Source organism: Pan paniscus, chromosome 10, assembly GCF_029289425.2.
Source record: "Pan paniscus chromosome 10, NHGRI_mPanPan1-v2.0_pri, whole genome shotgun sequence".
Lineage (NCBI taxonomy): Eukaryota > Metazoa > Chordata > Mammalia > Primates > Hominidae > Pan > Pan paniscus.
Genome location: NC_073259.2, coordinates 85339196 through 86417494, shown reverse-complemented (window position 1 = coordinate 86417494; position 1078299 = coordinate 85339196). Strand labels below are relative to the sequence as shown.

General features: G+C 36.0%; 1 protein-coding gene and 1 pseudogene across 15 annotated transcripts; one reads left to right on the top strand and one right to left on the bottom strand.

The window, feature by feature from the left end:
- Positions 1-172795: 172795 nt before the first annotated feature.
- NAV3 (neuron navigator 3) lies at positions 172796-1065717 on the bottom strand. Of its 15 annotated transcripts, XM_008958338.6 has the most exons (40): positions 1062016-1065717; positions 815707-816114; positions 447970-448087; positions 447269-447321; positions 420675-420747; positions 418277-418460; positions 392115-392183; positions 388513-388652; positions 379845-380871; positions 365443-365558; positions 337543-337651; positions 336497-336880; positions 328525-328644; positions 269450-269582; positions 268076-268346; positions 266428-267136; positions 263941-264429; positions 259166-259207; positions 257506-257666; positions 249009-249197; positions 246043-246095; positions 240014-240037; positions 237485-237562; positions 226511-226594; positions 216951-217062; positions 210389-210510; positions 209358-209378; positions 208505-208677; positions 206134-206287; positions 204776-204950; positions 200121-200218; positions 197475-197570; positions 197041-197209; positions 195600-195835; positions 188415-188569; positions 187140-187211; positions 186283-186479; positions 185223-185341; positions 180687-180890; positions 172796-175410 (listed from the first exon to the last, which is right to left on the bottom strand). In XM_008958338.6, exons 2-40 carry the CDS (start codon positions 815776-815778, stop codon positions 175291-175293), a joined length of 6921 nt encoding a protein of 2306 aa, XP_008956586.1. In that variant the 5' UTR covers positions 815779-816114; positions 1062016-1065717; the 3' UTR covers positions 172796-175290. The 15 variants fall into 15 exon arrangements, with proteins under 15 accessions (XP_008956586.1, XP_063449623.1, XP_063449622.1 ...); XM_063593553.1 differs by lacking the exon at positions 392115-392183; XM_063593552.1 differs by lacking the exon at positions 259166-259207 and having other exon boundaries at positions 1062016-1065716.
- Positions 253347-256155, top strand: LOC103784060 (peroxiredoxin-like 2A; annotated as a pseudogene).
- Positions 1065718-1078299: the final 12582 nt, after the last annotated feature.

The following is a 1078299-nucleotide window of genomic DNA, read 5'->3' as shown; positions in this document are numbered from 1 at the left end:
GATGTTTAAATATGTAGACATAAGATATTTAGGCCTCTGTTTATAGACTTGTCCTGAGCCCTGCAAAGCCCTGCAAAGATTAGTAAAAATTTATGGAGAATAATTTTCTTGAAAAACTTTAGCAAACAAAATACTTATATTAGATTAAATTCAACAAATACGAATGCCAAGCTGATTTCCCAAGAAGGTAAAGAATAATTCCAAAGTCACAGAAAAACAGACAGAAAATATGAAAAAGATTAAGAGTTATGAGGGTTACAATGAGATATGCCTTCCAGTTCAAAGAGGAGAATTAAAAAGGAGAGAAGCAAAATTTTTAAATAAATAATATGTGAGAACTTCTAGAACTAATAAGAGATCTGATTCTTCAGGTTCTGGGACACTCAACAAATCCAAAGCTGGATAAGTAAAAACTAACCCCAACCTAAACTCTTAACAATAATAATTCAGAAACAAGAATGGGGAGGGAGATTTTCAAAGCAATTATGGGAAAAGCTGTAATATGCACATATAAATAAAGATGGGACTGACGATACTTCCCACAGCAACAAACGAAGCCAAAAGACAGTAGAACAGTGTCTTCAAATGTCTGAAAGTAAGTAACTGTCAACCTAGAATTGAGTACATAGATAAACTATTATTCAAGAGCTAGGGCAAAATAATGACATCTTCAGATAGAGGTGGGTGGTTTATCACAAATAGAACCTCACTAAAAGAACTTGTTTTGAGAAGTAATCAAATCCAAAAAGAAATATTTCAGAATCTAACATTTTAGAGTAAAGAATATGATAAATATGGGTAAAGTAAAACAAACATCGAGAATAAAAAATATGTAATTGTCGTAATAATAATGTCTAACTTTGGGAGTATTATTAGTCAAATTGTGCCTCCCCTGATTCGTATGCTGAAGTCCTACCCCTTCTGTGTACCTTATTTGGAGATAGGATCATTACAGAAATAATCAAGACAAAATGAGGTCAGCAGGGTGGGCCCCAATCCAATATGACTGGAATCTTTATAAAAAAGGGAAATTAAGACCTAGAGATACACACAAAGGGAAGAGGATGCAAAGAAACAGAGCCATCTACAATCCAAGGAGAAAGGACTGGAACAGAGGGTCTCCTTGGAAGAAACCAATCCTGCCGACACCTTGATTCTGGACTCCAAAACTCTAAAAAGACAATACATTTCTGTTATTTAAGCCACCTAGGTGAGGTTAAAAAAAAAAAAATTAGAATGACAATTTTGAAATTAATGACATGTAGGACTGGGAGGTTATAACATTTTCTAAGGTCCTTTTGTTTTTCCAGAATACATAAATTGATTAATATCATATTTTAACTTAAGCAGGCATGTAAAAATTCAGACCAATGCATGATGAGAATAAGGAGTGTACTTTTAAATCAATTGAGGGGAAAAATAAAATTTATACCTAAAACATAAATGAAAAAAATGCAAAAAAATGAGGAGGAAACACTTAAGATAAACAGACAAAACGTACACAGTGAAATGGCAGAAATAAATGCAAATAATAACACGTTATTTAGTTTAAAAAGTAAATGAACTAAACTCAACTGTTGAAAAGATACATTGAATAATAAAATCTGGCAGTATCATTTACAAAAGATAAAGATACATCTAAAATATAAGGGCATATTCACATAAAACTAGAGAACTACAATGCTTGACAAGCAGTTTGGAAAAAGAATTATGAGAAAATTATAGAAGTAGGGCCAAGTGTTCTGGATCATCTGTGTAATCCCAGCACTTTGGGAGGCCAAGATGGGAGGACTGCTTGAGGCCAAAGCTTCAAGACCAGCCTGGGCAACATAGCGACACCCCTGTTCCCACAAAAAAATTAATAAGTTAGCCAGGCATGGTTGCCCATACGTGTAGTCCCAGCTACTCCAGAGGCTGAGGTGGGAGGATCACATAAGCCCAGGGGTTCAAGGTTACAATCAGCCATGTCTTGTCACTGAACTCCAGCCTGGGCAACAGAGTCTCTTAAAAAAATTATAACTTATAAGTAAAATATCTTTTGGGTATGTCTTTCAAATGCCATTGCATATTTTTATAAATTATTTTTGTAAATCTTTTAATATTTTAAAAGATTCCACAGTCCCTGTGCCAGTAAATGGTATTTTTATAACAGGGAGAATATATTTCTTCTGATATTTATAATTAGGAAAAAAAATATTAGTTATTTTTTCTTTTAATATCTAAAAACACTGGATTTTTAAGTAAGATATTTACTTTTCTCAATAAAAAACACTGATGGTTCATAGAGACAAAAATCTACTTTCTTAATAGTTCATTTTCTGCTATAAGAATAAGTGAATATTATACTGTTGTTACAATAGGAGATAACTTTTCAGGCAACTTGGATATTAATCAAATTATTATTATTGTACTTGCCTAGAGACTTAAAAAAATCAACTAGGAATATCTAATATACATATTTTCACATTTTTTGATAACCCATGTTCTAGGTCAGCTGAAAATTAATATAGTAAATACCTGTAACTTTGACAGACAGAAAAATTACTATTTATAACTCATTTCACTAGCAAAGAATTAGTCACCTGAAATGAGTGAAAATATATAATTTTTAAAAGAGAAAATAACATTTTTAGATTTGCTAGAAAAGCATTCACTATTGACTGATCTTTTTAGGGATATAGTGTAACTATCCCAAAAACTTAATTGAAACTAGAAAGACAGAATTTTTCTATATTTTTATATATAATGTATACCATGTAAATAGAAGTGCTAAAATAAATGAAATTGTGGGAATGTTTGACTGTCTCATATTTATTTTTTTCAAATTAGACTTCACTATGTTGTACTAAAAAGAAAATATTAAGGTAAGTATTAATAATATCTGAATAACAGAACATCCATTTTTCTTGTTGTGTGATTTAATTCAGGATTTGGCAAGATAGACACTTTAAACCACATAATTCTAGGTTGTGTTTGGGGAAGGAGGAAGGTTTGGCTGTGTCCCCACCCAAATCTCATCTTGAATTATAGCTTTCATAACTCCCCCCATACTGTGGGAGGAATCCAGTGGGAGATAATTGAATCATGGGGATGGTTTCCCTGATATGGTTCTTGTGGTAGTGAATAAGTCTCATGAAATCTGATGGTTTTATAAGAAGAAACCCCTTTCACTTGGCTCTCATTCTCTCTTCCATGCCACCATGTAAGATGTGCCTTTTGCCTTCTGCCATGACTGTGAGGCCCCCCAAGCCACGTGGAACTGTGAGTCCATTAAACCTCTTTTTCTTTATAAATTACCCAGCCTCAGGTATGTCTCTATCAGCAGAATGAAAATGGACTAATACAATAAATTGGTACTGGTAGAGTGGGGTGATGCTGTGAAGATACCCAAAAACGTGGAAGCAACTTTGAAACTAAGTAACAGGCAGAGGTTGGAACAGTTTGGAGGGGTCAGAAAAAGACAGGAAAATGTGGGAAAGTTTGGAACTTCCTAGAGACTTGTTGAATGGCTTTGACCAAAATGTTGATAATGATATGGACAATGAAATCCAGGCTGAGGTAGTCTCAGATGGAGATAAAAAACTTATTGGGAAGTGGAGTAAAGGTGACTCTTGCTATGTTTTAGCAAAGAAACTGGAAGCATTTTGCCCCTGTCCTAGAGATTTGTGGAACTTTGAACTTAAGGGAGATGATTTAGGGTTTCTGGTAAAAGAAATCTCTAAGCAGCAAAGCCTTCAAAAGGTGACTTGGGTGCTGTTGAAAGCATTCAGTTTTAATAGGGGAACAGAGCATACAAGTTTGGAAAATTTGCACCTGGACTACATGATAGAAAAGAAAAACCTATTTCTTAATTTTTCTGAGGAGAAATTCAAGCTGGCTGTAGAAATTTGCATAAGTAATGAGGAACCAAATGTTAATCACCAAGACAATGGGGAAAATGTCTCCAGGGCATGTCAGAGACCTTTATGGCAGCCCCTCCCATCACAGGCCTGGAGGCCTAGGAGGAAAAAATGGTTTTGTGGGCTGGGTCCAGGGCCCCCTTGCTGTGTGTAGCCTAGGGACTTGGTGCCCTGCATCCCAGCTGCTCTAGCCATGGCTAAAAGTGACCAAGATACAGCTCAGCCTGTGGCTTCAGAGGGTGCAAGCCCCAAGCCTTGGCAGCTTCCACATGATGTTGAGCCGGTGGATGCATAGAAGTCAAGAACTGAGGTTTGGGAATCTCCAGCTTGATTTAAGGTGATGTATGGAAATGCCTCAAAGGCAGAAGATATCTGCAGGGGTTGTGCCCTGTTAGAACCTCAATAAGAACCTGCCTTAACAGAACCTCTGTTAGGGAAGTGCTAAAGGGAAATGTGGGATTGAAGTCCCCACACAAAGTCCCTATTGGGGCACTGCCTAGTGGAGCTGTGAGAAGAGGGTCACCATCCTTGAGACCCCAGGATGGTAGATCCACCAATAGCTTACACCACGCATCTGGAAAAGCCACAGACATTCAACACCAGCCCATGAAAGCAGCCAGGAAAGGGGCTATACCCTGCAAAGCCACAGAGGAAGAGCTGCACACCATCATGGAAACCCGCCTCCTACATCAGTGTGACCTGGAGGTGAGACATGGGGCCAAATGAGATCATTTTGGAGTTTTAAGATTTGAGTGTCCCACTGGATTTTGGACTTACATGGTGCCTTTAGCCCGTTTGTTTTGGCCAATTTTTCCCATTTGGAATGGGGGTATTTATCCAATGCCTGCACCCCCATTGTATCTAGGAAGTAACTAACTTGCTTTTGATTTTACAGGCTCCTAGGTGGAAGGGGCTTGCCTTGTCTTAAATGAGACTTTGGACTGTGGACTTTTGAGTTAATGCTGAAATGAGTTAAGACTTTAGGGAACTGTTGGGAAGGCATGCTTGTTTTTGAAATGTGAGGACATTTCAAAATGTTCTCATTTTGGGTTTTGAGATTTGGGATTTGGGAGGGGCCGGAGCACAATGATATGGTTTGGCTCTGTCCCCATCCAAATACCATCCTGAATTGTAGCTCCCATAATTCCCACGTGTTGTGGGAGGGACCTGGTGGGAGATAATTGAATTATGGGGGTGGTTTCCTCCATACTGTTCTCCTGATAGTGAATAAGTCTCATGAGATCTGATGGTTTTATAAGGGGAAACCCCTTTCGCTTGGCTCTCATTTTCTCTTCCTTGCCACCATATAAGATGTGACTTTCACCTTGCACCATGATTGTGAGGCCTCCCCAGCCATGTGGAACTGTGAGTCTATTAAACTTCTTTTTCTTTATAAATTACCCAGTCTTGGGTATATCTTTATCAGCAGCATGAAAACGAAGTAATATAATCTACCAGATGCCAAAAACATCTCCTCTCCCAACCCCATATCCTTCAAATTGTGATAATCAAAAATATCTATAGACATTGCCAAATGTCCCTTCTGGGGCAAAATCACCCTTGGTTGAGAATCACTGACATAATTTTAGTGTTTCTTGCTAATTTTTTTTTCTTAGTGACACTTCTCCAATAGTCTGTTTTATTTATTTTAGATTATACATATGTCCAGCATATAGCACAGAAAACTTAGTCTAAGACTATCATGGACACTTGAATGGAAGCAGTGATGCCTAAATAAAGCATGTCTTTTACAAGATATTTTTAAAGTAGATTAAAACATTTTCAGTTCTTTAATATTTCTTCTAAAAAAGCTCATTGGCATTCTTTTTGGTTGGCTATATGTATTAATTAGAGATTCTGGTTGCAAAGACAATCTTCGTGTAAGTTTAATTTAAAGAAAGAGCAGTTTGAGGATACCTCACGTAACCTAAGGGCAAGATAGTAGCTGGGCTATGTTGATAAGCTAAGATATTGTGAGGACCAGAAATAGTCTCTTATTTCTGTTTACATGTTTGACTCATTCTGTTAAACTTTTTATTATGAAAAATTTCAATTATACACAAAATTGAAAGCAATAGTTTACAGATAACTTAGCCTCATCAATTACAATATTCTGCCATTCTTTCTTCACCTCTTACTTCTTCCCATATTATACTCTACTTCATGTTGTGGAGGCAGTAAAAGAAAAATCTAGACATTGTAACTTTTTTTTTTTTTTTTTTTTTTGAGACAGAGTTTCGCTCTTGTTGCCCAGGCTGGAGTGCAGTGGTGCCATCTTGGCTCACTGCAACCTCTGCTTCCTGGGTTCAAGCGATTCTCCTGCCTCAGCCTCCCAAGGAGCTAGGACTACAAGCCTGCGCCACCACGCCCAGCTAATTTTTTTTTTGTCAGTCAGGCTGGTCTCGAACTCCTGATCTCAGGTGTTCCACCTGCCTCGGCCTCCCAAAATGCTGGGATTATAACATTGTATTAGTAAGTATTTCTCTATGTACTGCTAAAAGATACATGCCCTTTTGTAACATAATCATAAAACCATCGTTAAATGTAAATTCAAAATAAAAATAATTTATTAAAATTATCAACTACCCAGTGTTCAACTATCCTTGACTGTCTCATAAATGTCTTTTAATAGTTTTATTTAGAGTACAAACAAGTTCAACACATAATGTTTTGTTGATGTGTCACTTAAATCTGTTTTAATCTATTAAAATTCTCTCATTTTTTTCTAGTCCCTCTGCTTTGTTAAAATAAGGTTATTCTCTAAATTTATAAATTATAGATTTGACTGACTATATTATCTTACCATTTGATGTTCCTCTCTCCTTTGTGTATCTTTTACTTTGGGATTTAGATCTAGATGCTAATCAGACACATGTTCAAGTTTTTGTCAAGAATATGTCATCTATTGCACTGTAAAGTTCTTATTGCATCACATCAGAAGGTTTAAAAAAATGCCAGACATTCCCTTTCTTGTGAAGTTAAACTAAGTCTTCCCATCCGCTCTATTCTTTATTAAATGTCCAATTGTCCCAAATTATATATTTAGCACTATGTAGGTTTTATGTGTGCTAGTATACCATATTGACAACTAGTTTTCATTAAAATCACAGTATATTTAGTGAACCCTTTATCAATGTTTTTTTCTTTATGAAAAAAATATTTTTATTTGTATTTTTAATTTGTGTGGGTGCAGAGTAGGTGGATATATTTATGGGGTAACTAGGCTGTTTTTATATAGGCAATGCAATGTAAAATAAGCACATTGTGGAGAAGGAGGTATCCATCTCCTCATGCATTTATCCATTGAGTTACAAACAATACAATTATACTCTTTATGTTAAAATATATAATTAAGTTATTATTGACTATAGTCATCTATTGTGCTATCAAATAGTAGGTCTTATTCATTCTATTTTTTTCTTTCTCTATTTTTGAATGGATTTGAAACCATTTTAGAGCAAATCAGAATCACTGGACTTAGTGGATAACTTCCCAAATATTATTTGAAGAAGCAAAAATGCATTCAGATGTTTAATTGCTAGTAAATTTGTTTAAAACAAAAATGTCATGGCCTTATAATCACACTGTCAATCCAGTGACAAAACTATTAATAACTAATCTCTGGATGTGACTAGAGCTTTAGACCTTACTAAGAAGTTTTACATCCATAATTTCATTCAGTTCTCAAGGCAGATGAGAAGTGATGCTGGCAACGTGGCTTGTGCATCCAGAATGGATGTGGAGCAGTGCTCCTACCTGAGAGTCCATCTGTTGTTGTTTTCCAGAGAAAAAGTTTATGGTTAATAACATGATTATTTCTTTCATGGATGCGGTGTTACTATCACAGATTGCTTACTCAATTTTAATACTCACTTTAAAATATAAGAATAAAAGTGGCAAAATTAGACTGAGTCTTCACAGATGATATTAAAATAGGCAAAAAAATATTAGAAGGCACAGGTTGGAAATGACTGCAGGAAGCATCCACATCATATCATGGAGGAGGAAACTCAGACCAAAAGTAAGAAACGTAACAAAGAGACTACCATCTGTGGGTGTTATTTTGTTTTGTATTGATTTATAAATAAAATTCTAATTTTCTAAAATTACTCTAATTCCAATTCATAATTCTAATTTATAAATAAGATTCTTGTTATTTGTACATGAAAATTTAGCTTTACTCAATACTGCACTAAACTGAGAAATTAAAAATTCAAAATTAGATCTCTGTGAGAAAATGTTGACAGAAGGCCTGTCACTGAGATGTATGCACTAATGCCTCGCCAGGCTGTTTCAAAGACAGGAAAGAAGTTAAAAAAAAAAATCAAATATATGGATGCCATGAACAGAGGAAAGATTATTTAACTTCATCATATTAAATATAACTATATCAACACTGGTTTGATAAATATTTAAGGGTTTTGCTCATTCGAGGGTCTAAACTTGTACTGCAGAAGGGATAGCTATGAATTAGAAGAAATCATTGGTTAAGCATGTTCGTTAACAAGAAATGTGATAAACAGTTGTTAAAAATATTAGTTGAGAGGCAATTAGGCTGAGGCAGCTCCAGTGCCCTGGGTTCCTAGTAAGCAAACAGAAATACAACTCAGTATAAAAGGCACAACAAAACTTAACAATCGGGAATAACCAACTAACTTCTAACTAGGGACTTTCCACTGGAATGATCTAAATAAGGCTACTTACAACACTTTCATTAATCAAATATTTTCTTTTCCTTGCTTCAGTGTTCCTCTTATAAAAATCTTCCAACTCCTTCCGTACCCTGCCTCCTTGCTAGAGCCCCAAACTGCCTGTAGTCTTTAGGCTGCCCCATTTACAAATCGATGTCTGCTCAGATCTACTCTTTACAACTTTATAGTATCTAAATTTATCTTTCAACACAATGGAAATAAACAATGGGGATAAAATGATAAATGTTGTAAGTGTCGTTAAAATGTTATAGAAAATTAATTCCAACCCCAGGTAGTTAGAAAGACTTCATGAAAGAGGTAGCAATTTTAAAGGAAGAATAGGACTCAGACATTCTAGGCAGAGAAAACAGCAGGGACATAGCACAGAGATTTTTGAAAAAAGTTTAGGTCATCGAGAGAGAAAAATGAATAACCTGGTTTGAGGAAAGAGTAACACAGAGGGATAATAGTACCAAGAGATAAAAGCTCAGTGGGGTGAAGTCAGGAAAGCTTTGAATTTCATGCTAGGAAATGGGGCTTTATTTGATTGACAATGGCGCGTTATCAAATAATTTTTAGCAGAGACATGCATGTTTACTACAGTGACGTAGAATGATTTTTCTAGGAGCTGTATTAAAGATACATTGAAAGGGAAAGACAGTGGAGATGTTCACAGAGAGAACCAGCCAACCTCTAAATTAGGAAACAAAAGTAGGGGCATACAGACATACAAGGGAGTTGAGGAAATGAATAACTAAGCCATGGCTCCATAATGGCTGATACTGCTTGTTACATCAATTTGCTGTTTCCTCTTTTCAGCTAATCAATTTTTTGTGTTTAAATTTCAATTTAGATTTCTAAATAATGTAATTTTAAAATGCCAAAAATTATATCAATTGAATAATAACATAGATGTATACTGTTTTTTGTTTTGTTTTGTTTTGCTTCCTGCCATAAAGTGGTGGCAAGTGATGCCTGGCAAACGTAAGTATTTAATTTTTTTAAAGGTGAAGTGTAGACTACAAACACCATATAAACAAAGGGGATAGTGGCACTTACTTGCCTTTGTTTTAGGTTTTAGTGACCAGCTGAGAACATTGGAAGACCACAACCATCAAAAAGCCTATCTGCATATTCATCCACAGAAACACTCAGTGTTCATATGTAAAATATGTGATTAGAGATAACCTATAAAAATATATATCTTTTGAGGCCAGTATAAGTTATTAATACCAGAAAAGATTTCTTACATGAGAAAGGAGGAGAATAATTAAATATTAAATTTTATATCTGAGTGAAACATTGACAAAATTTGCTAACATCTATAAAGAATACAAGTACAACTATATATAAATCAATGTATAAATATTTGAAAGAAAAGATCAGCATAGTTTATGTGTCTCCATATGACAGAGAGGCAGGCACACTTGATGACAGAAAAGTGAAGCCCTTAATAGATCATGTAGTCTCAGAACTTCAGTCAGGCTTTTGTTTTCACCATACATAATATTTCTGTACACAATTAGAATGCTTGTTAACTGGTATTGTCTCCATGTCATCTGGGTCCCATGGGGTCCTACTGGACACTGTTGCCACTCTATCAGGCAGTGCAGGGTAGTCCCAGAGTGACTGTCTCTCTTTTGTATTATTCTTTTTTGCTATTAATTATTCCTTTATAAGAGGAATCATAGGAATCGTATACTTTTATATGTAAATGGGATTCTTTCTTTCACATTTAGATATATTCAAATCCCTCCCAAATCAGATTGAAGCATGTGTCTCTATGGGCAGTGGGGCAGGGGCAAGGCAGGATTGTTACAACAGTAACAAATATTAACCTTTAATTTCTGATCACCTTGTGCATTGCCCCTGGACCAACCTGGCAGTAGTCAAATTAATTCATTCCTTCATTCATTCACTCAATCAATAAATGTTTCTTAGATGCTGATTTTATTTCAAATACTATCCTAGGCCCTGGAGATATATTGTGAATTATTATTTTATCCTTGTAGAGCTTATGTCTTAGCTGTTTTTCTAGAAACGCAAATAGATAATATTTCAGGTGGTGGTAAATTCTTTTTTTTTTTTTTTTTTTTGAGACACAGTCTTGCTCTGTCACCCAGGCAGGGGTGCAATGGCGTGATCTCTGCTCACTGCAACCTCTGCCTCCCGGGTTAAAGGGATTCTCCTGCCTCAGTTTCCCGAGTAGCTAGGATTACAGGTGCCTGCCACCATGCCCAGCTATTTTTGTATTTTTACTAGAGTTGGGGTTTCACCATGCTGGTCAGCTGGTCTCAAACTCCCAACCTCAGGCAATCCACCCACCTCAGCCTCCCAAAGTGCTGGGATTATAGGTGTGAGCCACTCCACCTAGCCCAGGTGGTGGTAAATTCTATGGGAAAACAAAGCAAACTAAGGAGACCAGAGTGTCAACACACGGTGAGGGGAGGTGAAGGGAAAGTGCTATTATTAAACTGGCCCATGCAGTGGCTCATGCCTGTAACCCCAACACTTTAGGAGGTGGAGGCGAGAGGATTGCTTGAGACCAGGAGTCCAAGACCAGCCTGGGCCACATCATGAGATATCATCTCTACAAAAAAAAAAAAAAAAAAAAGCTAGCTGTGGTGGCATGTGCTTGTAGTTCCATTTAGTCAAGAAGCTGAGGCAGGAAGATTGCTTGAGTCCAGGAGTTGAGGCTGCAGTGAGCTATGATGGCACCACTGCACTCCAGCCTGGGTAATAGAGCGAGTTCTGTTTAATAAATAAATATTAAATACATAAATACATAAAAATGGTAGTCAGTGAATACCTTGATCAGATGGCATTTGAGCAAGTCCTGAAGAAAACAAAGGCTTGAACCACGCAAGTAACCGTAGGAAAAGAATTCCAGGCAAAGAAAAAAGCTAGGCAAATGTTCTGAGAGAACATGCTTGGGTCATTTGAGAAACAGTAAAGAGATCAACCAGTGAGGCTGGACAGGAAAGAGAGGAACAGGGATATTTGTGTTTGGATCTTAATTTTTCTAGGTTACCAAGTGACAAAACAGAAAGGCTAATATTTAAAAAAAGAAAAAAAAAATTACAGTTCCAGAGAGAAGGGAGCATAACTTGCCAGACAGGGCCACAAAGGGAAGCACCAGGTTTATTCAGGAGGCGAAGCAGGAACAAGTGGAAGGCACTGGCCAGAGTTTTATTGGGATTTCCATGATAAAGGCAAGGCAGGGTGGGGTAAAAAGCTTAGGACCCACTAGTTTGAATAGTTGTAGTGGGATTTCGGGCATAGAGCTGTCCTTAGTTGTGTGGTATCTGACTCTGGGTTGGTTTAGTGCAGAAGAAATACTGGCTCAATGTGTGACAGATAAGGAGGTGGTTGGGGGTACAGACTTGGGATTGGTTATAGGGTTGGTGATGTGATTTTCATGCGCTGTGAAAGCTGGATCACAGGAAAGATATAAATAAATTTGAGTGTTAATTTGGCCTTGTGATGAATGACCACAAAATAGACAAGACAGAATTGAAAAAAACAGTTAAAACACAGTGATAGGGCGGGCACGGTGGCTCACGCCTGTAATCCCAGCACTTTGGGAGGCCGAGGCAGGCGGATCACGAGGTCAGGAGATCAAGGCCATCCTGGCTAACATGGTGAAACCTCGTGTCTACTAAAAATACAAAAAATTAGCTGGGCGAGGTGGTGGGTGCCTGTGGTCCCAGCTGCTCAGGAGGCTGAGGCAGGAGAATGGCATGAACCTGGGAGGCGGAGCTTGTGGTGAGCTGAGATGGCGCCACTGCCCTCCAGCCTGGGTGACACGGCGAGACTCCGTCTCAAAAACAAACAAACAAACAAACAAACAAAACACACACACGCAGTGATAGGCAACAAAACCAGAAAAGGAAAAGGGAGCAGATGATTGATACGAATATCTGTAAGTCATTGTAGGTATTTTAAATTTTACTCTAGGTGAAACAGGAAAGCAGTTGGAGAGTTTTGAGCAGAGGAATGGCACAATCTGACATATTTTAAAGGGATCTCGGCTGGGCATAGGGGCTCACACCTGTAATCCCAGCACTTTGGGTGGCGGAGGCAGGTGGATCACCTGATGTCAGGAGTTCAAGACCACCCTGACCAACATGGTGAAACCCCATCTTTACTAAAAATACAAAAATTAGCCAGGTGTGGTGGCAGGTGCCTGTAATCCCAGCTACCCAGGAAGCTGAGTCAGGAGAATCACTTGAACCCAGGAGGCAGAGGTTGCAGTGAGTCAAGATCATGCCACTGCGCTCCAGCGTGGGCAACAGAGCGAGACTACATCTCAATCAATCTCTATGGTTCCTGGGCTGCTGTGGTGGAAATAGTTTGGAGAAATAAGAATTTAAGTAGTTTGATTTTTAAGTTTGAACTGTCCAAAAAAGAAAAGGTGGAGATGTCAAAAAGTAGGTTAATATATAACTGTTCCTGAGTAGAGATTTGGAAATCTTTGTTGTATTTTAGATAGTGTTTAAAGCTGTGAGATTAGATGAGATCCCTCTAGTGTAAGCTAACTGGAGAACTGGAATGACCAAGTTCTGTGGAACTGCAGCACTGAGAGATTAGGGTAAGGAGAAGAAACCAATAACTGACTCAGGATTAGTCAGTGTGGAGAGAATGAAACCCTAAATAGTGCTATGGAAGCTATGTGAAAAACATATTTTGAGAAGAAGGAGTTAAGTATCAAATGCTGATAATGGTCTTTTTTTGGGGGGGTGGGTAGGGACGGAGTTTCATTCTTATTGCTCAGGCTGGAGTGCAATGGGGCGATCCTGGCTCACCACAACTTCTGCCTCCCAGGTTCAAGCGATTCTCCTGCCTCAGCCTCCCGAGTAGCTGGGATTACAGGTATGCACCACCATGCCGGGCTAATTTTTTGTATATTTAGTAGAGACAGGGTTTCTCCATGTTGATCAGGCTGTTCTCAAATTCCTGACCTCAGGCGATCTGCCTGCCTCAGCCTCCCAAAGTGCTGGGATGACAGGCGTGAGCCAGGTGATTGTCTTAATAAGATGAGATCTGCTAATTGAATGGATTTAGCATTATTGAAAGCCTTTGGTGACATTGATAAGACCTGTTTTAGTGGAGTAGCATTGGTGAAAGACTCTTTGGAGAGGATTTGAGAGAAAATGGAAGAGAGAAATTTGAGACAAGAGTATAGCCAACCTTTTTGAAGAATTTTGTTGTACAGGTGAGCAGAGAATTATAGAGCATATGGAGATAAATATCGGGTCAAGAAAGTTGTTTTGTTTTTAATATGGTTGATATTACAATGTGTTTTTATGTCTGTGGGGTTGACCCAGTATACTGGAAAATAATACACTGAAATTAAGAGGGGGAAATTAATGAAGAAATGTTCTTAAGTAAAAAGGGATAAAATCAAGTGACCAAATAGGAGGGTTAGTCTTAGATAAGAACAGCAGGAACTGCAGAGTATAGGAATATAAATACAGATATATAATGATGGGCATGATAGAAGTTATTTCCTGATTGTTTTCTATCTTCTTTAGTGTAATAGGAAGCTGAGACCGGAGAAGGGAACATATATGATTTTTTCCCTTCCCACACTGAGGCATAAACCATCCTTCCACCACTGGCAGACAATAACACACCTAGAATAGTGTCTACATCCACTGGAACACATCTCTGGAGGAAGATGCATTAGAATACGCAACTGTAGAGTGTAGCTCCACTCCATGTAACTCAGACATGCCTCTTTGGAGAAGGGTTGCCACCCAAACTCCACTGGGAATCTATTATCTAAATGAGTTTTCTCCAAAGATACTCTCTACTGCTTGCAAATATGTTTTTACTGGACTTGTCTTTATTGTTTACCAGACATGCCTGGGCTTTTATGATTTTTACAAATAGATTCAGCACTGGTTCCAGCTAATATTAAATGAATAAGTCACAAATATGTAATCACAATTCTGATAAGTGCTATGAAAAGGAGAGATGAAATTTGAGCAGAGATCTGAAGGAGACATGAGATAAGCTAAAATGAAGAGAAGAACATGTACAAAGTCATCGAAGTAGCTACTGAAGACAATGAACCCAGCGGGGCAAGAGCACAGAAAATGAAGGAGAAACAGGTGATAGAGATGGGGAGTGATAAAGTTGGGGAGATAGAACAGGGCTAGATAGTTCAGAGCCTTGTAGGTAACTTTCTGAATTTTTGTTTTTATCATAAAATCAATGGAAATCTATTGAGGTCATTTAAATAAATGTGCGACATGATCAGATTTACAATGTAAGAGCAGTCCAGAACTAAGCAGCTGGAAGTTCTCACCTTGAAGCTCACTGCATAAAGAGGAGAGGAAGGAAATTCCTCTTTGGGCAGTAAGCTTCAAGTGTACATACGGTGGTTTAAAGTAGCCATGGAGAATCAGACATGTAGGATTAAAGTGCTATTGATATTTAAAGACCAAAAGAGTGAATATATAAAAGGAAGCTGGAGAGGTAATACACAATTAGTCCATCATTTAATTCTTCTACCTTGCAATTCTGTATTCCACAGACTCGATATCTCAAATATTTGTCTTACCAATAGTTTCCATTCCTGATTTTCCATTTGTCTTTCCTGAGCCCAGTAGTGGTTTCTTCTACTTTCTCACTGGATCATAAATACTCTCTTTTCTTCAGTGTTCCCAAAGGTTTTAGAAGGTCAGAACTTAAAGTCCTTTTGCATAGCACAACCTTCCCTCCACTATACTTGCTCCTGAATTTCTACCACCATACCTATATTAAGGTAAGGAAGTCATAATATATAGCCTATTAACTAGAGTTTTTCTCTCCTTTTATTTCCCTGTAGAAAATGCTCAAATGAGGGCAAGATTCAGGGACCAACTAAAAGCATTACCCCAAGGCCAAGCAATTATTTACTTAAAGGAAATCAGGCAGAATTATTTTGGCTGATAATTTGATTAATGTAGTACTTTTTATTAAAATAACAATGTGCTATTTACTATTACACTAGATAATGGTTTTCAGCTGTGAATCATCAGCAAATATTTAGCTTAAACCAAAATTTTACTGTATAGCTGAAAACCTCAGCTTTAGAGGAGGGAGAGTTAGATAGTTTTCCTTTTAATATGAGCAAAAGTTACTATGATGAGTTTTAATCAAGTTGTTAGGATGCCATAAGCAGTAATGAGAAGGAAAGAAAGTGTTAAATTTTATTTTAAAAATGATAATCTAACTGAATAATTTTTCTAAATGTCCTGCTTAGGTTAAAATTCATGTGTTACTATTCCAAAGCATAACAACTTTGTGAGTTTAAAGTAACTTTGGTTTAATTTGTTCAATAATGAAAATAATGCTACCTAGACTTTGTTTACTTTTCACATGTAAATAGGGTTATATACACTATGTCATCATGATTGTTAAATTATACACCTTGTCATAGTGATGGTGAATACTAATGGGAACCACAGAATAGCACTATCCCAAAAATGTATCCAAATCATCTTCGGGACTTACTTTCCAGCTCAGCTGAAAGATTAATTTGATTTAAGGATACCCTGAGTTAATGAATGATTTCTCGTGTGTAACTCTCAATATTCTCCAGACAATGGCGTTTTATCAATGTAATTTTATCAAACATCAGTATAGGAGATTAAGTCTGGGCTAAGAAGAACTTGTGCAGAGTTGTAGAAAAGACAATGGTCTTGCTCTTTATATCTGCATTAGAAATAAAATTTATAAGGTGCGGAGAATACTTTTCATTGCTTAAATAATAGCTGCTCCATCCTCTGCCGTATTATTCTTTCCTGGTAGATTCTACTTTCCACACTAGAGAGGTAGAAAATGCCAGATAGTCAATCTTTCCCATGTAGACCATGGGCATGTGACAACCTATGTCAACGGGACCCAAGATTAAGTTTGCTGATAAACTTCTGGGAAAGATTTTCATTTTCCATAAAAAGTGGATGTGATAACTGAAGTTGCAGTAAGCTTCTATTCACCATGAGAAAATAAACCTAAGGATTAAAGCCAGCACATTGAAACTGTAGAGAGGAAGGAGAGAAAGTGCTTGGGTCCATGGTGTTACAATAGAGACTCTAAACCAACCTTAGAACTAGCTTACATCTAAGCTCTATGTTATATGGTCTATCATATTTTCTCCTAGTGTAAGTCATCTTTACTTGAGAAAAATGACCTAATTAATTCTCTAAACACAGTATAGTATATAGTATATAACAGTAGTCGTAAGTGGAAAAATAATGGACAGTTCTTATCTCTGGATGCTTTTAAAATAATTTATCTTGATTATTTATGTTGTTAATGGTAAACAAACCTGGAATTCACAGATTTATGAAGGATGGCTTGCTGCAAAATGCCATGTCCACTGCATAATTAACAGAGTATAAAATGAGTTTGATGACCATAACAGCTCTCTTTGTGTCAGCAATGCCACACAGGTATCACTCAGATTTCACAAATTAAATCTGAGGCAGGATGGATGCTAATGTGCAGAGCAAGATGTAGACAGCTGTGTCATTAGTCTCAGACTTTGACGCATTTCACCTTTGTTTCTTCTGAATTCTTAGTTAAGTTTAATATTGGTCTAGTTCTCTAGATTTTGTGAATATGATTTGATAATTCAACCGTTAATGACATCTCACTGACACTCCTTTTAACTTTCATTTTCTAATGTGAAATACAAAATGACAACTCAAGCAGGACAATATTTTCAGAAGAAGCCTAAAGGATAAATATATTAGAAAGAAATTTTGCTGTAAAGAAATACCTGAGACTGGGTAATTTATAAAGAAAAGAACTTGAATTGGCTCACAGTTCTGTAGGCTTTACAGGAAGCATGATGCTAGCGTCTGCTTGGCTTCTGGTGAAGCCTCAGGGAGCTTTCAGTCATGGAAGAAGGTGAAACAGGAGCAGGCACTTCACATGGTAAAGCAGGAGCAAACAAGAAAGACTGTTGAGGGGGGAGGTGCCATACTTTTAAATTAGCAGATCTTGGTAGAACTCACTATCATGAAGACAGCACCAAGCCATGAGGGATCCGCCCCCATGATCCAAACACTTTGCACCAGGCCCCACCTCCAGCACTGGAGATTACAATTCAACATGAGATTTGGGGCAGAAACTAATATCCACACTATATCAGTACAACTTGATGTCTTCTAATTTGCTCTGTATGAGTTACTTCTAACAAAAAGCCAGACTTTGAGGCTGGCCACAAATAACTTTTCTAAAACTGTGGTTTGAGTTCTGAAGAAGACCATATATTTTCCATAAATCTTGGATTTTTAGCTGGTTACAGTAAATAGTCATCTGGTTTGAGGAGGAGGAGAGCATGCTTAAAGTAGATGTAAGAGTATGTGCCTGGATATTTGAGTGTCTTATTGTAGAGACTAGTATTTTCCCTCTCAAAGGCATATTTTCTCTCTTACATAGTAATAAGATTTTTGGATACACACAGAGATGCTCAAATTAAGACAACAATTCTCAACTTCTCTTGAAGCTAGGTAAGAGAGTGTGATGAATGTGAATGGGCCTACCATGTGCAATTTCCAAATCATGGCTATAAAGAAAAGAAATATGTCCTCTATTTTCTGTTTTTATTTTCTTTTCCTCTGACTGGCAAAATCCATATTGTGTCATTAGATGGATGCTGTTATTAAAGATAAAAGGCAACAAAATAAAGGGAATCTAGATATTTGATCATTACAGATTTAGCATGCTAGCCTCAACCAAACTCTTATGCTTTCACATGAAAGGGCAAAAGGTCCTTTTGATCAAGCCACTATAATCTCTGCTCTCTACTATTGGGCTAAACCAGGATTCCAACTAATATATTCACCCATCTCCATAATGATTTGGTATTCATCTTCTTTATATACATTATATTTGGTCCTATCAAATATTAAGTTTGCATGTACTTTCTTCCTATTCCCTCTTTAAAACTCAGTATGTTCAACTAAAAGTTCAACTTATTACTTTGCAAAAAAGGGAGAGTAGATATTGGGGAACATCTAGCAGTCTCTGTCATACTGAATTATTTTGATAAATGAACAAAATAAAATTTTCGTAGATACAGTGGCTTAAAATGTTCCCTTTTAATGTTTATTTGAGATGCAGTCTTGCTCTGTTGCCCAGGCTGGAGTGCAGTGGTATGATCTCGCTCACTGCAACCTCAACCTCCAGCATTCAAGCGATTCTCATACCCTCAGTCTCCGAATAGCTGGAATTACAGGTGTACACCACCATGCCCAGCTAATCTTTGTATTTTTAGTAGACATGGGGTTTTGCCTTGTTGGCTAGGCTGGTCTTGAACTCCTGGGCTCAAATGATCCACTTGCCTCGGGCTTCCAAAGGGCTGGGATTACAGGTGTGACCCACTGCACCAGCCTTAAAATATTATTTAACAAATTGTATTTCTCAATTATCACCATCCACAGATTTTCCTCACCTGTTATTTTAAGAAAATGTTATAATAGCATTTGCCTGAAATTCTCAATATAAGTTATTTTTTGGACCATAAGCCTTCTTCAAATAATCAGGTAGTTTTAAATTTTTCCTAAAAAATCATTTTTGTTGGAAGGATGTCAATACAAAAGTTCCCACATTTATACACTTTTAAGTGAGGAATTATTATGCATGTAATAAAAGTTGTGCTCTAGGGCAAAAGCACCTTAACTCTCATCTTTTTACAAGCATTTGGAAGAAGGATAGTAAAAGGTCATTTTATTTACTGCACATCATTTTCTATCTTTTTTTTTTCTACCGTTGCTGATTTTGATGTATTATATTAACTTTTGTTCACCATTACCTAAAAAAGCACAAAAGCAGTGAGAATGAGAAAAGTGCCTGGAAAAGAAAATTTCTGATTTGAAATAAAAGTAACAATAAAAATTAAGCAATATGTGAGAAAATAATGTTGCATGAGAAATAATTATAGGAAGTATCATCTTAAAAGAAAAGAGTAAATCATGCAATGTGTGGTAACAGCTATGTGCCTTTGCAATATAAAATAACAAAGTGATGAGAAAAAATTAGTGACAAATGGGAAAACCAGATCTGTGACTGGATCCAGAGTTCACAAGCTTTGCTAGATGTTGGAATTACTGAGAGGACAAAAAAAAAAAAAAAAAAAAAATACTGATGACTGCTTGTCATTCCTTAAAGATCCTACTCTAGTTGGTCTTTAATATAGCATATAGCATGTGGCCTAGATATCTAGATTTTTTAAAATCGTTCCACTGATTCTATTGTGCAGCCGAGGTTGAGAATCACTGGATTAAGGTAACAGCATTAATGTCAGATGACAATTAGGTTAATACTAACGCAGAAGAAGGTTGGGAATTCATCTAAAATCTTAAATTTAAAATTAGAGAGGTGTCTGATTATAAAAATATCTTAAGCCACACAGGGTCAGTGCCTGTTACCCCATCAGGAATGAAGTAGCTTCTAAGATTCTGTAAGATAAAACTAGCCAACCGAATTTTCTTCAGCTATGGAAATGTTCTAATTTGTGTTGTCCAATATAATAACCACTTGCCACATGTGACTGACTATTGAGGATTTGAAATATGGCTAGTGCAACTGAGGCACTAAATTGCTAATAGTATTTACTTAATGAAAAATATTTTAAATTAAAAATATGATCAAATTTCATTTATATTTAAGTGTAAATAAACATCAGTGGCAAGTGGCTATCTTCTTGGATGTTGCAGTCCCAAAATAAACTCAGAGGACATTAAGTTGGAGCATTACCTGATTCTACAGATTTTCAGTGTTGAAAAGTAGGTAGCCTATTTTATATAAAAATTCCAGATACAACATATATTTGCCAGATGAACATATATTAATCTTTTGCTTACAGAAAGAACTAAAGCTTTAATTACTCTTTGCAAGTCTTGGAACACTGAAAAAATAGGTATATAAACAGACTTTCAGAAAAAAAAATCTGGTTGTAAATATGAGTTTATATTCTGTTTTTATTGTAGTGATTTTAATTAAATCAACCACTTAATTTTTTAATATAAAAGTATGGCAGTAAGCTTCATGTCTAAAATAAATTCCTATGAAGAGACACATATAGAGGTATAAATTAGGACTCTGTGCCAATAAAATAAGCATGTGTTTCTTTTTCTATCTTTATACTAATAAATTGGACTTGTGTGCTTACATACTAGGCAATGGGTTAACAGCTTTTTATGCACATTCTTATTTTATCTTCACAGCCATCTTTTGAGGTAGGTACTGTTACGCACATTAAACATGCAGAAACTGAAGCACACAGCAGTTAATTTCTTCAAATTCACCCATCTTATGAATGTTAAAGCTGAATGCTGCATTCTACCTTTATTAGTAGTAATAATTGGCACACGTCCTTATAACTATGTAGGAATAGTTAGTAGTGTTATTTTTATTGCTAGCCGACATTTCAATACCACTGCTAAAATAAATGCTCTATCAACAGAAAACAATTGGCCACTGTCTGAACAGGTGTTACTTATTTTTGTACTTGTGAATGTATATTTACTTCATTAATACCACTTACATTTCTATAGCTCTAGCTCTCCAACAGTAGTTTGAATAAAGCCAAATTCTAGAAGCCACAGTAATAAAATATTTATTATTATTCAGAGATTAGAATAATTCGTTGCTTTTCATTGTCTCCTGTAGTTTTGCCAAGGTAGCATGAACAAAAATAGGAATGTGATTATTATGCATGCCTTTTGTTTAAGAGCTATTTGTTAAGTAAAGATAATTTAGCCAAAATGCACTTCAAAAAGAATATGCTGATTTGCACATTTCTTCACCAAATGACAATGGCATTGAAAATCTAAATTTATAGTAAAGAGGTATCACAGGAGTTTGAAGCAGCAAAGCCATTTCTAGCTGCTGAAGTGCAAGAATGAAGAGACAGAATAATAAAACCTTGGGGACATGTCTAAAAACGTAACACTATGCACAGAACATCCATCTCAAGGTGTCTCCAGAAAACCTTGATGTACACTTAAAATTCAGGATACTGCCACAGCAGGGCCTTTTTCAAAATGTATCACTTGATTTGTATATTTCACCCTAGATTCCACTAGAAAGATGTAGGACTAGCCAAATTATAGTCATCAGCCAGTGAGTTCTTTCAAGGTTATTTTCTGGATACTCTGGAGATGAGTATCTCCAAGGCCTCATCTCATAGACCAAAGTTGTTATTTTCAATCAGTGTAATGAGACAACACATTTTAAAATTCATATTAGCTTATGCTTCAATGCTTCCTTTATTTCTGGTTAACATAAATGGTTATATTCCTAATCATATTTCAATCTTCAAAAAAATTATGAAATCACGTGAAATAAAATCCAACTTCGATAACTGAAAATAGTTATTAATTGAATTTCACCACATGCCAGCCACTTTGCTTAGCACTTTATCTAATGTAATCCTTTACACTTTATGAAGAAAAAATTATTTTCCATAGTCTGCCTATAAAGAAACTGAGGCTGAAAGTTAAATGACTTCCCAAAAGTAACATAGCCAGTAGGGAGAGGTGCCTGGTAGCAAAGCCCATGTTCTCAATTTTTCTCTTCTATGCTAAAGTGAGAAAATACCTGGATGGGGTTAATATTTTCTAGTCTTTTCTTGTCTGAAAGTAGACTGTTATGCCTTTCACCAAAAAAAAAAAAAAAAAAAAAAAAAAGGCTGCCTTGAAGAAACCAAGGACACTAGTCATATAATCTACTCTTCCAAAAATATTTGTACTTTCTCACAAATGATCCAAAAATTCAACAAGAAATTATCCTTCATTTTCATAACATGTTGAAGCCTTATTTTACCAAAGAAAAAACTGAAAATAATAAATTCATGAACTCAGATGTTTATTATTTTTATTCTATACTATGTATTTACTCTTTTCTCCTTGAGATCCCAAATTTAGTCAGCACAGGACTGTCAGCTTGTTACAGACAATAGGACAGGTGGTAATTAAGTTTTAAAGAGAAAACAAGACCATATAAATACTAGAAGAAAATACAAGGTCATATCTTTATAGTGTTGGAGGAGAGAAGGCCTTTCAAATTATGACCTCAAATCCAGAATTCATTAAAAGTTTTATAAATTCCACTTCATCAACAGATATAGACAAGACATACAAAACTTTTGTATTATTTAAAACACTATAATCCAAAGCAAATTACAAAACTCTCAAGTCATGTACATCACAGAGAGAATATATGGAAGCTCCTTAAAATTAAGTAGTAGAAAACCGGCACCCAACAGAAAAATGGACAAATATGAACCTGATGTTTATAAGTTAAAAGAAAAAAAAAACAGATGTCCCTTAAATATATGAAAGCATAGTCAATGTCTCTCAGAATAAATCTGATTTTGGGATCAGAACAAAGGAATAACAAACCCAAAACTACACCAAGATATAATTTTTAACCTATAATATACATGACAAGAACGTAAAATTTACAACTCTATTGGCAAGTTTGTGAAAAAAAATAACTTCTCTAATATGTTGCTATTGGGTGTAAAATAGTGAGACCCTGTGGAGGCAACTTGAGAATGACCATTAAAATAAAAATGCCTTCACTGTTGATTTATTAGTCTCTACTTCTGAGAATTAATTCTGCTAATTTACATGCATGTATACGGTATGATATATGTAAATGTGAATTCATTATAATACTTTCTTTATAATAGCAATAGACTGAGAAAACAACAACAAACATCTAGCATTAGGGGCATATTATATAACTGACTATCTCCCTATTGATACATTTTTTTCTGTTATCACTTTTTTTTCAACATAATATGCCCCAGCCTTGTTCTAGAAGGCAAATCATATAAACTGGGCTGTGAACACATGGAATTCTGGGACTAAGACCAGATAGAGTCACAAATGGTTGCCTGGAAAATATCAGAACAGAACTCACACAAGCTCCCTGCTCTCAGGAGAATCTGGCACAGCGCCATCACCAACTCAGAGGGAGGGAAGCAACCTTGAGTCAGCTCCCAGGCAGTAATGAGTGTTCAAGGGAGATATAACTCTAAGGAAAAGGATTGAGGTCATAGAATTAGAAGAAACAGATGGAAGAATCATTTGAACCATATCCAGGTCTTTTAAAAATGATGAGACAGAAGAGAAAGAGAAAATTGCTTCAGACAGTTTTGCTGAGAAATTTGTCTCAGATAAATTTTGGAGTAAGGTCAGAGACCTAAGAGAAGAAAACCCCTAGGCAGAGGTGGGAAAAAATAGAAAAAAGAAAACGAAAAGAGCAAATACATTCTTCCTTCCTATCTTCCACTTGCCAGAGTAGCTTTACTAAGATGCTGCCTGATCATTTCTCTCCAGACACTTTTGCCAATGATATTAATACTATAAAGGAGCATTTCTGGACTTGATTCATTAATGATTAGAAAGCTCGTAACAGATTAGATGACCAGGCTACAGTCTCACCTGCCAGGCAGTGCAGCTGCAGATCTTGGCTGACCATCATGTCAGGTGAGAAAGAGACTAATACAAAATAATTGCTTTTATAAATTGCAAGTTAATCTTCTGCTGATTGATATTCCTGAGTAGAATTACTAACATAGATTTGGGGAAGAAAAAAAGAAGGAAAGACAAAGATAGGCATTAATTATATTTTTGTATGTGTCAGGCAAAATGTCAGCATGTTACTTGTGCTTTCTGTTAATAGTCTCATAAATATCAAAAGTTAGGCATTATCCTCCATTTTGCAGATGAGAAAATTGGGACTTAGAAAAGTTTTTAGACTTATCTATGATCACATAGAGGCAGAGATCAAATTTGAATGTGAAATGGTCTGATTCTAAAGTTTCTGTTCCTTCTAAACACATTCTATTGTCTCTATTTCAAATGTCAAAAACTTGGGTTTTACCCTACTGGCAACCCATGGTTGTCTGCCATTGATGCTGGCAGAACCATGAGACTCCTGGATCAGGGACAAATGACAGTTTATTACTTACAAAATAGCAATAGCTAGTATGTATCATTTTTCTTATATGAGTTCCTCAGGCCCCAAATACCATAAGTGACATGAAAAGGGGGTGGATGACACCTGCACATGCCATCGGCTCTGTTACAGGAGAAGAACACTGAATTTAAGGAATCTAATTGTTTTATAATGTGCAATGGGCATAACTGCCATTTGCCCTGGAGAAACACATTTTTCCCTATAAACAGTACAAAAGACCATATCTATCTTCCAAGACTGTTATAAAAATATCCTTGAAAATATCATCTAGAACCAAGACCATCACTGTTTCTGTTCATAAGGTGTACAGAAGTAAAACAGACCTGTGGAGAATCATCTCCCAATACCAATCCAATAATCATATTATAGTATTGCTTAGCATAGACTTTATAACAATTTCTCATACTTTCTAAAGGGTATTTGTGCTCTTCCTTTCCAAAATGGTGGTGGAGAAGCAAGCTTGCTTCACTCCCCAGAACAGAAAATCAAAAACAAATATATATCACCAAGATTATTACCGGTAATATCCCACAACTCAAATGTAAGAATGAGTAAGTTCCTGGGGACGCAGAGAGGTGAACAAATTCAAAAATGTAGAAATCATATCCAGTGTCTTTACAGACCATATAAAATAAAACTACTAATCATTAATAAGAGGAATCTTATAAACTAGAAAAACACATGGAAATTAAACAACATGCTCCTGAATAACCTATAGGTCAATGAAGAAATTAAGAAGGAAATTTTAAAATATTGAAACAAATCAAAATCAAAACACAACATACCAAAATCTAAAAGATAAAGTAAAAGCAGTACTAAGAGTGAATTCTATAGCAATAAATGCCTACATTACAAAGTTGAAATATTTCAAATAAACAACCTAATGATGCAACTCGAGGAACCACAAAAGCAAAAACAAACCAAAACCAAATTAGTACAAGGCAAGAAATAAAGATCAGAGCAATAATAAATGAAATCAAGATTATAAAATACAGGAGAGAGGTGACACAACAAAAGCTTTTTTTTTTTTTTTTTTTTTTTGGAGGGTAAAGATAAACAAAACTGAAACTTTTTGTTATACCAAGAAAAAAAAAAAAAAAAACTCAGAAGACCCAAATAAAGAAAAGCACAAAAAAAGGAAACATAACCACAGGAATACAAAGAATCATTAGATATTATCGTGGACAACTTTATGACAACAAATTGTAATTGCTTTATTCTATGTTTATGTTTTAGGATTTTAGAACATGTATAGTTCGAGCTCTTTATGTAACATTAACTACTTATACGTGGTGTAAATGTTTTCCCATTTTATATGTTATTTTTATTTAATTATGTATCATTAAAGGGCATAGAATTTTTGGAAACATAGAACACTCTATGAACAGGTTTTCATGATTTCTTCTACTGCATCAAAATAAGCAAGTTATCACATAGCTTGATAAATATTAAATTGTAATTTCAGCTGTTTTCTCATAAATTTACATTTATGTTAAATGGCTTCTATATCAATCTGGAGTTTCTCATTCCTGTGAGAATAAAGGAATCATTCTTTTCAGCTTCCTCCTCTAATCTTCTCTCCTGTAGCATTAACATACCTGGTGCCTTGAATCTTTCCTTGTGTAAGTCACTGTACCATGTAATTTGCTGTAAGCTTCAACATTTGAAATAAAAACTTCAGTCATAAACTCCCAATGAAAGTAGAGTGTGATCATGTTTCATCTCAGTTTGAGATATTGTACTACCGTTAATTTAGAAAATGTTCATTTACATTTTAAAGTCTTTTATTGTCAATTGTCGGTTCTGAACAATATCTAAATTGGAGTGATGTTAGGGAAAAGTTGAAGTCTTAGCAACTGATTTATTGGATTCAGCATGAGGACAAATCTCTGATTTTTTTTTATAATTGCCCAAATTCCTATCTAAGGGGTCTGGCAAGTCATAAATTCTCACAAACCATAAATTCTCATCAGAATGGGTTTTATTTAACCTTGTATATCATGACTTACTTTCCAATCTGGCTCTGGCATAACAAGGAAAAACACATTTCTCTGCCATATCTTGAAATGGCCCTGCAAAGCTGAGCTTCATGGGGGGAACTCGCATCTGTAAAGAATCTCTATTGACATAGCTAGATCTTTTTCTTCCAGGCCTTCCCAATCCTGAAGAGATTAACTAAGAGGTTAAGTCTAGCACCTTTTAAAGATCTAAACAGGACCAGGCATGGTGGCTCAGGCCTGTAATCCCAGCACTTTGGGAGGCTGAGGTGGGTGGGGCTCATAAGGTCAGAAGTTTGAGACCAGCCTGGCCAACATGGTGAAACCCCGTCTTTACTAAAAATAGAAAAATTAGCCAGGTGTAGTGGTGCACTCCTGTAATCCCAGCTACTCAGGAGGCTGAGGCAGTAGAATTGACAGGGCAAGACTGTCTCAAAAAAAAAAAAAAAAAAAAATCTAAATAAGAAACATTTGTCACCTGTTGTCTTTAAGGGCAGCCACAATAAGACTTCAGAAGGACCTTGGTTTCTTGGTCTCCACAATCTTTTATCTTAACCTGAACATTTCCTTGAGATAGAGTCTCGGTTACCCAGGCTGGAGTGCAGTGGTGCGATCTTGGCTTACTACAGCCTCTGCATCCTGAGTTCAAGCAATTCTCCCGTCTCAGCCTCCCAAGTAGCTTGGGCTACAGGTGCATGCCACCATGCCAGGCTTATTTTTGTATTTTTAGTAGAGATGGGGTTTCACTATGTTGGTCAGGCTGATCTCAAACTCCTGGCCTCAGGTGATCTGCCTACTTCGGCCTCCCAAAGTGCTGGGATTACAGGCATCAGCCACCTTGCCCAGCCTGAACATTTCCTTTCTATCGATCCCAGGTCTTCAGACAAACCCAACCAATTGTCAACCAGAAAATGCTTAAATTTACCTACAGTCTGGAAGCCCCCACTTTGCATTGTCCCACCTTTCTGAACCAAACCAATGTATTTCTTAAATGTATTTGATTGATGTCTCATGCCTCCTTAAAATATATAAAACCAAGCTGTACTCCAACCATCTTGGGCACATGATCTCAGAACCTCCTGAGGGCTCTGTCACGGGCCATGATCACTCATATTTGGCTCAGAATAAATCTCTAAAAATATTTTACAGAATTTCACTCTTTTTGTCAACAAGCACAAAAGACGTTGAAGGTATTTTGACATCTTCGTATGAAAATATAGTGCATTTTAAAATTCACATCCTTTATCAAGAATTTTGTTAGTATGCCTATAAATTCTCCATAGGTAGAAACAATATTGGATAGAGTAGACCTCTCTAGTTCCTGACTAAACACTTTCTTTCTTACTAGCAATGGTTATAATTATTTTTAATCATTTATAAACTTATCTTAATTTTGCTGATATTCAAAGCTTAAACTTGAGGTTTTTATGGTAAATCTTCTTAAAAGTCTTGCTATGCTTCAGATGTACTGTTTTCCATATTTCCATTTGCTAAAGTATCAGAAATGTAAAAATGCAGTTACTTATAGAGTTGGCATTGAAACCTAGAGTTAATTATTCCAATCATATTGGTATTAATCTAGGCAATTGTCAATAAATCAAAAAGATGGGGAAAATTAGTGGCAGTCAGATATTCTGGATATTGTAGAGACAGACCTGAGTCAATTATTTGGAAATTTGTCATAGCTATATTAAAAATAACCAAATAAATTTGCAAAGAATCACTTAAATTGTGCATAAAGAGGTGAATTGAATTTTTCTGTATGTATAATTTTAGTTATGTATCCAGAATATTACATTTTATTTTCTGTGATTATTTAAAATAGTCTTACAAGTGTTAAGGCTATAATTTCTGAATATGTAAAGTTTCAGGATACCATATTTTAGCCACAGATATCTGATTGACTAAATTATTTTGTACTACATAATTTGAGTCTCAATATATTAAGACTGTATAAGAAATGATGTTATTAGATGGAAGTTAGTAGAACTGGGACTCTAGGAGACACGGGCTTTAACTAAACATGAAATCAATATGAATACTTTGGGTCAAATGACTAATCGATCAGTCAATCAGGACAAAAAGCAGTCAAATTAATTTTGTTTGAATTTACTAGAATATTTTTATTTAAAAAAGATTAGTCAAATTAATTGACCGTTTGATGCAAAAGAGTCTATTGTGTGAATAAAATTGCTTTTGAAAATCTCTATGTTTTACAGATAGATAAAATGAAATTTAATCACTGAATATAATAGATCTAATAAGTATTTGTTCATTTATTTAATCTAATAACAAATATTTGTAATGTTTCAAGTAATTTCTATCTCCAATTGTTATGAGATACAGTCAGTTAAAGGACATGTATATTAATGTGCAAAATATAACAACACTTACAGGATGATGCAGGATGTGATCTATCATTTCAAATTATGTCTACTCATGAATAAACTACAATTTCATTAGAAGGACTCTGGAGAGCCTGGATTTTTGGACTGATTACTATTATTATTATTTTTTGAGACGGAGTTTCGCTCTCATTGCCCAGGCTGGAGTAAAAAGGCGCGATCTTGGCTCACCGCAACCTCTGCTTCCCAGGTTCAAGCGATTCGCCTGCCTCAGCCTTCCCAAGTAGCTGGGATTACAGGCATGCGCCAACCATGCCCGGCTAATTTTGTGTTTTTAATAGAGTCGGGGTTTCTCCATGTTGGTCAGGCTGGTCCCGAACTCCCTACCTCAGGTGATCCGCCCGCCTCGGCCTACCAAAGTGCTGGGATTACAGGCATGAGCCACCGCGCCCAGCCTGGACTGATTATTTTAATAGTCTTGCAATATACTATAAAGTTATTACAATGCTTTATGGAACTTGAACTGTAAGAACTGAACTAAATTCATCCTGAGCCAGGCAATGTTATTAAATCACGTAAGACCTTGCCAGCGCACTGCGTACAATGTCAGGATCAGACAGGATATTGTAGAAAAGATTAATTTAAACTAAATACAAAATATATGTAGATGAAAAATAACTATTATAGGGAGATTTTGATAAAATCTTATACTGGAGCTTAATTAGATGATAAAAATATGGTGACTCAAGTGCTTTGTCTATGAGAAGAGATGAAGAGAATCACAATTTGAACTCTTCAGTGGTTAGGGGAAAAGGCTTCCGCAGGACCAGAAGCCTCATAGCAAATGGGTGAAGATAGAGGCCCAAGACCAACTTCCTTCTTTGATTTTATGCTGCACTTACAAAATTTCAAAAATGTCAGATTGTCTATACATCTGCAGATAGAAATCCTCAGGGACTAAAAGATTTTAAAAACGAGTAGTCAGAAATGACTAAAATACAACTCCAATGCTTATATATATACCATAGTATATGCGAGATCTAGAGAGTTGATTCTTCTCGCCCTTCTGATTTTAGAAAATGTATAACTTAATTATCCAGCGGCACTGTTAGTTGCTCTCCAGATAATTTTTAAGAATGAAAATACTGATATGCTAATATTTTATATCTGTGGAAAACTGTTAGTTGTTTCCCAACATTTTTCTTTTTCTTTTCTTTTTTTTTTTTTTTCCGAGACGGAGTCTTCCTCTGTCGCCCAGGCTCTGCAGTGCAGTGGCGCGATCTCAGCTCACTGCCAGCTCCGCCTCCCGGGTTCACGCCATTCTCCTGCCTCAGCCTCCCGAGTAGCTGGGACTACAGGCACCCGCCACCATGCCCGGCTAATTTTTTTGTATTTTTAGTAGAGACGGGGTTTTACCATGTTACCCAGGATGGTCTCGATCTCCTGACCTCGTGATCCGCCCGCCTCAGCCTCCCAAAGTGCTGGGATTACAGGCGTGAGCCACTGCACCCGGCCTCATTTTTCTGTCTTCCATAATAAAATGATTGTATCTGAATATATGACTGCTCAGCTACAGGCAATATTTCCCAACCCTCCTTGCAGCTGGGCATGCTAATATGACTAAATGCAGAACAATGGAATGTTGAGCTTAATGGTAACTTACTCCTCACTTACTTAAAATGAAATCGATGCCATCCGTTTGGAGTCTTCCTCTTCTTTCATGGGTGAACAGACATGCACACGACCTTTCAAGGGTGGAGAAAAGTGGAGGGAGGACTGGGCCTTCACACCTTCTACAGCAAGTCTATTTCACCAGCTCTGACTGACTGGACTACTAACTGAAAAAAAAAAAAAAAATCCAGTTTTATAGTACTGAGTTGTAAAAGCAACTTAGCCTTTATTCTAAGGAATACAACCATCCTCACCCTGTATCAAGTCTGTGAAATTCGTAAAGGAAAGAACTACGATTTATTTACCTGGTCCAGGGCCTGGTTCATAGTAGCTTTCAAAAACTACACATTTGTATTGAATAGGTAAGCGTCCTCTGAAAGGTTATTCAGTTGTTTTTTGTTTTTTCAGTCTACCTCAGTATCACATCAAGAAAAAAAAAGGACTTAACATACAATTTGAGGGTAGTAATCATTTTTCTCCTTTCCAGGCTAAATGCCAATTATTTTAACCTTTTTTGTAAGACTTACTTTTCAGCCCTTTAATCATTATGTCACTGTCATTTTCTCTAGATGCTATCTAATTTCTCAGCATTTCTTTAAAATGTAATGATCAAATATGCACATATACTGTATAAGAAGTGTTTACGTAATGCAAATTAGGATGGAAGAATTATGTTCCAACCCCTACATGTAATACTAAGGCATATTTAACTTAATAGCCTGGTTAATATGGTTAGCTGTTACCCCCAGAACCACAGTAATAATCATATTTACCTAATGATTTACAAAAATGCTCTACTCTAGCTATTTCTTTGCTACTATAAATTACCAACTTTATTATTAAGACTTATTTGTTGATATTTCTTCTCCTTTTGAATCCATTATGTTTTTATGGGACTGTATCATTTTTATTATTTATAAATAAAATTATTGAATTTTGATTCATTTAATTAGGTCATCAATAAAAATATCAAATAAAATAGACAAGAGTTCTGCAAACTATCACCTGAATTGTCACTCAGGTTGACCTAGAATCACTGATAATAACCAATACCTGATCTTGCTGAGTATCAGTATGTAAATCACTTCAGGGATTGAATATAACTTCATATAGTAACACTTTCTTTAATCAAATTGGGTTTATTTTTTTCACCCAATAAAATGTCTAGGAAGAGAATAAGGGAATAAATCAAGACTGGAGTATCCCCTTCACAAGGCCAGACTCCTGTCTGTTTTTGTTTTGTTTTACTTTGTCATCCTTATTGTGGGTCTGTCATCCTAATGGTTTTTAGATAGCTGCCATGAACGCACAAAAGGGTAAAAGGGACATATCAGTATGACTACCATTTTTAATAGGGATAATGGAGATTTTTCCCATAAGCCCCCTTCTCCTCAGTAGATGTCTGCCACTCATGCTACCCATGTCACATGGCTACCCCATCACTAAAAAGGAGTCCCAGAAGGCAAATACTTGAACTCGGCATAGGGCCACCTAGAACAAATTTGGAATATGTTAGTAAAAAAGAGGGAGTCATTAACTGTGAGTGGACAGTTTACCATATCTGCTATGTCTTATGCTGCAGAATCCAGATTATAATTCCTACATTATGGACAAGTATTTGCCGATGAGTAGAAAAAAAATGAAATCAATAATTATCTCTTCTTTCTCATTATTTGGCATATGTTTTCACTAATCACACTATAACACTGATCTAGGTTGTAGTATGATAAATGTTTGCTGATATATTGAATATTTACATAGAGCTAAAAATTCTGAAATTTCTGGCTTTATTCCTTATGAGAAATGACAGTATTTTCCCTTAACCAACCCTCTGGGGATATGAGGAGCTTGATGCCAAGAAACATTGAGAAACACAAATGTTTTTAAACTGTTAAGGTCTCCACTCCAAAAAAAGATTTTTTCAAGGTCCCCATCCCTCTCCTCAATGGGAAATTGTTAAGAAGAGGATGGATGTAGATTTGTTTTCAATCAGTTGTGTCTATTTAGATAGGCTAGAAATGCCGATTTTGATGCCGAGCACTTTCAGCATGTGAGACTATTAGAGATTTTATACATGTATATATGTATATATATGAATATATGTACATATGTGAATATATGTATATATATGAATATATATGTATATATGTATATATATGAATATATATGTATATATGTATATATATGAATATATGTATATATGTATATATGAATATATATGTATATGTGTATATATATTCATATATATACATATATATGAATATATATACATATATATATGAATGAATGAATGAGAAAGGGGGAGAGGGAGAGAACAGATAGGTACCACACAGGAATCTTTGAAGAGAGAACAATACAATCTTATGGTGAATATTTTCTATCTTTTGGTGTTGCTATTCAAACTGCTCTGTAATCTAGTGGTTTAAGAGGCAATTTCAATACCTCCTGCACAGTTTTGATTCAGGAGTCCTTTGACAATTTAATAATACCTAAGAAGCATAAGAACATTCTGGCCATATGGCAGGTATAGTGGGAAAAAGTCCTTGCTTTGCGATTAGACATGCCTGGAATTGAATTCTGTATTTCCTATTATTAGGTGACACTCACTAAATCATTAAATCACTCAGACCCTGTTTCCTTTTCTGGGAATTTGAGTTTTGATATTCCTTTACAGGTTAGGAATTACAATGGTCCTTCTCCATTATTTTCAAACCTCACACTCTACCAGAATGATTTATCAGAACTAGGATTTAATAGCAATTATTTCCAACTTTAGCAAAACTTTACTGCAAAGAATTTAGTAAAAGACATCCTTGACAAGCTTTGCACCCCTGAAAATTGACAATCTTTAGGAATGATACATAAAAGCTATTATTTTCCATCGTGCTCATCTCTAGAATTATAGATCTGTAGGTACATAGTAGCTTTTGTCATTTTTGAAAGTGTATTGAACATTTTGCTAAATATGGTGTACTAAATGTTGAAACGCTGACAGCTAAAAAGATACAAATTGTAATTTTACCTACTCATTGTACTTTCATTGTAAACTCTTTGCCTCACTGATTTGTTTCTGTCTTCTATTTTGCTGCTTTGTTTACCATGTACTTTCAGCTCTTAACTGCCTCTGGTTTTATTATATAAGCTTGAACACTACGGTATTTGCAAAGCTTAATGATTAAGTTATTTCAAAATTCTGCAAAGTTTCTATTGTAAGGATGGCATCCTTTATTCATATTATCTGGTGGATATTTTTAAAGGTTTTCAATTCATATTTCACCACAAAAACGTTGATGTCATCGTTAAAAATACAACTGCCCCATAGTATTCCTCAGTTTGTATGAATCATACATAGTTTTGCACTCAGTTATTTAATATACACCTGCACTGAAACCCTAGGATGTACCTTATATGCCTATTTCTTTCATTTTTTATTGATATATAATTGATGCATTTTGGGGAGCATGTGATAACTCAATACATTCAAATATGTGCAAAGATCAAATCAGGGTGATTGGGATATTCATCACCTTAAATATTTATCTTTTACTTTATGCTAGGAATAGTCACATTGTTCCCTCCTGTTTTTAAAATGTAGACTAGATATTATCAACTAGAGTCACCCTACTCATCTATCAAATACTAGGTCTTGTTCCTTTACATAGCCTCATTAATCAACCTCTATTTATTCCCTCATCTATGCTTCCTGTTCTCTGGTAACCAAAATCTACTTTCTATCTTCATGAGATCCACTCTTTTAGCCAACAGATAAAATGAGAACATGCTATGTTTGGCTATGGTCATTTAGCATAAATAACCTCTAGTTCTATCCATGTTGCTGTAAATGACATAATTTTATTCTTTTTAGTGACCAAGTAATATTCTATTCTCATTCTGTGTGTGTGTGTGTGTGTGTGTGTGTGTGTGTGTGTGTGTGTGTGTGTGTGTGTGTGTATAATATTTGCTTTGTCCATTTATCCATTGGTGGGCATCTAGGTTGATTCCCTAGCCTGGCTATTGTGAATAGCTCTGTCATAAACACAGGAGTTCAGCTATCTCTTTGATACATTTCCTTTTTTTGGTCGCATACCCTGTAGTGGAATTGCTGGATCATGTGGTAGTCCTATTTTTAGTTTTGTAAGGAAATTCCATACTGTTTTTCATGGTGGATGTACTTACTTACATTCCCACCAACAATGTAGTGAGGGCTCTCCTTTCTCAACAACCTTGCCAGCATGTGCTATTCCCTTTTTGATAAAAGCCATTCTAAGTGGAGTGAGCTATCTCACATTGTGATTTTAATTTGTATTTCTCTGATAATTAGTAATGTTGAGCATCTTATTATATATCTATTAGCCATTTGTATGTCTTTTTTTCTAAAAACATCTTTTTACATCTTTTGCTCATTTAAAAATCAGTTTGTTTCTTGGCTATTTAGTTGTTTGTGCTCCTTATACATTCTCATAAATTCATTGCCAGATGGATATATATACACATTTTTTTCTCCCATTCTATGTGTTGTCTCTTCATTCTGTTGTTTCCTCTTCTGTGCAGAGGGATTTTGCTTGATGCAATTCCATTTTTTTTTTATTTTTGCATTTGTTGCCTATGCTTTTATGGTCTTACACAAAAAACATCTTTGCCCAGACCAGTGTCTTGGAGCATTTCCCCAAAGTTTTCTTCAAGAGTTATATAGTTTCAGGTGTGAGATTTAAGTCTCTAATCAATTTTGATTTGATTTTTGCATTTAGTGAGAGATAAGTGTCTATTTTCATTTTTTCTACAGATGATTAGACATGTTTCTCAGCATCATTTATTGAAGAGACTTTCTCCATTGTTTGTCTTTGGTGTCTTTGTAAAAAAATGAATTGAAAAAAATAAATCTGTGGAGTTATATCTGGGTCCTCTATTTTGTTCCATTTATCTATGTGTCTGTTTTAATGTCAATACCATGCTGATTTGGTTACTATAGCTTTGTAAGGTGCTTTGAAGTCAGGTAATGTGATATTTTGTTCTTTTTGCTCAGGGTTGCTTTGACTATTTGGGATCTTTTGCGGTTCCTATAAATTTTTTTTTAAATATCTATTTCTGTAAAGAATATCATTGGTATTTTGACAGGAATTGCATTGCATCTATAACTTGCTTTGGATGGTACTGTAATTTTAACAATATTAATTATTCCAATCCATGAGCATGGAATGCTTTCCATTTTCCTGTGTCCTCTTCAATTTTTTTCATCTCTCTTTTATAGTTTTTCTTGTATAGATCTTTCATGTCTTTGGTCAAACTTATTCAAAGTATTTTATACTCCTTTTAGCTACTGTAAATGAGATTGCTTTCTTGATTTCTTTTCCAGATTATAAATCTAAAAAAGTGTTAAAATGCTACTATTTTTTATATATTAATTCTGTATCCTGCAGTTTTACTGAATTTGTTCATCAGTTTTACCGGTTTTTGATGGAGCATTTACATTTTTAAAAAATATAATATCATTTCATCTGCATATAAGCCTAATTTGACTTCTTCCTTTCTAATTTGTATACCTTTTCTTTCTCTTGCCTAATTGCTCTAGCCAGGACTTCCAGTATCACATTGAATAAAAGTGATGAAAATGGCACCCTTGTTTTACAGGAAAGGCGTTCAATTTTACTCACTCAGTAGGATGTTGGCTGTTTCTTTTATACCAGGTTCTTCAAGGTTTTTATTATAAAGAGATGTTGAATTTTATCAGATGCCTTTTCCACATATATTGAAATTATGTTTGTTTCTTTGTTCTGTTAATGTGATGTATCATATTCAATGAGTTGCATGTATTGAACCATCCTTGTCTGCCTGAGATTAATTCACTTGATTATGGTGAATTATCTTTTTAATGTATTGTTGAATTCATTTTGCTAGTATTTTTGCTGAGGATTTTTGCATCTATGTTCACCAGTAACATTGGCCTTTAGTTTTCATTTATTGTTGTGTCCTTGTCTGGTTTTGATATCAGGATGATGTTGGCCTCATAGAGTGAGTTTGAAAGTATTCCCTCCTCTTCAATTTTTGTGAAGAGTTTGATTAATATTGGTAAAATGTTTGATAGAATTCAACAGCAAAGCTATCAGGTCCTGGGCTTATCTTTGATGGGAGACTTTTTATTAAGGCTTAAATGTCATTACTAATTATTGGCTTGTTGTGATTTTCTATTTCTGCGTTATTCAATCTTGATAGGTTGTATGTGTCCAGGAATTTATCCATTTCTTCTAGGTTTTCCAATTTGCTGATATATCCTTGTTCATAATAGTATAATAATTTTTATGTCTTTTTGTCTGATTTTGAGTCTTCTCTTTTTTGTTAGTCTAACTAAAGCTTTGTCAATCTTTACAAAAAAAACTTTTTGTTATGTTGATCTTCTGTATTTTTGATAGTCTCAATTTTATTTTTGCTTTATTCTTTATTATTTGATTTCTACTAATTTTGAACAGTTTTCTTTTTGCTTTTGTAGTTTCTTGAGGTGTATCATTCAGTTATTTGAAGTATTTTAACTTTTGTAATGTAGGCATTTATTGTTTTAGACTTCCTTCTATTACTTTTGCTTTATCCCATAGATTTTGGTATGTTGTATTTCAATTTTCATTTGTTTCAATAAATGTTTAATATTCCTATTTTCTTCATTGATATATTGGTAATTTGGCAGTATATTGTTTAATTTTTATGTGTTTGTATAGTTTGTGAGGTTCAACTTGTTATTGCTTTTTGGTTTTATTCCATTGTGGTCACAAAAGATACTTGATATGATTTCTACTTTTAAAAAAATTGGGACTCATTTTATGGCCTAATATTTGGTCTACTCTCGAGAATGTTCCATGTGGTGATACAAAAAAATGTGTTTTCTGCAGCAATTTGGTGAAATGTTCTGTAAATGTCAGGTAGGCCTATTTAGCCTAGTATATTGTTTAACTCTGATGTTTCTTTGCTGATTTCCTGACTGAATGACCTGTCCATTACTGAGAGTAGAATGTTGAAGTTCCCGATTACTGTAGTACAGACTACCCCTTCCTTAGATCTATTAATGTTTACTTTATATACATGGGAACTCTAGTATTATGTGCATAGATATTTATAATTGTATCTTCTTGCTGAATTGACCCCTTTATCACTATATAGCGATCTTTCTATTTTTTTAATAGTCTTTGACTTGTAATCAGTTTTATCTTATATAAGTATAGCAATTCCCTCTCTTTTCTGGTTTCTACTTGCATCAGGTATCTTTTTGCATCCCTTGAGTTTGTCTATGTGTGTCTTTAAAGTGAGATAGGTTTCTTATAGGCAGCATGTAGCTGATACCTGTTTATCTATTCAGTGACTCTATGTTGTTTAGTTGGATATTTGAGCCTGTTTACATTCAGTTTTATTACTGATAGGTAAGGACTTACTACTGCCATTTTGTTGTTTGTTTTCTGATCATTTTGTAAATTCTCTTTCTTCCTTTCTTACCATCTTCCTTTGTGGTTAGGTAATTTTTCCTGGCAGTATGTTTTGTTTCTTTTTACATTTTTAGTCTATCGATTATTAGTTTTTTCATTGTTTTAACCAAAAAGCTTACAAAAGTCATTTTACAGTTATAAAAAGTTATTTTAAAGAGATGACATCTTAGATCACAAAAAATGGAAACAAAGAAAAAAACTAAAAATAAAACTGTACATTTTAGTTTTATACCCCTTACATTTTTATCAATTTACATATTTTTATATTATCTATTTTTAATAGGCTGCTGTAACTAATATTTTTATAGATTTATCTTTTAGGCTTTATACTAGAGTCATGAGTGCCTTGCCTACCACAATTACAGTATTGAAATAGTCTCACATTATCCTTTACTTAATTTTACCAGTTTTATACCTTCAAATGTATTCTTTTTGCATATTTTGTTTTTTCTCAGATTGAAAAAATACCTTTATCATTTCTTGTAAGACAGGTCTGGTGGTGGTGAATTCACTCAGCATTTCTTTGTCTGGAAAAGACTATCACTGCTTTATATTTTAAATAGCTTTGCTGGATACAGAATTCTTGAATGGTAGTTTTTTTCTTTCAGCACTTTGAAAATATCATCCTACTTTCTCCTGGACTCTATGGTTTCCCTTGAGATGTCTGTTGCCAGATGAATTGGAGCTCATTTTTACGCTATGTAGTTCTTTTCTCTTGCTGCATTCTTAGAATCTTCTCTTTGTTTGACCTTTGAGAGTTTGATTATTATATACCTTGTGGTAGTCTTATTTGGGTCAGACCTGTTTGGTATTCTCTGACTTTCCTGTACCTGGGTATTTATATCATACTCAAGTTTTGAAAGTTTTTTAATTATTATTTCTTTGAATAAGTTTTCTACCCCTTTTCTTCCTCATCTGACTCTTAAATGCCAATAATTTTTAGATTTTGTCTTTTGAGGTAATTTTCTCTATTTTTTAGGTGGTCCTTCATTCTTTTTCATTTTTTTTCTCTCTTTGACAGTATTTTCAAATAGTCTGTTTTCAAGCTCACTTTTTTTTTCCTCTGTTTGATTCAACTAGCTGATGAGAGACTCCAATAAATTTTTCAGTTCAGCAAATGTATTTATCAGTCTCAAAATTTCTGTTTTATTATTTCAATTTATTTGTTAAATATCTTTGGTAAATTTTTGAATTGCTTTTCTGTGTTATTGTGGATATAGTTTTGTCCCTTAAAACTGTTATTTTGAATTCTTGTACAGGAGCTAACATATCATTGTCTCATTAGAATCAGTCACTGGTTCCTAGTTTTGTCCATTTGGGGAGGCCATGGTTGCCTACTGCTGTTTCTTGTGGATATACATCTATGTATTTGTATGAAAGGATTAGTCATTTCCTCCAGTCTTCTCTCTGTGGCTTGTTTTTTTACTGTTATGTTTGCTTAGAGATTCTCTGTAATTTATCTGTTGAATTTCTCCCCCCATCCTCCCCACTACTAGGGAACTGCTTCTTTTTTGGCACCAGACAGCATCTAAGCCCAGGTTTTCCTCCATTGCTGCCTGTCCTGAATGAAGGTGGTCACAAAGAGAATAGTCCATCAGTGTGGGAAGGCCAGCTAGGGGATTGTACTCATAGGATCGTAGGACACACCTCTTATATTGTTCTCCTGCTGAACCAACACTCTGATCTGGTGTCTCCTTTAGCCAAGCTACATAGTAATTTCTAGATCTTGGAATGTTAGTCCTACCTCTCCCCTTTGTCTCTGATTGTCTTCAGGAATATGTCTCCCTTTGTGATGCTTCCTATGGATTGAGGCAGTGACAGGTCTTCCGCCTTGTAACCCAAGATGGTGAACAAGCTGATTCTCCACCTCAGTCTCACATTTTCCAGTGTAGAAATCATGAGTCAGGTGTCAATTCTCTATTTGCTTGGTGCTGGACAGATTGGAAGGAGGTACATCGTGGCTATGAAGACTGATTCTCTTACCATTTGTTCAGAATATTTTCACTGCTTTGCAGCTCCAGGAACTGACTGATCCTCACATGCGAGTTGTAGAATATCACTGGTGATAATCTTGGCGTTGTGTATTTTTCTGTTTTCCATGTTGGGGAATGAGGCCAGTTTGCTTCTACATCACCATTTTGGAATCAGAAATTCTCTATAGCTATTTCATAATTAAAAGCACAGTTTAAAGAATTAAAAACCCTTGCAATATGTTCTTCTTAACTCATGTAAAATAACAGAGCCCCAGAGATGAAAACCTATGATGTTTCCAGTGAGAAACGGAAGGATTTACTCAAATTTTATCTGAAGGCTAAGGAATGAGGCTGCATCCTGAATATTTCTAGCCATATTGGGAAGCCATAATGGCTCACATAGTTTGGGAAATGTGGCTGTCTAGAATGTCTCTGAAGACAGCAACAATGCTATACTCCTCTGATATGCCCTCAGGTTTCCTGATTAGTTTGCTTAGGCTGCCATAACTGAATACGACAGACTTCGTGGCCTAAATAACATAATTTTCCCCACAGTGAAAAAATTCCAAAATCAAGTTGTTGGCAGATTTGGTGGTATCTTTGAAGCTTCTCTTCTTGGCTTGCATGTGACTTTCTGCTGGCCCATGACCTCTCATGGCTTTTGTTCTATGTACCCACATCTCTAGTGTCTCTTCTTCTTCTTATAGAGACAACAGTTAAATTGAATTAGGGCCTTACCGTTATAACCACACTGAACCTTAATTATCTCTTTAAAGGTCCTATCTCCAAAAATAGTCACATTGGGGGGTAGGGATTCAACATATGAATTAGGAGTGACACAATTTAGTTCATGATAATGTCTGTGCTAGCCATAGTACAGGGAAATATGTCTCCTTTGTAGTTCCCAACTCCAACACCTCAACATAGCTTCACTGATGAAGGATCAGAAATGTCTTATCTCTACGGTGGCTATTAATGCATATTGCATGGAAGGGGAGGTACAGTAATGGTGCAACTGGTCCCTTGTATGTGCTTAACTGGAAAAACCTCTTTTCCAATTAGGGTTTCAACAGATACTTTCATTCTGAATTATAAATAATTCTACTATTATACTACTTTATATTATTATTCTATTACTTTATTTTTGGCCATAGAAAGAAAGATCAGTCAGGCACAGGACACATATTTGCATGCAGCAAATGTGTTTTGAATGCCATTGCTATGTGCTAGCTACAGCAGACACAGTCATAATTAAATGACATTCAATCCATGTATTCAAGACCCTTACATTCTAATAGCTCTTAAATATCTATTAATATTTTTAAGGAGAAGAGAAAAGGTAATTTTTTTAATTTGAAAAAAGAGACTAAAGGGAGAGAGGAGAATGGGGGTTGATAAATAATTGGTTCAAGGTTTCCTTGGAGAAGGATGAAAGTTCTGTAATTAAATAGTGGTGATGGTTTCACACTTCTGTGAAATAAAACATTGAATTGTATACTTTGAAGGAGTTAATCTTACCACATCTATATTCCATTTCAATAACTGTTATTGAAACAGAGAGAGACTAAAGAGATCCCCTATCTTGGTCTTCTCTTCAGGGATGGTTTAAGCACCTCCAAACCACTACTACAGGAATTTGTTTCCTCTGAATTTCATTACACTGATAGTTGCTGAAGTTTATGAAAATACACTTGAAAGAGTGATGGTGCACTGGGGATTTATTCTATAGCTATTAGGGGGCAATATTGTATAATGGTTAACTTAAATTTAAGAATTAGTATGTTATGTTCAAATTCTGGCTTTACCATTTGCTGGTTGTATAATACATGACAAGTTATTTAACCTCACACATTTATGCACAAAAATTTTAGGCTAAGTGTACTTATTAGCCTCATTTCACATATGAAGAATCAGGCTTGATCAAGGTCACAAGGCAACCACCAAAAATGTTGACAATGGAAACAAATAAAATATAGTCAGTAAGAGAGAATACTCTGCAATGAAATAAAATATGAGTTAAAATCTTCAAATTTCGGTTCTATGACTTACTCTGTGACTTTTGGCAGGTTACTTAATGTCTTTAGTCCTCTGCTTTCTTACCTATAAGGTGGTGTTTCAGGTACCTGTTGCTACATAATGAACCATCCCAAAACTTGAAGGCTTAAAACGGGTTATTATTGTCTTTCCTGCCTCTGCAGGATGAGTGGGCACAGCTGGGCAGTTCTCTTTTGGGGTCTCTTACGCTACTGCAAGTAGGTGCTGGCTGGGGCTGCAGTCATCTGAAGACCCACCTAGGCTGGATTTCAAAGACAGCTGGCAGCTGCTGGCTGTAGGCAGGAGGGTCAGCTGGAACTGTCAACTATGGCCACTATGTGTGGCTTAGGTTCTTGAAGCATTATGACTGGGTTGCAAGAGGAAGCTTCTCAAACAGGAGTGTTCCCAGAGGCCCAGATGGAAGCAATAATGTTTCTTATAAACTAACTTTAGAAGTCCCTGAATGTTACTTCTGCTGTATTTTATTACCCAAGCAGGTTACTCAGAGTAATCCAGATTTAATGGAAGGGTACATGGATGTGCTTTGGTCAAGGAAGAGGCTGAAGCAGATATCCAGGCCTACATGACTCAGTGATTTTGGCGTGCAGATGCACACCTCCATTTGTTACATAACCTGTTTGTGTAGGTTCATGCTTGGCTCTGAGCCACTATGGTCTGTAAAAGGTATCACTGCCCTGTTGACGCTGTGCACAAGAGACATGGCTCTTGGGGCTCAGCTCGGCTCAACGTGGCTCTTGTGCAGGTGCTGATACCTAGAGAGAGCATCAAAGAGAGCCAAAGAGGAGGGGCCCAGGACACAGTTTGGCTACCTCGTGCCCAGAGAAAGAGTTAAGCTGCTGACCCTGAAGGCAGGGGAGAGCCGGCCATGCAACTGCAGGCACAGGGGCAGCAGGAGCCGCAGAGCCAGAGCAAACAGTCAAGATAAAGGTGGACAGTGTAAGAAAAGTTGCTTCTAAGAGAGCTAAAGTAAGAAAACTGTTAATGAGAGCTGCTGCTGAATACAACTATCTTTCACCTGCCTACGCCTCCACCCTCACCCTCACCCCCCAACCGGCCCCCAGGTGTTCTTTCTGATCATCCACCCACCCCACTCCCCTCAGACTTCAGCATGGGCTGGACCTGGACCCTGAGATCTGACAGGAATTAAATCCCATTTCTTCAGGTAGTGATTTGCATGTACATACCAATGGAGAAGGACTTAGTAGTTACCATTTTGCAAATTAATAACCATAGCCTGCCCTTCCACTGGCCACTGTAATCACATTCTCCCCATGTGCAAAATATACTCACCCTCTTTCCAGGAGCCTCAAAATCTCATCACATAATGGCATTGGCTTGAAATCCAGAACCTGTCTGCTAAATCAGCCCCTCATACAGATGGGGCTCCTCAGGTGAAATTCCACAGTGCAGTTCCACAAATGCAGTTTGACTGAATCTGAAGACATACAAACCAAAAATTTTCTTTAGTTATCTGCCCCCTACACACCCAATATACAAAGGTGAGGTAAGCATAGAGTAATGGCAAAATAACTCACTTCCAAAAAGAAGATGAAAAGAAAGCACTGAATCGTTACTTGTCCACAGTAGTTGTTAACACCCTCCAAGGTTGACTTTGGTGACCCACTCACATGCTTACGTAGCACCACAGGCTTTTTTTAATCTTAAAAATAATCAAATTACATACAATTACTTCTTCTCTTATCTAACCTGTCCAACATGTGGCAAGAGTTTGAAGAGCAAAGACTATTTTCTTGATCATTGTTCACCTAGTGCCTAGCACTTAACGGATGCTTAATCAGTATTAGCTGAGTTAATTAAGGCCTGAAATATGAACTTGTATTCTGTTAATGTATGATCTCATTTCTGTCATTTAATTTCTTCATTGTTACATTTCCTCATCTGAAAAGTAAAAAGTTCAGATTAGACTCAAGAGCTCTGGTTTGCTCTTGATTCTTCTGTCACTTCTGCTTTGACATGCTGTGAACTCCAACACCAAAACTACATTTTTCTCAGATGCCCCAACTACTCAGCATTTATTCCAAAGAGCTCCACTCCCTGATGGGTGCTGACTGAAGAAAATAGAAACATGTGAACAACATTTTCACAAAGTGATGGGAAATTAGGCTCAGGTGCATGCCGGATTGAGCCAAGGGCCAGCAGAAGACAATGACACCCAAGTAATGTTTGCATTGCTCCTCAAGCATCTTACAAATTTATCCTGGGGCTAGAGGAAGGGTCTGAGGAACATAATCCAGATACATCACAGTGCATATCAGCAGATGGCAGAGGTGTATGCTTACACTCACCACTGTCACAATTCTCTGAAGTATCTCAGATTTCTGTATTTGGTTATCCTGTAGTAGGATGGAATATGTGGGCACAGTGTCTCCTTTGAATTTCTCTGAGTTTTGATTGTTGATTTATTTATTTATTATTTTTTGTGAGCCTTGCCTCTGAGTTCCTCTGCAATGGGTTGCTAAAAAGACAAGTGCCTACCTTTGGAGCCCTGATTGTATTTATAATTCATTTCCTAATTTTTTTTTTTTTTTGAGACAGTCTCACTCTGGTATGCAGTGGCACAATCTCTGCTCACTGCAACCTCTCCCGGTTAAAGGTCTCCTGGGGTAAAGCAATCCTCCTGCCTCAGCCTGTGAGTAGCTAGGACTACAGGCATGCCACCATGCCAGCTAATTTTTTTTTTTTTTTAGTAGAGATAGGGTTTCACCATGTTGGCCAGGCTGGTCTGGAACTCCTGACCTCCAGTGATCTGCCTGCCTTGACTTCCCAAAGTGCTGGGATTACAGGCATGAGCCACTGCACCTGGCCTCCTAACTATATGTATATTTTAATTAGCTTTCTCTATGTTTTATATCACTGTTTCACTTTCTTTCTTGGAACAATTAACTCCCACAATAGAATCTGTAGGCTGTTCCCTCTTTCATTCGTTTTATTTATTCTTTGTCTATAAACTCCATGGACATGGTTCTCAAATTTCAATTTACATCAGAATCACCTGGAAGGTTTATTAAAGTACAGATTGCTGGGCCGCATCCCCGGAGTTTCCAGTTCTAGAGGTGGGTCTGATAATTTGCATTTCTAAATATTCCCAAGTGATGCTGTTGCTGCTTGCATAGGGATCACACTTTAGGAACCCAGTGCTTTAGGGTATGCACCAAAACCCAAGTTTAAAAGTGTTATTTTTTACTTGTGGAACTGAGTTGTCTTTTTTTGTTTTTTGTTTTTTTTTTGAGACAGTCTTGCTCTGTGGCCCAGGCTGGAGTGCGGTGGCACGATCTTGGCTCACTACAACCTCCACGTCGCGAGTTCACGCCATTCTCCTGCCTCAGCCTCCCAAGTAGCTGGTACTTGGGAGCTGGTACTACAGGTGCCCACCACCACGCCCAGCTAATTATTTTTTTAATTTATTTTATTTTTGTATTTTTAGTAGAGACAGGGTTTCACCATGTTTGCCAGGATGGTCTTGATTTCCTGACCTCATGATCTGCCCATCTCGGCCTCCCAAAGTGCTGGGATTACAGGCGTGAGCCGCCGCGCCCCGCCAGAACTGAGTTCTTAACCTGTGGGGTGTGCACTAACCCCAGGTAGCTAATGCCCAAATTTTGAAAAAAACTTATTATTAGGGATATATAATAATTGCACGTGTTTGTGAGGTACATGTAGTATTTTGATACAAACATACAATGTGTACTAATAAAATCAGAATAATTGAGCTATCTCTACCACTTCAAGCATTTAGATTTCTTTGTGCTAAGAACATTCTAATTTCACTCTTAGTTATTTTGAAATATGCAATCAATTTTTTGTTAGCTATATTCACTTCACTGTGCTTCCTAACACTAGATCTTATGCTATATAATTTTATTTTTGTACCCATTTACCACTTCCTCTTTATTTCTCCACCCCCACTACCCTCCCAGACTTGGATAACCATCATTCTACTCTCTATCTCCATTAGTTCAATTTTTGGGGGGTCCCACATATTAGTGAGAACAGGTAATATTTATCTTAATGAGCCTGGCTTATTTTACTTAACATTATGTTCTCCATTTTCATCTATCTCTTTGTAAATGACAGGATTATGTTCTTTTTTATGGCTGAATAATATTCCATTGTGTATATGTACATTTCCTTTATCCATTCATCCATTGGTGAGCACTTAGGTTGATTACATATTTTGGCGATTGTGAATAGCCCTGCAATAAACAATAAAAATGGGAGTGCAGATATATCTTCAATATACTGATTTCCTTTCTTTTGGATCTATCTCCAGAAGTGGGATTGCTAGATCATATGTAGCTCCATTTTTGGCTTTTTGAAGAACCTCTGTACTGTTCTCCATTGTGCCTGTACTAATTTACATTCCCACCAACAGTGTACAAGGGTTTGCTTTTCTCCATAACCTTGCCAGCATTTGCTATTGCCTGTTTTCTGGATGAAAGTCATTTTAACTGAGATGAGATGATATCTCATTGTACTTTAATTTACACTTTTCTGATGGTTACTGATGTTGAGCATTTTTTTCATATACCTGTTGACCATTTCCATGTCTTCTTTTGAGAAAAGACTATTCGGATCTTTGGCCCATTTTTAAAATTGGATTATTTGTTTTGTTCAGTTGTCTTCTGTTGAGCTGTATCTATTTCGGTTATTAATCACCTGTCTGATGGGTAGTTTGCAAGTATTTTCTCTTTTTCTGGGAGTTTTCTTTTCACTTTGTTTGTTGTTTCCTTTGCTACCCAGAAGCTTTTAGCACTATGTGATCCTCCTTTGTCCATTTTTGCTTTGATTGTCTGTGCTTCTGAGATCTTACTCAAGAAATCCTTGCCCAGACCAATGTCCTGGAGTATTTCCTCAATGTTTTCTTCTGGTAGTTTTATAGTTTTGGCCCATAGATTTAAGCTTTTAATCCATTTTTAAGTGATTTTCTTATATAATGATGTATATCTTTTTAATGGCAAACTATTTTATTGCCTCTCAAATATAATTTTTGCTAAGAGCACAGCTTTTTTAAAGCCTCTTTTGATTTCTCACTCTGTGTGAAAAGTCAACCTGTTAGCCTAATTGCCGAAATTCTTGAATTATGCAAAGTAACAGGATAGCTGAACTAACATCCGAGATTAGCCATGGTGAAGTAAAGTTCCATCCACTTTGAGTTGTTTCCTAGAAACTTTACTCCAAGGGTGGGAAAACAGTTCCTTCTCATTTTTTTTGTGTCTCCCTATATAAGCGTATACTCTGTTTTTCTTTCCCATAACACCATCTAGAACATTTATAAACACATTAAGATAACTAAATTTAGGGCACGAAAGAAAAAGAAAGGTTCGTTCTACCAGCTAAAACTGTTTCCCAGTGTTTCTATTCATCGATTATCATCACTTCAATCTTAGACTTTGGTAAAGTAAACAACCATTTTTTTTAACCACTTAAAATTTAAGGATATTGGACACTTTATTTAACCTCATTGAGCCTCAATTTATTCACTCATTAAATGAGAGTATTGGTACTTACCTTCTAGTATTTTATGAGAATTTAATCTATATATACTATCTTCATTCCCCCATTGAGACCTGAAATTCTGTTGATTGCCATTTTTTTCTTCCTCCTTTGATCTGATTTTAATATTCTATAAAAATAAAAACAAAAATATGGAAAAAGGTGGTCATGCTTTACTATATTTAATGTTTTATATTGGAGTAGAGCATAATTTTTATAAATTCGGGGCCTCTGTTGATTCAACACTTTTTCATGCTGTTAGTTTCCTGAGTTGACTTTAACTCATTCTCTAATTTTATTTATTAGTATTTAAATTAGGCATGACTCCATGAAAAAAAAATCCTATTTTCCTTTGTGTCTCAATCAATTCCTTTTCCAGTGTGTGTGGCTTTTCTCGATTGTTGACAAGACCTTGCGAGCAGGGCAGGTTATGCTTAACTGATACCAATTTACATGTTCCATTTTATCTTCTCTTGTCTTGTGCTAAAAAGTATAGTTCAGGATTTCTAGGGCTTTGATGTAGAGAAATAGCAATAAAACACATTTATTGAGCACTGTTAAGACAATGATACTCTGCTATGCATCACCTCCTTCGGTTTTTCACAACTGTTTGAGGTAGGTATATATTACCATTCTAGTGATGATGTAGAAAGTGAGGCACAAGTAAATAAGTCAGATGACACACAGGCATATATTCTAGAGCCAGAATTTTTAATCCTGTCTGATCCCAAACATCATGAGCTTAGTTATTACAAAGATTGCTCTTTAAACTTAGAAAAGCTTGAGACTATTAATACAATTTCCAACTATTATGTAAGAGAGCAGTTCCAGAAGAATTGCATCGTAGATAAGTGGGATTTTTACCAAGTGCTTCAAAAAATAGTATTGAAATATCTTATTAATATTTGATATTTTAACTATTTTATTGTAAATTTTTGTCCATTCTTAGCTAATAGGCTCCATGTTCTATATACAGTCAAAACTATTGTTAGAACAACTCCATATTATCACCTACCACATATTAAAGTCTAACTTCTGCCACTACATTTCTACATATAAGGAGACCAAGAATGAAGCCATGAGAATTTATATCCTTATATACCTTCTTAAAGCATCGTAATTACGGATATATCTATATCCCCTGATGTGAAAGCAAACATGAGTAAGCAATCCATTTCTTCTAATTATTTCATATAATGCTTGAGAAATTATATTTGTTGCTATTAAGACAAACCACAATCTCGCTCCTCTTTTCCATGGCCAGAATTTCTCTTAATTGCCTTTAATCTAAATATCCTTTAAAAAAAAAACCCCACCCGTTACTATTCAATCAGACTGCTATGATTTTCAGGAGGATGGCAGGGGCTAGCCATCAAAGGCATTGACAATTACCAGGGGAAAAATACACAGATCACTAAAAACAGAAGCAACAGAAGAGATTGCACTGGGCAGCCACCTCTTTCCTATATATTCTATTTGATTGGCATTCTTCTATGATAAGTAAAATCTAACTTATTGAGAAAAGGACAAAAGTTGCAAGAGGTTTGATTTTAAAGACTCAGATTTTAGGAAATACAAATAACATTTTATTGGGAAAAAACAACATTTTATTGACATAAAACCCTGAGATTGATAGTGAGATCAAAGATAGGGCGGGAGAATGTAAATGCAAAGTGGATGTCACTGATGCTGAAATTTGTGTATTCGGAGCAGGATGATGCATATGAGCCAAAGAAGAGGGTCTTCAAAAGCAAGCAGAAATAACTCAAAGCCACCCTGATGGCTTCCTCAATGTCCAACCAGTTGCTTCTCCCCTGGGGGAGTTATGCTGGTAAAGCAGCAACCACACATTCATTTGAGTCAGGTAGTGTGACTGCTGTAACAAATTATAAACTTGGTTACACCTAAGGCCACTTCAAACAACAGAAATTTGCTATCTCAGCTGTGGAGGCCTGAAGTTTGAAATCAAGGTATAGGCAGCACTGTGCTCCCTCCAGAGGCTCTAGATGAGATTCTCTTCCTTGCCTTTTCCAGTTTCTGGTGGCAGTGGGCATTCCTGGACTTGTGGCTGCTTCATCCCAGTGTCTGCATATATGATCATATCATATCATATGATCATATCATATCATATGATCATATCACCTTCTGCTTTTTGTCTGTCTCAAAGTTCCCTCTATCTTTCTCTTATATAGACACTTGTAATTGGATTTAGAGCTCACCTAGATAATCCAGGGTGATCTCATCTCAAAACTCATAACTTAATCACATCTGCAAAGACCCTTTTTCCAAATAAGATAACATTAATAGGTTCTAGAGATTTGACATGGACATATGTTTTGGGGAACCACCATTCAACCAATGATAACATGATTGCATATTCCTTACAAATAATAGTCTTTGAAGAAGTGAAACTCTCTTTTTCTGGTGATGATTCTATGTCCCTCAAATGAGTCTGAGCTCATTCTTCCCTTAATGCAAGCATGGGAAAGAAAGGGGAGGAGTAGAAAGGAATCCAGCTGTATTTTTAAAAGACTGGACCTTTACTGCACCCCACCTCAAAAAAAATACTGGCTCTTTGAAAACAATGGTATAAGGATACATACTTAATACAATGGTAATATCAACAGAAATATATGAAAAAAAAATTCCATCACCAAAAGCTATCTCCTTACAAGAAGCTGGATGTTTAGAGAAACAGTACCCTCTTTCAGGTCATCAGGGATCTACTGAGTGTTTATAATAAATGGTCCCAAGTTTGAGCAACCTAGAAGAAAATTGTACAGTCAAGGACCTTGAGGAAATCATATCCTTGAACATCTGGCTTGATGTGCTATTGAAATGTTTTGTCTATCTTTCTGCAATGGGCATACTGTATCATCAACAGGAATATTAGAAGCTTAGTCAGTTTCCCAATAATAGAAGTGAAGAACTAACTTTTGGTGACCAAAGGGTTGCTTCTCTATTCTTATCTAACACAATACTTCTCATTTGCTTTCCTAAACCATATGGCTAATGACTTTAGGTGTTACAAAACTAATTACAATTAGACTCACAAATTGAGTGTTTAAAAATCAAATTATAAATTATGACATAAAAGTTATGTTTCTTGGTAAACTGATAGTAGATAAATGGGCATAAGAACTCCAAGATTTTAACTCTTGTCATCTACATTATACCTAGGAGGAAGTAGAAAAATATCAAATAAAAATAGTGACAAGACAAAAACACCTAAGGCCCACTTCAAAACCATACTGAATATCTTGAACCTTATTTTTTTCATCACCCACGTATGTATGCACGGAGACAAGTAATCAGCAATAAAAAAAAGGCACACAGTAAAATTTTGTTCCAGTTTATTTATTTAGTTTTTTTTAATCTACAGTTGCCTTTCCTTTTAATTCAGGATTAATATCATCACAGAGGACCTTCTTTATTTTGTATTCACTCTATAACCTTCATCTGTATGCCTCTTTAAAGACAAAACTAACTTTCAAAAGCAATTTGCTTCACTGGAGGGAATAATATAGTGCATATTGATGTGTAAGATTTCCATCTTTAACTCTAAGGAGTTAACAATTCAAAGACAACAACAAATACTCATCTCTTTCCTCCTACCTCCTCTCTCCCTTCTCTTGTCTCCTCTGCTCCCGCTTATCCACCCTCCTTTTCTCCTAACCCTTTGTGGTTCCTACCTCCCTGGCTCTCTGTTCTCTGCTTCCAAATGAGAACCCAGCTGTCAGCATTGTGCTGCAATGCGAGGGATGTCAAGGACGTTCTGCTAGGCAATGCACAGGACCATTGATCATTGTTTTTCTTCACTGTTTACAGAGAATCTCTTGGCAACAGAAGTGTCTTTGCCATGCAGAAAGAATTCAGAGTGCTGCAAGGTTTTGGCTTTTTGGAACAACACATTAAGGTTATTAAGTTTTGAATATTCAGCAGGTTAAAATTCCTGTTTTTCATTATTGCCTCCATAAAATAATATCTGTATTTACATCCAAAACAAAAATCCAGAGTCTCACTATAACAAATATAGGGAAGAAAATTTTTCTCCTCACAGTTGTATATATAGAAGTGACACAGTGACAAAACAAAACACTCAGGCATAACAATCTTAGTTTGATAACTGTACTTTGGAGACCAAAAGAAAAAGTAAAGAACACTCAAATTACCATTCGTGAAATAGCCATGAATTTTAGCATATGGCATCAACCACAGAAGCAATACAACTTGTTCTTTAAAAGCTCTGGATAAGCTTTTAAAGTTATGGATCAGCAACACAAACAAATTTAAACCTAGGAAGACATCCTGTTGCCATGACAATATGGTACACTAGCTCCCTGCCATGATGAGTCCCAGGCTTCAGGAATATGATCACACCCTTGCAATTCAGGTTCTTTGATAACAATATGCTGCTTTTAAATCTTATTAACATGTTACTTAGATATTTGTTTTTAGCTTTAAGTAACAGATATAATATCATAGTAAATAACCTGACAAAAAGTATTAAATATATTTATTTCAAAATATGTTATTATCTGATGTTAGTAATAACTGTGAACTTGCAACCAAGATGTTTAGATTAGAGAGATAAAGGCTATTGTTCAAAATGAAAAAAAGTATCTTTTGTAGGAATCACTCATTTTCAGTGCTTCCATGGAAAAGTAAAGCGGATACTAATTCAAAAGCTTAGAAAAACTCATCGTGATATATTATTCATTACACGATGATGCCTGCGAACGTGCTTTAAAAACAAAATAAAGAAACAGAGGACAGGCCTTAACTTGTCACAAACAACATGAGCTAAAAAGAATCTCTTTTGAAGCACAAAACAAACAGGGTGAGAGGTTTCTTTCTGTCAAGGCAGATGGCAGCTTATTATCACCAGTGTCTCACTTTCTTCCCATTTCCCAAGATTGTTCTTGCTTTCTCCTTTGCTTATTATAAGGCTACACTGAGTTACCATTAATTCATTCTCTCAGTAAACATGTAACAGGCCTTCTCTTAAAAAGGCAAGAGAAGAATAAGCTCAGCCTAGCAAGGACGGCAAATATGAGAAAAATAGACATAATAAAATTCTTAAAGGCCGTAGTCCTGGAATATAAAGGATTCCTTAAAATCACAGATGAGTATAGGCCTCAAACAGTCCCAAGGCACAATTTATGTTTGAGGTGAGCATCTTCCTAGGTAATGAGGGGTGAAAAGGAGAGGAAATATTTCAAGGACATGCACAAAGGCAGAGAATTTTGGAGTTCACTATCTATTTTGGGAAATCCCACCAGGCCTGCATGCCTAGAGTGAGGTGCATATGGGAAAGCAGCATGAAATCAGCTTGCCATAATATGAGGCTTGTACTTTGTACTGCAAAGTACAGGAATCCATAAAAAATTACAGGCCATGGGAAAGGAAAGTCCAAAAATTGTAGAAAGATCACCCTAACAGAATGGGAGAGGATATATTGGATTGAGGTGAGATTGAACACAGGAAAGTTAAGAAGCTCCTATAATAGTTCAAGTGAGAGAGATCTGAACAAGGACTGTTTATGGAGAGATCTGGGGAATATTAGAATGGTTCATTTAACAAACCTTGGTAATCTATTCAATGCAGAAATTAAAGAGGGAATATTTCTGGCATGAGTGATTAGGTGAATGCTGTCATAATTTTCCACAGTGAGGAATATGATTTAGTAGACAGGCATGGTGAAAATAGATTAGTGTATTACAGGAAAATTCCAACAAGTAAAACTACGAGGGAAAAAGAAGATTGAAAATCAAATGATAGTCACAGCTACATTGAAAAGATATACATAGAAAGAGGATACAAGAAAGGAGAAACAAAATAGATAGTTACAAATTGGAAGGCTTTCTTTCAACAAAAGCATTTCAAGAGAGCCCTCCATATTGAAATGCATTTGAATAATGTTTCTAGTGTGATAAAGCTATCCATTAATATGAAAAAACTGTATATATTTAACAGTTCATCCTTGCACCATGTAGAAGCATCATTTGATATTTACCACAAAACTGTGTGCCTAGATTAGGTATTATTATCCCTCTTATTATTTATAAGAAGAGATTCTCATATCAGAGATCTCATATCTCTTCTTATAAATAAGAAGAAGGATAATATTTACCACAAATCTGTGTGCCTAGACTAGGTATTATTATCCCTCTTCTTATTTGTGGAAGAGAATGCTGAAGGTCAGAGAGGTTGGCTAACTCCCTCAAGGTTACACAGCTGGTAATCCAGGACTGCTGACTCTATTTTCTCAAGATATTTAAATATATTATCAGTTATTCCTGAACCATATACAGGGATTTATTTTGTTGAAAGAAATACAAAATCATTCAGTCAATTAAAGCTATTTCACATCTTCTCTAGCTTAGGGATGATTTAAATATCTAAATAAATATTTTGGGATAACTGTCCTAGATATGACTAGAAGCTCATTTTTACCCTGAATTTGTGGAACTGAGATATGACAGTCATAAAGGGCAAAAGGAAGAGTAGAAAAAGGTTTCACAAACATTGTGAACAAGATATTCTTACTCAAGTCAGAGAATCAATGTAATTTTTCCTCTCAAGTGAGTACTGCCAGACTCAAGGTGATATTACCCATTACCTGTTTCAGATATATAAACAGGATACTCAATTTTAGACTCACCAAGTAATATAGCAATCTCTTAAATGAGCCAAAGAATATGATCAAAAGAAAGGGTAAAATTGTTCCAAATATTTCCTTAAGACAATAAAAATCGCACGCATAAATTTCTTGCATAGATCCATAAAGGATAAATGGCAAAACGCTTGGGAAACCTATCTGTTTTCAAAAAGCTTATATAAAAAATGATAAAAACATCAGATTGAAAACTGAAACCAAAGCCACATTTGCACAAATGTCTCTTAGAGTTGTGATAAATCCATCCAGAGCCACATAGAAATCAGCAGGTGTCATAAGAATCACTTCCATTTCAGTGTGGTCACGGAGAGTATCTCACTCTTACTAATACTTTGCAATAACAAAAATTAGTATTTTAGAGCATAACTTGCATTCCATTAATAGGTTCTTTACAATTAAAAATTTTTAATTTTAGCTATGAAACTTCTTTGTGATAGGTAAATAGATATTGTTTCTACTATTTAAAAATGAAGAATGGTGGCTCAGAAAGATCAATATTTGCTGAGTTTTATCAGAAGAAAAAGGCAGAAAGCCAGAATGTGAATTTATGTGTTTTGACCCTAAATCTTTTATGTAAGATGACTATAATACTCTGTACTCCATTTCATAACTTTTAACTTTAATACTCTCATGATAAGGTCCAGGAAATAATCTTTTACAGGATAGCAAATATCAAATCATATTGAGATGTTAATTGTCTCACAGCAATTATGCTTTATTATGTGATTACTCATCTGACACATAAAAAGTTAATTTCTTTTTATTCTCTAAACATAAAATATGTTCACAAATAGCCAAGAGTGGGTCTGAGGTTGCTTTAAGCCCACTAGCGTGTTACTACAGGACTCAGAGACTCTGCATTTTAATTACATGCCATGATTTCATAACTCAGTCCCATGGCAAATCATTACAATAAACACATCAAAAGAAGCCTCATCTCTTTATGCATAATGCAAGCATCAAATACAATGACCTTTCTCATATTTGCACATAAGTAATTTTATTTTTGCAAGGATAATGAATTCCTTTGCTTCTCAATTTATTCTTTGTTTTTGTGAAATATTAATCATCTGGTATTCAGAGTTCTTCTTTGAAGTCAAATTTTGAAGTTTCTTTGCTACATCCAAAAATATAAACACAGAATTCTCAGATAATAATTATAGATTGCCTAAGCTTCTTAACAGTATCTCAAGTAGTCCAGCTAGAACATGCCCGCGAACAGCAAAGAATATTCACTCTTCCCTATCCCTATCCCTAGGACATTCTTAAGAAGTGAAGCAGTTTTGAGAAGTGTTGGGCCTTTTTGGAGAGTCAAATGAATTTGTGCATAGGGTCTTCAATATAAGACTTGCAGAATGAGGTGAATATTTACATTATTGTTTAAATTAGATTTGGAATCTGTCTGTGAGGTGTGTATGTGTATGTGCTTCTGCCTTTTGTGAGATGTGTATGTGAATATGTTTCTGACAGTAAGTCACCCAGAATTGATGAGACTGAGTTTAAACACCATCAACAGGTATATTGCACAAATGGGTACTGATCCACATACCATGATTATAATTATACTTATATAACTCTTATAATTACTGTTATTTTGTCTTTCAACAAATTTTAAGCACCTACTATGTGCCAGTCACTGTGCCAGGAGTTGGAAATATGAGGAAGACCGTAATTCTCATAATGAGAATACAAGGAAGACCATCTCTCAAGAAAGGAACATCATAAAACATGTTTACTGTCAAGTCCTTGTCATTATCAAAAATATCTCCGGATTGATGTCATTCTGAGAAAAGTGATTTCATACTGAAAAAAATTCTACAAAAATAGTAAAACTCTTCTTCTCAATTTTCAGAACTTGGATGGGGTTGGGGGCAGGTGCTTTCATCTATTTTCATCTTGTCCTGGTAGAAATTATTTGCTTGATTAACATTTTGGTGGGGAAGTTCAGTCTCTAAGGCTACAGATGAGAAGATCAGTTACTGGATGGGTTCCTAACTTCAATGTCAAATCCAAGAGCCTGAAAATAAAGGATGGAAAGAAAGGGAAACAAAGAAAAGTTATCAGACAATGTGAAGACATTTTATGGAGAGGAAGAAAGAGTGAGTGAGCACAGGAAAAATCACAAAGCAGTATATGAAGAAAAGAAAGAGATAACAGTTATTAGTAAGTAAAGAGATAATTAAGAGATAATCCTTTCAGTGGCATGAACACCATAGTTTGTGACATCACTGGTCATTAATGATTTGTAAGAAGCAGTGTCTCAACTATGTTTCTGTTACATTAATTATACCCGAAATAAAATATTTGCACACCTATTGTTCCACATAGTTATTCCTATATTATTTCATGAAAAAGTTAATAATGAATAATTACTGAATACTTAGTAGGTCCATTCAACATGCTAAATGGTTTATTTACATTAACTATTTTTAATATGCAAACTCCATAAGATATATGCTACTATTAGGCCAATTTATAGATACCAAAATTGTATACCATAGGACTTAATCACATTTCTTTTCATCTGTCCTCCTTCTCCTCCCTTGATAGAAGCTTGACATTAGTCTGAAGTTAAGGTACAGACAGTTTGCTGCGTAATTTTGAGTAATTCTCTAAGCCTTCATTCTTCATCCACAAAATAGATAGGACAAAATAGAGTATATGATAGCATCATTGTGAGGATTAAATGAAATAATTCACATAAAATCATTTTATTTATAGCTGAAACAACATAACACTCAATAAGTGAATTAAAAGAATTATCATTATTATTTTAGATGGCTGATTGGAAAACAATATTAAGCATCAGAATTTTTTTTTTTTTTTTGAGACAGAGTCTCGCTTTGTTGCCCAGGCTAGAGTTCAGTGGTGCGATCTTGGCTCACTGCAACCTCCTCCTCCAGGGGTTCAAGCGATTCTCCTGCCTCAGCCTCCTGAGTAGCTGGGATTACAGGCACACACCACCATGCCCGGCTAATTTTTTCTTTGTATTTTTAGTAGAGATGGGGTTTCACCATGTTAGTCAGGCTGGTCTCGAACTCCTGACCTCGTGATCCACCCACCTCAGCCTCCCAAAGTGCTGGGATTACAGGCATGAGCCACTGCACCCAGCCTAAACATCAGAATCTTAAGAGTGCTACTCATGGTTAACTGGCAAATATTTTATAATACATCAGGGTAGATGCTGGCTTAAAAATGAAATGCTAGAGTTCCAGATCAGATTATGGATTTCTGAAAAAGCTTCTTTAAAGGCATCTCAAATATTAGCCCAGAGCAATAGCACAGGATTTAATATAATTAAATAGACACCCATAAATACTGCAATGTTTGGCATCACTGTAAATGCCCATAGGCCTCTCTGCACTGCTGCATATGCTGCTCATGCCTGTGGGTTCTGAGAAGAGTTATAAGTGACACAGTAGCATCATACCTTCTGCTATAGTATAAGAGGCCAATATAATATTACATATATTAGATATATATATAATGGTTTTCATGTATGTATAAGTAATGAATTATTTTTGATATATTAAACAATCTCCCCCTTGTAAATTCCCTCTTTTCCCTCTGCTCAGCTTCTGCTCTTCCCTCACAAACTTCCTCCCCCACTTCATGTCATTGTGGTGTTCAGTACTCAGACAGTGGAAAGGAAAGCAACATGGAAGCCATTTAGCCTTTGATTTGTAAAAGCACAGAAGCCATTTACAGAAAAGGGGAGAATTTTAAGCATAAAGCAAACATTTGAGAGAGGTAGGTTGAAGAGACTCGGGATGTTCCAGGATTAGGAATCACAAACAAAAAAATAGAGGACTGGTGGATCAGGGCTCACCTGGCCAGGTAGATAGAATAAGGCATGTTTTTTAACAGAGACCTGTGTCGACAAAACAACTAGTCAACTTAATGATCGCCAGCACACTTAGGCAACATGGAAGATCACATGCCTTCCCTCTACAGAGGTAGTATATAAGCTCCCAGAATTTACCCAACAATCTAGTGAAGGCCCAAATTGTTAGTACATTTCTATCATGTGAATAGAATGAATGCTCAGATCACAAATTAAATTTGCATATAAAATACAATGTGATTTTCTCACACACCCATGTCAGGTTCATATCCACACAACCTAACTGACTGTATTATGCATGTGCATATTTATGTGTGTGTGTGTGTGTGTGTGTGTGTGTGTAAAACACATATAAAGACACATCAGTGTGGCCATAAAGTTATGCATTTAATTTCTAGGAAATTCTACAGAGTAGATACTGCATAAAAATTTCCCCTGGGAACATATAAATGTCTCAAAGGCAGGAATTCTATTTTATTCATTTTTATATTAGCAGAGCCTGGCACAGCTCCTGAACTGAATAATTATTTATAATATCTGTTAAACTAGCAGTCAATGTGCATGTGTAAGAAAGCAGCACCATGAGAAAATGTACTTTGAAGGACATTAATTTGGAAACCATGAGTAAGACAGCCTGGGTGGTTGAGCTAGGAGGCTATTGAAATGTCAAGGAAAGGGTATGAGGTTCTGAACTAGGATGGTAGCCTTGGGAACAGGAAGGAGGGCATGAATGAGATCACTAAGTGGTAATTGATGGATTGTGGCAACAGTTTTCTATTATAGAACTAGAGCCCTTGTGGGGTTAAGCCTAGAATGGTTTCTATCCCTTGGCCAAATGCTTAAGAGTATAAAGTAAATATTAGCTATCAGTGACAATAGGAACTTGTAGAAACAGCTTTTTAGAAAGAATGGTATTCAAGAAGCTCATCCATTAAAATTGATTGCATTTAAATAGTCTATCTAGTTAAAACACAAAATACAACCATTAAAACTTTGAAAATACCTTTTTTATGTTCAAAAGCAGGTCATTAATATTGTTCTAAGTACTCATCTTTAAAACACCAATAATAGTAAAGTCAGTTATTATCTATGTTCAGTGAACAATCATATGAGTAAACACATACATGATACAGTTTGCATTTTAAGAACGATTATATATATATTCATTTCAAGCTGGAATTGTAACAGTTGCCAGTTCCACACTTAAAGAAATAGGCCAGTAAGTGCAGACGTGCTGAAATGCCTGGGGTCCTTACTATCTTTGAGCTTCAGTGAAACAGAATCTAAAAGGAGAAATAAAGAGATTCATGTCTCCATAGACAGATCAAGATGAAAAGTAAACATTTATCATTAGCTCCCCTTTGCCTTCTGCCATGAGTGGAAGTTTCCTGAGGCCCTCACCAGAAGCAGACACGGGTGCCATACTTCTGGTACAACCTGAAGAACCGTGAGCTAAATAAACCTCTTTTCTTCACAAATAACCCAGTCTCAGGTATTCCTTCATGGCAACACAAACGGACTAAGACAAGAGACAATGTCACTATTCCTGTAAAAAAAAAAAATTGGCAATGCCATTCTAAAAAGGTGATTATATGTATGTATAAGATTAAACAATCCTGATGAAGGCAAAAAATGATTTCTGATTGCTGTTTAAAGCATATGTAATGAGTAGAGAAGTCACCCTCAGAATAAAGATTATTTAAACTATTCAAAATACAAAATGGGTGTAACTCCCTGTGTATCAGAAGTTCATAATGTAGATCATGCAACTGTTTTCCCCTTCATTGTTATCATGACTCAACACAAAAATTAAAGAGTTTTACTGATCAAGGTCCTGAACTTGGAAGGTCAAAGTTATTACTTTCTCCTAATTTATGCCAGCTTTTTCAATTCCTAGTATTGATATAGTAGACAATATTTGGTGATACCACATCAGTAAATTAATTTGTTCACTTATCAAGAATGGTACAGCTTTCTCACCTTTAACGATCTAAATTTCATACATGAGAATTTCCAGAAGTTTCTACTGAATAGAATCTTAGCACTTTTCCCTTAAAAGATTTCCAAGAGGAAATAAAACTTCAGGAAATTTGTATTATATGAACCAAAGTATTAAATAAACAAATTATCTTCCTTTCTGAATTAATCTCAGATAAAGCAAAATGGCATTTGTGTTGTTTAAAGTGAGATCAGATTTCATAAAATGGAAGACATTCTACCCTGAGATAGAGTTTAGGGAGAATAATTGCTTGTCTGTGGAAACAAAAATTCTACCTGCAAGGAAATATAAACTATTTGAACTCTACATCAAAAGACTTCATAAAGATTTTAGTGTGGTTCTGAGAGCAGTTAAAAAGAGAAACTGCCTTTTTTATTCCTTTTAGATTTTGGTAATCAGAAACTAACTGCAACAAGAGATTATTTCATGTGGTCCATGAAATAATCAAGTTCAAAGAAAAGAATACCAATATAGGCTTCTAACATGTAAAAATATATGCTATGATCTAACAGACTCAGATTAGTTTAAATACAAAGTAATCTGAAAAATTAAACAAAGCATTATAAGCAAAAGGTCCTACATATTCAGATGATAAAAATATGTTCCAAAATTTTATTAACATACTTGAATAAAAGACAATTATGAGTATTCTTTATCTTTAATGTATTTTTAAATAAATTGTATTGTTTCGGGTCATACAACATAACATGCTCCTTACAAAAAATGAAAAAGCACAAAAAGCTTAAAGCAAGCAAAAATGAGAATAAATCTAACCGTTCAGTGACAACAGCTTACACTTGGGCCACAGACTTTGAGATGACTCTCCATGCTTACATACTATTAGAATATTACATAAATTTGACAAAACAATAGACACATTCTCTAACGCATTTGTTAGAAATACATTTTGAGCAGATTTTAATATCCATAACTATCAAAATATTTATAATAGTTAAATAATATTGCCCTGTGAGATTGTATCATAATACATTTAATCTTATACTGATCAAAATATATTTCTATTTTTTTTTACTATGAAATTCTGAGAACATCCAATGTATAACTTTTGTGTGTCTGTCTAATATTTTTTATGGTAAATTTTTCAAAGTAGAATTGTGGTTTAAATTTATCAATTTGAAATTTGAACATACAAGCTGAATAAATAATAAAACTAAGACCAAACTATATTCTGGCTACAGGAGAGTCACTTTGCCTATAAGGACTCACATAGACTGAAAGTAAAGAGATAGAAAATAGTATCTCATGCAAATGGAAACCGAAAGAGAGCAGGAGTAAGCAATATTTGTGTCAGATAAAACAGACTAACTCAAAAAATGTAAAAAGAGACAAAGCTAGTCATTATATAATGATGAAGGGAGGGGTCAATTCAGCAAGAAGATATATCAATTTCAAATACTTATTCACGCAATGCCAGAGCACCCAAATGTATATATTATATCTAAAGGAAGAGATAGCTTGCAATACAAAATAGTGGGGGACTTCAGCATCCCACTTTTAGCAATGGACAGATCATCCAAACAGAAAATAAACAAAGGAACATTGGATTTAAACCTGCCCTGTGGATCAAATGGACATATCAAACATTTACAGAACATTTTATCTAAAAGATGTAGAATGTAGCTGCACATGAAACTTTCTCCAGGATAGATAATATGTTAGGTCCCAAAAGAAGTCTCAACAAATTTTAAAAATTCAAAGTCATATCAAGAGTCTTTTCAGACCATAATGGCATGAAACTGGAAATCAATAACAGAAACAACTTTGGAAACAACACAACTACCTGGAAACTAAACAACACACTCCTGACTAACAAAGGGATCAATGAAGACATTAAAAAGGAAATTAAACGTTTCTTGAGACAAGTGGAAAAGGAAATATAACAGACCAAACCTATGGGATACAATAAAAACAGCTCTTAGAGGGATGTTTACAGCTATATCAAGTAATTTTTAAAAATCTCAAATAAACAACCTAACGTTATACCTTAAGATATTAAAAATAAATAAATTCAAAAATAGTAAAAGAAAAACATAAAAATTAGAGCAGAAATAAAATAGACACTAAAAATACAAAAGATTAACAAAGCAAAGGGCTGTTTTTGGGGCAAGTTAAGTAAAATCAACAAACCTTTAGCTAGACTTAAAAAAAAAAAGGAAAAGATTTGTATTACTTCGTTTTCAAACTGCTGATAAAGACATACCTGAGACTGGGCAATTTACAAAAGAAAGAGGTTTAATTGGACTTACAGTTCCACATGGCTGGGGAAGCCTCACAATCATGGCTGAAAGCAAGGAGGAGCAAGTCCCATCTTACATGGATGGCAGCAGGCAAAGAGAGAATGAGGAAGATGCAAAAGCAGAAAGCCCTGATAAAATCATCAGATCTTTTGAGACTTAATCACTACCATGAGAACAGTATGGGAGAAACCACCCTCATGATTCAATTATCTCCCACTGGGTTCCTCCCACAACACGTTAGAATTATGAGAGTACAATTCAAGATGAGATTTGGGTGGGGACACAGAACAAATCAGGTCAAGATTCAAATAAATAAATCCAGACCTGGAAAAGAAGACATTTCAACTGATATCACAGAAATACAAAAGATCATAAGAGATTATTATTATTGTATACACTCATAAATTGAAAAACCTAGAAGAAATTAATTCCTGTACATATAAACTTACAAAATTTGATTCATAAGGAAGCTGAATATCTGAACAGAGCAATGGGTAACAAGATTGCACTGATCTACTACATATACAATGCACCCTCTTAAAATACCAAGATTGAATCAGTAACAAAATGTTTCCCATCAAAGAAAAGCCCAGGATCTGATGGCTTCACTGATAAATTCTACCAAACATTTAAAGGACTAATACCAATTACTTACAAACTATTCCAAAAAAAGTTGATGAACAGTAAATTCTTCCAAAATCATTCTACAAGGCTAGCAGCATCCTGATACAAAAATCAAGCAAGGACATAACAAAAAAAGGAACTACAGGCCAACATCTCTGATAAGCATATACGTAACAATCCTAAACAAAACACTAGCAAACCAAATTCAACAGCATATTCAAAAGGTCATTTACCATGACCAAGTGGGATTCATCAGAGGAATGCTAGGATAGTTCAAAACATGCAAACAAATTCATATGCTACATCATGCTGACAGAATCAAGTATAAAAATCATATGATCTTTTTAGTAGATGCATAGAAAGCATTTGATAAAATTCAATACACCTTTATGATAAAAACTCTCCACAAATTGTGTATAAAAGGAATGTATTGTACCTGAACACAATAAAGACCATGTATGACATACCCAAAGTTAAGATCATATTGACTGAGAAAAAGTTGAAAGCTTTTCCTGAGACCTGGGACAAGACAAAGATGCTCACTTTTACCATGCTTATTTAATATAGTACCAGAAGCCCTAACCAAAACAATTAGATAAGAGAAGGAAATAAAAGGGATCCAAATTGGAAAGGACTTCACACACGCACACACAAAAATTAGAGCTAATAAATGAATTCAGTAAAGTTGTAGGATACAAAATCAACAAACCAACTCAAAAATTAGTAGTATTTCTGTGCACACAATCTGAAAAATAAATCAAGAAAATATTATTTACAATAGCTACAAAAAATTAAGTAATATACCTAGGAATAAATTTAACCTAAAATGATCTCTAACATTAAAGATCTCTAAAATGAAAATAAAATATTTATGTAAAAAATTGAAGAGAATATAAATAAATAGAAAGATATTTTATGTTCATGGATTGGAAGAATATTGCTAAAATGTTTGTAGTATTCAAAGTGATCTACAGATGCAAAGCAATCTACAGATTTAATGTAATCTCTCTTAAAATACCAATGACATTTCTCGAAGTAGAAAAAAAATCCTAAAATTTGTATGGAACTACAAAAGACACAAAATAGTCAAAGCACCCCTAAGCAAAAAGAACAAAGCTGGAGGCAATCATGGTATCTGACTTTAAAATACACTACAAAAATATAGTAACCGAAATAGTATGGTATTGGCATAAAAATAGACCAATGGAACAGAATAGATAACACAAAATAAATCCATCCACATGCAGAAGAGTGAAAATAGAAACCTATCTCTCAACAGACATAAAAATCAAGTCAAAATGAATTAAAAACTTAAATGTAAAACCTGAAACTATAAAACTGCTGGAAGAAAACATCAAAGAAACATTTCATGACATTGGTCTGGGCCAATATATTTTTGAATAAAGAACTCAATGGAATAAGTCATAAAAAATAAAAATAAGATTATATCAAACAAAACAGCTTCTGCACAACAAAACAATCAACAGAATAAAGAGCCAACCCACAGAATGGGAGACAATGTTTGCAAGCTATGTATGTGAAAAGGGGTTAATATCCCAAGTATATAAGAAACTCAACTCAGTAGTAAAAAATTAAAAAATCAAATTTAAAAACGGGCAAAAAACCTGAATAGACCTTTCTCAAAAGATATACAAATGGCCAAAAGGTACATGAAAAATTGCTCATCATCACTAATAATCAGGCAAATGCAAATCAAAACCACAATGAAATATCACCTCCCTAAAATTAGAATGGTTATTATCAAAAAGACAAAAAATGGCAGCTGCGGCGACTGGAGGAGCACCGCTACAGCGCGGTGGGCGTCTCGCTGCTCGAGCCGCCGCTGCAGCTCTACTGGACCTGGCTGCTCCAGTGGATCCCGCTCTGGATGGCCCCCAACTCCATCACCCTGCTGGGGCTCACCGTCAACGTGGTCACCACGCTCGTGCTCATCTCCTACTGTCCCACAGCCACCGAGGAGACCTGCTGGGTCTGTGTTCCCACAGATAAAATAGAAAATAATGCCTGCCAAAACAACTTGACAAGGATGCAGTGAGGACCAAATGATATATATTCAGATAATTGTAAAAGATTGCGATGTGCGAGGTCTCAAGGTACCAACCATCACACAACAGAAGTGGCCCTGGCCCTCTCCCTCTCCCCACAGTCTCCCTCTCCCTCTCTTTCCACGGTCTCCCTCTGATGCCGAGCCGAAGCTGGACGGTACTGCTGCCATCTCAGCTCACTGCAACCTCCCTGCCGGATTCTCCTGCCTCAGCCTGCCGAGTGCCTGCGATTGCAGGCACGCGCCGCCACGCCTGACTGGTTTTCGTATTTTTTTGGTGGAGACGGGGTTTCGATGTGTCGGCCGGGCTGGTCTCCAGCTCCTAACCGCGAGTGATCTGCCAGCCTCGGCCTCCCGAGGTGCCGGGATTGCAGACGGAGTCTCGTTAACTCAGTGGTCAATGGCGCCCAGGCTGGAGTGCAGTGGCGTGATCTCGGCTCGCTACAACCACCTCCCAGCCGCCTGCCTTGGCCTCCCTAAGTGCCGAGATTGCAGCCTCTGCCTGGCAGCCACCCCATCTGGGAAGTGAGGAGCGTCTCTGCCTGACCGCCCATCGTCTGGGATGTGAGGAGCCCCTCTGCCTGGCTGCCCAGTCTGGAAAGTGAGGAGCGTCTCTGCCCAGCCGCCATCCCATCTAGGAAGTGAGGAGCGCCTCTTCCCGGCCGCCATCCCATCTAGGAAGTGAGGAGCGCCTCTTCCCGGCCGCCATCACATCTGGGAAGTGAGGAGCGTCTCTGCCCAGCCGCCCATCGTCTGAGATGTGGGGAGCACCTCTGCCCTGCCGCCCCGTCCGGGATGTGAGGAGCGTTTCTGCCCGGCCGCCCCGTCTGAGAAGTGAGGAGACCCTCCGCCCGGCAGCCACCCCGTCTGAGAAGTGAGGAGGGTCCTCCCTCCTCATCCGGGAGGGAGGTGGGGGGGTCAGCCCCCCGCCCGGCCAGCCGCCCTGTCCGGGAGGGAGGTGGGGGGATCAGTCCCCCACCCGGCCAGCCGCCCCGTCCAGGAGGTGAGGGGCGCCTCTGCCCGGCCGCCCCTACTGGGAAGTGAGGAGCCCCTCTGCCCGGCCAGCCGCCCCGTCCGGGAGGGAGGTGGGGGGGTCAGCCACCCGCCTGGCCAGCCACCCCGTCCGGGAGGTGAGGGGCGCCTCTGCCCGGCCGCCCCTACTGGGAAGTGAGGAGCCCCTCTGCCCGGCCAGCCGCCCCGTCCGGGAGGGAGGTGGGGGGGTCAGCCCCCCGCCCGGCCAGCCGCCCCGTCTGGGAGGGAGGTGGGGGGGTTAGCCCCCCGCCTGACCAGCTGCCCCATCCGGGAGGTGAGGGGCGCCTCTGCCCGGCCGCCCCTACTGGGAAGTGAGGAGCCCCTCTGCCCGGCCAGCCGCCCTGTCCGGGAGGGAGGTGGGGGGGTCAGCCCCCCGCCCAGCCAGCCACCCCGTCCGGGAGGGAGGTGGGGGGATCAGTCCCCCACCCGGTCAGCCGCCCCATCCGGGAGGGAGGTGGGGGGGTCAGCCCCCCGCCCGGCCAGCCGCCCCGTCCGGGAGGGAGGTGGGGGGATCAGCCCCCCGCCCAGCCAGCCGCCCCGTCCAGGAGGTGAGGGGCGCCTCTGCCCGGCCACCCCTACTGGGAAGTGAGGAGCCCCTCTGCCCGGCCAGCCGCTCCGTCCGGGAGGGAGGTGGGGGGGTCAGCCCCCCGCCCGGCCAGCCGCCCCGTCCGTGAGGTGAGGGGCGCCTCTGCCCGACCGCCCCTACCGGGAAGTGAAGAGCCCCTCTGCCCGGCCAGCCGCCCTGTCCGGGAGGGGGGTGGGGGGGTCAGCCCCCCCGCCCGGCCAACCGCCCCGTCCGGGAGGTGAGGGACGCTTCTGCCCGGCCACCCCTACTGGGAAGTGAGGAGCTCCTCTGCCCGGCCACCACCCCATCTGGGAGGTGTACCCAACAGCTCATTGAGAACGGGCCATGAAGACAATGGTGGTTTTGTGGAATAGAAAGGGGGGAAAGGTGGGGAAAAGATTGAGAAATCGGATGGTTGCCGTGTCTGTGTAGAAAGAGGTAGACATGGGAGACTTTTCATTTTGTTCTGTACTAAGAAAAATTCTTCTGCCTTGGGATCCTGTTGATCTGTGACCTTACCCCCAACCCTGTGCTCTCTGAAACATGTGCTGTATCCACTCAGGGTTGAATGGATTAAGGGCAGTGCAAGATGTGCTTTGTTAAACAGATGCTCGAAGGCAGCATGTTCATTAAGCGTCATCACCACTCCCTAATCTCAAGTACCCAGGGACACAAACACTGCGGAAGGCCGCAGGGTCCTCTGCCTAGGAAAACCAGAGAACTTTGTTCACTTGTTTATCTGCTGACCTTCCCTCCACTATTGTCCTGTGACCCTGCCAAATCCCCCTCTGCGAGAAACACCCAAGAATGATCAATAAAAAATTTAAAAAAAAAAAAAAAAAAAGACAAAAAATAACAAATGCAGCCACGGATGTGGAGAAATGGGAATCCTCATACACTATTGGTGGAAATGTAAATTAGTATAGTCATTATGGAAAATAGTATGGAAATTCCTTAAAAAATTAAAAATAGAACTACCATGTAATCCAGCAATCTCACTACTGAATATTTATCCAAAGAAAATTATGTTAAGGAGACATCTGCACACCCTTGTTTACTGCAGCAAGGTATGAAATAGCCAACATATGGATTCAACCTAATGTCCACCAATGGATGAATGGATAAAGAAAATGTGATAAACATACACAATATTTACATACAACACAAACAGCATGGAATGCTATACAGCCATAGGGGAAAAAAAATGAAACACTGTCATTTGTGGCAATGTAAATGAACCTACAGGACATTATGTTAATTGAAATAAGCCAGGCACAGAAAAAGAAATAACCCATGATCTCATGCATTTGTGTAATCTAAAAAAGCTGATCTTATAGAAGCATAGAATAGAACAGTGGTTACCAGGGATAAGGCACAATGCAGGGCGGGGGTATGCAGGGAATGGGGAAAAAATTGTTTAATGAGTATAAGTTAAATAGGAGGAATACATTCTGGTGTTTTATTGCACAGGAGGGTGACTTCAGTTAACAATATTGTATGTTTCAAAATAACTAGAAGAGAGAATTTGAAATGTTCTCACCACAAGGAAATGATCTATATTTGAAGTAATGGATATGCCAAATACCATGACTTGATCATCATACAATGTATGCTTATATTGAAACATCACACCATACCCCATAAATATGTACAATTATTATGTCCCAATTAAAAATAAAATACAACAACAACAAAAATAAACGCATAATGCCAAACCACTCAATCGGAAGCCTGGATATAAATATTCAGGAAAAATTCTTAACCATAGACTACAAATTTCCCAAACTCAGGGATTGCTACTCTCTTGGATTTTATTCACAATGTCAGAAGCATGACTAGCATACAGTAGACAAACAATAAATATTAGTTGAATAAATTAATATTGAGTAAATTAGATTTAAAGAGTTTAATTTGCATCTAATTAGTTCTTTATTTGAAACTGAGTGCAACCTTTTTTAGAGCCTTCCCTTTAATATAACCATTGAGAAGCTTTTGACTAGGAAATACAGATGGATTGGATTTTCTCTCCTCACACTCTACACGAATTATGCACCCATAGTGCTCTGCCACCACTCTGCATGACCTTAGGCTAATTGATTATTTTTGAGTCTCCCATTTTCCATCTGTAGGATGAATATAGTAAAAACCCACTTTGCCTGTCAGGGTTATTCTGAGATTTAAACAATATAATGGGAGGTAAAAGCACTTTGTACACAATAATATTGTCTACAAATAAAAGAGATTAACAATTAAAGACAGGTTTAATGTTTTGGAATGCATTATACACAACTCTTATTAGCCTGAAAAGATTTCTATAAATATGCTAAAGCTCCAGGCTCAGAGGCTACTGTTTCCAATGTCCAAATGCACATGATGTATCATAATAATGATTTCTTTAAGATTGGAAAATTGCATTTGTTTTCACTTTTATCTGCCATAGTTAGCTGAACAATGCTTCCTATTGATTTGTGGCATCTAAGTCACTTCCTTTCTTCAAGCATGACATTTGCTATTATCTCTTTGTAGGCACAGAAAACTAAAAGCAACACCATAAAAAAATACAAACCTCACAGCTTAAGTATTGATTTAAAACACACTTGGTTCATTAAAAACACTGCTGGGATTTGAAGCACTTAGAGGTAATCTTTTCTTTTCCTCAGCATTAAAAAATATAGCGATTTATAGATCTTAGTGACTCTCAGGAGGAGTTAGTTGTTATTTAAATGTGCATTGGATTAAAAAAAGAAAAAGATTATGAGTTACAATCCAAACTTCCCCTTACTCTATTTAGTACCAATGTATGGCAAAGATAATTTTTCCCTTAATAATACTGACATATGTTGTTAATGTTTGTATAGACTTTTTAATAAGAGGTTTTATGTCATGTATCCTGTACCTCTGTCTCATCCTGGAATTTCTTGGTCCTCCTCCCAAAGGGACAAGCTCAGGAATGCAGGAGGGCTGAGGCAGAGTACTCACTAGCTTCTGTCTTTAGGGATCTTCCCAGAGAGGGGAAATCTGTGCTCGTGTCAAAAGGAAATATAGTGTCCCAATTGCAACCAACAACGTTGTCGTGTTCCTCCCGCCAGCCAGCTGTCATGGTGGTGGGAGGGAAGAGTCGGGAGTCATAGGATGACCCAGACCCTTCCCCTCCTAGAAGGGCATTCAGCTAACACACTACTATAAATAAAGGATAATAAAAGAGCTATCAATTGAAAAGGATCCTTATACTTGTTTAAAACTCTTTAAAATTCTTGCATTTATGTGCTTAGCTCTCTACGATTTAAAAAACTAATTATTCTACACATCAGTGATGTTAATCTTCAGTATTAACATACATCCATCAGTTTTGGCCACATGCATGTATCGACTATACTATTATCTTCTTGATTATTTTAATTGACGAATGTATTTACTTAGAATGTATTTTAAAGGAAGTTTCAAATCTAATGTACTTTATCAATATAAAGTGATTAGAAGTAAAAATGGAATAAAAACCAAACAAAAATTCCTACTTCTACTTTGTTATAATTGCCTGTGCGAAAGCCATTTCTCTATTTCCTTTTATATAAAGTGCAGTGATAGAAAACTGTTAAGAGCAATAAACAGTATCAAAAATACTTGATCTTGATCAGAGGATTGAAAGATAATTTAAAATGGAGTTATGCTTTGTCTTTGATGTGTGACCCCTTGTCCATCTACCACCTTAAATATTTCTCTTATATCCAATGATATTTTTCTCATCCTCTGGGAAACAGCAGTGCTATATTTTTTGGTCATGTATCTCTTGAGCTGTATAGCCTCCAATTATGGTGCCCCTAGTTGAATGTATGAAGCAGAAGCATGAGAAACATTTTATGCTGCAGGCAAAATATCCAAAGTGAGTTTTTAAATTTTTATCCACATTTATCGATTTAGGTATTAACTGTCCATAACTGAAAAACCACGTGTAACAAAGGTTTTATGAACATAAGGCAATTTAGACTTTTAACCCAGAATGAACTCACCCGCAAAAAAAAGCCTTGGGTGCAGAAGCAGTGTGCAGTACTTCTCAAATTTTTATGTGCCTATAAATCACCTGCCAATGTTGTTAAAATTCAGATCCAAGTGAGAACTAACATGTTTGCATTTCCAGCGTGCTCTAAGATAATGCAGTCACTTATTGTTCATGGGCTGCACTTGAGTGGCAACAACTTAGAACACAGGTTCTCAATTCAGGCTCTGGACTTATCCATTGAATCTCAGCTTCACTGTTTCCACTTGTATGAATAGAAACAACGTATTTCAATGTTTGCAGCCAATTTACTTACCTGTTAAATGGTATAAGAAGTGGTGGAGGCTATTTAACTGGATTGTGGTGGACAACAAATGAGTTCCTACATGTAAAGACACTAAAGTGTATCTCATACTTATAAAACCCTTAGTAAATAAGTATCAGTTCTTATGATGAAACCACAGATGAGGATAACAAATTTTCAGCAGTATTGCATGGTTCTTGGAACAAAAGCTTTGCTACTACATGGGACAAATTTAATTACCAACAAGTCTCAGAAAATACCTGCAGTATCTCATTGCTGTACTTTGGATATTTGATCCTCCAAACCTCATGTTGAAATTTGATCCCCAGTTTTGGAGGTGAGGCCTAACGGGAAGTGTTTGGATGATGGTGATATATCCCTCATGAATGGCTTGGTGACATCCTCATGGTAATGAATGAGTTCTCCCCTTCTTATCAGTTCCCATGAGAGTTTCCCCAAAAGTTGGCTGTTAAAAAAAAGCCTGCCACCTTCCCCCTCTCTCTTGCCTCCTCTCTCAATATGTGATCTCTGGATAGTCTTATCATGTTGTTCTTCCCGTTATGCCCTGCATCATATATTTTTAAATGAGATATTTACTGTCTTGATTCTCCAATTATTATGTGTTATACATCTTGAGCTGTATCATCAGTACCAGGGAGAACTGTAATTTAAGTGTTTATCTCACTGCTTCAACACAGTGACACTAAATACTTGAATTAATGAAACTCAAACTGAAAAGGTATATGCATGCTTACAATGTCCTTCTTTTTCATTCCTGTTTCAGAAATATTTTCATTTATCAGTAATATAGTAACATTTAAATATCCAGCACTCAATATATATTAAAGGACTTCTACTTTGAAGAATTGGTAAAAGGATGCAAAATTTATCCATTACTCACAATTAGTAATTCTCATACAAAATAACTTTACATATGTCGTGTTAAAAATGTTGTGTACCCTGTTATGTAATATGTCTGTGTTCACATATTTTTAAATAAAAACATTTTATATTATTATAAAATAATTTTTCAAAGTTTCTTATGTCTTCCACTAATTAATGTACTTTTTAATATGCCTGTCAACTGCAGAAATATGACTGGAGAAAAACCCACATTGTATATCAGATTGTTATGACAGGCAAATTTCCTCCTTTGCCAATATTTTGAGATATTAAGTTTAATCTTAAAAAACTGTTTCTTACTATTTGAAATTTTATATTATGTAGTTTTATATTAATATATGGCCATTTTGGAAATCAAGAAGCATTTAAACAATCTTTGTCACCTTACAATTATAATTGATAGTATTTTTTCTTTATATTGTGATATAGAACATGGTATTTCTTAAAATTAATGTCACTTTAGACACAGTATAAATTTAGTATATGGGAAAAAATGGCAAGAGATTTTTACCAGTTGATGAGCAGGTTAATGTGATCACAGAAGAGAAATACTCAGAGTACTGTCAAAAAGGTGGCATAAAACAGATCATCACTAAAGGAAATTTTAATGTGCATCTTCTTGTTAGACAATGAGGCTGCAAAAAGTTGCCAAGATTGTCTAGGATTCACTTCTTAGTCACTTTGACTATCTCATGTAAATATTCTCTAAAGGTTTTTTTCAAATGAAGAGGGAAGAGTGCCACTTCTAATTCTGGCTATAATAAACTAGCTTATATCAGTCCAACCCCTTCACCAATAACAACATAAAACATGTTGAATATATATTAAAAACATCAGTTTGAAGGCATGGGAGAGCCACGAAGGTATCCAAACTTACAGCCAAGGTCTTAAAGAAAAATGCAGAGGGACAATCTGACACTTAGTACATCTTTCGTCCTTGAAGCATTCATGAGCACATTAGTGATGTATGCGCCACTGAGTAGCTTTTAGCAATTTCAAGGGGCTTGGAAGAAAAAAAAAATAGAGACAATCAATGAGGTAAGGGCATGGGAAAATCTCCAAATTTTCAATTGAGATGCTTGAAAGGTTACACCAGAGAATTAATGGAGAGCCAGGAATAGAGAGTCTTTACAATAACAAACTCAACCTCAAATAAATTTAATCTGTGTTTGGCTTACATAATATTCTCCAAGTCTAACTACTGCCAGAGGAAAGGGAAATTCCCCACTGAAGAAAGATAATATCTTCAAAATACTCAAATTACGTATATAACCTTTCATACATGATACTCAGCATTCAATCAAACATTGCCTGACACATCAGCCAAAAACACCAAATTACCACAAACAGAAGTAAAAAAGAAAGACACCTACGGGAGATTCCAATATTGGACATACCAAGCATGGACTTCAAAATAGCTATGGTTAACATGTTAAAGAAAACTGAGATATATAAGGCTAAGTCAGCATATACCTGGGATCTATGAAGCAGAATTACTCTGAAAACCTTGGAAAATCCAGAACTGAAGAATACAATAAATGAAATATCAAAAATAAATAACTCAGATACATGTGATAGCATATTAGACATAGCTCAAGGAAGGATTCACTGGAAGATAGCTTAGTATGCTAGATCTAAAGCATAAACCACAAAAAGAAATCAAAATACAGAAAATAAATGTACACACAAAACTATAAACCCTTATTGTGATTTACAAGTAATTCACAAATAGTTTAACAGAATTTTATGAATTGGAATGCTCAATAATATTAATTTCTGCCAAAGTGGTATATAATTTCAATGAAATTTCAGTTAATAACTCAGAATATATTTTTCTTTACATTTGACAAACTGATTTTTTAAATGATGTGAAGATGCAGGGAGAAAATAGCTAAACAATATTGAAGAAAAATAGTGTATACAATAACCTTAATGTGGGTTACCATTCACAGTCTTTTTCCATACAAATTTAACCTCTATTTTTCTCAACAAATGAACCTTTTGAAGAATCAATAAGTTATTATATATCCCATGTTTTTCTTTACCAACTAACATATTCTATCATTCTGTAAATTTTCATGTTTTCACAAATATCATTGTTAAAATACATCAAAAGCAAACGTAATGGACAAATAATTCATATTAATATTGGTCTTAGCCTATTGATACTACTATAACAAAATACCATAAACTGTGTAGCTTATAAGCAACTGAAACTTATTTCTCACAGTTCTGGAGACTGGGAAGTCCAAAATAAAGGTCTTGACAAAATCAGTGTTTGTTGAGGGCCCATTTCCTGGTGCATAGAGGGCACCTTCTTACCTTATGTTCACATGATGGAAGGAGAAAAGCAGCTCTCTGGGGCCTCTTTTACATGGGCACTAATCCTACTCAAAAGGACTCTGCCTTGTGACTTAATCACCTCCAAAAGACACCGCCTCCTAATACCATCTCATTGGTAATTAGGTTTCCACTGTGACTTTTGGGTAGAAACAAACCTTCAGACCACAACAATGATATAATCCAACTATAAAATACAGTCAAATTCACCATAGTTTGTCATTTATTTTTACATAAAGGTTTCCCACCACATTCAAATTGTAATTAAATAGCATTATTTAATAAGAATGTTTTTCAGTTTTGCTGCCTCTTTCTGACCCAAAACAATCTGATCATTTCTATAATAGTTTCATTATATCTATAGTAATAACGACCTAAGAAAATATGCTCATTTACGAGTCTAGAATGTAACCTCCTTATGTAGTTCTACAGCTAACCTTAAAATAAGGTTCAAGCAATTTTTATTTGCTATTTTGACTGTTGCTATTGTGGTATTGTGCTCTATAAACAATACTTTTCTTTTTTTCTATAAAATCTTCTGGTGAATTTCATTTAATTGTCCATAATTATCATGCACCTACTACAAAAGACACCTGAGTTCTGAGCATCCCCAGTTGGTAGCCCTGGATTATGTTAGATTTATGATTGATAAGCCCTATCAGTTAACTAAGAAAATAACCCTGACATAATCCTTTCTGGAGACACTCCTAAATTAATTGGAATAAATGAGAAGCTTTGTTACTTAGGTAATTGAAGTACATAAAGAAGGAATTTATTGTTCAATTCTCACCTATGAGTGAGAACATGCGGTGTTTGGTTTTTTTGTCCTTGCGATAGTTTGCTGAGAATGATGGTTTCCAGCTTCATCCATGTACCTACATGTTGTGCACAAGTACCCTAAAACTTAAAGTATAATAAAAAAAGAAGGAATTTAATATTTTAAAGTTTATAATTACAGTTTAAAATATTTAAAGTTAACTAACATTCTAAGTTTATGAAAAGGATCAAATGTCAATCAAAATTCCCCTTAAAAGTGATTGTTCATATTTGCTAAACTTACAATCAAAATAGCAATATTTATAAGCTATGCTTAAAATCTTAAGAAAAAACTAGCTTCTTTATTAAATCAACTATAAATATTTAAGATCAAATTTGATCTCTGAATAATTTTTTTGTGTCTGTGAAAGCCACCTTTGAAGGCACCAAAAACTCTAACAACACAAAACTTAAAAGTTAATGAGGTTTTCTTCATAATCACAATTTGCATTATTGGTAATTCTCAACAAAACTTATCAATTATTGTATGGTCTTTATTGTGCCTCTTTTCGGAAAAGAGGCATGCAATTGATCACATGCAATTGATTACTTGGTGATCTTCACTAGATACAGTATGAACTATGAAAATTATTATACTGGTAATGATAAAGGAGCACACATTCATCAATATGAATAAAGTCACTCTATCTCATAACTGGGCGTCAGATCTTTTCAATGGTATCTTTGTTATACTTAAATTTCAAACATTACATAACACACATTTAAACTTATGTTTCTCTTTGTTGTGATTAGACTGGCTACAACTAAATGTCTATAGACTGCCCAACCCTAGAGAATGTCTTTCATAATGCCGTTTATACAAATATTGCCACCCAAGATTAGCAGCTTGGCCACTATTATTACTATAGTAACTTTTCCAAAAACAGTACAGTTTCAAGAAAACTTTCATAAAGTTACCGAATTAAGTGTTCTTTGCTTCCTGTGGTTCATCTGAAATGTTAATCTGTCCACCTAGAACATTTTAATTTACGAGCACAGTATTTTATTTTTGATTTCTCAATAGCATGCTGTTGTAACTACACATTTTTTTCACAGCAAAGTGAATTTCAGATTCTCTAACGTTGCTTGGTAATGTTGTGAAAGGAATTATAGGCATTGAGGTAATGCACAGTACTCCCACATCTTTCACCTCACTGTGCAGTCAGCCAAATTATATATTTATTAATTTTGTTAAGCTGGCCTCATGAGTCAATAGATTGAATAGAGTCTCTGTTAATTAAGTTTGCTGATGAAATGACTAGAAACTTGGAGAATAGCTTCAGAATTAAAAATGAGTTTAACCAGCTGGAGGGGATTTAGGCATTGGATAAGGATTGGACCAGATGACCTCTGTGGTCTTTTTCACCTCTGGGATTCTGTGAAAGACTGAGAAATCAATACAGGAATAATTTATATGAAAAAAAGTTCAATGTAAAAAAAGGTTGGATTGAATGAATTTATTAAATATGTATTTTACTTTGGGAGGCCGAGGCGGGCGGATCACAAGGTCAGGAGATCGAGACCATCCTGGCTAACACGGTGAAACCCCGTCTCTACTAAAAATACAAAAAATTAGCCGGGCGTGGTAGCGGGCGCCTGTAGTCCCAGCTACTCGGGAGGCTGAGGCAGGAGAATGGCGTGAACCCGGGAGGCGGAGCTTGCAGTGAGCCGAGATCGCGCCACTGCACTCCAGCCTGGGCGACTGAGCGAGACTCCGTCTCAAAAAAAAAAAAAAAAAAAAAAAAAAAAAATATGTATTTTAAATATCAAAATCTTAAATGGTTATACAGAGGCATAATAGTTTTATATTCTAACAGAGAGACATTCTAAACTTGTGTTACCAGGGTAGGTTGATTCAATTATGACACTGAGATGCCTTGCTTTCAAAAAAAGCCTTTTCTATAAAACGTTTTTTATTGTGTGCCAGATAGCAACTAGGTGGTTCAACAAAACCTGTGTTCTCTACTTCCTGCCCAATCAACAAGATTACTTTTTTTGCTAGCTAAAATTCACATAGCCAAATTAAATTTTAATCAATATAATGTGTATATAAGTTCTGTAAATCAATTTCAAGCTTTCCCTGTAAATATATCCTCATGAGGTTTTCCATTCTCTTTTTTAGCCCAGCTATCATAGACTGATATGCAAGGCAATGCAAACTTGGATTCTCTGTCTTAAAGATGACATATCTTAAAAAAACACATACACACATGCATTATATTTATTTTTTTCTTATTGTAAAATTTAAAATGGCAGAAGTCATGAATAGGTATTTTGGAAGAAGATATCAAAATATCCAATAAGGATATAAAAGGCTAGTAAACTTCATTAGTCATCAAGAAAGTGCAAGTTAGAACCTCAGTGAATACCATTACACCTCTGCCAGAATGGTTACAATTAAAAAAAACCTTACAATGCCAAGTAGTGGCAAGATTGTGAAGCAATAGAAATTCTTATGCACTGAGAGTAACAAGGTAAACTGAGAGTTTGATGGCACTACTAAAAGAAATCAGACACATACTCTATAACCTAGCAATTCCACTCCTAGATATTTTCCCAACCAACAGAAATTCTTAAATACATTTGCCAAATGCATCTACAGAAATCTTCAAAACAATAATATTGATAATAGACAAGGCAGAAAAGTCTGTCTACAGTAAAATAGGTAAATAGTGATATATTTACAATGGAATCTCATAGTAAAAAAGAACAAACTTTTTATTCTGAGCTGAATTATATAATATTGAGCGAAGAAAACCAGAAACAAACACCAACATATATAATTTCATTTATATGAAGTTCAAATGTAGGAAAAAATAAGTATAGCAACAAAAACAGTGGCTATGTTGAGTGTTTATGTAGGGTAGATACTGACTTATAGGGAATTGTGGGAGGTATCTGGAATGCTAGAAATGTTTTTATTTTGATTTAGGTTGTAATTCCACCACTGAATTTGTAAAAAAATTATAGAGTTTAAACCTAAAATTTGTATACTTTCCTGCAATTAGGAAGAAAAAAGTTTACAGCAAGAGTTATGGTCTGATGAGTCTAGGTTAAATGTCCCAAATATATATCTGAGATATTAAAACAGTAGAAATTCTGTACAGTTTCCTTTCTCAAAGGAGATTCAATGGTTTAATTCATGCCCAGAGGCAGGCTGGGAGATTAGATGAGTTTTTGGGGACTCTTTCAGCCCTATGATTCTATGATATTTCCTATAATATGTTCTTTTTCTTGAAACCCCCTTCAGTCTTTCTGTTTCTCTAGTATGAAGTTGTCCTGGACTGAATTTAATACCCTAGGGGGTTTCTCACAAGGGCACCATAAGTAGAAAATCTGTCACCTCCCTAATAGGTAATATGATGAAGTTGTATCCAGTGGGAAATGTCAATGGCATTTTGTCCAGCCCTGCTATGGTTGGATGGATAATGCAAGGTCATATACAATTTTCTCTCTGCTCTCGCCTCTGGATATTTTAACATTATTTCTTCACAAGTTTCCCTTTACACTGCATGCTTCGCACTAGATTATATTTTTGCCAAGAGGTACTAAATTGACTTCCCTTTTGTCAACTTTGGAAGAATTTTGTAAACATTCTCAGTGTGAATATATGGAATGAATAGTGGTGATTTCAAGAAATTTTGTGGAAAATATCCGTGGATCCTTTGTCATTACATAAGCAATGGGTTACATTGATGAAGTATTTTGCTTTGAAACACTTTTCAGTGTTATGTGGACACAGCCAAAAAGATATAGGCTAGAAAAGAGATTGAAAATATATTGTATAAAATTATTTTATCATAACCATAGATATTTGAAATTTCACTCCTTCAATATTTTTCATGGGAATTATAAATGTTACTGTCAATATTACTTTAAAACTCTTGATTGACTCAGTTTTGAATATTTATTAAGTGAAGCAATTCACACTGCTACAATATAAATCAAATTATTTCTATTAACGTATTGCAACTTTCAAATAAGATTTAATGTTAATTTCTCTTTAGTTTTGGAAGTGTGCTACATATATTTTGCTTGGGCTTTGTTGAATATATTTTTAAAAAAAACCCACTAATGTGTTAGCTTCCTTTCCACATAGACATTTTAGGAGCACTTTTAGTTGGAGAATCCATAGCCTATTATTTCTGGAAGTTCCTCAAGCAAAATATTTACTCTGGAGAAATAAGCTTACAGATTTTAATACATCTACATTAACTGACACTAAAACATTTGTTCCTAGACTCTTAAGGCTCTCCAAAGGCTGTAATTTCAGGACACCCATTCAAACTTTATGCCACTAAATGCTTTGGGGCAACTACAAAAAGCAGCATTCCATTGGTACTGTGCATCTGTGTATATAGCAATCTCTAAATGCAGCTAATGGAATCTCAGCATGAAACCAGAAAAGATTTTTCCAAACTCATTATAGTTGCAGGTTACCCTAGTTGAAAAATTGATTTTGCACTGGAAAGTGAAAATCTAACTTCACAATGTCATCGATCATTGGGAAAACATGTAATAGAATAATTACTTCTATGTTCTGAGGCCTGGATGCAAACTTATCCATTCACAATTCAAGGAAAATTTTTTTGTTATTCAAATGCAACCAAAATGTCAATAAATTTGAAAGATGACTTATAGGAATGCAGATAGAAAAATCTGTATTTATTTTAAAGAAAAATACTTAAAAAGAAAAAAAAACCTCAGGGCCAATTACTAGATATTCCAGTCCCTGCAAAATTTGTAAGAGTACATAGCAGCTAGAATTAGTTTCAATTCAATAAAAACCTCATTCTTCAGATGACTGATGCCAGAGATAAGAATTCTAAATGATATTCATCCTATTGGCATGCATAATAGGCAAATAAGTTTCATTTATTCATTCATCTGGAGATTCATTTAACAAGATTTTCTTGGATGCAACTGTCTAAAAGGCCAATAAAAGAGTAGATTTTATGAATCATAATTTTTCTTACCTGGATCATATTTCAAATTTTATAATCATATGTATGATCTAATTTCCCAATTCCAGTAGCCTATCTAGCCTCGTGTTTCTAAAAGCAAAGAATTTTGCTTCTAGTATTTGCTAAAAGTATTTATTTAAAGCACAGCATTTTATGGATCCTTGATTGAAAAACACTAATTTAGTTGACTAATGATAATCATGTACTTACAGAGAGTTTTGTGACTGTAATTCCACAACCAGGCCCAGAGCACTGTTGCATCTGTCAACCATACAGTTCTTTATATAGGTCAGAGGAGAATCTTGCTTAATGCCCATTCCATGAATTTGTAAAACTGGTTTATTAGACGACATCTACTTTAACATGATTCCTAAACTGTAGATGGCAGCTTCTGTTGACTGCCAACATCCTGCTTCTTGGTCTCTATACCTTGGTGTCTCTTCCCTTGAGTGTGAACTAGACTTATTGAATCATTTCTAACAAACAGAAAATAGGAAAAGTATTGAGAAGGTCCTTTCTGAGATTAGGTTCTAAAAAAGTCTATAGCTTCCATATTGGGTGCTTGTTTTCTCTTGTTCTTTTACTCCTTCGTTCTGAGGGCAGCCAGTTTCCATGTTGCAAGCTGCACTATGGAGAAAGCTAGGTGGCAAGGAAATGAGGAAGGTCTCTGGCCACAGAACGGTAAGAAACTAAGGAAATGAGAACTGTCTCCTACCAACAGCCGTCAAGCAATTGAATACTCTGAGGAACGAATCCTACCAATTGACAGAGAAGGAGCATTGCCATCTTGGACAAGCACCACCATTTTAAAGTTCACCTTGATCAAAAACTGCCTAAATCCAAAGGGCATCAGCCTAATGGCTAAGGTCAGCATGACCATAAGCCACAAATGACATCTCTGACCAGAAACATTCCAACCCTAAGATAAACCCTGCCCCTAACCAGAGACATAAAACAAGTTAAGAAACTTTTGCATTTTTGTAAACATACAAAAGTAAAGAACATCATACACCCAATATACCCGTAACCCAACTTTAGCAATTATCAATATTTTGAAAACATTTATAAATTCAGAGGCTAATCACAAGATGTAATAAAATGACCTCCTCTGAGATAACCTCCCCTCCTGCCAGAGAGATGTCAGCCCCAAGATAAACTCCCCTCCGACCAGAGACATTCCAACCCTGCAATAAACTTTTCTCCCACACAGAAACATTCGAAGTCCATGATACGCATTGTCACCCTAAAACCAGTAAACACCCTTAGTCTGTAAGAGACAGCACTCCTGACCAAAATCGGCCAGAAGCCCCTCTCAGGTTTGTTATCCAAAATAAACCTGTCTTTAACTGTTGAGCCACTTTTTATGTTTCTTTCCTCTTTAACCCCTACACCAATAACCATGTTAGTGAGTTTGGAAGTAAATCTTCTCCCACTTGAAACTTCAGAGGAGACCACAAGTCTGTCTAGCAGGCTGACCAAAATATCCTGAGAGACCCTGAAGCAGAGGCACTCAGCAAAGTTAAACTTAGATCTTACACCCAGGAAAATTGTGAGATAATAATTGTTTTAGACCACTAAGTTTTGCGGCAATTTGCTCTATAGCAATAGATAACTTACCTTTTTATAACTTGTGTAATTAACTCATTTTATTACATCTTGTGATTAGCCTCTGAATTTATAAATGTTTTCAAAATATTGATAATTGCTAAAGTTGGGTTATGGGCATATTGGGTTTATGATGCTCTTTACTTTTGTATGTTTACAAAAATACAAAAGTTTCTTAACTTGTTTTATATAATCAGAAAGAGAATCCACATTTTCCCTTTCCTCTATTTCTTCAAATTAAATGTTATTTCCTTTTACATTTCCTCATATGAAATTTTCATCATTCTTTAGTGTTTTCCACATATTTTAGAGCATATTGGTATAATTAGAAACATTTGTCTCAAAACAACCAGAATTTTTTTTAAAAAAAACCCTAAAAGATTTTTTTAAATGTAGGATCTGTAGGAGAAAGATATATCCAACTCACGGGTCTGCATAACAAGTATAAACCTTATTATTAAGCAAAAATGAGTCCAAAATAATACAAGAATAGTTAATATTACTAATCCTTATTTTGTAAATCTTTAAAAATGATTTAATAAAACTTGCCTTACTGGCCTGTGATAGAGTATTAACGTAGTATTTGCTACTAGTTGGTGAGTACTTATGTAATTGGCAAATAGTTGCCTTGTTTTATTTCATAGAAACCCTAATAAAAGCCAGTAAGATAGAGTCTATTTTTTCTATTTAATAAAGAGAAACTAGGCATTAAGATATTAAGTAACTTTTCTAAGGACATATAGATAGTAAGTGATGAAGCTGGGAATTAAACTGAGATTTTAATCACTAAACTATACAATACATATTACATATCTAAAACAGTGTCTACCACAGAGAAAGTGTTATTGTAATTTTTTCTCTTCATTTTCCTCATGCAAAGATAGATTTGAGAGGCAGTGAAATAACTATCTGCATTTGTCAGGTTTCTACTGACATAGATCATACAGCTACCCCCAAACCTCCATGGCTTAAAACAACTTTCCATGCTTTCAGGTCTTTAAGTTGGCAAGAAAAAGCCCTGCTTTGGACTGGAGATCATGTCCAAAAACTTGTGTTTCTTATCCTAGTCCACTAATACCCATAGAAAATGCTTTTCATTTCAGATGGAAGAATCTCCAAAAAACTTAAGCAAAAGTATTTAATGCTTCTTGAGGTTTCAACTCAGAACCGGCATGTTCTCACTGTACCTTCAATCTATTGTCAAAGCCCAAAGTCAATGGGGCATGGAAGTAACTGGCCCACAACGAATCATGAAAGGGAGGGGACGAAAGGAAGAATTATAGATAAACAATACAGTTTGAAACAGCATTCATAAAAATTGTTATAACATAAACATTGAATAAATGAGGTATTTGATATTTAAGTTGTATGTACTCTAAAATGTTATAGTTTTAGCATAATAAAAATGTTGCTTCCTAGCAATTTTTCTGATCATTCTCATTCAATTTTACTAGTCATTCTGATTAATACATCCATTAACACAGGTCATTTTGTTTTTTTTTCTTTTTTAAACCATTTTTAAATAAGGAAATATAGGGATCTTTAGTCATTCTCAGGAAACTCTTTCTTCCATAATTACTCAAGTTAATGCCTAATGGCTCCAAAGTAATACCTATAATTACTAAATTACTTTAGAAATTATGTCCTTGGTCACCATAAATCACTGTAAATTTAAATGTATTATGTTTTCTAGGTCCCTCTAGGTAAAAGCTTTCACAATTATAATCAGATTTCCACAGGTAAATACAAATGATAATTTGTTTTCACTAATGCTCTATGTCTCATCTCTTTTGCACTAGGCAACTTAAGGAACATCAAAGGAATTTGTTTTAACTGCCCTCTATTTTTAATTATCCATCTTTGATGATCACAAAAACAGAACTGCCACTTTCTCTTATCTTGCAATAAGATAAGATAAGCACTTCCTTGGTGCTTCTTTACTCACAGTTTTGTTTGTTGGTTTGTTTTAGAATAAATGGTTTATGTATCTGTCTCCTTCACTACATTGTAACCTCCTTCAACGAACAAATTGGATCTTATTTATCTTGGTATCATTTGTGTGTGCCTATTCCATGCCTGTTCCAATCTATGCCTATTAAGTGAAACTTGGCTGAACAAATAGATGACATAATTATTCACTAGACAGCTGACACTCAAAGTTATAGAAAAAAGTGCTATTTTAAAAATAATAGCTTTTGACTAAGAAATATTCCAATTAATTCACTTTTAAAAGAGTTGAATGTTCATGTATTAAGATTTTAAAAGGCTATCATTTATCAGTGAATCAGACAAAACATGTTGGGATCAAAATGATAAATTTAGAGAAATCTGTACACAATTAGTGGGACCCCCCACCAGTACACCAGGAGGAGCTATAATTTCAGAGAACAAAGACTGTTACATTATTTATACTATCAAGCACTACAGCTACATCCTGAGTTCACAGTAGGTTTTCCAGCTAAATGGAAAGTGAAATCCTAAGAGGCATTACAAAAATATAATTATTACTGTAGTAAAAGAGCAGTCAGTATCAAAGGCTGTCAGGATTTATGCCCTAGGTTCACCTCTAGTACATCAGAATCCAAGTCTTACTGTCAACAAATCTCAAAGAACACTCTACTTTAGCAATGAGAAAAAAGAAAATAACAGGAAAATATAGCATTGTTATATACCGGAGTTTTTCTAAGAAAAGAACAGGAAAATATAGCATTATTATATACCAGATTTTTTCTAAGAATTCCATTAAATGTCTGCACATTTATTCATTCAATACACGTTTATTCAGTGTCTACTTGTGCCACGTACCATTTTATGTGCAAAGAATAAAATGAGGCAGAATAGAGGGGAGTATCAAGTCCAGTGAAAGAATAAAATACATAAAATAAGACTTTTTTTTTTTTTTTTTTGAGACAAAGTCTTGCACTGTCACCTAGTCTGGAGTGCAGTGGTGCAATCTCAGCTCACTGCAACCTCTGCCTTCTGGGTTCAAGCAATTCTCCTCCCTCAGCCTCCTGAGTAGCTAGGATTACAGGTGCCTGCCACCACGCCCGGCTAGTTTTTGTATTTTTAGTAGAGACGGGGTTTCACCCTGTTGGCCAGGCTGGTCTCGAACTCCTGACCTCAAATGATTCACCCACCTCAGCCTCCCAAAGTGCTGGGATTACAGACATAAGCCACCACACCCGGCTAATAAGGCATTTTAACTGCAGTTTGTTTTATGAGAACATAGAACACCCAACCTGAATACAAAGGATAGGGAAAGCTTACAGTAGAGGAAGTGAATTCTAAGTTCAGAACTGGAAGATGAGTGACAGTCAGCTAGAAGAACATTCCAGAAGAAAGAAAAACATGGGTAATTCAATACATTTCTTCTATAAGCCACATAGTGGAGTTTGGACTGGAGAAAATGAGTACCTGTTAATTTTTATTTGCCGTATTGACAAATAAAGGATTCTTATGTCTAACATGAACAGTAGGCAGATATTCCCTCTCCTAAACCCTGAATAGCTAGTGTCCTACAATAGGTCAAAACTCAGTCAATCCGGGAAGACTGTGCCTGTGACATAGTCCTGACTCCATCTTGTATTCCTTTTGTTCCACACATTTTCTGAGCCTTGATTGTATCAACTGTTTGATATTCTTAAAATGAATTCCATTTCTGCTCAAGTTAGCCAGAGTTGGTTTCTCTTATTTTCAATCCAATTCCCTGACAACTTGGTCTTTAAAAGATTTTAAGCAGAAAAGTAGCAGATACATATATGTACTTCAGAACAATTTGTCTAGCTGCAGCACTGATAATGGAAAGGAGGGTAGCTATCTTGGAGTCAAGGAATTTGTGAGTTTACAATCAGTCAAACTAGAGATTGCAATGGCCTCAACTAGAAGGGTAAGGAGAATAGCCAGTGGCTTTGAGAGGTATTGAAGTAGAACTTACAAATATGTGGGCATTAAAGAGAGGTAGAAATAATGGTCTTCTTCATTCTCATGAAAAACATTTACTGACCAATTTCTCAGTACATATTTATTATATAGACAATGAACTATGTGGAAACACTACCAAAGAAGTCTGAGGACAAAAATATAAAGTAAACCTAAAGAACATATAAGAAAAGAAATAATATAGATGCAACGGTTAGAATTTAAGCAAAAACCTACCACAAAATAGCTCAAATGATAAATAACTTTTTGACCTATCTATCTTAGAGTTCAAAGTCAGATCTTTGATTTAATCTAGTAACTGAAGTTAAATCTCCCTGAATTATACCTATCTTTAAAAATCTTTTTGGGGTGGCTTTTCTAATTAGGATAGTATGAATAAAGTTAGTGTAGGTTGGGGGCACAGATTAGTACTAAAAAATGCTCAGAGAAAAGAGTCCATCTCCTTTTGTGTCTATCTCTTATAGGAAAGGCCACAATTTCCAGAAGCTCCAGAAAACTTCTCTCCCTTAATCATTGCTGTACATTAGGGCATGTGTCCATTCCTGAAATAATCATTGTAATTAGAAGAATTTCACGTGTAACAATCTTAGACTTGGGTTCCTCTAGTAAGACTAAAATGGTATTAGCAATTTAAAGGGTCAATGCAATGACAGTATATTAGGGATTTTTAAATTATAAAAATGTATTAAAAATAATTTTATGCCAATATAACTGAAAACATAAGAACAGGCAATTTTGTAGAATAAAAATAAGTTACCAAAACTGATTTAGAAAATAGAAAAACTGAATAGACTAGTATTCTCTGAAACATTGTATCAGTTGGAGAATAAAAAACTTTCTCTAACATAGGCCACAGACCCAGATCATTTCTTAGGTAAGTTTTACCATATCTTAAAAGGCACAAATAACCCTACTATCACCAAAACAAATTTTTAACATGTTTATGGAGGTATAATTGACATACAAAAACTGCACATGCAATGCCTAATGTGTACAATTTAGTGAATTTGGACATATACAAACTCCTGTGATACCATCACTACAGTCCAGGTCATGGATATATCCAATACTTTCTAGAGATTTCTTGTGTCCCTTTGTCTTTGTTTTCATGTTTTTGATGGGGTAAAAAACACTTGTGTTTTTGTGAATGTTTTGTTCTAAGGACACTTTGACATTCAAACTTAACAAACTTTGAAGTGTGCTAAAGCACTTCATTGTAAACCGAAGGCACTATGTTGTACAGCAGATTTCCAAAACTTACTCATTTAGCACAACTAAAACTTCAGGTCCATGGAACAACTCCAGTACAGTTTAGAGGCAAGAAAATTATGGAAAACTATTTTAATCTTATGAACCTAACATACGTGATAAAATTAGACAGCAAAAGTATAAATATTAAATCATTGTTAAATATCACCTTTAAAAAGATGAAATAAAAATTTTAAAAACATAAAAAGCAAATTCAATACAATGTAATATTTAAAAAAAACCTCAAAAATACCAAAAAAGTCTTTATTCTAAGATTGCAAGAATAGTACATCATTTGTTTAAATTAGCAAATCCATATAAAATGTTAATCCATTAAACTGAATCAATGTATGATTTTAAAAAATTAGGCAGAGAAAAAATCATTAGAAAAATCTGACATACCATTATGAACTGGCTAGCCATATGTAGAAAGCTGAAACTGGATCCCTTCCTTACACCTTATACAAAAATCAATTCAAGATGGATTAAAGACTTAAACGTTAGACCTAAAACCATAAAAACCCTAGAAGAAAACCTAGGCATTACCATTCAGGACATAGGCATGGGCAAGGATTTCATGTCTAAAACACCAAAAGCAATGGCAACAAAAGCCAAAATTGACAAATGGATCTAATTAAACTATAGAGCTTCTGCACAGCAAAAGAAACTACCATCAGAGTGAACAGGCAACCCACAAAATGGGAGAAAATTTTCGCAACCTACTCATCTGACAAAGGGCTAATATCCAGAATTTACAATGAACTCAAACAAATTTACAAGAAAAAAACAAACAACCCCATCAAAAAGTGGGCGAAGGACATGAACAGACACTTCTCAAAAGAAGACATTTATGCAACCAAAAAACCCAGGAAAAAATGCTCACCATCACTGGCGATCAGAGAAATGCAAATCAAAACCACAATGAGATATCATCTCACACCAGTTAGAATGGCAATCATTAAAAAGTCAGGAAACAACAGGTGCTGGACAGGATGTGGAGAAATAGGAACACTTTTACACTGTTGGTGGGACTGTAAACTAGTTCAACCATTGTGGAAGTCAGTGTGGTGATTCCTCAGGGATCTAGAACTAGAATTACCATTTGACTCAGCCATCCCATTACTGGGTATATACCCAAAGGACTATAAATCATGCTGCTATAAAGACACATGCACACGTATGTTTATTGTGGCACTATTCACAATAGCAAAGACTTGGAACCAACCCAAATGTCCAACAATGATAGACTGGATTAAGAAAATGTGGCACATATACACCATGGAATACTATGCAGCCATAAAAAATGATGAGTTCATGTCCTTTGTAGGGACATGGATGAAATTGGAAATCATCATTCTCAGTAAACTATCGCAAGAACAAAAAACCAAACACTGCATATTCTCACTCATAGATGGGAACTGAAAAATGAGAACACATGGACACAGGAAGGGGAACAACACACTCTGGGGACTGTTGTGGGGTGGGGGGAGGGGGGGAGGGATAGCACTGGGAGATATACCTAATGCTAGATGATGAGTTAGTGGGTGCAGCGCACCAGCATGGCACATGTATACATATGTAACTAACCTGCACATTGTTCACATGTACCCTAAAACTTAAAGTATAATAATTAAAAAAAAAAAAAAGAAAAAGTTCTTAACAAATTGGGTGTCAAAAGGAACATCTTCATTTGATAAAGTGTTACTAGAAATCCATAGAAATATTATTCTTAAAAGTAAAATATAAGAACTATTCCCACTAATGTCATAAATGAAACAAGTGTTTTATTATCATTCAATTATTGCACATTGCATTAAATGTCCTGGTCAATATTGTAATTCAAGAAAAATTAAAGTTATCCATACAAATTGTAAAAGAATTAACAAAATAGTTTTTATTTACATAGAAAATCTAAAATAATTATAGATGGCATTCAACCTAAAAGAGCTTAGTACTTTTGCTGTATAAAAAACCCAACATACTGGCTGGGAGCAGTGGCTCATGCCTGTAATCCCAGCACTTTGGGAGGCCGAGGCGGGCGGATCACGAGGTCAGGAGATCAAGACCATCCTGGCCAACACGGTGAAACCCCGTCTGTACTAAACATACAAAAAAATTAGCCGGGCGTGGTGGCAGGCGCCTGTATTCCCAGCTACCCGGGAGGCTGAGGCAGGAGAATGGCGTGAACCTGGGAGGCGGAGCTTGCAGGGAGCCGAGATCGCGCCACTGCACTCCAGCCTGGGCGACAGAGCCAGACTTCATCTCCAAAAAAAAAAAAGAAACCCAACATATTGAAAATGCTATTCAAAATGCACACATTCACAGTAGCAATGAAAATTAGATTTATCTGTAGTACCTTTAGGAATAAAGCTAACAAAAACTGTGAGACCACCAAAGAAAAAATTGTAAGATGTTATTAAAGGACACAAAATGTAAAAAACTGGGGAAATACATCAGATTCAGATTCATATTTTTACATAAAGCAAAACAATAGCATGCCAATATTGGCCAATTCTGTGTGGTGGGTACACCGGTATTTGTCATATTTACTGTACTCTCCTGTATTTTCTTTAACTTTTCAAAACAATGACAAATCAATACAAAGAACTGTGTTTTTCTGCAGAGAAAAATACATCTTCCTTCATGAATCAATGAAATAAACTTCTTAATGCTTTTTCATAAGTAAAAGTTTGACAAAAGTATTAATTTTTTCGAACCAAAGCCAAAGTTTTTCATGTAGAGTATCTGACTAAAAACATTTGCTGTTTGACAAGGAAACACTAAAGTCTGTTTAAAAGTATACAAGGAGAATCGTACAGTGAGATTAAAATCCTTAAAAATTACCAGAATAATTTTCTGCTCCCCTTTTTATTAACATAATTATGTCAACATATACATATCAAGATAGGTATATAAAATTGGGACCAATATTTTTTCAGTCATTTGGAAAGCAATTAAATAGAGCCATAAGCTAACATGATTAAAAAATATCTATCAAGCAAAGTGAGGTTAATTTTAAGGAAAATAATATTTTTCAAGTATATTAATGTATTTTCTTTAGCAGTCACTGTTATATTCTTGAATATTGGATTCATGTCTAAGACACTGAATCATATATATTTTCTATCTGAATATAGTATTAGAACCTTTCAAAGTATCCATAAGGCAGGATTATTTTTCCATAATTAGTGAGGGATTATTTTCTCACCCTATTTCCAAATATTATTAGATATTTGACACTTCTGGATGACTTAAATTATTTTTGATTAGCTCAAGATAACAGTTTTATCACACTGCATCCTGAATCAAGAGAAGAGAAAATCACGTATTAGCTTTATGTTCTGCCAAGTCTAGACTAAACTAAAATAGAAATAATAATTTTTTTTTTTTAATGTGTCTTTTGGGTTCAAAGCCGACACATACGGGAATCTTGACTTTAGTTGTTCCCCTTATAAAATCTGGGGACTTGAGAAAGCATTGGTGGTTAAACACAAAATCCACAGACAACATCTCAATAAACTGTAAATCCTGAATATTTTTCTGTCTAAATTCTTATCACTATTATCACAACTATTAAAATTCTACACATTATTAAAGTATAATTTAAATTTTGTTTATAAACTGTCTGATTAAAATGAGATATGAAAAGGCCGGGCGCAGTGGCTCACGCCTGTAATCCCAGCACTTTGGGAGGCCGAGGAGGGCGGATCACCTGAGGTCAGGAGTTCGAGACCAGCCTCAACATGGAGAAACCCCGTCTCTACTAAAAATACAAAAAATTAGCCAGGCCTAGTGGCGCATGCCTGTAATCCCAGCTACTTGGGAGGCGGAGGCAGGAGAATTGCTTGAACCTGGGAGGCGGAGGTTGCAGTGAGCCGAGATCGTGCCATCGCACCCCAGCCTGGGCAACAAGAACGAAACTCAGCCTCAAAAAATAAATAAATAAATAAATAATAAGATAAAATGAGATATGATCTCTACCTGCAAACCCAGTTGAGGTTTTGCGTAAACCATGCTTAGAATCACACTCTGCTAGATTTGGAGAGGAACATTCAGGTGATTTAAGTCAAGCCTCTTTCCAATGAAGAAACGACTTTCTTAGCTAATAATGCTGGCAAATATTTGAGGCAGCTTCACCTTAAACCCTGCTAAGTGCTTACAAACTTTGAGACATTCCGTGTGGACTCTTTAATACCCAATTATGATTCCCCCCTTTCTCCTTACTCTCAAGACCAGAAATTGAAGTGACAAAAGCAAATCCAAACTTAGATGAGGAAAGACTTTATTTGGAAGAAAGACTACTGCAAAATGGAGAACTCCCAGATTCCAGAAATCTGCAAGAATCTCAAAATCACAAAGAAAGTCTCTTCTTTTATAGGGAGGGCTGAGTGGTAGGTGAGGGGAAGTGAGGCAAAGGAGAGAGTAAGTACCACATGTTTGGAGGTTTGACTAGAAATACGTCTTGTTATGGTCAGTCAGTTCCCAGGATACACTGATAAGGGGGCATGTTCTGCATTTTAGGGCTCATTCAGGGTTGGGGGCAAGCTGATGTACAGGGGCTTGTGGGAAAGAGAGAAGCCTGACTAAAGTTTGGTCAAGACAATGCAGGGGTTAAGAAATAGAAAATTGTGAGCTGTTATTCAGAAGATATGATGTGTGTCAGAAGCGTGGCCATGTGATATTGTCTTGGCTAACAACATGCAAGCAGATTACTTCTGTTTTATTTTCCTGATAAAAAAGTGGCCCACTGTATTGGTAAGCAATTTTTATAGACATGATGCCTGGAAGTAGAGCAGCAATATTATAAATATAAAAAAGAAACCACAAATGAGGAGCCAGATCACTTTTGGCACCATACAGTGAGCAGGAAGATCTAGACTACCTCAGAGTTCTTTTTTTGCATTAAAAAATAAACTATTATTGGATTAAGTAACAATAGTTATATTTCTATTACTTATAGCCATCTTAACTTATATGAAAAGTATGTTTAACAGTCTTTCCTAAAATTCTGCCAAAAGTCAATATTAACTTACAAGTTTTTAATATACCTGAAATCAGCTGGGTGCAGTGGTTCACACCTGTCATCCTAGCACTTTGGGAGGCTGAGGCGGATGAATTGCTGGAGCACAGGAATTCAAATCCAGCCTGGCCAACATGGCGAAAACCCACTTCTACCAAAAATATTCTAATCTATCTATCTCTATATATCTCTCTCTATATATAAATATATATGTATACATATGTATACATATATATTTATACTTATAAATATATATTTCTAAGAGGTCAAGTTATTGCATGTGAAAATAATACATAAAATACTACAAAAATGTTAGTTAATGTTGGCATATTGTTTTGTATTCTGTCACTGTTTTTTGGTAGATACTCATGAACAATTTTGAGTAATTGCATGAAATATCTAATTCTGACGAATTATAAACATTGAGAGGACTTGGAAAGGTCTCACTTAGTTTTCATGGTATTTCAAAATATCACCACTGTGCTAATATCAACATGAAAAGAATTAACTATAACTAACTATGGATATCCTTCTGAAAGTCTTTTTAAGTTAATTGAATTATTCCAATTGCCTTAGAGAAATATTTAGAGAAATCCTGCAGTGAAACCTTTTTACAAATATAACAATTATTCCTTCATTCACCTATAATTTATCTGTTGAGTTTGTTTGTTTTAGGCAGACTTTGTAACATACCAGCACTTGCATTAGTGAGTTATATAAACTTTAACCAGGATGTCCAAAAGCAATTGAAATAGTTGTCAGGGAGATGGGAGAGGCAAAAGGTAACTCTGCAGGGGAAAAAATATATAAGCTGAAACTCTTCCAGTGAAGAATTCTAGTACAAGGTGGTTTTTACCTGGAAGCCACTTGATCTACCGACCAGCATTGCCTAGGGTCTAGAGGCCACATTACAATCTACGTCAGAGGTCCCTATCCTTTTTGGCACCAGGGACCAGTTTCATGGAAGAGGATGTTTACATGGATGGGTGTGGCAGGGAATAGTTTCAGAATGACTCAAGCACATTACATTTGTTATGCACTTTATTTCTATTATTATTACACTATGATATATAATAAGATAATTATGCAATTCATCATCACATAGAATCAGTAGAAGCCCTGAGCTTGTTTTCCAGCAACTAGACAGTCCCAAAGTGGGGGTGATGGGAGACAATGACAGATTATCAGGCATTAGATTCTCATAGGAAGCATGTAACCTAGACCCCTCACATGCACAGTTCAGAATAGGGTTCACACTCCTATGAGAATCTAATGCCACCACTGATCTGACAGGAGGAAGAGCTCGGGCAGCAATGCAAGTAATGGGAAATGGCTATAAATACAGATGAAGCTTTGCTCACTCAAGCACAGCTCACATCCTACTGTGCAGCCCTAATTCCTAACAGGCCATGGCCCAGGGGTTGGGGACCCATGGCCTACATAATGCTCATCCCCTACATAAATCTCTATCTCTTCTGGTTGTTTATGGCCCTCCTTATATGAATGAAGTTTTGAATTTTAAGAACACAGATTCCATTTTATCAGATCCTGCCTTCATGTGGATTAGAGGTTAGTCAAAGATCTGGCAAATGGAGGATCTGATTCAAGCCTTGATACTGCCTAAATAGAGTCCTCTAGGATCTGTATGGTGTTACATAAGGACAATTAAAATGCACACCAGACAATATAAACTATCACTGTCATAGTCAAAGAAATTTTCTCAGGGGGAACAAAAACAAACCTAAATTGACAGTTTCTTAGTTTTGGTTTTCATCTAGGCCAAGTCGTCCTCACAAAACATCAAAGTAAGTTTCAAATTTGGTTCTAGATAGACTAATCAGTGGGATGCTCAGTGAGGAAGATTAATCCAAATAGGAGAAATGTCAGAATTTTCACATATATCAAAAAATTATATCTTAAAGGAAGGTTAACACGGTCTATTATAGGTTTTTAGATGGATTTGTGTGAATAGGAAAATGGTTTATAATTAGGAAATAAATTATATATAAGTACTTGATGCTTACAAAGTTCACAAGGATCTCCAAAAGCATCTTTATATTTTAATTATTTTAGAATATTTTCTTGTCAATCTACCCTGTGGCATTCATTTTGTGTACCAAACTTGTAATCACAAATTGCAAAATTAAGCTTCCTGTTAAGTGCTATATGAAAGACAATATATTCTAAATTAACAAAATCTCAACTTACATGTGTTAAAATTTAAACACCAAGTTTTCTATAAATATATTCTATTCATCTTTATGTAAGGACAAAAAAATAGAAATTGGTGGTAAATTTTAAAACATTGAAACTATCACCAAAACCATTAAATAAAACTGTCAAATATCAGCAAATTTTTTCTATTATCTGAAAGGCATTCAATTCTGGGCACTTTTCTGGTACTTATAAATAATTTCTATCTGAAGAGATATGTTTCTTACAAGGAAAGAAAGCGCTAGATTTTTAAAGTTGTTTTTATAAGCAATATTCAACTATCATATGGATCATGTTACAGTACTCTTCTGTCCTGTTTTTACAGACAGGATTTGTAACCGTAAGAATTCTGAAAACCAAGTTTATATAACATTTATTATTGACAATGTCTGCAGATTGAGTTCAGGGAGGAATAAGAAAAAGAGAGAAGAACTGGAGGGCAACCAAAAAAAGAAAAATATCTGTAGTACACTAAATGTGAATGTATGTTTAACCTGGAAAAAGTAATATTTTTTTCTGTCAAATCTATAATATTTTTGTAGTATTAACTGAAAACTATTTAGGAAGAGGGAACATTATTGTACATTTTGATTTCATTATCTTGTATTCTTCTCACCTTTTGTAACTGAAAAATCTAGAAAAATATGTCATTTGAATTGAATAGTTACACCAGGCAACTTAAAAGTTTGAACACTGCTTCCCTTGAAAGCTCAGGGTATGTCAAGCTAGACCCATTATGATGACTAATGATAAGGTTCCCTGTGACTGGGTTGGCCACCCTCAGCTGAAGACCTCTGCCATGCTGTCATAATCATGGGCAGTCTTCTGGCTGGCTGACCCCGGGTTCCTACTCCACAACCCATTAGTACTCAATGATTAATGGACTGTAAAATAAAAACCAGTCTTTGAACAAGTCAGGATTCCTTCCCATGAATCCTGAAAGGGAATACAAAGTTTCTTCCCTGAAGTTGTCAAGATTTTCTGGGGAAAAACTTCATCTTTTTTTTTTCCTCTCTCTCTCTAGCTGTATGACTGTTCTGTTACCAACAAGTGTTGAAACCACATATCAAACTAGTTAATCAAAGACCTTTTTTTTTTCTATCGCAACCCTAAAGAGCTGCTATATGTTTTTCATCAATGTATTCCAAGTTATTCCAACCACTATGATTCATGATTAGCTCTTTCAAAACTTCCATTTCAGGGCTGTACTTTGGCATCAGGGGCCTTGTGAAAGAGAAATAATTCAGTGAAGCAAATGTAATTTTAGAGCTGAGAACAGGCTGACTCTAAAGCTTGTGTAACTGAATCAGGAGTGTGTAATGTACATGGCAATGCTTCTTCTAATAATATTGTTTCCATAAGTAAACAAAAAGTCTAAATAAAATAAGAACCATAACTAAAAAGTTCAGGAAAACAGGAAATAAAACAGAAAAATTTAAGAAAAGAGAGATGAGACCTGGTTTAATGCTAGCATATTGATTTCTAGACTTCTCATCCAAATTGCATTTCCTAGCAAATTCTTCTTAAGAATTACAATTCCAATTGATTAAAGAGATTATCATGGATATTGAGTATGAACAACTAAAAGCTAACTTTAGCTCTCAGTAAATTTGAATTTAGCAAACATTTTGCATTTAAATTCTTCTATGAATAAGATAAATCTCTTCACTTTAGAAACCATGCCTTCTCTGTAGTCCCAGCTATTCAGGAAGCTGAGGCAGGAGAATGGCATGAACCCGGGGGGCGGAGCTTGCAGTGATGGAGATGGCGCCACTGCACTCCAGCCTAGGTGACAGAGCGAGACTCTGTCTCAAAAAAAAAAAAAAAAAAAAAAGGAAAAAGAAAAAAAACCAGAAACCATGCCTTCTCATTGTCCTTGTTATAGAAAATTAGTAAATGGTGAAATTACACATAATATCCCATTATTATAAACCCTTGTAGTTCCATTACTGCTTTTTGAAATTGCATTGGTCAAAAACATATTTGTCATCTTTTCTTTTGTATTATCTTTTCTGGTTTTTGAAATAGCTACACTTAGATGCATTATGCTTGTTGATTATACTTCAAAAATACATACTTCAGTGTTCTTTGATCTGAAAATCAAATTCAAATCACTACAAGCATTCTAACATGAACATTTCTTTCTATTCCTTCAAATATATATTCTTCCTATCAATCTAGCTCATATATGTATGAGATAATATTTTTCTGAGACATGTGGATTCACATGACACATCAGGATAGTTTAGGATTTTGGTAGAATTTGTGAGAATTTAGCACAAACATTAGTTATTCAACGACCAATCAAAAGACTTGAGAAATAGTGGCAAAAAGAAAAAAAAGTTTAAAAACTACAGGCATCAGAAAATGTTTTTGTAAAGTTGCTACTATGAATGTTTCCTAAAAATATGCTTTGTTAACAGAAAATTCTTATATTTTTCACTCAATGTGAAAAGGAATCTTTTTTTCCGTGAAAGTTTAGCTTTAGATGCTTTTTACGGTAGCTGCAGTACCACAATCATTATCTTCAATTTCTCAAACAATGTAAAGAACATGAGACTGACAGTGACTGAGAACTGACTCACTTAGGGTCAGTGTGGGTGTTTGGACCTTTTTACACAAACGCTTTTCATAAAAATCAAATAAGTAAAAGAAAAATAGCTGAAGATGCCAGGCATTCAGTTTTTTCAAATCTGTGTTTTCCTCACATAGGTATGGCATTAGTGTCAGGGTAGAGATGCTCAAAAATGCATAATACATGTCTAAAAGCTTCATCAAGATACCAGATTTTTAAATAATTATCTCAAGAGGTAGAATACAAGAACAAAATTTTAGAAAGCTCAGCACAGTTTGCTATTGTTTTTCCTCTATTTTTGCATGTTTTCTTACAGTTTTTTCAGAGGAAGATATTCTCCAGCAAGAGCACAAAGTAGTAGCAGTACTCTAATGACCGAGGGAATGTGGCTGCTATGCGCAAAATTCTGCTCACTGGTTGTGTGGCATCATGTTGAGAAAGCAACTAATTGTTTGGCTTCTTCTCTTACTAGCCAAGTACTCCCTGATATAGCCATCAACTCACCAATTCTACATGTATGATAGGAACTACCTATGCCAAAGCAAAGCAAGGCTCTGACAGACAAAAACAGAAAAATCACAAAAGAGTGACAGCAATAGAAATGTTTTCAGTTTTGCTTTTTGGTTTACTTCACTATCCTTATTTGAAAACAAAATCAAGCACATACAGTTATATACTCTAGAGATTTGTATTTTCCACAAGGATATATCAAAGATTGGTTTATTGCTACCCTAAATTGGTCAAGGTTTGGGATATATACCTATAAGTTATTCCAAATAGACAGGATGGCCCCTTAATATGTTCATTCATTCATTGATTCAACAAATATTGATAACATGTTGATTCTTAAGCATCCCTTCACGTGCCAAAAATACAGTGATACACAGGGATAATAATGATTCCTAACACCAGAAAATTTCCATCGAAAGGAAGACGATAAAAAGAAACTCCATCTAGAGGATAAAATAGAAAACACATAACTTGGCAAACATAGATGCATAGATTCCATTAGTGTTCTGAATAAAAATGAAACATGACATAATTCAGTGTCTAAGGAAGAGAAACTACTTTAGGATATACAAGGAAGGATTTTCTAAGAAAACATCATTTGAATTATGACATGAATTATGACAGAACCTGGACAAGCAAAAGTTCAGGTGAGAGCACCCATGAAGAAGGCAAGGGCTTAAAATGGAAACAAAACTGGGGTATTCAAGAAACTAAACAAAGTTAATAAGGTGTTGTCTTCCTTCTTTCTTTCATGCCAAAATTTAAGACTTTGCAAAGGACAGAAGGCTTAATATGCTTAGAGCCTTTGAGAGACTAAGACCGTAATGTTCTTCTGCGAATATAGTAGACTTTTTTAGATTTTAAAACTGATACATAAAGACTTTTAAGAATCTTCACTTTCACATCAATCACTATTTTGGAAATGAATTCTGGACTTGCACCCTTTCTGAACCCAAGCTCACAGCCCACACAATCAATATTTAAGTAGTTTTACATATATAAGCACATGTAAACCTCAGAATAACCTATGTGATTAACATTCTGAAATTTTTCATGAAATTTTGAGAGTGGTTCTTAAATAGCTGAATTGAAGAATATTAAATTCATAAATACATAGGTTCTAAAATACCACTCTTATTTTTATCTCTTCTCCATTTCTACTGCATAATCTGCCTTATTTACTTTTCCTTCAAAATGTCTTGCATTTATCTTTTTTTCTTAATCCAAGTAGTATTATTTTATGATTTTTCATCACCTCATGTTCTTCCCTATGTTTAATGCCTTTCCATTTGTGTCTTCCTGGCTAAATCTTACATATCTTTCAAAGCCCAGTTTAACTATTCTCCCAACTTTAATGTTCTTCCTATGAACTAGACCAAAAGAAATAATATAGTTTATGTCTCTTTGGCACTTAGCACTTGGAGTATCAGCTCCCCTTCTACCTGTGTATATCTCACGGCATCTAACATTGCCCACCCAGAACAAATACTTCTGGAAATGGTGAGGATGGAGGAAGGTGGAGATAGTACTCTATCCCATTCTTTTCATATGGAGGAGAGAAAATGTGGGCATTCTAGAAGAGAAAAGCATGTAGTAACATGCAGGCCTCTCCTTCCCAAAAAGAAAAAGAGACATCAATTGATTAATTAGGGGAAAGGCCTGAAATTGTAAATTCCTGTTTCTGTATTTCTTCAAAGCAGTTGTGTCTCAAGGTGCATGCTTCCTCTGCTTTTCTGAAAGCAGGCTCTGTATCTGCTAATGCCTGCATTTCTGAGCTTATACATTTTACTGTACAGGGAAAATATTAGGAAGCCTGATTATAGCTACATATCTGAAACACATTTTCTCATTTATTAAGCTGTAGTATTTTTATCTCCATCTTTATGATTCTCTACCTTAAAAACTTTCAATACATACTTGATGAATGAATAAATGAGTGAATGAACACCAAGTAGAGGATGATAACCCACCCACTCATCTCAGTTTTGTATTTTGGTCTTATTAAAAGGCCAATCTTCCAATTACCTTTGGAAGATTCACAAAATGAGACAAGAATATAAATAAGCATTCTCTGTAGCATAATTATTTCACTTGGCCCTTGAGACAACGCATCAGTGTGGCAAAGTTATATTTTGAGGTTTCTTTAAAAATTTCTCCAAAATAAAGGCCTTTTCAATTTTAAAGACTAGAAGACTGAATGCTAAATATCTTATCCACCAACATTGATGAGAAGTTGTATCAAATAGAATGCTTTAGACATATATAAAGAGGCACGTTTCATGCACTACTCATCAGTCAAGCACTCTCATTTATTTCAATACACCATTGTGAACCTAGAGACTGATATTTAGACACTAGGAAATTTACATTTCCAAGAAATTGAAATAACCCCAAATACTGCATAACTAAATAATTATTACACTGAAAATAGTGTCTGTTATTCTTTCGTAAAACTAGAATTGATGCATAACCAATACAGCCCCATTCCTCATGAGGCTCCTGGGAGAGTCCCTGCTGTGCTATACTTTAATTCACTATTTAATCCGAGCTGCAGGTGGGCGGAGGGGGGCGGGGGGGTGGGGAGGGGGAAGAAAAAGAGACATTTAACATTATCAAAATTAAAGTTGAAGAAAGCAGTCATAGTAATTCTCAGTATCAGTGCAATTGTTACCAACAGCTAGTTTAAGACAATTCTCTGCATTCTATGCTTAAACAGAATACACTACTAAAATAAAAATTGTGAGTCAAACCAAAGAACGAGAATTCTGAATTCATCAGCAAAGAAAAATACAAGTGAAAAGCATATTGTCTTTTTTAAAAAAAAAAATTCAAATCTTTTACATTACTTCTCTGATTTAAATGTTTTCTAGTAGTGTTTTTTCTACAGTGGCCACAATTTCCTTTGTAAAAAACACCAGTTTCTGGGAAGCACATTGTACCAATATCATTCTGCTAGAATATAGCAATTACCTAACAGCTTAACTGTCACCAAAAATATTTTTAACTAAAATTAAAAATTCACTACACATCGTATTCTTGTAGGACTTTAATTTATATTTTAATTTATATATTTCACTATTTAGAACCTTTCCATTTTCCTCTCCATGAATTTGCCATTTAGATTTGAGTTCACTGGAGGAGAACTAAAACTTAAGCTGTTATGGCCAGGTGCAATAATAATATCATCCACCAGTACAGAGGTTCACCTATTAATGATTCCCAACAATGTCTGAAACAGAAATGCCACGTCACTGGGGTTATTTCATTGAAGCTAGGCCTCATTCCGCTGCGATCTCACCATCTAATCGCATTTTTCTCAAGTTATAAAAAAGACAGTGCTTGTTAGGTGGAAGAAGCATCAAGCTTTTCCAAGTCTAATAACGTCACCATCAAAGAAGCAGCAATTTATAGTTGTTAGCCACTTGTCATTGCATGAATACCAGTCTGTTTAAAATATTACCTCTGTTTGTGTGCAAATTGCTATCCATTTCATCCAGAGTCCTATTAGCAGCCATCTACTCTACTGCTAGAGTCCTGGCTTTAGAAGAAAGGGATAGTTAGGCAGCTTTTGATGAGAAATAAAAATTAGCCTAAAATTTATCATATTTAAAGGAATTTTACTAAGGAGAAAATTCAGACCACGGATATCTCTCCAACACTCCTACCATACTATACTCCATATGATCTAGGTTTAGCTTTACCCCCTGAAACCTCCATGTAGGAACCCAGCAGAACCCATGAGCTGGTTCACTTACGGGTTTTCACCCTCCTTCATAATGGAGACATATTAGTCCCAAGGCTATTATGTTTTGGTCCTATTTTCTTTATCTTTCCAAAGTCTACATGGCAAAAGCAATGCTTTGTCTTCTTCCAGTAACATTATTATCCTCTTTTTTCTAAACCATTATTTTCTTTTCTTCTTACTGTCTACAAGTAAATTAGGCATGTTTTGAACATTTTAATTAAAAAATGCTTAATACTTTGTTAGACTTAATCTTTCATGCAGGTCTAAAAAAACACTAATATTTTCTGACAATTACTGATGTCTATAGTACAAGATAGACAATATATTTTTTAAAAAAATAGCAAGACTAAAACAGTAAATAAATATGTTTTATTTTGGGGAAGAGATTGGGAGTCATACTCCAATCTCTTATTTAGGGGACTCCAGTGTGATTAACAGCCTAGGCTTTCTATGTCTCACTTTCCCCAAGAGATAAATATTTACTAAACTAACCGATGATTTTGCAGTGAAAAACTGGAGAGAGCAGTCACTTCCTCTTCTCTTTCATTCTGGAGACAGGGTATTTGAAGGAAAGATACATTCTGCATTATTCATCTATGCTCTTACCCTAAGCATGAAGATCTAGCCCCAAGCCACAGTGGCCTGTGGCTGGGTCTGTCTGGTTCTGTGTTAGATATACCATTTTCCTGTAAATATAAGCCACCTTCTGCAGTATGAACATAATTAATAAACAATGTTATTTATCCATCCTCATCTGTTTTAGTCTTTTGTCTCACATTTCAGTTGTTCAGAACAGTGTTAGGGAATTGATAGTTTCAGTTCATAGACTCCCTAACCCAGCACGTTTGAAGAAATTGTATCTTTTCTTAATTCGTCTACCACTTAATAGAAGGGATAATCCGAAGATCATCACTGTATGTTTGGGACCATCAAGTAACTTAATACCCATTTTTTTCTCAGGTTCGTTTTTAACCGGTCAGCCTATCAAACAAGTGTTTTGGTATAACAAAGAAATTACATGAATAACCTGCTTAAATATATAACAGAACATTAGTATTTGCATAAGTTCATTTATCCCAGAGCAATAAGTTAACATAAGGTAATAAGAGTTAACATATTAAACAAATGATGGTTACTAGCTGATATTTATTGAACACTATGTGATGATAATACTACTGAAAACATATTGTCTTATTTAATTTTCAAGCAGCCCTAGGAGAGGAACTATTATTATCTATACTTTTAAAATGTTAAAATTCAAGCTTTAAAACCCTGTGTGAGGACACAGAACTCTTCCAGGATTGAAAGACAGGTCTGTTTGACCTCAGAGTCCATGTGCTCTGGAACCACACTTTATATTGTCTTTGCAAGAATTATCTTGTTAAACTAGAACATCACATGGGAAATTAATTCTGTTTCATTCAGTTTGAATTTGCTGGTCAAATCTTACCAATATGTAAAAATATACACAAATTAATCAAGGATGCAGCACTGCAAAATTCATAGATGTTATTAGGAGCCTATTGTCTTTAAACAAAAGATTCGTCTAAAAGATAAATGTAAAATGAGGATCCTTTATGTTTTGACATTTCCAGGAATAGAGATGCAGAGAGATTGTTTCAGTTATTTGGGATCCATCTTAAAGAGTTATGGGAAAGTAAAACAAATCGGAAGCAGTTCCAACTGCCACATAATCAAATCTTATGGAGAACTGAGAGGCTATGCCATGTGTAACAGCAGCTCCAAAGCCCAGTTATCCTGTTACCCTTCTCAGCAGCACCCCAATTAATTCAAACCTCTTCTATGCTGCCATAATGGTGACTCAACAGCTTTATTTTGCTTCTCTCTTAATGTGTTTTTTTTTTCCTGTTCTGCTCCTGATCGCCTTCACTCTTTTTCTATGAATTCTGCTTTCTTCAGATATCAATTGGCTTATGACTTTTGCTCTAGATGAGCTCAGCTTAAAACATCATTAGATTTCCAACTTAGACTCAAACTGTTATAGGCTGATGGTTTATTGTTGTCATGCTTTTGATTTTATCCTACTCCAGTGGTATATACCAAGCAGTTTTCTTCCTAAAGCAATCAGACCTCCCTTTGTTTATTTTGAAACTTCACCTTTGATGTTTCATGTTTTATTCCAATTATTTCAGAGAAAGACAATGCCTTTGATGATATATTTACTTCATTTACAGGCATATAGTTTCCTATAAGACACAATACACCTGTATTTAATTAAAAGTTTTTTTAACTTCAGTTTCAACCCAACAATTTTTTGTTTTGTTATTACCGAGACTGAGTCTCGGTCTGTCACCCAGGCTAGAGTGCAGTGGTGTGCTCTTGGCTCACTGCAACCTCCATCTCCCAGGCTCAAGTAATTCTTGTGCCTTGGCCTCCAGAGTAGCTGGGATTAAAGGCCCCTGCCACCATGCCTGGCTAATTTTTGTATTTTTAGTAGAGATCGGTTTCACCATGTTGCCCAGGCTGGTCTCAAACTCCTGACCTCAAATTATCCGCCTACCTTGGCCTCCCAAAATGCTGGGATTACAGTCATGAGCCACCATGCCTGCCCAGCCTTGTTTTATTTTTAATCATCACTGATGATGTTGGCCAGTTTACTGGTGTAGCACATATCAGTGTTAGCATGCAGCACAACCATACTCTTGTAAATATATGTTTTAATCATTACTGAATAATAAAAATGGGAGGTATAATCAAAACTGTGGTTTCTTTTCTCTATAGTCAAAATGTTTCCCTCTACCATACTTCTAGTAATACATCCCACCTTCCTATCCATAGAAGTGAATCTTAACCATAGTGACCCTTGCCTCTGACCACAGTAAGTGGTTCAGTAATAGATTCGTGACCTAGACCAGACCAATCATAGCTCTTATACAGATTTTATGTAACTGAGGCTATTAGTTCCTTCTTTAGAAAACTCTCTAATAATGTGATTCCAAAGTTGTTCAGCAATCACAATTCTTAACACATGGGGAAAGTTTGCCTTTCATAGAAGAAAATACTGTAGAGCCAATTAACAATAAGCAAAGAGAGCTGGAGGGACTGAGAGAAAGAGTTCTGGCTTTGACCAAGTTCAAGTTCCTGTTCCTTAAGCCCCTAGAACTGTCCAAGTCTGAGCTACAGCAATATTCTTCCAATAAATCTTCTTTATTGCTTAAATTAATTCAAATTGGGTTCCTGTAATTTATAACTGAAAACATAGTAATATAGCATTCTTCATCTATCACACATTTTTACTAATAAAGAATACCCTGATTGTGACTCTCAGTCTCTATTAATCATAGTGTCTGCATTGAACAGAATTCTTATCCAAGCTTACTTGAAAGTACCTCTACTCCAGCATGTGTAACACAAACTTATCCTTTATCCCCCAATTACTTTGACTATGTAACTTTCAAAGTTTATCAGTGATACAGTCTTGAATTTTGAGAAACACTGCTCAACTTCAGATAAAATTTAAAAAAAATCTACACTCTACAAATAAAATCCAAACTTTTTCAACTTGAAATTTGAAGCTATTTTTGTGGCCTATATCTACCATTTCTACCTAAATTCTCATTGTTTTCTATCACAAATCCTACAATTATCTGTATAATATTCCCTAGTCACATATTTATGTTTCTATCTCTGCATCATTCATTTTACCTAGAATGCCTTTCTTATTTTCATCTTATTTTCTAAGCCTCGTCTAGCTCAAACACTATTTTCTCCTTGGAGAATGAATTTGCCTGGAGGCAAGCTAAACTAATCAAGAGGAATTGAAACTAAATGTGATGAGGGAGGAGAAAAACATCCCGACAAATATGTAAATCAATTTACTATGAAAAACAGTAGCTATAACATTCAAAGAGGCAAATGTTGTGGGTAGTACCAATGAGTCATATGAGAAAACAATTGAACCTAAAACCAGTGATAATGCTTATAACACCAAATGCAAATATATATCCTTATACAAATTCTAAGTAATGTGAATCTTAAATTTTAGAGAAAAAGCAATTTTTAAAAATGTAGACTTGCTGGATTTTTGTAAAAGGAGATTACAATGTTAGAAGGACATATAGACCTACTAAGAAATAGAGAAGAGTGATATAGAGTGACAAATACTATGTCCACCTGGAAACCATAGATGCTGAAAGATAAAGATTACTGGAGACTAGAGGATACTTTTTAAAAAAGAAAAGGTTAATCCAATATATTTTGCTATGGGGTTAGAGCTTGTATCATGGTTAGGGTTATTGTGAGGGTTATTCTGGGGGTGAAGTTTAGGATTAGGGAATACCAAATAGGGAATAAGATATTTGCAGAGGGAAGAGCCAAGATGGTCAATTAGATGGAGTCAGGAAGAGCTTCTCCCACCGGGAGAAGCTTATCACTGGTTTTGGGTTCAATTGTTTTCTCATATGACTCATTGGTACTACCCACAACATTTGCCTCTTTGAATGTTATAGCTACTGTTTTTCATAGTAAATTGATTTACATATTTGTCGGGATGTTTTTCTCCTCCCTCATCACATTTAGTTTCAATTCCTCTTGAACTGAGGCATTGAGGGTGGATAGAGAAAGAATGCAGACCCCAGGACTAGAAGGAGAGGAAGCTGGAAACCCTGCATAGGATTGCCAAGTACCAGGACTCGTTCCTGGCCCTGGAGTGGCTCTCACTGAAAGGATGAGTGAGATCAGCATGGAGTGGCACACTCTAAGCACAGAACTCCAGGATCCTAGCTTCAGAAGACCCGTGACCTCCACAGACATTTGCAGTGAGAACCACCTGGAGAATTGGCAGAGTCAAAACTTCAGTCTGCCTGGAGCCCAGAGGGTTTGTCAAATTAACAAATGCAGTGGAGCACAGCCATGGGTGCCTATCCCCTGAGGCTTGCCATACTTCTCTCTAGGTGGCTTTTGCCTTTGTTAATTGCCATACCTGAAGAGATCAGGGTTGTCTTGCTTGTAGGACAGGGCCAATCTGATCTAAATACCCCAATGTCTGCTGGACTTTCCCAGGGACCCTGCCTAGCCTCACCCAAATGCAGCACAGCCTCAGCTGCCCCATCAAAACAATTCCTAGAGACTACCACCATAGCATTTTGCTGGCAACCCCTGCCTTCCTGTTAGAGCACTTTTGCAGATGGACCCCTACTACCATGCCCTCCTCCACTGGTGCACACTCGTCTACAGACTCCCCTCATTGCTCTATTGGCATGCACATATCCATGGCCCCTCTGCCCCACACTGGTGTACGTACACACGCATGCCTGCAGCTACCCTCTAATTCCAACCTCCCTGGACCCCCTGTTGGTGCACACTCACCTGTGGCCTCCCACTGACCCACTGGTATGCACTTACCTGCCCCTGACCCTTCCACTGTAGCACATTCTCTTGCAGACCCTTGCCATGCTGCCACAGTGCTTTTGCTGAAAGCCCCCTTTAAAGGGTTGTTGCCATAGACTTGAAATACCTTGGCCCCTCCAGTGCACCAGGTGCTTGGCCTGCAGGGGCCAGAGAACAATGCCACAAGCCTGGGCTCAGCCCCCAGAGATACAGCACACAGCAAAGGAGTGCTGATCTGAGCCTCGGCCCCATGAAAGCATCCAGAAATGAAGCCAACTGACTAAACCCAATGTATTAGTCCATTTCCATATTTCTATGAAGAAATACCCAAGACTGGGTAATTTATAAAGAAAAAGAGGTTTAATGGACTCACAGTTCCACATGGCTGGGGAGGCCTCACATTCATGGAAGATGAAAGAAGAGCAAATACACATCTTACATGGCAGCCAGCAAGAGGACATGGGCAGGAGAACTGCTCTTTACAAAACCATCAGACCTTGTGAGACTTATTTACCATCACAAGAGCAGCATGAGAAAAAGCTGCCCCCATGATTCAATCACCTCCCACCAAGTCCCTTCGAGGACACGTGGGGATTATGGGAGCTATAATTCAAAATAAATTTTGGGTGGAGACATAGCCAAACCATACCATTCCACCCCTGGCTCTCCCAAATCTCCTGTCTTCACATTTCAAAACCTACCATGCCTTTCTGACAGCCCCACAAAGTCTTAACTCAGTTCAGCATTAACTCAAAAGTCCACAGTTCAAAGTCTCATCTGAGACAAGGCAAGTCCCTTCTGCCTATGAGCCTGTAAAATCCAAAGCAAGTTATTTACTTCCTAGAAACCATGGGAGTACTGGCACTGGATAAATAAACCCATTCCAAAGGGGTGAAATTGGCCAAAATGAAGGGGCCATAGGCCCCATGCAAGTCCAAAATCCAATAAGGCAGTGATTAAAACTTAAAAGTTCAAAATTATCTCCTTTGACTCCATGTCTCACATCTAGGTCACACTGATGCAAGAGGTGGGCTCTCACGGTCTTGGGCAGCTCCACCTCTGTGGCTTTGCAGGGTACAGCCCCCCTCCCAGCTGCTTTTATGGGCTGGAATTGAGTGTCTGTGGCTTTTCCAGACACACAGTGCAAGCTGTTGGTGGAGCTATCATTCTGGGGTCTGGAGGACAGCGGACCTCTTCTCACAGCTCTACTAGGCAGTGCCCTACTAGGGACTCTGTATGGGGGAGCTCCAACCTCCTGCATTGCCTCCTTTCTCTCCTGCATTGCCCTAGCGGAGGTTCTCCATGAGGTCCCTGACCCTGCAGCAAAGTCTGTCTGTTTCCATACATCCTCTGAAATCTAGGTCGAGATTCCCAAACCTCAATTCTTGACTTCTATGCATCAGCAGGCTCAACACCACATGGAACCTGCCAAGGCTTGGGACTTGCATCCCTGAAGCCAAGGTCCAAGCTGTACCTTGACCCCTTTTAGCCACAGTTGAAGCATTAGAGCACCAAGTCCTAAGGCTGCACATAGCAGGGGGGGCCCTGGGACTGGCCCACAAAACCATTTTTCCCACCTAGGCCTCTGGGCCTGTGATGGGAGGGGCTGCCTTGAAGGTCTCTGACATGCCGTGGAGACATTTTTCCCATTGTCTTGGTGATTAACATTCTGCTGCTTATTACTTATACAAATGTCTACAGCCAGCTTGGCTTGAATATCTCCCCAGGAAATGGGTTTTTCTTTTCTACTGTATCATCAGGCTGCAATTTTTTTTCAAGATTTTATGCTGCTTCCTCTTGAAAACTTTGCCATTTAGAAATTTCTTTCATCAAATACTCTAAATCATCTCTCTCAAGTTCAAAGTTTCACAGATCTCTAGGGCCAAGCAAAATGCCACCAGTCTCTTTGCATACCAAGAGTGACTTTTACTCCAGTTCCCAACAAGTTCCTCATCTCCGTCTGACACTACCTCAGTCTGGACTTTATGTCCATATCACTATCAGCATTTTGGTCAAAGCCATTCAACAAGTCTCTAGGAAGTTCCAAACTTTCCCATATTTTCCTGTTTTCTTCTCAGCCCTCCCCATCTGTTCCAACCTCTGCCTGTTACCCCGTTCCAAAGTTGCTTCCACATTTTCAGGTATCTTTACAGCAGTGCCCCACTCCTGGTACCAATTTACTGTATTCGTCCATTTTCATACTGCTATAAAGAAATACCTGAGACTGGATAATTTATAAAGTAAAAGAGGTTTAATGGACTCACAATTCCACATGGCTGGGGAGGCATCACAATCAGGGTGGAAGGCGAGGAGGAGCAAAGGCACATCTTACATGGCAGGAGGCAAGACAGTATGTGCAGGGGAACTGCCCTTTATAAAACCATCAGATCTCATGAGACTTATTCACTATTATGAGAACAGTATGGGAAGAGCCTACCCCCATGATTCAATTACCTCTTGCTGTGTCCCTTCTACAACATGTGGAGATCATGGGAGCTACAATTCAAGTTGAGACTTGGGTGGGAACACCACCAAATCATATCACCCAACATATACCACTATCAAACCCTCAAGGATATTAAAGAATATAAGAGAAAAACACCCATCCAAAGGACAGCAACTTCAAAGAGTAAAGGAACATCAGCCCACACAGATGAAAAAGAACTAGTGCAAGAATTCTGGCAAATCTAAAAACCAGAGTGTCTTCTCACCTCCAAATGATCACATTAGCTCCACAGCAATGGTTCTCTACCAGATTAAAATGGCTGAAATAACAGCACACAATTCAGAATATGGATGGAAAGGAAGCTCAATGAGATCCAGGAGAAGTTTAAATACATTTCAAAGACAACAGTAAAATGATCCAAAAGTTGAAATATGACAAAGCCATTTTAAGCAAGAACCAGAGTGAATTTCTAGGAATGAAAAATTTACTACAGGAATGATGAATGCAATTGCAAGCGTTAATAACAGAATAGACCAAGCTGAAGAAAGAATCTCAGAACTCAAACAATTCCTTCAAATCAATGCACACTAACAGAAATTTTTTTAAGAAGTATTTTTAAAAAATGAATAAAACCTGAGAAATATGGGATTATAGGGACACCAAACCTATGACTTATTGGCATTCCTGAAAGTGGGGGGAGAGAGAGAAGCAACTTGTAAAACATATTTGAGGATATTTTCCACAAAAATTCCCCAATCTCCCCAGAGAGGCTGCCATGCAAATTCAGGAAATTCAAAGAACCCCTGTGAGATACTATACAAATGATCATCTCCAAGATACATAGTCATCAGATTCACCAAAGTCAACATAAAATAAAAAATCTTAAAGGCAGCTAGAGAGAAGGGGGTAAGTCACACCCAAAGGGAACTCCATCAACCTAACAGCAGACTTTTCAGCGGCAATCTTACAAGTCAGAAAAGATTTGGGGCCTATATACAGTATTTTTAAAGAAAAAAATCCAACCAAGAATTTAATTTCCAGCCAAACTATTCATAAGTGAAGGAGAAATAAAATCCTTTTCAGGCAATCAAATGCTAAGGAAACTCATTATCACCAGACCTATCTTACAAGAGGTTCTTAAGGGAGTGCTAAACATGGAAACAGAAGGTTGATACGTGCTGCCATAAAAACACACTTAAGTACATAACCCACTAACACAATAAAGCAATTATACAATCAAGGCTACATAAGAACCAGCTAACATCATGATGACAGGATCAAATACTCACATATCAACATTGACCTTGAATATACATGAGCTAAATGCCCCTCTTAAAAGGCACAGTGTGGAAATTTGGATAAAGTAGCAAGATGCAACTGTATGCTGTCTTCAAGAGGCCCATCTCACATGCAGTGACACCCACAAGCTCAGAATACAGGAATGGAGAAGAATCAAACAAATGGAAAGCAAAAAACAGCAGGGGTTGCTATTGTTATTTTAGACAAAACACACTTTACACTAACAATGATCAAAAAAGACAAATAAGGGCATTACACAATGATAAAGGGTTCAATTAACAAGAAGACTTAACTACCTTAAATATATACACCCAACATTGGTGTACCCAGATTCATTAAACAAGTTCTTGGAGACCTGCAAAGAGGCTTAGATAAACACACAATAATAACAGGAGACTTCAACACCCCATTGACAGTGTTAGACAGATCATCAAGGCAGGAAACTAACAAAGGTATTCAGGACCAAATCTTGACACTTGACCAAACAGACCTAAAAGACATCTATAAAATATTCCATCCAACAACGAGAATATACATTCTTTTCATCTGCATATGGATGATACTCTAAGATCGACCATATGCTTGGCCATAAAACAATTCTTAACAAATTTTAGAAAACTAAAATCATACTGACCACTCTCTCAGACTGCAGTGCAATAAAAATATAAATAATAAAAAGAAGATCTCTCAAAACCATACTATTACATGGAAATTAAACAACCTGCTCCTGAATGACCTTAGGGTAAAGAATAAAATTAAGCCAGAAATCAAGAAATTCTGTGAAACTAATAAAGATACAACACATCAGGATATCTGGGACACAGCTAAAGCAGTGTTAAGTGGAAAGTTTAGAGTGCTAAATGACTACATCAAGAAGTTGGAAATATCTTCAATTAGCAACCTAACATCACACCTACAGTAACTAGAAAAATAAGAGCAAACTAATCTCAAGGCTGGCAGCAGAAAAGAAATAACCAAAATAAGAGCTTAACTGAATGAAATAAAGTTGCAAAACTCCATACAAAAGATAACTGAAATCAAAAGTTTGTTCTTCAAAAGAACAGACTACTAGCTAGATTAATAAAGAAAAAAAGATTCAAATAAACAATCATAAATGACAAACGTGACATTACCACTGATCCCACAGAAATTTAAAAAAAAAACTCAGAGACTGCTACGAACTCCCCTATACACACAAACTAGAATACCTAGAAAAAATGGATAAATTCCTGGAAACAATGTCTCAAGATTCACTAACAAAAAAAGAAAAAAAAAAAAAAGAAAGAAAGAAAGAATGAGATCCTGAACAGACCAACAACAAGTAACCATACTTGAATCAGTAATGAAAAACCTACCAACCAGAAAAAGCCCTGGAGGCAGATTTCACAGCCAAATTCTACCAAAGGTACAAAGAAGAGCTGGTACCTATCCTACTGAAATTATTCCAAAAATCTAGGAGGAGGGATTCCTTCCTAACTCATTCTGTGAGGCCAGCATCATCCTGATACCAAAACCAGGCAGAGACACAATGAAAACCACCACCACCAACAACAACAAAAAACTTCTGGCCAATATCCCTGATGAACATAGATGCAAAAATCCTTAACAAAATACTAGCAAACCAAATCCAGCAACACATCAAAAAGCTAATGCACCAAGATCAAGGAGGCTTCATTACTGGGATGCAAGGTTGGTTCAACAAACAAATTAATAAATGTGTCTCATCACATAAACAGAACTAAAAACAAAAACCACATCATCATCTCAACAGACACAGGAAAGATTGTGATAAAATTCAGCATCCCTTCATGTTAAAAACCCTCAACAAAGTAGGCATCAAAGGACGATACCTCAAAATAGTAAGAGCCATCTATGACAAACCCACAGCCAACATCATAGTGAATGGGCAAAAGCTGGAAGTATTTCCTCTGAGAACCAGAACAAGACAAGGATGCCCACTCTCACCACTCCTATTCATCATAGTTCTGGAAATCTTAGCCAGAACAATCCGTCAAGATAAACAAACAAACAAAAAAAAGACATCCAAATAGGAAGAGAGGAAGTCAAACTATCTGAGGATATGATTGTATACCCAGAAAACCCTGTAATGTCTGCACAAAGACTCCCAGAACTGATAAACAACCTAGTAAAATGTCAAGACACAAAATCAGTGTATAAAAATCAGTAACATTTTTATACATCAATAACATTCAATCCAAGGGCCAAATCAAAAACACAGTTTCACACACAGACCAATGGAACAAGTTAGAGAGCCCAGAATTAAAACCATACCCCTACAACCATTTAATCTGTGACAAAGTTGACAACAGCAAACAATGTGGAAAGAACTCCTTATTCAATAAATGGTGCTAAAATAACTGGCTAGCTATATACAGAGATTGTATGTAACTGGACCCCTTCCTTTCAACATATACAAAAATTAACTCAGAATGGATTAAAGACTTAAATGTAAGATCTAAAACTATAAAAACCCTAGGAAAAAAACCTAGGAAGAACAATTCTGGACATAAGCCTTGGCAAAGATTTTATGACAAAGTCTCCAAAATCAGTTGATACAAAAACAAAAATAAAGTGGAACCTAATTAAACTAAAAAACTTAAACATAGCAAAAAAAAAAAAAAAAGCAAGAAAGAAAAAACCATTATTATTAACAGATTAAATTGACAACCTACAGAATGGAAGAAAATATTTGCATGCCATATATCCAACAAAGTTCTAATATTCAGAATCCATAAGGAAATGAAATCAACAAGCAAAAACAAACAGCCCCATTACAAAATGGGCAAAGGATATGAATAGACACTTCTCATAAGACATACACACTCCCAACAATCATATAAAAAAATGCTCAACATCTCTAATCATTAGAGAAATGCACACCAAAACCACAATGATATGCCATCTCACACCAGTCAGCATGGCTATTAAAAATTCAAAAAATTATAGTTGCTGTAGAGGTTGAGGAGAAAAGGGAATGGTTATACACTGCTGGTGAGAATGTAAATTAATTCAGCCAGTGTGGAAAGCAGTTGGGAGATTTCTCAAGGACCTTAGAACCAACTGACCCATCAGTCACATTATTAGGTACACACTGAAAAGAATACAAATTGTCCAACCATAAAGACACATGCATGTGTATGTCCATCATGGCACCATTTACCATAGCAAAGACATGGAATCAACCTAGATTCCTATCAACAGTAGACTGGATAAGGAAAATATGGGACATATACACCATGGAATACCATGCAGCCATAAAAAAGAACAAGATCACGTCCTTTGTAGCAACATTGATAGAGCTGAAGACTATTATCCTAAGCGAATCAATGCAGGAACAGAAAACCAAATACCATGTTTTCACTTATAAATGGGAGCTAAACATTGAGTAACACCTGGACACAAAGATGAGATCCTGGAGCCTAATTGATGGGGGATGGTGGGAAGAGGATGAGAATTGAAAAAGCACTAATTGACTACTATGCTCACTACCTGGGTGATGAAATGATTTGTACACCAAACCCCAGCAACATGCAATTTATACGTTTGATAAACATGCATGTGTACCCTTGAACCTAAAATAAGAAAAGGAAAAAAAAATGATTTGCACACAAGCAAAATAGAGTAGTATACTTAGAGAATCACTTGACTCAAAACAGAGTTTATGACAAGTTCTACCATATTGTTCCTGAAAATTTGAAGTCCCAGAGAAGGGTAGGATTTACCATTGGAAATTATTTAGAACCTGATTTTGACCAATAAGGAGGAATTGGATAAAAAAAATAAATAAAATACAAAACCCGACAAATGATATTAAAGTATCATGAAAATGTTAACCTGAAGAGAGCTGGCATGGTTGTATGAATAGTAAGCATACTATGCTTTAAAGTAAAAAGAACAAATAGTTAAAAATAAAGTGGTCTCTACTTAGTAATAAACATAATAATTAGGAAAACACGACATGTTAAACCAGCATATATGCAAGAACAAATAGCCTATAATTAAAATGATTATTCAAAGAAATTAAAAATGTTACTTTCATAGTGGGAAATTTAAAAATAGTGGCTTACATCCCTTTGAATGAATAGGCACATTAACAAATAGTAAGAACATAAAAAAATGAACATATCAATTACCAAACTTGCTATGATACTACATATACAGAATCATGCATGCCAAAATTAAAGATTGCACAATTTTCTCAAGTGCATGTGATTCATTTACAAACAATTCATCAAGCACCAAGCACTAAAATAATTTCAAAAACCAAAAGACAGTTAACATATAAAGCATATTCTTGAATAATAAAGCACTTCATTTATGTGTAGTTAATTTTAAAAATAACAAAAGGCGGCCAGGCGCGGTGACTCAACGCCTGTAATCCCAGTACATTGGGAGGTGGAGGTGGGCGGATCACAAGGTCAGAGTTCAAGACTAGCCTGGCCAACAGGATGAAACCCCACCTCTACTAAAAATACAAAAAAAAAAAAATTAGCTGAGCATGGTGGTGTGCACCTGTAATCCCAGCTACTCAGGAGGCTGAGGCAGGAGAATCGCTTGAACCCAGGAGGTGGAAGTTGCAGAAAGCCAAGATTGTGCTACTGCACTCTAGCCTGGGGGACAGAGCAAAATTCTGTCTCAAAAAAAATAAAAATAAAATAAAATGAAATATAACAACAAAAGAAGAAACACAGTTGAAAAAGTGAGAGGGCATGGTGGCTCACATCTGTAATCCCAGCACTTTGGGAGGCCAAGGCAGGAGGATCACTTGATGTCAGCAGTTCCAGGACAGCCTGGGCAACGTGGTGAAACCCTGTCTCTACTAAAAATACAGAAATTAGCTGGATGTGATGGCAGATGCCTACAATCCCAGCTGCTAGGGAGGCTGAGACAGGAGAATCACTTGAACCCAGGAGGTGGAGGTTGCAGTGAGCTGAGATCGCACCACTGCACTCCAGCCTGGGTGACAGTGCGAGACTCTGTCTCAAAAAAGTGAAAGAAAAGAAAAATTTAAAAAGCATTTCTAAATAGATCATAACTGAAAAAGTAACAAATTAGAATAAACTTAAAATAATCAAATGTGAAAATGCTGCATGTTAAAACAAGTGAAACAAGTAAGCATTACAAGTATCCTTCACTACCCAACTTTCTTGATGTGAATAATCCAGCTAATTTCTGTATCGGGTGAAATTAGTAATTTTACTCTACAATTTAATTGGTTGTTTACGTGATAGACAAGTTCTTTTTATGTACATAATACTAATGTCATTTATATCTGATATTGCAGCATTATTTTATAGTGAGAAATCATAGAATGGCTTCTAATGCTTTCTATATATGAAACACTGATATTAAGAAAGTTTTACTAATAAGTAGAGAAACTGGTTGAGAGCATTAGATGGCCTAAGAATGCCATTTGTACTATTTAAAAAGTGAAATATAATAGGCATATAATATGCAAAAATTTGCTTTTCAACATATTTTCAGGTAAACATTAAATATAGATAACAAAGGATGCATATATTTATAATCGTTATATAAAAACAATAAAACCTAATAGAAATATAGATATGAACAATTAAAGAAAGAGAAATACTGCAAGAATTATATTTGTGATCATAAAGATAATCCTAAATAAAACATAGGCAAAGAGAATATGTTATTGTACATAAAATAGCATAAAATTAAGGTTTATCTAGGTATGCAAAGATTGTTTAACATTTTAAAATGAAACTAATCATGCTAATGGATGAAAGAAAAAATTAACATCATTACAACAGATAAGGAGAAAGAACTTGAAAAAAAAATTAACTAACATCAAATGAAAACTTTAACCTGTGAGACTTTAAAAACAAACTACCAGAAAATCTACAGGAAACATTTAACCATAGAAAACAAAACTACATAAAACCATTATGCTTAAAACATTAGAAGAATTACTTTTAAAGTCAATAAAGGTAAGGATCTTGCCATCATCACTGTAACAGTTACCTATTGCTATGAAACTATCTCAAAACTTCTTAGCATTTTATAAAAACAGTGATTTATTAATTCTCATGAGTCTCTGAATTGTTTGGGCAGGACTCAGATGGGATAACTTGCCCATTTTGTTTAAAACCTTTGGAGCTCGCTCATATGGCTTCAATTTGGGCTGAGAAATTCAAGATGCCTCTCTCACATGTCTAGTTTCTAAGCTAGTGTAGTTGGGTCCTTTATCTTTCACTTCTTTAGATGTTTATCCTCTAGGAGTTATCTCCACTGATATTCCTTCATTTACTCAGATCTTTCTCTCCATGTGGCCTCTTCAGTAGGATAGCTCATGTTCCTTTACATCACATCTCAGGGATCTCAGGAAGACCAAAGTGGAAACTGCTAGGTGTCATAAAGCTTAGGCTTTTAAACTCAGACATCATCACATCTACTTTATTCTTTTCTTTAAATCTAGCTAAATGCTAGGCCAGATTCAGTGTGGGAGATTACACAAGGGCATGAATAAAGCGATGTGTCCTTTATTGGGGGTCATTTTGTAGAAATTTATCACAGCCACTTCATTTCAAGTTTGTATTTGAGATTTTGCCTATCATATTGTGATGAGGAAGGGGATAAGAATGATGATAGTGATATTAAGAATTGAGGGGAAATCTCATTTGGGGATTACATGATTGCATATAGAGAAAATCTTATAGAATGAACAAAAAATATTAAAATAATGTAGGTCAATGATCTTAATATGAGTAGCATATTAAAAATGAATTATATTGGGACAGCATGGTGAAACTTCATCTCTACAAAGAATATAAAAATGAGCTGGACATGATAGGGCATGCCTATAGTACCAGCTACTCAGTAGGGTGAGGTGGGAGGATCAATTTAGCCCAGGAGTTTGAGGCTGCAGTAGCTTAGATCATGCCACCACACTCCAGAATGGGTAACAGAGCAAGACTCTCTCTCAAAATAAATAAATAAATAAATAAAAATTATACTTCCATATCTTAAAAATTTAAGATTTTTAAGATAATATGTACATCAGCAAGAAGTCATCTGAAGTATGTTAGAAATGCCCAGCAAAAATGTTCTAGACCTTTATGAGGACACTGCATACATTATATTGAAAGACATTAAAGAAAATCTATATAAATTAGGAGAAATGGCAAATGGATAAGAACTCTCAATATCATTAATAATTTTTCTACTAGCAATATAAAAATTTCATAAAATTTTAAATCAGAATTACAATAAGATTTTTCCTGGAACCTAAAAAGTTGATTCTATAATGTTAAAGTGCAAAAAGCCAAGAATAACCAAGACAAATTTGGAAAAAAATGAACAAGGTTTGGGGTCTTGTCCTACCACATATTAAAACTAAACAGAGGTGTTAATTCAGCAAGAAGCACAGGAATAAAGGAAAAGACTGATAAACTGTAATGTATTAACAATTATAAACTTCTGTACAATCAAAGAAACCAAAGAAATAGAAGATACAAGCAACAGTGTAAAAGGCATATGCAATGACTCATCTAATACATCACTATCAAAAATATATTTTAATAAAGCCTTCAAATTAATAAGAAAATGAAAATAAAATAGAGAAATGGACAATTACTATACACAGGAAATTGAAGACAAGGAATACCAAAATGATCAATAAACAAATTAAGGGTTACTCAAATTTTCTAATGATGAATGAAAACAAATCAATAGTTATTTGGTAAATTGTAAGCCATTTGATGATTCTACATGTTTTTAAGAAGGTAGAGACTCTAATAGAGTGCTCACAGAAGTACAAATTAGTACAATTTATTTGAAGAGTGACTTCGCAATGATATCCATTTAAAAGTGCCCAGTGAAACCTTTATAGACTTAAACTAGGAAAATATGTACAAGAATGCTTTTTCAGCATTATTTATAATAGCAAAGAAATGAAGCGCAACCTATGAGAGAAGCATAAATACATGTGGAATACCCAAAGGAATTGTATAAAGCCATAAAAATTGATAAAACAGACCCATGCTTATAAACACAGATGAATCTTTCAAATATGTTGAGAGGGAACAAATAAAAGTAAGTTGCTTGGGGGCTATAAAATTTTATACCAGTTTTATAATTTTTTTAAATTTCAGCCAGTCATAATAATGCTCACATATTTTATAGGTATTTGTGTATGTAGTAAAACTATCTTTAAATGAATGAAATTTAAAAACGTATTTAACGCAGTTGTTGGCTCAGTTTCAACTAAGCTAAATAAGTTTTATTTTATATTCTTGATGGTAGGCACATGGATATTCTTATTATTCATATTTTTGTGTGCATGCCCTTGCATATTACAAATGTAAAAAAAATAGAATTATAGTGATTGGGAGGGATTCTGAGAACATAAAACTTAAAGCAAATGATTTCCTGTTTTTAAAAATAAAAGAATTGTTTTTCATTTTTCAACAAATACTTATAATTCCAGGATATATCAGACACTGTGCTGAGTGCTGAAGAAACAGTCATGAAAAGAAAGACCCAGAAAATCCAGTTACCACTTTCATGGCATTTAAAATCTGATTATCACTTAACCTACAGAAAGTGGTGGTTTGTGACAACATAAGTCACAACAGGCTGCTTATTTGAGAGCCGACTTTATTTCTTTGAGGGGGTCCTTTTTTATTTAACGGCAAAGAGAAATATCATGGAATTCAGCAAATCCATGACAATGTATAGATTAACTGGTATCAATCTGAAGGGAGGTTTGTTTTTTTTTGAATTACTGCATTGCACAGTTTTTATCTATTAAGAGTTTATTTGTGCTTAATGGCTTGAGAACAGATACAAATGATAAAGTTGAGTTTTATATTTCTACATAAAACTTTGAGAATAGAGAATGTTAATATGCAATATAGTAGTACCTATAGACCACATTTACCAGTAATATACCAAAATTCTATTTTCAGTAGTGAGAAAAAAAATTGCCCTAAAGTAAGAATACCAAGGATATCTATTTGCCATTTCATTGATCATTATACTGAAGGTCCTACGAAGTGCAGCAAGCCAGAAAAAAATTACATACTGGAAAGAAAAAGTAAAATTATCTTTTCGTAGATGGTATTTTTGTCCTTATAGAAAATCCTAAGGAATGTCCAAAAGGCTACCAGCATTAATAAATGAGATTGAGAAGTTAGCAGAATAAACATCTATATATTAAAAAAACTATATTTGTAAACTAGTAAAACCATCTGAAAATAAAATTTTAAAATTACTATTTCCTAGTGCCCCAAATATTAATTATGAAAAATTTAACAATGTAAGTAAAAGATATATACATTGATAAACACTATACATTGCTGAGAGACTTGCGAAAGACCCAAATAAAGATAATGGCCATGTTTATGGATTAGAAGATAAAGTATTATTAAGATATCAATTCTTCCCACATTGATCTACAGGTTGAAAGTAAACCCCATCAAATCTCAGTAGGCTTTTTTAAAAATGGAATTTGGAAAGCTTATTCTAAAATTTATATAAAAAGATAAAATACATTGAGTAGCTAAAACCTTGTTAAAGTAGAGCAAAATTGGAGGAATTATACCACTGAATTTCAAGACTTAGTATAAAGCTAAAATAATAAAGATTGAGTGAATTTCATGTAAAGTGGATATAATCAGAACAAAGAGTTCAGGGATTGTGCTATACTTTAGTCAACTGAGGGTGCAAAGGTGCAAACGTAATTCAGTGGGGAAAGGATACTCTTTTCAGGAAATTATTCTAGAAAAACTACCCTTCTTAAGAAAAAAATATGAAAAATAATCTATATCTCACCCCATGTACTAAAATTAATTTAAAATGGATTATATATCTAAAAGTAAAGCTGTAACTATAAAATTATTGGAAGAAAATATCTGCAACCTAGAAGATAAACAAGTACGGACATAAAAGGCACTTCCCATAAAGGAAAAAAGGTCAATAAAGTCTTACAGCCAATAAGTTACAGAACTTGGATCCAAACGCACTCTGATTGCCAAGGCAAAGTCTGTAACATTATACATTATATGTTTTCTCTCATATTTGTCATTTTCTCCCCAATTCATGTGAACTTCAGAATATGCCAGAAGCAAAGCAATTCTCAATTAGAATAAGTAATGACAGAACATTATTCCTACTTCAAAATCTGGTTTCTTTGGATTTCCAGTAAAGTTTCGGTTTGACTATGAGTCCTCTAAAATGTTTGTGAACACAAAACTGTTGCAGAGATTTTTATACAATAGAATAAGTTTCTAATAGTAGAGAATAATACATATTTGTGCTTACTATGTACCAAGTCCAATTCTAAATGTTTTATGCTTACTAACTCATTTAATCCCAAAAATAAATCTATGAGTGTGGCACTTTAATCCTATTTTTATAGATGAGAATATTTAAGGCAGAGAGAGAGAACTCACTCAAGTTCATATAGCTTAGTAAGACTTCCAAACAGGATTTAAACTCAGGCAGTCTGACTCCAGATTTTATACTCTTAACCATGGACTGTGTGCAACTGCTTCTACTGTATAGCTCAAGGCTCTTCAAACTTCCCAGATATACAAATCACCTGGAAGACTTATTATAACACACATTCTGGCCTACAACCTGAGATTCTGTGGTCAGAGAATTTGCATTTCTAAAAATCCCTGCTGGTCTCAGAGCATGCTCTGGTATAGACCATGTTTTGGGATTTTCTTTCTAATGATCTTTAAAACAATAGAGACTTTATCAGCCCCGTGCAGTGAACTATAATCTCACTTCAGGGCAGCAAGATGAAATAAACCCCTTCAAATCCCATGACCACGTGAAATTCTTCCCTAAGTCAATATGATTTACACCTAGAGACAATCAAAACATGATTTATATAATACTAAAAGTATTCTTTGCCAGTCAAAAGGCAGCAAAAACAAGTGCATACTGAGTAGAGAGTTTTTTAATGAGTTTTCTTATAAATGTTCTACAATGAAAAAGGAAGGTAATAACAGTAAACTCTGAAATCTGCTGGCCTTAAGGGCTAAACTCTGTCCACCATTAGCCTGCAGGTACAAAACTCAGAATCTGATGTTTCAGCCAGGACAGACTTCAGCTCTATAGACAGGATGGGCATTTTATAGTAGAAGCTTCTCACATGCTTTTTTTTTTTTTTTTTTGGAAAGAGGAGGTTTATTTAGGAAAAACATACCAATCTTAGCTCTAGGAATAAAGTAGGGAGAGGATGCTTTGAAAAAAGCCTGAGCATCACATTGGGCATGTTCTCTGGGGCCCAGGCCATCTGTGGAAAGACAGCTGCTTGAATTTCAGCAAACACAGATTTTTGCAGGTGTCAGTCAATTTGTTTCACAAGAACAATTAACTCATTTACTCAAAAAGTTAATCAACTCCGTATTCTATTTAAGAAGAAAAAAAGGATATACTGAGGGTCCCTAAACATAAACAGCAAATATTGGGGAAAATAATTTTTAAATAAAATGCCAGTAGAGGTTGGGTATAAAACCTCCACCAAGAGTCAGTTGGATATGTCCTAAAAGTGGCCAATTTGTCAGCTGTCCTCCGGTACATGAGAACTTAATGGTTCATGACTTAAAGACATGATTTTCTGGTGTGCCTTATCTTCTTTTTACTGCCATGTCTTGGGACATAGTGGTTTCTCAGAATGTAAAAAGTGTTTTCATAATCATTGCTACTTCTATATTGGCAAAAAAGAAAAATCACTGCATTTGAGACTTGCATTTCCTCTATTTGCAGATACAATGAAAAAAATATATTTCTTCACATCTCCATTGGCTAAAAATGAAACAAAAGGCGAGAGATGTGAGGGGAAAGGGAGTACAAGCATTAATGCCTGCCAGTTCACACTTCATTTCTAGCATGCTATTGTTAATATTTTGTTGTGTATTAAAAAAATAGTTTGGACTTCTAGTCTCCAGAACCATGGAAGAATAATTTTTTTTTTCTGGAGGGAAATTTATAGCACTAAATGCCCACAGGAGAAAGCAGGAAAGATCTAAAATCGACACCCTAACATCACAATTAAAAGAACTAGAGAAGCAAGAGTAAACAAATTCAAAAGCTAGCAGAAGGCAAGAAATAACTAAGATCAGAGCAGAAATGAAGGAGATAGACAAAAAACCCTTCAAAAAAAATCAGTGAATCCAGGAGCTGGTTTTTTGAAAAGATTAACAAAATATTGATAGACTGCTAGCCAGACTAATAAGAAAGAGAGATCAAATAGACACAATAAAAAATGATAAAGGGGATATCACCAATGATCCCACAGAAATACAAACTACCATCAGAGAATACTATAAACACCTCTATGCAAATAAACTAGAAAATCTAGAAGAAATGGATAAATTCCTAGACACATACACCCTCCCAAGACTAAACTAGGAAGAAGTCAAATCCCCGAATCGACCAATATAAGTTCTGAAATTGAGGCAATAATTAATAGCCTACCAACCAAAAAGAGCCCAAGATGAGACGGATTCACAACCAAATTCTACCAGAGGTCCAAAGAGGAGCTGGTACCATTCCTTCTCAAACTATTCCAAACAATAGAAAAAGAGTGACTCCTCCCTAACTCATTTGATGAAGCCAGCAGCATCCTGATACCAAAACCTGGCAGAGACACAACAAAGCAAGAATAAATTTCTATTGTTATTGTTGGTCTTTAAATGTTTTTGTTAGCTCTTAAACAAGAAGAATGGTCTATTGCTTGGAAACCAAAATGTAGGCGTACAAAATGCTTATAAATTATATTAATGTATTTGGTTAATGTACATACATACCTCACTAGAAGCCTGCAGAAAAGTTAATGCTAATGGTTAAAGGAGTTTAATGCAGCTATGTACCTAGAAACTCAGCCAAGATCTTTTTCCATTTGATTCCTTAGATAATCCAGAATATACCCAGATGATTCCTTTCACAGTCCAGAGACAAGCCCAGGAGATGCTGTAATTCTACAAGTTAAATATGTTTTAATTTGTCCCCTGTTCCTGAGCATTGAAGCACTATCAGGAGAGGAAAAAATGCCTATTTGCAAAGTACTTGTGCTTACTACCGTATCTTAATTGTCTTCAAACTGCTATACCAGAAGACTCATTTTGAAATAAATATAACGTTTCAGGTTTGCATCTGTGACCCCACTAAATATTTGTTTTGAGGAGCCTGTGATATTCAGTGTAAACTCTTATATGGAGTCCATAAGAGCTTTATATCCAAAGTGGAATTTTTTTTTTTTTTTTTTGAGACGGAGTCTCACTCTGTCCCCCAGGCTGGAGTGCAGTGGCGCGATCTCGGCTCACAGCAAGCTCTGCCTTCCGGGTTCACGCCATTGTCCTGCCTCAGCCTCCTGAGTAGCTGGTACTACAGGCGTCCGCTACCACGCCCGACTATTTTTTTTTTTTTTTTTTTTTTAGTAGAGATGGGGTTTCACCATGTTGGCCAGGATGGTCTCTATCTCCTGACCTCGTGATCCGCCCGCCTCGGCCTCCCAAAGTGCTGGGATTACAGGTGTGAGCCACAGTGCCCGGCCGGAAAAATTTTTTTAAGTGTATTATGAGGGCTTCCCTTTAGCCATGTAGCTGTTTTAGATCATGGCAAAAATGGCCACACTTCTATATCCAGTAAGTTTCAAAAAGTACTTAGATACATATACCTGGTGTAAGTGCTAGAAAAAAAGAGTCCGAAGAAGCCCCCACTAGAATGGAACAGGGGCACCTGGCCTGACAGGGAGGGAGCTTTTTCTAAGGAATTGACTTTCAGTCTGAAGCTTTCTAAATAAATACAGACCAGCTAAGGCATGGGGCCGGTGGAAATGGAAAGGAAGGCCATGATTCAGCCATAACAAACATTGGGTGTAAAGGCCCTGAGGAAAGATGTGGTACAAAGAACTTGAGAAACAAAATGAAGTCACTGTGGCCGAGGTGGAGAGAGAAAGAACAAAGAACATCACATGGGGCTGGTAGGGTCAGATCAAGCAGAGCTTTTTCAGCCACCTTGAGGATTTCAGGGTAACAGAGGGTTTTAAACAGAGAGATGCTGTTACAGACTTACCTCTTTAAGAAAATCTCCCTTGCCACTATAGGGAGAATTGATTGACAGGGGAGAGTTGAAGCAGAGACACCGTGAAGAGATTTTTCCTTTGCCCAGGAAGATGATGATTTCACAGTGCACCAAAGTAGTGGGAGTGGAGATGGATAAAAGTATTTACTGACAAAAGAGAAATAGATGAATCTGAACGTTAAGGAAAGAGATAGGAATATACATTATTCTTAATTTCTGGATCTCTAGCAGGCAAATCCAGCTAACATTTAACATGCAAAAGAAAGAAACCTTTGTGTTTAAGCTGCTGAAATGTTGGAGCTATTTTGCTACTGTAGTTAACTGATACAAAGATTTAGAAAGATTTTGGCTAAGTTTGAATATTTGTGCATTCCACTTTAAATCCTACCTTTAGAACCTAATCCCACATAAAGTGGAACTCCAGGTACTTTTAGGAATTTTCAAATACCCTTCAACTAGAAGTGGGGTCAAATCTCTTAATTGTGGCAATACAATGGAATATCTGCTGCCAGGGCATATTATAAATGTTTCTTGTCCTCCAACAAAAGCTGAATGTTTTAACATGGACTGGTCCTAGACCCCCATTCTGACCACTAGCTCCAGTAACTTGCACTGCTTTCCCCCACCCTTTTCTTTATCCCTTCTTGTAGCCTTAACAGCTTATTATGAAAGCTTCTCTGAAGAAAGGGAATAGCAGCAGTAACAAAATCTGTCTCTCTCTCTCTTTCTCTCTCACGTGCACACACACACACACCCCCACAATCACACAGAGGCATGCATGTACATGCACATTTTAACTATACTTTTGTTTTTCCTGGTCTTGGTTCACATAATGAATATTCCATCTCCATTTTACAGACAAACAGCTGGCTGCTTGTCATGTTTTTTAGAGTGGAAATGTGATTTATGCCTTGCACAGGTGTAATGAATGTTCTCTTCATGGAGTCTATGCTACCCATATACCTCTTCAAGGTCCTTATATAAACTGTCCCTCATTCATATAAGAGCTTCTGAGCTTTGCTGAATTTTATTGTTAACATCAACTAATGTCAGTGCTTTTTGTCAAATTCTCTCTCTCTCACACACACACGTCTTTTCATATATGTGCACACACACATATGAGTGAGCCCACAGGCCATCTCTCACTCAATATTTCTGAATATTCTCTCCTGTATTTGATGTCTGGTAACTACCATCGTGGCCTACCCAGTACAGAGTGAAGAAGCTTTGCCATGGTGGATCTGGAGCACAGGTGGGGGCACTCAGATCTAGGCAAGCTGCAAAGGGATGAAGTGGCACCAGTGCAACAGACCTGCAGGCCCTGGGCAACATGAGCTTAGCATGAATAGCCTGAGATATAAGAAGGACAGAGAGATGACATCATAGGATATTTCTCCTGATGATGAATAAATTATGAGAATGCTAGTAAAACAATAATCACGACCTAGATGAGGCTTGAACACCAATTATCTCCTCAGCCCTTGATTTTTCTACCACACATACAGTTACATAAAGAAATGGTCATAGACATTTATTACCCAAGAAGGGAGGAAATATGTGAATAATATTAGCAGTAATTTGAAATTAAGCAGTACATCCTAGGGAAATGAGGAGAAATAAAATTATTTTGACTTGAACTCTGACAAGCTGCAAATGAGATTTCGGTTCACTGCTTTCCTGGTCATTAAGTGGAAAGAAAATGGCTCTTTTCCTTAGCCTTATTCTCAGTCTTTCTATGACAATCTTGCTTGTGCGCTATGTTTTTCCCTTAAAATTTAAACACCCTTTTCTACCCACCCACAGGATAAGATGCCAAGTGCTATTCTCTGATCAGTTATTGATTTTGTGCCATCTGTCACCTATAAAGCTTGATTTCAGGGAAAGCAATGGTGTGGCATCTCTTAGCTTAAATTTTTCTAGGCAACCACTCCTTCCAAAGTGCTAGACAGAAACCTGTTTATTCCCTGTCTACCATCCTGATTTGTTTATGATCTTTATTATTTATATCTTACAATTAAATAAATTCACGAAATATAGGGGAAATGTGCGTTTGAGCTGACAGGTTAAACAGTAGGTTTAAAAACCATTATTTTTCTCAATCAGGAGGTTCTAATGAATATGCCAGACACCTAAATGAGCTTTTCAATAAAACGTTCCTTCCTACAAGTTTTCTTTACTTACTTCTGGCTATGCCAAATCTTATACTTCTTTCTCTTTGGATTAAAAACAAATGTCAATGAAAAAAACTATATCATTATTCAATTTGAACTTTCACCACTTATTTAAAAAATTGTTTTGTGTTAAAGGATATTCTAATTGCTGGTCAAGATAGAAAGTTGATATAAGAATCATAACTGCACTTATTTTAAGAAGATATAGCAATGAATGATTGAATATCTTTTATTATTTTACCTGATCCAATTTCTACTTTTCTAAATTTTTGGCCTTTCCCTTCTTTGTTCACCTAACCACTTACTTTCACCACATTCTCCCTAACAATCTTTTCTTCATTTTCAAGAAACAAATGTATTCAAGTAAAACCAAGAAAGAAATGGTGAGGTTATTATAATTAAAAACATGATCATTTATTGGACACTTAGATATAAAATCCAAAGTACGATTGTATCTAACTGTGGCCATGTCAGAAACTTGCCTCCAGGATTAAGGTAACTAGCCCTTCTTCTCAAGTCAGAGTTGACTACAAATACATATTGAATGCTATCTATGGGCCAGGCACTGTCTAAGCCGCATAAAATAGATGAGAAATTGTCTCTGCCCTTTTGGCATTTACAGTTTAGGGAAGAGCACAGACATTAACATTAAACCAATTATTTAAAAACTTTTGAAATAGTAAAATTGAACACAGGTGACATATTAAATGCAGAACCCAGCTAATTTTTAGAGAATAGTAAAGGCTTCATAGGAGAAGGGATGGTGAGGTTGAAATCTAAAGAACAAAGAGAAAATAGTTAGACAAGTGCTGCTATGAGCATTAAATTCTTACAACTGTGTTTAAATCACTTGGTATAACTGCATCATTCTTCCATCAGTCTCTTTTGACTACTCATAAGTTTTTTTTTTTTTTTACAGACCTAAAATATACGTGACTTCAAATCTGGATATTACATAAACATACACATGTCTCTGTTGTTAAAATGGAGAATCTAATTGACTTAGTCTGGTCTTTGGAGGCTTTGGCTTCTATTAGGTGCCACTAATGGCCTAATCAACTTGAGGCAAGGTTTGTTGGGGAGGTGGAGCAGGGAGTATCTTGAAGCAAATATCTTTGGCTGTGGTCAGGAAGGATAAGCAAAAAGAAAATGTGAATTGTAGCAGGTGAACTGATTGGCATGTCTAGGATACAGGTGCTTTTGTGCACACACATATACAGTCAATCATGGGCAGTGTGCCCTGTCACTTCTCATTGGTCATGAAAAGTTGTACACACACTAATCCAGCTCCCCGTGTGGTTACTGGACCTGTAGCTATATCCGAGAAATGGCCAGAGGCACCATTAGATTGTGGCTATAGAAATAAATATGACTTCCTTGGGAAAGATATTTATGACTTTAGTTTGACTAGCTCTGGTCTCTAACCCTCTATGACTTACTATTGCTGCATTGAAAATAATTATGTTGTTCTCGGGGTTCCAAGATGGCTGAATAGGAATAGCTCCAGTCTACAGCTCCCAGCGACACAGAAGACGCATGACTTCTACATTTCCAACTGAGGTACCAGGTCATCTCACTGGGGCTTGTTGGACAGTGGGTGCAGCCCACGTAGTGTGAGCCGAAGCAGGGCAGGGCATTGCCTTACCCGGGAAGCACAAAGGGTCAGGGAGTTCCCTTTCCTAGGCAAGGGAAGCTGTGACAGACGGTACCTGGAAAATCGGGACACTCCCACCCTAATACTGCACTTTCCCAATGGTCTTAACAAACGGCACACCAGGAAATTATATCCTGTGCCTGGCTCAGAGGGGCCCGCACCCATGGAGCCTTGCTTACTGCTAGGACAGCAGTCCAAGATTGAACTGCAAGGCAGCAGTGAGGCTGGGGGAGGGGCGTCCATCATTGCTGAGGTTTGAGTGGGTAAACAAAGCGGCCACGAAGCTCGAACAGGGTGGAGCCCACCACAGCTCAAGGAGGCCTGCCTGCCTCAGTAGACTCCACCTCTGGGGGAAGGGCATAGCTGAACAAAAGGCAGCAGAAACTTTTGCAGACTTAAACATCCCTGTCTGAGAGCTCTGAAGAGAGCAGTGGTTCTCCCAGCACGGTGTTTGAGCTCTGAGAACAGAGAGACTGCCTCCTCAAGTGGGTCTCTGACCCCTGAGTAGCCTAACTGGGAGAAACCTCCCAGTAAGGGCCAAATGACACCTCATAATCCCGGTGCCCCTCTGAGACAAAGCTTCCAGAGGAAGGATCAGGCAGCAACATTTGCTGTTCTGCAGCCTCCGCTGGTGATACCCAGGCAAACAGGGTCTGGAGTGGGCCTACAGCAAACTCCAATCCACCTGCAGCTGAGGGTCCTGACTGTTAGAAGGAAAACTAATAAACATAAAGGACATCCACACCAAAACCCCATCTCTAGGTCACCATCATCAAAGACCAAAAGGTAGATAAAACCACAAAGATGGGGAGAAACGAGAGCAGAAAAGCTGAAAATTCCAAAAATCAGAGCACCTCTTCTCCTACAAAGGAATGCAGCTCCTCGCCAGCAACAGAACAAAGCTGGATGGCGAATGACTTTGACAAGTTGACAGAAGTAGGCCTCAGAAGATCAGTAATAACAAACTTCTCTGAGCTAAAGGAGGATGTTTGAACCGATAGCAAAGAAGCTAAAAACCTTGAAAAAAGATTAGACAAATGGCTAACTAGAGTAAACATCATAGAGAAGACCTTAAATGACCTGATGGAGCTAAAAACTACGGCACAAGAACTACATGACACATGCACAAGCTTCAGTAGCCAATTTGATCAACTGGAAGAAAGGTTATCAGTGATTGAAGATCAAATGAATGAAATGAAGCAAGAAGAGAAGTTTAGGGAAAAAAGAATAAAAAACGAACAAAGCCTCCAAGAAATATGGGACTATGTGAAAAGACCAAATCTATGTCTGATTGGTGTACCTGAAAGTGACGGGGAGAATGGAACCAAGTTGGAAGACACTCTGCAGGATATTATCCAGGAGAACTTCCCCAACCTAGCAAGGCAGGCCAACATTCAAATTAAAGAAATACAGAGAACGCCACAAACATATTCCTTGAGAAGAGCAGCTCCAAGACACATAATTGTCAGATTCACCAAAGTTGAAATGAAGGAAAAAATGTTAAGGGCAGCCAGAGAGAAAGGTAGGGTTACCCACAAAGGGAAGCCCATCAGACTAACAGCTGATCTCTCCTCAGAAACTCTACAAGCTAGAAGAGAGTGGGGGCCAATAGTCAACATTCTTAAAGAAAATAACTTTTTGGGAGGCTGAGGCAGGAGAATGTCGTGAACCTAGGAGGTGGAGCTGGCAGTGAGCCGAGATCACACCACTGCACTCTAGCCTGGGTGACAGAGCAAGACTCTGTCTCAAAAAAAAAAAAAAAAAAAAAAAAAAATTTCAACCAAGAATTTCACATCCAACCCAAGTAAGCTTCATAAGTGAAGGAGAAATAAAATCCTTTACAGAAAAACAAATGCTGAGAGATTTTGTCACCAACAGGCCTGCCCTGAAAGAGCTCCTGAAGGAAGCACTAAACATGGAAAGGAACAACTGGTACCAGCCACTGCAAAAACATGCCAAATTGTAAAGACCATCGAGGCTAGGACGAAACTACACCAACTAACGAGCAAAATAACCAGCCAACATCATAGTGACAGGATCAAATTCACACATAACAATATTCATCTTAAATGTAAAAGGGCTAAATGCTCCAATTAAAAGACACAGACTGGCAAATTGGATAAAGAGTCAAGACCCATCACTGTGCTGTATTCAGGAAACCCATCTCACATGCAGAGACACACATAGGATCAAAATAAAGGGATGGAGGAAGATCTACCAAGCAAATGGAAAACAAAAAAAAGGCAGGGGTTGCAATCCTAGTCTCTGATAAAACAGACTTTAAACCAACAAAGATCAAAAGAGACAAAGAAGGCCATTACATAATGGTAAAGGGATCAATTCAACAAGAAGAGTTAACTATCCTAAATATATATGCACCCAATACAGGAGCACCCAGATTCATAAAGCAAGTCCTGAGTGACCTACAAAGAGACTTAGACTCCCACACATTAATAATGGGAGACTAACACCCCACTGTCAACATTAGACAGATCGATGAGACAGAAAGTCAACAAGGATATCTGGGAATTGAACTCAGCTCTGCACCAAGCAGACCCAATAGACATCTACAGAACTCTCCACCCCAAATCAACAGAAGATACATTCTTTTCAGCACCACACCTGTTCCAAAATTGACCACATAGTTGGAAGTAAAGCACTCCTCAGCAAATGTAAAAGAACAGAAATTATAACAAACTGTCTCTCAGACCACAGTGCAATCAAACTAGAACTCAGGACTAAGAAACTCTCCCAAAACCGCTCAACTACATGGAAACTGAACAACCTGCTCCTGAATGACTACTGGGTACATAACGAAATGAAGGCAGAAATAAAGATGTTCTTTGAAACCAACGAGAACAAAGATACAACATACCAGAATCTTTGGGACACATTTAAAGCAGTGTGTAGACGGAAATTTATAGCACTAAATGCCCACAAGAGAAAGCAGGAAATATCTAAAATTGACACCCTAACATCACAATTAGAAGAACTAGAGAAGCAAGAGCAAACACATTCAAAAGCTAGCAGAAAGCAAGAAATAACTAAGATCAGAGCAAAACTGAAGGAGACAGGGACACATAAAACCCCTCAAAAAAATCAATGAGTCTAGGAGCCGGTTTTTTGAAAAGATCAACAAAATTGATAGACCACTAGCAAGACTAATAAAGAAGAAAAGAGAGAAGAATCAAATAGACACAATAAAAAATGATAAAGGGGATATCACCAATGATCCCACAGAAATACAAAATACCATCAGAGAATGCTATAAACACCTCTATGCAAATAAACTAGAAAATCTAGAAGAAATGGAAAAATTCCTGGACACACACACCCTCCCAAGACTAAACCAAGAAGAAGTTGAATCCCTGAATACACGAATAACAGGCTCTGAAACTGAGGCAATAATTAATAGCCTAGCAACCAAAAAATGTCCAGGACCAGATGGATTCACAGCCAAATTCTACTAGAGGTCCAAAGAAGAGCTGGTACCATTCCTTCTGAAACTATTCCAATCAACAGAAAGAGAGAGAATCCTCCCTAACTCATTTTATGAGGCCAGCATCATCCTGATACCAAAGCCTGGCAGAGACACTACAAAAAAAGAGAATTTTAGACCAATATGCCTGATGAACATCGATGCAAAAATCCTCAATAAAATACTGGCAAACCAAATCCAGCAGCACATCAAAAAGCTTATCCATCACGATCAAGTCGGCTTCATCCCCGGGATGCAAGCCTGGTTCAACATATGCAAATCAATAAACTTAATCCAGCATACAAACAGAACCAAAGACAAAAACCACATGATTATCTCAATAGATGCAGAAAAGGCCTTTGACAAAATTCAACAGCCCTTCATGCTAAAAACTCTCAATAAATTAGGTATTGATAGGACGTATCTCAAAATAATAAGAGCTATTTATTACAAACCCACAGCCAATATCATACTGAATGGGCAAAAACTGGAAGCATTCCCTTTGAAAACTGGCACAAAACAGGGATGCCCTCTCTCACCACTGCTATTCAACATAGTGTTGGAAGTTATGGCCAGGGCAATCAGGCAGGAGAAAGAAATAAAGGCTATTCAATTAGGAAAAGAGGAAGTCAAATTGTCCCTGTTTGCAGATGACATGATTGTATATTTAGAAAACCTCATTGTCTCAGCCCAAATCTCCTTAAGCTGATAAGCAACTTCAGCAGTCTCAGGATACAAAATCAATGTGCAAAAATCACAAGCATTCTTATACACCAATAACAAACAGCCAAATCATGAGTGAACTCCCATTCACAATTGCTTCAAAGAGAATAAAATACCTAGGAATCCAACTTACAAGGGATGTGAAGGACCTTTTCAAGGAGAACTACAAACCACTGCTCAATGAAATAAAAGTGGACACAAACAAATGGAAGAACATTCCATGCTCATGGATAGGAAGAATCAATATCGTGAAAATGACCATACTGCCCAAGGTAATTTATAGATTCAATGCCATCCCCATCAAGCTACAAATGACTTTCTTCACAGAATTGGAAAAAACTAAAGTTCATATGAAACCATAAAAGAGCCCGCATTGCCAAGACAATCCTAAGCCAAAAGAACAAAGCTGGAGGCATCACGCTACCTGACTTCAAACTATACTACAAGGCTACAGTAATCAAAACAGCATGGTACTGGTACCAAAACAGAGATATAGACCAATGGAACAGAACAGAGCCCTCAGAAATAATGCCACACATGTACAACCATGTGATCTTTGACAAACCTGACAAAAACAAGAAATGGGGAAAGGATTCCCTATTTAATAAATGGTGCTGGGAACTGTCTAGCCATATGTAGAAAGCTGAAGCTGGATCCTTTCCTTACACCTTATATAAAAATTAATTCAAGATGGATTAAAGACTTAAATATTATACCTAAAGCCATAAAAAGCCTAGAAGAAAGAAAATCTAGGCAATACCATTCAGGACATAGGCATAGTCAAGGACTTCATGTCTAAAACACCAAAAGCAATGGCAACAAAAGCCAAAATAGACCAATGGGATCTAATTAAACTAAAGAGCTTCTGCACAGCAAAAGAAAAGAGTGAACAGGCAACCTACAGAATGGGAGAAATTTTTGCAATCTACCCATCTGACAAAGGGCTAATATCCAGAATCTACCAAGAACTCCAACAAATTTACAAGAAAAAAATCAAACGACCCCATCAGAAAGTGGGTGAAGTATATGAACAGACACTTCTCAAAAGAAGACATTTATGCAGCCAACAGACACAAGAAAAAAATGCTCATCATCACTGGCCATCAGAGAAATGCAAATCAAAACCACAATAAGATACCATCTCACACCAGTTAGAATGGCGATCATTAAAAAGTCAGGAAACAACAGGTGCTGGAGAGGATGTGGAGAAATAGGAACACTTTTACACTGTTGGTGGGACTGTAAACTAGTTCACCTTCAACCATTGTGGAAGACAATGTGGTGATTCCTCAAGGATCTAGAACTAGAAATACCATTTGACCCAGCCATCCCATTACTGGGTATATACCCAAAGGATTATAAATCATGCTGCTATAAAGACACATGCACATGTATGTTTATTGTGGCACTATTCACAATAGCAAAGACTTGGAACCAACCCAAATGTCCATCAATGTTAGAATGGATTAAGAGAATGTGGCACATATACACCATGGAATACTATGCAGCCATAAAAAAGGATGAGTTCATGTCCTTTGTAGGGACATGGATGAAGCTGGAAACCATCATTCTAAGCAAACTATCACAAGGACAGAAAACCAAACACTACATGTTCTCACTCATAGGTGGGAATTGAACAATGAGAACACTTGGACACAGGGTGGGGAACATCACACACTGGGACCTGTTGTGGGGTTGGGGGAACGGGGAGGGATAGCAGTAGAAGAAATACCTAATGTAAATGACAAGTTAATGGGTGCAGCACACCAATATGACACATGTATACATATGTAACAAACCTGCACATTGTACACATGTACCTTACAACTTAAAGTATAATTAAAAAAAGAAAATAATTATGTTGCATGCCACATAATTTGGATATTCACAAAATTACTGTCAATATATTAACCTAAATCTAGTATAAATTACTGCATTCTAGAATCAAACAGATCCCAGTTTGAATCCAAACACTGACAATTACTAGCTGTAATAAAAGTTACCTAACATGGTTAAGCTGAAAGATTCTTCATTTGTAAAATCGAGAAAATAATAATACCTGTGTCACAGCTAAGGATTCTGTGGAGTAGCATAGAATAAATTATCCAAAATAACAGTGGCCTAAACACATATGGTTTGGTGTTTCTCATAAACTGAGTACAGATCTAAGAAGTCCAAGCTGGCAGTGTGGCTCCAGGAGATCATCCAGGACCCAGGCTACTTCTGTTTCTGCTTACCCATGCTCAGCACTGGATTCCATCCTCAAGCCACCATGCTGGCAGCCAAATCATTAGGTGTCATACCTGTGTTTCAGATTGTAAAAACGAGAAAGTGGGGTTGGGGGTAGGTTCAAAGGAAATAACTCCCAACAACCTAAGTTCCACACAACTGTTCTATGCACATCTCATTGGCCAGTACTCAGTCAAATGGCTGCAAGAAGCTCCAAGATACACCTTCAAATGGAGTCTTTGTCACTTTGGGTAACATTTTGGTCATAAGGAATAAAGGAGAAATAGATTGGTAGGCAGCCAGCTATCTCGGCCACAATATTCTTCACAGGATTATTGTGATGATTAAATTAGTTAATACCTCTTAACATCTTAGCACAGTGTCTGATACATTGTCAGCACTCGGAGGCTACAATTATTATTGTTAGACAATTGGCAGAGACATTAGTTTCTATTATTTAAAATACACAATCACATTTAAAAAGAAATTATCTATGATTCTGGAAAATGCAAATTGCTTTATTCCACTTGGAAATGATAAAATATTAAAGGAAATGAATCAAACAATGTCATAGAAAAAATACGTAGAAAAAAGTTTAAGCCAGTAGTTAAAAACTGTAGATTGGAGAGTTTATAAATGAATAAAAAATTGGTTTATTAAATGAAAGATCCAAAGCTAGGAAACTACAGAAAACTACACTAATAGGAAAGGAAAATAGTTCTCTTGAATTCTAGAATAATTCTCAATAAATATGTTAGAAGAGATGGTAATAGAATGTGGGTACTTACTCAATACTTCAGATTTTTATATAGTTCAGTACAAGTGCCTGTGTTGGTGGAGATTGAAGGAGAGAGGTGTTCCTGTTCTTTAAAAGTCTTTGGTCTCTGGTTTCTGATTTGCCTTCCTCTATTTTGACCAGCATTTCCTTTTCTTTCTCTTCCTCTTAGTCTCCCTTTTCTGTCTCTTTCCCTTTGCTGTTTTCTCTTTGCTATGTTTTTGGGGTCTGATGCAAATAATAATCAATGTTTTTTATTCTTTTATGGAGTGCGTGTTATCCTGAACCACTGCTTCCAGGCAGAAAATGATGCCAGACTCTCTTAATGCTAATTCTCTTTTAATGCTCTCTCAAATCTAAAATGGAAATATACTGCTGAAAATATAGGAGAATGGGTTTCAGCAACACACAGACCTAGGTGTGTGTCATCTTAGGCAATTATTCTTGGCATCAGTTTCCTATTTCCTAAAACTAGTGAAATAATGGCATATATTACATAAAGGCTTTTCTTACGGATTCAATCTGATGATATATAAATGCTATAGTTTATATGAGTAAGAACATGAAGCAAATAAATGATAGCTCTGTTAATATTATGATAATAAAACTAGATACAAAAGTTCTACAGTTAAGCTTTTGGTATCTACAAAGTATTGTTGTTAAATAATATTTTTAAAATTGTTAAATAACAAGTACTTTACAATGCTGTTAGATCAGTAAGAACTTTCCACATGAAGCAAAACAAACAAAAACTCAGGGACAAATATGTTATATCTGATTCATCTGTTGTATAAAATCCACTGCTTGATAGAGTACTGCAAACTGTCCAAGTCTGTCCTTGTAACTCTAATCCAATAGCAAATACTGTCACACATTTTCGTTATGAAGGACTCTGATGCCTTCCCTCAACCTTCCATCGTTTGGTCTAAGAACATATCACCTAATGAGTTCTTTTTCTTGGAGCTTGAAGTTTTATTTCCTCATGATTCATTATCCTCTAGAAGGAATAATACAGACTTTATCAGGTATTCTATATATGTTAATTCTCACTGAAAACACCGTTAGTCTAGTTAGTCTGTTTGTGTTTACTTTTTGCCTAGTCATCTGAAATAAAAGCTCCCACTCATTCACTGCCTTCTAAAGCACATATGGTGTTTTCCTAAGTCTTTTTCCCAAGGCACTGACATATCTTGACAGACTTTTCCTACCGCCATCAACAGCAAAGGTTCTTAAATGGTTTTGGCTAATGGATATTTCTAAGAATCTGATGAGAAGTGCAGCTGAAAATGAATGTACACGTGTACTTGTTCTGTCTCTGAAAAGCAAGTACACATGTACGTTCATACAAAAATTTTACAGTTTCAAGAGATTCACAGATAGACCTCCTGATACCAGTTAAATTTTAGAGTTCATTCAGAAAATGTATTTTATCAGTTAATTTGTATATATACCATGAAAATCTAAATGTTATCATATAGATGAAAGTCATAAAAATGTGAAGAAAATTTAGCTTCTCTACAACCCACAACCCAAGTTGGCAGTTTTATTCAACGGATGCATGTATTTTTTTTCTCCTCACTTCTAGTGTTGACATCATCCTTTATTTTAGGAGACTACTTATATCCCTCAACACCTCAACCTTCACAAATGATTTAAAAACAAATGCAGTAATTATCTTTATACTGTAGAACTAAATGGAAAAAAGCCTTTCTAAAATTCATATGAATGCCCACCTTATTTCAAACTATTATAAAGCCAAATTCATTTTTGATTTCCAATCACATTTTTATATCCTGATTCATGAAAATGTTTATTAATTTCCTTATAGTAAAATAAAATAACTTAGCAAAATTGTGAGTAAATCTTCTGATAAGACTCCCAAGAGACAGGATAAGTATAGTTCATAATTTTTAACATATATGTAATTTAATATCTGCCAGTGTCGGCAATATACTCTTATTTTCACTGAGCAGATACTTAGAGCTTAAGGGACTCAAGAGGCATATAGTTCTTAAGTGATGGGAAACCTACACTGCAATCCATTTCTTTTCAAATCCGAAGTCTAGGTTTTTCCACTGTGCACTTCTACATAGAATATATATTCATCCTTTCATCTGTTTATCTGCTCCTTCCCCAACTTTTGTCGAATTGCCATAGCAGATTATTTTAGTTAAGGAAATATATATTTGATGACAGCCTGTGTACATTGAGTATATGGAAATTTTATTATATTCCTTCAGTGAGAAACAAAATAATTTGAATAGTTCAGGTGGTTTTGCTCATCATTCTATTCAATGAGGATGTGCCCAGAGACAGTCTCAAATGAGAGATATGAATCTGTGGAACCCTCAGTAGCTCTCAGTTCTGGCATGCCTCTCATAGTGAAAGCAACTAAGTATGATTCATCATCAAAAGATGGTATTGCAAATTTATATTTTGTACATATGTTCTGTTGTATTTATACTTTACTACTACTACAGTAGTGTTTATATATAAACATATTCAAAATCCTTGTACTCTGAGCTCATTTACAAATTTAGGGGGTAATTTTGACTAATAATAATTTGACTAATAATTTTCAAGTCAGGTACTCAGGTGCAATAGGAAGATGGTCTGAATTGCAGCTCTAAAATGGGTGTCCAGAGAGACAGATGTTGAGAGTTGGACTTCAACTGTATCCAGGGAAGAGGACATCCTGGCCCATGAATACAAGCATCTAGTTAATTTTGCAGTATTAGAGGTAGATAAATCTGCTTATACCATAGTTTGACATCACAAATCACTGAAATCATCCATCCAAGAAATGCTGCCCTTACTCTGGTCTCTTTTTTTTTTTTTTTTTTTTTTTTTGTGATGGAGTCTCGCTCTGTCACTCAGTCTGGAGAGCACTGGCACTATCTCAGCTCACTGCAACCTCTGCCTTCCAGGTTCAAGCCATTCTCCTGCCTCAGCCTCCCGAGTAGCTGCGATTACAGACGCCTGCCACCACGCCCAGCTAATGTTTGTATTTTTAGTACAGACAGGGTTTCACCATGTTGGCCAGGCTGGTCTTGAACTCCTGACCTCAGGAGATGATCTGCCTGCCTCGGCCTCCCAAAGTGCTGGGATTATAGGCGTGAGCCACCGTGCCCGGCTGGTCTCACCATTTCTGTATACAACTTTGTAACTTGATCTTCATATAGATTTACCTATAAAAACAATACAATTTGTTATTGCATGCAACCAATGTAATTGCTCGGTATTCTGAGGTTTTCTGGTTTTGTTTTTACTTTGTCCAATGGCATTTTATGTCCAATAGCTTTTTATGAATTTGAATGAAGAGACTCAATTTACCTATGACTCGGCATCTAAACATATAAAGAGAATCTTAAAACGTAACTCTAAGCCTTCCAACTAGGAATAAGCTCCTGGAATGTGGTAATCTCACCAAGGAATTATATTTGAGAAAACCTGAAAAGATTGATGTGTCATGGAAAAGGTAGGAGATAGCAGGTCATGGGGAGTCTTGAATGTCATGCTGAGTGTAGCTGTTAACATGTAGGCAATTGTGAGTTTGGCTTTCATGTAGGAAAGAAATATGTCTGTTTGGTGAATTTGTTTCCTTAGGTTGGGGAGTAGAGTTGTGTGTCCTCTGATGTTTTGGTTCTCTCTTGTCTTATTTTTCTTTTGCTTATTCCCCCTTTACCACCGAATTACCAGGTGGCACTTTCTCCCTTCCTTCTTTTTTTGCCTTTCTTTCCTCCTCAGAACCTATGCCTCTCAACAAAAGACTCTAAGAGCCCTTTCAAATTCTACCCATGTTTAAATTCCTTCCTGTGGTTCATGTTCCTGCCTATCAGATACACTTTTAGTTATTTCTAGACCTGCTACTGTAGCCTGGTCTTTCTGGTGGTAGTTTTAGACCAACCCTAGGCTAATCCAGGGTTCCCTCTTCTTTCTCTGTCAATGGCACATGCCCCCTTTTCTCACTGAAGACCTTTCTGTCAGAGGGGATGGAAGGTAGCATGAGAGATCCTGAGCTGAGTTTGCAGTTTGTTTTCTCAGGTGTTGTACAGTTTAGCTTTCTTTGTCTCTAAATTATGTTGACAGTGTGGCTTTGGTATACTTTTATTTTTCCCTCTTTGTTGATCTGTGCTGTTTTTTTGAGAAAACATTGGCAGATAGGGACATAGACAGCCTCCATTGTCTCCAACTATCTGTAATTGATCAAAGATAATTATGCTGCCAGTATAGAGGATGGATTGGAAGAGAGGCTGAAAAATAGACTAAATAGAAGGCTATTTTAATAGTGTACGTAAAATATAATGGGTGACACAGTTAACTTTGTAGATGAAAAGGTGAGTTCAGATAAGAATTTGGAAAATGTCAAGAAGCAGAAGGAAGAAAGGGTGACCCCTAGATTTCTGGCTTGAGCCACTGAATACCATTATACTATAGTAGAACTATTCTGAGATAAAGAAGACAGGATAAGGACTGACTTTGGGAGATGGGAATGTATATAGACAGGATTAAATTATTTCAGAAATATAAGTTCAGAATGCCTGAGAAATTTCCAAGAGGTCATAGTCACTGGGAATTTTTATATAAAGAGCACCCCCCAAAAATGTTGTAATTAAAGATAAAAATCTGGGAGTCAACAACAAAAGGCTGATAAGAGCTATGTTTATGTTTCCTTGTAAAACCAAGGAAAGGGGGTTAACAGAAAAAAGTAGAAAAATATGCCAGGATAAAACCTTGGGAGACAACCCCATTGATGGTGTAGGCAGAGAGGAAGAGGAGCAAGTGAAGACCAGGGTAAAGGAAGTCAGCAAGGCAGGAGGCAAGCCAGGAGAGGCCTATCTTGGAAGTTTGAGATAAATTCAGTTTCTTGATGTGAATACTGCTTCATCTTAGTGAATAGGTTATAAAAGAAGAAGTAAAGGGATGTATGAATACCAACTTTCTTGAAGACTGAACATTTGTTAAACTTTTCAACAGTAGGATGTCATTGGTGGTGTTTGCAAAGACCATTTCTACAGTTTGGTGAGGGGTGAATATCAGATGATATTGAGTTGAATAGTAAAGGGTGAAGAATTCGACGCAAGAAGTGTTGATAAGGCACTCTTATCTATAGTGCCTCATCCATTGCAGTTCCTGAAGGACAAAATAAGGACAGTGAAGTAAAGTAACATTTTCACAGCATTTACACTCTTGGCCTATATTACTTTTACTATGTTTGTACATGCCTTTTCACCCATTTAAAATGTAAAGTTCCTTTAGGTGAGAATATGTTCCTAGACCATTTTTGTGTCATGCCATAGTTTGCACCTACCATGAATTCAGTAAGAATCTATTGGCCAAATGAATGAACGAACAAAAGATTCAAAAGAGCCAAAACCACCTATGTTCCAAATTCCAGGCACCATAGTTAGTCCCATTGCTTGTAAAAACGTTTAGCCTTTGATTTGAAACAATGAAGAGATGCTGACTCTTTGCTTATTTTATGATCTCTGAATGACAGTTCTGGCAGACACAGCAGAGGAGCTATTAGGATGCACAGAAGACTCTGGCACCCAGCTGAAGGATGTAAATGGCCACTCTGACAGCCCTCCTCCAAAAGAAGCTTTCAAACCTTAATGTGCTTTACCATTTATCTGTCGTCTTACAAGTAAAGAAACATTTTTTCCTGTGTAACTACTCACAGACACTTATTTAATTTTATTACTGCTCTCTGCAGTGCTGTCAGACAAATCTCCTTTGAGCCCATTTTGATTAATAAGGTTTGCATTTCTTGTTTGATTTCCAAGCCCATCTCAAAGCAAGACTCCAGTACAGACCTCCAGATCTTCTCCACATTGGCTCTGTTTTGAAAGGAAGGTTCTGATTGATATAGGTGTCAGAGAACGCACTGCTGAGAATAAATACAAAAGCAACAGCATGTGCACAGAGCCACGGAAAGAAAGAAAGAAAACAACCCACAACAATGTGCCAGAGCTTAGTTTTTAAGAAGAAAGGTCCAAAGGAAAACTGTCGACTAAAATATCCAATGCAAGATTTCATAATCCTTTCAACTTTCATGCCAAGTATGTCTTCCTATACAGGCCAGAAATTTTTTGGTGCCAAGGGGAGAAAGGGGGAGAGAAAAGGAATACATAAAAAAACAGAATAGAAATGTTTCCTGTTAAATTTACAATCCAAACATTTGCCTCCTGGACAGACTTAATTTCTCCAGGTGGTAATATATTAATATTTGCATAAAGTTGGCTTGAATTCTTCAAATCCCTTAAGATTATTTGGGTAGAGATAGGGTGGGCAAGCTTGCATTTCTCCAGGTTGGTTGAGCTTTATTCTCCATCTCCATTTCAAGTGATAGTTTTTATGTGTGCAGGCCCCACTGCCCCACTGAATCTTACTCAATGCCTTTATCTTCCAAATTTCTCCAACTCAAGGCTGTGTGTATTTCAGATTGTACTTAAGAATTTAGAGAGGAGGGGGCCGGGCACTGTGGCTCATGCCTGTAATCCCAGCACTTTGGGAGGCTGAGGTGGGTGGATCACGAGGTCAGGAGATAGAGACCACCCTGGCTGACACGGTGAAAGCCCGTCTCTACTAAAAATATTTTAAAAAATTAGCCGGGTGTGGTGGCAGGCGGCTGTAGTCCCAGCTACTCGGGAGGCTGAGGCAGGAGAATGGCATGAACCCAGGAGGCAGAGGTTGCAGTGAGCCGAGATTGCATCATACCACTGCACTCCACCTTGAGCGACAGAGCGAGACCCCGTCTCAAAAAAAAAAACAAAAAAAACTTAGGAGGTGAGAGGTAAATTTATTTAGCTACACAGGAGGACAAACAACCTAACATTGACTATCGGACACACCTGGGCTTCAAAGTTAAGTAGGGTATTTGTGATGGTAATTTTCCTCCTACAATCATAGACTTGCATCATGTTGCTGTCCCTTTTTCTCCTTAGAGCAAGCTCACTTAGCCGTATCTCCCACCCAAGGTTTCAGATAATTCCTGCTGCAGAATAGTTGGGCTAGCCCTTCATTAGAAACCATCTGCTCATGCCCAAGGGGCCATATCCTGATATTTATGACTGAATAGGGCTCCTCTCTCCCTAGGAGGGATTCTGTTTCAGAACTTAAAGCAATGTATTTTTTTTCCTCCTGCTACTTCAAAATAAAGCTCGTATGCTTTGGACTCGACATCAAAGAAATTGTGTGTTTCTACTATTGCGTTCTCATGAAAAAAAAAAGTGAAGGTATCGAGATTTATTTTACTTCTTTTGTTTTTGTCCCCAAAGGATTTATCCTAATATTTCCCACATTGGTCTGTTCTATCCTTCAGCAGTCCTTGCAAAATAGGGAAGGCAAAGTAGGAACCCTTAGTTGGAGCACTTGCTCACCTCTCACCAGTTCCATCTCGGTACACTACTTCCAAAAGATTTTTTATAACCTCCTCTAAGCAAGCTCTCTCTCTTATTCCAGGATATTCAAAACATACACATTCTTGAGTTCAGCGTCCATTATATCCTCCATGACTTCTTGTCCTATATTCCTTTCCTTTTTCACACCCCCTCTGCTAAGAGATACCCATTTGTTCCACCTCGTTTGCCGAGTGAATTATTTCCCACAGTTACCAAACAAACAAAAAGTCAACTCCCATGCAATGTACTTCACTGGGGGAAAAAGAGAAACAAGAAAAAACAGATAAATTATATAATATGATGAAAAAAGCTACGGAGAAAATTTAAAACACAGAGAAATAGAGTGGGTTGCAATTTTGAGTAAAGTTGTGAGAGAAGGGCTCACTGAGAAGTTGATATGTGAGCAAATATTGGTGTATTGGTTTACTATTGCTGTTTTAACAAATTCTCACACACTTAGTGACTTCAAGCAACACAAAATTATTCTCTTCTAGTTCTGGATATCAGAAGTCTGAAACCAGTTTCCCTAGGAGAAAATCAAGGTGTAGGCAGGACTATACTTGGTTCTGGAGGCCCTGGGGGAGAATCCGTTTTCTTACCTTTTCCAGTTTCTAGAGCTGCACTCCTTGGCTCAGGACCCTCCTCCATCTCCAGGGCCAGCAATGTGGCACGGTGCTTCAGTAGTCACATCACCTTCCTCTACAGCATATCTCCCTCTGCCTTCCTTGAAAAAGCACGCTAATCATCGCAATTAGAGCACACCTGAGTAATCCAGGCTACTTTCTTCATCTTAAAACCCTTAACTTAATCACATCTGAAAAATCCCCTTTGCCTTATAAAGTATTATTCACAGGTTCTGGGGATTAGAACTGGATACCTTTGGAGGCCAAAATGGAGACTACCGCAGATAGTAAAAGAGCAAGCCATGCAACAGTGTGTAGGGGAGATAGTTCCATGCCCATATAATGGCAACTACAGAAGTTTTGAGGATACACTTCAAAAGCGCCCATAGATGGGCACTTGATCAGAAGGAAAGCCAGTGTGGCCTGAGTAAAGCAAGTAAACAGAAAGTAGATGAGGTCAGAGAGACAAGGAAGAGGGTCTAGGGACAGAGTACATCAGCCAATGAGCTATAGCTTAGAAATCCATTGTAAAGATTTTGGCTTTTATTCAGAGGTGAGAGACAGCTAATGTGAAGAATCCATTCAGGTGAATGCATTAGAAATGCTAAAATGCTTGATTTCTTTTCCAGACATTGCTATAGTCTTATCACAGTGTTATAATTCTTTTTGACTTTTCTCTTTACTCCGCCCAAAGCACATATACCCAGTGAAAAACTTCTCTATTCTAAATCATCAGAATTTGAAGAGCCAAGGTTTCTAGAATGTCTGTTTTTTCTTTCCCCCAAATGTATTTTTAAAAGCCTTCTAACGTAGACGTTAAGGGTTACACCACTGCTCCAAGTAATGTACCATTCTTATTACAGCATTATTAAATCTGTGGATTTTATTGTGCACTGCATTCTTTTTTGAGCATTTGATATACAAATATCCTAGGCAATTAAAAAGGGGAGTGAGAAAAGGAGAGGCTGTCTACATGAGGCTATTCAAATAGGTCCCCTCAAAGTCTTCAAGCACAGTGGGGAACACCTGGATAAGTGCAGGCAGTTTTTGATGTTCGGATGGAAAACTCACCTGCCACTGACAAGAACTGTTAATGAGGCTCTTCAGCACTGGGAACACGATGAGCTTGCTCAAATGGCATTGATGGCCTGCAGGCCTTGGCTTGTATCCCACACTGCTCCCTGGCACGGGAGACTAATAGTGTTCAGCAGTCTCCTGGTGATGACTATTGTGTCTGATGTGGGCTTGGAGAGCCAATTTGGAAGTCAAAAACTAAACCTTGTCTCTTTCTCTCTGCATTCCTGCCACAACAGTTTAATTCTCCAGGCAATGTGCATGCTTCTGACTACCTACCTAGGGAAAGGATCATACACGAGGAGGTGTGGGTTCAGTATTTCAATGTATTATCTCACTGCACCGAGCGTCTACATTTGCAGTTGCATTCATTCCCCAGTAAGCAGTGGACAACTAAAATGCCCAAACAAGTGAGAAGAGGCAATTTTGATGACTGGAGAGTCGCTACATAGGTTTGTGTACTTAAGGTGGCCATTAAAACCTCAGGAAGGAGTAAAAAATCTGTAGTTTAAATTTCACAATTATTTGGTCACTTCTGCTCCCTTGTCCCCAACCATGTTTCCTGCCCCATTACATGCCCTTTGGAGGTGTAGATGAATTAACAAAGAAATGTAGATGAATTTTGCTACAGGGCCTAATCCTCAGGATCTTTTTAAGAGAGTTTCCTCGGTCTAATAAATATTCACAACAACCAGGTTGAGCAAATCCTAAACCACTTATCTGATTAGTAATCTTAGCTTAACCCCATGTCTCCAACAAAGCTTTTGTTACCACTTGACAGGAAGGTATTTGTATTTTGGGCCGAAAGGGAGGGCATTGAATAGAAGTGAAAAAAATCTAGGTACAGGGAGAGCAAGAAGATTTAGAAGTGGTTTGTCCAGTTGGTACAGATATCAACCAGCATAGGAGCTACTGGCCTGCAATTTCTGCCTATTTCTTGGTGCCCTGAAGATCAGGTGTTTTGCAGTTTTAATGTGTACATGAATCACTCAATACTAATTCCACATTTTTCAGCACCTCCTATGGTGCTAGCCTCTTTTCTAAGTTGAGAACTCGCATTCTAGTGTTTATGGACCATGTACAATGACGCTATTATGCAGATCCTTCTCTTCCTCACTAACATGGAGGATGGCAGCTTGGTGTGCAGAGAACATTTTTTGCTTAGATTGAACAATTCTAGATTCTATTCTTAAACTTCCCTTTAAGCAAGTCTATTCAATGCATGGTATCTCAATGTCCTCATGTGCACAACATGCATGTTAGTTCAGCGTTAACTTGCTCATAAATGCATTTTGTATTGACTTCTTGCTCTTCCCTGTTTCATTTCTCTACTGTTCTATTGGCGCTTCGTAAGATCACCCCCCAACTCCAAATAAACTACTTAGACACAAGTTCTTATCTCAGGGTTGTCTTTCTCAAGGAACACAGCCTATGATAGATATCTAACTCTATACATGATTTATAAAACTCTGCCCACTGACTAAAGGTGAGACTATGAGTTACAAAAACTGGAGGATATTGGGTAATTGGTTCTAATAATTTTAGAGAGTTCAAATAACAAAGTTCACAATAAATAAATGGAAGAGTTAGAAGTGAAACCCAAGATTGGTGAATATGACAATATATAATTTTTATTTTAGTTTGCATACACACAAAAACCCACTAAGTCTAAAGGAATTTAACAAACTGGAAGAATTTATCAAAACACATACCACAAATGACTAAAATCCCTAGCACATATAAAACTCTTAAAATTGAGAGATAAAAATAAAAACCAAAGGAAAATGTCAAAAATATTTGAACAAACCATTCTCGTAAAAATGATACAAAAATTCTTTTCAAACAGGAAAAACTGTTCAAAGTCACTTGTAATTAGAGAATTGCAAATAAGACAATACTAAGGTACCATTTTTCACCGATCAGACTGGAAAAAAAATTAGAAACACAACAGAACATTCTGTCATTGGGGCCCTGGGGGAAAAAAATTACTCTCACGCCTTACTGGTAGGAATGCAAAGTGGTACAACCCTTCTAGAGGGATATTTAGCAACACCTAACAAACTACATATGTAATTACCTTTCAACCCAACAATCACAGTTTTTGGAATTCACCCTGAAGACACGTCCAATGATGCAGAAATACATATGCAAATATGCATCATTCATTGATACATTACTTGCAAAATTTCAAAGTATTGAAACAAGCTAAATATTTACACATATGAAAATGGTTGAATAAACTAGCATTTCCACTCAATGGTGTACTGTGCAGCTATAATAAAAGAATGAAGATGATCTCTATAAACTGATAAGGATTTTTAGGATATACTACTAAATTAAAAAAACAAGTATCTACAGTATGCTACCTTCATGCAAGAAAGGGATAAAAGACAATTCACATGCATCTATTAATAGTATTTCACCAATGTTAATTTCCAGATTTTGATAGTTGCAACACAGTTAAGGATTATAAATAAGGGCTGTACGAAAATTATCTGTGCTATTTTTGTAAATTTTCAGTAGGTCTAAAATTATTTCAAATTTAAAAACCTTTTTAAAAAAGGGTGAAGTCTGATTTATCTCATCAGTAATGCCCTAAGGAATCTAATTGTTTCTTCTTGCCACCCAAAATTTCAAAACTACACTATGATCTACTTTTGGAACTACACTATGACCTACCCTTTAGAAGGCCCAGTTATTCAGCTTTTTCTTTGAGTGTGTGTACAGCCATCCCACAGTTATTCAATATATCTTTTTTTTCAAGACAAATGAAGTTAATTTTTATTTGAATGTAATCAAAGAAACATAATTGACACTGGCTAGCTTAAAGGATAGACTTTTCAATTCTATTTCAAGGTTTAATGTTTCCGTGTTCAAGTGGAAAATTTATTGTAAGAAAAAATTTAAAATGGGTCCAATGTGATCTTTTTTCTTTCTTTTAATACAAAATGCTGACATCTTATTGTCTTAAGAATTGAAATATGCTTTGAAATTTAGGGAAATTTTTAATTAAAAATACAAGGATGTAGACAGAAGAAGTGATAATAGAAGAAAACTTTCCTATTTGGTAATAATTGTTACTGCTTTCAATTTTAATGTGCTATGACTCCACTTCTTGTCTCACTCTGCCTGGAAGTCCCTTTTACACCACTCTATCTGCATCTCAGAACGACATCAAACAGAGTGGGAAGTGTTTACTCACCAGCATGTATCTATTTTCTCATTTTAAATCTTCAACACCAACTTTCTAATTCATTTCTCTCTTCATTCCTTTCTCTGCAGCTTTTGTCATCTATTGTGGCCCCTCACCCGTTTCTATCTTCACCAGGGATTTAACAGTATTAATTAAAAAAAAAAAAGAAAAGAAAAGAAAAAAAAAAAGCTAAACTACCTTCACCTTAAATGAGCCTCCAACAAACATTACCTGATTCGATACGGGCCAATGTTAGAATGCAAATATGTTTGGTGATAGTTAGGACTATATTAGGAACTAGGAAAAACTGTGAAGACCAAAATTTGTCCAGGTTTCTTACCCTCCTGGTCGGTTTTCTTTTCCCCAACAGACAATCATTTACTTATTCATTTAAAAATAACAAAATTGTAAAAACATGGGCAGGCAAATGTGAATACATTCAGTAGGATCTCATACTTTGAGTAAAAGACAGGCACATAAACAAATACAGTATTATATAAGGGCTATAATGTTTGCATGAACCTTCTTTGATTTAAACAACAAAAACCACAGTAATCCAAATAAAGTATGAGATTTAATTTAAAAACATCAGCAACAACAAATATGATTGTATAGATCCAACAACCGTTAGTTTAAACCCTTCATGAATCCAGTTGCAAGCAATTGATCTCTTCCCACAACACTAATTTTTTACCTCTCCTGTGCTAAGTATGGCAGTGCTTTGTCCAAACTTTATCTTCAAATATTTGTTTCCTTTTGTATTTTAGTGGTATTTTGAGAGTGCTATATAGCATAGCCTTCACTCTCAAAATATATATATATATATCTTGTATCTCAAGTATTTATATATGTATATATATAAATATCAAGTATATATATAAATATCAAATATATATAAAAATACTAGAGATACATATCTATATCCCTGTGTGTGTGTATATATATATGTATATTGCCTTGTATCTCTAGTATTTATACATATGTGTGTGTGTGTATATATATATATATATATATATATATATATATACACCATGATTGCAAGTTTCCTGGGGCCTCCCCAGCATTGCTGAACTGTGATCAATTAAACCTCTTTCTTTTATAAATTATCCAGTCTCAGGTATGTCTTTATTAGCAAAGTGAGAATGGACTAATACAATTGGTTTTGAGGGATTTAATCAAATAAAAATATTGGGTTTTTATGTTAAATGTCCTGTTTCCTCTGATAACATGTCATTCTGTGGTAAATTTCAGAGGAAAGGGTAGTTATTTATTCATTCATTCATTCATTTTTACTCAGTGACACTCATGGAGTGCTATAAGATGAGGCTGGAGGTAGAGGTAGTACATGTTAGTCTTGTCCTAATCTTAAAACTGTAGTAAAAGCTATTGATGGCTAATTGAGGATATAATGGGAATTAGATTTATATTTCCAAAGGATCAACTCGGTGAGTCAATTTGTAAAGTGGCCACTGATAGAGCAGATATTATTATAGTAGTCTAAGTGGACATAGAGAGAAGTGAGTGAATTCAAGAGAAATCTAAAAGATAAAATTGGCAGGCCTCACTAATGGACAAAACTTGGAGACAGAAAGAAGCAGGAATGAAAAATGAGTCCCACATTACTATCTTGAGCAACTATATTGCTGGAGGTTTCTTTCACAGATATATGGAAATGGGAGAAATGCACCAGACTTAGGAAGGCTAATCATGAAGTTGAGTTACCACTGAAATATGGACGAGAAACTGTCAATAGCATTTAATACTATTCATCACATTTTCCTTAGAATAATTTCTTCTTTTGGCATCTACCTGGTATTCTTTATACCTTTTTATATTCTCTTACTAAATATATTTTGCCCATTTTGAACTCTAAATCTTGGAGTCCCCAGGGCTTTGTCCTTGGACTCCATCTCTTTTCTATCTCACTCATTCTCTCTATGAGCTCATCCAGTGGCATGGCTTCACACACCATCTACCCTGTGAAAACTCCCACATTTTGATCTAAATCTTAAATGTTGTGTTATATAGAAGCTGGTATCTATCTCACACAAAAATTTTATGCTTTCTTTGATGCACAAGATCTCTCACTACCTAGCTACTTCCCACACACAAATGCACCCAGGATTGCTTTATGACTCACAAAAGAGGCTGGGCCTTGAACTCACAGATAAACTTTAAAGAGGCTATTTGAAAGAAAGCATTAGTTTGGAAAGTAGTCAAATATACAACTGAAAATATGGGGGAAAGCATAATATTTTTTCAGATCAAAAAAGGATGTGAGATTGAACATTATTTAAATGATCAAGATGAACAAGTGATTAAAACAGAGGATCTTTCTGTTACGTATGATTGTTTTAATGTGTAAAACCGGTTATATGAAACTCTGTTGAATAAAGAGGGCCTCATTTCATAATCTCCAGATGAGACCACTCTCCAGAACTTCGGACACATACATGTAACCTCCACATCTCCACTTCAATTTCAAGTAAGCATCTTAAAATTAATATGTCAAACTTACACTCCTAATAGTACCCACCAGCCAACTGCTTAGCTGCAGTGTCATCGTTTCACATTTCATCTTTACATGGCCAAAACCTTTGGAGTTGTATTAGTTAGGAGTCAGGATTCTCCAGAGAAGGCACACACACACACACACACACACACAGAGGGAGACACTGTGTGTGTGTGTGTGTGTGTGTGTGTGTGTAAATACAAAGGAAAAGAGAGAGGTGGAGATTTTAAGGGCTTATCTCAGCAGCAATTGCGGCAGCTAGTAAGTCTGGATTCTATAGACAAGTTAGCAGAGGCTGGAGATTCAGGTAGGAGTTGATGTTTTAGTCTTGAGTCTGAAAGCTGGAAATTCAGACAGAATTTTTATATTCCAGTCTGTAGTCAGAATTCCTCAGTCTTTGCTCTTAAGATATTCAACTGATTGGATGAAGACCACCCAGATTATGGAGGGTAATTTCCCTTAAGTCAACTGATTGTAAACATTAATCACATTTTTAAAAATACCTGTACAGTAACATCTGGACTAATGTTGACCAAATATCTGATCACCACAGTCTAGCCAAGTTGACATAAAATCAACTACTCCGGGATTGATCCTTGACTTTCCTTGACCCAAAAAATCCAATCACTCCCCAACTCCATCCACTCCACTTACCACTCTGGTCTAATTTATCACCATCTTTCTTCTGGATTATTGCAATCACCTCCTACTAGGTTTCCCTCCTTCTACTTTTGCATCCTCTAGGTATGCTCCCAAACTTAGGGCCTTTGCCCTTGCTCTTCTCTCTGCCAGGAAGACTTTAGCCTTGCCTATCCACATGACTGACCCAGCCACTTCTCTGGTCTTAACTCAAAAGTCCCCACCCAGTTCAACCTTCCCTGGCCCTATCTGTCATCTGTCACAACGCATACTTCACTTCCCATTCCCTGCTTTATTTCTTTTCTAACTCTGTGTAACTTACCTACTTAAGTATTGTCTTTTTCCCAGTAGAATATGAGCTCTGCAGGTAAAACTTGTGTGTGTGTGTGTGTGTGTATGTGTGTGTATCAGAGAAGAGAGGGTGTTTATCATTGTATCCTAGGACCCAGAATACTGCTTGGCCTATAGTAGGTACTCAAGAATACCGGTTTAATGATGGAAGTAGCTTTTGGAATTTAATCAGAATTAAAGGAAGTTTTAGAATTTGGGGTATCAGCAATGTAAGTTTTTTAGGGATTATTCAAGGCAGAGGAAATAACAAAAACAGAAACTTGGCCTAAAACAGATAACATGTTAAAGGGACAATAAGAGTTCAGCATGACTGAAAAATGTAAAGTTCAGTGTGGAGGCAATTAGTGTAGAATGAATTTAGATTAGTCTGCAGGAGTTGATTAGAAAATGTCTCATGGGAACTTTATACTAGATAATGGGGAAATATTGAAAGATTTTAAGAAAAAGAGTGACAAGGTCATATTTTCACTCTAAAATCTAATCAGAGACTGCAATTTAGATAATATATTAGAGAGGGGCTAGGAAGAGGAATAGTTGTTTCCAAAGTGATCTTGCCTACAATAAGATAACTCTCAGGGTTACTGTGTCTTAAGGAGAGAGAGAAAAGGGATAACAATGTTATTAAAGATGAGAATCTATCCCCTACAGTAAATGAAAACAAAAGTTAGTAGAAAAAAGGTCATCCCATTATAGGTTTCTAAGTCTGTGTTGCACTAAAATAAAGTCATTTTGAAGCAATAAACAAATTTAATTGTAACAATGATTCAGGTACATGTGGGAGCTGAGGAACTAATTATTTTCACCCTCTAAAGTACCTACTGCAGTTTATCAAGTTTGCAAGATAAATGTTTTAATTCACTACATTTACATAAATCCCCTTGCCGCACCTTTTTTAATCAGTGCACTTACAAAATGAATTGATTTTCTAACGTTCTCCAACTTTTTTTCAATTAGCATACTTACATTTGCACTTTTCAAAATTCATTTTTTCATTACATAAAATACCTTATCAATTTATCACCAAAAATATGGATTTCCAGAATCAATCAAAATGTGAAAATTTAATTTCCTCCCTTATAATAGAGTCCATCTTGTCTTACCTTCTACGTAATACTCACCGCTTTCATTAAATCAAAGCTAGTAACCTTGCTCTTAGGTTTAGATGCTAAGCCTTAGAAAGAATTGAAAAAATTAAATTGTGAGTTGGTACAAAAGCTCAGACCATCATGAAAAAGACTACTAAGTAAATCTATATTTTTCAACAAAATAAAACTCTCCAAGCATGAGTTTTTTTTTCAACAAAATAAAACTCTCCAAGCATGAGTTTTTTTTCAACAAAATAAAACTCTCCAAGCATGAGTTTTTTTATACGAATTGTTCATCCTCTTCATTGGAACAGAACTTTGTAAGGTGATCTGTAATACTAACTACATTACAATCAGAAAGCAAAATTCTACCCTATATAATGCTCGCTAAATATATTAGAATAACAAGTATCAATACACATTTTTGTGCTTATTATGTTCTTTAAGTACCTCCTAAAAGAGGTAGCATTATACCTTTAAGCACATTAAAGAAAAGATTAGAATAGATTTAAGCCTGATCTATTACACAAATAGCTCTTAGACAACCCCAAATATTAACCTAGAGGAGAGAATGACTGCCTTTTCCTCATTTTTTCTCTCTTGGGTTCAGAGTAGCTCAGTTCTGATTCCTCAGATTAATGTTTTTATCTATATCTGAGTCTTCTGGGTGCAAAACTGGAACCAACCAACTGAGGTCAGACCAAGAAGAATGTAATGTTTCTCTCAGCTTTAGACAGGTTAATCCCTGACTATAGGCCCTTGTCCTCCCTTTTCTTATTTACTTTAGGAAACTTGCAATTGCTAATTTTTGCCCTATCACTTTGAAATGTAAATGTTCTACAACCCACTCATGGCTTTCTCTAAGACCTGGGAAGTAGAGACATTAAGAAAAGTAGAGCCCCGGTCTCCAAGTCTTTGTGAGAGTGTAAGAGCCTAACTGGGGGAAAATGCCAATTAGCAAACACAGATGGCCTAATCATATTGCCCAATGCCCCATCCTAGGTCTTCAAGTATTTACCCAATAGCTCACTCCAGTGTTTAACAACTCTTCTGCCTTTTGTTTCAGTGGAATTGAATTCATTCTTTCTCTTTATTCCAACAGTCTTAACTACTGTTGAAACAGTAGAAGACTTGATGAAGTCTTCTCTGCCTGTTTAACTGCACCCAGTGCAATTTTTCTTTGAGAAGTCACAGGCTGATATTCTCCACTGATGGAGACAGTCACAGCCCTATTTGGGCCATAGTTTTAATAATTAGGCCCCAAGCATAACAAGGACACAAAACTAGAGGGTGTTTGTGTGTGTTTGCATGAGTGTGTGTATGCGCACTCATGCAAATGCATTGGCTGGGCAAATTAGACCCATCTTTTCCTTGGTTTTACCTTCCTATATGCAGAAGTTCCTGTAGATAACTGTTCCATCTCCTCCTCTTCAGGGGAGGAGTGCGTTAGCTACTTGGTAATATTGGGAACAATAGATCTGTCTGGCTGTGTGGCCAGCTCAGCGGGGCAGTCTGAGACAGAGTAAGCACTGTAAAACTGTTACATTAATTAATTGTGAAATAAATAACTACATTTCAAATTCAGGCAAGAAGCAAGGAGATCATTTTTGAGGTTCTCAAATGCTAATAGTTTGTCAGGCCAGTACTTTAAAAAATTGAAGTACTTAAAACACTAAATTTAGAAATTCAGCTTAACATGTTTAAGGGGATGTAATTAACTAATTTATTCAAGGAATTAATTGTTTGAGAGTTTAAACCATTAAACTTGAGCTGATCAAATGTTAATTAAAAGTTAATGGTAAAGGGTGTCTAGGTTCTTGGCATCTTGAACAAAGAATTGGACAAAACTCACAAACAAAGCAAGGAAGGAATGAAGGGATCTATTGAAAATGAAAGCACACTTCACAGTGTGGGAGCGGGCCTGAGCATAGTGGGGCTCAAAGGCCCTGTTACAGAATTTCCGGAAGTTTCAATACCCTCTAGAGGATTCCATTGGTTAGTTGGGGTACACCCTACGTAAATGGAGAGAATGAAGTAAAGTTACAAAGTCATTTACAGCCTACGCCCTATGGAGAGGATATTTCCTGTCCTAGCTGAAGTGTGAATCCGCCTTAGCTCCTCACCCTATTTTCCCTGCCTCTTCACCCTATTTTCCTGTTTCATAAAGAGTAAGTAAAAGAGTATAAGTGACTGTTCTTTTTCAAATAAAATGTATTTAGATTTTTGAATGACATAAGATTTATAAAATATAGCTTGAAAACCTAAGGCAAATGTGATTATTGAATTTGTAACTCTAATAAATTGAATATCAATTTAACTGCAAAATGTAAGAGTGTTCATTGCTAAAAGGCATTGAAATACTTACATTAACTATTAAAATAATAATCTATCCAGTCTTTCAGGAATTATTTTGAATAGCTTGAGAACAGATGTGAATGTCACTAAAGGATCCATGAAAGGATTTTGAATATTGGTTATGAGGAAATTATCTATATAAACTTCCCTGCATACTTCTTTAAAAAGAAATCAACAACAAAAAGATAAACCCTTTTAAAATAAACCTTCCATATTTTAAATATCAAGGAAAATATAATCTGATAATTTTATAATTTTATTTATTTATTTTTTAAGACAGAGTTTAACTCTTGGTGCCCAGGCTGGAGTGAATGGTGCAATCTCAGCTCACTGCAAACTCCACCTCCCAGGTTCAAGGGATTCTCTTGCCTCAGCCTCCCAAGTAGCTGGGATTATAGGCATGTGCCACCATGCACAGCTAATTTTTTGTATTTACTAGAGACAGGGTTTCACCATGTTGGTCAGGCTGGTCTCCTGAGGTCAGGAGTTCGAGACCAGTCTGATAATTTTAAATTGATGTTTATTTTAGCTAACATATGAGATTTCAATAGGTCGTTCATTACTTAATGACCCAATTCTATACAAATGGACAGAGTTTTATTTTTTAACATTTTAAGAAATAGGAAAGAGCTTTGTACAGAAACAAGTATGATGCAATTGTGGCCATTTAGAGCACTGTCACCTAACTTTACTATTTTAAATTACAATCAAGGTAGAAGTCACTGTGCTAAGTGATTAATCTAGAAACACTCTGAGTGTTTCTATTGCAATTGTGAGTGTCGCGACATACATACAAAATAATATTTTAAAAGAACTAGAATGAGATAGTATATAAAGTACAGTAAAATTTCATTTCTTCTTGGGTGTCCCCAAATAATCAGGGGTATTTGTTCTAACTCTTACAAGGTAGGTAAGCACTTGACCAGGGATGTGACGCAAATTTGTTATACCTAACTAAATGTTCATTGTCAGATTATGTGACTTCCCCAGTCATAAAATTGTTCCTTTGAGAAATACATTATGTTTCAATGAGATCTAATTTATTCTGATTTTCAGAAAATAATCTAGTGAGAAAATAGTCACTTCCTTTATTCAGACATATGAAGGCAAGCCCTGTTTCTTCTTTGAATGCATATGTCACAAAGATAACATTACCATTTAAATAAATGCCATCAATGGGAAGTCAGTAGCAGTCAGTAAAAAAGCTAATTGCAACACTTTCAAGATGAAAAACGTGAAGAGAGTCTCAGAGAACTAAAAAATATTTACAGCTTACTGTAATTAAAGAAAAAAGAAATGAAGCAAGGATAAAGAATGTAGAATGGGGGGAGGTGACAAGACAAAGTGGAAGGAAATGGACCTGAGGGAGAAAAGAAGGAAAAGAGTAAGCAAGATTGGCAGTTACTAAAAGCTGTTGGGTTGTTCCCATCAATAACAGGGAGAGGCATTTCTCGAGACCACTCCATGACACAGGAAAAGAGGAAGCTGGAGAAAACAGCAGGTCTCAAAGCCAAGCTGTTTCACTGAGAAAGGGTTGACTTAGCTCTGTGTGCTGTTGGAAAGAATTAACACGTGCATAGCTGAGGGAGAAATTCAGACCTTTTTACTTTTCACCGGATTCAAATAAAAACCAGGACACAATCAACATAACAAAAGATATGCCGATTACTTAATATAATTCTACTGCATTCATCAAAAGCCTTTCTCTGTTTAGAAGCCTGTTCTTCGCAATAGTTAGGTGTCTCACAGAGATAATGAAATGCATCATCAAAGAAGCACTTATATTCACATGCATTGGCAAAAGTGTAGGTGAGGCCACCTACTGGGTATGCTGTGAAGTGCAAGAAGTTCCTCCATTTTAAAATACCTGTTTCATCGGTGTGTCAATGTGAAAGAAATCTCCTCCAACAGGATCTTTCAGATTTAGGCGTTCTTTTCTTTGAAGACCCAGGTTAAAATACAAGTCTGTTAACTGAAGGGAAAACTCAACTTCCTTTGTAGGCCTGATCCTTATCTGTAATGGTTAATTTCACTGCAGATGGCAAATTTGGGGTATTCTCCCCAGGTTTCTTCTTTGTAAAGTTTCCCAATTCAAATAAGGTGGCATGAGAGAATTATGTATAGAATTATTATATACTGAAGCATGTATAACCTTAAAAATATTTGTATTTATAACCACTATGCATCTATAAGATCAAAGGCAATTACAAATACCAGTAAAATTATAAAATTGAGACTAGTCAAATGAGGAGTATACATTTAACGTAAAGAGAATATTGTCTTGCTTAAAGTGAATTGTTGAATGCTTAATGAGTCATGTGATGAATGAATTTTTCCACTACTGAATTTTCACTCAGAGAGCATGCTTGACACCGTGGACTGAATTCATCACACACATTTTAATCACCTATTGTTTATGCATGATTTTGACTCTGTCCTTTTAACAATAGCCCTCAACACTTAAGAGTAGCACAGTCTGCCTGGAACTCCATAATAAACATAAAAATTCAAGGTCTAAAATCGAGCACAGAAATCAATTAGCAAAACTTGGTTTTAAGATGGTTGTCCAAATGATCCAGAGTATGTTTATTTTAAAAAAAAATCTTAAATACTTAGATTCAAAAATTTACAACGTTCAAAAATTATTCATGTTTAGTATTTGCATTTGCAGGCTCCAATTTAAACTACATTGCTACAGAGCAATGTTGTCTAACAGAACTTCCTGCCATCAGCCGGGTACAGTGGCTTATGCCTGTAATTATAGGTATTAAGAAGGTTGAGGAGGAAGAATTACATGAGGCCAGGAGGTCTAGACCAGCCTGAGCAACATAGTAAAATCCTGTCTCTAAAAAATATATATTTTTTTAATTAGCCAGATATGGTGGCACGTGCGTCAATTACTTGGAGGGCTTAGGAGGGAGGATTGCTTGAGCCCAGGAGTTCAAGGTTGTAGTGAGCTATGTTGTGCCACTCCAGCCTGGATGACAGAGCTATCCCTGTCTCTAAAAATAGATAAATAAAAATAAAGAAAGAAAAGAAAAACTTTCTGCACTAATGAAAATGTTCTATATCTGCACTATCCAATACGGTGCTAACCATATGTGGCTACAGAGTTCCTTCAAATGCAGCTAATGCAACTGACAAATTGAATATTTAATTTTATTTAATTTTGACTAAATTTAAATAGCTACATAGGGTCAGTGGCTACTGGAATAGTCAGCATTGCTGTATTTTTTATTAAACCCTCATTAAATCCTGGCTTTCCAAAATATTACTAAAACAACATGGTATAATAGAAATTAACACAAGTTAGTAACTTAGAACAACAAGCATTTATTAGCTCACACAGTTTCCATAGGTCATGAATTTGGTAGCAGCTTAGCTGGGTGAGTCTGACTCAGGGTCTCTCATGAAGCTGCAGCCAAGATGTTTGTGTGGGCTAACAGCAATCTGAAGACTTGACTGTGGCTGAAGGATTAACTCTAAAATGGCTCACTCACAGGATCACTGGCAGAAGGCCTCAGTTCATTGCTGGCTGTTGCAGGAGATCTCATTTCCTTGCCAGGTGGATTTCTCTATGAGGCTGTTCAGTGTGACCTCACAACATGGCAGCTAGCTTCCCCTAGAGCATGTAATCCAAGCTTCCTCCAGAGTGTGCCATCCAAGAAAGGAAGTCAACATGTTTTTTAAGATATTGTCTCTAAATTCACATCCTGTCACTTTCTTTACTAGAAACAAGTCACTACATCCAACCTACTCTTAAGAGGAGAGGAATTAGGCTCCATCTCTTGAAGGCAAGAATATTAGAGAATTTGTGTGCATAATTTAAATCCACCATAGACATGTTAACTTATCTAAAGCAATGGAACTAATAAGTGGAAAAGCCTGCATTTGAACGTATTTCAGTCTTAGTCTGGAACCAATGTTTTAATTGCAGCTCTCCAGTGCCTAGGAAAACTATATATTCTAATGCATTATCTCTTGAGAGCACATTTAGAAACCAAATGCAATCTAAATGTAAGTATCTACTTTAAATTTTCTTGATTTTAAAAAGACATAGCATTTCAAAAATCTATTTATAAGTTCCCAAGTGCAATTTGACATTATAGTCTCATCATTTGAAACTTTTCCTCTTTCCTAAGAAATTGGGTAGATATTAAGCTCACAAAGAAGGTAAAACAACCAGCAAGTTGTTTGGAATTCCAGTATCTATTTCTGGAAATTCCAGTTAAACTTCTCTTTTTTAGGAAACCTCAGAGTGACAGCCATGCCCAAACTCCTCTTTGACAGTCTCTTCTATATTCCTGCTTAAGATGTGCCCCACATAGTTATGCTCAGGGAAGTGGTACAATCAGGGAAGCACAGTTTGAATGATGTTTACAATCTTTACTTGATCTCTCAAAAAATAATAAAGGTGATTCAAGTACATAGTTGACATGAATTCTTACTAAAATTCCAAATACCAAGGAAACGCCCCAGAGCCTCTCATCATTCTGAGGAAAGAATGCTTTGCATTCTCTCCACCATTCCATGCCCCACTTTCTCCGCCTCTCCCACTCCACCCACCATGTGTGCTTTCACACGTCTTTCTTTGGGCCTGTGAACTGCTCAGAAGTATATTAGCTATGCTTTTCTCCCCACTCCTGCTGAAGAATTTGGCAACGGAACTGTTGTCCTTTCTGCTTCTTCACGCACAGACTCTTCGTCACCAGAGCCCAAAGCACCAATGACCATAAGAGCAGTAGAAACAGCAAAATAATCTACTAATCCACAACCTTTCATGGCAGTTAGAGAGAAGGGGGATCTACATATATGATTATTTTCTCTGCTACTCCAGACATAGGTGACTGGACCAGGAACTGGTGTCTGACATAAAGGCAGCCATCTGCAGGATGAGCAGGAATCTGAGAAGTGGCTTGGCAGAAACACAGTCCAGGCTAAGGGATCCAGAGTTAATGGTGACTGAGAAAACCCCTTGCACTCTTTTTTGTTTCTAGGAAATTTAACTGTGAAACACTTAGTAAGGAAATAAATGAGTAGAGAGAGCAGAAGCCTAGAGATGAAGACCTATAAGGCAGTAAGCCTTGTGTGATTAGCCCTGAGTGACAAGGAAGAAAACTAGGTTTAAAACAAAGTCTAATTAACTGAGAACTCAAGTGTGACTCTTCCTCGCAATGGAGGGATCTTATGTACCTACTAAAAAGGATATAAATTGTGTTTTCTATCTTTTGACAACTTTTATTTAGGGTTTATCATTTATTTATATATTTATTTACCTCAATGTCAGCCCTAACCTGGTTTCTACAGTAATAATGATAGCTAACATTTCTTGGATGGTTACTAGGCATCAGCACTGTTCTAAGTGGTGAATTATATTAGCATGTCTCTGTTACACTTCTCACTTTATATGAAGATGTGAAGACATGGTATCAAACTAACTGGCTTCCTGTCATACAGCTAGTGAGTGGCAGAGGCAGCATCTTTGTCCATTTGTGCCGCTATGACAAAATACCATAAAGTGGGTAATTTTATTTTATTTTTTGGCTAAAAGAACAGAAATTTATTTCTCACAGTTCTGGAGGCTGGGATGCCAAGATCAACATTCTGGCAAGTGCAGAGAGAGAGAGAGAGCTCTGGTCTCTTTTCTTATAGTGACACTAATGTTATTGGATCAGGACCCCACACTTATTACTTCATTTATGCTTAATTACCTCCATAAAGACCCTACTTCCAAATACAGTTATATTGGGGGTCAGGGATTTAGCGAATAAATTTGCAGAGGACACAAACATTCAGTTCATAGCCACTAATATCGTCCTTTTAGTTGGAAAGTCGCTGGTAGATTTATCAACTTTGTCTAGGTCCACAAAGTAAATTGGGGTTAAAGAAAAAATTTATGAACAATAGAAATATATTTCTCATAATTCTGGAACATGGGAAGTTAAAGATCAAGGTGCCAGCAGGTTTGGTGTCTAGTAAGGACCTGGTCTCTGCTTTCAAGATGGCACCTGGTTGCTGCATCCTCCAAAGGGGATGAAGGCTGTGTCCAGAAAGCAAAAGGAAATGAACACTAGTCCCCTCCAGACAAATTTATAAATTCACTAATCCCTTTCATGAGAGCTCCACTCCGTGACTTAACTAGCTCCAAAGGCCCCACCTCTTAATACTACTGCACTGGAGATTAAGATTCGACATAAATTTTGGAGGAACACAAACATTCATACCATAGCGGTAAGGTTTGAAACCACATAGTCTGGCTCCAAAGGCTATACTTCTAACTGTTGTATTCTTCTGCTGCTCTAAATGAAACAGTTGCCTCCTCACTGTGAGATAATTTCCAAATGTCTTACCCTGACATGGAAGGCTCCCACAGTCTAGCCCACAACAATCTTTATCAAATTCCATTACTTCAATTTTCATAAACCCCAGCCTCTCCCCTCATAGTTCCCTAAAACATGAGCCTGCAGGCTTTGTACTGCCTCTCTCTGCACCTTTATGTCTCCTGAAACTGGAAAACCTAACTAATTAAGGTGCGATCACAGTAAACCGACACATAAAAAGCAGCAGGCCTTCCGAATGCTACAGTCTCATACATCTGAATGCTGAGGCTGTAGAATCCAACTTTGACAAACAACGTAATCTTTCTGACTGCTTTATAAGTGTTTATTTAGGTTCTCAGCTGAAGAACAAGAAAAATGAAATTTAGTGCCAAGCTGTGTGGACGTGGTCAGACTCTTGGATAATTTATTTTTTATGACAGATTCCATTTTCTGCTGCTGGCATGATTACACGGGAAGACATTTATCCACTGAGAGTACGTTTGTGTCTTTTGAATGGGCTAACTCAGTGGTAGGATTTAATTTGTGCAATATTATTCACTTATTAGACCAAAAGACTAAGTACATGCTTGGCATTACTAAGTTTATTGAAATGTTATTACAAGAATTCGTCTTGAGAGGCAAAAGGAACATCAGTGCTTAGCCTGAGATTTTCTCATTATCTTCGAAGTGCAGATATCATTGAGATGATTAGTTTCCTGGATAAATTTAGATGTGAAGAGGTGTGAATATGTGCTCTGTTAGAAATGTTGTGTTGCAGTATCGTTTATGCTGTAAGGCTGTTGCTGAAAACTGAAGTACGTGGAGAGTGAACTGGGTGAGTGTGTGTTAACAGCGAATTGCAAACTCTATTTGAGAATGCTCCTCGGAACAAAGGGACTGTCACTTATCAGGTCTAGCCAATTGTTGCAATGGTGGAATGTAGCCCAACATTGATAGATAGCCTCATTTTTAAGAAAAACAAAATTTTTGGATATCTATATAAAATACCCTGATGTTTAAATGTTGGTAAGTATGGTAGACAGAATTCTAAAAATGACTTCTCTTGGCTGTCTTCCTTGTGTAACCCCTCCCCTTTGAATGTGAGTGGAATTTGTCAATATAATGACGTATCACTCCTGTGACTGTTATGTGCCAAAAGGTGATTATCTAGATGGGTTCAATCTAACCACGGAATCAGAAAGAGGAAAATCCAAGAAGGATACCACAGATCTTTGCTGGCTCTGAAGATACAGGGGGCTATATCTTCAGCCTCTAGGATCTGAGCACAGTCTGGGGCTGGTAAGCTAGCCAGAAAATGGGGACCTCAATCTCACATTCACAAGATACAGAATTCTGCCAACAACCAGAATGAGCTTGGAAGTGAATTCTTCCCGAAAGCCTTCAAATAAGTGTTCATCCCAGCCGACATTTTCTTTTTGATCTTGTGAGATTCCGATCAGAGAATCCAATGGAGTGCAACATAAATAATGACGTACAGATTTGTGAGCCAATAAATGGGTATTGTTTTATATTGATAAGTATATGGTTATTTGTTATTTAGCAATAGAAAATTAATGCAGTGTATTAGGCTGCTATGAAGAAATACCCGAGACTGGGTAATTTATAAAGAAAAAGAGGTTTAATTGACTCACAGTTCCACATGTCTGGGAAGGCCTCTGGAAACTTACAATCATGGCATAAAGCACCTCTTCACAGGGCAGCAGGAGAAAGAATGAGTGCAAGCACGGGAAACGCCAGACATTTATAAAACCATCAGATCTCATGAGACTCACTCATTATCACGAGAACAGCATTGGGAAAAACACTCCCATGATTAAATTACCTCCACCTGTTCCCACTTTGACACATGGAGATTATTAAAATTCAAGGTGAGATTTGGAGGGGGGGGGGACACAGAGCCAAACCGTATAATGCAGTAAGCATTTAAAATAATTTAAAATCTTTAGTAGGAATATTAACACATACCAGTCAATGAAGGATCTGTTTACAATCTTTGGTATAATTAAGGTAAGGTAAGAGTTCAGATGAAAGGGATTATGAGCATTTTTTCATCTTCTAATGTAACCAACTGTGCCATGTGCTTCTCGTGATCATCATTTAAAGTCAGTCTGAAATAACTTTTGATTGAATTCCTTTGATTAAATGGATACATTTTGATTGAAAGGAAAATAAAGTTCACAAAGCAATGATGGGTAAAAACATAAAATGGTGAAATGTGTAAGAGCATTAAGAGAGACAATTTGCTTTGGGAATATTTTTTGTATTTGGTTATTTGAGGTAATCTAGGTAAATCAAGTAAAAGGAAATTTTTTATCATTTTTTCCTAAAAATAATTCCAGTATAATTATTTCTTTAAAACTCTTTGTATGCCTCCATAAATCTGCTTCATTTATTCTTGAGGATGTTTCTTTAAAATATATGGCAAATATTTGCATTCCCAAAGATCGCCTAGCTTGAATCACATGTAGTAAAAGTAGCACAAGTTCAGAAATTCCCTAAGATATTCTTTCTCTTTTAGTAAACAAACTTCAAAAGATTATTTCCAGGGAATACATTTATTCTCATTTCCTTGCCCCAATAATATTCTTCAACCAAAGTGGTTCTTAAATATCAAAACAATTAATCAGTAAGTACTGTCTCTTGCAGCTCTCACAAGACTCTCTTCATATATTCAACATCATTAATTGAACATCTATTTTGTTGAGGTCACTGTGTTATAAAGAGAATGCTAAGCACAAAGAAGGCCAAAAAGATAGGATGGCTATCTAGCTTTAAGTAGCTTATTATCTTCTTCTCTTTTAAAACTTGTCTATTATAGTTAAGAAGTGGACATTTATTGGCTTTATTAAAGATGCTACTGAGATTTCCTAGCCACCCTTTCCCTTCCACCAACCACACACACAAACATCAATTCGAAGAAGGCAGTTGAACCCACTCAGTTGCAGGTGAAGCTGAGGGTTGGCAAGATTTCCGTCTTCTCCATGGCTGGAGAAACCTGCCCAGGGATGCTGACTACATAAAAACCGGTAAGCTGGATTACCATTCTGCCCTCCATGGCAGATGCATGTGACCACTTGCATGCCTTATCATTCACATAAGTCATTCCTCCTGCTCTGGGAGAGTTTAAGGAGTAGGGCTTCAAGAGCAGACTAGGGCCCTAGAGAAAATCTGGGGAAAATATGATTAATGTTCTTTACATGCAATTTTTACAAACGTAACATTTTTGGGCCCTGGGTCCTACATATTCACCCCTCCTTTCCAGAATCCCAGGCCCTGTTATTTGTACAATCCCCTTGCTTTGGCACTAGAGAGGGACAGACAATCCCTCCATGGTTCTTTCCTGATGAAATTTCTATTTCCTATGGCCCAGAGCCAAAATGTTTCTCTTTCATGAGTACTTATTTGGTCTTTAAAAATCAACCATTTATCTATTTAATGAAATTTAAAATAATGTACGTTCAGTAAATCAAACAAATTCCTTATCTTTAGAGGCTACAGATGATTATTAAAATCTGGAAATCCCAAAGCTTATGTCAAAATATAACTAACTCTGTTTTATTTTTTGGAATTTTCCTATTAACTTCCTATATATACTAAATAATGCATGCATTTAACTTTGATTGCACGGTGTATTTACGCTGGGATTACAGACAACTTTTCCTCACTTTACATGCCATGTTCTATTTGAAGAATAATATAAGTTTATTTAATAGATACTTTTGTGTATTTTCTGGAACTTGGCTATAATATTTAGTAGCTATGCCTCTATGGTCTTATTAACATTATGACATGCTAGAAGTTACAATTGCTTAACCACAGTCTTTCATGTTTTTGTTTTTAAAATTAATACTTGGACTGATTTCCCAAAAAAGGAAATTACTTGTGGCATTTTCCTATGATTATTTTCAAACTTCTTTTCCATTCTTGCCTTACTGATGTTGTTGAGATCTGCAACTTGACCTTTCTTTGAAATTAATAGTCACATAGTAACTGTAGGTCTGATTCTAACAGTATCAATATTTGCTTGGCTGGAGAAATGTTTTCATCTGTTTGCACATGATCTATTTTCTAGTTCTCTTGAGGTCTTGCATATCTTTTGCAATTCATTGTGAGAGAAGGAAATTTCCAGAGCAGACTGCAAATCCATGGTGTCCCGCAGGATTAATGTGGGAGTCCGCCCTCATGTAGTTAGTACACCAGCTGGTCACCCAGAAACTTTCCTCCACTATTGTTCTATGCTAATGGCATATAAACATTTTATTTTCAAGTTGGCAATGTAGATAGCATTAGTGCCAATTATAATGTTATTTGATGAGATAATTATTTTACTTAAATCCTAATGCAGCTGTGTATTGGGGATATTAATAATTTCAAATTTCCAAGTGTGCCCCTAGTATAAGAGACATCTCTTCCTCAAGCTAGTTCCTAAAAACTCTCAGTTGATGCTGAAAAAAAAAAAAAAAAACCAGCTAAAGGGCACACCATAAGAAAAAAAAGGCTAATTACTGTGTTGCATTCACAGAGGGATTACTTACAGCCTGTTCTCTATCGCCAGCCCCAAGGCTTCTGCAGATGAGCAAAATTTCTAGTAGCAGATATTAAAGAAAATGTATATTGTTGAGGAAATATGGTGTTTTTTATTTTGGAAGTAAATAGCCACTAAATTTTAATATGTAAGGAAAAGAACTTTAATATATAAGAAGAAGCATTACATTTTAGAAGTACCTTTATAGGTTTGGGGGTTCTTAGGAAATCATATTAGCAATTAGAATGTTATTTGGTGAATAAGGGATGGGGACAAAAGCAGTTGATAGCCCTGTGTGATATTTTATCCAGATGAGGAAAAGTACTCCTTTAATCTGTCTCTTATTTGTCATATTCAGTCTGCATGTCCATTTTGAGTGTATATGTAGATTTTTCTCTCTTATACTGCTTTTTAAAGCATTGTCTCTTTACATTTATTGATAAGTCTGCAGTGGCGATCTGATCTTGTTCTGGGAGTCATTATTGTATTTCAAATTTCTTTGGGTAGTTGTGCTTTATACTGTTCCTTTCGTTTTTTAATCTAGACAAGAGAATCATTTTCTATCTTACAAAAGAATATTTGAGAAGGGTCTTTTTAATCCAAATGTAGAATAGGTAGGTGCTATGGACCAACTTTTTGTGTTCCCACAGAATTGATATGTTGAAATCCTAACCCCACACTATGATGGTATTGACAGGTGGGGCCTTTGGTAGGTGATTAGGTGTTGAGGGCAGAGTCCTCATAGATGGGACGGGTGCCTTTACAAGAGAGATCCCAGCGAGCTCTCTTATCCCTTCACTCATGTGAGGGTACAGCTAGAAGACAGCTCTCCATGAGGAAACGGGCGCTCAACAGACACTAAATCTGCCAGAGCCTTGGTCATGGACTTCCCAGCCTCCAAAACTGAGAGAAATACATTTCTGTTGTTTATAACCCCCACAGTTTATGTTATTTTGTTACAGCAACCCAACTAGACTAAGACAGTAGGAAACTTTCATCCTGGGATTACAGAGCAAGAATATTACATATATAAAATTTTGAGCTTTTCTGGAGAAGGGGTGGACACGTTTATTATGGAGTCCATGTGTTTTTACCTAATAATTGAAGTTAAGGGAAAGTGTTACAAAAGATCACCAAGGTGATCTTTACCAAAGCTTGAGAATAAAGAAGGGTAACAGAATCCCTGCAATAGTTACAATGAACTACTGGAAGCCAGCACTGGGTATGAAGGCAAATGTGTCTGTACTCGGTAAGTTGAAAAACTTCCAACTCAAAGCCTCAGGTTAGCACTTCCAGCTGGGAAGATGCGCTATAAGTGATCGAGAAAGCTGCTTACCAAGTGTGGCTGGAGCTATGCTATTTAGTAGCAATCACTGGGCATATGTGGATAATTAGCATTTGATGAGTATATCAATTTAGGAATACAATTTTCAGCCTTATTTCATAGTAATTATCTAAGTTTACATTTAAAATTGATAATTTATTTTAACTGTATTTGGAACAACCGAAGCATGCCAATCTATCAACTGTAAATATTTTCAATTCTAAATACAGATCAAATTGTTCTGATGAAAATTTAGCATATGAATTCACATTAGGTATAAGTGTAAAAATACATGCTACATTTTGAAGTTTTAGCACAAAAAAAGAAAAAGAGAGAGCAGTATGTAAAATATTTAGAGGATCTTATTTTAAAGTATTTTAGCTTGATTTTATGTTGAAATGCTAATTTTTAATACATTTAAGTAATAAAATATATTATTATAATTAATTTTACCTCCTTCTTTTTACTTTTATCAATGTGGCTACTGGAAAATTTAAATTGCATTTTAGCCAGGCATGCTGATGCATGCCTTTGGTCTCAGGTACTCCTACTCAGCAAGAGGCTTGCTCAAGCCCAGGAGTTCGAGATTATAGTGAACTCTGACTGAACCACTGCACTCCAGCCTGCACAACAGAGTGAGACCCTGGCTTTAAAAAATAAAATGAGTTGCACATGTAGCACTCATATTTCTCTTGAAAATGCTGCTCTAGTCTAAAATCATAAAGCCTTATGATTGGGGTATATAGTTCAGGTGAATTTCCCTCCCTTGAGAAACCACTAAAATTGGAAAAGATTCTTCTCTAGCTTTTATGTGGTAGCCAAATTGGAGACTTTATCTCCAACCACCATGCACCTGACTCTAGCTCTTCATAGTGCTGGCTTTCAGCCTCACAAATTCCACCAAAATCTGGCTTCTGTGTAGCATTGCTTCATCGCTGAGTCCCTAGCCCCATCAGTAAGAGGCTGAAGAGAATCTCGAGGCCTACATTCTGCCGCAACCAGAGGAAGGGCTGAACCAGGAATGTAAGTAGCTTATCAGGAAAGATTTTTGCCTGGGAAGTAGGGATCCCCTGCCCCCTCAAAGAGTTGCTAATGTTAGGCAAATGGCCACTCTACCACAAAGAGCCTATAAGGGAGTTTGGTCCAGCTTCTACACTGTGAACATCACCCTGCAAAACCCACTTATATACTCAGCTGCCTCTGCACAGCATATCAAGTTAGATCAAACTAGACTGAACACAACTGTACTCAAGTGTTTTTGGTTGGGCTATTACCAGATACCTAGAGTTTTTACTCTCCCCCGGAATATCTGATAGATACACATTATTTGTATCACAAACAATGTGTAGAACCACTCCAGTGACATTGGGTGAATTTTAATATCTGACATCATCTTAGGGTATAAAATCTACAAGAACACAAATAGCAGATCAGGTGATTTTTCTAGGAGAAATCACAAAACTTAACTAGGATACAGATTTTTCTGACTCTTATTTCAATGGTTTTCCCCTTATATTCCTTTATAAATGTTATGTTAAATGTGCACAAATATATTAGGCAAATTGACAAATAATGACTAAAAGAACTATGAAGATTTTCACCATATTCTTCAAGATCTATTCTCAGTCTTTACTTGGTCAAGGTCTCTCTTGTGGGGGATAATCCCAAAGTGAAATTCACATCCTCACTTCTCATTTCTGTGCCAAAGATTCCTATTTTGATTTTTCCAGCCGCCACCTGTCCTCTACGCTCTAGCATTACATTTCTACTGCTTGGTGTATTTTCTTTGTTCCCCCAGAAAACCCCACACATTGAAATTGCACCATATATAACTAAGGCATCTTTAAAAAAAAAAAAACTTGAAAAGCTGAAAGAAAAAGAAAACTTGATAGAAAGTATGGAGCACATTATATCTAAAGGGGAAAAAAAAATCCCAAACATGAGGCAGTGCTTTAAATAACACTAGTCCTCAAGTTATCTGCTTCTTCTCTGGTCACCAGTCAGCATTCGAATTACTAATCTGGCTTCCCGAGATGCTCGACACCTGTAAAAGTCGTTCTTCTCAAATTTAATGCATTTGCTTAACATATGCTAAAATTCAGTTGCTGTCTCCATGTTCAGAAATATTTTTATTCCACAATATTATATGAAATAATTATATATATTAATAATTAAATATATCTATATATCGAATATAATTCCATGTATATGTGTATATATATGCATATATGTATATATGTGTATATATGTATATATATATACACACATATATACACACACACACACACATATATATATATACACATATAATTTTTTTTCTGGAAAAGCAAATAACATAGATTTTTGACCTCATCTGAGGGATCAGAAAGGTTTGTCTAAGGAAATGACATTTGAGACTGTATAAAGGTCTTGGGGTAAGAGAAAGGAAATGACTGTAAAAGAAATATTGTACCAAACCTGGTCTGGAACAAAACATTATTTATCTCTTAATGTAGTTTGTAATCTCCTTCACTGAATAAATTTGAATTGTGATAAAACATTTGGGAATTTTAAATAATTATTTAATTATGAGATGATATTTGTCACAAGGAAGGAACTAGTCACACACTCACCTACCTGGCGGTCAAGAGTTTGGGGATGTTTAAATTTTCTTCTCTATTTTGTCTAATTTTCCTTTCCCATAGATGTCTCTATTTTAAGAGAAACTTTAAATTGGCCTCCTAGAGACTTTCTACCATCCTGCAAGATTATAACAAAATTTTGACATATGGTCATAGCTACATTGTCTGGAAAGTTATAAAGTTATTGTTGTTATTGTTTCAACAATTACTTCTAGGTTCTACAATTAGGCTAATGTACCAAAATAGGGGTGGTGGACATGGTGATAAAGGAAGCCGAGGGATAAGCAAGATTCAGTTTAAGTACGGAATTGTTGTCCTTTGGTATTTGAGTCTTATTTTTAAAAGCAAAATACAAAAGAGATGAGAGAGATGATCACATTTATATTTTGTAAAGATCAGTCGCTCTATATCAGCATTAATAGAAATATCAAGCAAGCCACAAATATGAGCAACATATTTAATTTTTAAATTTTTCATTAGTAGCCACATTAAAAAAGTAAAAACCAGGCCAGGTGCAATGGCTCATGCATGTAATCCTAGTACTTTAGGGAGCCAAGGTGGGAGCATCTGTTGAGCCCAGGAGTTCGAGACCAGCCTGGGTAACATAGTGAGACCTTGTGTCTACAAAGAATTTTTTTAAAAATTAGCCAACTGTGGTGGCATGGGCCTGTAGTCCCAACTACTTAGAGGGGCTGAGGTAGGAGGATTGCTTGAGACTGGGAGGTCGAGGATGCAATGAACTGTGATCATGACACTGCACTCCAGCCTGGGTTACAGAGTGAGACTGTGTCTCAAAAAATAAAAATAAAAAATAAAAAGAATCAGATGAATTAATTTTAATATTATAGTTAATATAGCCTAATATATTGGAAATATTACTATTCTTAACATGTAATCAGTGTAAAAAGTATTTACTCTGTTATCAAGTCCAAATCTACCATGCCATTATGGAATATTAAGGACAAGTGTTAAAAATTTAAATGATGGAGAAAGATTTATTTAATATTAGTATTTTGTTTTTACAATTTCATGGAAAATACTTGGAGAACTTTCATTTTTCTCTAATAAAATTCTAGTTTAGAATGTGCTTTGTTTAATTTCTATGAATAGGTTTTCTTATTGATGAGTTCCTGGGTAATTGAGAGATAATGTATACTTTATGTAGAGAAGAGATCCTCTTAATGATTACTTATCCAAATCATATTCACTGAATTAAAAATAATAGTGAATTCACTAAGGCAATATTTTACCTATTAATTGCTGTCCCTCCCAAAAACAGAAAACAAAATAAAAACATAATCCAAGCTTTCTTTGTTTGTTTGAGATGGAGTCTCGCTCTCTCACCCAGGCTGGAGTGCAGTGGCACGATCTCAGCTCACTGCCACCCCTGCCTCCTGGGCTCCAGCAATTCTCCTGCCTCAGCCTCCTGTGTAGCTGGGATTACAGGCACGCATCACCATGCCCGGCTAATTGCTAATTTTTATACTTTTAGTAGAGACAGAGTTTCACCATGTTGGTCAGGTTGGTCTTGAACTCCTGACCTCGTGACCCGCCCACCACGGCCTCCCAAAGTACTGAGATTACAGATGTGAGCCACCGTGCCTGGCCTGAAGCTTCCTTTTAAACATCTTCACTGATCAAAGAAATAGAAATAGACATTTTTAAGGTGGCCTATTATTTATAAAAATAATATTTTTCTTTTTTTAATGTGAAAAATCCAAAGCCTGAAATAAAGATAGTACTTGAATTTCTCCAAATGTAAACAAAATTCACTGGTATCATTGATTCTATCAGTATCTGAAAATATATCCTGTACAACTATTCAGTGGACTATTCACAGGGCTTTTTACAGTCAACCTCATAGTGGAGAACTTAGGTATTCATCAAAGGAAGAAGTGAGAGGAACAAAGACTCAATTTTACTGATTGTTTTTTTTGAGACAGAGTCTCGCTCTGTTGCCAGGCTGGAGTGCAGTGGCATGGTCTTGGCTCACTGCAACCTCTGCCTCCTAGGTTCAAGTGATTCTCCTGCCTCAGCCTCCCAGATAGCTGGGATTACAGGCACACACCACCATGCCCGGCTAATTTTTATATTTTTAGTAGAGATGGGGTTTCACCATGTTGGCCAGGCTGGTCTTGAACTCCTGATCCACCCGCCTTGACCTCCCAAAGTGCTGGGATTACAGGCCTGAGCCACCGCGCCTGGCCAATTTTAACTAACTGTTAAATCCTTTAGGACCATAGCCTGTGTCTCAATGGCGCTGATTCCTAGGAAAATTGCCTGGCACATATTAGGTATAATAACAGCTAACACTTAGGTAACATTTAAGCCAGGACAGAATCCTTTCTGAGTATTTTACATATTTTAAAATATTCATTATTCAAAACAATCTTATGAGTAGATAGATACTATAATAATCTCATTTTATAGATGAGTAAATTGAATCCTGAGACTATTACATTACTGATATTATTCATTTATAGTAACGGCAGTATTAACATAGAAGCTAACAGTTATTAAAAGTTTCTTGAGTGATAGCTATATTCTGATTACAGATCTAAACTCAATCCTCTCCACAGCCCTATGAATAAGTACTATTTCTATGCCCATTTTATAAATGAGGAAATTGAGTTAAAATATATATTCTTTCAAAACCTTAAAATAAATTTATTTACACCTTATTCTCAAGAATGTTTGAAAATAAAATAATAAATATTTCTTACTATTTTGTTAATTAATTGTTGTTAAAGCAGTTACAATTTATGGAGGGCTAGGCACCGTTTAAGGAATTTCCATGTAATAACCCATTTGATCTTCAGAGTAATCTGTGAGAGGTGGATACTATTATTATCATCACTTTATGAGTGAGGAAAATGAGGCACATAGAGTTTGAGTAAATTGGCCAAGGTCACACAAAGAATGACAATGTTAGGATGTATACTTAGGCAGCCTGAAATTGCATTTAGCAGAACTGTACTGAAGTTTTGGCTAAATTCAATGTTTGTCTGAATAAGATAAATCGTGGAAATTTCCTTATCTCCCAATTGAGTGAAGGAACAAATGCACTGATTATAACCCATTATGGATGATTGGTCTATTTTAACTAATACCTTTCTTTTTTGCTCTAAAACTATTCTAATTCGGAAGTTTTCCTGCTTTTAGAATTAAAATCCTACTTATACCATCAGAAATATACATTCCAATTACTGAGGTTAAAGAGATTTCCAAGATACTTAAAAAGAAATTATGATTTTAAAACAGGTTCTTTTTTCTTTTTTTAATCTTCTCTATTAAAATAAATAAACTACCACCCAAATAATTAGTTTGCTTTAAAATAATCTTTACAGCTAAAAGTTCAAAAGAGGATTTAATGCAATAAAAACAAAGAAACATTTATTGAGTTAATTTAACTCAGTGAATCTCAACATTTTATTTTATATTCTTACTTTATCATCGGCTATTTAGGAAAACTATTCAGAGTTGTCTAAAATATTCACTAAATAACTATCATTGAAAAAGATAAACTGATTACCTTTATTTACTTAAAAGCTGAAGCCCTTTTTATGTTTATAAAATAGAAATTTGCATACAGTCCTATTGATGGCATATTAATAGTGCAAGCAACATTTTAAAGCTTGACACTTCTTGATGCAAAATTATTCATTTTTTTCCATACATAGAAACCACACCATGTTGTCAATAAATAATTCCACTTTAATGGCAAAGTAATAATTTAGACAGATACAGGGTGCACATTTGCAAAAAAATATATGCAAGCTGGTTTACAAGCTAGAGGAACAATAAACCAATAGAAAATACATCATCCAGTTAAGTCCATTGACACCAAGTACTTATTGTTGGGGCTTTACAAAGACTACAAAACTTTTCAGATGATTTATTTCACTGTTTCTGCCTATTTACATGATATGTTACATCAAAATGTACAAAATATAAAATGTATACAGACAAATGTTTCACAAACTAGTTTAAGTTGTAAACTAGGTGGACCTACTGGGATGTATTGCAGGAAATTCTGTTTATGCTCATGTTTGGACTGTGTTTCTCAAAATGGCAGGGAAAGATTAGCAATTTTCTTAGATCACATATTATACAAGGGCAACTAGTCACTCATCCAGCTACATATATTGATGTTTCACAACAGATTTGATCCATGTTTGAGGCTTCAAAGTCAGGGTGACAATTCTATGTGCATAAATTCAGTTCGGATTTCCCTTAGGGCAATAGCACCGTGTAAGGACCTATTGACTTTGTGACACTCTGAAAACTGCACAGATGTTTCGTGGTGGTGTTGTTCTATAGCAACTGACCCATTGGTGGTCACAGAGAGTAGCACCAAATACACGTCCTAAAAGTAACGCATTTTCACACACTCATAGAAGAAGTCTATACCATGGCCTAGCCCTTGGGTTTCATAAACTTAAAACCTGTCCTTTGTGTGTGGTGGTAACTTCTCCAATGACTGATCAGTTTTCATGCACTCTCTTTAAAGCCTGCCATGACAGATGTACTTTCAGACAGTTTTACTTATCCAAAAATATATTGGCTTCATGTACAGTTTTGAAGCATGCTCACTCTAGCACTGATAGCTCCTGCATAGTCAAAAACAACTGTAAATACAGGACAAACACACCAGATAATACAGCTTTGAGGGTTTGCATTCTGTATTTGTTTGCAATGTACAGGAAATCTCAGCAAGTGAAACACCTCTTAACACAAACAGGATAAAATACAATTTTGTTTGTGTTTGTTTTGATTTGTGCAAGTTTTAAAAATTATTATTTACAATACCTACCCAGTAGACTGTGCAAATCTAACCTTCTTTTACAGTATAAACGCTTCCTCTTCCACAGTGACCTTACCGCTTCAGTGTTCTTTAATGCTGAATTTCTCATGTACAACAATAGCAATCAAAACAACATGCGTCAAAACTCATTAAAAAAACAAAAACAATAGGGAAGGAAAGCCGAATAGTTGTGCTCATGCTGCATCTAGTGCTTCCAGCCCTGCTGGATAATAATTCAAAATCTCCTGCCTTCTGAAACTCTTTCACTTAGAACTGGATGGAATTTCGCCACATGTCTTAGGTTTTAAGTGACGGTCAAAGAGCATTTCTGGGTTATTTTAATATTTTGGAGGATAGGCAAAGCGATCTATTCACAAGGCTAAAAATACTGATCTTTCTCCTATCCATTTCTTCAAAAAAAAAAAAAAAAGAGATAGATATATAGAGATGAGGCTACTGTGTTAACTGGTGTTGCTTGGTTGTAAATGAAAAGACAGTGGAAATTACCAATGGTTTAGGATTTAAACCAACTGTTAAACTGTCATAGAAATCTGTTTTAAGGCAGTGAGACAGCACCATAGGAAATGTTCCTTCTTTCACTGAAAAGGCTCAAACAAATAAAGCCCTAAAAAAGCCTTTTATCAGTGTTGACTAATAATTGGTATAAAACTCTTGTTAAGGGAGTGGGCAGGTGGTTTAAAAAGACCACTGTGGTAAAAACAACCTTATAAAACCAGTGACTCATATACTAAAAAGTTGGTGGAGCACATCATGAGAACGTGGCAGTTAGAATTAAATTGGCACTTCTCCAGTTTGCCACAGTAGTGTTTTTCTGGTGGTTGCACAATTCCATTTGTGCTTATGGAGGACTGGCCTCTTGGATTTGTTCTGGAATGGGGTGAGCGCACAACACAAACACTACTGAAGCCCTGTGACCAGCACCGTGTGGCACAAAGGAGGTTGGACAGATCAGAAAGATGGACCCTGCCTGGGGCGAACAGCCCCTCAGAGGAAACAAAAGGAAGGGACAAAAAATGGTCTGCATTGTAAACTTTTAAAGAGGAAACAAAGAAAGTCCAGTTTGGCTATCCCATGTGCAATCTATTCAGTTGCCCTGTCATTAGGGTCCTTTCCAGTTGAGTAATGGAGCTTTCTATTACTCCACAGATATAAAAAATGCTTAGAAATAAACTAAAGTTAAGCTTCCATTGCAATTTAGCATCTTGGCGGTTCAGACTTAGTTCTGCTGCCTCCTTGGAGACCACAACTCTGGGTCAGGGCCCTTGACAGGGTGCTTTTATACTGGCAGTGGTTTAGTGAAAATACCTTTCTTTTGAAACATTTTTTTAAAAGCAAAGTCTTTTCCCTTAACTTTTTTCACCCTCTAGAGGGTAGATTCAAGAGATGAATCCAAAATGTCTTCATGGTGGCTGGTGCTTTCGCTGTCGCAGCTTTGTGTGCTCGAGTAATTGGCTGCTTCTTGGAGTTTCATTAGCATATTCATCTGAAGAAAGAAAAAAGACATCGATATAGGCAATGATGCATTGAGTAAGCCAGCCCATAAAAAACAAGGCCCTGAGCCACACCGAAGAGCTATCTTATCCCATCCAAGTGACAGGGGAAAATAATTTTAGATTTTTACTCGTTGCCCCTGGCTCCTATGCTGTTTCTCCCAAACATGACTACAACACCAAACCATAAGGACAAAATAGGGCCTCTAGATAACTCTTTTATTTGGGGTTGTGAATGAATACTGCTCCAGCAGGGAGACTGGAAAGGAAACTGTATCACAGCTGGACATCTGGGTTCGTTGCTGGAAAGTACGCCAAGCTTCCCAGCTTTTTGGCTGGGAGAAGCAGAAAGCATTGAATGGCAACTGAAAGTCATGAATGTTCATACACACACAGACGCACACAGAGGCACACACGCACTGTCCCTTGAGAGAAGGAGGGTATGGAGAGGAATGAAGCCAGCTGCTGCACACAAGCACACCATCTGCTGTTTAGGAGCTGACCTCGGGAGGAGGTGACTGAATGAAGCAGACCATGAGTGTTTGAAGAGGGAGAAGGAAAGAATTACTGTCAAGTTTGTGTTGTTAAATTTCTGGCTAAAATATGATTGATATATCACCGAAAACAAAAACCATCATCTGGAACAATAGCAGCGGTCTCAAGTTTCCCAGCCTTATAGAAGAATGGTAATGTTCTAGTAAAAGGGACATATGCATGAAAGCACCTGGGGAGAAAGGCAGCTAGTATTTCCATGTATTATAAAATAAAGAGCAGTCACATTGCTTGAATTTTGATAGATCTGGAGCTCCACTGTTAGAGATGGACTTTTTTTTTTTTTTTTCGGAAAAAAGACTGTTTAAAGACAAATTGTGAATAAATGGTTCAATGATTTTAGAAAGCACAGAAAAATTGGCACGTCTTTATGAGGGTAGTGGACTTGTTTTCATATCAAGGGTTTTTATAAATTGTAACAATTTTTATCTTACCTAATGCATACTAATTTTATTATTCTATAATCAAAAGTTTTTTTTTCCAACTTACAGAAATAGAAAGGAGAAATCTAAAAAATGATTCCTTGGTCATATGTTAAGCTATGCATGCTTGTGTGCTCTTTACAGAAAGTGTGCTTGATAAATGCTTGTGAAATAAATGATAAACTGGTAATCACCAATTTCAGCAAGAATTCCTTTCTGACAAAGAGACTACAGTTACAGCATAATTTGAAATCATTTTAATAGTCTCAGGAAAATATGTTTTAACCTAATTTTCAATCTGACTCTCTTAATTTATTAAATAAGCTACATAAGGTTATGAAATAAAAGTAGTTGGTGATAACTTTTTAAACCCAGTAAGCCAAAAGTCAAATGTCTCCTTCAACATAGTTTCTTTCTCTCCCACTCTCCTCTCTCTTTCTCTGTCACCCACACCCCTACCTTCCTACTTTCATGTCCATTCATATTCCTTCTCCCATTTCTTTTATCAATCTGTCACTCATTAGCAGCTGCCTGTATGTTCAAGCATTTGGGTGAAACTGATCTGTAAAATAAAACTGAGTTTTGAGCACCCTAGTGATTTAGTAAGAGTAGAAATGATAAATGATATCTTTTAAAAAAGATACAATTGTATCTTAGGCACAAATGTTTGAAATCACTTGAATGCTGGATGTTGTAAAAGTTTCACTGTGTAATAGTATTGTTATTAAAGTCTTAATTTTTAAAAATGGTGTCATATAGTAAATATGTTCCATTATAATACATTCCACATCTCAGATTCATAATAAATGTATACGTGGGATTTACTTTGCCTTTGCCTAGTATTATTTTGTGCATTCAAATCAAGGGAGTTTACAAGAGAAGATTACGTATGATTTAGTCATTATCGTGATACATCACAATTTTCCAAAAAGTATTAATATTTTTCCTCTCTTATTCCCCACTTCTTCCCCACACTCACTGCTATGGTTTGCGTGTGATATATCACTTCCGAAACTCTTGTCGAAATTTTATCCCCATTGTGGCAGTGTTGGGATGTGAGTCGTAGTGGGAGGTGTTGAATCATGGGGGTGGATTCCTCATGAACAGATTAATGGCATTCTGGTTAGGGGTCAGTGAGTTCTCACTCTGGAGGGAATGGATTAGTTCATGTGCGAGAGCAGGTTATTAAAGAGTCTTGCTTCTTCTCTCACCACGTGACCTCTCTGCACACTCCCACTCCTCTTCCACTTTCCACCGTAAGTTCATGCAGCATGAGGCTCTCACCAGATGCAGCTGCCCAATCCTAGACTTTTCAACCACCAGAACGATGAGCCAAATGAATCTCTTTTCTTTACAAATTGCCCAGCCTCAAATAGTCTGTTATAGCAACACTAAATGGAATAGGGCATCTATAGCCATAAATTTAATGTTTATCATTTCTAACACCTTAATCAAGTCCTTATCATCACTGGTACCATCTAATCTGCTAAGCTTCCAGATTCCATCCTATCTCCTTCAGTCTGTCCTCTCTCTACTCTGTTATTAAAGTGATCTTTAGAAACTGCAGATCTAACTAGGTAAATCATGGCTCAAACACCTTTGACAGTTCTCCACTGTCTCTGTGATAACGTTTTAACTTCCTGCAATGATAAACAAGGCTTAGCATGATCTAGCAATTGTATACTTCCACAGTTTTAATTCCTACCACCAACTGGTGTATAGTTCCCTAAACTCATCATTTCTATTACACTGTCCTCTAATGTTTCACATTCTATTTCTTTAATTTTGGATGTTCTCCCTGCAACCATATGGTGAACTCCTATTAATCATTCAAGATCCAGCTCAAGCATCTCCTCTGTAAAGCTTTATTCTAACTGCTTCCTCAATGAACTCACAATTTTACCTAATATGTGCCTCTATTATGTTACTGCAGTTCATATAGGTAGAAGTCTCTCTTCACTACTGGATTTTAAGCTTCTTGAGATCAGAAATGACACTGTAGTTATCTCCTGATCACCAGGTCTTAGCATTAAGGACATACTTATTAACATTCTCTTTGTTGTTAATGGTGAATACACATTGTATTTTTAAAATAATGTGAGATATACCAAAAACTTGCATCGTCATTCAGATTCAAAAAGTCTCTCTCCTCTCTTCTTCCCTGTTTCTTCGCTACACTCATTGCTATGGGGATTTCTGACACTAAATAGTGGATGTTCCTTGACACTAAATAGTGGATATTTTGTAGGATTTCTGATTTAGAATGGACTGAAAATATATGTTGGCTTCATGCTAGTAATTACAAAAATACATAGAAATAAAAACAGATCGTCACCGGTCTGATCAACATAGAGAAACCCCGTCTCTATTAAAAATACAAAATTAGCCAGGCATGGTGGTGCATGACTGTAATCCCAGCTACTCTGGAGGCTGAGGCAGGAGAATTGCTTGAACTCGGGAGGCGGAGGTTGTGGTGAGCCAAGATCGTGCCATTGCCCTACAGCCTAGGCAACGAGAATGAAACTCTGTCTCAAAAAAAAAAAAAAAAGAAAGAAAAAAGAAAAAAAAAAAAAAGGAAAGTAAGAAAGAAAGAAAAAAGATAGAAATATTTATTTTTTTAAAACCAGAGAAAGCCTGCCAAATATTTAGTTTTAGATAACGTCTTTTACCATTTACCATGTAAGACCTCATAACTCCCTGTTTCTTAAGATGTTTAATAGAGCAGCAGGTTAGGAACCAGGAAATTTTTTTACCCCAATTCTCATGCCAGAAGGGAAAACCTTGAATTTGTTTCCTCTACTAGAAGACAAGTGCATTCAGAACCAGGAAAAAAAGTGCTTTATGGGGTGAGCTGAGCTGGACTATGAGAATTGGGAAAGTTGTGGGCATTTCCTAAGGGTTTCATATTCTACAGACTAAAACTGAGAACAAATCTTATAAACACCTCTCCTTATAAAACAGACATATTATATAAAAACTGCAGAGGTAGGACTGGAATTTTTGAGGAATTCAGATTAAATAATCCATACTCATATTCTAAAGCTTATATTTACTCTGTTAATCATTCTATCAGCAATTATTTAGTATATGCTCACAATTATGCTGAATCCAAACCAATTTCATCACCACTGTTGATTCCTAACTATGAATCATCTAAAAGGCCAGGTACCATGTTATAAAAATATAAGTCTGGGCTCTTAAGGAAGATATCGCCTAGATCAGAAATCAGCAGGAAATCCCTGGAATCTAAGTAGGTCTATATATATACTTCAGTGATTTTATGAAACTCTTAAAATTGTATGCCAAATTTTCAGTGTGTATGCATTTTGCTGGGGAAAGGATCTTGAAAGTTTATCAGGTTTTCCACAAGAAACTCCCAAAATGTTCAGCTGAGATGATGATGATGATGATGTGTGTGTCAGGGTTGTTGGTGTAAGGGTATTCCTTAAAATATCAAGTAATTTTATATCCTTAGGTATAGTCACAGGTTATGATTTTTAATTATTTATGTTTTGTCTTTGTTTGATTTAAGCAACATAATGAATTTTTATTTCAGTATCTTTTCTTTCTGTACTGGTTGTAAAAGTCCAATAAGCTCTATACTCATAGAATGGTGAGTTAGTAACACTTCACATTTGATACCAATATATTGAAAGTAATCTGTAAAAATAAAAATAGATATATAAAAAGTGTTTTTTTTCCTAATAATACTACATACTTAAAATTTTCAGAATATTCATACTTTGGAGTTTTACAGACTTTTATTTCAATTATTCCACTATTTTAGAAAGTAAATAAACCATAACTTCCATTTGACTTCCAAGTCAGTTTATCCTTTGCTACAGTAGGCAAGAGAAGACCCATTCTATAAAATTAGTCAGGTTAGTTGATATAGGCAAAATATTTTTTAGTTCTCCATGAGTACATTATACCATAACTTTTGTTTTTCTATTTAAGAAAAAAATTGAGTTTTCTCTTAAATGCCTATTGAATTGAGTCATAATATAGAAAATTATATTTATGTAATTATATACACAATTTAATGCATAATAAGAGAAAAATTATAGTCTAGGAGTTCATTCTGGTTGTAGCATTTCTTGATTTCTTTTTAAGCATACAAGTTTGGTTTTCACTTTAAGATTTTCATCCATGGAAAGCAGGCCAAAGATAATAGGGTTAAAACTGTTCCAAATGTTGCTTCGGATAACAAATGTCTTTGCTAGAAATAACTAAATATTAATGACTATACACTGTAGTCAAGATTACATAGGAAGAAACGAACATCTGATTCTTACCAGGGGATCTCCTTCTGTGTCAGTTTGCGGAATGTGCTTTGAGGTTGTGGCTTCCTTAGTGGATGTGCAGCTTTCATACCCAACATCTTCTGGTCGCAGCTGAAGTAAGGCTGGGCTCTCCTGAGGCAGAGATGCTGAGCTCCATGGATATGTGTCAAGCACCCACTTTGAAGGATCTTCCCATGGTGTGCGTTTCCCATACATCTAGAAGTTGACCACGCGTTTAGCATATATAAAACGCATTTCTATTCAGCAAAAAAGGGGACTGCTAGTTGGATGTGATTTTTTGACATATTGAGTTCTTAAGGGACTTTCAAGAGAATTAAGTATCTGTATACAGTTTTGCAGATTTAAAACATGTATCTGTCTACATAGCTCACTTTAAACTTGAAGGCTAGACAAAATGAAGCTGAATATTTGGAATAGATGTCAACTTTTGGGGGAGAATATACGGGAGGTTTATTATAAATAAACATAGAAATGACTGCCCACATTTACTAGTAATTTGACAAACCAAGAGAAAAGTAAAGGTTGAAAAATAAAAGCTTCAATTATGGAAGATTTTAAAAAATATGCTTGATATTAAGTAGAGTTCTCTACTAAAGTGTACCTTGGAAAGATGGAAATAAAATAAAAGTAACTTATTTTTCTCTGCCTAATTCACTCTACTCAAACTGTCTTTTAGAGTAAGAAAACTTTCTCTGATAACAATTTTCCTGTGATCAACTTGCTCTTTAATCCCATTGCTTTCTGTAAAAACTCTTTTTTATCTTATTTTATTATTATTATACCTTAAGTTTTAGGGTACATGTGCACAATGTGCAGGTTTGTTACATATGTATACATGTGCCATGTTGGTGTGCTGCACCCATTAACTCATCATTTTGCATTAGGTATATCTCCTAATGCTATCCCTCCCCCCTCCCCCCACCCCACAACAGTCCCCGGAGTGTGATGTTCCCCTTCCTGTGTCCATGTGTTCTCATTGTTCAATTCCCACCTATGAGTGAGAACATGCGGTGTTTGGAAAAACTCTTTTTAGATGTTTGTGTTTCAGGCCACTAGTAAAAAAGGATAAAAAATAGGAAACTGAATTATCAACTTTGCAAGAACCCTTATTGTGCAATTTGCCCAATAAGTAAGAGCTGATATAGCCTGGTTAAAGTACTGGCAGTGGAATGGAAGAATCAGATAAATCCAAGAGATGTTAAACATTTTTAAGCTGCAAGCAAAGCTGAACCCAAACTAGAAAGGGCAGCCTGAAGAGAAGAATGAGACATTGTGAAAAAAAAAAAAAAGTATAATATTACAAGGCACAGAAAAAAAGTGAAAATTAAGAGAAGGGGGCAGTAACATAGGGACACTTTTTCCTTAAATTACTTTCCCTCCCCATTTGACTTGCTTTACCAAGGACAATCCTGGTTAGTAGGTGCCTATTTGGTCTCAGATGACATACTTTGGTTTGTTGTTAGATGGCTGTTTTGTATAGTTTGTTTTGGTTCAGTAAAGACAAAAGGGAAAATGGTGGACATTAACACCATAAAAACTTCATGGACTGCCTTGGAGTTTTCTTTTGAGTTTCTTCTGGAGAAGTTGGACTTACCTAAAATAAAAGGGAGTCTAGGTACTGATATCTGTGCATTTCCTTAGGAGATGGTAACAGAGGTACAATCATTATACTTTTTTTAAAAATAGTTATCTTGTTTTAGAGCAAAAGTTTCCTCTCAGTTACAAACTTACTTTATAGATGTAACAGATAGCATGCTACACAACTTAAACCAATTGAAGAAAAACATGTATAATTCTTGGAAAGCTTAATTATGTTTATTTGTTTGTTTTAATGTAAGTCTAGAATCAATTAATTCTAGGTTTTTAAAGAACCACCCAGGACAGCAAAATTGGAAGAGACCAATGAAAAGCTAAATGGGCCAAACACTATATTTCTGAGTGAAACACATATTGTAGAAAAAATAATTGAACAAAGAGAACTCTAAATATTCAGAATGAGATGAATTGATAGCTGACTAGTTAAGAAAGAATCCACCAGAAAAAAATCAAAATCCATTGTATCACCAACATTTTTTCCAACTAAAACATCTGGCAGAGTGCATTCCCCATAAGGTTTTTCACCAAAAAAATCCGCCTTCATCTGAAGATATTATTTTATTACTCTAAACTTAAGAGTGTCATTTTTGCTACCAGGCTTTGTTTCTCCACTTCTTTCTCCAATCCAAGATTCTTTGTTGCCAGTAAATCCATGGGAATGGATCATGACAGATATGATTCCTTTGCTTCTTGCTCCCCTAGAAATATTTTCAGCTGATAGACTTTTCTGGCCCAGCATAGTCTTCAATAGCAATGAAAACTGTCTACCCACAAAAGGACTTTCCAATTTTTCCCTTCCCATGTGCTGGATTCCCCTCCCCCAAAAAGCCCTAAATCACGGTAGATTCATCTTTCACACTAACCTACTTCTAAACATCCTGAACCATAGCAAGAAATGAGACATTTTTATCCCTCTTCAAAAATAATTTTGAAATATCCCTCAGTTTTAGTTTGAGAAACTAATCCTTAAGTGATTATACTTTTGCCCAAATGGAAACTTCATAGAATTATAATTCTCCAAATAATGTTCTATAAATAATATTAATTTAAATATGAAAAAAGAACCCATGTACCTTTTGAAATAAGACCTAAGGATGCTAAGCATTTTAGCTATTATCATTTCAAGGTTTTTACAAAGATTCCTTTGCTTTCTATTAGTAAACAAATATTAAATGAGGAGAAATTTATTTATAAATACTTAGATAATGGTTTATTAAAACCAAAACCATAGCTAGAGAACAAATAATGTATCAAAATATTAACTTCAAAATTATTAGTTCTAAAATTTTCATAAAATGATTTTTTTGGTACAAATAATCAACATTGAAAGATCCAATGTATATCCTATAGTAGTTTTAGAAGAATTCTGAAACACAATATGTTATACTTGAAAAATAAAAACATCTGTATAAGCTTTTATTTTATTGGAGGCATCTGCTTGGGGTAGATTGGCTCATACCTTTAAAAGTGTTAAATTTGGTTATTTAAATCTAGAGTAGAACCAATCAATAGCATTATTTAGGATCTTAGCTTTATCTCTGAGGCTTCAGAGTATCCTCATAAAATTCATCATGTTCACCAGAACTATCATTTTAGTTCCAAATACTACCATGCCATTCAATAGATAAAGAGAGCCTGATAGTAAAAGGGAGTAAAAGAGGGAAAAATAGATGGACAATTTTTTTAGACAGCAAAATAAAGACAACACACTATTGTAGATGACTGAATGTGGAAAACATAAACTATATCTTAATTCTAATAGTAGTTGTAAAAACCAGAAATAGAGATGTCTTGGCTGAGTTACTGAAAAGGAGATGAGATTCTTCCTCAATAAATTGGGTGATTATGTTACACAGATTTTAAAGAGTTTTATAATTCTACAATTTCAAATCAAACTTAAGGAAATAGCAATACTTATGGAAAAATGACATGTATTTTGTTGGAGAAGTAGGGATTTTTTTTAGTGATACATTTTCATCTTTTAGTTAGGAAAAAATAGAAGGGCCTTGGTTGCAGGGCCTCAAGATAGAAGGCACATGAAAGGAAGAGCAAAGATGCTGTGAAACCAATCTGTCATAGATCAAAAGACCAACTGACTCTCTTAGAATTTAGAGTACTCCCTCCAAAATAGTAAAGGATCCTGCAAGTGACATTAAAGGGCTTCCAACAATGAAGTATACTAAAAACAGGAAACTTACAAGCAAAAGCTACTTGTCAAAAATTATGTGAAAAAAAGGAAAAAGCAATTCCAGCCTGAGCAACCTAGCGAGACCATGTCTCTAAAATAATAATAATAACAATAAAAATAACTGAGTGTGGTGGTGTGTGCCTATACTCCCACCTACTTGGAAAGCCTCATCACTGGAGCCCAAAAGTTCGAGGCTGCAGTGAGCCATGGTTGTACCACTGTGCACTAGCCTGAGTGACAGAGTGAGACCCTGTCTCAAAAAAAAAAAAAAAAAAAGAAGGAGAAGAAACAAAGAAAGAGAGAGAGAGAAAGAGAGAGAGTGGGGAGGGGTAGAGGGAGGGAGGGAGGGAGGAAGGAAGGAGAAAGAAAAGAAGAAAAAGATAAAGGAAATTATATGATAAGAATATAAATGGTCAAGGCTCATGTAAACATGGCTGTGTCATAAGATGTAGAACTGTGCAATTAACTAGCTGTCTAATAAAAACAACCTGTAAACATCCATGACAACCATTTGGACTTGTATAGTTGTTGAAATAACTGTGCCTTTTCTTTCTCTTACAAATTTGTTCTCAGAACAGGCAAAATATTACAAACTATTTGCTCTTGAAAACCTTATTGCTCTATTCATATAGTTCATGCCTTTAGTTTTCTGCGTAAATACCCAGATGTTTTTTTTTTGCTTTTAAAGTAATTTTTTTTGCTTTTTTTTTAAAAAAAATAGCAATGAAAATTGAGTACTATACCTGAAGACCCTCTCTCACTGCCTCCAGAATATAAGGTACTAAAGAATAGTTCCAGAGATCCATGAACCACACTCTAGAACCTTCTACATCCATGGGGCAAGGAAGGAATAGTCGGGGACCTGATAAGAAATAAATAACAAAATATTTGAAGAGTTATATTTAATAATCTAAACACATATCTAGACACCATTTTGGAATATAATATATTTCTTGCAAAATTCCTAGAAAATTGTATTATTGGCCAGCTTGATTATTATTAAAGCATGTTTACTGAAGACCCAATATCCTAGCCTCTTCTATCTTTTTACAATAAATATTAATCTATGGCACAATATACTAGAGTCAGGAGAAATGATAAAAATCATAATGCAGTTATCCTGTTTCATTTTACAAGCAACAAAGCTGTGCTGAAATGAATTGCCAAATATAAAACACGTCATTATTTGCAGAATTGGGACCTGGCATGAGTGTTCTGGTCCCAGTGTAGAATTCTTCTTCCTAATCTAAACTGTGTTGACAGTGAGTACATTTTTATGATGCATAACAATGTGAAAGAGACTTCTGTACATGCAATTAAAGAAGGAATAAAAATGTAAATATCTTTATGCAAACTAAAAGAGAAATAACTCAAAACAGTTTTGTCTTCATGAAAAACACAAAACACTTAAATTATCTACAAAGCATTTAAGTTATCTGTAACTAACATCTTTCCTCACAACTTTATTTGACATGAACTATTTAGCCAAATTTGTTTTTAGCATAAAAAGTATCCTAAATCGATACTATTCATTTCCAGTGGTTATCTGATTTTTAGATATTTGCCCATATTGAACTTATCTGATCTCGGTAATATTTTAGTAAAACATAACTGTCAAGACAAAATGGATTTAATTGGAGATACAAAGAAGAAGAACGCAAACTTTCAGAAGGGAAAAAAATAAATCTTTGGAAGCTTGAATAAGCATTAGCTTTGCTTGTTATTTTCTACCATCCAATCTGGCCGTCTTTACCAAGCACTGTTAGTTCCTGGAAAATGGCATATTATAATTTTGGAACTCACCAATGGTAACGTCAGAAGAACTGTGTGTTTCCAAAAAACTGTTGAGATGATGCCACGTCTTCGGAATCCAATCTATAATTTTGACTAGGTCATTATTGCGAATGTTCCTTTCAATTTCTAACTCTATGAGTTTTCTTCGAAGATATCTGCCTAAAAAGCCTTTCACTGGTTCTGTATGATTTGCACATAATACCCACCTACAAAAAGAAAAAAAATCAGACATTTTTATATAAATTAAATTGTACATTCACAGTGATTCTTTATCATTATTATTTATTTATTCATTATTACTTCCCAATAGAAAGTAATAATGTTCCCATTTCAATTGGTGGCCACCTTTTCATGATCAAAGGTGTTAGGAGGTCTACTAGGATGAGAGCTATAATGTAGCTAACTCTACTTTTTGAGCTAAAAAGAAGCTCATGTGCGTCAGAAGTGAGTGGGAGTCTAAATGCTGATCACTCTTCTGTAGGAGAATCACAAATCCTGAAATAGCAACTCTCTTCACATTTCTCACACTTAGAAGGAATATGCTCTACTTTAACCAGGGACATAGTGAACAGAAAAAACATCTACTTTACTTTTCTTTTTTCTTTCCTTTTTTTTTTTTTTTTTTTTTTGTTTAAAGAAACACATCTGATTACAGGTTGAAGATCACAAAACGTTCGCTTGAGAAAGAGTGTCAGAAGTGAGAATTATTTTCACACCACAGGTCATCTCTGGCAAGATTTGTCAAAGTACAAATGGAAAAACAAACTACAAAAACAAACAGAAAGAAACAATGCCAACCCTCTCCCCTGCCCCCCGCCAACACAAAACAAAAAAACAAAACAAGAAAACCTTCAACTTAACTTTACCTGAAATTGTGATGCAGCTCTAGATTTGGTGATGAAGAAACTCCCTGATTCATTGTTCCAATAATATATGGACTAGAAAAAAATAAATAGAAAATTTTAATTTATTGGAGGTAAAAGTGATTAATTCATTAAAATTATCTTGGAAAACTACTAGGATAGATATGGATTATTCCATTTCAATATTTGTCTTTTAAAGGGTAATTCTGTAACGGAAAATGACAAAGATCACTGGACTAGAAATTGATACTTGAGTTTCTAATTCCAGTTCTGGAATCAAGGCAAGGCATTTTCTCTCTCTGAGCCTGAGTTTATTTGTAATTTACAGTATTTGAGTAAAGAGTTTAGTTAGTATAATCATGGGGGTTTTGTCCCACTCTAACATCTTATAATGCTTATGATAAAATTTATTAACTTTTACTATTTTAATATTTCATAGTTATGTTAAAGATTATTAATATTGTGAGAAAATTTGTATTCTTTCACTCCTTATTTTATGCTGATCGTTTGTAACTTCCAAAAATCTCTAGCAGAGATAATTGGAATATTTGGCACTATTAAAACTATTTATTTTATGTTGATATTCTTATATGTCCTTTCTTTAGAGGCCATGCCACAATGAATCTTTAGTGGGTTTTAAGATTTTTTAATACCTTACTTTAACCTTTCCTTTTATTGTAAATAGTTAAAAATCATACTCATTAATAGAGGGAGCTATATCTGAATATATTAAGTTTATCTCTATAGAAAGGTTGAATTTAAACTTTAATATGAACTGAGAATGAAACCAGAACTCTAAAGGCTCCAGTTAGTTTTTAATTTTCCTGATTAAAACTATTCCAACGTTGTTGTTGGTTTCGCAAATGTTCATCATGTCTGCAGAAGCTAACATCATCAAGGAAGTAATGTTTCCATAAGAGTGCCTGGGATATGGTTGTTGAATGAATACATAGATATTCTAAGGAATGCATATGGAGTCTTTAAAACTGTGGTATAATATTAAAGAGGGTTTCTCAAATTAATGACAGCCATTGTAAGTCTAAAAATAATAACTACTGAGGTAGTTCACATGTTAATTAGCTGGAGTTAATCATTCTACAGTGTACATTTACTTCAAAACATCATGGTGTACACAATCAATATGTACAGTTTTATCTGTCAATTTAAAAAATAAAAATTAAATATTAAACAAATTTAAAAAATGCATACAGGCACAAGAAGGCAAATCTGATGATAATTATTTCATATTTCATTATTCAGAATATTTGATAAGCATACCATTTGTTGTATTTACAATTGAGAAAACCATTGAAGATATCACTCAGAGAGCCCACATGATGAAGATTATCAAGAATTATTACAACTGGGAGCTCCACTCCATTATTATCAGCACTGCACTGTTCAGCCAGGTTAGCTAGATATTGTTGCAATTCCTTTTAAAAAATGAAGAAAACAGATATGTCAATGATAAATTTATACTAATAGGAAGCAGTTAATATTTTAGGAATAGCACGCTTTGTCCTCTATTCCGTTTCTTTCATTAAAGTCATAGATTATTCAACTGATGTAAAATGTTTTCCTACAAATCAAAAACCATATATTGCTGACAGAATAATTTTTTTAAATGAAAGCAAGAAAAAGGAAAGCAATAGAAGATCCAGTACCAAACACCTGCAGCAAATATAAAAGTATAAACATGACAGCATATTTCTAAGTGGTTTTCTCCCTGAAAGAAAAGCCAAAATGAGTTCTGGATATGAACTCTTATGATAAACCACATATACTGAGATTTTATTCTGAGTTTTGGTATTCAATGATAAAAGTAAATTTTAGCAACCTTAATATTTCAAGTATGAACTAAATTCAAAATGGCATTTCTCAGGTTCCACTAATATTTTTAATGTGTTAATTCTAATTCAGGTAGATGGGGTATATCTAAAAGTACAGCCATAGGACCTTGATAAAAGTATGCTTATTATTTATTTATAATCTGCATGCAATTGCTGTAATTTTAAACAAAGACAAAATTTAGCATCTCTTGAGTTTATTGGTTCTTTTACAGGTATTATTCCTGTCTAATAGCTTTTAATCTAAATAGGATAACCAGTTTGCTGATTGACTGCTCTTACAGATGGGTAGGCCAGGAACATAATCAGGTTTCTTAAAATTATCCTAATCAGTAAGAACATTTCCATAATATTTGCATATTTACAATGACATTTTCAATTTGCAAATCGTGCTCAGGGTTATAAAACAATTCCATGATTTTGGTTTCTGGCAGCCAGGTAAATATGTGAATTGCTCACTCTAGATGCAACCTCTCTCTGTCTGTAACACCACTGCTGGAAATAAAAGTAGGAGATAAAACAACGGGCCAGGATTTTGAGGCATTTAGTAATTTTTATTTATGTTCAAATATAAAAACGTATTAAGGAAATAAAGTACTATTTGTTTTCTATTGAGCTAATCACATAAAATAAATCTTGCCTAAGTCAGAGAATGCAGAAAAATATGTTTAAAACTGTTGAATATTCTGGAGAATTCTATTTACTTCAAAAGAAAAAATAAAATTTATGTCACTAATTTAGCTACATTAAGTCATTCATTCGTTCATAAAATATGCACTGTCTATCTACTGCGTTCATAGCCTTAGACCAAGCCCTGGGTATACAAAAATAGTGAAGTCTGATTCCTGCTATCAATGGAGTTTAAGTAGGTTTAACATTTATTATGAACTGCATCAAGTACTTTTCCGGACATGAGGACTAAAAAGGGTAATCAGGCTGGTTTCCCCTGCAAGCTCTAAGAGTTGTCACATTAGGGACTGGAATTTAAATGTTACAAATGATTTCAATATAATATCATAAAGATATTATGAGATATGAGAAGTCAAGGGAAGAGATTTAGCCTAGCTGCTGGGTGTCAAGAATGGTTTTCTGGAGGAGGTAACACTGGAGCCTGAGTGGGGTGGTAGGCACACATGTAAATAATGATGAATTTACAAAATGCAAGGTAAAACATTCCATGAGAGAGGATAAAGGAGGCATGTGGCCTGTAGGAGGGAAAGAGATTAATTCCAACTGGCGCATCCTGCTGGCACCAGGGATTTAGAGATAAAACATAATTTCTGTCTTTCAGAAACTTAGAGTTGATAAGCAGAGAAGCTGGTCAGCAAGTGATACACAATACAGTGTGCTAAGTGAAATGCACAAAACATTATAGGGAGACATAAGAGAGGCATCTAATCCAGACTTAAGGTTCACAGAAAAACAGAGTACAGTGGTTAAAAGGGAAAAAAAAGCAAAAAATAATAATAATAATAATAAAAAGGATTGAAATCTAAAGAACAAAAAGTGAAACCTGAAAAGTATAAGTGTATGATGTGTTTTGGGAAATAAGTGTTCTGTTGTTATAGAAAAATATAGTACATGCTACTGGTGGTGGCAATAAAAAAGAAAAAAAGACTTTGAATCCATGCAGAAGAAGTTGCATTTTATTATATAAAGAAGTGTGGAACATTGATATGTTTGTTTGCTTCTTTGTTTTCAGTAGAGGAAAGCAATTTATTTATCCAAGGAAACAGAAATGTGAAAGATAGAAGAATTAATTAGAAAAGGAAATAGCATTTAAGAAGCTTATTACCTTCCTGGAATAGAAGGTCAGGCATATACATATATAACAATAATTCACAGTCAAAATAATACACTACTTCAAAAAAGTATAGATCAAAGATTTTGTTTATAGTATGTAAAGATTGATTGTAGCGTCTGGAAAAGGTATTGTGGTGGCAGTATGATTTGCTATTATTCCCTTATTTTTAAGATTGGGTAATACCTTGATGCTTAAACACAACAGAAGAGCTTTCCAAATAGAGAAGAATAACCAGTCAGAAACACGAAAATATGATATCCATGTAGGAAAAAAGCTAAGAATATGTGTTTTGTGAAAGGAAATGGTGGTAATGAAATTGTAAAGGAAACTGCAACCTTAAATGATTAGTAAGATCGCTGGACATCTCCTTTTGGCAGTGAAGAAACATTCTTCTGGTGACCTGAGTAAGTAGTCACAATGGTGATTTAACATGTGGTGAGCATATTGAAAGGAAGAAGCAAGACCAGCCAAGAGAATGTTGAAATTATTGAAGCCTAGAGATACTAAGGGACTGCACAAGGAACAATGTGATGTTTTTGATGTAGTACAGAAATCTATAAGAAAACATTGAAAAATTTGATCAGATTTTAATTATGAAAAGATATTCTATGTTCCATGAGGTGAATGAATATATCCCAAAAAAAGAGAGAAGGGAAATTTAAAGGAAATCGTGTATCAAGCAGTTAAAAAATAATTGTAGAAATCCAAGAAACAACAGAGGAGGATGTTAATCTGGGGTGGAGGGTGGTTTTGTTGGAAAGCAATGGAAGAGGATAAACTTATAATATGTGTTTGGGGCTGAAATTGTCAATTCTCAAAAGGTATATTTAGTAGGTGAATAGAAACATATGTGTAGGATGATAGAAAGCTTACAAATTTGGGAGAATGGACATGGCTGATAGTGTTTAATTGAAGTCAACCACACAAGTCAAGCCAAGTTGAAGCCACAAGAGTCATCCAAAGGAGAATAAAAGCGAGAGAGAACAGAATAGTTCATTATAAAGAAAAACAGTTTCATTTACTGGGAAGTGAAGGAAGAGCAGAGAGAAAAAAACTGAAAAGCAATTTACCAGGGAGCAGGAAACAAGGAGAAAATGATAACATGAATGTCAGAAAGAGAGAGAGAGAGTGGGGAGGCACAAAGGAATTGAGTTTTGTAATTAGCAGGTCACTGGGTCATTTTTGGACAATCAGAGCCTTTAGATTCTAATTATAATGTGGCTTTCTTTCATCTTGAGAGGGTAGTGGATCCCCTGGGAATCTGATGGTAGGTATAAAGCAATGGATGTAGAAACAGGCAAACATAAATATACTTTTTTCCTATAACTTAGGAGTTTTTCACAGATTCCCTTGAAATAACTTCATGATACCCACTCTAGCTTGATGAAAATGAAATCTTAGATTGAGGCACTGATGCACCGGCATTAAAAGTCTTTTTTCCAGATCTAGTCAGGTAGAAGGAAACAGGCATATCTACCAGATGGGAGTCGGCAATGAGATGAATCCCATATTCTGAAACTACAGGTGGAACACCACAGTTACATAAAAACGGTAGATCACTGCTTTCTCAGATGCTGACTCCAGACACACTAAAAAGGAATCTATCAGGTACAGTTTTCTGATCTTTTCCAGCCTAACATTCCAAATGGCTTCAGCTGACCACGTATTCTCTACTAAATCCACCTCTAGCCTTCTGGGCCTACTATATCGAATGTCACAAAGTGTAATTGTTTATGTGTACTGCTCTCAATCAAAATATTCCAGCTGGCAGCTTGAGGGAGGGCTTGAAGTGTGGGAAGAGGAACAGAATGTAAAGTGCAGAGGTACCGAAAACATGAAAAGATGTTTTTCATTTGATGATTTGTGGTTCGAGTTTCTTCTTTTTTTCTGAATCAGTAAGTGCTTTTTGGATTTGTCTCTTCAGTGCTATCTATGGCACAGCATAAAATGCGTCAGCATTTACACAGCTCCAGGTTTTCAGGAACAGGATTTATTATTTCATGCCTCATTAGCATTTTACTTCAGTAAATCTACGCTGTTGGTATCCCTAACACAATCTCAACTTGTCATCCCCTCTTTTTTTATATTTATCCTCACTTACCCTCACCCCCAACTCCCAGGAAAATAGTGGGTATTCTCTGTCAATTTGGCAAAAATTGTCCAAATTTTCTGGCAACGAGTTTGTATTCAGCATTACTGATAGCTTGTTCATATCTTCAAACCATAAGGAATAACATAAAAAATAAATATTTTTTAGTTATAATTTGTGTTTTCTTGGGAATGAATGCTATTGTGATTTGTTCAAGAGTTTCTTTCTGGGCTGGGCACAGTGGCTCATGCCTGTAATCCCAGCATTTTGGGAGGCCGAGGCAGGTGGATCACGAGGTCAGGGGATTGAGACCATCTTGCTAACACAGTGAAACCCCATCTCTACTAAAAATAAAAATTAAAAAAATTAGCTGGGTGTGGTGGTGGGCAACTGTAGTCTCAGCTACTCAGGAGGCTGAGGCAGAAGAATCGCTTGAACCCGGGAGGCAGAGGTTGCAGTGAGCCGAGATCGTGCCACTGTACTCCAGCTTGGGCAACAGAGCAAGACTCTGTCTCAAAAATAAATAAATAAATAAAAATAAAATAAAATAATAAAAAATAAAAAAATAAAAACAGTTTCTTCCTATGACTGTTTCCTAGCATCATTAGCTCTGCCAATGCTTGGCAATGCTTTTCCCCTGCCCATTATTTTGCAATGAAGTACTGAACTGGCCTAATAATGGCACAAATAGCCTGTCCTCTGAAAAAGCAAAAAATAAGAGTGTCGGAAATATTTCATAAAAAAGTTAATAGGACACTAACATGTTCTTAACAGAACATCTCTAAGCAATAAACTTTTTTTCCTAAGCTGAAATATATACATACATATATAGATAGATGGATAGATAGACAGATAGATATTTTTTAGGGAAAGCTATGTTTTAAAATTAATGGGAATTACCTATTTTGTTTTAGCATGTTAACTACATTCTAATGAAACTTCATCTATTTAATTCAAAACGATTTTAAGTGATCCTCAACTTTATCAAAATGTCATGGTCTCCTCCAATAAATCTATTTTGCTCTTATTTTCTAAACACTTTTTTATTCCATAAAAAAAGTACCTTGTAAAGAGTTTTGTCATACCAACATTGAGGAAAAAACAAACACTGAGGATGACTAAGAGGCCTTTCAAACCTTTCATATTTTTTGGCTGAAAATATTTAAAACTGTGCTAAAAGGCTTTTATATAAAGATATGAGGAGACAGAATTCACAGGAAGCATTAAACATGTCAGCTGAAGCAAACAGACAATTGTGCTCTTCCTACTTTTGCTCAGAGAAGAGTCAAATATTCTACCTCAGGTTCTATGTCTTTCTTTAGATGGTGGTTCAACCACATTTGAATAGGTCTGAGTTCCAAGGAAATATTCAGAATTCATGTATTGCATTTATTTAACTTTAAGAGATCCCATTGTGCTTTATGTACATCGTTGTTTTTGAAGGACACATATAAAACGGTTTTGAACAAAGATGTGTGTGTGTGTGGTTGTATGTGTATGTGCGCGTGCACTGTGCATATGTGTGTGTATGCTTGTGAGAGAAATCTTCACTGGGAGCCAAGGGCTATAATTAAAAATTGCAAGCAACTCTTATATCGTGCTTGCTACTTGCGCTGTTCTCTCTGTCTCTCTCACACACACACAGACACACACATGCATATACACACTCATTTATTTAGTCTTTAGAATAGCCCTACTATTTCCCTCATTTTACAGGTGAGAAAATTAATACTTTTTGTTCATTAAGCTATATGCCTGGCTTATTTCAAGAATCTAATGGGTTTGGGCTGCTCTTGGGAGTCACATTTATTTCCGAAAATTTGCAGACTTCAGGTTTCTGAGAAACTGGGACAGTTTAGATCACTGAACCAGGTTATCCTTGAAAGAGTAATATGACCTAGTATAATTGGGATTCCCTCAAGGTATTGCTTATAATAGTTGCATTTTCCTGACAGAAACTTTTAGGTTTCATTGATTCAGACTTTAATAAATAATTACAGGTAAAACTAGGTTAGTGTTAAAAATATGTTAGCCCTCAACTATTTCCTTTTTAGGATTTTTTGTTTTACTCAGAAAATAAGAAAGTACAGGCTACGCCGTATAGGCCCTCATGCCTTTTTAATATCTGAGTGTTCAGGCTGATTACTATGGCACATTAGACCGTAGATGGTGGTGAAATTGAATGTTGTTAACTTTCCTAAGGTTCCTAAACAAAAATTTTAGGGAGATGTGACATAAGCAAATTGCTGCTCCCAGAATATCTGCTTGGAATATTCTAATTATTGCCAAATCTCCATTCCTGCAAAACCCATGTTATTTCCTACTTATCTATTAAGATCCAACAAACTATTACCCCTTTATAAAGCTCTGATGCCTCCAAGAAAAGTTATTCTTCCTTGTTGCTTGTGCACGGACCTCTTTCTACTGTAACACTTTCTAGGTGGATGTCTAAGAGAAACCATGCCATAGGGGACCTGTCATATTATTCTGTGTATTCCCAATATCTTGGGGAGTACCTGATAACTGAATGTTACTGAAAATAGTAGTCTTGTTCAAATTCATGAAACAGAGTTTGGTCACTCACCAGGTTATAATTCTAGTAAAAAAAAAGATGGATATTCTTTTCCATGTACAACATGGAAGTCTCACAAAATCTTATAATTTGATTGCTTAAAACACTTATGGATAAATTGCAGCTGTTCTCTTAGAATTCTGTAACATACCTTACTTGACTTGTGGTCCACATTAAAAGTGGCAATTGCATCCTCTGTTTTTTTCCTTCCAGATTTGGTTATTACATATTCAGCAAGTTTGTTTGCCAAATAGGTCTTTCCAGTACCACTCGGTCCTGAGAGTATAATTCTGTGATGCTCCATCAACAAGTTAAAGTACCTTTGGGTAATTGGTTTAGGAATCAGCGTATCAAAAACAAAACTGTCCAAACTATTTTCTTCTACCCCTGAAAGAAGAAACAAAAAAAAGCATGATTTATTGTTCTACATAAGCTAGAATTTAAAATATCATGCTAAACAGCAACAGCATTGTTAGTCATAGGAATAGAGTCCTTGAAAAATCATTTCCTAGATATTTCTATCCCACAAATATGCGTTGCCATTTCAAGGAAGAAAATATATCAGTAATATGGCAGAGTGAACATCTAAACAAAAGCAAGCTGTTTCTTTTTCTTCAGGCTTCACTCCACTGTCTACTTCTTGTTTTTATTTATGTTTCCAGAGAGAAATGGAAGCATTATAAATGCTATCATAACATCTTTTATTGAAGATGATTATCTTTGTTAAGAATAAATGTGAAGATTATAAGAATAAATGTGAAGAATAAATGTGAAGATTATATACACACACACCCATATATATATATATGGGTGTGTGTGTGTTCTTTCTTTTTCTTTCTCTTCACCCCATCTCCTTATTCTCTTCTATCTCTCATTATGCATCCTAGTTGTACAACCACTCAAGCTTTTGAAGAATACAAATTGTTACGTTTGGCAAGGAATTAAGAAAGGAGCAACAGTATCTCATTTTACGAACTCAATTACCTTCATCATAAAATCAAATATTGACAAATTCCTCTATTAACTCACAGTTTATATAGATGTATCCTGATTCTTTAACATAAATAAACAAGGAATTATGAAGACAAAGATGCTTCAGATATTACATTAGCCTATAATTAATCACATCATCTAAAGCAAAGAAAATTCTCAGAACTTTCCATCCTTGATTCTTAACTTCTATTCCCTCTTCCTGGGGGGTATTTATTAGGCATACACATTTTAAAATCAAAGATATATCAATGAATATGTAACTTTGGAATACACACTAAATGTTTTGAATCCTCCTGTAATGAAAGATGATAATGAAGAAAATCCAGAAATTTGAAATTCCTAAATCACATTCCTTTTTGTGAGTCTTGAATCTTCAAATCCCAGAACCCAAAGAACTAAATTTCCTTATATTCTAGTGTTTTTAGTAGGATTGTAGAATTTAATAGTTTTGGTATGAAATGAGTCATATTGATTTTTAAAATACTACAGAGTTTTCAAATAGAAAAATGTTAAGGGAAACTGGCCAAAAAGGGGCGGGGGGCAAAATAAAATGTTGCTAAAAATTATATTTCTGCCTTGCTTTTCATTATCGTTTTTACCTTTGAGGTTCACAGTGATGATGTTATTATCTCCAACAAGGTATCCACAAGGCAGCAATTCAGGCACTTCTAGGTTATGGGATCTAATTAAGTCTCCTATACAGTAGCTAGCAATGCAGTCAGAGCTCAGACCAAGGCTAGTGGATGTATCAATTCGGAATACATATTCCTACAATGGTACACACAAAAAATAAAGTCAAAACAGAGGTTCAACTCATCTACAACAAATACATAACTCACAGGGATATAGAGCTAGTTGTCAAGAATATTAGAAATGGGTAATATAAGAACTGTTAATATCAAATAGCACAAACAGAAAGCTTTCCTTATTTGAGGAGAGGAAAAGAAGATGTGTCTCTGCTATTGAAGTTAAGGAAAACAATTAAAGAGAAACATATTTGAAAAGTACTATTAGGGTGTCTTGCACAACATACCTTAAAGAGACGTCTTATTACACCATCTAAGACGTCCCACTTGGTTTTTCCACTAACACCAATGGATCCTATCAAATATGCCTGAGATTTTTGGTCCTAAATAAGAACAAAATAAAGTAAGATAAAATCCAACCATGTATCTTTTTTATTACTACATTTTCTACTAAAATTAGTTAATGTAGTTGTTGTTAAGACTAAACTATTTGTTAAACCTGTGGCTTCTATAGTAACAGACACACATGGTGGATTATATAACATAAAACATATTTCAGCCAACTAACCAACCAAACAAATAAAGTAACAGCAATAGCAACAGCAACAAGAAAGAAAGAGATGAGATAAAGCAGCATGTCGAGGAAAACTGATCCATGACCTGTTCTGTAGAAGGCAAAGGTGAAGGAATCTGAAAGAATACTCTTGCATTATAATGCAGTGGATACTTTCTTAAAGAGAAGCAGCTTGGTAGGAGGGAAATGGTGGGAGAGACAGAACAGAACCATATTATATGAATTCTAGAACTTTATCTTACTATTTTGTGATCTTATCTTTGATAAGTCCAAAACTCAGTTTTTTAAATTAATTTTAATCTAGAATCCAATCTCGCTTTAAAATGTGTTATCTATGATAATATAAGGCATTTGCATACCTACAAAACAGGTTCCATTTTGAATTTATCAGAAATTCTCTATTTAAAAGACCTTGCCAGAGAAACCTACAGGATTCGTTTCATCAAACAAGTAATAATTTTATAATAAACATAATGGTTCCAAATCTATCTTTTTTGTAGGATGGGATTTTGAGAAATTTCTACATATATTAGAAAGGTAAATAATTCAAAATTTGTAGTCTAGCTAGAGCCTCTATTATGATGACCAGAAATGGTTAACAAAATAGTGATTATGATTCCAGTAGATATAATTAGATAGTTGACATATTATAATCCTGGTTCTAGTCACCAAGTATGTTATCATTAACGGGTGGTAGAATAATCACTGAGTCATGAGTTAGAAGATATGGATTCTATAACACATAATACCTACCACCTAATTAAGAAATGTGACCTTAGGTAAATCACTTAGCTGGCTCAGACCCTCAATCTCTTAATATGTAATATTTAGCACCAGAAGGATAAATGGTTATCAAAATTATTCAGGTATAATCTGAGTTAGAATCCAATACCTTTTGCAGAATAAGTTGAGAAATCCACAGCTGACAATTGTGATTTTTGTTACTATTGTTATGAAATGATATTTGTGTCTCCTCAAAATTCATACATCGAAGCCCTAACTTCCAAATTGATGGTATTAGGAGATGAGGTCTTTGGGAGGTAATTAGGATTAAATGAAATCATAATGGTGGGACTTTCATGATGGGATTACTGGGTAAAGTAGATAATTCAGGATTTGTGGTCTTTCTCTCTTCCTACCTACAGACACTGAGGTAAGACTGTGTGAAGACACAGCATGAATTCCACCACCTGCAATGCAAAAAGAGAGCCCTCACCAGGAACCAAATCAGCTAGCACCTTGATCTTAGACTGGCTAGCCTCCAGAACTGTGAGAAAATAAATTTCTGTTGTTTAGGCCACCTAGTCTGTTATTTTATTATGGAAGTCCAGGTAGAATAAGACAAGTACTTTCATGGAAGCTTTTTTAGAAAAAAATGTTCAAAGGCATTGTCTGTTAGAATTACTGTGAACAGGAAATCTTATTTTTCAGTGTGTTTATAACCCAGTTAAAATTACTGCTTATGCAATACCTTATAAAAAGCTGCTTTTAAATCAAAGTTAGTTTATGTTTCACTAAGAGTATTACTGTCTCTCACATAAAGACCCACTTGGGAAAAGTAGGTACACATCTGCAGCTCAAGCAGAAAGTTGATGGCATTGGAATCCTTGGAACATTGGCTTAAGGTAAGAATTCACAAGTGCTATCTTACTTTTCAAACTTAAGTACTTTATTTTAAAATTCTAAAGAATTTTTATTTGCTTGATGCAAAAAAATTGGATACTTAGAAATTTGTATTTTTGGCCACTCAACTAAAATTTTAACTTAAAATTTGTTTTTGTTGTTGTTTTAAGAAAGGGATAGAGTCAGAATGGCATTGCCAATTTGAAGGCAATATTTCATTGCAAAAAAATCAAAATACTTGTCTGGTCATCTAGGACCTTGCTTAAATAGACAAGTAACATCAATGGAATTTGTCCTACCAAGTTCAGTAGAACATGTGTCTTTCTGATTTCTAAAATATTCATTTAGTTTAGAGTCTTCCCTTTGTATAAAGACCATATTGACAGCTCTAGCGACTGCACATCATAAACATTACCTATAACAAATAAGTGAAACCAAAAGAATATGTCAGACAAGATGTTTGCCAAAGAAATAACTATTTTTTAAAGTTTTAGAAATGAGGGGCTGTTAATATTATTTTCAGTGAATGAATGTGAGGTACATGTAAGACACATTTCTACCTCTATGATGATGTCATCCTTTTATTGTCCCTTTCATGTTTGTATGACATGTTAAGCTAATGCCAATCCACAATTGTTGTAGGATATTTACCAGATCAAATATTCACACATAAAATACACTTGACTCATGGTAATTCTCATTGTTAGTAATAAAGAGTTTAAGATTAAAGAAGTACCTTTGCTCGACCATAGCCCTTGCTTATGGAGACTATAATTTTCACACTGCGGCCATCTTTATGTCCAGTTGCATCACCAGCATCATCTAGCAAAATATCTATCAAATTTTAAAAGAAAGACATACACAACAGTATAACATTAGCTCAGATTTGTTTACTGTCATTCTTTTCTCCCTCATAGTTTTATATCTTTCAATGGGATTTGCTTCCCATTCTAGCCTAACTGATTTGAAAAGCCTCAGCTTTCCAGAAGATGAATTACTGTGGTTGGGCTAAAGTTTCAATCTAAGAATTTATTTCTGCTTGCAAAGATCTTCACTCAAGTGTTGGGCCACTCACTGACTTTAGATGAGGAAATAAGAATTTTCTTTTTCTATTACACATAGGTCTGAGTAATACCTGAGTAATATTTAGTCACCATTATAACCATGACAAACTGACAGCCATCTGATTTTTCTATCCAATCTAAAATATCCAAGCTCAATATCCATGTAATTTATAAATGTAAAGGTGCTGAAATTGACTGTCAACTGAAATTATTTTCAAGCATTTGACACAGCCAGCTATATAACTACTCACCTTATCTTTATAATTATTAGGTACTGTTATTGAATTTCAACTGTGGCATTATACTGGAATTATGATGGCTCTCCGGAATCCTTTATGCTAATAGTTTCAAAACCAAAATAGTATTTCTAGTAATCAGCTAAGAGTTACAGAAGCATGATAAAATTAGCTACCTTTAAAATATCAGCCTTTAAATGGTGATTAAAGATTAACTTTCAAAATATACCAGATTAATTTCCAATTTGGAGAATTATTAAGGCAAACTATTCCAAATATATGTTTTCCTTTAATAATAATACTATCATAGAACCATGCTTAATATTAAGACAATGTTCTGGGGATAAATGAAACTCCATTACATTCTAAAGAGCACATGTTCCTGGTGAAAAGAGGACTCAACTGCTCTGACAATAAATTTATAGAAAAAAAGGTTATGACTATAGCATCATAGAAATCAACACTCTAATAAGATGGCCTCCAAAAATAGAATGGTTTCTATTATCTTAATAATTAAGCATATGTAATTTTGAAAGTAAGCAATAAAAATACTCTAAGATCATAACAATTAAAAACAACTTTCAGAGCTTGAGAACTTTTAGAACTTTTAGAGCTTTGCAATAAATTTTTAAATCATCAAAGATAATCTCCTGCACTGGAGTTTAATTATTTTTCCAAGTTAACATCTTAATAGTCTTTCACCTTTTCACCTACTCCACTCAAAAATAAAACTCTTCCTTAAGTGTCATTTTAATTATCTTGCTCCTTTTTAAGAAGTTTAGAGTGGTTTACCATTGGCTATTCACATCTAGACTTCTGGTAGTTCGTGATCAAATTACTTTAGTACTTGTCTTAATTACTCATAAATACTCAAAAATATTTGACCAATATTTATTAGGTATAAATGGTATCAGAAATTTTGCTGCATATTGGGAATGAATACCAAGATGAGAAAGAAAGTGAATTCCTTGTTTTTTTGGAGTATGTATTTCAGAATAGGTTAAGCACTCTGCTAATATAAACCAGACAATGAAACAGAAAGTAACTGAAGGGAGCCTGCTCTAGATAGATAGGTCATCCTGGAAGGCTTCCTTGAAGAAGTGGTATTTGGAGATAAGACCAGAAGGCTGAGGAATGCTAGATAAGTGAAGAACCAGGGAAAAAGATTCAGTCAACAAAAACAGTGCAAAACCCTGAGATGTGTGAGCTGGGTATGTTAAAGGAACACAGAGATGTTTAGGGTAGCAGGAATGTAGAGACAAGGGGAGGGTGAGGAGTAGTATGAAATGATGTGGATGGAAATAAGTATGGACCAAATCGCACATGGCCAAGTAGTCCATAGCAAAGGAGGTTGGCCTGATTGTTGATCCACATAAGCTGCTTAAATTTGCCTTGGAATATGTTATTCATTTCATGCCATATTTACTTCTAAAAACTACACTTACAATATGAAATTTCTCCTGACAACAGTAGGATAAATATTTACCAAAGATGAGTGAATAACTATTCTTTGCTTCTATTATGTGGCTATTTAAAGCAAAATTAACACAATAGTGAAAAGTCCAGGTCCTGGATTCATCCAAGCCAGGGTTTGATTATTAGTTCTGCTGCTTACTAGTTTCATGATCTTGAACAAATTGTTACAGTCACTTTCCTAAGTCTTGGCTTCCTCAGCTATAAAATGGGGCTTTAACAGCACCTTCCTGGTAGAGTTATTGAGAACATAAAAGATAATACTTTTAAAGCACTTCATCCTCAGTGTTTACTAAGTTTTGCTCTTCCAGCCATTATTTGTGTTTATTCTAACTCCTTCTGTTGACTGTGGGTGGCTCACATCATGACTCTGAATCTCCCCAGTTCAGAGAATATTGACAGGATGGTCACCTGATGAAACAACTCCAGGAAAAACAGCAAGATTAATGAGAGAGCCTTCTGTATTTTTGTTTGTTTGTTTTTGTTTTGTTTTGTTTTTTACTAGAAAATAAGTCATGGTCCTCTGTCTATATTTTGAAGGAAAAATTAAAGAGGTCTGCCATTCTGGCTATAATTGAGTAAAATTCTGGCCAAAAACTGAAGACTTCTGAAACGTCTGTCTTTACTGGATGCAAGGAACATGCAATTAATATTTCAGGAACTAGATATTTGCCAATTATCCTCTCTCCTGCCTACTTTCTTTATCTTAAGATTAATCATGAAACTTAGAAAGTCTGTCTGTTAAAAAGCTCCAGCATAAAGGCAGTTTTGATTTCCAAGTGTTGAACCCACTCCACAAGAGTGAAAGTAATGAAAACAATATTCTGGTTGTGTGATTTAATTTTTTTAGTTCAGACATAAGTATCACTATTGAAAAATAATTAAGGAAATAAGATATATTAAAAATAACTTAGGGAATGGGTAAAAAAAAGGTATTAAAAAAACATAAAACTTGGCTCCTCCTAAAAAATTGCCTTAAATTCTAATCATGGCCATCAATGTGTTAAGACCAATAAACACAGAAATTGTAAATTTAAACTCTTTGATTTTATATTTATCTTTATGAGTTCTATTTTTCCTAGATACTAAGTTTTTTTTATATGTGTCTGTTTTTTCTAAACCACCTTCAGCATTAAACTTGCCTCCTTCAAACCTTATCATATTTTCATAAAATAAAACAGAATTTTATAAAAGGCAGTGAAACCCTACCATTAGTCTGACCTATAAGGTACTGGCCTTTGTCTTTTCCTAGGAGACAAGCCTGAGGATCCAGAAATGCACTGGTCATTATGAGATGTAGATCTTACTTCACTTCTCTGTCAGGTCCATCAGCAACAAGCCAACATAGAGGATGTTGTTCAGAACTGCCAGATTCTATACATTTAAACATTTGTGTTCTTTCTTTTGCAGAATATTTTGTTGAGTGTGGATAATACTTTATGTGTAATTTACAAACTCAAATTACCATCCACTTCCACAGTCTTATTTTACCTAATGATCTATAAGTTCATTTAATTCTGAAATCTCTTGCTTTTTACTTGGCTTCTGACATTAGTTGTACTCGATGCTTATTCTCAGAATTTATTTTCTTTCTCTAATCCCCACCAGAAGTTTACAAAAGTTGTTTTCTTAAATTACAGGGAGTGCCCACTTGTCTTTTACATATAAGATGAAGGCCATTATTTTATATTATGAAGAGCAGCCATAATAGCAGAATTTTTAACATTCTGTCTTTTTAGAAGAGATGTGATTCATTGGAAATGTAATCAATATCAGCATGCCATGTCATTTCCCTTCTCCTTCTCCTTCTGTATTTTAATATGATTTAAGGCAAGCAGTGTACTATCTCCATTCTATAATGGAATCTAACGTTGGCTAGGAACATACATATTATTGGTTTCCAAGCGTCATCTGGTGGCCATGCTTCACAATTACCACAGATCCTCATGTAAATATTATATAGACTAAATTCTCTATCCTTGAAATGATTCTCTTGAATGAACTGTTCCACAGAAACAGCTATACTTTATGCTTGAATGGTTCATGAGATATTAAGATGACATTATGTCATATGATTCTATTTGCAATCGAATCAAAACCGTACCCTTGTTCCATCACTAGTACTGTGTTCTTTATCTTTGTTGGAAATTTAATAGAGCTGCAGACTGGGTGACAGAGTAGCATTATTGTTTTCTCAGAGCAGCATCACACAGGGTCATCAAGTCAGATTTAGAAAATAAAGCCTGCTACACTTATAAATGGGTTTTGCACACTTAAAACAATAAAAGTCAATGGGGTTATTATTATATCCATAAGTACTAATTATCATCACTGAGAGTATTTCTTCATCATCAGAATCATGGAGAAAGTACTTCCTAGGGAAAAGTGATTTCTTAAAAATATTATGAAGACCATATCTCTAAGACTGACTTTTGGACAGAGAATGTGCTTTTAAAATTATAACTAAGTAGACTAGATTTATAAGATCAAACTAGGACTATTTCTGAGAATTAGAGTGTAACATTTTTAAGAGTATGTAAAGTTCTCCAAATTCCAGGCTTCCCACCCGTTAACTCATGGGCATGCCGTGATTCAGGCAAGCATGTGCACTAAATCACCTGAGCTAACAGCCTCTGTGATGTTCAAATTGTTTAGAGAAAGTCCTAATGACTGCCTGGAAGATGAAGAGGAGGTGCTGCTTGAGGATTCTGACGGTGGCCGAGTAGGCTTAGCTGTGTTACCAGTTTCTGCCTTCAACCGGTCATTTTCAGCTTTCAGTATTTCAATTTCATTCTGTTATGAAGATGGAAAACATGAAAAAAATTGAGTTGGTTTGATTGAGAAAATAGCACCAAGTCTTTTATCAGAGTTAATTAGCTTGTTTGTTAAATAAAACATGTTAATATGTTAAATAAAGAAATATAAGATATGAAATAGGATTTCCTTCCCAAGAAGGAAATTTAACCTTTTTCTCTCTCACACATTATACATTCCTGAATTCACAAATATAGACAATCCAACCATTCGACATGCTTATCATTATTTTTTAACTAAATCATGAGGACTTGGTCTCATTTGAATTAAGAAAAATATGATGAAATCATTCATAACACTTCTCATTTTAAAGGTGAGGTTAAAATCTTATAAGCATATAATGCCATTTGTAATATTGTTATAAATCTGTAGACAGTTGAAAGAGCGAAACAAAAATAATGTCAATAAGGTGATTTAAAATTACTCCAAAATCATATCTAACATCTGAAAAAGTTTCTTTTTTTCCTTCCAATCGGGACACTAAGCTCATAAAAACCAACAAAAGCCTTTAGATGAACATATACAGTGGCAGATGAATCTGCTCAGCAATGAGCTTTTCTTATTGCAGTCATCTGTGGTACCAAGTGATTACTGGTATACAATAATAAAATGAAAACTTAGTCTGAGCACAGACTGGTTCTGAATTTAGCCTTTAGATGTTTTTCAAAAAAATACACAAGCTTTACTTTTACAGATGGCATTCTAAATCACTTTTACTTCTGTATTCAGAAAGCTTGTGTTGAATTTCTATAGTTTCCTCATTACTTTTGTATTTCAGTAGAAAACTGGTGAAAGTATGTGAAAATCAGATTTCAAAAGAACAGGCAAAAAGTCAAAATAAAAGTAAATGATGGAAAAGTGAAGAAGCAAGAATTGTAGTAGCTTCTCTAAAAACTTAGCTCTCAACCTGAATCCAATCACTAGTACAGTATCCTGAATGGTTCTTGAATACAACTTGCCAGTTTGCACTCCCACTTCCAAACTTGGATTTGACAAAATTCTCAATTCAGTACTAACAAATGAGTTGCAAAGACTGAATAAACAGAGTACATTTCTAAGGTGGGTTTCCAAGTGGAATTTATTCTGTGTTAACCAAGAGAACAGAATAAGCAGCATTTTTTTGTTTCTCCATTTTATTCCTTGAAAGTGCTTCAGTACCAACCTGCATCCGGTTCATGGCTTCCCGGATCTGATCAAGATGATGAGCAGAGCTGAGGGCCTCCAGCCGAATATCCGTTAATTTTAATTCCTTTTCTCTGAGCTCGCTCTTCAGCTGCAGAATTATCTCTGCCTCAGCTTCTGTGCATTCACAGATCCTGAAGAAGGAAACAAACAGAATCAGTGGCCTGGGGAAGCCAGAGGATTAAGAAAAGCACTGCCTCTTTTAAAGGCTGCACTGCAATATTCTCCAGCAGGTACAGATATGGTGTGCTGCTGGCAAAACCTAGAGAAAAGGAGAAAGAGTTTTACAAACGGTTATGCATTCACAGGTTCAAAACGGAAGTAGCTTTTTCTTTTAATCTTTTTTTCTATTTTTTAAAGTTTAAAAATAGTCTACTATTACTGAATATAAAGTAATCCTAAAAATTCTTTTATTGGTGATATTTATAGGCTGAAAAGTCATAGATTACTACATTTCATTCCAACATTTTCAAGGGACTTAAACCTCTATTTGCAACATGTGACTATTCTTTTATAAGAGCAGTTATTACATTCTTAAAATGTTGATTTCTTCTTTTGTAAAATTGTGCAAAAAAAAAGCTTTGCCACAATACTGTCTTTAATTACCATAAAAATTCAATATAAACATTGTAGAAAATAAATTAGAGATATTACTTTTGGACATTTAAATAATGGGTGAGTTATATAACCTTCCTATTAGGCTCAGCTGATTTAGGAGATCACAGCTAAATCAAAGGTTTCAGCCCCTGTTAGCAGGCTAGCTGAGGGCTATTTGAAGGAAACACATTGTATCCTTGTTGTGTTTTTATTGTTTTGTGGACAGCTTCGCAGGAAATTTGCCAAAAAAATTGTTTTATATTAACTAACATATTTTCCATTTAAAATTTGACAACTAGTTTACTGGCCACAAAATGACAGTGACATGTTCTTCCTTTCTGCATAAATGATAAAATTATGTAGGCAAAGCACAGTGGCCCTGTTCTATATGAGTTCTATGCTAGTTGTTGTCATGGGCATACAAGGAAATTAGATTTAAATAGTAAATAACACAGAGAATTATCTCACCAGAACACTTTTCTATATTCGAAATGTGTTCGTTCTTGTACAGTAGTCCCCCACAATTATAGTTTAATCCACAATTTTAGTTTCTGTGGTTTAAGTTACCTACAGTCAAACATGGTCCAAAAATATTACAGTATTTTGGGCCAGGTGGGGTGGCTCGCACCTGTAATCCCAGTACTTTGGGAGGCCGAGGCGGGTGAATCACTTGAGGTCAGGAGTTCGAGACCAGCCTGGCCAACATGGTGAAACCCCGTCTTTACTAAAAATACAAAAAATTAGCCAGGTGTGGTGGTGCACGCCTGTAAACCCAGCTACTCAGGAGGTTGAGACAGGAGAATCGCTTGAACCCATGAGGCAGAGGTTGCAGTGAACCGAGATCTTGACATTGCACTCGAGCTTGGGTGACAGAGTGAGACTTTGTTTCAAAAATAAAAAAAAAAAAACACTATTTTGAGGAAGATAGAGACCACATTAATATAACTATTATCAGAAAATATTGTTGTAATTGTTCTATTATTGCTGTTAATCACTTATTGTGCCTAATTTTTAAATTAAATTTTATCATATGTAGGTATGCATGTATAGGAAAAAAAACATGATATACATAGGGCTTGGTGCTATCTATGGTTTCAGGCATCCACTGGGGGTCTTGGAAAGTACCCCTGGTGGATAAGGGGGGGCTACTGTACTACCAAAAAGTGGGCTATCATAAAAATGCTAGGTTAGATTAACTAATAGAATCAAAGAAAACTGGATTGCAGGTTGATTTTAGGAAACCAAATTTTAGTTGAAAAAACACAAAGAGAAGGTATTTATTGTTGAAATGCATGTGAGTGATTTTAGAAAAAGCAAAAGCAAACACTACTTAGGTTAGAACCTGGATCTTTGCAGTATTCATGCATCGCACTCCACTTTACCGAGATCTATGCTTGTAGATCACAGGGCCATTTTGTCGTTTCTTTGGTGGCCAGACAAGGGGTGACCTGTATGTACATACAGTTAGACAGATACATGGACAAATGCCCATGAAAAGAAGTGAGAATCATGATTTAGAAAACTGGAGAATGAGATCAAGAAACACTTGAATTCTAACATATGAAAATGAAAAAGAAAAATGAAAATGAAAGAAACCAGTGAAAGAGAAATATGAAAAGAGAAACTAATGCTGTCCATCATTCTCAGAAAAATCTGAAAATAATTGGTACAGATATGGTTAGAACATAAATAAGGCCTTCATCTAAAATTGTTTTTAAAAAATATGTCTGCATTTTGCAGAAGGAGCAACTTACGCTGAAGCAGATTGTGAGGGCTTCATGGATGCTGAGCCACAGTCACCAGCATTATGGGGTAACTTGGGGGATGCCGGAAGGGATGAATCAGTAAGCTCTTCAATGTCAGAATGTGATGAAGGAGGCTTGGTGGACTTTTTCTTCCCAAAGGCTTGTTTGAAAGAACTTCTCAGCTGAAAGAAGGACAGAAATTACCCTTCTTGTCTATTTGCACTTGGAGAGCTTTTGCTTTGGGGCGTTAGTTTGCAGATGCCATCCTAGCCACTGCCTGGGGTCAGTATGTACAAGCAGAGTATTAACAATTGCAGCACAGTATCTCTAAAAAAAAAAGATACCGTGTTTTGTGTGTTCATTTTATTCTTGTATTAATCCAGCGCAGCGCAAACATGGAAGGCTTTTAAATAGTGCAAGGTCAAGGGCATGGCTGTCAGAGCACTCATTTAAAACTAAGTACCTTGAAGGGATCTCCATTCCCAATGCTTCTCTCTTCAAGGCAATTTGTTTTAAATGGCCACTTTAGCGCTACAATCAAGTCATGTCCTGCTGACAGTACAAACTTAAAAAGCAAAATGAAATCAAATTCACCTAACACTTCATTAATTGTGATTTTTCTATTCAAATTTTCCAACCCCAGACTACTCAAAACCAGAATTGGTATCCCCTACAGCTCTATTCAGAAAGTGGTTTTACATCTCTTTAAAATTTGAGATTAAAATGAAAAGACACAAAGAAAAGACATACAAGGTAATCTGTTTTAAAAGGTATAAAAGCCTACTGCCAAAATGAATAGCATTCATGCCAAGGTAGGGTTTTTTTATAGATGCATGCCAAATTGTCCACGGTTTATATTCACCTCACTTCCTCTAGAGTTCACCTTGCAGAAACATGAAAGAGTGTGGAATTACAAATCAAGGGAATGAAGGCTGATCAGTATTTTAAAATATTACCTGTATAAACATTTTTTAAGACAAAAAGATATTTCTTTCATTATTTGTAGAAAGCACTCCAGTAAAATCCTCTGATAATTATGTCTGGATTTCATCAAGAGTTGTATTTACTCAAAATCTACATTTTTTTTTTTGGTATTAAAAGAAATCATTGACTCGATTGTTTTTAAATTTTTTGCAGTAACAGTATCTTCCCCTGGGCTATTTAGCTATTGATCAATATCAAATTATATCACTAGCAAACTTAAGGTACAGTTCTGTTAAAGTGCATTTCTATATTTCTGCTATATTCTCTTGGTTAAAAACATCAAGCAGACACTAATGTGGTTGATTTCTTTTAGGGTGAAACTATTCAAACGGTAAGCCCTGTCGATTCCAAAGGCGGAATGAGAGTTCCATTGTTTATTCTTTCCCTTTATTAACTCCCATTCTCCTCCTTTTCCTCCAAGACCACTATCACCATCATCACCATCATCATCATTTTTTCACTTTTCCTTCATCTCTACCCCCACAATAAACCCCTATTTTAAGCCATTTATTCACAGATGTTATCTTATTTTTCTTTAGTATAACTCTATAGTTATACTACATAGTTTGTATAGTTATACTATAGAAAAATAAGATAACATCTGTGAATAAATGATATTCACAAATAAATATAGTTGCTATTAACTGTCTTTTTATTGGTTAGAAAATTCAGGCCCCTCAAAAGGTCTAGATATAGTGGTGATTCAAACCCAAGTTTAGTCCCAACATTAAAATGTATGCTTTTCAGTACATGCCACTCCAATTTTGGTGATGAGTGCAGCATTTGAGGTGTCAGTAGCTTGAATGGGACCCTTTGTAAACTACTGCAGATCACTAAAGCCCCAAAGAAAAAGGCCTAACACATTATGCATTAATAAGCTTCTGAATTAGATGAAGGATGGTGACTTACCCAGTTTTTCTTTTTCTTCTTCTTGGAGTCAGCATCATTACCACTGCCAATACTGGAATGGCTTGTGGCACTGTTGATACTAGAAACACTTTCAGAGGAATGCTGTCTTCTGATGCGAAGATCTAGCAATAGAGGGAGAGTATCACATTGGCTCATGAAGAGTCTCGATCTGAACAAATAAGACTTTTAGGTCTTTTGAGAGGCAGTTCTCTAATAAAGGTCAACAAGGCTTTGTACAGATAATTTCAATGCAGTTTTCACTTTAGAAGTTTAATAAAGTACAACCATATTTGTTTTAATTAACTGAGTTATCTACATTAAGATTTAATGAGAATCTCATATAAGTCCATAGCCCTGGCAGTTTAATGAGTTCTCAGTTTTGTCTAAAATTAAATGCTATGCTAGTGATTTCTACTGAATACCTGGATCAAGCAGCTCTTCCAAAATGATTTATTCTGAATGATTAATTTAAGAGTAAATGGAAACTCAGAATGAGAATTAATTGTGCCTTTTAATATTTGTGCTTCAAATACAGTTACTAGAGCCAAATGTATTAACTTTCCATTTCATAGAATCACACCATATTAGAGCCAAAACAAAACTTGAAGTCATGTAAGCACATAATCTCACAGATGAGGAAACTGAAGTGAAAAGAAGTTAAGTAACTTGGCCAAAGTCAAACAGCCAATGAAAGGCAGATCCTCCAAAGAAAGCCTAGGTAGACTGAGTTTGTGAGTTAAACAGAGGACATATTTAAGACAGTGCAATTCTTCCAATGTACCCCTACTGCCTGCCCATAACTTATTATAGAATAGTAATAGTAATACCAATAACAAATAATAATCAAACTAGGTTTTACAATATGCTTGATATGCCCCCGGAGTACCTAATTTTATTCTTAAAGCAAACTACTGAAATGAGTTTAATTACTAAATGTAACTTTCACATGGTCACATAGCTGAAAAATAGTGGAGCCAGGCTCAACCTTAGGCTGTTTCTAATATCCACTGTGTTAAAAGCCATGTACGCAGCATATGGTATGGCCTTGCTTAACTTCTAAGAGCAGGCAGTGCTTCTTTAGTTAAGATATTTTGAAGAGAATAGCATTTGATATTTAATCATGTTAAAGGTATCTGTTTCTTTTATACAAGCAACTATAAGATTTATAGTTATTTAAAATAAAACAAACTGAAAATTTTCCTACCTAAAATGCACTAGTATTAAGTATTACTGAGACACTAAGAAAATTTACAAAATTGTGCTTCAAGTCACATTTGCTTTTAGTCCATTTCCGTTAATATACTTATTGGCATCAAGGCAGATTAGTCAAGCAAAAAAATCTCAGTGGAAGTTGTAAGATGTCAAAATTTACTATAAAGCTGACAAAGTTTCCAAAAAACTAATACCATAAAATCAAGCCTCTTCAATTGACTGATTTACTGAATAGTAAAAATGATCCATGGCAACAAAACTATAACTGGTTGCTTTCAAAACATATAATAAATGAGTATGTATGGATTGATAGACATGTAATATATGTATTTACCTACATATATATGTGTGTGTGTATATGTGTATCCTCACCTTCATATACATATATATCAATAAGTCCCTTAATTTTTCTACTGAGGCAATCATGCTGAAAAATTTTATAGGAAGAAACACATACAGCTTTTTTTTTTTTTTTAGAATCCCTAGAATTCATCCCTTAACATTGTTTTAAAAAGTAATGATGAGAACATTAACTGGTTTTGCATGCCAAAACATTACCAACTTCTAAACCTAAATCAAGGTTTTCATGTAGGAGGTTTTAATTCAACAATAAAGGAATCCGGTATCCTTTAATCAACTATTATGGAAGTCATATAAATGGGCAATAGAAGAATATGTGTAGGTATTTCTTAGTGCTTTAAATTTTTGCTGTGATTGGCCATTAGCTTTTTGAAAAAGAAGTAGCATTTGCTAGCTCATTCCCAATAATTAACTTTCACAAATAGAAAAGCATAAAGTATTAAAGTATTTCAGAATTTTTATTATATCCAGAATTAATAAATTGTGTTTGACATCTTTAATACTAAATTTTTAAAAAGATAGTAATCCTAGGTCAAAAGAAGTCCTTGGAAGTATCAGTTACCTTCAATTATGACTGCATTCGCCAATAAAGATTAGCAAAGCCATAATGTTAATAATATTGTGAAATGAAGGAAATGCATTTTACTGTTCCCTAACAATTTCTTTTTTAGTGCTTGTAAGTATTTAATTCAGTATATGGGGCATCATAAAGTTCAGTAAAGAATGGCTAACCGAATGAATATCAGCAATCTGAATTAATGGAGAGGTCTATTTTTAAACTTAAATTTTCAGGTATGTGTTTGTTCACTTGTCATTTTCCATCTCCCATCCTCTGTGTCACCACTGCCCCAGTTCAAGCTACCAACATAACCTTTACAGCAAGTATAGCTATTGGACTTATTCATCTTCAAACCATTCTATAAACAATAGCTAGAAAAATCTTTTTTAAAAGGCAAACTTCATCATCACTCCCCCACTTAAGACCTTTCAATAACTTCTCACTTTAATAAGAATAGATAAAAAAATCCAACTTCTAAATATGGCCTACAATCCTTCAGTAATCTTGTCAGTTCTTAACTCATCAACCGTGTTCTTCTTATTACACGTTTGCTTAGTATTTTCCTTACATTAGTTCCATAAAGGAACTAATTTATTTTCCGCCTCAAAGCTCTTTTGAAATACTCCTCCCTCAGTACTTACAAAGTGATTGACAATTACTCCTTGGATATTCACTTAAATATTACTACCTTGGAATAATCTTCCCTATGTAACCTCCAGTAGGTTCCTTGGTACCCTCCTTCCTTATGGCACCCATTATTGTCCATCTTGGAACTTATAACTGTTTGGGTATACATGTTCAGCTTCACCAATGATCACATACATTCCTTTACCTTCTGCTCTCCCACTAGACTAAAAGTTCTATGGAGACAAAGACCGTATCTATTTTATTTACCATTATAAATTCCAAACCTTGTATTGCTATACAAGCATATGGCATGTGGTATCAATCAGTACACAGTGTTTAATAAATTTGATTCTAATTTTTCATTCAATATAACTGTGTTTGCCTATCACTATGTCTAAAAAACAACTTAGTGCTGACAGAATTTTAATACATGCGTTATCCAACTATATTTGGTATATCTTAAGGAAAAACAATTCCATATTTACACAGAAGTAGTGACTTAGAAAGCAATGGTACATTTTGAAAAATAAAGGTAAAATTTTCTATTACCTTCAACTTTCAAATTTCTTATCACAAACATTATTTTTGCAGTGGATTGTGAGCTCCATGACCACAGGGTAATTTTTTAAATCTTTGTATTTTAAGATCTGATAATGCCTATACTTAATAGCAGGTGTTTAAATATGTTTGTAAACAAAAATATTTTATTATAGACTATAGTCATTTATCAAACTTTGTTAATGAATGTGATGCATTAATTTAGAGGAAATAGAAACACATTCACAAATTGGTGTGTGGTTGTGTGATAGTCAGGCCTGTCTATAAAACTGTTGTGTCATTCCAAATATATCTTTTAAGATCATATGTTAAAAATATATATTACATAAATATTTTAAGGGCCTCTAAAAGTGAATTTCAATGTGATTTCCAATATAAATTTATATGCCATACAATTGCCTTAATAACCCATGGAAAGACACATAATTAGTCCAACTGACTATTTTTTCCATGTAATGTCAATGGTCAATGTGATAAGAATCACTTTGTGTTCATTAAATTTAATGCTGAGTTTTAATATTACAGAAATACAGTCTAACTATCCTATATATATTCAAACCTTTATAACCATGGTTTTTGTTAGTTTTAAAACCTAGCAAATTATTTTTTCATTTTTCTCGATCAATTTAGATATTAACTGTTATTTTTTACCTTAAGCTCCACCCCTCCCACATTTCTGAGCAAAAGAATTCCAATTTTTCAATTTCTGTAGATATATTCAGCTACCTGTTGCCTAACATAAAAGGAATCCTTTCAGCAAGTTTCACTTCAGTGACTTGTGCTGTGTTAAAGTAAGGATTAAGGCTTTTTAAATCCCTTCTGGACCTATTTACGACATGAAGATTTAGAACATAAGCTGCTTTATTATAGCTCTAAGATAAGCTTTAAATATGCAGTAATTTTCCATGCATCACATAAATCACTCCCCCACATGGAAAGTTGCTAAAGTCTTGAAAGAAGTAGCCCCTACAGAACTACTTTGTCCTTCAATTTAAGCATATCTCACTTTATATAATTGTTTTCCTAAAATTTAAATTGAAATTCATTTAAAAATTACTTTATTCTTCTTTTAAAAATTCAAATAAACCCCTGTTACATGCAAGACATCATCGTGGGCATCTTGATGTCTTTCAAAAGGGTGAAAAAACAAGCTCTACTATTGTAAATCAGGAAAGACATACCTTAAATAAAAGCCCCAAAGTATAATGTAATTTTAAGAAGGGAAGTATTGCTGCTTCCAGAAACATATCACAGGGGGTGTCATTCAATGTAGGGGTCAAGGAAACATATTTAGGTTCACTGCTGCTGCAGTGTCTCAAAAAGTCTTTATGCTGATCAAACAAGGTAGAATATTCCAAATGGAATGAACACAATTCATAAAGAACTTATGAATAATTGAAAAAAATTCAGGATAGCTGAAATATGGAATATGCAATGCAACAACAGAACAAGAAGTCTATATGTGCATCATCTGGCACTTAATTGGTTATGAATAAATATTTGTTGAATAAATGAAGCTGGTGAAGAGAGATTTTGTCATGCTGAGGAGTCTGTATTCCATTCTAAAGGCAACGAATGGGATACCTGTAGATGTGTTTCTTAATGACTATTCTGGCTTCAGCGTGAAGACTGGTGTAAAGCAGGATAAGATTAAGAAGAGGAAGGCTATTTAGGGGTTTGTGGTCATGGTTCAGGAGAGAGGTGATGGATGGCAAGAGTAAAATCAGAGAAAAGTTAACAGATCCAAGAGATATTTAAGGAATGGGATCAACGGATCTTGGTAATTTATTCAATGAGGAGAGGAGGAGTTATGAAGAATACTTAGATTTCTGGCTAAATGGAAGGATGGTGGTGCTATCTACTGAGGCAAAGAGCACTGAAGGAGCAGCAGGTCTGAGACAGAAGACAAGTGCAAATTTGGAGAAGTTAGGTTTAAGATGCAAAACAGACATCCAAAGATATCCACGTGGAGTTCTCTCTTGGTAGCTGGATATACAGAGCCTGGCCTGGAGACCTAGATTTGACAGTTATTAGCTATTAGCACATTAATAAAAATTACAGCTAGAGTATGAGATGATTTTCTATATATTTTAAATAGGATGCATAGAATCATAATGGAAGAGAGCTTAGGATATCAACAATTAACAAATGGATACAAAAGAGTGAATTTACAAAAGAAATATTGAAAAAATATTTCAAAGGAACAGAAGAAAAACCAAGAATGTATGATGTCACGAACATTAGAAAAACCGGATGTTTCACATAGGAAGAAATGAATATCAGCATCAAATGCTGTTTCCATGTCTGTCTAATACAATAAGAATTATAACCGTTTTACTGAATTTAGTGTCATGTAAGTTTCTGCTGATCCTGGAGAGCATTGTTTTGGTGGAGTGGAGGGAAAAGGAGCTACACTCCAGTGGTCTAAAGATGGCTGAAGACATTGAAAGATTTCATAAAATTTTTCTCAGAATTCTTCTGGAAATGAAAAGAGAGATAATAAGGCATTCATGTTTTAGGACAGGATTTTTTAAGCTGGGAAAGAGCTGAGCTCACTGAAGGCCATTGAAAAGTGTCAGGAAATGAGTAAATAGAACCAATGTAAAGGAAAAAAATGACACGATATTAATAATGAGCATTTCTTCAGTGGTGAACCCAGGGGTAGGGGCAGTGGCAGAAATATTTTCATTGTTTAGAATTGCTTAAGCATAGGAATAATTTAAAACAGAACTACCTTTCGCCCATTGTTTTTATTGTTTCAAAATTATCTACAGGAAATGTACCTTTTCATAGCCTCCATCCAGGAAAAGTTGTTCCCAATGCCCACTGCTTACTATATCATCATATTGACTATTTCATTTTTAAATACAGATCTAGATTATCATACTCATTAATGGGTTTGTTTTGCCTGAAGTCAGATATGCATGTATTAACCAACCACTCCATCTCCATCTCCACTGAATCAAGTAGAGAGATGTGTATACAACTATAGAACCAAATTTCTTAAGATCAGTTTAAAAATTATCTGATAATGAAAGTCACTGTTCTAAAATTCTAGGATTCTGACTACATTAATACCAATGTAGTATGTATTAATACTACTAGTATGTATTAATACAACTATTAATACAACTAGTATGTATTAATAATGCACAGTGACACTGAGTAAATGCAGTTCTACTGTAATTAATAAATAAAATAGATGCCTATTATATTGGGTGGAAATGAAATGATTTCTAAATATACCTTTGGGAGGATGGTCTGGACCATTCAGCGCTCCCTGAATAGCCGCCTGGGCAGCAGAATTCTGAGCCTTCAGCATTTCAATGGTTTCTCTTAGTTCTATAAGTTCAGATTCCTGTGAAATAAACAGAGTTTGGAAGCTTTAGTACCCGAAAGAAAAATAAAATCTCCCTGCTCATAGTTGAATTAAAAAGGTTTGATTTTATGTAGTAACAACCTCCTGGAAAATTTGGATGCTTAGCTGAACTTGTCAAGTTGTATCTAATAACTTCTTTCTCAGCTAAAGTAAAGGAGGTGGTTTTTTGTTTGTTTGTTTGTTTGTTTTTCTTATTGTCTTATAAAAGAGATATGAATAGTCTTTATTCCTTTCAAAGGGTGGCACCCAGAACTCACCAGTACAAAGTAAAGCAGGATATCGCACCACTCATTTCAGATAACACACTTACTAATATTACCTATGATTACATTAGATATTTAGGTATCACTATTGCACTGTTGCATTGTATTGTATTTATTGTCAACTGCAAACCTGAAGTTTTGTCAAATGAATGATTTCAGATTTTGTTTGAAGTATTTTGTGCCTGCAAAATTGATTATTTGTATTTAAGTGTAAAACCTGGAACTTACCCCTAATTCCTATTAAATGTCATCTTATTAAATTCTGATGCCATATCAAAGTCATGTTACATTCTGATACTTTTTCATTCAGTAAAACTCCTAATGTGGAGACCTAGTCTCACCAAGCCAAAGCAACACAGGAATAAAGTAAATAAAATATATGTATTATACAATTTTTATATAATAGTTAAATTACAAACAAAGCAGCTTACAGATCAAATTTTAATAAAGCATACATTTTCTTTTTGAATTTAGAGTAATTTTAAGATATGTCCCAATAAAAATATTTGCACAAATTTGAACTTTCATAATTATTTAAGTGAATTATTTTATCAGAAATAACTCATTTTTGGAAGACAAAATAACTCAAAAAAAGATAGAAAGAAAAAGAACTGAGTATTGTTTCAGTATAGACCATATTTCCATTAGAAGCTCAGTGACAAGGGGTATCTTCTTGGTGGTAATATAATCCTAAAAATCAGATCTTTGTCAGCCTCTTAGAGGGAGAATTCCTTGGTAATGTATTTGTCATTCATCACTGCCTTTAGCATCTTTGGCAGAAAGCCAAAGAATCGGGCCTCGGTTCTTCATTCTCTGGTAAATAATTTCCCTTTACTCAATGTCTCCCAGAATATATATTTTAAAAAGATCATCCACAGCGGCCTTTGCAGAAAATTGCTTCATACATGGGAATATCTGGTGACTATTCTAACCTTAGACACTTTAAAAAAAAAAAGATGATGCTAATTGAAGTGATATCCAAGTTTGGAATAGATACCTGGCAACTGATATATCTATTTTCATCGGATACCTGACATTTTCCTGATAGAGAACAGTCACATTTAAAACAAACAACCAGACCTTCTTTATGTACTTTTAGTAGCTTATGAGTGGAAGAATCTCTCATAATGAAAAATCAACAGTAACCGCCTAAATTTATAGATGGGTCTTCAAATACTTGACTGCAATTCATTTCGACTATATTTATTATAAAAGAAGAATATAATATTTGTGGGAAATTTCCAGTGTCATGACAAAAGTCAGACCCAATTCATCATAATGACTCAGTCTCTCCAATTTTTATATTCTGTCCACTGCCAAATTAGCAACAGATTTTACCGAAACTTAATATATTTTCCATTTAAAAATATCCCCCAAGAAATAAAATATTCACTGAAAATTTATTCTGCTCCTACTGGAAATTTATTCAAAAAGAAATAAATGGTACATAGTGGAATCATGGAATGTAAATATTAATTATACAACATAAATACTAGAATGCATATTAAATTCTAATTAAATTCAGGTTTTTATCCTTAAATTTAAGATCAATAATGCTTGTACTACGGATTAAAATCTGTTAAAACATTTGCCTGTGGCTTTAAAGGAAAAAAGTGGAAATGAGACCTCATGCTAACAGTGTCAAAAAATTAAGCTTAGCTTTGAGTTAGCTGACTTATTTCAGTGTCAGAATGTTCAGCTTTTCACAAGAAATCTCTTATAAAACCTGTTTTCAAAAAGATAAAATGTAGAACATTCAGGCAGTGTTGCTTTTTCAGAATATCATGTTTAATATGAAACAGAAAAATGATCACTTTCTAATATTAATTATCTTTTAAAAACCAATAGCTATTAGCAGGTTAGTTGTTACTCAATGTGGCACAATATATGTAAAAGGAAGAATAACTAGTTAAGAAATATATATGCTATGTAACTTGGGAGAATCCTATCTATGAAAAAAATTAGTTCAACCAAATTCATACTGTTATTTCTTTAAAACTTTGAGTATAAGCAAACACCTATAAAATATTCCATAGTCTTTGATTAAAAAGATAGCCAAATTCTACATTGATTGACATAATCTGTTCAAACTTGCACTAGTTATCTTTCCATATTTGCAAAATTCCTTCCTTCTCTCTCATTTCAGTTACTGAGATCTGCTCTCACCTTGTCACTCAAGCCACACCCATCTCTTTTCTCTGAGCTTTCCATATAATTTTTCCCTTTATTTAAATATCCTTCCTCACTGTTAAAAGCCATGGTAAAATGTCTCCACACTTGTGAAACCTGTTTTCCTGTCAGAAAAAAAAATGAAAATGTGCTTTGAGACTATTTAATGTAGTTTGTTTAGTTGTTGATGAATATATTTTTTTGCTTGATTTATGATCTCCATAAATATTGGGATGACTTTGATGAAATATTCTGGTCTGTGTTAAACAGATGTTTCTCCCCTTGAAAGAATAACATAAAACTTTAACTTTATTGCATACTTTTTTTTTTTTTTTTTTGCAGGAGGGTGTCTGATCACCTAGTGAGTGGGGTACCATATAAAAAACATCAAAATCTTTATTATTTATTATAACCAGGAAGTCTTATTTTGGCTAAATCAGTGGAATCACCTCCTTTGGATGAGAACAAAGTCAGGTTTTCCTTTCTCTCTTTCCCAATAGTATTATAGAGATAAACATAAAGAATTTTAAAATAAAAACTTAACTGATACATAGACATTTTTCAATAGTTTATTTCTAGTTTTCATTTTTCTTCTTCATAATTATGGTTAGTTGTTCACATTTATTTTTTAAGATACATTTTCTCAGGTTTCTATAATGCATAGAAATTGTAATGTGGCCTTCAGATGCACCTAATAATTTTTATTTTATTTTTGTCCATAGTGGGGAGTTTGGATGAGGTACATGATTAGAAATGAATTCCCAAGATAGCTAACTATAAAATCATTAGAAATTTTTAAAATATTTTCATACAATTTCTTTATGTTGAAGGGAAACATAGAAGATACTCAAGTTTTGAGAATCCTCATTAATCATTTAGAAAAAAAAACTGAAAAATGTATATGCCATCAAGATATGGATTTAAAGTCTACTCTTCCAATTCAGTCATTTCCAGTTTTTTATTCTCATTAAATACTAAAGAGAAGATTGAGGCTGGGATAATTCTGCAAAGGATTTTAGGAATAAGATAATCAGATCATATTTTGTTACTTCACACTTTTCAAAAATGATAGATATTTTAAAACCTGAGAACCAAACTAAGATTTCATTTTCCTCCAGTGAGCTATTCAAGATAATGATGCCCCCAACACCAGCTGAGCTTGTAAAGTTCTAGTTTTCCACGAAAGTTTCTCATGTTAAAGAAGCTAAATTGAGTCAATGTCTCTTTTCACAGTTTTATGCATGTATCTGAGGCTAAACAGTTCGTTCAGGTCAGGCTTGAAATGCTTCCAAATAAAATGATCAAATTTTGTGTCAGAATATTAGCCTTTCCTGGTGGCCTTTCCAACCCAGTTTCTTAACTATACCTGATCTCTTTCCAAATTTCTCACTAACAAAGACTTTGTTGAGAATCCCAAAGCTTGGGACAATCTCATCAAGTGTCATCAACTAACTTGACCTTCTAGGCAAGCCTGTTTAAATTTTCCACCACATCTGCTTTTTAGGTCCTCACATTGGCACTAAGTTAATCTCACACTTCCCAGCTCTAGTTTCCTTAAACAGGTCCTCCTTTCCCCACTCCACCATGCATCTGAAGTCTTGCTAGTTGTTCTACTGAAATAACCTGGCCATCCCTATTGCATCTAGTTTCAAATAAATTACATTGACCAAATACCAGTAGTGTAAATAATTTGAAAATTTTAGATTCACATTATTCTATGCCCTAAAGATTAATGGATGCATCATCTGACTCCAGCAATATATTTTTTAAAAACACTTCTAGATGGCAAATATCATAACGTAAATGAGGGAGAGTTAAAGTAAAAATCCTATTCAACTAAATTTTTAGTTGCAGCATTATCTATTTTCAAAGATTTGGTTTCAAATTCCCTTATTTTGAAGGTTTCAATTCCTGTTTTGTAGTCACCCAAAAAAATGTTTCAGAGAGGTAACAAATGAGCAAACTACTAGGCTTTATGGTTAGCATAGGAGTCAATATCTGAGCTTCATCACTCATACAAGGGGCTATTTCTCTGCCCTGCTCTGACCTTCTAACAAGAAAAACCCCTCATACCTTAACATATGTTCTAATTGCCTTGGCATGACAGCTACAGGGAACTAATTTGAAAGTCTTTTAAATTTTAAATTCTGAAATATTTAGCCATGAATATAGCTTTAGTAAATTTGAACACAAGGATTTAGAAGTAGTTCTGTAAAAATGTTACTTATAAAAAATATAGTTTGCTGGATTCCTAGAAGTTGAGCCTTTCTCAACTGGCATTCTGTGAGAAAATTAAGCTGCACAATGATTTGAGTAGCAATTTCCTTGATTCTGACAAGAGTGGTACATAGCTAGTACCATTCTAGATGGTGAGAAAAGAAGTTATTTCAGCACATATAATGGATGCCTCAGGGCATCAGGTTTAATTTTTTTCATATAATCCTGGTGAAGAAGTGCTGGTGAAGAGAAAACGATCTGAAATCAGGATAAAATTCTTGGTCAAACTACGCCAATATCATAGTCTACTGAGTCCTAGGTTAGGTACAGGGTAATGCCTAGAGATAATTTCACTCCCCAGCAAGCACATTAACAATTCTCTTAATTTTTACCTACTTACAGACTTACTATTATATAACATGTCTTCTTTTAGCAGCTATTGGGAATACTGCTTAACTTTCAGAAAATGCTGCCAGATTGATCACTATTTTTTATTTATTTTTTGTAATTTTTATTTTTTTGAGATGCAGTCTCTCTCTGTCACCCAGGCTGGAGGGCAGTGGCATGATCTCAGCTCAGTGCAACCTTCACCTCCAGGGTTCAAGCAATTCTCTTGCCTCTGCAGATGTTTCCTTTGAGAATGCACATGACATTGTACTGAGTCTAATAGCATGATACTTTTCTGCCTTCTAAGTTATTCATACATGTCTTTTCTTTCTTACCAGGCTATAAGTATATAAAACCAGTGTTCTGCCACACAAATTTGGCAAGAGATTCAGTGTTATTTGGCATCTGGAAATAGGAAAAGTGTTAGGAGTGAATCCCTCTCTATTCAAGGGAGTTATTTCGGTCTATAAATCAAACGACAATTTTGATGTTGTTTCAGGCTATTAATGCCATGTGATTGCTGAAAATCACACTGTGAAGCCGAAAGACTAGAATCTGAGTCTTAATTTAGTTTATCCATTTCTAAAGTGTGTAATCAAGAACATGTAACCACCTTGGCCTTTGTTACTTCGTGTTTTAGCTTCCAAACCAGCTTCTCAGTATCCTCATTCTCAGCTTTACTTTTTTCAGTAGTGCTCATCATCACCTGAAATCCTATATGTTTTAATTATATATTATATATATAATATATATAATATATATTATATATATAATATATATATAAATTTATATATATATATTATATATATATATATTTTTTGAGACAGAGTCTTGCTCTGTTGCCCAGGCTGGAGTGCAGTGGCATGACCTCGGCTTACTGCAACCTCCACCTCCCAGGTTCAAGTGATTCTCCTGCCTCAACCTCCTGAATAGCTGGGACTACAGGTGCCCACCACCAGGCCTGGCTAATTTTTGTTTCTAGTAGAGATGGGGTTTCACTATGTTGGCCAGGCTGGTCTTGAACTCCTGATCTCAGGGAATCCACCTGCCTTGGCCTTTCAAAGTGCTAGGATTACACGTGTGAGTCACCACACCTGGCCTGTTTTAATTATATTTTTATTATCATCTGTGACCTCCTAAAATATAAACTCCATGATAAAGAGATACATATATATGAGATATATATGAGAAATATAAACTCCATGAGGAATATTACATATAAGTATAATATGCTTTTAGAGTTCTAGTAGATAGGTATGTCTATAGATATAGACCTATATCTATCATTCTATATCTATATTGTCTGTACTGTTTTGTCATTAGAAGAGCACAAATTCAATATAAACTTGATGAATGACTAAATAGACAAATGAAACTTATAACTTGGGGAAGGGAGTTTAAGAATCTCTACTCTATACTTCACAAGCCTTTTCTCAGGATTGTTGAATCACCAGAGAGCAATATACCCTTTTATCTCAGCTCCCTGAAGAAATGCCTTTAGTGAAATATGATTAAATGTTATGCCCTTAGCTTTTAGAGAAATGTCTATTTGAACAGTGATTTTGTCTTTTGTTATTCCATGACCCCAATTTAAAAACCTTGGCAATAAATTCGTCCTTGAATTTAGTGCCAAAGAGTTTTCTCCTCAGTCTAAATTATGCTCTTCTGGTCAGAAAATGAGAATAAAACACACCTAACAATCTCCCTTTGTACCATAGCTTCCTTGAAATTCAATTCATTTCAGTGCCTTGCAGTAGTAATTATCTAGGCTGAGGTATATTGTTATATACATTGTTCTACTGATTTTAATTAGATTCTGTCTTTGAATTATACCATTTCACATTGCAAATAATTTTATAGGCTTTTAAATATCACTTTGAGAATAGGCAAGTTATAATCTCAAATTAATAAACTAGTTAACCATGATTGCTGTGTGTATACAGTTTGCAATTCAAAAAGAAGTGATTTTATTTTCAGTTAAAAAAGTGATAAGGACAATATGAGACATTCTGATATCTTCTGAGAAAATTTTATAATTTTGGCAATGTTATTTTAAGGATAATGTAGACACATTATAAAATCTCTTATGTTATAGAAATTATTTTTAAATATTCAGGCATTAATCATAGGCATTATACGTTAACATACCTCTACATTTTTTTCTATATGTATATGAGAAAATTCTCTATATGTTTCTATGAGAAAATTCACTTACAGATATAACAGAGTTCAAGAAAATATTGGGTGGAGGACAAAAATTCTATTAATTTTGACTTATTAAAGATATTGAGACTTAAATTCTAACACTCATTTCCAGCAATATGCTTGGTATATGCCCAGTGAGGAATTTAGTGTTATCTTATAATTTTCAAGGGAAAAAGAGAAATGTAAAGGAAGGTAATATTTTTTGGTAGCCCCTAGCATGTGACATGATAACAGTATCTGACTTACTCCTCATGGTGATCCTACAAGGTAGTCATTATCATCCCCACTTTTAAGAAGGTGAATTTGAGGTTCAAGAAAGGTTAGATAAACTTGCTCAAGATTACCCAGCTTTTAACAGACATAGCCAGAATTCTCATTCAAGAATACTGGGGCCCAGTGTTTTTATTCTTTCCCATCAGCTGCTCTAAAAAGCCTTCTAATTCTATTTGCTGGGTTCTTATATTACATAGTGAAGTGACAAGCTGCAGCAAAAAAGAAAGAGAGGGAGACAGAGGGAGAAAAGAAGGAAGAAAGGGTGTAAGGGAGGAGAAAGGAAGGATAGAAAAGAGGCAGGAAGGAAGGAAAGAAAAGGAAAAAGGAAGGAAGGGAGGGAAGGAGGGAGGGAGGGAGGAAAGAAGGGAAAATTTATGTTTCAAAAGGAGTCTGTTAGCTGTGCTAGAACAGATTTTCCAGGAATGGATAATATTCTCTCTCACGGGCAGGGTAAATGGAGAATATGACAGAGAATACAATGTGCTAATAATACTTGGCAATTATAAGAATATTCGATTTACTCTTTTGATTTCATTGAACTATTCATTCTGTTTTAAAAATACACTTTTGTAAAGTGACAAAATTTGGTAATACATACTACTTTTGTAAAGCTAATCAGATAACTTACAGAATCTAAAGACAAAACTGAAGTCATTCCTATGGATAGATAGAGGAACGCATTCTTGAAAATACCCAAAACTTTTGATATAATGGGTCTCTTTGAGAATTAGATGAAAGCTCTGGACACCTGATCATTTATGCACATTTACAGTTTTCATACACACACACACACACACACACGCACACACACACACACACACTCCATAGAATTCTGTAGGTTTCACCTATCTCTGATACCTATCCAAGGAAGTTAAGGCCACTGGACTAACAGCAGAGAAGTAAGTTAACTGGTCATCACAGGAAAGGTGACCAGGCTTTCTATGCAGTATGGACCTTTTTAATACATTTGTCTTCGTGAACTAAATTCTCCGTTCCTTTCTTTTTGGTATACCTTCTTTCATACCATAAAATCCTTTAGGTTCATTTTAAGCATTTTGATATAACAAATGACTTTTCTTCAGAGGTGATATCCCTAGATGGCAACTAGTTCTTGTTATTTCAAAATTACACAGGATTGGCCTTTGTTTCATAGCTGCTGTAACCTGAAGTCCCTTACTTGGCAGAGTCCCAGGCATCCTTCCTGTGTGTCTTAGCCTACAGCCATGCTCTACAGCTGGATTTAGTGACCATGTATTTGTGAAAGTTCTTATCAAAGTGTGATTCTTGTCAACTGCATAACAGTTTGCCCCCAGAATATTCTCTTATGTGACTGTTTCTCTTTCTTAACATTCAGTATTCTTTTACTAGTTCCATCCAGAAGTAAATTAATAGACTGCCCAGCAAGGATTTTGTTTGCCTTTGTGTGTTCCAATATGGAGTAAACTGATAAAATCTTTAAATTAAAATCTGAAAAGAAAGGTATTATCATTGTTTTAATTTAGTATAGAATTGAATATTATTTTATTATTATTCTTCTTTTTTTTGTTCTGTCTCCCAGGCTGGAGTGCAGTGGTGTGATCTTGGCTCACTGCATCCTCTGCCTCCTGGGTTCAAGTGATTCTCCTGCCTCAGCCTCCTGCGTAGCTGGGATTACAGGTACCCGCCACCATGCCCAGCTAATTTTTTGTGTGTGTTTTTAGTAGAGATGGGATTTTACCACGTTGGCCAGGCTGGTCTCGAACTCCTGACCTTAAGTGATCCACCCACCTTGGTCTCCCAAAGTGGTGAGATTACAGGCATGAGCCTCTGCACTCAGCCTGGAATATTATTTTTAAGGAGCTTCAGGTATTATTTAAGAATCCTATGCAATTTGCTGTCTTCTTTCCGTCTCCAGTGGCAATTTCTGAACATACCTTTTGTTCCGCTGTCATAGTTAGACTTTGCAATCGGCCAGTCATATTCCCTAAGCTCTTTTCAAAAGCTGCTACAAGGTGAGCCTGTGAACAGAATGGAAGAAACATAGTTTAAATGTCAGAATCTTATGTGGATGGATGAAAAGCCTTCATTTTACAAAATGCTTAATTTCATGTGTTCCAACTCTTTAAATACTATGACTATCAAAGTTAGCTCTGACTGGTGACTCTTCTTTAACACACATTTTCATTCATCTTTTCTAAACTTTGTCTTCTTAAAATCAGTGTTTCAGTCTCCTGGCATTTAATGTGAGTTTAACTTCTGAAAGAAGATGGTATTTTTGCAAGTAATAACTCCTTCTGACTTGCACATCATGTAGAGATTTGACACTCAAAATGCCGAATATAAAGTTCTGATCTGCCAAGACTTTTAGACTTAAAGCCCAAAAAGAGGTCACTGAAATGGTCAATGGACAAATGTTCCTCATTTTTATACTTTCATGATGACCTTTGCAGATATTGTTAGCTGCTCTATTGTAATGATACGCTCCGTCAAGTGTCAGACATCTGCTGACAGCTAGAACATTATCTTTACTCTTTTTCCACTTACAAAGAATTGAATTGAAAAGAGTTATCTTTACTTTGCAAACTCTTTTCAATAAAAGGGCTTTTCTACTTCATATTCCCTTCAATGAAGGAAATACAGGTAAGCCAGTTAGAAATAATATTCCATCATATTTTATTTCACAGTAAGCTTTTGTGGCTTTCAGGTTTTATTTTAAATATTAGAGAATTATACATATTGTAGTACATAACTATAACTCTTAAGATTAAGAAGTATTTGACGATTTTATTAAAGCTCAAAAATAGGCCAGTTTCCATTTGCATGCCCTTATGCAACAACTTGAACCCAAAATGTTAAAATGAAGAGGCACTTCAATCTCTCACCACGGCCTGAGGTAGAACTGCAGGTACATTATCTCAAACCGATAAAATTTTATTGTGTCCCTAAAAGGATATAAGGATTTAATATTTTGCAACTAAGTCTATAATAAACTATACCTATATATAGGGCAAAATTTGGAAATCCTTGGCCAGAAATGAATTTCTTTTTGAAAGACATGAATAAGATGACTTAAATAAAATATATCTCCAGGTACTTATAGCAGAGTTGAAATGCTGAGGCACCTACTATCAAATGGATCACAAAAATACAAAGAATTAAAGCTTATTACTTAATAACAGAAATATATTCCATTATTGGTAACAGTTAGAATGTACATGTTCCTTCCATTAGCATTATGATACAAAGGTGCATGTTCCTAGCTCTGAATTCATCCTGGGATGCCTTTCTTTACCTGACACTGCAATATGGAGAAAAACAATTTGTAGGGAATACATCTACTAAAGTTTAATCTATCAGAACAACTCTTTATTATCTTTTTCTATTCCTTCCCCCTTCCTTCTTTTTCTCCTCCCCCTCTTCTCTCTCTCTCTCTCACACACAAACACACCCACTCTCCACATACCCTTACCCTTGAGATTTATACACCAAATTTGTTAGCAGATTTAATTGGATAAATACCACTAAAAAAAAGTATCATAGTTTAAAAAATTTTCAGTGACAAGCAAGGAATGTGATGATATCAGACCTAGTAACTGAAAAATTAGCATAAGGCTATGCTCATTTTTTCCTATATTTTAACTTTTAATTATTTATTTTATTCTTTTACTCAGTGTCTTGCTGCCACCCAGGCTGGAATGCAGTGCCACAACCCTAGCTCACTGCAGGCTTAAACTCCTGGGCTAAAGTGATCCTCTTGCCTCAGCCTCCCAAGTAGCAAGAACTATAGGCATGTGCCAACATGCCCAGCTACTTTTTTTTTTTTTTTTTTTTTTCATTTTCTGTAGAGACAGTGCCTCACTCTGTTGCCTGGGTTACTCTCCAACTCCTAGCCTCAAGTAATTCTTCCCACCTTGGCCCCGCAAAGTGCTGGCTGGGATTATAGGTGTGAGCCACCACACCTGAACTTTACCTTTTCAACTGTGGAAAAATCCACACATATATAAAAGTGAACAAAATGAAAACAGCCCCCTGACTTATCCCATAGTGAACATTCATGCATTCAGCAGCCAAGTCAAGAAATAGGACATTTCAAGAACCAAGAAGCTCTTCTTTGTCCCTCTCTTATTATTCCCTCTTCCTTCCCCAAAGATAACCTCTACATAACTTCTGTGGTAATTATTTTCTTGCTTTTCTTTATAGTTTTTCCTACCCAAGCTTACACTTTTAAGCACTATGTTTAGATATGCCTGTTTTAAAAACTACCCAAGTGTAATCAAATGGCATGATTCTTTTGTGGTTTTCTTTTGCTTTACATGGGTTTTGAGATTCATCCATGTGGTACTTAGCATAAGTTAGTTTTTACTGTATAGTATTCATATATGTGAATTTAAAATATATATATATATATATATATATATGTATATATATATATATATATATGCCCATGATGGTCATTTCAGTTTAACCTGTTAGAAATATTCCCACTATGCCCATAAAATTGGTTACTAAAACCTAAAACTAAAATTGTGTGTTTTCTTTTAAAATAAGGAAAATTATGGCAGAAACCCTTTATTAGCACTTACTAAATGAAATGTAAGATTTTACTCAATATTTCCATTTTAATTCTCCTTATAGTGGAGAAATGTAAGGTTTAATCATTCTACTATGAATCCTTACATGTGAAACTTGAAGAAAATTATTCTCCTTTACACTTTGTGCACACTTTATCAATTTAATATGAATTAAAATTTGACAAAGAAATCGGGATTGTAAAGAGTATGCTGTATAAACTATATTACTTACATTTTGTAGCTATAAGTAACCACAAAATGTTTATGATTAGAATGGCAGTTTGTAATTATGCACAAAAAACTTATAACTGGTTACTAAAGAACATTTTGAGTCGTGCTGTTTTCAATGAAATGTATGTTATGATTATGTTAGTGAAAAACACCTACAACCATCTGATCTTCGACAAACCTGACAAAAACAAGCAATGGGGAAACTGAAAAAACAATTAATAAATGGTGCTGGTAGAACTGACTAGCCATATACAGAAAATTGAAACTGGACCACTTCCTTATACCTTATACAAAAATTAACTCAAGATGGATTAAAGACTTACAAGTAAAATCCAAAAACTATAAAAACCCTAGAACAAAATCTGGGCAATATTATTCAAGACATAGGTAAGGGCAAAGATTTTATGACAAAAACTCCAAAAGCAATTGCAACAAAAGCAAAAGTTGACAAATAGGATCTAATTAAAGACCTTCTGCATAGCAAAAGAAACTATCATCAGAGTGAACAGACAATCTGCAGAATGGGAGAACATTTGTGGAATCTATCCATTTGACAAAGGTCTAATATCTAGAGTCTACAAGGAACTTCAACAAATGCACAAGTAAAAAACAAACTACCGCATTAAAAAGTGGGCAAAGACATGAATAGACAGGATATGAATAGACACTTAAAAGAAGACAGTCATGCAGCCAACAAACATATAAAAAAAAGCGTAACATCAAAACCACAATGAGATACCATCTCACAGCAGTCAGAATGGTGATTATTAAAGTCAAGAAATAACAGGTGCTGCAGAGGTTTCAGAGAAAAAGGAATGCTTTTACACTGTTGGTGGGAGAGCAAATTAGTTCAACCAATGTGGAAGACAGTGTGATGATTCCTCAAAGATCTGGAAGCAGAAATTGACCCAGCAATCCCATTACTGGATATATACCCAAAGGAATATAAATAATTCTATTATAAAGATACCTGCATGCATTATGTTCACTGCAGCACTAGTCACAATAGCAAAGACATGAAATCAACCCAAATGCCAATGATAAACTGGATAAAGAAAATGTGGTACATACACACCATGGAATACTATGCAGCCATAAAAAGGAATGAGGTCATGTCCTTTGGAGGGACATGGATGGAGCTGGAAGCCATTATCCTCAGCAAACTAACACAGGAAGAGAAAACCAAACACCACTTCTTCTCACTTATAAGTGGGAGTAGAACGATGAGAACACATGGGCACATGGTGGGGAACAACACACACTAGGGCCTGTCAGTGAGAGTTAGGGGAGGGAGAGAAACAGGAAGAATAGCTAATGGATGGTGGGCTTAATATCTAGGCGATGAGTTGATCTGTGCAGCAAACCACTATGGCATATGTTGACCCATGTAACAAACCTGCATATCCTGCCCATGTACGCCAGAACTTAAAAGTTGAAGAAAAAAAATATTGTCTTAATTTTATCTCACCTTGGTTTAGTTTATCAGATTAACATTGCTACTTTAGAAGTTATGAGAGGCTAAATTTCTCACTCAATAGGGTAAATGGAAAAGGAGGCAAATAAGGGAAAATTTTTCTACTAATGATAATCTTTATCACCTTAATGAAGAGAAAATGGAAAGTAAAACTGATTAAATTTATAGGGTATCACGTCTTGTCTGAGAGACTTGATAAAATGACTTTTAAAAAATATGGATTTTCAGGGGGGTTGTTAATGACAGTTTACTTGGTTCTGATTTTTCCTTTAGCAGTTGCATAATTTTAAGGTCAGAGTAAAATTGTATTAATATGATGATAAACATCCCCTGACTTGTGTTAGGTGAAGTCTATAAAGGTAATAAAATAGACAAGACTGAGTATTAGTAAAGGGAATATCATTTCAATCCATACTCTCTTTGGTTTTGGAATCATACAATGTATTAGGTTGGTGCAAAAGTAATCTGAATAGATATGTAAAGAGAATTACTATGATGCCACACAACAAGATGAAATATCATTATACATAACGTCTACATTTTATTTCTTCATATAGATTACAGAGACAGCCCACTGACAAATTAAAAACACTCTAGGCATATATATATATACACACATATATTTATATATTATATAGTAATATATACTATATATTATATAGTAATATATACTATATATTATATAGTAATATATACTATATAATATATAGTTAATATTACTATATATTATATAGTATATATTACTATATATTATATAGTAATATATTACTATATAATATATAGTAATATATAACTATATAATATATAGTAATATATACTATATATTATATAGTAATATATACTATAGTAAATATTACTATATAATATATAGTGTATATTACTATATATTATATAGTAATATTTACTATAGTATATATTACTATATAATATATAGTATATTATACTATATATTATATAGTAATATATTCTATATAATATATAGTATATATTACTATATAATATATAGTCATATATAACTATATAATATATAGTAATATATAGTCATATATACTATATAATATATGGTAATATATACTATATAATATATAGTAATATATACAATATAATATATAGTAATATATACTATAAAATAGTAATATATAACTATATATACTATATATACTATATATTATATAGTAATATTACTATATATTATATAGTATATTTACTATATAATATATAGTATATATACTACATAATATATAGTAAAATACTATATAATATATAGTATATATGCTATATATTATATAGTATATATTACATATAATATATAGTAATATATAAATATATAGGTGCATATATAGGCATATATGTATACCTAGAGTATATATATTATATAGTATTTTATAGATGTATGTTATGAAGGTATATATATATACACATATATACACACACACATATATGCCTAGAGCATTTTATTATTTATATGGGAAAATATTTAGTATATCATGTATAAATATATAGTATATTATGTATAAATATAAAACATATATTATATGTAATATATATTTACCCATATAAACTTTATATATATTTAAGACTTTATGTTTTAAAATTAGTAGTTAGTTGAACCAAGAATGATTCTGCAACATAAAGTTTCACATTTCTTTTCCACTACAAAAAATTGTCCAAACACTGAAGTGTTTCTCATTAATAATATGCACCAATTGTTTTCTCTTAGAAGAGATGCAAAAAAGCAAGAGTAACTAGCAAATTTTATGAAAATATTAAATAAGCAAAGAAGTAGAACACAATCTCAAAATACCCAAGAGATTTTTGGTTAAAAGACTTATCTGCTGAAAGGCAAAAAGGATCTTTTGTTTTCTTACACATTCATTCAGTAATGTCTTTAAAAATGTTAGTAATAACTAGCCTTGTGTCCATTTCCAAATGATGTAATGGCTGAGATTTGTAAAGAAAATACGTTAAAAGACAAACAAAAGCATCCCACCTGACCCAGCTGCCTTAAGGTGTGGGCAAGAGGCCAGAGGCTATCTGGCTTATTGTTTGCTATGACCATTTATTTAGTTGCCTTTCCTTGTGCGGCTTCTGTTTTCTGTTTGTTGGTGAGTTATTGATCAGAAAGGCCAGGCAATAGCACCTGCCAATATAACCGCTCTCCTTTTTAAGGACATGCTAGTAGAATCAGCTTAACACTTTACCTGTGGTTTTATGCAGCTCTGTTCAGAACAACTTTACAAAAGGGAGGGAAGGCTTAATACACATTCTACTGAACAAGGGCTTTACTCTGCCAGTCAAATGAGAGGTAAGCTAACTAGAGACTCTCTTGACTTACCATACCCCATTTGGGCAAAGGGAAAGAAATGCATTTTAACAGAGACATAGATGCATTTCAAATTTAAAAATTAAAATACAAGTTATTGTTTAGAGTCCATATAAATGTAATTATGCCAAGTTTAAATATGTGATATACCAATTAATATATAAAAAACACCCCAAATAAAGGAAAAGCACGTAAGCTATGAGAGTACATGTCATATACTGAGTAAAGATGAATATCTGATACTTAAAAATGTTGTTAAAACCAACAGATTATTTCTTAGAACCAAACTCATTGAAATTCATCCCTATAAATTATAGCTATTAGAGTTCTAATATAACAATTTCTCACTGTGGGGGCTGCACTCACATTTAACCAAAAGGTAGAAAGTTTACTTGTACTGTGAACAAACTAGTAAACAAAGACTTACTTTTACTTTCAAATGGGAACTGTAGATTTAAAAAATCCTTGATTATACTTAAAATATCCTATAAATAAGGAATTTTACCAAGTCCCTATAATCAATTTAAGTACATGCATGTTAAAAATATGTGTATATTACATACATTAACAGATATTAATTCAGATGAAATGAAACATTCTGAATGAAATTTAAACACAGCACTTCTTACAACTGAGGAAAAATCAAGTATTAACTAAATTATTTGATGGCTGATTATGATGCATGAAATCTAAAATGACATTATAAAGCAAACACAAAGAAAATGAATGAGTTCAAAATGACTTGTAATTAATAGGTGACTTGAGAGTAATTCAAATTCCTGGATATATAAAAATGATTATTTCCTTAAGAACAAAAATGTTCAGATATATACAAAATTTTACCCCCATAGTTATAACAATATTATTAAAATGTTTAAAATATAACTGACATTAAAATTGTTTAATAGTCATTTATATACATATCTATTTATATAAATTCCCAGATACTGCATTAGTCTAAAAGAGAATTTTAATAAACTTTTTTTTAAAAGTAGATGATAATGCATATCTTCATTACCTGTACCTTTTGACTCTCATTCAATTTGTACATTTTTACAATGTAAATTATTTTTCTATTTTTAGTCAGTAAATGTATTTGATGGTAAGAAGCTTTGATAGTCCCTATCACTACCAAATAAAGAAACACTAAAGAGAGGATTAAGGTTGAAACTCCTGGGAAATTAAAAGCAAGATTTTTTTTTCAAAAGAACTGTCATAGATCTTTAGGTGATTTATATTTTAGTTTGAAACTAAAATACCACAAATAAAGGAAAAGCATGTTACGTTATGATAGAACACTTCATATACTGAGTAAAGATCAGTATCTGATACTTAAAAATATTATTTTATACATTTTAATACATTATATATTTTATAATTATATACACAAGAAGTTGCAAAGATAGTACAGGGAGGTCCCTTGTATCCTTCATCCAGTTTCCCCCAATGATTATATATCTTATAAAATTATATTATATATCAAAGCCAGGAATACAATATTGATTTACATTAATAGATTGACATATGTGGATTCATGTAATCGCCATCTCATTCAAAATACAAAACTAAAGATCTCCCTCTTACTATAGACACACTACCTCTCTCTCTCCTCCATCCTTAACCCTTAGCAATCACTAATCTGTTCTCTGTTTCTTTAATTTTGCCATTTCTGGAATGTTATATAAATGGAATTATACAAAATTTGACCTTCCATAACTGTCTTTTTTCACTCAGCATAATACCCCTGGGATTCACCCAAGTTGATGCACGTATCAATAGTCATTTCTTTATATTGCTGAGTAGTAGTCCATGATATAGATGTATCAGAATTTGTTTATTAACTGGCCTATTAAGGGATATTTTTCATTGTTTCCTTTTTTTGGCTATTAAAAAATAAAGCTGCTATGTACAGGTTTTTGTGTGGATCTAATGTGATTTGAGAAGGTTTCTAAATTACATTATAAATTGTTTAAAGGAACATAAAATAGGATATATATCAGTCTCCCATCAGCGTGCAAAAGTTAATACTAATGATAACACATACAGCTGAGTGGAACCTAGAGCAATTTGGGCGTTTGTCTCCAAGACTAGCACTTTTTAAATTAACACAAAGACTAGCATGAATTATCTATTTGGCACTGCTGCTTCTAGTCTGTGTTCCTTATTTTTATTTTTTTTTAAATGATTGTTCCCCTAGGGAAACACTATAGATGTTTTCTTTTCCCTAATTGTGCTCTTCTTCGTGATATTTTAAAGCCACAGATATGCTGGATGTTCAGTTATGTATTATCTGCATATCTGTGCTTTTCACATAAAAAGAGTACTTAAAAAATGCAAGAACCTGTTTTCACCCTTTGTTGGTCATATTAACACCCAGCTGAGAATTCATTCCCTAAAGTCATGAAAACACATCAGTGAAAATAGTGTGACAAGCATAATTAGAGCAGACGAGGTGGGTAGCCAACTGCAGGAACCTTTCTAAAATTATATCTCCATTTTCAAATAGCAGCACAGAGTTCACTCCGAAGATTATTCCCCTATGTTAGAATTTGGTTCCGTATGTGTGTGTATGTGTGTGTGTGTGTGTGTGTGTGTATGTGTGTGAGGAAGCTTTTGCACGTGTGTATTAAGTATATATACACATTAGCATATAATAGAAAAATGTTGAAATGGTACACAAGAAACCAATAATCATGAGTAAGAATGAGATTCTCAGAGCAAAAAACAAAAAAACAAAAAAAGTGAAATACCATTTTAGTTTTTTCTTTTGAAGACAATAAACATCATTACATTTCAAATGGAAAGTATCAGCCCATCTTCCACTATGTCTAGCAGCCATTTATTATTCCAATATCTGAATTATATGATGAGCTCAACCAAGGGACATTAAAAATAAAATGAAACCCTGAGTAATCATTCAAGACATCTGCAAGTATCCTGACATTCTAATAAATAAGGTTTGTCATTGAGCCTTTCTTATTGCAGATAAACACAACCCAGGAGGTTCTGACATTTACATTATTCTACTTCCTCTGGGTACAAATTCAGGAACCTAGACAACAATATTTCATACTTTTATACATGTAGCCTATATTATAAAATTTACAGTTGCCTCTGGACTATCTCTTTAAAAACACAACAAGGTTAAATAATACTCTTATTTTCTCATATTGCTTAAACAATTATCTAAAACCTGCTATTATTTTCAGGAATCTCCTAACACCATCTATTAAAAATAAATAGAATAAATCCAAAATTAATTCTCCCAAATTTCAGAAAATAAAATCAATTCAAATACAGTGCTAAAATGAATACATTGTGAATGAAATGATACACATACTTAGAATTTATATTGCACAATGATAACTTTAAAAAAATTTTAAAATGGCTCTTATTCAAGTCTTACACTGTGGGTCTGCACCTGCTCACTCTTGAAATATCATGCTTTGTCTAGGAGATAGAAAAACTCAGTAGAGGAGCAGCGGGAGGGGTGGGGAGGCACAGAGCAGGCCCAAAGCTATGCAGCAGAACTGAGCAAGGGACTGTTGAGTGAGAGAGGTAAGACATATGGCAAAATAGCAGGCATTTCCTTACCCCTCACTGCTGTTCCTAACACCATTGCTCCTCAGGACTGGGAACAGTGCCACATTTCTCCTTTATCATTCTGCATCTACTCTGAGTGCTCCCTGACACAGTGGAAGATATTCAGTAAATGTTAATTTAATTGACGGTCTTCATTGTCATCATTTCTGCCATCCTGGGCTGCTCTGGTGCCAGTAAAAGTGTACCCTTTTAAATTGCTATGAGAAGGCTGCCAAGGTTTTTTGAGCAAACCATATCTCATCCACAGTGTAGCTAAGCTATCCCTATTTAGACCTAATTTCATATTTTAGAATTAACTGGATGCTTAACGAATTGTTCAATACATTGAGATGAAGGAGGCTGGGCACATGAATATTTTATCTTCCAAAGTCAAACACTAACAACCCCTCTTACATTGTCAGAGAATCTTATGCAAGAGGAGTAATAAAAATAGCAAACAAGAAAAGAAGTAACCCATATGGCTGTTACTATTGTTTCCAATCTTATTAGAAACAACAAGCCATTTTAACCATTTTGCTGCCTCTCATCAGTTTGGATTTACATTTTATTACTGAGTAGGCAAAAAATGTTAACTTTTTATGAGTCCTGCTAGTTGGTAATCTAAGTTTGTATCAGGCACTGAAAATTTGTAAGTTTGTTACTAAAATGATTTCATTTTCCTCTATAAAAATTTGTTGTAATATATTTTAAAAATGAAGTGACTTACATTTGCTGAAAGCTGAGATGTGAGGGTAGCAACTTTTTCTTGTGATGCAACCAGCTCTCTCCGCAGTTTATGGATTTGCTGAATGCAATTAAAAAAAATCAATGGAATAGGCAAGTAGATTTTTACTTAAAACCAAGAATTCAAACCAAGAAAGCAAATACTGTATTTAGTTCATTCTAACCCCATTGTATCAGCAGCAACTCCTGAAAATAAAGGATATGAACACTGACTCCACAGTAACAAGCAAATGTCATTCAAAAGCAAAGTGTTATGTGTCAAACTCAAATCTACAAATCAAAGTACGCTCACTTGCTCCATTTGCCATCCCTCAAATGGCAAATGACTCAAGAGCAGTTTACCCTCTGTATTGATTCTTCTCCTTCTAGAAAAACTGTGGTAATAAAACTGTAGAAAAATATTTTCTTTATAAAAACTGTATACACACACATATTTTTCTTGTTCTTTCTTAGTAAAAGATACTCCAAGTTCTTTTTCAGAAAATCTTAGGGTTTTTTTCCTCTGTACATTTTAATTTCTCATCGTTTGAAAACTTCTCAAAGGCTATGGAATATCCTGCAATCACTAAAACTTGGGCTTAATTCAACATTTAATCAGTTCACATTTAAATTGTTATTGGCTGGAGTTTCAATGACTGCAGAGAAGCCTTCCCAAATCTGTATTATCAAGACCTTTATTTAGTGAGTTATTATTAGCTCAGAGATGCTTTATAGCTTATCCACATCTTAAAAATCAGGGGAAAAAAGCAATGATAGGTGCAACTAATTAGATAAACCAATATAATGTATATTCTAAGGTATCTTTCTTTTTAGTTAAGTTCACACTCCAATAAAACTGAAACAGAAAAGGGTAAGGATATATTATATCATGTTTAAAGTTTTAATTCAAGCACTTTCTGCAGTTTGTTCTGCAAGTCTCATGTTGTGACTAATAAGGATAGAACATTTATAACAATCTGACACTAGGTTCTATAAGTATATATCTAGTCTCAAGGGATTTCAGTTACTTGGATGTTAAACATTCTACTTTTGATGCTTCTCATTTCTTCAAAAACAAATCTTATCTATAGTTGTAGTTGAACTTTTGGAATGCTGTCTCAGTTTGAAAGAGAATTCTTGACATAGTTTATTAACTGTCTAGTTTTTGCCCCTGGGCATTAGATTTTGTTGAAAAGAAATGGTGGTCAACTCAAACACTCTAACAAAGTAGAGAACTCTAAGCTGGAAATGGTAGACACTTACATAATTTCACCAAATGTGATTCTACTTCGTTCCTGTTTTTTTTTTTTTTTTTCCGGAACAGATACACCCCAGTCTAAAATAACATTTGCTTTACATTTGTAAGATAATGACTATGAATGATTTCAGAAAATACAGCGTCTATTTTATTCATAAATGAATCCAAACTCAAAGAGCATTTCTCAAATTAAATAGTCTCTATTACATGATTCCAGTATCTTTAAAATATAATCCAGGAAACTGTAAAGTGATTGAAATTGTTTTTTTAAACCATAACTCATGATACAGCATCAATGATAAAAGGGGAGTTGAATAACTACGACTAAGGCAAATAGATGTAGCATTTCGATGCTTCAGTAGCTATACTATGATCAGTGTTAGAAGCTTTGTCATGTCCATGATGTAAATAAAACCACTTTGATTTTTAAAAATCATATCCACTCTTTGGTTCAGAGATTATAAAGACAAATTGGTTTAATCAATACTTTTCAAATATTTTTAAACACAGCACAAATTTTATTTTTAAAGGCTAATAAAATAAGACTTCAAAGGAAAGGAATACTTTTGCAAAAGCTGTTGTTAAGGCATTATTTTTCTCTGTTGTCTGATTGCCTCAGTGTAAACCAATCAAACAGCCATTACCTCACCTTGAATAAGTCATAATTAACGTCCTCCTGTTCTCTTTGACCAGGACAAATGTTTTACCAAGGGAAATTAAAATAGTATTCTCTCCTAAATGCAGTTTGATTTGCTCACGAGTGCAACCAAATATGTATTTGTGAAATATGTGATTAGAACAATAGGTGACACACCACACATAAAATGGCAATTAGAGGCAACAAGATAATGACACAAAACAGATAGTCTGAGATGCTGGTATCCTGTGTTGTGGAGGCTTGGTGCCCAAGTTTCAACCATTATCCTGTGCAGATGGTCTTACAGGGAGTGGGAAAAAGACTGTAATAAAATAGGAAGACCATAGACCTTCATTTATCAATGACTTAATGAGTGCTTACTATTATAGAAAACTTATCAGGTGTTGAGCTAAGACTCAATCTAGAATGTGAGAGGACAGCTTGCTATACAAACTTCCTTTCATTTTATTTTTAAGAGGCAATATCAAAGACCATTTATCAACTAGCTGCCTTACTTCAGCAGTCCTGTGGAGTTCTGCTATTGTATCACAGAGCCCTCTAGTGGTCACAAGACTAATTTCATCATGAATGCAAACTAAAATAGAAAATATTAAAATATTGCATGTTTTTTTTTTTACCTCTGAATGAGCCTTTTCTTCAGCCTGTAAAACAATAAAAAGAAAGACTTTAACTATAAAAACTATTTTCAATTAATTCCACAAGTATAAATGAATACAATAATCATGATGTACTTTTTATTATCTACTATGAGAAGAATGGAATGAAATACATTAAGTTATTCAATTGAAATAGTACAAGCAAGTTACTTTAGAATTTTATATAAATGTTTCTTAATATATAAACCATAAGGTATTCTTAAAATATAGGTCATTTGATCCATAATATTCCTTTAAGCAAAAGACAGAATTAAAAGACTCTAAGATGTAAATCATAAGCAACATAAACCAAATAGTTATAAAATTATACTCTAAAAAAGATGGGTGCATGTAAACTTAAAATATTGAAGTATCTTTCATACAGATTGTAGGAAACAGACTCCATAAAATTATAGAGACCTCTAGCCAAGGTTTAGATGTCAGAATTTTATTCTGTGATTTACTGATCACAATGTCAAATAAAGCTGGGGTAACATACAGACCTCTACTGATAACCACAGATAATTAACATTATTTACTTCTACTTTTTCTTTCTTTAATGATTATTAATAATTTTAATTATCACAAGTCAGCAAAACGCTTAAACAATGAAAACACTGAAACACCCAGTGATAAAAGTGTCTGGCAAACATTTTTGGCTATGCAGCTTATGGAAAGGAGGACTGCCATAGGAATTTGCAGGGTGTTTTTGACTTGACTTCCAGAAAACTCCTAGCTCTGTTTTTCTTCTTCATGCTGGGCTGCAAAATGCCAGAAAATGAGTTATGTGCACCATTGCATTTGGGAAGCTCCCTTATTCTGGGAAAAGCTGAAGAATGCATAATCTTGTTGAACAGTACAAGTCTGCTTATTGCCATAAGCAGATCCAAAGCTGAAAAACAATCTCTCGTTTTTCTATGTCTACTTTTGGGATAGTTCTAGATTAATTGACACAAAACTACCTGAACTGTTGTTTACTGCTTTTCTTTCAGAAAACATAAAGCAAAGTAGTCTAACCATCAGGATATATTTTATTTGCCAGAAACTCTTTTAACCTGAGCTTTGTCTTCCCTATATTTTCACTACCTTTAAAAATATGTAAACTTAGTAATATAGTGGCTAAATAATAAAGTGGCTAAGTGGTAGAATCCTAATAGCCTTTATAAAAAAACTGTTTTAAAAAGCACTCTTGAATAATTTACATCTCAATTTTAGATTTTTAAGGAAAGATTTTATTTTTTAGATCCTAATAATTTTAAGGTTTTATACACAGTTTGGTTTTTGAATAAAAAGTAAGCAAGGAATATTAAGATAAAAGTTTCATTGCCTTAAAACATATGGCACAATTAACTATGTAACTATGTCTATTAGTTTTCCCTAGTACTTTGTACTTTGCTTTTGTTTTTGTTGTTGTCTTTCTTTCTTTCTTTCTTTCTTTCTTTCTTTTTTTTTTTTTTCTTTGAGACAGGATCTTGATCTATCACTCAGGTGCACTGCGCATTCATGACTCACTGTAGCCCACCGTGCCCGGCCTACTTTTTACATTTTTTGCCAGTTTATCCTGCCCAATTCTGCTTCTAGGCTTCCTAGAATTATAGAAAGCTGGTAAAGATTCAAGAATCAATAAATAATTCATGTATTTTTAAATAATAATTTATTCTTTTAAAAAATAATCAAGAAATATACTCACCGCATTTTTGTTAATCTATAATAGTCCTGTTACATATACTAGTAGCAAGCATAATCATTAAATATCCATTATATACATACCGTATAGCATGACTTTTTTCACTACCAATTTTTCAAAACTATTATTTGCTTTAACCTTTGCCTTCTTTCATACTCTGTGGTTATTAATACCAGGTGGGTGTTACCATAAAAATAAAGAAATGAGCCAGAATATTAATATATTTTTTTCAGTAGCTTAGGTGTGGAATTAATGATATCATGATGGAACTGGATTATTTGCCATTTTTTTTTTACAATGGTTTTGAGCAAGCCCAATGTCCTGGAGATGATAAAAAAATATGAAACACTTGACTGAATAAAAATGTTTTTATTTATTCTGTAAGCCAATAAGTGGCCATTTATCCATTCAAATTTATTAATTAAAAAGTTATGACGTTAGTATTAGCTATTTGTTAGGCAACATGTTAAACAATCCACAATGAATCAAAAATGACACTTGCTCTCATGAAAAAATACAATTTAGAATTCAAATTCAAAACAGGTTAAATATAGTTTTTAATATACAGTTAATCAAAAAACATCTATTGCAGGGATCAAAAATTTAAATGCCTAACAGGACAAGGCTAATAAAGAATAAATGGACTTGAAGTATTTAAATAGTCACATGATCTTCCTTGGCTGTCTTTCATTTTCCCATTTGACAGCAATATAAATAGCAAAGGGTATTTCTTTCCCATGAGGAAAGCAACAGCACAATGAAAACTAGCCACCCAAATTTAGCTTCAGTGTCAGGAAGAAAAGCATTGGTGGAGGCTGTGGCTTCCTGAGAGCCCATGCCAACATCTAAAGGTGTCAATTACAGGTGACTGAAAACCCAGAGGAATTTCATCTTAGTATTGCTAGATATTCCATAGATATTCCAATTATTTTTAAAAGGAATTTAAAATTTTGAATTTTTAGGTAGAAGCTCCATATTTCACAATATTTCACAGTGTTGGCTTAGATTCCCTCTCACTCTCCCTCCCCTCTCCCTCTTTTCCTTTTTTTTTTTTTTTTTTTTTGAGACAGCGTTTGGCTCTGTCGCCCAGGCTGGAGTGCAGTGGTGCTCACTGCAACAGCCTCAGCCTCCCAGGTTCAGGCGATTCTCCTGCCTCAGCCTCCCAAATAGCTGGGATTACAGACATATGCCACTACACCGGGCTAATTTCTGTATTTTTAGTAGAGACGGGGTTTTGCCATGTTGGCCAGGCTGGTCTCGAACTCCTGACCTCAAGTGATCCACCCGCGTCAGCCTCCCAAAGTGTTGAGATTACCGGCATGAGCCACCGCGCTTGGCCTTAGATTTCAAAACAAACACAAAAACCATAAGTTTGCCAAAGGTAACACCTCTGCAGATCAGGTTAGGCTTGTGATTTCCAACCACTTTGCAGACATCCGGAGACAAATGGGATAGATCTAGCTAATATTTTCAAATTTTATTTTATAGGTATAGTCCAAAGAAATTTGGCAACTTGCCTGATGTCACACAATAATTTCTTGATTGAACCAGGCAAAAATGCAAATCAACTAAATCTCTATTGAGAGTTATTAAGAAGGCATGAAAAATAATAAGTTGCTTTTTCATGTGATAGTTTAAAAAGCATTTTCATAGGTATTTTCTCATTGCCAATTAAATCCTAAGGCCTGATCATGGCGGACTGGGGAAAGAATGACTCCTCATGTTTTATGATTTTTCTCTTTAGTAGTTCCCCAAATATTAATTTATTTGAATTATTTTACTACAGTTTACTTGTCAATTCAAATATATCATTTTCATCATCTCAAATACAACTTTCAATTTTCTAATAATATCACCTTCTCATGTGGCTCGATCACCTAATCCATTCTTTACTCACTTCACTAGGATATACCCTACCTCCATATATTGGCCTATAAATATATATATATATATATATATATATATATATATACACACACACATATATGTATATATATATACATATTCTATTTTAATCTGTGTTCCCATTTCATATTCTACTCTTAAAACAATATTTCTCATGTATGCTTTCTAATTATCCTCATCATTTTGACATCCCACTCCTATCTACAAATGTACCCCTTGTGTTCTCTATAAACTTGCACTATCCAATCTAGTAGCTGCTAGGCACATGTGGCTATTTCAATGTAAATTAATTAAAATAAAAAAGTCAATTCATCTCTTTGCCAGATATACTTCAAATAATCAATAGCAACATATGGTTCATAGTTACTATATTAGATAGTGTAGATACAGAACACTTTTATTAACACAGAAAGGTCTACTGGACACTGGTAGACTAGTAATCTGTTTTTTCTTAAACTCATGATCCTTTTCTTGAGGAATAAATTTTTCAAAAAATCTTTAATATTGGGATACACAATAGTTGTATATATTTATGGGGTGCATGTGGTATTATACAAACATATGCTGTGTAACGATCAAATCTGGGAAAGTGGAATATCCCATTCTTCATTTAGGAAGAATATCATTTCTTCCTGTTAGGAACATTCCAAATCTTCTTTTCTAGCTATTTTGAAATGTACAATAAATTATTGTTAACTATAGTCACTCTATTGTGCTACCAATCACTAGACCTTATTTCTTCTATCTAAGTGTATTTTTCTTTCTTTCTTTTTTTTTAATTTAGTTTTTCTTAGGTTTCATGAAGGTAGCTTTATCCAAATATTAATTATTGTATGTATTTAGAATAATAATGATGCTACATCTTTTGATGTTACACATAGATGTAAATGGCAATGGTTTAAATCAGAATACAATTCCCCAACAAATGGCAGTGCTGGCCCAACAGGAGGAACACTAAGTCTTAATATATTTCTTTTATGTGTTTTTTTCATGTGTGTTTACACATTCCTCACTTTATCCATTTGCACAAAAAGTACATTTACCTAAAAACTAATCGTGATTTCTTAATTTCTAGAAGCTATGGGTAATTTTAATCATTGAAAGGAGAGATTAGAAAAATATTACCTCTGCCAATAACAGTCAGATTTTGAATGACTATGTAAGGCAGTAAATATATGAGATTAATCTATAAAGAGAAGGTTCAAACAAACATTTGAACCTAATGATAATGAGTGAAAAAAATACTGCCCATGATGCTCAGTTGATCAGTGACAGCAGAGGCTATGAACTTTTCATGAACCTTACAGTACAGGATTAAGGCTTATTCATAGTACTCAAGTCCCATTGAGATTCAGTAGGCTGCTTTTAAATATACCTCACTGTTAACCTAGCTCTAAAAAGACTCTCTCATAAAATATAACTTCCTGTAGGCTACTTTTTTTAAAAAGATAGAATTGTATTTACCAAACAGAAAAACTCTCCTTGTCAAAAATGAATTATAATGTCACACGTTTGCAAAAGAACTTGAAACACTGGTATTTTTCTCTTAATAAATAAAGTTTCTATCTAAGTGTGCTGGCTTACACCTGTAATCCCAGCACTTGGGGAGGCTAAAGCAGGAGGAATTGCTTGAGGCCATGGGTATTGATCAGTCTGGTCAATATAGCAATGACCTTGTCTCTAAAACAATTTTAAAATTAGCTGGGCATGGTGGTGCATGCCTGTAGTCCTAGCTGCTTGACAGGCTGAGGCAGAAGGATAACTTGAGCCCAGGAGTTCAAGGTTGCAGTGAGCTATGATTGTGTCATTGTACTCCAGCCTGGGTGACAAAGCAAGACCTCGACTCAAAAATAAATAAATAAATAAATAAAATAAAATAAAAATAAAAGTTAAAAAAATCACACTCTTTCAAAAGGTATATTTAAAAAAACATCTCTGGTTCTTTTATGCTTTTACCCTTTACCCTTACTGCTTTTACCCTTCGATAATCCTCTCAACAATAAACTTAAAAATAAAAAATGAGAAGAAAATACTATAGAACAATTAACAGTCATGGCTCAAAGAACAAAACATGGACAACTCGTCATTACTAAAATGATAGCATAGCAGACTACATACATGGTTTCAGAGACTCCAAGTCATACCTCAGTAGGTTTTATGAAATCGAATTCTACATCCACTCATTGATTATGATGAGTGCACAAAAGCCAAGTGAAAGCACATGTAAGTGACCAAAGAATGGCAGGTGGAGCACCTGGCACTTTATTGGGTATTGGGCAGCTTAGAGTATGCCGTTATTTCGCTACACAACTCCTGTGCAAGTCATAGATGAATGTGATCTGTTCACAGTAAAATGATCTATTTCATCATCTGTGTGCATGGCAAAAGCACAAGCTTTTTCTTAACAGCCATTACTTACTGTAGAGTAAAGAGAAGAAGTGCTGGACACCAGTGATAATGAAGAGCCATGAACTGGAGAAAACAAACAGAACAATAGAGTTAAAACAATAAGGTCTACTCAAAAATTCCAGCCTTTACAGAAAAGTAAAGAACGGGTGGTTAGGGAAATTAAGTAATAACAACTAACTATAAGATTCTGAGAACCAGCCTGCTATAATTTTTTGGCAGTCAGGACGTTGAGACATGGAAGAGCCCCATCCATACTCCCTAAAGTACCTCAGTTGCCAAGTTATTAGACAGAAGCCTACAAGCATGAGCCCTACCAGCCTGTTTCGTACATGTTGAAAGCTACAGTAAATTCCCATATAATAAACAGAATAGCATGGAAACCCAAACTAAAGTTGCCATAAACTTTTGAACCTTAAAAAATGTATGTACCTTATTTATTTCATTTGTATCCAACAAAGGTCCACTTTCAGATTTTTTTCTCCATATAATTTCAGGAAAATAAGCACTTTTATCTAATGTGTTATTACAACATTATCTGTGATGTGTTGATCATACTCTTATAAATGTGGAATTACTGTTCCTTTACTAATTTTAGGAAGAGAAAAATACTTTTTTTTTCAAGGTGGTGTCTCAGAGAAATTGAGAATGGAAATGTCGCACTGGCTTTTATCTATTTCAAAATATCACTGTAAACATTGGACATTCTGCTTTATACTCCCATACTTCCAATGTACTAAACCCAAAAGGTGGATAAAATGGTGCTGATTAATATTTGCAGAAAAGTTCATCCTCTTTTTACTATGGAGTAGTATGTTTATTTCTGCTCATTGTGCATTAAACAAACATTAGTTGAGTATGAACGATGTGACAAGCTGTTGCTAGATCCTGGAACTACAAAAATAAATAAGATAAAATCCCAAAAGCTCAAAGAGAAGATAAAAATTTAAAAGATATTTACAATAGAGTACTGTGATTGCTATTGAGATCAATATGGTGGGCACTACAAGGACATATGGGAGGTGCTTAAGACCTGATCAGGAGACGGCTGGAATAGCTGCACTAGGCTTGTAGATGAAAACATGGGGATGGAATTGAAGGATACCAGGAAGAACCTTTTTAAAACTGAGTATATAGATGTGGTCAAAAGAGGAATAAAGAAGAACCCCCAGTTTTCTAACTTGGGCAAAGCTATTACTCTATGTAATGTGCAAAATGTTGGTATTTGAGTCAATTATTTAAAAAAAAATTCTTTCTATCTCTAATAATACCCTCGTAAACTAAAGTGTTACCCTGATGTACCATAGGAAAGGTGGACAATTAATTAGACGATCTCATTCTCATTCTTTCTGTTTATGACCTTAGAACATGTGGCTCAGTCTCTTCATCTGTCAGTGTGAGCATTAGGTAGGATATCAATAAAGTCCCTTCAATCTAGTTCAATAAGTCTTGAATCTAGATCGCCATTTAAGAAGTAGAATAGTTCAGTATTCAATGCGTGAGCACAAAAAAGCCATCTTGCCCACTTAGGCTAGCTTTCAGAAATTCAGATTATTTAATCCTGATACATTGAAGGCCAGAATTTCCCAGTATATAAAAATCACTTTATTTGTCAATGCCACACTCTAGAAAGCCATCTGTATGCTTAGCAAATTATTTTAAGAGTATTATAAGAAGCCTATCTGTGAAGAGAGCAACAGAACCATTTCAGAAAGCAGGGTCCTTACATTTGAGAGTAGTTATATTTTGTCTATCTACATGGATAAAATCAGTGGAGTCATTGGATATAATTCACTGTCTGTCACAGTGAACTTAGTGGCTTGGTTAATATTGCAAAAGGCAATGACAACTATTCTCTACTGATTTAGTGCCAGTATATTAAATCCATAGTGGTGACCTGAAAAACATGAGTCAATTTTCATTGCTGCCTAACCCCTCAGTCAGAAGATACTTTAAATAAGAAGGCAGGAAGGGAAAAGATCATGGAACAGAATTATTCTTTGTTCTCATATTTCATCCTTGTGACAAACCTAAGAAGTTACAGATGCAGAACTTAGAGATAAGAAGGTTAAGAAACTTGCCTAAGTTTATACCACAAGTAAATGGATGGCTAAAGACTTAAACTCTGGTATGTCTCAAGATTTGGAGACTTTTCTTTTAAACATAATTATTAGGGTTAATAATTTCATTCTAATCAGTTTGAATTTGTATATCTAGTTTTATTTTATCCTTAGCTGACATGCTTTATAATATGTATGCTGTAAGTTTTCTTTATGGATACTAAAAAAATTCATTAAATCAAAGAGAAAAGTCTCTCAAATTATTGTTAAATTTGACATTTGAGCTTCTACAGTTTACAAAAATATATATATTTGAGCATCAACTCAGCTTCCTGAGGTTTTCAAGCTGATTTATTTGGAGTATTTACATAGAACTATATAACTATAAAGATATTTATTAGGTTAGGTGACAATTTTATTGCCATTGGATGAAGAAATAGTGACTTACAAAGCAAAAAAGTAGGTACAATATGAATCTAAAATGATATAATAAAAAATTAGCACCAGAGGGAATTCCTGGGAATAAAAGTCAGCAACATGTGGTATTTTCATAAAATAATGTTTCTGGTTTGTGTGTCTTTATGGCTCTTTAACCAAAATGTCAAACAAAACATTTGCTCTGATATTTGATGCACCTGGGAAAATAGTTTATATGTATATTTCTGTATTGGAAAAGTAGATTTAGTCTAAACTCTTCTACAGCCAAGTATTAATATAAACAAATTCTGGCATATTTCCAAATACATAAAGAAATAGAAGATAATACAGAATAAAACTTCTTCAAGCTTCTAGTTTCCCAAATGATAATTACACTAGTTTATTTTCCTCTTCAGGAATCTTTGTGATGTGAGTGACACGATGGTTTCCCTCTCAGGGTTTAAATAAAGTGACTTCGTCTTTAATCCCCCCCAACGCTTACCTTCTTCCATGCTGTCTCTGAATGAGCCCGAATGACTGATGGCACGAGGTCTTTCCTCCAGAGAAGTGGCACTCCCACAAAGCTGGGAGTCATCATAGAGATCGAAGGAAGAGTCTTGGGCTGGGATGCTGTTTGAGCGCATCATGCTGGGCCCGGGAAGGTTAAATTGAGACAAATTTGTTGGGCTCACTGAAAAACAAAGCACACAGAGCCTATTACTCTTAAGCTTGAAAGATGAAAATAGCAGGTTGATAGAAAGTAAGAACATGATCCCAATACTTATGAAAACATGAATGTATAGTGAGTCCCTATTTAAGGTAAGAGTCTGCCTCTGAAATGTTCAATAACAGATCCCATTGCGTCCCTCTTTTCCTCTGGCACTTTTATGGCAAGCCTTACGTCAATTTCTAAAGCAACAGTACACAAAACCAACAAGTCACCTCTACTGCTCTTGCTAGAAATGTAATAACATGGTGTTTTCTGCTACCTGTTATGAAGAAAAGATGGTCTTTCTAGAGTTTTCGGTTTTCTCTTTAAAAATAGTCATCACTTTAATGGAAAAAGCAAAATCAAAAAGAAAGTAAAATATAAAACATCTAAATTTCCCAAGAAGGGCTTTAAATGCTTCCAGGCAAATACTCTCAGTCACTTCAAGCTCTTAATTGATGTAAGTTCATGATTAGGACCATCATTATTATCAAAGTTAGATTATAAGGAAATAGTGTATAATAAACATTTTTATAACTAAACACAATGTAACATACATGGTATCTGCAGCCCACCATAAAGTTAATTATATGAAATGATTTTCTACTCTGTTTAAGATGAGCATATCACGATGAGATGGTCAAAAGTCACAAACATGTTATATTTCCAAAGAAGTATCTTAAGTCTGTAATTTTTAATAACAATTTATTTTCTTATTGCTTATTGCCAAAGAGTCCTCACCTGGTAGTCATCAATTTAAGGAAAGATTTGGTTGATTGTATGTACAACTACATTGGAAAACAATATAGTTGTGAAATTTGGAATAAAAGCAAAACAGAAAAATTGAGAAAGATATTCTAAATGCTCATATTTAAGAAAAGCAAGTTTGTTACTGGTATATGAGAAAGCAGGCAGGAGCCTCTTAAGATATAAAAGGAACTAACGAGTATTTTCAAAACCCTGCGGAATCCGTCAGTGGCTTAGAGTTGCTCTGACATCACTTCAAAATTTACTAAGATTTTTTCTGTGACACAGGCACTAAACTTCTTCTTAATACAAGTACTGGCTCTCAAAACAATGTAAAACAGGAAAAGTAAACCCAGAGGTAACCGGAGAGAAGTATCTCACATTTGGAAGGCACTGTGCTTGATAATTCTGGTATTAACCGAATTAACACACCGAACAACCCTCTGATAGAGCCAGTTATTGATTGGAGTAAAAGGAAGCATAGGACTAAGAATCACATATTTAAAATGTAATGGAAAAGGAAGAAAATATGAATCTCCAAAGTGCATAATCTATTGGAAAAAAAGAAGAAAGGATGGAAAGGCGAAAAAAGTAAAAAAGGGAGAGGGAGAGGATCTGCCTATCTTTCAAGCATATTCCTTCAGCCTGCAGTGACCATTAGTACCATTTCGGTCTGATTAGTGACAACAGCCAGTAGGTACACTGTAGGACACTGAAGACTTAAAATGTTTATGTTTAAGGTGGCAAGATTGGGGTAAGTCACCCTATTCTTGGTTCACAGTATGAATTTACTCTTGTTTAAATTAATGAAGTATTAAACAAATTTGCAAGTGCATCATTTTAAGTATACGTATCTATAGGGTTAGGAGGATATTTTATTTGCTTTTTGGCTTTGTATAATTCTTACCTAAATGATTGCAGAGATATCCAAGTGAAGTGTACTTCTACAATTTCAATACATAATACCTAGCTCTATCAAGATGAAACATTAATGAGGATTAGGATAGATTTTAAAGGGAATAGTTTGCATTTACAAACCCTTTTGATAGCTTCTGCATTGGAAATTACACCTAACTATTTAAGAGTGTTCAATTAAGTTAATAACTATGACAGATCTGCTTTTAGATGTTGTAGTTGAATAGAAGGAAAAATATGACACAGTCTCTGATTTCAAGAGTAGCCAGTAGGGCAGATGTCTGAAGAAGGAGAAAAGTTAATATGTAAAATAGAACAAGAAAAACTATACAGTAGAAGACAAATGTAAGACATACAAAGATAATTTTTTGAATGGAACACAAATTAGTAAAGAGCTTCTAGTGGTAGTTTTGCTTTCCATCTGCTTTGGGCAAATAACCCAATCACTACCCTTCAGTTTTTTTATGACTAAAAAATGGAAGAATAAAAGGCCTATAAGATCCATTCGAAGCCAAGAGACACACGAGAATTTCCAAATAGAAGAGAAACAGATATGGCAATGTATTAGGAAAAAGAGGGCTACCAACTTTGTCTTAAATTGCATTTGCATAGCCAAGCCACTATCTTGGCAAAGCCACTAACCTTTTATTAAGATTATATATTTATTTGTAGTAACTTGAGGAAAACAGGATCCTATATAAATGTGGACTGGGTTTTTATGATATTATTAAATACTATTATTGTGAGACAGGGTCTCACTCTGTCTTCCAGGCTGGAGTATGCAGTGCCATGATCATAGCTCACTGTAGCCTCTAACTCCTGGACAAGGGATCCTCTTGCCCCAGCCTCCTGAGTGCTGCTGGTATTACAGGCATGATCCAATGTGTCTGGCTGGACTGGGTTTTTAAATAACCCCAAGTCACTCTCTACTTTTGCATCTACAGCTAGACATTAACTAGTGAGTTTATTATATTGTTTTAAATATGAAGAGCTGTCATATGCAATCTAACTTTGACTTATTTTGTAGAATCTGGATATATATAACTAGGAACAATAGGTGAAGATTCAGGAAAATTTTATTTGATCTCTTAAAGAAAGAATTTCAAAGGTGTTATTTCTAGATTTTAGTAGTTTCTGTCATTGGTGGGTTTAAAGAAGAAGCTAGAGATGTCATAAAATTTTACATAAGAGATGAAGGGTTGAACCAGATGTGGTCTCTTCTGACAGTGAGATTCTATGCTTCCGAAAGAATAGAAGACAGGAGTTTATTCTGAGAAGATTGAAGGTTGAACACGAAGATGGGAAAGGATTCAAGGTAGAGGAAGATTTGAGTACAAAAGCATAGAAACTGTTCCTATGCAAAGGTGTTTAACAATCACCGTATGCAAAAGGATCCATCGAATTTAGAGAATATTAGATGGATATTAGAAGTGACAGGTTGACATTAATGTTCCTGCATGTAACCCTTGTGGCAAGATGAAAAATGAATCTGAGCGATTGTTATCATGCATGGAGGCATGACAATGAGTCTCACCAGGTTATGAGGTGGCTCACAAGAACTATGACCTCTTCTGTTTCTCTTCTATTTAGAAATTCTTGTGTGTCTCCTGGCTTTGAATGGATCTTAGAGGCCTTTATTCTTCCATTTTTTTATTCATAAAAAATTGAAGGGTAGCGATTGGGTTATTTTCCCAAATGAAGTTTCATCCAAAGACTTTTTGATTTATGTAAGTTATACTTTGTTAGTCTTTCTTGAATGGGAATGGTTTCTACTAGGGCTAGCATGCTGGGAACGACACACGAACCATAGTTTACTGTGGCAGTAGCTCACAGTAGTCTACTAAATATGACATATTGTAGTGATCTTAATTTTCTAATATATGTTGTGATTTTTTATAGTAAAATTTCTAAAAATTTTATATATTAACACATTTTAATTGGTAGAAAGAATAAAGAAAACATGAATACTGCAACTTTTGAATATTAATAATAATCCTGTATCTTACTGATTATTCAGAAAAGATAATGGTCAAATCAAAAATGGGTGATGCTAAAAGACAACAAGAGGACATATTTAAGGTAAGTATATATATATATATATTTAAAATTTAATAATAAAGTAACTTTAATTTATTATTGCATTTTAAGAGTACTCATTTTCTTGCCCAATGAACAGAGGTTCAGGTGAACTGTAAATACAATAAAAACTCTTCAAATATTATGTTTTTGAACCAATCATTTTTTCCACTCTGAAACCATACAGCATAAAGATCTCAAAATGCCTGATTTGAAGCCATACGTGTTTCTAAGATCTGGAGAGGTACATGAGATTATGTTGACATGGACAGGAATATCTTCTTTTATACCTTCCAATGGGTGAAAATGTTGAAACATAAGGGAGTCGACAGAGTAAGATCAATTTAAAATCTGCTGCAATTGTCTATAGTTAAAAAAGCTTCAGCAAGGACAATGTCCCTGAAAATGAGAGACAGATGTAGGAGATATTCTGAAGATAAAATCACAGGTTCCTGTCTATCAAAAATGTACAATATGAAGAGCACAGTTTCAAGTAAGACTATTGATTACACAGATTTTGTGCTAGAGTAGAGAGAAGGATGATACATGAAATTATAAGACAAATAGAAGGAAAGAACTTAAGAAAAGACTTTGATTTCAGGTGGCTATATGGTCTAGCACACTGATGGGATTTTAGTTTTAGAGCTGAAAAAGGTCTCAGACAGAAAGTGAAATGTTGATTTGAGAGATTAGAATTAAAGTTGTGAATGAGAACATAGAAAAAGGGTTTAGGATAAAAAAAAGTCTACAGGAAAAACAACTTGGTAAACACATAAATATAAGGAGGAGATGGAGGATGAATTGCATTGCCCAGGGTTTGCACCTAATACCTGGAACAATTATTAATATAGTCCCATTCACTCTCAAAAGTGACCTTGTGTCTACAATAAATGATACAGCTATGTTAAGATGAGCAACCCCAGGAGAAAGAACTGTAGTTGGAAAAGTATGAAGAGAATCAAGAGGGCAGTGTCACTTAAGTCATGGCCTGTCTGACACAGCTGAGAGATCTCTGATATAAACCACAATAGATTAAGGGGGGAAACCCACATCCTAGAAAGGTAAACTTGACCTTTCAGACTTGGTTTCTATAGCAATGAAATGTAAGGGATGTATTTGATCAGTGGTTTTCTAATTCATTAGAACATTAAAGCTCTACAGAGAGCTTTGTTGTCAGTAAAAGTATAATTCACATTTCATTTATTAATTGTGTTTTAACTCTGAAAACTATGTAATAAAATACATTCCCAAGTGTGCTACAGAACCATTCATTTTTTAACACATTGTGACCATGGACATGTTGGCTTCAGTTGCCATGTTAACTTTAATTTATGCAAATCTTAGCATACACTTATCTTTGCACAAATATTTGATATTTGTGGTAAATGAGTCCTTGATAACAATGTCATAGTTTTGTACTTCAAAAATACAATCTTTCAAAAACACAATCTGTGAATATCTTTTACATAAAATCCTGTGGTTACTGTCTTGCGAATTACTACTCAATTAAATGTAGACAAAGCTCAGGCATATCTGATGAATGCTACTCTATGATCGTGTGAGACATGCTTTCCAGTGAAAATAATGATTTGGCAGAATCTGTCAAGTCTTACACACTTCTCCATCTTTACATACACTATATCCGTCATTCTTTACAATATGACCTAGGTATTATGTATCCATTCAAGAGATAAGAAAATTAAGTTTAAACGACTTCACCAATGTCAGACATAGTTAAGTGGTGAGTCTTTTTGTTCCTAAGGAATAATGAAGGTGGATTTAATCAGAATAATAATGGTGAGGGAAAATAGAAGAAGGAGTCAACTAATCAAATTAATGTCAATTAATGAAAGAATTGATAGGAGACATGAAGTACTTAGCAAGCTTATAGCACTTTAGGTGATTTGGGTGTGTTTTAGATGTTGTATAAAATTTTTTCATATTCCTATGACCTACACAAACATTTTAAATTCATTTTTTGACGTTAAAGTGTTAGGCTTTTTGCTTTTTTAAAAAATCAACTGCATCTTAAAGCAAATAAAAGCTATACATTCTTTGGCATTATAGGTAAATTCTCTTATCACTATATAGGTTAGGAAACAAAAACTTGGTGTTTAATATGAAATCATTAGCTTATATGAAACCATGACCAAAATAATTGTTTTCAATTGCTAAAAGCCCTACTCAATATAGTGGGAAGGGTTGCAATAGAAAAGACATAGCCTTGAGTCTTGTCCTGGCTGAAAGCTGGAAAGTCCAACTTACTGAAAAATGTCAATCTTCTGTAGGTTCATGATTAGAATTTTTTTTCCAGTGAAAAAAAGAAAAAGTAATGAGGCCCTTGGAACCCTCAGGGCCCAGGAGGGTTTGACCCCTTAGTGTCTGGGCTTCAGGTTTGGGAGAAGGGAAGAAGAGGGAGGCACTTGAGGACCCAAGGTGCTTCTCTGTGTGGATGCGGTCCATGGGTGTAGGAGCCCTTGGAGGCTGCTGCCTTGGCACTGATGCTGGCCAACACAGATGTATTTTTGTGCAAGCCCTGGAAAGAGGTGCTGGAGTACCTGGAGAATATAGACCTGAAAACACTGGAGAAGTAACCAATGAGTTTCAAAGCAAAGGAGCTATCGGGAGAAGAATGGAGTTGTGATTGTGGCTGTGCCAGGCTGTTTTCTCTGGCAAGAGGGGCTGCAGATCTGTCCTCCCTGCAACCCAAGTTGGATAAGCTGGGCATCTCCCTCTATGCAGTCATTAAAGAGCAGGTCAGGACTGACATAAAGTTTTTCCAGCCTTGTTTCAAAAGAGAAATCTTCCTGGATGATAATAAAAAGTTCTATGATCTACAAAGACAGAAGATGATATTTATGGGATTTAGCCCTCTGGGAGTGTGGTACAACTACCTCCAGCCAGGAATCGAGGCTTCCCTGGAAGCCTGGAAAGCCAAGGCTTCATCCTCAGGGGAGTTTTTGTGGTGGGATCAGGAAAGCAGGGGATTCCCGAGCATGAAGAAAAAGAATATGGAGACAAAGTAAACTCACTTTCTGTTCTGGAAGCTGCTAGGAAGATCAAACCAGAGACTTTGGCCTCAGAGAAAAAATTGATCGCATGAAATTGTCCAACTCAGAGAAACTAGGGGCATTCATTCACCTGTGTTCATGGAATGTGTTGTCCCCACTTGTGTCCCTAAGGAGTTAGAAACCTGCATTTATCTTATTCTCAGTATGGCTTATTAACATATTTTAATATTACACTCTGTTTAGGCCCAGTAAGGCAAAATAGTCCCCAAACTAGACTGGCAAAAAGCTAAGAAAGCAGTGAAGATTATTCAGCTAAAACCTGGAAAATACAAGTCTCAAAATTGACTGTTGTGCCTCATTACAAATGTATATGGTGTTTGAGTTCTGTTATTTGAAATTATGTTTATTTTCAGGTCTTCAAAAATCTAAGAGAAGTTGATGATTAACTTGAAGTTTAGAAAGTATAAGGTTTTGGATTGTGTGTTTTCTATTACTAATTTTTTATATAATGTCAAAGGAGTACTTTCATGATGGAATTGATGTGCTCTGGGATAGTTTGACAAAGGTAAATTATAAAGTGAAATTTCTTGTTTCGTTGTCTTCTGTCCTAAATTCAGAGATGTGTTTTTCTAGAAGGAATGATCGTCTCTGGCTCTATTAAGATTATGTATCAATACTCATCTTTATGTACAAGTTTTTCCGATAAACTAATAATAAAAATATTTACCATAAAAATAATGAGAATACTTTATATGTGACTTTATAGAAGATAAATATATTTTTAAAGTCATTGAATCTATTAAATGGTATCTGGCATGTTTAGTTTTCTTTAATTATTTTGTTACTCAGAGTGCTTTTAATGAAATTTTATGCAAATGATTTTATATTTCATACAAATGATGTTAAATACAAAGTAACCCAATGACTAAGTTGGTAATTTATTTTTCATTGTATCTATTTGAAAATGTTCAGAGTATTGTCTTAACAGAAATTCTTGTATGCATTTTAAGGAGTTTTAACTTTAACAGTGTTAAAAGAAGTTAACTTTGAGTCATGGAATTACATATTTTTTCTTCCTAATTGTTTCTATTTTCTACAAAAGATTACTAATTTTGTTTTAAGGATGTTTTAATATTTCAGACAAATAAGGAGATGCCTTCCTGTTTTTTAAGAGGATTCTTAAATGGAATGGAAAGGCCCCTGGGATTAAAGTCAGATGTTCTGAACTGATTACTGCCTTGAACCCTTAGTAATGGTAAGACTTTTTCAAGTCAAGTGAACTTTCTGAGCCTCTGGAGCCTAGACTAGAAAACAACCACAGTATTAATCTATGTTAAGCATTTGTCATGAGCAATAAATAGCATAATGTTTGGAGATTTTTCTGTGAAGAGTAAACAATGACACAAATGAAAGGTACTGTTAAAGTGCCTTTATCCCTCCCTTTAAATGAAAACGTGTTGTGTTATGGAGAGATTCCAGGGTTTCTGTTAGAGTGGGTGGTGAAAGAAACAAAACAAAATCAATATTTTAGAATATTTTACCCAAGTTAGAAAAGTGGTATTTTCCAGCTGCAGAAGATGACATGGCAGAAGGGGAAACCAGAGGTGACTGGTTGCCAGTGTCCTGAAGGCCTCCAGTAGAATGAGAACGCAACCACTCTTTGCCCTCTTCTTGGTTGGCCTGCCGAGATGATGGGGTATATCTGCAAAACAGCACAGCTATGACACTTAAGCACATCTATAAGGGCAAGGCAATGCCAGGACAGGAAAACAATTCAGAGGAGGTTACTATTCAGAATGAACAATTTCAAACAGATTGAATCTAATTATAATTGCTCAGTTCTTCCAGATGATCTTACGCCATCTGTTTGAATCACATAGGGAAAAAAATAAGATAAAGGGTTTTGAGGAGAAAATTATGCTTCTATCAGATATGCAGTTGGAAATCATAAGCAATGAGCAGACAGCCAAGTTAATTGAGAACTCAAAAGCACAGGGCAAGAAAGGATGTAAAGAGGGTGAAAACATGGACTACAAATGGAGGACAGTGGCGGGCCAGGGCCAAGGGAAATGAAGGATGGTCACAGAAGGCATAGGGAAATGGAATACATATTGGCAGCTTTTGTTGTTGTTTTTTTTTAAAGGAAAAACAGTTCTTTTGTTAAACTGCCACTTGACATCATGCCTAGATTACAAAAATAAGGAGGGAGATGTGCTCGCTTTACTGGAACATAAATTTCTGGATCAAAATATTAAAATGGAATAATTGCCAGCTATTTGCTATTGCTGAAAAATTGGAGAGAAAAAAAATAATGGAGAAAGACCTAGTTTCGCCATTATTCAGTGTTTCACCAAACTAAGTATATTCTTTTTCTTTTTGTAAGTAAATTCTTAGCACCAAAAGTAGCCAACTTTTCATACACATACAGTGTTATACCTCTATTAGTAGATCATTCTATCTCTTCCTCAGATAAAAGTACACAGTAAAAGATGGCCATAAGTTAAATTTTTATTTTATTTTTTATTATGGATGGAATAATTATTTTGAGATTATTAAATGATATTAGATTAATTCAGATTTAAATTGATCTGATAGCAGTACCCCTGCAAAATAGAAATTAAAACAATTTTGAGATTTTATCAAAAGGATTCTATAAAAATCACACCTTAATTACAGCATTTGTCCTGTGATGATGAAAATATGTTTTCTTTGATTCAGATTGTAGCATCCTTCAACCTATCAACATTAACTGCCCACATCTATAGACTGCATGGGTTTTGAATATTTGCATGCATATGACTCTAATAGGCAAAAGTTAGAAGAGTTAATTTTATTTTAATTTGTTGAAGTGAGTTCTGCATTCTACCAAAGTTGCTGCCCCCAAAAAAGTAATGCCTGGGACAAGTTTTTTGTTTGTTTGTTTTTGTTTTGTTTGTTTGTTTGTTTAGTATTATTTCTTCAAAATAGTGATATTCACATTGGAATTTATTTAATTTGAAGGACAGCCTCAATCTCTACTAGTATCTCTACCTAAGGGGCTATCTCACCAACTGTTCGGGCCAGAGAAACCATCAAAATTAAAAGTGATTTCGTCCTCAATGTCATGTGCTACATTGCAAACAAACAAAGAAGGAAGAGAGACAGCACACAAAGTTTACATAACAACAGAGAGGTAGCAATTGTGCTGAGAGGAATATATACCTTAGTCCCTTTTTGGGTAGTGTATTTCTGTCAAGCTGCATGCTGTTAAAACAAAGAAAACCCCTAAGGACATAATGTAAACAAAACTTCCAAATTACACATCCAACAAAAATGGTTCTCTGAACTATAAAAAATAATTTTTTGGTAACACACATATAATGCTTAACTCATTGAAAAAGGCCAACTAAAGGTGACAAGATGTCCATTGCCATCACACATATTTGAGTTCCTTTCTAATGCAGTATCATTCAATGACAGTTTAGTGATAGGATTACTAGAAAATAGATTAAATCACATTAGCATAATTTTCCTCTGAATCCTATTGATTAAATACTATCTTAGTTTTTCCTTCCCTATGCAACTGATTAGACTTTTGCTATGATATCACATGCAAAATGAGATAGATCTGCTCTGGCTAAGTTAGAGTGACAACTTCCAATTGACAGAGATGGTATAAAACATTGTTTAATACTTATCTTTTGTCTTCAAATTATTTTTAATAAAAAGGCATGTTTATTTCCCATTTACACATGTGAAGAAAGATATATGAATGTTTGCTTAAAACTTAATTGATTCTAGTATCATTTATTTGAATATTTTAATGAAATTAAGCTATATCATCTTTTAGAAATCATAAATTAGGTATTTAAAAGGCTATAAATTTTATCATCTCTATTTTAAGGAATTCACAATTGGTAACAAGAAGGAATGAAAAGCTATGTCTAGAGAAAATAAGAAATGGCCTCTCTAAAAATACAGGAAGAGGATATCAACAACTAAGTGGGATAAGTTTAGGGATTTCTTTTATAATCTCTGGCATGTGGATAAGCAAAGTGTAAAATTAATTAAAATTGCAGAATTATAGCTTTCTTCCTTTAGGACATCAAATGATCAAAATTAAATACACAGGATATGCATAATGGGGATGATATAACATGAATGTAAAAAGGCTGACCTAAAATTTGATCACTCAAACCAAAGCTAAAATGTTTTCTTCTATGTGTACTCCATTATTTAGCACTGAAATCAAAAGCATCCAAAGGCTTTATACAACTTTAACTTTATCGGTAATAGCCATGTAAGGTAATTGCTTATACTGTGTAGAGGCCAGTTACAGTATATATGTTGACTATAGAAGTTTTCTTAAGTACTGTGGATAAACAAACAAAATAAATTATATTGAACAAATATGAGAAATCTCCAAATATGAACCACATGTGCTAAGGCATTTATGTGGTCATAAGTCATTTTAAGGATTATTTATTTCCATGTGTACAAGTTAAAGTTTAATGCCACAAAGAATATGAAAAGTTGGTATTCTTCTGCCAAACTCATCCAGTTGTATAAAAATTATATATTTATATGATGAAGAGCAATTTAATGAAAAAAATTAGAATAAATACATTTAAAGTTACCATAATAATTTAAAGCTTTATTTAGAAATATGTTTGAATCTAGATATTAATGATTTTCTAACATAGACAATTTCTGCAAATCACCAAAGGTTGCAAACTCATATGCCAGCAAGGGCCAGATAGGGCATGAAAATGAATGGGGATTTCAGTCAACAGTCTGAAGCAGACAGGCACTGACTGCCTAGAGCCAATAGTTTCTAGGCAGAAATGTCAAGGCAGCGTTGCCAGATCTGACATTTAAAGACAAACCCGGAATTTGCAAAGTTGGTTACTACAAATTATTTAAAAATTTAGTTGAGTCAGACACATGAAACAAAACCCAAAACAAATATAGACTAGCTATGGCTCAATGGCCACCAATGACCTAGAGCAGCTGCAGAAGAGAAAACTGTTAAAAAGTGTATTTTATTATTTTATTTAATTTAACGAAGAGGAATTTAAACAAAAATTAAAATCTATAGGAAAAGCTACCGATTTAAATATGAGTATCAAAAAATCATCTAAAATTGTAGACAAACAGGTAAATCATGAACTTATATACATCTTTATTATATATCGCTAATTAACTTGCCTTAAAATTTACATTAACACATTTTCTCTCTGGTGTAGCTCTTTGGTTTTCTTAGCATTTCTGACATTCTACTGATCAATTAATTAACCATAATGAAGCCAGTATCACCCACTAGATCTACTTTTCTCTTCAATAGGTCATAAACTTTCTTAAATGTACTTGAAAGGATTAGAGCAATTTGCTATTGCTTGCAGTTCTACTGTCAAGAAAACAAAAAGCTCAGTGTCTTATATTAAAAATTTATTTTAATCTAGTAATTTACTGGAAGGCACTAATTAATATTAATATTATACACTATAGCTATGTAGTTAACATGTACTTTTTACAGCTTAATATTCATTAATGCATTTTATTAAGGCTCAAAGGCAAAACATATTTATCCAAAATTAGTTTAAAGTTTATTTTAGAAAAAGTCTTTATTTGGCCATTTTAATGTAGGAATACTCCCATTTTAAAAATTGGCCTATTTCAGGCTGGTGCCACGGCTCACACCTGTAATCCCCACACTTTGGGAGGCCAAGGCGGGTAGATCGCTTGAAGTCAGGAGTTCGAGACCAGCCTGGCCAACATGGTGAAACTTCATCTCTACAAAAAATACAAAAATTAGCCCAGCATGGTGGTCCGCTCCTATAATCCCAGCTACTCAGGTGGCTGAGGCATGAGAATTGCCTGAACTCGGGAAGCAGAGGACGCAGTGAGCTGAGATGGCACCACTGCCCTCCAGCCTGGGCGACAGAGTGAGGCTCTATTTCAAAACAAATAAGTAACATAACATAACATAAATAAAATTGGCCTATTTCAAAGACTGAACATGTACAATAAATAAATCTGCTTAAAAAGAATAAGAAATTGCATATTTTCTAGTGTATTTCCATAGTGAAAATTTTATTGACTTCAGTTAAAATATAGATTAGAGTAAAATATTAAAACTGCATTTTGGTTATAGCTATGCAACTAACCAATCTTTCATCTAGTTTTGATTTGAATGTTACTTGGTTATAAATAGTTACTTGACTTTATTTCTGGATCTGGGATTAATGTCTAAATGCTGAAGAAATAGGCTGATGGCTAAATGGCCAACTTGTTGCAGATTATCTTAATAATTAAAAAATGACCAGTTTTGTGGAAGGTGGTTGTGGTTAATAAATGATAACCTGTTTGCACTATGTTTGGTTTGGTTATCAAGTTGGTATTTAGAATCCTTACATATGAGCATACAATCTAGGATACATTCATTAAAACTATAGGTTGTTTATCTATTTTAATATAATTCATTCATTAGAAGTTTTATAAATGACATGTGAAGATGCCCATTTACCTTAGAAGTGCTGAAACTAGAATCAAAGATTTTACAGGAAGCCCGACATTTTAGGTGGAAAAATGAACCCTTACTGGTCTTTACGTATGCTGTCTATAATAGCATATAACAGCAAAACCATAGGGAAATGGTTACATTTTATTTGCTATCACTGAGCTGTTTGCCTTGGCCCAGTTTTTTTCTTTAGGAGGAAAAATGTATTTTGTAATTAGCAGCCCACCATAGGAAACACCAATATTTTAGTTAGTGTTAAAATTACTTTATCATCGGAAAGCCCCATTTGCATGGCTGTCCCTGTCTCATTGTTAGGCAAGTAGGAAGTAAAGAGGGAAAGAAGCAATGTTTTGCTCTGGGTTTTGTATTTTACAAAGTCAAGAGAAAATGAGGAATTTCAAATTGGGACATCCTACATTAAGGGGAAACTGGCGTAATGCAGAGAGTGTCTAGCTAAGGGCTTTAATTGATGTTTAAAAATATCATTCCGGGAGTAAGGCTGAAGGTCTAGAAAATAAATGCCACCATCAATATCAGAGTTAAAAAATAAAAATAAAAATATAAAAATATAAAAATCAGGGGAAGACATAGAAAGATATATCAGGTATTTTACGTGACCAGTATTTCTTTCCACATGTGGCCAAGACCATGTTTAAAGCTTTACTTATGTCAAGAGACAAATAGCATTGCATTTATCAGGAAAAAGAAGTGGTTTTAAGACATTTTCCTGGTGGTAAGAGTCAGTACAGTATAATCAAGAGAGGATCACTTTGAGGAGAAAATTTAGAGTGATTTTGCTCAAAAGGGATGCTTCACAGTAAGCATATTAGGTAAGAAATGCCTTGCTATGTCCTCTACTTTAAGTTTATATATATATATAAAGCCAATGAGAAACACTTTGTAATATGATTACTTTTTAAGCAGTCTATTGAAAATGGCACTGACACTATAATTTTCTCTAATGATTCATGGCTGACAATTGATTTTTTTTTTTTTTAACCAGGCCAACTAGGATTTCCCAGCAATCCATCTGCTATTTTTTCATAGAAGTACAAATGGAACAAATTTAACATATTGCTCTGAGCATAACTATAGAATAATTTCAATTTGGTCTTTCAAAATGCTTAAGTCATCATAAGGAGCTAGTGTTGTTCTGAAGCTTAAGCCAAATCATTAAAATGTCTTCAGGAGACCTCATTCAATATCTAAATACATTCCTTGAATTTTATTCACATTGCCTACTGGGTATAAATGTATGCATTCATATTAACAAAATTATCCACTCACCCTACCTTTAATGATTCTATTCCTCTGTAAATTTGGTAATGAGAGCAAATGAAAGGCCCGGTTTCATCAGTCTTACATCCTTTTGCACAGGGGCACTCACAGTGAAATCAAGGGAATTTAATGGGGTGGGGGTTAGGCATAGTGCAGGGAAGAGGGGGAAGATGTTATCAATGCCTCCAGGAAAGCTCACCTTTCTGAGAGAGTAGATCTCACACTACCCGTTCTCATGAGCAGGCTCTGGACCTCGTGAGTGCCTGTGGTCAGTCCAGACAAGGAGCCATGATGGCTGAGGGGGAGGTCAATGGACTCAGAGCTCGTGTGGAGGCTAGTCATGGACTGGTAGCTCGGAGTATCCTTGCTGCCTGCAGAGGAACTGCTCATATTGGCAGCCCACACGAGACCACCTGATGTGAAAGAGTGAACCGATGCTGGGCTGGAGGCCAACGAGTGACTTAAGCTTATAACATCTGTAGTTAAGTCTGAGGGTTTATTGAAGAGAGGGCTGCTGCTGCCGCTTAGCCCACCAGCACTGCCCATGCTGCCCGTACCGGACGACGGTGACTCCAGACTGCCTTGCCGCGCTAATGTGGTACTAGGGCTGGGCATTACTGAGGAAGATTTCACACCCTCAGTATTAGGTGCAGAGGCAGATTTGCCACCTGCCTTGGCACCAAACAACCTAAAAGAAAAACAAATAACAACTTCAGTTGTTCCAAGAAGCTAATATCCACATTTAATATTTAGGGTTACAGTACACAGAGCCAAGTGTGCTTTGGTGTACTGAACTACAAAGCACTTCCTGTCTCTATGTTAATGAACTTTTATAAGCTTGGACTTCTTTATCAAGTGCAGAAAATCTCTCATATAAGGGTAGGTCAGTACTGAGCTGCTACTAGGGAAAGAGGGGAAGTGGGTGGAACAAAAGTAAGTCAAACATGAAAACCCCTGGTTTTCATAATTTAAGTGATCATGAGACTTTCACTCAAAGTCAGTAGTTTGACCATACTTGCTGTTACCTATTTACAGAACCATTATAATGAAACAACTTCTACGCATTCGATAGACAACACTTAAATGAGCTCTTCTCTTGTTTTTTTTTTTTTATTTTTAAATTTTTAAACAGTTTATTCAAAATCTAGATGGAACGCTTAAAGCAAGTTTAGGGAGTTGTGTTGAGTATCTGGTGGTCTGAGTCACTGTCAGGGAGCAGTTGGTTGGAAACAACATTGACATTGTCGGCAACAAGTCAGTTTGTCTGTATTTTCCCCAGCAGAGGCCAAAGGGTTTTATGTCAGTTGCCAGTGCTATTCAAATACATTTTTTAATAGTGATTTGAAACAGATCTGGTGCTGTTAGATTTTGGAGTTTAGTTCAGAAAACATTTTAGTTTTGTAAATGAAGCAGATGGCAGAATCAAATTTATGTAAATATGGAAATACAATGATATGAAGTAATGGCATAATGATTACTAATTGAGTTGCAATGAAATCCATATTTCCTACAGTGAAATATTTTATGACGAATATGAGAAATTGTTTCATAGGTAATGGGCCACAGGAGGGCACTATTGGCTTTTACTTAAGAAACAGAAATATTTACTCTCCCTATAAGCCATAATTCATTCTTCCCAATGAGAATCAGTATTTTAAAAAGACAGTTCTGCAGCATTAATATTACTATGGAGGAATAAAGCCTTTAGGTTTTTCAAACAATCAGGTATCTGAAATTGCTTTATTGTAAAATAAATGTTTCAAAATCTTTCATTTCCTAGATATCAAAGTTCTGGGTTTAGTCAACAGAATAAAAACAAACATTAAAAATATTGAACCCATAATGAACTATAAACCACACTCTACCATTTTGCAGATGAGAAAACAGACTCAGAGAGGTTTAGATATTTGTCCCCAATTTTTAACTGCATTTATTTTCCTACCACTTAAAAACACATGGGTATTTAAAAACAGTGATATCTTAGAGCAGAACTTCACATATTTAATACCAAAAACAATCCAGGAACAGAAATCAAGTCATGATCCTTACCAGAGTCATGTCAAAGAAAGCAGATGAAGAGTTAGAAAGCTTAGCCCACTCTTCAGTTGTGATACTGTACCAAACACTGGAATAGTTTCAAATTATGTCATATCTTGATTGTCTTTAATGTGTCAAGTTATGACACTGTATAAATCTGTCCAATGGAATCTGTTACAAGGAAAACGACTTCATCTACATTTATGATCACCAACTCATTAAGAGCCAGCAAGAAAATGACACTGGAAATGAATGCCAAAAGTCATGAAAACCTATTTGGTTTTAATTTTTAATGTGAAAAGGAGGAATGGAAATCTATAGAAATTTTACAAGCTATTACTTTGCCTTATCACTACACTTAGGTATTACCATCAGCTTTTAAGTCTCTTAGATGTTGTTTGTGTTGCTAATATCACAATGACAGTGAAACTTTGAAGTTTGACTGTTTCTCAAAATGAGAACTATTTTTTTTGCTAGCTGTTTACATGATAAGCTTCATAAAGCTCACTGTGTACTTTAAAGAATTCTAAGATATATATATACCTTATACATATTTAAAATATATATATACACACATTTATATGTAATGTATGTGTCTAACACATATTTATCCTTTATATTTTTCCAGCATCATTTTATACATCCTTACCTTCGAAATGTGGGTGAGGCAATATCTGGATACTTGGATCCTGGCTGCCTGAGACCTTGTGCACCACAGGCGCTGGCAGAGGTGGGGCTGGATTTGGGGGAACCTGACAAAGAAACACTTTCTGAATCTGAGACTGCTACTTTTTCCTTTTCCTTGTCTGTTTGGTTGACGGTGACAGGACTCGAGCGCCCTGACCCAATTTTAGTTGGTTCTCTCAGTTTTGAGGTGGTGGCCCCAGCAGACTTGCTGCTGACGTTGGAATCAATACTGCTGGTACTGGATCTGTGGCCTCCTCGGCCAGGAATGCCACTGGTGCTGGATTTTGAAGGGCGGGGCAAGCTGCGATATTGTAGGGTAGTCTTTGAGCTAACATGCAGCACAACATCATCCTGATTCTGTGAACCGTCCAAACTGGTTTTTCTCCCTGCATTTGACTTCCCGCCAATGGCAGCAGATTTTGGAATTTTACCCAGTGTTGCAGAGCCACTTGTTATGGTTGCTCCACTGCTGGTGATCATGGCAGATGACCCTACTCCACTTGGTTTCTTAAAGCCAAAGGAGCTGGTGGCAGTCGATCTTCCAATGCCTGAGGGGGGCTTTTTCCCTTCATCTCCACTGCTTTTTCCTGCATCTGAAGGAGACCTTTGTAGAGATGATCCTTTTAGGGGAGCTTTTCCTTTCTCAGAAGCTTTGGCATCATCGGTTTTCCCTAATTAAGGAGAAATACACAAATATATGTGCCTGTACGGTTTGATATCGCCACACTTCGTGAAACAATGTGTAAAATGTGAATGCTTCTTTATATTATTTCCCTTCCTAAATGTATTGTCTTAGATCGAAAATCTCATATATTGAGAGGACTGAGTGCATAGCTACAAAAATTTGGCTGTCAGAAGAAACATTATGAGAGATGGAAGAGATAAAATGAAAACATATGTTTTGCTATTTGTTAATGTCTTATATTTTGCAACTCTTTTTAAAAAGATAGCACTTAACCCTATCAAGCTAATTACTAGAAAAAGAATTCATTTGAATATCTGTGAGATGATTATATTTGGAGTACCCTGTTAATTAGTGCTTCAGGTGGCACTATTTATAATTAGGCATTATTTTAAAAATACGGGGAGAGTCTTTTTAAAAAAAGTATGGCACAATTTTGAAGAACTATTTCATTCTCTTCTTTCATGAAGTCTAATACACAGACAATGTTTCAAATCTCCAGCATTCCAATTGATTAGTGTCATTGCTTGTTCCTCTCAGAGTCTGTAGTGCAATTCAGTGGCATATTTAGTGTAAAAATTCCAAACTTTCATTAAGAACGCAGAACAACAACAAAAAAACTTAACTGTTGCTTTAGCAACCTAATCTTATTTCCCCGTTACCTGAAATAACTCTGGCAAGGTAAGGCATCCAGTACCCCTAGTTTATGAGGAGGCTCTCCAGAGAATGCCTAGATATAGGCCCTACTTGGGCTTCTATGACGAATTTGTGAAACGTAGACAGAAAAACTATTTAACTATTTGACTCCATGTTTAATATGGATAAGAATTTGGTATTTTAGAAATGCTATTGTTAGAGAAAACAAAGATTGAATGGAAACAATAAAGTAAAGCACTTTTGCATAACAGCTGGCAAACGACAAGCCTACCAGGTGTTTTGAGTGCACTTGTTCCAGCTTTCTGCCTAGATGGCGCCCCTCCTTGGGCAGACATGCCTCTTCTCCAGGAACCTGTCTGTGAAACAGACAGGGAAGCTTTCTGCCCTGCCTTCTCGGGGTCTTCAGGAAGTCCAGAGGACACAGTCTTCCACTTGCCACCAGCATCCCCATGGCTGTCAAAATCTTCTTCTGGTTTTTTCAGTTCCTCAGGACTATCCCAGGTCTCGTCTGTGGTGGAGCGTTTCTCTGAATCTGTCCTCAGCTATAAAGACAAATATTACAGAAAAACTTTATGAAGAAAAATTTATAAAGTGTGAATTAAGGCAATGAAATGTACTTTCAGATAACTGGATAAATCCAAATATTCTATTTTGATTTACCTTCACTTACATTTTATTAATTTTAGCCACATAATTCCCACTTGCAGATATTAGAGAATTTCAGAATAAATACATGCAGAAAACACCAATTAAACGCTACAGAAAGGTAGAAATTTTCTATATCAACTGTCATAAGTAGTAAGACAAGCTAGAACTTAATGATGTAATGTCCATTTTTCATTTTTGATTTATCATTCACAACAGATCCAGTGATATATTTCAGAGATCATATAAAATTAATCAAGAACTATCTAAAATTAGACTATGAAAATAATTGCTGGATTTTTAAACAAATATATCGATATTGTAAGGAGAGATATGGCAACATAAATCTTTCTGAATTAGATTGTAATCAATTGAATATATATTATATTAAGTATTGATATGTTACTATTATATTAATATAGAATTATACATTATATATTAATATATACACACCATATAGCTTGGTGGTGTAGTTATCTATACAAATATAGTAATTCATCATTAATATATTAAATATATAAATATATATTTATATAATATATAAAATATATATCTATTATATGTTATATATTTTTATATATTTTATATATATAAATATCTATTATATAAATATATATTTATATACTCTATATATTAACAATAAATAAATATATTTGTATAGATAACTATACCACCAGGCTATATGGTACATATATTACATATATATAAATATGTAATGTATATCATATATATATATATATATATAAGCTGCTTCTGTTTATTCAAAATTGGCTGCAGTGCACATTGTTGCTCCTCCTAAGGGTTGTGGCTTTAGGAAAGACTAAGATGAAAGATGCTTCAGGGTTCAGGAGTGGCAAAGGGAGTCCTTATTATCTCTGCATTTTCCAGTTTCTGTAATAATTTTGGATTAAGGGCTTGTGCTATACCTTAATCTAATATTAAGTAATTTGGGGGAAAAAACTGGCAGAAACACTGGAAAAAGAAAGGCGGTAATTCTCACCTGAGTATTCTTCCTAGAGGGGACGGTGATGTTGGAGTAAGAGCTGACAGAGGATGTGGTGTTCAGGTCATCAGTGCTGATGTTATCAAGGGTGTCACTGAGACCACTGCTCACTGAACTGCTGTCATCCCAGCTAAAGGCAAGACATGCAAGACCAGTGAATCAAACACAGGATGCACAATGCAAGTCACCTACATTTCCATGCAACATTCACAATTTATTATTAAGACATTCTTTTAAAAAATATCTTATGAAAACTCACTTATTTCTCATTTTGGGAAAATCATATTTATATGAACTGAGGGTCTACATAAGAATAACCTTATCTGATATTTGGAAAGAATCAGTGTCTAGAGCAGTGTCCAGGTTCGAGAAGAATGTATGTGGAATGAATAAAATCACTGATACAAATACTGCATGGTATCAGGAAAGAATAATATTACAGCTGACATTTTTATCCTTAAAAATTCAACCAGGAATCATAAAGCATGTACAAATTTATTCTTTGTTCTAAAAATCAAAAACTTGTGCTGTAGTCAGGAACCAGAAAATCATTCCTCATTCTTCCTCCTAGCTTAGGAACTACATTCAATCATTCACAGAGTCTTATTGGATGAGTCTCATTATTCTTTGATCACCAAGAATATTGAGATTCATTCAATCATAGCATCTCTCCTGCCATCCCTCACATTTCCATCCATGATAACATACAGTATCCTCTTATCTGGCCTTCATGCTTTTGATCTTTCCCAGTACAACTTTATCTGCTAACATGGAGTCACTGATCAAAAATTCACATCTGGCCATGTCATAACCTTGCTCAACATCCTTCAAAGACTTCTCCTTTCCCAGACTGTGGTTACTAAAATGAAATGCCCGTGCCACACAGTGCACAAGAAAATCCATTTGAAATATAAGAGAAATAGCTAAAATTCTGAATATAGTCATGTATTACATATTGTACTAACTGTATTGTTACATACTGTATTAATAACAGGGACATGTTTTGAGAAATGCATCATTAGGTGATTTTGTTCATTGTGAGAACATCATAGAGTGTACTTATACAAACCTAGATGGTATAACCTAACTATACACCTAAGGTATGTGGTATAGCCTGTTGCTCCTAGGTGTACAGCATGTTACTGTACTGAATACTGCAGGCAACTCTAACACGATGGTAAGCATTTATGTATCAAAACATATCAGAACAATGAAAATGTACAGGAAAAATATGTTATTATAATCTTATTGGACCACAGTAATAGATGTGGTCCTTCAATGACCAAATGACTGAAGTGTCATTCTGTGGCACATGACTACTTATTTATTTTTAATCTAAAGAAGGATAAATTAAATAGGCTGTATTAATATCATGTGGAGGCTAACACAGCACCTTCATTTAGTGAATGCATTAGATTATGCAAAAATAGTGTTGAATAAGCAGCATAAGCTGAAGGAAAATGAGAACTCCACAATGAAAAGGTGGACCACAGTTCTCTCATTTACCAGCTGGTTCTCAGTTTATTGTGATATATAGTCTTTATTAGTAGCATGAGAATAAACTAATACAGTAAATTGGTGCCAGGAGTGGGGCACTGCTGTAAAGATACCCATACCTGTGCTCTCTCAAATTAATCCATGCACACTGAATAAACACATTATATACAGACAAAAGCTAAGTCTCATAAAATGGACACATGGATTTAAAAGGCTCCTGCAAATAATCTGTACATTGATGAGAATATTCATCATGAAAGCACAAACTACAAATGGTGAACTGATACTTTATCTGCTCTTCTATATGTACTTTAAGAGTTACATCATATATGTACTTCAAGAGCTACATCATAAGTCCAAAATAATGATAATGTATTTAGATCACATATGAAGTCAACTAAAATGTAATTATCAGAAATAAAGAAAATTAAATTTATAGAATTATTGTTAAGGCTGATTCCTCTCTAGGTGTGTATTTTGCTTGAAGTTCTAGCTGCTGAGAGCATAATGCATCATAATTATCCATGACATTTATAATTCAGATTATCAAGAACAATTATATTTTTAATAAGAGCAAAATGGTATTTTGCACTACTATAGCACATATCTGTCATTTGTGGTTGCTCAAATCTTTTAAAAAACCTTCCCTACATCTTAATTTGATAATTTCTCATATCATGACTGACATGGTTTGGCTGTGTCCCCAACCAAATCTCCTCTTGAATTGTAGTAGTTCCCATAATCTTCACGTGTCATGGGAGGAACCCGTTGGGAGGTAATGGAATCATGGACATGGTTACCCTCATGCTGTTCTCAAGAGAGTGAGTTCTCATGAGATCTGATGATTTTATAAGGGTTTTTCCCCCGTTTTGCTCATTCTTCTCCCTGCCACCATGTGAAGAAGGATGTGTTTGCTTCCCTTCCACCATGATTCTGTTTCCTGAGGCCTTGCCAGCCATGCTGAACTGTGAGTCAATTAAACCTCTTTTTTCTTTATAAACTACCCAGCCTTGGGTATGTCTTTATTATCAGCATGAGAATAAACGGATATGGTAAATTGGTACCAGGAGTGGGGCACTGCTGTAAAGATACCCAGAAATGTGGCAGTAACTTTGCAACTGGGTAACAGGCAGAAGTTGGAATAGTTTGGAGGCCTCAGAAAAAGATAGGAAGATGTGGGAAAGTTTGAAACTTCCTAGAGACTTGTTGAATGGCTTTGACCAACATGCTGATAATGATATGGACAATGAAATCCAGACTAAGGTGGTCTCAGATGGAGATGAGGAACTTGTTGGGAACTGGAGCAAAGGTGACTCTTGTTATGCTTTAGCAAAGAGACTGGTGGCATTTTGCCCCTGCCCTAGAGATCTGTGGTACTTTGAACTTGAGAGCGATAATTTAGGGTATCTGGTGGAAGACATTTCTAAGCAGCAAAGTGTTCAAGATATGATTTGGGTGCTGTTATAAGCATTCAGTTTTATGTATCCAGAAAGATATGGTTTGGAATTGGAACTTAATTTTAAAAGGGAAGCAGAGCATAAAAGTTTTAAAAATTTGCAACCTGATGATGCCATAGAAAAGAAAAACTCATTTTCTGAGGAGAAATTCAAGCATGCTGCAGAAATTTGCATAAGCAACTATGAGCCAAATCTTAATAAGACAATAGGGAAAATGTCTCCAAGGCATGTCAGACAGTTTTGTGGCAACCCTACTCATCGCAGGCCCAGAAGCCTAGGAGGGAAAATTGGTTTTGTGGGCTGGGTCCAGGGCCCCCCTGCTGTATGCACCATAGGGACTTGGTGCCCTGCAACCCAGCTGCTCCAGCTTTGACTAATAAGGGCAAAGGTACAGCTAAGGCCATGGCTTCAGAAGGTGAAAGCCCCAAGCTTTGCCAGCTTCCATGGGGTGTTGAGCCTACATTTGCAGAGAAGTCAACAATTGAGGTCTGGAAACCTCCGCCTAGATTCCAGAGGATGTAAGGAAATGCTTGGATGTTCAGGCAGAAGTTTGCTGCAGGGGTGGAGCCCTCATGGTGAACCTCTGCTAGGGCAGTGTGGAAGGGAAATGTGGGATCAGAGCCCCCACACAGAGTCCCCACTGGGGTACTGCCTAGTGGATCTGTGAGATGAAGGCCACCATCCTCCAGACCACAGAATGGTAGATCCACCTACAGCTTGCACCCATGTGCCTGGAAAAGCTGCAGGCACTCAACACTAGCTTGTAAAAGCAGCCTGGAGGGGGGCTGTACCCTGCAAAGCCACAGAGGCAGAGCTGCCCAAAGCTGTGGGAGCCCACTTCTTGCATAATCATGACCTAGATGTGAGATATGAAGTCAAAGGAGATAATTTTGAAACTTTAAGGTTTAATAATGGCCCTATTGGATTTTGGACCTCCATGAGGCCTGTAGCCCCTTGGTTTTGGTCAATTCCTCCCATTTGGAATGTGTGTATTTACCCAATGACTGTGACCCTATTTTATCTAGGAAGTAGCTAACTTGCTTTCGAATTTACAGGCTCATAGGCAGGAGGGACTTGCCTTGTCTCAGATTAGACTTTGGACTTGGACTTTTGTGTTAATACTGAAATGTGTTAAGACTTTGGGGGGACTGTTGGAAGGGCATGATTGTATTTGAATTGTGAGAACACGAGATTTGGGAGGGGTCAGAGGTGGAATGAAATGGTGTGGCTGTGTCCCCACCCAAACCTCATCTTGAATTGTAGTTCCCATAAGCCCCATGTGTTGTGGGAGGGACCTGGTGGGAAGTAATTGAGTCATGGGGGCAGTTACTCTAATTGTGTTCTTGTGAGAGTGAGTTCTCATGGGATTTGATAGTTTTATAAGGGGCTTTTCCCCCTTTTACTCATTATCCTTCCTGCTACCATGTGAAGGACATGTGTGCTTCCCCTTCCCCCATGATTATAACTTTCCTTAGGCCTCCCCAGTCATGTTGAACTGTGAGTCAATTAAACCTCTTTCTTTCATAAAATACCCAATTTGAGGTATGTCTTCATTACCAGTTTAAGAACAGACTAATAGAATGACCTTTACCACCCAAAAATAGGATATAAAAATCTCACATTCCCAGACTCTCTTACGAACACCTATAGCATGCAGCACAGGGACTATCTATCATTTATAGGCAAGAGGTCACAAATGAGAAAAACAATCTTCTGGCAAGCAATGTGGCAGAGTCATTTGATTCTTTTCTATTATCTAGCAAATTGTTCAGTTGTTTTCTATCAGCATGGGCAGATATCTGGCCTCAAGTTTCAAGTGTCAGAGGTGTCAGTGGAGGTAGCAGTGAAGCCCTAGTGCTATGATTCGCTAATAGCCTGCAAAAAGGCTGGTTCTAATCATCCCAATAAATGAGAACCTTCCACTATAGTTTAATTCCTTAAATTAGCCAATGTAGATTATTTAGTTTGCAACGTGGAACACCAATAAATACATTTATAAATTTAAAAATATATATTTCTTTACTATATCTTTCTTATATTTGTACATGTTGAACAATGCATACAGTATCTTTTCACAGGAATATATGCATATAAATTATAAAAACACAAATATACACACTTTGATGACCACTGTCTAAAGTAAAGCTCGGCCTCTTTGAAAAGACATATATCAAGAGAATGAGAAGACAACCCACAGACGGAAAAAAATTTTTTCCAAAAGACATATATTTTGGGTGAATAAAGAAACTGAAAACTTGTTTTTTCAATGTGGTTATATAATTGTACATTCTTACCACAAGGAATGAGAATTTCAGTTGCTCCATATCCTTGTCAATACTTGGTATTGTCAGTCTCTGTAAAAGCCTATCTAGTAGTATCTCATTACCATTTTATTTTGTATTTCTCTGATGACTAACGATGTCGAACATTGTTACATGTATTTATTGGAAATTTGAATATATTTTTTGGTGACATGTATGTTCAAATCCTTTGACCACATTTTTATTGGGTTGTCTTAATATTATTGAGTTTTGATAGTTTTTCTAATTTTTTGGATTTTAGTGAATTTTATTTCATTCTATATGGCATTAACATAAACAAGAAGTGGTTCTTATAGTAGTATTGACTTAATGCCTATCCACCTGAGTTAACATTTTCAGTGAATGATACTGGATTAGTATTTTATTATTTTTATTTGTACGCATTTAAATTTTACACATATATAGTGCATAGTGATTTTGTTACACGTATATAATTGCATAGTGATCAAGTATTTAGGTGTTCATCACCTGAGTATAATACATTTTGTTAACTGTAGTCACTGTACTCTGCTATCAAGCATTGAATTTATTTCTTTTAACTATATGTTTACACCTTTTAACTCTCTTCTCTTCACCTTCCCTCCTACCCTCCATTCATCCCTTCCAGTCTCTGTTTCCTACCTACCTTTCCATTCTCCACCTTCATGTAATCAAGTTATTAGCTCCCACATATAAGTGAGAACATGTGATATTTATCTTTTTGTGCCTAGATTATTTCACTTAAGATAATGAACTCCAGTTTCAATCATGTTGCTGCAAATGACAGGATTTCATTCTTTTTAATGGCAGATAGTCTTCCAATTCTATATAACCTATATACAGAAATGGAATATGTATAATGGAATGGAATATAAATATTAGAACATGTAGAAAACATTATATATACACATTATATATACATGTATGTGTGTATACACACACACACACACGCACACACACACAATATATATATATGGCTTTATTTCTGAGCTTTCTATTCCATTCCATTTGTCTAAAAATACCATGCTGTTTTGGCTACTATAGCCTCCAGCTTTGTTCTTTTTTTACATTTTTTTATTTGTACAAATTGATAAAATCCATGTTCAATTTTGTTACATGCATAGATTGCATAGTGATTAAGTCAGGACCAGATTTGTTCTTTATGTTCAGAATTGCTTTGGCTATTTGGGCTCTGTTCTCATTCCATACTAATTTTAGGATTATTCTAATTCTATGAAATATGACACTGGTAATTTGGAAGAAATTGCATTGAATGTGGAAATTGCTTTGGGAAGTATGGTCATTTTAATGATATTAATTCTTTTGAACCATAAACATGGGATGTTTCTCAATTTGTTTGTTTAATCCTTAATTTCTTTCATCAGTGTTTTGTAGTTTTGTGCAGAGATCTTTTACTTCCTTGATTTATTCCCAGGTATTTTAATTTTTTGTAGCTAATTTAAATGGGATCACTTTCTTGATTTCTTTCTTAGCTATTTTATTATTGGGTATTGAAATGCTACTGACTTTTGTATTTTTATTTTGTATCCTGAAACTTTACTAAATTAATTAATCAAATCTAAGAGGTTTTTGCTGGAGTTTTTAGTATTTTCCAGATACAAAACCATATCATCAGCAAAGAGGAACAATGTTACTTGCTCTTTCCAATTTAGATACTTTTTATTTCTTTTGCTTGTCTGATTGTTTTGGCTAGGACTTCTAGTACTATGTGGATAGGAGTGGTGATAGTTTGCATCCTTGTCTTGTTCCAGTTCTTAGAGGAAAGTCTTTAAACTTTGCCCCATTCTGTATGATATTAGCTCTGAGTTTGTCACATATGGCCTTTATTATATTGAGGTATGTTTCTTCTATGCTGAGTTTTAGAGTTTTTTTTCATGAAGAGATGTTGAAATTTATCAAAATTTTTTTCTGCATCTATTGAGATGATCATATATTCATTTGTCTTATATTCTGTGAAGATGCTTATCATGTTTATTGATTTATTTACGTTGAGTCATACTTGTATCCTTGATACAAACCCTCTGGATTGTGGTATATTATTTTTTTGATGTGCTGTTGGATTGCGTTTGCCAGTATTTTGTTAATGATTTTTCCATCTGTGTTCATCACGGTTATTGGCCTGTAGTTTTCTTTTTGTGGTGTCCTTGTCAGGTTTTGGTTTCAAGGTGACGCTGGTCATGTAGAATGAGCCAGAGAGCATTCCTTCCTCTGATTTATTGTAATAGCATCAAGAAGACTGGTATTCTTCTTTGCATGATTGGTAGAATTAGGCTGTGATTCTATTTGGTCCAAGGCTTTAAAAGAGTTGGGAGATGTTTTTTATTACTGATTCAATTTTGCTAATCATTACTGATATGTTCAGGTTTTCTATTTCTTCCTGATGCAACACCTTGGTAGGTTGTAAGTTTCTAGGAATTTATCTATTTCTCTATATTTTCCATTTTTCAGCATATAGTTGTTAATAATAGTCTCTGATGATCCTTTTTATTTCTGTGGCATCTGTTGTAATGTCTCCTTTATCATTTTTGAGTGTGTTTATTTGGATATTCTTTTTCCTTGTTTAGTCTATCTAGTGGTTTATCAATTTTATTTATCTTGTTGAATAACCAAATTTTAGTTTTGTTAATCATTTGTATTTTTTTAGTCTCTATTTGATTTAGTTCTTTTCTGATCTTTATTATTGCGTTTCTTCTGCTGATTTTGGGTTTGATTTGTTCTTGATTTTTTAGTTTCTTCAGGAACTTTGTTAGGTTGCTAATTTTAAAATATTTCTGCAAACAGGGACAATTTGACTTCCTCTTTTCCTAATTGTATATCTAGAAAACCCCATTGTCTCAGCCCAAAATCTCCTTAAGCTGATAAGCAACTTCAGCAAAGTCTCAGGATACAAAAACCATGTACAAAAATCACAAGCATTCTTATACACCAACAACAGACAAACAGAGAGCCAAATCATGAGTGAACTCCCATTCACAATTGCTTCAAAGAGAATAAAATACCTAGGAATCCAACTTACAAGGGATGTGAAGGACCTCTTCAAGGAGAACTACAAACCACTGCTCAAGGAAATAAAAGAGGATACAAACAAATGGAAGAACATTCCATGCGCATGGGTAGGAAGAATCAATATCGTGAAAATGGCCATACTGCCCAAGGTAATTTATAGATTCAATGCCATCCCCATCAAGCTACCAATGACTTTCTTCACAGAATTGGAAAAAACTACTTTAAAGTTCATATGGAACCAAAAAAGAGCCCGCATCGCCAAGTCAATCCTAAGCCAAAAGAACAAAGCTGGAGGCATCACACTACCTGACTTCAAACTATACTACAAGGCTACAGTAACCAAAACAGCATGGTACTGGTACCAAAACAGAGATATAGATCAATGGAACAGAACAGAGCCCTCAGAAATAACGCCACATATCTACAACTATCTGATCTTTGACAAACCTGAGAAAAACAAGCAATGGGGAAAGGATTCCCTATTTAATAAATGGTGCTGGGAAAATTGGCTAGCCATATGTAGAAAGCTGAAACTGGATCCCTTCCTTACACCTTATACAAAAATCAATTCAAGATGGATTAAAGATTTAAACGTTAGACCTAAAACCATAAAAACCCTAGAAGAAAACCTAGGCATTACCATTCAGGACATAGGCATGGGCAAGGACTTCATGTCCAAAACACCAAAAGCAATGGCAACAAAAGCCAAAATTGACAAATGGGATCTAATTAAACTAAAGAGCTTCTGCACAGCAAAAGAAACTACCATCAGAGTGAACAGGCAACCTACAAAATGGGAGAAAATTTTCGCAACCTACTCATCTGACAAAGGGCTAATATCCAGAATCTACAATGAACTCAAACAAATTTACAAGAAAAAAACAAACAACCCCATCAAAAAGTGGGCGAAGGACATGAACAGACACTTCTCAAAAGAAGACATTTATGCAGCCAAAAAACACATGAAAAAATGCTCATCATCACTGGCCATCAGAGAAATGCAAATCAAAACCACAATGAGATACCATCTCACACCAGTTAGAATGGCAATCATTAAAAAGTCAGGAAACTACAGGTGCTGGAGAGGATGTGGAGAAATAGGAACACTTTTACACTGTTGGTGGGACTGTAAACTAGTTCAACCATTGTGGAAGTCAGTGTGGCGATTCCTCAGGGATCTAGAACTAGAAATACCATTTGACCCAGCCATCCCATTACTGGGTATATACCCAATGGACTATAAATCATGCTACTATAAAGACACAGGCACACGTATGTTTATTGCAGCATTATTCACAATAGCAAAGACTTGGAACCAACCCAAATGTCCAACAAGGATAGACTGGATTAAGAAAATGTGGCACATATACACCATGGAGTACTATGCAGCCATAAAAAATGATGAGTTCGTGTCCTTTGTAGGGACATGGATGAAATTGGAAATCATCATTCTCAGTAAACTATCGCAAGAGCAAAAAATCAAACACCACATATTCTCACTCATAGGTGGGAATTGAACAATGAGATCACATGGACACAGGAAGGGGAATATCACACTCTGGGGACTGTGGTGGGGTGGGGGGAGGGGGGAGGGATAGCATTGGGAGATATACCTAATGCTAGATGACGAGTTAGTGGGTGCAGCACACCAGCATGGCACATGTATACATATGTAACTAACCTGCACAATGTGCACATGTACCCTAAAACTTAAAGTATAATAAAAAATAAAATAAAATAAAATAAAATAAAATATTTCTACTTTTTCAGTGTAAGCATTTATTGCTATAAACTTCCCTCTTAGCACTGCTTTTGCTGTATGCCACTGGTTTTGATATGTTGTGTTTCAATCTTTATTTGTTACAAGAATTTTTTGATTTTCAGCTTAATTTCCTTATTGTCCCAGTGATCAACCAGGAACATGTTGTTTAATCTGCATGTATTTGTATAGTTTCCAACGTTATTCTTGGCATTGATTTCTAGCATTATTCAACAGTGGTCTGAGAAGATATGTGATATGATTTCAACTTGTAAAAAATTGCTGAGACATGATTTGTGGCCTAACATATGGTGGTCTATCTTGGACATTGTTTCATGTGCTGATGACACAAATTTCATTTTGCAGTGGTTGGATGGAATGTTTTGTAAATGTCTGTTAGGTCCATTTGGTCTAAAATCTAGTTTAAATCTAAAATTTACTGGTTGATTTTTTGTCTAGATTATCTGTCTAATACTGAAAGTGGAGTGTTGAAGTTCTCCACTATTACTGTATTGCAGTCTATTTCTCTCTTTAGGTCTAATATTTGCTTTGTGGATCTGAGTTCTCTAGTGTTGAATGCATATACATTTAGAGTTGTTATTTCCTATTGCTGGGTTAATCTCATCATTATATAATAACATCCTTTGTCTTTTTTATTTTACTCTTTTTGACTTAAAGTCTGTATGATCTAATTTAAGTATAGCTACTCCTGCTCACTCTTGCTTTCCATTTGTAAGGAATATCTTTTACCATTCTTTTACTTTCAGCCTATGTATGTCTGCCTGGTAAGGTAAGTTTCTTGTAATCAGCATATATTTGGATCATATAGTTTTATCATTCAGGCATTTCATAACGTTTAGGTGGAGAATGTAATTCATTTACATTCAAAGTGATTATTGATATGTGAGGCTTCCTGTTATATTGTTGTTTATTCGTTGTCTTATATATTTTTGTTCCTTTCTTTTTCCCTTATTGTTTGTCATTGTGGTTAGTTAGATTTCTCTGGTGGTAACATTTGATACCTCTCTTTAGTTGCTTACCAGGGAGTTTTATACTTTCATGTATTTTCATGATGATAAATGTCGTCCTTTCACTACCAGTTTCCAGACCTCCCTTGAGCATTTATTGTAGGTCCAGTCTAGTAACAAACTACCTCAGCATTTTCGTGTCTGAGAAACCTTTTATTTCTCCTTCATTTACGAAGGATAATTTTGTGGGCTATAGTATTTAAGGCTGATAGTTTTTTTTTTTCTTTAAGCACTTTGAATATATTGTCCTATTCTTTCTGGCCTGTAAAGTTTCTGCCAGAAATTTGCTGTCAGTCTGATAAGGTTTACTTCATAGGTTATCATACACTTTCTCTTGCTGTTTTTAGAATTTATTCCTTATCTTTGACTTTCAACAGTCTGATTATAATGTGCTGTGTATAAGACCTTTTTGCGTTTTATCGGCCTGGGGACCATTGAGCCTCCTGCATCCCAAATATCTAAAACTCTTGCTAGACTTAGGAAGTTTTAATATATTATTTAATTAAGTGGGTTTTCTAATCTTTTCTTTGTCTTTTCACTCTCAGGGATATCTACAATTCGTATATTTGGTCACTTTAATGTTATCCCAAATGTCAGGAAGGATTTGATTATTCTCTTTTAATTTTGTCTGACTAGATTATTTCAGAAGACCTGTCTTTACCTTCTGAGATTCTTTCTTCTGGTTGAATGTAGGATATTGTTGAAGCTTTATCTGCATATCTGTTGTAACAGTCGCTTCTTCCTATATTTGAATTCGCTTTCATATGGGAAAATTTTTTCCTTTAGATATACCTGTGATGTTGTTTGGATAGGGTACTGTGGCTTTGATTATGGGTGTGTGCAGTAACGTAGTCTCTCTATGATTTCTTTGGCTACAAACAGTGTCAGTGACATTTGTGATTTCCTTGGTAGGTTAGGGTGTGGTTATTAACAGAAGCTGTGATGAAGCTGTGCTGAGGACTGCAGTGTCAGGTGGGCCAGGCTTCAGGCCCTAGTGGTGGCAGAGGTGGGATGACTACATGCCTATCTTTGTTCCCCAGGGTAGTGTACAGTGGTACCTCTGTTGGCAGTTACCAGTGGGCTGATGGTGGCTTGCCTGGATGCTGGTAGCTGCAGCAGTGGGCCAGGTGTGAGGAGTTTCTCTGGCTTCTGGGCAGCTGTCATGATGTGGCTGACAGAAGAGGCAGTAGTGAAGTAACCTACTGGAACCCAGACAGTCCATGCTGGTGTTGGCAGTGACTGCCTTTTGCATTTCCATTTGAATTATAGAAATAGCTTGTCAGCTTCGACAGAACATCTGCTGGTGTTCTGTTCACGATTATATTGAATCTATTGATTAATTTGGGAAATACTGATATTTTAACAATATTGTCTCTCAATCCACAAATGAGTATCTCTTCACATATATTGGTCTTCTTTCATTTATTTCAACAATGGTCTGTAATTCTTGGTATAGGAGATTTCATTTTATAAATTCCTAAATACTTTATTGTTCAATATTTTGATGTTATTGTAAATGGCATATTTAAATTTTCAAATTTCAAATATTTTTTGTTAGTAGATAAATAAAATTGAATTTTGAATCTTGGCTTTGTATGCTATGATCTTGCTAAATTCACTAATAAGTTCTAGATGTTTTATTGATTTTTTTTGGCTTTTCTTTATACATGTTCATGTCAACTATAAAAAAAGGCAATTATACTTTTTCTTTGCTAATCTGTATGCTCTCTACATTTAAATATATTAATGCAACAATAAGATGAAAGCCTTTTATTCATAGCTAACAGATATTTTTTCCTCTATGATAATATTATACTAATATTTAAGTCTAGGAAAAATAACTTCAGAAAAAGCATTATAAAGGAAACAGAAGAAACAATAGAAACCTGGATTAGATTATTAAGTAAATATTTGTTAGAAATTTTGAATATCATAAAATATAAAATTAGGATTTATATCATATGCCAAATTCAATTCCAATGACTTCAGAATGAGTAAAAGAAGAGAACTATTTCATCAAATATATATTTTGGTTCTCAGGACAAGAATTTTCAAATCACAAAGCAATAAAAAAGATAAAGATACCAACTTGATGAAGAAATCTTTTGTTTTTTTTACATTTTGCAAACATTATCTGAAAGAAAAAAGATAAAATGCAGAAAAAGTTTGCTAAAATGTGATAGAAAATCCTTAAAATTCTTACTAACTGAACCTGAAACAAACCAGTAAGAATAATACCAACTTGTCCATAGAAAAATAGACAAATAATTTTATTGGAAAATTCACTAAGAAAAGTTTCAAATATCCCAAGCATATAACGAAACTGAGCTTCATTAATAATAAACAAGTAATACAGACAGAGTCCTTCCTGGTGACTAGATACCATTCTAAGCATTTTCTATAGTAATTCAGTTAATTCTCACAGGAACCTAATATGATTGGTACAATTATCCTCACTTTATAGATTAGGAGACTAAGGCATCAAGAGATTAAATAGCTCACCTAAATTTTCACATACAGTAAATAATGAAGATGGATTTCGAACCAAATATCTCTGGCTGTACAGTACAGTCATTCAACCACAATAATAAAATGCTAATAATGATATAACATTTCTGTCCCATCAAATTAGCAAAAAATATTTTATGTATTATCATTAATGTTGTCAGTTGGTATAAGAAAGACGCATTTATCCCATACTGTCATAAATGTATATTGGTAAAAAATTTGAGATTATTTGGCAATATGTATCAAATATTTTAAAATTATTTGAATGTTTGACCTAGTGATACCATTTCTAGGAATCTATCCTAAACAAACACTCAGCATTGTGAACAAAAACTCATTTAGAAAGATATTTATCCCAGCATACATTTTTTCTTAACAATTAAAAAGATTGAGCCATTGATACATGAAATGACATAGATTAATTTCAAGCGCATTAAGTTAAAGATGCCAGATTCAAAAGGCCACATAAGGTATGGTTTTATTTATGCAACATTTAAGAAAAGGAAAAACACTATAGAGATTTAGAACAGATCAGTGATCAGGAAGACTGTGGTAGCAGTTGCATGGCTTGATGCATATGTCAAAATTCAGAACTGAACAATAATAAAACAAATTTTACATGATATTAAGTAATTAAAAATGTAGCTAGCGAAACTGCTGGAAGATTATTGTTTGGATACACATAGGTTAATTAATGATTCCAAGAAGGAAATAATTGTTGAGGCATGCCTTTTAGTTTTTAGATTTTTAATGTTCAGTAACTCGATGGGGCCAATCTTAGTTAATTTGTAGTTCTGGATTCACTCCTGGATTCACAGTTAGAGGCAGGCTTGTTTGAAAACAAATGTGTTATACATTCAAGGACTTTTGCCTTTTGCCTGCTTTTTATGATGAGGGATTCTGAAATATTAACTAAACAATTATTAAAATGAAATTCTGAAGATTTAAAATTGATTTGAGGAAAATGCCATTTGTAGGTAATTTTTCAGCACACACCTCTTTTTTGATGTAATAGCACTTCACATGGCAGGTATTCGAGTCATGCTCTTTGATATTTCATGTTACTGGGGCTCAACAGTCCTACTTAGACATGTACATGTAAAACAGATATTTTGTTTACATAAACAACCAACTCTTATACTTCAGGCATTTAATAGTAACCTCAATCTCAATCAGCTAGGCTATTCAAATTTTCCATTAATCGAAGAAACATGCTTACTACTGAATCTTCTAGATGTATTCTGCTCTCTAATTCAACTACAATCATAAGAATACTGTTTACTAAGGTGATATTATTTTTGATTTCCATAAAAACACCTTCTCACTTCTAACCTTTTAATGATGTATTTTTTTGTTTGTGTTATTAAAAGCAAAAGTATAAGAAATCCATGTGATATAGTTTGGCTCTGTGTCCCTACCCAAATCTCATCTTGAATTGTATTCCCATAATTCCCATGTGTTGTGGGAGGCACCTGGTTGGAGATCATTTGAATCATGGGGGTGGTATCACCCATACTGTCCTAGTGGTAGTGAATAAGTCTTACAAGGTCTGATGGTTTTATCAGGGATTTCTGCGTTTGCATCTTCCTCATTTTCTCTTGCTGCCATCATGTAAGAAATGCCTTTTGCCTCCTGCCATGATTGTGAAGCCTCCCTAGCCATGTGGAACTGTAAGTCCAATTAAAACTTTTTTTCTTTCCAGTCTTGGGTATGTCTTTATCAACAGTGTGAAAACGGACTAACAAAGTAAGTTGGTACCAGTAGAGCGGGGCATTGCTGAAAAGATATCCAAAAATGTGGAAGTAACTTCGGGACTGTGTATCAGGCAGAGGCTGGAACAATTTGGAGGGCTCAGAAGAAGACAGGAAAATGTGGGAAAGTTTGGAGTAGAGACTTGTTGAATGGCTTTGACAAAAATTTTTATAGTGATATAAACAATAAGGACCAGGCTGAGGTTGTCTCGGATGGAGATGAGGAACTTGCTGAGAACTGGAGCAAAGGCGACTCTTGTTATGTTTTAGCAAAGAGACTGGTGGCATTTTGCCCCTGCCCTAGAGATTTGTGGAACTCTGAACTTGAGAGGGATGATTTAGGGTATCTGGCAGAAGAAATTTCTAAGCAGCAAAGCATTCAAGAGGTGACGGGTGTTGTTAGAGCATCGCATTTTAAAAGGGAAACAGCATAAAAGTTCAGAAAATTTGCAGCCTGACAATGCAGTAGAAAAGAAAAACCCATTTTTTGAGGAGAAATTCAGCTGGCTGCAGAAATCTGCATAAGTAACAAGGAGCCAGTGTTAATCCCCAAGACAATGGGGAAAATGTCTCCAGGGCATGTCATAGGTCTTCATGGCAGCCCCGCCCTTCATTGATCCAGAAGCCTAGGAGGAAACAATGATTTTGAGGGCTGGGCCCAGGGTGCCCATACTGTGTGCAGCCTAGGGACTTGGTGCCCTGTGTCCCAGTCACTCCAGCCATTGCTAAAAGGGGCCAAGGTATAGCTCAGCCTGTGGTTTCAGAGGGTGCAAGCCCCAAACCTTGGCAGCTTCCACGTGGTAGAGAGCCTGCAGGTGCACGGAAATTAAGAATCGAGGTTTGGGAACCTCCACCTAGATTTCAGATGTATGGAAATGCCTGGATGCCCAGGAAAGAGTTTTCTGCAGGGGCATGGCCCTCATGAAGAATCTCTGCTAGGGCAGTGCAGGAGGGAAATCTGGGGTCAGAGCCCCCACAGAGTCTCTACTGGAGCACGGCCTAGTGGAGCTATGAGAAGAGGGCCATCATCCTCCAAACCCCAGAATGGTAGATCCACCAACAGCTTGCACCTTGTTCCTGGGAAAGCCACAGACACTCAATGCCAGACTGTGAAAGCAGCTGGGAGGGGTGCTATATCCTGCAAAGCCACAGGGGCAGAGCTGCCAAAGATTATGGGAACCTATCTCTTGCATCAGCATGTCCTGGATGTGAGACACGGAGTCAAAAGAGATCATTTTGGAGCTTTAAAATTTGACTGCCCAGATGGATTTCGGAATTGCATGCCCTGTAACCCATTAATTTTGGCCAATTTCTCCCATTTGAAACAGCTGTGTTTACCCAATACCTGTACTCCCATTGTATCTAGGAAGTAACTAGCTTGCTTGTGATTTTACAGGCTCATAGTGGAAGGGACTTTCCTTGTCTCAGATGAGACTATGGACTAACCTTAGATATTCATGAGACCATTTCGTGAAAACTTCTGGGTATGTTTCTTGTTTTCAGAGGAAAACTAGGTAACACTTAACAAAATCAAGGCACCACTTTTAAAACATCCTATCACATTTCAGTATAACTTTTTCCCACATTTTTATGGTAATTTAAATAATACCAAGAAAGAGATATACTTTTTAAATATTATATAAAATATTTTCATGTTCTTAGGCACAATAATCTTTGCAATAATAATTTAAAATACCAAGAATTAACTGTTAGGCTTTGGGTTTTAGTATTAAAATGTTAAGTCAATTATTTTCTCCTGAAAGCTAAATGAGCACAAAACCACTTAGCCCTACATCATACCTCTTATATCAGCAAACACAGTGCACTACCTGTCAAGTTTGAGCATTGCAACCGCTGAAGTGTAAATTCTGTATTACTTCAGGGTCATTGATAGAAAGCAATAAAACGTATTTCAAGAAAGATTTATTCAGCACTTCCTGGGAAAATGTTTTATCACCATGAAGAAAAGCACAAGTCATTAAAAGAGGTTTTAAATGAGAAAAACCTAAGTCTATATAAACACTGATACACTAAAATGATTTTATGTTAAATACCTTACTCTCGACCTATAAAATGTATATGTAATGATTTTTATAGCAGTTTAAAAAAGATTCCTTTTACTTTCTAAGGTATGTCATCCTGCCACTGCTCACTTACTGTGCAACCTTGTGGAGCTTGAATAACTGGTTTAGAATCCAGTTGAAATGTCATTCCCTTTATGAATCTTTCCATGATTTTCAAGGACACTTTACCTCTTCCACATCTGTGTTTACTTCTAGTGTGCTTTCATTCTGTAATTTATGTACATTCTGAGTTGTTTCACTCTGCGGTTTATGGTGGGGGAAGCAGATTGTCTTTCAGAGTCTCACTGCCCAAGATTGGCATTTGGCTAAATGCAGTGCCTCAGTGTTTGTGGAATAAATCAATAACGAATCCAATCTTACATAGTCACAAACTATAGTCATTACCTGTGATTCATTCACTCATTCTAACACTCCGAATTGCAAATTATTACAAATTGTGGCAAAAACCAAGGGAATGAAGTGAGAAGAAAACTCCAGAGAAGGACTAGAAGATTTGGGTGAATAAATAACTGCTTCTTTGAGGAGATAATTTTAGATAGCCATTATCAGGCAAATGAAGACTAAACATTACAGGAAAGAGCAATAAAGACAAATAAGAAATATTTGTAAATATTGTCAAAAAGTGTATTTCACATTTATTGTAAAAATAAGTGTAAAAACCTGGAAGTAACAAAAATCAAGAAACCAGTGGTACAAGTACAGTAGGCAAAAGGAAATACATAGTTCTGAGTCTGAAAAGGTGAGCAGGGAAGCCCTTAAAGGATTTTATATACAGTGCTAAGAAATTAGAGTATCTTAGAAGTGCAATAGAAAATCAAATAGTATTGAGCAGTAAAATGACATAAGCAGATATATGTTTTAAAAACATTTTAGTGCTACAAATATATTAAAGGTAGAGCGCAAGTAGGGAACTTAATGAAGTATTGTGACACTCTTCAGTTTTTGATGGGGAGTTACAAGTAAATCAAAAGAAGGGAGTTTCAAGATATATTTTGTGGTAAAAATGATAGGATTTGCTGTTGATTGGAAAGTGATGAAAGAAAAAAAGGCTCTAGGTCTCTTGCATGGTCTCCTACAATATAGGCATAAAACAATTTTGGGGAAAGTGTGGGGGAAAAAATCCATCAAGAGGACTCAAAGAATAATTTTAAGCTCATCTTCTGTTTGTACTTAGTACCATTATTTTCATATATCAAGGGAAGTCTACAATAGGCTACTATATCATAGCCTAAGACTTTATAGCCTATAGCCTATAAACTTCTTGATAACCTAGAAATTCATATAAACATAAGGTTAAAGTCTTTCCATTCTTATTGTTTTTAGTATGCACTTAATGCTCTGATTTTATCCATGAAATATTCATAGAGACTAACATTAATACCATGTGGGTTTTGAGTAAAGAGAACAACCAATAAACTTTATACACTGACCTTTTTATTTGCTTTTATTTTCTCTAGAATATAAATAATGAAGATTTACAGCTATTCTGTCGTGGAATCAGAAAGGGCTAGGTAAACAAAAAATGGAAAGCTCTTGTTCTTTATACAAGGAAGCCCTAGGTAGACTTAGTTAAACGTAATAAGTGATATTAGTTTAAAAGGGATTTATGCAGTCAGGCACAAGTTTATGTTTTAATGATATCTGAAGGAGAGTAGAAACATCTATTTTTTTTAAATGGGCTGAAATCACAAAGGAGATAAAGTAATTTTATTACAAATTCTTTTGTTTAAACACATTACTTGAATAATCCTCATGATGGTTGGTTTTGGTAGTTTAATTCAATGCTCATTTTAAAGATGCTGTTATATAGTTGAAATAGGTACAAGTTGATTTAAAAGTCTTCTATTTGTGATAAGTTTAGAGTATAACATATGACACACATGAAAGTTAACTCCAGGATTCATTGAAGACCATTTGGTATCTTTTTCCATCTTATATAAATTTAAAAACCAATATATGCTCACTGTGGAAGACTGGGCAGTGCAGAAATACATAAAAGGAACAAAGTAAATCATCTGTATTCCCACCCAGAAGTAACCACCATTAGCATTTTGATGATTTCTGTCAAGTCATTTTTAGGAAGTAGTATATACACACATAAAAATTTACCTAGTTAACACTCTGCTGATTATAGTATATGTACATTATTCATTCACTTTATATTACCTTATAATTATTTTAATGCTCTTAAATTATTTTCTAATTCATTATTTATGATAATGATATAATTATATCATATGGACTATTATATATTTAACAACTTATATTTTAAGATGCATAAAGCATTTTACAATTTTCTAACTATTGTAAGTAACACTGCAGTGAATAACTTTGTACATATATATTGAGATTATGTTTAGAATTATTGTCTTAGGATAAATATACAAAAAGAGAATTACTGACTCACAGGTTTTGGACATTTGAAACACTGCAGATGCAACTTAATAACTGAAGAAACAACATCACTTCAATTCCTGCCACCCATACGACAGTGCCAATATTATAAAAAAAAAAAAACCCTGGATACTTTCAGGCATTGTGGTTTCCTTTAGTAATTCAAAAATTTTAACATGTAAAAATAGTTACTAATTATATTAATAGTTTTCAGTTACATTTGTCAAATTGTGAGACTGAGTTTTTCTATAACTTACTTAGCTAATTTTATTTCCAGACATTGTCAATGTCCTTTGTGTATTTTTGCAATGGAGTTTAAATAATCCATTTGTATTACATTTTTAAATGCTAAAAAAAAACAGTTTCAAATATTTCCCAAATCTGTTTCTTTGTTTTTCCTTTTAATTAACGATATTTTTATGTATAGGATTCAAAAATGTTTCAGTCAACTCTATAAATCTTTCTTATTTTCTTCTGCAATATTTTCTCCCAGAAAATTTTATGATATAATTTGATTTCTCCTCCTCTTCCTTCTTTTATATTCCATTTTTATGGTAAGGTTTGAAAGGTGAGAATCCCTTTTTAGACAACTATTTCTTTTCTATTTATTATTGTGGTTTACTTATCAAGTCTTAATATATGACATGTGAGCATTTTTAGAGATTATGAAATGTTTTCCACTGGCTTATTTGTTGATGTTTTATAGTAATATCATGATGTTTTAAATACTACAGTGTGTGGAGAGGTTATTTTTAAAGACAGACTACAACTTAAAATGTGTACCTTTAACAAGAAATTCAAGCCTTTTTAAAACATTTTTATATTTAAATTTTTAATTTTTAAAAAACAAAATTACAAAACTTAGCTGTTTTTCTAAAGAATCATTACCATGAATAGTTTTATTCATGTATTAGTGCATCAAACATTTATTTAGTGACATTATTAAGGCAGAATGAGAAGATAGAAATCAGTAAGATGCTACAGAGACAAAACTTTTACCTTAACTTAGAAAATGTGTAATCTTCACTTTTGAGAATGTACAGGCTGTTTTTTGGATATCTGAGAATTTAGTTATAGGCGTTCTGCTTAATAAATAGCAATCACAGCTATTAAGTCTGAGCTAAATTGTCTCTCCTTTTAAAAACCTTCTTTCTCCCTTGAAATATCTTTGGCATTAGCTTTCTCTTTCAGAGGAATAGAAGTTCCCAAATTACTATAATTTCAAGGTTAAGTGAAAAGGGAAACGTTACGTAAAAATAAAAAAGCTGAGCTAAAGCTCAACAACTTAGTTACAGAGCTAACTGTGAACAAGGTTGAAAACAGTAATCTGTTCTGTTTTATCTTACTTGAAACAGCTACATTAAAGTATTAATTCAATAAAATATTTATTATATTTAAAAAGAAAATATTATTAAAAACAAAATTACAAAAGTATTAACTATGAAGAAATTGATTTTTGCTTTGGGATATACAAAATGTATTATAATAAAAACATTCCAGATTCTTCCATTTTAAAACATTCAGAACATTGCCTTGGTGAGGAACATTGCTTTAAAAAGGCACTTCAGTAAGTGAATATCTCTAGATGGGGGTGAAAGATAGTTCAGAATTAGAGAGATGTTTGCCAAGAGATTCACATCCCAGCACTGAAGAACAACAGATGGCAGCAGTAACATTGAAAACTTGCCGCAGATCCTGTCTGGCATGCTTTCAAAATGGCCATTTATATTTTCTAGCACAAACAGCCAACTGCTGTCTCCTTATATTGCAAGCATGGATATAGAAGAGAAGACAAAATACAAGAAAGACACTTGAATCCTCTTAACAGAGGAAAGGGATTCAACTTGAAAAGGGAAGTGTGCTGGTGATATGACCTTGCCTGACCAGATGTCTTAATTTTCTAGGATTTTCCAGGCAGTCTCCTCATTGCTGATGACCTAACCTATCTCCAGGTCTAAAACATTGCCAGCTGCTCTCAGGCTACTACCTTACTTCCCACACACTGGTCTCTGTTTCTGAGCTTTGTTTAGTAACATCCATCTGAATTTTGCTTCCTCCCTAAAGAGGATTTTAGTCCACAGATTGTTGTTGCTAACCTGGACCATCTCTCACCTCAGGTGGGCAAACTAGAGTGAGTGCATGCACAGAAAGGGTCAGGACAAAGCAGAAGCAAGGCAGAGAGGGGTCACTGAGTCTTAGCACAGACAGGAGATAGAGGAGTTACAGTAACTGGAAAGGCTCAGAACCTCAACAGAATGGATATGGTACCCAGTAACAACGAAAGAACTTCATATGGTTTGGCGGTATCCCCACCCAAATCTCATCTTGAATTGTAGCTCTCATAATCCCCATGTGTTGTGGGAGGGTCCCAGTGGCAGGTAATTGAATTGAGGGGGCGGGTTTTCCCGTCTGTTGTTCTTGTAATAGTGAATAAGTCTCACAAGATCTGATGGTTTTATGGAAAGCAGTTCCCCTGCACATGCTCTCTTGTCTGCAGCCATGTAAGATGTGACTTTGCTCCTTATTAGTCTTTCGCCATGATTGTGAGGCCTCCCCAGCCATGTGGAACTGTGAGTCAATTAAACCTCTTTCCTTCATAAATTACTCAGTCTCAGATATGTCTTTATTAGCAGCCTGAGAACAGACTAATACAGGTCTGATAAATTGGGCAGCCCTTCATCTCAAACAGAGAGCTTTTATATCACTAGAGGAGAAATAAATTTCCCAGGATTTGGTGAGAACAAACAGAGGGGCCTGCCAGAATGAATGATATAAAGCCTTGGAGAGAAGTAGCTCCTGCTCAAGCAGTTTGTAGCATAGGTTATGATATTCTTCACTGTTCCTCTCCAGAGAAGAGAACTAGATTTTATTTATAGGGGAAGCCATATAATTGGTTGGGACGTATCCTATGAGGTGTTGATTCATCAGCTTGATCTTAGGACTTGATCCCTTTTATTTGCCAAATAGTGAATCTAATACTACTCTGTCTTACCTTCAGGGATATGAAGTACTGAATACTCTTCTTGGGCTAATATGAGTCAAAATAATAGGATCAGGAAATGAAATTTATCTGTAGGATTTATACAAAAGCCACCTCATTTCCTATATACCATATAGGTCACTTCCAGATCTGCCACTAGCCTATGTAGCAAGTGCCTTTATACAGTTCCATGAAGCATAGCTTAGCATGCAGAGTGTCATCTGGATTTCAGCTAGACAGTCACTCTATTGTGCAAACATGGGTGGGATTCAACCTGTACAACTATATGATTCATTCTGAGTACTATCATGGAAACACCTACCCAAGACAAAAACCTAGATTGCTCCATCATGCATAACCTCAACCTCTATCCAACTGGCCACCAAGCTCAACTGGATCTTTATTTCCTCCATCTGCATGTCTTCAGCTGTGTTGCCATTGTCTTCACAAAACACCTCACCATTTCCCAGTAGAGTATTGCTGTACTCTGCTAACTGGTATCTCTTCCTCTAGCCTGGATTTGCAATGCACCCTCAAAGAGCAGGAATAAATTCTGTAAACTTTAGCATGGTACAAACACTCTTCAAAGTCTGATCTTTGCCTAAGGTTTAGCCTCGTTTCCCATTGTTTACCTACGTATAGTCATATTGAGCCACGCTGTACTTCTTCAAGTGTTCTCTTTCTTGTTAAACATGTACAAATATGTTTGCACTTTAATTGTGTTTATATTCATATTCTTTCTCTTTTTCTCTCTCTTGCTCTCTCTTCAAGAGTTGAGTTTGAATTGATTGAGGACATTTTTAGAAGTCAATTTCAGAAATTAGTTATCTCATTATGGTGCCTACATAAATTGTAAGACATTGTGGTACAGAGGTTTTATGCACTGTGCTGTGGTAGTATACTGACAAAGTAAATGCATTACATGAAACATAACAAATATGCTATCAAGTCGTATATACATATGTATATACATATATGTATATGTATATATGACTTGATATGTATATACATAGGTATATACATACTTATGTATATACATAGGTATGTGTATATATATATGTGTATATATATATATGTAAAATTTGATATGGAGTCTCTGTTACCAGACTGGAGTGCACTGGCATGATCTCGGCTCACTGCAACCTTTGCCTCCTGGGTTCAAGCGATTCTCCTGCCTCAGCCTCCCAAGTAGCTGGGACTACAGGCACGTGCCACCACACCTAGCTAATTTTTGTATTTTTAGTAGAGACGGGGTTTCACCATGTTGGCCAGGATGGTCTCAATCTCTTGACCTCATGATCCACCTGCCTCGGTCACCCAAAGTGCTGGGATTACAGGCATGAGCCACCACGCCTGGCCAAGCCAAGAAATATTTTTAATATTTTTGATGTACAAGGAACTAATGTTAGATATTATTTGTTTTGGATTTATAACCCGGTAATTAAAAATATCTTCACCGTTTCCTCAATGTTCATCATATTCCTTAGTATTTTAAAGAATAACTAAAGTAAATAAAATAGTACATATTTATAATTGTATATTTACAAAGTCATAATTAGGTTAAATGCTTTAGGAAATTCTTGGTTGATATGACAGTCTTAACATCTTCAAAGTTTAAATACACAATTTGCAATCATCTTAGTAATTTCTTGCATTTTACAAAGTACAATTTTTTGGCTTGGGAAATTACTTTCCTCTCATTAAAATGTTACACCATTATATCCATTGACTTATTTCAGTTAAAAATAAACAGTCCACTGTTTAACAACCTGGACATAGGTTAAATCTCAGGCATTTGAAATAAATATTTTCTAGGTGTCTTTTGGTATAAAAGACAAGCTGATTTCAACTGGCTCAAGATTTCACAAGCCATTTTTGTTACAGTGCTTTCAGTTAAACTCTTAAATCAATAGACATATAGCATAAATATCTAATCCTCGGATTGTATTCAAAATTGATATGTTAGAAATTCTCCTTAAAAAGCAAAATAGGTCAGACACGGTGGTGCATGCCTGTAATCCCAGCACTTTGGGAAGCTAAAGTGGGACGATTGCTTGAGGCCAGAAGTTTGAGACCAGCCTGGGCCACATGGCGAGACTTCATCTCTAAAAAAATTAAAAATGTAGCCAGATGTGATGGTGTGTGCCTATAGTACCAGATGCTGGAGAAGACTGTTTGAGCCCAAGTGTTTGAGGCTGCACTGAACTATGATTGTACCACTGTACTCTAGTATTCCAGCTTGGGTGACAAAGTGAGGCCCTATCTCTAAAAAAGAAAAAAAAGTAAATAAAACTATTATTTTTAAGTCTTGTCTCTGTAAACAACAGTCCTTTGGGATCAATATGTTTTCTAAATTTAAAATTAAAGATGATTTGGGGTAAGAAACAATTTTACTTGGTAAATAAGTTTGTATAATTCATTTTTATTTTTTTCTAATAGTTTGATTTTCTACTTAATACTGTACTTTTTTTTTCCCCCAGAGTGTCTTTGTCTTGGCAAACTAAAACAGAGGGTTTATAGTCTCTATTCCCTATAGCTTTTCCAGTGCTGTACAGATCTTTACACCATAGTGTTATGTGTTTTATTTCCAAAAACAATATCTGGACTTACTTCCATTACAATGTCATGTCCTATGAGATTGAAGGGCACTTTGGATTTCCTAACCAGAGGTCGAAATGTTCCCTCTGTTCTTGTACTCCATAATTGATTTATTTAGTACCTACTATATTTCTGGCTCTGTACTAATTGCTGATTACAGAAAGGTAAGTAAAAATTAGCTTTTGTCCTCAGTGAACATATGAAATGTAGAAAAAGATAGATGAGTAATTATCTGTAACTGAGATTCTTAATTTTAGCCCATTTATAACAAATAAATAAAAGTGCATTATGTAAAACCTACACCTGAATTTGCTTGCTTACAGTAAAGACTGTCACAAATTTTGTCACAGAAACTTGAAAATGTTAATGATTCATATTCATTGTATATTGTTAACTCATTCTTCTTTTATTCATTCATACTTCAGGAATTTGCTAGGTGCATACAGGTCTTATAAAGATGAACAGAGCAAAATCTGTACACCAGGATTTGACCAAATGAAAATTATTGCAAGAAGTAGACATGGTTTGGCGTGTTTCCCCAGAGGATTTAAACAACCAACCAGCTAATACCTAATATATGAAAGCCAAGTACATACATTGTTCTGTGCTCTGCAGCAGGGAGAAACAAAGTCTATATTTCCTAACCTAAAATAGCCTTAAAATTTGACTGAAGACCCAAGCGAATATGGATGAAACACTTTAGAAAATAATTAACATGGCCGGGCGCGGTGGCTCACGCCTGTAATCCCAGCACTTTGGGAGGCCAAGGCCGGCAGATCACAAGGTCAGGAGATCGAGACCATCCTGGCTAACACAGTGAAACCCCAGTCTCTACTAAAAACACAAAAAATTAGCCGGGCATGGTGGCAGGTGCCTGTAGTCCCAGCTACTCGGGAGGCTGAGCCAGGAAAATGGCGTGAACCCGGGAGGCGGAGATTGCAGTGAGCCAAGATCGCACCACTGCACTACAGCCAGGGCGACAGAGCGAGACTCCATCTCAAAAAAAAAAAAAGAAAGAAAAGAAAATAACTAACACTTTCAAAGGGTGAAATGAGTTTCTTTCTGGTATTAGAAAAATATTACCATTCTAAGTGTGAGCAAATGTTTAAAGATCTATTATTTTATACACTATGGCCCTCCCTCAATATCAACAAATTATTTTACCTGAGTCAGGCCTCTTCCCACCCCTCCAACGTCCTTTCTGTTTGATAAGAAAAGACAGTAATTGAATGAGTTTGTATTTAAACCTGTTATACTTTGTTTTTAATATGTCATTCATAGATTTATTTTTCTTCGCATGCATTTCCCCCAATTTCCACAGATACCTGTTTGCGATGTTAAAGTAACCCTGAATTTGAATGTCAACTTTCCAAGGATTCAAGAAATTTTGCAAAATTCTAGGTTATATGAAATCTGTGTCCTGGTTTATCTTGTGCACGACTGTGTCCTCAGTGCTAATACCGTAGGTGTGGATGTTTGGTGAATGAATAATGAATGAATTCTGGGGTAAGAAATATTAGCAAAATTAAATTACCATTTTCGTTCTTTCCATTATGACAACTCTTTAATTTAGAGTGAGTGAGTGCTTTATTGGGAATGTACTATGCAGGATAGTGATTCTGTATATTCTGTCTTTGTTTAAAAATGAAAATAAGAAAAGGAGAAATTGCACAAGAAATGTAGCCAATTAACAGGTGAATTTTATGGACTCTGATTAATACACTGTTTTCAGTTAACATTTGTTTTGAATTAAATTATTGGTCAATTGAGCATCCTGAGTAGTGAATATTTCTCATAGAATCAATTCCTGAACTTTTAATGCTCTACAAATTAAAATTATCAACATTAATCAAAGAGTTATGCCTTTTAGCAAGATAGGGCTAATAATGCACCTTCAAGGAATCCAACATAATTCTATTCTGAAGTCAACATTAAGGACAAAAGTAAAGTTACTACTACTGTTATATTCGACTGAGCTTTTCAATCCCAAAACATCAATAGAAATTACAGATATTATTTCTATGATCTTGAACCCTTAGTCTCACATTATAAGTAGAGTCTGCATTAGTTAGCTAGGTTAGCAATCAGGTCTATTTCAAAAATGCATTTTTAAACGTAAACTACATACTTTGGAATTATATTATGTCATTTCCCAGTATTATAATTGAGTAAAAAGCTAAAAATTATATCTGTTTGGACATATTCACACACACACACACACACACAGAGAGAGAGAATACAGCACAGCACAGAAGTACTTCTGACACCTTGCAAAACACTATTCATCTTTCACTTTTACTGTTAAGAGTTTGAAAGTGAAAAAATAGATCCCATGAAAAGACTGTTACGGAATTTTCACATCTTTTTGACTTTTATCTTTGAAGTCAATGAATTTTAGAAATATGAAAGCAACTATTGTAGTAGCTCTTTGTATCACTTTAAAGATAGGTCATAAAGACAGTGGTATGATGTGTCAACTGTAACAGTTTTTGTTCCTGAAAAACTTAAAATATTTTTAAAAAATATATATGGTGTCAATTACAACCAGAACCTACAAAGGAAGTGCCCAGGGTTACTCTGTAATGAGGTACACAATACTGGCAATAAGGTTCTATTTAGAATTGATGGCACCAAGATCATTGAGAAAATATTCCAAAAAGCTCATCATATACTTTACATTAATCTAAGAACTTGGAATCATTTAAGACAAAGTTTCTGTGGTGACATCAGGCATCTTCAGGCAATATGGTTAATGTTAGTAGAAAAGGTTTTAAATTCAAACAAGTTTAAATTAGAATTTGGATAAACTGCTTAACATGTTTGAATTTTTTATTGCTTAGTATTATACCATCCACAATCATTTGTAGTACTAAAATCAAAGAAACATGTGTATAGGAACACTTTCAATTTAATTCAACTTTATTATATATATATAATTTGATATATATATATAATTCAACTTTATATATGTATAATTCAACCATACATATATATACACACATATATATATACACATATATATATGTATGTATTTGGGCAGGGGGAGGAAGCCATACACAAAGTATAGTAGCAATTGCTTGATGCAGGGCATACTGGAGATAAGAGACATAGATAAACTTAGATAATGATTCTAATTTTGCAACAAGGCAATAGAGGTAAATTAATAAAATATGCAAACAAGATCATATAAATGTCAGGCAGTCCAGAGTAGAAGAGAAAGCGCTTAAATCCAAGTTTGAGAGGTACGTAATTCTGAGTAGATTCTGAAGGGAGAGCAAAAGCTTAGAGATTTAGGATATTAGCCCATCTGGAGATCAAGGTTTAAGTTAAAGAGGAATGGAAGATGAAGTTGGATAGATACATTAGATCCTTTGGGATGACAAATTATTCTTTATGAGTTAGACGCAGTGTCTAAGGAAGTATTGTCAACAGGATGGATGTATACTGGCTATCACAAGTATCAACTTACACATGGTGAGGAGGCAGAGGGGAATCAACTAGTATTTCATCATACCTTGAGTTCTAATTTCCATTCTTGATCCTGTAACCAACTGGTGCATTCAAACTGAATAAACATTACAAAAATCATTCATAATAGTAAATCTAAAAATCAGCACCCAAACTAATAAAAATAACTGAAGTTTATTTCATCTTAAAAATAAAGAAAAGAAACCTCTACAGAGTTAAATACAGTATATTTTTGATAAGCCTAACTATTTAGGGGCTTTATAGATTAGTTTTTGATAAATCAGAAATACCAGTATGCCTGTTTAAACAAAGCAAAGTGCTGTGGTTCTCTTAATATGCTAAAATAGTGGCTTTAAAAAATATGTTAAAATGGTCATCTGAATGCTTTCATAATAATGCTAACATTACTTTATGGTTTAGCATGTATTTTTTCCTTGTTTCTTCCACCTGCATTCACTTATTTTCTCTACTTGAATTAAAACCTCAGAAAAAAGAAATCTGAACTTACAAATTGGTTGAATTCCATAAATTGAATTTTTTTTGGGAAAAGGGGAAGGGAATGGTGGTATGGAAAAAAATGGTAAAGTGATTGACTAAATAACAAATATAAATTACCTGACCTGCCATATTTGCAAAGACAGTGCAAGGCACAAACATTCCTATTATGTTGATTTCACATGTGGAGAATAGAATCCCTTCATAATCCCAAATGCTAAGAGATCAATGAGCAACTATTAGCAATAAACTGTGTAGTTCCTAGTGAAAGGTCCAAAGCTAAAATTACTAATCCAAATGCTGATAAGAGAAGATGTTTGGGGTTTTAATAAATGTTTACATGTGTCAGTGTTTTCTTGGATCCTGTCTTTGCTAGTATGACATGTCTATTTTTGGTCCCATTATACAGTGATGTGAGACACACAGTGATTTTCCAGCTCATACTCTCGGATTCTGGGTAAGCAGCCCATCTTCAAATTCTCTGAGGACCCCTGTAAAAGTATGTATTTGCTGCCTAAGATAGGCAAGACTTAGAGAGCTGCTGTGGTCACAAGAACAGTAGGATTTATATCGAGTTCCGGATTAGAGGTTTGCTTATTTTAGTTATTTCCTGATCTTCTCTCTTAAGAGGACAAAGAGAGAAGAAACAAGTAGAATGAAGATTTTTTTTTATTTTTCCTTTGGAATGAGGACACTATTAGCAGCATCTGACTTTTTACAATAGCGCACGTCAACAAACTAAGGGAAGGTGAAAGTGAAAGGAAAAATTGCAAGACCAATGTGATCACTGGGTCTTCCCTCTTGTCCACTCAGTTGAGATAACATTGTTTGCAGTGATAATCTATTCACACATTCTATAATAATAGTGTCTTATTCTTTGTTGGAAACACATTTGGAAGGAAAAGACAATAATTGAATGAATTTTATATTTTAACCTGTTATATTTTGTCTATGTCATTTATACACTTATTTTTCTTCACATGCATTTCAGAACAATCAACTAATTGATTTTAATGTATTTTATATATTATGTTAATCGTATACTTAAAACAATAAAGTCTTGCTGACAAAAATTATAAAAACCATTATGTTAAGTGAATAAGAAGTATATAAAATTGAATGACCCTCATAAGTTATATGAGGTCATTCATAATATATATGAGATATATCATGTATATCATATATATATATATATGAAGAAACACTAGAAAGGAAAAGAAAATGGTAGCATCAATTATGCTTGGAAGAGAGGTGTGTTGTTTTTAATTTAGCAAAAGCTTTCTGTGATACTGTTCTCTGATACTCCTTTTGCAATAAACATAATAGTTCATATTAATTATGTTGATCTATAAGTGAATATTCATATTAATCTGCTACAATTTGCTATTATTATAATTTATCTGTGAAACTGGGACAAATAAATAGATCCCTAATTAAATCTAAAGTATACATAGAACCATAAAAATAATTAGCTGGCCATGTTATTTCTAAAACACTGAAGGAATATGTATAGAAAAAAATTCAAAAGAAGAAAATTCACTTCACAACTTGCATTTCATGAACCACTATTTCTAGAGAAAGACAAGAAGGTTAGAGCTTACATTTTATAATTGTCTCCTTGACCATTGCTAGATTATAACACACTAACATTGCTGTCATATTTTTTTAAGTCAAATGACATAAAACCAAGCATTAAATCCCACTCAGGTTACAACCTCATCTCTGAAATACTCATTTCTTGCTGTAGATTGCAATTTCCAGGGTAGTTACTTTGGTAACATCTAGATGCTTTGGGGTTCCTTCTGAATGTGTCCAGTGATTTTCCCTACTCCTCTGTGCTATACAGGACAAAATATACATGTGGATACCAACATAATCTTTAATCTTCCTTTAGGCTGTTGATTTTCAGCTAGAAGTTTGTTTTCTAGAACTAGATTATACATGTCAAGGTCTGTTAAAAAATCAGTTCTCATAGAAGATTTATGTATCTTGGCAGCTCCGCAAAGAAATCCTTGATTTCAGTGAGATCAATGGAACCACTTTTAGAAAATCACTGCCAGACCTGAAGCTAATTTTCTCTAATTCTACAACATCTGTAAATCTCATATGGAAGTCTCGATTTTAATCAGCCCTGCAGCCTAACAAATGGCTAGTGATGCTTAAAGAAAATAAACACCAAAAACTATTTGACAGGAAAACCACAAAAATAACATAAAAGAGCAATACGGGCTACAGGCTGTAGAAAACCTATTGTTTCATTGACAGTTTTAAAGACTTCATAGGCAGTTAATTCAAAAATAGGAAAAAGTGTTGGTGTCATATAGGGTGTCTTCTTCATGAAAGATTATTTTTTACTACTATGAAAGAAACCCAGTGAAACCACTGGGATCCCAACACATAGATGAGGACATGTAACGATTGAAAGAAGTGATCATAGAAGAAAGAATAAAATGCAAAGTGAATCTGTACCACAGGGGGTGCTGCAGAAATGCCAGCAGTAGAATAGTTATATCTTTCCAAGTCTTTAATTCTAGCCAACTTCCAAGGTTGGCAAAGTGAAAAGATCCCTCAGCAATGATTAATTCCCTTAAGTAATGTTTGTTACCATACGACTTCTCATGAGGCATACAAATTTAAGAGGTTGCAGGTAAATAGTATCCACATTGTCCAACAAGACTCTCATAAATTCACTGTGATAAAAATATTGGTAGCAATAAGTATGTGTACTGTGCAGCCATACTCTTGCAAGGAACAAGACCTGAGCATTTTGGCATAATGAATCAAAAAATAAACATGTTATTACTTAAAATGCTGCATATGTTTTATAATTGAAATTAATATTATTTGCATTTTTCACATAATTGCCTAATAATACATATCCCAGACTTTCTTATTAAGTTGTCAATAAAATTTTCAAAACTAGTAAATAGAGAACATATACTTGAAGAAGAGACTCCTATTAAAACAAATGTAAACAAAGCCAGATTTAGTGTTTTCTTTTATGCAATTTTGGTAGTAATACTACTTATACCAATTCATTGCTTAAAATGAACCAGGAACTATCTGAACATTTTATAGGCATAATCTAATTTAATCCTCTCAACAATCCTGCACGGGTAAACGCCAGTGTTAATTATTTTGTAGAAAAGGATACAAGCTTGGAGAAGTGAAGTAACTTACCCAATCTTGGCTAAGATTTACAAAATGGCTGAGCAGGAAGGGAAACCCAGCGTTTGCATTCCTGAGCTTGTACTTTTAATTTCTATGACACATTGTCTCTGACAAATTTACAGAACCCAAAACCCACTGCTGAATGAGTCTGGATGACTTAGTTGTAGATCATCAATTGGCATTATTATCAAGATGCATTTTACTCAACATTTGAGTTTGCGAACCAGCTACTCTCTGTCTTGTAGTTATATCTCCTCATCCTCCTTTGCCAAAATGCTGTGTTCCCAAATAATCTGTTCTTGGCTGTACTCAAAATTTTTAGCCTGTCCTTTTTCCTAAGTGCCAGTTTTCCATTTCAAACTGCCTGCCTGACATCTCCTCCTGAATGTTCAGCCCACACGCAATATGTTTCTTACTGAATTCATCTTCTCCCTTCCCAAATCCATCCCTTCTACTACATCTTCTATTTCTGCTCATCATTTTCACAATCACTTTAGAAGGAAACTAGTGTGAATTGCCACTATAGTAAGTTGTATGATTATTTACAAATATTCCATCTACTTTCCCTTTTTGTGGATTATACATTATCTATCTCATTGACTTTTGGCCTTGGGCATGTGATGTGTTTTGGCCAATGGAATATGAACATACATGGAATATGCCAGAACCTTTAAGGGTCTGTGTAAGTTTCTGCTGCCTCTTTTGCTCTTCCCCTCTGTCTCAAGAAAAGACATCCCAAACAGGGGTTGCTTCTTCAGTCTGAGTCTAGTAATAAGAAAACAAGTAAAGTCAAGCCACAGCAGGTAATTCACAGCTGTGCCATGTATTGTGAATAAGGAATAAATGTTTGTTACTGTAAGCCACTGACATTAGAGGGTTACTTGTTATTGCAAATACAGGTTTTTGTTTACTCTCACTTTAATATCAAATCAGCTGCAATTTGCATTAGTTGTATATTTAAAATATATCTTCTATACTTTATTTTTATAGGAACACAACCTAATTATGTTGATTATTACCCATCCCTTTGATGATGGCAATTCTTTTTACATGTCTTTTTCTCTTTTTTATTTTATCAAGATGACTCTTCTTGAAGTGAAATTTTATCATTTTTCTCTTCTATTCAAACATCATAAATAATTTTACAAGGGGAAAAAAAAGATCTCACAGGAGACTAAGTAATCAATCATATCAAAGAGTGCTGATAGGCCAAGTCAGGAGAGACACGAAAATTCATCAATTATTTAGCAACATCGATTTTATATCAATGAAAGCCATTGCTAACCTTAATAAGAAAGTCATTGATTAGTTTAGTAAAACAGAGTGATGGGGAAAACACTGAATGGAGTGGATTCAACAGACAACAGAGAGAAATTGATGATAGCAAGGTAACTTTAAAAAATATTTCAAGGGATTTATTGCAAAAGGAGAGCAGAGAGAGAGAGAAAGAGAGAGAGAGAGAGTGGTGGCTCAAGGGCAATATGGAATGGGGGGGTGTTTGGGGTTTATTTTGTCTACTTTGTTTATAGTGAAAGAGAAACTTCAAAATGTTGGTGTGCTGATGGGAATGATATAGTTAAGACAAAAAAAATTGGTGATACAGGACAGTTTAGAAATAACTAGAGCTATGACTTTGATCACAGAGAGGGAATGGGATCCAGTGCCTAACTGGAGGGTTTAGCCTTGGATATTTAACTGAGACAGTTCATACACAGTAACAGGAGGTAAGGCTGATATAAGTGTAAACCATCAGTAGGGAGGTAGCTGGGATGATGAGACTGATATTTGGATTTCTTCCATTTTCTCAGGGAAACTGTAAACATGCTAACTGAGAAAGGGAAAGAAAGACTGGAAATTTGAGGAGAAAGAATAGTTGTGAATTATTTGTTAAGAGAATGAAAGAGTGGAGCAGGGAAATGTAGGATTTCTGTGCACACCACTAGTCCACTTGAGATTACTAGTCATGAACATACTATGAAATCAGTCTGCATGATATTTATAGTTTTATCCAATCACATTCAGCTGGACAGGAGCACAGTAGATAAAATGTTGGTTTTAACTGAAGTTGAGATTTTTCTAGTCAAATAAGCAAAAGAGAAAGGGGCAGTGGAGTAGAAAAAATATCCAAGTAAGGTTTTTTGTTTGGCTGGTTATTTTGAATAGATCATGGAACCTAACTTGTACAAAGAAATATATGACAACTCAGCAAGCATTTAGGATTCTGACGAGTTAAGTATCAATGAATTGCAGGCACTAGTCAGATTATATTATTCTTGGAGCCAGAATAAGAAAGGAAGCGAACTGGAAAAATAGGGGTAGTTGTTAGCATGATACTCAACCCTGTTTGAATGGAGAAGGTGAAGTTTTCACTAAGGACAAGTTCCAGGGTGTGACAGTGGGAGTGTGTGACTGAAGTACGAGTAGAATGGAAGGCAAGATCATTAAAGGATAAGGTGTCAAGCTTCTGAGAAGTGAGGCTGTGGGTCAGTGGATGTGGATATCACAATAAATTAAAATAACAGTAGTGTTAGAAAGTCAAAAATATTAGAGTTAAAATCTTGAATAACCCAGGGACAGTAACATAAGTTTCTTGAAATGATAACTAGGAGGGATATCAGGTGGTCTATATTGATGGTAGGAACTTTGTTATGGCTTGAATGTTTGCTCCCTCCAAATTCACATTAAAACTTAACCCCCAATGCAGCTGTATTGACAGGTGAGACCTTTAGGAGATCACTGGGTCATGAGGGCAGAGCCCTTATGAATGTATCAACCCACTCACAGATTAGTGGGTTAATGGACTAGTGGGTTAGTGTGTGAGTAGGTCTGTTATAAAAGTCAGTTTGGCTCTCTCTCAGCTGCCCCTCACCATGTGATGCCCTGCACTGCCTTGGGACTCTACAGAGCATCCCCACTAGCAAGAAGGCTCTTAACAGATGTAGTGCTCAACCTTGAACTTCTCAGCCTTCATAACTCTAAGAAGTGAATTTCTTTTCCTTATATATTATTCAGTTTCAAATATTTTGTTATAAGTCATAGGAAATAGACTAAGACATGCTTCAACATAGGTATTTCTTTCAGAGGAGAGGTGATGATGAAAGTAGACATTTAACCCACCCCCAGGCCCAGGAGGAAAAGAATGTGTACAAGGACTATAGGGAGTCTTCAGGAGAGAGGCAGGTTTCAGTGAAAAGAACAAAGGGAAGGGCATGTTTCAAGAAGAAATTACTAATAGAGGCAATTCAGCCAACAGTGGATTATGAATTCTAAGCAGCATAGTAAAAGGGTTTCAGCTATCAGGAAGAAATTAAAAACATGGTTTAAAAGTAGAGAATTTAGAGGGTTATAAGTTTGTAGGGTTATGGGTATCAGGGATAATCTTTTCTCCTAAAAAGTTGATATATGTCAAAACATACCTTTTCAATTAAGTATGTTCTATTGAAATGCTAATGGTGGGGGGGCTATATCACACAGTGATTTTGTTTAACAATAGACTAACAGAAATCATACACAGCGTGCTTAAAACCAAATACCAAAATATTCAACACTGACTACCTTCAAGGGAAAACTTCTGAGAAAAATCAATTTTTAATTGACCTGAAACAACAAGATTTTCTAAAAATATGTGCACAGATATTTTCAAAACGGGTCATAAATTGACAAAATAACACAAAATAATTCATCAGCCAATATTTATATTTGAAAATATAATGCATATGCCTGTGTATTAATATGTGCCCTTAAGCCATGTATTAGTCTGTTCTCATGCTGCTAATAAAGACATACCTGAGACTGGGTAATTTATAAAGGAAAGAAGTTTAATTGACTCACAGTTCCACATGGCTGGGGAGGCCTCACAATCACGGAAGAAAGCAAGGAGGAGCAAAGCCACATCTTACATGGTGGCACGCAAGAGGGCTTTTGTAGGGGAACTCCCCTTTATAAAACCATCAGATCTCATGAGACTTATTCACTAACACAAGAACAGCATGGGAAAGACCTGTCCCCATGATTCAATTATCTCCCACTGGGTCCCTCCCACGACAGGTGGGAATTATGGGAACTACAAGATGAGATTTGGGTGGGGAGACAGCTAAACCATATTAGCCAGGGAATGAGATCAATGAAAGAACATCCAGGAAAAGATCTACTTAAAAGTCTTGTTTTGGGAATGTTTAGCATTCATATTGAAAGTTTATCTTTGTGGTGTGGGTAGATTCAGAAATACACAGTGTGAGCTGCCCGGGGAAAGGGGCACTTGAGTATGGAAGGCTCAGCACTGAGGAGCCTTAACTCCAGGGAAGATAACCAAAGCCTTAGGCCCTTAACTTTGAAATGGGAGAAACTTCATATCCACAGAGAAAGAACAGCATAACACCTCAGATAAGCCTCTCTCCCACTTCCAGATTTTCCCCTGCCTATTTACATGGGTAAATAGATCTAGGTCAGAATTTTAGGAGAAAAAGCAGCAAGAAAGAAAGTGAGAGGAAATGGTGACGGCCTTCAAGAGACTGCCAGCAAGATGGACAGCTGACTCAAGCTCGGAGGAGCATCCACAGCACAGCACACCTCCCCTACTCATCTCTTGACATTCACGTGCTGTAAAGGGTTGCAATCCGGGGCCCTCAAGCCATGCTGAGCACCCAGACCTTCATCTATACTCAGCCTTCACCGGGCTCTCCATGAGCTTTACGGTACTGAACTACCAGGTTCATTAGTTGTACCTACACGTGGAGAATCATAAAAGGCATAAGAGTGCCTGTTGACTCTGACCAACAGAGATTCTTTCAAGAAAAGAACATTCCTGGTAGTCAAAATAATCAACCTCTCTCTCTCTTAACGTATTATTACGCTATAGTTCATAAGATGCTAGAGGTGTTATAACAATAGACCTAACTGAATATTTAATATATACATTAAAGAAAGACTCAAAAGACTTTTATAGCCTGATAGGCTTTTCTCCTAAAAAATTAATAAATCAAATTCTGACTTCTCTATTTCCTGTCTTATGCCTTTCCTGTTCATACCTGCTAGCTTGTCAAATGGATACAATCTCTAAAACACACCGGACTTCACTTATGATAACTAAATTGCCTGTGGTTGACAGGATTTTGAATTATCCTACTTGTTATTATCAAATGCATGTGCTCAGCTAAATAAAGTCATAAGACAAGCAAGTTTGAGGTAATTAGATGGTGCTGATTGTACCTGCAGTATGCAGTTCATTTTCATGATTAATTCTGCATGGAAGGCTACACATACTATTCTATTCCACAAAACAGAGCATCAAATAGGAGAAAAGAGTCCAGGGTACCTCGTGACTGCCAGTGTCAATTTGAACACTATTATCTCACCATGAGTAAATGGTCCAATATCTTAGAAAAACTCCAAAGCAGCAGCAGATCGAGAATTATGATCTATTTTAGACAGAAATTAAACTATAATGGGAAAAAGTAAAGTCTAAAAGTCATAATCAATACTGATACCCACTGTGTTAATGAGTTTCTGTCATTACAACAACAATGGAATCAAAAGGGTAGGAAAAGTATCTCTGGAAATTGTGGTGATTAAGTCTTTAATCCAAAGAGAACATTTATGCAGGTGAAAATTTATTTTAAAAGTATATTTCAAGATAGAAAACTTTTAAAAGTTAATTTAAGGCTCACTCTGTATATCACATAGACAACTTAATGTTACAAAAGGGTTTTTATTGATCTTTGTAAAACGAGAGAATGCTTGACCTAGTCTTTCTGTTCTCTTGCTAAGGGGACATGATACTTTCATTTTCCACTTTCTACTGGCCCTTGGTACTTTTATACTTTGTGTCTCAATCAGACCACATGAGTACCTACTATGCAAGAGATAAAACTTCTAAGTTAGAAACAGTGTAAACTATACCCTGTCCCCAAATTATTTTTGTCTAAAATGCCAGGTTTAAGAATGTCTAGATGGCTATAATTTAAGATTTTATTGTCAACAGAATGGGTGGGGAAGAGGGTAACAGGTTCATAACATATTAAAATATAGACAAAATACATTTTTATGGTTAATATATTAACTCTCCATGCTTCAGTGGCCTCATTTACACAATGCAGGATACAATATCTTCGATTATGAACACAAGGCTTAACACATATCTGTCATATTATTATTTAAACACATACAAGTGACCTTCACTTTCTTTACTGTCCTACGTAGGCAAGAGAGTAACCATTATTTATCATGCATAGAATCGGTAGAAACTCCACTTAGAGGGTAGGCCTAATCATTTGTACAGTGTTCTCTTTGGAGATGGTTCTATTCCAGATATAAGAGCAGGGCACTGGGGTATCCGCCATTCTCTAAATAAAAAAGCCTCCTGTTTATTGTCTTATTTGTAAAGAAGTGAGAGTTTTCAAAAATTAACTGATTTCTGATGTCTGCTAATAATTTTTTCTATGAAGAGAAGAAAAAGGATTGTGACTGACACTGTATAATATACTTATGGTGTGCTATCTTATGTTATCTTTATAATCGTCCTTTTAAAGTAGGTTTGGGATTGTGAAACAGATATCAAATACCAAATAAAAAATATCAAAAAATACAGCCTTTTTGCTGATAAAAATGTTATCAGTCATGAAAATAATGAACGCATCAATGGCAGACTAATAAAACTTCAGAGATAAGAAATAATCATGCTTTGTTTTAAAGCACATTTCTTTCAAAATTTATGATTCTATTTTTTTCCAAGGCATTTCCAGCTAGCTAAGCTATAAATCTGAGTCTTTATATCTAAAAATCTCACACTGTCTTTTCATTTAAAAATAAAAAAAAGACATCTTTAGAATTCTTGTGCTAGCCCATCCTTGCGCAGGATGTAGGACTCAATGGCACATCAGTTCTTCATGCTGTGACAGTTCTAGCTACAAAAGGTGTGACACTTTCTAACACCAAGGCATACTCACAGCTGGGGTTTTCAAATAACAGTTTTATTTTGGAGTCAATTCTGAGTGCTGCTAGGACATAAGAGGATGTTATTTGTGTATAAGCCTTTTGATCTATTTAAGGAATCACCAAGTCAAGTGGTTAAAAACCAGCAACATTATTTGCTAGAAATATGATCAAAATTAATATTTGTCTTTATAATTTGATTTTTCTAAGTACTTCTCTCTTGCTAAAGTGGTTAAGTATTCAGATGATTTCACTATGCCACATTATCTTCTGGGTGTTTTGAAGGGAGGGGAAACCAAATCTCAGAGAGTCATCTTTCCATGGAGAATTGTCTCAATGCAGTTCTAGTTGTCTATTATTGTGCTGTGAGGTTATTGAGAGAGAAGCTATGGCTTTAAATTTAAAAGAGTGGAAAGAGTGAAATGCAACTCTCATACTTGTTACTTGACCTCATAGAAATTAGGTCTGACGTAGAGCAAAGAGAATGAGAATGTTATCGGTTGAATTGTGTACCTTCCAAAAATTTGGTTGTTGAAACCCTAACCCTAGAACCTCAGAATATGACCTTACTTGGAGATAGGGTCTTTACAGAGGTAATCAAGTTAAAGAGAGCTCATTGGAGTGGGACCTAATCTAACATGACGGATGTTCTTACTGAAAGGAGAAATTTGGACACAGACACACACAGGGGAGACAATGTGAAGACACAGAAAAGTCAGCTAACTACAAGACAAGGAGACAGGATCCCTCACTCGTGGCCCTCAAGAGAAAACAAGCCTACCAAAGCATGGATTTCTAATGTCTAGCCTCCAGAAGGGTGAGACAATATGTTTCTGTTTTTTGTTTTTGAGGCAGAGTTCTGCTCTTGTTGCCCAGGCTGGGAGTGCAAAGGCGTGATCTTGGCTCACTGCAACCTCCACCTCCCAGGTTCAAGCGATTCTCCTGCCTCAGCCCCCCAGGTAGCTGGGATTACAGGCTCCCACTGCCATGCCCAGATAATTTTTGTATTTTTAGTAGAGAAGGGGTTTCACCATGTTGGTCAGGCTGGTCTCGAACTCCTGACCTCAGGTGATCTACCCACCTCAGTCTCCCAAAGTGCTGGGATTATAGGCAAGAGCCACTGCGCCTGGACAATATGTTTCTGTTGCTTAAGCCACCCAATCTGTAGTACTTTGTTATAAAGTCCTAGCAAACTAGTACAGAGAATCAATGTTAAACTTAAGAGTCTAACAGTTAAGATTTGGATTTGTTTCACCACCATGGGAGTCAGCAAACTATGGCCATGGAAAAAATCCAAATTGCACACTGTTATTTAAGAATGTTTTTTACATTTCTAAATAGTTAGAAAAATTGGGGACAATTTGTTTTCTCTCATTGTGTAAACAGATACACAATATCTTGATTTTGCCTCTTGGCCCATAAAGCCTAAAATATTTATTGTCTGGTCCTTTATGAAAAAAAATTGTAAACTCTGGCCCAGATAAGAATCAAGCTGAGTTGAAATCCAAGTTAATTTAGTTATTGAAATTTGGGTTAACTTTATTGAGCTTTCATATTTTTATTTGTACAACAGAGCTTTCTAAAAATTTTCATTATTTTACAGAATTAGTATCAAGGAGTAAAAACAAATGAAGAATATGAAAAAAACTTAAGAAGAAACTTAAGAAATATGGAAAGGTCCATACATACAATTGTATTTTTTCAGAAAATATTTATATAAATTACATATACAACAAATATTAGAAGTCTATCATTTCACTCAACACATTTTCTAAACTCAGAGATGAATTCTTTGATGTTTTAGACACAATCCAAGGATACTTTAAGCAGAATTTCTAAAGTAAATTACCATCAGATATCCTAGTATTATACTTTGCTATTTAAATATATTAATATCTTGGTCAAAATATTTTAAAATTACCACAAGCTAGAAAGCCTTGAATTTCTTAAGCAAGCAAAAACAGGTAGCAATATTTTGGATTATATGGCTTCTATAGACTTTCATACTCAATAAATTTTCCTCCATAATGATTTCAAATGTATTTTTTCTTTTGAGATAATACCCTAGCTACATGCTTTTCATATCTGTGTTTTTTTTAAAAAGCTCTCAAAAGAAAGCATGTCATTCATTCATTCATTTACATAAACGTTTATTGAGTACTAATAGTGAATCAGGTCCTGTGCTAGATGTGAAGAATATAAAGTCAGAAAAGACATGAAATAAATACTTTCGAAATAATATGGGAAACATTAAGATGCATATGATGGCAAAATATACATCACATGTATATTTTGTGATGAGAACTGCATTCGATTCTGGGAGTCCCTGTCTTTGGGTATGTCATAGGTTTCTGGAAAAGACAGACACAGAGTCCTCAATATAACATGGCGAATTATAAGATTGACACACAACTAGTGCACAGAGAAAGAGCACTGAGTCTATGAGGTTTTGAGGAGAGTTCACAGAGAAGGCAACACCTGAAGTGAGTCTTGGAGGATAAATAAGAGATACGAAGGAAACCAGAATTGGTATTCCAGGTTGAGTATGGGATTTCAGGCATAAGCAACACCACGGAATAGCAGGTTTTAGGATGGTGGTGGACATCAACAAATAGTTACACATTTTCATATTGTAAACTGTGGCACCAGGCAAACCAAGAGATAAGGTAAGCCTGTGTGCCAGACGCCAGGATGCTCAGATTGGGAAAACAAGAAGGGAGAGAGTAAAGAAAAAGTGCATTGGGAATTCCATAGAGTAAGCATGTTAAAGTAAAGACTTAGGCTGTGAAGATGCTTCTTTGGCTTCCGTGATTGTTTCAGGATGTCCTAACCTGTTCAATCCACTTGACTCTTGGGAACCTTGCAGAAGCTTCTTTCTCTCCCACTGGATTTGAACCTTGAATTATATAGGACTGAGAGTGCATTGTTTTAATCAGAGGAGGGCCTCACATTTCATGTTAGTAGTCATGAAAATGATTAATAGATCAATGGCAGGTTAATAAAACTTTGGAGGTAGGCAATAATTATGCTTTGTCTTAAAGCACATTTCTTTCAAAATTGATGACTGTGGACTAGTTTTCCCCAAACCGTTTCAGGTAATTAAGCTATAAATCTAAGTCTTTATATCTAAAAATCTCATACTGTCTTTTCACTTAAAAATAAAATTTAAAAAACCCTTTAGAATTCCTGTGCTAGTCCATCTTTGCATTGGATGTAAGACTCTATAACCCCCAAATCCTATCTAGGAAAAATACCACAGCCAGGCCAGGAGATAAAGGTAACCAAATACTGTTCTATTCAGCCACATCCAAATTCATAGTAACTATGGACTTCTCAGTTATACAAACAATACATACTTTTTTTTTCTTAAGTTGGTTTTAGTATGATTTTCTGTCACAATCTAAAGAGAACTATTCTTGTAACTGTTAGTTTCATTCATTTTATAAATATAAAAATGAAGCTAGGACAGCTAACTTTCCAGACCCACACAACCAACCGATGGCTTAGATGGGATCATAAACCAGGAATCTAAACTCTAAATCCCCTTTTTACGATTAATTATGTTAAATTATTTCTCACAACACTATGTTTTCTTCATATCTGTACTGCTTACAACGATGTACGGACTTGCAGTCAGTAAGCACGTGTCAGATATACGGGGAAAGTAAAGGATCAGTGATAGTCCTGATCAGGTAGACTCACACCAGGTTGCCAGGATTACAGGATCCAAGGAGGGAAAAAAGTTCTTCTCAATATTTAATTAACCTGTGTTCAGCCCTCAACTGTGCAGTGTGTCCCATCCAGATTACATTTCTTTTTTTCTTTTCCCAGAGGAAACTCTCTAGTCTTTTGCTAAGATAGAAAAGAGACAGTTATCGACTATTTCAAGAGTTGGGTTGGACACCTGGAGGTCTGACCACTTCTTAAAAAGCTTCTGATCCAGTTCCTCCTGTTTTTACTTCATATTCATCCCTAAATCTCAAATCAGAATTAGTAGAATACCGAATGCCAATTGGCATTGGAATACTAATTCTGTCTTGTGTCATATCTTCATATCTTCATTTGTTTGTTTGTTTTGAGACAGAGTTTTGCTCTTGTCACCCAGGTTGGAGTATGGTGACACGATCTCTGCTCACTGCAACCTCCACCTCCCAGGCTTAAGTGATTCTCCTGCCCTAGCCTCCCGAGTAGGTAAGAATACAGGCACGAGCCACCACGCCTGGCTAATTTTTGTATTTTTAGTAGAGATGGAGGTTTCACCATCTTGGCCAGGCTGGTCTCGAACTCCTGAGCCTCAAGTGATCCACCTGCCTTGGTCTCCCAAAGTGCTGGGATTACAGGCCTGAGACACTGCGCCTGGCTACATCATGTCTTTTATTTATCCTCCAAGACTCACTTCAGGTGTTGTCTTTTCTGTAAACTCTCCTCAAAACTTCACAGGTTCAGTGACCCTCCTCTATGTCCTAGTTGTATGCCAATCCTATAATCTGCGATATTATTTTTGAAGACTCTGTGTCTGTCTTTTCCAGAAGCCTATAAAATATCCAAGAATAGGCACTGTGTTCTACTATTTGATCCTAAAATTCCCAAGCCTTTTTGGGATTCCTGTAGTATAAATTGCCTCCTTGACTTTTCCTACAGTGTTCTCAGTGCTTTTGTGGGCCTGCTAAATCAGTTACAATTCTTCTTCAGTGTTGCCACTTTCATAGCTTTATTGCTTTTATTTCCTTTTGCATTCTGGACTTTACAGATTTCTACGTTTAAGACATTTTTTCAATAATATATTTGTACAGTTTCAGAAGCAGCAAAGCTAGTATAATATTTGAGTATGAACATATCTCTGCTATAAAATCATCAACTTTACCAACATATTCCACAAATTTAGTATTAAATTGAAATTTATTTCTGAGGGCTCTGTTCTGTTCCATTGATCTATATCTCTGTTTTGGTACCAGTACCATGCTGTTTTGGTTACTGTAGCCTTGTAGTATAGTTTGAAGTCAGGTAGTGTGATGCCTCCAGCTTTGTTCTTTTGGCTTAGGATTGACTTGGTGATGCGGGCTCTTTTTTGGTTCCATATGAACTTTAAAGTAGTTTTTTCCAATTCTGTGAAGAAAGTCATTGGTAGCTTGATGGGGATGGCATTGAATCTGTAAATTACCTTCGGCAGTATGGCCATTTTCACGATATTGATTCTTCCTACTCATGAGCATGGAATGTTCTTCCATTTGTTTGTATCCTCTTTTATTTCCTTGAGCAGTGGTTTGTAGTTCTCCTTGAAGAGGTCCTTCACATCCCTTGTAAGTTGGATTCCTAGGTATTTTATTCTCTTTGAAGCAATTGTGAATGGGAGTTCACTCATGATTTGGCTCTCTGTTTGTCTGTTGCTGGTGTATAAGAATGCTTGTGATTCTTGTACATTGATTTTGTATCCTGAGACTTTGCTGAAGTTGCTTATCAGCTTAAGGAGATTTTGGGCTGAGACAATGGGGTTTTCTAGATATACAATCATGTCGTCTGCAAACAGGGACAGTTTGACTTCTTATTTTCCTAATTGAATACCCTTTATTTCCTTCTCCTGCCTAATTGCCCTGGCCAGAACTTCCAACACTATGTTGAATAGGAGTGGCAAGAGAGGGCATCCCTGTCTTGTGCCAGTTTTCAAAGGGAATGCTTCCAGTTTTTGCCCATTCAGTATGATATTGGCCATGGGTTTGTCATAGATAGCTCTTATTATTTTGAAATACGTCCCATCAATACCTAATTTATTGAGAGTTTTTAGCATGAAGGGTTGTTGAATTTTGTCAAAGGCTTTTTCTGCATCTATTGAGATAATCATGTGGTTTTTGTCTTTGGCTCTGTTTATATGCTGGATTACATTTATTGATTTGCGTATATTGAACCAGCCTTGCATCCCAGGGATGAAGCCCACTTGATCATGGTGGATAAGCTTTTTGATGTGCTGCTGGATTCGGTTTGCCAGTATTTTATTGAGGATTTTTGCATCAATGCTCATCAAGGATATTGGTCTAAAATTCTCTTTTTTTGTTGTGTCTCTGCCTGGCTTTGGTATCAGAATGATGCTGGCCTCATAAAATGAGTTAGGGAGGATTCCCTCTTTTTCTATTGATTGGAATAGTTTCAGAAGGAATGGTACCAGTTCCTCCTTGTACCTCTGGTAGAATTCGGCTGTGAATCCTTCTGGTCCTGGACTCTTTTTGGTTGGTAAGCTATTGATTATTGCCACAATTTCAGCTCTTGTTATTGGTCTATTCAGAGATTCAACTTCTTCCTGGTTTAGTCTTGGGAGAGTGTATGTGTCCAGGAATTTAACCATTTCTTCTAGATTTTCTAGTTTATTTGCGTAGAGGTGTTTGTAGTATTCTCTGATGGTAGTTTGTATTTCTGTGGGATCGGTGGTGATATTCCCTTTATCATTTTTTATTGCGTCTATTTGATTCTTCTCTCTCTTTTTCTTTATTAGTCTTGCTAGCGGTCTATCAATTTTGTTGATCCTTTCAAAAAACCAGCTCCTGGATTCACTAATTTTTTGAAGGGTTTTTTTGTGTCTCTATTTCCTTCAGTTCTGCTCTGATTTTAGTTATTTCTTGCCTTCTGCTAGCTTTTGAATGTGTTTGCTCTTGCTTTTCTAGTTCTTTTAATTGTGATGTTAGGGTGTCAATTTTGGATCTTTCCTGCTTTCTCTTGTGGGCATTTAGTGCTATAAATTTCCCTCTACACACTGCTTTGAATGTGTCCCAGAGATTCTGGTATGTTGTGTCTTTGTTCTCGTTGGTTTCAAAGAACATCTTTATTTCTGCCTTCATTTCATTATGTACCCAGTAGTCATTCAGGAGCAGGTTGTTCAGTTTCCATGTAGTTGAGCGGTTTTGAGTGAGATTCTTAATGCTGAGTTCTAGTTTGATTGAACTGTGGTCTGAGAGATAGTTTGTTATAATTTCTGTTCTTTTACATTTGCTGAGGGCCGCATATCTACAACTATCTGATCTTTGACAAACCTGAGAAAAACAAGCAATGGGGAAAGGATTCCCTATTTAATAAATGGTGCTGGGAAAACTGGCTAGCCATATGTAGAAAGCTGAAACTTGATCCCTTCCTTACACCTTATACAAAAATCAATTCAAGATGGATTAAAGACTTCATGTCTAAAACACCAAAAGCAATGGCAACAAAAGACAAGACTGACAAATGGGATCTAATTAAACTAAAGAGCTTCTGCACGGCAAAAGAAACTACCATCAGAGTGAACAGGCAACCTACAAAATGGGAGAAAATTTTTGCAACCTACTCATCTGACAAAGGGCTAATATCCAGAATCTACAATGAACTCAAACAAATTTACAAGAAAAAAACAAACAACCCCATCAAAAAGTGGGCAAAGGACATGAACAGACACTTCTCAAAAGAAGACATTTATGCAGCCAAAAAACACAGGAAAAAATGCTCATCATCACTGGCCATCAGAGAAATGCAAATCAAAACCACAATGAGATACCATCTCACACCAGTTAGAATGGCAATCATTAAAAAGTCAGGAAACAACAGGTGCTGGAGAGGATGTGGAGAAATAGGAACACTTTTACACTGTTGGTGGGACTGTAAACTAGTTCAACCATTGTGGAAGTCAGTGTGGTGATTCCTCAGGGATCTAGAACTGGAAATACCATTTGACCCAGCTATCCCATTACTGGGTATATACCCAAAGGACTATAAATCATGCTGCTATAAAGACACATGCACATGTATGTTTATTGCGGCATTATTCACAATTGCAAAGACTTGGAACCAACCCAAATGTCCAACAATGATAGACTGGATTAAGAAAATGTGGCACATATACACCATGGAATACTATGCAGCCATAAAAAATGATGAGTTCATGTCCTTTGTAGGGACATGGATGAAATTGGAAATCATCATTCTCAGTAAACTATCGCAAGAACAAAAAACCAAATACTGCATATTCTCACTCATAGGTGGGAATTGAACAATGAGATCACATGGACACAGGAAGGGGAATATCACACTCTGGGGACTGTGGTGGGGTGGGGGGAGGGGGGAGGGATAGCATCGGGAGATATACCTAATGCTAGATGACGAGTTAGTGGGTGCAGCGCACCAGCATGGCACATGTATACATATGTAACTAACCTGCACAATGTGCACATGTACCCTAAAACTTAAAGTATAATAAAAAAAAAAAGAAATTTAAACAGCATATCTATTAGTTTTCACTATGATTAACCTGTTCTAGTCACTAGCTTGTGATCAAGAGTGAAGCTGGAAACAATTTCAAAATAATTAAAATATTATTGATGTCATCATTTTTATGCACTTAAAAAAAAAAAAACTTCACCTGAGTATAAATCCCAGCATCTGGCATTTACTAGTGGTGTAACCTTGAGAAAGTTTTTCAGTCTCTTGTGCATTGCATGCCTCATTTGCAAAAAGGCATTGATTATAGTATCAAACCTAGAAGGTTGTTATGGGAATTAAATTAATTCGCACATGTGAAGTACTCAGCAATATATGTGGCACCAACCAAACATTCAAGAAGGGAACTATTATTATAAATAATTTTATTTTTACCTAGCAAATATTTGAACAGTCAGGTAGATGTGGCTAGTCCAACGTGTCTGACGTTAGAGTAAAATATACTCTTAGAGAAACAAATGATAGAGTTTTGTTCTGTAAAAAGTAAGGAAATCCTGGATATTTAATTAAGCTTCATAAAGAAGCACAGTTTCAGTAAAAAGGTTTTATCATCTATCTTGTCAGCAGGAAAACCTAACTGACAAAATATTTCAAAATTGCAACAAACTATAATTCCTGATAGTTTACAAATACATACTTGAAATTAAAAATCTAAAAATTGTAAATTTTTATCTCATCAAACGAGTATAGAAAAATACCAAATGTGTATGTATATATATACATACACATATACCCACACTAACATGCACACACAGATATGTGAGGCATCTCCTTCTAGTAAGTTCAAAATTTGATCTTTTTAGAAAATAAATTCATGAATATAGTCATACAACCAGATCAGATAGGATTCTGCTAATTGTTCTGCATATAAATCAGAAATGTGATGAATGCCTTAAATTTAGTGGTTTATTGCACTAGCTCTTTAGATATGTAATTTATTCCACATAACAGAAGGACATGCAATCATTAAAAATCATATTCAAAAATAATATCTAATATTACACAGTATTATTTATTATATAAATACAGTGAAGAAAGCAGGGTACTATACTACATATATGATGTAACCAAACTATGTAAATAGAAAGGGTAAAGAAGCCTAGGAGGAAATATCTTAATGCAATATTCTTGGTTGTCTTTGGGATGAGAGGATTATAGATTCTTTTTAGATTCTTCTTCACACTTTTGTATACTCTGTGAATTTTCATTAATAAACCTAGAAAAGTTTTGTAATAAAAAACGATTTAGTTTAGAAAATAATTTTATAATGAAAACACTGTCATTTACAACTTATCCTAAAAAAACATATGGTAAGGCTTTAAAAAAAACCAAGCTTATTGCAAATAACTCTAACTATTTAAAATGCAAATTAAGCCAAGCAAGAAAAAAATATAAATGGAAACCATATGCCTCTAATAAATAAGTCCATGCCACCCACTCTATGCAGCCGGAGTGAGGAAGATGCAGAATTTATCAGCTGCCAGCCAAATGCCTTCAATTTAATGATCCCAAGTTGAAAATCTGAACCCATTAGTTAGCCTATTAAAAAAAAAAAAAAGAATTCATGCCTAGTTCTTGAAGGCAAAATAACGAAGTGTTTCATGTATAGATATAACTTCTTAAATAAAATTAACCATTTAATTAGCTAGGATATCTCTCATCATGAAAAGTAATATCATGTAATACAAAAGGACCAAAATTCCTTTTTCCCTCATATAAGTGCTCTTTTAGTATTTTTCATTTTATGAGCCAAACATATTTCTCCCTCTTCCATTTTTCTATTTCCTGAGCCTGTTAGAAATAGATATTTCAGTAATAATTAGATTTCAAGATAATGACAGATTTATATATATTACATAGATTATATATAAAATATATGTATTATAAATTATATATGTAATTATATATAATTATATATTATATATAATATATATAAAAGAACAAAACACTGCTAAATTGCTTTATTGATATCAGCAAGCTAACTAGCTTTTTAGACGCTCTCACACATGTGAAATGACTGTTCTGTCACCTGTGTTTTAAGATCTATTGACAATCTGCAATAGAAATAGATACCATTATACATTGAATTAATTTACCAACTTTTTTGAAGCTAAATTAAAAAAAAAAACTATTTATAGTATAGATATGTTTAGGTCAAAATGGAAAAATTAAATAATTTATGAAGTCAAAATATTTCATCCAGGCATGATAAAAACCTTTATCTAAATTAATAATTTTATGAATAATACTTAAAACATAAGATCTAAATTCAAATTCTGCAATTATTATTTATTAAGAAAGTATCTATGGGTAAGCTACTTGATGTAAGAATTATTTGCCTCAATGGTAGTAATAAAACCTACTTTATAGGGCTATTGTAAAGATAAAGTAAAATAATGTATTTAAGTAATATGGTATGTTAGCTACATACACTAGGTCCTCAATACTTATGTCTATTATGGCTATTGTTATTATAACAAATTTGACTACTCTTCCTCCTCTTTGTTCTCCTCCTTTTCCTCCTCATTCCTCCTCTTCTTCCTCCTCTTTTCTCCTCCTTTCCTCCTTTTCTTCTTCCTCTTTTCTTCTTCTCAATATGTTTACCATCCTCATAAGATTCATTAGTAAATTCTATTATAAGCAGATAAGATAAAAATTATACATCAATAAGAGTCCTGGGAACCATCTCTTGTATTGGGAGAATCATTCTATAATGGTAAAGTTAAAAATTGATCAAGTTTAATGTCAAGGTGAGTCTTATGAAAAAATAGCATTTAGAGCTACAATCTACAACTTGGGCCAGTTGTAGTGTTGAAGCATCTTTTGAATTTCAATGGCAATTGAGGTTTAACAATCCCTATTCTAATGCTCTTCTAATATAAGACTCTTGAATAAAAAGCCCAGGATTGAGCACAGTGATTGGCAGAGAGTAGGTTCTCAACATGTGGATGTGGTATGAATTAATTTCCTAAGGGGCATTATAAAAAAGTACTGGAAGCCTCTGAGGTTATTCACAATGGGCACAGTTAATTTTAAGATTTGAAGAGAAGTCCAGAACCTGTTCATATTCTTGCAATCATGAGCAGAATGGCAAAGGGAACTTGAGAGGGCATCCATAACAGTTTTTCCACGTCCCTATTATTTTGCATTGGTCTCTCCCTACTTAGAGTAAAGAAATGTGGGCGGAAAAGGCAGGCCATCTGATTATAAAATGAAGTAATCATATTTACTTTGTCTCTTTCCATCTCAGCCTGTTAATCTTTATTGTGTTTGCTTTTAATTACTATGGAGAGCCAGTAAGCTAATGAAGGAAATATTTAAGACATGGGAGTATACTAATTCTGTGATTGTACTGGAACAAATCAACATGGATAAAATGAATGATTAGTTTACACACACTAGTGACAAGCATCATGAACCTGATCCCAGAGATATTTGCTTGGTGGCTTAGGAAAAATCTCTGTTGCCTTTCCTTTTCCTAGTTGGAAAAGGCTTGGAAATCATAAAGGTCTCCCACCCTTATAACTGATGCCCCCATGATTTCATGAGAACTGGCATGATGCCCTTTGTCATGGCAATGTAATTTTCTGCACATTGCTAACAATTGCAGACTTAGATATTTAGTGTTAACTATGTATTTAGATTTGAACTTAGGCCTGCTTCAATATACGATGAGTTACAATGGCAACCTCAGAGTCATATAAAATCATGACAATCTTTAATGCCTTTTGGAAACTGTGATTTCAGCATCTGGATTATAGTTTCACAGATCAAAACAATCCATCAAGTAGTACAATACAAAAATAATTTCTATGATGTATTATGCTTTTATACTTTCAATAAAAGCATGATTATACATGAAAATAGTATAAATGTGAAGTTATATTGATTAGTTTATAATTAAAATTAGCAATCACTATATTTAGGAATATAGTTTAGATAACAATGTGACAGACAACCCAAAATATAGCTCGAAAGGTATCTTTGGTACCACAAGTTGTAGAATTTTGTTCATATTCAATATAATATATGGTATCTGGAGCTTTGCCTTTCTCTCCTTTGAGATTCATTTTGCCATCATATTGACTGAATAGCTACCTGGATGAATCATCTACGTAACCTAATTTTGACTTCTATTATCATTCTACTTCAGTAACCCAGGTTATAGCTTGCAATTTGTTCAACCAGTCAGTAAATCTCTACCTCTCAAATGTGAAATTTATTATTATTTTATTTTATTTTGTGGTAAAAACCTTCTAATCAACCTCTTTGATCCCCTTCCTTTCATTAAACATGCTCAGGGACTTCAAGGCAATGTTTTCAGAAGCCTTTATCAAGGTGCCAGCAGATTTGTGTCTCAAGAGGGCCTGATTGCTGGTTCATAGGCAGCTGACTTTTTGATGTAACCTCATATGGCAGAAGAGGCTAAGGGGCACTTGCTAGTGATTTCTTTTCTAAGGATACTAATAGCATTCATGAGAGCTCCACTCTTGTGATCCAATCACTTCCCAAAGACCTTACCTCCAAATATCATACAAGGGGGACTAGGTTTTAACATATGAATTGTGGAAAGGAGATAAATGTTAAATCTACAGCAGTTCTAGTAATCTTTTCCCAGATTCTTCTATCTTCCTTAAGACTTATCACCTTATTTTGTCTAGGAATTCACTCTCTGTACCAGATCAAATTCCTTTCTCCCCAAAACAAAACAGAGCAAATCAGCAATAATCTTCATCCTGTCCCTTTTGTTGACTTCTATCTGATCTTTCTCCTTACCTTCCCTGCAACTTTCCTGAAGATCTCCCTTTATTGTTTCAACCTCCTAACTTCTTCACCTTTTCATAACCTAGCATGCTCCTTCAGTATTTCATTGAAACTAACTTTGATAAAGCCACTGATAAGAAACTAGTTGCCAGTTGTCAAACATCACTTATCCATGGAATTGGATAGTATTGCATATTTCCTCTTCTCTCCATTTCAAAAAATATCAGCTAACCCTGGTTGTCCTTTGATCTTTGTGTTAAAGCTGATTTCTCTGTCTCTCCAATGGTTGTTCTTCCTTTATTCACTCTTTCAATGCTAAGAATTCATTCTCAGGGCTTGTTTTCTTACTGTACATCTGAGATACAAATGTTCCTAGCTTGCACAGTGCAGAGTCACAGAGTGGTTTAAACAAAATTTAATTCATTACTGTCATAATTGGCCTCAGGCAGGCAGGAGGCCAGCTCCACTCAGTGATGCTATGCCTGGGAAGCTGACTTTAGATTTGTGCTGTCTTGCATTAAAATCTCCAAAAAGAGCTCATATAGTTTTGCCACAGTTACCTCACCTGCTGGGCAGGCTTCTCATGACTGGTGGAATTTTCACTCTGCACAGGTGTTATCATCACCAGCTCTATCTCGGTGAGAAACTTCAAGGAACTAGGACAGTTACAGGACCATGAGTGCAATCTTCACTCTCTCCTGCTTTATATAACTATGTCTGTGAATTTCTAGATTTTTCTCCCACTGAAGAAAGTGTTTTGTCTTTAACTGTATCTATTGATCTTACGCATCTGTTAGGAGAGTTCTAATACTTAAAAATTGGGAAACTTCTCATAAGAGTCCAGACTCTTGGCTTCACTTGAAAAACAAAATCAAATGGTTTGGCAATCCCTGGCTCTCTTTTCCACATTTATGCATTTCCAAAGGCAGCAATTTACAATATAAATATGCATATATACAATCTAGAGCTTGTATACGAGCTAATTTTGTATACACTCGTATATACGATCTAGATTATATATATGATTATTATACATACTAATACTTTAATCCAGCACATATATAGTGACTGACCTTATATCCCCAAGGACATATCCACCTGGGAGTTACACAGGGTTATGAATTGAATTATGTCTCCACCCCCTAATTTATATGAATTTTTAACCTGCAATGTGACTGTATTTGGAAACAGGACTTTTACAGAGGTAATTCAGGTTAAATTAATACATAAGGGTGGAATCCTAATCTAATAGCACTGGTGCCCTTATAAGAAGAGAGAGGGACACCAAAGACCTCTCTCTATATAGACAGACAGGCAGAGAGACAGACAGACAGACAGACACAGATAGATAGATCTCTCCAGGAGCACAGAGGAAAGGCCATGTGAGAATACAGCATGAAACCCACTCTCTGGAAGTCAGGAAGAGTTCTCATCAAAAAACAAATTTGCTGACACCTTGATCATAAACTTCTAGCCTCCAGAACTGTGAAAAACTAAATGTCTATTGTTTAAGCCACTCAGTCTGTGGTATTTAGTTATGACAGCCAAGGATTATCATACACATAGACAAAACCCAAGTTCCTCTAGAAATAGATGGTGTCCCCAGTCCCCTTCCCCACTGCCATTCTTTAGGTAGGTGCTCATCTAATTTATTTTAGTCACTTTCTAAGCACTCTACCTGTCTTTATCTCATCCCTCTTCAATGTTCTTACATTGCTATGAGAGTTCCTTTTAAAATACAATGATTATAGCATATGCTTTTGCCTTGAAATGAAATAAAACTAATTAAACTTAGTAAAATAGCTCCTTATCACCTATAGGTCCAAACACCCTAGTAATGGCCCCCGGGTCCTTTGTCTCTCGTCTCGTTGTCCACATTCCCAGTGCACTTCAGAATCCCATTACTGGTTCCTCACACCAAACTCTTCTTTGCCTTTATGCTCTCACTCCCCACATTCCTTCTGATTTCTCCCAGGCTGGATGTCAAAAAGTTGTATGCTTTCTTTAAGACCCTGCTTAAATGCTACTGTATTTTGAAGTCTTTCCTTTATACTCCCAGGTAGGAGTAACTGTTTCTCTTTGGTGCTTCTAAGGCACATTGTATAGACATCTATTAAGAGGGGCCTTTGTTTACATTACTCTCTCTTACCATTAAACTGAGGAACTTTCACCCATACTGTTTTGTTTTATTTTTACCCAAGGTGCTATTATGATGACAGGCACTTAGGAAGTAATCATATATTTGTTTATAAAATATTTGTGATTGTTAGCATAGAAGCTAGAGTAAGAACAATAATAGGAGTTAATAAAGGTCAAAACCACAATCATCCTGCAGTCCCCAAAAATGTACCCTTTAAACATAGCCCAACACAATGTATAAAACCCACATATTTAACTGCCTGCTATAAATGTATCTGTGAAGTTGCTGGAGAGTCTCCAACATATCTGCAAGGATTATACCCATTCTGCAATCTTTTTTTTAGTCAAGTAAATACAGAAATGGGGTTGGTGTTGGATTGATATGGAAAGTAAATGAACTGCAATATCTTTAAGCAATAAAATATTTAAAATATACTACAGATGGCTGCTGAAAGTCCTCATTTTTCCTTTGGGGCCTTTTTAATGTGCTGGTAAGAGGAATTCAGTTGTTCTCTAATATCCATCACATTTTAACCAGAAGTTGATCAAAGGGAAACTATAGCCTTCACTATAACAATACAAACAATTCAAGTCCATTGCTATCCTAGCTAGCTGGCTGGCTGCCATTGTGCTATGACTCTGCTTTTGCACTTACACAGCTTTTAGAAAGAATAACTAAGAAAAATAATGCTGTGGATTTTTTTTTCTTTTGACTTTTAAGCTTCCTTGTCAGTGAATTATTGCAAGCCTTATCATTTACCCATTTACTATAATGAATCAATCACTAATATGTTTCATATTATTTAAAAGACCTTTGGCAAAAGTAGTTGGGAACCACAAAATAGGAAGTAAAAGACCTGAATCCTTGTACTATTAGCTGCATGATTCTGGGTAAATAAATATTTCTGAGTTTCTGCTATTATATTGGAGAAGTGAAGGCATTCAACTAAATCAACATTTCTTAAAATGCTACAGGAACAAGTTAATTATTATCATAAGAGAAAAAAGGGAGGGAATCAGTGATAAAAAAAGCTCATGGAGCACTGAATTAAATACAATTAAGCAGATGTTACTTTGAACTTTAAGACTTCTCTGTACCTTTGATATGTTAATATCCATCATTACTCTCTAAGAACAGATATGATATTCAGTTTTTTCAAATGTACACAACCCCAGAAAACTATTTTTGACTTACAATGTCTACTATTGTCTCATGATACAAGAAACACTGGAAAAGTCCAAACTGTATGACATCTGAAAGGTCTTTAAAAAAATGGTATAAAAATTTTTTGATATGTACAATTGTTTTCTTTTTAAACTCACATTTCTATATGTTATAAGCTGATATGGTTATTTCCACAATTTATCTGATATATTTATTGAGTTCCTACAGTATGCTAGCTACTGGTGATAAAAAGATGGATAGAATATTATTCTACATTTAACTGTTTCATGTTCTATGAGTGAAATAGACATGTAAACATGTAATTACTTATGTGACTGCATAACAGAAAAATCAACAGCATGCTGCAGGAGCAGAGAGAAGATATGCTTTGAAAATAATCTGAAAAATTGCTATGAAAGACTTTTTGGCCTTTAAAATGTGATTTGCTATGTTGTATGGACATAGTTTTTAGCAGAATAAAATTTCCCCAGTTGACATTTTCTGCAATTGTCTTCTAATTCCTACTATGTCAAATTTAAGGTGCCAGGATTAAAAGGTTAAGACAAATAGACAGGAGACATGTTTTTACATGATCTCAATTACAGTAATTTTTTTTTTAGTAAACATGAACAAAAAAGTAGTATCTTATATCTGTTCTTGCCTATCCTACTTGAAATGGATAACAGAATTTAGAAAAATTTTTGAAACAGTTTTTCATAGAGGGAAGTATTTTAAATTAACTGAAAGAGTCATAGAACTACAACATTTAAGACCATGTATTTTAAAATGATATACATCCCAAGTCACTTCCTGAATATAAGATTTTAAAAGACCTTCAGACTTATCTGTATTTTTTTTAAAAACCTTCTATCTCTGCTAATAGGAGGATTTATACTATGACCTTATTGCAATTTAATTTATACAAGCAGCTCAAGTTAAAATTATTCTTTTAAAAATGACTTATATAATTCTCAAAAAACTGCATCTACCAAGCTGAACCAATTTATTTCAGGTATAACAAGTCATTATTTGATCTAATTTAAAAATTAGTGCCATCAGTGTATTCTAACATATCAATATTCTCATTATCTTGACAGAACACAGCTAATAGGGTAAATAAGAACTATGAAATGTCATTTTTAATGTTTAAATATTTATGCTAGGCGTACATGTGTTTGTAGGCCTGGCATCTATTTGTTCAACTTAATATAGTGATGCTTGAACTTAAGAATCACCTTGAGGGCTAGTTAAAGCTCAGATTACCAGGCGTTACCTTGAGATATTCTAATTCAATAAGTCTTGGATGAAGCTGAGAATCTGTCTTTCTATGAAGTTTCAATGGCTGCTGCTGCTGCTGCTGGTCCAGGTACCACACTTTAAGAGGCACTGTTTTCACAGGTCCCAATTTATTAGATACCTATCTAGGTCTTTATGTTGTTCTGAGTTCCTCTGCCAGAGCCCAATCTGGGGCCCTGATGGAGCAAGGAGAGTTGATTATCCCACTGTCCCCAAACCAGAGTCACCTTGTGTTCATTTCTTGGTTCTGCCATCACAACTTCCTTTACCAAAAACTAGCAGATATTCCCTCCCATGACGTTTTCTACTTTCAGCTAACAATAATAGAATAATAGGTCATTAGTTTCAAAATGTGGCCCACACTTTGGAATTCCTTCCCTCTTATCACTGTCTCCTATTTTTCACATAACTCATTTTTCTCTTTCATAACATCCTTGTAGTACCTTAGTTCTTTCCGGAACTCATTTACCACTCTATTTAATTAGATGCGATTGCCAGCCTATGTGACTATATTGCCTAATTAATAAATAGCCTATATTCATTAATTTGTTCATTCACTCCACAAACATTTGTTGAAACTCAACACGTAAAGAATATGACAAAAATTCTGCACTCATGGACTTACATTACAGGTGGGGAGATGCTTCACACACACACACGTGCTTCACACCTACACCCACACCCACACCCACACACACGAGTATATAGGCTAGGAGAGTAGGATACAGACAGGGTGGGAGCTGAGACTGTTCTAACCCCTATGAGTCAGGATATCAACAGCCTGTGGGTAAGGAGAAACTGAAGACTAACATTAGAATTCCCTGGGTATCTAGCCTTTGGAGTTGACTGTACGAAAATGCACAATGAATTGTATACAGTTCCTATTTCAGAATGTGAGTACACTGCACCTTAACCTTTTGTCTTTTTCATAAATGCTGAATTAAACAACTACTCTAGGTATTTAGATATAATAATTCTGAAAATATGCAATCCCTTCCTGCTCAACAAAGTCAAAATTCTGAGTGAAGAGGGAGCAAAATCAGGCCAGAAATGTATATTACAACATTATCTTACCAAAGCAATGTTCTTAAACAGTGATGATTCTGATAAATCAGCAGAGCAATTTCCAGCAAAATAATTAGTTCATCACACACACACAGACACACAGACACACACACATCTTTAAGAAATTTGAGGCAATAAAGAAGCAAAAATAAGCCTAAAGTAAGAGTTTTTCTATGTTTACAACACCTTCAAGAAAAGCACCAAGCTGATTATACTAGATGATTTGAAATATATTTTAATCTTTATATCATTAGCTTCCAAGTAAATCCGAGGATATCTGAACTGAATGAAATTTATTAACCAGAGTTTCTTTCTAACAAGGAAAATAAGTCTATATTTATAATTTTTCTTTTATAGATATTAACATTTGCAACTATGTTACCTGAAATTAAAAAAAAAATCTCCCCAGCCATACATTTATTTTCGGTATTACAGAGCTAAAATGGCCTTGTAAAGAAAATCATCCTAGTTTTAAAAATATCCCCAAATAGGCCAGGTGCAGAGGCTCATGCCTGTAATCCCAGTACTTTGGGAGGTCGAGGCGGGTGGATCACAAGGTCAAGAGATGGAGACCATCCTGACCAACATGGTAAAACCCCATCTCTACTAAAAATACAAAAATTAGCTGGGCATGGTGGTGCGTGCCTGGAGTCCCAGCTACTCGGGAGGCTGAGGCAGGAGAATCACTTGAACCAGGGAGGCAGAGGTTGCAGTGAGCTGAGATTGCACCATTGCACTCCAGCCTGGTGACAGAGCAAGACTCTGTCTCACACACACACACAAAACGAAAACAAACGAACAAACAAAAAAACCCTAAATAATTATTTATCAAAATAAAATAATTATTTATGAAAATAAAAAGTCCTTTGATTTACACTGTTTAATAGGAGTTTTCTGTTATTTTCTTATTTATAAAATTACTTCATGCATGCCTCACCATCATATATGCTGATAGCATTACCTGTCTGCATCCACTGTCACATCGTGAACCCCTCTCTGGATGACGTCCCGGGAAGTTGCTGTGTCTGGTATTCGGTTCAGACTTCTAGTATATAGGTTAAGTCCTCCATCTGTCATGTACCTGAAAAGAAATGTCTAATTAATTCACAGAAAACTAAAGCAACTCAACTGTACAATTTAACTTAATAAACAAACGGTGTCCACAATTTTCAATAATTACTCAAATATATTCTATTATCTTGGTTTTTTTTTCTGTATAAACATTCTACTCACCAGGGATAATTAAAATATTTTTTCAAGTTTACTAGGAAATCAATATTTCCTAGTATTTGTATCAATATTTCCTAGTAGTAGTTACTGCGACAAGTAACTAGCCTACCATAGAACCTATTTTTCTCTTTTGTTATTAATATTATGAATAGGCTTGCAGATAATATAACTCTTAAGAAATTAAAAGAAAGAAAATTTCATTTTTGAAATACTGTTTTTGAAGAGGTCATAGGAGTAATGGATCAAAACCTAAACTTTCACCATATCTGCCATCTTCCTAGAATTCTATGTTTTTATATTTAATACCTCATATCAGCTGCTGTCACTGCACTGTCACAACTAGCTGTGTCCCCACCCAACTCTCACCCTGAATTGTAATAATCCCCATGTGTCAAGGGAGGGGGCAGATAGAGATAACTGAATAACGGGGGTAGTTTTCCCCATATTGTTATCCTGGTAGTAAGTCTCACGAGATCTGATGGTTTTATAAATGGGAGTTCCCTTGCACAAGCTCTCTTGCCTGCGGTGTACCATGTAATATGTCCCTTGATTTTCCACTATGATTGTGAAGCCTCCCCAGCCATGTGAAACTGTGAGTCAATTAAACCTCTTTCCCTTATAAGTCACCCAGTCTCAAATATGTCTTTATTAGCAGAGTGAGAACACACTAATAGAGCCATCTTCCTAGAATTCTATGTTTTTATATTTAATATCTCATATCAGCTGCTGTCTGTCACAATTAGTTAATTTGTAATTGCATGCACACACAGAGAATCTAAAGTGATCCTCACCACTCCCTTAAAGAAACTCCAGTTCAGCATCTTCCTTTAGAGTGGCATAGATAACATTTAAAAATGCCCCTTACATTAAATGTGCTAGCTACAAAATCCATGCTGATAACAAATGATTGCTGTGAACCTTTTTTAAACGATTGTTTGGAAAAAAATCAGGCACCTAGGAGAGAAACCCTTACATGTAGACATGCAGACAGTTTCCTAAGGTCAGTGTGTAAGGATGGTTGAGTGTAGACCAGAGCCAGACCGCTTAGGTTCAATTACAGTGCTGCTACTTATTAGCTGTGTGGGCTCAGGTAAGTCACTTAAACAAGCTATGTTTAAATTGCTTCATCTGTAAAATGGAAACAGCAATGTTATGCTCACTTCTTGCAGTGATGGTGAGCTACCAGTGAGTTAATATATATATATATATCATGCATACAGCATTGTCTAGCACATTGTAAGTAACATATAAATACTATCTTTAAAAATACTAGCTATTTTATGCATTAGAGTTTCTAGAGTCACTAAAATAGCTCATATCTTGAATATGAAATTAGAGGAAGCATTAAGATTAGGAATCTGTGGTGCAAAAGATGGATCTTTTTAACACAGCTCAAGTAACTCTGACCTTTTGCACACTGTTATGCATACTTCAGTCATCACAAAGTTTACTACATGAGAATTGAGGGAGGATCAAGGCAGAAGCAGGATTAAAGTATATCTACCCCTCACTTCTGTGCCTTATTTTTAATTTTTACTCCACAGAATTCTTAGATTAGTTTGTGTTTGGTCACGTGACTTAAAGTAGAATTTTAGGTTATATTCTTGGCCCAACTATTTATTACTGTGACACCTGAAGATAACTTCAATTTCCACTCAATTAAAATATGTAACTTTTATCCCAATTTTCCAGGGTGTTTTTAACTTCATAAATAGAGACTTTTCAAAGAGGTTCATTATGAGTAAGAGGACTTTCTCTGACTAATTCCTAATTACTGACAGATTCATATCCCCCAGTGTTTAAAGTAAATTCAAAAAGAGGAGAAAGAGATAAGCCTTCGCATGCTTCAAGAAATTTTGAATTCTCAGAATGCTGTTTAACTAACTTTCTGAGTTACACCTAGAGTACATGGAAAAAAATGGAACTTTATTCCCATTTAAATGACTTCATGACGTTCTTCGTGGTTACATGAGAAAATCCTAAATTAAACATCTTCATTCATTACTACCTTATTGAGCCTTTTGTTCCTTTAATCTTTAAAACATATTTTTAAACATTTTGAAAAGAGAGTTAAATTTATGATTCAACTTTTTATGATATGATTATGACTCGTAGCATAAATACTTTTTTTTTTTTTGAGATAGAGTCTCACTCCGTTACCCAGGCTGGGGTGCAGTGGTGAGATCTTGGCTCACTGCAACCTCTGCTTCCTGGGTTCAAGCAATTCTCCTGCCTCAGCTTACCAAGTAGCTGGGATTACTGGTGTGCACCACCATGCCCAGCTAATTTTTGTATTTTTAGTAGAGATGAAGTTTCACCATGTTGGCCAAGCTGGTCTCGAACTCCTGACTTAAGGTGATCCATCTGCCTCAGCCTCCCAAAGTGCTGGGATTACAGGCATGAGCCACCATACCCGGCCAGCATAAATACTTCTAAGCCCCCTTTTCTTAAAGAAACACCATCAAATTAAACTTTTCCTGGGTATCTCCAGCCTTCTTGTCTTCTCACGTTTTAATTCTAGGCTGAGATTTTGGGGCTGCCTCCTACGTAAGCCAACAAGGGCACACTGCATAAGCTGATGAACAATAAGTCCAGCACATCCTTGGTATCCTCGCACAATCACCCTTGAGCTAAGACCAGCCTCATCATCTGCTGATCAGATCTTAGCATCTTCCGCACAGGTAAGAGAACTGAGTCATGACTTAAATTTCAGTGTCTTGTACTCTAACATAGGAAAGAACAAATGTATGTGAGTAAACAGGGGAAGTTTCATGTAGGATTTGAGGTATTTTTACTTGTCAACATAAGACATGTAGACCATCAATGCATATTTAAATGGACTCATTTGTGAGACTATCCAAGACTTTTTTGAAAGATGTTAGGGAACAAAAATAGAGGAAACAAGAAGTCTGAATCATGTTTTAAATGAAGCAGAAACAAATAAGAAGGACAAAGTCTATAACAGCATTTTTTTTAAAATTAGTGAGTTCAGCAGAGACTAGCCAGATGTCATCAAACCAACTTCCCTCTCCTCCTGGGCACACAGCTGAACCATATAACCTAGTCTCTTTTACAGTCAGATGTGGTCATGCAGCTGTTCTAGACAAATGAATGCAGGCAGAACTCATATGCATGACTTCCAGGCCTGATACATACAAAACCTTCTCACACCCTGGTTCTTCCCCTCTTTTGCCATTTGCCTGTTGAATATCAATGCCTAGGGTAACACTGGAAATCTGGCTGGGTAACAACAGAATTACCATCCATCTTATTCTCTGAATGACTACATGGAGTGCATTCCCCAAGTGAAGATCAGAAACATCAGCGAGGGTTTTATGTGAAGAACAAATTAGCTTCTTTGTGTTAAGTTACTGAGATTTTGAGATTTCTCTGTTTTCGAAATTAATGTTAACTAATATAGTTAACATATTATGCATGTATTCTTGCATATATTGCATGTATTCTTGCAAAATATAAAGTGCTCCTGAGTACAATATGCCTGTAACATATATTATTATATGCAGAATTCAGTTGTTAAAAAATGTTTAGAACAACTATCTGTTTAAGAATACTTCTCTGTGTGTATATATATGTATATATACACATATGTGTGCATATTACAATTAATTTACTGAATAACTGGACTGCTACAAAAATATGAAAACACCATCATGTGAGTAACATGTGGGCACGTACTATGTCTATATTATTCACTACTGAATGCACAGCACCTGGAATGTTGCTTGACACATAGGATGAACTCGATAAATATTTTTAATAGACATACACATGTATACATACATATATACATAATTCAGTTTATGATCCCTGTTCTTTCCATATTCTTTTCCCAGGAGCCTTAAGGCCTCCCACAATTCCTGCTCTCTTTTATTGAGATGAAATACAATAGATCTCTATCCTGGACAAACAATCTTCATATCTCACCATCTCCAGCTCTACATCTCTAACTCTAAATTTATCATCTCTCTCTCTGCTTTCTCATCAAAAAATCCTCTCTCTCTCTCTCTCTCTCTCTCTCTCTCTCTCTTTCTCTCTCTGCCGATTTTCTCTAATGGTACTATTTTCCATCTCCTGTGCTTATGATGTAGGTATCTTAATTCTTGTCTGCCTTATGCCCTCATGGGTAGTCCACCTCTGGTTCTATAAACTTTTCCTTTGCAGTGCTTCCCATGTCAATTATTTTCCTAATTTTATCCCTACAAATGCCACTACCATATTTCTAATCTTATGAGCTTGAGCCAGAGCTCTTGCACTAGTTCCTGAAATTGAACCCCCGAGTTTCTCCCCTGAATTCACTTTGCATATTTCCCATAAAGTGGCCTTCAAAAGCCATCACCATCCTCATGCCATGTTCTATGACTGTTTAGTAATCTCTAAGATATAGTATTTTACATAGCTTATAATGTAGTTTAAACTTCTTAGCATAATGATGTTAAGGTCTGTCAAAATAGTGCCTATCTCTAAAACACTATCTTTAAATATTCATGTTCCATGACTCTCAGTTAAGAGAAAAATCATCAGTATCATCTAATCCACTGTCCCTTTGATTCTGAAAATTACATTTTATGCAAGTTTACTGAATAATTTATACCTTCTATGTTTGTACTTTTCTTATATATGTATTTTAAATATATTTCCTTTGTCTATAGCTCTTAAATCAGAAAAAAGAACTAAAATGTTTCTTTTTCTTATTCACTGCTTTCTATTTCATGTGAGGGTTTAGTACTGTCTCCTCATTCTGAACTCTTAGCTCAATTTTTATCCCTATAAGCCTTTTGAAATTCCCAACATATTGCACTGTAGATGTCCCTTGATTTCTTATTCAAACTGCTCCCAAGATATGCTGTCACTCTACAGATAAACATTCTACATGAGTGTGAGTATATATAGTCAATCATCATTATTCACAAATTCTATATTCGTGAAGTTGCCTACTTGCTAAAATTTATATGTAGCCACAAAATCTAAACTCATAGCACTTTCACAGCCATTCATGGATATGAACAGAACCGTGAAAAAAAATGAGTCTCAGACGTTTCCAGCTAAGGCTAAATAAAGTGATACTCTGTGTTCTTGTATCAGCTCTAATATCACAACAAATGTTCCTCTATGGCCTATTTAGTGCCATGTTTTCCACATTTTTTGTGTTTTTATGCTGAGAATTGTGCTGTTTAAAGTGGCCCCCAAACTTGGTGCTGAAGTGTCATATTATGTTCCTAATTGCAAGAAGTCTTCAATGCATCTCACAGAGAAAATATGCACTAGATAAGCTTCATTCCGGCCTTAGTTATAGTGCTGTTGGCTGTGAGTTCCACGTGAATGAATCAATAGTATGTATTAAATAAGGTGTCTTTAAAGAGAGACTCACGTAAAGCAAGTTTATGTATTGATCAGTTGACAAAAATATTGTGGCCAAATGCTCACAGGAACCAAAACCTATATCTCTACTAGGGGCAATAGTTCAGGATTCACTAATGCAGTGTTTGTGGTGACTTCATAGAAGAGAAGTACCATGAATAATGATATTGAGTGCACACAGGTATATATACATACATACACATACATATACATACATACATACATATATATATTATATATATATATATATTTTTAGACGGAGTCTCACTCTGTCACCCAGGCTGGAGTGGTGCAGTGGTGCAATCTCAGCTCACTGCAACTTCTGCCTCCTGGTTTCAGGTGGTTCTCCTGCCTCAGCCTCCCAAGTAGCTGGGAATACAGGCACAAGCCACCATGCCTGGCTAACTTTTTTAGTAGAGATGGGTTTTTGCCATGTTGGGCAGGCTGGTCTTGAACTCCTGACCTCAGGTGATCCATCTGCCTTGGTTTCCCAAAGTGCTGGGATTACAGGCATGAGCCACCGTGCCCAGCCTTGGTATATGTATCTTTATATATATATATTATATGGGTATACTTATGTATACAATTAGCCATATAAATATATTTGAATAGTGATTATAAAATTGAATTCACACATATGTCCACATTTAAGGAGATTGAGAAAAAAAAGAGAAGAGGGGATAGAGTGGAAAGAATGGAGAAGAAAGAAGAGAGAGATGGGAGAAAGAGTGTGCCTTAGACACTCTTGCTTTGCCATTATGTTTTCTGAACTGGGCATTGCCTCCTAGGCTATGTTAAATACATACAAAAATGATAATTATAACTAACAACAATCAAAAATTGGTATGGTTATTAATGATAATAAATGTAATAGTGATGATAAAGAGGAAGATGATAAATTTATTGAGTGCTTGTATCATGCCAAGCATTGTGCAAACTAAAATTTGTGGATGATCCCAACAACTTCATGAAGATGGTACAATTTTATCCTTATTCTAGATGACAAAAACTAATTTGGATACGTTAGGTTCCTAAGGGGTCCACAGATAGTGAATGGGAGAGATTCAAACTAGGTACTCTGAATCCAGTGGCAACTGAACAACAACCTATCTTAATTAATCATAATTAGTCTCTATAATTCTAAATTTTTAGAAAGTCAGGTAGGGTGGATACCAGGAATGGACTAGTAGGTATTAGGATATCAGAGCAAAGCTATAAGTGTAATCAAAAGCTATTTTGTACTCTTTTTTAGGTCGTGTCACCCTTCAAACATAAGCTTTTCATGAATGAAGTCAGGAAGGGTCACTTATATAGAAGAATTATTTCCTACATGGGTCCTCTCAGATGCATAAAGACAAAGAGTAAGTCAAAATCCAGACTCACACAAAGTTTATAGACAAAGTTAATTGGGAAACTTTTCCACATATTACTGAGCCTATGTTTGAAGTCAGATATAGCTGAGTTCTAATGCAGGTCTGCCGTTTCCCTAGCGTTAGTTCCCAGCCAGGGCCAATTAGACTCAGTTTCCTTATCCATAGAACATGTATAAAAACATCTACCTCATAAACATTGCTGGTGGTGGGAAGGAAAAGTAAAACAATATCTTCAAAGCACTTGACAAGAGCATAGTACATAACAGGAAATGCTAAAAATGGCAATTACAATTATTAATAGAATATCCTATTGCCTCCTTTTGGGCCTATTCTCTGATTATGCCAAATATCCCAAATTGTTAATATACTCTAAGAGTTTTACAATCACAACATGTTTTGGAATGTAATAGGACACAGAAGAAAAACAGGGTCTGAGATGTATTGAAATCTGATACCATCAAAAGAAAATGAATAGAGTGAAACTTTCAACTCCAAAATGATTTTTCCCTCAAGTTAAATTGGGGATGCATAATTGAAGACAGTAAGAAAATATTTGTTTCTCAAAGCAGTTACAGGCAGCTTCTAACAAGCTAAAAAAGAAAAAAAAATCAAGCAAATCAGCAAAACTCCTCCTGTCTCCTTCCCACGTCCTTAACTACAAAATCTGTTACTTAAGAAGCATGTGAAAATCACTCTGAAAAACAGAAGCCACATGTGTTTCTCTCAACAACAGAAAAACTTAGCGGCTTATAATGAATTTATAGAAATCTTGGATTCTTTGCTCTCCATGAATGAGCAGAGGAAGGGCCCTTCAACTCTCTGAATAACCTCAGATATCTCATATGTTCTCATGACTTTCTGGGCAAACTTACACATTTGTTTATAGTGAACGCATTATAGTAGACCACCTCCCCTCTTCACACAATGCTGATGGAGAACAGGGTCACTTACCCACTGTTGATGTCATCAGTCCTGAGACTTTTCCCAAGGATATCACCATCACTCATATATCCACCCACATCGACTTCAGAAGACATGTCCAGGTCACTGCTTGCTTTCTCACTCATGTCAATCTGTGACATATTTCCCAGCCTAGAGACAGCAGCTCGACGGAGAGGCGTGGTATACATGAACCTCGAGGGGTCTGTGTGGATGAATCGACTGGTACCACTGCGAGGATAGCCAGCACCCAGGGAGGGAGCATCTCCCGCCTGAAGTCGCGGACATGCCTGGCCCAACCTCCAGGTCATGGGGGTGGGTCGACTTGTCAAGTTGGGTATGGTCCTTCCATTCACTTCTGTTGTCACAGTGCTGTCAAATGTTGTCTCCAGGGTGCTGTCAAATGAAATGGAGAAATAACTATACTCTGGTTCACTTAGGGCCATAATCTAGAATGCATGAAGACAGAAAAGGCTGGAGTTGAGGGTCATCTCTTATAAACACATCATCTTCCTGAAAGCTAAACTCTATATTCATTTTGAAGTCAAACTGTGGAAAGGGGTATACATTTTATAGCTTTTTGTTTGTTTTCAAAAGAAAGGCCATCAGTACACCTTGGGTAAAACAACATATTGTTCTACATTTTCAACAAATCCTTAACTCACTGTAACCTTCCCAGACCTATTCTGAAAGTAAACTACAATTATGTTTGAATGTTTCCCTACCACCCTGCCCAGATGCATTTCAAGTGCAACTTGTGCCACTGTTTTCTAGGACAGGTATTACAAATCCACTTAACAGTGATGGTGGTAGTTGCAGTACTGGAAATTATACTGAAAAAGACATAGATAGCAGATAGAGATAGAGATAAAAGATAAATAGGGATATACTGTGAATTCTCAGTTTAAGGATAATTACCAATCAATTTGATATAAAACAAGGGAGAAACTAGTAAGGGGAAACTGAAATCCCATCTCTGTCATTATAAGAAAAGTTAAATGTTTGTTTGTAATTATTTTTTCTTTATTGGCTCAAATATATGCAAAATTGAAAAAAACCTGTGGCTTATCTGAGTCCCACGAAGACTGGACATAGTCTCTTCTAAATTCTGCCTCAAGTCTGCTATGTTTTTAACTGTTCTCATTCTTCTTGTTTCAGGGTCTTCACCTAGGAAAGCAACATGATAAATTTGCTATTCATGACATTTACTATCCTCAAAATAATTGTATACCTAGATAACTAAGTCACCTCTTCTTAAAAGTAAAAGGATATGTAATACATTTCAAATAACTATTATTATCTACAAATTATAATTTTTTCTACCAATAAAATGTGAATAGAGACAAACATAGTATCACAAGTAATAATTTTAAGTGGTGATAACACTATAATATTTTGTAGGTTTGACCTTAAAATAAAAAAAAATCACTTGGAAATATGCTGTTTACTAATCCATGTTGCTGGGATCAATTAAAAATCTATGATTATGACCTGAGAAAGATGGCTGAATAGGAACAGCTCCAGTCTGCTGCTCCCAGTGAGATCAACACAGAAGGCAGGTGATTTCTGCATTTCCAACTGAGGTATCAGGCTCATCTCACAGTGACTGATTAGACAGTGTGTGCAGCCCACAGAGGGTGAGCAGAAGCAGGGTGGGGTGTTGCCTCACCTGGGAAGTGCAAAGGGTTGGGGAACTCCCTCCCCTAGCCAAGGGAAGTCGTGAGGGACTGTGCCTTGAAGGGCGGAGCTATCCAGCCCAGATACTATGCTTTTCCCACAGTCTTCACAACATGCACACCAGGAGATTCCATTGGGTATCCACACCACCAAGGGCCTGAGTTTCAAGCACAAAACTGGGCAGCCATTTGGGCAGACACCAAGCTAGCTGCAGGAGTTTTTTTTTCATACCCCAGTAGCACCTGGAATGCCAGTGAGACAGAACCATCCACTCACCTGGAAAGGGGGCTGAAGCCAGGGAGCTAAGTGGTCTAGCTCAGTGGATCCCACCCCCATGGAGCCCAGCAAGCTAAGATCCACTGGCTTGAAATTCTCATTGCCAGCACAGCAGTCTGAAGGACACCTGGGACCCTGGAGCTTGGTGGGGGGAGGGGCAACTGCCATAACTGAGACTTGAGTAGGTGCTTTTCCCCTCACAATGTAAACAAACCCACTGGGAATTTTGGACTGGGCAGAGCCCACTGCAGCTTGGCAAAGCTGCTGTAGCCAGACTGCCTCTCTAGATTCCTCCTCTCTGGGCGGGGCATATCTGAAAGAAAGGTAGCAGCCCCAGTCACGGGCTTACAGATAAAACTCTCATCTCCCTGGGACAGAGCACCTGGGGGAAGGGGCAGCTGTGGGCGCAGGCTCAGCAGACTAAAACATTCTTGCTCTGTCAGCTCTGAAGAGAGCAGCAGATCTCCCAGCACAGTGTTCTAGCTCCGCTAAGGGACAGACAGCCTCCTCAAGTGGGTCCCTGACCCCCATGCCTCCTGACGAGGAGACATCTCCCAGCAGGTGTTGATAGACTCCTCATACAGGAGAGCTCTAGCAGGCATCTGGCAAGTGCCCCTCTGGGATGAAGCTTCCAGAGGAAGGAAGAGGCAGCAATCTTTGCTGTTCTGCAGCCTTTGCTGGTGACACCCAGGCAAATAGAATCTGGAGTGAACCTCCAGCAAACTCCAGAAGACCTGCAGCAGAGGGGCCTGACTGTTAAAAGGAAAACTAACAAACAGAAAGGAATAGCATCAATGTCCACAAAAAAGACATCCACATAAAAACCCCGTTTGAAGGTCACAAACATCAGAGACCAAAGGTAGGTAGGTCCACAAAGATGAGGAAAAAAAACAGTGCAAAAAGGCTGAAAATTCCAAAAACCAGAATGCCTCTTCTCCTCCAAAGGATCACAACTCTTCACCAGCAAGGGAACAGAACTGGACAGAGTATGAGTTTGACGAATTTACAGAAGTAGACTTTAGAAGGTGGGTAATAACAAACTCCTCCAAACTAAAGGAGAATGTTCTAACCCAGTGAAAGGAAGCTAAGAACCTTGAAAAAAGGTTAGAGGAATTATTAACTAGAATAACCAGTTTAATAGAGAAGAACACAAATGACCTGATGGAGCTGAAAAACATAGCACAAAATCTTCATGAAGCATACATAAGTAGAAATAGCCAAATAGATCGAGGGGAAGGAAGGATATCCGAGATTGAAGATGAACTTACTGAAATAAAGCATAAAGACAAAATTAGAGAAAAAAGAATGAAAAGGAACGAACAAAGCCTCCAAGAAATATGGGACTATGTGAAAAGACCAAACCTAGGTTTGACTGGTATACCTGAAAGTGACAGAAAGAATGGAACCAAGTTGGAAAACCCTCTTCAGGATATTATCCAGGAGAACTTGCCCAGCCTAGCAAGACAGGCCAACATTCAAATTCAGGAAATACAGGGACCACCACAAAGATACTCTTTGAGAAGAGCAACCCCAAGACACGTAATTGTCAGATTCACCAAAGTTGAAATGCAGGAAAAAATGTTAAGGGCAGCCAGAGAGAAAGGCTGCTTACCCACAAAGGGAAGCCCATCAGACTAACAGTGGATCTCTCTGCAGAAACCCTAAAAGCCAGAGGGAGTGAGGGCCAATATTCAACATTCATTTTTTTGTTTTGTTTTGTTTTGTTTTGTTTGAGACAGAGTCTTGCTCTGTCACGCAGGCTGGAGTGCAGTGGCACAATCTTGGCTCACTGCAAGCTCCGCCTCCTGGGTTCACACCATTCTCCTGCCTCAGCCTCCTGAGTAGCTGGGACTACAGGCGCCCGTTGCCAGGCCTGGCTAATTTTTTGTATTTTTAGTAGAGATGGGGTTTCACCATGTTAGCCAGGATGGTCTCGATCTCCTGACCTCATGATCAGCCTGCCTCGGCCTCTCAAAGTGCTGGGATTACAAGCGTGAGCCACCGCACCTGGCCTCAACATTCTTAAAGCAGAGAATTTTCAACCCAGAATTTCATATCCAGCCAAACTAAGCTTCATAAGCTTCACGTGCAAAGACTCACATAGGCTCAAGATAAAGGGATGGAGGAATATTTACCAAGCAAATGGAAAGCAAATAAAAGCAGGGGTTACAATTCTAGGCTCTGATAAAACAGACTTTAAACCAACAAATATAAAAAAAGACAAAGAAGGACATTGCATAATGGTAAAGGGATCAATGCAACAAGAAAAGCTAACTATCCTAAGTATATATGCACCCAAAACAGAAGCACCCAGATTCATAAAGCAAGTTCTTAGAGACCTACAAAGAGACTTGGACTCCCACACAATAATAGTGGGAGACTTTAACACCCCACTGTCAACATTAGACAGATCAATGAGACAGAAAATTAACAAAGATATTCAGGACTTGAACTCAACTCTGGACCAAGCGGACCTAATAGACATCTACAGAACTCTCCACCCCAAATAAACAGAATATACATTCTTCTCAGAACCACATCACACTTATTCTAAAACTGATCACATAATTGGAAGTAAAACACTCCTCAGCAAATGCAAAAGAATGGAAATCCTAACAAATAGTCTCTCAGACCAGAGTGCAATCAAATTAGAACTTAGGGTTAAGAAACTGACTTAAAACTGCACAACTACATAGAAACTGAACAACCTGCTCCTGAATGACCACTGGGTAAATAAGGAAATTAAGGCAGAAATCAATAAGTTATTTGAAACCAATGAGAATAAAGAAACTACATACCAGAATGTCTGGGACACAGCTAAAGCTGTGTTTAGAGGGAAATTCATAGCACTAAATGCCCACAGGAGAAAGCAGGAAATATCTAAAGATCAACACCTTAACATCACAATTAAAAGAACTAGAGAAGCAAGAGCAAACAAATTCAAAAGCTAGCAGAAGGCAAGAAATAACTAAGATCAGAGCAGAACTGAAGGAGAGAGAGACACAAAAACCCTTCAAAAAATCAATAAATCCATAGCTGGTTTTTGAAAAGATTAACAAAATAGATAGACTGCTAGCCAGACTAATAAAGAAGAAAATAGAGAAGAATCAAATAGATGTAATAAAAAATGATAAAGGGGATATCACCACTGATCCCACAGAAATACAAACTACCATCAAAAAATACTATAAACACTACTATGCAAATAAACTAGAAAATCTAGAAGAAATGGATAAATTCCTGGACACATACACCCTCCCAAGACTAAACCAGGAAGAAGTTGAATCCCTGAATAGACCAATAACAAGTTCTGAAATTGAGGCAGTAATTAATAGCCTACTAACCAAAAAAATGCCTAGGACCAGACAGATTCACAGTCGAATTCTAACAGAGCTACAAAGAGGAGTTGGTACCATTCCTTCTGAGACTATTCCAATCAATAGAAAAAGAGGGACACCTCCCTAACTCATTTTATGAGGCCAGCATCATCCTGATACCAAAACCTGGCAAAGACACAACAGAAAAAGAAAATTCCAGGCCAATACCCCTGATGAACATCGATGTAAAAATCCACAATCACATACTGGCAAACTGAATCCAGCAGCACATCAAAAAGCTTATCCACTGGCCAGGTGTGGTGGCTCATGCCTGTAATCCCAGCACTTTGGGAGGCTGAGGTGGGCGGATCACGAGGTCAGGAGTTTGAGACAATCCTGGCCAACATGGTGAAACCCCATCTCTACTAAAAATACAAAATTAGCCGGGTATGGTGGCACACACTTGCAGCCCCAGCTACTCGGGAGGCTGAGGCAGGAGAATCGCTTGTACTTAGGAGGCGGAGGTTGCAGTGAGCTGAGATTGTGCCACTGCACTCCAGCCGGTGTGATGGAGCAAGACTCTGCCTCAACAAAAAAAAAGCTTATCCACCACGATCAAGTTGGGTTCATTGCTGGGATGCAAGGCTGGTTCAACATATGCAAATCAATAAACGTAATCCATCACATAAAGAGAACCAATTGCAAAAACCACATGATTATCTCAATAGATGCAGAAAAGGCCTTCGATAAAATTCAACACCCCTTCATGCTAAGAACTCTCAATTACTAGATATTGATGGAATGTATCTCAAAATCATAAGGGCTATTTATGACAGACACACAGCCAATATCATACTGAATGGGCAAAAGCTGGAAGCATTCCCTTTGAAAACCTGCACAAGACAAGGGTGCCCTCCATCACCACTCCTATTCAACATAGTATTGGAAGTTTTGGCAAGTGTAATCAGGCAAGAGAAAGAAATAAAGTGCATTCAGATAGGAAGAGAGGAAGTCAAATTGTCTTTGTTTGCAGATGACATGATTTTATATTTAGAAAACCCCATCTTCTCAGCCAAAAACTCCTTAAGCTGATAAGCGAATTTAGCAACATCTCAGGATACAAAATCAACATGCGAAAATCACAAGCATTCCTATACACCAATAACAGACAAACAGAGAGCCAAATCATGAATAAACTACCATTCACAATTGCTACAAAGAGAATAAAATACTTAGGAATACAACTTAAAGGTATGTGAAGGACCTCTTCAAAAAAACTACAAACCACTGCTCCAGGAAATAAGAGAGGACACAAACAAATGAAAAAATATTCCATGCTCATGGATAGGAAGAATCAATATCATGAAAATGGTCATACTGTCCATAGTAATTTAGAGATTCAATGCTATCCCCATAAAGCTACCATTGACTTTATTCATAGAGTTAGAAAAAACTACTTTAAATTTCATATGGAACCAAAAAAGAGCCCGTATAGCCAAGACAATCCTAAAGAAAAAGAACAAAGCTGGAAGCATCATGCTATCTGACTTCAAAGTATACTCCAGGGCCACAGTAATCAAAACAGCATGGAACTGGTACCAAAACAGATGTATAGACCAATGAAACAGAACAGAGCCCTCAGAAATAACACCACACATCTACAACCATCTGATCTTTGACAAACCTGACACACACAAGCAATGGGGAAAGGATTCCCTATTTAACAAATGGTGCTGGGAAAACTGGCTAGCCACATGCAGATAACTGAAACTGGATCCCTTCCTTACACTTTACACAAAAATTAACTCAAGATGGATTAAAGACTTAAACCAAAGACCTAAAACCATAAAAACCCTAGAAGAAAACCTAGGCAATACCATTCAGGACATAGGCATGGGCAAAGACTTCATGACTAAAACACCAAAAGCAATGGCAACAAAAGCCAAAGTTGACAAATGGGATCTAATTAAACTAAGGAAATTCTGCACAGCAAAAGAAACTATCATCAGAGTGAACAGGCAACCTACAGAATGGGAGACAATTTTTGCAATCTATCCATCTGACAAAGGGCTAATATTCAGAATCTACAAGGAACTTAAACAAATTTACAAGAAAAAAACAACCCCATCAAAAAGTGGGTGAAGTATATGAACAGACACCTCTCAAAAGAAGACATTTATGCAGCCAACAAACATATGAAAGAAAGCTCATCATCCACTGGTCATTAGAGAAATGCAAATCAAAACCACAATGAGATACCATCTCACGCCGGTTAGAAAGGCGATCATTAAAAAGTCAAGAAACAACAGATGCTAGAGAGGATGTGGAGAAATAGGAACGCCTTTACACTGTCTGTGGGAGTATATATTAGTTCAACCACTGTGGAAGACAGTGTGGCAATTCCTCCAGGATCTAGAACCAGAAATACCATTTGATCCAGCAATCCCATTAATGAGTATACAACCAAAGGATTATAAATCATTCTATTATAAAGACACATGCACACGTATGTTTATTGCAGCACTGTTCACAATAGCAAAGACTTGGAACCAACCCAGATGCCCATCAATGATAGACTGCATAAAGAAAATGTGGCACATATACACCATGGAATACTATGCAGCCATAAAAATGGATGAGTTCATGTCCTTTGCAGGGACATGGATGAAACTAGAAACCATTCTCTGCAAACTAACACAGGAACAGAAAACTGAACACCACATGTTCTCACTCACAAGTGGGAGTTGAACAATGAGAACACATGGACACAGGAAGGGGAACATCACACACCGGGGCCTGTTGGTGGGTGGGGGGGTCAAGGGGAGGGATAGCATTAGGAGAAATACCTAATGTAGATGACGGGTAGATGGGTGCAGCAAACCACCACGGCATGTATACATCTATGTAACAAACCTGCACATTCTGCACATGTATCCCAGAACTTAAAGTAAAATAAAAAAAAATCTATGATCATTAGGATCCTAATTATTTCAAGGTGTTCTGGGTGTACTCAGAATACTTGAGGTAAATTTGCCTTATGTAGAAAGTACACATTTGGAATCTGGGGAATAAACTAGAGGCCTTTTATTTTTTTATTTCATTTTCATTTTTAGACAGAGTCTCACTCTTTTGCTCAGGCTGGAGTTCAGTGGCGCCATCTTGGATCACTGCAAACTCCACCTCTGGAATTCAAGCGATTCCCCTGCTTCCACCTCTCAAGTAGCTGATATCAGGCCCTCGCCACCATGCCCGGCTAATTTTTGTATTTAGTAGAGATGGGGTTTCACCATGTTGGTCATAATGCTCTTGAACTCCTGACCTCAAATGATCCACCCGCCTTGGCCTCCCAAAGTGCTGGGATTTCAGGCGTGAGCCACCATGCCCGGCTGAGGTCTTTTCTTATGGAAGCAATAGCTTTTGAAGTCTTTTATTAGACTCATGGACAAAGACTGACAAACATTGAATGGTTTTATTTTTAATTACTTCTCCAGTTTCTACAGTTCTACCAATGATACCAGAGTTCAAGTAAATTCCTAGGCATCTAAACCCAAAATGTTTGTATCTAATGAGCATGAAACAAATAGCTCTGCAAGTATGACTAACGCTGGCCTGATACAATCACCACCTATCAACTGGGGGCAGAAGTGTCCTTAAGCCATTTTGTTGATAGTCATACAATACTTCCCCAAGCTAGTGACCGTCTAAAGCCAGTGAGTCTAGATAATAGGAAGAACATGAAAAGAGAGTAGTGGAAGCACGGTTTTTATTCTGTTCAATTTGGACTGAAGAGGATGTCTAGTGACGGGCACTTTCAATAAAAGTGAAAACAGAAAGGAGGAGGGAATTGGAATGGATAGATTAAGAGAGGGACAGGGAAGGAGAGGAGACAGAGAAAAAGGAAGTAGATGGGATGGCTGGGAAGGGAATGGAATGGAAAGAGGATGGAAGAAAAAGAAAGGGAACAAAAAGAAAAGCAAAAAATAGTATGTATTAAATTACACTATGAAAATTGTCACATAGAGAAGTCAAGATGCGTATCTATAATCTGTTTTAGGAATATAGCTAACTATTTAATCTGTTAATTTACTTCCTTAATACTCAGGCCAGATTTTTAAAAATCTAGATAACAAATGTGCCCCTTTAACACTTTTCATCACAATCATACAGTTGGTGGGGATTTCAGAGATTGTCTTGCCTTAGCTCTTGGCCATAGCATTCATCTGTCTCACATGGGACAAGGCCATCTGCCTCTGCCTGAAAACTCCAACATTGGAAAGGCCTCCACCTCACCAGTAAGAGATGGCTCCTTCCAGTAGCAGGTCAAAATGTAAAACATTTATGGGGGATAAGCAAAAATTTGTCTCCCTTAAACATTCACCCTGTGGTTCCAGTGGATCTGAAACCAAATGAACAAATTTACACTGTCTTTACCAAGGCAGTCACTCAAATATTGCAACACAACCGCTAATTCCTTTACTATATTTTTCAGGCAAACATTACTACTTTGTTCATTATTCCTCACTTTGGATGGTTGACGAAACAGCCACCATTGTGCTGCCAGCCTGTAAATTTCTTCCCTTGAATTTACAAATCATTTGAACAATTAAAGTGTACTTAATAATAACATCATTATTTCAAACATAACGTACTAAGAAACTTTCCTGAAGTAAATATTTTTAAAGAATAATAAAACACGTTGGGATCTCATGCACATGACAAACTTTCTCTACACTAATTAAGTTCACACAATCACTAATCCTATAGATTAACATTATTCTTTTAGAACTCAGAACTGTTAATAACCCTTGAGACTGATCACATTCTTCCTGGAAATTCTTCCCATACTTCTCCTCATACATATAATACAGAGTATTTCAGAGATGGCTATAAAGAAGTCTATCTTTCACTTCCAAATAATCTGAGAGAACTATGAAGAAAAACAAGTTTTGTAGAGAAAATCTTACAGACTGGAAATAAAATTATTACAGTCAAGGAAGAGACATACAAAGAAGAAATTTATTCAAACTGGGTCAAAATAAGTAGTGAAGGGGACAAAATTGGAGAAGCACTAAACCTAAGATTCAATATGAAAGATTTCATACAGTTATTGGCATCTTAGATTGTAGGTGAAAGATAAAAAGTCATGAAAGAAGGAGTATATTGAGATGACCTTTTTTTTACTTGGTGGGGGAGGTACAAGTAATTGACCTCACACAGATTCCTAGAACACATCATTACATGTTCCTGTCCCTTTCCCCCTTCCCCCAGGAAAACTTTTAAGTTGTCATCCAGCTGCATCTCAATCATTTGCCAACTGGAATATTAAAATTAATATCTCAATTATGTTCCATCTTTTTATATTAATTTTAAGAACGTTGTATTTTCAGACATGCTGTTTCACTAAATATATTTTCACATCTACTTCATTTCCTTTTCAATTTCTTTTTTCCAATCCAACAGGTATCTTAGATCCTTGGATTCTTCTAACTGAATTCATTGTTTATCTGGTTTCTCTCATGTTTTAGAACCAAAGCCTCCCTCATTCCTTAGGTTTTTTTCATCATGACATTCACTTATGACACTACCCTCCTCATGACAGACAAATGGACCTTTTCTTTCCAACACTTATTGAGCAAAACATAACTGCTGCCTTATTCATGTCATGAAAGATAATAACCAAAGAAAATTTATTGCAGTAAATGTTTTCAATGACCCACAAAAGGCAAGATAAAACTAAATGTACTTACAAACCCCCTAAGGACTGATGGCATGGTCTTAAATATCCTATAAATTTGTATCTGAGTGAGGTCCAGAGGCTTTGGGGGAAAAACACAATTGCAAAGTCCAAATATAAAAGCCAAAATAAAATTAAATGTTTAGCAACAATAAAAGTTACCAGAAAAATGCACATGAGAAATGCATTTAATCATAGCAATGTTGTGTCTCCTCCTGCTTGCATAATCTCAAAGTCAACCATTATTCCTGAAAGAGGCTTCCTATGTGTCAAACACAATGGAATGGCTTCCACACATCTTCCAGAATGGTATATTCTGAAATCTACTCGAGTTTTTAACATTGGTGCAAAGTGCTTTCTCACTGCTCATAAGGTGTTCTTAGTAGAGAAAAAAAAAATAGCATCAATTTGGTACTCCTACGTTACTATTTGGTGGCAGACAGACCATTTAATCTGTGATCTTGCTCTTAATTTTTAGGCTTTAATTATACACATTGTAATTAACACTGCCAGCATTGCCATCTTTTAATAGGAAATCAAATCTGTATGAATAAATCTTATTCTCAGAGAATTATGCCCTCTACCCCATCCATATTACAAATGTTATGCAGAGTACAGCTTCCTGATTTATTGTGTGAAGTAACTCTAGTTTTGTGGATGGCCCTAGTAGTGATTTGGATGAAAATTTTTAAACTCCTCTGGTTAATCTTGACACTTTAGAGAAAAATAGCAAAATATGGCCAAAAGCTTTATAGTTACTTTTAAAATGTGCTCCTGTACGGTTATAGGACAAACCTTAATCTGTCTGATTTAGGAGGATATCTAAGAGTAAAGAATTAACCTCAAGGAACCCCACCTAAAAACTAACTTGGAAGAGGCCATTTTGAGTCGTAAGCAGAACCTATTGAAGCACGTGATAGAAATTCTGGAATTCCTGTGTGCTGTGGGCGTAGATACATTCAACAACTTAACATGGATCATTATTTAGGGAATTGCATCAGAATGCTTCATTATCTGGAGATATGATTATTCATATCACAGCTATTTGAATACACTTCCCCTTACTTTTTCACTTGCATTTTTGAATACTGGCATAAGTAGGAAAAAAATACTTAAACAGAATAATCATATAAATACAATAAGCAGATGCTCTTGAAAAACCAAGGCATACCGGCTTCTTTTGAGAGGTTACCCTCTGACAAAAATGCTTCAAGTTATTTATGCACAAAAAGGCACATGTCATATATACACCCACCCACAGCATGCTATAATTTAACTGAGTAAGCATCAAATGCTGTCAGGCGACTGCACTCTGTTCATATCTTTGTAAATACTTAAGAGATACTGAGAAAAAGATAAATAATACCACTTCAAAAGCAAAAGAGGAATATTATCTGATTCTACAGTTTCAGAGGATCCAAAAAAGAAAAAGCTTCATAAAGATTAAGACTTTCTCTCGCCTTTGTGCTGCACATAGCCCTTTATGAGAAGCAGTTCATCACAGAAATCATACAATGGTGCAAAAGTAAATCTTCAGTGTTGGAGCACCTGGTGTATTCAGATTCAGAAATCACTATTCTGACAACTGTGGAAACATTACTCTTCTAAAACCAAACTGACATGAAAAATTGAACAATATTTGCCTCTGCTATCTCTATAAGCTTTCTTCTTCTAAAACTGGTTCACTAAAAGAATCCAGAAAACCTCATAAAACATCTTGTAACAGGAGGGTCTACATTAAGAGTAAAAACAAGCCTGCATTTAGCATTAGTTTCATGAATCAGAAACAAAGAGATCACTGCCCAGGTTTAATTCCTTTCAATTTAAGGAGCCCAATATGAAGTCCTTTGTGGAGATACACATTGACATAAAATATGATATGGCCAGGAATTTAATACTTATGGAAGAAGGGACTGTATGATGTAAATATATTTTGATACAACACTGAATTCAGAAATAACAATTAAAATGTTCACATGTTAGCTGTTTAGGTAGGTGGCACAGTTGACATTTAAAGTTTAGTCACAAACCATAGAATCACTTGACCTCTTCTTATTTAGTTAAAGATTATGCCAGAAGTTACTACTGAAACTCATGTTATCAAAAAGGCCTAGTTTCTAAAGTATGAAAACAGTTCATAGTCATCTACATAGTAGCTTAAATACTTAGAACGTGCACATGCAGAACTAGTTTTTGTCAAACACTGAAACAAAAGAGAAAAGAAAAAAGGTAGAAGCCAGCAGCGGCCCCTGTATTTCTGAAAGTGTTACTACAATAAAAAGGGCTTGTCACTGAGGTATAGAAGAAGCCTTCTATTCAGGTGGCACGAAGGCAGCAGAAGAAACTTAACTCTACAGAAAATTTACCCAGGAGGGCCTTCATTATTCATCCCTTATCTGTGATGAGGTCACCTTGAGGGAAGTTGAACAAATAGGCCCCTTTAATGAGTAGGTGAAAAACATGTTTGGAGTTTTAAAATGTTAACCTATTTATGGATGTCTAGAAGGTACTGGACACTAGGCGAGGCTAATAATGCCCATGGCAGATTTCAGGAATTTATTTTCTCCGAATGAACCTTACCAGTGGTGCTCATAGCTCAGTTTTACCAAAAAATTTTAAAAAAAATCATTTCAAGAAACAGGAATTTAAAATGTAACTATGTATTTTTAAAAATCAGTCTAAAAACATGAAAGCTATTTGGCAAATGCAAATAATTTCATAAGAGACTATGAAATTTCTTAAGATCCCATATACGTTTTTAGGAGCAAATTGGACTTACCTAATAAGTCAGTGTAAAGTGCCTGTTCCAGATCACCCAGCATGGTAAGGATCACCTCCTCATCCAGATGAGCTGTCCCTTCCCGCAAACAGCTTTCTCCCTCCTCTTCAGCCCAGCTTCTGCTGATGCTGCTTGGCTTGGAGTACACGTTTTCATCTTCAGACCTACTATCTTCATCACTCTCACCTTCCAAGCCTCTTCTTGCAGACAATTCCTCTAAGTCTTCACTGTCTGACTGGCTGCCCCCAGCAGGCAGGAGGTTCCAGGCTGAGCTGCTGGTGTGATACAGGGACTGCACAGACCGCGAGAGAAACTTGGACAGTGAGCGCCGCTCTGCATAGTTGGCTTCTCTCTGGCTGGCCTTGGCAGCATTTCCAAACCAGTTGGAAATGCGCACCGTGGGTCTCCTCTCCCCATCACTGGTGAGGGAAAGATTGGTCAGAGACTTTTGTTTCTGAAGGCAAGCTCCCTTTCTCCTTACTTCTTTGCTCCGGAACACAGAGAGTTCAGCAGGCCGCTGCATGATTCTTCCAGTGGCTCCTTCCTTTCAATTGGACTTCATATTGTCTTGTTACACTGTGATTGTAACTGATCCATTTGATTTTGATTATCACATGCACTTCAATAAAAGCTCAAGCTCACACATTCACAGAAGATTCTAGAGATATAGTATATATAATTATTTGCCCCCAATTTAGCTTGACACATCACTTTACTAATCAGCAGTACTTACAAATATTTTGCTCGAATATATCTGAAGCAGAAAAGAGTTCACCAAAGACTCTCCTCCAGCTGAAAAGTAGTCCAGGAAGCCAACTACGTTTGCCCGTCTTCATCCAATCACATGTCTCAGCAGGAGGATGGGTCCACATTTCCCTCTATTGCTTCTGTGTCCCGAAACGCCAGGAGGTGAAGCACGAGCTGAGGTTTCTTGCTTTTTGCTTTTTTTTTTTTTTTTCCCCTGCCTTTCACCAGCCCTTAACTGACCTAGGTCTGTAACCCTTTACTCTAACGAGCTGACACAGTGCAGCAAGTACAGCCTGCTCATAGGAGCCCAGGAAGAGCAGGAATTAAGCACTGAAGCCCAGCCCTGCACGAGCCTCTTACATTTTAGTATTCTACCTGCATTCTCAGATCTATGGCTCTTCCTTGCTGCTGCAGTGGATGCTGCTGGCTGCCATGGCAGCAAACATCCTGCCAAATTAAAACAGAGGCACGGGAACGGCTGTCCAGCGTAGAATGCCACAGGTTTCTGAGCCAAGCCTGTACGAGATCTTCCACTATTAACCTTATGCACATTTAAATGACTCTCAGCCACTCAATCTCAAACACGGACACACACTCACACCCTCACATACACAACACACACTCCCCGATGCCGAGAATGACAGACTAATTCTCTGTAGCTGCAGGCAGCTGAAGCAGGCAGATCTCCCTTCTGAATGTTGGGATTTGTGCTGTAAAAGCACAAATCAAATTCAAGAGTGTAAAGGACCTAAAAAATGAAGCATGACACTCTCCACCCGCTAGGAGATAATGCTTTAAAGGGAAAGACTTCCCTCATCTTTTAAAGAACAAAGTCAAAGGCTTCTTATTTTGAATCCTAAAATCCTAATGTGATGATAAAGATTTCTTATAGCCTTTTTGTAAAAACAAAAAGGAAAGAGAAAGAAAAAAATAACTCAGGGTTTTCCCTTGATATTCTGACTCAAAGCTTAAAATTGAAAGTTTATGGTCAAGTGTGTGGAACATAATAATGTTACAGATAACACAAAATGCACATTGTGTCTTTTGATATTGCATTTTTCCAGGTCTATTTCATAAGCCTATCACAGCATAATCAGCTCTTATTTTTTAATGTTTTCATAAAAACAGAAAACCTAAAGATAATTTTCTTGTATTTACCTTGTACTGGTACGTACACTATACCACCACAAAATTCTGATTTTAGGACAACTTTAAAAAACAAATATATAGTATAGCAGAAATCATGGGTACCATTGACAGTTAAGAAGAAGACTATCGACTTTTTAGTATTTAACTTCTGAAGATTTTCTGCTCACAAACAGAAAAATAGGGATTTCTCCTTTATCAAATGAGGGAAAGTGGAGAAATATGCAGAAATATTATCTTCATCATTTTCAGAGCTAATGTGGCAAAATTCATTGTGATTTTCTACCTCCTATTGCCAATCTCAATAGAGGAAATACCCAATCTCATAACTATATATATTAGCATTATAATATGCATTGCCTATAACTTTACACATAATAACCACTTACTTTGCAAAGTTAATTATTCCTTATGCCCCACCTTTCAAGGTAGATCAGACTTAGACCCATTTTATAGATATGAAAAGGAAATTAGATGGAAAGAACAGCAATTATTTGTGACAAAATTCCGCAATAAAGAAATCTGTGAATTATTGATACTCATCCTCAATTCTATACTTTTTAAATACTAATCGTTTATATAAAATGTGCTAAATAAAATTAGAGTACAAATATCAGATAATTGAAACTGACAATTATGCTCCTAAAAACATAATTTTGTAAAGAATTTTTTGGAAGACCAAAATGACACTCCCCTTAGAATTCCTAAGTAGAAAATTTTTTTCTTTCATTTTGAGTTATTGTGACTCAGTGAATTTCCAAGTCCTGAGACCATAGTGAAATTTGTTCAAATTATGAAATTTCAATGTATTTAACATTTGTTACACTAGTATATATGCTAATATACCCTAAAGCCTTACAGATTCACAAAAAATGCAATTCTAATGCTTTATATATCAGATGAGTTGACCTTATTCATCTGTAAATAAAAGCAATATTTATGCCCTTTCCTTATTCAAGACTGCTTATATATATACCAATCAGTTTAAACCTGTGGTTCTCAAGCTTCATATGTTCAGAACCACTCGGAGGGCTTATCAAAACACAGTTTGCTGTGCCCCAGCCATATAACTGCTCATTCAGTTGGACTCGGAGGGTCCTGGGACTTTGTATTTCTAACATATTTCCAGATACTGCTGGCTCCGAAAACCCCCTTTGAGAACTGCTACGCTGAGATTAGTGGTTTTCAACTGGGGATGGTTTTTCCCCCAAGGGACATTTGGCAATATCTGGAAACATTTTTCGTTATCACAACTGTGGGTGTGGTGGTGACATCTAAGGGGAAGTGGCCAGTGATGTTGCTGAACATCCTACAATGATAAACCACCCCCAAGCGAAAAAGAATTATGCATTTTACAACGTCCACAGTGCCAAGGTTGAGAAATCCTGAATTAGATTGTTATATTGCATTTACAAATGGTTTAGAAACTTCAGTGGCATTCAATACAAAGATGTATTTTGCTGACATTAATGTCCGCTCTGTGTTTGTTACAGCTCTCTCTCAGGTATTCTTTATTCTAACAACCATGCTACAAGAGCAATCCTAGTCTGGGACATGTTGATTTTATGACCAAAGGAAAAGAGAGGTGAGAGATCCAAGCAATGGCTCTTAAGTTTCTGCTCAGGAACATCCCATGTCATTTTTCCACTTGTATTTCATTTGTCAGTTTAAATCACATGGTTCTTCCTGATTCAATGAGACAGGAAATTTAATCCTTCTGGAGGGGTGAACCCTGGAAAGGATGGGCTCAGTCCAATGGAGCCAGCAAGGAGGGGATTGTAGAGAAGGCTTATCAAAAGGGGGTTTCTGTCTCTTTGTTCAAAGATTGTTATTAACTTGTGGTTACAGTAGGTTTGTCCCAGAACTACATCAGTCCACATTTACTCTGAGCAACAGTGGGGAACCCACTTATTCCTTCTCTGGAGAGCGCCATCCTGCTTGCTTTGGGTGTACATTCATATATGAATGTTTTTATATTTGTTTGTATTCACACATATAGATGTATGTTATACAAGGAAGAGGAGAAAGGTGCAGTGCAAAGGAGACAAATACACCCAGTCAGTAGGAAAAATGTGAATCATTCTAATTACGCCAAGACCTAAAATAAGTTATAGCCATTATAATGTGCTGGAAAGGAATGTTTTTCAGCTCTTTAGTAAACATAATTATAATGTGGCTATTTAAGTAAAAGACCTAAACTGATTTGAATTATCTGAGCTTGATCTTCTTGAACTTTATAAACATTCAAAAAAAAAAAGGCAATTTCAGTGATCATTTACAGAGATTGTAAATGTCAGATATTTCCCACTTTTAATACAAAGTCTGGTAGTCAGTAAAAGCACATGTAACCATTCGCTTATCCTTCTGTTTAACCTAAATTCTTCTATTTCTAAAATGGTTTCCTGAATTCATCCAATAATTTTAATATTACTTTTTTACAAATGACATGCCAGCTTTATTGATATTGAGCCAGTCCAGCACCTATGAACATTTTTCAGTTGAATATAAATTCCAGATAAAGGTTAAGAAGTGAATTAAACAAATGTTATGTATGTTGGTGGATAGTCTTACGCAAAAAAAAAAAAAAAGGGCAAGTGTGAACCTATAGAAGAAAAATTGAAAAACTTCCTTGAGTACCAGTGGGATGAAAATTTGGGCTCGCTTTACATTTGGCAGAATCACTTGGAAGATGATGAAAGGGATGGCCTCTGAGGACAAATTCTTTCTGTCAATTAATGTGAGAATAAAACTCAAGCCAAAGCAGTAAAATCTGTACCATTAATTCAGCCAGCACTGTAATATTGAGGTCATGATATGAATCTTAGAGGAAAGGCAGGAAGCAATAAGCTACTTCTTCAATGGCACAAATTATATAATACATTTCACCTGACTGTAATAATTATTGGAGCTACCATCATCAGATTGGGTAAATACAACTAGGTTTCTTCACAAAGAACATAATAAGCAAAAGCAAATTTAAGTGATGTACTTACAAATTTTGGAAAGGTGCACTGAAGACTTATGAAGAATATTCAAATTGAAAAAGTCATTTATCCAGTATTCTACTTTATTGAGTGTCATGCATTTCTGATATTTATCTTCAAACCATAATTTATTACCTTTTTAAACTTTCATTACCATTTAATGGCAAAGACAATGTTTTTATAATGTCAAGTGAGTTACTGCATTGGTGAAAATTTAAACAGCTAAGCTCTCCAACTAACTTAGCAAATCCCTCTAACACATCTGCATTGCAATGTGAACCACTCAAGTTTGCTCCTTAATAGTATGGCAAATCTTTACATGTCATACATCCTGTGGGTCATGCAATAGGGATGATTTTCACATTTGTGTAAGCACAAAAAGACTTTTTTCTGGGTTACATAACTCAAAAGTAGAGGAGAAATAGTTTCAGACATGGATTTTTCAGGGGCTCAGTTATTTCTGACAATGGCCTTGAATTTGGTCTCTCCTGATTTAGGTTCTGTTTCCTCTATGTTTGTTTCATTTGAGGGTGGAGGTCACTGTAAGCAGGTCTAAGCTTCTCGTTTGTTAGTTTTAGGTGTAGTGGAAAAAGAGACCACTTCTCTTATAACAACCTCAGGAAAAGTCCTGAGATTGAGTCTTATTTGTTCTGATCAAACTTGATTGGGTCACACATCCAGTCCTCAAACAGTCACTGCAGTCAATGAATAGATTGTTCTCATTGGCTCCACTTATATCAATTTCAGTTAGATCACATGAGCAGAGAATGCTCCCCAAAGAAAATCAAGGTGCTGTTATCAGAAGATGGGGCAATGGATACCAGACACACAAAACGACACCAGTACTTCCAGGTAGGCTTAATACACAGCAATAGAGCTTAAGCTATAGAACTCCTAACTCACCTAAACCCCTTTCTAGACACTATACATTTTATTTTCTGTACTATTTTCAGGACTCTGAATGTTATATAGACCTCACAAATTTATAAAGCCTGCATCTTACCCTGGCAAGACTAACTTCCTCAGAATTCTGTATCATGAAGGCCACTTCACTTGGGAAGCAGAATTATTCCTCATTGAGGCCCCTACAGCGACCATGAGCAATAAAAGTTCAACAATAACAATAGTGTTGAAGCTTGGGGTTACAGAAAATCAGAGCACTATCGAAACCTCAGTAAGTTTAGGAGAAATGCCCAATTTTACAAAAAGAAACTAATGAAAAGAATAAGTTAAGAAGAATTTGTTTCCCATTATTTTCATGTTATTCCACAATTTCATTGTTCATTAGAATTCTACAATATGCATGCCTGATCTTCTTTTAAGTTCTGCATGACTCTTTACAGCTAAGTTAGTTGTTTCCATGTGCCTATTTATTCATTTATTTGTGGTGTTAAATTTTATCTATTTGTTTCTTACTTTTTCAAAGGAGAGCTCACTTCTTAGTCACATTTGTTTTCCCAAATTTTGAGATATCTGGCATGTGTAAGATGCCAGGTGATAATTACTGAAAAGACTGATGGAGGAATAATACCATATCTCACAACAATCTTCTGAGTTTATTAAGTATCATCAAAGTCACCACACAGAAAAGGGAACCAGGGAGCAATTCACAGTGCAGAGGCCAAATAATCCCTAAATAATTGCAGTGCTGAAGCCAAAATTTATTTTTTCCAATTCCTAGAACATTTCTCTTTCCACATTTCAAACAGTCTTGGAAGGGGAATTCTGTGGGCCAGTCTGAGCTAGGACCTGGCAATAAATTCAGGTGCTTATATGCTTTGTGGTTTCACTAGCATCCAGAACTCAGAAAGATGAAAGCCAATAAAGGGATGGAGATTCCGAGAAAGAGAGGCATCATTAATATAGAAAACATCTCATGAGCTTTAGAATTCTGACAGGTTCATTCTTTTATAGGGTTATTCTATTACAGGCTTAATATACCTTATCAGAAATGCTTGGGACCAGAAGTGTTTTGCATGTTGAATTTTTTCAGATTTTGGAATATTTGCCTATACATAATGAGATATCTTGGGGATGGGACCCAAGTCAAAATTCACCTATGTTTCATATGCATCTTATACAAATAGCCTGAAGGTAATTCTATACATTTTTAAAAAATTTTTGCATGAAACAAAGTTTATGTGCATTGAACCATCAGAAATCAAAGGTGTCTCTATCTCAGTCACCTAACAGGATTGTACAATCTGTGGTTTTGTGGCATCACCATCATTCCTGACTGAATTTATATGCTACTAATAGGCAATTATTTTATTGCAATTATTTATACATAAGTACTTGCCAGTAAAAAATATGACATAGCATTAATGCAGTGAAAAAATAATGTGTTCAAGGTCACTAAGCAGCACAGTAGCATTGCCAGAATACCTGTACCAGCTGTGAAACAACAGCAACCACAAACAACCACAAGCTTTCCATCTCTACATTCAATGCTGTGTTTGGATTAAAAGGTTACTGTACACTGTATTTTTTTTTTTTTTTAGGTGAGAAGAAACATCAGAAGCAGTTGAGGGACTGGGAAGTGGGCCACCTAGGGATGAGGTGGCATTCTGCTGTGTAGCTTTTTAAAATGTTTACCCCAGAGTCATCTGCCTCATTAACAACAGTTTTTGTCTTAGAAATCTCTCTGATTTTTATCAACTGGCATAATTTATTGTTCTGTAATGAATGTACACTGCTCTAGTTCTTCACTAAGATCATCATGCATTTCCACCATGTTGTCTCTAGGCACTTTTTCTGCAGCGTTAACATTGTTATCTTCATCATTGCTATTATCACAGTCACCTGAATTCAGCACCATTTTGGCTATGTTATCAATGTTCAATGAATGAACAACTGGAGCCTCATTATCAATGTTAAAAATTTCTTTGATATCCACTTTTTCTAGCCTACTTATGGACTCTGAAAGTATTTTTTTTTTTTTTTTTTGGAATAGGTAGGGTCAGACACCATTGTTTTTCTCATTTGACATATGGAATCCTTCAAAGTCACCACCTGGTTCATCATCATCATTGAACATAGATGCAGACCAGAGGCTGTGCCAGGAAGGTACAACCATGTCTTTGGTCACTGCATTCCAAGGCTTGACAACAGCATATATGACATCCTTCATGCTAAACTCCTTTTGAAAATCTTCCACACATATACCTCTGTTCACTGCTGCTGGCATGCTATTTAAGGAAGTGTTTTTATATTTATTCTTTTTCGATTGAAGGATCACCTCGTCACTTGGCTAAATTAACAAGTCACATTTCGGGGAAAGTACATGGCATAAACATTGTTTTTGATAATAATTTCAGCTGGACAATGAGTAGAATAAATATAATCAAATAAATTCTTGCAGTCATTCAGTCCAGCTTCCTGGCAGTGAGCAAGAATTGCTGATGCAAAATGTTTGCAAAACCAACAGAAAATATGTCCCTGGTGATCCAAGCCTTTTTGTTAGCATAATAATAAACTGGTAAGAAATTCACTCCCTGAAAACAGCAGGGATGCAAGCTTTTGGTTATCACAGCAAGTTTTCATTTATGGGTTCCTGCTGTGTAAGTACATCCAATCTCAGTTACTCCGTCCTTGGCATCCTTACTTCCTGTAGGGGCTGTCTTATCTTCTGTGTCAGTATCTTTCTGAGGCATCAAAACTTGTGTTGTTTCAGCATCAAAGATTTGTTCCAGAGTCAGATTTTCATCGGCAATGATCTTGGAAAACTAGTCAATGTATGTCTTCACTATTTATCACCACAAATCTTTAAAAATTTAATGTCATATATTTTCTTAAATTTCCACAACAAGCCTATTGAATATTTAGTTTCCTTCAATTGCCAGTTCATTGTGAAAGATCTTTGCTTATTTAACCATCAGCATAACATTAAGTGGCATGTGTACACCGTGACACTGATGGATCCACTCTTTCAATACACAATTGAGATCTTCATTTTCAGCTTTATGCAGTGTTTTTCTGTTTTTCATTAATTCTGTTCATCACTTTCAATGGAGACCTTCAACAATTTATCCTTTGGTTTCTTCAGGTCATATATGGTGGTCATTCCAATACCATTCTCTTCTGGAAGATGTTTCCCACTTACACCACAGTCTAGTCTCTCCAACAGCTTGACTTTCTGTGCTATAAAAAAACAAAACAAAACAAAAAACGCTTCCTTTTTTTCTTATCACTGTTACCCATAGGGGTATCTTCAGGCCTTTTTGACATTTTCAACAATATCTTTATGCCACACAATGAAAAATAAGCAAACAAACAAAAACAAAAACAAAACAAAAACCACAGTGTAATGCGTATAGGTCTTGACCCAATGTGGGGCACTGTGGGGAACCTGCCATTGGCATGTCCATTCTGCACACATGCCATTGTATTACCCTTTGTGGGTGTGCTTGCATGGGGGAATCTGGCTGTGCATGGAAAAGATACATAGCAGCTAAAGGGGCTGACAGACTATTTTTTCCCCTGAGAATGCTGAATAAACTGTGTTGTGCACCTGCATTTTGACTGCAATTTGTCACAGGAGGTCAGGTTTGGAATTTTCCACTAGTGGCATTATGTCACCACACAAAAACTTATGAGTTTGGGACCTTCTGAATTTTGGATTTTTAAATTATGGATGTTCAACCTGTGTTACAAATTTATTCTTCTTCTCCCCCTGGCCCCCCACCCTTTTTTTTTTTTTTTTGGAGACAAGGTCTTGCTCTGTCACCCAGGCTTGAGTGCAGTGGCATGATCATGGCTCCTGCAGCTTTGAACTTCTGAGCTTAAGCAGTCTTCTCTCTTCAGCCTCCTGAGTAGATTGGACTACACGTGTGCTACACAGCACCATGCCTGAACAATTTGATTTTATTTTTTTTTGTAGAGACAGGGTCTCACTATGTTGTCCAGGCTGGTCTTGAACTCCTGGCTTCAAGCAGTCGTCCTGCCTTGGTCTCCTAAAGTGCTGCTATTCCAGGTATGAGCCACCATTCCTGGCTTTCTTCCATTTTCTAATGTGATGTTTTAAAATCCCAGCTCAATGGGGAGAGCTTCTGAACTGTAACATTACTTCTGTAGAATGACTAAACATTTTCTTCCTCATATTCTTTGATTATTCAGTGATGGCATAATCAAAAGTAAATTTTTATTTTCCATTTATATCAACCCCTTCAGTTGAGTATAATTGGTCATAAGTTCACTGTGATTATTTCCTGAGTGCCTTCCAAAGCCAAAGATATAAGTCCTATCTTTTCTGTTTATTGTTTTCCTCTGAAAATTATTAGGTTCCTTTTTTAGCGTAGTTCTCATTTTAATGCTATATCTATTATATTAATTTCATTTTACATGCATTTATTGAGTGCTATCTATATACTAACCATCCATTGGTGATGCCACTTAATAGACAAAAGTAGAAAAAAGAAGAACTGGCAAATTCTGGATATATTTTAAAAATGCAATTATTCTAGGGTATCTTAGTACCTTATTTCTTATAGTTAGTTCAATATTATGTCATCTAAATTTTTTCAGTTTCTGAATTTCTGAGAAAATAACAAGAGTTCAAGTGCTGAGAAATATCCTAAAAAGTTGATTCATATACACCATTTGTTTCTGAGTACAAATAGAAAACAATACTTCTGGAGCCAACAAGATACTATAATGAATAGAATATCAGGACATCAGGTGTGAGGCATTAAAAAGGAGCCATGAATAAGTCTAAGGTTTCAGGCTTGGGCAACTGGAAGGATGAAATTCTTGTTAATCAAAATGGAGAAGACTTGGGTAAAGAGTTTTCAAGGGGTACAATTTGTTAGGTTAATATCAGAGGTTCAGTTTGGGATATATTATGTTTGAAGTGTCTGTGAGATATTCAAGTGGAAAGATTGTGTTGGCAGTTGGATATTTGAGTCCAGAGTTCCGGGGAGAGAACTAGTGCAGAGAGAGACATTTGTAAGCCATCAGAATATAGATGAAATTTAAAGCCATGAGATAATATCGATATTAAATCACATTTATAGGTAGAGAAACCTAGAAGCAAAGACCTGGATCATTTAAATCATAAGAAATCATCAAGAAAAAAAGTATAACTACAAAAGGAAACCAAAAAGGAACAGTAAGGTTTGAGGAAAACAGAGGGGATACATGACCCTGAAAATCAAGTATCTTAGTCCATTTGTGACGCTATAAAGGATTATCTGGGTGATTTATGAAGAAAAGAGGTTTATTTGGCTCACTGTTCTTTAGGCTGTACAAGAAGCTGCTTCCAGCATCTGCTTCTGGTGAGGGCTTCAGACTGCTTCCACTCACAGTGAAAGGCAAAGGGGAGCTGTTGTGCAGAGATCATGTGGTGAGAGCATAAATAAGAAAAAGTGAAGGTGCCAGGTTACTTTTAACAACCAGTTTGTGTGGGACCTAACAGTGAAAATTCACTCACTCCCAGGAGAATGGCACCAAGCCATTCATGAGTAATCTGCCCCTGGGATCCAAACACCTCCCATGAGGCCCCACCTACAACACTGGGGATCAAATTTCTTTTCTTTTTTTTTTTTTTTTGAGATGGAGTCTAGCTCTGTCACCCAGGCTGGAGTGCAGTGGTGTGATCTTGGCTCACTGCAATCTCCACCTCCCAGGTTCAAGCGATTCTCCTGCCTCAGCCTCCCAAGTATCTGGGACTACAGGTGTCTGCCACCACAGCTGGCTAATGTTTGTATTTTTAGTAAAGATGAGGTTTCACTGTGTTGGCCAGGCTGGTTTCGAACTCCTGATCTCATTACCTGACCCCCTCGGCCTCCCAAAGTGCTAGAATTACAAGCGTGAGCCACCATGCCTGGCCAAGGGGATCAAATTTCAACATGAGAATTGGTGAGACCAAATAAACTGTATCCAAACTATAGCACCAAGGAAGAAACCTTCTTAGAAGAGGACAAATAGCTGCTGTGAGGTGAAATAAGATAAGCCCTGAGACTTGATCCTTGGATTTGGCCATGTTGACATTAGTGGTGACTTCAATAAGAGCAGTTCCAGTGGAGAAGTGGGGCTAAAAGCCTAAGAGACTGTGATTGAACAGTACTCTTTTTACAGCATGCCATAAGAGAAGGAGATAAATCACAACAGTACTTGAGGACAAATTTGGGGTCAAGGGAAGTTGTGGTTTGTTTTTTGTTGTTTTTCTTTTCTTTTTCTTGAGACAGAGTCTTGCTCTGTCTCCCAGCCTGGAGTGCAGTGGTGCTATCTCAGCTCACTGCAAGCTCTGCCTCCCAGGTTCACGCCATTCTCCTGTCTCAGCCTCCCGAGTAGCTGGGACTACAGGCGCCCGCCACCATGCCTGGCTATTTTTTTGTATTTTTAGTAGAGACGGCATCTCACCGTTAGCCAGGATGGTCTCGATCTCCTGACCTCGTGATCTGCCCACCTTGGCCTCCCAAAGTGCTGCGATTACAGGTGTGAGACACCGCGCCCAGCCAGGAAGTTGTTTTTTTTAAATTAAGGTTGGAGAAATGATAGTATGCTATGGCCTAAAATAAGTGATTTGGTTGGGAGGGAGCTATTAAAGAGAAGAGAGAGTAATCTAAGTAAAAGCAGAGTAAATAGATATTAAGTGGGTATATATGTTTTACTTGGGTAGATGTGATGACAGTGGTTCATGAACTTTTCTTTGTGCTTCACTTTTTTAAGTGAAGTACACATCAAGGTCGTCAGTTAAGAGAAAGGATGGGACTGGTGATGTCGGACATTTGAGAAAAAAAGGTATAAAACATAGACTGACTGCCAGGAGCATTACATAGTCACTTGAGGTTGGAGGTCATATATGTAAAGTGAGTTGCATTGACATGCGGTGTGTTTTCTCCTGGTTCATTCATTGTTGGTATAGAATAGGTGGAGATTTAAATGTAACCAGGTCATGATTTCATCAAATGAGTACAATTAAGTGAGAGAGAGGCAATGGAGTTAGGGTATATAAAAATAAAAATAAAAATACATTCACTCATTACAGGAATTCAGCTAAGGAGAGAAGAAAAATATGCAGAGGTTGGTGAAGAACGGTAAAAAGTGGTAGGATCAGTGAATTGGAAATCCTAGTGGAATCATTGCTGGAGTTAGGGAACAAAAGGAAGAATACTGAAATGATAGGAGTATGTAATCAGTGAGAGTGCAGTGCATGAAAGTGAGGTCATAGAGAAGTAGTAGTTTCTGATGGTGCCTAGATCTAGGGTATGATGATGAGAATAAGAAGCTCAGGAGGGACTGCAACACAAAATTATGGGAGGAGAGGCCAAGGTGTTAGAAAGAACACCCATGTAGATACTAAAATCACTAAAAATTAAGGCAGAAATGGTAAGAGAGTAATAGTGACCCATAAACCAAAATCTTAAAATGATGAAGATATGTAATCTAATTTCTCTGTGATAGTCATCTTATCACTGGCCTGCTCATATTTCCTCATCTAAATTTCTTCAATTATAGTACTCAACTTATAACTTACTAACTGCAAATAATATCACAATTCTTCCAGGAAATCTCAAGTTAGCAACGAGAGACATTTTCACCATCCCACTATAGGCTGCATTTAAACAGATGATAGTGAGATTGACATAATTAGACAAGTCTCATTGTACCATTTATTTTCTGTTTTCTTTCTTTTACTGAATTCCTATCAAAATCCTAGACTGAAAACTATGATTTTATGTAAATAATTGATTATTGCTGCAAAATGATATTATGCTCTCTGATAAACCCATTAAATTATTACATTAATTGCCAGTTTATATTCACTTTCAGGTATTCTATTAAAAATCAGAATGTTAAAAGGAAATATCAACTGGAAAAATGAAAAAGTGATCAAAGGGTAGACAATAAGGAAGTGGAGAAAAACATCAAATACAGACTATTCAATCAGATATACCGTGATATATTAGTTTCTGAAAACAGTGTTCCTTTGTGAAATTCACAAAAAATTGCAATTCAAACTCTACTAAATTCATTTATCCTACAGATTTGAGCTCTAGTGCTAAAACATGCAATTTGAGGACATTTATGTATAAATATATGAGGCATACACATCTTCATGCCATGCTAATTTTATAAAACATCTGGTCATAATAGACACATAGCATTATTTTGACCGTGGTACTACCCAGAGTTAATGGAAAGTCAACACATCCCCCATGTATTTGAAAAATCTACAATTATTAGCCCTATATCTGTGTCTTGGCATTACCATTTCTACCCCTCCCTAGAACTGGCCTTTGTTGTAATCGCCATATGAAACCTCTGACGCCTAATGTTATCAATTAATGCTGATTCCAAAATGTACCCTTGGGATGTTGTTCTGTAATTGTTGTCAATATCCACTGCAGGATGCTGTAGTCACGTCTAATGCTTGCCAAATGTTTTTCAGGTCTGCCGAAGTGGGGAAGTTTCTTAACCCCCAAATTTGTGATAGAGTCACTTGAGCTTCATAGCAATACTTATACTTTGAGTCTTTGGAGTACATAGTAATTTTTTAAAATTAAATAATTTATTTAGTTTTCTTCATTTGAACTTAGCTGTGAATACACAGGCTTGGACCAGAGATTTCCTGGAACAACAGACATACCCCTACTTTCATGCATTATTATACTTAGGAGCAGATAAAGTACTCTGTACTCTCTCACCCTTTAGGGGCAATATATTTTGCTAGGAGGTTACTTGATTCCTCACAAATATAGATCTATATGTAATGAAATTAAACTAAATGCCTTCCATATATGCTTAGGCTTACCTGGACCCTAGAGAAAACATTGTGCTCAAGCTGAGCATCCCATTTGATACACACCAAAAACATGATAACTGTGTCTGGGATATGTATTTTTTTTCTTACATCATCTATATATAATAAAATATTTTCCTTTTCAGAGTTTTTTAGAATGGTCATTTGAAGCCACCCTGTAGAAATGTTTTAAATCGTACAGAATTGATGACAGAGCAGGCTGCACTAGCCATGGAGAATATACATGGCCAATCATTAGTTTATTTTCAATCTCCAAATGTATTATCCAGGTTTTCTCTGATTTTATTCAGCTACTTGACTGAGGGCAAAATGACTTAAAGTCTTCACTTCCGAAAGGACTACCATTCCTTTTATGGTAACAAAGAGATCATCCTAAGCAGAATAGCCAAATAGTTAACGATCTTTCAAGCATGAGATGTATATAGTCCATTTTTGCACTAAAAACAGTATACCACATATATGATTTAATAAAAAGTCTTATGGAGAGAATACAGAAATTCCTAGGTTTGACCTATGCATCGATGAGGTCACTTACCAGATATCTCCTCCAGGCACTGCTTAGCAGTCTTACTATATGATAAGTCCATCTTTGTAGGACTGGTACAGGAGTCAGCCGATGGTAAAGCGGTACCTTCATTTTCAGAATGTGCCCTGAAATTAACCATGAAAATAGAAAGAAATAGCAGTTATAGTCACTAGTCACTCATCAAAGTGGAAGTTCTACAAGAAATATTAATTACAAATTTTCCATCAAGGTAAGTATTTCTTTATGACTGGAATGTTCCAGAGCTGTCTATGTATAGGAGAATTGTGTAATTTTTCATATACAACGTAAGTGGGAGTGAGATGTGGAATTAGATTTCTTAGGCTTGTCTAAATTTGGAAGCTTATAACTACCAATAGTTGATTATAATTTGGGGGCAAAATATTTTAAAAGATCCAACTTCTTTTGCTATTTTAGAGGAAATATGGCCAAATTACATTTTTTGTGAGAATAGTGAAAGTATTAAAATCACACCTAAAATTCTTTTTTAAAACAAAAATTCTATAAAATATATTTTAAAATATGTGTAAAAATAAAAAATAATTTTGTTCTAGACTTTATACATCATTATGATGACTTAATTACCAAAGATTTCAGAGCAATTAAAGTCAACCAGAAACAAATTCTCATTCTTACAATTACCTTTCATATCATCTGTTTCACATTTGTCTATGTATGTACATGGGTATGTATTTGTGTGTGTGGTTAACTTGTAAAGAGTGTGTCTAATGAAAAGAAAAGCACTCAACAAAGGTCCTGAATACTTTTGATATTCTAATCATACTTCATGCATGTTTCTTCCCTTTATGCATGGGTAAATATTTTAAGATATGCTTTCTATTTGATGCAGCTTCAAAATCGATGTATATTTGACACAAACTAACACACATTTTAAATGTTCACAGCATGAACTACTAAGACACAGAAGGAGGCGAGGTAATATAGGATTGCACACTGGACTGTGTTCTTTAGAGACATCTCATTTGCCTTACTTCTACCCTTTTTTTTTCTGGTAGTAGGTCTGGGCCATGACAAGTGATCTTTCAATATTTACTACTTTAAGAATATTTACAAATAATGTTCATATGTGAATAAAAATGTATTATATTTTTGAATCAATGCTTAATTAACATTTTGCTTTTAATCTAAATTTGAGTTTCAAGAGAAAAAATGTAATCATTGATATTAGAAATAGTCAATATTTAACTGACAGGCCTAGAAACTTAAAAGTTCACTTAGGTTTTAAGAAAGTATGGAAAACTACATGTTGTCTGTATTGATATATGTGTTATATATGTGAATTAATATACGAAAGAAAGAACTATACAAGAAAGAAACTTTCCTATACAAAGTTGTGCCTTGGCCTCCAATAATTTCTGACAGACTGTTCCTATTTTATTCTAGCTTAAAACTGAATATAAAGAGCATAAACAAATTTAGAAAGAAAATGTACTATTTAAGTGATAGGATATATACCATTAAGGCCAGAAAAAAAGACCTCAAAGTAGCTAAATTTAAAAGATATTTTAGTCTTCCAATCATTTGGTATCTCGGCAGCATTTAGAACAGCAGCCCATTCCTTCCTTTATCAAACTGTACTACCTTGGCTTTTATGGCAAAAATTCTCCAGTGTGTTTCCCATTTTCTCTGGATTCTACTTTATTCTATTGTTTTCCTCTACATAATCATTAAATGTTGTGGTTCTGGGTAGTAGAAAAAGAAGTGGGGATACAGAGAGCAGAAGCGGGAGTTCAGCAAAGGAATATTCTATTCTTCTTCCGGTTTTTGTCTACAGTCTCTCTAAATGATCTCAATCATATTCATTGTATTGGTTATTATTTATTTATGCCTGAATTCTAAAATTCTAACTCTAACCCAGCACTTTACTCTGAATTCCCAATGTATATAAAGACTGTCTAATTGACATTTCTTCTTGGCTGTCACAAAAATACTTCAAACCCATCATTTATAGAACTAAAGTCATAATATTTTATTAACAAACCTGGTCCTGATTCATGGAGCCCTCTGGTAAAAACTTTATGGAACTTACAAGGTCTTGCATGGTTGGGTCCCACGCAACCTATGGGATGATGGTCTCCAGCATCATCTCACACAAGACTCCTCTCTCCTCTCTCTACTGTGGCCACAAGAGTCTTCTACCCACTTTCCACAGCTTCCTGCCAAAACAGGGTCTTTACACTTGATTATTTTCCTCCCAACTTCATCCAGTTGATTCCTTCCCTCCAAGTCTTAGCTCAAGTGACTATTTTTAAAAAATTGCTCCCTAATTTCGCTGATCAGGCAAAGTCTCCAATTATAAGCACTTCATACTTAGTATTCCCTGGACCTATGTTTTCGGAACTTCATACTCTTGTGATATGAGATTAATGTAATTAATTGATTAATGTTTAACTCCCAGACTAGACGCTATTCTCCATGTTTGAACTCACCATTGTATCCCCAGTGTCCAGTCTTGTATCAGAATATAAGTTTCAGTCAACAAATCTTTTATAAATATATGAATAAATAATATTAGCCATAACGGTAAAACAAAATTATTGGTGGGTAAAACATATGCAAGAAAGAGTAGCATATGTGTAAATATACTGGGTTTGGGTGTAAAACTTGGCCCCATCACTAATCAGTTACTAACTCATGTGATGTTGGCTAGTTACTTCACCTCTCTGAACTTGTTTGTTCATCTGTAAAAATAGGAAAAAATGCCTGCCTTGCAAAATAATTGTGAAATCAACTGTTATTACAAAAGGACCGGAAATACATTCTCTCTTGTGAAATTCTGGTCAATATTAAAAGAGCAAATATATCTGCTCTTTGTGTAGCCTGTTTCTTTCTCTTCTGGACCCCAATTTCTCACATATCCCCCATCTACTCACAGTCCCTCCCCATTCATTTCTAAAGTCTACTAAAGTCTGTTCTTCCACCTGGCTTCATCTATTGTGGGCCACTCTACCCCTCGCTGACCTCTTCCTTAACCTATTGTCTCTGAACGAAGGGAAAAACAATCCTCTGAAGTGTTCTAAGGATTTTTATTACTTGCTGAAGAAGTTTAAATGGAGAGTATGTAGTGAAACTGTGGACCCCAGGGAAAGTTGACTGGCTGCCTGCAAAGAAGTGTCACAGAGACACAGCACCTTGTTGAACTGGCTGGGAGCCAGGGTTGACCTCTAGTCCTGCAGACTTTGTATTCACAGATTTATCTTTTAGAAGCTGAGTCACATTAAGCATTTCACTGAAATATTTGTCTAAAGCCCACTGCTAATAGGTTCCTATGAGAACAAGACCAACAGCTGTCACAGGAGCAAGAATGTTTCTGGCCATGTTAGTTAAAAAAGATTCTATCTCCATCTAAGAAAGTCTGGAGTAAAAGAAAACTTGGAACGTATTTTAGCCGTATAGTTTTTGCTCTACTAAAAGCAAACAGCTCTTAAAAAGAATTCTTCAGAAGCTGACTTACGGCTATCTTCCTCAATATGTAAGACTTAATTCCATTGGTTAAGTTCCCAATCCCCCTGTCTGAGACATGCTTTTTAAAAAAATGTATTCCTACTTGTGACAGCTCAGTCTTGTCTTGGAAGCCTTTTTAAAATTTTTGTTAATGTGGCAGTGCATATTTTTGGCAGACTCACTCTTTTATGTCTTTTAGTTTAAGTCACAAGAGACTCTTATTTACCTTAAGTTCTCTGGTGTATTTCTCATCAAATTCCCTACATGAGTGATCTACATTAGCATTAATAAGGAAACAGATTGATCAATGAAAGAAAGTAACATGGTGAAGGTAAACTTCAAATCACTGTAAAAAGGACTTAGAAGTCATCCTTGGTTTATATTCACATGGAAATGGTACCAGAAATGTCTACTGATGTTACAAGCCATCCGTTTCTCTAGTATTTCCACCTCATAATTTTTTACGGCAAAATTAGATTTTAACTCCAGTCTATAGAGGATCAATCAATGCCAACTGGTAAAGATGTACCTTTTATGCAAATGATCAAAGAAGTTGAGTTAAATCTCTGAAGACTCACAACATACCCTCTATTTTTATGCATGATTTGTACCAGTTAAATAAAAATATTTGGGTTGATTCATGAAATAATTTATAAAGACTTTAGAATCAAGAGTGTTTTCTAATCAGAAAGTACATTTTGACAGATATAGTGAATATTGCAGTGGCACATTCACTGTTTCCCCATAAACTGATAATGCATTCTCTTCCTATTAACTGGAAAAAGAAAAAATAGGTATCATAATATTCCTTCAAAATATTCAGCAACATGGTCCTATGTAGACAATCTTACTGTGCATTTACAACATGGTCATCATGTTATGAGTAACTATTGAAACTATAAGATATAGCATTGCAAAAACAGTTTATCTGGATTTCTTTTATTTATTTACTTTCTGAGATAGGGTCTCACTCTGTCACCCCGGCTGGAGCACACTAAAGCAACCATAGCTCACTTCCGCTTTGACCTTCCTGGTTCAAGAGATGCTCTCACCTCAGCCTCCAGAGTATAATTTATTTAGAATTCTAATAAGCCAGGTCCTTCATCTGTTACTGAGAGTTGTAGTAATTAAAAGTCATGATACCAGTGATTACCATGAGAGCTATTACCTGTTTTTGTGCACTTAATATGTGCCAAGTGTGGTGCTTAGTATTTTCCTAGAGCCTATCACTCAAAATTCACAATAATCTTGCAATGTAGGTGCTGCAGATAAAGAAATTAAGACATCTAGAGGTCAAATAAGTTGCCCTAGGTAACAATCTAGTAGATGCTTAACCAGTACTTGAATCTGGCTACCTGTAAATGTTGATCTATTAACTACTACCCTGCAGTTTAACTCCATCAAAATGCCTCTGAACTAAGTATTTTACTGCATTTAAGATTCCCTTAGCTAACAGACAGCTCAGTCACTCAGTCGTTAAATGTGACACATCCACTGGTCTAACATAAATGTTATTCTTTATGTACTGATCATTAAAAGGAACTCAGTAATAAATCCTAGACACTATCAAACCTCTAATCTTTAATGTCATAAACATGAATGTTTGCATATTGATTTGTATTCAAGAAATATTTCCCCCTGTGGATCCATCTTGATATAGATATGGTCACAAATGTAGACACAAGTAGAACTGATTTGAGTCAGAAACATTAACTAATGGTATTGTAATTCCTGTTTATAACCCCAACAAAAAGGAAAGAAAAGCACATATCTTTCAAAAACCACTAATGTGCTTGCTTTCCTATTTTCTTCATTCTGGAAAGGCAGACAGGTGACAGACAGGGCCAAGGCCAGGAAACTGTTGGGTTGAACAGAAATCTAGTGTGGATGGAAGATTTACTCGATTCAGGGGAGTTGAGTAAATAAGAAAACATATTGAGAATAATGAGAGCCAAGTTTCTCATGGTTGACAAAAAGAGGCACAAGTATGGAAAGAAAAATAAACTGTGGTGTTGAGTTGGAATTGGAGGTATTATGAATGTATGTATATGTGAATAATCACATTGAATTATGATAAGGCATATATACAATATCAAAATAAATAATGATTCAATGTATGTGTATGTATGTGTGTGTATGCATACATATATTTCTTGGTTTTGTCCACCAAGAAAACCTAGGAGCAATGAGATCTTGGTTTCTAAAATCACCCTATACAAAAAGACATACAAGTTCCTTAAAGAAAAGAATAGGATCTAAAGCCAAGTTAGGGAATGTGCAAGATGAGCCTAGAACACCTTGAGCCATAAAGAAAGAAAATTCTCAAAGAGTGATAGGGCAGTTGGAAAGGAGACACAGCCAGTTTGAAGGGGCTCCCAGTGGCCAAATCTTGGAAAATTAAGCATCAAAGTAAGTTGTGATAGTAATGAATTATAACAAATACAGTAGAAATCTATTTGTCCATATAATTTAAATAGATAGAAAGATCATGGGGAGAAAATATATCTCTTTCTTAAAGTAGAATGCCAGAGAGCAAATGCAGAAGACAGGATGGAATTAGAAAACTAGTTGTCATTAATTATTGACATTTTTTGCACATTATTAATTCAGGCAACAAAGCTCAATGGATGCTAAGACTTGGGGGTCAAAGTAGATACAAAATTGCGTTTTTACACACAGTCTCAAAATATCTTCCCACAAAAATACCTATTACATACAACTGGAGACAAATTCACTTAGAATATAAAACTGTGGCAGATATTATCTTAATCAGGCAATCAAATTCAACACAACCAAAATGGAAGATATTGATATTCATATCATGAAACACCCAATGAAATGCAACAGGAAAAACACAGTATCATTTCGATGACATTCCTGACAAAAAAATACATTTAATATGTATCTAATAATGAGGAACTATATGACAAACCCAAATTAGAAACATTATGTAAAATGCCTAGCCATCAATATATCAATATCATGAAAGTCAGGGAAAGGCTAAACAGTTGTTTCAGATTGAGGGATATTCGGAAGATGTGACAACTACTAGGTGCAATATTTATCCTGAATTACTAAAAGTGACCATCTTTGGTGAAACTTGGTGAAATATGAATAAGTTCTCTGAGTGCTCTGGGAGAAGTGTACATAAGAGTCATTTGCACAATTCTTGCAAATTTTCTGTAAGATTAAAATGGTTTCCAAAAACATAACATAAAATATGAAGAGAAGAAATAACAATGGCTTGGTTAGGCAATCTTGCCATGAACCTTGTAATCAAGCACAGAAAAGGTAGTTTGTGAACCTCTCTGCTGGCTCTGCTGGGAAAATGCCGACTCGTGGTAGTATTCTACACAAAAGTGCCTCTTCCAGCAGTGTGTTCATATTCCATCCTAAAAATACCGCTGTGCGAGGAAATGCAAATCACTACCTGATGTGCAGATACATATCAAACCTAGCAAAAGACAAGCTTGCAAGCCAAGCATTCAATAAGCTTTAGTTTTTACTGATAGTCAATTATGCCCAGTTCACATAAAACCATTACTGTGGTATATTATGTAGAAGTAGCTTCAGGGCTTACAAAAGCATTACCTGAATGATGGTTAAAGGCTTCACATTTCAATCTTTGTAAACTCACAGTTCCTCCTCCTCTTCATTATACTAGCTCGACAAATAAGCCAAACTTAAAACCTTGTGAGTAAGCATTTTCAAAACTAATGTTTTGCATTCTTCACCTTTTGGAAAATAGCATATTAAAATGTCAATTTCCCTGTCACATCCTAGGCAAATCTATAGTCCCACAGAAATATTTTATAATAAAAATCTCTTCTGAGAATCCATGGTGTGGTTGTATAAAGTACAGCATATTATATCAAAAGAAGGAAAAATTCTAAATTCAGATTTTCTTGACCTAATTTTACAAGTCAAGTGTTAATAGAGGGTCTCTGCTTATATTTAATTAATGGGCTTAAGAAGCATGATACTTTTCTCCTTATGAATAGTGCCTTGCCTTATCTAAGGGTTAGGTATTTTTCTTTTTTGAGAACTGCTCAAAACCCTGATTCTGCTCTCTTTGCCTCTTCATGTTTGCTTTATGTCCAATGCATTGTTTCTTTGGCATTTACTACAAATGGTCAGAAAAGAAAGAATGTAGACTTCAAAACAGCATAACTCTGGGTGAGCATTATTTCAAAACTTTGTTGGAGGCTTCTAAAGAGACAGGTTTAGGGAAAACACACAGGTCTCCCTTTTCTCTGTAATTAACCCATTATTATATTATTTTATTTCACATGTCCTTGAAAGCATGTAGAATATAGTTGTGATGTAATTAACACAAAAGCAATGTAAGAAAAATGACATATGGGAAAAAGGGAGGTATTTTTTGAAAGTCTGAAGGATGTAAGGTAACAATGTTTGAACTCCAGGCAGGACAAACAGGTTCAAATAATATAGCTCAGGATGGACACCGAGAAAGAAGAGGAACAATAAAAAAAGGAGTTTTAAAAAAACAGAATGAAAAAACTACGTGGTTCTCCTTTCTCTTTTCTTCCAATAACTGGAACCTCCTTCGAGATTTAACAAACCTAAGAAATTCAGTAAATTGCTCCTTCATCTATACATTTAACCTGGTTCATCCTACTCTGACCTCTCCCACAAACAATCCATTTTACATACTGAAGAAAGAAAAACTTTTCTGATCATGCTTTCCACACACATGCTCATGTGCATGCATGAACACATGTATGCACACACACATATACATACATAAAGTCCAAGTTTCTGACATTCAAGAATTTCTACTACAACCAGGCTCCAATCAATCTTCAATGTTCAAGAGAAACTGACCTACTTGCCGACCAGCCTACGTATCTTTTATTGACTTTGTTTATGTGGTTCCTTCGGCCTTATGTTTCCCTCCCTGTCCCCCTCATCTCTGCATTACCAAATCCTACTTATCTTTCTGGACTCAGTTCAAGTGCCACTTTCCCTGGTTCCAATAGCTAAAAGTAACTTTTCACTTTTTTGAAGCCTCAGTATAACAAATCTATTTCACTCCTGGGGAGCTTTACACTTCCAGCTGCATTTTGTTGTTCTCTTTGAGCTTGCCCCTTGTCTACCACATTGTGGATGATGAAAAGAAAACGACATAGGACGTATGATTTTTTCACTCAATTCTTGATGTCTCATGCATAAGAGATATTTAGTAGGTAGTTGTTGAAAGAAGATAAAAAATAAGTGAATGAATGTGCTGAAGAGAAGGTATGGTTTAATTCTTTAAATATTTTAAAGCTGTTTGTATTTCAGTTAAACCCTCCTATTTATAGGAAGTGAGAGACTTCAGAATTTTTTTTTGTTCCAGTGTACATTTTTGGCAGGTTTGAAAATTCTTCTATAGCAAGTGATTCTAACACGGGATGATAGTGTTTCATTCAACAATTTTTATTTGGTATCTACTGTAGGTGGCCTCTGTACTGGGCAATTATGCTACTAAATAAGAAAGACAAGACTCTTAATTTCAATGAACTTACATTACATTAGGAGGTGGCTGAAATCACACTAGTTAATAAGTAAACAAGAAAAGAACAGATAGTAATAAACTGTATAAAGAAAATACAAGAGGATGATTAAATAGAATTCTGAGAAGGCACATAATATATATTCCCCTGGAGTAGGTGGTTGGAGATGGCTGGAGATTAGCAGAGCTCTAATAACAAGACAGGCCTGCAGTGATCTACAAGACAGTTGTTACAGTCATAAATGAACATATATGCCAAAGATATGTTCTAAAGCAATATAGGTTGGTTTGTTGAGAAGGAGGATGAAGGCTGAGATACAATGTGCTGGGGGAAGGTGGGACTGCATGTGGCTGTGGGGATCAATTGTGAACAGGGTATTAGATTACTTAGAACCTGGAGGGTCATGGTGCAATGTTTGAGTTTTATTTTTTTAATGTAATGGAAATCTAATAGATGGCTTCATTAATTAGAATAAGATATATGATTTACGCTTTTAGAAGGTCAAAATGCCATCTGTGTGAAGGATGTTACTGCAAAGAGCCCAGAGTGGAAGCTGGGAGACTCATTGGAAACTAGATGAGAATTGGTGGTGTTGTGGCTTGGACCAGGAGACAAGGGCTGGAAATGGAAAGAAAGTCTGATTGAGGGTATGTTTCAGAAGAAGGGTTAGGAAGACTAGCTGAAAATTTGATGTATGGAGAAGGGGTCATTGAAAGAGAAAAACAAAATCTAAATTATTTCCATTTCTTTTCTTCTTTAGTATCTGATATGGTTTGGCTCTGTGTCCCTACACAAATCTCATCTCAAATTGTGATCTGAATTGTAATCCCCATGTGTAGAGGGAGGGACCTGGTGGGAAGTGATGGGACCAAGGGAGCAGTTTCCCCCATGCTGTTCTCCTGATAGTGAGTGAGTTCTCATGAGATCTGATGCTTTAAAAGTGTATGGCAGTTTCCCATGTCCTCTCTTTCTCACCTGCTGCCATGTAAGACGTGCCTTGCTTCCTCTTCGTCTTCCACCTTAATTGTTAGTTTCCTGAGGCCTCCCCAGCCATGCAAAACTGTGAGCCAATTAAACTTCTTTTCTTTATAAATTATCCAGTCTCAGGAATTTCTTTATAGCAGTGTGAAAACTGACTAATATAGTCTCTCATTCATATAATTACAAATCCTAACCATTAGTGTCTATAGCAGTTCCAGTTACTAGTATTTGCATAGCAGCTCACAATTTACCAATTATTTTTCCCATCATGCCTGGATTATAAAATTGTAGAATATCAAATTTGGATGATAGCACAACATTTTCCCTCCTTGTGACAAACTGTAACTCATCTTTTATGCCTTACCCTTATCTTAACTTCTTGGTGATGCATTAGTTTACTCCATTTTGCCAGATTTGTAAAAAACCCTCTTTTTTCCTACATTAATTGTGTATGTTGCATACACTTCCATAACAGTAATGGTTTAATATTTTTGATGATATAATTCTTACTACCCTTAGTAGACTGAGCTCCCAGAAGGCAGAGATTTTTTAAAAAAATCTTTGTATCTTCTGTTACACAGTATTTGTAGAATGAGGGATGAGTACATAAATGAAAAAGTATGCAGCAATTTCCCTTTGCTTAAACTGTAATAACTGGTCACTTTGCCACTTTTTAAATACTTCAGATGGTCATCTTAACACTATAAAAAGCAGCCTATTCCAGTTTCAGGTAGCTCTAGTTATCAGGAACTTCTTAAACCAAAATAAAATATTTTCTTTAATTCTTGACATTTTGTCTTAGTTATATCTATTTGATAAATGAATAAGAATAACACCAAATTTGAAACTACTTTATCACTCTGTAGAGATAATTGAATTACTGAAACTATGTACAGAATAATTTATATTAGATAGGAAGTTAGGCTAATAGGAAATCTATTAACTTCCAGAATCCACATTATATTTATAGAACTCTGAACACCCAGTGTGTGACAAAGAGTACTATGAAGCATTTATTGAAGTCTCAGAAGGAATAAGTACTGACCTAGAATTGAGAAAAAAAGTCACCATCAGCCATCAATCTTCCCATTATATAAAAGTTATTTAATTATCTTTACATATCATATATATATGTATCTGTATACATTTATATAATTTATACTAATTAACGGCAATTACCATTTTCAATTATAAATGAGTTCTGATTGAGAATTTTGCAAGTGTACTATTGGCATTTTCCTAACCAGAATTTTCTCAGTAACAATACCTCTTATTTCTGTCACGTAGATAGAACTGATAAGCAAAGCAAATTTCTACTAGCTTTATGATCTGAAGAGATTATTACTATTCTGACTTAATATCTCTGCTTCTTCATTTCTGGAAAATGGGGGATAACATTCTTTCTCATGAGTTCATGATGAAGTTTAAATGAGAAAATTCACATATATTTTGTGACACAAAGATTTTCACTAAGTAAGCACTCAACAAATGATAATACCAACATCAAAAAGTAAATTATTAGTATTATCTCATCAAATGATTAGCAACTCCAAAAATAATTGTCAGGGATTTTATAGGAGGGATTCTTACATGGGGATAGAACAGTGAAAGTCAGAAAGAACATTAAAGGTTACATAATCCAAATGTCATGACTCTATAAACAAGCTTTTACTGAAAGCTGAAAAGAATGAATATTAACCACTCTGCCTTTTGAGGATTTACGTATTATTTGTAAAATTGTTCTACATTGATTTAAACACTTTGAATGAATATTACTTTATATATAGACTTCAATGTGAAATTTTATGAGACAGTTTTAATTTATTTATTTATTGTAGAAACAGGGTCTTGCTCTGGTGTACAGGCTGGTCTCAAAGTCCTGGCCTCAAGTCATCCTCCCACCTTGGCCTCCCAAAATGCTGGGATTACAGGCATGAGCCACCATGCCAGCCATAGTTTCATTTATTTTTAGCTATCTTATATTGTTGATAATAATAAAAATAATTACTGATATTCATGTAATTTGCTCAAAATCTGGCTGTGTGCTAAAAATTTTACATGGGATTATTTTCTTTAATCTTTCATACAATCAATCGAGGTAGGCATCCTTTATCAATCATACTTTATAGGATTAGAAAGTGAAGTTTAGGGAAGGCTGTTTACTATGTGGCAGATACTGTTCCAAAGATAAATATCAACTCAATCTTCAAAATAGGCTAATGAGGTAGCTTCTACAATTATCATACCTATTTCACAGATTAGGAAATTGTGGGTCAGAATCTTTACATATATGACCCAAAGTAACACAACTGATCAGTGGGCATTGAGATTCCCACCTAGGCAACCACCACCACAAGATGCTGTTTCTGAACAATGGTAGAGTAAGACATATTCTATCGCCCTTTTTTTCTCTTTTTTTTTTTTTTTTTTTTTGAGTTTCCCTCTTGTTGCCCAGGCTGCGGTGCAAATGCACGATCTCAGCTCACTGCAACCTCTGCCACCTCCTGGGTTCAAGCAATTCTCCTCCTGCCTCAGCCTCTCTAATGCCTCTTTTCTTAGCTACTTGGCTACACTGCCTCACTTTTATAGTCTTGTTGTTAAAGAGGTCAAACAGAAACTCAAAGAGTTTCTCAAAGAACTCATCAGGGTCACACAGAGGATCCACACTGTAACTTCTAAGCTGTGCTGCTGTGCTGCTTCCTGTTTTTGATATTTAAAAGTTACATTTTCAAATGGAAACCACTAAATTTGTTTCCACTGGATATTTTATTGCAAACAATTTTTTTAAAAGCTTGTTGCTACTTATAGAAAGAAGCCTACTAAATTAGCAGTTCTAGATTTACACTTTCCTATGAAATTCACTTGTGATTTTTTGAAAGGATTGATGTTTTTACAGAATATATTTGTAATCCAAAAGGGTGCTGAGTATGACATATTTAAAACTTCATGATTTTTTTTCTCACGTTTTTGAAATGTGGATCATGATTTTGACATCTTAAATTCTGCTTTGTCAAACAGGGACCCTGGAGTCAGAAGGAGCTGCAGACTCCCATCTGATCCAAATACAAGTATTTTAAATGAGTTAGTACTGCTGAAGTCAGAATAGCAACATTCAATTGTAATGTCCCAAGAGCTTAAATGTAATAATTATAATAATTTTGTTTTGCTGAGTGTATAAAAACCTCAGAAAAAAAGCACCTGCATTCCTCATTGAGAAAAAAATAAATCAGTATAAACTGCTTTATTTTAAAAACTTTTACATTCAAAAAATTTAATAAAATTTTAAACTATATAGTTTTGACCCTTTCTTAATTATAGTGGGTCCTGCTTCCTATTCATAAAATTTTCTTTCTGTAGTTAAATTGCCAACCTGCCCGAAAGAGGGACAAAGCAGACATTATTGCTCCCCAGGCCATCTCCTTACCAACCAAGCAGTGAATAAACTGGGGACACAGCAGTTACTGACATATCTCTAATCGATTAAAACAAATCACAGAACAACAGGCAAAGTGTTGTCTTTACCATTTGGATGGTAGGATGCATATTTTAAAATGCATAATAATGCATTTAAAAATTTTATATTGTGTATTTCAATGCCTACAAAATAAGAATGCAAAGTAAAATAAACAATAAATAAATAAAAGGTAAAAAAAAAACAAATCAGTAATACAACCCAAATAAGTAATACAAATTATATATGTAACCCCTTTTACCTAGAAACCTATGGCTTGCTGTGGGAAATTAATATAAAATTTACACTGAGAAAGTAATACCTTATAAATAACATTTGAAGAACATTTGCAACACATCAGGATATACAGTAAACATGTTATATGCATGACCTCTGTTAATAGTCTCAACTCTACAAAGTAGTGCATGGTTCCTATTTGACAGCTGAAGAAAATGAGACTAAAGAATGTTAAGTAACTTGCCCAATGTCTTATAGCTGAAAAGTGGCAGAACTAGGAATGAAATCCGCAACTTTATCATTTCAGAGGCTGCCTCTTTAACCATTATGGTATACTTTCTCCCAAAGATGACAACAAAAATAACCGTAAACGATGTAAAAGTGAGAATTATTTTAAAAGTCTGCCGCTAGTAATAGAAGCAGTATAGTAGTAGCAATAATATTAATAAGCACAAGAGAAAGTTGTGGCATCTGGTTTATAGCTGGCTTTTGATAACAAGTAATTCAATTTTTGAAGGTCTCAATTGCTGACAGGGAATGAGAGAGGGAATAAAACTAGATCCTACTGGAAGTCTTTTTCCAGACTAAGATTCCGCACTGAATTCTAGGCCTCTATCTTTAGCATGAAACTTTACTCCAAAATGACGACATAAAGCACCACTTTATCAGCCTTCCCTATTACACTCTGAGTATGTAGGCCTGTAAATATATTTACAACTGTGGATAAACAGAGGCCACCTTACCTGTAAATGAATGGTGCCACTGTCGCGGTATTCGGGTGGCTATGTTGCTGCTGTTGAGGGAGTTGGACAGCACCATTTCCTGTGCTCTGCCCACTGCTTTGTGCCACTGTCATGGTACAGGAACCAGAAGGAGAAGCTTGGCCAGCTTCCCTTCCTTCCAAAGGGGCAGGACAACTAGAAGCACTTGCTTTCTCCATGGTTATAGGCTTAGATAAGGACTGGGAAGGGCTCCCCTTGGTAGTCCTGAATTTCTCAGACTCTTTGCTTGCTGTGATGCCAGGTGAAATGGTTTGCTTTGCTGTTGGAACTTTAGAGCCTGGTTTTGGAATACCACTGGAAGATGGAATTAAGCTTTCCTTCTTAGCTGCTGTTGTCTTGCTGCCCTTAGGGATCAAGCTTGCAATTTTGGAGGTCTTTTTTGGAGCCATCTCTGTCACCTGATCCTTCTCTTCTTTGACTGGTTTTTCAGTGCAAACTTTATTTTTGTCCCTGTTCTTTTCTTCTTTTTCCTTCGGCTGTAGCAAAGACTTTTTATTGCTGAGATTTTTGCTTCCAGCTTTTGGAGGGGCCAACTTAGGTGACACTTTGGGACTGCTATTTGTTGAGCCACCACTATTCAGACCACTGTTAAAACCTTCCATTTCACCAGATTCAGAAAAGGCATCATCATCCTTCCCACCATCACTAGGTCCTGAACTGGGAGGCTGCGGGGGGCGTAAAGCAGTCCGGGCATTGACTAGCTTGAATTTCTCAAGCATGGATTTCTGTCCTGAGGGAGCAGTTTTGACCCCTTCTGAGACAGGTGGCTTCAGTCTGTCTGAAGATGGAGTGGGCGAGGTGGCTGTACTAGACTGCTTTACAGTCAACATGGTGGAGGTGGCACTGTGTTTGACATTCATGGACTTGCTGCGCCAGGGCTTGCTGGCACTTGGAGAAGGGATGGCAGAGGCAGGAGGCTGCCCAGCAGTACTGGGAGGCTGCACGTTACCATTTACACCTGAAGACGATTGAGGTCCTTTGGAGGAATCTGGACATTGTTTAGAAGAAAAATAAAGAAAAGGCGATTAATCTTGATCATTTATATTACATAATTGAGAACTTCCAAACTATTGATGGATAGAAGTCTCTCTCCTCTGAACTGAAAAGAGACTGCGGCATCACTCACTTCTCTGATGTGATTTTTTTTTTTACCACATTTCAAAAATGCAGAGTGTTTGAGAGGCATTGATTCTGGGGTGGGGGCTGTGGGGGGATGTGCTTTATTTTCCCCTCTGAAATTACTCTTACCCAAATAAATTTGCTAGTCACAGATATCCAAAGATGAATAAAACACTATCCCTCCTCTAAGCAATTCTCTTTGTTCTTTTCCAACCACCACTGTAGCCCATGCTAGTAAATGGATATTCCACCTTGCCCTATAAAAATATGTTGTATAATGCTTGAACTCGGGAAGCAGAGGTTGCAGTGAGCTGAGATCTCACTGCTGCCCTCCAGCCTGGATGACAGAGCAAGGCTCTCTCTCAAAAAAAAAAAGTTATTTATGATATTTCATATTCTATAATGAATATAATATGAATAATTATTACAAATATAATTATGCTAACTGACATTTTATTGAAGATTCTCTAACTGCATTATTTCACAACAGCCCACTGAAGTGGGAAGGGCTCATATTCCTAATTCCCATTTGTAGAAACCAGAGCTTGGTAAGCTTCATTCAATGATTTAGGTATCTAATGAGGAGTGTATGGTGGAGCTAGGCTTTGACCCCACATCTTGTCACTCTACAGCCCAAGCTCTATAATTTTCTTGGAATGTCAAACATTCTAAGTGTTTACCACAGTCATTCTCAAAACTTTAATGTGCACACATGATACTTGGGGATCCTGTTAAATGCACATGTGATTCAGCAGGTCTGCAGCGGGCCCTGAGGTTCTGCATTGCCAACAATCTTCTGAATGATGCTGTTGCTGCTCACACACAAATCATACTTTGAGTAGCAAGGGTTGAGCAGACTCACAAATTCTGAAAACTGTTGGCCTTTTCAGTTTTAAAGGGCTGTTTCTTAACACAGTCCCCCAAATTGCTAAATTCATTAAATGTTTCATAGCTATGCAATATTAACATTTTTTACTGAACTTTCAGAACCTTGGCTAGCTCTGAGTTCACCTGGATGTTTAGCAGTTTGCTTCAAATAATCTCTAAAACCAAAATAAACTCTTCAGGTTCCCCTAATGTCATTTTTTCTCATCTCTTTGTCCACATACTTGGTATGTATCTTCTGTGCATCTACAACTAGGTTAAGAAGTAAGAGTGTGCCTGGGAGCTTCAGTGGGGTTGATCGGAGAGGGTAGAAAAGAACCAGTCAGGATGCTTTTTTAACTGGCTGATGAACAAGGGACATAAGAGAAGGTGCTCTTTCCTTAGAAAAGAGAAACAAGTTGAAGACATTAGCTAGAAGACTGCTATAGAAGTTCAAGTACAGAAGAGGAATTTCAACATCACTGCACCCAAAACTGAAACAAGAGGGACTCTGAATTATGACATCCACATCCAACCCACAGTAATAGTCATAACAGCAGCTGTAACATCATTCTCAGGCGAGTACACACATATAAGACACTTCCTGAAGCTCCGCTCTAAATCTGTCCACAGCCTGTCCCTATACAGAGGCAATGAGATGCTTCAGATTTCATTAAGAGGGCAAATCATAGGTTGTTGTGCATCAGGAAGGCACTGGAATAATAAGAGTCTCTCTGGACTCCTCACAGTAAAGATTGCACAACAGCAGCTGAAATGGCAGCACCTGTAGTTTCTACAGAATGAATGTAGTCACAAATTATAATCGTTGCCATTTATATATTCAGGAATAAGTAGCCTGGTCTCAATGACATATTTCTGAATGTTGATTACTCAACTTCTGACTATGAATGAATCTCAGCATGGGGAAAATAACAGATTTCTAATGCACATATTTAAAGGCATTCCAAAAATGGATTTGTATCTTGCATTTTTATGGGCTATCTCTGCTTACAGCCTTACCTCTTGTCTATGGTCCCCAAATAGCAATTTGCTTCCACTCCCTGTCTTCTGCTTCCTCTTCTTATACCTCACCTACTTTCACCATTGCCAACTCCACCATAACCAAATAATATTATTCATCTACTGCTTACTTTATTCCAAGTACATAATAAGTACTTCATACATGGTATCTCATTTAAACCCATAATAATCTACAATATGCTTATGATCTCTCTTGTTAAAAATGGGAAAATGAAAACTTAGAAAGATAATTTGTTTTCAATCATACATATGGCAAAACTTAGAAAAAACAAAATCTAAATTGGAACTCATTTTTATCTGACTCAAACATTTGGAAGATTTTCACTGTCTCTTCTTTCCACATGTTTACTGCATGCCAGAAATTCTGCTGAAATGGCTCTCCAGCAAGCCACATTTATCGCACAGTCAAGTTAATTGGGTAACTCTTTGTTTTCCTTCTTCCTTGGTGAGCAGGATATAAATGGGGAGAACATCACACAAGACACTTTATTCAGGTATTATATACCTTCTTCTTTAGCATCTTACTTGCACCTGTTCCTCTGAGTTGATGTGAGAATAGATATTCGTTCACACTTGCAAAACATCTAAATTCACAGAACTAATGTCTAGTTATCTCATCTTGTAAATAAACAATATTGATGACTTGGGAACAATGCCAACCAAGTTCTAAAATTAATACATGGATGTAAATGTGGCAGTCACAACAGGCATATGGAAAGTTTATAGTGGGACATTTCTCTCTGGAACCTCAGTTAGCTGTAGAGTTAGCACCACGTTACCAAGAGTGGTATCAGTCTGAGAAAGGACATAGAGATGATTCTTAATCGCTTATCTCTTTTTCCTCACTGAATAGTGCGTTGCTTTGACAAAAGTAAACTAGGTGCCAACTCTGAAATATAATAAGTGACAACAAAAATGACGACAAAAGCACCATTCATTTCTGAAGTATTTCCTGCATGGCAGGCATTGTGCTCAGTGATATAGATGGTCCCTGCTGAATATAGGATACTTTAAGCATCACAGATCGTGGTGGAAAGAGGAAAATGATTAAACAATGTGGCTATGCCACTTATTTTGATAAATAATTAGGACTTTAATTTCACAACAACATACCAGATGCTTTAAAAAAATTAAGTTGAAGAAAAGTGGCAGTCAAATCTAAATATATCTTGGTATTAAGTGGCTCCTCATGCACCTCCCCACACTGCTTTGCATAAATAATTGCTCGTGTATTGCCTCAGTCATCAATTTTATAGTGACTCAACAGAAACATGGGGTGGAGTTTTATAGGGATCCTAGAAGAGCTGTTCATTCTGCACATGCTTATATTGTACCTTTGCAATATTAGAGTGCCACTCTGTGGAGAGTTGTACAATTTAGAGAAGCTTACATTCACTCACCAGCCAGTATGTAATTTATGTACAGGCATATATACTTTGTGGACACCTCAATATTTGTGCATGTATGCATAAACCAACAACACATATGCCCAAGTCTATTTAGTCTTATAAATTGATATATACATAGATATAAATATATAGATATAGATATATACATATATTTACACATATGCACCTAGTTATGGTAACTCATGGAAAGAATACTAAAATCCCTGAAATTATGACGTTAACAACATATTTTAGGCTTAGATAAGTATTAAGTAATAAAGCAGTAAAATGCATAATTAAATCACCAGTAAAATAATAACTAAAGCACATTTGCACTGGCTTGAAAAGAAAACAGTTCAGTTCTTTGACTTTATTGTAATTTCAGAGTAATTAAAAAAACAAAGTGTTTAAGAGCTAGACAGCTATGTTTTAGCTGAATAAGCTGCCCAAATTTAAAGACTAATGCATAATTCTCATTAACTCTGATAGCTGTATAATGTTGAATTAAAATGTTGCTAAATCCTTGGCATCTATCTTATTAATTCTGTGTTGTGTGTAAATAAAAGCCAAAGCTTCCACACCAGAAGACACCTGATTAGAATCTAGACAAAGAGAAGGAAGCCCTGTTCAGTGAGTAAACAGGTACAATATAAGAATCACATTGAGAAATGGCAAAAAGATGGTAGGTAGTATCCCCTCTGGTGCTGGGGCATGTTTCTTAGCAACATGGAAAAACGCCTCTCCACTAAGGAACTCCATCAAATGATTGCATGTTTATAGATCATAATAAAGAAACTGGATTCCAAATAAAGCTATGGATAAATTCCTAATAATATTAAGCTTTTTTGCATTTTTAATTTTTTAATACAAGTTTTGTAAAACAAAAGAATGATTTCTTAAGGTAACTTGCTTCAGGCATGCAAAGTAAATGTCCAAAGGAACCATGGCATGGTTTCTACAAGATTTGATTTACAGTTAACAGGTATTTGGTTTACTTCGGAACATATATCTGTCTAGAGTACTCTCATATGGTTCTGGGCAAATTGACAAATGCTGGTGTCAGAGTGTATTATTCATTGTCAGTTTCTGAATGGCAGGTCATCAGGAGAAGAAACTGAAGCACTCTCAAAAGAAATGCTTTACAAATGATGCTGTTTTCATTTTACCACTTGTTCTGAGAAATTTGTTTCCGCCTTCCACTTCGACATAATGTTCAGATGGCAGTGCATCCCATTGTAACGTTTCTATTTCAGCCTTCTCTGCCAATGATAACCTACTACAATGTGCTCTGATATTTTAATTCATTTAATGAGACTGTAAAACGAGCACACTATTTTTTCAAATTTCATTATTAAAATGATATTAGATGTATCTTTTGAAGTGCAGTTTGTAATTCTCTACTGATTTCTTCTCATTAAGCGACACATCACTTTAAAAAAGCTAATTTGTTTTACAAATCATACATATGAAAAGCCACTGTACTTTCAACAATTTGTTTTTTTAATATAGAAGTGAAATTCTTTTAATTGTGAATAAACCTTTACTATGTATTACAGATTCTATAGATTCCTGAACTGATTTATGTAACTCATCCCCTCAGAGTTGTTAAAGAATGTATAAAGTATATTTCCACTTAAAAGCATTCGAGGAACACATTACAGATAATTTGGTTAATCCTGCCAGTAAAAGATCTTAAGTTATTAATTTAAGTATTCTTATTTTTAATAACTAAAAAGGAAAAGCAATTAGAATAATAATATTCAAGTTAGTACTTTCTGAGTTCTATCAATATAATACCATAAGTTTTAAAAGTTCTTAACTTTCACCTTGCTTGGTCACACCCAAGTTATATATGCAAACTAGTTTGTGATAGAGGTCAACTCATCACCAGATGGATTTGTATATTTTTATAAACATTATTCTAGAACTAGAAATCTTCATATTCAAAAAGTTAAAACAAACATCTTTATTTAAAAATGTACCATTTGGATACAGAATAACTTACAATTTTTTTTTTTTTTTTTTTTTTAAACCCAGTCTCCCTCTGTCGCCCAGGCTGGAGTGCAGTGGCGCGATCTTGGCTCACTGCAAGCTCTGCTTCCCAGGTTCACGCCATTCTCCTGCCTCAGCCTCCTGAGTAGCTGGGACTACAGGCGCCCGCCACCATGCCAGGCTAATTTTTTGTATTTTTATAAAATGTTTTATGTGTAATATATTATTACCTCGTTTGCTCTTATAATTTAAGATAGTATTTTGGAAATACAGCATGACATAATGATTAATTTATGAACATTGTTATTGGATCTATTGACATAAAGTTTTAACTCCACGTTTAATAGCAAATTTCATATTGCATACAAGACAAATTCCAGATGTCTTTATTATATCGTATGAAAACTCTTGTCTAAGAAAATGTGCTTTATATGAGCAGACTGCATATTACATGACATCTGTCTCCACCTTGTGGTTATAATCAATATTGCTACTATCTAATTTTGCACTGCCTTCTAAGCATAGATAAGGAAGGTATGTATGAATTGAGTGGCCATGGAAAAATATTAATGCTTGTATATCATCAGAATTTTACTAATAGATGCCAGAAATAAGTTAAATAAAACATTTTCACATTACAGAAAAATTCAGATAAATTAAGATATAAAAGTGTTAATTCATCGAATGCATTTCTAAGTCTATTTACAAACATTGCTAGTAATTTCTGGCTAGAATATCAATAACAGTGGTATCGTGTTGCTTAATTGGACACTTTGGTAGTCTATTTAACACATCTTTATTTCTAAGCCTGTTAGCTTCCCCTAGAAATTTCCCACATATACAGGAAGTATTAGCCTGAACTTGTATAATATTTTTTAGAAAAGTTAGGAAATGAGGGCATTTTTTTTTTCTGATGAGGGACTGTCATCTCCCTTAGCCCCAGGAAGAGTATAAGTCTTCAGTAATATTTCTTGTGATCTTAAATCTAAAATTTTATTTTATATTTTAAAGAAAACATTCCTAACTTCCAAATATACACTTTTGTTTTTCATTTTCCATTTAACTCAAGAGCTTAGGATATTGCAATCTTCACACACACTGCTCTGCTCTCGGGTGTTTAAAGTCTGTCCACTTTTGCTTTAGGCCAAAGGGAATATTTACACAAAAGAGTGTCTTGCTTCTAGATCACATCTGTCCGTTCACATTTGAGGAAGAGGAAGTTGTCTAATCAATTGCCTATATGAAACAATTCACAATTATCTATTTTGAGCAAAAATGTTCCCACATGGTTGAATTATTTGATCCCAATTTGCCAGATGTTCTACTAACTAAACATTTGTGCCACTTTTTAATTTCCTGTGTTTTTCCATGTAGAGCCCAACACTCTGAAGAAAAGTTTGAAGTTCTATTAATTTGAAAACACTTCCTCAAAATCCAGCAGAACACCCTAGTTCCTCACACAGCCATACTACTTATAACAGCACAAGTTCTTCACTTCCTCATGATTGAGGTGTAAACTACACATACTCATCCCCGTCCTGTCTGCTACTCAGTGACAAGCATCAAATCAGCACCTCTTCAAACGCCCACTTCGTACATCACAGAGAACTGTGGCTTATGATTCATTTATAATATGCATTTAACAGACACTTTCATTTAATGTCCTTGATTTTGTGATTTGATATTTATATTATGCACCAATTCAAGAAAACAAAACAAATATGAATAATTTGTCTTTTGGGGAAAACTGAGGTCATAATATCTCTGGGATCTGCTGCTTGCAAAGATAAAAACGTACTGTAATTATGTTTCAAATTTTGATGCTCCAACCTTAATTGTCAAAAACACTTATGGCTCTTACCTTAACTGAAGTTAAGGATTCAGATAAATTCAATATGGCTTTATGATTTCAGGATACATTTTCAAAAACATAAAAAGACATAAGAAAATGTGATTTACATGCATTTGGAAGGACCTGTTTTTGAGAAACAGTATTTATACTTGCATATATAACTAACTACTTTAAAATAAATGAGTTTATTTGTTTAAAATGTTCTTTAGATAAGAAAGCTGGCAGTCAGGAGGGGACAGTTAGGAAACATAAAGAAACTCCACTGATAACATCTCTAGGCCCAAAGTTGTTACGCTGCTCAAATATTAGATTTAGCATTCAATTCACAAGACTCATGTTAGACTTGTGTCATAATGATGTAACAAACACTTACCTTTTTCGTTTCCATTTGCATAATTTGGAGGCTTGTTTTTGTCAATGCTGTTAAAGCTCTGACTTCTCCTATTTAAATTAGAGGCTCCCTGGACCTTGCTGCTGCTGCCTGCAGCAGGCACCCTAGAGGGCCCTGGAAGCCTGAAATAGTATAAGAAAAATTACATCATTATTGTACATTACAAAAAGGTAAGAAGCAGGAGGTGCTGAAAGTCAGAAATTTACAACATATGATGTTCTAAAATCTATTTAGCAGAAAATGGTGATAGATGTGACAAATAAATAGCTAAGCACAATGTTGGAGATCTTCAGAAAAATCTTGTTTCCCTTTTCAATGAACATGTCCCTCCAAAATTGTAATAATATACAATAATTAAAATAAACCTTAACTAAAAAATCATAGTCACCCCATCCCTGATGAATAAAACTTTGCCTTAAAAGTGCTGTAACAATTATGTGAAAAGTAAAGGAAACAATAACACTTAACTTTATGTTCTCAGCATATTCATCAGCTATTTCAGTTATTAAGCTGTTCTTTTCAATGTGTAAGGCATTTGTTTTTATTGTAGGTAGTTATATAGTAAGTTTGCTTGGATATTAATCACAAGAAAGTTACTGAACAAGAAGGAATAGCTAATGCTCACTGAGTATCTAAGTTACTTAGCTACACTAATGAAAACATGGTACCAAGACCCAGGTCATGAGTTAAATTATATTTCACTGGTCTGCCCCACAAAAAACCTTTTTCATTTTCTTGCCAAAAATAAGCATCCAGACTTAGCTGGTTATCTCACAAGTTTGGCCAACTGATCACAGAGGAGACATGATAAGAAAGGATGCAGATCTCAGAAGAAAATCACTGTTAGCTGGATGGCAATTTAAAATATGCTTACATGTAGTGACAATAGCTTTAGCTGCTCTTTGTGTATGAAGGACAGGATATGAGGAAATATGAACAGACTATCTTATAATTAGAGGTGGTTTGACTGGAGGTAGTAACTTACTGCTGCTTTATTTGAACTAAAATATCAGTTTGGATCATTCATTTCACTCTTAAACAATTTCCACTTTAAAATTTCAATGACCGATTATGTAATGAATTGTGCCTAAAATGTGCAATTACTAGATTTTGATTTTATACTACTGACATATATTCTATAGGTATATTTAATCTATAAATTAAAAACTAGAAATGAAGAACTAATATTGACATTCTTTTTTTTTTTTTTTTTTTTTTTGAGACAGGGTGTCACTCTGTTGCCCAGGCTGGAGTGCAGTGGCACAATCTCAGCCCACTGCAACCTTTGCCTCCAGGGTTCAAGCGATTCTCCTGCCTCAGCCTCTGAGTAGCTACAATTACAGGCACTTGCTATCATGCCTGGCTCATCTTTGTATTTTGATAGAGATGGGGCTTCCCCATGTTGGCTAGGCTGGTCTTGAACTCCTGACCTCAAGTGATCCCACCTCAGCCTCCCAAAGTGTTGTGATTACAGGCGTGAGCCACCGTGTCTGGTCAAGAACTAATACTGACATTCTAAGATCTATTTAGAAAATAGGATATTGAAAGTTTTGTTTAGTATTTGCTGCCACCATGTGAATGTCACTGTGTACTACTCTGAAATTTTTTATTTGAAAGGAAAACAAGAATTCAAAATCTACAAATATAGCACTATTTTTTATAATCATCTTATAAAATTTTAAAGCAAAGATTATTAATGTCTCTATTAGTATCCGATATACCAAAATTTCACAATCCAGTTGTTACATGCTCAACATTTAACTCACCTTTATAATACTACTAGACTATATCATTTTCACAGAATATTAGAAAATCAAACCACCTTCAGGAAATATAAGTGCTTTTATAATAGTAACAGTCATTATAAAATAGAGTGAATATCAGGAAAAAAAAACAAATACTAACTTAAAAACAAAACTGTTGATTTCTTAGAACGGTTAATAGCTTCAAAATGTGAATTATATTTTAGTGTTTAAATATATATGGCTGATAAATGGTCCCTTTAGCTATTTTGCTAATTGGACATTGTGTCATACAAAATATTAGAATATTTTCCAAATGATTCCAGCATTTAACTTTTGCTTAAGAGAATCTACAAGGGTTTGTAAGTACAGCATAATAACCACAGATGCTAGGAATTTACAGGACCAGTGATTGCACTCTGTTGAAGGAACCCAACTAATGAATTTGGCCAAGTGTCCTAATCATAATAAATCTGAGAACTATTTCTGTAGACATAGGCATAGACTTAGAAAGTTCATTCCAAACTCACACATATAAACAAATTTTATCACAAAACTTGCCCTGCTTGTAATGCAAATTGACCCATTTCAGAAAATAATTAAAATATATTTTAATCTTTACTGCAACCCATGAAGTCAAATGATCTTCAGTCCTTAGAAGAACAAATTAAAACAAATGTAAAAATACATTTGCTCTTCTCATTACCCTAATTTGACAGGCAGGCAGAGCAGGCCTTCAGATTATTCATCAAAGTAATAAAAAGGGAAATGAGATGAAGCAGAGAGGAGAGAGAGAGAGGGAGAGAGATCTATCAAAACACAGTACTTAAAAATATTTTACATGCCCAAGTCTTAGAAGGAGTAATAAAAATGCTCATTGTGCATGGCAGGTCACTGTTCCTTACCCATCATCATTTATATCATTTATTCTAGTTTTTAATTAAATACCTTTTAAAATTTGTCTTTCAAGAATTATTTTGGCTACCCTGGAAATGAATATAACTTAGAAAGCCAAGGCAAGGGGAAAGACACCTACCTCAAGTCAAAGCATCAGACTCATTCCTTGTGGTCAAACACTGCATAATATGATTCATCAATGGAACAGTAATGAATAAACCACTGCTGGATACTTCCCCAGTGAGTGAGATGACACAAAGGATCACATACTAATCAGAGGTATAAAACTCTTTTGCTGTGGTTTTATTCAGCTGTTCCATGCTACCATCATGCCTTCAGCAACTTAACACTTTTAAAAAATCAAACTCTTTCAAAATGTTTTTATAGGTCATTATTTTCCAAACAGTATATAACGCACTATCATTTATTATAACAGGCTGTCTTTATTATACCTGTGTTATAAAGAAGCAAAATAATTAAACTATTATAGATAGAAGAACAGTTCAGACTGACCTGGTACTAACTTCCCCACTAAAATCCGCCAATGTTTTTCAAATCTCCATTAAAATGTGCAATAATTAATGCATGCCCATCTCAAAAAGCAATTACAATTTTGTTGTATAACTTCCAGATTATGTGACTTGGAAGGAACTGGGCATTCAAAGTAATGGTTTGCTTCATTGATTCTAAGCCTAGAACCTAGACTTAAGCCCAGTTATAGGACTACATATCACAAAACTAAAAAAGATGCCAAAACCCATTTAATTATCTAGTACAAACATGCTCATCCCTGAGGCTATGTGTGAAAATCTTCCTGGAAAAATTTAGTGCTCTAAACTTCTCATTCAGAAGTGCATCATTAAAAAAAAAAAGATAGGACAAAATATCACTGGGTATTTATTTGCATATCACTAATAAGCAATAAATTAGAGAATATTAACTGACCTAGTAGGCTTTTTTTGACTGGTTGCAATTCCACTGTGATTAGACTGAGTTGCATATCTGGCTGCCAGACTGTATGAGGAGAAACAGAGAAATTGAATTAAAGAGATTCTTTGAACATGGAAGGAAAGCACAAACTTACAAGAAAACTATGAATTAATGAAATGCAATTGGAACACGTATAAACATGTATAAAGAACAAATTAATTAGAAAATTATGGTAATGTTGTACGTCCAACATGACCTTTGATTATGAATGTACTATGAAATAATGCAGTGCACACCTTGTCATAAAATGTGTTATCACTGACTTTACAGTTATGGCCATGTAATATTATTAATATTTTAAAAATACTATTATTTCATCATATAAAAAAATTAAACCTTGTAAATGACTGTGAAACTTCAGGGAAACTAAAGTTTCACTGACATGATGAAAGATCACTTTCTTAAAAAGTTTAAAATGAAAAAGAAGAGTATGAGATGACAGTCATTAGTTCCTTTAGTAAACTCTTCTAATTTGCTTTTTTCAATCTAAATATTATTTCGAAAGCCAAGTGATTAAATAATATGGTTTCTGTCTAATAAGTTATTGCTGACCTCTAGTACTAAATTGTTTTCAAGGAAGTCAATAAAAGATGTTTTGTCTTGGGGAAGATCTATATAAAAACAGAAATTAAAGTGGGCTTAAGTTCTTCATAAACAAACTTAACAAATACTAATGACAACTTCTGGGTATTCTTGAATTACATTTCTCAATGATTTTTTAAATCAAAATCTTTGTTCAAAGGCACACAAGAAAGCATGATTTAAGCCAAATTTTGAAGAGCAATATTTTATATATAAAATGCACATTTATACATTAAGTTCAACTGATCTCTGCGTTACCTAAGAGTTCTGGAATCAGTATTCTGAAAGATATAGTTAGACCTGATAAACCCAGGACATGTTCACACACCCTGTGATGGTCATGGGTTGATGCCTAAGTGGAGAATCGCTTCTCAGATGAATTGGAATGGCTCGACATGAATCCAGTTGCTGTGCATGCACAGTTTTCAAGGCCTCCAAGGAAACAAGAACAACATGGGGGTGTTGGAATCAGGGTGGGATCACTTGGAGTCCTGCTGCAGTTGATCCAATTGCTTCTCTGCCAAGCAGAGGGTATTTTAGTCAAGGAAAGGATTACTTAGGATGATGATGTGTTTACTAAGTTAACTTTTGCTACACAGAGCTAGTTGGTGGTGGGAGCTTGCAGGTCCTTAAAATTGCCTGGCTTGAGGGAAATATACCCTCATATAGAGGGAGCTTTTCAGATTCACAGAGCACATTTGGCATGTGATAAATTGTTATTTGTGTATAATGCAATCTGTATTCTAACTACACTGAGCACCAAAACAACTGGCCACAACTAGCTAAACTACCTCAGTAATAATAATATCAGAAAGTAATTCAGAAATAAAAAACAAACTGTCTCAATTCAGTGAAATAGCATTTTGAAAATTAAAGTAAAGAATAAAAACACTCAAAGTGAGGAAAAGCCTTTTGGGAAATTCTCAGTCTACTTGTCAATTCAAGAGTAAGAGAACTGTTTACCACTATGTCTACCCTACTTTCTCTAAATTGAACACAAATATTAGCAAAATAGATGACAATGAAACAATATATTTTCTTTTAGTGAGTTGAAGCCACCTTACTGGTCCCCCCACCTCATTATTTTAAAGACGTGCCATAATATATATCTTAGCATACATAGAACTGGATAAACAACAACAAAGTCCATAAAGTTTGAATGATTTGGCCAAAATCAATTTCATTTTATGGTCCATGTGTGTTTTTTGAATTATTATATAAGGATACTGTACTTTGAACCTGAATTCTTACACCAAACCCTCTCACTGTAATCCCTTGAAAGGCAGCTTCTGTTCTGCTTTCTTGCACTGGTGAAGCTGTTATCTTGTTTTCTTCAATGCTCACTGTGTTCTAAAGTCTTTGTATTTGACCATGTTGGTCTCTGCCTCTTTTTGAGCCTCTCCTATTCATAGACCAGGCATTATGGCATTCCAGTAAGCTGACCCAATTAGTTCACCATCATTTTTGTCCCATTTTCTCTTTCCTTTTTGGGGTCCTTGTTTCCACATCTCTTAAAGGCATGATATTTTTCCCTCAAGAGTATATCCTCTTTCCTCAAATATTTTATGCATTGTTTACTTAGTAATTCACTTTCTACTAAGATTTAAACCAATATTCTACTCCTTAAATTAACCTCTGTTCATATTACCATCCATTGGTACCAACTGAATGAAAGACTTGTCCATTTACGTGAGCTTCAAACTCACCACATCAAACTCTCCATTCTCCTTCTTTTATTCTCCAGCTCTCAATAAACTCCTTACTTAAATTTCTTTATTTCTATCCAGAGGACCACAATTTTCCTAATAATATAGGCTGAAAATCTCAACAGCTGACTCTTTCCATTTCCCTTTCAATTATTACAGAGGAGAAATCAATACCTAGTCATACTAATTAAATATCTATAATTCCATTTGTACCTATGTTTTCCATCAATTCCGATGTTTATCATGCTAACTCAAGCCTTGAATACTTCCCACGATACCTCTGACCTAGAGAAATTCAAATGTTGTATTGCTTATCTAATTCATACTTCAGAATCGAATATTTGAATTGAAATGAATGTATCTAGGCTTGTGTCTTGATATTATTCTCAAATAGAGAAGTGAAATTATAGGTGAAGGAAGCAAAGGTAAAAGACATACAATAAATTTTCTAAAACATGCAGCTGATTAGTGAAGACTCAAAGTAAATTTTGATATTCAAGATCCTTTATAAAATATTCGTTTCTTTTTTTGAGATGGAGTCTTGCTGTCACCCAGTGCAGTGGCGTAATCTCGGCTCACTGCAACCTCCACCTCCTGGGTTCAAGCAATTCTCTTGCCTCAGCCTCCCAAGTAGCTGGGATTACAGGCACCCGCTACCACATCTGGCTACTTTTTGTATTTTTAGTAGAGGCAGTGTTTCGCCATGTTGGCCAAGATGGTCTCAAACTCCTGACCTCTTGATCCGCTCACCTCGGCCTCCCAAAGTGCTGGGATTACAAGTGTGAGACACTGCGCCAAGCCTTATAAAATATTCTTATGTTTCTGTGTTTATGTTCTACTATCTTTGTCACAGGATAAAAGACAAGAGGGGTTTTTATCTCACTTGTACTTTTCTATTTTTCTGTGCCTTTACTCATGCTATAACTCCTATGGGAATACCCCCTACCTGTGTCTATTATACCAAATTCTAACCATTTTTCAAGTATCACCTTAAATACCAAGTCTATGCAACATTTTATCACCTTCTAGACACATATTAAATCTCTAAGCTTTCATAACTATGCTTTGTACCCTTTTATGTAATGAAAACATTTAATTTAACTTTAGTTATTTAAATGTATAAACATAATGAAATTTCTTCAAGGCAATCTCTTCATCAAATGTACCAATACTATCATAGATATTGGAAATTTGCCTACTCTTGTCTCTTAAAAAATAAAACTAGGCTGGGCGCAGTGGCTCACATCGGTAATCACAGCACTTTGGGAGTCTGAGGCAGGTAGATCACGTGGTCAGGATTTTGAGACCAGCCTGGCCAACATGGTGAAACCCCATCTCTACTAAAAATACAAAAATTAGCCAGACCTGGTGGTGCGTGCCTGTAATCCCAGCTACTTTGGAGGCTGAGGCAGGAGAATTGCTTGAACCCAGGAGGCGGAGGTTGCAGTGAGCCAAGATAGCACCATTGCACTCCAGCCCGGGCGACAGAGTGAGACTCTGTCTCAGAAAAAATAAAAAAATAAATAAACAATAAAACTAATACATTTTGAAAATGTAATATGTCTTGTGTCACCAAACCAGCACCATAAGTGTTGTAACAGGAAGTGTATTATTAACACAATTAATAGAGACAATTTTTCAAAGATCTGTATTACAGAAATACAATAATAAAAACAGACAGTGGAGCACTCAGTAGGACAAATGACCCAATTTCTTTAACAAATAAATTGCAAGAAAAATTATGAAGGGAAAACCTATAGTCTTATAAGAACTTAAAACCAATTGTAATGTACAGATGCTTATTTGAATTCTGACTCGAATAAACAACTGTTAAACTTTATGAGAAAATGAGAAAATTTTAACACTAGGATGTTAAATGAAACTAAGCAATTAATATTAATTTTTAAAGTGTGATAATTATTTTGAATTGTTGAAACTGGCCTAAATGTCCCATAAAACTGATGTTATAGTTTCTTTTGAATAAACATAGAAATTGATCCTCAGAGTTTTAAAATCTGAGAAACTTACATTTGTTTTATCTGAGTTCCTTTTCTCAGGAAACTGACCATCAGGCCTCTTAGATAGTATCAATGAACTGAAACTTACCAGATTGCCACATCTAGACAATGAGATGCCAGGTCCTTCATTTGTCAGGATTACTTTCTTACTCATTGCTAATTCCTGTTTTCCTAACAGATGACCTATTTCCTGTTGACCAACTTTTCTTCCTTACCTTTCCCTAATTTCTGCTTTTCTGCATGTAGCCACATGCCTTCCCCACTACATAAACCCCCAGTTTTAGTTAATTAGGGAGGTGAATTTGAGACTGATCTCCCATTCTTGTCAGCTGCAGCAACTGAGTAAAGCCTTCTCCCTAGGCAATTCTTGTAATTTTAGTGATTGGCTTTCTGTGCAACAGAGAGCAGGACCTAGACTAAACCCCTGGTGTTTGAATAACATTGGAAGCATATTAAAAATAAACTCTATCTTTCACGGATATATATTTAATTTGTTTTAAATAAATTGAGGTGAATAGCTGATTTGAAATAGTCAATAGTGGAATTAGGAGCTTGGAATGGTTGGATATTCATTTTAAAAAAGGTAAATTGTGAGGTGATAATGCTTAAGTCAGATTGATGGGTCCATGAGAAATTTAAATGGAATTTAGTATGTTTTAAAAAAGCAGAATAAGAACTATTCTTATTTATTAATATTATCCTTTAGAAAGTAATTTATCTGCCAAGTATAACTGCCACAAATGCTCAGTATGTCAAAAAGAATATTCTTTATGTTTGATTTATTTATAAGGCAACTTCACCATTCCATGGATCTATTTTCCAGTATAGAGAATAAATGTTATTTCACCAATTAACCCACTGGTCTTATAAATTTCATGATTTTTGTCCTTTATTTTTCATGATCTCAACTACTAACAGACTACATTGTACCAGCTGCATTTCTAAGAGGCACCTAGTCAAAAGTCACTGGCCTGTTGCTACATAAGTGTCTACCACTCTCAGATGTTTATAGATCAAGAACTTGGACTCCTTGGAGGACCAATTTATTTTTGTTTGTTTGTTTGTTTGGTTGGTTGGTTGGTTTTAGCTAGCTCTTTAGCTTCCATAGGAAGCCCAATGGGCAAACAGTTTGGTTTGGCCTAATACCTAATGTTTATGAAATACCATGCAAAGGTAAAGGCACTGTACACACATATGTATGTGTAAGTTAGTGAGACATTTGTTAATTGCTGGTTCTAATTATAGTATTACTGCCATCCCGTTTTTATGACCTTAGTAACTACACTTAAATGCCTGTTGCCTCTCCTTGTTTTTGTCTTTTCACCTGAAAAGAAGTCTAAAAGAGAGCAAGAAAGGCTTAGTTGAACGTTTTCAATGTTATCTAAAAAATAAGCTATTACTGTAATCTTAAAAATCACCAGTAATAGAGGGAGGACAGAAATATAAAATCTTGTGTTTCAATATGCCTCTACTTTTCTCTCATTATTTTTCTTTCAAATTTTCACATAATCAATCTCTCCCCATTTCTCTCATTACTTGTTTGATCTAACTCAAAATCTTTCTCAATAGCTCCTTTATTTTTCTTAACATTATTGTCTATGCCTCCCTGGACAGCAGAAAAGCATTTTATCCTCCACAGTGCTTGTAATACCATTTCCCAGGTTTCAAGTTTATAACATATTAGTAACAAACCAGGTGAGTAAGCACAGCCAACTTGCCGAGTCCTAGTAAAACAGACACAGGTGACATGTAGACACAGCTCTCAGGCAATGGGGGAAAATAAACTGAGTCAGAAAAGGAGTAAAATAAGGGTTTTTAGATGTCTGAATTGAAGAGTGCATTTTTTTCTGAAATCCTGTATGATCAGACTCCTACTGTTTATGGTGGGCAAAAGATGTCAGAAACAGAAGCACAAAAGAAGTAAACATTTTGAGGCTCATTGTGGATCCTACTAAAAGAAGTATGTGATCATCTTTCTAGTAAACTGGAATATCAAGGGGCTGCTTTTTATTTTTCTCAAGCATGGAAGGGAAGAAGAGAAAACTATACACAGTCAACTATTTTTAAAGTATGGAATTCATCTGGTGATCAAAACACAGCAGGATCCAAACTGCCAGAGCTTCCTATTTCAGCTTCAGTGTAAATCCTCATGTGGAGTTATAAAATCCATTTATTGTAAGGAAAGAAAGCTTTTTAAGGTAAACAGGGCCGAATCTGTGGTTACACATTTTTACTAATCACTACAGCCTCACTACTCAAAATGTGGTCTGTAGACCAACAACACTGACATCACCTGGGGCTTGTTAGAAATATAGAACCTCAGATCCCATCTCAGACTTACTGAATTTGAATCTTCATTTAAACAGAATCCGCAGGTGATTCCTCTGCATAATAACATTGGAGATACTGTGTGCTACAGAATATCCACAGATGTCTCCTTGGAAGGAGAATACTCACAGTTTCTCAAGTCAAACAGCATATTCCAAAATCTCAAGCCATGCCTCTTCTCTAGATGTCAGCAGCCTCCTTCTTACAGACTTCATCATTTTAGCGTTCCTGACACAACAGCCACATCTCCAGCTATTACTACTGCTTCCCAAATACAGGTTCACTCACTGTCACCACCCACAAAATTTTACGCTGTTACCATAAATATTCTAAAAATTATAATCCCAGATATAATCGACTCCTTCCTTCTTGTATGGCAAATGTATATTTCAAACCCCAATCTCAATCCTAAACTTCAGAATCCCCTTTCTGAATATCTCGATATGTCTTGAATATTGTATCTTGATGGTGCAGTAATTAATCAGGTTAACTATCTGTCTCCTAAACAGACTGCATTGTTCTCCAGGGCAGGAATTATGTTATGTTAATTTTTTTTTCATTCTTAGTTCCTATAGTGGGGCTGGTATGTGTTCAGTAACTAAACAATTGATTGACATTTACTGAGTGGCATTTTCAAATGATGGCATGTTATATCTCTACCTTCTAAACAAGGGAAATTGTTCCAAGAATAGAATTATCAGAAGTATGTTAAAGGAGGGAACAGAAAGACACTAGTCATTATTACATCCTTAATAACTGGCAGCAATTTATCTTACTCAATCCTCACAACAGTCCTGCAAAGGTTATACTATACAACCAACTGACAAATATGAAAATTAAGTCTTTTAATGTTAACTCATGTGCATTTTATACATTTTGTAAATTAAAGTGCTGAAATTTGAACTTAAATTTGTTAACATTCCATAAGCTGTACTCCGTTCTCTTGTACCATATTGTCTGTATCAAATATCAATTGAAGTATTTTTATTGCTCCATAGATTTGTGAAGATTTCCAAGATATTATAGAATCTGTATACAGAATATGATCTCTTCCAGTATCAAACAAATCTAATTTCAAAATATACCATTTGACAGAGAAATAATATTTAAAAACTTCAATCTACTTTACATAGAAATCAAGAGTAAACAAAACAATTTTAAAGGTTAAAATAATTATAGTATTTAAGCAACTATTCTCATAGTCTTACAAGCAAATATTATCATTTAAAATTTTTAGCAATGTTTTATTCAGGGCTAATAAATGTGGAACATAATTTATAATTAGCCACTCCCACATCCATTACAGACATCACTAATCAATCATGGAACATTTTTTTTTTCTACTAATTCCTATGGTAGCCTCATAATCCTTGCAAAGGATTCAAACAGCCCTTATTGTTCAACAGGAATTAGAATGAGAGTTAAAATGTATTTGTATCTCCTCTCTATGCCTTCATCAATACACAGTTAAGAAAATTTTAATAATTTCATGTAAGATGTTTGTAGACTATTCTATTTATGTTATAGCTATTTTAACAGCAGACTTCCATGCAAAATGTGGTCATATATATGTATATATGACCTCATTCCTTAGTTTTAGTTTTCAACCTCAAGAATCAAATTTGCTTCAACATAATACACATACAGAATTCTATAAATCACCAAAACATAATACCTGAACCTCATATAATGTATCGACTTTATCTCTTTGGATTCTATCAACTTCTTCCATAAAATCTCAGCTGAGGAAGTTGGTATTTGAATTGTTTCAACTTATGCTTATTTATTGTGGTAATTATAAATATTTTTAATTTTCTTATTCATTCTACAAATATTATTATTATTATTTGAGATGGAGTTTTGCTCTGTCGCCCAGGCAGGAGTGCAGTGGCACGATCTCGGCTCACTGCAACCTCCACCTCTCAGGTTCAAGCGATTCTCCTGCCTCAGCCTCCCAAGTAGCTTAGATTATGGGTGCGTGCCACCACACCTGGCTGACTTTTGTATTTTTAGTAGAGATGGGGTTTTACCATGTTGGCTAGACTGGTCTCAAACTCCTGACCTCAAGTGATCCACCCGCCTTGGCCTCCCAAAGTGCTGGGATTACAGGCATGAGCCACCGTGCCCAGCCCTACAAATAATATTTTAACATCTAGTTTTTTTCCAAGTGAGAATCTAGAAAGCCATATCAATTTGCTAAGGAATTTGGTATTTATTCTGATTGCATGGGAGACTACCAAAAAAATTTAATTTCAGAAGAAATACTAATTTCTCAGATTAGATAGATCTTTCCTTAGATATGTAAGAGTGAGGAAGAAATGAGGTTGGGAGATGTTAACAAGGCTGAAAACAGATCAAATAGGAAATCATGGCTAAAATTCAGGCAGGATTTTATATAGGCCTGAATGAAGACAGAGGCACAGGAAATAGAAGTAAATCATTAAAATAGGTTAAAATAGTGGACACAGGAATTGAAAGAAAGGGAAGAATCTAAGACAAATCCTGGGCCTCTAATTTGAGTTGTTCTACGTACAATAAAGTTACATAGAAAGGAGTGTGGGAAAATGAGGTTGAACATTGCTCGTGTAGTGTATGAAAAGAAAATTCCAATTCAATTATGTCTACATACAAAAAAAAAAAGTAGAGAAAGACATAGAAACCCTGGGAAAATGGATATTCAGAAGTGACTAATCCCACCTTTAGAGTATTGACAGTGAAGAGCCCTCACTGATGTTATTCTAAAGATTCACTTATAAAGTATATAAATACTTTTGGATACTGAATTAATGAATAAATAAGAAAGCAGCTTCACATTCCTAAGGTTTTCAAAGTGGCACATAGACATAGATATTGAGAAACTAAACTTAGTTCAGTGTTCTCGTTATTCTGACAAACATGAAGATTGATTTATGCAATTGTCCAATTAATCATTGAAAAGACTTTTATTGACCACCTCCGATGTACTGGCACTGTGTTAGAAAGATTTAATTTGGAAAAATTTGGTTAAAGCGCACAGAGGTTACTGTTTCATTCGGAGAATTATAACCCCTAAAGCCATGTATACTAACTAATATTCTTCATAAAAACTATAGGCTGGGTGCGGTGGCTCACGCCTGTAATCCCAGCACTTTGGGAGGCCTAGGTGGCTGGATCACGAGGTCAGGAGATTAAGACTATCCTGGCTAACACGTTGAAACCCTGTCTGTACTAAAAATACAAAAAATTAGCTGAACGTGGTGGCATGCGCCAGTAATCCCAGCTACTTGGGAGGCTGAGGCAGGAGAATCGCTTGAACCCAGGAGGTGGAAGTTGCAGTGAGCTAAGATCACACCTCTGCACTCCAGCATGGGTGACAGAGCGAGACTCCGTCTCGGAAAAAAAAAAAAAAAAAAAAAAAAACTATAATTTTATATTTAATGGAAATCAAATTCAAGTTTGGAAAGAGAAACAAAAGCATTTTGCAGATGTGAAGAAATGATAGATGACATTATTTATCTTCTGTGAATTAATATGTTGAAATGCCAGTAGTAAACATCGAATACATTGGTTAATAGCAAGGAATCTACAGCCAGCTGCCCTACCCACATCTCAGCTCAACTGCTTTCTGTGCCTAGTTTCTCATCTGTTAAATGAGGATGACATCTACCTAAAGGTTTTTATGAGGACCAAATTGCAGATCACTTAGAAGAGGGTCTGGTAAAGATAAGTGCTATAACAGGTTAAAAAAAAAAAAAAAAAAAAAAAAAAAAAAAATGCAAACTTGACAGTCTCTGGAGGCACTGTAAATATTCTAATGAATCCTGTGTGAATTTTAGCCACTATTACCCTGCACACCTGCACTTGGAAGTCTTCCTAATACCACATCCCTTGGTTCTCACTTACCACTTTTGATGTTACGTTATTCTTACTTGAAAGCACATAAGCATGGCTCTTTCAGGACAATGGCTGAGCTTTTAACTGTGGCTCTTGGTCTCTCAGTTTAAAATTACTTTGGGACTGTGATTCCTTGAAATCAAATACAATTAGGTCTTACTCTCCTTCAAAATTTTATGGATATTATTCATTATTCTTGTTTCCCAAAGTCAACAACATAAGTCCCACAGGACTTAGTTCAGTAAGAAATCATTAGAAACTGTCCAAATAAGACACCAAAGAACCAGCATTCCCAAAACAACACACACAGGGTGAGCCTTTCAAAACATAAATCTCAACACTGCACAGAATCCAAAAGTGTCTTAAATTCAGGACTTAGTGTTTTGTTTTGTGTTGCAGTGATTAGATGAATATATGTTCAATATAGTTAATTTAATATTTCAACCAGAGTTTTGTATTTCATTTGTATCTAGATTTCAGGAATAATTTGAAAGACAAGAACAAAATGTCTCAGAAGACGAAGTACTTCTCAATAGAAAAACAATTTACACTTAAGAATTTAGCAAAAAGTTACCATAACTCAGTACATTGCAAAACAAAAAGAACATTCTCTCATTCTCCTTGTTTCCTCACTTCACCTGTAATTGTTTGTGGTCCCCAGAGTTTTGTGTTGAGCTCTCCTTTCTTTCCCCTACTTTTATACTTTTTTCCTGAGCTATTTCTTCCATTTCTATTGTTTCAATCAATAAAACATAGCTAAGCTAATGTTCCCAGGTCCATATCTCTGGCTCTGGCTTCTCTCCTAGGCTCCGGAGCCACATACTAGTCACCAAAGTTCCATTAAAATCTTAAACCTACGAAGGCCAAAGCTAAACTTTTTTTCTCTCCGCCTCCTTTCTCCCATCTGTTTCCACTATCATATTATATTTTCTGTCTTACTGAAATACATGATATTTCAATTCATCAATGAAAGTAGAGACGTGATGATTGTCTTTTACCCTTACTTCCAATCAGTAACCAAATTCATTGTTCCAGTCCAACTTTCAGATCTGCAAGCATTAAACTGTTCATTCTCTTGCCACCAGAGCAGGGTCCATCCCTATTCCCCTGCCCAAAGCACATCTTTCTCTACCCTGTCACCAGGGCAATATTTCTAAGTTATAAATAGTCTCATTTTTCCTCTGGTAAAAATTTCTCAAAGCAATTTTACTTTACATTTAGCAAATAAGTCCCAGCTCCTAGGCATAGAGTCCACAACTTCCACAAACTGACCTCTGCCTATTTCTCCAGTCTTCTCTCTCATTATATGCTATGACAATTTTAACACAGGGATACGATAAATTCATTGATCATCCTTCCATTGAGAAGTGAGATCTTTGTGCTATCCACCCATCTCTTAGAGTCTGAGTGGGCTTGAAGCTGCTTTAACCACTAGAGCTACCATGTGAGAAGTATGATACCACTAAGGCTGCCGTGCTGGAGTGGCCGTGTGAATTTCAGTTAAGCTGCTAGACCTGTGAGTGAAGAAGTCATCTTGGAAGTGGATTCTTTAACCACAGATATTCTGTCTCTCACCAGTTTGTGACATCCCCGCCATTCCATCCTTCTCCATTGCATGCCCTGGACATAGTGGAACAAGGACAAGCCATTCTCTTTATGCCTCGTCTGATTCTTTGGCTTACAAAATCCATGAGCATCGTAAAATGGTTGCTGTTTTCTGCCGTTAGATTGTGGGATGCTTTTGTAAAGCAGCAATAGATACCCAGAACCCATTTCTACTTTAACTTTCTCCTCAGCCAAATAACTCATTTCCTGAATGTGAAATGGCATTTCCTTCATCAGTCCCTTCATATGTGCCCTTTCCTCTAACTTTGATCACCGAGCAACTTGTGCTTTGTTGAATTAATTAACATGTCTATTAAGCCAACTGCTTAAATATTTAGGTACTCTATAAGATTGTGGGTGATTTGAAGAGGAACATCACTTTATCTTAGCCACATATCTGATGTATCTCTTGGCTCATGGTGAGGGCCAATTTATTTGTGGAAAGGTCACATATGAACTTTCAAATCACCAGTGGAAAAGAACACACGGCTCTAATGTAACATATAAAGGATCAATAGCAACAAATCATCTTTCATTAAGCCATATGTTATGCACTGACTCTGCCCAAGTAGACAGTGGCTGGTTCATCAAAACATAAAAATCAAGTAGAAAACAGTAATTTTTAAATAGATGTATTTAATACAAAAGTAGTTGAATAAACTATATTTATCAAAGCAAAACAGAATGTAAAGACAATCTTTCACATTACATCAGTTTTTATAACTCTTCATCTATATTAAGAAATTTTATAGAAAATCATTTTAGAATCATCCTTGTTTCTGGCCCTATCTATTTACCCTCAGTCTTGGAGTCACATAAACATATCACAAGAGAAGAAATCCCTATTCAGAATCCCTATATAGTGAGACATGTAGTACTCTTGATTCCCAAAGAAAGAGAAAAGCATGCCTAATTATAATATCACATTTGTTTCTTCTAAAAGCACCATTCACAAGGAAACAAAGAGGAATATAAAGAAACAAAACTCAGAGTATAAAATAAGGCATTTCTTGGGTTTGAGTTTTAGTGGGCAATTTTTACCTCCCAATTTTCTCTTCTATAATACAGTATTATGTTAAAAAGACAGAAATTATTTCCTTTCAAATTCACTGAAAATGGCTTGAGAAAAAAAATCGGGAATAAAGTACCCAAGATATACTATAATTAAATATATTTTTTAAAGTTTTATGCTAAGGAATTTTAGACAGAAGAACAAACTTTAAAGACAGTTAAATACATTCACTAAGGGTTTTTAAGACTGAGACAGATGGAAATAAATTTCTTTATGTGTCCTATGATTGCTTGGGATAGAAATGAAACCATATATTCAGAATTAAGATTTAAAGAGCTCCTTAAACCAAATTCTTTCTTTAGTATAAAGACTTCTTCAGGATCCTTGTGAACTGCTATAAAATGACAACTAACATGCTATTAGCACTAAGAAAGAGAGAGATATTTAGCCACTTCTGCAAATATATCTTTAGTATCTCAAAACTATATGTGGCCCTTAAAAAATATTAAAGGCATTTTGCAAAAAGTGTCCTCACTGCAGAGTATATCATAAAATACGCTCTCCTTTTGCTAAGAGTTCACTGAAAACAGTTATTGCCTAATCCATAAATAAGTCAGAAACAGCTTTTATCCACATGTGTTTCTTTTTAGTAACCGGGTGGCTGAAATATCATCTGAATTGCATTTGGGACAGGTTACTGTGATAACTTATCCTATTAGTGAAATACGGTATGAAAATATGTTATAACCTCTGTCTTATCTTAAATTTCCACAGACAGTTAATAAGGCCACCTGCATGGTCTGCTTTTGTGGGATCTCAAAACAGTAACTAAAGAGGGAGAGGCCTGTGTAAGATATTACAGCATTAAAGTCTCTTGCTCTTTTAGGAATGTCAAACTTCAAGATAAAGGAGAATTCAGGAATTAAGGCTCATATTTCTTTTACAATATCACCATAAATTAGATTTTCCACAATGCTGTTACTTACACATAGCTCAAAGTACTACGCTACAATGCTGTTCTGTGGATGTTTCCCATTTTCAATTTTTAGTTTGGAGTAAAATTACATCTCAATACATTCAGAGCTTCATTCCAAAAGTTCATTTGAATGCAACCACCTTAAAAAAATTGGAACTTGAATACTGGTAGAAAAATTTATTTTGTCAAACTAAAAATTTAAACTAACTTAGGCAAAGACCACACAGATCAGTGAAAAATCAGATTATTTAATACTTCTAAATACTTAGAAAGCATTGTAGTCATCATAAAACATGTTAAATTATTTCTTAATACATATGTTCAGGAAAATGACTTTTATTACATTTAAAAGATGAATATCTATAAAGTATGTGAAGATTTGTGAGAAAATCTAGTCTATCAAGTCCTTATAATTGGGCTGCTCTCCATTTAATGCAAAGAAAATATAATCATCAATACAATCATAATCAAACCAGCCCAATTGTCCCATAGAACTGATGTTTATGGTTTCTTATAAACATAGAAATTGACCCCTCCAGTCTTAAAACTTGAGAAACTTACGGTTGTCTTATCTGGGTTTTTTTCTTGGGAAACCAACCATCAGGCAACCCAAATAGTGTCAAGGAACTGAAACTTATCAGATAATTATATCTGGACAATAAGACGCCAGGCCCCTCATCTGTCATGATTGCTTAACTGACCACCTGCTTCCTGTTGACCAACTCCTCTTCCTTATCCCTCCCTCATTCCTGTTTTCCCACACATAGTTACATTTCTTCCTTGCCATATAAACCCCTAATTTTAGTTGGATTTGAGACTGGTATCCCTTCTCCTCAGCTGCAGCACCCAGTTAAAGCCTTTTTCTCTGGCAATACTCGTTCTCTCAGTAAGTGGCTTTCTGTGTAGCACACAGCAGGACCTAGACCAAATCTCTGGCATTTCAGTAACAATATTAGTAAGCAGTGACTGGGGTCACAAAACATCTCTGATGGGTGAGCATTGTTCTAGAGCCTGCCACACAGCAGAAAGAGAAGGCTTTTTTTTTTTTTTTTCATTTCACATCTTATGAGACTCAGAGATCAGTCAGAAAGAGGGAGGCACTTGGGGTGGTCAGAAGTAGAAGCATAGAAAAGGGCACATAAAGAGGTGTATGTTGAAAGTGTGCCCTTGACTAATGGGTAAAGTCTCATAAGCAAGATAAGTTGCTGAAACATGCAAATCCCCTAAATCTAATTCCATGCTCACCAAGTTATCTCCTGATTTTCCATGTAGACTTGGCTACAGAAAAATAATCTAATGATCATTCTGACATAATCATTATAGCTTTTTTATTTTTAGTGTATTTTTTCTCTATATATATATATATAATTTCAGAGGAGGAATCTCTGTGACCAGGCTGGAATGTAGTGGTGCAATTACGGCTCACTGCAGCCTTGACATCTTAGTTTCAAGCCATCCTCCCACCTCAACCTCCCAAGTAACCAGGACAGCAGGCACACACCACCACTTCTGGCTAACTTTTTTTTTTTTTGTATTGTATTTTTTGTAGAGAGTAGGTCTCACAGTGTTGACCAGGCTGGTCTGGAACTCCTGACCTCAGGTGATCTCCTGCCTTGGCCTCTCAAAGTTCTGGGATTACAGGCATGAGCTACCATGCCCAGACAATTATGATTTTTGAGACAGTTGCACTTTTTATTATGTCAGTAATTTTTCAAATTTGAAATTTGAAAAATTATAAGTAATTTGAAAAATTACTGACTTATAAGGGAAAAAAGGTCCATAATTATTAATATGTTTTCTAGTGAAAACTAACCTCAACTTTTTGAGGCTGAAGCTCTGAATGTATTGAGATGTAATTTTACTCCATATTGAAAATTGTAATGAATAAAGTCAATAGTTATTTTGTTTAATATCTTATTAGACTGAGAGATCAATCAGAAAGACAGGGGCATTTGGGATGGTCAGAAGTAGAAGCATAGAAAAGGGATTATGAAAAGTTAATAGTTACTGACTTTATTAATTATAATTTTAAAAACTTATTCAAAATTATAAATGTTGACTTTATTAATCTGCTTTTTTATAAAGACTAACCTCAAAAAATTGAGATGAGGTTAGTTTTTAGTAGAAAACAGATGAATAAATTCAATAGCTATTGACTTTAATAAGTTTTGAAAATTTTTGAAAATTTTTAATAAATTTTAACTTTTTGATGTTAGTCTTTAGTAGAAAAGATTAATAAATAATTTCATATGGTATAAAATGGCAAATGAAATAATTACATATATAATCAGTGCTCTATTTGAGAAGAAAGTGGCTCATACATGCCAAATATGTAGTACCTGTGGTTAGAATCAAATTTCTAGTGTTTGATAGAAAATATCTAACTAGGCCATCAAAATGTCCTGTTATAAAATTTTAAATAAATTAATCACAAATTAGTTATCATGAGTCACAGCTCTATTATAATAACACTTCACATCTTAAAAAATATTTCATAGGACAAATAATGGCTCACCATTGTTTTTATCCACATATTTATGGCAAAAAGTGTGTCTTAAGTTCTTAAATTAAGAGTTAGTCTCATACTTTCAAATGTATTTATATTCTCACAGTTCTTTTGGAAAGATAAAAGACAATTATGATGTTTTTATTTTATACCTAGAAAATCAAGTTTAACTGATTCTGACTTAGTTAAGAAAAGTAAAACTAAGAATTTTTTTTTTTTTACAAATAAAACTAAACCAAAACCAAACCAAAACCAACGATCTGAACATAAAAAGCATTTTGAACTATAATAACTGGATAATCCCGGAAAAAAGGCACTGGCATACAGTGATCCTTTGTTTACTTGGACTGATCTCCCCAAACTATCATAAAATGAGCTCTGGCCCTAATTCAAATTATCTACTATTTTATGCATCAATTCAAACAAGTATCAACTTTTACCAGACTTTCAGATTTTCAGATAGGCCTTAACTAGGGAAGAATCAGAGTATATTACTTGATTCTGAAGAGAGAGAGAGAGAGAGAGTGTGTGTGTGTGTGTGTGTGTGTGTATCTCCTATCTAAACACTCTTATTGATTTTCAACTTTTGGAATCAATCTATACTAAAAGCATGGAAGAATCAGCTACCTGTACAAAATAGATTAATCATATGAACATTGGTAACAAAAAAAATAAAAGTGCCGATAACAGAGATTGGAAATTGTTAGTGGATGGAGGAGAACCAAACCGTAGTTTTAATATCCAGGTTTTACAAAATCGAATACCAAAAGATACTCTACAGGTGATTGAAAAAGAAATAAAGATGTTATTCCATTATATAAAGGTACAAAGTTAACCAATAAAAGAACTAAAGATAGTGGAGTGTAACTATGTTAGTAACACTCCTAGAAAGACCTGCCTATATTTGCTATCTCTTTTTTTAATTGACACATACAAATTGTACATCTCTCTCTGTATTTCCTCCCTCTCATTCTCTTTTGTACAGATTCCAATCAAGTTATCATAGCAACTACTTCACTGAAAGAGCTCTCATCAAAGTCTCCAGTGCAAAAGCGGTAAGTCAGTTCTCAGTCCTCATCCTACTTACATGCAACATTTCATGTAGTTGACATTCTGTAAATAATGGATAGAAACACAAACTCTGTACTAGATTGCCTTGATCCAATATACAGCCTAGTCTCTGTGAAACTATGCAATTTAATTGATCTTTCCATTTTCTGTTTCCTTATGTCAAAATTAATCTTGAGAATACAGTACAGGCCGGGTGTGGTGGCTCACGCCTGTAATCCCAGCACTTTGGGAGGCCGAGGCAGGCAGATCATGAGGTCAAGATCGAGACCATCCTGGCCAACATGGTGAAACCCCGTCTCTACTAAAAATACAAAAATTAGCCAGGTGTGGTGGCGTGTGCCTGTAGTCCCAGCTACTCGGGAGGCTGAGGCAGGAGAATCACTTGAACCCGGGAGGCGGAGGTTGCAGTGAGCCAAGCTGAGATCACGCCTCTGCACTCCAGCCTGGTGACAGAGTAAGACTCCGTCTAAAAAAAAAAAAAAAAAGAAAAAGAAAGAAAGAAAGAAAGAAAGAAAGAAAGAATACAGTATACACATCATAGGATTGTCGTGAGGATTGAGACAGTAAATGTATGTATAAACTATTTAGAATGGTTCAGAAAGGGCTCCATATAAGTTATGACTATTGATCTGTCTCTCCATTGAACACTTTCTGCACCTGCTTTCCAGGACATCAAGTTCTACTTTTCTTCCTACGTTACAGGCTAACTCTTTTTGGTCTCCTCTATCAGGTCTTGCCATCTCCTTGATCTCTAAATATTGGTAAGCTCCTGATCCAAGGCCTCAGTTCTCTTCTTCATCTATGTACAGATTTTGGTGACTTAATCATGTCTAGCCTCATAGCTTTTTATTGTTGCTATCTGCTTATTTTTCCATGATTTTTATCTATAGGCTCCATCTGTCCCTTAAACCCCAGTTTTGCAATTCCAATGGCCTCCTCAGTATTTTGGATATATCTCCTATATATTTCAAAGCTCACATGGCAATAAGTGAATATCTGACCTTCTCCCTACCAAACCTTTCCTCATATTTTTTTCTTCATTTCAGCAAATGGAAACGCCATCTTTCCAACAGCTAATACTACATCGATAACGTACAGTCTCACCTTTATAGCCTCCTTATCCATGCTAGAGTTTCCTTTCTGTTTACCAATTTCATTACAAGTCTATCAGTTTCTTCTGACACTACCTTCAAAACACATTTGGCATTTAACTTCCTCTCTGCACTTTCAACATGATAGCCCAAGCTTTTTCCATGACTTCTTGCTACCACCTTTTCCCTACTACACTCTATTTTCAACACAGCAGCCAATGTGACCACTTCATTTATGTGCCTGTCTATGTTCCTCATGGCACATAGTATCTTCCCCTCTCTCCAGGAATAAAAGTCAAAGTCTTTACAATGGCAACAGGGCCATACTAATTCTTATGTTTCTTTGAATTATATCCTACTCTTCTTCTGCCTCTTTCCCTCTGATCCAGCACAACTGGGATAGATGTTTTCTCTTCTTGAAGAAAAGCAGACAGGCTCTTAATTCAAGGTCTAAGAGCATTTCTTCTCTCAGCCTGAAACACTGCCCTGAGATATTCACCGACAACATTCTGTCATTTTCTTTGTTTAGTCTCATCATCTGAATGAGGACTTTCCTCGGTCCTCATTAAATTTAAATTAGCAAAAAATTGTTCCCACACATCTGATTTGCCCTTTTCTGATTTATTTTTCTCCATCATCAGCTGTCAAATTACTGGTAAATATTTTAATTAATTTTGTGTTATCTCCAATTACTAGAATGAAAGCTTCAAGAAAGCAAAGATTTTTTAATCTCTTTTGTCTTCTGCATATCTCCAGTGACTAGAAGATTGTCTAGAACATACTATGTGCTTAATAAAAGTTTGTAGAATCAATTAATGAGGGTGTAGAGAAGTGTGAATCCAATGAAAATGGTCAAATTGATGAATAGAAACTAGTGGTAGGAGCATTCTATTTAGCTATATGGAAGTAACTAATTAAAAAAATCTAAACTAATTAAAGGGGTTATTCTGCTTATTTAGACTGGGCATACAAAGGACTGAGCATTATTAAGCTATTTTATTGGAAATATTATTACTTTAAATTATTTTCATATATTTAATTAAACTTAGTGGAATGGGCAGACTTGATTAGAGAAAGAGAGAAAAGGGAGAACAGTAATGAGGTTGACTTAAGGTTTTTAATGTGGGTCAACGTATTTTATTACACATGTGATATGATCTTCAAGTGAAAGAAGGGAAGATGGAAATAGCTGGTTTGAGTGTCTATTATATGCTGTGTTATGCTAAGTAAGCATTTTATACATAAACCATTTCATCTGGTCTCTTCAAAACCCTTATGAGAAAGTTGACACCATTCCAATATTAGAGGAAGAACACTGGAATTTGAGCAGGTTAAAATCACTTGACCATGCCACTGCGCTGGGAATTGGCAAGCAGGACTCCAACCCATACTTGCTTGACTCTGAAATAACCAATATAGCAAGATGTTTAATCTTTACCCACATAAAATACATCCAAGAATACTGACATAGCGTCTGGGAATGATGGCTCAGGCCTATAATCCCAGCACTTTGGGAGGCTGAGGCGGGCAGATCATCTGAGGCTAGGAGCTTGAGACCACCATGGCCAACATGGTGAAACCATGTCTCCACAAAAAATACAAAAAAATAATAATAATAAACAGCTGGCCGTGGTGGTGGGCACCTGTAATCCCAGCTACTAGGGAGGCTGAGGCAGGAAAATGGCTTGAACTCGGGAGGCAGAGTTTGCAGTGAGCTGATACTGAGCCACTGCACTCCAGCCTGGGTGACAGAGCAAGATTCTATCTCAAAACAAAACAACAAAAATACTGATATAGATAAAATCTTATTTTATATTACATATATTTAAATTTTTAAACATTGATTACTGGGTTAATCAAGTCTTTATCACTCCAAATATAGCCAAATATTTTCTTGTAATGAATTTAAGAAACTTAAAATCTGAGTCCCACCTTTACTATAATATAATCTTCATCTATAACAACCGAAACACCAGTGTTAGAACATAACAAAAGTGTGTGCACGTGCACACACAAACTTTCTCTTAATATTACATACTCTTGGTTTCCAAATGCAGTCAGTTAAGAATAACTTCTTTCTCTTCAATTATTTCTCTCTAGAGATAAAAAAATCCTGCTTTAAGTAATGATTTTATAAATATCCCTCTTCTTTTCTGTTTTTGTTTTATTTAAAGTTTAATCGATTAACTGACTTTTTTTTAAAGAGCACACTATGGCCACAACACAGAACTGAGTTAGGCAACTAATTGAAGCCAGGTTCACAAGGGCTTAAATTACTAAAGCCTTCCTGTCATCTTAAATTAAACTTCCTTATATACTTCTCAAGATTTATAACCTTTGGCCAAAAAGCTGTAAACTGTCCCAGTTTCAGAGTGAATCTCCCAGAAGGAAATAATGTTTCCTGGAAAAGATACCCTGGAAGGCAAATGTCCTCTATGGTAAGAGGGTTCCAAAAGCAATGTGTGTGGTAGGGGTCACGGGAACCTTGGAAAGGGGCTGCAAGGGAACAGACAAGCCGTTCAGAAAACATGTACCCGGGGATTTCACAGTTTAACTTGTGAATCCTGTAGGAGCACATTCATCTTAACTGAAAGTGGACACATTCTTGATTTGCTCCTATAAAATCAAAAGCAAAAGGGCATATGATCATCTGCAGAGATCATAAACTTTCAAGTTCCCAATATATATTTTTTTAATTCAGAAAGATTTATCACCACTGGTTTTGCCACCTCTATCATCTATCTATGTAATCTCTTACCTCTACTTTCACATTCAATTTTCTTCTTTTTACATGTTTTAATTGTATACTACATAAACTATTCATGTGATTTAATAACCACTATCTGTGAGTTGGTAAAATTCATCAACTATTTGATAACAGGAAGGAAAATCATTTAATAATCTGTTCAAAAATTAAGATAAAAGTATGTATTTTAAGAAAAATCACGTCTTTTAAAAAAGCTTTTAGCAAATAAAAAAATTTATCTTTTACATGTACTATCATCCTAACACCTTGTATATAACCAGGTCAGTACATAAGAAAAATTAAATTTCATTTTATTTTTTTTTTACTGTAATGTTTTTCCAGGTATTCTTAGGAAAATCATGCATTCATTTACTGAGTGTTGTTGTCTGGTATGTGCTAGGTACTGCTTAGGGTTGAAATAGAATTTTCTTTTAGCTTTCCTGCCAACTAGAACTCTAATTGTCAAAATGCAACATATGAAAAAGTAAGGTTCACAGAAATAGCCTAGGATGAAAATGAATTTTATGAATTTTAAAATTATAGGATTTATTTTTACATTGTTTCTTAGAATAAGAAATAGGATTTCCTTCATCTCCCAATGAATACCTGTGGAAAATAACTATGATACCAACATTTATATATGATTTTTTTTTAGCATTTTATATTAAAACACTTCTCATATTTCCCCTCTTGGCTGGAGAGAAGAATTTTTATCTACCATTTTCAAAATAAAAAGAAAATTAAGAAATACAGAATGAACTAGTTTTATTTCATATATTAAACAAATGCAAATAAGATGCTTAATATTTTGGAATATAGCAATATATTGAATCTTTACCCACATAAAGTCCATCAAAAAAATACTGACATAGATAAAATCTAATTTTCATATCAAATATATTTAAATTTTAAAGAATTGATTACTTGGTTAATCAAGTCTTTATCACTCCAAATAAGCCAAATAATACCCTGTAATGAATTTAAGAAACTTAAAATCTGAATCCCACCTTTACTTTAATACAGATCCAGGTCCTGGCAGTCTGATTCCTGAGGTAAACTCTTAATAATTAGAGCTCTAGGTGCCACTTGAGCAGGACACACATGCATGCACACTTGTTCACACACACACACTCAAGCTCACATATAGCACATGACCCATGCACCTATAGATACATACACTCAAAGGTGGAGAGGGAGCTGAGAGAGCAGGAGAGCAGAATTTCTTACTCTATTCTTTCCTCTTGGTCCATGTTTTATTTTTTCTCCTGTATATTTCACTTGTTAACCTTTAAATCCAAATTTCTGTTTAAATGAAAGCTATTCAACTTCAGGAAAAACATCTGGAGTTTTTTTTCAAAATAGCAAAATCAAATTAAAAATTATTAATGTATAAAATAAATGTTGTGGAAATATGTAGAATTATGCCAATTTACTTTAAACAAAGAGAATAAAACAGAAACACTTTCACTGAACTGAAACAATGTGCCCTAAGAAATGTTTATTAGTCTACAGAGAAAAATATAAGAACATTTTCTGGCCAAATACCCAGAAAAGTATAGCAAGTTGACATTTAAACTATTTACTTGGAAGGAACTTTGAAATCAATAAAAAGACATCATAAATCATGATTTATGACTCACACCTCCAGCAAATGAAGATAAATTTGTCACTAGGAATTTTTCTGCATTAATTATCTTGGTTCTAACCCATAGATACTACATTATGTTCCTATGTATATTATCATTGTGGCCTTTTGAAAAATGCTTTAAAATATTGATTGCTACAGGTAAGTCCACATAAATTCTAATTTACATATTAATGTGATACACTAAATCTATATAAATAAAAATAAGTATTAATGTCTTAAATATCATATCCTTTAAACCATGTAAAAATTCTCTAAAAGTAAGACTAATGAAAGTAAGACTTGAACTCTTCTATATTCGGGTTCTGAATACTACTTTTATTAAAGCTGTTACTCTATAAACATTTATTAAATTATATATCAATTCAAAAAGTAATTAAATCCAATTTAGCAGAGAAAATTTTGCTAAAAGTCTACCACAGCCTTAAAGGCTTTAAAGGACACTGTTGAAAAGAATACTTTTCATAAACTTGTAATGAAAAATCGAGACATCCTTCCACAAAAGAGTATAAAAACCATGAGTATTATACATGGCTTTATATTTTAAACTACCCCATAGTTTCACAACAGCCATGTATATCCAGCAAGAAGAATAGGAAAATAAACAATTTCCTAAAAGGGTCATAACTACCAAGAAATTCTGGGCAAGAAATTCTAGACAATAAATTTCACATGGAAGATACAGAAAAAGAGTGAGGTAAAGCAATGTCAAATGATATTCCGTATCACTTCCAGAGTCAACATGCTTTACGTAAAATAATTTTATTTTCTTTATTTTTTCAGCTACTATTCTTGTGTCTTCTTTATTTAAATTGCTTAAACCAAACTCTAGTAAATATTATTTCTGGCACTTTTCAGAATCCATCTCTTTGTTGCAAACATCCACACAAAAAATAATAACACATAAAACATGATGTCATCCACTTTGTTCTTCTATATGCTTACGAACATCCAAGAAACTTAGCCTATAGAGATTTATTTTCCACTATGAGTCTTGTACAATCTCACTTGATATAACCAAAAGCCAAGATGAGCTTAAAGAACAGTCAAATATCTGCATTATTTTATAATAAAAAATATCCCCCATCACTTCATAAGCTTTATATTTTATGCTATGTTTTTAGTAAAACTATAGCTTTTTAAAAATTTATTTAAAAATTCACTGATGAGTGAAAATCTTCCAAAGGGAACCAAATTTACATGGTTGTATAGAGAAATAAATATTGTTTATTATGGAGTAACAAACAAGGTCCATATGAGGGTTGGTTGGTAGATGAAAGAGAGGTGATTTCTGAACAGTTGAACAACTGACAGTAAGTGGGAGGTGGTCCATAAATGTAGCTTGGAACATTATTTTAATTGTTTGAGTCATTTCTAATCACCAAACTCAAGGTTAACTGAATGTTAGTAGGTTTCAAGCTTGACTTCTAAGGTGGACAAAGTTAAATATTTACATTTGTTGACAAGTGTTTATATTTTCAAAGACGATGAAAGGGATTTTCATATCCTCTCTCCTCAAGAAAAATAATCATAACTATTTATGTAATAGAGCTAACTAACCAATACCCCAGTCATTGTTCAGGAACAAATATAGTAGCTTGTATGAAAGTTGTTAAGTGAAACTTCATTCTGTGATCATTTATTTTGATATGTAAACTATGTTAGACTATAGTCTAAGTTATTCCTTCAAATACTAGTCTAGTTGTTGCTATGTAGATATTTTAAGGATGTAATAAAAGTCTATAATCAATTGACTTTCAGTAAAGTTTACTTTAGATAATCTGGGTGATCTTGATTCAACTAGTTGAAAGAAAGTTCTTTTGTTTGTTTGTTTGTTTACTTTAGACAGAGTCTCGCTCTGTCACCCAGGCTGGATCTTGGCTCACCGCAACCTCTGCCTCCCTGGTTCAAGCAATTCTCTGCCTCAGCCTCCAGAGTAGCTGGGATTACACGCACCTGTCACCACACCTGGCTGCTTTTTGTATTTTTCATAGAGATGGGGTTTCACCATCTTGGCCAGGCTGGTCTTGAACTCCTGACCTTGTGATACATCCACCTCGGCCTCCCAAAGTGCTGGGAATACAGGCTTGAGCCATCGTGCCTGGCCGAAAGTTTGGCTTTTCAAAAGCAGAACTGAGGCTTCCTTCAGAGGAGAAATTCTACCTGCGTACTGCAATTTCAACTCATGATGAGATTTCTAGCCTGCCCTCCCAGCTGGGCTGCCCTTCAGATTTCATACTTGCCTAACCAGTATGCTCAATCATGCTAAACCAATTCTTTACAATAAATCTCTTGTTATATATCATTTACTTGCTTGACTCCTCTAGTTGAACACTGACTGATATAATTCTATATTGGAAAAAAATAATAATAATGGAAGAGAAAAGGAAGTTGCCATGATTTGGGAGCACTCCACCAGGCTGTGTCTACATATGCCAAAAGACTCAAGCCAGACAAATAATACATGTATGTGCATACACACATACACACACACACTCACGCACACACACACACACACATCAAAAACACTATGTTCCCAAACTTCAAACTCCTATGTTTAACAGACCTGAAATTTCTGACAGACTTAATTAATCAAAAATATCAATGAAAATAACTACACGACAGGAGACTAGGACTCAATAGCACATTCTAAATACTAAAGTCACTTGTAGAAGAAAGTAGCCATGCCACATTACTTACACCAAAGACATTTCACACTGTGATACAGAACAACAATCTTTAGAAAACAAACAAAATACGTCACCCAAAAGATGATAGATGTTGCTTGTCCAAGCAAAACAAGAGTGGTTTTAGTTTCTATTACACAAGTCAAATAATCCCATCACACTGATACAAGTACATGAGTACGTTTTTCAAACTTGTGGACAATAATTTGTTAAAAACAAGTTGTATCTACACAAACTAATTAGAAACACATTCCCTACTTCCTTTCCTTACCTGGACTGCATATCTTGTTGGGTTTTGGCCTGACTGGCTTCCGATGGAGGGGAAGCGTGAGTAACTCGCTGCTGAAGTTCCACCAAGGACTGATAGTACTGTTGTTGATGGTGTTGTTGCTGCTTGTAGCGAGATAAACTGAAAAACAGCCCTAGAATGGCTTTTAAGTTTCCATTTCTTATTTCTGTATGAAATGAAAAATACAAAAAAAGAATCATATGTATTCAATGTCTTTTTTAACAAATTCTAGATGCAATTCTCTTGAAATAAATCTATGAAGATAGAGATACAACTTAATTCACTCAGTCACAGTTGAATCACAAACAAACCTGAACTTCTGAAACATGTTAACATTTCCAAATAACTTGGAATTTCAGGGAGAGAATAAAAGGATAGAGGGTAAAAAGAACAAAGCACACTCAGAAGTGATATTCTTTGCTGACCTTGAACTACAATTCTTCTCGAGTTAGCTGCTTCTTAGAAATAAATGAGCTCTCTCTTGTGCTAACCATTTGATTTAGCATGTTGATTCCCTCACAAATATACACAGCTGTTGCCAACATAGCAGTGGCTACGAACTGGAGAAAGAAAGCCACTTAAATGTTGGTGGGCCTGCATTTATAAATATTGATGATGTGGGTGCACCTCCTAATACCAACTGGATTTGTTGCAATCAACTTTCTTTCTAAATCACCCACTCACCAACTCATTTATACATATTTATGTATGTATATATCCTCCAAGTATATATCCATATATATCAAAATATATGTGTAGGTATATCTTCCAAAAGCAGACATATCAATTTTAATGTTCCAATTCTTTTATTTTTAATTTATGCTATATATTAATAAATAAGGAGGATTAGCTTACGTCAGATAACATAATTGAATAAGCAGAAATCCTTGTTCTAACAGACAAAGTTCCTGTGTAAGATTTTCAAATATTGAATAAAAAAATTCAATTCACAATGTAGGGTACACATAAGCCTACATTTTTCTCCTGTAGTTATAACTTAAAAAAATAGGAAAAGAGAAGGAAGTAAAGCTTGAAAATAAGCTACACAACCTGTAATCATATTTTAAATAAAACTTGCTGTTGGCAATAAAATGCATCCTCCTCTGAGATTAAGGTTTTATGTCCCCTTTTGGAGCTTAGGAAAATTAACCAACTCTTTGGATTCCTTGCTGTCTGATGGTTTATCATATAACTCAAACTATGCAGTAAAATAATTAATATAAAATGACCCTCTGAGTTGTTCTATTTTTCCCCCAAACATTTCTCATAGTTTTCGTCATATTGAAGAGTTGGCTTCATCAATCTGAGGCTACAGTGAGAGAGTGTTAATTTTCTCCTATAAACCTGAAAGATTTTGTTTAAAGAGTCTTTAAAAAATTATTGTTTTATTATTTTGCATGTTTAACTAATTTAGAGAGTAAATTTTGAGCATTCATATATATTTTAAAGATGAATGAAAATCAATAGGCTTATATTAATAAAGGTTTTCATAAGGAAGAGACATAAAAAGTGAATAAATGGCAGCATTTCTAGCCTGTAACTACTTAGCAACATATTATCCTGGGGAATTTTACTCAAATGTCATTCTAAGTTACAGAACTACCAGTTAGGTTTGAACCTAAGCTTCTTGGTCATTAAATGTGTAATTTAATTATATATCATAACATGCAAATATAAAAAATTTAAATATCAGTGTTCTCAAGTATGGCAAATTTTATCTTAAGTGTAGCAAGCTTTTGCAAACTTTTGCCACCTTTATAAGTGAAAGTAAAATAAACTCAGAAAAAAGATCAATGTCAAAATTTGTTCAAGGTTTCCCCATTTTGCTATCTTTCAATTTTAGTGATGATCTTTTGAATCTTTAATGATTTAAAACATTTATATATAACAGTGATTAACGCTGTTAGTTCTAATTATTTAAGACTTCATACTGACTTAAACTTACCAACTATTTTGACTATTTCTACCAACTTGAATATATTATAGAAATGTTATTGATAAAATAATATTTTAAGGCTTAATTAAAATATTTTACCTGTATTTATGTCCATCCAACATTTATCTAATTATCTATTAATCTACTTAAGAAATCTAATTATACTATAAACTAGTAATAACATAAAGATATTTTTTTGATTCACTCCTCTCCCATATAGTTGGTTATGAAAAGAACAGCTCTGGCAAAATAAGGAAAACATTTAAATACTTAAAGCACATACTAATAACCATTATGTTTATGTTTTGGTTGTCTTGAAGACTTCACCAATTTCCTTTATCATATTAAGGAGACGTATACTCCAATGTTACATTTCTTACATTATAAAAAATAATTTAAAAACATTGATGCCATTTGTGACAATTCAGTCATTCTTTTTCTTACCTTCAGCAGATAGACCTTGAACATTTACCCCTCTGGCTGCTAGAAAACTAAGGCAGACATCAACATTTTCAATCTGCAACATGAAAAGCAGTGAAAAAGCAACTTAGAGGATTATATTTTAACAAATACATGTGCCAAAATGAAACCAGAAAGAACGATAAAGAATGAATAGTTTACATTCATTTCATACTAGAAGTCTTAACCAGAGTTTAACTAGAATTATTTTGGCTAATTGTAGAATGAATATAAAGCTTTCATTGTACAGCTGGTACTTACAAACAATTCATAAAGGCCTGATAAAGAATGGCATTCTTGCAGATTAGCAACCCACCTACTTAACATAAAACTGGATCTTGTATTTTGCAAATAAGTCCCAGTGAAAGCATCCATACAGACTGAGATTGTTGCATGTGTGAGTCTTAGAATGTTAGGATGTGGGTAATTTAGATTCAACCAGCAGTATTTGTCAAGTACGTCAAAAGATAGATAGATGGAGACAGGTTTGAAACAACATGAAAATGAAGCATATTTTCATCCTAAACATAGCAAATACTTATTTTAAAAATTATATTTGTATTTCTAGAGGTGAATAATCTGCTGATTAAATATAGGTATTTTGTTTGATATTTTAAAAGGGTGATTCCCATGGCACTTTTTGTTTGTTTGTGTTTTTGATTTTGAGACAGAATGTTGCTCCGTCACACAGGCTGGAGTGCAGTGGCACAATCTTGGCTCACTGCAACCTCCCTCTCTCGGGTTCAAGCGATTCTCCGGCCTCACTCTCCCAAGTAGCTGGGACTACAGGTGCACGCCACCACGCCCGGCTAATTTTTTATATTTTTATAGAGAGGGGTTTTGCCATGTTGGCCAGACTGGTCTTGAACCACTGACCTCAAATGATCCACCCGCCTTGGCCTCCCAAAGTTTTAGGATTACAGGCGTGAGCCACCATGCCAGGCCCCATGGCTTTTAAATGATTGGTTTCAATATGATTATCAGTTTATAATCATTTAGGGTGAGAAGCAAAAAAATAAAAAAATAAAAATTTGATCATGATATTATATAGCAGTGACACAGCTAAGATGCGTAAGAGCATAGAAAGCTAAAAAGTTCCAATTCTTTGTGATCCATCTCCCTGGATTTGGGGGTATTCTATAAATCTTTAGATTCTACAATAAAGAAGAGATTTAAAATTAATAACTTGGCAAGGTCCTATTGTCTGTCTTACTAAATTCTCATCGAAAGCTATGCATGAGGACACACAGAGTTCTGCCAATGTCCTCCCTAGCTTAGCTTCATAGCAAGGTCAAAATGTCTCTTAAAGAAAATGAAAAGAAAAAAATAGATTCAAGAATCTATCCTTATAAAATAGAGAAACTATTTACGTTCCTTTAAAATAGTAATTTTGTACAAAAATTGATAATATACAATGATATGCTTTTTGCTTAAAAATGACCACAGCCAAGATATACTCATTTATTTTGAGGGAAAAAAAATTTATATTAATTAACTTCAAAGTAAGTTTTACTGAAATTATTCTACTGAATAAATAATAGAGTTGAAGATGCTGAATACAACATAATATAATAAATCTTATTGTTCTGCAGATCACCATCTGAATATCCAATGAGGCGATAGCGCTGAAATATATATTAATCCTTTCCTTTCTTCATATTTCATTCTGCCGCTAGCTATAAGATTATATAAGGAAGGAAAAGAGGAGGAACAATAACAAGAAATGAGGCAAATTTGATGTTCTCTATCCATCCACAGTATTCTTGTAAATGTATTTCTTTCAGATCCATTAAAAATTAGTAAAAGAAAGATGCCAAATAATTATTGTGGCCTAATATTAAGAAAGATAATGTGATGGAATATTTTTAAATGTTTGCAAGAGCAGTCCTAAAGTTCTTGATTTCAATGCAATTATATGCCTTTTATAGAAAGAAGGAAGATTTCTGACCCAAATGTGATTTGCTACAAAATGTTAATAGGATATTATTACCTAAAGTTTAGTTACTCATATTATACATGAACAGGTTAGCTCACTGAAAATCCAGAAAAGGCTCATTGAGTCTGTAACTAAGTTTGTAAGATAATTTTTTGCCTACCATTTAACCAGCATATAAAATAAACTGATTCCTAAATTGAGTGTTAGACACAACTCTCTCTCTCTCAACTTGCACCACAATCAGAAGGGGAATGTAAAAGAGAAGAAGAAGAAAAGGAGAAGGATAAGGAAAGAAAGAAGAAGGAGAAGGAGAAAAAGGAGGAGGAGGGAAGAGGAGGGAGGAGGAGGGAAGAGGAGGGAGGAGGAGGGAGGAGGAGGGAGGAGGAGGGAGGAGGAGGGAGGAGGAGGGAGGAGGAGGGAGGAGGGAGGAGGAAGGGGAGGGTGAAGGAGGAGGAAGGAGGAGGAGGAGCAGAAGGAGGAGAAGAAGGAAGGAGAAGGAAGGAAGGAAGGAGGGAGGGAAGGAAGGAAGGGGAAGGAGAACAACAACAACAAATGATTGATAATACATTCTTTTTTATTTTCAAATGTATTTATCAGGAGCATTCAACCATTTTTACTATTCTTTCATAGTCATTCATTATGAGGACGAGCAATTTAAGATAGTTAGTTATGTTCCCCATTATTGCCTGAGTAGCTAAGTAATAGCAACAGTATAAGTACTTGAATACAGTTTCCAATATGACTATTAAAGGCTAGTTCATTAAAGCACATTTATTTATTCAACAACATGTATTGTTAAAATTAACAGTTTACCAAAATTTATTTTCTCACAACGTATCAGCATAATAAACATGACTTTCAAGAAAATAATACCGTTTCCCCACTTAATTCTAGTCCTTCTGTAAATTCAATAACATTTGTTAGTACATAGTAGGCTACACATTTTACAATAAAAAGAAGTGGTTTTAAGATATCTTGTTAAATGCCATTTATATGGTCACTTTCTCACCAGAGGCATACCTTAAGATAATTTGAGTGGATTTTTTAAGGATAAAATGATATTCTCTGGTTAAGAATTTTATTTCAAGAAATTGTAAAGATTTTATCATTCCCGTTTTTAATATGGATTTCCTTTAAATATCTCTCAGTTATTATAAATAGACCTAGTACAAACACTGCTTTAATTGCTTTTTTCCATATTTAATGTCAATTTTTTTAACTAAAAACCTCTAAAACTTTTTGGTAACTTACAAACAGATAAAAGTTATTTTACCATCAAATTGAGCCAAATAATTGTAATCTGTTTTATTTTCCTTCATTATTGTTTGAATCAGATATCAAACAAACAAAATTCAAATCATATTTTAACACCAAAAATTTGGGTGAAATTTTAATTAGAATCACTTCATGTACCCTAATATTTTCTAAAATATTGACTGTGTCCCACAGCAAGAAATAAATTGAACAGCACAACCCAATATGCACATACATAATTATAATGGAGTCAAAGTTTCACGGAATAATACTTTACCTTACTAAATTCAGGTTACTGTGATGCTTCCTAGTGCACTGTACTGTCTTCTGTTTAATCTATTTAGATGTTGCTTAAAATCTACTAGATGGATTTCAGAGTCCATTAATGGATGGTAATCCACAATATGTAAAACACTGCCCTAAGAAGACCAGAGCATTGCCATGCCTACATTGCCTCTTTTCTGGTGGGGTTCGTGGCAGGTGGTATGCAGTAGGGGGCATATTCAAGGGTAGCAACAAGGTTAGTGAAGAGACAGTGAAGGTGATGAGAAATGGTCAGATTCTAGATGTTTTCTGAGAGAAATTGATGGGAAGATATGGCATTTGAGAGAAAGAGAAGAGTCAAGAATAACTCCAAGGTTTTGGGCTTTAATCACAAGAAGGATGAAGTCTGTATCCAATGAGATGGAAAAGATCATGAATGGAAGTCGGAAGTTTCTTTTTCGACATGTTGTCTGGTCCATCAAACATTCAAAAGTAGATGGTTAGTAGGCAGTAGGACACACAATCTGGAGTTCAATTGAGAGGTTGGAGTGGAGATCTAAATTCAAATTTTTTGGTAATGTGAATGAAGTCTTGAGGGTGGATTATCAACAAAAGTGTGTAGACATAAAAGAAGAGGAACAAACATTGAGCCTTAGGAGATTATCCTTGGGAGGAAGAGGAGGAACCAACAGAGAAGAGTGAACAAAGCCACCGGGAAGTATGAGGAAAATCAGGAGAGGATGGGGTACAGAAAACCACCTGAAGAAAGTATTTTAAGCACAAGGGAAAGATGAGCCCTATCAAAAGCTGCTAACAAGTCATGTACGACAAGAGCTAAGAGTTGACTATTAGATTTAGAATTAAATAAATAAATTCATGAAAGGTGCTCATAATAGTGCTTATCAAATAGCAAATGCTCACATATCTAAATTAAATATTAAAGTATATATCATAACATTATACACACATGAATTAAATATTAAAGTATATGTTACATATTACATGTGTGTGTTTGTATGTGTGTAATGTATACATAGAGGACCAGCCAGAATGTAACCTTCATGATGGTTTTTATTTTGTCTACACTCTCTCCTCAGTCTACTTTAATCATATATATATTACATATATGTAACATACATTACTTATATTATATAACATATATTACATATATTACATGTATGTAATATATAATTTAATATATTGCATAATATATATTACATATATAGTAATATATATTCAAAGATATTATATATATTATAGATACATAATATATAATATATACTTTAATAATATATATTACATATACAGTTATATATTATTAAAGTATATATTATATATTTAATATATTACATATATGTCTTATACATGTAATAGATACATATGTTTATATACATATATTACATGTATGAGACATGTATACACATAATAAACATTTATACTAAATATATAATGTATTTATATTAATATATTTATTATATTACATATATGTATATGTGTAATATATACATATGTGTATATTGCATATGTCATACAGATATGTAATATATGACATATACTTTAATACTTTAATAATATATTATTACATATATAGTAATACCTGTTATTAAAATATATATTATATATTGCAAATATGTCTTATGCATGTAATATAGACATGTATATAGTAATATATCATTAAAGTATATATTATATTACATATATGTCTTATACATGTAACATATACATATATACATATATGCGTATACATGTAACATATACATATATACATATATGCGTATACATGTGACATATACATATATACATATATGTGTATACATGTAGCATATACATATATACATATATTACATGCATAAGACATAGGCATGTATACACATAATATATTAAACACATGTATATTGAATATATATGTTCATATTAAATATCAATATATTAATATATTATATATGTGTGTAATATATACATATGTGTATATTACACATACCATACATGTATGCATTTTTATTACATATATGTATTGTATATTTATATACTGCATATGTATATATCATACATATGCATATATTATATACATGATACATATGTGTATGATATATAATATATAGCATATACTTTATATATTACTATATATGTAATATAATCATATATGTAATGCTAATATGTATAAACATTGTTAAAGTATATATAATAGTATATTACATACATTACATATATGTTATATATTATAGGTAATATATGCTATGTGTTATTAAAGTCTATATCATATGTGTTACATATATTACAGTGTGTTATATATATATGTATTTATGTATATGTGTGTGTGTGTGTGTGTGTGTGTATATATATATGACTGGCCAGAATGTATACTCTCTATTGATTCTTTTTAATTTTGGCTACTGCTCTCTCCCCAGTCTAAATGTATGACTTAGGTGATCTACAAACAATTGCTGAGGAAACAAATGAACTACAGCAAGAATAAAATAGTGTTTTCATGCTTGAAGCAGTCAAATAAAAAAGAGAAATAATTAAACCCTAATTGGAAATAATATTAGTAGTCAAATTAATTATGTCTCCTGAACATTGACCCTGATGAGCTGACTTACTTCTATGGCATCCTAAGCCTCTCCTCTGATATACATGAACTCATGTCTGCTGGTGGGAGCTGATGTCTCTCTTCACACATTTACCCTCCTACCCCCAGGACCTCACACCATGGCCAGGCACAATCAATGCTTAATGCATTATTGTTGACTATCTGAATGAATTAATAAATTTAGACATAGCATCAGTTATAATCTGTAATAGCATTTGGCCTGCTATATGTCCAAAACTTAGTTTTTGTTTTTTGTTGTTGTTGTTTTTTTTTTGTCGGGTCAGAGAGGAATATACTACTCTGGAGTAGAAAAGATGTTGATGAGAATAGAAAACCAAAACATGATCACAACAGGCAAGTGAGTGAGAAATGGAAGTGCCAAGGGGTTAGTCAAGTTTTGAGCTTTTAATTAACATTTAGAAAAATCAATAGTCCATAAAAATTGAAATGATGTGTGGGGAAAATTTGTTACCATTATATTTTGGGATTAATAGAAATAAATGATTTCAAAAAAATTCCATGATGGTGGGGCCCATAATAATCATTTTAGCTGATTTTTTCAATTTAAGAAAAATTAAAAGCAGATAATATGTATAATTACTTAGAAGAGTCAGTTAAATTTTACATGTAAAACACTTAGCACAATACAGTGTACATAGTAGGGATTCAATAACCCACAACAACAAAAAATACCTTTTGTTATTATAACAGTTTTTAATATTAATGGAGGGTAACAACGCTATAATGGTATAAATGATGCCATTTCACATCATAGCCCCTTTCACTTTTGGTATTACACAGAGTTTCCTGAGAATTATCTGTATCCCAGTAAACTCAGTTCCCAAATTTTTAATCTAGTATTTCTTAAACTCTACTACACTTAAGAATTAACCGAGGATCTTTTAAGCCCATAGAGCCCAATTTACATTTACGAACTCAAAAGTTTAATCAGAATGTCAGCAGATAGAAGCCAGTTTTCATTATACATTACAAATCTGCAGGTGATTCCAATTTGTAGCAAAACTTGTAAATTACAACTTCCAACTATGTTCTTCAAAGAAAGTAACTGCAGATAATTTCAGTTTAATACCATGTCGTTGCAGGAATTGCACTGTTCACACTAGAGTAATACATTATATTTTTCTTATTTGGACCATAATACTATATAATTCATGTGTTATTCCTGTGATATTAAAACACGTATTCCTTTATAGCAGTAATACAAAGAAATTCATTATGATTTCAACGGACACCACATTTTTCATTTGGCTCAGGTAACAGTCAAATCTGTAGCTTATGGACAGTCACCTCAGGACATTTACTTGCCTATTATTATGTCAGGCACAATTTAATGTCAAGCACAAATTCTTGGGCCCTTCTTTTCTACTTGTGGTTTATCTTTTATTGGCATGGAACACCTACTTTCTCTCTCTTTTTCATGTTAAATTTAAGCATGGCTTGATAACTATAAAAATGTTGGCTGTGTAATGAAAATAAAATGAAAAGTTTCTGAGAGCTAGATCTAGTCATTATTTTCAGAAGTATCCAAATGCATGGATACATTGAGCCTTGAGGTTTTGGGATTTCATCAAAATACTTAATCTTATCATAATGCCCTAAAGAAAAACAGTTTTGTTAGAGTAATTCTTCAAATGGACTGTTATTTTCTTTATTATAGAAACTAAACAAATGTAATAGAAATTGGTCCATATTTTTAGAATTGAGTAGTTTCTACCTATATACTTAATATTAGCATCCTGTAACACTACCATTGTTTCACGTTCTATCAAACACACTATTTATTTATTCACTCATCACACATTTATTAAACTTATTTTATGCCTGAAAATGTGCTCTGTGCTACAGAGATCAATTTCGAGACACAACCACTATTTTCATATATTCTAAAGAGCACCAAATTATTTCAACTACTCACATGAAAAATGGAACAGAAATTTTTCAAGGCAGAATTTTTCTGATTGTCTATTTTCATAGCTGTGTATTTATACTGACCCTTACATACTTGCTAAATATGAGCATGTCTGATTGCTAAATTACAAATTGGGTTTCAGATGAGAAGAGGAAGAATTTTCATCACCTTCACATATGAAAACTCAAGACACTTACCAGTGTATTTTTAACTACAATTATTTTGTTAAACCTGAGAGTTAACACGTGTTCTTGACATATCAACCATAGAGTGTGTATTAGAAACACTGATATTGGCAGGGCACGTGGCTCACGCCTGTAATCCCAGCACTTAGGGAGGCCAAGGCGGGCAGACAACCTGAGGTAAGGGGTTCGAAACCAGCCTGGCCAGCATGGCAAAGTCTGTCTCTACTAAAAATACAAAAATTAGCCAGACATGGTGGCAGGCTTCTGTAATCCCAGCTACTCCAGGGAGGCTAAGGCATGAGAATCACTTGAACCTGCGAGGCAGAGGTTGCAGGGAGCCGAGATCACCCCACTACACTCCAGCCAGGGGGACAGAGCGAGACTCTGTCTCAAAAAAAAAAAATACTGATAGTTATTCATTTCAGTGATGAATAAACTATTCTAAAAATGTAATGCTTTTAATTAGCATAGCTCTTTATTGAACTCATACATTTTAAGCTGTGTGTTTTATTACAGCCAGCCTTTTAGCATTTTTTACTGCAAATATAACATGTTTCAGGACATGTAATTGGAAGAATCTATCACAATATCAACAAAGTAATATCTTGTCTATTCACATTTTTTTACACTTATGGATAGTTAATGAACATTACAGTTTGGTACTAAATACCAAGATATGATTAATAACCTCCTTATAGTTTGTGATTAAATCTAAACCATGGCACAACACTTAACACTAAGTGATTAATTCATTCAGCAACTATAGACTGTTTGTTATGGTCAAAGAGCTCTGCTCAATGGTGAAGCGATATAAAAATGAATGATAAGATCTTTGCCTTTGTGAGCTTGTAAAATAGCTGAGGAGACAGAAAAGATTTATAAATTGTCATAACGCAAGGCATAACATGATAAATTTCAAAGAGAATTATAAACAACTCTGTAGAGCAGCGAGGAGAATGGAGTTATCAATTTCCACTACAGATACAGAGAAAGCTTCATATAAGTGTCATTTAGACTTAAAAGCTAAGTTGGGCCTGGGTGTGGTGGCTCACGCCTGTAATCCCAGCACCTTGGGAGGCTGAGGTGGGTGGATCACCTGAGCTCAGGAGTCTGAGACCAGCCTGGCCAACATGGTGAAACCCTGTCTCTACTGAAAATACAAAAATCAGCTGGGTGTGGTTGCATGTGCCTGTAATCCCAGCTACTCTGGAGGCTGAGGCAGGAGATTCGGCTTGAACCCGGGAGGAGGAGGTTGCAGTGAGCCGAGATCACACAACTGCCCTCCAGCCTGGGTGACAGAGTGAGACTCTGTCTCAAATAAATAAATAAATAAATAAATAAAAAGCTAAGTTGGATTTTATATAAGGTTAGACAAGCATCAGAAGGAGGAACAGGGCATACCAACCAGAGCAACTATAAGGAAAACTGTTCACAAGGATGCTTGAGAAGTGATCGCTCCAGTCCTTACCTTCTGCAGTTATGCTTATAGAGCTGACTTTGACCTCGGATTTAAAACACTGTGTTGCCCATTGGACTCAAACCCTGCTACAATGTAAAAAGTTAAATAATCATAAACCAGATAGCAGGTATAATACCTCAAAGATTTATTTCTCTCTCCATAAGAAATGCATCCAAGTTAGAAAATGGCTAAAGTGCTAGATATTGCTCTTGCCAATCATACATAGAGAATGTCTAGAAAAACGTAAACCAATCCTAACTTTGGATATTTCAGGAAGGTAGATTCTTTTGTGACTTGTGCTATTTTTCATGAACTATACTTCTCATTTTTCACATTAAACATGTAATACTAGTGCCATTACATAAATTAAATTAATAAATTTTCAATTAAAAAATAGATAAGATGTTTTAGTTTGAGCAAATGCCAATCCTAACACTGAATTCAAGTAATTACATAGAATTTATCCTAAGATTTTAACTAGACATAAATTTTTTCTGGAGAGTTAAAGTAAAATACAGTAATATTTTTGCTTTGGTTAAAATTTGTAGGATGCTTGTTTTCCTTCATTCATTTAACAATTATTGGTTCATCGAGACATTTCCAAGCCCTAAAAAGTATATAGTTTTACAGGCAAGGGAGGTAATTCCAATTTAATGCAATAAATATTATGACACAGAAACACAGACTCCTAGAAAAGAATGCAGAAGGGTCTATTTCTTTTTTCTTTCTTTTCTTTTCTTTTTTTGAGACAGGGTTTTACTCCCATTGCCCAGGCTGGCGTGCAGTAGCACAATCTTGGCTCACTACAACCTCCACCTCCTGGGCTCAAACGATCCTCCTGCCTCAGCCTCCTGAGTAACTAGGACTACATGTGTGCACCACCATGCTAGGTTAATTTTTGTATTTTTAGTGGAGATGTGATTTCACCATATTGGCCAGGCTGGTCTTGGACTCCTGACCTCAAGTGATCTACCATGCTTGGCCTCTCAAAGTGCTGGGATTATAGGTGTGAGCCACTGCAGCTGTCCAGAAGAGTCTATTTCTGATCAGAGGCCAAAAAGACTAGGAAAGGAGAAAGTTATTAGTAACTAAGACCTACCTAACATAGTAACAAAGATATGTTATTTTGAAGTTGTCATTACTATACCAATTTATTATAAAAGTGTTGATCAGAGAACTGAATTGATATGCCCAAGGTCACTCAGAGCCCATGTTCGTAACCCCCACATTTTGCTGCTTTAAGGGAAGCCTGAGTTAGTCCCTGAGAGGTTAGGAAGGGTTTGCTGAAGGAGGGGATGTGGTACGAGGTGAACGCGGGAAGGAGCTATATGTGAACTGGGCATGGTTGAGAAACAGCATAGGTTGAGGGATCTTTAAGAGATCAGAATAGCCAGGAATGTTGAATTGACTCTCATTTAAATCTTTCTCCACAACTTCCCATTGTTTATCACTGTGAAACTGCTCAAAAGGTTAGTAGCCTTCAAATCAGTTTGAAGAACATGGGTAGAAGGCATCAGCAGAAGGGGCTCCAGAGCACAAATCCTGAAATCTGGAGAAAGGCAGTGGTGGGAGACAAGGCCACAGAAATAAGTAAGGGCTCAATGAGGAACATCCTCCATGCCTTGTTAAGGGTCAAGCTTGATCTTAAAGATCAGAGATCTAAACGTGTGCTTTAATCAAAAAAGGGAAATGATCAGTATTGCAATGAATACATCCATTTAAATGACGACACAGTACATACATAGATTTATTATCTATTTAATACATAGATAGTAATAAAAATTTCACAAATCAATTTTTACTCATATCTGAAATACACTCCAATTTTTTAAAAAATCCTATTTTAGTATATTTCATTTTTAAATTCAGTTGTAATACACTAACTCATAAGATACTATGTGAGCAATTTGCAGTTTTAAAAATCCTACCGTGCATGTAAAGAATGGAAGCAGGGAAAATGATTTGGAGCTTCTCTATGTTCTCCTCCACCACTCAACAACCAAGCACAGGAAGGAAGTTTACACAGAGTCATAAGCAAGTATGCTATTTACTCCATATACAAAACCCTTTTCATCTTCACTGTAAGTTTTAGTAAAGTCAGTATTATTTTTCTTATTCAGTAGAGGCTCAGAGAGATAGCATAGTTTATATAAGCTTACACAATTAATGAGGAGCAGAGCCAGAACTAAAACTTAAACCTGTCTTTCTGCAATGAGCTTGCTCTTCTGCCTCATTATGCTTACTACCACTATAATTTAAACATTCTCACTAAGCTATTCGCAGCCTCTGACTCAGGCTTACTACACAACTGGCAGATGGCTAGGAAATAGTGCCAGGTACAAACAAAGTAGGGGCTCAATAAATATTTGGTTGAATGTAAGAATGAAAACTGTGTAGTGTAAAGGTAAAGACAGAAATGGGTATGCAAAAATCCATTTGTTCCACACATTTCATAAGTTCACAAGTTTAACTACTTGTATATTACTTCTCAAATATCCAATGCATTTTACATGGTGGTAGATTAACATACAGAATGGTTGATGTGGCCTCAAGCAAAAGAAAGAATGCTGGCATCCACCATAAGCTAGAAAAGGAAAGGAATGGATATCCCTACAGCCTCTGGAAGACGTACAGTACTGCTGACACCTTGATTCCAGCCCAATGATAGAGATTTCTGCCCTCCAGTACTGTGAGAAGTTAAATTTCTATTGTTTTAAGCCACCAAATTCGTGGTAATTTGTTACAGAAGCCACAGGAAACTAATACAAGGATCTACTCAGCAAAGTAGTAGAAATCAAAACTTTGGCAAGCCCAAAGCTGAGCAGGGATCATTGTGAGCATGCGTAATTCCAGGCCTTTTCCTCGAACTGTGATTTGTTGAGTCTTAGTGCTGGGGGCAGAGAGGATGAGAGGTGCAGTTTAATTAGTTACTCCTGTGTCATTGCAAAGGAACACCTTGCAGGCTTTCCTTTCCCATCTCAAATGTGTTTGTGTTGCAAAATAGGGAGAGGAATAGGGGACAGTAATTGGGTTTTGCTCTTCGGTTTTTGTTTATTTGTTTAGTTGGTCCGTGATTAGATACAAGGAGTACGTTTATTAATTAGGTCCTATGGTGTAATTAAAAATTTTGCAGTTAAACTGGATTTGCATCATGGTATTGCAATTTACACAATGTAAGAAACTGAGAAGTTTCTAGGCATGTGTGGGTGTGTGTGTATGTATACACACACATATATCCACACTAGAAATGGAGAAGGGTATATTCAATTATTTATACGTAAACATACTCTTCCTAATATGGAGCTAAGCTCTATAAACACATGTATGCTAGAACAGAATTGTGTGTGTCTGTGACTAGCTGTATAGACATAGATATGGAAAGTTCCCGAGGATATAATCAGATAAAATATTTTGTTCAAAACCCTACTATTCTTCTTTAATTTACTTGATAATTGGAGAATTATGAGCATCATTTAATATTTTGTATCAGTTATAGAAGATATTAAATCTTCATTATAAGCTATAATTGGCAAAAGTGTTATAAATATAATTTATTAAAAATTACATCAGTATTCATTGACCTGAAGATATATTCTTTTGTTTTTTAATAAATTTCTGCTTTTAAGTTTGTTCCAGAAAACAAAACCAAACAAGGGAATTTATTGTTTTATTATAAAGTTATTAAACTCTTCTAAACCTAAAAACATGTATGTATATAAAGAGCTCAAGTTACATATAACAACTTATTATTTGCCAAATTCATAATTTTACCATAAAATTTATAAATCATTATTTGTCTCACAAAACCACTCCCTCTCCCAGTTTCATGAGAGTTTATATCCCTGCCACAGATAGAAGAAACAAGTGTAATATTGAAGAATAATTCTTATTTATATTGCAAGTTTGGGCATAGGGGAGGGAGAAGCAGAGGAGCCAAATAATTTTTTTTAGAAAGAGCAATCTCAATCAAAATCCAGGAAGTTATTTTGTGGATATCAACAAACTAATTTTAAACTTTATATGAAGAGTCAAAAGACCTAAATTGCCAACAGAATATTGAAGAAGTACAAAATTGGAGGACTGACACAACACAGCTTTATGACGTACATGATGTAAGTCATGTAATCAAAACAGTAATCAAGACAGTGTGGGGTTGGTGAAAAAATGGGAAAATAATCAGTGGAACAGAATAGAGAGCCCAGAAGTAGACCCAGACTAATATAGTCAATTGATATCTGTTGAAGAAGCAAAGGCGATACAATGAAGTAAAGATCAACTTTTCAACAAATAGTGCGAGACGAGCTGGACATCTACATGCAACAAATATATAAATAAAAATAGACACAACACTAAAGACATGATGTATAAAATAAATAATTGATAAGCTGCACTTCATAAAAATTAAAAACTTCTGCCCTGTAAAGCACAGTGTCAAAAGAGTGAGAAGACAAACCACAGACTAGCAGAAATATTTACAGAAGACACAATCATCATCCGAAGTTTACAAAGAACTCTTAAAACTCAACAAGAAAACAAACAACCTGTTTTTTTTTTTTAATTATACTTTAAGATCTAGGGTACCTGTGCACAACGTGCAGGTTTGTTACATATGTATACATGTGCCATGTTGGTGTGCTGCACCCATTAACTCATCATTTACATGAGGTGTATCTCCTGATGCTATCCCTCCCCTCTCCCCCTGCCCCACGACAGACCCTGGTGTGTGATGTTCCCCTTCCTGTGTCCAAGTGTTCTCATGTTCAATTCCCACCTGTGAGTGAGAATATGTGGAGTTTGGTTTTTCGTCCTTGAGATAGTTTACTGAGAATGATGGTTTCCAGCTTCATCCATGTCCCTACAAAGGACATGAACTCACCCTTTTTTATGGCTGCATAGTATTCCATGGTGTATATGTGCCACATTTTCTTAATCCAGTCTATCATTGAAAGACATCTGGGTTGATTCCAAGTCTTTGCTATTGTGAATAGTGCCGCAATGAACATACGTGTGCATGTGTCTTTATAGCAGCATGATTTATAATCCTTTGGGTATATACCAAGTAACAGGATGGCTGGGTCAAATGGTATTTCTAGTTCCAGATCCTTGAGCAACCGCCGCACCGTCTTCCACAATTGTTGAACTAGTTTACAGTCCCACCAACAGTGTAAAAGTGTTCCCATTTCTCCACATCCTCTCCAGCACTGCTGTTTCCTGACTTTTTAATGATCGCCATTCTAACTGGTGTGAGATGGTATCTCATTGCGGTTTTGGTTTGCATTTCTCTGATGGCCAGTGATGATGAACATTTTTTCATGTGTCTGTTGGCTGCATAAATATCTTCTTTTGAGAAGTGTCTGTTCATATCCTTCGCCCACTTGTTGATGGGGTTATTTGTTTTTTTCTTGTAAATTTGTTTGAGTTCTTTGTAGATTCTGGATATTAGCCCTTTGTCAGATGAGTAGATTGCAAAACTTTTCTCCCATTTTGTAGGTTGCCTGTTCACTCTGATGGTAGATTTCTTTTGCTGTGCAGAAGCTCTTTAGTTTAATTAGATCCCACTTGCCAATTTTGGCTTTTGTTGCCATTGCTTTTGGTGTTTTAGACATGAAGTCCTTGCCCATGCCTGTGTCCTGAATGGTAATGCCTAGGTTTTCTTCTAGGGTTTTTATGGTTTTAGGTCTAACATGTAAGTCTTTAATCCATCTTGAATTAATTTTTGTATAAGGTGTAAGGAAGGGATCCAGTTTCAGCTTTCTACATATGGCTAGCCAGTTTTCCCAGCACTATTTATTAAATAGGCAATCCTTTCCCCATTTCTTGTTTTTGTCAGGTTTGTCAAAGATCACATGGTTGTAGATGTGTGGTATTATTTCTGAGGGCTCTGTTCTGTTCCATTGGTCTATATCTCTGTTTTTGTACCAGTACCATGCTGTTTTGGTTACTGTAGCCTTGTGGTATAGCTTGTAGTCAGGTAGTGTGATGCCTCCAGCTTTGTTCTTTTGGCTTAGGATTGTCTTGGCAATGCAGGCCCTTTTTTGGTTCCATATGAACTTTAAAGTAGTTATTTCCAATTCTGTGAAGAAAGTCATTGGTAGCTTGATGGGGATGGCATTGAATCTGGTTTTTAAAACTGGGGTCAAAGACCTTAACAGATACCTCACCAAAACAGATATACTGAAGACATATAAGCATATGAAAAGATGCATATTTCCACATCATATGTCATCAGGGGAATTCAAATTATAGTTACAATGAAATGCCACTACAAATCTATTAGGATGGCCAAAATCCAGAACATTGACAACACCAAATGCTAGTGAGGATGTGAAGCAGCAGGAACTCTCACTCATTTCTGGTGGGAATGCAAAATAAAACACTTTGGAAGACAGTTTGGTGGTTTCTTATAAAACTAAACAAATGTCATATGATCCATCAATCACACTTAGTATTTACCCAAAGGAGTTGAAAACTTAAGTTCACACAAGAATCTACCCATGGAAATGTATAGCAGTTTTCTTCATAACTGCCAAAACTTGGAAGCAACTAAGATGTTCATCAGTAGCTGAATATAAACTGTGGTACATTCAGACAATGGAATGCTATTCAGCACTTAAAAGAAATGAGCCATCAAGCCATGAAAAGACATGTAAGAAACTTAAATCCATATTACTAAGTGAAAGAAGCCAACCTGAAAAGTCTACATGCTGTATGACTCCAACAATATAACATTCTAGAAAAGGCAAAACCACAGGGACAGTAAAACAATCACTGGTTCCCAGGGGCTGGAGCGCAGAGGATGTGTAGGGCAGTAAAACTTCTCTGTATAATACTATAATGGTAACACAGGTCATTATATATTTGTCTAATGTACAATACCAAGAGTCAACTTTAATGTGAATCATGGATTCTGGGTGATACTGATGTTTCAATATATGTTTATTAATTATAACAAATATACTACTCTGTTGGGTGATGATGATATTGGGGGAGGCTATGCATGTGTGAGGGAAAGGGGTAGATAGGAAATCTGTACTTTTCTCCCAATTTTGCTGTGAACTTAAATTTGCTATAAAAAAGTAGTTTTTAAAAAAATAAAGAGGGGGAGGAAGTGGAGGAGGAGGAGAAGGAAAAAAATAGCTGAAGATCCAAAGACCTGAATTCCAGACCTTATTTTGTTAAATTTATTTGTTAATAAGTCTAAAGATAATTTGGCCTAGACTAAATAAACATGAGTCCAAACCATTATTTTTCCACTTTACTAAATAAAGGACACAGATCGCCTCAATGAGACGCAGTTCCATTATAGGTTTGCCGTGATGGCTAAATGAAAAGCATAAGCAAAACACCTAGCACAGCACTAGGTATATACCATTGATATTCAATAAATAAGTGATAATTACATCATTGAACTATCAGATCTTTCTCTAAATTTGTATGTTTTTATGTAATGATTTCCCAGTATTTCTTGTTATGTTTGAAACATGGCTAATAGAAGTCAGGTGTGAAATATGATTTTTCAGAGTGTAACAAGGAATGTCAATATATTTTCTGTATCTATCCACACAATTCAGTTTTTAACTGAATTCATATTAAAATAATTTAAATATAATTTCATGAAGCAACTAGCTTTGGCATATCTACTACATTTCAAAATACTTATCTGATCAAAGATAAATTTTGCATATGATTACACAGAGGTTAAGTGAACAAGAGTTTCCCTATTTTATTTATTCTTTTTTCTTATCATTGAAAAAATTTAAATATATAAACTATCACAGATTTTTTTCAGATAGGAGTATTACAATTCATATTGAAAATGGCCAAATATCTTAATATTTTGTTTCCTAAACTAAGATTGTTAAAATTGTCCTACTGTTAAATATTTTTCCACTGATTATTGTAAGTGATAATTTTATTAAGTTTGGCAGTGGGGGGGGCAATTGAAAAAGAAGGAGCAATAAGTTCCTTAAAAACACCAACTATTAAATGTCAAAAGCTAAAATTATAAAAGGATTCTTATGAAATATGTCTTCAAATACAATGATTGTATTTTGTGTTTACAGTAATACTGGGCTACCAATAAAAAACAATTTGTAGCATTTTAAGTACAAAAAAATCGGGATAAAAATATGCCAATTATTTATTAAAGTGGTCAATATTCAAAGATATAGTAGAAATATCAACTACATTTTGCAATAGTTATATATGCATATATAAATTTTAATGTCCTTAAAAATTATTTCTTCTCTTCAAAAGCAAAGAAAAAATCTGTAATTTAAACCGTTACTTTATTCCAATTTCTATTTATTGTATTAATTACACAAACAAGTATAAATATTGACAACAATAAGAACAACATTTAAGCTATTCATTCTATAATATAAAGTTAATGCAACAAGGCGTTCTTGTATTTTTAACTTTTATTTAATTTCTAAATGGCAGACCAAAGAATTCCCACAACGAAATGATTTCATGTTGCTGTTTTTCTTTGTAAATTAGACTTACTAAAACTGAAGAGAAATCATCATCTTTGGCATTTTTTTAAATCAAGGTAGCAAATCAGAATTCCAATTGACTTTAGAGTTTATCTGTCCAATTTCCTCATTGCAGAAATGAGCAGAGGCCTTGAGAATTTACTGAATGCCTTTTCCTGGGTCATATATACAAAATTGGAATTCCAGTCACCTTTGTTCTTTTAACAAAACACACTGCCTCTTAATGCCTCCATGTTATGTCAATTACTTCATTTGAACTTGACTAGTGTGTGGAGCAACCTCTAGAGACAGGCAGATTTAAAAATCATTTAGGTGATATTCTAATAACTTACATATAAATTCCCTGATACTAGTAGTTTATACATATTTTTGCGAAGTTTGAATCTGTATAAAAATAATGAAATCATTAAGAAAAATACAAAGTAAAGATTTTCATTTAGTATTTCTTTATAGATCAGAACTCTACTTGTAATAAAGCATTTGTCTTCATTAAGCTATCTTTTTCTAGCCATTCCAGAAGATGAATATTTTCAAAGTCAAGGGATCATGTGACTGGACTAACTTAGCAATATTCCACTCCTCTGAGTCATAGTGCTACAATTTTGCAGTATGCCATATATAAGATTTTATTAAACCTTTAAGAGCATTCCAGTATTTTATCTCTTCCCTATTTGGTTAAGAACCTCATCTCATCTTACCTAAAAAAAAAAAAAAAAAAAGAAATCCTTTAAAAGAAGAGTGATTACAAGCAGTAGCTGAAAAAAATAAAACTTTAAAGGACAGGCTACTGATAAAAACATGGGCTTTTTTTTACTATTAAGAATAGTTTCACTTTCCAGATAATTATAAGCAATAGAAATAGGATCAAGAAATTTCTATCCCAAATGGGATAAAGATGTGAATTCCATAACAGTAATGATTCTGGGAGCCATAACCCTATCGGACATGGAATCAGATAGGCAGGAAAGACCTAAATCTAATTTTCCAGCTACTAGGATTTAAAAAGGAATAAGAAGCCAAAAATATTCATATCAGCAAATTGTAAACAACATACATGTTATACTAAAAACTTAGGTTGAAGGTTGTGGCTGGAAAACAATTGAACTATTATGACAAAATAGAGCCAAGAAAGAGGAAGGACAAGCTGTGAAATACATTTGCCAGATCCTTAGCTGTCTTACATAGTCTAATACTTGGTTTGTAACTATTTCACATAATCAGATGTCCTCATTCTTCTGTGCATTTTTGAAGATCCTTAAATATAATGGTGTATTTAAAAAATGTTTTAAATGTCTTTGAAACAACTTTTACCCTACATGTCTAACATTTTTGTCTAAGAAACTTGCACTTGTGTCTCTGCATTCTAAGTAAATGTTGGACATATTTTTGCTATTTTTAATTTGCTGGGCATTTGGGACATTCCTGGTATTTATAGTTTACTAATTTATTTCCTCATGTAAGCTCACCAAAGTTGGGACATGCAGTATATATTTTGAATCCTGATGCCGCCCACCTAGGAATTACTCAACAGGTGCCATCCACATTAGTAACTTCATCTTTGGATAAGGTTAAATTTAGTGTTGACTAAGCTCCAACAAACTAAGTGCTGTTTTCCAGGACCAGTTTAGTCTCAAGCTCATCAAAGAAAAATAACCATGACTTTGAAACTTAAGATAAATATGAACCACAATATCTCAGTAATTATATTAATAAAGTGCTAAAAGGACAAATTCATATTTTTCTTAAATATGTGCTCTTTGGACTATGCTATTCAAAAGAATTATTGTTGGGATTGTATATACATGTATTATATATATCCACACACATACACATATTATATAGAGTTAAATTTTCTTTATAAGGTGCACGCACACACACACACATACGCACATATATTTACACATATATATGTGTATGTATATAGCAATATTCCACTCCTTTGAGTCATAGTGCTATCATTATATATATATGTATATATGTACATATATTTGTATATATACACAATATATATATACACATATATATATGGAGAATTTTTCTTTATTATAAGGTATCCATGGCCAGGCATGGTGGCTCATGCCTGTAATCCCAGTACTTTGGGAGGCCGAGATGGGTGGATCACCTGAGGTCAGGAGTTCAAAACCAGCCTGGCCAACATGGCAAAACCCGTCTCTACTAAAAATTAAAAAAATTAAAAAATATTAGCCAGGTGTGGTGGTAGGCACCTGTAATCCCAGCTACTCGGGAGGCTGAGGCAGGGAGAATTGCTTGAACTCGGGAGGTGGAGGTTGCAGTGAGCCACGATCACACCATTTTACTCCAGCTTGGGCGACACAGTGAGACTTCGTCTCAAAAAATAATAATAATAATAAATAAAGTAACCATTAAACCATTAGAAAATCACATGAAAAGCAAGCACATTAATATTATCTAAAATTCTGAAGTTGTTATATTAATTTAAATTCCTCTAGTTTCTATTTAATATACTTTCTTTTCTACTTTGAAATTATTTAGTATATTTGATGTACATAAAATAATACATGTAACACTTATGTAAGTTGTAAAAGCAGAATAATATAGTACATTATACCCTACAGAACTAGAATCCTTCAAATAACTTGCCTCTATTTATGTGTTTCTTCCCTGTTCCGGCCATAATCCTTTCAGTGGTAGCTGCTATGTAGAGATTTGTGTTTATACAAATATGTTACATACATACTTTTTTCAAGTATCCGTATCTTCACCCCATCATAACCTTTTATGACATGATACAGAAACAAATGTATCCCTATTGTTTTCCAATATCAAATCTTCCACACAGACCAAAATTTCCTCCTCTTCTACTTCCTTTAGGACTTGGTATAGTTACTTACCACTTCATTCCTCTGAACCCTTTTCTTTCCCTCTACTGCTTCCTCCTTCTATGCTTTCTTCCCCCCTTGCAAAAACTCCCCTCAACTCTGTCTTCTTCTCAAGCTATTTATTTTTTTTTCTTCTCTAACAGTGTCTTAACAGGACACTCTTAGAAAAATTATTCATGACTCAATGGATATTGGCACTTCTTAGTTACTTTTTAACACGTTATTCACTCTACAGAAGATGTTCACATACAGGTAATCAATGCCTACCCAAGTACCAAAAAGAAATACCACATTCCAGTATACCAGCTATTTAGCTGCATAACATTTGACAGCATGTTACACATTCTGCTCATCTTACTTTGCCCTGACTTGCTGGGGTAGTCCACGTATTAGAGCTTCAGCTACTGCATCTTCCCTAAGGATTAGCAGTCCACATCTGTGATTCTGTTCCTCAACAATAGTCTCACTCTCTCAACACTCTTTCCCTTTCCTGACTCCTATACCTCTATCACATAAATATTTATATTTCCTAGAGTGAAAAACCTCAGGTTTCTTCTCCTGTGACTTTATGCAGACCTCCTGTAAGATTCCATTCTTGTCCATGGTTTCAAATATTACCTATTTTTTCAGTATATTCTAACCAATACTCTTTTCTGACCTTCAGAAACACATGTCTAATAGCCTTAAGTTTCCTCCAAATTGATATTTTAACAAATACATCAAGTTCCACATGTTAAAATATGAATTCATCACCTTCCTCCCTCCACCTTTTTTTTTTTTTAATTATACTTTAAGTTTTAGGGTACATGTGCACATTGTGCAGGTTGGTTACATATGTATACATGTGCCATGCTGGTGTGCTGCACCCACTAACTGGTCATCTAGCATTAGGTATATCTCCCAATGCTATCCCTCCCCCCTCCCCCTACCCCACCACACTCCCCAGAGTGTGATATTCCCCTTCCTGTGTCCATGTGTTCTCATTGTTCAATTCCCACCTATGAGTGAGAATATGCGGTGTTTGGTTTTTTGTTCTTGCGATAGTTTACTGAGAATGATGATTTCCAATTTCAACCATGTCCCTACAAAAGACATGAACTCCTCATTTTTTATGGCTGCATAGTATTCCATGGTGTATATGTGCCACATTTTCTTAATCCAGTCTATCATTGTTGGACATTTGGGTTGGTTCCAAGTCTTTGCTATTGTGAATAATGCTGCAATAAACATACGTGTGCATGTGTCTTTATAGCAGCATGATTTATAGTCCTTTGGGTATATACCCAGTAATGGGATGGCTGGGTCAAATGGTATTTCTAGTTCTAGATCCCTGAGGAATCGCCACACTGACTTCCACAATGGTTGAACTAGTTTACAGTCCCACCAACAGTGTAAAAGTGTTCCTGTTTCTCCACATCCTCTCCAGCACCTGTTGTTTCCTGACTTTTTAATGATTGCCATTCTAACTGGTGTGAGATGGTATCTCATTGTGGTTTTGATTTGCATTTCTCTGATGGCCAGTGATGATGAGCATTTTTTCCTGTGTTTTTTGGCTGCATAAATGTCTTCTTTTGAGAAGTGTCTGTTCATGTCCTTCGCCCACTTTTTGATGGGGTTGTTTGTTTTTTTCTTGTAAATTTGTGAGCCCGCATCGCCAAGTCAATCCTAAGCCAAAAGAACAAAGCTGGAGGCATCACACTACCTGACTTCAAACTATACTACAAGGCTACAGTAACCAAAACAGCATGGTACTGTTACCAAAACAGAGATATAGATCAATGGAACAGAACAGAGCCCTCAGAAATAATGCCGCATATCTACAACTATCTGATCTTTGACAAACCTGAGAAAAACAAGAAATGGGGAAAGGATTCCCTATTTAATAAATGGTGCTGGGAAAACTGGCTAGCCATATGTAGAAAGCTGAAACTGGATCCCTTCCTTACACCTTATACAAAAATCAATTCAAGATGGATTAAAGATTTAAACGTTAGACCTAAAACCATAAAAACCCTAGAAGAAAACCTAGGCATTACCATTCAGGACATAGGCATGGGCAAGGACTTCATGTCCAAAACACCAAAAGCAATGGCAACAAAAGCCAAAACTGACAAATGGGATCTAATTAAACTAAAGAGCTTCTGCACAGCAAAAGAAACTACCATCAGAGTGAACAGGCAACCTACAAAATGGGAGAAAATTTTCGCAACCTACTCATCTGACAAAGGGCTAATATCCAGAAACTACAATGAACCCCCTCCACCTTTTAAAGAAATTTTTTTCTGCTTCTATAATAATCATCTTGTTTAATGGTAATTACTTACCCATTCAGGCTAAAAAATTGGGGCCATTTTAAGCTCCCGGTACTCTCCGTCGCCCACATTCAACTGGACACCAACACTTACTTACTTTATAATCCCCATAAAGTATCTAGGGTGATCTTTTAAAGTATTTATATTGGATCATACCACAGCCCAGCTTTAAAAGTCTTCCAAAGTCTCCCTGAGTTAGAATACCATACCAATTCCTTACTTTGGCCCTACACTATCAGGCTTCCTTGTTCCCTTCAAACAACTCTCCTTGTGCCTAATCCACAGTGCCTTCTATTTGTTTGTGGAATGCACCAAACTTACTCCATTCTCAGTCCTTTTTGTTCTCGCCTATGTAACTGTTGCTGTTATTTATCTAAACATTTGCTCCTCCAATTCTCAAGTGTAGTTCATTCAAATGTTATTATACTTTGTACTCAGTGCTTAGTAAATATTGATTGCATGTGAATTACCTGGCTACTATGGAAATTTATCAATACATTGTAGATTCATACAACAAAAGGGATCTTCTATTCTTAAAGGCTTAAAATGATTCAATAAAGGGTAGCAAGTTTAACATTTAAATAAAAACATTTCGTGATTAAAAATAGCAGCAGGCCTAATTTTACTTTATCTTTTGTTATTAAGCACCAACAGCAACCAAAGGCCACAAGAGACCAGGTATACAAAAAGAGGTGGCCAAAGTAGTCCTATGAGCAAGTATACCACTCACTCTTACTAATGTAGCACCTCCCAGTGTTAGCAATCAAGGAACAGGCAACATCCTGTTTGGAGTAGATACATGAAATTCATAAGCCTAGTCATGCTATCATAATTATCTTTCCTTTTCATTCTTGTCTCAATTAAAGTCTGGAATTTGTATTCACTAATAGTGCTTACACAAATTCTTAAGAACAGAGGCAAAAATAATTCAGCCAAAAAAGTTACATTTATTTCATATGTATTTTTCTGAATCAAGAAATTGAAGGCATGCCAACTTCAGATTCAAAATTCAACCACATCTTAAAGAAATGAGGATCTAAGTCATTCTTAGTCAATATTCGATATGATTTCAACTAATGCTTTTTGGCTGAATAAACTACCTTTTTTATAGCATTTGCATTTCTCAGACTGTGGTCTTTCTATTTTGTTTTAATCAGAAGTGGAAATATCAACATAACTTGCATAATATCTGTAACATGATATTTTGCAGTTAACAGGAATAAGAAGTAATAAAAAAATTAACAGAGTCTGAAACTCAAGAGACTCTTTTCACAGATTTGTAGAGTCTCTAGGAACAGCTGTTTCAGATAAATAGGTAAAAACAGCATCTCTATTAACCATTGTTATGAGCTTTGGAATTGTTTTTCCATCACTGAGTATAAGCTTGCCTGTTTATTGAATTCTCTGTAATCCCAGAATCAAATTGGAATGATAGCCAAGTAGGTGAGAGTTTCTAGACTTAAAATGTTTTATATTATTCAACACCTCCTCATGGTAAAAATAATGAAAGCAAAGGCAACCATGTTGGGTTTAAGAAACATAATTATGGTTTCAGGGGACTGTTGAGCTTTTTAACTGAAAGCCTTAAAAATCTTTCAACAGGTGTTAATCCACCCATGTGTCCTTTACAAAGTTTGTAGCAATACTATTCTGCATTGCATTTTAGTTGTGTTAATAAAGGATGTTCACATACATATCTCATTGTCACATTCTAATTAAGGTTCATTTTACAGATGAGAAAGCTGAGGCTCAAAGAAGTTACATATTTTTCTCAACATCACACAGCTTATTACTGTATCAAGGTCTAAATGTCTTCTGATTTGGCTTGTTCACAGTAAAACCTCAGAAAACAACTGTAATTAATTCCCACAGAGTCACTTAGAGTAATTAGATCAGGAAGTTTCCTTAAAACTGAAGGATTGTATAGAAATCCTTTCTTTTACAGTGATTTTTTTCACAACCATATACACAGAGTTCATGACATCATAATAGGTCCTGGGAGTAATTATTTTTTATTTATTTTATTATTTGATTTTATTATTTTATTTATTTATTTTTTCGAGACAGAGTTTTGCTCTTATTGCCCAGGCTGGAGTGCAATGGCACAATCCCGGCTCACCATAACCTCCGCCTCCCTGGTTCAAGCGATTCTTCTGCCTCAGCCTCCCGAGTAGCTGGGATTATAGGCATGCGCCACCACACCTGGCTAATTTTGTAATTTTAGTAGAGACAGGATTTCTCCATGTTGGTCAGGCTGGTCTCGAACTCCCGACCTCAGGTCATCCACCCGCCTTGGCATCCCAAAGTGCTGGGATTACAGGTGTGAGCCACCACATCTGGCCAATTATTTTAAAAATATACATGATAGTTAATCACTTTTAGAAATAAATTATGTTTATTATTTTGGATTTCAGTTTTCTGACATTAAGTAAAGTAGGTCAGTATATTTTAAAAGTTCAGAGATTTTTTTATTCTTCCAAGTTTCTGACAACTAAGAACTCATTAAATTCATTTAAAATGCCTATTCTGTGCTGAAAAGTTTTGGAGAAAGCTTCATCTTGTGGATTTCGGCTGTCATTCCTGATTATATCTGCTTGATGTAACTTTAAGGCATTTTATATTTCAGGTTTTCCTATAAAACTAAGTTGTGGCTTTTTAATTAAGAAACATATTTTTATCTCTGCAGTTTATTACTCTTTGACTTTATTATAAAACTTGAAGTTTTTATTGGTTGATAAAGATAAGAGATAGCTGGGAAAGAGGCAGATATCCAGGCCGAAGGCTTTCTGGAAGAGACTACGAATCATATCTCAAAATCAGTCACTGCTCACCAAACTTACAGCAGCATGCCTTGAGAACTATTTCCAGAAGTGTTGAAGAGTCCATGTGTTTACACTGGACTTTGTTATGAACAAAGAAAATACTATTTATAAATTTTAAAATGCACATGGCAAGGCCTGTTCTTTAAGCCAGTTGTTCAGACAAAAATAATCCACTTAAAAGTAGAAATGAAATTTACTACCATTAAGACCAGTGTTAAATTATACAGAACAGCAGAACAAAAAAAAAGTCAAGGATCTAATAAGACATCTGGAAATATGTCATGTGTATATAGGAGTCACTTAATGATGTTGATGTGCCTAAATTGAACCCACGCAAATACATATGAGAGAATGGGATCAAATGGTTTCTTAAGCAGGAAGACATGCAGAAAAAAAATAATATCCATTTACAAATGCAATTAATTCTGGTGAAGATCAGCATTATATATTGAGAATAAATATGATTCTTACCATCTGAGACTGACTTCTAGGACATCCATTGATATCTTCAACTTTTTCATTTGCTAAAGCCAAGAGATAAAATAAAAGAGAGAAAAAAAGAACGACATGCTTAAGCAATGAAGTGAAACACACACATGAAAACAGGAAAAAAAAAATACCAAGCAAAAATGCTCCTGCTACATATATTCTGTCTTCCAAGCAGTGTACAAGAAGACACACTTATTAACAGCCGCCAATTCTATATGCACAAATCAGGCAAAAAAAAAAAAAAATGAGTGAGAAGGAAGTTGCTGCTAATTCTTTAGCCTGTGCCAAATGATTGCTGACATGAAACCTTTCACAATTGTCCCTGCTGGATCAGGATACAGTTTCAAGGCATCTCAGAGTGTATGAGTTGCTCCAGCTAACGAAATACACACATGGGAGACATATGGTTTAATGAAGCATTCATTTCTGACAGTTCAATTCAAATGATTCAATAAAGGTTAGCAAGTTTATGTATATAAAGATACAGTTCCAGTTATTTAAAAGTATGGCCAAACTGCCTTTTTCAAACATCCTCATACAAACATTTTAACTAAATCAGGGGAGAGCTACATGAATCTCAGAGACACATGGACCAGTTCAGTAAGGCGCTTAACTTAAGTTGTGCTTTACCAAAGAGATGGGAGCAGAGACTTTCATGCTTTCTTTCAGAAGGAAGGGCTTACCAATAATCTGGATGATTTCTGCTAGGAGTACTCCATCTGCAATGTCTTGTTGCAAGTCCTTGATCAGCCGTTTGTGGCCTGATTTTGCTAGGTAGTGGTTGGCCCAGTCAGTGTAAATCTGTTGAACAGAGAGAAGGAAAAAGCGAGATGGGGTGAGGGAAAAGAGAGACAATAAAATGCTGAAGACAAATGTTGGATTCAAAGGGAAGCTATTCTGGATCACATTCCAGTTTAAGAAGTCATAGCTCTAAAGGAAATAGTTGTAAAGTAATTTTTAAACAGCTCTTTCCCCAACTTATCTCTCATTTCAAAGGGGATGATTCACTCTCAAAATTAAGGGCTAGTCACTTGTGACAAAGCAAAACTTCCCTCTGGGATGACTACTGAGGAAACTCCCGTTGCAAATCGGTTTGGGTTTTCTCTCTCTTTATTGTTTCTATCATTTTGAAAACAATCTTCCTTGTTCATGTAAAAGAAACCCACCCGGACTGATTTACATAGAAACATTACTATAAAAAATTGTGTTTCTATGAGAACACTATTGAATTTGTCATGTGAGATACGGTATGTGACAAGATTTTGGCATCATTTTATGAGATAATTACAAATACCTTCCTGTCTAAGAAATTTGATTTGGATTGTCGTCTTCCATTTAAGCCTCTTGAAATGTGTTTATATGAGAGAATAGAGGCAGCAAATGGAGTTATTACACAGAAATTACAATGTAGAATTCAGAAGTGGATTATAAGGCACAAAATTGACAATTTGACGTAGAATAGAGGTGTCTCTTCAACAGCAGATCATGATATACAGAAAAGCTGAAACTCTACAAAAATTTCACAAAAATAAAACATTGTTAATTTTTTCAATTGAATAGAATACTTACTAATTGTAAGGGAAAAATAAGCATGAAGATTTCAGCTTTATGGGTGGTACATATGCATATATTAGTGGATTTATTACAAGGCAGTCTATGATGTGATGTAACAGAAAAACAAAATATTTGAAATGAGAATAGAAGAAAGAAAGTAAGAAATATGCTTGTTAAAATTATTGTTAGAAGCACTGGAATTAGAACTGGAAATAACATAGAACCTAAGCAGGAGAAGTGAGGAGAAGGACCTTCCTTGCAGTGGGTATAACATATAGAAAAGCCGACAGGCAAAGAAATCTAGGACACAGCAGTAAAAACTGTAATTGAGGCAGAATGTCTAAAATTAGGGAAAATTAGGCTGAAAAGGTAAGTTGCATTTTATAGTCATGAACACTAAATGCCAAGCCTGTTAAAAACTTTTTAAACATTTCTAACAAAGCAAATTCACATTTAAAAAAGTAATAATAATAAACCAGAAGTATAGAAACTAAAAAATGAAAGTCTCCCCACAACTTTCAACCCTGTCCTTTTTTGAATAATTTGGTATGAAGAGTTCTAGAATTGATGTATCTACACTGCACTTCACACTATGCCACAGAACACACACACACACACACACACACACACACACACACACACACACGAGATGACATTTTTAACCAAATTTGGCTCAAATTTTACATATTATTTTGCATTTTCAAATTTATAAGTAACAATATTTTAACAGCTTTTCTAAGAGCCATTTCATGTATGTTCATCTATTTTTAATATTGCATTATATATATCAATCCCCCAGTTGATAGATATTTGACTTGTTTAAATGTGTTTCTATTATATCTAAAGTTGCAAGAGACAGCCTGATATGTGTACCTTCCTGAACTCATATGCTAGTATTGTTATATGTCAAAAACCTAGAAATGGGGCTGCTAAGTGTTTTGAATGAATCTTGGGTCTAAATATCACAAGATTATAACACAGAAGAAAAAGTGTTCCTTTCTATTAGAAAATACAAAGTAGTCCTACTGGCATCAGAAGACTAGTACATATCTGGTGGTGATTAAGTTTCTTGAAAGATGTAAACAACTGGAAGCATCCCATTGCATAAGAAAAATTGAGAGCAAAATTGCATCTCCTTTTATTAATATCCATGATCTCTATGTTGAAGATATTGAAGGGTAAGAAAAATTACTTGCGTAACTGTCTCCTGAATTAGCACACAAATACATGATTTTTAGGTGGATGCTTTTATTTGGTAATAATTTTTCTCAGTTAAGATTTGATTATATTTGTATGATCACACATTTTTTGGAAGGATTTTATACTGTTTAGAATTTAAAACATTGAGCACACTCCCCTTCTTAACACTTCATTTAAATGATAGAATTGTTTTGGCCTTCTAGTAGAAACTTCAGGTTGAGTCAGACTTGAGTTGTGCCGATCTGTCCATAGACAAAGACTGGGGCCATGGGTTGAAAAAGGATTCACAAGGGTGAGGAGAATGAGTTCTGGAGTCAGACAGATCTGACTTGAGACCACTTACTACCAGTGGAACCCTGGACAAGTTACTTAACCTTCAGATTCCTCTTGTAAAAAAAAGTCTTGTTGTAAAACAAGGAGAAAAATAATACTTACATTATAGGATTGTGCCAGGACTAAATAAGATAGCACTTGTAAAGCATCTGTCACAAAGCTAGTCATGAAAAAACATGCTTGCTATTATTATCATCACATGGCATCTAGTTTTATTTTGCTGTGATAGCTTTCCAACAAATACTTGTTAAAGTTATAATTTCACAAATGTTAAGAAAATTGAGAAGGCTGGCATCAGAAGATTAAAGAAATTGTAGTAATTGCTTCTGACACTACTCCTATCACTAACTCTGCCTGCCTTCCACTTCACAGATGTTGTGAATCTGTCTGCCATCTGAACTCAGGAAAATCTAAGTAACAGATTAAGGCTGTCATATTCTCATCCAGACCTGTAATGTCTCTATTGTGACACCACTTCCATCAAACTGTATTTCGTTTGTTTTGTTTTATGATAACATTAATTATACAAAAACATTTGTTTAAATAAAAAACAAAATGATATGAACGGAAAGTGAAAATAAGAATACTTTCATTCTCCAAATGCATGTCAACAGTTCCTTATCCTTTATCCAAATTCATCCTGGGACTTAGGTGAGAAAACAAATGGGAGGCCAGCTAGTTGGCTTCAAGATACCTTGTTGGTAATACCTGTGTTTTAGCTCACAAATCATTTTTTGTTTGATCCAGAATTTCTTCCAGAGGAATCCCAAGCTTAAGGGCTTTGATATGTCCAGCATCTCTAATATCTGAAACTTTGCTCAGGCCGTATTTCTAACTTCAGCTGCAATCAGTGAGAGCAATGGCTGTATAAAGAAATTTAATGCAAATTTAAAAATAATTGTAGTACACTTTATTTGTTCCTTCTAATAAACAGCTGTGTCTTCCATACGTAAAAGATACTTGAGACCCTCCAAGGAAATGACAAGAGAGGGAAAACCAGTGCCTTCCAAAAGGATATTATAATCTAGATGGTGAAATATTTCAAAAATTACAAAGTAACATGTAAATATATTTTAAAATATTATATACAAACATACTTCTCTCTTTCAAAATTGTATATGTGTAAGTTGAATACAAAGGTGGAAAAATGAGTTGTGTCTTTAAGGAGACTTCGAGCAAAGGACACATGGTATAAAAATGTATTTAAAACTCATCAATAAATGTACCGTAATGCCGTGATGAGAGAGAATACAAACAACCTTGTCAACTGTCATTAGAATGTGATCTTTAAATAAATACAACAGGATGGTGAAATCAGGTCCTGAAATTGGATTTGAACTCCAAAATTGCCCTCGGTTCATTATCACAAAAATAATAATCACAGTATTTAACATTTTAGTTTCAGCTGAATGAGTTACAAAATGTGCAGTAATGTATTTTGCAGGCTTATGCTATGAATTAATTATAGTTTTTTAAGTGAAGAAATTGGTATAATTGGGAACAATATCAAACTAATCATAATTCAGTGTTTGGTAATTTTTGTAAAAGGGTCATTGAAGATTTTAATCATGAATGTTCTGGCTAAAGCTTCCAATACGATTTATCTCTGGAAATCTGAAGCCAGTCTTCTTCGAGTGTTTTGATGAACTTCAACGTGATGAATATAAATATCATCCCATCTAATAATTTTATCTCAAGGAATTCAGAAGAATTACTGAGATTGCGTTTACAAGAGGGCTACTTAGAAATTCTAGTACAATTGCATGCATAATCATTCATTAACCATAATTAAAAGTGATAAAAATCAAAGGTATCATGGTATATTTTACATTTATCAGCATGAATTTTGGGGCCTATTATGCAATAGCATGTATTCTTTGAGGAACAATTCACATTGTTGGAATGTCTGCTCTGCCATTTAATATTTGTGCAGACTTTGATTGAACATTTCTTTTCTCTAAATTCCACAGTATTCTCATCTGTAAAATGGCAATAATATTATAACCTACTGATACGGTTTAGCTCTGTGTCCCCACCCAAATCTCATGTTGAATTGTAATTCCCAGTATTGGAGGAGGGGCCTGGTGGGAGGTGACTGAATCATGGGGGCAGACTTCTCCCCTTGCTGTTCTGATAGAGTTCTCATGAGATCTGGTTTTTCTGAAAGTGCGTAGCACATCCCCCTTGGCTGTCTCTCTTCCTCTGGCTCCCACCACATAAGATGATCTTGCTTCTCCTTCACCTTCCACCATGACTGTAAGTTTCCTGAGGCCTCCCCAGCCATGCTACCTTTGGAGCCTGCAGAACTGTGAGTCTATTAAACCTCTTTTCCTTACAAGTTACCCAGTCTCAGGGATGTCTTTATAGCAGTGTGAAAACAGACTAATACCTCAACCAATGGAATTATTGTGAGGATTTAATGAATTTATACTTTGGACTATGGACTTTCACTATGTTAAATATTGTTATTAGTAGCTCACTGCTTTAATATGAAATACATTTCCATTAACCATGAGAAATATTGTAAACCATTATTATTGTTAAACTCTTAAATCATATATATTCATCCAAATATAGTTTACCTAACTAATTAAGGAAAATTGCAGGAAGTTGTAATGACCTTGTAGCTTCATCATTTGCCTCTATGATATTTCTCTTACAGTGCTCATTATTCACTATAAATATGAGGATGAAATAGAAGGCAACATATATGATACCGTATGTCTTTTGAGAAGTGAACCTGCTATGAAGAAACAACATCAGAAAAAGGTCTACTCTGATTTTCCTTGAAGTCCTAAACATTCGTGATTTTTTTTTTACTACTGACAGTATTACATACTATCCTTGTCTGTCACAGCAAGCTGCTCCTACATTTTTAAAAATTATTTATTTTAGCATTTGGTTAGTATTTTATAAGTAACCTACCACTCAGTTATATAAAAATGATTATAACTATTTTTGTTATTCCATACACTACATAGAGGTATATGTGTTTCAATGGGATAAAGTAACTTATTTTTAAGGAATCCTAAATAATCGAAGAAGTAGGGAGAAGTGATAGGGGAAAGACTGCCTCTTCACTGAAGTTAAAAGTCTGTTTGAATAAAAACACACTAATCTGTAACCTGATTAGAAGATATTATGAATATAATCAGAGGATTTAAAAATATTAGCTGAGCTAATTTTAACCCTGTACTTATTTAAAACATTATTGTTTTCCTTCAACATTCAAGCAGTAGCATTACATTTCTATAAGCACTGCTCCCTGGTATGTTCAAATTACTGGCTTTGTAAAGTTAAATAGGTTCTTCTAAGACATAACAGGAATTGTGTTGAAGACCAAGGGTTTCTATGATAATAACTGGACTTCTACATCTTAAAAAGCAGCAAAAGACTAAGCATATAAAGTGCAACCAGAAATCATATCTTAGGGAAAGGTGATCAGTGAAGTAAGTGTTTTTCCCACAAAAAGAAAAACTGGTATAGGGAAGAGAATTGGAAGGAAAAGGAGCCCTAGAACAGATTGAAGAGGTTACCTCTCTGGACTGAGTTTCAAAGTAGCATTTGGACCTGAGAATGGAATCACAAAGGACAACATTGACCACAACAGTATAGGAAAGCATACTTTTTTTTTCTAATTCCCCAAGAGCCATATGGAATTTTCTGGAAGAAAGAAGTGATCCTAGAGAGCACTTGAAATCAGGACAGGAAGGATGTATAGAGCTGGCACAGAAAAGCAAAAAGGGCACCGAAGATGTGAGGATAGGTTAAAATAAGTCAAGTTATGTATGACAGGAATCCTACCTTTGGGCACTCATCAGATAGCAGCCTTGGTGGGTAGCAATGGCAATGAGCAAGCTGTGTCACCCCTGGTGCCATGATAATAAGTAACCACAATCAACAACCCTCCCCAACCCATCACTGCAGAAAGAAAAGGAAGAATCTGGAACTGAATGAGCCTGGTCCTCAAACACTGAGTTTTAAACTGAAAGTGATTATGTTACTTTGAACTGAGATAAATACATTTTCTCCTACTATACAGAGAAAGAGTCTTAAAAGGTGAAGTTATATATTTTTTCAAAGATATAATTTTGTACACCACAGTTTTAAGACTCAAAAATTCAAAAATGGTAGGCAACATTGGACAAAGAAGGTTGCAAAATCACAGTGTGGGATTAAGACACAATACATACTATTTTTAGACGTTTTGAAAAGCTGATCACAGACTGGATCTGCAGTTGTTGTTACAGAACTGATATGACCAAAAGATCTGTGAATGAGTCCAATCTCATGACTCTTGTAGGCCTTCTAGAAATCTCAATAGCTCATGTGGTATAATTATGAACCGAATCCATTAAAAGTTTTGGGTAACATCATATTGTCACAATATATGTAATACATTCACCATCTAGCTAGTTCACCTCAGTCTGTACAGATAGTTCACCTCAATATTCACATCAAAATGAAAGCTGACACTGTATGAAGTTTTTCAAAAATCTCAACTTTGGAGTTTGATTTAAAAGTGAATATTAATGAATTGACTACCCCATAAGATCGGTGGATGGTCTATCAAGGCAAGTAAATTATAAAGTAAACATAAAGTGAAGTCTGATAATTTCCTTTTACTTTTTTTCTGTCATTCTCATTCAATCTCTGACCTAGTGCTGTTAATTTTATCTCCTTAACATCTCTTCACCCTTCTACTCCTCCATTGCTACTATCATTGCCCTGGGTCGCTTCTCATCATCTCTCACCCAATCACTCTAACAGTCCTATAAACACTTTCTGAGTGCAGGCAGGCTAAGCATTATACTATTCTATACACTACAGATAGTGATTGCTTTAAAATGCAAATCTGATCGAGTAATTTAAGGTGTTAGTAAAAATCACAAAATAGCTCCCACTTAACTTCAAAAAAAAATGTCCCTTATGAAGTCAATTTATTCCATTTTTAAGAGAAAATTAGTTTAAATAAAAATAGCAAAAAGAGTAAAACATAACTATGAAGGTTACAGAAGAATGATGATTGAGAAATGACACATAAAAGGATGAGATTTGACAACCAGAAAGAAGGGGAAAGCATATTCCATGCAGAATATGCAGAAATAATTACATCTACAAAGGAACAGAGCTATGAAATAGCCTCATGATTTCAGAGAATTTTGTATAGTTCTATTTGGCCAGAACATGGGGAAGGGGCACATGGAAACACTAAAGGAAGAGGCCAGGAATCAGGTAAGGGTTGGGCAGAAAGCAATAATATCTGAAGCTAAGAAGGCTTTATTAAGATTTTTAGGTGAAAGTTTATTTTCATGTAGGGAACATGAAAATGACAGCCATGCTCCTGTTACTAAACTTGAACTTGAGTGCAGCTATGGAGTTTAGAGTCAAGTTTAGAGTCAAGAAAGTAAAGACAGATTACTTACAAGACTTCTGTATTCTAGATGATAAAATAGTTTTCTGCCCTATATTTACTAAGAAATTGCCCACAGGACAGCAAGAACAAAAAATCTTAACCCAAATTCTATCTTCCATGAACACAATATATGAGTATGGAAGGCAGATGAAAGAATGATACACATGTAGCAGAGTAGTAAAGGAAGATGGACCCACAGAAGCCTGCAGAGGGAGACAGAGTAATGCAAACAGATTTTCCCACAGACCCCCAGAATGGCTCAGAAAGTATGAGCATCAGATCAAATGGAAGGTAGGATGAACCAAATTCAAGAGTTATATTGCTGCCGGCCTATCCATTCTCCCATCAAAAGCCAGGACATATTTTAGGGAAAATCCGGACTTAGGGTTATCAGGAAGACAAAAGGTAAAGGCATGGAAATGAAAACAAAAGGATTAAGTAAAATTATGTATACTTATGTTGAGACCCCAGCAACTGACTTTGCTTCCCAGGCACCCTCTCCTTCAGGAATATAGGATTTCATATCCTCCACCCTCACTCCAGTCAGATTTTAAAAATCTGTCTTTGACAACAATGATCATCCCTAAGATCAACAGATACTGACACTCATGGTACCCAGTGAATCAATCAGCTGGCCATCATTATAGGATGGCCTATAATGAATCACAAAAGACATTAACCATTATGTGCATCACACACACACACACACACACACAAACACACACGCACAAATAGCTTCCAAGTAGATTATTATTATTATTTGAGATGGAGTCTTGCTCTGTCACCCAGGCTGGCGTGCAGTGGCGCGATCTCGGCTCACTACAAGCTCCTCCTCCCGGGTTCACGCCATTCTCCGGCCTCAGCCTCCCGAGCAGCTGGGACTACAGGCACCCGCCACCACGCCCGGCTAATTTTTTTGTATTTTTTAGTAGAGATAGGGTTTCATCGTGTTAGCCAGGATGGTCTCGATCTCCTGACTTTGTGATCCGCCTGCCTGGGCCTCCCAACGTGCTGGGATTACAGGAGTGAGCCACCGCACCTGGCCGCTTCCAAGTAGATTTTTATTGTCTCATGCTTGATACAGAGAATTGAGGTTTACCAGGGGTTTGATAAAATTCTCTGAAATAAAATGGAGATACCATAATAGACAGATAAAAAGAAGCCAGAATAAAATACAGACAAAGCCGAAGCATAAGATAACTTCAGGGAAATTAAAATTAATACCCTGGGCTAGAAATGAGAAGTTGCATTCCTCAGCGGATGCAGAAGAAAATGAATGATACATACACACATATGCACACATGCACACTTACACCCACACACACACAAATACACACACATATATTTGAAGATCTAGGGATTAAGTAGAAGTTTTGTAAATTAAAAATATGATTGACTTTTTAAAGCTGAAAGGCTGGAAGGATAAATTGAGAAGGTTTATTGGAAGGGAGATCAAAATTGAAAAAGATGAGCAATAATAGAAAAATATAGTCATATTAGAGGATTCAGTAATTCAAGTGTCAAAAAAATACTAGTTCCAAAAAATAAGATAGGAAAAAAATTATAGGAAAGAATTTTCAAAGTGTTCATCACTATTAAGAAGATAAAAATTTGACCCAGCCATCCCATTACTGGGTATATACCCAAATGACTATAAATCATGCTGCTATAAAGACACATGCACACGTATGTTTCTTGCGGCATTATTCACAATAGCAAAGACTTGGAACCAACCCAAATGTCCAACAATGATAGACTGGATTAAGAAAATGTGGCACATATACACCATGGAATACTATGCAGCCATAAAAAATGATGAGTTCATATCCTTTGTAGGGACATGGATGAAATTGGAAACCATCATTCTCAGTAAACTATCGCAAGAACAAAAAACCAAACACCGCATATTCTCACTCATAGGTGGGAATTGAACAATGAGATCACATGGACACAGGAAGGGGAATATCATACTCTGGGGACTGTGGTGGGGAGGGGGGAGGGGGGAGGGATAGCATTGGGAGATATACCTAATGCTGGATGACGAGTTGGTGGGTGCAGCGCACCAGCATGGCACATGTATACATATGTAACTAACCTGCACAATGTGCACATGTACCCTAAAACTTAAAGTATAATTAAAAAAAAAAAAAAAAAAGAAGATAAAAATTGATAACAATATCAGGGATAAAAAGAATATTCTAAAAGCTTCAGGAGGGTGGGGCACAAAGAAACAAATTTTAAAAGTTCAAGTTACCTTCAAAGGATCAGAAATTATAATGACATCACAAGTCTCTACAGCGACATTGCAACTAGAAGATACAGAGAAATTCCTATGAAATTCTGGAGGAAATTGATTTTCAATCTCAAATTCTATGCCTAGACAAACTTTCCAACAGTTGGGATAATAAAATAAGGATATATTATACAAAAACATTCTAAGAGAAAAAAATATTTTCATACATCCCTTGTAAGGAGGCTATCAGAAGTGAAAATAATGGAATCCAACAAACAGGTGACCAAATGTAAGAGAGAGGCAAAGACATTTTCAGTTGATGATAAGGAAAGTTCAGTGTAACTGCTATGTAACAGATCTAGAGAGCAATCATTTTACATTGGAACAAAGAGAAATGATTCTAGGATTGTTGACACTAGGGAAATAATAAATCTGATGCAGTGTGTGAGAATTGGATTATAAGGAAAATTGTATATGGATGGATTTTACAGATCTGTTGGAAACTGTTAAAAAAAAAAGGTAAATGTAGCCATAAAGTCAACATAAATTATACAATAAAAAAGTGAGGCAATTATTAGCTCTATGGAAAAAAAACAACAAACTCTGTTTAAGAAAGAGACTTTAATCATAGGCTAGTATTAGTCTGGTAGTGAATAATATTTACATGGGAACAATGAAAACAATATAGATTTCACTGAAAATTATAATGTAAGTATATTGGGGGTAGTGCAGAGAAGAAGGGGGTTATAAAGAAGCAAAGTCCTTATATACCATCCCAAAAAGTCAATAGTCTCTAAATTTCATAAAGTAAGATATTAAAGCATATTACTTGGAAATACAAAAATAATCACCGTAAGAAATTGCTAAATGGGTAGAAATTCATTCTTTTTGTTGGAGAGGAGCTAGGGATAGGACTGCTCTTGTTTGTTTACCTGTAGAACTTTACATGTTATTTTATTTTAATAGTCTAATAACAATGAAAATCATTCATTTAAAAATAAAGTTTATAGACCAGGCATGGTGGCTCATGCCTGTAATCCCAGCACTTTGGGAGGCCGAGGCAGGCATATAACTTGAGATCAGGAGTTCAAGACCAGCCTGGCCAAAATGGTGAAACCTCATTGCTACTAAAAATACAAAAAAAAAAAAAAAAAAACATAGCTGGCTGTGGTGGCGGGTGCCTGTAATCTCAGCTACTTGGGAGGCTGCAGCAGGAGAATCGCTTGAACCAGGGAGGCAGAAGTTGCAATGAGCTGAGATCATGCTGCTGTACCCCAGCCTGAGCGAAAGAATAAGACTCCATCTTAAAAGAAAATAAAAATAAATAGGTAAATAAATAAATAAAAATAAGGTTATAAAAAGAGTCTGAGCAAAAGATGATGAGGTAGGGATACAGAAAACCAAAGGTGTGGGGATATAGAAAAGCCGTATTTCCGAGTAGAATCAGCAAGACTTGAAAGTGAAACAGATTTGACTCAAGGTGGATAAATTCAAATTTCTGGTTTGGATTAGCTAGATACTGGTGTCTCCCACTTAGTAGACACTCAATAAAGTCTGGCTTATAGCTTATAGGGTCAATGACATGTCCCTGTCCGTGACGCAGCCAGCGCTATGCAATGTGGTGGCTTTGACAGGCTAATGGAATGGAACTCTAAAAATTGGTTTTTAGGTTTTAAGAAAATATACATATCTCCTAATTATTTTTTAAAACGGTTTGATTTTAGTTGCAAAGAATGCAAGTCCTTAATTAATATATTAAAATCCTGGTATATCTAACATATTACTAATGATATATTTCATAGGAAGAGATTAGCTGTCTTCAGACAAAATGAATAAACTACATTGATATGCATAAATATCATTATTACTGCATTTAACTTTTCAAGTACTCTGAGAGTTATTTCCTACCCAAACAGAGAATTCACCACAGCAGGCTACTGTACTTCTTTTGACCATAAAGCCAGATGGACAAATAATCAACATTGACCTCCTGAACTCTCTGGCACCTACCCCTACCCATCCCAGTGACACTTTGTTATGCAGGTATCAAGTGCACCCTTTAACTCAATTTCAGATTTTATCAGAGCTGAAATTACATTAATATTTTCATTTGCAACTGCATTTATCTGTTTAAAATTGTAGCCACAATTCACTAGCTTAGAATCTAGTTACATATCTCTATTATTAGATTGGAAATAGGAAATTTTTAGATGAACAGAAATACAGGTAAGTTGATAGGAAAAGAAAGGGTAGGATTTACTATGATAACTACAGTATGTTCTGATTTTTCTTTACATGCAGTTTTTTAATAGAGAAAAAAGCTGAGGCCATAACACAAACCATGTCATTCATAGTCAAATCAAACCTGCCAACATTTATTGAGCAGTACTGTGCTTGGCACCATGGGCAGTACCAACAAGGATAAGGCACATAAGTTTTTCGTTAATGAGGAAGGGAAGGAGGGGGTCGGGAACAGGTCAGACAACTTTGAAATCCTAGTAGGGATTCTCTGCAATGATGACTGCCTCATCTTTCCTCCATCTCCCTTATCCTTTGGCATTCTAGCTACCTAGTTCGTGTCCAGATCATCATTGTGAGAACCCCTCGGCATTCATTTAAAGCCATATGTGTTGTTCTCTAATCTTTCTTGCTGTTCCAAATGTACTGAATACTTTGGAAACTGAGTCAGCATTTTCCTTCCCTCTCTTTTTTTTTTTTTTTTTTTTTGAGGCGGAGCCTAGCCCTGTCACCCAAGCTGGAGTGCAGTGGCGCAGTCTCGGCTCACTACAACCTCTACCTCCCTGATTCAAGCAATTCCCTCCCCTCAGTCTCCCTAGTAGCTGGGATTACAGGCGCACACCACCACGTCTGGCTAATTTTTGTGTATTTTTAGTAGAGATGGGGTTTCACCATGTTGGCCAGACTGGTCTCGAACTCCTGACCTCAGGCAATACGCTCACCTCAGCCTCCCAAAGTGCTGGGATTACAGGTATGAGTCACCGTGCCCTTCCAGCATTTTCCTTCTCTAACCTTTAGTGATGCAGTCATACTGGGCAACCTCATGGTCAATATAAACAGTCAATCAAACACTCTGGCAGAAATAAAATACATAATGAAGAACCAGCTACCCGGTCTTAAATGCATGGGGCCTGACTAATGATCTTTTCTTCTACAAAAAATGATATTATATACATTTTTGAAAAAGGAGTTGGCTATTATAATTATAAGGCACACTCTGGTGGTAACTTAAATTTTATTTCACTTTAATTGCATTTCCACTGCTACCAGCAGTATGACAAGAAAGGGCTACATAACATTCTTTCTCCAAGATGTAGTGTCTACTAATAACAGTGTTGAGAGTAAGCACTATTTTAAATACTTTAAATAGTTTAACTCATTCAATCCTTAAAGCTCCCTAAGAGGAAGGTACCACTATTCCGTTTTTAAAGATGAAGATTCTAAAACAGAGAAGTGAAGTATTTTCCCAAGGTGGCAACAGTAAGTGCTACATAGAACCCATACTTTCTGTCTCAAGATTTATACTCTCAGCTCATACAAAAGGAAATGTTTTATTTATGAGCCTTTCTTAACTCCAGCCTTCTACCTTATTTCTGTTACATCTTATGTCCATCTCAAAATATGGAGAACAGTCTCCTTTATTTGACTGCTGCAACATCTAGTACTAACAGAGAGCTCCATGGGGAATTCATCTTAACAGTTTGTGAAGTCTAATAATGCTTGTGACAATATTAGCTAAAATCTAAATATTAATACCACACAGTATGTTTTAAAAAACAGTTATGAAAACTGTCCATCTCTACCCTTTTCTAAGAAAACAAGTGAGAATACTTGAGATTCTTTTAACTGCTTCTTGTATCAGTGTGATAAATTGATGTAAATTGTGCAAGTACATTCAAAGTAAAATCAGCTACCATCCTCCAAAGACCAAGTAACATGCTATAAATATGCATAAGAAAATACTGTTAATAAAACACAAAGTTAAAAGAGAATAAATTCCGTTTAAGCCTTAGCAGTTCAGAGTTTCCAGGCTTCTGACCTGAGTATTTCTCCTTACTTTCCAACAATTAACAGAGAAAAATTGACTGATGGAAAGATTGGTTTAGCGTAGACCGTAGTTCTCAAAATGCAGTTTCTTGACCAATGCATCAGAATCATCTAGGAACTTGTTACAAATGCAACTTACCAGAACCCATCCTAGATCTATTGAATCCGAGACTGGTAGTGGGGCCCAACAAATGAGTTTTAAAAAGTCTGCCAGGTGATTCTGAACTGTGTTAATGTTTGAGAACCTCTGGCGTGGATGGAATGCTGTTCACAAATTACAAGAGATTTAATTCTAATACCTTAAACTGTCTTTCAATGTAAAGAATATAGTATTTTAATGTAAGTGAAAAGTAATAAAACAGCCATGGCATATCTATATCTATATCTATCTATGTATCTATGTATCTATCTATGTATGTATGTATCTATCTATCTATATCTTCCCTTACCTCCCAAGCCTCTCTTGCTAGGAAGAAATGCTTTGTAAAGAGAAGCTTGGGAGGTAAGGGAAGGTAAGATGCATAAGGTAAGGTAAGCATTGCCTACAACAATCCTCCTTGCAAAGCATTCATTCCTATGTTTTAAATACTTTAAATTGTTAGTGACAAAGATAGATATCTACCTCAAAGGTGTTTCAAGATAGGTTATAATTAATTAATTAATTAATTTAGAAAGAAGTGGCCAAGGGATTGTTTACGTTCACTTAGGCTAAAAACATAGAACTTGGAAGCTGAGAGAGAACACTCTGCCTGCTGTGTTTAAAAGCCTCTGTGAAAAGTAATGGAAATAAAAATGCAGTGCACAGGGAGTACTAATCCAGCCATCAGTTGACAGGGAGCAGTAGAGAAATTTCCAGGAAAAAGTAAGCAACTTTCAAAAAATATTTGTTTTTTCAACAACTTTCTTTCCTTCTTTTTACATCAACTCTAAGCAAATATTAGACTACTTGGAAGATTCTGTTGATCCCCACTAGAGGGCATCCTATTTTCATAAATACCTGAAAATTTTAAAACTACAATAAATTATAGCAAAACATATTGGTGAGATCTGTCATCTAGTTTGCTATTTGCTAAGGACACTTTGATGGTTTCATTTTGTATTCCACTCATACACAATTATGTATCAGCTTTCTGCAGTTGGTGTCTCTCCAGTGACATGCTGTAGCTCCACATCACCACGGGTAGGAGCTAGATCCACATACCTGCAAGACCATCGGCTAACAGTGGCTGCTGCTGCGTAGCCTTGTCAAACCGCAAAGCGATGCTGCTCAAATAATGAGCCAACCACATGAGCACTAAGAGAGCATGGAGACTTAGAAGTCATCGCATTAACAGCCACCCTAAACCTCCCCCCACTTTTCATCCTAAAATCCTTTCATTTGTAATGCACCACAATTGCTGGAATGCACAATTGTTAAAATGCTAAGGATTCCATTTGAATCTCTTACAAATTATTGGAATATATTAGCTAAAGGAAAATAAAAATAAAAACAGAAAACGTGCAGACTGCTCACTATATGAACTTATACGGTTTATATACAAATATAAGATAATGAATAAAAGTCAAAGATTTTAAATTAGCCCCAAATTTCAAATTCAAGCCTCTAAACCAAATTTTAGAGAATTTCCCTTCTTATAAACCTATTCCTATGATTAAAGTTGACCTTCAAAATATATGTGAAATATGGTCTAAAACATTCATTCAACATGCAAGACACAAAAAGTAAAAATTCTCACTAGTTAGAGAAGCAGACATAAGTCAATCTTGTTTTTTTTTCCAACCTTTCACCCTCCCCATCATTCCCCCACCCTTCAAAAAAGTAAAGTTAAATTTTTGAAGGGTTTCAGAAGTGGAAAGTATGGAGCCTGGAGTCAGAAATTCTGGGCTTTCTTCCAAGTTCCACCACTAACTACTGGATCTTGAGTCTTGTCTTTCATGCTAGGATCATATCCTTATCTACCCTGACTATCTCGTAGGATTATTGTGAGGATTAACTGTAATAGAAAACATGTGCAAAAGTAAAATGAGCTATACACTATAAGTCATCATTATTATAATCAATGGAATATGCTTACTCATGATTTACATTTAAAAACATATTCTCCCCAAACAAATGTGTAGTAATTTCAAATAACCATTGCGCATGTCAATATTTAGATCGACTACTTTCTTTTTAATTGCATTGAGACACAGAAACTAATTTACTTTCATAGAATATCCTTATCTTGAATTTCTTCTTTGTCCATATCTGATGTATTACCTGATATATTACAAGGAACATTATACTTTAGATATCTATGTTGAAAATTAATGACTGTGCAAAAACTACTTTTTGTGAAGAGTTGACCCAAGCAGGGATACACTTCCAGCTGCCTCATGCCTGGAAGTCCCCCTACTGCCACCCCTCATGAGAGAACCTATTACATTTTCACTGTTCACCAAAATTTGTGCTCCACCTTCCATAGCATAGAATATTCTCTAGAAAGCAGCTTCTCACCAAGGACTTCATTTCCAGCTCTCCTCTCCTTGCATTTAGGTGGATAAAAATGGACTAGATATCACCAATGTAATAAGAGCTAAAGTATTATGCATCTCTTCCTACTCTAGCCCACAAAAATATACTCTAACCTATTCTTCGTTTTGCCCATGGGCCACCTGGGATATATCCAGGTAAAACAATGAGGCCACATAATGAAAATGTGTGTTTTCATTAGTCTGAGTTCTTGAGTGACTGTACATAACAAAGCATCTCAACTCCATACCCAACCCCCAGGAAACACTGTGGACTGCTGAAAGTCTACTGTGTACAGAGCCATTGAAATTCAGGAGTTTGTTAGAGCAGCTGGTTTTAATTTAAATTACAGAGATTCTCCTTGCAGCCAGACCCTTAGGAGAACAACTCCCTTATGTACAGGAATTCAATTACAACTCCTATAGAGAGCTAAAAATTCATTCCCCAAATCCCTATTTCCCTTGCAGAGATCATTGTGTTGTACCTACAGTTTCCTGGTTATCTTTTTACTAATTTAATAGCATCTTCTGAGCATATATTGTGGACTCTTCATCACTAGTAACTCCTCTCTTCCTTTTGAAGCTCTGAGCTTGATTTCCCAGCAGTTCCATTCATTTTTTACTGCTGATTCTGGGGTGGTAGTGTGAGCATTTGTTGGTCAAGTTTCCACTGCTGGGGTCCTTGGAACTTCATATAACCTTTTTTTTTATTATTAAAATGAACTAGGTACTGAATGTATCTAATATTCTAATTTTGCTTTACAATTTACAAATAGGTCATTTTGTTTGTTATACTCATTTGAGGTATATACAGTAGGTGTTACAGTCCTACTTTACAAATCTACAGAAGAGATGATACAGATTTAGGTGGGCTGTTCAAGAAAACTAACCATCATTTATGACATTATTTCTACATTAATGATGTTTCCAAATTTCAGTAAAATAGATTTTTTAAAAATTTGGAAGATGATCACTTTCTAAATCTAGCTCTCTCTCTCCTATTTTAGCTCTGATATGTGTGTGTGAAATTAAATTCGATAGCTTAAAATATATTTAAAAACATAAGCGATGACTTTTAAATTCAAAATTCTTCACTATCATAATCAAGCTGGTAGAATACTGGAGTGATAGAAAATGTGCTTTTTATTTCTTAAATTGACTTTAGACTTACCACATACCACTATGACATTCCTTTATTCTCTTTTTATGTGAACTGATATTCCAAAAATGTAGTTTATATTAATTATAATATTTATAAATTGGAACTAAAACACCTAATGATAGGGAAATTGTTATTATCAAATTATGGTTTATTCACTCTTCAAAATGTTAAGTAGCCATCAAAAATAAAAATCATGATACTTGTAGAGTAAAATGAAAAATATGATGCAAAAAAAAGTAGAATAGAAAACCATCTTAAGATGTACGTATAAAAATACTAGAAGCAAATTCAGGGTGTAATAGTATTTACAATAAGGGTGATCTGATTTCAGATATTGTTCTTTATAATTAAAAATGTTCTGGATTAATATATTACTCATAAAATTAAAATTGATTTCAAAGCATTACCTCATTGGTATTCTAAGGAAGTTAATGAGAACAGTTTAAGAGTATTTTTTGGTCTTCTAGAAAAACAAAGGTACAATGAGTCTTAGGATTCAAGTCAATAATAAAAACACTCATTATTATTCTCAAAGAGAGAACCACAAGTAACAAGAAGTTTCTGGTTGAGGAACACAGGCCGAGGGGACAAGAGTAAAGTCAATGCTGGACATAGGTGGGATCCTAAGCTGGAACAGTGGTCTGAAAGGGCAAGGCACTTTGGAGTGGCCTGTTCAGGTCCAGAATGTCTGAGCAACACCTCTGTAGGATAACAATGGAGTAGGGCACACAGGAATTGCAAAAGTCTTAATAAACACCCACGAGGGATTTTCCCAAAAATAGAGTAGTGGAGGTCAGAGAATAACTAAAAAATAAAGGGATCAGTCAAAAACCAAAACATTCACAAGAGCCCGAATGACCCGAAAAGCTGTTAGGAGATGGAAAAGAAGCACTGGCCCTCCAAAAGTTCAAAAAGTAAACAAACAAACAGACAAACAAATCAAAACAAAACCCAAAAAAACCTCTCTGGTTCACAGCTCAAAAATTTCAAAACACAGAGGCAGGGAACCATACCAAGGTAGCTATTTTGGCATCTTCTGGGCTAATATTTTTAATTGGAACTGGTGGCTAAATTGAAGTGTTTTCAGGGCTGACCAAGGAGGTAGCTTCTGCTACGCATATGACCAGGTCTTGCACTTCAAGTTCATTGACACAAAGATTCAGAGATAGAACTTTGATATAATTGCCCCTGTTTCCACTAAGTCATAAAGGTTACCCTATACAGCATTCTCTGCCCATGTGCTGGGCACTTTACAGACCTTATTTCATTTATCCTCCAAAGGACCTTATGAGATGGGCATTGTTATATTACACGTGAAACAATTGAAGCTCAGATTCATTGACTAATTTGCCCCAAGTCATTAAGTAGCAAGTCACAGAGCTAAGTTTAAAATTGCTTCTCTCTCTCTACAATACCCATACATTTTCAGTGGCACCATATTACCTTCTTTGTTGGTATAAACAATAAAAAGAGAAACACTAAAATTTTTCAAGGTGTTTGGCCAAGTACTGCCTTGTATCCTCATAAAAATATATCATTTTAACCCTATCATTTCCACTAGATTTTTCATCTTTCACGTTAGAAATTGTAACTCTCGTTTTAACTCCAAGGAAAAGGAATTTAGCTATGAGAAAACTTATCATAAGACAATATTTCCCAAGTCAGTTCCAAACTGCAGTTCTTAACAACGGCATGATTTTCCTGCTCTAATATATTCATTTAATAATAGTCACAATTTGTTGGTTATTCCAGGCTGCCAACGTTTATGTAAGTATGGCTACTTCTGGGTTTCAGGATTTTTAAGTGAATGGTTCCTACCTTGGCTAATCCTTGTTCTTGAACATTTCTATGAATAATGAAAATAGAATTTTGAACTGCATCTCTGACTTCATGAACTATTTCACAGTCGGTATTGTCTTAACTGAGGAACATTTATTAGTCTCAAAAATTCCAAGTTAAAATTTGAGTAAATATTAACATTTTTAGAATTTCATATCTTGAATATGCATATCCTCAGCCACTAGATTTATGATGACCAAAAGATGTTTCTCATTTTTTCCTCAAAATAGTTACCCTAGCTTTAAAGTTAAGCCTTTGACAAAGTCTGTTGAATATTTCACATACCACTAGACTTAAATTTCAGCTTCTCTACTGGCAGATGAGCCTTAAGAATAGGTATCCTTTTCATTTTCTTATGATGAGATTGTTAGAAATCCAAATCTTCAAACACAGGTTCAAAATTCTCTAATTGAAAGTACCCACAGCCACTCTATTCCCTTTTGTGACAAGGATATGAACAAATAATTCATATGAATCCAAATGGTGACCTTGGAAAGTCTACTACTATCCGCATTCACAGGACGAATCAGTCATCAATCTGACATTATTTTCTGATAATATTTTCTTTCTCAAGACAAGAGGCATCTGCAGAGTAATTTTTTTTCGGATGACTTCCTTTTTTGTAACAAACATTGCTGGTTAACATTTGGACTCACACATGTGAATCAAGTGGAAAAAGATGACAAATATTCGCCTACATGAACCAGAAGGTGTTTGAGTATTGTACCTAAAAGTAAATTCAAAGGCTTGTACCTGTTTTTCTGATAATTCTAATTTTCAAAATATATATTTACCTAAAAATGCATTTTAATTTTTCACAATAGCAAGTTAATTGTATTTCCAGAAAATTGTCATGAAGGGTTTTTTTGGTACTATAAAATTTATAAGTAAAAAGGTCAGATAGGACTTAATTCATCTTACAGTTTTGGGGCTTTTTGTTGTGTGTTTTTTAAATCTGACTTTTCCATTTTCTTCAAGTCCAATTTTAAGCCACTGTTGAAACAAAATCCATTTTTTCAAACAAAATAAAACTGGTTAATTTTGATAAAGCAACTGAGAAAATTAAGTACAATATATAGCATGGTATTCTTTATTCAAATATTAATTATGGGATTTAGAGCACTAATGTTAATTATGGGGTTTAGAACACACTAATGTGACTCCTAAAACAACACATTAAAGAAGGTTTTATTGTTACTCTTATTTTACAGATGAGGAAACTACTATTTAAAGATACTAAGCAATTTGCTAAATGTCACACAGTAAAGAGTGCCAGAACCCGGATTATTAACCAAACTTAACAATCTCTAGAATTCTTAACACCATGCTATATTTCACGTGCAGTTGATAAATAGTGCTTCAGTTAGTGGTAAGTTATAAACCTGCCAAATTACAGCATCATTTTCAAAACTAAAATATAAGTGATAATTCAGTCTTCTGGAGAAATCATGGGCTGTTCACTTCAAATTCCAATCTCAGAGCTCCCACAATGACAAAAGGTCACCAAACAATCCAAGCGTGATTAAATTTTCAATAGGGTCAAATAAATAGTGTCCCTTTAAGAGCTAGAATTCTGTTAATCTGATCAACTATTAAGCAAAGGGAGTATAATTGCCATTGAGAGCAGTGTACATGCAGACTGTCTCAATGAAAGCATGCCTATTCTCATAAGAAAAAAGATGTTTGCTAAATTAATATGAAGTATTTCGCCTTAAAGATATAAAGATGTCCTTCAATGGTTGCTAGGTAACATATTTGCGGTTAAGAAATAAGCTAAATTACAGACTTTGGAATACTTTTCTTACTTATGTATTTTAGTAAAATGGGGGATTAAGAAGTAGATAAATACCAAAGAAAATATCTTAACGTGACATGGTATCTTCCTTTCTAGCCCCATGTCCACAGATATGGAGTTGCAATTGTTACTGTGTGAGCATTTTCAGAAGTTAAGCTGGATACCCAACTCTTATATTCCAATGTAAGAATGTAGTAACATACAATTGAGCTTTCTGGTAAGGAAGTTCTAAATATATCAATTCACATAGGTTTCCTTCATTAGGTGGGAATAATGTGGAAATTCATGTGGATACCATGTCAAGATTTAACAAAGCAAAGAAATACTTGACCACACTTTGACCTTCACTTTAGATTAATTCATGATTAAGTGCCTGCTCTCAAAGCATCCATTTATCTGGCCATAGACATAAAATATTTGTTGTTTGTTCACTTTCTGTGACATCCATACCCACTCCAATCCTAAGATAAAGTTTCTAATTCTTCCTCTATCTTGTTTTCTTGAAAAGTATTTTTTCTCATATGGTCCCTTCAGATCAGCTCTCTGGTTCATTCTTTTTCCTTGTTTGAATGAAATACCTTGCCCATTGTTTATATTCTCTGTGGATTATAATAATCATCACAAGGTCTACTCTTCCTATAATGATATAGACTATTTCTTCCCATATGATATGGAGTCTATTTCTCCAATCTTGAATTTGGGTTGGTCATTTGGCTGGCTTTGCCCAATGTAACCTTAGCAAACACGATACAAGCAGACTCTGGAAAATCACTTGTACGATGGCTTTGGCTTATTTGCTGCTCTTGGAACTCTGAGCTGACATATGAACAAACCTGAGATATCCTACTGGATGATGACTATATGGAGGGAAGCTCCAGTCATTCCAGCTGTACCAAATGAGACTATCATAAACCAGCTTGCTGAGAGCCATATGACCCCCCAGAAACTATCACCTAGCTGATGGGCAGCCGGCCACAAACTTGAGTAAGCCTGTAGAGCAGCAATGAACTTCCCTGATGAACTAAGCCCAAATAGATAACCCACAAAATTGTGAATAAATGGTTTTTGTCTTAAGACATGGAGTTTTGGGTTTGTATTCTAGCAAAAGCTACCTGATACATTTTCCAATAACTATGCTAGGTGTGGATGTGCTAAGAAAATCAGTAGCTAACAGATCTAGACTGCCTGACCTAAAAAGGTCCCTCTAATATTAGCTATAATGATACTCAGCCAAGGGGTTTTTCTTTATGGGTCTAACAGAATGTATTTGCAATTATGCAAGCTAATACAGTTTCTAAAACAAAATAGCCCTGACTATGGAAACTTGTCCAAATGGAGGGTCACAAAACAGTGTTAAATGTATTTTATTTAGGAAGAGCTTTAGTAATGACAGCCAGAAGAATCCTCAGCGTCCAGAGGGAAGAGTGTAATATCACAGTTAACCATTCCATATGGAAGGAAAGACACCAAAATATTGTTCTTTAGGTATAAACTCAAGTCTTAACAATTTATTTTGATTAATTCAATTTGGACTTTTTTAAATTTGTTGACACTACTGCTGGAAAACAATGCTGCTGACTCTCTGCAGGTGAATTCAAGTTTTTTAAAATGCCATTCCATTTTTCTACCTTTAAGAAGAGAAGTTATCAATTATAAAGATCCTTTTGGTCACTGCCTTTGAATGCAAAAAGTCACTGTATGAGTCAGCGTCTAGTCAAGAATATAGAAACTTTTCTAGGTATTTTAAATAGAAAGTATTTAATTTGGGGCTATGGGCTGAAACGTTTGTCTTCAAACAAACAGTTAATGTTTAAATAATCCAGATTTCAGCAAGAATAAGAAGCCACCATCACCTGAAAAAGAAACACTCTGGCCTTTCTCTGCTTCCTGCCCTTTAACCTTCCATTAGTTCCATTCATAGCTCCACACATGGGCAAATTAAAATATAGCTTTCAAGAGAAGGTCGGTGAATGCAAGGAGGGCAAACAGGCAATACCCAGGCACTTCAAGTAAGACAATAGTAGAAAATAGGACCGTTACACATGCAAAACATTAGACATATTGCTATATAATCTTAAGCAGAGAAATAACCCTCGATACATAAATAATTGAACAAAACTGATGATATAAAAGATGTGTATTTCATCCATTTCTTGCTTTTTTACATGGTGTTTTTTAAAAGTTCTGAAAAGGTTATCAATAGTAGTTTAAAAGTAATATTTAAAATAATGATGAAGAGAAGGGACTCTGGAGACAGCTTACTTAGGCTGCAATCCTGGTTCTGGTAATTCATACCTTTATAATCTTGGGTAAATTTGATAATTAAGTCACAGATAATAATACTATATGTGCCATTTAGTTATAATGAAGGTTAAAGTACTAATGCAGGCAAACCTCTTCCACAGCATCTGGTTTGGAATAGACCAACAATAGATTTTAGTTATATTATTAGCTTTTATGTATTGAAATACAAGTTACATAAACTTTATAATATGTCAGATTTTTACATTGCTAGTTTTCTTTTTCATTATGATTTTTATATAATAATGCTATGTTTATAAGACTAGTTTATAAGACTAGTTAATTTAACACTAAATTAACAGTAAATATCCTATTGATGTGATATTGCCAGAGAAGAAACTGAATTTTGTTTTTTATGTCTCCTGGTATTGAATTCTATCTTCTATGTATTTGGTATTTTTTTAATATTTCACATTAAAAACTTCATCCGTCTGAAAAGATAATTTTTAACACTAATTGTAATCATAAAACAGTGGTGTCCTGAGCATTGAAATGAGATCAACAATTGTATTTTGATTTTCAGTAATTTCTGTTGTCTGATCATAATGAAAATCAGCACCTCTTCTGAGTCAACTCAAAAGTCTGACGAAAAACGTGCATTTAATCAAATGTGTCTTTGCAAATGCCTTTTCTTTGAGTATTGTATGTAGAATTCCATTCATAGGTTAAAATACCTTTTACTACAGGAAAAAAAGAAGACATTAGTTAGATCTTGTGCTTTAGAGTTTGTTGAAAATGTACAGTAAAATCAATGAAAAACGTGCCACTCCCCTCCCCACATGTCAACACATGCCTAATAGCCTTTCCTCTGTCTCTTCACATCTTTTCTTCTCTTGATAGGATTAATCATTCCTTCCTCTTTGTTTCTGTTCCTTTTAGTTGAAGGGTATGGACTACATGTAGTACAACCAAAAAGAGACTTATGTTTAGTCTTTCCTTTCAAAATGGTCCCTGGATTTATTCTTTCCTCCTCTCTGAAATAAATATTGGAGCAGTTGTCCATATTTTCCAATGTCTTTCAAATAATAAATAGTTCATTTTGTTTTGTTATTTAAAACATTATGGTGCAATCTAAATCCTAAGTAACTCCAGTCCAATTTCAGGGCTTTGCTTTCTCTGTTCCCTTTACTCATAATGCTCTTTCACCAATATCCAAATAGCTTACTTACTCATTTAAGTCATGTCTCTGATCAAATATCACCATCTCAGAGTGGCCTGTCTTAAATTTCTTGATAAAACAGCCTCTTCCCATTGCAATTCCATCACTGTCTAACCCATTACATTGCTTTATTTTCTTCAAGTGCTTATCATCACCTAAAACACCATAACTTTGTCTCCTGATTACTTTCACTCATCTCATTGGAAGGTAAGCTTCATGTCATTCAGCACTCTGTCTTGCTCACTGCTCTATGGCCAGTGGTGGGGACAGGGTCTAGGTCACAGGAAATGATCAATAAACATTGATGGGACTAAATGAATGAATGGGGAATTCAGGAAGCCACAAAATACACATATCAAAGACCTTACCAATTTTGCAACTTTTTTGTCTTTACAGCTCTACTAGAGACCATAATAATGCAGTGAATTTAATTATTTCATAGAGATGAAATAACTCTCTTCAGGGATATAGAAAATGTACCCTCCTCATCCTGACAAAATTTTGCAGGTATAACATAGCAAAATTACATTAAAAATATGCTAATAATATACTATCTAGATGAATTACTTGATTCTGGCTAGAAGATCTTTTTTTTTCTTTTAACATGAAGAGATCCAGTGGGAAATCCCTGGCTTGCCTGTTTTTGTCAAACGTTCAACAATAATTGATAATCTCTACATCTGTTATTTATTTGACAGATCTCTGGAGGGCCATACAGAAGAAATTTCAGAGAAACCCTAAACAAACTCCACAGCTCTTTGCAATGCCAGGAAGAATTTTTACCATTATATAAATGTTAGGTTTAATTTAATCATTCACATAATGCCTACTGATGCATTCTCTTGCATAGCATGTAATGTGAAATTTGTGATTTGTCCACTATTGTATTAAAAAATAAGCATTAATTACACACTAAAATTAAGCCATTTGAATCTTGGAGGAGGCAAAAGCCAAAGAAAATGTGCAGCTGGTCAGGAAGTAAATCCAGGGTGGAGAAATTTTTGCAGAGAAGGAAGAGAAGAAGATCCTAAGGCATGAAGGAAGACATTCAGATTTTGTTAACGTGTTTTCAAGGATCTGACAACTAGAATCCAAAAGATGCAACATATCACTTAAATATATATTTTGTAACTAAACAAAAAGATCTTTAGAAATTAATGGAGCTGCATTTGGCTTGGATTTTTAAAAACCATTTAAATAACTGATTTTGTAAATAATATGCATACCAAAACACAGGCATTAGGCATAAAGCTCAAAACATCAGATAATTTAAAAAAAAAAAAAAGACAAAGAATCTCTGCATTTCTTAACCTGGTAAAAGGTTTGTGTTTATTGTTTTGAGCTTAAGATATCTGTTTACTGAATCAAAACAGAAATCTGAAAATTGATTTTTACAAGCTATTCAATATTAACTTTACTCCACAACAGACTAGACAAAACCAATAGACTAGACAAAACTACATGTATTGTCACTCCATAATCATGAAAGGGGGTGAAAAAGCAAGAAGTAAAGGTTATCCCAAAGAGCACTAGCAAACCCTTTGAGGGAATTTAGTCCATGCCTCTGACCATAATTTATTTTAATGGAATCTCCAAAACAAAATGTTGCCCTTCAAATGTGATTTTTAGATAAAAGCAAAATCATTTATCTTGCCATTTCATGACATGGAAACATCTGTAGGAAAACACTAGAGAGCATCCCTCACTAAGATATCAAAGTAACTGCTAAACTCAGAGGACAGCTGAAGCACAAGCAGTATAAATCATCTGGGTACCTCCAAAAAACATCTTGCACATTCTCAAATGATTGACTGATGGACTGCTTGACGTGTGAATAAATGAATGAAGCCTTTGACAGTGAATCAAAGGCATGATCACTTTAAGTGCCAGTAAGACCAATAGTATTAGTCTGCAAAAGAGATTGTGAGATGATTCTCTCTTAAGGCAGTTTAAAAATTGGCACTGGTACAAAACATAAATTTATGGGAAGCATTAACCAGCTAAACATCTGCTGAAATTTTCATTCAATTAAAAGCAGAGCGTCTCATAAAACCTCCACTTGGCTTCCTTAAAATGTCATGGCTCAGAGGTGAGGGGGAACTTCTGCTGTGGATATGATTAAGATCCACAAAGAATAAAGAAAAAAAAAGGACAGTCAACATTCAATGAATCTATATTTTACACTCATCACAGCGCTTTTAAAAACTTACATGACAAATTCTAAATCCAGATCAGACTGAAAAAGTATCAAGCACAATCATCAGAAAGAAGGGAAACATAATTAAGGAAACATACTTTTAAAATTCTCTGTCTGAAGCTTAGCACAAGCTAAGAATTATGTAAACATTTTAATTAGTTATATTGTGAAGATAGAGCTTAAGTGAGAGACTGTAAAAATACTCAACTCTTATTTTGCTTCCAGCCTCTCAACCAAGGATAGTATAGTAGAGTTTTTATCACTCACACACACACTCCCTGAATTTTGGGTCCAATCTTCCAAGAAACCATATCTTCTCTAGGTCAAAATTTCCTGAATGAATTTAAAAAATCAAACTATGTTAATATAGTATGTAATGCAACTCTTAGAGTAATGCCTAGTACGGGAGGTTGCAGTGAATCGAGATTGTGCCACTGCACTCCAGCTTGGGTGACAGAGTGAGACTGTGTCAAATAAAGAAAAGAATAATGCCTAGTATATGGTTAAATATTAGATAAATGTTAGCTATGATGACTGGATTATGGAGTAGGAAATTCTAAACAGTTCTAACATTTACTCTTTTTCATAAACTACTATAAGTTTAATATATTTTCATAATAAGAATAAAGGTATTATATGATCATAGCTAACATTTATCTAATATTTAACCATGTACTAGGCATTATTCCTTCTTTTAGTCTAGCTAAGTGACTTTCCTCTTAGCAAAAGAATTGCTGTGTACATGAGATATGGAGTAAAAGTACGCGTATATGTAACACAAAACCATATAGACCATGTTTTGGTGCCAAGTATGCTACGTTAAGAATTTTTTCACCATGCATTTTTTTCATGTCACAAGTTGACTTTGGAAGCTACTCAAACAAAACTGTGTCTCAAATATAAACTGAAAATTATTAAGGGTCATTGAAATAACTGAAGATAAAAGACAATAAAAATAATTATGAAAACACTTAAATGTACATATTACTTATTTCTCAGTTCTTGAAAAATGCATGTAAAATGGCATGGCTCACATCTGTAATCCCAGCACTTTGGGAGGCCGAGGCAGGTGGATCACGTGAGGTCAGGAGTTCGAGACCAGCCTGACCAATATGGTGAAACCCCATCTCTAATAAAAATACAAAATTAATTTCGTAATCCCAGCTACTTGGGAGGCTGAGGCAGGAGAAATGCTTGAACCCGGGAGGCAGAATTTGCAGTCAGCTGAGATCGCACCATTGCACTCCAGCCTGGGCCACAAGAGTGAAACTCTGTCTCAAAAAATGAAAACAATCAAACAAAAACCCCCCACAAAACTACAAGGATAATAATACTACTGTAATAATAGTATGTTTTAAAAGTAGAGATTGTTACAATTTTTAAAACTAGGACAAATGTGTATATGTAGATCACTATCTTGATGTTAATTTATGGAAATATTCTAGCATAAATTACTGAGTAATTCATCTGTGAGCATTTTCACATTAAAAGATAATTTTAGCAGCCAGACCTTGTTCACTGGGAACAAGTCAACTCAAAGGAATACCATATTTTGTTGTCAGATTATTACGCCTTTCTTGGCTTGTAGACACATGGCTTCATTCTCTGCCTCAATAGTTACATGTCATTTTCTCTGTGTGTGTATGTCTAAACTTCTGTCTTCTCATGAGGACACTAGTCATTGTATTATAGTCCATTCTAATTCTGTATGATCTTTAAATACACCTGCAAAGACCCATTTCCAAATAAGGTCACATTCACAGGTGGTGATGGAGTTAGAATTTCAACACATCTTTTTTGGTAGGCACAATTCCACCCCAAACAGTATTATATTCCAGGAAATTTACATTACCTTGCCTCGAGGAATGCTTGCCATAAACTCAATGGAGTAGGTATCATTCCTTTTTAACTTGGTGAAAAACAAATCTTGCTAAGGTTAAGCTACTTTTCCAGAATGACACAGCAAATGTGAGGTAAAGGCTTGATTTAAATATAGAACTGTTTGATAATAAAGACTGTGTTTCTGAAACTGGGGTCTGAACACCCTGGAGTTAAAAAAATATGTGATCAGTGGTATAAGAATCTTTCTAATTAGCATGGCTCAACTTGCTTGAAAATTAGTTTAATGACAATGATTTAAAACATTAATTTTAGACTAAAATAAACACATTTGGTCATAAAATGAAAAATTCACATAGGGTACTATAAATAATTGATGCTTCAAATACGTTTTTTCAAGTTCAGAAGACTGAGTTTTGGTAAACTCTTATGAGTTATTTTTCACTCCATCCATCTGTAGGTATTTTTAAGTTAAAAAATTAAAGAAGCATTGCCAGAATAACTGATGTTTTTGCATATAGAGTAGATGATCATTTACCAAGATATTGTGGGAAAAGTCCAACATAGGATGCAATTCTGATTCTTGCATTGACAATAAACCAAAATACTCCATTATGTGCACTTATTAGTTGATCTTTTAACAGAAGCACAGACATAAGATTGAGATTGAAAACCTTGAACATTTCTGGCATGGTGGATCAAGTGCCTTATAAATTTACTTGGTGGAAAAATTTTATGCTGGCCAACAGGTTAGATTAATTTTGTTAATGGCAGATTCTAATCCAGTTCTTTAAGGGAATTCTGGAATTTCCAAAGACTAGGACAGATCATCTGTTTCTGGCCGCCTTTTATCAAAAAGTCCAGAAGCATTTGATCACTTTTTACCTGGAGTTGGCTCTTTACTCCCTCCCCAAACACACTGTGACTTAGTTATTCTAAAGCTAATGTTGGGTTGAAATGGCACAGCACTGCCTTAAGGGTATTCATTCTTCCATTCATACACGATCTCTATAGTAAACACAGTACTTCCTAGGTAGAGTACCATCCTGGCCGGTTGAGGTATAAAAAGATAGCCATTCACTTCTCTCTCAAATACAAAAGTTTAAAAAGTTTTCCCTCTGCATGTCCATTGTTGTTTGTCTCTACTGATAAGTGTCTATACTACTTCAGTATCTCACAATATCTTCATGTTTTAGGTTATTGTTTCACCTCTTTTCTTTCATGCTTCAGCTTTCAAGCAAAATGACTTTGGTGGCACACCACCAACCTATTAGGGTGTACCTTATTTCTCTGTCTCTAGGGGAATCTCCTGAACACAGAATATAAGGTGCAGCCTGTGTGCTTTCAGCCCTATTTTTCCGCAAGGGCTGACTTGTTTGGATGCCTGGGCTTTCTTTGTCACCAATCTTAGGTACAGAGTGAGTTGCTGGAACTGCAGCTCCTCAGAGATAAGGAATGCTTCTGGTGGTCAGACACCAGTCAATTGCTGAAGTTCAGGTCAAAATTAAACTTAGACATAGGCAAAAGATCACTTTTAAGTAATGATACCTTTTCAGCAACCTATTAAATATAAGTGTTTGTCCCCTTCAAATCTCATGTTGAAATGTGATCTCCAATACTGGAAGTAGGGCCTAATGGGAAGTGTTTGGGTCACGGGGACATATCCCTACTGAACGGCTTGGTGCCCTCCCTATGGTAATCAGTGAATTCTAACTCTGTTAGTTCAAGGAAGAATTGGTTGTTTAAACAGTCTGACACCTCCTCCCCTCTCTCTCTTGCTCCCTCTTTCATCATGTGACCTGCCTGCTCCCCCTTCACCTTCCACCATGATTGGAAGCTTCCTGAGGTGCTCACCAGAAGCAGATGCTGGCACCGTGCTTCCTGTACAGTCTACAGAACTGTGAGCCAAAATAAACCTCTTTTCTTTATAAATTACCCAGTCTCAAATAACCCTTCACAACAATGTAAAATGAAATAATAGACATAAGAATACCCAAATTTCCTATCTAATTAAACTCCCTATGAGACATATTTTAAGTATGCCTTGAGAGTAAAATAGTGCTATTCTGTTAAAAATCTTAACATCGAAATATTAGGAACATTGTAAGGATGTCTCAAACATGACAACAACAAAGGCATTTAAGTGATTGCATATATATAATGACATATCTTAGTTCTCTAATATCTATCCCACCATGAAAAATTTATATGAAACCCATTTTTAGACATTCGTTTTGTGTGTCTAAAGTAAATTGTGATACCATTAAGATTTTATGTTCTAACTATAGACTCTGATGCTAGTCTAATTATTTCAATAAAATCTTTAATAGTCATAAAAATTGATATTATTATATTTTATATAAAGCATCCATGAAGAAGCATTTATACAAGAAAGTCATAAATTAAATTCTCCATTTCCATTGGATCTTATAAGATAATGGGCAATGTATTTGAAAGGTGGCTGAACTTCATCCAGTAGCTTATTTTAAAAGACAAAATATGTTGCATCAGCTAATATTTTAGTAAAGAACTTGTTCTACCTGAAAGATAAATAACAAGCTAATCTGCCTTTTTTCCATGTGGTACCAGCATGCAGTGCCACAATTGTCTAATAACATACTGTTTCTTTTCTTTCTTCCTTTTTTTTTTGGAATTAAAGATTTTAAGTTGGTATTTCTTATGCTTCTTCTTCCTATCAGTATTCACTATGATCACCCTTGATCAGGGTGGAACAGTTGTTACCTGGATAGACAAAGCTCTCCCCAAATTGAACTGATGTTTTAGTAAGACCAGAGAAGAAAAATGTTCCTGAAAGTTTCTCTACTACATATGTTAAGATACAGATAGTGACTTTTATTTCCTGTTGAAAAAATTATCATCTTGAATTATCAAACTATTATAAAATCCTATACCCAATAATGTTAATCTAGCAAAAACAGTAGCCACATTTTGAGTACTTGTAACATCTAGGACATATATAAGGGGCTTTATATTCAGTATCTAATTTAATCCTTTCACAAAACTATCAGCAAACATTATTATCCCCACTGTACAGATGAAGAAACTGAGGCTGAGAGAAATTAAGTAGCATGAGCAGGGTGAAACGACAAATGAAAGGGTCGTGATTTGGATCCAGTCAGCCCATTTCCACATCTATGTTACTTTTACTGAACTATGAAATCTATAGCTTGATTTTAATTACACTACTTAGACTTTTAACTTCTTTAAATACAAACTATACAATCTATTTTCATAGGCAAAAATTAAGTGCCATTATTATAGAGAAGGAACAATCTGATCTATAAATTATGCAAAGCAGAAAAATTTCTTAGAAGGGTTGAATGTTTCTCTGACATATTGAAAATAGTAAAGCAGTGAAAAAAATCTACTCATTAATCAGATATTTTAATGATCTCTAAGCCAGTTATCAAAGAAAGCAATGTGCTTTTTAGATGAGTAATATTTTTGGGAAAAAAGTACAAAATTCAAACACTACTATAAAACAAAATCAATACAATCATAAAAACTAGACACTGGAAGCTAAAGAGTAACAGGGATATATTCTTTTTAAATTGCTTTATCTTATCTTAAAAATACCTGTATCATTGTTTTTTCTCCTTCTAGAAAGCACATTTATGTGCATTTTGGTAAGTGATGCCCATTTGGAAACCATTTTATATTCCTTAAATAAGTGAATAAAAGACTTCCAAGCTTTTCAGTGAAGGACAATGTATTTAGCCCATAAGAAGTTATAAACCATATGTCAGCTCCAATACTTTCTTGAGGCATATGTTTTTGGCTTCATATTATATTTACAATACAGTGAGTTTAATATTTATGTTTATTTTCCAATATGTAATTAGTAGTCTATGTGAAAATAAACAATTTTGAATATAAGTTGTTTTGGAACATCATGCTGACAAATAAACGTATAATTTGTGATTGCTACTTACATACAACAGCTCATTATGTTTTAAAATAATAAAATATAGTAAATATGCTAAAAACCACTGTAAACCACAACTCTATAGTATCTATATGGGAGTGGTTTAGTTCCAGCTTTCAAAAATATTATGGAAGAAAATTCTGTGGCAATCACTTTGTGTTTAATATGCATGTCATCAATTTTATTCAGCCATTTACGCTGAGAAAGAAAAGTTGATAAACATCCACACATCCTTACAAGTATGTGATACACATGTAACGTTATGTAGACAAGAAATAGTGCAGTGAGTTAACATTTACTGAGCCTGTTCACTGGCTCAGTATCACATATGTGTGGAATATATTGACAAATTAGCTTGCTCTTAGGTGTTTAGTCTTAGAAAATGGTACTGGAGTCTTAGCTTTCTTAACTAAAAATCAGGTGTAATGATACCTCTTCTATAGGGTTGTTATGAGGACTCCTACATATAAAACAGATAAATACAACATTGAAGATTGTATAAAAGTCTTTTCTCCTTCCACAAACACATTGCTACTTAGTTATTCTAAAGTTAATGTTTGGTTGAAATGGCACATCACTGCCCTAAAAGTGTTCATGCATTTTTCCATTCATGTGATAGAGATAGCTAGTGATACCTGTTACTAATTATTACAAGGAAATAATCAGGAAGTCTGAAGTGGGTAAGTTTTATAAAAGAGATGAAATTGAGCTCGATCTTGAGACATGAGAAGGTTACCAAAAACTCTCACCTGGAGGCAACTAGAAACTACTTCAACCAAAGTTCAACCTGTAGAAAGACAAAAAGGAATGGCTTTCCACATAGATGAATAAAATTGGCAAAGACACAGACTTGGGAATACATACATGTTACCTGAATGAGCTATCATCTCTCCTGATGCCAGGCCCTTGTGCACGCTCTTCCTTCACACATGGCTTTCGCCACCACCCTGGAACTCCATTATGTAAGAGACTTTGATTTACCTTTGTTTATTGAGTAGCTAGCATGAGCCTGTCACACAGGAAATTCAAGCTGGACAAAGGATGTCAGATTTGAAATCAGATTTTAGAGTTTTTGATGGATGAGTGACAATCAGCATAGCTTCTTAGAAAGTAGAGATAATGGAGTTTGGGAGGGCTGCTTGAAGGGCACTGAAGCCATATAGATAGATCAGGATGGTGGCAAATAAGTGAAAAACAAAAGATGTAACTATTAAGTAATGACAGAAGTTGGCAACTGTATTTCATATAGGTAAAATATTTATTTTCTTCAAAATTATACAGGGTTAGCAGTTTTATTCCTGGTCAATATAAATGTTAGTAGTTCAATATTTAACACTTATACAGATTTACTATGTGCCAGACATTCATCCAAACTCTTATATGAATTAAATCATTAAGTTATCACAACATCCCTGTAATGTGGATACTATTATTATTTCCATTTTACTAAGGAAGGGAGATCAAGAAACATATCCAAATCACATAACTAGTGTCTGGTGCCACTGAGATTTGAACTCAGATTGTGTGGCTCAGTCGGAGTTTTAATAGTCTGCTAAAAGACCTGGACATTATTTCCTAATCTCTCAACCTAGTCCATTGCCACCAATATTTTTTTTTCTTTACTGGCAGTATTAATGATTGTCTCAATGTATCATTCAAATATAAAATGCAGTGTGTTTTTTATACTGATTGCAATAAACATAAACTCATGCAAAGAAAATTTAGGTGAAAATGGAATTTATTATAAAGATTCAGAGGTTCGTCTTTCCTAAGGGCGATCTGCTGGCTCTTTCCAATAAGCTGTTAATTGGAAATTAATTGGAAAGCATTGGGGAACAAAAGCTTGTTTGCTTTCTCTCATTTTTCTTTGTCTCTCTGTCTCTCTCTGCCTTTCTGTGTGTGGATGTGTATCTGTCTGTCTGTGTTTATCTCTAATGTATTTCAACCCTGCTTTTCCCTGCTTTATTCTTCTCTCATTGTACAGAAATTGGTTTTCTTTGCAAGTTTGCGGCAAATTCAGCTCCTATATATCTGAGTTAATCAATCCACTGCCTGTAGCTCTCTACCTTTCCTGCATGCTCCACAATTTTCAGGGAGAAGAAATGGAATTGGTATAGCTTGGATCAGAAGTTCACCCTTTGTCTAATCAGAAGTGACCAGAGGGAGCAAGGTCTAGTGACAGTTAACTACTCAGTAGATCGTGGGAACGGTACTCACGAAAGTGATGGGAGTTGGCAGGCCATCATGTCATGTCCAGTAGTTAACAGCAATCTAAATATTCTAGTTAGCTCAAAATGTTTCCACTGTACTCAATGTACGAAAGTAAATTACTGTAGTAATTTTTGTGCTCATATTGTTATGGGTCTGGTCAGCCATATTTAATACACGTTTTAGTAAACAATAAGATAATTACTATTATAAAAGCTAAACATACAATTCCTGGATTGTGGGTTGTATTGTCATTTATTCCAAAAACTTCCAAGAGTAAGAAATGCATTAAATTTAGACATAAAATACAGAAGATATAAATATGTAACTTAATATGTAGAAAGAAAACATAAACAGAATATATTTGAAAGTAAATGTGGAAAAGGAAAAAAATACAGTAAGTTATGGCACCAAAGATTCATACTCTTAGACAAATCACACTAAGTCTCTGGGTTCTCAACAGTCCTATAAGTGAGGGTCACTGGACTCATGTATTTTGAAGATCCTCTCTATTTTTAAAATTTTATAGTAATTTTTTCCCTATAAAGAGAAGTTAAGGTAATGATCTAAAATCTAAAGAGAATTCCTTTCAAACAAAATGAATCACTGATGATATAAAGAATGCATAGGAAAGAAAAAACATTTTTACCACTTAAATACTGCTAGTAATAAATACAGAGGCAATATATTTTGTGTTTCCCCCAAAGCAATTCTATAAATTTTAATACATCTATTCATCTTGAATCTCAAAATCCAAGATTTTGGTATGAGAAAAGCCCCAGATCCCTGAAGGCATTGTTACCATTTTTGTATGACAAAAGGTGAACTTTCAATGAAATAATTTGAGATGAATTCAAAGGCATTTGGAGACCACGGGGAGAATATACTGACTTCTCTATCACAAAGCATTAAATATGAGAATAACTGATTTCTGCATTGAATACATACTCATTTCAAATCGCTTTCTTACTTTTTTTTTAAATAAGATACTTCCTCAAATTAAAGCAACCATATGGTACAACCAGCACTTCAGAAAGCAAACACCAACTCTAACACAGATAAAGTATAGAAGAAAAATTAGAGTAGACATAAGTGTAATGAAAAAGTCATGAAAACAACTTTTGGTCTTAAGTCCAAAATAAGATAGGATAGAATTAAAGTGAATCTGGCAGTAGTTCTGAAGTAAATTTAATAAATACTGCTGTGTCCTTCTGTTCCCTGTTAGCTTGGTTTTCACGACCACCTACCTTTTGGAATAATCTTTACCACATTTTTCTTTTTTTTTTTTTAATTATACTTTAAGTTTTAGGGTACATGTGCACAACGTGCAGGTTTGTTACATATGTATACATGTGCCATGTTAGTGTGCTGCACCCATTAACTTGTCATTTAGCATTAGGTATACCTCCTAATGCTATCTCTCCCCCTCCACCAACCCCATGACAGGCCTCAGTGTGTGATGTTCCCCTTCCTGTGTCCATGTGTTCTCATTGTTCAATTCCCAACTATGAGTGAGAACATGCGGTGTTTGGTTTTTTGTCCTTGCGATAGTTTGCTGAGAATGATGGTTTCCAGCTTCATCCATGTCCCTACAAAGGACATGAACTCATCATTTTTTATGGCTGCATAGTATTCCATGGTGTATATGTGCCACATTTGCTTAATCCAGTCTATCATTGTTGGACATTTGGCTTGGTTCCAAGTCTGTGCTATTGTGAATAGTGCCACAATAAACATATGTGTGCATGTGTCTTTATAGCAGCATGATTTATAATCTTTGGGTATATACCCAGTAAAGGGATGGCTGGGTCAAATGGTAATTCTAGTTCTAGATCCCTAAGGAATAGCCACACTGACTTCCACAATGGTTGAACTAGTTTACAGTCCCACCAACAGTGTAAAAGTGTTCCTATTTCTCCACATCCTCTCCAGCACCTGTCGTTTCCTGACTTTTTAATGATTGCCATTCTAGGTGGTGTGAGATGGTATCTCATTGTGGTTTTGATTTGCATTTCTCTGATGGCCAGTGATGATGAGCATTTTTTCATGTGTCTTTTGGCTGCATAAATGTCTTCTTTTGAGAAGTGCCTGTTCATATCCTTCGCCCACTTTTTGATGGGGTTGTTTGTTTCTTTCTTGTAAATTTGTTTGAGTTTATTGTAGATTCTAGATATTAGCCCTTTGTCAGATGAGTAGGTTGCAAAAATTTTCTCCCATTCTGTAGGTTGCCTGTTCACTCTGATGGTAGTTTCTTTTGCTGTGCAGAAGCTCTTTAGTTTAATTAGGTCCCATTTGTCAATTTTGGCTTTTGTTGCCATTGCTTTTGGTGTTTTAGACATGAAGTCCTTGTCCATGCCTATGTCCTGAATGGTATTGCCTAGGTTTTCTTCTAGAGTTTTTATGGTTTTACGTCTAACATTTAAGTCTTTAATCCATCTTGAATTAATTTTTGTATAAGGTGTAAGGAAGGGATCCAGCTTTAGCTTTCTACCTATGGCTAGCCAGTTTTCCCAGCACCATTTATCAAATAGGGAATCCTTTCCCCATTTCTTGTTTTTGACAGGTTTGTCAAAGATCAGATGGTTGTAGATATGTGGCATTATTTCTGAGGGCTCTGTTCTGTTCCATTGGTCTATATCTCTGTTTTTGTACCAGTACCATGCTGTTTTGGTTACTGTAGCCTTGTAATATAGTTTGTAGTCAGGTAGCGTGATGCCTCCAGCTTTGTTCTTTTGGCTTAGGATTGACTTGGCGATGCAGGCTCTGTTTTGGTTCCATATGAACTTTAAAGTAGTTATTTCCAATTCTGTGAAGAAAGTCATTGGTAGCTTGATGGGGATGGCATTGAATCTATAAATTACCTGGGGCAGTATGGCCATTTTCACGATATTGATTCTTCCTACCCATGAGCATGGAATGTTCTTCCATTTGCTTGTATCCTCTTTTATTTCATTGAGCAGTGGTTTATAGTTCTCCTTGAAGAGTTCCTTCATATCCCTTGAAAGTTGGATTCCTAGGTATTTTATTCTCTTTGAAGCAATTGTGAATGGGAGTTCACTCATGATTTGGCTCTCTGTTTGTCTGCTATTGGTGTATAAGAATGCTTGTGATTTTTGCACATTGATTTTGTATCCTGAGATTTTGCTGAAGTTGTCTATCAGCTTAAGGAGATTTTGGGCTGAGACAATGGGGTTTTCTAGATATACAATCATGTCATCTGCAAACAGGGACAATTTGACTTCCTCTTTTCCTAATTGAATACCCTTTATTTCCTTCTCCTGCCTGATTGCCCTGGCCAGAACTTCCAACACTATGTTGAATAGGAGTGGTGAGAGAGGGCATCCCTGTCTTGTGCCAGTTTTCAAAGGGAATGCTTCCAGTTTTTGCCCATTCAGTATGATATTGGCTGTGGGTTAATCCAGCATATAAACAGAACCAATGACAAAAACCACATGATTATCTCAATAGATGCAGAAAAAGCCTTTGACAAAATTCAACAACACTTCATGCTGAAAACTCTCAATAAATTAGGTATTGATGGGATGTATCTCTTTACCGCATTTTTCATAGGCTCAGTTTCAAAATCGTGGTCTGTTTACACAACATTAAAAAACAAAATAGTTCTTTCTATGAAATGGCTGGTCAGCCAGTCAAACCCCTGCTTTGACGGAACCGAACAATTCACAGAGTGAAAACAATGAGTCTAGAAACCAATTTCAGGCAAAGTAGCATCCTGATTACAGATGATTAAGTAAGAGAGATAATTAAGAGATGTTCCACTACCAATAAAATAACTCGACAACTAAAGTTTCAGGAGATAATTTTTGCAAACAACATATTACAATTAAAATTTAATGTCAGATATGAAAATTATGTAGATATATATCACTAGTTTCAGAGGTAAAGGTAGAGACAATTTTGAGGAAATCATTTATTAAATTCCTATATCTTCTTCCCCAAGTACTATTAAGCATATACATATGGTGGACAACTATTGTTACATCCAAAGGTCACCCCTAACATGTAACCTGGAAAAACAGTACTGGGGCATCTCAGAGCTGCATATCCAAGCAAATCTGGGGACTCCAAACAGAAACTAATGAGGAAGAGACGCCTCCTCTTTGAGGAGCCAAAGTAGCTCAGCTGAGACTGGTATCAACAGGCAGCCATGGGCCATACGAAGAAGAATGAAACTGGACCCTTACCTTTCTTTTCTTTTTTTCTTTTTTTGAGACAGAGTCTCACCCTATTGCCCAGGCTGGCGGTGGTGCGATCTCAGTTCACTGCAATCTCTGCCTCCTGAGTTCAAGTGATTCTCGTGCCTCAGCCTCCCAAGTGGCTGGGATTACAGGCACCTGTCACCACGCCTGGTTAATTTTTGTATTTTTAGTAGAGATGGGGTTTCACCATGTTGGCCAGGCTGGTCTCAAACTCCTAACCTCAGGTGATCCACCCACCTCAGCCTCTCAAAGTGCTGGGATTCCAGGCGTGAGCCACCACACCTGGCCTGAAACCTGTGCCTACCTTTCACCGTATACAAAAATCAACTCAAGGTGGATTAAAGATATACATGTAAGAACTCAAACTCTAAGAATCCTAGAAGAAAATTTAGGAAATACAGTTTTTGATATTGGCCTTGGGAAATAATTTATGACTAAGTCCTCAAAAGCAATTGCAACAAAAACAAAAATTGACAAATGGGACCTACTTAAACTAAAGAGCTTCTGCAGAGCAGAAGAAACTATCAATAGAGTAAATACGCAATCTATAAAATGGGAGAAAATATTCTCAAACTGTGCATCCAACAAAGGCCTAATATCCAGAATCTATAAGGAACTTAATCAAAGCAAACAACAAATAACCTCATTAAAAAGTTGGCAAAGGACATGAACAGATACTTCGCAAAATGGACATACAAGGGGCCAACAAACATGAAAAAATGTTCCACCTCACTAATCATCAGATAAATGCAAATCAAGGCCACTATAAGATACCATCTCAAACTAGCCAGAATGGCTATTATGAAAAAGTCAACAAACTACAGACGCTAGCAAGGCTGCAGAGAAAAGGGAATGCTTATACACTCTTGGTAAGAATATAAATGCTTATACACTCTTGGTGGGTGACCCCATGGAAAGCAGTTTGGAGATTTCTCAAAGAACTTAAAACAGAACTACCATTTATCTGACCCAGCAATCTCATTACTGGTTATATAACCAAAGGAACATAAATTATTCAACCAAAAGACATATGCTCTTGTATGTCAATCGCAGCACTATTCACAATAACAGACATGGAATCAACTTAGAAGACCATAAATGGTAGACTGGATAAAGAAAATATAATACACACACACACACACATACACGTGTGCATGTGCACACACCATGGAATACTATGCAGCCATAAAAATAATGAAATCATCTACTTAGTTGTAACATGGATGCATCTGGAGGCCATTATCCTAAGTGAATTAATGCAGGAACAGAAAAAGACTGCATGTCCTCCTTATAAGTGGGAGCTAAGCACTGAGTACACATGGATATAAAGATGAGAACAGGCCAGGTGTGGTAGCTCATGCCTGTAATCCCAGCACTTTGGGAGGCCGAGGCGGGCAGATCATGAGGTCAGGAGATCGAGACCATCCTGGCTAACATGGTGAAACCCTGTCTCTACTAAAAGTACAAAAAATTAGCTGGGCGTGGTGGCGGGCGCCTGTAGTCCCAGCTACTCGGGAGGCTGAGGCAGGAGAATGGCGTGAACCCAGAAGGCAGAGGTTGCAGTGAGCCGAGATCGTGCCACTGCACTCCAGCCTGGGCGACAGAGTGAAACTCCAACTCAAAAAAAAAAAAAAATTGAGAGCAATGACACTGAGGACCACTAGAGAGAGGAGAGAGGGACAGGGGCAAGAGATGAAAAATTTCCTGTTGGATACTATTCTCACTGTCTGGGGGACAGGATTATTGGTGCCCCAAACCTCAGCCTCACACAATATACCCATGTAACAAGTGTGCACATGTACCTCCTGAATCTAAAATTAAAACGATTAATAAAGTGCTAGCGCATTAAGGAAAAAAGAAATATGTATTACTAATAGATATTAAGTTGGTTAAATGATGGGTTTCTCATAGCTAGTGAATTAACGGTTTATTTTTTGAAAAAGGCATACAAACTTTTAAATTCTGGACATGTAAAATATGCCTCATTTTATGATTTAGATACAGGAACACCTTGGAGATATTGCACGTTCCATTCCAGAACACTACATTAAACCAAATAGTGCAATAAAGCAAGTCACACAATTTTTAGTTTTCTACCTCATGTAAAAGTTATGTTTGTACTATACTGTAGTCTATTAAGTGTGCATCAGTATTACGTCTAAAAATGTAATGTGCATACCTTAATTACAAATACCTTATTGCTTAAAAGTGCTACAGGGAGTTGTAATCTTCTTGCTGGTTGGAAGTCTTCTCTCAAGGTCAACAGCTGCCGATTGATCAGGGTGGTGGTTGCTGAAATTGGGGTGACTGCGGCAATTTAAGTAAGATGACTGTGAAATTTGCTGCATCGACTGACTTTCATGAGAGTTCTCTGCAGCATGCAATGCTATTGGATAGCATTTTACCCACAATAGAACTTCTTTGAAAATTAGACCCAATCCTTTCTAACTCTGCTGCTGCTTTATCAACTAAGTTATATAATACTGTAAATCCTTTTTGTCATTTCAACAATGTTTACAGCATCTTTACCAAAAGTAGATTCTATCTCAAGAATAGAAACCACTTTCTTTGTTCCTCCATAAGAAGCAACTCCTCATCTGTTCAAGTGTTATCATGAGGTTGCAGCAGGTCAGTCATATCTTCAGGCTCCACTTCTGATTTCAGTTCTCTTGCTCTTTTGCTATTCCTACCACATCAGCAGTTACTTCCCATGGTGAGTCGTGAGCCCCTTCAAGTCATCCATAAGAGTTGGAAACAACTTCTTCCAAACTCCTGTTAATATTAACATTTTGACATCCTTTCATGAATCACGAATGCCCTTTGACATCTATAATGGTGAATCCTTTCCAGAAGGTTTTCAATTTACTCTGCTCAGATCCATCAGAGGAATCACTATGGCAGCTCTAGCCTTATGAAATGTATTTCTTAGAGTGAGAGTTGAAAGCCTTGAAAGCTGTAGTAAGCTCATCTGTATTTGTCCACGTTTTAGAAAATTATAATGATTATTACTTGTAGAATGGACAACCATTTTGACAGGAAATTAAGTTGATTTTGTCTGTGTTCCTCAACCCATGATGTCAGGAGGCCTATGTTTATCATCTTCCACTGATCACATCCTTTGCCTAAAACAGTGAATAATACTGAAGGGACACAATCAATAGTTGCTGAATGAATAAGTACACTTTTTAATTATTTCAATTATTTACTTAAATTAAAGTGGCCTACATCTTCATCAAGTTTATTTTTTTCTGAAAAATGTTCAATACCTTATTTCAATTTGTTTGCGTCTATATATTCACTCCAAAATTTATTCATTTTCTCTTATTGTAAATATAGTAGGATCATGTATTATATACTACATTTTTGCCAATTTGAAATATGTTTTAAATATACTTAAGTCTGTGATAAAAACTTATAATGTTTGACAAGTTCGATGATATTTAAAACAAAATGAAATGCAAATATATTATTAGAGGCTTTCTGATGGTTGGGACGGAAATCATGATATAATATAAAAAATACCAAATGCCAAAAATCTAGTGTTTGTTCAAGTGTGTGTGATATTAGTCTAGGGAGTTAATTTCCATAATCATCTCATTTTCTTCTATAAAATGTGAATAAAAATAATCTGTAATGGTTATAAGAAACAAATGAAGTGAAAATAAAAAAACAGCAAATCATCAAACAAATATAGGTGCTTAGAAGGAAAACTCCTTGTGACCTAAAGTCATCCAGCATGAGTTTAGCTGGGAGGCCAACCACTCGGAGGCAGAGCTGTGAAGAAACAAAAGACTATGAGATTGGAAGTTGCATTTAACAAGAGTAGAATCCACGGTAAATACAAAGATACACACTCTTGAGGCTTCTTTAGTGTGGTAGCAATTCTCACAATGCTTTGGGTAGCAAGCATGCCAATGAATAAAGACATATTACAGATATATACCCCCACAGACATCTGCCAACAATCCCCACCCCTAAAAGAAAAAAAAAGGACAAAATAGGAGCCCAGGATTGGCCAATAGAGACTATAGGTACAACTCATGGAGAAAAAAGTCAAAGAGGGAGCCACAGGAGCCAGATAAGTATGAAGCCTAGGACAGCTTACCAGCTTGCAATTCAAACTGCTGTGAAGTAACTTGAAACTGAAGCCAACAGAAGTATAACCCAGGTCTGGCAAGGAAAAGACCTCTTTGTTCATGGATATAGGAAATATCAAAAAGCAGAGATGAGGTGAAAGGGCAAAGGAGAATGGGGTCAGAGTTCTAGGATTACATAGAAAATGCCAGTCAATATTCAAAGTTATCGCATGAAAGGAGGCATGTGATATGTGTGCTAGTGTGCACTAATCATTTACTGAAACTGCTGGTAGCAGGTACCAAAGATTTACTTCCATGAGAATTAAGATTTGCTGATTTCTAAAACGGACCAAGTATTCACGATATAGTCAACAGTGGACATGGGAAATCACAATAGAAAATCACCAGGGAAGATTTAAAAGTCATGGTCTTTGGAGAAAAATCAATTTCTTCTTCTAGATGCCTTCCTAGACTGGTGCTTGTCAAATATATTATGAGACTACAAATCAGGTGTGGGCTTGTTCAAATGCAGATTGTGTTTCACCAGGTCTGGAGCAGGATCTGAGATTCGATATTTTTAACAAGCTCTCAGGTGATGCCCATGCCTCTAGTCAACAGACCCCACACTTTGATCAGGGAGGTACAGAAGGGTGAGGGATTGAAGGGTCTGATGTAGATCTTTTGTGGCTGTTCATTTACCTCCCACAGGCCATGACCTAAAGCTTTGCTCTGTTTGGCCCAGACAGTTTAAATTCTACATGGAAAAAGCAAGGGTTTCACATCAAAATTGGGTTTCCTGGCTCTCCTAAAATACTTAGGACAGCTGGCATTGAGCAGCTTGAAGTTCTACCTGGCAACCATCAACTGGAGCTGAGTGAGAGTTACCCCTTTAGAGGAAGCATGTTCCCTCCACTTCTCCATAGCCACCTTCACTGCTAAGTAAATCCCTGATAGAGGCAGAGACCATTTGCTATTCATAATGCAATTGTTATGTTCATTTGTTTAGTAGAGAAATATTTTTCCATATTCCCCCATGTCTTTGTCAAAATTAAGAAGGAACAAATATAGACCAAGTTGGATCATATTCTATACTTTTTTCCATATCAATTATTTATATTTACCTGCCAATACTCTTTAAATTTTTGACTTTGTAACACCTGGTCTTATCCACCTCTCAATTTCTAGTACCTAAGACAAAGTCTGAGATATAGTACTGTGAATTTGAATCTCTAATGTAAAATACATCTAAGGAAAACAGAGGATCAGAATTAAGAGCCCTAGTTTGGGATCCTTTTGTGGTATCCTGTTTTGTTATATTAATATTTTCACTATGAAACTGGTTATGATGTGCAGGCAGACCCATGAGCTATCTGACTATATCTACTTACAGCGAACTTCAGAGTTCACTGTTAATCTTTAGATTAATTTTGCGGCCTGACAATTAAACCAGAGGATAAGGTAGTATCGATCTGTGTCTTGAAAATGATTGTGATTAGTGGTATTAGATGTGATAAAATTAAAAATACATCCTTACTATATTGTTTAATTCATTAATGTTCTAACATTGGCACTTTCTCATTTTTGTAAAAGATTTTCACTGTCTTAAAAATAGCATAAAAGAGTTCCTCTTTTTTTTTTTTTTTTTTTACTGGAAATTGAGATCAAAAGGCATTCTAAATGGCCATAAAAGGCTAGAATATAATTAGATCCCCCTGTCAGTGGTTATAAATTATAATTTATACTTTTATATGAGTTCTTTGAAAAGGACTGGGAAACATGACACCTTTTATCAGATCTGTGTATTTTGTTTAAAAAGGAACATTTGGGTAAATGTTTCCAGACAGGATTAAAAAAAAAACAAAAAAACAAGAGGGTACATATATGTGGTAGTAGAGGATGGGGTAGCATGGAAGGAAAACAGATTTGAAACAGTCATGATAACTATTTAATGCAGATACTTTTAAATATTTAAGAAAATACAAAACTTAGTATGTTTTATACATAGCTCAGGGGTAAAAGTTTCCAATTAGAGAACTACTGAGAATATTAACATAAAATCAAAGCAAAAATAATAAAAAGGCAGGTTCTAATCATCACACTTGGCTTTTATTTGGAGAGCAGATTCTAAGTTTTATATCTTGCTGCATGCCCAAAACTCAAATAATGTTTCCTTTCTTGTTTACCATGAGATGGCTGGCCAGCAAGTTTTACAAATTATATCACCCACAATCTGCTATTCCCCACCTTCCTCCTCCCCACAAAATAAACACACACACACACACACACACACACAAACACACACACACACACACGTCATTCTAAACCTATTTTAAAATTGAAATGTCCTTTGACAGAACAGCAATTAATTTTCTGTTGACTTTCTATCTTCCTTTGTTGATTACTCTATTCATATTGAATATCTGCATTTCTGTCAGCAGGGTCATAGGAATGCAAAGTCTATGTTAGGTGAATCTGTGAGAATTTTTTTTTTCAAGAAACACTCCTGTCCTTTTTCTATCTCTCTTTCTTCTTTCAGATCTCACCATCACACATCTCTTTTGAATGTGCTTTAAGTTACTAATATTTTAATGAGTTACTCCTCTGCAGATGGGGGCATTTGAAGTCAAGAAAATAGGGATACAGGAGGAATATCTGCTAGAGCACAGTAGTGAACTGGATGAAGCTCTCCAAAGATGCTGTATTTGGCAAGCACAGTGTTTCAAAAAGATTTTAGCCAGTTTTTTAAACTCGAAACTTTTACATAAAATTCCAGGTTTCTGGCTTATTTTGAGAAATGAGATCTGTCTACACTGAGTCCACATTCTTGCATGTCAGCAATGAGCGGGAGCTTTCCCTTTCATACAGAGCCTGTACTCTTCAGTTACCCAACTCTCCCTACCACATTCTGTTGCTTCTACTCAGCGCTTTTCACTCATTTACTCTTATTCAAAATAGGGATCTTGTCTTATCTTCATAGACATTTATTTGAGTTTGCAACTTCTATGGTAGCTACTGGCCAGTTCTTTCTAATTTTGCTGGTGGCAGCTAGTGAGGGTTGGTTAAAGTAATCAAATCTCGATAATTTGGTTCTTTCTATTAATCAAGTTTCTCTCTCATGTTGTTATTATGGGTAGCTTATTGTTGTTTTTTAAACTCGAAACTTTTACATAAAATTCCAGGTTTCTGGCTTATTTTGCAAATCTAAATTATTCCATTTTGCAAATCTAAATTATTAAAATGTTTATATTAACATGAAATATCACTTTGACCAAGATTTAAAGACTATAATAACAGATGTACATTTTCTCTAACCTTTATGTTGGGTTATAAACTTTATTTGTAATCTTATTTTGGGGATAGAAATCTCTCTAGGTTATGTTCATAATTGTCATGCTGGGGTGGGAGGTGGTGACAACAACACTATCTTGTTAGTCAATTGGAAAAAGATCTGGGCAAGTGCTGGGCAAAGTTCCAACATCAACAAACCAAAGTCCATCTGCTGTAGTTTCTTGAAGTCAGGAGGTAAGGAGGAAGCTGAAGTTCTGGAATTCAGTAGATCAAACCATGCATTTGAAAGAGGAAACCAGGTAAGGGTCAAGGAGTAAATTAGAGGAAGGTAACCTCACTGAAAGGCAAAAATAACTTGTCCTGTGTCATCCTTGGTATTTTCTGCTGAAAATGAATACACTTTGGTCTTTAGTTTTCTTGGAATATGTTAGTGTAACTCAATAGAGGAGAGCAATATATAAGTAGTACACTTGTAGTTTTAATATCAACAATTAAACAAAAATTCTTAGAGCAACTTGAAGATATTTCTCTGGCTCTTGCCTTCCTTTGATTTAACCACCACTGGACAAAATTCTACATGGAAGTTGCTGTAGTCACTGTTCCAAAGCCTCATTCGAGTAAGGTATTATTCTTGCCAACTAATCCTACTTATTATTCTTGATTTGTGTCTTTGAGTAAAACTCATCCTTGAAAGTCAGAATAAGCTTGCGTACAATTACAATCCCCCCAAGTGTTTTTTTTTTTTTTTTTTAGTTTGGCTATCTGAGTTTTTTCATTAATAAACTTTCTCTTTAATCAATTCATTTTTAATAAGATGCCATGTATCAATATACACACATGACAATGTCAATATAAATATTCTATGCATTTCAACTGTAATATCAATACATTAGTATTATAAGCTTCAACTATGTCTTTTGTTTAACAATCTCAATCCCTTCTCTCAGTTTTATGCTTGAGAAAAAACTTCATATTAGTCAGCATAGCATATTGGTCAGTTACTGTTACTGACTTACCAGTAAACTTCAAAGAAATGGTTTGCTTTGATAGAATGTGCCCTCTATAAACTTTGTGATTAGAAAATTTACAGCATAATGTAACTGTAGTTGGTTATCTACCTCATTCCTGAGGTTGTTAAAAATTCAAATTTTCCTTCTTTGATCCCTTTTTGTTTCTTTGCATCCTATTTTATATTTATAAAGATCCTTTACATGCTATGCAAGTAAAAATCCTACAATTAGAGATAGAGGAAATTCTTATAACTAATTCAGTCCATCCAAACCCATGTTCTTCAGAAACCTAACATCCAGTGAGATGTTAACAGGTGTCACTCAATGGCACAGAAGGAATCTCATGAAATTCGTAATTTATAGTAATGCTACTTCACTTAACTAATATCAAAATTAGTTACCCACCAATAATCATGGCTTCTATTTTCTTTTCCCTTTTAATAGCCAACATAAATTTATCACTTTTTACCAGGTACCATACTAAGCACTTTGCATATATTTTATCCTCATCATTATAATTTTGAGATCAAGAAAATGACGTTTAGTAGGTTCAAATAATTTTCTCAAAATCTACAGCCAGTAAATGGAAATGCTGAAATAAAATTCAGATAGTTGGGCTGGGCACAGTGGCTCACGCCTGTAATCCCAGCATGTTGGGAGGCCAAGGTGGGTGGATCACAAGGTCAGGAGATTGAGACCATCCTGGCTAACACCGTGAAACCCCATCTTGACTAAAAATACAAAAAATTAGCCAGGTGTTGTGCCATGCACCTGTAGTCCCAGCTACTCAGGAGGCTGAGGCAGGAGAATTGCTTGAACACAGGAGGCGGAGGTTGCAGTGAGCTGAGATCCTGCCACTGCACTCCAGTATGGGTGACAGAGCAAGATTCTGTCTAAAAAAAAAAAAAAATTCAAATGGTCTAGTTTTACGGCTTGCCCCCTCTATGAATTTGAGGAAACCCTTGGTGATCACCTAATGCACAAATAAATAATTTTCCATCAGCAAGAAAATATAGACAACATTTGCCAATTCACTTTTGCATTAAATGTTTCTACTCAATGATTACAACTATATCATGGACCCTGTCTTACAACTTCAACATCTTTATTGCACAATAAACATAAGTCAATCTTTGATCATTTATTTCAGCAATTAATAAATTTATGAGTGCATTTGCTTTCTATTTTAATGTCAGTTTGAATTATTTCCACAGATTACCTGTGAGTATCTTTTCAATATGAGAATCTGACAAAAATAATTATAAAAAGTGTTCCATGTCAAATAAGTTTGAAAAATTTCTGTGTAGGTCAATTTCTCTAAACTCATGAAACTGACAAAGAGTACAGAAATGACTTCCCTCCCCACATGCTTCTGCTAGACCAGTGGCTGAGGAACCACACCTGCAAGGCTGTTGGTTCTGGAGCAAAGAAGGGAGAGAATGAAGGGTTCAATGACACCTTCGAGGTAGGATAAAATAAATGGACAAGAGAGCCAGCACTTAAGATGAGTGGTTCTTCTCTGGAAGGCAGCAGAGTGTAACACAGAAAAGCATTACACTGGAAAGCAAGACTTTAAAGCCGTCTCTGCAGCTGCTGGCTTTGGGGTCATGTACAAGTCCTTAAACTCTCTAAGCTTCAGTTTCACTAAACAGTGTTTGTTATTAGCCCTGTCTGTGATTTCTATGACCGAGTACATTTTTTAAAGTCACTTTAACTTAGGTTGTTACTGTTCAAAAACATGTATCAAGTCATAAATAATAGGACAGGAAAGTTATTTAAAAGTACTGGAAAAAAATCTGGATTTGAGAATAAGAGAAGTGAAATGGCCACCTGTCCAAAAAGACTACATATATTTATCTGCAGAAGATATAAACAAAGATATATAAAGACAAGGCACTTTTGAGGATATTTTGGGTTCAACATAATATGAAAAAGATGCTCACCATAGAAACATTTACTGAGTTAGTATTGAAGTAATCTTTATAAATTTATATTAAATTATATTATCTTTATAAATTTATCTTTATAAATTTATATTAAATTATATTATCTTTATAAATTTATCTTTATAAATGTATTTATCTTTATAAATTTATTTATCTTTATAAATTGATATTAAATCACAGCATAGATACAAAAGGCCCTACCTAAATTACTGGGAAAATTATATTTAATTTAAATTATTTTGTTATTTGAGTTTGTTTTATTTGTCAACATTTAAGACAGGAATACCAAGAAAATTTTCTAATATTTCATCATGAATGCTAAATTAACAGGGAGTCCTACTTATAAAATGGGATAATCTTACTTAAAAAAAAAGGATGGAAAATATTTGACTAATCACAGTCTGCTTTGGAGAATTACCTTTTGTCTAAATTATTAAATCATTTATCATATTAGAACATTGTGTATGATTCCTCTCTTTGAACTAGTTTCTGCAACATTATAGGCATTTCAGATGTTGCTGTAACTTGAATTTACTTTCAGAACTCGTGCAGCTTTCCTGCAGAGTTTACAGATAGCTGTGTGAGATGTTTACACATATTCAATGAATACTTATTGTGAAGTAACTACTTTGTGTAAGAAGCCATCTACATACTTTAAATTCTAATTTTATAGTTGTTATATTGTAATTTCTGGATATTTTTCTGAGTCAATATAGAGCAGGCATTTACTCGATGAAGAATCGTAAAAATATCAAAGTAAAAACAGAGGTTCTCACTACATTTTTAAAGAAAGGTAAGAAATAGACATGGAAACAACTATTGATAACCATGTAGGAAGCAAACACAAGCTAACATATAAATATTGTATTTATCATATTTATTTCATAATTCATTTACAATTAAAGAAATGAAAATACGTTGCTAATAGCAGAGTCCTCAGGAAATGCATTCATCAAAAAATTCAACTGAGGCTGGTGCAGTGGTTCATGCCTGTAATCCCAGCACTTTGGGAGGCAGAGGTGAGGGGATTGCTTGAGCTAAGGAGTTTGAGACCAGCCTGGGCAACAGGGTGAAACCCCATCTCTACTAAAAATACAAAAAATAAATAAAAATAAAAATAAAAAGCCAGACATAGTGACAGGCAGGCACCTGTCGTCTCAGCTACTTGGGAGGCTGAGGTAGAAAGACTGCTTGAGCTGTGGAGCGGAGTTTGCAGTGATCAACTGAGAACTAAGATTTGATTCAATTTGAATTATAATTTGTTTATAAGAATAATTTATAAAATAAAGCTTTATGAGACTAACATAAGATATAATTCGAGAATTCAGTTCAGCTTCTTAGGTTTCCCTCACCTACTGGTTTTTTTGTTATTTCCCTCACCTACTGGTTTTGGTGTCAGTTTTGACTGGTTATTCCAGTTGGACTTCAGATAGCTATAGGCCAAGAATGATAACTACTGTATGTACTTATACAGAGTTCAAACTTATAATGGCTGATCTATGTATACCCTGAAAAATATACCAGATGCATAAGAACATCACAACCATTGGACATATTTTCTTATGCTAAAATATGCTAGTCTTCAACTAGTATCTTCTTTCACACTATACATATAAATTGTACTTCAGAGTGATATTGAGAAAAACCTAAAGTTATTAATTAATTTACATCTCTACTAACAACTGTTTCAACTATTTAATACCATTAATCCTAAACAGAAAAGTCACGAATATGAATGATAAAGTACTTTATTTTATGTTCAAAATAACAACTTATAGAGTTCAGTATAACATGAATCATTGCAAAGTAAAAGAATATTTACTGAGTTATTATTGAATTAACTTAGAGTAGTTAAAATAGTCACATTTCCATTAATTGTCCAGTATTTCAGCCATAGATATGTCTACCTATATTACTCATGGTTTGCGAGAGAAACAGAACTAATTATGAAGGCTGAAAAGGCCCAAGATCTGTAGCCAGCAAGCTAGAGACTCAGGAAAGGTGGTGGTGTAGTTCCAGTCCAAGTCTGAGAGCATGAGAAGCAGGAGAGCTGATGGTGCAAGCTGCAGTCCCAGGACAGAAGACTGATGTCTCAGCTCAAGTAGTCAGGCAGGTAAAGTTCCCTTTTAATCAGCATTTTTGTTTTACTTGGATCTTCAATTGATTGGATGAGGCCCACCAATAATAGGGAGGGCAATCTGCTTTATTCAGTCTACTGATTTAAATGTTAATCTCATCCAGACGCCTTCATATACACACCCAAAATAATGTTTGACCAAAAGTCTTGGCACTCCATTGTCCAGTCAAGTTGACACATAAAATAAACCATTGCACCACACAAAAGGTGGATGTTAACCATCATGCTGGGCCCAGCAGATGCAGGTTTGGAGGGCATTGAGGTTATTCTGAGATTGAAACACTCAATTGATCAAATCTGTCCTAAAATTTTTTTCAAGAAATCACTTGTCCATATTATATAGAACAAGATGGAGTTCCCCCTGAGTATGTATGTTATTGAGCAGAAGAACACCGGTCCTATCCACAGTCACACACATATGACTCACCTCTCTGAGAAAACAAAGATAAAAACATTTGAAGACTTAGAACATTCAGTGACTCATGCCAATTCTACATCCCACATACGCAATGCTTAATACATACAGGTCATTCTTAATCAGCATAAACTATAGGATCTTTGGATACATATTAGATAATTCAACCAGGAATTGACTCCAACCCAAAGGCTTACTTGGGACATAACATTTGAGGGCAAAACTTAATGAGGCTATTAACTTATGCTTCTCTTCATTACTTTGTCTTACTGTATTAAGATAAAGTATTTCAAAAACAAAATCAGCCATTAAGCTCACTGCAGAAATTATTTAATTATTTAATTGGTTAATTTTTAAAACAGGGTCTTGCTGTGCTGTCCAGGCTGGAGTGCAGTGACATGATCACGGCTCACTGCAGTCTTGACCTCCTAGGCCAAAACAATCCTCCTGCTTCAACCTCCCCAGTAGCTGGGACTATAGTCACATGCTACTATGTCAGGCTAATTTTTATTTATTTCTTTGTAGAGATGGGGGTCTCAGTTGAGTCTCAAACTCCTGGTCTCAAGTAATCCCCCTGCCTCTACCTCCTTGGGATTACAGGCATGAGCCACCATGCTTGGCCTATTTGGATAATTGTATACAATGATAACCACTTTAGTTAGAGTATGGGTTTAAAATGTACATTTAAATAACCTTCCTAAATCTTTTGCAAAGCCATGGTTAAAATCATCATATTTTACCATATATTCCTCATTTAAGGAACCATGACCAGAAAGCACTTAAGGAATTCATTCCAGAAAAAAAAAAAAAACTCAACAACTTTTGTGTCTTTAGATACGCTTTATTGTTTGCCACTGTAACATTCGACGTATTCCCATTATCTCTTTTTTCCCTCTTAGATATCTAAAAACTGAAATAATTAAATGCATAATTATAATAACATGATTTAAAAATTTCTGATAACATCAATTTTATTGCTTTGTTGGATAATGTTTCATATCTTAAAAAACCTTGTTATAAGCTTCACTGAATTTTGTGGATGAAATGAGGTTTAGTTATTTTACAGTTTACTACTTACTTTTAAATTAATTTTTATATATTGAATTAGTTTAAAACTCTAAAAATATTTCACAAAAGTATTAGCACTCTCTAAATAAGTCTCTCAAAGTGGAAAAAGGAGATTAACATGGAATAACTCCACTCATCCAACAAATATTTATTTTCTATTAAATCTTGGGGCTTTTGCAAAATGCTAATCACATAAGAATAAACAAAGTAGATATTGCCTTTTTTATCATGTAGTTTATAATCTAGTGGAGAAAAACAAGTGTCACATAATCACAAAAATAAATATGAATTTCAATAAAACTTAACCCCAGCCCTAATCATATTGTCACGATCTTTCCCTGGATACTGGTTTTGAAGTTACCACATAAGGCAATAAGTATTCATACTTGAATTTTCCCTTGAAAATTCTAAGTTCCCATTGAAGCAGAAGATATGTAGTTTTAAGGATTCAACCCTATATAGTTGTGTAGAAATTGAAGCCAACTAAGGGATCTAAGTCTTCCATCTCATGATTACCAAAGAGCAAAACTATATGGAATGGTGGGCAGAATTTTTTCATAGCATTTAAATTATTTTCTCTTTAAGTCTACCCTCACTCTCTCCCTTTCTTACCCGCTCCTATCACTGAATTTCCTAATTAAATGCGCCTATGCTGAAAAGCCACTGTGAGAGGTTCCTCTGTTTCTCCAGAATGGGTTCTTCTCTAACGCAAGGTCAATATTTGTATCATTAGCTACTAACATTATACCTGGAACCTAATTCATGTTTGTTTAGTGAACATGAAAAACTGTTGTCAAAGTCCCATTAACCTGGAAAAGAATGTTCCATTCCCATATAGCTTGGAATCCACACTACATTAAATGAAAAAATTGAAAAATCTCATACAAAGGCATTTTAAGTTGACTATGATGATTAAAATCGAGGGGTATAAACCAATATCCGATTGGAACCACAATATTATAGCTTATTTCAGCTCAATGATTATTTATTGATAGGCACTGTTCTAGATATTTATGTAAGAAAAAAAGAATTTTTCTAAAAAGCATATCCAAGTCCAGAAAGATTAAGAAAATGACATTAAACATGGATCAAATTCAGCTGCTTTTATTCAGTAAGCTATGGTAGTTAAATGCAAGAATATCAGGAAAAAAATGGGGGCTCTATCTACATCCTTGAGAAAGATGAGTTCAACAATGAGTTGTCCAGGGGTGGAAACAACAAAATGCTTAAGTGACATTCAAGACCAATTTGCTATAATTTTAAATTGAAATAATCTACAACTATTGAACATATATGAAGATAAGATAGCCCCTATCCTTGAGGGATTTAGATTCCAACATGTTAGACCCATATGTACATTCTGTTTAGCATGTTAAGTTTAGCATACAGACTGACACATACATTGTGGTGACAGTGGGGAATGTATGGGAGTTCAAATGAGCTGGAGGGAAATAATTTAACCACTAAACAGCAGGCTGTGTAAGGAGAAGCCATTGAATGTTACTAGAGCGGAGAAATGAGGCTGTAACTGAATGCAGGACCAGATCATGGTAGTTTCATATGCCATGTAGTGCTTAACCCTGCGGCTATAGAGAGCATTCATATGGGTGCAGAATGGTCAGATTTACATTTCTCAGGCAGCAGTTGAAAGATTGGTTAGGAGACAGTAAGCCTGGATTGAGACTATCGACTACCAACAGGGTGCCTTTAGAGAGAGATGATAATAATTGACACGAGGGCAGTGGTAATAGAGGTAGACAAGGGGGGAACTGAAGATTTGTTGTTTGGCTTAAATAAATAGATAAATTATGTTTCTTTTAATGGAGAGGAGGAATTGCCTAAAAATGTTGTATTTATTTAAATAAAATTATTCTTATTAGAAAGATTTAGTTACTACCATTATCAAGAAAGGTGAGAAGAATGGTAGAACTGAAGGTATGTCTCCGGTTGTATTTAAACTCATCTTAAGCAGCAAGACAGCGAATAATTCAAATTTCAAATGGGTTATTTTGCTCTAGCAATGTTCTTTTAAGAATGTGGACACTCTAATATATTCAAGTGCATCTTAACAGATCATTAACTACTCAACAGAGAAACTAAGAGAAGGAAATGGGCATAGGTAAAGAAATTTAGAAGAATACTGGAAGTCACTTCCAATTTAAGATCAGAACATTTTCTTAAAATTTTTGATTCACAAAAATACTCCTTTAGGGCAGATACAACCTGTAAAAAGCAAAGAAACTCCATATATGGTCAATACAACTTTTATTTTTATGTGGGTGTTTATTGCAACAAACCAACATGCATTTATTGAGGACTTATTCTGCGTAAGGTACTATTGGAAACTGCTATCGTTATCTTTTTCTGAAAATAAGAGACATATATACAAAACTAGTAGCAGAAAAAAAGCAGCAGTACAACCTTTGGCAAGCTATTTAGCTTCCTTAGACTTCAGATTAATAATTCATATAATTAGACCATTACATTTTAAGAGTGTTTCCATCTCTGTGACTCTGTGACATAAACAGAGACACTCAATCACATTTCAGTGTATTAAAATACTTATTAACTCCTAAAAAGTTTAACATTTTAATTGCTTAACCCATATAGGAATAATTTCACTTTCAAGATAAATGATTTAAAAATGATGAGACTGATTAACCTTAAAGCAAGTAACATAAAGTTTGACATTATATACTAGCCCTGATAGATGTTGTGTTCCATGAATGTAGACTCTTCCAACAATAAAGATGAGATTCCAGAAATGCTCCATCCATCATTGGCATCATTATTAACAAAAATTACTCTAAGACATATTTTCATAATATTTCTGAAAATGGGGGAAATTCATTAATAATTTGGAATTGTCAATCTTTCTTTTCCTTCCTCTTAAGTGATACTAAATTAACGGTGAACATCAGAATTACTGAAACAATGAAATAATCAGGAGTACCTGGGATGGAATTTTAGGTGTTAAGTTGAGTGGATTAAGGAATACCTAGAGAACTGGTAAAAGCATTCTTTCTGGGTATGTCTGAGAAGATGTTTCTGGAGAGACTGGTTTTTGAATTAAGGGACCGAATAAGGAAGATCCGCCATCAATGTAAGTGGACATCATCCCAACAGCTGAGATCCTGTTTGGATGAGAGAACACAAAAGGCAAAGGAAAGGTAAATTTGCTCTCTCTGTGCTGTAGCTGGGACACCCTTTTTCTGCCATTGGGCACCAGAACTCCTGGTTCTCCAGCTTTTGGGCTCCAAGGAATTACAACAGGGCACCCCAGATTCTCAGGCCTTTAGTTTCAGACTGAAGCTACACCATCAGCTTCCCTGGTTCTGGAGCCTTTGGACTTGGACTGAGCCACACTACCAGCATCTTTGAGCCTCCAACTTGTAGACGTCCTACTGTGGGATTTAGACTCCATAATTTGCATGAGAGAATTCCCAGGATATATCCCCTCTTTTCTATCTATCAATCTATCTGTCAATCAATCAATCATCATCTAATCTGTCCATCCATCCAACCATCCATCATTCCCTCCCTCCTTCCCTCCATCCATCCATCAATTCTACTGGTTCTTTTTGGAGAATCCCAACTAAAACACAACCATTTTTCAAGAATTGGCACTGCTTCTAGGCACCGTTCTAAAGATCATCCTGTTATTAAATAAACTAACAGGACTTAGGAGCCAGGTTTTCTTCCTTTACTTGAATGAATGAAACACCTATCAAAGCTATAGTTGGGTGCTATACCTCCCAAAGAGGTTATTGTTGGCTTTATTTTAAATTATAACAGGATAATATAAACAAATATTTCTTGTGGCCAAATACAGTTCATTTCATGCCTTGTTTATAAAATAATGTCAGGAAAGTACAATCACATTTTTTCTAGGAAAGATTTCCATCTGGACACCTGACTTCCAATTTCCCTGTGGTAAACTGAAAGATAAAAGAGAAACAGAAAAACCAATAGAGTAACAACTGGTGATAGCAAAAACCCAATGGAACAAGACCATCTTCAAGATAAAAGAGGAAAAAACTCTCTTTATCATGAAATAACTAGTTAGTATGCATGTTCTCACCTCACTCTGTCTCTCTCACTCTCATACTCTTTCTCTCTCTCATTTAGTAAACACGTTAGAAGAAAATGGCTTTTTCTTTTCAAAAAATTCAACTTTTATTTTAGATACAGAGAGTACATGTGCAGGTTTGTTACATGTGTATATTCCATAATGCTGAGGTTTGTGTATGGACCCATCACTCATGTAGTGAGCATAGTACCCAATATGTGGTTTTTCAGCCCTTGCCCTCCTCTTTGTCTAACCTATCTAGTAGTCTAGCAGGGTCTATTGTTCCCATGGTTATCTCCATGTGTGCTCAATGTTTAGCTCTCAGTTAGAGAGAATATGCAGTATTTGCTTTTCCATTCTTGTGTTAATTTGCTTGGGATAATGGCCTTCAGTTGCATACATGTTGCTGCAAAGGACATGATTTTGTTCTTTTTATAGCAGCATAGTATTCCACAGTGTATATTTGTACTTTCTTTAACCAGTCCACTGTTTATGGACATTCTGTGTTCTTAGGTTCCCTCTATGTCTCTCCTATTGTGAACAGCATGGGGATGAACTTATGAGTGCATGTGTCTTTTTGGTAGAATAATTTATTTTCCTTTGAGTGTATAACCAGCAATAGAATTGCTGGGTCAAAATGGTTGCTCTGTTTTAAGTTCTTTGAGAAATCTCCAAACTGCTTTCCACAGAGGCTGACCTAATTTACATTCCTACCAACAGTGTATAAGCATTTCCTTTTCTCTGCTGCCTCACTAGCCCAGCACCTGTGGTTTTTTGACTTTTTAATAATAGCCATTCTGACTGATGTGAAAGGGTGTCTCATAGGGTTTTTGATTTGCATTTCTCTGATGATGAGCAATGATGAGCATTTTTTCATATGTTCGTTGGTTGAGTGTATGTCTTCTTTTGAGAAGTATCTGTTCACATCCTTTGCTCATTTTTAATAGAGTTACTTGTTTTTGTTTGTTGAATTGTTTAAATTCCTTATAGATTTTAAATATTAGACCTTCATTGAATACATAGTTTGTGAATATTTTCTCCTATGCTCTAAGGTCGTCTGTTTACTCTGTTGATAGTTTCTTTTAATGTGCAGAAGGTCTTTAGTTTAATTAGGTCCAACTTGTCAATTTTTGTTTTTATTGCGATTGCTTTTGGGGACTTAGCCAGAAATTCTTATAAAGCCCGATGTCAGGAAGGGTATTTCCTAGGTTTTCTTGTAGGGTTTGTGTAGTTTAAGGCCTTACATTTAAGTCGTTAATCCATTTTGAGTTAATTTTTGTATATGGTGAAAGGTAAAGGTCCTGTTTCATTCTTCTGCATATGGCTAGCCAGTTACCCCAGCACCATTTATTGAAATAGAGAGTCCTTTCCCCACTGCTTGTTTTTGTCAGCCTTGTGGATGATCACATGGTTGTAGGTATGCAGTTTTATTTCTGAGTTTTCTATTATGTTGCATTGCTCTATTTGTCAACTGGTATTGTACCAGTATCATGCTGTTTTGGTTACTGTATCCATAGAGTGTAGTTTGAAGTCATGTAGTGTGATGCCTTCTGCTTTGTTCTTTTCATGTGAGATCGCTTTGGCTGTCTGGACACTTTTTTGTTCCATGTGAATTTTAGAATAGTTTGTTTTCTAATTCTATGAAAAATTCCATTCGTAGTCTGATATGAATAGCATTGCATCTTTAAAATGCTTTGGGCAGTATGACCAGCTTAACATTATTGATTCTTCCAATCCATGAGCATGGAATCTTTTCCCAATTATTTGTGTCATCTCTGATTTCTTTCAGCAGTGTTTTGTAGTTATCCTTGTAGAAGTCGTTCACCACCTTGGTTAGCTGTATTCTTAGGTATTTCATTTTCTTTATGGCTATTGTAAGTGGCATTGTGTGCTTGATTTGACTCTCTGCCTGGATGCTATTGGTGTATAGAAATGCTACTGATTTTTGTACATTGACTTTCTATCCTGAACTTTACTAAAGTCACTTACCAGTTCTAGGAGTCTTTTGGAAGAGTCTTAGGGTTTTCTAGGTAGAAAATCTTATAGTCGGGGAAGAAAGACAGTTTGACTTATTTTCCTATTTGAATGCCTGTTATTTCTTTCTGTTCACTAATTGCTCTGACTAGGACTTCCAATAATATGCTGAATAGGAGTGGTGAGAGTGGGCATCCTTGTCTTGTTCCAGTTTTCAAGAAGAATAGCTTTTTAACCAAGTATAATTTAAAATAATTTTGGTGACACAGTGGGAAAGCTGTAAAAGGTTGACTGTTATTTTCTATGAATGCTGAGAGAGTATCAAATCTGATTCTGATATACAGTTCAAGGAAAAGTTCAGCTGAGCTACTGGCCATTTGCAAACACTATAGTGACCTAGGATTTCACCTCTAAATACAGAAAGCCAAGTATTAGAGTGGACTAGAGAGACAGACCAATCTTAAAACAGTTCCTAAGGTCTAAATCATTACAGTAAAAATTCCACTAAAAATTGTTATATCCATAATAAATTCTTATATCATGCACACTCAAGTTTGAGATCCACTAAGTAAAGGAAAGGTGACAGGAAAGAAGAAAGTACACATATCTAGGCATTCTGCCTTACAGACACAGTCATGCTGGGCTAGCTACTCAGGAGACTGAGGAGTTTGAGGCTGTAATGCACTATGATGGTTCTTGTGAATAGCTGTGCCTTCTAGCCTGGGCAATGTAGCAATAGCAAGACCTCAATTCAAAAATAAATAAATAAATGAAATAAAATAAAGATAAAGTAATGTGTCACTTCATGATGGGGCTATGTTCTAAGAAACGCCTTCTTAGGTGATTTCATCATTTTGTGAACATCATAGAGTGTAGTTACACAAATCTAGATGGAACAGCCCACTACACACCGAGGCTCTGTGAGATGTGCTATTGTTCTTATGTTAGAAACCTGTAAAGCATGTGACTAAATAGCATAGGCAATTGTTATACATGGGAAGCTTTGTGTATCCAAACATATCTGAATGTAGAAAAGACACAATAAAAATAAAGTACAGTATTATAATCTTATGGTACCACAATCATATATGCGGCATATCTTTGATGGAAATATCACTGTGCAGTACCTTACTGCAATTATAATATCTCTGGTCATAATTGGCAGAGTAGGTGGAAACAGCATCAATGAACCACATAACTCCAGAAGGCATCACTCACTTTTCATTATCTCCTGATGGCGTCCAGTGATTAGTCTGAGCAATACAACATTGAGGCTCTGGATGGAGTAGTTCAAAGGATTTCTGCTTACTTGCAGGTTTTATCCATCTTCTACCCCAAATAGAGCCTCTATGAAGTTACTGTATGCTAACAAAATTGTCCATTTTCCTGAAAATCACATTTTATATGATGTGATTTCACTAAAAGACAGCTATTTGCCAAAGAAAGGTTTTCTTCCTCAGGCTTCCTGCTGGTATCTTCCCCAAATGAAAAATAAAATAAGAGAAACAGAATTGTGCGACTCATGACTTCTTTATTACTTGAAAATGGAGGTTCAGATATATTTTTATCACATGCCATTTGGAAGCTGAGAAGGCTTGGGCCCCTATTCATCGTCACCTATTGTTGAAGCATGAAAGGTAAACTCATTAATCATCACTACTGCCAATTATTAAACACTGAAGCCAGGTACATTTTTACAGATATGATCACACTAACAACATTCCTGTAAGGCAGGGATTATCAGGATTATGCATGAATAAGGAAAATGAGAGTAGAGAATTTAAGTCATTTAACCAATGTCCTGGAAGCACAAGCATTTGAACGCACATCTCTAGGACTTCATTATCACCTGCTTTGTACTACAAAATTATAGAAAACATGACTTTGGCTTAACATGAGATAGCACTTTTTGAAAAGTTAGAGCTAGCCAACATTAAAATAGATTAATTTGGTGGTAGTGAACTCTAATAACAACAAATAGTACTTGTAGATAGTTTTATAGCTGTGAAATAATTTCCTTTTTTTTTTTTTTTTTGAGGTGGAGTTTCACTTCGCTCTTTCACCAAGGCTATAGTGAAGTGGCTCGATCTTGGCTCACTGCAACCTCCACCCCTCCAGGTTCAAGCAATTCTCTTGCCTCAGCCTCCTGAGTAGCTGGGATTATAGGTGTCCACCACCACACCCAGCTAATTTTTGTATTTTTAGTAGAGACAGGATTTCTCCATGTTGGCCATGTGCCAGGCTGGTCTCGAACTCCTGCGCTCAGGTGATCCACCTGCCTCGACCTCCCAAAGTCTTAGGAATACAGGCGTGAGCACTGCACCCAGCCTGAAATAATTTTCATATGCATGATATAATTCAGCCTATATAGCCCTGTTGATCAAATATCATTTTAATTCCCATTTAATATAAATTCTGTGGACATAAATCTTGTAGTGTGTAAAGAGTTTATTTATATATCTACTAAACAACTTGCTGCTCTAAAATCGCATGGTTCGGTGCAGATGTACAGGAGACATTTTTGAGCCTGGGGAATTTGCAGGGTAGCTATCCAAGCGGGTTCGCAACTCTCCCTTACTCATAAATAGTTCTTGCAGCAGCAGCTGTATTTGGTGGCATAGGGCTACAAACCTCCACTGTGGGTTCCCTATATTTAGAGCTGCTTCTCCTCTGAAAGGGTCAGTAAAAATAAAGAAATGACCGTCTGGGACAAAGTGTGTATATGCAGCAGACACAAATATGCTCAACTGGGAACTAAAAATTTGCAAATTTGGTTCTCCTTCCTATAAACATCTTACTGGAATGTAATGAGGTTGGTACGAAGATTAGTTTATTTCAGCTATTCTGAGAAAATAATTCAAGTCCAAATTTCACTGCCAAAGACTATTTCAAGAGGAAAGAGTAAATACGATGGGAACGCTAGAAAAAAATGATAGAATTAAAACGGAGCAAATGTAATCAACATGTCTAAGCTCACCTGGCACCAGAGACTTCACAATCAGATCACATTAACTTTCTTTAAAAAAAGACCTTGTTTTTTTTTTTAGAAGTTTAAGCATTACAAAAGATTGAGAAGATAATACAGTTTCCATATGCTCAGTACCCAGTGTCTTCTATTATTACATATCTGTCTTATGTAACTATGGTGTGTATATTATAGTTAATACTGATGTTAATACATTACTGGCTGGGTGTGGTGGTTCACGCCTGTAACCCCAGCACTTTGGGAGGCCGAGATGGGCAGATCAGTTGAGGTCAGGAGTTTGAAACAAGCCTGACCAACATGGTGAAACCCTGTCTCTACTAAAAATACCCCCAAAATTAGCCAGGCATGGTGGCACATGCCTGTAATCCTAGCTACTTGGGAGGCTGAGGCTGTGAAATTGCTTGAACCAGGGAGGTGGAGGTTGCAGTGAACTGAGATCTGCCAGTGCACTCCAGCCTGGGCAACAGAGCAAGACACCATCTCAAAAAAACAAAACAAAACAAAAACAAAATTACTAACTAATTCCGTATCTCATTCAGATTTCCTGAGATTTTACCTCATGTCCTTTCTCTTCCCATGTTCTCATTCAGGTACCACATTACATTTAGTTGGCATATCCCCTTAGGCTCTTTTTCCTACCAGTTTCTTAGACTCCCCTTGTTTTTGATGACCTTGACAGCTTTGGGGAGCACTGGTTAGGTATTTTGTGGAATGCTCATTTATTGGAATTTGCCTCATACTTTTCTCATGATTTTACTGGGGTTATAAGCTTTTGGGAAAAAGACCAGAGATAAAGTGTCTTTCCTCACATCATATTAGAGGTAAATACTATCCAAATGATGATATTGATCTTGCTTACCTGGCTGGCACAGTGTTTGTCAAGTTTCTCCACTGTAAAGTTATTTTTCGCCTCTCCCTCCTCCTTCCCACCCCCACACCACAGTCACTTCCAATATGATACTGCACGCTTCGGAAGACAGTCTCTATGTATAGCCCACACTTAAGGAGTAGGGAGTTATTATGCTCCCCTCCTTCAGGTGGAGAATTTTCATCACTTATTTGGAATTCTTATGCATGGGGGATTGGTCTATTATCCCCATTTATTTATTTCCTAATGGGAAACTTGACACCAGCCAGTTTCTTGCTTCTATTTAGATAGTCCACTTTTTTGCTCCAGAAGTGTTGCCAACAAAGCTCTGAGAAAAATATCTATAAACCTACTTTTTTATATCCAGTCAAGCTATTTGTTACCTATAAATGCAATATAAAATGAATTTTCGACACAAAAGGTCTCGAAATATACTGACAGAAAAGCATACTAGAAATAATTCGCAAAGAATTGATCTTAGATTTTAAAAATAAATCTATTAAAATAGTTAAGAGAAATACTGGTAAGCAAAGCCCATTGAAATTATTAATTTAAAACTTCTATTATTTTAATAATAAAATAACTGGGACTAAAATCTCAGATTACACCAATGTAGAGATGGAATCGGCAAGGTAGGGAAGAAACAAATGGGAAATGTTCTTTTTTTTTGTTTTTATGCAATTTTTGAACTTTTTACAGCCTAATGTATTTTGGCATTTCTTGTAAAACTTAAAATGTAGCAAATCAAGATTTTTACAATAAGTAACTTTAAAATATTACCTAAAAATTGTTAGTGAATTTTCTGCATAGCTTTAAGGGATGTAAATGTTTAAGGAACATATAAAATGTTTTGTGGTATGATTCTTACACTTAAAATTAAGACAATTCTTAAGTACTGTAATTAACAGCACAAAGGTGTCCAGTCTCATAACTTTCAAATATATACCGATAATTCACACTCATTTTGACAGAGAGCTGAGGGAGGAAAAATAACTTTTCATTAGAAACATACAAAGCAGAAAAAAATTTAAGTAGGCAGTCCAATCTTAAGCCAAATTTTAATCCTAAATCCTAATAAAAAGCCTTGACTGAGCTTGATTAGCAAATTTAACTTTCACAGTAAACTGAAAGACTCAAAAAGTGGCTTGTATATCATCAATATTTCTTATACTTTATCATAGGAAATATGAATGAAGCATTTGTTTCAAAATATAGGGGTTTGGTTTTTCTACTGTCTATAGATTCCACTAATTGCAAAAGCACCTTCCTCTTTACATCTAAATGATGTTACAAATACAATTCATCATACTTAGTGACAGAGTCCTGTCAACTAAATTAAATGCACATGTGTATGCAGTATTGACTACCATGATAAACTATTTTTAAATCAGTTAGGAAACTAGCAAAAAGAACTGATTCGTGAAGAAACAGCCTCTTCATCTATTTAATGAACAATCTCAAATTATTATCCTTGTTCCTCCTACTTCCTATATTCCTGCTCAAGTGCCTTGAGTGCATTAAACTCTGTCAAAAGTTAGAGCTATATAGAAGTCTTATTGCACATTAGCTTTCTCTCATCTTTTCAGTATTGGAGAAGTGGGAAGACAATGAATGCCCAGTTCATATAATCATCAAATATGGAGGGAATGTTCACTTCAACTTTGGTGATCAGGTGTAAATTTCATATCCAAAACAATCGACTATAAAATCATTTATGATACAATATAATGATATAGTACATAAAATCATGGCTATAAAATACTGAGAGAAGCATAAATTAATTATATTTTCAACTTTATTTTCATATTTACATAATTATTTTGGTATTTAGATGGAAATAAGAACAATAACAAATTTCAGTGTCATTCTATCTATCCTATGCCTTGGAAAAGGGCTGAGGACCTGAGCCACAAAGTTACTCCCTGAAAATGCTGTATTTTTCTTCAGGAGACTACAAGAGCAAGGAAGAAATGATTATGGATCCTCTTAAGTATTGCCTATTGATAGATGAACACATGAATAGAAAGTATAGACTACTTATTAATAACATATTTAAACAAGAACACGAGTGGAGACATAAAAGCACATTAGAGACTAATTATTGTTAATATATTTGAAATGTATAACCTAGCATTCTATTTACACATAGGCTAAATACAGTCAATTAAATATATAAATCATATGAGCAGGAATACAATAAAAATGCTGTCTATTTAGATAATCAAATTATAATTGTTTTCCTCATTACTTGACTCAATGTATTCATACATTCATAAATTCATTAATTTAACAAATATTTATTGTTTGTGTTCTATATGCCAGGCAGTATTTCAGGAACCAAGAACACAGTAGTGAATGAAACAAAGTCCTTGTTCTCACAGAACTAATATTCTAATTGATAAATTAATTGATAATTATAAAGCATTAAATACAATAAAGAACATTGAAGCAAGATAATGAGTAAGAAGTGAGGAGGTGCTCTTTTGAGAAGTGTGGTAAGAGAAGACCTTTTTGAAGAGTTGTCATTAGACAGAAAGCAGTATAATATACAGGGATGACCCTTGTGGATACCTAGGAATAAGGAATGTTAGGTAGAAAAACAGTAAGTGCAAAGGCCCTGATGACACCACATATGAGGTATTCTAGAATAACAATTTAAACATTTATAACTTGCTGGAAGTTTGAAGGTAAAGGACTTTCTCAAAAATATTTTCTAATAAAAATATTTTTAAAATATTTTCTTTTGCATAAAAGCAAGTAAATGTTCAGAAAGACCTCCATTTGGCTTCTACTCATAGCAGTTAATGTCTTGCCACACAAAACTTTAATCTTGTTAATTGGCTTGTACTTATAAGCTCAAATAAATGCATTCTTCCTACAATGAAATATAGATTAGTTGTGCCACTTTATTTCATTTCCTCTAATGTATACTTCTTTACACGTTTCATGAAAGATGTAAACTTCACAGTAACAAATCTATAAAACAATACAGAATAAAATAATATTTTATTGATCCAGGTGTCTCTGATGCTTAATTCATTGATTCGTTATAATAACATAGTAAGGATGGTATTATTAGCCTCATTTGAAAGATGGTAATCTAGTGCATCACAGACCTCTGAAATTTGGTCCACAAAAGCTCCCTAGTGGTAATTATAATACATAAACACATTCTGAGCTGTTCTTACACTTTACACACATTCACTAATAAGACAATATGGAGTGAAATTAGATTTTTTTTTACTAACCACAAGAAATTGTTTACTAGTAATAAAGCAATGCAAGTAAGTTTAGATATTTTTTTAAATCTATGAATCTCATTTGCAAACATTAAAAAGAATGCTGGCTGAGCATACTGAATCATGCCTGTAATCCCAGTACTTTGAGAGGCTGAGGCAGGAAGGACTGCTTGAGCCCAGAAGTTCAAGCCAGCCTGGGCAACACATCTCTATAAAAAATTAAAAAAAAAATTAGCTGAGGATGGTGGTGTGTGCCTATAGTCCTGGCTACTTGGGAGGCTGAGGCTGGAGGATTGCTTGAGCCTGCAAGGTTGATGCTGCAGTGATCCGTGATTGCAGCACTGCACTCCAACCTGGGCAACACAGTGAGACTCATCTCAAAATAAACAAATAAATAAAAATAAATAGAAAGAATACCAACACCTAGTGTTGGCTAGGTCAGCAGTCCCCAACTTTTTTTGGCACCAGGGACCAGCTTCACTGAAGACAAATTTTTCACAGACTAGGGTGGGTGGGGGTTTGAGAAGAAACTGTTCTGCCTTAAATTCTCATAAAGAGTGCACAGCCTAGATCCCTCACATTGCAGTTCACAATAGGATTCATTCTCCTATGACAATCTAATGCCACTGATGATCTGACAGGAGCTAGAACTCACTAGCCTGCTGCTCACCTCTGGTTGTGCAATCTGGTTCCTAAACAGGCCACAGACCGGTACCAGTCCATGGCCCAGGGGTTGGGGACCCCTGGGCTAGGTTATGGAGAAATGCACATTCTTACATATTGTTCTTGAAAAAACAAATTGACACAATATATCTAGAAATTTCACATAATGCATATGCTGTTTTATATATATATATATACACACATATGTATTTAGATAAGCAAATCATGTATATATATATATACACATACAAATCATGTATATATATAAAAATACTATTTCTTTTCCTTAGGGGAAATATTTAGATAAGCAAATCATCTAGGAAAAGAAATAGTAAAGTCCTTTGCTAAGACATTATAAAAACTGCAAAAAAAGTTACATATAACAGAAATGCTAAATATTAGAAATGTATTAAAATAGTCAAATTATGATTTATAACTTCAATCATTAAAAATTAAGTTCATCAAAATATATGTGGACATAGAAAAATATTTAAGAAATATCATTTCATTACAAAGTAACGATTTGTCACATTTGTTACATCATTTGTTACAAAGTAACAATAAGATCTGTATCAATTGTTTATCTTCACATATATTAAAACTGGACATACATATACTAATATACTAAAAAGTAAATCTGATAAATGGGTATTGTATTAATCCATTTTCATACTGCTATGAAGAAATACCCAAGATGGGATAATTTATTTAGAAAAAGAAGTATAAGGGACTCAAGTTCCACATGGCTGGAGAGGCCTCACAATCATGGTGGAAGGTGAAGAAGGAATAAAGTGTATAAATATAAATAAAGAAATATAATGGTGGCAGCCAAGAGCATGTGTGTTGGGAAATGCCCTTTATAAAACCATCAGATCTCATGAGACTTACTATCATGAGAATAGCATGGGAAAATCCCCACCCCATGATCAATTACCTCCTGCGGGGTCCCGCCCATGACATGTGGGGATTATGGGAGCTACAATCAAGATGAGATTTGGGTGGGGACACAGCCAAACCATATCAGGGATAAAGGTTTGTAAAAACTTTTTTCTATATTTTTCAAATTCTCTAAAGAGCATACATTGCATTTATTCAACACAATAGAATATGAAAAAAATGACATAAATAAACAGCTCCTCATTGGTTAAAAGCAAAGCAACAGTCATATAGAGTTCTGAAATGTAAAAGTTCACAAAGGAGGGATATTAAAATCTTGGTAAACATGATTTAAATAAAATAATGTGATGCCAAAAGCCTTAATCCATTTTTCTCAGTACTTGGGCCTCTCTTAGACATTTCCTTGATTCCCTGGGATTGCCAATAACTAGTGGTTCTGTCCTAAACCTAGACCTTGGATCCCAGACTCTCCAACCAGAACTTCCCCAAGCATAAAGTCTCCTGCCCAAGACCATGGCCTTCCCCAAACACCAACCCTTCAAGGCTCACTTTTAGTTCTAACTCTTGCATTTCCACCAACTACTACCTATACCAGTCTCTTCTTTCTCTGAATGCTTTTGTTTTTCAGAAGCATAGCACTTCTAGTGGAGTTAGATGACATTAATGGTTTTTTTTCCATATTAGCTGGTCTTACACACAAGCCTACTTTATTTCAATGTTCAGTTAAAGAAATGGCAACCTGTTCCCATGCTAGAGAAGAAACTTGACCAATAAGTTGCAAGTTAATATAGTATACAAGAATACCATGTGGGTGGTTCTTAATTTAAGAAAATTTCAAGTAAATTTGTTACAAAGAACTTAAACAAATTTACAAGAAAAAAAACACAACCCCATCAAAAAGTGGGTGAAGTATATGAACAGACACTTCTCAAAAGAAGACATTTGTGCAGCCGATGAACATATGAAAAAAAGCTCATCATCACCGGTCATTAGAGAAACCCAAATCAAAACCACAATTAGATACCATCTCATGCCAGTTAGAATGGCGGTCACTAAAAAGTCAGGAAAGTACAGATGCTGGAGAGGATGTGGAGAAATAGGAACGCTTTTACACTGTTGGTGGGAGTGTAAATTAGTTCAACCATTATGGAAGACAGTGGGGCAATTCCTCAAGGATCTAGAACCAGAAATACCATTTGACCCAGCAATCCCATTACTGGGTATGTACCCAATGGATTATCAATCAATCTACCATAAAGACACATGCACATGTATGTTTACTGCAGCACTGTTCACAATAGCAAAGACTTGGAACCAACCCAAATGCCCATCAATGATAGACTGGACAAAGAAAATGTGGCACAAATACACCATAGAATACTATGCAGCCGTAAAAAAGGATGAGTTCATGTCCTTTGCAGGGACATAGATAAAGCTAGAAACTATCATTCTCAGCAAACTAACACAGGAACAGAAAACCAAACACTGCATGTTCTCACTCATAAGTGAGAGTTGAACAATGAGAACAAATGGACACAGGGAGGGGAACATTACACACCTGGGCCTGTTGGGGGATGGGGATTAGGGGAGGGATAACATTAAGAGAAATACCTAATGTAGATGATGGATTGATGGGTGCAGCAAATAATTATGGCACGTGTCTACCTATATAACAAACCTGCACATTCTGCACATGTATCCCAGAACTTAAAGTATAATAAATAAAATTTTAAAAATAGAAAATTTCAAAAGCAATCTTTTACTAATTTTTTTCTTCTTCTTATATGCTGACTTAGAGAAGTTATTTCTCACATGAAATTTATCCTTTTAGATCTCTATTGGAATGTATTTCATGTAAATTTTGCTTTCTTAAATTAAGTATAAGCCACTAGGGAGTAAAGTTAAGCACAGACATGTTCCCTTGTAAATGCTTAGATTCAAGAGCTGAAATAAGTGGGCCTCCTATGATGGGCCGGTTACTTTCATGTGCTTATTTCGTTCTTCATGTATCTCTGTCTTGCGTGTGAGTGTGTACATGCCTGTGCATGCATGTGTACAATTTTTTAATCTCTTTACCTCCCTGTTTTCTCCAGGAAAACTTTAAGGATAGAACAAGTCCTTGGTGTTAAAATGAACAAATGTTTACTTAGGCTTTCACTTTGCTTCTACGTTGTGGATGATGACTGCCCTTGGATTTCATGCAAATAACCTGTGCTTTTCACAATTCAATTTAAACCCTCCCCCTTTCTCAGTTTATATGATCCTCATGGATTAGATTCTTCTAGTCAGATTTCCCACTGTCTTTCTTCCTCTTCCCAATTCTCCTTGAACATGTCTCTTTTTCCCACTCTGTTCACTTCCTTTTCTTTCCCCAGTGTGTGGTAGATTCTCATCCACACATTCTCCAGCATCTGTAACAGAAGCAGCAAGAATAATTGATTTTCTGAGTTGTTAAAATCTCATTTTAACCCCAGTATTTCCCTTTTATCCCGATTCCTAAATGTCTAACTAATAAAAAACAAAATGTTCAAATTCTCTAGGCTTTATTCTGGATACTTCAATCTCTTAAAGCATACCAATTTGTCCCCTAATATTCTTGCTTGAAATTTTAGAGATGTAGCAATTATTAGAAACTTTCCTTTTTTTTTTTTTTTTTTTGAGATGGAGTCTCACTCTGTCACCAAGATGGAGTGCAGTGGCATGATCTCAGCTCAATGCAACCTCTGCCTCCCGGTTTCAAGCAATACTCTTGCCTCAGCCTCCCAAGTAGCTGGGACTACAGGCGCACGCCAACATACTGAGGTAATTTTTGTATTTTTAGTTGAGACGGGGTTTCACCATGTTGCCCAGGATGGTCTCGATCTCTTGACCTCATGATCCACCAGCCTCAGCCTCCCTAAGTGCTGGGATTACAGGAGTGAGCCACCGCGCCCGGCTTATTAGAAACTTTTATACAACTACTTTTGCATTTTTATATTGCAGTAACATTTAGATAATTCCTTGGTAAATTTTGTAGACATAAAATTTGAGTTGAGTAACAACAAAAGAGCATGTGTTTATCTCATAATCCAATGCAAAAATGATAGGTAAAACAGAATTGAACATATGCATCATGCATTAATTCATTCATTCATGACATAGTTATTGCATGCCTTGTACGTGTTACACATTAGAAATACACTAGTGGGTCAAACCAGGTTTTCTCTGCATAAAGCATATTGTCTAAAGGAGAAGAAAGATATTCAACAGATAATTAAAACAATAAATATGTTATTAAAAATTGAATAAGGGCTCTGAATGAAAGGAACATGATATTACAAGTGAGCATAAAGCAAAAGAAACGGATCTAGAATTGGGGGTGGGGACAAGGAGTCATGGAAGCTGGCCCTGAGAAAGTAAAGCTTGAACTGAGGTCTGGAAGTTAGTAAGAGTTAATGAGGTTAAGAGTAATGGAAGGAAACTGCAGAAATGGAATTTCCAAAAATTCTTGAGAAGAGAACAGACATGTCATGTTCCAAATAGTTGACATGAGTAGGGTCATATGCATTAAGACAAATTTTCATTTACTTAATGATATATTATGCCCAATTATAGTGGGCAATAAGATTGATTGCATTGAATGCCTTGTTTTGTAAAAATTATTACTTCCATAACACATTTTTCAATTCAAAATTGTTTTTACTTAATATTTATTAATGACTCAAAAACCTTGCCCCCAATAGAATATTTACTTACTATCTCTCGAGAACTTTATATTATTATTTGATCGAACCCTCATAATAGTTGGGGAATCAAGGCTTAGAAAGGTTAGGCAATTCATCCTAGGTCACAGGGCTAAGAGGTAAATCTAAGAACTGAATCAGCCCTGCCTATAGCCCAGCTTTCTTTCCATTTGACCTTGTTTCCCCCATATTAATCCTCATGTCCTCAGCTAGTACAGCAGAGCATTCTAAAGTTTTTTTGTTTGTTTGTTTGTTTGTTTGTTTTTTACCTCGATCTCGGCTCACTGCAACCTCCACCTCCCAGGTTCAAGTGATTCTTCTGTCTCAGCCTCCCAAGTAGCTGGGACTACAGGCGCATGCTGCCACACCCAGCTAATTTTTTTTGTATTTTTAGTAGAGACGGGGTTTCACTGTGTTGCCCAGGCTGGTCTCGAACTCCTGAGCTCAGGCAATCCGCTCGCCTTGGCCTCCCAAAGTACTAGGATTAAAGGAGTGAGCCACCATGCCCAGCCTCTAAGTTTTTTTTCTTTTTTTTTTTTTTGAGATGGAGTCTCACTCTGTCACCCAGGCTGGAGTGCAGTGGCCCAATCTCAGCTCACTGCAACCTCCATTTCCCAGGTTCTAGCAATCCTCCCCCTTCAGCCACCTGAGGAGCTGGGACTACAGGTGTGTGCCACCATGCCCTGCTTATTTTTGTACTTTTAGTAGAGATGGGGTTTCACCATGTTGGCCAGGCTGGTCTGCAACTCCTGACCTCAGGTGATCCACCTGCCTCAGACTCCCAAAGTGCTGGGATTACAGGTGTGAGCCATAATACATTTGGCTTGCACTGATCTGCAATGACAGTTTTCAAATCTATTAAAGGGAATCATCTATTTTTCTTTCTTATTCAAGAGAAACTTTTCACACATCAGTTTTTTCCTCTTAGTTCAAAGTAAAATAAAATAAGATAAAATAGAATAACATATGTTATTATATTAACAATATTAATATATATTAAGTAACATTTAAGGCACTCATACAATTATTTAACCAAGTTTCATGGAAGGGTTTTTGTTGTTGTTGTTGTTGTTGTTTTAGGAGGGCCCATTTTTATATACAGGAACATATGCCCTGATTATTTCTCTTCACACTTGAAGCCTAGTAAGCTGTTCCTGTATTCTCAACTTCTTCCTAATTTTAATAGCTGAATTAGAACAAACAGCAAGGTTTGACTAGAAGAAAATGATTCAAACTTGGCTAAGATCACTTCCACTTTGGTTTATAATAGAACCACCAAATCTACAATTCAGACCATGTGCCTGAGATGTGGGACAGTATCTGGTGTAAGTCCACTTCCCTTTCTAATCCTCCCTAGTGATTTACTCAGATTCGTCCATACTTGAGGGGCCCTCGCCCAGCAATCTACTAGGTCAGTGCAGTCCAGAACTGCAGGTTTCTTACTTTGTACACAGTTTGGAGCCTGAGGCATAGGGTCACATTATTACTTTCTGGTCCACTCTAACACAATGAAAGTAATTTTTTGCTATACTACTGTATTAGTCTGTTCTCATGCTGCTGATAAAGACATACCTGAGGCCAGGTGCGGTGGTTCACGCCTGTAATCCCAGCACTTTGGGAGGCTGAGGCAGGTGGATCACAAGGTCAGGAGATCGAGACCATCCTGGCTAACACAGTGAAACCCCGTCTCTAGTAAAAATGCAAAAAAATTAACCGGGCGTGGTGGCGGGCACTTGTAGTCCCAGCTACTTGGGAGGCTGAGGCAGGAGAATGGCATGAACCTGGGAGGCGGAGCTGGCAGTGAGCTGAGATCGCGCCACTGCACTCCAGCCTGTGTGACAGAGCGAGACTCCGTCTCAAAAACAAACAAACAACAACAACAACAACAACAACAAAAACATACCTGAGACTGGGTAATTTATAAAGAAAAAGAGGTTTAATAGACTCACAGTTCCACGTGGCTGGGGAGGCCTCACCATCATGGCAGAAGGCGAAAGGCACGACTTAGATGGTGACAGGAAAGAGAGAGTGAGAGCAAGCGAAATTGGAACTCCCTTATAAAACCATCGGATCTCATGAGACTTATTAACAACCACAAGAACACTATGGTGGAAACTGCCCCCATGATTCAATTATCTCCCACCGGGTCCCTCCCACAACACATGGGAATTATGAGAGCTACAATTCAAGATGAGATTTGGGTAAGGACACAGCCAAACATATCAACTACAGTAACTCAGACTAGTTACTTGAGTGTTTTAGCTTTTATTCATCATTGGGTCTACCAAAGTGTTTAGTGTCACAACTCTAGAGACGGCCTCCTTGTCATGCTTGGAGCCTTTCACAGTTCATTCTAATACTCTAGAATATTTTACAAGCCTGAATCTAATTACATTAAAGATGAAAGTAAGTATATGTAAGTATATTTGAGAGGTTTTCAAAAATTTATTTTCATTAGGGTTGGATGTTTCATGTTATTTCATGGAAGAATTTGACTATAGATCTAAGCTTTGATTGGATGATAAGAGGATTTATTTCCATTTGAATGTTATTCAAGTTATTCATGAAGTTATACAAGAACAATATACAGTTACGATATACCATTCATTCATGCTTCAAACATATGAGGTTTTAAGTCCTAATCAAAGGGCACACTTCTTGTAACATTAGCAGAGTAAATTTGTCACAAGTCACTTCTTAAAATTCATGTGTGATTGTAATTAAACTATAAAATCTTATTTATTAGTCTTGATGTGGGATAGGAGGAAATGTTTGGTTTAGTCTTGATGTGGGATAGGAGGAAATGTTTGGTGGCTGGATCATGTGAGTTTTCTGATTCAAATCAAAGTTACCTCTGTGGCTGCATAGACCAGAGGGCCTCTGGAGTCTACATGAGCCAGCAGGCACTCAAGTTAACACATTTGTGATGTAGTAAGTTCTTTTTAAAAACTGCATTCTTGTATCCACTAACATTGTATGAACTTTCAAACTCATTCAAATTAAACCTTAAGACTAATGTATTCACTTGCAATTCTTCAATAGAATGTAAAAAGAAAATATTCAAACACCCACTCAATTCCTCTACCACTATTTATATTTTATCAATTTTGAATAATCATTTAAAAATAGTATAGATGCATTCAAGAATTATTTTTCTGTTGTAGATTGGGATTTTTGCTTTTTGTAAAGTTATTTTCTGCTTTTGAACTATGTGCTTAGAAATTTTATTAATTACTCTTTGCAAAGTATATTTGGTAAACTAATATTGGAAAAATGCCATCTCATATTGTTTTGGTGGCTGGTTGAAAAAAAACTTATAATGTGAGGTCAATGGGTAACATTATAAGAGCAGCAGGCTGTTTTGTCATGCATTTTTTTAAAAGTATGTTGATTACCCACTATGTTCAAAATAATCACAAATCTTAGGAAAAACAGGAAATGGCAAAGTTTGTTTCAGAGTAGCCACTAAAAAAATTAGAACGACCACACACACACACACACACACACGCATATATACGTGTATATGCATATATATGTAGTATATGTGTATATGCATATATATATGTAGAGAGAGAGAGAGAAGCAACGAATTGTTTTATATTATAGGGAGTTATATAGAAATTTTGTTCATTTGTTTGTTGTTAAATACATTATCTTAGAACGTCTAAATACCCTAAATATTATTCTTAACAATATTGTCTTAAATTATAATAAGTAGAAAACTCAAACAAAATTAATTTTTTAATTACTGCAAACAGCAGTAACCACATAGATTTCAAAGGGGTTAAACATTAATTAATGAGGATATGTTCTTATATTTCAAAGACAGCTATAGTTTAAAAGAACCTCAAATTCTCCCTTTGAAAATATATTTGTAATAACAGATGACTAGGCAATAAAAACAAGTTCCATTATGTGTGTTAGAAGAGGGCTTGAAATATGTGGTACCTTATAGACATTATGAGGGTAAAGGAAATCATCTGTTTTTCTTTCTTATTCAATAGAAACCTTTCAAATATCAGTCTTTTCTCTCGCTTTAAAGTAAAATAAAAGTATAATAATATACAGACACATCTACATAAACTACAAGAGTTCTGAAATGTAGAATGAATAAATTTTAGTAAAACCATCTATTTTTACAGATGAAGCTAACGTAATAAACGTACCTTAGATTCCCTCACCCACTATTTATATTTTACCTGAATTCCTCATTTATTGCCAATACAAATGCTTTTCTCATAGATCTTACAAGGTTACATTTAATGCCCATAAGTGATTAGAATAAAACATAAAATATGCCCAATTCCAGGAGGCTAATCCTAGAGAAGAGTAAATGCTCTGTACCTTTGTGGAGATACTTCTGGGTCAGCTCACTCATTAATTCATTATTTGAATAGATATTTACTGACCATTAACTTTGTGCAAGACACTACTCCAAACATTCTAGTATCAAGAATCAAAAAGAACAATGCAGGTAACACTTCTTCCCTCATCAAGCATACATTCTTTAAAGGAAAAAAACAACAACAACAAGGACAACAAAAACAACAAATAAATTAATAGGAGAACTACAGATTAATGTACCTATGATGAGGAAATTTTAACTGGGCAATATGATGCATGGTAGATGGACAGAGGGGACTTCAAATAGGAAAAAAGTTTGCTTAAAAATTGAGCAGAGACTTTATTGGAATATATTCCTGAGAGAAGTCTATTTCTAGTCAAGTTAGCCTCAAGAATTTACACAATTTTTGCTTCTCAGTCATCTCGGAAACTATGCCTCCTTGCATCAAAGCTCCATAAATATTTATTTACTATGTAGGGTGACATTGGGAAGGCAAGGCCCTACATCCTATTGCACCAGGGAAATTATTGCAGTGGATATATGCTAGTGTACATGTGACACTTTTAAAGGGGGTTTAAATCAGAATTATTTGACATGAAATGCACCCAAAGCCATATCATAACAAGGTATGTTTTAACAAATTTTACTATCATAGTTAAATGCATTTGTGAATCATTGGGCCCTACTGCTGAGAAGATGAGGGACTTACAGGTTAGGAAAAATACAAGTTGGCAGAATGCAGGAAAGGACTGAAAATGGAAAGAAAAAGAAAGAAAATATAAATAAGGGATGAAGGAAGAAGCTATAGAATGGTGAAAGTACAAACCAAATTGGGGGTGCCCTGATCACAGGATTTAAATGAATCTTCATGTTTAGGCTTTTTTTTTTTTTTTTTTGTGATGTACCAAAACTGTGCACCAGTCTTTCCCCATTTATATTATAATCTCTGCCATAAAAGTTGTATTTTTACAGTTGCAGCTGAGATAAAATATAGTGTTTGAGAAACTGGAGATGTCTTACTATTAACTTGATTGCCCTGTATGACTCCCTCAAATAACTTTCATTTTCTGATTTTATAACCCTATTATAAAAACAAAGAATGAAAACAATTTGAGTAAACTGTCTTCAAGTAGCTATTTTTGTCTTAACTCTAGATTTCCCTACCTTTCAAAGGATTATCTTATCCTCAGAGTAGCCTTAAAACAAGCCTCTTTGTGGTTATATAGATTTCCATTTTTTTTCATTGTAAGAAATTCAAACTTCACTTAAAAGGACTTAGAGATTATAGAAATATTGCTAACTGGATGAATTCCGTAAACATTTCTGTCAACGAATCAAGAAATCATAGCAAAGAGAAAATTGCAGTTAGATGTGTCAAGACCCAGTCCAATAAATTTTAAAATTATCTTGCAAAAATGTCCTGTGGAATGACATGGTACAAGAAAATATAGGAGAATTTTATTTGTTTTTTATTTATATTATAGGAAATAATAGCTGAAACAATTATGAAGACTTCAAAAATTTGTCCATCAAATAGTGACTATAAAGATGGAAATACTAAGTGACCAAAAATATCTGGTGGTCTGTAAAGTTAAACTAGTACTCAGAAAATATTCGCCTAACATCTGCTGAAGGGACTTGAACTTCTACAATTTCAAATATAGACGGTTTATTGTAATAATCTTGAGATAAGTTAAAAATTAACCTTTTCATACAAATATGTATTCTGATCTGCATATCTATGGCAGAATTGTTTGTTTACACTTTGAATTTCCTTTCTGTAATATTTGGACAGTTGGCATCCCCAGCCCTTTCATTTTAAATATAAACTTGTTGGATTGGTCTGAGCAGCTGCAAATAATTTAACAAAGATTTTTAAGACATCAAAATTCCTTAAATATATGCATACAGTTCATCAAGTCATGGACAAAAAGTTTTTATTAACCAAGAAGAATGGGAACTCAGAATGTAACTAGCAGTGTTTAATAGTATAGAAATAACGAAATGGAACACTTTATTCCATTTTTTTTTTCAAGATGAGTGAAAAAAGATGACGCTTACATGACCTTCTAAAATTGAATATGACAGTATCCTCCTTCATCCTTTCCCTATTCAGGTCCTAAAATAAACAGTTGCTTCATCCAAGAAACTTCTGCCTGATTAATATGGAAACATTAGATAAGCTATTGTTTAATCAAAATAATGTTTTAAGAAGAAGGTCACATATCACCACCGATGAAATGATACTTTCCCTTCAGGCTTTCATTTATTGATAAATTCAAACAGAAAGAGAACAATGATGCTCCCTTTTTTATAATTTTTTGTTATCATTTGCTTGGCACACCCATTAGACCTTGCTGGGAAGGATTACAGAAAGGATTATTAACTTAATAAACGTTTTCTCCTTTCATTCCATCTCAGAACAAAACATCAAGCCAAAATAAACACTCTCAAATTATTCAACTGATTCTGCAGCCTGGCCGCAGTGGATTCAGCATCAGTTATAGATGATCCTCCAACTTTCCCTTCACCTCCCCCAAAACTCTTCTGGCATTACAAAACTCAAAACAAATTCATCTTGTTGACAAGCAGAACTGATTCAAGAAAGGCAAGATAGCTCATCATCTTTGTCATTAAACTTTAGATAATTAAAACGTCACACCAAACTTCCCTTGAATTAGCTGATTAACTGCTCTTTTCTATATATTTAACTTAAAAACGTTAAAAACCATTATTTTAATGATATAGAACATGAAATTAGAGGACTATTACATTATTCAGCACTCTTCAAAGACCCATGACCAAAAAAAAAAAAATTCGTTTTAATGTGTGTCCGACATCTGTAGAAATCTCAGAATTGCATTTGCCTGTGATTTAAAGTAACTATCACAATATTATCTATTGGAAAAATTAGGAAACATGACAGAAATGAGAAAGTAGAAAAGTATATTCATGTGTGTGTGGAATACCTTCTTGACTTTCAATAGTATTTATTTTAAAGGTATTTTAGACAAAAAAACTATATCAATTGAAAAAATGGTTGAAATCCTACCTAATATGTATTCACATTGATTTTAGCATTGGGGAGTAGGGACTATTCTTCTAGTTGCTCAAAAGAAAGCTTAATTTTTACAATTGTGGACTCTAAACATAGAAAATGATAAAATATAGAACAGTAAATAAACCTTCATGAAAATTACTTGAGATTTCAGGAAGTTTCTTTATAGCCTCCCCTAAGATTTCTGTTTTTTCAATAATCTACCCCCTTCCCAGCCCCAACAATTTAAAACCAAATAGGCTTTCATGAATATCTGGACAGAAGGTAATAGCAACTCTAAATTATGCATCCTATTGCTTATGTAGCAGATTGTAAATGTCCAGGGAATTCAGCAGAGGTCATATTTCATTTGTTATTTAACTGTCTCTGCTTCATTTTTTCACAATACAACATGACACTCTACTTGCAATGTCGAAACATTGCTTAAATAATGTGCTCTTAAGAGAGATGTATAAGCTGATTTTATTAGTTCAACCATTCCAGATTTCTTAGCATTTGACCAGAATATAAATTGCATTAATTTAACTCATAAAATAGTGTCTTCATGACAGATGCCGTATGATAATAGAGAAGAATAGACAAAAACTCACAAAACTTCTGGTCAAGTTTGGCTAAGCAAGAGAGGGTCATGTAGATGGGTGCATATAATCATCTGTACAAATAGGAAAAAAAAGAAGAAAGATACACAGTTCCTTTTTTTAATCTGGGAAAGATTTTAATCAATTATAACCATGTAAATACCACAGAGCTATATGATTTTGCAACCACGTGCTAATTTTATCTCTACTACATAGGAGACAATCATGGTTATGGCTTCAAGCTGAACTCTCAGCTGAAGCAAATGAATGCTTGGGACAAATTTCTCTGTGATAAAGAAAGGAATTAATGGAATTTTGCAATGTTATGCTTTTAAGTGACTCTTCTGCATGTTTTCACAGACAGACATACACCAAATGAATACTGTAGGGTACAGCCAAGTAATTCAGGCCAAATTGATCAAGTCTGCCCACTCTATGAAGGATAGTTTTGATCCTCAAATCCTTTATTTCCCTTTTAGGACAATTAAAGGAGCTTGATTAAGAATTATTGGAATGCTACGTTCATTGCCACTCAAAATCATATGAGAAACTGCCAGCAACCCTGCCCATTTGGCTTTAAAATCATGTAGAGCTCTATTTAAAATTTTAAAACTGACTTTAGGCATTCACATCTGCATCTATACCCAGAAAACATTAAACAAAAAGGAAATATTATCTAGCAATCTTGTTTAGCAAAAATAAAAAAATAAATATAAGCATTAATTGTTTGGATACTTATGATTATCTGCTTTGGTGTAGCACTACTTTAGAGATGGCTATTTCTAAATCAAATATGAAAAGGGTGTAACAGTTATTATTTAAACCTCAGCAACATTTTAATAGAGGTTTGCTAATTTTTAATAATATACATTATAAAAAGCCTAAACAATATAAAACAATACAAAGTGAATATATATGTGTTGTATATTTACATATATACTTCACTTTTGTATACATAATGTATATATGTGCATATAGCATATAAAATTATAAATAAAATACAAACATAAAATGTATATATATATATGTATATATTATATATAAAAGTAAAGGAAGCCCATCTCTACCCTTGATCCTTAAGTTTCTTAGTTGTCCTTTCTTTCCTGGAGACAATCACTGTTATCATTTTCTTATGTATCCTACCAAAGATGATTTATGCATAAATAGTGCATATGTGCACACATACATACAAATATATATTTTACGTGTTTGGCTACAAAAGTAGAAGCATGCTACGTACAATATTCTTCCCTTTGCTTTTTCCACTTAATAAATCTTGAGGCTATTTCATTATCAGTTCATATATAGCTACCACATTCTTTTTAACATACAGGGAAATATTTTAATTGTGCTTTACTTACTACCAGAAATTGATGCAACTTGTGATGGAACTAAGGAACAAAAGATAATCAAAATTGTGATGGTGTGATAAGGAGAAAATTAAAAAATAAGAATTATGAGGCATGTCAGGGTTCAAATCAGGGCAAAATTATCATTTTAAATAATTTCTTGACAATTAGAAAGATATAGCAAAAAGATTATCAATTTAGTCTTTCCATCACCCAAAACACTGTTGTTCTAAGAAAGCCACATCTGATTTCCTTAAGCCTGAAAAATTACTGTCATAAAACCTTTGCCCTGGAGGCCAAAAGCCATATCTCAAAGGACTATATATTTCTCTTAGACAAAACTGAATAATTTTAAAGTAGGAGTTATGTGTTAGATTGTTTCTGAAACACGTTTACAATAGTAGTTTCCAGGGCCTTACAATATAGCATCTAAGGTGGCAACTTAGGAATTAACTGAATCCCAAGGAAAGTTTATGAATATGATAAAATATGCTAAGATTTGCATGAATTAAAGGAAATTACAACTGCACTGAAATTTTATTCTCCCCTCTCTAAAAGACTGAAAAGAGATCTCAATTACTTGTGAAACTGACTTCTCATTCTTTGCTGGGCTGACTGAAATTATTTTATTGTGAATGACATACACTTGTTCATTTAAAAATAAGAGTGAGGATCTATACTTTTTATAACTGCAGTGAAAGTAAATTAGAAGAAATATCCTGCCAACCCACAATGCCAGTCAGTCAACACAAAAGGTTTATGAACTTAGGTCAGGGTAAAGAACTTTGCATCTCCCTCAGTAGGAAATCACAGCAGAATTATTTAAGGCAACTTCTCTGCTAAGCACTGCATATCCAGTTGAATACTTAATGAGACTTTGTTAGATTTTGTTTGGCTTGGGCTTTTGGTAGAACAGTTATTGTTATATGGATAAGGATGCTTATGTAGCAAGATTTTCTTTCTAAATCTCTTCCTGGGGTTTAACATGAACAAACTTGATTTGTGAACCTTTGCCTTCCCTGAAGAAAAGTGGTCAGACTAAAATGAAAGTGGAGAGGCTCCCCTAGTTCTGGAAGTCGAATTCCCACAGTGTGAAAAACCACAATGAGATAGTGTAATAAAATATGGCTGTGAGTTCCCAATCTATCTTCAACAGAACTGTTTTCTCACCAATTCTTCTGGTAAATCTCTATTAAACTATTGTATGTAAATAGCTGGTCTTAGATATTAACTTTAAGTTGGTGGTTATATGCATTCTACCTCCTGAGAACCTGAGGCATTGTTGAACTTCTGGAAATCTTAATTAACTACACAGTCCTCACCAAACATTTCCTGGAACATTTGTATTTTGAATCAAATTCCTTATCCACATGGAACCCAATTCCGCTTAAACCCCCCTGTTTCCCATTTTCATTTTCTTTTCATGTTTTCCACCTCCCATGAACAGTGAATTTTTCAAGCCATACTCCAGAGTTTTAAATATTGTACTTTACATTGTGGATGATGGATAACTTTTTGAAATATTATAAGCGATTGTGTTTTATTTCAGAAGCCACTGCCAAAAGTAAAAATCACAGGCCAGATTCCTAACTCCCTTGGAACTCTCCTATAGAAGTGACCCCTTAAAATTCCTAAGCTCATGAAATAAATATGGATTGTATTTTGTCTCAAATGCAAAAAGTATATTTTTTTTCTTGGCAAATTGTATGGATAGCATTTGGTACTCGAAATGAATTTCCTTCTTATCCATGTAATGTGTGCCCTTACAAACATACCAGTAACAAATATGCAAACAAAACAATAAAACTCATCAACTCTGTGTCATAAAAACATAACAAATTCCATGGCATTGTAAATATTAATGTGTTTGGGGGGGTTCACTTTTCATCCATTTTAATCTATATAATGCATATTTTTACTATCCCTAGTTTTCAGACATTATTTTATATATGGATATTTAATTAGTTTTTTACAAGAATATTAAAATATCATTAATTCTTTTGAGGAAAAGATTACCCAAGGCAAACTTTTTCTAAAATCTTTTTTTCACACTAAAGTAATGTCATATATATATATATATATAATTACAGATAATGGTTTAAAATTCAGACAAAAGGAACTGTTAGCAACCAAAATGATAATATTTTAATATTTATCAATATAAATGTTGCTGAATACTTGAAAGAAATGGAATTCATTACGTTTTTATTTTAGTTAGGAAAAACCCTACTTTTCCTAAGTTAATGAGATTTTTTAATAATTTAAAAGATTCAAACTTCTTATTCCATGCAACCATCAACACTAAACACCAAAGAAAAATTACAATTATCGCATAATTTCAAAAAAATTAAAACCAAAATCTTGGAATATATGATAGCTATCATTTATTAAAGATGCATGCTATTCCAGGCACTGAAAAGCCATGTCTAACTCTTATAAAAACTCTAGGAAGTTCATATTATGATCGTCATTTTAGAGACAAAGAAGCTGGAGCTCAGAGAGATTAAGTAACATATTCAAGTGTACTCCCTCATTAAAAGAGAGGGCTAGAATTTGCATGTAAAACAGTTGGATTCCAACTTTCATGCTTGAATTCCCCTCCAAATTTATCAGAAATATGTAAATTTGAATTTCCCTTGACTAGCGTCTCATTTTTCAGATCAGCCAAATAAATGCATTTGATGTTAAAAGTAACAGATTTATTCAATGCAAAGCCATAAAATAGTTTTAGATATTTGATACTGCTAAATGAAATCTAAAAAATTAGCATTTTATCATTCTTAGCCTTCCGTTGTCCAAAGTAATTCTAAAAATTTAGATCCACTCAAGATCTGGAAAGCTTATTTTCAGAAAGTATAACTGCTTATTTTGAATTGAAACCATTCAAATTTTAAAGTGCATAATTCTAAATGTCTGGGTAAAAATGTTTTTAAAAAGCCATTTCATAATACTCAAACATTGTTTAGAAATGTGGATAATTAACTGTATTATTCCTCCTTTCAAGTTAACATTTTAATGTTATGCATTCACAACCATTGTAAAATAATTTAATATTAAGAATGTTATTTTATTATTTTACTTTTTAATTACATCATTTCAAAACTCTGTGGCATTGTTTCCACTGGAAAATTTTCTAAAATATAATATTTTAAAATTATTTCTGGAGGTAAGATTTTAAATTCAAAGATTGAGTTAAACCAAATATAGTCTTATTCAAATAAACACATATTTCTCATGTATGTTTTTACACATTAGAACATAGGAAACAAATCTTGGGTGGACCTCCTGGGTAAGAAAACACCCCTTGGGGCCCAACAGCCAATGTGCACAATTTGTGAGCAAGTTATCAGTATTTCCTCCTAATTTTCACCTTGTCATTATCATTTCATAAAGCATTATTTATTCTAAGACTTAGATAGCTACATGTCACAAGAACAAATAATAATAATACTCTACTTCATAGACAGCCAAGAGCTGCAAGTCCTACTTCTCCTGAAACAGAACAAACAGCAGGAAATGAAAGCTCTTATATATATCCATTGGTAAAAAGAATTACCAGTTATATAGTGCTCATCTTCTCTCCACAACATATGTACAATAAAGAACGTTTCTTAAAAATTGTATTGAAGTGAAGATAATAATACTCTACAGCCTATATAAACAGTAAATTCTAATAATAGACTTACATGGAAATAAACATTATAGCATTTATTATGAAAATGCAGTACGAATCTGTATCAGTTAGCACTTGCTATATAAAATACACCACCAAAAATTTAAGGAATTAAAACAATGACTTTTTAGCTCATGATACTGTAGGGTGACAATTTGGGCTAAGGTCAGCTAGGAGGTCCTTCTTCTGAGTTTGGCTGGGCTCACTCACGTATCTGCAATGTGCTGGCAGTCAACGACCCACTCATACGTCTGGCATTAGCTAGCTGTTGGCTAGGACCCTGCATCACTTGTCATTCAATATCCAGTGGACTAGCTCATGCTTATTTATATAGAGTGCCCACGAGCAGCAAGTGGGAAAGCTCTGGGCCTCTTTAGTCTGGGCTCAGAATTCTCACAGTGTCTCTTCAACTGCATTCTATTGCTCAAAGTAAATTCCAAGGCCAGTCCAGATTCAAGATGGATGTGAATACACTTCGGTACCCCACCTTGATGGGAGGAGCTGCAAAGTATTATAGAATTCTTACAATATATCACAATGTCATTGAACAGAGACCTTTTGAGAAAATAGAAAAATATTGTGATACCCTTTAGAGATATCACAGATTCACTAAGAATAGATTCTGTCAAACTGACCTTCTTTCATTTTGTAACAATGTTAAGTTGGAAGCCAAAAAAATAACAAAAGCTTAGAATTTTGATTTCAGACAATATTTGATGATTATTTTACTATTTTTGGCAAAAATATATTGAAATTTAGGCTATACCGAACAGTTGGATAACTGTATAAATATTTAGACAATTATAATTTTTAAATGTTGATTAAAAGATCATTCTCCACCTGAATTCTTTAGGACACATGCAAAAGGATGTTAGTCAGCATATATTTTTTATTTTTATTTTTGGAGATGGAGTCTCGCTCTGTCACCCAGGCTGGAGTGCAGTGGCGTGATCTCAGCTCACTGCAAGCTCCGCCTCCTGGGTTCAGGCCATTCTCCTGCCTCAGCCTCCCGAGTAGCTGGGACTACAGGCGCCCGCCACCACGCCCAGCTAATTTTTTGTATTTTTAGTAGAGACGGGGTTTCATCGTGTTAGCCAGGATGGTCTCAATCTCCTGACCTTGTGATCTGCCTGCCTCCGCCCACCTCGGCCTCCCAAAGTGCTGGGATTACAGGCGTGAGCCACCGCACCCGGCCAGATGTTAGTCAGCATTTCTAAGTAATAAATGCTTACACTTAAAATATTTAGATGGTATATGATCTCATTTGTAGATTTAGAAAAGATAGTAGAAAGAGGCAGCATGATTGATAAGGAAATAAACTTGAAATTAGCATAAATGATTTGAAATTATATGTTGTTTTCTAGGATAAGTGCCACAAATATTATGGTACATTTATTTCCAATAATTTTAACACACACACACACACACACACATACACACATACACACAATTGGCTTATCATGATTACATAGCTTTATTTCCTACCTTCTTCAGTTACCTTTACATCAAAAAGAAAACATAGTCCTATATCATAAAATGTGCTCAGAAAACGAGGTTTCTAATGATCAGCAAGTTTTGTACATTCGTAAATTAACTGAAAAAGTTGGAGGACACTTGTTTGATAATAATCATAAAAGTAAGATTTAGGGGATTTATGCAGATTTATTCAAATTCAAGTTTAGTATGTGAACATGGTATGAGGTACTGCCAAAAATATGATAGAGCTGCTCTAAGCTGAATCAACAGAAACAGGCTGCCTTCCAGTTCTAGAAACTAATGGAGCCATATTGCTGATGAAACATCATGTAGGCTATTGCTTTCTATTAATTTTTAATCTTAATGTTAAATGTATCAGTAACTAATTAGGCTATGTCTGAAAACGAATAACCATGATGATAAGGCATCTGAAATTCATATTGTGTGTGGAATAGTTGAAAGCCTTTACTCAAAGAAGAGGACAAAAAGGTGAGGCTTTTTCATTTTCCTACCAACTAGTATGACTATGAGCTCTAAAAATGTACACCTGCTAACAGACTGCTTCCCAAAGTCAATTCTGAGTTCCTCAATTATCCCTGAAACCTTTCCAAGACTTAGAAGTCATAGGATTCATATAATATGTGTTGAATAGATAAGTGAACAAAAGACTATATTAGTAAACTAGAACCAATAAGTGGAACCAACAGAGAGAGAATTTTCACCTCAGTATAAGAAAAATTTATACCTTATGAAATACTAACTCCTGATTTTTAGAAGTCTGTCAAACTGACTATTAAAGGTATGCATACGTTAAGAGTTTTACTGGATTCAGAAATCATCTGACACAAAATGTGACTTTTTTTTTAAATAGAGATAAGATTATCTCTATTCTGTACAATGACCAATTCTGCCTGTTTTATTGTGTATGTTGAAATGTTGCTATCAGAAGTATTGCACATATTAAATTTTCATCTCAAATAGTGCTTTTTGCATAGAATAGTTTGGAAATTTTTGAACAGTAGAGTTTCTTAAACAAGATAAAAATTGATACATTGGATTACATTAAAATTAAGAATTTATGTTTCCCAAAAGACATTATTAAGGGAGGGAAAACACAACCCATGGAATGGGAAAAGATATTCACAATATGCATATTTGACAAAGGACTCATGTGCAGAAAATGTTTAAAGATCTCTATCAACCATTAAGGAAAGAGGCTCACTACTTATTAGAAAAGTAGGCAGAAAACCTGAATGAACACAATGGAAGATATCCAAATGGCCAGTTAAATACAGAAAAGATAATCAATTCCATCAGTCATAAGTGTATGGAAGCTTAAAACTCCAACAAAATCACACTACATAGAAAATGCTAAGGACCTGTGGCCTCATAACAATGGTGATACCAGAGGGCAGAGATGTGGAGCAACTGAAGATGCATTCAGGTTAGTAAGAAAGCAATCTGGTACAACCACTTTAGAAATGGTGGCAGTAATCGTACTCATGAAAGCTGAGTATATGTCTTGCCTATTACCTAGAAGTTTCACCCCTAGGGATCTACCCAACAGACATTGCTTCTTATGTTCACAAAAAGACATGTGCAGGAATGTTCACAGTGTCATTATTCATAAATCCCCAAGCTATAAACTATCCAAATGCCCACATTAAAAGCAGAATAAAAAATAAATTGTGGGAGAATTCACATACTGGAATAATATATATCTACGAGAATAAGGAATCTAAATTGTAATTGTAAATGTCAGACAGCAATTGTAAATGTCTGTTTCCTATTCTCTACTAGCTGGAAAAATGTGTTCATTTTCTACAAATTCATGAAACATATTTATGGTATGTGTACTTTATTGGTATGTGTCTATTATACATTAATAACAATTTTAAAATATTTTACTAGGCCCGTTTTCACAAACTTATAATGCATATGTTTTGTTATTCTTCATAAGTATAACATTATTTATTTATTTATGTATTTATTTCTTTATTTATTTATGAGAGGGAGTCTCGTTCTGTTGCCCAGGCTGGAGTGCAGTGGTGCGATCTCAGCTCGCTACAACCTCCACCTCCTGGGTTCAAGTAATTCTACCACCTCAGCCTCCCTTCCAAGTAGCTGGGATTACAGACATGTGCCACTACGCTCAGTTAAGTTTTGTATTTTTAGTAGAGATGGGGTTTCACCATGTTGGCCAGGCTGGTCTCAAATTCCTGACCTCAGGTTATCCCCCTGCCTTAGCCTCCCAAAGTGTTGGGGTTGCAGGCGTGAGCCACTGCACCCAGTCAGAATAACAGAATTTTCAGAGTTTAAACTGTTATTTTGAAAATCAGTTATCCATTACCACACATGAACTTTATAATGAGCAGGCCACATCTATGCCTACTCTCAAAAACTGCTTTTTATTTCCTAAGGGTCATCATTTTATTTATACTTTTGCTGTGATTTCCTAAATGAAGCTGTTGTTCAATTTCTGCTATTGTAGTAATAGTTCTTACTCCTCCAAGCTTAGTCCATGGGAATTACAAAATAGGCAGTAGCTAGGTCGTCTTTCTCATGTTTCTTAGCTCTAGTTATACTTTAGTCTCCTTATCTAAAAAGTGAAGATAACGGTAGTACACACGAAGACTAAATGAGAATGCATTTAAAGCACCTCTAACAGCATCTGGCAAGTACTACTTAATATTAATAAATGATAGCCAGTATTGTTAGTAGTCTTTCGTGAAGTTACAGTAATATAGACATTGAAGCTGGTATTAGAGAATGCTTTAAACATTCTAGGGAAAAATACAATTAGTTGTGAATTTTACCATATCATAATATATAAATTTATTATTCTTAAGTAGGAAGGAGTATGCATTTTTGAGATAATAGCATAGCATTTTTTGTTCCTGTTTCTTAGTTGATCTAAAGTTTCCCTAATCATTAAAATAATGACAATCATTATTACAAGAAGACAGAATTCAGTCTGTAACAAATAATTGATTGCTTAATATTATTGAAAATATTTTTAAGTTCACTGTGACAAAATAGTCTCAAAAGTTAGATTTCATTGAGCACAAAAGTGTTTTCCAAATTCAAAAACTTTTCTTTATCTATCAAATACAAAATCTTGGTTACCACAGCATACAGTGGCACTGTTAACCACAATGCATAGGGTGCAAGATATATTTCAGAGAACCTGTGACAGTGAGGGTAACTAAAGGTTCAAATAGCAGTAAGGAAGCAAGGGGATTCAGAAGGGGTATGTCTAAAGATAAGATACAATTTGAATCCCTGAGAAAGAATCTGGTGCTTCCATACCCTTGGGACTAGGCACAAGATTAACAGTTACATAAAAAAAATTCAAGATAGGTCAAAGAGCAGGGTGAAGGCTGAAAGAATTTGTGCCCCACTTCTCATTTGATAGCTGGGGGGATCAGAATGCAGGGGTGCTCCTTGCCAATATGGAATAGCCACAGCAGAGGAAAAATGATAAGACACAGTTAGGTAGATATGGCTTGAGACAGCGTATCTGATGTGTATGAATCCAAAAGTTCTTATGTGTCCCAGTGGTGCTATGCAGGAATGCTCTGAGGACTAGTATTCCAAGAGAGCTGGCATCAGGACAGGTGCAGAATATGAGCAATAGTTGCCAACAGGGGGTGTCCATATAGTATTCAAGGCCCAAGTCTCACAGCACATGTCCAGTGACCAGGCTGGATGGCGCCAACTCTGCAGAGACCAGCAAGGACCCAAAGAGCAGCAAGAAAACCAGAGACTTTTTCTCCCTTCATCTGCCATTACCCTGAGGACACAAAAGCTTCCCTACACACACTGTATCCATCCATCTGAAGAAGCCATTTTAAAAATGAGAAAGAAAGAGAGAAACTTCATAGAAAAGGAAAAACAGGTGCTGAAAAGAAATTTGACCTTGAAATTTGCTAACCTTTTACTCTAATGAGGCTTTCTCAAACCAAAAGAAAATAGCTTAATTTAGGTTTCCCCCATCATCACCAACCTCCTTTGCAACCACCAGCAGCAGGAAAGGAGATTTGAAAGAAAGCAAGAAGAATATGTTACAGAAAATACTGAGTTACATTTTCTTGTACATTTGATAAGTATCCTGTCTGAAATCCCTGTAAGTAAAACATATAAATTACAATGCACTTGGCTGATTTACTATACTGCAACGGACTTATGATTACTTAGAGGAAGATCCATATCATACATCACCCTCAACAAGGAAAACTCTATTAACATCCATAAACCTACCCTGGCAATAGAGTATGGATATTGTTATTGAACAGAGGAATTTCACTAGTTACGTTCTGACAAGGAAATCAAAGAATGCCAAAAACACTTGTAAGTGTTGGAGGATGACTCAAACATGTTCCACCTCCTTACTGATTTTCTAGCACAAGGCTATGGCTGGCTTTCCATAATATTATGAGTCTTGAATTTTATGTTAAAGACATATTTATTTTTCTAAGCAGGTTTGTTAGAGTAACCTAAGCAATAATTATCAACAAATGGGACACTTAGGACACGGCCATAGAATTTTATAGCCACTTTTTAAAATGCCATGGCTTTGAGATAACCCACTTCAATCTGCTGAGTCTTAATTTTAATCAGGTACAAAAAGGAGACACTTGTGTTAGAAGATCCTCCACTCTTTCTTCCACATTCAAAAGTCTATATTTGATGAGATAGGTTTGGAGACACAAGTGACCACCATTGGATTGGGGTAGCATCGCTCAAGGTAGACTTAGTATACTCTGCTAAGGCCAAAATTATTAAGGTTTGGACTTTGGATCACTGATATATAGATTGAGTATTTCTTATCTAAAATTCTTGGGACCAGAAGTGCTTCTAATTTTGAGTTTTCTTTTCAGATTTTAGAATCTTTGTATGTATCTTAGATATACATAATGAGGTATCTTGGGGATGGAAACTAAGTCTAAACAAGAAATTTATGTTTCATATACACTCTGTACATTTAGCCTAAAGGTAATTTTTTCAACACATAATTTTGTGCATGAAACAAAGTTCTGACTGTGTTTTGACTACAACCCATCACCTGAAATCAGGTATGGAATTTCCCATGTGTGGTGTCATGTTGGCACCCAAAAAGTTTCAGATTTTGGAGAATTTCAGATTTTGAACTTTTGGATTATAAATACTCAACCTGTATAGAAATAGCATAGCTGGCATTTCTATCCAATAAATCGTGAACAGTCTCTAGGATGGCTCTTTTTGCGATATAGACATGAGGTAAATCATGAGTCAAAGTAATACAATCATAAAAATAATTATTTTTTATTCAACACATATGTTTAAATCACTATTACATACAACACATTGTGTTTGGGAAGCTCAAGAGATATAAGCATGAATCAAATCGGTTTCTCATTAAAGAAAGTTTAAAGAAATTTAATTAGCGTTTAAATAAATTTAATTTTAATTACATTGGGGGAACCTTGAATGATTGCCAAGATTATGGCTATGCTCAGGAAGATTAGTTTGCCAACAATTTCTATGAAGGATTAGCTACCAAAATAAAAGAAAATATCACTATTATGCAGTAATTCCCAAAAGACTCAAAAGCTATGAACTATGAACTTTGACTGACTGGCAAACACAGCACATATCTCTTTCAAGTACATATGAAATTGCATGGAATCATATTGAAAATATTGATTTTTTTTTAATCCTCATTAGGAGATTTCTCTGCTTTCACCTGGGTTTTTTCCTCCAAAAATAAAGAGCAATCATGAAATTTAAATCACTCAGTGTTCCAGTTCCTATGGCAAATGTAGCATATATCTTGTTCAACAGATAATAAGGCAGTTACCTCTTTATCCTGTATGCCACTGCCAGGATGGATAAACTGTTCCAAAGTTTAGTAAACTATGTGCTGTATTAAAAATGATATGAGCACATTATTCAATATTTGTAGTGGAGGATAAAGTTCCTGTGTGTCTCCAACTTGACTATATCCAGCAGAGAAAAGGTTTTGATTTATTTGGAGTAAAAGACTTGGAATACAATAGAAGGGAGCAAGGACTTCTCATGGATTTTTCCCATTAAGCATTTTTGGGCAAGCCTTAGAAGTTACTCTGCAGGATGGATCTTATATTCATTCAGTGGCCTAGCTTTACAGCTAGTAGCAAAATTCATTGCCTTAACCCAGAGCAGTCTTGTTATTTTAACATGGCTGTTTCTATTTATAAAGTTACACAATCCAGTTGGTTCATTCTTCCTCCCTGTCTGAGACACAGTTTACAAAAAGAAACCACAGTCATTACAAAAATACATTGCCAGGAAATCCAAGTGTTGTTTTCTAGTGGAAACTGAAAGATCCACACCTTGACTTATGTCTTACTCATCCTAAATCACATCTTTGCAGCACTTTCTCCTGGCTAAAGAATGTGCTCTGAAGTTTTACTACGTTCATTAGAAGGCCATCTTTTATATTCTGACTGTTCTTGTTGTGGTTTTATAGGTGTTCTGTAAATAAAAGTCTGCTGTACAACAGGAAGCACCCTCTGCCAAGTCTTTTGGAGAGAGTAGCAACACATCCACAAGAGAATCCAGGTGGCAAGACATTTGAACAAAAGGTTTACACAACCGCATTCAAAAGAAGAAAGTAAAAGACAAGACAGACATAGGAACTCATTCTAACTCTCCTTTCAGCCTCCTGGCAGCTGCACCCGCTGGATGTTCATACAGGTCAACATCGTGATAGAGTGCTATATATGGGAACTTTCCTCTGAAGGCTAAAACAAGCTACACATGCAGAGAACAAACACGGGGCTAAGACATCAGAGACTTTCTTGCAAGTCCTTGAAATATGAAATTTAATTAAAATTTAACTGCCATTTGATCAAGGCTACAGAAGAGAAAGAAAAATAGTGGTGTTTGTAATACTTTGTGTAGCATCTTTGCTCATGCAGAATGAATGAGAAAATATTATACAGAATTAATTGTAGATAAAGTCAGCACCTGGGGCACTCTCCATTTATTCTTCCTAGAAGGACTTCTTGCCTGTTGGATACTCTGCCCTGTTGCTTTCAGTTGGATTTCATCTTCCCACCCTTTTCATTTTCTCAGCTTGATTCACATAGATCATACATAAGAGCTAAAGAAAATGTGTTTAGTGCCTGAGGGAATTCATTTTCTGCCTGGGATAACTAGACAAAATGTGATGCAATTCCTCCCCTGAATTTAAAATGTTTTGTTATCTTGAAGGCAATTTTCCTCATCCAATAAAAACAGAGAAGGAAAACGGGTGACCTTAAAAAACATATTTTTGAAATCGAAGATTCTCACACACAGAAATGCCTCTGATAATTTTGGGTGTAGACAGATGCTCTCTTCCTCTTTGTACTCCCCAAACATTCTGTCAATGGCCTATTGTTAAAGTGTGGACTTTCTCCTAGACCACATCCTGTCTGTCTTACAGAGGAGAAGCATACTGTTGAAGTGAAATGAAAGTCTTGATCTCTGTGTGTAGTCTCTGAAGGTATAGAAAAAACAAATTCACTGCAGTACCTCAAGATATCATTATATTCAACTCAGGGCCCGTAAGATTTAGGTTGGAAATTTCCTGATGATGAACTCATGGAACTAAGACACGTTTGTTTTATTGACAAATCAAAGCTTTTTCCATAAAAGGAAAGTGTATTATTTTCACTGCCAACACTGGTTAAAAATGGTAGGAAAAAGGGATGAAGAGCAAATGTATATATTTGAACCTCATTGAAAAAAAATCATTCTCCTTTGAATAACTAAAACCTCTGAAGAAGCTACTTCTAATTTGAAAAATTCCTGTTAAAGAAAGGACATTTCCCATTAAATCTGAAATAGATAATTGACAGCATCTAACAATGAATCCTTAATTAAACAAGGCAATAATATATTTAAAAATTGATAAATATGAGATCTCCAACTACTATAAAATTAGAACTAATAATTAGACTATTATAGAAAACTAGAATGAAATCAAGGAGAAAATCAAGGAAATTGGACTCATAACTCGAGTAACCAACCATCCCAGTTTGCCTGGGACTGAAGAATCTCCAAAACAAGAGACTGAGCACTAAAATCAGTACAGTCTGAAGATAACCAGTACAGTTGGTCAGCCTATGTGATAACTCATTCCTTCTTCCAACATTTTCTTATTTATCCTTCAAGAGATTTTTCTATTAGAATTATCTTCCTGCATATATTATCCTCACTATTTCTAAATATATTGCGTTCATTCATTATGCAAACACAAAATGAATTAACTTTTAGAGAATAAACTCCTGACAGTGGATTCTCAGATAGTTCATACCTAAAGCAATAAACACAAAATCTGAATCTCTATCAATAGATTTTAATGGAGGAGGATCTGAAATTACAGACACTTTGTCATTTAGTATTGGATGTGTTTTTGGTTTTTGGTGCTTATCAACTCTTGAGTGAATTCATTTCTCAGCTACATAAGCCTATCCCTTTCCTCTCCAATCTTCGTTCATCCGGAATTGGAGATATGACTCAGAGATCAGTAATCTTTATGTGCTTTTTGGAGTGCACTGCATTCTAAAGCTAGTATTTTGGTACACTTAATGTTTAAAGAATTAAACTAATCAGCCAGGCCCAGTGGCTCACGCCTGTAATCCCGGCACTTTGGGAGGCTGAAGTGGGCAGATCACCTGATGTCAGGGGTTCGAGACCAGCCTGAGCAACATGGAGACACCCCGTCTCTACTAAAACTATTAGCTGGACATAGTGGCATGTGCCTGTAATCCCCGCTACTTGGGAGGCTGAGGCAGGAGAATCACTTGAACCCAGGAGGCGGATGTTGCAGGGAGCCAAGATCGTGACATTGCACTCCAGTCTGGGCAACAAGAGTGAAACTCCATCTCAAAAAAAAAAAAAAAAAAAAAAAGTATTAGCCTAATCAAACTTAATGAAAATATGAAAAAATAGAAAACCTCTAAAAGATATCACTAATATCCAAAACTTCAATAGATGAGAAAATTTCTATCTATTCCACATTGGTTTTTTAATTGACTTAAACATAGGAGGAAAAAACATTCAACAATGGTGAAGTAAAGCGTGATGATTTGTAGATATGTTTCTTTCTGCAATAAAATAAATAAAGTACTTGGGTTCTTTTAAGTGTTGTAGCAAAAATCTGAAATAAAGTCATTCAATATTAGGATGTTATAGGTTGTTAGTCAAAGTCCAAGAGCACGTGGTCCTCTCTTCTAAAGGCAGTGCCAGACTGCACTGAGCCCCAATCTAAGCACAAACCCATCTGAGCTCTATCCCATAAATCACTACTAAGATTGTTTTCCTTCAAAACAAGACTGCCTGAATTTGGGAAGTGTATTTGTATTCCACAAGATTCATTTTATTAAAATAGATGGATCCAGGAGCTATTGAATATCATATATATATACACATACTTATACATATTTATACAAAACTGTGTGTAAATTTTTCTCCTTAGTTCTATGCTTATTGATATTCTAAAAAAAGAATAGCCTGTGCTAAAAATTGTGTGTTTGTAGGTCTCATTTGCTTCCAAAAATGATAGGTAATGTCTTAACGTTATTATGATGCTATAACAGTACGCTTTTATTTCTGGCTACAATTAGGTGAGGTTGCTATTCTTGTCCTAATCCCAAAGTCGAGAAAATTGAGTAAAAACATGCAAGATGACACAGTTGGAGTAAAGGACTCCAATTCAGGCCACCTGACTAGAAGTTTAGTGATTTCATATTAACTACTGCTGCTGTAATGCTGTATGCAACATATACTCTACATATTTAGACTACAGGATGAATAAGTATGCCCATGTATCATATGTAGGTATATGTATATGACTATATTCTTTCTGCCCAATGAAAAAATATTTAATAGAACCATTAAAATACAAATTTAAAACAAGTCCATATAGAATGGAGGGATAAGGGGAGAAAATAATAACTAAAATCTGGAATAAAAATGTTAGTGAGATTTTTTATTTAAACTACATTGTATTATCCCTATAAACACAACTCAAAAAAATTTATTGCACACCTAGAAGCAAGTAAAGTTGTGACTCTCCTGACCAAATATTAGCTCATGCTTTGGGCATTGCTATGGTCTGAATGTGACCTTCAAATTCATATGTTGAAACTTAATCACCAATGTGATAGCTTTACAGGTTGGGCCTTCAAATGATGATTAAGTCATGAGGATGGAGCCCTCATAGATGGGAATAAGGCCCCTATAAAAGGGCTTGAAAGAGTGGGTTCATTCTCTTTTGGCCTTCGGCTGTGTGAAGACATGGCATTCCTCCCCTGTGGACGATGCAGAAACAATGTGCCATTTTGGAAGCAGAGTTAGCCCTTACCAGACACCAAACCTGCCGTCACCTCGATCTTAGACATCCCAGCCTCCAGAACTGTAAGAAATAAATTTCTGTTGTTCATAAATTACCCAGTCTGTAGTATTTTGTCATAGCAGCACAAATGCACTGATTAAAGCAACATCACTCACTTAATCTTAATGTATCAGCAGCTCAACAGCTCAGATCCAAATGTGTAGACGACCCCTAGCCACTGTACAGAATTGCACAGCAAAAATTTTATGTATCGGCCTTTCCTCTAGCTTTATCCTTTTCTAGTGTTCTTTTCTTCATACAATCCCATTTTATTTGCATATGTTTTGAAATTTTATATATTTTGTATGTTTTTAATTCTACTAAATCTTTTTTGTTTTTAAACAAGACAGGGTCTAAATTGGTTGTAAACTGGGGCAATGCCCCCCGCCCTTTGTGAGATGTTTGGCATTGGCATTGTCTGGATATATTTTTGATCGTCACAATGAGAGACGGCAAACCTGTTCTAAATAAAACAATTACATCCAGACCTACAGTAAAAGCTATGATTGTTTAAAATCTGCATTATAATCATTTCTGTGGCTTCTAGGTAATATTGAATAGGAATTTAATATTGAAAAAATGAATATAGATTCCTAAAAAGAACCTAAAAATATATCTAAAATGACTATAGATTCCTAAAAAGAAAAATAGGAATTTAATATTCAAAGAACCCCAGGTTCTTATTAGGAATCTATATTCGATCTGTTTTTCTAAGTATATTTTCTATAATGCCTATAAGATACACACACACACACACACACACACACACACAATGATTAACAAAAACAAGGAAAGTTACCTGGGGTCCACAGTGCAGACCTGGAAGTGGTAACTGAAAGGGTTTACATTTACTGAAATAGTCTTTTTTTTGTAATACAATAGGTCTAGCTGGAATCAGAAGACAATAGCTGAGAGACCATATTGTTGGAGATAATAGTAAACCTTGTATTCAATGGAGGAAGGCAACACACAAGTGTGGATATCAAAAAGCCAGCCAAAGGAAGGAAGAAACAGTATAAAAAGCAGATGCTTTGAGGAGAAAAGAAATGTGAAACAGAATCCAAATAATATATGAGTCAAAATAATAACATAAAAAGTTCTGGCAAAAATATCACCCTGTAGAAATTCAATAAATTGTCCAAAAAAAGGTACAGCAAATTTATATGAAAGATGTGAGCATTCAGGGACAATAAAGAGGAATATATAATCTGTACATTTTTTAAGCCTAAAAAGTGAGCAATTTAACTTGATCTAAGCTGAAGCTAAACAATGAACACTGTTGAAAAGAAGGAGAAACCTGGATACAAATAGTCTTATACCACAACTAAATCTACGGACAAATTACCTTAGAAACTCACCTTGCATTTAAAAAGAGATTCTTTATATGTGCTTATCATGGTCTGAAAGGATTGTAATATGAGCTTCTTCTTTTGATGCTGAGTTTTCCAGTGATCCATTCACACATTCCCACTCGGTGACCCTTGGAACCACTTTGCAATGAGCTGACAGAAGTTTCACAATATCTCCAAGCCAAGAGAGAGGACACCTCCTTACACAACAATGCAGTCACCTATTTGGCATCATCTAGTATCCCGCGAATGCCTCCTTCTTGCTGGATACTTGACTTCACCCGATTTGTTAAACTTCTCTTCTAGAATTCAGATCGTACACAGTCTTGGCCTTTCTGGTTCCCAGCTCTGACGGAGAGTTTCCAGGTCCAGCAAGAAAATAATGCTAATAACAGATATTGAGGCAAGTTGAAGCAAGGGTGCAGGACCAAGAGAGAGACCTGCTTTCAGGATGTGAGACTGGATGAGCAGGTTGGAACAGAAGAAATTAAAAATAGCTAGAAAGATCCTAAGGTGGGAAACAGAAGACAGTGAGCTTTTTATATGGTATTTGTGTATATATGGACCTGGTCTACTTTTAAAAGCTGGGTTAACTGCAAGATCTTTATTTAGTAACTTGAGTGTCATTATGGTTCTTCTCTTATTCAGTGTTTTGCTTTAAAAGATATATCCCTGTAATTCTGGACAACTTATTGACAATCTGAGCACCTTAGACTATTTTTTAAATGGTGAATTTTTGCTTAATCTTGAACATCTGACTAAATAGCCAGTTTCTAGCTAACTATATGCTGGCTAATAGTTTACCAAACTATTTCCCGTAATTTCTGGGTACACAGATACATGATATTTCCTAGTCTCTCTTGAAATTAGGTATTATCATCTCACTGACTTCTGACCAATGAAATAGAGTGGAAGTGATATGTGGAATTCCCAGCCTCTTATGCAATCCTCCATTTTCTCTCTTTCACTGATGGCTGGCTAGAGGTGAGATGATGAAACCGTATACTGGAGGGAACCTAGTTTCTTTGTTACCATATATATGTGTCAGCAACCATTTTCTATAAATGGCCAGTTAGTATATATGTTAGTCTTTGCAAGCCACATAGTCTCTATTGTGACTACTCATCTCTGCCATTATAGGATAAAAGCAGCCACAGGAAATGCATAAACCAGCATCAGGGCTGTGTTCCAACAAGATTTGACTTTAGGAAATTGGGCACCAGGCCAAATTTGGCCTTTGGGTCATAGTTTGTTAACCCCTAACTATATGAGAGCATTAAAAAAGTGGAGAATAAATTTCTATTGTGTTAAGCCACTGAGACCTAGGATTTATCTGTTATAGAAGTTAGCATTACCTTAACTAGTGCAATGCCATTTTGATTGCATATAAAATTTGTTTGGTCACATTTCATTATGAAAAATTTTGAACCTGCCCACTCCAGGTTTTCAGTTTTACAGAAAAGTTATTTACAATATCAAAATACAGCAAAAAGAAGAGATAGCCCATAGTTTTTATTTATTTGTTTTTGCTTTCCATTTATGGAGGTGGCATCACGTTGTTATACTGGGAAAATGTTACATTTTTACATGACTCTTTCATCTAGTGACTTTTTTTCCAGGCGGAATTGCAACACATTTTAACAAATAATTCTATGATTTGCAGTAGGGAGGTCCTGCATGTAACCAATTAATGAACTCTACCACAGATATCAAATTTCTCTATTGGACCCAGTAACTAGTAATCCAAAGTAAAACACTTCTTACAGAAAAATGAAGTAACAGTGGGATTTGCAGAGACAGAAGAGTCCAAAGTGAAATTTGTCAAAGATTAATTCAGTGCTCCTGGTAAGAATTTATTATTTTCTGTTTTCTTATTATGTGACTCAGTATCCACAAAGACAGTAAAGAATAACATTGATTTTGACTGCTGATTGTCTATACATTGTTGTGAGGAAACATCAGAGAGGGAGACTCAGAGAGTAAGGACAGGGAAGTCAAATAGACCTAGGTTGGAATTCCAGCTCTGCCCTAGCATCTCTCTGAGATCAGTTGCTACAGCTGTTTGACTGGAGTTATAGCTTGAGTATAACTTCCAGCATGTGGGAGGCACTCAAAAAGTGTTAGTAATAATCCTTAATTTTAACTACTACTTGCTACCCGGTTCACACAAATTATCACTTCCAACTAAACTGTACATTTTTGAGTGAAGAAAATGTATTTATCCTCCAAGATATAGAATTTTTGGATTGCTGATGATTAATAGCTTAATCCAAACATCTATAGCCTGTTTTACTAGACTTGTCCATCTTCCATTGCTCTTGAGCTTGGTACTTTAGTGAAAACCTTGCTCCATCATATTCTCCTCATCTGTATTTTGGAAATGTCCCCCACCCATTTACTGGCTCTTTATATATTTTATTTTGTTGTCAGCTTTCAAAATATGAACTTAATCATGTCACTTTGACATTTAGCATACTTCTTCCATTCTGTACAGAGTAAGTCCAAACTCTTTACAATGGCATTTAATGCCCATCTTCCCACTGACTTGAATAAGCCTCATCTCTCTTGGTTGCATCCTACATCCTAAGATTGGTGAGTAACCTGTAGGTTTATAAACACAACACACTATTTCATAGCCTGGTAAATGCTATTCCATATAAAATGCTCTTTTTTCCCATATTTACTTGACTAAATCAAATTCATTCTTTATTTATTTATTTATTTTTTAGACAGATTCTTAGTCTATCCCCCAGGCTGGAGTACGGTGGTGCGATCTCGGCTCACTACAACCTCCACCTCCTGGGTTCAAGTGATTCTCATACCTCAGCCTCCTGAGTAGCTGGGATGGCAGGCACTTGCCACCACGCCTGGCTAATTTTTATATTTTTAGTAGAGATGGGTTTTCACCATGTTGGCCAGGCTGGTCTAGATGAACTCCTGACCTCAGGTGATCCACTTTCCTTGGCCTCCCAAAGTGCTGGGATTACAGGTGTGAGCCACCATGCTTAACCTTCAAGACCTGGTTGAAATGTTACTTTTCCCATCTATTGAGAATTAATCACTGCTTCCTCTATTCCACTACCAATTATTAATTTTATCCACTTTTATGTGACAGTATCAGATACTTTTATAATATTATAATACTAGTAGGTAATAAGTGTTGACCACCAACTATGTATTAGGCCCCTTTTGACATATAGTTTATATGCAATATCTCTTCCAATCTTCACAAAAATTCTGTGCTCATTTACATGATTATCCTCATTTTAAAGATGAAGAAACTGAGACTTAAGTATTAACTGCCTTGCCAAAGTCATTTTGCTAGTAAATATTGGAGTATTCCAAAAGTCAGAGTTTTCCAAAAGTCAGAGATCAAAAAAAGTGAAGCAAATGCAAAGCTTGACAGTGACCATGAACATAAACTGTGCTTTCAAGAAATGCCTCTGTGAAATAGGAAATATGGAGCAATTGATATATGGTGAAGAAAATTATTATTGTTGTTGTTATTACTATGATTTAAGTTAGTAAAGACCAAAGCATTATTGGAAGCTGATTCTAAAGCAGCATTTCTCAACTGTATTTGATTTTGCCTTTCTCAAATACAAAGGATGCCACTGGTACATAACAGTTTAATTGTGAAACCTGGAGGGTACATGGTGGGTAGAGATAGACATGCTGCCAAATATCCTACACTGCTCATAACAGACTCTATCCCTATGCCTAATACAGAGTTATCAGTTCTAAATGTCGCTGGTGCCAAGGCTGAAACATCTTGGTCCAATGATGCATTGGGGATGAAGACACCGACAATATGAGAAATGGGATCACTAATGGAACAAAATCAGGAAGAAAGAGAAAGGGAGGAGATAAAAATGTTACTCTTAGGAAAGTTTTATAAGCAACTATTATCCTCATTTCATTTCATTTTTTACAAATACAGAGATTGAAGTCCAGAGAGTTTAAATGATTTACACTTTTAGGATCTAGCATAAGTTTAATTCAAAATTTGAGCTCCTAATACAATATTCTTTTAATTATACCGCTTAATCTTTCAAGTTCAAAATTGGATATGGATAATTGTTGGTGATTTGATAGCATAAATATCAAACATGTAGCAATTATTTTGCCTGAAAATTAATGACATATCTATTGGCTTTATGTTTCTATAAACAATGTATTTAGAGTCTTAGTTTTTATTAAAGGAAAGAAAGATGTCTATGACACAAGAAAAAAAGAAACAGAAGAATGTGTTTGGCAAATTGGCATCAAAAACACACAAAATACTGAAACTTTCAAAAAAATTAAAAAGTTGTATGAAATTTTCAGTAACATTTAATCATGTAATCAGCACCAACAATTTTAATAATTTCTAGTTCAAAGCATGAAATATAAGCCTTTAAAGACACTGTAAAGCATGAACTAAAATAATAGACAATAATATTGATGGCCACATTTCTACCAATTGTTACTCAAGAGCAATAAATGTAAAATAATGAAAAGCTGAGCCTTCTGCCAGTAGAGAAAATGTTAAAATTCCAGCATTATTTCAACATTCTCCGACCATTGTTACCACAAAAGCAAAAACAATTAAAATGACCACGACAGTTTAACTGTGAAACCTGGAGAGTTATAACTAGAAAAAGAAATAATCATGTTTCTTTAAATACAAATAACTAAATGTGCAAGCACAGCAGAAACAGGCAAGAAAAGCAGAATCGTCTGGGGACCCAAGAGCTGACCTATGCAGCTGTAGGCCTGGCCAGCTCTGGAAATGCTACCATGTGAGCAAGCCAACAGGAGCACTGACAGTCCTCAGCAATCAGGCAACTTCTCCAAGAAGGAAACAGCTGGAGGCCAGAGCCAGTGATCTACTTTATTGACATCTGCTGCTATATTTCTAACATGGGGTTCCTTTTATTTATTTCTGTTACTCAAACAATGCAGTAGAGACCATGTGTCAACTTAATTGTCTTCTCCTGATAATTCTAGGCACTTCACACAACCACTGATTGATTTACAATTCACCAACAATGCTAAAACAAACCCTACTATTAATTAAGTCAATCAGTAGTCCTCCTTCCCTTTCCCTAACCCCGAAAGAAGTATTTATTGCTGCAGTGTAGTTTCTTGGTTAAGAATAATGTCTTCTGTAACCATACAGCCTTAGTCTGAATCTCTATTCTACCACATTCTCGCATTGAGATATTGGCAAGTAATTTAACCTCTCTAAGCTGCAGTTTCTCCATCTGTAAAACGGGAAGAATAATAATTCCTATGCCATAAGGCTATTGTGAGGACTGAATGGAATACTCTAAGAAGTGTTCGGCCCAGTACCTGACATACAGCCATTCTCTAAACATTGGTTAATATTAGACCTCTCTGCAATGATTTCTCCTAAATATCATTACCAGTGTCATTTGGTCTCATTCTTACATAAGATCTTTCTCCATTGTCTACCTGCTGTTTTCCATAAATATTATGCTTCATTTATAGTTGTTTACTTCCCTTTTGAGGAAAAGTTATGTAAACTTTTAAAGTTTAAACTTTAAAAGTTTACATAACTTTTCCTCAAAAGAATGTTTTTACTCTATATATCTGAGTCCTATCTGCTCATTAAATTTCAAAAATTCGGTCTTTTCTGAATGCTCCATTCATATACAATTTCTCTCAGCCCTAACATTCTGCAAAAGAATTGTCCACATTAGCAATACTATTTATACAATACATTTGCATGACAATATTATTTATGCTTATTTTAAATATTTATTTTAACTACTGTTTTTGTGTATCTTCTGTTTTCAAAGCGTTAGTGCCAGCTCTGTGTGAACACAACAGCAAGAAATAATTCTTACCATGGTTGCCCTTAACTAGCAGAGTGAACAGGAATTAAACAAGCATACATTCTACCATGGACATAAACGCCTCTACTCTTTCAATAAATTTCTTTGGATTGCCCCAAGCGGATGTAATCTCTCCTCCCTTATAGCATCCACACCAATTTGTCTATACTTTTATTTGACCTTTGAAATAATCTTAAATAGTGGGTAAGATTTGGATGATAGGGTAAACCCAGAAAAAATATTGCTGTTACATCATTAAGAGAAAGTATAAATAAAATAACATAGAAAAAAGTCTTCCTTTGAACAAATTTTAATTCAAATTTTGGATTTTGTTACTAGTTAACTGTGTGATCCTATGTATGTCTCCTACTCTCTCTGTTTATTTCTCTGTAAATGTAGATTATAATACTTTCTTTGAAATGTTTTAAGAATAAAGTAAAAAATTTTCTATAAAATACAAGGCTTGTCCACAAAAAATAATTGCTTTCCATAATAATGTAAAACAGAATCTTGAGTTTGCACAAGTAATCTGAGAGGGAAGGAATGAGTGAGCCCAAGACTGGAAAGAAGTTGGAAATGAAAATAGGAGTAAAAGAAAGGTGGCAGACCAAGTTGGAAGGAGACTGGGGATTGAGATGTAAAAGCCAGGAAGTGCTCCACAGTAAGTATGGCCAAGAAACTTTCATGAACAGGGATGTTTAATGCTTAATTGGATGTTGTTTGCTGAGCTGTGACAAAATAGAACACTCTTTCTTAACCTTAACCTCCAGAATGTTAAGTAAAGGTTCCAAGGCAAAGTGACTCTGTTCTTCATTTGGGTGTATGCCCAGGAAGAATGGAAAAACAAATCCATATGAGAGAGATTAGAAAATTTGAGATAAGAAAGAAATCAGAACAAGATATAGCTAAGGAAAACATAAGCCCTTGAAATATTGTGGAGGATTTTCCAACTGCATATGACATAGAGTCTGGAACTAGTATTATTTATTTGTTAAAGGACAGTGGGACTAAACATTCTGAAGAAATTGGGACACCCAGGAAGAAGACATCTGGGATGTAGCAGCTAGATGGAGCTATGATGGAAATAGAGAAAGTGACAACTGGGTGACAAGAATGCCTGAATGAAGACATTATAAGATATGAGAAGCAAATAAAGTTTTCTTCTTAAGCAGGATGGTGAATATGCTGCATGGATGAGGGTAGAGAGACACAGGAGGAGAGGATACCAATTTGGAATCACTGAAATAATTGATAGGAAACTTCAAAGGCCATCAAAGGATGAGCAAGTGCAGAAGAAGATAAACCCAAGCTATAATACTGAAGTAAAATTCTCAACTTCTGGCAAGTTATGGGATGTGAAATGGTGATGTACTTTACCAGATATTAGTCTAGGAATTCGGGATTAGATGACTGGAATGATGGCATTTGCACTAATTGAAACAACAGGTGAAGGGAGTCACAACTGAACACACATTTCTGAGACTGTCATATGTAAATTTGTTCTCTCAAACCAGATCATAAAACTGTTTGGTACAAGGACTAGCAGAGTACCCCACATAAATGTTTCTTAATGACAGTCGTCTATTGTGGGTACTATCACTAGTATCTTTTCCTAGAAATTGAACCCATAATTCTTAGCTGAGCACATCTCCACTGGAGCAAGGTAAGGCCTTGGAACTATAACTAGACCAGTGTGGAAGAATATTTAATAAAACAAGGTGTATCTTTTTAATTAAGTGGAGTGCAATTATCTACTCAAGACTATGAGGTGTGAGCCACAAATCGATGATGGCAACCAAAATAGAGCCTGGTTCCCTGACAACTTCCTGAAGTCTCCCTACCAGCCATACATGGACTGCTCAACTCCAGATTTCCTTTATATGAAAATGAAATAAACGTCTATCTTCTTTATGCTATTGTTATGTTGACTTTTCTGCTTTTGCAGCCAAGTCTAATTCTCTCTAATATAACTACCTTGTTCGATTTTGCTATTTACTTCAGTTCTGGTTTTTTTTTTTTTTCCCAAAAGCTAAAATAACTCTACATATACTTCTTTTTAACATTTAGAAATATTCTGAACTGCTGACCAGGCATTCTTTACATTTGTTTGAAAACATTTTTAATCTGATAAGTGGCATGGTGAAAACATCCCTATAAATACAACTTTGCTTACCACAGAGGCTTATTGGGATATCAGATGTTTGATTAATATGTTTGCTAACCAAAGAGATCAACCAAAATTATATTGAAAACAGTGCTTATAGTACTCAAATCCTAGGCCAAGGTCATTTAGCAAAGTGGAAGTTTCACTAAACCTGCAGAAAAGATAGCCATGGTCAGCAGAGACAGTGTGTCTCTCTATTCTTGCCATTGAATCCATACAGACTTGTGGATACACAGAAGATTAGAATGGAATTTTATGGCATTTCTTTTAATTATTTGCAAAAAGATAAATATTTTTAGTCTTTTGTTGATAATTTATGTTTCCCTGCTTTTTACTCTGAATTGTTCACTTTGAACTGAGAACTATAAACCCATAAAAAATATTTTATTTTAACTGATTTTTCTCACATGGACAATGCTATGTTAGACATAGAACTCCACAAATCATCCATTCCCAACCCCTTGTTTTATACATAAAATTGATACGGGAAGGGGGCAGGGAAGTGTTGTGTAGAGAAAGATGGGGTCCCTGGCTAGGGCTCCACCCCTGGGCCTGTGCCCATGGACCTAGTGAGGACAGGCATTTATGTTTTCATGCCCAAATGTTGCATTGTCTAAGACCACCCTGGCCCACCACCTCCCCATTCTGTGCCTATAAAAACCCCAAGACCTTAGCAGGCAGAGACAAAAATGGCTGGACATCGAGAGGAACACACTGGCGGAAGAACACACAAGCGGCTGGACGTCGAAAGGAACACACCAGCAGAAGAGGACACCGACAGGCACCTGCAGACACCGGCAGGCCATCGACCGCAGAACGACATGGACCCGAGGGGAATCTAGCCAGGGAGGTCAGAGGAGAGTCTGGCTGCTGGGCGGCCCAACTCCAGGGGAAAATCACCTTTCCTCCTTATGGCTCCCCGTCCATCTGCTGAGAGGTACTTCCAACATTCAAAAGAACCTTGCACTCATCCTCCAAGCCCACATGTGACTCGATTTTTCCGGAACCAAGGTGAGAACCCAGAATAAAGAAAGCCCTCTGCCCTTGCAATAAGGCAGAGGGTCTAACTGAGCTGATTAACACAAGCCACCTTCATACTGCAAAACTAAAAGAACACACTGTAACACACGCCCACTGGAGCTTCAGGAGCTGTAAATACTCAACCCTAGATGCTGCTGTAGGGTCGAAGCTCCACACCCTGCCCATCTGCATGATCCCTCTAGAGGTTTCAGCAGCGGGGCATTGAAGACGCAAGCCACTCCTGCTGTCACATGCCCTGTGAGGGGGACAAGGAAACATTTCCTGTTTCGAAATGATTCCAAAAGATGAACAAACTTAACTGAATCCTTCTCAGAATAACTATTTATTCATTAATTGATTCATTAATTGCTGTATTCATTCATCCAACTACTGTTTAATTCTTATCATGCATAAAGCATTGTACAGGGAGAGAGCTGGAACACAGGATAAGATACGAGACCTGACTTCTATATGTTTTCAGCTTAGTGGAGATACAAATAAATTATCCAGATAATTAAAAGAAATTATCCAGATAATTAAAATACACAAGCATTTCTACAGACAAAGAATTGGGAAAGAGGAATGGTGGGGAAGGGATAGCTAGCAAAGACTTTATGAATAAAGTTGGATCTGGGATAAAGCTTAAAGGATCTGAACAGGTGAAGGTGGGATGGGCATTGTAGAAAAAGGAGTGGCTTTCTTTTTCACTTCTAGAGTTGATTTTTGTATAAAGGTTTTTTCCTTAAATTATTTTAAACTAACATTTGGATAGCAGAGTAAAATGAAAATATTTCCTAAGAAGCCAGAGATGAGGCTGTGACTTTGGAAAGCTTGACATCATAGTTAATGCTGCATTAAAAAGTGACGCTGAGTAGAATGATGGTTACCAGAGGCTGGAAAGGGTAGTGGCGAGGGGTAGGGGGAGTGTGGATCGTTAATGAGTACAAAAATACATTTAGATAGAATGAATAAGATCTAGTATTTGATAGCACTATAGGATGATTACTGTCAACAATAACTTATTCTATATTTTTTAAATAACTAAAAGAATATATAATGTTTGCAACACAAAGACATGATAAATGCTTAAGGCAACAGATACTCCATTTACCCTGATATGATTATTACACATTGTATGCCTGTATCAGAATCTCTCATGAACCACATAAATATATACACCAATATGTACCCATAAATATATACACCTAATATGTACCAATAAAAGTAAAAATGCACAAAACAAAAGTGATGCTTATCAAGGTACAAATGAATCCGCATGAAGTTCAGCAGCTTCGGGGCCATTCTAGCATGTGTGACTGGAGAAAACGGTTGTAGTATGCTTTAGAAACCAAGGGCTATGAGCAACTACTCACAAAATATCATAAATTAAATGACTGAAAAAGATGTCAGTAATAAGTAAAAGAGTAGGGTTTCAGTTTACAAGGGAAAGTCCATATAAATGTGCAGTATCAAGGAAAATAGTACTTCATTTTCCTTCATACTGCAATGAATTAAGCAGCCTATGATACAAATTTTCAAACAGAAATTCTTTGATATGCAAATGACATTTAGAGAAAAGTGATGGTGTCTATATGAATTATTACAAATAAATGTCTTTTTAAAAGTACCTATTTTCATACATTGCAGTATGGATGACAATAGGTTCTCTTTTTCTCACATTTGTGATTGATTATGATTATTAGTAATAGAGCAATATCTAGAACTAACTAGGCATTCATCAATAAGTAGTACTAAATGATTACAATAGATGCATATTCAGAAAATTTTGATCATGACTTTTACAACTCTAAACTAAGAATACAGTTTTTACATAAGCTAAATATTCAGCTTTTCAGCCATTATAACTACTTACATCCTTACACTGGTATTCCTCTACTACTCCCCATTTCATAACATGTTTTATAGTGCACTTAAAGAGAAATGTGCATTTTAGCCATACAAGTCTGCAGGTAACTTCAGCAACTAACCTTGCTGTCTTCTTTCTCCTTGGCTTTTCCTTGGAGGGGTTTCTTCTCTCCAAATTCACAGGTTGATTTTAATGCAAGCTGACAAGAAAGCATGGAGCTCTCTGTTTCAGCAAGTTCCAAAGGTCTTGAAGAACAGTGCTGTGACCCAGTAGTGCCAAGATTTGGTATCGGAAGAGCAGTATGCACAGGCTTTGACCCAACAGCTGGCTGCCTCAGTTTTGAGGCAACCCCAAGAACAGGCATGGCTTCTATAAAATTATCTTCTTGCTGCCAAAGAAAATGCTTCTAACCTCAGTCTGGTAGACTCCAACTTTAGTATTTCCAGAACAAATACTTTAAACAAAACTAGCAGTCATCCTCATTTTTAAAAAGCTAATAATATAATTTTCAGGAAGAGGCAAAACTTCCCTGCGTCTTTAGTTAAGTATCTTTTCTTTCTTGCTGGCTGGGATTCATATTCATTCTCATTCTCTCTCTCTCTCTCTGTCTTTCTCTCTCTCTCTCTGTCTCTCTCTCTCTCTCTCTCTGTCTCTCTCTCTCTCTCTCTCTCTGTCTCTCTCTCTCTCTCTCTGTTCAGTGACTCAGTGTCTAAGTAATACTAAATACTCCTTTGGGGAGTAAACTCTTCTTCAAGGTAACTGCTACAAAGCTCCTTCTTAGGATTAAAGAGCTCTTAGTTTTGCTTATTTTTTTTTCTCACTAAAGCAGTCTGAGTCTGAACTTTGAGAGTGAAAAAGAGGAAAAAATCAAAAGGAAAAGCCCTTCAGTCCAACTGTCAGAGCAGCCAAAAGACCACAACAGTGGAAGGACAGGGGTTCTTCCTGATTTCAGAAATAGCCAGCCTGCATTCTCTTTTTAAAGAAAATTGTATTTCCCCCAGCTCAGAAAAAATAAAAAGAATGGACATGTTAATGGCCAAAACAAACAGCTGTTGGAAGAACTTTTAGCCCGGAAACAATCTCAGCAATAAAGTTGTTTGTCTGATTTCCAGCTATTTTTCACTACTGACAGCCATGAGCCACGATGTTCATTCTGTTGCATCCCATGAAATCAGGCTAAAATCATGCAATAGTGCAACTAGCTAAAGCAGTTAAATCATTCATCGGACCATAGCTGCCTAGGTTATGAAAATAGAGTAAACACAGGAAGCAGGGCACTAAATATATAGTAATCATTGTTACCAAATTTAATAAGTCATGATTATAAAAACATTCAAAGCTAATACTTATGTGGAATGTATTACAAAGCAGTTATGGAACTAAGCATTTTATGCATTATCACATTTAATCATTGGAATGACTCAAAGTATAGGCATATTTATTTTCTTCACTTTATAGAAAGAACAGCTATGACTTGGAGACACAGAAAAAATTGACTAAAATGATGAAGCTAGAAAGGGGGAAAGAATGTATGATTTTAGTTTGTAAACCTGTCTTTTAAAATGGTTGAAAATAACACTGTTATTCAAGTTTATTAAGTCCAACTTAAAATCCCAAGCTTCTAAAAACTGTCCAAACAGATACTCAGTGAGAATGAATGATGATGCTTCCATCCATAGAATTATTTTAATATAATCATAGCATGTTCTATTTCTGGTTAAAGCATGTCAGGAACTTTAAATAAACAAGGGGTAAACTTTTAAGAAAACATCTAATGTACCATGCATTATTGTTCTGAAACTGATTGCACTCAGAAAATGGATACAGAGAACAATTATATTCACCAAATATAAAAATTAGTAATAATGCAACCAAAGATCTTAGAAAAATGAGTGGTGGACACTTAGTATAGACACAATGAATTATGGAAATTATTAAATCATAACCATTTTTTATAGAAAATGTCTTTCTTTAGTGAAGAAATGGTCATCTTTGGCCTACTGTTTCCAGGTCTTTAAATCACTACGTACTTTTGTCTAAGAAGCAGTAATTTATAGATGAAAGAGCCAATAACTAAAAGTATATGTTCTGCTGATGCAGCATAGAAGACAGGAAATGTAAGTTAGAAGTCTTGCAGGCTTTAAAAATAGTAACCCAAGTGGGCTTTACACAACGGGATAATACAAAACAAATACAACACTAGTGGCATCAAAGAAATGAAATAATCTCTCTGAGGAAGTAAGTTATTTTGCAATTTGCAAACCATTCAACACATTATAGCTTTCAGAAACTATAAGGTAATACAGAGTTGGGGAGGTTCATGTTCGTAAAATGAGGTTTAGTTCATAATAAGACATATTCAACTTGTAATCCTCACAATGCAAAACAAAACAGCACCTAAATAATAGAACTTGTGGGAAAAATTGATTCTAGGAAGTTCACTCAAAACATATGCAACTTTGGGAGTATATTGCTAGCAAAAATAATATTGGCACCTCAGAAAATAATTTGGACCACTCAAGGAAGTGACTCAGAATTACATAAAAACATAATTGGGTATAAATGCTGGCAACACTTTAACCAGAATTGGTGGAAGAAATCCGGTTGGAAGGCAAACTCCAAGCCAGTAGGCTTGCCATTGAAATGGGTACAGGGTCAGGGCAACTGCAAATATTTAAGAGCTGCACAAGGCCAGGGGCATGCCCCTTTGAAGAGGAAGCCCCAGATGCAGGCATTCATTTTTGTTTTTCTTTTTAGTTTTCTTAAAACTGAGCCAAAAGGGCTCCTGCTGACTATACAACATTCAAACTGAGGGCTTCTTTGCCCACCCAAGGTTATAATTCTACGCTGACTATTCTGCCTCCCTTTGCCTAGAATAAATTGTATATAAAGCTATACAACTTCTACATTATACTAGTACAAAATTCCTGTTTGCCAATTACGAATGAGCTAATTGGTATTTTAGAAACATACATTGGAGGAGAATGTATCGTAATTCTTGGAACAATTAGATTGAAAAAAAAGGATTCACATTCAATAAGATGTCTTTTCACTTTGAAATACCTTTTGCATATTAGGCAATATCTTTCACTCTGACTGAAATATAAGATGGTATTAATAGTCACTGTCAACTAATTTTTTGCAGTAATATCTACCACCAAAAGCAACAAAACCAAACTAACTTACTATAAAAAATGTGCTTTGTGCCAGGAGTTGTCATCTCAATTTATCTTAAAAGAACCACACCGTTTTGAGACCTAGGAGACAAAGGCACCGAGAAAGTAAAAAATTAGCTTACGGTCACTGATACCTTGTAGATGAAGTTCAAAATGAGGTTTTACAAACTGAGTTCAACAAACCAGATGTGATGGGGACCTGAGTGCTTACTAAAATATAGATGATTGTATTCATCTCGAACCCACTGTGTTAGTCCATTTGTGCTACTATAACAGAATATCTAAAACTGGGTAATTTATAAATAACGAGAGATTTGCTTCTTACAGTTCTGGAGGCTGGGAAGCATAAGAGTGAGGGGCCCATATGTGGTGAGGGTCTTCTTGCTGCATCTCCCCATGGTGGAAGGCAGAAGAGCAAGAGAGCACTCATATAAGAGAGACAGAAAGGGCCAAGCTCGCTTTTATAACAGGGATTATACTCTCATGATAATCCCACTACCACAATAACATTAATCCATGTATGAAGTTAGTGTTCTCATGGCCTACTCACCTTTTAATGTCTCCATCTCTTAATACCATTCACAATGCCAACTAAATTTCAACATGAGTTTTTGGAGGGGACACAAAACTCATGTTGAAACCATCATGAGGGAGAGGGAAAGGTCTGAGAGTCATATTTAAGCGAATTGATTCTTCTAAAAACTAGAATTTAAGATCTGTAAATTATAGGATTTGTAGTTTGATAGTTCAGACAATGGGCTGTAAAGTGGGACTGCTTAAAAGCAAATCTCTGCTTCCTTACTTCCTAGTTATATGAATTTGGAAGTTGCTGTGTCTCAGTTTCATCATCTATAAAATGGAGTAAAAAAAATAATTATGCTTCCTCAACAGGGGTGCTGTGAGAATTAAAGGAAGTAAATGTATGATGTTGTTAGGATAGTTTTCCACATAGTAAGTGTTCAATAAATGTTAGCTCTAAATGTTACAGGAAATATAGTCATGAGAATTAGAAAGATAAAGTCATGAAGCCCAATATGGTCATGATCATAAGGATGAATAGGACTGAACTCAGGAAAAAATCCTGAAAATTAAGATGAAATAAATTGGTTGTCATTTTATTCCTATCAAATTTAACAGGAAAAGTGGCAATGACCCTTGAAATACCTTCTAAAGCTAAGCTGGAGTTTTAGGCAATAAGAGAGTTCCAACCTGGCTAAATTTTAATATCAGTAATTTAAAAAATAAGTAATAAAATCTTATAAAATGGCAACTTGCAAACCATGATTTTTAAGAAAGAGTAAGAGAAAAAATATTCAACTGTCAACACAAAATCATGCTTGCTGAAAGGAAAAATATGATTTGAGAGTCAACTCTGATATTTGCTAAAATTGTAGAAAAGCCACATTACTTTTTTTTTTTTTTTTTTTTTTTTTTTTTTGGAGGCAGAGTCTTGCTCTATCCCCTAAGCTGGAGTAACTATATTCCATGATCTCAGTTCACTGCAACCTCTGCCTCCCGGGTTCAAGCAATTCTCATGCCTCAGCCTCCCAAGTAGCTGGGATTACAGGCGCCTGCCACTACGCCTGGCTAATTTTTGTATTTTTAGTAGCGACAGGTTTTCGCCAGGGTTTCGCCGTGTTGGCCAGACTGGTCTCGAACTCCTGATCTCAGGTGATCTGCCCGCCTTGGCCTCCCAAAGTGCTGGGATTACAAACGTGAACCACTGTGCCTGGTCTCACATTCCTATTTTTAACAGCTTGATTGAAGTGGAATTTACACATAAGTAAAAATTCAACAAATATAAGGAAATAATTCCTTGCCCATGCCTATGTCCTGAATGGTAATGCCTAGGTTTTCTTCTAGGGTTTTTACGGTTTTAGGTCTAACGTTTAAGTCTTTAATCCATCTTGAATTGATTTTTGTATAAGGTGTAAGGAAGGGATCCAGTTTCAGCTTTCTACATATGGCTAGCCAGTTTTCCAAGCACCATTTATTAAATAGGGAATCCTTTCCCCATTAAATAATTCAATGAGGCCAGTACCACTATCAAGATGTAGAATATTCCCTTCATTCAAAATGTTCTCTCATGCCTACCGTAGATAATGTCTCACTCTCAACACAGGCAATGTCTGAAGTGACTTCTAACGCTAGTTTTGCCTTTTCTAGAATTTCATAGAAATGAAATCATTCAGTATTTTCGTTTTTGGCTGTTTTCACTTAGCATAATGCTTTTGAGATTTATCCATGTGTTGTATGTATCATTAGTTCTTTCTTTTGTATGGCTCAAATGCATTCCATTGTTTGAATATGGCACAATTCGTTTATGCATTTATCTGGTAAAGGACCCTTGATTTGTTTCCAGTGTGGGAAAGTTCTATAATTTTTTGGGGGGAGGGGGACAGAGTCCCGCTCTGTCACCCAGGCTGGAGTGCAGTGGTGTGATCTCGGCTCACTACAACTTCAGCCTCCTGGGTTCTAGCAATTCTCGTGCCTCAGCCTCCTGCGTAGCTTGGACTACAGGTGTGCACCATCTGTATTTTTAGTAGAGACAGGGTTTCACCATATTGGCTAGGCTGGTCTCGAACTCCTGACCTTAAGTGATCCACCTGCCTCGGCCTCCCAACATGCTGGGATTACAGACTTGAGCTACATTGCCTGTCCCTATAAATATTTATATCTGTCTTATGTTGATATTTATTTTATTTTCTCATGGATAAAGGGAATTTGATAACTATATATTTGTGTAAGCATGTGCCACACTATTTTCCAAAACATACCATTCTGAACTTCCACTAGCAATGTATGAGAGGTCCAGCTGCTACACATACTCTATACTTCATATCTTCAGTCTCTCATTTTAGCCATTCTACTTAGGAGTAGGGGTATATCACTGCAGTTTTCATTTGAATTTTTCTAATAATTTATTGATGTTGATTATCTTTTCATGTGTGTGCTTGTCATTCATATATCATCTTTGGTGAAATATCTGTCAAAAACTCTTGCCCACTTTTTGTTTGTCTCATTATTACTGAGTTTTATCAACAATTATTTATATATTTCGGTATAGGTCCTATCTTAGATATATATTTGAATAGATTTTGTCCTAGTTTTCAGCTTGCTTTTTGTTAGAAGATGATTCTCCATATATCTCTCAAACTTTTGCAGTCTTGTGAGTGGGGGTCCTAAATGTCCCTTTGTGCTAAACTACTTTTTCAAGGATTTTGATTAGTGTTTAGTGTCATCTTTCCGTTCTTTCAACTTTATCTGTATCTTTATAAAGTGGATTCTTAGTAGGTGACACATATTTCATTTTATTCTTCTGTTTCCTCTAGGATTTACTATATGAACCATTAACTTATTAGAATATGCCTTCAAATTACATTATGCCACTTTAGATATAATTTACAAACCTCACAGTATTTAATTTTACATTCCTGTTCACTTTCTTGTGCTAGTGTTAGCATACGTTTTCTTCTACATATATTAACATAGCACATTATTTTGTTCTATTATCAATTCTGTTTTAAAAATTAAAAACTGAATAATCTTTATATTTATCCACATAATTTCCATTTCTGGTGCTCTTCTTTCCTTTGCTTAGATGCAAATTTTTATCTGGTATCATTTTCCTTTTATAAACAACCTTTTATAACATTTTTCAAATTGCAGATTTGCTGGCAATTAACTGTCTCAGCTTTTGTTTGGCTAAAAAAGAGTTTGCTTTGCCTCCATTTTTGAAAGAATTATTTTCTGGGTACAAAATTCTTAGTTAACAATTTTTTTTCTTCAGTAAAGATGCCACACCATTGTATTTTCCCTTGCATAGTTTCTAAGAAGTCCATCACATGTCTGATCTTTGTTCCTTTCTATGTATCCTGACTGTATTATCCAACTTCTGATAAGATATTCTTTACCACTAATTTTAGCTATTTGATTTTCTTTGTTGTTGTTGTTGTTGTTGTTGTTGTTGTTTTTGAGACGGAGTCTTGTTCTCTCACCAGGCTGGAGTGCAGTGGTGCAATCTTGGCTCACTGGAATCCCTGCCTCCTGGGTTCAAGCCATTTTGCTGCCTCAGCCTCCCAAGTAGCTTGGATTACAGGCACACACCACCAAACCCAGCTAATTTTTGTATTTTTAGTAGATACAGGGTTTTACCATATTGGCCAGGCTGGTCTCAAACTCCTGACTTCAGGTAATCCACCTTCCTCGGCCTCCCAAAGTGCTGGGATTACAGGCGTTAGCCACTGCACCTGGCCAGCAATTTTATTTTTTTAATGTTTTGTTCAGGTTGTGTTATGTTGATTGGACTTTTTTATAGTTTATATCAAATTTTGGAAACTTTTTAGTTTTTTCTAAACTTATTTTCTACCTCCCTCTTCCTTCTAGGGCTCCAATTATGTATGTTGGACCACCTGCTTTCATGCCACGGTTACTAATGCAATTAATTTTTCAAGGCTTTAAAAATCTTACTCTCAGCCGGGCGCAGTGGCTCATGCCTGTAATCCCAGCACTTTGGGAGGCCAAGGCGGATGGATTGCCTGAGCTCAGGAGTTCGAGACCAGCCTGGGCAACATGGTGAAACCCTGTCTCTACTAAAAATACAAAAAAAAAAAAAAAAAAAAAAAATTTAGTTGGGCGTGGTGGCATGCACCTGCAGTCCCAGCTACTCGGGAGGCTGAGACAGGAGAATCACTTGAACCCGAGAGGCAGAGATTGCAGTCAGCCAAGATTGTGCCACTACACTCCAGCCTGGTGACAGAGTGAGACTCTGTCTAAAAAAAATTTACTCTCTGTGCTTCATTTTGCATTCACATAACTTCTATTACTGTTTCCAAGTTCATTAATCTTTACCTCTATATTATTTAATCTGTTGTAATCCTGTCTCATGTATTTTTAATTCACACACTATACTTTTTCATCTCTAGGAGTTCCATTTGGGTGTCTTTTCTTTCTTCCATGTCTCTCCTTATCACATTTGTTTTTCTACCTTCTTGAACATATGGAGCATATTTATAATAGTTGTTTTAACAACAACTTGTCTGCTAATTCCATCATCTCTGCCATTTCTTAAGTATGTTTCCATTAATGGATTTTTTTCCCTTCTGGATATGAGTCATGTCATATTGCTTTTTAACATGCCTGGTAATATTTTACTAGATGGTAGACATTTTGAATTGTACACTTGTATACTGGATTTCAAGTAGGATTTGATTTTGTAATGGCACATAGTTAAGTAGCTTTTGAGCATTTTAAATAAATTGTTAAAGAAGGTACAGATCTGATTGCCTAGAGCTAATTTTGCACCACTTGTAAAGAAATACAATTTTGTGAATCTAACACACACCTTGTGGTCTTTTCACTCTGGCTGGGGAAAATGTCAACTATTCCCAACCTTGTGTGACTGCTAGCAATTATTTCTCATACTTCTTTCTGCTGGTCCTTCCTCTGGCATTTGCTTGTTTCCTCTATAAGTCCTCTGTCAAAGATTAGAAGAAACATCTCGTAAGTCTCCAATGCTCATCCTCATTCTCTCCTATCTCTTTGTATCTCCCTCTGTGTCTCTCTGTCTGTTTATCTACCTCATTTTATCTTTCTCTCTCTCTCTCTGCAGTTCCTTCTTTTCTGGTACTTTGGCTCCAAAATTTTAGCCCTTGAGGCTTTCCTAAACTTTGATCTCTAAGAGTCAGCAAAACTTCTGGACTGTATTTGGGTTCTCCATCTCTACTCTGCGGTCTGGATATTGCCTCCAGGAAGTCAACTAGCACAATTGTAAGCTTTCCCCTTTGATTACCCTTCTTTCAGGAACCATTGTCCTGTATTGTCTATTGTCCAACGGCTGAATAATATTGTTTTATATGCTTTTGTTCAGTTTATACTTAAGGTGGAGGGAAGTAAATATGATCCCTGTTAGTCTATAATAGAAGCAGAAGTAAAGAGTCAAATTATTAACTGTTCTTTTTTTTCCAATCCATTCTGAAATTGTATTGTGCATTATCACTTTCACATTCGACCTTAAGAACCTTCATGTTTTAAAATTATCCTTCATCCAGGTAAGAACTTCCCTTAAACCCCAGAGAATAAATGACTCGTACTAACAAGTTGCAAAATGTTTGAATGATTTGAATAGATTGTCTTCAGGACTAATGAGGAAATTTAAATAATAAAAAATAAGATATGATATACTGAGCATGAAGTTTATTATCCAGGCCTGGCTTCACTGAGGAAATTTAAAGAATAAAAAATAAGATAAGATATACTGAGCATGAAGTTAAAACTATTCTCCAGACCTGGCTTCTAACACATAAGACAGTAAGATCTGTTTTAGAATTTTTCTTACCAGTATTCCCACTGAAATCATTTTTTCAGATATCTCAGAAAAAAATGGATGCATAAAGAAGTATTAGGTATACTCTGCTCATACAGTGTATTTGTGGACGCAAGGGGCAATATGCCAAGATGTGTCTTTATTGTGGTATTGAATCAGGCAAAAGAAAGGTAAACTAGCTGGCTAAAACATAAAAGCAGGTGATGAGTACAAGGGATTAAATAGTAAGACAGCTAACAGATTTTTAAAGAATGCACACAATGTCCACTTAAAACGAGGAACTTCTCAGGAGAGGTGGAAATTGTTTATATATGCTCTATGACATGCATTTACTACCCTACAGGCTTCTTTACAATATGCTACTGATAGAGTTAGTTGAGCAAATAAAATTTATCAAATTCAGAGGGTCTCTTAACCATAAAGTATAATGAAAAGCAAATGTAGTCAGCTTTGGAATGGCATTGCATGTTAATACCCTTGCTTCAAGGATATCAGCTCCCCGAGTGAAAAAAAAATACACATCTGGAAAAAGGACAACTATTCCATTAAAACAAAATCATTGGATATTCTTGCCAGATAAATTTCAGTGTTCCAGTAAGACAGCAGACCCTTAAAAATCCAAATGAATGCTAAAAAAAAGCAACCTAAAAAAACAGTTTTGCTTGAAAGAACTATTCTTGTTGGAATATGGGTACACAAATATACTGTGTTATAAAAAGATGAAGACATCTCAAACAAGTTTTAACAGTTTGGTCCTGGGAAATGCGGCCAAAAATGTTGAGATGTAACAATGTATAATAACAGTGTTTTATAAAGGTATCATTTTCACTACTGCTTCCTTTCCAATTTTCTTATTTTCACATATTTTTGAAGGTTATATACAAATAAAATTGGCTAAAACATAAAAGAGTGGCACACCAAAGCCAAGCCATTCAAAAGGTATCATAAAAATGTCATTTGCAATGGTTGTAACTTGTAATTGTGAAAGATTTATAGGATCACTTGGAATACTGCACATTTTCTCATCCCAAGCACCATGTAACCATTGCTCTTACCCCTTCAGAATCCACATGTTAACCATCTCCTGCTTTATTGCAGATATTCTAAGGGTGCATTAGGTTTCATTCAGGGATTGAGAGTAAATCTTTTCTTAAACATTTAAACTTTATTCTTATATTTTAACACAGGGTAACACTATAATTAGCCTATGATTTTAATCTAAGTAATGAGTTAAAGTAATTGCTGCCTGTAATCAGTTCCAGTTCCCAGTTCCAGTACAGGTTCTAAACTTCAGATCTAACTAACATCCAGATCCTTTCTAGGAACCATCCAGAAAAGCTACCCCATCAATAGCTTCAAAAGTTTGTCTTTTTCAGATCATGCAGCATTTTACTAGGAACTCTGAGGATATTTCAAAACAGCTGTGTGTGTGTGTGTTTGTGCAAACATGTGTGTGTGTACATGTGTGTGTGTGACAGGCAGAGACAGATAATAAGAAAGAGAGAGAAGAATATTGAGAGGTTCAGCTAGATACCTCTTTTTCAACCTACCTGAAGTCATAAAAAAGAATAGGAAATTAGAAAGTATGATAATGAAAACATAAGATCTGATTATGACTCTTCTATTATTTTGTGTAATGTATTCAGTGCTGGGTCTATATTTAGTAAGTATAAATAAAACATAGTCACTTTAAGGAAATCTTATGGCACCATTTAAAAAGGCAGCAACATAAAATTACATATACATTATTAATATCTGCTTATTCCACTGAACAAAACCAGTGACGCAGAGTCAACAACCACTTGAGGTTGTAGTGCCTGTCATACACACAGTGGTAGAGTGTGCGATCTTCCCAGCTATAAGCAATGGTCATGTTTTTAATAGCCCAGACATAAAATGAGACCATTAACTGGAAAACCACATCTCTCTGTCAGACATTGCAATGGTTTCAATGTTTCTGTCACCTTCAAATTTCATGTTGAAACTTAATCCTCAATGCAACAATATTGGCGGTTGTGGCCTTTGGAAAGTGATTGAATCGTGAGGGCTCTGCCCTCATGAATGGGATTAGGTGCCTTTATAAAAAGACTTGATGGAGGGAGGTCGCCCCTCTCTTGCCTTTCCACCTTCTAGCATGTGAAGATGCAGCCAGAAGACCCTCACCAGATGTCAGTGCCTTGATCTAGGATTTCCTAGGCTCTAGAACTACGGGATATAAATTCCTGTTCTTATAGAAATTACCAGTCTGTGGTATTCTGTTATAACAGCACTAATGGACTAAGACAGGCATCTAATACATTAGATTCAGAAATATATAGAAACCTACTATAAAAGATGCAAAGTGATCAAAAAGTCTACGTAAACCCTTCAAAGTTTTCCTTTCCTTTTTTATCTGCTTCTTACCAGAATAGTGTGTGCACACACACACACACTTCAATTTATTGACATTTTATTCTCTACTGACCTCACTATCCATTTTCTTTAGCCAATCATTTTTCTTAGAAGAATGTTAATTTCCATATATGCATTCCCCTTTACTTCCATATTATCATAGTCTCAAGAGTTCCTTTTCATGAAATTTCACAATGATTTCTGACAGCAACAGAAGTAGTTGCCGAGCTCTTTCTTGCATATACCCTGCTTATTGGTTTTACGAACCACACATATGTTGCCCTAAAATATCTTTCTCGTTCCTGTTTTAAATGTGTGGACCATGAGAATTGGTGAGTAATAAAGCATAATGTTGAAAAAGCAGAATAGATTTCTGTAAATATGATTTTTCATGTAAAATTTTGTATCATTATCAACATAAGATATATATGAGGACCTTCTTCACTTTTCCTGTGTCCATATTGTCTTGCTAAATATTTTCACAAAACATTTCATTTTTAATCCCCTCCTCAATGCTTTCCCACTGTATTTGTAAGATTTAGGGTATAGAGCAACGGTGAGAGTAGAAAAAAATGGACAACTAAATTTGGCATCTAAAACTTAACTCTTATTTTACTTTATTCACTAGCTACATTTTAGTGAATTGAAGAAGTTTCACAAACTTCAAAGAAATGAGAATAAAGGAAAATTTGTAGATAACCTTTAAGTAACTAGTGACATACTAGGTTTTCACCTAAAGAAGTTTGTACCCTGAGGGACCTCAGCTTAAAATCCTCATTATTAGTCAATGCTTGTACTTTCAGAATGTGTAGCATACTTATATTTTAGTTATGTTAATATTCAGTTGAGACGTGAAGAAAAAGGGGATGAGTGAAGGGTAAACGTGAAAAATCTTATAAAGTTCCTATTGTTCTCATAAAACGTTCCCAGTAACACCTATTGCATGCATGAGTCCTCTTTTTCCTAATTTCTACAATAGCTGTGAGAAGATTTAAAATCCAACAGTTTCCTTCTCACTGATAGATATATTTTTAGTCATTGGAAATGCATGTAATGCATTTTAATATTATTAAAGAAAGAAGTTTGCATAGCCAAAATTAAAAGGAATAAAGTTCATCAGATTTGCTGAAAATGGGATGGGCTGAAATCTATCAACAACTAGTATAATTAATATTACATATAAATTTGTAATATATACAATCCGGGAAGTGAGCTATTTGTTTACTTTTAAAAGAATCTGACTTGGTCATTAATTAAACTTGGAATACTAATTAATACATTTATTTTCATATTCTTTATATAAGTAAAAGAAAATCTCTCACATATATTTCTGGAATAGAAAGAACAAAAATTGATTTCCTCAAATGCAGAATCGACGCAATATTAAATGTGAACGATGAGCGGTAATTTGTTATGCATTTCCTCCCCTCTAAACACTTTTCTAATGGAGACCATCAGATACTAACCTGGATTATTGTAAATGCATTGATTTCCTCCAGACTTTCCTAACATTTACATGAGGTCATTGAAAGCAAAGTGTGTTAGCAATCACATACCCCTCATCCCTGCAAAGACACTGCCAACTTTCCACACTTTCTGTCAAAAACAGGCAAACCAAACCAAACAAAACAAAACAGAAAACTTTGAACAAACATAAATGGAAAGTTTTGTAATTCTAATGTGATGGGATGGATTCTTCTCCCATAAAAACAATTTCCCTGTTTCCTACTAAACATTAAAATTGCTCATTAGAGACTATATCATTTTCATAGGACAGTTTTAAAAATCATGACTTAATGCATGTACATTCTAGGAGTTTTATTTCTGCAAACTCTTTCTATAATAATGGTATATTTGCACTCTCAATGGTACAGACCTCAGATTCTTATGAAATAAAATATTTGTGATTTATAGGATAATAACTTTAGGGAAAATAAGTTCAGTTGCATGGCTTATTAAGTATTGGTTAAATTATTAAACTTGCATTTTCCTTAAATTGTTTTTGTTTATACTCATCAGGAAGAAATCCTTTCCTCCTCTCTTCCACCTAACCCACCTATCCCTCCAAAAAAGCTAGTTTATACATATATTTATATCATCACACTTTAGCTTCTACTTTATTGGCTTATTGTATCTTTTATCTCAAAAGTACTATCTCAATAGCACAAAGTAACTAGTGGCAAAATCAAGTTCTAGAGAGGCAGACATTTTCCTTCGTGTTGTTAGAGGAACTACATAAAAATATTTTCTGACAGGTGAAAGATGCTTAGGAACACATTTATCCAGCTGAATTTACCTTTGAGGATTAAAATTAGATAAATAGGAGACCAGTGGTGATTTTTCCCCAACAGCTTGCATCTATCAGCTGGGTGTTAAGAGCTATCTTACATAACGAGCATATGGTGACCATAACTGCTACAGTGTACATAAACAAGAAAAATAATTTTAAAAAGCCACAAAATTATAATAAAAGTGAAATGACCATTTAATTACACATCTGGCAGTGTTAAGAGCTTCTGAAAATAAGAAAATGCTTTGCTAGAGAAACCTCAGGTGAAGTTAACATTTGCATCTGCAGTTTAAAAAAAAAAGCATAGTTTGGTCTTGACGGAATCACTAGAAGAACTTGGCAGAGCATTTTAATCAACAAACGACTCTGTTAAGGAAACTTTAAATTAAAAAAAACTTTTTATATTAAGTAAACTCAGCAGCTATTTCTTTTGAGATTTTCTCCAGAGGATTTGATTTAAACAAAGCATCTCTGGCAAAGAGCAGGGCTTATTATTCTGCAGAATATTCAATAGAAGTATAAAATTACAAGTGAATCTTACAGAGGGTGTAGCAATTCCAAATCTAAAACTGTCTGCTCCATTTAGATAAGCCTTAAAGCTTGCTTGCTCTCATTTTCTCTTTCCCATTTATATTTTATTGATGCCATTTCTTCCTCAGCATCTGAGCCCCAGCAAGGATCCTTCCATAAAGTGATCACCAAAGTGTATGCAGTAAGTAAGGATTAAAGGTCAACAGATATCCACCAGAAGATAGAAAGAGGATAATAGATCGGAAAATAGAATAAAAAGTCAAAATGAAAAAGAACTACCACAGTTTGACAGTTGCAGATAAAATACCAGCCGTGCAGCCACACCTTTGCCCAATTCAATTTGTCAATAAGGAAGAATTCTTAGAGTTAACATATACATGGCACTTTACTGCTCTCTCTGAATGGCAAGCTTTAAATGTTCCCTGGAAAGCTTATCCTGCCATAGTTTAGGAATCACAAGGATGTTTAGAATTGAGCTAAAACATAAAGTCCTAAACCAACACTATTTATTTCAAGTAACTTTTGCATTTCTGCATATTGATATACGATTTTTTTTCTCTCTGGTTTAGGGAAGCAGAGGTAAAGGAGTGACAGATGATAAAAAAGAGTAAACATGGAGGTAAATGGCACAACACATTGCATCCATAAGTGATGTCCAAAGCCTATTAGCTGCAGAGAGGTGGCAGCAGATGATAGCCGAGCACATGTGGAGTTCACAACCAAGCACCATGCAAGAAGGCTGCAGATAACAACACTTTTCAGAAGCTACCTGGTGGCTTTACCTGTGCTTTGCCTGGTAATTTGTGCTTGCATTGGATAAAGAACTTCTGGATAGTACTTAATAATTAACTCAAAGGAAAGAGAGTCAAATGACTTCATCTCAGAGACTATCTGACACTACTGTCCCAATATCAATCCTATTCAAACTGAAAGCAGTGACTTCCCATTTTCACTTTACTGGAGGCTGTCAAGTGTTCCTCTCTCTAAAAATGCACCTTCTGCTGTTACTGAGTTAAAACACTTATTTACACATTGATCATATATGCAGGGTGTTGAACAAGTCTGAAACTATGGATTAATCCATCATAAAATCATGGTCTATGTTTCCAGACCTTCTGTGTCTAGTATTTGTAACAGTCTTCATTCTTAACCCCTTCCAATGAATATAAAGTTTATCTCCCTTGGGCATTCCTTGCAATTATCCATGAATTTCCACCAATTCACCCTTAATTTTTTTTCCCATCGGGCTTCTTCCTGCCTTTGAAATTCTATCTTGTATTTCCCAGTACTCCTGTTCTTAGCTCCCTGTCCTCTAAAATCATTTGATATATGATACCAGCTTGACATATAATAATGCATTTCAACTTCTAACCCTCCTCTGGTGCATACTCATATGAGGTTCCAAAAATGCCATAAAATATTAATATAAAATTACCCAGTTTTCTTTAGACATTAGGTTGTTGTTTTATTGGTATATCTAAAAGTTGCTAAGTACCACACCCAAGTTCTCATTTTGATAGATCATACTTGGCAATCTAAAAATTACAGTGTACTGTTCAGAAAGGATGTGGAGATGCGATGTCGGGAAAAAAAAGATTTGATGAATTATGACATCTCAGTAAGCCATGACCACATTTTATATTACAACTGTGATGGTCTAATATAAAGTGGTCATTATATGGACTACGATGTAATTTTAAAAGCTTCAACTTATTGGAGATGATACACATGATAATTTGGAAATGCATTCATCAGGAGCTATATCAGGATTTTTAAATGCATTATATTTAATTTGTTTAATCATAGTAGAGACCCTTAGCCTGCAAAAATATTTACAAAAAAAAGTCAATATTTACTGTGTGCTCCTGAAAATCTATATGCTGTAATTCTAGTAATGAGAGAAAACAGTAGCATAATACCATAACAGTAACTTCACAGGGCAAGATATTCAAATTTCACCAAGAGGATTTCTAAAGTAATTGCATCACTAATCACTCCAGTATCCTCCTGATCAAGACAGACCCTCATTTGCTTCAATATAAACAGTATAAGTGACTGTAATCCCATCATTAAGACTATACTAAGTTAAATAGTTTGTCATGACCGAAATTACTATCTGCAAGTTATTTGCTTTTTGCTGTACCTATTTATTCAGCCTAAAAACTTTACTGGGGAATAATGAAGAATGTCTGACTTGTAGTGAATAGAGCCAGAACTAAAATTCAAGGACTGTGTAACCCTTCTGCCACTGGGGCTCACTCGCTGCTATCATACTTCTTTACTCTGATGATCAAGATAGTTTCATTTCCTGACAGTTTTCCAAGATTCCTCCATGAACAGTGCCAATGTAAGTGATGGTAAAGTCAGCACGTCTAGCAGCATATATTTCCACTCTTAGAAAAAAGAAAAAATATATCTCTTCCTCTCCTGAAACTGGGGCTGCACACTCAAGAAGTTCTTGAAGTCCCCAACCTCACTGATTAACAGCAGTGTATTAATTAGTGTCTTAAAACCATGGACGAGGTGAAAAGCTTAGATAAAGTCTGAACTTGGTTTAAAGTTGGCACATCCAGTATTTTACTTTTTGCTTGTTGTTGGTTTTTAATCACAGGTGAGTGCCACTGATGGGCAATTTCAGTCTAATTAAGGACGAAAGTAGGCCTGTGCTATTAAGGCCTACTTTCTCAGTTTACAAGCTGCTTCTCCACTGTCCCTCCCAAGGGATGTTTATTGTGCCCTTCTTTAACTGCCTCTGCTTACCACACATCAGCTGTTTTAATTGGCTCTAACCCAGCCATTCCCTTTGAATTCAACCTCCTCTCCTTATTGTTGTTTTCTTGGTGTAACATTTCAAATACAGATCTCCATGGCTTTATTTATTTCTCTTTTAATTTGCATGGTATAGAGTGGTAGAATTAGAGTTCAATGTCAAACCACGGCAGAAAAGCAGAATATTTGATGTGGAGGCCACATCTTCTCGAATGATTCTTGTGAAATTTGTCATAGGGCAGAAAATGTTAGGAGATGTTGGGATGTTGTATCAACATTAGAGTTTTTTTTTTTCTCCACATACGAAGGGACATGAATCTTCCTGGGCAATGATACATTTCCTCCTTTAGGAAATTAGGCTTGTGAGTGCCTGAGGAACTCTGGCAGAATATTCGATCAGTGGTCCTTTACTCTTAGTGAATCTCAGAATCACCTAGAGGGCTTGCCGAAACACAGATGCTGGGCTCCGCACCCCAGAGCCTCTGAAACAGTAGATGTGAGGTGCAGCCTGAGGATCTGCTTTTCTAACAAGTTCCTAAATGCTGCTACTAATGATGACATGGGGACACTACTCTGTGTATCAGTTTTGTAGTGAGCTACAAGGAGAAGAGCAAGAAAGAGGTTTACTTTTAAAAATCGCTGAGGTGTATTTACATTAGATGCAAGAAAAACATACTGAAATAAATGAGGGCATTAAAGTATTAGAGTGTGCCACTCTTCACTAAAATATTTTAGATCAGTGACAGGCTCTAATCTTTTGAGTACTTGCTATTAGTCATATGAAGGAATCTAATGCCAACTGTGTGGTTTCTGACCCGTCCTATCTTTTTGCTTCCTTATGAACAACTTTTTCTTAGATACGCATTTATTCTGTTTGCCCTAAGCCCTTTTATTTTGATGGGTTTTTCTTTCTCTCAGGTTATTATCAATGAGATAGCTTTAGGATTTGGGATAGGCCCTCCAAGTATAAATATAGCTACTGGGAGGTGATGCAGAATTGCACAGAGAACTGCAGGATAAGTTAAATCAATGATATCTGGTGATCTGAATGACAGGAACTAGTAGGCAATTTCTTCAGGGTCTTCTAAGATCAATTCCAGATTTGTTACTCTTCTCAAACTTAACATTCCTGGAAAAGCAATTTGACTCTTGAAACTTGGTTCACATCCCTACCCAACAACCTGGAAAGGCAGAGAACCCTGATATATAGTTCCACCAAGACAGTAATCAATTGCAGAATGGCTGGTTCTCCAAAGTAAAATGAGTGTACAATCAGCAAATTAATGAGTAATCAATGTTGAGCTGAGAAAATCACATTGTGTCCCCTACACATAGGTTCCTTGCTTGTATGTAAACTCTAACCAGGCACTGATGGGCTAAGAGTAATCCTATTACCTATAAGAATTTGGTGTCTTTTAGGCCAGGCATGAGGGCTTACACCTGTAATCTCAGCACTTTGGGAGGCTGAGGCAGGTGGATCACTTGAGGCCAGGAGTTCAAAACCAGCCTGGCCAACATGGTAAAACCCCGTGTCTACTAAAAACATAAAAATTAGGCATGGTGGTGCATGCCTGTAATCCTAGCTACTTAGGAGGCTGAGGCATGAGAATCATTTGAATCTGGGAGGCAGAGGTTGCAGTGAGCCAAGATCATGCCACTGTACTCCAGCCTGGGTGACAGAGTGAGACTCTGTCTCTAAACTAATTAATTAATTAATTTGGTGACTTTTTATTTATAAACAATATCTGTGTCAATCCCTGAGATTTGCTCAATGATCAAGTGTGACTGTTATCACATTAGAAATTAAATTCCTGACCGGGTGCAGTGGCTCTCACTTGTAATCCTAGCACTTTGGGAGGCCAGGCGGGAGCGCCCTAGGTGAGCGGATCACTTAGGTCAGGAGTTCGAGACCAGGCTGGCCAATGTGGTGAAACCTCATCTCTACTAACGAGACAAAAATTAGCTGGGCATAGTGGTAGGCGCCTGTAATCCCAGCTACTTGGAAGGCTGAGACAGGAGAATTGCTTGAACCCAGAAGGTGGAGGCTGCAGTGAGCCCCGAGATAGTGCCACACTGCACTCCAGCCTGGGCAACAGAGTGAGACTGTCTCAAAAAAATAAAAGTTAAAAAAAAAAGAAATGAAATTCCTCAGTTTTTCATTGGGATTAAATCTTTGATCTCTGAAATGATAATGAAAGTTTAGAGGAGGGAAATGAAAGTCATTTCGTAAACACTATTTTTTAAGTTATTTATTTGTTTCACTCATTAATTGGGTTTCCATCAGAGGGGGTTTTCTAAATGCTTTCAGTCCAAGGAGGGCATAAGGTCAGTTGAAGGAATAGAAGCTAAAGTTTGTCTCAATTAAATAATCTGAACAGCATGGAGTTTAGCAACAGGATATGGGCTGTTGTTTCAAAGTAGAGGCAAGTAAAGGAACACAGTAAAAAATAGAGCACATCTCACTGAGTAAAGAAATCCAAGAAGAATAGAATAAAATTATCTATGCTTATATTTATTCATTTGCTGAATATGATGAAGTGTCAAGGGTGAAGGTAGATAAAAATATAGTGATGATGGAATCATGGCTGGCAATAGCAGGTTACCTTTTAAGGTGATAAAAATGGGAACTAGTTTGAGTTGGCAAATTCACAATATTGTGAATGTATTAATGTCACTGAATTGTTCACTTTAAAATGCTTAGTTTTGTGTTATGCTGTCTTATTTTACCCTACTCTCAGAAAATGCTTCTCTTCCTTCTTTCCACCTATCCACTTCTTTCCCTTTGTTTAGCGTCAATTTAATGCCCTTGTTTAAGACCTTCCTTGACAATTCCAACCCCAAGTTAACTTCTTTGAATGCTTATGTTGTATTTTGTATTCATTCAGTCATTCAGTCAACAAGTGGTTATTAAACACTCACTATGTGTTGTGCACTATGTTAGGTGCTGGGAAAGCTTAGGTGAGCCCCTTCTGACAAATGTGGAAGATTAAATAAATTAGATATATAGTCAAACTAACAAGGCCTAGTATCAAACTTAAAAAAGTGCTTTGATAAAAAGAATTATTCCTTGAAAATGCACAACCAAATAATTTGACGGAGACTTGATGGTGGTGGAGGTGAAGAAAGGCTTCCCTTAATACATGCTTTATAATATACTCTCTTAACTATTAAGTCCTATAATTAGTCATTCCAACTAGATTTTAGGGTTCTGGAGGGCAGGGGCTTTTGTATGCTACAAAACCTGGTCAGAAACTATGTAAATTATCATGCTCTTAAGTGATACTGAAACAATGAAAGTATGGATGAAGAATGAGTAGATATTCACATACAATAGGAGTAGATGATGAAGAATTGAATATAGAGAAAGTGGCACTACTACCTATAACTATAATACAACTAAGTTTTAGAATTTGTATTTTAGTATTAGCTTTTATTCTTATAGTTTTAACAATCCTTCTGTGTGTTTATTTTGTCATTGTTTGGGAAAATGTTTTAAATTTTAAAAGTTAAATTTCTTTATTTCAGAAATCAAATTGCCTTGTGTATTTGTTACTAGTAGTCACATCAGGGGGATCTGATTACAGGGCTTCTTGTTTTGTTTTCATCACCCTACAAGTTTTGAAATAAGCAAGTATTTTTGCATTTAAATAAGAAAACAATAAAACTGATTTGACAAAAAGTGGTAACTTAAGAAACCAACTTAATTTGTATATTTGCTTACTTTTATTTAAAGTGGCTAGGCAGAAATATTTGTTAAAGATTGAAAAAAACTAGTATTGAATGAAGAGGCTTAATGAGGAATACATTTGCTAGTATTTTAACTAAAATATCTTAGTTCTATTTTAATTAGCATTTTCAAAAACTACCTAATACCTAATCCTAGAAAGAAAATTCTGTTCAATCCTTGGTCTGCAAAGTCACTGAGTTTTAAAATATTTTTTGATTCTAAAAGTTATCAGTCTACAAATGGAATCATGTGTCAATTTAAACCATTCAATTATTCACTAAGTAATAAAAGATCAGATTATTGATATAAAAACATATAATGGGGGTCGGGCGCTGTGGCTCACGCCTGTAATCCCAGCACTTTGGGAGGCCGAGGTGGGCGGATCATGAGGTCAGGAGATCGAGACCATCCTGGCTAACACGGTGAAACCCCATGTCCACTAAAAATACAAAAAATTAGCCCGGCGTGGTGGCGGGCGCCTGTAGTCCCAGCTACTCGGGAGGCTGAGGCAGGAGAATGGCGTGAACCCGGGAGGCGGAACTTGCAGTGAGTGGAGATGGCACCACTGCACTCCAGCCTGGGTGACAGAGCGAGACTCCATCTCAAAAACAAACAAACAAACAAACATATAATGGGTCTTGTACAAAAAAATGTGTAAACTAAGCAAATTTCTAAACTTACTTAGAAGATTAGAAATCTACCAATAGAATTTGAAATTAAACTGAAAACAAAAGGCAAAGCCTAGATCAATCCTGGGGAAAATAGTTTGAATAGTCAGGTATTTGAGAATCTGGTTATAATATATACTTAATTTATTATTTTTACAATATCAAAGGTGACAAACCAATAAAAATATTTTACAATTCAATTTTTTTCTGTAGTGGAACAACTACGAACCCAACCAAAGGCAGATTTGATACATTAACCAAGTATGTATCTGACAAACACTAAGGTCAAACTGATTTGTAATTTGCCATGAAAAAAGCCACACAACAGTGGTTTTGCTATAAAGTGGAAATTAGCAATTTAACTCCATTTAAAGGGCAGAATTCAAATATAAGAAATAAACAACATACAATGACGTATGTTTTATTTTGAATTATTTTCATAAGTGAGAAAACAAAAAAGACTAACTCATCCTCAGGTTCACTGGGTAAAATGTTAAAAATACAGATCAGGTAGCTGGCAAGATGGCCGAATAGGAACAGCTCTCGTCTGCAGCTCCTAGCGAGATCAATGCAGAAGGCCGGTGATTTCTGCATTTAAAACTAAGGTACCTGACTCATCTCATTGGGACTGGATGCACAGTGGGTACAGTCCATGGAGGGCGAGCCAAAGCTGGGTGGGGCGTCACCTCACCCGGGAAGCACAAGGGGTTGAGGAACTCCCTCCCCTAGCCAAGGGAAGCCATGAGGGACTGTGCTGTGAGGAAAGGTGCATTCCAGCCCAGATACTACGCTTTTCCCATGGTCTTTGCAACCCACAGACCAGGAGATTTCCTCAGGTGCCTACACCACCAGGACCCTGGGTTTCAAGGGCAGACACCGAGCTAGCTGCAATTTCTTTTTCATAACCCAGTGGCACCTGGAAAGCCAGAAAGACAGAACAGTTCAGTCCCCTGGAAAGGGGGCTGAAGCCAGGGAGCAAAGTGGTCTAGCTCAGCAGATCCCATCCCGCACAGAGCCCAGCAAGGTAAGATCCACTGGCTTGAAATTCTCACTGCCAGCACAGCATTCTGAAGTCGACCTGCGATGCTTGATCTTGGGGGAAGGGAGGTCTGCCATTACTGAGGCTTGAGTAGGTGGTTTTCCCCTCACAGTGTAAAAAAAGCCACCGGAAAATTCGAACTGGGCGGAGCCCACCGCAGCTCCGCAAGGCCACTGTAGCCAGACTGCCTCCCTAGATTCCTCCTCTCTGAGACGGCATATCTGAAAGAAAGGCAGCAGCCCCAGTCAGGAGCTTATAGGTAAAACTCCCATCTCCCTGGGAAAGAGCACCTGGTGGAAGCGGGGGCTATGGGCACAACTTCAGCAGACTTAAACATTCCTGCTTGCCGTCTCTGAAGAGAGCAGCAGATCTCCCAGCAGAGTGCTGGAGCTCTGCTAAGGAATACACTGCCTCCTCAAGTGGGTCCCTGATCCCTGTGCCTCCTGACTGGGAGACACCTCCCAGCAGGGGTCGATAGACACCTCATACAGGAGAGCTCTGGCTGGCATCTGGCCGGTGCCCCTCTGGAACGAAGCTTCCAGAGGAAGGAACAGGCAGCAGTCTTTGCTGTACTGCATCCTCTGCTGGTGATACCCAGGCAAACAGGGTCTGCAGTGGACCCCAGCAAACTACAGCAGACAGGCAGCAGAGGGGCCTGTTAGCAGGAAAACTAACAAACAGAAAGGAATAGCAACAAAACCAACAAAAAGGATGTCCACACAAAAACCCCATCCGAAGGTCACCAACATCAAAGAGTGAAGGCAGATAAATCCATGAAAATCAGGAAAAATCAGCACAAAAAGGCAGAAAATTCCAAAAACCAGAATGCTTCTTCTCCTCCAAAGGATCACAACTCCTCACCAGCAAGGGAACAAAACTGGACAGAGAATGAGTTTGATGAATTGACAGAACTAGGCTTCAGAAGGTGGGTAATAACAAACTCCTCCAAGCTAAAGGGCATGTTCTAGCCCAATGCAAGGAAGCTAAGAACCTTGAAAAAAGGTTAGAAGAATCGCTAACTAGAATAACCAGTTGAGAGAAGAACATAAATGACCTGATGGAGCTGAAAAACGCAGCATGAGAACTTCCTGAAGCATATACATGTATCAATAGCTGAATCCATCAAGCGGAAGAAAAGTTATCAGAGATTGAAGATCAAATGAGTGAAATAAAACATGAAGACAAGATTAGAGAAAAAAGAATGGAAAGGAACCAACAAAGCCTCCAAGAAATATGGGACTATGTGAAAAGACCAAATCTACATTTGATTGGTGTACCTGAAAGTGACGGGGAAAATGGAACCAATTTGGAAACTCTTCAGGATATTATCCAGGAGAACTTCCCCAACCTAGCAAGACAGGCCAACATTCAAATTCAGGAAACACAGAGAACACCACAAAGATACTCCTGAAGAAGAGCAACACCAAGACACGTAATCGTCAGATTCACCAAGGTTGAAATAGAGGAAAAAAATATTACGGGCAGCCAGAGAGAAAGGTTGGGTTACCCACAAAGGGAAGCCCATCAGACTAACAGCTGATCTCTCGGCAGAAACCCTTCAAGCCAGAAGAGAGTAGGGATCAATATTCAATATTCTTACAGAAAAGAATTTTCAACCCAGTATTTCATATCCAGCCAAATTAAGCTTCATAAGCAAAGGAGAAATGAAATCCTTTACAGACAAGCAAATGCTGAAAGATTTTGTCAGCACCAGGCCTGTCTTACAAGAGCTCCTGAAGGAAGCACTAAATATGGAAAGGAAAAACCAGTACCAGCCACTGCAAAAACATACCACACTGTAGAGACAATCGACACTATGAAGAAACTGCATCAACTAATTGGCAAAATAACCAGTTAGCATCATAATGACAGGATCAAATTCACACATGATGATATTAACGTTAAATGTACATGGGTTAAATGCACCAATAAACAGACACAGACTGGCAAATTGGATAGAGTCAAGACCCATCGGTGTGCTATATTCAGGAGAGCCACCTCATGTGCAAAGACACACATAGGCTCAAAACAAATGGATGGAGGAATGTTTATCAAGCAAATAATAGAAAGCCAAAAAAAAGCAGGGGTTGCAATACTAGACTCTGATAAACCAGACTTTTTATCAGAGACCAACAAAGATCAAAAAAGACAAAGAAGGACATTACATACTGGTAAAGGGATCAATGCAACAAGAAGAGCTAACTATCCTAAATATATATGCATCCAATACAGGAGCACCCAGATTCATAAAGTAAGTTCTTAGAGATGTACAAAGAGACTTAGACTACCACACAATAATAGTGGGAGAATTTAACAACCCACTGTCAATATGAGACAGATCAACGAGACAGAAAATTAACAAGGATATTCAGGACTTGAACTCAGCTCTGGACCAAGAAGACCTAATAGACACCTACAGAACTCTCCACCCCAAATCAACAGAATACACATTCTTCTCAGCACCACATAGCAATTATTCTAAAATCGACCACATAATGGGAAGTAAAACACTATTCAGCAAATGCAAAATAATGGAAATCAAAACAAACAGTCTCTCAGACAACAGTGCAATCAAATTAGAACTCAGGATTAAGAAACTCACTCAAAACTGCACAACCATGTGGAAACTGAACAACCTGCTCCTGAATGACTACTGGGTAAATAACAAAATGAAGGCAGAAATAAATAAGTTCTTTGAAACCAATGAGAACAAAGACACAATGTACTAGAATCTCTGGGACATAGCTAAAGCAGTGTTTAGAGGGGAATTTATAGCACTAAATGCACCCAGGAGAAAGCAGCAAAGATCTAAAATCAACATCCTAACATCACAATTAAAAGAACTAGAGAAGCAAGAGCAAACAAATTCAAAAGCTAGCAGAAGGCAAGAAATAACGAAGATCAGAGCAGAACTGAAGGAGATAGAGACACAAAAACCCTTCAAAAAATCAATGAACCCAGGAGCTGGTTTTTTGAAAAGATCAACAAAATAGATAGACAGCTAGCCAGACTAATAAAGATGAAAAGAGAGAAGAATCAAATAGACACAATAAAAAATGATAAAGGGGATACCACAACTGATCCCACAGAAATACAAACTACCATCAGAGAATACAATAAAAACCTCTACACAAATAAACTAGAAAATCTAGAAGAAATGGATAAATTCCTTGACACATACACCCTGCCAAGACTAAACCAGGAAGAAGTCAAATCCCTGAATAGACCAATAACAAGTTCTGAAATTGAGGCAGTAATTAATAACCTACCAACCAAAAAAACCCCAGGACCAGAAGGATTCACAGCCAAGTTCTACCAGAGGTACAAAGAGGAGCTGGTACCATTCCTTATGAAACTATTCCAATCAACAGAAAAAGAGGGACTCCTCCCTAACTCATCTTATGAGGCCAACATCATCCTGATACTAAAACCTGGCAGAGAAACAACAAAAAAGAAAATTTCAGCCCCATATCCCTGAAGAACACTGATGCAAAAATACTCAATAAAATACTGGCAAACCCAATCCAGCAGCACATCAAAAAGCTTATTCACCACGATCAAGTCGGTTTCATCGCTGGGATGCAAGGCTGGTTCAACATATGCAAATCAATAAATGTAATCCATCAGATAAACAGAACCAATGACAAAAACCACATGATTATCTCAATAGATGCAGAAAAGGCCTTTGATAAAATTCAACACTCCTTCATGCTAAAAACTCTCAATAAACTAGGTATTGATGGAACATATCTCAAACTAATAAAAGCTGTTTATGACAAACCCACAGCCAATATCATACTGAAAGGGCAAAAGCTGGAAGCATTCCCTTTGAAAACCTGCACAAGAAAAGGACGCCCTCTCTCACCACTCCTATTCAAAATAGTATTGGAAGTTCTGGCCAGGACAATCAGGCAAGAGAAAGAAATAAAGGGTATTCAAGTAGGAAAAGAGGAAGTCAAATTGTCTCTGTTTGCAGATGACATGACTGTATATTTAGAAAACCCCATTGTCTCAGCCCAAAATCTCCTTAAGTTAATAAGCAACTTCAGTAGTCTCAAGATACATAACCAATGTACAAAAATCACAAGCGTTTCTATACACCAATAATAGAAAAACAGAGAGCCAAATCATGAGTGAATCCTATTCACAATTCACAAAGAGAATAAAATACCTAGGAATACAACTTACAAGGGATGTGAAGGACCTCTTCAAGGAGTACAACAAACCACTGTTCAAGGAAATAAGAGAGAACACAAACAAATGGAAAAACATTCCACGCTCATGGACAGGAAGAATCAATATCGTGAAAATGGCCATACTGCCCAAAGTAATTTAGAGATTAAATGCTATCCCCATCAAGCTACCACTGACTTTATTCACAGAATTAAAAAAAAACACTTCAAATTTCATATGAAACCAAAAAAGTGCCCGTATATGCAAGACAATCCTAAGGAAAAAGAACAAAGCTGGAGGCACCATACTATGTGACTTCAAACTATACTACAAGGCTACAGTAACCAAAACTGCATGGTACTGGTACCAAAACGGATATATAGAGCAATGGAACAGAACAGAGGTCTCAGAAATAATGCAACCCATCTACAACCATCTGATCTTCGATAAACCTGACAAAAACAAGCAATGGGGAAATGATTCCTTATTTAATAAATGGTTTTGGGAAAACTGGCTAGCCATATGCAGAATACTGAAACTGTACCCCTTATACACCTTATACAAATATATAAACTTACACCTTATACAAAATTAACTCAAGATGGATTAAAGACTTAAACATAAGACCTAAAACGATAAAAACCCTAGAAGAAAACCTAGGCAATACCATTCAGAACATAGGCATGGACAAAGCCTTCATGACTAAAACATCAAAAGCAATGGCAACAAAAGCCAAAATTGACAAATGGGACCCAATTAAAGTGCTTCTGCATAGCAAAACAAACAAACAAACAAAACAAAACAAAAAACTATCATCAGAGTGAACAGGCAACCTACAGAACGGGAGAAAATTTTTGCAATTTATCCATCTGACAAAGGGCTAATATCCAGAATCTACAAGGAACTTAAACAAATTTACAAGAAAGAAAAAAACAACTCCATCAAAAGGTGGGTGAAGGATATGAACAAACACTTCTCTAAAGAAGACATTTATGTGGCCAAAAAACATATGAAAAGAAGCTCATCATCAGTGGTCATTAAAGAAATGCAAATCAAAACCACAATGAGATACCATCTCAGGCCAGTTAGAATGGCGATCATGAAAAAGTCAGGAAACAACAGATGCTGGAGAGGATGTCTAGAAATATAAACGCTTTTACACTGTTGGTGGGAGTGTAAATTAGTTCAACCACTATGGAAGACTGAGTGGTGATTCCTTAAGTGTCTAGAACCAGAAATACCATTTGACCCAGCAATCCCATTACTGGGCATATACCCAAAGGATTTTAAATCATTCTACTACAAAGACATAGGCACACATATGTTTATTACAGCACTATTCACAATAGCGAAGACTTGGAACCAACCCAAATACCTGTCAATGACAGACTGGATAAAGAAAATGTGGCCCATATACACCATGGAATACTATGCAGCCATAAAAAAAGGATGAGTTCATGTCCCATGCAGGGACATGGATGAAGCTGGAAACCATTATTCTCAGCAAGCTAATACAGGAACAGGAAACCAAACACCACATGTTCTCACTCATACATGGGAGTTGAACAATGAGAACACATGGACACAGGGAGGGAAACATCATACACCAGGGCCTGTTGGGGGATGGGGGGCTAGGAGAGGGATAGCATTAGGAGAAATATCTAATGTAGATGATGGGTTGATGGGTGCAGCAAACCACCATAGCATGTGAATATCTATGTAACAAACATGCACATTCTGCACATGTATCCCAGAATATAAAGTATAACAAAAAATGTTAAAAATACAGCAAAGGGGAAAGCTGTGTGTTGTGTTGTTATTGAAATGTCATTGAATATAGAATGTCATATAATAGGTGTTCCTTTTTAAACTATCCTAAGGTGTCTTCAAAATACTAGGTGCAAGGCCAGGTGTGGTGGCTCACACCTGTAATCCCAGCACTTTGGGAGGCCAAGGCAGGCGGATCATGAGGTCAGGAGATCGAGACCATCCTGGCTAACATGGTGAAACCCCATCTGTACTAAAAATACAAAAAACAAAATTAGCCGGGCGTGGTGGCGGGCACCTGTAGTTCCAGCTACTTGGGAGGCTGAGGCAGGAGAATGGTGTGAACCCAGGAGGTGGGGCTTGCAGTGAGCCGAGATCAAGCCACTACACTCCAGCCTGGGCAACAGAGACTCCGTCTCAAAAAAAAAAAAAAAAAAAGCTAGGTGGAAAAGAAGAGTGTTGTTTTTAAAGCTGTTTTTGGCTTTGTGTATACAGTTTACTTGAAACAGGCTTACATTACTCTAGAATTTATTGCTAGAGAATAATTACTCGAATCTCTCTGGAAGGACTTCTGTTTTTCTTAACTATTTAGGAGTAACAGCAAACACATTTCCTCATTGTCTGTCTTTCCTTCCTAAAAGTCACAGATGACCTTGATTAAGCTACAAATGTAAACCACACAATTAACCTAATATGAAATTCATGATACATCTAAATTCTCAAATAACTTCATGCTTGTGTCTCCTAGAATCAACTATAGTTGAAAGACAAATTGTATTGCTTTAGAAAGTTACTCGTGTCTCTTTTGCCAGTTCCTGTCCAGTAACACCTGAACATCTAAGCTAAGTTGTAAAAGGAGAGAATGGCAGAAAAAGGTGATATATCCAATATATACCAAAATATAAACAGAAATATATACCAAATTTTCTGGGCTATAATTATGTCTTACATTCTTTTATTTATGTAAATACTTTAGGCCAAAGGCTCCTTCTAGAAGATAGCTTCTTTTAAATCATGATGTAATCCATTTTTGTATCTATATGTATAATCCAAAGATGTTCAAAATGGGGCCCCTAAGAGACTACATGATCATTCATTTATTCGTTCATTCATCAAATATTTAGTCAGCAGCAACTATAAGCAAAAATACTATGAAGAGTAGAGAGATGTAATACATGGTGTTTCTCATTCATCAGCTTAGTAACTGAAAGGGAGGCTAAGACAAGAACCATTTTGTTTAGAAATCATTAAAAAATAAAGATGAATGTCTCTGATGTACCAAGTCAGTTACAGGCAGAGAGTTAGGGAATGGGGTAGCTAGGACATCAGGAATAGATCTTAATTTTTCCAGGCAATAAACTGGGCATTGCAGGTCGAGTTATATAAAAAAATTCAGGGTTCTGTATTGGAACAAAACTCAAGAAAAATATTTTAAGTTTTATATACCAAGTTTTCCAATTTGGATGGAGCACACTACTTCTTTAGGGTCATAGTGTAATAAAATATATCCCAAGTTCTGTTTTTATTCACCAGAGAAAGAATGAAAAAACATATTATTACTTTGCACATCTCTGAAAATGTGTACTGTAATAACATACTATCTAAACAGAAATTTCCAGAAATCCTGAAATAATGGAAAAAAACAAACACTCCCCTCTTTCTCAGCATGTATAGTGTGAGAGAGAGATGCAATAAATGTTAAATATATGAATTTTAAAAATAGAAGAGGAAATCAAAATTCATGTAATAATTATTTTTTAAACCCAGCATGTACCTAAAACTACTGTCAGTTGAGGTTTAATTTTGCTATAAAAGACAGTATATTTAATCTATGCTGTGGAATAATGTAAATGGAAAAAGAAACTAATATTAATTGAGCAATTTCTATGAGATACCCACTCTGCCAGGTTGCTGTCCTATATTTATTTCATTGAACCCTCACCACCACAGTTTGAGATAGCGTATCATTATCATATAAGGTTTTTGTTGTGGGAACTGTGAGATTAAGTATTGTACCTGAGGTCTATCTGGATTAGAACCTGAATTAGAAAATAATTTTTTAGACTCTCAATCTCAGGTACACAAATCAAAGAAATAGATATCAGTTCTAGGAGAAAATATGGTTGTGATATTTTTCCCTAATTACTTCTTTAATAAAATCTTGTAATCTTCTCTGAAGAGTTCTAATGTTCTTAAAAGTGATGAAGAGTGTCCTAGATGAATAAAGGACTTGAAAGGAAAGAAAAATCTAATAATTGCTAGCATTTATCTTTCAAAAAAAAGCATAGAAAGAAATGAGGAGTTTTCTGTTTGTGTGTTTTACCTTACAAAACTGTATCTCCTAAAAAGCAGATCTTAAAAATAATCCCCCTACTAAATCATCACAACTCATTCTGGTATAAGCTTACATATATGGGCCAATTCTACAGATTCCAGTGTGTCGTAAAGATGCAGTTACACAATCAATTCTAAGTAGAACAGTAAACTTTAAACAGTAAACTTGTAAACTATAGTAGCTTCTATTGTACTTAAAATCCATAAGAACAAAATGTCTATTTTCTTTTGTTTGTAAGTATTAAAAAACTAAGACTCAAATGAAATTATAAATATTTAGTAACTATCAAAAAATCCACACATTCCCCAGGAAGAATGTGAGCACCAAGAACATTGAACCATTGTACAATCACTAGGATCCATTAACTTTACACTATAGGAAAAAACACTTTCCTACAACGACAGCCTGACTGAAGTTGGTGTGATTTGTAGGTTTAAAAACCCTCAGATCTTTAGCTTTGGAAAATGAGTTTTATGTTCCATTTCTGCATTAGGAACACTTTCATTTCTAAAGCCCACCCATAAATACAAAGTCCTTTCCTGCTCTCCCCTTTTCCCTTTTGGCCTTTACTATGCTTAGCAAGCCAAATGGAATCTTAAAAGTGGCTGCCAAGTTCAAGGCTCAAGAGCCATTTCTTAATGCTACCATTGATGTTCCATGACAGGATGAGACTATTATTATTAAGCTATTATTCACTGATAATTTGAATGTTTTCACTAAGTTATATCTTTATGAAAGCAAGTAGAGGCTATGGTGAAAATGATACATTTTAGGACATTGATCTAATTGTATAAGTTTTTGCAACATCAACTCCCAGTATTCACTGAAATTACTGTTGAGATTCTGGGGAATCAAAAACTACAGTAGCGTTATAACTAATAAGATAATATAAAAGATTATAACTACATACCGTTATTGAATATTTTATATATATACATATGTAAAGATATATACATTCACATCCACATATGTAACATTTGTGATATGGTACAGTATAGTGGTCAAAAGTATGTGTTCTGGCATCAAAACAACAGATATGAACTATCACCACCATCTGCTTGTACACAACCCAGGGAAGTTCATTTGCCTCTTGGTATTTCATTTTCCAATTTGAATTTAAAAAATAAAAGGGCTATGGCAGGAACACAATAAGATAGTATGTAAAGAATTCAGCACAGTGTGTGACACACTTTGAGGGCTCCCTTAAAATTAGGTGTAATCACCATCATTAGCATAATCATCATTGTCAAGGGAGGAATAAACCTTCTTAATATTTATCAGCAATCATAGCTACTAATATTTGGCTCATTCACATTCTGACGTAAAAGTTAAAATTGGGCAATAATTCTAATAAGGAAGTATGTTGATTAAAGCTTTAAAATCAGATACCATTATATGCCCATTTCATGAGCATGAATATTAATGAAAGCATTTCACACAAATTAAAAATTCACTAAAGTGAGGGGGGCTCAAAAGTTATATTTGTGGTAGATGATTACAATAAAGAACCCCAATAAGTATTTTCTCCTATCATCTACATCCCTGTGTTGTCTCTTTTCACAGTGACTTCTTCCACACTTGCTTTGGCCAATAGAAAATCAGCAAATACTATACAAAGATACCTTCATGGTGCCTGAACTTTGGGGTATTCCCTCTCTCTTGCGGCTCAGGTTCAAGATAGGCTGCTATAGACATGTGGCCCAACTGAGAGCTAGTACCAACTGCCATACATGTGAGCAAGGTTATCAGAGACCAGCGGCTGACTGCAAATGCATAAGTGCAATCAAAATACATGGAGCAGAGAAAAGCCATCCCAGCCAAGCCACAGAACTATTTCCTAATAAATGGTTTGGGGGTGTTTTGTTCCGCAGCAAAGCTAACACAGTATTTCTCCTCCAAATACGTAATTTCTAAATTACTCATTTGGGTGAAACAGTAGTTCCATTTTATTAGTGCCTTCATTGGTACATATTTATGTCACATCAACAGAGGTAATAAACACAGTAACAAACAAAGCCTAATCCTATGTGAATTTTGGCCTCAAGAACCTCCTCATAGTAATGTGAGGTCAGACAACAGGAAGTTTCCTCCAACAATAATTATAGCATTTGTTATAATTTAAATAAAAATAATTTAAAAACTAACATTTATATATTAAGGCATCATACATTATTTCGTTTAGTCCTCACAACAGCCCATAAAAGTTTTACTCTTATTCTCTTTCCTCATGTGAGGAAAGTGAGGCTCAAGGATTAAATAATTTGTCTAACATTATACAGCTATTAAATCAAATACGCTTCATAATTGCTATAAACAGTTTTACAACTTTATATTTTATATTTTTGCATTCCAGTAAGTTTATAAGTGTAAAATTATATTAAATTATACTTAGCAAATTTATTTATATATCTTAATAACAATGAGTTTCAAAAAATATTAGTGGAAATGCTTAATTTCAGCTTGCCTTTACTCAAATAAATTTAGTTAAATATCCAGTTGGTGTTACCTGCTCTGAATCAAGCTTCTTTCTCACTCATCAAACAAAGTCATTTGTTTTTGGGGGTTTTTTGTTGTTGTTGTTGCTGTTTGTTTGTTTGTTTTTAGACACGGTCTCACTCTGTGGCCCAGGAGGGAGTGCAGTGGCATAATCTCGGTGAGCTACAACCTCCATATCCCCGGTTCAAGCAATTCTCCTGCCTCAGCTTCCCTAGTAGCTGGGATTACAGGCGTGTGCCACCACTAGTTTTTGTAATTTTAGTAGAGACAGGGTTTCACCATGTTACCCAGGCTGGTCTCAAACTCCTGGCCTCAAGGGATCTGCTTGCCTTGGCCTCCCAAAGTACTGGGATTACAGGCATGAGCCACTGTACCGGGTAAAACAAAGCTATTTGAATAAATGATCTTTAAGGTACTTTTTTTTTTGAGACAGAGCCTCGCTTTGTCACCCAGGCTGGAGTGCAGTGGCACAATCTTTGCTCACTGCAACCTCTGCCTCCCATTCAAGCAATTCTCCTGCCTCAGTCTCTTGAGTGGCTGGGATTACAGGCACGCACCACCACCCCTGGCTAATTGTTGTATTTGTAGTAGAGACGGGGTTTCACCATATTGGCCAGGCTGGTCTCAAACTGCTGACCTTGTGATCCGCCCACCTCGGCCTCCCAAAGTGCTGGGATTACAGGCCTGAGCCACCACACCCAGCCTAAGCTACTTAAAAAAAAAAAAAAAAAAAAAAAAAACTTTTTAAAGATTCTATGTTTAATACTTGGGTAAAGAAGAGTAAATAAGGAAACTAATGTGTTTACCAATTTGCCCAAAATGTATAATAAAATCTATAATAACAAACTTTTATTAAGTTTAATATATACATACATGAATATATTGAAAGTCACAAATGGGCTGTTTTATATAAAACCATATGTAGAAAGTAAATTATAGGAAAAACAAATGAGAGCCTAAGAACTTGAGTAATACTCTTACTATTTCTGCTACTGGGTAACTGGGCAATTTGAGCTCTTTGCTTCAGTTTACTAATTAGTAAAATGGAGACAATAATGCATATTCAGTGACAATTTTGTGAGGAGCAAATGAATAAAAAACAATAAGATTTACTGTTTATCTACCATTTAGTTCGTTTGTGGTAGGCATTGTACACCCATTATCTCCATTCTCACAAATAGCATGAAAGTGGACTATAATTTTTACCAAGGCTACACATCTTAGAGAAAAGCAAGACACTGCTCAAATCCAGATATAGGCATACCTCAGAGATTTTGAGAATTCATTTCAAGTCCACCACAATAAAGTAAATATTATGATAGTGAGTCACACAAACTTGTTAGTTTCCCAGTACATGTAAAAGTCATTTTTACACTGTAGTCTATTAAGTGTTCAATAGCATTATATTTAAAAAAAGCCTTAATTAAAAATACTTTATTGCTAAAAGTCTTAACAGTCATATGAGCCTTCAAAAAGTTCTAATCATTTTGCTGGTATAAAGTCGTGCCTCAGTATTGACTGCCACTGACTGATCAGCAAAGGTGGTGATTGCTAAAGGTTGGGGTGGCTGTGGTAATCTCTTAATATAAGATACTAATAAAGTTTGCTGCATTGATTAACTCTTCCTTTCATGACAATTTCTCTGTAGCATGCAATGCTAATTGATAGCATTTTATCCACAGTAGAACTTTCAAAATGGGACTCAGTCCTCTTGAACCCAGCCACTGCCTCATATCTAAGTTTTTGTAATATTCTGAATCCTTTGTTGTCGTTTCAAGAATGTTCACAACATCTTCACCCAGAATAGACTGTGTTTCAAGAAACAAATTTCTTTGCTCATCTGTAAGTAGCAACTCCTTATCTGTTTATGTTTTAACATGAGATTGCAGCAATTCAGTCACACCTTCAGGCTCTACCTCTAATTCTAGTTCTTGCGCTTTTTCCACCACCACTGCAGTTATTTACTCTGCTGAAGTCTTGAAACCCCCAAAGTCATCTATAAGGATTGAAATAAACATTTTTCAAACTCTCATTAATGTTGATATTTCAACCTCCTCCCATGAATCATAAATGTTCTCAATGGCATCTAGAATGGCAATTTTTTTCCAGAAGGTTTTTGATTTACTTTGCTTAGATCCATCAGAGGAATCTCTATCCATAGCAGCTATATCCTTATGAAATGTATTTCTTAAATAATAAAACTTGAAAGTCAAAATTACTACTTGATCTTGACAGGATTCTGTGTCAGCATGCATGGAAACAGCACGAATTTTCTTGTACATCTCTTTCAGAGCTGCGGAATTACTGAGTGGATTGTCAATGAGTCATAATATTTTGAAAATGTTCTTTTCTTTCCAAGCAGTAGGTCCCCAAAGTAGGCTTAAAATATTCAGTAAACCATGCTGTAAACAGATGTGCTGCCATCCAGGCTTTGTTGTTCTATTTATAGAGCACAGGCAGAGTAGATTTAGCATAATTCTTAAGGGAGTTAGGATCTTCAGAATGGTCAATGAGCATTGACTTCAACTTAAAGTCATCACCTACATCAGCCCTTAACGTTAGAGTCAGCCTACCCTTTGAAGATTTGAAGCCAAGCATTGACTTTTTCGTTATGAAAGCCTTAGATGACATATACTTCCATATAAGACTATTTCAATGTACTTATATGCAGTATAACTATACTGCACATACATATAGTTATACTGCATATATCTGTACATTGAAAGTCTGTTGTTCAGTGTAGCCATCTTCATCAGATCTTCTGGATAACTTGCTACAGATTGCACATCATCGCTTGCTGCTTCACCTTGCACTTTTATGTGGTGGAGTTTGCTTCATTCCTTATACCTCATGAACCAATCTCTGCTAGCTTCAAAATTCATCTACAGCTTCCTCACCTTTTTCAGCCTTGTTACAATGGAAGACAGTTAGGGCTTTGCTTTGGATTAGGCTTTGGGTTAAGGGAATGTTATGGCTGGTTTGATCTATCTAGACCAGCAAAGTTTTCTTCAAATCAGTAATAAGGCAGTTTTGCTTTCTTATCATGCATATATTCATGGAGTAGCATTTTTAATTGCTACTTAATTACTTTAATTTTCCTTTGCATTTGCTACTTGGCTAACTGGCTCATTAAGCCTAGCTTTCAGTCTATCTTGGCTTTCAATGTGCCTTCTTCAATAAGCTTAATCTTTTCCAGCTTTTGATTTCAAGTGAGAGGCATGTGACTTGTCCTTTCGCTTGAACACTTAGAGGCCACTGGAAAGTTATTAATTGACCTAATTTCAATACAGTTGTGTCTCAGAGAATAGTAAGGCCCAGGGAGAGGGACAGAGATGGGGAAATGGCCGATTGGTGGAGCTGTCAGAAACACACAGCATCTATCAATTAAGTTTGCCATTTTTTATGAGCAGGATTCGTGCTGTCCCAAAACAATTACAATATAACATCAAAAGATACTGATCACAGATCACCATACCAAATACAATAATAATCAAAAAATTGGAAATATCGTGAGTATCACCAACATCTCACATAGAGACAAAAGTGAGCACATGCTGTTGAAAAATGGCACCCATAGATTTGCTGGATGCAGGGTTGCCACAAACCTTCAATTTGTTTTTTTAAAAAATGCAATGTTTGTGAAGCACAATAAAGCAAAGCACAATACAAGGAAGTATGCCTGTATCTCTGGCTCTGCCGCATTGTGTTTTGAAAAATATTAAAGTTGGTGTTAAAATAACATGAATTTAGATACATAACTGGCTAGATTAATCTTCTAGATCAACTGCCAGTTGACTGGGATCTTGACTAGAGACTGGTAAGGGTGTAGGGATCTTGAAAATGACTTAGTATAAGTGCAGTAAGCAAAAGAAGACCCTAAAAAGTTTACTTATTTGATCAAAATGTTACTGACAGCTAGAAAACAAGATGGCTATGAACAGATTTCTGACCTCAAATTCAGTGCTTTTCTTCCCTAATATAATACATTGGAAACTATAACAAAACTATACCTTAAATAGATGATATAATCGACAAGGAACTTTAAAAAATTTACAAGAAAAGAAACAAACATCTGCAGCAAAAAGTGGGTGAAGTATATGAACAGACATTTCTCAAAAGAAGACATTTACATGGCCAAGAAACATATGAAAAAAAGCTCATCATCACTGGTCATTGGAGAAATGCAAATCAAAACCACAATGAGATCCATCTCATGCCAGTTGGAAAGGTGATCATTAAAAAAGACAGGAAACAACAGATGCTGGTGAGGCTGTGGGGAAATAGGAATGCTTTACACTGTTGGTGGGAGTGTAAATCAGTTCAACCATTATGGAAGACATTGTGGTGATTCCCCAAAGATCTAGAACCAGAAATACCATTTGACCCAGCGATCCCATTACTGGGTATATACCTAAAGGATTATAAATCATTCTACTATAAAGACACATGCACATGTATGTTTATTGCAGCACTATTCACAATAGCAAATACTTGGAACCAACCCAAATGCCCAACAATGATAGACTGGATAAAGAAAATGTGGCACATATACACCATGGAATACTATGCAGCCATAAAAAAGAATGAGTACATATCCTTTGCAGGGACATGGATGAAGCTGGAAACCATCATTCTCAGAAAACTAACACAGGAACAGAAAACCAAACACTGCAGGATCTCACTCGTAAGTGGGAGCTGCACAGTGAAAACACATGGACACAGGGAGGGGAACATCACAAACCAGAGGGCCTGTCAGGGTGTCGGGGGCAAGTGGAGGGAAAGCATTAGGACAAATACCTAATGCATGTGGGGCTTAAAACCTAGATGACAGGTTGATGGGTGCAGCAAACCACCATGGCACATGTATTTGTTACCTATGTAACAAATCTGCAAGTTCTGCACATGTATCCCAAAACATAAAGCAAAATAAAAAAATTAAAATAGAGAAATACTTACCACTTCTTTTTCAAATCTTAAGCAAAATACCACCTTTTCAATGAAATCTTCCTGATCTCAATGTAACATTGCCCAATTTTTTATAACTATACTGCTTTTTTCTTCTAAGGTTAATAGCTATAATATTTTTTATTTACTCATTCATACATGCCATTATTGTTCATATTTTTTCAACTACGGTGCATGCTCTGTATGTATTTTTATTTGCTGTGTGGGTGGGAGAAATTTGGTCTTTGCAAGAAGAAAGCTTTTAGCTTCCTGGGATAACTAAGCACGTGGGACCATGGGAAGCCTCTCAGAATATCCCGCACTGAAATCATGCAATGAAGTAGCCATGACCCAGCACACTTGAAGGGCCATAGTAACATGTCCACTGAGAGACATGCTTTTCAGTAGTAATTGGGGGATCAGATTATTTACTGGCCAAATCTCCCATCTATTAGTGTGGGCTTCTTAGAGGCAGACATCAAGATAAGATTAAGTGTACAAAGATTTTAAGGGAAACACCCATAAGAGAAAATATAGAGTGCCTTCAGATTGTAATACAAGTCTGATCCCAAAGGAACAGAGCAGGAAAGAAGGCTGAAATGAATGTGTCTCAGGCTACTGTGTAATCTAGGGAAAGTTCTGCAAAATTTTCTGGGAGTACTTGAACCAAAATTGCCCATCGAAGGAATCCTGTGTCTTCCAGAAACAGACTTCCCGTGGTATCCCTTAGCCATGCTTGATATGGCTGGGAGCAGCCCCTGGAAAGCATGTGTAAATGTGGCAATGGATTTCAGAGCAGGGCAGCAGGTTCCTTGTATGATGCTCCCTGTAGCTTGTGGTCTGAGTGACACATACTCATGGCCACCATGACTGACATCCAATGCCTTAGAACTACCTGATATTTGGGCACCATGGTAGGTGGGCACATAAAGGAACCTTTAAAAAGGCTTAGGATTAATTCTCCACCAACCTGACAGAATGTTGGTTAAAACAGAAAATAAAATGACTTATAAAGCAAAGGTTGTTTTATTTCTTGCCCACCTGAGTTTGTGAACTGAGCTTTATACTTGCTACATGTAGGAGGATACAGCATTCCAAACAGAGTGAAATGCTTTTTAAAAAAATCCAGAGAGTTTTTTAAAAAAGACAATTTGGAGGAATTGGAAGAAAATAAGTCCAGTTGCAGCATACAGAGTGAGGAAGGGAATAATCACAGATAATGATGAAAGACTTTAAGATGCCTTGTATTTAACAGGCTTTTAGAATAGAAGTACAGTTGTCACTCAATATCCACAGGGGATTGGTTCTGGAACCCCCCCAAATACCAAATCCATGGATGCTCAAGTCTCTGATATAAAATGATGTAGTATTAACATATAACCTATGCATATCCTTACAGGCATACTTTAAATCATCTCTAGATTACTTATAATAAGTCACAGAATGTGAGTGCTATGCAAATACTTGCTATATTGTATTGTTCGGGGAATGAACAAGAAATAGTCTGTGAATGTTCAGTACAGATGCAGCCATCATAGGCGTAACTATATTTTTTATCCATGATTGTTTGAATCTACGAATGGGGAGTCCTTGGATATGGAGGGCTCACTATATATAGAGATGTAAGGAGTGTTAGGCCCTGCCACATGCCTGAAGTCAACAATGGGATAGTGATTACCCTTTGCGGAGCCTCAGTTCCTCTTCTGTAAAATAGGAAAAAAGATAGCACCTATGCCACAGGGGAGTTATATGGTTTAAATGAGACAATATACTCAAACCACCAATATACATTTCTAAGAGCTAAGCCTGTTGGATCTTATCACGGGTCTTGTTTAATAAAGCCAGGAAAATGCCCTATTTTATCATTAGGGCCTATCCATAAGATTGAGTGAAGAAGAAAATAATAATGAAATAAAAGGGAATTTTTTTTTTTTTGAGACGGAGTTTTGCTCTTGTCACCCAGGCTGGAGTGCAATGGTGCGATCTTGGCTCACTGCAACCTCCACCTCCCGGGTTCAAGCAATTCTTCTACCTAAGCCTCCTGAGTAGCTGGGATTACAGGCACCGATCACCATGCCCGGCTAATTTTTGTATTTTTAGTAGAGACGGGGTTTCACCATATTGGCCAGGCTGGTCTCAAACTCCTGACCTCGTGATCCACCCACCTTGGCCTCCCAAAGTGCTGGGACTACAGGCATGAGCCACCGCGCCTGGCCAAATGGAAAATATTTTTATTGTCCCACAGGAACAAAGAAAGCACCAACTTGAGATCAAGCTTCCTGCTTTGTTGTTGTTGTTTCGTTTTCCTTCTCCTTTGAGGGAAAACACTAAAAGGGTATATGCAGAGTAGGGAGGAGAGAGTAGTAAGAGGGATGCCCTTAAAACCATCAGCAGAGGAAAGCATGAAGATACATACACCTCAGTCAGCACAGATCGCCCTGAATGAAGTGGTCAGGTGAGAGAGGAGAGGCTCTGGTTTGCACTCCTGAATGTTCTTATATTACCTAGACACTGAGTTCAGAGTCACTGGGCCTGCTGAAGTGCCCTCTTGATTATGAATCCCATAGGTTTAGGTAAATGGCCAGGTTCTCAGAGCCAGACAGATGTTGCAGAGTCTGAAAGTCTAGCAAGCCTCCAACATAAGCAAGAGTTAAGAGAAGTCCTAGTAAACTAGGGTACAAAGGTGGGCCCTGATCAAACCATGAAGCCAGATTGCAAATTACACAAGCCTTTGGTCTCACCTGCAAAGGTCAGCAACAAGCTGGACAAGGATCATCATCCTGGAGATCAGAGGAAACAGGTGCTTCTGTATCCAAAACTAGTTCTTTCATGACAAGATTATGAAAATTACTCATTCCATGACACCTTATACCCAGAACAATCTAGGAAAGAAGCCTAAAATGAGGGCAGATGTCTTCAAAATCAGAGATTGAATGTCTTCTCTTAGACATGCTGAGTACCACCTAAAGAGCTAGTTGAACATATCGTAACTATTTTTTTCTGGTGAGTCAAAAGATGTGAAGTTTTGTGAAGAAAACAAGTTTAATTTAATATGGCATATGCCCACTGTGCATCTCAGTTGTAGTATGAATAAATTTGTTGCTTTTTAAAATTGTTATTTGTATTAGAAATGACAGTAGGGGCACTGAGAGGCTTATCACTGGTAGTGTAAGAGGCTTATTACTGGTAGTGTAAGCTGCTGTGGTGGTAAGAGAAGTTTCACAGGGGTGGAATCTGCTAAACAGACTTGCCACGTCTCAAAAGGTTACTGGGTGCTCACCAGGTAGTCACTAGGTAGATGAGGAAAATATATTCTAGATCAGGGTTTTCCAACCTGCATCCCACATTCGGCCCAGGACAGCTTTGAATGTGGCACAACACAAATTCGTAAGCTCTCTTAAAACGTTATGAGACTTTTTTTGTGACTTTTTTTTTTCTTTTCTCTTGTTTTTTTTTTTCTTTTTGAGATGAAGTTTTGCTCTTGTTGCCCAGGCTGCAGTGCAATGGCATGATCTCAGCTCACTGCAACGTCCGCCTCCCAGGTTCAAGTGATCCTCCTGCCTCAGCCTCCCAAGTAGCTGAGATTACAGGCACCCACCACCACACCCGGCTAACGTTTTTTTGTATTTTTAGTAGAGACGGGGCTTCATCATGTTGGCCAGGCTGGTCTTGAACTCCTGACCTCAGGTGATCCACCCGCCTCCGCCTCCCAAAGTTGCTGGGATTACAGGCATGAGCCACTGCACCCAGCTGACTTTATTTTTTTTTTTTTAGCTCATTAGCGATCATTAGTGTTAGTGTATTTTATACAATTATTCTTCCAATGTGGCCAGGAAAGTAAAAAAATTGGACACCCCTGTCCTAGACAGTGGAAACAGGAGGATAAACCAGGCAGCAGGTAATAGCAAGGAGTTTTGGGGAAAAGAAAGAAGTTCAGCAGTAGCTGGAGTGTCATTGGTAAGGGGAAGGAAGGGCTAAAGATTAATAAACCAAGTGATGCAGGCAGGAGGCAGCTGTTAAAAGGTTGGTAAGAACTTGGACAAAACAATCAGACATGCATTCAAGGAAATCTCACTCTGGCAAAGAAGTAGAGAATTTACTGGAGGGATTTTGGATCTGGATAAGGGAAATTGTTTAGTTAGAATAATCCAAGCAAAATAATGATTAAAGCCTGAACTAAGGCAGAAGCAATCGAATGGAAAGTAGAGGATGAAGGATTAGATATGTTAGGTACGTAGAAGAGTCTTTGTTAACTAAGTAGGCCGACTTTGTTAATGAATTACTATGAGTAGGGTAGGAGATAAGAGGAAAGCATCTCTGTTGGTTTTCAGAGCTCTTGCTGGGGGAGATGGAGGAGAGGAGAAACTGGTCATGAAGAAATAAGTTTGGGGAGCTAGGGAATGGAGAAGATAATTCAGTTAGGAGGCAGAATTAAACTTCCTTTCTGTTTTTATTTTGTCTTGTTTTAACCTAGTACAAGCACTTAATCTTTTGGAATCTCAATTACTGTGTCTTAGAAATGGAAATCCTATTATTTATCCAACATGACCGCAGTACTCATGCCTGGAATCTCTACAAATTCTACATAATAGAAGGAAGAAGGAAGAAAAGGGGGGTGGGAAGGAGGAGGAGGAAACACCTGAAAAAGTCTTTTTTTAGAAAAAAAAAAGCACCAAATGCTTTTAAGAGTATTCCATGTGTAAAACTCATTAAGTCAAAGTATACTGACAGATTCACAGACTTTCAGAGCTGAAAGACACCGTAGAGATCATGTAATCCAAGTTAGCATTTTATGGATGAGGCCACAGGAGTGCAGAGAGGTTAAGAAACTTGGCCAAGATCACACAAGGGAGCCCATCACAGGATAGTTGTCCCAGCGGGCTTTGCTGTTGCATCTACTGGCCACACTTAGCACTGACTTAAGGCGAACACTGCCACAGATGAGAAGTAAATGCCACATTTAAACCTGTTGCACTGCATTCAGGATCTCCAATTTTACTATAAACATCTCAACATCATTCTGAATAATCTCTCACAAAGGAAAGAAGAATTTAGGTATACATGTTATATACTTCAATCAAGTCCACCATAAAGATGTTATTTGGGTCTATTGATATTCAGTACAATTCCATGACGATGATTTATATTTTATACATGAAGACACAAAGGCACAGAGATGATAAATGTCTTACTCATGGTGACAGAATTAATAACTTGTGGAGTCAAGACCCCAACACTGGTAATCCAGCACCAGAGACTGGATTTTTTACCACTATACTACACTGTCTCTTAATCACCTTTTTTGTTTGTTTCCAAATAACAGGACTAATAAAACATTGTAATAATAGTGAAAATATTTTTAAATATGCTGCCATTTAAATCTAGACCTAATAATTGTCATAAGTCTGTGAATAATTTTGAAATGTACATATTTACAGATTTATCAGACTTTATACCCATGTTAACTTTTTGATGATCTGCAAAGCAAACTAGGTAAGTCACATTTACATACAATAAACAGTTTTCCCCATGATATGGTTTGGCTGTGTCCCCATCCAAATCTCATGTTGAATTGTAGTTCCCATAATCCTAGTGGCATGGGAGGGATCAGGTGGAGATAACTGAATCACGGGGGCAGCTTCCCCCTCGCTGCTGTTCTCATGATAGTGAGTTCTCATAATAGTGAGTTCTCATGAAATCTGACGGTTTTCTAAGAGGCATCACCCTTTGTTCAGCACTCACTTCTCTTCCCGCCACCATGTGAAGAAGGACGTGTTTGCTTCTCTTTCCATCATGATTGTAAGTTTCCTGAGGTCTCCCCAGCCATGCTGAACTGAGAGTCAATTAAACCTCTTTCCTTTATAAATTACCCAGTTTCGGATATGTCTTTATTAGCAGCATGAGAACAGACTAATACACCCCACAATTTCTAAATAATAAAGAAGGCTGCTTTTAAAAACTATTTAACTTTGTTCAAGGAATCGTTAGTAGGTGGAAGCTTATGAAATCAGAACCATTCAAAAATGAATATATCATGAAGTATGCAATACCAGTAAAATATGTTGGTCACATCAGTGTTTTTATATAAATGACTCTCTAGACATCTAAGCAATAGCTGCTGGTCTTAAAGGACAAGTGGGACAGGTGAGCCACATAAGAACTTCTCTGCTTCTTCCCAGCTGTCATGGCATTTATCCTCTCTTCAACCTCGGGATATCAGATCAGAGGTTCAAGCAGATAGGGGGTTAAAGGGAGTACTTTTCAACGAACTTATAGTAATTAATAATTATTAAACAAGGCTCTTTTTCTTGGATAGTGTTAAGTAATGGGAAACAATGGGTGGAATCCGAGCAGAGGAAAGGCATGACAGCACTGGGGATGAGGTACAGCGAGACTAAAGGTCAGGACATCCTGTTGAAGAACAATGTGGGCTTCAAGGCCTTAATTCTCATGGTGGTGGGACTGGGAAAGAGAGATTCCAAGTAGTCAGAAATGAAAAAAGCTGGTGACTACCTGGATATAGGAGTAGAAAAGAGGGCGATTTAAAACTTCAGGAATTCCTTCCACATAATCCTTCCGTCACTCTCACACTCAACATCAATTTTGAGAATACCTTTTTCAAGTGTCCACCTCCTATCTACCTCCATCTGAACTGTTTCAAAATGTTAAAAGAAATTATGCTTATTGCTTGAGTTAACATGGCTGTTGACATGCTGCCCAAATGAACAAAAATATTTTATTTGGCTCACTTTACCATGAAATAGAATGATGTTTCAAAAACATTCCCTTTAAATTATCCTAGTGTTACAAAGACAAAAAAAAGTCACTTCAGTTTTAACATATGAACAATATTAAAATGACATATGAAAAATATTAAAATACATGTGTAACAGTCACCATTTGGAAATGATAGCAAGCAAAGGGGTGTATGATGAACAATTCAAAAACATCAAGCTTTAGGAAAAAAAGCAAAATAATATCAGTGTTCTCTTATTTCACTGTAATCAGAATTATCTTATTCTCTGCCATACTTCTCTAAAAGAAATAAATAGTACCACATAGCAGTTAGGGGCATAATATAATAGACACTTTCAATTACTCTGGAGAAATGACTTAAATAGGGATTTTTTTAAGAGGCACTATTTGGCAAAAATCTTAACTGTAAGGATTTTTACTGGAAAGACTTCATGGGCTCCCCACAGCTTAGGTGAGAGAATTTGATCCCAAACCCCAAGCCAAAATTCTTATAAATCTACACTCATCAAATAAGATCAATCAGCTCCTGCTAAGCCATAACTTGTTTAAGGTTGAATATAACAAACATCTCCTCATCTCACATACATAGGCTCTGTTACTAAGAAATTTGTAACAAGAAGTAAAATTGAAGGAGGGATGACCACAGGTTTCTTGGGTTTCCAAAGCATGTCATTTGCAAATTGTTTCTCATAAAAGCCATCTTGAAATTAATGCGGTAGCCCACATTATTCCTTTCATGAGAAAGACCATGAAGCAGGCAGCCCACGCCTACCACCACTCCGAGAATATTAATGCTTACAAACAAGGTAGCAATTATCATGAGACTTTGTGCTTCTACTCATACTTGTCCTGATATCTGCAATGTTCTCTTGTTTGTTCTCTCTTGACCCTCGAAAATCAGTTCAGTTTCTGTTTTCTCCTTGAACCTATCCCTAATACAGCAATTTGTTATCAGTACTGGAATTAATCTCCTGGAAGCTTACTTTTTTGTTTGTCCCTTTACCTTCTTTTGTCCCCTCCCTCCTCCTATTTCTTCACCTTAATGCCTCTTAGGAAGACATCTGTCTGCCTAACATCCAAGCTCTTTTACAATTAGGATCCCAATCTCTGTTTAGGAGACCTCCTGTCACTGTACATTGTCATGGGAAATAGTGTCTCCCAGGAAGGAAGCCAAAGGTGTAATATCTTTATTACCCTGTACAGGACAGACAGAGGAAACACATGGGCAGAGTCCAGAGTCTCAGAGGCTCTCTGAGAGTGTTTTCAAATGCTGAACAAGTGATATCATGCTTAATATTTGGAGCACAGCATGGAGGCATAAGGACTACAAGATGTTTCTGTAGTTGCCCTGTTGTGTGCCTGTGGTTCCTGTCTATTTTCCAAGTCTGAACCTCCAGCTTTCCATGGATTCACTGACCTGCATTATTTCTATTAATTCTCATTTTGCTTTTGTGAGTCAGCTTCTGTGGCTTAATGCTAAGATCCCTGACTGATACTTCTCCCAATGTCAACTGTACCCAAATTCATCCTTCCAATGTATTGCTTATCCAGCCATACAAGAACCTTAGAAAACACAAAATTCTAATTCACAGAACTGCTTCAGTAACCAAAGGGCTGAATCTGGTGTGGACTGAGTTCTACTGCTGACTCTTACCTATACCTATATCCTTGTCATGCCCTTAGCAGATAACTGCCTGCTTTCTATGACAAAATATTAGTTATATTGTCCTTCCTTTAGATGTATTGTCCTGGTTTTGTGTTCCCTGAATGGCCTCACTTCTAATACTTATATCTGATCAGCGACCATATTTTCAGATCCTGGCTTTAATGAGGGTATAATCTGATCCTCCAGTCATGATGTGCTGTTATTCAGAATGACAATCACAGATTTATAGGAGAGGTGAAGAACTATCCGTCTCTTCTCTGTCCAAGCCAGTGAAGTGTCCTAATAGATTTTTCCCTGCCCTACCCAAAGCAACAGACTTCTAAAATATCTCTCCCAGATTTGCCACTTCAATGAACTTATTCTAGGCTCAATTTCACAGTCTTTCAATCTCCTTTAGTTTCCCTTTGGCTTTTGGTTGCCTTCTTTCCAGATTCTCCCTTCCTCATTGATAATTCTATTGTACATTCTACATGAATTTGATGTGAGTTTTTCTTAAAGATATCATGGAAGTCTGTTCTGAGTCCAGTGTTCTAATCCATCTGGCAACCAGCTAGGCCCAGCAGGATCAGTTTGCCTTATCTAGGGGAGAGGGGACATCATATCTGCAGCTAAAGAGAGTGCCTGTGTTGGGATTAGAGGAATTTCTGTCCTCTATAGCATGATCACAGTTACTGAGTGTTGTTACTGAGTGGCAGGTCCTAACCTAAGCCCTTTGGGTACATAGTCTTATTTGTTCCTCAGAAAGTCTCTATTAAATTAGTATTATTGCTTATCATTTATTGATGAAAAAACTGAAGGTCAGAGTCATTACATATTCACACAAGTTGATATCACCAGGGAGAGGCAGAGTCATGATGGAAACCCACTACTTTGATCCCAAAGTCTGTGCTTTTACCCACTATAATTTTACCCTCTTCCCTGACACACACACCCATGAAAAAGTCACCAACTTTTATCCTAGAAATTAAGTCCTGCATGATTTTCCTCTATCTGCCTCTCTGAATCATCTCTCCCTTTGTCCCTACTCACCTCAGTCACATAGAATCTGCACTCCAGGCATATTAAATTGTATGTATCTGCAAAGAAGCAATACACCTACACAGCCATCCTTTCTTTAAATGTAGTTTCCTCTAAGTAAAATATTCTCACTCTTATAAACTCCATTTCCAGTCCTATTCATTCCATGTGACCCAGATTAAACGTTCCCTTCTCCATGAAGCCTGCCCCATTTCCCCATTTGGAAATAATTGGCCCCTTACTTTAATTCTCACATCACTTTATTTACTGTCTACATAGCCAAATCCCCCCTCATCCCCAGCTAGATGTTAGTTCCTTGGAGGTTCCCACTGTGGTCTTCTCTTCTCCACATGCCCTCTGTGCACCACACCCTTCCATGGTAGGTTTAACTGTTGGATTCACTTAAGTGAACTTCTGCTTGGTCATATTTCCAGCACATCTTGTGGGAAGAGAATGTGGCTGCCAGATACTGGCAATCAGAGGCCACCAAATCTGCACTTGATCCTCATCTTTCACAGTCACGGTCTCCATGTACTCCATCTGGGAGGCTCCTTGCTGGATCTGGAAAGGTCATATGCTTACATTTTACAAATACAAAGGAGAATGCTCGCAGTTCTAATAAGCAAAACATCAAACAGCAACTGGAATCTATAGCCAGTACTGGTGTTAATCAGAACCTTTTAAATGGCTTTCTTAATACTACAAATGGAAAAAAAAAGCAATCATATATACAGTTGATGGTACAAATGAATTTTAAAAATATGTTTCAAGATGCTTGTGATGAGATGCCAAACAACATAATGAGAAAAACAATTGCTAAGGAACTGTTTCTTCCCAAGCTCCCTCCCACCTTCACCTCACCCCCCAGAGAGCCTGTAAACACAGCCTGCGACATTGCATCAGCATATGTTCAATTTTCACACTAAGAGGAAGGGAAAGATAACTTTGCAAAGGAAAAGAGAAAAAAAATTAAAGTATTCTTTCAAATGTGGAAATCCCAAATAAGCAGTAAATATTCTAGTATAATGGCAACATGATATTTTTTTCCCATTGCATATGGATACTACTTTAAGCTCACTAGGATTTTCTTAGACTTTCCCATTACAAGTGTGATGATCCCTTTGGAAAAGATACAGCTATGAAAGACTCAAGGGTATGCAGAGGATAAAAACTGTGTAAAAAAGGTTTGAATTGTTCTCTATGTGCCTCTGTGCAAAGTAAGCTACCAGTGTACAGGCTGTTTGCTCAAATAGGGAATCCAAGTTCTCCCCAGGACAAGTCGCATCATGACTATAACTGGTCAAATTCATGAAGTTAAGCATTAATTCATGAAGCAAGTTTTTAATTTTAAATTTTTATTTGAATCGTAAGCTTTTCTAACTAATGTGATCATGGTTATTATGTGGTCTAATCCATTTTTAATTTTTTAAAAGAAATGGAAGACCTACATCAAAAGAAAGAAAAGAAGGAAGAAATGGAGGGAGGGAGGGGAGAAGAAAAGAAGGAAGGAAAGGGAAAGGAAGGGAAGGGGAGCGGAGGGGAGGGGAAGGGAGGCAAGGGGGAGTGGGAGGGGAGGAGAGGGGAGGAATTTCATGAGGAATCTCAATGTGCTGCTTAGGCTGAAGTTGAGATAGGGACCCAGAGCTCTATAACATGAGAATGCCTACTTCAATCACCAAACTGCTCCAGATGTGACTCTTGTTAGGAGACTTTTAGGAATCTAAGAAAATTATTACTAATAATATTGCTTTAGTTTGGCAAATGAAGAATGTGGCACATATGTTTTTATAGTGGCTTCAAGTGATCTCCTCCTGCTATTTATATCTTCATGTAAATGCTCTGATTCAGTGTGCATGGGACATGGGACTTGTTTCTAATTAATAGACCATAGCAAAAGTGATGCAGTGTCACTCTCATGATTATTTTATATTACAGAAAACTTGTTCTTGCTAGCCAAACACTTGCCCTAGTCATTCTCTCTTCTCTTTCTCTCTTTGAAGAAGTAGATGTCATGAATTCACTAAATATTGCCAAGAACCATGCTTGTGGGCACAAAGTTGCTTCCCTAATTGAACTTCCAGATTGTAAACCAAAAGTGTCTGGGACAGGCCTCAATCAATTTAGGAAGTGTATTTTGCTAAGGTTAAGGACATGCCCATGACACAGCCTCAGGAGGTCCTGATGACACGTGCCTGAGGTGGTCGGGTACATCTTGGTTTTATACATTTTAGGGAGACATGAGACATTTGTCAATAAATGTAAGTGTATATTGGTTCTGTCTGGAAAGGCAGGACAACTCAAAGCAGGGGGTGGGGAGGTTCCAGGTCATAGGTAGATTTAAAGACTTTCTGCTTGGCAATTGGTTGAAAGAGTTATTGTCTATAGAAAGGAATGTCTGGGTTCTGATAAAGGGTTATAAGATTTTATCATGCAGATGAAGCATCCAGGTAGCAGTCTTCAGGGAGAATAGATTGTAAATGTTTCTTATCAGACTTAAAGAGTGTTTTATCCAGAATTCCGAAAGGGAGGAGGGTAAAAAGAGGCATGTTCCATCCCCTATTCTCATCACGGCCTGAATTACTCTTTTCAGGCTAACTTTGGAATGTCCTTGGCTGAGAAAAGAGGTCCATTCAGATGGTTGGGAGGCCTCAGAATCTTATTTCGGGTTTATAGAATGAAACCTTGGTCCTGGTCAACACCTTAAGTGCAGCCTTGTGAGATCCTTAGCAGACTTCTAACCCATGGAAACCATGAAAAAAATAAACCTGTGTTGTTTTAAGCCAATAAATGTGTGGTTATTGTTATGCAGCACAGAAAACTAATAATAGGGAACCAACACCTAGGAAGTATACTTAAGCCAGAGCCAAGGATACAACCGCTCCTCATGGATACAATTCTCAATTTCCATGCTGCCTCCCAGGAAAAGAATTGTAACCAAAACAGCCTTAAACCTTCCCTCAGCTTGGCTAAATTTTACACAGGTTTCTTCCCCTACAGGTCTCTGACCTCCCTTTTCTTAGAGAACTTACTTAAGAAAACTTACTCCTTTGCGATGTAAAGCTTTTTCTGATCACTTGCCAGTTTTACAACCCAGGAACCTTTGTGAAGGGCCTGGGAACCATCTTTTTGTAAGGCAATCATCAGGAAAGATAAGGCCCCTATCACAGTCCCTGTTGGGGGTTGGGGACCCAGGAGCCTAACTTCAATAACTTGCCTCGTAGCAAACACACTGACCAATCTTCTCACAAACTTGCTTAAGGACTTTTCCACTAGCTCATCTGAGCTTAAAACCTCTCCTGCCTTTTGTTTCAGTGGGGTTGAAACAATCTATTCTGTTGTATAATCTTGACCTTTATTGCAATAAGTCTCGACCCTTATTGCAATCATTTTGAATAAAATCTGTCTTGCTTGTTGAGTATTTTGACATTTGAAATAGTCAAAATAACGAGAAGTTGATTTATAAGATTTTAACATATTGAGGTTCTTAAAAAGAGGGTTCAATAGGGGGAAATACAATGGCTCTTGCCTAACCTGTGAGGGCTCTAGATAAAGGGGTACAAAAGTGCTCCACTTGTCCTCGGGATTACTGGCTTTGATTAAGACCAGGGAGAGTGCCACAGAAAATCTCAATGACTAGGTAGTGTCTACTGCACAGATATATTCTGCTCACCCGTGCGCCTTGCTCCACTTCCTCTGCAACTTTGTCTGACAAACCCTATATGGCTGAAATCTAGAAATTCAGTAAGTAGAAACTGAAATAAGATAGAAAAAAGAAAAAGAAAAAAGATACACAAAATAAAAATCTAAAACACTGCATTCCAAAGAAACTATCCAACAGGAGAAGCAAGCGGGCATGTCGTAATGGGACATGTACCAATAACATGCACTGTGCCTTCCACAAGCATTGCTTCTTGTAGCTATTCAACTTTTTAAGATGCAAAGAGGCTGGATCAAGTTTAAACGACCACGCTGCCCCTTTCATATCAAATAATTGAAAACCACTGACAACGCAGGCCTCTCCTGCTTCTCCTATCTGCTTTATTTGGCTGACAGAGAAAGAAAAGAACTTGCATGTTGATGAAGGAAGAAGCTGGGTAGGATGACAGTAAAATCTAGAATTACAACCAAGCTGGCCCAAGGTGTCCTGAAGGATATAAAAATACAGTTTAATCAGAGTGCTATTTTTTGGTGTTTAACTTATTTTAATTATTGGAATGTACAATTTTTAAATTATATAAATAAGTTATAAAACCTGAAAAAAAGAAAAAGGAAAATTATGATGCATAGCCCCATGTGTTTGCTCAGTTCCATGAGGGAACCATTCATACTTTATTCACATTGAACTTCATGGAGTTGTACAACATGGTGGCCTACCTGTACGTATTAGTTCTTACTAACAGTTTTAAGGAGTTGCAATTTCTCTTCTTCAGCGGTCCTAGATGACCTGAATATATGTAAGCTATATAGAACTCGGTTTTGGAATATGTCCATTTTACTGGAATGGTTGGTTTTATACCCTTTGAGATGTTATTTCAGTGCTGGTTTCACCCAACTGATGTGCAGAAGCCAAAATTTTGATTTATATCCTTTGGGTGAGATTTTTGAGTGTTGTTACAAAATTTCAAATCCAAACCACAAATCTCAGTGGTTTCATAATATCTATCCCAAACCAATATTTATAGCGGAAACAAGAAATATGACAGATTGCCACAAAAGTGTCATTACAAAACAAAATTTAAGTATGGATGCCAATAATTTATTTTCACATTTACAGAGTGGCACAAGGCTTGCAAGTAAAACTTTTTTAAATTTATATTTTCAAATTCCATTAATGTGTTTTCCTTAATAACTTGAGAAAATTACAAATTCCAACACACACATTACATACCACAACTTAGTCATTTGAGACATTCAATCTCAATAATCACTAAACAAATGGATTCAGCTTCTTTTTGTCCCAAAGACAATACTTATCCTCTGATTTTTCAAATTGCATAAATATTCTGCCTTTTACCAAAGAGAATACTTGATGTTTTATAATTATGTGAACATTTATTAGTGAGGATTGACAACTCTTCCCTTAAAGACAATTTTCCATTTGACTAATAGATAAAATTTGTTCTCCAGCAAAGCTCTTGCTTTATTAAAAAAATAGTCTCTTTCCCATTGTTAATATAAATGCATTTTCTTTTTTTTTTTTTTTTTTTTTTTTTTTTTTCTGAGACGGAGTCTCGCTCTGTCGCCCAGGCTGGAGTGCAGTGGCGCAATCTCAGCTCACTGCAAGCTCTGCCTCCTGGGTTCACGCCATTCTCCTGCCTCAGCCTCCCGAGTAGCTGGGAATACAGGCGCCCGCCACCATGCCCGGCGAATTTTTTGTATTTTTAGTAGAGACGGGGTTTCACCGTGTTAGCCAGGATGGTCTCGACCTCCTGACCTCGTGATCCACCTGCCTTGGCCTCCCAGAGTGCTGGGATTACAGGAGTGAGCCACCGCGCCCGGCCTATAAATGCATTCTCATTACGAAATTTGGAAAACAAAATAGGGGAAAGGAAAGAAAGAGGAAAGGAAGCAAGGACGGGGGGTGGGGGGGAGGAAAGAAGAAAGGAAAGAAGAAAGGAGAGGAGAGGAAAGGAGAGGGGAGAGGAGGGGAGAGGAGAGGAGAGGAGAGGAGGAGAGGGGAGGGGAGGGGAGGGGGAAGGAAGGGAGGAAAGAAGGAAAGGAAGGAGGAAACTTATGATTTTGCCAAAGAAAATTATTAACATTTCTTTGGGAGGCCGAGGTGGATGGATCACCTAAGGTCAGGAGTTTGAAACCAGCCTGACCAACATGGTGAAACCCTGTCTCTACTAAAATACAAAAAATTAGCCCATTATGGTGGTGCGTACCTGTAGTCCCAGTTACTTGGGAGGCTGAGGCAGGAGAATCGCTTGAACCTGGGAGGCGGAGGTTGCAGTGAGCTGACATCGTGCCACTGCACTCCAGCCTGGTGACAGAGCAAGACTCCGTCTCAAAAGAAAAAAGAAAAAAGAAAAAAAAAGTAAAGAAAATTACTAACATTTTTGGTGAGGTACCTTCTAGTCTTTTCTCCCCTCTCTGTGTAGTATTTGTTTAAGTTGCAGTTATACTGATGGAACTATTTTGTAGTCTACTTTATTATCCTAACGATATAGTAGTACCCCTTATCCACTGTTTCAGTTTCTGTGGGACAGTTATCCATGGTCAATCTCAGCTCAAAAATCTTAAACAGAAAATTACAAAAATAAACAATTCATGAGTTTTAAATTGCACTCCATTCTGAGTAGCGTGATAAAGTCTTGGCCCACCCTGCTGTGTCTCACTCAGGATGTTAGTCATCCTTTTGTCCAGTGTATCCACACTGTAGATGCTATACACCTGATAGGTCAATAGTAGCCTAACATGTCACAATGCCTACTCCATTCACTTCATCTCATGATGTAGGCATTCTATTTCACATCATCACAAGGAAGGGTGAGCATAGTATAATAAGATATTTTGACAGAGAATGATCACATTCACATAACTTTCATTATATTGTATATATATTTCATTATATTGTTATAATTGTTCTATTTTGTTATTATTGTTAATCTCCTAGTGTGGCTATGTTATAAATTAAACTTTATCAAAGGTATGTATGTGTAGGAAAACAAAAAACAAATATATGGGGTTTGGTGCTATCTGCAGTTTTATATTTCCACTAGGGGTCTTGGAACAAGTCCCCACAGATAAAGCGAGACTAGTTTATAAGCAAGCATTTTTTTCTAGGTGATTACTAATTTTTTGAAACATCATTTTAAGTTACTATACAATATTTCACTGAATAAATGTATAATGGTTTACTCAATTCTTGCTTTCCTATTAAACGTATGCTTAAGCATCAGAATATACTAAGCAAAATCTCAACTACTGGGCTGGATAGATAAAGATGTTGCAGCCTCCCAAGTAGCTGGGATTACATCATACTCCACCAGACCTGGCTAATTTTTGTATTTTTAGTAGAGACGGGGTTTCTCCATGTTGGTCAGGCTGGTCTCAAACTCCCAACCTCTGGTGACCCCCCCACCTCGGCCTCCCTGCATATTCGTTCCTATTAATCATGGTTTGAGTAGTGTAAAACTCTCTAATTTGTTTAGATTTGGTCAGAAACCATGTTTGTCAGTGGTACAATGACAGAGCATGCTTTTAGTGAGCCTAGATAGTAGTGTGTTTTGAGGTACAGGGCAAGAGAGTGCAGATCTTCATAAGATCGTCCTTCTACTGAACAAAAAGTTGAATGAATAAATGAGCTCTCTACAGTTAATAGCTGGAATTTGTTACCTAAAATTGAATAACTTGACAGAAACTATGTAAAAAAAGGTTTGCTTATGCCTTTATGTGTTTTCCTATAGAGGGACCACAGCCTTCGTTACGTTCTCAATTGGTCTGTGACCAATCAAAATGTATGGAGCTGTTAAATACAGAAAGATTTCAACATGTATCCAAAAAATTTAAGTTTTCATGGGGGATATATCTATCTTATATGGTCTTGTCTTCCTTTTATGTAAAATTAAAGCTGATTATTTCTATTTACCTGTTTTTAAAATGTTTTACATTTTTCAAATGTAAAATCAGGTAAATAAACACCTAGAATTTATTCCATTGGCTCTCAATGTTGTTTTTCTTGGTCAGGCACATGTGACAGATGAATTTTATAAGTAACACATTAATTGGGCTTCTATGAATGGTCCAGCAGGTTGTGCCTTCCCCAATACTTAACAATTCTTGGCCTGAGGGAGATAGGGGCTAGAATCCTTGCCATGCTCTGAGGACAAAGGCATGAACGCTGATCTTGGACTATATCCCTTGGGAAGATAAAATGTTCTTTCTTAATTCATGAAAAGATACTGCAAAGGCTCATGCCAATCATGCATGTACACAAAGGATAAACTTCTATTTACATGCTACTCCCAGCTTCAGATGTAAATTTACCTTTATCACACTCAAGAAAGTGAACAATGGTCCCATTTAGATCTCATTATAAGAATCGTGCTTTATTATATTAAGTGACAAAAAGGATTGTCATTTGTGACTTACCTCATAGTACACTAATGTGCAACGTCATTGTGAGAAGAAAAATTGTGATCACTACAGGTTTTGGAAGTTGTTTTTCTTTTTATTTTTAATCTCACCTGTTCCCAAAAGTTCTAACGTGGTATACATACTTATATATAATGAAACAAGATAAAGTAACAGGCTATTATAAGATTTAAAACAAATGAATGAGGAAAGGATAAGATAACACCACAAATAAATTGAAGACAGAATATATATTGTAAGATGAGCTCCATTGGCTAGATCTTGGTCATAAATTGAGATTAAGTTTTGCAAGATACAGCTTAAAGAGCCAAAAAATGACACACTTTTTTCTTTTTTTTTTTTTTCAAGATGGACTTTTGTTCCTCTTGCCCATGCTGGAGTACAATGGTGCAATCTCGGCTCACTGCAAACCTCCGCCTCCAGGTTCAAGCAATTTTCGTGCCTCAGCCTCCCGAGTAGCTGGAAATACAGGCATGAACCACCATGCCTGGCTAATTTTTGTATTTTTAGTGGAGACGGGGTTTCTCCATGTTAGTCAGGCTGGTCTCGAACTCCCAAACTCAGGTCATCTGCCCACTTTGGCCTCCCAAAGTGCTGGGATTACAGGTATGAGCCACCGCACCCAGCCAAAATGACACACTTTTAAGTGGAATATCCATGTCTAAAGCAACTAGCTCCTGACATAAAATGGTAACGTCCATGCCTACTTATTTTATCCTTAATACAAGTCAGCCATTTGTTCACAGTGGAAGCACAAATTCCTCATACTATGACCAGGCAGATATTCATCCAATGGGTCCTCATGGGATGACACTATGATACAGAAATATACTAAATGGAAGCCTTGGCTTTATAAGTCTTTGTCTCCTAATTTCTTCTATACAGACTGTTGAATTCACAGTACAATTACAATTCAAAAAACTGTATTTTAAGAGAGATTAGAATAACACGTTTTGGGTATATAGTCTTTCGCCAGCCCATGTTAATCAGAGGGAGATTATAATGTATTTAAATGGGGGGTGGCAAAGTGCTCATCTGCTTTCAGGAATTGACCTGCAAGAGTATTTTGCAGAGCTGAGGGATGACAGTCCCCTACATAAGTACTTGCTCTCCAGTATGCCACAGGCCACATAATTGCCTTAATTCAATTTTATTATTTTCTACACCTCTCTAGTCCTTTAAGATCATAATCCCCAATCTAGAGGGGTGTGTACCCTGCCTCTCTTTCAAGGAATCCTCCATGTATACCCTGTCTCATTTCAGCTTTTTGTGAACATTTTGGAAAAGTGACTTCAAAATAATGTCCTCCGAGAAGTGCCTTGAATGTAGCTATTGTATATTGCTGACTGAGTAGTGATTATACAGAAAAGTAGGCAGGGATATGATCAGCATCAACTTGTGAAGGCTAAAATAGTCCATCCTACTGCTTCATGGAAGCGGATCAAAGGAAGGCAAGGATTGGATAATGGAAGGCACTTTACTTCCTATTGGGCCTTTCCTAATTTGGGAGAGTATAACCAACTGAATATCTGAAGATGGCATGTTTATTCTTTCTAGTCTCAACAGCTGGGCAACTTACATATGCTGTTTATATGGGCATAAAATTCACAACTATAAACTGATACTTAATCTTCAAAGGAAACCATTTCATTCATATTATCTCAGTAGTATTAATGTAAAAAAATGTAAACACAATCATTTTTAGCTCGTGTAATTTCTGATTATGAGTTCATCAGGCAAGGTCAGTATAAAAAACATAATTTTTTGGCACATAATAAAAAGTATAATAGTGATTAATACTAAAATAATCATACTAATGTCCAGCAGCTCCTGATACAGAAGGGTAGCCTATGAATGCAAGAAATCCTACTGCTTTTTTATCCATTAAATGAACACAGGGATTAGCTGACCTAAAAAAGTAGGAAATAGTGTAATTACACAATTAAGTGGATGAATACATCAAAACTATATATTATGTATACTGGGAAAATTGCATATAAAGTTGTCAAAATACATATTTGCGGGTTACTCAATGAGATGTACATTATTCAAATTGTAATCCCCATACTCCTCAATAGCATTCTTTTTTTGCCTTTCCTGCTTTATATTTATTCATAGGTCCTATCATTATCTAATATACTATGTATCTTCCTTATTTCTCTTAGTTTTTACTGAGTCCATCACTAAATTTTAAATTCCATCAGGACAAGAATTCTTTTTCTACTATGTTGAGCCAGAGGTTGAATATCTCCAGCATGTATAAATGTTCCTACCATTTAGTAAGTACTCGGTAAATACCGGCAAATCATTTGCAGTTGATTTTCCTTAAAATGTATAACAGTCACAAATAATAGGGACATTAGAGTTTTTCCAATGGAAGATGTTATTGTTGATATTGCTTTTCTTTTGAGATTTTAGTACCAACAGTCCTAGCCCTTTTGCTTTTGTCTACAATCATTTCAATACATTTTTTATCTGTGACAATTATCACTAGACCAACCAAAAAAAAAAAAAAAAAACAATGCTTTTAGCAAAGGGGGTTCTGAAAAGATGATTCAGTAATGATCAACACTTTTGGGGAAAAACAAAAGTCTGATTGTTTATTACTGAAGGGCATGCCAACCAAATAAATCTCACAGAATGATGTCATGAATATGTTACTGGATGTCCTTGTAGTCAATGAGAGCACCCATCTGTTTCTGTCATTTAGGATGATTAAAAAATTGGGATGATAGAATCTCAGAACCTAAGCTACTTTTTCACTATGATGATTTATTCACATAATATATATGCTATTGAAATGTCCAGATTTATCTGTTATTCATGACAAGTCATAATGCCAACAATGAAAGGAGAGAGGAACAGCTGGTAGGAAAGACTAGCAATCTGTTTAGCGCGTTAAGTCAGGTCTGAGTGATATCATGTAACATACATGTCCCAAAAGTACATTTTGGCCATTGACGGTCATCCTAAACCACAGTAAAAATTCAACACAGATTCCAACTGCTCGAGCCATCAAGGAATTTCTTTTTAAAACAGGTTCTCGTGTGACCATGAGTTTACCCACAGAAATAGAACCTCTCAAACCAACCAAGGAGAATTTGAAATTTAAAGTAAAAGGATAACCAAACTAAAAATTAAGTTTGGCTTCAAAATAATATAAAAATATAAAAATCCTTACCTGCTAACTAGCATCTCCTTGCTAGTTTTGCTCAGTGAAGTCAGTGTCAGTGGTAGCACTATTTATCATAAGTCTTAGCATGAATTTAATTCTGAGCATGAATTTTTTTATCCTTATAAAAAGATATATATTCATAAAAAAGTGACCAGTAGAGTTGAAGTTTATTAATAAAATATTTAATTTGATGGCAAGTCATTGCTTTTTCCTAATTAACTAAAATATTTCAAATATAATTTTCCTTTATTGTTTATTTGAAATAATCTTTATGTTTTATTATTTGTTGCTCAGAGCATACAAAACATGCAAAGTTCTTGATATGCCTTGACAGAATCAGTGTGCCATAGAAATCAGACAGGTCTAAGTTTGAATACTAGCTTTGCCCTCATTAGCACTGTTACCTGGACCAAGCTACACAACCCTTCTAAGCCCCAGTACCCTCATCTATAAATGGAGTTAATAATGTTATCAAATTTGCACCATGTTTAGTACATTATAAAAGGATGATAAATATTAGCTGTTATTAGTAGATACCAATATCAAATATTATTAATTTTTCATACTTGGTCATATTTTGAAATAACCTAAATCCAAATGGTTACATTTTTTAAAATTTTTTTATTATTATTACACTTTAAGTTTTAGGGTACATGTGCACAATGTGCAGGTTTGTTACATATGTATACATGTGCCATGTTGGTGTGCTGCACCCATTAACTTGTCATTTAACATTAGGTATATCTCCTAATGCTATCCTTCCCCCCTCCCCCAACCCCACAACAGCCCTGGATTGTGATGTTCCCCTTCCTGTGTCCATGTGTTCTCATTGTTCAATTCCCACCTATGAGTGAGAACATGCAGTGTTTGGTTTTTTGTCCTTGGCGATAGTTTGCTGAGAATGATGGTTTCCAGTTTCATCCATGTCCCTACAAAGGACATGAACTCATCATTTTTTATGGCTGCATAGTATTCCATGGTGTATATGTGCCACATTTTCTTAATCTAGTCTATCGTTGTTGGACATTTGGGTTGGTTCCAAGTCTTTGCTATTGTGAATAGTGCCGCAATAAACATGCATGTGCATGTGTCTTTATAGCAGCATGATTTATAATCCTTTGGGTATATACCCAGTAATGGGATGGCTGGGTCAAATGGTATTTCCAGTTCTACATCCCTGAGGAATCGCCACACTGACTTCCACAATGGTTGAACTAGTTTACAGTCCCACCAACAGTGTAAAAGTGTTCCTGTTTCTCCACATCCTCTCCAGCACCTGTTGTTTCCTGACTTTTTAATGACCACCATTCTAACTGGTGTGAGATGGTATCTCATTGTGGTTTTGATTTGCATTTCTCTGATGGCAAGTGATGATGAGCATTTTTTCATTTGTTTTTTGGCTGCATAAATGTCTTCTTTTGAGAAGTGTCTGTTCATATCCTTCGCCCACTTTTTGATGGGGTTGTTCGTTTTTTTCTTGTAAATTTGTTTCAGTTCATTGTAGATTCTAGATATTAGCCCTTTGTCAGATGAGTAGGTTGTGAAAATTTTCTCCCATTTTGTAGGTTGCCTGTTCACCCTGATGGTAGTTTCTTTTGCTGTGCAGAAGCTCTTTAGTTTAATTAGATCCCATTTGTCAATTTTGGCTTTTGTTGCCATTGCTTTTGGTGTTTTAGACATGAAGTCCCTGCCCATGCTTATTTCCTGAATGGTATTGCCTAGGTTTTCTTCTAGGGGTTTTATGGTTTTAGGTCTAACGTTTAAGTCTTTAATCCATCTTGAATTAATTTTTGTATAAGGTGTAAGGAAGGGATCCAGTTTCAGCTTTCTACATATGGCTAGCCAGTTTTCCCAGCACCCAAATGGTTACATTTTAGACTTCATATAAAAGCAGGGAACAGCTGGATAAGCTCTAAAAGCTGTGGTGTAGGTGTGCAATTGCTAGTCTATCATAAACTATTCAGAGCTGATTTTCTTGGCAACCACTGGGGCAAGCTGCCTCTAAGGCACATTCAGCTTTCTGGGTCTATTTCTTAAGAGCTCTAAAGAAGTTTAGGCAAAAATCCCTACTTCATAATATTCTTCTGGCTGCTTGGAAGGCCAGCTTTTTTACTGGCCTGGTTTCATGACATGCCCAAACTCAATGACATCCATCTCCAAGGCTACTTCAGCAGCAAACCTCTGGGAGGTCTCTAACTCAGCCGTCTGTTCATCCAGAAGTGCTATACCTCTAAGATTGCAAGTTCACAATCTACTATCCTGCCACAGGTACCTTAGCTTCCTCATTTGGGATTTCACCCATCACTCCTACAAATATTCTCCTCAGTGTCATTATTCCTTATCATAAAGTAAAGAACAACTCCCCCTAGGTTTTTAACAGCACTGGGGGAAAAAAAAAATTGGATCTCTAGCCCCAAGCACTCTGTTGAGCTCTAGCCTTACATTTTCATATGCCTACTGGTATCTCAAATACAACATACCCAAATACAAAGCCACCATTTTTTCTAAAAAGATATTCCTTTCATCTTACTTATTTCTCTAACTCTGTAAACAGAAATGTCTGACCTATAAATTTAACATACATTTTGTGTATTTGAAAAAGAAAAAAAAATCCTAGTTACCTGGTCAAACATTCATTTCACTAAACATACTTATTTATAATACATCACTTTCTCATAATAGAAAGTAATGAATTTTTAAAATTAATAATATTCACTGCCTAGTTAACTAAAAGATATCAATACAGGATCTGCTCAATTACTGTCTAATAATAAAGACTGTAACTGTTCACTTCCTTGTTGACAAATTCGACTTTCCATAATGGCAGTTTATTTCATACCTTGGCATCAAAGACATTAATTAAATTACAAAAGTAATCCACTTGAGATAATTACTGAATTATTTTAATGATTCGTTTACTAATTTATAAGTCTGTAACAACTTGTGTTGCACAGAATTGTATCTTCAAACATTCCTATGACTTTGTTTGATACTATTTACTCTTTTAGAATAAAAAAAAGTATAGAGAAAGCTTACAAGTATTTATTGGGCCAACTTTACAAAACAGATCAACATTCCTCTTTTCAAATACAGTCACTATTGTGCTATCAGAAAATGCTTCTGACAGATTGCATGACCACTCTGGGAGCTGTACTGTTCTGTTAGCTATTACTGATAAAATGGGCATTTTACATATGTCTAAGGTTATACTAGAAATTATATTTGAAAGGTTGGAAGTCATATTTGGCTGAGCTTTATATCAAATGTAATTTATATCAAACACAGTCTTGACTAAGAATTGTTTCATAAACATGCAGCAACTATATTGTAGTACTTAAAAACACACCCTGGAAATGACCTGCCTTGATTTAAATTTGGACTCAGCTATTTACCATATAAGTTACCTTGAGCAAATTACTGAACCTTTCCATGCCTCAGTTTTCCCAATTTTAAAATGGCAATGAAAAAATACCTGCCTCCTTGATTTTTTACAAGGATTAAATATATATCAATTCACATAAAGGATTAATGTATGACTCACTGTAAAGATTCACTAAGTGCTATTATTTTTTGAGGAAGGGCAATGTTGATGAGTGAAATTAATTTAAGGAAGAAGAGAGTAATAAATAGTCATTGATGGCTGCAGTGGCTCATCTGGAGCAGCTGCTGAAAAGACACTGGCTGCAGTAGGGGAGGTGCTGCCAGGGTTGCACACTCCATGGAGCTGGCAGGAACCAGGAACAGGCAGGAGCCCTGCCTACCTCATTCTGAGATTGCAGGGCAGGAGCCCTCCCTCCCAGGCATAGCTGCAGCTCTCCAGCTGTAGCTATGGATCTAGGCACCTGCACTCCTGGCCCAGAAGTCCCCCTGCCCCCACAGGTTCAGAAGTGCCTGCTCCCTCTGCCTGGCAGCTCCCCACTCCCAGCACCTGTTCTGATTTCAGAGCAAAGTTGAGGCCAAGCCCAGGTGCTGTTGTGTTCATTCCAGCTGGATGTGCATGTGCTTGGGGCGCTGCTGACTCACTAGCCCCCTGCTGCCTCAGCCCCCTCCAGTCTTTGGGTGATGCTAAGCACAGGAGGGAGGCCGAGGGGGCACTAAGGGCAGCTTGGTGCAGGCCTGAAGGCATCCTCTGGCACAAACAGCCTGGGCACCCTGGATGACATGTAAATGGTAGCAGGAGGCAGACAGGCTCCTGGGCAGAAAGGGTCAGGTGCCTGGTGAAACCCCACCTTCAAGCCAGGGACAGCCTGAAGCCTGGTAGCCTGGCACTCAGTTCCAGATGGAGTCCAGGGCCTGGAGTGAGAACTTATGGTGCTTTTTCCAAGCTGCCCATGGCCACCCATGAACAAATCAGCATGTACTTCCTTCCCTCTGAAGCCCATAAAAACCCCAGACTCAGCCAGATTTGGGCAGATGATGGGATGACCTACCTGTGGATAGGTTCTACTGGACTCCTCTCCACTGAGGGCTGCACACTTGTTGGAACAACCTGCCTGTCAAAAGGAGCTACCCACTTCACGTCTCCTGAGAGCTGTACTGTCGCTCAGTAAAGCACTTCTTCACCTTGCTCACCCTCCAGTTGTCTGCATACCTTGTTCTTCCTGGATGTGGGACAAAACTTGGGACCTGCCAAATGGTGGAACTGAAAGAGCTGTAACAGAAACAGGGCTGTCACACACCTCCTTTGCTCACTGCATTGCAGGCAATGAGAAGGAAAAAAGAGTTGCAGCCCTTTGGGGATCTCAGACCTAGGTGCACCCCGAACCAGGGCTATGACCCCCTCTTTGGGGCTCTGCAGTTTCTGGTGTCTCCAAGCTCCTGGGCGCCACTGTGTTCCCCTCCTCTAGAGGCAGGTGCCCACAGCTGAAGCCACTTGTCATGCATCTGATTTAGCTGCAGGCTTACACGGAGCCGGTGTCTGTGCTGGCACCTGGAGCTGCCCGCCCCACCACAGTGGCTAGTGTGCTTGGCTGTATGCAGTGGCCGGACCCCACACTCACCTACTCACACATCCCTTGCCACTCCATCCCTGGCTCCAGTGTCTTCAGAGGCATGGGATCTGGGCTGGTAGTGCTAGCCAAGTGCAGACTACCAGGCCAAGTGCAGACTACCAGGCCAAGTGGGTAGAACAAGTCCTGTGGGCCCTAGTAAAACTCAGGCTAAGGCAACACTGGCCACAGAGGTTTCCAGCTGGAAAAGCGACACCCTAAGGATCCTATGACATCATTAGGAATCCATCATACATCACATTTGAACTGCCTGTTTTACAAATATTATCTCATATGATTTTCCCAACAATCCTTTAGGAAATCCTAAGTCTATCCATTATGAAAGATCAAAGTTAAGACTTAGTGAGTTCAAGTAACTTAAATAAGGATACAAAACTATCACACAAGTAGACAAGGTTTGGGCCTACCTCTCTGACTCTCTGACTTTCCATCGCACTTCTTAATAGTCATTTTTCCCTTGTAAAAAAATTCTTGGCTGGGCACAGTGGCTCATGCCTGTAATCTCAGTACTGGGAGGCCAAGGTGGGCTGATCACCTGAGGTCAGGAGTTTGAGAGTAGTCTGGCCAACACTGTGAAACCCTGTCTCTACTAAAAATATAAAAATTAGCTGGGTGTGGTGGTGGGTGCCCGTGATCCCAGCTACTCAGGAGGATGAGGCAGGAAGCATTGCTGGAACCCAGGAGGTGGAGGGTTCAGTGAGCGGAGGTCACTCCAGCCTGGGTGACAGAGTGAGACTCCATCTCAAAAAAAAAAAAAAAATCTTAATTGCCTGTTTTTTAGAATCCTAGAATTTTTAAGTTGGACCAAACCCTAGATATGATCTGGTCAAGACCACCATTTTAAAAAATAGAAAGAGACTGAAGTTGAGAATTTAAGTGACTTGTCAGATGCCCTGTAACTATCCTTTTATTTTTCTTCAATACAAATCTATCAATACATTTTAAATGCTAAAATTATCCTCTCCTAATATTAAAAACATTCCCTTGGCCATTATCCCCATTAGACAGCAAGTTGATGAATGTGTATTTAGGCCAAGATAGTTGGGAAATAAAATTGGCCAGCCACTAGAGAAAGTGTGAGCCAAGTTCTGAGACTAAGATAAAAAGAATAGCTTTGTTGGTGACTTAGAGTTGTACCAAAGTGGGAGTTAAGTTTTCCTTTGAGAGGAAATGAAGAGAGAGAAAAAGGTGGTGTTCATGTGTGAAAGGAACTGAAAGATTTTTCACACCTTCTTTTAAAGTAATTATAATTTCTTCTATTTCCTGTCTCTTCACTGTCTTCCTTTTCCTCCAGCTCCTTCTTTTCCCTAGTGTGATAAACGTGAGCTAAGTTTATTTTTATTAGCTGGGAGGGGAAAAAATAGACAGCCTGGATAAGTCTTCATTTGCCACTTCCTTTCTCTCTTCTCCATCAAGAAATTTGACCATTCAATATCTCCTCTTGCTCATATCCCTTAAATTTCTTAACTGATGGCAATTTCTGCCTCTCCCTCATGCCCATCCACTGACACAGATCTTGCTCTGAAATTCAACAATAATTTCACATTTCTCACTTGGTTTCATGTCCCTCGTGCAAATTTCACCACTGACTCCCTCCTCTTTTATTATATATTTTTTCTTCTTGTTTTTGTGTTATAATTTTATCTTGCTTGTCCCTCTTCTCTAATTTTAATCTCAGTATTCTTTTCATATCTAGTTGGATTCTTCCGGGCTTCTTTTTCTGACTTCTATTCCCAGTCTGCATGCCTAACTTGAGTGATCTTTCATTTCCTTTTCTTCAACTTTTTACCTTCTCTACTTTTCCATTCTCAGTTCTCACCATCCCCCACATGAACTCTAGGCTCTAGTCATAGTTGTTCTCTAATACCTCCTGTTCCTTTAGGACTGCATGTCTTTGTTCATGTTCTTTCTTTCATTTGGATGGCCCCTTTCATCTTTGGCTTCCTGATAAATAGCTTAAAAATCACCTTAACTGAGTGGCTCAGATAGTCATCTGCTGCTGCTTTTGTGCTCTTGTGAGTCTCTGCATCACCTACCATATTCTTTTGTAACAGACTTCTCTTCCAGTAGCATGTGTGCTTTGAAGGCACCTCATTGAAACTGATCATTCATCTCCATAGCATATGTAACTGGCATGGTACCTAGATTTCAGGGGATCCTTTCACAATTAGGTTTTGATCAGTGAACAAATTTGGAGTTATGGAGCAAACAGCAGACAGTGATATTTTGAGAGGCAATAGAGAACAGAACTGAGGCCAAAGTGGCTGGCCAAAGGGTCTCAAAGAGATCAGAGAATCTTGGAGCATGAGGAATTCAGATCTGGTAGCAAAACTAAGTCAGAAGTCTCCTTCAGCCCAGGTTATGAAAACATTATGTTCTCTCAAAAAGATTTTAGTAGAGAAGGAAGTTGAAAAGATCAGGATTTCTGGGGACTTCCCCTTTCCAAATACTATTTTAAAAATTTAATAGCCTTCATAATGTTTTATGATTCATGAAACCTTTTAAGCAGGTTTCTATAACACAACTGATAATGCACCATTAAGGGATTTTTACAAGAGGGCATGGAGAGGGCTGCCATGCAGCTACATACCCAGATGCTTCCTGAATGGGATGGATATATGTTACACAAACTGGGATAGTTTCCAAAACAATGACCTAGACTTGCTGTCGCAAATGTCACCTATACACTGACATGAATATACATAAACATTTATGTAATTAGCTACTCCAGATCTCTTAGCTAATTCACAAGCATAGATCTCCTACAAGAGAGTAAAATAGTTAAGGAATAATAAAATTCAGTGAAGCTAACAATAACGAAACATTCTATTGGCTTTAAAAACACTGTAGAACTAATTTATTAAATGAGGCTCTCTTTTGAAAAATCCTATGAAGTAATATAGAAAATTAATTTCCTGTTCAAATCAATGATATATCAATTTAAATGTAGTTGAATTCTATTTTGGAACTTGATTAAAGTGATCTTGAAAGGTTTCTAAATTAAATTTGTCTTTAAATCCCTAAATCAAAATTGTTCAAACCTAGTTTATTTTCATATTCCTTTCAAAATCACCAATGACTGGTACCAATTACAAGATGGCCAGGGTCCTGTAAATGACCCTTAAAACATGCAACAAAATGACTATGATTGCCTATGTGGTAACATTTGCATTTGACAAGTGGCAAGCAGGGTGATTTTATTGATTTTGAACAGATTCTATTACTCAGTATATGAATACCAAATAAACACATAAACAATGCAGACGATACAATGTACAACATAATTAGAAAAGACACTGCCTGTGCACAGATGGTAACACATATAAGAGAACTGCATCTAAAAATGTTGCTGTACTTCAGAAGGCATTCATCCACTTGTGGGAATAAAGAAGTTGAGAAGGACAAATTTAGTGAAAAGAAAAGATGACTTAGGGCAGAGAAGAAAACTATTTCCACATAATTGAACATCTGTAGCAGGAGTGTCCCCTTCACAACCAGGAAAACGAGGCCCCTCTCCTGGATCCCAGGCCTCGGAGTATTCCATGCTTTGAGTGCCTTACTTGATATATTCACTGTCCCTCTCTGATAGCTGGACCAGCCAAAATCTGTAGTACTATCTGGATGGGGTGCTTCAAACTCAGACTGGAACTGTGTGGGACCCATTCCTAATTATGTCTAGAGCTCTCTCCAACACTTTATCCCAAGTATGAGGTCAACCAGATGCTCCAAGGAGCTTAATGACACACTTATCTCAGGATTTGGTGACCTTGTCCTAGTTCCAAGAGAGCATCCTGGCAAGGGGTCCCTCCCACAGGGCAGTGTAATATTTCCTTCAGAGAACTACACAAAATTAGGCTGCAAAAGTGAAGCATACATAATTAATTTTGACTGATGTTCATTCAGGTTGGACAGAGGATGAGTTCAGACCTCTGCACAACCAATGGTGCATTACTCATACTAGGGTTTGAGCCTCATGAGTTCACACCTCAGCTCTCACCTGCCCATATCCTAACCATGATGATGATGCTGGTCTACAGAAGTTGAGGGCAGCAAGGGTTGCAGCAGGCATTCTTTATCCTGTGAGCCCCTGACCCACAAAAACCAAAGCTGAAACCTCTCCTGTTTTGCAGGTTCTGTGCTAACAGTGAGGAAGTTCTCTGGTGATGACCATACTTACCTGCTCCTCAGAGGCCTTTAAAAATCATTTTTTCTTTAACGCTAATGGCCCTTTTGATCAATGCCCTCTCCTACCTTCTATAATCTGTATGGTTAAGGGACGAATATTCCTTGCATAAATGAGACCACTCTTCTCTCTCCACCCAAGGACCAGTCACCTCTTCTCTCCTGAAGGCAGTATGTAGAAGGCAGGGGTACAGTCTATATTTACAGACATCACATTCCATGAAGGCAGATATTACAGAACAAAAAAGTTCAAGATATGGTTGGAAAATGTGTTATTCTATGTTCATGCTCTAAAATTCTGAATGGGAAATGCAACATGACTAGAAACAAATTAAGGTTCACATTTCCCTCCATACTCTGTGTAAGTTATCCATGTGTGGTTACAATTGTGCGCAGGAACAACCTCTCAGAGAGCCACTGGAAGCCTTTACTGGAGAGGTAAAGTCCATATTGCTTCAATATAAATAGGCTCTGAAGAGTAGTATTGTCTAGAGTAGTAACAACATTACTACCTTTTTCTCACAATGGAAAACCATCAGCCAGAAACTACACATTTAACAACAACAACAACAACAACAACAAAAACAAAACAAACAAACAAAAACCATGAAGCCTGGGGGGAAATTTGAGAAGGAGTTCAATGGACTAAATACAACTTTATAACAACGATCCCTGTTTGAAAGCAGAACAGTCATCTTTTTAATTTTTTTTTTCTTTTTTGAGGCGGAGTCTCACTCTGTTGCCAGGCTGGAGTGCAATGGCACAATCTCAGCTCACTACAATCTCCGCCTCCTGGGTTCAAGCGATTCCCCTGCCTCAGCCTCCTGAGTAGCTGGGACTACAGGTGCACACCACCATGCCCGGCTAATTTTTTTTTGTATTTTTTTATTTTTTATTGTACTTTAAGTTCTGGGATACATGTGCAGAACGTGCAGATTTGTTACATAGGTAGACAAGTGTCATAATTGTTTGCTGCACCCATCCACCTGTCATCTATATTAGGTATTTCTCCTAATGCTATCCCTCCCCTAGCCCCCCACCCACCGACAGGCCCCAATGTGTGATGTTCCCCTCACTGTGTCCATGTGTTCTCATTGTTCAACTCATACTTATGAGTGAGAAATTGTGCTGTTTCGTTTTCTGTTCCTGTGTTAGTTTGTTGAGAATGATGGTTTCCAGCTTCATCCATGTCTCTGCGAAGGACATGAACTCATCCTTTTTTATTGCTGCATAGTCTGCCATGGTGTACATGGGCCACATTTTCTTTATCCAGTTTATCACTGATGGGCATTTGGGTGGGTTCCAAGTCTTTGCTACTGTGAATAGTGCTGTGAAAAACATATGTGTGCATGTGTCTCTATAGTAGAATGATTTGTGATCCTTTGGGTATATACCCAGCAATGGGATGGCTGGGTCAAATGGTATTTCTGGTTCTAGATCCTTGAGGAATCACCATCCTGTCTTTCACAATGCTTAAACTAATTTACACTCCGACAAACAGTGTAAAAGCATTCCTATTTCTCCACATCCTTTCCAGCATCTGTTGTTTTCTGACTTTTTAATGATTGCCATTCTAACTGGCATGAGATGGTATCTCCTTGTGGTTTTGATTTGCATTTCTCTAATGACCAGTGATGATGAGCTTTTTTTCATATGTTTGTTGGCCGCATAAATGTCTTCTTTTGAGAAGTGTCTGTTCATATCCTTCACTCACTTTTTGATGGGGTTGTTTGTTTTTTTCTTGTAAATTTGTTTAAGTTCCTTGTAGATTCCGGATATTATCCTTTGTCAGATGGATAGATTGCGAACATTTTCTCCCACTCTGTAGGTTGCCTGTTCACTTGGAATAGTCATGTTTTAAACATTTTCCATGATAAGAGAATTTAAGCAATGCTGATTAAATACAAACAATGTTGGGAGATAGCAGCTGAACTGTGTGGCAGTTTGACATAGATGATCTTTAAAATACTGACTGGACATGGTGGCTCACACCTGTAATCCAAGCACTTTAGAAGGCTGAAGTGGGTGGAACACTTGAGGCCACCAGCCTGGCCAACATGGTGAAACACCATCTCTACTAAAAATATTTTAAAAATTAGCCAGACATGGTGGTGGGCACCTGGAATCCCAGCTACTCGGGAGGCTGAGGCAGGAGAATCGCTTGAACCCGGGAGGCGGAGGTTGCAGTGAGCCGAGATAGCACCACTACACTCCAGCCTGGGTGATGGCATGAGACTCCATCTCAAAAAATAAAAATTAGCAAATTAATTAATAAAATAAAATAAGATGCTGCTCAATGGTCTTAAATCTCTCCTCTTTCAGTGAGAGACAGTGGAATTCCCGAAGTGGAGAGACAGCAGAAATAGGGTGGGGTTTCTTTTGCTTTTAAAGTGGTCAGGGATTACTTCACATTAATTTTATTTTCTAGAAATTTAGTTCTCTGTGCAAAATGCTATCACTCAAAACTCATGATGGTCCTGCCTCCCAGTACTCATAATTGCCTGACTCACACTTGAGCTTGATAGAAGTTTTGAAACATTGTGGCTGAGAGCTTTGATTTTCTACCTTCTTCCCCCTCTTTGTATGCTGTGTGTTGCTCCAGACAGACACTAAAGCCTACCCTGTAACTCAACACTGAAAAAAGTCACATACGAAGCCTTATATGACTGATAATGTTTCTTTAATTTATACCAAGAATTTCATCTAAAATGGAGTTCATTTTCAATGCAACTTCTTCACAATGATGGCTTTGACGTTCTACTTACTGACAGCTAGACTAATATTAAAAACAAGGCTACAGATGCCTTTTCAAACTCTCCAACTGCTACTAGTACAAGTGACACTAAACAATAGCCAAAATCAACAGTGAAGGCTTAGAGATGCTAATGCAGCTTAGCGCTCTCCTTCGAAATTCACATGTATGGCAAGAAACTCTGTCTCCAAAACAAACTTGCATGCTGCTCTGTGGTTCTCCAGAACTCAATCTTCCCATTCCTACTCCACTTAGGACAGTGGTACCAAGGCCAAGATATTGCCTCAGCATAAAATTGATCTCCACCTGGATGTGAAACTAAAATCCTGACAATTGAAAAATTCTTTGGAAGTTTTTACATGGCTACTCAGTGACTGTAAAAACACTACTTGCTTTACACACATGGATATTTCCTGCCATATCTGGATTTAATATTCAAATGAGATTCAAAATATCGAGCATATTCTAACACCAGAGACATTCTGGTGCTCACAATGTTCAAAAGTCTCGAATAGTCAAATCACCATTGAGAAGATTCCAATTCCCTCAGATTTATAACTGATCCTAGAAAGAAAACACTTACGTATTAATATACAAAGAGGCTACTTTAATTCCACTCTTTGGGTATCTGCTGCAAGCAGAAACCCAGTGCATATTGAACCATAACTTCAACCAAAGTTATGATACAGATCTTCAGAATCCAGAAAACAGCAATAAGGGGCAGATCAACTAATTTACTAGGAAAAAGTCATTAGCTCTTTTGGAATCAAACTGGAATATGATCCAGAAATGATTAAAAAATAAAATAAAATAAAAATCAGACTGTCTTCACCAATGAGCAACTTTATTTAACACTCACACATTTGTTAGTAGAGTGCTGAATAACCACACCATGGTGGTCAATATTTGTTCCACTGAACTAACATAACAGGTAACTATATTAATGAAATTTAATCCATATAGAGCACACTTCTCAGGTTAACTTCAGCTACCTTTGGTAGTGACAATTATTTGATAAGTTATCTAGGCATCAGAGGACAATATTTAAAGCTTTACATGTATTTCAATTAACATAGTTTCATTATCAGATAAAGTTCAATTTATAGTTTCCTGGAATCTCAGGCCTACTAGCCCTACACAAATTCCTAAATCAGTCAAAAAGAAAGACCTGAGATTGAATACCAGCTCCACCTTTTAAGCCATGTGAATTTAGGCAAGTTTTGTAATACTTCTGTACCCCATTTTCCCTTTAACATCTTTTTGTCTTTTATGAAGAGCTAAATAATATTTGTAAGGCAACTACTACAGTTCTAGTACACAGGTGACTCTCAATAAATAACAGTTATGAAAAATCTTTGTAATAATAAAAAATGTAAATTAAAATCAATGAAACATTGTTTTGTGTATTAAACATAGAAAAAATCAATAACCAATATAGGGATTAAGGATGCCATGAGGAAGCATTCATATAGACTGGGGTGGCAGGGTGCAGCGGGACTGTGCTGTCCAATGTGGCAGCTGCTAGCCACAAACGCAACTGGGCACTCAGAATGGGGCCAGCCCAAATTGAGACCACATCAGCTTTGAAAGAATAATTATGAAAAAATGTAAATGATTTCATTAACAATTTTGAGATTAAGAACATATTGAAATGATGCTTTGGCTTAAATGAAAAATCCTAGCCTCTTAAATAAAAAACCTTAAATTCTGAAACTTTTCAAATATTGCAAAATTATTTCACTTCTTTACTACTGAATTCATTGCTCTTACTTCAAAGTTTGATATTTTCTCTCATTTATTTCCAAAAACAGGTAATTTCTCCCCTACCTCTAGCTCATTTGCCTAAGTGTATTTTATATTTTAAACAGACCAATTTCTGCCTATAACAGAGAACATTTCAAAGACTTTTTTGAAAAAGAATTGTAACACATATTTTATATGGCTCTTTGTATTATCAGCAATTTCTAGCTATTTAGACTGCGTATAACTGGTTACTTGGGCAATAAATGTATAAATGCAAAAATTATGTATTAAGGAACTTTCCAAAGACAAACTTGGTGTATGCAGTGATAAAAAGAAGATATGGGGCCCCTGTGCTTGTTTTCTCTGGCCAAACATGTTGTTGATTTTCTTGAGTGACAGATTACATATTTCATGTATTTACTTATCATTTATTAACCACCCACTTAAGGGCCAACTAACATTGTAGGTACTAGGCTGTACAATGAACAAAATAGTCTCTGTTTTTTTTTTTTTTTTGGAGTTTAAATTCTAGAGGGAAGACAGTGCATAAACCAGTAAACAACAAATATGCATGTCAGGTGATAAGAAATCAAAACAGAAAAAAAGTATATCCAGGTAAAAGGATAGAGAGTGATGAAAAGATTGATATCTTAAGTAGAATGGTCACAGGCATCTCTGACGAAATGCAATTTATTCAGAATAAAATGATAAAGCAAAACTCAGATACTTAAGAAAAAATATTCTACTGGGAACAGCAGTGGCCAAGACACCAAGCCTGGAGTGTGCTTTGTGCATTTTGGATCATGAAGAAGTCCAAGGTAGTTGAAGCAAAGGTAAGCAAGGAAAAGAGTCATAGGGTCAGATCACTTTGAAGTTTGTAGGATACAAAGAGAACTTCTACTTAATTCTGAGTGAAACAGGGTCTCAGAAGGTTTTGATGAAAGTGAGACAAGATATGAATTGCATAAGGTTTTATAATGCATCAAGCACTGAGCCAGGCAATTCACATATTCTATGCAATTTAATGTCTGAGGTTATAATAGTTCCACATTCCTTTGAGGAAACTAAACATCCAAGAAAATTAATAATTTGACCAAGATCACATAGCTAATAAATCACAGAGTTAGAATTCCAATCATATCTCTCTTACTTAAAAAGTCCAAATCATCTCTGAAATTTGGAATCATAAAAGGGGAGTGAGGTGAAACTTTCAGGGAAAACATTATAAAAATTATTCAGTATGTATAGACATACCAGGAGAAGAGTTAAGAATGTCAGTAGATATTTCTTTCAGGTTACAACCCTTGATATTAAAGTGTGCACAATTACTAATTATGTGGCACCTGTAATATATACTCAATATATGTTTAAGGAATGAACAGGTGATATTGTAGAATTAGAGAGAAGAAGGCACATTTCAACATGCAAAGACAGCAATATGAAGGTAGTGTGGTAAACTAGTTTTGTCTAAATATTTTAGTGCCACCCCTCCCACAGGCCCATTGCTACAGGAAAATTATACTTTCCCATAAAGTTATCTTCAGGCTTGACTATGTGACTAACTTTGGCTAATGAAATGTGAGTAGGAGAGACATGAAACATGTGCCTCCCCTGAGCAGAAGGTGTAAGAACCGATGTGCAGTCTCACAACTTCTCTCTTTCCATCTGCCATTATCTTGGCAAGCCCTAGTTAAGGATTATTCCCCAATTTGAGTCTCAGGATGAAAAAGACTTTAAGAGGATCCTCGAATAATATTTAACATGAGCAAGAAATAAAACTTTGCTTTGATGGGGTTGTTACTGTTATACCTAGCAAATGCCACCTAATAGAGGTAAAAGGTGAAAACTGAATATATTGAAAATGGGAAGGTTTTCTTCTTATGGAAGTAGTAACTAAAGTCTTATGCTATGGGTGAGATTGGGGGATTCTAGCAAGTTGAATGACTAAGAAGAATCTGTTTAGCATAAAGATAAAATCTACTATATATAATTTTTTAATGGCAAGGAATAGTTCAATAAATAACCCAGCTGAAATATATGAACTAAATATAGGTGGATATGTATATTGTATATCTCAGAATTACAAAGTAATTTCATAGTTTAGTTATTAGAAACTATTTACTTTCAAATAAGAAAATTAAAAATAATTTAGAATCTCATTTTTAAAGCATGACTAAAATATTCAATCTCAAAAGAAAGTCAACTAATAATCTTTATATAACCTTTAGCCATAAAATATAGAGTTAGGAATATTTCTTTTGCATATGACATTCCAGGCTCATAAACCACACAGTTCCTGAAGGAGCACGTCTTACTGACATCACTGAATATAACAAGAGAATGGCCAAGATAATCTAGACATTTCCAAGTACCCCTTCATTCCTATGTTCAGAATAATGAGTAGGACAACAAACTGAGTAGAAAAATAAAAATACATCTCACTGAAAATAGGAGAAGGAATTAAAATTTGGAAAAAAAAAGTGTCAGTTAAATCAGCATGATATGCATAAACTGTAAAAGCCATCTGAGCCATAGGCTAAAGCTTATTTATGCCTATGATTTTCAAATTTCCATAACCCTATTTCTATAAACACTTGCTTTTAATAACAATAATGATAACATTAATAATGATACTAAAAAAAGGCACAGGCATTAAAAAACTACCTGGTGGTGGTCTTTGTATATATTATATCATATAGTCCTCACTCACTTCTAGGAGGATGATACTTTTATTATCTTTATTTTTTAAAGAGAACAAAATGAGTACAAAAAGATAAGTGTAATTTGTGCCAAACAAGTGAAGTGTGAGGATTCAAAAGTTGATCTATTTCAAAGACCATGCTAAGTTAGTATTTTAGAACTTTTTCTGTGCTTTCTTACAGGACAATAAGATATTTAAAGTGACATCTTATCTTCAAATATTTCTTAAAATTATTTTGAATTCGACATTATTTTAACCATAGTCTCAGCTACTTGGAAGGTTGAGGTGGTAGGATCACTTGAGCCTATCAGGTTGAGGCTGCAGTGAGCTGTGTTCACGCCACTGCACTCCACCGTGGGTGACAAGGCAAGACCCTGAAGAAGAAAAGAAAAAGGAAAAGAAAGAAAGAGAGAAAGAAAATAAAGAAAAAGGAAAGAAAATAAAGGAAGAAAGAGAAAGAAAGAGAGAGAGAGAGGAAGGAAGGAAGGAAGGAAGGAAGGAAGGAAGGAAGGAAGGAAGGAGGGAGGGAGGGAGGGAGGGAGGGAGGGAGGGAGGGAGGGAGGGAGGGAAAGAAAGGAAAGGAAAGGAAAGGAAAGGAAAGGAAAGGCACAGGGAGGGAGGGAAGGAGGAAGGGAGGAAGGGAGGAAGGAAGGAAAAGAAAAAAGAAAAGAAAAGAAAAGAAGATCCCATCAACGTAAGCAGAGGGCTTTGTGCTCCCTGGTATCCCCAGCACACAGTTGGTACAGAGTAGGTATGAATGAGCAAAGAGGTCAAAATATATGTGGCCTCTATTAAATTAAAGTCATGTATTTCATTCATATCTTACAAGAGCCATATTAGAAAGCTATAAACTAGAAATTATTAATTGTGATTTAAGAGATCTGTGATCTGTATAAATTTCAGAAATAGTCTTTGTTGAGATTAAAAAAACAGTAAGCATAAGTGGTTTCAGGAACAAATGAAAAGACTAGAAACATGAAGATGGTGAGATTCATATGTATATGAAAATGTCCACCTGTAGGCTGAGCTTCATCACTAACTGAGAAAAGAAGGAAAATTAAATTATTCGGGTTTGGAATTGTTTTTAATTCAGCAAAAAAACTTTTCCAATATTGATAAAAATTATTCAGAATATCATATTTAAATATTTTGATAAAAGATTTTCTATTCTTGCCAGCAATTATAAGTTTATTTTCTTCTTTCACAAATCATTACCTGACTATGTCCTTGGTTTTAGTATAAAACTGGAGCAAAATAACAGTATTATAAGGAATATGACTCTGGCAACACATCTATCCCAAGGCAGAGGAAAACAAAACCTGATAGAATCACTGGTCTCGTAAGACATCCAGGCAAAGTTTCGCATAAACAGCTAAGCCACTGGAAGCACAGCCAAAAGGAACATTAACATCTTCGTAAGATTTTCACAAAGTTTCACTAATACTAGTCAATGGGGCTGCCATTCTTTCTGCTTTAGTAGCAGCAAGAAACACAAAATTGTATTAAGAAACATGTTTTCTGCAGCTGTCCAAGTTTTAACGGGTAAGAATGAGAAATTCAACTAAACTCAAATTCTGGGCTATACAGAAATAGAGAACTATAATTCTATGCTGTGAATTGATAACATGAAAAGGGAAGACTAAGTAAAGTAGTCCTTCAGGAGCAATGAAGGTCACCATAATAAGCCAATGTGGGGAAATGGTAATAGTCATAGCTTGTGTTGGAGTGTAGCTTGAAGAGGACTTTGGACTTTCACATACATTGTTATCCCTTTCCCACCTTAGCATACAAGGGGAATTAAGCCAGTGAGTAATCCAATTAGTCTCTTCAACACTGGCTCCATGTGACTGGGGCGTTGGTATTCCCTAATCTCATGCCAATATCAGCTTGAGGAGAGTGGAGCACCTGAGAGTAAATGGCCAAAATCGGAGCTCTAAATGGATGAGCTGGAAGAAAGGTTTGCTCATTATTATATGAAATTATGAGATGCCTGTGATTTCTTTGGAGAGGCTATTCGAAAATACGTATAAAATAACATCAGTAATACACCTAATTCATAATTTAAAAGTATTAATTATTTCTGAAACAAACTTGGGCATACCTAGCCTACCTTTTTCTATATGACAAGATTCAAGATAACAGTCAATTATGTGACATTTAATTGCACTAAAGGTGGCAGTCTGATTAATGTGAAGAAATTTAAATCTTTCTTAGTAAACCATGAGTAGAATGACAAAACATCTTTCATTCAATATTTTTGAACGTATTTCAACTTATCCTTTCCTCAGTAAGTACCAATAATCTTCATTTGTAAAACAATTTTGCATTAGACAGGAATTTTTCTTACAGAGACATAAATAGTACCACTTGATAAATGGTACCACTTGTGTGCCATTTCTTAAAAAGCAATGATTTCAGTGCTGTGGAACAATAGTGATGGGCTTTCCTACTTCCCCCTCCTTTTTCTACTGACTGTGGCAAGGGATAAGAGAGAATACAACACCTCATTTTTAATGCTATCATCATTCTCAATATGACCTAACTAGTAAAAACTGCAAAATCAGCAGTAGATGTAGACCTAGGGATTGTCTTTAAAGAGAGAGATGGAGATGGAACACACATGTGCTGCATCCAAGAAGCTGTCATTAGATTTCGGGATGAAGGTGGCTTTTGGCTACTGCTAAGTTCAACAGTTGCTACTGCCCCACTTTTGACTGGTTATCTACTTTAAAAGAAGTGGTTTAGAGGATATTTTAAAGGGAACATTTACTGTGAAAAACACTGTCATAAATTTCAATTAAAAAAATGCATTAGGTGCCTACAATGTGCAAGACAGGGTGCTCATGAGAATGGTAAGTAGTTTTCTTCACTGTGTAGATTCTAGACACTCAATAAATATGAATACATGGATTGATTTGGCAGGTAAAGTTTGTAGGAATTCTTTTTTACTTTCTATGTGTTGTCAGTTTCTTTCTGTACAATTTTTACAGAAGATGGTCTGAAAAGCTTCCAAAATATGGATGAACTGAGCTTACAAAACCTAAATTATTCATAAAATATGACTGAAGTCTCACAGCTTAGAGGTTTAGTAGCACCTTCAGGTCATGGAGTTCCTGTTCAGTTTACCTTATAAAAAGTCTAAGACTGTATCTTTGGCTTAGTGAGTTAGAACTATATGGTAATGAACCCAGAATGCCCAAAGCCTGCTCTTTAAGGAACCCTAACCTGACAGTCTCACCAAAAAGGGATGTAACCTGTGCATTCAATTTTATTGTCACGTAGTTGTATTTTTTGTGTATTCAATTTTGAGAGATGAGGAGGAGGAAGAGGAACATGATACTCTGTCAGTCACTGTATTAAGTCGCTTGCCTTATTTAATTATTATAAGAGCTCTATAAAGTAGAGACTATTAATATCTCATTTTACAGTTGAGGAAAAAAAGGCTCAGTGAGGCTAAATAACTTGCCTAGACATATGAGTGGTAGGGCCAGGATTCATACTCAGGTGGTCTGGTCTATACAGTAAGGAGTCAGTTCGGTAGAATTGCAGCAGTGAAAAGCCATTGGACTTGAGACTAGTATCTGTCCTGATTGCTCTGCATTCCAGCGTTCCATTAAACTGAGTGATTTTGATGTGCCTTTATCTGTTTTTATCTATAAACTAAGAAAAATGGACTCTCGGCTACTTTTATTTGTTAATAGCTGTGCCAACCCTGAATTCGTGGGTATTAGTACATTCAGGTAGTAGGTGCGTCCCTATAAAAGCGACACAAACATCCTGTCTATAGATCCCTTTAGAAAATGTCAAACAAATAGTTTCCTTCCCAGCTTCCATGTCAAAACGGAGTATGTTTTATGTTTTACACCAAAGACAGGATCCGTGCCAAGTTTAAATTAAGAACAAAAGTCAAAGTAATGGTGCATCAGTTGTGGGTTTGGCAATGGTAAGAAAAGATAGCCTCAAAGAAAACTCATACCTTTTATGGAAACCAAATATTGACCACAATTGGCACACAGAAAAGTGCACAGACAAACAAAACTGCTGGATAAACAAATCAAAATTACATAGGAAGCTGACACCCATTCTTTACAGTGGAAAACCAAAGATAAAAATGAGTCACCAATTTTATATTCTTGGAAAGGAGAAATATTCACCCATCTGGTAATATGTTTTAAAAAATATCTCCCTGAAGACATCTAATATTTCCAATATTTTCTTAAATAACAAACCAAGAATAACTTCAATGTGTTAATGTCATAGAACAACTGAGTATAAGCTCGGTTATGAAAGAAAAAAACTTCAATTGAACAATGTGTAAATTGTATTGTGTAATTTAAGAATACAAAATGTATATGCTCACATTGAATACACTGAATAATTTAAGAATACAAAATGTATATGCTCATAATGCTTCTAGATTATAAAGGAACAATGTATGTATTAGTCCATTCTCATGCTGCTAATAAAGACATACCTGAGACCGGTTAATTTATAAAGGAAAGAGGTTTAATTGATTCACAGTTAGGCACGGCTGGCGGGGGGGTCTCAGGAAATTTACCATCATGGTAGAAAGGGAATAAAACACGTCCTTCTTCACATGGTGGAAGGAAGGAAAGTGAGTGAGTAAAAGGGGGAAAAGTCCCTTATAAAAACATCAGATATTGTGAGAACTCACTATCATGAGAACAGCATGAGGGTAACCGCCCCCATTATTCAACTACCTCCCACCAGATCTCTCCCAAATGTAGTTATGAGAACTACAATTCAAATGAGATTTGGGCAGGGACACAGCCAAACCATATCAATGTGTATAGGTAGATATGCCTAGGCAGTGGTAGATATTGGATTTGAGGAGAAAAAGAAGTCCTTTCAAAGATAGCTCTACGAAAAGAGGCTACAAAGAGGCTAGTATTTTTGAAGTAGAAAAGCTCATAAGAGTATAACCCATTAGTCAACTTTTTTGTGCCTTTTATTATCCAGTGCACTTATGTTTACCTTGTCCTGACCAACACCAAACTCAACTTTCATATGCCTAAAGGATTCTAAAGAAATAGGACCAGTTCATTCAAACTAAGATCTATGTGTTTGTGAAACTATACATAACAACACCCTTTAGCCCAACTCGTTAATAAACAAAACAAAAAGAGAAAAAGAAAATTCTCACAGTTAGTTGTGAGACTGCAGGAATCTATAGCAAATAAGAATAAGTCTTGTAGCCAGAGGCACCCTCATTTTCAATTCTAAGCAAATTATACTTTTAAAAACTGCCATTCTGTTAGTTCCTAAAAACTTTGAAAATTGATTATCACTTCTTGTGAGTGCCACATTCTGCCTTTCTTAAATTATTTTTTGCCAGATTTGGAATAAAATCAATATGAAAGTATTTATCTTTCCCTTTTTAATGCTAACAGCATGCCTTGCCATATGCTATTGTATCACTTGTCACTGTATATCACAATTATTAAAATCTACTTCAGACTTTAAATGGAGCCCTGAGATCCATTTGCCTTACAAGGCCCAGAAAGCCAAACAAGACAGTCATGTCCGATATCCCTCCCAGCTCTGTACTTACCCAGGGTTATCTTTCATATTTCTTTCTTTTTACTTTTTTTTTTTTTTTAGAGACAGGGTCTCACTCTATTGCTCAGGTTGGAGTGCAATGGCTATTCCCAGGCATGATTAGAGCACACTGCAGACTCAAACTCCTGACCTCAAACAATCCTCCTACCTCAGCCTTCCAAGCAGCTAGGACTACAAGTGCAAGCCAACAGAGGTTATGTTTTTTTCTTGTATTTTTGTTGTTGTTGTTGTTTTGAGATGGAGTCTTGCTCTGTCACCCAGGCTGGAGTGCAGTGGCGTGATCTCAGCTCACTGCAACCTCTGCCTCCCAGGTTCAAAAGATTCTCTTGCATCAGCCTCCTGAGTAGCTGGGACTACAGGCACCCACCACCATGCCTGGCTAATTTTTTGTATTTTTAGTAGAGATGGGGTTTCACCATATTAGCCAGGATGGTCTTGATCTCCTGACCTTGTGATCCGCCTGCCTTGGCCTCCCAAAGTGCTGGGATTACAGGTGTAAGCCACCGCACCTGGCCAACAGAGGTTATCTTTACTCCTTCCCATAATTTTCATTTATACTGTATTAAAATAACTTGGCATCTTTGACTTTATTGAACTGCAGAATCACCTGAAATATATCTCTCTAGCAGCAGCTGCCCATGACTTCCCAGGGGACTCAAGTCTACTCCTTAAAGCTTTAACTTGAAAGAAAAGAACTCTAGCATCTGTTACATTGGTAAATCAAATATTTTAGAAAACACCTGGTCAGCCTCTTTTAGACCCACTCTGATATACAGAGCGAGCACTCTCTTAAAATATGGCCCAAAGACAGCAGCACAACCTGCTGGATGTGGTCTAAATATCACAGAATGCAACAAGTGCATGACTTCTTTTGATCTTTACTGTATTGCTATCATGCCTAAGGTTTTTATTTTTATTTTTAGCAGGCACTTCATATTTCTGGCTCATATTAAACTTATAGACATTTTAAAAAGCCTAGCTGAACCTTTTCAAAAAATATTTGTTATCAAGCTATATCTTCACTATGTTAAATTGTCTAAATAGATTTTTAAAAATATTTACATTTAAATTCAGTCCCATAATTTTGATGCAACCCATCAACTCATCAGATTAACTTTGTGTATGGCCTTTCTCATCCATCATATTAATACTCATTTTCATCTTTTTCTCATCTGTAACATCTTTTAAAATTTCATCTAAGTTTTAATATTTTTAAATTGTTCTAAATGTTAAGCCCCATTACAGGGCTGAACCCTTCTAGGTTTGATCCCTGAATATCTCTCAACGTAACAGAATTGTTAGAAATGTGTCATTGCCCTTCCATATATAATGATATTTCTTTTTCTGTTCATTGGACTCTGTTCTCATTAGAAATGTAGTTCATATGAAGTAGTCCTTTATCATGTCTGTCATTGTTGAACAATAACACATCTTTCCAGTAGTTCTGGGTAAAACTAAGGTGGGAGAATCTTTCCTACTTCACTTGGTGGCATGGATAGCTCATTTCCAACAACGTGGATGGTTTCTAGTACGAGTTTGTACATCACACTTACCTTTTTTTCTCCCGCTTTACAGAAGTATAATTGACAAATAAAATTGTATACATTTAACATGCATAACATAATGATTTAATTCACATATATATTGTGAAATGATTATACAGTTAGACATCACCTCACCTAGTTGTCAATTTTATTTTTATTTTGTGGTGAGAACATTTAAGCTCTTTTCTCTTAGCAAGTTTCAAACACACAATACAATATCATTGACTAGAGTCACCATGCTGTACAGTAGATCTCTAGAACTTATTTATAACTGAAAGTGTGTACCCTCTGACCAACATCTCCCCATCTCCCCCAAGCCCTAGGCCCTGGTAACCACCATCCTACTCTTTAAGTTGGACTCTTGTAGACCCCACATCTAAGTGAGATTATTCAGTGTTTGTCTTTTTCTGCCTGATTTATTTCACTTAGCATCATGCCCTCAGTTTCATTTATGCTGTCACAAATGTTAGGATTTTCTTATTCATGGCTGAATAATATTCCATTGTATACATGTCCACCACATTTTCTTTATCCATTTATCCATCAACAGACACTGAGGTTGTTTTCATGTCTTGCCAGCATTCATCTTAATTTAAAAGTATAATGTAATTTAAAAGGGCAATTTGAATCTTATCCATAATCTTGAAAGCTTGATGTATACATTTATTTTTGTCATATAGAATAATGTAAATCTTGGATTTGACAGCAAGTAAATCAAACCACAGATGGAACATGCACAATGAATGTGGCAACCAAATTGCTCAAGCAGCTTTATAGAGGAACCACCATGACACTGAATGACTGATATAATTTTCCATCAAAAATCACAGATTGTATTTTATTATAAAATCACCAGTAGCAGGAGATAGCACTGGACCCTTCCAGAATGCTTTTCTATGATATCAAAATGAAGCACATATATACCATTGTTATATTCACATGCTACTTTCTGATTACTTTTGAAACATAATTTTTAAGACTTCAAATCAATTTTTTTATTTTTATTATTATACTTTAAGTTTTAGGGTACATGTGCACAACGTGCAGGTTTGTTACATATGTATACATGTGCCATGTTGGTGTGCTGCACCCATTATCTCGTCATGTAACATTAGGTATATCTCCTAACGCTATCCCTCCTCCCTCCCCCCACCCCACAACAGGCCCCAGAGTGTGATGTTCCCCTTCCTGTGTCCATGTGTTCTCATTGTTCAATTCCCACCTATGAGTGAGAACATTCAGTGTTTGGTTTTTTGTCTTTGCAATAGTTTGCTGAGAATGATGGTTTCCAGCTTCATCCATGTCCCTACAAAGGACATGAACTCATCCTTTTTTATGGCTGCTTAGTATTCCACGGTGTATATGTGCCACATTTTCTTAATCCAGTCTATCATTGATGGACATTTGGGTTGGTTCCAAGTCTTTGCTATTGTGAGTAGTGCCACAATAAACATGCATGTGCATGTGTCTTCATAGCAGCATGATTTATAGTCCTTTGGGTGTATACCCAGCAATGGGATGGCTGGGTCAAATGGTATTTCTAGTTCTACATCCCTGAGGAATCGCCACACTGACTTCCACAATGGTTGAACTAGTTTACAGTCCCACCAACAGTGTAAAAGTGTACCTATTTCTCCACATCCTCTCCAGCACCTGTTGTTTCCTGACTTTTTAATGATTGCCATTCTAACTGGTGTGAGATGGTATCTCATTGTGGTTTTGATTTGCATTTCTCTGATGGTCAGTGAAAAACAAACAACCCCATCAACAAGTGGGTGAAGGATATGAACAGACACTTCTCAAAAGAAGACATTTATGCAGCCAAAAGACATGAAAAAATCAATGTTTTAATCTGGCAAACAGTAAAATTTATCTACTACACTATTTTTTAGACAAATTTCACAAAACATAAACAACAGACTCAAGAATCTATTGTTATGTAAATGTACATTATAATTCAATAAAATGTTTACTTAAAGTTGAGAAGAAAAAGAGTCCATATCAAATGTAGCAAGATACTATTTTCAAGGCCTAAAACATTTTAGGAGACCAAAATCATACCTGTCAAAGTGCAATTGAGTTTGACAAGTGTCCCTCTAATTTTTCATTTTTCTTTGCATTTTAATAACTATTGAGACTATATGACATGCAGCAGAACTAAGACGTAGAAATAGTAACACAGGAAAAATAAGCCATTGTTTCATCTCTCCAAAGAAAGAGAGTAGCTGAAATGATATATGTAAGAAGAGAGTTCCCAGTTGGCTACTTCTTTGAATCACCTCAACTTCAAGGGCAGAGAAATATTCCTTCCTAATGTACTAGCTTTCTGTATTCAGAGTCATTGTGTCACTTTTTATCAGTAAATCCACTGTTCAGCTATATCAAATGTTATAATTACTTCCATTCCCTCAATCCTCCTTTCTCCATCTCTTCCTCCAAATAGAATGACATTTCTCAGAAGACAAAGATTATTTATTTAATTTCTACATAATTCTCATAGGGCCCAACACAGTATTAGTTATGTAATATAGTATACACATACATATATGCACACATATAGATGTACTTGTAGGTAAATTGAAAACAGCTCCTTAACATCCCAGTAGGCCAGGAAACCCATTTTTACAATGCCCTCATCACTGTTTATACGAAACAGGTGCAGCTTGTCTGTGTTGACTTCTGATGGGGATTTCCCACTAGTGTTTCTAGGCAACCACTTGTGGTTTTCATGTTAATACATTTGTGTATTGTCTAAGGCTGTTTTCATAGAGTACTGTTGAGTAATTGTGACAGAGACCATATGGTTTGCTAAGCCAAATATATTTACTATCTATCCCTGTGAGAAAATGTTTGCCAACTCCTGATGTAGGTAAAGTACACAGCTCAGAGTAGCCATCAGCCAATGGTAGAAACCATACTAGAGAATTTTTTTTTCTTTTGACTGCTATTTTAATACAGTTATTATTATCAGCTTGCTGACTGCGCATCAGGTTACCATAATTTACTACTGGATTATATGATAGACATGTTCTTTTTTTTTTTTTTTTTTTACCTTAAGTCTTTAACCAATTTTGTGGGTCTGCCTGGATTTCTAGTCTGTTTTTATAGCTGAGCTTTCTTGACCCCTGTGCCATTTACCCAGATAAATCCCTGGTCTCCTATGCACTTGAGAGTTCACTGTTATTCCATTTATTTTGGAAGTGTATTCTTCTTTGTCCCTCTCTGTCAAGGACTACCAGAGGGTTACAAAGTCATGCTGATTGATTCAGAATACACATGTAACCTCACCGAGACCTCGCTGTTGCTCACAAGCCTTTGATTCAGTCCTAATTGACTCCTTATTGCATTCTTCACCACAATTGACCCCAAGCTCTCTTACTGTCATAAAATGTCCTCAGTTTTCCTTCCCTCCCAAGATGCCTTCAACTCATCAAGGAGTATTTACTAAGCAGATGGCCCTGCTTCTTAATTTCCAGAGATTATGGTCCTGGGCATGATGTCTTACTATCTCCTTTCTCTCCACCTGAATATCTGGTTATCTTCATATCCATGTGTCCTTACATTCAACCACATTTTCTAAGGCAATATGTTTTATCTGTGTTCATTGCTTACCCCCAGTCTTCCCCTAGGCAATCTGTCCTATCAATTGGTCTTTGCTCCTTCATCATTGTCTCTTTCAGTCACCAAACTGACTCAAATATTCCCAGTTTTTACAAGAACCAATGAATGCCACCTGGCTAAGTGGTCCAAACTGCTATATAAGATGACAAAAGAAAAGCTCAGTTGCATGCAGAAAGAATGATACAATACTTACCATTAACAAAGTACTGGTTTTAATGACTAATTTGATACTCAGATATTAAAACCAGCAAAAATTACTGCAACCCTTAGGTTTAAACCAAAAGACAACACTTCCATTCTAGATCATTAATTTTTAAGATAACATGAGGTGACATTAGTGTTCCTTATCACACTTATGTAGCAGCACCTCACTGTCCAAAATGAGACACACAGATAAGGTGATGGCTTACCCTTTGAAATGCAAATATTTCACAGAAAGATAGAGTTATCTAGTACCAAACAACACTCTTATGATGTATTTTAGGACCACTGTACTCTTTTAAGTTTACATCTTCAAAAAAAGTTCACTACAACTTCTGATTTTTAAATAAAACACATAAATATACTAAACATTATTGTTATTAGTTTCCTGACACATCTTCCCTCAGCTTTTTATTAGCGTATCATTTAAATTAATGAAAATTTTAAAAAAATCAAACCACATTAAAAGACTATGGCAAAGAACCTATCTAGAACATTACAGGAGGTTTGATACTCTATAATCTCCTTAAAATTCGGTTGCAAAAAAGCATTCAGTGTTCTATATATGCGTCCACTGATTAAACAGAAGTTGTTTCCTTGAAAGAAGTTTGTAAAATATGAGTTTTCTAGTTTACCCCTCTACTTCCTGTTCAGAAAATCAAAGCCTTGAAAAACTAGAACTACACAACAATTTTCCATCGGGTAGATACCTGTAATGTCTTCCTTTACCATCTACCCTTCACTCCAGTCTTTCATATTGCATTTGTAGTCAAAGTCCAAGCAGAAAATAAAGATGGGAAACAAATGTGTATGCATTCTGGGAGCAATAGTCTCTATTAAAAAATAAATAAAAGCTTTTCAATTGTTAGAGAACCATTTGTTGAAAAGTCTTTCCTTGTCTCATAGAATTGCCTTGGCATCATTGTCAAAAATCAATGTACCGTATCTGTGTGGGTCCACTTCCGCATTCTCTGCTCTCTTCCATTGATCTACATATCTATCCTTTCATCATATCACACTGTTTTAATAACTGTAGCTTTATAGTAACTCATAATCAGATAATGTATGGAAATAGCTTTCTTTCTTATTTTGAAAAATAAAATGATTTGGTTACCCTAAGTGATTTGCATTTCCAAATAATTATTGTCTACTTTTACAAAAAGAAAATAACATAGAATCTTTATTGGTATTGTTTTAGCTCTAGAGATCATTTCAGTTAAAAATGACAACTTAATAATATTAAGTCTGACAGTCCATGAACATGTGTCATTAAGTAATACCATCCTTTTATCTCTACTGATGTCTCCTTACAGTTTCTACCTCTTCTTCTCGTATTATACTGATGATGCCAAACAGTGTTTTAGAAATATACTTCTTGTTTCCACAGCAAATGATTATGGATATATGGTCATTATTTTAATTTTTATTGCATCCTATTCTTATTTATAAGATATGAAAGCTTATTAATAAGCTTTATTATAATATCTTATAAATATGGAATCATATAGATGTACTATTTGGTGTCTTGTTTCTTTCATTCAGTATATTTCTCAGATCTATTTATTTTGCTATGGATATCAGCAGTTTATTCCTTTTTTATTTATGAGTAGTATTTCATTTTATGAATACATCACAAATTGTTCATCCACTCACTTATGAATGAACATTCATTTATGCTCTTTCTAGTTTCTGAAAATTCTGAATGATGTATCTATGAATATTTGAGTACAACTCTTTGTGTGGACATATGTTTTTATATCTCCTTGGGTGAATACCAAGGAGTAAATTGGCTGTGTCATATGTAGGTATATGTTTAACTTGTACAGTTGACTCTTGAACAACATGGAGTTTAGGGATACCAACCCCTAGTTGAAAAAATCCTCATATTACTTTTGACTTCTCAGAAAATTAACTAATATTAGCCTACTGTTGACTAGAAACTTACCAATAATATAAACAGTCATTCAACACATATTTCGTATGTTATATGCATTACATATTGTATTCTTATGCTAAGGTAAGCTAGAGAAAAGAAAATATTATAAATCGCAAGGAAGGGAAAATACATTTACAGTACTATACTTATTGATACTGTAAGTTTATATTGTCTGTTTACAAGATGAATCATCCGTCTGAAATGGCAAGCAACCCGAACTGCAAAAGTCTCAATCTATGGTAAGTATCAAGCAATTCAGCTTTTTCTTGTATAACTTTTCTCTGCTTCTTGGGAGCACTTCCAGCATCACTAGTGGCACTTTGGATCCCATGGTATTATTCAGGTTTACAGTATTGCACTAAACATGATGATAAATACATGAGAACCATGAGAGATCACTTTTTATTTTTTTTTATTTGCAATTGACTGGAGAGATGAATGGCTCAGGGTCACGTGATGTTTTAAGCAAATACTTGCAACATTTGAGCTAATCCCAATAGCAACAGAAGGTAACTACAAAATTATTAAACAAGTACAGTATGTACTACAGTTAATTTTATGCAGTTTTAATTTAATACTGCATCTTTATATTTGTTTATTTTTCTCTGGACTCCTAATAGTGCCATGTACAATTTGTGTTTGTGTGCACAAGTTTTGATACATTTTAACTGTTTATAATAATTTTTTTTGTGTTTTATGGTAGTAAATGATAAAATAGACTAGTATCTACATATATTTTATACATTTATGACATCCCTAACTCTTTCTTATTTTTTCTGATATTTCTAATCTATGTGGTTCATCTGCAATTTTTTCAAACTGTCACAAATCTCCAAAAAATTTCCAATGTATTTGTCAAAACAATCTGTGTAAAAGTGGACCCGCACAGTTCAAAGCTGTGTTGTTCAAGGATCAAATCTAAAGATGTTGCAACACTTTATATTGCCACCAGCAAAGACAATATGCTGGGATGAATTCAGTGAGGAAGGACTGCAAGGAAACTAAAGTTGTACCAGATGAAAAAGGAGCACAACTTATCCTGTGGATAAAACCCTAATATATACATCAAACTTGAAAAACTCTCCCAAAGTTAACAGAAAAAAAAAGCAAAGACCTAAGAATTATGCAATGAGACAACTTGTACAGAGGATGAAAAATGGATCACTAATCAAAGATTTTTAGGTATACTAGTGAAGAAACCATAAAAATAAGCAATAAGATATTATGAATATTAATTGAGTACACAGTAATAATTAAAGAAAAAGTTAATAATCAAAGAAAACTTTGTGAAGCTGTATATGAAGGTCAAAAGAGATTGTTGTCATGTTAAAGGAATACAAATTAAATAAATAGGATTCTAATTACATAAGATTCTCATTAAATGAGATTATATACCCATGGACATCTTAGATTTTCTTTTGTGTAAGCATCAATTAATGCCAAAAAGCATTAAGACAGGAAAAGGAATTAGTGAGCAGTGATAAAACAACATAAATTTGTCATCACACTCATTTGTAAAAACTACATTCCTAAGAAAATATTGAGCAGTGTCTACAATTTTAAGCGGAAAATAACTGGACAAACAATAATTGTTTATATTGCGCCACCCTTTTATTCAAATATAAAGGTAAGAAAAAGACATTTTCAATAATGCAAATCTTCTATTTATCAGACAAACTATTTGAAAATACATTCCATGTGGTTGAGTAATGAATCAAAATTGACAAGTCTTGAATAAGGAAGTAGGGGCATAGAATACTGGCAGTGAGACTAAAAACTAGTTAAATGAACTGGTCTAACTGTTGTCAATATATCAAATACAAAAACAGAAAACTGAAAGCAACACACACACACAAAAATGAATGTTTGTGTGACCAGGATATGTGTGTGTGTATGTAAAATGTATGTAAAAAATAACTTAGTAACAATCTAAATACCAATCCTCAGACTATCATATTTATAATAATAACATGTAGTGGATAAATTGATGAGAATAAGTTTTTTAAAAATGTGTGAGGGGATTAAAACTTTATAAGGATTCTCTTTTTTTTCTGTTTCTCCTTCCCCCCGCTTCCTTCTCTATCTTTGCCAACTGGATTTTCTTTTTCTTTTTCTTTCTTTTCTTTCTTTTTTTTGGTCTTTTTTATTCTTTGACTCTTTCTAAAATCAACAAATAGTGGCTCCAATTCTTTATACCTAGTTAGAAAGAATATATCAAGGAATACTTTCCCCACAAATTATCCATCAGAAAGTTGCTCAAGAGTCTTCTACTCTTTTTTTTTTTTTTTTTAATTATACTTTAAGTTTTAGGGTACATGTGCACACTGTGCAGGTTAGTTACATATGTATACATGTGCCATGCTGGTGCGCTGCACCCACTAACTCGTCATTTAGCATTAGGTATATCTCCCAATGCTGTCCCTCCCCCCTCCCCCCTCCCCACCACAGTCCCCAGAGTGTGATACTTCTACTCTTTTATCCCAAGCGGGAATCCTTAGTCCCTGGTATGGAGCCACCTCTGCTAAAGTACTCACAGCGTTTGGGAACTCACTTCTTTGCAGGGCAACTTACACCATGCTTGGTGTAAGAGGCTTCAATTCTAGGAGCTGTCTTTGTCTTTGCCTCTCATCTTTTTCCACTTCTAATTCATCACCCAAGTAGAACAAATGTTCTACTTCTGCCTTCTCATAGCCCCCCAGTAAGCCTTCTCTTTTCCACAGTAATTACAGCAGCCTATCCTCAATAGAAATGGTTAAAGATTTCTTATCCTCCCATTTACCCTCTTAGAAAGTGGCTCCAAGTTTCAATACTCCAGATGCAGTCTTAACCTGAAAACGGGATTTATCATTACAGTACCATGAGTGAAATACATCCTTTACTAGGAAACATATCTTTATTAGTGTTTGATGAGCTCTAATTCCATTGTTATTCTTTTTGTGAACTATAATGTTTACAATACTGTCTCAAAAATAACTTGTACTGGAGTAACTGGCCCACCACCACCCCACAAACACCACACATTTTTTCCTATGGATTTTTTTTTTTTTCAAAATCAGGTTTCCTTCAATCAATAGCCAAGAAAAAGCTTTTTGATGTCTAAAATTGCCCTTTTCTCTGTTGCATATCATCTTATCACTTTCTAGATGGCTGTTTCTATAGCATTCTGATACTCCATAGTTTACCCCACATTAGAAATGTCAAATTAAAGAAGAAAATTTCCACACATTCCAAATATAGGAACTGAAAAGTAGTTGGTATGCATAAGAAATAGTAATGGCATGTAATAAATGCTAAGGGTATAATGGTCATGTTCAGTTCTCAGTCCCAAAACTGGAAGTAAAGTGGCATTCTTTCACCCTTTATTTTACAGCTAATATTAAAATTGAAAGAATTGCCAACATTGTTATTTGATAACTTAATTGAAGAATATCAAAGCTTGTACATTTTCTTTTAAAGCACTGAAGAAATTATTCTAATTCACATAAATAACTGTTAAATCTGATTTTGCACTTTGTATTAGAATTCAATTTAAATAATTTAAATTTATAGCAAAAAAATTACTGTGTGAGTCATTATAAAACACTGGGACATTTGTCTTTTAGATTTGAATATTTAAAGCTCCAGAATCATAGCCACTCTCTACTTATGGGACAATTATCCATGTGGATCTGAATTTTCCATCATCTGACATTATTCCAATTTAGTATTACTGTAATTTTCTGGGATCTGAAGAGTTGAGTAGAATAGTTGAGGTTAGAATGAAATCTGTTTACTTCTCACAAACTTATTTTCATAAAATTTTAATATTTGCTGCTAAAGGAATAGTTATGCTTTAGGTGGATGTGATTTAAATCAGTAAGGTACAATTTTCACTACTAGTTGTGAATACTCAATTTAATCAGTTTTTCTAATAAAAACTGTTTTCTTGTTATCTGATATGACATTAATGTTCAGTCATAGTCAATGAATGTTAATTTTGCTCTTATTAAATGTGGCATCAGATTAAATGCTAGAGATACACAGAATTAACAAAAAGGTATAAATCTTATTCTCTTCATGAAGAAACATACTAACTAAGTATAGATATGGGCTATACACAGCAAAGGATACATAACCCAGAAATGTATAATGCCTTTATTTTAAGAAAATATATACTATCTTTTTTAAAGCATTGATACATTTGTCAAACTAATGTTGCAGTTTATCAGGATACAGAATGATAGAAACAACAGCTGACATTTATATACTATATAAGATGTAGTAGGCAGTATTTTAAATCATATCTTTTAATACTCACAACAACTCTTTGAGATACATGCTTTTATCCAGATTTAACTACTGTGGAAATTGGGATAACGAAGGCTAACTCCTTGCCTCAAATCACAAAACTAGTTAGGGCTAGAGCCAGGATTTGAACAGAAGTCTAGTTCCAGAACCTGTAGTCTTTTTTTTTTTTTTTTTTTTTGAGACGGAGTCTCGCTCTGTCGCCCATGCTGGAGTGCAGTAGCGCGATCTCGGCTCACTGCAAGCTCCGCCTCCCAGGTTCACGCCATTCTCCTGCCTGAGCCTCCTGAGTAGCTGGGACTACAGGCGCCCGCCCCCAAGCCCGGCTAATTTTTTTGTATTTTTTAGTAGAGACGGGGTTTCACCGTGTTAGCCAGGATGGTCTCGATCTCCTGACCTCGTGATCCGCCTACCTCGGCCTCCCAAAGTCCTGGGATTACAGGCGTGAGCCACACGCCCAGCCCAGAACCTGTAGTCTTAACCACTCTCCTATTCTGCCTCTAATTACATTTTTTCCCAAGTAACTTATTGAAGTATGATTTCCATATAGAAAGCATAAATTGTGAGTACACAAAATGCATATGCCTGTGTAATCATCATTCAAATCAACGTGTGTGTGTATGTGAGTATATGTGAGAATGTGTATGTGCTTGAACACTTCCTTCTGTTAATTATACACTAGTCAATTTATTTAGAAAAATGAATTAAACTTTGGAAGAAGCAGAGTTATACTTAAGAAGTCATGATAATAACTAATATTTGTTGAGCACTCACTAACTGGCTGCTATTGTTCTATGTGCTTTACATCTAGTGTCTCCTATAACCCTGTGAAGAAGATGCTGAAATTGTCTCCATTTTACAGATGAAGAACTGAAGCACAGAGAGGTTAAGGAGAAATCCATAGGATTTAGTATTTTCACTCCACTAACTGATTGATTAAATTTGTGAAGTAAAAAGAGATGATAAGATGGAAGGTTATTAGGAGCAATCTTAAAAACCCAAGAAAGAATTCTGCCATTATCCTTTTAAATTTAACTTGCCATCCAGAATCCAATTAGACCCGGACAGGATGCATATAGTAAGTGATTCACTATTAAACAAACAGAAAGAAGCTAAAGTTAAAGTAGACATCTAGAAACCTGAGGAGGAAAACGACTTGAAGACAGGAAATATTCTTGAAGGATGCACAAATTCAGAAGGATGGGGTGGGATGTCAAGGGAGGAAAAGAGAAAGGAGCAAGAACAGCAAATGCTGCATGATTGAAAAATGGTAAATTTGTCACCAAAAAGGAAACTAAAGAAACACAAAAAAGCATGTTTGAACCACTCCAGGATATGATCATATTCCATCACTAGACCAATGCGAAATACCGAAAACACACATATCTCTAGAACAACAGTGGCTGTTGAATTCTTACATGGTGGAAGGTAGACCAATTGTTGAAAAGCCCAATGAATGGCCATGAGACCTTACCAGAAATTACATATACAAAATGTGTCCTTTAATCTGTGACAGGTTTTTGTTTTGTTTTATTTAAATAGTTGTAGCTGCCATCTAAATATTACATTATCAGGTTTGGTCTTGCTCTTTTGACTTTTGTTGCCCTGGATGAAATGCTCACCCTTACTCCCTCCTCACTTTCCTTTAGTGACTCTTAATCCTCGGTGTACAGCAGAATCTCCTGGGGAGCTTTTAAAATTGTGTCAACGCCTATATCCCCTGGAAGAAAAAAGTAAAGCAGCACCTAGGAGCTTGTTCCAAGTACGCTTGCTTCCTACCCTACCCTTGCAATGTTGGGGGCCTGGGAGAGTATTAGAACTTAGAGTTGGCCATTTTCCCTACTGGACCCTGATACATGCCACCCTTCTTTTTAAGAAACACTGTTCTATGCATTTTTTTGGTGAGCACAGCATTTCCAAAGGCCTCAAAGACTAATGACCCCTCAGTCTTCACCTGCATCCTAGATCCTTCTCTTGATCCAAACCCACATAACCATCTGACTCCTACATAGTTCTACCTGAACACTGACAGAAACATCAACTTTAATAGATATTTTTTAAAAAATGTTTCCCCTCTGACTCCCTCATCTGAGTGAACAGTGTTACTAGCCACAGAATTGTGCTAAATTTTTCTTTTCCCCTATATCCTTATTTCTTTACCCTCTTCAAGTTAGAAGGAGGCCAAAGGAAAGTTTAGGGGGAAAATAGTAACCTAGATTTAGGCTCAAATCATTTCTCATCTCATTTACGGCACTACTGTTGAATTGATCTCATTGTCTCTCGTCTTGTTCTGAGATCCATTCTCCACAGTGCTGCCCAAGAGTCCTACCTGACCATTTCACTCACTTATCTAAATTCATGCAATGGGTTCATCCACTTTGTTGGGCATAACCAACATTCCTGTGGTGACATATAGTGCCCCCTAAGGGCAGTGAGAATACACACTGTAGCTTGAACTTAGTTTCTTTGGCATCCTCCAGTGAAATCACAGCTTCCAGTATTCATGGCCTTGTATAGTTCTTTCCCCATGAATCTGCACTTCACTTTAACCATAAGCAGTGCCAAGTCTACATTTTTGCACTCCTGTGAGCCCTAAATTACCATGTAAGAAATATATCTATCCCCTTTGGAGTGGCCACATGGAAAGAAGAGGCTTTGGGATTACATCGCAGGGCAAAGAGAGAAGCCATGCTGTCTCAAGGGCCAGTGGATCCCAGACCCCTAGTTAATCTTTCAACTGGTACAACCACATAAGTTACCACCAGCAAGACCGACATAAGAACCATTCAGCTGAGCCCAGCCAAAGTTGCAGAATCATGAGCAAATAAAATGATAGTGTTTTGAAAATTCTCTCTTGAGGTGTTTGTTAAGAAATAATAGAAAACTGAAACAGTTTGCTTCTGGCTCCGGAAAGGGTTTTTGTATCTATTCCCCATATAAGTGTGTGTATACATTGACCTTCACTAGAATAAAATTGGTTTAATAGAACTTGACTGAGTATTTGATAAGACAGAACAAATAAGGTTGGTTTTTAAAGAAATAACTCCTAATGCATATGGCCTAAAATATGTTTACTTGTCTATATCTCACAAAGTGTGTAACAGTGGTCAACAATTACAGATATTTTTACAAGTTTTTACAAAGTGTAGTAAAGATACACTGAAAGACAATGTAAGTTATTTGACATGTTAACAAGTTTGATAAATGCAGTTTAGAACCTGTTTTCAGATAGCAGAGGGGAAATGCAGACATCAGAAAGATGCAGGGAGACTAAACCCATGAATGGTAGCATTAAAAATGTTCTATTGTAATTTTAGTAACTCTTTCTAAATATATGTTTTATTTTTAAGCTCATGGTGTGTTGCGCATTTATGTATTGCATGTGGCATTCCATTCATTCTATTAAGGGAAGTGTTTGGAGATATAATAATAGATAGATTCAAGCAATGGGAATTTCTATGCTCCATGCAAAATCCAATTTTAAAGTAAAATCCCATGTAAAGAAGTAAATTTTTACAATATGTCTTTCCAAAATCATTTTTTTCTGATCATAGTGATAAAATAATATCTAATAATGCAGAAAATTGAAGGAATATTGAAAAATTTAAAGAAGGAAAAGCAACTACCCCAAAGCCTAGGAAGATCTTTTAATCAAACTAAAAGGAAGAATGTGCTCCTGTCAGGGAGTAACTTTGGTTTATAGGAGGGCTTAAAACCTTTTTCTTCTTATCTTTAAGTTGTTCAAATCTAGCTAACCATTTCTGAGCTCCTACTATGAGCAGTGACCTACATTCCTCTTTATGTTAACTAATTCATTAATGATATTCTTTACACATAGCCATTTGTATTGCAATTCAAATTCTAATTAAGAATTATTAAACCAAATGTTTATACTCAGAGGCAAATATTTTCTAGTACTCTCATTACTGAAATGATATATAAATAAATGATCAGCGGACTCATTTGCAATATGTATCTTAGAAGACTTTAAAATATCATGTCAAAATTTTCATGCTTTCCTATATTTTTAAATATCCTCTTCATTCTACTGTACATAAATACTTACAATTATGTGAGCAATATCATGTCCTTGATATCTGTACAAACACAATACTATGTAAGAGCCTATACACAGTATATTCACTGACATTTATATATCAATTTGCATATTATTAGCTTTTTTTAGAGAGAAAATTGATTCAACTTCATCTTGTCCTTGGTAAAATGAATTATATCTGACTCTTCTTGTAAAACATCAAGGCTATTAAAACAAACAGATTTTCAAAAGCAAATGAAGGAAATAACCTTGCTCCTGCCCTTCAGTAGTAATTCTGTTGTTTTTGCTTTCTAGTATTTACTTTCACTTAAAAGAAACTGGTCAAGGTTAACACATTAGGCAGTCCTGCCTAGCAGAAAATATTTTTAATAGTAATTTGCTGGAAGCAATGGCTTGGGGTTGTGCAGTGTCCCTGGAACTGGCAGTTTAAAATCTCAGATAGGCTGACTCATCCCTTCCACATTTGGAGGTTTAAAAAAATAAATAAATAAATGAGGCACATTTTGCAATTTATTGCATGCAGATTTTGAGGCCAGGTTGTAGATCATCTGCTCAGGCTGTAAAATTACAACAAAATATGCATCTTTAAAACCTCAAAGTTAGTTGTTGTGATTTGTCTAACTTCTATAAGGGTCATCAGCCAATGCTTCAAAATTTAGTTTCATTCTAGACCGGGTATTAATCATGTATAGTTTGAGCTATCTGCAAAATTTTCTTCAAAGATTTTCATGTGGCTAACATACACACAGAACCTGGAAATTAGAAAGACAAACAGGCAAGGTCTGTGATTTCAACTTCACAGTTGTCATAAAGATTTAAAAGTGTGCAAATGAAAAAGACCATGAATACAACAAGCATTGGAGAAAAAAAAAAAAAAGAAATGACTGGTTCATTGAAAATAGAATGTAACAAAAGCAGAGTCCACAAAGTTGATGGATTGCTAGATTTTCGGCACCAACCTATACTTTTATCCTCATAGCATAAGTGAATAATAATATTCTCACTTCAAACGGCTCAGTCTGTACTCTGGATGCTATCCCATTGAAATGTTCCTCCATTATTTCTTTTTCATTCAGGGTCTTCTCTTTTTGTCTCTCTTTTCTAATTCTTTCCCTTAAGTCTCTCTGATCCTGAAACAAACAAACAAAAATCTTGACTTATCTTTCCTTGCTTTGTCTCCTAACATCTTAAATATCTAGTTTCTCCACAAATTGAGTTTACTCCCTCACCTCTCATTTATTTAGAAAACTGAAAACAAGCTCTTAAATCAACCTCTTCAAAAAAAAAAAAATCTAAACCAAATCAATTAGGGCTTGCTAATTATCAAACAGTTGAGTGGCCTATTAGTGAAATTTGATCACTTTCTCCTTGAAACTACTCACGGTATCCTTTGCTTTCATGAAGCCATGCTTTGTTGGTTTCCCTCAGAAATCTGGCCCCTCTTCAGTCTTCTCTGTGGTCTTTGTTTCTAGCCACCATTTAAGTGTAACTTTTTCCCCAAAATCATAACCACATTCTGCTTCAACATTTAGCTTACATTTGTCAAGTGATCACAGATGATGTTCTGGAACTCTGCTGTATCTCTCTGAGATGGTTGCAACCATTTCCAATTTATACAGGTAATTTATATGGTGAAACCCAAAGCCAGATCAATAAAGGTCACACATATTCTCTCTCTCTCTTTCTCTGGCTTTGAACCAAGTACCTAGTGCACATTTTTATTTCTCCAGATCACACAAATAATATCTATCTCAAAGTATATTCATATTTTTCTTATCTCCCAAATGCTCTTCTTCCTGTTTTTCTCTTATTGATAAATGGGTTTTCATCTAATTATCCAAGCCACAAATACTCATCATGCCCTATTCCAATCTTTCACTAAATCTTATTAAACGTACCTCCTTAATGCCTCTCATATTTGTTCCCTCCTCTCTGTGCCTACTAGCACACTTTGCCTCAACCAATGCCAGTCTCATAAATGTTCTCATTGCTATATCCCCTCCTCTGATATTTCCAATTAATTTTCTATAATATTGCAAGAAGGTGCTTTCTGGAAAAAAAAATCAATCATATTATTTTCCCAGTTAAAATCCTTCAATGTCTTCTTCTAGCTGTCAGGCTAAAGCCCAAAGGTCTTCACTATGACAAGGCTCTTCATGAACCAGTTTCTCTTATGTCTTCACACTCTTCCTCCACCAATTCCCCACATGTACTCTTTAAATGTGCATCATACATCTATGCTCCAGCCTTACTTAGCTACTCTCAATTCCTCCGCTTTTTCAACAAATGCCATGTGCATTAGCTATTCCATCATCTACAGTGTAGTTACTGCAGATACAGGATAATGACTAATCTACATAGGCTTAGTAGTCAGGTTACTTAGGTGCAAATATCAGCTTCACTGCTCACTTGCTCAGTGACCTTTGCCAGTTAAACTATATGTGCCTCATTGTTACCATTTGCAAAATGGGAATGAAAACAATTTGTGCCACGCAGGGTTGTAGTGAGTCTCAGGTGAGACAATCCATCTTTCACAATTAAATTAGGGTCAGCAATAACCTCTCAGTAAATGTTAGCAATGATTACCAAAACTATAAGTAATAAATGTCTATAGGAAGTACTTAATTCTATCTATTTTTGGGAGTGTTTCACAAAAAAATTAAGCAGCTCACACGCACTGCTGAGGTCCTATAGCTTGGAATCACCCACCAACGGAAGCACCTCATAAAGCAGTGAGAAGAGCCCTCTTCAAATCTCCCTCTGTATAGGAATTTTCCCTGTGTGTATCAAATTCTTCTAAGTTCAGTAATGTCTACCTCCCTTCTTAAGTCCCTCCTCATCTGTTCTTATTCATTCCATGTCAGCAACCCAACACCATGATCTTTCTCTGAAAACTCTTCACCAACAGATAAACAGCCCCACTTCATAACTTCTGAACATGGGCTGCTGAGTAGGCCATTAAATTTGAGAAGGAAAAGGCACTAGGAATCCTTGATGAAGAAAAAGAACATAAATTAGCAGCAACCTCAGTCTTTTCCAGTGATTCCAAATACATGTTTTATCTTGTAAGTTTTTTTGTTTTGTTTTGTTTTTGCCTTATTTTCAAACTCTTCCTTTCTACCGACTCGTTCTCTGTAGCCTATAAACCTATTCGAGCTCCTCCCATATGAAAACTGTCCTTCCCCTCAATGCTAAATGTAGTAACAGTTCCTCAATTGTCTTTCCTCTGCCCCTGGTAACTTAAGTCTTGCTGCAATTGTGCTACATTTGCAATCTCCGCTTCTTCAGCACCTAACCACTATTTTTTAAATTAAAATATAATTTTATATTGAAAATTCTACACATAAACATTTTAAAAGTTGAATAATTTTGGAAAGATTTTTAATAAGAACAGCACTACTCTGTGTCACCATCAGGTTTCATTCCTGAAAGGCCACCATTTTAACTCTTTCAGCTCCGTCTTCTTGAATTTTTCTCAAGTTGATAAATGATATCCATGCTGTTTCCCATTAAAAGCTCAACAATCTCTTGAATTCGTATATGGAAAATGAAGATTCCTCTCTCTCTTAGTCTTAGTTTTTATACCCTGGCTAGAATTTGCCAATCACAATTTGGATAGTAATTAACATTCAGTGTTTATGTTATACTAACTAGGTAAATATGTTTCCTGCTGGGTTATATATCGTATCATAAAATCATTTACATTCGTGAGCAACTTTTTCTTTTTGTATAATTGAGCACCTCTTCAAGAAAACTGCACAATTTTCTGTGTTCTTGTCATTAATTCTTCTATAACTCTCTACAATAGAACATATAGGATAATCCATTATTGCAACTTATCTTTTTTCTCTGAAAGACCTTCCCCTGGAATCCTCCCTTCTCCTCCAAAACTCAGGACTGGCTGCTGTATGGGACTGGTATTCAGGTGTTATCCCTTTCTTCAACTTCATTGTTCTGGGATTACCTTTGCCTCTCTTCTGCACTGAATCCTCCAATTTCTGAATCTCATGCTATCTTCATTCTTGATTTATTCCCTTAGTTTGATGAACCACAAGTTATAAGAGTGGAAGAATTTTGAAACCGTGTGTTTTTTGAAATACTTTTATTTATCTTTGTTTTTTAATCCTTATGTCATTCAGAAATTAGCTGAATACAAATTCTAGGTTGGCAATCATTTTCCTTTTGAGTATTTGAGGCATTGTTCTGTTTTTATTCTAGCTTCTAGTACTTCTATTAAGAATATTCAGCTTCAAATGTGCCCTTTACTTGTGAAAGCTGTTAAGATTTTCTCTTTATCCCAAGTATTTAAAAATGTCATGATTATGTGTCTTTTTGTCTTCTTTAAAAAAAAAAAAGAAAAAAGCACTATGCCATCCCATTCAATGGGCACTTTTAATCTGGAAACTTAGTAATTCAGAGAGTCTTGTTTTATCTTTTGGCATTATTTCACTCCTAATTATTTCACTTACATTTTCTCAATTCTGTATTATTGGAACTCCTGATCACAGGATTTTATTTTATTCTGCTCTGATATCCTCAGCACCTAGAACAATGCAAGACACATAACAATGCTCAATAAACATTTATTGAATATATAAATTAGAATACTAGACTACTTGGTTTACTTTCCTCAATTTTCTTACCTATTATGATTCTCCTTTGTTTTCTTTTTAGCTGTTTCTAACTTTTTCTCATGTTTAATTTCCAATCCTTACATTATTGTTTTTTTTAGTTTCCAGAATCACGTGTTTTCATTTCTAAAAATCTTTTTGTTCATTAAATGTTCTTTTTAAATTTCATCCTATTCATCTTTCCTGTGTCTTTTATTTTTCCTCTGAGCATATCACTTATTGCTTTTTAAAAAGTTTTTCTTTTGCTAACTGTATTGTGAATGTTTCAATTTCTTCTGAGTTATTATTCCTGATTTTCCCATTTTCCTTTGTCTTACATTAAAGGAATTTCTCAAATTCCCTGGGATACTTAGCAATCTATATGTTAAAGTGAGGCTTAAAAAGTAGAGAGTGAGGTTTGTGTTACTAAGTAGAGTTTACTTGTTCACAGGTCTTAGAATAATTGGGTAGGGCCTGAATGTTTTCAACAAGCTTCAAATGTCAATATCTAGAAATTAATTCTATACCCCTCATTCCCATATACACACCTCTTCCTTGAAATAGGAATCTATTATGCTCCTGCCTAGAGAGCTAAATCTTGGATATAGCATCCTGGGTAAAGAAGGAGTTGATGGCTTCTCTATTTGGTATCTAGATTTTTCATCAATTATCTTGTTTTCAGGCCCTCTATTGTGTCTGATATCCTGAAGTCTAGAATATTTCTGATTTAATTTTACCAGTAGGTAAGTCTCCTGCCTTATATCAGGATTTAGGAGGAGTTGTCATTTGGCTGTGGAGGAAATCTGAAAGATGAATTGCTGCTGCAGAATTTCAGCCTTCTCTCCTCTTCCTTGTTTCAGTGATTTTTGTTGCCTCCAATTCCAGGGCCCAGAGGTAAAACGTTGTTTATTTCTTGCAGGACCTTTCTTCTTCAGTTAGTTATAAGCTTCCTATGCTCTGATCACCATGTTTCTCTTACATTTCACTTTCCAAATGTCATAGACCTTACTTTTTTCCTCCTTTTCCCATGCCTTTTTCTTGTAGGTTTTAATTCTTCGCTAATATTTTAGTGGGGTTTGAGGGGAAGTAAACACACATATATGAACTCAGTCTTCTATGTCTAAGTAGATTTCCCTTCACTCTTCAAGTATGAAATCAGGCTTCTATGCCTTCCTTGCCATTAAAACTACTTTAGGAAGGATCAGTAATGACATTCCACATTCTAAGACCAACACACTGATGATTGCCAAACCTATATATACCAAGCCTAGGTCTCTCTTCACATCAATATACACTTGATCCTTGAACAACACAGGGATTGGGGTGCCAACCCCCTACACAGTCAAAAATCCACATATAACTTTTCACTTCTCCCAGAACTTATCAACTAATAATCTACTGTTGACTGGAAGCCTTACTGATAACATAGCCAATTAACATATATTTTGCTTGTTATATGTATTATATACTGTATTCTTACAATACAAATAAAATATCAAGAAAGTCAGAAGAAATAGAAAAATATATTTACTATTGGTTAAGTGGAAGCAAATTATCATAAAGGTCTTCATCCCCATTGTCTTCATGCTGAGTAGGCTGAGGAGGAGGATGAGTAGGGGTTGGTCTTGCTGTCTCAGGGGTAGCAGAGGCAGAAGAAGTGAAGCGGGTAGAAGGGGAGCCAGGAGAAGAGGCAGGTACACTTGGTATAACTTTTGTTGAAAAAAAGATCTATGTATAAGCGGACCCGTGTAGTTCAAACCCATGCTATTCCAGGGTCAACTATATGTAAGTGTGTTCTGGACATCACTTACAAAATTGGATTCATCATTTCCTCTACCACCCTCAAACTATTACTGCCTAAATAATATTCTATCTACTGTACTTCTCCAGGCATAAACCTGTGCATTTCCTCCCTCACTCTTACCCTTTCCATCCAATAACAAAATTCAATCGGTATTACCATATTGATGTGTTTTATATCATTTTGTCCATTTCCTCAGTGTAGAAAATGAAGAAGTGGACTAAATATTGAAGAAGTAAACTAAAGCTTCCTCAGTACTGATGCTTTAGCCCACTTCTTCAGTATTCACTGGAGTTACAGAAATAGTCCAATTATTCTTTCTGTCTCTAGTCTTGCACTTTTCACACTCTTGCAAGTGTGACCTTTCTTAAACACAAGTCTACCCATGCCATTTGCTGTTTTAACTGTAATAAATCAGCAATATATTACTCAAAACACTTTTGACCACAAATCATCATAACCAACTCAGACAAGCTTAGGCATTTTGTGATTCACATGACCAAATTGCTGAAAAGGAAGTCTTGCCCTAACAGGACTGGAGTGAGCTGGGGATTTAAGTACCACCAGGAGGCTCACTGGATCTCATCTCTTTATAAACTCACCATGGGTATGTCTACTAGGATGGAATCGTAGCCATTTGCAGTTTGGAGTACACATTTCACTAGCTTTGCTATCAGAGGAGCAGAAATATTTTGCTCTTTATTTCCAATTTTAAAACATCTAAAAAAAAATACTGATGAGGCCAATTTGGGTGTTTTCCCCACTCCTATAGCCAGTGGGGATGGATAATATTGGCAGACTTCATTAGGATGAAAAGCGAAATAGCCACCCCTAAATGAGAGTAATTAGAAGAGTACTTGGCAATAGCAGTTGTCCATTATGTAATACAGACTGCCTGGGCTTGAATTCTAGCACAATTTCCTAAGAGTATAACTGGGAAAAGTTACTTATCTTCTTAGTGCCTAAGTTGTCTCATACATAAAATGAGGTAATGATAGTAATTACCTCACAGACTCGTTGATTTAATAAGTGTAAAATTTTTAGAACAGAATTTTTAGAACCTGGGCCCTGTCATATCACACTTCTAAACTCTACTGAACAATGTGCAGCTCCATGCCTCTTGGCCATTGCCCATGTTATTCTGTCTCCCTGGAATACGCTTCCTTAAATCTGTCTGCCTGTTTTTCACTTACGTTTCATTTCAACATTAAAAATATTTATACCCTCGACTTGGTAATATTCTAAATGATACAAAAAGGGGTCAATGATTCATGCAATTTTAAAAAAAAATTGTTCCTCTTAAGAGCTGAAATAAGAAGCAACCTTTTCCCTTTTTCCTGTTTACTTTTCTCCCATGCCTATGGTTGCTGTCTCCAACCTTCCACAGATAAAGCTCCAGCCCACAACAAACTATCAGGCCTTGACTACACTCATAAAATTCTCACTGGAACCTCCATGTTTATGACCCAAAAACCTCTCAAATACAATGCTTCCAAAATTGAACTCAGTCCTCCCACTATAACAGCTTTCTCTCAGCCTATACCAGTCCTAGTAAATGGAATCATGGCATCACCAACATTTCAGTGGCTCCTACCATCCTGACCATCTCCTCTATCGACAAATCTGTAGATATTCCTCAATATGGTCCCCACCTCCTCATGTCTCCTTCTGCTATCTTCATTCATGATGAGTGCTGTAGCCAGAGGGAGCATTTTGAATACAAGCATATTGTGTTTCTCCTTTGATTAAAACTCTTCTATACCATTCCTTGTTTTTAACATGAAATCCAATATTATTACCTTGGCATACGAAGTCTTACATGAAATGGCTTTTCTCACCTCTCCGTCTTCATCCCAAGCCATTTTTCTTATCACCAAACCCCTGTCAGTTTGTCTCACTTCACAATCATCCACTGTGCCAAGCAGCTTCCTGACTTGGGGTCTTTACTCGTGCTCTTTTTGTTGTTATTGTTGTTTTACTCATGTCCTTTTTGTTGCTATTGTTGTTTTTTGTTGTTTTGCCTCAAACACTCTTTCCCTAGCTTCTAAAGTGGATAAATATCTCCACCCTCCAGACCCAGCAAACATGTCACTTTATTAGGAAACCATGCCTGACTCTCCATTGAAGAAATATTCTTTCCATTTTTTTTTATTCTTTCCATTTTTATGGTACCCTGTCTCCACTGTCATGCCCACGTCAGAATTTTAATAAATTCATACTCTGACTAATCCCTTACTTTCTTTCCTACTCTCTTTCCCATTAGTTTCCCTAAAGGCAGAAACTTTGTCTTATAAATGACTAAAATCCCTTTTATTTGCAGGGCACCTGTCACACAACTGATATATAATAAATATTTTTAAATGTTAAGTGGCCAATGTTAGGTGAATGGGTAGGAAAATGATGGTAAATTCTTTCCTTGTAGTGTTCTGTGGCTGTGAAAAAGATATTCACTGAAAAGCACTAACACGAGAAAATCCAAACCACAAGTGTAGGTGAAAAATGCTAAACAAATTACATACATAGTATTTCAACTCTGGAAACATGCACAGAAGGTAGATGTGGAAGGCAGAAAAATAATCCCCTCTCCAAAGATTTCCACATTCTAATCCTTGAAACCTGTGAATATATGAGATGGAAAGGGAAAATTAAGATTGCTAATCAGTTGACCTCAAAGTAAGGAGTTTGTCCTGGATTATCCGGTTAGGCCCAATGTAATTAAAAGTGTTCTTTCGGTGTGGAGGATGAGGCAGAAGGGTCAGATTCAGAGTGATGCAGCATGAAAAAAATTCAGTCAGCCATTGAAGGCTTTGAAGATAGAAGGGAAACACAGCCAAGAGACAGGGCAGCCTTTAGGGCTAGAAACAGCAATGAAATGGATTCGCCCACAGATCTTCCAGAAGGAATGCAGCCCTGTAGAGACCTAAATTTAACCCAGTGAGGCCCATTTTGGACTTCTGAATTCCAGAACAGTAAGATAAACATTTTTGTGGTCGTCAGCCATCAAGTTTGTGGGATTTTGTTATAGCAACAACAGGAAACTAATACAAGAGTTTACATGAGTATAGAAGAGTTCACTTTTTTTTTTCATTTCCAAATTTTGTAAGGTTTGCAAGCAAGCTCTCTACAACTACCACTTTCTCTGATTTCCACCCTATTTTACCAGTATAGTTTGCAGCATTGGGCTTAAGACTGCCACATTTTTACTGAGCACATGAAATTAAAAGAAAAAAAAATCTGGGGAAACTATCTAACTTGCAAAGGCATGTTAAATGAAAATGTACACGGCAAATGTCCAGAAAAATATCCAGAGAAATTTTATACTTTTTCCTGCTGAAATGATAAATGAACACATTTTCGTCAGTTATATTAATGTTACAAAAGAACTTTTAAAAATGTCTATATAGTTTGATGGCTTTTAGCACTGAGATACAGAAATAGCTCCCGGGATAATATTATTACCCTTTTACTATTTTATCCTCTTCTTATCCTTTTATAGTAGTCATAAAAATAAGCAGTGAAATTTGGAATCTGGGAAGCATGTTGTATTTCCCAAATGGAAAAGAAAAGGGAAATCCTCAACGGAAAAAAGTTTAATACCAGTATCGCCTAGATGCTTAAATTATCTTGAAATAAACTATGTGAAGAAAATACACACAGACACCTGGTGATATTTTATACTTAGGAAAGCTTAAAGACAATAAACCTTTTAAGGTTAGTGAATTTACTGACAAGATTATAAAATGTACTCACTCTAGAATTATGCATTCCACAATAGCATTCTCAGTTCTACCATATTTTAAAGGGAGTATAAATTCACTTTTGAAAGATTTGACATCTGAATTAGCATAGAACATAAACTTTCTTTATGAAGTTGACTTTAACAGAAATTGTAAAGCTTAATTTATACAGTATCTTCAATTACATGAATATTATGTTCTCAAATATTTCATATAATGCTATTTCTAAAGACTTCTCTATTTCCTGCTTTTTTTTCCCATGGTCAGCTCCTTGAAATTTCATAGATAGGATATTGATACCATATGAAAACCTATTACTGAATGGAGGAAATGATCTAGAGAGGACACCACCAAGAGCAAATGGAAAAATACTAGTACAAAGCATTCAAACAGGCTGGTTTTATTTCCCTTTAGCACCTTCTGGTGGCAAACACAGTATATTGCTGAATCCTCTAGCACTGAAAGGAAGGATATCGCAAATATTATTGAGCACTTGAGATATTATTTAATAAACTGAATCCCCCCAAAGTGGCCTAAATATGTTTTTTAATTTTTTTGTTCCTCCAGTTATATATTCATAATATGAGCATATCAGGCAAGATAATTTGTAAGTTTCCTTCTAGAATTGAACATCTTTGAGTTAATTTATTTGCAGGCACTGAATGAAAGTTTTTTAACATTTCTATTCTCAGAAAAAAATACAGAAAAAGTATAATCAACTGATAGGTCTGTAAACAAATACATAAGTGCCCACATATATGGTCACAGCCAAAATTTTACATGAAAAATGCAATTTTAATAGAAATTTGTAATAGAGAATGTGGTATTATTTAGTATTAGTAATATCTAACATGTCTTGATACTTTACATGTGCATCTAGAATATGTTATATACTTTATCTCATTTATTTACACAGTAAACTAATGAGATAAGAGTTATCCCCATTTAATGGATGTAGAAAAGTAATAATTTATTTGGCATTTAAAATTAATGAATAGAAAAATACAAAAACTCAAATGTACTTTCATATTTTCAAGAACAAACGAATGAACACGCATATTCATCACTTTAAATCTCATATGTATGAAGCAATTCAACATGAAAAAGGCTTTTCACTATCCTGCAAGGACTTACTGTTTAAGTTGCAGAAGTTTGAAATAGAACAATTCTAACTAATGGGACCTATTATAATAGAGATATATGTAAAAAAAAAAAAAAAAAAAAAAAAAAGTCAAGATTGCCAAGAAGAAACTCCTCGAAATCTGTGTGGAGACTCAGAAAGGGCATCAACTAACTATGGATCAGGATCTTCCAATTGACCCTCCTTTATTTTCATGACCAGTAAGCAAACAAGGTTGGCTCTGCACCCAGATTTCTGGCAGGGAGAAGGTGTGTGAACCAGAAGATTCAAGCCTTTCACAGCATCTGTCATAACTTGAAATGTATTTGTATAACTGGGCAGAGATCCTATTTATTTTGTTTGTCATTGGCTTCTCAATAGCCAGCAGAGTGCTGTTCACATAGCTTGACTAAGTATCTGCTCAGTGGCTCCATGTAGTCTAAGCAGCATGCCAACCTCTTTAAGGAGGCTCATCATAATCCCTCCATAAATCAAATTAAAAAAAAAAACTTTTCAATAACATTATTGTAAGAATTAATTATTATACTTTTGCAAAACTGAAAAGTTGTTAAGGCATACAGAGATCTTCTCCTTGGTTTACTTTATTGGCAGTCACTTCTGTAAAATGTAGGGCTTAGTAAAGGAAAGAGGACTGAGGAAATGTTTGGTATATCACACCATCTCCCAGTACCATTGTCACTTCTACGTGGAGAGAGCATGTGCTGTCTCTCTCTCTGTCTCTGTCTCTCTGAATAGAGACACTATAAACATATTTTACAGAAAATTAATAACCTAGTAGAAAAACATTTAGTAAAAACCCAAAAGGCAAAAAAAAACTTGTAAAAATTACTATAGCTGATAACACAAAAGCTACAATCATGCCCCTCAAAAAATTATATTCAGAATGATAATCTGTAAACATTCACCTGAGCCTAACTTTACTGAGGTTTGTGCCAAGTATGTATGCATGAAGAAAAAGAAAAATCATTTCTAAAATTGGAGAGCTGAACTTCATGAGTGAGATTCTGGCTAGAAAACTGCTATCCTCATAAACACTGCATGATATCCAAGTAACAAGACAAAATTTCTATCAATAATGCCATAATATAAACATTTGGATTAATTCAAGAATAGTTCAGTTCATGCTTTTATTCCAATCATTTCCCTATATAAACAAAGCATGGAAACAGCCTGGACACTCTTCAAAAGACTCCAAAGAACTTAACAACCCATATAATAACATGATTTAACAAAATTTCTCCCAGACTGTAGCAGAATATTTTTTATTTTTTTCTATCACTGCAATTTATATGCAATCTGAATACTGCCCATTTTGTAAAATTACCACAACTAGGCCCATAATAATCAAAAGTTATTGCTAAACAGCTATACCAGCATAATGCTTTGTAAAAGCAAAGGCTTAAGTATCAAAAAGCTGAAAACTACCACACACAATATCAACAAGATTTTTATAGTACCTGTTGCTTTAACGTATAAATACACAGCATGTAGTTTTCCTGAAAGAGTATGAGTATACTAATTATAGAAAGTCCTGAATTCATCTTTTCCTGAAAAAAGGATGATTATAACCCCTATCAAATAAAGTATGTTAGTCACAGCCCAGTACACAGTGTAGAAAATACTACCAAACACGATTGAATTCATTTTTATACCTTTCCTTCTATATAGAATTCCCATTCTAACAACCCAACAAGAGGATAAAGAAAAATATGCATCAAGTAAAAGGGTTGTTTGTGGGCTTCGTTGCTTTTTTCAGTTTAAACATTTGTTCAGCAGAAAATTGAGTTGGGGTTTTCAGTTCCATTGAAACACATGGAGCACACAGTTTATGACAATTGGCTCAGTGTAAAATGACAATTCTTCTAGGTGTGCTATTTTTGAATTTCCTTCTGACAAAAACCGTGAGTAGTATTGTGTGTTCCAGGTCTGGTTAGGGTTGGCTGTTCTGAATCAGAAAAGCCTATAAAGAGACTTCTTGATTCAATTCATAGACTTTGGGATTTCAAATAATGACACATGTATTTTACCTCCCACAAATTACGTAAGGGTCACGAACTGCTCTAAATTCCTTGGGAAAATGTGCCATGTAAATTGCTACATTCCCATAGAGTACTTTCCAAAAATGGCTGTTTAGAAGCTTATATGACTCTCAGCATTATTGACCTTGAATTATTGTCTTAGTTATCTCAACATAAAAAATAAATTATGAAAATCACTAGTTTATAAGATAAATAACTGAGGCTATTCTTTTCACCTTTGATTATATTTCATGTTTTTATACCCATGTTCCTACCAAATATCTAGAACCAATTTAAGTGTAAAACATTTATATAAGTAATTGAATTTTCAGGTTCTCAGCATATCTTAAATGGCTATAAACACATTCAGATATATGAGAGAAGTAAGCCAAATACAAAGAAGAGATAAAACAAAAAGGTTAATTACCCAGATTTTTCAATATGCTTTTTTTTTGCTGTGCTCATTATACTTAGGAAAAAGTAGTAACCAGTCAAAATGAACCAGCTGTACGAATTAGGTTGGTAAAAAACAACATCTACATCTTTTGGATCTGTCCTGTAGTTATTATATATAATAAATAACCTTAATTTGTTGTTTTACAGATTTACAATGCACTTACAAAGGTCCAGATGAATATTCGACAATATCCACACTTCATAAATGAAAGAATAGAGTTTCGGAGCTGTGAAATGAATAGTCCTAGCTTCTCAGCTTACCGTGGGTCCACTGGGTCCAGATATGGACTGTGGTCCTCTTACTCAATAGCACATGCTCCTCCCATTACCAGAAACAAAAATAAGCAAACAAATAAAAAACACAAACCATTCTAGAGCAGACTCAGACCACACTGCTGAGCTTATATCTATGGCCCTGAAGAATAAAAACTGATGTGCAGAATATCTCTGTTAATTAACATTTTAAGAATCATAGGCAGAAGTGATATTATCAACATGACAGAAGAGAAAGTCCCAGACCCTCCTTCCCTCCATGGACAATAGTACATGGACACACTCCCTTTGTGAGAAATCCAGAAACCAGTTAAGAGGCTCCTACACCTCAGTGAGCATGAAACCACTGCATCAAAGCTGGCAGAAAAACGTGTTGTACTCCCTGGCCATAGTTGCTTACTGGCTCCACATGGAACAAGTGGGAAAAACTCTCAGCTTCTTCCTAGAGAGGGAAAGAATTGGAGCTTGCATCTAACATTCTGGTTTTTGAGGATGCTGCCCAAGGGTCTGGTTATTATATTTTGGAGTGCTGATGGGACTGGCATACTCTGGAAGCCAGGGAGTTGCTGAAAAGAATGGAGAGCTGAGCAACATATGGCAGCTGCAGATAACCTGTAGTACTTCAAACAGACACAAGAGGAAGAAAGAGAGTACAGTTTCCTGCAAAAAGAAGCCAGTAAATCCTTCTAATTGGAAATTTATGTGCATACTTCCTGAGAAGACACCCACAGAAAACGCTTGAGTGGCCCCCAGAATCACTAGCCAGCTGATGGGTAAAGGCCTTCCTCTGTGAACAGCCTGGGAAAAGTGACTGTTTTTTCAAATGTGTAGATCGTAATAGAAAGTTACAAGGCACATAAAGAAACAGGAACACATAACTCAACCAAAGAAAAAAATTGATAAACCATTAGCCAGGTTAAAGAGAGAGAGAGAGAGACAGAGGAACTCAAGTAAAGTAAGAAACTGATGCCAGAAATACAAAAGATAACAAGAGGCTCTTATGAACAACTATGTGCCAATAAGTTGGATAACCTAGGAGAAATGGATGAACTCATAGAAACACACAACCTATGAATACTGAACAAGAAAGAAATCGAAAATCCAAACATCTGTAACTAGTTAAGACATTGAATCAGTAATAAAAGAAAATAAATTAAAAAATCTCAGCAAAGAAAAGCCAAGAACAAGATGGCTTCACTGAAGAATTCTACCAAACATTAAATAAAATGAAAATTCTTCCCAAATTCTTTCAAAAACTTTAAAAGGAGGAAACACTTCCAAACTCATTTTAGGAAGCCAGTATTACCCTGATACCAAGGCTAGACAAAGACATTACAAGAAAAGAATACTACAGGTCATTATCACTGAATAATATCAATCCCAAAATCCTCAACAAAATGCTAGCAAACTGAATTTAACAACATATTAAAAGGATCATACACCATGGCCAAGGGAAATTTATCTCTGGGATACAAGGTGGGTTCAACATATGTAACTCAATCAATGTTATTTAACAGAACAAAAAATAAGTCATATGATTATGTCAATAGGGGCAGAAAAATCATTTGACAAAATTCAACACCGTTTCATAAAAACACTCAGTGTACTAGGTGTATAAGATAATTACCTCAAAATAATAAACAGCAATATAAAAACCCACAGCTAAAATCATACTCAACTGTTAAAAAAAAAAACTCTGAAAGATTTGCCTTAGAAAAAGGGCAAAGATTCCTACTCTCACAATTTCTATCCAACATAGTACAGGAAGTTTTCATAAAGCAATTAGGCAAGAAGGAGAGAAAAGGCATCCAAGTCATAAAGGAAAAGTAAAACTATCTGTTTTTGCAGATGATATAGTCATAAATGTAAAAAGCCCTAAAGATTTCAAAAAAATGTTAGAAAAAACAAATTTAGTAAAGTTGCAAACTACAGAGTCAGCATGCAAAAATTAGTTGCATTTCCATACACTAACAATGAACAATCCAAAATGGAAACTAAGAAAGCAACACCATTTACAATAGTACCAAAAAGAATAAAATACTTATGAATAAACTTAACTAAGGAAGAAAAGACTTGTACATGAAAACTGCAAAACATTGCTGAAAGAAATCAACAAAGGAATAAATAAGTGGAAAGACATCCTGACCAGGTGCAGTGGCTCATGCCTGTAATCCCAGCACTTTGGGAGGCTGAGGTGGGCAGATCACCTGAGGTCGGGAGTTTGAGACCACCTGACCAACGTGCAGGAACCCTATCTCTACTAAAAATACAAAATTTTTAGGCATGGTGGTGCATGCCTGTAATCCCAGCTACTTGGGAGGCTGAGGCAGGAGAATCACTTGAACCCAGGAGGCGGAGGTTGCAGTGAGCCGAGATCATGCCATCCCACTTCAGCCTGGGCAACAAAAGCAAAACTCTGTCTCAAAAAAAAAAAAGACATCCTATATACATGAATTGGATATTCAAATAAATCTCTATCAAAATCCAAATGGCATTTTTGTAGAGATAGAAATAATGTTTATGGAACCACAAAGGACCCCAAATAGCCAAAACAATATAGAGCAAGAAAAACAAAGCTAAAGGCCTCACACTGCCTAACCTCCAAACATATTACAAAGTTACAGTAATCAAAATGATGTGGCACTGACATAAGGACCAGTATATAAACCAATGGAGCAGAATAGAGAGGCCAGAAATAAATCCATGCATAAATTGGTCAAATGATCTTTGACAAGGGTCTCAAGGCTACATAATGGTGAAACAACAGTCTCTTAAACAAATGGTGATGGGAAAAGTGGAAAATCCGCATGCAAAAAAATAAAATTTGAGCCTTATTGTACACAGTACAAAAAATTAACTCAAAATGGATTAAAGATGTGAACATAGAACTGAAACCATAAAACCTCTCAAAGAAAATGGAGGAAATCTTCCTAAATTTGGTCTTGGTACTGATTTCATGGATTATGACACAAAAAGCATAAGATACAAAAGCAAAATAAAACAACTGTCACTATATCAAACCAACAAGCTTTTGCATAGCAAGGAAAACAACAGAGTAAAAAGGCAAACTGTGGAATGGGAGGGAATGTTTGCAATTCACATATCTGATACAGGGTTAATATCAAAAATATATAAAGAACTCCTACAACTCAGTGACAAAATACCTAATAATTCAATTTAAAAATGGGCAAAGGGTTTCAATAGACAAAAGGGTCAACAGGTGTATGAAAGTCATTCAACATCGCTAGAAATCAAGGACATGCAAATCAAAACCAACTGAGACAGCGCCTCACACTTGTTTGGGTAGGTGTTATCAAAAAGTTAAAAGATAACACGTATTGGTAAGGATGTAGAAAATCGAGATTCTTGTGTGCTCTTGGTGGGAATGTAAAATAATGCAGCCAGTATGGAAAACAGTATGAAAGTTCCTTTAAAAATAAAAATAAAAATACCATATGACGCAGCAATCCCACTGCTGGATATTTATTCAAAATAATTATGAATATTTTGCAGCATTGCAACATTAGTCACACTAGCCAAGATATGTAAACAACATAAATGTCCACTGATGAATGAGTGGATAAAGAAAATGTAGTATATGCACACAATGGAATATTACTGAACTTTAATAAAGAAGGAAATTCTATAATATGCTATAACATGGATGAAACTTGAGGACATCATGCTAAGTGAAATAAGCCAGTTGCTGAAGGACAAATACTGCATGATTCCACTTACATAAGGTATTTAATGTAGTCAAACTCATAGAAGGAGAAAGTAGAATACTGATTTCTAGCAGCTGAGGAGAGAGGAAAATAGCGAGTTGTTGTTCAATGGGTATAGAGTTTTGGTCATGCAAGAAGAAAAAGTTCTAGATTTCTGCGGTACAATAATATGCATAGAGTTAATAGTACTGCATCATACACTTAAACATCTGTCAACAGGGTAATTTTATGTTATATGGTTTTTACCCCAATAGAAAAATAAGTATAAAAAGTCAGAGATGCTCGATAATTCTCCACATACACCTACACACACACCCACAAGCCCAGGCACAGACATATGTTTAATTTTTAGCAAGCTGCAAAGCATGATTGGTTTACATCTTTTTTTTTTAACCATGATGCTCTCCTATAAAAAACATTACAGGAAATTTCCTGAAAGCTTTGTCCTATCGGATTTCTGCTCTCAACAGAACTTGTCTAATTTGCCTCCCAGACAGCTTTTGCTTCATGCATATCACACTTAATATTCATGATAGCTTAGTATGGTGGGACTTGCCGAACCCTTTTTATAGGTAAGAAAATAAGGCATAAAAATATTAAGAGAGACTAAATGGTATGATTTAGGCTGAAATTAGATATGTCAAACCCTAACATCTAGAATACTATCCAGAATTATAATCCAAGAGAATAATTGGGAATTTTGATCATTTGTAATCTGAGTTATTACTAGGAGATCCTGGGCAAGAAAATAACTTCATTTGTACTTCTATATTTATAGTGCAAAAAATTTAAGCAAAATATATAAAGTCAAGGAGTTATATAAGGATTAAAAATATAAAAATATGTTTATTACAACTAATCCTTTAGAAAAATTATGAAAATTTTTTTCACAAAACATGAAATTAACTATTATGATTTTTGTACAATATACTCTGAACAATATTATGCCACTTGTATCATTTATTTTTAATAATTTTTCTCTTAAAACTCTGTGAGTTTCTTGAGAACATGGTACATTCCTTATTCATTATTTTTATATCTAGCACAAGTGCAGTGTAACAAATAATTTCCAAAAATACCAAAGGAAAAAAGATTGCTATTACTTTTCTGGACATGTAATTAGATTTCTTGAAGTCCAAAACTTATAAAACATAAACACTTAAGATATCATGACATTTAATTTAAACTCTTATTTAGAAAAAATATTTATGACCTTAAGATTTACATAGATAGGAAAGAAACTTGAAAATGAGACTGTTTAAATTTCATCTTAGGAGTATGACAAATTCTAAGAGATTCAAAGTTACAGTTATAGATTTTGCACAATTGTAAATCTAACACATAGATATATGTTACAAGAGAAGTAAATGACTTTCCTTTTGCCTTTAAATCTTGATAATGGTCCCAACTCTATATAGCACTGAAAATTTTGTTCTAGGTATGAAGCAGTACCTGCAATGTACCTGAGGGATAATTTTATAAAGACCCCATGCTCTCATGATGTACATAAATGGCATTCTGCATCAATGATTGAAAGCTACAATAACTTTTTTTTTACTCTCAGCAAAATACACAACAGAAAAATACACAACATGAAGTAAAAAAATGACCAAATCAGCAGAGGTTTGATACTCAGCCTGTATGTGCCTGTTTCGTAATGACACACCCTGTGGCACAGCTACAAAAGATATTGAAAAAAGAACTCTGCTTCAAAAATTATAAATGGTTTAGTTTAATATATCTAAAAATAGTGTCCTCAGTAATTATATATTTCATTTCACTGAAAATATCTTTATCCTAGTAATTTAATAACCCTATTTATTTTTTGGTAAAAATTATATTTTATCCACTATGAATTTTGAAAATTATATTGTAATAATTTATTAACGTATGTAAATGTGTATGTATATATAAATAAACATTTGTTGTTTTAGACAACTTTAAAAATATTAGACATTCATGTTGAAAAAGCAATGCAAATAAGATAGAGATATAATACAAAAAAGACACAGAAAGCATAGTTTTAAAGATAATTTTAATACCTAAAATGTGTACAATTTTACTTAAGATTTGATTCCATTGTATACCAACAATATATTAACTAACTAAAGGTGTCATTTTCAACGTTATACTAAAGATTGGGTCCATTTTATTTAAATTTCATTGTCAAATTATGCTTTCTACTAAATATTTCTTCTTTGCTCTATGGATTTAATATCACAGTTTCTGGATTACCAAGACAAATATATGGACACAAAGTATTATAACTAAGTTTTTATAGTTCTTGCTTTTACAACTTCAATGGGAGAACCAAATCAATACCAAATTTAACCTGCCATTCATCTACACTTACAGGGTACCTAATACCCTAACTTTAAGCTAAATTAAATATTTGTGAGTTAAATAAATCATGAAAAGTAAATATCATATTTTTAAGTAAAGGTACTTCGTGAATCTAAAAATTATGTTATGTATTTTTAAATGTTTAACTCTTTATGCCAAGTAAGACTTTTAATAATACTTATGTACTTTTTTCTATAATCTATTTGAAATGGCAAAGATTCCCAAATTGTTAGAGATACTGTATAAAAGGAATAGATTAAATGTCTTCGCAAATTTCCTTCCAGGAAAGACATAAGATTAGAAACAAAACCTTTTAATGCCAAAATTAAAAATGAAATTCATAGATGTTTAGTAGACATTTAATTATAAGCAAAACTGTAGGTAAATCATATGAAGTCTAATACATTTTAACAATTTTTCAATATTTAATGGGCACATGCCTTTTACGAGAGGTCCTATTACAGAAATCTCTAAAGGAATTAATTACTGGCGGAGTAAGACAAGAATGAAACCAAACCTCGAGCAAGGTTGTACCTTCAATTCTAAAAAGATTTGATGGGCTGTAGGACACAAAGTTGGATAAAGTCAGACAGATCAAGAACCAGATCTATTAACCTATGATTCTGTACAGGGCTCAGCACAGTTCCGCACATAATTAGCAAGCTAGAAACAACAACAACAACAAAATAGCCTGAACTGAGGAATTTTGTAGGGTAAATTTTTGTATAGGATAGAGTTGCTTTGAACTCTCTTTCTTACCCATTCATGCAGCTATTTTGGATATTTCTTCACAGCTTCACTTCCCAAATTTCTAAGTTACTGAGATCTGACATCTCTGTGCCTTATATCCCCAACCTCTGAGGAAGATTTTGAGAAACAGAGCCTATAACATTAATTTATTTACAATTTCTCCAAAATGCCAGTCACAAGTCATGCCCTCTAGGTATAATATTATTCTATATTCCCAGAAGAAGCTAAGAAAATATATAGATCTGCAAAAAAATGTATATTTTCTACCATGCAGAAAATGTATCTTCAATGTAATAATATTATACAAAGTAATGATGACAATAATATTAGCAACTAATGTTTATTGGGCACATAATTTTGCCAGGAAATAATATCTTCCTAATTTCAGAAATGATAAAAATGAATCTAAATGGGTAATTACCTAGCCCACAATAACCAAGAAACTGGTAAGTGTAGCGGTAGGATTCAGATGCACAGTGTCTATGACCTTAGCCACTACTAGATATTATACACGTTTGTTTTATTTTCAGTTCTTGCTGGTACATTTTTATAACTGATCTTAGACCAGAGAGAGATAAAATGCAAGGGTGCAATAGGGGAAATAAAGACATCAAAGGTCATACACAAAAAGTTTAAGGAAGATCATAAAAGGAAGCTTGAAAACATAAACAGAATAAGCAGTAGTACTTCTGCTCAACATTTAACAAGCTTCATATATTCTACAGATCTCATTAAACACCATTTCTACTTCTGAATTCATTCACTTTCACTTAAATGTATAATTAAGAATGGATACATTATCAAAATCAAGTTTCATTATAAGAAAAGTATTCACTATGTAAGTCACAAACAGTATATACAACTGAATACACAGTATAAAACCAAATTTGAAAACTCTATTAATAAGGCAATATGTAGGTACAGTTGTATAGCATAGTCAGATAATTTCTGCTTACACCATACTTTAGCCACTGAAGAAAACGGTATTTTATAAATGGAGAGAAACACAAATACTTAAAAAATCAGAAGCCAGTACACTTGTACATCAAACTCTCTCTATAATAAGATAAATTACTTGTTGATATTTTTCACACCTAAATAAATGTGCAAACGCACAGAGCAGGCATGCACAGGTGTGGCCCTTAAGTGAAGTGTGATCAATTGAAAAAGCCATTTCTTGGGCCTGGCAATCTCTCGGTTGGTAGAAACTGAGTTATGCTAGCTGCAGAGGTCTGGGCCTAAGCTAGCTTTTGTGGTGACCCTAGTATCAGAGGGGGTCAACATCAGACAGTGGCTGTGAGTGCTGCAGTCATCACAGACACCCACAAAGAACTGAGTCACTTGCTCACCTTGCTGAGAAAACCAGCTATTAGCCTTGGAGTGTGATCTGTAAAATGTGAGCATATGTAATCTTAAGTGGTCTCCACTAACTTGCTTGCCTGTATGTCAATAAGAGTCATTTGTTTGTATGAATTTCTTTTGTTTCTACACAAAATCTGGTTTACAGAACTCTGAGGCAATGATTGCTATCTCTGAGAGAAGTGAATTTGTTGGCATTTTATATTCATTAAAATAAACCCCATTTGTAAAGAAAAATCAATAGTTGGGGACTTACTGCAGTTATCAGTTGCTAAGAATCCAACAGGCAAAACAAGAGACTATAAGAACCATTGGGTCACTATGGTCACTATAAACATGTTCTGGTTAGGATATCAGGCTAACATTTATCTTATTGAAATCTCATTTCTAATGATAATGATTCCACTTTTTTACCCCAAATACTTTGGTCCCTAACTCATTAAAGACTGGCCTCTTTTTGTTTCACAAGCTTTGATTTAAGGATAGGGTCTCCAATAGATTTCACCATAGAGAGAGCCCATGTGCATTAAACTGGTGCTTTCTGGAAACAGTGTATATTCTCACAAGGAGAATAAATTTATGAAGGAAAAATAATATACGATAAATATAGAATGATATCCTCCCTCTATGTAAATGGTAGAATCTTTCATTGGTCCAGTGATTTTGTTTTTGCTGTCTCTCTCTGCTTCCCCTTAATTTCTGTTGATTATGTTCACAAAAATATAACCCTTTCGCTCTGAAAGGGAGATTGTGGCTTAAGGGGTGGACCAAAGTTAGACAATATAATATGCAATAATGAAAAATCATACAAAACAGCTAAAACTCCTGTTGTCTTTTAACATGCTCAAGTTGCAGGTGGTTTAAATGACCCGGGGTTTAAAGGACAGACATGCACAGACTTAATTCAAAAGAGCTAAGCTTTTTATGAAGTTGCGGGTTTTGAGAAAAAGAAGAGAAAAAGCATAGTGAGTTCATTGGAAGTAGAGGGCTATAGAAACAGCCCACCAGAGAAATCATAAAACCAAATACAGGAGACACAAATAGGATGCAGGAAGATCAAGACAAATGGGAAACAACCTCAACTCTATGGGTCATGATAGGGGCTTGGTAGTCAAACACAAAGCAGAAAATTTCCTAAAAGCAGACTTAATGGCTGCTTAGTTCCTAGTGGGATACCAGTAAAAGCTTCCAGTCAAAATCTTCCAGTCTGTGGGTGCCCACCTCCCTCAGAGATCCCCTGTTCCACAGACACCCTGCCTAATCTTGCTCAGGGCAGCTGAATAGGACTGACAGGACATCAGGGCACCTGCCCTTTAGCTGCTCCTGAAACCACATTCCATACCATGGCCAAAAAAGGACCAGATCCTGTTTGTAATTTCTTCCAGTTTTTAAGTGATAATTTTGAGACCAGTGCAAAGTTCTTGACCCTTTTCCCATTTTCAGCAATAAAGAGATTAAAAAGAAAATCAGCACAACACTCTCTCAGCTTTGACCAATTCCCCTGAAGTCAGGGAAAGGACATCATAACAGGAATAACAGAGACTGGGAATTTCCTATGGGACTAGAGAGGCACAGACAGCAAAAGGCGGGGCAGGGGCCATAAGCAGAAAAAGCCTCCACTTCAATCCACAAATGTGGGGTTAGGCCACATTAACAAGACTGAAGACCACGTGAGTCTTTGAGGATCACCCTGGTAATTCTGATGCAAAGTAAGAAAAAGACTACAGATCATTGGGAAAATCTAAGTGGGTCTGATATTTCACAAAATTCAAAGCACTCAAATAATTTTGTTGTGTACTGAGTCGATTCAATTGGCAATTATTTCCAACATACATAATTTCCAGTTGCTTCATTTATTTGAGAAGTGCAAAGTGACATAATACTTAAAGAGTGTTTTAATTCAGCTTGCTTTATAAGGTCATTGATTTGGGACGAGATCAAGAAATATCATGGTACAAAAGTTCTGACCAACAAAAATTAAATAACTTTAAAATTTGTAAAACAATTTTTTAAAATTATGTTAAAAAGTAGCTGCCAAAAAAAGCTCAAATAAATTTTGCCAAATAGATTAGTTCATTTAATCTATTGCCAAGAGCTAGATCAAAAAGAGGACTTAAATTTTTTTCTAGAAATACAAATAAGTGCCATTTTTCTATTATGTCAGAATTATATACAAATTCAAGACAGCAGAAACAAAGCACTCAAGTCCATTTCTGTGTGCATGTCTGAGATACTCTTCCATGACTTAGTTCTCAAAAAGTCACATCATTTCTATTGATATGCTAATTAAATAATGATTATGCCATATATTATATTTCTAAGCACTTTTAAGTAATTTCTACTGACATCTTTGGGGAGAACGTGCATAAATCAAATTAACATTCATTTTCCCAATTAAAAAACTGGTATAAAAAATACAAGTGAGTTTCAACATCACAAGAACATTGGTAGATTCAAATTTGAACTCAGTTTTTTATTTTTATTTTAATCTGCTGAGGCAGCAATCTGTAGAGCATCCAAAATAATAGTTATCTGGAAGAGCTCCACACAGGTAACAGTTGCCCAGAGTCAAGTCCAGGAAAACTCAACAGTTTTCGATTAACAATCTAAGCCTACATTAGGATTCGTAATTTTGCTTCATAATTGAGAGAATCCATGCAAAATCCTTTTGTTTCCGAAATAATTTTAAGTGATCTGGAAAGAGCAGAACCTTTTAATGATTTGAAGTTTATTATGTTTGGAATACAGCTGGATATTTAAAAGAAAAAAGTGCACGCCCTAATAAGAATAATCATTGGCTTTTTTTATTAGAATCTATTAAATACTGGCTTTCAAAATGTGGATTTCTAAGACACAGATTACTATACTTTTAAAGCTAATGCAAGCTGACATTTTTCTCTGCTGATGCTCATATTAGACCCACTTTAGAAGAGTTTATGATTCCATAATAGCTCATTTGGGTTCATGTTGTATAACTGGGTCTGCAGGGTTTGGCTCAGTCTTCAGTGCTGGCGGACTGCACAGAGATAGCTTAAAAGATAGTTTGAAACTACATATGGAAGGGAAAATAAACCTTTTAACTAAGTATCTACTCTATGCCAGGCACAATGTTAATTGCTGGAAATACAAATCAATATTACAAAGGTTGCAATTTGATGAGGGAGACAGAAGACAGCAAATAAGGAGTGCTTGTATCCAAAAGCTGTTTGCCAGACTATGATGATGGGCATGTTATGTAATTTCTCAATACTTTAGTTTTTAAGTTGTCAAATGGGAATATACTTAACTCATCATTTTGTAAGCAAAGATTTTATACTTAGGGAAATTTTATAATTTAAAACACTGTTTGATATGATTCCTTCGTATATCTAGAAAGCATCTTCATGGCACCCATAATAGTTTATTAAACTTATTTACAGAATGTTTTCCTTTTACTCTACTACCAGTCTGTTAAAGAAAAAGGCAGCACTTCCAACACTATGTTGAATAGGAGTGGTGAGAGAGGGCATCCCTGTCTTGTGCCAGTTTTCAAAGGGAATGCTTCCAGTTTTTGCCCATTCAGTATGATATTGGCTGTGGGTTTGCCATAAATAGCTCTTATTATTTTGAGATATGTCCCATCAATACCATAAAAACCCTAGAAGAAAACTTAGGCAATACCATTCAGGACATAGTCATGGGCAAGGACTTCATGTCTGAAACACCAAAAGCAATGGCAACAAAAGCCAAAATTGAGAAATGGGATCTAATTAAACTAAAGAGCTTCTGCACAGCAAAAGAAACTACCATCAGAGTGAACAGGCAACCTACAGAATGGGAGAAAATTTTTGCAATCTACCCATCTGACAAAGGGCTAATATCCAAAATCTACAAAGAACTCAAACAAATTTACAAGAAAAAAACAACCCCATCAAAAAGTGGGCAAAGGGTATGAACAGACACTTCTCAAAAGAAGACATTTATGCAGCCAACAGACACATGAAAAAATGCTCACCATCACTGGCCATCAGAGGAATGCAAATCAAAACCACAATGAGATACCATCTCACACCAGTTAGAATGGTGATCATTAAAAAGTCAGGAAACAACCGGTGCTGGAGAGGATGTGGAGAATTAGGAACACTTTTACACTGTTGGTGGGACTGTAATCTAGTTCAACCATTGTGGAAGACAGTGTGGTGATTCCTCAAGGATCTAGAACTAGAAATACCATTTGACCCAGCCATCCCATTACTGGGCATATACCCAAAGGATTATAAATCATGCTGCTATAAAGACACATGCACACATATATTCATTGTGGCACTATTCACAATAGCAAAGACTTGAAACCAACCAAATGTCCATCAATGATAGACTGGATTAAGAAAATGTGGCACATATACACCATGGAATGAATACTCTGCAGCCAGAAAAAAGGATGAGTTCATGTCCTTTGTAGGGACATGGATGAAGCTGGAAACCATCATTCTCAGCAAACTACCCCAAGGACAAAAAACCAAACACCGTATGTTCTCACTCATAGATGGGAATTGAACAATGAGAACACTTGGACACAGGATGGGGAACATCACACACCAGGGCTTGTTGTGGGGTGGGGGGAGGGGGAAGGGATAGCATTAGGAGATGTACCTAATGTAAATGACGAGTTAATGGGTGCAGCATACCAACATGGCACATGTATACATATGTAACAAACCTGCAGTACCCTAGAACTTAAAGTATAATTAAAAAAAAAAAGAAAGAAAGAAAGAAAGAAAAAGGTAGCAATTCAAGCTGGGTCTTGAAGAGGAAGTAGGAATTTCGTAGGTAGACAAGAGAAAGGAAAACAGCCCAAGCAGGTGAAATATGCATGGACTTGTTTAATATCAGTATGTCAAGAGGGCATGCTTTTTTTCCTAGTTTTTTGTTTTGTTTTGTTTTGTTTGAGACAGAGTCTTACTCTGTTGCCCAGGCTGGAGTGCAGTGGCGCGATCTCGGCTCACTGCAAGCTCCGCCTCCTGGGCTCATGCCATTCTCCTGCCTCAGCCTCCCGAGTAGCTGGGACTACAGGCGCCTGCCACCACGCCCTGCTAATTTTTTTGTATTTTTAGTAGAGACGGGATTTCACCGTATTAGCCAGGATGGTCTCGATCTCCTGACCTCGTGATCCGCCCGCCTCAGCCTCCCAAAGTGCTGGATTACAGGCATGAGCCACCGCACCCAGCCTTTCCCAGATATTTCAATTATGGGTCTCTCATATATTTTGAATTTCACCGTGGGATTATTGATCACGATCAGCCAAGATAATCATAACTTACCAACTGGCAGACATTAGAGTATACACATGAAAAGTAGAGTTTCAAAGTAGGTCTCAATAGTGGATTGAAGGCATAGAGCAATGTATTGAATGGATCCCTAATTTGAAGAAAGTCTTTTTATGTGGAAAAGAGACAAGTATCTCATAGTCTTTGAATAACTATTGAGAAATATAATATGTACTCCTAGAAGTTTAATTTACTCACTAACATTATAGCATTATTTTTTCAGCATTCATAAGGGAGATCTATCAATGTTAATTTAGTTTCCCCAAATGATTAACTAGGCTCTTTGGAGTAGTTTGCATGGTGATAAGTATACCTGAATTTCATTAACTTTTTATTAATTCATATCTCCTAGCTACCAAAAATCTTTTTTTAATTTGAAGTATGCATCATAAAAGTTAGAGTTTGTTTAATAACTTTCCTCTCTTTACAAAAGAACTGTATTTCCTCAACTTTAGATATCATGGACTATATGATCACCATCTATTACAATAGCTGTGAAGGGAAAAACACAACTATAATGGATGAACACATCAAATGTTTATTCTAATTTAAGAAAGAAATACATTTAAAAATATGCAACTTGCAATCAGAAATAAGATACTTATTATAAAATATCTGAAAACATAAGACAAAGAAAAAAAATCACCTATAATCCAGCCATAATAACTCTTTTCATTAATAATAACAGAGTGATACCTCAATCTGTGGTCAGGACAAAACCCCTTTGATGGCATAAACTTGTACTATATAATTACCAGCCGTTAGAAAGCTCAAGTGACTTTGGAGGGGCTGAATTCATCTTTGACCCCCGGGGAACAAACAATCCAGGCGAAATCAACTAATATGCCACATCTGGCTAGAGCTGCTGATGGTCATATTTATTTTGTCCTTTTCTCGAAAGTGTGCCTGATGCAGCCATGCACTGGAAGGCAATGCCAAAAAATGGAGAGACAGTATCCTAAGAGTATAACTTTGGGGACAAGGTCGAAAGCCATTTCATAATTTTAAGATCCCCTATTTTTTTAGCCCATAAAATCCCCTTTTAATTTCAGGGTAGTCTGAGATAGTTTTGTGTGTTTGTTTTTTTGAGATAGAGTCTCGTGCTGTCACCCAGGCTGAAGTGTAGTGGTGCAATCTCCACCTCCTGGATTCAAGCGATTCTTGTGCCTCAGCCTCCCAAATAGTTAGAATTACAAGTGCCCACTACCACACCCAGCTAATTTTTTTTGTATTTTTAGTAGAGACAGGGTTTCGCTATGTTGGCCATGCTGGTCTCGAACTCCTGACCTCAGGTGATCCACCTACCTTGGCCTCTCAAAGTGCTGGGGTTACAGGCATGAGCCACTGCGCCCAACTTGAGATTGTTTTTTGTTTTGTTTTGTTTTATTCTTAAAAGAGGGTCTTGATTAATACAATACATGAATGTTACAAAGACATATTCTCTCAGAGCTAAAATGAGACTACTCCATCCTGCTTCTCTCTGTCTCTTGCATCTTAAAAAATGACTTACTATTTCCTATAACACAGAGTTTCTAAAATAGTATCATAAAATCTTTTATTTCACAACTATAAACTAGATTTGAAATTCCAATATCCTAGGGGAAACCCACAGTGAAGTGGGAAGCTAGCACATATGCTAAGGGCCTTTGAAGTAATTGGACAAGACAGAGAGAAGAGAAATATGAATAAATATTCAAAATGTGAGAAGTAAACCATTTATATGCCTTCTCTGATCTACTTAGATTATGTTTTGTAACATATCTTTTAACCACTCTAATTTACTAATGCCCAGTCTCTTAAAGTGGAGTCCATTTCACTCCACTTTAGCAATGATTGAATGTTGGCTTTTTAAATTATTATTTCCCTTAGCAATTAAGGACTATGGAAAATCTGAAGACTCATTAATAGGAACATTTTCACCAGAAAAAAAAGATTATGTGTTTTGCTTTATATGACATAATTTTTATAGAATAGCATAAAATTGTTAAAGGATTTAACTGCAACAATTGCTGGATTGTCATAAGATTTCTAGACCATACGTACACAATACTATTTTGGATATCAAGCAAGTAGGAATCAGGGCTGCTTGACTGAGTAGCATTTGGGATACGGCAGCTTTCATTTGTTCTTCAAAATGTAATTTCTGTTAATAATATCTTAAAAACTTCACATTGGCACTTCTGCTACAAATGTGATCTATGTAAATCACTTGCCAATTATTTATAAATGCCACACACACATGCACGCACTCACACACCCATACACAGACAAAAGCATATTTGTAATCCTAAAGCATTTTAATAACTTTAACTATTATTAAAACTAATGGAGTAGAAAGCTTTTTATCTAATTTAGAAATGGCAGTAAACAAAAGGCATTAAAATAGAATAGAAAAGGCCTTAGGCTCCTCAGCCTTTTAAATGTGTTTACTCAATATATGTTTAATTAATATTCTATGGCTCAGATTAATCACAGAAGCTAAAGACGGCAGTGACCTCAACAAGATCATCCATTTCTTTGCGCTAGCGTTACAAGTGAGAACAATGTTATATTGAGAAGTCAAATGCGGTATAGAAGGTCATGAAATGATTATTGGCAAGCCAGGAGTCATATTAAAGACACAATCAGTGGTCCAACCATCTTCTCACTTCTGCAGCATTTTAACTAACTTAAGTTGCAAAAGATATCTCTGTTTTTATCTGCTCCACAGTCATTCTTCTACTGACAGGATCTTATTTTCATTTTGAAAATGACTACCTTCTCACAGAATTTAATTTTGTGGAATTGTCAAAAAGAAATTTTACTTTCTCCTGACCAAGGTGTGCACATATGGCCAGGCCAATTGGACTGGTTCCCTTGGGAGGGAATTTGAACCCTCATAGTTTGCTTGTGAAAATGGAAAATGTTATAACTATTTTGTAAAATTTAGGCAGTTTCTTAGAAGGTTACATATAACTTCTCATATTACTCAGTAAGCGTATTCCTAGACATTTATCATGATAATGTAAACATCTATCAACAAAATAATCTGTATGCAAATGTTCATAATAGCTTTATTCAGAATAGCCAAAAGCCAGCAACAACTTGAATGCCTCACACCTGAAGAATGGATAAATGAATTGTGGTTAATCTATACAATGGAATACTACTCAATATAATAAATGAAGTGCTGATACATGTAATAAGACGGATGAATCTCACAAGTATTATGCTATGTGAAAGGAGACAGACACACGATCATGTACTATATGATCCCATTTACATCAAATTGTGGAATAAGAGAAACTTTAGGGACAGAAAACAGATCAGCTTTTGCCAGGAGTAGAAAGGGAAAAGGGGTCTGGCTTCAAAGATGCCTGAGAAAACTCTGAGATAAAGAAATGTTCTATATCCAGATTGTTGTGGTGGAGCAGGACAGATTTATAAAACTTATCAAATGACATGATAAAATAAGTGACTTTTATGAATGTACATTAAGCCTCAATAAACCTGGCATTAAAAATTATTTAAAAAAATACATTAACCAAATAAAGAAAAATGGAGGCAATTGGTCAGCAGCAGACCATCACACTACAAGAAATATTAAAGGTAGTTCTTCAGACTAAAGGGAATTGATACCAGAGGAAAAATCAGATTTACAGAAGGAATAGAGAGAAATGAAAATATTTCATATAGAGGCAAATACAAAATACTATCTATTTTTCTTCTATTAACTTATTTGAAAGACTCTTGTCTATTTAAAGTAATGATAATAATATTGTATAGTGGAATTTCTAATGTCTATAAAACTAAAATATAACAATAGCAAAAGAACAGGGGTAAGTAGAAAAATACTTCTGTTTCTTACATTTCATATGAAGTGATATAATATTAACCATAAGTAGAGTGTGAGAGCTTAGAATGAATATTGTAATACCTAGAGCAAAAAACAAAAAGTAAACAAAGGAATACTAAAAAATTCAAATCTGTTTTTATGAAAGAAAGCAGGAAAGAAAAGACGCACAAAAAATACACAAGACAAATACAAAACTAATAGCAAGATGGTAAACTTATTTCCAGAGTAAGAATAAATACAATGTAAATATTTTAATATACTCCAAATAAAACAGCAGAAATTGTCAGATACAATAAAGAACAACACCCAACTATATCCTCTGCAAGAGATAGACTTTAAATAGAAAAGGACAGAAAGTTAGAGAATAAAAAGATAACAAGATACACCATGCAGCCAGCAAGCATAAGAATGCAGGTGTGGCTATACTGATGTCAAAATAAACCTCAAGACAGAAAGTACTACAAGAGATAAGGAAGGACCTTTTGCACTAATGATAGAGTCAATTCATCAGGGAGACAGAAAAATCCCACGTGTGTATGCACTTAATGACAGAATTTCAAAATACACAAAGCAAAATCTGATAAATAAAGGGAAACATTAATAACTTCACAATTATCATTGGAGATATTAATATCCTTCTCTCGGTAATTTATAACACAACTAGAAAAATCAATAAAGCTATAAGAAAGAATGAACCAATTTGACAACTGATGCTTTAGAACACTATGCCCAATAGCAATAGAGTGCATATCTTGCTCCTGGTACACATGGTGCATTCATTAAGGTAAACCATAGGCTGGGCTATAAAATAGGTCTTATTAAATTTCGAAAAAATTAACTCTTACAAAACATGTTCTCTGACCACTAAAATAATGAAATTTTAGAAATAAAGAAAATATAAAGCAAAGCCACCCAGATTTGGAATGAACACACTACTAAAACAACCTATGAGTCAAAGACAAAATTACAATGGATACTGGAAAATATTTTGAACTCAAGGATAATGAAAACACAACATATCAAAATTAGTGAGGAGCAGTTCAAATAGCGTTTACGGAAAATTTATACATTCAAATGCTTATATTAGAAAAATTAACTAAGATAATTCTAAGTGAAGTTTCTAACTTAAGAATCTAAAAGAATGAGCAACTTAAAGTGAAGAGTATGAAAAAATAATAAAAATGAAAACAACAGTCAAAAGTTGTTTCCTTGAAAACATTAATATAATTGATAAACCTCTAGCAAGACTGATCAAGAAAAAAGAGAAAATACATATCACAAGTATCAGGAATAAAAGAAGCAACACTGCCAAATATGTTCATGGGAGCTTACAGAGAATAGTATGGCTAACATTCTGCTAATAAATTTGACAACTTTGATTACGTCATCAAATTCCCTGAAAATACAACTACCAAAATGATAATACAATACAAAGATAAAAACTAAATAGCTTTGTATCATTAAAGAAAATAAATTTGTACTCAAATATTCTACAAAGAAAACTCCATTTCCAAATGTTTTCAGTGGTGAATTCCATCAAGACAAAGAAAGAAACAATATCAGTCTTACACAAACTTTTAGAAACAGAGAAGCAGGAAATACTCCCAACTCATTTAACAGGCCAATATAATCCTGATACCAAACCTCACATGCAAAAAATAATTACAAGAAAATATTTTGGACAATAAACCTCATCATTATTAATATAAAATTGTTTAATGAAATATTAGAAAGTTAAATATAAAAGAGTTTATAATATATAATATGAAAGAGTTCATAGTATATAATGACTAAATTGGGTTTATTACAGGAATACAAGGTTGTATTTGAAAGCCAATAAATGCAATTAACTATATTAATAGAATAAAAAGTCATATGGTCATTTCCATAGACATATGAAGGCATGTGACACAATTAAATACCCATTCATAATAAATAATAAAAACTCTCAATAAGAACAGAAAGGAATTTCCTCAATCTGAGAAAGAACATTCATTAAAAACCTATAGGTACAAATCATACTCAATAGTAAAAGAGTACAAATCATACTCAGTGGTAAAAGACTAAGTGTTTTTCCCTAATATAACAAATGTGACAAGAATATCTGTTCTCACTATTTCTATTCAACATTGTAATAGATATCTTCACCAGTACAGTGATACAGGAAGAATAAACTTTAAAATCATGAAGACTAGACAGAAAGAATTTAAACTGTCTGTATTCTCAAATAACGTGATTGTTTTTATGGAAAATTTTAGGGTGAAACACATACACAACTTTAATTTTAATTTATTTTCTCTCTATCAAATTGCTTATTTGTCTCTCCCAACTGCTCACAAACTCTCCTTCATGCTCCCATTTCTGCTTAGCATTGATATCCTCTATTTTGTGAATACAGCACATGATGCAGATCCCTTCCAACTCCAAGGTCATTTCAAGGATGAGATTTTTGTATGTTAATCCTACACTATCTAAAAGCCAGAGTTTGCCCACCTCTCACTCTTTCTTCAAAGATGACTGAGTGTTAATCAATCATTTCAATACAAATTAGCTATAACACAGGAGTTAAGGTCTTGATCTCATTAGGTTTGTATCGAAGCACAGAAATCAAGTTACAGAATTTCAGAAAGAAAAGAATGAGGTATCCAAGTAATGTGGCAGTTTACATCCATAGATTAGACTATAGGCCTGTGCCAAAACAAAACTGGCTGGGTCAGAATTTCATGAGCTCTCATACCATCTGATTTTAAAACATAGCTGCAAATTCTTCAACATTTGTTCCATCTACAAGTGGGTTCTATATCCCTCCTCCCTGAATTTGGGTAGACTCCTTCAATCTATGGAGTGCTGTAGAGGTGACTGATTTCAGAGGCTTGTTCATTTAAAAAAAAAAAAAAAAAGGCCATGCAGACATGGCCTTGCTCACTGGGACATTCACTCTTGGTACCTTGAGCCACCAGGGAAGTTCAACTACCCTGAAGCCACTTAGCTGTGATAAAGCCCAGGTCACATATAGAAGCCACATGTAAGTGCTCTGGTTGAGTTCCAGATGAGCCCAGCCTGAAAGTCATACCAGACCTGTACCAGACTTAGAAACAAGGAAGCTCGAAGCTCTAGATGATTCCTTCCCCCAGCCATTCAAGTAAACTCCTGCCTTTCAAGTCTTTTCAGCTTAGGCCCCAGACATCATAGAGACAAGACATCCCTACCATGCTGTGTCCAAATTCCTGATTACAGAATCCAAGGATGTAATAAAATAGTCATTGTTTTACTCTGTTACATTTCAGGTGGTTTGTTTTGCAGCAATTGATATTACAATATTTGACAACTACAAGATTTCATTGGGGAATCATATTAGAATACTACAGTAGGAATAGGCACTTGTGAGAACCAGGGCATTGAGAATAATGCACAAACGTCTGTTCCTCATTCAGGCAAAAAATACCCAGGATAGAATATGAGTTCAAGGCCAGACAACCCTGTTAGTTATCTCCCTAGACAGCCAGCGTGTCTTCTATTGCTTCATGTCCTGCAAGATTCTTAGGCATGAAATAAATAATTCTATATTCCATGCCAGTGAAATATATCAAATAAAAGTGGATAAAACACTAAATCAGATATATAACCTCTAAGAACTAACAGGGTATCCTGAATCTAGAGTATATATGTATGCTACATAGTTAGGTTTATGATTTAATTTAGAATATTCTGACTATGTGGAGATGAAACATTCTAACATGAAGCACTTGGAAGAAATTGTGCACAAGTATTCTAGGACAAACAGTAAACAATAAAAAACCAAACCCCTGCTATTCCAACCTCACCTGATAGGGTTGATGGATAAGTGAATCATTTTAAAATTATTTACTAGCATATGTAAATTCCAGCTGTTAGGGCTTGAACATCAATAGCCATGCCATTCACAGACAGTTTTACCAGCCTTCAGGAGGATACCTCAACCGTATTCTCATCCATTAAATAGTAATTATCTTGAGGGTTGTGTCTCTAATCCTTCCATGGTCTCACTTTCTACATATTCTGGGTGACCATACCCATTCTCACAGCTTCAACTAATAGCATTCCCACTTTGAATCTACTTAATCTACAAATAATCTCAGGCATTTCTCATCAACTCTTGGCTTTGATCTCCAGTTGCTTGGCTGACACATTTGGTTAGAGATCCACTGGACCCCTATACCCAAATTCAACAAAATCATAGCTTGTTTTCTATCTACACTCTTCCTCAGCCCACAGTCTGTTCCACCTGTATGCTCTATTTGCATTGACACTATCAGTCATTCTTCTTCCAGTGATAGGTGATATAATTGGAATAATAGTTGAGCCCTAGAAAAATAAATGGAGAAATGATTCGCAGGCAAGCCAGCTGACAGAAAGATATACTCAACTGGGCCTCCCAAAGCCAAAAAAGCTAGCCAAGATATTAACGCTGTGGTTGATCTAATAGAAGAATGGAACAGGATGAGATGGAGTAACATGCAGCTGAATGACAGGCAGGTAAATCAAGAAACCAGCTGCCAGTTGTTTAAGCTAAAAACGTTAATCATCCTCCACTTCTCTATCGCCTTTAGATACCACATTCTGGATCATTCTCAATCTGATGACAGTTTATTTTGTCATCCCTTTATCCCCTTCCTGCATGAAAAAAAATTATCTTCTCAATTCTTTAGCTAACATTCTAACTTGCCATGTTCTTGCATAATGCTGTGACTTTTACAGATTCTGTTTTCTCTACACTATCATCTCCACTGCTTTTTAACTTATAAATTCCTACTCATATTTCAAGTTTCAGTTCAAGTGTCACTTCTTCTGGGAATCCCTGGATTCCAAGCTAATCGTTCACACGTCTATTTTCTCAAGCTCTTGGCACATATTTTATTTCTTAACCAATGGCATTGTTTATAATTGTATTCCTTCCATTCTAGCTATAAGCACATTGAGGTCAGGAATAAAATTTCATTTTTCTTTTAATTCAGGGTGTTTGTTATACAATCTGCTATATATAACCACTTACTAAAATCTTAATGCATGAGTGATTAATAAAATGAGCCAGAGTGAAATTCAGAGCCATGAGTCTATACAATTCTGAAATGATGAAAATGTAAAATGAAAAAGATATTTCTGGAAGTTTAATATGAGAAATAAAGATTGGGGCAAAAAAGCTCACACAAACAGTGCATTAACATACTCATTTTATAGATTTAAAAATTGAGAAAGAGAGATTAAGCAACTTGCTTATGGTTATAGCTCATAATGAATCAGGAATTACATCTAGGACTGTCTTACTCTAACATCTGTGCTTTCAGCCACTGTGCTTAGGCAGTTAGTTGAAGCCATTTTGACCTGCCCATCACTATTGGCAGATGCCCCACTACAAGCCTGAGGATAGTTGTAGAGAGAAGGAAGAGGGGGGTGGATGACTACATGGTGATAGTGCATCTACAGGCCCAGGTAGGGCTGGGAGAGAAATGGACTCAGGGAAGCCTGAAGAGAAAGGTGACTGGAAAGTAACAGGGCTGAAGGAGTTAGTTAGACATCCCAGGCTCCTCCAGTCCAGGAGAATTTACACAGGATACGAAGATGTGCTGACTTCTCTGGGAGAAGGAAACTGGGTCAGAAACAGAGAAACACAGCTCTATAATAAGGTGAAGCATCCAGCTGCCAGTAGGAACATGCCAGCAAGAGAAGGTTTTCAACTATATCACCAAAGATAAAGCTAATGAACTAAACAGGTACTGCTATAGAAGCGTAAGATTTTGAACTGGCAGTAGATGGAAATAATTAGTAAATGTACATGAGTCAAACTCTTTAACCAAGTAGAAGTTATTGAGGAAGCACAATCACTTCTAGTATGCTTATATTCAAGCATTAGATTATAAACAGGTGAACAATGAGAGTAGGAAGCCTATGCATGTAGGAAGCCTTGTCATTATTGACTTATTCAGCAAATGCAACTCTGTTCTATTTATTTAACCTCCCAATTTTCCCAAGGGCTAGTCTGGTATATTAGTTATATGTGGCAGCTTAACAAATTGCCATAAGCTTAGTAACTTAGAGTAACCCATGTTTATCATCTCATAATTCCTGTGGAACAAGAGACCAGGCCCAAATGAACCTCATCCTCTGCTTCATGGTCTCTCCAAAGTGCTAGACATGGCTTTGGTCTTATCTGAGGAATTATCTAGGGAGAAATCTGCTTCAGAACGCATATGGTTATTGGCAAAATTCAGTTATTTGTAGGCTGTTAGACTGAGGGCCTTGTTCCTTCCTGGCTGTTGTCCAGAGGTCTCTTTTACTTTCTCACCACATGAGTCTCTCCAACATAGCAGCTTGTTTCATCAAAGCCAATGAGGAAGAGACTCTGCTAGCAAGACGGAAGTCACAGTCTTATGTAACCTAATCATAGAAATAGCATACTGTCCCCTTTGCCATATTCTATTGGTTATAAGCAAATCACTAGGACAGCATACACTCAAGGAAAGGGGATTACATAAGGGCATAGGTACCAAGAGGAAAAATTATTGGGATCCTTTTAGAGACTGCTTGCCACATGTAGTTTGGGGCATCTCAGTGTGATTGAATTAGGTAAGATTTAGTAGCTAATCTTTCTACTGTACTTTTTATTCTCTCTTCTTGGACTGATGTAGTGTTATTCCTACCTCTAAAGATAAGGATGGACACAAAAGGATTTTTGCATACCTTGAACCAAGGACATGACAAATTACAACTTCAAAATAAGGAGAAAGTACTTTCATAATCTTCTCTGGGGTAGAAAATATGGGCCATGGTGACATCTGATCACAAAATTCTCACCTTTCTTTATTTGAGGCACTGAGGGTAGGATTTTTTAAAAGTTCTCCCTTTAATATATTAAAAGGGAGTATGTGTATAATTTCTGGTCAGAGAGAAAGTCTCATAAAAACTTTACACAGCTTTATACTTCCCTTCAACATCTTGCAATATATATGGGATGGGGAATGGAGGAGAGGGGCATTTAGAGTTTTGTACATGATAAATTAGGAACCATACTCAGTAATTATTCATCGTATTTTGTACCATACAGGTGAACAAAGAATAGTCATCTGGCCAAGTTTTAAACAAGTCCTGGCCTAAAGAGCTACAGTAACCAAAACAGCATGGTAGTGGCATAAAAACAGACACACAGACCCATGGAACAGAATGGAAAACCCAGAAACAAATTCACACACCTAAAGTGAACTCACTGTTGACAAAGGTGCCAAGAATATACACTGGGGAAAAGACAGTCTCTTCAATAAATGGTGCTGGAAAAACTGGATATTCATATGCAGAAGAATGAAACTAGACCACTGTCTCTTGCCATATACAAAAATCAAATCAAAATTGATTAAAGATTTAAATCTAAGACCTCAAACCATGAAACTACTACAGAAAACATTGGGGAAACCTCCATGACATTGGTCTGGGAAAAAAATTGCTTGAGCCATACCCCACAAGCACAGGCAACCAAAGAAAAATGGACAAATGGGATCATATTAGTTAAAAAGCTTCTGCACAGCAAAGGATATAATCAAAAAAGTGAAAAGACAACCCACAGAATGAGATTAACAAAGGATTTTTTGAGAATGTTTTAGCATGGCTTATAAAGTTCTTAGAGCAGCTTCTGGCACTTATGTACTCAGCGAATGCCAGCCATTGTTGTTAGTGTAAGGATTATCCTCCACCCAGTGGTGTAATACAACTTCCATTGGAAAGAACCTTGCTGTGTCCCTGAATTCCTATATCTTAGTCTTCTTCCATGTGCAGGCAACATGTTATCTCATGGATTTGACACTCAAAACATCTCCAAAATGTCTTGGCATAATTATGGACAAAGCCTAGAAAGGTAGATTTGCCTGGTATCCTTGTTGTGTTCACAAGTGACCCAATCTCTCTTCTCTATTGTGATAGTCTTGACATTGATCACAATAGGTCCGAACAAATCCTTCTCTACTATGTTAACAAATGTCAGAATACTTTTTTGACAATATTAAGTATCTAGAAGGGCCACAAAGACTGGAGATAACTCAAGGAGATACTAGTCATGTGAAGTGTAGATTGGTAGTAGGCTGTCATCTGTTATACACGGTCTGGACACTGAACTTGGTTGTTAAGGTTTGTGTGCATTAAATGTTATAGCTTCAAAGGAAGAAGAGACTGCCTTTTTTTTTTTTTTTAATTGAGATGGAGTTTGCTCTGTAGCCCAGGCTGGAGTGCAGTGGTGTGATCTCAGCTCAGTGCAACCTCCGCCTCCCAGGTTCAAGTGATTCTCCTGCCTCAGCCTCCTGAGTAGCTGGGACTACAGGTGTGTGCCACCATGCCTGGCTGATTTTTTGTATTTTTTTTTTTTAGTAGAGATGGGGTTTCACCATGTTAGCCAGGATGGTCTCGATCTCCTGACCTCATGATCCACCCACCTCGGCCTCCCAAAGTGCTGGGATTACAGGCATGAGCCACCACGCCCAGCCAAAGAGACTTCTTTTATAATCATCCTAGGATAGAAATTATTGGCCATGATGATATACAACCATCATGAACTCTAGGATTATAGAAGAGAAAATAGAGATATATAGGAATAGAGATCACAGATATCATAAAGATTGATATTAAGGATGGAATAGGGGATTGCATTACTGTAGCAAAACCCCCAGGAATATGCAAGGTGTCCCAGTGATTCTGTTAATAAGGGACATGAGATCATAAGTATTTATTTTATATCCTATCAGATCATCGTGTTAGTTGGGATTAAAGATTGTAAACACAGGCAGATGTCTTTGTATATGAAGAACATTAAAAATGGCACACAAAAAAAAGAAAATAAACTGAGTTTGGTAGTCCAGAAAGTTATGCAGCATGATGACTTGAGAGAAGAGTGAAAGTCCAGAGCAGAGGAAAAAGGGGGTATTTTATGAACATTAACTACCAGCACAAGCCGGCTGTGAACTTGGCACCCTCAAGGCCAGTCAGGCATAGCAAATGGTAACAGGGGTTGCCTCATGTCAGAAGAACTGGTGGAATAATTTGTTTAGCCCCAAGATTTCACCACAACAATATGAAAGTCTAACCGTAATAAAGTTCTCAGAGTCCTTTGCAAGTAACAAGAAGCTATAATGAGTAGCAAGTTGTCAATAAAATAAACCTCAATCTAGGAGCAATTCCATGGTTGGCATGAATGGAGCTTCACAAAGTAGTCATTCAGCTGATACTAGATAGGGATGTTGGAGCAAATGATTTCTAGGTTACAGACTGGATTATAAAGTGCAGAATATTGTACATAGCAAGGACTACGAGGTTTTATCATGGCCTAGTGTCGGGTTACTGGGTTGAGATATTGATATGGTGGTATTTGGTCATGGGCTACAGGTATCTAGAAGTTGCACACTATTATTTCTTTTGTAAAATAACAGCACTCAAGAACAAAAAATAACTGACTGAATGAACAGTGAAACATAATTACTATAACTTTATTTAAATAGCTAAACATGCTTCTTTACTTAGATAGTCATGCAGAAGTCAGGATTCTGCATGGACTGGCACTGACTACCCCTTTTCTCTCCTTTCTCTGTGCTCTGGACACTTTGGCTTTCTTTCTATCTTTTGGAGGGCTTTTATACACGCTGCTTCCCTAATAGGAATGTTCCCATCTTTATCCACCACATTTGCTTGGTTAACTCCTATTCTTCAGATTTTAACTCAGACATAACTTGTTTAGGGAAGGTTTCACTGATCTCCCATATTGGGTCAGGTCTCCCTGATGTTATGTTTCTAGTATTATATTATTCTATTCCACAGCTTTATCGTAGTTATAATTTCTGGGCTTCTTTGGTGTGTATCTTTTTCTCTCAATGGACTATTAAGCTTTATAAGGGCAGAAACATATTTTTTTAAAAAGGTATTTTTGCACACTATTATTTCTTTTGTAAACTAACAGCACTCAAGAACAAAAAATAAATGACTGAACAATGAAACATAATTACTATACCTTTATTTAAATAGCTAAACATGCTTCTTTACTCTAGGCATTGGTAGCAGCTCAGCACCTTTATTAAGCAATGGTGCTAGATGGTAAAGACAAGGAGATTTTATATTCATCATGATTAGTGCATAGAGCGAGGTTTACTGTATCATACCCCATGCTTAGTAAAGCACTTTGACAAATTAAATTAGTCATTAGTACAGCCTATTGGTGACATCATTGCCATCTTACAGATTGACAAACTGAGGGCTAGAAAGGAAATGATTTCCTTAATGGAATAAAGCTATTAAATGGTAGAACAGTGCCTTTGACCCAAGGTGTTTGGGTCCTGGTCTATTTCCCCTTCAAAATGCTATTATAAAATAAATTCTTGTATAGTAAAATCATAAATGTAAAATATTTTATTATGGATTCTTCATGGAATATTAAAATATAGTCATTGTATTCCTATATGAAATAATATATTCACTGTATAAACAGATATATTTCATGCTTAGTACTCCTAGTACTTCTTCTTTTTGTCTCCCATTTATATATATCAATGTTTATTGCACAACGATTATAAACATAGGAACTTCCCAGCTTGGTTGTACACTAGAATCACTAGAGAAACCTTTATACAAATACAGGGTATCATCTGGCATCCACGGATAAACATATAGTGTCATTGCTAATGGTGATGCCATAGGGTTAAAAGTATAGTCTCTACCTTTAAATATTCTCTCCTTTTAATAAGGAGGAATATCTATATAATTCCTATATAACATAGGAAAGTGATGTGGGTAACAACCTAAGTGCTTTGATTTCTGACAGATCTGAGTTCAAATCCCAAATCCTCCATTTACTAGCTGTGTAACGTTGGACAAGTTAATTTCTGAGCCTCAATATGTAAATAGTATATCATTACATATAAATTATGATATGAGGAAATCAACTTTAAAGCATATCTAATATAAAGCAATAACTCAAAAATGAAAACAATAAGATACACCTTAATAAAGGTACACCATTTGTGAAAATTCAACGAAGAAAAAACATTTGTTAAAAAGGGTCATTGTCATTAATGTCTGGTCATTCATATCAAGTATTTTTTAATCTGTCTATACTATGAAGTTCATATCATTCTTTCATTATGGAAATAAAGCATAATATTGAATAACTATAATAAGGATTACTTGCAAGAAATGGCAAGGAAAAAAGTCATCTTTTATGATAGAGAAGATTGGCCAGAACACTGAGACTTAACACTTAGTAAATAATAATTTCTGGTTAAGAAATAAAATTTATGTTTGAGCAGAAAAAGTACAAGAATGGATATATATATATATATATATATATACACATACACACATACTTATATATGACTATATAGATTCCTCTACCACAACTTTTCTAGATTAATTCAATATAAAAATTTGATATCAGAAAATTCCCAGAAATGTATGTAAAAAATTCCAAACCATAGACTCACAAGATGTTTCAATTATATTTATGAGATGGAATTACTTAATTTTTTTGTGAAACAACATCCCATCTTATAATTTTCGTAGTTACCTCCTCTTGTAAAACAGCAATATTCAACCTTCCATACAGTGATGTCAGATCCTGTCATCAGAACTGCCATTTGACACCTAAACTGTTAAAGACACAGTTTCAAATAAATCAAGCAGAAATAAAAGATGCCATAAAAATATATAGAAGAAAAATTAAGAGCACAATTTATTGCTAATCTTGAGGCATTTTAAAGACTTTAGTTTTAACTTTAGCAATCAAAACTAAAGAATCAGAAACTTAGAAAATTGTTAACACTGAATAAGTGCTCCTTTTTATATTAGGAAGAGAGAGAAAAGAGGCAGTTTTTGAGTGAATATTATTCTAGACACTATATATATTATATATACATATATATTAAAGTGGGGATTATTCTAAACTACAACCATGGATGATTGTAAATGATTATACATAAATAATGAATACATATAATATATATATAATCATATATATAAATAAATATATATATAAAATCATTTACAATCATCCATGGTTATAGTTTAGAATAATCCCCACTTTAATGGAGGAGAAAACTGAGGCTCTAGAAAATCACTAATAACTTCCTATGATCTTATTATATGACAGAGTTGAGCTTGGAATGCACAGATTTCTGGCCACAAAAACCTAATTCTTTTCATTTCATTATATTACCCCATTTACAGCAGAGATGGGATAAATATGCCTTTGACAGTAAGAAGAAGTAAAAATATTAAGTGTTAGAAATTTAAAACATATTTTAATGATGCTTACAAAGTGCCAAAACATTTTAAATGATTAATACGACTTTAATTACTTTGTTAGTAATGACATTATTCTTTTTTAAACAATGAATTTTCTAGAAAATGTTAGTAGCCTTTTAATGTTCCAAATTCACACAATCACTACTAAATTTATCTGTATCCTTTGGAGTCTCTCATTTGTCAAAGTGACCCAAGACTTCCCTGGTGTATCAAGCTGAGACAGTTCGTTTCTTCAGTATTTTGTAGGAACCATATGCATCAGAACAACTTGTAAAACTGAAACTATTCAGCCCCAGTTAATCAGGATGTTTGAGAACATGAACTGAAAATCTGCATTTTTTCAGGCACCGTAGATTACTCTGATGCAGATGACCTGATGAACCTGTTAAAGCTGAATGTCATTATACACTAAAGTAAAAGAACCACTTACCTATGAGAGGGAAAAAATAGCTTAATGTTGGTAATTATTCCATTTCATTCCAGAATGAAAAATGGAAAAAACTCCTTGTGATTATATTTATTTTTCATATGATCATTATTTTTACAGATGGGTACTGTAACAAATATTTAACATGCTATCATTAATTGCTGACTTTGCAATAATTACTTCCAGTATGATTTCTAAAAATATTAAAATATTAAAGTTTATGAAATTCTAGTAGTACTAAATATATGCATTATGTAAAATGTTTACTTCCCATTTTAATTATTGCCTTAAATAAAAATACCTAAAAATGAAACTTCAATTTAGTAATGGTGATTTGATGATGTCACCTTTATGATAAACTTTTACCTCAGTTTAGGTTCCTTCTAATTTTTTCTTTTCACTATATGTGAACACTAGAATAGTATTTCTACAATCAGCTTTCAGAGAAAAACATCTAAGTATAGTGCACTGCAACAGTTGCTAAGGTAACCACCATCTGCTACTCCTTTAAAAGTTTTGAGTTCACAGAGATCTTAACACACCTTCCTGAAACATCCAACATAAAAGCCACTGCCTAGAGAAATTTGGGTTCTCTTGCATTGGTTTTAATCTCAGACTGGATGGTAGTATATGGCATCAAAAGAGGCTGATATTTTTAGTTACAATTTTCATTGCACTTCAACCATTGGTAGAAGACGAGATATGTTCTAAAATGGAATCTTGGATGAGTTCATCTTGATTCATTCAGTGATTTTAGTGCTACTTTGACTTGAACACTGGCATATAATGTTAAGCTTTCTGAGACTTTTCTTTCCCCTAGCAGCAGATGTTCAAGACATGAGAATAACATATTTTGCTCTGGAAAAGAGGCAATTTCAGCAGGAAATGTTATCGTTTTTAGACTTGTTAATGCTTGGAAATATCTGCTGAGTGTGTTGAGATCTTTCATATTCGGTCCTATTGATAAAATCTTTAATAGGACTCTCAACCCCATCACTTCCTTAACCCTTCTGCTTATGCAGTCCTAAATCCTGGACTGCCTCCATTACCCACTTCCTATTATCCTGGTTTCAGCTGATTTGTTTCAGAGAAAGTTATAAAACTATGTAAATTTGGCCATCTGAAAATTCAGGTTTTCCTATTTCAGTTGGCTTATCACTTCTTAGTAATCCTTTTATTTACCCCTTATAAATCATGCAGCACACTGTTCAGAGAACTTAGACATAACCTCCCTTTTCCCTACACCTGTATATCTCTAATCCATTGAATTTCTCATTTTTTACAGCCTCTCCTTCATTATCTATCCGTCTTTAAGATACTCTACAATCTAACTCTCATTTACACTATTCTATTAAAACTTTATTCTCAAAAGTCATAAATAGCCTGCCCATCACCAATGCAACTGCAATAAATTATTTCTAATAACTGTACTTTGATCACTGGTATTTGAACTATTCCACCCTCTTAGTCATATTTCTGTCACCTCATACTCTGTCTCCTTCACTTACTGATTCCTCAACCAAAATCAGTTGAACAAATATTCATTGTGCACCTACTATTATTTTGTCCCTAGACTAGTCCTTGGAAATGAAACAATAAGATAACAAGATGCTTATCCTCATCCTCATGGTACTTACAGCCTAGTGAGGAAAGTAGACAATAAAAAAGTAATCAAAATATTAAGAAAGAAGTGGCATAGGGTAGAATGTGTACCTATAGTAAGCATGTCTAACCTAATCTAGGGGGTCAGGGGTAGTCTTTTTGAAGTGTCTGTGTCCCCTTTATCAAACACCATTTGAGCCATCTCTTTATCTTGTTAAGAATTATGTTTCAGATAAACTTTTAGCAATGATACAAATTTTAAATTTTTTTAACTTTTCGGTACTAATATTAATGGGTAATGAACTGAAATGAAAAATTCAAAAACCAAACAGAATAATTTAACATTTCCATGTGTTAAAATTGAGCTTGTACTTACACTATTTAAAAGGAAATCTGTGGGTCTTAATTGGCTATGATATTTATATTCTGTTGGATACAGTAAAAAGTGTGATATAATGTCTTTACATACAACTAATATATACAAAATGCTGACAATTTTATCTTTATGGTACACATTGAAAACAAGACACGGATTAAATTGTTTATAAAAGTATTTTGAAGGACTATTCTGTCAAAAAGGTTAAAATCCCTATATGATATATTGATTTAAAATTTGCTATTAAGCCATAAGACAATGTGCAAGATTCTATCCTGATCCTCAAATGGCTTATATTCAAGAGAGGCATTGCCATTTCTTTTGTAGAGAGAGGCTTATGGAACCGATCTAAGTTTATATTACTTGTGAACTTAGTCTAATAGTCCAGTTTTTTCTCATGAGTTTCTCTTTTTATTAGGCTAGAACGCTTCCATATGCTGTTCTTTTTGCTCAAATTTGATCTGTTATTGAGCAACTCAATAGTGCGTTTAAAACTCTGGCAGATATAAGCTTGATTAATTAAGTTTCTTGCATTATCTCCAGGCATTTCTTGGGTTCATTGCCAAACTCTGGATTGTCCACAGATTCAGGCATTTTAGATCTTGGATTCTCAGAAATGAGTTTGGGATGGACCCAGAGGAGGAAAAATCAAGTGTATACTTAAGGACTCACTGATGAATATGGGCTCTAATACGGCTTTCTTATGCCCTCCTACCACCCCACAACAAGCATTCTTACACATGCACACATAGTGTGTCCAAATAATGAAATAATACTCCTAATAAAAACAAGGTATCAGATCTCAGGCAATAAAATGTGCCAGGCTACTTTCTGTTTTATAAATGGTTATCTTTCATACAAAAGGAGAGAATGCTGCACATCAGCCACTCACAGTTCTCCGGGCTGATAGTATAAAAGAAGTAGTAAACTAGATAGACCAGGGATAAGACATTAGAAAATGTTAGTAAGAAAAATCAAACCTTGTAAACAGGGAGAAATATGCATATGGTAACACTTGAAGGAAATTACAGATTTAGTTAATATAACCTGCCCAGAAGCTAATGGGATAGTGAAGATGTAAAGATTGTTATGGAAAAATGACCCCACCGAGAGGCAGCATTGAGTCATGGACATGCACACATGTTTAGGCTTGTTTTGTTTTTTTAAAAAATTCTTCTACAACTCTGTTTGCATATCACAATACAAATCTTAATTAGAAAAAAGAAACTATTAATTTAAAGCTTCCTCAGAGCTTTTATTTGGAAAGGTGTTAAAATAGAGAAACAGGCAGTGGTGTATGTTAAGACCTTGTACTGTAAAGTCAGATGAACCTAGGTAAACTCGTGGCTTCACTCACCATATGCTTATGATCTGAATAAGTTACTTCGGCCATTTGTGCTCAGTTCCCTCATCTATAAATGGGCATAATAATGAAATGAAATAATATATGAAAAGTACTGAGCACCTATGGATGCTGTGTGTCATGGATGCATCATTGATTGAGGCTTAAAATATCCTGACAAATCGAAGTCTGATAAGTCAAATATTACATATATAGGAAAAGTATAAAACAATTTTTTAAACAGAGCCAAACTACGAAACCAACTTTAGAACAAAGCCTCTGATTTTTTTTAAAAAAAAAAAAAAAAGAAAGAAAGAAAGAAAAGAAAAGAAAAAATCCGGTGGGGCACGGTGGCTCACGTCTGTAATCCTAGCACTCTGGGAGGCTGATGCAAGCAGATCACCTGAGGTCAGGAGTTCAAGACCGGCCTGGTCAACATGGTGAAACCCTGTCTCTACCAAAAATACGAAAACTAGCCAGGTGTGGTGGCCTAGGCCTGTAATCCCAGCTACTCGAGAGGCTGAGGCAGGAGAATTGCTTAAACCCAGGAGGCAGTGGTTGCAGTGAACTGAGATTGCAAAATACATACATACATACATAAATCCATCCCTTAATAATCACTATATCTAGGCTCTGAATATATCAGGACAGTTAAAATCAGGCATGATGGGGGAGGAGGAATTCCACATCTAGAGAGTCAAATCCATCCATTTTATTCCAGTAAAACATCAGCTTTCAAAAACTAGACACTTCTGTTGACAATGTTAAAGAGACACTACTATACTGGCTAAGAATAGCTCTGTGCCTACAGCATATGCATTCAATGCTTTGTCAAAATTTCTAAACACTCTAAATGGCAACAGCATAGTGAGGCAAAATGTATTCATTGTGTTTAAATTTTTCTATTTATAAATTATCATATGTAAGCACAACATTGAAAGCTGTTAATGGACCCCATTGGGCTTAGACACTACACAGGGTAGTTTAATAAACACTAAAACTAATTATTTTTAATGAGGTTTGAAATGGGTTGGCAATGACCTGACAAACAGCCATTCTTACAGTTCTCTGAGGCTTGCTGGGTGGAGATGAGAATCTTCCGGGCTATTCATTTCAAAAAGCTCTTGAAAACGGGAAAATTGGTAATTAGATATGAAGGATAAAAGTGGATAGGAAGCAAAAAGATATAAATGGAATATAAAACCAATGGTGTGCGTGTGGGTATGTGTGTATGTGTGTGTGTGTGTGTGTGTGTGTGTGTGTGCATGTGTATGCGTTGGGAGTATCTTAAAGATTTGAGCTGGAGAATCTGTCATTGAAGACAGTGAATGAACAAAGAGAGAAATGAAGTTCAGAGTTCTTCACCATGATATGATGCCATTGGAAATGTCGATCAGCAGATGGCGCACATGTCAGGAAACTTGTTTCACTGCACAAAATAATTGCTCCAAGGCGCTTAGCAAATTTCGTGGCATGTTACACACCGCTTATAGGAAGCCTGGTTAAAAGATTTATGCATATTTATCTGTTTGATTTTTTTCAATAACCCATTCATAAAAATATTTTTCTATGAGAACATAGGAACAGTAATAGGTTTCATGTAAGTACTCAAAGCAACTCATTAAAAATTTCAGCTTCAGAATCTTAAAAAGGAAGAATGAAATTAGAGGAGCAATCTGACATTAAGACATAGTATAAACATAAAATAATCACGACGGTGTGACATTGGTATTAGGATACATGAATAGACCAATGGAACAGGTTACAGAGTCCGTAATGATTCTGACGAAGGTGTCAGCAACAGGGAATTCAATAGTGAAAGGAAAATTTTTTCAAAATATTTTGCTGGGTTAAATATATATCTGTATGGAAAAAAACGGAACCATGATTTATACCTCAGGCCATATGCAAAAATTTAACTCAGGGTAGATTACAGACCTTGGCCAAAATATGAAGTTCAGTGAAGAAAACATAAAAAGAATATCTTGGCAATGAGTTATATAAGATTTTTAGAACAAAAAAAAGGAATCATCAGAAAAAAATTATAATAAATCTGACTTCTTCAAATGTAGTAATTCTGCTCATTAAAACACATCATTAAGAAAATTAAAAGTAGGCTGGGCATCATGGCTTATGCCTGTAATCCTAGCAATTTGGGGGGCTGAGGCATGAGAATCTCTTGAGGCCAGGAGTTCAAGAACAGCCTGGGCAACATAGTAAGACCCTGTCTCTATAAAAAAATAAAAAAGATAGGAGGTTCACTTGAGCCCAGGATTTGGACACTGCTTGCCACTGGACTCTAGCCTGGACAAGAGAGTAAAACACTGTCAAAAAACAAGAAAGAAAGAGAGAGAGACAGAGAGAAATGAAGAAAGAGGCAAACCCCACAAAATGAGAAAATATTTATAATACATAAATCATACTTGTATCTATATTATCTAAATAACAACAATAAATAATAATAATAATAGTTAAAAATGGGCAAGAGACTTGGGCAAACCCTTCAGAAGAGTATATGTGAATGCCAATAAACACATAAAAACATGCTTAACATAGTCATCAGGAAAATGCAAATTAAATCCACAATAAGATTATCACTTCATCACTTCACACTCATTAGAATGGCTAAAATTAAGCAGTAATAATGCCTAATGTAGGTCTGAATGCAGATCACTGGGATCACTCAGATATTGCTAGTGGGAGTGTAAAATTGTTCAACATCTGTAGAAAATCATTAAGCAGTTTCTTTTAAAAGTATACTTACCTTATGACCCAGCAATTCTACTCCTACATATTTACTGAAAAGAAATAATAAAACATATGTCCCCCAAAATATTATACACAAATGTATGGAGTAACTTTATTCATAATAATCTAAAACTGAAAAAAACTCAAATGTCCATCAGCAGGAGGGGGATATACAACTGTAACATATGCATACAATGGAACAATATTCAAGAAATAAAAAGAAATGAATTTCTGATGCACAGTAAACAAAAGAATCTCAAAAACATTATGCTTAGCAGACTAAGCCAGACGTAAAACACACCTACTGTCTAACCCATTTTTGCAATGTTTAAGAACAAATAATAATTAAAAATATTGTTTAAAATAATATTGTTAAAATGCCCATATTACCCAAAGTGATCTACAGATTCAGTGCAATCTCTATCAAAATTCCAATGACATTTTTCACGGAAATATAAAAACCAATCCTAAAATTCATACGGAATCACAAAAGATCCCAAATAGCTGAAGCAATCCTAAGCAAAAAGAACAAAGCTGGAGCCATCATATTACCTGACTACCAGTTTTCAAAATCTACTACAGAGCTTGAGTAATCAAAACAGCATGGTACTGGCAAAAAAACAGATACAAAGACCAATGGAACAAAATACGGTATCCAGAGATAAAACTATACATTTATGATCAATTAATTTTCGAAAGATGCCAAGAATACTCAATGGAAAAAGACAGTATCTTTAATAAATGGTGCTTGGAAAACTAGAAAACCACATGCAAAAGAATGAAATTAGACCCTCACCTTATACCATATAAAAATATCAACCCATAGTGGATTAAAGAACTCAAATATAAGATCTGAAACTATAAAATTATTGGAAGAAAACATAGAAGAAAAGCTCCATGACATTGGTCTTGACAATATTTTTTGGATATCACCCCAAAAGCACAGGCAACAAAAGCAAAATTACACAAATGGGATTACATCAAACTAAAAGCCTCAGTATAGCAATTGAAACAATCAGCAAAGTAAAGAGACAATCTGCAAAATGGAAGAATATATTTGCAGGTCATACACTTGATAACGGATTAACATCCCAAATATGTTATATAAATAGAAACTCAAACACCTCAACAGCAACAAAACAAATAATACAATTTAAAAAATTTGTGAAGGACCTGAGTACACAGTTTTCCAAATAAGACATACAAATGGCCAACAGACATTTGAAAAAAATACTCAGTATCACTAATGATTAGGAAATTGCAAATCTAAACCACAGTGAAGTATCACTTCACTACTATTAGAATGACTATTATCAAAAAAGGCAAATGATAACAAGTATTGGCAAGAATGTGGAGAAAAGAGAACCTTTGCACATGGTTGGTGTGAATGTAAATTAGTACAGCCTCTATGGAAACAGTATATAGGTTCCTCAAAAAACTAAAAATAGAACTACTATATGATCCAGCATTTCTATTACTGGATATATACCCAAAGGAAATGAAATCAGTATGTGGAAGAGATATCTGTCCTCCCATGTCCATTGCAGCATTATTCCTAAAAACCAAGATATAGAATCAACCTAAGTATCCATCAACATATAAACAAATAAAGAAAATGTAATACCTATACACAATGGGATACTATTTAGCCTTTGAAAAGAAGGAAATTCTGTCATTTGTGACAAAGTAGGTGAATCTGGAGGATATTATATTAAGTGGAATAAGCCAGCCACAGAAAGATAAATACCACATGATCTCATTCATATGTAGAATCTAAAAGAGTTGAGCTTACAGAAACAGAGAGTAAAATGGTGGCTACCAGAGGCTGGGGATTGTGGTGGCCAGGGGCGAGGTGGGGGGTGGCAGGGGACCAGGGTGTGGGTTGGTCAAACAACACAAAATTTTGGTTAGGAGGAATAAGCTCAAGGGATCTATCATATTATACATCATGGTGACTGCAGTTAATAACAATGAATTCCATCATTGAAAATTGCTACCAGAGCAGATTTTAAGTGTCTTCACCACAAAAAATTAACATGCAAGATAATGCATGTGTAAATAGCTTGACGATGCCATTGCACAATAAGCAAATATATCAAAACATCATTTTGTACCATAAATGTATACCATTTTTACTTGTCAGTTTAAAAAAGGAACAAATGATAACATTCTATAAAGCTAGAAATTAAAGGAGTAATTTCCTCTGGGAGAGAGAGGTATAAATTGGAAAGAGAAATCCTGGTTGATGTTAGTTACATGAGTTTAATACTTTTATAAAAACTCATCAAAGCATACACTTAAGATTTGTGAGTCTTGCTTTTGGAAATTATACCTGAAAAAGGGAGGGAAAATCAGCATCACAGAACACCTTGTGCCAGAAATTTATTGAAAAAAAAAGTTGATTATTAACACTGCACGGTGTGTGATTCCTTTCTCTCAAACTTCAAATGTTGCTGACATGCAGATGTTTCAACTAGGTGTGATTCTCTTTTAAATTAAATCTGAAAACAGTCATTTTTGTAATAAAGTAACCTTCACCTTACTGAAAATACCTAGTGACTACTGTCCTTCGGCTTTGATACTCTTTTACCATGAACTCACAGGAAACAAAAGGAATATTAAAAAAGACTTCCTGGGAATATTAGAGAATTACTATACACAAAAGATTTGGCATATTTAACATCACCAAAATAATTACCTATTACTTGTTTGCCTTTCATCAAGTAGGTATCCAAATCATGTTTTCTGAATTGAATGTTCTTAACATGACTTTTAATTTTATTGCTCACAAGGGAGATGAAGTAAGTTGGAGAACTTACTGAAATTCTGGACTGAAATCTTTTCAAAATTAAAAGATGTAATAGGTTAAAGAGCTTATCGGAGAAGTGATCAAGCTATCTTCGAGCTGCTAACCCTAAAGATAAAAAAATACTAGGCAAATTTAAGTATGTACCAATGACTTCAGAAAAAGTTAAAGATCCCAGGGCCAGAAATCTAACAAAGAATGACTTCCGCCCCTCCCCCCAAAATCAGATCTCATGATCACAGTCAACTTTACTGAGGAATAAAAGGGAAAACTATTTTAATAGATTCTCATCTCCACTGGATAAAAAATGCTATTGAGTACTCTTTCTTGGTGTCCATATGTGACTCTTCCTTCAGCTTCTACTCCACTGTCGACTCCTGGCATTGGTTCTTGTCTCCTATATGAAACCAAGACTCTCTTAACTTTCCATTCTTGTGTGTATAGAGATATTTTTCTTATATTGTCACCTACTTTGCACATACTATAGAAGAAAAGTTTCCTGAAAATCAACAAAGGGCACAAAGAAGACAGCATTCTTCTTCCTTGCTTGAATTCTGGGCCAACAGAGAAACAGGATAAAAGAATTTGGCAATGAAGTACAAAATACCATCTTTCTTATTGTTGATGCTAACATTGGCGACTGGGCTTAAGTGTGAAAGCGGAATAAGTCTCCTAATACTGAAAACGAAAGCTACACAGTCTTACTAACCCATTCACAACTCTAACAGAGAAATAGAGAATTCCTGACAGGAAGAAAGGAGAAAAGGTAGCCCGTGAATCCACAGTTAAGTAAATGATGCCTCCCTCTTCCCCTAGGCGAAGTGTGGGTGAGGTGGAAAGATGCAAACAGCATTACCCTAATAGATATTCTTTCTTCAAGGAAGGAAAAAAATCAGCATTAGGTTGGGAAAAAAGTACACCTCAATTCCCAGTCCCTTACCCTCCTGCCCATGCCCACATCACTCCCCACAGGCATAAAAGTGTCTGTTCTGAAATTTTATCAGAAGCAAATTCAGACACTGGAACTCTGGATCCTATTCTTCTGTCTGTCCCTCCATCAGTCAATACCCCCCTTTCCCTGTGCCTTCTAACTTTCTTCCTCCCTCAGTATAACACCCTGCAATCTCTATTGTTCAAAAGTTTCCCTTTCACTTGTGCATCCTCTTATTTCTATAAATCCTCTCTTTTCATTCTCACTCAGTTCAGCTTATGAAAGGCAAGGACATGATGCGTACCTCCACACTGCCCATTACTTCTGGTTCGATGGTAAGCTGGCCTTCTTCCTACCCACTGATCCACTGACAATACTCTGTCTAAAGTCAGCAATTGCCTCTGAGTCATCCAAGATTATGGGCATACGGCACTCCTAATCCAACTTGATTTTTCTGGGTCACTTGACACTGTTGATCGCTCTTGCTTCTCAAATGCATCTTGTCTTTTCTGACGCTGTCTTTTCCCACTACTTCTCGCCTCTCAGGCTGCTGTTTCTCAATTTTCTCAGAGTTCATTCTCTTCTTCCACTAGTTGGTTCTCCCCAGTCCCATCTCCAGCCTTCCCTTTTCATACTCTGCATCCTTGCTGAGTAGGCCCTTTCAGCATCCTGGAGTAAACTATCACTTAATAAACAACTCATTGATTTTTTTTTTAACTGTCCTCTGGGCCTCTCTTTTGAGATCCAGACTTATGTATGTACCCCTGCTACAAGTGAAGCAAACTCAACATGACAAGAAGGGAACAACTCATCTTCCCTTTCATCCCTTTCTATATGTTCCATTTCCGTGAATGGCATCAAACTCTACCCATTCATTTGTAAGTTATCTTAAGGATTCAATCTCTCATCCATCTCCCTCCATCCAGTCAGCACCACATCCTTTTAAACCTTCTCATAAAGTCTTCCTATCCTTCGTGTTGTTTCCCCGATAACCTGTTAGTGCCCTAGTAGAGGCCTTCAGTGGCTCTTGCACTATTATGATATTCAAAGGTATATTATATTAACCCAGTTATATTGCAACTTAACAGAGCTTAATATAAAGTCCTGAATCGAGGTTAAAAAATCCAGAGTTAGTAACCTGCAAATTCAAAATGAGTTAACATTGCATAGTAACTAATGTAGACTATGCCTAAAGTAGACATAGTCATACTTAAGATGCTTTTGTTCACAAGTAAAATAACACAAATTCAAACTACATTTTTGAAAGTTTTGGAGTTACTTAAAAGATAATGGAATACTTAAAGACTTTCAAAGGATAATGAGATACTTAATCATAAAGTTTCTAGATAAACAGAAGCCAGAAAGCTTTCAGGAACTGGGCACACTCCCCTTAATATCTCCTCTCTTTCCTCTCTGTCCTTCTGTCTCCTTCTGATCGCTCTGGGATTAGATTTCTCTACTTCTTAGGGTACCATATGGTATAAGATGGCTGAGATAATGCTCCTGAGTTTTTACAGATCTACTAATTCTAACCACATAAAGAGACTGACAAGAATCAAATATATTTTTAAAATCTTGAGAAAGGGGTAAACAGCAGAAACAGCCTTCCTACAATTGAGCTGGTCATTAGAAATTTGAAGCTATGCCAGCAAATGGAACAAGTAAGCACCAGCTAGCATTCCGCGGAAAGTTGAGGAAATTCCTGTAAAGGAAGTAGGGAATTCCTATGATCCCTTCAAGTCCCCAAAGAGAAAGCACTATAAAGATATGATAGAATGATGACCTTGAGTCATTAATAAAAAACTATGCTTAATACATTCTATTTTTGGAATCAGATGCCTGCAAAATCTAAGATTTCCATAGAAACAATAATTTCCACTAAAATATGTTAGTAAACATTAAAAGTTTAAGTGCTTAAGCTTCAGTTATTTAAAAAAAACAACAGTCAATCCATTCTTCTGATGATGCTGAATAGGTGAAATATTCTGCTCCAATCCTTTCTCAAATAAGATTGGTTGTACATTTTTAAAATATAACATTACTGTATTATACATATTGCTTCCTCCTAATGTACCACTTCCATTTGTCCATGTGCTTCATCTGGTTTTACTTAGTGGAATTTGTGTGTACTTCATTTATTTATAAATCTATATTAAATATTAATGCCTTAAAATAGAAGCTAAATTGTCAAACTCCTAAGAGCAAATCAGTGCTAACAAGGCGTAACATCAGAGCCTGCTATCTGTCCTTTAGAAAATCATACTATTTAAGAGTCTTAAAGTTGTAAGAAAAAAATTATTTCAATTTTAATACATCTGTGAAAAAAAATCTATTTACTATAAGAAAACTAACCAGTGACTAGAAAAATAAAGCTGGTAGTCTCAGCAATATCTTGAATTTTTAAAAATGACTTTATGTAGTTTTTATTTTTGAACAGCGAAATGTATTTGTTACATTAGTAGGTTGTTTAGACCTAAAAAAATAGTTTGGTTCCAAAACACATTTATTTATGTAGTAGTAACAGCAGCAGCAGCTGCCAACATTTACTGCACGCTTGCTAATTACAAAGCAATGCGCTAATTACTCCATTCACACATCTCATTTTATCTTCTCAGCAATCCCTTTCAGGCACTGGTACATGCCCATTTTACAGATAAGACAATGAAGTTTAGCGTAGTTGAGTAACTTGCTTAAGAGCGAGTAAGTGAAGTCAGGATTGGAAGTCAAATTATTCTGTTGAGGACAAGATACATAATTTGCTGGGCTGGCACAAAATGAATATGTGTGGGGACCCTTGTTTAAAAATTAAGAATTTTAAGATGGCAACAACAACAGGGCATTAAGCCAAGTGCAGGGCCCTTCTAAGCATATCCATGGAGCCATCCCTACCATCAGGGCACAGAATGTGTGACATTCCATTTTTTCATCTATTTAAGTTATCTTTTTAAAAGAATAAGTTTTTGTAATGGATAAATAGCCAATTATAAACTGAGACTATTTCATATTATTCATGCATTCATTATTTCATATTATAGGCTGTGCCTAGATATACTAAATCAATATTTGTTGCATAAGTGAATTACTTCTTAGCCTCAAACTGAAACTATCTCTTCAATACTTCATGTTGAAAACACCTCTGGTTAAATGTGGGGATGGGTTAAGAAGAGATAAATGGATCATGAGGAATCAATCCCCACTACTGGTAGATACACTTCATGTTCCTTTGTGCTGGTTTAGGAGTTTTAATGACTGTGAGAACCATTTTAAAATCTAATTATCATGTCTATCTAGAGTCAACATTTCAATTCTGGGGATCTAAGCAAAGCTTAAAGAATGCTGTGCTCACTTCCCCTTCCTCCTCATACACCTCACCCTTACCCTAACCCTAGGTCCTTAACTTTCCCTCATAAATAGGGTTTTTTTTGGAAGGGAGGGGGCCTTTTCTCCTCAATCCATGCCTGGTGAAGGACAACATGATTGATATTTAAACTGTGCTTTTCAAAAGACTTTAAAGGTTTTAAGCCCCACATGCATTAGGTATTTGTCCTAAAGCTCTCCCTCCCCTTGCCTAGATGACAGGTTGATAGGTGCAGCAAACCACCATGGCACATGTATGCCTATGTAACAAACCTGCACATTCTGCACATGTATCCAGAACTTAAAGTAAAATTTTTTTTTAAATTAAAAAAAAAAAAAAAAAAGGCTTTAAAGGGGTAGGCTTGCCAGCCACACAGGACGAGTTCTGCAAAAAGAAAAGAAAGCCCACTTGTTTCTAACCCTGGGAGATTGGTGGAAGGAAAATAAAAGATAAAAACCACTATAAGACATGCTTGTCAGCTATGCCAGCGGTGCTAAGGACAGCTCATCATCTGCCTGGAAGAGGCCATGGAGGACACCACCTTGTAAGCCACCCTCTGGATCTAGGGAGTGGCAATATCAAGGTGGAGCACTCCTTTCAGGAAGAGAGAGTAGCCTTAAAGCTAGCACAATGGGGCCTGTTGGTGGGTGGGGGGCAAGGGAAGGGAGAGCATTAGGACAAATACCCAATGCATGCGGAGCTTAAAACCTAGATGATGGGTTGATAAGTGCAGCAAACCACTATGGCACATGTATACCTATTTAATAAACCTGCAGGTTCAGCACACGTATCCTAGAACTTAAAATAAAAAAAATTAAAAAAAAAAAAAGCTAGCACTCCAAAGCTGCTTGCTTCCCATGTGAAGTGGATGATATGATGACAGCCCTTCTGGTGGGTGAGGAACTGTGGAAATTCCCAGGCAGGGCCAAATGCAGTAGAGAGCAGAAGTCCAGAGGTCAACATCATTGACCATGGAGGGGAGACTGGCAGTACTGGCCAGGATCAAAGTCCAGGACAGAAGGTCATGTGTCAACCAGGTAGATCAGGGCCAGGAACCTATAGTCCACAAACACACAAGGATCAGCACAGGAGGAAGCCTAAGGCCCTCCCAGGACCTCAGATCTCACAAGGCACAACCTTTCCAGAACACTCACCCACTGACAACTGGACACCATCACAGCAGGGGAAGGTGGTTGAGAGGAAGGTGGTCTGAGGAGCACATTTTTATCTAAATGAGAGGCTGATGTTTACCTAAAAGGATTGCCTAAATGTTCAAATTGGAAAAATTTAAATTGCATTGGTGTGATGGTCAGTTTTACATGACAATCTTTCTAGGTGGTCTCCAGTTATTCAGTCAAATGGGAATCTAGGTGTTGCTGTGAAGGTATTTTATGAATATGATTAAAATCCATAATCAGTAGGCTGTAAGTAAGAGAGACTATCCTCGATATCCCGGGTGGGCCTTTTAGTTGAAAGGTCTTAAAAGCAGAGCTGAAGGAAATTCTGCCTTTGAATAGCAGCTTCAGCTCGTGATGGAGAGTTCCAGCCTATCCTTGAAAATCTACTCTAAGAACTGTCAGCTTGCCTAGCCCGTCCCCACAATCATGTAAGCCAATTCCTTGCAATAAATCTCTTAATATATATCTCCTAACAGTTCTGTTTTTCTGGTTGAAACCTGACTGCTACAACTGAATATTCACAAAGAAGACTGAATTAATAACAAACAATGTAAAATGCTACATTTTTCTTTACTTCTGATTTGTTGCATGAGTTATTTAGTATGTGTAAATAAGCCCTGTGTACCTCAAGGACGTCACTCATGGTCCCTGTCTTTGCCTGAAATGCACTTACCGTATGCTCTATCCTTTCAGTTCTCACCTACAAATCTACTTCCTTGAGAATACCTTCTTTGACCACCCATCTGTCAATTCACATCCTGCTGTTAGAGACATGACATTTGTTCTCTCTTGTGGCACTTAATACAGTTCAAATACAAATACAGAATATTTGTTTGGCACTCAACTTTCTTTTCCTCCAGAGTTTAAGTTCCATGAAGACAGAAGTCAGGTCTGATTTGGTCACCAATATATCTTCACTATCAAGCCTAGAACATATAGTAAGTATTCAATGAATAATAATTGAATGAATGCATGGATATAAATGCATGTGCAACTTAACAAAAACCACTGAGTTTAAAATTGGAGTACAGACTGGGCATGGTGGCTAATGTCTATAATTCAGCACTTTGGGAGGCTGAGGTGGGTGGATTGCATGGGCTCAGGAGTTTGAGGTCACCCTGGGCAATGTGGTGAAACTCCATCTCTATAAAAAATATAAAAATGAGCCACGTGTGGTGGTGCATGCCTGTAGTGCCAGCTACTTGCTACTTGGGAGGCTGAGGTGGGAGGATCACCTGAGCCTGGGAGGTTGAGGCTACAGTGAGCCATGATCGTGCCAATGCACTTCAAGGGCAACAGAGTGAGACCTTATCTCAAAAAAAAAAAAAGTATAATTTGAAAATATCTCCATTTGGTGTTAGTTGAACTTTAGCTATATCTTCCAAAGAACATGTGTGGGTAGAATTCAGAATGTGTAATTAAGGGGCAAGAAATCCAAATGTCATTTAGATTTGCCTATGTAGTCAGCCCACTGAATATTACAAACTTCTTTTTAGTTAAGATGACCCAAACCACATGAGCTAAAGATAGCCCAAAGCCAGAGTTGTATGAAGAAAACCTAATAAAATGGTTTGCTATTTTTACATTTATATAGAAACATTGATATTATGGCTCTGTAAGACAGCAAAATGGCACAACATTTTATAATATTCTTAATAGTATTTTAAGACTCCTTTGGAAATGATGATTCATTTCATGACCTGGGATATTAGTTTGAAAGTTAAAATTAGGTAACGAGAATTCAGGGAGTTAATGTTTTTAACAAAAACATATGCAGTGTATTAAGACTCTGAAGGCTAACCAAATTCTTGTTCATTTGGTTTAAAAAAAGTTGAATCTAAATATCAATTACCACTTTAAAAAGCAAGAGTTCATTGTGTGTTGATCACAACATAGTAAAAGAAAAATAGATATGCAATAGAACTTATAATTATTATAGGTATTTTACAGTTTATAAAATGAAATATTTTCTATAGAAAATTCTTCCCATAAGAGAAGGGTATGTAACTTCCTCCTCACCTATTTCTTTTTTTAAATGGATAAATCTTAGGAAAGGTTTGATATCAAACACCATACAAAAGTTCAGGAATAGGTATTTGCTTTCAAATGAACTTGATGTCATTGTGTATCAGATTACTTGGATGAGTGTTCAAAAAATTATTGCATCTTTCATATTTATCAAAATAAATGTCTTCAATGGCTCAAGGAAGATTTGTTGCTTTAAAATAAATGTAGGAAGTTGAAAATGTGAGTTATACCTTAGGTATAATATTAAAAGAAAACCTTAACAGTTATTACTAGTTTTTATTAATGTTTCCCCTTTCAGTGAATAAGAAGAAATTACTATATATACTATAATAAGAAATTACTATTATATTCATTAATCTCTGTTGAATCATTCATATGAGACGCTGAGTATGAATCTCTGCAATGCAACCTGATCATAAAAGAGGACATTTTAAATGTAATATATGTATGAATAGTAAAGCCAAATTCATTGTTAATGGAGTTTTGAGAGAAATACTCAGCAAAAAAAGATGAGCAAAAAAGGCTGATATTTCCACAAGTTTATATCCCTGGTGTAATGTTTAGGTGTGAACATTTTTAAAAAGTAAAAATGTATATAGCAAAATACACTTGATTACTTCTAAATATGAACAGACATACAAGTAATAACTACTTTCTACAACACTAAGAATTCTGAATGTACAAATACATATCATGAAAAAAGTGGAGAAAAATAACAAAAAGAACAAAAGGCAAACATTTCCTTTGGAAGCCCTTAGTTGTTATTTTCCTCATCTCTTACTATCCTTCAAAATAGTCATATAGTTTTAAAATCAATTTTACACTAACTAAAACTAGTAGCTCCTTTCCCAAAATTTTTTTTTAATTTCTTTTTTATTTCAATAAGTTTTTAGGGAACAGGTTCTTTAGTCGTGATTTCTGAGATTTTGGTGCACCTGTCACCTGAACAGTGTACACTATACCCAATGTATAGTCATTTATCCCTCACCCCACTCCCACCCTTTCCCCTGAGTCCTCAAAGTCCAATGTATCATTCTTATGCTTGTGTGTCCTCATAGCTTATACATATACATACATATGTATATGTGTACACACCATGGAATACTACTCAGCCATACACACACACACACACACACACACACACACATACACCCACACTTATCACCTTTTCTTTATCCACTCGTTGATGGATGGGCATTTGGGTTGGTTTCACATTCATTGCAAGTTGTGCTGCTGTAAGCATGCGTGTGCAAATATCCTTTTCATATAGTGACTTATTTTCCTCTGGGTAGATATCTACCTAGTAGTGGGATTGTTGGACCAAATGGTAGATCTACTTTTAGTTATTTAAGGAATCTCCACACTATTTTCCGTAATGGTTTTACTAGTTTCCATTCCCTCCAATGGTGTAAAAGTGTTCTCTTTTCACTACATCCATGCAAACATCTATTTTTTTATTATTTTTTGCTTATGACCATGCTTGCAGGCCGCATTGTGGTTTTGATTTGCATTTCCCTGATCGTTAGTGATGTTGAGCATTTTTCATATGCTTGTCGGCCATTTGTATATCTTCTTTTAAGAATTGTCTATTCATGTCCTTAGCCCATTTTTTGATGGGATTGCTTGTTTGTTTCTTGCTGATTTGTTTGAGTTCTTTGTAGCTTCTGGATATTGGTCTTTTGTCGGAGGCATAGATTGTGAAGATTTTCTCCCACTCTGTGGGTTGTCTGTTAACTCTACTGATTGTTTATTTTGCTGTGCAGAAGCTTTTTAGTTTAAGTTCTATCTATTTATCTTTGTTTTTGTTGCATTTGCTTTTGGGTTCTTGGTCATTAAGTCTTTGCCTAAGCCAGTATCTAGAAGGGTTTTTCTGACGTTATCTTCTAGAATTTTTATGATTTCGTGCCTTAGATTTAAGTCTGATCCATCTTGAGTCAATTTTTGTATAAGCTGAGAGACGAAATTCCAGTATCATTCTTCTACATGTGGCTTGTCAATTATCCCATCATTTGTTGAATAGGGTGTCCTTTCCCCACTCTGTGTTTTTGTTTGCTTTATCAAAGATCAGTTGGCTGTAAGTATTTGGTTTTATTTCTGGAATCTCTACTCTGTTCCCGTAGTCTAGGTGCCTATTTTTATACCAGTATCATGCTGTTTTGGTGACCATGGCATTATAGTATAGTTTGAAGTCAGGTAATATGATGCCTCCAGATTTATTATTTTTGCTTAGTCTTGCTTTGGCTATGAAAACTTCTTTTAGGTTCCATATGAATTTTAGGATCTTTTTTTTTCTAGTTTCTTAAAGAATGATGGTGGTATTTTGATGGGAATTGCATTGAATTTGTAGATTGCTTTTGGCAATATGGCCATTTTCAATTTGTTTGTGTCATCTATGATTTCTTCCAGCAGGGTTTTCCTTGTAGAGGTCTTTCACCTCCTTGGTTAGGTATAGTCCTAAGTATTTTGTTTTTGTTTTTGGTTTTTGGTTTTTGTTTGTTTGCAGCTCTTGTAAAAGGGGTTGAGTTCTTTATTTGATTCTCAGTTTGGTCACTGTTGGTGTATAGCGGAGCTATGATTTGTATACATGAATTTTGTATCCTGAAACTTTGCTGAATTCATTTACCGGTTCTAGGAGCTTTCTAGATGAGTTTTCCAGGTATATGATCATATCATCAGCAAATGGCAACAGTTTGACTTCCTCTTTACTTATCTGGCTGTCCTTTATTTCTTTCTCTTATCTGATTGCTCTGGCTAGGACTTCCAGTACTGTGTTGAATACAAGTGGTGAAAGTACCCATCCTTGTCTTGTTCCACTTCTTAGGGAGAATGCTTTCAACTTTTTCCCATTCAGTATAATGTTGTCTGTGGGTTTGTCACGGATGGCATTTATTACCCTAAGGTTTGCCCCTTCTATGCCAATTTTGCTGATAGTTTTAATCATAATGGGATGCTGGATTTTGTCAAATGCTTTTTCTGCATCTATTGAGAAGATCGTCTGATTTTTGTTTTTAATTCTGCTTATGCAGTGTATCACATTTATTGACTTATGTATGTTAAACCATCCCTGCATCCCTAGTATGAAACCCAGTTGATCATGGTGGATTATCTTTTTGATATGCTGTTAGATTCGGTTTGCTAGTATTTTGTTGAGGATTTTTGCATCTATGTTTATAGGGAATATTGGTTTGCAGTTTTCTTTTTTTGCTGTCTTTCCCTAGTTTTGGTACTAGAGTGATACTGGCTTCATAGAATGATGTAGGGAGGATTCCCACTTTATCTTGTGGAATAGTGTCAATAGGATTGGAACCAGTCTCCTTTGAATGTCTGATAGAATTCAGCTGTAAATCCATCTAGTCCTGGGCTTTTTTGGTTGGTAATTTTTTAATTACCATTTCAATCTTGGTGCTTGTTATTGGTCTGTTCAGAGTTTCTATATCTTTCTGGTTTAACCTTGGAGGGTGGTATACATCCAGGAATTTATTCATCTCCTCTAGGTTTTCTAGGTTGTGCATGTAAAGGTGTTCACAATAGCCTTGAATAATCTTTGGTATTTCTGTGGTATCAATTGTAATATCTCCCGTTTCATTTCCAATTGAGCTTATTTGGATCTTCTCTCTTCCTGTTTAACCTCAAGAATGGTCTATCAATTTTATTTACCTTTTGAAAGAACCAGCTTTTTGTTTCATTTATCTTTTGTATTTTGTTTGTTTGTTTCAATTTCATTTAATTCTGCTCTGATCTTCATTCTTTTCTTCTGCTGGGTTTGGGTTTGGATTGTTCTTGAATAGAATGTATATTCTGCAGTTGTTGGGTAGAATGTTCGTTAAATATTTGTTAAGTCCATTTGTTGTATAGTTTAAGTCCACTGTTTCTTTGTTGACTTTCTGTCTGGATGACAGGTCTACTGCTGTCAATAGAGTATTAAAGTCCCCTACTATTATTGTTTGCCATTTATCTTACTTCTTAGGTCTAGTAGTAATTGTTTTATACAATTGGGAGCTCTAGTGTTAGGTGCATATATATTTAGGATTGCGATATTTTCCTGTTGTACTGGTCTTTTATCATTATAAAACATCCCTCTTTGTCTTTTTTAACTGCTGTTCCTTTAAAGTTTGTTTTGTCTGATATAAGAATAGCTATTCCTGCTTGCTTGTGGTGTCCATTTGCATGGAATATCTTTTTCTGCCCCTTTACCTTAAGTTTATGTGAGTCCTGATGTGTCAGGTGAGTCTCCTGAAGACAGCAGAAACTTGGTTGTTGAATTCTTATCCACTCTGTCTTTCTGTATCTTTTAAGTGGAGCATTTAAGCCACTTACATTCAATGTTAGTATTGAGATGTGAGGTACTATTCTATTTATCGTGCTATTTGTTGCCTGAATACGTTGTTTTTTTCTTCATTGTGTTGTTACTTAGGCCCTGTGAGATTTATGCTTTAAGGAGGTCCGATTTTGGTGTATTTTGAGGATTTGTTTCAAGATTTAGAGCTCCTTTTAGCAGTTCTTGTAGTGCTGTCTTGGTAATGGCAAATTCTTTCGGCATTTGTTTTGGAAAAGACTATCTTTCCCTTCATTTGGAAAAGACTGTATCTTTCCTTCATTTGGGAAACACGGTATCTTTTCTTCATTTATGAAACTTAGATTTGCTGGATACAAAATTCTTGGCTGATAATTGTTTCGTTTAAGGAGGATAAAAATAGGACCCCACTCCCTTCTAGCTTGTAGGGTTTCTGTTGAGAAATCTGCTGTTAATCTGATGGGTTTTCCTTTATAGGTTACCTGATACTTTTGCCTCACACCTCTTAAGATTCTTTCCTTCATCTTGACTTTAGATAACCTGATGACTATGTGTGTAGGCAATGATCTTTTTGTAATGAATTTCCCAGGTGGTTCTTTGAGCTTCTTGTACTGGACGTCTAGATCTCTAGCAAGGCCAAGGACGTTTTCCTCCATTATTCTCTAAAATATGTTTTCCAAAGTTTTAGATTTCTCTTTTTCTTCAAGAACACCAATTATTCTTAGGTTTGGACAATAATATAGTCCTATACTTCTTGGAGGCTTTACTCATCTTTTATTATTATTCTTTATTCTTTTTTCTTTGTCTTTGATGGATTGGGTTAATTCAAAAGCCTTGTCTTTGAGCTCCGAAGTTCTTTCTTCTTGTTGTTCAATTCTATTGCTGAGACTTTTCAGTGCATTTTGCATTGCTCTAAGTGTGTCCTTGATTTCTAGAAGTTGTGAACATTTTTTATTTATGCTATTTATTTCACTGAAGATTTTTCCTTTCATATCCTGTATTAATGTTTTTAATTTTTTTTAAGTTGGACTTCACGTTTCTCTGGTGCCTCCTTGATTAGCTTAATAGTCGACCTTCTGAATTCTTTTTCTGGCAATTCAGAGATTTCATCTTGATTTGGATCCATTGCTGATAAACTGATGTGATCTTTTGGGGGTAATCAAGAACTCTGTTTGGTCATATTACTAGAATGTTTTTCTGGGTCCATCTCATTCGGGTAGACTAGGTCAGATCCAGAACTCAAGGGCTGCTGTTCAGATTCTTTTGTCCCATGGGATGCTCCCTTGATGTGGTGGTCTCCCCTTTCCCCTAGAAATAGGGCTTCCTGAGAGCCAAACTGCAGCAACTGTTTTTGCTCTCTGGGTCTAGCCACCCAATGGAGCTAACAGGTGGTACTGGGGAGTGTCTGCAAAGAGCCCTGTGATGTGATCTGTCTTCAGGTCTTTCAGCCATGGATACCAGCACCTGCTCTGGTGGAGGTAGCAGGGGAGTGAAGAAGACTCTGTGAGTCTTGGTTGTATTTCTGTTTAGTGCACCAGTTTGTGTTGGTTGGCCTCCAGACAGAAGGTGGTGCTTTCAAGAGCACATCAGCTGTGGTTGTACAGGGAGGATGCAGATTTGCCCTAGGGGTGCCTGGTTTAGTATTCAGGTTTCTCAAGTGGTGGGCAGGGCCATAGAGCTACCAAGAGATTATATCCTTTGTCTTCAGCTACCAGAGTGGGTAGAGAAAGACTACCAGGTTGGGGCAGGGGTGGGTATGTCTGAGCTCAGAGACTCCCTGGGTGAGGCTTGCTGTGTGACTACTGTGGGGGATGGGATTGTGGTTCCCAAGCCAATGGACTTATGTTCCCAGTGGTATTATGGCTGCCTCTGCTGAGTCATACAGGTCCCCAGGGAAGTGGGGGGAAGCCAGAAGTCACAGGCCTCACCCCACTTCCATACAGCCAGCAGTCATAAAGGCTGGTCTTACTCCCACCATGCCCGACCAACAGCATGGAGTCTATTTCCAGGCAGCCTGTGGCCAGGGCTGAGAACTTGCCCCAGACCACCACCTGGAAAGCAAGCTGACTTAGTTTTTTGGCATCTCAGGGAGCCTCTGGCAGCAATCCAGTTCCTTCAAAGGGTCTGTGGATTCTCTCGCCTTTCCTGGTATGTTCCTGCGGTATTTCTTGGAGCAAAAGTTCATGATGTGAGTCTTCACATGCTACTCTATCTGTCTGAGCAGGAGCTGCAAGCTAGTCCTGCCTCCTACTCGCCATCTTAATCTCTACAACTCCATCTCCTGCAAAAATTTTTGCATTCAGACTTTACATTCTGCATAATTAGGAATGTACAATTAGAAATGTATTCTTCAGATTTGGACATGGGACTGATAAATCTAAAAAAAGTATACACATACACACACTCCATTTTAGTTCATAAAATTTGTAACAAATGTCTCATTTATAAGATAGCCTTATTTTAAGGTAGCCATTAAATGTTTTGACTTATTTATGAAATTAAATATGAAACATCCATAAAATCTACTTCCAAAGGAAAGCCATTGTTACCCAACACGACAAGCAGCAGATAGAAAATACTCAATAGAAGTATGATTAATCAAATCAACCTTAAAAGAAAAACTTTGAAACAAATTTTCTCCTCCTATCTGATGTGAATATCAAAGAAAAATTCTAGATTAAATAAAATGCTAATCTGGATAGTGTAAACCTCAAAGAAGCACAATACATCCCTTTAAATGAGAGGATTTAATTCCTAATTCAATTTAATACCTTGAGCAGAATATTTAGACTTACTTAGCACAAGCCAATTGCTTTAAAATCTTTGAATTTATTCTCAGAATGCGTTAAATTAAATCTGCCATTTTCTTGTGGAGTATTCTTTTTTTTCCTAATAGATAAACTTTGCAACATTTGGCTTTTTATTTAATAGACATTAGATTAAATAGTGTCTCTCTTCATATTATTCAAGTAATCTGATTTTTGTTCGTAGTCTAGCCATTATAAATTCATTCATTCATTCTATGAGTATCTGTTGCATGTCTACTATGTACAAGGCATTTGGTTTCAAAATGAGAAGTTACTGAAACACAAGTTAATGAAATCAAGATCTACTGTTTGGCCAATAATTAGAAGAGATATTATTAATGAGTGATTTGAAAGACTCAGTAGAGAGACCCCTGACTAGACAAAAAAAAAAAAAAAAACTGTAAACATGTTGCTATTGGAAGCAATTAGGGTATGTCTACATGAGTATACCTGAAAGAGTGGAAGATGGAATTTTATAAAAACAGAAGAGATTAGAAGAAATTTTACATACAAATTATGATTAACAGATAATAAACCAATTAAAGTCATAATTACATAGGTTTCTCATTTTTGCAATCTGTCAAAAAGAGTTTATCCTAGGCACTAGATAATTTTGAGTAAATGAATTAAAGCGAAATGTGTAAAGATTTTGAGATGTCACACAATGTGTACTTTTTCCTCATTTGAAAAATTACCAAAATAACATTTCTTTTGTGATTCCAGGCAAATTATATTAACTTGAAGTGGAATGGTTAGGATCAGCAGCTATAAATTCAGAGAGACTGACAGGGATCACAGTGTGCCCTCTTTGAGTAATTACTGACTGTGCCTCAGTTGCTTCAACTATAAATAGGAATTAGAAATAATCATGTATACTTCTAGTGTTTTTATGAGAATGAATGAAATGATGCTTTAAGCCTGGTATAAAGTAGATGTTTAATAGTTTATATTTATAACTCAAAAAAATCATATCAGATTTTAAAGACATTATGAGATCTCCTCAGTCCTTATCTTCCCAAGATACGGGAATTTTTTACTGATAAAAGAGACTTTCTCACAACTTTCTAACAAAAGAGAATAAATATTATCTTCATATAAAAATATTTTTTGGAAAGCATAACTTTTTAAGAAGTATTAATTCTTATACAAAAATTAACATGAAATAAAACCATAAGGCCCTCATGTGAAAGAGAAAAGGAAATAAGAATTCTGTGATGCTGGCTAAATATAATTATGGAGTTTTTATAATTTTCCTTGGTTTACATGGAAGTATTAGAATTGGGTTTCCTAAAGAAGTGAGTTTAATAATATAGATATGTCCTTGACTGAGCTTAGGGGATCAAGTAATTCAGTCAAACTGTAAACACAAATTTATTTGCATATGCACCTACATGCTTTTTTCAGATGAAAAGTTCCAGGGGTTTATAAACTACAAAAGGTCAAGTATCCCCACTCCAAAAGTGTTGATATAAATTACAACTCTTTAGTGAGGAACAATGAAGTAGCACAAACTTGTTTACATAACTTTCATCAATATTTATTTTTAGCCAGGCGAGGGGGTGTGCACCTGCAGTCCCAGCTACTTGGGAGGCTGAGGCAGGAATAGCCACTGCAACTCCAGCCTGGACAACATCACAAGACCTTGTCTCTTAGAAAATAAATAAACAAATAAGTAAAATAAAAATCTGTGTTTACTGTACAAAAATAATGTGTTGTCACAGAAGAATCTATTACATGCAGATTAAGATTTTAGAGTGTTTTCTCTTTTTTGTTTTTTAATCTGAACAAATATGAATAAATTGAAGGTCAGGTTTTCTTGGTTTCTTTCATTTTTTAATCTGAACAAATATAAATAAATCAAAGTGGGGTTAAGATACTACATTTTAACTGACAAGTTTGAACAAAGATTTATTGACTAATACAGCACTTAACTTTTGAAGTTCAACAGAATTCATGACTTAGGAGTTATAATAGAACTGTAAGTGTAAACCTTATCATCTGTGACTTTAGCAGAGTACTATTAAAATAATATATTTTCCCTAGAACATGTATGTCATTATTAAGGATACTGTCAAATTATCGACTACTTTAACATAATTACAAGTGCACATTAAAAGTGTCAAAAAGAAAAAGTATTTAAATATCCTTAAACATTGTGAGGCAGCACTGGATACCAACCTATTGAATATTTAGCCAACTCTTCCAGGAAATAAAATTAATAATACATTAAGCAGTACCTCATTCTTCATTGAATATCACAATTATTTGGTGCAGGACTAGAAAACTGTTCTGATATATAAGTAGGAAGATTTTCATGGATATTTAAAGGAATTATTTTCAGTTCTTATTGTATTGCTAAAATAATTTAGATCCAAACATCTCCATTAAATATTAATAATGTTATTAGCTATTTCATGTAAGTATTTCACCGTTGGCACATGCCAAAACCTGAATAATTTCATAATTTTTAATTTTGGTTAATATCATGTTTACCGTCGTGTTATGGTCATCAAACTGTACCATGCTAAAGGGTTAATATGTAGAAATGTTTTACATGACATTGACTATGACAAAGACTACACCAGGACTTTTCAATCAGGTTTAATAATAATGGTAAAAATATATTGATTGCTTATTATACACCAGGGACTATTGTTCAAAACAATATGTACACATATATATCTACATATAACTATATACATAGATATACAGACACATATATTGGCTCACTCATGCTCACTTAAAAGAAATACTGCTGGCTGGGAGTGGTGGCTCACGCCTGTAATCCTAGCACTTTGAAAGGCCAAGGCGGGCGAATTACCCTGACCAACATGGAGAAAACTGATCTCTACTAAAAATACAAAATTAGCTGAGCATGGTGGTGCAGGCCTGTAATTCCAGCTACTTGGGAGGCTGAGGCAGAAGAATTGCTTGAACTTGAGAGGCCAAGGCTGCAGTGAGCCGAGATCGCACCATTGCGCTCCAGCCTGGGCAACAAGAGCAAAACTCTGTCTCAAAAAAAAAAAAAGAAGAAGAAGAAGAAGAAAGAAATACTGCTTTATATGTAGTATAATCCTCACTCATAGTCGAAAAAGTTAGCTTTGCAGGTTATATCTTTTTGTTTGTATGTTTGTTTTGTGAATATTTTTTTCTTTGTGTCCTTAGTTTCCAACTGAGGCACTCAGTGTCAGAACTGACAAATTGAAAACTCCATAAACCTGTTTTTGACTTAAAAAGCGAGGGATGTTTTCATATACCTTACACAGTAGTCAGAATATGATATATGTTTATCATTATATCAGTTATTACTGTGGGGAAAACAGGCATTTGTATTTTATGTAGTTAAAAATCTTAATTCAAAAATTATTTAAGAAAAAATATTCTCCTAGTTAAGTGTGAGATGTCTAAAATGACTCTGATTGTTAGTTTAACAAAAACGATAATAAAAAAGATTTGTGCTTAATGTATTCTTAAAGACTGTAATTTACAACATTTAAGTGAAAATTAAATAGATGTATTATTGTTGTAAATTACAAATTATGCAATAAACATAATAAGGCATAAGCATTTTTCTTTAATGAAATCAAAGCCTGACAGTAAGAAATGCATCCTTAATGCACTTAGCATTGATCACATATTCACTTAAATACTCATCCTCTGGGGAAAAAAACAGAAAAGGTGAATTTTATCATCAACGTGCTCTTGGATAAAACAAATCTATTAATATTTAATTGTCAATTTCTGTTTTCTTTTTTTTCTGCACATTGTCTAAGTAGCCTAGGAATGGTATTTAAAGCATGAAACATTTACAATTTTAGTCCTCAGGAAATGTAAATATATAATCATCAAACCTATGTGTAAAGTCTCATTTTTATAAAGTTAAAATACATATTAATCATAGTTAGGAAAAGCATAATACTCTGGAGAAATTTATGCAAAAATCCATTCTCTCACCCAACAAGCATTTATTAAACAAGTACTAGGCACAGGTATCTGTTTCCCAGTAGCATATAGTCTGTTTCTGGGAGAATTTCAGAATTAGACTTTTTTTTTAGTCCTAAGGGCTTTACAAAAAAGTTACTAATAAATACAGCAAGTTTACAAGATCAATATAAAAAAGTCAGTTGTATTTCTATATACTTTGAACAATCTGAAAATGTAATTAAGAAACAACTTATAATTTAAAAGGATAAAATAGTTCAGAATAAATTTAACAGAAGTGTAAGACCCATAAACCGAAAATTATAAAGCACTGCTGAGAGAAAGTAAAGATCTAAAATAAGGTGAGATATAGATAGATAGATAGATAGATAGATAGATAGATAGATAGATAGATAGATACATAGATAGACAGATAGATATGAAGATATATAATAAGGTGAGATATGCCATTTTCATGGATTTTAATCGATTCAAGACTCAATATCATTAAGATGTCATTCTCCTCAGGCTGATCTACAAATTAAACAGAATCCCTGTCAAAATCCCAGCAAAAATTATTGTAAAAATTAACAAGCTAATTCTAAATTTTATATGGAATGACAAAAACCTAGAATAGTTAAAATAATTTTGAAAAAGAAAGTCAAAAGTGGAGGATTTTAAAATTTAATATAAAGTTACAGTAATCAAGTAACAATGTGCAATTTTTATAAAGACAATGTGCAATTTTTATAATTTTGTTGTATGTACATGTAAAACAAAATACAAAATCTAGAAATATATTCACATTTTATAAACTGTTTTTTTATAAAGGTGCAAGGCAACTCAATGAGAACAAGGAATGCCTTTTCAATAAATAATATTGGGATGATTGGATAGCTGTATGAAAAAAGCACTTAGAATGTAGTCTCACACCATGCACCAAAAAAGAACTTCAAAATGGATTATATTTCTAAAGGTACAAGCTAAGATTATAAACATCCAGAAGAAATAGGAGAAAATTTGGGTGGCCTGGCATTAAGCAAAGATTTCTTAGATATTATACCAAAGGCATGATCCATCAAAGAAACAAATGGTTAAACTGAACTTCACCAAAATTATAAACCTATGTCTAAATGCCATTAAGAAAGTGAAAAGACAAGCCACAGAGTGAGTGAAAACACTGGCAACTCATATATCTAAAAAAGCTCTTCTGTCTACAATATATCAATAACTCTTTCAACTCAATTCAAAATGGCAAAATATCTAAGCATATATCTTATTGAAGACAATATATAAATGACTAGTGCAAAAAAACATTTTCAACATCATTAGTCATTATGAAATATAAATTAAAACCAAAATTAAGATACCACTACACACACTAGAATGACTAAAATAAAGAGACTGACAAACTGAAGTTGTTGAGGGTATGCAAAATTAGAACTCTCAGACATGGCTGGCGGGAATGTAAAATGGTACATCCACATTGAAAAACAGTTTTCCAGTTATTCAAAAAGTTAAATACAAACTTAGCATACTAGTCAACAATCTCTCTCCAGAAAAAATTAGAACATATATTTTAGACACATTTAAAGCCTTGAAGGTGAGTATTTATGGCAGCATTATTCATAAGAGCTTTAAACTGGAAACATTTCAAATGACCATCAGCTGGTGAATGGATAAACAAAATGGTATATGCAGACAATGGAATACTATTCAGCAATAAAAAGAAATGAACTACAGTTCATGCAACAACATGTATGAGGCTTTATAATATTACACTGAGCGTAAGAAGTCATGCAAAAAACTGTGTATTGTATGATTTCATTTTACAATATTTATAGGAAAGGTAAAACTATAGAGACAAAGCTAGTTCCATGGTTGGTTGGGATGGAAACAATAAATGACTCTCAAACAGGCACAGAGAAACTTTTGGTGAAGTTAGATACATTCTCAAATTAGACTAAAGTAATGGTATACATATATACATACTTATACATAAACATGTCTGCATATATGCACGTATATAATATACATACATATATATGCACACAATCATACCTGTTTCCTCAAAATTATTAACTTGTAAACTAATAATAGTGAATTTTGTGGTTTATAAACTATAAAAAGCTATTTACAATAAAATGGATACCTTTAGATAATTTGTGTAGAAACACTTGGAAGATAAAAATGAAGAAGTATGTCTAATCCATTGGAAAACACACAATTGGTTCATAAAAGTGAATCTCCCGATTTCTTTGCCAAATTCCCAGCTCTAATAATTTAGTTTATGATACTACAATATTTGACTTAAATTCTCAGATAAAACAAATCTGATTCAAAATGGGAAAATAGGAACAAGATCTGCTTGGTAAAATTTTTCTGTTCCATTTAACAAACCATATATTTAAACTGATGGTAGTAGCTGAATTAAAGAACTTCAGTTAAACTTTTCTCCACCCACTATAAGTAATTTCTGATACATTAATTTTATATATGTAAAGATGACTATCTCATATTCTTTTTTTTATTATTATACTTTAAGTTTTAGGGAACATGTGCACAATGCGCAGGTTACATATGTATACATGTGACATGCTGGTGCACTGCACCCACTAACTCGTCATCTAGCATTAGGTATATCTCCCAGTGCTATCCCTCCCCCCTCCCCCCTCCCCCCACCCCACAACAGTCCCCAGAGTGTGATGTTCCCCTTACTGTGTCCATGTGTTCTCATTGCTCAATTCCCACCTATGAGTGGAAACATGCGGTATTTGGTTTTTTGTGCCTGTGATGGTTTACTGAGAATGATGCTTTCCAGTTTCATCCATGTCCCTACAAAGGACATGAACTCATCATTTTTTATGGCTGCAGAGTATTCATTCCATGGTGTATATGTGCCACATTTTCTTAATCCAGTCTATCATTGTGGGACATTTGGATTGGTTCCAAGTCTTTGCTATTGTGAATAGTGCCACAATAAACATATGTGTGCATGTGTCTTTATAGCAGCATGATTTATAGTCCTTTGGGTATATACCCAGTAATGGGATGGCTGGGTCAAATGGTATTTCTAGTTCTAGATCCTTGAGGAATTGCCACACTGACTTCCACAATGGTTGAACTAGTTTACAGTCCCACCAACAGTGTAAAAGTGTTCCTATTTCTCCACATCCTCTCCAGCACCTGTTGTTTCCTGACTTTTTAATGATTGCCATTCTAACTGGTGTGAGATGATATCTCATTGTGGTTTTGATTTGCATTCCTCTGATGGCCAGTGATGGTGAGCATTTTTTCATGTGTTTTTTGGCTGCATAAATGTCTTCTTTTGAGAAGCGTCTGTTCATGTCCTTCACCCACTTTCTGATGGGGTTGTTTTTTTTTCTTGTAAATTTCTTTGAATTCATTGTAGATTCTGGATATTAGCCCTTTGTCAGATGAGTAGGTTGTGAAAATTTTCTCCCATTCTGTAGGTTGCCTGTTCACTCTGATGGTAGTTTCCTTTGCTGTGCAGAAGCTCTTTAGTTTAATTAGATCCCATTTGTCAATTTTGGCTTTTGTTGCCATTGCTTTTGGTGTTTTAGACATGAAGTCTTTGCCCATGCCTATGTCCTGAATGATAATGCCTAGGTTTTCTTCTAGGGTTTTTTTGGTTTTAGGTCTAACGTTTAAGTCTTTAATCTATCTTGAATTGATTTTTGCATAAGGTGTAAGGAAGGGATCCAGTTTCAGCTTTCTACATATGGCTAGCCAGTTTTCCCGGCACCAGTTATTAAATAGGGAATCCTTTCCCCATTGCTTGTTTTTGTCAGGTTTGTCAAAGATCAGATAGTGGTAGATATGCGGCATTATTTCTGAGGGCTCCGTTCTGTTCCATTGATCTATATCTCTGTTTTGGTACCAGTACCATGCTGTTTTGGTTACTGTAGCCTTGTAGTATAGTTTGAGGTCAGGTAGCGTGATGCCTCCAGCTTTGTTCTTTTCGCTTAGGATTGACTTGGCGATGCAGGCTCTTTTTTGGTTCCATATGAACTTTAAAGTAGTTTTTTCCAATTCTGTGAAGAAAGTCATTGGTAGCTTGATGGGGATGGCGTTGAATCTATAAAATACCTTGAGCAGTATGGCCATTTTCACGATATTGATTCTTCCTACCCATGAGCATGGAATGTTCTTCCATTTGTTTGTATCCTCTTTTATTTCATTGAGCAGTGGTTTGTAGTTCTCCTTGAAGAGGTCGTTTACGTCCCTCGTAAGGTGGATTCCTAGGTATTTTATTCTCTTTGAAGCAATTGTGAATGGGAGTTCACTCATGATTTGGCTCTCTGTTTGTCTGTTATTGGTGTATAAGAATGCTTGTGATTTTTGTACATTGAGTTTGTATCCTGAGACTTTGCTGAAGTTGCTTATCAGCTTAAGGAGATTTTGGGCTGAGACAATGGGGTTTTCTAGATATACAATCATGTCGTCTGCAAACAGGGACAATTTGACTTCCTCTTTTCCTAATTGAATACCCTTTATTTCCTTCTCCTGCCTAATTGCCCTGGCCAGAACTTCCAACACTATGTTGAATAGGAGTGGTGAGAGAGGGCATCCCTGTCTTGTGCCAGTTTTCAAAGGGAATGCTTCCAGTTTTTGCCCATTCAGTATGATATTGGCTGTGGGTTTGTCATAGATAGCTCTTATTATTTTGAGATACGTCCCATCAATACCTAATTTATTGAGAGTTTTTAGCATGAAGGGTTGTTGAATTTTGTCAAAGGACTTTTCTGCATCTATTGAGATAATCATGTGGTTTTTGTCTTTGGTTCTGTTTATATGCTGGATTACATTTATTGATTTGCGTATATTGAACCAGCCTTGCATCCCAGGGATGAAGCCCACTTGATCATGGTGGATAAGTTTTTGATGTGCTGCTGGATTCAGTTTGCCAGTATTTTATTGAGGATTTTTGCATCAATGTTCATCAAGGGTATTGGTCTAAAATTCTCTTTTTTGGTTGTGTCTCTGCCCGGCTTTGGTATCAGGATGACGCTGGCTTCATAAAATGAGTTAGGGAGGATTCCCTCTTTTTCTATTGATTGGAATAGTTTCAGAAGGAATGGTACCAGTTCCTCCTTGTACCTCTGGTAGAATTCGGCTGTGAATCCATCTAGTCCTGGACTCTTTTTGGTTGGTAAGCTATTGATTATTGCCACAATTTCAGCTCCTGTTATTGGTCTATTCAGAGATTCAACTTCTTCCTGGTTTAGTCTTGGGAGAGTGTATGTGTCGAGGAATTTATCCATTTCTTCTAGATTTTCTAGCTTATTTGCGTAGAGGTGTTTGTAGTATTCTCTGATGGTAGTTTGTATTTCTGTGGGATCGGTGGTGATATCCCCTTTATCATTTTTTATTGCATCTATTTGATTCTTCTCTCTTTTTTTCTTTATTAATCTTGCTAATGGGCTATCAATTTTGTTGACCCTTTCAAAAAACCAGCTCCTGGATTCATTAATTTTGTGAAGGGATTTTTGTGTCTCTATTCCCTTCTGCTCAGATTTTAGTTATTTCTTGCCTTCTGCTAGCTTTTGAACGTGTTTGCTATTGCTTTTCTAGTTCTTATAATTGTGATGTTAGGGTGTCAATTTTGGATCTTTCTTGCTTTCTCTTGTGGGCAATTTAGTGCTATAAATTTCCCTCTACACACTGATTTGAATGTGTCCCAGAGATTCTGGTATGTTGTGTCTTTGTTCTTGTTGGTTTCAAAGAACATCTTTATTTCTGCCTTTATTTTGTTATGTACCCAGTAGTCATTCAGGAGCAGGTTCTTCAGTTTCCATGTAGTTGAGCGGCTTTGAGTGAGATTCTTAATCCTGAGTTCTAGTTTGATTGCACTGTGGTCTGAGAGATAGTTTGTTATAATTTCTGTTCTTTTACATTTGCTGAGGAGAGCTTTACTTCCAACTATGTGGTCAGTTTTGGAATAGGTGTGGTGTGGTGCTGAAAAACATGTATATTCTGTTGATTTGGGGTGGAGAGTTCTGTAGATGTCTATTAGGTCCTCTTGGTGCAGAGCTGAGTTCAATTCCTGGGTATCCTTGTTGACTTTCTGTCTCGTTGATCTGTCTAATGTTGACAGGGGGGGTGTTAAAGTCTCCCATTATTATTGTGTGGGAGTCTAAGTCTCTTTGTAGGTCACTCAGGACTTGCTTTATGAATCTGGGTGCTCCTGTATTGGGTGCATATATATTTAGGATAGTTAGCTCCTCTTGTTGAATTGATCCCTTTACCATTATGTAATGGCCTTCTTTGTCTCTTTTGATATTTGTTGGTTTAAAGTCTGTTTTATCAGAGACTAGGTTTGCAACCCCTGCCTTTTTTTGTTTTCCCTTTGCTTGGTAGATCTTCCTCCATCCTTTTATTTTGAGCCTATATGTGTCTCTGCACGTGAGATGGGTTTCCTGAATACAGCATACTGATGGGTCTTGACTCTTTATCCAATTTGCCAGTCTGTGTCTTTTAATTGGAGCATTTAGTCCATATACATTTAAAGTTAATATTGTTATGTGTGAATTTGATCCTGTCATTATGATGTTAGCTGGTTATTTTGCTCGTTAGTTGATGCAGTTTCTTCCTAGTCTCAATGGTCTTTACATTTTGGCATGATTTTGCAGTGGCTGGTACCGGTTGTTCCTTTCCATATTTAGTGCTTCCTTCAGGAGCTCTTTTAGGGCAGGCCTGGTGGTGACAAAATCTCTCAGCATTTGCTTGTCTGTAAAGTATTTTATTTCTCCTTCACTTATGAAGCTTAGTTTGGCTGGATATGAAATTCTGGGTTGAAAATTCTTTTCTTTAAGAATGTTGAATATTGGCTCCCACTCTCTTCTGGCTTGTAGAGTTTCTGCCGAGAGATCTGCTGTTAGTCTGATGGGTTTCCCTTTGTGGGTAACCCGACCTTTGTCTCTGGCTGCCCTTAGTATTTTTTCCCTTCATTTCAACTTTGGTGAATCTGACAATTATGTGTCTTGGAGTTGCTCTTCTCGAGGAGTATCTTTGTGGCATTCTCTGTATTTCCTGAATCTGAATGTTGGCCTGCCTTGCTAGATTGGGGAAGTTCTCCTGGATAGTATCCTGCAGAGTGTTTTCCAACTTGGTTCCATTCTCTCCGTCACTTTCAGGTACACCAATCAGACGTAGATTTGGTCTTTTCACATAGTCACATATTTCTTGGAGGCTTTGTTCGTTTCTTTTTATTCTTTTTTCTCTAAACTTCCCTTCTCGCTTCATTTCATTCATTTCATCTTCCATCACTGATACCCTTTCTTCCTGTTGATCGCATTGGCTCCTGAGGCTTCTGCATTCTTCACGTAGTTCTCAAGCCTTGGCTTTCAGCTGCATCAGCTCCTTTAAGCACTTCTCTGTATTGGTTATTCTAGTTATACATTCATCTAAATTTTTTTCAAAGTTTTTAACTTCTTTGCCTTTCGTTTGAATTTCCTCCTGTAGCTCGGAGTAGTTTGATCGTCTGAAGCCTTCTTCTCTCAACTCAAAGTCATTCTCCGTCCAGCTTTGTTCCATTGCTGGTGAGGAACTGCAATCCTTTGGAGGAGGAGAGGTGCTCTGCTTTTTAGAGTTTCCAGTTTTTCTGCTCTGTTTTTTCCCCATCTTTGTGGTTTTATCTACTTTTGGTCTTTGATGATGGTGATGTACAGATGGGTTTTTGGTGTGGATGTCCTTTCTGTTTGTTAGTTTTCCTCCTAACAGACAGGACCCTCAGCTGCAGGTCTGTTGGAGTTTGCTAGAGGTCCACTCCAGACCCTGTTTGCCTGGGTATCAGCAGTGGTGTCTGCAGAACAGTGGTTTTTCATGAACCGCGAATGCTGCTGTCTGATCGTTCCTCTGGAAGTTTTGTCTCAGAGGAGTACCTGGCCGTGTGAGGTGTCAGTCTGCCCCTACTGGGGGGTGCCTCCCAGTTAGGCTACTCAGGGGTCAGGGGTCAGGGACCCACTTGAGGAGGCAGTCTGCCCGTTCTCAGATCTCCAGCTGCGTGCTGGGAGAACCACTGCTCTCTTCAAAGCTGTCAGACAGGGACATTTAAGTCTGCAGAGGTTACTGCTGTCTTTTTGTTTGTCTGTGCCCTGCCCCCAGAGGTGGAGCCTACAGAGGCAGGCAGGCCTCCTTGAGCTGTGGTGGGCTCCACCCAGTTGGAGCTTCCCGGTTGCTTTGTTTACCTAAGTGAGCCTGGGCAATGGCGGGCGCCCCTCCCCCAGCCTCGCTGCCGCCTTGCAGTTTGATCTCAGACTGCTGTGCTAGCAATCAGCGAGACTCCGTGGGTGTAGGACCCACTGAGCCAGGTGCAGGATATAATCTCCTGGTGCGCCATTTTTTAAGCCCGTCGGAAAAGCGCAGTATTAGGGTGGGAGTGACCCGATTTTCCAGGTGCCGTCTGTCACCCCTTTCTTTGACTAGGAAAGGGAACTCCCTGACCCCTTGCGCTTCCCGAGTGAGGCAATGCCTCACCCTGCTTCGGCTTGTGCATGGTGTGCTGCACCCACTGACCTGCGCCCACTGTCTGGCACTCCCTAGTGAGATGAACCTGGTACTTCAGATGGAAATGCAGAAATCACCCATCTTCTGTGTCGCTCACGCTGGGAGCTGTAGACCAGAGCTGTTCCTATCTGGCCATCTTGGCTCCTCCCCTGACTATCTCATATTCTTTACTTCAGGGGGTATCTGCATGCTTTTTCTTGGTTAAGAAAACTAGAATTTTTTTCATTACTTGTCCCACATATATGCATATATACATGTTCAAATATAAAAACAAATATGTGTGTATGTGTACAGAGCTGTAATGCATTTGTGTATATTATATGTGTTTATATATAAGAATATATTTCCATTGATGTATAAATATAAAGATAGAGCATTATGTTGTATTCACCCAGAAGTACTGCACTATACATTGGCAATATAGCATCTTCTGGAAACTCCTCCCAGCAACATCCCATGTCAAGAAGAAACTCAAGAAAATGATCCAATACTTTGTTTTGCACAAATCAATAGTGTTATATGGCTATAAAAAATGTGTTCTGTAAAATCTTTCCAACACACGATAATATCAAGGAATTCATTAATTCTCAGTTAATTTAAATTTGATTTTCAAATCCAATTAGAACTATTAACTTCCCTTTCTGAAATCAAAAAGAACAATTAAAATATATGCATAATTTTAAGTCAGATTTGAGACAGCCTCCTCTTTTCAAATACATGTATGATCATGTAATCAAGATATTAGTCTATCTTTTTCTTTAGGGTTCTACTGAATATTTATTTATTCACTCAGTCAGTCAACAAATACTCAATTAGCACCTGTCAGTATCAGGCACTCTGCTAGGTACCAGTGATAGAAAGGGGAACAGGGACAGGTTCTGCTCTTGAACAGCCAAAGCAGGTGCTTACGTAAGACTACCTGAGCATTTTGCCAGCTTAGAACATAAGATTCTCAAGATTCATCATAGAATCAGCTTTTGCTATGTTGCATTCTATAACCCTTCTTGAAAATCAGCAATATTAAAGACTCTGACCCGTTTTACAGTAAAGAAATCTGTTTTATCTTCTGTATTCCAGTTTCTTAAATTTATTTGACTAGGTAATATTTTTCAGCCACATAACCCTATTAACATCCATTGAACACACTTTGAAAAATACTAAAAGCTTTGTAAATTCCCTGTATAAAATCAATAACTCTTTTATAAAAGAAAAACAGACATATCTAGCATTGCTTTCACTTCACAGACACATGCTGATTACAGTATTTGTAAACTGACAAACCCTGATTGCTTGATAATGGGCTCTACTATTTTTCCAGCCAGTGCTGAAGTATGGGAGTTATCTTGAACAATCTATAATTTTAAAAATCATTCTTTTATTAAAGATGGATCTACATAATTTTTACTATCCCTTAGGTCTATCCTTTGTCCTTTTCCAAAATCAAGGATTATTATACTTTTGTCTCAGGTATTTAGTTAAGTCTTTAATGGCAATGAATCTGGACATATGAATTTGGGTACATTTTGATAAATGTATGATTTTTTTCTTGGTATTACAGGCATACATCTTTTTAGTATTCTAGTTTGGCTTTTGATTGTTCCTGTCAGTTGTTTACATCTTTATTGCTTTGAAAAGAGAGAATATTTGAGATTGTAAAAAGTGAAGGAGTAGAATTAAAATGTTTCTTTAAAATGACAGCTATTAGGTACTAGGAAGACAGAAGTAGTACAATAAAGAGAAAGGTGAACTTTTGGGAGTAGGCTCTATGGACTTTGAAGCAACACGGCATAGTGTTTTAGAATGAATCTATAATGAAAGTGTCTGACTGCCAGCTTAACCAATCCCTATCAGTGTGTCCTTGGGCAGGGTATTTAAACCTCTCAGAACCACAGTTTCTCATCTGTAAAATGGAGATAATTATGATACTGGGAATTTGCTATTTGTTAAATACTGTTCTGAGTACTTCCAGTTTCACTGCTGTTAGCAACCTATGAAATAGGTGGTAGTAGTATTACAATTTTATAGGTAAGGACAGTAGAGTGATGTTAAATCCCAAAAAGCAGAGTAGAAAGCTGCTATTTTTTGCCTTCCCTGCATTTTTCTACATTTTTCTGGTCATCACACCCCCACCACTATTACTTTGAAAGCTCTGCTTTTCCCACTAGTACCCTTCCTTTCCCTAGACACAGTTGGAGAACTGACCAAACACAAGCTGACCAGATTTTCTCTGAAATTAGATTCCCAAGCCCAGGACACCAGTTGTTGCTACACACAGCCCAGCACCTCTGACTCTTTCTTTTCTAAAGCCTGGATCTTCAGCTGTACTTCTATTACATGAGTTACCAATTTAATGACATCAGTTAGTAAATTTAATTTTTCCATGAATGGTCACATTTTACTCTGTTGTATACAACTGACGTAGACTAAAAAATAATAACCACCAGCTTGGCTAAAATTCCAATTCTAGCCCATGAAACCTTAAAATATGGAAAGATCATTGGCTTTCTGATGAAGCAGCCTCACAAACATGGTCTCAGGCAGTTAAGGGCAGAGGCAAGCACTGTACCAATAACATACAAGGTTTAAGAGGTTTTGTTTTGTTTTGACTTAAAGTATTTCAATATCCCTGTGGCTATTAAATGATCTATTCCAATCATCATTCATATAAGCAGTAAGAGCTGTTGAAGAAAAAAAAGGCATGGGAAAATATTTGGGGAGTAACAAGCTAAATCAACAACAAAATGGATAAAACACAAGAATAGATCAGTCAGAATAAGTCTGAAAGGATTAAGGGCTCACAGAGAAAAAGCATTTGAAATGTTACTTCAATCTTTTTAAAGTCAGTATAAACATGGTAGGATGTTCTCTTGGGTTTTAAAGGCCAAAATTTTCTAAGGAATTGATGAAGTAATATTTGCCAAAAAAGCAATTATGCAAGCAGCTAGACTGAAAAGTAGAATTTTTTTTTTATAATTAACCTGAGTCAAAAGGAAGGTATAGTCTCACACATTTTTCATGATGATGTATCAGCAATGTGCGATATAGTTGTACTTTGATGAGTTTAAAATACTGACCAGCCAGTTTTAATAACTGAGTCATTATAAGGATTAATTTACCTAGATTTAAAATAGTTGCTATATATTTATTAAAAATGGAATTTTTATCCTCCGTGCTCAATCAGATCAATGTCTTAAAAGCAAGGTAGAGAGCTTTGAAGCTGTTCCTATCATTATCAGTATCTTCATTTTTATTAAGTCTGTCACTGAACTAATAATAGATATTAATAAGACTTTCTCTATGATTTTCATAAGTCTGTTTTAGACAATACCATAAAAAGGAAATTTAAGTCATTAACTAATGTTTACATGCAACTGATATCAGGCTCCAAGACACTTTCAGGTTTATAACATCCATGAAACAAAAATCTATTTACAAAAATGAATTTTATAATATACATAGTTTTTAAATTGAAGTAATAAACCACACTAAATAACTAAAGTCAAGCACATATAGAAATAGTATAATGGTTCATAATACATGTAAAATATTCTTTTCTGCATCAGATTTTTACATTTAAATCTTCTAAAATCCTGCATTGGGCTAATTAAATATATTTAAAATCAAAGCTTCCAACTGTACCTCCCTGAAACTCAACATCAAATGAAACTACCTCATGACAGCAGAGAAGTGGCAATCAGAGATTTTTCTCAGGTTGGTTGTTGGTCTCTCCAACTATTTATCAAGATTTGGCTTCAATACTGATCTTTAGGGAAGACTTTCTTGATTCACCCTCTCCTCCAACTCAGTAGAGGGTTAACTTCCCCGATTGCACCTCTCAAAAACATCCCATGCTTCTTCTTTAAAGATATAAAGCAAGAAATTAAACTACTCTGTGTGTGATTATTTGCGTAAGGAACATTTTTATTACAAGTTTCATGGGGATCCAACTGACTGCTTTATGGCTACATCTGAAGAAGCCAGCACAAAGCCTGGCACCTTGGAGGCACTTAGGAAATACTAATCTAAAACAGGAGGGAGCAATAGAAGGTATGACACGGGTCAAATCTAGGGAAGGCAAACTTAAGATAAAAAGAACACAGGGAGAAAGGACACCGGGGCCATACCACTGAAATGAGACAACATATCTCACTGTATGTGAACAAAAAGATTGCTATTTCAGCTTATTCTGGCTAAATGATTCATGAAGGAACCCTAACCAAAATAAAATAGCAACTCAAGGTCTTCTTGGTAAAGAAAATAAAACTATTGCAAAGTATAAACAAAAGTAGAGATTGTCACTTAAAAAAATAGATTAAATCATTTACTTTCAAAGGCATATTTCAAAATCTTTTGTCATAAAAAATATAGCAGAAAGGAAGTGATACAGGCAAAATGATCTTATATTTGTCAAGATTAACTGCTCAAATTTAGTCTATTATTACAAAATCAGTTTTAAATAAGATTAAAATATGAAGGTCACAATAATGTTACAGTAAACATGAATTTCATTCTTTTATTTTAAAATTTAAAGACTATCTTTCTATTTCTGATTTACTCTTCTTATTAGTATGTTGAGCTGTACTTTTAGAATCAAAGATAATCCAAGAACTCAGCTGTATAATTAGATGCAAACAGCATGATGTGCTAATTTATGCCTTTTAATTAAACAAGATAAATTAAGACTTGAAATACCAATGGAACGAATGGAATAAAAAATAATATAGTGTATGATGTATTACCATACAGGGTTTACATTTAACCAATTACCTCTCTTATTACTAAAAATCTACACAGAAATAGAAATACGCAAATACTATAAGACTGTGAACAGCCGCAGATCAAATGACCACCTATGTAATACTCAGTAAATTATCCTCAATGCTTAGCGGTATGTCTACCATATAGTAGAAGCTCAAGAAATATTCATTGGTTGAATAAATGAATGAATATTTCATTTCTAATCTGGGTCCATCTGTGAGCAGTGTGGTCTCTCTGTAAAGCTGTTGGCTTAAACAAAGTCCAAGAATATAGTTTATATTCAAACTATATTATAACATTTTATTTAGGAAATTAAAAATAGATCACTGAAGAAGCCCAGCTACTGAGAATAATCTATGATTACAGCAGATCTCCTAAGACTGATTCTATCTGGACCACCTTCCTCATACTGTCCTATTTCCCAATGACTCACTCTATGACTTGCCAGAAGAATGAATTATGTCAGAAACAATATATGTTACAGTCAGAGCATTTCTAATCAGCTCCAGAAAAAATCCCATATTTACTCAATAGGCACCCTGACCAGTGAAATCTTCTGGCAAAAGTAGAAAATTCAGGATGCTGGAATCATAGAAATTACCATTAAAAACAATCTTAAAAGACCTCTTGAGCTCTACTCTTTCACATGAGGCAAAAGTGAGATAGTTATTCAAGCAAATAAAATAAATTGTCACCATCTTTTTACAATGGCAGATATTAGAGGACCCACTGGTTACAGATATCTTCGTAGTTTCCTTCATAACTGAATGACCAATATGGAGTTCAGGATAGCTCTTCCACTGAGTGTTGTGCCATAAGCAGGAAGCAGAAATATTTGAATAATCAGTTTGGCCCTGATTCAGCTAGTACCATTTAATAACCAGTCAGTAATTTATTCTAAGACTCTGTAATTTGAGAGATATAAATACTGCTATTAAACTACTGGTGTGCAATGTTAACTATCTTTGATATTTTTGACGTAAAACACCATACATGACTTAAAGTCTCCAACCAAGAGCCCAATTAATTAAGCAAAATTAAGGGTGTCTCTGTGTGTGTGTACGAGTATGTGTGCTTCTGAAAAGATAATAAAGATCAGGTCTCTAACTATAGCAGAATTATAGCACAATTCAGGATCAGACTGTTTGACAATAAATTCCAGCAGGTTCTTGGCTCTTATACTCCCCTAAAGAAATTTCTTTGAAACCAGGCCTTTACTTTTATTGGACAAAGTTGAAATATTCAATTTTATTTTGCATGACTTTCCAAATAGGCATGATTTTTCAAACAGACCAAAATCTGTTTGGCCATTGATAGGGAGTCCAACATCAGGGAAGTATCAGAACCTGTTTTCTTCTCTTTGTTGTGTCATTATTTTTGAACTGCTGCCAGGTTCTTCCTTGGTCTGAAGGGCCCAAAATGTAATATTATTGAATTTTCCCATCTGTTTTAGGAGAAGTAGAGATGTACACTGCAAATTAAAGTACAGAAAACCACATTTTTATTTTATATGTTATAGGAATGGTAGATCTGTGCTTTAAAATCAAGTAATTTCCTGAGTGGCAGGCTTTATTTTTCTGAGGTAACACAGTAAAACATAATATAGGAGTAGTGTCAATGGGAAAAAGTGGTACATCTATAATACATTGTTCCATACATTAGAGAGAGTTGATATAGCATAACAACAGTACTAACTGTAAAATGTTAATAAATCACTTTATTTTATATGAAGTAGAATATGATCAAAACAGCACTAAACAGTGACTTGATTTTGTTCACTGGTCTTTTCAAGTGTTTCTAGAATGATACAAGGAGGCTAAAATAGACATAATATCTCAAGTCCTAATCTCAAATTTCTGAGATTAAAAAAAAATTCATCTAGTTTGGGCAAAAAAAACCACAAAAACAAAACAAAAAAAAAGCATGCTACAAATCTGCAGCTGGTTGTAGCACAGAGCTGTTTCAGAAGATGAATTACTTGAGATGATTGGGATTTTAGCTGATGCAGAAACAAGATAAAATGTAATTTGGTGTACCAGCTAAGGCGTTTAAAGTCTTTCTATTACATGGGGAATTGCTCTCCTTTTACCAAGAAATGTTACTCCTCTATGTTTTTCTAACTGTAAATAAGTTACATGCTTAGCTTTTTAACTATTTTCATTGCATAAATATGTCATAACTTATTCATCCATTCTCTTATTAATGGCACTGAGATATTTCCAAAGTTTTGCTGCTACCGTCGTTACCTTTTGTACACATCGACAAATCTCTCTAAGGTACATATACGTGTGTGTGTGTGTATATATATATGTTCACACATACACCATGTATATATGTGTGTGTGTATGTCCATGTATATATATTTTAAACCTTATGAAACTGCCATTTTTATAGGTCAAAAACGAAAACTGTAAAAGTCAAGTATCAGCAAGCTCGGATGGTTCAAACTAGTACTTAGAAGTAGAATTGATGGGCCACTTCAAGATTACTGGGTTTTTCCAAATTAATCTCCAAAATGATTTTGCCATTTACATACACATTTTAAATTTATTTTTATTGTATTTATTTAAGGTATACAACATGATCTTTTGATATACATAGTGAAATGATTACTACAGTTGAGCAGGCTTCAAAGCGACCCTCCTATCCTGCACCCCCCCAACCCCAACATCTTGCACTCCTCCCAGACTCGCACCTGGACAACCAAACCCTTGGAGTTCTTCCATCTCTGAGAGTATTGTTGAGTGTAAGGGGCAAGTCTACCTGAATTTGGACCTTTTACTTTTTGGTAAGGCCTAGACTTTGTTCAAGCTCTTCTTTCCAATCCTCCCTTTATAGAACAGAGGGGTCTGTCTCTGCCTACCTGCAGGAGATTTGGGTTTAAGGGAAAGAAAGAGAGAGGAGAACGCCTTCTTCACCTCTGCTTCAGGACAGGAGGTTTGGGTCACAGTCACACAAAGGGCTCAACAGAAAACTTCCGCTTTCTCTGCCTCTGTCTCACAGCAGGAAGGCTGGATTACAGTGCTGGCAGTAAAGCTCCACAGGTTTCACTCCTTTTCACCTAAAATTATATAGCGTGCTTTAAAAATTGCAGCTGCTTCCTATTGCTTTTAATTTGGACTTGTCTTTTAATTAGTGACCAATTCTTGTTAGTTTCAAACAGAAAGATGAATGAGAGTGAGTTCTCTCATTCCGAAATTAACAGGCATTTGCTCCCTCTGGCCCATTCAGATGCTCTAAGTGACTAGAGACTATCCAGAAATGCCAAGACGTTTGTCCATGATGCTCATATCAAAACACCATGTTGTATACCTTAAGTAAATACAAAATAAATTTAAATACATATAGGGCAAAACCATTTTGGAGATTAGTTTGATAAAATCTAGTAATCCTAAGGTCACCCCTCAGTTCCACTCCTAAAATGTTACTCCAACATGCCCACAAAGCATCACTTTGCCTGATACAGTGTCCTAGCCTTGGTCACTTTTTGAAAAGGAAATTCTAAAATTTATGAGAAACTCCTCCTCAAAACTGAGCTTTCCCTTAAGGTACAACCCTCTCTTGGAAACATTAGCTGGTTTTATGTATAACACCTATGGAGCTTCCGTCTTGCAAATAACCTAGGTAAATGAGACATTACTTAATATGACCACAAAATGCAATAACCAAGAATAAGGGTCTTTTGAAATTCCAAAATTAATATATTTGCAAACAGACATAGAAAAAGCAGGTTTAGAACATAATGGGATGGGAGGACTGCTTTCTGTTTGTCCTGGCTAATACCTGAAAATAAGAGATTTGAAAGTTTTTTTTTTTTTTTTTGGAGAGAGAGCTCTCCATGAATTCCCCAAGAAAGCCCTTAAATGCTCAAACTGCCTACTTGACTTAAAGGCTTCCCCAGGTCTTTTTCAGTCCCTTAGAGATGTAAATCTCACCCTCTTACACTGTCTTTGAAGTATTAACATCCAGGGAATTAACTAAGCAGAATTCCAGCTGAGGTATAATTTGAAACAGAGTTAAAGTTATTTGGACCTACCACAAAATTCCATTTCTCAATGGATACCTTTAGCTCAGAAGAAAAAAAAATCATAAGATTTAAATTATTCATTTTGAATTATTTGTGTGACTCTCAACTTTTTGTAACCCTTCCTACCCCCATCAGCAGCTTTTATTTTGCTGTTTTACCATCTCTTTTAATCTTCCATCTGGCCTTTGTGGGTAGATGGCCAGCTGAGAAGCTGAGATCCCAGAAAACATGGCCTAACAGATGTGGGTTTCACCCAACTTGTAGTGAACAAAACTTTCCCTTTTTTTAAGCTGTTTTTGGGAGGGGTCAGGATCTTGGAAGCACTGCAAATTTTTGCTCCCTTTTTAGAGACCTTGGGTAAAGCCATAACGAACTTAATCGTTTTGGTATTATATATGCTTACTTGTGCTGGTTTTTAGTCATTTATTCAGGTATGCCTTTGACTTAAAATTTTGGTTTATATTTAGAATGTAATAGAAACTTTTTTGTTGCTTTGTTTGTTTAGCCTACTCTTCTAAGCTAAATAAATCCGTATACTCAGAAAGAAAGGACCCAGTTTATTAAAAGAAAAATTTTAGAGACAAATGGCTTTAAACAATGATTACCCTAGACCTCTAATAAACAAACATGCCCCACCTCAAACATTCCTCCTTGGTGTAAATTTCAGACAGGAAAAGCCAAGACACAGTAATGCTTGTTATTTGCCCAGTTAAAACCTGATAAAAAATATTTTTTAAGAGCTTTATCGTCAAAAGTCAACAATTAAAAGCTGACATTTAGGCTGTGTATGTACATATATATTTTTGAGGCCTCTGTCCTATGGAAGCTTCCCAGTCTATTAGGAATTCCTTTCTTCTTAAGCCCCTGATAATTCTGTGCACTCCTTCTGTTTGTTCCTCCTCTGGATATGATTTTTACCAAGAATAATGTAAAACTTTATTGGTTTTTCAGAAGACAAAATCTCAAACAGGCTTCTCCAAGACTTGTTGTTTCATTTACTTCTATCTGTCCCTCCTTCCTCTTGCCACCTTAGATACCACATAAGGAGACATAAAGAAATCTTCTAACATCTCGGGAACCTCTTAAAGAAAACAGAAAAGGTTCCACAGACTTTCCTCTTTTTTGGGGGGACCTCTGTTTGACCTCATGGAGCCCCAAGAATTGTGGGTGGACAGGTGCCTCTCAGGTCTAAAGTTCTACTTTCTTTTACATTGAACCCCTTGATCTCCAGCTTTTAGATGAATACATGCCTACATGTGTATATGTTGTCTCTATATGTATGCATATGTCTATACATGTGTTTATGTATTGTCTACATGGTACCAAATTAACTTAAAGATAAATTAGTGCTCATAAAAGTAATAAGTAAGCTCAAATATTTTTCAAGTTCATGTGACTTGAATAAATCTTTTGGCAAGTAAGACTAGTTTAATATTGCTGATTTAATAAAAACAACTATGTATCTGAGTTATTAGCAAAATACGCATGTATTTAAATTTAAGGTTCTTGCTTTTATGATACTTGCCTAACATGCAATAACATAAAAATGATTAATAGGAAAGGTAACTTGAGACAATGGTTAAGTTTATCTAATAACTCATGAAATTTTCCAAATATAATTGTTAAGAATGAATAAATTAAGTAAATTTAAATAGGATAAAAATTTATAAATGAACTTTTAATAATTAGATTTTATAATATGTCTACTTTAAAGGTTTCTCAAATCTTTTTTTTGGCAAATAAGGTTTCCCAAATCTTTTTGGTAACTATACCATTCAAATTTTGCTCAACTAATTTAAATGAATGATATTCATTGAACATCTAAGTCATTTCCAAATAAGATATGATGCTAAGACAGTAATTACTAAATATGAGTTTAAGTTTATATACTTTTAGCTTCTTATTTCAGAGAAACAAAAGATATTTAGATCTGTTAGTAAATATGTCCTGCTCCACAATGAAAAATTGTTCCATTAGAAAGCTTTCATTTCTAAAATTTATAAAATATGTATTTATAAACTCATAAAGTATGTGACTAAGAGTTAAACACTGCTTGCTTCTTAGGTTTTCTATATGAATTTAGGTTATTAAAAGTTACAATTCTAACTAATATATGAAACTAAAGCTAGACATAAGAAGTAAAACAATTCTGTACACAGAACATATGAGGAATTTAAGACATGTTTTATCAAGGAGGTTATAGAGTATGAGAATATGTTTTTGTTGAGAAAAAGAGTGATTTCGTCTAGATTACAGATTATTTGAAGATTGTCCAGAACAAATGAAAGAAGAGAAAAAAGTGACATAAAACTTAATGGATATAGAAAGTTTGGAAAAGAAAGATAATAGGAAAAATTACAAGAGGTTATAAAAGATTTATGAAAATCCTATCCTGTTGGGTCAAAGCTGATTGCGATTAGATGGATATGTTTATAAGGTTTTATTAAAATTAGCTTTCATATTAATAATAAACTAGTATAAGAGTAAAACTTGCTTTTCTTTCTGAAGTAAGATTTTCATGAAGTATTAATAAGATGTAACTAAAGACTTTTTTTCACTTTTTGAGTAAACTACAAAAGAAAAAAAATGATCAAATTTCTTTGTCAACTGCATCTTTAGTCATTGCCATTTTATGTCTTGTCCTATTCCTTCTGGAGGAGTTCCTTTTAAACTGCACAGCAACCAAGGAACCCATTTCCAGGTCATGTAATTCAATCTATTTGTAATATGTGACTGATTTTTAAGCATTCCCATAGCGCATACTACCCTCAGTCTTCCAGACTGTGGGAACACACAAAAGGGGTAATGAAAAATCAATTAACAAAGCTTACAGAAAGTTTTAACCTTCCCTGGCTGAGGTTTCTTCCATTAGAATTGCGTAATTTACCTTCTATCCCATTTGGGAAACATCTGCATTCTCCCTTTAAAATAATAACAGGAAAGCCCATGTGGCTGATTGAAGGAGTCTACAAACCAACGCTCCTGAAAGGCAATATTCTTCATTATTGCCAAGGCCATATCAAGCTGTTAATGAAAAAAATAATAATTAAAGATTTTTAAAACACTGAGCTCTTGGGAGACAAAGACATCACAGATCATGGCTTCCAACCTGGAGATTTTGTTTACTGGAAACACCATCAAATAAAAGATTCCTTCCAACCCCATTGGAAGGGGGCCATATCAGGTACTGTTGACCAATCTTTGTGACACTAAACTGAACGGCAGTGTCTCTTAGGATATTTGGTCATTCCTCTATCTATACATAGCTCTGAAGAAATCCAACACTAAACTATTTCCCTCAAATTTTTCTCTAGGTCTGGCTGCCGATCTATTTAAGACTGAGATTCTATTTGGGGGAATCTACTAAGCATCTGCCTGCCCGTAATTCTGCCTAACAAGATAGCTCCATGCATTTCATTGGGAGAATGCTTTTGCCTTGGTTGGGTGTTGCTTTCCCCAAGCATATACTTGGAAATATTCCTATAAATGTAGGATATAGCTAATGAAACAGCTTGCCTCAACTGCAGCTCAACAAACAGCTATGGGTTCCCTGGTTAAGGTTGTACAGACAATTGCATTGCTATAGATCATATATGTGTTGAAGAAGGAGGTGTATGTATAATGGAAAATACCTCTTGTTATGTATTCATAAATACTTCCCATGAAATAGAAACCAGGAAAAATTAGAAAAGAAGCCACTTTGTTACAAGCTTCTAAAGAAGAACTGGGATATAATTTTCTTCATAATGTTTTTAGTTGGCTCCCTAATGGAATAGGTTATTTTTTGTTCTAGCGTACAAATTCCTTTTTATTATAATTTTTTGTACATTTTATTTCTACTATTTCAATTATTAAAATTGTATATCTCTCATTGTTTTACTTCTTCTGAGAAAACTAAAATCACAGTATTCTGAAAACTAGAGATGATTCAACAAGTAACAGTAGCCTTGTAAATTAATAAGTCTTGACTGACGTCTTATTTCTGCCGCTCTGTGATGTCATCCCAATTCGGCTTTGGGACACTCTTAAAATTTCTCACTGAGATGTCTCCTCCTCCCCACCAACATAGGACAAGACCATCCAAGAATGAGCCTTCCCAGAGATGGTGGCAACTTGATACTCAGACTTTGCCTATCAATGCTTTTGAGAAAAAAAGATTTTGATCAAAAAGGGGAAATGAGAAAGAAAAAAAACTTTTGGTCTGAGGAATGTAAACTTCCTCTAAATTATCAGGCCCAGAGAGGCATAGGAATGAGACAGCAATCACATCCTACTCCCCACCCTTGAAATAAGGAATCCTCTCTAGAAGCTGCTTGCTATGTAAAGTCTTGTATAGCCAATCACTAGTCAATGTCATTTCCACAAACCAATGAGAATTTCTGACAAATAACTTTGTATCAGCCCACTTCTCATACCTCTCTTTGCATTTAAAAACCTGCTTTTAACAAAAATTGCATGGAGTTCATATCCAAGTTTACTTGGGTGTGAGTCTTAAGAGTAGCTGCCCTCATTTCGGCTCCAGTAAACTCTTTTAAATTATATTTTGTGTCTCAGCTTCTTCCTTTAGGTTGAGGCATTTAAATAAGTTAACATATCTATAACCTTTCATAGCTACATTTTATATGTGTGATAAGAGCACATAAAATCTACTTTCTCAGCAAATTTTCAGTATACAGTATTATTAACTTATGTATTCATGCTGTATTTTAGATTCTAGACTTATTTCTTTTATTGAACTGCCATCTGGGACAACATGGATTAAACTGGCAGATATTATGCTAAATAAGCAAAAATACAGAGAGAAAAATACTGTATGATATCACTTATATGCATAATCCTTTAAAAATGTCAAATACATAGGAACACAGAGTAGCATGATGGTTACCAGGGATGGGGAAGGGATGGAAATGGAGAGAAGTAGGTGAAAAGATATCAATTTATGTTTTATCTAAATGAGTATTTAAAGAAAGTTTTGCTTTATTTAGTTCTTCTCTGCAAAATGATTACTCTTCCTTAATTCACCAAGAAATTGCTTCTTCCTGTGTGTTGCACCACAACTCACACACACTCTCTCTCTTCCTCTCTCTCTCTGCTGTATGTCTCTGTGATTAGATTTCTAACTGCATCATTTCTTTTTTACAGTACACTTGGCAATTACAATCTTCTACTTTTCTAGAAGTTTAATACCATAATTTTGTTAAAGGGAACAAACAAACTACATGTGTATAACAGAGGAGATGTCTGATATAAGAATCATCAACAAGCCTTAATCTCTAAGATCTGGATCTAAGAATTTGGATGATGGTCAGAAAGACTACATAGAAGTATCTTTGTCTGGGGTCATTCCCTACGCCATGGAGATTGCTCTAAACTCTTCTCTAAAACTAGTGCCCCCCTTTTGACAGCTCAGGCTGAATGTTTCTCCTTGTCAAAATCTTTTTAGGCCTCCAGTCAGACTTGAGTCTCTGCCTCTTCTGTGCCATCAGAGCAACTGTGCATGTGCCACATTTCTGTGTAAGCAACTTTATTCCTCATATTTGAAGCACAAGGTTATTATTTCTCCTTTGCGCTTCTCCAGGCACCTAATGTCTGTCTCTGCCATTGCCTGTAACCACCTCTCAGTAGACTGTATGTTCTTACACCAGCTTCCCTTTTCCCTGTGGTTCCTTTGTCTTTCTATAGCCAACACTGAGCACCCTCATACTTAAAAGACAAATAATAAATGTGTGTACCTTAATTATTCTCCTTCACATCAACTTTGCAGCATGAGCCAACCACTGTTCTAACATGGGAGTGGCGTCAATTCTAATGAACAAAGTAGAAAAATCTCTGCTCTCATACAATTTACATTCTGGTTAGAGGAGATGGCTGATAAATAAACCAGTGAGGATATAATGTCTCAGATCATAATGAGTGCTATAGAGAAAAATTAAATGTGCTCAATAAATTAATGAAGTTTCTGCTTCATTGTTCCACTATAGATTATGAATTACATAAAAGCAGAGAGTGGGTCTATTCTGTTCATTTCTAAATCACTAGCACTTAGACAAGTACACCTGACTAAATTGTTGGCTAAGTTAATGAATGAAGGACATTCATGTAGTCCTTAAAACATACAAGATGAGGATAAAAAAAAAATTTAAAAATCTGTTTACAGATTCTAGATTTATTGGGAATCTAAATCCAAATGGAGATAGTCCAGCTACCCCAAACATAATCTCAACAGGCATTTTGCCTGCATCTAACTCTGTAGTTCAAAATGAGTATGCTCTGTGCCCATCTCTAATTGTCAACGTGTAAAATATTTTGGCCATATATACATACCATTACCCCTAAGATCTTTAAATAGAACCTTGACCATGCTCTGCGGAATAGAGTGGAGGTAAAAAACATACCATGGTTCCAAATAAATACTGCATCCTTCCTACAGAATGTTTAAACATTGTCTCCTAAGTGCATTAGAAAGCACATTTAAGGCAAATAGTTCCATTCTAATAGTGACTTCATGTAAAGAATTAACAAATTCATATGACATATCTATGACCTGGCCATGGCAGACAATGCAATATCACTATGGTGATGACACTATAAATATTACTGATTTTATTGTTTGGAGAATTTTAATCTATTCAAGTACAATGACAAAATAATTATTATATAAACTGTCACAAATTCAAAAATAGTATATGAATCCTCTTAAGTTGCTCCATTCTCCAATCACCCCAATATTCAGATTAGGTGCTTAGTAGATGAGAGAATTGCACTTCGTGCAGTAAGTCTGTAGGTTTTTCTGAAAGACTGTGCATACTTAACTACAGACATCAGACTATGACTTCTCATAGAAAGCAGACGCAGCACTGCTTTGCTGGATGGGGCATCAAAGAAGATGAGATGTAAAGAATAGAACGGGTATGAGAAAGTAGTAAACTGACAATAAGCACACTGCATGAATTTCTAGTCTTCAACAAAAATAATGATGAAGTAAAGCAAAGCCTATCTTTCTTCAGGGTGGTAAGATCTATGAAGAGAAGTCCCAATATTTTATCCTTTGTTTTCAAAGCAGGGGGGAGCCATTCCCTCCTAATTCCCAGAATGAGCCTGCATTATGAAGTGAAGTTTGACAATTCGAAAAAATTTATTCAAAGATTCTAGTTTTTAATTAATGCATCTAATTGGAACAAGACATTAATTTTCCTCATAAGACTTAGCTACACTATGTTTCTCAATTAATGATCAATTGCTAAAGAAATCCCTATAGACAAGAAACATTATGTTCTATGCTCTAGTGCACAAATAAGATGGCAAATGCCATCAAAGCACATCACAAAGGTTGCTTTATGATGCATCAAATAGTGCCTGTTGAGAACCTTTGACTTGTTAATTAAAATGTCAATTCAGAAATTTTCTAAGACACTAGTCAAATAAGGAAACACTATTTAAAAGCCATGACTGCCATATCACAGTACCATTTACAAAGTAATTACCTTCTTTGGAATTATGGCTAGCATACATCAGTTTCTTAATAGAACACATAACATTATGAAACATAATGTAATACATTTAAAATAAGAATACTGACTGAACTATTAAATTAGGCATTTAGAAGATATTTGTGAGAGGCAGCATTTAGCACAGACTCTGGAATTAGCTTAGATGTAAATTCAAAAGCTGTACTTGCTAGCTATTTAAATAGGAGCTAATTTTTATGCCTCATCTCCACTTCTGTAAAATGGGGATAATAATAATGCCTACTCCATGGGGTGAATATGAGGATTAAATAAGCTAATATTTATAACGTGTTTAGGACAATTACTTGCACACAGTAGCTGCTTATATATCTATATGATAAAAATAACTTTAAAAATACGTATCTTTGAAACATTTATATTATGTTTCAGTATTAGAAATTATGTTCAGTTTGGCCCTGAAGACAAAGAAGTATAGAATTTCTGCAATTTTCCTGATCATGGGGATATTTTCCCCTAATACTATAATAAACACTTAATCTTTAAAATTGCAAGTAAAGTTTCATAAATAATTTTTACACCTCAGTGATGGTTTGCAAATTCTATGGTCAATTTTTTGCTGTGGACCATAGCAAATTGCTATGGTCATTTTTTTTTTTTTGTCACAAGCATTAATAATCTCCCAAAGTCAAACATTTATTAGACTTATTTATTTATTTTTCCTTTTTTATTATACTTGAAGTTCTGGGATACAAGTGTAGAATGTGCAGGTTTGTTACACAGGTATACATGTGCCATGGTGGTTTGCTGCAACCATCAACCCATCATCTATATTAGGTATTTCTCCTAATGCTATCCCTCTCCTAAGCCCCCACCCCGCAACAGGCCCCAGTGTGTGATGTTCCCCTCCCTGTGTCCATGTGTTCTCATGGTTTGACTCCCACTTATGAGTGAGCACATACGGTGTTTGGTTTTCTGTTCTTGTGTTAGTTTGCTGAGAATGATGGTTTTCAGCCTCATCCATGTCCCTGCAAAGGACAGCAACTCATTCTTTTTCATGGCTGCATAGTACTCTATGGTGTATATGTGCCACATTTTCTTTATCCAGTCTATCATTAATGGACATTTGGGTTGGTTCCAAGTCTTTGCTATTGTGAATGCTGCAAAAAACATACGTGTCCATGTGTCTTTATAGTAGAATGATTTATAATCCTTTGGGTATATACCCAGTAATGGGATTGCTGGGTCAAATGGTATTTCTAGTTCTAGATCCTTGAGGAATCGCCCCACTGTCTTCCACAATGGTTGAACTAATTTACACTCCCACCAACAGTGTAAAAGCATTCTTATTTCTCCACATCCTCTTCAGTATCTGTTGTTTCCTAACTTTTTTTTTTTTTTTTTTGAGACGGTGTCTGGCACTGCTGCCCAGGCCAGAGTGCAGTGGTGCAATCTCGGCTCACTGCAACCTCTGCCTCCAGGTACACGCCATTCTCCTGCCTCAGCCTCCTGAGTAGCTGGGACTACAGGTGCCCACCACCACGCCTGGCTAATTTTTTGTATTTTTGGTAGAGCCGGGGTTTTGCTATGTTAGCCAGGATGGTCTCGATCTCCTGACCTCATGATCCTGGGAGCCTTGGCCTCCCAAAGTGCTGTGATTACAGGTATGAGCCACCGTGCCTGGCCTGTTTCCTGACTTTTTAATGATCGCCATTCTAACTGGCGTGAGATGGTATCTCATTGTGGTTTTGATTTGCATTTCTCTAATGACCAGTGATGATGAGCTTTTTATAATATGTTTGCTGGTCGCATAAATGTCTTCTTTTGGATTTATTTTACATATTAAAGCAATTAAGTCATTCCTGTATGCTTATAAACTGGTTGAATGTTTTTAAAGAAAAATTAATTCTGCTACTTTTTTTATAATATGGAGAGTAAGAGGCTGACTTTGGAATTCAACTAAGATTCAAGTATTGTACTTGCTTTATATTAACTCTGTTACTTTGGGAAGTTTATTTTGTTTCACAGAGCTTTAATTTTCTCATCTTCAAAATAGGAATTCTAATTGTTCCTACCTCACAGCGGTTTTTTTTAGAAGATTAAATGAAGTAATTTAAGGATAATATTTATAGCAGAGTCTAGACCATAGTAAGTGCTCAATAAATGTTAGCTGTTATTATTAGTTTTTACAGTAAAATGCTCTTTAATTAATTTTAAGGTGCCTCTTCAGTAAGCCAGATAAATTAATCAGTCCCAATTTATCAGGAAGTTCCAAGTAAAGCTCATTGTTATGAAGACCTAAGACATCTGAAAACATCCCCTGTATTTTATATTTTAATCATATATTGCTGTTGACACAAAACACAGAATATACCTTTAAAAACATATAAAGATTTCAGGAGAAAATTTTATCTACATATATTTACCCAACTTATTACATTTCTCATCTTACATAAAACATTCCCTTCTTTTAGAAGGCAAATTTGTCCTTCAAATAATATTTGCTAGAAGCTGGGTACTGTGGTACATGTTTGTAGTCCCGGCTACTCAAGAGACTGAGATAGGGAGATTGCTTGAGCACAGGAGTATGAGGCCAACCTAGGCAATATAGCAAGACCCCATTTCTCTCCTTTTTTTTTTTTTTTGAGACAGAATCTTGCTCTGTCACCAAGGGTGGAGTGCAATGGTGTGATCTTGGCTCACTGCAGCCTCTGCCTCCCAGGTTCCAGCGATTCTCCTGCCTTAGCCTCCCAGGTAGCTGGTTCTACAGGCACACATCACTACGCCTGGCTAGTTTTTATGTTCTTAGTAGAGACAGGGTTTCACCATGTTGGCCTGGCTGGTCTCGAACTCCTGACCTCAGGTGATCTGCCCACCTTGGCGTCCCAAAGTGCCAGGATTACAGGCATGAGCCACCGTGCCCAGCCACAAGACCCTATTTCTTAAAAAATAAATAAATAAATAATACTTGCTAGAGTTACAATATGAAGCTCACTATTCATAAATCCTTAAATATAAATGATATATTTTCTCATTGTTTTCCTTTTAGACTTTCATCTTATTAAATTTATCAGTCATATAGATAATACATTTTTTTAAATTACTGTTAAAAATAAGAATTAAAAAATTACCACTAAATTTTTTTAATACATAAGACTAGAACATAGAATTCCCATCATTAATATGCACAGATAATATTTTTAAGGAAATTTCAAAATGGAAATAGGCGACACCTGTTCTAAAATTTTACACTATGAAGTTTCATGTTTTACATATTAAAATATAAATGTTCTTGCAAGATGCTACAAAAGGAAGAACGTCTCTTTTTCAACATTTTTTTATAACCATCCTGCTTACAACTGACTGCAGTCCCAAACTAAGATTAACCTGCAGTTGGTCCCTTGTAGTAATGTTTATGATATGACACCATTTAAAACAAAGAAATTATTACATAGGCTACTTCAAAATATTATCAAAAATTACCTTCTATGTAAAATCAACTAATATAATTGCAGAAAAATTAAGATGAACTGCTTAAATCATAAAGTAGCAAAGCCTGCAATGAATGCTGGTGAGGATGATCCATAGATAAGGACAATGCAGTCTGAAAGTACAATCAGAAGTTATTAAAAGAGCCACTGTTTACTGAGCACCTGCTTTATGTCAGGGACCAGTTAAGCTATTTAACAGTGTCTTCATTTTAATGTTCTCAAAATCCCAAAGGACTCTGGTAAAAAAAAAAATGGGAGATTTGCCAAGGTGGTTGGAAACAAGATTAAAATACACACAAAAATATAAAAAAATGGAAATAGAAATATTCCATTTACTTTAGCAATAAATTTATTAAACACTTACTGATAAATTTAACGAGAGAAGGTAGGGTTCAAGAAATAAAACACCAAAATGTTTTGAAGAATATAAAATAAGATCTGAACAATTAGAAACACATTTTATATTCTAACATTGGAAAATTTAACACGAAAATGTTACATTGTCCAAAATAAATACATGAATTCGATGCAATTTTAATTAGCATTCTAATAATACATTTTCCAAATAAAGTGAGTATATTTTAACACTCTTCCCAAACTCGATCAGTAATATTGTAGTGTATGGTTGAAATGTCTCGACTTTGAACTTCATATTTACAAGAAGAATTATCTAATACTTTAAAAATAACTCATTGCTAACAATTATTTACTATTACCAACTTCACTGCTAACATAAAATAGTATTTTTTTGGATTTAAGTTGGTTTTGTTTTTTCCTTAAATATTTTAAGTGAACTATTTAATATTTTGAAACTGTCTGAGATCTTTTAGACTGTATTTCTGGCACAAGTGTCAATACAATATACAGTTCTTTAATAAATAACTTTATGAATCTCATTGGAATGTTCATTTTAAGGGAAAAATGCCCGTTTTAGCTATTCATTTAATGTATCCATCAAGAATAACACTTGATATACAATTATAGATTAGCTTCAGAAAAATAATGTTATTTTACATTAGGTATATATTTGCTTTAACAATGAGTATTATGAAAACACTAAGTGTTTAAGAGTCTAATTATGGTAATGATGATTAATCTTTGAAACTCTATTCTGCTTAAGTGAAAAATATAGTCAAATATTTACAGATTTACAGGAGTATTATAGTTGCAATCTAACTTAAGTTACTAAATGGAGATAATAGAACACACAACTGTTAGGAATATTGTGAGAATATAATTAGATAATACTTGTAAAGTATTCAATGTTCTACCTAGCATATTATCTAAAAATCATTAAAATTCACCTAATAACTGAGTATACTCTAATAGAAACATTTTTTCATCTCAGAATATGAACCCCTAAATCAAAATTGCAAATATCTTGAAAAATAATTTTGTTCAAATCAGTGTTATATGAAAGAGAAGACCAGTTGCAATAATAGTTAATATTTCTAGGTACCTATCAGGCACAAGGCTAAACATTAGTAAAGATTTTAAATTATGAGATATCTCTGTATTTACCACATCCACTATATAATTATCTAAAAACACTTATACCTGCCTTATTTAAAAATCAATATACATATAAATTGATAGAATAAGAAAAAAGACAAAAATTGGTGTATTACTTTTAAAAGTCTCATTAATATTATAGTAGTATAAGAGACAGATTCCAGAACTGTGTCCTTGACTTACCCAGTAAAGATAGTAACAATAATAAACATTTGACAGTGATATGGTTTGGCTGTGTCCCTTCTCAAATCTCATCTTGAATTGTAGCTCCCACAATTCCCACGTGTCGTGGGAGGGACCCGATGGGAGGTAAATGAATCATGGGGGTGGGTCTTTGCCCTGATGTTCTTGTGACAGTGATAAGTCTCACTAGATCTGATGGTTTTACAAAGAGGAGTTCTCCTGCACAAGCTATCTATCTTTGCCTGCCGCCATCCGCGTATGACATCACTTGTTCCTCCTTGCCATCCGCCATGACTGAGAGGCCTCCCCAGCCACGTGGAACTCGGAGTCCATTATACCTCTTTTTCTTCCCAGTCTTGGGTATGTGTTTACCACCAGTGTGAAAACGGGCTAATACAGATTGGTGATATATATATATATATATATATTAATATTAAACTTTTTTACAAAGAACATCAAAAGCATACTTCATTTTTTCTCACAACCCCTTGGGAAAAACATGCAAACATCACCATTCTGATTGTAGCTAGATAAGCAGAAGAATAGCATGATTAAGCATCCAGGTTATGTCTCTCAGTGGAATGAGTAGGATATAAAACAATTTTCTTGATTTCCCACCTCAACTCAATCCTTCCATGAAGCTCTGAATTGAGAAAGCAATAAATACCAGGGCAGCTGCCCATAACTCTGTTCACCTGTATATTCTACCACTACCCAGTCAATGACTGGAAAAGGAAAAGGTACTAATGATTTCCGGGTGCCTGCAATGCGTCAGGCAACATGGGTTATTTAGGCAAACAGTACATTTTGGTGGTTTAGGAAAGTGGAATAGGCCCTGGTATACCACTGATGGATCCTGTGACATTAGATCTCTTGCTTGACCTCTCTGTGTCCCAGTGTCTCTCCTATCTATGAAGCTGAATTATATTAGATTACTATTTTTAAGGTTAAAAATGGTTGAATGCTAACGATTTAATAAGGTTTTTTGCCTTTGACATAATCCATGTGAAGGGGTAGCACAGAGTAAGAATGTCAATGTCAATATTATTATCATTCCCACAGAAGGGGAAACTGGTGTTTTCAGTCTCAGCTTTTTTGTGGAGTGGCTTTGATTTGAACTTGGATCTCTGACTCCAAAGGCATTGCTGTCTCCTCTATAGCATGTTGTCAGCCACAGTTTCTGAGACTCTGCTAATGAGATCTAAGCTTTTTTTTTTTTTTCCAAAAGATTAACATAATGCCAATTTTGCTTTCCAGGGACATTTTACAAATTAAAGCAACACTGATTTAATCGCTATAAAATGGCCTTTGTTTCTTTTCTTTCTTTTTTTCTTTTTCCATGATGGATTTGTTCCCTGGAGTAGCTACTTGCCAAATGGTACCCTGGTGTCCTGAAAGAGTTAAGGCAGCTTGTACATTTGCATAATTTACAACCAGGGAGTAGCTGAGGGACTGGGAGAATCTGGTTCAGTAGGCCATTTAGAAATTCATTAAAATTTATTCAGCTTCACCAATAGTTATGTCCAGAACCTAAAAACACCAAAAATGTATTTCCAAAAATAAAGTAGAAAATAAGGTAAACTTGACATGCTTACCTCTGTAACTGCAAACTCTTAAATCACCCTGTTGTTTGGGGGTTTCTCCTTAAACACAGAAACTTATTCATATATTCACATTAGGCAGTTAATTGAACAGACTAGAAGTTGCTATGGAAACAGTGTGGTATGCCCTAGTACTTAGTGAGGAAATGAACACTACTAATTATCACCAAACGTATGATATTTCTGCTTTTGTACTCTATAGTTTTTAATGTACAATCTGTTTAATGAGCAGCAAGTTGTTCACCTAGCATTCAGAGGGTGAAAGAAGCCTAAAAATAGAAGAGTAAATCCTCAGGTGTGAATCTGCAAATTTTATTGAAATAAAGCAACAAAAGATTTGTCTTTCTCCCATCTATCTTAGCAAGGATGGAAGACATACTGGAGCCTAAAGCCTTAAATATAAGCCATCAAGGTAATAGGAAAATACCGCCAAGAAAAAAAGAAAACTACCCTATTCTTCCTTCACGTCTTTAATATATTTCACACAGCCAGTTATACTTAAAAGACATGTACGGGCAAGGTACTGGGGAGGAGGAGAAGCTGATCTGAAGGCACATGATTTATTCTGTTACAAAGCTGACCATATCAGGTGACAAAAAAGAGTTACAGCAATACATTCTACGGAGAGTATAGAAGATAAGCAGATTAAACCCAGGAAACTAAAGGAAATAGTTTTCAGTTGAAATCCTTGAAGGATGGTGCAACTCCTGGCAGACAGGTGCTCATAGTGGTTAGAAGTAATAATTTGCTAATCTATAGGAATAGTTCATAAAAAGTTGCTAATCTACAGGCACAGTCTCGCCCTGAACTCAACCAGCAAGACGGTATGGACACTGAATTAGGAGGTTCCTCACCACCACCGAGAGGAATTTGAAAATGATGTGGCCTGCTGTTCACACTCCTCCTCCCCAGAATTTCTGGAAGAGAATGTAGCTGTAGCTTCCCTATCTTACGTTAACCCTAGTCAGTTGACTCCTGGAGTCCATTGTCCAGATCCTAACCATTTTTCTGTGATGTTGCTTTCATTAGCCTCATAAGTTAAATCCATGGGACTTCTTTCAAAAACTACTCTGTAACAATTGTTGCCATTCATTGACCCCAACACAGACTCCTCTGAAAAGACCTTGGTTATGCCATAATAGAAATTTTGAGGATGCTGGTGTTGGTAGTAGTATTTGTTTGCAGTACCCTATCAAGGACTCATCTTTTTATGGATTCGTCCAACCTATCTTCTCCCAAGCCTGCTTTGTTCCTATTTTCAACGTGGTAGGCACTCTGAGCTTATCCAAAAGGCAGAAGTAGCACTCAGAATGTCATTTTCAGCAGAGGGGAGAGTTTTTAACTAATGTACAAAAGTTTACATGGCATATATTTAAGAAATATAATACATCATGAGAGTAATATAGGCTATTACTACATAAAACATTATTCTTAGACAGGTAGGTTGGTGCCACATTGCAGAGAACATTTAATGTTTTGGACTTTATTTTAGGGAAAAATTAGAGTGAAAAGTTGTTGCAATAGTCTAGTCTAAGCAAGAGATAAAGAGAACCAAATAGAAAAGAGCTATATTACCCAAAACTTTACAAGTGAAATTTTTAAGCTCCAATCACAATGCACATTAAATAATGGGCACTGAATAAATATTTGTGGATGATCTCAGCATTGCCAGGTCAGCTTAAAAATGTCAAATGAAAGGCCAGTTATCACAATTACACTTTAAAAGCCACATTATTTTCTGCTCTGTTTGTATAATTAATTCAGCATTCTCAAAATTTCTATTTCACTTCATTTAGCACATAAAATTTATAATTAGAGATAAATCATGCTGCAAATATTTATTGAATACTTATGTCCAAGCCAGTTGGGATCCTGTTACTACACTGTAAAGAAAGACAATATTTATGGGCTTAAAAATAAATCAACTCTCATTTTTTACAACTTTATTGCTTTCATGCCAGGATAAATTGTTATGAAGTATTACAGATATTAGACAACATTTGAAAAACTGTTCTAGACATTCTTAACATTTTGCAACATAAAATTATTTTAATTGTATGAGCAATTAAGGTTTACCTACTAAGCACATTAAATTTAGTATCTCCAATGGATTTGAGAATGCATTAAGAAATTTGTAATTCTGTAAAATGCAGAGGATACATTTTGATTTTGGATTCTTTTTTTTTTTTTTTTTTTTTTTTTTTTGGGGGGGGACAGGGTCTCACTCCCATTGCCCAGGCTGAACTGTGGACTGCAGTGGTGATGAGACCATGGCTCACTGCTGCCTTGAGTTCCTGGGCTCAGGGGATTCTCCCATCTCAGCCTCCCCAGTAGCTGGGACCACAAGCATGCTCCACCGTGCCCGGCTAATTTTTTGTATTTTTTTTTTTAGTAGAGATAGGGTTTCACCATGTTGCCCAGGCTGATCTCCAACTCCTGGGCTCAAACAATTCGCCTGCCTTGACCTCCCAAAGTGCTGGAATTACAGGCAAGAGCCACCACACCTGGACAGATTTTGGATTCTTGAAAAGCAATTTGCAAATAGGAAAGAAAAGAAAATAGATAACATAATTAATAGTTTAATTATAAAAATTACTAATGAAAAATTCACATATTTTACTGATAATTGTGTTTCTTCTCTCAGGTTACAAATCTAAATCATGTTGTTAAGCAACAATAATCTATTTTTAACCTTTTAATCATTAATTTTAAGTATAGCTTATTTCCAGTTACTCACTTTGGCTTCTTTAGTTCATGGGTTATTGAAGCCTCTTGCTTCTGAAACCATCTCTTTCCTCATATTTTGGGGTGTTAAAATATTTTTATTGATACATAATAATTGTACATATTTATGGAGTACATGTGATATTTTAATACCTGCATACAATATGTAATGATCACATCAGAGGATTTAAGATATCCATCACCTCAAACATTTATCATTTATTTGTGTTGGGAACATTGTAAGTCTTCTAGCTATTTTGAAATATATAACAAAATATTGTTAACTATAGTCACCCTACTGTGTTATCAAACACTAGAACTTACTCCTCCTATTTGTTTTTACCCAATAACTAATCACTCTTCACCACCTCCTACCTTTCCCAGCCTTTGGTAGCCATTATTCCACTTTCTACCTCCATGACATCAACTTTCTAAGCTCCTTCATATGAGTGAGAACATGTGATATTTTCGTTTCTGCTCTTGGCTTATTTCACTTAACATAATAACCTTCAATTTCCACCATGTTGCTGCAAAAGACTTTTAATGGCTTAACGGCTTACCATTGTATATATACACCACATTTTCTTTATCCCTTCATCCATTAATGGATACTTAGGTTGATTCCACATTTTGGCTATTGTTGATAGTGCTGCAATAGACATGGAGGTGCAGGTATCCCTTTGATATGCTGATTTCCTTTCCTTTGGATAAATATCCAGTAGTGGAATTGCTGGATCATATTTTACTTTAATTTTAGAGTTCGGAGAAACCTTCACATTGTTTACTAACTCATCCTCATTACTTAGTATTGGTCTGTTTAGTTTTTCTATTTCTTCCTGGTTCAGTCTTGGAAGGTTGTATGTGTCCAGGAATGTATCCATTTGCTCTTTTTCCAACTTGTTAGGGTATAGTTGCCTGTAATAGTCTCCAGTGATCTTTGTATTTCTGTACTATCAGTTGTAATACATCCTTTTACATTTTCTACTTTGAGTCTTCTTTGTCATGGTTAGTCTAGCTAGTAGTTTATCAATTTCATCTTTACAAAAAGTATTTTGTTTAATGATTGTATTGATTTTTAGTCACTATTTCATATAGTGGAACATATGTGTTCATATATTTTTTACTTAAAGTCTGTTTTGTCTGATGTAACTATAGTTGTTCCTGCACGCTTTTGTTTTCCATTTGTATGAAACTTTTTATTTCATCCCTTCACTTTCAGTCAATGTGTATCTTTGCAGGGGAAGTGTATTTCTTATAGGCAGCATATAGTTGTTGTTGTTGTTGTTTTTATAAATCTATTCAGCCAGTCTGTATCTTTCAATTGAGAAATTTCAACCATTTACATTCTAGGATGTTACTGATAGGTGAGGGCTACTCCTGTCATTTTGTTAATTGTTTTGTCTTGTATATCCTTTGTCCCTTTTTCTTTTATTGTTTGGCTTTACAGTTTGGTATGTTTATGTAGTGATATCTTTTGACTCCCTTCTCTTTCATTTGTGTATCAGTTCTACTAGTGAATTTTATACTTTTGTGTGTTTTCATTATATATGTTTTTACGTCCAGAAGTCCTAATGACTCCCTTAAACATTTAAGTCCTAATGACTGGTCTAATGGAGATGAGTTCCCTGTTTTTCCTTGTCTGGGGAAGACTTTATTTATATAGTTTTCATTTTGGAAGGACAGCAATGCTGGGAATAGTATTATTGGCTAGCAGGTTTTTTTCTTCTTTATGCAGCACTTTGAATATATCATACTATTCACTCCTGGCCTGTGTAGTTTCTGTTGAAAAATCCATTGTTGGTCTGATGGAGATGCCCTTATATGTGACTGGATGCTTTTTTTCTTGCTGCTTTTAGAATTCTCCCTGACTTTTGACAGTTTGACTATGTTGTGCTATAAAGACCTTTTTGGATTGAGACTATTTCGGAATCTTTGAACTTCCTGTATTTGGATGTTTATATCTCTTGCAAAACTTAAAGATTTGTCAGCTATTATTTTGTAAATAGGTCTTCTATGCCCTTCTCTCTTCTTTCTGGAATTCCCAAAATTCATATAATTGGTCACTTTATGGTGTCCCATAGGCCCATATGTCATATATCATGTCCTGTTTTTTCATACTCTTTTACCTTTTTTTTTTCTGGTCTGACTAGATTATTTCAAAACACCTGTCTTCAAGTTCAGAAATTTTTCTCTTCTACTTAATCTCATCTTTCCTGAAGCTCTCAGTTGTATTTGTTACTTTTACCATTGAATTCTTCAGTTCTGGGATTTCTGTTTGCTTCTTTTTATGATATCTATCTCTTTGTTGATTTTTCATTTAGATCACGAGTTGTTTTTCTGATTTCTTTGCATTATTTATCTGTGTTCTCCTGTATCTCATGAGTTAATTTATTTTCATTATTTTGAATTATTTTTCAGGCATTTTATAGATTTTTGTGTGTGTTTACTCATTATTGGAAAATCATTGTGTTCCTTTGGAGGTCTCATGTTTCACTGCTTTTTCATGTTTCTTGTGTCCTTATGTTGATATATAAGCACTTGCTGTAACAGTTGCATCTTTCAATTTTAAGGATTGGATTTCACAGGGGAAAACTTTTTCCTACAGATTTATCTATAGTGTTGGTTGAGTAGGATACTTTGGCTTTGATTAGGGATGGGTGCAATAGTGTATTCTCCATATGATTTCTTCTGCTGTAATCAGCACCAGTGGTGTCTGTTTGTTTCTCAGTAGCTTAGGCTGCAGTAGTTAGTGAAGGCTGTGACGAGGCTTTGCTGGGTACTGGGAAATGAGGTGGATCATTCCTTGGGCATTAGTGGTAATGGCAGTGGGCCAGATGTGGATGAGTTAAGACACAAAATTTCTTCCTATAATCATTTCACGAGTATAATAAGAAACAAGTCTAGTTTTTTATAATCTTATTTTCTTTAAGGAGATCGAGCCTTAAATTCACACCCTGGGGTTTCTCACAGATACTTTCAACTATAATTCTTTCTTCCACAAAGTATTTTCATATATATTTTAAAAACTAAAAACAATTAGTTATTAAATACATATGGTTCATATTCAGGGTTCATAAAGTACTCCTAGAAATGAGTAAAAATAATTAAAAACTCAGTAGAATAATAAACATATAACATGTTATTCTCTGAAGAGAAAATAAAAGTGACCATTAAACATATGTAGAGATACTGAACCTCATTTATTTTATACATATATATATTAGTTTTATTGAAGACTTAAGTAATTACTTTTATTGAAGATATTAATGCAAATATTTTTACCATTTTAAAAGTTTTAAATTTCTTTAAAAAAATTTTTTCCACCTTTTAAGTTCTGGGTACATGTGCATGATGTGTGCTTTGTTACACAGGTAAACATGTGCCATAGTTGTTTGCTGCACAGATTATTTTATCACCCAGGTACTAAGCCCAGTATCCATTAGCTAAATACATATTTTTAAACCTCACTGTATGTGTTGACTTTTTTACTATAAACCTATGGAAGGCAAAATCAAAGGCTGGAAAAATATACAATCTAAAATAAGCCACTGAAATACTAAGAATTAGGGATGGCTGCCTTGAATTATACTACAGTATTTGAAAGGGCTTGAAGAGGTTAAATCTGATGGTTAATGTCAATTTTAATTTTGGGATAAATGTTACTTTCTCAAATGAACATCCCATAAATTGAAGAAAATGTATAAACTTTGGAGTCATTCTTCTCTCTCTCTCTCTCAGCCTACATTTCATCCAGCAGCATATCCTGTAAACTCCACCTTCAACAGCCACTTCATACCTTCTGCATGTCCACCTCTTGGTCCAAGTCCAACCTCATCATTCATAGACTATGGCACTAGCCTACCTGCTTTCACTCTTCCCAGACCACAGGCTTTTTAACAGAGAGTGCAGAGTGTTCCTTTTGAAACATCAGACTGGATCCTTTTTATACTTAGGATCTTCCAGTGGCTTCTGAGGTGACTCTGAGAAAAGCTGCTTCTATGGGTTACCACAGAGTTCCCACGTGTTTGGCACTTGGGCTACCTCTCCACCTTTATTTCTTGCAACTTTCCGCTAGTTCTCTCATCCCCTACTGTTCCTCACATGAACGATTATGCTTACAGCTTTTGCACTGAGTGATTGCTCTACTGAATTGATTTCCTTCCAGATATTCACATGCTTGTATCTGCCCTTTATTTCATTTCTACTTTTCAAAACGTCACCTCTTCAGACAATCCTTTCCTGGCTAGCCCTTCTAAAATAACATACTCTGTCATTTTCAACCCACTCATCCTGCTTTTCTGGTGCTTACTGAGCTATCTGACATTTTTTTCTTCCCATCTTCCTTTTATTATGTAGGTTCCCTTGACACTAGTGTATGCCTGATTCCTAGAGTAGTGCATGACACACAATGGATGCTTAAAAAGCATTTGTTGAAAGAATGGATGAGTTTAGATACAGAATTACTTCCTATAATCATTTTACTAGTGTGGTAAGAAATGAATCTAGTTCTTTGTAATCTTATTTTCTTTAAGGAGATTGATTCTTAAATTCATGCTCTGAAGTTTTTTACAGATTCTTTCATCTATAATTCTCCCCTGGGAAATGCTCTCGATTTAAAGGTTGAAATGTTCGTCTTTATGATACTGATAAGGCTTATCTCTCTCATTGTTTTCAAGAGAAAACTCAAGGAAAATCCTGGCATTTTAGTATTCTTCGAGACAACAAGTGTATAAAGATACCTTTCCCTCAGAGAACAGGCTAGACCCAAATAATGCTGAGCAGCGGTAAAACAGATTTCCGTGAATATTTTTTTTATCTCTAATTATGCTGCCTCTTAGATAATATGCATCTAAACTCTTACTGATTTTGTTACACAATTTGTGCAAGAGCTGTGTGGGCACTTTGGAAAGGAAATTCTCTGTCGTACAGGAGATCTGTCACAGTGCAGGAGGCTTCATTTTCCTGACTTCTACCAATTCAAAACCAAAGGTATTCTACAAATTCAAAACCAATTCAAAACCAGAGTTACCAATTCAAAATCAGAAGTATATCTCTAATCAAGATGCTCCCATGGCTCTCTGGTGCCTTAAGAAACACTGGGTAAAAACAGGCCTTTCTTATTTTTAAACTAATTTTGTTATTTTATTTTTGATCTTATCTAATTTTAATATAAAAAATCAATTTTTTTCAGTTACAGAAAAATATTATATTTTAATTTGCAAAGGACATATTCATGCTCTTACAAATGTGTTCTAGTTTACAGTCCATCCTATACCAAGACATCCAAAACAGACACTGATGATTCACTTCTATCACTTGATGTTTAGCAAGTCACACTTCTGTCAACATGGGTTGGTATCCATCACTTTCTAATGTGACACTGTCTAACAAAAAATTGTATTACAGGTATTACTGACTGAAAGTCACTGTGAAAACCACCTTCTCTGGACACATACAAATATGCATTTTATGCACCAATCTAGATGACAACAGAATTGGTACCTCTGCATCTAATCTCAATAGTGTTTTAGATACCAGATAATGTCCTTACTAGAAAGCTTTTAAACTATATAAGTTATAGATATACATTTATATATGTCATCCAACCTTATGTTTCATAAATTCTCTATATCAAAATTAATAAATGGAACACAATTTTACTCAGAGGTCACAGTGGTTCACAGTGATTAATATAATGTGTCAAAACCAGGAATTATGATATGAGGATTTTATTGCTTTTCTACATATTTTGGAGCAAGTACAACTAGCTTAAGTCTCCTGTCTTTTGTCTTTTGGATACTTACATAATCATTCTCTTTCAACTTCCAGTAAAAAAAAAAAAAAAATTCCATATGGATGAACACGCTGCAGAGCACTAGGGACCTTGATCAATGTGGTGGTGTAGAAAACCAGACAGCTTGGGGGCCGGGTGCGGCGTCTCAAGCCTGTAATCCCAGCACTTTGGAAGGCTGAGGAGGGCAGATCACAAGGTCAGGAGATCGAGACCATCCTGGCTAACACGGTGAAACCCGGTCTCTACTAAAAATACAAAAAATTAGCCGGGTGTGGTGGCGGGCTCCTGTAGTCCCAGCTACTCGGGAGGCTGAGGCAGGAGAACGGCGTGAACCCAGGAGGCGGAGCTTGCAGTGAGCCGAGATTGCGCCACTGCACTGCAGCCTGGGAGACAGGGTGAGACTCTGTCTCAAAAAAAAAAAAAAAAAAAAAAGAAAAGAAAAAAGAAAAAAGAAAACAGAAAAACAGACAGCTTGGTATCAGAGGCTATGAGTTTCCTGCCTTTTCTACTCAATTTTCTCATCAGTATAATGAAATAATACAAATAACTGGGGCAAGTACTTTGCTAGAAAGATAAGAAAGGCAGAACATTCTCCTCAGAAAACCATAAAACATAAATTTAAATATGTCTACCATCCCCAGTCCTCATCATAGATGCTCATATACTATATTAACCCAAGACTTATTATTCCTCTAAGATATCAAATGATAAAATATTGGGTAGTGAAATATTAATTATATGATTGTCATTGTAGTATCATTTTCCTTTGCTGGGACTTCTTAAGATCAAGGAGGGTATGTAATCAATCTATGTGGTTAAGAGGTAGAGTTCAGGCCGGGCGCAGTGGCTCATGCCTGTAATCCCAGCACTTTGGGAGGCCGAGGTGGGCGGATCGCAAGGTCAGGAGATCAAGACTATTCTGGCCAACATGGTGAAACCCCGTCTCTAATAAAAATACAAAAATTAGCTGGGCGTGGTGGCTTGTGCCTGTTGTCACAGCTACTAGGGAAGCTGAGGCAGGAGAATCGCTTGACACGGGAGGTGGAGGTTGCAGTGAGCCGAGATCACACCACTGTACTCCAGCCTGGGCAACAGAGTGAGACTCCATCTCAAAGCAAAAAAAAAAAAAAAAAAAGAAGAGAAAAAAAAGAGGTAGAGTTCACTGGCTATTATTGTATTAGCTTCTAGATTCTTCTTCAGAAGTTCAACAAAGTGAGTGTCAGATTTTACTCAGAGGTCACAGCGGTTCATTTCTCAGAGCTGATGGATGTTGAGAACTTTGATGGGTAGGAGGGCATTGCTTCTACATATGTTAGAGTCTGTAATCACAGCAACAAAATAGGGCCTAGCAGCTAGAGGAGAGCTTCTAGTGTTAACTACCCCATGGGATTTAACAGTGCTTGATCTAGAAAATATAGGAGAAATCATTTTATAAATGGTAAACCTGTAGAAGATAAACAGAGTTGTTTGTTTATCATTTTAATGCATATCACAGAAATCTTGAGCCTCAGGATGAACTCAAACAAATCACAAACTCAAACCTTCTTCAAGAATATCTTATCTGATGCATTAAACATTTGAGCTACTTTTTCACCCCTTCTCAGTTTGTCCAACTTCTTTAACACTTGTGCCACCACATCTGCTCATTGTTTCAAACTTTTACCACAATGTCACCGATGTTTCTGAGCTCTTTTAATTCATTCCAAATACTTTATGTCTATTAGTTTTTGTAACTTGCCAAATTTTCAACTTCGCATTTAACTTTTTTGTATAAATGCCAAAATATTTTCTTTTTGTACTCTTTCAGCAGCCAGCTATCTTGGTTCCTTTTTCCTAGCAGCACAGGAATAGCCTGACACAATGGCTCATGCCTGCAATCCCAGCACTTTGGGAGGCTGAGGGGGGTGGATCACCTGAGGTCAGGCGTTCAAGACCAGCCTGGACAACATGGTGAAACCGCATCTCTACTAAAAATACAAAAATTAACCAGGCATGTTGGCATGCTCCTGTAATCCCAGCTATTCAGGAAGCTGAGGCAAGAGAATCACTTGAATAAGGAGGCGGAGGTTGCAGTGAGCCGAGATCGCGCCATTGCACTCCAGCCTAGGCAACAGAGTGAGACTTAGTCTCAAAAAAAAAAAAAAATGTTCAAATCACAAATCAAAAGTGTTAATTTGAAGACTTGACACAAGCATAAGTAAGGAGTTTTTACATGAATGAATTCCACTGGGATAACTGCATTTTTTCCTCAGCAACGCTGTCCAGCATCGTCATGATTATCAAAAACTATTACATTTATTGAGCAACTACTATATATGAAGTAGCATGTGATAAGCAGTTTTCATCATTTTATAATGTTCATAAAACCCTATTATAAAGATCAGGAAACTGAAGCTCAAGGAGACAAGTTGCCCAAGGTTTCACAGCTAGTTAATCAGTGGCAAAGTTAGGGACAGGAGGAGGTGAAAGCTGAATCTCAGAAGTATGACTACATCATTTGTAGTCTTTCCAAAAATTATACTTATTTTTATTACTTGTTCTAAAAAGTCCTCTCCCAATGAAAAGACTCCTTAATTTTACAATGAAGAAAATCTGTTTGTTTGCAATTTGGGCAATAGAAGTAAATTCATAATGATCTACCTTTTATATCCTTTAATATCTCCTTTACTAAAATAGAACATTTAAACATTTGAAAATTTCCAAAGAGTGTGTGTGTTTGTGTGTGTGTGTGTGTATGTGAGAGAGAGAGAGAGAGAGAGAGAGAGAGAGACTTTTTGTCACATTAACGTGCAATTTCCCTCTCCCTAAAATAATTACTTTCATTCCAAAGTCATTCTGAGAATGGAATATCTCATGTTGCTTTAAAAAAAAAGAGAGAGACACACGTGAAGATAAATGGTGATTTACAGAAAGTAATTCACACCATGACAACTCTACTTATTCATTTTTCTTTCCCACGTGTCCCCTGTGATAGCAAAGGCATTTATCCCTTCAATAGTCCAAAAACAATTAATGCCATACATCATGTGTGAATCAGACTGACAGGACACACCATCTGCAGCACCCATGCAATGCCTGCTTAGAAGGCCAAGCACACCTGCAATCAAAGCTCAAAGACAAGAAAGTGTGCTGAGAGTCACAGCTAGATTTTTAACACATATGTTTTATTTACTTTACCAATAGAGAAAATTGTCAAAGCAAATGGAAAAATGAAATGCAATTGTTCTGGTCAGAACAAAGGGACAGTAGAAAAGATTTAGTCTGATTTCTCGATCTGCCTGACGTCATTCATGGCCTTAAGCAGCAGAAGCTAAAGGAAGCTAAAAAATACTATTGATGGACATAAATTATTTTTTAAATATTTCAGGAAGCTTCATGGCTTCCGATAGCATTAATAAACCTAAGGGGGGTTGAAGAGAGAGCTCTATTTTCTGAAGAAGCCCAAAGAATCATGGTTGGCAGTGATAATATGCCAATGTAAGAAACCACTTTTCAAAATATGACAAAGTATAATAAATGCTATTATGAAAGAAGAATATTATGCTAAGTGTCCAATATAGTACTAACCTGGGTTATAAAAATATATTCTTTTCAATGATTATGACAAGAAGATTCTTATTTTGGAAGCAAATCTCCTAAGGCAATTCTTATGTCCTTTAGATTTCAAAGCTATATTTTCTGGTTGCATAACACAAAGCTTATACTGACAATGAAACTGAAAGAAACATAAGCCCTTTGGATATTAGAAGAAATCTCAAGTAGGCTACTGACAATCCATTTATTTAGATTTTGTGTGCTTTTAATTCTGAATTTGTAGATGATGAGTGCTAACAAAGTACAGCCTTGTCTTCCTTCCTATCTTCTTCCTTCTTTCTCTATTTCTCTGGAGCGTTACAAAAATCAATGAATACATTCTATAAAACACTGACATAAAAGTAATATTCAAGGATTACTACCATTTTTATTAAAGTAGAATCTATTCAAGCTATTTTGTTGATATTATGAGAAATTATATATATACGTGTTAAACACACTGCAAAATTTTAGAAATAAATTTAATTAGATAGTATTTAGTTATATAACATTTTAATTTGATACTTTCCACATATCTCATTTATTTTAAACTTAAAATACTAACAATAGTATCAACTAATATAATTATTTTTCAATTGAATATTGCATGTCCATGAACAAAAAATGTATGCCATTTCTAGTAGACAAAACATTATGAAGAGTAATTGATATTTTGCTTGTGTTTTAGTAGTGCCTATCTATAAATTTAAAATCATTCCAAAGAAGTACTGTATAGTTGACTATTGCTCAGGGTAACTAATTATTCCAAAACTTAATGGCTTAAAGTAGTAAACATTTATTATTTTGTAGTTTCTATGGGTCATGAATTTGTTAGTAGCTTAGCTAAATGATTCTGGCTTAGTATCTCTAAAGAGGCTGCAGTTAAGATGTCAGCTGAGGTTACAGTCATCTGAAGGCTCAACTGGGGCTGGGGAATCCATTGCCTAGATGGTTTACTCACCTGGACTAGATAGGAGTGAAACCATCTCCAAAAATTCTATACTATTAATCAGGCAAGAAGGGGAGAGACAAAACCAAACCAAACTTGTTGCACACTCAGCATTAATCATTAGGACAGCTTGCTTCTGGCCTGCTTTCTCATGGTTGTTTGCTGACTATTGCCTCAGAATCACATAGACACTGTCACAAGATTATAGTTTCCCTTAACTGCTCTGTGGATAATGACTTGAAAATTGTAAAATTTAAGTTTTCCATTTGAGATATTATTTCAGGTCTTGCATACTGGTGAAACTACTGAGGTAAGATTACTGACACCAGCTGGTCTGAAGGAACCCACTAGGAGCTGAACAAAGAATGCAGTTTTCACATCTGTTAATTTCATCTATCTTACCCAGACCAATCAATAGATCCAATTTTCCAGCGCCTCACTCTCCACGATACCATTAAAAGCCCCAGCCCAGAATTCCTCAGGGAAGTGGATTGGAGGATCCCTCCTGTCTCCTTGCTTGGCCGCCCTGAAATCATTAGACTGCTTCTCTGCTGCAAACCCTGCTGTCTTAGTATATTGGTATGTTACTGCATAGTGGGCATACAAACCTGGTGGTTCTATACAAGGAAGTCTCAGTTTTTTATCATATGCATCTCTCCATAGGGCTGTTTAAGTCACCTCATAAGATGGCAGCAGGAATCTCCCCAGGACAAGTAATCCAAAGGAACAAGACAGGGGCCTCAGTGAGTTTTACAACCTATCCCTGAAGTCACATTCATTACACAAGTCAGCTGTACTCCATTTAGGAAGGCATGTCACAGGCATGAACACCAGATGGTGGGGATCACTGGGGAACATCTGGGGACTGGCTACTACAGTTATCAAAACTTTAAAAATATCAAAATTCACATTTCAATAATTTACCAAAATTTCAAAATTTAAAAATTGTCCAGTATACCCTAGCAAAACAATATTCAGCTGTCCAAAGAGCTTCCAATACATGTGAAACTCAATGAGAAAAACTGTGAAATGTATTAAAGAGAAAGTCACAGAAGATGTGCTCGGGAAACTCACAAGAATAGAAAAGATAAATGACTATTTAGTATCATGTCAATGCTATAGCGAATTCTATTATGTTCTTTTAGAGCTGCAAAAAATTATGAAACCAGTGACAAGTTAAAATAATCAGTAATTCAAGTCTATTAGCAGTCTCTTAGGATTATAAAATATAAAAGAAATGTAGAAAAGTTGTTGAGATTTTCTGCAGAATATCATTCCACCTACACAGCTAGCAAGAGGTTTTTAAAGAGGAGGTGACTAATTGCATGGAGCATATTTTAATACATAATCGTGTGTGTGTGTGTGTGTGTGTGTGTGTGTGTGTGTGCCTGTGTGTAGCACAAATAGCAGGTTTTGTGTGTGCATGTAGTACAAATAGCAAGCTTTGGAGGTAGGAAGATCTAGTCTCCCAGCTCAGTTCTGATATTTACTGAGTCAACTTAGGCAAGTAACTTAACATTTCTGAACCCAATTTCCTCACCTGTAAACTGGTCCCCCCTACCTCATTGGTTATCTGTGAGTCACAGAAGCCTATGTATATGTTGGTGATTGCACCACATTATATATACAAAGGGTCTTCAAAAAGTTCAAGAAAAATGCATATTGTGAAAAAACTATGCAGGGATTTCAAATTTTTGCACCAAAATACCCATACTAACTTATTTTATTGCCCAGGCTGGAGTACAGTGGTGTGATCTCGGCTCACTGCAACCTCTGCCTCCCTATTCAAGTGATTCTTCTGCCTCAGCCTCCCGAGTAGCTGGGATTACAGGTGCCCACCACCATGCCTGGCTAATTTTTCTATTTTTAGTAGAGACGGGGTTTCACCATGTTGGCCAGTCTAGTCTCAAACTCCTGACCTCAGGTAATCTACCCACCTTGGCCTCCCAACGTGCTGGGATTACAGGAGTGAGCCACCATGCCTGGCCTCATACTAACTTCTTATGTCTGAATACGATATAGTTTGAGGCACTAAGAAGGATAAAACATCAGTTAGAAAAAACACTCCAACATGAATTCTGCTAAAATGGAAGAACTAATATGAATTTTATGGTGAAGCTTTGGTGAAAGAATAGTGAAATCACTGATGCTTTATACAAAGTTTATGAGGATAATGTCCCCCTCTGCCCCGCAAATAAGTTAGTGTACAAATGGATAACTCATTTAAACAAGGGAAGAGATGATGTTGAAATGAAATGCCACAGCAGCAGAGAGAGGGAACTATACCAATTGGAGAAGAAAAAATTAAATTTTCTGTGCCCTAATTGAAGAAGACTGACAATTAACAGCACAAACAAGAGTCCACACTATAAACATCTCAACTGGTTCAATTAGTATATACCCAAAGGAAAATAAATCGTTCTACTAAAAAGACACATGAATTCATATGTTCATCACAGCAGCATTCACAATAGCAAATAATGGAATCAATAAAGATGCCCATCAACGGTGGACTTTATCAGGAGAATGTGGTACATATACACAATGGGATACTATGCAACCATAAAAGGAATGAAATCATGCCCCCTACAGGAGCAAGGATGCAGCTGGAGATCATTATCCTATGCAAACTAACACAGGAACAGAAAAACAAATGCTGCATGCTCACACTTCTAAGTGGGAGCTAAATGCTGAATACACAGGGACACAAAGATGGGAACAATAGACACTGTAAACACTGATCCATAGATCAGGTACTATCATGATCACTATCTTGGTAATGAGGTCATTTTTACACCAAGCTTCAGTGACACACAGTTTACCCATGTAACAAACCTGTACATGTACTCCCGAACCCAAAAAAATAAATAAATAAAATAAATACTTCATTAAAATGGTATAAATAATCCTTCATGAAATTTTTCTAATTACAAAATAAACTTTTATAAATTATAGAGTTGTGGCTTCAGAAATACAAGTTGAAGAAAATTGATTGCATTTTAAAATATTTCAAAAAACCCAAGAAATATTTACTTGCTCCTATATCTCAAATTATACATATAAAGAAAAAGCAACATTTGCATGTGATGTCCTTGCCATACTTCATCACCTAGCTATCTTTTGGCTGACCTTCTCATCCAGGGCTCAGCTTAGAGCTCATATTTTCCAGTAAGTCTCCAGATGTTGCTACCACCTCTCCATTCAGGATTAGTAGCTGCTCTCCTGAAGGAGCACATCATTGATGATAATACTATTGATAAAGATAATGACGACATCCACTATAATGCAACGAACATTCTTAAAGTACTTACTATGCACCAATCGCTGGGCTAAGTACTTTATATCTATGATTGTGTTCAATCCTAACAAGTATATGAAAGCACATAGTTTTACTACTACCATTTACATAGGTTAAAACTGAGGCACTCACTGTGGAAGGTCACACAGCCAGAAGGGCCAGAGCCAGGCTTTGAACTCAGGCAGTCTGACTCTACAACTCGTGGTCTTAAATGCTAAGTGAACACTGCCTCATATGATTTGTTTTTGAATACTGATTGCATAGGACAGTGCCTGCTCAACATAGGAACTCAATTCCATTTTTCAAAGAATAAACGATTTAAAATATATTATGTACTAGTGATAAATATTTAAAATATTTTTTAAAATGTCTTTTTGCAAGGATAGTCAGGCTGAGGACAAAAGGGGCCAAGAAAATACTGGGCTACTAACATCCACATTGAAAGGGTGACACTTTCATTACAAAAAGCTGTCTGTTGAAGAGGTTGTCTGTGCCCAGGCTTCCTTTCCTTAAAGAGCAGTGATTATCAACCAAGGACAATTTCACTCCCCAGAGGACATTTGGCAATGTCTGAGTCCATTTTTGGTTGTCACTACCGGGAGGGTTGTGCTACTAACATCTGGTGGGTAGTGGCCAGGGATGCTGCTAAGAGTAAGTATCCCACATAAGGCATTGAATAGCGCCACTGCACCCCAGCCTGGGTGAAGGAGGGAGACCCTGTGTTAAAAAAAAAAAAAAAAAAAGAGAGAAAGAAAAGAAAGCAGGAAAAGAAAGGCAAAGTCAAAAAGGCGTTGCTAGAATCACAGGTCCAGTAGCAAGGCCCACATCCATATGTGTTGAAAGACAATTCCCACTTTTACGTAATCATACACTTCATGTTATAGGGGGAAGCCCAGCAGGCAGAAGAGAAAACTAGAATCACGGGTTCATCATCGCATGGATCAGATCAAACAAGGGCCGTCAGGTAGACTTGGTTTGTGGTCAAATAAATGGTGTTTCAGAGAAAAACTTAGAAGTTCCTAATGGACAAAACGGTAACCCCAAAGGGAAGTTACAAAACTTCAGTAAATTGCCAAAGGAAACAGAAAAACAAATGGCAGTGTGTGGGGGTTTATATTATGAAAAGGCCATTTTTCTTCACACACTACCCTTCCAGCCTCACCCACAAACACTGAGAACAATATGCTTTTCTAACTTACGGGCAGGAGTGCTAGAAGAATACTGGCTGCCTTGAATACCAAGAATTTCCCTTCGCTGTACTCTGTAAAGCAAACATCAAATAATGACAAGAAAGAATAATAGGAAACAAGACGGCAGACTTCAAGGACAGAGGACACCCTGAGTCTTTGAAACATGATTTTCATGTAAAAAGGCTGTTTACCCTTCACTGACACTGGCCCTGCTGCTAACTCTTCATTTCCCATACCTCTTTCTTCACTGCAATGCTCTCAATGCCCTCAAACTATGCACCACTGTGTTCGACTGATTTAGACACCAGCAACGCTGGTCAAGTGAAATGAAAGTTGTTGAGTTCTGTTTTAAAAAAAGAACACATTTGAAAAGTAGAAGAATCATATGTGCATAAAATGCACTCATTGTACTGTTTAGAATTCTATTCTGAGCAAACTCTGCCAACAACTATCCAACAAACATGTCTATAGGTTAATGAGATTGATAATTGCTGCTAAGGCAGACTATTTTTGTTTCATTTCGTTCTCATGCTGCTAATAAAGACAAACCTAAGACTGGGTAATTTATAAAGGAAAGAGATTTAATTGACTCACAGTTCAGCATGGTTGGGGAGGCTCAGGAAACTTACAATCATGGCGGAAGGGGAAGTAAATACATCCTTCTTCACATGGAGGCAGCAAGAGGAAGTGCTGAGCAAAAGGGGGAAAAGCCCCTTATAAAACCATCAGATCTCATGAGAACACACTCACTGTCATGAGAACAGCATGGAGGAACCGTCCCCATGATTCAAATATCTCCCACCAAGTCCCTCCCACAACACATGGGGATTATGGTAACTACAATTCAAGATGAGATTTGGGTGGGGACACAGCCAAATCATATCACTTTTCTTACTGAAGGGGTTGGCATTTTAAAATTGAGAAGAAATAACAGTTTATGAGAATACTTCTGGAAAACTGTAATTCTATAAAATAAAGCAATGCTAGGGAAAAATATCTTCTTGTTCTAAAATCTGTTGTGGTGCCTTATGAATCTACAAGGTGTAGTGTTAAGTTTAGATAAAGGCACATACCCATTAAGCCAAATTATATGGGGAAAGCAATGCAGATACTACCAAAGGGAAACCTGGTCTCTCCTGCTGCCTCTCACCTCCAGGGTGTGTAAGGAAACACTAATTCTGAGGACAAAAGACTGAAAAGTGCAAAGCAAGTTGACAAATCCTCTTTCTGTGAGAACACATCGTTTGCCTTCAAGTACCTCTGCCTGGAAATTACAGATTTATCCAGCAATGGATCAAATATTTAATCTCCACTTTATAAAAATTCAAAATTGTGTATTATCTACAAGTGCACATAATGATTGGAGACATTTATGAGAACTGATTCTTCCACAAGTAGGGTCAAATAATGGCTGTATTTCCATGCAAGTCACATAGTACAGTGTATTTAAAATAATATTATAATATAATTTATCCAACAATTATGCCATACTTTAAAAAGTCTGTTCACACTTTCTACTCTAGGATTATGAACTCATGCAGTCTAGTCTTTTCTGAAAAATAACCTAAAAGCATTTTTTTCTAACAGTTCATTAAGCAACGAAACTAGACATGTACAATGAAATCATATGAATAAATACTTCCCCAGATATCTGGCACAATATTTGCAGGATCATTATCTGTTGAGCTCAACATTATACGGGACAACAAAAAGCAATGAATAGTAGCAAACATCTTTGAATAAATGAATACTAGCTTATTCAATCAATATATTAAAGCATGAAGAGAAGCTTGGTCCTTTTCTCCCAATGGGCAGAGCACTGTTAATTTGTTCAAGTAAAAAAAATTATACTTAATAACCCATACTCAATTATTTACTTTTATTAAAGCACTTTTTGCTCATCATTGTAAAGTATGCGCTTTTAAAATACTTCAGGGAAAATTAAGACTGTGTAATATATATATATAGCATGATTCTATTTCTGATATATATAAATAGATTATAATTATTTAAGGATACACAAGGGCCTGTTAACTATAGTTGCTTCTAGGGAGTAGAACTGGTGATTGAGAAGAAATTTCTGAAAGACTTCATTTTATATTTTTTATGCATTTGAATTTTCTATTGTGTGCACATATTTCTTTTGAAATAAAAATTGGTTTTAAAATATTTTAAGAAAATATTTTATAGGAGAAAAAATAGCTAGTATTTACATTTAATGTATCAATATTTTGCCTGTCCTCACCAAACTCACTTGAAATTATAATTTCTTTTTTTCCAGAAAGTGAAGACATAAAAATCTAGGCCTTGCAACTAATTTTTTTCCAACTCAAGGAAAAGCTTTCTGACAACAAGAAAAGATAAACAAAATGGTCCAGTAAAATAAATAGAAAATTAGAAAACAAAATTGCTTGTCAGGATGGAGATTTTGCTAGGAAGCACTGACTTACAGAGTGCCCTAGTTAACATAATTTTGTTTTTACTCTCTGATGTGGCTTATTAGATATAAAACTAAACTCATCTTTTTTTACATTGGCATTTCAGATGAATAAAATATATATTATTAAACACTCAAAATTAGCAAACATAAATGTAACTATTAAGCAGAGCTAAACAGTTTTTTTTCTAATAGGTTTTTTTTTTTCTAATGGACGTTTTCAATATTATCTGAAGATTGGACATCCTGTATTCCCAAAGGTTTAGTTTTTACTTCTCTCTTACTCTATTTTCTTGTCTATTTTATTTCTCAAGGTTTATCAATCACACCCATCTTCATCAAACATACACGGACTCTTAAAATATCTTACTTTGCAAATAAAAAGGCAAAAAAAGAGCTGCTTTGCTTCTCTCTGTACATGGAGACCAGGCTCACTTTCATTTGCAGCCTACTCAGCCGAACTTCGCTTCTTTCAGTGCTGTGGGGACACAGAAAGCCTCATAGTTCGGTCACATATGAAATGTTCTTTGAAATTCTGAGTGTCAATAAATGGAGTCCGGCTGATTCCAGGTCTCTAGAATTAGACCTTAACCACAGAATTACAGCTCTGTGACCACGTCTATCTGTGTGCAACCAACACAAGTCTGAATGTACATGGCTTGTCTACGTATCTATAAATGAGAAATGGGATGAATTCCACAAACTGACACATCTCTTTCAACATTGCAATTCTGGTTCTGAGGGAACCAGAGTAGCTGCTTCCTATTTATTTGCCCATTAGCAAACAAATTGAACAAAATGCCATATACTACCAAAGGCACTTATCCACACAGATACCTGACAAAGAGGACATCGAGATTAAGTAAAAGGTGTACTTAAATGTATATATATCAGAGACACGGCAGGAAGATAACTTCGACAAATGTTTTCTACGTGACAGCACTTGAGGTTAATTAAGAGTGACTAAGAAAAGAGAATTTTTCAAAGAAGGTAGGCAAGTATTAGCATATCTCAGAAACCAATAGTTCAATAGCATCATTTATCCTCCTGAAAATAGTATTTGGCAGCCTTCTAAAATTTTAAACAATGACTATTCAAGAACGCCTTGTGAGATTAAGCAAAAATACATTGAAAAAGGAAATGTAAGGCCATGAGTAAAATATCAAAAAGACTAGGAAAGAATAAATTTTCCTGTGGTTGACGTTCATTCAAAAATGTATATTGAACTTTCCCAGTGATTGTACTAATCATTGGCCCACAGAAGTGGGGATATGATATTGTATGGGAAATGAAATAAGGGCTCAAGGAGCTTACAAATCTAACTTTGTTTAAAGTATGTGATAATATGATAAGAAAGGCCTAAATAAAGTGTCAAGCAGCATCCTGAGCAGAGAGCTCCTGAGACCTTGAGGATTGCCTTGTGAAGGCAGTATCTGAATGATGGTTCACATGTTGGTAGGTAAAGATGATTACAACTCGTCACTCAGGGAAAGATACTGGCATAAACTAGTGGTTCCCAAAGTGTGTTCTGCAGACCAACAGCATCAACATCACCTGGGAAGTTGTTCAAAATGCAAATTCTCAGGCCCCATCTCTAACTTATTAAATCAGCAACTCAGGGATCGGGCCCTATAAGCTAACTTTTAATAATCCTTCTGGGTCATCATCATGTGGACAGAAGTTTAAGCATCACTGTCATAAAGACATACTGAGGTAGATACAATGCTCTTCAAACATTTAACAGTGGATTAGCAGCATCAGAATCAACTAGAAGGAATAAAAGAAATTTTCAGTTCCACATTTGATGTCTCTTAATCCATAGAAAAAAATTCTCCAGGTAATATTGCTTTGTAGCCAGGCTCTGGAACTACTGGAGTTGTAGGAGCTTAAATGGGAATTTAAAGTGATGCCAGGTTGTTGAGGGGGCCTTAAATGCAAGTCTGATGTATCAGATTTCAGCGGGAGGCCACTGAAAGCATTTAAGAGTTTTTTGGTTTTGGTTTTGATTCTTTAATTGAAGCATGACACCCATGCATAGAATTGTACACAAATCATCTGTGTGAAACTCAAAGGATTACCAGAACATAAATAGTATTGCAAGATTTGGAAGCAGATAAAGCAATGTTTCCAAAATATTTATATGCCAGTGGTCAGAGGTCCTGTATTAGAAGGCAGAGAATCAGGTAGAGACACCAAATAAAAATGTGATTACCACTTCTATGTATGTATATTAAAAATATGTTTTCAGGAAAAATCACAGAATGTGATCTGGAAGAACCTTGAAAATGGGGAAACTGAGGCCAATAAATGTTAGGTGACTTGATGGAGGTCATACAAATGCCTGGAGAAAAAGCTAAACTAAAGCCAGACTCTCTGACTCCCAGTCTAGGGGTAGTTCTCCTGTGTCACACTGCATGCCAGAAAAAATATAGCCAAGATTTTCAAAGGGAGGATTGATGGGACTTGACAAATGACCATATGAAGAGACTTAAAATAGAGAACTCCCAGTTCATTCTAAAATCCTTGGATCTATGCAACTGAGGAAATATTGCTACCAGCTTGGACAAATTAGGCTATAGACCTAGAAAATATTTTTACTGCATATAAGAAGGTGTGACCTCAGCTGCTTAGCATTTTGAGCCTCAGTAAGACCAGAAGATTCTCATTCTCTTATTAGCATCTTGTTATAGCCCAACTCCATATCTAAAACAAAGCAAATATTTTGCACATAGGATATAACAGTCTGCTTAAATTACATGCAAAGGATAATACTGTCTCAACTGACACTTGTGATTAATTCTACTAAGGACTTGCTTTAGAAGGTTTTTGGCAGAACGTTCTAAGCTGACAGTTCACAAAAGACAAGGACTTCATTGTTTACAACAACAAATATGGGAACAATAATGAGATTGCACATCTTTCCTCATTTTCCTGGATCTGTTTAAGAAGAATGTTCGAATAACATTACAGTATGTCCATATCTTGACAATTTTATGGATTTTATGGAAGTAATATAAATGCAGTGACATACCCATAAAGTTTCTTCCTTATCATGTATTTGGAAATCATTAGAAATCTGGCATTAGAAAAGCAGTGAAAACCTTTCAAATGGTTCTATTCCCTTTGAAAGTCTTTCAAGTCTCATTTCTTATTGGATCTTTTACTTTGCTTGTCAATATTTAAGTTTTAATATGTTTCTCAGCAAAAAGAAGTTACACTTTCACATCATTATAGTTCAACCACCTTTGTACAAATCACTGTGAAATAATAGATCATTTGATTTAATCCCCATAAACATTTATTCGGCACCAATTATTTATGCGGCAACTTTACAAAATGCTGGGGCTAATTCCAAAGGAAGATAAGACACAGTTCGTGCTCTCAAAATGTTTACATTCTGTGTAAGGAGACAAGATGTGCAAATGAAAACAGTTAAATGATTTTGCAAGGCAGTCTGGGATTAAGAGGAGAATGGATCAGACAATAGAAACGGTATGGGGTTAAGACAGAAGAAAATAAGGTTGCAATTGGGATTGAATGCTTGATAATTAGACATTCTACAAGATAACTTGAGTTTTATACACAATCAGCACCACCCCACCATACTGGTTTTGGCTACCTGGCTACAATCCCCTCTCTTAGGCAATTTAAGAAACGTCCATCTCCTTTCAAAATGTAAATGCACACACACAAATTCAAGTTTTAGAGATGTCAAAAACATCAGGGATAGCTCTAGGCAAAAATTGTGGATCTGAAAATTTTGATTCCCTTTATTTTGTCTTTTCCATGTTTGCTTTTCCTTATCCAGTTGTTCAGTCATCTTCCCATTATCAAAAGAAAGTGCATCCCTTGTTGAGACTAAAATTCCTCATTGAGTTAAGGGGATAGCCCGGTCGGGTCTAGGGTAGTAGAAGATTCTTCCTAAATTATAGCATATAGAAAACTGCCCATTATAACTTTTCCATAGGTAACTCTTGAACTTTGGCTAATTGTACACAGCCAGTGTTATTATCAACAGATTTGAAAATTCTTACATAAATGTGTGAGAGTATTTTTGAACTATTAAAGGGCAGTATTTTTCAGACGTCTTTAAGAAAACTTTGAAAGAATGTAGTCTCATTTCTATACATACACTTTATTAAAATGTACTAGAGGCTCAGAATTCCATTCATTAATTATAGTGAATGTTTTTCATTGCTTCCTCGAATTTATTTGTCTCCTGAATCCAATCAGTTTTCAGGAGTAGAACACATAATCTCAGCAAAGTCAATCAACATATTCTATACCTTGACCACTAATGTTCAAGAAGGGCTTATGACCTAAAGGAATGCAATCGAAGTGGGTTTCAAGACTGTTCCTAGAAGTTTGGGACATAGATTCTCTTGCTCTAACGGATTATAGCCATTTTGCTCCCTTAAGGGAAGCCAGCATAAGGTTGAAGTTTTGACATGTGATGTAAAGAACTAAATGCACTGTAGAAAATATGATGGGAGTCTTCATCAAAGCAAGCCTAAATGATTGCATCAAATTCTTTTATTGTTGAAGACATTTCTCATGGGGTTTTCCTCTACCTGAAACTAACATACATATACATATAACAAATGAACTCAGTAAATATTTATTGAGCTCATACTATGTGCAGGGTTCTAGGACTGCAGCAGAGTGAGACATAATTTCTGTCCTGAAGTTACTCACATTGTAGCAGAAAAGTTAAAAAAGCTAACAGACTAAATCAATATAGTGTGATAATTAACTAAGAAGGATAAACAGAGGATAATGAGACATGATGAAATAGTGGCACCTAAATCAGCACAACAAAAACAAGTTTAAAAAACAATAACAAGTGAGGCTAAGCTACACCATTATTTTATATATAACCATTGGCCAGTTAATAGCATGGTTTGTTCCTTCGCATTCAGCATTAAATGACTGTGGCTTAAATGGCAAACACTAATATTCTCACCCAGCATTGAGCCACTTGATTGAAATAACCAACTTATTCTTGAAACAAGAATTGTCATTTCTTGTGTGTCATGATAAAGACTTTCCATTAGACAAAACACAAAATATTAACTCTTAAGCCATTACCAAGTGCTCATTTTTACCTATGAGGTTTTTCAGACGGTATCTCTAGAGACCTGAAACTCAACAAATTCTGGGAGGGAAAAATTAACTGCTGTCTTAAAAAACCAAGGTAGTAAAATAGTGGTTGCATGTTAAAATATATTCCTGTATATGCAAAATGTTCCCTGTGGAATCGCATGCAATAAAGAATATGAAAGCAAGGCAAGGCAAAGATTATAAAGAACTTAAGACAAATGCCAGTTAATGCCATTATTCTAGGGTGTGCTTTTTTTTTTTTTTTTTTCTTGAGACGGAGTTTCCCTCTTGTTGCTGAGGCTGGAGTGCAATGCCCCAATCTCAGCTCACTGCAACCTCTGCCTCTGGGTTCAAGTGATTCTCCTGCCTCAGCCTCTCAAGTAGCCAGGATTACAGACATGTGCCACCACATAGGATGTACTCTTTTACTACAATCAAAGATCCAAGAAGTATGATTACTTTGTGCACTTCCCTCTAAGAAAAGATTATATCTTTAATCTTACAGGACAAAATGAACACATTAAAGAATTCTCAATACAAGTTATCTTTAATCTTAAAGAGCAAAATAACAGGTTAAAGAAGTTCCAACACACATTAATGTGTTGAAATAAAGAACTGTTATATTTCTTCTTACTTGGGTTTGAACAAATACAACTAAATGGCCTGGAGCTTTGTTCCCCAACTTTTAGTCATTGAGAAAAAAATATGATGATAACCAATTGGTTGAACCTTCTCATATAAATAAAAGTGGGCAAAGGAACTTATATTTATAGGTAATTAGAGGAGATTATGATCGGGCAAGTGCTATTGAGTCTCATAATTATAATACCTATAATACTTTGTGGGGATGATTTTTCCATTTTACAGAAGAGTAAACTGAGAGTATAGAAGCTTTATTGAGATGATTGAATGAATGATTGCAGGGCATTTTGCAAGGCATGATTTTATTTTATCTTATATTATTTAGAATTGCTGTAGCTAAGGGACATTTCTACAGCATAGACAATTCAAGTGCTTTTGGAATGACTCATCATGAGTCAAGATATAGCCCCTTTTCTCCAGTCCCCTTGGTATTGAATCCTCAGTCCATCCTTCATAATTTAAGCTTGATTTAAATACTAGACTCTCAGTAAGTGTTGAATGAAGAATGGCAACATGTAGTCTAAAGCAAACCATTTTGCAGTGTTCCATTTGTTTTTGTTTAGAGTTTAATGGAAGAAAGTTTAGTTTTTTCAAACAATGTAGTGTTAACACAAAAGTACAGTTCTATGCAGACAGTGATTAAATCTTAAGCTACCTAAATATCCCCAAGCTAATTGGAACTTTACCAAAAAGCACCATTTAAACTTGGCTATCTAAATAAGGGCACAAGAAACAGAAATGAACTGAGCATTATATGAGCACCAGCTGACATAAACAGCTTTCTAGACAGAAAGGAAGGAAAGTCATCACAAAAAAGAAACCTACAGTTCAGTGCCCAATTTGCATCTCAACTGCATTCTAAAGAAATATTTTTTCCCAAATGCACCCTCCCAAAAAAAAAACTACATAAGATTTAATTTATGGTTCCTAGCAGGAAAATAATAATTACTTATATATAAAATATTTATGGCTGCTCTGTGCCAGGCCCTGGTCTAGGTTCTGTATCATAGTTTTATTAAGGTATCTCTATGCATGATTTTAAATGTTCTTCATCTTTCTGAGAACGTTAATCCTCTTTTTGTTCCTATTACTTTTTCATTTTCATTACAACTACACTTACTTTCCTAGATCAATTCTTCCAGCATTCTTGATTCAATTTTCTTTTGTCTTTCTGCTACACTCACTGATCCTTTCACCCTACAAAAAAAAGTATCCAGTCTGTCCTGAATGCTTGAAACTGCAATTGTTGAAGAAAATTGTCTATGCAGATTGGTGGTATGATTGATGGTTTCTGACTCCATCTGGGTCTTGGCACTGCTCTGCCCTCATCATATTTATCCTTAGTGAGTTTCTTTTCATGTTTCTCTTTGCAGCCTATCACTCTTAAGTCCTTCACTCCACTGATCACATTATTCTCAGTTGATAAATCAGCTTTCTGATTCAGAAATAAAAATAGAATATCAACCAAGAACTCTCCAAACCTGTCTCTGCAAACTCCATCTCTAAATTTATCCAATACAGACTCTTTACTTATACCCTTTGCTTCTAGCTTTTGTATGAAGACTTCATCAATTTTGTATGAGGACTTCGTCATTACATATCTCCCTCCTGTAACTTAAGCATCTCCCTTTGTACTGGCTTCTTTCCCTCAGCCTATAAGCATATTTAAAGGAAGGAAAGGAGAGAGGAGGGAAGGAAGAATGAGAGAGGGAGGAAGAATGTAATTCATTATCGATCCACCCACAATTCAAGGTTCAATCCTGCCTCTCCCTTCATCATGACGATCCATCCAGCTTCTGCTCATCAAAGTACCTGAAAGCAGATCTACATTTTCTGACTTCACTGACTCAATTTTTATTAATGCATAGATCAAGGTGCATTATTCCACAAGTTATGATCCTCTGGCTTCTACTTATACCAGTGTACTAAAATGTCTTTTGATGAGATCACCAGAGTTCACTCATGTCATACTGCAGGCCCTAATCTTAGTTATTACCTTATTTGAAAGCAGATCTACATTTTCTGACTTCACTTACTCAATTTTTATTAATCCATAGATCAAGGTGCATTATTCCACAAGTTATGATCCTCTGGCTCCTACTTATACCAGTGTACTAAAATGTCTTTTGATGAGATCACCAAAGAGTTCATTCATGTCATACTGCAGCCCCTAATCTTAGTTATTATCTTATTTGCTCTCTCTTTATTACTTATTACATCTGAACACTCACTTCTTAGTTTCCACATACCAAAGAGCATGAATTGTTGTGCTTATGGGTAAACCTAAGGGCACACCTCTGAGTCAATTCTAAAGTCAACATGGACATCATCAGAAGGTTCAGGGTGCACCCAACATTGTTTTTACCATTCCCTTAATAAGAACAACTAGAGAGAAGAATAACAAAAGGTAATGTCAAGGTAGCATGCTTATACTCCCTGCCAGAGTTGGCTGTGTTTAGAGATGCTAAGTGGTGAATTACTGCAAGAAACTGAGGGAGAGTATATCATTCAATTCTCTGAATTAAGGGCAAGAGCTTCACAATTTCCTGGAATTCCCTGTTGCATGGGTCTTTGATTCCCATGAATAAAGTGAGCTGTAGATCAAAGATATATTTGAAGGTTATTGTGATTAGACCCTTGGGGAATTGGGAAGTTGTCTTCTGACAGGTAGGAGGCTGAGAGTGGACTCACTTTTATGGGCATGGTAATTTATGCCATGAAGTTAAAGACTGCTATTATGGGAGTAGAGTAGTGAAATGGGGTCCAAAACTTAGAAGGAGAATCCTAACACATTCTCCCCTATCTGTCTGCCCATCTCCCCCTCTGCTCTCTTTACAACATGTTTTATTGGCTTTCTGCGCCTATTTCCTACCATTCCTCCCAATGTTATCCTTTAGATCTCTGCTATTAATCCCCTCTTTAGTTCATTGGACATAGCTTCAAATTGCTGATGGCTGTCAAATCTATTTCTCTATCACAACCAAAATCCTTTTTCAAACAACCTATTGGACATAGCTATCAAATGGTCTGACAAAAACTTCAAACTTAATATATCTAAAATGGAACTCATTATATCACCATGTCTCTAAATCTGTTCTACCTCCTCCATCTCAGATCTCTGTTAGTGTGGTCATCAGACACTCTGTAGCTGAACTGCTACCTTGATACTCATTTGCCCTCTCTTTAATAATTCAATTTCCAAGTTTTAGCTGGGTACATTGCCATCCAGACTAGAGACTATAATTCCCAGACTGTCCTACTCCTAGAAATGGCTATGTGACTAAATTGTAGGCAATAGAATGTGAGCAAAAACTACCAGATCATGTTTCTTCTCACATTTGCTCCTTCCTCATTGATTGACTATGGAATTGACAATCTTGGGGATAAAATCTCATGCAACCAGATGCATAAGAGTATCACCCTAATGGAAGGTAGAGCAAAAAGAAAAATATAAGGGTCTCTGCAACACTGCAGAACTCCCTATTATCCATAGTTTGCTAAACCTGCAGTGTTTGGCTGACAGAGAAATAAACTTCTGCCTTGTTTAAACTAGACTATTTAAAATATGACAGTTAAATTGGATCTTTGGTACAGCAGCTAAACAAGCCAGAATTTCAAAGGCATTGTTCCTCACAAAACTTCATCCCCTACCTTCAATCACTTATCAAATCTTGTCAATTCTACCTGAGAAAAAGCTCTCAAATCCATTTCTTTTGTCCAATTGCATGGACACTGCTTGAGCCCTAGCTCCCAAAATCCCTGGCTTAGAATTTTCTATGTCTCATAAGGACTGTCCCTCAAAATACAGTCTATTCTTCAGCAGCCTAAGGTATAATCTTCTATAAAACATGTCTTTCGACTCCTCTGCATCAAAACTTCTGAAAGTTTCCTACTATGTACCAAGTACAATACAAATCCCTCAGCTTGACATAGGTACATGTTTGAAATCCTTCTTACTTCTTACCACTCCTTACTATGCACCACATGCTCCTACTACATAGAAGTCCCATTACTTCTGAAATGATCTCAGCCTTTATGATATGATGCCTTCGCTCACAGAGTCTCTTCAAAAGTTCAAGGAGGCCTACAAGGTTTGCTTTAGTGCTTGTAAGAAAGCGTCCTGCCAGTGTGAAAATATAAAATGGTTATAACCTTCCCTTATATTCAGTCTGGATTTCCCCCATCATATATACTTTCTTTTGGTGATAAAAGGGAGAAGCATTAGTTCAGACTGTAGCTTAGCATTTGTAAAGTACATGAGCTTTGAAACCACAGTACCTAGTTTCAAATCCTAACTCTGCCACTCATCAGCTGATGACCCTGGGCATGTCACTTCCCCTGTCTAAGCTTCAGTTATCTCACCTGAAATGCAGATAATAATTATCCCTACATCCCTACATCAGAGGGTATTTGTGAGGATAAAATGAGTTAATACATATAAAGCACTTAAATCAAGCACTGCCATACTAAGCACTAAATAAGCATTAGCTATTATTACAATTTCAGTAAGGAAATGGTACAAGAAAGGCTCAGGAGGGTCCTGGAAGATTTGAGTGACCAGTAGAGATAGCTGATAATTTGTATCTTCTTTCATCATTATCTAATAGAGATACATTTCTAAAACCAACTAATTATTATGTAGATTATGTACTAGATTTTAAGCAGAAGCCTGCCACTTTAAGGCTCAGAATGTGTAAAAATACCCATAAATTTTCCTGAAAAGATACTAGGAGCCAGAGCCCAATGTCTGCCAGATTGGCCTTGAATTGGACCCTTCACCCCTATCTAAAGGTCATCCATTATCATTTGTCCTGGGATGAATCTGCTGTACCCTCTCTGACCATGTTTCTATTCATTTCTCTCTAGCTCTGTCATCTAAAACACATGCTTTTCCTTTAGATCCTTGTGAGACACACTCATTCCCTGACTTATGACATGCACTTTTCCCCTTCTGAAATAATGCACTTGCCAAGTGTGTTTCTGATGAGTTCTCTTCTCTCATGGTCTGATCTCAAGACCATATATACAATGTGGCTTTTCCCCATGGTGAGAACAGCCTGTATGCAATTATCTTACCTACTTCCTGCATCAGAGGAACTAAAGCTTGGGGAAGACTTGAACGTGAAAAATGATGGGTTGGAGAGAAGTTACAGTCAAGGAAGACAAAAGGGCCTGGGTTAGAAACTTTAGTAAGAGAGAGAGTTGAGATGTCCTGGGCCAGTCAGTAGTCAGTATAAGATCACAGACCTAAGCCTAGCACATCAGTGGTTCTATATAGAAAGGAGCTAAAATAAGATGAGAATGCCAAAGATATGCTGTACCAATTCTGCCTAGAGCTGGTCCAGGTACTAAATATTTAAGCATAAACATCAAAACTCTGGTTTTGCATTCCCTGAGGTAAACTTACATTTATGCTGCATTACTTTGACCACATGTTTTACACATTTGCTTAAGCATCAATGTTTCTAAATATATTCTGACAGCAAGCACAGCTACAAAGGAGAAGAAAATCTGTGATGTTGTGCAGTTCTTCAAAGATCTGACAGGCTTCGTTAATAATTAAAAAGCTGCTATACTGGCCTAGTGGCAAAATATTTCTGCAAATTGACTTTCTATTCACAGTGTGGGAGGATTGGACTAAAAACTGGGTAATCATTAACAGGCCTTCCTGTACAATATTTCTTAGTATTTGTTTGTGTTTGACTTCCCATAAACTGAAAAATAAGCTGGATTAAAAATTTACAGTGTCTCAAATATGTCTCACAGTATTTTATAATAGAAGAAAACCTGATTTTAATAATAGTAATGCATTTTTAAAAAATAAGATTACTTAATTATTGAAACCTTATAAATTATCATTGTTAAGGAACCTATGATAACTGATGATAAAAAAAAGGGTTTGAAAATACTTGAACACATATATATCACATATATATATATCTCTACTAACCCCAAATTTAGAAATCTATCTTGGAATGGTTTTCAGCCTACAAAATTTTGTTTTATCTTAAACCAGTGAGATCATGGTATTAAAATTATATTTTAACAAACAGAATCAGCATTACTCTCAGAAGTCACTGTACTGGTAAGTATACCAGATAAAAGGTCACAAAGTACAATATTCAAAAGTGATACTTTTGAAAAGCATAATTTTTATGGTTATATTCCCTGCACCCAGGACAATGCGCAACACCCAATATTTCTTCAATGAATTTTGAATAAAAGTCTACTAAATTTCCTCCTTGAAGATATAATTGAATAATTCAAGATCATCTGAATTATAATCACATACATAGTAAATATAATATAGATAGTATCAATGGAATATTGAATATTGTGCAGCATTAAAAACGAAGAAAATCCTGCCACATGTGATGACATGGATAAATCTGGTGGATATAATGCTGAGGGAAACAAGCCAGTTATGGAAGGACAGATATTACTTGATTCCACTCACATGAGGTATCTAAATTACACTCATAGAAGCAGAGAGTAGAATGTTGGTTGCCAGGGGCTTAGTAGGGTAGGTGGGATATGGGGACTTGGAGGGATGGCATGGAGAGCTGCTAATCAATGTATACAAACATTCAGTTATGCAAGGTGAATATGTTCTAGAGATTTGTTGTACAATGTAGTACCTACAGTTAACAATACCATATTGTGCAATTTTAAACAATTGTTAAGAAGGTATATCTTATGTTAAATATTCTTATCACAAAAATAAACAAAAACCCAAAGGGACATGGGTAAACTTTTAGAGGTGATGGACAATTATATGGTATGCAAATTATATTTTTACAAATAAAATCAAAATGAGCACTACTCTTGTAAGTCACTTTACAGGTAGGTACACCAGACAAAATTTGTACTTTTATTACCTTGATTCTGGTAATGGTTTCCCGGGTGTATCCATATGACCAAATTCTCCAAATTGTACACATTAAAGATATGCAGATTTTTGCATATCAATTATACTTCAATAAAGCTAGGTGAAAACAAATAAAGTCAATCAAGCTAAAATTGTTACAGGATTTCTGAAGGACAATCAGACCCTACTACAAAAAGCTTCAAATGTATGAGTGTACTGTCATCTAACAATTCCACTTCCGCTAATGTATCCTAAAAAATTAAGCATATATAGAAGGATTTAGCAACTGTTGAGTTATTAAGATTGTCAATGGTATGATACATTACTGGACCAAATAAAAATAGAAACAATTTAATTCTCAACAATAATGAAATGGTCAATAGATTGGGATACATCCATACAAAGATTATTCAGCCATTTCAAATGATCTTGTAAACTAATATTTATTTTAAATATGGATACTTTCTCATGAAATGAGAATTTCCAGTGACAAAATAGCACTTAAGATCACAAATTTGCTGAAAATATACATATAAATTTATTCAAAGATAACATTCTCAAAACAATGTTCTAGCTACAGTAAATGTATATGGGTATCTATTTTTACAATTTTAAACTATTCCTAGGATAGTGGCATACATTGTTATACAACTGAAATAGAGTGATTACTAGGGATGTATTTTTTTCAGTGTTCAGAGCCTTTTCCACAAATGTATTCCATCTGCACCTTTCTTGTTTCTTCCATTCCCCGTTTTACTTCTTCCACCTGGTCAGAGATATAGGGAGGCTTGCTTTCTCCTTTTTAAGACTGTCTGCACCATAAAACTGTAGGCTTACCTGAAAAATAGTATCTTGCTACACGTAAAATGTTACTTCCTCTGTCGGTTTTTAAATCATCTCAAGTTGACTTGGGTGCTGCTTTATCTTATTGCACTTTGTACATCCTTCTGTTTTCTTATTCCATTTCAACTGTTTGCATATACTAGAGAGCAAAAACTGGAAGCTATTTAATATCAGAAAGCATGCATTTTCATGGTTAAATCTCCTGCACCCAGGAAAATGCCAAACACCCAATATTTGGTCAATGAATTTTGAATAAAAGTCTATTAAAATTCCTCCTTGAAAATACAATAACTCAAGATCTTTTGAATTATAAACACCTACATACTTAATATGCTAGCAAAAATCTTATTCAATTGATAAAATAGTGATATTTTTCTTAGTGTCACTGAAAATTACTAAGCCTCGTCTATGCCCTAGAAGATAAAGAGTTTGAATATTTATTGAGTACCTGCCCTCTGCATTGAGGATATCAAGGCTCCATGGCTTACTGGAAGAGACAGGCCTAGAAGCAAGTCATTTCACATCATATGAGTAATACTGATTAGAGGCCACTGCAATGTGATACTGGAATACAGAGAAGTGAGCAATAACATACAGTATCTTGTTGGTGGTGCCAAGCTTATAGCAACAAAGAGAAAACAGGCTGAAGAAAGGGACTGTTACTTTAGTTCAGGACTCCCACCTCAAACGAGGTCTTCAACATTGCATGTGAGACATCACTATATACCTAAAACCCAGCAAATGTGCATCAATTTTGAGTAATAATGTACTTGGATCTCTATCAGAATGCTGCTCTTTGAGTTAAAGAAAGTGATTATTATTCCATTCTCTTGGCTTGGCAAAGGATGGACTCGATGGATGCACATAGAAGTACTCAAGCCTTGACTATAAGACTTTTCATGTTTTCACTATTACCAACAACTTTTATTGTACCCCTCTCCACCCTACCAATTTACTTTACTTTCTGACAAAGCCAGACTGCACATGGATGCCCCAAAATGCCAACCCAGTTCAGGTTTCTGCATCTTTAAACACAACCATGACTTTTTTCCCGCAAAAAGTCACCCAAGCCCACTCCTTCGATAGTTAATGACTACTTCCTCTATGTTATCTCTGTACATTATAGAAACTTCTTTCATTTAATTGATTACTCTGTATTAAAACTATTAAAATGTTTTTCTCTCTTGTTCTTTGAGTGCCTTGCAAGCTGAGAAAGTGTCATTATTATTTCATTAATGGATTTGTGCTAACCTTTATTTTAAAATAAAAATATATGCTAAAATATTCTGATATACCCTGTATAAAACTATTTCAACATGTGATTATCAAAAATAAATCTGAGAATAAAATTTTATGCAATTTTACTCGATATTTTAGAAATGTGAACCATGATTTATATACCTTAAGTATTTGTGTCACTGTTAATGAGCAAAATATTTATGTTCTAATATATCTAGCAATAAATATTAAGATGCATTTGATAAAAGGCTACACTTTGATTAAACAAGTGTCTGTAAAAAAATAAAAGCAGTTAATGTGATCTCAAATAATCAAAAACTACCATTTTTCAGTTCTTACAAAAAATGTAACACATTGCCTCATTTATCTCCTCAGCAACTGGTGTAATTGTTATCCTCATTGAATACAAGAGACTCAGAGAGATCAAGCCTCTTATGCAAGGTCAAACAGCGAGGAAAGTACCAGAGCTGTGATATGGACCCAGATTTGCTTGGTCCCAGAGCCCAACCTCATTGTCACTACTAGTTATCTGACTAAAATGACACATTGCTCACAGATTGCTAGAATGGACCAGATAATTGAATGACAAGTATAAGTCCAGTCAATCCACAATGTTCTTAATTTAAGGTAATTGTCTTCCTACTTAACACAATTTAAAATTCTTCTTTCATAATATTTACGTCTAGGCAAATGCATCAGTCATAGATTTAATTAGAACAATGTGAACATAAATATTCAAGTTAAACATACACATGGCAAAGCAAATATACTTGATATTTTTATATTCTGGTTTATTTCTTTATAAATTTTTGCATGACACTATAAACTGTGGCAAAATAAGTATAAATTATGAAGGTATTTGCTCAATAGTCATTTAAAATCTACTATATTTAAGTAACTAGACTAGAAGATAAAAATTGGTAAGATATGCTCTTTTTTGTAATGAAAATTATATATATTTAGGGCTTATGACATGATGTTTTGATATTCATATACATAGTAAAATGATTACTACAGTCAAGCTAATTAATATATCCATCTTCTCCCAGTTATTTTTTATATGTGTGACGAGAAGAACTGAAATCTACTCTCTTGGCAAATCTTGAGTATACAATACGATTATTTATAGTCATTATGCTTACATTTGGTCTCTAGGCTTACTCATTCTAGATAACTTCAACTTTCTACCCTCTTATCAACATCTCCCCATTTCTCCCACCTTCCCAACCATGGTAATCAATTTTCTGCTGTCTGCCTCTATGTATTTTATAAGATTCCACATACATGTGAGATCATGCAGTATTTGTCTTTCTCTGTTTGGCTTATTGCACTTAGCATAATGTTCATCCAGGTTGTCCCAAATCTTCTTTCTTTTTTTTTAAAGCTGAACAATATTCCATAATATATACATACTACAATGTCTTTATCCATTAACCCATCAATGAACACTTGGCTTATTTCCATATCTTCGCTATTGTGAATAATTCTGTAATCAACATGGGAGTGCAGATATCTCTTTGAGGTACTGATTTCATTTTCCTTAGGCATATACCTAGAAGAGGGATTGCTAGATCATATGATCATTCTATTTTTAATTTTTTGAGAAACCTCCATACTTGTTTTCCATAATGGCCACTAATTTATATGCGCACAAACAATGTAAGAACATTATCCCTTTTCTCAGTACTGCATTCCAATCGACAGGATCTTCTACCACAGAAGCAATTTAAAAGTATTATAGTTATTGGTAATGAATTATTTTATCCTCATAATGGAGATTTACCTACTGAAATTTATTAAAGCAAAACTCCATTTAAGAAAAAGAATGGCTATTTACAAATTCTATGAAGTAAAATGATTATTCTACTGTATGTTGCTTGGTTTCCATTTTGAACTCCAATAAGGAGATCCTGGGGGGAAAAAACGGTCTTCTAACTTTGGTGCATATGTGAAAAGTGTCTCATCTCTTTTTCATTTTCTTTTATGACTCACTCGCCTGTTGTCATCTATGTGTTTTATGCCCAGAGAACCCTAATCTCGCATGTTAATGCCCTAAAACCCAATAGCAAACTTAGTCCAGTTGGGGAACATTCCTTCCAAGTAAATATCCAGGCTGTTCTGCCAGATGTTCAACTAACAAAATCAATTAGTGTACAGTATTTCTGTCCACTCTTGCTGCTGGCAGACCATTATTATACACAAGGATTTTTGACAGGTCAGTGGAAACTGGTTGAAATAATTGGGCACATTTACTTAAGCCCTGGAAGAAGGGCTAAACTGATTTTTTCTTCTTTTTTTCTAGCACAGATAGATAACTATGAAAATTTGAGTGAATCTTCTTTTCTCTGTGATAATACTTTCAATACAGAAGACCAGATACTTCCTTCCCACCTCAACAACCCCCATGGGTAATAGGAATAATTAAATAAAGTGCCTACAATTATAAATATGTGAGATAATATCCATAATTCCTCTGCTAAAAGATGTGAAATTTATCAGGGTTTTTTGTTGTTGTTACAAGAAGCATGAGGACTTAGATTTTCATTTTATAAATTTTTTAGTCATTGGCATTAAGTAGACCTGTGAAAATGAGAACAAATATATATTATGTTAAATTTGTTCAAAAATTAGTAGTAAACACCATGTGACAGAAGCTGGGCCAGTATATATGTAAATTTCACGTGTTTAGGATTGCAAAGGTAGAAGAATCATGTGACTTTAGAGAAAAATATTGAGAAATGAACATTAAGACATTTGACAAACTAGTAAGCTCTACACAGTTAATTTCTCTTCCTTTCATCTAAAATAAATCTCTCCTCCTCTAAAAATCACAAGGGAGAGGCTGGGCGTGGTGGCTCACGCCTCTAATCCCAGCACTCTGGGAGGCCAAGGCAGGCGGATCACGAGGTCAGGAGATCTATACCACCCTGGCCAACAGGGTGAAACCCCGTCTCTACTAAAAATACAAAAAAAAAAAAAAAAAGTAGCTGGGATTACAGGTGCTGGGCATGGTGGCACACACTTGTAATCCCAGCTACTGGGGAGGCCAAGGCAGGAGAATCGCTTGAACCCGGGAGGTGGAGATTGCAGTGAGCCGAGATCGCGCCACTGCACTCTAGCCTGGCGACAGAGTGAGTCTCTGTCTAAAAAATAAATAAAATAAATAATAATAATTAAAAAAACACAAGGGAGAACAACACTTTGGCTGTTTGGAAGAGAGAAAGACGGAGAGAACAAGGGGAGAGAGAAGAGGCAAATGTGTTAAAAATAAGTTGTAATCAGCTTTATACTGTTTAAACCCTAAGGAATACAAACACACACACACACATACACACACTCATACATATACATACCATAGAATTAATGTGTTAATAGTCTTGGTGTAACAGTAGCATTTCTTTTAAGCAGATTCATTATTTTTTAAACTATAATCATTTTTAGACACCCATGGGTTGATTCGGGTTTCTCTTCTCTGAGAGGCCCACTCTTCCCTGAAAGCTGGCTTGCATGCTCGTTACAGGCTGGAAAAAAGCAGGGCTGTTTGCGTGGCACAGCACCAAGCCCTTTAACTCAGAGACTCATGCCATTTAGAAGCTCAGTTTTCACCACCTCCATCTGCTGCACAAGAAGAATTAGATCCCAATTGTCTACGCCACTGAGAAAAGATATTTGTAGAATTCCTCTGGTATTTTCTAAAGCCTCTGGCCTTTCCATTTAAATGTCAGCCTTTTCTTTTTATTCTATAGGCTTTGCTAAACAAAAATACGCCACTGTATGAAATGATCTGATAAATGTAGGACAAATTCAGAATGCCCAATATACAGACAACCTGGGTAATCGACTGCCAGAAGAAATCATCCAGCCAAAACATTTGGAGGAATTTAGGAGAATTTAGCAATTTAGAGTACGTGAACAAGTACAACACATGCAGGAGCACTGACCAAGATATCACACCAAATGACTAGTAACAACTGCTAGGCTGCAGGACATAATATGATTATCTCCATTAAGGGAGGCTAAAAAATAAATCACCCCTTGAGGCTTTACAATATTATAAAAAGGATTGTGTGAGCACGATTGGATGTCTGTAGGAAAAGTAAAGGGCAAGGAGCTACTTTGATTATAGCTTCAGAGTGACACAAAAAGAGCCCCTCGCTTCAGCCATAAAAAGGCTTAGGTGAAACCAAAGAATGACCATTCTCCTATTCTGAACTTTGTTCCAAATGTCCCCAGCTTTGACATGTATCAAAAAATATATAACATCCTGAAACTGATATTTCTTCTCTGCTTTAGATTAGGAACATATGTACCTAGTCCTAGGCAGCCTTAGCAAAGCCCTCTCTAGGTGGCTCTTTAGCCAGAGTGCAGACAGTGCACTATCAGCCCCAGCCAGCCAGTCTCCAGCCCCATGTTGACTTTCACTAAGCTTCCTAATGACAGGCAGCAGCTGGCCTTCAATTCTCTGATCTGGAAACCTGGGAGGGAAGCCGAATGAGCTAGGCAGAATCCAAAGCTGGTTTTGGAGACAGACACTGTGCGAAGCTCCTGTGGTGCCTGCCCATTAAGTGGCCCAGAATTTCTAGTTTCTAACAACAATGAAGCAACCTACCATTGAATTCTATTTAACATGCCTTGCTTCATCAGAATGAAAAATATAGTTTACAATTTACAAATCATCTCAGAAATTTGTAACATTCAATTTTACCAAAAATCAGATAGACTTTCTAATTAATCAGTAGTAAACTTAATATGACATATGGACTTAAACATATATGTATACATTAGGATATAGATAGATACACATACATATATAAGTATACAAACATACACATACATAAATTCAATCTTAATATAAATGCATGGGCATACATCTTTATATTTATATGGGATTGCCTCTTGGATACACATTTTTAAACATGCACATCTAGAATAACATGTTATATGTTTAAATGGTTTTGAAATCAATTGACACACTTGAATATGGCTGATCAAATTGTTATGGATAATGTTTCCAGGTTCCTCAATTTATCTGTATTGGTTGGTTCTATAGACTCAAGAAATCAGTTATTCTCCAACTACAAGCTTCTTCCTTCTGTGTAGAGATAACACTATGAACTGTATATTTTATACACTTTCTAGAAGTGTCTCCAACTTTGGAGTTTGTGTAAAACAATTAAATAACGAACATCACAAATATTTCTCATACTATAAATTTCCCCATAGGGAATAATCCTAAAAACCTGAAAAGGAACTACAGCAGTGAAGATTCATCCTATCAATCATAGAAGTAAATAAAACAGATGAATATGTTAACATATTTGAGACAGATAGAAGTAACAGATTTTTCCAACAAATCACTACCTTTTTTTAGAAATAAGGTTTCAAATGGAAAATGATTCATTGAGGGAATTTATTAAGAAGACAAATTTTAATGAGCAGTAAGCTTATGCAAAATACACAAAAGGAAGCAGTTTTTATCTCACATATTTTATTTTCTCCCAACATTTTCCAGTTGAATGACTATTAGCAGCATTCAGGGAAACTAATTTGGTGAGAAGACGAGTTGTCTGTCTGAAAACTGTATTTCCTCCTTCTCTATTTCCTGAGCCATTCTTACACAGCAGGTACTATACAAGAGTCTTCACATGGTTTATCACCTTTGTTATCACAACCACCTAATGATGTCAAGTATTATTATTATTCCCATCTTTCAAATGAATAAACTGAAGCTAAAAGAACTACAACCACAAGAAAAAGGAGTAATCTTTGCACTCATACCCAGATCTGTAGGACGCTACAACCTGCTTTCTTAATAACTATAAAAACCTGTGTCTATACACAAATTATTTTTCAGCTTTTATGTATAAACTCTTGATTATAATCTCCATGAATGAGCATATTTGTGTGAATAATAACCACCACAAGTGTGCGGGTCTTTAAGTTTAGAGGTACAAGTGCAGGTTTGTTACACAGGTAAACTTATGTCATGGGGATTTGTTGTACGGATTACGTCATCACTCAGGTATTAAGCCTAGTACCCGTTAGTTATTTTTCCCCATCCCCTCCCTCCTCCTACCCTCCACCCTCTGATAACCCCAGTGTGTGTTGTTCCCCTCTGTGTGTTCAAGGGTTCTCATCATTTAGCTCCACTTACAAGTGAGAACATGTGGTATTTGGTTTTATGTTCCTGTGTTAGTTTGCTAAGGGTAATGGCCTCCAACTTTGGTGTGGGGGTCTTAACTTCATTCCTTCTGCTGCAGAATTTGCTGTTAAGCCATCTCACTTTATCGGGCTTTGGTTGAAGCAAAAGGCAGGCCAGGAGCTTAGTCCATCATTGATGAATCATCCATAGCTCTGTCCTCCACCCATCCAAGTTCTGTCCTAAATCCTGACCAAAATTGCTGAGTGCAAATTTAAGTGCACAGCCTCTACTGGGGTTCCTTTGCCATTTATGATATGGAAAGATGACTCTAATCTATACATAGACAACTTTTTCTTCCTTTTAGAGGTTTAAGGTTATGTTTTAGTTGTACCATGCAGGAGTTACAGTAGCCAATAAAACTAATCTTTAATGGAGGCTTACTCTGTTCCAAGCTTACATAAGTTATCTCTCTTAGTGTTCTCAAAAAACCCTATGGGAAAAGAGTTATTGTCTCAATTTTACAGAGAAATGTGATTAAGCAAATTGATCAAGGTGATACAGCTAGGGAAGAGCAGAAATGGTGTCCAAATCCAGGCTAACGCCAAAGCCTGTGCTCTTCACCTCTACTCTTTGGAAAATATACTTGGTGGACAATCAAATTCAGAGTCAATTTAAGATGTCTGATATGGTTTGGCTGTGTCCCCACACAGATCTCATCTTGAACTGTAGCTCCCATAATCCCCACATGTGGTGGGAGGGAACTGGTGGAGGGTGATTGAATCATGGGGGCGGTTTACCCCATGCTATTCTGACAATAGTGAGTAAATTCTCATGAGATCTGATGGTTTTATAAGGGGATTCCCCCTTCACTCACTCTCATTCTTCTCCTTCCTGCCTCCATGTGAAGAAGGATGTGTTTGCTTCCCCTTCTGCCATGATCACAAGTTTCCTGAGGCCTCCCCAGCCCTGTTGAATTGTGGGTCAAGTTAAACCTCTTTCCTTCATAAATTATCCAGCCTTAGGTATGTCCTTATAGCAGAGGGAGAACAGACTACTAATACAGTAAATTGGTACAACAGAGAGGGGGCTGCTACTATAAAGATACTTGAAAATGTGGAAGTGACTTTGGAACTGAGTAACAGACAGAGGATGGAACAGTTTGGAGGGCTCAGAAGAAGACAGGAGGTCTGAAGTTGTGGTTCAATGTGATTAACTCACTGAACAAAATTCACAGAACCAGGATCTGAACTATTGTCTTCCTCTTCCCAAAGTGTTTTTCCTATTATTTCATGCTGCCAAGGTCTTCCTACAGGAGAAAAATTATAAAATGTTTCCTTCCTGGAGTAATTTTTGTCTTAGTACCTAGATCCTTTATCTGTATCCTCTGTGAATCCAGGTTGCTTTGGCTTTGATGGAGATTGAAGTTTCTATAACACTTTAAAAGCTCAGTCCAGGGTACAGGACTCTTAGTACTCATTCCCAAGTATAGCTCTGCTGTGTCCAGTCCTAACATTCAGACCACTGCCTTCACTCCCTAGTGCTCAGTATGCAGAGAGCCCACTAAAACTCTAGACCAAAAGGGATTTAACATTTTACAAACAGAATCAAAGTTATAGAATTTTGTTCCTCTCAAATAAAAATATTTTGTTAAAATTATAATTTTTTCCTTAAAAATGTATTTTCACAATTCATACCTGTACTTTTCATGTGAATTACTTTCTTTATAAGTACTTGCCAAATTAAGGTCTCTATTATAAGGAGATTATAATCACTCATTCATTCAACACACACAGTAGATAGTCTGCACTAGGCCCTAGGCTAGGTACTGGGGACACAGGGATGCTTAGGGCCTGGGACTTAAGGTGCCTGAAACCTTGTGATTAGAAACAAAAGGTATCCATGAAAAATGCAACATCAGGTGTGGCATGAACACCAGTATGAGAAAGCACCAAGAAGGCAAAAGAAGCTCAATTTAAGTGCCCCACGGGGTTATTCCTAACCTATTACTGGTCAAATATAACAGTAAATACTTATTGGTTGGGTGTGGTTGCTCACACCTGTAATCCCAGCACTTTAGGAGGCCAAGGCAGGATGATCACTTGAGCTCAGGAGTTCAAGACCAGCCTGGGCAACATAGTGGGACCCTTTCTCTACCAAAAAAAAAAAAAAAAATCAGCTGGATATGGTGGTGTGCACCTGTAGTCCCAGCTACTCAGGAGACTGAGGCAGATTACTTGAGCCCATGAAGTCAAGGCTGCAGTGTGCTGTGATCACACCACTGCACTTCAGCCTAGGTGACAGAATGAGACCTCATCTCAACAAAATAGATATTTTTACTGACCCATGACATTATGGCTATCTTTTCTAAGTATGTTAAATTTGGGAATGATGGATGTGCACAAATTAATGTTTAAAATACATATGGAAATTGTAAGATGTTAAACATTATATTAGCCTGATTTAAAAATAATAGAACCTACTTGATGGACTGGAAACTATTATATATGTGTCTTTGATCACAACTCTAACATTATCCAGCAGTTAACCTCGGGAAAGTTACATAGCCACTCTGGGCCCCAGATTCCTCATTTTCAGAGTGATCTATGTAATCTCTAAGGTTTTCATTGGCTTTAAAATTCTGTAACTATTACATGGAACGCTTCTACTTCAGTCTACCAAATCTTAACATTCCTGGCAAATTAACTATTCATGCATCTTATTTGTATCATTAAACTGCATGCTAATCTTTCATTCTTAATGAATGTAATAGTTTCACCAAGCTTTTCTGTGACTCCTTTAATTTTACATTTTGTAACTAAAGTTGTCTAACTCAATGAAAATGAACTTCTATAATATATATTTTTGAAGAACACTGCTTGGAATATAAACGTAACTAATGATTCCTTTGCTGATTAACATTTTACTTGTTCTAGCTTTAGCAAAATTTCTGTCCAAAAAGAGCTTACGAAACATATGGCTCTGTGGATCTTATCATTTGGCAAGAAAACAATAAGTATATGTGACAGATGAATTGCACTATCATATAAATGGATATAATCACAATTTTAAATCATTTGCTAAAATGATGGAAAATATTATGCATGTATTTTTCTAAGTATTTTATGGTTTCTTTTTACCTCAATACTTTTGTCCTGATACTAATTTATTGGCTGATCTTATTGTGTTTGAAAATTTGAAACAGCATTTCATCCCCCATGAGATCATGGAAAGCATTTTTGGAAAGTCTGCACATTAGTTCAACAGTGAAAATTTATTATCAAATAATTTATTATAGATAATAATTTATGATAATACAATTTTTTACATAGACGATGCAAAACTGATTATCTCATTCATTGCTTGTGTATATACTTCTTAAGGTTGGGAGCTTCTGGTTACTTTCACATAAGGAAAAATAAGCAATATAAATAATTCATTTACTAATTTAGTAATGGGGTCTAACTCACCTCTAAAATCCTTTCAAACACTCCACAACTGTTCTTGTTCCTCTGACTTTCATTGATCAAACTCTGATTCTCATTCTCCTAACTTCCCATTCTACATTGTATTCTCACCAGAACATTTCAGCAGCCTATTGAACTTTCCGCATGGATGAAAATGTTCTATATGTGTGCTGTCCAACATAACAGCCACTAGTCAGACATGACGATTGAACACTTGAAACAGCTATTGCAACTGAAGAACTGAATTTTTAATTTAATTTTGATTAATTTAAATCTAAATAGCCACACGTGACGAGTGGATACTGTATCAGTCAGCACGAAAAGATCTTTCAAACCTTTGCCAAGCTCCTGTTCCTATTTTGCAATAGTTAGTTGCTCTAGATTTACTTTCTCTTAGGAAAAAATCCTAAACTTCTAGTAGATGCTCTCTAAGACTTTAAGAAAAAAACAAATAACACTTCAGTTAATCAACATTCTATTAGAATTGAATTCCTCTCTACAAAAGCCCATTTTTAATTATGTTTGTAAACAAGTATATGAAAAGCCCATTATCTTTGAGTAAAAATAAAACAACAGTGTGTGCTAATGAAACCCTAGTCTTTCTGAATTTTGGAAAGAATCTTACCATGTAAAAGAAGCATATAAAAAGCTGATTATAATATTCATTTTCTTATCTGGGAAAGTGCTTTCCCAAGCATCAAAAATAAAGTTTCTCTTCCAGGGAAAAATCTTAATATTGGCCAATGATAAGAAGATACAGAATAGAGTACCAGGAGCAATTTATCAGTGTAAATTATAATCTCACAGCAAATTTTTTTTTTCTTTTTTTGAGATGGAGTCTCGCTCCGTCGCCCAGGCTGGAGTGCAGTGGCGTGATCTCGGCTCACTGCAAGCTCCGCCTCCCGGGTTCACGCCATTCTCCTGCCTCAGCCTCCCGAGTAGCTGGGACTACAGGCACCCGCCACCACGCCCGGCTAATTTTTTGTATTTTTAGTAGAGATGGGGTCTCACCATGTTCGCCAGGATGGTCTCGATCTCCTGACCTCGTGATCCTCCTGCCTCGGCCTCCCAAAGTGCTGGGATTACAGGCATGTGCCACCGTGCCCGGCCAGCAAATTTTTAAGAATAGACATTTAAATATTTCAGAGGTAAAGAGACAGAAAAGCCTATTGACATCATATACTTTATATCAAGGGTGCCCAACCCCCAGGCTGGACCAGTACTGGCTTGTGGCCTGTTAGGAACTGGGCCACACAGCAGGAGCTGAGTGACAGGCGAGGAGCATTACTGCCTGAGCACCTCCTGTAGGATCAGCCAAGGTGTTAGGTTCTCGTAGGAGTGAGTACGAACCCTACTGTGATCTATACATGCAAGGGATCTACGTTCTGAGCTCCTTATGAGAATCTAATGTCTGATAATCTGAGGTAGAACAGTTTCATCCCTAAACCATCGATACCCCTCCCCCGTCCTATCAGAGAATAATGTGTTTTCATTTTTGTCTTTTTCCTTTCTTAACAAGAGATGTTCTGGGAATTTATCTTGGAGTTATTGAAACCAACTCTGTCCAGGGTCCTAGGAAATTTTCCTAGAAGGCTGCTACCCAGGTAAAAGAAATAGAATCAAACAGGCTGTGTTTGAGAGTAGAAAAGAAAAATGGTTGCTGACGTTTAGGAGTGAAGACCCTGGAAACAGGTCTAATGCAGGATCTCTGGTGCCAGCTGATACCTTGGAGGTGGTTATGTGACCTGAAGAGGATGAACGCTGAGCACTGCAGCTACAGTTGCTGAAGTACCATCCAGCTTAGCCCTAGGAAGCAGGATCATCTTCTCTCTGAGACCATCCTGGACCAGCAATAGACAGGCATCACCAGTCAGGCAATGCAGAAACACCTGCCAGCACCATCTGCCAGCAAAAAACAATGGCATAGACATGTGAGAACAGGGTTTATCTTGTCTTGGATGTGTAGCAGGACTGAGGCTGCCCCTCCCTACTTTCAGTTGTATCATCCATCAGGCATTCTTGAATGCCACTCAAGAATTAGATACCAGACTCTGTGCTAACATGGTAGCTGGAGGCATGCATAATTATTACAAAACCTAAACAGAATTTGACAATCCTTTCACCCTACATTTTTTTGAGGGGGGAAATCAAATACTAAATGTTAAATAACTTTAGCCTTTAATTTTTTATACAACCCATATATAGATTGAGAGTCCAAGTAGCACATACTGTCTGTATCCAAAATTCTAAATCCTAAGTATGCCATCACTTCTGCCTATAAAATATCATGGATGAATTTATAATTAAACAGCTAGGTAATTTGTAATGGAAATTATAAAACATTTAAACCTGTCATTTTTCTCACTTGTAAGAGTCAGAAGGATATGGAGAGTCAATGGAAAATGCAGGAGGCTGCTTTGATAGCTTTGCCCTTTGAAAGTTCTGCCCTTCCCTCATAGGAAGAAATAAAGGTACATGGGTATGTAAAGACAGCATACCCATAAGCATTTAATCTAACCAAAGAGACTCTGCTTTAAGATTTTCATTAAAAAAATTCTTTTTTTTTGTATGCTATGTGAGAGCTGCTTTGGAGCAAGCTCAGTGTTTAGCTTATCTTTTTTGTTTACCTTTCATAAAAAAAATCACAACCCAATTTGATAAGTCCTTATAAGACATTTGCTGAATTAATGGTATTTTATGTACCCACATAGGCTTTTCTTCTTTGTGCCATAGCAATAGTTCCTGAGTACGTATCATATGCAAGGCATCAATACGAGGATGAATGAGACAAGCAATGTCCCTGACCTGGTAGAGGCTGACTGCAAACAAACAATACATGAGTAAAAATACAAACAATCATTCTTAAGAAGGCAGACAACAGGGTGCTATTACAGAACATAATGATGGAGTGGTGGGAAAGCACTTTCTTGAGGAAATTACGGTAATACTGGATACATGAATGATGAAGCAACAGCCACCCATGCAAAAAATAGAGCAATGAGTATTCCAGGCAGAAGGGGTAGTCAGTACAAAGGCCTAAAGGTAAGAAGATAGGTAGTACTGTACTTGCATTGTTCAAGGAACTTAGAGATGGGTTGTCAATATGTCTGGAAGAGAATGAATTGAAGAAAGAGTGGCAGGAGACAGGTTGGAGGGGGAATGGGATGAGATTATGTCGGGTCCCATGGGCCATGTTAAAGAGCTCAGATTGTGCTAAAAAGTCATCAGAGTTTTAGGAAAGTGAGTGATACATCTGGATGTGCCAGGCATTTAAAAGGTCATTGCTATATCCACATATACTCTTAGTATCATATATTTAGTCAAACCACTAATTTAGAAACTGATGATGGATATGGAAGAAATTCATAAAATGGTAAGTGCTTCGGAAATGTCTGGGTACATCTTTATTTATCCTCATTTTGTAGTTTTCCCCCAAAACAACATGGTACGCTACATTAATTCATAATTACCTAAAAATATTTTACAGAGCAAAGCAGATTAACACATTAATTACGAAGTTCACATTGTTTTAAAAGTATAACCCCAGATCATTTTCCAATGTTAATTAGAAAATAACATGTACATACAAGGTGTTACTTATCTGTCATTTACAAACATTATAATTTGCCAATACCAGCAACTGTTAAAAGATGGAGGCCTTACTTACTGAGATAGTATGAGGTAAAATTGCTACATCATACCTAACAATATTGTCTAATCAAGCAGCTGGTAAGAGTTTAAAGGAGAACATCTAATTTTAATGAAAAATATTAAGTAGAAATTAATTACCAGCAGCAAAATTTGAAAAGCAGGCAGAATTATTGATGTGGTTTGGTGACATTCTTAAGAGGCAGCCTCATCTTGGAACTGAATGTATACATTCTGAGGAGTATTCTACAACTCTAAGCATTTGCAAAAACACAAATGTTAGGAAAGTGTAATGTTTGTAAATGAAGCTCTTTTTAAGAATGTTTATCAAAGTGGAAAAACAAAGGAGCCATTTATATAGAACACTATTCTTACCTTCATTGTGTGTCAGACAAATCAAGTGCTGTAAATTAGGCACTTAAACGGTCACATATGTATTTTATTTAATATTTCCTCAAAAATGGTGTGGATATGCCTTGAATTGGCTAGCAGTCTCACCTCTGTGACAGGCCCCGGTTCCCATTCATTTCCACCATGGTGAACAAATACCAAATGTGAACGTGGTCCAATAGAACATCCTGCTTCACTACAGGAGAGCAAGGTGGCTCACATACATGCGTGTACTCACATGTGTCACTGGCACCACTAAGAGACCAGGGAGCCAAGCCTTGTGGGTTATCTGGTGGCTGATGGGCTGGCAAAAACTCATGGCCCTACCTGTGTGGACTGTTGATGAATTTTCTTTGTGTAGCTTATCAAATTTAAATATAACCTGGGTTTCTACAATACATTTTCCTAACAATTAATAAAACTTCCTAATGTAATTTTCCAAAATCTGTCAGCTCTAATAAGATAGAAGGAGAAACTTAAATCTAATTCTCAGGTATCACAAGTGTAATATGATCAAACCGGTTTAATATCATCAAAGAACTGTGGTTTCCCAAATCTGGACTATTTTTCACACCTTTTCAAAGTCATTTGGGGAGTAGCTCTTGAAAAACATTTGCACAAAGAAAGTATACTATATGCCAATGCATGTGGCATACAAATTTAATAGAAACACTAGAAAGGCTTTGTAGATTAATGTCCTTTAAACATACTTCTAACAACACATTAGTAAATTAGATGTTGTTAAGGAAGAAATAATTTGATATGTAATTTCAATGCACATAGAAAGTGTGCTAAATACAAGTGGATTTAAAGAAACCACTAAGCAAAATAAAAAGATGCAACCTGGTGAGTTGTATGATCTTGGGAAAGTCCCTGTCCCTCATGTGGACGTAAAGATTACCTGATCTATAGCTTTACAGAATTGTAAAGTGTAAGAATGGAAGAAAATGCAAGGAAAAGTGCTTTGTAATTGTATGTTGCTATTCACATATTACCTAGAAGCCTAACCCACACTGTTATGCAAAGGACAAGTGATGAGTGTAAATGAATAAACCCATTAGTAATGCAGTTAACATGGTAGTTTTACTATTACCTACCACAGAGCATAAGTAGGTACCCCATAAATGCACAAAACACATTAAGTTCAGCCAAAATATTGTATCATTTAAATCTGTGTGCAATTATTTTGATTTCCTTCTTCAAACAAAATATTATGTTAAAATCCAATATATAAAACACATTATAAGAGCAGGATTACTAATTTGAGTGGATCAAAACTATCTCAAGTTCTGAGACAATTACTTAACAAAACCTGGCGAGTTTACTGGAAACTAGCAAGCTAATATGTAGAAATGTCTGAATATACTGGAGAACATTCTTAGCAAAGAGCTATACCTACTGTGCACTAAAGAACTACTTTACCATTATACAAAAATACACATAAGAAATTGATTCTAAATAAGCAATATAACATCACATTTTGAATTGATTTTTAATCAACTACACTATTCAGTGTAATATGTGGCAGGAAACATTTATAAAGGATAGTTCATCCCATGAAAGATGAAAAATTGATCATGAAGAATTACTAACTATAAAAAGTCATTTCTTTTTATTTGTTTAATGCTTGGAACTGACATTCCCAGATTTAAATCAGAGCACAATAAAAGTATTCTATGGAATGTACAAATGATTGAATATATAAAATACTTAAGGAAAAAAAGCAATAGATGTGGGATGGAGTCCTAAAATTGGTTTCTAAGTTGTTGAAAATTCATAGTAAATTTTCCATATAGATCATGCAACAAATGCTGGTTAGCATTCCAGTACAACTGAAAAGACTACATAGTACAGCTTAAAGGCAAGTAATAGCAGTCCGGGGCCAGCCTCCCTTAACTTCTCAAAAATCCTCTAAGCCCTCTTGATCCCCAAGTTACATTGTTAGGGAGAATCAAGTTTGGAGAAGTATGGCAGGGGAACTATAGCTATGCTACTAAATACCTTGAAAACAAGCATTACATCTTACTAACATATTCCCCATGTGGATTTATAAATATTATCAAATATACAGAAAAGGTGAAAGAATTTTACAGTGAACATCTCCGTGACTGCCACTAGAGTCTATAATTAACATTTTATTATGTTTGCTTTATCACGTAGTTTTTACATTCCTTATCTCACTTTGGAAATGGTAAAGATAAAAGATGAGTCAGTTCATGTATTGAGAATTTTTCCCATGTTCAATGTTCTTTTTCTCCTCTTGAAAATAGAAACAAAACTCTAATATTTAGGGTTTAGAGAGTAAACACTATTAAAATGTACCATGAATTAAGGGTAACCTTGCTCTTGTCAATATGCCATGGCCATAAAGTATTTTGATTTAACAAATGTGTCATCCTAAGGGAAATAAAATCTTTGAACATAGACTTCTCTTCTGACTAGCTCTAGGGTTGAGTTCTAGTTACAGGTGATTGATGTTGTATCCATATATTAGGATGAAATATCATGAGCACTAATTCTCCCTCTGACTCTCTCCAGGGAACCAGCAGACGGCGTCATGGCCTAAATGAACCACTAAGATGCAGCTCAGTAGAAGCCAGGAAGAATGACCAGACCCACAGGGAAATTCTGTCCTGGGGCTAGGGTGGAGAATCAAGGATTGGTCTATTAGTTACACTTCCATCTTTGTGTGTGTGTGTGAGTGTGTGTGTGTTCCCACCCCACCCCCAAATAAAGAAAGTCTTCACTTTTAGGGGAGCCAGGTATTAAAAGCGCTTAAATCATTTGTTATATGCAGTTTGGAGAGGGAAATCTAAAATGGAGTGCCGTGATTTGAGCAAACTAGGAAGCCATTCAACACTAGCACTGCTGGGGCCCCATAGTAAGTCAGTGATGAGAAAGGAGTAATGAGTCTGCCCCCAGAAGACAGAACACAACCAACTCCTTAGCCCACCTCCAATAGCTACCAGTTATTGTTTTTCACATGTGAAGCACTGTTTCAACTGCTGTAACTATCATTTTAAGAAGTAACACAAATGAGAAAACTGGAGGAAGACAGAAGTTGAGTAATTTGACAAAGTGTCAGATTCGAGAACCAAACTCAAGTGGTCTTATTGTAGATTCTCTGCTTTTAACTCTTTGCTGTACTATGTTTTACTGGATCTTCCCAAAGACATTGCTAGTTTCATCAGGTCTTGAGTGAAATAGTAAGCCATGTTGTATTAGGAGGCAGTGGTTGTTTCTGCTAAAGGTAGTACTATGGTTTGTATGTTAGCCTCCTCCAAAACTCCTGTTGAAATTTAATTGCCATTATTACAGTATTAAGAGATGGGACTTTTAAGAGGTAATTATGTACTGAGGGCTCCACCCTCATGGTTGGGTTGGTGCTGCTGTAAAAGAGTGATTTCAGCCACCACTTGCTCTTTCTAGCTCTCTCTTGCTTCTTCTGTGATGATGCAGCAAGAGGCCCTCACCAGGTGCCAGCACCTCAACACTGGACTTGCCAGCATCCAGAACTGTGAGCCAAGGAATTTCTATTTCTTATAGATTACCCAGTCTGTTATTGCAGCACAAAACGAAGTAAGGTAGAGTCATGGGCACCACCACGTCTTTTCAATGTATTGCTCATTTGTGATAAGCTCAACTAACAGGGTTCCCATCTTTGGGCAAGCTCTGTCCATCTTCAGCCACACAACTAATTTGGTTAGTATTTGGTTTGCTCAGTGAAGTGGTGATTCCAGCTTTGAGGGACTCAAAAACCCAGATTTGGCTTTTGGACCTAAAGTACTAAAGCTTTTTAGAAATGATCCACTTTTAGGAGAGTAGAGACATTCATACACATACTCTGTTTATAACGCCAGTCATTTTTTCCCATTTAGTCACTGTTTCATGTATATATAGCTTCCTCACAGGGAACTGTAAGAAGAAGAGGGGAATGAATAGAAAAATTTTGCCTGAAAACCCACTCCAGATTCCAAGCACCAAATATCTGATTCAATAAATGTCTCCTAATTGTGTCTTTTTTTTTTTTAATGAATAGAATAAAGGTTGGACGTGGAAACAGGTACTGGCAGCTCTGTCAGTAGCTGCTTGGGACAATGTCAGTTGCAGAGGCCATCAACAATGGAGAGGGCGTGAGTGATGGCAGCAGCTGTTCTTTGTGTGGGTCACCCATAAATTGCCTGTTTATTTTTAAAAATGACCAACCATACTGAACAAGTGTTGATATTATCATTAGTCTGGGTATGCACTTAGGATATCCAAGAATAAAACAGGAATGAATAATAAGGATGAAAGAATTCTTGAAAAGTTTAAATTCCAAACAGCTGTGCTAACAGAGTCCAACATTAGCTGACTGAAACAAATACGAATACCAGAACTGTAGATATAGAGTGTCATAGTTTAGGTTTCCGGAGAGCAGACCCCAAAACAATGATCCAAGTGCAAGTAATTTATTTGGCTGATGATTCCAGGAAATACTGGGAAGGGAGTTACGGAGACAGAAACCAGAAGATAGAAAATAAAGGCCACTTCATTGAACACATCACAATGGTGAGTAACTAAAACTTAATCCTCCTGGGGTGCTCTCAGAAACTGTCTGTAGGGCAAGGGTTCTCAAATATTGCTGTGCATTAGAGTCACCGGGGGATCTTAAAATGCACATTCCCATTCAATAGGTTTAGTGTAGGTCCTGAGACTTTGTATTTCTTATAAGCTCCCAGATGACAGTGATGCTGTTGGTCCTCAGAATATACTCAGAAAATCAAATATGTTGATTTTTTAACTTTGCAGTCATACTGTAAAAAATTATATGCAAAATAGGCAGAATTCCTTATGTCTACCACTTTTGTAACATATCTTTACATCGGCTTAGTTTCATTTAATTCTTATCCCAAGCATTGCATATTCCTGAACTAGAATCAATTTTGGAGACAATTAGTCAGTCCCTCTGTAAGAAAACCACAAAAATTTTTATCCACCCTGTCTTATTGCTATTAAATCAGATGGCCCGGCTCGCTAGCAGGCAGCCTGCTATCCAGAGAAACAAATGGGACATATTTTAGAAGAAAAATGTTAGTCTTAGTATATTCTTTCCTTTATGAAATGATAAAAGCCAGAACTCACATGTTAGTATCAAGACAGAGGAAAGAATTTAAGAAAAATCAGAATTAAAACGGAGAAAACTTTATATGTTAATAATAATTAGTATCATTATAATTACAGTCATAATTAATGGCAACTAATACTCAGAGATTTTCATATAATTCTGCCTTCAAAATGTTCAAAATATATTGAGTGTTATATATCTTGGGACTGTATATTTTATCCATTTATATGAAGATATAGGCTCACTATATCTATTGACGTCTTAAATCCACCAATCAGGAGAAAGCACATAGTCTAGTCTAGAACAAAATGGTGGAACCATAAAGTATGCATATGTCCCATTCACTTTTATCCATTTCCAGTTTTTTCTGTTATACCAAGTCCAAATACTTCAAAAATGTGTGCTGCCAGGTGCAAAAAGGCCGCCATATGAATTTTTAGATTTCTATGATATGGTGGAGAAAAAATGAAAGGAGGTTCTATCCAAGTTCAAATCTGAGAAAGAAGTTTCTAGAATCACTTCTGAGTGGAAAAAGAGTCACTTTATCTAATTCATCCTTAGAGGATGCCAGATAAAATAACTGGGAGACAGCTGTTTGTGGAGTCATCTTATAGAAGTATGAAGCAGAGGTAGAAATTAGGGATAGTCTTAATCTGCATCTGAGTATGCTACAATCACAGCACGAGTTTCTTTGGGAACTTGATGTTCATGTTTATGTCTACACATTAATTCCAGATTTATATAGTAACATTATAAAATGGCTATGTTTCAAAAATGAAAAGTTTAGATAATCAACAGTTGAATGACTAACCACTTTTGTTGAAACTGACACTACAATTCATTCTTACTAGAGCCGTGCTTCAGGATTGGCTGATAATAAATGATACGATGTTGTTTCAGAAACCTCATCATCCCTCATGGTCCCTATAACTTATGTAATATACATTAAAAAAGGAAGTCAGGTAGATTTATAAAAATAATCAAATGGCCTCACTTAATGAGGCCATTCTTTAAGAAAATCAACAAATATAAGGGCTAGACCTATCCTCACTAAACTTTCTTTTTTTATTGATTTATGCTCATATTTTCTTTAAAGAAAACAGATTTTTAATTCGTTTCCAACATAAACAATCTTAAGTAGTCTACACCTGCAAGAATAATCTGAAGAACACTTTTTGACTTGTATACGATGTTATTTTATCATCACTGCAAGAAAATGCAAAAATAAAATGAAAAGAATCAGCACACTAAATGAAATAAATAGCAAAATAAGAACTAGGCTAGCTTTAAATTGACAAAGTACTTCTACTCTGTAGAGCTCTGGCAATCGTAAGTGGGTGATGTTTCCAGGAAAATTATTAAAGTAACCTAACACAGTCACATGCAGACACCAAGCCCAGACCACGCTTCTGTTTGATGTCAGTTGAAAGAGAAAGAATAAAACAGGTCCATGTGAATTGACATTGATGAAGCACTCATTGTTACTTGAAGGTGATGCTTTCTCTAACCCTCCGCTTAAACTTGATTTTCAGTCCAAAAAAAAATCACAGGAGCCTAAAATAATAGGCTTTTTCTATATCAGTATTATTCCTATCAATTAATACAATAATTTCTCTCATTTTACATAACTCTTCACATCTCAAACACTATACCCAGAATATGTCACTTCTGAAGTAATCTGAAGTCTCATAGAAGGACAGAAGGACAGATGTGATGTGTTGGAATTTATCGTGAGCTTTTTCATGGCAAGGTGAAAATAACTCTGGCAAACTGAATATGTAAAATACGTGATTTGGGGAAGTGAAAAACTGAGATTGTACCGATCTTAAAACATTTCCATAAAAGAAAAATACCTCTAAACATACACAATAATATTGCTCATGTCTTTCTGGTTTACGGAATACAGCAACAAAATACATCCAACAGATCACCAAATACTTTTTGCACCTTTGTGCCATGATTCTGAAGTGTGTATCCTACTATCTTTTTATCACTACCTAGTAAAATATTGACTATGACAAATGCTTTGGTTTAATACACAAAATATTCATGGAGCAATAAAACAGTGTTCCAGGGTTGTCTGAATTGCAAACTGCTGCAATTAGACTGACAGTAAAATTTACCATGCTCTGCTTTTCAGTTCAAGGTCACGATTAATTACATAGCAGTATCATTTGTAACTATTGAGCTTTCACTGTTCTGGGTTTGTTTTGCAGAAATAATCCCACAAAGCAATAAAATTAGCTGGCAGCAATATGCAAACCTCACTGGATTTGATTGTGCAAACAAAGGTCAAAAAGTCATGTTATCAAAAATAAAACACTCCATTATGGGCATTCAGGTGGTTTGAGATGCCACGATAATTTTCCCATCTGGGACATTCCAGAACCTGAATGCCAAGAGCTGGGTTATGGCCCAATACCAGCTGAAAGTTCTACTGAAAAAATAAATCACAAGACTCAAAAAAAGCCATTAAATTTCACCCAGTCCTACACTAATCCAAGTTGACTTGAGATCCTTAAAAGTATTTTCTTCAACTTCTATAAGATTATTAGAAGTATTCTCTTTAAGTCCTATAAGATACACATCTGTAGTTTATCTGTAATGAAGAGTACTTCAGATAGAATTTGTGGATATAGCTTGTAACTTTCAAGTATGTGATCCTCTGTTCAGATTTAGTAAGGGGATGAGGCATTATTTAAAAGAAACCAATAAAGTCAAACACTTTTGAAGCTTTAATTTTGAATAACAGCATATATATTTTAAATATATATAAATATTATATATATATATTTAGGGAATAGATAATTATATTTACAAGACCCAAACTCTTAAGGAGATAAAAGCAGCTTTTATTGTTGTAGGAAGATACTATCTTAATAAAGCAAAAGGTATCATGCATGTTCCTGACATATGATAAGCACCCTATGAATGACCAACCTCATCCCTGACATTCACCTCCTCATTCATTAGAACACATACTCACAGAGTCATATAAACAGGATCCTAAGAGTTTGTACTTAGAAGTAGAACATAATAAGTACAAATCTACACATCTTAAATTAACAAAAGCTAGTGATTTATTGTAAGCTGAATAAGAGATCGGTTGTGTAGTGCTTAGAATAGGTGCTTATTCAATCCATTTCAATGTACCTTGCTTTGAATGTGTACAATATGCCAAACACCATGAAAAGATGACACTTTTTCAGTAACATTAAAAAGATGCTTCACCTCTCAATGAAGCAGGTGTCAGGCTAAATGCGTTCTGTTTCACCTATGCCTGCTAAATTAATTCATCATGAAGGACTATAAACACTTGAAGTAATTAAATAAATGACCTTCTAATCTCTATTAGCGATTACTTGGTGGCAGGGCCATGGCCAGCACTTCATCTACAAAGATTTATGACATTACCTTTCAATTTTTCTTTAATTTAAACTCATTGTGACTCATTGTGTCATTGAGACTAGGTGTTCCTGCTGACATTTCAGATTCAAAAATTTTGAATCTTAAACCTTTATCTATACATACCAAGTTTCTGGTTTATTTGCAGATCTTACATATCAAGGCTACTTTTTAGGTGCCCACACCAGTGAGGGAGCCAAGAGGTCATAAGAACTCCATTTTCCACTCCTGATACTGCTCATTGAAAACATTCATTCCTCTTCCATTCCTTTACCGATGAGAAGGCGAGGCTATAGTGAGATGGGGGTCTTCCTGCGCCACATCACCAAGGTAGTATTTTTACATTTCTTACAGAATTACGGTTCTCCATGGTTTGTCTAAATTCTATTACTATTAGTATGTTATGTATGAGCTGAGCAGTTTTGTGTGAGTTGGCCTAGTAAACGAAGTGTCATTACAAACCATTGTTTACAGTTCCACACAAAGAACTCAGAGAATGACTCTAAGAATTCGTTCCATTCTTCAACTTTAATTCCTTTGGTGTTTGCAGAAAATCTCCCTTAGCCAGGGAATGAAAAGGCAGCACCTGCAGAGGTACTCATCTTTTTTGTCATAAAAGCAGCATCTCCATCAGAAATTATAACCCTGTAATTAATCACTTACCTATTACCTCCCTCCCTCTTTACCCACCCAATATAGTACCCAAATTAGCACCAGAGTTAAGGACGTTATAAAAATGCAGATAGAAAAAGATGATTAAATGGCTTCTTAGTAGTTAAATTGCAGAGAACGCTTTAGATTGAAATTTACTGTGACATCTCCTCTGGGTAAACACTCCAGTGCCAGCAGGAAGAAGAGCAGGCTGAACATTTGGTAACACCAACAAACTTATTTGTAACACAAGCATTTGTGTAGAAATTTATATCCACATTAAAGCAAAAATTGATTTCAGGCACCTTGAATTTTATAGTATTTAGTATTTTCTGAGATTTACTTAACACTGCACAAAAAATGAACCAAACTGGGAATAAACAATCTATGCATTTCTGCCTCTATTAATGACAAAAGGATTACTGTAGCCCCGTGCCAGTTGCATTAATCATATTGGCAAAACAAAATTAATAAGCCATTGACTCAGCACAGCCTCTTCTAAACTTACCTCCACCGCTGTGAAAGACCTAACTAGTTGTTTCTCAGGGTGTGAGAAGTGAACAGTAAACAAAATTTCTAAGACAGATGTAAAAACAAAGCTTAATTATGGCCCTTAGATCCACATCTAACTAAAAATTTCCTTCCTTTTCTCCCATTTCTTGCCAGCACCATCGCTACTGGGTCCCCACACACCTATCCTGTACTAGCAGAGTCCATAAGAGCACTGCAAAAGATGATACATTTCATTATGAGTGGGGCTCTCTCTCCTAGACGCCATCTCTAACCCTTCTGATAAGTGTTCTTTAGGTGGTTCTCACTCCAGTGGAGCAATTCAGCAGGTAAGAGTTTCTAAAAAGCTAGAACAATGAAGTTGAAGTACATCCCTTAGTATTCAATCCCCACTTCTTACTAAAAAGCTCGCTAAACCCTTTCTTTTAAAATAAAGTTAGCACAGTTCTTTTTTCCATCAGTTCTTTTGACATCATGTAGAATCAAAACAAAGCTCGCAGTTGCCTCACAACTTTCTTTCCAGGCCAGCTGTATAATTCAGAAGGCCTAAGTTGATGTGTCCCAAGGATATGAAATTAGAGAATTTAAAATGTCACTTATGCTTTCTAATGGCAGTAAGGCAGGTGTTCTCTTTAAGGAGAGCTCTAGCCTGCTCCATTACTCCAGAGGTGCCTGTGACTCATGCCTCACCCTGGGTCTCAGAGAACTGTTCCTACGAGGTCAGTTCAACAGGTCACTAGTATGAAGTCAAGAGTGAGAGAGCACAATAGAATCCTTGCCAACCCACTGGATAGATAAATTCAGAGGACCTTAGAAACAAAATCACCAACTGGTAATGAAATCCAGACCCACAGAAACACATTGCTATACAGCAGGGTTGATTTCTGTGAAATAGTATGTTATTTTATCTCAAAAGGTGCATTCATTTTCAATTTCAAAAATTCTCTTTAAGCGTAAACAAAAAGGACCAAGCAAAGAGAAATTTCTTTTACCTTCTTCTGATCTTCTAGCTTGTGACTCACTGGATTCTTCCCATGTCTGTTCATTTCTGAAGATAAATCCATCACATTAGGTTCTTGCCCTTCAAAATGGAATCTCTTCAAAAAAGCAGCAAACTAATCCAAGATGCAATTTCTAGGAACACACTGGCCCGCCACGTTCCCCATCACACACCGTTTCCGAACTTCATCGACTCCAAGGAATGATTAAAAAATCCATTGATTGAATGGAAAAAATAAAGTTTGCAGTTTACTCCCAGGACCTTCCAAATCAGCATATCGTTTTTAAATGCTGACTCCTCAAAAGCAAAATAGTCATCCGAGAATTTTGACTTCAACTGCTATCTTTTTCTTTCTTCACAGTTTTCCATTTTAATAAAAAATGACAGATTTCCTGTAAACCTGTGATTTAAAAAAATAAGCACATAGTTAATTCTCTTTCACCTTTTGTTACAATTAGTAAAATAAATTATTATTTGAAAATTTCAAAATATTTTAGGCATAAACAATATTTGACTTAAAAATAATGGCATTATTCTTCACCCTTATGGCCTTTAAAATACCAAGCTAAAAAGTAACAAAGAAGACACAACTACTCATCAAACATGTATGTATGCTTTACTGTTCCACTCTTGAATTTCTGCATTTATAGAACCACAGAATTTTAGAAGAGGGGCCAATATGGCCAGATATTATGTTGTAGTTTGATAACTTTCATAGATAATTTTATTTAGACTTCAAAAAAGATCTGTAAAATGGTTATTATCATTCCATTTTAAGATGACATAATTAAGATTGAGAGGGTAAATTTTCGTAAGTCTCATAAGTAACAGAACTAGAATTAGAATTCAAATTGCTTTGACGTCAAAACCCATTATTTCTCCTAGTTGTACTCTTCTTGACTCATATTACGTATTTTGTCCCACAAGGATAACATAAACAAATTTGTCAAGTGCCTTACTGGGTTACAGATACACTATGCACAGTACTTCTTAAAGGGATCATATAATCCAGTGGTTTCCAAGGCCAGCTAGATAATAGAATCACCTGAGAATAATCATAAACATATAGATTCCTGGGGTGCGCCCTTATCTCTGCTAATTTAGAAGCTATAGAGAAGTGCTTGGACATCTGTATTCTTTTCATCTCTTTTAGATACTTGTGATATAGAAAAACCACTGTTGAAATCTCCCCTTAATGCAGGACTTCCTAAACTTTTCTGCACATTAGACTCACATAGGAGGCTTCCAAAACTACTGGAAGCCCCAGATACTGTGCTTTGGCACCACTGCCTCAATATATAAATTCTCTTTATAATTGACCAACTACTTCCTGAAGAAACCTATCATCTCAGGAGGCAGCCCTTTTCATAATGAGGCAGTTTTAATCTTTAGATAGTTCTTGTTAATTTGGAGACAAAATCTGTATTTCTATACTTCTGTCCATTTGTAATTATTCATAATCTTCATAGTCATCAATGTGCACAAAATATGTTTGTTTTATATGACAGTTCTTCAATATCTCCTTAGCCAGGTTAACCATCCCTAGCACCCCAAAAATTCCTTACCACCATGATTACTTCCTTCAGAAGAGGTTGCACTTTGTACGAGGCCCATAAACTGTGCTGCCCAGCACTGAGCACAGGGGTCAAGCACAACTTTGTCCCTTTAAGAATTCACCTCCAGGTCCCTCAACACATGCCATGATAAGCATAAAACAACTGATAAACATATTTTAAGTCAACAGTAAATTAAATGTTAGTAAGTATGAAAAATCAGCTTCTAAATTGCCCTTTGCACTTCTCTATACGTTTTTTTTTTTTTCTTATCTGGCATCATTTTGCCAATCCCTGTTCTGTCTTCAACAACGCTGCTCTGTCATGCAGATATTTTAGTTTGTGCACTGCTGTGAAAGTTTTCAGCACAGTAAACAACATGGACAAGGGCTTTGGCATAAAAGAACATGATCAATTTGAGGAGCTGAAAGAAATCCAATGAGGAGTCACTGCAAAATTGTAAGAAGGCATGCACTATAATAGGGTTTGTGATTTTAACAGTTCACCTGAACTGTCATACAGAAAATAGAAGGGAGCCAAACTTGTGCCAGAAAAACCTTATAGGCATTGTTAGAGCAATCCGAGAAACATACAATAGCATCCTGAACTAGTGTAGGAGCCGACGAGGTGGGAAGAATGACAAAACTGAGTGATATATCATGTAAGAGGCAGAGTTGACAGAAATGGTAATTGACTGAAAATGAGTTTGAGTGTGTGGTTTAAGGGTGCAGGAACATTACCTAACACAGCAAACTCACGAGAGACACACTTTGAACAAGAGAAGAAGAAAGACATGGTAAAACAAAAAATGCTTGCTAAAGTCCAGGACATTATAAGATAATCTCACTGATGTTCATAGATGCAAAAATCCTAAACATTAGCAAACTGAATCCAGGAATGTATAAAATGAATTATACATCAATTCCAAGTTGATACTATCCCAGGAATAAAGGTTGGCTTAAGATTTAAAAATAAATCAGTGTAATTCACCACATTTACAAAACAAGAAAAATTATATGCCCATCTCTATGGGTGTAGACATATAATTTGATAAATTAAACATTGACTCATGACCTAAAATTTATCTTGGCAAATGAGGAATAGAAGGGGACTTTCATAATCTTCCTTTATCTGATAAAGTGTATTCACCAAAAAACAACTACTGCAAACATTAAACATATTGGTGAAAAGTTAAAAACTTTTCATATGATCAAAAACAACACACAAGTGGCTACTAATATGACTTCTATTTAACACTGTACTTAAAGTCTAACCATGCAGTAAGACAAGAAAATATGAGACAAGGGAGGGAGAGGAGGGAGATGGGGAGAGCAAACAAGCAGTATAAACACTAAAAAGAAAGAAATAAAATTGTTATTTGAAAATGTTATGGTAATATATACAGAATATATTAAAGAATCAAGAGATAAATTACTAGGATCAATAAGTGACTTTAGTAAGTTTCTGTATACAAAGTCAATATATAAAAATCCTTTATATTTCTTTATAATATCAACAAACATTTAGAAAATGAAACATTGAAAATATACTATTTATAATAGCATTAAAAATATCAAATTCCCTGGAATAAATCTCACAAGAGACTGTAAAAACTTTATGATAAAGCAATAAAACAGCATCAAAAGAAAACAGAGATTTAAATAAATAGAGGGCTGTGCCATATTCAGAAATTCAGAAATAAGACTCAATAATGTAGAAATAACTCATGCCTAAAATATTTATTGCATTCAATGCAATACCTATCAAAATCCCCAGTTTTTCTTTATAACTTTAGAAGATGCTTCTAAAAGGTCTAAAAGGTATATGGAAATGCAAACAATCAAGAAAATCCAAGACACTGATGAAGAAGAACAAGTTGAAACTATTTGCTCTACTGGATGTTAAGGCATATTTTAAATCAACAGTAAATAAAATGATAATAACAAGGGTAGAAAAATCAACCAATGGAACATAGAAATCCCCGAACCAGGCTTTAACAGATATGACCACTTTATTTGATATAAAGGTTGAACTGCAAAACCATGGAGAAAAAGTAGTTTCAAAAAAGAATGCCAGGTCAGTTGGATAGCCATATAGAAAAAAGTTAAACCTGACTTTTACTTCATACTAACAATTTCAGGTGGACTGCTGATATAAATCTGACAAAAAATAAAGCTTCTTGGAAAATGCCTTCATTAACTGAGGGTAGGGGAAAATTTCTCAAGAGTTCAAAAGCACTGAACATGAAGAAAAATAATAATTATATCAATATCAAAAACTTATTAATCATAAAACACCAATAAGAAAATATAACTCAACGCATGGACTAGGAAAAGTCACTTGTTATATATATAATTACATATAAAAACATCTAAAAGTCAATAATAAAAATACAATAGACAAAAATATCTGAATAGATGTTTTCAAAAATAATAATATAGATGAAAAACAGATTAATTGTTGCCATGGCTTAGGGATGAGGGTGAGATGTGTCCAAAAGAGGCAGGAAATAGGAGCCTTATGGTACGGAACAGCATTGTATCTTGATTGTAAGGGTGGTTACATGAGTCTACTTATGTGATTAAGTTGCATAGACAATACACATATACAATTCAGTATCTATAAAACTGGTGAAATATGAATCTGCTCACTCTGTGGACTGTACCAATGCCAACTTCCTAGTTTTTATCTTATACTATAGTTATGCAAGATGCTAACGCTGTAGTAAACTAAGTAATGGGTACACAGAACTTCCCTGTCCTTTTTTGGCTTATCTTGACAATTCCTGTGACTCTAAAATGATTTAAATAATTTAAACATGAAAAGTTAAAAAAGGATGGACAAATGGCCCGTAGATACATGTAAAAATGAATACTCTTGTCTGGGCACGGTGGCTCACACCTGTAATCCCAGCACTTTGGGAGGCTGAGGCAGGCGGATCACTAGGTCAGGAGATCGAGACCATCCTGGCTAACACGGTGAAACACAGTCTCTACTAAAAATACAAAATACAAAAATTAGCCGGGTGTAGTGGCGGGTGCCGGTAGTCCCAGCTACTTGGGAGGCTGAGGCAGGAGAATGGCATGAACCCGGGAGGCGAGCTTGCAGTGAGCGGAGATCGTGCCACTGCACTCCAGCCTGGGCTACAGAACGAGACTCCGTCTCAAAAAAAAAAAAAAAAAAAAAAAGAATACTCTTATTAGTAATCAGTACAATGCTAATCAAAACTACCTGAGATATAACATCTCATCTACCTAAGTTAATAAAAAGAATGACACTATCAACTGTTAGCAAAGACATAAAACAACAAGAACACTGCTGGTCAAAATGTAAATTAGTATAACTATTTTGGGAAAATGTTTAGTATTACCTACTAAGTTTAAAGATACACATACTTTATAACCCAGCAATAATATTCCTAGGTATGTACTCTTCAGAAATATATGCATATGTGCATCAAGAGACACAACAGCAAAGTACTTTCAACATAATCATAAAAAAAACTCAAAACAATCTGGAAACAAAGTTCACCAACATTAGAATAGATAAATAACTGATGGTACGCTTATGCAACAGACAATCGTACATTAATGAATATTAACAAACTATGGACACTCATCAATATGTATGAATCTTGCAAATATTAAGGAAGCCAAAACCAAAGCAAAAGGAATAGATATACTACATGATTCCATTTATATGAAGTTCCAAAAACTGGCAAAACTAACCCAATAGTGTTAGAAGTCAGGATACTGGTGACCTTCGGTGAGTGGGAGGGAATGATGTTTTAATTGCAATTTGATTACAGTGTTACCCATGTTCATTTTTTTTGATTTGGGTGGGCGATACATTAATATTAGCCTTTTAACAGTTCACTGAGCTGTAAATTAAAATTTCATATGGTTTTCTCTATGTAAAGTATGCTTCATGATTAGAAAAAAAGCTAAGAAAAAACTTCGACATGTCTATGAGTTTAGTGTTCCCATAAATGGTCTCTCCAATAAGCAACAATAAAAAAAAAGTTGGACTGATTAAACTTTTTATTATTGGGTGTCATTCTTATTTTTTAAGGTTATGGACCAGCTGTTTCATTACGGCATAGAATTTTGCCATAGCACAATGTCAAGCTTACCAATAGCATGGTTTATCAAATGTCAGAAAATGATTTATCTCCTAACTTTCAAAATATCTCCCCTAATTTTTTTTTTTTTTTTGAGACAGAGTCTCGCTCTGTCACCCAGCCTGGAGTGCAGTGGCACGATCTCGGCTCACTGCAAGCTCCGCCTCCCGGGTTCACACCATTCTCCTGCCTCAGCCTCCCAAGTAGCTGGGACTACAGGCGCCCGCCACTGAGCCCGGCTAATTTTTTGTATTTTTAGTAGAGACGGGGTTTCACCATGGTCTCGATCTCCTGACCTTGTGATCTGCCCGCCTCGGCCTCCCAAAGTGCTGGGATTACAGGTGTGAGCCACCGCGCCTGGCCTCCCCCTCTCTTTAGAGTAGTAAGGCATTACATTCTGTCAACCATATTTTCCATACACATTATTTTATATTAGCATGAAATAATTTTTCCAGAAGCATTACTAATGTTCTAAATTATTCAAATTTATCTACCTTACCTAATACCTTCCTCATAGTAGAAGAATACGTATGGAAGACAAAAAGCACTGTGTGCCTAATGTGTGTGCAGCACAGTGCAGGCCCCAAATCATCAGATTTTAAATACTCATCCTTGTCTTTATACAGTTTACAGTCCAGCAGGGAGTCAGATGTAATGAAAACAAAGGAGCACCAGCATATTCTTTTTCACTCTGTCAAATATCAAAACCTTAGAATACCAATGAGTTTACACCAATGATAAAAGGCAATTTCATGTGGACAGAACAAATTATGGACAATTATGCACATAGAAATTAATTTCAATATGATTTCAATTCATTTTAAATTAATAATTTAAGATGACTTATCCTTATTTTTGCAGAATAAAAATGATTTATGATAAAACTACAAAGCTGCTGGAATGTACATGAAGATATTGAAAAGTTGTTCGCTCACACGAAGGTAATTGTCAATACGTAGTATTAATTCTCTACCACTTTTATTCAATATAATACAGTGGTTGGGTTTGGTAGTGAAATCCAGTGACTTTATGTATAAGTATAAATAGTTTCATGTTTTTATAGCTTAAAAGAATGTTTCCATACTGCTCAGACTCACCCAGGAGTCTCTCATCAGATAAAGGATAAATGTTTTCAGTGAGATTTTGAAAGGATTTGTGAAGATTACTTACAGAGTGATCTTCAGTCTCTGACAGGGATTTTACAGGGACCACTCAGACAGATTGATGGATATTTTCTGCAGTTGAGGGGACACAGAAACCTAGTACCCAGGCAAGGTGAAGTGGCCTGTGGCCACAGGGCAATGACACACCTGAGAAGTAACTTGCAGTCTTCTCTGATCGTGAATCAAAATGTGCACATCTTAGGGACCTGATAAAGAATGTGTGGTAAAAATATTTTCCTGAACTCATTTAGTAAAAGCGATCCTGCTCAAAGGGGTAATTAGCCAGGGTAAGGGAACTCCTGAAGGAGGAAGCTGTGGGAACTATAGCTGGAAGGAGGAGCTGAGGAGACATCCAGAATATTTGGCTCAAAGAGAGGCTACTATCCAGTTCAAGGGAGATGAAGTGAGGGAGGTCTAGCAGTACAGTTTTCAAAATTCTCAGACAAATAACCAGGAAAGTCAGTTTTAAACATCCCCCTGGCCTACAGTCAATGAGCCATCTTACAACATGAAGACTTTCTTAGCTCTCCTCTTTTCCTCACCTACCCTGCAAACACCCTATTGAGTGGGGAGGAGGTGAAAGGAGAAAGACCTTTCCAAATAGCAGAAGTGTGGTAGCACAGGGCATTAGTCTCTGGTCTTGGTTTGTGTAAAGAGGAAGAAGTTTTTGAATAAAGATGTGTTTACAGATACATTGAAAAAAATGTTCAAATTCTGAATTGAAACCTGTTTTGTGACCGACAGTGAGACAGTAATCATAAATCTTTTTTTTTTTTTTTTTTTTTTGAGATGGAGTCTCGCTCTGTCTCCCATGCTGGATTGCAGTAGTGCAATCGCGGCTCACTGCAAGCTCCGCCTCCTGGGTTCACGCCATTCTTCTGCCTCAGCCTCCAGAGTAGCCGGGACTACAGGCGCCCGCCACCACTCCGGGCTAATTTTCTGTATTTTTAGCAGACACGGGGTTTCACCCTGTTAGCCAGATGGTCTCGATCTCCTGACCTCGTGATCCGCCCACCTCAGCCTCCCAAAGTGCTGGGATTACAGACGTGAGCCACCGGGCCCAGCCAATCATAAATCTTACACTATGTAAAAGTGAATGAAACACAATTGTATGATCCAAATTCACATCCATGGATAGAGAAGCAATTAATTCTCTGAAGAAGTTTAAAGAAACAGGAAAGAAGTTAGGAGTAGAGATTTAGATTTGTGAGTCATCAGTCTCAAAAGGAGATCATGCATAGAAGTTACATGGGTTGAGAAAAGTACCAAAGACAGGCCTCTTGAAAAGACTCAAATTGCCTTAGGTACTATTTTCAAAATTAGCTCTTAATCCTATCCACGTAGCAAACTTAATCATACCACTTAATTAAAATTCATCAATGGTTCTCTAATACCTGGAGCCCAAAAGAAAACAAAAATCAAAATTTCTTAGCATGGTATTCAACACTCTACACATTCTATTTTTTTAACTTCCCAGCTCCTATTTTATTGTAGCTATACAAAACAAGTTATAATACCTAAATATAAATTGTCATTTCACATCTTGGACATTTATAGATCCATGTATGCCACACAATCCACTTGGAAAGTTCCTACTTCATGCTTAAAAAGTCTCCTCAACTCATTTCCTCTCTGAAGGCTTCACGTTGTATCCCCACTCAACCAGACAAGTTAGGCCTTTTTATCCCCATGTTCTACAAGCATACACACACACACGCACACCAATCATTGCCTATAAGGCTGAAAAGGTTATGCCAAAATTGTCTCATTCTAGCAAAAATACATTTATAGTTTAGAAAGGCCATAGGTCGGGTGCAGTGGCTCACACCTGTAATCCCACCACCTTGGGAGGCTGAGAGGGGCAGATCACAAGGTCAGGAGATCAAGACCATCCTGGCTAACACAGTGAAGCCCCGTCTCTACTAAAAATACAAAAAATTAGCTGGGCGTGCTGGCACACACTTGTACTTGGGAGGCTGAAGCAGGAGAATTGCTTGAACCCAGGAGGCGGAGGTTGCAGCGAGCCAACATCACACCACGGCACTCCAGCCTGGATAACAAAGTGACACTCCATCTCAAAGAAAGAAAGAGAGACAGAGAGAAAGAAGGAGAGAGAGAGAGAGAGAGAGACCATAGGCCCCTTCTGAACTTATTATTTTAGCCATATTCTCTTTCAGATAGTACATGCATACAAAAAAGTACAAAAATCTTTAGTACACAGTCTATGACACATTCATCTACTGAGTTAACAACCACGCATATCAAGATATAGAACATTTCCCAAATTCCAGAAGACTTCCTTATTTACTCTTTCACATAATAGCCCTAAAGGTATCCACTACTCTGAGTTTTATCAGCATATTTTCCCTGTTTCTGAAACTTCAATATAACGAATACTACAGTGCCTACAGTATGTACTCATTTGTTTCTCCTCTTTTCTTTTCTCAACATTAAATCTGGAAGTTGTGTCTGTGTTGTTACAAGTAGCAGTAGCTCACTCTTTTTTATTCCTTTATGGAGGAGAAGGTTGTGCTCATATGTCCCAATTCATGTAACTGACCAAAATAATGCTCAATTAAACTGGAATTTTTAATCATCCTGAATTCTGTATCCTAATTCAGGCTTTCTGGACTCTTCATGAAGAAAACAAAGAAGTTCATTTTACTTAACCTATTTTTTCCCAGGCTCTGTGACCTCTATTCAAGTCAAGAGAATACAAGAAATTAACAGTTCCTGTTACCAGACTGTTAACAGAGTAACAAATCTCAAATCCAGAAACTATTAAAAAAATGACTGAAAATTTATTTAGGAATTTTCACTATTAGTCAGAGGTGATATGGTCATTATTTACTCTTTAAATTCTCATATTGAGTTGTTGCTTCATCCTTATGTGGCTAAATCAGCATGTCTAAAGTGCAAAGGATCCAAGCCCAAATGGGGAGGGTTAAGAAGCTGTTCTAGCAGACCCAGGGCCTTGGGTCAGAGGTTCCACTTGGCCTCCTACCATGCCCCAGATCCAAGACTCATTGTTACACATAACAAAGTACTCTACCCACAGTAAAAATATTAGAAGCCTAACGGAATAATATGACTGTTCAAAAATATATTTTTAAAAAAAATTTAAAAATATTTTAAAGGGATTATTTTAAAAGGTTATTTAAACATCAACATCTATTTATGATTTAAATATTTTAAAAAGCAAAAAACATAGAAACAGGAATAAAAGAAAGTCAAATAGCTACAGCAGAAAATATTGTAGTTACTAGTAAGCTATCAAAAGAATATGCAGAGTATGATACCATTTATATAAAATTTAAAAATCATTACTAAATATTGTGTGTAAATACATACAAATGTAGTAAAAGTAGAAAAACATGTATGCAATGATAATTTAAAAGTCAAAAATAAATAAAGATGCTTAACACTACCATTTAAATAAACCACCATGTTATAGGTGCTTATCACCATGTCAAGACAAAGAGAAATCAATACAAAATATAAGAATAGAAAAGGTAGAAAAAAATTTGTATGTATTATTGACTACAGACAATACAGGAAAATTAATAAACAAATTGTTTAGAATAATCAAGGTTATCTTTTATGATACACCAACAAAATATACATTTGTATCAGCAACGATAAAAACAGTAAAATAAAATGCAATTTTAGAACAAATTCTATTAGTAAGAGAAACAAAAATTATGTCCTTAGAGATAAGACTAGAACAATATATGACCTTTACAAGAAACATCTTTTTGTTTTCATTGAAAGATATGAACAGTATTTATATAAATGGAGAGATATACCATGTTTATGAATAGGAGGATTCAATATTATAAAGGTGCCAGTGGTCTTTTATAATTCCCTAAGTTCAATTCCAATACAAATCTCCATATGTAACTTTTTAATGTAACTGAAAAAGCTGATTATGAAATTTATATGTAAGAGCAAAGGAATAAGAATAGGCAAGACCATTTTGAAAAATGCATGCTTTCGAGATTTTCAAGATATCAAGATTTATAAAAAACAATGATATTTAAGACTGGGGAGGAATTGGCCAAAGGGAAAGGCAAATAAATTATTAGAATAGACTATATTGCTCAGAAACAGAAACACAGTACACAGAGATTATTAATATGCAGTCCAATGAGAAAAAATTGACAATTAAAAAATGTTTCTGAGACAATTAGTTAAACACATGGGAAAATAAGACTAACAAAAAATAATTCTTAAATGAGACATAAAAAAATACAAACCCTAATGAAAAAGACAGATAAAACTGACTATATCCACGTGTACCACAAAGTGTCAGCATATAAAATAGAAAAACTAGAGACTGGAAAAATATAGTATATGTGTCACAGGATCCTTAGGGTGTCGCTTTACCAGGCGGAAACCTCTGTTGCTGGTGGTGCCTTTCCCTGAGTTTTACTTGGGCCTATGGGCTCCTTCTGCTCACTTGGCCCAGCAGGCTGGGATGGGCTCCTACTACTGGTCGGATCCCATGCCTGCCAAGGGCGAGCCAGAAGTGCAGCAGTGAGGGGTGTGTGAGTGAGCACAAGGTCTGGCCACAGTGCACACAACCAGGATTGCTGGCTATGGCAGGGCAGGCAGCTCCAGGCACCCACAAAGATGCTCGGCTCCATGCAAGGCTGCAGGTGAACCAGGCATTCAGAAAGCAGTTTCCACAGAGGGGGCCAGGGAACACAGTGGTACCTGGAAGATTGGACATGCCAGGAACCGCAAAACCCCAAAGAGGGTGTCACAGCCTGGCCTGGGGAGCCCCTAGTTCTGGGATCCCCAAAGGGCTAAAGCTCTTCTCTCCTTCTCTTCGCCTGCAACATGCTGAGCAGGGGGGCATGTTTCAACCCTGTTTGTATTACAGCTTTCAGTCCTGCCACTCGGCAGGTCCCAAGTTCTTGTCCTATTTCAAGGAAGAAGGAAGCATGCAGACAACTGGAGGGGAAACAAGGCAGAGAGGAGCTTCATTGAGAGAAAGAACAGCTCTCAGGATACCCGAAGTGGGTAGCTCCTTTCTGCAGGCAGGTCATCCAGACAAGAGTCCAGTTCTCAGTGGAGAGGAGACCCGGAGTGGGTAGCTCCTTTCCACAGGCAGGTCATGCAGGTGAGCTGAGAAAACTTGAAGTGGGTAGCGCCTTCTCACAGCTGGTAGTCCCAGTGTCTCTGTGAGTCTGGCTGAGTCCAGGGGTTTTTGTGGGCTTCAGAAGGGAGGAGGTGCATGCTGATTGGTCTATGGGTAACCATGGGTGGGCCCTAAAAAGCACCGTAAGTTCTCGCTCTTGGCACAGATTCCACCTGCAACTGGCAGCCTGGGCCCCATGCTTCAGGCCATCCCTGGCTTGAAGATGGGGCTTCACTCACCCCTTTCTGCCCAGGAGCCTGTCTGCTTCCTGCTGCCATCAATCATGTCATCCACAGCATCCACCCAGGCTGTTCAAGTGGAGGGCATGTCAAGCCACCCTCACCCACCCTGTGCCCCCCGCCATGCTCCTCAGCGCCCAAAGTCCGGAGGGGGCTGAGGAGGCAGGGGGCTGATGTGTCAGCACTGCCCTGAGCAAGCATACACCCAGCCAGGTTGCGACAGTGCCAGCCTGGGCTCAGCCTCAACTTTGCTCCAAAATCAGAGCAGGCACTGGGAGAGAGGAGAGGCCAGGCCACGGGAACAGACACTTCTGAGACTGTGGGGGAAGAGGGGCTTCCTGGCCCGCGAGTACAGGGATGCCTGGGTCTGGAACTGCAACAGGGCAGCTGCATCTCTGCCTGGTGAGCAGACGGACCCTGACCCGCCAACTTAGAAGGGGATGGATCCCCCACTCCTGCCCCCCATCCCCCTCCCCATGGGGCACGCAGCCCCAGACACGCCTTCCCAGCTGCAGCCCAAGTCCTCACAGTGGCCGTTCTAGACGGGCTGCCACTGCCATCATATATATGTGTGTATGCACTAAAAATAGAATTCTTACAAAGTAACTAAAAACAAAGAAGACAAGTGACCCAGTAGAAAAAGAAGCAGAGTATATACACATATATGATGAAGCAATTCACACAAGAACAAATATGGATGGTGATATAGTTTGGCTCTGTGTCCCCATCCGCATTTTATCTTGAATCGTAATCTCCACATGTTGGAGGAGTGGCCTGGTGGAAGGTGATTGGATCATGGGGGCACATTTCCCCCTCACTATTCTCCTGATAGTGGATAAGTTCTTATGAGACCTGACGATCTACAAGTATGTGGCACTTCTTCTCTCTCTGCTGCTCCACAATGTGAAAATGAACTTGCTTCCCCTTCACCTTCTGCCGTGACTGTAAGTTTCCTGAGGCCTCCCAAGCCATGCTTCCTGTTAAGCCTGCAGAACTGTGAGTCAATTAAACCTCTTTTCTTCATAAATTACCCAGTCTCAGGTGTTTCTTTACAACAGTGTGAGAAAGGATTAATACAGATGGCCAATAAGCACATGAAAAGTAGTAATTGACAAATTATACATCTTTTTTTTAAAAAAGATACTAGCAGAGTCCCATCTAAAAGAGTATTTAAAAAGTTTAAATGTTACCAATATCAACTGTTGGCAAACATGGGCTAATACTAAAACTTCCATAAATTGCCAGTGAGTATGTAACTGATGCAAATACTTTTAGTGAGTTATGTGGCAAAATCCAGTAAAATTTAATGTCAACACACCTTATCAGGTATCCATTGAATTTCTCAGGAGAAATACATACACTAAAAGACATGAATGAGAATGTTCATTGTAGCCTCTTTGGCATTGGTAAAACATTTGAAATATTCTAAATATTCATTATCAGGTATCTAGATCAGTAAATTATGACATGTATCTGTATAATGGCATGTTTTACAATATTTAAAATTTATGTATTAAACTTCAACTTACCCACACCAACAAATCTTAATATAATCATGCATCAAACAAGTTGCACAAGAATAGAGAATGATGTCACTTATAAATTTAGAAACATGTAAAACAGTAATAAATACCATTTGGATAAAAATACAGATATGGTAAAAGCATTAAAAATGTGTTAGAAATGACAAATCCTGAATCAGGATTGCAGTTCTTTTCTGGAATGAGAACATGGAAATAAAAAAAGAGTTACAACAGGAGCATTTAGTAATTCCAGTATTCCATTTAGGAATTGCACTATTTTATATCTTTAAAAAAATTCTGAAGCAAAATGTTAAAATATGGCAAAGCCAAATGTTGAGTACATGAAAGTTAATCATTATTATTCACTCTGTTTTTCTTAACACCTAAAATAGCTCCCCATAAATGTTAAAAAAAGTTATAGAATGCAAAATTATTTTTAATAAATAAGTCAATCAAACAACCAACCATTAGACTATAACATGTGGTTTTCAACAGGGATAAGATCTCTTCATGTTGCATTTGGCAATGTGCTGGAGGACTCTCTTTTTCATTGTACTGGAGAGTATTGCTGGCATTTACTGGGGGAGGGAGATGATAAATGTCTTGCAATGCATTGGTACAATCCAGGACCAATAAAAATTGCCCACAGATCTCCTATTGACAGACACAGCCACCACATCAATCTGCCTCAGAACATACTTGACCTGACGACAGACTTATCTCAAGCCCCTCACCATGAGAAGATGGCTTATTTCTCGGGATCCTTTCTTTAATAACATTACTTTCCCCAGAGCCTCCTACGTGTCAGAGGTTGTTCTTGGATCAGGAAGAGAAAGATGCATAAGGCTCTGCCCCAATACCCACCCCGTAAGCTGAATTCCTACCTCACCCTCTCAGCTGAAGTGTTGGGCTCCATGAAGTCAACCCCAGAAAATCTTTATTGCCACCTGATTCAGATGCACACAATCAAACAAAATCTCAGTGCCATTGGTTGCCATATAAATGCCCCTCCACACAAATGTATTCCTTTTTTTGGTATCATGAAGAATCAGACAACCAGAAAGTAAACACTAATGCAATATAATTTTGTGGGTGAGTTTTCAGAAAACTGTAACTGTAATATAAGACAAAACAAGCTTTTCTCTTGTATACTAAGTATTCATAAAAGGTATTTTTTAAAACTGCCTTGCATCGTGCTTTATAAACTAAGTTCTTGCAAAATTCCATCTTTCCCACTTGTGATACACAGGAGAAATAAAAACAGCAGGGGAAAACATTATGTTCCTTGCAACATGGCTGCTCTGCCTCATTTCTGTAGCCTGCAAATGGTAGGCTATTTGCCTTTATCAGATAAATTGGCTCTGCAGCCACATTTAAAAGAACATACACTGGTTTTCAGCATGAAGTTTGGACTTCATTACTTCAAGATAAAGGGATGCAAGGAAGGTTGAATATCACTTTGAGACAATAATTGTATGTGTAATGGAGATTGAACAGTATAATGCATCTATATTCTTAGGTACTAATGATAAGTAGAAAAAAGCTTGCATCTTTCAGCTAAATTTGTTTATTTCCTGAAAAGTCAATGTAGTAATTCAAGGCCAAGTGACAGGAAATTAGTTTCCTGGCTGACATCAATTCGATCTTCAGTAATAGTTCTTAAATGGAGTTTCTATGCTTAGAAGAGAAGGAAACACACACACACACACAATATTTCCAATAACTCAGGTCACAACCCAGGTGATATGGCACACATTATGTGGATAATACTATGATGTATGCCTGCAAACATGCATTGCCTTATTATGTAATTTAATCAAACCTATTATTTGATCAGATTCTTACATTTAGTCTTGTATATGAACTTGGTTATTTAGAGAATACAGGCTCTCATAAGCAAGATTTGAAACACATGGCTGTTTCTTATTGCAACATTAAATAGACAATCATTTTATCTAGATAGTCATAAAAGTAAATACACTAAGTAAAGTTTTTCAAAATTAAAAACAAAAATTGATTTCTAGTCTCCTTGCTCAAGTGTTATCAATAATACATAGTTCTCTCTTGGGAGAAGAGAGCCTTTCTCACCTTTTCTACCGATGCTCAGGACCTCACCCTATATATCATCTGTTTAAACTCTCCTGATAGAAGAGACTACTAATTTTCACCCAAGATCCATTCTCCATTTATCCTCAAGGTTTCAGCTGCACATAGGGTCTCAAAATGGGAGACTATGTTCCCAGTTTCCCTCTTTGCAAGATCTGGCCATTTGATGATGCTGTAGCCAATAGAATGCACATGCCACTTTCAGATGACATAATTTCAAAAGGAAATTACAATTTTCTTTCTTTTCCCCAAACACATGGCTGTTTCTTATTGCAATAGCAACAAAATAGGTGATCGAGCCAGGTTAGGTAACATTATTGAAGCAAACCTAATAAATACTGAAAAAAAAAACTGATGACATATCAAAAGAAACAATTTGGACTTCATAAGTTTTGAATTAGAAGTTTTAAAAACTTCTATATGTGACTCATCATGGTTTCAATTCAATTTATTAATTTTCCAATAAAAGGATTATACAATTTTAAGAATCCTTACAGTTTTAATATTCTAAGATTTTATACACTGCTTCCTAATTTTTGCCACTTTCTTAGCCAAAGCCTTTCATTACCTTGATTAGTGTGCTGCAACCTACAGATACTCTGCAGAGAAGCACATTCCCCTTGTTAAGAGATGTTCTCATCCTTCCTTGATTTCAGATAATCATAAGCCATGATTTGCTACCATTTATAACCCAGCGGTCTACATTTTACTTCCTATTATAGCCAACCTTTCGGCACTAGTCCAACACCAATAAAGAAGCAAATGCTATTTATCCAATATCAAAAATTCCAAATTAAGTAGAGAATAAGAAACCTAGCCAGCATATAAAACTGTAGAAATTTTCTACTAGAGAAACCAATGGTATATTTTGGAGAGGGAGATCAAAGAAAAACCAGCCCTCAGTAGAGTTATTCCTTTACGTAATACAATTTGTAAAAGGATGGGGAGGGGAGAAGGCCTTTAGAAAACAGTGAGTAGTATTTTATGTCCCATACAAATCCTGCCTTGTGTGTCTTTTCTTCTTGATACAGCAGAGTATTTTTATACTTTACTATTCACAGTTTTAGAAGAGACTGTGCTGCATATTCTGCACATCATTTTTTCCTCCTGTGCACATGGAGAGACCGCATTTTAGCATGTGGTAAATAACATTACTCAGGCCTAATGAGTATGAGAACCAGAAGCTGGGGCTCATCCAATGCATTTTTTGGGTTAGTGTACCAGATATCTCTGACAGACACCACTGTTTTTTTCATGAATATACACCATCCATCATTCCCTTCTTCCTTTAGTTGTGGATACCCCAAATTAAAAGTTGCAAATTAAAAAGACAAAGAACTGTCTTGCTAGAGACTCTTCCCAGTGTTCCTTGCAACTAAGTATGACCACATGACACATTTTCCATTAGTGGGATCTAGGCGGAATTCATTCGTGCCACTGCTTGTAGATGAAACGGATATATGCTCACCTGAACTTTCCCTTCCCACTAGCTAGAGTATAAATGCTACAGGAGGAACCAGAGCAGCCATTGTGGACCATGACATGAAAGCTGCATGTTAAGAAGGACATACCAATGAGACTGAGTGAGTCTGAGTCCCTGGGTGGCTATGTGAGTGGCAATACACTACCAGCCCTGGACTGTCTTTGGACTACAACATAAGAATGAATCACACAAACCAAAACACTTATCTCTTTGGGAGGTGGGCAAGATTACTTATAACAGCAACCTGGACTGTACCTTAACTGATATTCATCCTTACTCCATGTGACATCACCCTAAGAGTAATCCAGTGACTGTCCTGTCCTATTTTGGATTAGGGTTCATTCTACTCTCACTACCCCCAACTTCCAGAAAGTTTAACCACATTTCTCTTTCCTAGTTTTTCTTGGATAAACCTGTTTTCATGCCTCAGTTTAGAATCCTGATTTGGCCTTATATTCTGTATCACTATCCTCAATCTCTCTTGGGTCATGCTGGCTGGATATGTACTTGCTCTCAGCAATGTCCCAGCTTGAATATGGCTGTGATGCTTTCACAGTCTTCCTCAAAAAAGAAGTTTGCCTCATCTTTCTAGGCCTTAGGATCTCACATTTTCCCTACTCCTTTTTCCACTGAACCTCTTTCCCTAGTGCATATATAAATACATTACAACCACAAAAGAAAATTGCTACAGTAAGAGAAGTAAGGTAGACTCTTGGCAGTTTCATATTCATGTTTGTAGTTTCAGCATTTGTCAGCTCTTTGCAGTTAAGTTTAAGTGGCCATGGCATTTAATGATCTACAGTTTTGCTTTGACTTTGCTAGTCATTGTTGTCATGGTATTGCACTTTCTAGTACAGAGGGGAAAGAAAGAGGTAGAGCGGAAGGAGATGGAGGAAATGCAAGATGGCCAGAGAGAGCAGGGAAAGAAAAGTGGAAAGAGAAAACAGCAAGGATTTGGAGAGACCAGGGGAGAGAGGCAGATGGGGTGGAGGACAGGGTAGAGAAGTAAAGGAGAAATGAGAACCCTCAGTCAAGGCTCTTCACAGGTTTGAAGCCTACAAAACAAATATAACTAGAAGATATGTTGAGAGGGCAGATAAATAGTTAAATGGATCTGCCCCTCTGTTGCCACAGCCAGAAAGGGAATAACTAAAATACTCCACAAATTCCTCCATTTCCAAGGAAACTGAAGGCAATTTTAAGAAAAAACGGTATGGCTTTTGCATCCCAGAAAAGATCTCTTACCAGGACCTGGCCTGAGAAAGTTAAAAAGAAGTGACTCCTCAGTAAGTGAGAATGTTCCACTTTCTATGAAAGCAAAAAAATACCTTATTGACCCAAAGATTAGAAAATAAAGGCATTTTCTTGGCCATGTTGGAGGAATAGAAATATTTATTCCTTTATCATTCTGGTTTCCAGAATAACCTTTAATACTAGAAAGAAATGTGTTTCCCCTTGTAAAGAAAAATCAAATTCAGAAAGGAGAAATATTTTTAAAGGAACTAGGTCTGAGAAATCTAACCTATGGAAATGAAGTACAGAATCCTCCAAAGGTGGTTTAGAATCTGACTTTGATTAAAAATCCACTCCTTCGAAATAATAGGAATTCCTATTTTCCAATGAGAATTTCAAGCAAACATTTATTTTTAGAAAGCTACCAACTTAATGTTGAGAGTAGTCCAGGTCTGCGGACCTAATAGGAGCTGGCTAATGAGTGTTTTACTTTGGTTTGACAGTACTTTTTAAATTATTAACAATTTAGAAATGAGTCCAGTAATCAGTAAAAATTTTCAACAGAAATTTACTTATTATATAGCAAATAAAAACTTAAAGTGCACAATGGTTAACTAATTTCTTACAGGCTTTAAGGTGGATAATTAAAATGTAATTAGACAAAACACTGATAACATCAAACAATTGGAAGAAACATTAAGATTTTTAATAAATGTTGAGATATATCCTATTGGAAAAATATTTCTGGAATTATAGCAAAAGTCAGTATAGAATATGACACAATATAAAAATACTAAGAACTAAACACCACTTAGTTGTAGACAACCAAGTACAAGTTTTAAAGTAGGCATTAATGAAAATATCATTAGCCACATACTATGTTTGCCCAGTGATATCATTTAACATTTCTATCCAAACAAAACCAAACTGGCAACTAACCTGATAGTATAATTCGTGATAAACCTAAATTTTAAAATGCCTGGCTTTCTAAAAACCAGGTTAGACTTTGAAATATTCTATTAAGATATTCTAAGTTCCTGCCCCTATATCAGTGAACCAACATAGGTCACCGAGTTTAAGAACATGCACAAATGTGTTTGCTCCAAGCTTCTACAACAGAACTCACTGACACTTTTGCAGAGTAAAATGTTTTTGCTTAGTATCATAATTCCCTTCTTTTGTGTGTCTGCTCAGAACTGCTTTACAGGTGCTGTATCAAGATTTATTATTATCACAGGGGAGGAAAAATAAAAAAACACTCAAATGTTAACAGGGAATAAATGTTTAAAATAAATGGGCATTAAGAGAATGCAGAGTTATGTGGAAAAGTATACTATGAGTATTGAGAACTTTGTATCTCTCTATTGTCCTGGAAGAAATAATCAAGAATGACTGTGCAAAGGAGGTCAGCACTCAGGGACATGGATTATACTGAGAAAAATACTTTAAAATTACACAGGCAATTGATTCATAAATCTAGATGTATTTCGCATAATCAGTGTGATTGCTGTTTTCCATGCCTAAACCTGTATCTTCCTCTAGTTTTCTGAAGGTCAGTGTAGAAGTGATAAGGGCCAACTGACCAAGAATGCTTCTCACACACTTGTAGGAAATAAACTCATTCCTACAAAGTTGGAATCATGTGTATTTCTGTCAAGGACCTAAGTTAAAAGAATTTTAGATATTTGTAATAAATGTCTGTATAGGAATTATCTTTTAGAAAGTTTATTAGCACCTGGAGGATCCCTTAAACCACGTCACCAAAGGATCTGTCCTGGAAGTTTTATTTTTAGAAAAACAAAATTTTGTTATCAGCCTGGGAAATGGAAAGAAACATGTACATATGAAATTGACATATGCTTGAGCTTATGTCAAATTGACATATGTTTGAGCTTATGGAGAGGAGGCTAGGGAAAAAGAAGCAAAAGGCAGTCCAGTTCTTTTGCCTCATTCTCTGAATGAAACCACTCTAAGTTCTGCTCAGTTTTCTCCCCATTTCTACCGTCAGGGAGAATAAGGAAGGGAGGATAAATGAAGGGAGAATAAATAGTACGAAGTACATATGAGAATGAGATAGCTTCTTATATCTTTTCTAGTTTTTCCCCACATCTCTTCCTATAGAAGATACTCAAGCTGTGTCTAAACACAGCACAAAAAACAAGTGTATCCTAAATATTTGTCATAGTTTAGCATCAGTATACAGATCAGTTGTGTTTTGAAACCCAATAATTGAGTATACAGTACCTTTTTTACTCACCAAACCTAAACATCTAATAAAGAGTCAATAATCTCCAATGGACGCTCTGTACTTGAGCCTATCCAGGGCATTTTAGAAGAGCAACTTAGGTCTCTGTTTAACAACTGTGGGATAGCTCCACTGTCTTAAATTAAAAAATGTAGGTTTGTGTAAGTGTATTTCTCTGCATATGTATATGTAGAGAAGAATTAGTTGTCTCGGAGAAGTATGACAACAAGTGTTTTTTTTTTTCCTTTTTCTAACAGAAAATTTCAGAAGTATATAGAAGTAAAGAGAACAGCATAATGAATCTCTGTTCACCCAGTTCCAATCCTTATCACGGTCAATATAGTTTCATCTAGACCCCACCTCCTCTCCCATTAGAAACTATTTTTAATCAAATCCTATCATATTTCATTACAAATGCATTTTATTAATTTTTTACTTTACGTATTTTCCAATGTTTTCCATATGAATACTTACTTTACATTAGAAAAAAATGTGAATGCTATCAAACAAAATTATGAAATCCAAAGCAGGACCAAGAGGCTATTAAAGGCTAAATAAAAATTATAATTTAATAAAGAATATGGCTCATTATTATAATACTTATTGCCTTGGCATTGGAGACTTTTTATTAAAATTTTCTATTTCAATTATCTTTATACCTCTTTATATGTTCACAATTTGGAAAGATGTGCAGAGCTTTGAATTGTGCTAAGGAACACAGGAAATATAGATACTTATGAAATACTTCTTCCTTTATACATGGATGTATATTTTCCTTCTGCCCTCTCTGCTTCACATTAGCAGTGTCTGCATGTTTTAGGATCTGTTTATACCTCCTTTGAGCAATCAAAAAAAAAATTCAAATGTTGAGGCAGTCATGATCTAAGGTATTTGTTTATTTAAAACCTACTGAGAATTATCTGCAATTCACTATGTAGTTTCAAAATATATGTTTCATTCAAAAGTGCTATTTGGGGGTTGAAATAAATATTTTTTCAAAAGATATAATGCCATGCCCCTTTAAGCCTTATGTTAATTTTGAGACATGAAATATAGAGTAAAATGAGCTTTTATCTAAAGCTACTACCTGAATCCAAGTGTGGCTACCTGTTGGGAAACAAAGGGTAATCTGTGATAAGTAGACTGTCAGAGAGGCCCCTCATTACAAATGTGTCATTAAAAGAATGTACGTTCACTTTCATTCATATATCATTCACTTACATTCACACATACTCAATCACATTCTTCTGGCTTGGGCCAATGTGTGTTAGGGATCAAGTACAGAGTATAGTAAATGGTGTTGTTGGTAAGGAAAGACCAAGTGTGATACAAAGAATATAAATGAATATATTCTCTCCAAAATGTAGTTAGCTGACAACAAAAATATAACCTCTAGTTTGATGCAGTCAGTGTAATGCCAATCACAACCTCTTCTCCATAATCAACACTCTTTACCTGAAGGCAGGCTTGATATGGGGGGACTGTGAGAGCCAACAGGAGAAAGTAGTGACGCTTCTCATTTCAATTTATTTCTATCCAGGCAGTTCCACTATAGAGGACAGCAGTTTAAGAGAGGAATGAGCTTCAGGAAATAAGCAAAGATGCTTTCTGATTTAATCCTGAGTTTAATTAAATACCCACGGAAATCCTATTATGTGCCATTTTAAAATTGTGCACACTGCCTTATTAGGCCCACTAGAACAATCTAAAAGTGATGTTGCTAGTATTTCTAATTAAAACCAAAAGAACCAGTGATGAAAGCTATAAATAAACCCTGTCTGGAAAGACTTTTTTCTTGTCATTTGTCTTCCTGATTATGAAAATAAGGACTGTGTCACAACCATACTCCCTGCTGAATCTGTCCATGAACTGAGCATCTAACTTGCAGTGTTGCTATTGCATTTGGCTGTTGTCAGCCTCACCGGCCTGACTACTGATCACCATTCACAGGTGGATTTGATCAATTAGTTGCTAAGCACACAAAAAAGGCAGAGGTCAGACACCATCATCAACTAGGGACAAAATGAGGCACAGATGTCCATAACATGGCAACAGGGTAACAGGCAATCAGCTGGTAACCACATACCATTGTTGATATTACAACCTGAATTCACATCACATAAAACAATTAGGAAGACCAATCCTTACAGCTGTTATGCAAAACAACAGAGAAGCCAAACAGTGTGCTGTGGAAGCACCTGGCTTATTTTTGAGCCAAACAATTTCTTAGGTGGCAACATGTAGAAGAGAGAATGTATTATTTATTGAACATTCATACTACAAGAGAGTAAGAGGGCAAAATCATGTCTCAAATGAAATAACGAATCAATAAAAACTCACTCCATTCTATTTCAAAAAAGAATCTCAGAGGATTATTCCCTGATTCTGTAATAAAAAAGGTGCATCACTCTATGCTAGTACTGCAATAATAGTTCATCTCCTCTACTTGCTATTTCAGTGGAAGGCAAGGGATTCTTCACACTTTAAAATGAAAATGATTCATGTGATGCTGCAGCTAGCAGTGTAAATAGAATGCTCACATTTCAGTTCATACATCTTCATGTCTTAATATTACTTTATAGAGGAAATTAGTCAGATCTTGCTATTCCTTTGCAGATCTCATTACTCTTCAAATATTAAGTCTAATTATTTAAAAGCCCTACGTTCAAACAGCATTACAAAATAAAATTTCTAGCATATTCTAATAGTCATAAATATAGAACATTCAGAATATTAGTTTGTGACTGCCTGCACACACTAATTTGTTTTTAATAAATTGCTATATTTGACTAAAAACATTCACAACCTACAAGTTTATTTTTGCCAAAGATGAGTCTTTGTAAAGACTTTTAGAGTTGAGCTTTTCTATGAAGAACAATGCTTTGGGGACAGAGGCTAGGTAGCTTTTCCTGATGGGAGTTGGATACTGGTTCCCTGACAAGAATTTTAATGTTTCTTCAAGAATACCAAAAGTTTTCATCCTAGATGACCTCACACATCACATCAGGTACACTGATGGGACATCCACCTTGAAGGTCAACACTGGAAAAAATGATTCTACCTACATTTGCATATGATGCATTTTTCCGCTGTGAACAACTGATTTTTTGTATAGTATTCTCAAAAACCTCACATTTCTATTGTGTTCTGGAATTCTATTTTTAATTTATTTTGTATTTTAAAAACATGAATACAAAACTTAGTACATATCAGGCATTGTACCCAGAGCATTAATATTATCTCACATTCATAGCAACCTTATAAAGTAGTTGCCATCACTATCCTTATTTTACAGATGAAGGAAATGAGACACAATTGACAGCCTAGTAGTTTCCTAAGGTCACACCACTATTAAGTAGCAAAGCTGAAACTGGAAGCTAGGAATTTGTCTTCACGAAGAATAATTCTAAGAGTTTCTACTAATATGCAAAATACCAATAAGGTGAAGCCACTTTATACATCTTTTCACAAATCTTAATTTAGACCAATAAAATGATTCTAAAATTTACTTGAAGGCTAAAAAAACATATATGAATAATAAGGAAAATACGGAAAAAAGATAGTAATTTGTTCTACCAGCTTCCTAAAAGACATCAGAATTTAGAATACAAAGATGATAATTCAAATAAGTTATGAGAAGTATTCAATAAGTGGTATAGGGGCAACTGGTTAATATTCAATCTGGGGAAAACAATTTAAGATGTCAGTCAATGTTTTGTATGATATAAATCTTATTTTAGTATAATACATTGATTATAATTAAAGCATAATATCTTGATGTTCTGAATTCTAGATTCTGCAAAGGAAGTGAACAATCGTACCTCTAAAAAAGTTTTGCCACTGTAGAAAGTTTCTTCTTTATACACTCAAAATCGTTTTAAAATACAGCTATTGACTTCAGAAACACTCTAGTAGAAATTTCTAGTGCTTACCACATGTCTGGTTCTCCTCTGCTTTCAGGCACATACATTTGGTGAGCAAAGTGAACACTTGTAGCCGATCAGCAGAAGTATGAAGTTGCAATGCTGTGACTAAACATGTGACATATCACAGACGACGTGTTTAAAAGAGTGTGGGGCTCCATTAGCCTGGATCACCAAGTGGCTGTGTGGAGCAGTGTACAATATCAGCTCAAGTTGAATATGTAACATGAAAATAAATACACTTCTGTTTCATTGAGCTAAAGATTTCAGGGTTAGCAGTTGTGACATAATACAAACCGTATATTTGGTTTCTGCTCCCAGTCCCCTGTCCAGAGCTGCTAAAACCCTTGTAATTTCTTGGGAGACAGAAGTGTCTTTTTTTCTGACGAGGCAGTTCCTGGTGGCCTCCTGATAGCTTTAGGATGGGAGCTGGTGATTACCAGAAAGACCAAGCCATAATTAGAAGCCTGGGACTTTCAGCCCCTCCCCCATCCTCCAGGGAAGAGAGGGACTGGAAATTAAGCTAGTAATCTATCAAGCTTATGTTGTGAAGCCTCCATAAAAATCCTTGAGTACGGGGGATCAGAGAGCTTCTGGACTGGTGAACACATCCACGTGCTCAGAGTGTAGTATACCCCAACTCCATGGGAACAGAAGCTTCTGTGCTTGGGACCTTCTGAACCTCACCCTATGTACCTCTCCATCTGGCTGTTCATCTGTATCCTTTGTAACATCATTTACAATAAATGGGTATATGTATTTTCCTGAGTTCTGTGAGCCATTCTAGCAAATGATCTTAACTCAGAATTGTGTTGTGGAAATATCTAATTTGTCACTAAGTTAGACAGAAGTTGTAGGTAATCTGGGCACGCACTAGTTGCGATTGGCACTGGAAGTGGAGCCAGTCTTGTGGGAAAGATCCCTTAACCTGTGGGGTCTGTGCAAACACCACGCAGGTATTATCAGAACTGAATCGAATTGTAGGACACCTAGTTGATGTCTGCAAAGGATTAAAGAATTGGTTGATATAGGGGAAATCCCCATGCACCTGGTGTCAGAAGTATTGTGAGTATGGGAAAAAAAATATGAACATTTTTCCTGCATAATTGTTTATTCCTGCAGCATAGGCTACTCCGTTCTGATTAGCACAAGTGCTGGTGTGTCAAAATAACATACCAAGGGGTTATATAAAAGAATGACAGATCATTTATAAAGGTATGGTGAAATTTAAAATATTAGAGATGGTAAATAATAAGTATAACATTCAAAGTGGAAATTACAGATCAACTTTGATGGGCTTTCCAAAAATAGAAAGGAAAAATATAAAGTTGACTAGAATAAGAGTTGATGATAAAAATTAAAAATTATTGATTTTTCAATATGAATGAGAAGTATTTCCTTGATGAGACTAAGACAAATAAATATGACCTCATATATTTAAAAATCAGAGTTAAATAATGACCTGCATGAAAAGACTCAGCACATGCAAGTTAAAATTAATAGATTATAATTGGGCTGAATAGGGTTAAAGAATCCCAGTAACAATACAGGCAAAAAAAAAAAAAAAAAAAAAAAAAAAAGATAAGAAACACAATAAGAAAGTCAGGACATAGACATTTATTTTAAGCTAATACATTATAAAATATAAGAAATAAATAGGATGTCAAGTATTACCTTATAGTTCAAAATTTTAAATACTGAGCCAATCTGTATCCATAAAGCAAGTTTTTCTAAAAATTAAATATCAACTGAATGTATAGGAAAGCAAGAAATTTTTCCTATTGATTAATTTTATAAAACACCTTAGACTATAAATTAAAGTGGAATCCCAGGTACTCTATAAAAATACAAAAAAAGAGACCCTTTAAGGAAAAGTGATTGTAAAACTTGAGAGCATAAAACTACTCGAGTGTTTGACTAAATCAGACATGTTTGCATGTAAGAGTTTGTGTATATGAGACTGTCAGCTCTGTCAACATTTATGCCCAACTAAGAAAACTGAAGAAATTATCATACGTTTCATTTTAATATAGTTTTCTTCATGCTACAGCAAAATATTTGTGCAGCTGGCAAGAATTTCAAGCTCACCATCAGAAATAGGAAACAGTTGAATGAGAGGAATCTGATTGGTATGGATTTATTGATAGAGACTTGATTATGTTTTATTTCAGAAAGTTCTATCTGTTGCTGTAATGAGAAAATAATTACCATGCAAAAGCTTTTTATCAACAAATACTCTCTTCACATATTGGTCCTCTGCATATAGTTGACATATAACAAAAATTACAACTATAGTAATTTCATGATTACTTCTTTACAAATTAATGATGAGAATAGAAATAGCTTCCAGCATATTTAACCTTCTAGGCCTGGACTATATGTTTGCTGTTTTAACTTTATATAACATTCATCCTTGCTATCATCCACATTTACATTCTATGTTACACATATATATATTAAATTTTAGATTCAGGGGGTACATGTACAGGTTTATTACATGGATATATTGTATAATGGTGAGGTTAGGGCTTATAGTGTACCTATTACCCAAATAGTGAACGTTGTACCCAATAGGTAACTTTTTAATCCTCACCCTCTACCCTCCCCACTCAAGCAGCCCCCAGTACCCATCATTTCCATCTTTATGTCCATGCATACCCATCATTGAGCTCCCACTTATATGTGAGAACAGGTCATATTTATTTTGTTTCTGATTTATTTCACTTAGGATAATGGCCTCCAGTTCCATCCATGCTGCTGCAAAGGATGTATTATCCTTTTTCATGACTGCATAGTATTCCATGGCGTATATATTCCATGTTTTCTTTATCCACTTGATCACCGATAGACACTTAGGTTGACTCCATAAAGTCACTGTTTTGAATAGTGCTGCATAAACATATAAATGCAGGTTTCTTACATAATGACTTCCCTTGGGTAGATGCTCAGGAGTGGGATTTTTGGGTTGAATAGTATTTCTATTTTTAGTCCCTTGAGAAATCTCCATACTGTTTTTCATAGAGGTACTAATTTACATTCCCACCAACAGTGTGTAACAATTTCCATTTCTCCACATCCATGCCAACATCTGCTGTTTTTGACTTTATAGTAATAGTTGTTCTGACTGGTGTAAGAGAGTATCTCATTGTAATTTTAATTTGCATTTCTCAGATGATTAGTGATGTTGAATAATTTTTCGTATCTTTGTTGGTTGCTTGTGTGTCTTCTAAAAACTGTTCATCCACGTCCTTTGTCCATTTTTTAATGGGGGTTGTTACTTCCTTTTTGAATTCTTTGAGTTCCTCATAGATTCTGGAAATTAGTTCTCCGTTGAAGGCATAATTTGCAAATATTTTCTTCCATTCTGTAGATTATATATTTACTCTGTTGATAGTTTCTTTTGCTGTTCTGAAGCTTTTTCATTTAATTAAGTCTCATTTGTCTATTTTTGTCTTTGTTGCATTTGTTTTTGGGGCCTTAGTCTTAAATTCTTTGCCTAGATCAATGTCCAGAAGAGGTTTTCCTAGGTTTTCTTCTAGGACTTTTATAGTTTCAGCTCTTACATTTAAGTCTTTAATCTACCTTGAGTTGATTTTTGAATATGGTAAGAGATACAGTTCCAGTTTCATACTTTTGCATATGGCTAGCCAGTTTTGCCAACACCATTTATTGAATAGAGTGTCCTATCCTCATCATTTATTTTTGTCAGCTTTGTCAAAGATTAGTTGGTCATAGGTATGTGGCTTTATTTCTGAGTTCTCTATTCTGTTTCATTAAACTGTGTTTCTATTTTTGAACCAGTACCATGCATGCTGTTTTCATTACTGTAGCCTTGCAGTCATATTGAAGTCAAGTAATGTTATGCCTCTGGCTGTTTTTTGTTGTTGTTGTTTGTTTGTTTGTTTGTTTTGCTTAGGATTGTTTTCACTATTTGGGCCCTTTTTCGGTTCCATATGAACGTTAGGATTGTTTTTCTCTAATTCTGTAAAAAATTACATTGGTAATTTGATAGGCATTATGTTGGCTCTGTAGATTGCTTTGGATAGTAAGGCCATTTAAATCATACTGAGTCTTCCAATCCATGAGCACGAGATGTCTTTCCATTTGTTTGTGTCACTATGATTTTTTTTCATTAGCATTTTGCAGTTCTTCTTGTAGAAATATTTCACCTCCTTGGTTAAATGTATTTGTAGGTAGTTTATTTATTTTTGTGGCTATTGTAAATGAGATTGAGTGCTTAATTTGATTCTCAGCTTGAATGTTATTATATAGAAACTCTACTAATTTTTTACATTGAATTTGTATTGTGAAAATTTACTGAAGTTATTTATCAAGTCAAGGAGTCTTTTGGAGAAGTCTTCAGGGTTTTCTAGATATCAGATCCTGTCATCAGTGAACAGAGATAATTTGACTTCCTCTTTTCCAATGTGGATGACTTTTATTTCTTTCTCTTGCCTGATTTCTCTGGCTATGACTTCAAATACTATATTGAATAGAAGTGGTGAGAGTAGGCATCCTCGTCTTTTACCAGTTCTTAGAAAGAATGCTTTCAACTTTTCCCCATTGAATATTATGTTGGCTGTGGGTCTGTCATAGATGACTCATTATTTTGAGGTATGTTTTTTGTGATTCTTAGTTTGTTGAGGGTTTTTATCATGAAGGGATGTTGAATTTTATTGAATTTTTTTCTGCACCTATTGAGATGATCATATGTTTTTGGGTTTTAATTCTGTATATGTGGTGAATCACATTTAATGATTTGCAAACATTGAACCATCCTTGCACCTTGGAATAAAACCCACTTGATCATGGTGAATTATTTTTGATGTGCTCTTGGATTCAATTTGCTAGCATATATTGGAGACTTTTGCATCTATGTTCATCAGGGATATTGGCCTGTAGTATTTTTTTGTTGTGTGTCCTTGCCTGATTTTTGTATCAGGGTGATACTGGTTTCACAGAATTAGTTAGGGAGGAATCCCTCCTCCTCAATTTTTTTGAACAGTTTCAGTAAGACTGTTACCAGATCTACTGTGCACATCTGGTAAAATTCAGTTGTGAATCCATCTGGTCCTTGGCTTTTTTGTTGTTGTTGGAAGATTTTTTAAATTACTGACTCAATTTTACTACTCATTGTTGGTCTGTCCAGGACTTCTGTATCCTCCTGGTTCAATCTGGGAAGTTGTATTTTTCAAGTAATTTATTATTTCCACTATGTTTTATAGTTTGGGCACACATAGATATCTATAGTAATCTCTGATGATCTTTGTATTTCTGTGACATCAGATGTCTGTCATTTTATCATTTCTGATTGTGCTTATTTGAATTTTTTTTGGTCATTAAATTAGCCAGCAGTCTGTCAATTTTGTTTATCTTTTCAAAGAACCAACTTTTTTGTTTCATTGATCCTTTGTTTTTGTTTTTTTTTGGTCTCGATCTCATTTAGTTCTGCTCTGATCTTTGTTATTTCTTCTCTTCTGATAGGTTTCTGTTCGATTTGTCTTGTTTTTTTGTTTGTTTTTGTTTTGTTTTTTTTAGTTCCTTGAGGTCTAACATCAGGTTGTTATTTTGAGAGATTTCCATCTTTTTGAAATAGGCATTTAACACTATAAACTTTCCTCTTAGCACTGCTTTTGCTGTACACTAGAGGTTTTGGTATATTGTATCTCTATTTTTATTTGTTTGAATTTTTTTTTAATTTTTGGCTTAATTTCATTGTTTACCTGAAAGTCATTCAGGAGCAAGTTGTTTCATTTCCATGTACTTGTATAGTTTTGAGAGTTGCTTTTGTTATTGATTTCTGATTTTATTACATTGTGGTCTGAAAATATACTTGATATGATTTCATTTTTTGAATTTGTCGAAGTTTGCTTTATGAATAAGTATATGGTCAATTTTTGAGAATGTTTTGTGCACAGATAAGGAAAATGTATCTTCTGTGGTTGTTGGGTAGAATGTTCTGCAAATGTCTATTAGTTCCATTTGGTGGAGAGCCCAGTTTACGTTCACAGTTTTTTTATTGACTTTCTGCCTTGATGACATGCCTAATGTTTTCAGTGGAGTGTTGAACTCCCCCACCATTCTTGAATTGCTGTCAATCTATTTTCTTTATCTAATAGTATTTGTTTTATGAATCTGGGTTCTCTGATGTTGGATACACATATATTTACGATAGTTAAATTTTCTTGTTGTATTGAACCCTTTATCATTATATAATGTCCTTTATTTTGCTGTTGCTGGTTTAAAGTCTGTTTTAATGGTTGTAAAAATGGCTACTTTGTTTGCTTTTGTTTTTCATCTGTGTGATATATCTTTTTCCACCCTTTTGAGTCTGTAGTTGTCTTTAGTCATAACGTGGGCCTCCTGTGGGCAGCAGGTGGTTGGGTCTTTTCTTATTCAGCTTACCAGTCTGTATCTTTTAAGTGGAGCATTTAGGCCCTTTACATTCAAGGTTAATATTGCTGTGTGAGGTTTGGTCTCATCATAGCGTTGTTAGCTAGTCACCCTGGAGTCTCAATTGTGCAACTGCTTTGTAGAATCTGTGAGTTTTTTACTTATGTGTGCTTTTGTGATGGTGAGTATTGGCTTTTTGTTTCCATATTTAGAACTCCTTTGAGCATTTCTTGTAGGAATAATTTAGTAGTGATGAGTTTCCTTAGTGTTTGTTTGTGTGGGAAGATTATTTCTTCATTTATGAAGCTTAGTTAGCAGGATATAAAATTCTTGGCTGGCGTTTTTTTCTTTAAGGAGGCTAAAAAATAGGCCCCCAATCTCTTCTGGCTTGTAAGGTTTCTGCTGAGAAATACATTGTTAGTCTGATGGGATTTCCTGTATAGGTGATTTAACAATTCTCTCTAGCTGCTTTTAAGATTTTTTTCTTTCACATGGACCTTGGATGGTCTTTTGACTATATACCTTTGGTGATGATGGTCATCTTGTAAAGTATCTTCTGGGTGCTCCCTGAATTTCCTGTGTCTCAATGTAAATGTCTCTAGTAAGATCAGGGAAATTTTCCTAAGTTATTCCCTCAAATAACTTTTACAAACTGACTTTTTCTTCTCCCTCAGGAATGCCTAGGTTTGATCACTCTACATAGTCTCATATTTCTCAAAGGCTTTGTTCGTTTTTCTTAATTCTTTATTTTTGTTGGACAGGGTCAATTAGAAAGACTGGCCTTCAAGCTATGAAATGTATTCTTCTGCTTGCTCTAGTCTATTGTTAAATCTTTCAATTGTGTTTTGAAATTTCTTCATTGAATTTTTCATTTCCAGGAGTTCTGTTTGTTTCTTTTTAAAAATGTATCTACCTTGTCTTTCATCACCTGAATTGTTTTACTGATTTGTGTTGCTTTTCAACTTTCTCTTGGATCTCATTGAGCTTCCTCACAATCCGTGTTTTGAATTCTTTATCTGTCACTTCAAAGTTGTCAATTTGGTTAGGACCCACTGCTAGGGAGCTAGTGTTGTCCTCTGGGCATATCTCAAGATTCTGTTTCTTCATAGTGTTTGAGTTCTTGTGCTGGTTCCTTCTCATCTGTAGAAGCTGTCACTTCTTACTTTTTAATTTACTTTCATTTGAGTGGATTATTTACCCCCTCTTGATAGTGTTACTGTTGTGTATGATGGGTGGAGTACTTTGCCTTTATTTCTATGTAGTTTTAGTGAGGCACAGCTCTGTATGAATTCCTTGGTTACAGATAGTCTTAGTGTAATAGTTTTCTCAAATGCTAGTTGTTTGTAGGTTGTAGTAGCAGTGTGCTGTGCATTTGGTCAGGCTCACTGTTTCCTACAGAGACGTGGAGGTGGAGGTCTTGAGAAGCTTATCTCATTCCCCAGCACTGTGCACTTCTGTCCACAGAAATTATATTGGGTTGTGCAGCACACCCTACAGGTCAGTAGGTAGCACTTATGGATAAGAGCCAGCTAAGCACTGTACAATTACATCAGCAGAAGTTGTGATGAGCTGTGCAGGTTATCCTCCCAGTCAGTAGGTAGCACTAGCAGGCCAGAGGCACTTGTGATGAGAGTAGAATTTTTACTTGGCCTTCCTTGATCAATGGAAGTACCAGGGTTCCCCTGGTAATGGGCAGGGTATGGGGCTCCCAGGGTTTCCCTCCAGTACTCTGCCACCAAAGTAGCTAGAAGAGATAAAGTTGGTCAGGGCTGGGTCAGGCAAGCTCATGACCAGGCTCTCTGAAGCTGGTGCAAGCATTGCCCTTAATGGGAGTCTAGAGGCAGCTCTCAGGCTGCAGGACAACTCTCCAGGTAGGGGTGGAAGTGTCTTTCCTTTACCACAAAACCCACTCAAGGGAAGAGGGGCAGCCCAGGGTTTTCAGCCCAGCAAGCTGCCATGGTGCCCACCCAGCTCCCATAGTCCCAACCAGGCAAGTCTCCTTCAAGTGTCTGGCCTGGCAACAGGCCCAACCAGCCAACCCAGATCACCAAGCCAATTCAGGTGTTCTGGATCACAAGACTGCCTGAGGCAGAAACCATGGCTACCAGGCCATACCCTTCCTGGTCTAGTCTCATGAAGGGAGAGGTACCCAACTCCCGCACCACCATGCAAACTTACACACCACTCATGTCTGTTCTGACAAAGAGGGTCCCTCTCTTTCTTGAAATCAGGCCACAAATCTCATCTCCATAGCCCTGAGCAGTGTGCTCCAGTCCTGGGGAACTGGGACCAGACCAGTAGATTTGTCCTCTGGCCCCTCAGAGTAAAATACCCACTATGACATGGGAGTGAACTGCTCCCAGGTCATCAACAAAACACTTAGAAAGGGCAATAAAAGCTGTGCTGTGGACCCCCTACTTTGGAAATGGCCAGGCATGCAGTCTTGGGAGGGACTAGCAGGTGTAGGGATGCATGGCTCAGATGTAACTCAAACCCACAGCAATGGTGAGGATGACTGACTTGGTCACATAACCATGCCCAGGTGCCATTCTCTTCTGGCCCGGCAAACCACTGGATCTGCAGCTGCTAGATGCAGGACACAGAGCCTTGGGGAGTAGGCACCCAGAGTGGTGTTTTGCTGCAGCTGCCCAGCACACTGAAGCCTTTTGGGCTCCACATAGGTTTAAGCAGTGTCTCTATGTGTTCTCCAGGCAGCTCCCCCTGCCAGCCTAAAGGTCTGTGAGGGTTGTGGGAACTCCTGTAGCTATGATCTCAGAGGTCTATGGTGGTAATGTGGCACACTGGGGTTCCTTCACTCATCATATCTTTGGATCCAGTCTAGGAACCAGTCCCAGCACCCAGTGACACTGAGCAGGCAGCCCTACTTCCTCTCTCTCTAACTATGGTATTTTTTTTTAAACACCTCTCTATCAAATTTCAGTGTTTTCTCTTGAAATATCTGTTCAAAGTGTAAAGATTTACTTGACATTTTGGTTCCTCTCCATAGAAGACGTGCATCCCAGCTGCATCTAGTGAGCCATCTTTTGACTATATTACATATATTTTAATCAAATTATATTAAATCAACACACTTAGATATATTAATAAATACAGAAGTAATAGATAGTAAGGCATTCTCATGTGTTTATGATCACAGTAATAAAGAAAAACAAAAACCAAAGACACATGAAAATATAAGCAAAACACCTATGCAATTCAAAAATGATGTAACTGCGCTAATCTGTGTTTAAGTGTCAAAGTGATAGTCAATAATTTAAATAGTAATGGAGTCAGGTGGGCTTCAAGAGAAAGTTGACAAGATATGAACACTTTTTAAAAACGTTTAAATACATTAGCAGCATTGACAAAACGTAAAACTTAGGAGTAAAAGAGTTGACAATATAAAATGTATCACTTTGTCAGACTCACATATGTTTATCTTTATGTCGCAGAGGTGCTATTTGATTGAGAAGGGTTCATAGGCATCATTCAATTTATAGCCATCCCAGTGGCTAGCACCACCAACTGGTCAGTTTCTCAAGTCAAAAACTTATGCATTAACCCTAAAGTTCTCCCTCTTCCTAACCTACCACATTCACTTAATTACAAATCCCTGCTGATTCAATCTCCTAAATTCCTCTTCAACCTGACTTCTTTATATTTCTGCTACCTTCAGCCTAACTTCAGGCTGCCTTCATTCCTAACTGGATCACCAAGAACTTTTCAAATGGTTTTACCTTCCCTGTCTTACATTTCTACAATATACTATTTACAGAGGAGAGTCACCCTTTGAAAATATAGATTCCATAATGTCACTTCCCTCCTCAAAGAGCATTCACTTGCAACTCTTTAGTATAATTTAAAAAGTCCCTTAAAAGTCTGAACCAAGCATCCACCTACCACATGTGCTCCAAGTGCACTGAAATGCCGAATGCCAAGTTCCCAAACCAAGCAACAGAAAGTAAGGCACTCCCGAGGGTTTAATAAAGGTAATGTTACTGCTTCATTTTTTTTGGAAACTTTCTTTTCCATTCTTTTAACCTAATTGCTGCTCCAAGTTCAGGCCTCAGCTTAAATATTACTTTCTCCAGGTTCTTCACACTGTCCTCCCACTCTTGGTTAGGTAGTCCTTCTAACCCAGTTTCCACTGTATCTTTCTGGCATTCCTATCACAGCACTGACCACACTATATTTGCTATGGACTGTGTGTTTATGAGTCCCACTCCCCAGTTCATGTTAAACCCTAACCCATAATGTGATAGTATTTGAAGGATAAGCTTTGGGGAGTAATTAGGTTTCGATAAGGTCATAAAGATGGAGCTCCATGATGGGATTAATGCCATTACAAAAAAAAAAAAAGGACAAGACACCAGATCTCTTTCTGCTTGCATGCACCAAAGGCTGGTCATGTGAGGACATAACCAGGAAGAGAGCCATCACTAAGAACTCTACCATGTTGGTACCCTAGTCTTGGACTTCCAGCCTCCAGAGCAGAAATATGTGTTATTTAAGCCACCTAGTCTATGGCATTTGTCATAGCAGCCCAAACTGACTAAAGCAATATTGTAATTACGAGCATACATGTCAACATCCACAACTGGAAATACTTCACAGGCACGAAGCCTTGTCTATGTGGGTTCAACACCATTTTCTTAGCACTGATATGGTCTCTGACATAAGCAGTGTATAATTAATAATGAATCTTGCTGAAAATAGCAAGTTGAGTGTGCATGAATGTGACACAGTTAATTAAATGTCCTAATAGAAACTTCATTAAATAATATTAAAGCTTCCTTGTTTGTGCTTTCTTATGTATTAAACATGCTTTTAAGTATAGAATTTACAGTGTTATTCTAGAATAAGATTACTAAGCATAATGTTTGGAAAAGGAATGAAAATGATACCAAAAAGAGTTTGCAGAAGAGACAACTTCTATTTGCATACTTTCATTCAAAAATTTAATTCAACATAATTCTTCCTTTTTTAAAATGAGGCATTGTAGCTTTCAAATTCTATATTTATTCCACCTTAAGTAGCAAGGCAAATCATAGATTTAACCTCAGCTCCAAGAATAAGAAAGAATTAGTCTGTATCAATCATGGCCATTCTATTTTCTCTGCCAGTAATTACTTTAGAGATGCATCTGTGACTCAACTCTAGCCAATGAGTTGAGAAGCTTCCGGAAGGGTTAAGAGAGTCATAGGAAGTGGCTGCTGAATATGAACGAGGAGCAGGCAATTCCAATGGCCATTGCAACCATTTTGCTACTGCATGAAAGCAATCATGTGACATGCCAAACAAAGAGAAGGAAAGAGCCTAGTGACCAAAAAGAGTTAGAGCTGGGCCCAAACTGAATCACACCTGTAGCCCACCTTGCTGCTGAATTTTCTCCTGTGTGAGCCAGTAAAATTTATTATCCCGCACAGTATGAGCTGTATTTTTGTTACCTGCAGCCTCCCTGATAGTCATTTACTTTGCCTGGTCCACAGTTCACTCATCTGTTAAATAAGTGCTTGAACCAGACTAATTTCTAATGTGGTCCAACAACCATATGCACCAAAATAACCTGGGGCATGGTTTAAAATACAAATTTAATAGACTCACATCCAGACTACTAAACCAGACTCTTCAGGGATGAGTAAGAACCTCCATTTGAAGCAGCATTTTCAGGTATACAATAGAATTTGAGACTTCACTTAATACATACTGATATATGAGTGCTCTCAACAGTTCTAAGGCCTTTTGACTTATGCAGCAAAATCATTTTATTTAAAATGATTATTAAGGATGTAGGAATATACATTCAATAATAATTGATGTGTTAAATTGTAAACTGCATAATTCTGATGAGGCAACAATCAAGCTTTCAAAAGGGACTTGTGAAATTGCTGATATGAGGCAATCAACATAAATATGTGAAATTAGCACTGCATCTTGCCTAACAGCTATGAGAAGAGATCATCTTACTCCTTCAGTCTTGTCACTAGCAGGACAAATGTCAGCCTAGGGTAGTTCTGGCGAGCTTACAGATTCACTGCACCTGACTCACTTTTAGTCTTTTGGTTTGTTCTTTTCCACTAGTTAAGTAAATAAACAAATATAATGCTAATAGGAAAGATGTATTAAGTACCTGACATGTACCAGAGCTTTGCAAAAAAATGTTTCTATGTGTATGTGAGTGTGAGATAGAAGGTAATGTAAAGAAGCAAACTGCTGTGTTATGGTGGCAGAACAATGAAACCTTTTAAAACAACTTTTTATTGATATTATCACATTTCAATTAAAAATGTAAAAAGTAAAAAGATCTATATATTGAAGTATATATATTCTAGTTGCTCTTCTTTTTTTTATTTTTATTTTTTATTATACTTTAAGTTTTAGGGTACATGTGCTCTTCTTGATGATTTGTATTGATATCCTTCTTCTCTCTGGCATGTAATGGATAGAATCAAGGCTAATATCTCTGAGAATGACAGAATTGGGGAGAAATGTAACAACAAAGCTCTAACAGCTTCATTTTGTATGTTACATGTTGAAAATATTTACTCAATGTCAAATGCCAGCACTGGAAGATCCTTGGATAGTTCCTCCCTATTTCCTGTTCTCCCTGTGTCCCCTGTATCATCCCTCAACCAACACCCACACACCAACAAAAGAAAAAGTGTTGGAAATAAATGACATTGTATTATTCTGGAAATGTAACCATTTTTTGAACTCTCAAAATGTCAGATTCAGCTAGGTTCACTATGCTCTTGATTTAATGCTGTTATTAGATTCCTTCTTTTTGGTACGTGCCTAGACAATCTCTGTGAAACACATAAAAGGAATTTGTTCTCACTTTTTTCTTTTTCTTTTAGGAAAACAGGACTGAGTCCCATTATATGTTTTTGGGATAAACTTACACATTATCAGCTAAAATTTTTAAATAGTTTTAAAATTTTCATACCCAATGCAATTTTTACTCTATGGAATTTATTCTAGAATTATGCTGCTATATTCCAAAAATTGTAATAATTACCTGGGTTTCTGAATACAAGCAAGGTTCCTTGGCTCTCTGTTGATCACTAATCAGTACTTCTTAGAATATCTCAAAATATGGAAGAAGCAAGATTCTTTTCAAACCAAATTTATTGGCACTCATACTAAGACAGTACATACTAAGATTATCACTTGCGTAATCCAGAGGATTTAATGACTACCATTGAAAATGGATTTTTACAGGTAATTTGACCTCAACAACAGTCCTATTCAATTTACATATGTAGGCATTCTAAGCTTGTGATAGGCTGATTTCAACATCTTTTAAAAGGTATGACAATTCTATCTGCTTTCTATCGGTTGCTCATACCACTGTTAGGAAACAACATTCCATCATATTTTCATATTTCCACAGTCAGGACTTTTTAGGCAAAAGTTACTGGTAACTGGAGTTAGAGCAGGAGTGTCCAAGTTTTTGGCTTCCCTGGGTCACACTGGAAGAAGAATTGCTTTGGGCCACATATAAAATACACTAACAATAATGATAGCTAATTAGCTACAAAAAAAAAAAAAAAGGTTACAAATTTGTGTTGGGCCACATTCAAACCTGTCCTAGGCTGCACGTGGCCCACAGACCATGGGTTGGACAAGCTTGGGTCAGAGGATGATTGAGGGATAATCAAACATTCAAAGTTAGAGATAAGGAAGTTTTCCAGATATTTAAACTCTTATTCAGAAGTATTTGCTTACATTATAAGGGTAATAAAAATCTAGGGACCTTCCCTTCCTTTCCTCAAACAGGATTTGTCTCTCATAGTGGGGGAGGACATGCAGACAGCCATGCTGCCCTACATAAGCTCTCAGTTTCATAATTTTGGAGGCCCTCTCCTTTGTTGCAACCCCAGTATGCATAAACATATCTGGCCCTCAACACACTGTCTCATGGGGAATGGAACATGGGGAACCAGTGCTGCAAAGACGCTCTGTGAAGAAACTTTCTGTTCTCTGATCCAGAAGTATTGTGTTTCTAGTAGTGTATATACACACATGACTGTGGCTTGTTAGTTTCCCAGAAGACTGATATCTTAGATCCGTACAGTTTCAGATTCAACAACTTCCCACTAATGCTTTTTACTCAGACTCATGATTTTCCACCTGCATTATTGCCATAATCTACCTTATGTCCAGGATCTTCTACCACATTATCACTATCATACCTTCCCTAAAACACATCTCATATCAATTTATATTTTCCCTCTTTAAAAAATGCCATAAAGGCCAACAGAGTACTATATTGTTTAAGAGCAGAAGCTTTGGAATCTGACAGTGTCTGGTTCCAAATCTAGCTCAAGTCATTTGCTATGTGACCTTAGTTAAGTTATTATATTTAACCTCTGTTAGCCTCGGTTTTCATGTTTACCAAATGAGAATAAAATAATATATGCAAATAAGCAATTATTTCCTCATGGTTAGTCCCTAATAAGTGGTTGCTATTATATCACTGTTAGTACAACTGCTCAACACCTTAAAAATAAGGTCCAAAATGTATAAGATTTCCCATCAAAGGGAACCATAATTTGGCTCCTAATATTCTCACCTATGCACCCTGAACTCCAGACATGCTGTGCCTTTCATCATCCTCAAGGTATGCTCCACGTTCACAAGTCTAGGACTCTATTTGTGCTTTTATTTTTTTAACCTAGAAGCATTTATTCTTCTCCACTTTGGAAGCAACTGCTCATCCTTTAAATCCTTGCTCCTCCATAAAATCTCCTTCGCAAGCCTTGGGCAGAGTCAGTCACTCATTCCCCTGAGCTCCAGCAGTACATCTTTAGCTAAGCTCTCCCTGCAGAAGCTGCAATCACCAGGATTCATTTAGACATCTGTCTTCCACTCCCTATGTTATGCAAGATGAGGTCAGGGAATTCTTCCTATCTGTCGATATCTGATAATTTTTTAAATAGAGATATTATTTATTCATCAGATTTTGATCATAGAAAATTTTCCTGGAGAAATAAAACTGCATAACAGCTTCTGCTTTTTGGTCATTACTCTGTCAAGTAAAAATTTTCCAGTTCAAAATTTGCAGTTCTAAATTGTTATAATAAAGTTTGATTCACACGTTGTTTTTACTGCTGACCTTTAAAATACCCAATTTTACCAAAGTTTCTGAAGAAAATTTCTCTAGCATCCACCTCTATCCATCTCTGGGATAATGGCTGGATCTAAATACTATGTCACACTACTTCTGTATGCCCCAAGCATATGTGTGGATTTGTGTATGTATATTTGGAGTGCTGGGGTGGGAGGAGTTTGTGATAAAAATATGTAACAAAATTTACAATCTTAGTCATTTTTAAGTGTATAGTACATTATTGTTAACTATACGCATATTACCATACAACAGATTTCTAGAAATTTTTTATCTTTCAAAACTAAAACTCTATACATAGTGACAATTCCCTAGCCTCTGACAACCACATTCTATTTTCTGTTTCTTTGAGTTTGCTATTCCAGATACATAAGTAGAATCATCCAGCATCATGAAGAAGTTTTTTTTATGACTGGCTTATTTCACTTATTTCACCATGTGACAAACTTCCTTTTTAGTGCTGAATAATATTCAGTGATGTGTATTTACCACCTTTTCTTTATCTGTTGATGGACATTTAGGTTGCTTCTATATCTTGCCTATTGTGGATAATGCCACACCAAACATAGGTAAACAAACATCTCAAAATTCTGTTTCCAGTTCTTTTGCATATTTAATACATCTTGAGTGTGTAAGTGGCAATTTAGTAATATACTGTTGACTGATCAGAAATTTTACAGTACTGATGTTTCTAGCTGAAATTATCATGCAAATTTGTGGCAGAGACATATATTGAGTAATAGTATAATAAGATTTTTCTTTATATCATGCAATAAAACAGGTCACATTGTGCCTTCCTTTCTCTATCAAAAATCTCCCAATTTATTAATAAAGTAAAAATATGACTATACTACCATCCTCATTTTTAAAAAATGGTATCACTGAACATATATATTCCAGAATATAGCTGGTTAGACTAAATTTTGCAGGGCTTATACTAACCATTATATAAAAAATAATGTTTTTTAAGATACATCAAGCGTTATAGCCTCAGGTTGAATAACCATGTATTAAACTCTAAAACGCAGAGTAGTAAAATCTCTCTCCTCCTTTCTCTTTTTCCCTCTCCTTATCTGTCTCTCTCTTCTTCCCTTCAAATCATATTCATGTAATGTTGAAAAACATGAAATATACTTCTGATCCTATTTTCTATAAAATATTTTGTGATATTTTATTGCCATGATCAGAATCCAAGAAATTATTTAACACATCAATTAAAAATATAGAATGATATTTGCATCCTTCTCAAAATGTTCACATATATCTGCCCTTAAACCATCCTTGAATAGACTTTTAAGTTTGGGGACTCTATTACTGGTTAAATTCACCTTTTATCATTAAGAAGTGTGCCAAGGAAATGCCACAATATAAAAAACAGAACAAAATTTTCAAGAATGTTTTTGCCTCTGTAATAAATATGTGATAATTGCCAAATTATCTAGAACTGGAAATCTGTTATATATGTGTTTCATAACATTTGCTTTAAATTATGGAGTTGTAGACACTCAATGTATTTTTAAAAATCACATCACATGGGTGGTGAAATAATACTGAGGTCTTCCTTTTACTCTTGACAAATGACTTCAAAGGGATCTTATGCCTCATAATAAAGATGAAAATGTAATCCATTGTTATATTAATATAAGCCAGATTAGGATAACCATAGAAAAGAAGTAAATGTGGCATCTTTGGGCATGTTTATATTTTTAGTAAATCAAATTATTATGATAAATAAAACAGTCTAGCTACCTGGAAGAATCATTTATCTGTAATAAGTGATCAACTTTTTCCTTTTTGCCAATAGAATTAGACATGCGGTTATATTAAATAATGGAATTATTCTGGAGTTCTCATATATTTTTAAATAAAACTATCTATGACAAGAGTAATATGTATATACTTACACAGTTTTCATTAAAACACATTAAAGAGAGCATATTTCATTTTTTAACCTTTACTGGAAACATTATTGAGTAGCACAGATCCATACAATTCAAAGTTACAAAATTTCATCAGCAGAAATAGCGACTGAAAGGAACCAAGGACATGGAAATATATCAAAGGGCCCCCAAAATCTGTTCTTTTCATTTATCTTAACTCGTTGTTCCTATTTGTCCTGAACTCATTTACACTGCTTGCTTTTACTCCCTTCCTTGACAACTGTATTTTTATACTGAATACATGTGTTGAAATAAACTACTCTTATCTCATTCTTTTAATATCTTGTTATATTGAGAACAGTGCATACATTTTTTCCCAAAAGGGAAATATGACAATGGGAAGGAAACATCCACACAAAATAGATTTTTTGCCTTTAGCTGAATTAAGTTACAATGCATGATGATGTTAATTACTCCAAAGTAAAATATCACAGAATGTTATTTTATTGCAAATGCAGAATTACTTTTGAAATATTTTGAGCATATCTGTTGAAAACAGATCATAACTTTTAACATTTTGATATCTAGAGGTAGATTATTTCTACTATTAGCAAATATAATATACAAAATAAAGTAGGCCAAAAATTCTCATTTATTATCAGTCACATTTCTCTAGATAGCTAATTTGCTATTTAATTAATATTTAATATATTTGCTATTTAATTAATATTTAATATATTTAATTATATAGCTAATTTGCTACAGCATTAAATAATCAAATTAAGTGAATAAAGATCCTTGTATTATTTTTGTTTTTTAGAGACCAGGACAAGGTCTCATTCTGTCACCCAGGCTGGAGTGTAGTAGCATGATCACAGCTCACTGTAACCTCCAACCCCTGCCTCAAACAATCCTCCCAGCCTCCCAAATAACTGAGAGTAAAGGTGTGCAGCACAGTGCCTAGCTAATTTTTTTAAAAAGTTTTTTGAAGAAATGAGGTCTCACTATGTTGCCCAGGCTGGTCTCAAACTCTTGTCCTCAAGTAATCCTCCCAACTCGGCCTCTAAAATTGCTGGGATTATAGGCATGAGCCAACACCCAGGCTAAAGTTATTCTTAATACAGAAATTAATAGCTTCCCATTAATTTTTATATAGTATAGTATCTACATCAAAATTCAGAATAGAGAGAATCCCTCCTGTTCTCTATCCTTTAGCAATTTTGTCAGCAGAGTGATAACTAAGACTATAAGCAAATGAGTTTTTGAATAACGAAAACGCCTCACAGCCATCTTTGTATTTTTGTCTAGCCCGCAAGCCATCACACTAGCAGGTACTCAATAAACGCTGTTGACTTGAAGCACGGCAGCTTTTTTTGTTTTGTTTTGTTTTGTTTTGTTTTTGAGACTGAGTCTCACTCTGTAACCCAGGCTGGAGTGCAATGGCCCAATCTCGGCTCACTGCAACCTCCGCCTCACAGGTTCAAGTGATTCTCCTGCCTCCTCCCTCAGCCTCCTGAGTAGCTAGGATTACAGACACCCGCCACCATAGCAGATACTTATTACATAATATTTTGTACTACCTTTTGTCATGACTCTAGAACGAGAAGGAAGGCCTAGATCTTCCATACACAGCAGCCAGAGCCAGCACAAGGCAGAAATCACTCTAGGTACCGCCACATTCACTTTTAAAAATCAAAGCCAGCCAGGCGTCTTGTAATCCCACACCTGTAATCCCAGCACTTTGGGACTCTGAGGCAGGATTTTTTTTTTTTTCTTGCCCTGTCGCCTAGGCTGGAGTGCAGTGGTGCACTCTCAGCTCACTGCAGCCTCTGCCTCCCGGGTTCAAGCGATTCTCCTGCCTCAGCCTCCTGAGATCTGGGACTACAGATGCGTGCTGCCATGCCTGGCTAATTTTTGTGTTTTTAGTAGGGACGGGGTTTCACCATGTTGATTAGGCTGGTCTCAAACTCCTGACCTCAGGTGATCCACCCACCTCGGCCCCCCAAAGTGCTCAGATTACAGGCATTAGCCACCATGCCCAGCCAAGAGAATCTTGTGAGCCCAGGAGTTTGAGACCAGCCTGGGCAACACAGTGAGACCTCAGTTCTACCAAAAAAAATTAAAAAACAAAATAGCTGGACATGGTGGCACACACCCGTAAGTTCAGCTACTCAGGAGGCTGATGTGAAAGGATGGCTTGAGCCTGAGAGGTCGAGGCTGCAGTGAGCTGAGGTTGTACCAGTGCACATTAGCCTGGGCAACAGAGTGAGACCCTGTCTCTAAAAAAGAAAAAAAAAAAAAGCAAGGCCAAGGGTGTCTAATCCAAGATTACTTATGATTAAGTAATCATATATTCTGTGATCTTTTGTGACTAGTTTCTTTCACTTACCATGTTTTCTGGGTTCATCCATAATGTAAAATATATCAGTATTTCATTTTTAATTGTCAAATAATCTTCTATTGTATGGATATATCACATTTTGTTATCCATTTATCAGCTGATAGATAATTGTTTTTTTTTTTACTTTTTGGCTACTTGAATAAAACTACTATAAACATTCACATACAGATTTTTGTGTGGACATAGGTTATCATTTCTCTTGGGCATTTATCTTAGGAATGGAATTTCTTTGTCATATGGTAAGTCTATGCTTAACATTTTGAAAAAACTACCAATCTGTTTCCCAAAATGACTGTACCATTCCACAATCCCACCAGTGATGTATGAGTGTTCTAACATTTCTACCTCCTCACAACACTTGTTATTGTCCTTATTTTAGCCATCCTAGGAGATGTGCAGTAGTATCTCATTATTGTTGTGACCTGCTTTTCTCTAATTACTAATATTGCTCTCAGGTGGTTACTGGACATTTGTATACCTTCTCTACAGAAACATCTATTGAAATATTGTGCCTATTTTTAAAAATTACATATATGTGTATATACTTTTATTACATTTTAAGTTCTGGGGTACATGTACAGAATGTGCAGTTTTGTTACATAGGTATACACATGCCATGGTGGTTTGCTGCATCCATGAACCTGTCACCTAAATGAGGCATTTCTCCTAATGTTATTCCCTCCCCTGGCCCCCCAGCCCCCAACAGGCCCCAGTGTGTGATGTGCCCCTCCCTATGTCCATGTGCTCTCATAAGTGGGACTCAACTCCCACTTATGGGTGAGAACATGAGGTGTTTGGTTTTCTGTTCTTGTGGTAGTTTGCTGAGAATGATGGTTTCCAGCTTCATCCATGTCCCTGCAAAGGACATGAACTCATCCTTTTTTATGGCTGCATAATATTCTATAGTGTATATGTGCCACATTTTCTTTAACCAGTCTATTGTTGATGGATATTTCAGTTGGTTCCAAGTCTTTGCTCTTGTGAATAGTGCTGCAATAAACATATGTGTGCATGCATCTTTATAGTAGAATGATCTAAAATCTTTGGGTATATACCCAGTAATGGGATTGCTGGGTCAAATGGTATTTCTAGTTCCAGATCCTTAAGAAATTGCCACACTCTCTTCCACAATGGTTGAACTAATTTATGTGCCCACCAATAGTGTCAAAGCATTGCTATTTCTCTACATCCTCTCCAGCATCTGTTGTTTCCTGACTTTTTAATGATCACCATTCTAACTGGCGTGAGATGGTATCTCATTTTGTTTTTGATTTGCATTTCTCTGATGACCAGTGATGAAGCATTTTTTCTTATGTCTGTTGCCTGCATAAATGTCTTCTTTTGAGAAGTGTCTGTTCATGTCCTTTGCCCACTTATTGATGGGGTTGTTTTTTTCTTGTAAATTTGTTTAAGTTATTTGTAGATTCTCGATATTAGCCCTTTGCCAGATGGATAGATTGCAAAAATTTTCTCCCATTTTGTAGGTTGCCTGTTCACTCTGATGATAGTTTCTTTTGCTGTGCAGAAACTCTTTAGTTTAATTAGATCTCATTTGTCTATTTTGGCTTTTGTTGCCATTTCCTTTGGTGTTTTAGACATGAACTCTTTCCTCATGCCTATGTCCTGAATGGTATTGCCCAGGTTTTCTTCTAGGATTTTTATGGTCCTAGGTCTTACGTTTAAGTCTTTGATCCATCTTGAGTTGATTTTTGTATAAGGTGTAAGGAAGGGGTCCAGTTTCAGTTTTCTGCATATGGCTAGCCAGTTTTCCCAACAACATTTATTAAATAGTGAGTCTTTTCCCCATTGCTTGTGTGTGTTAGGTTTGTTGCAGATCAGATGGTTGTAGATGTGTGGTGTTATTTCTGAGGCCTCTGTTCTGTTCCATTGGTCTATAGCTCTCTTTTGGTACCAGTACCATGCTGTTTTGGTTACTGTAGCCTTGTAGTATAGTTTGAAGTCAGGTAGCATGATGCCTCCAGGTTTGTTCTTTTGGCTTAGGATTGACTTGGCAATGTGTGCTCTTTTTTGGTTCCATATGAACTTTAAAGTAGTTTTTTCCAATTCTGTGAGGAAAGTCATTGGTAGCTTGATGGGGATGGCATTGAATCTATAAATTACCTTGGGCAGTATCGCCATTTTCACGATATTGATTCTTCCTATCCATGAGCATGGAATGTTCTTCCATTTGTTTGTATCCTCTTTTATTTCATTGAGCAGTGGTTTGTAGTTCTCCTTGAAGAGGTCCTTCACATCCCTTGTAAGTTGGATTCCTAAGTATTTTATTCTCTTTGAAGCAACTGTGAATGGGAGTTCACTCATGATTTGGCTCTCTGTCTGTTATTGGTGTATAAGAATGCTTGTGATTTTTGCACATAGATTTTGTATCCTGAGACTTTGCTGAAGTTCCTTATCAGCTTAAGGAGGGCAGAGACGATGGGGTTTTCTAAATATACAATCATGTCACCTGCAAACAGGAACAATTCGACTTCCTCTCTTCCTAATCGAATACCCTTTATTTCTTTCTCTTGCCTGATTGCCCTGGCCAGAACTTCCAATATTATGTTGAATAGGAGTGGTGAGGGGGGGCATCCTTGTCTTGTGCTGGTTTTCAAAGGGAATGCTTCCAGTTTTTGTCCATTCAGTATGATATTGCCTTTGGGTTTTTCATAAATAACTCTTATTATTTTGAGATACGTTCCATCGATACCCAGTTTATTGAGAGTTTTTAGCATAAAGGGGTGTTGAATTTTGTTGAAGGCCTTTTCTGCATCTGCTGAGATAATCATGTGGTTTTTGTCATTGGTTCTGTTTATGTGATGAATTACGTTTATTGATTTGCATATGTTGAAGCAGTCTCACATCCCAGGGATGAAGCCAACTTGATTGTGGTGGATAAGCTTTTTGATATTCTGCTATATTCGGTTTGCAAGTATTTTATTGAGGATTTTTGCATCGATGTTCAACAGGGATATTGGCCAGAAATTGTCTTTTTTTGTGTGTCTCTGCCAGGTTTTGAGATCAGGATGACGCTGGCCTCATAAAATGAGTTAGGGAGGATTCCCTCTTTTTCTATTGTTTGGAATAGTTCCAGAAGGAATGGTACCAGCTCCTCTTTGTACCACTGGTGGAATTCAGCTGTGAATCCGTGTGGTCCTGGACTTTTTTGGTGGGTAGGCTATTAATTACTGCCTCAATTTCAGAACTTGTTATTGGTTTATTCAGGCATTTGACTTCTTCCTGGTTTAGACTTGGGAGGGTGTAAATGTCCAGGAATTTATCCATTTCTTCTAGATTTTCTAGTTTATTTGCATAGAGGTGTTTATAGTATTCTCTGATGGTAGTTTGTATTTCTATGGGATCAGTGGTGATATCCACTATAACAGTTTTTATTGCATCTATTTGATTCTTCTCTCTTTTCTTCTTTATTAGTCTGACTAGCAGTCGATTTTGTTGATCTTTTCAAAAAACCAGCTCCTGCACTCACTGATTTTTTGAAGGGTTTTTTGCGTCTCTATCTCCTTCAGTTCTGCTCTGATCTTAGTTATTCTTGTCTTCTGCTAGCTTTTGAATTTGTTTGCTCTTGCTTCTCTAGTTCTTTTAATGTTGATGTTAAGGCATCAATTTTAGATCTTTTCTGCTTTCTCTTGTGGGCATTTAGTGCTATAAATTTCCCTCTACACACTGCTTTAAATGTGTCCCAGCGATTCTGGTATGTTGTGTCTTCATTCTCATTGGTTTCAAAGAACATATTTATTTCTGTCTTCATTTCGTTATTTACCCAGCAGTCATTTAGGAGCAGGTTGTTCAGTTTCCATGTAGTTGTGGGGCTTTGAATGAGTTTCTTAATCCTGAGTTCTAGTTTGATTGCACTGTGGTCTGAGAGACTGTTTGTTATAATTTCCGTTCTTTTGCATTTGCTGAGGAGTGTTTTACTTCCAATTATGTGGTTAATTTTAGAATAAGTGTGATGAGGTGCTGAGAAGAATGTACATTCTGTTGATTTGGGGTGGAGATTTCTTTAGATGTCTATTAGGTCTGCCTGGTCCAGAGCTGAGTTCAAGTCCTGAATATCCTTGTTAATTTTCTGTCTCATTGATCTGTCAAATATTGACAGTGAGGTGTTAAAGTTTCCCACTATTATTATGTGGGAATCTAAGTCTCTTTGTAGGTCTCTAAGAACTTGCTTATGAATCTGGGTGCTCCTGTATTGGGTGCATATATATTTAAAATAGTTAGCTCTTCTTACTGCATTGATCCCTTTACCATTATGTAATGCCTTTTTTGTCTCTTTTGATCTTTGTTGGTTTAAAGTCTGTTTTATCAGAGATTAGGATTGTAACTCTTGCTTTTTTTTTTTTTTTGCTTTCCATTTGCTTGGTAAATATTCCTCCATTCCTTTATTTTAGCCTATGTGCGTCTTTGCACATGAGATGGGTCTCCTGAATGAATAGAGCAACTGATGAGTCTTGACTCTTTATCCAATTTTCCAGTCTGTGTCTTTTACTTGGGTCATTTAGCTCATTTACACTTAAGGTTAATATTTTTATGTGTGAGTTTGATCCTGTCATTATGATGCTAGCTGGTTATGTTGCCCATTAGTTGATGCAGTTTCTTCATAGTGTCAATGTTTTTGCAGTGGCTGGTACCAATTGTTCCTTTCCATGTTTAGTGTTTCCTTCAGGAGCTCTTGTAAGACAGGCCTGGTGGTGACAAAATCCCTCAGCATTTGCTTGTCTGTAAAGGATTTTATTTCTCCTTCGCTTATGAAGCTTAGTTTGGCTGGATATGAAATTCTGGGTTTCTTTATGAATATTGAATATTGGCCCCCACTCTCTTCTGGCTTATAGGGTTTCTGCAGAGAAATACACTGTTAGGCTGATGGGCTTCCTTTTGTGGGTAACCCAACCTTTCTCTCTGGCTGTCCTTAACATTTTTTCTTTCATTTCAACCTTGGTGAATCTGAAGATTGTGTGTCTTGGGGTTGCTCTTCTTGAGGAGTATCTTTGTGGTTTTCTCTGTATTTCCTGAATTTGAATGTCGGCCTGTCTTGCTAGGTTGGGGGAGTTCTCCTGGATAATATCCTGAAGACTGTTTTCCAACTTGGTTCCATTCTCCTTGTCACTTTCAGGTACACCAATCAAACGTAGATTTGGTCTTTTCACATAGTCCCATATTTCTTGGAGGCTTTGTTCATTCCTTTTCATTCTTTTTTCTCTAATCTTGCCTTCTCTATTTCATTAAGTTGATATTCAATCACTGATATCCTTTCTTCTGCTTGATCAGTTCAGCTATTGAAACTTGCGTATGCTTCGCGAAGTTCTTGTGTTGTGTTTTTCAGTTCCATCAGGTCATTTATGTTCTTCTCTACACTGGTTATCCTAGTTAGCAATTTGTCTAACCTTTTTTTAATGTGCTTAGCTTCCTTGCATTGGGCTAGAACATGCTCCTTTAGCTCAGAGGAGTTTGCTGTTACGCACCTTTTGAAGCCTACTTCTGTCAATTCATCAAACTCATTCTCCGTCCAGTGTTTTTCCCTTGCTGGCAAGGAGTTGTGATCCTTTGGAGAAGAAGGCATTCTGGTTTTTGGAATTTTCAGCCTTTTTGTGCTGATTTCTCCCCATCTTTGTGGATGTGTCTACCTTTGGTCTTTGATGTTGGTGACCTTCTAATAGGGTCTTTGAGTGGGCATGCTATTCCTGTTTGTTAGTTTTCCTTTTGACAGTGAGGCCCCTCTGCTGCCAGTCTGCTGGAGTTTGCTGAAGGTCCACTCTTAACCCTGTTTGCCTGGGTATCACTGGTGGAGGCTGCAGAATAGCAAGGATTGCTGCCTAATCTTTCCTCTGGAAGCTTTGTCCCAGAGGGGCATCTGCCAAATGCCACCAGAGCTTTCCTGTATGCGGTGTCTGTTGGCCCCTACTGGGAGGTGTCTCCCAGTCAAGATACACCAGGGTCAGGGACCCACTTGAGGAGGCAGTCTGACCCTAAGCAGAACTCGAACGCTGTGCTGGGAGGTCCACTGCACTCTTCAGAGTCTTCAGGCAGGGACGTTTAAGTTTGCTGAAGCTGTGCCCACAGCCACCCCTTCCCCAGGTACTCTGTCCCAGGGAGATGAGGGTTTTATCTATAAGTCCCTGACTGGGGATGCTGCCTTTTTTTCAGAGATGCCCTGCCCAGAGAAGGGAAATCTGGCAGTCTGGCCACAGCAGCCTTGCTGAGCTGCAGTGGGCTCTGCCCAGTTAGAAGTTCCCAGCAGCTTTGTTTACCCTGTAAGTGTAAAACCACCTACTCAAGCCTCAGCAATGGCAGACGCCCCACCCCCGGCCAAGTTTGAGAGTCCCAGGTCAATCTCAGACTGCTGCTATGTTGGCAGCGAGAATTTCAAGCCAGTAGATCTTAGCTTGCTGGGCTCTGTGGGGGTGGGATCTGCCGAGCCAGATCACTTGGCTCCCTGTCTTCAGCACCCCTTTCCAGGGGAGTGAACAGTTCTGTCTCACTGGCATTCCAGGTGCCACTGGGGTATGGAAAAAAAGAACTCCTGTGGGTAGTTCGGTGTCTGCCCAGATGGCCGCCCAGTTTTGTGCTTGAAACCCAGGGCCCGGGTGGGGTAGGCAATGGAGGGAATCTCTTCGTTTGCAGGTTGCGAAAACCATGGGACAAGCTCAGTATCTGTGCCAGAGTTCTTCAGGCTCAGTTGTGTCATGGCTTCCCTTGGGTAGTGGAGAAAATTCCCCAATCCCAAGAGTTTCCTGGGTGAGGTGATGCCTCACCCTGCTTTGGCTTGCCCTCCATGGGCTGCACCCACTGTCCAACTAGTCCCAATGAGATGAACCGGGACCCTATTTGGAAATGTAGAAATCATCCACCTTCTGCATTGATCTCACTGGGAGCTGCAGACCAGAGCTGTTCCTATTCAGCCATCTTGCCAGCCTCATGTCTATTCTTTAATTGGGTTACTTATCCTTTCATTGAGTTATAAGAGTTCTTTATATAACCTGTACAAGTCCCTTATGAGATGCATAAACTGCAAATATTTTCTCTCATTCTGTGGTTTGTTGGCTGACTTTCTTGACAGTATCCTTTTGAACACCACAGTTTTTAATTTTGATAAAGTCCGATTTATCTCTTTCCCCTTTTGTTGTTTGTGCTTGTGGTGTCATACCTAAGAAAGCATTGTCTAATCCAAGATTGTGAAAATCTACTCCTGTTTTCTTCTAAGCTTTTAGTAGTTTTAACTTTTACATTTAGATCTATATTTTGAGTTAACTTCTGTATATTTCATAATTTCTGCATGAAGTAGGTTCTAAATTCATTCTCTTGCATGTGACTGTCTAGTTGTCCCAGCCCCACTTGTTGAATAGTATTTTTTCACCACTGAATTGGCTTACTATCGTTTTTGAACACTCTATGTCTTCTTAAAGGCAAACATAGTATCTGTTGAGATTGCAACCAAATTTTCTAATTTTTCTATTATTAGATATTTTTTAATGTAGTTTATCTTTATAAGAGTTTCTTGTGGTTCTCACTCCAAATTCTGTTAAGCTGGTACCAATTCCAAAATGATTTTCATTTCAAAGACAATGATTTTTTAAGATCTAATCTTTATTTGCTAGGTATTTTGCTAAGCATATCATAACACTATGAAGGCAGTTTTAATGCACACATTCAGTTTGTTACAAGCTTTACTTACAGTTGTTCACTCATTGGAAGATAATCTGTGAGCAATAACTGGACTAATTATGCAAAATTAGACTGCTTTTAAGCCCTTAAATTCATGAAGATAAAACAATGCATGTAGTAGATAGGTCTTGCCTTGGAGCTGCCTGATAGGCATTTGATTTGCTAATAACATGCAGTTTCATTTTAGGAAATCACTTTCCCTCCCTATGTAATATCTTGGTGGAACAGTAAATCAAGATACTCTACCCTTCCACTACCCAAGGGGTTTCTGAAGGTTTCCTCTAGGTTCTTTTCTCTTGCCATTCATATACAGGTAATATGCAGGGGCAACTTGAAATATTGGCTCTTAGAAATTCAAGCAGGGTGATGCAAGGGCAGAATAAACCATTTCACTTCATTTATCTCCATAAAGTTGCCAGGAAAGAGATGATTAAAGTGATTTTACTCCCAAGAGCGACATAGATATTCCTGGTTCCTGTCTATTGGAAGCTTTGTTTATAGAATTCCTTTCATCCTGGGAACTACACCATAAGCTTCAAATTCATGTATTTGCTTAAAGTATCCACAGTATTTCATGCTTGAAAAAAAAATCCTCACTTATATCATCAGTTCCAAAGATATTACTAAAGATTTTTATTTTGTTTTCTAATATGATTTCTCCTTGAATGAAAAATAAACAGCTTTCTCAGTCTGTTAAATAGTTGGATCAATACAAATTACATAATTGCTTGATTTAATGGGCTTGTTTTAGCAGGTGGATTTTAACATCATTAATATTATCATAACTTGTCTTCTTGCCTGGAAGACACCACCCCACTACTTCCACAGATCTCTGTCCATGAATACATTCCTTACATGCTTTTGACTGAAGTTAGCCAAGCTGTTTTCCAAGCACTTTTCAAGTTAATATTAATTAGTAGAAGATGCCAAAACCAGAAAAAGAACTGGATTTTCACATGAGTTTTTAATTCAAAAGTAAGAAAAACAATGAGTTATGAGATTTTTTTCCTGCCCAAACATATGGGAACTACCACATTAACTGGATGAAGTGACCTGTTGCTGGGTGACTAATCACTGGTATTCATGATGCAAAGTTCCTCACTTCTGAGGGTCATATTTCCCATGTACTCCCAAAAACAAGAAGCAAGCACTGCCATGTAGGAACTGTGTGTATGATCATCAGTTAATGAAGCCCTCGACATTAACTAATACTATGGAAAGTTTAACTCAAACCATTCATCTACTTTTTAAGCACACTGTATTAGTCTGCTCAGGCTGCCATAACAAAATATCACAGATGGGGCAGCTTAAACAACAGAAATTTACTTTCTGATAGTACTGGAGGCTAGGCATTGATGTTCAAGATGGCATCAGGGCTGGTTTCTGATGAGGCCACTCTTCCTGGCCTGTAGATGACTGCCTTCTCGCTGTGTCCTCACATGGCCTTTACTCTGTGCACACTTAGAAATCCATCTCGGGTATATCTTTTTCTTGTCATGAGGATGTCAGTACAATGTGATTAGGGCACCACCCTTAAGGCCTCATTTAACCTTAATTATTTTCCTAAAAGCATTAACTCCAAATATAGTCACATTGAGAATTTATAGCTTCAATATATGTATTTCGGGGACACAATTCGCTCCATAACTCACACTTATTTTGAAGCCTTCATTGTGTTTACTGCCACTCTGGTTCCTCTCTCTTTTTATCATTTGTTATATTCATTACACATTCCCTTCTACTTCTTATTTTCTTCAGCTTTTTATAGCCCAGAGATATCACAACATATACATAAGTATGCCTCCCTAGGGTGTTCACAATACTAACATTGACACATCACTGCTTCTCATTAGCAATCACTGAGTATACTTGTTTAAATAGAGAGCTAGCAACCAAAAAAAATCTAGAATTCTTAAAATGTACACACTTCATTTTAGTATCTCCTATACTGTTAGTTTTCACATTATTTTTTTCTGGTTTTCCTGTAGAATATTTAGCATTATTCAATTCTATCATTACACAGATATTAAGTGCATTAAAATCATGAATTGTCTATTTGTCAACGTGCCAGAACTGTACAGTAATGTGAGCAAAATATATATGGTGGTTTTAACATATGTTTGTAAATTATGTGACTCTCTTCCCATCAAGAAGTAGAGTCTATATCCCTTTGCCTTGTTCAGTGGAGAAAGGATCCAGTCTGGAGCTCTGGTCTCTTCATAGTGGTCATTTTTTCTCTGTATGAGCAACGAGTTTGTGTCCTTGCATGTGAGGGCCTTCTGTGCAATACCAAGTCTCAGAATCTAATCCCTGTTCCTAAGAGTCACCTTCAATCTGGATGAGATTGACCTCAGTGGTCCCCAAAGATGTTCAAGTTCTAATCACTGAAACCTGTGAATATGTTTTGTTACATGGCAAGAGGGAATTAAGAGTGTAGGTGGTTAAGGTTGTTAATCAACTGATCTTGTGATAGGTGCATTATCCTGGATTAACTCTGTGGGCCACGTAATAGCAAGGGTCCCTAAAGTGAAACAGGAGGGCAGGGAAGTCAGAGATTTGGAGATGCTATGATGCTGGCTTTGAAGATGGAAGAAGGGGCCATGAGCCAAAGAATACAGGTGATCTTTAGAAGTTATAAAAGACAAGGAAAAAGATTATCTGCTAGACCCTCCAAAAGGAACACAGCCTTGCTTATATCTTGATTTGAGCTCCTTGAGACCTATTTGGATTTCTGGCCTCTACAACTGTAAGAAAATAAATTTGCGTTTTGTTAAGCCACTAAGTTTCTGCTAATTTGTAATGGCAATGATAGGAAACTAACGCAACGACTTTGACCAATAGAGTACAGTAGAAGTGATGCTAGGTGACTTCCTATACTGGGCCATAAAAAGCTGTTTAGCTTCTACTTTCTTCTGACTTGCTCTTGGAGTCCTGAGGTAGCCAAGTAAAAAATCTAAACATTCCAATTCTACCACACTCTGGATAACTGCAGACCCCAGAGAGAGCCCATGTGTAGGCACTCTGGTTGGAAGCCCCAGTTAAGACTTCAAGTTATCCCAGCCTAGGCATTAGACACGTGCATAAAGAAGCCTTCAGAGGATTTTATCCCCTAGCCATTAAAATAGCCCTCTCCCCTTCTAGGTTTTCTGGGTAATGCCTTAGATACCATGGGACAGAGGCAATGTATGCCTACATTTGGACTATGCCCTGTCCAAATTCCTAACACATTTAATCCATGAGCATACAAAATATTGGTAGTTTTATACCACTACGTTTTGAGGTGTTTTTTTGAAAAACAGCAATTGGAACAGACTTTGGTTTCTGGTAGTGGGTGTTGCCATAACAAACCCAAAATACATAGCAATAGATTATCAGAAGAGATGTGGTCTCATGCCTAATGAAATTTACAGTCTATAGGGAGGTATAGATGAGTAAATATGCAATAGCAATAAATAATTAAAAGAGTCACAATATGGTTGAAGTGGCCACAATGGGTAGGAGCATCTAACCTTATCTGCAGTGCTGAGACGTTTTCCTCTGAATAATAACATCTCAATTGAGCCTAGAATGCAAGGAAAGGAAGATTCTTCATCTGCATCTTCCCACCAATCTTGATCAATGGTTCCTTCTTCTCATAGTTGCTTATCCTTGGGATTCTCCCTTTCCTTGCCCCACATCAAGGTCTGTCAATCCTATCTCCAAAAACTAGTAAAAGCATTCTCCAGTTACCTAGCTGCTACATTAACCAATACTCTCCATTTCCTCTAGAAGAGCACATTGACTCAGGACCATGGCACTCTGAGTGCTTGCAGCTAATATGAAATTAATTTCTAGTATTATCCTATCTACATTTTCACTTCTTCCAGTCAAATGATATCCTTATCAGAAGTCAGTTGTATTTGTTTCCAAACCTGCTTATACCAGTTGTACTTATTATTGAAATTATGTATTTCCATGAACCATTACATAAACTGGTATAATTTGCACTTTAAAAAGTTTGGTTCTAGAAAAACTAGGTAGAATATTTTGGAAAACCACAAAGAAAAATTGCTAAATGAGTTATTTTTAAATCACATATGTGCAAAATTGGAAAAAAATATTTAAATAGAAATTTCTGGGCTCTCAACCTCATCCTTGTGTCATAAAAACCTTTACAGATGTCTTTTAAATTCTCGCTTCTCTTCAACAGAATTAAAACTAAAAATCACAGAGGATGTAACTATGGGTATGGTTCATACAAAATGAAACCAAAAAAAATCAATTCAGAACTTCAACTCATATATTCACGTTCAACAAATGGTCCCAACTCTGCATCAAAAGATTGACAATAAATATTTATATGCTTTAAGTTGAGATGAAATATTTAATATAAGTGTATATTATTCAGTATTTCCCTTCTTTAACAAGTTTTTCAATTAACCAACCAACTAGTACAAATTTCATTAGGTAACATAAATAATCATAGCCAACATTTACTGATATCAACCCTACATCAAACACAGCAATGATCCCCAGTTTACAGATAATGAAACTGAAGGACTGGTCAAGATGTCTTCAATCTGTCCACTTCTATCCATTGCTTCCTAGTCACCCTTAGCTGTATTTCTTCAATAGCCTCATAGCCCATCTCTACACTTCCACCTGACTTCTTCTCTAGCTTTCATTAATCAATAAATAGCAGAGAAAATAATATTTTTACAATCTCAACTGTGATTATGCCCATCTCCTACTTAAAACTCTGAATGTTTTCACACTGGAAAAAAAATACCCCAAATCCTCACAATGGCTTCCAAGGTCCTTCATGACCCTGCACTTACATCTCTCTTCATTTTTATCTTACAACACACTCTACCTTGCTCAATGCAATCCAGTTACCCTGGTCGTCTTCTGGTTTCGGCAATATGCCAAGATTTTCCCTTTCTCCAAAAATTCTCCTGAACTGTTTACTCTGATAGAGAGGATTCTTTTATTCCAGCTTATCTTCATTCTTTAGATTTCAACTTGACTATCAATTCCTCTCTGAATTATCAGTTTAAATCACCTCCTCTTGTTAATAACTGCTCACAGCACCCAGTACTTTTCTTTCATAAGATATCATAATTGATGAATACATATTTATTTGTGTGATTATTTTATTCCTGTCTTTCCAGGGGAACAAGGCGAATGTCTATTTTATTCACCTCCCCAGAACCTCCCACAGTGCCTCTGACTTAGTAGATAAATTCAGAAATGATTGCTGAATGACTCAATCTATCAATGTTTATATCTGAAGTAGAGAACAGAAGCAGGTCCCAGAGAGTTTTCAAATGGTTACCTAGCCCATGAAATCTTCACTACCAAAAAGTTGACAGTCATTTTTTCAGTTTTGTTGTGAAGTATCTCCAGGGATAGGGACTCCACCATGACCTGCTTTATATCTTGTTCCTATGAAAATCATTGTTATATTTAAGATGCCTAATTTATAAATTCAGAATTCTATTCCTCCTTTTTAAGGATTTAGCAGATCTACCCAGTAATATCTGTGTAATGTTTACATTTGCACTCAAGTCCTTCATTTAGGCATACATTAAAAATATTAAATATATAAGTCCTTTGACTGTATATTAGAATACTGTACCAAAAGTCAAAAATAGTTCCTACAGCCAGTAGCCTAACTATATACAATAACACCTCCCTCATCTCATGAACTGCGCTTGGGAAAATATCAAGTCCTCACTCAAGCACTATCCTGGTGTTATTTAGACACAATTCTGGCATGCATGGCTTACCGTCAGAATCAGTAAATAAAGATTAGCTTTCTAGAAGTAGGCACATTGCCAGCAGTAAGGAATAAGAGTAGAAATGAGAATTCAAAAAAAGACAGCTGTCTGGATCCATTTACTACATAGTAGAGTGGGGCTACATATTCTAATATACCTTGAGGACAGTGTTGTGTCACTCACTGGGCAGTAAATTAATACATATCTCTAATGGTGGCCCTTTATCATAAAGAGTTTATATTATATTTACTCTGCACTTCTTCAGAACACAAAGATGGGAGAGACAAACTATAGGAAAAAAATCACCTAAAAATTGTGTTTATTGGAATGCATCATTTTCTGACAACATGTCAGAAAAACCAAGGTATTACCATATCTCTGAGTTTTGTGCTTCATGTCTTATTAGAATAAAACAAAAAATATGCTCTATAAAGTTTGGAACATTATCCTAAATACTAGACACAAATATGAAAACACAAATTACCATAATGAAAGATTCGTGGTTCTAATTCAGTGATTTTATAATTGTGAAGTGTCCACCTATTGAAAGCATGACTTAGATAAACTAGGAATATAAGAAAATAGAACAGCATAGAGTTTTAACACAATTTTCCAAAATAGTAGAGCACTTTAACTTGACAATCTCCCAAATAGGAAACAGGTTGAAACACTCCAACATTTCAAATACAAAAATGCTAAGTGCTAACACACACACAAACACACACACACACATGATTCACATGTACAATACCTTTAGATTCTTTGAAACCATATTCTTTACAAATTGCTAATAAGAGCCCAAAATAAACACAGTAAATGGAAACCTGCCTCATCAAGAATTAGACTAATTCAAATACTCTTATTACTAGAAATGTAGTTACCAATCAAAACTATACAGAAATTATCAAACATCAAGGACAGAAATTATAATAAAAATAGTGTCCTATGTCCCAGAAATTGTTTTAACTATGAACTTCATCAGAGGGATCTAATTTAATATTCAGAATAAGGCTAGCAGTTAGATATTAATATAATCTCCATTTAAAGTTGAAAATGTAAGGCACAAAACTGTTTACAAGTTGCTTAAAATTATACAGCTAGTAAATGGCAAAGGTAAGATGGGAATCCTGGAAGTCAATCTTCAGGACCCACTTTTAACTACTACCAAAACATCATTAATGAAGTATTAACTGTGCCCATAAAATAAATAGCTTCATTTCATTTATATGAAGTTAAGCTGAATAGACATAAAGTGATGTAAAACAAAATTCGGGAAAATACTTTTTACTTAAGTGTGATTGTATATGAAGAAAGACATAAAAACAACAATGAGGCAGGGTACAGTGGCTCATGCCTGTAATCCCAGCACTTTGGGAGGCTGAGGCGGGTGGATCACTTGAGGTCAGGAGTTTGAGACCAGCCTGGGCAACATAGTAAAACCTCATCTCTATGAAAAATACAAGAGTTAGCTGGGCAAGGTGGTGCGTGTCTACAATCCCAGCTACTTGGGAGGCTGAGACAGAAGAATCGCTTGAACCCGGGAGGCGGAGGTTGAACCTGGGAGGCAGTGAGCCGAGATCATGCCACTGTACTCCAGCCTGAGTGACAGAGTAAGACTCTGCCTCAAAAACAAAACAAAACAAAAACAAAACACCAATGATTTAACACAAAATAAGATATATTCAATCATCTTGAAAAAGTCCTACTACCTCAGCAATCTAAAAATAATTTACTGTTTTAAACAAGAATTTATGGAAAGTGTAGCAGTATGGTCGTCTTCAAACTGCCCCACATGGCAGCTGAACCAATTGTGTATAAACAAGTGTGCTACTGTATAAATTAACAATATAACACAGTCATAACCAATGTTTTAGAATCAGCGCAGTCAAAAGGAAAGCATTATAGATGTAAATGAGGATCAGCTGAATTTCTCAAAATCTCAGATAAATTTATGTAAAAGAATTATTGCTTATGATAGACATCTTTTGCCTGGCAACTAAAGTACTATATTTCCAGGTAAACAATGACAACTCTCTAAAAAAACAGGTAGTAATATACCTTGTTAGCACCAGAATTCTCTTTGGCTGGAAATCTGCAACACTCCAGAAAATACAAAAGCCTGCTTTTTGCTAAATAACTCAAAAGCACTCTGAGGGTTTTGTTGGGTCCTTTAGTTTGTTTTCATATTGTAATCCATCTCTCCAATATCTCAAGAAAATTTGCAAACTCCAATATGAATTATTAAATTTAGATCATTTATGACATTTTCCCTTCTCCATACTTTCTGGTCAATTTCTTTAGCAATTTCTAGGAGAAAAGTAGAAAGGGAAAGTACAAGAGTCAAAAACTGAAGTCACCCAGGTGTGTTAGTAAACTTATTATTTTCGTTGCCTGAAATGCCTTCCCCCTTGTGCCTGCCCATCTCAGTCTTTTGCTCTGAGTTGCCCTATTACGGACCTCCCTCTGATTTCACCACCTTCCTGGAATTGAACTTAGATGGGCCACTCTTCTTGGAAATTGTTTTGATTTTTGAGCTCCCCAAGTTTGAATAGCTAACCAGATTTCTGGTCCAGATGAAACACAGAGCAGAATTAAATGAGTACAATGTATTTAGAATCTGAACTCATTCATGAGGTCCAAAGAATGAGGCAACTGCCTGACAGAATGATCATTCACTATGTTCCCCTGTCCTTGGTGACAAAATACACCTAAGCACCTTTGGACAAGCTCTCATGCCTCACAAAGAGGAAAGCTTGGTGACCTGCAGCTACCCAAGCAGGCTGGCCTTCACAGTGTGAAAACATCTGGGAACCTAGAATCCAAAGGTATCATGGGATTTTCATGACCTTCACAGATGCTTTGCATCTTGAGAAGAGGACAACAGAATTCAAAACCATCAGAATCCTAATTTTTCTGGTGGCAAGTGCAATCCTATTCTTCTATCTAAAGGAACAATGTCATAAGCAAAGTAGACTAGAAATGGCTGGTAATAAATAAAAGTAGATAGGGCTAGAGCAATTCATTCATCTATTCATTCTTTTATTAATTTACCCATCTACCTACTCACCATCATGATACAGTGGGAACATTTCTGCCTGTCAAGCTGAAAGGCTCGAGTATATAGTGAAGCTCAAATTTGAACATACAACTCAACTCAAATTTGACTCTACCAAGTACCAATTGAACGACCTTGTACTAATTAGTTAATTGTAAACATCAGTTTCAATAGAAGAGAAATAATAATTGATCGGTTTAGGATTGTTCTGAAGATTAGAACAACACATTCACTTAATAAACACTTCTTAACTGCCTTCTATGTGGCAGTGACTCTGCCAAGGGCAGGGTATACAGCAGTGAATGAGAGAAACATGGCTCCTGACTTCAAAAGCTTTGCAAAATGCCTTCATGGCTTCAGAAGCACATGGGAAGTGCTCAAAAAATGGTCGCTGATCCTGTCACTGTTACTATTAATTAATATTATTAATGCTATTAATATTATTTTGGGCACAGCCAAATGATGACAACACTGAGCTGACAGCTAGGCGCCTCTCTCCATTGGGGGACATACTATACCACTGCTCTCTACAATGTGCCCAGAAATAAAATGAGTTTAAGTGAAGATATAATTATGAGAGAAGAAACGGAGTTAACCACTGAGCAGACCCTCTGGAATCCACAAACATGGCTTGAACTCCATTGGAAAAAGCACCTTAGCCTGATATAAAGATGCAGAAGTCTTCTCTGTGGGTATGGATTCAGGGCTCTGGAAAGATTTCTCAAGTTAAAGGTTGACCAGCAAGAAATTTATATTGCTTCAAAACCTTCAACCATTATGGCTGGTTACTTTTTCTTACTTTGTGACCTTTCTTTACCTTCATTAGATGACCGGCAAGGAGCACTACTCCCTCGTTTTTTAAGTTCTGGAGCCCAACTGATCTTTCTCAGAAAAGAGAACAAGTAGACAATGCCTCTTCATCCAATTTTCTATTGCCCGGACCAGATGCAAATTTGCTTTTGGGGATCCGAAGGGTACAGTGGAAAGAGGCACTGTGGTTGAAGAAAAGAGGGTCACAGCCTGAACAAACAGGCTATAAGCTAGTCACTAAAATTAATAATGTTGAACTAATTAAAATCAGATAGTAGTCAGATATGCGTTGAAAAAGCTATTCCATTGTGTAACAATACCAGACATTCCCGCCCCATTCAGATGCATCAGTGGGTAGTACAGAAAGGAAGACATCATTAGTTACAACAAATGAAACAAATTAAGGAAGTACTGTACTGTGAAAAGTGTTTTTATATATCTAATATTTAACTGAGTATTCAGAGTTCCTTCAACATTTAATTAACTAATATTTATTAAAGGTATATTGTATATTAGCTACTGCCAAACTCCAATAGGAGAAAGAGTACATTTGATTTGAAAATTAGAGTTCATTGCTGACATAAACAGTTTCAGTAGAGAGACAATGACAGAAGTCAGAGTAAAACTGATTAAGGGAAAACGGCAGATGGAAACAGAAGAAGTAAATATTGCCTCTTCTTTTAAGAGATTCAGGAGAAGAATGAAAGACAGACATGTAGAGAGAGAGACAGAGAGAGAGAGAGACACCATGTGTTCCCTTCCCCTTTCCAAGTGAAATTCTTATGTTGTCAAGTTACTCCACAAAACAATTAAACAAATTTTTAATAAGACAAAGTATACTAAAAGCTATACAGCCTACATTGTACTAAATCCATAATCCATTTTAATCTATTATTTTCAAAGTGTTTTATTCATTCCCCTCTGACCTAATTACTACCCTTTCTTTCCTTATTATTACTTTAATATGAGTATTCATAATATAAACTCCCACTAATTACTGGAAATTAATGGAACAAGCATTTATATATGATGAGAACAAAATTATTAATCTAGCCATATTAACATACTTCCCTCTTTTTCCAACCCATTATAGAAAGTTGTATAATTCAGAGTTTCTTATTGCTACCCATGACCCATTAATGGATAATAAAATCAACTGGATGAGTCATAACCAAAATTTTTTTAAGTGCAAGAGGATATAGTGAAAATGTTACAGTCCACTGCAATATTTTTTTCATCTCTTTTCACTTCTATGTATATTTCTCTGAATTGAAAAGTATAATGTGTTTCTTTCTATAAGTGATGGTTCAAGGAAGTTTGAAAGCCATACTAAAACTACAAATTTGATTTTCCTTTACTTCCTTCCTAAATGGGAATAATTCTTTCCTAAATTTAAGGAACTGAAAAAGGGAGAAAGTTATATTTTTAAAAGGCAGATTGTGAAGAAGGAATTAAGGGAATGAATTTGAAACAAGAAGAGCTGCGAATTAAAGAGAAAAGGAAAGTTTAATAAATGGTGATTGTAAGGTACATATTTAAGTTCTTTTAATGTCTGTTGAAGATCAGACTAAGTTAATAATAGAATATATATTTTTAATTATTTGGGCGTACAAACTTTGCTTCTTGCATACTCCTCTGATTCACACTAATGGGTTTCTAGGTTATTAAAAGCACATATGTGCATATTTACAAATATATGCTCACTTATATAAATAAACATTTATCATGATTAGAAAAGATTACTTAATAGCTCCTTATGGAAAAAGAATTTATGTGTGTGTGTGCACGTGTTTTTAAGAGATTAACTGCAGTTTATAGTTAAGAGCATAATCTTTGGAGTCAGGCAGAGTTCAGTTAGTCCCAACTTTACTTCTCATGATATACACCAGGCTAATTATTCAACCTCTATAAAACCCAATTTTCTTCTCGATGCCCATTAGGATGTTTTAAAAATCAAATAAGATATTAAAGAACTTAGTAGAGTGTCCTAGAACCCAGAACATAGCAAGTAATCAATACATGAAAGTGTTATAGTATTAAAATGATTTTATACATTGTAAAAATGTTCTAAAGCAGATAACCCAAATATATAGTTAATCACAATCAACAAGAAATTAAAAGATACAAAAGAGAATTTTGCTGGGATAAGTGATTAGACAAAGACTAGCACCATTCAGAAATTCCATCATTACTGCCAGTTAATGTAACTACTGTCTTCATAATAATTTTTAAAATTGACATGTGATAATTAAAAAGGCTAGATTTTTCCTTGTGATCCAATTTCCAATAGTAAATGATAATTTAAGCTGTAATAAACTACATAAGCATCCACTGACAGCACAGGAAAGCTCTAAGTGTGGATCAGCCAGGTTAAATTATAAGGCAGCAAGATATACACAGGAATAGGATACCAAAGATTCAGTTTTAACTTAGGCATTCTGTATGACACTCATTAACCTAACCATACCTTGGAAAAGTAAGCAGATTGGCATACACATTATTTGTTAAAGTGGAGCAATTGGGAAAATTGGGGGTTGAAAAATCTGATCAAGAAAGTCTAAGAAATTAATTGCAAAACAAAAAGTTGAAATAACTGTTAATACTTCAAGCTCACAGTCCTGTTGTAACTTACCTAAGTCCTTTCTAATTGGCGTGTCTAGAAAATGCCTCTGTCCAAGAACTTTTTACACATGTTCACACAAGGGTCTGTCTACATGTTAGAGAGACTTCTTGGTGACCCATGATTCTACCCAGGTGTCCTGTAAAAGGTGAGTTTTCTGAGACATCTCTGAGTTATCCAGTAAGTTCCATGCTCCAATGGTACCTGATTCTAGATAACTCATAGATATTATGAGCAAAAGGAAGTCTGTGAGAAAGATACTGTCTAGCCTGGTACCTGACACACAATAGGTGCTCAACAAGTGTCTGTTGGAGGGAGGCAGGAAAACAGGTACATTAAGACATATAGTCTTATACAACACCTACTCCATTGCATTCTGTAATAGACTTTTGCCCAAATTCTAAAACACAGATCTGTTTTAATAATTAGAAAATAAACTACAAACATCTATTGCTTGTATAAAAAGGTCCACACTAAATACTAGAGTCTCTTGCATTTAAAAGAGTGAGTAGGCATAAAAGGGCCATTAGTTTGTAATAATACAGGGAGAGGGGAGCTAAAAAAGGATAAAGGAAAAAAAGTAAAACTAATTGGATACCATTGGAGAGTGGCATGAACATTGGAGAGTGTTAAAGCACCAACTTATTTTAATGAAAACTGATTATTAAAGAGAAAAAATGAGATGTATGCTTCTGTTCCAATTTGAACTATATTTCACAGCAACCATGAGATGAGTCCTATATAGAAGAATTCATCTAGTAAATAGAGACAGAATGAAAGAATTAGACCACTACTATTTTCCAACATCTAATCAAATAACTAATTCAAGCAGTCATCAATGAGTGGCAAAACCACTATATGCAAAGTTGTTAGAAAAGTTTACAATTAAGAGACCAGGCTGTCACCTATCACCATCTGAACTTCATCTCAGCAATTCTAAGTCAAAGATATTGTTTACCACCAATGTTGTGAAATGTGAAATATGTAACATCACTCAGGAATTAGTCTTGCAAAAAAATACACATACATCTAATTAAGATTTTCTATCTAACTTCTAGTCTAAATGGGGAAACAGGGGAATTAGTTAAATACCTCAAAGGAACGATCAGAAAACTCTAAACTCTGAAATATGGGATTATCTACAGGACAATTACCTACTGTTTCTACAAGTCAATGGAATGGGAGATAGGAAGAAGGGGTGGAAGAAAAAAAGAGGAATGGGAGAAAGAAAGGATGGAGGACGGTTGGAGGGTAAAGGAGGGAGGGAAGGAGGTGGCTCTTAGATTAAAAAGAACCCAAGAGGCAAGAGGTAACCAAATACTAGGAATGGATCTTGTTTGGAAGCTGATTTGAAGAAACCAACTGTTTAGAACAGGATTTTGTTTTTTTGTGTGTGTTTGTTTGTTTGTTTGTTTTTTAGAAAATCAAGTAAAGGTGAATTTGAATATGAACTGAGAATGACCTTAAGTATTCCTCATTTTCTTTGAAGTGATAATTGAATTGCGATTATGTATTTGGTGGCCTAATAATGACAAAGTGATAGCTCCACATGTTCTAAAGGGGGAAGATCTAACTACAGTACATGAAGATGGGTAGCTCCAAGAAAGGAAGGACCATGTTTATTTTATTTCCTGCTGTATCCTCAGGACCTAACACAGCACCCACAAATAAAACGGGCTTAGTAAGTATTTATTGAATGACTCTATCTAGGATAGTCTGAGAGGACATCTCAGAAGATTGTGTAAGAGTTTAAATAAGTGAACAATGGAACATAACAAGACTTTTGAGTACATGCAAATTGCTCAAAATGCCTGAAATTTCATAAACACTTGAAAGGAGGAGGAGATTCAGCTAAAATGGTAAGGAGGAGGCAAGTTATTATGTATTCCCCATGTTACACTATGACCTTTGTATTTTACACTATTGGCAGAGGGCAGCCTTGGGAGGGTTTGACTACATGTAAATTAGAATGAGATTATAGGAAGCTTTCTCTAGAACAGCGTTTTTCAACACCAGCACTGTTGACATTTTGACCAGGTAATTCTTTGTTGTTGGGGGTCACCCTATGCATTTTGGATGTTTAACAGCATCCCTAGCTTCCCCCAACAGGATGCCAGTAGTAATGCTCACTTGTGCTAACCAAAAATGTCTCCTTCGGACATTGGTAAATTTCACCTGGCAGACAAAATTTCTCCCAATTGAAAACCACTGCACTAGAAGTTTTGTGAATCAGAGGAGGGTAAAACTCAAAGCAGGGAGATGGTTTAGAATGCTACTGCAAAAAAGCGAAGTTAACAATGCCTGAACTAATGCAGGAGCCCAGGAAATAGAAGAAAAAATGGATCTGAGTGACATTTGAGAGGTAAATACAACATGATCAATTACGGGTGGTGAGTGAGGTTGAACCATGAATCAAAGATAATGTCCAATATCTCAATTGAGCAATTGGATGGTGAGCTAATCATTCAAACAAGGAATAACCTTGAATGAATAAATGAGCCCATAAGACTGGGCACCTTGAATGGATAAATGAACCCAGAAGAGTGGGCTCATTTATTCATTCATCTAACAATTACTTACCATGTTCCTAACCATTCTGTAAGTGCTAATGTTAGAGAACAACCACGTGAACAAATGTGAACAATGTGAACAAAACGAATGCCCCTAATCTCATGGAATTTATATTCTAATAGAGAGAGGCAGGAAAGTAACAAATTCAGGAATAACATAACTTCTCAAAGTGATAACTGCTGGTCATGACTAGCATGTTTAAGGAACCTGAAGCTAGAGACATAGAAAGAGGTATTAATATCATATAATGGTTTTATCATGAAGGCTTGCAATTGGAAGACCTAATCTTTTATGCCAATCCTGCTATTAATTGGTTGTGCCACTTTGGAAATGTTACTTCACCTCTCTAAGCCTTAGTTTCTGCAGTTGTAATATGAGGGTAGTAGTACTTGCTTAATAAAGCTGTTATATTTTAAACAGAAAAGAATATGTTTGTATTTATGTGTGCATGTGCATGTATATATGACTGTGTGTATGCAATCTTAGTGCAATGTCTGAGATATAAGTAAGCACTCTATAAACTCTTGTAATCATTCAGTTGTGTGAGGAAGGAGAGCACATTGGTATTTAAAAGCCTTTTCCAAGCCATTCAGCACTTACGTTTTTCATGCTTTATGCCTTCATTCAACAAGTTTTCATCATGTGCCCACTCTGTGGTTGATACTATTCTAGGAGCCAGGGATCCAGCAGTGAACACGGCAGACAAGGTTCCACGCTTCATCACCAAAGCTGTTCCTGGCAGCCTTATCATTCTCAGCAGCTGGGTCTCCTTACTTCACAGCCTGTCTGGGAGGCTCCTTGATGTAAAATCAGCAAAATTCCCAACATGACCTCGTATTGGTCCATTTCAAGGGCTATATATAAAATAGCTAAAAGCTTCACCAGAGTCTGAGGGTATAGAGAAAAATTAGACAGCTGGTTCACTCTGGCCAGTCTATGATGATATTAAGTTCAAAGTTGTTTGAGAGAAAAATGGCTTGGCTCTATAGAAAACAATTCTAGTCCACAGTGGCAGCCAAGCTGGAATCTTGCTAAAACTGCATCCTGGGCCCAGTTGTGCTCTAAATAATGATACATGTATCTCCTATGGGGGCACAATGGGAAGAAAAGCTAAGAATGGAGAAGAGAATACCGCTGCCTACATATTTGAATCAATGGGTTTCAGGAGATGAAGGAATGCGAATTGCCATCCCATGTCCACCTTTGAGTGACTGCTATGTGAGGATCTGAGCCGGTGCTTTTCAACCTTGGCCATATGTTAGAGTCATTTGGCATGCTTTAAACCTAAGCAGTCCTGAGCCCTCCACTGCAGAGATGCTGACTTAATTGAAGTCAGACTGAGCCTGAGTATCAGTACTTTTACAAAGTACTCTAGGTGATTCTAAACCTTACAAAATTCTTTTGTGAACCATTAACAAGAGTGAACAGAAATCAAGGTGCAATTTTAACTACAAGGTTTGGGACCAGAGAAAGATATAAGAAAGTAGAATTAATTAGAAGAAAAACTAAAGGTTATATTCTATCCACTCCTCCCTGGATCTTCAAATTATCATTACTTCTTTTAATTCCAAGTCATGATCAAAAAATACAGATTACTGAATAACAATCTAAATTAACGAACAATCGTTTATATTAAGCTAGTAGCTATCTTTAAGAAACTGACCTTTTTAAGTACACATAAACAAGTAAAAAATGGAAATCCATTTTTAATTCCTAAAAATAAACTTAGATTTCAAAATGTATTTTCTTGATCTCTATCATTTCTTCAGCAAATTTTCTGCTAAACTGATCTCAGCCTCTAATTTAATGCACAATGGGTACAGTGTGCTATAGGATAGTTGATACCAAAAAGCAGCCAATTAAAATGGGACTGTACAAAGAATCTCTCCTTCTGCTGAAGTTGCCGAGAGAAAACAATGTAATCCTGGAATTGCTGGCAATCATTATTCCAACAGAAGAGGAGATTTTGCCTGGAAATGTGGCAATCACAAAAGAAAACACAGCTGAGCTATGGAAAGGGCAAGACTGAGTCCTTGAAATCTGGCTTAAGCCCCAACATCCAGCATGCCCAGTGCTCATTCTGCTCTTGGACTTCTAATTTATGTAGGTTAATAAATTTCCTATTTTGCTTAAAAAACAAATACATAAAATGAAACTGTAATCTCGTAATAAATGATTGAGAAAAATTGGATTAATAGCATTCCTTGAAAACAAAAACTACAAATAAAGAAAATGTTATTTTGTCATCATTTTTAAATGAACTTAAAAAGGGGTCAAATATAAATTTGAGGCATTATTTTTCTGACAAAAATTCATGAAAACATTTTAAGACATTTTTCATTTCACTTCTGATTCACTCAAAACGAGATCATTTCATTTTCCAATGGTTTACACTGTATTTGTATTATATTTCAGCAAGCAAATGCCCATTGTGGACACTAATACCACATCTAGGAGAAGATGACATTATTAAGCGTAAGAAATATTTGAATGGAGCCTACTTTCTCAGGTGAATATCAGTAAATAGCTTCATGTTACACAAATTTTTGCTCCCTACACAACTTTATAAGTGGGTAACAAGGATTCTCCATGTATTAATATTATTTTAAAATTGTTATCATGGAGCAGAATAACCTGGTTAGTCATTAAAATCATAATGATCAAAGTAGTAAATTACTCAAAGTACCACATAAAAGATACATATACAAAATAGCCACCAGCCCAAATAAAAACTGATCTCAAGGACCAATATTATTTTGAAATCAAGTATTGATCTAAATTGGATATATATGAGAAACAGAGGCTTTTGTCTAAGCTGGAAGCATAAGATTCTACAATCCTAATTCATGCCAAATACTATTAAACTATAATTGCAAGGTAAAATTATAATGCTTTCTGTAGTGTCTTACAGTTGATGTATCAAGAAGAGATCACTTCCTTAACTTTACAGATGTAGAAGTTAAGGCTTAGAAGTACAAATAACTCAATCAATGATGATTGGTTAAAGGGTAGAAATGAAATTCAAAGTCAGATCTTACTCCAAATATAAAGGTTTTTTTTTTTTTTTTTTTTTTTTTTTTGAGACGGAGTCTTGCTCTGTCGCCCAGACTGGAGTGCAGTGGTGCCATCTCAGCTCACTGCAAGCTCTGCCTCCCGGGTTCACGCCATTCTCCTGCCTCAGCCTCCTGAGTAGCTGGGACTACAGGCGCCCACCACCACGCCCGGCTAATTTTTTGTATTTTTAGTAGAGACGGGGTTTCACCATGTTAGCCAGGATGGTCTCGATCTCCCGACCTCATGATCCGCCCGCCTCGGCCTCCCAAAGTGCTGGGATTACAGGTATGAGCCACTGCTCCCGGCCAGGTTTTGGTTTTCTAAACTGCACCACAGTGACTTTTTTTTTTTAATTATTATTATGCTTTAAGTTCTAGGGTACATGTGTGCAACGTGCAGGTTTGTTACATATGTATACATGCGCCATGTTGGTGTGCTGCACCCATTAACTCGTCATTTACTTTAGGTATATCTCCTAATGCTATCCCTCCCCCCTCCCCCCACCCCATAACAGGCCCCGATGTGTGATGTTCCCTATCCTGTGTCCAAGTGTTCTCATTGTTCAATTCTCACCTATGAGGGAGAACATGCGGTGTTTGGTTTTTTTGTCCTTGCGATAGTTTGCTGAGAATGATGGTTTCCAGCTTCATCCATGTCCCTACAAAGGACATGAACTCATCATTTTTTATGGCTGCATAGTATTCCATGGTGTATATGTGTCATATTTTCTTAATCCAGTCTATCATTGATGGACATTTGGGTTGGTTCCAAGTCTTTGCTATTGTGAATAGTGCCACAATGAACATACGTGTGCATGTGTCTTTATAGTAGCATGATTTATAATCCTTTAGGTATATACCCAGTAATGGGATGGCTGGGTCAAATGGTATTTCTTGTTCTAGATCCTCGAGGAATCGCCACATTGTCTTCCACAATGGTTGAACTAGTTTACAGTCCCACCAACAGTGTAAAAGTGTTCCTATTTCTCCACATCCTATCCAGCACCTGTTGTTTCCTGACTTTTTAATGATCGCCATTCTAACTGGTGTGAGATGGTATCTCATTGTGGTTTTGATTTGCATTTCTCTGATGGCCAGTGATGGTGAACATTTTTTCATGTGTCTGGTGGCTGCATAAATGTCTTCAAGTGACTTTTGGGAAATATTTGTAAGTATTTTTAGCAAAAAGATTAAATAAGTGTCTTTTCTTATTACTTTTATGGGATGGGAACATTCCTCTCTAACTTATGAAACCAGAAGGACAACTTTATGTTTATTTTATTCTCTAGGAGGAGAAAGTGGGCTGTTTTGTCAGAAAAAAAAGTCAGAATTTTCTAAGAATTACTATTTTTAAGCAATTTCAATAATTCTTCCATTACATCTGTCCATTCAAATTAAAACCACGAGGAGCAAACTCTTCAAAACCACTTGAAGAAACTTCATCATCATCAAATCTGTATTTCAGCTTCTTTTTACTTAGCCAGATGCTTACAATTATTCAGGTCACTCCAAAACTCCCAAACCACTCACATAAGTAATGATATTTACACATCACCCATAGTGGGAACTATCATCTATGGATTTAAATCACCCCATGCCTGGCACAAAGTAGGTACTTGTATATCTTTGTTCAACTAACATGTTGTTCTCCCCATTACATGTTTTGTATCCAAAGTTTAATTTCATATTTGTGTGATTATTTGATTAATGGCGAATCCCTCCTTTATACTAGAAATTCCTGAGGGTAACACTATTAGTATTTATATCCCCAGAACATATTATAGCATGCTATCCGGCAAAAAGCTGGCCCTTGTTCTGTTATGAAGGTTTAACATATAGTTCTTTAGAATAGTGGAATAGTTTTAGGTACATGCTAAGTATCCTAAGTGTTACTGTCATACTATTGTTGTTTGTTGCATAAATGAATGATTCACTGGCAATCTTACACCAACCTAATGTAGCAGATAAGGCAGCTTTTACAGTCTATATTTTTAGACTTTTTTTAAACTGAGGCTTAGAGAAATAAGATAAGTTGACCAAAACTATTTGGCAATGATGTATTATGTAATGCTATCTCATAGAAATTAAATGAATAAGAGTAAGGTCTGATTAAGAGAAGGAAGATATATCTAATCTTGGCAGCTCTTAAAATATGAACCAAATCAGAAGCTTGAGACATAAGGAAAATGAACTAGTCTTCCAAAGTGTATCTGAATCCTGACTAACATCCAATTCCTTTATTCAGCACAGCAGAGGTGTTTGCCAAAGATGAAGTCTAATTCTCTTCCTCTTGTATTTGGGCTGACTTCAATATTTTTTTGACAAATAGAATATGGCAGAAGTGAAATTCTCAGGTTTACAAGATTAGATTATAAAAATCCTTGCTTCTATTTGGCCTCTTGGAACCAACCAGCTGAGCCTAGTCAACTCACAGAACCATGAGAAATAATAAGTTGATGATTTGTCAGTAACAATGGGGATAGTTTGTTACACAGCAAAAGATAACTTGAAGATTCAGGAAAAACACATGGGGTAATATATATATATATACACACATACATGTATACATATATACATATACATATATGCATATACATATATACATATACATATATACATATACATATATGCATATACATATATACATATACATATATGCATATACATATACATATATACATACATATATACATATACAGATATACATATACATATATACATATACATATATATACATACATATACATGCTGTGCTAACGTTGTGCTATATGTTACAAAACTGCTTTGGGTAAGGAGGGGATTCAGAGTTACCACAGTATTGACTGAAAGTGTCTGAGGGCCCCAGGTAATCATTGTCCCCTGCTCACTTCTACTGTACCCAACCTATGTGTTGCTTACTTTCCTGTGATTATTCTACAACCTATCTTGACCCTCTGTCTGGAATGTTTGGTGCATCCCATCCCCTTCATTTAGCTGACCACTCCTCAGCTTCAGACCAGTTAGTTCTCCTTTTTCAAACACTCATAATACTCTGTACTTCTCCATTGAAGTATGTAATAGAATTTTAATGAACAAATTAATTGTGTGACTAGCTAACTATAGAGTAAACAGTGAACTCCATGAAAAATGAGACTGTGTGCTTCTTGTTTATTTATAGTACAGTATCCCTACAGTGACACAGTACTCTACACATAGTAAGATTTGTTTTTTGGTCAAATGAATGAATAAATGGGATGTTACAGCTATAGGCCATTGGACGCAGAAAAGGGCCTTCTCTCAAATCTGAGGCATCCAAACTTTGTTTTTGTCAAAGATGACAACTGTTGTTCCCAATGAACTCTAAACATTCTAAAAAGATGACTCCGGTAGGGAAATTTTTGTACAGCAAGTATAGCTTGGTGATAAGATTGATAATACAATAGCCAACATTATGATCTTCCAAGTGCCTTTCTTGTAAGTTCCCCAAAGACCTTTGGTATCCAATTCAAGATGGTGAAGCAAAAGGGCATAACCTTCAGAATCAGACGGATCTACAGTCATATCCCGATTCTGCGAACTACTGTTGTCCTACTGAGAAATTTACTTCTCTAAGCCTCATTTTCCTAATATATTCTTTAAAATAGGGAAAATAAATATTGTTTCACGAAGCTATTATTGAAATAAAATACAATAATGTGTGGGCAATTCTTGACATGTAGTAGGCTGCTCAATGAAAATTGTTCAACCGTTTTGGGTATGTGTAACTGCCATTCCACAGCATTTCCTAATGGATATCACATGGCAATGCATCATGAAAATAATAAAAATACAGAGCACTGATTCCAGAATTTTGATCTATTTAACTATAAATCATTCAGTAAATGAAAGAAAGCATTCATAAAGCTATGTTTAAGATGCAGGTAGGTGAGGTAACACAAGCTAACTGGTGACTCTCTTCTGTAGTATTCCAAAGACATGTCAATTTTTGCCCAAACATCTCCAGGCTGCACTCAGGATTACTTTTCATGTTTGAAATTACAACTTTGAGAAGCAGCTTATGTTCCAGAGAAAAGAAATAATATTCTCACTGACTACAAATCTGAGGGAAAAAAATGACAGCCTCATTGTCAAAGTCACAGAACCTAGAATTGGCATGTCCATCAAGAAATTAAGTCATCCTCATCTTGGTTCTATTACTACCAATTGGCATGGTTATATGAGAAAAATACAAATGAGGCAGATATACAAGGTATCAAGGGGAAAAAGTGCATAACTTTGAGTATTACCACTTTCAGGTGATAAAACTCTACAAGCTCATCAAAATGTTTCTCTACACATACAGATCTTGTCACTCAGTATCTAGCATTTTTGACTATTTACAAAATGTAGTCAACCTACTACTTAAAAAAAGAATAGATTTGAAAAGTTTTACAGTAAGAACATTTAAAACAGTAAAAGCAGTTAAAATACAAATTTTCTAAGAAAGATCAGAAGGCATTTAGAGGAAGGGAAGAGAGATCCTAGGAAAATGGTGTAAAACAATTCTGCAATTGAAGATCAAATTTAGTACTCAGCTACATTTTGTGATGTATTTTACAGTTCTCTTTGTCTGCAAGCAAGCTCATTTGAGAGGCAGATTTTGCTGGCATTAAATCCTACGAATAATGTATCTTGTAGGTCCTTTTATGTTAGAAGAATGCTGAAAATGGGATGAAAAGTATCCTTTGAATATGAGAGAGCAAAAGTATCTTTGTATGACCATTTCTTATAACAGTCTTTGATAAACACAAAGGATACAATAAATAATTTCATGAAGCTTAAACACTCCCTGAAGATACGACTTGAGAAAGAAATCAATGGAACAGATTCTCATCACATATCTTAGACCTGTGGTTCCAATACATCAAGAATTTCTAATGAGTAAAACTGAAGGTAGGAGAGAGAAGACAACACAAGGACAAGAGGTGGCCAAGTGTCACTTTTGTCAAATAAGGCTATTTTTAACATCTATCATCATGATCCCTTCAAAAGGAAAGACTATCTTGATTAGTAAAAAAGGTGGAAATAGGCCAGGTGCAGTGGCTCATGTCTGTAATCCCAGCACTTTGGGAGGCTGAGGTGGATGGATCACTTGAGGTTAGGAGTTTGAGACCGCCTGACCAACATGGTAAAACCCCATCTCTACTAAAAATACAAAATTAGCCAGGCATGGTGGCGCATGCCTGTTATCCCAGCTACTTGGGAGTCTGAGGCAAGTGAATCGCTTGAACCCAGGAGGCGGAGGTTTCAGAGAGCCGAAATTGCACCATTGCATTTCAGCCTGGGCAACAAGAGCAAAACCTCAACTTAAAAAAAAATAGCACATTAACTTAAAGTGTTAGTTCTTTAGTACGTTTAATGAAACATATGTTGAGAACATTACATTTTTTTCCCTATTTGCCATAAATGATGAAAGATTTGCCACAGAATAGCACTAAAACACAACTATTTGAAAATCACCACCTTTGACAATTTTGCTAAAGTCAGCATCAGATTCATGGCTGAGTGACCTGTGCAGTCTCACAGGGCCCTGCACTCAGAAGGCCTCTCGCTTGGGGTTTAACACTCTGTGGTCATCACCTTGAATGGTTAATACATTTTTAACAAAATGCTCAGGGTCTTCATTTTCCACTGGGCCCTGCAAATTATATAGTCAATCCTGCCTCGCGTCCTGTGAACTTCATATTTATTTCATGGGAACTTACCCAGCAGTCAATTCAGGATTTCATTTAGAGTGAGTGCCCAAAGTACAAGCATGACACTGTCCATTGAGAGGAGAGTGAACCCTTCAGAAATGAGAGAAGGAAGCGGCAAATAGATGTTTCACAGCAAAACTGTGAGGCTTGATCCATCCCCCAGTGGAAGGTTCCATAACCAGATAGAAGATTATTTCAGCCTTCAAAAGGTAGCAGAGATACCTTGGGAGAAAAGTCCAAAATTTTTCTAAGGAAATAAAAGTTTGAATCACTCCAGTGATGGGACTAGTACTTAACCCCAAGACGGCATAGTTGTCTATCAGAGAACACAAGAAAACATTTTCTTGGCCTGTAAAATGTTAATATCCTTTATTATCACTCCTCTAGCATGCAATACCACCTCTTGAAGAGCCTGCCAGAATACATTAACCCCAAAAGCTGCACTCAAGTTGTTTTCCCAGCTGCACTGTTGAAAATAATTATTTAATCCTGTACATGTGAAATTTGGACAATTTATGCCAGAAACAATAACCTACACTTGGCATAATTGAAACAACAAGCATTTTCCCTGACAATAATTAGCCAAAGTAAGCTATGGCGGTGGAGCAAAATCAATACAGAATTAAGCCCAGCTGGATCTAACACTCCAGAACTGCACCACCCTGAGCAAGCTACTTAATATCTCTAAAAGTCATTTTCTGTAAAATGGGTCCAGGATTTCTCTGGTGACTAAATGGACAGTTTAATAGAATGGTTAATTACATCATAGTGGTTCTGGCCCTTACTGGTTGTGTAATCTCTGGCAAGTCACTTCATCTCTGTGTCAGAGGGGTGTCTATTAGTTTTGAATCTAAAATCACCTGACAGGTAGATAATCCATTACAACCCTGACTCCCACTGCATTGGGAATGTGTCCCAAATTTGTCATTGTTTCACATCTACTGGGCACCCACCTGGCTGACCCAGACCACATCGTCGGACCTTCTGTAGATGTCAAATAATGAACCTGCACTTGTTCCCACCAGTTTCTCATTGTCCAGAATCCAAATAGCAGAATATCCCTTGAGACACTGATTTTGCACAAGTTATTTAGTCCCATACACATCTATTCTGTTGAAATAGATTGTGCCTGACTAAGCCTGATTGAGAGCCAGGTGTGTTTTGCATGTGACCTTCGCTTTATATATCTATAGGTATGTGCTATGGTCTGAATATGTGTATCCCAACAAAATTCTTATGTTGAAAACCTGATCACTAAAGTGATGGTATTAGGAGGTGGGGCCTTTGGGAGGTGATTAGATCAAGAGGGCAGAGCCCTCATTAATGGAATTAGTGCCCTTATAAAAGAGAACCCCCACAGCTTCTCTGTCCTTTTTACCATGTGAGGACAGAGGGAGAAGGCACCTTCTATGAACCATGAAATGGGCCCTCACCAGACACCAACTCTGCCAGTGCCTTGATCTTGGACTTTCCAGCCTTCACAACTGTAAAATTTGTTGTTCAAAATCTACCCAGTTTATGGTATTTTGTTATAGCATCCTGAAAAGACTAAGACAGCATGGACTAATATTCTTGTGGGATTTAGATCATGTTATAACTTTCCTTGTCCACTCCCCGCTACAGTTGTAAATGCTTCGAGGACAAGGGCAGTGGCTTGGTCATCATCTTTGTTCCACCAGTGCTCATCATACAGCACACTTACCTCCCACGGTCTGCACATTCAACAGTGTCTAAAAATTAAGTAAAGATCTCAGTCCAAAGTAGACCCTCAATAACTATTAGTGCTCCTCAAATAATACCGTCCTTTTCTTCTTTTACCAAGTAAGGCTGGGCAAAGCTCTTAGCATTTGTTTTTAAGGTTAAGTATTTTACTTGATTCTGACTCTTTCGACATAGGTAAATCATGTATGATATAGATGGGGATAATTCAGCTTTGCAATACTAGCCTGAAGGTTACCACTAGCACTATTCTTTCCAAATACTGGTTGCTTGATCAATATTTGACAGATAAATGAAAAAATCACTGAAGAATTTTTAATCTGCTTTAATATCTCGTCTCCCCTTCATTGTAGATATGGCTAAGAATTTATAGTAAACCAGCACTTTCAAATTCAGAAAGACCAGGGCACACAGGCTGATCAATGTAAGAGGCATGCTTAACTCCAACACTTATTCATACACCCTCCCTTTGGAGGCAAGTGCCCTTTGTTTTGCAAGACCGGAGAGTAGCCAGCCTAGAGAATCCTCCCAATGTTTTATGCAAATTAAAAGATGTGTCATCTAAGCTTTAATTCAAGAGGGAAATTATAGACTGCAACATGGAAAATTTTAAAAATCTCTGGCACTCCATTATCTTCATTTAAAAGCTCAAGTAAACACATCTGATTTGATATATTTCAACTATGGTAAGCTACTAAGCTTTTATAAAGTTTTATAAATGACAAAATCATATTCACGTAAGTAAGTATCACAAAAGAGCCATGCAAAAGTACACAAATGATTGTTCATGGCTTCTAACTATGTTTGCTTTCTACTGTTTATTAATTTTTTTTTCCCTGAGCTTCCAAAACAGTTGGAAGTCCCTCAAGAGGAAGCTATGGTAAAATAGTAGAGTATTGCATAGGGCAGCAGGTCTCAAACTTCTCAATTTTTAAAGGCTTCAATATCACCTGGAAGGCTTGTAAAGATTGTTGGATTTCACCCTCAGACTTTCTAATTCAGTAGTTCTGGGACAGTGGCCAAGAGTTTGCATTTCTGTAAGTTTTCAAGTGGTGCTGATGCTGCTGGTCCAAGAACCACGCTTTCAGAAGCACTGGCGTAAAGCAGAGGCAGTATTGAGGATGCACAGCATCCTGGTTAATAGTAAAAGCTTTGGATTAGACATATAGGTTAGAATTATAGTTCCCCAACTGCATTAAATACTTGGCATGTTTGTGATCATCCACCTTCCTCTGAATAACTTTTCCACATTTGGAGGAACTCCCATGTAATCAGTTCCATGGCCCCAGTGATGAAGTCGAACTCAAATTGCAGCCAGATACATGTGACCTGTGCTTCAGTCATCAGATTCACCCACTGAGCAATATGTGGAAACAGGCCCTGCGGGCAGCTTCCATTTTGCTGCCTTTGGGAATGGCAGGTACCCAGTTTCCTGAGGCTCCCGTGATTACAAGGTCAAGCTCCTGACATCCAAGAGGCATCAGTGCAATGAGGTCACATTTCTGGCATGTAGTGCTTGGTGCAGCAGCTTCCTTAACAGGCCAATGAAGCAGCCTGACTTCAGTCACTGTTCTAGAAAGTTCAGCCTTGAGTTCTGTCTCCAGCTGCTCAAATGTTCTATGGGCCACCTAATATCCTATAATAAATCCCTTTCCACCAGAATGGTAGTACCTGAGAACCCTGTCTAATAATAAGGACATTCTAATATCACAACCAATAAGTATCATTAGAACCTCAATTTCCTTCTTTGCAAATGCAAATATTACATAATAGACAGTGGTTCAAAAAATCTGTTATATATTATAGATTAACACACACACATTATTGATTCTTCAGAAGATATGTTGATTCTTCAAAAGATATTTTTAACCACAAATGTATTTTGTCATATCACAAGGCTCCAATTCATAAACCATAATAACCTTATACAATAATGGAGTTCATTTTTCACAAACAAAAATTTTTTTTTAACTAACATCACGTGGCAAGAAAAATAAATTTATATTGAAGTATTTTTTCTTTCTTATCTTTTCTCCTGTTAGAGTTTTGGATATTTTTAAATAAAATATTTGATATTTCAAAATGAAAAGCAGCTACTAGTAAATTGCCTAGAAGAAACCAAACAGTATTGGAAGTGATGTTTCCAACACAGAAGCTTTCCCTAGGCTATGTCTAACAGAGCAGGAGAGAAACTAAAATGTGTTTTTCTGCTTCTACTTTATCCACAGCCCCAAGAAGCCCTGCTGGCAAAGTTGTCACATCTAATCTTGTCTTACATTCCTGGACGCAGTTTACCAACCTCATTTGTTTTGCAGCTCACAAGTTAGAGAGTCCAATGCAGTTGCGAGTTTTGATTGCAATTTTCTTTTAATGTCCAGTCCTCAGTACAGATTCTGTTGTCATTCTCCTTACTTGAACACCTTGCACGCAGGCACCAAACTGGACCACACGTTCACCCCTCACTCCTAGCCCCTTGTTCTCTACTTTCATTAACACCCTCCATTCCTGGAGGCCATGGCAGTATTCAGTCAAGAACCAGGGATGCAGAGTCAAATAGTTATAGGCCTATATTTTAAGAAAACTGACGCTGGGAGAGATTTTGCACATTTGCCCATGATCTCACACCTAGCACGTTTGAAAAGAGGATTTGATCTGAGGTCTCCCTGATTCCAATGCTCCCTACCCATTTTACAATACTGCCTCCATCTTTAAGTGCATGTAAAATAGGAATTACACTTCTTCTGTTTACCTTTTGAGAGGCTGACTTAATAACTGTGTTTTAAATACAGTAAAGATTTACTCAAGTGGAAGTCACCTGACCTTCTACTAGAATTCCTGTTTTGATGTGAGACTGGTATTGTAGTCTTGAGTCCTTAAAAAATCCAAGTCTGAGGCAAATCGTACATGCTAAGTCATCAGTAGAAGTTGCAATTTCCAAGGCAGCAAGAATGAGGAATAAAAGGGTAACAACAAGGAAAGGAGAAAAAATATGAGATAGGGATATTGTGGCACTTCACAAGGAAGTCAGTTGCTCAGGCACGTGTGATGTCTCCAGAGAGGCCATGTGAAACCACCTTGGAACAATCAGTCAGGAGGGAAATCTACACCCTTCTTTCAGTCACTTCCTAGTCATTGGTCATAGTCTGCCCCATGACCGGGCAACCCTCTAATATTTACTGTTTGCATTATCCTATCTTCTGCATATCTGCTGGGACAGAAGCCAGACCCTGTGTCCTGTGCAAGCAGCATTCTTTCTAAGCCTGGGAGCAGTAAGAGGGTCCTCTGTGGGTCTTGCCAATTTGGACCTAGAGTTTGGACCTGGTGTTGAGCCACTGTGGCCAACCCTCACCCCAGCAAATGATGTGTTATGAGACAAAGTGATGGCAATGGTGGCAAAGCCTCTCATTCGGCAAGTTACCAAGGCCCAGGCAGGCACAATGCTGGGTCCAGTATACTGGTTAGAAAGAGATTCTTATGATCCTTCTAATTCTAACAGCCTATGATTTAAAGAGTCCAAGTGGGGTTAATGACCTATTTAAGATCAGACAGCAAGTTAGCAGCACAAGACTGAAACTCAAAACTCTGGAGAACTAGTTCGGTATTCTTTTCACTACAGAACAGCTTCCTTAAGATTTCCCTCAAGTTCTATTGTATCCACAGTCCTTTAAGCCAGCAATCCCCAACCTTTTTGGCACCAGGGACCAGTTCCGTGGAAAACAATTTTTCCATGGACTGGGGATGGCGGGTGGTTTTGAAATGAAACTGTTCTACCTCAGATCATCAGGCATTAGATTCTCGTAAGAAGCATGCAACTTAGATCCCTCTCATGCACAGTTCACAGTAGGGTTCGTGCTCCTATGAGAATCTAATACTGCCATCAATCTGACAAGAGTGGAGCTCAGTTGGTAATGCTGGTTCTCCTGCCATTCACCTCCTGCTATGTGGCCCAGTTTCTAACAGGCCCGTGGACCAGCACCAGTCCACGCCTTGAGGGTTGGGGACCCCTGCTTTAAGCCACAGGTAGCAAATAAATATCTACATGGGCCTAGATAAGTATTCCAAACTAGTAAATTATGAATTGTGCCAGTTATTTATATATTAGACCACAACAGAGCAACTTCCCCTTTTTCTTGAAACGTGGTCATTTGATTTGTCCTTCATACTTCCAATTCTGATGGAGCAAAGAAAGGTGAAATATTTAGCATAAAAAGCAGTATGTGTGGTAATAAATAAAAGCTGCCAGTGGTGTGCTAGATCCAGCTCATACCAGATTGTATGAGTGTCCTCCATACTCTTTTATGTTAATTTGCAATTAGCCATTGTGAAAAATCATCAAATGCTACACGTCAGGGTTTTTATTTTCTGGGGAGCCAGGTCATCATAAATATCAACCAGCACACAACTGCATATGGCCTCAGAACATGATGAGGTGTAGCAAATCAGGGAGAACATGTTCCCTTTAAAGGTGATAGTGACACTGAGCCTTAAAAAGTATTGCCACATCAGAATACACATTCATCATAGCTGATCTTCCAAGTCTTCTAGGAAGTCAGAAATACAAGTTCTTAAGCTAAAACCTCCCATTTAAAAATATGAACCTAATTTTTTTTTCTAAACATCTCCCTGAGACAAACTGGAACTCTCGGCCTCAAGTTTGCAAATCCCAGCTTACACCAAGTATGATCCCAAAGGGTAGCATCCTATACATCTTCAACTAAACATCAATATGAAAGATTTGGCCTAATTTTTCTTCAGAAAAAGCTAACAAAAGATGCTCCTTGGACTTCATCCCATACAAGCCAGTCCTTTATTTAACATCACAGCAGCATCATTCAGTATATATCTGGCTACCAGAAATACACTGACCTATATAGGAGGGTTGTAGGATGTAAAGTTTTAATTCACTTTTCCAAATTTTCTCATTCAACTAACTTTTTTCATATCACTTTACAAAGTTCCAGATGATTTCCAGGCTGCCGATTTTAATATTAAGCTCTATTTGAGCAGGGTCCCAGAGGGATAATTAGCAATACAAGAAAATATTTTTTATTCTACCCAAGTAAATATCTTTATTATCTAAAAATGACAATAGATGATGGAAAACACACGGGGGAGAAAACCTTGATTCCAAATTCTAAATTATGATCTGTCGGAAATGATGCTAGTACTTGCAATAATGTAGTGAAGTCCAAGAATCTCTTGTATTACCAAGAGATGCATCCACAAGAAACACATCTGAGGGTGGCCTCTTGCCTTGTGGCCAGAATTGCAGTTTGCATAGTTTGCCATTGTTTGTAACTTTGCTTCACTGACTCCTAGTGAACTTGAAGCTTTGGCACAAAATGACCCTAGCCCTTGAATTTATATTCACTCATCCTGTTTCTTGAATTTCTGGGTATATTCTTTTTCTGAATTCTCTCCAGCTCCACAAAAGCTTCCTGGCTGGATGTCTTGCTGTCAGGTGTTCTATGTAAATATCTGATCTAGAGTTTCATTAGTAAGCACAGCTGGGGGAATCTGGAAACCTCCTATCATGAGGAGTTGCATAGTGCTGAGTAGAGCATGTAGGAAACACAGATGTAACTATATGCGCAGTTGGATGCAGAAGAAACATTCCCCTAGATTGTATCCCAATCTTACAAAATTTTTGTCTAAACCTTAATTCACTTCTACGCCACATGCTGTCTGCCAGCCCAGAACATCTTTGGAGCTAATTTTTCAAATTTATAGTTACCATTTACATGCTGTCTAAACAGAACTTATTCCTATGTTTCAACTTTGCAGCATCAAGCAACATAGTTGTATTTAAGAATGGGGTGTCTGAAAAGTCAGAAAACATAGGAAAAACTTACTTTTAAATAGTTTGTTAGTTACACTTATAACATGCTTAATGCATTTTATTTCCATTAGAAATCATTTTGGGTAAAGTATCTCTAAGTTTAAAACAGTGAGTACAATTGTCAATATACCATAGAGTGTCCCAAAAAATCTGGAAACACGAAGGGAACTACAAACTTATATTACTTTTTTTTCTGATCAACGATTGTTCAGACCTTGAGTACATTCAATGTCTTTCCTTGTTCAGTGAAAGAAAAATTGTGTGAGTGATCATACTTTTTGTCTCAGAAGGAAAATTATACCATCCAAATTTAAAATTTGGCCAGATGCAGTGGCTCATGCCTGTAATCCCAGCATTTTGGGAGGCTGAGGCATGCTGATCACTTGAGCACAGGAGTTTGAGACCAGCCTTGGCAATATGGCAAAACCTCATCTCTACAAAAAAAAAAAAAAAAAAAAAAAAAGAAAGAAAAAGAAAAGAAAAGAAAAGAAAACCACAAAAACTAGCCAGGCAATGTGGCATGTGCCTGTAGTCCCAGTGACTTGGTAGGCTTGAGAGGTGGGAGGATTGCTTGAACCCAGGAGGTTGAGGCTACAGTTAGCCAGGATCACGCCACTGCACTCCAGCCTGGATGACAGAGTGAGAAGTAAGATCCTGTTCTCCCCCGCCATACAAAAAAATTCTTTTCATTCCTTTCTCCACAATTGGACATGCAAAAGAAAAATATGTCTAAAGAACTGCAAACAGCCACAAATCCAACCAGCTTGAATACACTACATCCAAGACTTCAGCATCATTACTTTTTTTCCCCCTGAGCTTGTAACCAGACACAGTCAGGAAGAAATAGGAGACAATAAATAAAACAAATGGGCTATTTCTCAAATGCAAATATTTTGGCTCAAGTTGAAAGATTATATTGTTTATAGACATATGATATTTTAAAATTGCAAAAGCAATATTCTCTTAAAATCTACCACATGCTGAGCAGAGAACATGTAATCTATTGCAGTATTGAGCAGAAAATATTTTCCCATGGCACATAACCATGAGCATGAGGAAGACTGATAAAACTATTTTGACAAGGTTACTGGAAAGAAAATTTTCAACTGGTAAACTTTACAATCTAGCGTAGGATACCCTGATTACTAACTTTCACTGATCTTATTTATTAAGACTACTTTATATTCTACTCAGGTTCTATTTACCAAGTAAAAAGGAAAGAAATTCCTATTTCATTGAGTAACTCGTTATCTTTGACATTAAAGATAGTATGGACAGGCTTTGCATTTTATGGCTTAAACCACTATTTAAAGATGACACACATTACCTGGTCACATCAGTCTTTGTGACCACACGAAAAACAAAATAGCTTTTCTGCTGCTCTGTCAGAGGTCGGTCTATTTCTGTGTACCAGAAAATCTGAACTTGTTTAGTTTTGTTGTTATTAACAGAAGCTTACTTTGTTATAGCGTTATTAAAATGTATAGACTTCATCTGCATGTTTTCTTTCTTGAAATTCTATATAGTAGCTAAAAATAAAACACTATTTCACTACCCATCCCTGGGTATATTTAACCAAATATATAAATAGTGCACAGGATTATTGACATGTTCATATATTAGGCAATTTAACAAGCCTTACCTTCCAGAAAATGCTAAGAATCTATATCTCAAAAAATTTGCAGTTAGAAAAAATATGAAAACAAACAACCAAAGAAATAATCCAAAATTTACTGACATCTTGTTATCAAATTCAGTGCATATAAATACCTCTGGAAAGTTCTGGATAGACAGCAGCTGGGTCAATTAATGCTTAAGAGAGTTGTAACAGATTATCCACATATCCTGTCTCTCAGGACCTTGTTGTTGGAGTCTTAAAGGTGCCATGAGCTTCAGACAAATCTCATGCTCATCATGGGAGAGTTAACCAAAGTTTTGCTGAGAACCTCTAGGACAGCACTGCAAAAGAATCTATTCAGGTTCCTGTTGGATTCTCATATCAAAATGAAGCAAACCCAGCATTTGAGGGGTAAAGACAATGTTAGCACAATGCTATCAGAGCTACTATTACCAGACCTCCCTTCTCTCTGCCTTGAAATAAGAGCACCAATTCTGACTGCTCCTGCAGGAACTACCTGAACTCAGACTTCTCTGGCTGTAATTCTAACAGATCAATATTTGCTGTAAAAAATATTAGGGCCTGGCCTATTAAACCTTTCCTAATAAATCAGTACACAAACTGTCGATCTATCTAACTGATGGTTTATTTCACAGGTAGCTACTCATTCTTCTTTCCAAGCCATTATTTACACAACCACACAGGAATAGTCAGCAGAAGAGAGACTGTGAGGGTGTTAACAATGTCTAAATTATCAAGCAAACCCATATCTCTGTACATAATTCTAACCACCTTATAGCTAAATTTCTATCCATAGCCCATATTCCATGAATCAATTTGCATGCGTTCCAGGACAGGCCCTGCCACATTGGCTCTTGGACTCTGTCAATGTCCATCAGATTCAGGCATGACAGCATGGCTGAGGGGTGTGCCTTTCAAACCCACTCAACCCCAGAAAATCTCAGCACTTGTGCACATAAGAATGTTTGTGTCCCTGTTTTCAACATGATTTTCAAAGTTAACCCCTCAAGTAGAATTACAGGGGGAAAAAATAGCACACATTACTCTAAAACCACTTGTCATCACAGCTGTGACTTCAGCCTCTGTCTTTCATAGAAAGCTGGAAGACACAGGCCACTTGAAGAGCCCCCTCCCTTGTGACAAAGCCCTGCTTTAGCACAGCCAGCCTGGCCAGGCTGTGCTTCTTAGCTCCGATGTCTTAAATTTTCTCTTCTTTTATTCTGTTAATTTTCTTTCTTCTGTATTACAGCTATCTTTGCTGCATTCTAATCCTTTCCAAATGGCTTTGTATTAGACTTGACTTCTCACCCTTTGATCCACTAACTGGGTTTTCACTTTCCCTTATCTGCTTTGCGGCCTTTTCTTACAACCTGGCCCTCTCTCCTCCTTCCACTCATTCTTCACAGGCACATTACCAATCCTCTCCACTTTACTATTCATCTTTCTTTGCCTGTGAGATTATCTACTTGTATTCGCTCTAAAACCTTTGTTCTCCTTTTGTATTTTCCAGAGGAAATGTCACCTGTAATCTTATTTTCAGCTCTTCACACATCTTATTTTCCCTCATGATTAATTTATGTTAATGCTGGGAGTTATTATGGTTGTCTCCAGCCAAGTCTCTAGGGAGTTTGCATCATCTAAAGATAATCAATTAACAATCACAAATTGTTAAAAAAAAATGTGTTCCTAGTCTCTGCAATTCAAATGCAGAGACGTATTTAGAAAAGGAAAATAAGGCTTCATCACCTAATACTTCTTATACACAAATAATGGAATACAGCTTCTTGTCACCCCAGAATACTTCAAGGTGGGACTATTGTGTAGTTCTGACCTCTTTAAACAAATAAAATATTTTCTTGAAAACCAAAGAATGGATTTTAGAGCATAAACTAGAACTAAAAAATTGCTTTTTTCCCCTCTTCTCCAAAAAAGTTAAAACAAAAATCATATAGTGTAACCTAAACCAGACATGAAACATCCTAGATGAACTGAAGTTATTTTCATTACAATTTTTGATTAGGTAGCCTTGGCCAGAAATATGTTATCAAAGAACAAAACTGTGGAGCATTCAGAAAAGTTATAATAGTGTGTCATTTGTAAGTTATGTAAATACCTCATTTAAAATTGTAAGGGATTAAACAGTTACCTGTCATATTTTCGTAATTAATACAATATTGTAGAATCTCATTTAGTTCATTTTGTTCATTTTGTGCATCAGAAACACAGATTCCTAATTACATATTTGCTATAACATGTATTTAAGTCATCACGGCAGGCTTTCCAGTCAATTTTTAATGACAGTCCTGGTTTTTATTTCACCAGTGTTACTTTAATATTTGGACTCTTTACATAAAGAAAAGCACTGGAAAGAGCTTAACTTTTTTGGGGGGTGGGGGGAGGCATGACCTCTTTAAGAATTGGATAAAAGACTTAACTCTCTACCCGGAAAATCATATAAGAACCTATGCAAGTACACATCATACATCACACAAGCACAGAATTTTACCTGTGATTTTAGATATTTCCCACAGCTAATTGTTCATGGCTGGGGTAAGATCCCAAGGACCACAGTGTAGCCTTAATAACACTTGGATTATTTTGTTAAAATTTCTAAATGCCCTTTTACATTAGACATTAGGAATCTTTTCTAAAATTATAAATGGCAACAGACAAATGTGAGAAATGCTCAGAAACGTTATGTATTTCCATTTTTAAGAGATAGACAAGAATACATTTAAAAAATCCAAACCTTTACTGTCCAATGCAGTCATCACTAGCTACATGGAGATAGTGGGCACTTTGTAATGTCACTCCTCTAAATTGAGATATGCATTAAGTGTTAATTAACCAGATTTCTAAATCTTAGTTCTAAACATTATAGAGTATCTCATTAATAATTTTCATTTGATTATATGTCAAAATAACATTTTGGAAGTAATGTATAAAATTAATTACTGACAAATTAGTTTCCTGTTTCCATGTTTCAGATGTAGCTACTAGAATATTTAAAATTGCCTATGTGGCTTGTGATATGTTTCCATTGAAAACTGCTGGTCTAGACAATATAAATCAATAGTTATTCACTATGTACATAAACCTGTAGTGGGACTTGAAAATCTTCTACCTACAGGGAATAATTACATACCAGATTTATAATGCATTTCTTATCTATGTTTTTTTTCTTGGGGGGCTGGGGAACAGCCTCTCATTACGTTGCCCAAACTCCTGTGCTTGAACTCCTATGCTCAGAGTGATCCTCCCACCTCCCAGCTTCCAGATAGCTGGGACTACAGGCACGCACCACCACGCCCTGCTAACACTTCTGATCTACAGACCTAAAACAACTGCAATTGTTCCTTGCCTTGTCTCCTTCCTCCATTACTTCCACTATCACTGCCCCCTCTGCCTTCTTTTTCTCTGTCAACTTTGCATCGTCCATCACTATCTGCTCCTGACCATGTTTCCCATCAGTTACTGCCATGACTGTCCAGTACCAGAAAACTAGAAGATTCCCTGCCCACAAGATCACTTCGCATCAAGCCACGTGGCCTCCTAACACTGTTGAACTTAATATTGTTTCATTTTCTTTCTTATTTTTTTCTCACAACAGCCTGATTTGTGCTATGGAGCTTTGGCCTCAGAAAAGCAGATAATTCTGGTGATTTTTTTTATACTCCTTTCCTTTAAGAAGTTTATATTCATGTATTAGTCAAGACATTCAAACATAAAATGACAGAATTAAAAGGAAAAATGCAATTGAGTGATGAACTGTGTGGGGAGGATTATAAATAGCTTCTTAAAAAATTTAAAGCATAAATTACTGCCTAACAAGTTTTCTCTCTTAAATGTCACCAACAGGAACAGAGTCAACAAAGTTATATCTACACAGCGCCAAAGTAATTGACTGAAATGTCAATTTCAGTCAATTGGGGAAATGTTGATTTATAAGAAAACAAATATATATTTAAGTTCAACATTTTGATGACTGTAAGCAATGGCTTGGATATTATCTCAGATGTCATATACTCATATACAAGTTCAATTTTTTTAATTGCTTGCAAGCAATTGGAGTATTTACATGTCAAAAATTCAAGTCCTTAGCTGGGCACAGTGGCTCACACCTGTAATCCCAGCACTCCGGGAGGCCGAAGCGGGTGGATCACGAGATCAGGAGATCGAGACCATCCTGGCTAACATAGTGAAACCCCGTCTCTACTAAAAATACAAAAAAATTAGCCGGGCATGGTGGCGGACGCCTGTAGTCCCAGCTACTTGGGAGGCTGAGGTAGGAGAATGGCGTGAACCCGGGAGGCGGAGCTTGCAGTGAGCCGAGATCGCGCCACTGCACTCCAGCTTGGGCGACAGAGCAAGACTTCGTCTCAAAAAAAAATTCAAGTCCTTGAGAACTGTAAGAAAACAATTCAGAGGAAACTTCAAAGCAGAGGAAACATTTAGAAGCATATGAGCCAGAGTTTCAATTGCTACTGATCCAAGTGGATGAAATATTTTTCCAGTGTTTGGTATGGTATATCTTTTTTTTTTTTCGCCCCACTAATTTATATATTTTTAGTAAAGATGGGGTTTCACCATATTGGCCAGGCTGGTATGGTATATCTTAAAAATCGATCAACTGGTGTAGCTTCACAAACTTCTGTCAATAATGTGTATTAATTAACGCCTATGTGACTTTCTTAAGTAATGATTTTTCAACCACCTTGTTTACAATTCAAAAGATAGCATTTGACAAGGAAGCATGTCTGCCTGATACAAAAGATTTTTAAACTTGGTCATACAAATGTGTGCCACATAACAGGGCAAAGCTCACCATGTCCCCAGGTCTTAAATCTTCATCCTTTCTGGAAAATCCATGTCATATAACACTCTGAATGCAATTCACCTTCCAGCTTAACCTTGGCCTTTGCCCATAATTATTAAAAGACCTGGATAACGCAGTAATTTGGTTTGTTTCTGTTCATGTGGCAGGGCAATCAATACTGCTGCAGCATTTCACACATCATCTCCTATTTTCACTGTTTTCATTTTGAAGTATCTGCAAGAGTCTGCATAGAATCTATATCCATGAACTCGGGAATATAACAGGAGTTGTCAAGATATAGATACTCATATAAAAGGAATTCCAATAAAAGCAACAAACTACAAACACTTCAAGATAAATAAAAACATAACAGGGAAAAAAGTTCAAAATAAATTATTTCCAGTTTTTGGAATCTATAAATGTGACAATTTTATATCAATCATAACAATATCCTATGAGTACATATTGAAAAATTATTTAACAAGAAAATGTAAGAGTACATTACTTGTTACTGGACGCATGAAGTCTGTCCTTTTCTATGTTCTGTATTTCCATTTTCTGTATTAGAATTTCCGTATATTTTTCTATATTAGAATATACTTGAATGCATGTGTTTTTGTAAACTAAATCTAGAATTGGCATACTGAAATCGTTTTCAAGCAAATTGTTAAGTAGCCGTATCTTATAAATATGATTTTACCTACATGATGCTTGGACACACAGGTACTCAATAATTGTTTGTTGAATGAATGAATAAATATCAAAGTACAGAATCCTGAATTTTTCTTCAACCACTTCGTAGTAAAAACTAGTAATCCATTATGCAATTCAGGCACAATGTAGATTCTCACATATTCCTTTCACTTTAGACAACTTGGTGCAGAAATTTTTCAAGACATACTGTTAACTGAAGATCAATGAGTATGAAGAGGGGTGGAGGCTAGAAGGATGAATGATTCATCAAGTCAATTTTATAACATCTGTTCCCTGTAGCAATGATTGCCTCACCAGCAAATCAGCTTTAGGTCTGTTGTTTTATGTTTTAAATTGAATGATTAGGAAAAAAACAAATTTTGCACATGACACCTTCTAGCCATACCACTACAAACACTAGTGAGGATCACAAAAATGAGAGGTATAGAGTCAAATATGAATAGGAAACAGAGATACATAAATCTACTTCAATTGAATTGTGGTTGAGGAGAAGAATCCAAGGTGATAAAGATAACACAAATACACACACACACAGTATTAGTCTGTTCTCGCACTGTTACAAAGAAATACCTGAGACTGGGTAATTTACGAAGAAAAGAGGTTTAATTGGCTCATGGTTGTACAGGCTGTACAGGAAGCATAGTGGCTTCTGCTTCTGGGGAGGTCTCAGGAAACTTACAACCATGGCAGAAGGCGTGAAGGGGAAGCAACTATGTCTTAAATGGCCAGAGGAGGAGCAAGAAGTTGTGGAGGTGCTACACACTTTTAAAACAACCAGATTTCATAACTCACTCACTCACTATCACAAGAACAGAACTGAGGGGATGGTGCTAAACCACTCATAAGAACTCCACCCCCGTGATCCAATCACCTCCCACCAGGACCTACCTCCAACACTGGGGATTACAATTCGACATCAGATTTGGTGAGACACAGATCCAAACCATATCTCTCTCTCACACACACACACACACACACACACACACGTGCACTCTCTCTCTCTCTCCCTCTCACAAATAGGAAAGGTAAAATTGGAAATAAATTTATGTACAGTCATGTAATAAATATTTTTCCTAATAGTGAGTATGGCTTACTGAGGTATTCTCCATAATTTCATTTCATGGACTGGTATTACAAAATTAAGAATACATCTACAAATATCTAGTTGATAAGAACAATATTTCTGAAGAGTTGATGTATCCATAATTCACCAAGTTTACTTTCTTTCCAAAGCATAGCTACTGAAATACGTGACAATCCTTTGCAAGCTTTTTTTCTTCAAATATACATAACAAAATCAAAGTCATTTCCCAAAGCTTCTTAGATTCTCTAAACTAGTAAAAGAAAATTAAAGTACCATTGCTGTTTATTATAACACTGTGGCCTCAAATGATTTCTCTAGTGCTTATTCATTCAGGGAAAATTGTCTTGTGACCCATGCTTTAGAAAATTAAAATGAATAATTACAAAGTTTATTACATAATTGAAAGCTTATTATTATGTATTGACAGCTTAATACCAGATAATTTCACATTTTATCAATATCTTGCAAACTCTCTAATGAACACTACCATCAAATAAACCAAATAACAATGATACAGGGTTTCATAAGATGTTCAATAATGGCATTAAACACTTTCCAGTATAGAAAACAAAATTCACAAGGGAATAATCTGGTTACAGTGAATTAATGGCTGAATTTCTGGTTTTGCACTTACTCTAGCAAAAATTGTATACAGAAAAAAAGGCCCCAAATTCTTCACTGTTATTTAGTCATCAGCAGGTACAATGGGCAGCAGAACACTGTGAATGTTTTTACCATGATGGCTCTACCATTTAATTAGATATTAATCAAGAACAGGGATTGGAGAGCATCTGCTTTTCTGCTCTTTGTTATGCAACAAGTAAGATTACTGGCAACCAGATAACATGATTGCCTTTTACAACTTCATTTATAATTGCTCTTCACATGTTTCCTTCTCGATTTATTTTATATAAAATATGTCCTTTTCTGAAGAAATCAAAGGTTGAGCATTGGCTAACCAAAACCAATGCTTATGCAGGCAACAAAGTTGGACAGATTAACAAATTAATTTTCATCATTGGGTATAAAGAAAGCAGAAGAAAGCAGGACAATTCTTAGCCCTGTGAGGTGACAGGCTAGAAAGAGGCAGCTGCTGATGGTGTGGCCCATGGAATGGGCACTGCTCCCACTTAAGTCTGAGGCTAGCCTTGGTGCGTTTCCCACATGTGGCTCTAATGCCACTTCACCAAGCACTACTGTCATAAGTAGAGCTCTAGCCTGAAGAACGTGTCAGAATCTTGCCAAATATCTACCATAAAGAATATTTCTGGGTTAACAGTGACAACTAATTAGGATCATATAATAAGTTATTAGGATCATATCATAAACCGGGCACATTAAATTCACTGAATTTAAAAATTTTAGTAATTTTGTAAGGTAGATACCCTTTTTATCTTTATTTTATAGATTTAAAAACAGCCTTAGAGGTTAAGTAACTTGATTAAAATCACACAAATTGTAAGGCTCATGAGCAATAGAAGAGATCTCCTATTCTTTTGAAACTTGAAAGACCATCAAAAGCTAAAACTGTACCAGTAAAATAATAGTTGAGATGACTTAAGAAGGCAGCCTCAGCGGTGAGATTCTCTTTTGTCCTTTCTACGTACTTCCAACATTTCCAGTATAAGAATCGGCTATAGAGGTAGACGTGGTCCTTGCTCAAGTAAGAGCAGTCTTCCCACTCAATAAAGTGAATAAAATGCATGTTCTGACATTACCCACACCTCCTCTTAAACTGGTGGATAGACAAAAGATAAACAATCCTGTTGGAGAGGATATGGAGAAAAGGGAACCCACGTTTAATGTTGGTGTAAATTAGTACAACGTAAATTAATACAACCACTATGGAGAAGTTTGGAGGTTCCTTGAAAAACTAAAAATAGAGCTACCATACAATTCAGCAATCCCACTGCTGGGTATATACCCAAAAGAAAGGAAATCAATACATTGAAGAAATATCTGCACTCCAATATTGTGTGTCTCTTCACAGTAGCCAAAATTTGGAAGCAATCTAAATGTCCATCAACAGATGAATGGATAAAGAAAATGTGGCACATGTACACAATGCAGTACTATTCAGCCATAAAAAAGAATAAGATTCAGTCATTTGCAACAACATAGATGGAACTGGAGGTCATTAGGTTAAGCAAAAAAGTCAGGCATGAAAAGACAAACATTGCACGTTCTTACTTATTTGTGGGACCTAAAAATCAAAACAATTAAAACCATGGAGATAGAAGGATGGTTACCAGAGGCTAGAAGGTTAGTAGGTTGGGGGGGTGGGGTGGGGGAGATAGTTAATAGGTACAAAAAATAGTTAGAATGAATAAATATGGCCTAGCATTTGATAGCACAATACGGTCAGTAATAATTTAATTGTTCATTTTAAAATAACTAAGAGTGTTATTGGATAGTTTGTAACACAAAGGATAAATGCTTGAGGGGATGGATATTCGATCTTCCATGATATAATTATTAGACATTGCATGCCTGTATCAATAAATATACACACCTACATATATATACACACCTCATAAATATACACACCTACTATGTACCCACAAAAATTAAAAATTAAAACGACAAAATAGAATTTGGTGGATAGTGGCTCCAAAATCAAATTTCCCAGGAAGGAATGAAAAGAAACTAGTTGCAGCATGGTGTTGCAGCAGGAATGCAAAAGAAAGGAAAGAGATTCAGCTAGAATGAATGACAACGGAGGCTATGTCAGTATGGGGCAACAACCTGCTTTAAAATGCCACTCTTGGGAAAGTGGGTACCAGGATTTTGCAATAATAACAACAATGAAGGTTAGCATTTATGGGATGCATACTATGTGCTAGGTCTTGTTCCAAGAGATTTAAATAAATTAACTCAAATAATCCTCGCAACAACTCTATTCTAACCATGGGCTACAAATTCCAAAGACTTGCCCATATGGCAGCCCCTCAGCCACATGTGATGTTTTCAGGTGTAGAACACAGAGGCCTAATCCTTGATATTGTCTACTTCCACCATGCATTGTAAGCTGTCTGAAGAAACCACATGAACCTCTTGATTTCCAGTGAGTCCAATTTCTATGTGTTATTGAAGGTTACTGATGATCATCACTTGAATTATTTCCTGTATAGGGCCATCAAGAAGTATAGTATCTGTACGTGTGCAAATCAAGCAGAAGGGGCATACTTCAAAAAGAAGGGAAAATAGGATTGAGAAATACAAAGGGGAAATTACAAATATTACTACTGTTTGCCTTGTATTTTAAGAGGCCCTTCCCTCCAAATAACTCCAAGCAATTTTTGGAAAATATCATATTTTCTTTCAGGTATTTAAGGCCAGAAATAAAGCAGTATATTCAACTACAGCACAGTCGTCTTAATGACAGAGCAGTTTTACAAATGTTTAAATTGAATCCAATTTAACTTAAACAAATAGTGCATGCGCGGAATGCCTTTTGAATATTTTGAGCTGTGTCCTTAACCTCTAATTTGAATAATTTTTTAGAAAGCTAAAATGAGGATTAATTCTATGTGTAGCTAACATCTAGGAAAATAGAAGACAACCAATAAAATCCCTCAGAGTTTAGAACTCATCACATGAAACCACCATCTGAAAAGCATAATGAAGCATTCACATTTCTCCCAAAAGGCTTTAATTGCTCCAGCTTCATTATATTTAACATTTTTTCTAACTCAGATCACAACTATGAATCTTGCTACTGATCCTGGCTCAATATTCTCACAGTAGATCATTGCTAGTCAGGTTTGCACCTGCTTTCTGATTGCCTGCACCCATTTCCAAGTTGAAATCAATGAAACCTATTAGCATGTTCTCTACTCTGCACTTTAATTTTGGATAGCAATGTATTATTAATGTAATCATCCCGACAAGCCTTGTTCAGCATCAGAAGTAAAATTGAAGGGTTCGCAATAGAGAACTTTAATAAGAATACTTATTAAATTGTATTGAAATCTAAATAATTGAATGCATATTTGATATAAAATTTAAATGGAAATGAATCACATCAAAGTAGAGAGCCGTCAATGGAGAACAGAGATCCTTTATACCTTTGAAAGACAAAACATGATTCCAGCCATGTATCACTGGACTCATGACACAAGCAAGATCATTTATTTCTACATTTGAAGATGACGGCTCCTTTTTCTCTTTAATGTTTTATGCTATGCTGGGCATTTTCTATGAAAAAAAAATTCCCTCTTTAAATAAGCTAAATGGTATAGTATCTCTAGTGTGTCTGCCTCAAAGTTTGAATCACTAAATGCCAGATACTAATTTTATATAATATGCACAAACCCTAAAGAGAAAAAATAGTAAAGATGTTGATGAACTCATGCATTGCCAAAGAAGACAGGAATTTTAATGTAGCAGAATCAACAATTAAAAGAAAACATTTGGTTAATTTGTAATTTAATTTGTCTCACCACTAACCTTCTGCTATTGGAAGATTAATAGTCACTTTCCTTAGAACTTACCTTCATAAATATTAATATGGGAACATAATCATTATAATTAAAAATAAATTTATTGATTTCCAACATGCACCAGGTTGTTTAAGTAAATTCACTTTCTACACTCTGAGTATTGGCAATCTAAAATAGTCACCAAAACAGATATAGAAGAGTAAGCAGCAAAGGGATGTTAAGGCATAAGGTTGTCCTATACACAAGCAGCTGCCTATTTACTGTGAGTTTATCAAAGAGAATAGTAAAGGGAAAAACTTAAAAAACTGTAAGATCATTGTGACTTCACCCACATTCTTAGAGAATTCAGAGTCACTTTACTAGGCAGTGAAAATTGAGAATCCTGCATATCTTCTGATGGAGTTGGCAGTTTGGGGGTAGGGATTGATAATGTGATATAGCAATCAACTCCATATATATAAGGTGTTTGCTCTATACCTAAAATAGTGTACTTCTCCCCTCCTAAAGTTACAGCAACCTCTCCAAAGAAGCCACCTGTTTTCGGTGGGGTTCTTTTTTTTTAGAAGTCTGCTTACATTTTGTCATATATAAACCATCAGCAACAGAAAATATGTTTTAGGGGTATTGAATGGGGGACAAAATACTTGTAAGTTTCTTGCAGTATTTCAGGCAAGAACTTATAAGAGCCCAAACCGGGTTAAATGCAGTGAGGATGAAAAGAATGTACCTAAAATATAATTACAAGATCAAATTGATTAAGATTTGTGATTGCTTAGATATCTGCATGAGCAAAAGGGTGGAATCAAGCAAGTATGATATGCCAGTTTCTAGTTTTGGTGAATTGAAAGATAGTGGATTCCTCCAATCAAGATAAGCAGAAATAACAATTCACTAAGGAAGTGATGGGTTCAGTCCAAGACCTCATGAGATGCCCAGGGGGAGATATCCAGTAGGATTTTCATGCTTGAAATCCCAGTGAGGCATCTGGACTGGAGATAGAGATTTGCAGCTATCAGCAGCTTTTAGTGCTGTCAAACAGAAATATAATGCAAATCACCTAAGAAATTCTATATTTTCTAACGGTAACATTTTAAAAAGTAAAAAGGAACAAAAGGAGTTATATTTGATTGTACCCAATGTCTATAAAGTTTCTTTCTAGCACATGGCACTAGCCACATTTCAAGTGCTAAGTAGCCATATGTGGCTACTGGCTACAGAATTATACAGTGCAGACTTGTGAATATTTTGAAGGCTTGAGTGGGGATGTATTACATAGAAAGTTCAAGTAGAAGAAGAGATGGGACTAAGAATAGGCCCTTGGATAATGCCAGTAGAAATGACAGAAAAACAGCTTACAATGGAGATGAGAAGAAATTGTCAAGAAAACACAAAAACGGGGGAAAAGCAGAAACCAAAGAAAAGAGATTTTCATGGAAAAGAGATTAACAAATAGTGTTTGTACAAGGAATTCCAACAAATAGTGTTTGTACAAGAACTTACAAACTTACACACTGATAGTTTTGACCTTTCAGTAGTCTACAGCAACAGAAGTTAGGGCGGGTCCAAGTTTTGTGGGGGTCTAAAAATCAACCAATTTTGGAGTCCCCATTTAAAAAATAAAACTATGAATGCAAAATCCAATAGGCCCCATGAAGGCCTAGGAAAGGATCTGCAATGAGAAGCCCTGAATTTTAAGCTTCAGTAGCTTCATGGAGATCCATCTCCAAATGGGTGCAAGATTTCAGTGGAAAATATAAATGGGGAAACTTTCTCAGACAAGTTAAAAAGAGATGGACGATTTCATGGTATCCATAGGCATACTCAGGATTAAATGAAGGTTCACATAAAGTACCAAGCAACACAAAATGCAGCATAAATTAAAAGGGAGTGAGGATGCCACAGAGTCAAGAACCGAGGTAACGATGTAGCTTAATGTCATTGAAAAATAGTCCATGCAGAACATCTGCAGACTGGATATTATAAGTACAAAAAAACTCAAGAAGTGCTAGGATCCTCTTTTCAGATAACTCAGACTATACAAAAAACATCTTCAAGTAATTTTTTTCTTTTTGATTTCAACTACTGACAAATAATTGTATATATTATATATTTATTTGATATAATGTGATGTTTTGATATAAATTTACATTATGGAATGAATAAATGAAGCTAATTAACAAATCTGTCAGCTCACATACTTATTATTTTGGTGGGTTAAAACATTTAAAATCTACTATTTTAGTAACTTTGAAATATATAATGCATTTTTATTATAGTCACCTTTCTGTGCAATAGATCACTAAAGTGTATTCTTCCTGTCTAACTAAAACTGTATATTCTTTGATCAACATCTTCCCTCCCTCAGCCACCCGCTTCCCCCAACCTTTGGTAACCACCAATATACTCTCTACCTCTATGGGTTTGACTTTGAGATTCCACATAAGTGAGATCATGTGCTATCTGGCTTTCTGTTCCTGGCTTATTTCACTCAGCATAATTTCTTCCAGGTTTATCCATGTGATTACAAATGACAGAATTTCCACCTTTTAAAAAGCTGAATAATATTCCATTGTGTATATACATATACAGCATTTTCTTTATCCATTCATTTGATAATGGGCATCTAGGTTACTTCCATATCTTGGCTACTATGATTAATGCTGCAATGAATATAGGAGTGCAGATATCTTTTTGGCATACTAATTTCAATTTCTCTGGATATATACCCAGAAGTGGAATTGCTGGATCACATGGTCATTCTGATTTTGGTGTTCTGAGGAACCTTCAAACTGTTTTCCACAGTGGCTGTATTAATTTACATGCTCACCAATAGTGCACAAAGATTGCCTTTTCTCCACATGCTTGCCATTTACCTTTCGTCTTTTTGATAACAGTCATTCTAACAGGTGTGCAATATTTCATCATGCATTTTATTTCTATTTCCCTGGTAATTAGTTATGTTGAACATTTTTCCATGTATACATTGGCCATTTGTATGTGTTTTATTTTGAACAACAGGTATTCAGGTCCTTTGCCCTCTTTTTAATTGGGTTCCTTGTTTTTTCACTAAGTTGCTTATACACTTTGGATATTAACTCTTTATCAGATGTATGGTTTGCAAATATTTTCCCCCAATCCAAAGGTTGTCTCTTCCCTTTATTGTTGCCTTTGCTATGCAGGAGCTTTTAAGTTTGAGGCAATCCCATTTGTTTATTTTTGCTTTTGTTGCCTGTATTTTGTGGGGGTCATATACAAAAAATCTTTGCCCAGACCAAGGTCATGGAGCATTTCCCCTATGTTTTCTGATAGCAGTTTTATAGTTTCAGGTCTTACGTTTTAATCTAATCCATTTTTGATTTTTGTATATGGTATGAGATAAGGGACTAATTTTATTCTTCTATATGCAGATATCCTGTTTTCCCAGCACCATTTATGCAAGAGGCTGTCCTTTCTCCATTGTGTGTTCCTAGCACCTTTGTCAAAAATCAATTGACCATAAATGCATGGGTTCATTTCTAGGCTATTCTGTTCCATGGGTCAATGTGTGTTTTCATGCTAGTACCATTTTGATTACTATAGTTTTGTAATAAAATTTGAAGTTGGGTGGTGCTGTGCCTCTAGCTTTGTTCTTTTTGCTCAAGATGGCTTTGGCTATTTGGAGTCTTTTGTGGTTCCATAAAAATCTTACAATTGTTTTCTCTATTTCTGTGAAAAATAACATTGGTATTTTGATAGGGATTGCACCGAATCTGTAGATCACCTTGGGCTGTATGGACCTTTTAACAATATTAATTCTTCTAATTCATGAACACGAATAATTTTCCATATATTTTTATTGTCTGCTGTTTATTATCAATGTTTTATAGTTTTCAGTATATAATTTTTTTTACCTCCTTGGTTAAATTTTATTCCTAAGTATTGTTTTTGATGCTATTGTGAATGGGATTGATTTCTTAATTTCTTTTTCACATAGTTGGTTGTTAAAGAAACACTGATTTTTGTATGTCGCTTTTGTATCTTGCAACCTTACTGTATTTGTTTATTAGTTCTGGTTTTTTTTTTTTTTTTAGTAAAGTTTTTAGGGTTGTTGACATATAAAGATCAGGCTATCAAAAAACAGACAATTTCACTTTTTCCTATTTGGATGCCAAGTGATTTCCTTAAATGAGACATTAAGCCAGAGACATAAAAGATATTATCAGCCTTTTTCCCATGTTCCTCCTAAATACTTCTAGCACATGTAACTTTTCTATTATCCTTTTGCTTTTAATTAATTTTCAGAGTTCATAAAAATGAATTTTTACAAAACCTTCAGTACTCCTGAAACTGTAAATACAGGCTTATATCATATAACCCATTTGCCATATTTATTCTCAGAATGAAGCTATATATTTAATTCTGTATAATTTAGAAATCTAGCCAAGCATAGGCATCTACAAATTTTTGAGTAATGCTTGTGGGGACTCATATGATAAAATGAATGAAAGATTAAAATAAAGATTCTTTGCAATTTCAAAAAATAAAGCTTTCATTTAGTGTGGTCTTCTGCCATATGGGACCACCTGGCTGCTTAGAGAAAAATCCTATCACCATGACAACTGAGCTCAAACTTTCCATAATGTCTTTAGGATTCTTATGATATACTCTTTTTTCAGCCTATTTTTTTCTCTCCAAAAATAGGTTATTAAAGCTACTCTTCACAATAAACTATTCCAATATCTAAATGGAAAAAGCAATTATCAGACTGTCCTTCAATGACCTTGAGAAGTAATCAAAGACACAGAACAAAATCTCTATAAAACTCTTTCAATTGAGTTAGAATGGCTGTGGACTGCTGGGAAATTGCAACAGTCTCAAATGGGAAGATAGAATCCCAATACTGTGGAGCACTTTAGAATGTATACAGCAGATAGATAGATAGATAGATAGATAGATAGATAGATAGATAGATAGATAGATAGATAGATGATAGATACAGATATAGATATAAAATCAACCTATTTGGACCCCAAACAACTACTAAGAGGTAAGAATAATTTTCCTTATTTTATAAATGAGGAAATAGTGATTCAGAGAAGTAAATGACTTGCCCTAGTTTTGAACAAGAGATTTTGAGATTTCTGACATCACTGCTCATGATCTTCCCTAGAATCACAGGTTTCAATCAGTCAAAGAGTGAATCAGAGCCAAAGAACAAAAAATAACTTACTGGCTCATTCATTCATTCATCCACCAATTACTATGTACTGAATTCCAATGAGCAGGTTAGGTCCATTTTTGCCGAAAAGCTATATCAATGCACATGACTTGAGCCACACACACAAAAGATACTGATTAATAGCAAGAATGTTCTTTACTCCAAAAAGTAAGCGGTTATTCTTTTTTTTCTTACCCCTAAAAGTGAGCTGTTACTCTTTTTTCTTTACCCCTAAAAGTGAGCTGTTATTCTCTTTTTTTTTTTTTTTTTTTTTTTTTGAGACGGAGTCTGGCTCTGTTGCCCAGGCTGGGGTACAGTGGGATAATCTCAGCTCACTACAACCTCTGCCTCCCAGGTTTAAGAAGTTCTCTGCCTCAGCCTCCTGAGTAGCTGGGATTACAGGTGCCCACCACCATGCCCGGCTAATTTTTGTATTTTTAGCAGAGATGGGGTTTCACCATCTTGGCCCGGCTGTTCTCGAACTCCTGACCTCATGATCCACCAGCCTCAGCCTCCCAAAGTGCTGGGATTAGAGGCATGAGCCACCATGCCTGGCCTATTCTGTTATTCTTTATTTGAATTTTCTAGTTTGTAGGTTCTCTCATTCTCCCTTTTAGAACATTCCAGGCATTTGGTCTTCAGAATGTTTCAGCTCATTAACACAAAATTTTAGGAATCCCATGTGAATAATTAACTGGGATAGGATCCTTAACTATCTCATACACATTTTTAATTTGACATTCAGTCAACTATAAAATTATTATAGCCCACCACCAGTTGTGACATGCAATACCTATGTAAGCTTAATCAAGAAAAACATATCAAAGTCAGTGCATTGGGCAAATTATAGTATTCAGTCATCAGAGAAAGCCTCAGATCAAAGCAAAATTAATGCCATTATTATGTGCTTTTCAAAGTGAAATTGGAAATAAGGCTTCAATAACAGTTGCAGCAAGACAAGAGAATTGCCACAAGTAAACAATGAGAATGACACTTATTCTTATCCAAATGCCAAATATCTAAGCATATCCACAATGATAGTAACAAGAAAAAAGGTGAAAAAAAAGAGATACTTTTCTAACAAATTATACATGAACACAAGTAGAAAGCTCTCTTTCTAGGTCTATTTTATATTTATCTATGGCCAGCTGGTGTTTGTGGTACTATAATGGTCAGATATATGCAAGCCTTTCCTTTTTACTATCCAAATGGAGAAAATTGCTCCTCTAAGGAATGCTATTTCTGAGGAGGCCTGAAGGTACATTGGGAGGCTCTCCTCCCACCTCACCAATCCTGCTGCTCTGATATGTGTCCATGAGTGCTATGATTCAGTATCAGTGAGGAATGTTAGCCAATTTGAATTCCTTAATTGTCTGCTATTTTGCAGAAACAAGGATGAGCCAAAATAGTATGGGAGCCATAAGTGCCCCCCACCCGCCCCTGCACACACCAGGTAAAAGACCTGTGCTTATTTCTTTGCTTTGCTTTTTAGTGCTACCCAACTAATCATTTTTCTCACGATGAGAATCGGGCTCTGATGACAACAGCATTTTTGAAGAGAATCTCCTGAAACCTGCTCCAAACAATTTTGGATAGAGTCCAACCTACATATCACTTTAGATGATGACATCATCTTAGAATAGGCCTTCAAAATGGCTAGTTACATAAGATGAATGGACATAAGTCAGGCTGTTTCCTAAAATTTATCTTCTAAATGGCACTCTACTGTGACAAAAATTTGTTGAAATATTGTTTTCCCTTGCAATTTCTTATTTTGGAGATTTGGACTGACTCCTCGAAAGTAATTTTGTGAAGCCCTGAGGTGGGGGAAGGAAGAATGCCTGTTTAGGAAGAGGACAGAGATCTAGGGACTGGCATCCACTCTGCATCAGGGAGGTGGTCAGAGCTTAGTAGGGGGTCTCCTTCGAGATACACAAAGGTAGAGAAGATCCTAGCTACTAAGGCTCCTGGATTGTCAACTTCGCTTAAGATTCCTGAGCCCAAATTATGGCATGGAATTAATGGAATAAGAACCCAAAGAAAACATTTGGCTTGAAAATGGTGGCATCCCTCAGTGTCACCACCGCACAATGACGAAGGAAGACATGAGGGAGCACCATTGTGTTTCTGGGTATGGATAAGCCTGGGACCTCAGCACAGCTCTGAAGGAAGGAGAGCACACAACATTTGTAAATGAGCTTGAATTTCCCACTGTACCACTGGGATCTGCAAATTGGAATTCAGTTACTGACAAAATATGAATAAATGCAGTATTATCAGTACACTTAAGTTTATAGACTGTGATTCAGACAAGCTACCTGGTTTGATATTTTTCTGGGGGCCTGTCAAAATCAAATACTTGCCATGTGAAGACCCCTCACAACCTCAGCCTCACAGAAAGTTGAGGCATCATTTTGTGGGTCAACTGAAGGTGTGTGTGTGTGTGTGGGTGTTTGTGTGTGTATACATATATACACATATATATACACATACACACACACACACACACATATATATATGTATATTTTTTTTTTTTTGAGACGCAGTCTCGCTGTCACCCAAGCCGGAGTGCAATGGTGCGATCTAGGCTCACTGCAAGCTCCGCCTCCCGGGTTCACGCCATTCTTATGCCTCAGCCTCTCGAGTAGCTGGGACTACAGGCGCCCACCACCACACCTGGCTAATTATTTTTTGTATTTTTAGTAGAGACAGGGTTTCACCGTGTTAGCCAGGATGGTCTCCATCTCGTGACCTCGTGATCTGCCTGCCTTGACCTCCCAAAGTGCTGGGACTACAGGCATAAGCCACCGCGCCGGCCGAAGGTATACTTTTTATTTTGCACTGTCATTCAAATGGAGTCACCACTATAGGGCACTACTGTGTATATATGACACAAACATGGCAAATGTCTCAACATTGAGAACTGAGAGACTTCTAAGAGAATGTTACCTTTGATTTGCTTATATGTGGAGATCACAAGTAAACACTTTTGAAAGCCCTTGACTGAACCAAATTCGACAGTTACAACAACTAAAAAGAAACTGCTAGCCAACGAAACAACACTACCACATTTATCAAAAAGTAAAGAAGCATCTTGTATAAACAATACATTTAAGCTTAAAAACTTTGCCAATAGACATGATTTATAATCCTTTGGGTATATACCCAGTAATGGGATGGCTGGGTCAAATGGTATTTCTAGTTCTAGCTCCCTCAGGAATCGCCACACCAACTTCCACAATGGTTGAACTAGTTTACAGTCCCACCAACAGTGTAAAAGCATTCCTATTTCTCCACACCCTCTCCAGCACCTGTTGTTTCCTGACTTTTTAAAGGATTATAAATCATGCTGCTATAAAGACACATGCACACGTAAGTTTATTGCGGCACTATTCACAATAGCAAAGACTTGGAACCAACCTAAATGTCCAACACTGATAGACTGGATTAAGAAAGTGTGGCACATATACACCATGGAATACTATGCAGCCATAAAAAAGGATGAGTTCATGTCCTTTGTAGGGACATGGATGAAGCTAGAAACCATCATTCTCAGCAAACTATCACAAGGACAAAAAACCAAACACCGCATGTTCTCACTCATAGGTGGGAATTGAACAATGAGAACACATGGACAAAGGAAGGGGAACATCAGACACCGGGGACTGTTGTGGGGTGGGGGGAGGGGGGAGGGAGGAGGGATAGCATTAGGAGATATACCTAATGCTAAATGACAAGTTAATGGGTGCAGCACACCAACATGACACATGTATACATATGTAACAAACCTGCAGGTTGTGCACATGTACCCTAAAATGTAAAGTATAATAATAATAATAAAAACTTTGCCAATAGACAATAGAAAACAAGAAACGTTTCATATGACTTGAACAATAAAAATTAACATTTTTACAGTCTGCCAAATGTTAAGAATATGGAATGCAGTCTGTATGGGAAAAAGAGCCACCTTAAGAGATTTGGTCATTCAATGTAAGTGGAATTCCTAAACTATCATAGCAGATCACACTGTCAACCATCAGATATTCTTAATTACTCACATGAAAGAAAGTTCTAAAAGAAATGCTCAGAAATTGCATCAAGTTCCAGAGAAAAATGTCTCAGGGCCTGGAGTACATAGCTGCGAAGGCTTTATAATCAGGCTGTCTGCATTTTAATCCCAGCTTTGCCACTTACCAGCTATGAAAGCTTTTGTCAAGTGGTAGGAACCTTTCAGAAACCTCAGTTTCTGCATCTACAGAATGGGAATAATGAGAGCATCTACATTTTCAGATTATTTTGAAGTTCACATGAGAAAATGTAGGTAAAGCACTATGCTGAGGTGTAGTGCTGGCATAGAGCCCTCAAAAGATTTTAGAGTGTTGTTATTATTACTATTATTACTTATAAATAGCTATAAATGAAAACCTCAAGTTGGCTGTTATCTGCATGTCAACAGATTTATTCAATACTTATTTTTAAGCACCTATTATCTACGTAGGGAACACAGCACCAAACAGAAAGGCAAGATCTCTCCTTCTCTATGGATCTTTCATTCTAGTGGCAAGATAGAAAAACAGACAACAGGTACACAAACAAATCAACAGAGTGACAGTGTTATCCAAAACAGCTGAGGTGATAGTGACAGGAGTACTGCTTTATTTTAATATCAGGAAAGGAGGAACCTCTGAAAAAACAGACATTTAGGCAGGTCTCCAAACAATGGAAAGGCTCCTGTCTAGAGAAGATCTGGGTCAAGAGCTTCTAGGGGAGAGAATATTAAATTCAGAGGCCTTAAGGTAGAAAGGAGCCTCAGGGGCCTCCTGAATAGTTTCTCTCTCAAAATTGTCATAACAGGACAGCAAGTACCAATAAAAACTGCTTCGCTAATATGCAACATGGATCTTCAAGGAGGTTTCTGCTTCTTGTAGCTATATGTAGAGCCCAAAGCCTTGATGAAGAACCTACATCAATTAGCATAATCATTCTTCATTACAGTGGAGTGTACAAAATGGGTCAATGTGTTTATTCTATCTCAAACCTCTATAGCAATCTCACCTCACCAATAGTCATATACTGTTTTTTCTCATCATGGACATACACCTACCACATTTGAATTTAGGAAACTGGTGCACTGGGACTTTATCCAAACAAACACATAATGGGGAAGAGACTATTAAGATTTTCCCAAAGTTCATTGTTAGAGATGGTTGTCAAGAAGACTTCTGAGGTCAGCAGCAGAAGTCAACCTTGTTCAGTTATTTGTGGGGTAATTCTCTATCCAGACACTTTTTAAAAAGCAGGGCTAATAAAAATGGATTCTGCTCTATCTACCCTTTGCTTGGTTTCAACCCTTGGATTAGTTTTTACTCAGGACCATGAACTTGAACATCAGAGGGTCCACATCATTAAGGACTCACAGTGAGCCAGTGATTGATTGTAAAAACTTTCCTTCCAGAGTGACTGCCAAGGAGTAGAACTATTAGCTGCATCACCCCAAGGCACATCAAGCATTGTGTCTGTAATCTGCATCTCACCACAGTCTCAAAAGAACTCAATATTCTTTATGGCCAACTACAAAGTTAAATCAACTGGGATTCCTGACACATGAATTACATCAACATAGAGAAAGTCACAGAAGGGCGCCATATTGCTTCTGACAGAAAGAAATTAGGCATTATATATTTGAGAGAGAATTTTTACGTAGTGTCAGTGTCTTTTTGTCTTTTCTCTTCCTGTAATTACTTCTGGAAATATTTAAGGAGAGTTAGTCAGATTCATTTGACATAAAATAGGAAATGAGAGAATTCCTGAATTACTGGATCTTTTGTTTTGCTTTTGTAAGATTTTCATTCTTTTTTCCTGCTTCTCTTTATATATGTATTTATTATTATTATTATTATTATTATTATTATACTTTAAGTTCTAGGGTACATGTGCACAATGTGCAGGTTTGTTACATATGTATACATGTGCCATGTTGGTGTGTTGCACCCATTAACTCGTCATTTACATTAGGTATATCTCCTAATGCTATCCCTCCACCTTCCACACACCCCATGACAGGCCCCGGTGTGTGATGTTTCCCTTCCTGTGCCCAAGTGTTCTCTTTGTTCAATTCCCATCTATGAGTGAGAATATGTGGTGTTTGGTTTTTGTCCTTGTGATAGTTTGCTGAGAATGATGGTTTCCAGCTTCATCCATGTCCCTACGAAGGACATGAACTCATCCTTTTGTATGGCTGCATAGTATTCCATGGTGTATATGTGCCACATTTTCTTAATCCAGTCTATCATTGTTGGACATTTGGGTTGGTTCCAAGTCTTTGCTATTGTGAATAGTGCCACAATAAACATATGTGTGCATGTGTCTTTATAGCAGCATGATTTATAGTCCTTTGGGTATATACCCAGTAATGGGATAGATGGGTCAAATGGTATTTCTAGTTCTAGATCCCTGAGGAATTGCCACACTGTCTTCCATAATGGTTGAACTAGTTTACAGTCCCACCAACAGTGTAAAAGCGTTCCTATTTCTCCACATCCTCTCCAGCACCTGTTGTTTCCTGACTTTTTAATGATCGCCATTCTAACTGGTGTGAGATGATATCTCATTGTGGTTTTGATTTGCATTTCTCTGATGGCCAGTGATGATGAGCATTTCTTCATGTGTCTGTTGGCTACATAAATGTCTTCTTTTGAGAAGTGTCTGTTCATATCATTCACCTACTTTTTGATGGGGTTGTCTGATGTTTTCTTGTAAATTTAAGTTCTTTGTAGATTCTGGATATTAGCCCTTTGTCAGATGGGTAGATTGTAAAAATTTTATCTCATTCTGTAGGTTGCCTGTTCACTCTGATGATAGTTTTGGGTTTTTTTGTTTGTCTGTTTGTTTTTTTGCTGTGCAGAAGCTCCTTAGTTTAATTAGATCCCATTTGTCAATTTTGGCTTTTGTTATCATTGCTTTTGGTGTTTTAGTCATGAAGTCCTTGCCCATGCCTATGCCCTGAATGGTATTGTCTAGGTTTTCTTCTAGGGTTTTTATGGTTTTAGGTCTAACATTTAAGTCTTTAATCCAACTTGAATTAATTTCCGTATAAGGTGTAAGGAAGGGATCCAGTTTCAACTTTCTACATATGGCTAGCCAGTTTTCCCAGCACCATTTATTAAATAGGGAATCCTTTCCCTATTTCTTGTTTTGTCAGGTTTGTCAAAGATCAGAAGGTTGTAGATGTGTGGTATTATTTCTGAGGGCTCTGTTCTGTTCCATTGGTCTGTATGTCTGTTTTGGTAACAGTACCATGCTGTTTTGGTTACTGTTGCCTTGTAGTATAGTTTGAAGTCAGGTAGCATGATGCTTCCAGCTTTGTTCTTTTTCCTTAGGATTGTAATGGCAATGCGAGCTCTTTTTTGGTTCCATGTGAACTTTAAAGTAGTTTTTTCCAATTCTGTGAAGAAAGTCATTGGTAGCTTAATGAGGATGGCATTGAATCTTTAAATTACCATGGGCAGTATGGCCATTTTCACAATATTGATTCTTCCTATCCATGAGCATGGAATGTTCTTCCATTTGTTTGTGTCCTCTTTCATTTTCTTGAACAGTGGTTTGTGGTTCTCCTTGAAGAGGTCCTTCATATCCCTTGTAAGCTGGATTCCTAGGTATTTTATTCTCTTTGAAGCAATTGTGAATGGGAGTTCATTCATGATTTGGCTCTGTTTGTCTGTTATTGGTGTATAAGAATGCTTGTGATTTTTGCACATTGATTTTGTATCCTGAGACTTTGCTGAAGTTGATTATCAGATTAAGGAGATATTGGGCTGAGATGTTGGGGTTTACTCAATATACAATCATGTCATCTGCAAACAGGGACAATTTGACTTCCTCTTTTCCTAATTGAATACCCTTTATTTCTTTCTCCTGCCTGATTGCCCTGGCCAGAACTTCCAGTACTACATTGAAGAGGAGTGGTGAGAGAGGGCATCCCTGTCTTGTGACAGTTTGCAAAGGGAATGTTTCCAGTTTTTGCCTATTCAGTAGGATATTGGCTGTGGGTCTGTTGTAAATAGCTCTAATTATTTTGAGATATGTCCCATCAATACATAGTTTATTGAGAGTTTTTATCATGAAGGGCTGCTGAATTCTGTCAAAGGCCTTTTCTGCATCTATTAAGATAATCATGTGGTTTTTGTCTTTGGTTCTGTTTATATGCTGGATTACGTTTATTGATTTGCGTACATTGAACCAGCCTTGCATCCCAGGGATGAAGCCCACTTGACCATGGTGGATAAACTTTTTGATGTGCTGCTGGATTCGGTTTGCCAGTATTTTATTGAGGATTTTTGCATCAATTTTCATCAGGGATATTGGTCTAAAATTCTCTTTTTTTTGTTGTGTCTGCAAGGCTTTGGTATCAGGATGATGCTGGCTTCAAAAAATGAGTTAGGGAGGATTCCCTCTTTTTCTATTGATTGGAATTGTTTCAGAAGGAATGGTACCAGCTCCTCCTTGTATCTCTGGTAGAATTCAGCTGTGAATCTGTCTGGTCCTGGACTTTTTTTGTTGGTCGGCTATTAATTATTGCCTCAAATTCAGAGCCTGTTATTGGTCTATTCAGGGATTCAACTTCTTCCTGGTTTAGTCTTGGGAGGGTGTATGTGTCCAGGAATTTATCCATTTCTTCTAGATTTTCTAGTTTATTTGCATAGAGGTGTTTATAGTATTCTCTGATGGTAGTTTGTATTTCTGTGGGATCGGTGGTGATATCCCCTTTATCATTTTTTTATTGCGTCTATTGGATTCTTCTCTCTTTTCTTCTTTACTAGTCTTGCTAGCAGTCTATCATTTTTGTTGATCTTTTCAAAAAACCAGCTCCTGGATTCATTGATTTTTTTGACGGGTTTTTTGTATCTCTATCTCCTTCAGTTCTGCTCTGATCTTAGTTATTTCTTGCCTTCTGCTAGCTTTTGAATGTGTTTGCTCTTGCTTTTCTAGTTCTTTTAATTGTGATGTTAGGGTGTAGATTTTAGATCTTTCCTGCTTTCTCCTGTGGGCATTTAGTGCTATATATTTCCCTCTACACACTGCTTTAAATGTGTCCCAGAGATTCTGGTATGTTGTATCTTTGTTCTTATTGGTTTCAAAGAACATCTTTATTTCTGCCTTCATTTCGTTATTTACCCAGTAGTCATTCAGGAGCAGGTTGTTCAGTTTCCATGTAGTTGAGTGGTTTTGAGTGAGTTTCTTAATCCTGAGTTCTAATTTGATTGCACTGTGGTCTGAGAAAATGTTTGTTATGATTTATGTTCTTTTGCATTTGCTGAGGAGTGCTTTACTACCCACCGTGTGGTCAATTTTAGAATAGGTGTGATGTGGTGCTGAGAAGAATGTATATTCTGTTGATTTGGGGTGGAGAGTTCTGTAGATGTCTATTAGGTCCACTTGGTCTAGAGCTGAGTTCAATTACTGGATATCTTTGTTAACTTTCTGTCTCATTGATCTGTCTAATGTTGACAGTGGGGTGTTAAAGTCTCCCATTATTATTGTGTGGGAGTCTAAGTCTCTTTGTAGGTCTCTAAGGACTTGCTTTATGAATCTGGGTGCTCCTGTATTGGGTGCATGTATATTTAAGATAGTTAGCTCTTCTTGTTGAAATGATTCCCTTTACCATTATGTAATGGCCTTCTTTGTCTCTTCTGATCTCTGTTGGTTTAACGTCTGTTTTATCAGAGACTAGGATTGCATCCCCTGCTTTTTTTTGTTTTCCATTTGCTTGATAGATCTTCCTCCATCCCTTTATTTTGAGCCTATGTGTGTCTCTGCACGTGAGAAGGGTCTCCTGAATACAGCACACTGATGGGTCTTGACTCTATCCAATTTTCCAGTCAGTGTCTTTTAATTGGAGCATTTAGCACATTTACATTTAAGGTTAATATTATTATGTGTTAATTTGTTCCTGTCATTATGATGTTAACTGGTTATTTTGCTTGTTAGTTGATGCAGTTTCTCCCTAGCATCGATGGTCTTTACAATTTGGCATGTTTTTGCAGTTGCTGGTACTGGTTGTTCCTTTCCATGTTTAGTGCTTCCTTCAGGAGTTCTTGTATTGCTGGCCTGGTGGTGATAAAATCTCTCAGCATTTGCTTGTCTGTAAAGGATTTTATTTCTCCTTCACTTGTGAAGCTTAGTTTGGCCGTATATGAAATTCTGGGTTGAAAATTCTTTTCTTTAAGAATGCGGAATATTGGCCCCCACTCTCTTCTGGCTTGCAGAGTTTCTGTAGAGAGATCTGCTGTTAGTCTGATGGGTTTCCCTTTGTGGGTAACCCGACCTTTCTCTCTGGCTGCCCTTAACATTTTTTCTTTCATTTCAACTTTGGTGAATCTGACAATTATGTGTCTTGGAGTTGCTCTTCTCGAGGGGTATCTTTGTGGCATTCTCTGTATTTCCTGAATTTGAATGTTGGCCTGCCTTGCTAAGTTGGGGATGTTCTGGATAATATCCAGAAGAGTGTTTTCCAACTTGGTTCCATTCTCCCCATCACTTTCAGGTACACCAATCAGACATAGATTTGGTCTTTTCACATAGTCCCATATTTCTTGGAAGGTTTCTTCATTTCTTTTTACTCTTGTTTCTCTAAACTTCTCTTCTCACTTCATTTCATTCATTTGATCTTCAATCACTGATACCCTTTCTTCCACTTGATCAAATCAGCTACTGAAGCTTGTGCATGGGTCACGTAGTTCTCATGCCATGGTTTTCTGCTCCATCAGGTCATTTAAGGTCTTCTCTACACTGGTTATTCTAGTTAGCCATTCGTCTAATCTTTTTTCAAGGTTTTTAACTTCTTTGCGATGGGTTCAAACATCCTCCTTTAGCTCAGAGAAGTTTGTTATTACCAAACGTCTGAAGCCATCTTCTCTCAACTTGTCAAAGTCATTCTCTGTCCAGCTTTGTTCCATTGCTGGCAAGGAGCTGCCTTCCTTTGGAGGAGAAGAGGCGCTCTGATTTTTAGAATTTTCAGCTTTTCTGCTCTGGTTCCTCCCCATCTTTGTGGTTTTATCTACCTTTGGTCTTTGATGATGGTGACGTACAGATGGGGTTTTGGTGTGGATGTCCTTTCTGTTTGTTAGTTTTCCTTCTTACAGTCAGGACCCTCAGCTGCAGGTCTGTTGGAGTTTGCTGGAGGTCCACTCCAGACCCTGTTTGCCTGGGTATCACCAGCAGAGGCTGCAGAACATCAAATATTGCAGAACGGCAAATATTGCTGCCTGATCCTTCCTCTGGAAGCTTCATCTCAGGGGGGCATCCGGCCGTATGAGGTGTCAGTTGGCCCCTACTGGGAGGTGCCTCCCAGTTAGTCTCCTCAGGTGTCAGGGACCCACTTGAGGAGGCAATCTGTCCATTCTCAGATCTCAAACTCCGTGCTGGGAGAACCACTATTCTCTTCAAAGCTGTCAGACAGGAACATTTAAGTCTGCAGAGGTTTCTGCTGCCTTTTGTTTGGCTATGCCCTGTCCCCAGAGGTAGGATCTACAGAGGCAGGCAGGCCTCCTTGAGCTGTGGTGGGCTCCACCCAGTTCGAGCTTCCCGGCCGCTTTGTTTACCTACTCAAGCCTCAGCAATGGCAGACAACCCTCCCCCAGCCTCGTCACAGCCTTGCAGTTCAATCTCAGACTGCAGTGCCAGCAGTGAGCGAGGCTCTGTGGGTGTGGGACCCTCCAAGCCATGCATGGGATATAATCTCCTGGTGTGCCATTTGCTAAGATGGTTGGAAAAGTGCAGTATTAGGGTGGGAGTGTCCCAATTTTCCTGGTACCATCTGTCATGGCTTCCCTTGGCTACGTAAGGGAATTCCCTGACCCCTGACCCCTTGCGCATCCCTGGTGAGGCAATTCCCGGCCCTGCTTCGGCTCACACTCCATGGGCTGCACCCACTGTCTGACAAGCCCCAGTGAGATGAACCCGGTATCTCAGTTGGAAATGCAGAAATCACCCATCTTCTGCATTGCTCATGCTGGGAGCTGTAGACTGGAGCTGTTCCTATTTGACCATCTTCCCTTTATATTTTTTCTACCCTGGCCACCCCAGTCTATGATAGTGACCTCCCCATTTTTTCACTCTACAGTGTATTGTTATTCTCAATAAAGTGGGTCAATCTGCTATAGGGAGTCAAATTTTCAATATTTTATCCTTCCTTCTGATTTTTCTCTTACTATCAACAATCTAATTATTATCATGGATCTGTGGGTCCACAAACAACTTGGAGAAAATAATTAATAATTATCACATAAGAGGTTAGGTTAAAGAGCAGCTTTAGCATTGAAAATGTGCAACTAAACAATGAACCAAACCAAGTTAAAATCAATGTTCGTGTGCCTTAATTTTTGCAAACAAGTTGGGGCAGAAAATTCAGATATGGGAAATGATTATCAGATTTCTTTTGATTAGGTGGTGTTTTCTTTCTAAGTACTTTAACCACATACAAAGATATCATGTGATCTTAGAAAACCAGATAAAACATTGATTTCATTACAGTTGCTGAATGTTTATACACAAATCCAGTTAAATGACTGCTTCTATGGTCCATTTCCAAAATGTGAAATAACTGGACAATATTATAATGACAAGGGCATGGTAAAACATGAAGAGTTTTCCAAATAGCAAGTATTTTTCCTCTCCTTTTTTAAACAACTAAAATAGAAGAATTGAAGTACGGTAGATTATTAAATGCCATAGAACACACTCATGCAATGGACATCTTCCTCTGACGGTTGTCATATCTAGAGCAAAATAGAATCACTGCTCAAAAACCCTCACAGATGCCAAAATTCCCATGAATCTGGGAGTTAACAATGACTCTCCCCTCAAATAAGCAAAAAAAAAGTAATTTCCTTGTCCACATGGATGCAATGGATGGTTTTAGATTAAAAACAAGGTACAAAACATACATCCATACACATACTTTTATATTATCTCAAGTGATAATAGAACAGCCAAAGTATCAATTCAAAATACATCAGACTTGGTCACTTTTCCAAGAAGATTTAAAAGCTTTTATAATATATAAAAATTATATATTATATATATTTATACATACATATTTAGTGGGAAAATATATATTTACCGTAATATTTATACCAGATACACTATAACATTAATAGCTAATATTGAGTACATGTTTAATAAAAGGCAGCATATTTTTAAAATCTCATTTAATCCTTATCACATAATTGTTATTTATTTTACTTTAAGTTCTGGGATACAAGTGCAGAATGTGCAGGTTTATTACATAGGTATACATGTGTCATGGTGGTTTACCATACCTATCAACCTGTCATCTAAGTTTTAAGCCCCACATGTATTAGGTATTTGTCCTCATGCTCTCCCTCCCCTTGTCCCCACCCCTCAACAGACCCCAGTGCGTGATGTTCCCTTCCCTAAGTCCCTGTGTTCTCATTGTTCAACTCCCACTTGTGAGTGAGAACATGAGGTGTTTAGTTTTCTGTTCCTGTTATCACATTATTATTAAGTTAGTACTAGTACTCTTGTTATTCTCACTTTCCTGTTAAAGAATCTAAGAATCAGAGTTTCAGTAATTTTTCTTGGTTTTATCATCTATAAAATGGAGATAATAATAACAATTCCTGTGAGATAGGGTTGGGAGTAATAACTTAAAAATTAATATTTGTTAAAAGGTAGAACAGTATCTCACACATAGTAGTGTATGTATTTGCTATTATAGTTAACAGTACCAGTAACTGTAATAAGTTGACCAACATCCCACAACTGTTACCGCATAATAGTTGAAGCTGAAGTTGGAACCCCAGTATCACAAAGTCCAGCTCATAACCACTACTCTACACTGCCTCTCATTACAAACAAGTGGAGCATTGTTGTACAAAGAGCTCATCGAATGAGGTACTGTAGAACATCCCCATATACTGCATGAGAATGATGGGTCATGATTAATTGTGGTGATGGTATAAAAAGAAAGAGCTAATTATCGGGGTGAACAAGGCCCAGATTATTTAGGGCTTGATAGACCATAACCAGCTTCCTGAATTGCACTTGGAAGCAAATTGGCAGCCAGAGCCCATGGAGTGAAGCACCTCAGTATAATGTGTTCCCTGTGGCTCACTCCCTTAGCACTTTATCCCAGAGTTTGTTCTATTTGCTTAGTTTAGAAGTAAATAAAACTGCACACAGAGCTGTTAAGCGCACATAAAACACAAAAATACAACATGTTGAGAAAAAAATAAATAAAAGAAAAACAACACTGCCATTCTTTCTGAACCCTCAGGTTCTAGCCACAGTTCAGGAAGGTCCTATTGACAAAAATATGCCCATGACATCTTACTGGATGGTAAGTTTCCTGCTGATAAACAACCTCCTTTAAGATTATCTTAGTTACATGTTGTAACTCCTAGACGTGGTCACTAAATACAACTGAATAAAGAGATACTTGGCAACCATGAGTAGAAAACTTAGAAAACTTGAACTTCAACTTCAGCCCTTTTTCAGGAGTTCTTGCTCTTATACATTACATAAAAATCAAAATGGATACAAGACCTAACTTTAAGACCTGAAACCATGAAACTCCTTGAAGAAAAACAGGGGAGAAGCCTCTTGACATTGGTCTAGGCAATGATTTTTTGAATAGCACACCAAAAGCTCAGGCTACAAAAGCAAAAATAAATAAATGGGACTCCATCAAACTAAAAACCTACTGTGCAGCAAAGGAAACAATTAACAAAATGAAAAGACAGCCTACAGATTGGGAAAAAATATTAGCAAATCATACATCTGATAAATTGTTAATATCCAAAATATATAATGAGTTCACACTGTTCAATAGCATAAAAACAAGTAAGCCAAAGGATCTGAATAGACATCTCTCTAAAGAAGATATAAAAATAGCCCACAGTTACATGCAAAGATGCTCAACATCACTAAACGTCACGGAAATGCAAGTCAAAACTGCAATGAGATATCACCTCACACCAGTAAGGACAGCTATTATCAAAAAGATAAGATGTAAAAAGTATTGGCACAAATGTGGAGAAAAGGATGCCCTTGTACATTGTTGGGGAGAATGTAGACTGGTGAAGCCATTATGGAAAGCATATGGAAGTTCCTAAAGAAATTAAAGCTAGAACTACCATAAGACTCAGCAATTCCTCTTCTGGATATATACTCAAAAGAAATGAAAATCATCCTGTAAAGATATCTGCACTCCCATGTTCATTGAAGCACTATTCACAATAAACAAGATATGGAAACAACCAAAGTATCCATCAGCAGGTGAATGAATAAGGAAACTTTGAGATATAGTCACACAAACATGCACACACTAAAATATTATTCAGCCTTTAAAAAGGAAATTCTGCATTTGCCAGAACATGGATGAACCTGTAGGATATTATGCTAAGCGAAATAAGCCAGACATAGAAAGCAAAATGCTGCGTTATCACACAGTGGTTACCAAGGGCATGGGGTAGATGTAAGTCAAAGAAAGGGAGTTCTTGGGACAAATAATAAATATATGGCTTAGAGGGAAATTTATACAAAAATGTGAGTCTTTAATCCTAATTTCACAAACCTTAACACAAGAACACCCACCAGGCATATTGCAATTTTATCATATAGATTTTGAGCTCACCAAAATCAACGAGATTAAAACTTAAGGCTTACACCAAACTCTTGTGCCGCTTGATCCCAGAGCAGAAATTCCTCAACCAGGAGTTAGTGTTAACAAATATGTATGCCCCTAAGAAAGGGATATACTAACATAACCTTATAAATCAGATCTAATTCTCCCACATATAACTCTAACTATCCATGCATCACATATACTTAAAAAAATTGTGAGTACACAGTAGGTATATATATATATATTAATGGGGTATATGAGATATTTGATATATATATATGCACGCAATGCATAATAATCACATCATGTAAAATAAGATATTCATCAACTAGAGCATTTATCCTTTGTGTTACAAACAATCCAATAATACACTTTCAGTTTTTTTAAATGTACAATTAAATTATTATTGACCAAAGTCTCTCTATTGTCCTATCAAATACTAGATCTTATTCATTCTGTATTTTTCTATCCATAAACCAGGGGTCCCCAATCCCCAGGGGCCAGGGACCAGTACTGGTCCGTGGCCTGTTAGGAATTGGGCCACAAAGCAGAAAGTGAGCAGCGGGTCAATGAGCATTACAGTCTGAGCGCTGCCTCCTGTCAGATCAGCAGCGGCATTAGATTCTTATAGGATGGCAAACCCTATTGTGAACTGCACATGTGAGGGATCTAGGTTGTGCATTCCCTATGAGAATCTAACACTTGATGATATGAGGTATCTGAAGTGAAACAGTTTCATCGCAAAACCATCCCCTCTCATTCCCCCTCCCCCATCAGTAGAAAATTTGCCTTCCATAAAACTGGTCCTGGTGCCAAAAATGTTGGGGCCCATTGTCATTAACCATCCTCCCATCCCCCACCTTTTCATTACCCTTCCCAGCCTCTGGCAACCATCATTCTACTCTCTATCTCCATGAGCTCAACTGTCTTCATTTTTAGCCCCTACAAATAAGTGAGAGCATGCAGAATTTCTCTTTCTATGTCTGGCTTGTTTCACATAACATAATTGAACTCCAGTTCCATCCATGTTGTTGCAAACGTCAAGGTCTTATTCCTTTTTGTGGATGAATAGTACTCTATTGTCTATAAGTGCCACATTCCCTTTATCCATTTATCTTTGATGGACACTTAGGTTTCTTCCACAACTTGGCTATTGTGAATAGCTGCAAGAAACATAGTAGTGTAGATATCTCTTGGATACACTCATTTCCTTTCTTTTGGGTATATACCTAGCAGTGGGACTGCTGGATCATATGCTACCTCTATTTTTAGATTTTTTGAGGAACCTCCAAACTGTTCTTCATAGTGGTTGTACTAATTTACATTCCCACTAACATTGTACAAGGGTTCCCTTTTCTCTACATCCTTTCTAGCATTTGTTATTGCCTGTCTTTTGGATAAAAGCCATTTTAACTTGGATGAGATAGTATCTAATTGTAGTTTTCACTTGCATTTCTCCAATTTAGTGCACTTTCTCATATACCTGTTTGCCATTTTCATGTCTCCTTTTGAGAAATGTCTATTCAGATCTTTTGCCCATTATTTGATCAGATTATTAGACTTTTTTCATATAGAGTTGTTTAAGCTCCTTGTATGTTCTGATTATTAGACCCTTGTCAGATGGATAGTTTGCAAATATTTTCTCCTATTCTGTGGGTTGTCTCTTTACTTTGTTGATTATTTCCTTTACTGTGCAGAAGCTTTTTAACTTGATACGATGCCACTTGTCCATTTTTGCTTTGGTTGCCTGTGCTTGAGAGGTATCACTCAAGAAATCTTTACCGAGTTCAATGTGCTGGAGAGTTTCTACAATGTTTTCTTTTAATAGTTTCTTAGTTTGAGGTTTTAGATTCAAGTCTTTAATCCATTTTTGATTCTTGTATGTGGCAAGAGACAGCAATCTAGTTTCATTCTTCTGCATATGGATATCCAGTTCTCCCCGCACCATTAATTGAAGAGACTGTCCTTTCTCCAGTGTATGTTCTTTAGTACCTTTGTTGAAAATGAGTTCACTGTAGATGTATGGGTTTGTTTCTGGGTTCTCTATTTTGTTCCATTGGTCTATGTGTGTGCTTTTATGCCAGTACCGTGCTGTTTTGTTTACTGTGGGTCTACAGTATAATTTGAAGTCAGATAATGTGATTCCTCCAGTTTTGTTCCTTTTTCTCAAGACAGCTTTGGATATTCTGGGTCTTTTCTGGTTCCATTTACATTTTAAAATTGTTTTCTCTATTTCTGTGAAGAATGTAATTGGAATTTTGATGAAGATTGCATTGAATCTGTAGATTGCTTTGGTTAATATGGACATTTTAACAATATTGATTCTTCCAATCCATTAACATGGAATATTTTTGCTTTTTTTGTGTCTTCTTGAACTTCTTTCAATGTTTTATCATTTTTATTGTAGAGATCTTTCACTTCTTTGGTTAATTACTACATATTTAATTTTATGTAGCTATTGTAGATGGGATTATTTTCTTGATTTCTAAGATTGTTCACTGTTGGGATACAATAATGTTACTGATTTCTGTATGCTGATTTCATATTCTGCAACTATACTAAATCAGTTCTAATAGTTTTTTGCTGGAGTCTTTAGGTTTTTGCAAATATAAGATCATATTATCTGCAAACAAAGATAATTTGACTTCTTCCATTCAAATTTAGATGTCCTGTATTTCTTTCCCTTGTCTGACTGCTCTACCTAGGACTTCCAGTACTATGTTGAATAAAAGTGTTGAAAGTGGACATCCTTGTCATGGTCCAGATCTTACAGGAAAGGCTTGAAAGTCCCCATTCAGTTTGATACTAGCTGTGGGTCTGTCATACATGGCTTTTATTGTGTTATGTTCCTTCTATCCTGTTTTTGAGGGGTTTTATCATGAATTGATATTGAAATTTATCAAATGCTTTTTCAGCACAATTGAAATAATCGTATATGGTTATTGCCCCTCATTCTCTTCATATGATGTATCACATCAATTGATTTGCATATGTTGAACCACCCTTGCATCTCTGGGATAAATCCCACTTGGTCATGATGAATGATCTTTGTAATGTGTGGTTGAATTTGGTTTGCTAGTATTTTGTTGAGGATTTTTACATCAATTTTCATCAGGGATATTGGCTTGTAGTTGTTTTGGTTTGTGTGTGTGTGTGTGTGTTGTTTGTTTGTTTGTTTGTTTTGGGTGTGTCTTTGACTGGTTTTGGTATCAAGGTAATATTGGCTTCATAGAATGTGTTTGAATGTATTCCCTCTTCCCCTGTGTTTCAGAATAGTGTGAATAGGATTTGGTATTAGTTCTTTAAAGTTTGGTAAAATTCAGCAGTGAAGCCATTGGGTCCTGGGATTTTCTTTGCTGGAAGACTTTTTCTTATGGCTTCACTCTCGTTACTTATTATTGGTTCGTTCAAGTTGTGGATTTCTTCATGGTTCAACCTTGGTAGGTTGTAGGTGTCTAGGAATTAATCCATTTCTTCTAGGTTTTCCAATTTTTTGGCATATAGTTGCTCATAGTAGCCTCTAATTATCCTGTTAATTTCAGTTGTAACATCTCCTTTTTCATCTCTGATTTATTTGGGATTTCTCTCTTATCTTAGTCTGGCTAAAGGTTTTTTGGTTTTATCTTTTCAAAAAACCAAGTTTTCATATTATTGGTTTTTTGTATTGTTTTCTTTGTTTCAATTTTACTTATTTCTGCTCTGACCTTTATTATTTTTTTCTTCTACTAATTTTACATTTGGTTTGCTCTTGCTTTTCCAGTTCTTTAAGATGCATCACTAGGTTGTTTATTTCAAGTTTTTCTACTTTTTTGATGTAGGAACTTATAGCAATAAACTTTCCTCTTAGTACTGCTTTTGCTGTATCCTATAGGGTTTAGTATATTTTGTTTCCATTGTCATTTCTTTTGAGAAATTTTTAAATTTCCTTCTTAATTTCTCCATTGACTCACTGGTCATTCAGGAGCATATAGTTTAATTTCCATATGTTTAAATAGTTTCCAAAATTCCTCTTACTATTGATGTCTAGTTTTATTCCATTGTGATCAGAGAAGATGCTTGATATTATTCCATTTTTTAACTTCTATTTTAAGCACTATTCACAATAGCAGAGATGTGGAATCAATCCAGGCTTTTTTATTTTATAAGATATATTTTGTGCCCTAACATATGGTCTATCCTTGAGAATGATGCATGTGCTGAAGAGAAGGTGTATTCTGCAGCTGTTGGATAACATGTTCTGTAAATATCTATTAGGACCACTTGGTCTATAGTGCAAAATAAGTCCAATGTTTCTTTATTGATTTTCTGTCTATATGATCTGTCCAATGCTGAAGGTGGGGTGTTGAAGTCTCCAGCTATTATTGCACTGGGGTGTCTCTCTTTAGATCTAGTAATATTTGCTTTATATATCTAGGTGCTCCATTGTTGGGTGAATATATATTTAAAATTGTTACATCCTTTTGCTGACTTGACCCCTTTATCATTCTATAAAGACCTTCTCTGTCTCATTTTATAGTTTTTGTCTTGAAATTTATTTTATGTGACATAAGTATAGCTATTCCTGCTTTTCTTACTTTCCATTTGCATGAAATATCTCTTTCCATCCCTTTATTTTCAGTCTACACATGTCTTTATAGGTGAAGTGAGATTCTTGTGAGCAACAGATCATTGGGTCTTGTGTTTTGAACCCATTTATCCACTCTCTATCCTTTGACTGGAGAGTTTGGTACATTTACATTCAATGTTATTATTAAGTAAGAACAAGTCCTTATCAATAATAAGAACTTCATAATAATAAATCCTTGCCATTTTGTTGTTTTCTGTTCCTTTTTTCTTGTCTTTCTTTTAGTAAAGGTGATTTTGTGGTTTTCTCTTTCTTCTTTCCTTTCTTGTTGTCTTCCTTTTAATAAAGGTGATTTTCTCTGATAGTATGCTTTAATTTCTTTCTTGTGTGTCTGTTGTACATTTTTTTAAATTTGAGGTTACCATAAGGCTTGCAAGTAGTATCTTATAATCCATTATTTTAAACTGATGACACCTTAACACTGATTGTATAAACAAAAAAGCAAAGAGAAAACTAATAAAAACTCTGCACTTTAATATCATCCCCCCCCTCACTTTTTAACTTTTTATTGTTTCTATTTATATCATATAGTACTGGCTATGTCTTTAAAAGTTATCATTTTTGTCCAGTTCATTGGTTCATCTTTCTACTCAAGATATGAGTAGTTTACAAACCACAATTATGGTGTTATAATATTGTATGCTTTTCTATGTATTTACATTAACAGTGAGTTTTGTGCCTCCAGATGATTTATTGCTTATTAACATTCTTTACTTTTGGATTGAAGGACTCCCTTTAGCATTTCTTATGGGACAGGTCTGGTGTTGAAATCCCTCAGCTTTTGTTTGTCTGGAAAAGTCTTTATTTCTTCTTTGTTTTTGAAGGATATTTTCACTGAATACACTATTCTGGGAGAAAGGTGTTTTGCCTTCAGCACGTTAAATAACATCATTCCACCCTTTCCTGGCCTGTAAAGTTTCCACTGAGAAGTCTACTGCCAGACATTATGGAGCTCCAATTTATGTTATTTCTTTTCTCTTGTTGCTTTTAGAATGTTTTCATAATCAAACTCCCAAATATCAAGGATAATTAAATGTCTTGAGGTAGTTTTATTTGGGTTAAATCTGCTTGGTGTTCTATGACTTCCTTATACTTGAATACTGATATCTTATTCTAGGTTTGAGAGGTTCTCTGTTACTATCACTTTAAATAAACTTTCTACCCCTGCTCTCTCACTACCTCCCCTTTAAGGCCAATGATTCTTAGATTTGCCTTTTTGAAGCTGTTTTCTAGATCCTTCAGGCATGCTTCACTCTTTTTCATTTTTTTTATTTTGTCACCTCTGACTGTCTTTTCAAAAAGCCTGTTTTCAAGCTACTAATTCTTTCTTCTGCTGGGTCAACTCTTCTATTACGAGATTCTGGTGCATTCTTCAGCACGTCAATTGCATTTTTCAACTCCAGAATTTATGCCTGATTATTTTTTAGTCATTTCAATCTCTTTGTTAAATTTACCTGATAGGATTCTGAATTCCTTCTCTGTATTACCTTGAATTTTATTGGTTTCCTTCCTCAAAACAGATATTTTGAATTCTCTGTCTGAAAGATCACATATCTCTGTCTCTCCAGGACTGGTCACTGGTGCCTTATTTAGTTCAACTGGTGAGGTCATGTTTTCCTGGGTGGCTTTCATGCTTGAGGATATTTGTTAGTGTCTGGGCATTGAAGAGTTAGGTATTTATTATAGTCTTTGCAGTTTGGTCTTATTTGTACCTGTCCTTCTTAGGAAGGCTTTCCAAGTATTCAAAGGGTCTTGGGTATTTGATGTAAGTTTTTGATCACTGCCGCACATTTGCATGAGCTGTCACCCCAAGCCCAGTAACACTGTGGCTCTTGCAGACTCATAGAAGTAGTGCCTTAGTGGACTTGGATAAAATCTGGAAAAATTATCTGAATTACCAGACAGACTCTTACTCTCTTCCCTTACTTTCTCCCAAACAAATAGAGTTTCACCCTCTCTGTGCTGAGCTGCCTGGAGCTGGGGCAGGGTGACACAGCACCCCTGTGGTCACCACCACTGGAACTGTACTGGGTCATACCTGAAGTCAGCACAGCACTGGGTCTCATTCAGGCCCGTGGTAACCACTGCCTGACTACCATCTTTGTTCACTCAGGGCCGTAGGGCTCTACAATCAGCAAGTGGTGAAGCCAGTCTGGCTTGCCTTCTTCCTTTCAGGGCAACAATTTCATCTGGAAGCCCAGGCCTAGAGTCGGAAACTTTAGGAATCTACCTAGTGCTGTATTCTACTGCAGCTAAGCTCACACCCAAGTCACAAGACAAAGTACTTCCCACTCTTCTCTCTCTTTTCCACAAGCAGAGAAGTGTCTTCCCATGGCCACCACCACCCCAGGCCCACAGTGAGCACTTCCTGGCTATCACTGATGTTCATTCAATGCCCAAGAGCTCCTCAGTCAGCTTGTGATGAATGTTGTCAGGCCTGGAACACTCCCTTCAGGGCAGTGGGCTCCCCTCTGGCCCAGGGCAGGTCCAGAAATGCCATCCAAGAGCCCACTTAATGGTCTACCCCACTGTGGCCAAGCTGGTACTTAAGCTGCAAGACAAAGTCCCCTTTACTCTTCCCTCTCCTTTTTTCCAAGTGGAAGGATTCCCTCCCCATAGCTACCACAGCTAGAAATATGCTTGGTCACACTTGAAGCTAACACATCTCAGAGTCTCACTCAAGGCTCGTGATGAATGCAGCCTGGATACCACTGCTGATTATTCAGGGACCAAGGGCTCTTTAGTCAGCAGGTGATGAGTCCTGCTAGGACTGGGTCCTTCTCTTCAAGGCAGCAGGTTACCTTCTAGCCCAGGGTATGTCTAGAGATGTTTAGGAGCTAGGGCTTGGAATAGGGGCCCAAGGACTCTGCCTGATACCCTATATACTGTGGCTAAGCAGGTACACAAGTTGCAAGCCAAAGTTCTCTTTACTTTTCCCTCTCTTCTCTTCAAACAGAAGAAAGGATTCCCTCCTGAAGCTGTGAGTTGTGCTGCCTGAGGTTGCGGAAAAGGTGATGCAAGCCACCCTGGCTGGTCCCTCATTAGGTCACATGGCCCCCAAATCCACAGGTTCCAAGCCCAGCATGGCTCTAGGACTTGCCCAGGAATTGCAGTCTTTGTGGCCTAGACTGCTTTTCAAGTTTATTTTGGACCCCAGAGCCCTTTAGCCCACAGTGGTAGGGCTTGCTGGAACTCAGGTTCCAACCGCTGAGATAAATGTTGCCCCGCTAGCTAGGGCTAGTATAAATGCTCTTCCATGGGCTCTGGCTGAGTTCTGCTCAGTGCTGCTTTCCATTGTGACAGCACTAAGTTCCAATGCAAAGTCCTGCAATTGCTTTGTTCTCCCTCTCTCAAGTGCAGTTTCTCTGCTCCATGCAGCCACTGCTGGAGGATGAGGGAGGGGTGGTGTCAACAATCCAATACTGTCTTTTCTACCCTCTTCAGTGTCGCTTTCAGTAATATGAAGTTAAAACCAGGTACTCTGATCCCTCACCTGATTCTTGGTTCTCATGCTTTTTTGTGTAGACAGTTGTTAAGTCTGGTGTTCCTGCAGGAAAGATGATCAGTGGTGGCTTTTATCTGGTCATCTTGTTCTGCCTCCCCTCCTCCAATACACACATATCATATATACTTTTGATCATATGCCAGAAAACACTTGATAAGACTCAAAGGTAAATGAGACAATCACTACAAATAGTTTCACAGTGTCTTAAACAATTACAAGGGTAAGGCATAGAGTAGAGTCTTAGTTCTATTTTAACTCAGTCTAATGTGGCTACTTCTGAGTATTTAGAAAGGAAATGTCCTACTTAAGCTGTTACTGTCCTAGTTGTTTTATATGTTCTTATAATTTGGAGTATGCAAGTTATTAAATTGCCTTGAGCTTAGCAGAGTTGTAAAGCATCTGATAATCCCTGAGGTTTAAAAGCAATAAGGAGGACACTCAGGCATTTTTTTCCCCTTAGCTTAGGGAATCCAAAACCTTGTTCATCAAATGAATTAAGAATATAAAGAATAAAGAATGACTAAAAATAATGTCAAAGAAGTAGCAGATGTCAAACCAACACAGTCAACTGCCTTATTGTAAGAATTAAGTACCTCTACTTGGTGGAATATAGATAAATTCTGACCTATGGAGCAGGAGTCTCTTGAGAAATAACTGCTAAAAGCTTATCGTTTAGCTAACAAATAAGATGTACTATGTATGTTCTTACTAGAAAAAGCTTTAGGTTAACTAGAATCTCAAAGTCAAATATGAAGCTTCTGAAGCTTATTAATGCCTAAAATGGGATCTATTTAAACGTACAATTAAATCAAAGGAGAGTTTAAAGAAAATCAATAGAGTTCATAATAAAATATATCTGCAGTTCTTATGGTTTCCAAGACAAAAACAGCTTCAGCAATTCCATGGTGTGTGTTTGGAAGCAGGTCTTTAGCTTTTGTCATCTTTCCCGCTGTTCTTCAGCTGTCAGATTGAATCTACCCATAGGCAGGATATATCCATACCAGTCAATTTGTGAAACACAGGTAATAAAAAAACATTATTAATAAAACTATATTAAGTGCAGTGAACATATTATTATAAGTGAATCTTAGATGACATTTAGTAATTATTGATGAAATCTGTTATAATAGAAACAATTCCTCAAACTATTTTCTGGGCACATAAGACTAGTTATTTAGTATTCTTGTACCTGTTTCTATATGGGGTCATGTGACTGAATGTTGGCTAATAGAACATGGGGAGCTGGGAATTACATGGGAATTATATTACTCCTATACTTGACCCCTAGGATACAGTTACGAATTCCAAGGAGACTCTAGGACATGGATCCACAAGATAGAATTCTAGATTCCTGAGTCACCACTGGAAGGAAAAACATCCAGGTGAGTCTTCTGACTTTCTATTACACATAGCTATTAATGTTCCAACAGGTTTTCACAATTCTCAATCTCTAACCAAAATGAGGAGAGAATGTGCTATTAGGACACTAAAGATAAAATTTAACATTCATTGAGCACTAAATATATGCCAGGCACTTCCTAAGTGCTACTAAACATTATCTCATACATTTCTCATAAGACCTTGAGCTTTATAATCTCTATGAGGAATCTGAAGCTAGGAGAAATGCAATAAAGTTCCAAGGTTATACAGCAAGAAGAGGCAGTGCTTGATTGAAACTTGAAAGTTTCTCTACAGAGCTCACATGACAACAGTGCATGGGATTCCTATTCAGTACATCCCAGGAACTATGCTAGCCAATTTGGATCCAGAGAATAAATAGAGTGTCTGACTTTTAGCAACTTACAGCCAAGTGGGAAAATGATTGATATTTCAAGGACTCAATGAACTACCCTAATGAAAAACTAAAACAATACAAGTGGAATAAAAAGAACTTCCAGGAAATCTGGTACTTCATGGGGACATTGTCACTATTCTCCAATTGACTGAATGGAACCAACTCATAGGCATCATCCTGAGACCTTCCCCAACCTGAAACCCTTGAGGAACTGAAAAATTGAATCCTCTAACACCATTTCCCATACTGTGGCTCCTTGAAGGACTATTAAACCTTCTAAGCAGGCTGGAGTTTAGTTATATGTTAAATCACTTTTCTTTTTTAAGAAAAACATAGGATTCTGTAATTTACTTGTTTACTGTACAACATATAATAAAAATGACAGTAGTAATTAACATTTCTTAAGCACTTATGTTCCAAAGTTCTAATCTTTTTATAGATATTCTTTCATTTAATCCTTATAATAATCCCATAAGACAGGTATTATTATTATCTGGCTTTCCAGATGAGGAGACAAAACATTGAGAGACAAGGAGGTTAAATAACTTCCTAAGGTCATATAGCTCACAAGTGGTAGAGCCAGTACATACAAACTTAGCTTTATCTTAAAATAGTTGCTTAGTCTGAAAATATTTTCTAAAATTTTTGTTGAAGCAAAACATACATAAAATTTACCATCCTAACCATTTTTAAGTGTACATTTCAGTGGCATTAAATATTAATACATTCACATTGTTAGGCAACTATTACCACCATCCATCTCCAGAACTTTTTCATCTTCCCAAATTGAAACTCGGAATTCATTAAACAATAATTCCCTATTTTCCCTTTTCCGTAGCCCACCACCATTACACCTTGTCTTTATAACTTTGACCACTCTAGGTAAGTCACTTCTCGATTGATTGATGCCTACCCATTGAGTGGACTGCTGCTCATTTCAGGTAAGCAAATGCTATCTTTGTTAGCCTCAAGCTGTGTTTTTCCCAGTGCTTCTGGGTTTTTTTTCCCCCACCTTATTTGCTGCTTCTTTTGCTAAGCACACCATCCTGTAGTTTTACTTGGTGCCTTACTACTGGATCTTCTTTCCTAGTCAATCAAGCCACAGCCAATTTTGGTGAGCTACCTTTGATGCATGAAGGATAACTGCCGAAGGGCTTGACACTAATATCCTGTTCAAACAGTATTAAATAAACCAAAAAATTAATCCATTTAATAAATATTTACTGAACGCTGACTACTTCCCAGGCATTGTGCTAGACAGCTGCAGGAATATAAAGGGGAGCAAAAACAAATGGACTCCCAGCCACCATAAAACATACAGTTTAGCACTAGACAGGCACTAATCAATTAACTCTAATAGATGTAAACCAAAATTGTGGAAAGTGCTATGAAGCAGTATAAGATACCTCAAAAGCACAAGATTTATGGTACAACAGGATACTAAGGATAGGACAGAAATGACAAAGGGTGAGTGGATGTTTCTTAGGCAGAGATTGGTAGGGAAAAGCATTTTATACTGAGAGCCCAACTTGTGCAACAGCTATGTGGCTAGATGGAACATTGTAAACATAAGGGACTTAAAGAACATAAATAGTAAGGGAAAGCCTGGGTCAATATAAAGCTGGAAAGATAAGCAAAGACCAGATCATCTAGAGTCATAGTTCTGTTGAAGTCACAGGGAGTTTTGAGACAAGTAATTACAGAAATACCACCAATAAGATCATGTGACCCTCAAATAACTACAGAAATTTACCTAAAATGAGGTTATCATTATTACTTGAGGGATCTTCCCAGAAGCACAACTGACTTGTTATTTATGCACAGCCTGTGGGCAGTTTTCTCTACAAGAACCATCTAATGAGAAAGGTGGTCTGAAATTTGTTCCTGACTTTAGTTGAAGTCATCAATGACACAACCGAGGTAGGTCCTGGAAAGTATTCAGCTCTGCCTCAGCTCAGTATCCAAGGTTGCTATGGATGATAGCAGTGTCCTAGACTTACTCATTTCAGTATTAATGCATCCTGATGTGGCTGAATTAATGCCTTAAATCAAATGGAAAGGTTCATGCAGAAACTCAAGAAGAAAGCCATTAGGTTTTCTAAGATAAACCCGGATGTTTTGTGGAATTGGTTTGATTAGCTAGGCCTGGGGTCCTGGAGGGTATGGTAGGGACCCTGGAAATCCTATTTCAAGTGGGAACCATTTGAAATCCGATTAATATTCACCTTAAATATCGTATGAGACAAATGACACAGATTTGGGCCAGCTTCTGCCAGCCAGATTAAATAGAATGGCCAAGGGAATGGCATACTCATGCGAAAATTCAAAAAACTAAGATAGTATAGAAATAAGGGGTGGATATAATTGGGAGGCAATTTTCCACTGGTCCTTCACATTTATGCCTGTCTTACAAGCAGAAGCACTAACAGGCTTTGTTCTGGACCATCTTTTCAAGAATGTTTGGTAGAAAATAGCCTTGGAAGATAGAAAGAGTACTCCCTCTCTCTGAAGCAAAGGGCAGATTTCTTTACTGTCCAGTATAATAAAGATAATGTTTCTGTCCAAGGCAAAGGTCAGGCAGGTTTGCTTAGAGTACATCATTAAAAATTCCCTTTCCTTAATTTGGCTGAGGCTCCTTTTCTATAATGCAAGCCACTGCATGCACAGGTATCATTTGGCCTTCTTTGCATTGTGTTGGGAATAGGGGTTCAGAAAACTAGTGAGGATGCTAAACTGCTACTGCTACTGCTATTGTTTTGAGTGAAAAAAAAAATCCTTTGTATCTGAATCAGAAGTCTTTCTTTTGCCAAATATGTGATGGGCTAACTGACTAGCTTGCAAGTAGGGTAAAATATCAGACTTGTCACATCTCTTGGCATTCATAATCCTCTAGGGTAGATATTACAATGTCTACTTTTCAGATGAAGAAACTGAGGTTTTGTCACATAAAGTATGGTATCAAATTATTCATTTACTTTTTTGGTCAATCAAGCTATGTCTAAATGTTAGGAGTCCAGGTATGAATGATGTATGGAGAATCTATGTCCCTGGCTTGATCTTAAATACTCTTGTCCAGAAAGTCATCTTTAAATGAGCAATACTTATTTTTTTCTTAAAGATAATTGGGCCGGGCATGGTGGCTCACGCCTGTAATCCCAGTACTTTGGGAGGCTGAGGTGGGTAGATCTTCTCAGGTCAGGAGTTCAGGACCAGCCTGGCCAACATGGTAAAACCCCATCTCTACTAAAAATACTAAAATTAGCCAGGTGTGGTGGCGCACTCCTGTAATCCCAGCTACTTGGGAGGCTGAGGCAGGAGAATCACTTGAACCCAGGAGGCAGAGGTTGCACAGTAAGCCGAGTGCCACTGCACTCCAGCCTGGGCAGCAAGAGTGAAACTCAGTCTCCAAAAAAAAAAAAAAAGAAAAAAAAGTGCTGGAACCCAGATCAAACCATACCTAAAGGGAACATACAGCTGGAATTTTGGTCGCATAATTTAAAAAATACCCTTAAGTAAGCCAACTAGCAGTGTATCTTCTGAACCTTGCAAATGTCAGGTTGCTGATTAATACAGTCCACCTAATTTTAGAACCCATCTTCATAACCCCTAACACTATACTATACTATACTATACTATACTATACTATACTATACTATACTATACTTCATAACCCCTAACACTTATAGATGTTAAAAAAGCTAAAAAGCTATAATTTGTGAAACACTTAATCAAGAAATAGGATTTTTAAATACTGGCAAATAACTGTCCAAAAGTTTTTACATGTTACAGAAGAAATAGTCTTCCCTTGTCCAGAGCTGTTGGCATGAAAGTGCTTCAAAGCTCATACACATAAATAACTACTAAGAGCAAAGAAAGAGAAACTAAAATTATTGAAAGCTAACTAAAGCATTTGGCAAAGACATAAACAATATTTTACCTACTAATATGTTTATCAGACATCAAGAGATAGATGACAGAATCCTGTAGTCAGAAACTCAGAGTTAACTTCAACTGAGAAGAGCATAGTATGTTTGAAGAATTTCAAGTAGTGGAATGTTTATGCAGAATATAGTAGTGGGAAATTAATCTGGAGAGGCAGGTACGTAGGGGTCAGAGCATAAAGGGCACAGTGATTTGATGTGTAGGCTAATCTGTTTCATTATTATCCAGCAAGTCAGATGTTTAAATCTGGGAAACATAGACCACATATGTGGAATACGAACATTCTGAGACTATGATTATATGGCATGTGTGTTTGCAGGGTAATACATACTGGGAAAGGATTTTTATAAACATCTGTAAATTCTTAAAAAGGTTCATGAATGAAGAAAGGTTATGAAATCTAATGGGAGCATGTATAGGAGAATTTCCCTCAAGGGATGCTTGGAAGAGATGAGTCTGTCTCCTGGACTGTATATGGATTAGGCAGACAGTACATGATACTGAAGAAAAGAAAATCAGGTAAGAGACTATGAGAAGTGCCATAAAAATGACATAAACAGCACTCCCATCAAATTGAGAAGCTCAACAAAAGAGTCCATACTGGGTAAATCCAATGGGCAACAATATCCTTGCTATAATAATATATAACCATAATAGGCCTAAGAATATGTATGCATTTTAATAACCAGGGATACACTTAAGAATAGCATTACATACACAGCTAGTTTGCTGACAAATCTCTGAATTAACGTCAATTAGTATTAAATCTAAGATTGGTTTTATTTTACATTTTAATAAATGTCTTTCAGTTTGCAGATGATACCAGGTATTTCTGGCTAGTATAATATCAGTCTCAGAAATAAACTGTACAAAGATCACACAAAGCTATGTGAGTGGGCAGAAATATGAGTAAATATTCTTAGCTGAAATAATCCAAACTATATTTGTATGATAGTCATTTAGAATGTAAGAAGAAAAATATTATGCAAAAGAGCAATATACCAATGAAAAGATGCTCAACATTACTAACAATAAGAAAAACATAAAATCTTTTACACCTAAAAAGAGTAAAAAGATTAGTCTTCAAATACCAAATGTTGACAAAGAAGTTGACCAATTCTTGCACTGCTAGTGGAGAAAATCTTGGTAAACAACTTTCGAGAACAACATGTTAACATCCAGTGAAGCTGAAGATATTTAGACTCATGATAGGCAGAATAAATGCCTCTCAAAGCTGTCCATGTCCTAGTCCCTAAAACTTATGTGCAAATTGCATTAGCTGACAAAAGGGATTTTGCAGATTTGATTAAGAATCTGAGATGAAAAGAATATCTAGGTGCGCTCAACATAATCACAAGGGTCCTCATTAGAGCCAGGAGTAGGAAGGCCAGAGTCAAAGAGAAATTTGAGACATGATGCAGTTGGCTTTGAAAATGGAGGAGGGACTGCAAGCCAAGGAATACCTCTAGAAGCTGAAAGCAGCAAAGGAACAATTCTTTACAGACTCGGAAAGGAACACAGCTCTTCCCATACCTTGACTTTAGCCCAGTGACACCAATTTTAGACTTCTGACCTCCAAAATTGTAAGACAGTATATCTGTGTTCTTTTAAGCCACTGAGTTTGTGGTCATTTATTATGGCAGCAATAGAAAACTAATACACTACCCTTTACCTGGAAATTTCATTCTCAGAGATATGGATCTACAGAAAAATCTTGCACATATACACAAGAAAACTTATTCAGAAATGCTTAGTGCAGCATTTTTATAAAAGCATAAAACTATGAACTTCCTAAATGTTCATCGTCAGGAAAAAGCACACTGAGATATGATCATATAAGAGAGCAGTCTGCAACAGGGAAAATGGGTAGAGCTACATGTAATAACATGGATATAGCTCTAAAACATACCATTTAGCAAAAAAAAAGTTTATCTTTTAAATTAGAATTAAAAACATTAATTATATATATTGCATGTCTGTATAATATATTTATATACAGAAATAAAATAATATATGCATAAGAATGATTAAAAAACCAAATTCAGCATATGATTATTTCTGAGAACAAGAGGGCATCCTGGCCTGAAGAAAATTTGAAGCAAATATCACAAAATAATGAGATTTGATAAAGTTAGGTGATAAGTATGTAGTTGTTTACCACTCTACTTCCTTTAATCATTGATGATTCCAGTACTTTCAGATCCAATATTCTGCATCAATCTCTCCATCAGAACTGCCACCCCTTAAGCTAGTTAAATGTTGCTGGAACAACATTTAACACAATGCTCTGTTTTCTCATATAAGTATCAGAATCTACATACAAAATCCTTATAAAGCCCCCAATACTCAGGTGCTATAGCGTAAAGAAAATAGTTGACATGAAAGTTAAAGAGATCTCATAAAAAGGGTATAAGGCAGGTCTTCTCAAATTTTTGGTCTTAGAATTCCCGTGAACCCTCAAAAACTGAGGACCACAGTGATCTATATGTGTCATATCTATCAACACCTATTAAGACTTAAAACAAACACACACTTTTTAAATATTTGATAGTTCATTTAAAATAACATTACCATAGCCATTGCATCTTAGAACACAAGTACCTATGTTCTAACATGTAACATTTAAACATTTTTAAAACCATAAATAATTCGTGAGAAGAGTGGCATTGTTCTGCATCTCTGTAAATTTCCTCACTGTCTGGCTTCATAAAAGCCAGCTGGATTCTGCTGAAATGTATTCTTTTGGTTGAAGAATAATAAAGATAATCTGGCCTCACATAGATTCATAGACCTTACAGACCTGAGAAAGATTGTGGAGATCTCCAAGGATCCTCAGACCAAATGGTGAGAACTGCTGATATAGGCAATATTCTTTGTTCTCAAAACCTGAGGAAGAATCTGATCAAATGTAAAATCTATTACATGAAAACAGGCTAAAATTGTTTGGTAATTTCAAGATTAATGAAATTATGGAATGCCAGAATCATAATTTTCACCCACCCCAAACACACTCATCTTGGAGCTTAAAAGATATGTTTTTTTTGGACAAAAACGTGATAAACATAAAAAAAGGTAAATAAATAAACATTTTAAAAGAAATTAGATAATTTTGATTCCAATAACTTTTAAATATTAGTAGGTAATAAAAATCATGCTGGCTAAAGAATATAAAGAAATTTCCATTCCTGTAAGTTTTCCCCTCCCAAAGAAGTGAAAATGTACTGCATAAGTAGAAAGAAATTTATATCTCCTTTTACTATTTACCGCCTCTGAAAGAGAAAAATTGAGAAAAGGAAAATCATGAAGTTCTATAACTGAATTGCAAATGATTTGGTATTCTGATCAAATTGAATTGGACATTTTTTAGGCAAGAAACATTTTCCACAGTATGAATATCTTAATTCATATGTGTCCTTGGTATCTAAATAAAAGTATTTCAGAGCAGAAATCAATCAATAAGAATATATAAAAAACATAACACCACCACAGCACCACCACTACCACCACCCCTTTACTCCCAGGGGAATAAAGAAAGAATCATAATAATAATCATGGTAAACCACAAATAAGGAACAGCTACAAGTTCACAGTTCATCTGCATCCCCTGAGCATACACCTCTGGGTGGGAAAGCAACATTCTCTGGGCCAGATCTGAATAACTTCTTATAGAAATTTAAGTGCCTGAATTATGTTATGCTAACATAACTAACCTGGAGTTTATCTGACAAAGCTCCAGAAGGTATAGGAGTGGGAGCTGGGAATTTTCTCAACAGCCCCTTATTCTGGGAGATACTTAACTCAATGTCAATACACTCATAGTTCCTCCAACGTATGAGATTTTTGGTTTAAATATTAAAAGCATAATATTGCCAGAAAATAAATGCTGTTACTTTTGTTCAAATTAACCACTTTTAAGTCAAATATAGGTATATTTTTTAAGTATTTTATCTTTCTAAAAACCAAATGAAGAAATTAACCAGATGAAGTGTTAACAGTAGCTAAATTCAAGATAAAACAGTAAGTTAAAGAAAAGCATTATTTTTACTCTCACCAAATTAAACAAATTAGTAAACTAGCAAGGCTGCTAGATATACACAATAAATTTTCCCACTACAGTTTGTATCTTACATGGGAGAAGTCCAGTGTATCTTATGGAAATCCACCGCAATTAGCATAATCTTCCAACTTTCAGATTTGTGTGTTGCTAACGCCTCTGTAAATTTAAACTCTGGAAAAATGCCCAGAATTTTTTGTTAACTGAAAACCAGACACATCCCTGAAAGATATCTCCCCCTTCCATAGTTAATGCACGTTTTGCTTCTCAATAGTTTTGGCAACAAATTTTAGAGTTTGCAATTCTATGGTTGGGCTCTGTGACATTGGTTCTCAAAGTGACGTGTGTTATTAGCATAACGGGTGGGCAATTTTCACAAGTACTTTGAACAAAACACAGTCAAATATGATTCATTTAAATTTCAAATAATTATTTGATACCTAGCACCTTAAAGAAGGAAAGAAGATTATAAAACCATACGCTACATCTTGGAATGCAGGATGCTAGCACTTGGGAAGCTATCATTATCCAAGACAACTGAAATCAGATCATTTCAGAACTAAAACTTTTTCAGGCTGGGCTTGATGGCTCATGCCTATAATCCCAACACTTTGGCTGGTCAAGGCAGGTGGATCCCTTAAGGTCAGGAGTTCGAAACCAGCCTGGCCAACATGGCAAAACCTCATCTCTACTAAAAATACAACAAAATTAGCTGGGTATGGTAGTGGATACCTGTAATCCCAGCTACTCAGGAGGGTGAAGCAGGAGAATCACTTGAACCTGGGAGGTAGAGGTTGCAGTGAGCTGAGATCGTGCCACTGCACTCCAGCCTGGGTGACAGAGTGAGACTCTGTCTAAAAAGCAACAACAACAACAAAAACCTAAAACTTTTTCAGATCTTAAAAAGGTAGTAGGGTACAAATACCACATATTACACAACTCTGAGGAGTTAGCACATCATGCTATAATTAGACACTTCATACTCCTCAAGTGAAACACACAACGCTCATTAACTGAAGTAAGGACTATAAATCACCTCATGTCAGTTTGGGTTTAGTATTATAGCTAAATGAGACATAAAAACGTTTCTGTTACCAGTCAACAATCACTTGAGTTGCATGTGAGTACTGCAGAAATCAGAAGCAAAGAAAAGTGTGTAGATGTAGAAAATGAAAAGGTTTGAGAAAAAATAAAATGATATAAGGAAGGGAAGATGAAAGGATAGAGACAGAGAAGGAAAGAAAGTAGAGATAGGTTCAAGCTTTCACAGTGTAAACATCCAGAAGACTTGTAGGATTTCATGATCCAACATATCCAATGAGCAAATAAAGATCAGTGACAAATAAATGGCTATTGCAGGAGACTAAAGAGAATTTATGCTAGTTTTTTAGTTTGTTTTTATTGCCATTCTAAGAGATGGAATGACAATTGAGAGATGCATATGCCCTAATCCTTGGAAACTATGAATATGTCACATGGCCAAGGGAACTTTCAAGTTAAAACCCTTAAAATAGGGACATAATTCCAGATTACCCAAATGGACCAAATCTACTCACAGAAGCCCTTGAAAGCAGAGAACTTTCTCAGGCTGGAATCACAGAGTTGTGGCAAAACAAACAAACAAACACAGGTGAAGAGATTTGGCATGTGAGAGGGACTTACCCCAGTGTTGCTGAGGGTAGAGGGTGAAGACACACGGAAAGCCTGTGAAAGAAGGCAGACAGGCACCAGCAGAATGACTGGCCTAAACTGACAGCCAGCAAAGAAAGAGCAACCTCAGACAGCAAGCAACTGAATTCAGCTGACAGCCAAGAACGAGCTTGGAAACAGACTCATCCCCAGAGACTCTAGAAAAGAACACAGCCCACCTGACATCCTGATTTCAGCCTTTTGAGATTCTAAGCACATAACCCAGCTGAGCCACGCTAGACCTTGATCTCTACCTGCAGAACTTTGAGGTAATTAAAGCAAGCTGTTTTAAGTCACCTAATTTGTCATAATTTGTTATGTCATCAACAGAAAACAAATATAGCCATCCCTGTGAAAAGCGATGTTGGCCAACTCCAGTTGTTGACTGGCCATAGAGAAAGACATTACAAGTATGAGCTCAGACTGATATTACCATCAATAGTAATTAAACCTATAACTGTTTTACACAAACTGGTTTATAAAACTGAATACACGGGAAGAAAATAGTATCTTCTCCCAGTGAAAAACACTGAGATGGTGTGTCAAAGATAAATCAAGCCAGTCTAAGGGCAAAGTGTTTCATTCAAACTGACTTATACTTTGGCAAACATTCAAACATGATTTAGCAAGTGATTAGATAGGGAAGTCTATTATTTATGAAAGATAGGATGTTAAATATGAGATATTGACAATTTGGACTTTATTGTATAACAAGTTATCAACTCTCTACAGGCACAAATTGCCTAAAATTTTGTTTTCATTTAATGACTCTTACAAGACACATAAAGGTCTATGTAGACAGAAGTGTTACCTAATAGCTTTAGATCATCTTATCATAGTTTAAACCAAACAGACCAACATAGTTTAAGTATATTGATCTCTCACAAGATTCTAGATTTTAGAACCCAAAACCAAAGTCAATAAAAAAATACATAGTATACACTCTTTTGGCTAGTTGCTTTTCTAAAGAAGGGCCTATAATCATAAATTAAGCAAGATGAAGATAATTCAATAATTGGAAACTGCATCCAAGTTCAAGGTTCAAATACCTCACTTTTCATAGAAATTACCATAAATACTATATTTAACCATTTTCAGTGCTATGTAGCACCAAAGTTTCCAAAGCTTATAGAAGCCAAGGACTTCAGTAACCAAGAACATTAAATATGATTTAATATGATCTGAGTGCTATATAAAGTTCTTCTGTTATTTTTCTCTTCAGAAAGAACTCTTCAGCAATATTTTGAAAAATACCAAAATTACTCCAGGTCTCTTAATAATTTTTAAGACTTCTCCTAGGCAAGTTTACTTTCTTTTTGTGACAAATTTCCTTATAGCAAACTTATATTTTCCAGATCAAGGTGTAGCCTTTTCCAATCCTATTCAAGGTAAAAATAATCTTCTCAAAATTGGCTATGCAATGTATATAACTTTCATCTTAAGTTTTCCAAGTAATTGTGGGCCTATAAATTTCTAACTCGTTACATTTGGGTTTTATCTAAACCATTAACTTAAATTTATTGAACTAGAAAATTAGAAAGTAAAAGTAGCAAACAAAATAAAATGTAAACCTAACCAAAAAATTCCAGGTATATATATTGATATGTATATGTTCAGAATATGAGGGACATGTCATGGCCATACTATTAAGAAAAACATCCAACCAGTAGTGTACATTTACATTTAAATGATATTTTGTAATGACAGATATGTATTCAATAAGAAAGGAAAGTAACGGAAATTCAGAAGTATTCTCATTCTAATAGCTACGTTTAGGTTTAACTCTGCATTATCTCATATTTAATGTTTGGTATTTACAACATATTTCTTCTGAGTTGATGCAGCAAATCAATAAAATGAGGTCACCCACCATACTCCATGCTTTTCTAAGTCATCTTCCAACTGCATTTGTGGTTTCCTTGAGTAATGTTTCAACTAAAAAGGTTTAAAATAGCTTCCTGAATAATAGTCACATTCTTTTCCCTTAAAGACTCTAAGTCCATGCAACAAACTAAAAATAGGTTTACACCCCCTGCCCCGCTCCCCTTTGCAAATGGGCATTGGTCCAGAAGATGAATTTGGCCAGGCTTGAAAGAAAACCACAGAAAACCAAGACTATTAATAAAACATGATGATCCCCTGGCCCTGGAGCTAATATGAATATGCCTCAGGACATAGATAGTCTCTGCCACATGATTTTGAAAAATAAATTTTTTTGCAGACTGACCTTTTTCCAGGATTGAGTTAGTTTGAAACAATCTATCAGGTTTGATATTTCCTGGCCCTCAAGACAGTTTACAGCTATAGCAAATGTGTGTCTTTGCTTAGAGCAAATGGTAGCCTGTCCCAGATAACTTAAAACCTACAGGTTTTAGACGGGGGGATGTTTGCATCATGTTAATCATATTCTTCCCAGACAGCACATCCAAATAGGTATTGCATAAGCACAGTAATGCATTAATTAATCCTGGGATAGAGTACACCATCAAATGACAATCTGACATTTATCTTTCATTTCTCAGTATTCTATTAAAGCAACAGACACCTTATATTGTTAATGTATGATCTTTCTCACATGAGAATGTCTTACAGAGGAATATGCAAAACAGCAAAGAAGAGAGGGACCAGCTTTTTCTTACATGAAACTCAATGGGAGAATGAAACAAGCATTACATAGGTGAAAAGTAAAAGGCTGCAAAAGCAATTAGGAGAGCATTACAAAAGTAGCAGATGTTCCCCTCTAAATTGCATCATGTGTAGCTCATAGACTTGAAATCTCGTGCATCTGAAGGTTAAAAATGGGGCTGGGGGTGTGGAAACTCACTTGTCGAAGCTATTCAGAATTGAAAACAGTCTGATAAATCCAGGATTCTCATGACCCCTGGCAGCATTCACATCTCATCACAGTGATAAATGTCCCATTGATGCTTTGGAGAGCATCGATCACATCAGCACAGACTGCCCTTGCTGTAAACCATCTTGGTGATTTATAGGCTTGGGCGGCCTGACTGTGCCCTTTCAGCTCTGCTGCACGCAACAGGAGGCCTCCCAAGTCATCTAGGTGAAAGAAACTTTCATTTGCTGTTCGATTCCATCTTCCTGGCAGCTGAATTCTCATTATCTCACACACCTAGCAAGGATTTGCCTATAAGATTTGTGTGTGTGTGTGTGTGTGTGTGTGTGTGTGAATCTCGCTCTGTCGCCTAGGCTGGAGTGCAGTAGCACGTTCTCAGCTCACTGCAACCTCTGCCTCTTGGGTTCAAGCGATTGTCCTGCCTCAGCCTTCTGAGTAGCTGGGACTACAGGCGTGTGCCACTATGCCCAGCTAATTTTCGTATTTTTAGTAGAGACAGGTTTCACCATGCTGGCCAGGCTGGTCTCGAACTCCTGACCTCTGGTGATACACCCACCTTGGCCTACCAAAGTGCTGGGATTACAGGCATGAGCCACAGTGCCCAGCCATATTTGCCTACAAGGTTTCATTCAGTATCTTCCAAATGCCTCACCTCTTCTCTTAGAGATGCTCCTGAAAAAAAACAAACTGATTTTGTAATTTCCTTCTTGTACAAGGTAACATTTTCGAGTTTTATTTTTGCGAAAGAATTTATAAAATCAAATTTATTTTATAGATAGACATCTCTGGCCTACTTCTACTGCACACAGCCACTCCCTCCTTAACAAAACAAAAAAACCTCAATGGCTTCGTTAATGCATATACAATTAAAGTTCTAATTTCTTGGATCTACATTTTTGGCCCTCCTTAACCTAGACCAGGGTTTCTCAACCTCAGCGCTATTGACGCTTTGGGCCAGATAATCCTTTGCTGTGCAGGGCTGACCTGTGTATCATACAATGTTTGTGAACATCGTGGCTTCTACCAATTAGATGCCAGCAGCACCACTTCACACCTTCCAGTTGTGACAACCAAAAATGTCTTCCAGACATTGCCAAATGTCACCTGAAGGGCAAAATCACCCCCAGGTGAAAAATCACTGATCTAGCGCCAAACAACCTTTCCAGGAATCTTCTATCAACATACCCCCACATAAAGCTTCTGATCCAGGGAAAATCAATTGCACAGTTACAGTCTAGACTATTGCCTGATGGTTCTCATTTTCATACTTTTCCAGAGTATCCTACCCGTATCTTTCTTCTTCAGGATCCACCTTCTATTTCAAAACCTAAAATTTTCTTCTGGACAATGTCAGTTTTAATCCTAGGGTTTATTTTTTTCTAGAAATATCTTGATTTTGCCCCGGTACTACATTTAGTAATTATCACTTCACATGAGTCTCCTAATCTGTAGCCTGTTTCTCATTGTTTAATTAGCATAATATCTAGTCCATGTACCTGGTTTTTCTGAAAGGCAAATAAGATGATGCACATGGACATGCTTTAACAATTGTAGAATACAAAACAAATATAGAAATTATCAATAAATCATGAAATGCCTTCTGATATTTCTGTTATAGTTATTGCTATTTATCTCTTGCACTGTGATTTACATGTTTGCATCTCCATCAGATCTTCAAGTTTATCATATGAAGACAGATTCCCAGATTGTGAGAGTTTTCAACAAGAACCAGAACAATTTGGCATTAATATTTGTTTAGTTATTTCATTTAACTGTTTAATCACACAGTCATCACAAGAAAAAATAACCTTATACTCCATCTCTTCCTACAGTCATCAACTCCTCACACCTGAGTTCCATATGATACAAAGGCTTACTTTGACTACCTCATTACCACCCCAAAGCTGGAATTTCATTAGGAAACCTGAAACCAATTCCGAGAATTTAGGAAATAGCATTAATACATATTTGAAAGAAGGAAAGTGAAAACAATCAGGATTGGGGTAAGAGAATAAGTACCAATGCAATCTCTCCTTCTTCCACCCTATCTAGCAAACAGCAAACCTCTGCCTTTCTTTCTGATGTCTGCTCATCTGGCAGTGGCAAAGATGTTTATGTTTATAGAAGCCTCCAAAGTTAGCAATAAGTATGGCTCCAAAGCAGAACTACCTGTAGGCTCTGACTCACTGTTACATGAATTAGTTTCATTATTTAGAGACGGATTTAATTTGGGGATACAGGTAAATCATTCAGGTAGTTGGTGAATGTGGCTGGTAATCAGTTTGGGGAATACTGCACTTAGTAAAAACTTAATTCTACAAAGCTAACTTGTATGACTCAAAATCTGTATGCAATTGAAAAACAGTCAGGACAACAATGTCTGGAATAGTAGCAACATTTATTGAATAAGTTTGTAACCTCTAATGTAGTGATTATCTTAAAGCAACATTAACTTGTATATTTTAGTTTTGACAGTTCATTATAAAAAGTCATTACATAAAACCAGAGCTCACCTGGGAAAAAGCACCACTTTTGGAATGGAAATAGAACATATGGAATCAAGCCAATGGTGTTCTGCATTTTGTGTAGTAAGTTTGTTCCTGGACAAATTCTATTTTAAATACTTACAAATCTGATTAGATTGTTAATGCTTTTGAAGGAGTTCTTAAGCAAATACTATCACAGAGCATAGGAACTTTTCTCTAATTTGGATTATATGTAACCTAAAATTCTCATTGAGGTGATTTACTCAAGATACACTATAACCAAATTAGCCAAGAGTGCTGGCACATGTCTGTGTTTCTAGCTACTCAAGAGACTGAGGTGGAAGGATTGCTTTGAGCCCAGGGGTTCAAAGCTACAATGAGCTGCGATGGAGCCACTGCACTCCTCCGGCCTATGTGACAGAGTGAAAGCCTATCTCAAAAATCAAAAACAAAAAAATTGACAATAATTAACAGCAGATTATTGCAAGTAAGCAAAGCAGATTTATTTAAAACCCTTTGCAGTCTCTAATGTTGAAATGCATCTTTTAAAAAACTGCACACTCTAAATATGGTGTTTGTATTTTCTGCTTGCATTAAGCAATGAATACTCATGGAAGCCCATTTTAAAATAGACTACAGTTCCCTGCAAATTGTATTCCAACATCACACTGGCAAAAGTTGGGAGGGGGACCATCTGAGTTACAGATCAAGTCTGTATATAAATATACAGAGATACTCTTGTGGTTTAATAAGTTCTATCTAGAATAAAAGCCTTTTTTTAAAAAATCAATGTTCCCTAATTGATCCACTAGAAGTTTCATTCTGACAGTGAGGAGTAGAGTCAGAAATAGTATCTGGTTGATTTAATTCAGCACTTTACAACAGTGGACCATGATTCAGATGCGGTTAGAAGGAAATCTACTGAGATTTAGAGTTGGATTTTAGAGGCTATTTTATGTCTAAAGCAGCAAACTTGGCAGCTAACTGATAACTTGGAATTGTTGATGAGTTGTAAAGTTAGGCCAATCTCCCTGGAATTAAAGAGAAAGACCTTACAAACCCTTATCCTCATAACGGATTTGAATAAATACATTTCAAAAAACATCAGGGTATGAGAACCAAGTTATTTAAATCTGTGTAGACCCAATGGGGAAAAAAGTTACTTTTTTTAACCTATGAGATCAAATTTTTAATATTTAGCTAGTGGTTTGTAGACTCTTAAAATGTAATGTTTAATATCTTTCCACAGTGCTTGCTTGAATGTTATTATATTTGCTAAAGTCTCAAGAATTCTTTTATAATACCTTAGTATCAAAAATTAAGAAAGATATATAATAGTCTAAAAGTACTTAAGAAAGTCAAATACTGCCCATTCTCACTTGTCATTGGGAACTAAATAATGTGTATACATGTGAATTGAGAGTGAAATAACAGACACTGGAGACTTGGAAAGGTGGGAGGGGGTGAGTGATGAGAAATTACCTAATGGGTACGATATTCCCTATTCAGGTGATAGATACACTGAAAGCCCAGACTTTACCATTACACAATATAGCCACGTAATAGACTGCTTTTCCCCCTAAGTCTACAAAAACAAGACATAGGAAAATAAAAAAGGACTTAAAGAGCAAGTTACTGTTCTTCATATGGAAACCAGTTTTAGCTAAAAAGAAATACCCCAAACTCCCTTTTCGTTAAAAAACATCATCTTAAAGTCTAATTGGTTACATACTAGTATTATCAAGGGTCATATCAACCCATTAGACACTGATTAGACCCATTAATACACCCATTACATATATTCAATATAGTGCTGACAAAACCTGATGAAAATAAGCAGTATTTGTCTGTAATTTTGCCTGTCTCCTCTAGACATAAAGATTGTCTTTTTTGAGTAAAATCTCTAAGGAAAAAGGCTTATGATGAAGAAAGGAGTCCAAGGTCAGAAAATAAACCCAGTGCAAACAGCTACAAACTTCTCCAAATAAAATAAGCAGTTCCATCTCCAGACAGCTTGTCAAATTCCACATATTTCGATAGTTCTGAAAGTACTGTCAGAAACTCACATTTTTAAAGCTATTAATAAAAGTTATCACTAACAGGGCCCTTATACTATGTTAGGCTCTTTTCTAAGTTATTTACATCTTTCTAACTCTCCCAGTAACAGGTAGGTAATATTACAACCTCCAAGGTTACATAGCTACTAAGTGGCAGAAACAGAATTAGCCCATGCTCTTAGCCACTACTGAATACTGCCTCTGCGGAGACAAGCAACTACATAACTGTAATGAAAGAACATGGTCCAAGTCTTTGTAATTTATTAATAGGAAAGACTATAACCACAAGCAAAGGTTTACACCCAACAACAGATGCCGAAGTGAAATCCATTTGTCATAAGAACCTTAAGAAACAATCAGTTCAAAAGCAGGGGTTGCAATCCTAGTTTCTGATAAAACAGACTTTAAACCAACAAAGATCAGAAAAGATAAAGATGGGCACTACATAATGGTAAAGGGATCAATGCAACAAGAAGAGCTAACTATACTAAATATATATGCACCCAATACAGGAACACCCAGATTCATAAAACAAATTCTTAGAGACCTACAAAGAGACTTAGACTCCCACACAATAATAGTGGGAGACTGTAATACCCCACTGTGAATATTAGATCAATGAGACAGAAAATTAACAAATATATTCAGGACTTGAACTCAGCTCTGGACCAAGTGGATCTAACAGACATCTACAGAACTCTCCATCCCAAATCAACAGAATATACATTCTTCTCAGCAACACACAGCACTTCTTCTAAAATCGACCACATAATTGGAAGTAAAACACTCCTCAGCAAATGGAAAAGAACATAAATCGTAACAAACATTTTCTCAGACCACAGTGCAATCAAATTAGAACTCAGGATTAAGAAACTCACTCAAAACCGCACAACTACATGGAAACTGAACAACCTGCTTCTGAATAGCTACTGGGTAAATAATGAAATTAAGGCAGAAATAACAAAGTTCTTTGAAACCAATGAGAACAAAGACACAATGTACCAGAATCTCTGGGATACAACTAAAGCAGTGTTTAAAGGGAAATTTATAGCACTAAATGCCCACAAGAGAAAGTGAGAAAGATCTAAAATCGACACCCTAATATCACAATTAAAAGAACTAGAGAAGAAGAGCAAACAAATTCAAAAGCTAGCAGAAAACAAGAAATAACCAAGATCAAAGCAGAACTAAAGGAGATAGAGACCCAAAAGACCCAAAAACCCAAAAAATCAATGAATCCCGGAGATGTTTTTTGGAAAGATTAACAAAATTGATAGATTGCTTGCCAGACTAATAAAGAGAGAAGAATCAAATAGACGCAATAAAAAATGATAAAGGGGATATCATCACTGATCCCACAGAAATACAAACTACCATCAGAGAATACTGTAAACACCTCTATGCAAATAAACTAGAAAATCTAGAAGAAATGGGTAAATTTCTGGACACATACACCCTCCCAAGACTAAACAAGAAAGAAGTCGAATCTCTGAATAGACCAGTAACAAGTTCTGAAATTGAGGCAGTAATTAATAGCCTACTAAGAAAAAAAGCCCAGGACCAGATGGATTCACAGCCAAATTCAACCAGAGGTACAAAGAGGAGCTGGTACCATTCCTTCTGGAGCTGTTCCAAACAATAGAAAAAGAGGGGCTCCTCCCTAACTGATTTTATGAGGCCAGCCTTATCCTGTTTCCAAAACCTGGCAGAGACACAAAACAAACACACAAAAAAAAAATTCAGGCAAATACCCTGATGAACATTAATGCAAAAATCCTCAATAAAATACTGGCAAACCGAATCCAGCAGCACATCAAAAAGCTTATCCACCATGATCAATTCAGCTTCATCCCTGGGATGCAAGGCTGGTCCAACATATGCAAATCAATAAATGTAATCCATCACATAAACAGAACCAAGGACAAAAACCACATGATTATCTCAATAGATGCAGAAAAGGCCTTCGATGAAATTTAACACTGCTTCATGCTAAAAACACTCAGTAAACTAGGTGTTGATGGAACATATCTCAAACTAATAAGAGCTATCTATGACAAACCCATAGCCAGTATCATACCAAATGGGCAAAAGCTGGAAGCATTCCTTCTGAAAACCAGCACAAGACAAGGATGCCCTCTCTCACCACTCCTATTCAATATAGTATTGGAAGTTCTTGCCAGGGCAATCAGGGAAGAGAAAGAAATAAAGAGTATTCAAACAGGAAGAGAGGAAGTCAAAATGTCTCTCTTTGCACAGGATATGATTGTATATTTAGAAAACCCCATCATCTCAGTGCAAAATCTCCTTAAGCTGATAAGCAACTTCAGTAAAGTCTCAGGATACAAAATCAATGTGAAAAAATCACAAGCATTCCTGTACACCAACAATAGACAAACAAAGAGCCAAATCATGAGTGAACTCCCATTGACAATTGCTACAAAGAGAATAAAATACCTAGGAACACAACTTACAAGGAATGTGAAGGACCTCTTCAAGGAGAACTACAAATCACTGCTCTGCTCAAGGAAATAAGAGAGAAGACAAATGGAAAATCATTCCTTGCTCATGGATAGGAAGAATCAATATCGTGAAAGTGGTCATACTGCCTAAAGTAATTGATAGATTCAATGCTATTCCTATCAAGCTACCACTGAGTTTCTTCGCAGAACTAGAAAAAACTACTTTAAATTTCACATGGAACCAAGAAAAAGCCCGTATAGCCAAGACAATCCTAAGCAAAAAGAACAAAGCTGGAGGCATCACACTACCTGACTTCAAACTATACTACAAGGCTGCAGTAACCAAAACAGCATGGTACTGGTACCAAAACAGATATATAGACCAATGGAACAGAACAAAGGCCTCAGAAATAACGCCACATATCTACAACCATCTGATCTTCGAAAAACTTGACAAAAAAAAAAATCAATGGGATAGGATTCCCTATTTGATAAATGGTGCTGGGAAAACTGGCTAGCCATATGCAGAAATGAGAAACTGGACCCCCTTCCTTACACCTTAAAGAAAAATTAACTCAAGATGGATTAAAGACTTGAAACCTAAACCCATAAAAACCCTAGAAGAAAACCTAGGCAATACCATTCAGGACATAGCTATGGACAAAGACTTCATGACTAGAACATGAAAAGCAATGGCAACAAAAGCCAAAATTGACAAATGGGACCTAATTAAACTGAAGAGCTTCTGCACAGAAAAAGAAACTATCATCAGAGTGAACAGGCAACCTACAGAATGGGAGAAAATTTTTGCAGTCCTTTCATCTGACAAAGGTCTAATATTCAGAATTGACAAGAACTTAAACAAATTTACAAGAAAAAAAAACCCATCAAAAAGTGGGTGAAGGATATGAACAGACACTTCTCAAAAGAAGACATTTTTGCAGCCAATAGACATATTGAAAAAAGCACATCGTCACTGGTCATTAGAGAAATGCAAATCAAAACCACAATGAGATATCATCTCAAGCCAGTTAGGATGGTGATCATGAAAAAGTCAGGAAGGATTGCTGGCAAGATGGTCAAATAGGAACAGCTCCCATCTGCAGCTCCCAGTGAAATCAAAGCAGCAGGAGAGTGATTTATATATTTCCAACTGAGGTACCCAGCTCATCTCATTGGCACTGGTTGAACAGTGGGTGCAGCCCACGGAGGATGAGCCGAAGCAGGGTGGGGTATCACCTCACCTGGGAAGCACAAGGGGTAAGGGAATTCTCTCCCCTACCCAAGGGAAGGCGTGAGGGACTGACCCTGAGGAACCATGCACTCTGGCTCAGATACCTCACATTTCCCACTGTCTTTGCAACCCACAGATCAGGAGATTCCCTCCTGTGCATCCACCACCAGGGCCCTGGGTTTCAAGCACAAAACTGGGTGGCCATTTGGGCAGACACCGAGCTAGCTGCAGGAGTTTGCTTTTTTTGTTGTTTTTTGTTTTGTTTTGTTTTTCCATACCCCAGTGATGCCTGGAACACCAGCAAAACAGAACGGTTCACTCCCCTAGAAATGGGCTGAAGCCAGGGAACCAAAACAGACAAATGGAACCTAATTAAACTAAAGAGCTTCTGCAGAGCAAAAGAACTATCATCAAAGTGAACAGGCAACCTACAGAATGGGAGAAAATTTTTGCAATCTATCCATCTGACAAGGGACTAATATCCAGAATCTACAAAGAACTTGAACAAATTTACAAGATAAAAAGAAACAACCCCATCAAAAAGTGGGCAAAGGATATCAACAGACACTTCTCAAAAGAAGACATGTATGCAGCCAACAAACATGAAAAAAAGCTCATCATCACTGGTCATTAGAGAAATGCAAATCAAAACCACAATGAGATACCATCTCATGCCAGTTAGAATGGCAATCATTAAAAAGTCAGGAAACAACAGATGCTGGAGAGGATGTGGAGAAATAGGAATGCTTTTACACTGTTGGCGGGAGTGTAAATTAGTTCAACCATTGTGGAAGACAGTGTGGCGATTCCTCAAGGATCTAGAACTAGAAATACCATTTGACTCAGCAATCCCATTACTGGGTATATACCCAGAGGATTATAAATCATTCAACTCTAAAGACACATGCACACGTATGTTTACTGCAGTACTATTCACAATAGCAAAGACTTGGAACCAACCCAAATGCTTATTAATGACAGACTGGATAAAGAAAATGTGGCACATATACACCATGGAATACTATGCAGCCATAAAAAGAATGAGTTCATGTTCTTTGCAGGGACATGGATGAAGCTGGAAACTATCATTCTCAGTAAGCTAAGACAGGAACAGAAAACCAAACACCACATGTTCTCAGTCATAAGTGGGAGTTGAACAATGAGAACACATGGACACAAGGATGGGAACATCACACACCAGAGCCTGTCAGGGGGTGGGGAAAAAGGGCAGGGAGAGCATTAGGACAAATACCTAATGCATGCAGGGCTTAAAAACTAGATGACAGGTTGATTGGTACAGCAAACCACCATGGCACTTGTATACCTATGTAACAAACCTGCACTTTCAGTATATGTATCCCAGAACTTAAAGTAAAATTAAAAAAAAAGGAAATAATCAGTTCTTTGGGATACAATTTTAGGCAACAGTTATCCCTATTCCCTTATTTTAAAAAACTAGGAAAGTATAATTGACTAATCAGCAAGTATTTACCGAATACCCACTAAATTCCCAGTACTGCTATGTGTTTTAAGGAATGAAATCGTAGTCAAAGGTTATTTGTTATTAGTCCTACAGGACACTAACAAGTTTCTTCCAAATATCTAGCTGAATGCAAGAAAAAACAAGACCAGAAACAAGTTACTAAGGAATAACTTTATAAGTAATGATGTGCAAATAAATGCAGCACAAACAGTAACTATTCTAAAAATTCTAACTTCTATTTTGGGCAGGCATTGCAAAGTTGTCATAGTTTACACTGACCTACCCACAATTAACAAGGTTTCACACAAACTCAATTAAGAGAATTTTTGAAAAATTTACTTGAAAAAAATATCCATAGCCTGTCATCAATCCAACTGTAGGAATGAATAGATGAACATTCTAAGTTTATTATAAATATGTATGAATGCAAGATTTGAACTAATAGTGGTTGTTTTCGTGGCATTGCTGGGTTCCCTCAACTCCTCTACCAAAGGGTGCAGATGGAGAGTGAAAAGCATAATACATATAATTTTAATGAGCTCCTTTTCCATGTATCCTTGTTTCTATAAGGAGCCTACAAGGAGCTGGAGGTAAAAATAGAGCTCCTATTTTTTTCTACCATGCAGGCCTCTTAGATTTTTGCTACAAAGAGAGAGAGCGAGAGAGAAAGAAATCGACTTTGTCCTGAAATGTTTTACTTCTCCCATTTAATACACAAGCCAGGGCCCAAAGGAAAACAGACTTACAGATCCCTCTCATAGTGAGCTTTAATGCATTCCTGTGACCAAGGTCAATTATAGTGACACAGGAAGTTGGGGAGTTTGCAGAAACGTGTAATGACAATTGTCAGTCTTCAGGAGGTAGAGTGTTCTTGTCTTGCCATTTATCTAAAATCTAAAGTTTAATAAGAAAATGCAATCACCAACTCCAGCTGTATTGATTGTATCACAGGCCTGTTATAAACTTGAGGTAATGCTTACCAATTACAAAGGGAGCACCTGCAAAATTATATAATGGTTAACTCTTTTCAGATCTACCCTCAGCTCTTAGTAATGACACCAGCTCTGTGTCAGTGTGGAACAATTAATGTACCAACATCCAGGATGTGCCTGGAGTGAAAGTCTTTCCCTTCATACTTCATTCATTTAACAAATAGAGAGTATTTTGCCATCAAATGTTGCTTCTGAAAAAGCTAATTATGATAGGAAAAAAATAAAAAGACTCAATTCATTTCTACAGCATACAGAGTACTTCAAGAGTTGAACATTGTGTGAATGTGATGAATGGGAACACTCCAGCAGTCAAAAACCTTGACCTCAAACTTCATCAATAACTGGGACTGGCTAAATGCAAGCTCCTTCTCAAGCACTGTGCAGAGGTTGTTTCCCTAGAGACTCTTCAATATGAAAAGTTTGAAAAGAAAGTATTGGCCGGCATGGTGGCTCAAGCCTGTAGCCAATACTTTCTTTGTATTTTTGGAGTCTGAGGCAGGCTGATTGCATGGGCTCAGGAGTTTGAGACTATCCTGCGCAACCTGGCGAAATCCCACCTCTACTAAAAATACAAAAACTTAGCCGGGCCTGGTGGCATGCTCCTGTAGTCTCAGCTACTTGGGAAGCTGAAGCACGAGAATTGCTTGAACCCGGGAGGCAGAGGTTGCAGCGAACGTGATCGCACCACTTTACTCCAACCTGGGCGACAGAGTGAGACTGTCTCCAAAAAAAATAAATAAATAAAGTATTTTCAGTTGCATGTCTACTTGCTTTGTTTAAATTTTTTTTCTGGTATTGAAGAATCAAGGATGTTCTCAATGAGAATCATGTTAGTGATAAAGACCCACATCAGATCTGCTTAATATGTTAGATCCTGGCATTGTTCTAAGCATGTTCCACAGATTAAGTCATTTTAATTCACCACAACTACATGTGGAGAGATGCTGTTATTATCCCCATTTTGCAATTGAAGAAACTGAGGTACAGAGATTAACATCAAGGCAGTGGCCAAGCCAGGATTCAATCTCAGACAACATAAGTCCAGAATCTATGCCCTTAATTCCACACCTATGCCTCTCAACAGCACCCTAAATGCCACCCCTATGCCACCAAATGTACTAAATTGAAGAATCACATGAGAACACTTTATAGATCAAAGGTTCTTTATAACTACAATCATTGAGTATTTACCCCAACACCTTTCCTGAACACACATCTTCTACAAAACTATTTAGTAACATTTCTATAATAAAGTCAAAGCTTAAACATGGTGCCACAAGAAACTATCATCTTATAGCATGACCAAATAATTTTTCAACAACTGCTTTATATATCAGACTTATGGCAGTGAAACATACATTTCATGTTAACATCTATAGTTTTACCTACTCATTGTATTAATATGTTTAATGGGCACTGATATTCAAAATGCTTGGTGATAAAAAATATTTTCTGACTTTTACATAAAAATTTTGTTTTAATGAATTTTAAGACTGTATTTACATTCTACTAAAGTAGTTTAGTGATGAACAAGGCACAGTAGGAGCATTTCCTTGAAAGAATGTAAGAATTCATTATCCAGCTTCAACTGTTAGAATCATAACACCCTTTTATAGGCTAAATTTTTACAGAACCCGAGATCAACTACTATTGAATGGATTAGCTGGTCATGATAATAATTGGTTCATCACATTGAATGCAGAAGAGATGGTGAATACAACTTCCTAACCTCAAGAACTAGATACCATACACAGTATTTAAAGCTATATTGTTGGAAGAAAGTGCAGTAAACAGAAAATAGGACAAAAGAAATCCTGGATTTTGAATGAAATACTAACAGCAACAAAGACTTCAGGAAACTAATTTGGAGCTTCTCTTTAAGCCAGGGGCGACACACTCAATGAGGAGGAAGTAAGGTAGATGGAAACTGAAATGAGCTAGCAACTGCACGTCTTGACCAAAGATAGCCAACTTTCAAGTTTTTTTTGTTGTTTTTATTTTGTTTAACCATGTTAGGTATAAACTAACACTTTAATAAACTGGATTCAGCCTATATGGGTTTCAATTCCTAGGTTCTGCTTTAAATATTAGTTTTATCTCAGTTCCCCACCAAAGATCTCAAATTTGTTATTTCCCTCTCAGACCTTTATTTTAAAAAAAATTTGTTGTCCTTTCAGTCCAAAGAAAAGGACATTTTAAATAGTTTATGCAGCGATGATAATGATGAATATGTTACTTCAATAAGGGTTTTTAAAAGATTAAAAATAATGTATGTACTCAAAGAATGGTTAAACATGGACTCTGAAGTCTGAACAATCTTGGTATTAATCTATTTCAGCCACAATCACATATCAGATATATGATCATGGACAATATGATCATGTATCTTAGTTTCCTTATATGTAAAATGAGAGTATTAGTAGCACCTACCTTGTAGGACTGCTGGGAAGATGAAATGAGTAAACAAACACTTGATCAACCCGGCAGCTATGAAGTCCTCCATAAAGGTGAGCTACTACAACTACTATTTTGAACAGACAGTACTCAAGGTTCTCTAGGCTGACCACAGGTAAAACCACTATGTTTATGTCTTATTTCAAAAAGAGTCCCCAAACAAAAGATTAGATTAAGATACCCTTTGTCAGTTTATTATGAAACAAAGCGCTTTGGTGGAATAGCACACTAACAATCAGTAATTGCTTGCAAATGAGGGTTCTCTTATGATAAATGGGCTAATCAGAGTTGTACTACAATCTGGACAGATGTGTCTTATGTTGACATGAGTTTTAATCCTCCATTTGCAGTTTTCACTGTTCCTTCTTCATTATTTCACTGTGGCAACATATGTTTTCAAAGTGTTATACTATATCATATACCACTTTTATTACTTTACGCCTCCATTTGGAGGAGAGTGAGTATCATGTCCTGTGACATGACATGGGCAGATTTTCCTCTCAACTTTCACAGCTCCACCTATACAACTAAGGCCTAAGTCACTGCTATTTCACTTCTCAAGACCAGTATGATCTACCAGATGGAAAGAATTGACATGTTTGTGTTTGAGTGATATTTAACATCTTGTATATTCGGCGATTAATATGCACCAGGCCCAGTGATAAACACTTCATATGCATTAAGTCTTACAAAACCCCTATAAAATAGGCATGATTATTACCTACATTATACCAAGAGGAAAACTAAGAGCTACATAACCAAGGCCACATAGCTAGAAAGTGGCAAGGCTTGGATTCAAACACAGGCTGCTTATTCTAGAGCCTGCATTCTTCCCTAGTAGATATAGAACCTCCTGCTGGTACCATGTAACTTTGGTTGGAAGTCATGCTTAAGCTCTCGATCTTAAATCTCTCATCTTGTACAAGTTTACTAATACTTAACTCTGTCTGTTACAAGGCCTAATATATATGAACTATCTAACATAATGACTAATATAGAGTTGCCATTCAATTAAAGACAGCTGTTAAATGTGTATCTGTGTGTATATATGTACATATGATATATATACATATACATGCATATGTATATACATACACACAGATGTCCCTTGGTATCCACGGGGGATTTGTTCCAGGGCTCTTCACAGGTATCAAAGTCTGAGGATGCTCAAATCCTTTATAATAGCATGGTATTTGCATACAACCTATGCACGTCCTCCTCTCGTACACTTTAAGTCATCTCTAGGTCACTTGTAATACTTAAAACAATGTAAATGCTATATAAATAGTTATTACTATTTAGGGAATGACAAGAACAAGTTTGTACATGTTCAATACGGATTTTTCTTAAAATCTTGATCCTTTATTAGTTGAATCAATGGATGCAAAACCCACAGTTACAGAGGGCTGACTCTGTGTGTGTGTCTGTGACAGACACATTTTGACTAATTAATGTAACAAAAAATACAATCACCTTCCCTCTGGTGATTCCAGGAAACAAGTGAAGAGGTTAGAAGGAGGTTGTGATGGGTTAGATTTCTGTTCACTCATATTCTATGGCACCCTCTATGGTGCCCCTTTTCTGCAGGAATATTTTACATCTCACCTAGTTTAATTGAGCTATAGCTATGTGATTTGATTTGGCCAATGAAATGTAGGCAGAAGTGACGTATGCTATTTCTGGTCTTAAGAACCAATGCATTGCACATTGTCTCTTTTCTTTCTGACACAACAATATACTACTACCTATCAGCCTGAGAATCAATTGAAGAAAATGTGGTTCTAGAGCCAGATTTAGAAAATGTGGATTTTGGGGTGGCTATTGCAGCATACTTTAGCCTATGCTAACTGATATAGCAGTACTTCCATCAAAGCAGGTTAATAAGTATATATTCATTGCATAACCCTGCCATTGTCTTTAACTTACACACATGCTCCGTAACCACAGCCACAATCACTGTGACAAAGAAATATGACTCCTTGACTCTTTTCTCTGCCCTTTTAATTTCACTTTCTTAAGTTGTATTAATGTCATTTATGGGAAAAAAATAAAGTCAAAGAAAAAATAAACTACTTTTAAACTTTCACACTTAAAATCTTGAAAGTCGGCGGGGCACGGTGGCTCACGCCTGTAATCCTAGCCCTTTAGGAGGCCAAGGCAGGTGGATCACAAGGTCAGGAGATCAAGACCATCCTGGCTAACACAGTGAAACCCCATCTCTACTAAAAAATATAAAAAATTAGCCGGGCGTGGTGGCAGGCACCTGTAGTCCCAGCTGCTCGGGAGGCTGAGGCAGGAGAATGGTGTCAACCCAGGAGGTGGAGCTTTCAGTGAGCCAAGATCGCTCCACTGCACCCCAGCCTGGGCGACAAAGGGAGACTCCATCTTTAAAAAAAAAAAAAAAAAAAAATCTTGAAAGGCTTCAAATGTTGAGGTCCTATATTTGCTTTAAAAGGATGATCAAAACTTAAAATTATAGGATGAACTCATTCCAACTATCTAAAATTATTAAGTAATCACTTAAATGTTACCATACATATAGCGAAAAGAGGCCTTGGCTTGGAATCAAAAGACCTGCATATGCATTTGGGTCCTGCTCTCTAGCAGCTACATTTTGAGAAGCCAGTACCATCCAGTTATTTGTTTGTAAGTGACTCCATCTTACCTTCCCTGCTCAAGTGCTGCCATGTATGTACAAGTGAATGGTCAATCTTTATACCAAATATTGTCAGACCACCAGCTCCCAGTCTGCAAGGCCTGGCACCACACAGCACAAACAGACTCCATTTCCAAGCCTTCAATGTCTATGAGGTTGCATTATAATGAATATCTCTTTACTTATGCTAGATTGAAAGGTCTTTTTTTAAAAAATTGCAATAAAAATATATTAAAACATGTGAACCTTAAGTGAATTTCTCTCTGACCCTGAGTCAAAACTGCAGAATGGATTAAACCATCTTTACTAGGTTGTTGTGAGATTCCAATAGTGTGAATATGTGCAAGTACATGAGAATAATCAATTTTGAAAGAAATTTCGGAGGAGCAATTCAAATCATTCCTAAAGAAAACATCCTTCTAAATTATCTGGCATGGAAAGTATTAATAATCAAATGTTTATCATAACAACCATACTCGCCATATTTATTTTAAGCATGTCAAATTTTAAGAGCGGAATATTTAAGTTCTAATGTATTAAACCTCTCTATATAACTAAGAGATACAATATTTTTATTCAGTATACAGGCTTAGAAGAATATTATTTTAGAGGATGACAGTGAATTTTAGCTGAACCTCAATGTTATTTATACCTTTCTGCTTGTTACAATTATCTACTCTTGTTTAGAAATGCAATGCATTTCAAAAGCATTGTTTCTTTGGAAAAGTATAATGTGTTTTAAGACATGGTTTCTTAAAAGTGCTTATAGCAAAACTCTAGAACTAACAGGAGACCCACATCTGGGGAAAGAAAAAGCAGATAAATTGGGTTTAAGCATGCCTTTTAGGTGCTTAAGGGACTTTTGTTTACATTCTTTCTGTACATAGCCCAGAGAACAAAGTTTACTGGAGGAAACTTCTTTCTGGTTATCTACTTAATCTTGTGAACATGATTTTAATAAGCACCATCCCTATGCAGGTGGTTATTTTCTTTGCAGGAAAACATTGACATTTTCCTCCAAAATGACAAAGAAATTTAGGCAATACTGCTGGAGAATATATTTTAAACCACTGGATAAATTCTAAGCAATTTATGGCTCTGCTTCCAAAGCAAGACAGGAGTATTAACTGCTCAATAAACCGCAAACCTCATTTTTATGCAATTCTGTTAATTCTATAATACTCATTTTCAGGACAAAAGTTATACTCATCTGTCTAAAACATTGACTCGCTTTGCCAGAAATAATTTAACATAGGAAATTATTTTAACTCTTCTATACTATCTTTTTTAGATCCAAATTTATAGAATTATGGTATGCTCCATAATGGCCTTTTTAATAAAATACCTTACTCTTACAAATATTATCAAGTTATCTCTTTCTACCATGTGCCTGCAAATTGCTTGATAGTGTAAAACTTGCTAAAATGTCTCCTCTTGAAAGGATGCTTCATATAGTGGCATCACATATTAAAGCTTAACGGTTAAAGTAACAGTGATTCTAGACTGAGTTTGATCTAGCTCAATCTCAACTACACAGCAACAAATAGAAAACATAGCCATTCCTGGTGCCATTTTATGTCTTCCATGTTATTTATTGCATGGTGTCCTCAGTTTCATTTTCACGTTACAATGTTTAGCTCATCGGTGTTTTCTCAGGAGTCAGCTTAAGAAAGCTTACCAATACAGTACTGACCAAATGGAGTAAATTAAATATATAGGATTGTTCAGAAGAAACTGGAAAGTTTTTTAGCTCAGATCAAAAAAAATAAATATATCAGAGTGGCAAAATTTAACATTAAACATGCAATATGAATGGCTTCATAATTCTTGTGAGCAGTCCAGTAATCAATTTAACTTGCAAATATGGCAGGCAGTTATATAACCAATTAGAATATGAATAGATAGATAGATGGATAGATTTTTTTTAAGACAAGGTCTGGCTGTACCTCCCAGGCTGGTGTGCAGTGGTGCAATCTCAGCTGACTGCAACTTCTGCCTCCTGGGCTAAAGCCATCCTCCCGCCTTAGCCTTCTGAGTAGCTGAGGCCACAAGTGCATACCACCATATCTGGCTAACTTTTAAATTTTTTGTAGAGACAGTGTCTCTACAAAATGAGACATGTTTCCCAGGCTGGTCTTGAACTCCTGAGCTCAAGCGATCCGCCCACCTCAGCCTCCCAAAGTGATGGGATTACAGGCAAGAGCCACTGCGCCTGGCCTTGTTAGAATATTTTTAAACCTAAATAAAATTGGGCTATTTCTGAGGTATTTGATGTTCTGAAGCAGCGATTATCAAAATATGTTCAATGGACATTGGTGATCTGTTGACATCCACCAGGTGGTGTTGAAACAGACATGTTATACAATTCATGTTTTGTGTATATTAATTTATTATAATTGTTGCTGCTCAGGCATTTTTAAAAATTGTCCATCATCCACTTACAATAGCAAATTTCATTTCTCCCATCTTTGTCTGTCTCAATTACAAGCAAAAATATATAATATGACACCTAGGTCTTTTTTCTGAAGTGCTACACATTAAGAATATTATTTTTAAAAATCAAAGATCCGAAGTATTCTTCAATGCAAAGATATCTTTTTTGGGGAGACAGGGAATAAACAAAGATTAGATTCTTCTGGCCAGTGGGGGAGACTTGGCCAGGCTATATGGCACATCAGGCTATATGGCAGCAATCACATTGCATAGAGAAGAATGAAGAACCTTAATTTCCACCATTCCACAGAGCAGTGCAGTAAATACATAGAGCAGCAGGTAAGACAATAAAACAGCAGTTAATGAGGACCAGTGTCTAAAATGTGATTGATTTCGGAAAGTAAAAATCTAAAAATATTCTGCAGTTAGTGTCTTAGCTCTAACATACAGACACAATTGGCCTAGAGAAGCACTGCCCAGTAGAAATTCTTATAATGATGAAAAGGCTCTATTTTGCCCTGTCTGATATGGTAGACACTAACTCCACATGGCTATTGAGAAATTTAAATGTGGCTAGTGCAACTGAGGATTTAAATTTTTAATTTTCTTTAATTTTAACCTAATTCTAGTAGCCATACAGGGCCAGTGGCTGCCATATCAGAGAGTGAAAATCTAGGAAACCTCATCCTGGAACAAAACATCATATGTTACAGAGAAGAGAGCCAGGGAGAAACAGAAGGCAGGTGAATAAGGAAAGAAAAGCAACAAGACTAAATGAACCCAAGTGAGGCTGAGGCTCACCCATTTCTTAGACAGAGGATCTGAATATAAATCAAAATCACATTATATTTTCATTTTAATTTTCTAAGTATGTCTTTACATTTAAGCTATCTAGCATACTTCTTTACCATTCCATACCAAATGTAGGCTTAATAATTTTAGTCATTTTTATCAATAAAATACCACAATTCTCCCATCCATTTTATATTGTGCCTAGTCAATATATGTTGGCCCCATTCTTTTCAATATTAAGGTAACTCTTTTAGGTATCCTTAAGGAAAGCCACCTGAGCCAAGTGGAGATGCAGCCAAGTGGAAATCACTATTCAGACTCTGTGCCTCAAGTGTGCAGACCAGGTAAGCAACACCTGCAACCCTTCTGTAGAGTGGCACCTGTACAAGGCCTGCTCCTGCTTGGGTGAAACACGTGTTACATTAACTAATTTTAATATTTAAGACTGCCTATGCATTAAGTTCATACAAATTGGGAATTTTTAACCACATAAAGTGGCTTAGTTGTCAAGATATCTTTGCAGTATTTTTAATGGTAGACATAAGAACTAATGAAATGCCTTATAATATTTAATATGAGGCAGTAGTTCAGCTACAGGGGAGATTCCTATTTCTGTTAGTGTGGATGAATCTGTACTTGAGCTCAGAAATTTAGATGTGTAATTATAAGGCGAAAATAGATGTTGGAGAGAAATTAAGAATTTTAAGCATGAGAACACACAGAACAGAGTCATTTTATCTTGCAGTTTTCTATATTTTCAGTAAAATTAATCTGAAAGGCACAGAAAAACCAATCCTTTAAGCAGCTGTTATTAAATTACTGACTTTAATAATGAATGATACATAGATATCAAGAGAAATTTTTCACTTCATGTCTAGGATACCTAATGATGTTTGAACCTTGACTATTACAATATGATTTTAACTAGATTTTATGTTAAAGCTACAAGATCTTAGCACTGTTTGATAATAAATAGAGATAAAATTTCATGTTTAGGCTTTAAAATGCTACATATTCAATGTCAGAAATGAAGTGATATTTCAAAAAAAGCAAACATCTGAGTCTTAGCTCTTCTGACTGTGGAATTTTTCAGAGTCCTTTAGTAGAGAAAAAAAATATGGGAATTCTGCAGACCTCAGAACACCTTACAGCTTTTACAGAAGACTCAAATTGCTCAATTTATAGGCCACATGCATACTAGGGTCTTTCTGTCTCCAACTAAACTTTTTCATTTCTATTCTGATGATATAAGAAAAATATATATTACAAGAAAGGGCATGAATTAGTTGGTCATTAGGGAAAAATACACCTTTTTGCAAATTAAAGTTTCATTGTCATGCTTAGCCTGTTTGTTCCAGCTACAATGTGATTATTCTTCCTCTTATTTCTATATGTAAGAGTTCTATGGATCATAAAGAATCTAGAAAATAACATTAACAATAATAGTAACAGCAGAAATCCCCTATAAAGCACCTACCATATGCTAAGCACAATGTTAGGCAATTTATGGATATTTTCCCTCCTTCCTGAAACAACCCAGTACTGATAAGTATCAGTATCACATTTCACCGACAATAAAATTACAGGCTTAAGAAGACTGAATAGCCTGTCCAAAGTCATTCAGCTAGTAACTAGAAGAGCTAGAAATCAAATCAAAGTTAGCTCAAAGCCCTCACCCAAAGACCAAGGAGTCAGACCAGTTGTGACATGGGCATAGGAAGGATAAGGGAGAAGATACAATGAGAGGATATATTTTCTCTTCTCTGTAGCAGCCTCCTTCCTGACCTCTCTAGCATGGCATAAGTCAATGCTGGGATTAATACCAGGGTGCTTTTTAACAGAAAAAAAAAATCTACAGTCTTGTGTAAGACATGCAGGAGGTGAAGTTAAATCAAATCATAGAATACCTTACTTTAGAAAAGAAAGCTTCGAATATCTTTAATATGTTTCTTTCTTCTTTAATATCTATGCAAACAATACAAAGCTTGATGATTTTTAAAACACAGACTTCTTGCCAATACATTCTAATCAAATGACCTATGCAAGGTGTTAAGCTCAGTATTTTGCTCTGTATAAAAGTAACCTCACATGTATTAGACCTAGATAGAACATAAGAGTGTTAATGAGTTAATTCGAGTGACTTCATGTGGTGGATTTTTTTTCCCACAAAAGTTTTATCATTTTTCTCAGGTAAGCCAATGTTAATAAAAAGACTTATTCCTTATAAGAAACTAGCACGGTGCTAAGGCACCACCATGTTCCCAGGTACCCACTGATCCCAGGTGATAACAGAGTTCACAATCATTCACTTGAACTACCAGTTTGGGCTTCTTTCTCTTAATATTTTCTAGAAAGAAAGTTTCTCCCAAAACATCTTTCATATCTCACTTCATTAAGTTTCATTTTTCAGTAGTCACAACAGAAGTTAGTAGGAATGAACTAAACAAATATAGTAATTAAAACACTTAATAATGCCTTGACACCAAAAATCACAAATCATGAAATTTAAAAACTGATAAACTGGACTTGAAGCTAAAAAACTTTTCAATTCAAAAGGTTCCAATAAGAAAATGAAAAGACAAACCACAGACAGTAAGAAACTTCTTTGTAAATCATATCTGATGAAGGACTTATATCTGGAATACATAAAGAACTCCTATAACCAAATAATAAGTAGAAAAGTAAATTCAAAAAATGGAAAATAATTTAATAGATATTTTACCAAAGAAGCAGTAAGAATGGCCAATAAGCCCTTGAAATCATTTTTCATTAGGGCATGTGAAGTAGAACCACAATGAGATACCATTACACATTCATTAAAATGATTAAAATAAAAAGACAATATCAAATGCTGATGAGGATGTGGAGAAACCAGACCACATACATTTCTGGTGAAAATTGGCATAGCCACCTTGGGTAACAAATTGGCAGTTTATTAAAAATTACACATATACATGATGTAAGATCCAGTAATTCCACTTCTAGAAATCCAAGAGAAATAAAAACAAATGTTCACAAAAGACTTGCACACTAATAGTCACAGCAGTATTATTCGTAATAGCCAAATAATGGAAAGAATCCAAATGTCCATTCTTTTAACATGGACAGTTAAATGTGGCATGTCCACACAATGGAATATTCAGCAATAAAGTGGAATGAACTACTGACAGGTGCTACAGTGTGGATGGACTTCAAAACATTATGTAAAGTGAAAGAATCTATAAACAAAAGACAACATATTATGTGACACATTCATATGAAGTATCCAGAAAATGCAAGACAGCCTATCAGTGATTGCTCAGATTGAGGCTTACTACCAATATGCTTGGAGAAATTTGGGGGTTGGTAGAATTTTTCCAAAACTCAATTGCAGTGTTTGTGGCACAACTCTATACATTTTTTCAAAATCATTCCATTATATACTATAGTGAGTGAATTTTAGTGCATATACAATATACCCAAGTAAAGTTAACATAATAATGCCTTATATTACTATACTTTTTATTTTTCAGCTGTAAAAGAAAATGTTTAAATCCAAACAACATACTGAGGCTAAACATGTGACATCACTGTGTCCACTACTCAGAAATAAGAAATGTTGACATGCTTTATATTTCTCCAGCTGCTTCCATATGCATTATACCTAATCTACTCCAATTCTGCAAGGGAAGTAGAATTGTTATCATCCAAATATTTCATAAGTAGAAGCAGGCAGAAATAGCAAAATAATGAACTTCAAATATAATTAAAAGTCAATATATTAAAATTAGAATATTATTTATAAAATTCTAATTTGGCATCATTCTACTTGTCTAAATTTTAGCAAGTTTAAAATTGACAAGCCTATCAGAATTCATTTCTTCCCATAATTCACAGGTAATTCCAAAGACTTAAAGGCAATTTAAGTTTATTCTTTTTGACAAAATGTCTGATGGCAGTCAGAATCTTAGATTCCTCCTTTTATAAGTAATCTTAGTGGCAGCTTTGATAATATCATGTACGCTTTCTGTTCCTGTTTCCTTCCTCTTATAAAAAAAAAAAAAAGAGGAAAACATGTCTTTCCTTCTTCACAAGATTGTGACAGGCATACAGCCAAATTATACTCATATCCTATAAATCTGTAACTAAAGTTTTAAAGTTGTAATAAATCATATGTAAAACTTCACTTCATGGTTATTGAAAAAGCCCCTCAAAACTGCTGAGAATGTTATTCAAGCTGAACTACATGAGCTATTACCAGCTGATAACAGGCATTCCTATCCTCAAAGAACTCATGACCCAGAGGTGGAAAACAAATCATTTAAATGTAATATGATCAGCTCCCCCTTTTTTCTTCACTTAATACATTTAAAGGTTATATTAGGACACATTCTTTCTGGTAAAAGTTTCTACACATTTAAATGGTTTTAGCTCTGCCAAACAAAAGTGCTACATCCCAATTTGGTATGACTTAGAGTATCACTCTCCCCCAGGAAAGTGATCTTGCAATGCTTTAAGACATTCTGGTTTGGGCAGAAGACACACCAAGTTGTTTGCAATAAGCACCTTAATTAGCTGCCCAAAGAAACATTCAGTTGTCTGATGACAACTGCCTTGGGTGACAATGAGTTACATCTATAAAACAAAACCTGCAGCTTTGAAAGTCACCGTTTACTTATTTATATGTAAAATTGGAAGCCTTGATTCAAGAGAAAAACAGCAACTCTAGTCATCAATGAAATTTTCTAATGAAAAGTTTGCTCCCAGCTTGGATGGGTGAACCAAATACATTTCACAGCTGCTCCAATTAAATAAGGATAACTTAAGTAAACAACAGCTCTTGCATACGATCTCAATAAAAACAACAGTGTCTTGTGGATTCATGCTTGGGACTGACTCAACTACAAGGTTATTCCTCCGAGAAACAGCATATACCACAATGGTATTCCTTAAAATACTCTCAAATCTGCCTTCTTTCTCACCTCCGAAATATCAGGAAATGCCTGCAATCTGTAAAAAAAAAAAAAAAAGTTCCACCCAGACACTATTGCTTGAACACTGGTCAACAATGTGCAGTTTTTAAATGATAAACTGCATTTCCTTTTACCAGCCAAATACTAAGAACATCTGTTGGCTGAGCTTAGTGGATTGGAAGAGAACATGGGCTCACCACTGCAGAGGCAAGTTTGCATCCATCCCTGAGATCCACCCACTGCCCAACACTGCTTGTTCCTAATAGACTTTTGAATAGAAAGTGCTGGGCTTTCTCTCTGAACAGGGAGTAACCCCAAGTAAGGTTATAATTAATGACAATAATGGAATAACGGCTATTCTGTATGGCTGTTAATCTGAAAAGAATGTAAAACCTTTAAGAAACACAGGAGTCTCTACATTCATTTTTGAAACTGAGCCATTACTGAGGCAGAAGAGAGGAACTCATCAAACCCTACAGATGTACTCTGCAAACAAATAATACCCCAAACTCAAAACAGACCTTTAATGAGATATTTGAGTCTGGAAGCTTAGAAAAAACGTTATTCTGAGACTTAGAAGTGAAAAGAACTAATGTTTAGTCCTGCACGGTTATTTGGCCCACGGTTAGAGAGTACGTGTGTCATCTCCTCTTTCATGGAACCACTGAGGTGGAGGGGCATCACTAAGCTCTATTTGTTGAGTATGGAATGCTGCAGGTAAAGGAATTAGGAGAGGGGCCCAATAATTAAGAACATATATGCAAGGAAATATAGTGATTCTCAGGACAGTCTGTTACTGGAAAGCTGCAGAAAAATTTAACTTTCATTCCCCTATTTTGAGAAAGTAAACAGATTTGAGAGTTTCTACAAGGCCTCAGATTAGCTATAATTTCATTACTCTAAATGGGTTTCCAAAAGGTGGAACAAATAACCGTAATAAAACTACTATTAGGCTGGGTGTGGAGTAGGTTAGGCCCGTGCACATAATTCCAACACTTTGGGAGGTTGAAGCAGAAGGATTGTTTGAGACCAGGAATTTGAGACCAGCCTGGGCAACATAGCAAGATCTCATCTCTACAAAAAATAAAAAATTAGCCAGGTGCCGTGACACATGCCTATAGTCCTAGCTACTCAGAAGGCTGAGGTGGGATGACTCCTTGAGCCCAGGAATTCAAGGTTAGAGTGAGTTACGATGGTGCTACTGCACTCTAGCCTGGACACCACAGTGAGACTCTGTCTCAAAAATAAATAAATAATCTACTCTTCTTTGCAGGATCTAGAACTTCCCCAGTCCCGTTAATCCATCAGAGCCAGGTGGGGCCAGGCTATTCACATAGGTATCTCTTGGCTTATCTGTGGCTCTTAATGCTATTAAGACCACCGCTCCACCACCGCATTTTCCAGTATTCTCATAGAGAAGAGGCCTTCAGATATCATTCAAACTGTAAATTACTAATACAAGTGATTTATTCACTGTAAGATTTTCCTAGGAGAATTTGATGCACAGCTTCAAGTTTCCTCAAGTTTATACATAATCACTAACGTGGTAGTGTCTCAAAAGTGTACAGGATGTACATGCTTTCAAGGCCCAGAATAAATTCTGTGTATCATACTTTCTAACCACAGTAGGATGGGGTATAAAACTTCCCAAGGGCATTTCAGGCAGAGTTTAACACTGGCTGTTCGAATGCTTATTGTCTCAAATATGGCAATGAATACTGCATTCATAGAAGTGACGCAAACATGCTACTTTGCTTTAAGAACAGGTCACTTGCTTTTAACCAGATTCCAAAGTCACTAAATTTGCTGGATGAAACACAGAATTCAATCCACTGATCAGTATTTTCTTGCAACCGTTATGAAAGAAACACACTGTCTTGAGAAGGATTGGCTATATCTACATAAGAGGTCTATAAATTTCTGAAAACCTTTGCTCCCATCCTCAGGGTGATGAATATCTTAGCAACCATTATATTATGCTAGCTCTGTGGTGGTTTTTGAAATAAGATCACATGGTTCAACACTAGTTTCCAGTGTTTTCCTAGGAACATAATTACTTGAAATGATCCATTAAGAAGAATCATGTGGTCAAGTATGTGTGGGAAACACCACAGTCACCAGCTCTATATTCACAAAGCACAATAGCATATTCAAGGCTCTGAGAAGACTTGCAGTGAAGAACCCTGTTTATCCATCTAACCTAGCATTTTGCATATTTAGTAGCCATAGAAGCCTTTTCTCATATCTCTCTCATAAGATTATAGCCTATAGCCCAAGTGTCCCTAAAACACATACTTCCCCAACTGCTGCTGCTTTAATCCATGAGATTTCTCTATTATTTAAATAATTGAATAGATTATGAATAATAATAAAGATTATTCAGAGGTTTGTTTGTAACTAGCTGGCTTATTTGTCTCCCATACCTTGAATGCCCGCTCCTCGTGGGGGAGGATTACAACTTCCTCACTTTTGTTTTTTTCTTTGAGAAGGAATCTTGCTCTGTCGCCAGGCTGGAGTGCAACGGCGTGATCTCAGCTCACTGCAACTCTGCCTCCCAGGTTCAAGCGATTCTCCTGCATCAGCCTTCTGAGTAGCTGGAACTATAGGCACCTGCCACCATGCCTGGCTAATTTTTGTATTTTTAGTAGAGAGGAGGTTTCACCATGTTGGCCAGGCTGGTCTCGAACTCCTGACCTCAGGTGATCTGCCCACCTCGGCCTCCCAAAGTGCTGGGATTACAGGTAGGAGCCACCACACCCTGCCTACGTCTTCCTCAATTTTGCATTCCGATGACCTAGGAGATGTTCAGTAAATGTGTAATGACTGAATAAGTATCTTCTATATTCCCAACATCAGAAGTGTTTTGTGCTGAATGGTATCCTCCCCAAATTATATGTTGAATCCTAAGCGCCAATACCTCAGAAAGTGACTTTATTTGTAATTAACATTAAAACAAAGTCACTAGGGTATAGTCTAATCTGCTTATAAATAGGAAATCTGGACACAGATACACACAGAGGGACAATGATGCAAAGACACAGCAGGAGAAGATTGACACCAAAGAACCAAGAATTGCAGCAAACACCAGCAGCTGAACAAGGAAAGGAAGGATTCTCGCCTGTCAGAGAGAACACGACTCTGCCAACACCCAGATTTCAGACTTCCAGCCTCCAGGACATAGGTTTCTGTTGTCTTAAGCCACCTAGTTGTACACACTTTATTATAACAGGCCTAGGAAACGTTTACAAATAGTACATCTGCACATGCTTTATATCTGTTTTTATATGCTGGCTTAATATAACGAAATGGGTTAGCAGTAAGTTGTTTTTTTTCTGAAACAAGGTCTTGCTCTGTCTCCCAGGCTGTAGTACAGTTGCACTATTACAGCTGACTGTAGCCTCAAACTCCTGCTGCACAGGCTGATCTCCAACTCCTGACCTGAAGCAATCCTCCTACCTCAGCCTCCCAAAGTGTTGGGATTATAGGTGTGAGCCACTGCACCCAGCCAATAAGTTATTTTCTTTAATGGCATCTTTCATAATAGGGTCATCTATGTATTGTTTTACAAGTTGAATTTTGAGTTTCATTCAGCAAATCCATATCCTTTGGATAAAATCTAGACTCAAAATGATAATCAAAGGAAAAATAGATCGATGTCTAATGAGCATTACTCTGAAATGAAAAATCTCTACAGAGATGATCTCATGGCACTTTAATTGAATATACTATACCTGATACTCTCATTTGGAAAATTTATGTAAAAGAATTATTTTTCTTTTTACATATTGCAATGGACATTTCAGAAGGCTGATAGAATTGTCACTTTCTGAAGTTCTAGGTTAAGATCAGCTTGTGTTAAGCCAACCTGAATATGGACATGAAAGTAATACAATTATATATTTGCAACTAAAACTGTCCATATGTTTTTTAAGGAGATATGACTTCATATCAATTGTGTTCCTTTCACTTTAATGCACACAGTGAAATTCCTCACAGGAGGAACTAAGGGCTAAGGCCATTCAGGAGCCAGCATATATACTACAGCTGATGAGTCCATGCATCCAGGCAAAAAAGGTAAGTCTAAAATTCAGAAATAAAAAAGCTTATAAGGAAAAATACTTCCTGAATTTGTTACCTTTCCATGTATTTGCATATGGACAACAAGTGCATCACTCGTCATACCTCAGAAATGGAGATCTCCAATCTTAGGGAAGACACCAGTAAATAGGGGCTCTGCTAGTTATGGCTTAGAACCCAGATGACTTAGCGCTCAAACCATGGTGGCCAGGAAAGGGTCAGAAGCCATGGGGAAAGCACACATCTGGGTGAAAAATGTAAAGGGCAGTTTTCTTCTATTCTCAACAATACATTGTACAAATATCTAAGTTCACTATTCACTGTCCAAAGAGATTCTTTTTTTCTTCCAGTAATTCAATAAAACCAATTTTCAACTAATATTCATGCCCTGGCATCTTTAAATTATAATTTCTAATACACCAATTTAATAATACTTAATAGAAAATAATATTGGTATATTTCTAATATAGAAATTTAATATTAATACCATACCAACATATTAACAAAATAAATTTTAGTAATATTGTGTGAAGGTACTATATATGCATACATCCTGATATATCATTTTATCTTATTAAAATCTACTATCAAACCATGCAATCCTTGTTGATTGCCCAAAATTCTTCATGTGATAGGAAAAAAATTTTTTTATCATGAACCATTTTTTAACATAAACCAGTTATTAAACATTTATCCATAAGAAATAACAGCGAAGAATTATTTATTACATGACAAACTGGTCAAGACTGTCTTAGTATTTACTCCATATCTTCACATTGAATGACTAGGAGATGAGTGGATTTGTTCTACAGTGTCTGTTCCAAGAAGAGTATGTATTTTAGGGTCCCCATTTGTATTCATGTTTATATATCAAAAGAACTCCTTTTATCAAGGGGTCTGATCAGTCTAAACCCATAGGGCCTGTCAATAGTTTAACCATATTAAGATAGAAACTGATTACTTTGTAAGTGTTTGGAAGTCATCAACGGTGTGTATATATAGCCAATCCTGATGCACTATGGCTGAGCACAACCTGTATTGGAAAATATTACAATGAAGAATAAAATTCCAGTACTCCAGATTCAACATCTCATTATTCATTAATTAGGGATTCATATCTAATGTCTAGGCACCACACTAAAAATGCACTAGTGATAATCAAACACTATGGCTTGTAAGTGGTAGGTATTTAAAACCTAGTTCTAAAAAGCAATCCGGTTTAGTCACCAGCATTGCAATTACCTTATAACCTTGGGCTCAAAAACTAGATTTTGCAATAACTCATTTTGCTTAAAAGCCAAGAAATCTCAATCTACTTCTCTAATATAAACTACATTTGAAAATACTATAAGAATAAGTGCCAAAATACTTTAAATTCCATGCAACTATTGGCTCTTCAGGATATTACCACTTCAGACAAAATGAGGAATGTCTGAGTACTGAGAAATCCTAGCAATCTTTGATGTTCCATATCAGACTGGAAAATGCTAGACTGTCTCCTCTGCAAACATCAAGCTGCATGCCCTGGAACAATGCCAAAGAGAAACAGGCATTAATGAGTTATTTTCTATTGTTACTCATTCTATAGCAGTGCCTTATAATTATGCAAACTACTGAAGGGACAATTTAAAATCTAATCAGGATTAGAAAAAAATCCTTACATTATCACATTTTTTATAAGCTACTTTTGTTTTAGTATGTACTTAGCTAAGCTCATTCAGAATATGCCCCTCCTATAATAAATCAATTTGAATTTATTTTATCTTTCGTGTTCTTTTACACAGCGCAAAAAAATGAATAACAAACTGATCTCCCCCAAGAAGATTAAGTCAGACTTAATCTACAATATAACAATTTATATTATATTGGGGGATGGGGAGAAACTGAGTCAATATGACTTTTTTAAGGCTGCATTTTTCATATGTACTATAACCATCTGAATCCTTGCAAAATAGTAAACTAACTTGTTATGAATCCTAACATACAACACTGGGTTGTGCAATATAAAAGTGCCAGAACAATCAATTCTAGACCAAACTGACATACTGAATCAAATTCAGAATACACGGGCTTTTAAATTGATTTTAAATTATGTGCCTGGCAAAACTCCAAAACTACCACACTATCAGATATTGAGCCCCTTCCACCAAATTGGTTTTTGTATCCCAGAATTAGGGTACTGAGCCACAAGGCAATACATTCCCTATCATAAATATTGACATAAATGCTTTGGAAAAGCAATATCTGCTCATAATAAAAATTTCAGACTACAGAGAAAGAGAAAAAAGGAAAGTTCTCTCAGATCTCATTTCTACTTCTCAGGTTGATCCATTTAATAATTTATTGCAAATTCTTTTATACATTGTACAAAGAAGAGCATCCTGCATTTTTTCCCCACTTAATGGGTCTTGGACATCTTCCCAAGGATATCTATGTCATCCTTTGTAATGTCTACACATTTCATTATATGGATTTACCATAATTTAATCAGCTCCTAATTTATGAGCATTTCAGTTGTCTGCAGTTTTGGATTTTACGAAATAATTTTATCTGAGCACCGTTGTTCCTATTTCTTAGGAATTTATCCTTTGGTTGCACAAGTATACAATTGGTAGTACTGCTGTGTCAAGACTGCCAAATTGTCCTCCATAAAACTTGTTCTGATTAATGCTTCTACCAACCACTGGCATGTGAAATTCCTATTTCCCCACACCCTTATCACTCAGGAGAAAGGGTGGATAACTAATATATGTGGGCCCAACTCCATGTAAACATCTTAAAACATGTTTTATTTACTCCTCTCAATACAATCCTAGGGCTTTCCTGTTATCCTCATTTTAACAGATGAAGAAACTGAAGTTTGGAAAAGTTGAGTTGAGGAAAAAACAAGATTAAAAACTGGGGGGTCCAGTTCCTACATTCATTTTCTTCTGAGTTTACTAGCTCCCATATGAATTAACATAATTAAATGAGTTCTTAATTAAAATTCTGGAACTTGCCCCACCAGCTATGTTGGGAGGTTTCACTGAACAAGTCACGCAGTAGATGACTAAGAAACAATAGTAGTTTCAGAATTTCTATTTAGATTCAGGAAGGCGTGGCTCATGCTTGTAATCCCAGCACTTTGGGAGGCTGAGGCAGGTGAATCACTTGAGGCCAGGAATTCGAGACTAGCCTGGTCAACATGATGAAACCCCTTTTCTACTAAAAATATGAAAATTAGCCAGACAGCACCTACCATTCCTGCTACCCAGGAGACTGAGGCACAAGAATTACTTGAACCCGGGAGGTGGAGGTTGCAGTGAGCCAAGATCGCACCACTGCACTCCAGCCTTGGGGACAGAGCAAGACTCCACTTCAAAAAAAAAAAAAGTATTTCTATTTACAAGGTACCTAGAACCAATATTCTGATTTCGTTAGTCTTAAAAATGGGAGTAGAAACAGTGGAGACCAAGTTAGGAGATAGTACAAGAAAAAATTTTGTGTTTTGTCTTCTTTCAAAAAATCTAGCCACCACACTTAGGGGCAAATGACTCCTAAGCACTTGCCCTTTGCACTCCTGTACCAGGAGACCTCAACTCCTACCCTCCCCAACCTATGATAATGAAACTGGTAGGTACAGCACTACTTCAGCATCTTGTGATTGTTCTGTTGTCCAAGGACTGCAAGGTTCTAGATCTCCTGGACACCAGGAGTCAATAGTTATTTTAAGGTCCCATATTACATAGACAAGTGCTATAATTTGAAATTTGTTTTTGACCAATTGCTCTCAATCTTCTAATCCTTCTCTCATCAAATTTCAATCAAATTTCAATTTTCTAATCCTTCTCTCATCAAAAAAGAAATTTTAGGATATCTTAATACATATCTAAGCAATTTTCTAAAAGTAGATTTAAATAATAAAATGAAATGAATAAAAAGGAAAAATGGTCAGGAAATTAGTAGAGGAGAAAATAAAAAACAAATAACCCAGAATCTCGGTCTTGATTATTTATCTACTTACAGTTGAACTTTTTCCAGAAAGGAGTTGAGGCAGATGTATGAGTATTTAGGAAACTGGATTTTAAATAGCTAACTAAAAAATCCTACTTAATGTACTTAGAGATTCACAAAAAAATAAAAAGCAGTAAAGAAGTAAAAAGAAAATGGACCAAGGAGTCAGACACCTGGTTTTAAATGTTTTTCCACCTAAACACCTTCAAGTTTTAAAGAGGCAATGTAGCTTATACATTGCTTGCCTTCAGTAAATGCTCTTCCTCAGCTACTTTAATTCTATAAATATTTGCTAAGCACTTGCTATGTGCCAGATAACATTCTAGGTTCTGAGGGGTGCAATGTAATGGCCAATGGCTACATGCAGCTACTAAATACTTGAAATGTAGCCAATGAGAAATGAGATCTGTTTTAAGTATAAAAACATTAAATTTCAAAGTCTTAAAAAATGCAAAATGTCTTATGATTATTTTATATCAATTGTATGTTGAAATTATATAGAGAGTTAAATAAAATACATTAAAATTAGTTCCACTTTTACATGTCTACAAGAAAATTTAAAATTACATATTTGGCTTGCATTCTACTTCTACTGAACAGCATGGTTCTGGATTCATGTTTCCCAAAATTTTCTGCGTACAGAAGTCACATGGGATCTTGCTAAAATAAAGATTCGTAATTCCACACATCTCGGGAAGGCCTGAGGTACCTCATTTCTAACAAGTTCTCAGGTGATCCTGATACACCGGGTCTGCAGACCTCACTGTGAGTAAGTGAGGCTCTGGACTTGTCCTATTCAAAAGTAGTTACTCCTGCCAGTGCTGGTCCAAAGGGAGACAGGTAAGAATGGAGGAAACAGGGTAAGCATTTAGAAACTATTACAGTACGTTAACATTGTTACAACACCCAACTACATGACCACTGGACACATGTTGAACAGGATACAGGCCAGTGTGAATGTTGTCAGACTTAACGTGGTACAAGCTGCAATTAGTCATCGCTAGTGGCCTGTTATGACAGATTAGAATTTTAAAATTTAATCTTTGTCCACAGTAGTTTCAGAAGCACTACTCTAGAGTGTAGACAATCCTGGTCAAAGAAGGTTCATAGAATACCAGAATATGTCATATTAGGAAATATGAAAATTTCCTGATGTAAACATTTTAAAAACACTAGATGAAACAAAATTAAATTGACTTCTTTACTGCAGTACTGGTCAGAGCCTTCAATATGCTCATGTGCCTTTGTATGTCCAAGAGAAAATAGTATACAGCATTTCCCAAGTGTTTTTGGTATCAAACCCTTCACCGTACACCACCACCATTACCACATCTCAGGGAATGGTGTTTGTCACATACCGTGTATGAAATTGCTCTCTTAAATGATTTCAGGTATCTTGCTTTTTCAGCTATTTGAGAAACATTGATCAATTACTAATTGAAATTAACCTGTGATACGTTAATTGCCATGACCCTGAATAGTTCAAGAAATTTTCATTTGCAAAATGTTATTTATGCTCTAAGATGAGATTTGATCTATTAAAAGCAGAATGGCTTTCTGCATTTAAATTTATCACTATGAAACATAATTGTTTTTTTCTTTTTTTTCTCTCTCTTTTTTTTTTTTTTTTTTTTGAGATGGAGTTTTGCTCTGCCGCCCAGGCTGGAGTGCAGTGGCGCGATCTTGGCTCACTGCAAGCTCTGCCTCCCGGGTTCACGCCATTCTCCTACCTCAGCTTCCGGAGTAGCTGGGACTACAGGCGCCCGCCACCACGTCCGGCTAATTTTTTTGTATTTTTAATAGAGACGGGGTTTCACCGCATTAGCCAGGATGGTCTTGTCCTGACCGCGTGATCCGCCTGCCATAATTGTTAAAAACACACACACACCAACATGATACTACAGTATTGTAGGGTCTTAGCATATTATCATTTATTATTTTATTATAAGGCTAATTTAGAATTTAATTTAGATAACATATTTGCAATTGCAGAATCTCTCCTTCTCACCCACTAATGAAATCCATAATGAAATAACTACCACCCCAATTGGTATACAAAGTTTTGAATTAGCCTAAGTTCTCTTTTTATAAAATCAAACTTTCTTACTTTGTAAACAATTAGAGACTAATATATAAGTTGTGCCTAAATCAGTAGGATGTGATATATCTGTTCAATTCCTTATCAAATTTTACCTCCATGTCTTAAGGACTCTGAGAACATAGAATGAAGCTGAAGACCACAGATAAAACATTGAAAGCATAATGGATATTATGTAAACTATTTATAAGATGGTTACACTAAAAGCCCAGATTTAACCACTATGCAATATATATGTAACAAAACTGCACTTGTACCCGTTAAATGTATACAAAAAAAAAGAAACATGCTCTAACAATAATAAACTAAAGATAGTCTTCAACATCTTTTGTTTGAACTACCACCAGCAGCAGGAACATCTTTGGCCAAATAAATAAATAAATTGTGTGAATCTTGCCAAATTAACTTAAAATATTCACGTTCATTTTGCTAGGTCAATAAAAGTAATAGTCTTGTTTGTTTTTCCTGGTGCTTTAGGATATGACTGATAATAGCTGCAGCAAGTTCACTATAGTTATGAGGTTTACAAGAACATAGAATGTTATTTCACCAATACTGTACATGCTTAGGACCTAGGACAGTACTTGGCAAATAGTAAGTCTTCAACAAAACATGTTTTGATAAATATGCAGGGCTGTTATATGAACGTCAACACTGTAATATGAATTGAGCATCTATTTGTTGTAGAAAGATTAGAAAAGACACAAAATATAAAGACAAAAACAAAAATACTCATAATCTTCACAGGTTACCTTTAACATCCATTTGCACCTTGGTATATAAAAAAGACACTTATTTTTTTCAGTAAACATGAAACCATACTCCATAATGCATTTTTGCTAAGGTTCTGAGTAATAAATAAAAATACACAGCTTCATTATAAATGACTACATAGTCACTTACAAATATATAAAACTTAGGAAATGTTCTACTATTGAAAACTTCAGTAATATACTCCTTCTCCCCTCTTATATTGCCTTTTGTCTGGAAAGAAATACTCCTTTGGTCCAATCTTCATGCATATCCCTAATAGTTTTTTGTTTTCCTTTTTGTTTGTTGGTTGGTTTTAGGTAATATTCCCGAAAGGACAAAATTTCAGTCTTTGTTATGAATTTCCAAACTATTTTTCAAAAAAGCTCTAACTGAAACTCAGAGGCTATGACTCAAGAATTCCACTTTCATCACCTTCTACCTCAACCTCAACAAATGGCATCCATCAAATAACAACATGGCTGTGACAACCACTACAAGAGACTTAAAAACCTAATGTTTCTTTCAGGAAACCAACCATATAAGACTATATAAAACAAAGATGTGTCCTTAAGCACACAGGAGGTGAAAAATCCCAGAGCTCATATAGTGTGAAAAACTTGAGTAGAGGAAAGGATTATATTGGGTAAAATGTGGGTTTTAAAATTTGTTCTGCCAATGAGACTATTAAGATAATAATACAGTGAAACATTACGCATTTATCTCACGTGGAGTCCGGTTCTACATAACGTTCGAAGGAGTAGAGGTCAGGTGCTTAGGAGTAAAGGGCAGTATTTTCTGAGATGGAGGGAGTCCACATGACCACATGTGGGTAATATTCTCAGCATGGAATATTAGAAGATATTCTCAAGAAAATTTTAAAATTAGAATTCAGATAAATTTAAAAAACAGTCATATCATATTAAGTTAATGTGCAACATCAATCTTAACACCTTAAACAAAAGGGTGCAAGCATCTAGAAAGTTCAGGAGGAAAAGGATCTTCAAAATTTTAAGTCATAAATGTATGCAATAGATGTTGAGCTAATTCATGTCAATGGACAAGATAGCTCTTTAGAGCATGAAACACAAATTTCCATCTATTCATATGTTTATTTCATGGTCTCTACCATACCTCATGTAAGTCATCTCCTAGTAACAGTAGCATTAGCTTCTCTCTCACCTTCCACCCCAACTAAATTACTAGCAAGCAGTTACTTCTGATTTATCAGATCTTTCTAACGGTCCCAAGAGCGTAGGTCACACTTGTTAAGGGTACCACCATTAGCTAATTTAGAGGCCACCAAGGTCTTAAAGGGTCTAAGAGAAATGAGATAAGTTTAGGAAATGGGATTCAATGAGAGGTTGGTGGTATTATCCGACTTGAGCCCAAATGAAGGCAGGAAAAGGGGGCAGTTGGCAAGGTCGTTTTTTTTTGTTTGTTTGTTTTTTGTTTTTTTTTTTAAGCCTAATAATCTTTTCTGTAAGAGCCATGGCCTCTACCCATATGAGAATGCATCGGCCCTTATGAAAACACTGCCAAGGGCTTCCAGCGGCTCAGTCTCTGAAATACCCGTAAGTGGGTATTTCAATACATGAGGACCCTTGTATTGTTGACATCTGCAGGAGGTACAAAAGTGGCCAATATCAAAAATTTGGGGAAAATTATAGAGGAATAAGAATGACAGGAAAATAATCTGATAATGTCCTCTTTTACATAAATATTTAAATCACCACCAGATTCAAATACTGAGTTTTCATTTAAATGGTGTATAAAACGTCCATGATTACAAATTCTTCAAGCATTTTTAAAAACACATAACATGTTTATTTTCCTTTCACTGTAATTGCGCTTTCATAAAAAACTGTTGGACCGCCTCTCTATCTTAATAAAAATTCCCAGCCACATGGTTATAATCAAGAGTCAAATTGCTAATAACAAGAAAATCAATGAAATTAGAGGGTGGGGTCCTTTTGATACCCATACCTACCTCAATCCATTTTTCCAGTTTAAACAAACAAATAAAAAATACTTTAAGCACTCTTGTTCCTTGACTGATTTATTTAGGACAGCTATCCATGTTTTCATTTTCCTTCAAATCCCTCTCCCCTTCCCCCCACCAACACATGCAGAACTGGAAAAAAATAAAAATAAAAAATAAATAAACTATCTTCCGATCCCACAATCTGGAAGTGAGATATAAACTGTTGTGTTTGTCATAAAAACTGTGCCAAATTCCATACAGCTCACACTCATTGTATAACTTTAATGAGTCTTTTCTTAACTTTGTTTCTCTAAAAAAAAATTTTAAAAAGAAAGGAATATATGTTGTGTTGCCTTTAATAGAGATTAATTTGGCTCTTAAGTCATTATGAAATTTTTAAAATCTTTCCTGACATTTAATAAAACAAGTTATGAGAAAAATGTAAAGAGTTTAAATCCAAAATGTTGACAGTGAGTATAAGGAAAGAGACTAAATTCCAGTCTGTTTGTTAAGTAGAGTTTAAAGTCTTACTTTGGAGATTTGAGCTTCAACCTAGATACACTGTTCTTGATAATAAAAACATATTTTATTTTGTTATTCTACTACAGCTTCCTTTTTGCTTTCGACCATACTCAATAGCATAAAGAAGTTAGGTTAAAAACCCTTGTTTTAATAGTAATCTTTTCCTCCACATTCCAAGCTGGATTCATGAATTCAATAAATACTTACTGAGCACTTCCTCTGTACCAAGCACTAGTCTGAGAACTACAGGTACTGTACAGACCAGAAGTGACAAGTTATCTCTGTTCATACAGGATGTTCATTCTTTGTACTAAATGTTGCTTGAAAACTACTATATGTTGATTGCAACTAAACACCACATTGAACCAAACAAGTATATAACAATGAATAAAACACAATCCACACTCAAAAAGTTGAAATGTACTTGTTTTTTCCTGTTTATTGTTGTTTTTCTTGATTTTACTTTTACAGAAAGTGATTTACTTGTATAGAAAGTGAATCCTAGGATTCCTAGACCCTAATTAGACTGTCTCAAATAATAATATCATACCAAGTAATAATTTAAGTACCAAATATCAAGAATTTCCATTCTTTTTTTTATTTTTATGTGTTCCTACCTCAAAACTATACAAGATTTGCAACTTACCAGTGATAATGTTAAATAACTTTGATTCAGTTTAGAGCTGTTAATTTCTAGAGGACTCACCTGAATCTTTGATCAATTTTCTCAATACCTCCTCCCATCCATCCCTTTAACACTCCTTCCCACATTCTCCATCTATAGGCTAGACCATTTTCTCACATCTGCATTTCAATTTAATGATATCTTGCCTTGAATTGCCTTCTCTACTAAGACCCAAAGTATATTTTCTTTGACTCCTACTTAGAAGGCACATTAAAAGATAAGCTTCAATTTGATTACAGATTCAAAATTATCCAAAGAGAGATTTCATTTAATTACATTTTTTGAGTGTAAAAAATGGTTTCTCTAGCAAGATGAAATGAAAGAAAGGCTCCAAGCAAAGTTACACATAATAGTGTTAGAAAGGTTTTATCATGTAAGTGATAATTAAGTCATCTCTACTTGTACTATCACAGAATAACATCCAAAAGGATTGCATATGCAAAATAAAACAACGAAAACAATTATAAAATTTGAATGCATTATTTACATACAGAAAAATAAACAAGATAAAGGCATGCTGGTATTAATCAGCTATTATTTTTAGCCAGGCGTGGTGGCTCACCCCTGTAATCCCAACACTTTGGGAGGCTGAGGTGAGTGGATCACCCGAGGTCACGAGTTTGAGACCAGCCTGGCCAACATAGAGAAACCCCATCTCTACTAAAAATACAAAAATTAGCCAGGCATGGTGGCGCTTGCTTGTAATCCCAGCTACTCGGGAAGCTGGAGCAGGAGAATCGCTTGAACCCGGGAGGCGGAGGTTGCAGTGAGCTGAGATTGCCCCGCTGCACTCCAGCTTGGGTGACAAAGCAAGACTCTGTTTTTACAAAAAATGCTATTATTTTTATGTTAATATCATAACACTTTAAAATAGCTGAAGAAAGCAGGAAAGTTTTTCTCCGAAATTTTGACTAACCAAGAGTATGATTATACAGAAGCCCACTGTATTTTATGCTGGTACATGGGAGATAATTAACTCTTACTCACAGTGAGAGTCAAAATACATCATTAATTTTATTATAAAAGCAAATTACATATGTATAAATGCATGTGTATCTTTAATCACAAATATGTACCTTTACATCATGGAATTGTGAGAGTTTGAAATTCTGGGTCTGAATGCACAAAGAAAAATTCTGCAAATAGACCATCTAGACTACTGCAAATAGACTCTCCTAGAAGTCCAAACAATACGCAATCATGACACAATGGTCTTAGTTTGCAGATGTGAACATGTCTTTATTAAAAGGGTTATTCCTCAAGACGGGTGCAACAACACCAATTACTCTCTATTCCTGAACCTCCATATGCACAATGAGGGGATCAGGACTTGAAACAGTGCCATAGTATAAAAGGGAAATGAGAGAGGAGAAGAAATGGGCTTTGGATTAATGAGCTGGCATACACACCACGGCCTTAATGGGCAGCGCTGACAGGGTTCAATTATAGCAGAGTGTGCAGCCTCATTACTGCCAGGGGCTGTCACTTAGGGTGCTGGTGCAGAGGAGAATCCAACTGGCTGCAGACAAAGGGAAAGGGAAACATACGAAAACAAAAGATATTTACAGAGTATCTTCAGGAGCAAAGATCCTATCCTCCCACCCCCAAAAATATATGCGTGTGCGCATGCGCACACAGGCTCTTTGTATTTACATAAGGTGAAGTTTTCCTGGGCTTGGCTTGCTATTTATTACACCTACAGGTTTTAGGCACAAACATAAATGAATTAATAATTCGTGTCAAGCCCTTTAAAAAAATAGAACCGTAAATATTACTCCTCCTAAAAAATCCACACCGAAATTTTTCCTCTTATAGTACCATTACTCTGCATTGTCGTTCTAACAATTACTGTCTTTTACCACATAATTTTTAATAGAATCCAAATTAACAGTTTAAAAGAAAGTATTTTGATCCTATGAATAGCTATATGTAAATTTCCCGGGCCATTTAAATTATCTTCATGTCCTGGTGTTTAAATGGAGGGGGAAATACGCTAAGTGGAAATTTGATAAGACCTGACTAATAAAAGTTTCAACAATGTATGGGATAAAGTCTTGCCGCAGAAAATCCATTTGTAAAATGCCTTCCATGAATTCACTTACAAAAGACAAAAGGCTACATCTCTTTCTCATAAAAAGTCCCTTTCTGTGAGCAACTGATTTAAACATTGTGACTGGCATGAACAACAAAAATAATCAGAGGTATTAATGTGAAATAATTGGACATCTACTATACAAATGTAGTCTGAGTTTTTAACACTATGTATATATATATATATGTATTATTTGCTGTGCAGTGTAATCCTATGATAGCTATTCGAAGAGCAAATCATAATGCTTGTTTTTCCTAGAAAAATATCTCCAGGTGAATATCAACGATGCCTCTTTAAATATTAACTGTATTACTTTTCAATTATATATGACCATCAGAGAAAAAACAATTCAATCTTAGTGGAGATCATTCAGGAAATGCTTTAGTGGCTTTAAAAAAAAAAAAAAGAAAGAAACAATAGAAAATTCTGATTACTCAGAAGATGGTTTCTGGCTCCCCTTCCTGAACCCATAATAAACGTGCACAGTTGAGACTGATTTAAGCCTAGGAGTACATGCCCCAAATCAAAAGGAATAATCCATAAATTTGCAGAGCACATATCACTGGGTCAAATGAAGCTAAAATAATAAGAAACGTATGAGAGGAAAATATATCAAATGGAAAGATGTTTTTCCAGACCAACCGAACTATCCCTTGGGAAAGACCAATGTGCATTCACATTTTCAAAAGGATTAAAAGTGGCCATTTTTCTTAAAAATTCAAATTAATACTTTTTAATATGGCATAATTATGGTTCTGAATGGAAAACACAATGGAACCAACAAAAAAATGAACCATTCCATTCATTTTTATATTATCACATATGACCTCATTCTAACACTTATAGGTAATTAAAATACAAGCAAAATTAACTTATTTCAACAAAGCACACTTTTACTAGGGATAGTTACACTCTGGTGGTGATTTCCAATTTGAAGTGTGAACGTAAACCAAAGGTCTTCTAGTCATCCTGGTTGTTCACAGTCCAGGAGCTCCTGCTCTCATGTCCCATGCCCTGCATTTGATGGCATCATAAGGAGTGAGGATCAGGGAGGTTGAGCCATCATCTGACTGGTCACAAAAGGCTGGTATAGGTGCTGTCCTCCCAAGTCTAGCTGCAGTCTACTCACACTGCCTCCTCACTTCATCACATCTACCTCTCACCCCAGACTCACCACACTCCAGTTAACCGAATGACTTTGGCAGCCAAGGTAAAGTGTCAAGAAGTTCTAACCATGGGTACTGTAGGGGCCATGCATACTGTAGGAAGTCCTGCCTTCCCTCTCTGAGGGTTTGCTGGAAAAAAAAATCAACTCATAAAGGCAGATTAAAAGAAAAAAGCATATAAATTTATTGATGTGCATGAGGGAAGATCACAGAGTGATTACCCCACTATGCAATGGGGTACAGGTTATACACCCTTCTTAGGGGAAAAGGGAGATGAGGAAGTCTGGATGATTTTAGGGGCATAGTAAATGATTTTTAGGGGAAGTCAATGGGCTCGAAGAACATACAAAGGCCTGGGACAAAATCTGCTGGGCCCACAGAACCTACAATGGTTTGTGACAAGTCTATCCAGGAGTGTTTACTGACTTCAGTGTTTCCTCCTGTCATGTGAGTTCAGTTATTGAAAACTCAGGGAAGGGACCAGCAGTAATTGTTTTCTTTTTGGCAGGTCCAGTCTTTAGGCAGATAAGGAAACTTCAAAGAACAACTTCATCCTGTTTTGGGGGCTGGGGGGAACAGAAGATTGAGAGATGGGAATGGGGAATCAAAAAGACCTTGAGGCTTCTTCAGTTCAGCATGTCAATGCACCATAGTTTGAAGTATCTGTTTCTGAGCCCCAATAGCACCTAACAAGATACCCACGAACAGAGTTCTATCATTTAACACCTACTGTGTGTGGAGAGGAGCCAGGGATACTTGCTTTGAAGGGTATTCTAGATGGCATTGAATAGCCCTGTGGCATAAATAAAGGCAAGTCACTTAGTCCTGTAAGTTTATAGGTAAAGAAATTAAGGCAATCTTTACGTAGTTTAAGTAGCTATAAATACAGAAATAATAAAATGTATGTGCAGCATCTATGTGCAAAGACCTTGGCTATTGGAAAATGTTGGGGTTTCTTCCCCCTCCCCACCCTTTACCGTAATGTATGACTTCATTATGTCCTAAGACCCATAGCACTTTGTGGCTTATGTCCCATCTCAGATCTGCCAAGCTAAGCCACAAGAGTGTAGGATGAGGATTGCCACAGCTTAAGTGCTGGTAACCACTAAAAATATATTGTATATAGACCTCTGATCTCACTGACATAATTGGCAGGAACTAAAATACATTGCAGCCCATTTCCTGCCTACAGTGCTAGTAAGTTCAAAGAAAGATCTTGTCTTTTGGGCCTTATTATAGTCCTTAAAAGCCCTATACAATTTTTATTCAAAAGATTCGTTGGTACTAAAACAAATTTTCTTCTCTTCCAAAATTTCAGATGCTATCATGACTAAAAAATTCTTTTTTCCTCCTAAGACATGGAATACAACATGCTAAGCCATAAGTACAGTTACCGATTGGGAGGAAAGGGGAAAGAAGTTGGAGAGAGGGTACATATAAAATGCTACAACCTATTAAATATGTGTATATTATATACTGTAGATTGATTTTAATCATTGTTCTATATTCTTTTGACTTTTTATGAGTGTATTTCTGTTTTTTAGGGGAAAATAAGTAAATCAATAAAAATTAATGTTAAAATATTTAGTGTTAGTAAAAAAGTTAATTTAAATTTTAGAAATTAAAACATAATTACTGACATTTCTTCAACTGTGAGATGGTTGGGCTTCCCAGTGATTTCCAACAGAATGTGAGTCTAACTGCTCCTCAAATCTCAACTTAGCAAAATCTCATTCTTTTTACTAGTGTTTCCATCTTTAGGCCTGCCTGCATAATCTGTCACTGCCATCTGGAGAGAACACTCACATGCAATACTCACCTGACTTCAGAAATGAATACAGCTAAGCCCAACTTTATAATCATCCCATCAATACAATGCCTTTGCTCTTAGGGAAAGGTTTGATTGGTTTTGCAACCCCAGGAGACTGATTCATCTTCAGACAACAACAATCACTTCCCCAGACTTGACTCAGCTCAAGTCTTCCACCTTACCAGGCTTCCAAGTTTGTGATCTATTTCGATGTTTAATAGCTGCCAGATTCCACAGTACCCAGTGTCTGTTCCACCCATAATCATAAATGAGGTAATCTCATGCACACTTCATAAAACTCGAAGCATCAATGGTGGTTCTAACTATGGCCATCACTCAAGATACCAACCATCCATTCTCTTACCCCACCCTCCCATCATTAAAACAAACCAAAACTCATAACTTCCTTTGATCCTGATCCCTTTGATTTATTTCAGCACCCCAGGCTCATGATCCCTCACTCTTTGTACTCTGTTTTTCAATTTCAATTACTGGCTCCATTCCATTTGAGACTCTTGACCAGCATTCCTCAAATGTTAGCGTGCACACCAACAACCTTACGAGCTGACTAAACTGTAGATTCAGCAGGTCCATGGCACTGCCTCAGATTCTGCATTTCTAATAAGCTCCTAGGTGATGCCTATGCTGAAGGTCTTGCTAATTTGAATACCACATCTCTATAATGACCCTATAGTTTCCTGGACCTTAACATTCCTTGTAGACTTCACTTGTTCTTCCAGTGTAAATATTGCTCTTGCTAATGGTGAGGTGCCCAAACCACTTCCCTCACAGTTATCAATAACATCCTGGTACAAACATAAAGCTATGATTACTTAATACCAAGGCATCCATTCTCCATGGAAAAAATTATTTTAGGTCATAATTCCCCATTTAAAAAACTTATCCTAATCATTATGTATACTTGGGACATTAAAAAAAATACTAATTTTCCCAGTTACTTAAATCAATATAATGTGTGTTAGATATACAAACTAAGATATACAATCCAGATTTGATTGTCATACTATGATGCCATTTATGCCAAACACCAGTCATACATTTTTATTACTGAAATCTACAGGCATGATTGAAGTTTCCTCTAAATTTCCTAGGCCGTAGAACACCTGTTCTTCACACTACAGGAAAGAGATCCATATTACTTTACCCCACAAATGATTCTTCCTCTAATAATGGCATAGGTTGTATAATAAGATAATCTCATGTATGAGCAGACCACATTCCACCCTCACTATCCTCTGAGGACTCTTTTGCATGAACATAAAAAATCAGCTCTTTTCAAAGGATTTAAAGGAGGAGCATGCCAACCAATGTTTAACACAACAGTTAGCAGCTCCGACTGCTCTGAACCCTCTAAGCACACATAAATAAAGCCAGATTTCATTATGGACCTGACAGCCTTGGATAGCCCTAAATGTTTTATTTTATTTCAATCCCAGACAAAAGCCTAGAGGAAGAAAGGGGATACTTATGAAGTAAAAGAATGCAGCATAAAATATAGTTCTAAGAAATAAACAGAAAAATACCACTGAATCAATAAATACCTTCACTGTATTTCTTAATACTTTCTCAAAAATATATGAAAACTGTGTCCAACGTATTGCTCTTGCTCTGTATGTTTTAATTTGAGCCCCTAATTTGGGCCGTATTTTCAGCATTGGCAGTCTGATGTCAAATAAACAATTCACATTTTCCAATAAGATGTTTTAAAATGGGTTCTCTTTGCCTGCGACTCTTCTACATCAAATTATGCCTCCCTCATCACATTTTTTTCATGTCTCATGACGCTGGTGACTCCTTGTAGTTATAAACAGCTTATTGTAGTTTGCTTCTTGCCAGAATACTTCCACATACTCAGAACCCAGAATAGTCCCTGATTACTGGAATTTGCATTCTAAAACAATCAATTCTATGTATCCCAGATTTGCTTCCAAGAAAACCTGTAGCTCATTACACCTTAGCAGAATAATGGATACAAGTAATACAAATGTAAATAATATAAATATATATTTACCACTTCATTGGTAAGTGAAAAAAAGCTTGCAACAAACATGGGGACAATTTTGTCCTGGGCTCAAAATTCTGACACTTCATAGACATTTAACTATTTATCTTTTTTCTTTTGCACTATAGAATTTACCTTCTCTCTGGGCAACTTCTACAAACCTGGATCATTATTCCTAACACAAATTTCTCCTGCTATTATACATGATCTTCTTTAATATTCAAAAGAATGAATAACAGGTAACTGCCCTTCTTCCAACTGCTTCTCAAGAACTTACATTTTGTATTTAAAATCACATTTATCTACATAAAAATCATTTTCAATTATTATTACTTTTTACTAACATAACCTATTTTCCAAACTATTAATCATGTTCCAGATGTTTCCAGTAAAGAATATTGGAGAAGGATTACCTCATGATGACCATGTGCTAGATTCCTGTTTAAAAATCCCTATTTCCAGGTTAGTAGTCTGAGGAAGGTGGAAGTCACACCAAGGTTAATTTTACTTGAGTAGCATAAGGAGGTAGAAGTAAAACTGAGTTTAATCAGGGGATAAGAGATGTGTCTCTCAGGAATGGAATCAACTACATTAAGTCCGGGATAACTACCATTTTAAATACCAATAAATGTTCAGAATTCTAATTGCAAGTAAAGAAGAGGAAAAGAAGAATCAAAACCCTAACACATAAAGTTTATACTGCCATGAAGAGAGGAGAATAAATGCAAATCTTCTAATTTTAATTCATTCCTGTGAGTTGTATAATTGTAACTTTTTAAAGAGTGCTTTTTAGCCCAAAAGGAAAATCCCACATTTCTAATCTGGAATTTTAAAACATTTTTAATCGCTGTTCTGGAAACTCTCATACTTAATATAAATAGACCATTCATGACCGTCTCTAAATACAATGAACTCTGGTCTTTTCCTTCTAAAAATGATAGCATTGCATTCATTTTTCTAAATAAGAAATAAGGGAAGAAGAAGTTATGAAATTGGATGTAACGCAACAAAATGACAGATTAGGTGGGGCAGCACTTACATTCCCTTCATAATTTTGTTCTTGCTTTATAAATCATAAACTGGGATATAAATGCCAGCCGTATATGTTCCACCTGGGATCTGAAAATACTGCTATATTCTTCTTGCTTATAATACTGCCACAATAATATAACTTCTGCAATCATAATTTATACCACTGACAGATTTGAAGTTAATGCAAGAAAAAGATTCCAGCTCTGTCTTTAGAGTTGCATTGCTTCTTTGATGCTAGCAGCAATGTGTACTTATCTTTTATTTTTCCTGTAAAAGAGGTAGGTATGAATCGAACACTGTGGCTGATGACAAATTCAGTCAGGATATGCCATTTATGCATAATCATCTTTCTGGACATTATAATGTTTTAATTTTATACCAGTCTTGCATTTTCTGAAAATGGATATCATCCCTCATTTTTACTTTTTCATTTCTACACAGAAATAATATTTGCTGGAAGTTACCCATTGTATCTCTAACCTGGGAGTATATCTCCTCTTGGCTGCATTTTCCTTAAAGTTGTTGTGAGAATGATTAGATAGCAATCAATGGCATCCAGCAACTCCAAGGCCCTATTTCTGTATGGGCTCAAGCAGCAATAATCAATCCATTCTCTCCCATTTTATCATTGCCATTTTTCTATGATGCTGTAGGTAAACTGAAAAAAAAAATCCATCTTGTTCTTTGTAATAGGACTAATTAGGGTATCTCATTTGCAAGAAGGATTGTGGGTATTCATTTTCGTCCTGTACCCTCTTTAATGCAAAGACATAATTTTATAAGGAAAACTCAGTTAATTAGGGTCTTATGAGATGGCTTTATTTTTTTTTAAAAGGAACTTAGAAATAGCAACAGGAGATATAATTAGGAACCATTTCTGCTTTGATTAACTTAGAAACTTAGATCAACTTTGATCGACTTAGAACTTTAGAAATTATCTAGTCCATTCCCTCAATTTATGGATGGAGAAACAAAGCCCCAGACAGGAAATGTGACTCACCCAAAGTCACAGAGGGAGATTCAAGCCAGAGGCAGAACTAAGTCTCTTTATCCGCTAGGCATTTTAGCTGGATAAAAATGGATTTCATTAAACTATCCTTAACAACCTACCCCAGCCCTCCTTTCCTGTACCTGTCTCCCAAGCTTGAGCCATTTATAATCCCCAGAACATCCCTAAAGAAGATTGCAGGGTGTGAGGTTCAGCCTGAAGAACTCACAAAAGCAAAAGCATGCAGGTGAGCCGGTTGTAGGTTGGAGAGCCCTCCATGAAAATAGAGCCTGCCCTGGAATTTCAATCTGTTTTGTGTCGAATCCCAAACTACGTAGAAGATCCAAGAACTGTACCTCCAGAGGAGTTTTCTGCACCCCCCAGATGTTTCCAGAATCCAATGCCAATCTTCCAGAAAAACTTAAATGGAGCAGAGTATTTCAAAAATCTTTCCTAACAAAAAATGAATCCAGAGGCTTTCTGGGTCACTCCTCTACATGGAAGTACCATTTCTAAAGCTTCTCAGTAGCAGCCCCCACCCCACTAACTCTCTCTGCAGCTGACCCCATGTGGAGATATGTCCAGAGCAAAGGGCTCTCACATGTCATTTGTATTCCAAACCTGTGGGCCTCTCGTATTGTGTACTGGCTCCATTCTAATCACTATGCTTTTGCAAACAGAGAAAAACTATAATTTGGAAATGGCTGCTGTTGCACTCGGGTGTCTGTTTCCTCTTTTTCTTCTTAACAGCCCCAGCACATAGCAAGTGTATAGGAATTATAATCACAAGCAGAATGTAACACACAAAAAAAATTCTTCAACAATCCTTTATTAAGTGCCTACAATAAAGTGCCTCACATATTGTAGGCACTTAATAAAGGATTGTTGGAGAATTTTTTGGGTGTAACATTCTATTTGTGATTATAGTCCCCATACACTGTTTTGACGGCATCTGTACTGGCTCTGTTGACATGTTCCTAAAGATGATCCCATACAAACTCTCAAAATATTGAAAGGAATATTGATCCCCTGAACTCCTGAGAAGCTGAGAATGCAGCACTGTTGGCTATTTAAAAAGAATAGAAGGACTCTTCTCTCTGTACCACATTACAGAGAGCATTGTGTAACAGAAACAACCACAGAGACTATGAGAGTTACTTTAGACAAAGACGTGGACATATGACCTCCTCCTCTTTCATGCTTGAGTATATTCTATGTCCATAGATTGATGACTTACTAATATCTGAATTGGATTCAAAAGTGTATTTATCATTTAATATATTTTCATATAATTGATCAAATATCTTAGAATTTGGTTTTATTTTCTGGATGTTATATAAACAAGTATTCTCAAGAATGTCATATTAAGAATATTAAACTTGAAAGGGATTGAGCCAACACTCTCGTTTTTACAGATTATAAATAAATCTACATAGCTTTCTTCTTATATGAAAGGCTTCCAATGTTTTCCTACAGCCTCTCTAATCTTTCCCCAAATCTTCCTCTTTATAGTGTCCTCATCACTCCCACATAAAATGTTTTTCTAGCTGTCTTTTCTCTTATAAAGTTTTTTCAATCTTCACAATAAATTAACTGTCTCCCACAACCAGAATTATACCACTATCCTCTCCAAAGCCTCTCACATAAATTACACACACAATTTTGAAACTTAGTTCCATCTTCCAGCAGCTTGCATCAATGCACAACTTGTCACTTTGCTTAACTTCCTTATTCTCTCACAGACCATTTCATATGGAAAAACCACATCAACAAGAAAATTAGTTTCCTCAGAAGAGAGGGTTATATCCAACAGGAGACAACGCCAAAGAACTGCAAAGATGATAAGAAGGTAGGGCAACCTCTATTTTGAAACTCTTGAAATGTATGTTGGTCATCACTATATAGAGAAAGTAGTTGTCTGGGACACATGAGTTAAGAGGTAAATGAAGACTCATGTCTAAAACTATCTTTCCCATCTGCTGAAAATTCGTTTCACTTCAGTACAGTCCATGAGACTCATTCCTTTTAGTTACAAAGTTTTGTCTTAACAAAACACAAATGCAAAGAGAAGCAATGTAGTAAATCCTAGGAATTATTTCCAATTTTAAATAAATTAGATTGATCACCTGTTTCTCTTAATAATGAGCTAAGATCCCATACATGTGGGACTCTTGAGATAAGGACTAAAAGAAAAATGTGCATACAGAGGATAAATGATAAATAAATTTGAAGTTTTAGAAAGGGAGCATCACAAGACATGAGGAAGTAAAGAAAAAGTAAAGGTGGTATTTGTCTTAAATATCACTTGCCTCACAATTTTGACAACATCTAATCATTCCCTCAACAAGCTAAAGAAGAGCAAGAATACTTACTACTTTGACTTTCTGAGGATTGTTATGGCCCTTGAGAATTTTAGAATCATTGAGTACTTTTAAAATAGCTTTTATTCTAGATCTTTGCACTGACAGAAAGCACTTTAGTAATTACTTCAACCTGAGCAAATGGTTGTTCTCAGTACAAGAGGGAAAAGGAGGGAGCCGAGAGAATGAATGGCAGTGAGAAAGAATAAATGAGAAAAGTCCACTGTTACCTGAAAGGGGGCAGTATCCATCAGAGAAACAAAAGACTAAGGTTTACGCCAGTGGTTCTCAACCAGAAGTAATTGTGTCCCCCAGGGAACATTTGGCAAATCTGGAGATGTTTTTGGTTGCTGGGAGTAGGAGGATGCTTCTGATGTCTCGTGGATGGGACCAGTGATACTGCTAAACATCCTACAGTACATAGGACAGCCTCCCAGAATAAAGCATTATCCAGCCCAGAATGTCAGCAGTGCTGAGGTTGGGAAACTCTGGCCTAGACTTACATAAAAGATGACAAATAGTTGTAGGAGCAATTAAGCAACGATCTCTTCCCTGGTACAAAAAGGTTTTCCAGAGAGCTCATTTTCCTTATTCTAATCTGCATAGCCCAGGATCAGGCCTATGTTTTCTCCAAAAATTTGGTAAGACAAATGTTGATACTAGTGTGGAAGTGCTTAAATGATATCCAAGACTTCAGCCCAAACTAACCAAAGAATATGAGAAAAGACAGTGTATTAGCACCCAAATGTGCAAAGAGATGTGATAAGATAGAGTTCTGGGTTAGAGAGGTAATAAAATCTTAAGAACTGCATCCTGATTTAGAGATGAAACAAAAGCAGATATTACAACCTTAGGATGATCAGCCCATCCTATGAAAAGTGTGGAGGTCCAAGTGAATCCTGAGAATGGTAATAGCAGCCAGCATTGATTTAAAACGTCCTATGTGCTAAATACCGCGTGATATGGTTTGGCTGTGTCTGCACCCAAATCTCACCTTGCATTGTAATAATCTCCATATGTCAGGGGCAGAGCCAGGTGGAGATAATTAAATCATGGGGGCAGTTTCCCCAATACTTTTCTCATGGTAGTGAATAAATCTTACAAGATCTTGTAAGATGTAAGATGTCCATGTAAGATGTCCCTTTGGGCTGGGTGCAGTGGCTCACACCTGTAATCCCAGCACTTTGGGAGGCTAAGAGAGGTGGATAACCTGAAGTCCGGAGTTCAAGACCAGCCTGGCCAACATGGTGAAACCCCGTCTCTACTAAAAATACAAAAATTAGCCGGTGTGATGGCAGGCTCCTATCATCCCAGCTACTCAGGAGGCTGAGGCAGAATTGTTTGAACCTGGGAGGTGGCAGTTGCAGTGAGCCAAGATCATGCCACTGCACTCCAGCCTGGGCAACAGAGCAAGACTCCATCTCAAAAACAAAAGAAAAAAAAAAGATGTTCCTTTGCTCTTCCTTCATCTTCCACCATAATTGTGAAGCCTCCCCAGCTATGTGGAATGGTGAGTCTATTAAACCTCTTTCCTTTATAAATTATGCAATCTCAGATATTTGGATATGTCCTTTATGTCCTTTTTTTTCTTTTTCTTTTTTTGAGACCGAGTCTCACTGTGTGACTCAGGCTGAACTGCAGTGGTGTGATCTCAGCTCAATGCAACCTCCGCCTCCTGAGTTCAAGTGATTCTCCCGCCTCAGCCTCCTGGGTAGCTGGGATTACAGATGTATGCTACCATGCCCGGTTAATTTTTTTTTTTTTTGTATTTTTAGTAGAGATGGGGTTTCACCATGTTGACCAGGCTTCTCTCGAACTCCTGCCTCAGGTGATCTACCCACCTCAGCCTCCCAAAGTGCTGGGATTACAGGCATGAGCCACCGTGCCTGGCCTCAGGTATGTCTATTAGCAGCGTGAGATCAGATGAATGTACTACGGTAAGTTCTTTACATGCAGAATATCATGTGGTCATTGTAAACTATCAGTTTTACAGTTAAGAAAACTGAGACTCAAAAGGGTAAGGTAATAATTAGAGCCAAATTCAGGAGCCAAGCCAAGTTACATCTGACTCCAAAGTCTTGCTTTAAGCACCTTCCCATGCTAATCTAATGATTCAGTGTATTGATCCAAGAGAAATAAAGTCAACATTATTTTATTTATCCCTCAATTACGTGAGTGCCTTCTAAGAGCTGAGGGCACAACAATGAAGAAAACAGGCAGGTGCCTTGGTCACAGAGAACTAATAAACCGGTGGGGATAGAGAATCTCCAGAATGAGAATCCATCAGACTCCAATCAGTCCCTAAATTCCACAAAGGCAGAAATAGGAGCTTTTTATTTATTCAAGTAATTTTTTTCTTTCACTAAGCCCAAAACACAGTTTAATCATGTGCTGAGTCCTCTGCTCTGTTAAAAGCCAAAATTAAACCTCTCTCTCCCTTTCAGACAGAGAGCTCTCTCCCCACTAAAAATCATTTGACGGAAAATTCCAAACAAAGATTATGCATAAGAATTTGCCATTCTCTATCCATTCAGCTCTAGAGAAAATAGGTTTAGGACATCCTTGACAGGAAATTTGAAGTTCTCATATCCCAGACCTCCAATCACACAGAGAATGATGAGAGGTATCAAAATGCTACAAAATAATAAAGAGGCTGCAGAAACAGTTGTCTGATGAAACAGCTGCCACCTGTACATGAACTGTCTCATACATTATGAAGAACATAGGAGAGCAAGAAAATCCCCTGGATTAGGACATAAAAGATAGTATTTCAAAAGTCACAGCTTTATCACTTAGTGGTTGTGACCCTGGGCAAGTCAATTAACCCTCTCAGAATCTCCATTTCTTCACCTATTAAATGAGAATAATAGCTTTCCTGCCTACCCCACAGAATCGCAATAACTAAAATAATACACCTGGAAAGGCACTGTAAACTGTCAAGATTACCCATTAAGCTTGGTATCCAATTTCACCCATGTCTAGCTGTTAGAGGTCAAACCTTTGGTTAGAAATATAGGTACTTAGTAGACAGCACATCACAACATCCCCATCCATGTCATAATGCCCGGTTACCAAGTGCCACACCAGTAGAAGCACAGACACTGAAGGAGCAAAACCTGATCCCTGTGATCCCTCCAAGAGATGGTGCTGGAGCTTCCTCTTTTTCAATTTCCATCTTTATTATTTTGCTTCTTAGCCACAGAACCAAGTAGCTACCTTATTTATTTACAGTCACACATTTCATTTTTGAGCACATTTCTTATAGTTATATTGCACAAATGCCCCCCATCCTCACCCTAGCAGGTGTAGTGTGACTTTATACTCTGATATATGGAAGGACTCTAAACCTGTAACAGGGAAGGGGCCAGGCTTCTCCCCTCTCTATCTATGCTGCTACTACCAGTGAGAGTTTAGCAACAAAAATGCCTAGCAAAAGTACGAATAGAAAATTTAGCTGATAGCAATTCAAGCACTATTGAAATATTCTGAGTGAATGCTCAATCATATAATGTGATGAATGCTACATTTATGTAGCTAAGTATAGAGACTTAGTTGCTAGTAGATCTGATTTGAAAATTACCCAAACATCATGGCCCTTCACGTTGATGTGTGCCCACTTCCCAATACAAGCTCAAGATGCCCATAATGTCTGAAGCACACTATTTCAATTATGCTGCAATAGGTAAAAGCCTGGGTTATCTGGATCAAGCTATGCATGTTCTTACGGATGCTCCAGCATGTGACCTTGAACAAGTATCTATGCGACCTTCAGCAAGTCACTTAACTTCCTGAGTCTCAGCTGCCTCATGTAAAATGAAGATAATAGTACCTACTTCTTAAGGCCATTATGAGGAAGAAATGAGATAATCCAGGTAAAGTATGTAACTCTGTACCTGACATTATGCTACATGTTCAGGAAATACTAACAGCTATCTATTACAATCGACTGATCATCAACTAAGATATGCAAGGTCTTATTTTTCTAAACAGGTAAGTGGATGTAAAAGAACGTCTAATTCCTCTCAGGTCTACTTAATTTTACTTGCTAAACATAAATTCAAACAGGGAGTACTGAAGGATAAATTTTCAAAAAGTATGACCTCTTCCATCTAAACGTGCCAGCAGCAACATGAAGTATGAGTGACCAATTTGCTTAGAAACCATTCAACAGCAAAATAACCACTCAAGATAAATCAGGATTTGGGTAGCAGTTGTAGCACAGAACTGAATTCTTAGCAGCTCCCACATTAATGCAGAAAATACCTGACAGGAAATGATGAAAAAGCAAAGGAAGACCAGGCTACAGACAACAGAGGGCAACTCTCAGGAGTAACAAGGGTCAGAAACAGATATTAGGATCATGGTAAAAATTCCCATTGCAGTACATGTGAGAATGCTGAAGAGAAGAGAACGGTCTTCTCTTCTCTTCAGGAAAAGCAGTATGGTCATGAAAGATCAAAAGGACTTGCTAGAGGTTTAAAGCAATCCTAAAAACTATTTTATTATTTTATTTTATTTTATTTATTTTTGAGACAGAGTCTCACTGTGTTGCCCAGGCTGGAGTGCAGTGGTGAGATCTCAGCTTACTGCAATCTTTGTCTCCCGGATTCAAGCGATTCTCCTGCCTCAGTATCAAGAGTAGCTGGGACTACAGGCATGTGCCACCAGGCCTGGCTAATTTTTTTCATATGTTTAGTAGAGACGGGATTTCACCTTATTAGCCAGGATGGTCTCAATCTCCTGACCTCATGATCTGCCCACCTCGGCTTCCCAAAGTGCTGGGATTACAGGTGTGAGCCACCGTGCCCAGCCCTGATGTCCTTTTTAAATGACAAAGTATTAAAAAGATGTTGGAGATGTGAATGGAAGCCCTAGCCTGGAACTCCACCCTAACTCATTTCCTGCCACTCCCTATCTCCCTTGTTACCTTGCAACAATACAAGATGCAGACACTTTTGCTATAGCAGTTGTTTTGAAAACATGAATTTGTTCCAATGCAATTGTTATATTAGGCAACAATTGAAGCATAACCAAATTTCGCACTTGCTCATATGCAATTTCATCTTTGGAAAACACCTAGGTGAACAAAGAAAACTGTGCCTGCAGAAGCAAACCATGTAGGAATATGAAAAAAAAAAAAAAGCACACACACATGTGCAAAACTGTGCTATCATGTTTATTATGTTTTCTCATGTCAATGACCAACTTTCTAATGTTTTTGCCCTTGACTCCCTTTTCCCCATATGCCACATGGGTTTTTTTTAACCTTGTACAATTTTGCAATAGTGATTTTTAGGAACATTATAGCAAAACTAACCACATCCTGTAGTGACCCATCTGTACTCTTTTATCTTACCACATAATACTGTTCCCATTGGCTAACATTCCAGCAGGCCTTAGGCTCATCTCACTCCTCTCGTTCCAGCTCTCCCTTAAGACTTAACTCCTTCCGAGTGGCTTTCCTGACTGGCTAGCCTGACCACCTTTGAGACCTTGCTGTGAGCTCTCACAGCATACTCCATGCATGCCTCCAACATTACACTTACTACCATGCACAGAAATGATACCTTAACAGATATCTCCACCACTGTTTTGAATCTCAAAAGCAGGGACCCATCTTATGTTTTTGTGCATTTTCATCATGGCAGAGAATAATATTTAATAAACGTTGAGGTAAACAAAACAGCAAAACAAAACACTGTCAACTTTAACCCATTTAGTAGAATAACAACTCAGCAACAATATCTAACAATATACTCTATAGAAAGGAAAGAAAAACTGGAGAAACCAAGGATCATTCAAACATAAGCTGAGTGTGTTCAAAGCTGCGAGGTGCAAAAGAGGTGGAAAATTTAGGGGACTCAATAGAAATTAAGTCCATATTAAAGAAGACACAGAAGAATATATTTAAATTTAGGTAAAAAGTATCTAAAAAAATTGGGAAGATGCATTTATGAATACTGAATTTCATATATGCATAAAGAATGAGATTGTACTGCAACTATGGTGACCCCTTGCCGAAAATTTCAGAATAACTGCTATGTAATGTTGTCTCCCTACTAAGCATCCTTTGATCTTTTAAGTGAGATTTACCATATATGTTGTGGCAAGGGCATTACAAGGATGGCTTATTAACTCTGATATGAGATGTATTCAAGTGAATCAAAGGACATATTTCCTGGGCTTTCCTGAATGGACACTAAAATGAGACATAATAAAAAGTTCCTTTTAGTTTGAACAGTTTATACAATGAGACAGACTGATGCAAAAAGCTTTATCATAGATTCACAACCCACATATATAACAATGCACTCAGAAAAGAAGCTAATCTAGTGACTTTAAAGAATTATTATAGAGCTAAAAATCAGCCAAATTTCACCAAATGAAAATTAGCTTTATACTGCTCTTAAAGCTGCTCACTGTATGCAATGCAACAATTGCCCTTGGACCTAAGATTCACTTTCTGCTCATACGTGAATGCAAGGATAAGACCGTGTAGAAACCAAATTAAACTTGCTTAAAGCCTTTAGTTTTATTATCAAGAAAAATTATCCTCTCCAATTGGTAAGACATGAAACACAGAAAAAAGAAAAGGGCAAAAAGCATCACAAAGCAATATTTATAAACAAAGGCAGAGCCTCATTTCACAAAATGGTAATTTTGAGCAAAAAGAAAAAGGCACTCCAAAGAAATAAAGTGCACACAAACCAAGACTCTGCTAAGCAAGTTTTATTTGTAAAACATGTTTAAGATGAGACTTTTTCAAAAAACTGCCACAGACAACCACTGGAGTACAAAATCTCAAAGGTGATCTTAACTGACTTACGTAATTATTCACTGTGATAAATGAATGTGAGATTTCAGAGTGGGGAGAAATGCTGCCCTGGAAATGGAGCAGGGACAGTGTAGATGAAAGTCTGGAGGAAAATGGGCAAAAATTGCAATCAGAATCACATTTTTCTCAATTTTATATATACAATGTCTCCAACCAAACAATTCTCAATAGCTATGCAGACATTTATCAAAAAAAAAAAAAACTCTAATCATACCTATGTCTGTTATTCTCTTTGATGCCAGGTAATTCAGGTTAGGTTAATTTTTGATGATTTCTAATAGTTCTTGAGCACTTTTTCATGTTGGGTACTGTTTTTTGTATTTTGTGAATGTCAACTTACTTAATTCTTACAGTAAGTGATTACTTTATTCCCACTTCATCAAGAAAATGAGGCATAGAGAGGTTAAGTTACTTAACAAGGTTATACAGAGCCAGAATTGGAACCCAACATTCTGAATTTAAAGTCCACACCACTCCTGACTACACCAAAGAATAAATAGGTTATATGGCTTAAATGTATCCCCACAACAAAGGAAAACAAATAACCTGTATCTTAAGAACCTATCTTAGAAGTGATCCATAAAACCAGACTCATGTTTGAGATGTGATTCCTACTACAGATGGGTGGTTCAAGGGGAGAATGTGGAACCAACACGGCATCTGCAGTTATTCAGTGTTAACCATGGGACTGGATCCAAGAGACTCACCCCAATTTCCTGGAGTGCTACAGAGTGTCATTCACCTGGCTAGGAGAGAAACAAAACATACACAGCTACAAGGACCAGTTCTAAAATGGAAAAGCAGCATGCTTTAAATTCTAATTTATCTAGAGACAACACTTTTCCCCTATTCAAAACTGCTGGCAAAAGTTCCCTCTTTTACTCCTGAGTAATTTAAACTACAATTTGTCAATAGCCAGAGTTAGCTGGGCTGCATGTAACCACACCTTAATAACATGACTCCTATAATACTCCTTCTGGCAGTTGCTCTCAGCAAACACGGATGGCAATACTGTTCCCTCTTGGCCTGAGAATACAGAGAGGGAGGGGAACCAAGCTAGCTGGCCTGCATAAATATGCCTTATGCATTTCATCAAAGATTCCAAGAAGAGTTATTTGGATGCTCTATAATGTTGAAGATGCAGTGCCAGAAAGAGAGGACAGATTTTAGATTAGCAAGGTATACAGTAGCAAGAACATACTTGGAAACCCTGCGCCAAGAGCTGAATACCCATATCCAAAAGCATAGGATTTTTAATATCCCAAATTATGTGTCAGTAACATCAACAGCTGAAGTTCTCACCACTGAAATCATCCCTGATCCATTAAGTTTTCTCTACGTGCCCTTGAAAAAACCTTTCATTCACCCTTATAGTTTACATGACAGTGTGATTTGCAACTGCATGTTGGCTTGGTCATGTCCTCACTGGGCTGCTTCCCATGTGAGTTTTGAAAGAGCATATACTGTCTTCTCACCTGTATCTTCCAGGCCTGTACTATATCTGGCATATTATAGGTATTGAATAATTTCTGGATGGGTACTACAGTCCAAATCACCTAGCAGATTCTAAACCCAAACTTAAATTGACATCTGATACAGTTTGGCTCTGTGTCCCCACCCAAATCTCATGTCAAACTGAGATGTAATACCCACACGTCAGCGGGGGGGCCTGGTGGGAGGTGATTGGATCATAGGGGTGGATTTCCCCCTTGCTGTTCTCATGATAGTAAGTGAGATCTGATGGTTTAAAAGTTTGGGCACTTCCCCCTTTTCACTCACTCTCTCACTCCTGCTCTGCCATGGTAAGATGTGTTTGCTTCCCCTTCAACTTCCTCCATGATTGCAAGTTTTCTGAGGCCTCCTAGCCATGCTTTCTGTACAGCCTGCAGGACTGTGAGTCTATTAAACCTCTTTTCTTCATAAACAACCCTGGCTCAGGTAGTTCTTTATAGCCGTGTGAGAACAGACTACTACAAAATCCAAAAGTAGCACGAGCTGGAATCAGATCCTTAGCAACCTGTGACCACCTAAAAACAATTCAAAGCTACTACAACTATTTTAGGAATTAGGAGAAGACAAAGGTAGATATCTACCCTAAGATATGGTACTTCTGGAAGGATGATTATGGAAAAGAATGCTGGAAGAAAAATGGGTAAAGAATGAAGATGACAATGCTGACTAATAACTTTTAGTCCACATTAATGAGTTAAGATCTGGAGAGAAAACACACAGCTGGAAAATCTGGTGAGATTTTGTCCCACTTTACTTCTCCTTTATGTATTCATCTGCATTTTATTTCATGACTTGTTTACCTTAAATTGAATTCCTATTTGAAAATTATTAAAATATGTATTTAACTGTATTTAACTAAATATGTATTTAAATGAAAAACAAGGATGTGCCTTGTTTTTCCCCTAGTGGATTGGGGCTAGAGGAAAAAAAAACATAAGCAATATTTTGATAGCTGAACAATTACATTGCCTCAAATGCCCTTTTCCAAATGGCCACTCGTGTATTTTACATTTTTAATCTGTTTTTTGCTTTATAAGAGTGAGGCCAAATCATTTTTAGAATTTTCAACTGGCCAATTATAAGATAACCTCAATCATAAATAGTGCTGTTTTCATAGGCACAAAATGTAGAACTTCAAAGGGTAGAAGACTAGTAAGTGTGGAATAAAGAGAAAGACAAAAATCATTGACTCTGCAGCATAGAACATCAGTTAATATAAAATATGCAAAGATTTATGTTCTGTTTTCATATTCCAGAGCCAGAAATAACTGTTCAAGCCACATGAATCTGTATCCATTTTAACCCTGTAGATCAAGAACTGTGGTTTATAATAAAGCAGTGCTGAGAGAACTGTCTCTACATATCTGACCACCATCACCAGTGACAGACATTTGCACTTGGGAAAACAATAAAAAATAGAATGTTCCTATAAGGCACTACTGCACATTAAGAATTATCTGAAACAAGGACATTTCAGAGATATTCATTCATGTATGCATATATGCATTCATTCAACTAACCAATCTTAAATTTCTGGCATGTACCAGGCATTGTTTTGGTCTCTGAGGCTATAAAATAAAACATTTCTAGTTTACAGATTCATAATCCACTGAAGGGGGGTGGAACCCATAGCCAGATTATTTGAATACAGCTAAAACAAACATATACGCTACTGTGGTAAGAGGAGTAGTACAAAGGGTTTGTTCAGGAAAAGAACACCCTGAAGGAAGCATGACAACGAGGAGCTTCCAAGTGTGTGTCTATGCCTCTGTCTGGGTTGCAAATTATGTGGCATGGGTTGGGGGGACGAAGGAGATGGGAGGACATGGGGAAAAAGGGCACAGTAAAGAGATGAAGGTGGGAAACAGCATGATATGAACAGTTTTAGTATGACTAAAGCACAAATCGCGGGGGCAAAACTAGCAAGAGAACATCACAAATGGATAAGGCTGATGGTGAAGCATCTTCATGGCATGTTGAGACACTTGGACTTTTTCCCATAGGCAATGGAGGGCTAACAAGGTTTTAAACAGGGAAGTGAGGTGGTCCTAATTGTGCTTGCCAGGTAACTGGCTCAAATAGTACAACTCTTGCACAAGTCATTATTGCAACAGGTCAATGAGTAACCTAATCTGAGAAAGAAGGTGAGAACAGCATGTAACTTACAAGGTGCAGCAATGTGAGTGTTCTGGGTAATAAGTAGAATCCTGATTAAGTCCATGGGGTTCGGGTATGAAAGAGCCCTGATTAAGATATGGGTTACTGAAAGATGTGTGAAGCAACCTCAATTGCCAGGATTAGGCACTCTTACACATTGCTAGTAGAATAGTATTTTGGTAAGATGGTGGCATTATATAATTTAGAATTATGCAACAGATTCTTTAACATTCATACATTCTGGCTTAGTAACTATACATCTATAAAAATATCCTCAAAAGTAAACTTATGGAAATGTTTATGCACAAAGATGTTAATCACAGTAACTTTATGGTAGAAAATATTTTTAATCCAACAGTAGAAAAATAATTGAATAAACTATAATGAATTTATGCAATGAACTATTACATACTCATTATAAACTCATTTTACATAAAATTTTAATAACACCAAAAAAGCTTCCATTTTTGCAGTAAAAAAGCAATATACGAAATTGTATATATATGGTCACCTCTGTAAAAGTAACTTGTACATTAAAAAGTGAACTAGATATACATTAAAGGGCTAAGAGTATTAAGTTTTAAGTTGTAAGAATACAGATCATTTTCTTCTTCTAATTTTATATTTCCAAAATTTTGTATAACATGTATTTTGATATTGGCAAAATAATCTTTAATTTTAAATACATTATTTTGGTTTTCTCATACTGGCCAAAGTGGAGTAAGCCCACACCCTCTCTCTCTTCCCACTGGTAACTAAAAACTCTGGAAAAACACAAAATAAAACTGCTTGCAAACTGACAAAAATAATAGCAGGTGATTTATAAAGACAAGCCAAAACTTGGGGACAGCTAGTACAGTGGTGGTTTTCTGTATTCCCCCCCTCCTTTATATTCCTGTTTTCACTTAGGGGTGTGCCTGAGTCCCAGAAATGCATTTTGTGTATATATGGCAAAAAACTTCAAGAGAAAGCCCCTCTCTTGCTGCCCAGAAGACTTGGAAAATGAACTTCAACAAACAGGACAGTATAAAGGGGATTCCTTTTTTTCTCTCTCTCTTGTCTCTACCAGTCCTGCTCAGAAGCCACCTGCAGTCACAGAGTTGCACTATAGCCACAGCTGTGATACAGCATTGAAAATCTGGAGAGAAAACCCATCTCCTAATTCAAAGGAACTGGGAAAATGAACCCAAATGGCCTTAAGAATGTGAGGGTATCAGCATTTCACTTTCCCACCCACCCTGTTCTCTGTCTGGTTGTTTCATCTCAAGGGCAGTCCCAGATGGGCAGAACTCTACAATAGCACAGGGTGCTAAATTGAGAGAAACACTCATTTTTTTAGGCAGAGAAACAGTGAAACAGACCCCTACGAATCAGAAAGTACTGGGGAAAATCCAATGAGGAAATTCCTGGAGAAGGGGATCCTCTAATGCTTAGAAGACCTAAGTCTGAGTGTCCCAGGCTCACTCCAGTCAACCTGCACTTGCACAAACAAATCCAGCAAAGACTGAGAACAGAGCCACCATGAGAATAAAAGTCACCACCTAAGTGCCACATAAATCCCAGAGTGATGAATGTGTAAAGTAGACCCAAAACAGCACAGCAAAGTCTTTAAAAACAGAACTGACAATGGGCAAACTGCCCATAGAAGTGGGGAAACCTGAGTCGATTGCTTGCTGAAAAAAAAAAAAAAAATCTCCCATCTGATGATAGTTTCTTTTGCTGTGCAGAAGCTCTTTAGTTTAATTAGATCCCATTTGTCGATTTTGGCTTTTTTTGCCATTGCTTTTGGTGTTTTGGACGTGAAGTCTTTGCCCATGCCTATGTCCTGAATGGTATTGCCTAGGTTTTCTTCTAGGGGTTGTATGGTTTTAGGTCTTACGTTTAAGTCTTTAATCCATCTTGAGTTAATTTCTGCATAAGGTGTAAGGAAGGGGTCCAGTTTCAGATGCACATGTATGTTTATTGCAGCATTATTCACAATAGCAAAGACTTGGAACCAGCCCAAATGTCCATCAGTGATAGACTGGATAAATAAAATGTGGCACATATACACCATGGAATGCTGTGCAGCCATAAAAAAGTATGAGTTCATGACCTTTGCAGGGACATGGATGAAGCTAGAAACCATCATTCTCAGCAAACTAACACAAGAACAGAAAACCAAACACCGCATGTCCTCACTCATAGGCGGGAGTTGAACAATGAGGACACATGGCCACAGGGAGGAACGTCACACACCAGGGCCTGTCGGTGGGTGGGGAGCTAGGGGAGGGATAGCATTAGGAGAAATATCTAATGTAGGTGATGGGTTAATGGATGCAGCAAACCACCATGGCATGTGTATACGTATGTAGCAAACCTGCACATTCTGCACATGTACCCCAGAACTTAAAGTATAAAAAAGTATTTTTTAAGAAAAGAAATCGACATTCTGAAGAGGATTTTAATAAGACTCAGAGTCTCATAAACTAATATTCAAAAAGTCAAGGATATAATCTAAACTCACCCAACATACAAAGAATTAAAAATATCTAACCATTTCACAAGGAAATCAACAAACAATAGGCGTTAGTCCCAAGATGATCGTGATGTTAAAATTAACAAAGATTTTAGAGCAACAATTGTAACAATGATAAAAAATACAAAATAAGTAAGTATACAAGTTTTGTTTTCTTCCTTATCTCTTTGTTTGGGTCCAAGAGCAAAAAACAATAAACAAAAAAAATCCAACATCTGAAATGTATGAATTTAATGAATTGTCTCAATAGAATAATTGAAATGAAAAAAGAAATCACCAGTGAACTTCCAAATAAATCAATGGGTATTATCTAGTCTGAGGAAGAGAGAGAATAATGACTGTTTGAAAACATGAATAGAATCTCAGAGGTATGTGGGACAATATCTAAAGTTCAAACTACTGTGTTAATTGGTTCTCAGAAGGAAAGTGATATTGATGCAGAAAAAAAGATTTAAAGATTAAAAAAAAATAATGACTGAAAGCATCCCAAATTTGTTGAAACATTGATTAATACATTCAATAAGCCCAATGAACCCTAAACAAGATAAATTCATAGAAAACCATACACAGACATATTACAATCAAATTGGTAAAAGCAGCAGAAAAAAAAAGGAACATTACAGATAAAGGAGAATCCAAATTATTATAGATTTCTCATAAGAAACCATGGAGGCCAGAAGAAAATGAAACAAGATTTGTAAAGCACTGAAGGAAAAGAACTCTCAAACCAGGATTTTATTCAGTGAAAATATACTGTAGGAATAAACTCAAAATAAAACATTCTCAGACAAAGGAAAGGAAATAGAATTTGTCACCAGCAGCCCTGTGATAAGAAAAATGCTTAAAGAAGTTCTTCATGTTAAAGGAAAATAAGGAATGAAGGAAGAGCAAAGAAATAATAAGTAGTAGAATAGATTTTTTTTCCTCAAAGGATTTAAAAATATATATGACACTTGAAAGCAAAGATTCTAACACTGTTTAGGTAGAAAGGAAAAAGAACAATATGGTTGTAAGGGTTCTAAGTTTATTGCCAAAGTCAGCTGTGTATACAGTAACAAAAAAAAATACAGTCATGCATTGCTTAATGACAGGGATACGTTGTGAGAAATAGATTGTTAGGGGATTTCATTTTTGTGTGAACATTATAAAGCATACTTACACAAACCTAGATGATGTAACTACTCCTAGGTTACAAACCTATATCACACGTTACTGTACTAAGCACTGCAGGCAATTGTAACACAACAGTAAGTATTTGTGTATCTAAACATGAAAAGCTACAGTAAAAATATAATTATAATCTTATGGGACCACTGTCATATATGCGTCTATCACTAACTAAAATGTTGTTATGCAGTGCATGACGGTAAAGAGATAAAGCCAAAAAGTCAGTTGGTAAATAAAATACTAAAAGATTCAAATAATACAAAAGAAGGCAAGAAGGACCATCAGAGAAAGGAAAATACAGAAGGCACAAACAGGAATAAAATATTATACCTAAATTCAACCATACCAGTAATTATACTAAATGTAAATGGTTTAAACATATGAAGTAAAAGATAGAGTGTGAGACTGAACAACAACAAAAAAAGATCCAATTATATGCTGTCTAGAAAAACCCACATTCAATATAATTATATAAGTGGTTTAAAAGTGAAAGGGAAAAATATATACCATGCAAACTCTAATCAAAAGAAATCTGGAGTAGCTATACTACTATTAGACAAAATACATACCAAAACAAACAAAACTGAAGATAAAAAGGATCATTTCATGATGATGAAAGTATCAGTTCAACAAGGAGACAAAAATCTAATTGTATATATATCTAACAACTGAACACCAAAATACATAAAGCAAATTCTGATAGAACAGAAAATATAAATATGTTTATAATTATATTTGAAAATATCAACACTCCTCTCAAAAACTAACAGAAAAAAGTAAAATCAGGAAAGACATAGAAAAAGTAAACAACACTACCAATTAACCTTACCTAACTGACATTTATAGCACACTATACCAACAGCAGCAGACTGGGTACTCTTGTCAAGTGAAGACAGAAAATTCACAAAGATACCATATCCTGGGCCGTAAAACAAACAAACAAAAAGGCTGGGCATGGTGGCTCAGCCTGTAATTCCAGCATTTTGGAAGGCCAAGGCAGGAGGATTGTTTGAAGTCAGGAGTCCTACACAACCTGGGCAACAAATTGAGGCCCCCAGGTATAAAAAAAAAAAAAAAATTAGCCAGGTACAGTCTCAAGTGCCTACAGTCCCAGCTACTTGGAAGCCTGAGATGGGAGGATCACTTGATCCCAGGAAGTTGAGGTTACAGTGAGCTGTGATTGAGCCACTGCACTCCAGCCAGGACAACAAGTGAGACCCCATCTCTTAAAAGAAATAAAAATTTAAAAATCAAACATTTTTACAAATAAAAAATTAAACTTTACAAAGTATTTTCTCCTACCATAACAGAAGTAAACTAAAAATTTGTAACAAAAAGGTATCTGGAAAATAACTAAATATTTAGAAACTAAACACATATCTAAATAATCCACAGGTCAAATGGGAAGCATCAAGGAAAATTAGGATATACTTTGAACTAAATAAAAACAAAATGAAATTACCACACAAAAACTATGGGATTCAGCTAAAGAAGTGTGCAAAGTTAATACCATTGAATGCTTATAGAGAAAGGTCACAAATCATTAATATGAGCTTCTGCCTTATGAAACTAGAAAACACACACACCCCAACCACTTCATCGCATAATTCCCCAATTCATCAATAGTGCATTTTTTTTCATTTCAACTTCGGAGAAGGCAGTGAAGCAAAATATAATGTGCTAGTATGACTAAGACATCAAGATTCCTAAACATAAAGCCTTGCTTTAATCTTAGTCTGGCTCTGAAAACAGTAATGCTTATTTGTTTACTATTGGAAACACAAAGCCAGGATAAGTAAAACATCTCAGTACAAGGGTGAGTTTTCATCTAATAGAAACAAGAATTTCAAGCTGCTGCTGGTTGTTCATAATTAAATAAGGATGATAAAGGAAAAGTCAATGTCATCAGAATTTCTACCAAAACATGCTTCACCGTGGCAATTCTGTTTAAGCATTACCTGAAATAACAAAACCTACAGAATTTTACCTGCTTTCTACACACATCCATAAGCCTTTGAAATTAAAAGCACACACACACACCAAAACCCCAAAACACAGGCAATCACAGACAATTGACAGCATTGGACATAACTTTTATTAAAGTTTTTATAAAATTGAAGCCTTTCTAATATTTTTTAAACTAACCCTTGATTATGAGAAAGATCTTTCAGTTAATCAATTACCATCCTTTCAAAAGAATGCTAATCACTCTGGCAATAACATGAAGCCATAACTGAAATACCTCAGTACAGTGGCCCTTGGCAGCAGGCCACCTGCCTCTCTCCATACCAGTAGAGAGCTGAGCCTTTATTACACACTACCTGGAGTTGCCCAGGTGTTGAGGCTGCAGAATCAGAAGCCTACCATTTAAAAAGCCAACATAATAACAAACCCAGTGAAATGAAACAATTGCCCACCCTTGAAAGGCCAGGTTGACACTGCGCTGTAATGGCAGGTGAAATGTATAAATCTGCTCTGAAGAGTCAGAGGAACGGGAAAACAAAAGCAAGCAGATCAACAGAAACAGACAGGGAGGCGTGATCTGACTCCTGGAGAAATGCTAGGGATTAACGCATTAGCATATGCTTTCCTGATTCATCAACAGGACTCTTCTGCACAGACTCTAGGGTGGAGGGTGGAAGACCCTCAGGGCTTAATGGCAGATTTAGGTTTGGGGAGAATAGCATTTCTCATTTGCTCTTCCACTTTTGCCTTCAGTGTTCAAGATAATTGCTTAGTTTCAAATGTATAAACTCAGAGAAATGAATCTCTAATGAGAAATAAGATATCAATACAATACTATTAGTATGAATGTCACATACATAACCAATGAATGTATACAGTAGAGTCACATGAAGATGAATACTGACCTAAAATTTTTTTGCATACTCCAACCTAAACCTCTAGTTGTTTTCTAACCAGAAGTGTCAGCAATAAAAATGAAGACGAGCAGTACCCACTCCACACCAGGTCTGTCGCATCCATTACCTTACTCAATCCTCACGACTACACTATGAAGCAGATGTTATCACTTCTCCTGAACAAATGAGGGAACTAGTTCAAAGACTTAAATTGTTGACTCAAAATTGAAGAGTTAATACAGAGTGGGACCTGAAATCAAACCCCAAATATGATGCCAGAGTGTGTTTCTTACCCCAATCTGCCTCCACTAGAGCAAAGGGTACTTGCCTGTCTTTAGTTATCTTAATAGTGACAGCAAATAGAATTCCAAAGGCCTAAATTTTGATAGATTTTTCTAGCACCAGGCAGTGTCTGGCACATAGCCAGAACCAAAGAATTTACTAAACTGAGTGCAATTCTAAGAAGTGACAAACTACACAATAGACACCCAAAAATACACCAATGAAACTGGAAGAAATTATGTCTTCTTGAACACTCACGCAAATAACACAGACAAAAATGGAAGCAGCATAGGCTTTGGTGTCAGGGGATGTTGAGTGGAAAACCCATCTCTGCCACTTTGAAGGTATTTAAATCTTTCTTCGGCTCAGCCTCCTAGTGAGTAAAATGGGAGTTATAACACTTCCTGGCATTGCTCTCAGTATTAAAGCAAGAACATATGCAAACACCTACCAGAATACCTAGCCCATGGAAAATGAGCAGTATTACTCCCCTTCCTTCATAATGTATTTTCCCCAAACTTGTTTTTATAAACTATGTGATTGCTAGAGCAAGTGCCTCTGAATAGGAATTTAATCTAATAAGAATAATGGAAACAGACAAGGAAAGGTGAACTGAGTGAAAATAACAAGTAACACATAACTGCAGCCTTTATAAATACCCTTTCAGAAGGAGCTTCCAAATCTAGCTGACTGGCCCAAGTTTTTCCCCTCCAGCCTGCTGCTTTAACTCTAGTCCATAAGTAGTGCAAAGTAGTTCTCTATCTGACAGCTGCTTAGCATCCCACATGAAATAGCACTCACAACCCAGTTCAGACTCTGCTGTGCTGGCCATATCACCAACTTCCACTATATTTCAGTAGCAGCAGGCCCCTGCGGCAGGCTTGCCATTCAAATAAAAAGAAGTATGGCAGGGAGAAGTCTTTTTTATAAACTGCTAAGTATTGCTGTGCCTCTTCCTCTTCTAGGCACTAAATCATTAATTCAGAACTCAAGCAGTGTGCAGGCAAAGAGATAGGAAATGCTCAAACACTCATCCATCCTTCCCTCTGCCCCCTCTTCTTTTCTGCCTCCTTTCCTGCCTTCCAACACTTTTACAGTGGATTATTCCTGCCTATAGTTGGATATGATGTTTTGAAGAATATAATGACAAATACGTGCACATTAATGTTGGATCATTCTTTCAAAAAGAGGGAAAGGAAGGGAAAAAATTTCAGATCTTTATGAGGAATATGTAGAAGTGACTGCTTTATTATGATCTTAATGAATTTTTCTCTGACACACAAGGAGATTACCATAGTTACTGCCAGTAGCATTTTGTAATGCCCTTTCAGTCAGTTGGAGAAAAGAGGTAAAAATTCAGTAATGATTGTGAAAATACTAACAAGTTCATTACAGTAAACATGGGGTTTTCCTCCCCTTACTTTTGAATATATGTGATTTAATAAAATACTAAACAATTGTATTATTAAAAGTTTTGAGAAACTACCTTTTATTATAAGTAAATGTAATTGAAAATGCTCATTACCTTTATAAAAAGTGTACTGGATATATGAATGTCACTCTTAGGAAATATATGATTTCACTTACCTAAAGTTGTGATTACAAATCTGAGAATACACAATTAGTTCTTATAATAGAAAATACTACTTTTAATAATCTTGGCCTTATATTTAATTATATTTATAATTGCTTCACAATAAATTCATCAACAATTTTACCAAGATACTCCCTATATCTAAATCTAAATGTCAAGTTATCAGATTTTCAAAACACAATTTGTACATACACTTAAAAACAGGGGAGGCTGAAAGCATTATCCCAAGATGCCATATTTCTATTTCTGAAAATTATGCATACCGAAATTGTGTCAAATAGAAGTGTTGAATGCTAAGTGTTACAATAGTTAAAATATAATTTAGATTTTTAAAATCAATGCAGGTACCTAATTACATATGTCTACATGTACGACTCAACATAAAATGTCTCACTAGAAAAGATGTTCAGTTTCAATGCTGAAATACTAGGTTTCACCTTTAAAAAGAAAAAGAACACACTATCGTATCATGCCAATTGACATTGACAACAAGTTCAGGTCTACAATAATAAAATGAAACTGTCCCTTAAATATGGTACTGTTTCCCCAAAAAATGGGGTCTGATAGCAGTACCTTTCAATTCACAAAAAACAATGAAATGGTCATATTAAATCTATAATGTCAACAGGTTTATGATCACAAACACTTGATGAGCTGAACGTTGCACCTACCCTTCAATAATGCTTGCAGTGTGACAGGGTCTGACGGTTACCATAGTGATCATGTGGCAGCTTCTGATTTATTACCTTGTTCCCCAGGACTGTGATAGCTCTTCGACTATACCTTCAGCAGCTATTTCAGATTTGAGAGCTACACTATGATAAATGTCTACTATCTAAAAGATATACTCAACAGAATGTAACCTTGGAGAGCAGTGCTTTAAATGCAAATTGCCAGCTTTGCCTTCCTCTTAGAATATGAAAGAGTAATTCCAAGGCCATGAAAACGGGAGGTCTCTGGCCTCTGACACAGCGATTCTTTTCCTTGGGGACTGTCATTTTCAGGGATACCACCCAGTGAATATTTAAGCAGTCTGAAACAGAAAATGAGGCAATGAATTCTGCTGAGGCTTGCCCAAGTAGCACATTGATTACAAAAGCAGGCATGAGTCTAAGCAATTAGTGAGGCATTCAGTTATATGGCGCCAAATGTGCAATGTATTTAGAAAAGTTATCACCACCGGTCAATAAATTATGCCATTTCATCTCAACTAATTGACACAGCTAACGCTTCCACACAGAACCCTGAAAAGAACATTTCAGAAGATAAATCTCACAGTCGGGTGTCCATTTGCCAATGCTTCCTACTTACATGCCAAAGGAAATGAGTTCTTATTTTAAAAAACTACCCAGTTTTATCTGATTTTTGCCTTAGGAAACACCACACACAACACCAGATATTTGTCACAGAAGTTTGTCACACAACTAGGTAGCACATAGATGCCAGCAGTCACCAGTGCACGTGTGAATTAACATCCTAGAAAGATGATGACATATATCATTTGATACCATTACCTTGTTTCTCTCTATTCTTTCATTTGACTGCATGGCAATGAAATACTGCCTTGCAAGCTTATCATGCTCATAAGCACTGTGTACTAATTTGTGTATTAGCAAGTCCCACATGGCTACCAAGTTATTGATTCTGCCATCTAATTCCCTGGCCTTGACAGGAAGGATATTGCTTTTAGGATAAATAAAACAATCTCCACAATCATTTATGTACAGTTCTTAGAGATTTGTTTGCAGAAATCTTTTCGAAGGAAGAAAACACAGACAGTATTTTCACAGCTTAGATCAGCACAAATGAAGACCAGTTTACTCTCTTTTTTGCAAATATTAAAGCATAACCATAGCCAGGGATGTGTTCTTCCTGACTCACAAAACCCAGAGGTTGAAATATATTTTCCATTTTCTGCTTTGTTGATTCATCAAATCTGTGCAATTTCTGTCTGTGTAGTACATTAATGGGCTCTTCATAAATCACTGCTGACTTAACCAAAGACTTACTTGATACTAACTCTTACTTTGTTTTACTGGTAAATGGGGTAGTGGAAAAGTCAAATAAGTCAAAAGACCTCTCATTTTCAAACAACTAGAATACAGACATATTTGCCAAATAGTTTCAGGAACTACTTTCAAATTACAAATCATATTTTGGGGCATGGGGGAAGGCAGAAATTGACTGCTTTGAATTAGCTGTTTGATTCTGTACTGGGAAAAGAAAACCAATAGAATACAGACAACTCTTCACCTCCTCCTCCACCCATAATGACCCCCAGCTCCTTATCACAAATGGTTACACATCTGTAAGCATTGCAAGCTATTTAATTGAATATGACCTGTCTGTTCTTACTAATTCTCACTAGGAATTCACTGGTACTGTACACACATGAGACCAGTATGGGACTAATATCTTTTTATTTCAGACCAGATACACAAGAAGTAGAATTCAGACAATCAGAACAAGTATTGAGAGGTCACAAGATATTAGCATCTATAAGAAAATATTATTTTTAAAAACTATATGCATGTATTTGGTATTAAGAAGTCCCAAAGTTAAAAAGCAATTTATGTACCTCATAGCATTTCTACCTTGCACAGGAGCAAAATTAGGCAAATACATAACTTGCAAATCTGGCTTGGCCTTAATTGTGCAAACAGTGAACTAGCATTTTTACATAGATCTCCATTTCATTACTGTCCTTGAAGCTATGGCATCAGCCCTAACATTCCCAGAACCTGGTACTCCAAACCTACTTTACAGGTCCCAATCCTTATCACTAATACAGTGGCTTTACATCTGCACCTCCAACTAGAACAATTTGTGAACAGGATAAGAAAAACACTGGTTTTTACAGGCTCTCTGATTCCATTCTATTTCCTCCTTACCCCCACTAAGCCACCAGGTATAGTATAGACAGGTGATCAAAATCAAAGTGGTAAAACCCAGGATAGCCAACACAATATTAAAAATGAAGAACAAAGTTGCAAGAGTGACACTACTCATGTTCAAGACTTACTATAAATCTACAGTAATCAAGATAGTGTGGTTTGATGAAAGAAAAGGCAAATAGATCAATGGAACAGAATAGAGACCCCAGAAATAGATCCATATAAATACAGTCAGCTGATCTTTGACAAAGGAAAAAAGACAATATAATGGAACAAAAATAGTGTTTTCAACAAATAGTGCTGAAACAACTGGACATCTACATGCAATAAAAAAAGATTAATCTAGACACAGATCATACACTTTTCACAAAAATTTAGTCAAAATGAATCATAGACCTAAGTGTAAAACACAAAACTATAAAACTCCTGCAAGATAACATAAGAGAAAATTTAGATAACCTAGGGTTTAGCAATGACTTTTTAGATATGATACCGAAGGCGCAATCCATGAAAAAGAATGGATAAATTTGTCTTCATTATAATTAAAATTTTCTGCTGTCCCATAGATTGGGAGAAAATATGTGCAAATGATTAAAGTCTCATTATCCAAACTATACAAAGAACTCTCCAAAACACAATAAGAAAACAACCTGATTTAAAAATGGGCCAAACACCTTAACAGACACCTCACTAAAAAGGCTGTATAGATGGGGGGAAAGCATATGAAAAGATGCTCCACCAGAAAAATGCAAATTAAAACACCAATTCAATACCACAACACACCTATTAGAATGGCAAAATCCAGAACACCAACAACACTAAACGCTGGCAAGGATGTGCAACAACAGGAACTCTCGTTCATGGCTGGCAAGAATGCAAAATGGTACAGCCATTTTGGAAAACAGTTTAGTGGTTTCTTGGAACGTTGAACATACTCTTAACATATGATGCAGCCCCTTGGTATTTACCCCAAAGAGCTGAAATCTTATGTCTAGACAAAAACCTGCCTACAGATAGCTACAGCAGCTTTACTCATAATTGTCTGAACCGGGAAGCAACCAAGATGTCCTGCAGTAGATGAATGGAAAAACTGTGGTACATCCAGACAATGAAATATTATTCGTCCCTAAAAAGTAATGGGCTATCAAGACATGAAAAGACATGAAAGAAACTGAAATGTATATTACTAAGCAAAAGAAACCAATCTGCTTACTACACAGGCTACATACTATATAATTCCAACTCTGACATTTTGGAAAAGGTGAAACTATGGAGACAGTAAAGAGATTTGACAGGGTTAGCAGGGAGGAAGGAATGAATAGGCAGAACACAGAGAATTTTTAGGGCGATGAAACTACTCTGCATGATATCATAATGTTGGGTACACGTCAATATACATTTGTCCAAAACCACAGAATGTGTGACACCAAAAGTGAATCCCAATGTAAACAATGGACTTTAGATAAAAGTGATGTGTGGATATAAGTTCAATTATTATAACGAAATGTACCACTCTGGTGGAGGATGTTGATGATGAGGCAGGCTATGCATCTATTAGGGCAGAGGGTATATGAAAAATCTCTGTACCTTCCACTCAGTTTTGCTGTAAACCTAAAACTACTCTCAAAAAAAAAGTGTGTATATAAATACAGAGTTTTAGTAATAAAATTTATCTATACTTATGGTTTGGTTTCATTTTTGTTGAAGGAAAACTGGGCCAGGCATGGTGACTGACATTTGTAATCCCATTTGGGATGCTGAGGCAGGAGGCTCACTTGAGCCCAGGAGTTCAAAACCAACCTGGGCAAGATGGTGAGACTCTGTCTCTACAAATAAATAAATAAAGGTATAAGAATAAATTTTAGGGCCAGACATGGTGGCTCATACCTGTAATCCCAGCACTTTGGGAGGCAGAGGCGGGCAGATCACGAGGTCAGGAGTTCAAGACCAGCCAGGCCAACACAGTGAAACCCCGTCTCTGCTAAAAACACAAAAATGAGCTGGGCATGGTGGCACAAGCCTGTAATTGCTTGAACCGGGACTGGAAGGCAGAGGTTGCAGTGAGCCGAGATCACGCCACTTCACTCTAGGCTGGGCTACAGAGCGAGACTCCACCTCAAAAAAAAAAAGAATAAATTTTAAAGGAAAATAGAGTGTAAATCTACCAATTCCTTCCTGTCATTTAATTGTAAACCAACTAGCACCCACCCATCCAAACCCAGTGATAGAAAAGAAAAAAAAAAAAAGGTGTTGACGGAGAGGTCTGCAGTCTTCAACACCTTCTGTTTCAGCAGCTCCTGCAAATCCTGTCCCTTCACTTTTCTTACCTATGTAGCCCACTAGGAGTTAACAACTGTCAGGCAGGCAAGAGTCACTGTGGCCCAGAGGTCACCAATCTTATTAAATCTCTATGCCGCCACTAGGACTAAGTAATGCCCACACTGCTCAGAGCAAGGCAGGGGGGGATATGATTGAAGAGACAGAGTTAGAAAAGCCAGAGCAGAAATGAAAAACGAATAAGAAGTGAGTAAGTGGTAGAAAAACCAAATACTTCCACACATGGACTGTCCCTACCTTTCATCTAAGAATACAACAATCAGCTGGGCGCGGTGGCTCACATGTGTAATCCCAGCACTTTGGGAGGCCAAGGCGGGCAGATCACAAGGTAAAGAGATTGAGACCATCCTGGCCAACACAGTGAAACCCCCGTCTCTACTAAAAATATAAAAATTAGCTGGGCGTGGTGACACGTGCCTGCAGTCCCAACTACTTGGGAGGCTGAGGCAGGAGAATCGCTTGAACCTGGGAGGTGGAGGTTGCAGTAAGCCGAGATCGCACCACTGCACTCTAGCCTGGTGACAGAGCGAGACTCCATCTAACAAAAAAAAAAAAAAAAAAAGAAAAAGAATACAACGATCAAGAAGACATTTGGTATAATCAACCATTGCAACTGGGAAACTCCCCTAAAACAGAGCACAATCTTACATTTTTGTGATATATGTCATTCTACTGTGAATATACTGCCCACACCCAGAAGTACTGGTGTAGTCATCCTTTGGCATTTTGTAGACAAGTGCGAAAATTCTGCGAGTATGAAACATATTGACATTTATTTTTATAATGGCAATGTTCCAAGATAGAATACACTGTCTTTCATTTTAATGAACAGGAATTGGACTGGAACAAATACACATGATATAGCTTCTCACTTTTTAATCTCATTTACATATGCTAAATACATTATTAAACAATCTTTCTAGTGTTGTCTTAGCTATACAATTACAGGTTTATGTCTTGTTTGTAAATGTTTATAGTTGAGGGAGAAGCAATGATCATTGAGTCTTTATAAAGATCATAATATTAGGTACAGAGACCTAGTGATCATTTTCAAACACTATAAATTGAACAGAGGTGGTTGGCTTTATCTGTTAAGAAAAAAATTTTACTTCATAATGCATAAAACTTCACTTATTTCAAAAAACATCCTCTATAAGTACATCCAAGATTATAATCATATTATATTCTTCTTAAAGTTTTAAAAATATCATGTGACGAAAGAGATACAGCTAATCTAAAGATATCAGGATGGTAAGGCCTAAGGCCATGGCATGTGAAAAGCCAATGAAGGTGATTATCTAGCCTGGGGAGGTCAGCTCAACTCAAGAAGAGATAGGTATGTGTGAGGGGAATTAGATGTGCTCTTGATGGCACCAGATATCAAAGTAGTAACAATGGTTAGGAGGTTTAGGGAAATAGATATCAACTTAAAATGAAAATTTTTATTTAGAAAAATTACCATGACTTAAAGATAGGAAGAGCTTCATAAATTAGTGTGTAAGAATTGTCTAGAAAGAATACCTAGAAGGATGGTTATAGTCTCACTTTAGACTCCATAATACTTCAGGGCCTTTTGGACCAGATAGACTATGTTGTGAGATCACTGGAAATGTTAACCACATATAGAATAATGACATGCACTACTCGGAAACACTCTAAGGACTAATTAGCAACTGAGTTGCTTGCTGCCAATGCCAAATGGTCATCCAAAATTTAAGTTACCAACATTTGTTTCCTTTTTCTCAAAATATGGTTTTAATCAAAACAGGACTAAGCAAATGAACCAAGAAAATACTCAAAACCTTCAATATGGCACCAACACAGCTCAAATACTTTATTCCTCTTTCCTTCTAATCCCTAGGCCATTTTCCACTGGCAGAGAAGATAGAACAGACTGAATAAACACAATAGAAAAATAGGTTTTGATCTCCCAAATCAACAAGCCACTTCTATGCCCTTTGAGCTGACATCACAAATCACTTTAATATAATTTTCTGTAGTTCCTTTATAAACAATGCCTTAAGTGGTGGGCTAAGTGCGGGGAAGTGCTTAAGGAATCAGCCTTTCCCCAGTGGTGTTTCGCAGCTATGTGACTGGTCGTTTCTACTTACTGATGTGTATATGATACCTATTCATTAGCTATTCTGTTGTAGGGAAGCTGGACTAGATAGCTTTAAGATCTCTTTCAAACCTAAGAGCTGATAAACTTATGCAACTTGGAAATCAAAGCTGAATCAAACTGCAAACAATACACCAAATCTAAAGATTTTTGAAATACTGATATTTTTCCTCTCCCCAAGAAGACAGAGTGTGTTACACTTTCTAATTCATTCAACACCTGAATACCTACTATGTGCTAAACACTGTTCTAGGAACTAGGCATACAGCAATAAAATAAAGAAATCCACAGCAATAAACTAAAGAAATAGTGACACATTTGAACACTCTAAAATACTTGAACTATAAAAAACCCAAGCTATTATAAACATTCATTCATAAAGATTATATAATGTATAATGTATATATACTTAATGTATAAGTCATATAGTAAAATATGATCTAAGAATTTTCAGAGACAGCACAATTCTGTGAAAACTTAATAGATTAAGCACTAGATGGATCAGAAAGGTATGTAATAACTATTCAAAAGCTGAAGAGTACTATTCCAATGCCTAGATGCATGGACTCATCATCAGGCACAGATGATGTGATCAGAAACTACTTCCTGTAAGTGATTTTCTATGTAATATGAGCCTTTAACCAACAAGCAAGCATTGGGTGTCTAATAGCTGTAAATTCTACCATTCATTCTACCTTTAAGTGCTTACTATATGCAAGTTCCATGGTGGAATATGAAGATAAAATACATAGTCCCATGTTTCAAGTGGTTCAGAGTATACTAGCCAAAATTAGACAACATATAAATATAGAAATCATAATATAATATAGTTTAAAAACTAGCATAAGTCAGGAATTTTGAGTGTAATGTACACTACTGTATTAATTGAATATTCATTGCCACCAATTGTAAAATACACTATCATGTTATAACAAGAAAATAGGAAACAATAGATTAAAAAATGATAAAGGAATAACATATTTAACTAGGGAGGAAAAGAGAAGAGTGCCAATTAACCAAGATGCATTATTAATTGTAAAGATTTGAGAGATTTTAAAATGTGGAAAAATTTGTTTATTAGCATCAAAGAGAAATGATACTAACTAAAAGTAATTAAATTAACAGCTTTCTATAAATAAACGACTATACCTGAAGGAAAATTATCTATGCTTGCAATGAAGATTAACTCAATCACCAGAGAGAAATACACCATGATGCAATGTCAATTTCAGCAGCACATAAAATACCATACTGACCTTGAAAGTGATCTTGGAAAGCATCCTTACTCAGACGCTTATTTTGTACCATCCCCAATTTTGCCATCCCCTAAGAGACAATTACTCCCACAAAAATCTGTACTTGCATTTGTTTTTCCTTTCACTTTGGAAACCACAGTTGTGCTTTATAAGTTTTAAGGGCAAAAAATATCTTATTGACTTCTGAATCCTAGCTCAGTGCTTGTTTAATGAATCAGCAATGACTCTTTGACATATCTGAAACAACAGACACTACCAGCATAAGACAATCAAGACTGGTCTATAAATGGTAGAGTATAAGGCAGGGCATAAAACCAACAGACTCTCAAACTTCTCAGCCCCAGTTTTACCATACTATCAAGGAACTGTTTGCTGGTATTACTGGAGAGTTATGAATAGCTTCATTTCATAACTTACTAAATTGGAAGAAATACTGTGTCTGAAACAAGGATTAAAATACAACTCTAAAGACACAAAGAGAAAGGAAATACTTACAGAATAATACCCTGGGCAAATAATCAAATTTGAATTGGAGGCTGGGGCTTTCTCTCTTAATGATAGCATAGAGGTAAACAGATGTGGTCCACATCTGAGTGCATTTTTAAAATGTAGCAGGTCACTGGGTAAGGGCATGTAAAAATTAAGTTATTAGCACTATAAAGTACTTCAATATTATTGTCAGGCCATCATATAAAGAAAAGTCTCCACAGAAAGAAAAATGCAAGAGTATGAAATCTGTAAGGTAGCATGTGTATTTGGAGATGGGGCTACATAGAGGTGAAGTCCTGAGTTACTGTTATTACAGACAGGAATCTCCAAGATGTTTCTTATTGCTGTTATGGGTAACAGCAGAATTACATGTTCCATTTCTTTAGTGCTTACAATGTGCCAGGTGCCGTATATTGTGTTAAGCACTTAAGATCTAATATCTCACTTAATTCTCATTACCATCCTTCACTCCCCATTTTGAATGTTACCAACTCTTGGTAATTATAGCACCTAAATTTCTCTCCAGCCAACTGCACCTTTCCATCGCCATTACCACTACACTAAACTGGGCCCTCCTCCCCTTTAACATAAACCAGTGAATGCATTTCCCTACTAAACTCCTATTCTCAAGTCTCAGCCCTCTTCCAGCTCTTCCCCCATATTGCTGGTGGACTTACCTTTATAAATGCAAGCTATCATTCTTTCCAGTGCCACGGGTTCTAAACCCTTAGCAGAGCATGTGAGTTCTGCATAATATAGATCCTATCTGCCCTTCAAGACTTTACTGCCCCTTCCAACCTTTAGTTCTAGGCTCCAGCCAGGCAGCACTTTCATCGTATTTTTAGTACCCTACACAGGCCATGTCACTTTACCTCTCCATGCCTCCTGCAAACTGTTATAGACCCTGCAAGACTCAACTCAAACATCACTTCTGTGAAGATTTCCATGACATAAACCCTCACCTCCTAGCAATCACCACCTGTCAAGAAATGGCAGCCTAAAAGTAGACATGTATTCTTCACACTTCCAAAGCACATGGCTCATTCTGTGGAAGTCAGTTGGTGAGAGTGTGGGGGACTGAACAGAAAAGGCTGGACACCCACCCCAAGGGCATGCTTTAAACTCAGTTAATTTCACCACAGTCTAGTGTAGCTCAATTCCATCAGTGATAGAGTTGACCAGAATGGAGAAGCCAACTCATACTCACTAACCGAGTAGTAAATGACATATGTAGTCTTTAGCTCATCAGCTAATCGGGGCAGCAAAAAAAGCATGTGAAATGACAGTGTCAACACATTTCTTTTTGTCTTTATTATATCTGATTCACATTAGGTTCTGATCCTATTTATGCCTGAAGCATGCCTTATTTGTATAGCTTTATTGAGGGAAGATAGATCATTTCTTTGTCTGCCCTGCCTTGGGAGATGATTTTCAAAAAGCCAAATCCTTATATCTTTTCCTTTTCATTTTAATCTTCATAAAGACATGCTTTCGCCACATCATGCCAGAAAATGAGTAATCGTGCTAACAGCACCTAAGAAAATATGCAAACTACTAACATTTCTGAAGCCAAGAAGGATTTAACACATTGTCTTTATCTGATTTCCTCCCTAAAAATAAAAATTGAGTTAGAGTATACCAGGAAGTATACTTGCAGTAGGTAAATATGTCTTATGTATGTTCCACTTTACTCCAACTCTTTCTAATTTCTTCCTAGAAATTATGTACTCACATGAAACTAGTTATTATGTTTATAGAAAATAAACAAAGTCAGAATTTCAGCAGTAATACACACGAGCAGCTATTTCTTTTGCCTGCGGTGTGTATAAGACCAAAATATTTTAAAACATGTTATACCACTTTGAGGTATTATCTGTTGTTGATTGCCACTAACTCTAATTTTATATCAGCAGGAAAGAATATTGCTTGAAAATATTAAATGAACCTATACATTTGGGTCCTCCATCATCAAGTTTTCCTAGCATACAATTCCTTTGGGTAATAATGTAGACAGTGCTGGATGAATCTAACTCCCTTGCTTAGGACATACATTTTTCTAATCTAAACATAAATGCAAAAATCAATTATGTCAAAATTTCATACAATGTTCTTGTAGAATTTTTTTTTTTTTTTTTTTTGAGACAGAGTCTCACTCTATTGCCAGGCTGGAGTACAGTGGAGAGATCTCGGCTCAGTGCAACCTCTGACTCCCTGGTTCCAGCGATTCTCCTACCTCAGCCTCCCAAGTAGCTGGGATTACAGGCACGTGCCATCACGCCCAGCTAATTTTTGTATTTTTAGTAGAGACGGGGTTTCACCATGTTGGCCGGAATGGTCTCCATCTCCTGACCTCGTGATCCACCCACCACAGCCTCCCAAAGTGCTGGGATTACAGGCATGAGCCACTGCACCCAGCCAAAATTTTTTAAAGAAAAGAGAAGGGAAAAAAGAGAAAGACAACAAAATTCTAGCAAATGGGACCTGAGGAAGCTTCAGACAGAGATTAACAATTGCCTCAAAATCATCAAGTGGCATTGTTATTTGAATACTATTAACCATGGACAGACACCACAGTACACAAAGGCTGTTCAGAATTAGAAAAGCTACTGACTCTGCTAAATCACACACAATATACTGGCCACTAGCACACAAAGGATTAAGTATTCAGCAAGCTAACTGGGCCAGAAATAAATGTCAGAACATATATGTAGTAAACAGTAGTCAATGACCTGGTTCCTGCCCACCTCATTACTCAAATATGCTGTCTTCCAGCTTTTTTGTATTGGAAGAAAATAATTTAACACTGGATAACATCATGGATAGGCATACATCAAGAAAGTAATCCCAAAAATTCCCTCCTTAATAAGAGGTCTGTATCTTAAACAACAGGCAAAGTATTAGAGAGCCATACCTCTTAAAGGAGGGATACTGTCAAGAGGGGTTTAATATCCCTTTCCTAAATATTTTTGCTTAATTCAACTTCTTAAGATTACCAATGACAAAACAAGGAAATGCATTCTTGGGGAGTCAGAGATTCAGATGCTACATCCAGTATTCTCACTTGGTGACAGTGGGTTTCTCACTTCTTTAGATGAGAGTTTTTTCATTGTCAAAAAAAGAAAGGTGTATGTAGCTTAGTCTAAATTATCTCCAGTGTACAAAAACAGCTTGGAGTTTATTATTACTTTTTAAAGTGAACAAATTAGAATAAAGATAATACAGATTTCAGTGAATGCACATTTTATCCACTGGAAGACTGAACTCTAGCTATCCTATAAAAATGGTGGTCACTGTTTTCCTTTAGAATTCTCCAAAGGTGACTTTATAATGTCCCTTAGCAATATACTGTCATATTTAGATAAGGAGAAAAAGCAGAATAAAATGTTATACAAATTGCTCAAATCAATGCATAGATGGAGTCTTGGCTAACACAAACCACAAGAAATGGCCTTTTTAACATTTGGGGAGGGAAGTACAGAAAATGCATCAGTTCTTAATAAAGAATAAAAGTACTGAATCTGTTCTATAGCCAAATCACTACAGAGAGGGTTAGGAATAGAAGGTGAAATCCTGACTTTGGTTTCCTCTTTATTATTACACCTCTAAAGCACCACTTCCCAAACATTGTTCTATGAGATGTTCACAGTTGCCTATCTGAAAACGGGGCTCTGGGACCAAATGCAGAAAGAAACACTTAAATAGGTTTCTCCACTGCTGACCTTTTCATAGCCATGTAGTACAAATATAGATCTGTATCTCCCAAGGAGGAATACTTAAGGCATCAACACCCTACCTTTGCCTCCCCACAACCGAAATACCTACTAACCCTTTATGAAACAGAACACTCTTCTACCTACTAGAATTTTTTTTTTAAAAAAAAAAGCTGATCTAAGTTTTCCCTCAAATTCCCACCAGCCCCCTGACTATTTTCCCATATACAAAATTTAAACTCTACTTCAGGTTACTTATCAAGGAAGTTTCACATTTAAATAGTTTAGTGAATAACAAAATGCTTGAATGAAAGAAAGGAATCCCCTCTTCAATTGTATTGCCCACAACTTTTTCAGAGTATGTCAAATTCACTGTTTAAAGAACGAGATTAAATTACTGTTGCTGTTATTTCAAAAGGTTTTTTTTTTTCTTTTGCAGATGACAGAAATACACTACTATGATACTCTGCTCCACAAACACGAATTCATTCATCTACCTATTTCCCTCCTCACTACCCCTTTCTCTCAACACACACAGGCATACAATTTCATGATAAAATATCTCAGGAACAGAAAAGCAGCACAGCATTACTCCTGCAGTTTCTCCTTATACAACCTGCAGCTTAAGGGAAGGTCAGCAGCATAAGAAAAGGTGATGACTTTGAAATGTGTATCACGAAACCAAGCTATTTATCAATAAGCCTAACAAGAATAAGGTGAGAGCCCATTTCAGCTGGCCAGAATGACTGCTGTACATCACACTCAGAGGCAGCAAGCCAAGATAGAATAAGGGTTACCAAGTTGTTATGGTAACTAAATTGTAGCTGGTTCCATAAAACATTAGCTTTTCTATCCCAGGGCCCATGTTTAAAATTCAATGCAAGTCAAGGTCTTTAGTTCAAATGAGGCAGCTAGTGGTCCCCTCAACCTACAATAAACCACGCCAAGAATGAACTCCATTTGTGCAGAGCACAGCAGCTGCCACAAACAAGCAAGCTCAGCTGCTCTAAGCCAAAGGGCTTCTCCCATTAACCCTCAGCCTGTGACATCATGACCAAAGCGGCAACCTACTCCAGCTGACTTCACCGATAGACCAGCACTATCCACAAAGGGAAACAAAACAAAGATGCAAAACAAAGGTCAGAGAAACCACAGCTGAAAGCAAAATCAGAGGTGGAACAATCCTCTGATATCCTCAGCACACGTAGATCAGTGTTTAAGGCAGAGGCTTCAGAGTCCAAGAGATTCAACTTGAATATCAACTCCCTTACTGAGTGCCTGTGTGATCTGGAGAAAGAGCCTTCTTTTCACTTAAGCCTATCTGTGCTACAGAAGTAATAATTGTAGGGTTGCATAGCAGTGACAATGCTATGCATTGGATTTGAATCCTTTTTCTGCAGCTGACTAGCTGCGTGACTTTAGGCAAGTTGCTTAACCTCTCCGAAGTTACTTGCCTCTCAGTGCCTTCAACTGTAAAATAAGGATACTGCTGCCTATTCCTTAAAGTTGTTGTGAAGATTACAATAAGACAATACCTTGCCTGTATAATATGAACACAATACATGTTGGCTATTGCTATCATTCTGGTGGTGACAGTTATTACCATCGATGGTAGACAGAATGGCCCCCATCCCCAAAGAGGCCCATATCATAATCTCTGGAACCTATGACTGTTACTCTATGTGTCAAAAGAGACTTTACAGATGTCATTAAGTATCTTGTGATAGGATTATCATCCTGGATTATTCCAGATGGACTCAATGTAATTGCAAGGGTCCTCATAAGGTAAAGAAAGAGAAGAGGATGGAATGACAAATGCAGAGGTCAGACAGAGAGATCTGAAGATGGCACACTGCTGGTTTTAAAGATGGAAGAAGGAGCCACAAGCCAAAGAGTGCAGGTAGCCTCTAGAACCTGGGACCTTTGGAAAGAATGCATCCCTGCTTACACCTCACCTTGACTTTAGAACTTTTGACTTCCAGAACTGTAAGATAATAAATTTGTCTTGTTCTAAGCTACTACATTGGTAGGATTTGTTACAGCAGCAATAGGATACTAACATACTACCTTATTAATATAGAAAATAGGCAAGTGTGGGGAAAACACATGGCACATAGTAGGCACTGAATAAATGATGGTTGGTGAGCTATATTTGAGGGATGGCAGTAACTCAGGGAGACTCCAAGCCTCTCCAAGGAACCATAGGTGATAAGGTTTGGATCTGTGTCCCTGCCCAAACCTCGAGTCGAATTGTAATCTACCTAGTGTTGGAGGTGGGGCCTGGTGGCAGGTGATTGGATCATGGAGGTGGATCCTTCACGAATGATTCAGCACCATCCCCTTGGTGCTGTTCTCATGATAGTGAGTAAGTTCTCACGAGATCTGGTTGTCTGAAAGTGTGTAGCACCTCCTCCTCCCCCTTCCCTCTGCTTCAGCCATGTGAAGTGCTGGCACTCCCTTTGCCTTCGGCCATGATGTAAGTTTCCTGAGGCCTCTCCAGAAGCCAAGCAGATGCCAGAATCATGCTTTCTGCACAGCCTGCAGAATCGTGAGCCAATTAAATCTCTTTCTTCATAAATTACCCAGCCTCAGGTATTTCTTTATAGCAGTGCCAGAATGGACTAATACAGCAGCCCTCTAGTATGCCATGGCAGTTAATGCTTGTTACCTGTTGCAACCTGTATGCTTCCTACTGTATATCAAACAGCTGGAGATAGATACTGTCTTCTAACCACTCATTCTTAGATAATTGTGCCTGAAATAGTCCAGGTAACTAAATGAACCAGAAGGGGAAGTACCATCAGCCAAGAAGCAGCTGAATTCTGAAGATGTGCAGATCTACACAGGAATGTCATTAGGCCCAAGGCTGTCTTGTAACTAAACAGAAGAAAGCCACAGAACATAACTTCCATAGCCCTTGTTACAGTCTTTTGTTATAATGGTGGATGTGTTAAGCCTCAGGGGCAGCCTCAGGAAACAGAGCCGCTCTGACTTTCTCCTGCCTTCCTTTCACCTGTCCCAAGGCAGGGCTCTAATCTTCCTTACCTTTCTGATTGTGGGTCATAAGACCCTCATTCCAGAGAGGATCTGGCTCCATACCCTAGAGGAAGGAATGCTGAGTCATGAAGCTTCCATAAAACCCAAGAGAATAGGGTTCAGGGAGCTTCCAGATAGCTGAGCACATGGTGGTTCCTGGATGGTGGCACACCCATGGAGGGCATGGAAGTTTCCCCTGTGCCTTGTCCTATGCATTTCTTCTATATCCTTCGTAATATCCCTTATAGTAAACCAGTAAATGTTATTTAAAAAAAGAAGCATTTCTACGTGCCTTGGGTCAGGTCTAAGACCACCAACCCTACAAATTTGATAGCATCCATAATAAGGGGCCTCCAGATAATCCCCAGTGAGGTGTGAGACACAAAATTTCAAGAGCCTGCACCAGCCAATACTGAGGAAAAGCACTAACATAGGAGCTATCATAAAAGCTGTTTCCCCTCCCTCCTGTTCCAGCTGATGTCCAGTGTGCACGGAATATTACAATCTCTCTTGGCAGTGTGTCTGCAAGTACATCAGTGACATGGGAAGGGGTGGCAAGTTCATTCCACTCCCTCTGCAAGGGACTTGGCTTCCTGCTGCCTGAATGTTATATGTGTAGAGGAGAGGCAGCTTAATTGAGAGTACTATACAGACACAGTGGTTAGAGTGGTGTTAGGAACAACACTCCCAAATCAGGTGCAGGAAGATGGATGAGATATCTGCAATAAAGAGACTAGGAATGGGAAAGAATACAGCAGAGAAACAAGGGGACAGAATAAATGGCACAATCAACTGATTATTCACACTGGGGAAATGCCAGTCAGGGCTGCTTCTTGAGGACCTGCATATACCTTCTTGAATATAGCCTCATTTTTACACTGCATATTGCTTAAGGTCTCAGCCCTGGAATAGTCACCTTGGTGACTATGGAGGGTAAGGTAACAACACAGTTGCTTTCTTGGGCACCCAGAAGAATGTCTGATGTGATATTTGTCTTGAAATGCTCTCTCTATATGGGCCCACCCCTAAAATTATATTCTTCAAGTTTAAGTCTTTCAAATAAAAGGCATTAAAAAGGATATAAGAAATGAAGTCTGACTCAAACTCATCCTCCAAATAGACAAAATATGTATTAAGAAAGGAAAGGCATAAACAAGCAAAGCTGAATAAGAAGATGCTTTTATCTTAGATGAGATTGCATCCTTCTTTCTTCTGTTAGGATTTGCATTTACCTAAACATCATCTGTACATGAAGATGTGGCATGTGATTCCAACTGAAGGCTAATAATGGGTGGAATAAACCATGGAATGTCATAATTTTTAAACTGCATGCCAAGGATCCCTCAGAGTCCTTGGGTGGGGTGTGTGTGGAAGAGAGGGTGGGGAACTGGAATCCTGCCCCCGTCCATGCTTCAAACTGAACTTTGTCTTAATTTTGAGTTTGCTGACAAAAGAATGCTTAAAAACATCTAACCTAATGTAAACTTCTCATTCGCCAACAAATAAAAAGAATGGAAGACAGGGTGCCCAATTTGCCCAGGACACCAGGACACTCCAGGTTTGAATAGCACCTCCACAAAGAGACAATAAATTACATAGTCACCAAGCTAGAGACATTACAAGTCAGCCTAGGGTCCCACGTTCATATGAAGTTCAGCCAGTACCAGAACGTGCCTCCTAAGATTCTTCCTACTACACAGTATTTTTCTCTTGTCAACAGAAAATGTTTCACTTATTTACTTTTTGTTTTTATTTGTTTCACCAGCAGGGGAAAAATTCCATTAAAACCTAATAGCAGGCTTGGAAAACATTTAAATTGTCGCTGGATATTTTTCCTGTTTTATACCACACTGATTCTTTGCCTTGGATATGAACCAAACACTGTAGAGCTTGTTTGTATGATCCTTTTGAAAAGTTATTTAGGTTTTTTTTCTTCTTCAGTAGAGTTATGACTAAAACTGAGATGTGAAAACTCTCTGGAACTGATCCAGAGAGGTATACCAGAGAACACAAGAATAATACCCCAGTATAAATAAGGTCCTGGTTTCTAGATGTTTTTGTTTTGTTTTATTTATGTTTGGATAATATAGCAAAAATTATGGAGTACAGAATCCACATTCATTTCTAGTATGAAATCTGAGATTTCAGAGCAATTTCCTACTTGTGTCTGTAGACTGCCACGTGAACCTTAGGGCATGTATTTATAGTCTTATTCCATTTTTAGGAGCACTGCAAGTTGATAAGCTTTACAGTGGTGTTCCATGTTAACACTTTAGGATTTGTGGCTGACATCCCTGACCTGCCATGGTAATCACTATCATTGCTTTTCAGAATGAGATCTTCTCTGTGCCTCCCTGAAATGAACTCTGCCTTTTCCCCTAACTTTTAGGGCCAAGCCCCATTTGGGCTATCAACATCCAAACAGGCTTCTTGCTAGCTAGTGGAAAAAGACTTCTGAAACTCACTGAAGTCCCACAGATGCTGACCCAGCCACATTAACTTCAGCATAGCCATGTGGCCTCCACATCCAGAGGCCTGCCTACAAAATGCAGATGCAGAGAGAAAAGAACAAGCATTATATCAAGCCCCTTGTCAATATATCATGTGCCCAAATATTGTATGTTCCCAGGTTCTCAGCAATATGCTAGGTTGTTGACATGAGAAAATCTTATCAACCTCTGCTATTTTCCTAACGCTCAGATGAAAACTACTGGTGTCAGAAAACAACAACAACAACAACAACAACAACAACAACAACAAAACCTAAGTAGTAGAAGTAGGCAATAAACAATGGAAAGCGATGGAAAAAAGCTATAGCATATCTTCCAGTAGTCCCTGGATTGGAACAGTATGTTATTTTCTCAACTCTTAAAGCTTTAAAAACATTTATTGTGTGTGCTCAGTGTAATAGATGCCTAACTGAGATATGATTTCCTATTGTAACTGAGACTGCACTGTAAGTAGGAAGATGAATAGATTATTTCACCTTGGCAACTGCATTACTTTTGAGTTTCCTAGTTTAAATCCAAAGATCTGGCAGGAAAAAAGACCTACATTCCTGTCTCTGCATTCTAACACTAACCTGCTTGTGCAAATCTTTTTGGCTCCCTGGGCCTCCATGAGATAAACATATGTACTATTAACTTTGTAGGATTACAAGTTAAGATCTTTTAGAAATATCTAAAGCCATATACAAGTAGTATATGGCTTTAGAAAAAGACCACAGGAAAGTGGAACTCTCTTATCTAAGAAGGCCAGGAAATTATCCCTATGACGAACTGATGATGTCCAATAGGAGACTGTTCTTGGCTTCCTGAGCCTCAGTATATCTGGATGATGGAGAGAAAAGGTTAACGCAGAATGAGAAACATGAAGATTCATGAATTTATTGGCAGGGACAGGGGAGGTAATGAGGAACTAATTTTCTTTCCCAAACACACTCAAATGTTCCCATATTCTTCCTAAAATAATGATAAACTATTTCAAAATTAAAACCAGCAAGCCTGTGCCCACAAGATGTAATTCCAACTGAAGTTTAAGAGCAAACCTAGAAACTGGCCAAAGCATGTATCACTTTAACCTTGTGAGCTTGGTTTCCTGACAGGACTATTTTGTTGGGGAAAAAAATATTCAAGGATATGCACTTAGAGAATTATTCCTCCCCAGTCATTTGTTTGGCAGGAAAACCTGTTCTGCTTCATGTAATTAGCTGATTAAAAAGTGGTATTTGATTGAACCCTGGCTATACAAAATGATCTTGAGTTGATTGAAGGACACTTTCAAACCCTTCGATTGGGAATGTTTGTGTTTGGAATAATAAATCTTCACTCAAGGAGAGGATGAACATTCCTATTTATACAATTTCAACATCTGTAATAAGGTATTTATTCATTCCAGAGGTAGGTTTTATTAGTCCATTTTGAGAATGAAAAACATGATGACACTTTAAATCATACACTCCTGAGAAAAATGGGCAGATTATTCACAATGATCATTTCTAATAAGAATGGAAATAAAAATCATCATACTTGACCAATTTATGATATATAGAAAACACTGCATCATGCAACTACTAATTCGCCATCACTATTGACTTTGCAGAAGCCCATTTCAAAGATAAGACACAGTATCCCCAAAACAAGTGGGATAGACGTGTTTTCTGTAAAAATAATTCCTTCCATTTATGCCCCCCTAAGAAAACAAGTAGATTATGTTTTTTCCCTTGAACTGCTGTTATTGCTTTTTAAATATGTATCTCTCCTCCCAACATTGTAGAGGTATGACTAAAGTTCTATCATAGTTGAGAATGCCCCAGAAGTAATGAGTAATACAATCCCTGTCCCATTGCCTAAGCAACTACATGCTTTTCTGAATCATAGATGTCAATTCAAAAGTATAGAAATTAGGGCTGGCTTCTAATTCGATTCTACCACTAATCATTCTTGGGAACTCACACTTCTGAACTTTACTACAAGCCTCAGTTTAGTTACATGTAAACTGGTGACAAATACATATACTATGTACCTTCCAAAATTGAAGCTATCATATGATAAAGGCTTTCCAAAAAATATCAAAAGAATTATATAAATGTAACAACACAATATATACCAAATAAGTATTTCCTATTAATATTAAACTGCCATAGAAACAGTAAAATATCCTTTGGTAGTCCTAGAGATTTTCTCTAAACCAATTTGTAGAAAGAGGAAATGATTTATTGCTTCTCATGTACTTTAAATGCTACCTTTTTATAGATTGTTCTTAACCAGAGTACACAATAGAATTTGAACACTTTCATTCACCAGGCCTTAGGGACTCTTCTATTATCTCTCAGAGATGGTCTGACCCTGGCCATAGGCTATTTTAATTTACCCCCTATTGTCACAGCTGGCTGTCATGGCCTAGGTCTTTGGTCAAATGAATCAGGCCCTTGTACGGAAGCGGGGGTGGGGTGGTGGGGGGCGGATATTTTGAACAGACGGAATTAATCTGGTTTAAAAGTCAGACAAACTTTAAAAAGAGAGTTGGCTGGAATAGCATATAATTGCACCTCCTTATACATAAAGCTAATCAATTAGCAGTAAACTGTTAGAACTTTACCCTTTGGCTTGATCATTTTGAGGCTTCCAAAGCTTCCCTCTCTAGCATACAGCAGCAGTGGGCTGTATTTCCACCAGAAACAGAAACTGACAGTTAAATTCTTTCATCCCCCTCTATTTTATCTTCTCTCAGTCTAACAAAGCTTTAATACCTGCACAAAATACCAGACTTTACACTAGTTGGCTACATAGACAAGAAATAAAAATCCACATAACTAGGATTCTGACCATAAAACTATGTGCCCACGTGGTATTCCCATCATGCCCAAAGATGCAAGCATGTTTTGGAGGCTGAAGTGTAAACGGGATTATTTATTTGCTGAGCATGACAGAGGGAAAATAAAATGTAGTGCTATAATCCTCACAATTAGAACTCAGCCAATTTATTGTCTGCTGTCTGGATGATAAATTTCAATCTTTTTTTAATATAATTCATGCAAAAATAAAAAAGAAAGGTCTGAACATCAGGCATACAACACAGATTCTATTACACTGATAGCAAGGAAAACATATAATGAATTCTTTTCCTGTTTACAAGGTCATCCTTCTAGTTCACGGAATTCATTTAATCCTTAAGTCCAATTCAGTGTGTGCTACTCTACAAATAAATCCACACAGGTTTCTAACAAGAGCCCTAAAAGGGGGTTCATAATGCAAATGAAAAAAACAGCACAACACGGCCATTGATAAATTGATCCTTTCGGATAAGCAACACTTTTTTCTAACTTAAGTATCTTTTAGAGGGCAATAAACTGCTTTATCAAAAAATTAAACTGTAACTCTAAGCAAAAAAAAAAAAGAAAGAAACTAATAACGTGTGCTGGAGGTTAATTTTCAAGGGCTTGGATACATAATTTACCACTCACTTCTTTTTTTATTAACAGCACCAACTCATTAAAAACTTCCACTGTTCCTTCCTTTGGTACTAGTGATTCACATGACTGGGAGAGTAGCAATTATTCATCTTTTAATCTTTAAGTAAATGCTCAGCAAAAGGGGCCAAGGTCTGACTGCTGCTTTGTATAACATTGGAGAGATTAGATGAGAAGTTGTAAACATTTAAAAGTCCTCCAAGGTGGGTGGATCACTTGAGGTCAGGAGTTTGAGACCTGCCTGGCCAATGTGGCAAAACCCTATCTCTACTACAAATACAAAAATTAGCTGGGCACGGTGGCACGCACCTGTAGTCCCATCTACTCAGGAGGCTGAGGCAGGAGAATTGCTTGAACCAGGAGACGGAGGTGGCAGTGAGCCAAGATCTCGCCACTGCACTCCAGCCTGGGCAACTGAGCGAAACTCCGTCTCAAAAAAACAAAACACAAAAATAAAAGTCCTGACCTGCTGTTTAGATTTATCTATCCAATAAAATAGAATGTTTCAATATTAACTGGAAATCCCATGAAATAAAATCACTCTCTTGCCAAAAATTTTAATGGTTATTACCTTAAAATTTGCTAAAGTGTTAGGGAGATGAATCAAAACATCTTTTTAAATAGCAAAGAAAATATACTTATAATTAACAAAACCACAGATATGTTATGAAGTATCAGTCTATCTTTCCTTCTTAAAAATGATATTTTGCTTTTTAATAACAGAAAGACCTATGATATATAGATATAGATGTAATATATATAATACAAATATATATATTTAACATATAGGTATTATCACATAGTTAGAATGTGCATGGCAGTTTGTGAAATACTTTGCACACACTAATACGCTTTTACCAGCTGAAGCACTAAATCTGTGCCTCATTCTTTTCTGAAATTTTTTCATTAAATATATGTTTAAGTTACTAAGTATAGTATATGAGAGATTTTTGAGTATTCAAACATACAATTTTATGGTTATCCACATTTTACTGATTAGTATTCATCCCTAAAAGGCCAGCAGACGTCATAGGAAACCTTTGCACCATTTTGGTGGCCCAGACTTCAGGCCACATTGACCTGGGCCAATTGAGTCATGGTGGTAAAGCTCTTCCAACCTCAGCATTCCCTTTGTTTTGTAAAGTTCCCTGTGATGATTCTACCTTTGCCAGTATGGGGACACAATAATATTAACTGTGCAGTGGAGTATCAATAACCTCACCTGAATCAGGCTAATACCAGTCAGGGTCCCATATGCTGTTTGTTTGCCACACTAGCAATGCATTTTTAATTTCTACCTTTTCTCATTTTCCAGTTGTCTTTGCTCAGTCCAGTAAACAAAACAACCTCAGATTAAGAAATATTTAAAATTCATCTTATAGCTTCTGGACTTCATTAGTAAGTTAAAATGCAGACTCCAGTTGACTTTCAAGTGCCTTTCAGTTCTCACTCTACCAACTTCTCATTGGACACTTAGTCACTATTCTTAATAAAATTAGAATGCATAGTAAATGCACATGATTATTGCATTTACTACAATAGTTGGATTATTTGGCAACAATAGCTCATCTAATTCTCATACCAATTCAGAGACAGCTGCTATTATTAGCCCCACTTTGCAGATAAAGAAACTGAGATATGGAGAAGTTCATTTGACCCCATTCATACCGCCTATAAGAAATGTTATATTGTGAAGCCTCAGCTCTTAGCTGACACCTAGTATTGCTTCTGCATTGAACAATTTTATATTAAGATGTTATCATCCTGACACCTGTTCTCAAAGGGAATATATATATGGCATCCCTGTTTAACATCCTTCAACGATCACTGCTACCTCCAGAATAAAGCATAAACCCTTGATCTAGAATTTATACACTACATGGGCTGCCTACCCTTCCAGCTTCATCATGCTCTACATGTCCCATGCACACAGTTCTGCTCCTGAGGACTAACTGTCCCCAAACTTTTCATGTTCCCTTCCCTTTGTACACTTGCAGTCATATCCTGAAACATCCCCCTCCATTGTGTCCATCTGGCAGTTTCCCCCACTCATGTTTCATGACTCAGCTCAAGCATCTCCTCTCTGGGCATCTTCCCTGATGCCTAGCCACCAGGCAGAATTGTCACACCCACCTCTGTTTCCATACACTTTCTTCATACATTTAGTACAACCATGATTGTTTTATATTTTCAAAAAAGTAAAAAAAAAAAAAAAAAGTCTCTCATCACCGGTGAGCTCAGAAGCAACTATTTTGTCTTTCATCCATGTCTTTTGAGCACTGAACAGAATAGACCTGCTTTGAGAATAAGCAGAGGAATGAATGTACAAGTGGCATTAGTGGAGTCAGGCAATACACATCCCCTAAATACAAGCTCTGGAAAGCTAGGACTTTGTGGTTGGCCAGACTAAACAACTATGAAGAAGTCATTTACAAACAGCAATTCCCACACCTTAATATGAATTGTCTTAAAAACTCCACGTGAAAGTCTCATTGTACAGAAATTCATCTGTTCACACAGTTTCGAAGTGGAAAGAGTTTGACACCTGCAGGACACTCCCTATAGCTCAACACAGCTGGAAGGTGTGGTGAAGACAACTGGATGCAAGGCAGGGCAGGGTGAGGGTGACTCCTAAAGGCCCATTTGCCATAGAGTAAACAGAATTTTGCCTGAATAATTCACTACCCCATTTCCCAGTTAGAATATCTTTCCTTCTATCTCTGCACATCCAAATGCCACCCTTCATAGTTCATATGCCACTTCTTGCATTAAGCATTCAGCATTTCCTACCCAGATTTCTCCTCCTTAATCTGCTCCTCTCTACAGAAACTCATACTTTTCTACAGCACTACACCTTTGCACAAGTCTTACTTCACATACTAGAAATAAACTTATTAAGGTCTACATCCTTTTTCCCTCCAAACTCACCCCCAGCAGCTAGCCTGAGCCTAATACATTGTAGTGTGAAGAATAAGGCACTCTCCAGGTTCTGCAACTTTTTAAATAAATACTTCAACTAGAATTCAGTGGAATCAATAAGCATTGAAACAAAATCATAATTATGTATTATAGCAATTCCAGGATAGATTTCAGGTGAGAAAATTTCTCTACAGCATTCCTAATATGCTAAATTTTTTACTTGAGCCCATGGTCTAGATAAAGTTATTTAAAACTTTGACATAAATAGCCATATTTGTTTTTTGTCATTGTTTTTAAAACACGGTCTCACTTTGTCACCCAGGCTGGAGTACAAGGGTGCTATCACAGCTCAGTGCAGCCTCAACCTCCTGGCCTCAAGCGATCCTTCCACCTCAGCCTCCCAAGTAGCAGGGATACAGTTGTGCCTCACCATACCCAGCAAATGTATTTTTATTTTTTGTAGAGATGGAGTCTCACTATGTTTCCCAAGCTGGTCTCAAAGTCCTGGGCTCAGGCAATACTTTTTCCTTCGCCTTCCAACGTGCAGGCATGATCCCCTGCACCTGGCCAACTATCTTGTTATTGATTACAAAGACATGACTTGTCTAGAGAAAGTTGTCAAGTTGTGTTTGAATTGCAATCACTTTCATCAAAAGCAAAGAAAAGATTTCAAATGTATCATACCAAAAATGTTGTAAAGACAAAGCATTGTGTTGGGGGCAGGGACAATGAGAATATTAAGGCAAAGAGAAGATACATGTCTTTAACAAGGAAAAAAGTTTGGACTTATTTGATTGTAAACTATAGCTCAAAACCTATCAGTTTTCTTAAAAAAAAATAAAGGAAAAACAATAATGCAACCACACGCATAATTTTCAGGCACAGTATGACATTCCTCCAGTGACTGGACATCAAAAGGATCAATAGGAAAATTGACGTTCCTGAAGATTCAGCTACAGATTAAGGACAGTACAAGAGTTGGCAGTTTAATTTGAATCAAAGGTAATATCATCATTCTGAAATAGATCACTGAAAACATAAACTTCAAACATGAATCAGACAACCACAATCATTTCATAATAATGGAGTATACTACAATGGCACAGCATTACAAGAAAAACAAATACTGCATTTGTAATGTGAACAGCTGACCTGTATGGTAAAATATGCTTTATACTTTACGGTATATTTTTTCAGCAAGTTTCAGTATGTGGACTTTGCCCTGGATTCTGCCAAGAGAAGAACCAGAACATCGATAATCTCTCTTCCTCACTTAAAATGTTCATGCAATTAGGTGGCTAACAATGAGGAACATGGGTGAGCCCAAGGGTATCCAGTCTTTCTGTGGTGAGGCATTCATTCCAGTCGCCACCTCTGTTGGAGCCACACACAGTGTAAAGACTGAGTACAGGAAGGGATTTGTGGCAGCCAGAGAAAGGGGCGGTACCACTGCCACACTCACAAAATCACCCTGCAGTATTTCCTCCCCTCCAACCCCCAACCATCCTAGAAGGAAGGAGGGACAGAAAGCAGGTGCTCAATAATAAAAATAATCAACAAGGACTAATGTATATTTGCACAGTACTTTAGAGTGTGAGGCCCTTCATATACATTACTTAATCTGATTTACAGTGAACCAAGGCCCATGATCAGCCAAGTTGGTCGGATAAATCATCATCCAGCATAAGATCCATAAAGGCAACGGAAGTTAATACAAATTTAAAAAAATCAGCAAAGGCTGAAGTATTGGGAAGGTAACAACCAAAATATATTTTTATAAGGAACGCTTTCTGCTAGAATTAAAAATACACACCCAATAAGATCATTCAGTTAAAATACCAAGATTCCCGATTCCTTCTACAGGTCTACAATCCCTAAGTGCAATTCATAACCCCAAAGCTCTAAAAATCCAAAGGTTTTTCATAACCTCACCTGAAATAAAATAAGATTACAGCTCTTTATCCCACTTTATTAGTTTTCTATTGCTTCTGTAATAAATTACCTCAAACTTAGTGACTTAAAACACAAACGTTTATCTTACAGTCCTGGAGGTCAGAAGTTCATCAGGGTTCTCACTGGGCTAAAATTCCAGGTGCCAGAAAAACCGCTTTCTGTGCTGGAGCCTCTAGGTGAGAATATGTCTCCTTACCTTTCTCACCTGCTAGAGGCCACCTGCATTTGTTTTACCAGAGCTCCCTTCTTCCATTTTCAAAGTCAGGAAGGTAACAGTTCTCTGACCATTTTTCCATCATCATATCCTCTGACCACAGCTGGGAAAGATTCTCTGCTTTCAAGGACCCATGTAATCAAATTGGGTCCACTCAAATAATCCAGGATAATATCATCATCTTCAAGTCCTTAAACCTAAATCACATCTGCAAAGCCTCTTTTACTATGTGATCTGGTGTGGCTGTGTTCCCACACAAATCTCATCTTGAATTCTAGCTCCCATAATTCCCATGTGTCGGGGAAGGGACCCGGTGGGAGGTAACTGAATCATGGGGGTGGGGCTTTCCCATACTGTTCTCATGGTAATAAATAAGTCTCATGAGAACTGATGGTTTTATAAATGGGAGTTCCCCTGCACATGCTCTCTCTTACTTGCTGCTATGTAAGATGTGTCTTGCTTCCCCTTCACTTTCCACCATAGTTGTGAGGACTCCCCAGCCATGTGGAACTGTAAGTCCATTAAACCTCTTTCCTTTATAAATTACCCAGTATTGGGTATGTCTTTATTAGCAATGTGAAAACATCCTAATACACCATGAAAAGTGACATATTCACAGGTTCTGGGGATTGAGATGTGGACATGGGGTAGGGGGCAATATTCCACTACAGCCACTTATTGTGCATGTTCATGTATTTTCTTAAGGAAACAGTAATATTTTTAATCAAGGAGTGCTTCCTTAGCCCACACTGAGGTTGATATATTAAGTACAGTGTATATGTGTGTATATGTGTACATATGACTGTACATAGGCGTATGTGTGTATATGTTTACATATAATTGTATACAGACATAAAAACAAACATACACCTTATTGTTTTCCTAAAATATGAAGAAGTCCAAACTGTGAAACATTTCTTACTCCAAGGGTTTCAGGTTGACCTGTACCATGATTTATCCATCCTACTGGACCTGTCTCTCCTCTTCAGGTCAACCTCTGTCCATCCTCTACAAAGGAGCAGTTGCTCTTTTCATATGTCAGATCCAAAAACACTGACTGGACCTTAAATATTAGCAGACAATGTCACTATACATTGAAGAGCCTAAAACTAAAGTCTACTCCCTCTTGCCTTCTTTTAACTTCTTAGTTGAAGATGCCTGATAAGTTGAAATTAGAACCCCTCTAGGGGCATGACCATTTCTTTCTCTTTTTGACTTCTTTCCTGAACTGTAGCTAGGCTAGAGGGAATCCATACTGAAAATGTACATATAGAGACACAAGCCAAAAATATGTGCTCCAAATGGCCTTTTACCAAAGAGCCCTGCATTATGGGTAATTGGCACCATCTCAAGCTATTAATAAAGTGGTATTCTGATTATCATTTGGCTGCTCTTGCCTGCATGCATCTTCCCTGGGGACTCTGTACAGGGACAGAGGTAATTGGCAGGGCAGGTTCAGGTATTTCCGAGACTTTAACCATACTACTATCAAAACTCCACCTCAATTTTTAATATACAATTAATAAGCACTAATATCAGGAAACTTACTCAAAAGTGCATGAAATGCTTTTACCACTCTGACAAAAAAAAAAATCTGAGGTATGATACAGACATTTACCCTATGGGAATATCCCAAATGAACATTTTTAGTTAGCTGGCAAAAAGGGGAAAAGCTATAGGTAACGGCATAATTTCTCATGCAACTTCCTGTGACATTATTCAGACTTTATCTGCTATAGGCAGAAATGCCTTTGTGGTTATTGAGGCCATAAATAGGAGACCTTCAAAAGAGCATTAGCATTCATTAACAGTGTAGAACTCAGGATAATGCTCAATTATGGTTACATGATCCAACTGAATCTTGTGTTGAGCACAGCCTGGCCATAATAAATTGTAAAGTCTAGCTATAAATAACAAACACTCTGAAAAATAAGTTTTAAATTTTTTAATTAAAAATTAAATATATTACAACTTTCTGAAGGGCAAGCATATTTTATTCATTCTTATACACCTGTTACCTTCATTATAGTATATATGACCATTACTATATATCTACAAACTTCATTTTTGCTTAAACATCATGTTTACTTCATGGAGTAAATGAATGCAATGCCCCATGTGCGATGCACATAAAACAAGCACACAAGATGGGACCCATTATCTAACTAACAAACAAAAGCATGCTTATCAAAAGACACCTAAGAAAATACTCCCAGGCTCTATGTACATCTGCCATCTATCCTGTTCCCCAACAACTAGGAGTCGTTTAATTTCTACATATTTCATGAGGACCAGAAAAATCAGATCTATGTTGTTTGTTCTCAATTCTAAAGGCAGTTCTTATTGCACACTGTGTGCTCAAACATAAAAATACCAGGAAGAACTAGTGACTTCATTAGTTTTATCCTGAGGCTTGTGATGCAACTAATTTGTGATGTCCTGAAAACCAATTTCTGAATGACTACTTATTGGTTTTCCTGAGTCCTTTTGCATCATGCTTGTTCAAAGGGTACATAAATGTGTATGCCAACGACCAAAAAAATAAAGCAAAAAAATCAATTTCAATTCCCAGAGAGCATGAGATTGGCATAGATCAGTGAACAACATCACTGTTTTTATATCAAGATAACCTTGGAACTGAAAAAATTCTTGGAGGCAAGGTTCCAGTTAGTTACCCTACCTAACAAATTAAACAGCAAACATACAAAAACCTTATGCTGTAAATCAAAAGACAAGTGGTGGCACATTTAGGAAAATGACCTAGTAATCTCACTAATCTAAAGGCTAAAAAACTTTAATTCTATTATCAAAGGTTCCTGGTGCTTATATATATTAAAGATTGAGCCATGATTTAAATTTTTATGGGATAATTTACTTATATAAAATTAAACAGATCCATGAAGTAAAAAGTGAGGTCATTGTCTTTTTTGGTTCTCCAGTCCACACCATTTTACCTGCAAGGATGTATCAGAACTTTGTACGTATACAGAATCTCTCTCAGCCCACAGTGATACCCAATTTTTAGGTTTTATTAGCCTTGTAATACAACAATGAGAGAAACAGGTTGACACATACCATCCAGAACCAGGCGTAAGAAGGAAAACCTAGCAATACACACAAAAGAACAAAGTACAAATTGATGAAGAATGGATATAACATAATATCTCACCAGATCCTTATTTGGGTCATATAATATTTGGGGCACTTTAATCTTACATAGTTCACTGGAAAACAGAAGAAAAGCTTCTACGACAATAAAAGCCCATGCTGCAAAGGCCTTTTAGTGTGTATGCTGGGGACAGGGGTGATTTTGGGGATAACCTGAAGGTAAACTATAATACCATTTCAAAAGTTTACCCAAGTTTCTGCCAAAATATGTCCCAGTCCTCAACCCTCCAGGACTGCTTTCTTTCAAAATTCCAAAAGAGTTGAATTTTTAACAGATATATTGCCAAAAGGAAGAATCAAGATTGAGATCCAGGTTAGCAACTAATGAAAGAACAGATATTGTATCTTCTGCACTCATTATAGATAATGTCTACAGAGTATTCATTCCCAGGAGTTAAAAATATAAAACAAGGTAGAATGTTAGCTATTCACCGTGGCAAATACAGATTTAAATAGCCTTCTGTCAACTAGAACTCTATTAACTGGCACTTCTACATATCTATAAAACTGTGATAACTAATACAAAAACCTTAAACTGCCTCAGGGTTGTAATTATAAATACTAGTTATCTATTGCTGCTGCATAACAAATTACTCCAAAATTTAGCAGTTTCTAACAATAAACATTTAATAATTCACACAGCTTCTGTGGGTAAGGATTTCAGAAATATCTTAACTGGTTGGTTCTGGCTCAGGGGCTCCCAAGAGGATGTAAAATGTTACCCAGGACTGCAGTCATCTGAAGAGTTCCAGGGCTGGAGGACCCTCTACCAAGGTGGCTCCTTCATACAACTAATAAATTGGAGCTGTTAGCAGAGGGCCTCACTTTCTTGCCACATGAATCTCCATGGCCTGCTTGAGTCTTCCCAAGACACGGCAGTTGGCTCTCTCCAGAGTGTGTGATCCAATAGAGGAAGGTGGAAATGGTAATATCTTTTATGACAGCCTTAGAAGTCATACTTCCTCAGAAGTCATACACCATCACTTCCGTCATCTTCTATTGATCACACAGAATATATAACGTGGGAGGGGACTTCACAAAGCATGAATAGCAATAGGGAAAGGTCACTGGGGACTATCTCCGAGTCTGGCAGTTACAATCTTGAGATGAGCTTCCTGATGAAAGATTAATGCTCAACATACTTTTAGAACTATTTATTGTACAATTTCCTGAAAAGTATTCTTACATATGATAATATATTGATCATGACATTTTATGAGCTCTTTCAAGGAGATGCTTAAATGTCGAATCAAACTAATCTTGTGTTTTCTAACCCTGATTTCTTATATTTGCTCAGTTCTAACACATTTTTCACTCATCATTTTGTGTATATTAGTTTACTGACTTGCCATTAAATGTTTGGTGTTAATATCTATATCAGTTTAGCATCAATATTATCAATAGTAGATCAATATTATTTAAAAAGCAGATATTCTAGATTCTCAAAACCAGAGTGAATTAAAATTTCTATAGTCAGAGAATCACAGGAAAGGATCTGAAGAGGTTACCTAACTTGTTGAAACTGAATGATGGATCCATTGAAATCCATCATGTCATCATTTCTACTTTCACGTCCATTCAAAACTTTCCATAATAAAACTTTTTAAATAGGTATAATAATTCAATAATTCATTTTTCAGATAAGGCCATCTCAATATGAAAGAAAATTACTTATGCAATGAAGCCTAGAATATTGGAGCACACAAAGAAAAATAAATTAAGAATGAAATATTACATCTTTTACCAAATGACATCTTCTCATAAGTAAGACTTCAAATGACTTCACAAAAAAATTATTCCACAACCTTCCTTAGCAAACCCGTAGTATTGGATTACATTGGGGTTTTAGTAGGCAGTCACAGCTTGTAAGTGAACAGCTCTGTAATAGTAAAGCCAGAAATTTATGTTTGTCATGTATTTGTTGTTTTTATAACACATTATACTATAGCTAATCCTGATTTCAACTTTCGAGAAAAATTCATGGATAACTTTTTTTTTTTTTTTTTTTGAGATGGAGTCTCGCTCTGCCTCCAGGCTGGAGTGCAGTGGTGCGATCTCGGCTCACAGCAAGCTCCGCCTCCCGGGTTCACGCCATTCTCCTGCCTCAGCCTCCTGAGTAGCTGGGACTACAGGCGCCCGCCACCACGCCCGGCTAATTTTTTTTTTGTATTTTTAGTAGAGACAGGGTTTCACCTTGTTAGCCAGGATGGTCTCGATCTCCTGACCTTGTGATCCACCCACCTCGGCCTCCAATAGTGCTGGGATTACAGGGGTGAGCCACCGCGCCCGGCCATTCATGGATAACTTTCATACTATATATATAAAAAATAGGTTAAGATAAGCTTTTCTAGAAACTCAAAAATGGGATCCCCTCTTACCCTTTACCTGCCCCCTGCAAAAAAGAGTTTTCTTTTTTTTTTTTTTTAATTTTTTTATATCCATAGGTTACTGGGGAACAGGTGGTGTTTGGTTACATGAGTAAGTTCTTTGGCGGTGATTTGTGAGATTTTGGTGCACCCATCACCCAAGCAGTATACACTGCACCCTATTTGTAGTCTTTTATCCCTCACCCCCTTCCCACCCTTTCCCCGAGTCTCCAAAGTCTGTTGTGTCATTCTTATGCCTTTGTATCCTCATAGCTTAGCTCCCACTTATAAGTAAGAACATACAATGTTTGGTTTTCCATTCCTGAGCTATTTCACTTAGAATAATAGCCTCCAATCTCATCCAGGTCACTGCTAATGCCATGAGTTCAAAAGAAAGAGTATTCTTATCTCTTAGGCACCTGGTCATTGTTTTCAGCTTGAGACTATAAGGAAAAACTAAGGTAGAGAGGGGGAGATGGGAAAAGGAAGAGACGAGATCACAGTTCCTATATAAATAAGCACAGTATTACAGTTTATGCTCAGACTTTAAAAGAAAAATCAATCTAAACAGAAAATAACTGTGGCCTTCCTGTGCATTTCAACATCAGCAGTATGAACATCAATAATATAGAAATTGATATGTAATGAATATATGTTACATGCTGGTTGCTCTCCTAAATATTATATTAATATATTCTCTCACCTAATCATCACAAAAATTCTTCTCTACAACTATTTTACAGATGGGGATACTGAGACTCAAGAAGTTTACCCAAGATCACCTACATAGTAGGTGGAAGAGTAGGAATTCAAACTCAGAAAGACTCCTCCAGAAGCTACATCTTTAATTGCTGGGCAATACTGCCTTAAAATGGACTGAGGTGTTTTTGATCAATCAGGGTGTTTGATACATCTTAATAAGGTAGCATAAGACTGTGTTCAATAACAAATGCTTCTTTTGATCGGGGGAATAAATTCCCAAAAAATATGATTTTATGGTCATATTGGCAGTATTAATGTATAAAAGGTACCATTGATTCTTCAATGTTTTGTCTACAAACCTACCAAAAGCCACCAAGGAAGGATGGGGACTTAGATCTTTTCCAATAGAGAAAAATGAAAGCTGGCTGTAAGACCCAAAAATCTATTAATATACATAAATAGATCGCATACAAATATATACTAACCAAGATGAAAGAAATAATACTTAAGGTTTGTTTCAAACCTTCCTGGCTATACCTGAACTGTTATAAATCACTTGTCAAAACACTGACTTCCTATTCTCAAGAAAGTTTTTGCTCTATGTCACCAGCAATGCTTCCAGATCTTGAAGTCTCTAGGTCCTGATTATCTGAAGTAGTTAAAATGTGCACAATTGTTACAAAAATGTTGCATAGATTAGCAAAAAGTGTCATTGTACAAGCGTTGTACAATCTAATGATGTGAACAAGCAGTTTTTAAAGTCTTTGCAGGGACCGGGCTTATTTCTTGTGAACATTGTGAGATCATTCTAAAATAAGAGAATAGTAAATACATATAATTTTAAAAATCTGGAGTTTAACAAGGCCATTGGGTTACATAACCAACTTTAATGATGCATTAAATTCAGAATCTGTGCTATTGCAATGTTCGACCTGAGACTTCATCTGGGACACCGAAGGATGATGACCTATGGAAACATCAGCACCAGAGCCTCATATCAGATATCGTAGTTGACAGTCAGACTTGGGAGAAAAAATGAAGTCTGTGCAGAAAGATAGCTCTGGGGATTTTTCCCATCCTGAGGTCCATTTAACCTTTCAGGAACTTACTTTTGCTTACAAAATGGGAGAAGGGAAAGAAATCTTACATGGTTAGAGTGGGGGAAATGTATTCCTACTTGCAGTCACATAAGTAAAAGGGTAATGCTTGCTGGATTTATTATGCATATTATGTGATTCATCCTTGAGCATATACTGCCTTTATCCATAGAACATAGAGAGCAATATATTAGCCTTCTGAATGGAAGACAAAAATGCATCATTGCCCATTCATCAATGGTCCAAGGAAGTATCTCCAGTCTCTATTCAGAAGTCTTTTCTGTTTCCTCCGAGTGTGTCATTTAGTATCCATTACTGCTACATATGTGCACCTCTGTGTCTGTGGTTATGTCATGTGTGTTTAAGAATTCATAACAGGAAAGATTATGCTCATTTTTCTTCTTGAGAAAACAAAGCTAGGTGACATCTGTGAATAAACAGGCCAACACTGCAATAACTGAAACAGTAAGAAGTAGGAACCTAACCCTGGCCTTCTGGCTTCTACTTCCATCCACAGCTCCCTGAATCTCAACATTCCTCATGTTGACACCACCTCTTACGTCTGATTCTCATCCTAATGATTCCTGCTACACAAAAAGTCACATGTGCACACTTCTCTATAAGTTATTTTCTATTAAAAAGATAGCATTAAACCTATCTTCTGAGAATTTTATAACACCCCTCAAGTACAGCAGGGCGTGGAACGACATCATTTCATTCAACTTCGTTTCATTATAATGTTGCCCAAATGTTGATTCCTGGCTGGGTCCACTGTCTGGGTGGAGTTTGTACATTCTCCCCATATCTGTATGGATTTTCTCCAGGTACTCTTGCTTCCTGCCACGTCTCAAAGATGTGCATGGTAGGTGAATTGGCACATGTAAATGGTCCCAGCCTGTGTGTGGGCATGTGTGAACGTGCCCTGCAACAGGATGGTGTCCTGTCTAGGGCTGGTTCCCGCCTTGTGCCCTGAGCTACCCGGATAGGCTCCAGCCACCTAAGACCCTGAACTTAAATAACTGGGTAAATATTGATCTGGTTTATAGTAACCTTTCTTACATGTATACATAGTTTACATGTATTTGAATGCTTAATATTAAAGTGTTTTGAGAAGTTTGGAAATGTTTTTGTGACCAGAAATATGCCATGGGAACTTAAGTCTTGTTTCTACCAATTAGCCTGTGATAAAAGTGTTTCATTATACTTCCTTTTGCTTAAAGTTGCAGTTTCCAAGAACCTATCAAGTCAGTTAAGTAAGGACTTACTGTAAGTGAAGAGCAAAGGGACAGACACTGCAAAACAAGGCTTGGGAAATGTAGTTCTGACTAATGTCAAAAAGTTAACATTCATCTATACAAAAAAGCCAGTACATTAATTATTTCCATATCAAGTCCCCGAGTGCTAACAAAGTATGGGTCCACATCCACACTTCAGCTTGCACCCAGAACAACCACTTCCTGTTGCCATGAGTTACAAGTTGGGTCACTTGGAGTCCTCCAGACAACTTGAGAGGTACAGCAATTTCAGAATTAGGAAAATATATTCTTGGTAATTAGCAGTGGTCAGCAATTCAGTCCATTAAAATATTAGATCAGAAATATTTGCTAATCCCTCTGTATAAAAATCTGACTTGGTAAGTAAACTTGAGGAATTTTTTTCCTATTATAAAAAAATAGCTCATCATTGCCAACCTTTCGTTAAATGATCCATGCACAGAAGAAATCACAAGGGAAAAAATGGTTTCAGGATCAATGTACTATAAATAAGAGAAATTTATGGCTTGTCACTAACATACCTTTTAACTTCAAATCACATGACAATTAGAACAGACTTTGTTAAATCCTTCACACAAACACATACACACACACACACACAGTCACACCAAAATATAAGTGACCAAAAGGGCATGACATCTCAAACCAAGAACAAGAGAAAATGAATATTTTATTGCACCTACAATTAAATGTGCCTTCAAATTCCAGCCAACCTGCCAAAAGCATCTTGTAAATGTGTCAGGAAAACCCACCCACCCAGGGAACACCAAAATTGGAAGTCAGATAAAAACAATAATGCGGGACCATTACTACTATCACTGTTCACTAGAAAAAAAAATTTTAGAAGAAAAACATGCTATTTGGATTTCAGCGGCAAGGGAATTTTAAGTCTTTTGTAAATATTCAACTGAACTGGATAAATATGATCTTGGGTACGAACAGCATTAGGTGCAGAATTCAGAAAATAATACATTTTCAGCGTACAGCCTTTAAATTGGCTAAAAACAAAGACAACAACTGTGTGGAGTGGCATGCCAATAATTACTTCTCTTGGTTTACGTACATATCTTCTATTATATCAGTAGTCTCCCTTCTGCCTGATCTATTCTCTGCCCTAAGATCCTTTATCCTATATTAATAGTTGAATTTAAAAGACAAATGTGCAGACAAAGGAAAAGAGGCAAACAGAGCTCTCTCAAACTGAGACTTTTTTCTATATAAACTATATGCACCTCTAAAACAGAGCGGAGGAACCTCATTGATTAGAATCATTTTTCCACGTGAAATATTTTGACCTCAGGAAAACTTGAGCAAAACAACTAGATTTTTTTTAAATAAAAAAACCAGAAATAAAATTTTTATGGACAAATAAAAGTCCTCCTGGTTTTTGCCTTTGTTTTCACATGACACAGACATCTTATGTTTCAAAGAAAAAAATATGTAACCATAGTAAGGAAGTGCCTTAACATAAACAAGGCAGAATAGGTTCTAAACTAGAGTGGATCATTTTTAAGAAGTACTAATTTATACCTACCTAGTTGTACCCATGCTAAGAACCAAAAACAAACTAAAAGCCTGGTTTCATTGTATTTTCATGTTTTCAGTACTACAGTCTGAATTTCGATATTTCACAAAAGACTTGCTATGCCTTTATTCTTTGGCAAGGTCTGCCTGGCTCTCCAGTTTTCTTAGGACCCTGTACCAGAGGTTGCCACTCCAGCCAGCTTGGACGTTGGAAGCTAGAAATCTGAACCTTAATTATGACCCACTCGTTCCACTGACTGGGTAGTGCAAACGTGAGTGATGTTCAAAGACGAGAAAATTAAGATAATAGAAGTTGCCTGCTCCTTAAAAACTGGAGGACAAGAACCTGTCTCCCAACTTTCCTAAAATTAAATGTCAAAGAGAGAGAAGAGTATATCAGTAATTTAAGAGGGAAGTTTATATAGAATAAGGCCAGATTTTTTTTCAAAGCTACATTTATTTATACCCATGGCTTATGTGGGTTTAAAACATATGCAGCCCTTACAATACATGTCATACTTGGAGCACGGAAGCTAGCTGCAGAACTGATTCTGACATACAGGCGCCTAGCTTAGAATGCATTTCTGTGGAATTCAGGGAGATCAATAGACTCGGGAAACAAATATGTTGATGGATGAGGACGGGTCTGAAAACGACCAGGTTGAGGTGACCACGCTGCAGGTTTCACAGCTATTCCACGTCGGTAGAACGAAAGGGTTACAAACGATTCCCCTTTCTTTAAAAGGGAAAGGAAAAAAAGGAAATGAGGGGAGAAAAAAAGAGGAAATGGAAGAAAGAGAATGAAGCGAGTGGTGAGTAAAGGAAGAAAGAAATGAGGACGGGGAAAGGGAAAGAGAGAATCCCGAAGAGGGGCGGGGGAGTGGGAAGGATAGCTATGATGTATGGACGCTCACCAGCCACCAGCCAAGCGCTCCATCACCCCCAAGCCTGCATCCCTCCCTCACTCGTCTGGAGACCTCGGGTTCCTCCGCCCTGGCGCTGACAGCCCTCCCCGTGACCCCGGCGCAGGCCACGCCGAGATGCCCAAAGTGGCCCACCGCAGCCAGCCCATCCGAACCCGCCACTCCCAGGACCGCGCTGGCCACCCCCATCCCCGACGTCCCCCCGCACCCCCATCAGTAGTGTCAGGGGAAAAGCCGAGAAGAGTGCAGCGAAGAGGAAAAAAATAAAGAAGGGGAGGGGGCGGGGGAGACGACCAAAAACAATTTTTAAAAATAATCTCATCATGGGTCCTGGAGAAGCAGCAGGGAGGAGACCCGTGACAGGCACCTGGAAACGAACACGCTGTTGCAAATACCCCGGGCTCCGTTGGGCTGGGCGATTTTCCACAAAAGGAACTTTACAAGGAGCGCAGCGGTTTGCAATGGAAGAGGAGGAGATCGCAGCGTTACCTGGCCGAGGTCTTGCCGGCGGGCCGCGGAAATCCTCAGGTTTGCGATTTTGAGCCACTTGATCAGGTTACTATGGAAATCGTCTTAAGGAGATGGAGAAAAAAAAGAAAAACCAACCGAGGCACATCCTTGTCACCCAGAAAGAAACTGCTCGGGCCGCTGAGAGCGGGTGCGGGACCGGGCGCGGGACCGGGCGCGGCGCCTCTCCCGGCCCGGCTCGCTCTTTCTTCCCTCCTCGGCCGGGCCGCGCCTCCCCGCCCCGCGCCGCCGCCACCTAGCAGCCCGCGGGCCGAGCCGAGCTCTCCGCGGCGCGCAGCCGGGAGCGAAAGCGCGAGCTCGCTCTCAGCCTCCAGCCGGCCTGGGCGGCGAGTGGCGCTGTTTCCCAGCCGCGCAGCTGGAATTTAAAGAGACAGGCGCGTCGCGGGGTCTGGGCCCTTGCCCAGGAGAGGAGCCCACGGGAGGCCCACCGTCTTGGAACCGCGCGGGATGGACGGAGCGGGCCCTGCGAGAAAAGTTTCCTGCGGGAACGGCGGGAGGAGCGCCTGAGGACCAGCCTCAGCTTCCTCTCCAGAATGCAGAACACAGGCTGCAAGGAGAGTAAGAGGGATTTTTTTTCCTCCCTTGGAGACTAAGGGGGAAATGATTTGTATGCTCAACAAGTCTTGCATCTATTTTCAGCTGCTCTAGTTTCCGTCCATGAACACCGACTTATTTTCATTGAAAGCACACCTACAAACGGGGGATGGGCTGGGGGGTGGGTCACTCTTCATTTTATGTCCTACGAAGCAGAGAGGCATGGGTTTAGAGGAAGGTGGTGATGGGAAGATATAGCTGTCAAATATCTGGGATTTTTTTTTCTCTTCCTCTCTCAGCCAAAGAAGCGTCTCCTTTTCTCTCCCCTCACTCCGAATCCTGTAGGATAGACTTGAAGGTCTATTGAACCTTTACTCCAGGATTATCCACAGGCTCACCTGCCCGCCTACTGGCACCTTTTCTCTACAGCTAGGAAGGCAGGTCTACTTCTGTTGCTGAGAAGAAGCAAGATCCAGCAGAAAGAGGAGTCTAGCCTGGCCCTTTTCTATTCCTAGCTGAAAAACAGCTTTCAGTGGGCAGGTCTCTCACCGTTTCACTGTTACAAATAAGGCTCAGATCTCAACTGCTGACACGCAACCCAAACAGGATGTGCAGACCAATTCACATGGTTTGAGACCACCACATATTTGGAGAACCTGAGGAATTATGATGCAATCCATTTATTTTTCTGTCCTAACCATCACCTTTCATGCATTATATTACTAAACAGTCTCTGAAGTACTAGTTCAACTTGAATCCCTCCCCTGGAGAAGAGGTAGTAAGGGGACTCTCCTTATGGTCTTGTCTAGATCAACCAAACCGATTCCAGAGTCACTCTGGCATACAGTAGTAGACGCTCCATACATATGGATGGCATTATCAGAAAAAAAAGGTGAATCTAGATTACCAACACCTTGTGGGCAGGATTCATAGAGTATTCTGTGTTCTATCTTAGACTATACATTTTTATGAGCCCTACACATAGGAAGGATGCTACATTTTAACTCAAGTGTCTTAAGCTTCTTTCCTGTATCTCCCTACCAACTTAACCTCCAGTCCTCTCACCTCCACCACGCTTCCTTCATGTTGCTCTTCCACCTTGCTTGCAGAGCAAGCCTTCCAAATAAATATTATGAGTCTTATATAAAATCTTTATATATATCCCCATTTCCTTCAGGAAAGTGACCACATTTCTTGTTAGGGCATAGAACAGTTTCTTAGCCCCTTTGTGCTGCCATTACAAAATACCTGAGACTGGTTAACTTATAAACAACGGAAACTTATTTCTCACAATTGTGGAGGCTGAGAAGTCCAAGACCAAGAGGCTGGCAGGTTCTGTTTCTGGTGAGAACCCAGTCCCTGCTTCCAACACTGTGTCCTTACATGGACAAAGGGTAAAAGGGCCAAGGCTTTTAATCCCCTTTATAAGAAAGGAGACTTCATGATCTGATCAGCTCCCAAGGGTCCCTCCTCTTAATACTATAACATTGGAGATGGTTTCTACATGAATTTTGGAAGGACACAAATATTCAAACCACAGCAAAGAGTGTTTCTCAAACTTTAGCATGCATTGCAATCACCTGTATGACTTTTTAAAAAATTTGTAGGCCTCATGCCCAACTTTTCTTATTCAGGTGGTCTACTCCAGGGTGATGTATAAGAATTTGTATTTCTAACAAGATCCCAAGTGATATCATGCTACTGGGCTGGGAATCACACTGTGAGAAACACTGGCATAGATCTTTTGTGATCTAGCCCCTACCTACTCCTGCTTCATCCCTCACACCTGCCCCTCAGTTCCCAAGCAGGTCAAACTTAATAACTTATTCCATGCTTTCTCGTACAGCACCAGCTTACCCCCACCTGTACATATGCTGTTCTCACCCCATCTGTACATGTGCTGTTCTCCACCAGGAATTCTCTCACGTTCCCAACCCAACTCTTCTTCACATCCCACACCACCACATCTGGGTAACACTTGCTCAACCCCTGAGACTAAACTCCTTTGGAATGCCTCCACAAACACTCCCAGATCCTACAACAAAGTTTAGATGCCATTTCTCTGTGCTGCCTCTATACCCACTTTTCACACATTAGGAATAATAATAGTACATTTATTTGTCTGCTTCCTCACTAGAATGTATGTACTAGGGGAAAGGATGGCAACTTATTTATCCCTGTATTCCCAAGGGTCTAGCACATTGGCTGAGACTTTGTAGCAGCTCAATAAATGTTCAGGTAGGTAGGGGAGTGAAAGAGAATGAGAGCGGGAGAAGAGAAACAAGGTTTTTGGTTGTTGATGATTGTGATGATGATCAAAGACAAAGTTCGTGATAGTATTAGAAAGGACAGAGATAGAAAGGAGAATTAATATTTTTGAACTCCTTGTACTGTATGTATCAGGTACTGGGTTAAATGCTTTGCATGTTACCTCATCTATTCCTTAAAACACCTTGCAAGACAAATATTATATTACATATGAGAAATCTAAGACTTGGAAAAGTGAAGTTGCTTGCTCAACATCACACAGCTGTTTGGTGGCTGTTGCAGAACTGAGGGAGGGATGATTTGTTTGATTTACTATAAGCAGCACAAAGGCAGTTTTCCACAGGTATAAGTAAGTTTCATGCGTATTGTAAATATTCATGAGCATTTTGTTACTTTGGTTAATATTACTTGAGCTCTCACCACCCCTCTCCCAGAAGGGGTCTCCCTCACAGCCTAGGGTAGGAACCTCTAAAGCTTTATTGTGGCTTCCCTGACTCAGTAGTCTACTGAAGTGCAGTCTCCTCAGCTGATGTAAGGGGCTCCTCTGGCCTCTGTCATTTCTGTGCAGTCTTGCTCTACCCTTGTACCATATCCTTAGTGCTGTGTAAATTTGTAAAAGAGTCAAGCAAAGCAGACAAGTATAGTAATCCATTATGGTGATGGGGCCAGACTCCTTTGCTTGTCTATATTTCTGCTCTAGTGTATCTTACTATAACAGAGATAACCATTAACTGGCAAGAAAATGTGTGAATAAATTAAAGTATGATTGATGAAATTATTTGGATATCTTTCCAAACAAAAAATATATTGTGAACAAAAAATGAGTGTGTTGGAAAGTAAATGGATTTTATGGCCATTTAGGATAAGGCTTTAATTCAAAACTTAGCTAATTTGCTATAAATATACCAACTTTTATAGTTAATGAAATCAGCTCAAGATAAACTTAGAACCTGTATAATGTCTATAGATTAAATCAGTATAGGAATGTTTGTTTTCTTTGAATGTTGTATCTTTTACATAGGATTATACTAAAACATGAAATTCTTATAGCTGGAAGGCATATTTAGGGCAAGGGTTCTTAACTTTAGCTGCATATTACAATCACCTGAGGAGTTCTCAAAACTCTCAATGCCCAAGTTGCACCTCAAACCAATTATATCAGAATCTCTAGGATTTGAGATCTAGGCAACAAGGTTTTTAAAGCCTTCCAGGTGGTTCTAATGAGAAATCAGGATTGAGGACCACTTCTGTTGAGATGAACGTCAGTGGAATTCAGACCTGGCTGCTGATTAGAATCACCTGAACAAATTTTAAAGTTTCTCGTGCCTACACCCACCTACAGAGAATCTGATTGATTTGGTCTGGGGTGGGGCCAACTCCTCAATACACTTAAAATCAACCCCAGGTGATTCTAATTTGAGGTAAGGTTGAAAATCACTGTTGTAGAACAATGGTCCTCAAAGTGGAGGCCCCAGAACAGTAACATTAACATCACCTGGGAACTCATTAGAAATGCACTCCAGAGGCCCTGCAGTGGCTCAGGCCTGTAATCCCAGCACTGTAAGAGGCCAAGGCAGGCAGATCCCTTGAGCCCAGGAGTTTGACACCAGCCTGGGCAACATGGTGAAACCCAGTCTCTACTAAAAATACAAAAAATTAGCTGAGCGTGGTAGCACGCGCCTTAGTCCCAGCTACTTGGGAGGCTGGGGTGGAAGGATTGATTGAGTCTAGGAGGCAGAGGTTACAGTGAGCGGAGATCATGCCTGGACAATAGCTTGAGATCCTGTCTCAAAAATAAAAGAAAGAAATGCACTCCAGATCTACTGAATGAGAAACACTGCAGGTAGCGTTCAGCAATCTACATTTCAACAAGTCTTCTTGATGATTCTGATGCATGCGAAACTTTGGGAGTCACTGCCTTGCCACGTGGTATTAGTGATATTATTCTCCTTTACAATTGAGAACCCCACATTATCTTCAGCAAACATCTGTTGAGTTCCTACTATGGAAGTTCTAACAATTATTTCTAACAGGTTTCCAGATGGTGCTGCTGCAGGCCCAGAGATCACAGTTTGAGGACCACTGTCCTGTCATGCGCCAGGCCCCTGCAATTAAATATTAAGAATCTTGAGAGTTACTTTGTTTTCAAAACGAACCTATTACAACATACCAATGTGGTGTGGCTCCATCAAGAAAACAACTTAGAAAATGGTTGAGTTTTTGGAAAATCCTTTTCCCTAAAAAATTATGGAAAAATCGCATGTAGTTTTTATTAATTTATTAATTTATTTTTTTAACCTATTCCTACTTACTTGATCAGAAAAAAGAAAACTATCGGCCGGGCGGGGTGGCTCACACCTGTAATCCCAGCTCTTTGGGAGGCGGAGGCGGGCGGATCACGAGGTCAGGAGACCCAGACCATCCTGGCTAACACGGTGAAAACCCGTCTCTGCTAAAAATACAAAAGAAATTAGCCGGGCATGGTGGCGGGCGCCTGTAGTCCCAGCTACTCGAGGGGAGACTGAGGCAGGAGAATGGCGTGAACCCGGGAGGCGGAGCTTGCAGTGAGCCAAGATCGTGCCACTGCACTCCAGCCTGGGCGACAGAGCGAGACTCTGTCTCAAAAACAAACAAACAAACAAACAAAAAAACAATCGTTCAGAACTAAAAGCTAAGGGCATCTTAGTTATGAATATGGTTGTGAAGAGTTCATTTACTATATTAGATTGCAGGAAAATCTCAGGGTGGGAGAGAAAGATGTTTGCCTTTTTTCTCAAACCAAACCACCAGATCCAAGGCCTAAGAAAAAAATAATCAAAACTTTGTTTTTGTCTGGCTACACAAATGAGCCCAATTTGCCTTCCAAAGAGGCTATTCTTCTTCCTGTCACTGCTTTTAGAAGAAAGAAGAGCCTGGTTATTCTTAAAAAGGCAAGTGCTCTTCTTAATGACTTGGTGTGAATGTAACTATGAAAGTCCTGCCCATCCAAACCTAGACATTAACAGGACCCCTAGTTTCCACAGCCTCAGCTTCGTTCCACAGGCATAGAAGCCTAGATGACTGAAAGCCAGCATTGTGTCACTAATCTTTGCCTCTAGTCAAGCGGCCAAAGAAAACCCCAACCAGAGCGCTCAAAAGAAGACACCCTAGACCATGAAATCTTCTTTCATCCTTTCAGCTGCTTGAATTGATTTCAGGCTACTAACTTGGACCCTTGAGGGAGGATCTTTCAGGGATAAGCTCTTTTTATAGTATGAGACCCTGCCTCTACTTGGCAATTGCTTTTGAAAAGTTCTGCAATAGACTACTAAATTGCATTCTTTTTCCCTGAGACTTCCTTGGGATCAGTGGAATTTCTCTACTTAATAGAGGAGGGCTTCAGGAAAATATCCTAAAAGAGTTCGGAGTTGCCAGCCAAAGCATCAGGTGCTGTTACCGACAAGAGAAAAGGCTTTCTAAGAGTAAATTATCAGTATTTGTTTTGCCTGTGTTTTTTCAAATAACTGCAATGTTAATAACTACATCAGCTACTGAACTAACTCTGGAAAGATCTTAAAGTTTGAAATCTCCTACCAAGGCTGGAGGAAATAATAGTCATCACCAAACTACAAAATGTCACCTAGATTGCTTTTTTTCAGGCATGCATACTTAAAAATGCCAAGCAACTCGCAGAAATGTAATTAAGTTGTTTAGGTGAACAGAGAACGGCAGTAAGTGGCTTTTTAAAATATCAATTGTGAAGGAAAAATGTAAAGAGAACAAAAAGTAAAGAAAGATGATGAAAAGAAAGGGCATGTAAGAGTAATTGGAAAGGAGGTTGCTGTGAGTAACAAGGAGGCCTTTATGTGGAGAGTGTCCATTATAGACCGACATCTGAGGCTGTTTCATTATGGAGTTGATCTCCTTGGAAAAAAATAACGAAAAGGTAAATTTTCCAATCAGAAAAATCTTAAGACTAGATTACTACCTGTCTTTGAAAGGGCCCTGGCGTGGTGGCTCATGCATGTAATCCCAGCGCTTTGGGAGGCTGAGGCAGACAGATCACAAGGTCAGGAGTTCGAGACCAGCCTGGCCAGCCTCATGAAACCCTGTCCCTACTAAAAATACAAAAAAATTAGCCGGGCATGGTGACGCATGCCTGTGGTCCCAGCTGCTCGGGAGGCTGAGGCAGGAGAATTGCTTGAACCCAGCAGGCAGAGGTTGCAGTGAGCTGAGATCGTGCCGCTGAAAAAAAGTAGCAGTGAAGTTACTTAAGAGAATATACCTGTTGTTAGGAGGTTTCAGCTAAACTTACACCGACATGGGTAAAAAATAAATTTTTATATAAGAGGCCAGGCCCAGTGGGTCACACCTATAATCCCAGTGCTTTAAAACGCTGATTGCTTGAGGCTAGGAGTTTGAGATCAGCCTGGGCAACATAGTGAGATTCCATCTCTACAAGAAGGTTTTTAAAAGTTTTAAATTTATTTATTTATTTATTTATTTATTTATTTATTTTCTGAGACAGAGTCTTGCTCTGTCAGCCAAGCTGGAGTGCAGTGGCACAATCTCTGCTCACTGCAACCTCCGCCTCCTGGGTTCAAGCTATTCTTGTGCCTCAGCCTCCCAAGTAGCTAGGATTACTGGCATGTGCCACCATGCCCAGCTAATTTTTGTATTTTTAGTAGAGACGGGGTTTTGCCATGTTGGCCAGGCTGGTCTTGAACTCCTGGCCTCATGTGATCTGCCTGCCTTGACCTCCCAAAGTTCTGGGATTACAGGTGTGAGCTACCGCGCCCGGCTAAATTAAAAATATTTTTTAAAAAGAATGTGTGTGTCTACATATGTATGTCTGTGAACATGTATACATTTATAAACATATATGAGGAGAGAGGATACAAATGTGACTAAACGTTAGTGAGAGGTGAATATAGGTGAATTGTAATAGACTTGTAACTTTCCCACAGGTTTAAAACTTTTACAAAATAAAAAGTTTAAAGAAGAATAGATAAATAAAATCGCTACAAAATAAGTTACCCAAAAACATGGTATAAGGTGAGCTTAAATTAGAGTCCTGAAAATATGTTTCAGTCTGTTCTAAAACCATTAGCAGGAGACGGGCACCGTGTTCCTCTCTTGTATCACAATTGTTGTCATTAGAGATATGGCATACACGTTTGTGCACATCATACATTCCAAGTAATGCAGCACACTACTCTGGACCACGGTGACCTTTTAAATATTCTGCAAATTGATTTCCAGGCCATTCCCACTCTCCCTTGTTTATAGCCTTGGTAACCCAGAAGAAAATGAGACTGGCCAGCTGTGATTCCTGCATTTCTGTTCTCATCAGTGCTCAGAATTACATTTCTTTCTCTCCCAAAGGTTTCATGACAACGCTTACTGTTGATCTAGAGAGCAGCAGCACCAAGAATCTTCAATAAGGACAAGTTTAAGAGCTATAAGCAGTTGTGTGGACTCCTTAGAGGTACTCGATTGAATGAACACCAGTAGCAGCAGATTTATACTTTTCTGTATTGTAAACTATGACAGTAGAATTACAAACCTCTACAAAACATAGAGTGCACACAATACAGACAGACAATATATCTAGTGTTTGAAACCACAATATATCCAGATTATTATCTTTTTTAGCATTAAATCACTTTTACCTATTTTCATGATTTTTTTAATCTATCAAAATGCCCTTTCTTATACTAAATTTATATGAATGCTGATCACAGTAATCCATGCTATGGTCTAAAACTTCTACAACAATCCCTACCTCTCACATCAAACTGAGGTAATGAAATAAGAGGAGGTTGGCACCTGCCTTAAGCTTTGTGACTTGGAATTCCCTGGCAGACATATATTCCCATAAATAACAAATAAATATAGAATCAAAACAAGCTGAGTATATCCAGTTTCTTCAAACTAGCTGCCTTGTTTCTGTTAGGACAATCCTGATTTTCTAGTTGTAGAGAGAAAAAAAAAGTTAGTGGTTGGTCAACCCTTACACAGATTTCTTATCTATTGGGAAAAACCAGCAAAAATAGGAGAATTAGCATAAAAATAAAACGGAATGGAGAATAATTTTTTTCACGAGCTTGATGATACAGAGAAAAGATAAAGTTAGAAAAAGGGAAGCATTTCTTGCCACACAGAGACAGTACAAATGAAAATTCAAGAGGGACTTGCTAGGTAGAGACTCCAAGAAAAGACTGTTGTTCCACTTTCTTTCAGGAATCCAGAATTAGGTAGGGGAATTTCTATTTCAGTAGCTCAATATATAGGAAAAGGAATTATCCATTGAATTATCCTTATCAGTGAATATAGAGCCACTGAATAAGTATAAAATATTATAAATGGAAAGCTAGTATCACCCCTCATTCAGCCCTGTAGGGAGTCTAATTGAATATGTGAAAAGTTCATAAACATGAGAATTTTGTGCCTCAGATCAACAGTTCTTCATAAAATTTCTCCTCTGAAGAAAATTCTGTTTATTTCCATGCATTCAAAGTTCCTAGTTTTAAATGGGAAGTTATATGGAATAAAAAGAGAGAAGGAACAGTCCTGAACTCTCGTAGTAACTAGTGGTGGATAGAGCATACAATTTTACTTTTCATTCCATCAAGCATAGTAACAACAGCGTACCTTTTTCTCGTACTAAGGGATTGGAAAGGGCCAGCTGGGGAGAGATTTCATTAGCTTCCAACTATTGGTTATAGGCATCCATTAATGCTTTTGGCAAGGTACCTTTGGGAACTAAAAACTTAACACAGACCGGCTTATTGATTTGTTTACTCCACTCGTAGAATGCCCCCTTTCTGTAGATGTTGGAAGTTCAAACATAGCAAAGTCAACATATTACAAATAATGTGGATAATGGGCAAATAGGTACTAAGTGCTAAAATAACTCATTAAAAATAGCATGAAGACAGCTTTTCTCCATAATCTCATCTAACCTAAAGCTACTTGTCAATGAATATAATCCCCAAATACTCAAAACATATTATGTTTTATGTAATATATATGTGTGTTATGTATATCAAATTTTATACACACATACATATATAAAGGTATTTTAATCTATATTCTAACTCTGAGTTACTGAGTAAAAACTTAAACCTCCGAGCTCCTAATATATTAAAATGTACATGTAAGTGTTCACTCTACATGTTTGATAAGAATGAGCTATCATATTTCTGATCTGCATATGTTTCATTAAAATCATTAAAAAGCATTATTTAAATGCTTCCTTATTGGCACCTAAATAGTATCAAAAGTATGTATACATGTGTATGAGAGACAGTATGTGTGTGCAGAGGTTTAGTTTGATTTTCTACTCTCAAAAATTATTTTGTTTACTAAAAAGAGTCCATAATTTAGCTCAGTTAGGACCCCAACTCTGTGACAAATTGTGGCACTTCATTTTGGACCCCCTGACATTTTGTTCACTGTGTAACTCTTCTGCATAAACACTGACTCAAGCCACAATCCACAATCCAAGACACTGCAAGAATGGATGGAAACAGAATCATGTGATGTGAAATGCAGAGTCATATCTCAGCTCCTATAATAACTGTCACAGAAGAGCAGATGTGAAATGCTAATGTCTGTCTCCTTGATGTTTTGCAGACTAGGAGGTTTTCCTGGTAATTTATAAACTTGTTGAAGTTGTAAGCACTTACAAAGCCAGTTTCATTATCAGCTCTATCAAGAGTCCTACCCCAAAAGGGGGTACTTACTACTTGTGTCAAACAACTGTGTTTGTCCTATTTTAATACCAATTATCATTAATCAACCTAAGAATCAAAGCTTATTTAAGTCCCCACCCTTAATTATAACCAGTATGCAGTTACAATGTCAGCTACTGGGGCTGGTAAAGATAAATAATTATATCCTGTATAAGAAAATTGCACTAATAGCTTGCTATGGTTTAAATATGTCTCCCAAAGTTCTTCTGCTGGAAACTTAATCTCTAATGCAACATTGTTGAAAGGCGAGACCTTTAAGAGGGGATTCAATCATGAAGGCAAAGCTATTATTGTGGGAGTGGGTTAGTTATTACAGGAGTGGGTTCTTGATAAGAGAATCAATTTAGATCCTTTTCTCTCTCTCACACTTGTGCTCCCTTGCACTTCTGCCTTCTGCCTTGAGATGATACAGCAAGAAGGCCCTCACACGATGCTGATACCTTGATAGTGGGCTTCTCAACCTCCAATAACTGACATAAATTTCTGTTTTTTATAAATTACCTAGCCTGTGGTATTTAGTTATAGCAACACAACATGAATTAAGACAGAAAATTGGTACTGAGAAGTGAGGCTGTTGCTGTGATAAATATTTGAATATGTGGAACTGGGTAATGGGTACAGACTGAAAGAATTTGGAGGAGCAGGCTAGAAAAAAGCCTAGATTGCTGTAAATGGAGTGTTAATGGCGATTCTAGTGAGGGATCAGAATAGGAGAGCTGTAAGGAAATTCCGAAATTTATTAGAGATTAATTAAGTGGTCATGACTAGAATGCCAGTAGAAACATGGGGAGTAAAAGCCTTTCAGATGAGATCTTAGAAATAAATGAGGAATGACATATTGGAAACTGGAGGAAAGGCCATCCTTGTAATATAGTTGTAAAGAATTTGGCAGAATTGTGTCTGTGTCCTAGGACTTTGTAGAAGGCAGAGCTTAAGAGCAATGAACTGGGATATTTGGCCAAAGAAATGTCTAAACAGCAGAGTGTTCTAGGTGCTGTGTGGCTTCTTGTAGCTGTGCACAATAAAATGAGGAAAGAGAGAAATTGAAATATGGAATTTATAATTAAAATGGAAGCAGAACAGAAAGATTTGGAAAACTATCAGGCTGGCCATGTAAAGAATGAAAAAGAATGTTTGGGAGGGAATGCTGAGACCATGACCATGCTACCTTTTGTTAAAGAGGTTAATATGAATAGAAGAAACCTAGGTTCTATTCATCAACACAATGGGAGAATGACCCTGAAGGCATTTCAGAGATCTTCGAGACAAGTTAGGAGGGCAAGGTTTCCAGAGAGGTGTCTTGGGACCTCAGCATTTGCTACCCTATGCTACTTTGGGACTCTGCTCCCTGAATTCTGGCACAACTCCCTTTGGTTACCCCAGCTGTGGTCCAAGCAGGCCAAGTGTGGCTCATGCTGCAGCTCCAGAGGGCACAAGCAGTAAGCCTTGTCAGTGTCCACGTGATGCTGACTCTACAAACATGCCAACTATGCAGGCTGTGGCACCAAAGTGACCTCCACTTAGGTTTCAAAGGATGTACTAGACAATCTGAAGGTCTTGGCAGAAACTTGTCACAGAGGTAAAGCCACTGCAGAAAGTCCCCACTAGGGCAAGGCCTTGTGGAGCTGTAGGAGACAGGCCACTTCAGAGACCCCGGAACTATAGAGCTGCCAATCTGCAACTCCAGACTGGGAGAGCTGCATGCATGAGACTCCAGCCCATGAGGGTTGCTGCATTAACTGAGCCCAGCTAAGCCATAGGGGCAGGACTGCCTGAGGTCTTGGGGTACAAACCCTGCCCTAGCGTGCCAGGATGCAGGACATGGGGTCAAAGGAGACTGTTATCCATCTTTGAGACAATAGTATTTTCCCCAATAGGTTTTAGGTATACTTGGGAGCAGTTACCCCTTTCTTTGTGCCTATTTTTCCATTTTGGAATGTAAGTGTCTATCCTATGCCTGCTTCACCATTGTATTTTGGAAGCATATGTAATGTTAGTTTCACAGGTTCACAGCTGGAGAGAAATTTGCCTCAGGATGAATCTTGCCTTTAGTCTCACTCGTATCTGACTCAGATGAGACTCCAGACTATAGGCTTTTGAGTTAATGCTGGAATGAATTAAGGTTTTGGGGCTATTGAGGTGGAATAAGTGTATTTTGCATGTGAGAAGGAAATGAATTTTGGGGGCCAGGGATGGAATGCTATTATTCGAATGTATCCCCCAAAGTTTATGTGTTAGAAACTTAATCCCCAGTGCAACAGTGTCAACAGGTGGGACCTTTAAGAGGTGATTAGATCAAGAGGGCTCTGCCCTTCTCAATGAACTAATGCCATTATTTAGGGAATATGTTCGTTATCATTGGAGGGGATTTCTGATAAAAGGATGAGTTTGGCCCCTTTCCTCTCTCTCACGCTTGTATTCTCTTGCCCCTCAGCTTTCTGCCTGAGATGATGCAGCCAGAGGGCCCTTGCCAGATATTGCTACCTGATATTAGACTTCCCATCCTCCAAAACTGTGAGAATTTAATTTCTATTTTTTATAAATGGCCCAGTTTGTGGTATTCTGTTATAACAACACAAAACAGAGTAAGACACATCTTAAGAACGTTTGTATAAGAACCATTTCTTTCTTAACAATGCTACCAAAAAGAATATAAGTGGGGAATACCCAAATAATATTTCATTAATTTGAAAATGAAGCAAAATTGAATAAAAATCCCATAGAAAATGAGGTAAAGGTAAGAAAATATTTGGTCCTTTCAATTTCTTTCCTGAACCATGAGATCCTAAAGAAGTGATGAGATTTTCATGAGGAAAAGGTTAAAGTTATTGCAGACATATATTTGCTCCACTGAAGGCAAGTGCAAACCCTTGGCAAAGCACATATTTTGAAACATCTATATCCATAAAATTTACTCAGGAACATATGACTTCCTTTGAGAACTTTAAGAGATGACTCAATCAATATATTCATTTGAAAACTGAGATTCAAAGTCTTTAGTCAAGATTTATGACCATTTTATTCCTTTATTTTCCTAAAATTTCCACCAGCCTTTCTACAGGCTGTTACATCCTGATGTCTGTGGGAGGTTTCCAACTCTGTTTTAAAGTTCTGAAGAATGTTTACAGCATGTTATTTCTGTAGACCGTCTATCTTTTGAAATGCTTCAAAACTCTTTAATAGGAACTCACTGTGAGGATATACTCTACCCATAACAGTTTATTATACTTGTGGCCAATAAATGAATTTTACATAAATGAGTTTAGAAATAATTTTCAGGATGATAACCAATAATTTTGTGATTTGTGTGTTTTCCAGAACTAGTATAATCAAACCAATAATACATATTCTTCCCTAACCTAGTTCTTGAAATCTATTGAAATTTGTAACACCTTTAATATGCAAAGAACTTTACTCCTTGCTTTGTCATTTTAACTTCATAATTTAAATAAGTATTTTCTTCAGATGGGTCAGATTTTCTAACTTCAATATATTTTATAATTTGCTTAAAATATTTGCTTGTTGCCAAACTGTACACTTAAATGTATCTCAGGATCTCATGTGATAGAACAGTTAGAAGTCACCTCTCAAGAATAATCAGAATATTTATTGTTGACCTACCACATGCAAGGCAGTGTAACCCCACTACAGAAGACTGCAAAAGTTATAGAAAACCATGCCTGCACTAAAAGAGTTTCTATCTACATGGGATGACAGCATACGATAATGAAACACTTAAATAGGACTCCTAGAGATTATATGCTTCAAAATGAGTAGTCTGTCATTAAGAACAATCAAAGACAATTTTGCAACTCTTAATTTGGACGTCCTGAAGAAAAAGGTCTAAACTGAGCTTGAGACTTTTAACTAGGCCTTACAGAGTATTGATACTAAAAATGTGGCCCAGAGGAGCAGCAATACATACATCACCTGGAAGCTGGTTAGAAATGCAGAATCTTGGACCCAACCCAGACCCGTGGATCAGAATCTTCATTTTCAGTGGATCCCAGGATCATTCATATTGCCCATTACATTTGAGATTGCTCTGTAATGAAGGAAGTTAATACTTGACCTGGACATGAAAAAACTAAAAAGATGAGGTTAAATTCAGAGTCAGAGTCCAGATAGTAATGGGCCTTGAAAGTTCAATCTGAATTCATGTTTGTGTTTTGCAGTGATCAAGTGTAAAATGTACTAAAGAAGAGATATGTGGGGAACAAAGAGACCAATTAGAAAACCATAGGCTGAAGGAGTCACACCATTCATTTTGGGAGTTGCCCATGTAAGAGTTTTCTCTCCTATTAAAAAAAAAAAAAAAAAAAAAAAAAAGAGTTAAAAGCAACATTCTTGCATGCACCCAAAAGAGAGAAGCTATTCCAATTGATCAGTGTCTGAGATTCACTGAGCTTTGTCTTGCGAGTGAGCCTGAATTCTATTCCTTCACGAAAGAACTATCCTGTCCCTCTTGTTTCTGTGGAATATGCACAGCAGAGCAGACATTGCACATCCTGCCCACTGAGGGGAAGGTGAAGGGGTAGAGGAAGCCTACAACTCTCTTCTCTAGTTTATATAAAAATGGACATACTAGGCAGCCCGTGGTCTTTGTGGGAAAGCTGATTGGTCAAGTATTTCAAAAAATGCATAGTTTTTGTGTGTGTCTGAGGACCAAAGTCCCAATATTAATTCATATGGGAGGTAAGAGGCCCCTCCTCAAACCAATACCTCAGAATTTTGGATTTATAGGAAGGGAAATCACATAATACATCACCCAAACTAGGACACCATTGAAGATAAAGAGAAAACTATTCAAAATTACACCAGGATAACTGGTTTAAACTGAGATTATCCTGAGTAAACCTGTGATATCCTATAAAGTATAGTATGCTTACGTATGAAATTAGTATAAAATGCCTTGGCCGGGTGTTGTGGCTCACGCCTGTAATCCCAGCACTTTGGGAGGCCAAAGTGGGGGTGGATCACCTGAAGTCAGGCGTTCAAGACCAGCCTGGGCAACATGGTGAAACCTCATCTCTACTAAAAGTCCAAAAATTAGCCGGGTGTGGTGTCACATGCCTGTAGTCCCAGCTACTCAGGAGGCTGAGGCACGAAAATTGCTTGAACCCAGGAAGTGGAGGTTGCAGTGAGCCAAGATCGCGCCACTGCACTTCAGCCTGGGCAACAGAGTGAGACTTGGTCTCAAAAATAATAATAATAAATACACAAATAAATAAATAATAAAAAAATTCACCTTCCCCATAATATCTTGAGTCCCTAGTATCTTTATTAGTAAATAGTCACGTATATTCCTCTTGAGAACCCTCCTTTCATTAACCAAAACCCTCAGCATCCACAAGGCCCAATTTGCACATCCAATAAGGGTGAACACTGGACTCTAGTACACTGTGGTTCTTGTTACTGTGAGGTTGGAACTATGGAAGTTGGGTTCTATAACACTCAAAAGTCAATGCCAACCCATTTCTGAAATAATGACCTGATAACCCGGCTCCAGGCTATGGTCGTTCAGCATGGAAGCAGGAGCCCGTTCCCTCAGTGCTAACACAAGGGCAAGGGTACCCCTTACTTGAGTTTCCAGTGCTGTAGCTCTTGGCTCTCAGTTCTTTGGGGTCTGGATTGGTTCAGTGTGAGCCACTCAGAGACCACTTTCCCTTTCCCTCCCCAGGTTGTTGGGGAGCTTTTCATTTTATAT

Bases quoted from the DNA above. Each gene is read 5' to 3' on its own strand.
- NAV3 (XM_034936264.3), bottom strand. From the start codon at position 557,110: ATGCCTGTTCTTGGGGTTGCCTCAAAACTGAGGCAGCCAGCTGTTGGG. The intron at 264,430-266,427 runs GTAAGGATGTAT...TTTTTCTTTTAG, and splicing joins GCCTCACCCACATTTCGAAG to GTTGTTTGGTGCCAAGGCAG. The intron at 180,891-185,222 runs GTATAGTACTCA...GTCAACTTCTAG, and splicing joins CAGTGAGAGAGGGTCTTCAG to ATGTATGGGAAACGCACACC.